Source organism: Loxodonta africana, chromosome 19, assembly GCF_030014295.1.
Source record: "Loxodonta africana isolate mLoxAfr1 chromosome 19, mLoxAfr1.hap2, whole genome shotgun sequence".
Classification (NCBI taxonomy): Eukaryota; Metazoa; Chordata; class Mammalia; order Proboscidea; family Elephantidae; genus Loxodonta; species Loxodonta africana.
The window spans coordinates 56,908,606-58,006,757 of NC_087360.1; the positions used below are offsets into that span (position 1 = coordinate 56,908,606).

At 40.5% G+C, this 1,098,152-nt stretch overlaps 12 protein-coding genes, 1 long non-coding RNA gene and 1 other non-coding gene across 50 annotated transcripts; 6 read left to right on the plus strand and 8 right to left on the minus strand.

Moving 5' to 3' along the window:
* Nucleotides 1–240: 240 nt before the first annotated feature.
* Nucleotides 241–83,298, plus strand: SH2D4A (SH2 domain containing 4A). 2 transcript variants are annotated; one of them, XM_003412493.3, is made up of 10 exons: nt 241–343; nt 8,834–9,225; nt 18,113–18,272; nt 19,916–20,087; nt 49,462–49,542; nt 55,301–55,412; nt 63,006–63,216; nt 66,306–66,436; nt 81,980–82,200; nt 82,698–83,298. In XM_003412493.3, the coding sequence occupies exons 2-10, from the start codon at nt 9,045–9,047 to the stop codon at nt 82,788–82,790; spliced, it is 1,362 nt and encodes a 453-aa protein (XP_003412541.2). In that variant the 5' UTR covers nt 241–343; nt 8,834–9,044; the 3' UTR covers nt 82,791–83,298. The 2 variants fall into 2 exon arrangements, with proteins under 2 accessions (XP_003412541.2, XP_064128823.1); XM_064272753.1 differs by lacking the exon at nt 49,462–49,542.
* A 5,693-nt stretch (nt 83,299–88,991) lies between these two features.
* CSGALNACT1 (chondroitin sulfate N-acetylgalactosaminyltransferase 1) lies at nt 88,992–479,263 on the minus strand. Of its 15 annotated transcripts, XM_064272746.1 has the most exons (13): nt 478,609–478,694; nt 419,923–420,028; nt 415,846–416,000; nt 387,088–387,129; nt 385,204–385,271; nt 288,764–288,854; nt 183,919–184,826; nt 143,260–143,476; nt 128,245–128,346; nt 110,579–110,757; nt 109,538–109,632; nt 97,966–98,047; nt 88,992–94,132 (listed from the first exon to the last, which is right to left on the minus strand). In XM_064272746.1, the coding sequence occupies exons 7-13, from the start codon at nt 184,550–184,552 to the stop codon at nt 93,843–93,845; spliced, it is 1,599 nt and encodes a 532-aa protein (XP_064128816.1). In that variant the 5' UTR covers nt 184,553–184,826; nt 288,764–288,854; nt 385,204–385,271; nt 387,088–387,129; nt 415,846–416,000; nt 419,923–420,028; nt 478,609–478,694; the 3' UTR covers nt 88,992–93,842. The 15 variants fall into 15 exon arrangements, with proteins under 15 accessions (XP_064128816.1, XP_064128817.1, XP_064128814.1 ...); XM_064272747.1 differs by lacking the exons at nt 385,204–385,271; nt 387,088–387,129 and adding an exon at nt 187,385–187,507; XM_064272744.1 differs by lacking the exons at nt 385,204–385,271; nt 387,088–387,129 and adding an exon at nt 187,671–187,711.
* TRNAR-UCU (transfer RNA arginine (anticodon UCU)) lies at nt 439,780–439,850 on the minus strand. The gene has a single exon. It is a non-coding gene; the product is annotated as a tRNA-Arg (tRNA).
* Nucleotides 479,264–535,428: 56,165 nt separating the features above from the next.
* LOC100668543 (small EDRK-rich factor 1-like) lies at nt 535,429–535,779 on the plus strand. Its single transcript, XM_064271937.1, has one exon. It carries the CDS (start codon nt 535,594–535,596, stop codon nt 535,777–535,779), a length of 186 nt encoding a protein of 61 aa, XP_064128007.1. The 5' UTR covers nt 535,429–535,593.
* Nucleotides 535,780–551,373: 15,594 nt separating this feature from the next.
* INTS10 (integrator complex subunit 10) lies at nt 551,374–586,146 on the plus strand. 9 transcript variants are annotated; one of them, XM_023551062.2, is made up of 18 exons: nt 551,374–551,620; nt 552,219–552,286; nt 553,756–553,859; nt 554,591–554,730; nt 557,763–557,844; nt 558,273–558,413; nt 558,871–559,042; nt 559,924–560,093; nt 560,941–561,074; nt 563,045–563,201; nt 563,821–563,903; nt 564,588–564,740; nt 567,564–567,672; nt 572,712–572,791; nt 574,063–574,225; nt 575,373–575,466; nt 578,669–578,746; nt 580,922–586,146. In XM_023551062.2, exons 1-18 carry the CDS (start codon nt 551,492–551,494, stop codon nt 581,076–581,078), a joined length of 2,214 nt encoding a protein of 737 aa, XP_023406830.1. In that variant the 5' UTR covers nt 551,374–551,491; the 3' UTR covers nt 581,079–586,146. The 9 variants fall into 9 exon arrangements, 8 of the variants coding, with proteins under 8 accessions (XP_023406830.1, XP_064128826.1, XP_023406831.1 ...); XM_023551063.2 differs by having other exon boundaries at nt 551,382–551,620; nt 563,048–563,201; XM_010592414.3 differs by lacking the exon at nt 578,669–578,746 and having other exon boundaries at nt 551,388–551,620.
* A 295-nt stretch (nt 586,147–586,441) lies between these two features.
* HGSNAT (heparan-alpha-glucosaminide N-acetyltransferase) lies at nt 586,442–625,031 on the minus strand. 3 transcript variants are annotated; one of them, XM_064272757.1, is made up of 18 exons: nt 624,827–625,031; nt 618,335–618,450; nt 613,239–613,375; nt 612,891–613,012; nt 609,974–610,043; nt 606,435–606,504; nt 605,119–605,228; nt 602,702–602,778; nt 602,053–602,083; nt 599,217–599,377; nt 597,709–597,824; nt 595,709–595,830; nt 594,530–594,656; nt 592,743–592,829; nt 589,614–589,691; nt 588,915–588,985; nt 588,711–588,823; nt 586,442–587,186 (listed from the first exon to the last, which is right to left on the minus strand). In XM_064272757.1, the coding sequence occupies exons 1-18, from the start codon at nt 624,951–624,953 to the stop codon at nt 587,005–587,007; spliced, it is 1,917 nt and encodes a 638-aa protein (XP_064128827.1). In that variant the 5' UTR covers nt 624,954–625,031; the 3' UTR covers nt 586,442–587,004. The 3 variants fall into 3 exon arrangements, with proteins under 3 accessions (XP_064128827.1, XP_064128828.1, XP_064128829.1); XM_064272758.1 differs by lacking the exon at nt 624,827–625,031 and adding an exon at nt 623,364–623,381; XM_064272759.1 differs by lacking the exons at nt 609,974–610,043; nt 612,891–613,012; nt 613,239–613,375; nt 618,335–618,450; nt 624,827–625,031 and adding an exon at nt 607,902–609,941.
* A 5,260-nt stretch (nt 625,032–630,291) lies between these two features.
* On the minus strand, nt 630,292–659,523 carry POMK (protein O-mannose kinase). Of its 5 annotated transcripts, none has more exons than XM_023551065.2 (6): nt 659,117–659,244; nt 648,747–648,837; nt 647,516–647,615; nt 643,604–643,673; nt 642,212–642,514; nt 630,292–635,878 (listed from the first exon to the last, which is right to left on the minus strand). In XM_023551065.2, the coding sequence occupies exons 5-6, from the start codon at nt 642,491–642,493 to the stop codon at nt 635,108–635,110; spliced, it is 1,053 nt and encodes a 350-aa protein (XP_023406833.1). In that variant the 5' UTR covers nt 642,494–642,514; nt 643,604–643,673; nt 647,516–647,615; nt 648,747–648,837; nt 659,117–659,244; the 3' UTR covers nt 630,292–635,107. The 5 variants fall into 5 exon arrangements, with proteins under 5 accessions (XP_023406833.1, XP_064128835.1, XP_023406832.1 ...); XM_064272765.1 differs by lacking the exon at nt 647,516–647,615 and adding an exon at nt 647,659–647,843; XM_023551064.2 differs by lacking the exons at nt 647,516–647,615; nt 659,117–659,244 and adding an exon at nt 659,403–659,523.
* Nucleotides 659,524–671,896: 12,373 nt separating this feature from the next.
* On the minus strand, nt 671,897–705,187 carry FNTA (farnesyltransferase, CAAX box, subunit alpha). The gene is made up of 9 exons (XM_064272763.1): nt 704,965–705,187; nt 702,053–702,138; nt 692,134–692,248; nt 690,307–690,411; nt 686,465–686,591; nt 682,058–682,206; nt 676,533–676,595; nt 673,066–673,237; nt 671,897–672,567 (listed from the first exon to the last, which is right to left on the minus strand). Exons 1-9 carry the CDS (start codon nt 705,162–705,164, stop codon nt 672,445–672,447), a joined length of 1,140 nt encoding a protein of 379 aa, XP_064128833.1. The 5' UTR covers nt 705,165–705,187; the 3' UTR covers nt 671,897–672,444.
* A 4,129-nt stretch (nt 705,188–709,316) lies between these two features.
* On the minus strand, nt 709,317–830,343 carry HOOK3 (hook microtubule tethering protein 3). Of its 4 annotated transcripts, none has more exons than XM_064272760.1 (23): nt 830,100–830,343; nt 819,446–819,531; nt 804,174–804,246; nt 800,125–800,175; nt 795,434–795,566; nt 789,359–789,426; nt 777,809–777,871; nt 775,904–775,987; nt 768,746–768,909; nt 762,554–762,694; nt 760,731–760,932; nt 756,368–756,478; nt 755,581–755,668; nt 751,412–751,481; nt 748,039–748,179; nt 742,827–742,914; nt 733,809–733,843; nt 727,850–727,932; nt 727,174–727,274; nt 724,488–724,592; nt 724,265–724,336; nt 719,039–719,175; nt 709,317–710,215 (listed from the first exon to the last, which is right to left on the minus strand). In XM_064272760.1, the coding sequence occupies exons 1-23, from the start codon at nt 830,154–830,156 to the stop codon at nt 710,191–710,193; spliced, it is 2,178 nt and encodes a 725-aa protein (XP_064128830.1). In that variant the 5' UTR covers nt 830,157–830,343; the 3' UTR covers nt 709,317–710,190. The 4 variants fall into 4 exon arrangements, with proteins under 4 accessions (XP_064128830.1, XP_064128831.1, XP_064128832.1 ...); XM_064272761.1 differs by having other exon boundaries at nt 709,317–711,663; XM_064272762.1 differs by lacking the exon at nt 830,100–830,343 and adding an exon at nt 805,227–805,298.
* A 323-nt stretch (nt 830,344–830,666) lies between these two features.
* Nucleotides 830,667–858,040, plus strand: RNF170 (ring finger protein 170). 5 transcript variants are annotated; one of them, XM_010592421.3, is made up of 8 exons: nt 830,667–830,834; nt 836,130–836,205; nt 837,771–837,914; nt 842,342–842,417; nt 845,839–845,947; nt 852,683–852,756; nt 855,978–856,088; nt 857,487–858,040. In XM_010592421.3, the coding sequence occupies exons 3-8, from the start codon at nt 837,778–837,780 to the stop codon at nt 857,754–857,756; spliced, it is 777 nt and encodes a 258-aa protein (XP_010590723.1). In that variant the 5' UTR covers nt 830,667–830,834; nt 836,130–836,205; nt 837,771–837,777; the 3' UTR covers nt 857,757–858,040. The 5 variants fall into 5 exon arrangements, with proteins under 5 accessions (XP_010590723.1, XP_003412545.1, XP_010590724.1 ...); XM_010592419.3 differs by lacking the exon at nt 830,667–830,834 and adding an exon at nt 831,003–831,115; XM_003412497.4 differs by lacking the exon at nt 836,130–836,205.
* LOC135228249 (uncharacterized) lies at nt 857,982–869,593 on the minus strand. The gene is made up of 2 exons (XR_010318642.1): nt 869,366–869,593; nt 857,982–869,286 (listed from the first exon to the last, which is right to left on the minus strand). It is a non-coding gene; the product is annotated as an uncharacterized LOC135228249 (long non-coding RNA).
* An 82-nt stretch (nt 869,594–869,675) lies between these two features.
* THAP1 (THAP domain containing 1) lies at nt 869,676–878,102 on the plus strand. Its single transcript, XM_003412498.4, has 3 exons — nt 869,676–870,031; nt 873,435–873,630; nt 874,397–878,102. The coding sequence occupies exons 1-3, from the start codon at nt 869,961–869,963 to the stop codon at nt 874,769–874,771; spliced, it is 642 nt and encodes a 213-aa protein (XP_003412546.1). The 5' UTR covers nt 869,676–869,960; the 3' UTR covers nt 874,772–878,102.
* Nucleotides 878,103–924,063: 45,961 nt separating this feature from the next.
* On the plus strand, nt 924,064–941,445 carry CHRNA6 (cholinergic receptor nicotinic alpha 6 subunit). The gene is made up of 6 exons (XM_064272767.1): nt 924,064–924,366; nt 926,085–926,224; nt 936,146–936,190; nt 937,580–937,689; nt 937,790–938,768; nt 940,201–941,445. Exons 1-6 carry the CDS (start codon nt 924,288–924,290, stop codon nt 940,330–940,332), a joined length of 1,485 nt encoding a protein of 494 aa, XP_064128837.1. The 5' UTR covers nt 924,064–924,287; the 3' UTR covers nt 940,333–941,445.
* Nucleotides 941,446–947,984: 6,539 nt separating this feature from the next.
* On the minus strand, nt 947,985–985,904 carry CHRNB3 (cholinergic receptor nicotinic beta 3 subunit). The gene is made up of 6 exons (XM_010592546.3): nt 985,856–985,904; nt 972,801–972,952; nt 971,202–971,246; nt 957,062–957,171; nt 955,723–956,605; nt 947,985–948,266 (listed from the first exon to the last, which is right to left on the minus strand). The coding sequence occupies exons 1-6, from the start codon at nt 985,902–985,904 to the stop codon at nt 948,108–948,110; spliced, it is 1,398 nt and encodes a 465-aa protein (XP_010590848.2). The 3' UTR covers nt 947,985–948,107.
* Nucleotides 985,905–1,098,152: the final 112,248 nt, after the last annotated feature.

The following is a 1,098,152-nucleotide window of genomic DNA, read 5'->3' on the forward strand; positions in this document are numbered from 1 at the left end:
GGTCCTCCTGCCCACGCGATCCCAGTGCCCTGAACAGGTAGATGCTGGGGGGAGGGGGGGAGCAGACCAGAAAGGGGAGGCCTGGGAGAAGTGTGTGTGCGTGTGCGTGTGTCCGGAGTGTTCTCGAGCCAGACAGTGAAGGCCCGGGGACCGAGGGGAGGTGGGGCTGTGAGCGGAGGAAGGTCGGGGCGAGGCCTCGGTCCCGGCCGCGCGCCCTCCTCCTCCGCCCCCTTCCGTCCCGCCCCGGGCGCGCTCAGGTGTAGGGCCGAGCGGCTAGCGCAGCGGCGGCGGCTGGTGGACGGTGTCAGATGTCAGGTGTCGGGTGTCCGAAGCCGCCGGCTGGGTGAGCAGCGGCCCCGGAGGGCCGGGGGCTTGTGGTTCTAGGGGTGAAGCTAGAGGGGGAGGCCTTCGGGGAAGTTCTGGGGATCCCGGCGGGTGATACGTGTATTCGAGGGGTGTGTGAGCACACAACGCATGATTACGCACGGGGCGCAGGCGGGGCGCCTCGGGGTGGCCGGCGTGGGAGGATCTGGCGCTCCCTAGCTTTTGGACTCCAGCAGTAGAACGGTGCTGGGGAGCCACGTCTCTCTCGCTCTTCGCTCTGGTTCTGGGTCACCCGTCCACCTTATGACGTCCACCGCCACATTTGTGCGAACAAACACCCTGCGTCTATAGCACCATATTGACTTTCTCCTCGAGGAGATTTCTTGAGGGCTGGGAAAACTGTTTCTGCCGGCGCCCTACTCGGCAGTGGTTCCCGGGCGCGGCCACGTGGGATCGGTGCGCGCCACCTCCCTGGCCTAGGTGGGCCACAGGCTGCCGGTTTGGAAGGCAGAGCCAGGCACGGTGCCAGTGTGCTCCGGGTGGCCTTCCTCAAACAGGTGGGCACCACTGCCCGCTCCAGCCGCGCTCCTTTCCTCGGGGTCCACGCACAAGTCTGAATAGAGGTGGGAGGGGAATTGGGAGACGCAGTGAGAAACCACGGTTTGTAGGTTTTCTGCTCGGCGTTGTGTCTCCTTGATCAAGGGTCTCGAGGCGGAAGCAACCCTTGCACCTGTCTCTAAACTTAGATTCTCCTCACCTCATAAAAGCCTGTTACAATTATTGGATACAAGTATTTTAAAAGTGAATAAGTATGTGGAAGGCATAATGTGGCCATAGATTTGTCATGAGTGGAATTCTCTAGGTAAACCCTTGTGTTGCAGTAAATTCAAATTTCCGAAGGCTGATATATGCTTATAAAACAACTTCCCAAATTGCTGTCCTCTCTGGTAATTCATTTTGTCCTCAAAAGCAGCCCCTTTACAGATTGAACAAGATAAGGGAATTTTGAAAATGGAAGTGGCTATTTTCAAAGAATTAGAAGTTAAAGCTCTATTATAACGTTAAAATTGTATTGCTCATACCACAATATTTTTATAATTTAGGCTGTTTCAGCCTTTTGGGGGGGAATCTTTGAGGGGTTCAGCGGCTGTGGCAGATGGGAGAATCAGATGAAATCTATGGACTTTATGGAAGACTGAATTGATCCTATGACTCTTTGGAAATTGGTTTTTGAAATGCATAGTAGGTGTGGGCTTATTGCTTATCTTTTCTGTCTTTTAGGACAAGTGCTGTACAAGAAAAAAACCAAGTTAGTTGAACTTTTTATTAGTCTTGAATAACTAGGAGTTGTTTGAATCATATCAGGGAATGAAAGTGGGAAAAACCCTGGTTAGTTAATTTCCTCATTTTTATTTCCTCTACCTTGGCTCCACTTGTGTCCATGGCGTCATACTAGATTATATCACATGTGGTTGTTGTTGGGTGCCACTCAGTCCATTCCGACTCATAGCGACCCTGTGTACAACAAAATGAAACACTGCCTGGCTCTAAGCCATTCTCACAATCCTTGTTATGCTTGAGCCCATTGTGGCAACCACTGTATCAGTCCATCTCATTGAGTGTCTTCCTCTATTTCACTGACCCTCTACTTCACCAAGCATGATGTCCTTCTTCGGGGACTGGTCCCTCCTCATAACATACCCAAAGTATGTGAGATGAAGTCTCGCCATCCTCACTTTCAAGGAGCACTCTGGCTGTTTTCTTCCAAAACAGACTTGTTCATTCTTCTGCAATCCATGGTATATTCAGTGTTCTTTGTCAGCACCGTAATTCAAAGGCATCAATTCTTCTTTGGTCTTCCTTATTCATTGTCCAGCTTTCGCAGGCATACGACGTAATTGAAAAATATCATGGCTTGGGTCAGGTGCCCCTTAGTTCTTAAAGTGACATCTTTACTTTTTAATTCTTCAAAGAGTTTTTTGTAGCAGATTTGCCCAATGCAATATGTCTTTTGATTTCCTGACTGCTGCTTCCATGGGCGTTGATGATGGATCCAAGTAAAACGAAATCCTTGACAATGTCAATCTTTTCTCCATTTATCATGATGTTGCTTATTGGTTCAGCTGTGAGGATCTTTGTTTTCTGTATGTTGAGGTGTAATCCATACTGAAGGCTGTAGTCTTTGATCTTTGCTTTCAGCAAGCAAGGTTGTGTCATCTGCATATCACAAGTTGTTAATAAGTCTTCCTCCAATCCTGATACCACATTCTTCTTCATATAGTTCAGCTTCTCGGATTATTTGCTCGGCGTACAGATTGGATAAATATGGTAAAAGGGTACAACCCTGATGCACACCTTTCATTTCTTTTAAATTGTACTTTAGATAAAGGTTTACAGAACAAACTAGTTTCTCATTAAACAGTATAAGTATTGTTTTATGACACTGGTTAACAACCCCATGACAAGTCAACACTCTCCCTTCTCAACCTTGGGTTCCCCATTACCATCTTTCCTGTCCCCTTCTGCCTTCTAGTCCTTGCCCCAGGGCTCGTGTGCCCCTTTAGTCTCATTTTGTTTTATGGGCCTGTCCACTCTTTGGCTGAAGCGTGAACCTCAGGAGTGATGCCATTACTGAGCTGAAAGGGCATCTGGGGGCCATACTCTCAGGATTTCTTCAGCCTCTGTCAGGCCAGCAAGTCTGGTCTTTCTTTCTGAGTTAGAATTTTATTCTACATTTTTCTCCAGTTCTGTCTGGGACCCTCTGTTGTGATCCCTGTCAGAGCAGTCAGTGCTGTTAGCCGGGCACCATCTAGTTGTACTGGACTTAGCCTGGTGGAGGCCGTGGTAGATGTGATCCATTAGTCCTTTGGACTAATTTTTCCCTTGTATCTTTAGTTTTCTTCATTCTTCCTTGCTCCCAAAGGGGTGAGACCAGTGGCGTACCCTAGATGGCTGCTCACAGGCTTTAAGACCCCAGAGTAGAATGTAGAACATTTTCTTTATAAACTATGTTATGCCAGTTGAGCTAGATGTTCCCCGAGACCATGGTCCCCACAGCCCTCAGCCCAGCAATTCATTCCCTCAGGGAGTTTGGATGTATCTATGGAGCTTCCATGACTTTGCCTTGTACAAGTTGTGCTGGGTTCCCCAGGACTGTGTACTGTCTTACCCTTCACCAAAGTTATCACTTACCTATTGTCTGTTTAGTGTTTTTCCATCCCCACCACTCCCCTCCCTCGTAACCATCGAAGATTGTTTCTTTTTGTGGGTAAACATTTTCATGAGTTTTTACAGTGGTGGTCTTATACAATATTTGTCCTTTTGTGACTGACTTATTTCACTCAGCATAATGCCCTCCAGATTCATCCATGTTATGAGATGCTTCACAGATTCATAGTTTTTATTGTTGCATAATACTCCGTTGTGTGTATGTACCACAGTTTATCCATTCACCTGTTGATGGGCATCTAGATTGTTTCCATCTTTTTGCTATTGTGAACACTGCTGGAATGAACATGGGTGTGCATACGGTCTATTCATGTGACAACTCTTATTTCTCTAGGATATATTCCTAGGAGTGGGATTGCTGGATCATATGGTACTTCTATTTCTGGCTTTTTAAGGAAGTGCTATATCGTTTTCCATATCATTTTGCATTACAGTGCATAAGAGTTCCTATCTCCCTACAGCCTCTCCAGGGTAAGATGGTATCTCATTGTGGTTTTGATTTGAGTTTTTGTAATGGCGAGTGATTGAGAGCATTTCCTCGTGTGTCTGTTGGCAGCTTGAATGTCTTCTTTAGTGAAGTGTCTGTTCATTTCCTTTGCCCATTTTTTAATTGTATTATTTGTCTTTTTGTTGTAGACATGTTGGATTTTCTTGTAAATTTTAGAGATTAGACCTTTGTCTGATTTGTAATAGCCAAAAATTTTTTCCCAATCTGTAGATTCTCTTTTTACTCTTTCGGTGAAGTCTTTTGATGAGCATTAAGTGTTTAATTTTTAGAAGATCCCAGTTATCTAGCTTATCTTCTGGAGTTTTTGTGTTGTTGGTCATAGTTTGTATCCTGTTAATGCCATGTATTAGGGCCTCTAGCGTTGATCCTATTTTTTCTTCTGTGAACGTAATAGTGTTTTGCTTTGTATTTAGGTCTTTGATCCATTTTGAATTAGTTTTTATATGTTGACGCACATCTTTCTTGATTTTAAACCACGCAGTATTCCCTTGCTTTGTTCGAATGAGGCCTCTAGGGGTAAGTACAGGTTCCGCATGAGCACAATTAAGTATTCTGGAATTCCCATTCTTTGCAGTGTTATCCATAATTTGTTATGATTCACATAGTCAGATGCCTTTGCATAGTCAATAAAACACAGGTAAACATCCTTCTGGTATTCTCTGCTGTCAGCCAGGATTCATCTGACATCTGTAATGATATCCCTGGTTCCACGTCCTCTTCTGAATCCGGCTGGAATTTCTGGCAGTTCCTGTTGATGCACTGCTGCAACCACTTTTGAGTGATCTTCAGCAAAAATATCAATAACCACTAATGAACTTAAATGCTAGAGATATGCGTTTGCTACAAAAGGCAACAGAGAACAAAATAAAAGCTCCGTAAAGGAGCTTAAGCGTCTCATCACAAGGGCATGGTGGAACTCTCCTCACATGTGAGTGGTTGTGCCGTGTGTGCTGCTCCTAATGGTTATCTGGGAGGAGAAAAAGAGGAAAGTCTAAGTGCCCAGAGAATTAAGTGGGCAAACAGCATCCACACGTGGGCTAGCATCGTAGTTCTCTGCTCTCTGTCCTTGGGTGGAGTGTTTTCAATACCTGGCCATCCTGAAGCTATGTACAGTTGACCATGATGAGGCTTCTCTGCCCCTGAGAGGCACTTGGGGTCACGTACCTTTAGTTTAACATTTCTGTTGCTATAGGAATTTCTGGTCTTCATTTTGAAATTTCAGATGTGGTTCCACGTTATGATATTTTGATTCTGGACTCAGAAACTCACAAAAAGGCTTCTGTACGGTAGAGTACTTTAGAACAGACTCTAGGGCAAGACGTTCCAGTTCCTCCACTTTGCAGCTACTAACCTTCTGTGCCTCTCTCCGGCATCTCTGAAACGGGAATAGTGATGGACCTAATGCAGAGGATGTTGTGAAAATTAAATGAGTTGATACATGCAAAGTGCTTAAGATAGTGCCTGGTACAATAATGTTATTACCAGGAGTACTCTGGGTGGTGGGGGATGGAGGGTGGTGAGGATGAAGTTGGCACATTCAGGGTTTTAGTTTTAGGGTTTGCCCACTCCGTCACTGTTGCTAGGATTCACCCTGTTAAAAATGGGGAGCAGAGCAGAAACCTCAAGCCTTGCTGGGCAGCTCATTTTTTACTTCTGTGAAAGTCAACCACTGGAGTCATAGAATGTGCCTGCGAACGTAAGGACATTTACTGGAATGTCAAGGAGTCATTGGCTTTGGTTACTTACCACTTCATCTTGGAGAACTGGAGTCAAGTGGTTGAGGAACCAAATTCTTCCTGTGGTTAAGGACCATCACCTACAGGTAATGAATAGCTCAGCCTCTGGAAGCCTCTCCTTTAGTAGGGATTTTTTCCTGGTAGCGTAGTGGTTAAGTGCTACGGCTGCTAACCAAAGGGTTGGCAGTTCAAATCTGCCAGGCGCTGCTTGGAAACCCTATGGGGCAGTTCTGCTCTATCCTGTAGGGTCACTATGAGTCGGAAGTGACTCTACAGCATTGGGTGTGGCTTATTGGGTTTTACCTTTTGAGAAGGTGTTAGCACCAAAAAATAAATAAAGCATCAGTTCTGTGTCTGTTGCAGCCTTTGAGGGCACCACAAAGTAAATTACAAAATTAGCAAGGGACACTGGGAGGGAGTTGTTTGGCTAGGCTAGGAATCAGTGACACTGCTTTAATCCTTTTTTTTTTTTTAGTTTTTTTCTATTAGTATTTTATTTCCGCTTAAGTCTCTTGATGTGGGAGATTAAAGGTTGGAGTTAGCAAGAATAGTTTTAGCCTTCATGAAGGTCTCTGCTACCCAATGAATCCTTAGTGAATCTGCCTCCTCCGTTTGCAAAGCGCTCTCTCTTACCAGAGCGATTTCAGCGTGCTTATATAGGTTCCGGAAACCCTGGTGGCTACTGGTTAAGTGGTACGGCCAGGCGCTCCTTGGAAACTCTGTGGGGCAGTTGTACTCTGTCCTATAGGGTCGCTATGAGTCGAGATCGACTCAACGGCACTGGGTTTGTTTTTTTTTAATCTCAAAAGATTGGGTGTAAGTGAAGGAATAGCTTTGCAAAGAAAAGGAGGACTAGGGGAAGCCGCAGGGGACTCCCAGATGGTGAGAACTGCGCTACCATCTAGCCGTATGGAGTAACGGAAATAAGAGGAGCCAAAACTACAGTCATGCCTCCTTTAACATCCACAATAAACCAAAAAAAAAACCCACCCAAACCTGTTGCTGTCGAGTTGATTTTGACTTACAACATCCGCAATACATTCTGTGAAATAGGCGGTTATGTGATTTGGATGTTGTGGGAGCACCAGGGTCTGCCGGGCACGCGGGGCTCCTGGCGCACGCAGCGGTGGGGGTGTGTGGCGTGGGCAGCTCCCCCTGCGGACACCTCAGGTGAGTGCTCAGCTCCCGCAGGCCCCTAAAGGTCGTACGAAGGTCACGGTGGGGGGGCACCGACGGGGCGGGGCAGCAGGGGGTGGTCTCGGTGACCCTGTGCCCCCAGCTGGTCCCGTGATGCCTGTAGACCCTGGGCGCTTAGGAGCAGGAACTGGCGCCCACTCGTCCCAGCAGCAGGGGCGTCTGTTCCCGCGGGTGTAGGGCGGTGGGGATCCTCCAGGGGGCGCGCGTCGGACCGCTGGCTTATGTGGGTCGGACGTTTCCCAAATGGATGTTACGTGGCGCGTGTCCGTGTTGTGGCCACGGTGTGGCTGAGTGACTAGTCTGAAATTTAGGAGTGTCTGAAGTTAACTGTGGAGAAACAAGATATTTGAGAGGGGCACGGCTACATGGTGAGATTATTGAAGCATTGGAAACACCAAATTATTTGCCCACTTATTAGAAGTGAGTGATCCTGCACAGTCACAGCAACTTTTTTCGGGTGTCCTACTGTATGTGAGGAAACCCTGGTGGCGTAGTGGTTAAGGTCTACGGCTGTTAACCAAAAGATCAGCAGTTCGAACCCACCAAGTGCTTCTTGGAAATCCTGTGGGGCAGTTCTCCTCTGTCCTGTAGGGTCGCTATGAGTCAGAATCAACTCCCTGGCAGCGGGTTTGGTTTGGTTTTGGTTATTGTATGTGAAAAAAATTAAGAGTATTTTATGTTCCAAATGGAAATATATATATAATTTCTTTCTGATTACAAAAATATGTAGTTATAGTGTTAAAAAAAAATCAGCCAAATAGAAATGTATGAAACATCAGTGGAGTTGTCCTCTTCCCCCTTCATAGAACCACTGTTAAATGACTTGTGCGTACACAAGTCCATGGTTTCTTTTGAAAGGAGCCCTCTGCTAAACTCTTTTTTAAAGCAAGTCTCCTTTGTAATGAACCTGCTCACCTCTTTGTTTCTCCAGTTTATCTGGTCTGTAAATTTAGATTTTATTAAATCGGGTTATCTGGAAGAGGTACACCTAAAACCTGGTGACCTTCCAGAATGTACATAGGTGTTCTGCCCTGCACCTGCATTGTTTTCATGGCCCTGGTAGGTTATCTGGAAATGACACTGTCCTTTGTGAAGATGTACATAAACCAGAACTGAACCCGTTGCCACCAAGTCGATTCTGACTGAGCGATCCTATAGAACAAACTACAACTGCCCCACAGGGTTCCCGAGGTACAGCTGTCAGATTTGAACTGCGAAACTTTTGGTTAGCAGCCCAGCTCTTTAACTGCTGTGCCACCAGGGCTCTGAAGATGTACATAATTGTGTTTATTTTATGCTACTTTTAAGGGAAAATACAAAATTTATATTGTGGTCTAATTTTTATTCCTTCTCTTTCCCTTCTTTGACCATGGTTTTGGTTTGGTTTGGTTTGGGGTGGGTAACCGTGAAATCTCAAAAACAGTAGTTTCTTTTGAAATAGATTGTTTGGACAGAGCCTTTTAACTTCTCCTTTGACTGTTTTTTTTTTTTTTTCCATTCTTTTCTCAGCCATATAGTTGGTGGTTTGTTAGACTCTAAGGTAATAATAAAGTTTGCATAGCTGGGAGAAGGCCAAACCTCAGTTAATTGTTTTGTTTCCCTGAGACTGACTATATAAAGTTAGGCTTGGTTTTGTTTTGTTTGATAAAGTATCTTTGGAAATTACGGGATAGAGGTTACACAGACTCTTAATAAAGTGTGCCTCAGCCTTGCTTTTCTTTTCCCCTGGAATGAAAAGGGATACTCTGTTTCCTCTAAGCTTTATTCTCTTTATAAGCCCGCTCTTACCCAGCTCTTACACATTTTAATATCCCTGTTTTCTGGCTTTTGCTCTTTGCAGGATCAATGGATGGCACCTTGGACAGGATATTTGGTGCCAGGTCCCAGAAGCCAGTTTGCTGAATTATTGTCTCAGTCAGTCAGGATCACTGGGCTGTGAGTCTCTTTGAAGGTCTGTGGTCACTCCCAGGTGCCAGCTCAGGTGGAGGCACACCTGGAAGCCACTTTCAAGTACTTTTGCCACAGGTGTAAAAGACTCCCGAACTGCAAAGATGCTGAAACAGATACTCTCAGAGATGTACATAGATCCTGATCTACTGGCAGAGCTCAACGAAGAACAGAAACAGATCTTGTTCTTCAAGATGAGGGAAGAGCAGATCCGACGATGGAAAGAAAGAGAAGCAGCAATGGAAAAGAAGGAGTCCTTGCCAGTGAAACCCAGACCTAAGAAAGGTAAACTTAGCTTCGTCTCTCCTCTGGATATGCTAGGAGAATAGCTCCTGGTTGATTTTAACATTTCTCACAAGCAAGCCAGGTGCAGTTCCAATTTGGTAGACTGATCTTAAATGTTACTGAGGTTCTAATAGTGCAATTTGTCAACTTGAAGTCTATATACACACAGCATTTAGATGGCGTTATTATAGCCTTATGCAGATCTCTTCCTTGAAACCAGACTGACCTTAAGCTGAAATAAAAAATCATTTATGGGGTTTAATTTGAGGGGCATTTAGGAAGGATTTTACCTCCTTTGTTGTCACAAATGCCTGCTATTCTGCCAGCATAGCAGTTCTTAGATTAGCGTCTTTACAGCAGTTGTGTCAGCGTTTCTTAGACCTTGTGAGATTTTTCTGTGAGTTACCGTTTTTTAAGAAAACCCTCTCTTAAAATGCAAATATGGCTGTATAACCAAAAAAACCAAACCCACTGCTGTTGAATCTACTCCGACTCATAGCGACCCTGTAGGACAGAGTAGAACTGCCCCGTGGAGTTTCCAAGGCTGTAAATCTTTATGGAAGCAGACTGCCACATCTTTCCCTGGGCTTCTTTGTTTGCTGAATTGATCTCCTTGTGATGATTTAGACAAGACTTTAATATCAGTTTTCTTTTCTTTTTTTGCTTAAATCCTTCCTTTGCAGAGATTTATTTGAATCTACTTCTCAGAAAACCTGTATTACTTTGAAGTTATATAATCATGAAAAAAGTATGTTAATTTACAAGGCAAAAGTCCTATCATGCCAAAGGGCTATTATTACTCCTTAAATTTAACACTTGGAAAAATGTATTTTGCACTAGATTACATAGTTCCTCTTTTGAGGAAAAGGTTTGAGAGTCTTTCTCTCACTCCCCTAAAAAGATAATACTTCTCTATCTTTTATCTTGATCTGTCTTTGAGGATAAAGCCACATATTGTACAAGGTGTTGGTTATAATGACTGGTCCTAACCAGAGGTGCTGCTGTGCTGCAGAACTACTAAGCCTGCACCTATTATTTATTAAGACCTCACTGCAGTCCTTGCCCTTCCCCCTCTCTGCCCCCCTGGCTAGTACCAGCCTGATTTAAATGCTGCTATTCTCAGCCATTCATGGGGCCCTGGTGGCGCAGTGATTAAGAACTTGGCTGCTAAGCAAAAGGTCGGCAGTTCAGATCCACCAGCTACTCCTTGGAAACCCTATGGGACAGTTCTACTCTGTTCTATAGGGTCGCTATGAGTCAGAATAGACTTGATGGCAACGGGCTTGAGTTTTGTTTTTTTTTTTAATTCTTAGCAGTTCTTATCCAGGCCATGCCTTTGGAGATCAACCTTCTCTTGGCTCATTAAATATGTCTTGTTTAATCTTATTTATACCTTCACACCATTCTAGCTCACCACTTAGCAATTATTTCATTGTCATCTGGTAATTTGTTTCTATAAATATATGGACCACTGTGGGTCTCCTGGGCAGCGCAAATAGTTTGTGCTTGACTACTAACCTAAAGATTGGCAGTTTAAACCCACCCGGCAGCACCCCAGAAGAAGGGCCTGGCAATCTGCTTCTGTAAAGATCACAGCCAAGAAAACCCTATGGAGCAGTTCTACTCTAACCATGGGGTCACCGACTCAGCATCGACTGGATGGCAGTGGGTTGGGTTTTGGTGGTGAGCTTTCAGAGAGCATCCCTAGTGTTTGTGCATGGGGTATCCCAGGAACCGTTGTCTGCCTTTTAGCTATCTTCAGGTTAAAATAGGAGGGGCTGGAAAACAGCAAGAAGTATGGATTTAGTCCAGTAATAGATCCAAAAAGCATTTCCAAGTGTGGTGGGGAAACGTGTTCCTCTACAGGCAGAGAATTATGACTCTACTCTGTGCAATGGGGGATGAGTAGATGTCTAGACTCCCACTATCCTATATAATACAGTAACCACTGGCCGTGTATGGCTGTTATGCACATGAAATATGGCCAGTCCAACTTGAGGTGTGCTCTAAGTGGAAATTACCAGATTCCCGAGACTGAATAGGAAGAAAACAATGTAAAATATCACATTCATAAGGTTACATTGACCAGGTAGTAAAAGGATAATATTTTTGATTTCTTGAGTAAAATAAAATGTATTATTAGAATTAGTTTCACGGGTTTCTTTTTAGTTTTTATTGTGGCTACTAGGAAATTTATAATTATAGTAGTGGCTCACCTTTGGCAAGTACTGCTCTAGAGTGTGATAGTGACACCAGTCAGCATTATCGGAGCTTACCGGATGTTGGAGCCTAGCTAACTGCTTAAGTATATGGTCTCATTAAATAATCACAACCACGCCCTGAGGCATGAACTACTATTCACATTTTACAATTGGGGAAACCAAGGTTCAGAGATATTAACTAGTTTGCCCAGGGCGTACAACTAGGAAGCGATGAAGCTGGGATGTATTCTGGGTCTGATGCTCTCAAGGCTTGTACTGTTAACAAATATGCTACATACCAAGCTTAATTGGAGCTTAATAACAATTACTGTCATCTGAGAGTGCCTTGCATTTCAGTATGCTTGCATTGAGCCTTCGTTCTGCATGATTTTATCCGTAACACAAACAGAGGAGACCTTCCCTTAGTAAGGGTTGCCCAGCCCTTGTTTCATTGGTTCTCTGTCAAATCGTGGGAAGCCTAATGTCCAAAGCCTGGATCTGGTCACTGTGTGTGGCGCAGGAGGAGCTGGCTTTGCTTTGTCCCCTTGAAATGGGCTTGGCCTGGTGACATTTCAATTGCTGGGTTCTCATTGTTAGCAGCCAAGTGGGCAAGTTCCTTTCCTCAGAGCCTTTCCTTTTCATGAAATAACGATAAAGCCATTGGCTTGTGCCCCTGCAGACTCTCCTTCCTCCCATCTCTTCAGTCTTCAACCCCACTGCTTGCAGTAAGACCGGCAGAGACTCTGGATTCAGAGTTCTCGTCTGAATTGGCTACTCAGCCACATCTGGCTCCATGGAGAGCTGCCCCTCCGAGTCTCTCTCTGTCTTGGCATCGGTTCTCTTGCGCGCTCCCTGACCTTCTCTTTTGTCTCTCATCTCTGCCTGCCCCTTAAATGTCCGTCTTCTCCAGAGGGTGCCTCACTTTCCACTGGTGCTTTGTAATCTTGGCACAGGGTTAGGGGGCTCATAGACTCCTTTGAAAATTTACTTACAGCCTAGACCTAGAAAGATGCCCACAGCTTTTTGTGTGTAATTTCACCATATTCATAGACACCCTAAAGCTCATTCACAGGCTCCCTGGGAATTCATAGACCCTACGTTGAGGTTAAGGAGACCCGGTGGTGCAATGGTTAAGCCCTCGGCCGCTAACTGAAAGATTAGTAGTTCAGACTCACCTAGTGACTCTGCAGGAGGAAGACTTAGCAATCTGCTTCTGTAAAGATTACAGCCTAGAAAACCCTGTGGAGCCGTTCTACTCTGTCACATGGGTTGCTCTGAGTTGAAATCCACTCAACGACACCCAACAACAGCAGGTTAAAGATCTCTGCCTGTATTATCTCCCTGAGGCAGCTTTCTATCTTTAAAGATTAAACACTCCCTCTAGACCAGTGACTCACAAACCTATGTTGCCAAACCAGGTCTCTTGCCTAAGCTTCAGAATTAATGTCGGTTACCTAACGAATGTCTCCTCTCAGAAGGCCCACGAGCACTGCAAGCTCGACGCAAAGCTGAATTCGTCAGCATCATCACCTCCCCCCAGGTGACCCTGCTTCTCATTCTGTCAGGATCATTGGCACTAGTCTCTCCCTGGTCACCGAGATTGGAAACCCAGAAGCCACCCTCATTACTCCCTGTCTTTCACCCACTCATGTACTCACCGAATCCCATAGATTTTAATTCTTTGCCTCCATTCCATAGAGCTTTTGTCCCACCAAAGTAAAAATAGTCACAACCATCAGCATATTGGTCTATGAGTGTGTGGCGGGCATAAGCATTGTATTTGTTATTTAATTTAAATCCTCACAAGAGTCAGGTGAGGAGTAAATCCGGTAACATTATCCCTATTTTACAAACAAGGAAACATACATTTAGATGGAGGTTGTATGAGTCAGTGGTATAGGCAGAATTTGAACTCGGGTCCAGCCCAACTCTAAGGCTATGGTCTGAATCACTGGTCTTTACCTCCCTTTTCTCCTGCTTGAAAGTCTGTGTCCCTGACTCTGTGCCTCGTAATTTAACTGGATTTGGCTTCTTAGATACATGGTGGGTGTCTGTTTATGGATAATAACTGAGCTCTTCTTTCCTTTACCTTCCCTGGGCCCCATGGATTCATCTAGTCTCCCCTGTCTATTCCAGTCCATCAGTCTACTTTTCTGACTGAGTTTCTCTCTTTCCGATACTACCACCCCCTTCCCAGGACTATAGTGTGCTGCAGGTTCCCCAACTTCCTTTCTGTCCTTTTGTCTCTAGAAGAAGCATAAAAATCTACCAAACATTAAAAAAAAAAAAAAAACTACCAAACATTTTTTTTAAAAACAGATGTTAGTGGTAGTAAGTACAAGATTATTACCTAGGTTAACAAAAATAGCGAACAATGAAGAAAGCCACAGTTATAATTTCAGGAAGTCCTGATAGGAATTGGCCTTGGTCATTATGAAACTGAACATGGGGCTTGTGGTGGTGGTTGTTAGTTGCCATCGATTCGGCTGCAACTCCTGATGACCCTGTATATGAAAGAATGAAACATTGCCTGGTGCCATCTTTGTGATCCTTGGTATGTTGGGGTTCATTGTTGTAGCCCTTGTGCCAATCCATCTCATTGAGAGTTTCCCTTGTTTTTGTTGACTCTGCTTTAGCAAACGTGATGTCGTTTTCTCGAGATTGGTCTTTCCTAACGATGTGTCTAAAGTAAGCCAGCTGAAGTCTCACTATCCTTGCTTCTAAGGAGCATTCAGGTTGTATTTTCTCAAAGACTCTTCTGTTTGTTCTTCTGACAGTGGTCGGTGTATCTGATATTCTTTGCCACAATCACAGTTAAAATGCATCAGTTGCTCTTCTGTTTGTCTTTTTCACGGTCCAGCTTTCACATGCGTATGAGGCGATTGAAAAGACCATAGCTAGGGTCAGGTGCATCTTAGTCATCAAAGTGACATCTTTGCTTTTTCAAAACTTTTAAGAGGTCTCTTGCAGCAAATTTGCCCAGTGCAGATGTCATTTGATTTCCTGACTGATGTTTCTGTGGGTGTTGATTATTGATCCAAGTAGAATGAAATCCTTGACAACGTCACTTTCTTCTCCATTTATCGTGGTGCTGTTTATCAGTCCAGTTGTGAGGAATCTAGTTTTCTTCATGTTCAGGCATTATCTATACTGAAAGCTGTAGCCCCCATCCTGCTTCTCTAGGGGCAGGAAAGAACATGGTGGTGATGATACTTCCAAGAGAGCTCTGGTTTATGCTTGCTCTCCTGGCATTCCTTTTAGTTGTTATATTTTCACTCTCAAAATGTGTTTCAGCGTGGACACGTTATAAGGCTGGCCTAAAGATAGGTCTTGGAGCCAAGCAGATCAGTTTTAAGTTCTGGTTCTAACTGTATGATCTTGGATAAGTTCCTTAATACCCCTGACCCTCAACTTCCACATTGTAAAATAGGGTGAGTAGTAACCTAGGGTCTAATGACAGGTATGGCATGGGTATCAACCAATTAGAAAGGACATGGCCATGGCACTAGTGCCTTGGAGGCCCCTTCCATGCGTTCATCTCTTACGGTTTCTGGATCGGGGGCATGGTATATTATAGGAGGGGCCAGAGTGGTGGGAGATGCTTGGGGCATTGGGGCAGCAGTTTATGAAAGTATTCCAGTATTTTAACAATCTTGGTATTGGTGGATCGCTGCTTACATCAGCCCTGATGATACCCCTGTTGTATTTAATGTGAAAATTCTTTACTCAGTCCCTGGGACACCATAGAAGGCTCCTGGCATTGATTCTCTTCTGGCTTCTATTCACTCAGTTGTGGGTCTTCTGTTAGTGAGGGTAGAGTGATGATGCCTTTTTTTCCTCTCTTTCACACTCTCTGATACACATATCTTTTCTTTTACTGTGGTTGTTTTTCTGAGTTGGATACAAGTGGGGTGGCGAACAGGTGCTGACTCTTGGAAGTGCAGCGTCTTCACCCTGGGAGGGTCCTTGGAGTTGGCATTCACCTTTACCTGAGCAGATAATCCACATTGATGCTTCAAGTTCCTATGCCCTCCCCCGCTGCTCTAACCTACCATGGGGGCTACATCAGGCACAAAGGTGTGGTGAGCAGGTTCAAACTACAATGTAAGAATGGAATACACCTGGCCATTTCCTTGCCAGGGATGTGTGTCACCCCATCTTCTGTGTGACCTTTTTCAACACTGCCTGATTGTTTTTGTTGCGTGCCGTTGAGTCGATTTCAACTCACAGTGACCCCATGTGACAGAGTAGACTGCCCCCTAGCACTTCTTTGCCTGTAATCTTTATGGAAGCAGATAGCCAGGTCTTTCTCCCATGGGTAGGTTTGAACCACCAGTCTTTTGGGTAACAGCTGAGCACTTAATCGTTTGTGCCACCAGGGCTCCTTAGTGCCTGGTTAGAGGTTTTCTCAGTGGCCCCTGTGGAATGAGGTGTGGATCTGTGTCTCTGTCCTAGCGATTCTTCGTGGTCTAGTACTTGAGCCAGACTGACCCACTTTTTCTAGCTTGTTTTAGAAAAGCTGGTTTCAGAAGAAGGTTTCAAGAATGAAGCACTTCTCCAGAAGAACAAGCAGTATATAAACATGATTGAAGGTTGGGTGGCGGGGGGCAGGGGGGCACAGGAAAGAAGGGGATGTATAATTAAATGGAAGTGCTATAAATAGATCCCCCCTTCACTGCCTTCTGATTAAAGAGTGCACGTAATTTCAAGGTGAAGTAGACAGGAAGCCCGGAATGCCTGCATGGTATTAATTATGACAGTGCATGCCCTCTTAGAATCCCTTTACTTTAAGGAGGTACATTGGGGGCAGAATGTAGTTCTACGTATAGATTTTCACCTTTCCTCTTACCGGACAAGATCTTTTCTCTCCTTGTCAACGATTTCTTTCTTCATCTCTTCTCTGCCCCTCCCTAGGGACCATCATTCCCCTGTCCTGGTCCCTGGCATCCTTTTGCTCTTCTCTTCCAATAATCCAGGTCTAAAACCTACCCATGTGTCCCTATTTAAGGAAACCATTGAACTGTCTATGCTCTTAAGCTCGTTTTCCCTCTCATGTAGACCTGTAGAGCAGCTCCAGAACATAGCAGATGTTCGGTAACTATTGTGGGGCAAATGACTGAATTCCCTTTTTCCTCTTCACTAAGAAACTTCTGCAGAGCATGTACTTGCTGCCTCCACTGGTTCTTATCATCTTTTCTGCTCTCTGCCTTTGTAGTCTGTCTCCCGCCTGTCTCCCTAAAATTACTCAGAGACTGCTTAAGACTTTTCTCAGTCTTTATCCTTTTTCCTCCATCTCAGAAGCATTTAACTGTGTCGTGTCTCCCTTTTCCTGTCTTGGCATTCTCCGTAGTCTCCTTCTGTGTTGTTTAGTTATTTAGTAATCAGAATCCTTTAGAGAGTTGTGTCTAACCACTTAAAGCCCCTCCAATCTCTCTGCTTTCTGACCCCATTTAAGGGCTCTTGAGGGAGAGGAGGGGGAGTCCTTGGGTGGTGGAAACCATTAATGTGCTTGGCTGCTAACTGAAAGGTTGAAGGTTCAAGTTCACCCAGAAGCACCTCAGAAGAAAGGCCTGGAGATTACTTTTGAAAAGTCAGCACAATTCTACTTTCTCACACATGGGATTGCCAGGAATTGGAATCGACTTGACAACAAGTGTTTTTTTTTTGTTGTTGTTGCGGGGGTTGGGGGGGGTGAGGAGGAAGAGTCAGAACAGAAACACTGTAAGTGCCACTCTGCCAAGTGCCCTTTTTTTTTTTTTTTTTTGACATCTGGCTAAATCTGACATTTTGCATGTAATTCTTTTTCTTCTTTGCCGAGAGTTGCAATTTCTCTGTCTTCACCATTACTCCCATCTCTCCCCTCTTTTTCAAGTTTCTAGACTTTCTTGTCATTGTTAGGTGGTGTTGAGTCGATTCCAACTCATAGCCACCCTATATAAGCAGAGTAGAGCTGCTCCATAGGGTTTTCTTGGCTGTAATCTTTACGGAAGCAGATCTCCAGTTCTTTCCCCCATAGAGCTGCTGGGTGGGTTCGAACCCCAAACCTTCTGGTTAGCAGCCCAGCGCTTAACCACTTGCACCACCAGGGCCCTTTACTCCTATAGAGTAGATAAGCATTACCCATTTTTCAAATGAGCAAATGGAGGCTTAGAGAGGTTAAATAATTTGTCCAGTCACACACCTAGTAAGTGGCAGAGCTAGAATTTGAACTCTGGCCAGTCTGACTCTAAAATGCGTGTTTTACCCCCCAGTGAAGCCTGTAAAGATAGTGGAAAGGCCAAGCCCTTGAGCAGCTATGGAACTATGGGTTACAGGGAGGTTCTTAGACGTAGACTTAAGTGGTTATGGGGTCTGGTATTAGCTCTGTTACCCCAAAGGACAGTGCAAACAACCCGTGCTTTTCTCTCATCTTATCTTCTTCGTTTACCAAATGGGCATGTGTAAGAACCAAGTCAGTAATATTTTGAAAACAAGTATTACTCCTGCAGCCACTGCCCCCGATACTGCTACCACTGCTGCCTGTTAATGGTGCTTGCTCCTGAGCAGGTTGGAAGTGAGACAAATGACGCAATGCTTTGCCTCGTTTAATTTTTTTTCCCCAAAGACCTTAAATACTTCCGTGATGGGAAAGATAGCAACCCATGGCTAAAGATATCAGTTCAATCTGAGCTTTATTTTGTTTGCAGAGAATGGCAAATCTGTTCATTGGAAACTGGGAGCCGATAAGGAAGTCTGGGTCTGGGTGATGGGTGAACACCATCTGGATAAACCCTACGATGTGCTCTGCAATGAAATTATTGCCGAGAGGGCCCAGCTGAAAACAGAGCAGGAAGCAGAAGAGCTCAGGTATGAGACCCGCGGACCTAGGAGAAAACAGAAAACAAAAAAAAAAAGGAAAGATGCTTCTTGTACATGGTATCTGGTTGGGGAGTGAGGTGGGATCTGAGGTCACAAGCATCATTTTAGATCTGTTTAGAAAGTTTTCTGTATTTTTGGTGATCCCCTTCCTTCCCACAGTGCTACCAAATCAGCTGTCTCATATTACCGCTGTCATCCATTTCTAGTCGGTGTGTGGATGCCAGTTCCCCAGCGGTCTTCATTGGCTTCAATGGAGTCATTGCAGAGCAATGCAGGCTAGCACAGTTGCTCATGAGGAATATAAGTCAGAGCTGTTAAAATGCTCTGCTTCAGGTCTTCATAGAAGATTGCTTAGATATAGAGAGAAGAACAAGCAGGCCCTTTGCTTGGTGTTCGAGTCTTACCCAGAGGTGCCTTGGAAGAAAATCCTGGTGATCTACCTCCAAAAAATCAGCCATTGAAAACTCTATGGAGTACAGTACTCCTCTGACACACATGAGGTCACCAGGAGTTGGAATTGACTCGATGGCAACCAAGCACCACCACCACCACACCATGGTAGGCACTGGCAGTTTAAAGATGAACAGGGAGCTTACAGTCCAGGAGCAGAGACAGGCAGATACACAACTACCTGCAGCCAATACAGGCTGTGCCAAGTGCTAGTATTCAAGTATAAGCAGAGCATTAACTGAGAGCAGGTAGGATCCAAACGTTTTGATTCACAAGAGTGAAATTTGAGCCAAACCTTGAAAGATAAGTACAGTTTTCCAGCTACAGAAGGTCAGGAAGGAAATGGCAGACAGAAGGCCCGGCATAATTAAGACCTCTAGACTTGAACAGGCAAGGTTGTTTGGGGAATGACGAGTTGTTCTCAGTGTTTGGGGCTTGCATGGGTGAGCAGGGGGAGGCAAAGAACCACACTGTGAAATGCCCTGAAGGCCAGATACAGGAGTTTGGACCTTATTCTTTGGACAGTAAGGAAGATTGTGAATAGGGAAGTGACATGATCAGTTAGAGATATAGGAAGGTAACTACTCAAGGCAGGTGATAGATTTCCTCTGCCAAGTGCCCATGGTGGCCTCTGAAAAGCCTGCTTTCTCTTGGGCATCCTCCTCTGGCTTTGGGCAGTGGTGCTCACAGCCCTACTTTGAGCTAGTGGTCTGTGCTGGGACAGAGACTGAAGAGACACGTGGATCTCAGCTCCGTTCCTGAGGGCTGGTGATGCTGCCCACCAGCTTCTGTACTTGTGACACTATGAACAGGCATAGAGATAGAAAGCCATCATTTCTGACTCTGATCATAGGCAATTTACTGTAACAGTTTAGCAGCAGAGTCTGGAGTTGGATAAACCTGGCTTCAAATCCTGACTGTGCCACTATATGGTCTTGGAAAAATTATATAATGTTTTCAAGCCTCTTAAAACAAAAATAACAATGCCTTCCTCGTAGGGTTGTTATGAGGAGTACGTTAATGTCTTTAGAGTGCTTAACAAAGGGACTGGTATAGTACAAGCACTTGGTAAATGGTATCTATTATTATTTTTCACGTATTTTGAATGTAGACATCTGCTTTGGAAAAGCTGTCAGTGTTGAAGAATTTTTTTTGATAATTTCACTTTTGTTTCTCTTCAGAAAAACTCAAGCCAAAGAACTCACCAATTGCTTGGAAACAAAATCACAGCACTGTGATCTACAAGCACCAAATAACTGGGAGACTGAGCACAGCTCGAAGAAAGTGACCGAGGAGAAGGAACTGGGGCAGGGATCTAGACCAGCACCAACCCCTGAAGATGAGAAAATCCAGGTGAGTCTCTCAGGTCTGTAAATGCCCAAGATTGCAGAACTGGGTGTCTTGTTTCCTAGGGCTGCTTCACAAATTACTACAAGTGAAGTGGCTTACAACAACAGAAACTTATTTTCTCACAGTTCCCAGTGCTGTACCCCATTGCCGGCACATTGATTCCAACTCATAGAGACCCTATAGGACAGAGTAGAACTTCCCCAAAGAGTTTCCAAGGTTGAAATCTTTATGGAAGCAGATTGCCACATCTTTCTCCTGCAAAGTGGTTGTTGAGTTCCAACCACCGACCTTTGGGTTAGCAGCTGAGCGCTTGACTGCTGCACTACCAGGGCTGCTTTCTCAGGATGCTGTTGTTGTTGTTAGGTGCCATCAAGCCAGTTCTGATTCATAGCGACTGTATGTACCACAGAACCAAACATTGCCTGGTCCTGCACCATGCTCACAATCATTGTTATGCTTGATGCCACTGTTGCAGCCACTGTGTCAATCCATCTTGTTAAGGGTCTTCCTATTTTTTGCTGACCCTGTACATTAGCAAGTATGAAGTCCTTCTCCAGGGACTGATCTCTCCTCATAACATGTCCAAAGTAGTATCGCCATCCTTGCTTCTAAGGAACATTCTGGTTGTACTTCTTCCAAGACAGACTTGTTCGTTCTTTTGGCAGTCCATGGTGTATTCAATATTCTTCACCAGCACCACAATTCAAAGGCGTCAGTTCTTCTTTGGTCTTCCTTATTCATTGTCCAGCTTTTGCATGCATATGATGCAATTGAAAATACCGTGGCTTGGGTCAGGTGCACCTTAGTCTTCAGGGTGACATCTTTGCTTTTCAACACTTTCAAGAGGTCTTTTGCAGCAGATTTGCCCAATGCAATGTGTGTTTTGGTTTCTTGACTGCTGCAACCATGGGTGTTGATTGTGGATCCAAGTAAAATGAAATCCTTGACAACTTCAACCTTTTCTCCGTTTATCATGATGTTGTTCATTGGTCCAGTTGTGAGGATTTTTGTTTTTTTTATGTTGAGGCATAATCTGTACTGAATGCTGTGGTCTTTGATCTTCATCAGTAGGTGCCTCAAGTCCTTTTCACTTTCAGCAAGTAAAGGTTGTGTTCTCTGTGTATCTCAGGTTGTTAATGAGTCTTCCTCCAATCCTGATACCCCATTCTTCTTCATACAGTCCAGCTTCTTGAATTACTTACTCAGCATACAGATTGAATAGGTATGGTGAAAGCATACAACCCTGATGCACAACTTTCCTGGCTTTAAAGCATGAAATATCCCCTTGTTCTGTTCAAACAACTGCCTCTTGATGTATGTACAGGTTTCTCATAAGCACAATTAAATGTTCTGGAATTCCCATTCTCCACAATGTGATGCATAATTTGTTATGATCTACACAGTCGAATGCCTTTGCATAGTCAGTAAAACACAGGCATCTCTGGATGCTAGAAGTCCAAAATTAAGGTGTTGGCAGGGCTGTGCTTCCTCCAGAGGCTCCAGGGGAAGAACCTTCCTTGCCTCATCCACCTTCTGGTAGCTCCAGTTATTCCTTGGCTTGTAGGTGGTCCACTCCAGTCTTTGGCCCTGTCTTCACGTGGCCTTCTCCCCTGTGTCAGTATCTCTTCTCTTCTAAGGACCCCAAGTCATTCGATTAGGGCCCAGCCTAATCCCAAACGACCTCATCTTAATTTGATTACATCTGCAAAGACCTTATTTCCAAGTAAGGTCACATTCACAGGTACAGGGGTTAGGACTTCAACATACCTTTTTGGGGACACAGTTCAATCCATAACACAATTCCACCCAACCCATATTGGGGCCATTGAGATGAAGGTAGCCAAGCATCAGCATATTAAGCTGGCTTTCCTGGGGAACATTCCTCCCATTGTTAAGGTCCTGCTGTTCATTTCATGTTGGAAGGTTTGGCTCATCTGCTACTTCTTGAAAAAGAGAAAGCACCCCTTTTTCCTGGGTCTGAATGTGCTAAGAGCTTGAGGAACAAAACTTAGCATTTTACAGCTGTCTTTGTTGTTTTTCCCCTGTATCTTCTATAACAGAAGTTGGCAAACTTTTTCTACAAAGGACCGGATAGAAAATATCAGGTTTTGTAGGCCATACGATCTCTGTCACAACCATACATAAACAAATGAACTTGTCTGGGTCCAGTGTAGCTTCACCGGGTTTGCTGACCCCTGCTGTACAGTATCTGCTGGCGCTATCTATAATATTCTGCTGGAATATCTATAATCCTCATGGCTTAGATTATGTTCTGTTAAGTCTTCCCCTTTATACTGAGGACTTCAAACATCAGTGCCTATTTGGTTTCACAGATTATGGGGACTGTTATTGTTCATACACGATAAAATTTTATCCTTGACATTGGTATAAATTCTCTTCTGTTTCAGGTGATTTGAAAAAGCTCAGATTTGCTACTCAGGTTATAGTTTGGAAATACAATCAAACTGTATTACGAAGTAACCAGTTCTTCCAGGAATGTAATTACACTGGGTTTTGTAGTTGTTTGACTTCTGTTCCAGTCCCACGGCTGCATGTGCACTGGCCTCTTTGACACTGTCAGGGGGATACAGTCATCTGTCCTATTTGCTTCAGGGGCGTGGTAATATTACAATAACTAACGGGTTAAAGGTTACTATACGGCCAGGCACACTGCTGAGTATCTCACTTAATCCTCACAAGAACTTTGTAAGTGAGGGACTATTCGTATTTATTCATTTTACAGGTGAGGAAATGAGGCTGAACTGGGATTCAAACCCAGGTCTGCAGGACTCCCAAGGTCCCTCTCTTAACTCTTGTCCTCTGCTGCCTCACTAATATGAGGATAAGTAGAATAACGTGAAAAGGATTTACAAAGGACAACAAATATGCGGTACAAAATATTTAGGAGTACAAAAATTTTAAAAACTTGGTTTTCATTCCAGAGCAGCCTTGGGTGCTTTCCCTGTGTGGCCAGTGAGGCACCCAAGCAGCTCAGGCCTGCCTTGTGCTCAACATGTTTAACACCAAGCTCTTTCCAAACAGTTCCCTCTGTAACGCCCATAAAATGAAGACGAAAAACAACAAAATACCTCCCTTGAGAGTGTTAAGTATGCATACTTGTTTTTGTGTTTGAATTACAATACTTTTCTAGAAAAAAAATTTTTTTAAGTAGGACTAGAGAGTGAAATGGGAATTAAAATAGACACCATAGTTATTATTCTTTGACCCTAGGATAAATATCATAGTCAGAATGGCACAGTTCCATTCCTTAGATTTCTGTTAAGCTGTCATGTGGAGATGAGGAGAGAAGAAAGCGTTTAAGTACAAGCAGTGTAGAAATAAATGGGTGAAGGGCTTTAAATTCTGCTTCTCATCTTCCCCTGCCTCAAAGGAAGGGCTTTCAGAGACTCCCGTGATGTTTGATGAAGTTCACTCTGAAAGCAGGGTGCACAGCGAGGCAGATGAGAGCATTTAAATTGAAGAGCATCATCAACCACCTCTATAGTCTACTTAATGGTACCCAGCAAAACCCAACCCATTGCCGTTGATTTGATTCCAATTCATAATGACCCCATACCGTAGTGTAGAACTGTCCCATTGGGTTTCCACAGCCGTGATCTTTATGGAAGTAGACTGCCACATTTTTCTCCCTCGGAGTGGGTGGTGGGCTTAAACTACTGACCTTTTGGTTCGCAGCCGAGCACTTAACCACTGTGTCACCAGGGCACCTTTACATAATGGTAAATTTATATTATTCTTGTAAACCCCATATATGTTACTCCTAGTACACTCAGAAATATTTCATCATGCTATCTTAATTGTACAAAGTATTCCATAAAACGGAGAGGGTTATCATTTTAGAGAAAAACATATACTTTTCAGATGACCAGAAATAATTTGCATCTTGCCTCCCCCATTTACCAGTGCTATAGTACTTAACCCTTGAGTTTCCCCATTTATAAAAGGGATAAATAATCTGTTTGGCAGGCAGAATAATGGTCCCCACGGACATCCATGTCCTAATCCCTGGCATCTGTGAATACCTTACATGGAAAAAGGAAGTTGGCAGATGTGATTGAGGTTAAGGACGTGGAGATGAGATTATCCTGGATAATCCAGGTGGGCCCAGCTTAACTGCATGAACCCTTAAAGGCGGAGAACCTTTCCCAGCTGAGGTCAAGGTCAGAAGAAGATGTGACTATAGAAGAATGGTCAGAGGGCTATCACATTGCTGACTTTGAAGATGGAGGAAGAGGGCCACACACAAGCCAAGGAATGCAGATGACCTCTAGAAGCTTGAAAAGACAAGGAAACACTTTTTCTCCTAGAACCTCCAGAAGGGAATTCAGCCCTATTTACACCTATTTTTTTTTTGTAGTCCAGTAAAACCCACATCAGACCTCTGACCTGCAGAACTGCAAGATAGTAAATTTGTATGGCTTTAAGCCACTAATTTTGTTACAGCTGCTGTAGAAAATTAGTGCAGTCTGGTAGGATTTTAAGATGAGTAAATGAGATAAATACGAAGAAGCACCTATTTTCAGTGTTTAACACACGGCAGACATTTGATTAAGCTCCCTTTCCTCTTCCCCTATAAAATTTATTTAATGAAAAAAAACTATGTAGACACTGAGGAGAGGATCCCAAGATTCATTGATTTACTTGTTCATTTTAAAAGTATATTTGAGGACCCACGGAGCCTTGGTGGCGTAGTGCTTAAGAGCTTGGCTGCTAAATGAAAGAAGTTCAAATCCGCCAGGCGCTCCTTGGAAACCCTACGGGGCAGTTCTGTTCTGCTCTATAGGGTCACTATGAGTCAGAATTGACTTGATGGCTGCGGGTTTGGTTTTTTGGTTTGGTACTATGTGCTAGGCATTGAGATTACAGCATTGGAGTAAAAACAGACCGGATCACTGGTCTCATAAATTTAATGATTTAGGGGGAGTAGAAACTTTGCATAACTTAACATATAATTTCAAATGATAATAAGTGCTCCAAGGGGGAAAAAAAAAAGAGAGGTTATGTTTCTATGCACTCCCATTACATTGGAACTCAGGCAATGCCCAGGAGTCTGAGATGGCCTTGCTGAGGACATGGAACTTGAGGTAACAACTAGAGGACGACCAAGGTGGCAGTTTTAGCAAAGGGAATGTCATGTGCAAAACTGTAGCTGGAGGGAACAGGGCTTTTGGAGGAACGGGCAGAAGCCAGTGTGGCTGGAGCATAGAGCACAGAGGGGGAGAAAGCCTATGGAGTAAGGCTGGGGAGGTGGGGAAGGGCCAGACTGTGCAGAGCTGAGGGGATGACTTACATGTTGTGATCTTTTTCCCAAGAGCAGTTGGAAATTGTCAGTGAGCCTTAAGCAAGGAGTTGACCTGAACATACTCATATTTTGGGAAAAAAAAAATTGAAAGGAACCGATAATTCTTGAATCAGGAAGGGTAGATGAGCAAGGTTTCTACTACAACCCAAGTTTCTAAGCTTGGATGCCTGGGAGAATGGGGGTGCCATCAGCATAAACAGGAACCTCTGAAGGAGGAGCTGGTTTTAAAGGAGAAGATGAGCCTAGTTTAGACACATCACGTATTTCTCATGCTACTCACGATGGTTAAAACCGAACCCATTGCCAACGAGTAGATTCTGGCTCAGGGTGACCCTGTAGGACAGACTAGAACTGCCCCAGAGAGTTTCCAAGGCTGTAATCTGTATGCAAGCAGACTGCCACACCTTTCTTCCGCAGGTTGGGTGGTGGTTTTGAACTGTTGGCCTTTCAGTGAGCAGCTGAGCGCTTTACCCACTGTACCACCAGGGCTCCTTACTCCCAATTATAGTGGTAGATATAAGCTGACTTTATACATGCTAATAAAATACATACGTTTTGATTTGAGTTCACAAAGCATTTTCACATATAGCCGTTGTATTGCGCATTCACAGTGCTCCCGTGAAGTAGACGAAGCGTTATCGTTTCTGTTGTACAGATGAAGAAATTAATCCTCAAAGAGTAACTTGGCCCCAGATCACAGTTAGAATGTCCTCATTTTTTTTTTAATTGTGCTTTAGATGCAAGTTTACAGCTCAAGTTAATTTCTCATTCAAAAATTTGTACACAGTGTTTTGTAACATTGGTTGAATCCCTACAATGTGACAGCGTGCTTCCCCTGTCCATCCTGGATTCCCTGTGTCCATTCATCCAGTTCCTGTCCGTTCCTGCTTTCTCATCCTGCCTTTGGGCGGGAGCTGCTCAGTGGGTCTTGTATACTTGATTGAACTAAGAAGCACATTCCTCATGTGTATTTTTTTTTTTGTTTTTTGTTATATAATCCTGTCTAATCTTTGAAGAGCAGGCTTAGGGAATGGTTTCATTTCTGGGTTAACAGAGCGTCTGGGGGGCCATACTTTGGGGGTTCTTCTAGTCTGTCAGACCGTTCAGCCTGGCCTTTTTACATGAATTTGAATTCTGTTCTACATTCTTCTCCTCTTCTGCCCAGGACTCTCTGTTGTGTTCCCTGTCAGGGTGGTCATTGGTGGTAGCTGGACAGTGTCCAGTTCTTCTGGCCTCAAGCTGGTAGAGTCTCTGGTTCCTTGGGTCCTTTAGTCTTTTGGGCTAGTATTTTCCTTGTGTTTTTGGTTTTCTTCATTTTCCTTTGCTCCAGATGGAATGGGACCAATAGATCTATCTTAGATGGCTGCTTACAGGCTTTTGAGACACCAGATATTACTCACCTAAGTGGGATATAGAACATTTCTTTATAAACTATGTTATGCCACTTGACCTAGATGTCCCCCGAAACTGTGGTCCACAGGTCCCGGCCGTAGCTACTCTGTCCCTCAAAGTGTTTGGATATGTCTAGGAAACTTCTTTGCTTTTGATTTGGTCCAGTTATGCTGACTTCTCCTGTAATGTGTGTCCTTCCCTTCACCGAAGTTGACACTTGTCTACTATCAAGTTAGTGATTTCTCCTCCTCCTCCCTCCCCGCCCTAGTAGCCATCAAAGAATGTTTTTTTCTGTGTGTAGACCTTTTCTTTAGTTCTTATAATAGCAGTCTCCTACAATATTTGTCCTTTTGTGACTGACCTGTTTCACTCAGCATAATGTCCTCCGTACTCATCCATGTTGTGAGATGTTTTGTGGGTTCATCATTGCATAGTATTCCACTGTATGTTCCATGATTTGTTTATCCATTCATCTGTTGATGAGCATTTGAGTTGTTTCCATCTTTTTGTTATTGTGAGCAGTGCTGCAGTGAAATGGGTGTGCATATGTCTATTCATGTGCCAGCTCTTATTTATCTAGGGTATATTCCTAGGAATGGGATGGCTGGATCATATGATATTTCAATTTTAGCTTTTAAGGAGACATTATATTGTTTTCCAAAGTTGTACCATTTTACATTCCCACCAGCAGCACGTAAGAGTTCCAGTCTCCCCACAACCTCTCCAACATTTGTTATTTTGTGTTTTTTCTATTAGTGCCAGCATTGTCTGGAGGAGATTGTATCTTGGTGTAGTTTTGATTTTTGTTTCTCTAATGTTTTAATGGCTAGTGATCGCAAGCATTTCGTCACGTGTCTGTTAGCCACCTGAATGTCTTCTTTGGTCAAGTGTTCATATCCTTTGACCATTTTTTAATGGGATTATTTGTCTTTTTCTTGCAGAGGTGTTGGATTTCCCTACAGATTTTAGAGATTGGACCCTTATTGGATATGTCATAGCCAAAAACTTTTTCCCAGTCTTTAGGTTTTTCTGTGTTCTGAAATACCTTTAGTAGTACTGGTGTTGACTCTGCTTTGAAAGTTTGGTAGAACTCTTCAGTGAAGCTGTCAGGCTCAAGGCTTTTTTTGTTATTGTTGGGAGTTTTTCTACTTAGTGTAGTTTAGGTAGGTAATGTGTTTCTAAAAATTTGTCCATTTCCTCTAGGTTTTCCAATGTGTTGTACAAGTACCATGCTGTTTTGACTATTGTGGCAGTCTGATAGGTTCTAAAATCAGGTAGTGTGAAGCCTCCCACTTTGTTCTTCTTCTTCAGTAGTGGTTTACTTATCCCAGACCTTTTCCCTTTCCATATAAAGTTGATGGTTTGTTTCTCCATCTAGTTAAAAAGTGCTGTTGGAATTTGGATCGAGATTGCATTGTATCTATAGATCACTTTGGGTAGAATTGACATTTTCACCATGTTGAGTCTTCCTATCCATGAACATGGTATGCTTTTACAATTATATAGGTTTCTTGCAGTAGTGTTTTGTAGCTTTCTTTGTATAAGTCTTTAATGTCCCTGGTTAGATTTATTCCCAAGTACTTTATCTTCTTGGGGGCTATTGTAAATAGTATTGATTTGCTGATTTCCTTTTCAAAGTTCTCTTTGTTGGTTTAGAGGAATCCTACTGATTTTTTATGTTAACCTTTTATCCTGCTACTTTGCTGAACTCCTCTATTAGTTCCGATAGCTTTCTTGTGGATTCTTTGGGGTTTTCTGTGTATGAGATCAAATCTGCAAATAGGGATAATTTTACTTCTTCCATATCAGCTTGGATGCCCTTTATTTCTTTTTCTTGCCTTAACTGCACTGGCTAGAATCTCCAGCACAGTGTTGAATAAGATTGGTGATAAAGGGCATCCTTGTCTGGTTCCTGTTCTCAAGGAAAATGCTGTTTGTCTCTCTGTTTAGAATAATGTTGACTGTTTTTTTTGTTGGCTTTGTATAAATGCCCTTTATATGTCAAGGAATTTCCCTTCTATTCCTGTTTTGCTGAGACTTTTCATCAGGAATGGGTGTTGGACTTTGTCAGATGCCTTTTCTGAATTGATTGATAAGATCATGTGGTTCTTTTGTTTTATTTATGTGATGGATTATGTTGATTGATTTTCTAGTCTTGAACCATCCTTTCATACCTGATATGAATCCCAGTTGGTCATGATGTATTATTTTTTTGATATGCTGTTGAATTCTATTGGCTAGAATTTTGTTGAGAATTTTTGCATCTATGTTCATGAGGGATAATTGATCTGTAATTTTCTTTTCTTGTGGTATTTTTGCCTGGCTTTGGTATCAGGGTTATGCCAGCTTCATAGAATGAGTTCCAGAGTATTCCTTCCATTTCTGTGCTATGAAATAGCTTTAGTAGTACTCGTATTAACTCTTCTCTGAAAGTTTGGTAGAAATCTCCAGGGAAGCTATCCGCGTCAATGCTTTTTTTTTGGTGGGAGTTTTTTTAATCAACTCTTCAGTCTCTCGTTATAGGTTTATTTAGTTTTTCTACCTCAGTTTGTATTAGTTTAGGTAGGCAGTGTGTTTCCAGAAATTTATCCATTTCCTCCAGGTTCTCACATTTGTTTCAGTGGTAGGTTAGAAGCCTCAGTTAACTTTTGCAGGTCTGGTGTCGCTCCTACTTGGTTCTAGAGGTGCATGCAGATTTGCTACTGCTTAGCTGTACCTGATGTGGTAGGGCTCGTCTTTAGATGTTGCTGCTTGCCTCAGCCCGTGTATACTGTGCAGACTCAGCTGGGTGCTGGCGATCTCGCAATCTGTACTTCTCTGCTGCTTTTGAATTGTCCCTCCTTTCACCTGCCGCTCGGTCCAGTTCTCCAGCTTTGTGTTTGATGAGTAGGGTTCCTAGATTGTCATGTAATTGATTCACTTGTTTTTTCTGGTCTCTGTTGAAAGAGGGATGACAGGAAGTATCTGATGATTCTACCATCTTGGCCCCGCCTCCCTCCTCATTTTTGTATACAGGTAGTCTCTGACTTACAACAAGGTTCCATTCCAGTGAATGTTGTAACTTGGTTCTGACGTAAGTCAAATAACTTTTTTTTTTCCCAATTATTATCCGTGTCTTTATAAATCCAATCCATATTTGTCTTTGGGGGTTGGAAACATTACATATAAACTTATATATGTATCTTAATACATACATACAAAAAATGCACAAATCATAAAAATTTACTCTGATGATAAAGAAGAGTTGGGTAACGTTGGCATTTGTCAGCTGCAGTAGTAGCTCCACTCATGGAAGGTTCTAGTCATTTGGATTATCCCTAGGAATGAGGATGGCATTTCTAATCAGAAACTAACAATAAGATGTACAAGAAGAAAAAAACAACAGTCGTAAGTGTGGTTCATGGTAATTTGAATACATCATAAGTCGGGGATTACCTGTATCTGCTCTGACTCCCATAACTTTGACGTGTTGAAGCCAGACTTCACCACCTTCCCCCAGTTCTGCTTCTTTGGGTGAGAACTGCTGAGAAGCAGAGCTGGAGCTTTAGGAGTCATCCAGTGTGTTTCCAAAATGCAGTTCTGGTCTGCACAGTCAAGATTTCCAAGTTCCAGCTCTAATTTATTTAAACTATAATGTCTGTGAAGATATTTCCATGTCGTTAAAATGTCATTGTCTGTACAAGACCTAAAATCTGTTAGAAAAATCTCCAAGAAGTTCTTACTGAAGTTAGTGATCACAGGCTTGTCTGATTCACCGTGAAAGGATTTAAAGAGCAGTCTTTTCAGGATTATAAATAATATTCAAGGAAAATCAGATATAAACTTACTAAAGTAAAATATTGTTGTTAGATTTGTAATAAATTTCTGTGTGACAAGTCCTCACCAGAAAGTGTGTCTAATATTCTGATAAAGTACTCCAGACCTTAATCTGAAATTTCTTTATAATTTAAAATCTTTGGAGTGCTGTAAGAGAGTACCAAAACCAAACCCATTGCCCTTGAGTCGATTCTGACTCATAGTGACCCCACAGGACAGAGTAGAGCTGCCCCATGGGGTTTCCAAGGGAAGCTGGTGGATTGGAACTGCCGACCTTTTGGTTAGCAGCCGGGCTTAACCACTGTGCACCAGGGCACCTATAAAGAGTAAGTGACAGTTAAATCTAACCTAAATACTTGATGAACAGTCACCATTGTAGAAAGTTCTTATATAAGAGTCAGTAACTTACAGGACGTAGTCTTTCTAGTTAGTAATGACCTGTTGTATTTGTACTGAAGCATAAAAGCAGACCAAATTTCTGCATGTGTGTCAGCCAGTGTTTTTTGGCTTTGCTCTGATTATCTTATGAATGAACTGAAGCAAACATGTGGCCAGGGTTCCTGCCTTGGGCTAAGGCAGGTGTGGGGTATATCCCACAGTTACTCCTTCATAACTCTAACCAGTAATATTTTGAATAAGGTGAAATCATTAAAAAGCCAAGGCCAGCCTCATGGAAGGAAAACACACATCACAGGAGCACACCCAGGAGCCTGGAATATTTGGTGGGAGGGGAAGATTTGCCTTAGTGCTGGTGATGAGCTGGTTGGGGCGATGGTGACTGGGATGAGGAATTTGACATTTTACATACATGTAGCCCTGTACAGTTTTCAGAAGACTAGGATTCCTTGTTTTACTTCATCGTCACAACAGCCGTAGGAGGTGTGAAGCGGGCATTTTCATTCCTGTTCTCCAGGTGGGGGAATCAAGGGCAATGGTTTGTGCAAAGCATTGTTGTTGTTAGGTGCTGTTGAGTGGGTTCCGACTCGTAGTGACCCCATGTACAAACAGAACAAAACACTGCCCAGTCCTGTGCCATACTCACAATTGTTGCTATGTGTGAACTCATTATTGCAGCCACTGTGTCAGTCCATCTCATTGAGGGTCTTCTTCTCCTTCACTGACCCTCTGCTTTAACAAGCATGATGTCCGTCTCCAGGAATGGATCCCTCCTGATAACATGTCCAAAGTATGTTAGACGTAGTCTCGCCATCGTTGCTTCTAAGGAGCATTCTGTTTGTAATTCTTTCCAAGACAGATTTGTTCGTTCTTTTAGCAGTCCATGGTAGATTCAATACTCTTTGCCAACACCACAATTCAAAGGCATCAGTTCTTCTGTCTTCCTTATTCATTGTCCAGCTTTCGCGTGCGTATGAGGCGATTGAAAATACCATGGTTTAGGTCAGGTGCGCCCTAGTCTTCAAGGTGACATCTTTGCTTTTGAACACTTTAAAGAGGTCTTCAGCAGCAGATTTGCCTAATGCAATGCGTCTTTTGACTTCTTGACTGCTGCTACCATGGCTGTTGATTGTGGAGCCAAGTAAAATGAAATCCTTGGCAACATCGATCATTTCTCCATTTATCGTGATGTTGCTTATTGGTCCAGTTGTGAGGATTTTTATTTTCTTTATGTTGAGTTGTAATCCATACTGAAGGCTGTGGTCTTTGATCTTCATCAGTAAGTGCTTCAAGTCCTCTTCACTTTCAGCAAGCAAGGTTGTGTCATCAGCATAAGACAGGTTGTTAATGAGTCTTCCTCCAATCTTGATGCCCCATTCTTCGTAGAGTCCAGATTCTGAGATTATTTGCTCAATATACAGATTGAGCAGATATGGTGAAAGGATACAACCATGACGCACACCTTTCCTGACTTTAAACCATGCAGTATCCTCTTGTTCTGTTCGAACGACTGCCTGTTGATCTATATACAGGTTCCTCATGAGCACAATTAAGTGCCCTGGAATTCCCATTCTTTGCAGTGTTATCCATAATTTGTTATGATCCACACAGTTAAATGCCTTTGCATAGTCAGTAGTTTTTTTTTTTTTTTAAAGGTGGTAAATTTTTAATGTGCTAAGTCTTTTAACTTCAGGTTCAGAGCTTTTGCCATCTTATCTACCCCAGGAGAGGTTTTATGAATGTATCTTAATAATCACACTGTTGGGATTAGAATTTTGCTGCCCTCCCTTAGCAGAAATGCCCTATTTATCAGTTTTAAGATTAGAAAGAAGAACTTCCTAGGCAAGAAAACATGGAGAAAGGGAAAGAGAATGAGCACAAGTTTGAAGAAACAGACGGGATTAAATCTGACTTCCTGGAAACCCTGAGACCGTGTCTTCACACTGGTGGTGGTTTTCCAGTGCTTGCACACTGGCATGCTGCTTCTCCCTCAGCTGTTTTTCACATTGCCAGGGTGGTGCCTCTGCCTTTGTCTCTGGGGCATGGTTTATCAGCTGGGCTATCTGGCAAGTCTTGTAACCTTTTGGAGCCGCTGTTTTCTCATCTCTAAAAACTGGGAATTAAAAATGCTGCCATCCTTATCTCATGGGTTTTTGTGAAAATTGCATGAGATGATGTATTTGGAAATGCACTGAGAACTGCAAATCCCGATACAAATCTGAGGGCTTGCTTTAACAGGAAACACCAGAAGCTTTGCCTCCTCGGTGTGACTATCTCCCACACAAAGGCTGCTCATTTCAACCCCTTGCACTGTCAGACTCATTTGGCTGAGTCAGTCACTCCCTGAGCAAATATTTATCAAGGGTTCAATACCTAACTGGTACAGTGATCAGTGTTATGGAACCGCGGGAAAGCATAAGACAAGGTCTTCATCTTTCAGGAGTTTTAATCCCACTGGAAAGAAAATAAGCAGTTAGAAAGCACTGAATTAAAAGTAGCATATGACCCTGTACCAGGTGAAGAGTAGCCGGCTCTGCTTGTTTGTAGAAGGCAGGGATGGAGAGGGCCATGGTAGAAAAGAAGTGGGGCAAAAAGGAATCAGCAGTCCCGGTGAGCAAAATGTCAGTGGTAAGCAAGTGAGAAGCATGATGTATGTGGGCATACAGGGAGGAGAACAGCCTGACTGGAATAATATAGTGTGTTTTGGACTCAGTGAAGGTAAGTTTGAGTAGGTGTTGAGAGGCCAGGTTACGGAAGAGGCATCAGTCTTGTCTTTCTTATGTATTAGTTTTCTATTGCTGCTGTAACCAATTACTGCAAATTTAGCACCTTAAAACAACCATTTATTTTCTCATAGTTCTTTGTGTCAAAAGTCTAGCATGGTGCGGCTGGGTCCTCTGGTTATTAGGGTCTCAAGGCTGAAATCAAGGTGTGGGCCAAACTGGATGTTTATCTGGAGGCCTTGGGGAAGAATTCACTTCCAAGCTGATTCAGGTTGTTGGCCAAGTGAGCCAACACTCCCTGTTGAATGTCAGCCAGGGCTTGTCTTTGCTCCTAGAGGTGCCTGCATTCCTTTTCATGCTTTTCACGTGGCCACCTCCAGCAGTGGTGGGTGGACCCCCTCGCGAAAGGGCTTTGAGCAGGTTCATTCTGGTTCCAACCCCTGCTGAGAATTTGCATTTCTAACAGGTTCCCAGGAAGTAATATGTAAGAATCACCTGGGGGCTCTTGTTAAAATGTAGATCCTGATTCAGTGTATTTGGGGTGGAGATGCCCATTCTCAGCAGGAAGCTTGTTAGAAATACAAATTCTCAGTAGAGATTTGAACAGGAATGAACTGGTTGGAAGCCCAGCTCTCATAATTAGAATCTCTTTGCCTCCAGCTGGAGAAAGTTCTCTGCTCTTAAAGGCTCCTGTGATTAGATTGGACCCACTGCGTAATCCAGGATAGTCTCCCTATCTTAAGGTCCATAAACTTAATTACATCTGCCAAGTTCCTTTAGCCTCGTAAGGTAACATATTCACAAATTCTAGGGATTACGGCATGGACATCTTTAGGGGCCATGCTGCCTGCCACACTCTGGTGGGCAATGGGCTTATAGTGCAGCCCTGCCATTCCTTACCCGAAACCCCCTGGGCCCAGATATGTTTCAGATTTCTTCAGATTTTAGAAAGGTAATGCTGTGCATATACCATATATTATATGATGCTCCCAGCAAGGTTTGGGGCAGCATTCTGTAATCAGATATTATAAATACTGTGAATAGCCTCATGCGAGTTCTGGCCAAGTTTTGCCTTCAATATGAGTTATATATTTTCAGAGATTTTTGGATTTTGGAATTGCGGGTAGGGGACTGTGGACCTGTGGTCGGTTTTGAGCTATGGTAATATGAGAGCAAGTGTGGTAAAATACAGCACAGAACTGACAGGGAACCAGAACTGGATTTTCATTTCGACTGTCTCTGCAGGACTTGATTTTCCTTATTTATAAAATGAGAGAATTTTTAATGTTTACTAACACTAGAGCACAAGTGTCATTACTTCACAGACCTACACCAGGGCAGACTTCACTACTAGATCATATCAGTGATGAGCCAGGGCACGACCTCACATCCATGTCTACAGAGTGCTCTAGCCAGCTGGTACTACTACGTCACAGGAGTTAACTGTAGAGATGGAGTCTGTTTTCTCAGATGATTCCTCATATGTTTCCGTCCAGCCCTAATCATTTGTGATCTCAAAGCAACACTCATGTGTGTGACCTGAAGTAGAATATTACCTTATATGCCTACTGGCTGTTAAAGAGAATGTCCATACAGTTTCAGCGGACAAGTCATATAATGAGGTTTAGGGTTTCATTTCAAGCAGCAGTTAGGCGGAGCAGTGATGTACAAGCCCAGTTATACATGGTCAAGGTTGGCTCTGCCTCATTTCTGTAAATAAAGCAAAATAATGCATTCTTCAGTTAAGTAATAGTACATGGCAATCCTAGCCTGGGCTTGTTTCACCAGAGTCCTCCACTCTCCAGACTCAAAACTATCTTCTTGGTGAAAATGTCAGTTTTACCCAAAGCAATCTATAGATATAATGCTATCCCAATCCAAATACCAACAGAATTCTTTAATGAGATGGAAAAACTAATCACCAACTTTGTATGGAAAGGAAAGAGGTCCTGGATAAGATAAGCAAAGCATTATTGAAGAAAAATAACAAAATAGGAGGCCTCACAGTACCTGATCTCAGAACCTACTATACAGCCATGGTAGTCAGAACAGCCTGTTATTGGTACAACAGACACATAGACCAGTGGTACATTATCAAGAACCCAAACATAAATCCATCCACCTATGGTCAGCTCACCTTTGACAAAGGACCAAAGTCCATTAAATGGAAAAAAGATAGTCTTTTTAATAAACAGTGCTGGCAAACCTGTTGTCCATCTGTTAAAAAAAAAGGAACAGAACCCATACCTCACTTCATATAAAAAAACTAACTCAAAATGGATCAAATACCTAAATATAAAACCTAAAACAATAAAGATCATGGAAGAAAAAATAGGGACAATGCTAAAGGCCCTAATACATGGCATAAATAACTAACAATGCACAAACACCAGAAGAGAAACTAGATTAACTGGGAGCTCCTAAAAATTAAACACTTATGCTCATCAAAAGACTTCACCAAAAGATGAAAAGAGAACCTATGGACTGGGGAAAAAAAAATTGGCTATGACATATACGACAACGGTCTCATTTCTAAAATTTATACTTTCAGCATCTCAATAACCAAAAGGCAAATAATCCAGTTAAAAAATGGGTAAAGGATATGAACAAGACTTCACCAAAGAAGACATTCAGATGGCTAACAGACACATGAGGAAATGCTTGTGATCATTAGCCATTAGAGAAATGCAGATCAAAACTACAATGAGATACCATCTTATCCCAACATTACTGGCACAAGTCAAAAAAACAGAAAATAACAAATGTTGGAGAGGCTGTGGGGAGATTGGAACTCTTATGCACTGCTGGTAGGAATGTAAAATGGTACAACCACTGTGGAAAATGATATGGTACCTCCTTAAAAAGCTAGAAATAGAAGTACCATACCATCCAGCAATCCTACTCTTAGGAATATATCCTAGAGAAATAAGAGCTGTCATGTGAATAGGCACATGCACACCCAGGTTCATTGCAGCATTATTCACAAGAGCAAAAAGATGAAAACAACTTAAGTGGTCATCAACAGAGGAATGGATAAACAAATTATGGCACATACACACAGTGGAATACTATGCAGTGATAAAGATCAATGATGAACCCTAGAAGCATCTCACAACGTGGATAAATCTGGAGAGCATTTTGCTGAGTAAATTAAGTCAATCACAAAAGGACAAATATTATATGAGATCACTATTATAAAAACCCAAGAAAAGGTTTACACACACGCACACAAAACAATCTTTGATAATTATGAGGGAGGGAAAGGGTGGAGAGGGGAAGCCACTAACCAGATAGTAGACAAGTGTTAACTTTGATGAAGGGAAAGCCAACAGCCAATATAGGGGAAGTTAATACAGCTTGACCAAGGCAAAGTCATAGAAGCTTCCTAGACATATCCAAACACCTGAGGGACTGAGTTACTGGGGCTGAGAACCGGGGACCATGATCTCGGGGGACATCTAGGTCATTGGCATAGAATAGTTCATAAAGAAAATTTCCTACATCCTACTTTGGTGAGTAGCATCTGGGGCCCTTAAAGCTTGGGAATAGCCATCTAAAATGCATCTCTCGGTCCCGTCATTTTCGGAGCAAAGGAGAATGAAGAAAACCAAAGACATAAGGAAATTATCAGTCCAAGGGACTAATGGGCCACATGATCCATAGCCTCCACCAGCCTAAGCCCAGAACTAGATGGTGCCTGGCTACCACGCCACGAATTGCTGTAACAGGGATCACAACAGAGAGTCCCAGACAGAGCGGGAGAAAAATATATAACAAAATTCAAATTCACACAGAAAAACCAGACTTACATGTCTAACAGAGTCTGGAGGAGCCCCAAGACTATGGCCCCTGGACAACCTAACTCAGAACCGAAGCTACTCCTGAAGTCCACCTTTCACCCAAAGATTAGACAGGACGATTTTTTTTTTTTTATAAAGCAAACAGTAACACATGTGAGGAACATGCTTCTTAGTTCAGTCAAGTATGAGAGTCCAAATGGGCCACACCTGCCCGAAAGCAAAGACAAGAAGGCAAAAAGGGGTAGGAAATCTAGACGAATGGACATGTGGAACCCAAAGTGTAAAGGGAAAGGGGGAAAATGCTGACACATTGTGGAGATTGCAACCAAAGTCACAAAACAATTTGTGTATAAATTTTTGAATAAGAAACTAATTTGCACTGTAAAGTTTCACCTAAAATACAATTAAAAACAAAATAAAACAAAAACACTTTTTCTTGGCCCACCTGGGAAATAACTAGTCTCCTTACATAGGAAGAATACATGTTACCAGGTAGAATCCCCGGGTTCCTGCTCGGCATGACTTGTATTGGCCAATAAATGGGAGAACAGGAAAGACACCTTTATTTCATTGTACAAGGAAAAGGAGTCAGTTGAAGCTGTTGCTGCCAAGACTACTCGCCAAAGGTGGGCAGACAAGTTACTTTTAAAGGGGTTTACAAGTAAGGGGTTCATACGAGTTATGCCAGCAGCATTCTTAATCGTACTAAGCAGGCACAATGGGGTTTACATATAGCCTCCAAACAAAAAAAGCAGGATTCAAATGCAAAGCTGGGGTAGGGGACAGAAGCCCAGCAAAGGAAACAGGGTTTTTAATACAACACTATGGGGCTCTGTCTCATATAGAGAGCTGTACCCTTCTGTCTGTGCAGCCATTTTTTTCAGTGGTTAAAAGCTCATGTGCTAACCAAAAGGTCAGCAGTTCGAATCTACCAGCCGCTCCTTGGAAACCCTAGGGGGCAGTTCTACTCTGTCCTATAGGGTCGCTATGAGTCGGAACGACTCAAACACGACAGGTTTGGTTTTTTTGGGTTAAGCAGAATACTGAACAGCCCAATCTGAAATATTTGCATTTGGCTTGTTTTACCAAGTGTACCTTAAGGACAGTAAGGAGATAACCAGTTTATAATTTAATTAGCAAATGGCTTCATGCAAGGTGATCCTTTCAAGAACAATGGAAGATTTGCCCCACTTCTAAGAGGAAAGAATTTCTGCTTCATCCTTAACCACAAGAAGCCAATCTGGGGTTATTTTAGATGAGTTGTTTGATCCCTGCTTCAGGGGTGTAGAAACGTTAAGGTTAAGCCTTAGAATACTTTCCTAATAATCAAGATAATTTTTATGAAAAAAATTTTTAAGGATATATTTATGGTTGGTTTAAAATTTTTGGTTTTACCAAATGGATACCTGATTAAATACCAGATTCCTAGAAATTGTCCTGCTAACACGATAGAAGAGCTCTAGTCTGGGGTTAGGAGTCCTGGTAGCACGGTGGTTAAAGTGCTTGGCTGCTAACTGAAAGGTCTGCAGTTCAAACTCACCAGCAGCTCTGGAGGAGAAAAGATCTGGCAGTCTGCACCTGTAAAGATTACAGCCTAGCTTTAGAGGGTAGTGGAGAATCCCAGAAACCCTATAGGGCAGTTCTACCCTGTCCTATAGGGTTGCTATGAATCGGAGCCAACTTGATGGCTTACAGCAACAATGGTCTGGGAATGGAGGCTTCATTAGAGGCAACTCTGTGGCTTTGGACAGTATCCTGAAACGGATCAAATCGCTATATAAAATAGGGATTAAATTTAGCAGCACTGATATTTTATAAAGGAAGCTGAAAAAATTTATGAATGTGGGGATTTTTGCCCAATATCATCTGATGGAAGCAGCAAGAATTGTCCCCTGGAGTTCTTTGGTCATAAGATGCTATTTTTATCGTGAACCCAGCCTCAGTGCATCCATTTTGGAGATGAAGAGTTGGAGGCACAGGGAAGCTGGGGGGTTTGTCCAAGCTGAGGAGGAGGCTGAAATAATCTGTAGCTTAGAGCTGAGTATGTAGTTTTGATTCTGCAAAGCCCTGGTACCCTCTATGCACTATCTGCCCTGTCCTTGGTTTTGGCTGATACGGCTTGGGAAGCTCAGTGGATGATGCTGTTCTTAATACTTAGTGAGAGTGTTGTCGTCCTCGGTGGATCACAGTGAGCACTCGGTGTTGCTGGGTGCCTGTCACTGAACTGGCAGTGATGGTACATGCCCGAATTCAGCTGTCCTTCAGCCAGGCTTTGAGGCATGCAGGTTGAGAAGCAGATGTCATTCTCAGGAAAGAAGACAAGTATTATGGAGAGTTAATAGGACCCAGAGACAGGGACAGATGACGTGCCCTGTGAACAGCATCGCCCTCCTGGGGGGAGTTTGGGTGAGCACTGGGAGTCCCCTGGGCCGAGTGGAAATCCTTCGGGACCTGCAGTATGGACAGCCCTCTGAATGCAGTCAGTGTCTCACCTCAACCTCCTTTCCTGCAATAGAATTTAGGAGGGAGCAGAGCATTTCCGAGCATGGTTGGGAGAACGGCAGAGTAGGCTAATGCAAAGATAAACCTCTTTGTGTGTCTGTGCTTATATATAATTTGTAGGCTGGGAACTTATTAATCAGTGGTCTGTCCTTGCCCCTGAAGAGACCTTGAATAAAACTTTATCTGCTGACTTTTAGATTTTATCTCCAAAGAATTATTCTTTGTTTTTATAGAAATGGCCTTCAGAGTGGACCACACTGTAAAACAGGAGGTTAAAAAAAATTAGAACATAAACATCTGGGATTCAAAGCATTAAAAAAAAAAAAAGAGGAAAACCTTGCAGCTAGCAGATTAAAAAACCTTGAGCAGAATTCTTACCCTTCAAATCTTCTTTAACCAAATGGAGTTAGAGATTCTGGACTTTTAACCCTCCACCCCCACTGTACACACGCGCATCACACACCACATACCACACCCCCCACACGCACCCTTCCTCACACACATACCACACATTCCCTACGTACACACTACACGCATGCCCATACCCCCCTCACACCCCCACGTGCACGTACACCACACCGTCCCAAGGCCTTAAGCTTTAGAAGGTAATGGAGAATCCCAGAAAAAGACTGATACAAAACTTGTCATCTGTCACTTTAAAAACTGATAATAAGAAAAATACTCTACTAAAATATACATTCTGATTATAAACTTGACATTGAAACCATGGTGGTTTCAGAGAGATATATAAAAAAAAATATGTGTATATATATATCAACAAAACTCGCTGCCATTGAGTTGATTCCAACTCATAGAAACCCTATAGGGCAGAGCAGGACTGCCTCATAGAGTTTCCAGGGAGCGCCTGGTGGATTTGAACTGCTGACCTTTTGGTTAGCAGGCGTAGCACTTAACCATTACACCACCAGGGTTTCCTGGGTGGTATCGTGGTTAGGTGCTACGGCTGCTAATCACAAGGTCGGCAGTTCGAATCCACCAGGTGCTCCTTGAAAACTGTCAGTTCTACTCTGTCCTGTTGGGTCGCTATGAGTTGGAATCAACTCAACGGCGATAGGTTTTTATATGTGTATATATATATTATATCTTATTTTTGTTGCTGAGACTATACACAGTAGAAAAAAAAAACATATACCAATTCAGTAATTTCTGCATGTACAATTCAGGGACATTGATCACATTCTTCAAATTGAACAACCATTCTCACCTTTTCCAAGTTGTTCCTCCCCCATTAACATAAACTCACCTCCCCCTGAATTTCTTATCTGATCTTCTGAGTTACTGTTGCCAGTTTGATCCCATATGCATATGGATCTTAGAAGAGCACAGTGCTCAAGACAGACGTTTCTTTACTAGCTAAGCTAAACTATTTGATTGCACAGCTACTTAATGTAATTGCCGTCATTAAGTTGTATACCTGTAAAAAGTTGAATTGGCCGAAGTTGGGCGATAGATAATATTTACAGCAGCAGCTGCTGAGGCTGTTTGTGTACAGCCAAACCTCAAGGGAATTCCTTTCTTGGTTTAGAGATTTAGAGTCATGATTTCATGGAACATCCCGGTTAATTGGCCTAGTAATGTGCTTAGTGCTTCTGCTCTACCTCCTAGTTGATTGCATAGTGCCTGGGGTCTTAAAAGCTTGCAAACTGCCACCATTCAAAGTACAGCCATTGTTTTCTATTTGCCTGGAGCAACAGAGGAAGGAGAGTCAGGAATAGGAGGAGGAAATGGAATATGTGGATAGTTGCTCCCATGAACAACTGCCTTCTTTGCCCTGAGACTAGAATTTTTATTTAAAATGGCACAACTCCTTTTGATGATTTAAAGTATAGGAGAATACTGAAGCTTGGTGAGGAGGCAGGGTTGAGGAGCCTGGACCCCAGAGTAGATGCACTGTGCCTGGGCTTGGGGAACCCTCTTGATGTTGCCTGGCACCTCTCTGCAGATAGTATTATTGCCCATTCCTGAAAGGGAGTTGGGGTCACACTTAAAATAAAGGACTCCAGTGTAAACAGAATGGTAAAATGTATTCCGGAAATGCAAGCTAGAATTTTGAAGTTTTGAGTTGGTTGTGAAGAAAAAAAAAAAGAGATGAACCTATCCAAAACCAGAAATTGTTTCCCTTGTTGTATATTCCCTTCTAGCACACATGAAGGAAGTATTTCATTATTATTTCTGTGACAAGCCAAGTATGGGGCGGGGTGGCGGGGGGGAAGTATGGGGTGTAGCAGCTAAAAACGACAAGGAATTAATTGTTCTTATTTATTCGAGTGGAGTCATAATCAGAGACTTACACAATTACCAAGTAGTTCCGTGTAACCGTAATGGGATTTCATGGTAGTTTGTAGAATATAATTTTATGTAAGATAGAATCATTAAATTCTACAGCCTTAAAGGGCATTTAAGCCATTGTGTGTGTGTGTGTGTGTGTGTGTTTTAACAGTATCTTATATAAAAAGCTTAAATACAAAGTAAATTATGGAAGAGAAAAAACAGAATTCGTTCTAGTCTTGAGATTTGTACTTTCTGAAGTTGGTAATACAGCTTTATTTTATATGATTGCTAATTATATTCGCAGTGATTCACTTCTCCAGCTTCCTAGGAAATGCTTAGTAGGCAACTCCCTGGGTGAGAATGTAAGAGCAGCCATTGAGACTGTCATATCTGAGATTCTCTGTCCCAAGAACCCTCACCAGCTCTGCATTATTGCGTTTCCCGAGGATGTTGCTGCCCAGTTCTGCCATTTACACAGCGCTTTGTGGTGTGGCAGGGAGAAGGTGCAGTAGGAGGAGACGGTTGTTTATCAAATATGACAGTTTAATGCTCTAATATGTTCAAAATAAATTCAGACACTAAAGAAAATCCATTCAGTAAAGATGTGCCCTGAAATCACACATCGCATTAGGGTCTGCCACATGTTTAAGTCAGGGTCTCCAGAAATCTCTGGGCATAGATTTTGGTAGAAACAATGTTAGAGAAACGAGGAAAAGAGTCCCCAGTGTCTTCCTTGTCCTAGTTCATGTTGTGGTAAAATCACTGTACAGGGAGCGTGTACCATATTTTCAGGAGTAAAATTTATGGTCCCGTTCTTCCATCTTGACAGTCCAGTTGGCCTTAGGAAAATGTCTCCATCCTTTATGTGTTAACTATTCTTTGCAACTTTATCAAAGCAGAGTTCTGTTATTCTGCCCTCTTGCTACTTTGAGAACAGCAAACTAAATCCTGGTATGCTCAAAAGCTTAACATTACAGTCATTACTAGGAAATTCCCTTTTTATTTAAAATGGTTAGAAATAGATGACCTGGTTCTTTCAGTGACCTAGTTAGCAAAATCTGGGTATGTTATACCCATACCCATGCCCATGCCCATACCCATGCCCATGCCGATACCCATACCCGTCGAGTCGATTCCGACTCATAGCGATTCTATAGGACAGAGTAGAACTGCCCCAGAGGGTTTCCAAGGAGCGCCTGGTGGATTCCAACGGCTGACCGTTTGGTTAGCAGCCATCTTAACCACTGCGTCACCAGGGTTTCCGGGTGAGTTATAGACCATCAATTTTCAGAGAATTGGAATTGAGTTTATCTTGATTAATATTAAAACCACACCAAATGTCTTTTAATGATTGAGAAAGCATTTAATGGATTTACAGTGCCTTCATTCTGTCAACGAATACCTGTTGAGGCCCTGTTAAGTGCCAGGCACAGTTCTGTCTGTTGGGGATCCAGATGGCAGTGAGTTCAGTTGACATGGTCTTTGCTCTCACGGAGGTTATTACCCGACCAACTGTTCTGAGAAGAAATGCCATGAGTTTAAGAGATGGAAGAGAACAGGATGGTAAATATTTAATCTGGTAGTTTGCTTTAAAAAATATACCCTCAATTTTAGCCTGTTAATTCATCATTTTAATTTTTACCATAAAAATCATGTGCTAGTGATAACAACTCAAGTGTCAATCAGTATATGAATAGATACACAAAAGTGGTGTATACACACAATGGAGTATAGTTCAGCCATAGAGAGAAATGATGTTCTCGTACGTACTATGATACGGATGAACCTTGAAAACTTTATGCTGAGTGAAATAAGTCAGACACAAAAGAACAAACGCTGTATGATCTACTTAGATGAAATAGCTAGGGTAGGCAAATGCATAGTGACAAAAGCTTACTAAGGGCTGGGGCGGGAGGTAGGAGATTATTAACGAATACTGGATTTTTCTTTGCGGTGATGAAAACTTTATGGAAATAGACAGTGGTAGCACTGTGCCACACGGTGAATGTAATTAATGTCACTGAATTGTACACTTAAAAATGGTAAAAAAAAAAAAAATGACGATTTTTTTTACCTTTCTAATTTTTTTTAATAGTTTTTATTGTGCTTTAAGTGAAAGTTTACAAATCAAGTCAGTCTTTCGCACAAAAACCCATATACACCTGGCTACACACTCCCAGTTACTCTCCCCCTAATGAGACAGCCTGCTCTCTCCCTCCACTCTCCCTTTTCATGTCCATTTCACCAGCTTCTAACCCCCTCCACCCTCTCATCTCCCCTCCAGGCAGGAGATGCCAACATAGAATAATGACAATTTTTTGTTCTCTATATTTTACCACAAGAAAATTTAAAAAATCAAGTGCTAAAAATGTTTGGTTTATTGGGACTTTCTGGCCTGTTCGGAAGTAAAAGGCACTTGGCATTTGTATAATTGCATAGTTCTACTTTTAAGCAAGTGAATGTTAACTTGTTAAGTTAGAAGCCAGAAAAAAACTGGTTTTCAAACCAGTTTTAAAAATGAATGTAATTAGAATAATCCTTCTCATGTGGCATGCAGTCTCTGGGGAAATATAATTGCTAACCATGTAATATTGATGTTGCTAGCTTCTGCTTACAACCCAGTTGCTCATGTAGATTTGAACTGCTGTTTTTTGGAGTTTAGCAGCAATTATTTTTTGTAAGCTCTCATTTCACCAGTCTGGATGGGCTAGACTCCCAGAATCGCGCTGGGATCTGCACCAAGTTGGAGAGAATCATTTTCACATGGTGTCTGCAGGAAGTAGACTAGCTTTTTGGATGTTATTAGCTGTTCGGTTTTCTTTTTATTTCTTTTGGAGCTTTGGCATAAATATTCCATGACAGTTTTCATGTTTAGGTGAAGCAGCCATGAAGCAGAATGAAACATGAAACACATGTGAAATGTTGCCCCTGGAGTTTCGGGAGCTGCAGAAGTCTCTGTGATGTAGAAATGGAAGATCACTGCAGAGGCTTCTATGCATGAGAGCTTACATATGTTCTCTGTGGAAGGCCCTGTGGCAGGAGCAAGCTCTAGACATGGAGATGTCACAAGTTTGAGTCCCTGCTCTCCTGCCCCTTAGCAGTTTACGTTAGGTCTTTGGTAAGGGGATGATACTGACTCTGACATTCTCGTGAGGCTGACATGAAGGTGAAATGATGTACTTGAAAGTGCTTTGTAAGCAATCTTTATCCAAATAGGTGGGTAGTTTTCCTCTGTTTCTTTTGCCCCTAGGAGTAAATAAAGAGTCCATTCCTGGGAACACAGCATCACATAGGATGCTTCAGAGGACATGGTACCTTCTCTAAGAAGCCCCTTCATCTTCATTCTGGAATGCTCAGAGGCAGCTCTATTTCTGAGGTTGTCTCCTCTGATATTGGCATCGTAAATCATCACTGTCAAGTCCATTAATCTGGCTCTTTTTTAATAAAGGGAGCCCTTTTGTATTGAACTGTTTTCAGTCCCTTACATAGTACTTGGTGTTTGTCCTGGATTTGTAGAACATGCCAGTGTATCCGAATGAACCTGCTTTATGAAAGGCTTAAGTTCTTCATATTATCCTAACACTTTGGAATGATGGCAAATCCTGGTTCACCTTGAAAAGTAGAATTTTTATAAGTGTGGACCTGGTTCTTAGTATGTGTGAATAGCTTCAGAGTTTACAATCTATTTTAGACAATATATTTGAATAGAAGTATTAATCTCAAGGGTGGTAGTTAAACTAATCAGTTATTTATATTAAGACTCTATTCAAGAATGTTCAGCTTTTAAACTTTCGTTTACTAAGAAACAAATAGAAACCCTCCAAAGCCAAAGAAAGCATGTCAGCTCTGACCACCATCAGTAGATGGTGTCAGCAGTCACAATGGCCACTAGAGTCCTTGGCTTCATGTGCTTTACACTGTCTGGTGCATGTGTCCTCTGCTTCGAGTTATTTAAAAAAATATTAACAACCCCATCATATCTGATAAGTGCAAAAGCAGTAGGCATACCAAAAGTGCCGATAAGAAAAAGGCATTGATGAAAGGAAAAAACTAATTAAAAAAATCCAAGTGCTGAAGAAGCAATAAATATTGCAGGCATGCACTGAATGAATCGTTCAATAGCAGGAGTAATTCTGAGAGATAAAGAATAACTCGTACAATATGTTTAAGGTGTTGTACCCTTGCAGATGTCAGCAGTTAGCAAGGAGATAAAGAAAAAGTTTGATAAAGCAGAAAACACTTGAGTATATGGGTTAGAAGATCAGTGTTGGATGCCTGATAGACTAATACTAATTTGGGAAACAAACTAAGAGATCGTTTAAGAGCTTAAAGACTGAGCAGGGTGAAGGTGCCAGCGACAAAACCTTGGTACAAAGCTCTGCCAGTTTTCATGGATCCAGGTCCTTCTGGAATGAATGAGTGGTGAGGCTGGGTATGCAGATAACATCAGGAGAGCAGTGTCTACAATACTTCAAGGCAGTATCAAGGGAAAGTGGCTACCTGCCTCCTAATTTTCAACACAGAAGAAACTGTCTTCTTTGCAAAATGATGCCCCAGAGATCTTGCATTTGTTCAGGAAAGAAGAATGAGCCTGGTTTTAAAGCTAGCATCCCTTACGGTGGAAATGCATTCAGGAACTGTAAACTCAATCCCTTCAGAGTCATCTTTGACTTTTGCTATACACAACTTGGGACATTTCTGACCTGTTCATAAATAGAGGAACTAACTGGTTACTGTACTTTACTATTTTAGAGGCTGAGTGGATAAGCATCTGTAGTGGATTGAATTGTGTCCCCCCAAAGTATGTGTCAGCTTGGTTAGGCCATGTGTGGTTGTCCTCCATTTTGTGATTTTCCTATATGTTATAAATCATAATCTCTGCCTGTGGTTAAAGAGGATTAGGGTGGGAGGTAACTCCCTTGGTCAGGCCACATCCCTGATCCAGTGTGAAAGGATTTTCCCTGGGGTGTGGCCTGCACCATCTTTTATCTCTCAAGAGATAAAAGGAAAAGGAAGCAAACAGAGAGTTGGGAACCCCTTACCACCAAGAAAGCAGCACCAGGAGCAGAGCACGTCCTTTGGACACAGGGTCCCTGAGCCTTGGAAGCTCCTAGTCCAGGGGAAAATTGAGAACAAGGACCTTTCTCCAGAGCCGACAGAGAGAGAAAGCCTTCCCCTGGAGTTGACACCTTGAATTTGGACTTTCAGCCCACTTTACTGTGAGGAAATAAATTTCTCTTTGTTAAAGCCATCCACTTGTGGTATTTCTGTCCTGGCAGCACTGGATAACTAAGAGGGTATCCTTTCTAATATTAAAATGTGACAAATTTGAGACAGAACGTGCTGAGTGACAGTTGCAAAACCTATAGGATTCATTACTTTGCCAAGTAATAAGCATAAAGAGTTCTTTTGACCTGCCACTCGTTTTCTAAGCGCTATAATGATGATACAATGGAAAAGTATTTAAGCTCTTGGACAAAACAGCGGTGTAATCCTGAGTGAGCGGCGCAACTTCTCTGAGATCCAGTTTCTTTTCAAATATGGGCATTGTATTATCTATCTCTCGGAGCTGTTGTGAGGAGTAAAAATAATATATATTAAGTAACTAACACAGTTCCTGATCGTAAAAGGCATTCAGTGACTAGACACCATAAGTGGAATTAGTATTAATAGCACTCCCCATGGTTAGTAAAAAATCTCAGCAGACAGCTTGAAAGCTTCCACCAGCAATGATTGTGACCAGTTTTGTTAGTTAAGGTAGACTAAACTTTTGTAACAAAAAGACCCAAATGCCAATGGCCTCTCTTCTTTCTTGTAACAGTCCAGGACGGATGTTGGTTCATGTGGGCTCCGATCCACAGAGTCATTCAGGGACTTAGGCTTTTGATGGCCTTGCTGTCTTCAATAGTAATGTGGCTATTAGCACCATTCCAGCGCAAAGGAGGGGGGAAGTGGCTTTCAGGAGTGTGTGAAGGAGCTTTTAAAGGCTGCACTGGAAGTGGCAAGTGCCAGTAATCACCTGCATTATGTTGGAATACCTGCTAGGGCTGCTGGGAAATGCAGTGTTCCTGGGTAGCCCTATACACAGCTACTGTGAAAGAAGGAAGAACTGAGGTAGCTGGCAGTTTCTGCCACAGTGGTTTATTACATGGCATTGTAACGACCCTATAGTATCTTCTGTGGACCACGGTGAATATTGGTACCAACCTTTCACTGACAGTTTCTGATTAATTTCAACATTCAAGAATGAATCCTCAGACACAAGGCAGATAGTGCACGGAAATTTGGGTCGTGTGTGGATATTTGGGCTAGGAGAGAAGAAGAGGATGCTGGGACTTGGCTCAGGCTCTGCACCCAGGTCTGGGAAAGGGTGACAGGAGCCTGTGTAATTGACCTGATCTTAAGAGGCACCTGGTGTGATAACACCAGCTCAGTCACAGTGCCAGAGGGGTTGGCAAGTGACAGGTATGGATGACACCAGAGAATCCAGGCAATGGATCTGGGAAGCCTCCTTGGCAGGAGTTTCCCACTGGGAAATCCATCTGGAGCTGTAGAAGCTTAGACACTGGGCTGGGTAATAGGAGCAGGGGGAGAAGAAGGAGGGGAAGAGTACAACCCAAGCAGGAAAGGTGGTCAGGGCTCCCAGGCACCAAACTGACATTACAGGCATGTCTCCAGTCCTAGGGGAAAGCAAGACATTATGCAGAGTTAAATGTCAGAGACTAAGGCACTGCTCTGGTCTAAGTGAACACTGGGTGGGCCAGAGCAGGGGTTAAGAGAGGAAGGAGAGAATTTAAACTAGAGAGTAATGTCATCCCAGAGGCCCAGGGACCAGATGGCAGCAAGACACACGAACCTATTTATCACAACCAAACCACCAGCTCCTGGCTCTTGGTGATAATTTCTAAACCGTATTGAGGCAGGAGGTGTAGGCTTCACAGACCTGCTGCCTCAGGCAGAATTTGCTCAGGAACTCGGGTGCTGGTGGGAAACGCTGGTGGATCCAGCTGTGAGAAGCATGTGGGGGTGCATTAGGGAACGTTGAGCTAGGGGAGGCATTGACAGATTATGTTCTGAAATTGCTTTGCCTCTCTAAATGGTAATTTAAAAAATGTGTTTCATTTAATTTTTAGTCACCCTCCAGTTCTCCAAGAAGTATTCAACAAATGTTGGCAGATTCTATCAGTCGTATGAAGGCATGTGGATTTCATCAGGTAAAATACTTAGATTCTGTCTTCAGGGGGATTAATGCATCACCATGTTCTCTAATATTTCACAAATTGGTAAATTAGTCTCAGGCAGAAATGAAACTAGGCAACAGAATGAGAAATCTGTCTTAAAAGCTGCAAACTCAGTGATTCATCTTTACCCATTTATCCAAAGTTGGGACAGTATCAGGAGCAGATGCAGAGACATGTCTGCTAAGCTCCTCATTGAAGATATAAAATAGAGCCGATACCCCGGACTGCTGAGCTGCGAGGGAAGAGTGGTTTCAGAGAGCATTTAGTTTGGCAGGAAATGGTGAATTAAGATTTTGTTATTTATGTGTTCCTTGTTTTTGTGAGCATGCGCTTTTACAAGGAGGACTTCTTGTGCCATCCATGTCCACTGTGCCAGTAACTCCTTTAGGGCACTGATAGACAGTGAGGTTCTCCGTACAGGCCAAGTCCCACTTCCTCTTTTATGCTAAAATGTTATCTTATCAGACATTGCTTGAAATAAATGAGGCAAAAGCTAGGCCTTGGAAACTGTAGTAGGATTTGACCCTTAGGAAGACTTAAAGAGATACTAGACCGTGAAGAGAACGGTTCTAGTGGCCAGAGGCCTGAGATTGGATTGTGGTGGAGGCTGGCTCGAAGGCCTGAGATTGTGCTGTGGTGGAGGCTGGGTCAGAGGCCTGAGATTGGGCTGTGGTGGAGGCTGGCCCCGAGGCCTGAGACTGGGCTGTGGTGGAGGCTGGCCCCGAGGCCTGAGACTGGGCTGTGGTGGAGGCTGGCCCCGAGGCCTGAGACTGGGCTGTGGTGGAGGCTGGCCCCGAGGCTGAGACTGGGCTGTGGTGGAGGCTGGCCCCGAGGCCTGAGACTGGGCTGTGGTGGAGGCTGGCCCCGAGGCCTGAGACTGGGCTGTGGTGGAGGCTGGCCCCGAGGCCTGAGACTGGGCTGTGGTGGAGGCTGGCCCCGAGGCCTGAGACTGGGCTGTGGTGGAGGCTGGCCCCGAGGCCTGAGACTGGGCTGTGGTGGAGGCTGGCCCCGAGGCCTGAGACTGGGCTGTGGTGGAGGCTGGCCCCGAGGCCTGAGACTGGGCTGTGGTGGAGGCTGGCCCCGAGGCCTGAGACTGGGCTGTGGTGGAGGGTGGCCCAAAGGCCTGAGACTGGGCTGTGGTGGAGGCTGGCCCCAAGGCCTGAATTCCTGTGGACAGTGCAGTTGATTCCCTGACTGCTCTGTAGGGACAGGTATGAACTTGGGTCACTTGCATTTTGGAGATTTTCAGAAATCATGATGACGTTTTGGATTGTGGTTCCCCTGTGGATACCACTGGTATAAACGTATTTCTTTCTAGTATAGCAGCAATAGCAAGTCTGAAAGAAATTTTCAGCAGTGTTGCACAGATCACATTATATCATTTTAATGCGATGACACTTGAGAAACACAAAGGGTCCCTTTAGTCATTCAGCAAACATTTATTGAGTATTTCTATGTACTAGGCACATATATGCTAGGCTCTCTTACAGCCATTGGAGATACATTTGTGAACAAAATAGATTAAAACCTCTGCCGTCAGGAAAATTTTATTCTGGATGGGGGTGACAAATGAACATATATCTGAAGTCAGGTGATAATAAGAGCCATGGAGGAAAATAAAGTGCAGGATGAGGGAGCTGAGGAATGCTAGGATGAAGGTGGGAATTGATATTTCATGTAGTTGGAAACCCTGGTGGCTTAGTGGTTAAGTGTTATGGCTGCTAACCAAAGGGGGTCGGCAGTTCGAGTCCACCAGGCACTCCTTGGAAACTCTATGGGGCAGTTCTACTCTGTCCTTAGGGTCGCTGAGTCAGAATCGACTTGACGGCAGTGGGTTTGGGTTTTTTTGGTTATAGTTGGTTAGAGAGAGCCTCCCGAGGAAGATAGTATTTGAACTGAGACCTGAAGGATCTGAATGGAGGTGGAAGCCATGTGGATCTCTGGGGAAAGAATGTTCCAGGCAGTGAAAATAGCCAGTATAAAGTTATGGAGTCAGGAGCTTACTTGACGGGGTCAAGGAACAGCAGAGTGGTCAGTATGGCTGTAACGAATAAATGAGAAGGGAGAGGACAGCAGAGAAATAATGTAGGCATTGTAAGGGATTTGGAATACAAATGTTATTTAAAGCCATGAGCCTGGATGAGATCATCTAGAGAGTAAGGCTGGAAAACAGAAGACATATGAGCTCTGAGGCACGTCAGTGTTTAGACTGGGCCTTGACTTTGAAATAAGGGGAGTTGGACTAGATCAGTGGTTCTCAAATATTTTAGATGTGACTCAAGTCAAACTTTCAGCTTTCACACCCTTTTATGATAATACCCAGGGCCATGCACCATTCTGTCTCCTTTCCTCTAACTTAAGAAATTTTATCTATATTTGAGAGAGTGAATGAGAAAATGACTTGCCAAGCTTCTCTGTAAAATAAAGGTAATAGCATGGAGCCTTCTTTCTCAGTGGGGAATTGTGAGGATCAAAGGAGGCAACTCCTTTAGAAGCAAGGATGACATCTCACGTACTTTGGATGTGGTATCAAGTGGGACCAGTCCCTGGAGGAAGACAGCATGCTTGGTAAATTACAGGGTCAGTGAAAAAGAAGACCCCTAACAAGATGGATTGACACAGTGGCTGCAACCATGGGCTCAAGCATAGCAGTGATTGTGAGGATGACGCAGGACTGGGCAGTGTTTCGTTCTGTTGTACATAGATAGGGTGGCCATGAGTCAGAACCGAATGGATGGACCTAACGACAACAATGAGGCAGCTGGGGGCAGTGGTAGTTCAGTGTTAGAATTACCACCTTGCATGAGGAAGACCCAGGTTCAATTCCCAGCCAGTGCACCTCTGTGCAGCCACCACCCACCTGTCAGTGGAGGCTTGCAGTGTTGCTGTGATGCTGAGCAGGTTTCAGTGAAGCTTTGAGACTAAGATGGGCTAGGAAGAAAAGCCTGGTCATGTACTGCTGAAAATCAGCCAATGAAAATCCCATGGATCACAACGGTTAGTTATGTATGGGGTTGCCATGAGTCGGGGGTGACTCGATGGCAGCTAACAACAATAATAAGGAAGCTGGCGGGAAGGCATTCTGTAAAGTATTTCCATCAATTGGTGGGGACAAGAGGCTTTCTGTATGACATACATGGACTTGGCCTCATTTTCTGGTCCTCCTGGATCACACTGACCTCTGCCTCCACACCTTGAACTCTGTGCACCTGAAGCAGTCTCTAGCCTCAGCTTTCTTGCCCCTTCAGTTCTTAGCCTTCACCTTGATGTGCCATGCTTGGCTACAGTCCCAAGTCCTTGATCCACATGTTTCTAGCAAAACACTTCTAAAAAGGACATGATGGTTTTCTAGACAGAGAAAAGAAAGGCAAGCTTTTAAGGATTTTGCTTAAAGTACATTTTCTGGAGGAATTCTTAGACAGTGAAACTCAGGACAGGTTCTAAGTTTCCTGCGTTTTGAACAAATACAGTGGTCAGGGCCAGATCTCCTCTCGTTACTCTGTGAAACTCATTAATTTTGTCTCCCTTCCCACTGTGCCCATACCTAATTACACTGCAGATTAGAAAGGAATATGATTTACTAAATATTCCTTTCTAATCAGACACTTGAGTATTGTCTTCTCAACCAAATACCAGCTGTATTATTATTTTTTTCCTTAAGTAAACTCACTTTTTAAAACTTTTTGCTTATCCTAAGCAATAATAGCCATGATGTCATAGTTCATTGCCATAATTATGTTTTTATAATTATATTAAAATAAATACATATGCATGTGGAAGACGAACAAAGCTCTGCTTTTAAGGGTTTTTTTTTCCCTGTTTAAATTTAGACACTACTAACAGTAATTTTTTGACTCAAGGGCACTGTGTTTTGGGTTTTAGCAGTAATTTGGGGCCCAGGCAGCACAGCTGTTAAGTGTTCAGCTGCTAACCAAAAGGTTGGCAGTTCAAATTCACCAGCTGCTCCTTGGAAACCCTATGGGGCAGTCCTACTCTATCCTATAGGGTTGCTCTGAGTCAGAATCGACTTGATGGCTGCGGGTTTGTGTTTTTTTTTTTTAAGCAGCACTTTTATTTTTGTAGGCTTGTAAACAGCTTCAGCGAGATGGCAAATCATAAGAGTTGTTTCAACTACCAGAAGCTGCTCTGTGGTTTTTATAATATTGACAAACAAAGGGGCTTAGCTTTAGGAAGGAAAATAATGTAAGAAAAGAATGCAACAGTAATTGCTTCAAAAGTTTAGTTCTATTTGAAGTACAGTTTATGAAGTATCACTGTCAATTACATTAACTGAGATTTATGACTTTCCACAATGAGCCAAAACAAGTTTCACAGTATCAGCATTTATGTTTTAATTACACAGAAATAATTTGACAGCAAGAAAATTTTTAACTTTTCTGGGAAAACACAACAGAAAAAACAAACAAACAAAAAACCTGTCATTTCTGACAGAGGACAAAGCATGGTCAGGCTGGCTTGACTCTTTGAGTTGTTCCATCAGTTAGCTAACCAAGGCTTTTATTTAGTTCAGTGAGTTGTAAATTCAGTTTTCTTACAAGCACTCAGAAGGCCGTGTCTAAATAAACCAAGTACTTTTTAGGGCTGAATGATCGGGTTTGTGCCTTGGTTATCTAGTGCTTCTACAACAGAAATACCACAAGTGGGTGGCTTTAACAAACAAATTTATTTTCTCACAGTTTAGGAGGCCAAATTTAGGGTGCCAGCTCTAGGGGAAGGCTTTCGCTCTCTGTCAGCTCTAGAGGAAGGTCCTTGTCTCTTTGAGATTCTGCTCCTGGGCTGTCTTCATGTGGCTTGCCGTGTGTCTTTCCTTATCTGCTCTGCTGGTTTATTCAATCTCCTTTATATCTCAAAAAGAGATGGACTCAAAACACACCCTACACTAATCTTGTCTCATTAACATAACAGAGACAGCCCATTCTCAAATGGGATTATGACCACAGGCATAGAAACAAACAAACAAAACCAAACTCACTGCCACTGAGTTGATTCCGACTCACAGGAACCCTGTAGGACAGAGTAGGACTGCCCCATAGGGTTTCCAAGGAGTGCTTGGTGGATTCGAACTGCTGACCTTTTTGTTGCAGCCATAGCTCTTAACCACTATGCCCCCAGGGTTTCCAACTAGAGACACAGAAGTTAGGATTTATAACACATGTTTTGGGGGGAGATAATTCAATCCATAACAGTTGATTATTGTCTCTTTAGTTAAAAATGAATTCCCTTTTTAAAGGAAGACTCATATTTCTTATTTTATGTTTTCCCTTCACAAAGAGGTGCTTTGTTATATTTTCTGTTTTATTAAGGAAAAACATTTTTGAGTCACCTAAAATCATATGTTTGTGCTGCATTTTCAGACTCATTGTTCAAGGACACGTAGAGGTACAGTTGAGATTGCCATGTATTACAGACACACTGTGCTAGGCACTTATCGAATACGCACTATAACCCTCTGAAATAGTTTTTAATTTTCTAATTTTACATGTGGGGAGACATCCTGAGAGAGGCTTAGTAAACCTCCCACCCCGGGTTCTGCAGCTAGGGTAGTATGAGAGCCGGCTTCGGGTATTGCTGATTCCAGAGTCCATGCTTTTCCCACAACACAAGTCCCTCTCTAATGGGCCAGAGAGTTAAATAGTAACCGGTGTGCCCTTGTCCTCCTGGAAAACTGCCTGATTCACTCACTCGTGTTTGTTTCTGGTTTTTTAAACAGAAGAAAGAATCCATGAAGAAAAAGGAAGATGAAGAAATAAAACAAATTGATGAAGAGAAAGCCAAGCAGATTTATAAGAACTGGAAAGAAGACTCGGAGTGGCAGGCATCTCGTGAGTACACGGAGCCCTCAGTCACACCTGCCTCTCCCTGAGCTAATTCCTTCACTGCATTAAACCATCAGTCTAGGAAGCACTTGGTGGGGTGTCGAGAGAGGTTTTAGCACTAAATTCCAATCACATGCTTATAAGCTAACCTGTTGACTAACAGAATGGTTCTCAATTCGTCTTTGTACCATCAAATTTATATCTATATGATGGGATGGTATAAAGCTATGAAAAACTATGTTTTGGAAGAGCGTTTAATGACTTGGGAATATGTTCATGGCATCTTTTCAGCTTGGAGGGAAAAAAAAATTATAATATAGCATGAAAACTATCCTAATGTTACTGTGATTAAGTATATGAAGAAGAAAGGAATAGAAGGCTATATAACTCATTGCTGTAGCGTTGATTCCAACTCATAGTGACCCTTATAGGACAGAGTACAGCTGCCCCATAGAGTTTTCAAGGCTGTAATCTTTACAGAAGCAGACTGCCACATCTTTCTCCTACAGAGTGGCTGGTGGGTTCAAACCACTGACCTTTTGGTTAGCAGCTGAGTGTTTAAACACTGTGCCAACAGGGCTCCTTAGAAGGCTATATACCAACATGTTGCATTAGCTTCCTTAGAGGGTTGGGATTGGGGATTTTCTATTTTTCTTCTTTTTGGTTAGTCTGTATTTTCTAAATTTTCGACACCGAACACATTTTAACTTTGGAATCAGAAAAACAGAATAACAACAGGCTGGATATATTAACATTCATCCCATTCCTGTGACCCAAACCCTAACTCACTTGGGTTAGCAGGGCCAGAAATAAACCTCGTAGGAGAAGAATAAGTCAATACAGATGAAGGCAGACTAGAGAATGCTCAAGGATGCTAGAAGAATTGGGGTTTGAGGTAGGGTTAGAAGTTCTGTGCTCAGGACACTGAAGCCTTAACCTCCAGACCATCTCTCGGGATAGCCTGGGGCAAGAGACCAGCAGTGGCAATATTTGCAGGATGTTGAGAACCCTAAACTGATGTACAATCCCATTACAATAAATATTAAAATGACAGCTTCTGTGAAATGAAAATATTTGCAATATCCAATCGGTGGTCTTCCTATTCTTGCAGTGAAATTCTAGTATAATGAAAAAAATTTTTTTATTGTTCTTTAGTTGAAAGTTTATATCTCAAGTTAATTTCTCATACAAAAATTTATACACATATTGTTGTGTGACCCTAGTTGCAATCCCTATAATGTGACAGCACACTCCCCTTTTCTACCCCAGGTTGCCTGTGTCCATACAACCAGCTCCTGTCCCTTTCTGCCTTCTTGTCTCATCTCCGGATGGGAGCTGCCCGTTTAGTCTCATATATCTGCTTGAAGTAAAAAGCACCCCCTTCACGAGTATTATTTTGTTTTATAGTCCAGTCTAATCTTTGCTGAAGAGTTGGCTTCAGGAATGGTTTTAGTTCTGAGTTAACAGAGAGCCTGGGGGCCATGCCTTCGGGGGTTTCTCTAGTCTTAGACCATTCAGTCTGGCCTTTTTATGTGAATTCGAGTTCTCTACCACTTTTCTCCTGCTCTGTCAGGGAGTGTCTTGTGTTCCCTGTCAGGGTGGTCATTGGTGGTAGCCCAGCACTATCTAGTATGTCTGGTCTCAGGCTAATGGAGTCTCTGGTTTATCTGGCCCTTTTGTCTCTTGGGCTTATATTTTCCTTGTGTCTTTGGTGTTCTTCATTCTCCTTTGCTCCGGGTAGGTTGGGACCAACTGATGCATCTTAGATGGCCTGGCGAGCTTTTAAGACCCCAGATGCCACTCACCAAAGTGGGATGCAGAACATTTTCTTAATAAACTTTATTATGCTAGTTGGCCTACGTGTCCCCCAAAACCATGGTCCTCAGACCCCCACCGCTGCTACTTTGTCTCTTGAAGTGTTTGGTTATGTTCAGGAAACTTCTTAGCTTTTGGTTTAGTCCAGTTGTGCTGACTTCCCCTGTATTGTGTGCCGTCCTTTCCTTTACCTAAGATAATTCTTGTCTAATCTAGTTAGTGAATTCCCCTCTCCCTCCCTCTCTACCCTCTTAACCATCAAAGAATGTTTTCTTCTGTGTTTAAACCTTTTCTTGAGTTCTTTTAATGGAGTTCTCATACAATATTTGTCCATTTGCGACTGACTAATTTCACTCAGCATAATGCCTTCCAGATTCATCCATGTTGTGAGATGTTTCATGGATTCATCATTGTTCTTTATTGTTTCATAGTATTCCATTGTGTGTATGTACCATAATTTGCTTATCCGTTTGTCTGTTGATGGGCACCTAGGTTGTTTCCATCTTTTTGCTGTTGTCAGCAGTGCTGCAGTGAACATGGGTGTGCATATATCTATTTGTGTGACTGCTCTTATTTCTCTAGGATATAGTCCAAGGAGTAGAATTTCTGGAGCTATGGTACTTCTACTTCTAGCTTTTTAAGGAAGCGCCAAATTGATTTCCAAAGTGATTGTACCATTTTACATTCCCACCAGCAGTGTATAAGTGTTCCAGTCTCTCTATAACCTCTCCAACATTTATTTTTTTGTGTTTTTTGGATTAATGCCAGCCTTGTTGGAGTGAGATGGTATCTCATTTTAGTTTTGATTTGCATTGCTGTAATGACTAATGATCATGAGCATTTCCTCATGTATCTGTTAGCTGCCCGAGTGTCTTCTTTGGTGAAGTGCCTGTTCATATCCTTTGCCCATTTTTAAAATGGGTTATTTGTCTTTTTGTGATTCATGTTTTGCAGTATCTTATAGATTTTAGAGATTAAACCCTGGTTGGATATGTTGTAGCCAAAATTTTTTTCCCAGTCTGTAGGTTGTCTTTTTACTCTTTTGATGAAGTCTTTTGATGAGCATAAGTGTTTGATTTTTAGGAGCTCCCAGTTATCTAGTTGCTCTTCTGGTGTTTGTGCATTGTTAGCTATGGTTTGCATTCTGTATATGCCATGCATTAGGGCTTCTAGCATTGTCCCTATTTTTTCTTCCATAATCTTTATCATTTTAGAGTTTATATTTAGGTCTTTGATCCATTTTGAGTTGGTTTTTGTGTATGGTGTGAGGTATGGGTCTTGTTTCATCTTTTTGCAGATGGATATCCAGTTATGCCAGCACCATTTGTTAAAGAGACTGCCTTTTCCCCATTTAAGTGACTTTGGGCCTTTGTCACTTATCAGCTGCTCATAGGTGATGACTTTATGTCTGGATTCTCAATTCTGTTCCATTGGTCTATGTATCTGTTGCTGTACCAGTACCAGGCTGTTTTGCCTACCATGGTGGTATAATAGGGTCTAAAATCAGGTAGTGTGAGCCTCCCACTTTGTTCTTCTTCAGTAGTGCTTTACTTACCTGGGGCCTCTTCCCTTTTCCTATGAACCTGGTGATTTGTTTCTCCATCTCCTTAAAAATGTCATTGGAATTTGGGTCAGTATTGCATTGTATCTCTAGGTCGTTTTGTATTGACATTTTCACAATGTTGAGTCTTCCTATTCATGAGCAAGATATGTTTTTCTACTTTTGTAGGTCTCTTTTAGTTTATTGCAGTAGTGTCTTGCAATTTTGTTTGTAGAGGTCTTTTATGTCTCTGTTTAGATTTTGTGTCCTTGGGGGCTATTGTAAATGGTATTGATTTGGTGATTTCCTCTTGGAAGTTCTCTGTGTTGGTGTAGAGGAATCCAACTGATTTTTGTATGTTTATCTTGTATCCTGATTCTTTGCTGAAATCTTAGTTCCAGTAGTTTTCTTGTGGATTCTTTGGGGTTTTCTATGTATAAGATGATACCATCAGTGAATGGGGTACTTTTACTTCTTCCTTACCGGTTGGGATGCCCATTTTTTCTTTTTCTTGACTAGCTAGCACAATGTTGAATGAGAGTATATAAAGAGTATATAAAGGGCATCCTTCTCTGGTTCCCATTCTCAAGGGGAATGCTTTCAGACTTTCCATTTAGGATGATGTTGGCTGTTGGCTTTGTATAAATGCCCTTTATTATTTGAGGAATTTCAGCTCAATTCCTATTTTGCTGAGAGTTTTTATCATGAATAGTTTTTGGACTTTGTCAAATGCCTCTTCTGCATCAGTTGATAAGATCATGTAGTTCTTATGTGATGGATTACATTGATATTGTTCTAATGTTGAACCATCCCTGCATACCTGGTATGAATCCCATTTGATCATGGTTAATTATTTTTTTGATATGTTGTTGGATTCTATTGGCTAGAATTTTGTTGAGGATATTTGCATCTATGTTCATGAGAGATATAGGCCTGTAATTTTCTTTTTTTGTGGTATCTTTACCTGGTTTTGGTATCAGGGTTATGTGGTTTCATAGAATGAGTTCGGGAGCAGCATTCCATCCTTTTCTATGCTCTGAAATTCCTTCAGTAGTACTGGTGTTAACTCTCTGAGAGTTTGGTAGAATTCTCCAGTAAAGCCATCAGGGCCAGGGCTTTATTTTGTTGAGAGTTTTTAAATTACCTTTTCAATCTCTTCTTTTGTTATAGGTTTATTTAGTTGTTCTACCTCTGTTTGTGTTAGTTTAGGTAGGTAGTGTGTTTCTAGAAATGTGCCCGTTTCCTCCAGGATTTCAAATTTGTTGAAGTATAATTTTTCATAGTATTCTGTTATGATTCTTTTAATTTCAGTTGGGTCTGTTGTGATATCACTCATCTCATTTCTTATTCGGATTATTTGCTTCCTCTCCTGTTTTTCTTTTGTCAGTATGGCCAATGATTTATCAATTTTGTTGATTTTTTTCAGAGAACCAGCTTTTGTTCTTGTTAACTCTTTCAATTGTTTTTCTATTCACTTTTCATTTATTTCTGCTCTAATTTTTATTATTTCCTTTTTTCTGGTGCCCGTGGGCTTCTTTTGCTATTCTCTATTTGTTCGAGTTGTAGGGTTAAAGTTTTGATTTTGGCACTTTCTTCTTTTTGGATGTGTGCATTTATTGCTATAAATTGAACTCTGAGCGCTGCTTTTCCTGTGTCCCAAAGGTTCTGGTAGGATGTATTTTCATTCTCATTTGATTCTGTGAATTTCTTTATTCCATCCTTGATTTTTCCTATAACCCAGTGGTTTTAGAGCAAGGTGTTGTTCAGTTTCCAAGTATTTGATTTTTTTTTTTTCCCTTGCTTTTTCTGTTATTTCTACTTCTATGGCTTTATGGTCAGAAAAGATGCTTTGTAATATTTCTATGTTTTGGATTCTGTTAAGGCTTGCTTTATGACCTAATATGTGGTCTATTCTGAAGAATGTTCCATGTGTGTTGGAAAAAAGTATACTTGGCTGCTGTTGGGTGGAGTGTTCTGTGTATGTCTATAAGATCAAGTTGGTTGATTGTGGCATTTATATCTTACGTGTGTTTATTGACCTTTTTTCTGGATGTTCTGTTCTTCGCCAAAAGTGGTGTACTGAAGCCTCCTACTATTACTGTGGAGCTGTCTATTGCTCTTTTCAGTGCTGTTAGAGTTTGTTTTACGTATCTTGGAGCCCCGTCACTGGGTGTGTAAATATAAAAAAAAATTTTTTTTTTTTAATTTTTATCTTGGAGTCCTGTCATCAGGTGCGTAAATATTTATTACAGTTTTGTCCTCTTGGTATATCGACCCTTTAATCATTATATCGTGTCCTTCCATATCCTCTGTGGTGGATTTTGCTTTAAAGTCTGTTTTGTCAGAGATTAATATTGCTACTCCTGCTCTTTTTTGATTGATATATTTTTTCCATCCTTTGAGTTTTAGTTTGTGTCTTTGAGTCTAAGGTGTGTCTCCAGTAGGCAGCATATAGACGGATTGTGTTTTCTTATCCATTCTGCCACTCTCTGTCTCTTTATTGGTGCATTTAGTCCATTTACATTCAGTGTAATTATTGATAGGTATGAGTTTAGTGCTGTCATTTTGATGTCTTTTTGTGTATGTGCTGTTGACAGTTTCTTTTTTTCCACTTAATTTTCTTTGCTGAGTTGTTTTTCTTTATGTATTTTCTTTTCATCTTTTTCATTGTTGATTTTGTATTTGCTCAATCTTTATGCTTTTCTTCTTTTTTATTTTGATGTGTAGGAATGTTAGTTTCCTTTGTGGTTACCTTAAATTTTACTTATATTTTTCTAAGTTTAAACCAATCTTTTATTTCTTGATATTGCTTTGACTTCCTCTCCATATGAAAGATCTATGACTTCATTATTTAGTCCATCTTTTTTGTTTAAATGTTGTCATCTTTTACATATTGATGTCTCCATTTCCCTATTTTCAGTGTTTTAGCTTTGATTTATTTCTGTAACTTTGTCTGGGTTGATACCTGGTTGTTCTGTCCTTTGCCCTAGTCTTAGGTTGTTATCTGATATATAATTGATTCTGTAACCAGAGGACTCCCTTTTATATTTGATGTAATTTTGGTTTGGTTTTTACACATTCCCTAAACTTCTGTTTATCTGGAAGTGCCCTAATTTTGCCATTGTATTTTTATTTGAGAGAGTTTTGCTGAATATATAATTCTTGGCTGGCAATTTTTTTCTTTCAAGGCTTTATATATGTCATTCCATTGCCTTCTTGCCTAAATGGTTTCTGCCGAGTAGTCAGAGTTTAGTCTTATTGACTCTCCTTTGTAGATGACTTTTTGTTTATCCCTAAAACTCTCTCTTTATCTTGGGCTGTGGGAAGTTTGATTATAATATGTCTTGGTGACTTTCTTTTGAAATCTACCCTGTGTGGGGTTCAATGAGCTTCTTGGATAGATATCTTCTGGTCTTTCACAATATCAGGGAAGTTTTCTGTTTGACATCTTTTTGAAGTCAAACATAACAGGATTTGACCAATAATACCTTCGGTAAATACACTTGGTAAAAATGATTCTAATATCTTGCATTAGAGCTCTTTAACACTATCTTGCTACAACAAAAACACCTTTATTTTACAAAGCAGTATTAAAAGGCAGCCTTAGGTACTTTTATCTGTGCCACAGTGTTCTACAATTATCTGTGGTTAAAGACCACTTTTTTTTTTTGGTCTGGCAGGCTGGTTCACATTTGGTTCAGTTCATAGTAGGACCCGACCAAGCGTAACCTCTGGAGAGCCTCACTGCTCTTTCGCCTTATCCACAGCCATGAACCACTGATTAGTACTTGATGTTTGCTAGTGGCTCAGGGCATATGGCATCCTGAGCACCAGTGCGTGAGGGATGTGACGATACCTTTTATGAAAATGTGCCTGCCAACTTGAATCCTCACACTCAAGCTGACGCATCACTTATTTTGACAACTGCAAAAAATTCTTCCACACGTTGTTCTCTACTTCTGTCTCACCCTTCCTCCTCCTCCTCCTTCTCCCCCTCCTGCTTCCTTCTCCCTTTTAGGAAAACCCCAAACTCCCACAGAGACAGGAATTCTACAGTGAAGTCTGGGCTGTTATAAATGGGCAAACCCTAACTATCTGAATAATAGATATTGATCATGATTGGTCATGATTAAAAGCAGACAATTAATCTACTGAGAGTGCACTCTGTTCACCACTGTGCAGTGCTGATCCTTCTAACCGTCTCTGTGGACTGACAAGGGCCTTTTCTCCCATTGTTCTTCCAGTGCGAAAATCCAAAGCAGCAGATGAGAGGAGACGCTCCTTGGCTAAACAAGCTCGGGAAGATTACAAGAGGTTATCCCTATCGGCCCAAAAAGGAAGAAACAACGAGGGACTGCAGAGTCCGCCGAATGCTGCGCAGAAACCAAAAAGACCCCCTCTATTGCCCAAGCCTCAATTCTTAAGCCCAGCGAGATACCCTAGACAACCTCTTAGGTAAGAAGCCACACAGGTGGCTTTCAGCATAAACGTCAAAATGGGCTGATTAAAGACAAATTGCATGACCAGCCATGGGGAATGGAGGGCTGGCTGGCAGCCTGTGTAATTAAATTCAGCCTCACCTCTAATCTCGTCTTCCTGAGATACCTGGTTAGGAATTTATTCCTTCTAACCTGTAAAATTCCACAGTTGTTATAATTAGTATACCCAATAATTTCATGAACATGAGCATGGAGTTATGTGCTTTGCACAATGGCAGTGGACTTGGATGCTGTCTCTTCTCTGTCCGCCCTCTCTCCTCATAAGCTGGTTCACTGATTATTGATAACTGCCTGTGCCTCTCCCCGACCCCAGCCCCTCAATGGCAATAGGCAAGCTGATGTGCGAAGAAGAGGAAACCACTCGGGTTCCATCAATGCTCAAGATTGTTCTCAGTAGTGAAAGAATATCTAAGTAGGAACCTAAGGGCTTTTTGACTTTTATGTGACAAGTAGAAACTACATTTCCATTAGGATTAAAGGTTTAATGGCAATTCTCATTCTGGGATAACTTGCCAAGTGAATAATTTAAGAATGTGGAAATGCTTCTTTTTTTAATGGACTCTCTATTTGGTGATAGTGGTACCTTTGCCTCCTCTGCTGTCAGGAGATAAGAAGAAGAGTTTGTTTTTGGCAAATCCCTATGAAAAAATAACAGTGATAGGATAGCAGAAACCCCTATCTCTGATGTTTACTGATTATAAAATTATATATATTTTTTCATGTTTTCATATAAAAAAGATATAGGGATCTATTTAGAAAGAAAATATTTAAAATCAATTATTGATTGAATGAAATAGAACAGTCTAAAGCATTGCCTTCTGAAATGAAAACTTTTAAAAACATTCCTTTGTTAAGACTATGGAGAAATGAAAAACAAAAGTCTCCTTTTTCTTGGAGTCAGTAGTTATCTTCAGGGTGTTTTTGTAACAGGGATTACGATCTCAGAGGAAATAGGAAGGTAGAACTTTTTCTCTACTATAATTATTTCTACTTACCAGAAACCAAACCAAACCCAAATTCCAAGTCATAGCAACCCTATAGGATAAAGTAGAACTGTCCCATAGAGTTACCAAGGAGTGGCTGATGGATTTGAACTGCCAGCGTTTTGTTTAGCAGCTGAGCTCTTAACAATTTCTCCACCAGGGCTCCAATTCCTATTTACTCAGTTGAAAATATCCATTTTGGGACTTGGGGACCAACACTAAATGACTATGTTTTACAAAGTGACAGTTTAGGAAGCAATTTTTTTTTTTAATGGGCAACAAAATGAGAAAGGTAATCAGGAGATGCATGTTTCCTGCAGTTTTGTGAACAGGTCATAAGGAGGTGCATGAGCCTTTTGAACCTGTCTCTTTCCAGCACTGACCCTTGTCTGTCTGCACATTGGCCGCAGAACCTCAGCATGGCTGTCTGCTGGTAACTCACTCCTATTCTCCAGGCTCTCCCAAAATACAGAAGGAATACAGCTTGCAATAGGACCCTTACCCACAATATTTTTCAAGCACAGTGTATTTGATTGACAGCAATAAAGGCAGCCCTTAAAAAGGGCAATTCTTATGTTAAGCTGTGCCGTTAGCTCATTTTTTCCAATTTAAGACACTGCATGAAGTGCTTCTCATGAGCCCAGCCCAGGGACGAAGATTGGCTCCTCCATTCTCTTTGGAGTTTTGCTTAATTGCCAAGGAATTCCCAAAGAAAAGAACCTAATATGAAAGCCAGTACGAGAACTTCCCATATAATCACATGTATGTGCGTCGTCTGTTTCCCAGGAAAGTCATAGAAGATTGCCTCCAAAATTGCTCTGCAAATCATAAAGAAAAAGTTACCATTGAGTCTATTCCAACTCATAGGGGACCCTAAAGGACAGAGTAGAACTGCTCATACGGTTTCCAAGGCTGTAATTTTTACGGAAGCAGACTGCTGCACTATCGCTGCCACCACTGGGGTACACAAACACACATACATATATACACTCATATGGGTATACACATATTTGCCTGGTGGTACAATGGTTAAGCACTCAGCTGCTAACCGAAAGCTGCTCCATGGGAGAAAGATGTGGGAGACTGCTTCTGTAAAGATTACAGCCTTGGAAACCCTATGGGGTAGTTCTACACTGTCCTATAGGGTCACTAGGGGTCGGAATCAACTCGACCACAACAGATTACACATAATATACATACACGTATATAATACATATATCATACGTAACTCATGGTGCCATATGCCCATAAAAAGCATAAAGAGCCGTAAGTTAACTTACATTATGGGAAATCGCAGTAAATCGTCCAGACTCTTTGTTGTTGTTGTTTTTTTAATTTGAACTCTACTCAAAATTAGTGGGCTGTTGAGTAAGACTTAGAAATGTTTAATTCATTGCTGTATTACTTTTTGCAGTGGAAATTGACTTACATCCCAGAACTTAAATTCTGCTACTGAATTTATTTCAAAGCTATTCTGCTGGCTGTGTCTGTTTCGTACCGGTCTTCAAACAGTCTTCTTTCTGGTACTTGGTCTTTTTGAGACTTGTCTTTCAGTAGCACTAAACCTCTTCAAAGGGGGAGAGAGAAGAGAGCAAGTCTGGAGATTAGTGGAAACAGAAAATCAAATAATGAAAATAATGGGAAAGAAATAAGTTTATTATCTTTGATTTCTTTCATTTTGCAAGTCTCTGCTGTCCAGGAAAATAGTGCTGGGATGTTTCTGGGGTGTATTCCACCTTCTAATGCTTATTTTCTATAAATTTTAATTGGGAGTTAATGGAGCTTCTAATTTGTACTAAAAATGAATTAAAATCTATGTATTAACACAGCAGTGGCTCAGATTCACGACTAGCCCAGGAGGACTTGAAGGACAAGTAACATATTTAAGTTCCTTTTAATTTCCTACCCTTGAGGAGTTGTAATAGTGTTTTGTAGGGGTTTAACCTCCCATCAGCTCAGCCCATGTGATTAGATCTTGAAGTGTGTGATAGACAGAATACAATTTTTGAAGGCATTATTTTCAAATTAGTTAAATCTAACTTAAAAACTTTGCCAATAACAGAAACCAGGGGAAGACAAGGACAGCCTCCAGCTTTGCCCAGGAGGACATCATCCGATGGTTTAAAGAGGACCAGCTACCCCTGCGAGCCGGCTACCAGAAAACCTCAGACACCATTGCTCCCTGGTTCCATGGTGAGTGCAGAGGTTTCATCGAAGGAACCTCTTCTGATAGCAGATGAAAGTCTGCTATTCCACCAAGAAGGCAGGAAAAATAAAAGCTTCCTTTTCTTTGCTGCCTCAAAGAGCCTTTCAAATTATTTTCACCAAGCAGTCTTTTTAAAGGCTACTCAGGAAAAAAAAAAGAAAAGAAACCGTTGCAGTTGAGTTGATTCCAACTCATATCGACCCTGTAGGACAGAGTAGAACTGCCGCATAGGGTTTCCAAGGAGTAGCTGGTGGATTTGAACTGCAGACATCTTGGTTAGCAGCCAAGCTCTTAACCACTGCACCAGCAGGGCTCTGCAGTGAGCTGCATTCTCGTGACGTAGTTAGAATGCAGTTAGCATTCATGGCAGCTGGTCACTTTGGATTAATTTATTACCACCAATACAACACCTCAGGGTAGGTAGGAAGAGCAATACTTCCTATTGACCTACACCAAGGTAGGGCACTTGGTTGTGACTTCCATAAAATGGTAACTTCTTCGTTCCACAGAGGAAGGGCCATTTGTGGTTGTTTGGGTGGGGTACAAATGACACTGCATTAGCAGTCAAAAGGTTAGATTTTACCGATACCCTGTTTAGTGCTTCTGTACCCATACCCATTGCCTTTGAGTGGATTCCGACTCATAGTAACCCTATAGCATGGAGTAGAGCTGCCTCATATGGTTTCCAAGGAGCTGCTGGTGGATTTGAACTGCTGACCTTTTGGTAAGCAGCCTGAGTTCTTAACCACTCCACTGCCAGTGCTTTTGTACTACTTCCTATTTCATTGTGTAGTGCCTGGGGTCATAAAAGCTTGTAAGTGGCCATCCAAGGTACAATAATCGGTCTCTATCTGTCTGGAGCAACAGAGAAAGGAGAGTCAGGAACAGGAGGAGGAAATGAAATGCATGGTTAATTGCCTCCATGAACAACTGCCTCCATTGCCAGAAGAGCCAGAAGAACTGGATGGTGGCCGGCTACCATTATGAAATGTTCAGATCAAAGATTCTATAGAAGAATCCTTATCAAAAGGGGAGAAGTGAAGAACAGAATTGCAAATTCATATAGAATCCAGATTTTCTGGAGCCATTGGGGCTGGATAAACCCTCGAACTGTTGAACTGAGATCATCTTTAAACCTGAATCTTTAAACCAAAACTGTTCCCTGAAGTCTTTTTTTGAATTAAGCAAAAAAAAAAAAAAAAAAAAAAGGCAATAGTTTACCTTAATTAGTAACGTATGTCTGCCTTGAGTATTGTGCTCTTTTAAGATCTATCCATATGGGATCAAATTGGCATCAGGAACTTGAAAGGTTAGATGGGAAGCTTAGGGGGCAATGAGTTAAAGTTAATGGGGGAGGAACAGTTCAGAAAAGGAGGATGAGAATGGTTACACAGCTTGAACAATATAATCAATGCCACTGAATTATACATGTAGAAATTGTTGAGTTGGTGTGGGTTCTGCTGTGCATATTTTCAACAATAACAAAAATAAAATAAATTAATAAAAGTGAAAAAAAAAAAAAGTCAGGCTTTAGACCCAGACCTCCATTAACCAGTTGAATAACTCTGAGCAAGTCATTTTCTTTCTCTGTAGCAAATCGCTTAATTTATCTGAACCTCATTTTCTTGATCTGTTAAATGAAAGCCTTGAACTTCGTCATCTTTAATTTAAAAATTCTATGGTTTTGATCCCTTATTTCTAAGACTGCAGTGTGAATTTGTCGTATCCTGAGCAGATATTAGCCAGTGAACCATTTCTGTATTTGACCCAAGAAACGTGATTAATTCAGGCCCTTCTGTCTACCTAGCTCATACTTCACCAAGCTCTCAGTTTCTTGGATTTTAAGAGTAGGAAGTTTCATCTTGCCTCAGTTGGCTTCCACAGGTCTGTGGCTGAATTGGATTCATTTGCTATATGTACAACAAAGGCTCTTTAAAACTAAAATAAATTTCTCTCCAAGGGCATGCTTGTCCTAAGAGTGCCTTGGTTTGAATTATGTTTAAGGTTTCTGTCTTTTACATAGTATGATCTCACACATAAATATGCCCATAAAAAATAAGCTCCCAAGCATGTTGCATGACAAACTCTTCTTAAAAAGGATAATTATTGGGCTTCTGCAAAAGCACTGCGTTTGCTGTTAAAACATTTCAGCAGAGCTGTTTGGTTTCCCCTGAAAACACTGGTTCTTTGGTGATTCCTGTAACCAAATCCATTGCCATGGAATCGATTCTGACTCACAGCTGAGCTCTTTTGTCCATTCCCAGAGGAGTCCCCTCCTGCTTCTAGGACCGAGTCACAAGCTTCCTTCATTTCTGTTCTACTCTGACACATTTGGAGAAAGAGCGACTACAGTATCAAAAGGTGAACAGAAGGGACTTGGCCCGATAACGCGTTAGTCATTGCTCTCTCTGCTGTCTGATACTGCCTTTTGTTTTCCAAGATGAGTACTGAGAAAATGGCCACTTAGTAGTTTCTGTCATTGAGCAGAAGATGCTGTCATTTGTGATTACAGGGCTGGTAGATTTTTTTTAACAGGGTATGAGGAATTGAAAATGTTGGTTGATGTTATTAAAAATCCTTCTAACCTTTAACAGGCAGTTCTATTTGAAATTGTTGCTGAAAGTTAGGAAGATGTAGTTGGACTAAAAACCCATTTGGAGCTTTGGTCAACAAGTAAGACTCTAGAGTTTTAAGTATAGCAATTTATCAGTGTGCCATTGTTATTGATTTCTTGTCATTTATCTAAACATTTGTCATACTCATAAGCAAAATAAATACATAAAAGAACACAGCCATTTAGATGACATAAACCGTATCTTCAGTTTTAGGAAGATAATAAAATTCCACGTTTCCATGACAAAGAGAAGATGGTCACATCTTATCTCCTTGCACTATAACTGTTTATTCATCAGGAACCCTGTTTTGACATATTGGGATGGTAGCTTTTCTTTAAGTAACACTGGTGGTGCAGCGGTTAAGCGCTTGGCTGCTAACCGAAACGTTGGCCTTTTGAACCCACCCAGTAGTGAGTGCTGTGGGAGAAAGACCTGACAATCAGCTCCTGTGCAATTACAGCCTAGCAAACACTATGGGGCTGTTCTGCTTGGTCACATGGGGTCACTATGAGTTGAAATTGACTTGTTGGCACCTAACAGACAAATCTCTTCTTTATTAATTTATCATCTTTTTTTATTTGTCTTACACTCCATGAATTTCCCTTCTTGTTACTATCTTGGTTACCTAAGTTTTCGCCTCACAGTCATCTTTTACTCTTTTCTCTTAATTAAGTTTTTAGATAAATCTGAGTAGCAAAATTCAACCATGCACCAAAATTTGAGTGAATATGATACCGTAAACCAGAAGGCCTTTTTCCTTTTCTTCATACGACCACTTATGATGTTAAGGGTTTGACGATTCAGTTGGTCAACAAGAATATGCCCTGGACTCTGCTTGGTGGCCAGGGTTGGAGTAGGGATGGCGAGCAGAAGAAAAAAAAAAGATTGCTGACATCAGCAGGCGTTTAGGGAGTGAGGATTGTGTAGAGATACTTGAAATGCTGTGAAGAGGTGTGCTGCAGAGGTCTGAAGTGGAAGGAGCATTTAAAGCTGTTCACAGGTGTTTCAACCCTAGCAAATGGTCCTGTAAGAATTAATGTTGACTTTCTGACTGAAGTTTCCAAGGTACTTCCCAAGAGAAAGTAGAAGAATCAAAGAATGTTAACTTTCAAAAGCACATTAGAATGGAAGTCTTTGAATTACACAGATACCATGGCATTTACAGTATTCATGAAGTGTGTGTTCATTAACCAGATCCATTCCTGGTTGTCAGATACAGCATCTGTGGTCTCCTGAGAACCTAGGGATGTACAATTCATAGCATAGCCCAGCTAATATATTGACTGCCTTTGAAATTAAGATCCTCCCCCCAAAAAACCCATTGCTGTTGAGTCAATTCCAACTCCTAGCGACCCTGTCGGGCAGAGTAGTACTGCCCCATAGAGTTCCCAAGGAGCATCTGGTGGATTTGAACTGCCAACCTTTTGGTTAGCAGACGTAAGTCTTAACCACTATACCGCCAAGGTTTCCTACAAAAAGACTTCTCTGTGGGAAACTAAATCATGCAGGTAGCTTGACTTCTTCAGGTAGTTTTATCAATAGGATGTCCTGTGTACCCATGGGCAAGTCCTATAGCATCTCCGGACCTCAGTTTCCTTCTCTAAAACTGCAGAAGTTAATGATTTCTTTTGTCCTTTCTGGGTGGGAGGGATAGCACAAGAAATAGGCCTGAGTCCTGGAGTTGCTAAAGTTCTGTCTTCTAATTTCTAGATTTATCATCTTCTGTATACTATATTTGATTAAGTCTATTTGGTTTTGATTCCTTAAGGATGATTGTTTTCTTCTGTCACCCTGTATCTGCTTCCATCATACAACGCCAGGGACTGAGTGTGTATAACTGAATAAATTACATTACGAAAGGCTCACAGGTGCCTCCTACAGTTTCTTCCAGGCTAAGATCTTAACCAGCCTGTGAGTTAGTGCCCATAAGTGATAGTTCATCCTTTAACTATTTTTCTGAGGGGCGGAGATTTCTTAATTGTGGACCCATCAAAATTCTGCCTCCTCTCAGAAAGGGGGTTTTCAAGCCTCTGTCTTCATGAAGCACAGATTACTGATTTATGTGGCTTCTCAAAGCCTTTTGTTCCTAAGCCTCAGATGGATGTGTAAACCCTGCATTGTTGACATACCCCATTCATACATTTCGTGGAGCAGGATGGGCTGTGGCCAGCAGTAAAGGTGTGGCACTGCTTGTGTGTGGCAGTGAAAAGAGGCTGGGAGTCCACTTCTGGTGGTCATTGCCCTGGACTTGAGAAGAACCGGCAAGGCTCCTTTTAGCATGAAGACTTCACCTATGTTAATGGCATCAAAGCCCTTTGAATTATCCTCCATAGCTCTCCTGTGTGGCTGCCTGAGAGCAGTTCATATTTCTGAAATAACAGGAGAAGATGGAACATAAAAAGGTTAAAGCTGCCCTCATTTTTTCAGATTTGAGAAGAGCAAGCTTTTCTGCAGAAAATACAGTTCGTTGCTGGGTTTTTTTTCTGGAAGACTGACTTTTCTCATAAATTATTCCATGTGGCAGACTTCTTGTGCAAATGTTAGTATGTTTTTCCATTCATTCTGAGAATAATCCATTAACCCCAAAGTCCTCTTTTACGTAGAGTTTTTGCAAATGATGAGCTGGCTGCTCGCCCTGACTCTGACGCCACGGGTGACCGCGGCCTGCCTGCGCTGGGGAGCCCCGAGCTGCTCGTTGCAAATGCCCAGGGCTGCCGTCTCATAGGTTTTACACTAAGTCCTGGGAGTCCAGAGCTTACCCAGAGACACCTCAGAGGCAAGGAGCAGGAGAAGTGGGTAGGTGAGGGAGCAAAGGAGAGTGACTCTGTTTTGTGGACTCTGCTTAAGCTTTTGTATGGAAAAGGGGATTCTACTATGTAGAAAAGCATCTTTAAAACCATGCTTTTGTCCTCCGACTTTTCTTTGTTGTCGCTTGCTTTCTTTACTGGCTTTCTACTGGCACAGCCAGAATATGGTGGAGATTATTTCTTTATGCCAACGAAAGGGAGGTGGTAGAGTATAGTGACACAGGGTGCATCTCTGTGACTACACTGTTGTTATGGGTGCCAACAAGTCGATTCCGACTCATAGCGACCCTATGTGACAGAGTAGAACTGCCCCGTAGGGTTTTTTAGGCTCTAATCTTTACAGGAACAGATTGCCAGGTCTTTCTCCTATGGAAGCTGCTGCGTGAGTTTGAACCCCCAACCTTACAGTTAGCAGCCAAGCGCTTAACCATCGTGCCACCAGGGTACACTGCCTTGTTTCAAATCCCAGCTCTACGCCTACGAGCTGGGTGTCCTTAGGCAATCATGTAACTTCCGTAATTCTGTTTCCTCATCTGTACAATTACCGACCTCGAAGGGTTGTTCTGGGGATTAAATGAATTAATACATATACAGCACTTAGAACTGTATGTAGCACATGGGAACCACTAGTTGACAAGTGCTAGCTATTAAGGGGAGCCCTGGTTGCACAATAGTTAAGTGCTATGGCTGCTAACCAAAAGGTCAGCAGTTCGAATCCTTCAGCCGCTCCTTGGAAACCCTGTGGGGCAGTTCTGCTCGTCCTATAGGGTCGCTATGAGTTAGATTTAACTAGACAGCAGTGGGTTTGGTTTTAGTTTAGCTATTAAGGTAACAAAATGAGATGTAATTCTTGAGTTGTTTAAGAAAACTTTTTTTAAAATAATTTTTATTGTGCTTTAAGTTAAGAAAACATTTTGAATAATATTTTAAGAGCTCTGATCATTTTTCCTCATCCCTGAAGTGACCAAGGCCCAAGGGCTCAGGGGCGAGAGCCTGCCATCACAGTGTGTCTCCTTCTGTATTGGGGACCTAAACAGGAGCCACTGGAAAATACTTCCTTTGAATACTGAAGGGGTTAAAGCATCAGACAGAAGGGAGCTCAAGTATGAACACACAAAGCTGTTCTCCAGGTTGGTGACTCTCAATGAATAGTGTGTATACATTGCACCTGGCAGGGCTGATATTTGGAAATAAGATCTTTTATAAGTCACTTTTTCTTGTATTCACTCTCATCTCCAGGCAGGTTATAGTGTGGGACTTGGAGGCCACATCAACAGCAGAGATACATTCCTTAACGAATGTTGTCTTTGTATCACCCCCCTTGCCTCGCCTATCCTGGGCAGCCCAAAAGGCAGAGAAAATAGATGGAAAAGAAGGAATGAGAGATGCCACGATAAAGATATGGAAGGGCAGCTCACAGGCACAGCAGCCTCTCGGGCAGCCCTGACAACGCGGTTAAAGAGCAAAGTACTCTGAGGCTCCTTAGTCCTCGGCAACACACATCCTCAGCTTAGGAGAGGTTGCCGAAGTCATTTATGCATCATTCCTACCTCCAGGCACCCTGCACCTAAGTAACCAAAGTAGTTACTGGGAAATAAATCTATATGTTTTTCAGGTGAGAAATGAACACCTCTTTGGGAAATAAACACTCATTTCTCTTACTGTGGTAAAATACAACAAAACAGTTGCCTATTCAACAGTTTTTACGTCTGTAATTCAGGGACATTGACTACATTTATCACGTTGTGCAACCGTTGTTGTTGTTCTTAGCTGCCGCTGAGTCAGCCCCTGATTCATCGCAACCCCACGCACAATGGGACGGAGCATTGCGATTCACGAGGTTTTCATTGGCTGATTTTTGGAAGTAGATTGCCAGGCCTTTTTCCTAGCCTTTTTTTAATCTGGAAGCTCAGCTGGAACCTGTTCAGCATCATAGCAACATACAAGCCTCCATTAATGGGTGGCTTGTAGTTGTGCTTGAGGTCCACTGGCCATTGATTGAACCCTTGTCTCCTGCATGGAAGGTGAGACTTCTGCCACTGTATCACCACTGCCCTTGTGAAACCATTACCACTACCTGTTTAAAGATTATTCCCCCATCATTAACAGAAACGCAGTGACTCCTAAATAGTGACTCCCCTTTTTCCCCTTCCTCCTACTGCTGGTAACCACTAAAAGGCTATAGTCTTTATACATTTGCCCTATTTCCTATGAGGAAATGAATGGGAAATCATATGGGATCATACAGTATTCGTTCTTTCATGACTGACTTATTTCACTCAGGATATTTTCAAGATTTATCCGTGTTGTAGCGTATATCAGGACTTTGTCTTTATGGCTGAGTAATATTCCGTTATATGAATATATCACATTTTGTTTATCCGTTCATCTGTTAGTGGACATCTAGGCTGATTCCACCTTTTGGCTGTTGTGAAAAGTGCTGCAGTGAACATTGGGGTACAGATTGCTGTTTGTATTCCTGCCTTTGTTTCTTCTGGGTATATAGCTAGGATTGGGATTGCTGGGTCATATGGTAGTTGGGGCAGTTCTACTCTGTCCTATAGGGTCGCTGTGAGTCAGAATTGACTGGACGGCACTGGGTATGGTAGTTCTATGTTCAGTTTTTTGAGGAGCTGCCTTTTCCACAGCCGCTGTAACCATTTTGGATTCCCGCCAGTAATGGATGAAGGTTCCGTTTTCTCCATGTCCTCACCAACATCTGTTATTTTCCCTTTTCTTTCTCATAGCATTCTAATGGAGATGAGGTGCTATCTCATTGTGGTTTGGATTTCTGCTTCCCTAATGAATAATGAAACCCTGGTGGCGTAGTGGCTACGGGGGCTAACCAAAGGTTCCGCGGTTTGAATCCACCAGATGCTCCTTGGAAACTCAATGGGGCAGTTCTGCTCTGTCCTGTAGGGTCGCTATGAGTCAGAATCGACTTGACAGCAACAGGTTTGGTTTTTTTTTTGTTTTTTTTTTTCCTAATGACTGATGATATTGAGCATCTTTTTATGTGCTTGTTGGCACATGAATCTTCACATGAAATGTCTATTCAAGTCCTTTGCCCATTTTGCAATTGGGCTGTTTGTCTTTTTGTTTTCAAGTTGTAGGAGTTCTTTGTATACTATGGGTATTAAACCCTTAGCAGATATATGCTGCCCCCAAATTTTCTCCCAATATGTAGGTTATCTCTTTGTTGATAAAGTCCTTTGATTAATGAAAGTTTTTAATTATTATGAAGCCCCGTTTATCTATTTTCTTTTGTTGCTCATGCTTTTGGTATCATATATAAGAATTCATTGTTAAAACTAGCTCCTTAAGCAATACTCCTTCGTTGTCTTCTAACAGTTATATGGTTTTAGTTCTCACATTTAGGTTCTTGATCCATTTTGAATTAGTTTTTGTATATGGTGTGGGTATGGACCCTGCTTCATCATTTTGCATGTGGAAATCCAGTTTTCCCAGCAGGAGCTGTTAAATACTCATATTTTATTTTCAACCAATTCCAGGAGAATTTTATGAGCCCAGTGGGATTAAAAAAACAGAACAAACCAAACAAAAAACCACTAGAGTGGGAGACGAGGTGTTCTTCTGTAGTCTCATCTATAAACTGTAATAATACCAGGTCTGCTTATTTTAGAATTATTTGAGGATTAAATGGAAGAAAAAATGGAATCATGTTGAAAAGTGTGATGTTCTGTTGCAGGGGGGCAGGTGAGTTCCTGGGCTCTGGGGCTAACCACCAGGGTTGAATCCCAGGGCTTCTCCTGACCTAGCTGAGTGACACTTAGCAAGTAATGCAAAACTCTTGCTGCATATTTTCTCATCTGTCATGTGAGGGTAGTAATGGCACCTTTTTGTAGGTCGCTGTGAGGATTAAATGAGGTAATGTACACTTTGAGGAATGCCAGGCGGATGTTAAGAACACTGAGTCCTGTTATTATTTGGTTATCTTTCATTGGGTTTTTAAAGACATATTTTCCAAATGCAAGAAGTAGGTCATAAAATGTACACATTAACAGGATTGGGCCAGGTGGTGCTTTCAAGAAGAATAAAGAATATACCTTAAAAAAAAAAAAAATTTTTTTTTTTTTTTTTTCCCATGATAGCTGTTCTCAGACTGGAGGCAGTGGATGCATAGAAGTGTCCTAGAGAAGAAAGTTTCTGACTTGATTGTAAGACAGAGTCATTCATTTTTAGGCCTCTTCTAGGCATCTTCTAAGTGTCAGGTGCTGATGGTGCAAAAATAAATAAGATATGGTAGTTATCCTCTAGGAGCTCACACGGAAGTCAGGGAGAGAGAAAGTCATTGCATAATGTGCTGTGAGTACGCCGAGAGACTGAATTAGGTGAGCTGGGAGTGCTCAGTGGATCGGTGAATCAGATGAGTGCGGAGCAGACTGTGAATCAGGCGAGTGGTAAGTAGATCTGTGAAACAGATGAGTGCTGAGTAGATGTGTGAACGAGGTGAGTGCTGGGTAGATTTGTGAATCAGGTGAATGCTTAGTAGCTCTGGGAACCAGGTGAGTGCTCAGTAGATCTGTAGATCTGTGGACCAGGTGAGTGCTGGGTAGATTTGTGAATCAGGTGAATGAATGCTCAGTAGCTCTGGGAACCAGGTGAGTGCTGAGTAGATCTGTAGATCTGTGAATCAGGTGAGTGCTGGGTAGATTTGTGAATCAGGTGAGTGCTCAGTAGCTCTGGGAACCAGGCGAGTGCTCAGTAGATCTGTAGATCTGTGAATCAGGTGAGTGCTGGGTAGATTTGTGAATCAGGTGAGTGCTCAGTAGGTCTGTGAACCAGGTGAGTGCTCAGTAGATCTGTGAACGAGGTGAATGCTCAGTAGATCTGTGAACCAGCTGAGTGCTCAGTAGATCTGTGAATCAGTGAGTGCTCAGTAGATCCATGAACCAGGTGAGTGCTCAGTAGACCTGTGAACCAGGTGAGTGCTCGGTAGATCTGTGAATCAGTGAGTGCTCGGTAGATCTGTGAACCAGGTGAGTGCCCAGTAGATCCGTGAACCTGGCGAGTGCTTAAATGGAGGTGGGAACCTGGTGCTCAGCAGACCCAGGGAACCTGAGACTTTACTGCTGAGAGATAAATCAGAAAACTTCATGCTCTTGAGTTGAATCTTGGAGAATGGCAGTTGTCCCTTGCACTGAACTGCCCTTTTAATGTGGAGCAAGAATCCCTGCCATTTGGATTTCCAGGTGGGGCTCTGCTAGGGTTTCTGAGTTATTTCAGGTCCCTTTAGTGCTGATTACCCTCTTCTGTGCAAAAAATGGTTCTCCAAGGCCTGTCTTGGACCAAATACTCACTCCAGGGAGGCTCAGAGTGCACTGTCCAATACAGTAGCTATTAGGCATATGTGTCCATTTAAATTCATTAAAATTAAATAAAATTAAAGATCAAGCTCATCAGTCACACTGGCCATATTCAAGCGCTCATCAGCCACATGTGACTCGTGGCTGTCATATGGATGTATCTCCACCATCACAGAAAGTTCTATTGAACAGCATTGTTGAGTGGGGACCCTTGGAATCATGCAGAGAGAGGAGTAGGACATTTTTTTCTGCTCAGCCTCAACTACAGCTGTTATCAACCTCTGTGCCTGGGTGTTCAGGCCTCCAGAGTTTTAGCCCATATCTGTCCCAGATTTTGCAGCGCCAGGTGCCGTCCAGTAAGACTTGGCTCAGCGACATCTGCTTTCTCCTGTACCGCCATTTCTCTGCTACTCCTGCCAACCCTTGTGGATTACAATGTAAAACAGGCATACCATTATCCAGGTGGAGACCTGGTTCATTTTAAAAAATTGATGAAAGAATTATTTATCCTTTTTCACTAGCACAGAAATCTTCCTCTGACCCGTAATACATATGTTTGGTTCTTGTAATATATGTGAAGAGAGCTGGTCAGAGGGAGGCAGCATGGATGTGCCTGTTCTTTAGGGGGGTTGGGATGAAGACCAACGCCTCAGAATTCTTAGAGTTGTGCAAGTGGCAAATCAGGGAATGAGAAATATTGTAGGGAGATTCCCCAACTCCGGCAGTGATTAATATCTGCCATTGGATTTTGGTTTAGCGCTCTAGAATGCCCTACCCAGGTAGGCCAAGTTTGCTGTTTGGCGATGATCACAGCCAAGCCACCCTGAATGCATCCACTGCCCTTGATGGATTTATGACAAATTGAACCTCTATCTGTATTAGATGTACCAAGAGAGTGTGCTCTTCAGGAATGATAACTCGTAAGGCCAAAAGAACAAAGACAGAAAAACCACCCTCAGGCATCATTCAAAGCCTAATCTTCACAGCACTTACTTTCTCAACCTGCCCTCATTATCGTTGTGTCCAAGGAATCTCCATTCTGACCTGTGATTTGCCACAAAATCATTTTATTGTGTTATGTGTTTAAGGAGATTAGTGCCAAGATCTGCGTGTAATCGGTAATGATTTCAGAGGTTAAGAGGCTCTCAGGCACTTTGATTACAGCTATTATATGATCTGATTTTAGGAGTAATTGACCTTAACCTAGCTTTGGTTATAATTTCCCAGAATAGCCTTCATTTTCAGACTCCACATCCATCTGGGAAACATCCAGATGTTATAAATTGTAACACCTGCCCCATTTGTTGAAGTGACTTGGAATTTCAGAGTTAGGATGTCATTAAGTCTGGGATGAGAGAGAAATCTTTCCAGAATGCTTTTTCTCCTTCAGTCATGGTTGGTCAGCCTCATGGTTCTGAAGGGGACCTCCGGGGTCAGTGAAAAATATCCCTGGTTTCATAGACAATGTAATATAGTGGCTTTGAACCTCTGTCATTTGTAGTCCCTGAGTACACCGGTTACCTGTTGCCTTGCTTCCAACTTCTGGCCGTCAACTGTAATTTATCAATGGGACCAGGTATGTTTAGAAAGTAAAATAGGCAGTGAAAAGCAGGAGGCCATATCTCTTGGAGCTTACATGGGTGTCTTGGTCATCTAGTGCTGCTACAACAGAATACCACAAGTGGATGCCTTTAACAAAGAGAAATTTATTCACTCACAGTCGAGTAGGCTAGGAGTCGAAATTCAGGGCGTCAGCTCCAGGAGAAGGCTTTCTCTTTCTGTTGGCTCTGGAGGAAGGTCCTTGTCATCAATCTTCCCCAACTGAGGAGCTTCTCAGCATAGAGACCGCAGGTACAAAGGATGTGCCATTCTCCTGGCTCTTGTTTCTTGGCAGTATGAGGTCCCCCAACTCTCTGCCTGATTCTCTTTCACTTTATCTCTTGTAAGATAAAAGGTGGCGCAGGCCACACCCCAGGAAAACGCCCTTTACATTGGATCAGGGATGTGACCTGAGCAAGGGTGTTACATCTCACCCTAATCCGCTTTAACCACAGGCAGAGATAATGATTTATAGCACTTAGGAAAATCACAAAATGGGGGACAACCACACGATACGAGAAATCATGGCCTAACTAAGTTGACACATATTTTGGGGGACATAATTTATTACAATGGGCATCACATAAAGTAGGCAGGGCACCATCTGAGCCAGGGGGTCACTCAGTATCAGTGGCGCCTACAGTTGCCAGTGGATCAGTCGTATCAGGGAAGGGGCCAAAAGGCAACAGAATATGACAGACGGGGGTGTACATCTGTATTGGAGCCCCAGAAGAGAGCCCAAGAGCTTGGTCTATTCAGGGGTCTTTCCTATCTGTGAGTGGGGGGACCTGCCAGAATTTCTCACCCACGCCCAGAGTCTTACTGTGCAGCACATCACAGTTCACCCTCATATGCACTGGGACTCAGCTTCAGGGTAGGTGTGAGAGGAGAAGGCATGAGAAGGGTCGGTTGGTTGATCTTGGGCTGCGGAGAAGAGCTTTTTAACCTGTCCCTTGTTAAAGGTCTATTTACAGAAAATAAAATAAAAAGTTTTATGTTATGTTTTATCCAAGATAATTAGGATTTGATTATCAATTAACTGTACCGAGAACAAGGCTGTTCTGGATTGAATTATTTTCCCCCCCAAATATGTGTTGTAAACCCTAACTTCTATGCCTGTTCTTGTACTCCCATTTGGGAATGAGTTGTCTTTGCTGTGTTAATGAGACAGGATTACTGTAGGGTATATTTTAAGACAATCTCTTTTGAGATATAAAAGAGATTAAATAAGCAAGTAAGAGAAGCTTAGATGGGAGAAGACTGATGCCAAGCCACATCAAGATCTCCAGGGAGCCAGGAAACAGAAACTGAAGAGACAAGGACCTTCCACCAGAGCTGACAGAGAGAAAAAGTCTTCCCCTAGAGCTGACAACCTGAATTTGGACTTACTAGCCTCCTAAATTGTGAGAAAATAAAGTTCTGTTTGTTAAAGCCACCCACTTCTGGTATTTCTGTTATGGCAGCACTAGATAACTAAGACAAAGACTTAAGAGCTATGATAACCTAAGGCCTTTTTACCCGGAGGAACATTTTCTTCTAATAAAATGGTACTGAGTATCAAAAGGGAGGTAATTGTGGAACAGGAAATGGCAAGAGCTTAGGTCTGCTGAAATGAGGAAGGACACGAGGAGACTGCTGCTCCTCCTTCCCAAATCAGAGCTTGCTGAGGAATTCAGCAACTTGGCCATCTTTCCAAGATGTGTTTGTGTACTTTCTGTACCTTTTACCATATTATCTATTCATCTGAAGGATTGTAACAGGTCTAAGAAGGGAAATTTGGAACATGGATCAACCCTCATTACTTTTCCCTAATTGGGGAGAAGAGTAGCCAGAATTGAGATGCGAATTCATGAGACATTTAAATTATTCATACACACACACATATAACCAAAACCAAACCCGTTGCCATCGATTCTGACTCATAGCGACCCTGTAGAACAGAGTAGAACTGCCCATAGAGTTTCTAAGGAGCGGCTGGTGGATTTGAACTGCCAACCTTTTGGTTAGCAGCCAAGCTGTTAACCACTGCACATATATATACATATTCATGTAGCTGTGACTGTACGTATACACATATACACACATACTACATTTACATGCCCACGTGAGAAATGAATACCTCTTTGTGAGATAAATACTCGTATTTTATTTTCAGCCAATTTCAGAAAAATTTCATGAGCCCAAGGAGATAAAAACCAAAACAAACAACTAGAATGGGAGACATGAGACCTGAAATCATCACTAATTCTAACCTTAGTCGCTTACCTTTTCTGTCTTAGTTTTCTCATCTATAAAATATAATGTCAGCTCTTATTTCACAGTTGGGGATTAAATGAAAAAAATGAAATCCTGTTGAAAAGTCTGTTACACATGCATGTGTATGTGTGTATACATGTGTGTACGTATGTGTGTACGTACGTGTGTGTACGTACGTGTGTGTACGTGTGTGTGTGCGTATGTGTGTGTACGTGGTGTGTGTGTGTGTGTGTATTCCTTTAAATGTCAATGGAGCATTGTTTGGAGTAGCTAGAGTGGAAGGCACTTTGGAGCCCTGATTCTATTACTAACTTGCTGAACCACCTAGACCAGGATTTCTCAACCTCAGAACCATTTACATTTTAGGCCGGATGCTTCTTTGTTGTAGGGGCCTGTCTTGTACACTGTAGAATGTTTAGCATCCTTGGCCTCTACCCACTAGATGCCAACAGTACTCCCATCCATGACAACCAAAACCTCCAGACATTGCTCTGGTTGAGAACCTCTATTCTAAAATAAATCATCCCCCAGGCCTTAGAGCCCTCAGCAGTAAATTGAGTTGGCCTGAGGGAGGGTCTTTAATTCTCCTTCCAGATCTAACAGTCCCTGTGTGACTGCCAAGGGGTCCTGCCAGACCCACTGAAGCCTTATAACACCTGTGTTGTTATGAACAGGTGTGTACATGGAGATTTATTCTTTTTAAGAAGGTTAAACATTTAAGCTCTTATATATAAATATTCATTGGCTTATGTAACCTACCCACGTCCAAGAACCAAATGTCAGAAAATGGATGGTATTTTACTAAGACCCCAAGACGGACTTAACCTAGCTCTCATTTTTTTGCTAAACTTTATTCACGTAACTATATTCACTGCGGAGATTTTTTAACAGGATTTGGCTGAAATACCTGCCTTTCTTTCCCACAGGAATTCTCACACTAAAGAGAGCAAATGAACTTCTGAGCACAGGCGTGCCAGGCAGTTTTCTGATCCGAGTCAGTGAAAGGATCAGAGGCTACATCCTGTCCTATGCGTCCAAGGACGGCTGTAAACATTTCATCATAGATGCCTCTGCGGACTCTTACAGCTTCTTGGGTGTGGACCAGCTGCAGCATGCCACCCTGGCGGATTTGGTGGACTATCACAAGGTAAAACGATTTACAAAATTAATTTGCTTTGTGAACTAATCGCCCTGTTAGCAGCTCTAACTATGAAAGGCAATTAGAACAAAAAGATTGAGACAAGTAATGGTGGGATTGGTTTTTGATAATTCCTCTCAATCTTCAGAATTCTTAAGTGCGTTTCTTTTATCCCAGAACCTAGTTCCTCCTCAAGTATGTAGGGAGACCCCACAGAGACAGAGAATACAGGAGAAACTAAAAAATCTATGCACACATCAGTCATTTTTGAAAGCAGCCTTAAGACAGAACTTGAGCCCAGGAGGGTCCAAGTGTACATGGGAGCTTGGGAGTGAGAACAATCTCTTTTAAGATTGTCAGACACCAGCAAAGTTTAGTGTAAATCAAGGGTATGCAGGGAGTAACGTCCTCCAAGGAGGGAGGACAGGCACGTTATTGTTATTTATACTATTTCAATTTCCTGCCCACCCCACACCCAGCCTGACCCTGTGCCTTGTGATTTACAGGTGGAACCCATAACTTCCCTGGGGAAAGAGCTCCTTCTTTACCCCTGTGGGCAGCAGGACCAGCCACCCGACTACCTGGAGCTCTTTGAGTGACAGACTCCATCTCTGTCATCCTGTACCTTCCAGCTGGGCTTTCCTGGACAAACTCCCCTGAAAGGGACATTTCTGTGTGAAGCCAGAGTCACCCTGCAGCAGACCTGGAGCCAGCACTGATCAACTGAAAGTATCCTTGGAGTCCTTACTGAGAGCTCTCTTCTGCACGAACTGGGGAGTTTAATGTTAAGTGAAAATTACTTCTGCATCACGTGTACTCCAAAAGCAGAGGGAGAAGATTCCCAATTTCAGCAGCTAGCTAACATGAAGGATGCAACTGTAATGATGTATATAAGATAAAATGAACAAAGAGAGAAAATTGAAGCCTTTTTAGGAATGAGGAACCCTGGTGGCGTAGTGGTTAAGTACTACCGCTACTAACCAAAAGGCCGACAGTTTGAATCCACCAGGCGCTCCTTGGAAACTCTATGGGGCAATTCTCTTCTGTCCTGTAGGGTCACTATGAGTCAGAATTGACTCGACGGCAATGGGTTTTTTTTTTTTTTTTTTAAGAATGAAGATACTTCAAGTACCTCAATTAAGTAGCTTGTGCGAACCGTTTTCTGACCTCTACATTCACTCTTTGCATCACCCCAAAGGTCTCAGGGTCCTGTTTATATAAAGGCATTAGACTGCTGGCACAAGAGCCTTTTCTGATGGCCGAGGTGATCCACAAAGCATACGCCAGTTATTGTGCACGTTGGAGCCAGGATGTAAGAGAAACAGAAAAATGAAGTTGGAAATGTAAATTGAACAAGAAGTTTTAAAATGTGGGTGGGAGACGTAAATACGTATGGCTTGTGGGAATGTCAGCAAGCATCCATGAGTTGATTTCCTCATTCTGGAGAAGGGGGCAACCCTCGCCCTGCCTACTTCCTGCTCTGTCCAGGAGTGCGGCTGACGGGCAGGGCGACGCACACGTAAGGTGTTCCTTATTAGTGCTGCAGAATGAAGAAGAGACTCATCAAGCTGTTTGGATACTATTTTATGTAATTAGGGAACCCGACGTGCATTTCTTGACATACCTCCACCGTACTCAAAATGAAGTAAAAAAGGAAGATGAGAGTAACCTCCCAACACCATTTAGCTCTAAACTGGTTGCCATCGAGTTGATTCCGACTCACAGCGACTCTATAGGACAGAGCAGAACTGCCCACTAGGGTTTCCAAGGAGTGGCTGGTGGATTCAAACTGCCAACCTTTTGGTTAGCAGCCAAACTCTTAACTACTGCGCCATGAGGGGTCCAGTTTAGCTCTGGGACATATTTATGTTCAGTCAGGGGTCTTTGTCCTACTGCACACATGGCCCTTTCCATCAACTCTCAGGCCAGTCACACCCAGGGGGATGGTCTTGGGCAGTGACCCAGGAGGCTCTGAGCCGCTCGAGATCGTCTTTTCTGGGAAGATGGAGATTTATGTGCACTTCAGACCTAACTCTTCCTGTCAGCATTCTTTTAAACTGCCTCTTAAATAAAGACAGAAGAATGACATTGGTTTGTTCATGAGGTTGTTGGTTGTATAAACTACTCATTGGCCATGTAAAATGTAATCAGAGAAGGAGGATGCTATGCGTGTTTTAATGAGAAAGCTTTTAAATATAGATCATTGTTAAGTGCAGTCTTGAAATTTTCCATGTGGCTTGAATTGTTAAACTATGACAATAAGAATCTATTTCTTAACTTCTGTTTCTAACTGTGATTCAGCGATCATGGTATTATAGAATAGCAGAAATAGCACAGGGCTGGAAGTCAGAAAGTTGGATTTTCTTCCCAAGTCTTCCCACCTTTAGCTGTGTGATCTCAGACAGGTCACTTTACCTCTCTGAGCCTCAATTTTCTGTTCTGCAAAAATAAGGCATTTTAACCAGGTGACCTTTATTAACGTCTCTTACTGCTCTGAAAGCATATGATTTTGGTTCTATTACTTACTGGAATGAATAGAGAAGTACCCTACCAACCCTACAGTCACTAATAATTTTGAATACATGTTAGATTCAGGCATCCCTCTCTGCCTAGTTTATTTTGGAAGAAATAAGTATGGTCATATTCAAATATAAATACACTAAGAGACATCCTACAGAAGAAAAATCTAGAAAACAGGAAATAATACTGAACTAAATATGACAAAGAGGGGACCATATTTGAATTCTTTACTATTTTGACCTGTTAGTTATTGATACTCAGAGGAATACACTGTTTAGTATTCACTGAAATGATGGCCAGGAATAATACCTGAAGTTCTTAAGAACAGAGAATGGTTTACAGAATTCAGAAGTTGATTCTGACTAATCAGGGTTGTTGGGATCCAGATTCTTACCCCAGCTATGCTTTCATCTGGGTCTTGCCTATGTCCGACCCTAGTTCTGGCCGAAAGTGAGGATGTCCAAGCCCTGGCCTTGTTCCCTTTTTCTTCTGTTGTCTCAACAAGCCCAGCTCCCTTCCTGCTCAAGGTTTCTTGTTCTGGGATGTTGCCCTCTGTTTCCGTGCTGAGTAGGCTCCCTGCACCAGGAACTCGCATTGCCTACCTCGTAGGGACTGTGCCCAACTGCCACTCCCCACCCATGGCGATTCTTCTCTTTCAGGTCCCCTTGGTGATCTCCCCTTCACAGCCATCCCAGATTTTCTGGCTGCTACCTCTATATTGGCAGACCCTCACATACCCACCCAACCCCGTCAGGCTACCTGTGAGCCTCCTGGTTCTGTGCTCCGGCCCTGCACTGCTGCAGTAGGATCACAGGAATGTTCTTGTGGCACCCTTAGTGCCTCCAGCAGTACTAAACAATGTCAAAAAGTGTTACTGAGAGGCTCAAACCTCACACTAAGAAGAGGAAAAACATTGGAGCAGTTAAGAAGGAAAGGGATTAGAAAAAGGGGGGGATAGTGAAGATGGGGTATGGGCAGGCCACCAAAAATATCTCAGGGGCATTTGTACCAAAAGTTGCCTCTCCAAGCTAGAGCTTTGGAATTAACCATCTTTTTAGTGTAGTGATGTGTTAATATGGCAGGAAATCTACTATGAGATTTAAAAAAATTCATGGTCTAAATTTTTGCAATTGCCACCTTATAAAAAACCAAAAAAAAAAAAAAAATTGGTTTTGGTTTTTTTATGAGTCCAAACACAAGTTTTCTTCATTTATATCTTTGAATGATACTTCTCTTTGAATTGTGATTTTCTCTTCCTCAGGAGTAGCTTTAATAATTCTCACTTCAATTTCTGTTCTTTGCCTTCCATTTTTGTAATCTCATGATTTTTTTCATCTCTCCATCTTTTTCCTTTACATTTTAGGAGATCTTCACTCTGCCCTTTCACACACAGATTAAATTTTTCACAGTTTGGATTCTGCTCTTCACTGCCTCCACTGGGGGATTTAAATCCTATTATTACATTTCCTATTTACTTCCTTGTCTCCCTTAGTTATCTAGTGCTGCTGTAACAGAAATACCACAAGTGAATGGATTTAACAAAGAGAAATTTATTTCCTCACAGTAAAGTAGGCTAAAAGTCCAAATTCAGCGTGTTGGCTCCAGGGAAAGTCTTTCTCTCTCTGTTGGCTCTGGAGGAAGGTCCTTCTCATCAATCGTTCCCTGGACCAGAAGCTTCTCTGCACAGGAACCCCGAGCCCAAAGGACTCACTCTGCTCCTGGCACTGCTCTCTCGGTGGTATGAGATCCCCTTGTGTCTCCATCTCTCTTATATCCCAAAAGAAACCAGCTCAAGACAATCCAATCCTGTAGATTGAGTCCTGCCTCATCAACACAACTGCTGCCCATCACCCCTCATTAACATCATAGGTAGGATTTACAACACATTAGGAAAACCACATCAGATGACAAAATGGTGGACAATCACGCAATACTGGGAATCCATGGCCCGGCCAAATTGACACACACATTCCTGGGAGAGACAGTTCAATCCATGACATGCCCTGTGCAAAGGTTTTAGACTGCCTATTGCTGTCCCAGATTGAAAACTAACAGGAGGCTTACATGATAAAAGTGCCCTCTTTTTAACATGTGGTAAAATTAATATTATTTGTTAATGACGTTACTTGATATACTAGAAAGCCCAGCAGGCTTGGGTTTGAATCCTAGCCATACCATTAACCAGCTGCATGTAAACTTAAATTACTAAACTCTGAGCTTCAGCTTCTTCATCTTTAAAACAGGAGCTAGTAACAGTCATCTCATTGGGTTCTGAGGACTAGGAGAGAAATGTTAAGTGCCTGGTATATGAAAATCTCTCCATAAATGGTAATGATTCCTTGTGAATCAAGGGTCCAATGAAGCCAGAAACCTTGAGCTCCGCGTTCCCCCTTTACTAACTCAGTTTCTGTAACCAATGAACTGTGTATCCTAATGAACCATTTCCTAAAGTTTCTGGGATGAATTTTAAGGGGAGAAGGGAAAGTTTTAAAGAGTAAGAGATACAACGATGAATTCACAATATATTAGCAAGCTTTCAGCCGCAGAGAAACACTCACTTGGTTTCAATTCGGAATGACACAGAGGGGCCATTTTCTAATGCCTGACTTTGACAACCCTCAAGTTAGCAATAATCAGTCTTTTCCCCAAAATTGGCCTTTGACACATTGATTCAGATCCTCTGGGATTTCTGATTATAAATTCCGAACTATTTGCCTCCCTTTTTGACCAGAAGACTTGTTACGAACCCAGCTCCCTTTGGGATTAACCCCGCCTCTCTCCTGGACAGATCAGGCGTGCCAATGCTGGCCAGGTGCTGGGGAGGGGGCAATCCCCTGCCGCCCTTGTCAATCCAAATCAGCTTTTATTTGTATTCAACTGAAAGGAGCTCATTTATGGAGTCTTCCCACCAGTTGAGTCAAAATCCCCATAACCCGCCACAGTACTTTGCCTCTACAACCAAACAAAATGGTGAGCACCACATTTTGGGGGGGTTCTCTCTCAGTGGTGTGGCAGAGTTCTAGAGAAAACTTACCAACCAGTCCATTCCCTACCACTCCTGTCAGCCTCACACAGTGTGTGATTTTTTTAAGTGACTCTGTTCAAGGCTAGTAAATAGAAGAATGAGTTAAATCAATGTCTCCTTCTGCCTTTCTTTGAATTTAAGGGTTGGTTTTTGTGCGTGTGTTTAAATTTTTAAATGGGCTTTAGCATTCTAGCAGGCCGGGTGATGTTTATTGTGCATTTCTAAACATTGGAGATGATGGAGGGTGGTGTGGTAGTGGGCTGGCAGGAGTTAGAGGCTGTGGAGGGGATAATGACTGAGGTAGAGTTGCCTGACAGTACTGTACTTACCTAATTTCAAGTTAAAGTGAGTCCCAGGTGATGAAGAATAAATCCAATTCACCACCTGGGTGTTTGCCTGTAGAAGGCAGGCTGTTTGCATTGAAGCTGGCAGGCTGAGGGCACCATTTGGCACGTCCTGGGCAGAGGTCACTCAAGTGGCTCACCTTCTCCATGGCGGCCCTCACCTGCCCCTCCGTCCTTACAGTCTCCATTCACCTCTTTGCTAGGTTATTAGACAAGCCACTACAACTGAGGGGACACTGGGGCTGACGACTCGGGAGGGCACATTCAAAGGGTCACTAATGTGAAGCAGTTTTGAAACGTACTTCTGCTGACCCAAAACCCATTGCCATCGAGTTGATTCCAACTCATAACGATCCTGTAGAACCAAGTAGAACTGCCCAATACGGTTTCCAAGGAGTGGCTGGTGGATTCGAACTGCTGCCTTTTTGGTTAGCAACCAAACACTTAACCGCTGTGCCAGCCAGGGCTGTTGTGCTGGCAGGAGGGAACATAGTCTTTGGGTTGAAAAAAACAAGCATCAAAACCTCCAATAAACTGGCACAGCCCCCCAACGTTTTTGTCAGTGATGGCAAAGCCAGTGAGCCCTGCCAGGAGAAACAGCTTTGAATTCAAATATAAAGCTAATCAGAATATGGATCAAGCAAAGCTGCCAGTTATTTGATATGTGCTGGGAGTAGAACACACCCACCCTTCTAAGGAACTGCCCAGGGTCGTTATCTCTAATCAACAATTCTCAGACACAATGTCAAATCTTTTTAAAAAAGCAACTATTCCCACCTGCTCTCACCTCCTACTCAAGGCAGTCTTTAAGCGTGACACCTTAGAATCCTGCGTGAGAGCTGGTTTGAGCCAAACGGAGCTGTAACACAGCAGCTGCAGGGAGGCTTCAGGAAGGCTGCAGGTGGCTGGTCGCTTAACTGTTCATGGATCACTGTGTTAACAAGTTTTCATTCCTAGTTGAGAGACTTCTCAAGTGGGGCAGGAGGGCAGAAAAACAGCGGGAAAACGAAGCCAAAGGGCAGGCTAGGGACTCGGCCCAGGCCAAAACCTTTTCCCCCAGACCTCCCAGCTCGTCTGGAACTCGTGATAAGGGGCTGAAGAAGTCAAAGCATGAGAACTGGCCCAGCGGCACAGCAAGTTCCTCAGCATTTCTGAGCCTTTGTTTTCCTCACTTGAAAAATGGAAGTATTGATGTTACCTGAGGAGTCGCGGGCTGGGCAAATGGTTAACGTGTTAGGCTGCTAACCAAAAGGTAGGAAGTTCAAGTCCACCCAGAGGTACCTCAAAAGAAAGACCTGGTATCTACTTCTGAAAAATCAGCCATTGAAGACAGTATGGAGCACAGTTCGACTTTGACACACGTGGGGTTGTCGTGAGTTGAAGTTGACTCAGTAGCAGTTGGTTTTTTTTGGGTGTTACCTACTGGCTCTGTCCCCTACTTCAAAACCCACTAATGGCTCCGAACAACCTAGGGGGTCATCAACTCCAAATTACTGAACATGTGTTTAAGGTAGGAATTATCCATTAAAGTTGACACTTCTAGTAACCTTTTCCTCCAGATGGACTGAGATTGTTTTCATAATGACAGAAATAAAGGACAACAGGGTACATGATGGTTTCATAATCTCTACTGTGTGGCCACTGCTGGTCATCTGATAATGTCCACAAGGTGCTGGGGACACTGGGAGGCATAACAGACACTGACAGTCACAAGTGAGGAATTTCGTGTTAGATAAAATAGGTAGTCAAATACCTACTATATGCCTGAAATGTCCAAAGGACTTCACACATGTTAACTCATTTAATCTTAACCAGAATCGTATAACATAGATGCTGTTCCCTTCATAACCCTGAAGAGGACACTGAGATACTCAGATGCTGGGTGAACGATTTAAGATCACATAGGGGGCAAGTTAAAGAACTGGGATTTGAGCCCAGCGGTCTAAACAGGAGAAGCCATGATATTTATGACCACCTTGTACTAAATCTTGGTAAGATAAGATTAGAAGATCTTCCTTGAAAAAAAACATTGTTAAATTTGTTTTGCTATTTTCTTACTTTTCAGGATTATATATTATATATATTTCGTTCAGGCAAAATTTCAAAAATAGAGCTGTGTGAAGTTCTGTTTAACTGTTGAAATTCCTAGGCCTGATTCTCTCCCATCACTGACTTATAGAGAAACGCAAGTAGGCCACATTTACAAATACAAAGAGGGGCATAAAGTAAGATTGGAGGGAAAATTGAGCCCAAGAAGGAGAGGCTATGTGACTTGGAGACAGTGGTGTGCTGCTGAATACTTAACTCTGGGTGGGGGAAAACCCTGATTGATAGCATTCGCCCGTTTCTGATTTTCATGGTGTAAATACTCCCACCATGGTTGATTTCAAGCTACCAACCTACCATCACTGAATGAGGAACTACGAAAAGATGCTAATAATCGGCTCTCATGAGCCTCCTCCAGCACACTGCTGCTTGAAAGAGACCCCAAGTTTTATACTAGAGGGCCAAGTTCCAGTGAGATGCCTGGGCTGGTCACTGGGCAATGCACGTAGAGGAGAATACAGAAAGTATGTGGAGAGTTGGAAGGGGCCTTAGACAAGCCCAAGACTCAGTGATTCCTCCACAGGAGTTGTCCTCCTTTGCTGTCTAAGTTTAAATTCCAGGCACCTAATTATAATTTTTCAGTGGGGCCTGTGCCAACCCTTGTGTATGTCTTTGGCAGGAGATTAGGACAGATCCCTTCTTGCTGAGTTTCCTTATGTGGGTGCCATGGCTACCCTTTGATAAAATCATTTTACCTAAGCATTGAAAATAGATAAATATCGTGCTATTTCCTCTTTTCTTCAGGCGTCTCGGGTGATTTTTAAAATTCAGTTTCTATTTTTTAACCACTGTGTCAGGCACCTGCTATGTGCAATTTAAACAAACACATGATTAGCCCGTCAAATGCAGTCTAGGAATGCACCAAGTATGGGACACTTGTTGGCTGCCATCGAGTTGGCCCCTGACTCTTGGCAACACTATGCACGACGGAATGAAATGCTGCCTGGTCCTGCACCATCCTCGTGATCAGTTGTGGATCAGACCATTGTGATTCATCAGGTTTTCACTGGCTGATTTGTGGAAGTATATCACCAGGCCTGGAAACCCTGGTGGCATAGTGGTTAAGTACTATGGCTGCTAACCAAAAGGTCGGCAGTTTGAATCTACCAGGTGCTCTTTGGAAACTCTGTAGGGCAGTTCTACTCTGTCCTATAGGGTCACTATGAGTCGGAATCTACTCAATGTCAATGAGTATATCACGAGGGCTTTCTTCTAGTGCATCTTAGTCTGGAAGCTCTGCTGAAACCTGTTTACATCATAGCAACACACAGCCTCCACTGACAGACAGGTGGACTTTGCACGAGGTGCACTGGGTAGGAATCAAACCTGGATCTCCCACATGGAAGGCGAGAATTCTACCACTGGACCTCCACTGTCCCCCATGGGACACTTATACCTGCCTGATTCCATGGTCAAAACATTTGACCAAGGCCACCACCCTTATTGGAAATGCGTCCTCCTGACACTGGGAGAACGTGGGCAAGAGGATGCAGGTGTGTCACAAAATACAATAGCACCACTGGGGAGACAGCCAGAGGTCAGCCCTGAGTCTCCAGTATCATCATTCCATGTGACAACATTAAACACAGAGTCAAAAGAGACCTTAGAAATCATTCTCTATTTCTTCTAATTACAAAGGTCAAAAAATGGATAAATGGCTCTTCGTTATGGTTCTCACCTCCTTCCAGACCAGTGGTTCCCAACCAGGGGTGATTTTTGACCTCTAATCGACTCGAGGGCACTGGGTTTAGGGGATATCTGGCAATGACTAGAGACATTGTGGCTGTCACAGCTAGGTGAGAGATGCTATACTGGCATCCAGTGGGTGGAGGCCAGGGATGCTGCTAAACTTCCTGCAGTGCACAGGACAGAATGATCAGGCCCAAATATATCAGTAGCGCTAAGGTTGAGACATCTGATCTACGCTCAAGATAACTGTTTTCCAAAAACTAAAGACATGGCATTCTTACTCCAGGGTTCCAATATAAATCATGGTTTATTAGCTATCCAATGCTACCTTCCATTCATGTCCTGTGTTTTAATTAAATTTTATGAAGTGCCAGTATAAATCAATACAATGCATTTTTTTTTTACACACCAACAGCTTGAATGCTCTTGAAGGTTTTAAATAACGAGTTTACTGTGGGCAAACAGAAGGCAAGGAATCAGAGAGATAATTAGCTCATGCATCTGGTACTGGCTAATAAATGATTTTCACATGAATGTAGAAATCAGTGTTAACTGTATTTATTTTTTAAAAATAGTTTGAAACTGTAATAAAATGCAATTCTCAGAAGCATCTTGGTGACCAAGTAGAACTGCTTAATTAAAAAAAAAAAGAGTTCAGTTTCTTCCCCCAAGACTGGGGTGGGTGAATACGTAGCAAAAACTTGCGTTCCACTAGACACTGGCAGATGGATTGATCTGTCACCAAAATGTATTTTTCTGCATTTCTTCTCAGTGAAGCCAGAAGCCAGGAAGAGCACCCTGCTTTGAAAAAAGATTGTTTGGTTCACACAGTATACTTTGGTTTATTTAAACAGGTAAGAAAGTCGTCCCCAGTTTTCCTGAGGAGAAAATGTTTTCTGACTTTTAAATATATTGAGATACTACCAGTCTGAATATTTTTTTTTCTGTGAAAGGTGAAAAGCTTTTTTTTTTTACTCCTCCAGTGTTCAGTTGCTCCTCTTCAGAAATACTCTTCAGATAAAGTAGCTGTCTTATTCTATCAGTAACCCCCAACTATGCCTTCCACATGACTAAAAGATCTGAAGCTCAGTGTCTGACAGGAGGCAGCATTTGGCATTGTCCTTGGGTACGGATCTGGGTACTGTACGGATCTCAATTTCATGTTTTGAACTCAACGTTCCCGTAATGCTTCTAAAAGCATCGCCTTTAAAACTATAAAAACGTATGGTAACTTGTGTTTGCTTAGTAAGGCCTGCAAATCGGTATTTAAATAAGCAGAATCTAACTCACAAGCAAAAAGCAAAAAAAAAGTGCATTTTTAAACCGAATTAACCAAATGGAGATGGCTATAAGTACAAAAGAAAAAAATGAACAGATTATTTTTGGCTAATGTTGGGGGGAAACGACATTTATGGTTTCTTTCCTTTTTTTGGTCCATTTGGTTTTGCCTAATGGACTCACAAGGATGGCGATGGGTGTATCTCCATATTTCCTAAGGCCTTCTGGTATTTTAGCATTCTTAGCAACTACCGATATAATCATTCATATGGGAAAAAATGTGCTTGCCTTTCATTCTAATTAACTTTTTACAAAACTGCTCTTAATTCATGAATATTTCAGTGAGCACAGAAAACAATAGATCTCATTTTGCTGTAAACACCAAACAATACCCAACACCTCCTCACTTCCAGGCTCCCAATCTCACAATCATTCTGCCTTTGTTGAGACCCTGGCCAGGGTGCATGTGGGCTACTTTTGCAGGCAAAAGTGGGAGGTTTTCATTTCTGCTGCATACAAGCCAACTCAGCAGAGAGAGAATGGCGGGGCTCTCCTCTTGTCTCTTTTCCTCATTGGTCAAATTTTTCTGTTGCCCTTTACAGAAGTCTTTTCCTTGTTGCAGCCAATCTTTCGGTAATTGCAAAAGGAAAAAAAACAATAAAATGTCTTCAAAATCCATCCTTGGGAGCTCATGTCTTTTTGCTACTTGTCTTCTGTTTCTGCCTGCGGAGGTGAGCCTCGATCTCGTGCCTGAAGACCAGCATCCCCAGGTGCCCGTGGGAGGCCTCATTCATGGCCTTGGACTGCATACACATCTTGTACTGCTCCGGGGTCAGCTCATCCACACAACGCTTCTCGTGCCAGAGATGGAAGAGTCCCCGCACGGGCGTGCGCACCACTATGAGGTTGCTGTGGAGGTACTTGCGATAGAGGTGAACATCCTCTCCTCCCCAGCCTTTGATGTCCAAATCAAACCCACCTGTCAGGAGAAAGCACATGGTTGACTACTGCGGCCCATGCATTTTCAGATATATAGTTGCTTCTCTGATCTACACAAGGACTCCCTGGGTGGCACAATCGGTTAAGCACTAGACTACTAACTGAAAGGTTGGCAGTTCAAACCCACCCAGGGTTGCCCGGAAGAAAGATCTGGTGATGTGCTTCCGAGAGGCCACGGCCTTGAAAACCCTATGGAGCACAGTTCTACTCTGACACACATAGGGTCATCACGAGTTGGAATCCATCTGATGGCAACTGATTTGGTTTTTTGATCTGCATAGGCACAGAGCTTTGCATGAGAAGGCATTTAGGAGGTGCTGTGTGCTTCCGAACCCCTGTGAGTTACAAGAGTATCCATCCTGGTCAGAGGCCTCAGAAATCCCTAAACAGAGACCATCCTCATGACAGACAGCACCAAGTTCTTGACATAAAAAGACTACAAACAGAATTCTAAGCATTTTCCTGTTTGAAGAGCTATCAGCAATGCTAATGAATAGCCCTAGACTCAGATTAAGAGCTACGGCATCAGCCCAACTTTTTAACTTGAAACCTCCCAGTGGAAATTCTTGTGTTTCTTTCTGTTTGAATGTGTTTTCCTCTTGCCATGGCAAACTGGGAATAAACCAGGGGCTTGCAGTACAAAAGAGTGAATCAGGATACCCACGTGAAATTAATTACTTCCCACAAAAGCACTCTTCCTTTCATAGATTATACCCACCCCCCGCAAAAAAAAACCCAAAAAACCAGTTGCCATAGAGTCAGTTCCAACTCATGGTGACCCATGTGTTACAGACTAGAACTGCTCTTCACAGTGTATTCAAGGGTGTGGACTTTCATAAGCAGAGTCCCAGGCCTTCCTTCCAAGGAGCCTCTGGGTGGGTATGAACCAGCCTTACATTCAGTAGTCCCGCGCATAACTATTTGAACCACCCAGGGATAGTGGTCTTGATAAAGCTCTGTGTCCACCACAGGCTGGCGAAATCAGTCATTTTAAAGAGAACTGGTAAGGTCCCTAGGTGGCGTGAATGGTTTGAGCTAGACTATTAACCTAAAGGTTGGCAGTTTGAACCTACCTACCAGTACCGCAGCTCTACCCTAGAACACATGGGGTTGCCATGAATGGGAATCGACAGCAATGGGTGTGGTGTGGACTCAGTCAATTCTGAAGCTCTATTCAAAGAGAATCTTGTTTCGCTTTATAATGAACTCCTTCATAAAGTAACGGTCCTAAAGTTCCACCTTTGTAGACTGAGATGCCCCACCTTTTCCTAACTAAAGCCCACCAAGTTCCAGATAAAGCCAAAGAAGCACCAGCTTCCTGTTGTCATTGATCCTTCCTCACCAAGGAGATTTATTCAACTCTTACAAGAGACAGTGAGTGATCCTCACCATCTTCTTTCCTTAGAATTTATCATGGAACCTCACCCAGCCAGAGCTGCTCTGGTCAAGACTATCACTGGAATGGGAAAAGGGGCCTCATGCACAGGGAAACCACAAGTACAACCCCTGAGCTATCCATGTGAGGGATTTGAGACCCCTCAATGGTGGACAGGCAAAGAAAGGTGTACAGTTATGAGTTACCTAACGCCTTCCCGTTGATTCCAACTCATAGCAACCCTATGGGACACAGTAGAACTGCCCCCACAGGGTTTTCAAAGCTGTAATCTTTGCAGAAGTTGACTGACATATCTTCCTCCCACAGAGCAGCTGGTGGGTTCAAAGTACCAGCCTTTCAGTTAGCAGCCAAGTGCTTAACAACTGCACCACCAGACCATCTCTAATTATGAGTTAAACCAAGAAACCAAACCCATTGTCGTCGAGTCAATTCCAACCCATAGCCAAATGCTTAACCACTGCGCCACCAGGGCTCTAATTATAAGTTAGGGGGCCAGAATTTGAGGCCTGGTTCTCTTGGAAGCTGTCATTTAACTTCTATTGAGTGTGTTTTGGAGCCCTGGTGGTACAGTGGTTAAAAGCTGGGCTGCTATTCAAAAAGGCAGGTAGTTTGAATCTACCGGTTACTCCTTGGAAACCCTATGGGGCAGTTCCTTCCTGTCCTATAGGGTTGCCATGAGTCAGAATTGACTCAATAGCAATAGGTTTGGTTTTGGAGTTTGTTTTTCCCTTAAGTGCAGCAGGTGTCATAATCAAATGAGTTAGTCACAATAAGCGTTCTTGGTGAACTGTGACTGATTTATTATTATAATTGTTATCATTCTAGCTTATTAAATAGGAGTTACATAAGTAACACTTGCAAATATATTCAAGATTGCAAGAGAATGACTGTGGTCCAAAAGTGACCAAAAGACTCTGAGGTCATGGCAACAGCTGACTGAGGGAGTGCATCCTCTCAGCCTACCATTTCCGCTTTTTGCAATGAGACCTATGACTCATCGTTAGGGAAATCCAATGGACATAAACTCAAATTCTGTAAACATAAGCATTGTCACAAAACAATCCTTCCCTGTACAAAGAGCAAGGAAGTATAGGATTTCTCGCCATGGAAATCTCCTTTAGGAAATGAATACGTAGGTCACTTTTGGAAATTTGGTTTGCACATAACTGCCTATGGCTATTTCTCCAGAACACCTGTAGTTAGCTGGCGGGTGTTTGCGGAGCACACGCTACTTAGTGACCTGCATCCTGGGTGCTCTGCTGCTTCTAACAGGTCTTGATTTTCAAGTTTTGTTATGTTTTTTTCCTTTTTAACTCAGTGATTTCTTTGAGGGTTCTGTGATACCCTGTCTTTCACCTCATCTGAATTAAAAAAATAAAAGAAGAAAAACCTGGGGCTGCCCCTACTCACAGATTTTAAAAGGAGAAGTTTTGGGCCTTGGGCCTGAGTGGGAGTAGACTGGGAAGGAGCAAGACTAGCCCACTCACAGGAGGTCTGCAGGGGCAGTGAGGATGGGCACCTCCCTGCTGCTGTGAGGAGCCTCCCCACACCACCCAGAGGGCAAGGCCTCCCTGACCCTGTGGGTCCAAACTGGGATCAAGGTTTTGGCCTTTTTGTCCATTTCCTTGGTCATTTATAACCCACAATTCTATTCCCTTCAGAGGAACGTAGGTATATGCTACTGTGAGAAGGTGGTGTGGTATTAAGGGGTGGGGCCGGAGACCTCTGTTCTAATCCTGGCTCTGTGTCCTTCACTTACTGTGAGGCCTGGAGAGGTTCCTTTGCCTCGAGACCCTTGGTCTCCTCATCTACGACCTAAAGGCCTCTCTTCTCTCTGTTCTGGGAACCTGTGTGTGTATGCATGTGTATGTGTGGTGTGGTGTGGCATGGTCAGCGACTGCACACTCAGTTAGGACTTGAAGTGACAAAAGGAATTTTGAAGGTTCCACAGAGAGAAATTCATATTTTTTCTGATACACATTTTTCCAAAATTTTCAATTTTCCCGTTTTTTTTTTTTTTTTTTAATGGATTCTCCTGAAATGGCGGCTCAGGATTTTCTGCTTGAAAAGGCTCAGGAGTGAGAACCTGGCTGAAAAGAGGCACTGGAGGACTTGCTTTTAACTACCTTTATGCAACAAGCTCCCCTTTTTCCTTAGACTGTGTCTATTATTTGGGGGTGAATGAGAGGTGCTGGTGATGATAAGAGGGGCTTAAGTGCCACCCCCAAACCTCCTTTTGCTTCAGCCTCCTAATCCCTGACATGAGAAACCACTGTTTTTTTTGGAGGGAGGGAAATGGCACCACCTTTGCCCCCAAACTCCTGTGACTCCTGACCTGATTCCTTGCGGCCCACGCAAAGGCCAGTGGCCTCTGGGTGGCAGCAGAGATGTAGTTTTCTCCATCCGATTTTTCTTACCGATATTGATGAAGTCTGACCGATACTGACATGTCATCCCAAATCCAAAGTCTCTCCAAAATCCAGTTTCCTTCTTTATGACCTGCAAGAAAAGTACTGTTATCTGAGGGGGAAAGATATGGCGGAAATAAAACTGACGAAGAAATCTTCACAAACTCATTTGAGCAGTGTTAAATGTGGCCCCGTCTCATCCCTGATAAACAGCCACAAGTCTCTGTGGTTTCCAGTGCCTTCAGAGAGGAATACAGTAAACTCACCACTGTGAAAACGGAGCCTTGTGATTTTTGGCACCTCCGGCTGGAATGTTCCTAGGGTGTAGGCATGAAAACACACACACACACACACACGCATGCACACACACACACACACACAGTCAAAAACAAACTGGGTGAGCAAGTTTTTGAGCAGCACCCTGGAAAAGCCACCTACGTGTCTGGCCCCACACCAGTGCCAGAGAGAATTCAAGGCTTCAGCCCCTCACACAGGGCCAGGCAGAGAGCCAGCAAAGGGCTCAGGAAGTTGAGAAGAGGGATAGAGAACAACTCAGAATTCAGCTACCCTGGCACAGTCCACAAACAGGACTCCCTCGGGAAATAAAAAGGAATAGAGAGCCTTCAGTGGGTTACCGGTTCTCCAGCTCTGCTAACGCCCGCTTGCTGAGGAAAAGGGCACTCAAAGTCCAGGTTCTGAAGAAAGACTCTGTCCATTCATTTTTGCACCATTTTAAAACCAAACTGCTCCAAAAAGCACGTGCAGCGATGCCAGCATGAGGGCTCCCTGCCGGAGGCCATCCAAGCAGTGGCTGTCTTTACAAAGAGACCCTGCCCAGCTTCTTAAACTTGCAAGTAAACTTCGAATCCATTTGCTGAAGCAGCAAAACTGTTTTTCAAATTTATAGATTTACTGGCTGAGGTAATTCTGGGAATTGTTTTAAGAATTTTTTAATGTTTGATACTTCATGTAATTTATGTCCCTTTCATTTATGTAATTCAGCTATTCTATGTGATATTTTCAATGGTCTGGAGGTCATGATAGTTATTTTTCACGATTCATTCTTACAGTAAACATTGACGGTTAGATGAAAGTCCCCTGCCCTGGGGGACAGGAGATGGGAGGGATGTAGCAGGTCCCCTTTCCCTGGGATTTCTGCCTTTTCTGTTTGGGACATCTGGCTCTGCTTGTGGCTAATTAGAAACTGTGTGTGGTGAGAGGAGCCCAGGGTCTTGTCCCAGTGTGACCACTGGCTGGCTTTTCACCTCAGGCAGGTCCAGGTACTTCTGTGAGCCTCTACTTCCTTTCATGTAAAATGTGGGGGTTGAGCTAAATCACCCCTAAGGTCTCCTGTAGCTTTGACATCTGAATATTTATCATATCACTATTATTCCACCTTCCTGAAGGCTCACCTTATCCACAAGGCAAAAAAAAACAAAAACAAAAACGCAAACCTGCTGCCAAGTCGATTCTGACTCATGGCGACCCCATGTATGTCAGAGTAGAACTGCTCCATGGGGTTTTCTTGGCTGTAATCTTATGGAAGCAGATTGCCAGCCCTTCCTTCTGCACTGCCCCTGGGTAGGTTCAAACCATCAACCTTTAGGTTAGTACTTGAGCACAAACTGTTTGCACCACTCAGGGACCTGAACTTTACCACAGGCTAAATTATATTTGACAAATGGTTGGAAGAAGGGCTAATGAATCATAAAAATTCTTTTACCCTGTAACTTATTCAACGATCTTATTTTTACTACAGCATACAGTCCTGTTAGTATGCATCAGGATGACCTAAGGAAAACAAATATCAAGGAAGATTCTGTCAGTAAAGTTGTCTCCAGCAGATGTTCTCCAATTTCACTTCAGAACAAAGGGCTGTTATACAATCTCTCCCAAATGGCAAGGCAATTTCATTAGTATCAACTGGAAAGAGTTTGCAGGGCAGGAAATCCTTGGGAAAAGCTTCGCTGAGTCATTTAAAAAAAAAAAAAAAATCGTTCCATACTTGTCATACTAGGCGCATCATTTCTGTTGTGGCTAACGCCTTACTACCCCTTCTGCTAGCCAGGACTCAGACAAGTCCTCTAAGCTTCTAGAAAATATGGAGTCAGACAGAAGTGCCAATATCCAAACTTCAAATATTTGCCTGAGTTCTACATGGACTTTAAAAGAGAAAGCTTCAAACAGGAAAAGCAATCAGCCAGAGCTTAGAAAGAAAGGCAAGATGGAGAGCCCTTGAGGTGGCCAGCCCCCAGCCCTGGTTTGAGCAGGTGGAGGGCCTGACAAGGTTGAAGGGTAAGCCTCACCTGGAAACCCTGCAACAGAGACATACTGATTTGTGAGCTGGGGAGTGAGGTATATAAACATTTATTAATAATAAGCGCCCCCCCCCAAAAAAAAACCACTGCCATTGAGTTGATTCCGACTTATAGTGACCCTTCAAGACAGAGTAGAACTGCCCCATAGGGTTTCCGATGAGCGGCTGGTGGATTTGAACTGCCAAACTTTTGGTGAGCAGCTGAGCTCTTAACCACTGCGCCACCATGGCTCCTTATTAATAATAGCATTTATTAAAGCTGGCAAGCCACCTAAAGCCGCCATCTGAAGAGCTCACTGAAACTCAGCACTTGGTGGAAACTGATTTTGTTGTGCCCACAGCATATAATTTAGGGCAAGATGGAGTTCACATATTAAAGGCTGTGCCACCCACAGCTGTGCTGAGTCACTAACTGGAGCACTGCCCTTGCTGAGCAACCCAGTGGGAGCGAGAGCTCTCCAGTGTGTGTCAGATGACGTCGCCGTCCTCTTTAAAATCCTGCAAGAAAACAGCTGCCGTGGAGTCGACTCAAGGCAATCCTGTGTGTGTCAGAGTAGAACTTTGCTCCCTAGGGTTTTCAGTGCCTGATTTTCAGAAGTAAATCGACAGGCCTTTCTTCCTACATTTGAAGCACCAACTTTTCAGTCAGCAGCCAAGGACTTAACCGTCTGCACCACCCATAACCCACTGCCATCGAGTTGATTCTGACTCAGCGACCCTATATGACAGAGTAGAACTGCCCTGTAGGGTTTCCAAGGAGCAGCTGGTGGATTAGCAGCTGTGTCACTCACCCAGGGACTTAAAATCCTGCGGTGGTTTCCGAACGCAATGAAAATAAAATCCACGAGGGAAGCTCTAGCCTACAAAGGTCCTACATGTGCTCTGGCCCCTGCCTGCCTCGCCCACCTCATCTCCTATACTCCTCCCTTCCTTACTTCTAATTTACTATGCTCTGGCCACGCTGCTCTTCCGTCTGCCCCTTGAACTCAAAAAGCTCGCCCGTCTTTAAGGCATGGAACTTGCGGTCCTCCCTACCTGCTCCAGCTTCACTTCCTCAGAGTGGTCGTTCAGACCCTCAGTCAGCGTCAGTACTCCCTCCTCCACCATGTCACTCTATACCATCACCCAGGTTTGTTTCTACTTAACACTTAAAAAAAAAAAAACCCAAACCTGTTGCCGAGTCGATTCTCAAACATAGTAACCCTAAGGGACAGAGAACTGCCTCACAGGGTTTCCAAGGAGTGCCTGGTGGATTTGAACTGCTGACCTTTCGGTTAGCAGCTGTAGCTCTTAACCACTAGACCACCAGGGGCTCTCCTTAACACTTAGCACTCTGAAATTATCTTGTTGTTGTATCTGTGTCCTTGTTCGTTGATTGTCTTTGCCCACTGGTGCACATAAGCTCGGGGAGGTGAGGACTTGGTCCTGTTCACGGCTGTGTCTCCAGCACCCAGAACACTAACACAGCAGTACTAGTACTGGTTACCAGTTGTGTCAAGCCGACTCCAACTTATGGTGATCTCACATGTATCAGAGTAGAACTACCCTGTGTGGTTGTGAATGGCTGATCTTTCAAAAGTAGATCGTCAGGACTTGGGGAACACAAATCTCCAACCTATTGGTTAGCAGTTGTGCCCGTTAACTGTTTGCACAACACAGGAGGACTCCATCACACACAGCAAACACTCAATAAATACTTCTCAGTGATGAATGAATGAGGAGCAGTCCCAGGGCAGGGATGGCTCCAAGCCACTGGATACAGACACGTTCCAAGTAGGGGAGTCTTGTCAGCAAGTGGGTCAGTGAAGGCTCAGGAATTCTAGTAAATTTTGAAAAGTCAAAATCGTGTGCCTCTGGACCAACAGACAAAACGTTTTCACCTTTGGGTCTAATACAGAGGGCGTGACTTCTTAGAAACTGCAGCAGGCATAAGGAGCCCCACTGTTCTGTTCAAATGTTAAAAAGATACCCTGCTCAGGGTCTGTACCAAGGATGTTTCACTACAACAACTGAGAAGGAAGAAACCATAAGATAAAGATTATACTTCAACAGAAAAACATCTCCTGTCCTGGATTTCACTGATAAGTTTTCAAGTGCTATCCTCGTTTTCTAGAATGTCCGTCACTGGCCGGCCTCCTCTCCCACCTTAGATCTCAGCGGAGCACTGCAGGCTTGAATACACCACAAAAGGACAATTGTCAGGCCTGCTCTCCCACAGGAAGTTTCCAGAGCTGCAGCTCTGTGGGCGATTCACGTGACGGGGTGACTATTTTCTATGAGGACCTAAACACAAAGCACAAACCAGCATCTTTCCCCAAAGATGCAAGAAGGCACTGCCCTGCAGCTGCAGGGTGGCTGCGAAGGCAGTCAGCGCCTCTCTGGTTTAATAGTGCTGACTTGGACACCTGCCCGCCAAGCAATCTGGGCCCTGAAATTAAATAAACAACAAATACTCAGGCCGAGTGTTTCCTCTGCATCAAGAGAGTCTCCCAAGAACTGAAGTTGTGTTTGACCAGCCTCACAGTCACCAGGAATGCCCCCGAGCAGGGGTTGCAACCCAGCAGTCACACAGGGCTCCACGATAAGGCCCCCAGTCCTGGTCTAACGCTTTGCTGTTGCCCTCTTGAAATGCTTAATGATTTTGAACAAGAACCCCGCATTTTCATTTTGCACTGGGCCTTGCCACTTACGTGGCCAGTCCTGCCTGCGGTGGGCAGCAGACACCCTGAGCTGCAGGGGCCTCTGTGACTGTACTGACTGCTTGCTGGCCCTGCACTCTTTATTCCTCATTATCGTGGCCCTGCAGGCTTGGTGATCACACCACACAGAAGCCAGGAAAGCTCCATAATCTCTTCTTGCTGGGGTTCTTTGTACAGAGGTAGAATGACTTGCCAAAGATCACACAACCAGGTCGTGTCCAAACACAGACCAACACCAGGATTGCTGGGACAGGTTCCATTTCTTGAGCAAAGAGGTATTCCAGAGCCACAGATGTCAAAGAATTCGATTATGAATGGGCTCAATGCCATCTCCTCCCAGATTTGTAGTAAATGTCCTACATTTTTCTATAAGCTCCCTTTTATCATATCTGCATAATGAAGTTGTTTAGTGTATCCGAAGGGAATCATGCTGGACGAGGAGCTCGTCCGGATTCTCTCTCCTAGGAACCTGCGACCTAAAATGGGGCTCTTTACTCTCCTTTATGCCTGCCTCCTGCCTCTCAGTATCGTTGACTCCGGCTCAATCACACGTGCGGGATTTGAGTCCCTGTCTCTGCTACTTAGCGGCTGGGGGACTCTGAGCACGGTACTTACTCTCTTGGAGCCTCAAACTTCTCATCTGTCAGAGGCGAATAGTAATGTCTCTCCGCCTTATTGAGTACTAAGTGAGATAACGCAGGCACCATGCCTGCTGTGGGAAGGCTCCGTAAATGGCATCTGTCATTGTTATTTTGGGTACCCAGGGAGTGCATGCTAGCTGAATACATAAAAACAGAGTGTCGGGAAGCACAGGGTGTACTAGGCTCAGTCAGCAATTTAAAAAAGTTTAAACTGAAATGCGGGCTAGTGGATGGAGAGGGTAAGAACAGGCACCACCCTACCACGTCCACACTGAATAGAGTGGAACTGTCAGCAGACCGAAATGATGGGAGAACCACATGAGATCCAAGCGTTAAAGTGGTAAGGAGATGGCCCAGCAGTAGAACCACAGCACTAGGAGGCAAAGCAAGTGTGCCTACCTCAATTAGTACAAATCTTGAGAGTCCATCACTCTAGTTTCCATTTACTGGATGCTTACGATGTGCCAAGTCCTGGGGTGTACAGACATTTTCTCTGTAATCGGTTCGTGAGTCAGTTTGTGGAGGGCCATTAATCTTAATAAGGTATTATGGCTTACAATGGTGTGCCAGAGTTATTGGGCATCAGCTCCTAAGAGCCAATGACACACATCTCCCCCCCGGTCTGTGTTCAGTGAAGTCACATTGGTAGCCTGAAATAGGCCCTGGTGGGAGTATTTACACCATGGAAATTGGCAAATGCTACAAGTCAAGGCTATCTTCCCTCCTCCAGAGAGCAGGTTGTTCAGCAGTTATCAGCATACCACTGGCTTTTTGCCATAAAAATTTTGGGAAAAAATTGACTAAATCTGTTTTACAACATATCTCAGGCAGGAAAGTGAAGGAAAGACTGGAGTGTGTGTGTGGAGAGAAACAGTTGCTGTCACGTTTGTTCTGACTCATAGTGACCCTGAAGGACAGAGTAGAACTGCCCCATAGAGTTGCAAAGGAGTACCTGGTGGATTCAAACTGCTGACCTTTTGGTTAGCAGCCACAGCACTTAACCACTATGCCACCAGGGTTTCCAAGATGTCTCAAGATAGTGAGAAGTAGGAGGAAGCTCCTGCAATGGCCAAACAAGAACTGACAACGCTTGAACCAGGAAAGTGGCACATTAAAGTTGATATTTATTTAAATTAGAGGCATTCCTTGCTCAGAGAGCTTTTTTACATTAAAGCACCAGGAAGGTTTAGCCCATGGTTTAAAATTAAATAAACTAATTATGACTATAAAATCCCATGATTTCATTTATTTATTACTAATGGTTTGTATTCAAAGGTAAAGAAACAAGTGGTCTGAAAAAAAAAAAGAAGATCATAAATTTGGCTTCTTGCTTTTGTCTGCAGGCAAAATGTTACCAAATGACAGTGGCCAAGAGCCATGAGAAGAAAGACTGGCACATTCACTAACCAAACCAGTTGCCGTGAAGTTGACTCCAATTCATAGAGGTTCCGTGTGTGTCAGAGTAGAACTGTGCCAGAGGATTTTCAATGGCTGATTTTTTTTTGGAAATTGATTGCCAGGACTTTCTTTCCAGGCACCTCTGGGTGGAACTGAACCTCCAACCTTTCACTTAGCAACTGAGCGCATTAACTGTTTGCACCACCCAGGGACTCCTCACACTCACTACCCAGGTCATATTTGCAGGGCTGTGTCTTTTGTTTGCAGAAGTGAGTGGCTTTCGTTACAGCTGCATTTGAGATCTGTGTCCCCCCTTCACCTTTGATACCAACTGTTATAGACTGAATTGTGTCTCCCAAAAATGTGTGTCCACTTGGCGGGGCCATGATTCCCAGTACTGCGTGGTTGTCCACCATTTTGTGCTCTGATGTGATTATTCTACGTGTTGTAAATCCTAACCTCTATGATGTTAATGAGGCAGGATTAGAGGCAGTTATGATAATAAGGCAGGACTCAATCTATAGGATTAGGTGGTATCTTGAGTCAATCTCTTTTGAGATATAAAAGAGAGAATGGAGCAGAGAGGATAGGGACCTCATTACCACCAAGCAAGAACTGGGAGGGGAGGGTGTCCTTTGGACTTGAGGTCCCTGTGCTGAGAAGCTCCTAGACCAGGGGAAGATTGATGAAAAGACCTTCCCCCAGAGCCAACAGAGAGACAGAGCCTTCCCCTGGAACGGGCACCCTGAATTTAGACTCCTAGCCTACTAGACTGTGAGAGAATAAATTTCTCTTTGTTAAAGTCATCTACTTGTGACATTTCTGTTTCAGCAGCAGTAGATAACTAAGACATGGACTTATTCCAGGAAGGCTACTTAGGATTTATGAATATATGTGTATATATATTTTATATATATATATACACATATGCATCATATCTTTCAAAACAGAGCCAAAATGCACCCTTGGTAGGACATCTTTCCTGACCTACCCATCTCCAATCATTAGTTTTGATTTTATATCTTCTCAGCACCTACATGTTTTATCTCCATTTTATTTCTGTAGCTTGATGTTATGCTTTGGAATTTCTGTTTACTTCCTTTATACTTCAGCTGTCATCTAGATCCTAAGCAAATCTATTTCTACCACGAGAGTAAGGAATTTTGCTGCTGTTACTTCTCATTTTGAGTTGTGCCACATTAGTAAACAAAGGTCCCAAAGGCTTTACTTCATCTGTGTCACTAAGTTCAACTCTACTTTGATGAAGCAGCTTTTCTCCAGTCCTATTTTGAGTGTTTTCCAAACTGAGGGGCTCATATTCCAGCACTATATTAGACAATATTCTGTTGTGCTCTGTGATGGTTAAGGTTGTGGGTCAACTTGGCTGGGCCATGATTCTCAGTGGTTTGGCGGTTATTATGTAGTTTGGCAGTCCTATGATGTTGTGATCAGTTTCATGATGAGATTTGATATAATATGATCACCTCCATGATGGGGTCTGCTGTGAGCAGCTAACCATTTGAAAGAGAGTTTCCTTGGGCCTGTGGCATCTAATATAAGTGGACATTCTGGCAAGGCTGGTGAGCTTTTGCTCGCTCTGGATCCTGCAGTTGGCTCCTGTTCCTCTGAACTCTGGTTCTTAGGACTTGAAGTAGCAGGTTACCTGCAGTCTTGCGTGCCGATCTTGGGATTCCTCCATCTCTGAAGCCTGTGAGCAAGAGCCTTGCTCTCTGACCTGCCAATCTTGGGTTTGCCAGCCCCTGTGGCTACGTGAATCGGGGAAGCCTCTATCCTGACCCAGAGACTTGGGAAGTTCTAGCCTCTACAACTGTGTGAGCCATTTCATTGATATATATCTCACTGAGTATATTTATATACTTTATTGGTTTTACTTCTCTAGAGAACACAGCCTAAGACATGTTCCATAGGGTTTCCACTGGCTAATTTTTGGAAGTAGAGTGCCAGGCCTTTCTTCATAGTCTGTCTAGTCTGGAATCTCTGCTGAAACCTGTCCACCATGGGTGGCCCTGCTGGTATTTGAAATACTGGTGGCAGAGCTTCCAGCATCACAGTAACACACAAGTCACCACAGTAGGACAAACTGACAGATGACTGTGGATTTGCTTACTTTGAACACATCATCAGCAAAGACCAAATTCTCGAAAAGGACATCATGTTTGGTAAAGTAGAGGGTCAGGAAAAATAAGAGAGCCCTCAGTGAGATGGGCTCACACAATAGCTGCAACAATGAACTGGGACATACCAATGACTGTGAAGATGGCACAGAAATGGGCAATGTTCTGTTCTCTTATACGTAAGGTCACCAGAAGTCGGAGCCAACTAGATGGCAATAAACAACAACAACAGACTAAAGAAATCTTGGTTTTGATCTGGGCTCTGTCACTCTCTGACTGTGTGATCTCAGACAAGTCATTCTACCTCAATAAAAAGTAGAGAGTGAATGAATGACACGAGCCCACAAGTCACTTCAAAACATACTAAACTATTATTGTTATATATTACTATATACTAAAACATTATCTGGGTTCTTTTGACTTCTCCAGTTGCACCTAGACTAGTGCTCTGTAGTCACAAGGCACTCAGGAAATGGTTCATCAGGTAAAGAAACATAATCATGCATTTTCTTTTTTTTGGATGGGTGCCCTTTGCCTCAAAGAGGAGAAATGTGTTTCTCCTGACTCAAGAGTCATAAACACTGAACTCTAAAATATCAGACTTATTCGCTCTAGGAAAGCGCAGAGGTGTATTTGGAAGTAAATGTCAAAGGTTATGGGGTGATTCAGAAGTTCTAGCAGTGAACACAGGGAAACAGATCTGGGGAAATTCTGTTTCTGACTTGACCACTAATTCTGTAGGATCTGAGAAGCTTGCTTAATCACGTCGTACCTCTAGCTTCCCCTTGTACCTGCTTCCCTACAGGAATAATAATAAAAGGAAAAACCTCTCAAATTGTGAAATGAAAATAATTCCTGGTAAGTGAATGAGGTCTTTATGAGTCTGAAGTGGAAACATTAATCACATTCAATCTCAGATGTAAACCAGTACTTTATTTAAAACCAAATGAACTTTTATTTTGATTGGTTGAGAAAACATAACTCCGGTATCCCATTTTTCCCTCCATCCCTTTTAGAAGCTTAGAACTCTTAAGGAAAGAGGCTCGAAGGGTGTGATATCACCCTTAAGGGGATAAACACTGATTCTTGGGGAGCTAAAGACTCTTACTACTTTTATGTATAAAGCACAGATATACATACAGTATATAATAGATACACAGTATATCTGTGGTGTTAAAATTTTGCTGGGGAGGTGGGAACTATCTTTACTGTTAGGATAGTGTCTTAAGCCCAAGGGACAAACCTTGTCCAACTTGAAGGAACCCCAGCTTGAAGCTTTCTGGAAAAAGTTATTACATCAGCTGCCAGAGGTTAATTAGAGAGGGCATAGGATGAGGATAGAAAGAGCTGGTTTTATGGCTTCTGGTCAGTTCTCCAGAAGAATTTCACAGGATTCATGTTTTCAATGAAAGCCCATTTATTTACTCCCTCAGCACAGGAGCAGACAAGACCTGATCCCATCACAGCTTCACGTTCACGAAGCAGATTTCCTTCCTTCACCCTAAGAGGCTTTGCCAAGCTGGAAGCAGAGCACACAAGGCAGTGATGCACAGACAGCCCCCGACCAGAGGGGAACCCTAAGCCTTGGCCTGAGCTAGAACACGGCTTTAGACAAACCCAGCTGATCTCCCTGCAGGGAAAGACCACAGGCCAGCCTGAGGGTGGGAGAAGGGTCTTCTCCTCTCTCCATCAATGCTGGCAACAGTCGCAGAGGCGCTTGCCTGCATGTGGCCCGAGATCCTCTTCTGGCTTTCATTATCCTCCTGCCCCCTGCCTACTTCTCGCTGAACGAACTGCCTGCCTAGGACAGAGACATCCAAGCTTACAGAGGTCCTTGGTGCTGTGTGGTTTCGCTATCTATCGCTTATGCAGCCAGGATCTTGGCACCTTTAAAAGCCACCTTATCGGTGACAACTCTGATGCTAATGTCCACCCAGAGGCATGGTGATCTGGTGCGAACTGTGGCAATGATGGGAAGGGTACCGACAGCCTAGGTCCAGAAAACTGGATCTGGTCCTTGCCCCTCCCCTCCCCCGACTCTATTTTCTATCTGTAAAATGGGACCATAAATCTCACCTTATTTGTAATAATACCGAGAGAAAATGTGCTGCTGGTTTCCAAAATGTGATACTAGTTTCCAAAACCATCAAAGGAAACCATGAAGGTGTGAAATGACCTTTGTGTAAGGTACTATTCCTATTTATTTTCCACTTTTAAATATTGCAAGCACTTTCAATCAATAAGGCGCTGGAAGCAAAGGCCATAAGGTCTGTGAAACTTAAAAACTACAGAGGGAATCAGCCCACAGATTGCCCCTCACTTTTACTCATGGTCAGGCACCCCCAGTAATGAGGGGAGCTGTACGCAGGCATCTGCAGGGTAATTACTCACCAGCTGCTGCTCCAAGGGAGGAATTGAGTCATGATGGCCGTAGATTATGCCAGGATTGTACTGACTGAAAAGGACTGGATAAAATACCTTTTTCCCTGCAAACGAGAAAACATTCACTTAAAGCTACAGATGAAACTATTGGGTTTGTTCATTTTCATTCAACCCCATGAACCATCCCAGGTATTTGCACTCGCTTTTCTTTCCCCGTTCACTTGACTCTTAAACAGATCCTTGAAATAAACTCAAGCTCTTAGATCTACTGCATCGGCCAGGCCAGAAAGACATTCAAATATTTCTGCCTCAAAGACCTCCCAGCACAAAAGTGATATTTAAAGTGTTAAAAGGCAGTGGCTCTGCTGTGGGCATCAACCCATGGGAGTGAATATAAGTGTAAAGTCCAGGCTGCCCCTGCCATGTCAGAATTAACTCATTAGTTGCTGGGTCCCGGGGCAATGTGAAAGGTTGCCGGAAAGGGACCAGGGTGTCTGGGTGGCAGGAAAAGATGTGGAGAACCTGGGGTAGTAGCTCTTTACCCATTTATACAGAAGAATTTCGATATTTTAACAACCAATATGGCCATGCCAGTAATTATCAGTTGAATATCAGCCCTGCCTCTGAGTTAACTGTATGAAAATAATTTTCATATTTTGGGTTCTTTTTTCTTCCCTTGGTACCTGCCCACAGCTGGGTTTGTTTTTTTTTCTTTTCCTCTTTAGGGTAGCTTTTCCAGGTACATGCCCCGCCCCCCACTCCCTCTTGTTCACCAAAGCAGGCCTCCCAGTTGAAAATGGAAAAGGGGTTATAAATACAAACTTGGAACAAAATGTCACAGAACTGTGGTGGGGTGGCTGACAGGTCCATAATGTGGCACCAAAGGAGAAATCAAACCAGACGATTTTCCTTTTCTCTGTCACTGAGGTAAAATAAGTAGAACATGAGCATGGACTGTGAAGAGAATGGCCAGTGAGTGTAAGCGAGCTAATACCACCCTGAGGGACGAAGGGGAAGGGAAGAAGGGAAGAGCCACCCCACAGACTATACCTGGCTGAGTGTTCAGCCTACACGTATTGAGGAATTCAGTGGTGAAGTAAATGTCGACATCACAGAAGAAGAGGAGAACATTGCTTCCCTTCCAGAAGCGGGCACCAACATCAAGTCCCTTTCCTCGAGAGAATTCTCCATTCAGTTGGATGAAGGTAAAGTTCCTGAAGTTGGCAGCTCTAAAAGGGAAGAGCAGACGCAGTCACTCAGGTGCCCGTCCTTCCCAGGCTGACAGCAATCCTCTGGAAATACGTGACCAGGGACCACCCACATCTTGCCACATCTCTTTAGTGACTCTGAGGGCTCTGGGACTACCCAAGCAGTTACAGAATGACCCAGACTCACTGCAAACTCATTGGAATAAAAGGTATCAAGAACACCTAGTGAAGTGTTGTTGTTGTTGTTAGTTGCCATTGACTTGATTCTGACTCGTGGCAACCCATCCATGTGTGCAGAGTAGAATTGCTCCACAGGGTTTTCAGGACTGTAACCTTTAGGAAGCAGATCACCAGGGTGCCCCTGGGTGGGTTTGAACTGCCCACGTTTCAGATAGTAGTTGAGTACTTAATGGTCTGTGCTACCCAGGGACTCCAGTGAAGTTTTAGCATCAATGTATTTCTTGTTTCTCTGGTAATTTTCCCATACTAAAAATCGTACTGACGTCACTAATGAATCTCCTTTTTCATGGAGAAAACTTGAACCAATGAAGATGAGGTCAACACAACCCAGGAACATTTCCGTGGTTCCTGAACCACTCAAATGAAACCAATGAGCCAAGGAAATAAAATCACATTGGAACAACCCCACCTAGCATCTTCTCATCTTTATTCAAATCCAGAAGCCTGGCAAAATGTTCTTGCTAGATAGCTATTCCAAAAAAATATTTAAATCTGGATTCCTTCCCCACTCTCAGATACAGCACCATAGCATGGTAGGAAAAATAACAGAATTTGGAGTCAGAAGACTAGGACTGTCTCAAACCTGGCTCTCTCTAGATTAGTTCTGTGATCTAGGCAAGCCATTAATCTCCCTGAGCCTCAGTTGCCTCATCTGTAAAATGGGAATAATAATACCTTCCTTAAATACCTCACAGAGTTAGTAATTAGATAAATGGTGTTAAGTATAAAGCACTGCATCAGCACGTACTACTGTTTTAAGCACAGGTGAGGATTCCCAGGCCTGTGTTAGTGAAGCTGAGGTGTTTCTTCAGTTTGCTAGTCTCTCCCAGGAACAGCAGAACCTTCTGAGATGGGGAATGTCTTGAGTTAAACTCATTCAGTACCTAGTGAAACAGGGATACTGCCATCTACCAGAGAAAAACCAGAAAACCACTAAAGATCCTACTTCTTGCCTATTCAGAGGCCTTGCATTTGGCAAATCTCCCTTTTCCTACTGACACCACCCCCTTTTCATAACTGTGTCCTTTCCTCCCACATCACCCAGTCCTCTGCCTCTTCACTGGGCCTATCCCTATGCCTTAACTTGATATATCCAAAACAAATACCGAATACATTTCCATTTCTTCAAGTTTGTATTCAAAGTAACTATCTTGGGTAAAGGTCAATACAAACACAGAGTTATAACAACCTTTCAAGATGCTAAACTGTACTCGTGTCTGGTGATTTAATCAGGGGAATTAGTTCTGCTACCCCTCCCTTGACCTACCATCTTCTTTCAAATCTGGGCATGAGCTTGGTTTTTTATCTTGGGAATCTGGCAGCTCAACATTGTCTAAGTTCAATGCCAGACAGACTTTTCAGACTTAGATCAAGGCAGAGTCATCGTGATAGAAAGAGCTGGTCTGTAAGTGAGTGAAGGCCTGAATCCCGGGTCTAGAACCATGTCTGGCACTTAGTAAGTGCTCAATAGGTGTTGGTGGACAAATGCATGAATCAATGAATGATTCTAGCCTGAGCTCAGTCTCTAATTTATTTGGGTTAAGTCCCTTTGCCTCTCTGGTCTCAGTTCCTCATTGTAAAATCAAGTGGTGATAGAGCTCAAAGGTCCTTTTACACCCTAAAATTCAATCATTCTATAATTCTGCATTCAGTTTGCCGCTGCCCTACATTTGGGAGGATTCTCTTCCTGTCCCAGAATCTTAGCTTGAATTTTTTCTCCGGGTAGGTGGCCCCAGTTCATATTTTCTACGAGTAGCCTTCAAGTTATGCTCTAAAGCATTTTCAGTATTAGGTATGATCCTAGGCAAGGAAGGCACTACCTCCTTGTCCCCAAAATGTTCAGGTGATGTGCTCCTTGTAGTCATCTTAATATCTCCTGGAGGTTTCTATAGTTTTAGCCCAACCCATTTGGTCAGTATTTAGGAGAATTTTACTCTTGGGAGAGGCCTGGATTTTTACTTGTTAATCTGAGGGAGTCTCCAGCCAAGTCTCACAGTTATTTGTTCACCATCCCGGGCTGTCTTGATTTCAGCCGCTTTCTCTAACAGCCGGAAGCAGGTCTCCTTCTTCATTTGTTTCAAAGTTCATACCATTTGCAACCCTCCCAAACTGCTGGGACATCTGTGAGCTAACTTGCAGAGCAGGGATGACTGACATTTCCAAAGCCCAATGAATGAGCAAGTCCTTACTCAGAGACCTCATCCAAGAGATTTTCCAGGAGATCTCAAATATATAAATACTTTATATTTGAACAACAGCAAGCAACTTTCTCCAAGGGAAGGGGAACACAGTCAATACACTGTGTTAAAAACAACGATAAGGTGCATCTGAGACAAATCATGGTCTTTTCAATTGTCTCATATGCATGCAAAAGTTGGACAACGAAAAAGGAAGACAGAAGTAGAACTTCTGTGTTTGAACTGTGGTATTGGTGAAGGATACTGAATATATACCACTGACTGCCATAAGAATGAACAAACCAGTCTTAGAAGAGACAGAAGTAGAATGCTCTTTAGAAGTGAGAATGGCGTGACTTTGACTCACTTACTTTGGCCGTGTCATTAGGAAAAACCAATCACATCACGTTTGGTAAAGTAGAGGGCCAATGAAAATGAAGGAAACTGTCAATGAGATAGATTGACACAATATCCACAATGGACTCGAACATACCAATGATCATGAAGATGATGCAGGACCAGGCAATGCTTCATTCTATTATATGGAAGCCTGCGATGAGTGGGAGTTAACTGGATGACAACCAACAATAACAACAATACGATATTCGCTCTTGAGTAGCCTACAGCCCATTTGAGTAGATATGTCAAATATTTACAAAAGTCAAATAGGAAGACAAGACAGAACTAGAAACTGAGATAACAACAGTAAAGCCAGTAGGTAATCAACTACTGAGTCAATGGTGCGAAGACAGTCGTGTGCTACAAATTCAGAGGGAGCGTAGGAATCTGGGGAATACGCTTACCCAATACATAATTTAGTTTGTTCTGTACAAAAATTCCCCAGTCCCTCACTTGAGATGCTGCTAATAAATGCTATTCTTTTCTGTTCTGTCACAGCAGAGGGTTGAGGGAGAGGGAGCCAGGTTTGCCTGTCAGTTACAATTACTAAAAAAAAAGAGTTGGAGAACTCAGCTGCCATTGCATCTAGTGTTTGAAATGACCTTGAGTTGGAAGAAAGTTAAAAAAAATAATAATAATAATAGCCTTAAAACACCAACCTCTATGACTCAACGTGTGTTGCCTTTAGAGAAAGAGAATTTAGAGAAGTGGATGCTGGAGTAGTGTCTGCTATGGATTGAATTGTGTCCCCAAAAAGATCTGTTGAAGTCCTAACCCTTGGTACCTGTGAATGTGACTTTGTTTGGAAACAGTGTCTTTGAAGATGTTATCAGTTAAATTAACATGAGGTCATACTGGAGTAGGCTCGGTCCTAAGTCAATGTGAATGGTGTCCTTATAAAAGAAGAAAAGAGACACACAGAGGGAAGACAGCCATGTAAAGACAGAGGCAGAGATTTAGAGTGATGCATAAGCTCATCACAGAATGCCAAGGATCGCTGGCTGTCACCAGAAGCTGAGAGAGAGGCCCTCGGAAGGAATCAACACAACCGCCATGCTGATTTCAGACTCCTGGGCTCCAGAACTGTGAGACAACAAATTTCGGTTCTTATAAGCCACCCAGTTAGTGGTACTTTGTTAGGCTAGTGCTAGGAACTGAATACAGCTTCCATATGGCCTCATGCAAAGGCAGTCTGCTTCCTTTCACTCTCTTCCACCCTCCAAAGGGATGTGACAGCCTTTGTTACCTCCAAGGCACTACCCAATCTGAATATGCATTTCAAACCCACTCCTCGCATGTCTGCAGGCCACACAGAAGCCCTGGGAGGCAGCATCCAACTTCTCTCAATGCATTATTTACACTATTCCCTTCCCCCGCACAGAGGCCAGTCCAAGGACTGCACCAGCAGTCTCTGGTGCCCACACACAGCCCTGTCCTGTTCCAGCTCTGCCTAGTCTCCTCATCCAGCCTGATCAACACTGGCCAGAGCCAACATGCTTCCTTATTTTTTCACCTGGCAGGCTGGATACCTTGTAGCTTTTCTCTGAAGGACAACTCCCCAGGCCTGATTAGGGAACAGGACATGTGTAGACACGGAGGCAGGAAGTGGTGACAGAGTCATCGCTGGCCTGGAAAGCACCATCGGTCAGTCACAGGCACGAGGGAAAGCCTGGGTGCGAACACTGTCATCCATCTGGGTTTCCCAGTGTGGCTACCAGGCTATTGCAGTCAGCTCTGAGCCTGTCTGCAGATGGATAATGGAGCTAGTCTTCCCCCTGGTTATTCAACCTAAGTGTTTCTTTTAATTAACCAGTAATCTGGGAAAGCCCCTCATTTTCCCCTCTTGCCATCAGGAAGTGCTTCTGATAATTAACAAGATATCACTGCTAAGAGGTGAGTTGGAAACACTAGGAAAAGAATTGAAACAACCTCGTTCCCTCTCTCTCAGAACAGAGGGGTTAATGCGTTGCCTAATCTTCTGGGCCTGGTAGTGGGATACTCTCCCATCTCAACAGAATCCCAGATTTACCAGCACCAGCCATGTGGTCTCCAGAATATAGGATGCAACAGGATGAGGAGACAATGGCTTCAGAAAGATAGCCAGGCCTCTTCCTTTCAACACATCCCATATCTTCACTCAGAAATGCTGCTCATTGGACAGATCAGAGTGCTCCCTGATGAAAAGGTATCAAAAGCAGCAAAACCATGCAAAAACAATGACACATCTCAACCCAGACCACTGATGGTTATGGTTTGGTGGCTATGCATTTGAGATTGTGCACAAGAAGACAACCCCAAAACACGGACAGGGAAGATGCTCAGTCAGGGAGACTCTTTGGCCTTCTTTTTCCTCCCCATGCAGTGACCAGCCAGGAATAGATCTCAATGAAAAACTAGTCACCAAGATACAGACACGGCTGGAACTCCTGTCTCTGCTCAGTGTTCTCTCCCATATAATATGCTTTCTCCACCCATACCTGTGACAATTCCACTCATTCTTCAAGGCCCCTCTCAAATGTCACCACCTCTATCATGCACTACTGCAAACTGAGCTCCCAGAGCATGTTATTTAGTCCTGCCTCCTTGTGTCACAATGCCATCTGGTGCCATTGCTTACATAGACTTGTGCATAATTATCTACCAGGCTCTAAAACCGTCAAAGACAGCGATTGTCTTTTTTTTTTTTTTTACTATCTTCCGAGATTGTCTAGCATTGTGTCCAGTAAGTGGGTAGTGGACATGATCCATAAATACTGGATGAATAAATAAAAACACCAAGGTGCATTTCAGATCTACCACTGAGTGAGGATGCTGTCCAGAGACACCTCAACCGTCCCAAGAAAGCTGCAGCCCCCTCAGGTGGGGCATGGAGAAGCTCCCACAATTGGTATAGCCTCATGCTTCTTTATTTTTGGCCTGGCAGGCTGGATACATTGTAGCTTCTCTCTGAAGGACAACTAGGCCTGATTAGGGAACTAGACATGCCTAGACATAGAGGGAGGCTCTGACCAAGGGATTACAAAGGACAGGCACCAACCCAAGCTTTTAAGAAGATGACAAATATGTAAATAACATGGAAGAAAGAGAGCTGGGGAAAATAAAAAGATGCAATTTGGGTTGAAATACCTAATTTACCCATAGAAAGAATTGTAATAGAGTCATGCCTAAACTAATAGCAGAGAAAGGAACAGACATTTATCATGGTAGAAAAAGGGCACCATATTCTATACTATGGAATTTCCTATTATAAATCTGAACATGCAGTTCTAAAAGACCACATAATTTACTCAGAATTATTTCTTCTTTTTTCTTGAATCCTATTATTGACTGATGAAACCCTTGAATTTCCCATTCAATTCCTTTCTTTTATGAAATAAATCTGGTGTATGGGGATTCCTCCAAGTTACAGTTACTTTTAAAGAGGTTATAATGACCTGAGGAAGGTCATTGTTTCCACTGGAGATTTAATTTCAATAATTGTATTTCCCAGAATTGCTGGATTAAAGATGATAAAATAACTTGCTGTCTAATATGATTTATTCTAATACAGACTTCTTCCCACAATTGCAAGGAGATTCTTTAATGTGGCACTTTCCACAATAGCCCTCTATTTAAAAAAAAAAAAAAATTATATGGAAACGTATGATATCTAGTATATAATTTTAAATTTTAAATCTCAGTGCCCTAAATATTAAAATCACTAAAGTGTTCTACTTATGAAGAAATTTGAATACAGTGAAGAATTTAAAACTAAACATGTTCTCAGTCAGATTTTCATAGTCAAAAAACAAAACAAAACAAAACCCATTGCCGTCGAGTCGACTCCAACTCACAGATCTCCTATAGGATAGAGTAGAATTGCCCCCCCCCATAGGTTAGAGTAGAATTGCCTCATACAGCTTCCAAGGAGTGCCTGGTGGATTTGAACTGCTGACCTTTTGGTTAGCAGTCATAGCTCTTAACCCCTACGCCACAAGATTCCATAGTAGGCACTTTAAAACCAACTAATTTAGAATTTTATGGAGTTTAAGCTGATACTACTCTGTCCTATAGGGTCGCTATGAGTCGGAATCAACTCAACGGCGCTGGGGGTGGCTGGGTAAGCTGATACAAGCCTGTTTATACAGCTCTGTTTTTTGCAGGTTTCTTTGGTGATCTTGTTTTTCGCCTTTCCATTGGCTCTAAAATTGAGTGTAAAAATGAGACACTGCCCATTAAGAAGAGCAAGTTCCCATGCTTTGAACCTCAGAGTGATGGCAACGCAGGCATCAGCTAGTTAGAATTCATCATCTTCCAGGCCAAACACATAAAATGTCTTTTCTTTCTCACTGTATGCATAGGTTTTTGTTTTGTTTTGTTTTCCTCTAAATGTCAAATGTGGCTGGCACCAAGCAAATTCGCTGATGCGCCAAAAAATAATGAGATTCAAAGATCTGGTGTGACCCTCTGTCATGGGGTATTCATTGAAAAAGAGATGGTGGGAACAATCTGAACACCACCAAGCTTTTGCATGTCTTTGCTACTGGGCAGCGTGAGCATTTTGAAGGTGGCAAATGAGAATGTGAAACTTCTTTCCTAACCAGTGACTCCTTTCTTACCTCCCTAACTAGGAAACCTGTCTCTTCTGGCTGTAGGACAACCACTACCGAGAATGTGGGCAGTGGCCTCGAGGTGGTCACACTCCAGGAGGACATAGCACTTCCTCTCTCCCTCTGCATCCCCACAGGTGGCCATGAGTCTCAGCCAAGTCTTGAGTGCTCCAGTCTAACTCCTGAACATGCTGCTTCCCCTTTCTCTGCAGTCTACACATATAATTCCCAGCTCCTTCCCGATCTCCACCCAGGCACACTTGCCCTTACTGGCAAACTGTTCTTAGACGTGCCAGCATCTGGGTCTCTCCACACATGGCCCTGCGTCAGCTTCCCCAGCATATTTATAGGCTCATAGTGGGTGCTCAGTACACACTTCTCCTTTTTTGTCTTGAATAAACTACTCTACAGCAGCTTATTCAACTCAATTCACAGAGTAAAAGTGCCCCTTGGTCTGTGCTAGGAGATGCAGAGGACACAGAAGGAAGATGGGGTACTGTTTGATTTGAGAGAACATGCTCTTAAAACAAGACATGACATACGTGTATTTTTTTTATTGTGCTTTAAGTGAGAGTTTCTAATTCAAGTCAGTTTCTCATACAAAAACTTATACACACATTGTTATGTGACCCTAGGTGCTCTCCCTACAATGTGACATCGCACTCCTCTCCACCCTGTATTCCCTGTGTCCATTCAACCAGCTCCTGTCCCCCTCTGCCTTCTCATCTTGCCTCCAGACAGGAGCTGCCCACATAGTCTCATGTGTCTACTTGAGCCAAGAAGCACACTCCTCACCAATATCATTTTATGTCTTATAGTCCAGTCTAATCTTTGTCTGAAGAGTTGGCTTTGGGAATGGTTTTAGTTTTGGGCTAACAGAGAGTCCAGGGACCAGGACCTCTGGGGTCCCTCAGGTCTCAGACCATTAAGTCTGGTCTTTTTACTAGAATGTGAGGTCTGCATCCCACTTTTCTCCTGCTCCATCATGTGTTCCCGACATACATATATTTTTAATAAAAGTAAATTCGTATTAACTTTTCAGGGCCATGCAACAACCCATATACCTGAGGTGACCACAAATGCAGGGCAGAAATCACTATTTTAGAGGGCAATGACCTCATTCTCTCTGAAGAGAGACTAATACACACCATTATTTGGTGCTTGCTCTTTCTGTTTTGGGGTGAGGATGAGAATATCCACAATGCTGAAAAGAAAGATTCAACGAGCAATCATGTATCCTCAAAAGAACATTTTTTTTTTTTTATATATTGGATAAAAAAAAAAATCTTTAACATACTTTTTTCCCTCCAGTATGTGCTAGGTCAAAAATAGAAAAATAAATCAGAGATTATAGGATGTGAGTAACGTAATTAGTGATTGCTCAGATAGCTGTACCCCAAAATATATGCCCTTTAACTGCATATAATCCTTTGAAAGAACCCACTGAGCATTTACTGAAACTGTCACAGGCTTAGCCATGAAGAGAGCCAGAGTAAACTCTCCAAGAGCACATTCGACTCTTCCTCTTTGTTTTTTTTTTTTATGCATGTATGTAGTGGAATTTCTGGGTCATATGGTAACTCTGTTTTTAACTTTTTGAGGAACTGCCAAACTGTTTTCCAAAGGGACTGTACTATTTTATATTATCACCAGCAATGTATGGAGGTCCCAATTCTTCCACAACTTTGGTTAACACTTGTGATCTTCTGTCTCTTGGATTTTAGCCATTTCAGTGGGTGTGAAGTGGTATCTCAATGTAGTTTTGATTTGCACTTCTTTTTAATTACAAATGATGTTGACTCTATTTTCATGTACTTATTGACTATTTGTAGTTCATCTTTGGAGAAAGATCCTTAAAATATTTTGCCTATTTTTAAAATTGGGCTGTCTTTTAATGTTGTCATAAGAGTTCTTTATATAATCTAAGGCAGATTAATATCAACTTAATTTCAAAAGTATGCACAAACTTTGTTCCTATATAGCTCCATTCCCTCTCCCCTCCTTTGTTGTGCTATGCCATACAAATTGCATCTTTATAAATTACAAATTATAATTACTGCTTTATGCACTTATCTTTTAAATAAGATAGGAGAAAAGAAGCCATAAACAAAAAAATACATTTATACTGCCTTTTATACTTACTGATGTAGTTAACTTTACCATTGTCTTTATTTGTTCATGTGGAGCTAACTGCCTAGTGTCCTTTCATTTCAGACTAAAGGACTCCCTTCTGTGTTTCTTGCAGGGCACACTGGCTATCAGTGAAGTCTCTCAGTTTTTGTTTATCTGGGGAGATCTTAGTTCCACCTTCATTTTTGAAGAATAGCTTTGCTGGATATAGATTTCCAGGTTGACAGTCTGTCTTTCAGCACTTTATATATGCCATCCCACTGTTTTCTGGCTTCCTTGGTCTTTTTTGATAAGAGATCATCCATTAATCTTACTGAGGATCCCTGTTCATGATGAGTTGCTTCCCTCTAGCTGCTTTCAAGATTCCTTTTTTTTTTTTTTTTTGCTTTTGGCTTTTGACAATTTGACTGTGATGTTTCTAGGTGTGGCTCTCTTGTTCATTTTTCTTCACTCTTTTTTAATTTCTGTTCCTCAATAGAGTAGATAAACTGAATTGACCTAGCTTCGAGCTCACTGATTCTTTCTCCTGCCTGTTGAAATCTGCTATTGAGCCCTTCTAGTGAAATTTTCATTTCAGTTATTGTACGTTTCAACTCCAGAATTTCCATTTGTTTCTTTTTATAATTTCTATCTCTTTATTCACTATTTGATGAGACATGGCTCTCATACTTTCATTTAGTTCTTTAAACATGGTTTCTTATAGTTCTTTAAATATTCTTAAAATCGTTGATTGTGCCTACTAAGTCCAATGCCTAGGCTTTCACAGGAACAATTTCTAATGATTGCTTTTATTCCTGTGTATAGGCCATACTTTATTGTGTCTTTAATTTTTTTGTTAAAAAGTGGACATTTTAAATAATGTATGTGGCAACTCTGATAATCAGAATATCACCTCTTTGCGGGCTTGTTGTTGTTGTTGTTTGGTTAGGAACTTTTTGGAACTAATTCTGTAAGTCTTTATCCTTTGTCATGTGTGGCCACTGAAGTCTCTGCTCAGTTAGCTTAGTGGTCAGCTAATGACTGGACAGAGGCTTTCTTAAATGCCTGGGACCAACAAGTCTCCTAGTCTTTGTCAAAGGACTCTGTGTGTGTGTGTGTGTGTGTGTGTGTGTGTGTGTGTGTGTTGGGGCACCTTCAACACTCAGTGAGGCAGTTGACAACTCTGTTTTAGCCTTCACTTCCTGCTTGCACAGAGCCTCAAAGTCAGTCAGACATGAGAGCTTAGGGCCTTCTCAGGTCTTTTCTTAGCATGTGCACAGCCCTATACATGTACCTGGTCTTCTATATTCCCAGGAATTTACTGGAGCTTTTCAAAGCCCTATGGATATCTCATTTCCCAGTTATGCCTTTTCAATTTTTTGGTTAGTCTTTTGTTTCCCCCAACTTTTATCCACCCCTTCAGGCAGGTGCAAAACACTTGTCTGTAATTGTCTTCAATAAACAGCCCCAGGAAAAAGGCTTTGCACTCCACAAGCTCTAAGTCAGGTCAAATAAAGACAATCTTGCAGTGGGGGCTTTCAGGGAACCATCAGTCAGGTCAAATGACAATTCTCTGAGAATGATGCTTTAAAGAAGCCCCAACCCCATTCCATATTGCTGTAAGCCTTTTGTTAATTTCCAGGGTAGAGGCAAAGTGAGCATGGTCCTTACTTTCCTCACCAGATCATCTGTAGTGAACAATTACACATTTTTTCACCCCATCAAAGATTCTCTGCTTCTAGGGATGGCTGGAATCTGTCTCTCTCCCAACTCTACAGCACCTTCCTACAGAATTAAAGCCTCTTTTCAAATTTACAATCCCTGACAGGGGCAGATGGCCCAGTAAGCAAGATTAAGCATGGGCTGACTTACTAATCTTTAGTGAATATGTTCACTACAGATGATCTGGTAAGCAAGGTAAGCATGGTGCTTATCTTGCCTATTGGATAATCCTCCCCTGTCCACGGTTCTGAAAAAGTTGACTAGCAATTTTTGCCAAGTTTCTTGCTGTTTTTATGGAGGAGAGAATTTTTGGTGCCATTCTTTTCACTGACATCACCCTTTCTTTTAACTGCTGTATTACATTCTGATATATGAACTTAATATCATTTGTTTTTTTCATAATATATTTTTTCTAAATTTTTATTTGGAAAAATTTCAAGCCTTCAGAACAGTTGTAAGAATAGTACAATAAACACCCACATACCCGCTGCTTAGATTCACCAACTGTTAACATATTGCCCCATTTGCTTTCATTTGAGAGTTAGCTGCAGACATCCTGACATTTCACTCTCAAAGACTTCAGCACATATCTCCCAATCACCAGGGTACTCTCCTGAAAAGCCTAAGTATAATAATCGCACTCAGGACATTTAACATTGTCACAACATTATAATCTATTCTCTAGGTCATATTCACCTCTTCCAAGAACAATTTAAAATGCCTCAAAATGCAGGCACATATTCATAAAGAGCTGGTACATGAAGCAGAATCATGCTTAGCCCCTTCTCTGGCAAATGCCAGATGAGATGGCCACAGGCCTGACAGGCGGCTCTGTGTCTGTGTGGTGCTATCCCCCTGCCACTGCGTCCCAGGGTTAAACACTCTTTATCTGCCTTGGGAGGCATCTGCTGTATAGCTTATTTCATTTTAAGATTCTTATCTAAAAGCTCTTTGTTCAAGGAAAAAAAAAAATTCTGCTTAAATTTCAGAAAACAAGGAAACAAAACCAAAGGTTCCCTCTAAATTTTGTTCTGTGATATCCTGATATAATCTTCCAGGGGGTACTTGTCTAACAAATCCCTTCAAAAGAGGCATGAAATACTAACACGCAACAGCAAAACACAAACACAAAAACACGCCTCTGACTACCACGTACTTTAAGTGGCAGGCTAGTGTCTCATTTCCAACACCTCAATCTCAGAGATAATTTCTCTGGAAAGACACCTTTGCATCCTCATGACTGGACAAAGACAGGATGGCAAGGTAGTAAATGTCAGCTTATACCAATTCATCCACCAGTTACAGTTTTTTGAATTTCCCAGCACATAACTCCAAACAAATATCTACCCTGGCCAGCGTTTCTCAAAGTGCAGGCCACAGACCACCCACATCAGCATCACAGGGGTAACTTGTTCTAAGCATTGTTTCCCAGGCTTCATCTCAGGTCTACTGATGCAAAGCTTTTGGGACTAGGCCCCAGGAATATGTATTTTTAAAAGCACCTGAAGTGATTCCAACACATACCTGAATTTGAGAACCACCAAGCTAAGCTTTAGTATAAGATTAACTGAAGGTTAATATAGAGAATTCTGTGGAAGACTTCAAGTATTGAGAACTGGGAGTCCTGGTGGCACAGTGGATAAAGTGTTTGGCTGCTAACCAAAAGGTCGTTAGTTCAAACCCACTAGCCGCTCCATGTGAGAAAGATGTGGCAGTCTACTTCTGTAAAGATTACAGCCTTGGAAACTCTATGGGGCAGCTCTACTCGTCCTACAGGGTTGCTATGAGTCGGCATCGACTCAACAGCAATGGGTTTGGTTTTTGGTTTGGTACTGAGAACTGGTTTGCGCTTATCTATGGCAGTAGCTTTTGAGCATTTTGACCACAACCCATACAAAGGACTATATTATACATCATGACCCAGTACACACACATACACACACACACACACACACACACACAGAGAAATAAAAGTTTCATGAAACAATACATATCCTTGCTTGTGATGTACTCTGATTTTTCTATCCTATTTCAATTTTTTCTTTTTATAAACAACGGGCATGACCCACTAAAGTGATTTCACAACCCACTAATGAATCATAAAGTGCAGTTTCCAACACACTGATCTATGACAATCAACTGAAATACAATGCTCAACTCAGTAAGCATAAGCCTAGGAGACAAGAGTATGTGTGTGTGTAAAATACTGCACACTAGTTATTAAACTAGATTTTTTGGATGTTCTTAAAATATATGCATTTAACTGAATTTAGAATAGTTTAATCATAATACTGATCTCCAAATAGAAGACACTTATAAATAGAATAAGATTTCAAAACTTCTCACCTTCAACTAACTATATGGCTTTTGAGAAGGGGCACATGGGAGTGAAAATTTCATACAGTGTTAAATTCTAGAACTTAGTAAATGAGATTCAGATCCTCGCTCTCCCAAGTGCCAAATATGACACCCTGAATAACAGTCTCTCTAAACCAGTTTCCTCAGCTAAAAAGTGGGAATAACCACAGCATCTCCCTCATAAGGTTGCTGTGAATGTTTAATAATTAATATAAATAACAATTTTTATTATTCAAAGATAAGATACCTTGCAATAAAAGTTTTACCATTCAGGGAATGATTTTAAAAAAAGATATTTAAATGAAGCCTCATACAGACATTTACATACAGACTTCTAAGTGTACAAATTTACTATATACCTGGTGTATTATCCTTCCCTTAATGATCAAATATTGAACATTCTCTGTGTAAGGCACTGTGCATAGTACTAGAGTTTCAAAGAGGCATAAGATATAGTCCCATTTATTAAGCAGTTTATAATCTAGTTGCAAAGTTAGGACAATAGAAAAAAAATGTAGATAGCCAAATCATATGCCAAAACAAAAACAAAAAAACCAAAAACCCATTGCTGTCGAGTCGATTCCGACTTATAGCGACCCTATAGGACAGGGCAGAACTACCCCGTAGAGTTTCCAAGGAGTGCCTGGTGGATTCCAACTGCTGACCTTTTGGTTAGCAGCCATGGCTCTTAACCACTATGCCACCAGGGTTTCCAGTCATATGCCAAGTGCTATAAGAGGTGTATAAGAGGTGCTGATGGCGAATGCAATCAGAGTTCAGAGAGGAGAGAGCTAGGACAGTCAGGACAAGCTCCAGAAGGGGGGTGGCACTTAGAAGGGGATGGAAGGGTGAGAAGGTTTAGTAAGCTGAAAGGAGGATGATGGAAATTCTAAGTACAGGAAAATAATAAGAGGGAAGACCAAAGGGGTAAACTATGCCCTGACAATCACAAAGAGTATTAACAATTTGGCTTCATGGGCTGCAGTAAGTCATAAAGACAAGACTGGAAGCATTGGTGGTTCGTGGTAGAATTCTCACGTTCTAGCAGGAGGGAGACCCAGGTTCGATTCCCAGTCGATGCACTCCACGCACAGCGACCACCTGTCTGTCATGAGGCTTGTGTGTTGCTATGATGCTGAAAAGGTTTCAGTGGAGCTTCCAGATTATAATGGACTAGGAAGAAGGCCTGGCATCTACTCCTGAAAATCAGCCAATGAAAACTCTACAGACCATAATGGTCTGATCTGCAACAGATTATGGGGATGGCACAGGACTAGGCAGCATTTTGTTCCATTTTGCGTAGGGTACTCATGATTTGAGAGCCAACTCAATGGCAGCAAACAAGAAGAAGAAAGAACCAGTTTGAGTGCCAGGCTAAGGCAATGGGTGATACAGGGAGACTCATCTGGAAGGTGGAGTGGCTGTATGACAGTATGAAGTCAACTCAGGCTGGCAGCAGCAGTGGGGGCATTCCTGCAAGACCCATTGGGACCAAAGAGGCAGGATGTGTCCCAAAGCATCGGTGACAACAACACTACAGGTAGCAGACATTTATAGAATGAGGAATCAGCACAGAAAATGGGGTTCAAATTAATTTTGCTGAAGTTTACGTAGCAATGATTGGTTCGGTCTCCAGCGCCATGTCCTCTGTCGTGGGGTAGGTTAATCTGGAAGTTTTCTAAATTTTAGGTAAAATATTCCTGCCACTCAAATGTTTCTACTTTTGTTGCTCAGATTCTATGCATTCTTTGCTCACCAAGCAACCTTCTGATCGAGAATTCAGCTGGCCAAGTAATTTGATACCAAGAAGAGTACCTTGATAAGAGTACTTAGACATGGCAGTGACCAGAAGGGCTTTTTCCCATTGCAATGTCTAAATTGGCCTTCCGTTTATTAATCAGACTCATGTCAATTTAGTTATATGTGTCTATTAGCAAATATCTGGTCATCCTTTGATGTGCTGGGGAGGCCCCATACCAGGCTCAGTAGGATAGAGGTTCTCAATCCTGGCTGCATTCTAGAGTCACCGAGACAGCCACAGCCAAAGCCATTGCCAACAAGTCGATTCCAACTTATAGCGACTGCCCCAGAGGGTTTCCAAGGCTATAAATCTTTACAGAAGCAGACTGCCAAATCTTTCTTCCTTGGAGTGGCTGGTGGGTTCAAACTGCAGCCTCTCGGTTCACAGCTGAGTGCTTTAACCACTGAGGCACAAAGGCTCCTCAGTAGCTACTGTAAAATACTTCAGAATGGGGCAGCTGGCTGCAATCAAGGCCTCTATGGACAGCCCCTGAGATGGACCACCACCTTCCCATAAGATAATTTTCAATATCCTTGCCGCATGTTAGAATCATCTGGGAAACTTTAAAAAAACAAAATTTGTGCCCAGGGATGGATACTTCCAGAGATGCTGAAAACTACCTACTGGGCAAAAAAAAAAAAAAAAAACAGAGGATATCAATTCTAATAATTCATGCTCGTTGTTCCCAGGCAGAGATGAGAAAGAGGTTGTAATGCCCTGGAGTGGAGGGGTTTTTATTTCACTTACATTCAGAATATTGAGTTATTTCACTCTATTTGATCTCTTTGAGACGAGGGCCATAGCCTTAAGTTGTTATTAGTGCTAAACTGTTAACTCCTTACGGCTTTAGGGGTCAGCAAACTTTTTTGTAAAGGCCCAGATAGTAAAATAGTTGAGGCTTTGCAAGTTGCTCATGGTCACAACTCCACAACTCCACAGCTGTAGGTCAAAAGCAGCATAAACAGTATGTGAACGAATGGGCATGGCTGTGTTCCAATGAAACGTCATTGACAAAAAACGTGGCAGGCAAAATCTGGCCAGTGGGTTGTAGTTGGGCAACCCCAGCTTTAGAATGCTTGAGTAATTATAATTAGCATCTGATCTTGTGCCCAAGGTTGGTGTTACTAATACAAAATTAGTAGCAAAGCATGAAAATAAACACAAAATACATACTCAGTCTTGGAATCTTGTCCTTCAACTGTCATCTTACCATTTACCAGAAACTCTAAACAAGAGTGCTCTGCTGATATTTAAACCATATGGACCTATTCAGAGTATTTCTGCCCCTGTTTAATACTAACTTGTGAAGGAAATAAATGTCCACCTGATTCTTGAACTGGAGTCCTGCAAACCTCAGTGATAAACCTGAGGGGGCATGGAGTGTCACCTGGTTTCCGTCCTGGTAGAAAGTGCATGCAATTAAGTTTTTGAAGTTTTGGGGTTTTTTTGATAGAAAAAGAAAAAGCCATCTATGCTTCTTTTGAATACATGTATTGCTCCATGCAACTGATCAATTTGGTATAAATATATACAACCCTAGCTCTAAAGTTTTTGGTTAAATCATTTCTGTTCAACTAAGTAGGTTTATTTAAGGATCCTGCCCCAGCCATCACTTCTGGCTTCCCCATAATCTCTCAAAATACATAATGAATAAAGCGTAAAGGGATGAGACCACTTGCTAAGTGGATAAGATCCGAACACGGGTATAACTCTTATCCTTACAATTTGTGGCTGAGACAGCACTCATTACACAGCTGCGCCCTCCCCTAATTCCCACTCTGCAACGTAACAAGCCAAAGTCTGTGGTGCTAAGAGTGATTACGCCCAGTCCTGCAGAAGCCCCAAACCGCCCACGCTCCCACCCTGGCTGCTCAGGGAGTTTATCTCAACTGCCAAAGTCATCACCCTGCACAATGAGGACCAGTGTCAGGCGGGTGGTCTCCTGGGAAAGAAGGGGACCTACACGTGGCCAGCAACCAATCAATCTCCCAGTCCCCCCCCCCCCCCCACAAAGTGTTAAGGAAAATATAACTAAGCAAAAGCTTCAATCGTGAATGTGGACTTCTGGGCTCAGTTACCGTGACTCCTGATTACGGATCCATGCCATACTCACTTGGAAGTATTTTCAAGTATTCCTTTGACCTCATTCATTTGTTCTTTCCCAAAATAAACAACGGTGAGATGAATTCGCCCGTCCTGTTGGATACACATCTCCCTAGAAAACAAAACACAAGCATGTCTGTTCCTATTTGCACACTAACAGGCAAGGACAAACAAATAATTTTTTCATCAAGTGCAAACAGGTTTTACAGTAAACTCAGTGATAGCTAAGACAGCAGAGCTGGGGCTTAGAGACGTTTCTAGTTGGCTGCCATGGTTGCCTATATTTATACTTATCAGGAAAACACTGAAATTTAAATGTACATATCTGGTAAGTCAAAACTCAGATGCAAGGGGCTACAGATCCAATCTGCCACATATACATGTAAATATACAAATACACATATATCTACATATGCAAACACATACACACGTAAAGTGAATGTGGTACCTTTCATATAATTTGTGTGTGTGTGTATATATATAACGTGTTATGTAAATGTACACATACATGTATGTGTATATGTGTGTATAAAATTTCAAGGATAGTTTTCTGAAGCAAGTTAATGGAAAGATTCTACTGGGTAGGATGACATTTTGAGATATTCTGCCTGTTCCTCCATTTTGTTCCTTTTGTCTCTGTGTTGGCGTTTTTCCTTAACACCTAGACAACACTTCACGTCATAGTTTTCCAGGAATCTCAGAGCTCTATTTGCAGAGGCCAATTGCTTGAATGCTTTTTATAATGACATCAAAAAGGAGAGATTGCTTTGCTGAAGTTGCTGGGAGAAATCCAAAGAAATAGAAGACATGGTTCCTGTCCTTAGAAAACATTATTTGAGAAATAAAATGAGCTCAAATAAAATAATCAGATACTCCATGGCACATATTAAAATGATATGGAAGTCAGAAAACATGGCAATCCCTGTGGGCTGGAACGGTTGGGGTCTTGAAGGATGGACAGGGTTTAGAATGGTACAGAGAAGGAAGAAAAGAATTCTAGGTGGGAGGATTATCAGAGAAGATAATATTGACCCCGGGCAAGAAACACACAGGGTTCATCCTGTTAACATGCTCGGTTCTGAGATTTCTGTGTCTCTCCCGTGGGAGGAAGGTAAGAGCTGCTTTGGGAACCCAGGCAAGATGGTGGAATTCCTAGAAGCAGACAAGGGACAAGGAATAGAGACCTGGGAAGTGACAACATGCTTCAAAACTGAGAGCTCACTCATAGCTGTAGTCCCTACAGGCTGAATTGCTACCTACCGACGGCAGAGCTCTCTTTACATAAAGGATCCCTTTTTCAAACTCTCCAGATAATGCTTTAACTTCCTTTGCCAGGGTAGAACAAAAGCACACACACAGAGCCAAAGATTGGAGAAACTGTGCTTTGAAACTATGCACAGTTGGAAAAAATCCATCCCAGAATCTGGAGAGGGTCACCGACTGAGCCTAAATGAAAAGAATTCCTCCTATTTTTCTAGGAACATCTTTGCTGTATCCCTCTCTGGTATTCTAAAATCTATTCAAAGCACTTCCTGTTTTCAAGAAATACAAGAGACAGGCATTAGGCCTTTATTCTTCATTGACTCAGCGAGGCTTCCCAAAAAGACAAAGCAGAATTTGTTCTGAAGTCCACCTCCAAGCTCCCATTCTGTTTATCCATTCCTTCCTTCATTCGTCCAAGAAACATATGTTGACAACATACAATGTACCAATATTCTACCAGGGGACCTTAAAAAATGAGTAAGACATTTCTGCCTTTCAGAAGTTCTCTGTCTGCTGTCCATAACTAAAACTATGTATCATTTGATAAAGGAATGCTCTCAGAGTATGCACACAGCAGTACCGGAGCGCCATGCTGCCTGTTCGAAGAGTCTCAGGGGTATTTTTAAATACAGTTCTCACTAGACTCCATCCCCTGGAGAGAAACGTGTTAGGAAGAGCGTGTGTGTGAGTGACTACACACACGAGTATGTTTGGGTTTTAGGGACAGGTTAAAAAAATAAAGGGAAAAGGATCAGAAAGGAGGAAAAAATTATATTTACTGAAGACTCAGGCTCCTGGCTTTGTGCTATTAATTATTTATACCTGGAAACACACTGCCTGGGTTCCTTGGGTTGAATTAAGTGTCCCTGATAGCTCATCCCTATAAACACCATGTTGGTGTCTTACATAAAACTGTTGGAAATGAATCTTAGGGAGCTCCTACTTCCTAAGACCCCTTTAGGGAAGCTCTTCATCTTTCCATGGTTGTTTTGCAATAAATCCCCAATTCCCTCCTGGTCATTTTCCCACCTTAACCTGGAAGCCTGAAAATTCTGTATTTCTCAAAAGCTTTGTCTTTTTAGGACTTTTTAATTTTCCTGAAATCAACAGTTTCTTCTTCCCCGGGACACTGCAGCACCTAATACAGCGACTAATGAAGATAAATGTTTTCAGTCAGAAAACGTGTATCATAGTCACTGACACACCTATATTTCTATTTCCCAAGAGTCCAAACCACTTCATGGTCTCTGAGCTCTGTTATTAATCTGTACAACTGCACCGTGGACAGTGGTAAGTGATCCCACCACACCCTTAGTGTATAGATGAGTTCTGGTGACCTGCCTAAGCTATGGAGTCACCTAGGCATGCAATCCAGGTCTCCTAAGAACCAGCCTGGTATTCGTCTATCCCTAGGTCACCTTTGCAGGATGAAGGTGTAGCTATGTAATATGACAGCTTTGGTCTGACTGTCTAGGACTCCACCACAAAGCTTAGTGGTTTGTATGGCCAGGGCGAGGGTAGAAGTTGCAACATAACTCCGAACGTCAAATGTCTGTGGGATGAATTGTTGAACTTGATTTCACAACGGGACTCAGATATGACTGAGGAGAGCTGGTGGGCAGGTTGACCAGAGGTCTGCTAGGAGGAGGAGTCCAATAATAGCTTCATGGCTGAGACTCAGCATAAAACAATTCCCAGAAGGCGGAGATCAATCACACACCTGCGTTCCCACCTTGCCATCATTTCTGACACCAGCCACCCATGCAGCACACTCTTGTCTCTGACCCTAGCCACCTGAAGCTAGGCAGATCTCAGAGGTTAAGAGGACACCGTGCATGGGTTCATTAAATTCTCTGGAATGACTCACAGAAGTCATAGAAGATAACTATACTTATGACTACCGGTTTTATTATAGTAAAAAGATATAAATCAGGATCAGCATAAGGAAGAGATGCATGGTGAGGTCCAGGAAGGTTCCCCATGTGGAGCTGCCATGTATCAGAAAAGACACTTCATATTCCCTTCACTGACTAGGAAGCTCTCCAAGCCTTAGTGTTTCGGGCTTTTATTGGCCAGTCCCACATGATAGGTTAAATCAAGCCTCCTATGTGGTCTGGAAGTCCCAGGCCAAGGCACCCCAATAACTCCAAGGGTTATTTCTTTGGAACCAAGGACAAAGGCCACGTTATTTTGGGTAAAGCTCCTTAGGGAGAGAACTCATCCTAAGGTAGGGTTTCTCAACCTTGGCACTATTGACATATTGGACCAGAAAATTCTTTATTGTGGGAGGAGCTGTCCTGTATATTGTACGATTTTTAGCAGTATCCCTGGCCTCTACTCACTAGATGTGCTCCCCCAGTTGTGATAATAAAAAAAAAAAGCCTCCAGGCATTGCCAGAAGTCCTAGGGGGTGCGGAGGAACACAGAATTGCCCCCAGTTGAGAACCACTGGCTTATGGAAGAATTAGCCTTAGAAACAACACCTGATTCATCAGAGGGGTGGTGTGATTGTAAAAACCAGGCACATCACTAGGATTTGTCCTGTTCTTCAAGCAGCTCTTGAGGACTCATGTGTGAGTCCCAGGGAGAGACAGAGTTGCAAGAAAGAACTGAAAAGGTTTTTTTTACAGAGAACAAAATTATGAGAGGTGTTGAGAGCTCAAGCCAGGGCTTCTGGGGAATTAATGTAACAGTGGGTGGCACAGTAGAAGGTATCATAGCATCGGTAGCAGCTCAGTGGCACTGATGAGTGCCAACAACACTAGCCGTGGTCCAAAGCAGAGAGACTGCTTCATGCAGCTGATGCCTGGCCAGGTGCTGGAGGCTGATCTCATATTTGAGCATGTGTGAGACATCCTGGGGACACCTAGGAGGACTGCAAGGGGTTTAGGAAGTTTGAGGTTTTACCATAGTAGGTGAGAGTGGCAGCAGAGAAACTATGTTTACTGCAGTTAGTGCTGCCTGTCTTTACACCTCAAACTGAGCGACCTAGGGAAACATGATTCAACGGCAAACACTCATTGAGCACCTTCCTTGCCCAACACATTATTCTTGTTGGAGTAAGATGTACAAAGTATAATCATGTCTGGTCCCTGTAGGGAAACCCTGGTGGCGTAGTGGTTAAGTGCTACGGTTGCTAACCAAAGGGTCGACAGTTCGAATCCACCAGGCGCTCCTTGGAAACTCTATGGGGCAGTTCTACTCCATCCTACAGGGTCGCTATGAGTCGGAATCAACTCGATGGCACTGGGTTTGGTTTTTTTTTTTTTGTGGTCCCTGTAGGGGGACCAACCACCCAGGCTCTCCTGAGACTCTGCTGATTTTAGCACTGAAAGTCCCACATCCCAGGAAACTCCACCATTCTGGGCAAACCGGGAACACTTGCCTCCCTACCTGCCTCCGGGACCTTTGCAGAGAACAGACAGCTGAACAGCTGCAATATGAAGCAGGACAGAATAACTGTAATAACAGAGACACAGGGGGTGCAGAGGAGAGAATGGCTTATTTCTAATGGGGCATGAGGTGGGGAGGGGTATCAAAGATGAGGGAGCTTCTCAGCTGAGTCTTGATAGGTAAGTAAACGCCACACAGGTGGAGGAGAGAAAAGACCTTCATAGCTGAGAAATGGCACAGAGGTTAAGGAAATCGCATCACTTGTTATTTTCTAAGACAATTTTCTACTGAAATATATCTGGCATGAAAAGAAAACCCACTTAGACTTTACGTGTCCCTATTTAAATGAAGGGATACATAACAGCCTAGCAATCCTCAAAATGTGCCTTAAGGTCTGCTATAACAAAAGGAAGAAAATTGCTCAGCCACAAAGGGTTTGGAAACAAGGACTAGGCACTACCCTGCAGTGGGAACAGAGAGGGATTAGGGACGTTTGGAAATGGCTTTAAAAGAATAATAGTCTTCTTTTGGTTTGGTGTTTCTCTTTCTCTTCTCCCCAAGATGAAGAAATACAAAATTCCTCAATCCCATTATTTTTTTTGCAGGGGGAAGTCTGATGAGTGTTAAGAAATCAGAGTGGATTTTGACTCACAACCAAGCTACTGGGGATCTACTTTCCCGGTTGGCTACTTCAGAACGGAAAATGAGGTCATTTCCAGATAACCATTTTCTACTCTTCAAGAGATGTTCCTGTATAATCAGTAGGTCAAATGGAAAAAGAAACAATTTCTATTAGGTCCAAAAGGGAAATCTCTATCCAAATAAGGTGAACGATAGAGATTAGTGTTTCTGAAACATGTTAACTATAAAGCTTTTTTGGTGTAACACTGGTGTATGAATAAAGAAATGGCTCATGGGAGAAAAGAGGGGGCTTGGGTAAGGTGAGAGGATGAGTCTATGAAAAATACATGATTTTCCTTTTGAGAAACACAAAGAAAACCAGCAATCTATCACAATTCCACATTTGATGGCCTGAAGCCTTTTTGTTACCTATACCATGAGCCTAGCCATATGTTGAAGGCTCGTTTCAATTTCAGATTATACAGTCATTACTTAAAAAAAAAATCAGAAATTTCCAGAACCATTTGCCCTAGGCCAAAAAGAGATAAAAGAGAATTGCTCAAGAAAACTCAAATAAAGGATTTCTCTGATACTGCATTAAAATATAATCAATGTCTTGAGACAAATGAGAGAAGAGTCAGGAGCAGGAAAGAAGAACATTAAAAAAAATCCAGCAAAATCTGAGCAGGATCATAACAACATGAAAAAGAGTTTTCAGTCCAGCTGGAAGTAGTCAAAATAAAAATTAAGTATACTTGAAATGAATTGAGAGAGAGTTCTCAGTCCGGCTGGAAGTAGTCAAAATAAAAATCAAGTCTATTTGAAATGAATTAAGGGGGATTAAAAAAAAAAAAAAAACTGTAAAGAATAGTTTCCATAAAAACTAATTCTTCTGGGAGAGGCCTGGAAATAAAGACCCAAAGAAAACCTACAGCATTTTTATTATGTGGCTCTTCCTACTATCACAAAGTATAAAATGAAATAATAGATGAGTTAAAAATCTATAACTTGGGCACTAAGGGAAACTAAGCAGCCAAAAAGCAAATGTGAGAATGGCTTCAAAGGCAAAATGAGGTGAATAAAGAAAAAAAAAAAGAAGAAGAAGAAAAGCATGTAAGTTTAAGCTAACACACTACTGGGCAAAGGGGAAACAGATAAAAAATGGAACATTCGAAGCAAATTCTCCTGGGTGCCACAAGGTCATTGAAGTAGTGCCCTCTCAATTCCTGGCCGCAGGTGAAGGAGTCCTAAGGATGGAATTCAGGGGGACCCTAGGGAGGCACATGGAGCATTGACGACAGCGGGGAAAGCATGTGGAGCCTGTGAGGCTCTACAAATGCACCAGGATGATGACAGCAAATGAAAAAGAACCTATAGAGCAAAAAGCCCTCTGATCTCCAAGGCCAGAAATGGAGTCATGGAGTGTAGGAGCCACAAAGCGGCTCTATAGACCAAAGTGGGAGCTATAAAGTAGTCTGTACTGGGTAATGTGGACTGAGGGGGATGGCAGGGTAACTATTCCTACTCAGGGAGATGACAATACTGAAGCTTTAACTTCACGTTTCTTTGGTAAATCCTAGGAATATCATTCATTTGGTGTCCATTGTCTCTAATAGAAAGGTCATAAGGATCTAGTGCTAGGAAAAAGCTTTTTCACCCAACACATGGCAGGCTTCTTTTCATTATATACTGAGGGCTGAAGTAAGCTCATCTCTATTTTTCCTTTTTTCCTGTCTTCTGGGAAGTTCAGACCTGGCTGTTTTGATCGGTTGATATATCTGTCCCCTTTCCCACATTGTTACTGAGTCCTTGTTCATTTACCTCTTTAAAAATGGTTTTATTAAGTTTGTATCTTTTGCAAACACAAATAATTTTTACGGTTGGTTGAGATAATCATAATAACAATGAGATACAACAGAAAAGACAGTAAGTATCTCTGTATTCCATGCACCTTGGGATCACTTTTGTCAGCAGGGCCAACCCCAAGCACAGCTGAGAAGTGCGACAACTTGGTCTTTGGTTCCTTGCATATCGCACCCCATGCACAGCCATCATCCCAGGTGAGCCATTTCCTGGGGACTTAGCCTCCCCTAGGTAGGAGCTGCTTTGTGTCTCTGACCAGTCCTACTCTCTTGAGAATTTCAGGTTCCATATCTATTTCTTTTGTCCAACAAGACAATTTGTTCTATTTCTTAGTCATTTGAGGTTCCTTCTTTAAAAAAATTTTCCTTCTTTAGGTGAGGGAAAATGCATTGGAATGTTCCATAGAAGCAAGGATGGCAAAACTTTGTCTTGCTTACTTTGGACATGTCATCAGGAAAGACCAATTGCTAGAAAAGGACAGCATGATTGGTAAAGTAGAAGGTTAGCGAAAACAAAGAAAACCCTCATTGAGCTGGACTGACACAATAGCCCCAACAATGGGCTCCGACATATCAAAGATCAGGGAGCTGGTACGGTACTGGGCAGTGTTTCATTCTGTTATATGTGGCAACTTGAAGGCAACTAACAACAAATTATCAGATTAATGCTTAACTGTAAAAACATAAAACTACCTGTAACAATCAGTGTCAGAGCTACAAGGGGACCTATCTGGGCCAATAGATGAGGATACGAAAGCCTAGATATATGAAGTTGACTTCTAAAAGATTCCTCAGCCAACTGATGTCAGTGAAAATTTTACATTTTAAAGGAGATGCGTTGGAAAGATAAGGTTTTAAATAAATTAATCAGAAATAGTGATAATGGCAAAAACCATGTTTCAAAAGTAGTGGAAAACAGTAAAAATCTTGCCACCAATGAAAGGGACACAGTCTACTGCCATAAACTTCACAAAAAGGAGGCCAAGGAAAGAAATGGAAGATTTTATTTTAGCCTCATGTGGCTCCCAGCTACCTCCAGAAATGGAGCTAGAGGGTGAGGCCACATAAAAGAAGCAGACTGAGGTGGTGAAGAGATGGCCCAGAGGAACGTCTGGGGAAGACCATAGGAGCTCCAATTTCCCACCTCAGGAAGGGTGCAGGCAGAGGGAAGAGCCACAGCAGAATATTCTGGTCTCTCCACATTGTGAGGAGAATATAGAAGGAAGGCAGAATTATCCTAACTACACAGCATAAACTAACCCTAACAACAACAAAAATTTGGATTTTACATAACCAGAAAAAAAAAATCTATCGTTTAGTCAAGATCTTTGTCAGAGCAGGAAGAACAGAAAGGATGAGAAACACTGAAAGCCCCCAGATGAAGTATTTTAGATGTATCCCCTACCTCTTCATCCCCCATCAAACCATTAAATACAGGGCCAAACTTTTATCTTCCCCTCCCCCACCTTTTTGATTTGTAGGAGTGGAACTGCTGAAGACAATAGGTGAGTGAGACAGGAGAAGTAAACAAATGGGATTGTTTCTCTCTGATTTTCCTAGACTTGGCCCTTAACTGAGGGCTCATTCTGAGGTCGAAATACATCTGCCCCTCAGGAAAAGGACTTACCTCAAACTGGGCTGAGTCAGTCTGGCACAACCCATACACACCAGGCTCAAAGAGCCACAAGCACTGGGAACTTCCAACAAAGGCTGTAAAAACCCCCAGCAGCAAGCTCTTTCTTTCCTCCACCGATTTGCTCAGCCTATGAAAAGTGGATTGAACAATACTCTGCCTCAAAATATAGCTAGAAGTGGAACGCAAACAATTAAGATGAGGAGGTAGCCAAGGAGAATTCACCCATACTATGTTAGAGCAAATGTAAAGTCTGGGTAGCCCTCTGCATGTCATGCAGAAATAAGATGAAAAGAAACATCATAGCAACCTCAAAAAACACATCTAAGAATAACAACAAAATTAAAAGGAAAAAAGAGATTTAAAAAGGGAGAGAATTAAGAAAGGAATAGCACTTGAAGAAAAAATGAAAAATCCAGCCTGAAAGAAAATATAACTGAAACAGAAGAAAATTTCTAACAAGTGTCACATACTTTCTTAATAAAAACATGAATTCAATAAAAGAAAGCTGAGAGAGGAAATAATAAAAAAATAAGATTAAGAGACACACTGTGTGTACAGAGAACAAAGTGATAGCCAAAGTAACACTATTACAGAAGTGTGTAATAAATTAGAAATAGCAAGGAACATAATAGAGATATGAGGAAATGGAATTACTGACAGAGAGAAAGACTTAAGTGAAAGCAAACAAAAGACTAAGGCATTAAAAAATAGAGAGACGCTAACACGTGGAAAAGACCTATGAAATACACAACTGTGCCCTGAAGCAGATAATCCGACACTTGAAGCATGAGATGTATTAATACAGAATACCAAAAAAAATTCCTGAAATGAAAGAACTGAATCCACAAAACAAAAAAGGAATCTGTACTTCACGAAAAATTGATAAGAGAACAATAGTCATTGACACATAACCTGATTAAGTTATTATGATTCAGAACTAAGTAAATTCTTCAGTGAGGCATTCAGGCAAAAGTAAGTCATTTTCAGGAGACACAAACTTAAGTTCTCCGAACACATCTCCACAGAATCACTGAATGCCAGAAGAGTGTCTACAACGTCCTGAGGAAAGAAAGTCTCCCAAGAATTTTAGACCCAGCCAAGCTATCCTTACACTATAACTATAATAGACATTCCATTTTCCAGTGTTTAGGGAAAACAACACTTATGACCCTTCTTGAAAAAATGTCTCAACCATGAAATCTAGCCAACCAACAACTCAGGAATAGATAAGCTATGGTAAGAGGAGTAGTGAAGAATATACTAAATTCACTTAAATATTGAACTAAGACTACAGGAATTGTGATTAGAAAGCAGAATGTGTATTATACAAACCCTGACAAGGTAAAAATAATATAAAGCTAATAAAAATTAGAAGATGGGGCATGAGAGAGAAGGGAGAAAGTGCAGGTGTGCTAATTTCCTCTTCTTATTGCAATTTTTCAACCAATCCAGTCTAAAATTAAATCATGTAGTAAAAAATATATCACAATTCCAACTTTTAAAAAAATTACTCTTTTTAAAATATCACTTTTTAACTTTAGAAGGATCTTTTAGGAAATAATATCTCTTACTGTGAAGAAACATTTTCTTAAAACTCAGTAAGTTCTTCTGTTATATTCAGAATCTCTTTGATAAATTTAAGTAAGATAAAATTTATTTCTTCAATTAAAAATAGTTGTTCTTGATAGGTGCCATCAAGTCAGCTCCATGGTGAACTTATGCATAACAGAACAAAGAGTTGCCTGTTTCCGCACTAAGTGAAAAATAGAACATATAGTATATCCCATATTTTATTAAATTACTCCTAGCTTGTTTTTTTTTTAGCAAGCTATTCTTCTATCTGCATGCATGCAAAGACAAGTAAGTGCCTGGGATGGTGGTCATCTAACGTTGCTGTCTTTAGATGCTGTCATGTCATTTTCAACTCAATAATGACTCCATATGACAGAGTATAACTGTCCCATAAGGTTTTCCAGGCTGTAATCTTTATGGGAGCAGATTGCCAGGTCTTCCTCCCATGGAGCTGCCGGGTGAGTTCGAACCACCAACCTTTCACCTAACTGTTGTGCCATCAGGGCTCCTTTCATCTAGTGTTAATAATAGCTAATTCTGGGAGGCAGGATCCGGAGTGATTTTTAAATAATTTGTTCCTTGTACTATTGTAAATTGCTTAAACATCTTATAGTAGCCTTTTTTTTTTAAGACAAAATAAAAGGTCATGTTTAAATTATAAAAGCTCCCTAAAGCTCTTATTGAATTTTTTAACAAAATATAAAACATATTGGTAACTATATATAAATTTATAAAGCAGAGAAAATACAAGGAAATAAAGATCATAGTGTCATTTTCAGAGTCAACCACAATGAATAGTTTTCAATCTTGGGATGTAGTCCCTGGGTGGTATAAACAAGTAGTCTGTTCAGCTGCCAACCAAAAGGTTGGAGGTTCACGTTTACCCAGAGGCACCTCGGAAGAAAGGCCTGGTGACCTCCCTTAGAAAAATCATCCGTTGAAAGCGCCGTGGAGCACAGTTTTACTCCGACACACATGGGGTCACCAGGAGTCAGAGCTGAGTCCACGGCAACTGCTTAGGAGCTAATCTTGGGGTGGAAATGATTTCATAAATACAACATCAAACATTTAATAAACGGTTCCTTATATTTTTCCCTTCTAATTTTATGGTCATATTAATTACATTTAAATATTTAATCAATCAGGATTTACTCTGGTTTTAATTTGAAATAAGGATTAAATTTTTTCTGCTTTGGTTCGAGGTTAATTCATTGAATAATCTATTCTTTGCCGACTGAGTCAGAATGCCACCTTTACTAAGTTCTTACACGGAATGAAATCCCTACAGGTTTGAATGCCCTCCCTCACCCCATTTTTTCAGAGACCTCAACACACTCAACACGGAACCCTGGTGGCGCAGTGGTTAAGAGATCAGCTGCTAACCGAATGGTCGGCAGTTCAGATCCACAAGCTGCTCCTTGGAAACCCTACAGGGCAGTTCTACTCTGTCCTACAGGGTCACTAAGAGCTGGAATCGACTCAATGGCAACAGATTTTAACAGGTCAACGTACTCAGAAACTCCTTGACTACAGAGCTAACTCTCCATTCAGCCTTCTGTTCTAGTGTCGTTGTTCTACGAAGCCTTTCTTTGTGTCTCAGTGTCCCTTGTATATGTCTCTGCTGTAACATCTTCCACTACAGTAGCAGGCACCTTAGTACTTCCCATGGAGGCAGGTACTGCATCTCAAACTCATGTTCTTATCCCTAGCATCTGGGTAGAGTGCCTGGACACACAATACGTGTTCAAAATACCCTCCTCAAGTGACATGTCTTCCCCAACCCCATACTCTTCTACCTACATGCAACAATAAAAAAAAAAAAAAACTAGTGCCATCGATAGACACCTGAAAAGTAAAAGTCAAGAAAAAAATTCCCTAGGATTTTTGATTGTTTTTAAACATTAACTATAATTACGTTTCATTTCATCATCTCAATTTCAGAGACTTGACAAACACTAATATCACTTTCCTCAGCAACATTTTCCTTCCAGTTTTATTCCTATTGTTAATGGCTTGCAATTCTCATGATGCTAAGACAATAGCTGGTCATATGTGCCCAGTTGAATATGGCTATTCCAGGTACCCTGAGTCCTATCATTAAGCAGACTTCCTTTAGTATAAGCACTATCGTATCAAGACCAAAATGTTCAATGACTGGATTTTGTGCTGAAAAAAATCTCAGGACATTTAATCTGCCAAGCTATAGGCAGCTTCCTAGCCAGAGGAACTTGCTATAAACTAGTTCTAGAAATGGGCACACTCAGCCTCTGGGTATAATGATTTGAGTTAATTCCTAGTGCCAACCACAGGCTCGTTAATTCTCAGGATGGAAGTCTCACCTGGCACTCTGCCATTCCAAAGGGGAGACAGAAAGAGAAGGCACAGAAACATCAATAAAGACCAGAATAAGCCAAAGCTACACAGACACTCCCTTCGTTACTGGAGCCAGAGGGATACTGCCACCATTAAAGTGAGTGTACACCATGGAAAATTCCACAAACTGGGAGGAGTGAACAGGTTAGCCCACTCTTATTCTGGATTATATCATGGCTAACTCTAGCTTATCAAGAAAGGTCTAAGAACTAGGGAATGCGAGAAAAGGTTTGGGAACATAAGAACTGTTGAGTCCAGAGAAGAAAAGACAAGAGAATTGTGATGGTTTTCTTTAAATACTTGAAAGGCTGTGATGTTTAAGAGGAAACAGATTATTTCAGTATTTTTCCAGAGACTGAAACTACACCTAGTGGGTAGAAATTACAGTGAGGGAGACTTCAGGTACAAATAATAAAGAACTTTCTAACTAGAGCCATTCAACAAAGGGGCAGCTACCTTGTGAAGTAGGTAGTTGCCTGGTATACACGTTGTCTTGAGCACTGTATGTCAAGGGTGTATAAAGGGATTCTGCATTAAGGGGGATTGGACCAGATGACCTCAAAATGTCTTCTAGATTATTTGATTTGAAATGTAATATTTAAACAGAAAAGGGCTGTTCTTCAAATAAAAAAAAAAGTGTTCAGTAACCAGAATTTTGAGAAGTATCAACTATATCCTTAAACTAGCTAGCTTTCAATAATATGAATTTCATGATATGAGATTACAAATCAGTTTGATCTTTTAAGATTTATAAGTAGACAGATACGACTTTCTACCTTTAAAATAAGCTGGTTAAAAAATATTAGCTGGAGACCAGAAGAACTAGATGGTGCCCGGCTACAACCGATGACTGTCCCGACAGGGAACACAACAGAGAATCCCTGAGGGAGCAGGAGAGCAGTGGGATGCAGACCCCAAATTCTCGTAAAAAGACCAGACTTAATGGTATGACCGAGACTAGAAGGACCCCAGTGGTCATGGTCCCCAGACCTTCTGTTGGCCCAAGACAGGAACCATTCCCAAAGCCAAATCTTCAGACAGAGATTGGACTGGACAATGGGATAGAAAGAGATGCTGGTGAAGAATGAGCTTCTTGGATCAAGTAGACACTTGAGCCTCTCTTGGCATCTCCTATCTGGAGGGGAGATGAGAGGGTAGGGGGGTTAGAAGCTGGCAGAATGGACACAAAAAGAAAGAGTGGCAGGAAGGAGCAGGCTGTCTCATTAGGGTGAGGGCAATTAGGAGTATTTAGCAAGGTGTATATAAATTTCTGCATGAGAGACTGACTTGATTTGTAAACTTTCACTTAAAGCACAATAAAAATTACAAAAATATATATTAGCTGGCTAGCCTCAGCCAACATGTGAATATTAACTATAAAAGATGTAACACTGCACAAGAAAGAGCTTGAAGACACATCTGGAAAACCTACACTGCTGCACCTGAAGATGAAGCCCCACTGAGACTTTCCTTCTCAAGTAGCTACAAAAATGGACTCTGGGAAACTTCTCGGCATAATGCTAGGTTTAATCTCTGAGAAGATGTAGATCAGAATAAAGAACTGATTCTGATGCAGTCCATTCTGGCAGCTGGAGGCGAAAGCAAGGCAACAGGTGAAGCGCCAACCTCAGCTGAGTCCACATGGGCTGTCACCAGCCATCTCCTGGCTGCTCCCGAAGACCTAGAACCCCTCTTGCCTTTGAGAGTCTAGGAGAGAGACCATTCCATTGGTATGATAGCACAGTTCCAGCTTTCTCCAAACCTGAGTCCAAACTCCAGTCAGAACTGAGCCAAAAAACAAAAAACCCAAAACAAAACAAAAACCAGTTGTGATTGAGTCAATTCCAACTTATGGAGACCCCATAAGTACAGAGTAGAACTGTGCTCCATAAGGTTTCCAAGGCTGTGACCTTCTGGAAGCAGATCACTGGGGCTTTCTTCTAAGGCACCTCTCGGTGGGTGTGAACCCGCAACCTTTCAACTAGTAGTTCAGCGTTCAACCATGTGAACAACTCAAGGACTCCCAGAACTGAACACAACAAATATTAGGTCATCTCTGTAGGTCCTAATTAAAAACCAGTCCTTTCTAGTTTTGACTTCTGAAGGTAAATATGCTTATCCAGGATTTTTCTAATTGCTTTAGAGAAAGGCAAATACCAATGATAAACTTCATATGAAAAAACAGATTTGAACAAGAAGAGAAAGCAGCCTTTATAGTTGGCAGGGGAAATGAGAGAAATGACGGAAATGATATCAGGGCTCTAACACACACCACACTGGGGAAGATAAACATGTACAAACAAACCTGAAATTATGCATGAACTGCCGGAATTTGTCCACCCTCTTTGCCAGGGGCACGATAATGTTGATAAGCGTGCTGGCCATGTTGAGGTTTTCTTTTTTGACTTTCATGATAGGGCCAAACGGTCGGAACAAGACAAGTCGTTTGAATTCATGTTTTTGGTCCCCTTTGAACGTCAGCTCGTACAAAGTGCCTTTATCTTTTTCTGTTCGGTAGATCCCTGTTAACAGAAAAACAAGGAAAGATAGTTTTAAAAATCAACCTTGGCTGCTGAGTGTTTTTTAATAGCAAAGATATAGCACAAAACGTCTTTTTTTTTTTTTTGAAGGAAGAAAATTCAGATCAAATGTCTACATCGAACAATTATTATCATTGTTGTTGTGTGCCATTGAGTCGATTAGGGAACTCAAAATGCTCCCAGTTAAAAATCCCAAAAGAAATCAAAATACCATCTATTTAAATATCACAGTTATGAAGCCTTCATAAAAACATGGAAAAAAATTTTAATGTTGGATACAAAACTATATTTATACTATATACATAAAGGAAATAGTTGCTGTCGAGTTAGCAGTGACTCATGGTGACCCCATGTGTATCAGAGTAGAACTGTGCTCTGTAGGGTTTTCAACAGCTGATTGTTTGAAGGAGATCGCCAGGCTTTTCTTTTGAGGCACTTCTGGGTGAACTCAAACTTCTGACTTTTCAGTTAGCAGCCATGCAAGTTAACCGTTTGCACCACCCAGGGACCCCAGAGAGGCGTTTCAAAAAGGATTATAAAGAACTAAGCCAAAATAAGACTGTGATGTGGACTGGGACTGTGGATGTTTTCTCTTTTACGTTATTTTTCAAATTTTCTGCAATGTGATTAGATGAATATTATAATTATATTTATTTAATTGTTAAAGTGTGTGTTAAATTCTCACAGAAATTATAGCCATTTCAGATAAACTAACCATCGTGATATCTGGGGCACCTGGGAGTGGCTGAGGGCCCTCTGGAAGCTTCTTTAAGCATTAAAGCAGACAACACGTAAAGTACCCATCACAGTGGCTGGCACACATCTTATTTACTTTCACATCTTCCTACCTCTGAGCAGGTAGCTTAATGCTTCAGAGCACAGACTCTTGAGCCAGACTGCCTAGGTTCAAATCCTGGTCCCCCAAGTTTACTTTGGGAAATTAACCTTCTGTGACTCATTTTCTCCACAGGTGAGTGTGAGACTTAAATGCATGAATACATGTAAAGAGATTAGAACAATACAGGGCACATAGAAAATCCTCAATAAATGTTAGCTGTCATCATTACCCTCTTCTTTTGTCAGTTCTGTTGAAACTGCATATTGAGAAGTCAAAAAAAAAACCCCAAACTCATTGCCGATGAGTTGATTCTGACTCATAGCGAACCTATAGAACTGCCTCATACGGTTTCCAAGGAGCACCTGGTGGATTCGAACTGCTGATCTTTTGCTTAGCATGCGTAGCTCTTAACCACTATGCCACTATTTATATCCCTTCAAACTGTCTTCCAGCCCATGTGATTGTTACTGAAAGCCAACAGAGTGCTCACTTGGTAGGCCGAAGATGTGAACACAGCTCAACTTTCAAAAGGAACCTCCCGAGGGCCAGACCTGACAGAATTCTCTGACATCATAGTTCCATTTCCTCCCCAATATCACCCGTCTTTTATACTACAGCAACAATGAATCATCCGTGAGGAAAAAATCTTGTAAAATTCAACAAATCACCAGTTAAGCTCCTACACTCCTTTACCTCTTTATCTTCAATTTTTTATTCCGAGTCGGTTTCTCCTTCTTAATACTCACATTCACTGAGAATGTACCTCTCAGTATTTAAACGGAGTTCCTAGGTGGTGCAAACAATTAATGTGCTTGACTGCTACCAAAAGGTTGGAAGTCGGAGTTCACCCAGAGGTAGGTGCCTTGGAAAGGTCTGGCAATCTACTTCACAAAATCAGCCATCGAAACCTTATGGAGCACAGTTTTACTCTGACACACAAGGGGTCATCATGAGTTCGAGTCAACTCAATGGTAACTGGTTAGTCTTTTAAAATCTACACAGAAAATTTTCTGCCTATGGTCAGTCACAGTTTTTCAAGGCCTCTCCAAAGCACTTCTCTTTTCTGCCTCCCTCTTGTTTTTTGTGGAAACTATAGCCCCCTTCACAAACATGGTGAAGTCTCTTCTCTGTTTTTTGCCTTACAGGAGTTCTTTTCATCCTTGTGTATGCTGTCAAATGAATTCCGTTTGACTTACAGCCACCCCATGCGACAGTATAACTGCCCCATAAGATTTTCTTGGCTGTGGTCTTTACAGAAGCAGACCGCTAGGACTTGCCACTATAGAGTGGCTGGGTAGCTTCAAACCTCCAACCCTTCCGTTAGCAGCCAAGTGCTTAACTGTTGTGCCACCAGGGCTCCTTCTTTTCATCCTACAGTCCTGGTGGCGTACTGGTTAAGTGCTATGGCTGCTAACCAAAAGGTTGGTGGTTCGAATCTACCAGTTGCTCCTTGGAAACTCTATGGCGCAGTTGTACGCTGTCCTATAGGATCGCTACGAGTCAGAGTTGACTCCTCGGCAATGGGTTAGGTTTCATTTTTTTGGTCCCGGTTCTACAGCCTCTTTAATCCTGTTCAAGGTTTGGATTTCCCTGAGGGGCCACAGAGTCGAGTTTGGTGCTACGAATTTCCAAAGTAGTTTCATTTTGCACAGCTGTTTTGTGGGCCTGGCCGAATATTCAAAACGCACGATCCACTGACAGTGAACACGAGTGGTTTAAGGACCTGGACATAGAGTTACAGGGGCCAGGTTCTCTTCTGAAGTGTTCCCTGATTCCTCGGCAACAGGGCATGCTGCTCAACTGCTCTCAAAGACCTGGTCTTCCAGAGAAACTGAGTTCACTTTGGGAAAAATTTCAGATTCCCTGCAGGGGCCAGTTATGGAAGAAAGCAGAAGGTTCATTTCTGAGGAAGCTCAAAGGACTTCTTTGAAAAACAGTAAGTGGTTCCCTTCAAAGTCTGTTAATTCTTTCAGGCAATTAGCGTCCATCGAGGAAACAGGCTTAGTCCCTACCTCTCCTATTCTCTAGAGCAGCTGGGTAAGCCACCATGTCCCAGGAGCCAAATAAGACTGGGCAGAGTCAGAAAGGAACCCCATTCCGTATCTGAGAGTATCTCTGCATAACCGAAAACAGGTCTGCCTGGGTCGGTGGTTGTACCTGGTCAAGCTTCTGTTATTTGGTGTCAGCAAGTATACCTTCTTCACAACAGCCATAAATACAGAGAAGGCTGCTGACAGCTTACTACGCTGATAAAAATGTACGGGGGCTGAGGGACTGTTTTTTGAACTGAGTCATTTTCTTTCTCAGCTGCAGGATAAGAATCATTAACTCTTTAAAATCCAAATTCACAGAGTTGGATACACAGGTAGAAATGTACTCAAGCCCATCTAAAGAGATGGGCATCTATAAAGAACCCAGAGAATGTAATAATTCTTACTAATAGTGCTTCTTATGTAACAATAGCCCCTTTGTGGTGTACACATCGTTTGTGACAGGTATCATCACGCCACGGCCTTTGGTAGCTGTTTTCAGGTGTAGTAATTCTTCCTCTCAGGAAGCTCATCATACCCAGGTTAACTTTGGATTTTTCCACTGTTAGCTGCTTTCTCCTTGTCTCCCACATACTGTGCACCTTGCAATAGTCATTACATCTACTTTTTAGTATGTTTCTCCATACTCTCATTATTTTAATTATAACTTACAAGCCTGATTTTAGAACCCTTCATTTCACTCATTTTAAATGAGTTATTCAAAACTCCCTTGCAACCTTTAGCCACCAAGACTCTCCCAGCCAGCCATCTACCCACACCCAGAAGTACACACTCACAGCCTCGCACACAGTAAGCACTCTCAGTTTGTCTTCTTTGAACACAAAAAACAACACCTGAAGGAATCCTTTTGCATCCTGGAAATCTGCCCGTGAAAATGCAAAGGGACCAAGAGAGAGGGGAGGAGAAACATCCTGAGGCAGGAACGGCTTTTCAGCTATCCTTTTGAAGCTGGTATGCACCAAGGCAAATGCAAAACAAATCAGCCACACAGACACTTTTCCTTGTAATATTTTATACCATAGTATCGTTTTTACGTGCTACTCAAATGAAAGATCAAAGGAGGAGCTCTTAGTAGCTCTAAGGAGTTAATTTAGATCTTCACTTAAACATCTTGACTGTACCTCTTTTCCCTTCTTTCTCTCCAGAAGTGCTAAATTTACTTAGAGTTTGGTGTTTCTGCCCCTGTGCAAGCATCCCAATACTTATCGTACTCAAGGGGATCCCCAAACTAGGTGGGGACACCTCCAGGTATCCAAGATACAACTCTGCAGTCTGCTACAAATGTTTGTTCTTTTAGGAGGCAAGAGCTTATTGGGCACAGGTTCCCTCTCCATCTTACATTCAACTTTTTGTTGTTAACTGCCATCGAGTCAACTCTGACTTAAGACAATTTTCCAAGTACAACAGACCAAAACATTGCCAGGTCCTGCACCACCTTCATGACTGTGTGCTCGCGTCCACTGTTGCCGCCACTGTGTGCTTCCAATCTATGCAGCTCATCTTCCAGCACTATATCAGACAATATTCTGTTAGACTCCATAGGGTGTTCACTGGTTAATTTTTAGACTAGATTGCCAGACCTTGCTTCCTAGTCTGTCTTAGTCTGGAAACTCCATTGAAACCTGTCCACCCTGGGTGACCCTGCTGTTATTTGAAATACCAGTGGCCTAATTTCCAGCAACATAGCAATACATACACCACCACAGTATGACAAAGTGACAGATGGTTGGTGGATTTTCAACTTAGGATCTTGGAAATCATGATGCTGAAAAGCAAGGAAAGTGCCAAGCCTTCATATTTCTTACCATTACTCATAAGTGTATACAGGTGGTGACCAGTGTTACACTGTGGAGCCCATGATGAACTTCTCCAAACCTCCTGCCTGCAAAACATTCACTTCATTCTCATGAGCCCCAGCTGGGTGTCCACATTCATCCGTGCTTTCCTATCATCTTATATGGAGGCTATGTCTCTCGGCTAGATGACTGCAATCATGTGCCAACTCACATCTTGGCCTCCAGGGACAATCCATACTGCACATATCCCTTGGCCCTTTGCCCTCCCTCAGTACCACTCTAGCCCTGCTATTCCTCTAAGCTCAAGAGCCCTCACCAGCTTCCACTGCCTACAGATTAAAGAGCCAGCTCCATACCTGGCTGTCAAGATCCTTCATAATCTGGTGCCTATCTACTGCTCTAACTTCATGTCCTGTCCCTGCTTTACATGAACTCTGGGCTCCAGTCAAGCTGGTTTATGCTGAGCACTTTCTTTGCTCTCCCCTGAGAAGGTCTTCCCTTCCTCACAGACATACATCCCCACCAGTCCATAATGCCTTCTCCCCTTCACAGACCTCCTAAATCTGACCCTCCTCTTCTGGAAAGATTCCTATGACATTCTCAACCCAAAGTGATCACGCAACCTTCCAGACACGTTGGTCTTACAACTTTTAAACTCATCTTTTTTATACTATGTTCCCAGCACATGAGATTATGAAAAAACCTTGAAAGAATTATCTAGTCCAACCTTCAAACATTGGAGATGAGAAACTGAGACCCAGAGGAGTTGTGATTTGCTTGCGTTCATCTAACTTGTTAATGGTTAATGGGAACACACCCCTGTTCAAGTATTTACTCCCTAGAGGCCACCTTTCATAAGCAATGTTAACAATTCAGAACATAGAAAAGAAGGAAAAAAAAAACCAAACTCAGTGCCGTCGAGTCGATTCCGACTCATAGTGACCCTATAGGTCAGCGTAGAACTGCCCCACAGAGCTTCCAAGGAGTGCCTAGAGGATTCGAACTGCCGACCCTTTGGTTAGCAGCCGTAACACTTAACCACTACGCCACCAGGGTTTCCAAGAAAAGACTTAGGAACATGAAAAAAAGCTTCCAAGAATTCAGAATGAACCATAGTAAGTTTATGTGAAAACCCACTGCATGGAGCTCATTTACCTACAAATAAATCCTCATGTCAACCCTAGAGCTTTGCTTTCACTTTACATACAATTTTAACAGTTGTCTGAATTCCAGCCTATAACACAGTGAAAGCAGTAAATTTGAAAGAGGGGGAAGGTGGGTTTTAAATGAAAAAAAAAAGAAAAGATATTTCCGACAAGAAAAAAAGCGTATATGAGAAAAAGAATATCTATAACAGGCAGAAATGAGAAGTGCTGACAGTAATAAATAGTGACAGGTATCTTCCTGACAACAGGGGAGGGGGCAGAACATTCTTTTTGTAAATAAAGAATTTTAAATGTCTGGAACCACTTTAAGATACAAAAAAATGTTCCACTCATCTAAACTGCTTTTGGGGACATCACCGTAAGAGCATACCCCCAAAGAGGAGGGACATTACGTTCAGCTTACTCTGTTCCGAAAGAGAAATGGGTAAATACCTGGGAAGAATTTCACTCCAAAAGTAGTTTTTTGTTTGTTTTTCTCACCATATTAGTGCTTCACTTATCTGGAATGTTCCACTGAGATGGAATATCTCATTCCTATACCACACGAGATAAATGAGACATCGTGACAGTGCCAGCTGCTGCCACCTCTATTTTTGTAGGTAAAGTAGTAGACATCTGATATTTGTGAAAAAGATGTACTACGACTGCTACGAATCCCTCGAATGCTCGGCTACTATATAGTAAATAACATATAAATAGGAGTACATAAAAAAAAAAAAAGACCACACAATAAAAATGTGTGCACTTTCAGGCTTTCTACCATCTGCTGGGTTATGGAAATGTTGCTCACTTTCTCCTGTATTACACAACTGATCAGTTCATAGCATCCTCTGGACATCAAGTTTATCACTGTTTCAACTTTCACTAAAAGTTTCTTTCCTTTGATTAGATACACACTTGCTGAAACAATTCATGAATCACCTTTTCTTATTTCTATACAGCACATTTGGTGTGTACTTGTTCATATCCTACATCTAAGCAGACAAATCCAATACGTGGCTCTTAGTTTACAGAAATTTCTAAGAATCTCACTTACTTAGAGCTCCTCCTTACATCAGCACTAGTACTGGCAGTCAACTTTCTCTTCAGAGCCATCCTTCCACAAAACAACAAACAATCTATTACTTCATGAAGCTACTGTGTATTTGACAATCAAGGAAAAAATGGAGACGCATTCTGATTCTGCAGTGGCCTGCCAGCCTCACACCAATTCATAGTCAACTGACGTGGTTATTTTTGTCATTATTGATTTTTTTCTCACGGTTATTATTGACCATGGATTGTGCTGAATGTTAGAGATATAAAGATGGACATGACAAAGTTATTCTGTGCTAGGAATTCACATTCGAGAGAGGAAGACAGACAGGAAAGCCAAACAGTCCTAAGTAACATAAGTGCCGAACAGTCTGCCCAAGGTGTGAGGGAACAAAAAGGAGGGAGTGTATCCACCTGGTGGAAGGTGTAGGCAGACTGACAGAAGTTATTTCACCAAAACTCACGACCGAGTAGGTGTTTGCCAAGACTACAAAATCAGAGGGGGATTCTAAGGAAAGATCACAGCACAGGCAAAGATACTGAAAAAACAAAACAACGTGTTACTTTTGGCAAACTTGAAGCAGCTCAGCAAGGCTAGGAGTATGAAAGGTAGGTGTGGGAGAGACGTGGGAAAAGGAGCTGGAAAGTCAGGTAGAGCTACACCATGCAGGCCCACTAAGTCCTACTTACAGGTGAAAGCTCTATCCTGGAGCTAGGAGCAGCTAGGTTGATCCTTTAAGGGGGCAAAGACATGACCATTTTGGGTCTATCATGTCATAGCAGTATGGCAGAAGGACGAACCAGAGGGGTCGAGATCAGAGAGTAATCAGGAAGGAACCACAATTGTTCAATGGGAAATGACAAAGGCCTGAACTAAGGCAGTGGTGGTGGAGATAAAGAGAAATGGAAAGAGGAAAGAAAATTGAGAGAACTTAGTTAGAACCTGGGATGGCAGGTGAGGGGGAGGGAGAAATGTACGGTGATGCCTACATGTTTAGTGTGGGTAGCTGGTACGTAGTGATATTATTTACTGAAATGGGTGGCACTTACAGAAGGGAAATGGATTATGAGTTAAGATTTGGATAAGTTAAAAGGTCAAAGGAATGTGTGACCATGATTTGAGAAGCCTGTGGACGTCTGCTGTAGCAGTAGGTCTAGAGCTCAGAGAATAAGTCTTTTTAAGGCTTACAGTCTTAGGCGGCCCCCACATATGAGCTGAAGCTGTAGGTGTGAGTCACATCAGCTGGGAAGAATCTGTGGAATAAGAGAGAGCCCAGGATGTAAGCCTGGAATTTACCAAACCTTAAGGTGCACTGTGCCTGGATTCCGTATGAAGTTGTATGAGAGAGGAACACGGAGAACCCGAGAAACCCAAGGGATGAGTGAGGAACTGCTCAACAGCGCTGCCTTAGTTTCTTAGTGCTGCTATAACAGAAATACCACAAGTGAATGGCTTTGACGAACAGAAATTTATTTTCTGGCAGGAGGCTAGAAGTCCAAATTCAGGGTGCTGGCTCTAAGGGAAGGCTTTCTCTGTCCCCGCTGGGGAAAAATCCTTGTCTCAGCTGCTCTAGCTATCTTCCAAGTATTTCTTGGACATCTCCATGTGGCATCTATCTTTCCCCAATTCGGGCTTGCTTGCTTCTGTGCCTAATCTTTGATATCTCAAAAGCGACTGGTTTAAGGTATGGTCTCATTAACATCACAAAGAAAAAAACCTATTCAGAAATGGGATTACATTCACAAATACAGGGGTTAGGATTGACAACACATGTACTGGGAGACACAGTTCAATCCAGAACAAATATCAAATGCTGCAGCGAAGCTAAGTGAGATGATGAAATTGGTCCACATGGTGTGCCAACCAGGTGACTGGTGATCTTACCATGATGGTTTCAGAGAAGTGACAAGGACAAAAACCAGACTGAGGTGGATTTGAAAGATGAGAGATGAAAAAGCAGCAACAGCGAGTTGAGTATTTTTCATTTCCTTTAAATTGTCTGGTTTATTCCTACCTCAAGATCCCTGTTCTTGCTTCCGCCTCTCCAGTCACTCTCTGTCATCTCTTTCCTGTTACCCTGTTTTTCTCAATTCATCACACGTATGTCCTTACCTACCTATTCATTACCGTTCCCTCCACCAGAAGGTAAGCTCAATGGAAACAAGAACTTTGTTTTTGCAACCCTAGTAAATATCTGTTACACCCAGAGCAGGGAGGGAAAGAAGGAAGGAGAAAAGGAGGTAGGCTGGCCAAGAAGAGAATGAATGCAGTAGAGTGAGCTAGAGGAAGTTATAAAGTTGATAGTGTTTTCTTTTTTTTTAGAAAAATAGGAGAAACTTAACTCCTTCATATGCTGAGAGGAAGGAGCAGATACAAATGGATGACGATATGAGAATGAAATGAGAAGGTGAGAGGTGAATGGGCTCTACTGGCCGGGTGGAGAATTGGTCTTGGACAGAAAAGAGTCACCCATTCCTGGGAACAGGAAAGAAGGAAGCAAGCAAGTAGATAGTGCAGGTTCGGGGTAAGGCGCTAAAGTAGTCTGTGAGAACTAACGTCCACTAATTTCTCAGTGAAACAAGACGGAGAGAGCTGCCAAGAGTGAGGGAACTAAGGGTGGAAATACGGGCTTGAGAAGTGTGCTGATGGGCTGGGATGATGCCGGTGGAGCACGGGAGATGGCGGTTAACTAAGAATGTGTGAAACCTGTTGCCATGGTGTCAATTCTGACTCCTAGCAACCCCATGAGTGTAAGTTCAACTGCCTTTCATAGGGTTTTTAATTGCTCTGATCTTTCAGAAGCAGATTGCCAGGCCTTTCTTCCAAGGCACCTCTGGATGAGCTCAAACTGCCAACTTTTCTGTTAGTAGAGGGCACTTAACATGTATGCCATCCAGGGATCTAAGGATGTGTAAAGGAGTTATAAAATAACACAAAGGAACAGCTGGGCTGAAGATTATAAATTTGTACTGACATGCAGTATAGATATGCAGTGATTTTTCTCTGTGTTCTTTTCATGAAGACCGTAGATAAAGGAGGAGAAAGGATGATGACCATATGGATCTCGGACAGGGCTTTTCAGGCCAGGTATGGAGAGCAAGGAGGTTGAGGTGTTGGCAAGAAAGTGGTAAAAGGAATACATCATGAAGTCTGAGCTGGAGAGGGGAGGAGTAAAGCCTAAGGAATGGCATGGTCAAAGACAAGATGGATCAAAAAAACAAATAATCCAACTAAAAAAATGGGCAAAGGATATGAACAGGCACTTCACCAAAGAAGATATTCGGGTGGCTAACAGACACATGAGGAAATGCTCACGATCTCTAGCTGTTAGAGAAATGCAAATCAAAACTACATCTCGCCCCCAACACTACTGGTACGAATCAAAAAAACAGAAAATAACAAATGTTGGAGAGGCTGTGGGGAGATGGTAACTCTTAAGCACTGCTGGTGGGAATGCAAAATGGTACAATCAGTTTGGAAAATGATATGGCGCTTCCTTAAAAAGCTAGAAATAGAAATACCACACAATACAGCAATCCTACCCCCAGGAATATATCCTAGAGAAATAAGGACTGTCACATGAACAGACATATGCACACAGATATTAATTGTGGTATTATTCAAAACAGCAAAAAGATAGAAACAACCTAAGTGCTCCTCAATAGATGAATGGACAAACATACAATGGAATACTACACAACAATAAAGAACAATGATGAATCTGCAAAACATCTCACAACATGAATGAATCTGGAGGGTATTATGCTGAGTGAAATAAATCAATCACAAAATGACAAATATTTTATAAGACCACTATTATGAAAACTTATGAAAATGTTTACACACAAATAGAAACAATCTTTGATGGTTACAAGCAATGGCTAGAAGCAATGGTTACAACAGATAAGTGGCAACTTTGGTGAAGGATAAGACAGCACACAATACTGAGGAAGTCAGCACAACTTGACCAAAGGAAGATCATGGAAGCTTCATATACACATCCAAACTTCTAGAGGGACCAAATTACTGGGCTGAGGGCTGGGGACCATGGTTTTGGGGGACATCTAGCTCAACTGGCATAACACAGTTTATAAAGAAAATGTTCTATATCCTACTTTGGTGAGTAGCATCTGGGATCTTAAAAGCTTGTGAGTGGCCATCTAAGATACTCCACTGGCCCCACCCCATCTGGAGCAAGGGAGAATGAAGAAAACCAAAGACACAAGGGAAAGATCAGTCCAGAGGACTAGTGGACCACAAGTACCACAGTCTCCACCAGACTGACTCCAGCACACCTAGATGGTGCCTGGCTGCCACCACCAATTGCTCTGACAGGGATTACATAGAGGGTCCCAGACAGAGCTGGAGAAAAATGTAAAACAAAATCCTAACTCACAAAAAAAGACCAGACTTACCTGGTCTGAGAGAGACTGGAGTATGGCCCCAGACACACTTTTGACTCAGTACTGAAGTCACTCCTGAGGTTCATTCTTCAGCCAAAGAGTAGACAGGCCCAGAAAACGAAACGAGACTAAATGGGCACACCAGCCCAGGGGCAAGGACTGGAAGGAAGGAGGGGACAGGAAAGTTGATAATGGGGAACCCAAGGTTGAAAAGGGGAGACTGTTGACATGTCATGGGGTTGACAACCAATGTCCGAAACAATATGTGTATTAATTGTTTCATGAGAAACTCATTTGCTCTGTAAACATTCATCTAAAGCACACATACAAAAAAATAAATAAGAGAAATGGATCAAAGAGTAGATGCAGTAAGAATAAACAACAGAGAGGCTGAAGTTGGAAAAAATTACATTTTTCTGCCATTTCATCATAAGAAACCCACAGATGTTTGTTCTAGAATCATATCTGAAGGATATTGAAGTTAAAGGCAAACATGGGGCTTTTCCAGGCGATGAATCGGCTTAGGATGTGGCTGCCTTGCAAACCCGGCCTCTTGGCACTTTATCTCCCTCAGGGGTGTCTTGAATTGGCCAGACACATTTGCTGCTCAAGATCCCAAGTAGCCAGATCTCTTTTTGATCTTGAGCTCTTACTAAACAAGGATTGTGGGTTTCTTACCAACAATTGGCAGATCCACCTCTTTCTGTAACCTTATTTAAAAAACCAAAGGTTAGAAATTACTAGGGCTTTGAAACTGTTTGTTGTGGTTCGAACCCCTGCTGAGAATTTGCATTTCTAACAAGCTGCCAAGGGAAGCTAATGCTGCTGGTTAGGGGCCAATTTTGAGAACCATTAGTAGGGCAATGGTTCTCAAAATTTATTATACATAAGAATCGTCTGGGGATCTTGTTAAAATGTAGATTCTGATTCAGTAAATTTGGGGTAGAAATGCAAATTCTCAGTAGGGTTCAAACTGGAACAAACTGGCTGGAAGCTCTAGAAATTACACAGGGGTCACCATGAGTCAGAATCAACATGACAGCAGCTAACAGCAGACCCCTACCTAGACTAAACCAAGAAAAACCAGACCAGTGCCGTCAAGTTGATTCTGACTCACAGACGGAGTTTAAACTAGTCTCATAAAAGTGAAAGAAAAGAGTCAGCAGGCAGTGGTAGTACAGACTGAGACAGCGAGAGGTTCTGCAATGATTCCAGAACAAACATCTGAGGAAGGGAAGTCAGGGCAGCCATCATCACGGTAAGTTTCCCAAACAGCTGCCATACTTCCTCTCAAAGCGCAGGGGACAGTGTATCCAGGATGCTGCGGAAAAGCAGAAAGCTGAAGATACAGGCAGCAAGAATGAGCAGGAGTTAAAAGGTCAAAGACCAAGGAAGGTACAACCATGCTATTGACTTCAGCCAACCATTGAACTTCTCCAGACACAGCTACTTAAGCAACTTACCACCAAAATAGAGGCCATATGGCCAAACTATTAACGAACAATGAATAATGATAGTAACCCTGACATGAGTCTGTTTACCAAGCCACATTCACTGTATATTATCTTGAAAATAGGTTAAAAAAGTCTTTCAAATAAGTACATCATTTACCCATTTCCTTTTACAGATAAGTGAATTGAGGCCTATTTAGAGAAGTTAAACAAATAACTTGTTCAAAGTTACAAACGATATGCTCACAAAATGCTGGGCAGAATGACTGTGCATTTAAGAACAATCTGTCATGGCAAAGCTCTTTAAAAGTAAATTAACTTTACCTTCAAAGAGATTTTTATAGGCTCTCTTTTCACTTCTTCCTTTTTTTTGGAGGCCAACTTTTGAGAATAGAAAAGCATCAAGAAAGAAGTTTCAGAAAGTTAATCAACTTTCCACAGTATATCAGAAAAGTCTGTCTTAAAACTCACCTTTGAGGAGTAAGCTAAGGTATTATTGATTGATTCACTGACATCAGTTTCTTCATCTTTAAGACAGGGGATTAATAATAATATCTACTTTTTCATAGGATTGTTGTGATAATTAAATAAAACATACCTATGCACAGGAAGTATTCCATGATGCTGGCAATAACAATAATTACTATGTCATCTCACTGTGCTCCATCAATGATTTAATGTATTATCGTTCTTAGGCAAGCATGCCAGGACTCCAGAGCAAAGATCTCCACAAACTAGCAAAGATCTCCACAAACTAGCATTAAATGTTTGGAGGAAGAATCCAATTACTCATTTTTTAAAGTTAGCACTGTGGATCCAGATTCTTGATATTCTAGTTAAAACCTGGCAATATACGAATTAAACTCTGACTCATGGCAACCCCAAGTGTGTCAGAGTAGAACTGTGCTCCATAGGGCTTATTTTTCTAAGCAGATCACCAGGCCTTTCTTCCAAGGCACCTCTCAGTGGACTCAAACCACCAACCTTTCAGATAGCAGCGAGTGTTTTAACCATTTACACTGCTCAGAGACTCCAACACACAAATTAGCATATGTGATATTTGAGTCAAGGTAACTTTTTAGAGATATTGCATCGGATTTCTTAGCCATTGTTGGAGAAACCCATTTCCAATATATAACAGCAACTGAAATTTTCAAATCTTTGACCCCATAGCCCTCTGTCAGTTAGCATGACCTTTTATCCACCTTGTTGTTGCTGTGTGCTGTCGAGTTAATTCTGATTTATAGCAGCCCTATAGGACACAGTAGACTTTCCCATAGGGTTTCCTAGGCTGTCATCTTTACAGGAGCAGATAGCCAGGTCTTTTCTCCTGCAGAGCAACTGGTAGGCTTAAACCACCAACTTTTGGTTAGCAGACAAGATCGCTTAACCATTGTGCCACCAGGGCTCCTTTTAACCATTCATACTGGTTAGCAAAACATTTCACCATATCACACCTACACCATCATCCCCAATCAGTAACATAATTAGAACAGCTTCCTCTCGTCTGCCAGACACAGAGTTTCCTGACTCATCCTAAATGGCCCTCTATGACTACCCAACACCCAAGCCAAAGACTCACACTGTAAGCCTGGCCTCACCACAACTTTGTCCACGTCAAGCAAGTTATTTAATGACTCAGATTTCCTATTTCCTGGTCTTAAAAACAGGCTCACAGTGCTTCATTCACACACACACACACACAAAATGCTGTAGAATTTTTGTATGAATCACCATACTTTCAAGGTATCAAAAATATTATAGTATTAAAGTACTATAGATATTTATTTTATTTGACTAATACAGCTAATTAGTCAGTGGTATAGAAGCCCTGGTTGTACAGTGGTTGAGCGCTCAGCTGCTAACTGAAAGGTTGGCAGTTCTAACCTACCAGCTGCTCCACGGGAGAAAGATGTGGCAGTCTGCTTCTGTATAGATTACAGCCTGGAAAACCCTACGGGGCAGTTCTACTCTGTCCTAGAGGGTCGCTATGAGTCAGAATCGACGGCATCGGGAAGAATTCATTTTAGTTTTACAAATTGGCTATAAGACTGAATCCCACTGGATATTTGGGATAAAAATGTATGTATATTTCTGTGAAACTTCTAAGCTACAGATAAACCACAGCACATTGAAGAACAAGAATAAAACCATTAGCATTCAAACCAAAAAAACCAAACCCAGTGCCGTCAAGTCAATTCCAACTCATAGTGACCCTCTAGGACCGAGTAGAACCGTCCCATAGAGTTTCCAAGGAGCGCTTGATGGATCTGAACTGCCGACCCTTTGGTTCGCATAAAAAATAAGTCATTATGTTCTACCATAATAGGTACTAATTGACCAATACACCACCATTAGTCTGTACCAGTAGAAACCAGTGTCGTTGCTGTTGTTAGGCGCCATACAGTTGATTTCACATCTAAAACGCATGAAGCGGCTGGATGGCGCCAACCTTTTGGTAATCAGCTGAGCGTTTAACCATCTGTGCCACCAAGGCTCCTTAGAAACCAGCAAGCTTTACAAAATTCAGATTTTTGGGCCCCATACCTGACCACTAAATTTGATCTGAGGACTTGCTTTTGGTACTCCATACTGGTACATCATGGGCTTTCAGTAAACGCTATAGAGTAACAATGAAGAATTAGCCATTGGAATAACTAATAATGGTCAAAGTCAATGGTGTTTCGGGTGAGAGATAAGCTATGAGCAAAATGTCCATACACTATGCACAATTAAAAAGTCTGGATCTGTTAACTCTGTTCTAACCATAGTGGCCACAAAAAGAAAAAAGAACTGACGCCCCCACCAACCAAGAAAATCAATGTAAAAACACACTTTTAGCCACCAATTCTATTTGGGTGCTTACAGAATTTTTGAGAATTATTATTATTATTTTGGTCTTTGAACACCTGCTTCCTAACATAGAGAAAGTTGGCCCAAGCTTTAGCAGTATTTTAAATGAAATCTGAATAATGTATCATTTCTTGCAAAAGTTCTGGGGCAACAAGGGCTTTTGTCAACCCATTACTTGACTTATTTATTCAGCAATCCCTCAATAAGCATCTTCCATTATTGGTAATAGATAAGAATATACAAAAGTGAGCAAAACTTTGGCCCTGCTCTGAAGGGGGCCCAAATTCTGTCCTGAGCATAGACAGAGAAATGAGCAGCTATAGTACCGTGGTGAGAAACTCATAACTCTGCTTGGGGAATTCAAGGAGAGCTGCCCCAAGAGGCAATGTATTTGAGCTCAGTCATAGAGAAGGAGCTGTGTAGGAGGCAAACACAATATGGGGTGAGCGAGGAGGACTTTCCAAGTAGCTTGACCAGAATACATAAACAGCACGGAGAAAGAATATGGTGCACTTGGAAGTTCAGTAAAGCTAGAAGAGTGGCCAGGTGTAGAACAGGTCAAGACATGAACTGAAGAGCCAGGCAGGTTCCAAACCATGGAAGGCCAAGAGTCTTCCACTTGCCAACATGTGGGCTGTTGTTTTTGTTTAAATCTTGGTTTGGGGTTTTCTTTTATTTTAGACACTCCTTATAGCTAAACACAAACTATAGCAATCCAAATCTTAATTATAATAATGTCCTAATCATTACCATAAAGTTTTAAAGTAAAATCAGTGGAGATTTGCTTTCAAACTTCAACCACTTTAAAAGAATCAAAATCATAGAGTCCATTTGCTGACCATAATAGAATCAAACTAGAAATCAGTAACAGGGAGATTACAAGAAAATCTCTAAACACCTGATGATTAAACAACCCTTCTGACTTCTAAACAATCCATGGGCCAGAGAGGGCATCTCAAAGTCAATTTGAAAATGCATATAACTAAATAGTTACTTTCTGCATAAGGTTTTAGATGTAAGAGTTGGTGTTGTAGGACATCTACCAAAAGTAATTATTTTGAAACAACTGATGTTATTTTACTGACAGCCATTATACAGGTCTGTTGTCTGTTAAGTTGCCTCTAGTTCATTACAGTAAAACTACAGCAGTACCAGAAACTGTGCCCAAGTACCCCAGAGCAGTGTAGCATACATAAGAGGTGCTCAGTAAATATTTGCTGAATGCATTAAGCAATGCCTGACTTTCTCTGTGTGTGTGCACCCGAGAGGCAAGAGGGCAAAGCAGTTGAAAACACAGACTCGAGGGCTGGGAGTCTGGGTTCATGCTCCAGTTGAGTAATCTTGGGCAAGCTACTTAACCTTTCTTTGCCTCTATGTCCTCTGTTGTAAAATAAGAATGATCATGATAAAACCTTATCACATCAGCTTGCCGTGACTACTGAAGTACACACATAGCACTCAGAACAATACCTAGCATATTTAAGCACTCAATTTATTAGCTAGTGTGTTATTTTGGTTGTTGTGGTCCACACAGTTTGTGGTGGACTACTAACCTAAAGATTGACAGTTCAAACCCACCCAGCAGCACCATGGAGGAAAGACCTGGCAATCTTCCATAAAGATTACAGCCAAGAAAACCCTTTGGAGCAGTGCTAATCTGTAACACATGGGGTTGTCATGAGTCAGAATCGACTTGACTTCAACAGGATTGTGGAGAAAAAAGACTACAGTTCTCTCCTAAAATAGATTTAAGTCATGTACTGATTAAAGAGAGGTCAAATATATTCCATGATATCCCACTAAAAGTATTACAATCTCCAGGGATCCCAGCCCTGAACAAGCTTGAGAATTAAAATCTGTAAAGTCATCTACAGCTCTGTATCTTGTGATTCCTTTAAGACAGTGGTCCTCAACCTTGGCTGCACATGTCGATCACCTGGGGAGTTTTAAAATTACTGATGCCCGGGTCCCCCTCACCCCCAAGATTCTGAGTTAATTACCCTGCAGTGCAGCCTGGGCTCCCCCAGGAGATTGTACTGCCCCACACTCCCGGTCAGCGCCTTCCCAAACACTGCCTCCTTTTATTTCCATGTGTTTGTTATGCCTCATTTGACCAACTAGAGAAGCGGTTATATCTTATTTTTAAATCTTCCCCACAACTAAAATAAACTAATTGCTGTTGAGTCAGTTCTGACTCACGGTGACCCCGTATGTGTCGACTAGAGCTGTGCTCCATAGGGTTTTCAATAGCTGATTTTTCAGATACAGATTGCCAGGCCTTTCTTCTGAGGCACCTCTGGGTCAACTCGACCCGCCAATCTATCAGTTAGCAGCAGAGTGTGTTAACTGTTCGCACCATCCAGGGATTCCGCCTATACCTCAGGGCCTAACAAATGGTTAGGCAGTTACCAGGAGCTCAATAAACACTTGGGGATAGTTGACCTTATAGGTTGCCATGTGGTCGGGGGTATAAAGATCACAGTTCTCTAGCTACCTACCCCTGCCCAAGGTATTTATCAAGAGGCTATGGAAATCGCCCCTTGCTCCCCAAATCACAGCACAGGGCACACCTGAGTGGACCTTAGAACCACCCTGGGGAATGAGTCCAGAACAGAGGGCAAGCGTACATTTTTATAGTCCAAACATCAAGATTATATTAGGCTGTATTCATTTCTGTATCCAACTGCCCAGCACACAGGCCGGAACACAGCAAGTGCTCGGCACGTTTGCCATGTAAGTATACAATATATTACATTATTGGAACATGGATGGCCCAGTAGTTATTTGGAGCTTAAGTCAGTGAACATGCAGCAATCCCATTTTATACGCGAAGCTAAAAATTAGGGAAATACAAAGAAAAAGCAATATTTTGTCTTTCTAACTAAACTTTTTTACACCTCCCTAGAAGTATTCAAAGTAATCTTTTAAGGGTTTCAAAATGCTGGCAGGACAAAGGGAATCTTTTTTCTATACACTGGGGCTACCAGAAGGGATACAGGCAAACGCATATGCACGTTTTCACATATTCACTCTTCCTAGTCAACTCGAAATCTCACGCTCGCCTCTCGTTAAATACATACACACACACCATCCCCCACACACAAACACAGAACCCTCAGGAGGGCTACGTTTCTATTTCTCTCCCCTTCTTCCCTAGCAAGCTTCTAGATCTGCACTGTCAAACAGATTTTCTACAGTGATGGAAATGTTCAGAATCTGTGCTGTCAAATGGCTATTGGGCACTTGAAATTGGCTAGTGAGGTTTAGTTTTATATAATGTTAATTAATTTTATTAATGAGACCAATTCTCATAAGCCAGAAGCCAAACCCATTGCCTTCGAATAGGTTGACTCATGGCGACCCCATGTGTTACTGAGTAGAGCTGCTCCGCGGGGTTTTCTTGGCTGACTGACTGCTAGACTGGGCAGTGCAGCTCTAGACCACTTAGTCTACACCTGAGGACTACCTGTCCTCACCTTCCTTTCATCAACCCATTGGAATCTTACTTCGGCCCACGGCACATCACTTAAAATGTTCTCACCAACCCAGATCATCAATGACTTCTGTGTGGTTAAATCCAGTAGACACTGGAAGTCCTAATCTTGCTTTACCTCCTTCCAGTAAAGGCCACTCTTCTCTCCATCTAGAACTGCTTTATTTCCTTTAATGGATTTATACTTTAAGAAATATTATCGACATTCTCACTTTCGGAGTCAATTGGCCTGGCTGCAAGACAGATGAATCACACACTACGTTCAGATTCACAGACATCTATGATGACTAATGACGACTCCATCATAGGGTCTACTGCCCCAGAACACATATACATATATATACATACATTATGGGAAAATCCATTCGTATTAGAATATGTTTCTGAAACAAGTTTCATGCGGTTTAGATGTCTGAAAGACATCTGCAACTTGTAAAACTGAACCCCCGCTCTTCCCCCAACTCCACCACACCCACCCTTGCTCCAGCCTAAGCCTCTCGGCCTCACTTGGCATTGCACCCTTCCAGCTACCCAGGCTAAAATCCCTGATTCCTCTCTTTCTCTCATCAGTACGTTAGCAAATCATGCTGGTTCTATACTCAAAATATATCTAGAATCCAACCACTGGTAACTATCTCCTCGGCTACCACCCTGGTCCCAGCCCCTATCATCTGTGGCCTGGATACTGTCATAGCCTCCCTGCTTCTCTTCTTGCCTTCCCGTGGCTGGCTTTCAACACGGCATCCAGAGTGATCCTCTCAAGACCTAAGGCAGATCATGTTACCCTTTTGCTCCAAACATCCAGGGTCTTCCCATCTTGCTGAGGGTAAAAGTCAAAGTCTCTACAGTGGCCTAAAAGGGCCACATGGTGTGCCCCTCATGGAGTCCCTGGGTGGCACAAATGGTTAAGCGCTGGACTACTAGCCGAAAGGTTGTTGGTTCAAACCCACCCAGAGGCACCTGGGAAGTAAGGCCTGGTGATATGCTTCCAAAAGGTCACAGCCTTGAAAACCCCATGGAGTACAATTCTACTCTGCACACGTGGGGTTGCCACGAATCAGGATCCACTCAACGGCAACTAACAACAACGATGTGCCCCTCTCCCTTACCTCTCTGGCTGCACGTCCTACTTTTGCTCCCTCACCCACTCTGCACTAGCACACTGACCCCCCACAGGCTTCTCCGGCAGACTCCTGCTCAGGGCTTGTGCGCCAACTGCTCCTTTTATCTGCAAATACTCTTCCTCCGGCTCCTCTTCAAGTTCCTGCTCAGAAGTCACCTTCTCACCAAGACCCAGTCTGACCATCTTAATTAAGAGTGCAGAATCCTCCTCAGCAGCCCCCAAGCCCTTAAACTCCTTTATTTAAAAAAAAAAAAAAAACAAAAAAACCCGTTGCCATCAAGTCAATTCTGACTCAGAGCCACCATATTGGACAGAGTAGAACTGCCCCATAGAGCTTCCAAGGATCAGCTGGTAGATTCGAACCGCTGACCTTTTGGTTAGTCGCTGAACTCTCAACGACTATGCCACCAGGGCTCCAAAACTCCTATGCCACCAAACTCTTTTACAGCGGTAGGAAAACTAGAGTTCTGGCACGTAGTAGGTGTTCAATGCTATTTGTTGAATAAATTAATGCGTGAATGGTAACTAAAAAGGCTGTTGCTGTTGTTCCAAGATCTGCATATAGAAGGCAGGAATTCTACCACTGAACCACCAGGCCTTCAAACTAAAAAGGCTGTTGTTCGGGGTTGTCACAGCGATGCCATGTGACCGAGTAGACCTGCCCCATAGGGTTTCTTGGCTATAATCTTTCCAGAAGCAGCCCACCAGGTCTTTCTCTTGCAGAGCCTCTGGGTGGCTTTGAACTGCCAACCTTTTGGGTTGCAGCCGAGTGCTTAATCATTGCACAGCCAGGGATCCTGACTAAAAAGGCTACCAACTGCTTAATGCCTGTGCAAATGGCTACAGGATTTACTGCATGTCTTCTTAGGGAGCCAAGGCAAACAGAAATGCTTCTTTTCTACCATCATTTTTGGGGAAGAAAGTTAACCTACATTCAGATGCCAACTCACACTTATATACAATGTTTCCTTTCTGAAGAATTACCTCAATTTTTTCTCAAACTGGCAACTCTAAAGAGCTTAAATTTTATCCCTGAAAGCTTTTGCCTTAGCATTTACTCATGTTCTGCCGCAGAGACTCATCTATCATGATAATATTTGAAAAGTACTATAAAATAAACTGCATCCCAAAACACACCATTGCTTTAAAAAAGGCAAACAACTTTCCTCTGAACCACATCCAAAAGCGAGCAACATTCACTTTCCCTAACAGTAGCTGTGGTGTCTGGAAAGAAAAGAACAAGTCTCTTGGACTGTTGTTTTTACTTAGGCAAATCGGTTCCAAATCCAAAGAGCACTGGACGTCTTGTCTCCATGAACAGGGAGGTCCTGGAACACAGCCCCCAGGGAAGGAAGGTGCCACCATATGTCAAGACCATGGCAGAGGCTGTACCAAGAACAAAGGGCAGGACAAATGAGCACAGGCTGGAAAAACTAGAGTCTAGTCGCCATTAAGGTGATGAATGGGAAGTAGATAAGAATAATGGATAAAATTCCAGAGAAGAAAAACGGCTAGGCTTTGAAAGACTCAACTGTATACAAACTCCAATCGGCGAGAAGCTACAGCCCTAATAAGACTGCCTGCAGTTTCAGCTAAGGTACATGTCTGATGTTCACAGTGGCTTTCAGCATACAAGTGTCTTTTCACATGCTGATTACCCTATCCTTCACATACCACCCACCTACTAAGAGAATTTCTAACTAGAAAAACACTGTAGGACTCATTAAATCTTTGAGATCTCTAGTCAAAGAAGGCTTGGTGTTTAAGAATGGACGCACAGAAGCCCAAAGAAAGAAATGAGAAAGAACTAAAATTCACATTCTAAGATAAATGGACACACAGGAGCCCAAAGAAAGAAATGAGAAAGAACTAAAATTCACGTTCTAAGATAAGCTGAAGTAAATGTGAATGAAGATTCACATTCATCTTGGAGTCAAATTCTCCATCTCACAGGCTTCCCAAGATCCATTCCCTCACCTCTACAGATCCTGTATGTACGAAAAAATAAGCTTAATATACTTCAGACATTTTTTAATGTGGCCACTGATTACCATAAAATTAACATTAAGTTAGATCAGAGTTTTCACTTTGGGAAGAGAAATGCTCAAAACTTCTTCCTTAAAAAAACTTCCAGTTTTGTTTATGTTAAATGTTATTTTGGAAATGATTGAAGGAAGGGAAATGCAGTGGACGCTACTTCAGTGGGGTCTTTGGAAGATCAGCTATAAATCAGGTGGGTGTGAGCAGCCAGGGAAGGAGTCTAAAAAATTTCTGGGACTATTAAAATGCTTCCCCCCAAAGGTCTACCAACAAATTCCAGTAATAGTAATAACAACAATAACTTACATTTATTGAATGCTTACCATGTGTCAGAAAACCCTGGTGGCATAGTGGTTAAGTGCTATGGCAGCTAACCAAAAGGTTGGCAGTTTGAATCTACCAGGTGCTCCTTGGAAACTGTATGGGGCAGTTCTACTCTGTCCTATAGGGTCACTATGAGTTGGAATTGACTCAATGGCAACAGGTTTGGGTTTTTTTTTGACCATGTGTCAGGCACTGCTATAAAAGCATTCTGTGTATTAAGCCATATTCCTTACAATGGCCCCTTGAGGTATTGTTGGTCAGTGATGTTGAGTCGATTCTGACTCACAGTAACCCCACGTGACAGAGTAAACTGCCCTCTAGGGTTTTCTCAGCTGTAATCTTTATGGAAGCAGATCGCCAGGTCATTCTCCTGTGGAGTCACTGGGTAGGTTCAAAGCTCCAACCTTTGGGTTAGCAGCCAAATGCTTAACCACTGTACCACCAGAGTAAAAAAAATACTAATAATTTCCCATGAGGTAGATATTAATTATTTCCATTTTACCAATAACGAAACTGAGGAGCAGAGAGGTTAAGCATCCTGCTTATGGTGACACAGTTAAGTGGTTCCCCTGATATTTAAATCCAGGCAGCCTGACTTCAAAGCCAAACTTACAATAAGATGATGGCATTGGGTTGGAACTGTCTAATAAATGTTCCTAGACCACAAGTCACAATAGAATCACAGGGTTTTCGTTTTCCACACAGACAAAATTGTTGAACATTAATTCTATGCAGTTACGACTCTGTGGTATTATGTCCAAGAAGAAACAATAGCCGCCATGTGTACCAACAGGTACAGTACGGAGGAAACAGAGAGACAGGCCACCAGAGAAGGCTTAGTGGCAAGGAAAGAAGTGTGAATATGCAGTGGGACTCTGGGTGTCCTCGGAGGAGAGAGAGGACGGAAAGAGAACAAAGTTAGAAAATCAGAATGATTACTAAAACAGAAACACCAAATCCATAGTTAAGTTAGGTTTCTACTTTAAAGACTCAAATCAAAATACACGGACAAATGGAGGAATAAAAATATCAAAAATGAGATCATCATTGCTATTGAATATCTACTACAGAGGTTATTTTTATATATATTCAGATCCTTTAAATTGCTAACCTCTTTGCCAGAGGAAAAAAACAGATAAAAATTTAATCAGCAAAATGTAGAACCATCCTATCACCATTGACCGCCCTGACAGAGAACACAACAGAGAGACCCTGATGGAGCAGGAAAAAAGTGGGGTGCAGAGCTCAAATTCTAGTAAAAAGACCAGACAATGATCTGACTGAGACTGGAGGAACCCCAGAAGACATGGCCCTGGACTCTCTGTTAGCCCAGAACTAAAACCATTCCCAAAGCCAACTCTTCAGATAAAGATTAGACTGGACTATAAGACATAAAATGATACTTCTGAAGAGTGTGCTTCTTGGCTCAAGTAGATACATGAGATTAAACCGGCAGCTCCTTCCGGAGGCAAGATGAGAAGGCAGAAGGGGGCAGGAGCTGATTGGATGGACACAGGAAATCTGGGGTGAAAAGGAGGAGTGTGCTGACATATGATAGGGATGGATAGCAACTAGGGTCACATAACAATGTGTTTATAAATTTTTGTATAAGAAACTAACTTGAGCTGTAAACTTTCACTTAAAGCACAATTAAAAAAAAATGCAGAGCCATCCTTTCCTGTGTCTCAAAGAAAGCATTCTCCCTCCTTCTATCCAAGACTAATCCTTCTGTTCTTGTTCCTATCTGCTCTACAAGTTCATTCATTCAACAAACATTTATCCATGTCCATGTACCAGGCACTGTACTTGGCGTTAGGTCTACAAAGTGATATGAGAAATGGTCTGTCATCTCAGTCTAGTGGCATGACTTAACCAACAATCACAGGACACAAATGTTATGAAAGAGGTGGACTTGGGGTCTTTGCACCATCAAGTCCTATATTCTATTTTCATTGGTTCCCTTTACAATGATGTCTTTCCCTAGTTCTATGAAACCTATTTAAGTGCTCCGATAAATTAAACAAAAAAGCCTCTCCTTCAACCTTTTGCTAGGAACCTTTCACTTGAGAAGCCAAGCTGAGCTGATATTTAGTAGCTGTAGAGATGATAATTTGACACACATTCTCTAGCCACATGTGTTCTAACCATAAACCTCTATCCACCTCTTGAATGGCACAAACAGAAGCAAAATTCTGCTGCAAGCTGAGAAAATGGCCAATGGCTTCTGTGGACTGATTACCATAGTGGACCACACAGGCCAGCTGCCTTCTCAGACCATCTTTCTCTTGATGTCCCCCAAATCTCTCTAACTTCTGGGACTTGAGGATAAGAACCAGCAGCCCTCAGAAACAAATGCTGATCAATAGCCCTGCTCTTCCATCCGACTTTCCAGCTCCTCTTAAAATAGGACACGGAACGCTACTAATTTAGGCATTCTAAATATATGGCACGTAATACAGACCACGTGACAGACAGAAGGCTACATCTGAGAGGCTGCTGCAGCTCACACTGGTTTTCATAAACCGACTGCGAAGCATATTTTAGGGAAGTAAGGGAAAAGGGAGAGACAGGCTAAAAAAAATTTTTTTTTCAAGCACTGTCGACAGACAGTAGGGTCTTTTTTTGAAGGGAAGGAAAAAGAGGTGTTTTGTTCTCTCCCCTCTTGCTATGGAAATGCTGGTGGCGCAGTGGTTAAGAGCTATGGGTGTTAACCAAAAGGCTGGCAGTTCAAATCCACCAAGCATTCTTTGGAAACGTTATGGGGCAGTTGTACTCTGTCCTTTAGGGTTACTATGAGTCAGAAAAGACTTGCTGTCAATGAGTTTGGTCTTTTTTTTTTTTTTTTCCTTCTTGCCACTTAAAACTTATATTTATCTCACAGAAGTATCGGGAGAGCTAAAAAAAAAAAAAGTTAGAAAGCAGTGAAAGATGCTCCAAGGAAAGGGACTCTGGCAGTGAGCCCCCAGGGCTGCAGTGACCAGAGTTGGAAAGGGGTTCCATGCAACTGTTGTTTGGGGCCACAAGGAACCAGAGCCACAGTTCTGCAGAGCTAAGTGATGAGAGTAAACCTGCACCCGCTAAGAGCTTTATAAGTCCTCTCCAGCTCAGATCGTGATAAACGCAGAGATGGAACTCAGGGCACAAAGGACTTGTGCCCAAGAGGCTGAAAATTAGCTTTCTTAAAAGCAACGCTTCACGTTTCCACGCTGCCTCCTCCAGTCTGTTTTCAGGGAGAAACTTGGTCAAGCAAGACTGAGAAATTGACCTGCATTTTTTTTTTTTTTCCCCTCTTCTTGATTCTCCAGATGTGCTAGATAACAAGAAGGAAAGTCCACTGATACCGCCACCCTGAATTCTGGGTCTGTTTCAACCCCTAGATTTCTTCACGTTTGGGAAGTCAAAACTCTGTTTTCTTTTTTAGTCACGTCAATGTGATTCAAGCACTGGTGTATCTTTTTGCTAAGTATAAGAGTAACAGATTTTCAAAGTAGAACATTTGGAAAATATAGCATTACCATAATTCCATCATACAGAAAAAATTATAAATGCTCTGATTATAATATTTTCTTATCTCAGTCTTTATGTAAGTACATAGATAAACCAAAATCAAACCCACTGCCGTCAGGTCGATTCTGACTCATAGCGACCCTATAGGACAGGGTAGAACTGCCCCACAGAGTTTCCAAGGAGCGCCTGGCAGATTTGAACTGCTGACCCCTTGGTTAGCAGCCATAGCACTTAACCACTATGCTACCAGGGTTTCCGAGTACATAGATAGAAACTTTTTATTATTTTCACAATTAAAATTGTATACTTTTTCATAACATACACTTTGCCCCATGTCACTTAGTGATTTTTAATAGCTGTACAATATTCTACTTTATAGACACTGCATAATTTTACCAATTTCCTATTGTTAGACACTTGGGTTGTTTCTAATTTTTTGCCAGTATAAATACTTCTATGATGCACATTCTTGATATAAATATTAATGTACATTTCTGAGAATAAGTTTTCAGAAATGAAAATACTGGGAAAAGGTCTGAGCATTTTAAAGACTCTTGATATAAATTACCTGAGAGAATCTTTATACCAATTTATACCCCCATTACTAAATATAAATGTTCATTGCACCTCATCCTCACCAATATAATGTGTTGTCATTTTTTAAATTATGGCAACTAATATTCTACTTTTTCATTTTTATCTATTCTCGGTCAGGGTTGAACAACTTTTCGTAAGTATATCAGATTCTTGTATCTCTTGTTCTGTGATGTTCATATCTTTTGCCCATTTATCTTTCATGATTTTTGTCTGGGATTAAGGATAAGCAAGAACTTGGCTTCATATTCATATGTATCATTAACCAAATAAAGAAAAGTCTTTTTTAGACTTCACTATCATATCAGCATTTCATGTGTTATCTCTCTGTTGTCTAATAATTTGCAAAGGGATTGGTACATAGTTAAAGGGTACCAAGATACATGTTTACATTTCATACACTTTACATGAAGCCATATATTCTGCAATTTTTCGTGAATTTCAGTACAATTAATTTGTGGTTAGAGTCTACGGAGATTAATCGTTTCATTAAACACGGAGCGAAGACCAGCATATACTCTGTACTATTAATAAATTCTATTTACTTATTGACCGTAAACATATTCATAATTCAAGGAGATTCATCTGTGAACTTGAAAATGAATAACATGTTTAAACTGCAGCCTTATAGGCAAGTTGGTAATTAATGAGAATCCTTTAGAAAATGTCTAGAAACGTACAGAATTTAAGTAACAAAACATTAGCAATATAAGAAAAGTGAAGCTCCTTTTTCAGAAGCACATACCCACCTAACACCAGAGTCAAGAGCAGACGGCGCTCATCCTGACATCAACCAACATATCATTGGGCTGTGCCTGGCACTGAATAAATACTGATTCCAATGTAGCAACTCACCTGCCTATTCAGATTCAGCATGCTGTTCCTGGTCTCCTGATTCAGATTGCATCTCCTGTTTCCTGGTGTCCAGTGTGAACCTCAAACTGCCACCATCCATGTTCAGCCCCTTGAACTCGGTACCTGCCAACCCTGCTTGGACTTGCCCACCACCTGGAGCTGTGTCTGGCCTGTTGGAGCCTGAAGCCCCAGCCTGATTTGGGTTTTGCCCTAAAGACTTTCAGGCTAATGGCATATTTCACTTCAGCACCATCTGGAGGCCCAGCTGTGTTGTGGTTGTGTCACTGTTTCATCCTGTCAGCCCAGCTCCTGGACCTCAGCCACCTCCCAATGAAAGTGTTCATGCTTTCAGTTATTATGTTCAGTGTTTAGCCTTAAACTAAAAACAGTATGTTTTGAAAGTTTTTTTTTTTTTTTTGCCCCAAATTGGAAATTAATTTCTATGGTAATCAGTTAACTATGATCAGAAACGTGTAAACAGAGATTTTTCATATTTTGTTCTGTTGACTTCATCTTACAATAAAAATAAGATTTGGGTCTTCCTTCTTTCAGCCTGGGCCACCTCCTCTGCCACGTGTATGTCCACATTTGTGTCCTTCCGTAGGAAGGATGATACGATTTAGCACTTACATGACTGAGAAAGAGACTTGACATCAATCAATACTGTAATTGCCTTAAACCCAGTGCCGTCGAGTCGATTCTGACTCATAGAGATCCTATAGGACAGAGTACAAAAGTTTCCAAGGAGCACCTGGTGGATTCAAACTGCCGACCTTTTGGTTAGCAGCTGTAGCACTTAACCACTATACCACCAGGGTTTCCGTAATTGCCTTAGATCATCTCTTTTATTATTATTATTTTTTTATTGTGATTTAGGTGAAAGTTAATAGCTCAAGTTAGTTTCTCATACAAAAATTTATACACTTATTGTTATGTGACCCTAGTTGCTCTCCCTATAATGTGACAGCACACTCCCCCTTTCCACCCTGGATTTCCTGTGTCCATTCAACCAGTTCCTGTCCCTTCCTGCCTTCTCACCTAGCCTCCGGACAGGAGCTGTCCATTTAGTCTTGTGCATCTACTTAAACTAAGAAGCACACTCCTCATGAGTATTATTTTATGTTTTATAGTCCAGTCTAATCTTTGTCTGAAGAGTTGGGTTTGGGAATGGTTTTAGTTCTGGGTTAACAGAGAGTCCAGGGGCCATGTCTTCTGGGGTTCCTCCAGTCTCAGTCAAACCATTAAGTCTGGTCTTCTTACTAGAATTTGAGTTCTGCACCCCAGTTTTTTTGCCTTAGATTATTTCTTGAAAAACTCATGATAAAATAAATATGTTCATAACAGCTTCTTCATGAAACGCTCTTGAGAAATGTCTATGAAAATGTCCAGAATTCTACGGTTAAGCCTAAAGAATTATAAAGCCCTGGTGCCACAGTGGTTAAAGCACTCAGCTGCTAACCAAAAGGGAGAAAGATATGGCAGACTGCTACCATAAAGATTTACAGCCCTGGAAACCCGGTGGGGCAGTTCTACTCTGTCCTATCGGGTCAGAATCAACTTGAAGGCAATGGGTTTGGTTTCAGGGTTTAAATAAACTTAGGAGCCCTGGTAGCTCCATGGTTAAGCACTCGGCTGCTAACCTAAAGACCAGTGCAGCAGTTGCTGTTCGGGACAGAGATGTGGCAGTCTGCTTCCATAAAGATTACGGCCTTGAAAAACCTATGGGACAGTTCTACTCTGTCATATATAGGGTTGCTATGAGGCAGAATGGACTTGTCGGCAATGGGGTTAAACATATTTATGCTCTCCTTCCCACTGATCTCACTGAAATAGCCTTAGTTCAGGTGCACCTCCACTATTTTTAAAGCCTTTTAATAGACTGCAATTGACTGATTGACTGAAAAATAGATTTACTGAGATATAATCCACATACCATGTCATACACTCATTTAAAGTGCACAATTCCATGTTTTTTTTCCTGTTGGTATATTCACAAGGTTGTCCAACCATCACCACAATCTAACTTTAGACCATTTTTATTTCCCACCCAAAAAACTCCATACCTATTACCAGTTGCTGCCTAGTCTCCCCACACACCCACATGCAGCCCCAGACAAACATTGATCTACATTCCATCTCTATAGATTTGCCTATTCTAGACATTTCATATAAATGCAATCATATAATATATAGTCTTTTGTTACTGGTTTCTTTCAGTTATTGCAGCGTTTTTAAGGGCTATCCATGCCGTAGCATGTATCAGTACTTCATTTCTTTTTATTACCAAATAGTTTTCATTGTATGAATATGTCAAATTGTTTTCCTCCATCCATCAATTGATAGACAGTCGGGTTGCTTCCCTTTTTTGATTATTATGAATAATTCTGCTAGGAACATTCATGTATAAGTTTTTGTGTGGACAGGTGTCTTCATTTCTCTTGGCTATACACCTAAGGGTGGAATTGCTGGGTCACTGTTTAACTTACTGAGGAACTGCCAAACACTTAACCCCTCGAACATATCCTCTACACTAACAGAGTAACCCAGGTAGAAAGCAAATCTAACCAGGACAGACTCCCTATTTTAAATGGTCAATCATTTCACATGCTTTGAAGGATAAACTGTAAATCCTTAGAAAGCAGATAAACTTTTGATAATCTTGGCCCAGGTTGATTATTGAGGGTCATTATCTTGCCCTGTCCTCTCCTCCCACCCTATCCTATCATGCATGTACTTAATACTCTAGCATTATCTAATTACCTGTAATCCTCTGAACACAGCAAACTTTGACATGCCTTCATGTTTGTCCATGTTACTCCAACTGCCTAAAACGCCACCTTCCCCTCAACAAACACACACTCGTCTTGAACCAATTCATATTCGTATTTCAAAACATCTTTCAAAGGTAGCCTTCCCTGTGATGCCCGTCCCAGCCATCCCACCCTTGGGCAAATTTTCTCTATCCCCTGTACCACTTGTTTAATATATGACCCGGTGCTGTCATTATCTGTGGTACAAACCTACAAAAATCTCAAAACATTACAGCCAAAACTATAAAGTTCCTGAAAGATAATTTAGAGGCAGAACTATGGGACCTAACATTTTTCAGTAATAGGTTACCAAACACAGTCACAAATGTATAAGCAAGAGAAGGCCATTTAGATAACTGGGACCTCCTACAAATTAAATAGTTAAGCTCATCAAAAAACTTTATCAAAAGAATAAAAAGAGAAGCTACAGATTGGGGAAAAAAATCTTTGGGAATGATGCATCTGATATGGGTCTAATCTCTTAAATACATAGAAAACTTCAACAGCTCAACAACAAAAAGACAACCCAATTAAAAAATGGGCAAAGGACATGAACAAACACTTCATCAAAGAGGACATTCAAGCAGCCAACAAATACATGAAAAGATGCTCCTGATCATTAGCCATCAGAGAAAGGCACATCAAAACTATAATGAGGTGCCATCTCACCCCTGCAAAAATGGCACTAATCAAAAAAACAGAAAACAAATGCTGATGATACTGCTGGCAAGATTATGGGGAGACTGGAACCCTGCTCCACTGCTGGTAGGAATGTAAATTGATTCAACTACTATGGAAAATGGTATGGTGCTTCCTCAAAAAAACTAGAAATACTCTATGATCTAGCAATCCCACTTCTAGGTATATGCCCTAGAGAACTAAAACTACTGACATATACAGATATGTGCACACATATGTCCATTGCAGCATTATTCACAATAGAAAAAAGATGGAAACAACCTAACTGCCCATGAACGGATCAGTGGATAAACAAACTGTGGAACATATACACAGTGGAATACTATGCAGCCATAAAGAATAATGATGAGTTCTCAAAATATACTATAATGTGGATGAATTTGGAGGACATTATGCTGAGTGGAGTAAGTCAATCACAGAAGGACAAATACTGTATGATCTCACCATTATGAAAAGACAAGATAGGTACACATATAGAAAGCAACATTCTTTGGTGGTTACCAGGAATGGTTACCAGGAATGGGGAGGGAGAAGGAATTACCCTCTAGACAGTGGACATTTGTTAAGTTTTGGTGATAGGTAAGGCAATATCAAATAATGGTGAAGTTAGCACAACTTAACCAAGGTAAAAGATGACACTGAGAAGTTTATAAGAATAAGGGATGATTTGGTAAAAGACATATACACTTTTGCAACAACAGTAATAACAACAAAAAAACGTGTGTGGTTACACTGGCAGATAACTATGCTTATATATGTATAGGTAAGCACATATGAAAATACAGGTAAGAATGTATAGGTGTTTCTGTAGGCAAATGTATATGCATGTTTGTGTGTGCTGCATATATATTCATATATAAAATAAAGTACATGGTGGTACAGTTATGGATACTTCCTAGACATAACCAAATACCTTGCGGGACTGGGTTACTGGTTTGGAGGTATTAGGACTATAATCTTGGGGGTCAGCTTGGTCAACTGGCATAACATAGCTCATAAAAATAATGTTCTACATCCTAGTTTGGTGAGTAGTGTCTGGGGTCTTAAAAACTTGTGAGCGGCCATCTAAAATACAACTACTGGTCTCTATGTGTCTGAAGCAAAATAGAAAGAAGCAAACCAAAGACTCAAAGAAGAAATTAGTCTACAGGACTAATAGTCTACACGAACCATGGCCTCACCTACCTTGAGACCCAAAGAACTAGATGGTGCCTGGCTACCACTACTGACCGTTCTGACCAGAGACACAACAGATGGTCCCGGACAGAATGGGAAAAAATGTAGAACAAAACTCAAATTCCTAAAAAAGCCCAGACTGATTGGACCAGTAGAGACTAGAGGAGCCACTGAGACTATCACCCTGGAATACTCTTTAAACTTGGAACTCAAGCCACTATCGGAGGTCACCTATCAGCCAAAAGACACAGTGGCTCATAAAATAAACGATATCACTCATGAGTACTGTACTCCTCTATAAGCAATCATCTAAATGAGATCTAGTGGTCAACATTGACCCTAGACCAAAGATGAGAAGGTACGGACAGGGACAAGGAAGTTAGATTAATGGAAATAGAACAGCTAGAATGGAAATAATGAGAACGCTGACACATTGTGAAAAGTGTAACCAATGTCACTGAATAACATGTATAAAAATCGTTAAATGAGAGCCTAATTTGCTATGTAAATTTTCTCCAAAATCACAATAAAATATATATATTTTAAATCTCAAAGCATAAATCTCACTGTATCCCATTACACATCTACTCCTACATTTAACAAGCTAAGAAGTTTCCACTAGCACTTAGCCTCATTACCTCCTCTTGCAATTTAATTTCCTCTGGCTCTGTTCTGTACAGTCAGTATCCTCCCTACAGAAACCTTCGGATGAAGGTACCTCTCATAATTGTATTTTCCATGACAACTGATGAAACAAAGGTAACACTCCAAATCCTCTATTGTAAGGATGGAAATGTCTATTCCTTCCTTTCTTCTATGTCCCATAGTAAAAACAGGAGACATGGGAGAGGGGAAGAGGCAGCAGGACAAAGGCAGCATTTGCAGTCCTGAAGCCACTCTTCTCTCTGTTTCCTTCTCCACCACCTCAGCGCCTTTGATTTCTCTAATGGGAATAAAGTCATCTGGGCAAAAGGCTCAGCAGACCATTCCCTCTGAGGAAAAACAAGTCCGCATCTCTCTGTAGATGGATGTTGACTTCTGGTCGGAAACCTCAATGGCAACAGATGGGGAGGGAAGAAAAGATGCTTCACAGACCCTGTCTCTTGACTACAGTCAAAATAATCTCATCACTGCAACCACCTGCTCCCTTTCTCCAGGAAATCAGATCAATTCTGACTTTCGGTGCAGAGAAACATTGCCTGCAGCTGACAGAGACATTTACAAAGCACGGGAATACAGGGAGATTGTCCTCTATTTACAAAGGAGTTGTGTTCAAAAGCGCATTTGTAAGTCACTGGGAAGGCACAGAAACAATAGACTAGCCCACAAAAACCTCTTTAGCCAATTCTGTGCCTGGAGCACAGCATTTTGTTGTTGTTAGCTGTTGTTGAGTCAACTCCGACTCATGGAGACTTCATGTGTAACAGAACAAATTGTTGCCCAGTCCTGCACCATCTTCGTGATCATTGCCATGTTTGAGTCCAGTGAGACAATATTCCGTTCTGATCCATAAGGCTTTCACTGGGTAATTTTTGGAAATAGATTGCCAGGCTTTTCTTTGTAGTCTTCCTTAGTCTAGAAGCTCCACTGAAACCTATCCACCATGGGTGACCCTGCTGCTATTTGAAATACCAGTAGTATAGCTTCCAGCATCGTAGCACTAGGTTAACCACCACAGTATCGTGGACAGCATTTATACTAAAAACCAAACCCAGTGCCATCGAGTCAATTCCGACTCATGGCATTTACCCATTTATATCAAAACCAAAAACCAAACCCAGTGCTGTCGAGTCGATTCTGACTCATAGCGACCCTATAGGACAGGGTAGAACTGCCCTATATATTTTCCAAGGAGTGCCTGGTGGATTCGAACTGCTGACCCTTTGGTTAGCAGCCGTAGCATTTAATCACTACGCCACCAGGGTCACGGCATTTACAGTGCTATCTAAATCTAACTAAGCATGTAACTGTGAAATTTAAAGTAACTATGATTAATACATTAAAGACTAGCAGCAAAAGTGGACAACATGTAAGACCAGATGGGTAATTTCAGCAGAGAGATGGAAATTATAAAAAAAACAAATGCAAAATGTAAATGAAAAATACAGTAATAGAGATGAATAACATCTTCGATAGGCTCGTAAGTAGATTTCTCACTGCTGAAGAAAGAATTAGTCTGAAGATAGGTTAATAAAAATTATTCAAACTGAAACACAATGAGAAAACAAAATGTAAACAAACATCACATACAAAAGCTGTGTGACGATGTTAAACACTATAACATACCCATACTTGGAATTCCAAGACAGAAGGAATGGGACAAAGAAATATTTGAAGGACTACTGGCTGGGAATTTCCCAAAATGAATAGCAAACACCATGTCACAGATTTAAGATGTTCAGAGAACACCGACAGGAGAAAAGAAAAAAAAAAAAAAAAAACCTAGGTGTAATTTAATTACTAATATTGTACCAATGTTGATTTCTTAGTTTTGATCACTGTACCACAGTTATGTAAAATGTTGACATTAGGGGAAGTTGAGTTAAGTGTAGGCAGGAGCTCTCTTTACTGTTTTGTAATTCTAAATTGTTCTAAAATAATTAGTTTTTAAAAAGTGGTTTCAGTGTTATGAACACCTACATTGAGAACATACCAGTAATTCTTAGAACAGAAACTGGAGATAACTTACTTATGAAGCTACTCTTCACATCTGTTCATCCCTATAGAAAAAAAATTTTTTTTTTTTCTGTTCTTGAGTTTGATTTTAAATCAGGCTTGTGGTCCATCCCAGGAACCCCTGTACTATTTATGGTATTATTTCTACGGAAAATATTTTTCAAGCCAAACAACTAAGTTATAACAGAACTTTAAGAGCAGAGCAATTTGTAAGGTGGGTGTTTATGCACCTTGAATTTTATATGAACTTTTCTTCCAAAAGATGTATAACAACTTCCTTTAGATAGATGACAGACAGACAGACAGATAGCACAGCATATACAATGGAGTATGGGGGATGAAAGCTAAATGAGACATGGGTCCTGTCCTCAAGGAACGTCAGCATAGAAGGGAGGAATACGAGAACTAATTCTGAGTCAGGAGATTAGGCTCCTCCACTAATCAGCAGAATAGGACCTTGGGTGAGTTACATATCTCTAAGCCTCACTTAACTTAGCACTAAAATGCATAACACAGAACACAAAGACTGCAGTAAGACCAATGCAATTAATTAATGACTATGGAAACCATCTGTGTGCCAATTACTATGCTAGAAGGTATCAATAAAGACTGGCTGAATCTAAGCAAAAACTAGATAGAAAAATGTTAAGTTCTATTTTACCAGGAGCACAATACACTAATTTGGGAGTTCAAAAGAGTAAAAGAGGACTTCTAGCTAGAAGAATCACAGAATATTTCAGAAAGGAGACAGAATGTAAAATATGTGAGCATTTGGATATACAGAGGTTGGGAAAAAAGGGCTTTCCCTTTGTAGGAATCTGCTGAGGGGAGGAGGAATGCCAGGGCCTAGATATGGGCGCTGGACTTGACTTGTCTAGAGAAGCTTTAGCACAGTGGTGGCAGAGTCCCTTAGAGGTTACCTGGCAATATACTCAGTATCTCCACTCCATGCATTAGCTTCCCAGAAAGCATGAAGTCTTGGTTGTAAATCGTGTGCAGGAGGTTGGGATTTGCTTGTTCAGCCTGCTGCTAAGTTTTTATAGCTACATCCGTATCCTTTGTTTTAAAGCATATCTCAGATGCCGTCTGTCATGGATTGAATTGTGTCCCCCCAAAATATGTGTCAACTTGGCTAGGCCATTGTTCCCAGTACTGTGTGGCTGTCCACCATTTTGTGCCTTGATGTGATTATCCTATGTCTTGTAAATCCCACCCTCTCTGATGTTAACAATGCAGGACTAGTGGCAGTTATGTTAGTGAGACAGGACTCAATCTACAGGATTAGGTTGTACCTTGAGTCAATCTCCTTTGAGATATAAAAGAAAAAATCGAGCAAGAGGAGAGAGACCTCATTACCACCAAGCAAGAAGAGTCAGGAGCAGAGCGTGTCCTTTGGACCCAGGGTCCCCGCACTGAGAAGCAACTAGACCAGGGAAAGATTGATGCCAAGGACCTTCCCCCAGAGCTGACAGAGACAGAAAGCCTTCCCCTGGAGCTGGCACCCTGAATTCACACTTCTAGCCTACTAGACTGTGAGATAGTAAATCTGTTAAAGTCATCCACTTGTGGTATTTCTGTTATAGCAGTACTAGATAACTAAGACACCCTCGAAACCTTTACTTTCCGACCTCAAGGGTCATGACTTGGCTCCATCTCACCCCCAAATCAAGTCCTTTGGCATCTGGCCCACTCTTACCACACCACTAATGCTGGAGGAGAGTGGGCTGCGCAGGCGGGTGACAGAACAGCAACCCATGGAGAGAGTAGACAAATCCTCCCATAGAATTCACAGGCTCAGATGGTGGATTGTAAAAGAGATAATTGGGAACTCTTAAATGGTTTTATGGAATCCTATCAAACTTATGTCCAAGAGCTATATTTAAAAATATGAAATCAGAGCCAAAGATGTGCCACTCATCAGATTTAATTATTAGCCTGCATACTCTATACCAAAGGAATAGCTAAGTTACAAGCATAAAGAAAGGAATTTTCTGTTTACTTGAGGAGATAAACAGGTTTTCTGAGATACCGGATCAGATCACATCTCTCTGCTTTAATTTTTTTTCCCAGATGGTTTTAAAAAGTGCTATTATGTGCAAATTCAAGACAAAAATCCATGCCAATGAAATATCTGGGGAAAGAAGAAAGCAAGGAAATACTGTTCCCTCTGTGTTTTAGAGATAGATAATAATTAATAATTAATAGACAATAACTAGCCATCAATGTGGTAGTCTCCCTCCATGATCTTCACAGAATTGTGCAAAGCGGCCCCCAGCCAAATCAGACTTATAAATAATTTATCTCAATTCCTCCTTTTACAGAGGAAGATCCCTGAGGGTAAGGTGGCTTGTCCTGGATCTCCAAGCAGAGTGGGTGATGGCCACCTGGCAAAGCTACGAACAAAAGAAGTAGGAGCAGTGCTCTGTATTTTGCAGGTAAGACAGACTCGAAGGCTGGGGCTGAGTATGGCCTTGGAGGGCATCTAAATCAAGCCTCATGTTGAAATGATGGGGAAACCCAGTCTCAAGGTGTGGCAGCGTCTTGGTAGTCACCTAGCTGCCCATCCTTGTCTCATCATGCTAGCCACCTCACAGTTAGCTTGAGGCTTGACATAACTATTACCATCTGGAAGTACTTCACAGGCTTTTATTATTATTTTATAAACACAAAGCACCCCCATCTTTATCGAACTAGTTCAGGGTTTGACGAAGCACATGTGTAGCCTTCATTTAGCACTGAGACTGTGGAATGCTTCCACATCTCACCTACAAATTTAGCATGGATTTTTGCTGAATTGCTCCAGCTTTTGGACTACTGAAACCCAAAACACAGTATCATTCTCTCTAAGGTTATGCTTAGAAACACATATAAGTTATTTTAAAAATATTTCTTCCATATAGTGTTTCATCACTTTCTCTAACTCATTATAGAAAGGGAGTTCACATCAGACTCTTCGATTCCCTTCATAATCCTCAACTAGGTATAGAGCAAAGAACTACCAACAGGATTGACCAAACCAAAAAACCAATCCCAGTGCCATCGAGTCGATTCCGACTCATAGCGACCCTATAGGACAGAGTAGACCTACCTGGTAGAGTTTCCAAGGAGTACCTGGTAGATTCGAACTGCCTACCCTTTGGTTAGCAGCTGTAGCACTTAACCACTATACCACCAGGGTTTCCAACAGGATTGAAGAGGCCCTCAAATGTCAGCTAGCCCAACCGCCACTCTGATGCTGGAATCATGACTTATAGCCAACCACCTGACCCAGTGGTCATCAGTGAATGCTAGAATTCTTGTAATGACAGGAAGCCACGTGGTTCCCAAGCATCCCATTCCGGTTTGGATTATTTGAAGGTTACTCCTTACTTTGAACTTAAATCTGCCTTCCTACAGGGCTTCCTCTGACTGGTAGACTCTTTCATAACATCTCCTTTCCTGTGAACACAAAACATTGCCTCAGCAATCTTTTGTGCTAAGAACGAAAAAATGAAAGAAACTATGATAGCTGCGACAGTCAAGTCTGTGTAAATATATTTAAAGTGTTTGCCTTCTTTTACACATCACGTATGAGAATGGTTGACTAGATTCTCAGCAAATGTGGCAGGTATGTGTGGATTTATCTGTCTGAAAATACACGCTGGGTACTGTAGATAAACGCAACCCTGGGTAGCTATGACGAGAAAGCCAGATGCCATTGAGTCAATTCTGACTCCTGGCGGCTCCATGTGTGTCAGAGTAGAACTGTGCTCCACAGTGTTTTCAATGGCTGATTTTTTAGATTTTTTAGAAATCACAAGGCCTTTCTTCTGAGGAGGCTCTGGATAGACTTAAACCTCCAACCTTCCATTTAGCAATCAAGCAAGTACCCAGGTGGTACAAATGGTTAACGTACTCAGCTACTAACTGAAACACTGGGGGTTCGAGTCTCCCCAGAGGTGTCTCAGAAGAAAGGCCTGGCTATATACTCCCAAAAGATCAGCCATTGAAAACCCTATAGATGAAAACCCTACAGAGCACAGTTCTACTCTGACATACATGGAGACGCCAGGAGTCAGAATCGACTCATCGGCAACTGGTCGTTATGATGACAGTACCTCTAAAAGAAAGTTAGCCATACCTCAAAGCAAATAAACTACCCTCCTGTACCACTGCTGCCTGAGAAAGACTGGCCTTATCATGAAGATATTGTACACAGAACAGCAGACAGAGATTTCAAATACGAGTGCAGACTGAAAATCACAAGGGCAAACATTCCAAATTGCAGGCATTGATTTGTAATCAAGTTCCTTTGAAATTACTTGGTATGTGGACAGTTCTGTGTAGCATGCTTCGGGGTGAGTGGCAACCAGGATTTTTTTTTTTTAATGATGTTCAGAGATTCTCCCTAGGGTCAGCTAGTAAGATAATATATGTGGAAATGCTTCACAAACTGTTAAGTGCTGTAAAGTGTGATGCTGTGTCATCGTTATATTTTGAACTCTTATGTGCTAGGTGCTGAGGTGTTGTGCTAGGCATTTTTAAGACATTGTGTAAATAAGTAAAAGAAACAAAACAAAACAAAAACCTGTACACCAAAAGCTTGATCTTACAAAGATTTCTTTACCTGGCTCCAGGTATATGAAAAATGATACTACACTAAAATTGTATGAATTTATGCTTCACATATAAGGTGGAAAAAAATTGTAAGACATGAAGGTGCCCAAAGAGACATACATAAATAGCAGCAGCGTTTTGGATGTGACTAAAGATCGTCTGTCTAGCCTGTAGGCTGATGAGATGGTGGCTACATAACCTAAGTAGGGGCTGGTGTTAGGTGGACACAGCTACATTTCTGGGCAGACTGAAGCAGATCCTACCCAGGAATGGGAGAAAGAGCTACATGGCCTTGAAGGGACTTCCTCTCCCAAATTATTAATTGAATTTCAAACTACTAACAACGGGAAGTAGCCCTGGTGCCCACAAAAGGTGGGCAGTTCGAATCCACCAGCTGCTCCCCGGAAACCCAATGGAGCAGTTCTACTTGGTCCTATAAGGTCACTATGAATTGGAGTGGACCTAATGACCAGGGGTTTGTTTTTGGTTTAACAATGGCAAAATATAAGAATATACTAAAGAGCATTCCAAGAAACTGGACAAAGTGTCTTTCTTTTCAAATGAGGCATAAAAAATGAATACTAAACTATCCTATGGCCATAAAAAAAGCTGAGCCATTCTTCTTACTAGTTTCCATGTGCTCTGATGAGCTGTACCATACATGGACTCTCATACTCTCCTTAGGTTTCAGAGTTTTATGTTTACATTTTATTTAATTTCACTTTCTTAAACTACAGCAAGAAGTTCTGCCAAGAACCAATGAAACTGTTCACTCCAGGACTGTGGTTTCCATAAGAAAGTAAGGGGAAACAGATGTTTTATACCTACGGGGAGGCTCCCACAAAACGTCCTGCCAGCCATATCCACAGCCTCCCTCCTGTAACCTGCACCACGGGTGCCTTTTCTACTTGCCACCCTCATTCACAAACATGCCAACCTTCTATGAAATCCGAGGCTGTGTAGGTGCGCTGAATTGGGCTGCCCTCCGCTGGGTTGTTCAGGGTCTCCAAGGCTGATTCAATCGCTTCAACCAGCTCATCGCGCTTGTCCTTCCTCACGGGTTTCTCCTCCGGGTGGCGGGTCAGGCCCGTCTCCAGCTGGTAGACTTTCTGCAGGGTGAAACTGTCAAAAGGTACTGCTGCGTACTCCGTGGCCAGCTTGACGCCGGCGTGCACCTCCGCCTTGTCCACCTGGGAGTGCAGGAAGGCCAGGAGGTCCGCCTGGGTTTTCTCGGGGGCGCCCCGGTCCACGCCCTGGCCCGCGGGGTCGCTGGCGTGGTACTGCACGTTCTTGAGCTGCTCGCTCCTTTCCTGGAGCTCGTCCTTGAGCTGCGCTATCTGCTTCTTCAGGCTGCTGATGTAGTGGCGGTGCTGCTCCTCCCACTCCTGCAGGACAGCCTGGTACCCCTCTTTCCCTGTTGGGCCGTTGGCCCGGGGCAGCCCCAGCTGCTCCTCGTCGCCTTTGGGGGTGCAGGCCAACATGTAGAGGACGGAGATGGCGCAGCAGAGGAGCACAAGCAAAATCACCACCCGAGAAATCCAGGCCAGCAGCCCCCGGCGAACCATCATCATTCAGCAATCAGCCATGCGTCCAGACCTGGCGACATCCCAGAATGCCAGGGCCCCACACAAGGGCTTCCCCGGACTAGACCACGGCAGGCATGCGTTTGGCGCGCCCTGAGCTCCTTCCATCCGTTTCCTTCTACAATGTGCTCTGTCCCTTGGAGCCAACTACCATATGGAGCAGCTTTTCTCCTTCTAGAAGACGATTTTCAAGGCAGAGGCAACGCCTTTTCACATTAATTCCCATCACAGCCTTCCTGATGTGCAGCAGACCACAAGAGACCTGAGAAAGAGACAGAAATAACAAAAACATTTATTCAGGTCAACACCCCTAAGCTCACCACTGCAATATTCAATAGCCCTCCCATGAAGTTTATGTGTTTATGATAAATGATTAAATATTTTTTAAATGTTTGCATATCATAATGCAAACGTGTATCTGCAGTGTAAGGCTAATAAAGAACAAAGGACACAGAAAAAAAGGTCTGAAGGAAACAGTCAATTACCAAAACCAAACCGAACCCACTGCCGTAGATTCCAACTACTAGCGACCCTATAGAAAAGAGGAGAACTGCCCCACAGGGTTTCCAGAGCTGTAAACGTTTAAGGAAGCAGACTGCCACATCTTTCTCCCTTTTGGTTAGCAGCCGAGTGTTTTCAGCACTATACCACCAAGGTTCCTATACAGTCAGTTACGTTCTATAAAGTCCCTGCGAACACTGAAACAGTGAATACCAAACCAGCCTTGTTTGACCTCAGCTGTGGCACACAACACCTTTCTCCCAGGTGTGCGCATATGCATGCCGGCGAATGCTCAGGAAAGCACCAGGATACTTAGCAATTGGGCTATGGTCGCAATACGGAACATGAAACTAATGAGGATTGCTATGTGCCAAAATGTTGACAATACTATTCTCTGGATGGATGGACTAAGGGTGATTTTTCTGCTTCTCTATATTTTTCTGTATCTTGTAAATTCTCCACAATGAGCATATATTATTTTGATGATTGAAAAGGGAAAAAAGCAAAAAAAAACTTGAATGACATTGAAGTTGTGGGCAGAGGACAACGCGGGACTTCTGAGGCCAGGGCCAACCCAGCAGGGGGAGATGTAACAAGATGAACCCTGGACAAGAGTGTGCATACATTCAAGGCAGGGCTAGAAGCTGGCTCAAGTTGTTTTCAAGCTTTCTGACAAGGAGATGGAGAAGCTCCTGAAGCTTCAAACATAAATTGATGAAATGGTTAGATAGTAAATGTGGATGATAACTTGTCCACCAGGGGTCAGGAGACAGGTGTTCTAACCAGCTCTCCAATTCTGCATACAGACAAGGGACAATGTGTTTGCCAGAGAAAGTGACAGGGTTGGGAGAAGAACAGAGACCAGAAATACTGTCCCATCAGGACTCAAATCCCCAGGCATATTTCTTCTGTAGCCTCTGAGAGGAATTCTGTGTTCTAACTGCTCATCAAAAATACTGAGATGGTTACTGATTAGTTAGTAGATAAGAACTACTTTAGGTGAAGGAAAGGACAATACTCAATACACGGAAGGTCAGCTCAACTGGACTGGACGAAAAGCAAAGAAGTTTCCGGGAGAAACTGAATGCTTCAAAGGTCAGCGGAGCAAGGGCGGGGGTTTGGGGACTATGGCTTAAGGGGACTTCTAAGTCAATTGGCAAAATAATTCTATTATGAAAACATTCTGCATCCCACTTTGAAATGTGGCGTCTGGGGTCTTAAATGCTAACAAGCGGCCATCTAAGATGCATCAATTGGTCTCAACCCACCTGGATCAAAGGAGAATGAAGAACCCCGAGGTCACACGATAACTATGAGCCCAAGAGACAGAAAGGGCCACATGAACCAGTGACTTTCATCATCCTGAGACCAGAGGAGCTAGATGGTGCCTGGCCACAACCGATGACTGCCCTGACAGGGAGCACAACAGAGAACCCCTGAGGGAGCAGGAGATCAGTGGGATGCAGACCCCAAATTCTCATAAAAAGACCAGACTTAATGGTCTGACTGAGGAATCCCGGCGGTCATGGTCCCCAAACCTTTTGTTGGCCCAGGACAGGAACCATTCCCAAAGACAACTCATCAGACATGGAAGGGACTGGACAATGGGTTGGAGAGAGATGCTGATGAAGAGTGAGCTACTTGTTTATCAGGTGTACACTTGAGACTGTGTGGGCTTCTCCTGTCTGCAGGGGAGATAGGAGGGTAGAGAGGGTTAGGAACTGGGAAAATTGTCACGAAAGGAGAGACTGGAAGGGCTGACTCATTAGGGGGAGAGTAAGTGGGAGTATGGAGTAAGGTGTATATAAGCTTATATGTGACACACTGACTTGATTTGTAAACGTTCACTTAAAGCTCAATAAAAATTATTAAAAAAATATACTGAGATCGATCTCAGGGCTTTTCCCTCAAAAACATGCTCTGCACCTCAATTCCAGACCCCTCTTAACAAATGAGCCAACTTGACACACCTCCGTTTTCTCCAGGCACCCCACTCTCTCCTCCCACCCATCGCGCACATCCCAATAGCACATTCCGTTTTCAATTTCCTTCCTTCTTTAATTCCCTTTTCTTGTCTCCCCCTACTCAGCCATATATACATACCAAATAAAATTTCATCTTAAGCGACTTTTTCTAAAAATTGTCTAGGTGTATCTTTCTATATCACTTCTCTTAAAAACGAGCTCCTTAAGAATACCATGTGTTTGTCATTTTATAAAAACTTGACATTTTTAACAATCCCAACAATAACTAAATTATTCTCTAGTCTTCAGTGGACCCAGGAAATCCAGATTCTAGACCAGTAATCATCTCAATTACCTGTGATCTTTCCCATGGACCCTTCCATGGTGGTCCTTACTGGAAGAAGGATCCTAGTCAATTATCAACTCTGGGATCCCTGGGAGAAGACAGAGAGGTGTTCCTTCTACCATTCTCTCTACGCTGAAGATAGAATAAATGAGAATAGGCTCATTGACTTTTTCTAAATATTCACCCACCATGTTTCACGGCCATACCTATTACCTAAGAAAAGTGCCTCTTGCGGATATTATTATATTATCAAAATAGTTTATTTCCCAGTTTTCCTTAAAAATTCAACACTTACCATTCTTTCTAATGTTTCCCTTGCCCCGAGGATTCTCTCTACTGTAATTTAGAACAATACACAGTTATTAGTGCTAAGTCGAAAGTGCATGTTTAGCCCTGGAAGCCTTTTCTGTCTGATGAAAATCTTGGGATTTGTATAATTACTATAATCCTATGATTAAAAGCATCTCTGCTTTAGTATTTAGGCACCTTGCTGTTTTTAATAAAATCTCTCAGATGAACTCATTATATTCAAGTATTAAATCACCAGTGAAGACATGTTATCATGCTATTCTGCCACTTTAAAGACTTTTACTTTACGTAGATTGTCATTAAAAAACAAAATAAGCAAATCAAAAATAATAAAAATGGAACATTTAACATAGTTTATTATGCTGTGAAAACTTAGAGCATGCAATCTTTCCAACGGAATTTTTTTTTAATGAAAAATTTTTGTATTTGCTTAATAAATTGAAATCCTGTTGGTAAACTGAAGCAATATGTATTAAGGTTATGGTGAAAGAAACTTAAAACTGTAGAAAAAAATTTTTTTTTCCTATTCTGTAAGTCTCTTTAAAATCTAGTCCAGCTTTCAAAATTCACTAGTGTAAATTTCAAGATAATTTGGTATTCCACCCTTCGGAATGTAAAAGGAGAAAAAAGGGGATCTTTAGGAAGAAATTACTTTTTAACAGAAATAACAAAAAGCCATACAAATTGCTGCTAAGTGGTGAATTTCTCCTTTTAAATAACAGGGCAGAAAATGTATGTCAGAAACAAAACTCTGCATCTTTTAACAGATAAAATATTCTGTAGTAATTCCAGTAATCTAAACTTTAATCAAAATAGTAACTGGCTATACCGTAGAGCCCAGGAGATTTCAGATTTTTCATTTGAATGTCACTCTTAAGAGTGGATGTCACTTTACCAGCTCTGTCGCAGTCAGAGAAGAACACCTTGGTAAGACTTAACCAAAACCAAATGTACAGCTAAGCCACAAAGGCACCTTGCAATCAACATCTCTCTGCAGAGGCGGTGGGAGAATTAAAGAGTTAACATTTATAAAGTGTTTACAGATTTGCAGATGGAAAACACCATGTAATTACCAAGCGCTATTAAAGTTAGAGATGACAGTGAAAATATACCCTTATCTGATCACTGAAGCATTGTGCTACTTTTTAAAAACTTGGAAAAGGCATACAGATTTTTAGATTAGTTCAGTCTCTTGGATCAGGTTGGGAGGGAGCAGAAAAGGAGTAAAGAGGGAGAAGGAGTCCCTGTCAATAATCGATTTTAGGGCCCTCAGGAGAAGAGAGATGGATATTCCTAATTTTTTATTAAAGAAAATTCTTTGTGCTCATTCGGTTTCTTGCCTCTTAAGTTTTTAAATATGCATCCTTATTAATGACGTTCTACAATAATTTCCTGTCCCTGTCCAAACACCCAAATAATGCTTCTATGATGAACCATGTCAGAAACATTGGATTTATTTATTAGACTGAAGGGGACATCAAGCACAATGACCTTACCATCACTGTCACAATCTCTGGGCAAAAAACAGGGGGCAAAAGAAAATATTGTTATAGAGCAATGGTTTATAGTGCCCACCTGGTACTAACCCTGCCTAAAACCAGGGTATTCCAAGAGCTCTTGGACTAGAAAAGGGGCAGATTGGTGCTCTACTTTGTCCATCATCCTCGGGTCAGACTACTCCTAGGGGCTATTTTCCTGGGAGTATAGGTAGGAAACTGCTTAAGGAATTGACAGCACTTCTGTACTTTCTGAAATTTTAAGGAAAGAAGTTTGAAAGGCACAATGGTCATGAGACACTTGTAACCTCTGCCAAGGGGTCCAACAACAGAATTGATTCCTCAGACTTCATGTGGAATTTGTCCAAGAATCCTGATATCCCACCCAGATGAGGAACCATCCTGGACCTCCCCCAGACCTCCAAATAACATAGCAATAACCTAGTAATGGGTCAAAGTTCACTCCGTCCAGAATTCTTCCTTTTATTCAACCATATTAAAAAAAAAGTAATTAAATACCTACTATAAGCATTCAGCTGCTAATCAAAACGTCAGCAATTCAAATCCACCAGCTGCTCCTTGGAATCCCTATGGGGCAGTCCTACAGGGTTGTTATGAATCAGAATGGACTCGACAACAGCAATGGGTTTGGTTTTGGTTTATGTACAACGCACTACATAAAAAATTATAAGAGATGACAAGAACACAAAGGAAACCAGAAAAAATGGTGCCATGAGCAGATCCATGCTCCTGCACCACCCCCTCCCCGCAATATCACCAAGGAAAACAACTACAAATTGGTAGAGTCAATTTTGTAAGAACTGTGAAAAATGGCTGAGGGTTGTAGCAACTAAGGGAAAACTGAATAAAAAAACAAAAGTGACTCTTAAGTGGTAGGAAAGCTTTGGTTTTCTACTTAGCTGAGCCCATTCCCCTATTCCCAGTGTGGTGGCTCCATCATCTTAAAGCAGCAGCAGCAGATGGTGCTCCCAGAAAGGGGGCTTGATCTCTAGCTCTGGAGAGAGCACAGCCAATAGTGGATTATAGTGGAGGTCTATTCTGAACTGGCTGGGAGCTCCCTGTATGAAGGACTGATGCAGATCCTTCTCTAGGTATGGTCCATCTGATAATCTATGCAGGCAAAGGGGGAGTGATGGGCAATGCTGGAAGGCTGTGACTACCTGTACACACCTGGGGCTAAGCAGTGTGATTCAAGCATACAATTAATGACTAAGGGCTGAAGAAGATGCTGGAGTGAGTTTTTTTTTTTTTTTTTTTTTTGGAACTTAGAGTTTTCAGACGTGCCATATATATGGGAAAACTGAGGTGGCCTCACATGTGCTCAGAGGTACCATATATATGGGGAAATTGAAGTGGCCTCACGTGCTCAGGTTAGGATGCATGCACAAAAGTTACCTGGGTATCCTATGCTTTCACTTTGGACTTACTGCAAGCCAGCCCAACCTTGCTGTGAACCAACCCTCATATTGAAGAAGCATCCCAACACACAGACAATTTGCAAAAATTGGAGGAGAGTTTTTTTTGTTTTTTCTCTTTCTCTGTTTTTTGCTTTTTGTTTATCCCTGGAATACAAGGAAATCTCTTTCAAAACACTAGTTGGGTATGGGCTGGGGAACAGAGTCCTTGAGGTCTGTAAATGTCTAGGAGGACAGTCTTTGCAAAAATAGGAGAGGTGGTTCAGCAGATGAAATATTGTAGCCTTTAACAATTAAAAAATAATGCAATACCTGGCAAAGAGAAGAATCTGAGTTCCAGAGTTACCATATTATAATATTCAAATGTCCCAGTTTCAACAAAAATCACAAGGCATGCAAAAAAAAAAAAAAAAAAAAAAACAGGAAAGGTTAGTCCAAGCAAAAGAAAAAAGTGAGTAAAGAAATTCTCCCTATGAAGCCCAGATAATGGACAGACCAGAAGACTTTAAAACAACAATATTAAATATGCTCAGAAAACAAAAGTAAAACACAAGCAAAGAACTAAAGGAAATCAGGAAAACGATACAGGAGCAAACAAGAATTTCATTAGAGATAGAATTTATTTTAAAAAAATTACTGGAGCTGAAAAATACAATAACTGAAATGACAAATTCTCTGGAGGGGTTCAACAGCATATTTGATCTGGCCAGAGAAAGAATCAGCAAACTTGAAGACAGAACAATTGAAATTATCAAGGCTGAAGAACAAAAAGATAGAAGTAAAGTTAACAGAACCTAAGGGACTTGTGAGACACCATCAAATGAACCAACATATACATTATAGGGATGCTAAAAGGAAAGGAGAGAAAGAAAGGGGCAGAAAGAATATTTGAAGAAATAATAGTAGAAATCTTCCTAAGTTCAATGAAGAACATGAATCTTGACATCCAAGAAACCCAAAAAATTCTAGGTAAATAAACCCAGGAAGACCCACACTGAGACACATTATACTCAAACTCTCAAAAAGCAGAGAAAAAGAGAGAATCTTGAAAGCATCAAGAGAGAAGAAAATTATCATACACATGGGATCCGCAATAAAATTTACCGCTGATTTTTCCTCAGAAACCATGGAGACCAGAAGGTAGTGGGATGACATCCTTAAAGTGCTGAAATAAAAGAACTGCCAGCCAAGAATTCCGTACCTGGCAAAAATGTCCTTCAAAAAGAGGGTAAACCTCTTAGAAAAAAAAAAAAAAAAAAATTAGGAGCAATGCTTCAGCACCTAGTTTTCAACAATAGGTTCATTGATATGACACCAAATGCAAGAGCAACAAAAGACAAAATATAAAAATTGGACTTTATCAAAATTAAAAATGTTTGTGCATCAAAAGACTTTTTCAACAAAGTGAAGAGACAGTCTACAGATTAGGTGAAATTATTTGGGAACCATTTATCTGATAGGGGTTTAATATCCAGAATAGAAAAAGAAATCCTACAACTCAACAACAAAAAGACAGCCCAGTCACAAAATGGATAAAGGACTGGAATAGACATTTCACTAAAGAAGACACAGAAATGGTCAATAAGGACATGAAAAGATGCTCAGCATCATCTGTCGTTAAGGCAATGGTAAACAAAAACCATAATGAGATACCACTTCACACACACACTAGGATGGCTATTATCATAAAAATGAAAAATACCAAGTGCTGGGGAAAACCTGAAGACGTTAGGACCCCTATTATTGCTGGTAGGAGTATAAAATGGTCCAGCTGCTGTGGAAAACAGTATGATGAGTCTTCAGTAAGTTAAACGTATAATTACCAAAACCAAACCCAGTGCCATCAAGTCGATTCCGACTCATAGCGACCCAGCAATTCCACTCCTAGGTATATACCCCAAAAGACTCAAACAGATACCTGTACACCAATATTCATTGCAACAGTAACACAATCAAAAGGTGGGAACAATAGATGAATGGATAAATAAAATGTGATATATACATACAATGGAATATTATTCAGCCATAAAGAGAAACAAAGATCTCATACATGCTGCTGTCGTTGTGTGCCATTGAGTTGATTCTGACTTGCAGTGACCCTATAGGACAGAGCACCCTCATGGGGTTTCCTAGGCTGTAAATCTTTAGAGAAGCAGATTGCCAGGTCTTTTCGCTCAGAGAGTGGCTGGTGTTTTTCAATTGCTGATCTTTAGGTTAGCAGCTGAATGCTCAACTGTTACACCACCAAGCTCTCTTCATATGTGCTATAACATAGATGAACCTTGAAAACATGCTGAGTGAAATAAGTCAGTCACAAAATGAAAAATATTGTACAATCCCACTTATGTGAAATATCTAAAATAGGCAATTATACAGAGAGCAGAGTTTTTTAGTGGTGACCAAGGGCGAAAGGGAGGAGAAAAGAGGGAGTTATTGCTCAGGGTGTGCTTAGCTTCTATTAAGGGTAATGGAAAAATTTGGAAACAGAGAGTGGTGATAGATCTACAACATGATAAATATAATTACTGTTACTGAATACTACACATAGAAATGGTTGAAATGGCAAATGTTTTGTTATATATATTTCACCCTAATAATTTTTTTTAAGTGAAGAAACTAAGACATACCTAGAAAACAAAAGCTGAAGGACTTTATTACAACCAAACCTGCCCTAAAAGAAATGCTAAAGGGAGTCCTTCAGATTGAAGTGAAAGGACACTAAATAGTAGCTGGGAGTTGTACAAAGGAAAAAAAGATTTCTGCTAAAGTTAACTTTATGGACAAATATAAAGGCCAGTTTAATGATATCTTTGGTTTGTTACTCTAGTTGTTAACGTCCTATATGATTTAAACTGACAAATGCATAAAACATAATTATAAATTTATATTATTATGCACATAATTTATAAAGATACACTTTGTGATAACAGCAACATAAAGAAGGGGAGGAGGGGAATAGAAACAGAGTTTTTGTAGAAGTTGGTATCAATTTAAGCTAGTTGTTTAAACCAGGATATTAAATGTAATCCCCATGGTAACCACAAAGAAAATATCTTTAAAAAATACATAAAAGGAAACAAGAAGAGAATCCAAATGATTCACTACAAAAAATTAACTAAAAACAAAATAAGACAGTATTAGGGGATTTGAAGGACAGAAAAAGGTGTAAGACATACAAAAAACAAATAGCAAAGTAGCAGAATTAAGTCCTTCCTTCTCAGTAACCACTTTAGATGTAAATGAATTAAACTCTGCAATCAAAAGGCAGAGAGTAACAGAATGGATTAAAAAAAAAAAAACCACGACCCATCTATTTGCTATCTACAAGAGACAGACTATAGACCCAAAGACATAAACAGCCTGAAAGTGGAAGGATGGGGCAAAAAACACCCCGTGTAAATAGTTAATTAAATGAGAGCAAGGGTGGCTATGTTAATATTAGACAAAATAGACTTTAAGTCAAAATTTGTTACGAGAGACAAAAAAGGCATTAAATAATGATAAAAGGGTTAATTAATCAAAAAGATATAACATATATAAATATATATGTACTTAACATCAGAGTCCAAAAATACATGAGAATACTGACAGAATTGAGAAGAGAAATAGACAGTTCAACAATAATAGTTGGAAGCTTCAATATGCGACTTTTAATTATGGATAGAACATCTAGAAAGAAGATATATAAGAAAACAGAAAATTTGAACAATACTATAAACCAACTAGACCTAACAGACATATATAGAATGCTCCACACAATACACATACCTCCCCAGTGCACAAGGATCATTCTCTAGAATAGACTGTATATTAAACCAAACCCAATCCAGTGCTGTCGAGGCGATTCCGACTCATAGCGACCCTGTAAGACAGAGTAGAACTGCCCCATAGAGTTTCCAAGGAGCGCCTGGAGGATTTGAACTGCCGTCCCTTTGGCTAGAAGCTATAGCACTTAACCACTATGCCACCAGGGTTTCCAGACTGTATATTAGGTCACAAAAAAAGTCTCGATGAATTTAAAAAGACTGAAATCATATAAAGTATCACCTGTGACCACAATGGGATGAAATTAGAAATCAGTAACAGAAGGAAAACTGGAACATAGATAAATATATGGAAATTAACACACTATGAAACAACCAATGGGTCAAGAAAGAAGTCACAAGAAAAATCAGAAAATACTTAGAGTTGAATAAAATGAAAGCACAACATACCAAAACTTATGGGACAAAGAAAACGCAGTGTTCAAAGGGAAATTTATAGGTATAAATGCCTACATTAAAAAAGAAGAAAGATCACAAATCAACAACCTACCTCTACAACATGAGGAATTATGAAAAGAAGAGCAAACTAAGCCAAAGGCCGCCAGAAGGAAGAAAATAACAAAGATTAAAGCAGAGATAAATGAAATACAGCATAAAAAAATAGAATCAACAAAACCAGACGTTTGTTTTTTGAAAAGATAAATAAAATTGACAATCTTTTAGCCAGAGTGACAAAGAAAAAAGAGAGAGAGTAGAAGTAAAGAACTAAAATCAGAAATGGAAATGGAGACATCACTACCAACCCCACACAAAAGGAAAATGAAGTTGTAATGCACGCTTTGCCATAGACAACCCTTGAAAACATTATGCTAAGTGAAATAATTCAGACTCGAAAGGACAAATACTGTATGATTCAACTGATATAAAATATCAAAAACAGGCAGATGCATAGAGACCAAAGTTTAACAGTGGTTACGAGGGGATGGAGGAGTAGGAGGAAATATGGAGTTATTACTTAAGGAGTACTGGGTTTCTGTTTGAGGTGATGAAAAACTTTTAGAAATGGATAGTGGTAATATTTGCACAGCATGATGAATGAGATTAATATCCCTGAATTGTATATAGAGTGGTGGAAATAGAAAAAAAAAATTTGTGATATATATTTTATTATAATGGAAAAAAAAAAGGAAAAGAACACACACTCACAAATAATAATAACAGAACAAAGAAGTTACAGAAGAGGAAAACGTGAACCAAGAACAAATTCTAACCCCAGCGAGCACAGAAGCTTGTAAAACTAAGATCTTCTCAAATAACTATAATAGAGTCCCAAGCAGACAAATGCCATACAATTGATATAAAGTTTTAATGCCATGGTGAGTAGCGTCTGGGGTCTTAAAAGCCTATGAGCAGCCATCTACGATACTCCATTAGTCTCACCCCTTTGGGAGCAAGGAATAATGAAGAAAACTAAAGATACAAAGGAAAGATGAGTTCAAAGGACTAATGGACCACTAATGGACCACATCTACTACCGCCTCCACCAGACTGAGTCCAGTACAACCAGATGGTGCCTGGCTACCACCACTGACTGCTCTGACAGGGATCACAACAGAGGGTCCCAGACAGAGCTGGAGAAAAAGGTAGAACAAAATTCCAACTCAAAAAGAAAGACCAGACTTGCTGGCCTGACAGAGACTGGAGAAACCCTGAGAGTATGGCCTCCAGACATTCTTTCAGCTCAGTAATGAAGTCGCTCCTGAGGTTCACCCTTCAGCCAAAGAGTGGTCAGGCCCGTAAAACAAAATGAGACTAAAGGGGCGCACCAGCCCAGGGGCAAGGACTAGAAGGCAGGAGAGAACAGGAAAGCTGGTAATAGGGAACCCAAGGTTGAGAAGGGAGAGTGTTGACATGTTGTGGGGTTGTTAACCAATGTCATAAAACAATATGTGTACTAACTGTTTAATGAGAAACTAGTGTGTTCTGTAAAGCTTCATCTAAAGTACAATAAAAAATAAAGTTTTAATGCCATATTCCAATCTACCAAATATGTGTGGGGTGGGGGAGGGGAGGAGTTTGAAAAGAGAGGTAATTACATACAATTTTTAATGACAGGAGTTTAAAATAAATGTTAAGAACAATCAGCATTTGCTAATATTATCAATATTTGCAAATACAAGATATGCAAGCATGTACTGTTTGTCATTTCATCTCAGAGTGGAAGCTCTTAGAGGGCAAAACTAAGGCAGGTCTAAGTCTGGTCCAGAGTCTAACACTTTTTGCAGATTGTGGACAGTGAATGTTAGGATTTCCAATGCCATACAGAAGTAGCTGTTATGATGGATATATGCATCTCACTCTACAGATTCCAGTAAACACTTTGGTCAAATGAGCTGCATACTGTGACAGAGAGCCTGCCAATATGTTTCTATTAATGTCCACAAGAAGCTCGTAAATCATGCAGGACTCTAGGATGACAAGCCCTGCTGATGAAATGCTGTCAGGGTCAGCAGTAGGCAGACAGGACGGTGGTTTCATGGGGAAATCAGGTCAGGCAGTAATTCGCACTACAATGACAAGCCTTGTGAATAATGAAGGAAACTATTCAAGGAGAGTCAATAAGTTCTACAAGACATTCCCACCCCTTGGGCCGACACAGCCAAAAGGGTTGATGGGGGAAAAGAACAAGAAGTGTTGACTGGGTCTAAAAGTGGTAGACCAAAGCCGGAATGCTGCTGTGTGAGTCTATTTCACTTTGGCACATAACAATCAGCTCTTTGATGGCAGGGGAACAGCTAACCACCCTCCAGTCAAAGGATTAGCTGTGCTAATAGAACATAAGCTGAAGTCACATCTCCACAGCTTGGATCAACCTTCCATCTTGAAAGGTGTGAAAAAGGCATGGTGCAAGTCTTATTCAAAGACTCTTCAAAAAGTGGCATATAAAGCAAACGCTGTAAACTTTACTCAAGCACATGGCTTTACTTAGAATTTCCTCTACCTCAGTTTAAATCCTGTGTATAGGGTGTGGCAGCCACTTTCCAAGATGGCTGCCAGTGGTAGCTGCCTCCTGGTATTTATACCCTTGTGTATTCATCTCCCATATTGTACTAGGCTTGGCCACTCAGACCAACAACATATGGAAGAAGTGGTGGTATGCCATTTGTGAGATGAAGTTATAAAAGACTTCAGCTTCTGTCATAGGTGTCACATTCTCTATGTGTACCTCTGCCTCTGTCTCTCTCTCTAGGGTCCCTTGGCAAGCTGCCATGTTATAAGTAGCCATATGGAGAGGTCCACGTGGCCTCCATCCAATAGCCAGTGAGGAACTAAGACCTGCCAACAGCTTGGAAGTGGATTCTCTGGCCACAGTCAGACCTTGAGATCACTACAGTCTGATAGGTTGACTGCAATCTCATGAGAGAGACCCAGACCCAGAACTACCCAGCTAAGCCATTCCTGGATTCCTGACCCTCAGGTGCTGTGTGAGAGAATAAATGTTTGCCATTTTAAACTGTTAAATTTTGGGGTAATTTGTTACACAGCAATAGATAACTAATCTACATACAGTGTCACAGACTTTAGATTCACGTAACACACTACCTCCTAACCACATAGTTATTTACAGTTTATAAAATGATTTATATTTATTATCTTATCTCCTATGCTACAGTAGTCCTGTGAGGTCAGAAAGACATTATTATAATCACTTCTCAGTATGGGAAATAGAGGCTCAGAGAAGTAATATCAGCTGTATGCAGCACTGAGACACGGACCCATGTCTTGTTCTCCAAGTCCAATGAGCTTTCTGTCATAGCACACACCTCTAAAAGCCCTCCAAGTTTTTACATTTGCAAGATGGTCATTTATCCAAAACACTCTTTTTTTTTTTTTTCTGTTAATATCAAGGGCTTTGGGAAACCAGTAAAATTGAAGAGAAAATTTAATTATGTTTTAGGGGACGTTCCAAAGACTGGGGCCAACGATGGACAATGGCTGAAAGAAGGCTGACTACCATAGCATGTCTACCACAGAACTCAGACTGGGGAGACCCACCAGATCTGCTTCTCTTATAGTCTTCCTCATAGCAGTAAATGGCACCACAATCCATCACACTGCTCAAGTTAGAAACTTGAAAGCCATCCCTGAGTCCTCCCTCTCCACCATTTCCTGCAGTTGATTTATCACCAAGTCAAGATGGTTCTACTTCCAGATATACTCAGATCAGTCCTCATATTTCTACCTCCACCACTATCACCCCAATCAAGGCCCCATCATCTCCTGCCTGGATGATGTGCTAGCCTCTGAGTATTGGGAGAAGAGGGACACATGGGGCATGAGAGAAAGGGGCCGATGTGGTACATTGGAGGAAAATTCCACAAAATTCAGAAGACAGACAAAAGCCCCTACAAGAGTTAGAAGATAAAAGTTCCCCAGCCCCTATTCCCATTACGTTCTGTTTTTTTCCTTCCTTCCCTCCCTCCCTCTCTCTCTCTCGCTCCCCTTCCTTCCTTCCCATTTTCCTCCCTTCTTTCCTTCCTTCACCTCCCTTTCTTTTCCATCTGCCTTTGTCTTAAAGGAAATAACAATATAAAACCAACCCTGTAACTACTACGTTGAGTCCACAATAATCTGCCTCTTGGACACACTTAATTAGCTTAGAGCCGAGGTACTTTGAGGTAAATTAAAAATTAAAATGGCCTGGAAATGAGCATAGCAATAGCTCCCAATCCCCTAAACCAACATCTTCCTGGAAGCTTTAGGAGCCAGCGTTTCTCAGGTGCCACAGCTCTTTTAGACAGAGGATTTCTTTTTTCCATTGAGTCTTCATTCAGCACCTATACATGTGCCCAGTGCTTTATCTTCAGATTTGTTCCTGATAGCACTTGGAGAGGCTGAGGCAAACTGATCAGTATTATGAAGTACAAATTAAGAGACACTGAAGCCAAATCCCAGAAAGAAGAAGGAGCTTTTTCACATGTAAGTCAAAAAATCAAGGATCAAGAGTTTCAAGTAGGTTGTGAAACAATCTGAAGCTTGTTTTCCCTGAACTCCTCTAGTCCCGATCCCAGGCTCCCTCTCCGGGGCCCAGAAATGGAACTCCATCAGGGGCTGCTTGGGTCAGTCTCATCCGTTTTGTTGCTTCCCCTCCTCTGACCTTGGTACTCTAGGTCAGTTCTCTCCAAGCTTATTAGACATAACACATTCCAGGCAGTAAATAATTTTTGAGCGAGTACCCTATGTGTAAATTTATTCATTTACAAATTATAACAAGTCTTACAATAATACTGTATTATGCATTTACAAAATGATATTCCTAAAATAATGAAGTGTACAATTAAAAAAAGAAAAATGTTTCCTCACCACAATGGACCCTCCTGGGCCTCCCCAGCATCCCCTGACTTGACTATAAGTTTCCATGCTCCTGCTGTGCCCCATTCCAGTGCCCCAGTGCTAGGCTCCTGCCTCTCTCTCCGCAACTTGCAGCTCAGTGGACCCCAGTCTCAGAGTGACTTTCTTGCTCCTGTACCCCTTGTCTCCATCACAGAGTGCCAACACCTGTTTTCAAGCTTTGTGCTCTGCTCGCACCTCCAGGAGCATACTTTCCTTCCTTCTTCACTGGAAGGATTTGGACTTGCCCTTCAAGATGTCACTCAAGAATGTGCTCTATGACTACATCAGCCTGAGACCAGAAGAACTAGATGGTGCCCGGCCACAATCGATGACTGCCCTGACAGGGAATACAAGAGAAATTCCCTGATGGAGCAGGAGTGCACTGGGATGCAGACCTCAAATTCTTGTAAAAAGACCAGACTTAATGGTCTGACTGAGACTGGAGGGAACCCAGAGGTCATGATCCCCAGACCTTTTGTTGGCCCAAGACTGGAAACATTCCCAAAGCCAACTCTTCAGACAGGGATTGGACTGGACTATGGGATAGAAAATGAGACTGGTCAGGAGTGAGCTTCTTGGCTCAAGTGGACACATGGGACTATGTGGGCAGCTCCTGTCTAGAGGGGAGATGAGAGGGCAGAGGGGGACAAAAGCTGGCTGAATGGACACGGGGAATACCGGGTGGAGAGAAGGAGTATGCAGTCTCATTAGGGGGAGAACGGCTAGGAGTACACAGCAAGACGTATACAAATTTTTGTATGAGAGACTGACTGGATTTGTAAACTTTCACTTAAAGCACAACAACAACAACAAAAAGAATGTTCTCCATGACGCTCTCCCTGCAAACAGTTCTGAGAGCCTGGACACCAGGGCTCAGCACAGACCAGCCCAAGGGATGGGCTGACTGGTGACTTCTCAGTCAGGATTCCCTTGTTGGGATGTGCCCCTCCACGCTGGTCTCTGAAAGAATCATATGATTCTATTTTCTTTACTTTGAAGAAAGAAAAGGGACATGTGGCAAAACAAAATTGGGTACTACTAGTCAGAAAATCTACTACCCGTCTGTCAGTTTTCAGTGCTGTGGTGGCTTGTGGGTTGCTATAATGCTGGAAGCTATGCCACTGGTATTTCAAATATGGTGAACAGGTTTCAGCAGGGCTTCCAGACAAAAGAGAGACTAGGAAGAAAGGCCTCACAATCTACTTCCAAAAATTAGCCAATAAAAATCCTATGGATCACAACAGAATATTGTATGATATAGTGCTTGAAGGAAACCCTGGTGGTGTAGTGGTTAAGTGCTACGGCTGCTAACCAAAGGGTCGGCAATTTGAATCCACCAGGCGCTCCTTGGAAACTCTATGGGGCAGTTCTACTCTGTCCTATAGGGTCACTATGAGTAGGAATTGACTCGACAGCACTGGGTTTGATTTTTGGTATAGTGCTTGAAGATGAGCCCCACCCATCCCACCCAAGGTTGGAAGACACTCAAAATACACAGTGGCCACAACAATGGACTCAAGCATACCAATGATTGTGAAGATAGCACAGAACCAGGCAACTTTTTGTTCTGTTGTATATGGAGTCATCATGACTAGAGTTAACTCAATGGTAACTAACATCAGAAAATGAAAGCACGGAAATTAATACAACTCCACATGCAGAAAATCCAGGGAAAAAAGTCTAAGTCCGTTTTGTTCTTCTCTTTTGTTTTTAATTTGCTCGCAAGTCTGTGGAGAAGACTTAATATGGCATTTTTTCCTGTCTGTGCATATATTTTTCATTCCCACCCCTTGCCACCTCCCACCTTGTTTCAGGTAGGACTAAAGGTGGTAAATCTGCGTAGGTGGCAGCTGTGGAGCCCAGAGAGTGAAGAATGGGGAGGATGCTGGCCTCAGAAGGTACTATTCAAGCAACTTAGGTAGAATAAAGAACCTTTTCCCAGCAGTACTAATTCTGTCTTAAGCGTGTATGCAGGGCTGAGTCACTTGCCAAATCCCTGCAGGGAGAGCTGCCTGGTCTCCACCTCTTCTGTTGGTCCTGTAGGGCTCTTTGTGGCTGGTGGAGGCACCCCTGGCTCCATGAACCAAGCTTCCAACACCTTCCTATTGCTCCTAATTACAACCACTTACTGAGCACTTACTATGGGTCAGACATCAGACTAAGCACTCTACAAACATTGTCTCAGTTAATCTCCAGGACAATCCTATGAGCTAAGTCTTATTATCCCCATTAAAGGTAAAGAAACTGAGGCTTACAGCAGTGAAGTCACTTGCCCCCAGGGGCACAGCTGGCAAGTGGCCAAGCCCAGCTTCAAACCCAGCTCTGTCTGATTCTAAAACCCTGCTCTTAGCCACTAGGCCACACTGTGCAACACCCTTCATGATCCTCCAACAGCTTGCTAAGACCCGTTCAGCTTTCTGTACCCAACTTGTCCAATTCTTCTTGCTTCTAGACTCATGACGAGTTTTCCTATTTATGAGCTTTGTGGCCCCTCAGATGTGACATTAAGCACATCTTTATTAGCTATACTTCTTTGCTTCCCCATTTAACTGTGATTTGCATTTCCACATCTCTTATACCCTTAGTCGTTGATACAAACTCACGCTATCCAGATAAGTAATGCGTATTCTAACCACATCACGTGTGGGTATTCCTCTGACTCCACAGGTATGGCCGTGACAAAATACCACTTGGAACATTCAGATGCTTCTGAGCAGACTGTTGTTAGCTGCCATCATGTTGACTCAGACTCATGATGACCTTATGTACAACAGAATAAAACATTGCCCAGTGCTTATACCCAGACATCAGATATAAGACAGCTTAACTAAAAAGCATCTTAATGAGTGCAGTTTTTAATCAACTGAGAGATACTCTTATTTGAAAGGAGGGAAAGAGAACATCTCTCAATCAGTTAAAATGCTGGCTCTCATCACTACAGAATGCTCTCCCGCCAAACACTGAGTTCTTTCTTCTTTGCTCCAGAGCACGGCAAAAGTGATGGCCATGTAGTGGCCAAGCACCATATGTCAAACTAATATCTTCATGCGCAGGCAAAAGTCAGCCCTGGCATCGGTGGTGACTCGGAGAAGCAAGCCCCTGGGGAGATCAGGTCTCGGGTCATGCTGCACAGCTTCCAGGGAAATGCACGCTGTTAATTAACAAGGAGGTAACTAATTAAAAGTGAGCAATGCTCTGCAGCCAAGTGCTTTCTATCTAAGCAATAAGAGCAGAGCCCTCAGCAGATTGCCAAGGGGAGTTGCTGAGTGGGAAATATCAGCTACAAGGTGAGGTCAGAGGTGTGAAACACACCACACTGAGCTGCAATACCAAGATGGCTCCTGGGGTGAGATGGGCTTAACTTTATTTATAGTGAAAAGGAGCATAGAGAGAGGGGAGATGGAGCGCTCCCTTCCTGATAAAATGATTCACGTACCTTATTTGCTGTAGAAGGGAAGAAGAGGGTGAGGACTAATGTTTACTGATTGCTTCTACCTTATACTAGGCAATGGTTTTAAAGCATTTTTAGACACAGAGCTCTGAGACCAAAGCACCATGGAAAGCCCAGTGCATCAGCAGGTAAAGACAGAAGTGCTCACTTGGAGTCAAAAGTAGTGGTCCAGTACCTTCTCAGGCAGCCTTCCAGGGGGCTCCTCCAAGTACTGTGAGAGAATCATTAGACCTGGTGTATTACCTGCTTCACTTAAACCTCATGGTAACTTTAATGGTGAGTCACTGACCCCCCAAGACAAGGAAACTGGGGTTCAGGAAGGCTAGGTGACACACATAGCTTTCAGGCTCCTCCATCCTAAAACACCACCGCAATTGCCTACAGTCAGTCCCTGGGTTACGAACATCTGACTTACAGACAACTCATACTTAAGAACAAACTGCCATAAAGCATATTATATTAAAAATTTCATTTGAATACAGTGGTTCAGGCTGAGGGCTGGGGACTACAGTCTTGGGGGACAAACAGGTCATTTGGCATAACACAGTTCCTAAAGAAAATGTTCTACATCCTATTTTGGCAAGTAGGGGTCTTAAAAGCTAGTGAACACCATCTGAGATACATTTATTGGTCCCATCCTGTCTGGAGCAAAGAAGAATGAAGAAAATCAAAGACAAGGAAAATATTAACCCAAAGGACTAAAAGACCACATGAACCAGAGCCTCCACCAGCCTGAGCCCAGAAGAACTAGACGGTGCCCACCTACCACCACTGACTGCTCTAACAGGGGTCACAACAGAGAGTTCCGGACAGAGTGGGAGAAAAATTTAAATTCATACAAAAAAGACCAGATTTATTGATCTGACAGAGACTGAGGGAACCCCTGAGACTACAGCCTCCCGGACGCTCTGCTAACTCAGAACCGAAACCAATCCCAAATCCCATTTTTCAGACAAAGATTAGACAGGCCCGTAAAACAAACAACAACACACATAGCTGAACCTTGTATAGGAGACTGAATGGACATACCAGCCCAGGGGCAAAGACAAGAAGCCAGGAGGGGACAGGAAAGCTGGACGAATGGAAATGGGAAACCCAGGCTAGAGAAGGGAGAGTGTTGACACGTCTAGGGGTTGGCAACCAATGTCATAACACAATTGGGTATTACTTGTTCAATGAGAAACTAAATTGCTCTGTAAACCCTCATCTAAAGCACAATTTAAAACAAAAAAAAAAACCCTTCATTTCGTTTATGGAGCTTTAACAGATCCTTGTGGGTTTCATATGTCACTCTTTTGCTCTTAAGTTCCCATCACCTCTTCTCAGTTCTGCTTGGGCAAGTGACAATTTTTCTGAAACTGAATTTTATCCCTTTTTGGCTGTTTCCTGAACCCCTGGTTGCTTTTGTCTTGGAGCATATTTATATTAAAACAATCTTGCTTGACTAAAAAAAAAAAAAAAAGAATGAAATAACTACTTTCAGTCAAGACAAGAGACAAATAAACTAACTCTTCTCAGTTCTCCTCTTCCTTTCCCACCTACGAAGACGGAATCCGTACACAAACAAGCAGCTTTCTTTTGGAAAGTGTTCATTATACAACAGGAGAAGAGAAAGCACTTACTGTGTAGAATTATTTTAGAGACTCCAAGAAGCTGGATCAACAAAGCCTTCTCTCTTTGTGCTATGTACAGGGAGTCTCTGACTTACAGGGGATTCCATTTTGACAACTCCATATAAGTCGGTTCTGACGTAAATCAGTTCTGACCTCATTTTTTTTTTTAAGTTTTCATTATTATTGCCTTTTATTATCGGTATCTTCATTAATTCAATCTTTATTTGTCTTTGGGGATTGGAAACATTACATATAAACTTATGGATCTGATGACAACAGAAAATTACATACTGCAACTTTGTATGTAGTACATATTACTCAGGGTAAGAAGTAAAAAAACCAGATGGTCATAAGCCTGGTTCGTCCTAACTCAAATACACTGTAAATGGGGGACTACCTGTATCTGAGTACGGAAATAGAACAAAAAATATAGGGAAAAAACTGACAGAGAGAAGTCCAATATCTTATAAATATAATAAATATAAGATACAATATTATTTCAATAAAAAATAAGACCTAGAATGACTGCAGACAATATTTAAGGATAGAGTTGTTTTGGCCAGCCCACCCCATCTATTAACACCTCTCCTAGCATCCCTAACCCTTTCTTCAGCTTCCCCCTCCAGGGTGCCAATCCTATCTTGGAGTCAACTAATCCCTGCTAAGGAGTTAACTGATCATTAAGGTATTAGCTAAAAACAGTTTATTACTCCCATAAAGAAAACTGCCTGCAATAGAAATGGCCCTACTGCTACACAGAGATTGATGGCACAGAGAATTTATTCCAAGTTTGTTTTATAATTTAACATTCTTCTAATGTGCTCTCTCTGCATCACTCTTAAAATATTCCGCACTTAGCGGGTGGGAGGGAGGGGGAAAGAAGGACTCAGTGCTTAGAGGACATTGAGTTTCTTTTAAGGATGATGGTAAAATTTAGGAATGGATAAGGGTGATGGTCGAACATCGTAATGACCATAATTAAAGTCACTGAACTGTACATGTGAAGATTGCTGAAATGGCAAATGTTCTGTTCCATATATATCCCACCCTCTTTCTTTAAACTTCCATCGTCCTACCTATGACACCACTCTATCTGCATCTGCCTCCTACATCTCTGATGTCTTCTATGAGGCACATTCTACTGCTATCATGCCCACTTTGCAGATCAGGAAATAGAGGCAGAGGTTAAATAACTTATCATGTCACCCAGCAAAACTGTGTTTCTAATCCACACAATGTGTCTCTGGAGCCTGTGCTCTTGATCACTAAGCCATACTGCTGCTCTACAGTTTAATACAGAGCTGTGTTAAAGCATCGTGAAGGGAAGCACGGAGGTAGAGAAGGTTGGCCTGGAAATGTGCTGGAGTATAAGAGGGGACTGGACAGGAGTTGGGAGAGGTTTTATAGAAAAAGGGCCCTTATATCATGACAGGACTGGGCAGTGTTTCATTCTGTTGTACATAGAGTCGCTATGAGTTGGAACTGACTTGACGGCACCTAACAACAACAACATCATGACAGGAAATTTAAACTTTATCCTACAGGCAGTGGTCAGCCAGCCATCTAAGTTTTTAAACAAGGGAGTAACATGATCAGATTCTGAAAAATAGCAAAAGGGGAGTGTGGAGACGATACCGGAGAGGGAACAACTGAGGAGGCCACTGCAATGTTCTAAATAAGAGACCCTGTGGACTAGAACCAAGGCAACAACACTACAGGTAGAGAGGGGGTGTGGATCAAGAACTACTCCTTGGGTAGCATCCATAGGACAAGCAGTCCCTGGGTGGCACAAAGGATTAGGTGCTCAACTACTAGCCTAAACGTTGGTGGTTCAAGCCCACTCAGAGGCACCTCGGGAGACAGGGCTGGTGATCTGCTTCCACAAGTTCAAAGCTTTGAAAACCCTATGGAGCACAGTTTTACCTGGCACACATGCGGTGGCCATGAATCAGAATCAACTAACGACGACGACAACATCTATAGCACTTGACGACCAGTCAGCTGAGGACGGAGAAAGAGAGCATCCCTCAAGAATGAGGTCCAGGTTTTAACCTGCATAACCCAGAGGATGGAATTCCCATTGAAAAAGGCAAAACATACAAGAGCAGATGTAGGAGAAAGAAGAATTTGATTTTGGACACGCTGACTTTGAGCTGTCTGTAGGAGTGATAGGTAGAGAGAGGAGGGCTTTGGAATGAGGGCTCCGCCTGAATTCTTCAAATTACCTGCACAGGCAAGTGCCTACTCTGCCAGTTCCAAGCCCTGATAAGATGTCACATCTGTATTTGTTTTGACACTCTGGAGCATTTTCATATCTCATGTCTCCTCTTATGCTAACAGTATAGATTTACAGTATGCTTCTGTGATTGAAAGTATGACTCTGGAGTTCAGAAGAGACTGCCTTTGTGTCCTGACATTACTTAGCTTCTCTCGGCCTTTGTTTTCCAAATACAGGGAGCACAGAAGTGCCTGTTTCAGTCTTTGTGAACAGTAAATAAGATAACTGCATGTGAGCGGCTCAGCATAGTCCTGGCACAGAGTTAATATTCCATCAGTATGAGCCAAAATAAAGTCAAAGCCATATCAAAGAGATAAACCTGGCATTGGCAGAGTTTTACAGATGAGAACAATTAACCTCCGAGAAAGAGCCAATGTTTATACAAAGTTACAGAGCTGGTTGAAAGTACGGTCAGAACTAGAACACAGAACCCTAGGCTACCAGGCTCTTGCCTCTAAATCGTAACACAAATTTTTAAATCAAAATAACTTTTACAACATCCTTATCATCCCCCAAAGCCCAGCTTATTAAAAAAAAAAAAAAAAGACTAAAGAAATGTATTAAATCTGAAAAGTTCATGTTTCTCCCCAAACTGTCATTTCAACAAATTGGCATGGATCTCATTGGAGTTGCCCAGAAATTTTAAAAAGGTGATTTACGTGAAAGGCTTAGCTCAGGGTGCAGGCACGGTGGAGGGGCACATGGGTGGTTTTCTGTATGATTCTTCAACACCATTTGGGTCTCAGGACAAGCTATGTTCTGTGGTCGTAGGGAGGGAACTGAGCTTTTCTGTATCACACGCCTGACCAGAGAGAACTGAGGACAACTCCTGCGAAGTCATCGTGAAATAATCGCAGGCCGTACTTGGGAGAAATCTCAGAACCTCACGAGATATTGTTCTATTGCAATTTTCCAGGACTTCAAAAGGATATAACTCTAGACATCAGTTTTTTGTTTTTTAATTTTAGAGATATCCTTAAGGTTAAAAAAAAAAATTGTTTTTTTAATATATAATAAAAGGTGCTTCTCAAAATAACCCTTCACACCATCTCTGGTGATGACATACCATCTTGATATATAAAAGCTCTTAGTTCAAAGCTGCCAAGGACAGGCAGCAGGAAATGCCTCCTCCTAGAAGCTAAATCAGAATATGACCTTTTGGATTACACATGTGAATCTACAACAATTGCTGGAAGTTACTATGACCAAAAAAAACAAAAAAACCCTTGCGGTTGAGTTGATTCCGATTCATAACCACCCTACAGGACAGAGTAGAACTGCTCAGTAGGGTTTCCAAGGAGCGCCTGGTGGATTTAAACTGCTGACTTTTTGGCTAGCAGCCCGTAGCTCTTAGCCACTACACCACCAGGATTTCTGGAAGTTACTATGCCTGCACTACAAAGTCTCAAAGGTGCAAAACCAACAAGGTGTTCCATCCTACACTGATGACGACTTGTATCACAGCCAACACCTGCGGAGGGGGAGCCTGGGGTTCTGGAACCGCCACACATTCATTCCACATGGCACCCCGTTTTACCAAAAAGGGAACACATGTGATTCTTGCTTGTAAGAAGCATCTACTCCATAGTAACGTGAACCCCAAAAAATCACTGTTCTGAAAGCCAGTAATGGTGTTATAATTACGGTAACTTTTGTCCATCCATTCATTAAATATGCACTGAATGCCTTCTGTGTGAAAAGGACCCTGTCGGCTACCATAGGGGATAAAGAGAAGGGTCAGCCGAGGTCCCTAACCTCACAAGGGTAATGGGCAACAGGAGGGAAAGATATAAAAATAATTACAGTACCGGGGGAATGTGATAAATCATTAGTGATATAAAAATGCTGCTGTGGTTCAGAGGAGACCAAGATTGTTTCTAGTTGGAGGGATCAGAGAAGCTTCAGCCGAGCCTTTCAAGGTCGGTGTAATTTATTAGGTAGAAATGAGGACATTTGGAAGAATGCCCAAATTATTATGGATATAAAATACATGGCAGATCTAATTAGGGTTTTTCCATTCCCACCCCAATTCCACTATTAAGGATGAATATCATCTTAATACAAAAAGAAAAAAATTAATTAAAGAACTCTAAAAATTCACCATGTCGTGGACCGTAACTAAATTTTTTTCTAGATTTTTCTCTTTCCCTAGCCTGATGGTCTCTTAATGTTCAAACCTTTTTCATATGCCCGAGAGCAAGGTGGAAATTCAATGGGCCTTGTCACAGTCCTTATTTATTTTTTTTAATATCAGATCCTGCTATGCAGAAAGGAGCACTGGAATTTTATCGTTTTTAAAAAAACCAAGATAATGGGTCTCAAGCTTGATATAAATGCAATTATCCTGTGGAGTAGTGAGTATATGGGGAGTTCAGCTTTTAATGAACGCTGTTTTATCTCTACTAAAAGCCTATAATGAGATAAGGTTTTTAAAGAATTTCCTTAGTGCCATAGAGATCTAACACTGTTGCTTGCTAAACCTGCAAATCCTTATCTCCAACTCTCTGGCTCGGTGATGCAGACTGACATAAGCAAAAACAAAACACAAGGAAACGTACCTTTGTCAAACATTCCACAACCTCGGCTTAAGAAGCAGACTAAAGACGATGAAAAGAAAATAAGAAGGAACCATCCCCACTGCTGTAAGTTGGCCCGCCACTCATGGGTGACCCCATGCACAAGGGAACTAAATGCTGTCAGGTCCTTAGGGATCAGACCATTGTGAGCCACGGCGCTTTCACTGGCTGATTTTCGAAAGTAGATCATGAGGCCTTTCTTTTTAGTCCGTCAAATCCACCAGGTGCTCCTTGGAAGCTCTGTGGGGCAGTTCTACTCTGTCCTGTAGGGTCGCTATGGGTCGGAATCGACTCGACAGCAACGGGGGTTTGGTTTTTTTTTTTTTAGTCAGGAAGGGAAGGAGCCCTGGTAGTACAATGGTTGAGCATTTGGCTGCTATCTGAAAGGTTGGCAGTTTGAATTCACCAGCAGCTCCACAAGAGAAAAGATCTCAATGGGTACTGGTTTGGCGATCTGCTCCCCTAAAGATTACCACAACAGTACCCATTGCCATCAAGTCGATTCCGGTTCATAGTGACCCTATAGGACAGAGTAGAACTGCCCCATAGGGTTTCTGAGGGGCAGCTGGTGAAGTCGAACTGCTGACCTTTTGGTTAGCAACTGAGCTCTTAACTGCTATGCCACCAGGGCTTCCCGTTAAACATTACAGCCTAGGAAACCCTATGGGGCAGTTCTACGCTGTCCAATAGGGTTGCTATGAGTTGGAATCAACTCAGTGGCACACAACAACAATTCTGGAAGCTCTGCTGAAACCTGTACAGCATCAGAGCAAAACACAAGCCACCAATGACAGACAGGTGGCAGCTGCTCATGAGGTGCTCTGGCCGGGAGCTGAACATGGGTCTCCCTCACGGAAGGTGAGAATTCTACCACTGAATCATCAGTGTCCCCACACTTGTAAACAGTAGCTTTGAGAAGAGTCCAAGGAAATCCAAAAATAGTGCAAAACACAAAAAGACCTTATCTTCAGGCCTCAGTGTTGCATGTAATTCCCCTTTGCCTGTTTGGCTTTTACATCTAGGAGTTCAGATAAGCAAGCATACTCTTCAGTAAGGAAACTTCATATTCCTTGTCCTCTGTATTTACTGGTGCCCGCGGTGGTGGCACAGGTGGCTAAGAGCTCAGCTGCTAACCGCCAGGTCAGCAGTTCAAATCCACCAGTCGCTCCTTGGAAGCCCTATGGGGCAGTTCTACTCCGTCCTACAGGGCCACTATAAGTCAAAATTGACTTGGCGGCAATGGTTTGGTTTTGGTTTTTCTGTATTTACCAGGCTAGGGTTTCCTCTGGGGCACACAATCCCAGTTGCAAAGCTAGGATTGAAAAAATAACGTCGATTTTCTCTAAACCAAAATGAAAATGCTTTGCAAAGAACAAGCTAGAACATTCACTATGGGTGGCATCATTACTGCTTTTCTCTTCATTGTGATTGGCACTAAGAACCTGTGAAAATTTCAAAGTATTACAGCTCGAGAAAACCAAATTAGGAGGCGATAATCAGGAAAAAATAAATCATAGCTTACAAAGGAATTGCAGTTCAAGTCCATGTTTGTTTACAGATCATGAACACCCTGGCTCTTCCTCCCCATTCCTTTCTCCTACTGTCTCATTCCCCCGAACACACACTCCTGTCCCTCACCTGCTGTGTTAGGTGTGTTTCCATGTGCCCTCCCTGCCCATACCCCTTACCCAAGATTCACACATACCCCAGTCCCCGCTGAGTGAGTGACCCTGTGCCTTCTTCCTCCCCTCAGAGGCAGGGATGGGCACCTGGCTCGAGGAGAGATGTCCCCAGCTGGCAGAGATGGATCAGTGTGTGGTCTGGCTCAAAAAGATGAGCTGAGCCAATTGTAAGCCACTCTCAGAAATTTGTAGTAAAAGACACAGAGGGAAGTTGCCAATTGGAAGCAGGGAGAAAGCAGACAGCCTGCAGAGCATAGCTGAGTCATATGAATGCGCCAGAACCAGGGGTCACAACCTTTGAGTGCCTTAAACCACCACCTTATCAGCCTGGTTTAACAAGCCTGGGTGAGGGTCAGACATGGCTCCTCTTTGCTGCCCCGATGTGGGATTGCCATGGAAGTAGTTTAAAGCTGCTTGCTTCCACAAGGCCCCAAACTAAACCGGTTGCCGTCAAGTCGATTCTGACTCATGGTAACCCCATGTATGTCAGAGTAGAAGTGTACTCCATAAGGTTTTCAGTGGTTGCTATTTTGGAAGTAGGTCCATAGGCCTTTCTTCCGAGGTGCCTCTGGGCAGACTCTAACCTCCAACTTTTTGGTTAGCAGCCATAGCATTGACTGCACCAACCAGGGATTCGTCCACAAGGCTCTGGTGCCATCAGATCCTACCTCTTCACTATGCTTCAGCCAAAACCCACTTCTTCCATGAAATCCAACTACAGAAAAGAGCACGAGACTGGGAGGTTGGAGACCTAGTTTCTCTGTCAGAGGCTTGCATTTCCTTAATTAGGAGGGTTAAAACAGGTATTATCTGAGGTCCCTACTGCCTTTAAAATTATACAATTAAATGGAAAATGCTTATTTTACTAGTAAAGATATTACTTAGACAGCTGGGAGACATAATAAAATGGCAACCAATCAAAAATGAAAAGAAACCACTTCTGAAAACACCACGTAATTTAGTAGGAAAAAGCTGAGCACTTTACCAAAATCCAACCTAGACACTACTTTTCTGAACTGTATCTCATGGGTAAAGCAAAATGCAACCAGATAAAATACTTGACTTACTCTTGTTTAACACTAAAAATAGCAAAGCTCTGGTCATTTCAAGACTGGAAAATATGCTAACAAAATCTTTAGACAACAAGCAGTTTACTGAGCGCATATTAAGTGCCAAGTATGATTCAAGGTATTACAGATATAGAGATGAATGAGAGTTAGTTCTGACCTTGAACAGTTTAAAGTCCAGTAGAGGAGACAGACACATATATGGCTAAATCAGTGAGCTAATTGCTATGATACAGGAATTACAGGTATGAAGGGAACACAGAGAAAGAACATTCAACCCAACCTGCAGGGTTCAGAAGAGGCTTTCTGTAGGAGGAGACTCCTGGGCCAGGTCTTGAAGAAGGAGTTTAGCTAGGCTGAAGAAGGACGAAAGAGCCTTTCTGGCAGAAATGGCTAAATGGCAAAGGCTTGGAGGCGTGAAACAACATTGTACGTAGGAACATTGTGCAAAGAGGTTAGGGTGGCTGCAGTGTGGCAAGCTGGGCTGGAGTGGCAGGATCAGGCTGAGGAGAACCTGATATATCAAATTTAGGGAAAAAGATTATGAGTTTGGCCTTGGACATGTTAAGTCGCGGTGTCTCTGAAACATCCAGGTGGAGATGGTGACTGAGCATTTCAGAGAAAAGGTATAGACTAGAGATATAGTGGTCATCACCAAACCATAAGAATGGACAGGATAGTCTAGGAAGAGAGTAGAGCATGAGAAGAAAATCTGGTTCTGAGTCTGTAGGAACTTCAACACTGGGTGGCCAGGAAAAGGATATGAGCCTACAAAAGAGGTTGAGAAGGAACTTTCAAAGAAGTAGGATAACTGTATTTATTATCATCTTGGAGGCAAAGGTCCTGCCTCAGTGGGCTAGGCCTAAGCATTTCCAGAGCTAAAAAAAGAAATCTACTGGTTTTAACAACCTGGAGGTCATTGGTAACTTTAGTGAAAAACTCTTTCAATGGATTGATGGGTATGCAAGACAGCTTAAACAACAAAAAAAAAAGAAACAAAAACAAAAACAAGGGTTGACATAATGTCAACTGGTTTTCCCCATTACCGACTAATATAAGTATCAAGAATAGGGGTGAGCCAAAGGATAGTAAGGGAGAATGGTGTTTATCCACTGAAAACCCCCAAATACATATAATTTCATAACATCTGCAAGTCTTTCCTTCATTAACAAAGACAAATGCTATGCTTTGCACTTACGGTTTAGTCCCTATAACTATGAATTATATTCAAGATACGTAGACTTTACTATAATTCAGCAGCTAAACTCTTACTTCCAAAAAGTTTGTGGAAGCAATAATAAAGCAGGAAAAAGCAGATTGTCCACAAAGTTCCCAAGACTTTACATGGTGCCTCATAGATATCCGAATGAAACAGGGGTCAGTGAAGAGAAAAGAGTCACACAAAATGATCAATGGGAAAGTTTTGTTCAAAAAAATATTTCACTGCATTCTGGCATCTGTGAAGCCATTTCTTCCAGCCCAGCAGGCCTGAGGCTATAGGTATGCTCTCTGCTATTCCTCACAGCAACAACCTTCATGCAACTGAGACACCAGCTGATCTGAAAGCCTGGAGCATTAGCTAGGTTCTGAGTGCTATGAATCTGAATGAGTGACTACTTGGCAAAGCTAACATTTGCTGCTAAATGTAAACATCACAACGATAAAGTAAAAAACTAAAAACCTTAGACTAATTCCAGGAAGCTGGAAACTCTTCATGACAAGACTATATTATAAATCCCTGTAAATCTGAATCGATTCCAAGGCAATGGGGTTTTTTTTTTTTTTCTCCCATGATATGCTAAGTAAGGGAGACAGATATCTATTCTCCTTGTTTTAGAGAGGGAAGAACTTAAATCTCAAAAGAATAAGCTTTCTAGAAGAATGTAAAACAATTAGTCTGCTAAAATTTTCCCTAGCCTCATGCATAATCATGAAAGTAAATGTGTATCAAATGGAATTCTGCCATGCGGATCAGATGAATCCTCGGCTGGTGGAGAAACTCTGGACCAGGAAGCAAAATTCCCAGCTCATCCCTAACTAAATATATGGCTTTGAGTTGGTCACTTCATTTATTTAAAGTTCTTTTATTTGGAAAAATTTAGAATCAGACTAGATAATTTCTGATGTCCCTGTAGCTTTCAGTCAAAATTCACTATTCAATGACAACAAAGTTTGGGCATCTCCATGTCCCATTCCCACCACTGCTTACCAATTCTCTTAGTTATCTAGTGCTGCTATAACAAAAATACCATAAATGGATGGCTTTAACAATGAGAAATTTATTCTCTCACAGTCTAGGAAGCTAGAAGTCCAAATTCAGGGCACCAGCTCCAAGGGAAGACTCTCTCTCTCTCTGTTAGCTCTAGGGAAAGGTCCCTGTCATCAATCTTCCCCTGATCTAGGAGCTTATCAGTCCAGGGACCCTGGGTCCAAAGGACACACTCCACTCCTGGCACATCTTTCTTGGTGGTATGAGGCTCCTTCTCCTCTCTGCTCACTTGCCTCTTTTATATCTCAGAAGAGATTGACTCAAGATACAACCTAATCCTGTAGATTCAGTCCTACCTCATTAACATAACTGCCTCTAATCCTGCCTCATTAACATCATAGAGGTTAGGATTTAAAACACATAGGATAATCACATCGGAGCACAAAATGGTGGACAACCACACAATATTGGGAATCACGGCCTAGCCAGGTCGACACACATTTTTGGGGGGACACAATTCAATCCGTAACACCAACTCATTAACCTTGATGCATCACTGAACTTCTCTGGGACTAAGCTCCTGAAGTGTAAAATAGCTGTAACACTTCACCCACCTCAAGGCAGCAGCCCTGCACATTCCACCTCTTCACAGTGCAGCAGAGTTGAAATTTTACATCAACTGTGACTTCTCTGGAAGAAAAGGAACTTCATTTTCAGCAACTGAATTCAAGTTTGCTTGCACAGCCCCAGTCTGCACAGAGCAGACCACCTAACCTATCCCATTTTGCTATACTCACTGCAGTCCCGTGATACTTTTTGGACACATTCAAGTATTATTATGTCAATGTCCAGTTTGGAGCTCAATCCTCTTCCAGAAAATAGTGCCTCATCTCAGGGTTTCTCCTCCCTGCTCCTCCCCTTCTACCCAGATGCAAGGGTTCCTGGGAGGGAGTGGGGGAGCCTGTACCCTCTGAATCTCTCTACTTTCTGTCTCCTGTTAGATTTTTTTTCTTTTTCCATTCTCAGGAAAACTGTCCTGACATCATATCCTGTGTCAACACTATGATTTGGAGTAAATTCTACGCCTAGACTGTCAGCTTTGGCTTGTAGGAAAGCATAGGTCCTTTTTATTTTCCTCTTTCTTTTTCAACAAAGCCTAGCTTTTGAAAATATAAAATGCTTCCTTTCAGATTATGGTCTCACTATGGACCTTAAAAAAACAAAAAACTCTCATTTTGATCCTGGAAGTTCAGTAATAGCTGCTTTATCCGGGCTGTATCCACCCTCCCCCAGGAAGAATAAATCTCCCAATTCCAATAAATGGAAAGCTGCAGGGCAACTAGGAACAATTAGGGGTTACTGGGAATGAGAACACATGGGTTTGGTATTTCCAAAAACATTATCCATGTTACAAAGCCCTTTGCATCTGTTCTCTCCTTTCACTTCCCTGAAACATCTCTCTGCGTTAGATTCTGATTACTACAAAATAGCTCCCCAGCCTGTCTCCCCACTCCAAATCCTCCTCCACAGCTGCCATTACAGTTTTACTAAACCACATCTTCAATCATGATTGAAAAAAAGTAGCTGCGAACTCCTCATGCTGACCTTCGAAGTCCTTCCAATTTGGCCCTTCCCACCCTCCCCCCCTCCAGCTTTGCCTCCCACCAGATTCCAATGGTGGGGCACTTCGAAGACCAAAAAAACCCAAACCCATTGCTGTCAAGTCAATTCTGACCATAGCGACCCCATAGGACAGAGTAGAACTGCCTCATAGGGTTTCCAAGGAGTGCCTGGCGGATTCAAACTGCTGACCTTTTGGTTAGCAATCATAGCATTGAACCACTATGCCACCAGGCTTTCCACTTTGAAGACAAAGGTGCCTAAACAAGCAGTGAGTTCCCCATCTCCATGGACGTCTCTTGAGGTTGGCATGCACCTTGGCAGAGATGATGCAGAGAACTAGGTTTCACCTGAAATGGCTAGACTATGAACCATCAAGCCCTGACAGACAATGTTTACACGAGCTCTCACTTCCTGGTACTACCATTGAACCTAGAGAGGAAGCTGCTTGTCAATCACACCCAGGACTTTCCTACCGCCACGTCTTTGTTCACATTGTAATCTTTGTCTCAAACAGTCTTCTCTTCCTTTTCCTTCCCAATTTTCAATGTATCTCTTTCCAAATCCCACTCCTTCTTTTGAGACATATTAAATGCCAAATTGTTCACAGAGCCTCTCTTTATTGCTACATATTCTACCCCATTTAGTCTTTAAGAGTATACTTTGATTTTCTCTTTCTCATGGCTCATGTCATATTCTGTCTCAGATCATATTTATGCATTTCGTATTCTTTTAAGTGACAATAGGCTCTTTGAGAGCAAGGAACGGATCTTGCTCATTTGTACATCAAGAGTAGACGGCATAGAAGAACACTGTCAATTTGTTGTTGTTATTGTTGTTAGGTCCCGTCGAGTCGGTTCCGATTCATAGCAACCCTATACACAACAGAACGAAACATTGCCTTGTCCTCCACTCTCCCACGATATACTTAGCATAATGTTCTTTGCTATGGGAGTATTAAAAAATAAAAACCAAACCCATTGCTGTAGAGTCAATTCCGACTCCTAGTGACCCTATAGGAGAGAGTAGACCTGCCCCATAGGGTTTCCAAGGAGCGCCTGGTGGATTTGAACTGCTGACCTTTTGGTTAACAGCCGTGGCTGTTAACCACTATGCCACCAGGGTTTCCAAATGGGAGCATAGAAACAATTTTTAAAGGCCCTTTACTTCAAACAATATAAAATCTAATTGGAGAGAAAAAATTAGATACACGAAGAGAAAAAAACTGCTGAAAAAGACTAAAATCATAATAATAAGATATTCAAAATCATAAAAGGGGGGGGGAAGAATCTTTAGTTTATACCAAAGTGGGGCATCCCAAAACTTCCTGGCAAGTCTCTCCCTACCCCACCTCCTCTAAGAAACTAATTTTTTTTGGCAATTATTATTTACTCAGATCTAGCATTTGTTCTTCCTTTCAAAGATCCCCAAATTTAAAATGAGTATAACAATGAAAATACATCATATTCAGTGATATGGGGAAAATGAAGTTTAAAAAAACACACTTGATATTAGCAAGCTCATAGTTTTATATAATATTAAGCTGCATAAGCAAGTTATATAAAAAAAGTAATAAATTCTATGAGAATCAAACACCAGTCCCTCCTATTCCTGCGAATGGTGGTGTGTATGTGGGAAAGCTCACTGATCATGACCCTGCAGAAGCCATTAAGCCAGGGGCCAGAGAAGATTAAATGAAATTCACCAAGAACTATTTCTTGGCAGGACTAAAGGAATAGAAATTGAATCAGAAATGGAAAAATCCCCCAAGTGACCTAAGCTCTCTCAAACATACCTAAAATGCACAGGGAATGACAGTTTAAGGAGGCATAAAAAATGCAGGGTAGAAATCAAATAGCAATAATAAGCAGTTCGTTAGGGTTCAGCTTGCATTTGGCAATAATTTTTCCTCAAGTCAAGTGGGGAGTTTATAATCCAAGCCGTCTTAGTGATTTTAACAATATATTCTGTGTATATCTGTTGCACTTCACAATATTTTTCTCCCAGAAGAAGCTACAGACCCAAGAAAGCTGCCAAAATATGTGTGGCGTTTGGTGCTGCCTAAAGATATCGCCAGGATCAAGAAAGTCAGGCACAGTTAGCAGTGAGGGCCAGAAGGAGGGCTTAGAAAGGAGAACAGCAAGGGCTTAAAGCCACCTGTGGTGAGAGAAAGAAGAGCTAGGTTTCTAATACATTTCAACTATTTTAACCTTTTTCCAGATTATATCCAGATCATGCCTATTACCCACATGTGGACTACATCACAGAAGGAATAAGAAGAGAAACATTCTCTCCCAGTTTTAATTTTATGGAATAATTAGTGAAGCTTTCCAGCTTTCTAGAGGTTGGGAAAATGTAAAGGTGTTCTTTTCGTGGCATCTCAAAGAAGGATTCATTATTCAAGCTGCTCCTTAAACTGTTTTCCAAAACTGATGCTCTAAGATAGCTTAATAAATTATGATTATTACAGCAGGAGGAAGTGGGATGAAGGCTGACGACTATTTATAATGGGCCTCCTTTAGTGGGCAATTCATCAACTCTCCTGATTAAAAAGTTTAGAAGGAAAAATATATATATATATTATACTCGTTCTGAAATTCGTTAGTTCAATTAAATGTCTGTTAGTAATAACAATAAAATTTTATTACACCTAAGGAATGATTAATGAACCCAGATTAACAACTGAGAAGTAAGACCATGTTTCCTATAACTGAGACAAACATAATGCTCCAATTCAATTTCTGGCAATTTAAAAACTAAATACGATTCCACTTGAAAGATGGTGAATTCAACTGATGCATTTATCTCTTCTCCTTTTTCAAGTCCCACTGAAATTACAAAAAAAATGAAATAATAAAGGAAGTCTTTGTACAGCAGTTACATCTCAATTGGGCATCATTTCCATAGAAATCCTTATCCTGTTCCCAGATATCCCTAATGTAGCAGGTAGGATGGAGGGCAGTCTGGATAGGGAAAATGAAAGGATTTGGGGACTTCACCCTGTCCTCTGTACAAAGTGGCTGCGTTTATCTGCGCTTGTCCCTGGGCACGTGCAGACACTGTGAGAAGTTGAGGCTTTCCTGCCACAACCACCTTGCCACTACACTGCTTCCTCTGGAAAACAGGCTAGCCTGATTGTCCGCCCTAAACTGCACACCTTCCAGGGAAGTCTGCCCTAGGGAGCCCCTAGGGAGCTCTCCACCCCCTCTCCCCCTTGTGCTCAGGGGCAATAGAACAGTGGCCTATATGATGACTGAGGAAGCCCACATGAGCTATGAGCACTGCCATCTGGGCCTTCACACATAAGCACAGACAATGAAAAATTATGAGACATATGAAGAGAATCACAGCTTAACAGAGAGGTCCAAGCTGGGCAATCAGAGCAAATGGCCATGGATGGAAAAGGTCAATTCGGGAAAAAGACTAATTCTAAACTGCTTTCCTCAGTGAGATTCAAAAATGTTACTGCATATATTAAAAAAAAAAAAAAAACAGGCTGCTGTTAAAAAAAAAAAAAGCAGACGAAAGCAATTTAGGTAACAGATATTAAAAAACACAATACCTAAAATGAAAGATACAACAGAGATAGTATATAGCATAATTGACGCATCTGAGATTCAAATTTGTGATTTAGAAAACCAATCTGAGTAATTCTCCTAGTGCCCTGGACGAAGCACAGACATGGGAATTATGAGAGAGACAGAGAAAAAGAAAAGAGGTTAACAGGGCAAAACTTAGGCACTACAGCAGCAGAGTTGGACAGTGGTTAAGAACATGGCTACGCAGCTCGCTGCACATTCCAGCCGTGTGACCCTGGCAAGTTATTTAACGTCATTGCGTCTCGGGTTTTTTCTTCTGTAAAAATGAAAATAAACATGGCTGTGAAGGCTAAAAGAACAATTCTCGTAAAGACTTAGAACAGTGACTGTCACGTACAAAGTACTCAAGTTTTTATTATTAACATTGGAAACCCTGGTCGTGTAGTAGTTATGAGCTATGGCTGCTAACCAAAAGTTCAGCAGTTCGAATCCACCAGGCACTCCTTGGAAACTCTAGGGGGCAGTTCTACTCTGTCTGACAGGGTCACTATGAATCGTAATCAACTTGACGGCAATGGGTTTGTTTTTTTTTTGTCTTATTAACATTTGGTTCCAGAAGAAGAAAATAGACCAAATGAAGAAAAAGCAATAATTAAGGAAATATCAGAAGAAATTATTTCCTGAGCTGAAGAATTTAATCTTGAGATCAGAGGAGTGCCAGGCATAAATATGATAAAAACTAAATATACCAAGACATACTGTGGTAAAATATCTGAATTCTTTGGATAAACAGAAAGTCTTAAAAGCTGTTAGAGGGGAAAAGATTGTCTACACTGAAAAGAGAATTAAACAGGTGTTTGGTCTGCTCTGTAACATGGAATTCAAGAAGACAATAAAGCAGTGGTCACAGAGTTCTGAGGGATAGATGGGTGGCCAGACCAATTATCAACACGTTGTCATTAATTGCCATCAAGATGGCTCTGACTCGTGGTGACCTTATGTATAACAAGACAAAACATTGCACAGTCCTGTGCCATCCTCACAATTGTTGGTATGTTTGAGCACAGTGTTTCAGCCACCATGTCAATCCATCTCATGGAGGGTTTCCCTCATCTTCTCTAGCCCTCCATTTTACCACACATTATGTCCTTAGTGGGTGACCCTGCTGGTATTTGAGATATCAGTGGCATAGCTTTCAGCATCACAGCAACACACAAGCTAGCACAGGGTGACAAACTGACAGGCTGCTGGTGGAACTGTCAACATAGTTGAGAATTAAAACTATTTTTTATCAGCTATATAAGAATTTAGACAGTATACCACCTAAGCACTTTTTCTGAAAGGGATAAGTCTGTGAAAAAAATAAAGAACAACTCAACCACATATAAAATGATAAAGAATAAAGAAGGCAAAAAGGAAAAACAGTGAACAATATAGTCAATAAAACATCTACTTAAATCCAAATAATCATAGGTGATGTGAATTTAATGACATCAGTAAGAAAAAATTCTCAACACAGAAGGGACACTTTAAAAGGTTAATGGCAACCTGAACTTTAAATTCCAGATGACTTCAGCAAAACCTTAAATGGGGAAAAAGGGTGAAGTATACTAAGGCCAGGCTGTTCAGTAAAAAGGTTAAGAAAATTGAGATAATCTTGACAAATATGGAGGAATATAGGTTTAAATAAACGTGTTAAAAGTTTAAGGGTAGCCCCTAATAAAATAAAAAAATGATATAGAATTTCCAAAATACATAAGAATTTTTCCAAAACCCAGTTAATCCACAAGAGTTAAGAAACAAGAAAGTATAATATATAGAAAACATAAGAAAAGTGATACAGGTAAACTACTATAAAAATTATCCCAGAAGGAGAAGAGGAAGAGTGAGCGACTGAAAAAGTATTTCAGGAAAATAATGGCTAAAAACGTCCCAAATTTGACAAAAGATATAACCCTACAGATTCAATAAACTGAGTAAGCTACAAACAAGATGACAAAAAAAAGTTGCCATTGTCGATTTCAACTCATGTTGACACCATGCGTATCAGAGTAGAACTGTGCTCTATAGGGTTTTCAATGGCTGATTTTTTTAGAAGCAGATTGCTAGGCCCTTCTTCCTAGGTGCCTCAGGGTGACTCAAACCGCCAACCTTCTGGTTTGCAGCTGGGTGCATTCACCACCCAGGGACTCCTTAACAAGTCAGACAGAAAATTTTCCTTCAAGGAGATTATATCCTTTTATAAGAAAAGATATTGCATAAATAATTACTGTTTGGGGTACAATATTCATAATCTGAGACTTGTAGGGACCTTTTAGGTTCTACTCCAAGTTTTTGGAATACCAAAGGAATGTCAATGAGTAAGACAGGAAGCCATGAACTCATTATTACCCTAGATAATGGGTGTATTCACTTCCTAGGACTGCTGTAACAAAATGCCACTAACTGGGTAGTTTATAAAAACAGAACTTTATTGTCTGACAGTTCTGGAGACTAGAAGTCCAAATCAGGGTACTGGCTGTGTTGATTCCTTCTGAGGGCTCTGAGAGAAAGAAACCTTCCCCTAGCTTCTGGTAACTCCAGACGTTCCTTGGCTTGTGGCTGCAGCATCACATGGCAGCGTCCTTCCTCTGTCTCCCTGTCTCTGTGTATCTTCTTCTCTTTTACAAGGACACGAGTCAGACAGGATCAGGACCCACCCTACTCCAGTATGACCTCCCTCACATTAAGCTAACAGATAATATCTTCGAAGACCCTATTTCCAAAAAGGTCATTGTCACAGGTACCAGGGGTTAGGGCTGCAACATATCCTTTGGAGGTCACAATTCAATCCATAACAATGGGTTGCCCAGAAGGTTAGGGGGAAGGGATACAACTAGTGTGGCAGGAGGTCCTGCCTTCAGTGGGTACGCTGAACTGACCACTGGGAGAGCCTACCAACTAGCAAGGAAGCAGAGGACAGCAACATTCTTAGCTTTTTTTAGGAGCAAGAAGCTATTACTAATTCTTTGTAGGCCTGCTCTTGGTAGCTTCTCATTTTTTCGGTGGAAGGCTGGTCCCTCATATCAGAGTTGGTTCAACACTAACCTCACCTTTCCCTTCATGAGCTTGATCACTTTGAGTTCTATTATGTCACTTCCTCCCACCAAAATTCAAATTTCCTAGACTTTCAGTAGAGTGGGATACTGGTTTTATGAAACGCCAATGGTAATTTGACTTTTAGCATGATGTGGTAGCCAATCTTTCTTCTCCTGATTCTGACAGCTAGTTGTTGCTCCTTCTAGTTCTATCATCAGGAATAAGCTTGAAACCTCAACAACAAGTTAGTCTTACTAGCATTCTTGCCTTACATGTAATCTTCCCTCATATAACACTGTTATATGTTCATGGGCACTTGTCATGTATGTCAGCATAAGCAAAGGCAAGAAAAGGCGCGTAGGACTGTGAGACAGAGAAAAGCCATGACTTGGCTCTGTGGGTAGGGCTCTGGTCTCCAACAAACTTGCCAGTTGCCTATAATTTCAGAAAAAAAATATAAGTACAAACATGGTAAAAAAAAAAAAATTTTTTTTTTTCATGGTAAGCACTGTGAAACAGTACCTAACATAGTGAAGGGTGGCCACCATGAGAGCTCCCTGCAGGCCAGGCTAAGTATTTTGTACTATATCTTAACAGCCAGGACTGGTCATTGAAAGGTCTTAAGCAGGGCAGTGGCAAGACCACATTTGCACTTCTGGAACAGCACCCTGGCAGAACTGGACTGGAGGGAGAAAGAGAGTATGGTGGGCAATCAGACAGGAGGCCAGGTAATGAATGTTTCAGGCAAAAGATAACAGTGGTTTGAATGAAAACGAGGGCAATGAATACGGACAGGACTGAATGAACTTGAGCTCTACGTTGGATGTAGGATTGAAAGACTGAGCGATTTGGATAGGGATGTGAGGAGGAGGTGTTAGGGATGACATGAGCCATTGGGTGGATGATGGTTTAATTTCCTGAGCCGGTGGAAGCTGGAGGAGGTACAGGCTAGGGGGTGAAAACAATGAGCTGTGCTAAAGCTGAGCAAGTTGGAGATGTCTAAGAAAAGATTAGTGGAAATGGCAGTTTGTATTATTCCACACAGCTGGGTCCAGGTTATAAAGTTGATGTTCTGCCCCCATTTTCTTGTACCCTGGATTCCTGCCACATGGGCTTGCTGTCTCCTCTACGAGCCCAACAAGTTCGCTCTTGCCTCCAGGCCTTTATACTTCTCTTCCTTCTGCCCAGAATGCTTTTCCTGAGATCTCGACCCTCTTGTCTCCTTCTCATATGTCAGGTCCAAGCTGAGATATTTTCTCCTCAGGAACCCAGCGCTGATCACCCACCAGAAAGTAGTACTCGACCCCCAGGCACCCTGCATCACATTTTGTGTTTTGTTTTCTTTATAGAAAAAAGTTAATTGAATTTATCTTATTCACTAATTTCTTATTTATTGTCTGCCTTCCCCCCAAGAAAATTAAGTCCATTAGAACAGGGATCTTCGGTATCTCTGTTGTGATAACCCTAGGGTTTAGGACAGGGCCTGACATACAAAAGGTGCCCATTTGGACCAGAAGAGCAGGAGGAACAGAGGGAATTTAAGTCCAAGTCTGCATAAATAATGAAAATCAGTAGGGTTGTTAAGTAGAAAAATGTCCTCTTAAATAACGCCAAACAATGTAATACAGCTAAGACTGTCCTGATAAAAAATATGCTCCAGATTAAGGGACGTAGCAGTCCTACAAAATACTGCATAGTGAGACGATAGGAACCCTGGTGGTACAACGGTTAAGCACTCGGCTGCTAACTGAAAGATTGTGGCTCCATGGGAGAAAGACCTGGTGAACTGCTCCCATAAAGGTTACAGCCTAGAAAATCCTATGGGGCGGTTCTACTCTGTCACATGGGTTCCTAAGTGTTAGAATCAACCCAACAGCACCTAACAGCAACAGTCATACCACAAAAAAACCAAACCCGTTGCCATCGAGCTGGTTATGACTCATAGCGACCCTATAGGACAGGGTAGAACGGACCCATGGAGTTTCCAAGGAGTGCCTGGTGGATTCGAACTGTCGACCTTTTGGTTGGCAGCCGTAGCTCTTAACCACTATACCACCAGGGTTTCCAGTCATACCACAGCAGGAGTATATATTGAGATGTACAACACAGCAATATTTGTCATTGAGAACAAAACTGAAACAACTGATACTACACATGTTAGCCACGGTGACTGCGATGCCCCCCAGCCGCTTCCATGAGGTGAAGACTCTCCCACACCCTCTGTTGTTAGATGACCCTGGGTTGTTGAACACAGGTGGCCAGGCCAATGAGATAGCCTTGGTGGAGGTGGGAGAGGTGGACATCGACGAAGTAGCCTGGAAAGAAAGTTCTAAGAAGAGCGATAGTAAATAGCTGGGCCCATCAGACTCTCCCTCTTGAATGAAGAAATACTAAATTAGATAGTTGGTTGGTGGAAGTTACACAGAGACACGGAGTAACAGCCAAAAAACGCTGGATTAAAGATCCACAATTTCCTGATGCTAAGAAAGCAACAAGAAAACATCTCTACAGTTGCCTCTCACCCCACCCCCCCAAAAAAACCCATTGCCACCAAGTTGATTCTAACTTCTGGCGACCCCATGTGTTAGAGAACTCTACATTAGGTGCCCCAGGTTCCTGAAAAATGACCATTCCTTGTTGCCATGAGAATCTTGCCTCTCTCCTGTGTTTCTTTATAATAGTGCAGTTCCATACTTGGGAGCTGGTTCCTTGTCACCAAAATAATTTAACCACTTAAATATGCAATCAGAATATAAGAGCTCATTATGATCCTTCCATCTGTTGAATTATCATACAGATGTGTTAAATGATTGTTAAAAGGACTGAGTGGTAATGTGGGACAAATGCTTAGGCTATAATGTCAACCAAGAAAAGCAGATACAAAATAGCTTAAATTTGAGTTCAGAACACAACAGAGAATCTCTGATGGAGCAGGAGAACACTGGCATGCAGATCTCAAATTCTCGTAAAAAGAACCAGGCTTAATGGTCTCACTGAGACTAGAGAGACCCTGGAGGTCATGGTCCCCGGGCCCCTTGTTAACTCAAGACTGGAACCATTCCCAAAGCCAACTCTCCAAACAGAGACTGGACTGGACTATATGATAGATAATGCTACCGCTGAGAAGTGACCTTCTGCACTCAAGTAGACACATGAGGCAACGTGGGCAACTCCTGTCTGGAGGCGAGATGAGAAGGAAGAAGGGGACAGGAGCTGGCTGAATGGACACAGGGAATACAGGGTGGAGAGGAGGAATATGCTGTCTCATTCAGGGGAGAGCAGATAGGAGTACACAGCAAGGTGTGTATAAGTTTCTGTACGAGAGGCTGACTTGATTTGCAAACTTTCACTTAAAGCACAATAAGTAAATAAATTTAATTGAAAATAAAATTTTGAGTTCAGAGTTTCTAGCACATACCATAAAAAAAATTACCATATGCTTCACAAATACCTATTAGTGAATGAATGTTTGCACTGTGATTACAACTGTGGAGAAACCATTATGCATAGGTAAGGGACTGGAAGGAAAGACACAAAAATGAAAAATTTCAAACTTCCTAAAATGGCACATCAGGTTCTTTGCAATATGCTGCCCACCTACATCTCCTGCGTCAACTCTCAGCACTCACTTCTTGTGCTCTATACTTCAGCCACAATAAATTATGTTGCAGCTTTCTCAGTGTGTCATGCTTTCTTCTCACCTGTAAAGCTGTGTTCATCCAGTTCCCTTTGCCCAGGAAGCCTTTCTTCTCCCTCCTCCACCTCTGCCAGAATAATCCCTACTTAACCTTCAGCATCGGCTTAGACGTCAAGTCCCAGGTTAAACGGCCCACCCTTGTGCTCACCTAACGTAACACTCCTCACCCTGTATTATACCATCTGCTCTCTCAGCTTTCTCCATCCCCCACCCCGCCCCCAGACCATAAAGTCATTTAAAGCAAGACTTATGTCTTCTACATTTTTGCCTCTACCGTTAAGTCATGTCTACGATATATAGGGTGCAATTATACTTTTTTTCTTTTGTTTCTGGTGGCAGGCCAATAAAGAATTTTTACTGTTGTTTGGTTCCTCCAAGCTTTCAGTACCTATTTTAATAAAAATATGTTTTGTAACAAAAAATAAATACAATTCTTGAATGCTTCTGTTTTCCCATTTCTTAAAATAAGTGTCTAGAATGAAAGAATGGAAGTCCACTTTCAAAGCAAGTCCCTTTAGGTTCATGTCACATACTGCTTTTGGCAGATCTCATTTGACTCTCATAACGTTTGACAGAAAAGATTCTCAGTTATCAACAAATACTGGAATGGAGACAAGACATGCTTATACAAAAGACGAGAAAACTCTGGCATGGGTAAATCTTATTATGAAAATATTCCCTATCCAAGGAGATTGTCTAGCTTTATTGTGGCAAGAAGAGGATTTATACGACAATGATTCATTTTCGGGATGTTCTCTTCTGTAAGCTACTTGGTTTTAACAAGAATTTCATTCCAAGTACCCAAGAAAAAAGAGAAAAATCACAAGGAACACATACACACACACACACACACACACACACTGTTATTGTTCACTGAAGCCTATTAGTTAAGCCCCAAGGCAAGCTATTTAAATTCCCTGTAAAGAAAACACTGTCAGTCAAACTAGAGCTGTGTCACTTAAGCCATAACAAGAGGGGAAGAATGTTCATTTCACAGAAGATTGAAACTGTGTTAGTGGCAAAAAAAAAAAAAAAGGAATCATTAAATATTCTAAACAAGAGGCTCGATAGTATGGCTCCTTATGACAGTCTCCTAAGTCCCAGATCTCTCAACCTATTTTTCTCCTTTCCTCCATAAGTGCTTGCTGCTCTCCCTTTTTCTAGTTTCCTCGGGTTCTGAATGACACCTCGTGCAATCCTAATGGAGTCACAGAGACAGAGATGATGATTAATGTGTACGGGGGTGTTTTCAGAACCTGTGTGGAGGAGAAAAGCACACTTATGTCTTTTAATATAAAGTTAAATAGGCAGTCACTTCTGCTAGCCCTTTCCTCCCCCATCTCATCAGTTTTATTTATTTAGCTACCTAAGACTTTTTAATAATTCAAGAATAGCTGTTATTCAAAACAAAACCAAAAAAAGAAGAAAACAATTTCTAAATTGTTTTAATTGCCTAAATGGCTCTAAGGCTGTCGGGTTAATTTTATAAAAGTACTACTGTAAGCACTTAAGACGCTGAATTCTGTTTCCTGATAAATCCAATTTGCTTTTCACACTTCATGTTGAAATATCAGAGAGATATGAGCTATTCCAAGAGTATTCACCCATGGGTACAGTTAGTTGTTCAACAATAAGCAGGTCGCATGGTCCAGGCTAAGTCACTGGCAATATGAACCAGTTTAAATTGTCTGATGCCCAACTCTGAGAATTTCAGAAGCAGTCAACATACGCACAATGTAACACATATTATGAATTGTCATTAAAAAAACATAAGCACTCATGAGCTTTTTAAAACTAGAAGTATACTGAACAGAGAATTCTCAATTTGTCTCATCTTTGGTTCCAAATATCTTTATCAAATGCAAAGACTGATCTTGAGTACAGTTCAGAGACCTGATCGCACACTGCCGTCCCCCATTGTTTTCACATAAGGTGCAGTCAGCTTTTGCAAACTATTTGCAATAAATGAAATACAGGCCTGTTCAGAAAAACAGTTCACATAGCAGGCCTGAGGATGCTATTCTTAGAAGGGCCTGCTTGTAAGGTTGGTCCTTGGCTGGCATCTGGAAACTACACTGATACAAATTGTTCCCTAACTGATAAGGTTGTTTTGCTGGCCTTGGCTGTTTGTACAAACAATATGATTTTCAGTGAACACCTGCTTTCCTTCTGAGAGTCTGGAATTTTAGTAGCGGTTGCTGGACAGAGAATGCCTCTATGGCCAGCCCAACGAAGAACCTTAAACTCTGAGTCTCAATCAGGATTCCCTGGGCAGAAACACTGCACGTATGTGGCCGCGTTTTCACTGCTGAAGGGAGAGCGTGCCCTGTATAACATCTCACAGGGGGGCGAGAGCACAGGAAGCCTGCAGATGGCTGCATAAGAAGCCTCCAAACTCACCTGGAGCAAGGACACACAGCCCTTACTGATGGGCTGTGTATCCTTGCTGTGTCACTGTAATAAGTATTAGTCATGCATGCAACTGTATGTTGAGCCCTGTGAGTTCTCCTGGTGAATCACTGAACGTGTGGGTGGTCCTGTGGACTCTGAAAACAAAACACTAGTTCTTCTTGGGTAAATACTTTGCGCTTGCTAATTTTTCTAACGGGGAAAATAGAGTACTAACATTAAATCCAGCCTAATCAGTTCAGAGTTTTAGGACAGGAGTATGAAGGTGGTTGTTCTTCTTTCATGAAATACATTATAACCTGATGCTGCTCACGTCCTGAGTTTTCTATGATGGAAACACTACTGTAACTGTTCACAGGGTATTTTGTTGCTATTTAGTTTATAAAAAACAGTTTGGTGACCAGAAGGACGTGGCTGTCAAACTATAGATTTAGACAGGGCTTGAATAATAAATCTGCTCCTTGCCAGAGGCGACAAAATAAAATGGAGCAGACAGCTGGAATATGTGCTACCCCTACGGTGACTAGGATTTTATAACTCTAATTCAATTTGAAGCCAAACATAATTTAACAGGACTCATCTCCACAATTTTTAAACACCTGGTTTAAAAGATATTCAGGACAAATTATCACTGGATGATTTTTATTACTGAAACACTGTACATATTAAACAGAAAAACTCAGATATTAAAAATAAGAATTTAAAATTCCCCTCTCATGGTGGGGGAAAAAAAAAAAACAAACTATGTAGCTTCCTGATAACTCTGGAAGAAGAAAGCCCTGTTTCCAGCTACTTTAGAAATACATAAAACTGAACCAAAGGCTCAATAAACTGACTCCAAGTAGATACGCACCTGCTTGAATAGCCTTCTTGCTATTTTAAACACTCCGATGTTAGAAATCCTACAGGGGATCTGAACTGACTTATCTAACCATTGAACTGTATTTCTTAGAGTATTATGGAATATGGCCCAATAGCTAGGCTAGGAGAATGCCAGAGGTAAGTTAATAAACCTCTAGAAGCTAAGAATTCAAAACAATTTGGGCAACATTTTGACTATATAATAGGTCCAATCTTCATCCCTCTTGCTGGAAAACTACTGACAAACAACTTCATCCTCCAAACGGGAGATACGCATCTAAGAAACAAAAAAAGTCCTGTGAGGAAGAAAATAAAGAACTAGACTATAGTCTATGGAACGAACTTTAGACCTCCTTCCCTCCAAAAATAAAAGCTTTCAAAGAAAAAGAGTGAGACATGGGAGAAGCTAGTACATTCTCTCAGACATCTTCTAGTTTCAGTAACTTTGCTCCTAGGCCAAGGGTGAAACCGCAGCTACACAAGGACTCCTGGGGTAGACTGAAAGCACCCCTTGTGGCTAGAAATTTCATTTTTCTCCAGTGAAACCATTAGAATCATATTTCCAGACTTGACTGAATAAAGACGAAGCTTCATCTGTCAGCAGTGAGGAGGCCTTATTCACAGCAGTTAAATGGTCACCATATTTGATATCTCTTCTCCTGTAGCAGGATTTTAGATGCTTTATGGGTTGAGCAGAGAAGAGATTAATGAAATCCCAGAAAAAGGTTTTTCTATAGAACAATAGGGGCCAGGGGTAGAATTCTCACCTTCCATGCAGGAGACTTGACTCAGTTCCCAGCCAACGCACCTAAAAGGCAGCCACCACCCATTTGTCAGCGGAGCCTTGTGTGTTGCTATGATGCTGAACATGTTTCGATGGAGCTTCTGGACTAAGACAGACTAGGAAGAAAGGCCTGGTGATCTCATTCTGAAAATCAACCAATGAAAATTCTATGGATCACAATGGTCCAATGCCATTTGCGCACAGGGTCACCATGAATCAGGATCCAGCTCAATGGATGGCAGCTAACAACAACATAGAACTAACATTTATTTGAAGATTCATATTCACAGATAAGACTCTCATGGAAAATGACATTGAGAGAACTTTCTCACAGGTTTATCCTAGAAAAGTAGCCCCTTGTCTAAAACTTTCTTTTATTTGATATTAACTGACAGAGCCCTGGTGGCACAGTAGTTAAGAGTCTAGCTGCTAATCTAAAGGTTGGCAGTTTGAATCCACCAGCCACTCCTTGGAACCCCTATGGGGCAGCTCTGCTCTGTCCTGAGGGGCCACTATGAGTTGGAATTGACTTGACAGTAACGGATTTGGTATTAACTGACAATAAGAAAGAAAAAAATACCATCATTGATTGTCCCAGATGAATTACTAGATGGCAAGTTTCTTGTCAGCAAGGATTTTGTCTTATTTTCTTATTCCTCCCCAATGCTAATATAGTGCTTCTGCTGAGCTGCTCATGTAGAACTAAACACCTCATGGAATTTAGTTCCTTGGTTTGGAGGTTTAGGGTCATGGTTTCAAGTGACACCCCAGTTAGTTGGCCTAATAGCATGTTTAGTGCTTCTGTTCTACCTCCTAGTTTTCTGTGTAGTACCTGGGGTTTTAAAACCTTGCAAAGAGCCATCCAAGGAACAACAAACGGTCTCTATTTACCTGGAGCAACAGAGGAAGAAGGAGAGTCAGGTATAGGAGAAGAATTAGAATGTGAGGCTGAATGGCTCCATGAACAACTTCCTCCTTTGCCATGAGACCAGAAGAACTGGATGGTGCCCAACTACCATTACTGAATGTTTTGATCAAAGATTCTATAGAAGAACCCTGATCAAAAGGGGAAAAATGTAGAACAGAATTTCAAATTCCTATGGAATCCAGTCTTTCTGAAGCCTTGAAGGCTGGATGATCCTCTGAAACTATTGCCCTGAGATACCATATTTTTACACAAATAACGCATAATATAATACAGTGTTTCTGTTTCTTTGGAGAACCTTGAGTGATACAGATTTCCTCTCTGCAGGTACCTGGCTTCCAGTTTTCTTCCCTCTAATTACTGAATGCATCCGTTCACCCATTTGCTTCCCATCAAAAAACTTGTTGATATCCCTCATCCACCAAGCTGCATCTTCCATTTTCTTTGTCCATGTGGATTTATAACTTTTTTATTCATTATCCATCATTTTGGGCAGTTTTAGGAGGAAGCAATGACAAATAAGTATGTTCAAACTACCATGTATAAGTGGAAGTCCAAATATGTTTTTTATCATGAACATTTTCAGGTTAAAAGTCTTAGTTAGAGAACTCTACAAAATAGTGTCATACCTATATAATTCTATAAAATAGTGTTATCCCAATACCTAACATTGGGCATAATCCGATGTCTTAGATTCCTAGTGTTGCTGTAACATAAATGCCACAAGTGGGTGACTTTAAAGAACAGAAGTTTATTTTCTCACAGTTCTAGAGACCAAATCAGGATCTCAGCCATGTGGATTCCTTTATTCAAAGTAGTCCTCAGCATTCCTTGGTTCCTTGGCTTGTAGATTATCCCCAAATGGTGTCTGTTTTCCCCCAAGTGTGCATGTCTTTGTGTCTAATCTGTTCTCTTTATAAATCAGAAGTGATTAGATTTAGAAGCCACCCTACTTGGGTATGTTTAACACAACAAAGAAATCCCTGTTTCCAAACAGGATTATATCCAAAGGCATAGGGGTTCTGGTGACGCAGTGGAAAAGAGCTCGGATGATCTGCAGTTTGAATGCACCAGCCACTCCTTGTAAACCCTATGGGGCAGTTCTACACTGTCCTATAGGGTCCCTATGAGTCAAAATCAACTTGACGGCAACGGGTTTAGTTTCTTTCGTTTTGGTTTATAGGGGTTAGGATTCCGACACATATGGGACACAATTTAATCCATAACATGTGGCAAAAGTATTACACTTTTGTTCTACAAATCATAATTTATAAATGGCATGGAATTCAGATGGGATAAAATAGTAATTAAAGGGTATAAAAAGAAAGAGCTAAACATTTTAAGATTATTCCATGAAGAGAAGGCTGATGGGGGAGTTAACGGCCATCCAGTAAGTAAAGGATTATTATAGTCACAAGATGGTTGGCCCAATTTCTCTGTTTCCATTTGAACAGGATACGAAAACAGACTTAAGACAGGGCGTGAGAAAAATTCACTGACAGTCAAGGGCATTAAATATTACCAGGAGAGGGTGTAGAGCTTTCCTTCCTAGAATTATATTAAAAGTGAGAATGGCCCATTTCTTAGAGGTAAATTCTACACTCAATGACATCTGAAATTCCTTCCAGCTGTATGTTTCTTTTCTTTCCAATAAAACTATACACAGAAAATAATCGCTGCTATTCCAAGCTTCCTTCCCCACTCCCTCCCTTGGCTAATAGAAACATTCTTCTAGGAATAAGAAATATTATTTTTAATGCAAGTCTAGTTCAATTTTTGCAAAAAAATAAAAAAGATTCACACTTGGAAGTTCCAGAAATTCTTAAGTGAAATCAAAGATAACTTTCTATGCAACACATTAAGAGCCTGACTACATTCAAAACGTGGGTGGCCCTTGAAAATTCAGACTAAATTAGCATTGTTGATGTTTCAGATATTGCTTTTCAATAAAGTTGCATTTCAAAGCAGTATTAGTCTCCTCCTGTGAAAAGTCTCATGAAAATAAAGACAAACTACAGCTAAACAGGATTCTCAGAAAAATGGAAGATAAGTCACTGCTCCTTTTCTATCCCCCTTCCCTAACCCAAAATCCCCCTTCCCCCTTCCCTAAAAAAAAAAAAAAAAACAGCTATTCCTTGGAGAAAAAAAAAAAAAAAAAAAATTTTTTTTTTTTTTTTTTACTGCCAAAGAGAAGAGCAGGAGGGTGAAGGCGTCACTGTAAGGGACAGAGGAGGGGAAGATGTACTAAAAAAAATGAATGGAAAACACACCATGAGGACATGCCAAAAGCTGAGCCACATGAGATCTTTCCTCCATCACGTGATTTTTGTACTGTTGTTGTTATTATTGCCATTAAAAGAAATACAGGTTTATGTCTATTGGTTTTTAGTACAGAATTGCATTCTAATACGTGGTGCTAGGATACTGGATATCCAGGTAAGAAAAAAAAAAATGAAGTAAAATTTGAGCCTGACCTCATACCACACACAAAAATCAAACACAAGGTAGACAGAGACTTAAATGTGCGGAACAAAGCTTTTAGAAAACAAATGAAAGAGAATATCTTCTTGACCTCAAAGATTTCTTAACAGGACAGAAAACGCACTAACCACAAAGATGGATCAATTTGACCACAGTAAAAAAAAAATCTGTTTATTAAAAGATGCCCTAAAGGAAGTAAAAAGGCAGGCCACATAGTGCCAAAAGATCTTGTAGCACAAGTAACTGACAGATAACCTTTATCCAAAACACATGAAAAACACTCCCACAACTAAAAAAGAAAAAATTTATAGCAAAGAAGAAATCCAAATGGTCAACTAGTATGTGAAAATAAGTTCAACTTCATTAGTAATCACAAAAATGCAAATAAAAGCCACTATAACATACAGTTTGTACCCACCAGACTAACAAAAAAAAATCAGTATCTAGTGAAGTTGAAAATACACATGCCCTATGACCAGCAAGGAGTCCCTGGTGGTGTAGTAGTTAAGAGCTTCAGCTACTAACCAACAGGTTGGCAGTTCAAATCCACCAGGCATTCCTTGGAAGCTACGGGGCAGTTCTACTCTGTCGGAATCCACTTGACAGCAACCAGTTTTTTAAATTTTTATTTACGACTAGCAATTCCCACACCTCAATATATACCCAGTGGAAATGTAAGTACATATTTATCCAGATACTTGTATGAGAATGTTCACGGTAGCATTATTTGTAAGAGTGCACAACTAGAAACAACTCAAATGTCCACGAACAGTAGACTGGCCAAGCAAACTCTCATATATTCATACAATGGACTACTCTGCAGTGAAGAAAATGAATGAAATTCAGCTACATGTTAACAATGGAATGAATCTCACAAACATGAAATTAAGGAAAAGAAGCCAGACACCAAGGAAGGATTCCATTTAAATACAATTCTGTATTCTGAATCCACTTTTGGAAAGTTCTAAAAAGTGGTTACAAATTCATACTTAGGAGGTGAAACAATAAAGAAGAGTAAGGAAGTCATTACCTTACAAATCAAGATAGTGGTTACTTTTGGGGTTGAGGGAGGGCATTGTGATAGAGAAGGGACACAAGTGGCACTTCTGCAGTACTGGCAGTGCCCTTTCTTTTTTTTTTTTTTATCTGGATGTACATTTATATTTTATGCACACATCTTTGTTCCTGTTGATGGGCGCTGACAAGTCGATTCCAGCTCATTGAGATCCCATGTGTTACACAGTAGAACTTCTCCATAGGGTTTTTGAGGCTGTAATCTCATGGAGAAACCTTGGTGGTGTAGTGGTTAAATGCTATGGCCGCTAACCAGAAGGTCAGCAGTTCAAATCCACCAGGCGCTCCTTGGAAACTCTATGGGGCAGTTCCACTCTGTCCTATAGGGTCGCTATGAGTCGGAATCGACTTGACAGCAGTGGGGTTTTAATCTTATGGAAGCAGATCACCAGGTCTTTCTTCCAAGGAGCTGCTGGGTGGGTTCGAACCACCAATCTTCCAGTTAGCAGATGAGTGCTTAACCATTGTGCCACTGGGGCTCCTGTCCATATCTTTAACCCAACCCAGTGCCGACTCCATATCCTTACTAAGGTTTATTTGAAGATTAAAATAGTTAAGGAAACAAATACAGCTACAGCATTGTGTAAAGCAGAATCTCTGGCTCTTTACCCCACACTGAAAAAATAGCTGCTGTTAACGATCTGGTGTGTATCCTTCCAGATGAGCCTGTATGCTTTTTTATAAGATTTAAAAAAAAAAAAAAAATTGAGAAGGAATCCAAAATGGAATACCCAATTCACTGCAGAAGTGTTACAATGAAATGTGAATGTATCTCCTTCCCATATTAGTGAATCCGGACTAGTGAGTATTTGGCACCTCTACATTCTGGCATTTAGGAATCCCAGAATGGAAGGGTTTCCCATCCCATCCTCACTACCTATCACCAGTCACTCAGAAGCAAAGCCCGCTGGTCAACAAGCCCAAACCATTTATACACAGCTCATTGTCAGCCTTTCTACTACTTCTTTCTTATGAACGAGCAGATACCCAAGAACCGTTAAGGCAGGGAGCCACAGAGAATTTTGCACTTCAACATAAAAGAGAAAAATCAAGATAAACAAATGGGATGTGTGTGGAGAGTGAGAACCCCAGAAGAAATAGAAAGCTCAGAGAAATGAACAAAAGAAGCTTTAAAATGTAATTATTATTCTCAGAGAGCTGAGAAAACATTGCATTCATAAAATGAGTACAGAATATCGTGGGAAGAAAAAGTCACTGAACAAAAAAGAGCTATTAGAATACAAACACACACATACACATACACGCACACATATACACAAACTAAGTATTTTAAAATCAGTAAAAGCTGTAAGACAAAGCTGAGGAGGTCTCCTGGAAAAGAAAAAAATAAGAAAATACAGTCATCAAGAAATGTAATTTCCAGTTTGTCTCAGAAGAAGTGAACACAGAAATTGGGAGAAAATTAGAAGGAAATAACAATTTCTTATAGCTGATGGATAAGAATTTCCAAAACAAAACAAGTTACCAAGTGAATGAATGAAAAAAGAAAACACACATGCACATAGCTAAATGCAACGTGGGGAAAACTGAGAACCCCAAAGTGTGTGTGTGTGTGTGTGTGTGTGTGTGTGTGTGTGTATAGCCTTTAGGTTTCTAAAGAAAAAGCAGAAATTACCTACAAAAGAAAGAGAATGAAACTAACATCAGACTTATCATCAGCAACACTGGAGGCCAAAAGACAAAGGAGCGATGTCTTCAAAGCTCTGAGGGAAAATAAATTTTAACCTGGAATTCTACACCCAGTCAAACCATCCATCAAGCATGAAGACAAATTTAATTTTTAACCCTTGCAAAGATTTTTAAAGTTCTCCTCCTACATACCCTTTATTAGGAAATTCCTTAAAGATGCTCTTCAGAAAAACAAAGGAGTTACCAAGCCAAACAACGGGATATGGGAATAGAGGTTTTGACCCAGGAGCTCAGAGAAGGGCACTGCCAGGTACAAGCCTAGAGAACAGTCCATCCAAATTGGAACCACAGGTTAGATTGCTGAAGGGGGTAAGTCTCGATGGGGTGGGGGGAGGACTTGACAGAAAGTACAATATGATGAATTGGGGGGGAGAGGGAGAGAGTAATTATATGATCAAAACAAACAGAGGAAGGGAAAAAAAGAAATTAAAAATCCCAAGGAAGGGTGGAAAATGAAGTAGAAATGTAATTATTGTATTCTTCTTGGTCCTATGGTAAGTAATATTTAGTCATAATATTATAAACACTATTAATTTTGAACATAGAATATGGACAATTTGATTTGATTAAAGATTGAGTGTAAATGTTACTAATTTTGGCAATGGAAAAGTCAGTGCATGGGACAGGTCAGATATAGCTGGGTAGAAGCGGGGAGAAGACCTAAAAAGAAGGGTGGAGGTGCTAAGATCCTTAGAATGTAAGTCAGGGACCAAGGAAGTCCATCTAAGGATGATGAAGCAGGATGTAAAATACAACTATATTACTTAAATAAACCAAAAAACCCCACTGCCATTGAGTCGACTCTGACTCATAGCGACCCTACAGGACAGGGTAGGACTGCCCCATAGAGTTTCCAAGGAGCGCCTGGCGGATGCAAACTGCTGATCACTTGGGTAGCAGCCGTAGCACTTAACCACTACGCCACCAGGGTTTCTGATTACTTAAATAGAGGAACTAAAAATTGTGATGCAACTATGTTGGGTAAAGCAGTGGGGAGAGTGGAAGAGCACGGCAGGAAACCAGCAGACACCGTCAAATGTTGGTAAGTCAAGAAATAACAATGCTAGCATAGAACTTAGATATCTGAAAATAACTAGCATAAGCAGCAGCCACAGGAGTTAAGAGTGGTTTCACTTGGCAAGAGGCAATGGGGATAGGTAGGGATGAGGGGAAAAAAGTTTTTTTTATTCTAAGTCTTTCTGCACTATTTGACTTTTTAACCATGGGCACGCATGACTTTAGTAAAAAATTAAAAGAAATCTCTAGAAAAATACGTAGGTTTTTTTTTTTTATGGTTATTGATTTGGTGTTGCAGAGAATGTTGAGAGAAGAATCTGGGATGACTTTTAGGATCCCAGTTTGAGCGTCTGAGTGGGTGGATAGTGGTGCCACCAATAAAGACAGCACTCAAATGAGAGACCAGGCTGTACGGTAAAATGAAAAATTTGGTTTTGAACCTATAGCATTTGAGGTGCTTATGGGACACCCAGGAAGAAAGGACTAACTGGGTTCAGATACACATATCAAAACCTTAAGAGAGGTTTGGGCTGGAGATAACATCTCTCTATAGGTTTTTTTTATAGGTTAGTTAAAACCAACAGTACTTGAGACTGTCCAGGAAGACTATGTGGTGGGATTAAAGGAGTGGGCCAAGAAACCCGAGAGAACATCAGTATCAAGAGGAGGGTGGAGCCTGTAAAAGAGAACCAGGAATGTTTAGTGTTATGGAAGCCAAAGCCATAGAGTTTCAACAAGGAGAGTGGTAAACCATCAAGTGCAATATAGAGGCCCAGGTAGGTAGGAACTTAAGAGTGCCATGACTCCCAAACTTTCCAAGATTTTGTATGCTGCCCGTAAGCACTCTCTGGCCTAAGCATTTGAAGTCTGTCCGACATACTGAAGCACAATTTCCCACGTTTAATAAAAAAATAAAACAAAACCTTGACACTAGCTCAATAAGGAACATCTGTGAACATTCAAATGCATCTCTGTAGTTAAGATGCTGTTTAGTGCTTCAAAATACAGGCTTTTTTAGAATTCACTTAGCATATTACAGGTGGTTAGGTTCCAAGGGAATTAAGAAGATCCATTTCTACTCATATTTGCTTTCGAAAGGAAATGTATTGTCACTCCGCCTAAAAATCTGGTATGTCTGTTTTGTGGGAAATATTCAACCAGGTACCTAAACTACTGAAGATGCAACTGTGAAAACACACCATTGCCACATATTCATCCCCTTGGTAACGTGGCAGTAGGAGAGAGTCACAGGAATTGAAGAAGTAAAATGCTCATCTCCATTGTGCCTCTGGAGTCCCATTTTAAAGACAGCCATCTGGAATGCGTATTCTGTGGTGCATTTTTTTCCTCAAAGATAAGAAAAACAACAATAACATTGAAAATTGTAATGATAAGCCTGAGTAGCATCCTGCATTAACAAACTACATGGAAAGGAATATTTTATTAGTGAATGAAATACTAATTTAACATGTGTTCCTTTTAGAGAGGAAAAACACAATTGACAATCAGTATTAATCAAACCCAATGGATCTGTCTTTGGCATCAATCCAGAGTCAATATTCAATGTCACTGCACCACAGCAATGGAGACTGCTGACCAATAGCGTTGTTCTCCAGTCAGTTTAATGATGTGGCACAATCAGAACTCAGCATTACTGGAACTTTTCAGTATGCAAGCTTCTACCTGCTGCAAGCAGGCACAAAACTAATAGATTCCCTTCTTTTTTTTGAGGGTAGTGTCTTCAGTGCCAACACCCAGTGCTTTAACACTCATAGCAATGTATCATTTATCTTGAAGCAAATCTAACCTCAAAAAGACTTATCGAGTCTGAGGTCAATGCAGACGTTAAAATAAGACATTATGAAGTTTCCAGATGGTAAACTAAAATGAAACCAAGTACAGTAAATCAATTATAAAGTAGCTGACACCTGCAGGCAGATTAACTATGAACAAACAATACCACTGCAGATGAGAAGGATCATTGCCCGGCAAGAATTAAACTTTGACTTGAACATCCTTCAGAAAAGAAAAGCAAATGAAATCCTGTAAAAAATATCCTAATATGGTTTAGTCAGTTGAAAGGGACATGGCATGATTGTTGAGGAGCCCGGGATATCCCTTACATCCTCCCCCATCAAATTCTTCTGAAAATTTTGTCGACTCTATTTTTAAAACATATCAAGAAGCCATCAAGCTCTCACTATCTCACTCACAGCCCCAAATTCCCAGCCTTCTTGACCTCTCATGATAAAACCACCACAGCCTCCTCAAGGATATCCCTGCCTCCATTCTTGTCTCTCTTTAGACTATTCCACTGCAGCCAGAGTGATTCTTTCAAAGCTGAAGTCAGATTGTGCTATTTCCCTGCCGAAACCTCTCCAATGTCTTCACAACACACTTAGAATAAATCCCAAAGTCCTCATCATGGCCTGTTGTTTTTGTTAGGTGCCATTCAGTCAGTTCTGACTCATAGCGACCTATGTACAACAGAATGAAACACTGCCTGGTCCTGCGCCATTCTCATAATCATTGCTGTGTTTGAGCCCATTGTTGCAGCCACTGTGTCAATCCATCTCAGTGAGGGTCTTCCTCTTTTTTGCTGACCTTCTACTTTACCAAGCATGATGTCTTTCTCCAGGGACCCATCCCTTCTGATAACATGTCCAAAGTAGGTGAGAGGAAGTCTCGCCATCCTTGCTTTCAAGGAGCGCTCTAGCTGTACTTCTTCAAAGACATATTCTTTTGTTCATCTGGCAGTTCATCATATATTCAATATTCTTTGCCAACATCATAATGCAATGGCATCAATTCTTCTTTGGTCTTCCTTATTTATTGTCTAGCTTTTGCACGCATATGAGGCTATTGAAAATATCATGGCCTGGGTTAGGTGCACCTTTTTAATACCTTAGAGAGGTCTTTTGTAGCAGATTTCCCCAATGCAATACGTCGTTTGATTTCTTGACTGCTGCTTTCATGGGCTTTGATTGTGGATCTAAGTAAAATGAAATCCTCAGCAGCTTCAATATGTTTCTGCTTATCAGGATGTTGCTTATTGGTCCAGCTGTGAGGATTTCTGTTTTATTTATGTTGAGGCGTATCCATACTGAAGGATCAGTAAGTCCTTGAAGTCCTCTTTGCTTTCAGCAAGCAAGGTTGTGTCATCTGCATATTGCAGGTTCTTAATAAGTCTCCCACCAATCTTGATGCCACGTTCTTCTTCATATAGTCCAGTTTCTCAGATTACTTGCTGGCATATAGATTGAGTAAGTATGATGAAAGGATACAATCCTGACATACACCTTTCCTGATTTTAAACTATGCAGTACTGTTCAAATGACTGGCTCTTGGTCTCTGTACAGGTTCCACATGAGCACAATTGAGTGTTCTGGAATTCCCATTCTTTGCAATGTTAACCATAATTTGTTATAATCCACACAGTCAAACGCCTTTGCATAGTCAATAAAACACAGGTAAACATCTTTCTGGTGCTCTCTGCTTTCAACCAAGATCCATCTGACATCAGCAATGATATTTCTCATTCCACATCCTCTTCTGAGCCTGGCTTGAATTTCTGGCAGTTCCCTGTCAATGAACTGCTCCAACTGTTTCTGAATTATCTTCAGCAAAATTTTACTTGTGTATGAGATTAATGATATTGTTTGATAATTTCCACATTCTGTGGAATCACCTTTCTTTAGAATGGGCACAAATATAGATATCTTCTAGTTGGTTGGCCATGTAGCTGTCTTCCAAATTTCTCGGCATACACAAGTGAGTACTTCCAGTGTCGCTTCTGTTGCAACCATGGCCTGTTGCCGTTGTTGTTAGGTGCCATCAAGTTGGTTCTGACTCACAGCAACCCTTTGTACAACAGAATGAAACTCTACCTGGTCCTGCACCATCCCACAATCATTGTTATACTCGAGCCCATTTTTGCAGCCACTGGGCAATCCACCTTGTTGAGGGTGAAGACTGTTTTTTGCTGACCTTCTACTCAACCAAGCATGATGTCCTTCTCCAGCGACTGATCCCTCCTGATTACATGTCCAAAGTAAGTGAGACAAAGTCTCGCAATCCTGTTTCTAAGGAGCATTCTGGCTGTACCTCTTCCAACACAGATGTGTTCATTCTTCTGGCAGTCCATGGTATATTCAATATTTTTTGCCAACACCATAATTCAAAGGCATCATTTATTCTTTGGTCTTCCTAATTCATTGCCCAGCTTTCACATGCATATGAGGTGACTAAAAACACCATGGCTTGGGTCAGGCATGACTTAGTCCTTAAAGTGACATCTTTGCTTTTTAACAGGCCTGTAAATGATGTGGCACATAGACTCATCTCCCACCTCATGTCCTTTCTCCCCTTGCTCACTCTGCTTTAGCCACACTGACTCCCTGCTGTTTGTTACGAATTGAATTGTGTCTCCAAAAAAGATACGTTGAAGTTCTAACCGCTGCTACCTGTGAATGTGGGTCTTTGAAAATAGGGTCTCTGAAGAGATTAACATGAGGTCATACTGGAATAGTGTGAGCAGTAATCCTGTATGACTAGTGTCCTTATAAAAGAGGAGAAGATACACAGAGGCAAGAAAACAGAGTAAGGATGCCATGTGACACTGCAGATACAAACGAAGGAACACACAGAGCTACCAGAAGCTAGTAGAGAGGCATGGAAGAGTTCCTCTCTCAGAAGAAATCAACATGGCCAATACCCTCCACGACTTCTAGTGTCCAGAACCATGAGACAATAAATTTCTGTTCTTATATGACAATTTGTGATACACTGTTACAGCAGCTCTAGGACACTCTACACTGTTCTTGGAACATACCAAGCATGTGTATGTACTTTCTGTTCTCTGTTTCTAGAACATTCTCCCCCAGAATATCCACACAGCTTACTCACTCATTTCACTCAGGTTTTGCTCAAAGGTCTTCCTCAGTGAGGCTTTTCTTGACAATCCCACCCAAAAGAGCACCTCCTGTCATCTCTATTCCCTTAACTTATTTTATTTTTCTTCTTGCCACTTCTCAACGCCTGCCATCTTTTTTATTACATATCTCTTTGTTTATTGTTAATCTCCTACTTTAGAATACAAGCCCCATGAGGGAGGAACTTAATTTTGTTCACCACTCTACCCTCAAATATCTAAAACACTACTCTGCACATTTTAGAAGGCTCTCAATAAATTTGTGTTGAATAAAGAAAGAAATATAATCCCATCTCTAGTAATAAGTGCCTTTCTGGTCTTAGGGAGATCACTGGTCTTCACCTCTTGGATGAGGAAATTAGACTGGATGGTTGCTAGTAACTCCTCTCATTCTAAAACTCTACTATTTCCTTAATCGGTTAACTACTGCTATAAAGGCTGGGAAGCTAGCATTTGATTCATATAGATCTCTGCTATAAATGATATTAAGAGCTCAGGCATACACTAAAACTACCTTTTAGCATGCTATTTCAGAAATTTGTTTTTCTGTAATGAGGGACTCAAGGGTCCCTATATCAGAGCAAGTTATACCTCTAAAGTTTCCAAGTGTTTTCTGAATATTTTTTAAAGAATATGTTGACACAAAGAAAAGGAATATGTATGATCTGGAAAGTTAATTAACATAAATCAAAATTAAATCATCTATTTTACATTTTGTGCCTCTTATCCAGATTTTTACTTAAAAAAATTTTTTTTAACAGTTGTCTTTTACTTCCAAAAATGAAAAACATTTTTAGAAAATACAATACCCACTTACTGAGTCAACACTCAAACTATTAGTGTCATGGGTTTTCTGAGAAAAGAAAAATTTTTTCCACACTGATGTTTAATTTAGAGACTGAGATGAAATACTGAACGAGTTTTAAATCTAGTTATCTACATACATATTACTAACATTCTTGCGAAGATATTTTGAAGGGAACTCTTTATTTAGGGGTATACCAAGAAAGACATGCATCAATTAATAAAAAAGAATTTTCTCCTTATTAGCCAACCTGAAACATTCTGAACATGATTAAAATTTTCCAAAGGAAATCATTTCCTAAATGTTTGATATTCCCTGAACTACACTACATGCCTGGGTAAACAGTTACAGTTCAATGAAACTGGACCTTTCACATAATAATAATAATAGTTGATAATAATAATGATGTTTGCTCTCAGGGAACTGTGAATGAAATTAAATATTTCAGTGCCTTATTGAACAACAAATATGGTCTGAGAAAGGAAAATTACACAGTAATATCTCTCATGAACATAGATACAAAACCCCACACAAAACATTAGCAAACTGAATCCAGTAACACAGAAAAATCATCTTTACTAAGTTGGTTTTATCCCAGGTACTGAGGTGGCTTAATATTCTGAAATCAGAAATTTAATTTCTCACATTAACAGACTAAAACAGAAAAACACTTTCCCAAAGAAGAAATTCAAGCAGCCAACAAAGACATGAAAAGATGCTCGGCATCATTAGCCACTGTTGTTGTTGTGTGCCTTTGAGATGATTCCGACTGCCAGGTAGGGAGATGCAAATAAAAACCACAGAGATACGACCTCACCCCTACTAGAATGGCAAAAAGAAAATAACAAATGTTGGTGAGGATGTGGGGAGATGGGAACCCTTAGCCATTGCTGGTACAACCACTGTGGAAACCAGTATGGCAATTCCTCAAAAAATTAAAAATAGAACTACCATGTGATCCAGCAATTCCACTCCTGGGTATATACCTTAGGCACCTAAAAGTAGAGATATGAACAGACATGTGTACACCTATGTTCACAGCAATAGTAGTCACACTAGCAAAAAGGTGGAAACAGCCTAAGTACCCATCAACAGATGAATAGATAAACAAAATATGGTACATACACATACAATGGAATACTACTCAGCCATAAAGAGAAACAACGTCCTGACGCATGCTACAACATGGATAAACCTTGAAGGCATTATGCTGAGTGAAATAAGTCAATCACAAGAGGATAAATACTGTATGTCCTCACTTATATGGAATGATAAAAATAGGTAAATACATAGAGACCAATGGTTATTAGTGGTTACCTGGGACAGGAGGGAAAAGGGAGAGAGGAAATCATTCTCCGGGAAATAGTGAGTTTATGTCTATGATGATGGGAAAGCTGGCATCAGTTAAGGGTAATGGTTATACACTTGAGTAATGTAACTGATATCACTAAGTTATACACCAGAAAAAGGGTGAGGTGGCAAATTATGCCGCTGCTGCTAATACTTAGGTACAACCAAAGACCTCATGGGATTAGTTCTCTTAGTTTAAAGGTTTAGAGTTCTAGCTTCGTGGAACTGCCCAGACAATTGGCCTGACACTCTTTTCAGAGTTTTCTATTCTACCCCCTCCCCCACCAAACCACACCCCCAGCTCAGTAAGTAGTTCCCCTTAACACAGAATAGTAAGGAATTAGAAACAAAAGAAAAAATCCTGTTCAACATGTGGAAGCAACTAGCCAGTCAGAGCTCACCTGGGGTCATCTTTAACTGCTCCCACTCTGAGTACCCATTACCCACCTTCCACACCTGTCAGTCAAGAGTCGAGTCCAAGCGTCACCACAATCTTTCTTAAATCTATCTCCTCTCTCCTATTCTCACTGCCCTACTTTAGGTCTTCATTCATGGATGGTAAAATGACTTACCACAGCAGTCTCCCTACCTCCAGTCATTCCTTTAATCTTCAGAGTCACTGGAACCAGTCTCCTGAACCACAGGTCTGCTCATGCCTCTGTAATCCTCAATAGTCGTCACTAACTCCTGGTGGCTCATAAAGACAGTTAAACCTTCTTGCATAATACTCAAAGGCCTTCACAATCCGGCCCCAACCTACCCCTTTCAGCTTCTTCCTCAACCACATTTCTTCCTACACCCTAGACTTCTGCTCACTGCACTCTTCTCCATGGGCTGTGGGCGCCGTGAACACCCACAATTGTACACCTCAGCCATTTCTGAAGCCTAGAAGTCTGTCTTCTTGGCTCTACTCACCGAAGAGGGGATTCTCTCCTAGAGCCTCTGAAGAGAGAACAGCCCTGATAACACCTTGATTTAAGACTTCTGGCCTCCAGAAACTTCAGAAAACTTAAAACGGAAACTTAAAGCTCCAGAAAACTTCTATTGTTTTAAGTCAACACTTTGCGGTCATTTTTTACAGCAGCCACAGGAATCCAATATATAGTTACTGATTAACATATACCAGACATCATGTAGAACATGGAGGAGAACGCTGTGGAGAACAAGGAATTTTTATGGTTACCAAAAAAAAAAAAAAAGTTTTGATTTCAAAGTAAAGAATTTTTAATATTAACATTTCAAATAAATGTAATTTAAATATATTCCATCTCCATTTTGTAGATCAGATCTAAAATATAATTCTCCATTCTCATGGTTTGAAGCCACTGACTTGATGTCTCTGTGAGGTAGTTTCTTCATTTGAAAACAGAAGATTAAGATACTCAACTCCCTCAGGGTCACTGAGATAATGTGAAAGAGGGTGATAAAGGGTCACCCTTCAAAGAGCCATCAATTCATAGAGCTAAAATGGCCTTTGAAGAACAGTTAGTGCCAATCCCTCAGTCTAGGGATAGGAATGCAAAGGCTTATGATAGTGAGGCCCGCCCAGGATAGAGTCAGGAAGACTCCAAGTACTTCGATTCTGGCTCAGATCCTTTCCACAGCTTTATGCCACCCTACAGAAGAATGAGGATGATATCCCCAATTCACCCACACTCTGACTTCTTCCTCCAGTAACAGGGGAACGTTTTCACTAATGTAATGCAAACACTTGGTCACCTTTAGGGCTAATGGCAAAATATGCAGTTGGGGTACATACTGAAAAGACTCAAGCCTAGGCCTGGTTGGGAAAAAAAAAAGAAAAAATGACAAAACAAAAATCTAAAATGCATGGGGATGACAGGAGCCAGTCATTGCTCTAAAGCAGACATCTTCCAGAACAGAAAGAAAGCCTTGGGCAATTGTAAATATCAACTCTTCTAGTGTTAATTAGCCAGGAAAGGGGGTGAGAGGATTAGCCGGGAACTCAGCCCAGGTAATAAAAAACAATCCAAAAGATCGTGTCTTAATGACAGTCAGTACCACCATCTTCCCATTAAAGAGATGGAGTGAAAGACAAAGTGTATGATAAAATTCACCATTCATTCACGTTAAAAACCCTAAACAACTAGGAATAGGAGGCAACTTCCGTAATCGGATAACAAGTATTTACAAAAACTGTACAACAGACATCATAACTTATTGGTGAAATTTTAAGTTTCCCTCGGAGATCTCTTCAACACTGTACTCAAGGTCTGAGCCTAGGCAGTAAGGCAAGCAAACGAGATAAAAATTATAAGGAATGGAAAGGCAGAAATAAAACTGCCATTATTTAATGATGGTGCGATCATATATGTAAAAGATTCAAATGAAAGCATAGGTAAAATATTAGAATTAATAAGAGTATTTAACTAGGTTGCTAGATTAAAAAAAAAAAATCAATTGCATTTCAATGCACCAGCACAAAGACTTATAAAATATTAAAAAGGACACCATTTACTACATTGTCAAAAATATACAGTACCTAGAAATGAATTTAACAAAGACGTACAAAACCTATACAAAGAATTTGATACAAGTTGATTGAGTTTTCTAACCTAACTCAGGTATATGCATTGATTTTATTTCCCAACTATCAAAAAAAAAAAAAAGCTGGTTATAATTATCATCATATCTCTCATTCAAACACTGGTGTCTAAAATCTAGAGGAATTTTGATGTGTTATATAAGGATTTTGATGAATGCAACGTTAGTTCTGATGATGACCATCTCAAATCAAATTTACAGAATCTTTATCATTATTTCGTGTCTTATCTAAACATTGAAGGAACATCTGAATTTCCATTCAAGTACTACATTAACTGAAGAATAAAAAGATTTTAATTAATGAGTACACAGAGAAACCAGGCAGTGTTTTGTTCTGTTGTGCATGGGGTCGCTATGCGTTGGGAGTGATTTGACTACACCTAACAACAGAGAAGTCTGTTGGATCATAAGATCTAAAGTGGCATTTTATGGGTGTATAAAACTTCAGTATATCTGAGTTTCTACTCAGACAATGGATTCTGAATTAAGTGGTCCAAATCAACAGATATATATAGTATTCATTCACCCTTGTATTTGAATGATTTGAAAATTGTTGCCTTATTCTTTAGCTCTTGCCTTTTAGAGCTACCTTTAAATGTAGGTGAAATAGACAGCTTCGTTTACGTGATATTTATAAAGACTTCTCCAAATTCTTCTCCATTAGTCTGAAAATGTCAAAAATCCAACCACTGATGATTAAATTTCTTGGAGATAAGACACTATGTCCCCTTGAATCCATTATTAAAATGCAAATACTTCTAGGAGGGGGTACCATAAATAAACCACTATCCAATTTTAACACCGTGACTTAATTTATCTGACTCATAAGCAAGATTCTGAGGGATCAATTCTAGTAATGTAAAGGAGAAAAGCAGAGTGCTCTCAGGGAGGTGGATCCAGAGCACACAGTGCTACCATTAGCCAGATGGGTTGGCACAGTGGGGCATCCTGGAAGTACTAAGTTGCGACATCCAGTGTTAAAAGTGAAAAGACACTGGAGATAAGTATAATGCTCATTACAATTTAGCTGAAGACACAGTCCTGCTGTCAAGTCATGTCTGAAAGACTATCGATTATGGCACTTTATCATATCTTGATTTTCACTGCTGATGGACTGTTCCCGGTGGCACCCTAGTAAAATATAGCAAACCCATGAAAAGAGGAGTTATGTTTTATTCTCTTATAGACCTTGGGACACAAAAAAAAAAACCATTGCCATTGAGTCCATTTCGACTCATAGCAACACTGTAGAACTGGGTAGAACTGCCCCATTGGGTTTCCAAGGAGCGGCTGGTGGATTTAAGCCGCCAACCCTTTATTTAGCAGCTGAGCTCTTAACCACTATGCTGCCAGGGCTCCTTGAACTTACTAGTACTCAACGATACCACTTGGTGAATTGAAAATTCATTTAAAAACAAGTAACTGAACTCTGAGGGCATAAAAATTACGTTTTGAAATCAGAGCTAGCATTTCTCTTAGTAGTAAAAGTTGGTTGTAGACAATATCAAGTGTTTGCAAGGATGCAGAACAACTGGAACTTACATACTTGCTAGTGGGAGTCTAAACTGATACAACCAAGTTTCCATAGGCCTACTCAATTTATACACTAATAAATCAAGAACAGACATGTCCACCAGAGAAGTGTGTTCAAGGATATTCAGAAAAGCTTATTCACAATAGCCCAAAGCTGGAAAAAACAAATTGTCCACCAAGAGTAGAATGGACACTAAACAGGATTCTACAGAGCAACAACAACAGAAACTACTGCTATATGCAGCAACATAAATGAACCTCACAGATACAGTGAAAGGAAAAAAAAACTTATTGCTGTCAATGGAAACCCTGGTGGCAGTTCCAATCCACCAGGCACTCCTTGGAAACTCTATGGGGCAGTTCTACCCTGTCCCTTAGGGTCGCTATGAGTTGGAATCAACTCCATGGCACTGGGTTTGGTTTTTGGTATTGCTGCCAAGTCGATTCCAACTCATGGAGACTACATATGGTACAGAGTAGAAATGAGCCCTATAGGGTTTTCTTGGGTGTCATCTTCACAGAAGCAGATCACCAGGACTGCTTCCATGGTGCCACTGGGTGGGTTCGAACCGCCAACCTTTTGATTAGTAGTCAAGTGCAAATCATTTGCACCACCCAGCCAGACACAAGAATATGTACCTTATGATGCCATTTATATGAAGTTCAAGAACAAGCAAACTAATCCAAGATGATAGAGGTCAGAATAGTGGCTGTCTTTTTTTGGAGGGACACTAATGTAGGAAGGCCATCAGGAGCCTTTTTTGGTGCTAGAAGTGTTCTATATTTTGACCTATGTGGTGATTACAGGAGTATATTCATATGCAAAAATTCATTGAGCTGTACACATGTGCACATTACTGTGTATAACTCATGCCTCATTAAAAAGGTAAATAGAAAAAATGCTTGTTGTTTTCCAGTTCTTAATATTTGTTTTAATCACTTTAATTATGGGAAGCCAATTTTCTTTAAGCATATTTTGGCTGTTGGCTATAATTTGAATGTCTGAACACTTGAAAGGATCCTTTAGTAAATCAAATAAGTAATCGTACTCTTTCTTCCCCCTACACAGGTATATAAGCCATTCTGTCGCAACCGAAACCGTTTTCTCCTCATTAACATCTAAAACGAGCCCTAACCAGAATCCCTACACAAATAGAGAGCAAGAGATAATGAGGCAGGCACAGAAAAGAATAGCGCCTCCAACTCTAAGACTGAAGGAGCCCCATGGGGCTGAAGGCAGTAGCTCATGCCATCCCTGAGGCTTCTACTGATTTAATAAGGCATGTACAGAGATGCCTCTGATTCTTGAGGCTTTGCAACTGACATGCATAAGACACTTATCAGCTAAGTCCTCTGCCTTAGCTCTCCAGTCTTGCTATAACAGAAATACCACAAATGGGTGGCTTTAACAAACAGAAATTTATTTCCCCATGGTTTAGGGGGCTAGAAGTTTGTACTCAGGGTGCCCGATCTAAGGGAAGGGTTTCTCTCTCTGTCAGCTCTGGAAGAAGGTCCTTCTCTCTTCAGCTTCTGCTTTCTGATTCCTTGGAGGCCTCCATGTGTCTGGACATTTATCTTATCTCTCCTCTGCTCACTTGTTTGATTTCTTTTATATCTCAAAAGAGATTGACTCAAGAGGCACACTACACTAATCCTTTCTCATTAACAGAACAAGGTCAACCCAATCCCAAATGGGATTATAATCACAGGCATGTTGTTGTTGTTCGGTGCCGTCGAGTCGGTTCCGACTCATAGCGGCCCTATGCACAACAGAACGAAACACTGCCCAGTCCTGCGCTGTCCTCACAATCGTTGTTATGCTTGAGCTCATTGTTGCAGCCACTGTGTCAATCCACCTCATTGAGGGTCTTCCTCTTTTCCACTGATCCTGTACTCTGCGAAGCATGATGTCCTTCTCCAGGGACTGATCCCTCCTGATTACATGTCCAAAGTATGTAAGACGCAGTCTCACCATCCTTGCTTCTAAGGAGCACTCTGATTGTACTTCTTGTAAGACAGATTTGTTTGTTCTTTTGGCAGTCCACAGTATATTCAATATTCTTTGCCAACACCACAATTCAAAGGCGTCAACTCTTCTTTGGTCTTCCTTATTCATTGTCCAGCTTTCACATGCGTATGATGCCATTGAAAATACCATGGCTTGGGTCAGGCGCACCTTAGTCTTCAGGGTAACATCTTTGCTCTTCACAGGCAAAGAGGTTAGGATTCAAAACACATGTTTTTTTGGGGGGGACATAATTCAACCCATAACACCCTGTATCTTACATAAGGCAGTCCTTAGCTGTTGTTGCTGTTAGTTGTGTTGACTCTGCTCCAACTCATGGCGATCTTACGTGTAACAGACTAAAACACTGCCCGGTCCTGCATCATCTCCATGATCTTTGAAATGTTTGAGCTCATTCTTGAGGCTAATGTGTCAATCCATCTCATTGAGGGTTTCCCTCACTTTCTCTGTCCCTCTACTTTACCAAACACGATGTTCTTTTCTAGCAATTGGTCTTTCCTAATGACATGCCCAAAGTAAGCAAGTTGAAGTCTTGCCCTCTTTGCTTCTAAGGAACATTCCAGTTGTATTTCTTCTAAGACTGATTTGTTTGTTCTTCCAGCAGCCATGGTCTATTCAATATTCTTCACCAACACCACAATTCAAATGCATCAATTCTTCTTCTTTTTTTTTTTTTCATTGTCCAGCTTTTGCACGCATATGAGGCAATTGAAAAGACCAACGCTTGGGTCAGGCACACTTTAGTCATAGGGAGTCATAGAAATCTAGAATAGGAGGCCACTTGAGAATTATTCCTCACACAAGTCTGGAATCTATGGTGAAAGTGCAAAAGGCAATTAAGAGCAACCAAAAATCAGAACCAGGGAAAGAGTCACGGTCAGCTGCCATCTCTTTCTCCACTGATTAATATGGCTAATATGGCATTTGCACAAAGAGGTTGTCATGGATTGAATTGTGTCCCTCAAAAATGTGTATCAACTTGGCTAGACTATGATTCCCAGTATTGTTTGGTTGTCTACCATTTTATGATCTGATGTGATTATCCTATGTGTTCTAAATCCTAACCTCTATGATGGCTGCAACAATGGGCTCAAACATAACAATGATTGTGAGGATGACACAGAACTATGCAGTATTTCGATCTGTTCTACATGGGGTCACACCTAACAACAACAATATGATGTTAATGAGGCAAGATTAGAGACAGTTATGTTAATGAGCCAGGACTCAATCTAAAGGACCAGGTTGTATCTTGAGTCAATCTCTTTTGAGATATAAAAGAGAGAAGCACAGAAAGGAGAGGGACCTCATGCCACCAAGAAAAAAGTGCCAGGAGTGGGGCACAGCATCCTATGGACCCAGGGTCCTTGTGTTGAGAAACTCCTACACCAGGGGAAGACTGATTACAAGGACCTTCCTCCAGAACCGACAGAGAGAGAAAGCCTTCCTCTAGAGCTGGTGCCCTGAATTCAGACTTCTAGCCTCCTAAACTGTGAGGGAATAAACTGTTAAAGCCATCCACTTGTGGTATTTCTGTTATAGAAGCACTAGATAACTAAGACTGAGGTGTTCAACATATTTTAAGTTAATGATTAAAGCAGAAAGGAGTTTTTTTTGGTAAGTAACTCCAGGAAACCCTGGTGGCGTAGTGGTTAAGTTCTATGGCTGCTAACTAAAAGGTTGGCAGTTCGAATCCACCAGGTGCTCCTTGGAAACTCTATGTGGCAGTTCTACTCTGTCCTATAGGGTCGCTATGAGTTGGAATCGACTTGACAGCAATGGGTTTGGTTTGTTTTTTTTTTTTTTTTTTTGGTTTTAAGTAACTCCAAGTGAAAATTATCAAAATTTGAAGAAATTCTATTGAAAAAGATGCAGATAAAGATGTTAACTTCAACTTTCCTGGTCAAAGTCCACTGAAAAATGGCCTCAGTGATTTTACCCACAGACTTTTCAGAGAGACTTTTAAAGCAAGCCTACAGTCCATCAGCAAAATGGGAACCGAAATCTTTGCCTCCTTTGCTACCAGACAATGGCTGCGTGAAAAGCTAGTGAGTGATGTGTCTGAATTTCTTAGACGAATGCAGTAAATTTTCTGTGGGCACTACATAGATAAGTTGGATTCATTTCCAAATATTTGGATTAAAACTGCTGGCCTCATTTTCACCAACAAACAAGTCATTAGATTATTTTTCTGGGCCCTTTATCAGACTTCCCACGTGAATGGGCGCACACTCATCATTTATCACACTGTAATTTCATGTTTTAAATAGCTAGACAGAATCATCCACCATCAAGTGTTTTTCTCATATTGAAAAGAGCAAAATCTGTCAGTCAACCAGAAAAACATTAGCAAGTACAATAAGAAATCTTAAATATTTCCCTTTAAAATGATAATCATGTTTTCCTAGGCTTTTTTTAATTTTAGAGTTCCATTCCTGTCCCTATAGTATCTTAGAGCCACTTTTCCAAAAGACCTAAATGTTTGCCCATTTATAAAATTTCATCTCTCTGGATGAAAGTGATGAAAACTTTAAAATTCATGCCATTTATTTGTTCCCTTTCTTTGATTCTTCATGGATATGATGGAGTGTAAAAAAAGTAGTAACTTAGGCTTAACACTGATTCTAAGAGAAAAACCACAATAATTTTCAGAAAACAGGTTAACACTGGAAGTCAAGAAAGCAAAACCAAGATTCAAGAGTTCCTTCTGAAAAATGAGCCTTGTCAATGATGAAGGCCCAAATAGCAATACATGGACAATGGGTTTTCTGGTCAGCAAAAAAAATAACTTTATGTGTACATATTTCTCACAAGGAAAAAAAGATAACTCAGCAAATAGAATAAATTATTCCAGTGGCTCAAAGTAATTCTATTTACACAACTACAAATAAATAATTTTACCCTTTGGGTGGACGATGTTTCAAGGTATACTTTCTATGCAAAAGGAAGGAAACTGGGCAGCAAATGCTAAAAATGATACTTCATAAGGATTATTTATAAAATGTGTACACAACTTCATGTTTTATTATTCTTATGACAATTCATGAGCTGCTCATGAATCGAAACCCACTCAACGGCAACAGGTTTCTGGCTTTTGTGGGGGAGATTCTGATTGCTGAAAATCTCTCTCCTCAATGCTCCTAACTTGGATGGACGCATCTCAGTGCTGGATCAACTCTTGCAGCAACCTGGGATCTGGCACCCAATTCCAGCCTCTTGCTCCTGGGATCCTTCCACATACCCCAGGTTACTGGACAGAACCTAAGAAGATTCGCTGCTCTCTCATGCACCACCCACCTCGAGTGCACCAACAACCATCACTTAGCCTCTCCTTGCTCAACAGATTCCGGCAGGGCAGAGGGTTTGCAGTACCATAGCCACTCCAAAAGCCGCAGCCAACCCAGCTCTCACTGTTTGAGGTTCAGGAGTCCTACCGCGCTGCACCCTCCACCTCACAAAACCCGAAAACCAAACCCACTGCTGTCGAGTCGATTCCAACTCATACAGACCCTATAGGACAGGGTAGAAGTGCCCCATAGGGCTTCCAAGGAGCACCTGGGGGATTTGAACTGTAGACCTCTTGGTTAGCAGTTGTAGCACTTAACAGCTACGCCGCCAGGGTTTCCCTCCAGCCCCCAGGAGTCACGATATCGGCACTGCAGAGAGCCCCACTGAAACCCCCAACCCACCCTGCAAGGTTACAGGTAAAATTCTCTTTTCAAAGCCCTCTCTCCTCTCCATACTCTAGGTGCTCTCAAAATTGCCTTGTCTGCCAATTCCTGCATCGACTGAATTTCAATCCCTAGCGGAAAGTGCAATTTTAAAATTCCATTACACCTCTTCTCTGTAACCAGAGTAGCCGGAGAGGCTCAACTCATTATTGAGTAATAAACACAGAGTGGATTCATTTTATCCAAGAGCTGCTAGCTACCTATAGCTGCACACCATCATGCCCTTTTCCCGCTGGGGAAGTAAACAACCTTAACAATTCTCAATCCATTCCAAACTTTTTAGTTACCTTTGTTATTTAAAAAGCCCCATATACACAGCATCACCTCTGAAATATTCTTGCCTTAAAAAAAAAAAATTGAACCTGAATCTAATCACTTTTCTAAATCTACTAGCTTACAGAAAATACCAGGGATAGAGAAACAAGTTAAATAACACCATCAGGAAGCAATTGTCAAGAAAGTGAAACTTGCCATAAGACGAATGACCCTGCTTCTCCATCAAATCAATGATAAAGAAAAAAAGAGAGAAAGAGATGAAAAACTGCATAAGAGAAACTTACAAAACAGTAAGCAAATGCAAAATATATAAATTTGAAAGCAAGTGTAAAAAGACACCTTTGAAACAACTGGGGAAATTTGAATATGGATCCAGTATCATAGGACATTAAAGAATTAATATTAATTTTTTTAGGAACAACAATGGCATAATGATTTTGAAAAAAAAAGTCCTTATAGGTTAAAAATATATACAAAAGTATTCATATGTGAAATGAAATAATGGCTGGGATTTGCTTTAAATTATTCCTTTAAAAATATTTTCTAAATATAAAGAAAATAAAAGTTAGGAGGTGACAGATTAAACCAAGATTGGCAAAATGTTCATAACTGTTGAGGTGGGTGATGGGTCCATGATAGTTCATATACTATTCTCTCTACTTTTCTGTATGTTTGAAGTTTTTCACTAAAAAAATTTTTTTCTTTAGTTTTATGATGAAAATCTTCAAATTTGTTTTGTTCTGAGGGCCTTTTTATCCCACCTGCTGATAGGCTCAAGCTAGGGGGCAGTGATGGCTCAATGGTAGAGTTCTTACCTTCCATGTAGGAGACCTTGGTTCAATTTCCAGCCAGTGTACCTCAAGCACAGTCACCACTCGTCTGTCAGTGGAGGCTTCCATGTTGCTATGATGCTGAACAGGCCTTAGCAGAGCTTCCAGACTAAGATGGACTAGGAAAAGAGGCCTGGTGACCTACTTCATTGGCTTCTGAAAAAGCCAGTGAAAACCCTATGGCCCACAGCAATCCAATCTGGTTGTATATGGGGTCCGTATGAGTTGGAGGCCGAGTCCACAGCCCCTAAAAACAAATAGCCTTGTTTCCTCTGAAATTAGTTCTACCACCACACCTTCTCTTCTCAGTGCTCTGCCCTAGACTCCATTGGCACTAGAGAAGCCAGACATCCAATCAGAGGACACCTGCATAGTCTTCCTGTCTTGTAGACCCTCCAAATTCTATGAGCAATCCTCTTGCCTCTCCCACCTCCGCTTGAAAGCATAGAAACACCACTCAAGCCCACTTATCCTCTCTGATCCCCTTTGGGAAGGAGAGTGAAGGGGTAGCCTTTATTCACAAAGATTGTACTCCAAAGCCCACCTCCTTCTCTGTCCTAGGTCACCTCTTTAGTCTCTCACTGGTAAAGTTTGACAAACTAGTGTCCTTTCTTGCACCTGGAAACAGACCGGGAGTTGTATCTGGCCTACGAAAATTTGTAATTTTGTTCTCAGCAGGATGTTACCTTTGTTGTTGTGGGGGTGAGGGGAGAAAGGTGGCATAAAAAGATCTCAATCGGCACCTCCCACCACTCTTGCCTCTAGTAGGTATCAGGTTACAGTGCCAGGCAATGGAGACACCAGGCAAATAAGACACATGCACCCTGGGTTTCAGGTTGGGTCCAGAATCTGCCACTTCCAGCCACAGGACCTGAGCAAGACCCTGGAGCAGCCTTGAGAGTTAAGACTGGTGTCTTTAACTGTAAAATGAAAGCAGTGGCTGAGATGACTCCCAGATCCCCTGGGGATCACACCACCAATGACTGAACAAAACCATTGGCATCACCTCAAGTGAGACCTGAGTCCAGCCCTCTGCCATAGTTAATTCAAAAATAAAATAGTTGGCATGCAGGATAGGTGGATCCTGTAGGTGTGGTTGCACTGAATGGAGTGGTGGAAAAAATTATGTCATCGCCTTTGCCTGCTTTCCCTCAGCAGATGGCTGGTGAGTGTTCCGGATCAGCTGCAGCCTTCATGGCTCACGTACAGGTGGTGCACACAGGCCTTCCCTGAGGCCTAAAGCAACATGTGAGAAACAGACGCCATCGCTGAATTCTATCCCTCTAGCTAGTCACTATGCCACAGGCATTTAGAATCACACTATGTCACCATGTCCAATGTTATCTCGCTAAAACAGCCTACCTCTATTATGTGAGCTAGGCCAGTACACAGCCAGCTGAGAGGATTTTAGGATAACACATCGTAGTGGGCATTTGTCATGCTCTGGGACTTGCTGTACACCCTTCCTATACTTAGGAATCTCTCGCTTATGAATCCAACTGCCCCAAGGGAGAAGACATTTATTTTCCCAGGCTCCCTTGCATTTAGGGTGAACCACCATCTCTGGGTGTTAAGTGAATAAATAAGTAAATAAATAAACAAGCTTTTATCTAAGTAACTGTATTTGGGGTAGCTTTGCCTGTACTCTAACACAAGCAAAATGAAAAGATCCTGGTCTACAGGACTAAAGGCTCTTCCATCTCTGTATTATCTATGGATTTAAATATAAACTCTGTGTGTGTGTGTATGAATATACACAGACAGAGACAGAGACTCTCAAAAATGTGTGATGTATCTTCTCTGGCCCTTCACAGTCATGTTTCTCAAAACAGTTGTCCACCCTTGCTTCCTCCATTTTCCCATGTCTCTATTACTCAGCCCAGCTTCCGCCTCCACCACTACACTCAAACTCTTCTTCCTAAGGCCACTCCGGATTTCCATATTGTCAAATTCAAAAGACACTTTTAAGGCCCCATCTTACTTGATCTATTGACAGCGTTGACACTGTCAATCACTGCCCCCGTCCTTAAACAATATTTTCTCTTGGGTTCCATGACACCACCCTCTCCTGGTAGGTCCCAACCTTTGGTCTCCTCTTTTTCACTCTCCTCTACCAGCTCCAGTTCCTCTACCAGACTGTTAAATGTTGGGAGTTCCTGAAGACTTACTCCCCTTCTCTTCCTCCTCCTCTGAGGCAAGTCTATCTACTCTCATGGTTGATTTACATCTTCAGCCTAAATCTTGTTGTTGTTAGGTGAGGTTGAGTTGGTTTCGACTCATAGTGACCCTAAGTACAACAGAACGAAACACTGCCCAGTCCTGCACCAACCCCACAATTGTTGCTATGTTTGAGCCCATTGTGGCAGCCACTGTGTCAATCCATCTCGGCCAGGGTCTTCCTCTTTTTCACTGACCCCTCTACCTTACCAAGCATGATGTCCTTCTCGAGGGACTGATCCCTCCTGGTAACATGTCCAAAGTACATAAGACGAAGTCTTGACATTCTAGCTTCCAAGGAGCACTCCACTGGTACTTCTTCGAAGACAGACTTGTTCGTTCTTCTGGCAGTCCATGGTATATTTGATATTCTTTGCCAACACCATAATTCAAAGGCATCAATTCTTCTTCAGTCTTCCTTAGCCATTATCTAGCTTTCGCATACGTAGGAGGTGATTGAAAATATCATGGCTTGGGTCAGGTGCACCTCTGTCCTCAAAGTGACATCTTTGCTTTTCAACACTTTAAACCTGCCTAAATCTCTTCTGGGTTTCAAGTGCATTTCTCCAGCTTCTTACTTAACCTCTGTACTCAAATATTTAATGCATTTAATACGTTCAAAGCTGAATTCTTGATCCTCCTACCAAATCCCTTCTCCCCCTATGTTCTCCATATCAGTAAATGGTACCTCCAACCTTCCAGGTGCTCATGCCAGAAAATAGGGCATTATTCTTGAGCCCCATTCTCTCTTACCCCTTCATCTAATCAGAAAGTTCTATTTATTCTAATTCCAAAATATACCTTAAATCTACTCACTTGCTCCATCTTTACTGTCACCATTCAGATCTAATCCACCACCATCCTGGCCCAGACCACTGCAATAGCTTCTCAACTGGTTTCCCTGCTTCCACTCTGGCCATCCCTAATTCATTATCCACACAGCTGCCAGAGTAATCATCTTAAGCCATGAAACTCCCCTAGTCAAAACCCTGCAGTGGCTTCCTACTATATTCAGGAAAAAATCTTAAATCCTTTGCATGGTGTAAAGGGCTCAGCACCATCTGGCCCCAGCTCCAAGTTTATCTCACATCGCTCCCTCCTCCCCTGAAACCCCTTATAACCTCTACGCTCCTGAAAGCTACACTGGCATTTTGTCAGTTTCCATGTGAATCAAGTTTTTGGATCTCAGGCTCTACACACATGCTGTTTCTTCTAAAAAGTTCTGCCTTCTACTCTTTGCCTTGTTAATTCCTATTTGGTCAGTAAGACCGAGTTCACTAACACCGCCAAAGGGGCACATTCTATAAAAACTGTGCCCCAGTCTAAATTATTATCCTATTATTCTCTTCCGTAATCCTTTGTTTTTCCTTTGGAGTATTACAACCATTTATAAATACATATAGACGTATATTTAGACAGAAAGAGTTGTAATATAGAGATCTGTCTCTGCTACTGGACTGTAAGATCCCCAAGGGCAGAGATTATGCTTACTTAGTTCCTAGCAATAGCCCCAGCTTCTACAATGTTCAGTAATGAATGAAAAAAAAAAAACTAAATGGATGAACAAAAATAGTACGCATCATGATTTTAAACTAAAAAAAAGTTACAATATATTGTACTCATCTATCCTCAGTTATGGACTGAATAATATCTCCCCAAAATATGTGTTGAACTCCTGGCCCTTGTATCTACTGAGGTGTCCTGTTTGGAAATAGGATTTTTCTTTTGTTGTGTAAATAAGGTCATACCAGTGTAGGGTAGATCCTAAATCTAATCACTTCTGAGTTCTAAAAAGACCAGAAGAGACACAGAAAGGGAAGAGAGATACCATGTGAGGATCATCTAAAAGCCTAAGACCAAAGAACTCCCAGGCCTACTGACAAGGAAGCAATCAACATGGCTGAGACTCTGATTTGGACTTCTAGACTCCAGAACTGTAAGAAAATATATTTCTGTTCTTTAAAGCGAACAGCTTGTGGTATTTGTGTGACAGCAGTACTAGGTAACTAAGACACCCTCTTTTCATGAAGTAAAATCTTGTTATGAATAGATGTTATTATCACATTAGGTGCCATCAAGTCGGTCCCAACTCGGGAGAACAAAACACTGCCCGATCCTGTGCCAACTTCACAATCACTGCTATGTTTCAGACCATTGTTACAGCCACTGTGTCAATCTATCTTGTTGAGGATCCTCCCCTTTTTGCTGACTGTCTACTTTACCAAGCATGATGTCCTTTTCCAGGGGCTGGTCCCTCCTGATAACATGTCCAAAGTAAGTGAGATGAAGTCTCACCATCCTCACTTCCAAGGAGCATTCTGGCTGTACTTCTTCGAAGACAGATTTGTCCATTCTTCTGGCAGTCCATGGTATATTCAATATTCTTTGCCAACACCACAATTCAAAGGCGTCAGTTCTTCTTTAGTCTTCCTTATTCATTGTCCAGCTTTCTCATGCATAAGAGGTGGCTGAAAATACCATGGCTCGGCTTAGGAGAACTTTAGTCTTCAAAGTGACATCTTTACTTTTTAGCAATTTAAAGAGGTCTTTTACAGCAGATTTGGCCAATGCAATATGTCTTTCGATTTCTTGACTGCTGCTTTCAGGGGCATTGATTATAAAAAAAAAAAATAGAGCCAAGTAAAATGAAATCCTTGACAATTCCAGTCTTATCTCAGTGTATCATAATACTGGCCCAGTTGTGCGGATTACTGTTTTCTTTATGTTCAGGTGTCATCCATACAGAAGGCTATAGTCTTTAATCTTCATCAGTAAGTGCTTCAAATCGTCTTTTCTTTTCACAAGCAAGGTTGCGTCGTATCTCAGGTTATTAATGAGTCTTCCTTCAATCCTGATGCTGCATTCTTCTTCTTTATAGAGTCCAGCTTCTGGGATAATTTGCTCATCATACAGATTAAATAAGTATGGTGAAAGGATACAACCCTGATGCACACCTTTCCTGATTTTAAACCATGCAGTATCCCGTTGTTCTGTTCAAACAACTGCCTCTTGGTCTCTGTACAGGTTCCTCACCAGAACAATTAGTGTTCCGGAATTCCCATTCTTCACAATGTTATCAATAATTTGTTATGATCACAATTAAATGCCTTTGCAGAGTCAAAGTTATGAATAGATACTACTGCTATATTTTTGGGAAAATATATTGGGAAAGCTTGGATTGCATAAGAATTCCAAAACATAAGGCAACATCAGACTAAGTCCCCCATTAAGAGAAGCTACAAAAGCTGGATTTTTTTTAAATAAAAATAAAAAACAGCTGTTTGAAGATACTGGTAAGTAAGCAAGGCAAAAAAGGCTTGAGGGGACAAGAGCCCAGAGAGAAGGAAAAGACATTAAGCTGAGACTTATATTTGCTACCACTTTCTACTTTCAGGGCATTTATCGATTCCTGGCCCGGCCTTAGAGGCCAAGCAGAAAGTTGCAGACCAAACCTTATAGCTGACTCTGGGCTTAAAGACAAAAAATTGAAATCAGGGCTACCAGTACCATGAGAACTTGAGGAGACAAAGTCCTGGAGAAAAGGGAACCTCAAAAAAAAAAAAAAAATGAATCTAATATTCTGCTCACTTTTGAACTTGAGGCATTTACTGAATCCAAAGCTGTATGTTGTAAGAAGAAAAAAGAAGCAGAAAGCTGCTGATAAGAGGTTCAAAATCTAAGCAGAGTTTTTAGCACTTTCACTCTGCTAAGGGAAACAAAAATTGGAATTCAGGGACTACCACAGACAAGACCAAAAAAACCCAAAACCAAACCCACTGCCATTGAGTCGATTCCAACTCATAATGACCCTATAGGACAGAGTTGAACTGCCCCATATGGTTTCCAAGGAGCGCCTGGTGGATTTGAACTGCTGACGTTTTGGTTAGCAGCCTTAGATCTTAACCACTATGCTACCAGGGTTTCCACCACAGACAAGAAGTCCTGGTAAATACCTATGGCTTTCAGTTGAGATTCCCAGTGGGCTATTTTTCTGTAGGAGTCAGACAAAAAGAAACAGACCAGCCTAAAACTCCACCCCACTCATCGTAATTATTGATTGAATCTGATGAATAGCTTTACTCTAACCACTTGCCAGAAAAAAAAAAATTACATGTTCTCTGGAGGAAGATAGCAGCATCCAGAAGCCCTACAAATTTTCATATAGGATACTAGGTACTTGATAAAAATTTATGAAGTATAACAGGAAACACAAACAAATGACCAAAAAATCAGAGAAGAGACAGGCAATACATAGACTCACAGGTGATCGAGACATTACAGCTATCAAAAATGAATTTTACTTTAACTATAATTACTATGTTGAAGAACATATATTACAGACGGGCAATTTTATCAGATATTGGGAATCTATATAAAAAATCTAATGGAAATACAGTTATTGAAATTAGAAACCCAATAGATGGTATGGTTTAAAGAGCATATTAGACATAACAAAAGAAGGGACCAGTGAAATAAAAGAAGGGTCAGTAAAAAAAAGCCAAACAGAAGCAAAGAGAAAGAAAAGAATTGAAAATACAAAAAAAAAGTTTAAATGACACAGGAGACATGGATAAAAAGATGAACACACATGCAATTGGAATCCCAAAAAGAGAAGAGAGAATGAGATAGAAGAAACACCTGAAGCGATATTAGCCAAGAATTTTCCAAAATTGATGAAAGGTATCAAGCCACAGATCCAAGAAGCTCCATGAATTCCATTAGAAGAAATACAAAGAAGACACACCTAAACCCATTACAGCAAAACTCCTGAAAACCAAATATAAAGAGAAAACCTTAGCAGCAGCCAATATGGGGAGAGGGAAGAAAGGAATAGCAGATAAGTAGACTTGACTCAGTTTTATGCTCAGTCATGAAATTTTGATAGCTTCTCTCACACACTTTGCTATTAAGTGAAACTAAGGATAAAAATCCAGATAATGCCCTCTTAAAATCCCAAAGCTAAAATTTTATATTAATCTGGGACAGAGTTCTACACGATATCAGTTGTGCCATGCAAATTCTTTATTTCTTTTTAGTTTTAAAAATCTGTCATTTACTATATAAAGAAAAAAGATTTTCATTGAAGTCTGATGCTTCTCTAACTCCCCAGGTGAATATAGAAAATACATCTGCTGCTGAGAATCAACAGTATACTAACATGTATTCAGAACTTCATTTTCCAGCAACCCAAGGCCCCTATGGTAGAGAATAAAAACGAATTATCATTAGGGTGTGGTTAGATGGCTCTCAACATGTAGACAAAAGCTGCTATTGGCAGATAATTAAGCATGATGAGCTCATTATAATTTCAAAAGATTCAAAAATTTACTGTGATTTTTCTAACAACTTATAAAATTGTTCACCTTTGTTAACAGAATTCAGATACAAAGCCTTAAAGATATATTTATGATAATCATCTACCAGCCCAGGCTCTGTATGAAGTATTTCTCTTACCAAATGAGTCCAGAAATTCTGGGATAGAAAAATGAAGCTTGAAAACATAACTTCCCTGTCACATAGCCGTTCCTCGAAAAGATCATGGCTGTTACTAGGCACTACAGGTGACTATATATCCCCATTAATTGTGATTTTAGATACTGACCTAATGAATGATAGCATAATAGAAAAAGATGGAAGGCGATTCAAAGAAACCAACAGAATAAACTTATGCGGGGAAAAAAAAAGGTCAAAGCTTCCACGTAAAGACTTAGACCATTCAAAACCTCTAATGTATATTAATAACAGTGTTTATTTGTTTTTGTTTTAGTGCCAGTCATGTAGGTCAAGGAGAAATAAGACCTCTGTTGCTTATTCCTCCTCCAAGGCCTGACATTTTGATTTAATGACCCTGAGACTATCTACTAGACCTAACATTTTTTCTGGTCCATGTTTGAAGGAAATCCTCTCGCAACAGGAGTGAGTCACGTTATCCAGAGGTGGCCAGATGGGCAATCCAATCCCCCTGACCACTGTGATGAAGGATCCCTGGTGGCACAATGGTTATACTGCTCATCTGCTAACCAAAAGGACTGTGGTTTGAACCCACCAGCTGCTCCATGGGAGAAAGATGTATGTACCAGTCTGCTTCTGTAAAGATTTACAACCTTGGAAACCCTACGGGGGCAGTTCTAGTCTGTCCTATCGGGTCAGAATCAGCTCAACACAATGGGGTTATTGTTTGCTTGTTTTTTGGCCCCTGTGATTGGTTCAGAGATGGACACATGACCCAATCAAAGTCACTGAGAATCAATCTTAGGATTTTCTGGAAAGGCTGAGATACAGGCATGCTCCCTCCTCAGACACACTTATATCTAGGGATGCTGTAACCTTTTTCCAATATCTAAAAATGAAGCCAAAATAAAGAGCAGAGCCAAGAGATCCAAATCCCCATATCAAGCCATCCCAGAAGCCAGATGCCCCTGACTACTTATATAAGTCAGTACATTCCTTTTTTGCTTGAGTCACTGTGAGCTCAGTTTCCTATCACTTGTAATAGAAAAAGTCCCAACTAATACATTTGCTCTGGAGAAAGGCATCCATTTCAATAGGTTTTTTTGTGAGACACCTCAAAAGAGTTCACAGCTGTAAGTGCTGGTGACTGGAGTGAATCAGGTTAGGTCTCAGGGAAATCACTGACAAGGACAGATATACTTTGGAGGAAAAGTTCTAAGCTGCACTGGATCTAATGCAAATCTATGGAGTATGAATAGTGCCACACCAGCATCTTGCATGAAAATAAAAGTAAAGTCATTTGATTCCATTCTAAGTGATCTTTCTCCAACTTACCAGGCTACCAAATTTCTCAAGTCCTTTCTGGTAATTAGCAGGTATAACATGAAACATAACAACAAAGAACTACATTCAGTTTCCATTAAAATTATCAATTGCTACAAATGCAGTTACTTTTACAATAGACCATATTTGGAATCATGCTCATTTGCAGGCATTCAGTTCCAGTTTATTTAAAGTCTATAGTCACCTAGCCTACCATGCATCTATCAGTTTGTTGTACTATGGTGGTTTGCATGATGCTGTGATGCTAGAAGCTCTGCCATCGGTATTTCAAATATCAGCAGGGTCACCCACAGTGGACAGGTTTCAGCAGAGCTTCCAGACTAAGACAGACTAGGAAGAAGGACACAGTGGTCTACTTCTAAAAAAATTGGCCAGTGAACACTTTATGAATACTCTCTGATATAATGCTGGAGATGAGCCCCCCAGGTTGGAAGGTACTCAAAATACAACTCAGGAAGAGCTGCCTCCTCAAAGTAGAGTCATCCTTAATGATGTGGATAGAGTAAAGCTTTCAGGACCTCCATTTGCTGAGGTGACATGACTCAAAATGACAAGAAACAGCTGCAAATATCCATTAAAAACCAGAATGTGGAATGTAGGAAGTATGAATCTAGGAAAATTAGAAGTCATCAAAAATTAAATGGAACCCATAAAGATTGATATCCTAGGCATTAGTGGGCTAAAATGGACTGGTATCGGCCATTTTGAATCAGACAATCATACGGTATATTATGCCAAGAATGACAAATTGAAGGGGAATGGCATCGCATTCACTGTCAAAAAGAACAGTTCAAGATCTATCCTGAAGTATGACGCTGTCAGTGATAGGATAATATCCATACGCCTACAAGGAAGAACAGTTAATACAACTATTATTCAAATTTATGCACCAACCACTAATGCAAAAATGAAGAAACTGAAGATTTTCACCAACTTCTGCAGCCTGAAATTGATCAAACGTGCAATCAAGATGCATTGATAATTACTAGTGATTGGAATTCAAAAGTTGGAAACAAAGAAGAAGGATCAGTAGTTGGAAAATATGGCCTTGGTGATAGAAATGACACCGGAGATCACATGATAGACTTTTGCAAGACCAACGACTTCTTCATTGCAAATATCTTTTTTTCAACAACATAAACCATGACTATACACTGGACCACACCACATGGAAAACACAGGAATCAAATCGACTGCATCTGTGGAAACAGACAATAGAAAAGTTCAATATCATCAGACAGAACAAGGCCAGGGGCCGATTGTGGAACAGACCATCAATCGCTCTTTTCAAGTTCAAGCTGAGGCTGAAGAAAATTAAACACAAGTTCACGAGAGCCAAAACACAACCTTGAATATATCCCACCTGAATTTAGAAATCATCTCAAGAATAAATTTGACATATTGAACACTTATGACAGAAGGTCAGACAAGCTGTGGGATGGCATCAAGGACATCATACATGAAGAAAGCAAAGGGTCATTAAAAAGACACCAAAGAAAGAAAAGACCAAAATGGATGTCAGGAGAGACTCTGAAACTTGCTCTTGAATATTGAGTAGCTAAAGCAAATGGAAGAAATGATGAAGTAAAAGAGCTGAACAGATTTCAAAAGTCGGCTCAAGAAGACAAAGTAAAGTATCATAATGACATGTGCAACGACCTGGAGTTAGCAAATCAAAAGGGAAGAACACTCTCAATGGTATTGAAAGGATGGTATTAAAGGAAGAAGTCCCAGCTACACTGAAGACATTGGCAAAAAACAAGGCTTCAGGAATTGATGGAATACCATTTGAGATGTTTCAACAAATGAATGCAGCTCTGGAGGTGCTTCCTAGACTATGCCAAGAAATTTGGAAGACAGATACCTGGCCAGCTAACTGGTAGAGATTTATACCTGTGCCTTTTCCAAAGAAAGGTGATCCAAACGAATGTGGAAATTATCAAGCAATATCATTAATATTTTTGCTGAATTTTGCTGAAAATCATTCAAAAACAGTTGCAGCACTACATTGACAGGGAACTGCCAGAAATTCAAGCTGGCATCAGAAGAGGATGGGGAATGAGGGATATCATTGCTGATGTCAGATGGATCTTGGCTGAAAGCAGAGAATACCAGAAAGATGTTTACCTGTGTTTTATTGACTATCCTAAGGCATTTGACTCTGTGGATCACAACAAATTATGGGTAACATTGTGAAGAATGGGTATTTCAGGACACTTAAATGTGCTCATGCGGAACCTGTACACAGACCAAGAGGCATCATTCGAACAGAACAAGAGGATACTGCATGATTTAAAATCAGGAAAGGTGTGTGTCAGAGTTGTATCCTTTCACCATATTTATTCAGTCTGTATCCTGAGTAAATAATCTGGGAAGCTGGACGATATGAAGAAGAACGGGGCATCAGGACTGGTGAAAGACAATACGCAGATGACACAACTTGCTTTCTGAAAATGAAGAGGACTTGTAGATCAAAGACTCAGGCCTTCAGTTTGATTAAAAAAAAAAAAAAAAAAACCCATTGCCATCAAGTTGATTCCGAATCACAGCGACCCTATAGGACAGAGTAGAACTTCCCCATAGAGTTTCCAAGGAGTGCCTGGTGGATGTGAACTGCCAACCTTTTGGTTACTAGCCGAAGCACTTAATCACTATGTCACCAGGGTTTCCCAGTTTGGATTACACTTCAAAATAAAGGGGAAAAAAAAACTCACAACTGGACCAATAAGCAACATCATGACAACTGTAGAAAATACTGAAGTTGTCAAGGATTTCATTTTCCTTGGATTCACAATCAATACCCATGGAAGCAGCAGTCAAGAAATCAAAGGACACATTGCATTGGGTAAATCTGCTACAAAAGACCTCTTGAAAGTGTTCAAAAGCAAAGATGTCACTTTGAGGACTAAGGTGCACCTGACCCAAGCCATGATATTTTCAATTGCCTCATATGCATGCAAAAGCTGGACAATGACTAAGGAAGACTGAAGAAGAATTGGTTCATTTGAATTACGGTGTTGGCGAAGAATATCAAATATACAATGGACTGCAGAAGAACAAACAAGTCTGTCTTGGGAGAAGTACAACCAGAGTGCTCCTTAAAAGCAAGGACACTAGACTTCGTCTCATGTACCTTGGACATGTTATCAGGAGGGATCATTCCCTAGAGAAGAACATAATGCTTGGCAAGTAGATGGTCAGCAAAAAAGAGGAAGACTCTGGCCAAGATGGGTTGACACAGTGAGTGCAACAATGAGCCCAAACATAGTAAGGAGTGTGAGGATGGTACAGCATCAGGGAGTGTTTCATTCTGTTGTACATAGGGTCACTATGAGTCACAACCAACTGGATGGCACCTAACAACAACAACAACAACAGTCACCTTCCTGCTATCTTACATAAGAGAAACCATAAAGTCTCCACATTTGGGTTGGAACTATCAACAAAGACCTGATGACTGCTCTATGGTAACTTAGCAACTGGATGAATATTTCAAAGGCTTCCAAATTTTGTGGGCCACTTGCTCTCATTTGGGGTTTTGAGAGGACTCAGATCAATAAGGCTGAACACTGACAACTGTCATTCTAGGCAGTCAACAGCCCCTGGGGTATGTTTACATTGTTCAATTTTAATCAAATGACAACAGAAGAAGCATAAATAGGGCCAAGCCTAATAGTCTGCTACATTAAAGGGCTTAGCTTCAGTGTTTCCTAAAAATACTCCAATTAAAGGCAGCTCTATGTAGTGAAAAAATTTTAAACTTAAGCTTTGCAACTTTTGAAAAATCACCCACTTCTGCAGTTTTTTCATCTGTAGAACAGGAGAGTCAAACTAAATGATTATTACCACCCAGAGCTCACATTTGAGAAATCTGTGATCCTTAAGCCTGGAAGCTTCTAGTCATGTGTCTCCCTGGGCAATGTTATTTGATATTCTGTAATTAAGTTATGGGGCCAGTTAATATTACTCATACTGCTGTTTTGCAAGTCTAGGGCAATTTTCGTATTAGCATGTCAAACAGCTGAAATAAAGTTGTTTGTTTTTTGACAGAGCGAGGCTTTGCTTGGATTTTGAATTAAGAGAATGCTCAGGCTAACAGCTAACCTCGGATTAATATTTATTTTGCTAATGTCAGCTTTATGTCACACAGTGATAGTCTATTTCCGCCAGGAAATTGTTTATGCCATTGTTAAGCTCCAGCTAATGCCGCTAAATTCTAAACATAAGACAAAGGCACTAGTGAAAATCATTAATTGCCTATTCAAAGACCAATTGTTTATCTATAAAACCATAAGAGCATAAACTAAATATGCTCAGCAGAGCTAAATGAGTGGATCTTCTGAGTCGGTACCATACTCTTTTCTTCCACAGTCTCTCCCAGAATAACTAGTGACAGAAAGCACTCTCAGACCCACGGCTCTCAGACCCACGGCTGGTAGCAGTATATAGTAAGCAGCAAGACATCCATTACAAGCCATCTCTTTTTTTTTTCCTACCAGAATTTTCTACCAGAATCATTCAGCTTAACTGCAAAGAGGATGTTCTGAAGCAAGAGGTGATGAAGACACTGACATGGGGACCAGCTGTAGACAGCTGGATGGTGCAGGGGAACACAAAGCGGACTTTGAAATCAAGTAGGCTTCATTTTGAATTCTAGCCGTTTCACTCTCTAGCTGTGTAAATTTGAACAATTTATTATTACAGTTTTTTAATCTGAGCCTCAGTGTCTGACCTCTGAACTAAGTATTTCTCAGGGCTACTGTAAGGAACAAATGAGAGAAATGTATACGTAAGATAAGCTAATAGTGCTTGGAACACAGGAAAGTATACAGAAATTGATTCCCTTTTCTTCTGGCCCACGCTTAGGCGGATCACTTCACAGCAGCCATCAGAGAGAATGTAAACTGAGTAAAGGCTCTCTTCTTCAGCCACAAATCAACAGAAGGGGCTACTTACCATGTGAGTTTATACTTTAGTAATTATTGGCATAATTTCTGTGTCAAGGCTAATGACCATACGTGACTGAAGAAGAAAAGGCACAGTCTTCATCAAGTCATCCCACTGGCCATGTGAACACAGCTTGACACTCTCGTCCCTGATTAAAAATTTAGCTACTCAGGCATTTCCCACAATCTATGACATACCATTGCGGCATCAGATTTCCTTGACTTGGTTTCGGTGGCCTAAGTTCTCCCCTGGGCTCTTTCTTGGTAAGATTGATTAGAGAAGCCTAGGGTTGCGCCACACCACCGTATTACTCCTGCGTTCATTCCCTAAGTGTAACTGTAAAAACCCACTAATGTTACTGAGCTATTTCCTGCCTGGCTTCTCATGGCATGATGCCAAGGAACAGAGATTCCAGACAATGTTAGGTCATGAGGCATAAGATGATATGGACCCATAAGAAAGAGAATTTCTCCAAGAGAACTTCATGTCAACCTTTGTTTTACCAAATTCTCAGTTTTATTGACAAAGCAGAGTTCCAGGTCTCTGTGGCACCCACCTTTGAGGAGCTCAAGAACAGAACCTTCAACAGTGGTCCTCCTCTTTATCACTTCCTTACACCCTTCCAGCAGAAGTCCCTGGGTGGGGCAAATGGTTAATGAGCTTGGTTACTAACCAAAAGGTTGGGCAGCTTGAGTCCCCCCAGAGGAGCCTCAGAAGATACCTAGAGATGTACTTCTGGGGGAAAAAAAAATACATATATATCAGCCATTGAAAACCCTATGGAGCACAGTTCTACTCTGACACACATGGGGTTGCTATGAGGCAGAAGCGACTTGACAAAAACTGTTTTTTGTTTGTTTGTTTGATGCCCTTCCAGCAATCTGCATGTCCAGACATGCAATGGAATCATGCTAATGCCCAGGCTGAGAAACAGCAGGGAGAGCTCCCTGGAGGCTAGGACCTCTGAACCATAACAACATCACATCAGTTTTCTTTCAACATTAAACTATTTCCATTCAGGAAGCAAGCCTGACATCAAAAAGAAGTTTAAAGTGGAGACACCTACTGCAGCCCTTATAGAAAAGAAATAGAACTTAGAGACCTCTTCCAAGGACAGTGTGATTCTCAACCTCTGATACATATAAGAGCACCCAGGTAGCACAGGGGTTAAGAGCTCGGCTGCTAAGCAAAAGATCAGTAGTTCGAATCTACCAGCTGCTCTTTGGAAACCCTATGCGGCAGTTCTACACTGTCCTGTAGGGTCGCCATGAGTCAGAATCTACTTGATGGCAACAGGTTGGTACGTATAAGACCACCTCTGGAGCTTATTTAAAATGTAAGTAATTGGTATGACCCCAGACATAGAAAATCAGAAACTCTGAGGGAAGACATGGGCATCTGTAGGTTTTTGAAACTCCAAATGGAAGGCTGCCAAGTACTGGCTTAGTATAACACTGCTAGGGAGGGGTAGAAATCAAACTCAGAATTGGGGTTTCCCAGAGTGCACTGTGGGCGCTGGTCTGTGGTACGCTGTTCCTGAGAAGGGTAAGAAATGTATGCTGGAGGAGTTGTGTGGAGAAAAAAGCTGGCGAGCCACTAGGTTAAATAAAACATATTTCTTTACTTGAGCTCCTAGAACCTGTCACGGGATAATGTGCGTTGTCAGATAGGAACAGATTATACAATATCTTCTCAACTTATTTGATCACAAACATCACTTGTGAAAAGCATCTCACAGCACTGTGGTAACCTCTGGAAAACGCTTGGGAAACGCTGGTCTGATACAAGTGTCCTTTATTGTCTGTGGAGGTGTCCTGGAAGGATGGTTTGGTGGAAGTATTCATTTCAAAATGTGTTTACTTTATTGCCCTCGGGGCTTTGCTGACTATAAACTGGGGCTGGAGTGCAAGAAATAGCCATCATTGAAAAATCATTCCACTCGTAGCCTAGTTTAGAATCAGGTGATAACGATACTGCTGGCCACATCTCCCCACCTGGGATGCAACTCCGAACAACTCAGCACTTCAGAACTTGGTCCCCATATAAACAAACATCAGCCCTAAATGAGTAATAACAGCCACATTGGGAATTAAAATGAGACTGTGCACACATCACTAAATTTCTTGGAATAAAGTTGCCAGGCAGATTCACGCTCTCAGCAATGCTACCCATCTTTCTGAACCTCCTTATGTAAAGATGATGCTATAGAAGCCCTTTGTCCTTCTACTAGAGAGTGGCAAGGCCACAAAAACCCCAGCATTACATAAGGGACCATTAAAAGGTACCTTCCAACCAAGGGGTCAGATAATACCACAGTTTTCAAGAGGCAAGACTTTCCTCTTTGTTTTTGCTTTCCCCCTTACCAAAAAAAAAAAAAAAATCATTGCTGTAGAGTCGATTCCAACTCATAGCAATCCTATGGGACAGAACAGAACTGTGCCATAGCGTTTCCAAGGAGTAGCTGGTGGGTTTGAACTGCCAACGTTTTGGTTAGCAGCCAAGCTCATAACCACTGCACCACCAGGGCTCCAAAAACCAAATTCACTGCCATTAAGTTGATTCTGACTCATAGCGACCCCGTAGGGTTTCCAAAGCTGTTAATTTCAATAGAAGCAGACTGCCACGTCTTTCTCCCACGGAGCCAATAGCAGGTTCGAACCACTGACCTCTCCGTTAGCAGTCAATCACTTAACTGCTGCGCCACCTTTTAAACTCTCAACACAAGCAACAGCCTTCTAGTTATGATTGGTTTACTCCTTTTGTAGGTAGCATTACAAATACTCAATGATTGAAAATCCATAAGCAGGGTATACAGCTGATGATGACAAAAACATTACTATCATCACACTACCTTCAATATCATATTCTAGCCAGGGAAAACAAGTCATCACAGGTATTATTATTATTTCAGTAGCTTGTGGCTTGATTCTAAGTAACTTAGGAAAAAAAACTCACCGAAGCAAATTTTGGAGCCCTGGTGGCACAGCGGTTAAGAGCTCAGCTGCTAACCAAAAGGTTGGCAGTTCAAATCTACCAGCTGCTCCTTGGAAACCCTATGGGGCAGTTCTACTCTATCCTATAGGCTTGCTATGAGTCGGAATCAAGTTGACGGCAACAGGTTGGTTTGGTAAGCAAATTTTATTTGGTCAGAATTCAGTAGCTCACACCCTGCCAGAATACTGATTACCTAAATATAAACATTACCCATTGTAATGGTTTTTCAGAAGTAGATCGTCAGGCCTGTCTTCCGAGGCAACTCTGGGTGGACTCTTAACTGCCAACCTTTTGGTTAGCAGCCGAGCATGTTGACTGTTTGCACCACCTATGGACTCCCTATTTTGTTACACAAAGCCATAAACCTTATCACAACCCTGGCTTTGAGGAGATTTATACCATTCCTCCAAAGCCTGAAATGGATAATGCCAAAATACTTTACAAACAAGTCATTAATTCATAGAAAGTAGACAGCTCGTGGGGAGAATAATACGTGAGCCAAGCCAAAAGCAAAAGGTTAAGAAAATCTTCTCAAATAAGCAATGTGGTTAAATGGCTATTCTTTTTTTCACTGGAAAGCAAGGTGTAATGCAATACCATACAAGAGGTTAAAATCAGGCCTCTCCAGCGGAGACAAATCCTATGGAAAGAAGAAATTTTCCCTTTTTGCCAAGTAGGCTGAAACGTCATCCCATCACCTCTGCCTCCCTGCCCTGCTCCCACCTTGTGGGTGCTACAATTATAATCTCTCCTTGTAGTTATTTGACCCCTAGCCTCCCCTTAAGGTACACATTTGGGTGGTTGAGGGCTATGAAAGGATTATAAGACATCCCCCAGAAACAGTCTCTTATGTAAACTGATGGCAAGGCACCCCAGGGTACGGCAGGGTATTCTCAGTGGTGCTATAAGATGCTTTAAATTTGTGAGCAAGATATAGCTACACCTGGCATCCGTCAAACTTTGTGCAAACTATTCACTCAAGGTAGTTCACATTTTCAACATCCCATGATATTCAGTAGTTGTGGTTATTTAAGAACAAAATAAAAAATATTATTTTCTTTAAATTTATGGGCATTTTTTCAAACAGCAACTAAGTTGTTAAGACATAAATATTCATAAACTGACGGACCTAGCTACTTAATAAACAAAACTGCCAGGCATTTATTTTGGTCTAGGGGTGTCACAGAAATTAATAAGACACTAGGGGTGCCACTGGAAACCCTGGTGGCATGGTGGTAAAGAGCTACAGCTGCTAACTGAAAGGTCAGCAGTTGGAATCCACCAGGCACTCCTTGGAAACCCTACTGGGCAGTTCTACTTTGTCCTATAGGGTCACTATGAGCCAGAATCGACTCGACAGCAATGGGTTTGGTTTTTTTGGTTTAAGGGCACCATAAGAAGCCCAGGTGGTACAGTGGTTAAGTCCTTGGCTGCTAACCGAAAGGTCAGCGGTTGGAATCCATCAGCCATTCCATGGGAGCAGATGTGTCAGTCTGCTTCTGTAAAGATTACAGCCTTGGCAAACCTAAGGGGTGGTTCTACTCTATCCTATAGAGTTGCTATGTGTCAGAATCGACTCAATGGCAATGGGTTTAGTTTTATTTGGCGAGGGTACCATGGAGTCCATGGGTGGTATAACGAAAGGTTGGAGGTTCAAGTCCACCCAGAAGCCTGGTGATTTACCTTCAAAAAATCAGCGACTGAAAACCCTACGGAACACAGTTCTACTCTGACACACATAAGGTCACCACAAGTCGGAATCAGCTTGCCAGCAACTGGTTAAGGGCATCATGAACCAAGAATGTTCAAGAGCCTCTAATCTAAATCTCTTGGTCAATCTCCAAAATGGGGCAGAGAATAGGCAAGTTTCTTTTTCGAAGAGAAGATATTTGGAAAAAGAGATCAACTCCTGAACTACCTCCTCACCCTGGCACAGCAGCAGCAACAGCTGCATTGGCCCCATAGAAGGGTCCAGACCACCAGATCATCAGCTCCATACACTGCATGGCCATTGCCACCTTTGTAGCTGGGGAGTTCTAGGATGGGAGGGAAGAATAGCTGAAATGTATAATAATTACAGCCTAAAAGCTAATATTTTTATATTGTCACTAGACCTCAGTTTTTCATTGTGAATTTAGGAGTTTGGGCTCTTCAAAATAAGTCACCATAATACTACACATTCTGAAAAAAAAAAAAATTGGCGATAGCTCCTTTAGTCCCCTTCCAGTTTTATATTTATCAATATTCAACTATCCCACTGAGGCTCACTGTAAAATAAAGGAGGTGGGAGCCTTGGCTATAAACCAAACATGGTTTATAAAGGCCATGAGACAGATGGACTTGGGGTGCTATGGGAGTAGGAAGAGGCAGCCTGGGGTAAGGAATGTATCAAGCAGCCCCAAAAAGTGAAGCCTGAGCTCAATTCTTAGGATGTGTCGGAACTACCTAGCTAGACTCAGAGGCTATCTTTTTCATACCCCATGTTCTCTGTACTGGGTCTTCAGCTCATTTAATTTCAAATGAAAACCATCTTCCTGGAAGTTTTTTATACCTTGTAAAGAAATGTGTGGACTCCTTTAATAAAATAAACCATGATCCTTTAAGTTTGGGAAAGGTCAGCGAGAACTTGTAGTCCATAGCGTGGTCCTTGGGCTCTCTTCAGCAGAGTGTTCTGGGACATTTGAAAAAAAATCCAGAACCCCAGGCTTCCCTGTGGATCTACAGAATCAGAATTGCCTGGAAGGCTCAGTGTCCCGGCTGACCCATGGAGGACCACAGAAGAATGCTGACTTCACTTCCGCATGGGAAGTCCCGGCAATCACAGCCACCGAAACCTCCGTCCTAGGCTTGACATCTTCCATTCTTTCACTGCTCCTGTAGGTCACGCATTCTAGATCTCCCAGCAGGCTGATGACTGTTGTTGGTTGCCTTCAAGTCAATTCCAACTCATGGCAACTCCATGTGTACAGAGTAGAACAGCTCCATAGGGTTTTCAAGGCTGTGACTTTTCAGAAGGAGATTGCCAGGCCTGTCTTCTGAGGCTCCTCTGGGTGGGTTCAAATCGCCAGCTTTTCAGCTAGTAGTCAAGCGCTTTACCATTTGCACCACCCATAACCTCTTTATATTTGCTTTGGTATCATCACATTGTTGATTTACAGTGAACTTCCTGTCATTGAAACCATGTGTTCCTGATATATATGTTCTTTACCTGTTGGTGCAAATGTCTGTTCAGTTACTGAAGTAGTTGGTTTCTTGAGCCCAAATGTGGTATAGTACTTAACTTTTTAAAAATATTTTATTTAGAAATAATTTCAACTTACAGAAAAGTTGCAAAAATAAGAATAGTATGAAGAACACTCATATGCCCTTTATCCAGATTGACAAATTGTTAACATTTGGGGCCATTTGCTTTTCACTTCTTCTTCCTACACAGACACACAGATGCACACACACAAACATACACACAATTTTTTTTTCCTGAATCATTTGAGAATAAGTTCATACATCACGGTCCTTTACCCTAAGTAGTTCAGCATATATTTTCTAAGAATATTTTATACAACAACAGTGCAGATGTCAAGATCAGTAAATTTAATACTGATATAATACATTTATCTAATGTACTGTCAGAAACCCTGGTGGCATAGTGGTTAAGAGCTATAGCTGCTAACCGAAAGGTCGGCAGTTCGAATTCACCAGGCGCTCCTTGGAAAGCCTATGGGGCAGTTCTACTGTGCCCAACAGGGTCACTATGAGTCAGAATCGATTTGTTCCCAAAACCAAAATGAAACACCTTATGTGTCTGTGCCACAAATTAACAGCAAATTAGAAGTGAAATAAATAGGAGAACCAATAACTATTTTTCTGATGCACATTTGACTCTTTCTTAAAGTTAAATTATTTTCTTTCATTGATACACTCTTTTTGCCTTAAGTTTCTCCCATGATATCGTTCAGGAAAAAATGAGAATCCTTACTTGAGAAGTAAGAAGAAACAGTGTTTCAAACTGATTTAAGGATCAAATCCCTTGCCTTGCATTTAATCACCTCCCTTCTCAGGATAGAAAGAGGTTCCATTCACTACTCACTCACACTCACCCATTCAATCAGTAAACATTAGTTGAGCAACTCCTATGTGCCAGGCACTGTGCTAGTTGCTGAAGATTTAAACTTGTACCCAACAGGATCCAGTACCCTCAAGAAATCACAGGCTAGTAGGGGAAATAGGCAAGAAAATCGAATGGTCATAACACCATTTTGTAAATGCCATAAGTAGGGAAAACTCATTCCAACAGGCTGAGGAGAAGTGGGCCAGGAGAGGGGGTTGCCAAAATTAAGTCTTGGAGAATAAAGTGGAACTGGCCAAGCTGATGAGCTTGGAAATGGCACTCTAGAGAGAGGAAGCAGCAAAGGAACTGGCTAAGGGAGAAGGAGTCAGTGTTAGGGAACCACAGGAAATTTGGTATGGTTAGCACACCAGAACATGAGAAGTGGGTAGAAGAGAGGCCTTTACAGGTTACCTTGGAGGTGCTGGGATGCCAGGAGTGGATTTTGAATGGAGCAACATAGTCAAAGATGCGTGTTAGAAAAGCCACTGTAGAGGGATGGAGAGACTGAAGAAGCAGGGAGATAAGTGAAAGTGAGCGCTGCAGTTGTCCATATGAAATATGGTCATTAAGGGCCTGAACTAACTCAAAAAACTCAAAGATGGTGGAAAATAAGGGTTGTTAACTGCTGTAAATTGCCATTGAGTCGATTCCCATGTGTGCAGGGTAGAGCTGCTCCACAGGATTTTCAAGGCTGTGACCTTTTGGAAGCAGATTGCCAAGCCTTACTCCTAAAGCGCCTCTGGGTGAGTCTGAACTGTCAACCTTTTGGTTGGTAGTCGAGTGCGTAACCATTTGTGCCACCCAGGAAAGTAGAGGCAAACTTGAGACATAAACACAACTTAGAATAATGGCATTTGGCAAAAGACTGGGTGAGCATGGTGAATGAAAATAAGGAAGTTCAGAATGCCTTCAGGATTTCTGGGCTGGGTAACAGGAAGGAAGGAGAAGGCTGGTGGCTGAGGTGAGAGTTGAGAACTTTAGAGTTCAGTTGGGGACATAACGGTTTGAGGGTGCTGGTGGGATATCTGATAGAGATGGGCAGGAATCTGCCACTCAGGGGAACAGCTGGCACTGGAGGTACAGGTTTGGAAGTCGGCAGTTAATAGATGGCAGTTGGTCATTTAGGTGACAGATGATGTAGAACGAGAGGTATAGAAGGCTAAGTATGGAATCTTTATTTAAGGGATGGGGAAGGAGACTATGATGGAATAGCCAGAGAAGTTGGAAAAACCACGAAGAGCTTTATTATGGTTATATAAGTCAAAGAGAGTAAGAGTTTCAAGGAAAATGGTCGACAGTGTCAAATGCTGGAAAGAAGTCAGGTTAAGACTTAATATCCATAACTTGGCTTTCTAAGTACTAAAAATAAGAATTAAGATGCCTTGTATCAAATTACAGTGAGCTAAACAATAGCACTGAGTTTAAAAAACACAACAAGCACTTCAAGGAAAGAAAGTTGGGTGATCATATAACACAAAAACAACTCAAGCAACCCACATACAATTAAATACCCCACCCCCCCCCACCCCCCCCGCCGCCCAAGTTCAGTCTTTGTTCCAACTTCAGGCCATGGTTCAAATTAGGGCAAATGTGAATCTTCCAAGGCTGTAGGTAAAGGCTTTATTTTCACTTTGTTGTAAAAAAAGATCATAAAAATCAAATGTTATAAATAACAAGATGGCACTTAATTTAGTTTTCATTTAATCTGTATTTTCCCCCTGGCAATCCCTCTATTCCTTGGTATATGTCACATAGACATGGGATGAGGTTGGCTATTCATGTGCTTTATAAACTTAGAACACACATTTGAAGATACAAGTAGCCCTGGCGGCAAGTTTTTATTAGATTTTGGTTTTGGAAGAGTTGGGGTTTGTGTGTTTTTGTGTGTTTCTAGTAGTCAGAAGACAGGAAGAATGGAATAATGAATGTGCTTCACTACATGTCTTTTCTTGCTTCACAACATCCCGTGCTTTCACCCACAGTCTCCTCCTCTGAAACTTTGTTTAAAAAGCATTCCTGTTATTAAGGGAAAGAAAGGGAGAGGGAATTTTTTTTTTAAGGATAGAAAGATGGCTTTTGTTTTATTTATTTATTTATGGCCATTTCTCAATGGCTTAATTCAAGTTTTTTCTCTATAGTACAAATTCAATGTGTCTTTTTAAGAAAAAGCTAAGAGATATCAAATAGCTGGGGATCTTACTCTCAGAGATCTTTCAGGCCAATGAATAAATAAAGCAATCCATACACTTACGATACCCGTTGCACCATGACTCCACGGCCATTATCCATACACAAACAAAACATATGTCCCATTTTAAAGCAGTTTTCAAAAAGTTTAAGTCTAGTCACCTCTGAATAGTTCCAGATTTTTAAATTTCATATGAAATTGTACAGTAAATTTTTGATTAGGGACACTAACAGGGCTCCCAAGGAGAGTAAATCTAGTTTGTTTTGCTGCCTTGCATCCTAACCCCTCTTTAATGGTGAAAAAGAGGTTCTAACTACCCTATGGAAACCCTGGTGGCGTAATGGTTAAAAGCCTCAGCTGCCAACCAGAATGTCGGCAGTAGGAATCCACCATGCACTCCTTGGAAACCCTATGGAGCAGTTCTCCTCTGTCCTATAGGGTTGCTAAGAGTTGGAATTGGCTCATTGGCAACGGGTTTGGTTTTTTGGTTTAACTACCCTATCCCAAAAGGGACTATACACCCCAGCTCCTCGTGCATCAGCAGTGGCAGCACAGAGCATGACCCAGGTTAGGCCAACTGGATGTTTCCACCTGGGACTTATCTTGACGCAAAGACTGAGGAGGAATGTTGTCCAGTGGGGTTGGCAGCAGAATTACCAGTGGTGGCATCTTAATGAGGCCACAGTGTGACCCCAACTGGCTTTCCTGCTGCCTGGCCTCCCTGGTTTCCTGCCTGTTTCCAAGCCTAATTCTCCACCCTTCCTAACAATTCTGTGAGCTACAAGACATTCTTCCTATAGATTCCTTTCCTGATTACATTAACCTACTTGATTCCTGTTTCTTGCAACCAAGAACACTAAATAATATCTAACATTTGATTTTGCCAAGAAATAAATTTTTTTTAAATAATTATCATTACACATTATAAGAAAGAACATTTTAAATTTTAATAAATAAAAATGGGTCAGAATCTCAAAATACAGAATATTCCTTTAAAGTGAGTATCAGCTCTTTGAAAGAAACTATCTCTTTTCCCCTCATTTTCTGCAGATGATTGAGAACTTCACCAAGGACTGGGTTCCAGTACAAGAACTGGCACTTGATAACCACAAAGAGCATTTAAAGCCTAACACAATATATGTTTTGTTGTTGTCCTTGAGTTTTTATTAAAATGTTGAAGTGTAAACCTTAACTACTATTTATAACTACCATATATTTTTAAAGAACTTTAGAAAAAAAGTGAAAGTACCAACTTGGATTAGATACTTGCCTTGGAGTAGAGATGAATTTTCTTTTTTCTGGGGATCTTGACTATGTGATCATGTTTATAATGTTAAGTAATGCTAAGTAACAGCTGAGCTGGAAGTTTCCAGAAGGTTATAATCCTTTCTTTAGCCCACCTTCCACTCATTAATTTTCATCCCTGCTCTCATCTCAAAAAAAAATTTTTTTTTCCAGTCTCTGCCAGACCAGTAAGTCTGGTCTTCTTTTTTTTTTTAAATTAACTATTTCTTTTCTTTTTCTTTCTTTCTTTTTTTAATTGTACTTTAGATGAAGGTTTACAGAACAAACTAGCTTCTCCTTAAACAGTAACATATGTCTTATGACACTGGTTAACAACCCCATGACATGTCAACACTCTCCCTTTCAACCTTGGGTTCCCTATCACTAGCTTTCCTGTCCCCTCCTGCCTTCTAGTCCTTGCCCCAGGGCTAGTGTGCCCGCCTCAAATTTTTATACCCAATTCTATCAGATTCTTGCCTTCTCTTCTCAGCTAACATGTTTCTGGGCTGATTCAAGTTTAGTTTTAAATTCTTCAGGAAAGATACAGTGGGTCAGAACCTTCTGAGTAAAAAGAACTGTTTCTTAAGTATCAGCTGAATGTTTTGGAAATTTCGCTCTTTCACGCACCAGAGTGTTATTTACTGATTTAGAGCTGTGAGTTTCCACATGAAAGGTCCATTAGTATGATGGAAAAAAAAAAAAAAAAGACCAAAGAAGCTGACTCCTCATAAGCAATCAAATCAAACCCTAGAGTGTGTCATACCCTCTGCCTGTGACAGAACAAACATTTCTGCTCTTAATCATAAAAATAATTTTGAAGTGTCATACAAGTATTTCTGGATGAGCAATAGGCTCCTAAAATATTTGTTGAAGAAAAACAATTGAGGAAGTCAGTAATTGTGAATCAGATTTTAACTGTAAATATAGGCAAGAGGTATTTTTGTTTTTGGGTGCCATCGAGTTGATGACGACTCACAATGACCCCATGTGACAGGGCAGAACTGCCCCATAAGGTTTTCTTGGCTGTAATCATGAAAGCAGATCACCAGGTCTTTCATCCACAGAACCACTGGGTGGATTCTAACCACTAACCTTTTGGTTAGCAACCAAGCACTTAACTGTTGTGCCACCATTAAATTCCAAAGATTTTACCACTATAAATGTTTTTTTACTGCATAATTCATTTTTTTTAATCAAAAGTGATTTAAAATCTGTGCAAAAGAAACATAAAAAAACATAATAATAATATACTTAAAAAGTGATAAATAAGCATGGCAAAAAGGAGATGAGGTAGCTCAAGATCAGAGACACTAATTAACTTTTCCCAGGTCACACAGCTAGTAAAGGGAATAAAAAATTTTTTTTTTTTTTTTAGATAGGATCAATACCGAGGATCTCTTTGGACTTCCCAGTACAAGAAAAGTTATAGGAACTGACTTCAGGTAACTGACTTGGAAGGTAAAATCTCATAATTGAAGAAATTCCATGGATTTTTTTTTAACTTTTAAAAGATAATTATCTGTATAATGTACAGTCTCACCACTGCTATTCAATATCGTACTAGAAGTCTTAGCCGGAGTAATAAGGCAAGAAAAAGAAATAGAAGGTACCCATATCGGGAGGGAAGAAGTAAAACTACCCCTGTTCACAGAAGACATGATCCTACATATATAATCCTAAAGAACCCACAGGAAAGCTTCTAGAGCTAATAAAGGAACTCAGCAAAGTTGCAGGGTACAACGTCAATACATAAAAATCTTTCGGGTTTCTATACACCAGCAATGAACAAACTAAGAAAACAATTTGCAATAGCATCTCAGAGAATAAAATATCTAGGAATAATTTTAACCAGGGATGTGAAGAATTTATACAATGAAAATTATAAAACCCATACACCTACAGTCAACTGATTTTTGACAAGGTTGCTAAGTCCATGCAGTGGAGAAAGAATAGCCTCTTTAATAATTGGTGCTAGGACAACTGGATATCCACATACGAAAGAATGAAGCTGGACTCAAGCTTCACACCATACACAAAAGTTAGCTCAAAACGGATCAAGGACCTAAATGTAAGAACTAAAACCATAAAACTCCTCAAAGAAAATATAGGGGTATTGCTCCAGGACCTAGCTTTTAACAATGGATTCTTAGATCTGACAACAAAAGCACTAGCAACAAAAGACAACACAGATAAATTGGACTTCGTCAAAATAAAAAACTTTTGTTCCACAGAGGACTTTAAAAGTGAAAAGACAATCTACAAACTGGGAGGAAAATTTTGAGAACCACATAATGGATAAGGGTTTCATATTCAGAATACATAAATAATTAACTCCTACAACTTAACAACAAAAGACCAACAACCCAATTTAAAAAAAAAAATGGGCAAAGGATATGAATAGATATTTCACCAAAGAAGAAAAAACAGCCAACAAGCACATAAAAACATGTTCAACATCATTAGCCATTAAAACCAAATGAAGCATGTTGCCATCAGGTCGATTCCAACTCATAGCGACCCTAGAGGGCAGAGTAGAACTGCCCCATGGGGTTTCCAAGGAGTGCCTGGTGGATTTGAACTGCCTACCTTTGGCTAGCTGTAGCATGTAACCACTATGCCATCAGGGTTTGGGTTTCCTATTAGCCATCAAAAAAAAAAACCCAGTGCCGTCGAGTCGATTCTCACTCACAGTGACCCTACAGGACAGAGTAGAACGGAGATACAAATCAAAACCACAACGAGAATCCACTTCACCTCCACTAGGATGGCCAAGATTAAAACAAATGTTGAAGAGGATGTGGAGAAATTGGAATCTTTTATCCACTGCTGGTAGGAATGTAAAATGCCACAACCACTGTGGAAAAGAGTTTGAGGATTTCTCAAAAAGTTAAACTCATGACCCAACAGTTCCACTCCTAGGCATATACCTGAGAGATTTGAAAGCAGCAACGCAAACAGATACATATACCAAGGTTCACTGCAACACTATTCACGATCGCCAAAAGGTGGAAACAACCAAAATGCCCATCAAAAGACGAACGGATACACTAAATGTGGTGTATACATACAATGGAATATTATCAGACATAAAAAGAAATGAAGTCCTAATAAATGCTACAACATGGATGAACCTTGAAAACATTACGCTGAGTCAGTCCATCACAACGGGACAAATATTGTATGATATGACCCATATACAATATCTAGAATAGGCAAGTGTACAGAGACCAAAGTTTATTAGTAGTTACCAGTGGTGGGAGGGAGGGTGAGAGGGGGAGTCATTGTTCAGGAGGCACTGAGTTTCTGTTTATGGTGATGGAATATGTGGCAACAGAGCTTGGTGATGGTAGCACAACATGATCAATGCAATTGATGTCACTAAATTGTACACGTGAAAAACGTTAAATTGGCAAATGTTGTGTTATGTATATTTTTACAACTGTAAAAAAGGTAATTCTCCTGTGATGCTTACCCAACATGATCACAGCTAGCGTCACCAAATTGTATACATGAAGAATTTTGAAATGGCAAATGCTTTGTTACATATATATTTATCACAATAAAAAAAAAGGTTATTATCACTTTTAAAGCAAAGATTTTGACTTACTTTAAAAAAAAATTATTTAACTAAGTGGGCACAGCTGCTGGAGTCAGACTGCCTGGATTCAAATTCCTCATATTCAGAAAATACAAAAGTTAAAAAGAAAGGAGACCGGGGAAAGGCTGGTACGCCATCAACTGCTGAGGCAATGAAAATACCGACAATGTCTGGTTCTAATGAGAGTTTTCGCATACCAGAAATTCATTCCAACATTTGTTTATAAATATGAATGTGAACGAACAGAACATACGCTTGATGCAAACATGCAGACAGCACCTCCTTTGAGAGCAATGCGGGTCTAAGGACAAACACATAACAGATAAATAAACAATGGGGGGATGAGGTGAGAGGGATTGTCATACAAAGGCCCAGCCCCACCCCAAGCTGAGGGTCAGGAAAGGCTCCCCTGAGCTAAGCCTCAGAGAAGGAACAGGAGTCAGGAGGGGAAAGAGGAAGAAGGCGCTGCAGACAGGGTATGAGATACAGAGGTGAGTAGCTGTAGCTGGGGCTTGGAGATAAGAAACTAACTCAATGAAAAGAGAACCCAATAAGCAGAGCCCTAAAACATAAGAGGAAAAAACAAGAAATAAGGTATAATTAAGTATCAATCAATAGGAAGAAATGAAAGCCCTCTAGAAGGCGCCCATCACTGGATATCCATTCTGGTGCCAGAGTGCATCTCCTGGCCCCTGCCTGGAGCTGCCTCAGTCTGCTGAAATGAAACTGTGGCTCCGGAGTGTAAATTAAAATGTAGAAGTAGGTAGAAGCTGACACTCATTAAAAGCTTACAGGCTTTATGTCATACCTCATTCTATTAAATGAAAATATTTAGAAGTCTAAAGCATGTCCAAAAGAAGTCCACTTTATAAAGTAAAAACTGCTCTCGTTAATTCTCTGGGTTTTCAAATATGAGTAACTTGCCAAGTTACTACATTATATAATGTGTATATATGTTTTTACAACTGAACCAATAAGCAACATCATGATAAACGGAGAAAATATTGAAGCTGTCAAGGGCCTCATTTTACTTGGGTCTACAATCAATGACCATGGAAGTACAAGTCAAGAAATCAAACGACTTATTACATTGGGCAAACCTGCTGCAAAAGACCTCTTTAAAGTGTTCAAAAGCAAAGATGTCACTTTGAGGACTAAGGTGCACCTGACCTAAGCCATGATATTTTCAACTGCCTCCTATACTTCCAAAAGCTGGGCAATGAATAAGGAAGACTGAAGAAGAACTGATGCCTTTGAAACATGGTGTTGGCAAAGAATGCTGAATATACTGTGGACTGCCAAAAGAACGAACAAATCTGTCTTGGAAAAATTACAGCCAGAATGCTCCTCAGAAGCAAGGATGGTGAGACTTCACCTCACATACTTTGGACATATTATTAGGAGGGACAAGTCCAAGTCCCTGGAGAAGGAGATCGTGCTTGGTAAAGCAGAGGGTCAGCGAAAGAGAGGAAGACCCTCAACAAGATGGATTGTCACAGTGGCTGCAATGATGGGCTGAAACATAGCAACAATTGTGAGGATGGCACAGGACCAGGCAGTGTTTCATTCCATTGTATGTGAGTCAGAACTGACTGAATGGCACCTACCAACATTTATTTATAACACCTGGTTCATTCAAAAAAACGCTGAAACAGTTTTTATTACACGCTATTGAGTAGTCCTGTTTCATGGCCCTGTCGAACTGCAAAGGACTTGTAACACTTAGGTGTTTGCAACTAGAATTGCTATCCCCTACATACTACATTAGCACAATGGTTAAGTGCTTGGCTGCTAACGGAAAGGTCAGCGTTTTGAACCTACCAGCCACTCCGTGGGAGAAAAGACCTGGCGACCTGCTCTGTAAAGATTACAGCCTAGGAAATCCTACGGAGCAGTTCTACTCCATCATATAGGGTTGCTATGAGTCGAAATTCACTTGACGGCACACAACAACAATAACACACACTACACTAGGAGCTAGACCACCAAAATGAGAGAGGTGCCCTGTTCAGGAAAGAGTTCAGGAGATCATCCTGCAAACAGCAATTGTAATGTGATGGAAAGTGCCAGAACAGAAGTATCTGGAAGATGTTATGACAATAGGAGGAGGCAAGTTCCAGGTACCACACGTCCCTATTCATTCTTTCATTTACTCACTTACTCATTCATTCCATTTAACAAACTTTTATTCAGAGCCTTGTGAGAGCCGGGTGTTGTCCTAAATGTTGGAGATCTCCACAGGAATGCTTTACAGTAGGGACTGCTTTTGAAGTGAGTTTTGAAGGATGAGGAGAAGTTCCCTGAGGAGCAGTGAGAAGGAAAGTATCCCAGGCAGAAGAAGAGTGTGGAGACCAACTCAGGAAAAGATCTGGATGCTTCAAGTCCTCATGGAGATTGGGGGAGGGAATGGGAAGGAGAGGGACCAGAAGACCAGGAGATAAGAGAGGGCAGAACCAAGAGCACAGGTCAGAGGAGAGAAGAGGGGGCACCACAAGACAGCAGCACACCTATGTCCTTGACAAGAGGGAAGGATGTGTAGAAATGTAGATAGGACGAGGCAGGAAATACACATTTCAGGACAAGACGAGGCAGGAAATAGCCATGACAGGCTACGGATAAGGGTAAACTTGGCAGCAACTTCCCTGAGAAGGAATAGTAGGTGGAACACATTCTACAAAGGAGATGTTTAAGACACAGTACATCCCTATCGCAAAACTTTGATAGCCTGGTGCTATTCAATATTTGAATCAAATAACTAACTCTTCTTGCATGGATTCCATGATGACCATTCATGCCCTGGTGTAGAGTATCTGCCTACCAGGGTGAGATTAAAAACCATTCCTTCTCTTCCCAATATACATTTTTGTTTCTTAGGGGTCAGCAAAGGTCCACTGCCAGAGGATTTTAAAGCTTCCGAGCCTATAAAGGCAAGGAACAGACTCTGGGAAACTTTTCTAAGCTAATGCTCCCCTGGGGGGGCCTCTGGGCTTCCCTGGCAACACCCTCTGTCTCTGCACAGGGATTCAACAAACAGCATCATGCCGGTCACTGAAATCTAGCTCATGCTGTACAGTTCTGCTCTTCTGCCACCCAAACATCCCCTATCTTGTACTCTAATGGCTGAATGTTCGAGCAGAAACGTCCTCTAATTTTGCATTTGCCCACTTAATCAGCTTTAGATTGCTTCTCTATTTTGCAGTTTACTTCGATGCTTGTCTAATATTATCTCAAGGTTTTAATAATTACGGTCTACGTGGTGTTCCAATGACGCTGTTCTCTTTTGCATCACCCAAGGCATTCTCAGAAACATTCAACATCACAAGACCTAAGATTAGAAAAATTCCACATGCCCCTCAAGTTGGCCCTGAGTCACAGAGGCTTCTTAGTCATTTTACCTCTATTCAGAAAAGGATCCGCGAGGAATTATTCTTCAGTTATTTTTGCTTGTGTTATTTTCACCATGACTGTTCTCACTTTTCTATTATTAATTTTTCTATTAATGCAAAATCATATCTAATGCTTTGACGTACACTCTTTTATTTTAATCAGCGTAACAAAAGTAAAGACCAAAAAATGAAAAATCATGAACAAAATCAGCTAAATGGAGAGGGAGGGTAGAGGAAGCAACTTGAAGATACGTATATGCTGAAGGCAGCTAACCTATATTCGTTTTTATGTCTGTTGAATCATTTCTAGAAAAACTAAAAAAAGTTTGCTCTGCTAAAGATAACCGAAACCAAACCCACTGCCATCAAGCTGAATTCTGAGTCATAGCAACCCTCTAGGACAGAACACAATGCCCCATAGGGTTTCCAAGGCTATAAATCTTTACATAAGCAGACTGCCACATCTTTCTTCCGTGGAGTGGCTGGTGGGTTCGAACCACCAACGTTTCGGTTAGCAGCCGAGTGTTTTAACCACTGTGCCATCAGGCCTCCTTCTGCTAAAGACAGGATTCCTATATACAACTTCCCGTTTCATACTTTTGCATTTCAACATCAATAATGTCCGTACGGTTCTTGTTTTTCGGTTTTGTTGGTTTTTTTTTTTAATGTTTAATCTTGCCAGATGTAATAAAATATCTTTTTGCAGAGAAACTCAAAAGTACCGGTTACAAGAGCAGGACTAAAACAACGTTCCGCAGATTTACATTTGTTCTCAGACTAAAATGAACCATATACTCCGTTATGGTACTATTCTCAGAGCTCTAGCAAGTAGATCCTTAAAATGGTGTCAGTTTCAACAAAGGAAGAAAGGAGTAAAAGAAAGACAGGAAAATCATTCTATAATTTTTGAAATTATGTGATTGAAATAATTATTTTGTAGCACCCATTTCATTCCTGGTTGAATATTTTAGAAAGCTTAATATTCTGTCACAATTGCCAACAGGAGAACAAATGTTCCTATTTAACTGCACATATTTTGAAAAGAAGTATGTAGTTCTTCAGGTATTCTTGTTTAAAGTCACTTGCCACTTTGAGAAGAGATAAATTCTGAGAAAGTTGGTCACATTTATTATAGATTTCAGGCTTTAAAAAGTGAGTAGAAAGTTTCAAAGCAGCCAAGTAACTGTATTACTTTGAAAAGGTATTTATATCTTCAAATAATAATTTGGTTCTAATCAAACCACTGAAAGTAAAATGGAATTCAACACATTTAAAACATACTCAGAATGTTGAATACAAGTCAGACCATGCGAAGGTCCATTCTGACACAATTCATGATTAACAGGCTCACTTACCTGGAAATATAAGACTGTCAGGATGGAGTTATGTCATTCCTCTGATGGGTAAAAAATTATATTGGCTTCTCTCCTTGAAACTGGAAGAAATCTAAAATACAAAAATAAAAACAGAGAGGCAACCCCTGTAAATTTCCATGTCTTACATTCAGGTGTTATTACAAAATGCTGAATGTATAAATCATTTAGGATATAAAATACAATTTACCTGAAGTATTACCTCAAAAAGCAGGATGGTATTGTCCCCTCTCTATTTTAATAAATAAAATGCAAAATGTTTGTAAAAACATAACCAAGGTTTAAAATAAATAGGGAGAGAGCCACGTTGATGTGTCTGTAAAAGCAAAGCCAAGTCACTTCCACACAAACAGAAAGCCAACTTAGCCAGGTCCTGCCTTCCTAACTCGCGCCTTTGCTTCCAAAGCTTCACAGCCACTCAGGGCACACGTGGGCTCCCAGGTTGGGGACAGGAGTTAAAGCGCTGCCCTCCTCTGAAAGGAGCGCGTTCAGCACCACCACTTAAAAAAATGACTCCATGGAATGAAATGCCAAAAAATAGAAATCCTCATATGAGTTTTCCCCCGAGGGAAAGAAAGAATCCACAAGCTTCAGAACGGTTTGAGGCAGCCAAGAAAACCCAGCGCTTTCTGAAGCACCATCAAAGACCCCAGTGTGCAGCCGGAACAGCGCGTGGACTTGTGGAGAACGGCAGGCCCGGCTGACGACAGCGTTTCAATCTGCTCGCAGCCTCGTCGCCCCTGACGGCTGGAGCCCGGCCCGCTGCTCTTGGACAGCAGCTGGGCAGCTTCGGGGGCCCCAGGGACAGCGCTGGGGCCGCTCTTGGCGCTGTTTGCTACGTGCTGCCCAAGCAGGGACACTTCTCAAGGAGTACACAGGTGGCAATGGTGGTGGCGGGGGGGGGGTCCTGCTGGATGGCACCGCTGCCACGTTCCGCATAGGGCAGGAAACACCCAGCCTCTGCCCCTTCCCCAGCTAGCTGCTGGCCCTCATGTTATTCAGAGTGAGGTGCAGGGCTAGGAACAGCGGGGGAGGGGGAAGGGGGAGAACAATGGGCCCCACACCATCCCTGCCTTTGAGAAATTTAATGGGAGGAAATAGATGCTTCAAGTAAGATAAAAGCAGAAAGGAAGAGAGGTACAAGCACAATACTTTGGGATCAAAAGTGAGTGGAAAACATTCTGGAAAGAGACTACCCCTTCCTGTTAAAGAAGTGTCAATCTGATTTTAAATTTATTAATGCAGAGTCCTCTTTCTCAAGCATTTGTGATTCAAGTAATGGCAATAAATAAATAAACTGCTGTTTCCAATCCACGTGCTGGAATGAAAAGGTCCCAGAATGGTTATACAGCGCCACATCAAGACTAACGCACAAGCTGCTCAGGTCTGCAGATGGCTGGCCCCCTACTCTCTCCATGGGGACTGCCCTCTGGTAAGTAAAACCTGTCACATTTTTCTTTCTTGTTCACCTAAGTTTGAAGGTTTTCTCTGATGCATTGACATTAACAAAGGCAGTAGAATTACAAGATATAATACTATAAAAGTTTAAAATCTATTTCGTATCCCCACACTCTTAACCCCAGTTTAATGTGGGTTTAATGTTCTAGTCTAAGGAGCCCTGGTGGCGCAACGGTTAAGCACTCAGCTGTTAGCCACAGGGTTGGTGGTTTGAACCTACCGAGCAGCTCTGTGAGAGAAAGACCTGATGGCCTGCTCCAGTGAAGATTAGAGCCTAGGAAACCCTCTGGGGGCAGTTCTACTCCGTCACATGGGTCGGAATCTACTGAAGGGTACCTAGCAACAACAACAATGTTAAAGTGGGCTGCCGGCTCACTGGGACCCATTCTTTCAGGTCCCAAGGTGGTGCCCTCTACTGACAGCAGGGTCTGCAACCCCACCTCCTTTGGCTTGGCTCTCACAATCCATTTCCGTCTCTGCCCGGCTAATTAACCTATGTCTAAATGGAACTTTTTTTTTTTTTTTTTTTAAATGGAACTGCAGTTGACAGAAAGGCGGCACTGCCAAAATGGAATAATCACTTGGCCTCAAATCCGAGTTGTTTTCCATTCTTGACAAAAAATAATGTTGCTTCAGAACTGCGGCAGGCCGAGAGTTGAAGTGAGTTTATAATTTGGCTTCCAAGCTCACATTCTCAACCGCTTCATTTTTCTTTTCTGTCTTTTAAGCATGCAGTGGGCACCTTTGGAGGCTGAATCACTGGCATGGTCTGTATTGACATCCTTAAATATTCTTTGCCATCTAAGTAAAAAGGGAGAAAAAAATCCTTACCATCCCAAATCACACTTGTTTTATACAGAGACCAAATAGAATGTCAGCTTATGCCTCCACATGATCATGAATAATCTATACTCCTCAATCAAGCAAATTGAAGAGAAACATTCTGTTTTTTTATCTACACACAGCAATCCACACTCATCCGGCCCCTAAGATCTGGTTGTAGCAACGCCACAGTGCAGGTTAGGAGCCACAAAAGGGCTGAGCGCCTCCCTCTTTTTCTAATGAGAGAACTTATTAAAACTCTGCTCCAAGACTCTGGGAAGTACATGTTTCCTTAGCAGTTCCAATTACGCTCTCCCAGAAGGGAGTCATCTCAAGCTAATGACGGAAAAGGAAAAAGACAGGAAGTTGGAACCACTGGCAAAAGCCCCCTAGAGATGGAGGCGGAATTGGAGTAGGCATCACGGAAAATCACTGATGTGAACTGCAGGTATGCTAAGAAGAGTGGGTGTCTCAATGGAACACACCCCTGCTAGTAAAGGGAAGGAACATCAGCTCCGTGCCTACAACGTGCCATCGTGTGCTAGCTGCGTTACATATAAAACCAAAAGCCAAACCCATTGCAATAGAGTCAGTTCCAACTCATAGCAGACCTATAGGACAGGGTAGAACTTCCCCACAGGGTTTCCGAGGCGCAGCTGGTGGATTCAAACTGCTGACCTTTCAGTTAGCAGTCATAGCTCACTGTAGCTCTTAACCACTGCACCATCAGGGCTCCACATTATGTATGAGCTCATTTAATCACCACAACAATGCTGTGGACATATGTGTTAATATCCCCATTTTACAAATGGGGAAAATGAGGCTCAAGGATGTTAAAAAACCTGCCCAACTGGTATATGGTAAAAAAGCCAGGATTTTTCCTACTTTAAAGCTCATGCTCTAAAAATAAAAGGGAAAACAAGCCTTTTACCCTTTCCACAATGCAGCATTACCTTACCTGCAAGTACTAGCCCCAGTGTGTGGCTCTTTAACAGTAAATATGGGCTTATAAGGAGCCCCTGGTGGCGTAGTGGTTAAGAGCTACAGCTGCTATCCAAATGGTCGGCAGTTCGAATCCACCAGCCATTCCTTGGAAACCCAAAGGGGCAGTTCTGCTACATCCTATAGGGTGACTATATTGGAATTGACTGGATAGCAGCCCATTTTTGTTCTTTAATTCTACCTCTGTGTGCAATGGTTAAGAGTGCCGCTGCTAACCGAGAGGTCAGCGGTTCAAACACACCAGCTGCTCCACAGGAGAAAGCTGTGGCAGTCTGCTTCCATAAAGATTTATAGCGTTGGACACCCTGAGGCAGTTCTGCTCTGTCCTGTAGGGCCGCTATGAGTCGGAATCCACTCGAAAATAACACATTTTTGTTTTGTTTTGTTTTTTTAAGGGCTAGTATCTGCATTAAAGTGGTGGCTTGGCATTGAGGCCTTAGTAACATAACCCTCCCCTTATCTTCTGAAGCCCCCATCCTTCATAATAAATCACAGCAACAAAAACACACTCTTGGTAAGTCTTCCCGTGTATCAAATAAATAGACAATAAAACGTGCTAAAAACAAAAGCTAAATTCAGGAAAGTGATTGCTGGTACATAAAGTAGATATAGTACCTTCCTTGGTTCAATTCAGAAAATATATCTCAACAACATCTGTCTAAGAACTGTGTCCAGGTCTGAGGTACCCTCCCCTGTCAGGTGATGCCCAGTGTGATCTTGACAATCTGGCATAGGGAGCTAGGATTACGGAGGCGCTTATATGGCTTCACGAGTTTTGGTGAGGAAAAGAAGTGGGCTAGAGATGGTGGATGTGCCTGACAGTGGCTGGGAGAACTTCCATGGAAAATCCCATATTTTGCAGCCCCTGGGTTTGGAAGTTTCCCATTTGGGATTCTGAAGGTTGGGAAATTTGCCCCACCCCACCCCTACAGTAATAGAACTTGACATCCATTAACTAGCAGTACACCATAAATAAGTCAGCTGTTAATCACAGTAAGAGAAGACTACCAAAAATCATTTACTGAAAAGAACAGTCAAAATGTGAAAAACAAGTACATGCACTGAGATACAATAATATTTTACCAATCTAGGATGCTGCCCATTCTATTCAATGTGCAATCAGTAAGTGAAAGCTCCCAGCATTTTAATTTCCAAAGAGCTTCAAAAACACATTGGCCTAATGCTGTGACAATACCACAGCTACCTTAAGTTCCAGAGCTTTCTCGCCCTTATAAATCTAAATCCTTCACTCTTCAGTCCATCTAAACCATCTGTGTGTCAGACACATTGATTCCTGAAATGTGAAAAACAAGAAGAGAGGACTAAAGGGCCCGTTCACCATCGACGTGCCTTGAATAACAACTAAAAACCACCAAGAGACTGCATATGTAAGTGCCAACTGAGGCTGCCCGGTGAAATTTTTCTTAATATTATATATATATTTCTAAATCTTGAGGGTAATTTTTTTTTTTTTTAATTTGTATGAACCAACTGATGTTATAGTACTGGAAGGCAGAGTAGGGACGGGGTCAGAAACTGTGCAGCCAACTTATAAAATTATCATCTTTCTCAAGAATCTGTTTCCAAAAATAAAGTGCCCTTGGATGCTACACATTACAAATTTCATGTTACTATATTCTTTTAACCACATTCCTTGCACATTAAATAATTTTACTGAAAAGGGCATGTTTTAGGGCACAACGGACTTTAAAAAGCATGAGTTCCTTCCCCAAGGACAAAGGTTTCTCTGTTGTTGTGTAAAATGAAAAACAAAATCTCTGTGTCCTGGTCTTGTGTGTACAGAAGCAGACTAAATGAGAAGATAGGTATTTGTTATTCCTGATCCTTCCACTGAAGTAAGTCACCCTAGTTTTCTTGACCTCAGTTTCTCCCTCTGATAAATGGGGATAATCTCAGATACTCTTAGCAAGACTATCAAGACTGTGGAGTCCTTGGGTAGTGCAAATGGTTAACATGCTTGGCTGCTCACTGAAAGGTTGGAGGTTGGAGTCCACCCAGAGTCACTTAGGAAGAAAAGCCTGGCAATCTACTTTCGAAAAATCAGCCACTGAAAATGTTATGAAGCAAAGTTCTACTTTGACACATACGGAGTCACCATGAGTTGGAATCAACTCGACAGCAACTGGGACTGGTATTAACACTATGAACACAATTACATGGCGGAATTATTTGAAGTCTCTTTGAAAATGTATGGGAGTTCCAAAAACAAAAACAAAACCAAACTTGTTGCCGTGGAGTCGATTCCAACTCATAGCAACCCCATAGGACAGAGTAGAACTGCCTCATAGGGTTTCCAAGGAGCAGCTGGTAGATTCAAACTCCCAACCTTTTGGTTAGCAGCCAAGCTCTTAGCCACTGTGTGTCGAATGATATTTTCTTTATGCTCTAAAGATTCATCAAGCGCCTCTCCTGCTAGCCAGTGGGAATTGGTGAGCTCCCTGTTTGATCCATCTTCACAGCGCCAACATTTAACATATAAAACACTAACATGATAGAAAATAAAATGACTCAAGTGCTAAGTCGAGATACAAATAATATGCTTTTAAAGCATAAAGAAAGACTGAACAATTCGTGCTGGAGAGGATCAGAGTAATAACTAGTCTCTTGGAAAGAAACTAGATTGCTTCTGTTTGCTACTGGTCATGAAAGCACTAACACGATCTTTCTTCTAAATCAGTGAAGATACAGACTGACGGCAGATGCACCTCCGTAAAAGAGAGCTATTTTCCAGCACGCTGTCTGCAGCGCCGCAGCCACACTCACAAGCAATTGTTTATTTTGTTAGATGCACTCTCCCAGTACATCCTTCTGGCCGGTCCTGCCCTTTTCAGATATTGTGGCAGCCCGGCTGATGCTAGATATCACCACAGATGCTAATGAGGCATGCACAGTGTCTCAAGGAGATGTGCTACGCTTAATCCTGTGCAGAACAAGAGATTTGGGTTTTCATCTCAAATCAGTTACTATGAGACTTTAGACAAGTCCTTAAGTTCTACAGAGGAGCGTGGTGCAGTGATTAAGTAAGCATTTGGCTACTAACCAAAAGGTCGGTGGTTCGAACCCAAGTGGGAGAACCACTCCGTGGGAGAAAGTGTGGCAGTCTGCTTCCATAAAGATCTATAGCTTGGAAATCCTATGAGACAGCTCTACTCTGTCCTATAAGGTTGTTATGAGTTGGAATTGACTTGACGGCACGAGGTTAACTTCTATGAGTCTCCATTTCCATACCTATAAATAAAAGGGTTGGACTAAATCAGGGGTTCTTAGTAAGAGAGAATGCTCTTGTCTGTTGCCTTCCAAGCCCCAGCTAAGATTCATTGTGCCTAAAAAGATGTATCAGAGATGGGAACATGCTGCACAGACCAGTGATGAAGATGCAGGACAGCATCTAGACTTAGATGTTAAGACTAGGGAAGTGCAGCTAAGAAAACAGAAGCTACCATAACAGGTAAAGTTATGGTCTCACTGAGTATACCAATTTTTCCAGACCAATTGATAATGAGTAATTAGACAATCAAAAGAAACCACAGGTTTATCTATCCATGAATGCTGGCTGGCAGAGTGAGACAAACCCAACCCTCCATTAAACAAATAATCAAGAACGATCAAGAGGAATAAGTCATCAAGGATACACTGTTCCAGGCAATAGGGAACCAACCCCACAAGGTGATGAGGCTCCCAAAAGTTGTAACATACAGCCCCCAACCAAGAGTTGTTGTTAGGTCACACTGAACGGGTTCCGACACACACTGACCCTATGAACAACAGAACGAAACAACGCCAGGTTCTGCGCCATCCTCACAATCATTGCTGTTTGAGCCCATTGTTGCAGCCACTGTGTCAATCCATCTCGTCCAGGGTCTTCCTCTTTTTCGCTAACGCTCTCCTTTACCAAGCACGATCTCCTTCTCTGAGGACTTGTCTCTCCTGATAACATGTCCAAAATACATGAGGCAAAGTCTCACCATCCTCCCTTCTAAGGAGCATTCTGGCTGTACTTCTCCCAAGACAGATTTGTTCATTCTTCTGGCAGTCCATGCTTCGCCAACACCATAATTCAAAGGCATCAATTCTTCTTTGGTCTTCCTTATTCGTTGTCCAGCTTTTGCATGCATATGAAGCTACTGAAAATATCGTGGCTTGGGTAAGTGGTACCTTAGTCCTTAAAGAGATATCTTTGCTTTTTAACACTTTAGAGAGGTCTTTTGCAGCAGATTTGCCCAATGGAATATATCGTTTGATTTCTCGACTGCTGCTTCCATAGGCGTTGATCCAAATAAAATAAAATGAAACCCTTGACAATTTCAATCTTTTCTTCGTTTATCATTATGTTGCTTATTGGTCCAGTTGTGTGGATTTTTGTTTTCTTTATGTTCAGGTGTAATCCATACTGAAGGCTGTGGTCTTTGATCTTCATCAGTAACTGCTTCAAGTCCTCTTTGCTTTCAGCAAGCCAGGTTGTATCACCTGCATATCCCAGGCTGTTAATGAGTCTTCCTCCAATCATGATGTCACATTCTTTTTATTCTTATAGTCCAGCTTCTCAGATTATTTGTTAGCATACAGATTGAGTAAGTGTGGTGAAAGGATACAACCCTGACAAACACCTTTCCTGACTCTATACCACGCATTATCCCCTTGTTGTGTTTGAATGACTGCCTCTTGATCTATGTACAGGTTCCTCATGAGCACAATTAAGTGTCCTGGAATTCCCATTCTTTGCAGTGTTATCCATAATTTGTTATGGTCCACACAGTGGAATGCTTTCACATAGTCAATAAAATCCAGGTAAACATCTTTCCGGTATTCTTTGCTTTCAGCCAAGATCCATCTGACATCAGCAATGATATATCCCTCATTCTGAAATGACAGTATTGAATAATGGCTTGTACAAAGGCCCTTCTTTTCACAATATATTTTCCAAGGTAAATGCTTAGACACATCTCAAAGAGAACAAATATCCAACACCTTACAAACCGAAGAATTAGCAACATGGAAAAGGCACAGGTTCAAGGTTAGAAGTCCCAGGTCTAGTCTCAGTTCTGCCAGTAAACAGTTATGTGACCTTGGGCAAGTCACCTGTTTGGACCAGATCATCTCCAACCTACCAGTACAAAAATTGCACCTATTTTCTCTTGTTCTACATAAAAATCTATTTGCTCCTAAAACCCTTGTAGCATCTTTAAGGTTGGAATATATATCTCCGTGACTGGCTCAATTTTTAAATAACTGCATTCCCAGGCTTATAAGGTGCAGGGAGCTCTCAGGACAACTGCCCAGAGCACAAGTTTGAGATGCACAATGTGAAGTTTGCTTTCACTGGCTTCTTTTCAAGTCCCTCTGGCTAAATTCTACCCTCTACCCTGCCAACTCTTCGTACTTCCGGCACTGGCATAGTATTCATAGGGTTTGTGGCACTGTGCTACATGAATTAAATCTTTCACCAAACTTGAAGGGGTGTTTTGAATGGTAATTTTTATCTACTTCCATCCCAGATGCAGGAATGTCAATAGCTGAGAGATGCTATAATGATGGTAAAAAGTCACTGTAAAACTGGACTTGCCTCCCAAAGGATCTCTCATTATCTTGCAAATGTATTACTTTTGCTGCATCAATTTTTTAGTTTACTTCATGGGACGCTCCAGCTGCAAGGGAATTGAGATCATACAGCCCATGTGGTTAAAAAAAAAAAAAAAAAGACTGTAGCAGTAACAGAATAAATATTTCAGTGTAAAAATGAAAACTTTATATAAACATTTCTATCACTGAATTTATTCAGTCAATCCACTGGGCTAGGCCAATGGAGGGAAGCTTGCTTTATATGGAGAACCAGGGAGACAGGAAAAAATTTTAATCTCAAGATTAAAATAAATAAATAGTAATATTGCTTGTAGAAGTCATTTACAAAATATGTACTTGTAAACGGGTGTCAGTCTCATGGAACCTACAATGGCTGTACACATTTACTATGTATGCTGGCTAACAATGGAATGAAAAATAAGAATGGGAAACACAGATGTTTAATCAATAAATACGTTAAAATTATTACAATGTATTTTCATTCCAAATCATGGTTGGTTAAGCAAGACATGGGTACAGGGTAAACAAAGAAAAAATTATTGGACTACTTAGCAATAAGTAGGAATGAACTATTGGTACTCGTATCAACATGGATGATAATTATGCTGAGTCAAAGAAGCCAGACCAATAGAGTTCATACTGTATGATTCCATTTCTATAGGATTTACCAGATCAGTGATTATCTGGGGCTATGGTGGGAGACAGGGAGGCGTGGGAGCGAGGGATTACCAAAAGGCACAAGGAAACTTTTAAGTGATGTATATGCTCATTGGAAACCCTGGTGGTGTAGTGGTTAAGTGCTACTGCTGCTAACCAAAAGGTCGGCGGTTCAAATCCACCAGGCGCTCCTTGGAAACTCTATAGGGCAGTTCTACTCTGTCCTATAGGGTCACTACGAGTCGGAATTGACTTGAAGGCAGTGGATTGGTTTTGGTTTTATATGCTCATTATCTGGATTTTGGTGATGGTTTCATGTGTCATATGTCCTGAGCTTGTGTGTACAGAAGCAGACTAAAAGAGAAGGCAGATATTCTTATTCCTAATCCTTCTACTGAAATAGGTCACCCTTATTTTCTTGACCTTAATTTCTCCCTCTGATAAATGGGGATAATCTCAGATACTATTAGCAAGACTATCAAGACTATGACCAAAATTATGTTGCTAAATTATTTGAGGTCTCTTTTAAAATGTACAGGACTGTATTATATGTGCCATATGTCAAAACTAATCAATTGGTATACTTTTAAATATGTGCAGCTCATTGTATATCAATTATACCTCAATGAAGCTGCAAAAAAAATCGTTGAATAGAGAGACAAAATGGAGAGATAAGATCTAAAGAAAAATCATAGTTAAATTTGGGGGTGATTAAGGCAGTTGCTAAATGAAAAGCTACAGAAGAGATATGCTACACTGTACACATACAATAAAAAATTACCAGAAAAAGAGTTCTGATTACTGGGAACTCAAGCAGTCTTATGATCCCAGAAATGTCTTTCTGAGCACCCAAACACTGTGACTAAATAATCACCCTCAAAAAAATCTATGATTTTCATTTCCTTATAATTTTTGACAGAAATAATCTGACTGCCTTCAGAATAGTGATAACAGTAACGAGCTACCTTCGAGTCAATTCCAACTCAAAGCGACCCAATGTGTGTCAGAGAACAACTGTACTCCATAGGGCTCCAGTGGCTAATTTTCTGAAGCTGATTGCCAGGACTTTCTTCTGAGATGAGTCTGGGTGGACGTGAACTTCCAACTGTTCAGCTAACTGTTTGCACCACCCTGGGACTCCAATGAGTGGGACTCCAATGAGTGGGACTCCAGTAATAACAATAGCTAACATTTACTGAGCACTTATTATAAACCAGGCCCCAAATCTAATGGATTATCCCATTTAATCTTTACAAGAACCCTAAGGGATAGGTAGTATTATTATCCCCCATTTTACTGATGGGGAAACCAAAGTTCAGAGAGACTAAATAACTTAGCGTCATCCATGTAGTCAGAGAGGTCAGCTAATTCCATAGATGAGCTCTTGAAATTAAGCTTCTCTCCTTCTGCTAGACAATCAGGATCCTCGAAATCTGCTGCATGTCAAGATTTGCTGACTCATTACTCCCGCAGGCTTAAAGAGATTTGTTGCATTAAACAGCTACATTTCTAAGTCTGAAGACTAATTTTTTGCATGATAGCAGCAGAAAAGCTCAGTAGTAAAGTGATGGTGGAAGGGTAGGGGGAATTGCAGCAAGAAATACCAGGAAAAATAACGGCAAGAATCAATAGAATTGGTTTCGGCCATGTCCTCACTGATGATTATAAACTTGGGCAAGCCATTTCTCCTACTTGGGCCTGTTTACTCTTTGGTACACTCAAGATTTTGGACTAATTGTTTTCTAAGGCTCGTTCCAGCCCTATAATTCTGCTGGTCCATCTGGGGGGAATACTCCCTATATTTTGTGAATTGGGACAGAAATTCTCCAAGAGACTAACACATTTCAGATACAAAGCTTTCTCCATTCCCTGAAACCCCTGGGCCCCTCCCACAAATGTCGAAGACTCCTCAGTCCCAAGGGACACCACTCAGAGAAGGTCCAAGAACAAGGAAAGGAAGGACTCTCAACCAGGGGCCGCCATGTTTTCCTGCGCACTCCAGCAATCTTTTTCACTTCAAAAACACTTCAAGAGTTGATTTGGGTTTCAGATGGTGAAAAGGAAGCACCCCGCCACCCAGCAGCTCATTCCCATCCCATTTTCCCTGCCTAACATCTGACATCTGAGATGATCAAAAGTACTTAGTATATTGTGGCTCTAGTGGCCAGATTCCATTTATTTCCATTCTTGTTGGTTCTCTGAAGTGGCTATTCTCTCTTTGCACTAAAAACACATCATTTTCTCTTTTTAAATGGATGGATTTTGTGACCCTTTGAGGAGACATAAAAAGTAAGAGCAACTAAATAAGGCAATTGTAAATCATCTAGCATCTATAAAGCCTTCTCCTTTATCACAAAAGAAAGGAGGAAAAGCAGCTGGAAAAAAGTGCAGCTGACAGAGAACTCGCTATCTTTAAGAATAACTTCTCTCATAAATTTTCATCTCCATATTTTGAGGTTTTAACTAAATTGAAAATTATTCTGGGAAAAGCATTTCTCAAGTGTAAGAACTACTTTCAGAATGTGTTGGTGAGGAAAACTCTTATAAATTACAAGGATTATATAATATCTATTTTCTACATCTTTACCTCTATATATTTTTTTTTAAATATCTGCTCTGCATTTTTATTTTACATTTTATACACTGTCTGTTTTCATAGATGCTCTGGTCTATCTCAAAATATATCATTTATATTTCTGCCTTATTTTTATTGACTCATTTAGCAATCATGATACTATAATAAACCAAAAATAAGAATATAGACAGTCTTTTCCTACAAAAAACCAGAGATTTACAAAATTCAAACCTTTTCATTGCACAGACATAGGTTTTATATGGTTGCACTCACTGTTATTGTTGTTGGGTGCCGTAGAGTGAGTTCTGATTCATAGCGACCCTATGTACAGCAGAATGAAACACTGCGGGTCCTGCGCTATCCTCACAATCATTGCTATGCTTGAGCCCATTGTTGCAGCCACTGTGACAATCCATCTCATCGAGGATCTTCCTCTATTTCATTGACCCTCTACTTTACCAAACATAAGGTCCTTCTCCAGGGAATGGCCCCTCTTGATAACACATCCAAAGTACATGAGACGATGTCTTACCATCCTCACTTCTAAGGAGCATTCTGGCTGTACTTCCTCCAAGACAGATTTGTTTGTTCTGCCAGAGCAGTCCATGGTATATTCAATATTCTTCATCAGCACCATAAGTCAAAGGCATCAATTCTTCTTTTGTCTTCCTTATTCATTGTCCAGCTCTCCCATGCATATGTGGCGATCGAAAATACCATGGTTTAGGCCAGGCACCCTTAGTCCTCAAAGTGACATCTTTGTTTTTCAACACGTTAAATAGATCTTTTGCAGCAGATTTGCCCAATGCAATACATCGTTTGATTTCTTGACTGCTACTTCCTTAGGGGAGCCCTGGTGGTGCAGTGGTTAAGAGCTCAGCTGCTAACACAAAAGGTCAACAGTTCAAGTCCACCAACTGCTCCTTGGAAACCCTGTGGGGCAGTTCTACTCTGTCCTACAAGGTTGATATAAGTCCGAGTAAATTCAACAGCAATGGGTTTGGTTTGGTTTCAGGTCACTTCCATAGGCGTTGATGGTGGATCCAAATAAAATGTAATCTTTGACAACTTTAAACTTTTCTCTGTTTATCATGATGTTGCTTATTGGTCTAGTTGTGAGAATTTTTGTTTTCTTTATGTTCAGGCATAATCCATACTGAAGGCTGTAGTCTTTGATCTTCACTAATAAGTGCTTTCAGCAAGCAAGGTTGTGTCATCTGCATATCCCAGGTTGTTAATAAGTCTTCCTCCAATCCTGATGGCACATTCTTCTTATTCATATAGCCTAGCTTCTCGGATCATTTGCTTAGCATACAGATTGAATAGATATGGTAAAAGGATACAACCCTGACACATACGTTTCCTGACTTTAAACCATGCAGTATCCCCGTGTTGTGTTTGAATGACTGCCCCTTGGGCTACGTACAGGGTCTTCATAAACACAATTAAGTGCTCTGGAATTCCCATTCTTTGCAGTGTTATCCATAATTTGTTATGATCCACACAGTCGAACACTTTTGCATAGTCAATAAAATCCAGGTAAATATCTTTCTGGTATTCTCTGCTTTCAGCCAAGATCCATCTGACATCAACATTGATATCCCTAGTTTCACATCCTCTTCCAAATCCAGCTTGAACTTCTGGCAGTTCGCTCTTGATGTACTGCTGCAACCATTTTTGAATTATCTTCAGCAAAATTTTACTCGTGTATGACTTGACAGCAGTGGGTCGTTTTGGGATTATGATATTTAATGATATTGTTTGACAATTTCTGCATTCCGTTGGATCACCTTCCTTTGGAATGGGCACAAATATGGATCTCTTCCAGTCTGTTGGTCAGGTAGCCGTCTTCCAGATTTCTTGGCATAAACAAGTAAGCACCTCCAGTGCTACATTGATTTGTTGAAACATCTCATTTGGTATTCTGTCAATTCCTGGATCCTTGTTTTTCACCAATGCCATCAGTGCACCCTGGACTTCTTCCTTCGGTATCATTGGTTCTTGATCATATGCTACCTCCTGAAATGGCTGAACATCGACCAATTCTTTTTGGTACAGTGACTCTGTGTATTCCTTCCATCTTCTTTTGATACTTCCTGTGTCGTTCAATATTTTTCCCATAGAATCCTTCAATATTGCAACTTGAGGCTTGAATTTTTTCTTCAGGTCTTTCAGCTTGAGAAATGCCGAGCGTGTTCTTTCCTTTGGGTTTTCTAAAGGTCTTTGCCCATTTCATTATTAATACTTTGTCTTCCTTCTCAAGCCGCCTCCTGAAACCGTCTGTCCAGCTTTTTTCCTTCATCATTTCTTCTGTTCTCTTTAGCTATTCCATGTTCAAAAGCAAGTTTCAAAGTCTCTTCTGACATCCAGGTTTGTCTTTTCTTTCTTTCCAGTCTTTTTAATGACCTTTTGCTTTCTTCATGTATGAATTCACCCCTCAACTCAACCTGGTCTTCAGTCATTAGTGTTCAATGCATCAAATCTATTCTTGAGATGGTCTCTACATCCAGGTGGGATACACTCAAGGTTGTATTTTGGCTTTTGTGGACTTGTTTTAATTTTCTTCAGCCTCAACTTAAAGTTGCATGGAGCAATTGATGGTCTGTTCCACAGTCAGCCCCTGGCCTTGTTCTGACTGATAATATTGAGCTTCTCCATTGTCTCTTTCTACAGATGTGGTCAATTTGATTCCCGTGTATTCCTTTTAGCAAGGTCCCCATGTGTAGTCACAGTTTATGTTGTTGAAAAAGGTATTTGCAATGAAGAAGCTGTTGGTTTTGTAAAATTCTATCATGCAATCTCAGGTGTCAATTCTGTTGCCAAGGCCATATTTTTTGACTACTGATCCTTCTTTGTTTCCAACTTTCACATTCCAGACACCAGTAACTATCAAGCATCTTGATTGCATGTTTGATCAATTTCAGACTGCAGAAATTGGTAAAAATCTTCAATTCATCATCTTTGTCCTTAATGATTGGTGCATAAATTTGAGTAATAGTCGTATTAACTGGTCTTCCTTGCAGGCATATGGATATTATCCTATCACCGACAGCATTGCACTTAGGATATATTTTGAAATGTTCATTTTGACAATGAATGTGATACCATTTCTCTTCAATTTGTCATTCCTGTCATAGTAGACTATACGATTGTCTGATTCAAAATGGCCAATACCAGTCCATTTCACTCATTATAGCCTAGGATATCTATCTTTATGCATTCCATTTCATTTTTGACTTCTTTCAATTTTCCTGGATTCATACTTCATACACTCTACATTCTGATTATTAATGGATTCACTAAGTGCACACTATAACTTTTTGCCTGACTTCCTTATTCTATATATCTGTCATTTTAAATACAGCACTATTTCCATTTTATTGTAATACACAGTTTAATTAACCATCTTTCAACTAGTTTTTTATACACATTATTATAAACCAGTGAAGCATTTTTAAATAAACAAATTTTGTTTTTCCTTTTTGGGAAATTTCCTTAGGCTATAATCTGAAATTTTTTTTTTCTTTATAATCTGAAAAGTGGAATTAACAGTTAAAAAACCCTAATCAGCTCTGTGACTTTTCTTTTAAATTGCCACGTAGCTCTCCAAAAGAAAAATGGCTTATTTGCAATGTCACCAGCAAAATACGAGTCCAGCTTTTTTTTTCATAGTCTCTTTAACACTGGGCTTTCTAAGGAGTCCCTGGGTAGTTAGTACAAGCAGTTAAGCTCTCCACTACTAACCAAAAGGTTGGTGGTTCAAATCCACCTAGAGGCACCTCAGTCTGCTTCTGAAAGATCGTGGTCATTAAAAACCCTATTAAGCACTGTTCTACTCTGAAACACATGGAGTCACTAATGAGTCAGGATCAATTTGACAGCAACTGGGTTTTATTTCTCTTTGGATGATTTCAAAAGAACGGTGTAAAACCTTTATTTCTTTGAATTTGTCAATTGTTTGTTTAATACTTTTACTGCTTCTTGTTAAAAATATTTATTGATCACCTACTACATGTCAAGTGCTTTATATGCCTTATAATTCAGTCAATATCCCTGATGGCCCCATAAACTCAGTATTACAAACTTTATTTTTGCTAAGGAAACTGAATCTCAAAATGTTAAATAATGTGTATAAGATTCCAGGACTCAAACTCAAATGATTATCTACTTCCTGTGATCCTCCATTATATCATCCTTCCTCATAATCATAACCTTAAAATATCTTCCTTTTTTTTTTTTTCCTCTTCTTTGTTTTACCATAGATTGGTTTTGTGTTTCTCATTTTATACAGGGCCTGGTATGAAAACCAAGCAAACAGATGCTTAATAAACTCCACTTAATCACGGAAGGATGGAATTAGACGTGACCTCAGAGATTATGTGTTCCAACCTCTTAAACTTAAAACCGGTTGCATCAAGTTGATTCTGACTCATAGCAACCCTAGGACAGAGTAGAACTGCCCCATAAGGTTTCCAAGCAGACTGCCACATATTTCTCCAGTGGAGTAGCTGGTAAATTCAAACTGCCGACCTTTTGGTTGGCAACCAAGCGCTTAACCACTGTGCCACTAGGGCTTCCTTTCTTAAACTTACAGGTGCAGAAGTTGAAGCCCATAAGAAAAATGACTTGCCTAGAATCTAACAATCAGAGCTATTTCTGCCACACCATGCTGTCCTCGGTGGCCACTGGCTGGTTGTCTACACTCTTAAAGACATACTAGGGGCTGACAAAGGAGGCAGAGTGCATAAGAGAGAAAGGAAAGCAGCTAAAGATTTTTTTTTTATAGTAATCTTTATTTTAAATGACCTTTGAAGGATCAAACAGATGGAGAAATGCACACTAAACTGACCTTAATATGGGATACTGTTTTTATATAAAAATATCAATACTTTCAAATCAAATGAGTTTTGCCCTTCAGAGTAGTCTACGTAGGAGGATAGACTGTTATTCCAAAAATGAGTCATCATTCAGAGCTTCTTTTGAAACCCCTCCTTTAGATTAACCTCCAGAGCTAATTTGAGTCAAACCAATTTTATTTCTAAAAACTACAAAATCAGCAGCAACAGAATAAAAACCAGGTGCGTGTTTTTCAAATCACTAGAAAGAAAACAAAAATATTGTCCATATAGCAAAAGCAATAGAGAATGGCAAGAAGCATGAAACACAAAATTTTTCTTAATGACAAAAGATCAAACCTATCAGTTATGACAACAAATATGAATGGGTTAAATATTCCTAATTATAACACAGATTCTGAACATCCAGCTATATGCTGTTTATAAGAAAAACCAAAAGTCAAATGACTCAGAAATTAGAAATAAAAGGAGAGGCAAAAGGTATCCAGAAAAGACAAATGAGAAGGAAGTTTGGATGGAGACATCTGTCAAAGAAAAGAATTTGAGGCAAAAGTAAATTTAACAGGACAAGGACTATGAAAAATTTCTACCTCACTAACAATTAAAACTCCATTTTTATTAGACTAACTTATTAAACTGGAAATATGTTTTAATTATAATAATTGTATTATTGAGGGTACAGCCAAATAGACACTTCCATATGCTGCTATTAAGAGGGTGCACCACACATGTCTTATCTGTGTTGTTCATAAATATCACGGCCATTTGATCAGAGCCAGAACACACAAGACACTCCCAGAGTATTAGCATATGGCATGTAAACGGCACACGATACATAGAAATCAATGTTCACTCTTAACTAACAGTTTCATGGTGAGGAATCCATGTTTACTCTTATGTCCCTGGGCTGGCACATCTCTTGGTTCTGCTCCCTTTGCTGCTGGTCCAGTTCTCATCCAGCAGCCTCAGTACAGTCCTGGACCAGTGTCTCTCAAAACAGAACTGCTCTGAGGACAACTCAACATAGGGTGTACCTGGGCTCAGTAGGTGGGCCCCCTGTGCCTTCTTGGACAGGCCCTCCTGTGCCACCCCTGGGCCTCTCACTCTCAGCCAGGGTTTCTGCTGCTGCCGGGCCTATCATGGTCTCAGCTGCCTCCAGCGCTGCTGCGGCCCCCAGGATGTTACAGTTCTCAGCCCACTCCTCTCAGACTGCTCTGCTGCCACTTCTCATTTCTGCTTCTCCTGGCCTCTGCTGCTATTCTCTCCCGGCTCTGCTCTTCTATTGGGCCCAGGGTTTCCACTGCTTCTGGTGTCAGTCCCTTCTGATAAACCTTCCAATCTCTTACCCCTTGAACAGACATCTCCACCCTGGGACAAGGATTCGGGGATGGGAGGGGTGGGGGGTGTTCTTTGCACAGAGCTACTGCATCCTCAGGGGACATGCTCATTCCTTCTCCGAGAGCCAAATGTTCACCCTCTCCAGCCCAGGATGCTCCAGCCAGCCTCTGTCTTCTAACGCTTATTGCCCCCACCACAGTCCTCCTGAGGCTTGCTTAGTCAGCGTCGGCCCCCAGGTGCTGTTCCCCTTAGTTAGGTTGGCCCTCACTCATCAGCCACAGGTGTGATCCTACCCAGAGCCAGGCCCAAAAGGCCAAATCATTCACTGCAAAAGAGGTTCCATGCCTCCCAGGGGGCAAAAGCAAAGTGGTCAATATAGTATGAATACATACGACGGAATAAAGTGCAACCATTAAGAGTCATGTTTTAGAAAATATTTAATGGCAAGGAAAGGTACTCACTATGTAATACAAAGTAAAAGAGGCAAGATACAAGTAGGAGCTCAATCTGGAGGATCTCAATTTATCTCAAATAAAATATAGATGAGTTTTTTGTTTTTTTTTTTTAACTAGAAAAATATACTAAAATAATACCCTGGTTGGTTAAATTAGGGGAGATCTTTTTCCAGATAGACAGATAGGTAGGCAGGTAGACAGATAAATGAGGGCCTGAATTCCAAGATAAATGAAAAGACAGCAAGAGAGCACTTGGCTTCCTTAAATGGATTCAGGCATCCAGATGCAGACAAATTACACCCCAGCACACTGACAGGGGAGTCACAGAAGAGATGTTTTTGTATTGGATGAGAATTCTGGACCTCAGTATCACCTGCAGGCTCTAAAACCTCATGATTTTTATTGTTTTCTTCCAAGGACTAGTTAATGTTCAGCTGGAATACATGCCTTTTTTTTTTTTTTTAAATAGGCTATTTTTTAGAACAGTTTTAGGTTTATAGAAAAATTGAGTAGATATCAGAGTTCCCATATATCCCTCCCCCCTCAGCTTCCCCTCTTATCAACTTCTCGCATTAGTGTAGTACATTTGTTACTGTTGATGAACCAACATGGACATATGGTTATTAATTAAAGTCCATAGTTGATATTACATCGTTTGTGTTGTAAAGTTCTATAGGTTCTGGAAAATGTATAGTGTTATGTAGCCACCATAACAGTACCCTACAGAATAGTTTCACTGTCCTAAATATCCCCCATGTTCCGCCTACTCATCTTTCTCTTCACCTCCTCCTCCGAATCCCTGGCAATCACTGATCTGTTCTCCCTCACTTCTTGAGAATATCACATAAATGGACTGATACACTAATCTTTTGAGATTGGTCTTTTTCACTTAATACAATGACCTTCAGATCTACCCAAGTTGCTCACGTATCAGTAGTTTGTTCCTTCTTATTGTTGATTAGTATTCCATTGTATGGATATACAGCTTGTTTATCCATTTACCTGTTGTAGGACATTTGAAGTGTTTGCTCTCAGCACTAGCTATCACAAATAAACCAAACCAAAACCAAACCTGTTGCCATGGAGTTGATTCAAATTTATAGCAACCCTATAGGACAGAACAGAACTGCCCCACAGGGTTTCCAAGGAGTGGCTGATGGATTCAAACTGCTGACCTTTTGGTTAGCAGCCAAATGCTTAACCACTGTCCCACCAGGGCTCTGTTACAAATAAAGCTGCTATGAAAGTTTATGTACAGGTTTTTGTGTGAACGTAAGTTTTCATTGCTTAAGGACAAATATCCAGGAGTATGATTTTGAGTCATATGGTATGTACGTTTAGCTTTTTAAGAAACTGCCAGACTGTTTTCGATAGCAGCTATATTATTTTACATTTCTACCAGCAATATTTGAGAGATGCAGTTTCTCCATACCCTCGTCAGCATTTGGTGTTATCACTTTTTCTTTTAATAGGTGTAAAAAAAAAAAAAATTTTTTTTTTTTAATAGGTGTGCGCTATGAGTCGGAATCGACTCGATGGCACCGGGTCTGGGTAATAGGTGTGCAGTGGTATCTCACTGTGGCTTTAATTTGTATCTCTCTAATAGCGATTGATGTTGAACATCTCCTATGTACTTTTTGCCATTCATATATTCTCTTTGGTGAAGTGTCTGTTGAAGTTTTTTTGCCATTTTTTTAATTAAATTGTTTCTTTTATTGAGTTTAGCAAGTTCTTTAGTCTGAATACAAGTCATTTGTTGGATATGTGATTTGCAAATATTTTCTCCCCTTCTGTGACATGTCTTTTCATCCTCTTCGGATCTTTTGCAGAACAAAAGTTTTTAATTTATCAATTTTTTTTCTTTTATAGACCATGCTTTTGGTGTCACGTCTATGAATTCTTGCCCAACCGTAAGTCACAAAGGTTTTCTCCTAAAAGATTTATATTTTTATGTTTTACATTTAGATCTAGGATCCATTTTGGGTTAATTTTTGTATACGCTGTGAGGCTTAGGTTGGAGCTCTTTCATCTATGGATATTCAATTGTTCCAACACCATTTGTTGAAAACACGACCCATTTTCCATCAAATTCCCTTTGTATCTTTGTAAAAAATCCATTGGCCATGCTTGTGTAGAGCTATTACTAGGTCCTCTGTTCTTTCCCATTGATCTACATATGTATCTCTCTGCCAATACCACCCTGTCTTGATTACTGTAGATATATAGTAAGTCTTAAAATTGGATATTGTGATTCCTCTAAACTCTATTCTTCTTTTTCAGTATTGTTTGTTAACTCTTTCAGTTCCTTTCCTGTCCATATAATTTTTGGAAGCTTGTCCATAACTAGAAAAAAAAATCTTGCTGGGATCAGCTATTATTTTAAATGTTATTATTACTTTCTTTATTCTTTTTTTTATTATTATTATTGTCTCACTTTACAGTTCTCTTGTTATCATAGAGCTAAATGGGCCATTAGAGATCATTCATCCCAATCCCAAAATTTTGTTGTTAATGTTAGGTGCTGTTAAGTTGGCTCTGATTCATCAGGATCTTGTGTATAACAGAATGAAATAACTGCCTGGTCCTGCACTATCCTCATGATCACTTTGTTTGAGTCCGTTGTTGCAGCTATTATGTTAGTCCCCCTGGCTGAGGGTTTCCTTCATTTCACATGTCAAAGTTGGATTCCCAATATTTTAAAGTGAATAAAATGTAAGCTATTTTCAGAACAGATTCTATGAAGTTAAGTAACTTGCCAAAGGTCACTCAAGAAGTTTTTTGGTCTAGGATCAGAATATATGGCCTCTGACTCCTCATTCCAAAGGATTTTAAATTTGCCAGAAGGCCTCACCTTTTAAACCTACTGAATCTTAAAGTTGTTTTGAATTTAACTGTTACATTCCAGAGAGAGCATCAAATAGTGTAGAACAGAGTTTCCTTGGAAATTCGTTAAAAGTACAGGTTTCCAAGCTCTATCCCTGAAGATCTGTATTCAGTATGTGTGGTGTGGGGCTCACAAAAGTTTTAATAGATATCCCCAAATGATTCTGATGCATTTGGGCTGTGGGCCACACTTTGAGAAACCTGGGATTATAAAGGAAGAGGTCTGGGCTTTGGGGCCAGGTAGACCTGAATTCAACTCCTGACTTTTTTACTTACTTATTTAACATCTCTATGCTTCAATTTCTTCATGTAAAATACGAGGATAATGGCATCTATTTCAAGAGTTTTCTTTCAGCCTAAACAACAGTGTTATGGGTTGAACTGTGTCCCCAAAGTATGTATTGAAATCCTGACCCCTATATCTGTAGATAAGGCACTCCAGTGGTGCAGTGGTTAAGCACTTGGTTGCTAATCAAAACGTTTTTGGTTCCAACCCACCCACTGGCTCCGTGGGAGAAATATTACAATCAAAAAAATCCTTGGGGCAGTTCTATTTTGCACATGAGGTCATTATGAGTTGAAATCAACTGGACAGCACGTACTAACAACATACCCATGGATGTGATCCTGTTTGGAAACACAGTTTTCTTTGTTATGTTAATTAGGTCATACCTGAATAGGGTATAGAGTGGATCCTAAACCAAATTACTTCTGAGTTATAAAAAGAACAGGACAGACACAGAAACACACACAAGGAGAAGACAGATGCCAAATAACACAGGGACTACCAACAAGAAAGAACTTCCCCCTAGACCCATGCCTTAGTTGGGACTTCTAACGTCCTGAATTCTGAGAAAATACATTTCTGTTCTTTGAAGTCACCCATTTTTGGTATAGCAGCACTAGGTAACTAAGGGAAACAGTATGTTTAAAGTTCATAGCATTATCCTTGGTACCCAAAATCAGTGAATGCTATTTCCTTTCTTCTTCCTTAATTGACTGTGAGGTTTTAGATCTCAGAGAGGCAGAGATTGTGTTATTTGTGGAACAAACCACTTTATTTTCCTTCTGCTCACTGGGAAGACCATATTTGCCAGGCCCTTTGCATCTAGGAAGGAGGCCTGGTGGTGCAGTGGTTCAAAGTGATTGGCTACTAACCAAAAGGTTGGCGGTTTGAACCCACCAGCTGCTCCATGGGTGAAAGATGTGGCAGTCTTCTTCTGTAAAGATTTACAGCCTTGGAAACTCTATGGGGTCACTATGAGTTGGAATCGACTCGACAGCAGTGGGTTTGGGGTTTGGGTTTGCATGTAGGTAGGCTCATGTGACTAGCTCTTGTCAACAGGATGTGAGTGCAATGGATGTGAGTCACTTCCAGGCTGAGGAGGCAATGTATTTGATGTGTCTTCCCCAGTGTGCACCTCTTCTTTTGCTGGCTGGATAACACCAGCACAACAGTGAAGCAACAACTTGGGGAAGCCACAAGATGAAAACAGCCTCAGTCCCTGGGTCACTGTTTGGCGTAGATTTCCTCAATTAGCTGCATTTGACTATGATTCAAAAGAGAAATAAACCTTTGTTGTTTCAAGCCGCTGAAAATTTGGGGTATGTGTTACAACAGCTAGTGTTAATTATTCCAACTAAAACACAACTGACTGTTTCTAAAACATAAAACAAAATTACTTCTTGAATATTACATTTATCGTAATATTCTAAATAGTTTATGATTTACATGAGCAACAGGAAATACAATAAAACATGCAAGCAGTTCAGTAGGAGGTTATAGCTTGAGGAGATAGTCATTTGTGACAAATATATATATTTTTTAAGCACACACCTCTGAATCTTTTTGTTAGTTTTATGTATATGACCTCAAGTATCAGAAGACAAGTCTCTTTGCCAAGGAAAGTCTAGATAAAACTCTCTTAAGGATAAGGGCCATAAGGAACCAGAGGTGGAGAAAGTATGGATTCCCACAGGGCCTATACAGTTGAGGGGGCTGTTCAAATAGTCTAAGTAGGCTGGGCATCCTACCACTGGGAGGGTAATGCTGGACACTGGAAAAAAAGGCAATGGGTCTTTGTTGTTGTTCTACATACAGCTCTTGGACATAAGTTTGATAGGATTCCATAAAACCATTTAGAGTTCCCAATTATCTCTTTTACAATCCAACATCTGAGCCTGTGACTCCTATGGGAGGATTTGTCTACTCTCTCCATGGGTTGCTAGTCTGTCACCTACCTGCCCGGGCAGCTCACCCTCCTTCAGCATTAGTGCTGGGGTGAGAGTGGACCAGATGCCAAAAGACATGATTTTGGGAGACGGAGCCAAGTCGTGATCTGTAAGATCAGAAAGTGAAGGTTTTAAGGGCATCTGAGATAAGCTTTAAAGCAAGGGATAAACCTTAGCAACAGGCTGCACAGGTAAATCCCAATCTCTTGTACTCGATTTACAAACCAAGACCTCATGCTTTCTGGGAAGCTAAAGCACAGAGTGGAGATACCGGTCCAGTGTACCAGTATTGCCAGGTAACCTCGAAGCCACTCTGCCACCCCTGTGCTAAAGCTTCTAGACAAATCAAGTCCAGACCCCAGGTTCTAGGAGCTTGGTAAGCAATGTGTCAGGCACTGTGTTGCTGTTGTTAGCTGCCGTTGAGCTGGCCCCTGACTCTTGACGACCCCCATATACAACAGACGCAAGCACTGGACAGTCTTGTGCCACTCCCATGAATTGGACCATTGTGATCCATAGTGTTCTCACTGGCTGATTTTCGCAAGTAAATCGCCAGGCCTTTCTTCTTAGCCTACCTTAGTCTAGAAGCTCTGCTGAAACCTGTTCAGCATTCCAGCAAAGGAAAACCTCCACTGACAGAAGAGCAATGGCTGCGTATGAGGTACATTGGCTGAGAATCAATCCCAAGTCTCCACACGAAAGGTAAGAATTCTACCACTGAACCACCACAAAGGGTCTCTGGCACAAAATGAACCATGTCATCTCTCAGTGTTAAAAATAAAAGAAGATTCTTGTGTTGTATAGGTTACCTTGCCCAGGGCCCAGATCCAAGATACTTAACCATTTGCCTCAAGTGACCTCCTAGACCTGGAATCAGGTGGAGGCCCATTCGTAGGCTCAAGCTCAACCTATGATTCATGTGAAAAAGAGAAAGATCTCGCAGGCTAGCACATCACTGAGGTAGAGTAGATATCTTCACCATTTTCAATGGATAGATCAAAAGACCATTCTTGGCTTAAAGCTTTTCTTTCTGAAGGATTTATACCTTCATTAAGTTCTAAATAGCTTCTGATTCACTATTTAAAAGTCTATCGGTATCTTCATTTCCCAGGGCTTCTACAACAAAATACCACAAAAATGGGTGACTTTAAAGAACAGAGATTTATTTTCTCACAGTTCTGGAGGCTAGAAATCTGAATTCAGGGTGTCAGCCTGGCTCTGGCCTCTCTGTTGGTTCTAAGGGAAGAAAGAACCTTCCTTATCTCTCTGAGCTTCTGTAGCCCTGGGCGTTTCCTGGTGGTCCATGGCTTGTAGACGGGTTTTCACATGCTGTCTTGCCCCTGTGTATGACTGTTTCCATGTGTCCTTCTTTTATAAGATGTCACTCAAAAGAAATTAGGATATACAACCTTTTTACAGTCTTACTTTTCTCTGCTTATCTCTTCAGAGCACAAAATAGACAATTTCCCTAAAGGCAGAGGTGGAGGGAGGACGTAACAAAGAATAGCATGAGGGAGTTTCTTTCAGGTACGGTTCAGGTGAAAGCCACGACAGACCAAATGTCGCACTAGGCAGGACTCTCCCATCCAGGTCAACAGGGACTCATGACAGTCATGGACTCCTAGCCTCCCCTCTGCGCAGATGATTATAAGTGGCCACAGTTAAAATGCCAGGAAAGATGTGTCACCAAACTTCCCTAAAATGTATTTTTAAAAGCACACTGTCCAACTCTTTAAAGTAAAAAAGCATGTCCTAATAAACAGCCAGGATTCAATCCACAAGCAATAACTACCATTCTCAGAAAGCCCGTCCAATCTAACAGGAAGGCTCTGTTTAGAGAACAAAGTTCTTTAGCACGACTAATTCCTATTGCTAAAGGCAGGACTGGTCTTAATTAGTAGATGAATACAATGACCTTGAAAAAGCCAAAGCAAAATTTGCCCCTTTGTCATCACTAGCATACTAAAATCAATGCTCGGGCACACGAGGGTATCTAAAGTATAGAGATAAAAACTCTCTTCTACTGATCACACACAGGCATTGTCTTTGACGTGGCTCGATTTCATTTTGTTTCATAAAGCTCTCAGACTTAAAGAAGCAGCGTGGGGCCATAAATTGCTTTGTACTGTTTCTAAGACTCTAAAAATTGTAGAGTGAGGGGGGTGTCCGGTTTTTCCCTTCTTCTATAGCTTATCCAGATGTTCTTTAACATGTCTTATGGAAACTGCAGCAATGGAATGATGGGAAGAAAGTTTTTGTTGCATATTATTACACCTGCCGTAGCTTGAATTTTCAAATAATGAAAGCGACTTTCTTACTTGATTTCAAAGCAGCATTTCACACCTGCATGTTTATATAACGGCTTTGATGCTCATTAGCTTTACAAACATTCAGGCAATAAAGTGCAAAAAAAAAAAAAAAAAAGAAAACTCATCTGATATATTTTTTGCAAATATGTCAACTTTCCATAGTTCTGACTTTATGATTATGAAAACAACACAATCAAAAGTCACATAACACATCTACCCTTGACAAATTCTTGGCAAGGATCTTGAAATTTTAAATGCCTCATTTTATGTTCTTGTTCTTAACATGCAAGATCAAACCATATAAAACAAGCACTTTCTCCTCAATGATGTATCTGCTGGTTATGGCAGCCCCTCAAAAGCCTTGGAAATAGTCCACAAGGAGGTGGCTAAGAGGTCTGATAACTTCCAAACCAAATGGCAAAGCATTTAAGAGAAACACCTGAAAAGCTGTTGGCAGGAGTAAGTATAGCACTGGAATACCTTTTCTTTGTACCTTTATCACTGCGTTTTAGAAAAGTAACGTTCAATTACATCTGTTCTTTTTTTTTTTAAATAATTTTTATTGTGCTTTAAGTGAAAGTTTACAAATCAAGTCAGTCTGTCACGTATAAGCTTATATACACCTTACTACATACTCCCATTTACTCTCCCCTTAATAGTCGGCCTGCTCCCTTCTTCCAGTCTCTCCTTTCGTGACCGTTTTGCCAGTTTCCAACCCTCTCTACTCTCCCATCTCCCCTCCAGACAGGAGGTGCCAATACAGTCTCAAGTGTCACCTGATAAAAGTAGCTCACTCTTCGTCAGCATCTCTCTCCAACCCACTGTCCAGTCCCTTCCATGTCTGATGAATTGTCTTTGGGAATGGTTCCTGTCCTGGGCTAAAAGAAGGTTTGGGGACCATGACCGCCAGGATTCCTCTAGTCTCAGTCAGACCATTAAGTCTGGTCCTTTTATGAAAATTTGGGGTCTGCATCCCACTGATCTCCTGCTCCCTCAGGGGTTCTCTGTTGTGCTCCCTGTCAGGGCAGTCATCAATTGTGGCCGGGCACCAACTAGTTCTTCTGGTCTCAGGATGATGTAAGTCTCTAGTTCATGTGGCCCTTTCTGGCTCTTGGGCTCATAGTTATCGTGTGACCTTGGTGTTCTTCATTCTGCTTTGATCCAGGTGGGCTGAGACCAATTGCTGCATCTTAAATGGCCGCTTGTTAGCATTTAAGACCCCAGACGCCACACTTCAAAGTGGGATGCAGAATGTTTTCATAACAGAGTTTATTATGCCAATTTACTTAGAAGTCCCCTTAAGCCATAGTCCCCAAACCCCCGCACTTGCTCCGCTGACCTTTGAAGCATTCAGTTTATCCCAGAAACTTCTTTGCTTTTGGTCCAGTCCAGTTGAGCTGACCCTCCCTGTATTGAGTATTGTTCTTCCCTTCACCTAAAGTAGTTCTGATCTATTAACTAATCAGTAAATAACCCTCTCCCACCCTCCCTCCCCCCTCCCCCTCCTCGTAACCACAAAAGAATTTATTCTTCTCAATTTATACTATTTCTCAAGAACTTATAATAGTGGTCTTATACAATATTTGTCCTTTTGCCTCTGACTGATTTCATTCAGCATAATGCCTTCCAGGTTCCTCCACGTTACGTAATGTTTCACAGATTCGTCACTGCTCTTTATTGATGCATAGTATTCCACTCTGTGAATGTACCATAATTTATTTAACCATTCATCTATTGATGGACACCTTGGTTGTTTCCAGCTTTTTGCTATTGTAAACAGAGCTGCAATAAACATGGGTGTGCATGTATCTGTTCGTGTAAAGGCTCTCATTTCTCTAGGGTATATTCCGAGGAGTGGGATTTCTGGGTTGTATGGTAGTTCTATTTCTAAATTTTTAAGAAAACGTGAGATAGATTTCCAAAGTGGTTGTACCATTTTACATTCCCACCAGCAGTGTATAAGAGTTCCAATCTCTCCGCAGCCTCTCCAACATTTATTATTTTGTGTTTTTTGGATTAATGCCAGCCTTGTTGGAGTGAGATGGAATCTCATTGTAGTTTTAATTTGCATTTCTCTAATGGCTAATGATCGAGAGCATTTTCTCATGCGTCTGTTAGCCGCCTGAATATCTTCCTTCAGTGAAGTGCGTGTTCATACACTTTGCCCACTTTTTGATTGGGTTGTTTGTTTTTTGTGGTTGAGTTTTAACAGAATCATATAGATTTTAGAGATCAGGCACTGTTCAGAGATGTCATAGCTGAAAATTTTTTCCCAATCTGTAGGTGGTCTTTCTACTCTTTTGGTGAAGTCTTTAGATGAGCATAGGTGTTTGATTTTTAGGAGCTCCCAGTTATCGGGTTTCTCTTCGTCATTTTTGGTAATGTTTTGTATTCTGTTTATGCCTTGTATTAGGGCTCCTAACGTTGTCCCTATTTTTTCTTCCATGATCTTTATCGTTTTAGTCTTTATGTTTAGGTCTTTGATCCACTTGGAGTTAGTTTTTGTGCATGGTGTGAGGTATGGGTCCTGTTTGATTTTTTTGCAAATGGATATCCAGTTATGCCAGCACCATTTGTTAAAAAGACTATCTTTTCCCCAATTAACTGACACTGGGCCTTTGTCAAATATCAGCTGCTCATACGTGGATGGATTTATATCTGGGTTCTCAATTCTGTTCCATTGGTCTATGTGCCTGTTGTTATAACAATACCAGGCTGTTTTGACTACTGTGGCTGTATAATAGGTTCTAAAATCAGGTGGAGTGAGGCCTCCCACTTTCTTCTTCTTTTTCAGTAATGCTTTACTTATCCAGGGCTTCTTTCCCTTCCATATGAAGTTGGTGATTTGTTTCTCCATCACTTTAAAAAATGTCATTGGAATTTGGATCGGAAGTGCATCGTATGTACAGATGGCCTTTGGTAGAATAGACATTTTTACTATGTTAAGTCTTCCTATCCATGAGCAAGGTATGTTTTTCCACTTATGTAGGTCCCTTTTAGTTTCCTACACTAGTACTTTGTAGTTTGCTTTGTATAGGTCTTTTACATCTTTGGTAAGATTTATTCCTAAGTATTTTATCTTCTTGGGGGCTGCTGTGAATGGTATTGATTTGGTGATTTCCTCTTCGATGTTCTTTTTGTTGATGTAGAGGAATCCTAGTGATTTTTGTATGTTTATCTTGTAACCTGAGACTCTGCCGAACTCTTCTATTAGTTTCAGTAGTTTTCTGGAGGATTCCTTAGGGTTTTCTGTGTATAAGATCATGTCATCTGCAAATAGAGAGAATTTTACTTCTTCCTTGCCAATCCGGATGCCCTTTATTTTTTTGTCTAGCCTAATTGCTCTGGCTAGGACATCTAGCACCATGTTGAATAAGAGCGGTGATAAAGGGCATCCTTGTCTGGTTCCTGTTCTCAAGGGATGTGTTTTCAGGCTCTCTCCATTTAGAGTGATGTTGGCTGTTGGCGTTGTATAGATGCCCTTTATTATGTTGAGGAATTTTCCTTCAATTCCTATTTTGATGAGAGTTTTTATCATGAATGGGTGTTGGACTTTGTCAAATGCCTTTTCTGCATCCATTGATAAGATCATGTGGTTTTTGTCTTTTGTTTTATTTATATGGTGGATTACATTAATTGTTTTTCTAATATTAAACCAACCTTGCATACCTGGTATAAATCCCACTTGGTTGTGGTGGATTATTTTTTTGATATATAGTTGAATTCTATTGGCTAGAATTTTGTTGAGGATTTTTGCATCTATGTTCATGAGGGATATAGGTCTATAATTTTCTTTTTTTGTGGTGTCTTTACCTGGTTTTGGTATCAAGGATATGGTGGCTTCATAGAATGAGTTAGGTAGTATTCCGTCATTTTCTATGCTTTGAAATAGCTTTAGTAGTAGTGGTGTTAACTCTTCTCTGAAAGTTTGGTGGAACTCTGCAGTGAAGCCATCCGGGCCAGGGCTTTTTTTTGTTGGGAGTTTTTTGATTACCGTTTCAATCTCTTTTTTTGTTATGGGTCTATTTAGTTGTTCTACTTCTGATTGTGTTACTTTAGGTAGGTAGTGTTTTTCTAGGAATTCATCCATCTCTTCTAGGTTTGCAAATTTGTTACAATGCAATTTTTTGTAATAATCTGATATGATTCTTTTAATTTCATTTGAGTCTGTTGTGATATGGCCCATCTTGTCTCTTATTCAGGTTATTTGTTTCCTTTCCTGTATTTCTTTAGTCAGTCTGGCCAATGGCTTATCAATTTTGTTAATTTTTTCAAAGAACCAGCTTTTGACTTTGTTGATTCTTTCAATTTTTTTCTGTTCTCTATTTCATTTAGTTCAGCTCTGATTTTTATTATTCGTTTTCTTCTGGTGCTTGATGGATTCTTTTGTTGCTCACTTTCTATTTGTTCAAGTTGTAGGGACAGTTCCCTGATTTTGGCTCTTTCTTCTTTTTGTATGTGTGCATTTATCAATATAAATTGACCTCTGAGCACTGCTTTTGCTGTGTCCCAGAGATTTTGATAGGAAGTGTTTTCATTCTCGTTGCATTCTATGAATTTCTTTATGCCCTGCTTAATGTCTTCTATAACCCAGTCTTTTTTCAGCAGGGTATTGTTCAGTTTCCAAGTATTTGATTTCTTTTCCCTGACTTTTCTGTTATTGATTTCCACTTTTATGGCCTTGTGGTCTGAGAAGACGCTTTGCAATATTTCGATGTTTTGGATTCTGCAAAGTTTTGTTTTATGACCTAATATGTGATCTATTCTTGAGAATGTTCCATGTGCACTAGAAAAAAAAAGTATATTTTGTAGCTGTTGGGTGGAGTGTTCTGTATAGGCCTATGAGGTCAAGTTGGTTGATTGTAGCAATTAGGTCTTCAGTGTCTCTATTGAGCTTCTTACTGGAAGTCCTATCTTTCTCCGAAAGTGGTGTGTTGAAGTCTCCTACTATTATTGTGGAGGTGTCTATCTCACTTTTCAGTTCTGTTAAAGTTTGTTTTATGTATCTTGCAGCCCTGTCACTGGGTACATAAATATTTAATATGGTTCTATCTTCCTGGTCAATTGTCCCTTTAATCATTATGTAATGTCCTTCTTTATCCTTTGTGGTAGATTTAACTTTGAAGTCTATTTTGTCAGAAATTAGTATCGCTACTCCTGCTCTCTTTTGATTGTTGTTTACTTGATATATTTTTTTCCATCCGTTGAGTTTTAATTTGTTTGTGTCTCTAAGCCTAAGGTGTGTCTCTTGTAGGCAGCGTATAGATGGATCGTGTTTCTTTATCCAGTCTGAGACTCTCTGTCTCTTTATTGGTGCATTTAGTCCATTTACATTCAGTGTAATTATAGATAAGAATGTGTTTAGTGCTGTCATTTTGATGCCTTTTTGCGTGTGTTGTTGACAATTTCATTTTTCCACTTACTTTTTTGTGCTGAGACATTTTTCTTTGTAAATTGTGTGTTCCTCATTTTCATAGTAGTCGGATTTATGTTTGCTGAGTCGTTACATTTTTCTTGGTTTTTATTTTGAGTTATGGAATTGTTAGACCTCTTTGTGGTTACCTTAATATTTGCCCCTATTTTTCTAAGTAAAAACCTAACTTGTTTCGTTCTATATCACCTTGTTTTCCTCTCCATATGGCAGTTCTATGCCTCCTGTATTTAGTCCCTCTTTTTAGTTATCGTGATCTTTTACATAATGACTTCAATGAGTCCCTGTTTCGAGCATTTTTTCCTTTTTAAAATTAATCTTAATTTGTTTTTGTGATTTCCTTATTTGAGTTGATATCAGGACGTTCTTTTCTGTGTCTTTGTGTTTTGTTGTTATCCGATGTTATTGATTTTCTGACTAATTTCCTTTAGCATTTCTTGTAGCTTTGGTTTGGTTTTTGCAAATTCTCTAAGCTTGTGTTTATCTCTAAATGTTTTAATTTCGCCTTCATATTTGAGAGAGAGTTTTCTGGATATATGATCCTTGGCTGGCAGTTTTTCTCCTTCAGTGCTCTATATATGTCATCCCATTGCCTTCTTGACTGCATGGTTTCTGCTGAGCAGTCTGAACTTATTCTTATTGATTCTCCTTTGTAGGAGACCTTTCTTTTATCCCTGGCTGCTTTTAAAATTTTCTCTTTATCTTTGGTTTTGGCAAGTTTGATGATAATATGTCTTGGCGATTTTCTTTTTGGATCAATCTTAAATGGGATTCGATGAGCATCCTGGATAGATATCCTTTTGTCTTTCATGATGTCAGGGAAGTTTTCTGCCAACAGATCTTCAACTATTCTCTCTGTATTTTCTGTTATCCCTTCCTGATCTGGGACTCCAATCACACGTAAGTTATTTTTCTTGATAGAGTTCCACATGATTCTCAGGGTTTCTTCATTTTTTTTTAATTCTTTTATCTGAGTTTTTTCAGCTATATTCATGTCAATCCCCTTGTCCTCCAGATCCCCCACCCTGCATTCTAATTGCTCGAGTCTGCTCCTCTGACTTCCTATTGAGTTGTCTAATTCTGTAATTTTAGTGTTAATCTTTTGGATTTCTGAATGCTGTCTCTCTATGGATTCTTGTAGCTTATTAATTTTTCCACTATGTTCTTGAATAATCTTTTTGAGTTCTTCAACTGTTTTATCAGTGTGTTCCTTGGCTTTTTGTGTAGATTGCCTTATTTCATTTTTGAGGTCATCCCTGATGTCTTGAAGCATTCTGTAAATTAGTTTTTTATATCCTGCTTCTGACAATTCCAGGATTGTATCTTCATTTGGGAAAGATTTTGATTCATTAATTTTGGGAGTTGTAGAAGCAATCATGGTCTGCTTTTTTATGTGGTTTGATATCAACTGTTGTCTCCAAGCCATCTATAAGATATTGTAGTGATTTATTTCATATTTGGTCACTGAGTCTTATCTTGTTTTGTTTTCTTTCAATATACGTAGATGGGCTACTAGATTGCACTGTCTTGATTGTTGTAGGCTTTGAATCACTTACGTCCTATTACCAGCTGGTTTGGGCCGGTACCAGAAATATAAGCCTAAGAGTCCATTCACTATTCTTGACTAGAATCTGATTTTGGGTCACCAAGTGTGTGGGGTAGACTGTCACCTATTCACTTAGAGGAGTAGTGGTGATGGTTGTGTGTACCAGATTCTAGTAGCAGCAGGGGGTCACATTCCGGCGGGGGCAGGATGCTGACAGGCTTCCCCCAAGTGCCAGTGAGGTAGGTGTGTCTGTATTCCTAAAGCACTTTGGTGGGTGGGCTCTGCAGCAGTACCTTAGGCCCCCAATGCATGTACATCTACAGATTGGTAGATGTCACTATCCTCAGACCCCTATGGCAGGAGGTTAGGTGGTTTGGGTGGAGCTTCAGCCCTCAGTTCCCCGTTGTGGGTCAGTGAGGGCTCTGTTGAATATGCAGAGATATCAGACCTTGGAAACTTGTCTTTCCAGTAATCCGCTAAAACAATTACAGTCAGATCACTATCAGAATTGCCTTTGCATTATAATAGCCACCTTGTTCCCTGTAGGGATGAAAGCCCAAGACTGTGGATCACAAATGCTTGGCTGGAGCTGGCTCTGTATTTTTATTCCAATTTCGGGAAGTCAGGGAAGGATTCTTGGTCCCTGGGTTTTTTGTAGCTGCTTCTCTCAGGCCAGGAGAATGGGTTAGGAAAAGACAAAACAAAGAAAAAAAAAACCACCGAGCACTTCACTCTCTGGCCATGAAATTCCAATGTTAGTGAAGCCGCCTGGGAAGGGGAGGGGAGGGATCAGATAGATAGGAGAGAGTACACCCAGGAATATAGACAAAGCTACTTATCTTGCTTGGGATGACTGTTTTACCTGAGATTTCGAGGGGCGTGTCGACTGTATGAGCTGGCTGGGTAGAGATTGCCCCCCAAGGGTCAGGCCCGCTTCCTGTGCTTGTGCTGTCCCAGAAGCCGTGGTTAGTTCCTCCGCTCCCAGTCCAAAGCTCAGCGCCAAGGTTCCCCAGCTGGGATTCCACACTCCCGGCTCCAAAATCAGTCACTGCCTCCCGGTGACTTCTCCTCCTGTCAGCCGTGTCGTTGCGCTGCCTGCGTGCACTGGCTGGGCTTCCCCCGGGGTTACTTCAGGGGGCTAGGGCTGCGCCCCATGTTTGCGCCATCTCAGGATGCCGTGCTCAGCTCCCCTGCGCCCAGTCCAAAGCCTGGCGCCAAGGTTTTCTGACTGGGATGCTGGCTCCAGGCTCCGAAAACAGTCGCTGCTTCCCCGTGGTTGTTCTTTCTCTCATTAGGCCGGTCACTGTGCAGCCTGCTTGCGCTGGCTGAGTCTCTACAGAGGTTACCCCAGGGGGGCCTGCCCCACCTCAGCAAGCCGCAATCAGCCCCGCCACTTGGCACCAGGGAACTGCGGGGGCTCAAGGCTGTGGGGTGGGTTACAGGTTCCAGAAGTGGTCCCTGGTTCAGGGTGCAGCTTTTCACTCACCTATCACTCAGGTCAACTCTTTAGATCTGTGTTTGATGGTCAGGGTTCGTAGATTGTCATGTATGTGATCGATTCACTTGTTTTTCCGAGTCTTTGTTGCAAGAGGGATCTGAGGTAGCGTCTGCCTAGTCAGCCGTCTTGGGCCCCTACATCTGTTCTTAACCACTGGCTACATACAGGAATCAATACTACATGTCCTCATATTTCATATGGCAACATCCTCTACTGGAAGAAACTTCAGATAAAAAGCTGAAACACCAATACTTTAGAAGCACCAAAAAAATTCTCCCCATTATTTTGCTCTCAGCCTAAGCAGAATGACTATGCAATCTGCTGAGGGCCTTCCTAAAGGTAGTTTGTGGGATGATAAAAGAAAAAACCTAACTTTTTAAAAATGTCCAGTGAGGGACTTCTGGCCCAGTGGATACCAAACCTTGATTATTATTGCCAAAGTGAAGGTGTCTTTGCCAGTTCACCTGTATATCCTTAACTGATTTTATTTGAGAGTCTCAAGAACAGGACAGTTCCATATATTTATTATTACACAATCCCAGTTTAAAAAAAAAAATGTTGCTGTCAAGTCAATTCAGACTCATGGCAACCTCATGTGTATCAGAGTAGAACTGAGCTGCACAGAGTTTTCAATGGCTGATTTTTTTGGAAGTTGATAGCCAGGTTTTTCTTCCAAAGTACCTCTGAGTGAACTCAAACCTCCCACTTTGTGGTTAGCAGCCAAGCGGATTAACCACTGGCACCACGCAGGGACTCACTATATAATTAACTGGATGCTTTTTGTGATCCATGTTAAACATTCCCTCCCTTTCTTATCTTCCAGTTTGATAGACATACGACTCCCATCCACACCACAGACATAAAACGTTGTAGCATACTTTGGGAAAAAGGGGCTGTGGATTTAGATGGGTTCAAACCCTTCTGTCAAGATAAACTCTCATGGAGTTCACAGCACCTCTGGGACTGGGTCCCAGCCTTGCTGCAGTAACCCCTTCCCAGGGACCAACATCCTTCCCAGAATGTGTCAAACTTTCCTTACTAGGGAGGCAGTCTCCAGGGATACAGGTTAAAGGTCCACACACACAGCCCATTGAGAACACCAAAGATGTGTGTTTGCTCCTTATTTGGTCAGTCATTTTAATAAACACAAAACAAGCAGGGAAATTCATAATTTCACAGATGTACCTAGGATATTTTATGCCATATTTATTAATCCTAAAAATCTATTTTATTACTCTCTATGCTTTGGAAACTCTATGGGCCAGTTCTCCTCTGTCTTATAGGGTCGCTATGAGTCAGAATCAACTCGACGGCAACAGTTTTTTTTTTTTTTTTAATGCCTTGGAAACTCTATGGGGCAGTTCTACTCTGTCCTATAGGGTCCCTATGAGTTGGAATTGACTGGACGGCAACGGGTTTGGTTTTGGTTTATGCATCTAAAATAGCTTTGGCTTAAATGTTGTCATATATAAATGAGAGCACAATTTAATGAAATGATCGAAACACCTTAAATACAGGAGTGATAATCAGATATTACTGGGTCAGAAGTCTCTCACAGGAAATTTAGGTGCTCTAAGTATAACAACCGGGAGAATGATGTGGCTGTCTGCTTCAGTAAAGATTACAGCCTTGGAAACCCTAGGGGGCAATTCTACTCTGTCCTACAGGGTCGCTATGGGTGGGAATCGACTGGACAGCAGTGGGTGAGTATAATGAACATTTACATTAACTTGCTGTGCTCTTTTGCTTTCAATAATAAATAAGATCTGGTTGTTTCATGTTCCACTGGGCCCTGAGGTTGGCTCTTAAAGCAATGCAGAATGGGAGGAGGGGGAAGAGAGCTGGCCTTTCCTCTTCCCAAGTGCCCACTGTTGCTGTGGCTGGGCACCTGCCAGAGCCTCTCTCTAGGGCCTGTGCAAGGTCCAAGGCCTGTTGGAGTCAGGGACTTGGGGGTGGATCGGGTGCTCCTGTGTCCAACTTCCCTGATGCCCACTCCTTGTCTGTAGTATCTCCTGATGTCTACTGCTCCACCTCCGATGCCAGGTCCTTCCCACTTGTCTACTGGGATTTCTCCTCAACACTTCTATCTAGGCCTGTTGCCCCATGCTTCCCCACCTCACTGGCCAGACAGGTTGCAGTTTCCAGTTTTTCCCAGGTTGCTCTGTCTTGCTGTAAATCAAAACTTCCAGACTAGCAATTGTAGATATCTTACAATAATGCAATGCAATTTCTCAAACCTCATGGTAGTTTCTGGGAAAATTACAAATACGAAGTTCCAGAGCCCGGTGGAAAACAGCACCTCTGCAAATGCCTGGTCCGAGCTCCCCCTTGCATTCTCCATCTGCCTGTTGGAGTCAGGGGCTTGGAGTGGATCTAGGTGCTTCTCTGTCCAGCTCCCCTGATGTCTACTCCTTGTCCATAGTATCAGTGGATGTGACTTCTTCCTCGCTCCCTCTCTGCCTTCCCTCCCATGCCCCCATCCATCTCTGAAATCAGCACTCCTTCCTTGGTACATTGGGGTTACTTAGTAAGGAAGGGGTGCAGAGAAGGGACCACGTGTGAGTGAAGCATCCTGACCTTTAGAAAGTCTTCCCACTCTCCTTGTCTTTTCATCCCCCTGCTCCCCTCAAGCTTTTTAGAAGGCTTTCCACACAGTTTCTCAAATTGCATGGTAGTTTTCCCAGGAACTCTATATATGTAAGAACCCCAGAGAAATAGTACCTCGGAAAGTAGCACCATTTTTACATCGCTGGGGGTTACTTTATAGAGAAGGCCTGACTTTTTTTTTTTAATATTTTAAATTTGTCTCTGAAAAATATTAACAGGTCTCACACAGACACAATTAGTTTGTCATTTTTTATATACCTGGACAATAAGGTCTTTCTGGCCAAAATCAACAGTCACAGCAGTGAAGGTTCACGTAATAACCACCTGCCATTGAGTCAACTCTGACTCATGGTGACCCCATGTGTGCCAGAGGAGAACTGTGCTCCCCACGGTTTTCAATGGCTGATTTTTTGGAAGTAGGCCTTTCTCCTGAGGTACCTCTGGGTGGAGTCGCGCCTCCCACCTTTTGGTTAGCAGCTGAGCACATTAAACTTGTGCACCACCCAGGGACTCCCACACCAAACCAATATTGCTTTCCCCAACTTCAGAGAGATCTTTGTAGCATCCTCTAGAACTCTGTATTCAGTGTAAATATCTTGAGAGGCTTCCTTCTTGGAGGTTTTATGAAGCTTTGACCTTATTGATGTAACGCATTATTTTATACCAGGTGAATGTGAATGATTTCAAAGGCTAATCAGAACCTTAAGACAATTGTTTCAATTTCATTCATTAAAGAAAGCAATGACTTATGTGGTGTCATCTATTTTCATGAAAAAGTCTTAAAGGAAATTGTTCTGCCTCTTTGTTTTCCAGTGGCTATGCCACCAAGCCACCTCCTTATTTTCCATGAAAAAACTTTATTTTCTCAAGCAAGACTCGGTAATTTTAGTATTTAGTGATAGTGGCAATCATTCTTTTTTATTTACCATAGGCAGCTGATAAGATTTTTATTTTACTGTTTTCCTTTCCAGTTTATGATAATGTTCTCTTCTTTTGTATGATAATGTTATAAGCTCAGTTTTCCTTTCTGTCAGGTCTCGATTATTTGCCCCAAAGGCTGATATTTACCATGAAAGCATTTCAATCTTAATGTCAGCAGAACAGTTACGGAGCCTCGTGCATACATGGGAGAATAAGCCTACAGATACTCTTAATATTATCCTATGCAAATTAAGCCTGATGCAGCACATCTAATAAGCAGCTTTCCTTCAAGGCTCATCTAAAAGTAAAACTGAAGCTAGAGATGTTAAAAGGTAGTAAGTCAGGGAGAGGTCAAAGGACGGGCAATCACGTTTGTCCTGTGGTTACAAGACTGACTTCCGAGTGCCATTTGTATCTGACAAGGAAAATTATGATCTAAGATTTATACCCATTGTATGAGAGTCTATTCAAACTTAACCTGGCCAGCTTTTTTATTTTGGCAGTTTGTTTGTTTGTCTGTTTTTGTTTTTTTGTTTCTTAACAAACATACCAGAACCGGGAGTTTGATGCAGACATTAACCGAGGTTGGCCAGTTAACAGCCGCCTTCAAGTCATCTAGAGTCAGATGGCAGGTCAAAGCCGACAGCTAGCACAAGGGTTAAAGGAAGCCAGCAGGACGTGGCTTCAGGAAGTGGCAGTGGATCAAGCTTAGAGGCTTTTGTCAACTGGTAAGAGGAAGCTTTGGATGGAGGTACAGCAAAAACCTTGACAACCAGTCTAAGCTGTCAGTTCCATGAGAACAGGAATTGTCTGAATAAAATCTGTCTCTAGCTTCCAGCCCTGAGTTTATTCTGAAACATTCTCTGTGCCTGAAATTCCCTTTCCAGCCTCTTATCACAGCTGGATTAGCAGGAATGACAACTCCTAAGAGGTGCCTATGTTGACCAGTCCGTGACCCAACTCCTTCTACTGCTACAAATGGCTGAGCAGAGAATGAAAATCAGACAAGGGCAACCTGAAGGAAAGAAATGCGTAGGAGGCAAATGACCTATTGAACCGTTAGCAAATGTAGCAGCACACCCCATCAAAGCCTCCTTGTCTTTGGCTCAACCTAACCCAGATCTACACTTCTTTTTCCTGCTCTATAAAATTGTTAATCTCACTTGGCTCATTGTTCTAATTAATTATGTTTCTCAGCAGCATCAAAATTATTATCCTAAAGGAAAGTAAAAGAAACTGGAAGAATTGGAAAGAGAACAATAGACAAAAAGGACAATAAAGGAGAAAGGGGTATTTGAAATGCATTACACGCGAATGGTGTCTAAATACGCAAAAGAATGACCCATCTGTAATTTAGAGTTTTGTGAGATCTTTGCAAGGAGTAATTATGTAAGTGGACTGAAAAGAACAGGGACAAAAAGGAGATGTCGCTGTGTGATCACTTCCCCCAAATCAAGATATATAAGCTCGGTTCACTGCTCACCATTGAAAAGGAGTGCAACTGGGTCTCTGAGAAGGTATTTTGTAAATTCAATAGATTATCAATCATTTTTATAGACCATACTTAGATATAAAAGCACATACAAAGACTTATGTAACTTCCAAGGTCAGTTAAAACCACCACACACATAAACGTGTCAAAAGCTTTTAATACAATAAATGCCTAATTTTTGTGTCCTTTTTCTGATCTTCTATGGCTCACCAATAAAGAGGTGAGGAGCCCTGGTGGCGCAGTGGTTAACAGCCCAGCTGCTAACCAAAAAGTCAGCAGTTTGAATTCACCACCTGCTCCTGAGAAACCCTATGGGGCAGTTCTACTCTGTCCTATAGGGTCACTATGAGTCGGAAGAAATCAACTCAAAGGCAATGGGTTAATAAAGAGGTGTGCCTTGATAATCTCTTCTCTACTGAGACTCCTCCCAGCCTCTTCAGGACTCTGAAATGGGAAAATTGGGAGGACATGTAAATGTTTCCCTGGCTCCTTTAAAAGGAAAAAACTAAAGCAGCCCATTACCCTGTAATGAAAATGTTCTACTTAAATGACATCTCATTTTCAAGTGACCCAACCACAGAACAATCAACAATAACAGGCTTTATGTCGAAAAGGGAGTGAGGGGGAAAAGCATAGCATGTTTGCCCTTGGTTAAGAAGGGTTAGATTTAAACAATGAGAGACAAACATGCCTATAAGATGGGGGTCTGAGAAAAATATGCTGGGTATTTTTTTTTTTTTTAATTAATGGGAATTTTCCTCCCAAATGTCCACAGAAACTTTTCTTTTTCTTTTCTAATCTTATTATTCATTGCACGATTAACCACTGCCAGAAGAAGTCAAAGGACTGTTAAAATCTATTACATCACATCTGAAGCAATAAGGGGCAGGAGTGACATAAAAACAGGGTAACCCCCAGTGGGCCACACGTTCCGACATGACTGAGCATTGCCAGGAGGGACAGGAGCAGAGAGATGCATATAAAATATCAAGCTCGGGAAACCCGCAAATAAAAAGAAGCACATTTTGAGAACTACAGCATCTCACCAAGTTTTGGGAAACCAGGAGGCTGGTGTAGGCAATTCAATATATTTGACAAAGAAGTTTCTCCTTTCCTCCTCCACCTACAGGGGGCTGTTTTTCCTGATTTGCCCAAAAATGACATGTAACGGCTTTGACTCACTCTGTGTCACCATGAATAGATGGCAAAGTTATTAAAGAATCTCCTGAATTTACAGTGACACATTCGTTGGCATTCTCTGGTGGTATTCTTTGCATTGCCTGGAAATACATTTTTTTAAGAGCAGTTTCTGAAAACTCCTATGATAAAAAGAGGGGAAGGGGAAATAGAAGGTAAGAACTAACAAAACTAGTCAAAACTTAACATCATTTCAACCTAAAGTGCCTGGAAAAGAGTATAGTAATAAAGTTAACCTTTATATTATAACTTACATGGTATATTCTTTTGCAAGGAAAACAACTACATGTACCAAGATAAGTTAAAGAATTTATGTGTTCCATGAGAAGCAACTTTCTTATAAGAACCTTGAAGGATGCTACATGTGAAAAACCTGCATGAGACCACTGCAGAAAACAGGTATCAGGAATAATGCCTACGTATCTTTATACGGAAACCCTGGTGGTGTAGTGGTTAAGTACTACGGCTGCTAACCAAGAGGTCAGAAGCTCGAATCTCCCAGGCGCTCCTTGGAAACTCTGTGGGGCAGTTTTACTCTGTCCTATAGGGTCGCTACGAGTTAGAATCGACTCGACGCAGTGGGTTTGGCTTGGTTTTGGTATCTTTATGCGGTATATTATGGCTCTTGGGGTGCTATTATACGCATTACTTTATATTATACTTATAGTAATTTTTATTCCCATATAGGGAAATCAGCCCAGAAAAGTGCCTCCCAAAAACAAAAACCAAAGTTGTTGCCATCGAGTCAATTCCAACTCACAGCAACTCAATAAGACAGAGTAGAACTTACCCCGTAGGCTTTCCAAGGAGCGGCTGGTAGATTCCAACTGCCAACCTTTTGGTTAGTAGCTGAGCTCTGAACCACTGTGCCACCAGGGCTTCAAAAATTACCTTAGCTACATGAAAAAGCAAGTCAGTGATGGAACCAAGCCTCTCCTCTTTGGGTCTCAGGTTTCTCATCTGTAAAATGGGGATAATTATAGAACTGACCTATGATAGCCATTATTGTTATTCATCAATTCTCGGTTTCCCTTCCCTTCCCAGCACTCAGAAGAGTACCAAAACCAAACCCAGTGCTGTCGAGTTGATTCCAACTCATAGTGACCCTATAGGACAGGGTAGAACTGCCCCATACAGTTTCCAAGGAGCACCTGGCAGGTTCGAACTGCTGACCTTTGGTTAGCAGCTATAGCACTTAACCACTATGCCACCAGGGTTTCCCAGAAGACTACACTTCTCTGCATATCAGCCACTAGTTCTGACCAATGAAACATAAACCAAAGTACAGAGAGTGTGTTGTGCCAGGTTTGGGCAATGAGATGTCCATGCATGATGTTCCAGACTCTCTCTTACCCAGCCTGGGTTGCGATGGTGGAGTCACATTGATTAAAGCAGCCTGGATCACCAAGTCATTTCTTGGAGTGTAACTGTCCAGGCTTCAGTGAACTTTGCTCTGCTGAGTTAAGCCACTAAAACTGTGGGGTTGTGACCGCAGCATAACCTAGCTACCCTAACTAGTAAATTCCTCATGGGACTGTACAACTAACTCTTCATGGGTTGTTGTGAAGGCCAAATGAAATTATAAGCGAAGTTCTTGATACAGCAAGGTGTACAGTCACCAATCAATAAATGTCAGTCATCGTTATTATAATGATAGAGCAGCTGAATGTGGGAACTAGGATCATAACCTCAAAACACCTCATTTATAGCTTATTTATTTCCTCAACAAATATTTAGCGAGTACCTACAATGTACAAGGCACCATACTGGAAGCTGAATATATGGTGATGAACAAGATAGACACAGTAGCTCATACCAGCCCAAGAGATAAATGAAGTCTTTAAAGATTGTCTAGATGCCCATTTCTGAGAGCATTTAGTTACAGTTCTTCAGTAATACATACGGTATGTTCTAGGGACTCGGAAAGGGATGAAATGTTGCACTGGCAAGGATCTGAGGCATTGTAGGATCCATCTTGGAAGCCCCTAAAGCTTCAACCTTTCCCATCCATGAGTCTCACCAAGCCATTCTACCTATTGATGAGAGCTTTAACTGTTCAATCCAACTGAGTGCAAATAACAAAGAAACACAGTGAAAGATCTTCAATTTTCATCAATATGTAATGCCCATGATATTTTACTGAGTAAAAAGCTTTTAGCATTAACATCTCATGTCACATCCTATAGCACGTGCTAGGCATAGTATCAGTGTAATAAGAAATATTTGTGTATCCAATACTGCGGAAGCCAGCACAACTTGACCAAGGCAAGGTCATGGAAGCTTCATAGACACATCCGAACTCCCTGAGGGACCAAATTACTGGGCTAAGGGCTGGGGATCATGGTTTCAGGGGACATCTAGCTCAACTGGCATAACGTAGTTTATGAAAAAAATTTCTATAGCCTACTTTGGCTAAGTAGCATCTGGGGTCTTAAAAGCTTGTGAGCAGCCATCTAAGATACTCCACTGGTCTGGCCACATCAGGAGCAAGGGACAATTAGCAAGAGAAAGATTAGCCCAAAAGACTAATGGACCATAACCACCACAGCATCCACCAGACTGAGTCCAGCACAACTAGATGATGCCAGGCTACCATCACTGACTGGTCTAACAGGGATCACAATAAAGGGTCTCGGACAGAGCTGGAAATAAATGTAGAACAAAATTCTAACTCATACACACACACACACACACACACACACACACACAGTCTAACAGAGGCTGGAGAAACCCTGAGAGTGTGGCCCCTGGACACCCTTTTAACTCAGCACTGAAGTCACTCCTAAAGTTCACCCTTCAGCCAAAGATTAGGCAAGCCCATAAAACAAAACGAGACTAAATGGGCACACCAGCCCAGGAGCAAGGACGAGAAGGCATGAATGGACAGGAAAGCTGACCATGGGGAGGATGTTGATGCGTCGTGGAGTTGGCAACCAATTCACAAAACAATATGTGTATTAATTGGTAATAAGAAACTAATTTGCTCCGTAAACCTTCAACTAAAAGAAAAAAAAAATTTTTTTAAAGAAATATTTGTGTATTGAACTCACTTTATGAAAAAAGTATGGATATATATATGGAAATGACTAAAAATTAAAGTAATTTAAAGTGAATGTTCCACACATATAATTCTCCCAACATTTTAATATTGTTTTGTCCTTGACTCCTGAAATGATACTTCTTTTGAGCAAGAAATTCTCAATAAATCCCTTGGAGTTCAGCTGCAAAATATTCTTGCCTGAATATCAAACTGCTGCTAGACACTTCTCAACATAATCTAATAGCTTTGAGTCCCTGATCCAGTCATATTTTCATTACTTGGGTAAAACAATTACATCTGGAAAATGTATATCCTTGGGCTCAAACCTCAAAATCAGGCCCCCACTGTATCGGAAAAACAACAATATTAATTCTAGGAAGATTCCTGTAGAATTTAACAGCGAGGCACTACAGCATTACTCAGTAGTCTATCTGTCACACTGAAATCTAATTTAAATTTCCAGCAAGGTTACTTTGGAAGCTTTCCCATGAAATTTGCTCTTGCCTGCTGTAAATTCTATTAACCAAACTCTGCAGGACCTTACATTACTCTTGAATAATTCTATACTTGGAGAAAAAGGGGGGGATTATGAAATTTCTAACAAACACCTTCTATATTTCAGAAAGTAAACTTACGTGCCTAAAACGTAACTTTGATTTGGGTTGTTTCCCCTTTCAGATTATACAAAAGGCTGGATTCGATACCTGAACAACCGTAATTCCCAGGACACAGGAGAGAAACTCTCATGAAATTCATTAGCGTTCAGACCCACCCTGTGGGGCTTTGGCTGCTTTTAAACATGAAACCAGGTCTCACTTGCTCCTCTCCTGCCCTTTCTTTAGCAGCAATGGAAACACATGGAGCAGAGGCAGAATCAGTTCATTTTTCTGGCTCATCTCTCTTAAACCCCTCCTTCTGGAATATGGACTCTATCCACGTCACCATTAATAATGTTGTGTTCTTAGTGCCATCAAGTTGGTTCTGATTCATGGTGACCTCATGTACAACAGAATGAAAGGCTGCCCAGTCCTGCTCCATCTTCATGATTGATGGAGTCCATTACTGTGGCCACTGTGTATTTTGAGTGCCTTCCAATCCAGGGGACTCATCTTCTAGCATACTTCCAGAACATAATATTAGATAGTATTCTGTTGTGATCCACAGAGTCTTCAATGGCCAGTTTTCAGAAGCAGATCATCAGGTCTTTCTTCCTAGTCTATCTTAGTCTGGAAGCCTTGCTGAAACCTGTCCACCATGGGTGACCCTGTTGGTATTTGAAATATTGATGGCAGAGCTGAGACCTGTCCACCTTCAAGCTTCTGCAGGATAACCAGAAGCCTCCATTGTGGTACTTCCTCACCTGACCATGTAAAACAACGCTCTTATTGTCCATCCCCTTGAGAGTCAGACTCTGTGCTTTCTCAAGTGATAATAAGCCAAAACCAAACCTGTTGCTGTCAAGTCGATTACGACTCATAGCCACCTTATGGGACAGAGTAGAACCGCCGCCATGGGGTTTCCAAGACTGTAAGTCTTTACAGGAACAGACTGCCCCATCTTTCTCCTGCGGATGGGTTCGAACCACTGGCATTTCAGTTAACAGCATAGCTCTTAACCACTGAGCCACCAGGGCTCCTTCATGTGATAATAGATGGAAGTTAATCAGACAGTAAACCAGACGACGTCATGTTAAAAAAAAAAAATGCCTTAACCTAGTGAAGAAGATGTCTACAAAATGACACTGCTGTTGAGATTTGGAGCATCAGGGCAGACTTGGGAGGCCTCAGCTTTTGCAGCTCTTCGGATGTGGCTATTTGGGCAGTTGCTGCCCTCATCAGCCCTACTTCATGGGATATGCTGTTAAAAGGAGACATCCACACTGGCAGACATGATTCTTCAAAAAGAAGTATATTTAAAAAATTTTTCACAACAAGCACCCAAAACTTTTTTTTTCTTATATGTATGAAAATATCTTTTGAAATGTAGGGAGAAAAAAAAACCGTGGGTGTTACTCTATCCTCACATAAAATTACCTTAAATGCACTAAACAAACAAACAAAAAACCTCCCCAGACAATGTACTGAAGAAGTAAAAAGTCAATGAAAGAAATGGCTCATAATTAACAGTAAACTCTGAATGCCTTCTGTTTGATTGACAGTGCTTTGCTTTTGTTTGCTACACTGTGCCCTCGGTAAATGTTTTGTGTAAACGGTCACAGTGCAGATATTTTAGGCTTTGTGCGCCATATAAGGTCTCTGTCACATATTCTTTTCTGGTTTATTCTACAACCCTTAAAAAATATAAAACCCAGTCTTAGCGCGAGAGCAGTAAGAAAACATGCCTGGGCTGCATTTAGCCTGCAGGCTCAACTTTGGCCACCCTGTCTTTAGACTGTCTTTGGTGCTCAAACAGCCATGGATAATGGTCATCTCTAACCAGATAAATTTATTAATAAAGCAAAAATAAAGGAAACTAAGAAATGTCTGTTCGAAAGGACAGGAGCTTTCTAGACACGAACTACAAAGGAGTTCAGTTCTGCCTAAATCATTTATTGGTTTTACACAATTCCGATGGAAAGCCCAGAACCATTGGTTTCGTTTTGGTTTTTATTTTGTTTGTGTTTACTTTTTTATGGGGGTTGAGGGGATGGAGGGGACAGGAGAAATAGGGGCTAAAGAATTTAGCGAAATTATCCTATGGTTCATATAAAGAAAAATAAAAAAAAGGATAAAATATCTACATGAGCTCTGGAAAATAACTGTAAGAAGGAGAAATACAACCTCCCAAATAATAAAACATAAAGCTAAAGTAATTAAGAGTGTAATCCTTGGGTAAATAAGAAAACAAATCAATAAAACAAAACAGCAGTAGAAAAAGACTCTGAGATATATGACATTAATACATAGCAAAGTGATAACAAAAGCCTTTAGGGCATAATAAAATCTATTAAAAAAACATTCTGCATCCCACTTTGGAGAGTGGCATCTGGGGTCTTAAATGCTAGCAAGAGGCCATCTAAGATGCTTCCATTGGTCTCGACCCACCTGGAGCAAGGAAGAATGAAGAACACCAAAGACACAATGTAATTATGAGCCTAAAAGACAGAAAGGACCACATAAACCAGGGACTACATCAGCCTGAGGCCAGAACTAGATGGTGCCTGGCCACAACCAATGACTGCCCTGACAGGGAACACAACAGAGAACCCCTGAGGGAGCAGGAGAGCAGTGGGATGCAGACCCCAAATTCTTGTAAAAAGATCAGACTTAATGGTCAGACTGGGACTAGAAGGACCCCGGAAGCCATGGTCCCCAGACCTTCTGTTAGCCCAAGACAGGAACCATTCCCAAAGCCAACTCTTCAGACAGGGATTGGACTGGAATATGGGATGGAAAATGATATCGGTGAAGAACGAGCTTCTTGAATCAAGTGGGCACATGAGACTATGTTGGCATCTCCTGTCTGGAGGGGAGATGAGAGGGCAAAGGGGGCCAGAAGCTGCCCGAATGGGCATGAAAAGAGAGAGTGATGGGAGGGACTGTGTATCTCATTAGGGGGAGAGCAATTAGGAGTGTATAGCAAGGTGTATGTAAATTTTTGTATGAGAGACTGACCTGATTTGTAAACTTTCACTTAAAGCATAATAAAAATTAATTAAAAAAAAAGCCTTTAGGGGTGCAAGGGCTTATTCAACAAAAAATTTACTGGGTCCAACTGATTATGTATGAGGTGAAAAGCATTAAAGTTTCTTATCTCAAAATACACTTCAAAATATGTTCTAAGTAAATCATAGAATTAAAAGTTAAACATTCTATTAAAAATGCTAGAAGAAAATATAATTAAATAATTATCTTCTTTCTGTATGGGGAAAGACATTTTAAAACTGGCCAAAATCTCTCTCTCTCCCTTTCTCTCACACACACACATACACATATATACATACACACACACAGAAGATATATTCAACTGGACTTTAAAATTAAATACATCTACACGCCCCCCCCAAAATTTGTTAAAGCCAATGATATTTTCAACAAATATAATAGAGAAAGGGTCAATATCCTTAATATGTCAAGATTCCTCAAAGGCTTAGAAGAAACAATAGATAAAAAGTAGACAGTGTTGTTTTTGTTTTGTTTTAAGATGAGAGAATTAACATACAGGAAAAAATGTTTAGCTTCTCTGGTAATCAAAGAAATGCAAATTGAAGAAACATCATTAGTTTTTGCTTATCATATTAGCAATACACAAATTAGCAAAGCACTGAAAACCTGTTAAGGGGTACTGAGTCCCAAGCTCTCAACCACTGCTGGATGGATTGGAAATTGGCTCAATCATTCTGGTCAATAATTTCATAAGCATGACATAGCAAGTATTTTTAAAAGGGTCATACTTTTTGACCTAGTAATTTCACCTCAAGGAATCAATTTAAATGAAAGTATCATATATGTGGACAAAGATTCATGCACTAAGGTGTACATGGGAGCATTATTTATAAAAATGGAAACAACTTAAATGCCTAACACTACAGGAATGGTTAGTAAGTCATGGCACATACATACCATGAAATATTATGTTGTTGTTGTTGTTAGGTGCCATCAAGTTGGTTCTGACTCATATCAACCCTACGATGCACAACAGAAAGAAACACTGCCAAGTCCTGCACCATTCTCACAATTTTTGCAATGCTTAAACTCATTGTTGCAGCCACTGTGTCAACTCGTCTCATTGAGGGTCTTCCTCTTTTTCACTGACCCTCTATTTTACCAAGCATGATTTCCTTCTCCAGGGATTGACCCCTCCTGATAACATGTCTAAAGTATGTGAGACGTAGTCTTGCCATCTTTCTTTCTAAGGAGCATTCTGATTGTACTTCTTCCAAGACAGATTTGTTCATTCTTTTGGCAGTCCATGGTGTATTCAATATTCTTCACCAACACCACAATTTAAAGGTGTCAGTTCTTCTTTGGCCTTCCTTATTCATTGTCCAGCTTTCAGACACATGTGAAGCAATTGAAAACGCCATGGTTTGGATCAGGCGCACCTTGGTCCTCAAGGTAACATCTTTGTCTTTCAACACTTTAAAGAGGTCTTTTGCAGCAGATTTGCCCAATGCAATGCCTCTTTTGATTTCTTGACTGCTGCTCCCATGGATGTTGATTTTGGATCCAAGTAAAATGAAATCCTTGACAATCTCAATCTTTTCTCTGTTTATCATGATGTTGCTTATTGGTCCAGTTGTGAGGATTTTTGTTTTCTTTATGTTGAGGTGTAATCCATACTGAAGGCTGTGGTCTTTGATCTTCATTAGTAAGTGCTTCAAGCCCTCTTCACTTTCAGCAAGCAAGGTTGTGTCATCTGCATATCTGCAGGTTGTTAACAAGTCTTTCTCCAATCCTGATGCCCCATTCTTCATATAGTCCATCTTCACAGATTATTTGCTCAGCATATGGATTGAATAGGTATGGTGAAAGGATACAACCCTGACGCACACCCTTCCTGTCTTTAAACCATGCAGTATCCCCTTGTTCTTTTCAAACGACTGCCTCTCGAAATACTTTATTGCCATTAAAATTATGCTTATAGTTTTTAACGATGAAGAATTTCCTGTGATACATGTTAAATGAAAAAGAAGAATACAAAAGGGGATAAGCATTGGGATCTCCAGTATGTAAAGAATGAACCCAGACATACACACAAGGATTGAAAGGAAATATGCCAAAATTCTTAACAGTGGTTATCACTAGCAGGTGGGATTACGGGTGACTATTAGTTTATTTTTTACGTGTTTCTACATTGTCCACAATTACCAAAAACCGAATCCATTGCTGTCACGTCACTTCTGACACAATTAAAAATATATACTAATTTCCTAATCAGAACAAAAACCTCAAAGATAGCCTCAACTCCTCAAAACAAAAAGACAATAAGAAAGAAAATGTTTATACTTACCAAGCCAAAACTGATTCTAAACCAGGATTACAGAACTGAAAATTAACCTCAGACATCTCATCTCAAACTTTGTACTGCAGATTAAAAATCATTAAAAGTCTCTTATGGAAGTGAGATATATTCTAAATTTATCAAGGTTTTATCCCAATCTGCAGTCACAGCCCAGTGCATAAACAGCCCGGTATTAATAATATCCCTGTGCAATGGTGGTTTAGTGGTAGAATCAACAGTGGTGGGTCAGTGCTAGAATTCTTTTTTTTTTTTATGTAGAAGACCTGGATTTGATTTGTGGCCAATGAACCTCATGTGTAGGCCACCACCCATCTGTCAGCAGAGGCTTGCAGGTTGCTATGATGCTGAACAGCAGAGTTTCCAGACTAAGACAGACTAGGAAGAAAAGCCTCATGATCTAATCCCAAAAATCATCCATTGAAAAACCCTACGGATCACAACAGTCTGATCCACCACCATCAATCATGGGGATGGCACAGGATCAGGAGCTGTTTTGTACATGGGATCATCATGAGTCAGGGGCCAACTCAAGAGCAGCCAACGACAACCACGAACATCAGCAGAATGCTCTGTATAGGCAAGTCACAGCTTAAGAGTAAAAAAAAAAAGTCAGTATCAATAAAAAGGAAAGGACCCATGAAAAACTCTGAGAGCCCTGCCCTGACAGGGAACATAACAGAGAATCCCTGATAGGGCAGGAGAACAGTGGGATGAAGACCTCAAATTTTCGTAAAAAGACCAGACTTCACGGTCTGACTGAGACTAGAAGGACTCAGAGGTCATGGTCCCCAAACCTTCTGTTAGCCCAAGACTGGAACCATTCCCAAAGCCAACTCTTCAGACAGGGATTGGACTGGACTGTGAGACAGAAAATGATACTGGTGAGGAGGGAGCTTCTTGGCTCAAGTAGACACCTGAGACTATGTGGGCAGCTCCTGTCTGGGGGCTAGAAGAGAAGGCAGAGGGGGACAGAAGCTGGCTGAATGGACACGGGAATACAGGGTGGAGAGGAGGAGTGTGCTGTCTCAGTAGGGGGAGAGCAACTAGGAGTACATAGCAAGGTATATTAAATTTTTGTATGAGAGACTGACTTGATTTGTAAACTTTCACTTAAAGCACAATAAAAAAAAAAGAAAAAACTCTGAGAGCAGCAAAGTTTAATTCATAAAAAGGAAAATAATCAATAATCTTGATTTTGATGTTATTAGATTGTCAAAGATATAATTAATTTGGGCCTCTCCCTGCAGCAGGAAGCTGAGAAACAGGACTCACCACATACTTGATTCTAATACAATGAACAAAGGAAACAATGTACTGGGATTATTAATGAATCAAATATGGAGAGGTAAATAACTCCAGGGAGCATAATGCAATAGTATTAAGATACAACAGTAGGAAATACCCAAGACACCCGCTAATTAGGACACGAAGGATCTAACCCCGCTGAAGATAACAAAAGGTGTACAGAGTAGTCAAGTACCAGATTCATTTTGCCAGAGAAGGATATGCTGTGGTGGAAGCAATATAGATTTTAGAGTCACACAAACAGGCGTTTGAATCCCAGTTCAGTCACTGACAAGCTCTGTGCTTTTTGGCAAGATTCTTCACCTCCCAGCATATCAGTTCCTTCAGTTGTCAAACATAGATAATAAGGAAACTTCAAAGGGCAGTGGAAGATTTGAGATAATAGTTACCATGCCTGGTTCAAAGCCTAGCATATAGCATGCATAACAATAAATGGCACCTATATTTTTAGTATTATAAGGAGCCCTGGTGGCACATATGGTTAAATGCCAGCTGCTAACCAAAAGGTTGGTGGTTCAAACCCACCTAGCGGCTCTGTGGGAGAAAGACCTGATGACTTGCTTCTGTAAAAATTTTTTTAAAACTCGTTGCCATTGAGTCAATTCTGACTCATAGCGACCCTATAAGACAGAGTAGAGCTGCCCCACAGGGTTTCCAAGGAATGGCTTGTGGATTTGAACTGCCGATCTTTTGTTTAGCAGCTGAGCTCTTAACCACTGTGCCTCCAGGACCGAAAAAACCCCATGGAGTAGTTCTTCTCTGTCACACGGCTCGCTCTAAGTGGAAATCAACTTGAGGGCACCTGACAACAACTAGCGGAGCCTTGGGGGCACGCACAGTGGCTAAGCATTCAGCTGCTAAACAAAAGGTCAACAGTTCAAATCCAGCAGGTGGTCCTTGGAAACCCTATGGGGTAGGTCTCCTCTGTCCTGTAGGGTTGCTGTGGCCTGGAATCAACTCGAGGGCAACAGGAACAACTAGTACTATGAAAGATCAAGGTGCCATAGAGGCCGGTTATGGGTCTCAATGCTCTTGGCCCTGTCTTCTCTATCCCAGCGGTTTGCATGCACCAGGGAAAGGCGTGGTTGGCACTGGCAGGGGAAGCTGGAACAGGTAGGAAGAGAATCGTACAGCACTAACCAGTGGTTATAATGAGTCCAGGCCCTGAAAATATCTTGCTGGTTTCCCAGAGGCAGTGCTGGCCAGCGCTCTGATCCACCAAGCCTCATCTCCAAGACTCAGTACAGCCTGAAGCAAAACTGGGAACAAAGGCAAAGGAAAAAAAAAAAAAAAAAACACCAGAAAAGGAATAAAATAAACATGGCGGGGCGGGGGGCGGGGGATGTTATAGAAAATAAAATAAGCCATATAAACAAAAGAAAATAACAAGAATTAAGAATGAGAAATCAACAAATTAAAATAAGCCTATTGAACAACACTTTTAACAGAGATGTTGAACACAAAGGGTGAAGAAAATTGGCAGTGACAGGAAGAATTAATGAAGACAAAAATCAATACGACTCAGTAGAAAGACAAGAAAAAATGCTAGAAATTCAAGATGAATATGTGTGAAATAAGAATGCTGCCTGGCAGGCCTCAGGATCCTAAGGGGATCAGAAAATGACCTTGCTGAGAACAACACTTTGTGGGGGGGTGGGGGGATGGGGTGGTAGGAGGAAAAGCAAGCATTTGCAACGCCCCAGTCATCACCAGAAGCTGATGAAACACCTCTCATGGTATTGCTCATCACTGAAAAGTAAAGGGCTATTCTGACAACTCGTCAATGAATTAAGCCTCAATTCTCAGAGAAATAATAAATTAGAGGAGATACTGAAAATCATTAGCAACATCAAAACTGATCATAATTGCATTAAAGATAGTTGAAGTAGGAGTAACAATGATTCCCTATTTAGAAAAAAATGATTATGTCAGACAAACGTGGTATCTCCTTAAATTGTTTGGGTGCTTAGACTTTCAGCTGGCAAAATAGCAGAGCGGGTAAGAATGCACCACCTTCATCGTGAGAAAGGCCTGGGTGTGAGTCTGTGTTCTGCTCCCTTTCTGGTTTGCACGTGCTACTTTATCTTGCTAAGCTTCAGTTTCTTCATCAGTAAAAAAACCCAATTGCTGTCAAGCCGATTCCAACTCCTAGCGACCCTATAGGACAGAGTAGAACTGGCCCATATGGTTTCCAAGGCTGTAATTTTTACTGCAGCAGACTGCCACGTATTTCTCCCACAGAACAGCTAGTGGATTTGAACCACCAACCCGTCAGTGAGCAGTCAAGTAGTTTAACCACTGTGCCACCCGGGCTCCTTTTAATCTGTAAAAGGGGTATATAAATATCTGTCTCATTGGTGCTTGTGACAATTAATAATTAAGTGGCATAAGAACTAGCACATTTCAAGGGTTACATAAATGGTACCCATTGTGAATCTTCTACTAGCTGCCTATCAGCTTGTACTGTGGTGGCCTGCACATGGCTGTGACGTTGGAAGGCACGCCACTGGTATTTCAAACAGCAGAGTCATCCATGGGAGACAGGTTTCGGTGGAGCTTCGGGAGTATGACAGACTAAGAAGAAAGGCCTGGGGATCTACTTCCAAAGATTAGCCACTGGAAACCGTATGGGAACATTGTCCAACGCAGTGCTGGAGTATAAGCCCCCTAGGTTGGACCAAAAAAAAAAAAAGCCACTGCTGTCCAGTTGATTCCAACTCATAGTGACCTCATAGAGTTTCCAAGGCTGTAAATGTCTGGGAAAGCAAACTGCCACATCTTTCTCTCACAGAACAGCTGGTGGTTTCGAACTGGCAACTTTTCGGCTAGCAGTTGGTCACTTTAACTGCTGCATCACCATGGCTCCTTCGTAGGTTGGAAGGCACTGTAAATACACAGTGACCAAACAACAGACTCAAGCATACCAAGGATTGTGAAAATGACACAGGGGCGACATTTCATTCTCTTGTACATAGGGGTCGCATGATCAGGGCCCACTTGATGACATCTAACAACATTGTGAATCTTAACAGCATTTATTGTGTTCAGCTATGTTCCAAAGAGGGAAAAAAGGCATTGCCTCAATTTCAAGATCTTGTCATGTTGCTAAGAAGAAAGAAAGACAACCATGTTGGTAAGTATTGGGTTGGTGCTCAGCTCCTCAGAGAATGCATGCATTATCTCGTTTGGTCCTCACCACAAGGTGAGTGCTAAGGAGCTGAACGCTTCAGGTCACCGCAGAGCATCTGTGAGCCCTACCTGCCCATTGGGCCCCTAGATAAGAAGCCAGCCTGGGCCGAGGACGAAATTTCTGCACCAGTGTAGAATCCCCCACAGTGGGCCTCACAGGCCCTTTGTAGCCAAGCACCAGCATCATGGGCTACCCTGAGTGAGGGTCAGCTGGGGGAGTCCCCGCAGCAGCAATGGTCTCCCTACCAGGTTGGGAGAGGTCAGCTAACACTCAGTTGTATTTCATGTTCACCAGGTGCCACCTTCAACATACTTGATATCCAATAAGTATTTATTGATTGATGCAGTAACTAAAATGGGCCATGGTTTTGCATGCCTCTTGGAATGTTATCTCTGCTTCTCCTCTTTCAATTCCTCAGCTCATGTGAACATTCCAAAAGAACCTAGCAATCATCTGTTAAATAGATAAAAATGTGTATCTCCAGTGATCACTGCACAGCATTGTGAATGCCACTGAATTGTACACTCGAACATGGCTAAAATGGCAAATTTTTATGGTACACACACACATATGTATTTTACCACATTTTAAAAAATGTATGTCTCGATCCTGATCATAATTTGCACCACAGACTAGAGTGATTTTTCTGGAAAGAAGTAAGTTAAATTCAATGGCTGAATTATTTACAAAATGTAAAACAGGTAAGAAGGGGAGTGTATCTCAAAATTTACTAAGCGAAAGTCAGATGTTACAGGATACTAGAATCTGGTACAAGCTTTACTTCTTATTTACTTCAGATATTATATTAATATTTAAAAGTATTTAGAAGAAACTGTTTCGCTGACTACCCCCTAAATAAAAGCTCTACAGTCAGCTCAGTTGGCAGCAAGAATTTGTATAACGAGATGTCAGAGGAAAAGAAAGAGGCGCTCTACGTTGTGCCAATCTCAGGATGAATGTAACGTAAGCCAAGGCACTTCAAGACGCGTTTGAAAGGCAGGGTACTGATGCAAGCGAAAGCGTGAAACACACTGCTGTTTGGGGTTTGTTTTTCCAAACTCTTTGTTTTGCTTCGGTGGCTCATGAATACCTTAGGAGTTGGTGAATATAATGACAATTTCTTGTATATTTTCCAGGTCCTCTTTACAAACAGCTCACTGTACCACTTTGTTGTCCTTGTAACACTTCAGAATAAAGAGTTATCTTCCTGTCCCTACCCCCAAACCTGTTCCAAAGAACCTAGCAATCCTAATCAAATTTCCACACATGTATGGATTTTTTTTTACCTTATTACATATTCATAAACAAAATGGCATTTTAAAAATTAAAGCTCAAATCTGACTGTCATGAAGCAGATACTCTCATACTTTGCTGATGGGATTGTGTCATTTGTGGAGGTCACTTTGTCAATATCTGTGAAACTCAAGCACCCGCTCTGACCTAGCATTACATTTCTAGAAATTTACCCTACAGACACGCTGCCGCACGTACACGTGCCATTTCACCAAGCTTTTTATATCAGAAGAATAAAAACAACCTAAACGTTCATCAGTGGAGACTGAATAAAGTATATCCATAAAACAGAATACTGTGAAACCACTAAAAAAAATAAGGCAGCTCTATAGGAATAAGGTGCATATACTATATACGGAGTCCCTGGTGGTACAAACAGTTCACACTTGGCTGCTAACCAAAAGCTTGGAGGTTCAAGTCCACCCCAAAGAAAGGCCTGGTGATCTACCTCCAAAATGTTAGCCATCGAAAACCCTATGGAGCACAGTTCTACTCTGACACACGTGGGGTCACCATGAGTCAAAATCGACTGGATGGCAACTGCTTTTACTGGTATACATAATACAGTAAACTAATATCCACATTGTTGTGTGAAAAATCTCACATCGTTAGGTGACAAAAGCAAGATGCTACTAATAATGTATAAAAAAAAGATAAAGACAGAAACCCTGAGAGTATGGCCCCCCAGACATCCTTTTAGTTCAGTAATGAAGTCACTCCTGAGGGTCACCCTTCAACCAAAGATTAAACAGGCCCATAAAACAACATGAGACTAAATGGGCACACCAGCCCTGGGGCAAGGACGAGAAGGCAGGAGGGGACAGGAAAGCTGGTGATGGGGAACCCAAGGTTGAGAAGGGGAGAGTGTTGACATGTCGTGGGGCTAGTAACCAATGTCATAAAACAATATGTGTACTAATTGTTTAATTAGAAGCTAGTTTGTTCTGTAAACCTTCATCTAAAGTACAGTAATTAAAAAAAAAACTAAAAAAAGATAAAGACAGAGAAACGCTCACATATAATGAATTCATATTAGTGGTACGTGTTCTGCGTGCCAAGAATTGTTCTCAGCACTTGACACGAACTATCTCATTTGTTCTCCTCAGCAAGTCTATCAGGGATACTATTAGTGTTTCCATTTTGCAGATGAGAAAACTGAGGCACCTACCCTCATAGTCACTGCTACATATGGTCTCCAGGTGCATATACTATCTCTGAAAGCATCCATAAGAAACTGGTAAGAGCAGGCTGCCTCCCAGGAAGCAACTGCATGGCTGGGGGTGTGACGGTGTGGAGGGGCAGGAACAAAGAGACTCACTTTTCATGGAGCCTGCGGAAACATGTGTTTGGGCAGGACCAGCCCAAAAATCAATAAATGCAATATCCTCTTACTGGGCCTGCTTGGACTAACTGATAAGAAGGAAAATATGAATTAACGTTATATCCGAATTATATACTCTTAAATGTGTATCCGCATCACCTGGGGATTTTGTAAAAGCTCAGATTCTGATTCCGCAGGTCTGGGGTGGTGGGACCTGAGACTCTGCATTTTTAACGAGCTCCCAGGTGATGACCATGCTCTGGTGGGCAGACCACATTTTGAGTAGCCAGGCACTGGGCAGTATGCACAGCTAAACACAGCTATTATCTAATAAAGCAAGTTGTAGAACTAAAATTGCAGCTATTAAAATCTTAGCCCCTTCAGAGGGTTAGCATTTGGAAAGCAATTAAAGAAATAGATTTGAACGGATTTGCATTTTCACTTGAACTCCGTGAGCAGTGGGAAACAATGAGGGAATGTACCTGTCAATTCTTTGCTTTCAAATCTGGCCAATAATTCAAACTGGATTTCAGAAGATTCAGGAGGTGATCTGGTTTAAAGAATGGTCAAGAAGGGCTAATAATTAGCATACCATGTGATTGTAAGTCAGCAATTTTGAAACAAAAAAAAAAATTTTTTTTCAACTTAATCAGAATTCATCTGAGGAGCACCAATACTGTAGAATGAAAGATGCTGATGACAAGGTCAATACAGCCACTGTCCTCCAGGAGGCCTTTGCGCTAGGTGCAGAGACAGTACACACGCCTCCTCCACAGTGGGGGAACGCTCTCAGGCAACAGGCTATACTAGAAAGATGGCAACGATACACTTCAGTGCTGAGGAAATTCAAAACAAAGAAACAAAACCACTGGGGCAGGAATAAGGAATACATGGGGGGTTTTTCTGGTAATGATTTCAAACGAAGCGAGTCTTGGCTTCTAATAAAAGGTGAAGAAAAGCAGCTTAAATCAACACATCCTAGGACATGGAAAAGAGAAGGACGTGTACCAAGAATAAATGCGGCACTTCCCTATCTTTAGCACATTGTCACTTTATGGAGCACTAAGACAAAGTTGAAAACCCTGGTGGCATAGTGGTTAAGAGCTATGGTGGCTAACCAAAAAGGTTGGCAGTTCAAATTCACCAGGTACTCCTTGGAAACCCTATGGGGCAGTTTTACTCTGTACCATAGGGTCGCTATGAGTTGGAATCGACTCGACCGCAATAGATTTTCACTGGATGAAGACAAAGTTGTGTGTGTCTGGTGGGGCCAGGATAGGTTTGAATTTCATCTAATTTACAACTGTAGCCATTGAAAGTGCTTGAGAAAGGCATAACCAGAGAATTCTAAAAGAGTTTGTGGCATCAGGAGAACACCAAGAAACACAGAAGAAAAACTGGGAGTAGGAAGGTATCTTCTGACAGTTAATATTTCCTCTGAGCCTTGGTCTTTATCAACTGTACAGGGGTCAGTAAACTTTTCTTTCTTTATTTGTGCTTGTTTGTCAGTAAACTTTTCTGGAAAGATCCAGATAGTCAATGTTTTACGCTTTGCCACTGTTCCACAAAAGCAGTCATAAACAATATGTAAATAAACAAGCATGGCCGTGGACCTATGAAACTTCATTTACCCAACAGGCAGCAGGCTGGATTTGGCTTATCGGGGCATAGTTTGCTGACACCCCTGGACTGTAAAATGAGGATACGAATACCTTTACTAATATTGACTATTTTGGATGACAACCAAGGTAAAGTTGATAAAAGTGGCACTGTAGAGATACCAATTCAAATATTCATTGACTATCACCGTCTATGTCCATCTAGAAACAGTGGTATGCCCACCCATCTTTACGTCCATTCTTCCTAATTTAGAGGATGAAGCATTTCTCCTCTGGTCCACCTCCTACCTCCTCCGGGACCTCTCTTCTTAGATTTTCCCCTTTCCAGTATCTTCAGTCTCCTCTCTTTCTTGCCTATTCCATCTGCATACAAACTACATATGCTGAAGGGAACAACCTTCTGTCTTTCTCAAGCACCCTCAACAGCTACAAAACTTATCCTGGTCCAAAAAATAACAACCACCACCTCCTTGACCCTCAATATCTACCACTCCTTCATTTGCAAACAACTTCACAAAACAGCAACCTGTACTTTCTCTACTTCTCTGCTCTTCCATTAAAAACCCCCTGTTAACTGGGTTTTGATCCCATCACTCTTCTGTAATAATCTTTGCCAAAATCAATGGACATTCTCAGTCAGAAACTTACTTAATCCCTCTCTACACTGGAAACTGCTGATTTTCACCCCTGACTCCAAACCCTCTCCCCACTTGTCTTACCAGATGACTAGCTTCTGTTGCCTGTTACCTCTCTGGCCTTTGAGCCTTCTTCACATGCTACTTCTCCACCACCCTTCAATGTTTCCATTGACCAAGTTTCTGCTTTGACCCTCTCTTTATATGTAATAATTTATGTAATTTAGGTTTGAGAATCAAAAACTTATAATTTAATTAAAGCCATGGAAATGAATCATGAACTGATCGAAACCAAACCCAGCCCCTTCCCTTCCAAGCTGCCCCACCCTTCCAGATGCGCTGTCCCTCTTTATGGAACTGTCATCCACCTAGCTGCCTAAGCCAAAATACTGCTCTCACCCTACTTCTCCTTCAACCCACATTTCCAATTGTGGCTCATTTCCTATCACTTCTAACTTTCTAAAAGTTCTCATAGCTGGCTAAATGAATCCAATGAATAGTTTTCAATTTTACTATGACACTGTTGAGTACTCCCTTCAATGACAACCCTCTCTTCACTGGACTTTAAAAGCCCCAACTCCTCTGGTTTTCCTCCCACCTCTTTGGGATTTCTCCCATTATCCCCTGCAGGTCTTTTTTATGGTCTATGGTGTGTTTTTATGGTCCTACCCTTGGCCCTCATCCAACCTTATAACCTTAAGTCCCATCTTTCTGCTTAAATACCATATCTGAATCTTCAACCCACATCTTTCTCCTGAACATCAAATCCCTATATCCAACGGCTCACTCACATCCCCATTTAGCTACCGTGAAGTGCATGATAATGCCTGTAGTTTCTGATTCCCTGACATGACTTTGTGCCCATCCCTCTTCGTCTGTAAGGGAATGCCTCTTCTGTGTCAGGAGCCCATTCTAGGTGGTTCATGCAAGGCAAGCCCCAGCTCCCACCACAGCGAAGCTACAGGGTCTAAGCCTGGCCAACCAGAGTACCACACCCCCCACCCCCACCCCACTTCACAAAAAGCTGCCTTGTTCAACAATCACTGAAAACACACCTACTGACTACTTTCAGAGCACTTTAGGACCTCCACACAATGACATAAACATTAGTCATTAAGCCAGTAATAGTCATTGACCATAATATTTTCCAGCTGTTTCTCCAAATACAAACAAAGCAACGGAAACTAAAACTCTGTCACTTTCCTACAAGGTCATATCCTGTTAACAGTAATGTTCTGTGAATTTCAAATGGGAGAGGAAAGAGTTTAAATGTTTAAAACCTAAAATCGACCAAAATTTAACTAAAACTATAAAGGTATGATGTATTAGAAGGAGAGCAAATCCTTGGAGTCACATGAACCTAGATCTAAATCACAATGGTCCCACCCCTTAATGGTTGAGTGACTGGAAGGAGTTACTTAACCTCAGTTTCCTTGTCTTTAAAACAGAGGTCTTATGGGATCTTTTAATATTTAAAACAGATAGTTTAAGAAAAGGTCTAGTATGAAGTAAATTTTCTGTAAGGATTAAAACCTGTTGCTGTCAAGGCGATTTCGACCCATAGCAACCCTATAGGACAAAGTAGAACTGCCCATAGGGTTTCCAAGGAGCAGCTGGTGGATTCAAACTGCTGACCTTTTGGTTAGCAGCCGGAGCTCTTAACCACTCTGCCACCAGGGCTTCTCTATAAGTATTAATAAGTATTAGATAAGGCAAAATGTTAGCAAATTCAAGAATGTAAAGAAAGCATTTCTCCAGTTCTACTTGCAAAAAAAAAAGCTGAAAATCACATGATAATGGACAAGACTTGGAAAGAAGGGAAAATTGTAACATGCGTTCATTCATTCATCTAACAAACCAAGTAGTAAATATTGAGTAATAGTCAAATAAATCTTAAAGCAGTAATTTTCGTAGAACAGCATAGCCTAATCTCTCTTTGAAAAAAAACAATGATCGGTAGAAATCTTTCTCCTGGTGTGGTACAAAGATTTTCCTCTGTAACAGATATTTCTGACTCTATTATGGCAGACAGCAGTTATGCCAAACCACTATAAATTTGGCGCTCCAACAATGCAGAATAACCCAAGCCCTTTATCACATAGTAGGCTATCATTCAGAGAAGTCTTTTACTTGCTTTGACAACACTACTGAATACATGTAGTATTTGAAGAAACCTTATGCACCATCCTAACTGGTAATCTCTTTTAATGTTTTCCTTAGTAGGTTCACATCCTGTTATTCAATTACATTCTTTCATTTAATTATTGAACAAAAATATTCACAATTACCTGTTTAAGGTCTTCCACTGAGTGTTATGGGACATAGAAATATGAAGAAAGCACACAGCTTTCAGTTTGGTAATGGAGATAAGACAAAGAAAGAATAGCTAACAAAAGGTAGTAAACATGGGATAAATGTATCCCTGACACATGCTAATTTAGAGGAGGGGGATGCCATTTGGAGTTAAAAGCCCATTGCTATAGATTCTGACTCATAGCAACCCTATATAGGACAGAGCAGAACTGCCCCATAGGGTTTCCAAGGTTGTAACCTTTACAGAAGCAAACTGCCACATCTTTCTCCTGCAGAGAGGCTGGTGGGTTTGAACCAATCTTTCAGTCAACAGCCAAGTACTTAACCACTGAGCCACCAGGGCTCCATCCATCTGGGATTAGAGGGGGAAATCATGAATGCCTTCTAGGAAGATGGGGTACCTGGCATTCATTGAACGTTGGGCAGGACTTGGTAGAGCAGAATGGGGAGGGGGCGTATTCTAAGCAGAAGTGAGGGCAACTTGAGCTTAGCACAACTCTAGGAATTCCATTAATTTCATAGTCATCTTGAATTTTAATGTTATTATTAAAACCTTATGACCAAATATCTTGAGAGAGGGGTGCTTTTCTTCTAATTTGCACAATATTACCATATCAACAAGTAGTATGGCTGTCCCACAGAAACTACAAGAAAACTACCTGTCTCAAATTTTGTGAATAAGTGGAAGGAAAAAAAAATCACCCCTAAAACTTTGTAATAGAAATCTATTCTTCACACAGGATGTCCAGTCCAAATCCACAGTACCTGCATGCCCTGAATAACCCCAAGCCATGAAATTTCTTTTAAGGTCATCCCAGGTTGATAGTAAAACCTGCCAAATATAAAATCTTTATAGAGAAACCCACCTTTAACCTAGACCTCAAAGAATCTCTACAGACAAATATCCAAGAATTCACGCTTAAAAATCACAGAACAGCTCAGGGCTATGGGGACCGTGTTCTTGGGGAACATCTAGCTCAACTGGCATAACATAGTTTATAAAGAGAATGTTCTACATTCTACTTTGGTGGTATCATCTGGGGTCTTAAAAGCTTGTGAGTGGCCATCTAGGATACTCCACTGGTCTTACACTGTCTGGAGCAAGGAAGAATGAAGAAAACCAAAGACACAAGGGAAAGATTAGTCCAAATGACTAATGGGCCACAAGTACTACAGCCTCTACCAGCCTGAGTCCAGCATAACTAGGTGGTGCCCAGCTACCATCACCGCCTGGTCTGAAGGGATCGCAATAGGGGACCCTGGACAGAGCTGGAGAAAAATGTAGAACAAAATTCTAACTCACACACACAAAAAAAGACCAGACTTACCGGTCTGACAGAGACTGGAGAAACCCGGAGCGTGTGACCCCTGGACACCTTTTCTGCTCAGAAATGAAGTCACTCCTGGGGTTCACCCTTCAGCCAAAGATTAAACAAGCCCATAAAACTAAACCAGACTAAAGAGGCACACCAGCCCATGTGGCAAGGATGAGAAGGCAGGAGGAGACAGGAAAGCTGGTAATAGGGAGCCCAAGATAGAGAAGGCGAGAGTGTTGACATGTCGTGGGGTTGGCAACCAATGTCACAAAACAATGTGTGTACTAATTGTTTAATGAGAAGCTAGTTTGTTCTGTAAACCTTCATCTAAAGTACAATAAAAAAAGATTAAAAAAAAAGTCACAGAACACACAAGAGCAGCAGAAATCACACACAAAGAAAAATCAGCAAAGACTTCAGATATCAAAATTATCAAACACAAAATATAAACTAATTATGTCTAAAGAAATAAAAGTAGCAATTGAGAAAATTAGCATTGAGCAAGAAGGTATAAAAAGTAAGCAGACTTTTTAAATAACTAAATAGAACTTCTGGAAATAAAAGAATGTAAAATAAGTTATAAGCAACTCTTTGGCTCCCACTATGTCACACTCAGTTACTCAGGCTCTTCCCTCCATCCTAGGTGCTTTCCACAGTCTTTGCACCAGCCCAAACATATTCACTCTCATCGCCATTCAAGCTCTTCCACAAACCCTTCTACAAATTAAGGGTTTTCAACAAGACTGAACGTTCCTCAGGAGTACACAATCAGTCATACAAATCCCCCAGAATTTGAGTCTCTGTACTGGTTGCTGTTGTTGTTAGCTGCCATCAAGTTGGCCCCCACTCATGACAACCTCATGGACAGTGGAACAAAACACTTCCCAATCCTGCGCCATCCCTGTAACCAGTTACAAATCGGACTGTTGTGATCCATAAGGTTTTCATTGGCTGATTTTTCAGAAGTAAATTGCCAGGCCTTTCTTCCTAGCCATCTTCATCTGGTAGCACCACTGAAACCTGTTCAGCATCATAGCAACACACAAGCCACCACTGACAGACGGCTGATGGCTGCACATGAGGTACACTCGCCAGGAATCTAACCCAGGTCTCCCATACGAAAGGCAAGGATTCCACCATGGAACCACCACTGCCCGCTCTAATTATACTCAAATCGAATTTGCCTGGACCTTATAAAATACCATAAAAATATTTTTGAACAAATTTTTCATTTTCTTTTTTTTTGCATAATAAAAGTATAGAACACGCATCCTGTTAATCTCTGCCTAGGTTGCCAGCTAAAGACTAGCAGGTGATCCAGGCTTTCCCGTGGTTAGGAGCTTTAGGGCACCCACTTAGAGCATCGTGTTCGCAGACTGTGACCATCAAAGCATATTACTCCCCAGCAAGGCACTCCCAAAGGCGGCAAGAGTTATGCTTCCTGCCAGCCAGAAAGTGCCAACCTTTTCTCTTGCCTGAATATATGACAACGAATTATGGCAAGAATAATAATGGCTCACATGTACTGAATACTTATCATATGCTAGACTCTGTTCCACTTCATTTAACTCTAACAACTATAGAGTAGGTACTATTATTTTTCCTGCCTTGTAGATGGGAAAACTGAGGGACAGACAGGTTAAATAACTTTCTCAGTTTGGCAGTAGCATGTGGCTGGGCAATGACTTCAACCTGGTCAATTTGTTGGACTCTGAGCTTCGTGTTCTTTAACCATGATTCCATAACACAGATTTTATAAAGGACATATTGCAATATCCCATACATTTTGTCATGGGGTCAGAGAATAAAAATGTCTGCTCCACAGAAAAATATGAGAGGGTGCAGCAGATTTGAGGATCCATCAGTCTGGGAGGAAACCCTGGTGGCATAGTGGTTAAGAGCTACAGCTGCTAACCAAAAGGTTGGCAGTTCAAATCCACCAGGCACTCCTTGGAAACCCTACGTGGCAGTTCTGCTGTGTCCTACTGTGTCGACTTGAGGGCAAAGGGTTTGGTTTTTTTGTTTTGTTTTGTTTTTGGTTCAGTCTGGGAGGCAGACAGGCCTGACTTAAGGTCCTGGCTCTTAACTGTGTAACCTTGGGCAAATTATTTAATATCCCTAAGCCCCAATTTCCTCATCTGTAAATTGGGGATAATTATTATACCTGCTACCACTGCTGATGAATGGTAGCAGTAGAATTCAACTCCCTAATCTTTCTGTAACACTATGGTACCACATCCTCCCGATGACTATAATCTTTTGACATTGTGGTAATACCAATGCTTTGCTGCCGCCAGCTAGTTTCAGGGGCAAGAATCTCCTGTTTCCACTAGACTAAGAAGTCTGGGGTTCTAAGTACCTTGGTTTTCCATGTCATGGGACACACTGAGAAAGACCCTCCTCTTCCTCATCAACAGCTCCATTTAGCCCTAGGTTAAAAAAAAAAATTTTTTTTTTTTTTTTTATTCTCAGGGCCTGCTTCCATGTTGATTTAGGAAATAATATTAGAGTCTATTCCATGGCCTTGAGCATGGAGAATGTGGCTGGGCTCACAAGGACACGTCCACTAAGCCCTGAGATAAAGACAATACATGTGACAATTCTAGAAATTTTCTTTTTAGGGAAGAAAAATATCTTTTAGCGAACCTTTCACATAAGCCAGAACACAAAAGACTTTCCACTCTTATCTTTTTCTATTAACACACAGTGAATAGAAATTTGTTGGACCAATGAAAACCCTCCTGATTGTCGGTCACTGAAACCTATACCAATGATTGTTAAGAAAGACGATTCAAAATGTAGGCTCACTGTTTCTAGCCGATCTGTGAAAAGGTGAAGCTCTCAATGGTTTTGCCCATTTGTAATGTTAATATACACTGATGACTCCGTAATGCTCTTCGGACTTGGGCAGGCTCAGCTGTGGCAACATGCTTGTCCATTTCCCATTCTTGCCTATTCTGTAATATTCCTTGGACTCGGACAGACATGGCTGTGTCAGCATGCTTCTATCCGTTTTTCCATTCTTGCTCTATTCTGTAATATTTCCTTGGATTTGGGCAGACATGGCTCTAGCAGTATGTTTGTCCGCTTCCCACTTTTGCCTTTTTGAATATACGCCAAATAAAACTTTCTTTTTGCTTTACTAAACTTTGTGATGTTTTTTCCCTGACAACGTCATCACTCAAATCAAAGGTGACAGCATCATAGATGAGAGTCATTAGCACCTGTGACGTTGCTGCCTGCTTTCCCCGGGGCAGCACACTCCCTTCGACACACAGGAACACACAAGGCTCTTAAATATAGTGCCCATCCCTGAAAGTTCCTGGAATGACCTCAGAACTCCATCGGATTGCTCAGTCCTACCATCTCCCCAGCCACACCCAACTGCCAGTCTGTCGTGCTGTGGTTGGTGGCTTGCATGTAGCTGTGATGCTGGGAGCTATGCCACTGATATTTCAAACACCAGCAGGGTCATCCATGGTGGACAGGTTTCAGCAAAACTTCCAGACGGAGAGAGACAAGGAAGAAAGGCCTGGAGATTTATGTCCAAAAATTAGCCAGTGAAACCCCTATGGATCACAACAAAATATTGTCCAACTCGTCTGTTTTCGACATGTCCTCAGGAGGGATCAACTGCTGAAGGAGGAAATCATATTGTGGAAGTAGGGGGCCAGTGAGGGTAAGGGAGACCCCCAGAGAGATGGATTGGCAAAACAGCTACAACAATGAGCTCAAACATGCCAGCAGGGCCAGGCAACGTTTCATTCTGTTGTACATGAGCCTGCCCTGGGTCAGTGTCAAATCCACAGCGGCTGCCTATCACCATCCTTGGACCTGCAGACTGCTCAAAGCCACACTCCATCAGCCCGGAGAGGGCCCTGGAGGCCTGGCAAAGACTCTACTCAGAGCACATGAACATGAGTCATTGAGTGGCAAGTACCTCCTGCTCTCATCTGGGCCCTTCCCCTTGGCAGAATACTACAAAGTCCTCTCAAGAACTCACTATGCGGCACCAAGGAAAGTGGTTTATAAGATGAAGGTGAAAAATCAAAATGAAATACTAGGTAAAACCTAAGTGATGCACCAAACTAACAGTGTTTGTGTTAGGGCTCTGGGAGCATGGCTAATACTTTTTTTTATAAACTTTTCAAATTTTCTGTAATACAATACTATATAGAGAGATAGAGAGAGAGAGCCCTGGTGGTGAAACGGTTAAGCACTCAGCTGCTAACTGAAAGGTTGGAGGTTTGAACCCCCCAATGGCTCCATGGGAGAAAGACCTGGAGATCTGCTCCTGTAAAGATTAAAAGAAACCTTGTGGGGCAGTTCCACTCTGTCGTATAGGGTCACTACAGTTGGAATCAACTCTACAGCCCACAACAACAACCATAACTGTGTAAATATATAGGAACACAGGCAATGTGTAGCCTGGATTGGAAGAGACCTAAGGATCTTCATCTCTGATCTATTTCATGGTCCTCTGTGTTATGCTACCTATAAAAGTAATGGGGCAGACACCTGAAATATTCTGTTATTGTGGGAGAACGTGGTCATCTTTTTCACGTCAAATAGAAGTTCCTGGTGGAGCTGCCCTTCACACATAAAGTCATGTATACGCCTTGTCGCACCTCTTGAGTAATAAGGTTCATAAGTATTTTGGCCTCTGTATGAATAGCGTCTCCTCTTCAGGAACTTATATTGATTTTTAACCAAAGGGTGATTTTTCATCCTAATATTTCAAGATTTGAGGAACCTTAAGTTCAGATTTCATATCAATCATTCCCCTTCCGAATTTTCCCTATTCTGGGATTAAGAGTTTAGGTATTTTCAGATTGTCCCTACCTGCAATTCCTTTTCCACTGTCACTTAAGATTGTCCCTCTGTATTGTCACCAGCTCCAGCTGTTCAGTAACAGTCACTGGCCAGAAATATGACGCTACAATTGCCACATCGTTTTACAGTCTCAACACCCTTACTGATTTAGAAATCAATGATAAAAAACATTAAGGTGAGGTTTTGGTTCAAAAGGTTTGTATCATCCAGTAATCAGACGTAACCTAAATAGTTAACAATTGTGTATTCCTAGTAAACAGTACTTCTCCTTCATAGGAAAGCCTATTATTCTAATATTTCCTCTTTCTTGGTAGGAAGCCTTTAAATCCTGAAGTGAAACACAGCAGTTGGCCCCAAATATTGAAAAATACACCTGCTAAGTGGACCTTGAAGTATGTGGAGTAAACATATGTGGAGTAAACACATCAGAAAGAGGTGATATTTGGTTTTGCTCCTTTGATAACAGTGGCCAATGCTATTATACTCTCATTTGGCTTTGTCATTCCCATCCACTGTGGGCGATGGAGAGATGGAGAGACCATCTGCGTGGTGTTAGCAGAGCTGCCATCTTCTCCACCATGCCAGAGGCTACATGGCATATCCAGCTATGCTGAGCCTCACCCACACCCAAGACAGAAGGCGCCTCTACTTCAACCTCTCACCCCATGGACACCACCAAAGGCAGAAACCCAGGCATCCGCCTACGGTGCCAGGCACATGTGTAATGAGGGAAGGAAAAGAGAGGAAATTGTTAGTGCCACAAATGTCTGGAAGGGGGCACAAAGAGCCATGGTCTCTGTCCGTGTATCTACTAGGATTATGTTTCTCAACATTTGCTTCATCCGTCACAATCACTCTGCCTCTGCAAAACCACAAATCCCCCAAACCATTGGGGGAACATTTCCTTGGAATAACAACTCCTACGAAAAAAACAACCAGTCTTAGAGATGAATTTTTCCATCTTCCATGATTTAGGATCAGGCTTGTACTTACTGTATCTTGTCTTTCTTGTTTATTTGTTTTTGTTTTTAATCTCTTCCCATAGTTTAAAGATAGAATACTATAAAACCCTGTTTTTTCATTTGGATGATTATTTTTCATTTAAACAAACAAAAAATCTAAAAGCAAAACTTATGACTTGCTACAACTGAATGTACTCAGAGCAAATCTTAAATTTAAGACAACCCATGACTTGACGCCTCCATTTGCCTCAACCACCCCCATTTCCCCCATGATGGGCTCCCTTCCAAACGGTGCAGGATTCATGCTTCACAGGCTAGTGAGAGACAATCCTGGAAGCTGCTAAGAAGGCCTTATTGACGTGCCAGGCCGGCATGGCCAGGGATGGTGGGGTTTCCTTAAGCTTTGACAACTCAGACCTTGGACAAAGGCTTAAAGAATCACTACCAACTGGGGCAGAGGAGGGAGACGCTAGAGAAAATTGTATACACAGTGAAACCTGTGAGAGCCAGAACTCAGCAAGACTGCCTTGTTTTTCCAGGTCTCGAAAGTTTTCCACCTTTGACAGGGTACAGTCTTACCACTTTTCTATAGCTCTCTGTTAACCCAGAACCAAACCCAGTGCCGTTAGTGGGAAATATTTGAGTTTTCCTTCCCTGACAGGGTTCCACCTTACACAGGTTCCAGCTTTTCCAGGTTTAACTGTACCATACTTGAGACAAACGGATTACAGAGACAACTCGGGTAAAAACTGATGCATCATTTCTGTTGTGTGAAAAGTTTCAATTCATCAAGAAGGAATCTGAGGTAAGAGAACTGGTAAGCACCAGGGCGATAACTCAGCTCTCCTTCTTCTCCTCAATACTACAGTTCTGTCCTCCTAACGATTGATAATGGCCCTGAAATTGCCTTCAGATCTGGGTTTGGGCAGGCCCGGGCTTTTATGGGAAGCAATTTTAAAACAATAGGCAAATGTCACTTTTTACACAAGATGAGAAATGACTCCTCTCTGTGAGGACTTTCCCAGCCAGCCAGCAGAGGAGAATGCACCCCACACATCTGTCAGGGCACTCCCTGGACGACCTGAGGAGGAACCTGTGCGGTGGGTTCAGACTGGGCCCTTGGAAACACAGCAGTTTCATCCATATTACCTCCTTTTTTATTGCTGTTATTTTATTGTGGTAAATATGTATATAACAAAACTTTTACCAGTTCAACACTTCTCACATGTATGATTCAGTGCCACACACCATGTCCATTATGCTGTACGACGACTTCCCTTATCCTTTTCCATATTATCCCACCGCCATTAACAGAAACTCAGTGCCCCCTCAGCCATGACTCTCCCTTCCCCCCCTCACACACACCTGGTGACCACTAATCAACTTTATTCTTTACACATTTGCCTATTTCATGTAAGTGGGATCATACCACGTTTGTTGTCTTGTTTCACTCAACGTAATGTTTTCAAGGTTCATCCATGTTGTAGCCTGCATCAGGACTTCATTCTTTTCATGGCTGAGTAATATTCCATTGTGGAGCCTAGGTGGCACAAGTGGTTTGCAATTGACTGCTAACCTAAAGGTGGGTGGTTCAAACCCACCCCCACAGACCCACAGAAGAAAGGCCTGGCAAGCTGCTTCTGTAATTATAGCCAAGAAAACCCTACTCCATACGCTGTAACACGTGGGGTCAGAATCAACTCAACAGCAATGGGGTAATGCTCCACTGTGTCTATGTGCCACATTTTGTTTATTCGTTCATCTGCTGATGGACATTTAGGTTGTTTCCACCTTTTGACTACTTTGAACAGTGCTGCAATGAACACTGGTATACAAGTTTCTGTTTGCATTCCTACTTTCAATTCTTTGGGGTACATATCTAGGATTGGGGTGGCTGGGTCATGTGGTAGTTCTATGTTTAACACTTTGAGGACCCACCAAACTGTTGTCTACAGCGGCTGTACCATTTTGCCTTCCCACTAGCAATTTAGCCATCGTCCCCGTTACCTCGTGCTATTAATATACTCTCCCCAAATATTCTTTAGACTTACATTTTACATTGAAAAGATTTTTCAAAGCTGTAAAGCTAGGAGTAGAATGAAGACATTACGGTTTTACAGGTGTTCTGGATAAAGAAATGGTATTTTTACCTAGCCTCACACTTTCCTGATGGATAAATGTTTGGATTTGTAAAAGTAAAAGACAAATGTTTTCGTAAAAGTTTTCACTACTGAATTGCATTAAACATCTTGGTTCTTTCAGGCTCTTAAAATGCTATTTAAAATAGTTACAAAGTGTCTATTTACAAACAATTTCCCTCCTAAAATAATATATAGGATCCAGAACTCAGAGGGAAGGACCAGGAGAAGGCAACTGCCTCATATATTTTTAGGCTGTGAGTGAGTATTGGATGATATAAACGCTCTTCAATCCCAGCCTGTGTTGGAATCTCCCTGCATTAACGATTCCTCACCACGCCTCTTCCTGTTATCAATCCTGGGATACACGGCCCTCACCACTTTCATCCCTGACTTGCAACCCTGACCTGGACTTGCAACTCACAGTCCACCTAGCACAGAATTCCGTTCTGCCATCAGAACCAAGGGTGGACTTGTAGCAAAAGAAGTTGTGATCCATCTTCTCCCTCGTTAACTCCCCCAAAGATCATGAATTTTCCCCAATGCTTTGCCCTGATACAGTATGTAAACAAAACCAGTGGTCATAGAGTCGATTCTGAATCATGGCGACCCTACATGTTTCAGAGTAGAACTGGACTCCATAGGGTTTTCAATGGCTGATTCTTCTGAAGTAGATCTCCAGGCCTTTCTTCTGAAGTGGACTTGAGCCACCAACCTTTAGGTTAACAGGCACAGTGCGTTAACTGTTCGCACCGCCCAGGAACATTATGTAAGGGTGTTGGTTAATTACATTTGGGATAATGAATAACTAAAAATGTATTATCCCCTTGGTAAAGCAGCACATCCTCTATTCACTTAAACTTGACATTTCAACTTCCTAGAGGTAAACTCTCAGTCTCCCCTCTCAGGACAAGGTCAATGGGCCCACATTCACCTAACCATGTTCTTGATGACTTTCCAGACTCCAATCCTCTTTTCTCTATTTTTTTTTTTTCATCTTCTCTATCTTTCAGCCATCCAGTCAAAGATTCCTCATCTTTTTACATTTTCTTTATGACATTTTTCACATGGGAGTCCAGATTTGGGTTATTTTAATTTCTTTTGGAGTCATTTCAAATTGTCACCTCGCTTACATCCAGGCAACTTTCAAACCTGGTTTGTGTGAAACATAAAACAGGAGGTGTTCTATGCCCCCTAAAGATCGCGGTAACCAGTAACTAGATCTACATTCTGGAGGAAGAGAACTGATGTCCTCTCAGTGTTCCTCACCTAGTGCCATCTCTGAAATTAGTGAGGCCCAAGTCATTGGCCTCTAGCAGCCAGGCCATAAAATGTTAGCGCTGAAAGGGAATTAAAAGCATACAATTCATTCCCCTCACTTTACAACTAAGGGAATGGAATTAAATACTTTGCCCCAGGTCCCATGAAGAAGGAGCCCTGGTGGCATAGTGGTTAAGAGTTTGGCTGCTAACCAAAAGGTTGGCTATTCGAAATCCCATCTCTTCTACTTCTCTTATTCTACTTAGTCATTCACCCAAATTGTTTATCCTCATTTGTTAGTCAAAACACAAGATTTCTATTTCTACCTTAGCGCTCTCTGAAGAAGCAGGTTTAAACTGTGAGGTGATTAAAGTGTTACTTCTCACAACAGTGAGAGAAATGGGTCAGTACCGTTTCATCCCCTTTGTACAAAGTCTGACTGAAGTATGAGCAGGTTAAGACCCTTAATCCAAGATGATCACTAAATGACAGCAAGGGAAAGGTATCTGCAATTCAAAGCCTAATGTCTCTCCCTCAAATGAGGAACGCTTTCCAGAAGCTGAAAAGATCATTTGCTGCTTTGAGAGAGAGAATGTGAAAATCAAGGGCCATAAATCACTGTAACTTAAAAACCACAGAGAATGGAATGTAAGATTATGTTATCCACATAGTTTCATTATAAGAGTATTAAATAGTGGTAAGAATTCAAAAATCTAATAAAGCATATGAAAAAAGCATTAAACTGTATGAATGATCATGGAATTTCCTTCTACTAAATATTTTAAAAGGAAATATAATTAAAGCACAGACCATAACTCCTCTGAAAATGAAGATAGTAAAATTAATCTGAAGGAACTATAAGAATCCAAATATTAGAGAAAGAAATTGGAAATTCAGTAAGTAAAAACCTGACCAGCAAATATTCTACCCTTTAACTTTTCCAGGGGAAAAGAAAAAAACTGACTCTAAAATATAAAATGGAGAAAATATTGATGTTGTCAAGGACTTCATTTTCCTTGGTCCATGATCAATGCCCATGGAAGCAGCAGTCAAAAAATCAAATGACGCATTGCACTGGGCAAATCTGCTGCAAAAGGCCCCTTTAAAGTGTTAAAAAGCAAAGATGTCACTTAAAGGACTAAGGTGGACCCGACCCAGTCACCTCATATGCATATGAAAGCCGGACAATGAATAAGGAAGACTGAAGAATTGATGCCTTTGAATTACGGTGTTGGCAGAAAATATTGAATATACCATGGACTGCCAGAAGAACAGACAAATCTGACTTGGAAAAAGTACATCCAGAATGCTCCTTGGAAGCAAGGACAGCAAGACTTTGTCTCTTGTACTTTGGACATGTTATCAGGAGGCACCATTTCCTAGAGAAGGACATCATGCTTGGTAAAGTAGAGGGCCAGCAAAAAAGAGGAAGACCCTCAATGAAATGGATTGACACAGTGGCTGCAACAATGGGCTCAAGCAAAACAACGATTCTGAGGATGGCGCAGGACCACGCACTATTTCGTTATGTTGTGCGTGGGGTTGCTATGAGTTGGAATTGACTCGATGGCACCTAACAACCTTGTAATAACAAAATAAAAAACAAAGTAGTTTACACAATGAAAAATAGTTTTGACAAGTATTTTTTATATTTTTATTCAAAAATGCGAAAAGGTAAAATCACACATAATCCTACCACTTCTTTTTTCTAAAAGTATATAAAGTAAGAGGTGATTGTCCCTTCACTCACTCCTTCAATCCTACCCTCGTCCCTAAAGGTTACCACAGTGAGCAGCTCAGGGCACACACTCCTCAGCTTCTTTCTCCCCTCACAGAATCCCAGCACACACTCATTATTTTACAAAACTAAGCTAAACTTTCACATATCAGTCTTCAATCTTTGCTTTTTTTTCCTAAATATTTTAGAATTTAAAAGCTATAAAACTGAGTAATAAGTTGAATAGTTTTTAAATAAAATAAAAAAAAATTCTTAAGTAATTGATCAATTATTTCATGAGTAAACCCAAACCCAAAGTTTCTTAGGTGTGTACTTCCAGAATGCTGATGTATTTTAAGTGAGAAAATCATACAAATCTCCTAGGGTTAGGGATACATACATACTTGCTAAACCTCATGAAATACTACCAAAAAAATATTTTATGAATTTTCGGGGATCAGGGTTTAGACTCCACCTCAAAATTCTGAGAAAAAAAAGAGAAAGAGCTTGTTATAAATGACTCTTCATTGACTCTGAAACAAATTCTGCTAAAAAATGATAAAGAGAAACGTTATTAATAACAGGGCACTCACTGCACTAACGTGGTATCAACCATCTTGATAACATTCAGAAAATCATCGCAAGGTCTCACTCTCTAGAGTCCAGCCATATGGCTTCTAGTCTAAATTATTTTCATAATTTGCTACATGACTTAGAAAACAATTTAGCCATTTAAAATGGACCTCTGTTTCCCCAAGATTGGCTGCTATTGGGTAAATTTGCAAAGGAAAGCACTAGTCCGATCCAGTAGATACATAACCACAGGAAAAAAAGAAACTCTACCTTGCCAGGGCAAACAACTTCGGTCTTACTTTTCTCTACCCTTGCTTATAAATTTCATTCTGAGATAAAAGGCACCGTCATAAATAACACAAATAGCAAAAGTATATGGTTATTCTTTTATTTATCAAACCACATGAAAACTGTGAACCTTTTCTTTCAAAACTCATTTCTAATGCAGATTTTCCAAAGATACTTGGGAAGGGTAAAAATAGAGCTTCTAATTCTAGCATGAAGGCCTTCCACATATCACCCAAGACTACCCTATAGCTTCCTCTCCCCACCATTCACCTGTGTGGGCCCTACAATCCTGTCCAACTGTTCAACCCACTATTCCCCCAAATGCCTTCTACACTGTCACTTTTCAATTCTGTTATCTCTACCTGGTATCCTTTATCGCCCCCCAAATCTACTATCTCTTGCCTACCAAAATTCATAATTCTGGGCTCACTGCAATGTCCCTGTCTTAGTTATCTAGTGCTGCTATAACAGAAATACCACAAGTGGATGGCTTTAACAAGGAGAAATCTATTTCTTCACGGTAAAGTAGGCTAAAAGTCCAAATTCAAGGCTTTAGCTCCAGGGGAAGGCTTTTTCTCTCTGTTGGCCTTCTCATCAATCTTCCCCTGGACTAGGAGCTTCTCCTCACAGGGACCCCAGGTCCAAAGGATGCGCTCTGCTCCCAGCACTGCTTCTTTCTTGGTGATATGAGGTCCCCCACCCCCTGCTCAATTCCCTTTCTATTTTATCTCTTGAGAGATAAAAGGTGGTCCAGGCCACACCCCAGGGAAACTCCCTTTACTTTGGATCAGGGATGTGACCTTAGTACAGGTGTTACAATCTCGTCCTAATCCTCTTAAACATAAAATTACAGTCACAAAATGGAGGATAACCACACAATACTGGGAATCATGGCCTAACCAAGTTGACGCATATTTCGGGGGGACACAATTCAATCCATGACAGTCCTCACACCATGCACATTCTACCTGTCCTAGCTCATGTATCCTATCTTCCTTCTTTGAACCTCAGCTAATACACCTTTCCTTCTCTTGAGCACTGCACTTATGTACGTACAATCTCACCTCTGGGAGTTCAGGCACTTCTTCTGGCTGACCTCTCCGAACCCCTTCAGTGCCTATCGCAGAACTTTGTAAACAGCAGAATCTCAATAAGCATGTATTGAATTAAATAATCTGTTATTGAGTATCCTGCTTCCTTAAAATAGATTTGCAGGCCCTGACTAAAAAACGTACGATTTTAACAGCAGGTTACCGCAGCCAGGTTATAGCTTGAATATTTCACTTTGGTTTATTAGCTTTTTAAATTATCGATAACAAAATGTCATTAAATATGCATGTTCATGCATATCTAATGCCTTCTAAGGTGCTCAGATCACTGCCCCATATTATTCTAATGCCATATCAGAAACCACATTTATTTTATATATGGAAAACCAAGGTTCAACCAACTAACAATAATTTGATACCAACTTGGAGACCAGAACTGTTTATGTGCTGCTGAAGACAAGAAAAGTAGAAAATGGAAATTTTTTTTCAAGCAGCTTGTCATTTACTTGCAGAGACAAGTGGAGCATATGTGCTTAAATTATTTCTATGATTTTTGGTCTTAAAATAGATTGAGCCAGATTCCACTTGGCATCTGCCAGTGGCATCTTTTGGCCTCTCTGGCTAATGTCCATGGCAAACATGGCTCCCCTGCAGCCCAGCTGTGAGGGGCACTGAACTATCAATACAGGCAGGGCTTCCTTGACACCAAGTGTTTGGTCCACCCTGCAACATCATGGGAAGTTATGGGAGGGCTCAGGCCAGAGTGGTCATGAAAGATCACAAGAAGAAAGCCAACTCAAATTAGCATTTGAAGACAAGACAGCATTTAGAAACGTGCAGCCTAGGAAGGAGAGAGCGGGAAGTAAGGCCTGGAGACAATCATTAGCACGGAGTGCAGGAAGAGTGAGTTTGGGACTGGCCTAACCCTGGCAGAGGAAAAAGCAATGAGGGAGACCGTGAACAGGTAAGGTAGGTATTGGCTCAAAATTCAGTGGTTAGTCCAGCACAGAGCCCAGACCAGACCGCATATGTCCTAAGATCCCTCTAGACGATGTTCTCTACATACAACCTAAGGCTTTGATTCTGCCCTCTTTAATCATCCATTCAGCAATTCCCCCCCAGGTAAACTAGTTAGGTCTAGGTGAACAATTCACATGTAAAAATTATTTATTGAAGTTGTTCTTTTTTTTTTTTTAAGTGTTTTCCATAATAACAGAGGTAATCCATGTTTATTATAGAAAATATGGAAAATGGAAAAAAGTACACAAAAAGATTAACACAGTCATCTATAATTCAACCCCATTTCCGTCATTTGTTTATTCAATAATTATTTATTAGGGTCTGCAGTGTGCCTGACACTGTTCTAGGTTCTTGGGACACATCAGTGAACAAAGTAACAAAAATCCCTGCCCTCAACTTACATTCTATCTGGGACAGAAAGGCAATAATATCAGCAAGTAAATGACACAGTATGTTTCAAAGTGACAAGCACTACAGAAAGCTAAAGCGTGGGGCTGGGTATGGGAATTGCGAGTACAGAAGTAGGGGGTGGCTGCCAGTTTCAATACTCACCAAAACCAAACTAAACTCACTGCCGTCGAGTCGATTCCGACTCATAGCGACCAAAGTGGGATCATATTGTTTTATGGGCTTTTTTCCACTTATTACATGGTGAACATCTCCCCCATGCCACTAAATATTCTTTTGCAATATGATGTTTACCAGCTGCAGAGAACTCCATCTCATGAACACACCATAAATAAATGAACTATCAATGGGACAATTACATTTTTTTTTTTTTTGAACTCTTATAAATAATGCTTCCATTTCCTTAAGAGAATGTAAAGAAGTGGAATTACGTAGAATTAGGGATAGATAATGTCATGGATCGAATTAGGTCCCCCAAAAATATATGTCAACTTGGTTAGGCCGTGATTCCCAGTAGTGGTTGTCCTCCATTTTGTGATTGTAACTTTATGCTAAAGAGGATTAAAAAAAAAAAAGAGGATTAGGGTGGGATTATAACACCTACTAAGGTCACATCCCTGATCCAAAGTAAAGGGAGTTTCCCTGGGGTGTGGCCTGCACCACTTTTTAACTCTCAAGAGATAAAAAGGGAAGGAAAGCAAGCAGAGAGTTGGGGATTTCATACAACCAAGAAAGAAAGCACCAGGAGCCGAGTGCGTCCTTTGAACCCAGGGTTCCTGCATAGAGAAGCTGCTAGTCCAGGGGAAGATTGATGACAAGGACCTTCCTCCAGAAGCAGAGGGCATCCATTGGGCCCAGGGTTCCTGCGTAGAGAAGCGCCTAGTCCAGGGGAAGATTGATGAGAAGGACTTTCCTCCAGAGCCGAAAAAGAGAGAAAGTCTTCCCCTGGAGCTGACATCCTAAATTTGGACTTCTAGCCTACTGGACTGTGAGAGAGTAAATTTCTCTTTGGTAAAGCCATCCACTTGTGGTATTTCTGTTATAGCAGCAAGAGATGACTAAGACAGTGTTGAAGCTCATCATATAGCTTAACTACATAGAGCGGCAATATCTTGAAGCGATGTGCTCCGATTCTTTTTCTTCCTCTTTCTGCCCAAGGTTCTTATCACCCACACATGACTATCATTTCATCAGGCTCACAGAGCTGCTGTGGCTTCCCAATTTCTCTACCATCAGCTACTCTGTTTATCAGAGAGAATGTAAGACACAGAACTCTACCAGAGACACGTACCTAGCACAATTCCTGGTACACAGGGTAACATGTCACAGCTCTTGGTTAATAAATGAACAAATGAATGAATGAGAACTCAAAACATTCTTTGGCTTTCAGACAGCCAGGGAGCGACTTGGCTATGTTTCCCTCTACCAAGAAGAGTGACTCACATCTCAGACATATTTAGCATCTTCCCAAAACAGCTGTGAAGTTTTTCCTTTAATGCCTTTAGGATGCTGAAAACTGCCATACTACCTGGAAAGCTAAAAAGTACTATTAACTATCTAAAATAAATGCCAAGTAGCACATAAAAAACCCACTGCTGTCGCGTCGATTCCAACTCATAGCAACCCTATAGGACAGAGTAGAACTGCCCCATAGCATTTCCAAGGAGTGCCTGGTATATTCGAACTGCCAACCTTTTGGTTAACAGCTGTAGATCTTAACCACTACCCCACCAGGGTTTCCAAGTAGTACGTAGAAAGTGCAAAAGTTACTTCCATTATCTTCCGTCTTTCTAGTCATTCAAAGACAATATTAACAATGCCTTAACACTTGAGAAATAAATGAGAAGTATATCTTTTAACGAAGTCCCTGAGTGGGGCAAACGGTTAATGTGCTCACCTGCTAACCAAAGGGTTGGAAGTCCAAGTCCACCCAGAGATGCCTGGGAGAAAGTCCTGGTGATCTACTTGCAAAAAATCAATCATCGAAAACCCTATGAAGCACAGTTCTCCTCTGACATACATGGGGTTGCCCTCAGTCAGAATTGGCTTGGCTGCAGCTGGCTTTTTATACATACATACAGCTTTTAATATTCCAAAAACCACTAAAAAAAAACAAACACCAAACCCAGTGCCATCAATTCGATTCCAGCTCATAGCGACCCCATAGGACAGAGTAAAACTGCCCCATAGAGTTTCCAAGGAGCGCCTGGTGGATTCAGGCTCCCAACCCTTTGGTTAACAGCCATAGCACTTAACCACTACGCCACCAGGGTTTCCCCAAAAACCACTCTTCACCCTAAATTCCAACTGTAGCACTATTAAATGATCATTTTTATTAAAAAAAAAAAAAAAACTTACATTGTCACATAATTGGGAAGGGGGTTCTAAAAATCACTTGTGTAAAACTTGACAATCGAGAAAATACTGCACTCAAAAGAAGCCAAAAAAACAGAACACAAGCATACATCAGTTATTTATCACCTAAGCTGGTTCATTACGGGGTCATGCTACTAAGTAATAACAGTGTCACTGTCGAGGCAATGAGAGACTGTCAGTTGTAAGCCCTATGTTCCACTGCTTTCCAACATCCTGGAAAATCCTTTCCTAAGGCCCACTCTCAGAAGTTAGAAGCAAATCCAGAAAACACCTCAAAAGATTTCCTAAGCTATAACACAGCCCTAGAAAGAATAAGAGGCAAATGTTCCCTTACACTCCACGGCAGTGAGAACACACACCCTGGTGTGACAACTGTCCTTTCTGTAATTAACCCATGTGGTCATTCATCCACAGCACTAAAAAACCACATAGATGGAAAGAACATTGGTGCTGTGTATTTTAGAATCTTCCTTGGGTTTCTGAGTATAACTATTTGAGCCATATAACTATCGTATCTTGACAACTAACTTAGCTGTCCTTCAGAGATGCTGAAAGTAGAGGGCGTGAGCATTCTAGCCATAGCAAATGACTGTTGCTCAGATTCAGGTCTGTACATAAAGACTCTTCACTCATGATCATGGGATCTGGTCACAGTAGAACAAGATGGTGGGGTAATGAGGCTAAAGTGGTTATATACAATGTGGTCCATGCTGGCTTCCACAGTGCTCTGCTCCATGCTTGTCAGTCTTCCAGAGGCATTATGGGATATGAGAATGAAAGCTAAGTATTACCATCTTTGATTCCAGAAGCTACCCCTAGAAACATGGCCCAATGGGAAGCAAGCATCCCAGGCCAGCCCGTCAGAGCCAGAGATCAATTTATATGCTTCCACCAGGACAGTGACGCTCTGTACTCCACAGGTGGGCTTGCAGATGCCAACATCTTAGGACACTTGCTACCCTAACAATTTCTGAGTCATTCTTTTAGTACAGCGTTTTTGAAAAAGATTAGAAAGTAACTCATTAAAATTTCTTTTTGTGACTAGATACTCTGAGTATACCGTTTGTCTTTTAGTTCATTCAACAAATACTTTTGCTAAAAAGGTCCCTGGGTGGCACAAGCGGTTTGCAGTTGGCTGCTAACTTTAAAGCTAACAGTTGGCGGATCAAACTCACCCAAAGGCTCCAAGGGAGAAACAGCTGGTGGTCTGCTTCTGTTAAGATGACAGCCAAGAAGACCCTACAGAGCACAGTTCTATTCTGTAACATGTGGGGCTGCATAAGATGGAATTGACTTGATGGCAAGAGTTTAGCTTACTTTAATTTTATTATTATGTGCTAAGCATTGTTCAAGACAGCCAAGATACAATACACCAGTTACCATCAGTCGATTCTTGTTCATGGCAACACTATGTGTCAGAGTACAATTGTGCTCCACAGGGTTTTCAATGGTTAATTTTTTTGGAAGTAGGTCACCAGGCATTTCTTCCCAGGCACCTCTGGGTGGTCTTGAACTGCCAACCTTTTGGAAAAACCAACAAAGAAATTGCTATCACGGAGCTTACATTGGCAGCAGGAGGCACACAAACAAATATATAATGTGTCAGGCTGTGGTGATGCCATGAACAATGCAGAGTAAGACAGCTTAGCGAGCAATGGGGAAGAGGCCTCTGTGATGAGGTGACATGCGAACAGAGATTACAAGGTGGATGAGCTACCTGGGGGAAGAGGATTGTAGGTTGAGGCAGGAGTATGATAAGCGTGCTGGGGAACAGCCAGGTGCTGAGGTAACTGGAGTCAAAGGAGGAAGGAGAGTAATGGGGGAGAGGAGGGATGAGGGGTAGTCAGCAGTCACTTAGGACCTTAGAAGTCACTGTAGGGACTGTGGCTTTTACACAGGGTGAAATAAGTAGTCATTGGTGTGGGGGTGGGGACAGAGATTGGACAAAGACAAGATATGATCTGACTTACCACAGGGTGAAGATCAGAGTGAGGGGGAAAGGCTGGGAGCAGGGGCAGCGGTTCCTGGGATAACACAGCTCTCTAGGTAAAAGAGAAGAATCCCTGGTAGCACAACAGTTAAACACTCGGCTCCTAACCGAAAGCTTGACAGTTTGAACCTACCTCACAACTCCCTGGGACAACGCCTGCCAATCTGCTCCCATAAATATTACAGCCTAGAAAACCCGGTGGGGCAGTTCTGCCCTATCACAGGGGGTCACTATGAGTTAAAAACCGACTCGACAGCACCCAACAACAATAACAGGTAAAAGATGACGATAGCCTGAAAATGGCAAAAAGTTGTCTGATTTCAGACATATTTTGAAGAAAGCTGTCGGGACAAGCTAATGCTTTCGATGTGGAGTGTTAAAAAGGAAAGGAGCTATGGATGACTCAAGGTTTCTGGCCTGAGCAAATGTAAGAATGGCAGAGATGGGGGAAGGCTGTGGGAGGTGGCTTAGGGAGGGAAATCAAGAATTCAGCTTCAGACTCATTAAGTTGAGAAGCCTCTTAGACGTCCAAAAGAAGGTGTTGAGTTGAGGGGAAAGGTCCTGGCAGGAGATATATATTTGGGAGCTTCCCATATAGCATTTAAAGTAGTGGACCTATCATGGTGGTGAAAGTCCACTATAGCCATTCTACTCCGATTACAACTAAAATCTCTGGACAAAAGCAACTACCTGAGGGTTCTGAAAAGGGAATATAAGCAGGCAAGTGATCTGAAAAGGGGTTAATTTCCCTTATTTTTTTCCTCTTTTCTCTTGTGGTTTTGCCCCAAGGGTGGGCCCAGTTGCAGAGGTCCATAGCAGAGTGGCAGCAGTCAGCTAAACCTCTGACAGAAAACACATCTGCAAAAGGAACCAGGAAAAGGGGCTCCTGTGAGCCAGAAACTGTAGCAGGGAATCACAGACAGGAGAGAATACGAGGAGATCCCCCAAATCTCTATGAACCCACCCAAGTCTCAGGCTTATCCCTGAGTTGTACCTGTACAGAAGAGACCCAAAAGAGCATAGCAGAGGCAGAGAACTGAACTAAGATTGAAACCAGGGCCCAAGTCTCAGACTAACCCATGGTGGTACATGTGCAGGGCAGACCCAAAGGAGAAAGTAGGGGTTTTGAAAACTGACCTGGCTTTGGAACCACCACCCACAGAAGGCGAGGCAGAACTTACAGTCTAAACCTAACTATGTCGACCATCTGCTAAAACCAAAAAATCAGCATTCTCCAGGGTTTCAAAAGGACTCAGAGCTTACAAAGTATTCAGGAAAATACAAAATTACTTGATTACAAAGAACCAGAGAAATGTGACCACTTCCCAAGAGAAAAGACAATCAATAGATGCCAACTCCAATGTGGCCCAGATGTTGCAAGGATCAGGCAAAAGTTTTACAGCACCACTTATAACTATACTCTGTGAGGTAAATGCACTTGAAATGAGTGGAAAGCTAAAGAAGTAGAAATTAAAAAAAAAAAAAGAACCCAACAGAAGTTAAAGAACTGAAAACTACAATATCTGAATAAAAAATCAAGCATAGTCTCATTAGAAGACTCTCCATTCTGCTAATGACAGAATAAAGACAGTAAACTTGAAGATGGATCAACAGAAATTTTCCAATCTAAAGAACAGACAGAACATCTGGAGCAACAGAGGAAGGAGAAGAGTCAAGAATTGGAGGAAGAAATGGAATGAATGGCTAATTGCCTCCATGAACAACTGCTTCCTTTGCCACGCAACCAGAAGAACTAGATGGTGCCCAGCTACCATTACTGAAGATTTTGATCAAAGATTCTACAGAAGGCCATCTGAGATACAACTATTTGGTCTCTTCCTGTCCAGATCAAAGGAGAGTGAAGAAAACCAAAGACTCAAGAGAGCAAATAGGACAAAGGACAAACGGATCACATGAACCACAGCCTACACAGCCCTGAGACCAAAAGAGCTAGACAGTGCCTAGCTACCACTACCAATCACTCTGACTGGCCTCACAACAGAGGGTCATAGAGTGGGAGAAAAATGTCGAACAAAAAGTCAAATTCACAAAAAAGACCAGACTTACCAGTGTGACAGAGACTGGAGGAACTCCCAAGACTATGGACCTAACACACCCTTCTGACTTGGAACTGAAGCCATTTTCCCAGAGAGCACCTCCCAGTCAAACAAAAGACAAGCCCATAAAATAAACGATAATTATAGGAGATCAAAAGGGTAACATTTGCCCAAAAGCTAAGATGAGAAGGAAGGAAGGGGTAGAAAATCAGGGCGAAAGAGACAGGTAGCCCAGGGCGGAAATGGGGAGTGATGAAACCAAGGCATGAAACACTTTATATACAAACTATGGGAATCTATTTTGCTCTGTAAACTTTCACTTAATGCACAGTTTAAAAAAAAGGGAGGAAGGACCAGAATTCAGTCATAAAGAGAAATGAGGTTCTGATGCATGCCACAACATGGATGAACCTTGAAAACATTATCTGAGAGAAAGAAGCCAGACATAAAAAGACAAATATTGTATGATACCACTTATATGAAGGAGCCCTGGTGGTGCAGTGGTTAAGCATTTGATTTCTAACCAAAAGGTCAGCAGTTTGAATCTACCAGCCACTCCCTGGAACTCCCATGGGGCAATTCTACTCTGTCCTATAGGGTCGCTATGAGTCAGAATCAACTCGATGACAATGGGTATACATACTTAAGGGAAATATCTAGAATAGGCAGAATATCTAGAATACACAGAAAATAGGATAGTGGTTACTATGGGATGGGGAGGGGGAAATAGGGAGTTATGCTTAAGGAGTGTTGAGTTTTTGTTTGGGGTGATAAAAAAGTTTTGGAAATAAATAGTAGTGATGACTGCACACCATGGTGAATATAATTAACGACAGTGAATAGTACATTTGAATATAATTAAAATGGAAAAAAAAATTATTGCAGTTTAGATGAAGGTTTACAGAGCAAATTAGTTTCTCATTAAATAATTCATACACATATTGTTTTGTGACATTGGTTGCCAACTCTCCCCTTCTCGACCTTGGGTTCCCCATTACCAGCTTTCCTGTCCACTCCTGCCCTTCTCGTCCTTGCCCCTGGGCTGGTGAGCCCACTTAGTTTTGTTTTATTTTATGGGCCTGTCTAATCTTTGGCTGAAAAGTGAACTTCAGGAGTGACTTCAGTACTGAGTTAAAAGGGTGTCCAGGGGCCATACTCTCAGGGTTTCTCCAGTCTCTGTCAGACCAGTAAGTCTGTTTTTTGTTTCTGTTTTTTTTGTGAGTTAGAATTTTGTTCTACATTTTTCTCCTCTGCCCAGGACCCTGTATTGTGATCCCTGTCAGAGCGGTTGATGGTGGTAGCTGGGCACCATCTGGCTGTGGCTGGACTCAGTCTGATGGAGGCTGTGGTACTTGTGGTCCATTAGTCCTTTGAACTAATCTTTTCCTTGTTTCTTTGGTTTTCTTCATTCTCCCTTGCTCCAGACAGGGTGGGACCAGTGGAGTATCTTAGATGGCCACTCACAAGCTTTTAAGACCCGAAGCACTACTTACCAAGTAGAATGTAGAACATTTTCTTTATAAACTATGTTATGCCAGTTGGGCTACATGTTCCCAAGACCATGGCCCCCAGCCTTCAGCCCAATAATTCGGTCTCTCACAGTTTGGATGTGTCTATGAAGCTTCCATGACATTGCCTTGGTCAAGTTGTGCTGGCTTCCCCAGTACTGTGTAGTGTCTTACCTTTCACCAAAGTTACCACTTACCTATTGTCTATTTAGTGTTTTTCCATCCCCACCTCTCCCCTCCCTTGTAGCTATCAAAGATTGTTTCTTTTTGTGTGTAAACATTTTCATGAGTTTTTACAGTAGTAGTCTCCTATAATATTTGTCCTTTCATGATTGACTTATTTCACTCAGCATAATGCCTCCAGATTCATCCATGTTGTGAGATGTTTCACAGATTCATCATTCTTCTTTATGGTTGCGTAGTATTCCATTGTGTGTATGTATGAAAATTTGTTTATCTATTTGTCTGTTGATAGGCTGTTTCCATCTTTTTGCTATTGTGAACAATGCTGCAATGAACATGGGTGTGCATATCTCTATTCATGTGGTGGCCCTTATTTCTCTAGAATATATTCCTAGGAGTGGGATTGCTGGATCATGTGGTATTTCTAATTCTAGCTTTTCAAGGAAGCACCACATTGTTTTCCAAAATGGCTGTACACCAGTCTGCATTCTCATCAGCAGTGCACAAGAGTTCCAATCTCCCCACACTTCTCCAAGATTTGTTATTTTCTGTTTTTTTTGATTCATGCCAGTAATGTTGGGATGAGATGGTATCTGTACTTTTGATCTGTACTTCTCCAATGGCTAGTGATCATGAGCATTTCCTCATGTGTCTGTTAGCCACCTGAATGTCTTCTTTGGTAAAGTGTCTGTTCACATTCTTTGCCCATTTTTTTAATTGGATTATTTGTCTTTTTTGTAGAGGTGTTGGATTCTCCCATAGATTTTAGAGATTAGACCTTTGTCAGATTTTTCATAGCCAAAAATTTTTTCCCAGTCTGTAGGTTCTCTTTTTACTCTTTTGGTGAAGCCTTTTGATGAGCATAAGTGTTTTAATAAGCATAAGCATAAGTGTTTTAGAAGATCTCAGTTATCTAGCTTATCTTCTGGTGGTTGTGTATTTTATTGTTAGTTACGGTTTGTATCCTGTTAATGCTGTGTACTAGGGCCTCTAGCATTGATCCTATCTTTCCTTCTAAGACCTTTATAGTTCTTGGCTTTATATTTAGGTCTTTGATCCATTTTGAATTAGTTTTTTACGTATGGTATGAAGTATGAGTCCTGTTTCATTTTTTTTTGTATCTGGACATCCAGTTTTACCAGCACCATTTGTTAAAAAGACTGTCTTTCCCTCATCTGAGCCCTTGTCAAAGATCAGGTGACCATAGGTGGATGGATTTACATTTGGGCTCTCAATTCTGCTCCAATGGTCAATGTGTCTGTCATTGCACAAGTACCAGGCTGTTTTGACTACCATAGCTGTATAGTAGTATCTGAGGTCAGGTAGTACAGGTCCTCCTACTTTATTCTTCTTCTTCAATAGTGCTTTACTTATCCAGGGCCTCTTCCCTTTCTATAGAAAGTTAACGATTAGTTTTTTCATCTCCTTAAAGAATGCTCTTGGTATTTGGATCAGGATTGCATTGTATTTATAGATTGCTTTGGGTAGTAATTAAAATGGAAGAGCTTATGTTAAAAAAAAAGATTCTCTAGAAGAATCTTGATCAAAGGGGGAAAAATGCAGAACAGAATTTCAAATTCTCATGGAATCCAGCCTTTCTGGAGCCACGGAGGCTGGACAAACCCCTGAAACTATTGCCCTGAGATAATCTTAAAATTTTAAACCAAAAATATTCTCTGAAGTCTTCTTTAAACCAAACAATAGTTAGCTTAATTAGTAAAGAATGTCTCCCTTGAGCAATGTGCCCTTTTAAAGTACTACTATGTGGGGGCAAACTGACAACAATAGCAACTCAAAAGGTTAGATAAGAAGCTCAGTGGGCAGTGAGTTTATGCTCACCGTGGACGAATAATTCAGAATAGAAGGGTAAGAACTGTTGCACAACTTGAAGCATGTAATCAAGGTCACTGAACTGCACATGTAGAAATTGTTGAATGGATGTATGTCTTGTTGCGTATATTTTCAACAGCAACAACCAAAAATAAAATAATTTTTTTTTTAAAAAAAAAGAAGAAAGGAGAGAACAATTGTGTCCAATACTGCTGACAAATCAAGTAAGGTGAGAGATAAGAGCCAACCACTTGATTTAACAATGTAAGATTTATTGCTGATCTCGACACCTGTTTGGAGAAGTGGAGGCAGAAAAGAGTAAAACTAAAGGGGATTCAAAAGAGAAATAAAGAAAGGGAGTATCAACAATATTTTCCAAAAGTTTCACAGTAAAGGGAAGAAGAAAAAAAATGTTTTTAATTGAAGATGTTTCTATGCTGATGGGACTGATATAGTAAGGAGTGAAAAATGAGGAGGGTCAGTTATAGAGCAACGTCCTTGAGTAGGTGAGGGGGGATAGAATCCAGTGCACAAGAAGAATGGTAGGCCTTCGACTAGCATATGGTAAGACTATAGATATTTTGGGAGCCCTGGTGGAACAGTGGTTAAGAGCTCGGCTGCTAACCAAAGGTTGGCAGTTCAAATTCACCAGTCACTCCCTGGAAAACCTATGGGGCAGTTCCACTCTGTTCTATAGGGTCACTGTGAGTTGGACTTGGCAGCAATGCTTTTTTGTTTGTTTGTTTGTTTAATGGATACTTTACCAGTAAGGAAGTCAGGGTATACAGCACAGATATGGATAGGTTTATAGTTTTAATATTGAGAGGATACACTCACTGTCGCCAAAATGCTTTACTTCCTCAGTCAAATAAGAAGCAAGGTCACTTGAGATATCTTCAAACCTTGAACCGAAAAAGCCCCTGAAGTCACCTTTTAGCTAAGTAACAGACTGGCTCACAAAATAAAGAATATCACCCGTGAGTACTGTGCTCCTTTAAAATATCATCTATAAGAGACCCAACAGTCAACAATTACTTCAAGACCAAGATGAGAATGTAAGGGGGCAAGAAAGGTAGATTAATGGAAATGGAACAACCAGAATGGAAATGAGAATGTTCATGCACTGTTAAGAATGTAACCAATGTCGCGGAACAACTTGTGTAAAAATTGTTGAATGGGAACCTAAACTACTATGCAAACCTTCACCGAAAACAAAATAAAATATTATTTAAGAGAAGAAGAAGAAGCAAGGTCACTGCTTGGTCTTAAGGAAGGGTAAGGAGATGTTGGAGGTTTGAGGCGAAAGGAAAAGTTGTGAAAAGTCATTTGGAAAAGCAAGAGAATAACTGGACTAGGGAGCACAGCTGTCGCTGAAATTCAGCAAAGATGTAGGTAGGATTCCTTGCAGGGAATGTTAAAGCTCACAGATAACTGGGATTTTCAAATTGTCTGAAAAACATTGTATCTCACTAAATGCTACCTTTTGTTGTTTTTGTTGTTAGTTGCCCTCCAGTCAGCTCCAATGCATGGTAACCTGTGTACAACAGAACAAAACGTTGCCTGGTCCTGTGTCGTCTTCATGGTGGTTGGTATGTTTCAGTTCATCGTTGTGACTATTGTGTCAATTCATCTCATGGAGGATTTCCCTCATTTTCTTGACCCTACTGATAGCACAGTGATTAAGAGTTCGGCTGCTAACCAAAAGGTTGGCAGTTTGAATCTACCACCCACTCCTTGGAAACCCTATGGGGCAGTTCTGCTCTGTCCTGTAGGGTCACTATGAGTCAGAATCGACTCAATGGCAGTGGGTTTGGTTTGTTTTTTTTTTCTACTTTACCAACCAGCAATTGCTCCTTCCTGATAACATGTCCAAAGTAAGTAAACCAGAAGTCTCACCATCCTCACTTCAAAGGAGCATTCCGGTTTTCTTTCTTCTAAGACTGATGTGTTTGTTCTTCTGGCAGTCCACGGTATATTCAATATTCTTTGCCAACACCACAGTTCAAATGCATCAATTCTGCTTCTGTCTTCCTTTTTCATTGTCCAGTTTTCACACGCATATAAGGCAATTGAAAAGACCATGGCTTGGGTCACGGGCACCTTAGTAAATGCTACTTAGCCACATTATAAGGCATTTCCTAAATTATTTTCCCAGGGACTAATCCAGAATTTTAGACATTCATTTTAGCCTTAACAATCAGTCCCCCTCTCCACCCCTCACATACCGCCACGGGAACAAGGATGCATCAGGAAGTATAAGAGGCCTCTACCCATGTGCTTTGTGGCCTAAGGAGGTGAGACAGTGCGAATTCCTGTGAAATACTGAAACCTAGAGAACAGACAGGGTCAGGAAAGGGAGAGGAAGACTCCAGACCGGAAATGCTCCAAACAACCAATGACAGAAAACAAAAACTTGTCAAGAGAAGCCACAAAGAAATATCACTGAACTTAAAAGGTTTTCTCTCATTTTGTCTTCATAACCCATCAGTCACCGATTACATTTGACATAAGTGCAATGAAATTACCCACCTAACAGAGGATGCAAATAGGCTCAAGGGATATCCTCTCCCCGCCACCGCCCCCAACCTTTTAAGAAAAGAAGGGTCCGAGACAGACGGTGCAAAGGAAACTTTTTTTTTCTCTTTTTATTGTGCTTTAAGTTGAAAGTTTACAATTCGAGTTAGTTTCTCATACAAAAACTTAAACACACATTGTTATGACCTTAGCTGCTCTCCCTACCATGTGACAGCAGACTCCTCTCCACCCTGTATTTCAAAGAAAACTTCCAAGGGAAAAAAAAAAAAAAGCCATAACTGAAAAGACTTCAAGACAGAAGAGAAGAATCAAAACTCATTTCTAGAAGGTAACAAATCAAAAATCTTAAAAAAGAAGAAGAAATCCTATACCTCTTGACCCATAAGCAGGGCTCTTTAGAATACGAAACAGGTTCCTCCGGAGAATAAGAAAATATCCCACGTTAAGGAGTAAGCACCAGGAAGCACAAGGAAATTTAATGAAGAGATAAAGAAGAGACTCTTAGCAGTGAACAGGGATTCCCTAAATAAAAAACAACAATAGTAGAAACTTCTACATTAGTGATCACTTACTAAACGCCAGGCATGGTGCTAGGTGCTTTATCCTATAACCCTGCACAAGGATTAAGCGGAAGGTGTGAGAATCCTAATTTTAAACATGAGTAAATAGCCTCACGGATATTATGCAATCAATACTACAGAAAACAAACGTCATAACGTCTGTAGCAACAGTAGCTATCAATCTACGTACAGGAACTCTTACAGGTAAATTCAAGACTACTGCAAAGCCATCAAAATAAAAAAAAAAATTTTTTAAATCCAACCATTTCACTCCATAGGCACATCAATCTAATCTTACAGTACAAACAGGGATCTTGTTTAAGGATGTTGATCAAATGACCCTTTTGGCACCTTTAAAGTCTGAGAAGCTGTGATTCTCGCTGCTTTTCTTCACATCTCCTTTTATGCGGTCTCATGTGTGAAATCTAAGGAACGCTCACTGTGCTGTGAGCTCTCTCCATCTCTTTCAAAGTCTCCTGTGCACACAGGCTGACTCCAGCAGCAATCTGCTGTTGTTGGAGGCAGTCCTGCTACCCTGCACGCTCCCCCGTGATGTTGTTGTTGTTAAGTGCCGTCGAGTCGGTTCCAACTCATAGTGACCCTACATATAACAGAACGAAATACTGCCCAGTCCTGTGCCATCCTTACAATCATTGTTATGCTTGAGCTCATTGTTTCAGCCACTGTGTCAATCCACCTCACTGAGAGTCTTCCTCTTTTCCGCTGACCCTGTACTTTGCCAAGCATGATGTCCTTCTCCAGGGACTGATCCCTCCTGACAACATGATCAAAGTATGTTAAGACGCAGTCTCACCATCCTTGCTTCTAAGGAGCATTCTGGTTGTACTCCTTCCAAGACAAACAGGTGCTGGTGCTCAAAAGCTTCAGGTCATCAAAACGGCATGCTGAGGTTCTGGTAGTCTGTAGTTAGCTGCTGCAGTGCAGTGAATTACTTAATATGGCCTTTCTAGCCATTTTTTTTTTTTTCATAGTTTTTGTGATTCCAACACAATGATTGGTTGGGACTATCCAAATAAGGTGTATGGAACTTGTGATGATTAAGATTAGATGTCAACTTGGCTGGGCCATGTTTTTCAGTGGTTTGGCAGTTATGCAGTGATGTAATATGGCAGTTATGTAATGCTGTAGTCATCCTCCACTTTGTGATCTGACATAATTATCCTCCATTTTGTGATGTGTTGTAAATCCTACCTTCTATGCCTGTGGTTATGGTCCCATTTGGGAGTGAGTTGTCTGTTATGTTAATGAGACAGGATTAGGGTGGGCTGTATCTTGAGTCACCACCTTACTTGAGAGTATGACTCAAGTCACCACCCTTATCCCAGTCACCACCCTTACCACCTGTGATGTGGTTAAGGTTGTGTGTCAACTTGACTGGGCCACAATTCTTAGTAGTTTGGTAGTTATGTAATGTTGTAATTTGGCAGTTATGTAATGATGCAGTTATCCTCCATTTTGTGATATAATGTAATCACCTCCATGATGTGATCTGATGTAATTAGCCAATCAGTTGTAAGGGGAGCTTCCTCAGGGACATGGCCTGCATCCAATAGATATGGATGTTCTGGCAAAGCTTGCTGGCTTTTGCTCACTCTGGATCCTGCATCTGACTCATCATCATCTGACCTCCAGTTCTTGGGACTTGAGCCAGCAGCCTGCCATATCACCTGCTGATCTTGGATTCATTAGCCTCTGCAGTCTGTGAGCCAACAGCCTGCCATATCACCTGCCAATCTTGGATTCATCAGCCTCCACATCCTGTAAGCTAGCAGCCTGCCGTCTGACCTGTCGATCTTGGGTTCATCAAGCCCCTGCAACTCCATGAGTCAGGAGATGCCTCCAGCCTGATGCCTGATCCACAGACTTGGGACTCGCCAGCCTCTACAACTGTGTGAGCCATTTCCTTGAGATAAATATATATACCACACCAATAAAACCCAAACCCATTGCCGTTGAGTCAATTTCAACTAATAGCAACCCCATAGGACAGAGTGGAACCACCCCACAGAGTTTCCAAGGAGCATCTGGTGGATTTGAACTGCTAACCTTTTGGTTAGCAGCCATAGCACTTAATCACTACATCAACAGTATTTTATTTTTTTATATATATACAAACATATACACATATATATATACATACACGTGCACACACTTCACTGGTTTTGCTTCTCTGCAGAACCCAGTCTAGGACACCACCTTTATTCAAATTACACCCTTACCTGAGTCATACCTTTTATCCTACAAGAGATAAAAGGTGAGAGAAGCAAGCAGAGAGGGAGGAACCCACTACCACCAAAAAGAAGAGCTAGGAGTAGAGCGCATCTTTTGGACCCAGGATCCCTGCACTGAGAACCTCCCATACCCAGGAGACAGAGAGCTGTAACATTGGAGATGGCACAAGATGGTAAGAAGCAACAGCAAGCAAGGCAGAGAACCAGCTGCAGTAGAACCGGGAGACCAGTGCAAGACGGTGTAATGGGCTTTCTGACCCATGAAGCGAGATGGCTACAGTGGGTGTTCCAACCCACAGAGAAAGATAGCTGAGTGTGTCTGGGCAGGGGAATTCCTGGTGGAGTGGGGTGTCTCCAGGCACATATCAGTGCAGCTAGGCTTGCCAACCCACTGAGAGAGACCTCCGGGCACTTATTGGTGGAGCTAAAGAGATTTGTAACTTCACTGAGCAGGGCAGAGTCCAGCCGAGGGGCTGAGGTTATGTCTGACCTCAGCCTCGCAGGAATCAACCTTGAGCTACTGATGCTGCTAGTGATTCTCCTTCCCCCTTGTGAAGTCAGAGGAGGCCAGATGCCATTTTTATAGCTGCAGTCAATTCGGACCTAGATTCACGGCAACCCCACGTACAACGAAACAAAATGCTGGCTGGTCCTGTGCCATCCCCATGATCAACTGGGAATCAGACTGTGATCCACAGGGTTTTCATTGGCTGATTTTCAGAAGTAGATCACCAGGCTTTTCTTCCTAGTCTTGTCTTAATCTGGAAGCTCCACTGAAACCTGTTCGGCATCACAGCAAAACACAAGCCTCCACTGAGAGACCCTGAACCATCGGAGACTGGTCCCTGACAAGGTTTTATGTTTGACTCTGTATAAATCATTTCATGTTCCAGGATTCCCACGTATTTATCTATAAAAATAGGAAAGGTGGGCTAAACTCGCAGCCCTTCAGAGTTGGAACGGGCCTCACAGGTCAGGTTGGATCTGATTCAGTTCATTTACTGAGCCTGACGTACACACCACACCCTTTCAGATCCAAAACTCTAAAAATAACAGCAACAATGACAAACATGTTTTGTTCTGAAAGTTCATTTGTAAATCAGTTCCTTGAACCTGGGAATGCACTTCTCCATAGAAATAACATCACTGGAGATAGTTAGGTTTCAATGTCAACCCACAAAAGCCTATTTAACTTGTAAAATATCTGAATATAGTACTATAATAATAATATCACAGAAGCTCAATGGAATGCAAGGCAAGTGTCTTCTCCCCTCTCCCCACAAATCCCCCTGCTCCTGCAAACCACCAGCACCAAGCAACAGAAAAAGAAATTCTCAGGTGAGAAAAATGAGAATGGAAATGAAGTGGAAAGACAGGTATTGGGCAGGGGTGGGCAGTGGAGGCAAAGAATAAGGACCAGGCCAGGCAGTGCTGTATAAGGCAGAGTGAGGATGAGAGTAACAAAAAGAGGGATAATGCCATTTGTCCTCCCTTCCTCCCCACCCATTACTAACTCCTTTCCTCACGGCAGACTCCTGTAACCACAAACACCAAAGACACATAACAAAGAAGAAGTGGGATAATGGAGGACCAGGAAGGAGAGAAGTCTGAGATCCTTGCAGGACACACCCACTGGGTCTACATCAAATAATGGGTAGAACAAATCTGTTTTGGAAGAAGTACAACCAGAATGCTCCTTAGAAGCAAGAATCGCGAGACTGCGTCTTACATACCTTGGACATGTTGTCAGGAGGGATCAGTCCCTGGAGAAGGACATCATGCTTGGTAAAGTACAGGATCAGCGGAAAAGAGGAAGACCCTCAACAAGGTGGACTGACAAAGTGGCTGCAACAATGGGCTCAAGCATAACAACGATTGTAAGGATGGCATAGGACTGGGCAGTGTTTCCTTCTGTTGTGCATAGGGTAGCTATGAGCCGGAACTGACTCGACGGCACCTAACAACAACAATATTGCCCCAAATCCAGAACTAATAAAAGAGTATTTCTAAGACCGTCATTTGGCACTTCCCAGGGCCCTCATCCACCATCTGTCAATTTGTCCTACTGGGTGGCTTGCATGTTGCAATGATGCTGGAAACTATGCCACTGGCATTTCAAATACCAGCAGGGTCACCCATGGTAGACGGGTTTCAGGGAGCTTCCAGGCTAAGACAGACTAGGAAGAAAGACCTGAGGATATACTTCTGAAAAGTAGCCAAGGAAAACCCGATGGATCGCCACAGAATATTGTCCAATATAGTCCTGGGAGATGAGACCCCTCTGTTGAAAGGCACTCAAAGTACACAGTAGAGGCAACAATGTACTCAAGCATACCAGGGATTGTGAAGGTTGTGCAGGGCTGCACAATATTTCATTCCGTTGTATGTGGGGTAACCATGAATCAGAGTCCACTTGACAGCAACTAGCAAGGCCTGACATGCCTGATCTTAGCCCTTATAGCACCTCACCTGCCCTGGACATAGGTCTTAGCTGCCATCTACTCTCTCCACTCCTCTCATCTCCATCGCCCTCTGTGAATCGTGGACTGAGAAGAGGCTGGAGCCCTGCCCTGGGCACCATGCTTAGAAGGAGGTTCACACCCTGCTCCAGCTGTGCCACTCCATGGGGCAGGAGCTTAAAGAGTCCTTCAGACATGCCCCCCAGGCCCCCTTCTAGACGCACTACAGGTCCCTGGGACCTGCTTCAGTAGCTGCCCGAGCACCTTCCAAGGCCCATTCTTTTAAGGGTGGGCCACCCTACAGTCTGTATAAAGGAGCCGGTTTGCAGGAGCTGTAGACAGACCTTGGGAAATGTGGCAGGGAATATCAACCTGCTAACATATGAGGCCCCTTGCTGTGTAGGACTGAACAGGGTGTGGGAAGAGAAGAGGGCTCTGGGAGCGTGCTCAGGGCTGGCTATCTTTGCAGCGCAGGGAGATTTTGGACAAGAAACTTCAGGATTCCAAGAATTTTAAATTAGAACGTGGCTTTCTAGGTCACTGTGAAGGTATATTTATCAAGATAGTACAGAACTTGATTTACATATAAAAAACAAATTAGTTGTCGTGGAGTCTGTTTTGACTCACAGCAGCCCCGTGTGTACCAGAGCAGAACTGTGCTTCATAGGGTTTTCAATGGCTGCGACCTCTCAGAAGCAGATCACCAGGCACCTGTGCACAGGTTCGAACACCAATCTTTCTGTTAGTGGCCAAGTGCTTAACCAGGGACTATGTAATTTAAATTATACAGCTTGATTTCTAACATCGAAATATTCATTTAGACATATGGTATGTGGGTCTCCATATGTACTCCTGCCCCAGGTCCAGCACGTGTTAGGGGTGGGCCTGCCTCTCTGCTCCCTTTCAGTCTCCAGGCAATGTACTCTAAAGGTCTAATTAGAACATTTACTAATAAGCTGGTAAGCTGACTTGTTTGCCTTCCTAGTAGCTCTTCTTAATTAGAAATAAAATGGCTCCCAGCTCTCCCCAAACAAAAGGTTCCCCAAATTTTACTTCCACTGGTGTAAACTTCCCTCTGCCACACACCCACGCACAAGAGTTCAAAGATGACAACTATCGTTACCACACCCTACATTTGTGGTCTTTCTCCTTCTCGGTTCTCCTCAGTACTTCACTCCCACCTTTTCCACCGAAGTACAACACTCACACGCAATGGGGCTTTCAGCTCCACAAATTATGTTGCCTGAACATGAGACAATACTCACGCAAAAACAATCTAAACCTCTCAAGCAACGATGAAAGGGTAAGGGGACAGGGAAACTAGATTACTGGAAGGGAAGCACCTAGAAGGGAATTAACGAGAATGTTAAAACACTGAAAAAATGTAACCAATGTCTCTCAACAATTTATGTAGTGATTATTAAATGGGAACATAATTTGCTGTGTAAACTTGCAATGAAAACACAGTGAAAGACATTAAAATAAAATAAGTGATCAAAGCGAGAATGTTCCTTAGATGCAAGGATGGCGAGAGTTCGTCTCACTTACTTTGGACATGTTATCAGGAGGGACTGGTCCCTGGAGAACGACATCATTCTTGGTAAAGTAGAGGGCTACTGAAAGAGAGGAAGACCTTCAACAAGATAGACTGACACTGTGGCAGCAACAATGGGCTCAAACATAGCAACAATTGTGATGATGGTGCAGGACCAGACAGTGTTTTGTTCTGTTGTTCATAGGGTTGCTATGAGTCCATAGCATCCAACAACAAACCGCCAGTAAATCATATATAGGGGCCTTATGTTACTCACTTCTGAGGTTCAGGGCCATATAACAGCACAGTTTGAGCAAGACGGCTGATCCCGGGACTAGCCTATCTGACCATGTTTTAGGTCTGGTTCTAAGCAACCTTTGAGCTGAGCACAGATACCCCAACCCCATTGCCACAGAGTTGATTCGGCTCAAAGCAACCCTATATAGACAGGATAGAACTACCCCATAGGGTTTCCAAGGCTGTAATCTTTATGGAGCAGACTGCCACATCTTTCTCCCACTTAGCAACTGGTGGGTTTGAACTGCCAACCTTTCAGTTAGCAGTCGAGCACTTAACCACTGTGACACCAGGGCACAGACAAAGGATAACAAAATTTCGTTCTGCATTCAGAGGCAGGGTGCTGCTGAGGGGAGCCCAAATTGCTATCAAGCAAACACACCTACATTTAGATTTACGAAATCTCTATTATCTGTGTTTATCTATCGCTAGTTCCATTTGGTGCAGTCCTTTATACAGTGAACAGCAAGTAAAACGAGTTTCACCCTGAACACAGTGTCCCTTTAAATGACCCTGGGGAAACCCATTACCCACTGTCGGGACAAACAAGATAACAGATAAGCAGCCCAGTCTTCCCGCTGAGCAGTAATGGAGTTAAATGTCAGATTAGGGTGTGTGATTGGATCTGTGCTATAGTTGAATCTGTGGTATGTGATTCACACTTTATCAACCTTTAAATGATTTGTAGTCAATTCTACAAGTCCTAAAGACTGAGTATCATAACCCTTACCCTACTTTGTGCAACCACAACTATTATGATCAGGAATCCTGCCTGCCGACCCCATGCCCTTGCCTTAAATATGCTGCCTCCCCTCCCCTACCTGTGGACCAGTCACCACAGCATTTTATCAGGATGCTACTACAGGGTCGCTATGAGTTGGAATCGACTTGACAGCACTGGGTTTGGTTTTTTTTTTTGTATTCATCAGAAACCACAAAAAAGTGGATCTCAAAAAACGGAAACAAGACTAAAAAGTCTGATAACTGAAAAACTATTAGAACTACTATTGGTAAGGTGTCTACTTCTTTTAAAAATAACTACCTACATACCAACAACCAAACAAAACCAGCTGCTGTCGAGCTGGCGCCGTCTCATGGCGACCCCATGTGTGTCAGGGTAGAGCTGTGTTCTGTATGATTTTCGATGGCTGATTTTTTGGAGGTATTATCACCAGGGCTTTCTCTGAGGCACCTCTGGGTGGACTCAAACCTCTAACTGAAAGGTTAGCATTAACCTTTTACACCACCCAGGGACTCATACTAACAACAGCCAATTAGAAAAGATTATGGGAAAAGACTATAAGTTCCCTTTTATAAGAACAATAGCAGCCCTGGTGGCACAGTGGTTAAGCACTTGGCTGCTAACCAAAAGGTCAGCAGTTCCAACCCACCAGCCACTTCACGGGAGAAAGATGTGGCAATTTGCTTCCACAAAAATACAGCCTTGGAAACCCTATGAGGCAGCTCTACTCTGTCCTATAGGGCTGCTATGAGTTGGAACCGGCAATGGGTTTGGTCTGGTATGGGTTTTTATAAGAACAATAAAAAATGGCTATCCAGAACTAAAACATAAAAAATTTGCAGAAAAGAAAAAAACTTACCAAGCACATAAAAGGAAAGCAGAATAAAGACATACTGTGTTTCTGAAGAAAAAAAAAATTTAATATTATATAGATTTCAAGTCTTTAAAAATTGATTTAAATTAATACTAATCCTATCAAATCCCAACAGGACTTCCCCTGCCCTGGAGTTGGCAGAAATAATTCTAAAGACCACCCAGAATAATAAATATGTAAAAAATAAAGAAATGTTTTTAAAAACAGAAGTATTGAGGGAGAGGAGAGCCCACTCTACCAAATATAAAAATATATAATAAAGTTCAATGATGAAGTCAGTAATGACCCATTAATAGGCAGGCAGCTCAATGCAACAAAATAAAAAATCCAGAAACAGATTCAAGAATAAATAATAGAGTAATATACGGTAAGGGTAGCATTTCAAATCAGTGGAGAAAGGTGGATTAGGTAACAAATGGTATTCAAGCAACTGGGTGAGCATTTGTTAAAATAATAATAATAAATTGGACCCCTACTCCAAAACAAGGAGTCCTGGTAGCACATCAGTTAAGTGCTACGCTGCTAACCAAAAGGTTGGTGTCTTGAGCTTACACAGTGGCACCATGGGAGAAGGCCTGGCGATCTGTTCCCATAAAGAATACAAATTATACTGAGTTTGAAGGCTCAGAACCATAGTGTTGTGGGACACCTAGGTTAATTTGCATAACATAGTTCATAAAGATAACGTTCTACATCCTAGTTTGGTTAGTAGCATCTGGAGTCTTAAAAGCTTGCAAGCAGCCCTGTAAGATGGTCTCTTCCCATCTGGAGCAAAGGAGAATGAAGGAAACCAAAGACTCAAGGAAGAAATTAGTCCATAGGACTAATAGCACACACAAACCACAGCTTCTTCTAGCCTGAGACCAGAAGCACTAGATGGTGCCCGGCTATCACCACTGACCATTCTGACCAGGAATGCAATAGAAGACCTCAGTTAGAATGGGAGAAAAATGTAGAGAAAACTCAAATTCATAAAAAAGACCAGACTTACTGAACTGATAAAGACTAGTGGAATTCCTGAGGATAAATCAAAATTGCACAAGCTTCAGGCCCCACAAAACTTGGATCCATGCCTGCTCCCATAGTTTCTACTGTAGCACAGTGGTCAGAAATTTTGTACACAATCTATCTTGCTGCTGCATGAACACATTTTGGAGGGTTTGCACTCTAAGTAGTCATTTAATAACTATAAAATTATAATATATACATTTATGTTTATAGTTAAGAGCACAACCTTTGAAATTAGACATGCCCCTCTGAGCCTCAGTTCCTGATCTGTAAAATCAGGATTATAATACTTTACACACCTGATCTCATCAAGCTGGGCAGACTTGATGAAAGCAGGTATAAAAAAATGCATAACATGGTAAAAAAAATTAATAGTAAGAAAATCTAAAACAATAATATGTTAACAGTTCCATGTGGTAAGATAAGGAAAGACTTTTTTCTTTCCTTCTTTTGTTTATTTGCATTTTCTAATTTACCAATAATGAGTGCATTAAAAAAGGAAAAAGAAAAGTTATTTGGGGATGATCCTAATTAATATTAACGAGCTCTGAAATTAGTACTGGGTTAGCTCTGAAATTAGTGATAGCTGGCTCTTAAAAAAGTAAACTACATTTGTCAAAACTCATAGGACTGTACAACACAAAGAGCAAACCCTAGGGTAAACTCTGGACTTCAGTTAACGCATCAGTATTGGTTCATCAGTCATAACAAATGTACCACACTAATGCAAGATATAGAGATACTAAGGGAAATGTGGGGGAGGTGAGTATAAATGGGAACTCTGGGCTTTATGCACAATTTTTCTGTAAGCCTAAAATTGTTCTAAAAAAATAAAGGCTATTTAAAATAAAATAAACTACAGGTAGTCCCTGGGTTATGAAAGTCAGGCTTGTGTACAATCCATAGTAATGAACCAGCTCCCGTAAAGCCTATTATATTAAAAATCGGAGGTACATACAATTGTTCGTAATAACAGACGCTAATTATCAACACACATCAAAATATTATTATTACTGTATTATTATGTTAAAGATGTTTTAGTGTATCTGGGAATGGAACTCGTTCCTAATCTGGGGACTGCCTGTACCCTTAACTAGTAACTTTAATACAATTTGGGAGCTGACCTGTCATGCCATGGATTTTCCTGAAGGAGCTGCAGAAAAAGTCAGACTAGATGCAAGGACCTTTTCCTGTTGCCCCCTCTCCCCCCACCTAGTTATGGATTCTGTTTTTTGTCCATCGTCAGTGTTGACTCAAACGGAGATGTGAGACAGAAGATGTTCAGTCTAACCAGTGCCTGACCATCTCAGTAACAGGACTGAACGTGGACCGCATGCCCCCTGGAAACTCAGAACTGGACTGCCTATAGCATCCCACACTTGCTGGTAATTGTCCTTGTTCAAGGGCACCTCATTTGCAACTCTTCGTCCCTGAGTTTTCCCGAATCTGGCAGGCCTGATATTTCATTGAAGGGTGTTTCATTACAAGAGTAATTTTGCCGTATCAACCAGAATTGAGAGGGAAAAGGTGGTTTTGGAGCCAGGGAGCCTGGGTTAAAGTTCTATTTCTGTCCATTAATACTCATTTGACCCTGGGCAAATCATTTAACTTCACTGACGTTATCCGATCAGCTGTAAAACTTAAGTAGTAATATCTACATCAAAACAACCATGTGTGTACATGCTCTTTGTGAACTTCGAATGTAAAAATTACAATAATGACTACCTTTAACCACACGCAACAAAGGCCAAAGGATACAACTAATTCTTTCCCTCCTGCAAATCAGCCTTGGCTGATGGAATCTGTAAACGGTCAGCACCCTGCTTTGCATTCCACTCAGGGACAGGAACTGGCAAAACCAAAACTGCTAAACCAAACCTGTTGCTCTCAAGTCGATTCCGACTCATAGCGACACTATAGGACAGAGTAGAGCTGCCCCATAGGTTTTCCAAGGAACGGCTGGTGGAGTCGAACCGCCGACTTTTTGGTTAGCAGCCCAGCTCTTAACCATTGTAGCACCAGGGCTCCAGAGACTGACAAGGACCCCCAAAAATACAGGGCCAACAGAAAGTATCCAACAATGGCAAGGAGGCCAGACAGGGTGGTCACTCTGTCAGTTTGGACTCTTGATGACAAGGGATAAAACTAACACTTGTCAGTTTAGGAACGAATATGAAAACAAGCAGAAGGTCATTATCATTTTATCCACAGCAGACAGAGCTCCTAAAGGTCACGGAAGCCAACCAGAGTCTTAGGAGCAGCAGGAGTGCTGCCATGGTGAATGCCCCTGCTGCTGCTACCACCACAGATGCCATAAATAAATTCTAGCCATCTTTGCCTTTTGCATTGCTCACCAAGATTCAAAGTTCCAGGTAGAAGCATCCAGTTAGCTAACCTAGGAGGTGTGTCTACACCTAGCCAGAGCGAATGTCTCCCTCCCACCAAGACTACACATGAAAGGGGAGTTCAAGAAATGCAATGGACAGTAGAAACAAAAAGGCAAACATCCACTGTGACCTGGCTGCCACACACTGGTTCAAGGGTAAATATTGGCAACATAGAACTAAGACTCCTCCACAGACTACAAAAGGAGGCAAGCTGGCTACAGTAAGGAAATTCAGGAATTTGACAACCCCAGAGAGGGATGACATCAATCCAATAACCACCCTGGGAAAATATCACAGCAGGCACCACGGTTGCTGGACTAGAGATAGGATCCATGGTTGGCCACGTCTGTCTCCCTTTTCTGACTCAATGTCCAACTTATTAACATAATGTTTACCTTTTAAACCTGGCACAGAGATTTCTATGAGGACACATTTGTACAGAACACAAAAGCACACACAACAAAATGTGCAAAAAAAATGCATTTTCTCAGATGTCCTCTGTGTTATTTAAATGTTGTTTATTACTGCAGTTTGGATATACGTCTGGTCTCAGGGTTTCTACTTGCATTGTTGTTGTTAGGTGCCATCAACTGGGTTCCGACTCTTGTTGTTAGGTGCCGTCGAGTCAGTTCCCACTCATAACAACTCTACGTACAACAGAACAAAACACTTTCCACTTCTGCGCCATCCTCACAATTGTTGTTATGCTTAAGGCCATTGTTGCAGCCACTGTGTCAATCTGTCTCATTGAGGGTCTTCCTCTTTTTTGCTGATCCTCTATTTTACCAACCATGATATTCTTCTCCAGGGACTGATCCCTCCTGATAACATGTCCAAAGTATGTGAGATGTAGTCTCGACATCCTTGCTTCTAAGGAACATTCTGGTTGTACTTCCTCCAAGACAGATTTGTTCATTCTTTTCTCAGTCAAAAGTATATTCAATATTTTTTGCCAACACCACAATTCAAAGGCATCAATTCTTCTTCAGTCTCCCTTATTCATTGTCCAGCTTTCATATGCATATGAGGCAATTGAAAACACCATGGCTTGGGACAGGTCCACCTTAGTCTTTGAGATGACATCTTCACTTTTCAACACTTTAAAGAGGTCCTTTGCAGCAGATTTGTCCAATGCAATGCGCAGTGGGTTGTTTGATTTCTTGACTGCTGCTTCCATGGCTGTTGATTGTGGATCCAAGTAAAATGAAATCCTTGACAACTTCAATCTTTTCTTCGTTTATCATGATGTTACTTATTGGTCCAGTTGTGAGGATTTTTGTTTTCTTTATGTTGAGGTGTAGTGACTCCATATACAGCAGAACAAAAATGCTACCCAGTCCTGTGCCATCCTCACAATCATTGCTATGTTTGAGCCCACTGTTGCAGCCACTGTGTCAGGCCACCTCATTGAGGGTCTTCCTCTTTTTTGCTGACCCTTTACCAAGCATAATGTCCTTCTCAAGGGAATGGTCCTTCCTGATAACATGTCCAACGTAAGTGAGATGAAGTCGCACCATCCTCGCTTCTAAGGAGCATTCTGGCTGTACTTCTTCCAAGACAGATTCGTTCATTCTTCTGGCAGTCCATGGTATATCCAACATTCTTGGCCAACACCGTGATTCAAATGCGTCAATTCTTCTTTTGTCTTCCTTAGTCATTGTCCAGTTTTCGCATGCATATGAAGCAACTGAAAATACCACGGCTTAGGTCAGGCACGCTTAGTCCTCAGAGTGGCATCTTTGCTTTGTAATACTTTAAAGAGGTCTTTTGCAGCAGATTTGTCTGATGAAACACATCGTTTGATTTCTTGATTGCTGCTTCCTTGGGCATTGAATGCAACTAAGACGAAATCCTTGACAACTTTTCTTTTGCATTAGGGACTGCAAAACTGTGCACAGTATGACAGTATTTATGATTTTTGCTCTACCAGAGAACCTACCAGTGAGCTTTTTTCTGAGCATTCTAAGCAACCCAGTGACAAATTCCTCAGCAAAACATTCAAGTATCAATCTCTAAATGATCATTTAAACACACACACTTCCTCTATCAAGCAGAAAAATTTAGGAAATAAATGCATTATCTATGTCTCATCCTTTGTCCCCATTATAAGTTTTGCTTTAGAAAGAGTGTGTATTTGCTCTGATATGCCTTATTAAATATTATGCATGTGTACTGCAATAATACTCTAAATGTGGTGAAAATTGCTGAAAAATCAAATTAACTGAAGCTGAAATTTTCTTAATACAGCAGTTAATTAGCACAAATTATAAAGCGGGTTGTATTATTGTATGTTGTATGCCTCGCATCATTACCACACTAATTTGAGTAATTCCTGAAATGTCTTCAACCATTTCTCACGTGTCAGAGAATATTTGGCTTCTAAAGACATGCAGTTCCAGAGATCTACTGAATCTCCCATTATCTACTCTACCCAGAGGTTTTTACTCCTTAGAAAGAAAAAGACCTCATAAAGAGAGTGCTGCTGTTACTGTATCTATTACAACTATAGATTATGAAGAAAAACATATCTATATTGCAATTTTTCAATTGCCGACACTTCCAGGCCAAGTTCTTGCATAAGCTAAAGAATAGAGACATGACTGAAACTGATACCATGTGACCCTGAGAGGAAAAATCAGAGTTCTGATAAAACAAAAACACATACTGGACTACAGGACAATCAGTTCCTTATGATTATACGATGCTTTACAGCTTACAATTTTCACAGTTTAGAAAGTGCTTTTATGAGGAAGCTCACAACCTTCCTCACAACAACCCTATGAAGTAGGTATTGACATCCCCATTTTATAGGTGAGCAGTTGATGCTCAGAGAGAAAACAACTCACTACATCAGTGTTTGGTCCCTGGAACGATCTATGGGCTCTTCTTGAAGCCCTCCAAGCCCTAGGTCTTCCTATGGACTAACTTGCTTCAATGTATCATTTGGGAAATGAGGTAGAGTTTGTTGTTAAGATGTTTGAGGTTAGGCATGAGAAGTCACAACCATGTGGTGGTCACTGGGAATGACAGCAGCATCCATCAACATGGGACACTGATTTTATTAAAAATCTCCTCCGTCTATTGTAAAACAAAATGTCAGCCAAAAGGCCACACACTGAGGGAGAAGGAATGAGGTCTGAGTGTGATGGCAAATGCCCCACACCACAGGGTGTGGGCCATCTCATAAACGTTTTCATATATGTAGAATTCCTTTGTCTAACAGCAAATGTTTATCAAGTGGCTAAACACTTTGCGTTGTGTGACTGTGCCAAGATCCTTGCCCTTAAGGAAAATATCTAGAAGAGAAATTAGTTCACAATACCACCTTTTCTTTTGTATTGGCTCCTTCCCTTCACTCCACAAATTTTCCCATCCTTAAGCAAAAAAGAAAACAAAAGTTCTCTTGGCCTGTTACGGTTATTGCCCTTTCTCTCTTCCTCTAGCCTCAGCTAGGCATTTGGAAAGTTCTTTCTATACATGCTGTTGCCACATCATTGTCTCCCAATCACTCCTGGAAGCCCTGCAGTCTGACTTCCACCCCTACTACTCCACCAAAACCGTTCTCGCCAAGTTCATTTGGGCCACCAAGACGCAAACCTGATGAACGCTATTCAGCGCTTACCTAACTGGGCCAAGGGCTGATTCCAGTTAGGCCGTGTAACGGTGTTGCCTCATCCTATCAAGTGACCAAAAGTCTTCCACTGAAAAGCCACAGTTTGGCCATGAGTATTAAGTTAAATGTTCATCAGAATAGTTGGTAAGAGGTTCCTGATAAAGAACGGTGGTTTTAAAACTTGTCTTTAAATTCTTTGACACTTCTCCCATCAACAAGTGGGGTCTATGGCCCACCCCCCTTGAATCTGGGCCAACCCTTATGACTGGCCTGTCAACAGAGTACAGCAGAAGTGATGCCATGTGACTTCCAAGCCAAAGTCATAAAAGACTATATTACAGCTTTCCACTTGGTTCTCTTGGGATGTTCACTCTTAGAACTCAGATGCCATCATGTCAGAAAGCTCACGCAGCCTATGGAGTGTCTTACAGGAAGAAGCCTATTTAGAGAGGAAACGAGGCCCCTGCACCCTCATCCCTAGCTAACAACAACTTGCATTGGCTTGCCAGCTATGTGAGTGGCCATCTTGGAAGTAGATGCTCCAGCACCCCCCGTCAAACAACTCCAGCTGATGCCACATGAAATGAGAGTCTTCTGTGCCAAGCTCTGCCCAAACTGCCTATTTGTGAACTCAGTAAATGATTGTTATTGCTTTGAGCCACTAAGTTTTGGGGAGGTTTGCTTCACAGTGATAAATAACTTATACCAAAAACCAGTTGCCATCGAGTATAGAGACCCTATAGGGCAGAAGAGAACTACCCCACAGGGTTTCCAAGGCTGTAATGCCTCAGAGAGATGAACTGACACAATGGCTAGAACAATGGGCTCAAAACAGAGCAACAATTGTGAGGATGTCGCAGAACCAGGTAGTGTTTTGTTCTGTTGTACATAGGGTAGCTATGAGTTGGAACCAACTCAACAGCACCTAACAACAATGACAGTCTTTACAGAAGCAGACTTCCCCATCTTTCTCCAGCAGAGTGGCTGGTGGACTGGAACCACCAACCTTTCAATTAGCAACCGAGTGCTTAACCACTGTAGTACCAAAAATAAAAAAACCCACTGCCATCGAGTTGATTCCGACTCATAGCAACCCTATAGGACAGGATAGAACTACCCCATAGAGTTTCCAAGGAGCACCTGGCAGATTCGAACTGCTGACCTCTTGGTTAGTGGCCATAGTGCTTCACCACTATGCCACCAGGGTTTCCACTGTGCTACCAGGGCTCCTCAATAACTGATATACAGGACTATATAAGACTCTGGCTTCTACTTTAAAATTTCTAAGTGAAAAATAGTGAAATTTTTCTATCTTTTAAGTCCATTATATAAAGCATGATATTTTAGAGACAACTGAAAAACTGTAGGTTTACCTTTACCAGAATCTGAATAAAACTGCATTTTGAAGAAAAGATCACAAGCACATATTTTCTAATATATTTCTTAATATTGATTGAGCAATAATTTGGGAATCAGTTTCTAAAGTAACAGAAAATATAATTGTACATCTTTTCCTTCCAGAAGGCAACATTATAACATTTATAGCCAAGTAAAGCTGTTTTAAAATCTTTATTATCCAGATTAATTATATTGTTATAAATTCATCAATTTTTTCTAATCTAATTCAGGTCCCAAAACAAAGATTTCTCTACTATGGGTCTTAACTCTCTATTTCAGCAAAGGAAACATGATGAAAGCTACTGTATGTATGATATATATAAAAAAAAAAAAATGATATATAGAACCATTAAATAGTAAACGAGTTAATATTTCTCCTAACTCAGAATTTAGCTCCAGTTTACCAAAACTAAAAAACGGAAATCATATCTAAAACAGCTTTTTCGTCTACCAGCAAAGCCCATTTGTCAAAAACTACATGAGATATTCAAATACGCTTGATCATAATAGAGCTCTTTAAAAATACATGGCTAGAAATCACATTTGCAGTTTGCAAATGGAACAATAAAGATACTGAGTTAATAATTAATAGGTGGTTTAAATCCAGTGGGGAAGGAGGACAACGTGTCCCCATGCACACTACCCACTCTTTTTATCCTTCAAGCCCTAGTTCTTCCTCCTGGTTGTTTTGTTCAATGGATAATTTGGGAAATGAGGTAGAGGTTTTTGGGTGAGAAGAATTCACTATTGTTTGAAGATCACTCAGGATGGCAGCAGCATCCACCTATGTGGGAGACAGATTTTATTAAAAAGGTCCTTGGTTTATTGTGAAATAAAATGGCAGGCAAAAGGCCATACTCTGATGGGAATGGAAAGAGGGTTGAGTGTAGTGGCAAATGCTCCATACCACAGGCAATGGGTCTGCAGTGTCCCCCCACCCCCACCCCGCCCCAAGCCCACTGGAAGTCCGTGCGCAGAGTTTCACCAAACATGCAAAGGATCCGTCATCTGAATGCTGCTGAGGGAGGGACTCCAAATCTCACTGCTTCAGACAACCCAGCCAGCCTCAGTTAGCAGGGGTATTTGTACCAAAAGGCAAAAAGTTACAAGCCACTAACCAACCCAAATAGGGCCTGTCTTAGTCGTCTAGTGCTGCTGTAACAGAAATATCACTAGTGGATGGCTTTAACAAAGAGAAATTTATTCTCTCACAGTCCAGTAGGCTAAAAGTCCCAATTCAGGGCACCGGCTCCAGGCGAGGGCTTTCTCTCTCTGTCAGCTCTGGAGGAAGTTCCTTATGATGTATCAGTCTTCCCTTGGTCTAGGAGCATCCCAGCACGGGAACCTCACAGGTCCAAAAGACACGTTCTGCTCCCCACACCGCTTTCTTGATGGTATGAGGTCGTCATGACTCTCTTTTATATCTCAGAAGAGATTGGCTCAAGACACTATCTAATCTTGTAGATCTCATCAATATAACTGCCACTAATCCATCTCATTACATCATAGTGGAGGATTTACAACACAGGGAAATCACATCAGATGGTAAAATGGTAGACAATCATACAGTACTGGTCATCACGACCTGGCCAAGTTGACAGATACTTTTGGAGGACACAACAGGGCCCAATTAAAAAATATATAGATATATAAGGTAGGTAGGTAGGTAGATAGATATAACCCACTAATTCACTTTCACCACAGGATAAAATTTAAGAAGCAAAGGCACTGGGACTGTAATGGCAAACTACAAATCCACGGGGGTCAGTGGCCTAGCCCATCGAGAATCATGTAGCATGGCAGCCCTGATGATGGTCCAGGCCTGACCATCATGCACAGATGGCCCAGGAGGACACCAACAGCTGACCCAAACAATGACCTCCCACTACTGCTTCCTAGCCACGTGGCCTTGAACTAGTGACTTATCCTCTTTAAACCCCAGTTCCTTCTGCTGTAAACTGGAGATTAATAACACACACACACACACACACACACACACCCCGCCCAGTACTTTGTAAAGAGCCAACATTCTAGTGTGGTTCCTTGACTAGCGACATCAGCACCATCTGAAAACTATTGAGAAATGCAGTCTCAGGCCCTACTGAATCAGAAACCGGGTGGAAGTTTTAAGAGGGGAAGTTATCTGTGTTATAATGAGCCTTCTAGGTAATTCTGATTTACATTAACGTTTGGGAACCACTGAGCTACTGTTTGTAAAACATTTGGCACAGTGTCTGGTACATATTAATAGTTCAGTAAATGATAGGTATCATTGTTACAAGGAAACCCTGGTGGCGTAGTGGATAAGTGCTATGGCTGCTAACCAAAAGGTCAGCAGTTCAGACCCACCAGGTGCTCCCTGGAAACTCTATGGGGCAGTTCTACTCTGTCCTATCAGGTAGCTATGAGTCGGAATTGACTTGATGGCAATGGGTTTGGTTTTTTTATGGTTATTGTTACAAAGAGCGGAACTCAGCTTACCTCTGCCTTTCTCTGCAATGCAGATAACACAGTGTTCTATGTGATAATGACAATGTCAACGGTGATAAATTATGGTGGGAATTAAAGTGGCAATTTTTTAAAATATAGAGTGGTCAGAAGGGGAAGAACAGGGACCAAAAGTTGTCCTAATTCATGGTTGGGAATTCATATGACTAAGTCAGAAGAGCATTGCCTCTCTGGCCATTCAGGGCATAAAGGTGTGAAATGAGCTTTACTTTAAATGTTCTATATAAAACAGAACTTTATTTTAGTATTCGTTGTAATGGACGGTTCCATCATTCATCTAGAAATCATCAACCATGTAAGGGTGTTTTTTATTTGTTTTTTTGTTTTCTTTTGGAGCCCTGGTCAAAAGTCCAGCTGCAGAGACTTCCCATGGTGGTAGGGATCTAGCAAAGAGTGCCTGGGTCACGAAAAGGATCTGCAAACCCATTGCCACCGAGTCAACTCTGACTCACAACAACCCTATAGAGAGAGCAGAGTTTCCCCATAAGGTTTCCAAGGCTGTAATCTTTAAGGGAGCAGGCCGCCACATCCTTCTCCCTCAGAGTAACTGGTGGGTTCAAGTCACCCACCTTCTGGTTAGCAGCCAAGCACTTAACCACTCCGCCACCAGGGCTCCTTGAAAAGGATTCACTTCCCCCAAATCAGCCTGAGCTTCCATGGGCCAGAGAAGACAGCAGCTGCCTGACATAAGGGCTATCAGAGAGACAAGGCCACAAGCACAAGCCTTGAGAAATCAAATGAGTCTGATGTTCCTGAACGGCTTGACCTGCCACCCAACAGCATCCATTAGACTATGGTCTCCTAGTGGTCAGCACAAGACTTTCCAGGACTGAGGATGGTCTCTCCAACTCTGATCCAGCCTTATGATTACGTGTTGGTCATCTGCCTGTTTGCCCTCAGATCCATTCCCTGACTTTCCCTGCAAACTACTTTTTCCAGGTTCATTTGCCAACTGGCTCCTAGCTAGTTCAGTCAATGGGAATAACAGGTGGAAGGCTGGAGGGTGGGAGGAAGAAGTCAGAATATTCCTGCTTCTTCTTCTCTCTGTTTTGGATGGTATCTTCTGCAGTGGCTGTGTCTTCTCCATGGTTCCACCTCCCACAAGATAGGCCTTCCCTCCCTCCATGGTGCCAGCTTCTGGGGTCTTCCCTGTACTGTATATCCAGCTCCTGGCAGATAGCTCAGGCTCTTGGCCTATAGTAACACCACCATCTTTGTTCCCCCAGCCTTAGGAGTGGTAGTAGTTTCTTGCTGTTGCTAATCTCTGGGTGGCCTCATCATCCCCTATTCAGCTTTTCAGATCTTCCAAGGAACTTTGTTACTAAGTTCCTGTATTAACGTGCTTCTATTTGACTGTATTGGTCATGGCTAATGCAGCCTCCTAATGAAAATTCGATCTTGGTCATGCCTTCCCTGATGCCTACCCAGCTGATTCACATCCCCATCCATGATGTTCCCTGGGCCTAACTATTCCTATGGTGAACCCCTGTTCACATCTAGGTCTTCAGTTCTTAATTGTTTGTGACCAACCAGTTTTGATACTAGTCCATGGAACTGGGCCCTGGCTCCAGCCCAAGCCCTAATCACCCAAACTTGATTCCCATCTAACTCCAGCCCTACTGGTATCTACCACCTGCCCCTCCTTGAACCCAGAAACTAAGTTAACACACCCACTGAGCTTCTCAATCAATATCTTACATTTTACATTTTTTCTAGGGGCAACATAAGCCATTAGGTGACTATCTCAGTAATTCAGGCACAAGTAAATTTGTGACTTGAAATAACTATCTGGCCCCAAATTCACCTGATATTTTCACAACTTTCTGCTTCCTTTTGGCTAGAAAGATACAGCAGATGTACAAACTAGAGTCAGAACACAGTGTTCCAGAAGGTGATTATGCTTTTGGCAAGTACCCACGTAAGTGCAATAAGTCCAGTATTAATGGCTATCCTTGCTTGATACTCCTTCTTTTCTAGAGAGATGGGCCCCATTTCAAGTCTTGCATCCCAAGAGAAACCATGGAATTATCCTAAACGACCAGCCTCAGAAAGCTCAGCTTCTCTAATTAATTTTTCCAAAACTTAAAAAACCAGAACAGAGACAACTGCATGTAGTGAAGAGTGTGGTCTTGCTGACTTGGGATTAGAGCCAGAACTGGCAAAGGCAATGACTTTCCTAAGCAGGCAGGCACTGTATTTATACATGTTGCTTACTGCGCTACAGCTTTTAGAAATATGCAGTTAGTTCCCCTGGGATCTTCTAGAATGGAAAAGGGCATGGGTTCCCTTAAATGTTAAGTAAACTGCTAGAAGTGATCAACTACCTTAATATGGGCTTCTAAGCTCTTCTTTAGTTGCTTAGCTAGTCTCAGTGCCCTTAAGGGAAAACAGGCTGCTGTCTTAAGAAAAGCACATTAAAAAAAAGAAAGAAAAAACAAAAGAAACAGGCACAGGTTTGCAGATTATTTTCTACAATGATCCACTGCACAAAGGTACAGGGTCCCTCAAGAGTTTGTGCCGGATGCTTATGTAGCAAAGATGGAACAGAAAGTTGGCGGCATCTATAGAAACAGCCAAGGCCACTCCCACTCAACAAGCCCCCAAGACCAGACACTGAGGTGCCACAGACCCACACCAGTCCCCCATCTAATGCTTACTCTTCCTCTGCTTGCTTTGTATTTTGTTGCCAAGAGAGTCTAGTATTTAAGTTCCCTTTACATTGGTCATGATGATGGAAAGTCCCAAGAATATCTGTATATATAAATAATGTAAAATTAAGTGCATCTTAAAAGTGTTGTTGTTAGGTGCTGTTGAGTCAATTCCACCTCACAGTGGCCCCATGTGACAGAGTGGAACTGCTCCATAAGGTTTTGTAGCTGAGCGCTTAACCATTGCACCACAAGAGCTCCTCATGTACATTGTTATCTTCTTAAAACCATGGATTTCATCTCGAGTTTCTAATAGAATTGCAAGTAGTTTGAATCATAATATCTTAATTAAAAAAAATAAGAATTGGAGCTTTTATTATTTCTACCCACTCAGGTTTCTGGATGATTTTATCCCCAAAAACTCATATGAAGGAATAAAAACTCAACTAGCAAATTTCAGCATGTTGGTATTTCACGTGGATTTATTAAGAATAAGGCTCTTGTCCTGATTATTGTCTTTATTCTGCTACTAGTTAGTCATGTGACCATGAGTGGATTTCATAATCTCTCTCCTGGCCCCAATCTCTTCCTCGTTGCACTAAAAAATATCAAAGATCCCTACAAGTTCTTAAATGCTCTGATTAAAACGACTGTACAGTTGACTCCCAAAAAATTACCTAAGAAATGAAGATTCTACTTCAAGGTAAAATTGAGGCACGGTAAAATTAAAACCGGGCTTTTAGATGTCTAAACTTATTCTGCAGACTCCTTTAAAGCTGGGGCAGAGACTGTCAACATGAGAGAAACAACAACGTCAAGACAAAGGAACGTGTGTGATTTAGAACCGCCTCCAAAAGTTACTAATGTTTCACATGATGTAATGCATATTTTTTTTTTTTTAATTTGGAGTCAAAAGCTTTTTCTTTCAGTACAGAAGATTCTGCAGTATTTCTAAATGCTCTAGCCCGACAGCATTTGCGAAAGAAAAAAATCAAACTTTACACTACATAAGCTTTCATCTTGTCACAAAGCCATTAGAGCTAATGAAAAGTGATGGCACTGTTAAGCTTTATTTATAGTTTCTTCTTAATAAAATGAAAAATGAATGGGAAAACACTCTGAATATAAATTTTTGAAGACTTTAAAGATCCGAGAAGAGGAGCAAAAAAGAAATCTATATAGCTATAAGCCTACGAATAGTCTTTGGGGTTTTTTACTTAATGGCAAGAAAGCACTGCTGATTGCTACTGTTGATTCCTGCCTTTCTCCATGGCATCATCAATAATTACACACACTGCAGTCCAAGGTCACTGTCATCAGGAATTTGGAGACCTAACAACGTAAACCACTATTCGTCTGTCAGTTTATCGTACTATGGTGGTTTGCATGCTGCTCCGATGCTAGAAGCTATGCCACTGGAATTTCACATACCAACAGGGTCACCAATGGTGGACAGATTTCAGCAGAGCTGAGGGGAAGAGCTGCCTCCTCAAAGTAGAGTTGACCTTACTGACATGGACGGAGTAGAGTTTTTAGGTCCTTCATTTGCTGGTGTGGCATGACTCAAAATGAGAAGAAACAGCTGCAAACATCCACTGGTAATCTGACTGTGAAATGTACAAAGTATGAACCCATGAAAATTCAAAGTTGTCAGAAATGAAATGGAACGCTTGAAGATGGATATCCTAGGCACTAGTGAGCTAAAATGGACTGGTACTGGCCATTTTGAATCGCACAATTATATGGTCTACTATGCTGGGGATGACAAATTGAAGAGAAAATGTGTCACATTCATTATCAAAGAGAACATTTCAAGATCGTTCCTGGAAGACAACACTGTCAGTAGCAGGATAATATTCATATGCCCAAGAAGACCAGTTAATATGACTATTATTCAAAATTACACACCAACAACTAAAGCCAACAATAAAGAAATTGAAAATTTTTGCAAACTTCTGCAGTTTGAAATTGATCACACATGCAATCAAGATGTATTAATAATTCCTGCTGATTGGAATGTGACAGCTGGAAACAAAGGAGAAGGATTGGTAGTTGGAAAATAAGGCCTTGATGACAGAACGACATAGATCTCATGATAGAATTTTGCAAGACTAACAACCTATTCGTTGGCAATTTTTTCAACAACATAAACGGTGACTATACACGTGGACCTCACCAGATGGAACACACAGAAATCAAATCAACTACATCTGTAGAAAGACACAATGGAGACACTCAAAATCATCAGTAAGAACAAGGCTAGGGGCTAACCTCGAAACAGACATCAATTGTTCTTATGCAAGTTCAAGTTCAAGCTGCAGAAAATTAAAACAAGTCCATAACAGCCGAGGTACAACCTTGAGTATATTCCACCTAAATTCAGAGACGATCTCAAGAACAGATGTGACTCATTGAACACTAATGACCCAAGACCAGAAGAGTTGTGGGACAACATCAAGGACATCATACATGAATAAAGCAAGAGGTCATTGAAAAGACAGGAAAGACCAAAACGGGTGTCAGAAGAGACTCTGAAACTTGCTTTTGAATGTAGAGTAGCTAAAGCAAAGAGAAGAAATGATGAAGTAAAAGAGCTAAACAGATTTCAAAGGGCAGCTCGAGAAGAAAAAGTAGTATATTATAATAAAATGTGCAAAGACCTGGAGTTAGAAAACCAAAAAGGAAGAACACACTCAGCATTTCTCAAACTGAACAAACTGAAGAAAAAATTCAAGCCTTGAGTTGCAATCTTGAAGGATTCCATGCGCAAAATACCGAACACAGGAAACATCAAAATTAGGACAGAAGAAGTACACAGAGTCACTGTACCAAAGAGAATTAGTTGACCTTCAGACATTTCAGGAAGTAGTATATGATCAAGAATTGATGGCATTGAAGGAAGAAGTCCAAGCTGCACTGGGGCATAAAACAAGGCTCCAGGAATTGACAGAGTACCAACTGAGATGTTTCAACAAATGGATGCGATGTTGGACATGCTCACCCATTTATGCCAAGAAATCTGGAAGACAGCTACCTGGCTAACAGCCTGAAAAAGATCCATATTTGTGCCCATTCCAAGGAAAGGTGATTCAACAGAATGCAGAAATTATCAAACAAGATCATTAATATCACACACAAGTAAAATCTTGCTGAAGATCATTCAAAAATGGTTGCAGCAGTACATCAACAGAAACTTGCCAGAAATTCAAGCCGGATTCAGAAGAGGAAGTGGAATAAGGGATAGCATTGGTAATGTCAGATACATAATGGCTGAAAGCAGAGAATATCAGAAAGATGTTCACCTGTGTTTTATTGACTATGCAAAGGCATCGGACTGTGGGGATCATAACAAATTATGGATAACATTGTAAAGAATGGGAACTCCAGAACACTTAATTGTGCTCATGTGGAACCTGTACATAGACCAAGAGATGAGTCTTTCAGACGGAACGAGGGGATACTCCATGGTTTCAAATCAGGAAAGGTGTGGGTCAGGGCTTTCCTTTCACCATACTTATTCAATCTGCTTGCTGAGCAAATAATCCAAGAAGCTAGACTATATAAAGAAGAACGCAGCAATGGGATTGGAGGAAGACTAATTAACAACTTGCAGTATGCTGATAACAAACAATCTTGCTTGCTGAAAGTGAAGAGGACTTGAACTACTTATGGATGAAGATCAAAGACTCCTACCTTCAATATGGATTATACGTTAACATAAAGCAAAATCCTCACAACTGGACCAATAACCAACATCACAATAAACAGAGAAAATATTGAAGTTGTCAAGGATTTCGTTGTACTTGGATCCACAGTCAACATCCATGGAAGCAGCAGTTAAGAAATCAAATGACAAGCTTGCATTGGGCAAATCTGCTGCAAAGAATCTCTTTAAAGTGTTAGAAAAGATGTCGTCTTGAGGGTTAAGGTGCATCTGACCCAAACCATGGTATTTTCAATGGCCTCATATGCATGCAAACTCCGGACAATGAATAAAGAAGACCAAAGAAGAATTAATGACTTTGAATTATGGTGTTGGCAAAGAATATTGGATATACCATGGACTGCCAGAAAAGCAAACAAATCTGCCTTGGAAGAAGTACAGCCAAAATGCTCCTTAGAAGCAAAGATGGCAAGTCTCCCCATCCTTGATTCTATGGAGAATTCTGACTTTGAACATGTTATCAGGAGGGACTAGTCCCTGAAGAAGGACATCATGCTTGGTAAAGTAGACGGTCGGCCAAAGAGAGGAAGACCCTTGGCACAGGACTGGGCACTGTTTTGTTCTGTTGTACATAGGGTTGCTATGAGTCACAACCAATTCAATGGTACCTAACAATAACAATGAGCACCACCCAATTATGTGTTATGAGTACATAGCACAGAGCATTCTCTCATCAATGTCCACAACAATCCTTCCATACAAACATCATCACATTGTATAGGAAAGGGTCACAGGCTAAACAACCCGCACCTACTCCCAGCCCCTTTCTCACTTTCCTATCACTGCTTTCATACTCCAAGCCCTCCAGCCAAATTATTCCCCTGGGATTTTCCATCTCAGACTCTGGCTTACACCACCCACCCTGCATGAATGCCTACCCTCACTCATCCCTCCCCCAGATTCACGTGTTCTCACCACACTTCCTCCTCAAGACCCAAGTAAAATATATGCTTCCCCAACAAGAGGTGCACCCCCCTGCCTCAGAACCCTCTAAGCACTTTATCTCTGCTTCACACATGGCGCCCGGCACCTCATGCTCTGAACTGTAGCCAGCATGGGTCACAGATGTTTCCTATGTTACCTGGAGGAACTCAGGTCAGCCATGGTCCTCTGCTCAGAACCCTCTGATGGCTGCCATCCCACTCTCGGTAAAGCCCAGTCCTGTACAAGGGCCTCCAAGAACCTGCTCAATTGACCGGGCCCCATTACTGCTCTAACTTAATCTCTTACTGTCCCCCTCATTTCACTCTTGCTGTCTCCTCACTATTCCTGAAAACGGCCAGGCACTTTCCCACCTGAAGGGCTTTGAACTGGCTGTCTCCACTGCCTGGAGGCTCTTCCCCCAAGTGTCCACAAGGCTCACACCCTCACTTTCTTCACATCTTTGCTCGAATGTCACCACCTCAGTGACAGCTTACCTGAACCCCTATTCAGAACTGCAAAGCAAGCATACACACACACACATCTACCCACTTTTCCTCTTCATTTTTCTCCTCAGCCCTTATCATCATTGATATACCATACTTCGTATTCATAATCTTCTACCGTCTGTCTCCCCACACTGGATTGTAAGCTCCATAAGGATAGAATTTTTGTTCTATTCACTGTATTTCCAGTGCCTAGAACAGTTATCTGGCATAGAAAAGATATTGGAAAAATGTTTTCATGAATTAATGAAAGACAACCTGTTTTGGTCTTCGCTACCCAACTGCACAGTTTGACAGAACTGAGCACCCTTAACACCTGGCATTTAAAAAGAGAGAGAGAGAAATAAAGAAAGAGTAACAGAATTGATAAGAGGCCTGTTTGTTGGTGTCATGGTCAAAGAAGCAAGTGTCTCACATCGTGTTAATGGATCTGGACAAGGGCAGAGCTGCCAGGGTCTCTGCCATCCATCCATGTCAGGAGGGAAAGCATTGGCTTTCAGGATCTTACCTCAAGACAGTAAGTGTAGTCCAGCCCTGAAACAGCCCCTGTCTAAGGACAGGGCCTGGACTGGATCCAGTTCTCCTGCCTCCTTCTCCTCCTCCACCCCCCGCCCCAGCCCCTTTCCTGGTCCACCTTGTTCATGGTTGATACATATGTAGGGGCTTACTTCTCAGTGGTCATTTTATTCCTAAGACCCTCAGAAAATCAGAGGATTGGTTACTGTTAACTGCATAATCTTGCATAAAAAACACAGTTTAACCAGTATAAGGAATCCTCTTATGGCCAAGTTTCACTGATGGGTACAAGGTTATCTGATTCATTTACTCAAACCAACAATCTAAACCAAGTCACACACAATATCAACCCTAGAGTTACTCCATAGGACTGGTTTTAGTTCTTCTCAAAGTCAGTGAAGCCTACCAATGTTCTCTAGGAAACTGCCCACATACTTGATACTTGCTTTTCCTCCCTCAACTGTGAACAACTTTCAAAAGCCTCGTCGATCTTTCCTAATAGCTATTAGCTCCTTGTGGGTGGGATATATGTCTGATTTGCTTTTCCAGCCACCAGTAAACCTCGCAGGCTACAATGCACATGCTGGTTTTGTTGTTGTTGTGAATGAATGAATGAAAGAATAAGAATGCTCTGAACCAACCATGTTTAATGAATAGCATGGGAGAAAGATGTGGCAGTCTGCTTCTGTAACGATTACAGCCTTGGAAACCTTATGGGCAACTCTACTCTGTCCTATAGGGTTGATAAGAGTCAGAATCAACTCGACAGCAACAGGCTGGTTTTTGTTTAATGAACAGCATTAGGCAACACGGTTGATCATTCTCTCTCTCTTCTCTCTCCTCCTCTATCCCTACCCCTACTCCCGAATGAAAAACAAGACACTAATGAATGTGCTCAGAGCCCTGGTGGCATGGTGGTAAAGAGCTCAGCTCTAACCAAAAGGTCTGTAGTTCAAATCCACCAGCTGCTCCTTGGAAACCCTATGGGGCAGTTCTACTTTGTCCTACTCTGTCCCGGTTTGGATTCCCAACCAATGCACCTCCAACACAGATGCTGAACAGATTTCAGCAACGCTTCCAGACTAAGACAGACTAGAAAGAAAGGCCTGGAGATCTACTTCTGAAAATCAGCCAATGGAAACTCTATAGATCACAACAGTCTCTTCTGTAACTGACTATGGGGATGGCACAGCACCAGACATTATTTAGTTCCGTTGTACATGGGGTCGTCATGAGCTGGGGGCTAACTGGATGGCAGCTGAGAACAACATCTAAACGAATGTGCTAGCAGAAAAGAGAGAAGAAAAGCAGTAGCACATTTGAACCCTCGGGGAGCCCCTGTTACATTGGGGGTTAGATGGAAGGGAAATTCTGTTTCACTTCCAAAGTTGCACTAATATAGCCTAAAACCTGTAGAAGGCAGGAAGAATCTCTTTCTAGCTTCCAACCACGAGAGAAGAACAGGGATCACTTTAACGGGGTTTTTAGTAGGTAGCGGTAATAAATGTCTGCAGGGCGGCCTCGCAGGTTGTCTGAAGGTCAGAGTACTTCCGAAGGGTAAGTCCCAGCACTAGGCATTGTGTGGTATGCACTCACTTCCCTCCACTGCTTATCTGATGAGAACAAACACCACTGACAGTTTTCAAGCTAAAAATATTTCATAAAAGGGAAATTCATAACCTGAAGGATGTGTGAAGGGAGGGGGAGGCGGGAGGCCTTGGAGAAGCTCGTAACACCAAGGGGTTCATACAATATGAGGTTTCTGCTTTCTGATCTACTGACCAAAATAATCCAAGTCACGTGAATCCAGAACGTAGCTTAAGAGGAAAGCAGCAGGCTGTTAAACAAGGTTTGAAACAAACAACAGTGTTAAGGAAGATACTGTTTCCAAAGCCAAGAAATTCTTGGCTGGCTGAGGATCAGGTAGTTCTGTGTCCAAAAGCACTTTGTAACTAAGCATCACAAATTCCTACTTTTAAATCCCAATTAATAACTCTGGGAACTAAGATCCAATAAACAGTTGCCAATCTATTTACTAATTGTTTCCTTTAAAGCTGCCCAATTCAAGGTAATGGCATGCACACGCGATAGGTCAGCAGCAGGAAGAGCCACGTCTCCTTAGAATGCTGCATATAAGTAGCACAGGATCAGAGCTGGGAAAGTTTGTATTTAAAGAGTCATTGATCAAAGCAGGAGTTGGGGAGAAGATCACTGTGAAGTAGACCAAAAAAAATCAAACCCATTGCTGTCGAGTCCATTCCGACTCATAGCGACACTATAGGACAGAGTAGAACTTCCTCATAGAGTTTCCAAGGAGTGCCTGATGGATTTGAACTGTCGACTTTTCAGTTAGCAGCCATAGCACTTAACCACTATGCCACCAGGGTTTCCCTGTGGAGTAGGAACCTCTATAATTTATCATCCAAACCTGTACACTTCTAAGAGTAAAAGGAGTCTCACAATTGCCCTGGGACAACAGACACAAACTGAGACTCTCCTCAGGGGTCAGATAAAAATAAAAATCAATGATGTGAGGACTAGGCAAATATTATATGTGTAACTAACATGCTTTTTTTAAAAACCCACCCAAGACAATGGTTTCAGGGGACATCTAGGTCAACTGGCATAACAAAGTTTATTAAGAAACTGTTCTGCATCCCACTTTGGTGAGTGACATTTGAGGTCTTAAAAGTTAGTGAATGGCCATCTAAGACACATCAATTAGTCCCAACCCACCTGGAGCAAAGGAGAATGAAGAACAGCAAAGACACAAGGGAAATATTAGCCCAAGAAACAAAAAGAGCCACGTAAACCAGAGACTCCATCAGCCTGAGACCAGAAGAACCAGACGGTACCCAGCTAACACCGATGACTGCCCTGACAGGGAACACAACAGAGTCCCTGACGGAGCAGAAAAGAAGTGGGGTGCAGAACTCACATTCTAGTAGAAAGACCAGGCTTAATGGTCTGACTGAGACTGGAGAAACCCCAGAAGACATGGCCTCCAGACTCTCTGTTAACTCAGAACTAAATCCATTCCCAAAGCCAACTCTTCAGACAAAGATCAGACCGGACTATAAGACATACTTGTGAAGAGTGTGTTTCTTAGTTCAAGTAGATATATGAGACTAAATGGGCAGCTCCTGTCCGGAGGCGAGATGAGAAGGCAGAAAGGGACAGAAGCTGGTTGAATGGACACAGGAAATCTGAGGTGGAAAGGAGGAATGTGCTGTCACATTATAGGGAGAGCAACTAGGGTCACATAACAATATGTGTATAATTTTTTGTATGAGAAACTAACTTGAGCTATAGACTTTCACTTAAAGCACAATAAAAAAAAAAATCCACTCCAAAAAAACCTTAAAACTGTATTCCATATAAACAACAAAAATCCACTGCAGTTCCATACTGAGAAAAGAGAAAGAGCTAAGCAGAAACAGGAACAAAGACAGGTACAGTACTGAGGACAGAGAAAGTGAGGGAAAACTGGGAGGAAAGCTGTTTAGTTTGGTTCTGAGGTCAAGCTCAACGGTCACATTACCCTGTTTAATTTTTTGTTTATAATGGCTTATGTAATATTTCCTACATGCAAAGGAACGTATGTCATACACACGCCTACATTACGAAGCACTCTATTAAATCAACCACCCGTGAGCCCACCACCAATCTAAGAATCAGAGCAGTACTGATACCACTGCACCAGCTGGGCACCCACCAAGGTGAGGTATTTAAACCTCTATTAATTTTTAAACTGATCCATTGATTAACAGCTATTCCAGATTCTACGGTCTTTTCTTGAAACTCACAGGAGTTCTACCATGAGTAGGGAATTCACAACAGTACACAGTGTGAAGGGGAAGATTTCTGCCATTTCTGGCTCCAAGTGAAATAAAGCCAATGGGCTCCAACTTCTCAGCTACAGTGTCTGCTACCCTCTGGTTCACCCAAGTTAGGAAAGTCAGATCCAGAAGGTGCCATGAGCTATTAAGATAAAGGTATTAAGCTCTGTATGAGCTAAAGACCCTCAGCACCACACTAAAAGAGAGAGGATACAACACACAGGGCAGAAGGCGAGAAAGACTCCCTCCTCCCCACCTCTCCATCCTTTCTCCATTTTCACTCACTATTCTATTGCTCCCTGTGATTCATTAAACCAAGGAGAGCACAGAAAGAATGTAGCTATCAGCATTCAATTAGAACATTGAAGAGGTAGGTCAGGTCCCTAACCCTAGCAAGGTCTGACACTCTCATCCTTTTCCTGGTGTTCCAAAAAAGGTATAAATCCTGATTCCATTACTTATCATTTATGGGGACTTGGGTAAGCTATTTAACTGCTCTGAGCCTGCTTCATCATCTGGGCATGGTCATACTCATCCCACAGGAGAGGATCAAGTCAGATAACGGGTACAGGTATACCTTGTGAGCTGGTTGTCACTGCATGAATGTTTGTGCCCGTGTTTTTGCTTTTAATATTAGTATTCATTAGGAGATATTGAGGGCCAAACCCAAAACCAAACCCGTTGCCATTGAGCGGATTCCAACTCATAGCGACCCCACAGGACAGAGCAGAACAGCCCCGTAGGGTTTCCAAGGAGCACCTGGTGAATTCGAACTGCTGACCTTTTGGTTAGCAGCCTGCACTCTTAACCACTATGCCAACAGGCACAATCAGAAAATAGAGCCAGGGCTGGATTTCAGGATATGTTGCTGTATGATCTGATTTAAACTACCAAAAGATAGGTACATCTTTTCAGAACGGAAGTTAGCTCTTCTTTACATCTTACAAAAAGGACTTAAACTTATGCTCAGTGGTCCTTCAGTGCATCTTTATAATTCTTTCTATTCATCTTTATATTATAATTCTTTCTTATTTGACAAATATCTTAAATGTATGTGCAGTGAAACCTGTGAGAGCTGGAAATCAACAGACTGCTTTGTTTTTCCAGGTCTTGCAAGTTTTCCACCTTTGACAGGGTGCAGTTATCACTTTCTTACTGTTCTCTACTAACGATAGGTTTCCACCTTACATATGTTCTAGCTTTCACGGGTTTTACTGTATTATGCCAGTCACTGTCTAGGCACCAGGAATACAGTTATAAGCAAGACAAGCAAGTTCCTGCCCTCAGTGCGCTTACATTCTAGTGAACGGTAAGGGAAGAAAATAAACAAGCAGACAAATTAACAGACAATTTTAAATTACCCTAAATGCAAGGAAGAAAATAAACAGGGTGCTACACTACGGTGAAGCAGTCTTGGTGGTGCAATGGTTAAGTGCTCAGCTGCTAACTGAAAGGTCAGTGGTTCAAAACCATCAGCAGCTCCGTGAGAGAAAGATGTGACAATCTGCATCTATAAAAATTACAGCCTTGGAAACCTATAGGGGCAGCTCTACTCTGTCCTATAGGGATGCTATGAGTTGGGATCGACCGGACAGCAAACAGCAACATGCTACGATTAGAGGCATTGGTCATTCAATGATAGAATTCTCACCTTCCATGCAGGAAATGCAAATTTGATTCCCAGTCGATGCACCTCAATCTGTCAGTGGAGGTTTGCATGTTGCTATGGTGCACACAACAACAAATACGACCATGATGCTGAGCAGGTTTCAGCAGAGCTTCCACATGAAAACAGACGAGGAAGAGAGGCCTGGTGACCTACTTTCAAAAATTAACCAATAGAAACCCTCTGGAATGCAACAGTCCGATCCACAACCAGTCCATCATGGGGACGGCACAGGACCAGGCAGCATTTCCTTCCATTGTTCGTGGGGTCACCATGAGTCACGGGCCTGCAGGTGAGGTGTGGGGGACTGTTTTTGATAAGCTGGTCAAGGAAGGCCTCTCTGAGGAGATAAGATTTGAACCAAGAGAAAAAAGTGGTTCAGGCAGAGGGAATAGCAAGTGCTCCTGGGACTGGAAAGCCCTTGAGGGTGAGTTTAAGAAACAAAAAGGCTAGGATGGCTGAACAGCTTTACAACTGTGATTCTCACCGTGGCTGCACACTGCCTTGTGCACTCCTGAGGCTTAAGTCTGACCTCTAGAGACTCTGATGTAATTGTCTGGGATGCAGCCTGGGCCTAGGGAGTTGTCCAGGCTCTGCAGGCATTTCTAATACACAGCCAGGCTTCAGGACCACCACACATAAGAGCGTGTAAGTGGGCTCAGGACAGAGTTCTAGGGCACTCCACTGCCTATGTCTTCCTTTCTGAAAGCCCATTTCGGAATATTTGCTCCAGTCAGCAAAACAGACCAAAAATGGAGTGCAGGTTAGTTTAGACAGTGGGCCCACGGTAGGTGCAAGTGACTAATTACTTTTTTTTTTAATATTTTATTGTGTTTTAGGTGAAAGTTTACACAGCAAATTAGCTACCCTTTTAACAATTTTTATACAAATTGTTCCGTGACGTTGGTTACAATTTCTACAATGTGTCAGCATGCTCATTATTTCCATTCTCTTTGTTCTGTTTCCATTGACCTAGCTTCCCTTCCCCTCCTTGCCTTCCCATCTTTGCTTTGGGGTAAATGTTGACCTTTTGGTATCATAAAGTTAATTGTTTAAGGAAGCACATTACTTATGGGTGATATGGCTTATTTTATAAGCCAAGCTATTATCTGACTTAAAGTGACCTGAAGAACTAGCTTCAATTCCAAGTTTAAAGTGTATCTTAGGATGATGGTCTCAGAGTTCCTCTAGTCTCTATTGGTCCAATACATCTGGCCTTTGTTAAGAATTTGAGTCTTATTCTACAGTTTTCTATTGTGTCCCTGGTCAGTGGTAGCTGGGCACCATCTAGTTCTCCTGGTCTCAGGTTAGAGGAGGCTGTGGTTCACGTGAGCTATTAGTGCCATGGACTAGTTTCTTCTTTGAGCCTTTGATTTCCTTCATACTCTCTTGCTCCATATGAGTAGAGATCAATAGTTGTATTTTAGATGGTTGCTCACAAGCTTTTAAGACCCCAGACAATACTCACCAAACTAGGATATAGGACGTTATCTTTGTGAACTATGTCAGGCCAATTGACTAAGTTGTCCCCCAAGAGACTAATTACTTCTTAATTTCACTTCACACCCTAGAAGGAGGTACAACGTCCTATGTGAAATATTTACTCTCTGGAGGCTTGATTTTCCCTCCTTAAGGAATACTTCCAGGAAAACATGGAGACAGCCCGGCTGATCCACAGCCCTAAAAATTCTTTGACTTCTGATTTAAAGTGTTAAAAAAAAAAAAAAAAAAGAGCCATATATTAATCACAATTGTCTCTGTCAGTCCATAAAATGCGCAAAATTAACACAGCATGACTATACATGGGGAGTGAACTGCATTTATAATTCACATGTCAAGAAATAACTACGAGCTGAGAGTCAGTTCAGCAAGGTTGCTCCAGCCATCTAGTTTATTTTATGGCATAGATCATAAAGTGGTAAAATCATCTGAAAAAAGGATGGTTCTTATAAAAGAAGTAGGTCCCTTTAAGGATGACTACGTGCTTGGTGACAGGAAGCATGCCAAGTTCACCACAGTGGTTTCCTCTGGGAAGGGGGGGGGGTGGTACAAAGAGTACATTTATCAAAAATATTTTCTTTCATTAAAAAAAAATCTCAGGCAAACATGACACAATCTTAATGTTTCTTAATTCTAGGGAGTGGTACATGAGCATTGTATTGGTCTTCAGTGCTTTTTTTCTATGGAAAAAAAAGAGATGTGTGTATAGGGTAAAAATCTTTAAGACTTCTTGCATAGTGTGTTAAATGAGGCAGAAACCCTATAATTATTTCTCTCACCATTACTGTTTGCCAGTTTTGGTGGCAATGCTCCTGAATTCATCATTAGCGTTTGTGCTCCGGTTATATTTTTATATAACCGTGTATTTTACACACAAGAGCTGAGGAGAGTGCAGTTAAGTACTTCCTAGAACGTCTATTTCACATCCTCCTCTTTTATTCGATTGAATCGCCCCCTTTGGTTCCGCTCTGGAGTTTTTCCTGAAACTACTACCAGAAGGATTAAGAAGACAGTCTCCATACTCTGGTTGATCTCCAAGTAAGATTAGCTCCATGGTTCACAGCTCCACCACAGCTCTGGCTGACTTAGAGATTTCTGGTCAACCTTTACTTACTCTTTTTTTTTTTTTCTTAATTTATGCTTTCAAATCAGATGAGAATACAACGTTAGGCTCTGGTATGTCTTTAAAAGATAATTCATAGCCCTTATTTGCTAAGTCAAGTCCAATAAAAAGCAAGTAATCATCAAAAGTGATAGCTGAGTTGTGCTGAGGCGGAAAAAAAAGAAAAAGGAAGCTAAAAGTTTGAAAACTGATATTTTCATCCTGAAATTTTTATCAATCAATTTTACAGCAGGAGAAAATATTTCCCACCTTCAGGAAGGTGGGGTGGGGGAGGAAGTAGATAAAGAAGCAGAGGAAGAGATTCTAGCAACTTCGACAGTAAATTTTAAGAGGGTTTACTTTGGTGGTGAAATACAGTAGCTCAAATCCAGTGTGCCGAATGGTAAGAAGTAATAGATTCCAACACCATGATGTCTATTTAAAGAAACATGGCAAATAAAACTTAAACTTGTATAGAAGCTTTTATAGTATAAACCCCTAAATCCACATTATTATTAGATTTAAAAATAATTTTTCTTGGAAGTTTAATTGCCAAATACATTTGGGCTATAAAAAGAACAGAGAATAGGAAAAGTGTAACACCCTGAAGCCTTCTGGGGTAGAAGAATGTAATCCTGAGTTGGCGTCTCAGAGCCTGACAAAAGCACCACTTGAACCAATTGACTTTTCCACAATATTATCTAATGGAAGATCTATTCCAGGCTGGCACGTGGCATGCCCACAGACAGTCATTTCACCTCTGTCTGCCAAGGATTCCCACACTCTGTAAAACTTCATTGTCGTTATTGTTAGTTACAGTCAAATCAGCTGCAACTTACGGCAACGCCTGGTACAGTACAATGAAAGCTTTGCCCAGTCCTGCACCATCTTCACGATTGTTGGTATGCTCAGGTCCACTTTACAGCCACCGCGCATTTTGAGTGCCTTCCAACCTACGGGGTTCATTTTCCAGTACTATATTGGACAATAATCTACTGTGATCATAAGGTTTTCACTGGCTAATTTTTGGAAGTCGATCACCAGGCCTTTCTCCCTGGGCTGTATTAGTCTGGAAGCTCCGTTGAAACCTGTCTAGGACGGGTGACCCAGCTGGTATTTGAAATACAAGTGGCAGAGCTTCCAGCATCACAGCAACACACAAGCCACCACAGTATGACACACTGACAGATTGGTGGTGGCTGAAAAACCAAGAAAAGAGAAGCTAACAGCATGTGGGCACCTTCAACATGCCAGGCACTAGTGGGCTGGCCACTTCGAACATTGAGTCTTCCCAACAACCCTGAAGATGGTATCATCCCCCATCTCCATTTACTTTGAGTTAAACATAGTAGCTCAAATCCTTTGTGCTGAATGGCAACAAGTAAGTATTTCAACACCGTTACCTACTGGAAATTGTCCAGTATCCCAGAAGTGGTAAGTGGTGAATCCAGGGTTGGAACTCAGAGCGATATAAGACCAAAACTCATGCTCCTTCCTTTATGCTCCACCCGACTTCACAGGACCAGTAAGAGCAGGAACGCACCTATGCAGGTTTTAGCTGCCTGAAGAAAAGGACCAAGGAGAGGTTATAATGACAGCCTTTTCAAGTCAGTCTGCTTACCTCTAGTCACTGAGTACTCTGTTTGTAAAAATTCATTAGACTTGTTCTCCAGAGTCCAAGTGATCCTGTAGGACCTGCTGAGTGTCTACTGAGCTCAGCATAACCTAACAACAACCTCACACAACTCTTCCTTATCTCCACCCAGTCCTACCATCTCTCTGCTCTCCAAGCACCACAAAAAAAAAAAAACGGAAATACCAACGAGTGCATTTTTTTTTTTTTTAAACTGCCTTCCTGGCCAAAACGATACTGAAGAAAATTGCATGGACGGACAATTTCTGCTATCTTACGAAAGACAGGTGACCGTCTCACTGAGGTGCTTCTATTCAGACAGTAATGCAAGTGGGATATCCAGAAACATGCCGAGGGCAGAGTGCAGAGCTTAGCAAGAAACATCCCAAGCATAACTGTGAACGACTAATTCAACAACCTTAACTGACTGATTTAATAGCTGTTGGATAAGCCCTGTTCAGACCATTCAGAAAAACATAATTTTAAGGACGCGAAGTTATTCTCTCACTCTCCAAAACAAACAAATAATGCTTTCAATAAACAGCCTGGAATGTTCTCTTTTCCTCACATCCATCAAATGCCCTATCCTGTCTCTTTCAGAAAACTCGCCTGCTTAGTCTCCATCCACTGCTATATCTCCTTTATCCTGTGTTTCCTCTAAATTTCCAAATGATGTTTTGTGTTCGCTTATTTGACCTTAAGTCATTCCACAAGGAAGCATCTCTGGTTTGTATGAAAGGTTCAAGGAGGAGTTAGATGATTTCTGCGCTCGGGCAGATGAGTCACTCTGGGCAAGCAGGGATATTCAGCCAGGTAAGAGATATAACTTGTTTGGGAAGCATGAAAGAGAGAGCTGTGAGGAGGGAAATTCATGGGAGGTTTCATGAAGGACGCAGCATTTCAGTGGACTTCAGAGGACAAGGTGGATTACCCTGGAAGAAAATTTTGTCAACAGGGATAAAGACTTAGTAGGGAATTGAAAGAAACAGGAAAAAACAAGACGTAGTGAAAGGAATCTATAGAACATATTCAGGAAATGCCTTCTCTAACTCTGCAGAAGACCTGTGTCCTGCTTTACTTACAGGATGCAAGACCTCTGGAATGAGCTTCCCTCAGTATCGCTCTTCTCTGAGTCATCCAAAGCGTTCTCTAGCTTCACATCCCGCCTTCCTATCCTGACTTTTAAAAATGAGCTGATTCTCCTTTCAAAGGCTAACTCCACCCCCTATAAGCTTTATCCAGTTACTTCCCACTCCTTTCAATGTCTTGCTCCAATAATTTTAAGCTTTTGTTGTCTTTTGGGTAACTCGCAGAAACTTCCTACAACTGCACTTCCTCCCACTTCCTTCCCTCCTTCACCTTCCCATATGCAGCCCTCCACGGAGCTGAGTCTCACATTTTTCTTTCAAAAGCAACCTATGCTCTGGCACTAATCCAAAAAATAATAAACGTTAGAGAGGCTGTGCAGAGACTGGAACACTTATACGCTGCTGGTGGGAATGTAAAATGGTACAACCACTTTGGAAATTGATTTGGTGCTTCCTTAAAAAGCTAGAAATAGAACTACCATATGATCCAGCAATCCCACTCCTTGATATATATCCTAGAGAAATAAGAGCCTTTACATGAACAGATATATCCACACCCATGTTCACTGCAGCACTGTTTACAATGGCAAAAAGATGGAAGGAACCAAGGTGCCCATCAATGGATGAATGGATAAATAAATTATGGTATATTCACACAATGGAATACTACACATCGATAAAGAACAGTGATGAATCTGTGAAACATTTCATAACATGGAGGAATCTGGAAGGCATTATGTTGAATGAAATTAGTCAGTAGCAAAAGGGCAAATATTATATAAGACCACTGTTATAAGAACTCAAGAAATAGTTTAAACAGAGAAGAAAATATTCTTTGATGGTTACGAGACGAGGGAGGGAGGGAGGGTGGGAGAGGGGTATTCACTAAATAGATAGTAGACAAGAAGTACTTTAGGTGACAGGAAAGACAACACACAATACAGGCAAGGTCAGCACAACTGGACTAAACCAAAAGCAAAAAGTTTCCTGAATAAACTGAATGCTTCGAAGGCCAGCGTAGCAGGGGCAGGGGTCTAGGAACCATGGTTTCAGGGGACATCTAAGGCAACTGGCATAATAAAATCTATTAAGAAAACATTCTGCATCCCACTTTGGAGAGTGGCAACTGGAGTATTAAACAGTAGCAAGCGGCCATCTAAGATCCATCAATTGGTCTCAACCCACCTGGACAAAAGGAGAATGAAGAACACCAAGGACACAAGGTAATTACGAGCCCAAGAGACAGAAAGGGCCACATAAACCAGAGACTACATTAGCCTGAGACCAGAAGAACTAGATGATCCCGGGCTACAACTGATGACTGCCCTGACAGGGAACAAAACAGAGAATCCCTGAGGAAGCAGGAGAACAGTGGGATGCAGACCCCAAATTCTCATAAAAAGATCAGACTTAATGGTCTGACTGAGACTAGAAGGACCCCGGTGGTCATGGCCCCCAGACCTTCTGTTGGCCCAGGACAGGAACCATTCCCAAAGCCAACTTTTCAGATAGGGATTGGACTGGACAAGGGGATGGAGAGGGATGCTGGTGAGGAGTGAGCTTCTTAGATCAGGTGAACCCTTGAGACTATGTTGGCATCTCCTGCCTGGCAGGGAGATGAGAGGCTAGACGGGATTCAAAGCTGGCAAAATGGACACAAAAAGAAAGAGTGGAGGGAGGGAGGGAGCGGGCTGTCTCATTAGGGGGAGAGCAATTGGGAGTATGTAGCAAGGTGTATATAAGTTTTTGTGTGAGAGACTCACTTGATTTGTAAACTTTCACTTAAAGCACACACAAAAAAAAAGCAACCTATGCTAGATTCCTCCACTATCTTGGCAACATTCAACCATTTGTTAAAATGGTGTCTCTACGGAAACCACTCTGGAAGGGTACTAATGAGACTGTCTGACCGCTGGGTTTTGTAGACACTATCATTTGCGTTCTCCTCAAATTCTCTGCATCACTTAACACTACCTTCTTCCTGCCTGAAATGCTTTCTTCTCTTGGCTCCTGGAAGAGTAGTCTCTCCTAGCTGTCCATCTACCTCCCTGCCTGTTCTTTTTCTATTTTCTTTATGGGATCAAAAATGCTTAGGTACTCCTTTACTATGTTTCCACTGTACTCTGTACAGACCTCTGGTATAGCAATTATTTTCAGCACTTGCCATAGGTTTACAATATACATCTTTAATTCATCAGTTTTTGTTGCTGTGTGCTATCAAGTCGATTCCGACTCAGCATTCTATATGGCAGAGCAGAACTGTCTCAGATGGTTTCCTAGGCTGTAATCTTTATGAGAGCAGACTGTCAGGTCTTTTCTCCCTTGGAGTTGCTGGTGGGTTCAAATAAGCAACCTTTCTGTTAGCAACTGAGCACTTTAACCATTGCACCACCAGAGTCTACCTTAAAATTGTGGGCAGTGGTAGTTCAGTGGTAGAATTCTCACCTTCCATGAAGGAAACCAAGGTTTGATTCCCAGCCAGTGTGCCTCATGTGCAGCCACCACCCATCTGATCACATCTATTGGTCCCATCCCATCCAGAGCAAAGGAGAATGAAGAAAACAAAGACCCAGGAAAATACTAGCCCAAAGGACTAAAGGGCCACATGACCCATAGACTCCACCAGCCTGGGACCGGAAGAACTAGATGGTGCCCGGCTACCACCAACAACCACTCTGATAGGGATCACAACAGAAAGTTCTGGACATAACAGGAGAAAAATGTAGAACAGAATTCAAATTCACAAAAAAAGACTAGACTTACTGGTTTAACAGAGACTGGAGAAATCTCCAAGACGACGGCCCTCGAACACTCTGCCAACAACTGAGCCCGTTCTGGAAGCCCACTTTTCAAACAAAGATTAGAAGGCCTATAAAACAAAAGATAACACACATGAGAAACATGCTTCTTAATTCAATCAAACATAGACCAAATGGGCAACTCCTATCAAAAAACAGGACGAGAAGGCAGGAAGGGACAGGAACTGGACTAATGGACACAGGTAACCTGGGGTGGAAAGGAAGCACATGCTATCACATTGTGGGGATTGCAACCAATGTCACAAAACAATATGCACATAAATTTTTGAATGAGAAATTAACTTCAGCTATAAACTTTCACCTGAAGCACAATAAAATTCAAAAAAAAAAAATGAGCTTCCTATTACATGGTCAACGATTAAAACAAAGATGAGAATGTAAGGGGGCAGAGAAAACAGATAAATGGAAATGGAACAACCAGAACTGAAATAATGAGAATGTTCACCCATTGTGAGGAATGTAACCAATGTCACTGAACAATTTCTGTAGAAATTATTGAATGAGAACCTAAACTGTGTAAACTTTCGCCAAAAACACAATAAAATATTATTTAAAAAAGACAACGATAAATCCATCTCAAATGTTACACATGCATTAGGAACATTCATTTCCCCATCCTTAAGTCAACTCCCCTTTCTTCGTGTTCCAGAGAACTGCATTTATACCCCTCTGGTTGGAACTTACCACATTCTGTCTGGTAGAATAATACCAAAACCCATTGCCGTCAAGTTAATTCCAACTCACAGTGACCCTGTAGGACAGAGTAGAACTATCCCATAGGGTTTCCAAGAAGCAGCTGGTGGATTCAAGCTGCCAACCTTCTGGTTAGCAAACAAGCTCTTAACCACTGTGCCACCATGTCTCCATCTGGTAGAATACTTATTTCTTACCTCACCTATTAGAATATAAGGTCTTCCTACGATGGGAATTTTTCTTCTTATTTTATAAGAAGAAAAATACATGCTTATCTTGTATCTCAATTAAAACTATTTGTTCTTCCATCACATAGTACAAACTTCTTCCTTTTTTCTTTTTAATTGTTGTTTCCCCTTTATACCTCCTTCTACTCTCCCCTAGCCTCAAAATACACCAAGAGCACAGGTTAGGGTCCCACTGATCCTTTTCTGCTAGTTATCAGTGTATAGTAGTAATTATAAAGGATAGTCCCATATTAGGAAACCCTGGTGGCATAGTGATTAAGAGTTACAGCTGCCAACCAAAAGGTGAGCAGTTCAAATCCACCAGGTGCTCCTTGGAAACTCTGTGGGATAGTTCTATTTTGTCCTGTAGGGTCACTATGAGTCGGAATCGACCCAGCTGATGGATTTGTTTTGTTTTGTTTTTAGTCCCATATTAAAGAAGCCCTCGTGGCGTAGCGGTTAAAGTGTTCGGCTGCTAACTGAAAGGTCAGAGGTTCAAATGGGAAAAAGATGTGGCGATCTGCTTCCGTAAAGATCACAGCATTGGAAATCCTATGGGGCAGTTCTACTCTGTCCCTAGGGTCGCTATGAGTTGGAATTGACTTGATGGCAATGGGTTGGGTTTGGTTTTTAGTGGCACAGTGGTTAAGTGCTCGGCTGCTAACTGAAAGTTCCGAAGTTAAACCCATCAGCCTCGCTTCACGGGAGAGAGATGTGGCAGTAGCTTCCACAAATATTTACAGTTCATGGTTCTACTCTATATGAGTAACTATGGGGCAGTTCTCCAGCTCTACTCTATCCTAAAGGGTCGCTAAGTTGGAATCTACTTGTGGGTAATGAGTTTGTTTTTCATTTTTAGTCCTATATTAAGCAGCCCTTGTGGCACAGTGGTTAAGCACTCTGCTGCCAATTGAAAGGTTGGTGCTTCAATCCTACCAGCTGCTCCTCCGGAGAAAGATGTGGCAGTCTGTTTGGGCAAAGATTTACAGCCTCAGAAACCCTATGGGGCACTTCTACTCTGTCCTATAGGGTCGCTATGAATCAGTATTGACGGTAATGGGTTTAGTTCGAGGTTTTAGTACTATATTAGAGCCACGGTCCCTCCTTCCAGTGGCCGTGTGGCCTTAGGCAAATGACTTAACCGGTTAAGCCCCAGTGGGGATAAATGGCAATAAAACTAATACTTAATTCACAGGGTTGGTGCGAAGGTTGAATGAGATAATGCATACGATAAGCACTATGCAGGTATTAGTTTTTTGTATAGTTATTGTTTTAAGAAATAGTCATTTTTGGCAGAGAGAAGGAATGGAGCGAACATTTACAGAGTCCCAGGCACAACGCTCCTAGTTTTGCATTTTTTTTTAATCTAATTTAAACCTCTCACTCAAAAGGCATATATATTATCATCTGCATTTTTTTAATGAAGAAATTTAACCTCAGAAAAACTAAGTCACTTGCTGAAGGTCATTTAACTGATAAGTGGCAAAGTCCACATTCAAGTGTCGATGTCTAAAGGCTGTTCCACCAGCCCTCACCGCCCCACCGCCCCACTGGGCCTGAGGATTTGTGCAGGGATGTCTTAGCTTCTTAGCGTTCCTGTAGCACAAATACCACAGTGGGTGACCTTAAAGAACAGAAATTGATTTTCTCACAGTTCATGATGGTAGAAGTTTGAATTCAGGGCACCAGCTCTAGGGGAAAGCGTTCTGTCATCTGCGGGGGGGAGGTTCTTGTCTCAGCTCTGTTGCTATTGTTGTTTTCAGGTGTCATCGAGTTAGTTCCCACTCATAGCGACCCTACATACAACAGAAGGAAACACTGCCCAGTCCTGGGCCATCCTCATGATCACTTTTATGCTTGAGCCCATTGCTGCAGCTACTGTGGCAATCTATCTCCTTAAGGGTCTTCCTCTTTTTCACTGACGCTCCACTTTACCAAGCGTGATGTCCTTCTCCAGGGACTGGTCCCTCCTGATAACATGTCCAAAGTATGTGAGATGAAGTCTCACCATCCTTGCTTCTAATAAGTATTCTGGCTGTACTTCTTCCAAGATAGACTTGTTTGTTCTTCTGGCAGTCCGTGGTATAGTCAATATTCTTTGCCAACATCATAATTCAAAGACATCACTTCTTCGGTCTACCTTATTCATTGTCTGGTTTTCACATGTGTATGAGGCGGTTGAAAATACCATGTCTTGGGTCAGGTACATCTTAGTTCTTAAAGTGACATCTTTGACTTTTAACATTTTAAAGAGATCTTTTGCAGCAGATTTGCCCAATGCAAGGCACCGCTCGATTTCTTGACTGCTGCTTCCATGAACGTTGATTGTGGATCCAAGTAAAATGAAATCCTTGACAATGTCAATTTTTTCTCCGTTTATCATGATGTTGTTTATTGGTCCAGTTGTGAGGATTTTTGTTTTCTTTATGTTGAGATGTAATCCATATTGAAGGCTATGGTCTTTGATCTTCATCAGTAAGTGCTTCAAGTCCTCTTCACTTTCAGCAAGCAAGCTTGTGTCATCTGCATATCACAGCTTGTTAATGAGTCTTCCTCCAGTCCTGATGCCCTGTTCTTCATATAGTCAAACTTCTCAGATTATCTGCTCAGTATACAGACTGAATAAGTACGGTAAAAGGATACAACCCTGACACACTTTTCCTGACTTTAAACCCATAGTATCCCCTTGTTCTGTTTGAAGGACTGCCTCTTGGTCTATGTACAGGTTCCACATGAGCACAATTAAGTGTTCTGGAATTTTCATTCTTGGCAATGTTACCCATAATTTGTTATGATCCACACAGTCCAATGCCTCTGCACAGCCGATAAAACCCAGGTAAACATATTTCTGGTATTCTCTGCTTTCAGCCATGATCCATCTGACATTAGCAATGCTATCTCTTATTTCACTTCCTCTTCTGAACCTGGCTTGAATTTCTGGCAGCTCCCTGTTGATGTACTGCTGCGACTGCTTTTGAATGATCTTCAGCAAAATTTTACTTGTGTGTGATATTTATGATATTGTTTAATAATTTCCACATTCTGTTGGATCACTTTTCTTTGGAATGGGTACAAACATGGATCTCTTCCAGCTGGTTGGTCAGGTAGCTGTCTTCTAAATTTCTTGGCATAGCGAAGGGAGTGCTTCCACTTTTGTTTGTTGAAACATCTGCACTGGTATTCTGTTAATTACTGGAGACTTACTTTTCACCGGTGCCTTCAGCGCAGCTTCTGTAGCCCCAGCATTCCTCAGTTCTCTGTTATCTTCGCAAGGCATCTCTCTTTCCCTGTTTGTGCCCATTTGTCTCTGTGTCTACCCTGCTCCTTATAACTCAGCAGTGATTAGGTTTTGGACACACTCTACACGGATAATGCCCTCATTCACATAACCAAGAAAACCCTATTCCCAAACAGGATTACATCTACAGATATTTGGGTTAGGATTCTGGCACATATTTTGGGGGATGCAACTCAATCCATAACAAGTGGTTTCACAGTGATTCTGCTCATGCTGAACATTGAGGCCACTAGAACCACAAAACACTATCCCCTGACGTAAACTCTCTGTGGTCATAGGATAGTAGTCACACAATGCGTTTGGCAGAGGGAGGAGGGTGTGGTCTTCCCCACATCCTTTCAGAAAAGGCCACACATTACAGCAACAGCAGTGTACTCCAAGCACCTAGTGATCTACCCATCGCTGCCAGCGCCTCACAGCAGCAGTGAGGGAAGGTTCTGCTGAATGGGCACCCATATAAACCGCAGAAGAAGTTTGCATAGGACTGATCCTCCTCTGTCCTTTACGCTCTCTCATATTGCTCTGCCAGGCTCACAGAGTAGCTAATGAGCAACTTTACTTCCTTGGAGGAAGCCACTACCACTGTGTCTCAGTCAATATAGGTTCGAGTGACAGTTACCTGATGCAACAGATGTGGGATACAAACAAATTTACTTGGTCACTGCTGACATGGCCTATACAGCAATGGATTTTTACTTTCTTCTTATGACCCCAAAAAATCAGCCATACAAAATGGAGGTTACTGAGCAAGGTGGTAGCCAAGTGCCCTGCCAGGCCCGCTGGCTATGAATTTGTCTGTCACCAGCCTCCAGACTCAGCAGGCAGAGTGCAGAGTTCTGTGGATTTTGACAAATGCAGTTGGAAACACAGTTCCATCACCCCAAAAATTCCCTCATGCTACCCACTTTGGTTTGGGGGTTAAGGTAACACCATACAGCTAGCATGCCTGACTCGGGGAACTGATTTCCTGAGTTTCTGATTGGGACTGAGCTCAGCAACAACCACAGCTTGGCCATCTGGCCATCTTGAACCTATACCTCATTTCTGTAGGCTATTTTCCTCAAGGCTAGAGACCACTTCTAGTTTCTCTCACTCCAAAAGTGTTCTCTAGTCTAAGCTTGGGCACTGCTACCCAGCAGACACCAAGCATCTCTGAGGCCAAGAAGCCCTACAATGTCCCCTACCCTGCCCACCCACCCACCAGGACTGACACCCCTGACAGTAGGATTGGGGTATATGGGGAGAGATCTCAGCATACTTTCTCCTTTGAGTTCCAGAGCTCAGTGCTACAAGTCCCCATTTTTGCTACCTAAAAAGGTCTAAAACATAACAGGCTTTCTATATTTCAGCCTTTTTCCTGTTTACACAGCAGAAGCCAAGACTGAAGCTAAAACAAGTCTGTATAATTCCTACGCTGTATCGACAGAATGCAGGAAATGTATGTGTTTTTGGAATGATCTAGTTGAACACATCACATTCTCTTTTTTCCTTGCCATCAATGTACTGTTTTATTTATATGAACTGATCATTATTACATGCAATGTTTTCCAATCATGAGCACTGCTTTGATCATCATTTCCCTGCCCCCAGACATCTTGTGGTTTGCATTGGTGACCTGATAAGGTCCAAACCATTCAGCCTTGCATCCAAGGCCATCCCTAAATTTGCCCATGTTGCCTCTCACTAGCCCTCCACACAAAACACTACTCTGGCCAAATGGGACTTTTTTCTATTTGCTCTAATTCTACCCCACCTGCAAAGGTCACCACCCCGTGAAGCCCTCTCAGACCACCACGGACAGGCATGAACTTCTCCCTCACCTGGCTTGCTATAACACAAGCTCTTCATCATCCTAAGCCACCTTAAGGTATTACGGCTCTTAACAGGTCTGCTCTCTCTAGATCTCTCAGGATTGGAAAGAGCTGAGCTTCTCCCGAGTAACCGTCTTTGCCTTGTGACACCGTGAATTGTGTAACAGATCCTCTCCTTCTTCCAGCTGACTGCTATAAACCTTCAAGCTAAATTTGAATCCTGCTTCTAGAAAGTATATAGGGCCTTATGGCATACATTTTGTGTGCTGACTTCAACTTCAGCCTTGGTTCAAATCATAGCTTCCTGCCCTTCTTTTCTCTTTGACTCATTTTTCTTTCTTACTTATAATTTATTTTATCTTGCTACGTTGCTTGGATTTTTCTGGAGGAAGGGAGGAGAGTGAGGGTGTGTAGAGGAAGCAAGACTCATTCACAACCACGCCTGGCAAAAACGGCTTGCACTCCCCGTGCCACCCCGCCACCCCCCCCCCCCCGCAATGCCTGCAAGAAGGGTCTTACATGCTGAGATTTGTCATGATATAAAGATGGGTCTGGGAGTAAGCAGAAGTTCTTCAGGCTGCTGCTGTTATGACCAACCCATACTCATGAGGTATTTAACCCTGGTGTATTAAACCACACCAAGGCCCTGATCTGGTGTGGAGTCAGAAACTTCCTATTCCTTTAAGATATTTTCAGAAAAACTACTAGAAGAAAATAGATGCCGGGAGCTAAAAGATCAAAAATAGTCTTGATCAAAAATCCCTTGTTACTGGTTCTAGATCTTGCTTTTTCCTCTTGCTACATGGCTTCTTGTACACAATGAAAGCCACTCATTCTGCAAGTGTCTGTTTGAGTCATTTCTATGTGGGCGTGTGCCAGACAACACTAGCTGCCTATGTTCTCCTTTCTTCTTTACCAAGAGAATCCCAATTCTGCTCCAGGCAGCAATGTACCCTCCTTTAAAAAAAAAAAAAAAAAAAAGCTATTTCCCTGGCTCTCTTGAAGCTAAGGGTGGCCATGTGGCATGCTTCTGGCCCATGTGAGCAGAAGCCTACTGGTTGGGGCCTTCAAGGAAAGTTCTTGTTTTCCTAATAAAAAGGGGCACACTCAGCTGGCCCATTCCTGTTGACCTCACCATTTCCCATTTTATGCCTAGAAGGTGGATGTCTTGATGGAGGCTGTAATGTCACTATATTCACTAGTTCTCAGTGAAGGACTGAGCAGAGCACAGACCAGACACTTGTAATGCATGATCAACAGGCGTTTATTACTTACAGAATAAACAGGACAGCGATGAGTAGGACAGTACATATCATCAGCCTAGGTTCCCTGAAGTTAGGCTCCTGTCTACACCCCACTTCACATCTTCAGAGGAAACTAAGTTCCTCTCTCCCAGGATTAAATACTAATCAAACAGCCATGTCTATGTACCAAATAGCTTGTACCGAAAACAGGTAGGGGAAGGGGCAATGAAAGAGGGCAATAAAAGGTAAACCAAAAACCCAAACCCCTTGCCATTGAGTCAATTCAGACTCATAGCGACCCTGGAGGACAGAGTAGAACTGCTCCATAGGGTTTCCAAGGAGTGGCTGGTGGACTCGAACTACCAACCTTTTAGTTAGCAGCCAGGCTTTTAACCATGGTGCCACTAGGGCTCCATAAAAGGTAAAAGGGGGTAACAAAAGTAGAAGGTCCCCTGTAGCAATGGACAACATTCATTGCCCCTGTTCAGCTTATTCTAGATTCACTGGCGCCAAAGAACAGCCCTTCCTCCTTTACCCCACTAAGGTAGGGTTCTGGGTTTCTTCATAGGGCAATCGTCTCTCCTTAAAGCACTTCCTTTACTTTATGTCCGTTAAGAGCTAGGGAGGCGGTTTGGTGGCAACTGTAATATAGCACACCTGTGCATCCAGCGAGGCACAGAGCCATTTTGTAAACCTGAAAATGATAAGAAAAGCAGAACAGAAAGCTAAAGAATCCTGGGACTCTGGCAACCCCACTGCCCCAGTCCTGGACCGCTACCTCTGCACTTCTTGCTGCATGAGAAAATGAAGCCTATATTTCAGGCTAGTGTTTTAGGCTTTCCATTACATGCAGTCAAATTCAACCGCTAAATGATTCAGGAAGACAATGTGCTTATAAACCCCTTGTCATTGATTCAATTTTGATTCACAGAGACCCCATGTGTTACAGAGTAGAACTACACTCCACAGGGTTTTCATGGCTGTAATCTTTACGGAAGCAGACTGCCAGGCCTTTCTTCTGTGGTGCCACTGGGTGGGTTCAAACCACCAACTTTTAGGATAGTAGTCGAATGCAAACCATTTGCACTGCCCAAATGAAGAAAGAACCCACTGCCGCCGAGTTGATTCCAACTCGAAGCAACTCTACAGAACAGAGGAGAACTGCTCCATAGGATTTCCAAGGAGCAGCTGGTGGATTGCTAACTTCTAGGTAGCAGCCTGAGCTCTTAACCACTGTGCCACCAGGGTTCCTTAATAATAACCAAAAACCAAAAAAACCAAACCCACTGCCGTCGAGTCGATTCCAACTCATAGCGACCCTGTAGGACAGAGTAGAACTGCCCCGTAGAGTTTCCAAGGAGTGGCTGGCGGACTTGAACTGCTGATCTCTTGGTTAGCAGCCGTAGCACTTAACCACTACGCCACCACGGCTTCCTCCTTAATAACAGGAGAGATAAATAAGACGTAATCCCAGCCATCAAACAGTTACAACCTACCAGGGAGAGTAAAGAAGCTTAGAGGAATAATCCTAATAGGAGGTAGAACGTGACAAGCACAAGAGCCAGAGCTGAGGTGCTAAGCAGAGTTCAGAGGAGAGAGAAATGACTTCTGGCTAAAAGCATTTAAATTGTGCCACTTCATACTAAACTATTACATTCAACCCACCTGGAGATACACTGTTAAGTCCCAGGGAATAAATCTCTACTGGTGGAAGTGCACACATTTTGGAATTATAAGAGGAGTATTTTGTAAGCAGTAGCTCCCCTCCTGTGGGCAAGGCTAAGGAGCATGGCTGTGCCCGGTGTGGGCATGGCAATGAGTCACGATGAGTTTTCTCCCAGCCCTCCCTCCCTCCCTTTTTTTTACCCACCCACTTTGTCTCAGAGGGTTCTGTGTATGTGTCCTCTGGGTCCTAAGGAGGAAAAGCTTTCTTCCATCCCTCTGTAGAGGACACGGTGCAGCTGGCTCAAGAGTAGCATGCCAGGGAAGGGTGCTGATTTCATGTTTTAGGCCATTGCAACAAAACCCTTCATAAGGGCTGTGAGCACTGAAAGCAGACATGCCATGGTGACTCTCTGGCCTTGACCCCTGTAGGGCTGCACAGCCAGGATACCCAGAGAAACACACAAAAAGGGCTCAAAGCACTGTTTTCCCAGACACACTAGGTCTGGGCAATAAATATGGGGTCACGAAAAATAGAGCACTGCACAGCTGGCCCTCTCCCACCCTGCTAGAACTTGACCACCCTGAAATTTCCCCCATGGGGTTCTCAGTATAAGGCTGGGGCTCAAAAACCCTGTCAGGGACACCTGCCAGTCTCATCCCCTCAGCTCACCAGGGTGAGTCCTGTATCACTCACTGACAATCACCAAAAACCACTGAGGAGGTGGCACCTTCTACCGGGGCATACTGGGCTCTCTCCCCCTCTTCCACTCCAAGTCCCTGTTATCCCAAATGAGGGATCCAACCTTTGCCCTACCCACTGTGCTCCATGCAGGCTATGTAGGAGGGCTGTCCTGCACAAGACTCTGTCTCCTTTTCATACACTCTGTTTTGCAAGGCACCACTGCCCACTGGGACTCAGGAATGAGTTCATGGGGCCAGGCAAAGAAAGGCCAATGTATTGGGCATAAATCCCACCTTCCTCTCTGAAACTGACAACTGCTCCCCACCCAGAGCCTCAGAGCCACGTTTCCTGGTCTGCAATCCTTCCCAGAAGGCTCTTCGGTCATCCTTGTAAACAACAGCCTGGAAAAAGAGTTTTCTAAACACGTTGAATAAGCCTGAGTTGCCCAGCTAAGACCACAAGCCCTGTGCCTACACTGCACACTTAGAAGGATTTTGATCCAAAAAGTATAGAAGATAGAAACCACTGTTTTCGCTCTGAAAGCAATAACTACAAAAATACTAAACTGGTGGATTCGAACTGCCAACCTTTTGATTAGCAGCTGAGCTCTTAAACACTGCGCCACCAGGGCTCCAACTACAAAAATATTTTACCTAAAAACACATAGGCTGTAACAGGTCAACAGAATTCTGTTTTCCATGTAAAAGGTTAAATTTGAGAAGACAGCAATATCTCCTCATCATATCATATAGTCAAAAATTACCACACATGACATTGAAAACACATTTATGTTTAATGAACTGGACTACATATGCAAATTAGTATATGCTAATTGGCTTTGGCTGTTTCTTTTACATAAAGTCAATATTTTTATGGATTATTAAATGTATTCCTCAACATATTAATTTGAAAAGAAAAATTAATGGTTATACAAATTTCCAGGTGCAGCCAATGCACAGATTTGAAACCAGAGTGTTGCCCCAGTCAAATGTCTTCACATGCTAGCTATCAACCTAGTAGGTCTCCAACTTAAGCAAAAAAATAAATAAATGTTTGATCACAATTGTGTCTGTGATTTTAAGCTAATTAATTGATCCTGGTTTAAGTTCGATCTGCTTACATTTTAACCTGGGTTAAAATTAGTATTTATCTATGCTTTTTCTCTGATTAGATGAGAAAAAGCACATAAAAATCAAGAAGGCAACAAGAGAAATCGGGCCTGAGACTTCATTGCCTGCCCTGTTGACAGTTCTCACCCCAGAAATTCATGATGTCTGACATAAAGGGCCCTGATGAATATTTTTATACAGGTGAGCAAATGAATTAGCTGTGTTCAGGGTCTTAGGATGCTGTTAGTTAATTGAAATAATAATAATAGTTAAAATTTCTTAGATGGCTTACTACGTACTCAGGTATTGTGCTAAAATACATGTCGTCTAGGTTAATATTTAAAATAATCCTAAATTGTAGGTTGTTGTTGTTAGCTGCTGTTGAGTTGACCCCTGACTCATGGCAGCCCCATGCACAACAGAACAAAACACTGCCCAGTCCTGTGCCATGCCCACGATCGGTTTCGGATCAGATCATTGTGACCCATAGGGTTTTTATTATTTGATTTGTGGAAGTAGGCCTTTCTTCTTGGTCTGAAAGCTCTGCTGAAACCTGTTCAGCATCAGGATAGACAACTGGTGGCTGCATATGAGGTGTCCCACATGGAAGGCAAGAACTCTACCACTGAACCATCAATGCCCCGCAGAACAGGTAAGAAATTTACAGGTAAGAAGACTGAGGTCCAGAAAGTTTAAGTAACCCGCCCAAGGTCAAGGCACTAATAAGCGTCAGAGCCAAGATACAAACAGAAATCTGACCACAAAACCGGTTCTTCAGTCCCCAACACGACCTGCACGTTGTTTCCACAGCTAGGTAGTGCCCGTGGCAGGCACTGGGCAAAGTGTGCAGACGGGGGTGGGGGTGGCCACCAGATATAATCTGGCTGGTCACCTCACAGGAGGCTTCACATCCCCTGATGAATTTTCCACAGTGGGAAGTCATGATGGGGCCCTCGACCTTGCATACTCAGAAACACTGAACCAGCCAAGGGCAGAGGCATGGCTCAGAGAGACTCAGATAAACCAAGCTCACAGGGCTGGGTATGAGCTGAGTACCAATTCTTTGTAATGGGAAATAACATCAGAGGGACCAGCATATTCTCCCTGAGCAGCAAAATATGCAACGTGGGAAGCCAAGTAATCATCAGAGCGTTGCTGGGGAAACCAGAACAGGGTCTGGGGCATCCATTTTACAAGTCTTTTCAGAGCGACTAGAATATGTGGATTTCACTGGCTGTCACTACCTGCCACCAATCTCTATTCTGGGGACAAAGTTTAGATAGGCACTGCCAATGTCTGTCTCAAGACTTTGTTTTCTCAATCATTACTATTTTGGAGCCAGCTTCCTCTGTTTGCATACTCTCATTCATCCAGTCAGGTTACCCTCAAGCCTGAGGTCCTGGGAACTCTCATCTCCACAAAGAGATACAACATACAGGGCTATGGATGATCAGAAAACCCAACAGATTGATGTAAAAATTAAGATCCACCTAATTTCCCTTATTTTCAAGTTCTTTATTTGGGGGGCTTTTGGCATAAACCTGAAGAACTGACAACAATTTAGTGAGTGTGTGTGTGTGCATGTGTGTGTGTGTAAGAGGAGCCCTGGTGGTGCAGCAGTTAGGCACTTGGCTGCTAACCAAAAGGTCAGCAGTTCGAACCTACCAGCAACTCTGCAGGAAAAAGATGTGACAATCTGCTTCTGTAAAGATTACAGCGCTGGAAACCCTATGGGGAAGTTCCACCCTGTCCTATAGGGTCACTATGAGTTGCAATCAACTAGACGGGCATTTGTTTGTTTTTTTGTTTTTGTTTTTTGGTATGTGCATTTAATATTTTTAACATGCTAATAAGGGCACCAATGACAACAATAAAAATCTTAAGGTACTGATCCTTAGCAAAAATATTACTTATATCACTGAAAATGTCACATCGTCTTCGTGGTATTTGAATGCCAGGTGCAGTTGTAAAAAAGAATAAATGTTTATCTCAAATCTCCAGGGCGCTGACTTTGTTAGTTCTCAGGTTAGCAAATGTTAAAAAGGAGAATGGAGTTTATAAAGCTATCCACTGAGGAATGAAAGCTGCTCGGATGAAGAGTGGTGACGAAGGTGGGGAAAGAGGTAAGTCAACAGGTTTGTTTTCTAGTCTAGGACACGGAGGTCGTGGCTAACTCCTCCCACGCTGGGTCACTGTGTTCTTGGAAAAACAGACTCCTTTGAGAAGCTCATAATTAAGTTTAATGATATACCCGTACCATTTAATGGTACTGTGTAGGAGACAATTCTAAAAAACACTTTGGAAAACGCAAGTGGCTATATTATGATCCATAAACAGTCCTGGTCCCAAACTCAGGTGAAAATAAAAAACGTTCACCTGAAATAGAGCTCTGATCTATAGTTCTATTCTTAATGAAAGACAATATCTTTAAAGAGTAGGTAACTTGTTTCTATCAATAGAAGTAGTAACATGTTAGCATTTCTTTTGAGATTGCTGTTGTTGTTGCTAGTTGCCATGGGTCCGACTCATGCTGACCCCATGTAAAACAGAACAAAATGTTTCCCAGTCATATGCCATTTTCATGATCACTGGTATGCTCAAATTCATTGCTGCTGCCACTGTGTATTTTGAGTACCTTCCAACCTAGGGGAAATCCTGGTGGAGTGGTTAAGAGCAACGGCTGCTAACCAAAAGGTCGGCAGTCCTACTCTGTCCTATAGGGTCACTATGAGTCAGAATTGACTCAACAGCCACGGGTTTGGTGTTTTTTGGTTTCCAACCTGGGGGGTTCATCTTACAGCACTAGATCACACAATATTCTTGTGATTCGTGGGGTTTTCATTGACCAATTCTTGGAAGTAGATCTCCAGGCCTTTCTTCCTACTCTGTTTCAGTCTGGAAGCTCTGCTGAAACCTGTCCACCATGGATGACCCTGCCGGTATCTGAAATACCAGGGGCAAAGCTTCCAGTATCACAGCAACAAACTGACACACAAGCGGTGGTTCTTTTGAGAGGGGCCCTCAAGTCTCCCGTTTCTAAATCCCTAGAATTTTCAAGCTCTTGGGTATTTATGCCTAAATTCTCCCCCGAAGTGGGATTTCTGAACAAAACCTCCATGCTGGTTTTCTGGTTTCCGATAACCTGAGCAAGGGTTACCCAGGGATGCAAGGTGACCACTACGTAGCAGCATGCTCGTATTAGGTTCCCACAGCTGCTGTAACAAATCACCACAAACTTAGGAACTTCAAACACCAAGAATTTATCATCTTAAAGTTCCAGAGGTCAGAAGTGCAAAATGGGTTTCAGTGGGCTAAAATTAAGGTATCAGCAGGCCTGTGTTTCTTCTGCAGGGTCTAGGGGTGACTCTATTCCGTTCCCTTTCCAGCTTCTAGAGACTGCCTGCATGCCTTGGCTCATGGTCCCTTCCCTCATCTTCAAAGCCAGCAATGGCCAGCCAAGTCCTTCTCACGCTGCATTACCCTGGTCCTCTGCTTTCATCACATCTTCTCTGACTCTTTCAAGGAGCCTTGTGATTACACTGAGCCAACCTGGATAATCCAGGATAATATCTCCCCACTGCAAGGTCCTGACTTAATCACACCTGCAAAGCCTTTTTTCCCTTGTATGGTAACATTCAGAGGTTCCAGGGATTAGGACATGGACATCTTTGGGGGGCCATTGTTCTACCTGCCACAATCCTCTCTACTAATAAATAAGTATTGACAAAATGGTATAAAAGTACAGTGGATTCAATCTTTAGAATAAAAAGAAGCCCTAAAAGCATAAGACTGTTCGGCTCAGACATGCTGGGTTCCACAGACCCCTACGTCCTCTGTGTTGTAACCTTTTAGGGCAGGAAGAGGGCTGGCAGAGGGGTCAGATAGACAGGGACAGAGCACCACACACACCTGGTGCCCCACATTCTCTCCCTCGGCTGGTGATATCCAGCCCTCTGGGCCCTGCTGAGCAGGGAGCTTGATCCTCACACCTCCCTGGCCCCTCCTGCCTGTGACCTGGCACTCCAGGCTTCATCTCAGTAGTCTGACTCATGAACTCCAACCTTGCTGTTCTGCCCATGCCCCCACCTACCCATCTCTGACCGCTGCTGTTTAACTTGACCCCGCTTTCATCTTTATCCACCAAGCTATGTCAGATCAAGGATAAGCACCGAGTCTTTCTCTGACAACATGGATAGTTGCCAATTTTCAGATGGGTACAGAATTCCAAGGCACTAGTGGTGGCAAGGCCCCTGGGTGGCACAAATGGTTCGTATTCAACTACTAACCAGAAAGTTGGCAATTTGAATCTACCCAGCGGCACCACGGAAGTAAGGTCTGACAATCTACCTCAGTAAGATCACAGCATTGAAAACCCTATGGAGCACAATTCTACTCTGAAACACATGGGGCCGCCAGGAGTCAGAATTCACTTGGTCACAGCTTCTTTTTTTCTAAGCTATGATTTTTTTTTTTTTTTTTTTATGATAAGCAAGGTAAGTTCTGGAATGTGCAGCTATCAGAATCACGACCTGCTGGCTGTCCAAGACACTGGGGAGCACCCAGCGTGGCTCTGGAAGGCAGCCTGACAAATAAGATGGAGGTCAAGACAATGCTCCAAAAGACCTGAATGTTTGCAAAGACTGTGTTCCCTATTACCTAGGGAAAGCCATGGGGCTTCTGATTTCCTAACAAAATAGTGCTAATTCTGCCCGAATTACCTGTATGTTTTTTTTGAAAGCATAAAAGCGCCACATATTTGTATGAAAAAGGCATACTCACAAATTTACCAAGATTTTATAATGAGTGTCTTTATCCACCTAAGCCCAAACAACTCTAAGTGAAGATTTATCTTAATGCAACATTATATAGGACCTTTAAGTAACGAAATAGCTCTATAGTCCTCAAATGATACATATTATAGAAAAGGGCGTTATTTATGACACAAAAAAATTTGTTAACAACCTAAAATATTCACAATAGGGGAATGGATAATAGATATGACTAACCATTCAATCTAATATTATATAGCTATTCTTGTGACGTGGACAAAATACTTATTTTTATAAGGGATATAAAATTGTATGAACAGTACACTATCCACTACGTAAAAATATATTAAAAGATAATAAATGTATTATATAAATACATTTATTATATATAAATGTATTAAAACAAATAGATGCTACACATGCTGATATTTCTTAGACATAACCATTACCTCACGGGATTAGTTTCCTTGGTTTAAAGACTTAGGGCCATAGTCTCGTGGGATAACTCAGTCAACTGGCATAATACAGTTCATAAGCTTTATGTTTTACATCTTAGTTTGGTGAGTGGCATCTGGGGTCTTAAAAGCTTGCAAGCGGCCATCTAAGACACAATTATTGGTCTCTATTTTTTTTTTTTTTTAATTCGCCTGGAGCAAAAGAGAAAGAAGAAAACCCAAGAATCAGAGAAGGAAGGGGTTTATAGAACTAATCATCTCCATGAACCACAGCCTTCTCTACCGTGAGACCAGAAGAACTAAACGGTGCCCAGCTAACAACACGGAACACCCTGATCAGGACCACAGCAGACGGATCCTGAGAGAGAGAAAAATGTTGCACAAAGCTTCAAATTCTCAAAGAACTCAGACTGACTGGGCCCTATGAGATTGGAGGAATCCCCAATCTCATAGAATCCCCTGAAGTCACCTTTAAACTAAATAGCAGGTTAACTCAAAAAGTAAAGAATGTCACCCTTGAGTACTGCACTCTTTTAAAAATTATCTACGTGAGACCACATTGTCAACATTTACTCTAAAACATATGTAAAACTGCACCTCTAGACTCACCTCTGGCATTCCTGAACCCTGGGGACTGACTGCACCATCCAGACTCCCCAACACAACGCCATGTCTGAGGAGTCTGGGGGCAATGAGACAAAGTCAATGGGAATGGAACAACTAGAAAGGAAATAATGAGAAAGTTGACACAATGTAAAGGATATAACCAATATCACTCAACAACATGTATAGAAATTGTTGAATGGGAACCTGTTTTGCTGTGTATATTTTCACCAAAAATACAATAAATGTTAACTAAAAAGAAAAAAAAATGGAAGGAAATATACCAAGTGTTAGCAGAGATTTCCTATGGATACTAAGGGTATCAGTTAGGGATCTTTAGTTTCAAATAACAGGAACCAGTTCTAAATTAAAAAGGGGATCTATTAGAAGGATACTGAGCACTCAGGGGAGTGAAAGCTGGGAGGCCAGCCTGGAAATAAATGAGGATAAGACAGCTGTACAGGCTTCTAAGGAGCCCTGATGGAGCAATGGTTAAGTACTCAGCAGCTAACCAAAAGATCAATGGTTCAAACTCAACCAGTACCAGTTACTGCCGAGTCGATTCCAACTCATGGCAACCCCATGTGCGTCAGAGTAGAACTGTGTTCCACAGGGTTTTCAAGGGCTGCTTTTTCAGACGTAGATCACCTGGTCTTTCTTTTGAGTTGCCTCTGGGTAGACTCAACCCGCAACCTTTCAGTTAGCAGCTGAGGTGTTAACCGTTTACACCACCCAGGGACTCCAAAGTGGAATATGGAGTGACTTTTTCCTCCTTTTTTAATATTTACTTGTCAGGTTTCTTATAGTGATATTTTTATCAAGATAATTATGTTCTCCTTCTTTTACACACATGTTGGGGATTGCTGGTTGCCCATCAGAATCTGCTCTCCTGTTCTTCCTAATCCCATGGCTAGATGACATTTCCCATCCTTCCCAGTCCACGTAGTTAGGTGTGGCCAGGTGACTAAGTTCTCTGCAATGGAATGCTAGTGAAGTACCGTTCACCACCATGCCTGAGCCAAGAGGCCTTAGGACAATGGTGTGCAACCTCCCTGCTTCCTGCTGGATGGAATCTGAGCATGGCCATCACTGAGCTCCCATGGTGCAGATGACAACAGCTCCCTAAAGATGAGGGAGCAATGACTTGGAAGGAACCTGGCCATGCAGCAAAACCCTTCTGACCCAGAATGTTCCCCTCAGACTATATGAGAGGGAAATCAACTTTTATTTCATTAAGCCACTAAAATTCTTGTTGAGTCTCTTTGTTATACCATCCTAGCCTTATGCTAATTAATCCAACATAAAGAAGACGCCATTACAAGGGGAGATTAGTTCTACTAGCCACTTTCCGAGAGGCAGTGCCACGGACTGATTAAGAGTCCATGCTCAGGAGCCAGGCCACCAGGGCTCAAATCTGGGCCCCACCACTTACTAAACGCCATAGCCTGGGCGAGTTATTTAGCCATTCAGTGCCTCAGTTTCGTCATCTGTAAAATGGAACTAGTAATAATTGTAAGGCTTAAGGGAGTTAAACAGAACAGTGTAAAACAGAACAGTGATTGGCACACAGGAAGCACTATCTGTGTAAGGTATATCTGTTATTTCATAGGAGCCCTGGTGGCGCAGTGGTTAAGAAAGAGTTCAGCTGCTAACGAAAAGGTCAGCAGTTCAAATCCACCAACCGCTCCTTGGAAACCCTATGGGGCAGTTCTACTCTGTCCTATAGGGTCGCTCGCTATAAGTCAGAATTGACTCGACAGCAATGGGTCTGGTCTGGTTATTTCATAAGCAGTCTCATTCTTTACAGTCATACTTCGGCTTTTTAATTTGGAAAAAATAAACACATTTGCAGGTCAACCCTAAAAATCAAAAGCGAACAAGAATATTAAAAAAAAAGAACAAGGATGAAGGTTAGGTATTGAGCATTCTTCATGTAGCAGGAATATTTAATACCATAGCGAGAATGATCTGTTTGAGAAACCCACAGAGCTGCTTAAACTCATGGGGGTGAGTTGAAGATAGAGTTTCACTCTAAACACTGCCGTTCCTGGGTTCTGTGAGTTGAGGTCAGACTTTTAATCTTCTTTGCACAGAGTCGTGCTAATCTGCACACACGTGCACACACACCCTCACTGACTTAGAGGCCGCGTGCTCACGCCACATTTCAGCTCACGATTTATGCGGCAGTGGAATAAAGTGCCATTCATTCAACGGAGAGGCACGCTGCTGCGGCATAAAAAGGCGGCTTGTTAATTCATTTCTCAAGTTTTAATACTTTCTTACAATTTCTACCAGAGATTCTGGAATGCTTTCAGGTATGTATTACTGTATTATGGGAAAGAAAATTTAACCCCTTCCTCAACCCCAGAAGGCTTAATCCACCTACCTTTAGTCTGTGCCTATCAAGAAGGTGAAGCAAAAGGATTTTAAAATAAAACTGTCCTTTAGGCAAACAGCCCTGATTTCTAAGGAGCTCCGGGTTACAAAAGTCATGTTACTAAACGAGTTTACTAAGGGCAAATTTTTGACTGTTCCATCTCTTGTTTAAGTTGATATATTTCCCCCAAGGCATTAATACAAATTCCCTCTTATTTCTTCTCACAAAATATCCCACAATATTTTCATAACAATATAAAAAACCAAAAACCTGTTGCCGTCAAGTCAATTCCAACTCATAGCGACCCTATAGGACACAGCAGAACTGCCCCATAGGGTTTCCATGCTGTAACCTTTATGGAAGCAGACTGCCACATCTTTCTCCCTTGGAGCAGCTGGTCGGTTTGAACCACTGACCTATTGGTTAGTAGGCAAGTGATTAACCACTTAGACACCACGGCTCCTTATAACAATATAAGACGTTTAAATATGACCTACCAGATGTAATTTGTTCAAATGTACTGCTGTCGCAAGGAAGGAAAGTAATGTCTTTTGAAAGTAAATGCAGACATTCAGAAGCTTTTGAATATGTTCAGCCAGGAGAGTAAAACGACACTTGGTGTTAAGAAGGAGCCTCAGGGACCCCACGCACGATGGAGCTAGGTGTCGCCCGGTCCTGCGCCATTCACATGATCAGTTTCGGATCAGACCATTGTCATCCACTGAGTTTTCATTGGTTGATTTTCAGAAGTAGATCGCCAGGCCTTTCTTCCTTGTCGATCTTTGTCTAGAAGTTCGACTGAAACACGCTCAGCATCATAGCAACACATGGGCCTCCACTGACAGACAGGTGGTGGCTGTGCACGAGCTGCACTGGCCAGGAATCGAACTCGGGTCTCCCACTTAGAAGGCGAGAATTCTACCACTGAACCACCAACACATTGTAGCAGACATCAAAACTGTAAAACCATTCTTGGTTGGAAACATGAGCCTTTGAGAGCGGTCACAAATACAAGAAAGTTGATTATGGAACTTGCTCACATGTTCAAAGACAAAGGTTGGGAGTGAAGAAAAAACTTGCCATTCTGTTTTGAATACAATTTTTGTGAAGACAACCGTAAACACAATGGAAACAAAGGAGTATCCTGGTTGTCAAATTTTCTTGAATTTTAACCTCATAGCCTAGCGGCAAAGCTCATGACACTCTTTTTAAGATTTCTCTGGCCTATTTTCCTTGGGGAAACCCTGGTGGCATAGTGGTTAAGTGCCACAGCTGCTAACCAGAAAGTCAGCAGTTCGAATCCACCAGGCGCTCCTTTAAAGCTCTATGGGGCAGTTCTCCTCTGTCCTATAGTTACTATGAGTCGGAATCGACTCGACAGCAATGGGTTTTTTGGTTTATTCTCTTTGGATAAGAGGTCCCTTCTTGTAACTATCTTCTTATTTATGTAGTTATTTCTGAAGTTACTGACCTCCTTTTTCTAAATTCTCATGCTCTGAAGAGTCAACCAACTGATGATCTTTGACTGCCTGCTAATTTCTTCTTTTAATCAATGCTTTTCATGGTTGAATTTAGCTATCCATGTATCTACCTAAACACCCTGACTCATGTCAGTTAAAAAAAAAAACAACCCGTTGCCATCGAGTCAATTCCAACTCACAGTGACCCTACAGGACACACCAGAACTGCCTCATACGGTTTCCAAGGAGCACCTAGTGGATTGGAACTGCCGACCTTTTGGTTAGCAGCCGTAGCTCTTAACCACTGAGCCATCAGAGTGTCAGTAGAAAGGTAAAATGAGAACTTCTAAAGAATATAGGGATGGAGCCTCTCTGTATAAAAATGTCTCGCTACCACTCTTTTCTACAATGAAGACAATAGAGTGTCATAGTTCATATTATAAAAACTGCAAACATTATAAATTAAATGGGTATTCATCTCACAAACAAATTGCTAAAGCGTCCACTGAGGTAGCGTCCAGAAACAGCCACTAAATTTATACACCAACAGTGTTATTAGCTATGCTCAAAAACAGAGGACCTCACAATTTTATATAGGTTATCAAAGTCCGTGGGAGGAGCTGTCAAATCAAATGACGTATTACACTGAGTAAATCAACAAATTGCTGCAAAGACCTCTTTGAAGTTTTAAAAAGCAAAAATGTTATTTTGATGACTAAGGTGCAGCTGACCCAAGCCATAGTGTTTTCAACCACCTTATATGCATGTCAAAGCTGGACAATGAAAAAGAAAGACAGGAAAGAATTGATGCGTTCAAATTGCAGTGTTGGTTAAGAATATTATTGAATATAACTTGGACAGCCAGAAGAACAAACAAATCAGCCTTAGAAGAAATACAAACAGATGTTGTTTAGAAGCAAGAATGGTGAGACTTTGGCTTGCTTACTTTGGACACGCCATCAGGAGAAGACCAATCGCTACAAAAAGGACATCACGGTTGGTAAAGTAGGTCAGCAAAGGCGAGGGAAGCCCTCACTGAGATGGACTGACAGAAGAGCCACAACGTTGGACCCAAGCATACCAACAATCACGAAGATGGCGCAGAATCAGGCAACTTTTGTGCTGTTGGGCATGGCGTGGCCCTGAGTCAGAGTCGACAACGGCAACTAACAACTACCACAATTAATGGAGAAATGTGTCTAACGTTAGTATTTTATTTATTTAAACAAATAAGATGTCTTACCTAGAAATCAAGTAAACTAATTATTTTAAACGACTGTATACCTAGAGATAGAAGGATAATGTATACCTAGAGATAAAATACATTTATTTTTCACAAACATTTCTCTCTTACCCAGTTGCGGAAGCTGAAAATTATGCCTTTAATGGTAATAATAATTTACACATCCGTTTTTAAGTGCCATGCCCAGTTCCGTGAAGAGAGTTTACTGCTGGACACGGTAAAGTTCCGAGTTCATACTCTACTATAAATTTTTATGTCTTGCAGAAAAATAATTGTTTTTGCAAATCAAAGGAAAATTTAATATTTGAAATATACTAGGTTGTATTAATTTTTTGCAGAAAATATTAAAACCGTAAGATAGGTTTAATTTTTTTTAATGAACTGATATTTTATTTGCTGGATTTCTGTAAAAACTGAGTTGCAAACATGCAGACATTATTGAGGTGGCATGTGTTTTGTTGAGTATATTTTCATCACAACTTAAAAAAACCTGAAAAAAGAGGAGCCTCAGCCAACTCTAATATTTAATTACTTGTTCATTCATTCATTTGTTTATGATTGCATGTATATTTGTGGATAGTGTTCATATGCAAATTAGTGTCCACTCCGGCCCACTGTCCTTCATGTCCTAAAGGGCAGAATTTAAGACCAATGGGTAGAATCTGTAAAGAACATGTGGAAAACTTTCAAGTGGAGCCATCCAGATTCAGAATGGCCTGCCTTGTGAAGCAGTGAGTTTGGCTGTTCCCAGATTTCAACACAAACAGGGCAACCAGGGATGTTCCAGAGAGGCTTCAGGAGGGCTAGCGAGAATAAACCCATTTGAAAGTTCCTTTCAACTCTGAGAGCCTAGAACCTTACCAAGGGAAATTAAAAAGTTGTAGTTCATTTCATGTCAATCTAACAATGGTTTTCTTCTGAACTGCCTGTCCCAAGGATACCTCTGAAGAGGAGACTTGGGGTTCATACCTAAGAATGTGGTAGGAATGTCCATCCTCCCTTCCTTGCCCTTTGCCTTGACCACACAGAGTTCCCAGCACCTGGAGAGATTCCTGGGCTCCCTCTGACAAGGCATCCCAGAGTAGTTAGAGTGAAGAGCCTGGAGAATAAGGAGGAGCAGTGTCCCAGAAAGGAGTTCCCAACCTTCTTTACTGGGAAGCCTCACCTTTTGTAAGGAGGCATCATTTTTCATTGCCCCAACATTAGGAAGGAGTTTACCTTTAAGCAGGAGAAACTGGGACATGAGCAGGACTGGAATGCTGACGTCACCTGTGTGCAGAGGGGGAGACGGCAGAGTGGGGTTCCCAGTGGTGCCCACCAGACTAGAGAACTCCAAGATAAAAACATCAAAATATTATAATTTCCATGAAACATTTAGAGATTCCAGATCTAGAGTCATAGCTCACATCTGCATTGGTTACAGAAAAGCAGAAATGAGAAATACAAAGCCAAAATAACATTAAAATCATCACGCTCTCTTTCTTAGCCTCTCAACATCACCATTCCCAAATCTGAATGCTAGGAACCAACCAAAGGATTATGAAGGCCGAGATAGAGCAAACTACAAGGAAATATGACATGTGGCTCCTAAACAGCCCCCAGCTGGCTGTCAAGGGGTCCTAAAATCCAGTCACTAATAGAACTTGTTATGATGTTGGTGAAGAATCTTGAATATACCATGGACTGGCAGAAGAACGAACAAATCTGTCTTGGAAGAAGTATAGCCAGAGTGCTCCTTAGAAGCAAGGATGGCAAGACTTTATCTCATGTACTTTGGACATGTGATCAGGAGGGATCCATCCCTGAAGAAGGACATCATGCTTGGTAGAGGGTCAACGAAAAAGTGGAAGACACTCAACGAGATGGACCGACACAGTGGCTGCAACGATGGACTCAAGCATAACAACAATTGTGAGGATGGCGCAGGACCGGGCAGTGTTTCCTTCTGTTGCACATAGGGTTGCTGTGATTTGGACCTAACTCGACGGCACCTAACAACAACAATACAACTAGTATACTGGAGGATCTCCAATCAAGTTGCTAATAGAGAAATTATGCTAGATAACTAAAAATGCTCTGCATTGTTAAACTTGTAGTATGTACTTGCTGAGGTTGGAATTATAATGCTGAAGTGGGTTGCTATTCTGATAGGATTTTATCCAAAAAAATTAAAATGTGTACTTAAGGATGAGCTAAAGTGAAATGTATAAAGGAGCCCACATGAGGGAATAACTAGGTCACCCCCCTCAGCTGACCGCAGTCTGTCCTTGTGTGCAGAGCTGCCGACGTGGCACCTGCCTGGCAGCTGCACCTCCCAAGTCCACCCAGAGTCCAGAGTGACATGCAGGAGCAGCCAGCCCATAGGGCCACAGAGTGTTTAAATGTCCCTAATCATTCCTGGGGTTCAGTTCTCCCAGTGGTGTGTTCTTTAATAAATCACTTCTATTTATTTGTCAGGGACACTGGAATGCAGTCCCTGGGTGGTGTAAAAGGTTAACACGCTCGGCTGCCGACTGAAAGGTGAGCCGTTCGAGTGCACCCAGAGGCAGTAGGATTGACAGGGATCACCACTTGGGTTAGCGGGTGTGGAGAAGTGAGAAGACTTCTGGAAAAAAATGGGATCATGAGCCCTCTCAAATGGGTGTTTGGTGACACATGAGACAACTTAAAGACTTGAATGACTTTTGATGTGTCATCTTTCTGTAACAAAATTCTATCAGGCTAGCTGGGATACAATGCCTCAAAATAACTAGTAATAAAAACAAGCTGTTGGTTAGGCTCTAATTCTTTTTTTTATTTATTTATTAACTTTTATTGAGCTTCAAGTGAACGTTTACAAATCAAGTCAGTCTGTCACATATAAGTTAATATACATCTTACTCCTTACTCTCCCTTGCTCTCCCCCTAATGAGTAAGCCCTTCCAGTCTCTCCTTTCGTGAAAACTTTGGCAGCCTCCAACTCTCTCTATCCTCCCATTCCCCCTCCAGACAGGAGATGCCAACACAGTCTCAAGTGTCCACCTGATATAATTAGCTCACTCTTCACCAGCATCTCTCTCCCACCCACTGTCCAGTCCCTTTCATGTCTGATGAATTGTCTTCGGGAATGGTTCCCGTCCTGTGCCAACACAAGGTTTGGGGACCATGACCGCCGGGATTCCTCTAGTCACATCCAGACCATTAAGTATGGTCTTTTTATGAGAATTTGGGGTCTGCATCCCACTGATCTCCTGCTCCCTCAGGGGTTCTCTATTGTGCTCCCTGTGAGGGCAGTCATTGACTGTGGCCGGGCACCAACTAGTTCTTCTGGTCTCAGGATAATGTAGGTCTCTGGTTCATGTGGCCCTCTCTGTCTCTTGGGCTCTTAGTTGTCGTGTGACCTCGGGGTTCTTCATTCTCCTTTGATCCAGGTGGGTTGAGACCAATTGATGCATCTTAGATGGTCGCTTGTTAGCTTTTAAGACCCCAGACGCCACATTTCAAAGTGGGATGCAGAATGTTTTCATAATAGAATTATTTTGCCAATTGACTTAGAAGTCCCCTTAAACCATGGTTCCCAAACCCCAGCCCTTGCTCCGCTGACCTTTGAAGTATTCAGTTTATTCCGGAAACTTCTTTGCTTTTGCTCCAGTCCAGTCCAGTTGAGCTGACCTTCCACGTATTAAGTGTTGTCCTTCCCTTCACCTAAAGCAGTTCTTTTCAGCTAATTAATCAGTAAAAAAACCCTCTCCCTCCCTCCCTCCCTCCCCTCCTCGTAACAACAAAAGTATGTGTTCTTCTCAGTTTATACTGTTTCTCAAGATCTTATAATAGTGGTCTTATACAATATTTGTCCTTTTGCCTCTGACTGATTTCACTCAGCATAATGCCTTCCAGGTTCCTCCATGTTATGAAATGTTTGACAGATTCGTCACTGTTCTTTATCGATGCGTAGTATTCCATTGTGTGAATATACCACAATTTATTTACCCATTCATCCGTAGATGGACACCTTGGTTGCTTCCAGGTTTTTGCTATTATATACAGAGCTGCAATAAACATGGGTGTGCATATATCTGTTTGTGTGAAGACTCTTGTTTCCCTAGGGTATATTCCGAGGAGTGGGATTTCTGGGTTGTATGGTAGTTCTATTTCTAACTGTTTAAGATAACGCCAGATAGATTTCCAAAGTGGTTGTACCATTTTACATTCCCACCAGCAGTGTATAAGAGTTCCAATCTCTCCACAGCCTCTCCAACATTTATTATTTTGTGTTTTTTGGATTAATGCCAGCCTTGTTGGAGTGAGATGGAATCTCATCATAGTTTTAATCTGCATTTCTCTAATGGCTAATGATCGAGAGCATTTTCTCATGTATCTGTTGGCTGCCTGAATATCTTCTTTAGTGAAGTGTGTGTTCATATCCTCTGGCCACTTTTTGATTGGGTTGTTTGTCTTTTTGTGGTTGAGTTTTGACAGAATCATGTAGATTTTAGAGATCAGGCGCTGGTCTGAGATGTCATAGCTGAAAATTCTTTCCCAGTCTGTAGGTGGTCTTTTTACTCTTTTGGTGAAGTCTTTAGATGAGCATAGGTGTTTGATTTTTAGGAGCTCCCAGTTATCGGGTTTCTCTTCGTCATTTTTGGTAATGTTTTGTATTCTTTTTATGCCTTGTATTAGGGCTCCTAGGGTTGTCCCTATTTTTTCTTCCATGATCTTTATCGTTTTAGTCTTTATGTTTAGGTCTTTGATCCACTTGGAGTTAGTTTTTGTGCATGGTGTGAGGTACGGGTCCTGTTTCATTTTTTTGCAAATGGATATCCAGTTATGCCAGCACCATTTGTTCAAAAGACTATCTTTTCCCCAATTAACTGACACTGGGCCTTTGTCAAATATCAGCTGCTCATACGTGGATGGATTTATATCTGGGTTCTCAATTCTGTTCCATTGGTCTATGTGCCTGTTGTTGTACCAGTACCAGGCTGTTCTGACTACTGTGGCTGTATAATAGCTTCTGAAATCAGGTAGAGTGAGACCTCCCACTTTCTTCTTCTTTTTCGGTAATGCTCTGCTTATCCGAGGCTTCTTTCCCTTCCATATGAAATTGGTGATTTGTTTCTCTATCCCCTTAAAAAATGACATTGGAATTTGGATCGGAAGTACATTGTATGTATAGATGGCTTTTGGTAGAATAGACATTTTTACTATGTTAAGTCTTCCTATCCATGAGCAAGGTATGTTTTTCCACTTATGTCCTTTTGAATTTCTTGTAGTAGAGCTTTGTAGTTTTCTTTGTATAGGTCTTTTACATCCTTGGTAAGATTTATTCCTCAGTGTTTTATCTTCTTGGGGGCTACTGTGAATGGTATTGATTTGGTTATTTCCTCTTCGATGTTCTTTTTGTTGATGTAGAGGAATCCAAGTGATTTTTGTATGTTTATTTTATAACCTGAGACTCTGCCAAACTCTTCTATTAGTTTCAGTAGTTTTCTGGAGGATTCCTTAGGGTTTTCTGTGTATAAGATCATGTCATCTGCAAATAGAGAGAATTTTACTTCCTCCTTGCCAATCCGGATGCCTTTTATTTCTTTGTCTAGCCTAATTGCCCTGGCTAGGACTTCTAGCACGATGTTGAATAAGAGCGGTGATAAAGGGCATCCTTGTCTGGTTCCCGTTCTCAAGGGAAATGCTTTCAGGTTCTCTCCATTTAGAGTGATGCTGGCTGTTGGCTTTGCATAGATGCCCTTTATCATGTTGAGGAATTTTCCTTCAATTCCTATTTTGGTGAGAGTTTTTATCATAAATGGGTGTTGGACTTTGTCAAATGCCTTTTCTGCATCAATTGATAAGATCATGTGGTTTTTGTCTTTTGTTTTATTTATGTGGTGGATTACATTAATTGTTTTTCTGATATTAAACCAGCCTTGCATAAAAAAAAAAAAATACTGGTATAAATCCCACTTGATCGTGGTGAATTATTTTTTTGATATGTTGTTGAATCCTATTGGCTAGAATTTTGTTGAGGATTTTTGCATCTATGTTCATGAGGGATATAGGTCTGTAATTTTCTTTTTTTGTAATGTCTTTACCCTGTTTTGGTATCAGGGAGATGGTGGCTTCATAGAATGAGTTGGGTAGTATTCCGTCATTTTCTATGCTTTGAAATACCTTTAGTAGTAGTGGTGTTAACTCTTCTCTGAAAGTTTGGTAGAACTCTGCAGTGAAGCCGTCCGGGCCAGGGCTTTTTTTTGTTGGGAGTTTTTTGATTACCTTTTCAATCTCTTTTTTTGTTATGGGTCTATTTAGTTGTTCTACTTCTGAATGTGTTGTTAGTTTAGGTACGTAGTGTTTTTCCAGGAATTCATCCATTTCTTCTAGGTTTGCAAATTTGTTAGAGTACAATTTTTCGTAATAATCTGATATGATTCTTTTAATTTCAGTTGGTTCTGTTGTGATGTGGTCCTTCTCGTTTCTTATTCGGATTATTTGTTTCCTTCCCTGTATTTCTTTAGTCAGTCTAGCCAATGGTTTATCAATTTTGTTAATTTTTTCAAAGAACCAACTTTTGGCTTTGTTAATTCTTTCAATTTTTTTCTGTTCTCTAATTCATTTAGTTCAGCTCTAATTTTTATTATTTGTTTTCTTCTGGTGCCTGATGGATTCTTTTGTTGCTCAGTTTCTATTTGTTCAAGTTGTAGGGACAGTTCTCTGATTTTGGCTCTTTCTTCTTTTTGTATGTGTGCATTTATCGATATAAATTGGCCTCTGAGCACTGCTTTTGCTGTGTCCCAGAGGTTTTGATAGGAAATATTTTCATTCTCGTTGTATTCTATGAATTTCCTTATTCCCTCCTTGGTGTCTTCTATAACCCAGTCTTTTTTCAGGAGGGTATTGTTCATTTTCCAAGTATTTGATTTCTTTTCCCTAGTTTTTCTGTTATTGATTTCTAGTTTTATTGCCTTGTGGTCTGAGAAGATGCTTTGTAGTATTTCGATGTTTTGGATTCTGCAAAGTTTTGTTTTATGACCTAATATGTGGTCTATTCTAGAGAATGTTCCATGTGCGCTAGAAAAAAAAGTATACTTTGCAGCAGTTGGGTGGAGAGTTCTGAATAAGTCAATGAGGTCAAGTTGGTTGATTGTTGTAAGTAGGTCTTCCGTGTCTCTATTGAGCTTCTTACTGGATGTCTTGTCCTTCTCCGAAAGTGGTGTGTTGAAGTCTCCTACTATAATTGTGGAGGTGTCTATCTCACTTTTCAGTTCTGTTAAAATTTGATTTATGTATCTTGCAGCCCTATCATTGGGTGCATAAATATTTAATATGGTTATGTCTTCCTGATAGATTGTCCTTTTTATCATTATGTAGTGTCCTTCTTTATCCTTTGTGGTGGATTTAAGTCTGAAGTCGATTTTGTCAGAAATTAATATTGCTACTCCTCTTCTTTTTTGCTTATTGTTTGCTTGATATACTTTTTTCCATCCTTTGAGTTTTAGTTTGTTTGTGTCTCTAAGTCTAAGGTGTGTCTCTTGTAGGCAGCATATAGACAGATCGTGTTTCTTTATCCAGTCCGAGACTCTCTGTCTCTTTATTGGTGTATTTAGTCCATTTACATTCAGCGTAATTATAGATAAATAAGTGTTTAGTGTTGTCATTTTGATGCCTTTTTATGTGTGTTGTTAACAGTTTCATTTTTCCACATATTTTTTTGTGCTGAGACGTTTTTCTTAGTAAATTGTGAGGTCCTCATTTTCGTAGTGTTTGACTTTATGTTTGTTGAGTCGTTATGTTTTTCTTGGCTTTTATCTTGAGTTATGGAGTTGTTATACCTTTTTGTGGTTACCTTATTATTTACCCCTATTTTTCTAAGTAAAAACCTAACTTGTATTGTTCTATATTGCCTTGCATCCCTCTCCATACGGCAGTTCTATGCCTCCTGTATTTAGTCCCTCTTTTTGATTATTGTGATCTTTTACATATTGACTTCAGTGATTCCCTGTTATGAACATTTTTTTTTTAATTAATCTTAATTTGTTTTTGTGATTTCCCTATTTGAGTTGATATCAGGATGTTCTGTTTTGTGACCTTGTGTTGTGCTGGTATCTGATGTTATTGGTTTTCTGACCAAACAATATCCTTTAGTATTTCTTGTAGCTTTGGTTTGGTTTTTGCAAATTCTCTAAACTTGTGTTTATCTGTAAATATCTTAATTGCGCCTTCATATTTCAGAGAGAGTTTTGCTGGATATACGACCCTTGGCTGGCAGTTTTTCTCCTTCGGAGCTCTGTATATGTCATCCCATTCCCTTCTTGCCTGCATGGTTTCTCCTGAGTAGTCTGAATTTATTCTTATTGATTCTCCCTTGAAGGAAACCTTTCTTTTCTCCCTGGCTGCTTTTAAAATTTTCTCTGTATCTTTGGTTTTGGCGAGTTTGATGATAATATGTCTTGGTGTTTTTCTTTTTGAATCAATCTTAAATGGGGTTCGATGAGCATCTTGGATAGATATCCTTTCGTCTTTCATGATGTCAGGGAAGTTTTCTGTCAGGAGAACTTCAACTATTTTCTCTGTGTTTTCTGACCTCCCTCCCTGTTCTGGGACTCCAATCACATGCAAGTTATCCTTCTTGATAGAGTCCCACATGATTCTTAGGGTTTCTTCAGTTTTTTTAATTCTTTTATCTGATTTTTTCTCAGCTATGTTGGTGTTAATTCCCTGGTCCTCCAGATGTCCCATTCTGCATTCTAATTGCTCAAGTCTGCTCCTCTGACTTCCTATTGCATTGTCTAATTCTGTAATTTTATTGTTAATCTTTTGGATTTCTACATGCTGTCTCTCTATGGGTTCTTGCAACTTATTAATTTTTCCACTATGTTCTTGAATAATCTTTTTGAGTTCTTCAACTGTTTTATCAGTGTGTTCCTTGGCTTTTTCTGCAGTTTGCCTTATTTCATTTCTGATGTCTTGAAGCATTCTGTAAATTGTTTTTTTATATTCTGTATCTGATAATTCCAGAACTGTATCTTCATTTGGGAAAGATTTTGATTCTTTTGTTTGGGGGGTTGTAGAAGCTGTCATGGTCTGTTTCTTTATGTGGTTTGATATGGACTGCTGTCTCCGAGCCATCACTGGGAAACTAGTTTTTCCAGAAAATCCGCTAAAAAAAAAAATGCAGTCAGATCCCTATCAGAACTGCCTTTGGATTATAACCGCCGCCTTGTTCCCTGTAAGGCTGAAAGTCTGAGATTTGGATCATATATGCTTGGCTGTAGCTGGTTCTGTGTTTTTAGTCCATTTAGGGGTGGATTTTTGGTCCCTGGGTTTTTTGTGTTTCCTTCTCTCAGGCCAGAAGAGTGGGTTAGGAAAAGACCAAAAAAAAAAAAAAAAAGGCGGGGGGGGAAGCAAAGCCTCTGTGGAGCCGGAGCCATTCTCCCTCTGGCTCAGGAAATTCCAATGTTAATGAAGCCGCCTGGGGAGGGTGGGGGAGGGATCAGAGAGATAGGAGAGTAGCACCTCAGAATATAGCCAGCGTTGCTTGTCTTGCTTGGAATGACTATTTTATCTGAGATTCCCGAGGGGCGTGTCGCCTATGTGTGCTGGCTGTGTGGAGATTGCCCCCAGGGATCTGGCCCACTGAAGCCGCGGTCAGATCCTCCACTGCCAGTCCCACGCCCAGCGTCAAGATTCCCCTGCTGGGACGGTGCACTCCCAACTCCAGAATCAGTCGCTGCCTCCCAGGGACTTCTCGTCCGGCCAGCCACGTCGCCGCGCCGCCTCCGCGAACCAGCTGGGCCCCCTCCCGGGGTTAGTTCAGGGGAGTGGAGCAGCTCTCCGTGCTTGCGCCGTGACAGCGCCCAGTCAAATGCCCGGCGGCAAGATTCCCCAGCTGGGACACTGCCCTCCCGGCTCCAAAATCAGTCGCTGCCTTCCGGGGACTTCTCGTCCCGCCCGCCGCATCATCTCACCGCCCTTGTGGACCGGCTGGGCCCCCTCCCGGGGTGAGTTCAGGGGGGTAGGGCTGGGCCCCTTGTTTGCGCCGTCAGCTTCCCTGGGCCCTGCCCTAAATCAGGCGGCAAGGTTACCTGACTGGGACGCTGGCTCCAGGCTCCAAAAACAATCGCTGCTTCCCCGTATTTGTTCGTTTTCTGTCTCTAAATCTGTGTTTGTTGTTCAGGGTTCGTAGATTGTTATGTATGTGATCGATTCACTTGTTTTTCCAAGTCTTTGTTGCCAGAGGGATCCGAGGTAGCATCTACCTGGTCCGCCATCTTCGAATTTGCTCTAGGCTCTAATTCTTGATCAACAAACAGTACATATTTACTTGTCAGCATCCTCTATAATTTTATATTAAGAACCTCTTTTAAACTGGTACCATGGTTAATAATTCAGAAAATAAATTAAAATGTTGAATCAAATAATAACCAAGTTGTTGGGCCATGCCCGCAGCTCTCTCTTTGGCATTTCAATTATGTATGGTGTTATAAGAGTTTTTTATTTCCGTAAATCATTGTTAGTATGTATAAAACAAGACCATTTTTATAAAACAGCCATTTGCTAAATCCTTTCTTACAGTCTATTCTAAGTCTTCCAAGTTAAGACATTTAAGAAAGGTAAACTAATGTTACAATTTGAATTAATCTAGCTTCAATGATTCACCCTTTCTCCCAGAAATTGGTGTGCTAAAAATGGTATGTTTTCAAAGAAACATCATGGTTAACTATATTCCTCCAACTGTCTTTGATGGATATTTGTCAACAAGAAAAATTTCTACTCAAAAACACCGTTTTCAATTTCCGGAAGTGCAGGAGTTAAAGAGTGTTTAATGCTATTTCTAGAACAAGATAGGCCAATTTAAGATCAATAAATGTCTGCTGTGGTTAACTTTATCAGCTGCCATAAAACATGGACTGGGTAGGAGTGGAAATCGACTCCACAGTAATGGGTTTGGATTTTTTTGGTTTGGAATTAATTGCTGTGTTCAAAACCCATCTCTGGAAAACAAGAACATGAAAACAAATTCTGACTCACAGGTAGTTGACTTTTCACTGGGATATTAAGACTTCCCTGATCCTGAAATTGGAATAAAAAGCAGCTGAGTCTTTGTGTGACTTTTACCCCGCATAAGCACAGTGCCTGGCCCACAGTAGTGGCTCAATGATCATACATTAAAAGCGTAAACAACCAAAATGGCATCAAGGTTCAGTAGTCTACAATATATACTTAGGAATAAGAAGTATTCACAGACAGTTTACTTTGGGCAATAGATCAAGTTGCAAAGCAAAGTTACAGATGAGGATTTTTATAAATTATGCCATTTCAAAATACACTGACTTGTTATATGGGTTGCTATCGTATTACCTTGCATTATTGCACCCTACAAAGGGGATTTTTTTGTTTGTTAATAGGTCTTTTAGAAGGTAAATAATTTCGCAGTTTATCTATTTTATAACTGCAATGATACTGGATTTATTTTTGTTGGTATTGGCTTATTCTTTTTTAAAGTAGAACATACAGATATTTCAAATTCATTTTGGAAGTACGTTGTTGTTAGGTGCTATCAAGGGGATTCTGACTCATAGTGACCCCATGTGACAGAGCAGAACTGCCCCATAGGGTTCCCTAAGCTGATGTCCCTACCGGAGCAGACTGCCAGATCTTTCTCCCATGGAGCCACTGTATGGGTTCAGACCACCAACATTTCAGTTAGCAGCCAAGCATTTAACTGTCGTGCCACCAGGGCTCCTTTCTGGAAGTATAAAAGGAACAACATATAAATAACTGAAAAGTGGATTACCTGTACTCTCAAATGATTGTACTACTTGATCACCCCTTTCTACTGATACAGGGAGCCCTGGTGGTGCAGTGGTTAAAGCGCTCAGCTGCGAACCAAAAAGTCAGCAGTATGGACCCACCAGCCGCTCCACGGGAGAGAGCTGTGACAGTCTGCTTCTGTAAAGATTACAGCCTTGGGAAGCCTATGGGGCAGTTCTACTCCATCCTATAGGGTTGCTATGAGTTGGAATCAACTCGATAGCAGCAGGGGTTTGGGTTTCTATGATATGTTGGAGGATGGTATAGTAGTGAAAGAAGATTTCTGAGGATTAATAATGATTTTGATAAAGTGTGGACTGTTTAGGCGGGAGTGGTGAGAACAGAATATAAACCTAACAAAATCCATTGTTTTTTTTTTCTTCTGTTTTCCACAACAGCGCTTTATACAGAAGGTATCTAGTAAATTAGAGTTAAATAACAATAAATTCCTATTTGTATTTTCTAAATACATTAGTTTATAAAGCACTCTTGTCAATTTGGGTCAGGCTCCTTGGAGTATGTCACCATTACAAGATCGCATTCAAGGCCAAGCTCTACCAATCATTAATGTGAAAGTCTATTTGAGTGTAAAAGAGATTCCATTATTTCCTACCTCAAAAACCTATACTTTCCATTAGTAAGAATAAATCAATTCCATGTCCAGGACAACTACCAAATCAAACTCCATTGTCTCAAACTTTCTAAGTTAGGAGACGGCAGCTGTGTGACACATGAAGTTCTATGTCAATGTGGATTATCACTAACCTCACCATTCCTGAGACAGAATTTCAACCAAAGGTAACAGAGCCAATAAGCAAGGCACTCAGTGTGCTGAGGGGTCTACTGTCCTTCTGCTGATGGTGCTAAACTAGGCATGAGTTTTCCATATGCCTGGAATACACCAGCACACACACTGACCTTTTACTAGCGAGACTAGCAGAGGTAAGGATTCTACATCTTGCTTCTGCTCATGAGAGCAAGGAGTGAGCTTTACTTGTTATTACTAATACTGTATTTTTTGTAAATAATGTGCCCATGTAAATAATCCACCCACGTATACAACGCGAAGCATAGCTCACTTATGAAAATAGTGGCGGGGGGGTTGTAGTTGGCAAAAAAATGTATAACACGTGCATTATCTGCATAAAAATACAGTAACCATCTTTTTGTTTGTCTGTTTTCAAGCACCTGGAAGTAGCCAGGGAGGAACCTCTGTTGCCATCCCTGGGCACGGCAAAACGAAGAACAGTTTCTCTCCAGCATTCCAGAATCCAATCACTTTATTTCTCAAGCCCAGGAGTGCACACCCAAACCATGGAAGGGGACTGAATTCACATTAAGAAATCTACCCAGCCAGCTCCACAGGATACCAGGGAGCCAGGCCTGTCGGTCCATCCTCCATGTAACCCCAGGTATTCTGCACTCTGAACTGCTCAGGACCAGGCTAGCCCCAGACCAGGAGAGCTGTAGTAGAGCCAAATGCAGTGTGGCTACTCCTCTGTATCTCACTTTCAATTCAGTATCAAGCTTCTGAATCAGAAATGGAAGATTCCATAGTAGCAGCCTCTTCCCCACAGTCTGAAAGCTATACGTTGTACTGAGAGAGAAGAATTAGGAAGCACTATTCCCTTCCACAATGAGCCCCGGTGGTACAGTTGTTAAGCTTTCGGCTGCTAAGCAAAAGGTCGGCAGTTCGAATCTACTGTGGCAGTCTGTGTCCGTAAAGATTTACAGCCTTGGAAACCCTATGGGGCAGTTCTACTCTGTCCTATACGTTCACTATAGGGTCGCTAAGAGTCAGAATCAACTCGATGGCAATGAGTTTAGTCTGGGTTATTCCCTTCCACTATTACTCTTGGCTGAGCATCAGAGAGGTCACAGCAACATGTGAGGAAGAAGAAAATACAGGCTCTCGTTGTCAGCAATATGGCAGACTAGAGGGCTGGAGAAAAACTATACAACGCCTCAACTTACTGAACTCGAACATACATACACACATTGTTGACTTGTTCTTTATTAAAGTAGAATGTTTGGGTATCTCAAATTCATTTTGGAAGTGTAAAAAAAATTAAAAAGCTTCAAAACTTGTGCTTATGAATCCAAACTGGTAAGAGAGATCAGGTTTGCCCTTGGGGCATCTGCCAATCCCTGGAGACCTAAAAATTAATTTTAGTGGGCCATGTGTAGGGGACAGGAGATTGCATGGAGTATGTGTTCAAACCAGAGGGTGTACTGGAGATCTTATGCATAGAACTGGGACCCCAAAATGCAACAGCATCAGGAGGTAAACTAGAAAAACTTGACCCCAAAAAAGAAAGTGGGAACACTTGCCTACCTCAGCCGTGGCTCTGGAATAAAGGGGGGAAAGGGCTCCCCTAAGAATGCCTAACTACAAGTCCTCCTTCAAAAAGGTTCAGAGTTGAAATTGATACTATACGACCCCAGTATATTCCATGCTAAAGATTTCATTTAACAAAAGTGCTAGAATGGTAATACTCCCGGATAGCTCCCAGAAATAAATGTAAATCCCTTTTGGATGAACACATTTTAAATACAGGCCTCAAGGACTTCCCAAAGACAATGTTCCAATGACCAGGAGCTCAAATCAAAACATCACAAAACTCATGGGGGAAAAAGCTGTCATGAACAAGAAACGGAAAAAAACAAGCTGTGAAATCATTTGCCCCAAAATTGCAAACGCTGGAATCACCAAATAAAGAGTATAAACATGTTTTGTATTTCTAGAGACACAAAGAAATACGACAAAAGAAAGGGAGACTATCAAAAATTATCAGATAGACTTGGGAAAGAACCAAATAAAATTTTAGATATTAAAAAGAGAGCAAAAAACACCTGACTCTGACATAACACCTTCTTGCTCATGGCAGTTTACTAAGTAAAAACTTGTTAAATGAGAAAATAGTTCCAATAATCTTAATGGAAAGAAAATTATGATACATTCCATCTCAACCCAAGACACCCAAACAATTTTCACAGATAGAAGAATATATTACTTGAATAATGAAAATACCTAATAACAATTTGAAAGTGAAGAAATACAGATCAGTACATAAAATGTAGTATAACGGAGGTTTATATTGGACTAATTTTTTCTCTTTGTTATACTATTTTCTTCATCAGTCTTCAATCTTTTGGCGTCTTATTGGTATTTTGCATTCAATAAACATGTAAAAGTAAAGTTGTAACACAAGAAAACACCTTTAAGGCAAAATAAAAATGCTTCAAAACCTGTGCAAATAGAGCATGCCCACAACAGGCTGAAGAGTTGTTGACTACGCTCATTTCTTCTCTCTATCATTTGCATAGGAAATGTTTTGGTTCAACCAAACATGGAGGGTGTCTAATAAAGTTTTATTAGAACTCAGCTATGTTAATTTATTTCCATAATGCCTGTGGCCACTTTTCCACTACCACAGACTTGAGTAGTTGCGACAGAAACTGTATGGCCAGCAAAGCTTAATATATTTCATAGCTGGCCTTTTACAGAAAAAGTTCCTATAAGATAGTCTCTGACTAGAAACTATTGTGTTAAGTGAATTGGTGATTATGTATTTTCCTGAAAGCCTCATGCCAAAATTTTGTTTCCTATAGGGTTTTATTTAGTGTGTGGTCGGAGCTGAAAAAGTCCTTGCCCCAAAAAGAAGGCATCATTGTCCTAAAAGTGATATAACTTTCCAAAAAGACATTGCAACAAAAAAGTTATTAAGTGTATGGTTCTTATGTGCAATAAATCTGTAAATTGAAATTACAAACTTAATATATGGTCTAAAAACCATGTTAGACACGGCTAAAAAGGGAATTAATAAAATATAAGATAGAACTCAAGAAATTACCCAGAAAACAGCACAGAGAGGGAAAAAAGAATACAAAGAATGAAACAGATTAAGAAACAGAGAGGAAATCTACAATATATTTGATTGAAGTTTCAGAAGGAGAGATTAGAGAGAATGGGAAAAGAGGTAACCTTCAGAAAAAATAACAGCTGAGAATTTTCCAAGGCTGGTGAAAGACAGTTATCCTCAGATTCAGGAAGCCCACAATACACTAAACAAGCTTAGTCAAAAAAATATAAAAAAGGACAGAATGAAGAGAAAGATATGTAAAGCAGTGAAGAGAAAGGGCATATTTCCACAAGCAAAGACAGAATAATAGCTGACTTCTCAAAAACCAGTGTAATACTGTGTTTACAGTACTGAAGGCAATAACATTCAACCTAGGAGTCTACACCCAATGATACTATCTTTCCAAAAATGAAAATAAGAAAAAGTCACTGTCAGGTAAACAAAACTAGCAGAGTTTACTTCCACCAGTAAACTATAAGAACTGGTAAACATGCATTTTAGTAAGTATATACATCCCAGAAGGAAGGTCCAAAAATGCAAGAAAAGAACAGTGAATTTAAAAAAAAAAAAAAAAGATAAATACGGCAACATCCAGTGTCTAATAAAACAATAATAATAATATTTAATTTTTCGATTTACAAAGTATAAGATAAAACAAAAATATTAATCAGAAGAAGACTGGATAAAAATATTAACAACTAATTTTATAATTTGTTAAGTTAAATATATAATTAAAAATAACCAAGAGAACAACTGAAAAAAAAATAGAATATATAACTTCCAAACTAATAGAAGAAAAAAAATTGGAAAGAGAAAAAGTAATTCAAAAGAAGGAAAGAAAGGCGAGAAAAAGAAACATAAAGAAGTAAGACAAGACTAGAAATGTATCAGTAATCACAACACATTTACATGGACTAAGGTTCTAATTTAAAGACTGAGCTTGTCAGAATAGATACTTTTATATCTAGCTGTATACTATTTTTTTATTAACATAAAAGAATATACAAAATAAAAGGACAAGAAAGGTATAAAATTAAAGGCTAGAAAATATATACTGAGCAAATACTGAGAAAAAGAAAATCATTTTAGCATTATTAATATCAGACAAGCTAACCTCTTAGACAAAAAGCATTACTAAAGATAGAGGGTCATTATATAATGATCAGAGTCCCTAGGTGGCGCAAAAGGTTAAGTGCTCAACTACAATCAAAAGTTGCTGGTTCAAATTCACACAGAGGCACCATGGAAGAAAGGCCTGGCATTCTGCTCCTGAAAGATCACAGTCATTGAAAACCCTATGGAAAGCAGCTCTAACCTGGCACACATGGGGTTATCCACTCAGTGACACGTGGTTATATAATGATTGAAGGGTTTAACTCACCAGGAAAATGTAGCCATTCTAAACTTATGTCTCTAATGCCACAGCTTCAAAATATATAAAGCAAATGCTTACACAGCTACAAGGAGAAATCACCAAATCCACCATGATAATGAGATATTTTAACAAATGTCTCTGACTAGTTGATAAATCAAGCAGACCAATTACGATATAGAAACCAAAAAATTTTAAAAACCCAATTATCGAGCTTAATCTAATAGGCATATACAGAACTCTGCATCCAAAACTGAAAAAATATACAGTAAGTGCCCGGGTTGTGAACGTCCAACATACTGATAGCTTGTACTTGCCCTCTAATGTTTTGTAAATGTGCCCTCACTTTGAAATGACTAAACCAATCCCTACTCGCAACAAATTCTTCATCACAGTCACCTTCACTTTCTGCATGTATAGCTTTTAAGTCATTGAAAAGGCTTACAGCCTTTTCTGCACTAAAAAACCAAAACCAAACCCACTGCTGCAGAGTCGAATCCAATTCACAGCGACCCATAGGGTTCGCAAGGAGCGGCTCGTGGATTTTAACTGCCAACTTTTTTGGTTAGCAGCCGAACTCTTAACCACTGCACCACCAGGGAATGGACATGGAAACACAGGGTGGAGAGAAGAAGCCTGCTGTCTCATTAGGGGGAGAGCAGCTAGAAGTACACAGCAAGGTGTGTATAAGTTTTTGTATGAGAGACTGACTTGACTTGTAAACTTTCACTTAAAGCACAATAAAAAAAATTCAAAAAACATTAAAGACAAATACAATGAAAACCAAAAAAAAAAATGGATAGTGTTGCCACAAGGATGGATTTACTGAACAATACAACTAATTACAAAGCCTGGAAACAGACCTACACATATGTGGAAACCTAATATATGACTGAGGAAGTCAGTGGAGAAAAGATGATACTGGTACAAATGGCTGCCCATATGGGAAAAAAGAAAACAAAATGGATCTCTGTCTCACAACATATACAAAAATCAGTGCAAAATGGGTTATGGTCTTGAGCATGAAAGTCAAAACTTTGAAACATTCAGAATAAAACAAAGACTCTTTTATGATATCAGGGTACAGGAGGATTTCTTAAGACAGAAAAATTGTAAACCCGAAAGAATTTCTACACATTAAAATTAAGAACCTGTATTAATCAAATATATCACAAAGAGATTGAAAAGATAAGCTACGAACTGAGTAAAATATTTACAGTGCATATAACCCATCAAGGATTATTATCCATAATATTTTTAAAAAATTATGAATCAAGATAAAGATAAATAACTCAACTTTTTTAATGAGCAAAAGACATGAGGTATTCACAAAAATGGAACTAGGAATACCCAAGTTCAAAGGACACCATATCTCTTTAGTAATCAGAGGCTGTTGGCTTCCTCCCAATATCCACTATCCCCTTCCGCTTCACAAAAAGAATCCCAGCTTTAAGCTGAGCCCATTTCTACCCAACAATAAGTCTGTATTTCCTAGCTTCTCTAGGAGGTAGGTAGATATGACCACGTGACTGAACTCTGTCCAATGGGATATAAGCAAACATGTTGGGTGGTATATCCTGAAAGTACCCTTAAGGTAGATTCTTCTTCTGTCCTTCCTTTCCTCCTGCTGCCTGGAACATGATGTGATGGCTGGAGCTACAGCAGTTATATCTGACCATGAGCAAAGAGAACCACATTCAAGGGATATAGAAACAGGGGACTAGGAGGCTTTCCTTCTGATAATTTTGTGGAGCCACTGTTCCATGCCTGAATTGCCTACTTCCTGACTGACTCCATGTAAGAGAGAAATCAACTTTTATTTGGTGTCACCCTTCATTTGTATACAAGCAAACTTAATCCTAACTAGTGCACATGGCTTCCCACTCCCTGAACGAGCAGATACTTAAACCAGACTCTCTCTTGTGGGTACTTTTGTGGGTTCTTCATGGGTTCCCCAGATAAGCACCTCTGCCTAAAATTTCTATGATAGTCCTCTGTCTGCCACTTTTCACCCCAGTCCCTGAAATTCACTCCACAAGCCCTCTGCTGGGTTTGCCTCTTGGGCAGAAGTCAAACTGTTCAGGCTGACTCCCCATGCCCACATGGGCCACATCCGGTCCCTGGGAAGCACACACACGACCTTTGCTCCAACCAAATCTGGGGAGGCAGCCCTATCCCAACAGAGCGACTGCTCTCCTTCACTCCACCACCAAAACGTCTCACCAGACAGCAGTCCTCCCCGCTCCAGGGGATGGACACAAGGACAGCTCTCCAGGTGGCTCACCGAAGCCCTCTCTCCAGGCTTAGAGTGAGGGGGTAACACGCCCACCCCTCTCTTCCTTTAGGAAGAGGGAATGATAACAAACTCACAGCAGAGGCTTCTTCAAATAAATCCCCTTACAAATCCTGAATCAAGGCTTTTGATGCCCTCAGAGTGAAGGAGGATTTTCAAGAGCTGTGCACCTGTTGTTCAGTATTTCCTTTGAAAATCTGGTATTTTGGTCTTTCTCACAACTTATTTCCGTAAACTGCTATCTAGTATATCTTGAGGCATTGAGTCAAAATTTCGAATTCAACAGCCTGTCATAACAAAAGAATTTATTTAAGAATGCACATTTGTGCTAAACTCTAAACAAAAGCAAGGAAATGATTAATACAATATTTGGAAGAGCAGTTACCCCTCGGGGGACGGGTAACAGGGAGAGGAAGGAAATGTGACCAGCAGAAAACACATGTGAGAGGCTTCAAAGGCAATATTCTAGATCCTTATCTGGATGGTGATCCAGTTTTTTTATTAGTGGAAACATAGATACATGTTACATACACACACATACACATATATGTATCCATAATTTACAAATTTAAAAATAAATAAAAGGAGAGACACAAAATAATACCTAAACTCCACAGCAAAACAATTTGGAAATAAGCTTGCACTCTGTTTTTTTTTTTTTCTGATTTAGGCTATGAACTCAACACAAAATGGAGGAAGGTGGTCAAAAAATAACTTTTAGAAAGAGGTGAAAATATTTCCTCAAAGGATTAGAGTGTTGTTCTTAGGGTCTTCTGCAGTGGTGGTTAGTTCGTTGGCACAGACAATACCCTGAACACATCTAATCGACTTAATGGTCTGGACCAACAACTTAGAGAAAAACATTAGAGATTTGATCCTTGGTACCCTCTGAGCCATCTGTTGTAGGCCAAGTAGGCCCTCAGAACAGAAAAGGAGTCTTGGCCGAAAGACTCAAGTGAGCTGGTCTCACTGACCAGGCTCTTCCTTGCCTCTCCCAAGGCTATCTGAGCTGTAGAGATGCTTTGTAAGGTCTTCTGAACTTTTTGCATCAATTGTGTACTTGCCAAAGCTTAACTTTCTGATTATGATCTAGTTTCCTGTGGAGCTTGTCTGGCGGGGGCGGGGGGCAGTGATCCTGCAGATTTTACTGTTGTTGTTACTAAGATAATGTGAGCTTTATTACAATGAATAATGAAGATAACTAAGTAATATTTCTTATGTGCTTATCCTACCTGATCCTCACAATAATTTTAATCCTGTTGAGAGGCAGCATAGGGAAGCCATAAAGAGCGAAAGGCTAGTGAGGCCAAATCTTGGCTCTAACCCTTAATAGCTGTGTAACCTTGAGCGATGCATTAAATCTCTTTGGGCCTCAGTTTCCTTACCTGTAAAATGGGGATAACAGTAGTACCTACTTCATGGTGTTGCTCTGAGGATTAAATGAGTTAATAAAACTAAAGCACTGAGAATAGAACTTGGTCCACAGTAAGCACAATACAAATGTTTGTTATTATTCCCATTTTACAGACAAAAAAAACTAAGGCTCAGAGTGGTACAGTAACTTGCCTAAGTTCTGTAGCTAGTAAACGGCAGCTAGTCTAACCCAGACCTGTTAGATATCAGACCTCACATACTTAAGCACCATGCGGTACAAGCTGAGTATTCCAGTTACCATGACAGTCATCTGTCAAGGTCAATTCACCCTTGTGCCTCCTCAACCTTGGTGGTTTCTTGCTCTGATGACTTATTCAGGGCCTGGTCATCACCCTTACAGGCTGAAAAAGGCAAGATTCTGGGCCTTCAAAACAGAGAACGGGACCCTCCAGCCACGCCCTGATCTGGCCCAGCCGCGGCCACTCTTCTCCTGGATTATCAGTCCCAGGACAGCTGTCTACTGTCCTGACTCCCTACTGAGCTCTGACATTCTCAAAGGCAGATATTGAGACTCTCCATCACTGGGTTCTCAGTGCCTAACAATCCGCCAATTAACAAATGTAAAATGTAAATTCCTTCAGCGACCCCCGACAGAATCTGATTATACCAACCCTAATCCTCCCCTTCCATGCAGGACACCCAAGTCTGATTCCTGGACAATGCACCCCTGTGCAGACACCACTCATCTGTCAGTGGAGGCTTGCACGTTGCTATGATGGTGAACAGGTTTCAGTCGAGCTTCAAACTAACATGGACTAGGAAGAAAGGGCTGCCATCTACTTCTGAAAATCAGCCAATGAAAACCCTATGGATCACAACGGTGTGATCCCAAACCAATCATGGGGATGACCCAGCACCATTTTGGTCCTTTGTGCCTAGGGTCTCCACGAGTCAGAACTGACTCAATGGCAGCTAACAATAACAACCACAGTGTCTTCTTCAGCTGTCCAAAAGACAGCAGCCTTTCCTTCAAAACCTTTCTAACCTATCCAGGCCAAGATACTGTACTTGTGAAGGGCCAAAGAAATGGGAAATGGTCCAAAACATCATCATCCGCCAAGGGTCCTCATTGTGCTGAAGAAAAAGGTAGCAGAGTGGAGAGGAACAAGCAGGGTTCCAGTTCCATTTCTGCCACCAGCATCCACGTGAACTTGGGCAAGCCACTTTACCTGTCTGAGCCTCAGTTTCCCCACTTGTGAAGCAAGTGTGAAGTAAGAAAACTGGCCCAGGTGACATATAAATTCCCTTCTGTTCTTTGGTCTTTATGCCTACATTTTAATTCACAATTGAATCTCATCTTTATTTGGTCACATTCAAAAACTACTCAAAACAAATTCTCACGTTAAGGAGACAAGACATACGGCTTTCCATAATGCATCCCTAAGTGGAAATCTGGTGCTTTCTGCAACTGCAAAAGGGTAAAGGCACTTACGAAAACCCAAACGTGAGCTGCTGGAACCAGGAGAAGGAAAAACCTGGTAACCATACATTTCACGAAACTTAGGACTTAAAAGCTTTTCTCTCTAAGAATAATAAGTAATCAACTGGCCCGTTCCTAACCTAGAGCTTGCCAATCAGCCCTAGATTATGTGTGTGTATGTGCATACATGCTTGCTCATGGTAGACTGCAGGCGGTTTTTTTAGAAGCAAGGATGACAAGACTGCCTCTCATATGCTTTGAACATGTTATCAGGAGGGATCAGTCCCTGGAGAAGGATATCGTGCTTGGTAAAGCAGAGGGTCAGTGAAATAGAGAAGACCCTCAACAAGATGGATTGACTCAGTGGCTGCAACAACCAGCTCAAGCCTAAAAATGATTGCGAGGATGGTGCAGGAGCAGGCAGTGTTTCATTCTGTTGTCCACAGGGTCGCCATGAGTCAGAACCAACTTGATGGCACCTAACAACAACAACAACAAATAATAATAAATGAAAAAGTACTGTGAACACCTAGAAGAAAAATAAAGGCAACATTCATTACAATGGCTATCTCAAAATGTGATCAAAGATACTAGAGTGATTCATAATCCTATTTTTAGCCCCAAATGGATAAAATACCAGTCTTGGTGGAAGTGTGCCAGAATGCTCCTTAGAAGCAAAGATGGCTAGACTTCATCTTGATTACTTTGGACATGTCATCAGGAAAAGACCAATTGCTACAAAAGAACATCATATTTCGTAAAGTAGAGGGTTAGTGAAAAAAAGGGAAACAATCAGTGAGATGGATTGATACAAGACAGCTGCAACAATGGGCTCAAACATGCAAATGATCATGAAGACGACACAGGACGGGGCAACCTTTCGCTCTGTTACACGTAAGGTCGTTGTGAGTCGGAGCTGACTGGAGGGGCAACTAACAACAACAGCTGATACAAAATACTTGCTATGAAATCAATGATGCAAATAAATTCTGAATTGCACTGCCTAGAGAAATAAGTTGAAAAAGTAAATGGATCACATGGACTTTCAGATGCTAATGGTTGCTATCGAAAAATAGTCTTTTTGTCAGCAGCATGTATAAAATGTAACCACTTGTGATTGGTTTTTTCACCTTCCAAACACCAAGATTTGTACTTGAATTTTTTTCCTTTCAAGCTCTTTGAAGATGCCGTAATTTAGTAACATTAATTTCATCAAATAACTCAGTATATATCTGTACAGGAGCCTGAATCATGGAAAATGCAAACTATAGATAACAGGTTTCTCCACATGGCCCATTTTTAAAAGATTTCATAATCTTCGTAGTATGATTCCTCTTAACAGCCCGGCAGTGCTGACCACTTCATCAAACTTTCAGGCACTCTAGTTGGTACACTGGCGCTCTGACAGGAGAAAGACAAAAAGACAAATGAGCCGGGAAGCTGAGGTGTGTCACAGGTAATGGCCAGGCTATTATTCTGAATAATAACCCTAGGGCTGCATTGAACACGTTGCCTAATTAGACTTCACGCGAGGGGAAAAAATGCTTTAATATTTAACAAGCATAATGGTATAATCAATGTATACAGATCAGGCCTGATACAGAGTATGCCTTATTAAAGAGAGAGAGAAGGACGGCTACGGGAAAGGATATAATCATTAAATGTAAACATCTCAGCAGCTCCAACTGGGAACACCAACTATGTACCTGAAAATTACCGCTTCAGCCCCAGAAACTCAATGCATTATTTAGTCCTGTCCTCTTGCTCAGAAGACCGTAAATACAGCCACACCACAGATTTAATAAAATCACTTGATTCAGGTAGATCATCTTTGCTGCTTCTCACAGCTGTCTTTTCTTAGCCACTTTTGCCAGTATCTAACGCCCAATATGCCAAGATGTCCAGCATCTCTCTTCTAATCGTTTCAGTTAGATAATTAGTCCTCCATTTTATCACCTTCAAGAACACTTAATGTGCTGGAAGCCTTCCTGACTCTGTTAAATGTGCTCAGCCCGCCACAGGATTATGAATACATAATTTGCTTATAGGTAGGTTTTAAGAAAACGCACAGTATGCAGAAATATAGTTAAAAGCAGACATGCTTATGAGCAGCAAATTATAGCAAAAGAGATTTCTAAGGGTGGGTTTTCTGTTTGGTTTTTCCAAGATTAGCTTTACAATCGAATACAGAGACCCTAGAGTATAATTTGCCCATTCCCGAACACAGTTTCTTGCTTCCACATATTCATTCATTCATTCGGCACATTTTTATCAAGCAGTTATTTTGCCTAACACACAATGCTATCTTCTTGGGAATACATCCGAAAACTGTATAAAAAAATTTTTTTTTTTAGGCTCCAAGGGAGCCCCTGGGTGGTGCAAAGGGTTAACGCGCTCAGCTGCTAACTAAAAGATTGGAGGTTCAAGTCCACCCAGAGGTGCCTTGGAAAACAGGCCTGGTGATCTACTTCTGTAAGATTACAACCATTGAAAACCCTTTGGAGCACAGTTCTACTCTGACATACAAAAGGTCTCCATGACTCGACAGCAACCGGTTTAACTGGTATGCTCCAAATGTCTACAGTCTGGTCCAAATATGACATAAAAGCAAGGACGACACCCACCACAGTATAATGTGTTATGCTTGGAAGTACCAAGCCGATCTTGGGGGTAGGAACTTTAGAAGCAAACAGTCCTATGTTCAAATCCTGGTTCTGCCTCTCATATTGTCTGAGCCAGACAAGGTATTTCACCTCTCTCAACTTCAGTTTCTTTAAGTATTTTTGCATGAGTTAAAAAAAATCCCACATGTAAAGTGCTTCGGATAGTATTTAGCACATAGTACATTTCTTTGTAATCTTCGGCCATTTCTGCATTGCCAGAAGGAAAAAAAAAAAAAGGGCCTCGTTTTAATTGGAAAACCCATTATTCAATCCCTGACTTGGCTGCAAGGATACCCATAAGCACAACTTATCTCTCTTTGGGCATCTACAATCCCATTTTTTCCTTGTGTTCCTAAACAAACTCCTGCAGGTCTATTCTTACCAAGTGTTTCCAGGAAGATCGTGGACTTGAAGCAATATAAACAAAGGATTTCAATTTTTAATCCATCAGCTGGATAGGTACAAATGAAGCTGAGATCATTTTGAATCAGCTTGATTCATGAAGCTTATTGCCTTCATTTCCATTTCTGATGTCTTAAAATCCACTGGGAATAAAAACAAATTCCATTAGCCTTGAAGTAGGTGCTGATAGTTCACCATCCGGTCGTGGATTAAATTGTGTGCCCCCAAAATATGTGTCAGCTTGGCTAGGCCATGATTCCCAGTATTGTGCGGTTGTCCTCCATTTTGTGATTGTAATTTTACGTTAAAGAGGATTAGGGTAGGATTGTAACACTCTTACTAAGATCACATCACTGATCCAATGAAAAGGGAGATTTCCTGGGGTGTGGCCTGCACCACTTTTTCTCTTAAAAGAGATAAAAGGAAAGGGAAGCAAGCAGAGAGGGGGGGACCTCATTCCACCAAGAATGCAGCGCTGGGAGCAGAGTGCACCCTAGATTCCTAGACCAGGAGAATACTGATGACAAGGACCTTCCTCCAGAGCCAGCCAACAGAGAAAGCCTTCCCCTGGAGCTGAGAGCCTGAATTTAGACTTCTAGCGTACTAGACTGTGAGAGAATAAACTTCTGTTTGTTAAAGCCATCCACTTGTGGTATTTCTGTTACAGCAGCACTAGATGACTAAGACACATCCTAAGGGAAGATGTTCCATGTCTTGTTAAGTCATAGCTTGATAATATTTTCTCTCGTTTTGTTTCACTATTCTGTAAGCTCCTTGAGGTCAGAAACCCATGTCTTTTCACCTGTGCATCTCCAGCACCAAACACAGTGCTGGGCACACAGTAGGAGCTCCATAACTAGATTCTGAGCTTCTTGAGAGCAGGTAATTGTGTAGGTGGCATCACTTTATACCCATTGCCATCATGTTGATTCTGACTCATAGAGACCCTGTAGGACAGAGTAGAACTGTCCCATAGAGTTTCCAAGGAGTGGCTGGTGGATTCAAACTGCCAGCCTTTTGGTTAGCAGCCATAACTCTTAACTACTGCGCCATTTTAGGGGCACTAAAAAATACCTGCCATGGCATCTAATGACACCGTGTGGCACATCAAGAACTGATGATGAAAACAAGAGACCTGGGTTCCATTCCTAACACTATCATTCCACTAAGTAGCAGGGTCATCTTAGATATGTCACTTTACCTCTCTGGCCCTCCATCTGCTCATCTGCAAAATACAGGGTTAGACCAGATGACCTCAAAGGTGTTATCATTTCTACAAAACACGACGTTAGACCAAATGGTCTCAGATGCTATAATTTCGGCTCATTCACACCTGCTAACAAATAGTCGTCTCATTATCTCTAACTCCAAGTTATTAACCAACCATTAAATGAAGCCTATAAGTTTTTCAGGAACTAAGTGTTTCTTTCAAATGCACAATTTTGCTATTCCAAAGATCTCTAGTCTGTGTAGATAAAACAAATGAACATGGCCAGCTTTATTCAAAGCTTCTCCATTCATACTCTCTGACCTTCACTCCTAAGGGACTGGAGCAGAAAAAGAAAAGGTGACTAAGAGCAGCAGCAATAATAGCTGCCCACTTCACTCAGGCATGTTACCTGCCCAAGAATAATCACAACGGGGCCAGAGTCCAAAGGAGCTCTGCCTCCCACATGCCTTCACTCCAGGGTTGAACCACTTCCACAGACCCAACAAGCACCAACTCCTGCTTCAAGGCAACCAGGCAGACAAAGGATCCACGCCCTCCTCTCACCTGCCCTGCCCTCACAAAAAGTACAAACACTCACTGGGGCAAACCCAATGGCCACCAGTAGAATGTGCCATCCTGAGAGCATGGGAAAGAAACCACAGCCCCGATACTCAGGGAGAAAATGATTTCTGCATGGGTCCATGAAGTCTTGAGTGGGACAGAATCCAATAAGTGTATAGTCTCTGCATCTTCTCCTACTTCATTCAGATCAAAACACAGAACATGACGCCACCTGTCCTGCCATAAACTGTCTAAGGGTTATCGCGCTAGTAATAACCCAGACATGGTCCAGACTAGTTCCCGGAGGAAGGTAAAGTGGTTTCTCCAGTAACACTGCATAAACTTCCCCGTATACCCAAGAAGAGTAACAGGAAAAGAACCGCAAGACTTTTCATTATTGAAGTGAATGATATGCCCTCTACAAAACTATTTTCGAGACAGCCAAGACCCAGGATGTTGAACCAGCTTTGTTGATCAAATAGAGTGAACTTGTTTTATGCTCAGATCTTGGCCGTCCCTTTTGGTTTTGGCCACCGTTTGGACTGATGAATCAATTCACAGTCCAGAAGTTTCCCTGTTTCACATCTAATGGTCTCTGAGTCTACATAATTAAATTCCTACTTTACAGATTAAGAACTTGTTCATGGCCACGAAGTGAGTCTGCTCTGGAATGCTGTCTCCACCTACCTTGTCTCCTTCTGTAGCAACTTTTCTACGCCTCCATCTACAGGAGAAATACAAGAAAAATCTCCTCAAATTCAGATCCCCTCTGTTATTTCAGATTCAGAAACCTATGGGCCATGAGTTTAGTGAAAAAAACAAAAGGAATCTCCCCACCAAAAAGCATGCTTTAGATAGAAACCAGAGCTTGGAGGTTATAGGTACATTCAAAGAAATGTCCCCAAAAAAACCAAGTTCCTCCACCCCCCTTGGTTTTCATTATGTAGCTACAAATGTACTCAAGTAAACCTTATTTCTATGCAAATAAAATGTTCAAAAGCACCCTGGGTATTTTCTGTTACTTCTGTCTATGGAGGGCCAAAAAGTAATTGTTTCCTGTCTGGGAACTAAGCAAAGGAAAAGCTACAATCCTCTGGACAGCTCATGAAAAGAGCTAAGAGGCATTAGAAATTCCTTCTTTAACAGAAAGTCCCGTCTCTGTCTCATTCCCCTCAGTCTTAGACCGTAAGCTACATAAAGACACCCTGTGATTTTCTGACATTGGTTTCCATATCCAAGCACCTTAGCATGGTAACATGCACACAGTGGGTATTCAAGACACATTTAACTACAGTAATCTAGAACTTTTGATAAGAAAAAACTAAGAGTAGAATTGGAAGATTCAAGGTCCAGCACAATATAATACGGAACGTTCCTCTCAGTCTTCCACATGCTCCTTGATCTTTGTTTCCTCTCCCATGCTTCCTTCTCGGTGTCTCAGTAACAATAATTGCTGGCACGTATTAAGTATCCATACTATGTGCTAAGTGGAGTTCCTGAGTAGTGCAAACAGTTAACATGCTCAGCTGCTAACCGAAAGATGGGAGGTTTGAGTCCACCCAGAGGTGTCTCTGAAAAAACAGCCATTAAAAACTCTATGGCATCTTGAGGTGCCTTGGAAGAAAAGCTTGGCAACCTATTTCCAACAAAAACAGTCACTGAAACCCCTGGGGAACACAGGTCTACTCTGACAAACAGGGGGTCACCGTGAGTCAGAATCAACTCAGTGGCAACAGGTTTGTTTGTTTTTAGTTGCAATGGCAAATCCCACTGTTTCTGTACTCAACCATCATTCCAATAAAGGTTCCAGAATTGGAAAAAAAGAAAAGCTTGTAAATCACAGTTCTACCCTGACACACATGGGGTCGCCATGAATCGGAATCGGCTCCACAGCAACTGTTTTAGGTGCTACGCAGTTTACATACGTTATCTCAAATAATCGGCAAACCACCCAATAGGATGGGCCCTATTTCCCCCTTTTATTGACAAGAAAACTGAGATTTAAAGAGTTAAGTAGCTTGCCCAAGATCACACAGTTAAGAAAGAGTGGAGTTTTGAACTTGGGTCAACTTGACTCCAACTCCAAAGCCCATTTCCTCTTGGTGCTGCTTCCTCATTCCGTTCATAATTTTCCATATTTTCTCACTTATCAGAGTACTCATGTACATTCATCCTACTAATCTTCCCAAAAGCCATATGAACTAACTTGGATTTCTTTTCAAGGCATATTCTTCCTCCTCCCACAAAGCTATCCTTCTGGTTTTGTTTTTTTTTTTTTTTTTAAGCTTGCTCATTGGTTTCATTTTAATACACTCTATTAACTCTATAAAAGGGGCTTTTGAAAATTACACCAATTTGCTTTAAATAAACTATTTCTCAATTTAATACTGTGTTTAAAAAAATTTTTTTTTTAATCCTGAATCAAGCGTCTTTTGCACCTGGGCAGGTTCTGTTTGCTTATTCACAGAAGGGCTTATGTCTGTGTGCCGTCGCATAATAAAAAATGAGTCAAGCCCTCCTGCCCCCCAGCCGAGGTAGACATTTCTGAACTGTAATGATTTTGTAATCCCCGCATTCCCTGCCTACCACACACAGCATCTACCCTGGACACCAAACAAGGCAGCTCACTATCATCAAGCAACTAGGAACATCTCTCTGAAAACGCTCCCTGACCCAACAACTGCAGAAATGCCAGCAGGAGCTTATGGGGAGGCTCCCGTGGGTCTGAGCCCCTGCCAGCCCGCGAAGCTGACCTGGATGTACTTCACCCTTCTCCAAGGGAAAAAAACCCAAAGGGCTCATCTATTGTGTGGCACCAGCTACCCCCCGCAGATCTGGAGTGAGCATTGGCAGACAACTAATAATTCTGAAGGAGCTCTTTGCTGACAGTGGATGCATTGCTTTTGGAAAAACCCTGCAGCCCGAGACAAGGGAGCTGGAAGTGTCTAACAGGCAATGCAGCAATCTGGGGGTGCAGACGAGCTGCAGAGCTCCTAGTTCTGAAGCAGAGCCTGTCTGGGCTGGTTCTGCACATCTGGGCCAGCTGGCCCCACCTTATGCCCCTGAAAGACAAGATGCTGGCTTGCATCCTGACCTTGCTCTCCACCTACATCCTAAACCCTCTCCCCTCAGCCAACCTCGGGCTCCATCTCTGACTTGTTCCCAATTTCCATGAGACCTGAGTTCTTGGCAGCTCCCCATCCATAGCCTCACACTTACCCCTTAGGCCCAAGCCTTATTCCACACCACAGGTACCTATCCTGGGCTCCAAGCTACCGTTGCCTCCTGGGATTTGTTCTCCTCTGATCAGCCTGGGTAATAGCCCAGTGTGATAGGGAACCTATCCTGGTACCAGCTCAACCCAACACCACTGTCAGGTTTGCCCCAGACCCCATAAGACAGAACCAGAAAATAACTTTTTAAATAAATTGATCACATTCTACCTTGGATTTTAGATACCTTTCTCTCTACCACCCGTTGTAGTGTGTGTGGGGAGAAGGGAGGGAGGCAGGCACGGGAAGGAGAAAGGAGATAGATGAGAAAGGAGAAGAGGAAGGCATCACTACTGGTTAGTACCTACTACCTCAGGGTGGCTCAGCATTACCTACACATCTCATTTAATTCTTGTAGCAACCCCATAAGGTGTTCTTATCCACATTATGCACATGAGGAAACTAAGCCTCAGAGACGTTCAATAATGAGACCAGACCCACCCAATTAGTACGTGGTGGAGCTGGGACTCAAACCCCAGGACTGGCCAGCTCCAAAGGCTCAAACACTTTCCTGTGGTCTTCCACGTTTGTATTCCCTGCAGAATCTAACAACGTGCCTTCACATAATAGGTGCTAAATAAATATTTGTTGAGTGAACGCCTGAATGGTTGATTCCACCCTTCACACCTTAACATTCTGCAACCCACACATTTGATTTTATTCATACAGTCTGCTTATAACATGCCGGCAAACTGCCTTGATAAGAAGCTAAAAGTTACATAGAAACAGGTCATACTATACAGTGTTTTGAGCTACTAGGAAAAATTACATATACAAACCTATAAATAAAATGTGCTGAAGCCCACCCACTGATAAAAATTCTTTAGTCATCTTGCTCCATCAGGCGTAGGAATGGTACAAAATACATTAATCTAAGTAAAATTATTATTATTTTTTTTTAACCCTCAGAACTTCAAGACATTTTCTGGGCTCCTAATTCAATGAGTATTTATGCTGGAAAAAACTGTAAGGAGGTTATGAGCTCAAAACCAGGAGTCAGGCTGACCTGGCCTGAAGTTCCAGCTCCACCACTTACTTACAGCTGACCTTGGGCAAGTGACTTAGAATTTCTAAAGCTTAGTTTTCTCATCTGTAAAATGGAGATAATAACTGTGCATACTTGATAAGGTGGTTGTGCTGATGAAGTGAGTAACTTGTGTACCATGCTTAGGAGCACCTCTGTGTAGTTAAGTGCTGGGTAACTGTTAGCCATTTTATCGTGTGAAGAGAACCGTAATGCAATTGTAACGAGAAACCTTAAATGAATTACTTGCTTTTGACTCATTATGAGCATCATTCCAGATTACTGTGACTACTAGGATTATCTACCCTGAAAGCAATGCAGTCAATAATAACGACCAACAGTTTTATACACACACACAGATACACTGTTCTGTGCTGTAGAGTTGATTCTGACTTACAGCGACCCTGCAGGACAAAGTAGAACTGCCCCGTAGGGTTTCCTAGGCTGAGATCTGTACGGGAGCAAATTACCCGGTCTTTTCTCTCGTGGAGCCACCAGCAGGTTCGAACTGCCAACCTTTTAGTTAGCAGCCAAGCGCTTAACTCTTGTGCCAGGTGCCGTTCACCTTTAGAAACAAGAGCATCACACACAGTTGGGCAGACTGTCCCCACACAAGGGAATATCCAGCAGGAAAGTGAATAGATATTCCATTCACTCTCTGCTTACCAAGCTGTGTACCCTGGCACAGAACTGTACACCCCAGAGGTAGGGGCACATTTTTCTAAATTGCACAAAGGCACTTTATGGGCTAACAGCAACTGTGTTTACATATATCAGCCAATACATTAATTTTAGCAAGTTTCTAATGAATGGGAGAAAGTCACTTGCAAGACTACCCAGGACCTAAGGCAAAGATCACCATTTGAGTAATTTGATTAACAGAGGAGATGGGCAGACCACAAGATCATTAGTGAACAGTTCCTATTATGAAGCCGCCTGGTGTGTGCCCGTGTGCCTTGGGAACACAAGTAACTCATGCCCTAATGTTTAGTATAAATAGTTCAAATCTACCTCCTCTATTTTCCCACCCCTTTTCCTTCATCAGCTCAAATGTCCCCTGTGTGTGCGTGACCCCAAGATAACCAAATCCTATTCTTTGTATTGTCTAAAAACAACTATCTGTGAAGCAAAGTGATGTTTTGCTAAGTGATAGGTTCAAAACATTTCATTGAAAAGTCTAGCAAACGGTTGCCATTTTTATCCAGGAAGCACCTCCCAAGTGCCGATTCCTAAAAATGACTCCCAGGTATAAAGACTCATTCATTTCCTCAGGCATCCATAATCTCAGCCAGCTGAAGGGCTCTTGCCCAAACTAGATGACCTGGTTCTGCATTAAGCTTTCTACCTATCATTTTAACCTAGACGCTGCTTCCGTCTGGGAAGAGGCAGGGAGGCAGGGAGACGCCATGGCCTTTGCTAGCTGGATGTTTGAGAAAAAAGCAATACTCTTCCAGTCACAGAAAAGCATTAGCCTGTGAAAACTGGATCTGTGTAACTCTTGGCTATGTACAGAATTCCTCCCCCCCCCCAAAAAAAAAATTTAACTGAATAAGAAGGAAATGATGATAAAAATTATCCGCGACCTTCATGTAAAATTTGTTCCTCTTACCCTTTTCTCTCAGCCCTGGTGGCACAATGGTTAAAAACACTTGGTTGCTAAGCGAAAGGCTGGGGTTTGAACACTCCGGCCTAATCCACAGGATAAAGATTTACAGACTTAGAAACTCTATGGGGCAGTTCTACTCTGTCCTATAGGGTCACTATGAGTTGGAATCGACTTGACGGCAGTGGGCCTGGTTTTCTGGGGGGTACTCTATTCCCTAAAAGGAGCCCTGGTGGCACAGTGGTTAAGAGCTATGGCTGCTAACCAAAAGGTCGGCAGCTGGAATCCACCAGTCGCTCCTTGGAAGCCCTATGTGGCAGCTCTACTCTGTCCCGTAGGATCACTATGAGTTGGAATCAACTCGACAGCAATGGGTTTGGCAGTGGTTAGGTGTTTAGCTGCTAACCAAAAGGTCAGCAATTCGAATCTACCAGCTGCTCTTGGGAAGCTTATGGGGCAGTTCTACTCTGTCCTATAGGGTTGCTATGAATCAGAATCGACTTGACGGCAACGGGTTTGGTTTGGCTTAAAGAGTGCTAGCCTAGATCATTCTGGAGAGAAAATCAGATTGCCTTGCTTTAAGATCTCTCCATGTGAAAATCATAACTGAATGATAATTTTCTGAACTCAGAGATGTCCTGCTAAATAAGATAAGAAAACCCCTAGTAAGATTTAAGCTGAACCCTAACTGTTGCTAATTTTACTTTTACAGATTAATGGTATTTAGTTTGTCACTGTAATTAGATTTTGCTGGCAACCTGAAAAATAAAATGTTCTATTACTAACTTATAAACAATATGGCAATATTTGGGGTAATAATGTTTGCTTACATACATTTTCAGAATTTTTCCTACCCAAACAGCAAATTATATCTGACAAATATAAACACCAACATACCTCTGGGTTGTTCAATAAATAGTCTCAAGCCTGACTAGCTTCATTCAAATTACAATTTAAAAATAAGAGGTCTTTTCAAAAACTCACACAGAAGAAAGGTGCCTTTCAAAGATACACCACGGAATGTGGCAAAATATATCTTTGAAAGGTGGAATTTAATGTGGCACCCTTCTAAAAAAAGAAAAGACACCAGGAGCTTCTAGTGGCCTGACAAAAATTCCTTGAGAAACAATTCGTACTGTTCGTTAGTACTCTAAGTACCTATTTAGGACATGAAGCAATTTTAAACACATGAAAAGATAAAAATTAACCCCCCTAAAGACATACCAAAAAACTGATAATTACCAGATCAAAATCACGTATTCGAATATAAAATCAAAAAAACCCATTGTCATCGAGTCGATTCCGACTCATAGCGACCCTAAAGGACAGAGTAGAACTTCCCCCATAGAGTTTCCAAGGAGCGCCTGGTGGACTCAAACTGCCGGCCTTTTGGTTAACAGCCATAGCTCTTAACCACTATGCCATGAGGGTTTCCATTTGAATATAAGCATATAAAAAATATAAGCATATACAAAGCAAAAATTCCAGTCCTCAGATGGCCTTTAAAGCCTTAACTCTAGAGTTATTCTAAAATGGTACTGAATCTATCAATGAAGACCACCCTCATTTATTTTTAGGCCTTTGGTCATGCTTTTCACACAAGGTTGCCCTTTCTAATGAAGTATTCTCTGTCAGGAGCCCAGCAAGTTAAATTGCTTTGCTACCTTAAAGGACAGAATAACGGCAATAGATGACAGCTCAGGCTGATACACTATGCAAAGGAGGCCCCTAGTGGTGACACTTCTGCTCCAACGTGGCTTCCTACGTTTTATAAGACTGCTTCCTCATGAGGGCAAAATCAATAGGTAATAAAGTCTACCTGAGCTTGGCCTCTTTAATAATCGCTATTAGCCTTAACGTGTAGTAGGGCCATCATTTAGAATCCCGGGGTCCTTTCATAAGAAATGTAAAAAGAAAGCTGTGGCCTGCAGAATAACTTCATTACATTCTGTATTTCAAATCAACAGAATATTTGAGCCTTTACACCCTGCCAGGCACTGAGCTGGGCGTGGAGACACAGACTGAACAGGAGAGAGGAGCACCCTCACAGAGAAAAAAAAAATTTTTTTTTTTACCCACTGCTATTTCTTTTCGATGTAATCACATTGCCTTAAGGACAGAGCTAGAAAAAATGCGAAGATTCGGAACTGCAACCTGTCATCGTCTGTCTTTATGACCGAGCCTTACCAACAAGAAAAACCTGAAGTATTGCCCAATCCAACCCCAAAGTGTCAGCTTCTCATTTTCACCATCCCATATAGGGCAGCCTCTGAGGTTGTTCAACCAGTGATGGATGGATGAATGAAAAGTAAGACTGCATAGAAGAAGGGATTTTAAAATACGAAAATCATTTATATATGCCAGAGTTGGGGATTTCTAAAAGTAAAGGAAGACAAAGGACAAGAAACAACATTTATGGAGCATGTCCTATGCTCCAGGCACTGGGATCACCTCCTAAGTGTGATTTCATCTGTCCAACATCTCTGTAAGGTGAGGAGTCTTACCAGCATTTTACAAATTATAACACCGAGGCTGGGAAGTAAGGGATAACTTGCCCAAGGTCATACAGTTGATAAACAGGAGAAACCACCTAGAACCCAGGTCTCCAGGACAGCAAAGCACATGCTTATCTCACTATAGTGTAAATTGTTGAATACACATTTTGAGATTTTGCTTTGAACCCCATTAGTACAGTATACAAATATACATGTGAGATTTGAAACCCAAGATGAACAGAATTAAAGCATTTGAATACTGTCTTATTTAGAATACACACAGGGTGGTAGCTCAGTGCAAAGGAATCATTAAATTTTCATTGTGTTCCTATGAGTATGGCCCTTCTCTTGCTTTCCAGGGATTGACATTCTCTGGGAGCCCAGCACACCATCCAATATCACATTATGCACTACCAGTGACACGTGTTCAAGTCGTCTTGTGTGCCTAAGGTCTAAGTTAGTATTGTTTTATGCTTCTACTACCAAATTTGACAAAGACTTTTCTCCTTCCAGTTAGCAACGTGACAGCACCACACGAGTTATTAACGCTCACTGTTACAAGTGTCACCACGATAATTATGACTTTCTTGTACGAACAACGTTCACAGAATTCAAAATCCGGTGGGATAAAATTTAAATTTCTAGTAAAAAAAAAAGTGAAAGAACAGTTAATAATCTTTATTAACTAGATATATCTAATGACATTCACACATAAACTGTGCCAAGGCTTGGAAATCAGAATAGAAGTGGAGTTGGCAAAGGAACCTCTCTCGTTTATTAATATTTCAATAATTAGTATTTCCCAAGGCTAGCTGTTTTAGCATGTCCATTGCTGTTGAAATCTTTTTTTCTCCCATCCTTCTTTCTTTGCTCAGCGATGAAAAGATAACTTTAAAATTACTGACGGGAGTGCAGGTGCAGGAAGCGTCACGGAAACAAACAACTTTGCCGGGGCTTTGCAGGGCTTTCCTCCTCTTCCCGGCCCTCCAGGCCCCGGCCCCCGCGACTATGCCTTCGAATAGCTTCTCCTCACCGACCGCACAAAACCCTGCCTCCGGCCATCGTCAGGTCGCAGTGACCCTGCACCGCGGCCCTGGTTCTAGCAGAAGACGCGGCCCACCCGCCACCTTCGGCACGCCCCCTCCACCCTCGCCGTCAGGGCAATAATAATACAACAATATCAGCAGAGTAGTCATGGGCACAAGAGTAAAGGGTACTTTTTGGTGGGTTTTGGAGAAAGTCATTAAACAGTCGAAGGCCACGAGAAAGGTTAGTGAAGCCAAGGGACCCTGGCAGCCCTCCTGCGCGGACCCTCCCTGGCAGCCCTCCTGCGCGACCCCGCGCCATCCACCTGAAGGCACCGCGCCCTCCGCGGACACCGAGCGGCTCGCCACCCCCGGCGCCGCGCAGCCCCCTTCCCGCGCCGGCGCCCACCGCTCCGAGCCCGGCAGCGACCGAGGGAGGCCGGGCGCGGCACATCCACCCCGGCTGGCTGCGGGAGCCGCCCCGAGGTCGCGGGCTGGGGCGGCGGGAGGAAGCGGCACCGGCGCCCCCGGCGGCGCGCCGCGCCCGGCCGGCCGAGGGGACCGACTCACCCCGAGGCGCTCCGCGGGCTGCCCAGTCCCGGCTCGGCGCTCCTGCTGCTCCGGCCGCCGCCGAACTTTCCCTCCTGCGCGGCCGCCGCGGGCTCGGCTCCACCTCCCGGCTCCGGCAGCCGCGGAGCCTCCAGGGACCCGGGGGGCGGGGAGCGGCGGCGCGGCGGTTCCCGCGGGCGGGCTGAACCGCGGCCAAGCCCCGGCGCTCCGCCGCCGGCTGGGAGCCGGGCGGGGGCCGCGAACCCGCGCTCTCGCGGCAGGAGCCGGGGATGGGGTCGGGCTCGTCTGCGGGACCCGTTCCCCCAGTGCGCCCCTGCAGCGCGTCCCTGAGGGCTGTCGCCGTCGGAGCGGGGCGCCGGGGCCAAACCCCGCGCCGGGCAGGGGGCTGTCGGGGCTCTCCCTGTCTGAAGGGAGCGCGCCCGGAAACCAGGGGTGCCCCGCAAGTGGGCGGTTTTACACGTGACTGGGCACTGAGACCTGGAGAAGCCGAGGGAAGCGCCCCAGGAGCGGGGTGCAGTACCCTCCTTGCGTGTGGTCCTTTCTCTTTCGGGAGAGTTCTCCAGCCCCCTCTGTGTTTCCTTTGCCTTCATCTTGTAAAGCCCACTGATCTGCCCTCGCCTACTTAGGCCGACTTACATATAAAAACTTTGTAAATTGCGGAATTCTTTAGTCTCTGTCTTGGCTTCTCTGGTAAATTACAACGCCTTCTCTAGAGATCTTTTCTTTACAAGCAAAGGTCAGAAACCCCTTTAGCTCTGACATTCACCGCTGTGGGATTTCAGTGATCCCTGCAGGGACCTCTGACGGCCACTAGGAGGCCTAATCCTAACCTCCTAGTAAAAAAAAAAAAAAAAAAAATCCTAACCCCCTAGTAAAAAAAAAAAAAAACCCCTAGTAGAGGAGAATAAAGACTTAAAAAAAAAAAACTTTAGCCATCAAGTCGATTCCAACTCATAGTGTATCTACAGGGCAGAGCAGAACTGCCCCCATGGGTTTCCAAGACTGTATTCTTTGCATAAAGGGCTAGTGGGTTTGAACCACCAAACTTTCAATTAGCAGCCATGTGCTTAACCACTGCACTGCCGGGGGTAAAAAGCAAAAACCAAATCCGTTGCCTTCGAGTCAATTCCCATTCATTACAATCACATAGGACAGAGTAGAAATGCCGCATACGGTTTCCAAGGAGCAGCTGGTGGATTCGAACTCTCGACCTTTTGGATAACAGCCGAGCTCTTAAAAGTCCCTCACACATACGTATACACTGGGAGGGTGGGGCACGGGTCGCCTTTTATTGCAAGTGCCCTAAGCCTTTTGTGGGCCCTCCTCTGAGGAAAACGAAGTTTGGAGGTACTGTAATCCCCAATTTTCAATATAATGAAGGAGACTCAGGAGGAATTGGTGTTGGCATGGAAGAAGTCTCTCCACTCACAGATGCAGCTAAGCAACTTACCGAGGTCCCTCTACTGAGTTTGACAGAATCGGAGCTAGAAGCCAGTCCTAAAATTCCTGGTGCAGTGCTCCTTCTGCCTGGCACTCAGAATGCTCAACGTCCCCATCTGGGAGATTGCAAGGCACCAGACTTTAGGGTGGGCACAAGGTAGCAATCCCAGGGGCAATGGACACAATCCTGAAGCAGCTGGTTTTCCTTTAAGCAATTATTTACCTGCAGAGAGCAGCCCTGAAGCAAGCCCACCACCCATCACCACTCCCCAGTCCACCCACCCCTTGTCCATTCTCCTTGCAACTCAGGCTGCTCTCAACCTCAGGAGCTCTATCCCTGTGCCCATTCCACCCCTCTGCAGTGAGTTGTTCACCCTTGTAACTTGACCCCACAGCAATTCAACTGAGATTCAGGAAAGAGGGAAGAAGCAGGTGTTTACCAAATGAATGAAAAATACACTGTCTATTCTGTTACTGCCAAAAATTACTGCATGACAATGAAAGTAATAAAAAGTTAACATAGCGTGCATACATAGATATGAGGCATCGGCCAAGCCTCATCCATACATTATCTCACAGCAACTTCATCAGGCAAATCGAATGATAATCCCCAGTTGGCAAATGGAGGGGACGGCACGGAGGCTGGAGGTTAGTTATGCGTTGTGTCAAGGTTACAGCTTTCACAATCAAGCACTCTTTGGGTAACCAAGTATCATGGATTGAACTGTGTCCCCCAAAAATATGTGTTGTAAATCCTAACCTCTATGCCTCTGGTTATAATCCCTTTTGGGAATGGGTTGCCTTTGTTTTGTTAATGAGGCAGGATTAACGTAGGGTGTGTTTTGAGTCAATCTCTTACAAGATATAAAAGGAGCAGATTAAGCAAGCAGAGATGGGGGAAGATAGATGCCAAACCACACGAAGATCTCCAAGGAACCAGGAAACAGAAGCTGAAGAGACAAGGACCTTCCCCCAGAGCTAACAGAGAGAGAAAGGCTTCCCCTAGAGCTGGTGCCCTAAATTTGGACTTCTAGCCTCCTAAGCTGCCAGAAAATGAATTTCTGTTTGTTAAGGCCATCCACTTGTGGTATTTCTGTTGTAGCACCACTACATAACTAAGACACCGAGTAACCTCTTCAGAGCCTTCTATCACCTATATGATAGGCTTTAAGGAGGGAAGCTGGTTTGGAAGATAGTTCAGATGGCTTGAGCAGGAGCTACCTAGCCCAGCACAATGTTTGGCTTAGATTCTATGTCTATGTGGACTGGCTTGGGCAGAGCAGAGATACCCTGGTTGCTGCAATTGTCTCTATTACAATCCCCTAAAACAAAGAGGAGGGCTCATGTTGTATAAGGATGTAACTGGTGATAAAAACAACATAAATAGTTGTTTATGGTATAAAACTGCATAGGTATAAAAGTTTTTGTATGTTATAAAGTAGGTATCAATTTAATCCAGGATGTTATAAGTGCAAGATGTTAAATGCAAGATTTGTGGTAGCCACAAAGAAAACATCTAAAAAATACACACGAAAGGAAAGAAGGGACTCAAAATGGCTCACTATAAAAAGTCATGAAACACAAACGTTGTCAATATTTAAGGAAATAAGGGACAAAGAAGGTATAAGGCACACAAAAAAACAACAAAATGAAAGAAGTAAGTCCCCTTTACTGACAATTACCGAAAGAAAAAAAAAAAAACCCACTGCCGTCAAGTCTGACTCATAGCGACCCTATAGGACAGAGTAAAACTGCCCTGTAGAGCTTCTAAAGGAGCATCTGGTGGATTCAAACTGCTGACCTTTTGCTTAGCAGCCATAGCACTATGCCACCAGGGTTTCCCTGAGAATAACAGGGAATGTAAATAGGCTAAATGCTGCAATCAAAAGGCAGAGAGCACCAAAATAGATTTAAAAAATAATAATAATTCAACTATGTGCTCTCTGCAAGAGTCACATCTTAGGCCCAAGGATACAAACAGGTTGTAAGCGAAAGGATGGAAAGAAATATTCCACGCAATTAATAACCAAGAGAGCTGGAGTGGCAGTTTTAATATAAGACAAAACAGATTAAGTCAAAATTTGTTAGAAGAGACAAAGAAGGACATTACACAAGGACAAAAGGGCCAATTCATTAAGAAGATATAATAATTATAAGTATATATGAACCTAACATCAGAACACCTAAATATATAAAGCAAACTTTGATAGCATTGAAGGGAGAAATAGACAGCTCAATTATATTAGTTGGCAACTTCAGTACACCCCTTTCAATAATGGACAGAACATCTAGAAAGAAGATCAATACGAAAACGGAGGATCTGAACAACAGTATAAACCAACTAGACTTAACAGACATACATACTCCACTCAACAACAGCACGATACATACTCTTCTCCAGGGCACATTGATCCTTCTCCAGGTCTGACCACAAAGCAAGTCTCGATACATTTAAAAACATTGAAGTCATACAAAGTAATTTTCTCCAACCACAATGGGGCAAAATTAGAAATCAATAACAAAAAGAAAACCGGAAAATACACAAACATATGGAAATTAAACAACACACAGTTAACTGTTGGATCAAGAAAGAAATCAGAAAATACTTAGAATTGAATAAAAACAAAAGCAGAAATATCAAAACTTATGGGATTCAGCAAAGGCAGCGCTCAGAGGGAAATTTATAGCGGAGCGAGCCTACAGTAAAAAAGAAGAGCGAGCACAAGTCAATAACCTAACTTTGCAACTTGAGGAATTAAAAAAGAACAGCAAACCCAAAACGACCAGATGGAAAGAAATAACAAAGGTCAGGGCAGAAATAAATGAAACAGAGAATAGGAAAACAACGGAGAGAATCAATGAAGCCAGAAGTCGTTTGTTTGTTTTTTTTTAAAGGATCAATAAAAGAGAGAGGGAGATCACTTCAGGGTTGATTACATTTCCTTTAGGGGCTCTTAACACACTTGTAAAAGTACCTGAGGTTATCATTTTCCAAAGTTTTTCCATTAGGATACTGATATAAATCAGCATAGCGTATACATATCAATATGCATCGTATCAGTATATAGCAATAGTCATAAAGGCAAAGCTAGCTGAGGGTTTGATGCCCTTAGCTATATTTCGACAGTAATCAATACATGAAAAAATAAGGAAGGTGAAAAGATGATAAAATAAAGCTATGAAATTAAGTAATGTCGTATGAGAAAAGATACATTTTCTGGACGTGCTACCCGAAAAGAAAGCAGATATATAATAGCCTTTGATCTATCAGTTTAGGGGCCGATATTATGAACCAGCGTCCGAGTCTGAGACAGCAGTGGTTGACGGGAAATGGACAACCAGCTTACCTCTGAAGCTCCTGTTCTTACCGATACCTACCAAAATCGAGACAGTGAAACCAGTAGAAGGATGGGTTCCTTTAGACTTCAAACGCCAAACCCAGATGTAAAAACGATTTTTAAGACTTCTGACAAAAAAAGGAAATGTTTCCCATACAGATTTTAGGTTTTAGCTACAGTGTTCTTCTGTAGTTAAACATATTTTATAAATAAAATGATTTAGGAATCAGAATGTTGTTTTCATTTCTGAGGCCATTAGAAAGTTTCCTAAATATGTTGATGATGATGTGGTAACAGTAAAGAAACATATAGAAAGTTCTGGAAATAAGTGAACTCAGATGCCAGAGTGATTTTATCCTCTTGGAGAAAAAGGCAGTCCATGTAAAAGTAAATAATAATACATACAGTGTGGAACTTTTACATTTACAAAACACGAAATATGTATATTTAATGTTTTGTTTCAAATATATGCTGCATAGGTATTAAACTTTAAATACAAAAATATTTCACACATTCGAGGTCAGACTTCTCAACCTGACCAATGTTTGGTCAGGATCCTTGAGAACCTTGATCCCAACCCATCCAGGAGCTCAAAGAGCAATTGTAAAGCTCATCCGTTAAAACTCAATTACTTTGCTTTCTAAGAGACACATTCTTATTTTAAATGTAATTCTAACAGTCAGGGTTATCTGATTTCTTAGATCACAGCAAACGTGGTGTGTAGTCATAGATAGCTCATTAGATGGGAGAGGTTTGCTGTACTCAAGCGTAAAGACTGTGGATGAGTCATTAAGATAGGGTTAAATTGTATTCCACACAGTCTACTTAAGGCATCTTGAAAGTGTGCAGTGTGCTTCCAAAGAGTCTTTCATTTAAAATGGGTAAAATAAATAATGTTTGACCCAAAGAGGTAAACTTTGTTTTTCTACGGGAAAAAAAAAAAAAAATCATATCGTTTTTCTCCCTGTCAGTCCAGGAGGAAGACGAAAAAGAGAAAATGTGTTCCATTCATGTCACCACTCCCAAGCAATCTTTCCCAAACAACAGCTGGCTGGGGAAGCTCCCCGGGGCAATGCTTTCAACAGAATAACTGAGATCTCACATAAAGCCATCTAGTACATGAGGCGCTTCACAGGTTGACTTACATTCTACTTCTCTGCACTCAACACTGCCGCGCCTCTCTCTATAGAGGAAAACAAAAGGGTGAGAGAGGGAACTACAGAAAAACAAGATCAGTGAGGCGGCAGAGACTGATTCACGTGTGGCCTGCATCCACCTGATATAAAATCCAGATATCCAAACACAGATCAGTGTAAATGTTGCTCTACAGTAGCTGCTCTAATTCAGAATGTGTAGGTGTCTTAGTTATCTAGCACTGCTATGACAGAAATACCACAAGTGGATAGCTGTAACAAAGACAAATTCACTCTCTCACAGTCTAGCAGGCTAGAAGTCTGAATTCAGGGTGCCAGCTCCAGGGGAAGGCTTTCTCTCTCTGTCAGCTCTGGGAAAGGTCCTTGTCATCAATCTTCCCCTGTCTAGGAGCTTCTCAGCGCAAGGGCCCCAGGTCCAAAGGACACGCTATGCTCCTAGTGCTTCTTTCTTGGTGGTATGAGGTCCCCATGTCTCTCTGCTCGCTTCTCTCTTTTATTCCTCAAAGAGATTGATTTAAGGTACAACCTAATCTTGTAGATTGAGTCCGGTCTCATTAACATCATAGAGATAGGATTTATGACACATAGGAAAATCACATCAGATGACAAAATGGTGGACAATCACACAATACTGGGAATCATGGACTAGCCAAGTTGATACACAAATTTGCGGGGGTGGGGGGGGACACAATTCAATCCATAACAGTAGGTCTAGCTCACCCTAGCCTTTATTTATAGGTAGGAATACTGGTTTTCAAACATTTTCCCTGTAATAACTCATGTTTTTATGATTTACAGAAAAGGGGCCCTCCAACTTTCACTCTAGCTTTATTTATTTATTTTTAACTCTGATGGATAGACTGTTTTAAATTATTATTGTTGTTTTACTTTTCTTTCTTTTCTGAATGTTATTTGCATCTTAAAATAGATTATTTATCATTTAATTAATGATCTGCAAAGATCTATCCCACATTCAGGTCTCACTCTGTGCCTGTTTACTGCTATAAATATACACTATGGTAAGATCTCCATTAATAAAGAGAATATGTTTCAACAACACACACACATTAGCATAAGAGTCTTTATTACCAACAATGGAAATAGGATACATAGAAGTGCACTTAAGGATATTAGAAGAGCTACCATATAAAATATTAACACTGAACAAGGAAAATGACCTTAGAGAGAGGAAGGCGGTTGTAATTGGAATCAATAGGTTCAAAGATGAGAAATGGTGAAAGGAAAAAGCAACAAGTGGTATAAAAAAAAAATAATAAACCCTTGCCCTCGAGTTGATTCCAACTCATAGTTACCCTACAGGACAGAGTAGAACTGCCTCATTGGGTTTCCAAGGCTGTAAATTTTTAAAGAAGCAGACTGCCACACCTTTCTCCCATGGAGTGGCTGGTAGATTCAAACCACTGACCTTTCAATTAGCAGCTGAGTGTTAACTACTGAGCCTTGAGACCTCCTGACAAGTGGTAAAGCCACCAAAAAATGAAAAAGTCATAGAAAGGCAAAGGATGGGGATGCTGAAACAAGCTTTACCAATTTCAGAAACAAGAGTATTTCCTTTCCTCTCTTCATACGTATCTAAAAGCTGTGCATGGAGGCGACTCATTGTGACGGCCACTGAGAAGAAAATTTGTCTTCTTGTTAAATGGTGCCAGTTTGCTTCCCTTGCTATATGAGACATGTTTTTCCTCTTTGGCAACACAGAACCAGAGAATTTTTTAATCAAATCATTATTCATCCAAAGAATAATAATGGAGCAGCTCCTGCGTGCCTATCAACACGCCAGGCACTGTGGGAACAACAAAAAATGACTAAACACAGTCCTTGACCTCAAGAAACCAGGAATCTAGTAGGGAAGATGGAGCATAATGTTATAGAAATTCAAAAAAGAGAAAAGAAGGAGAGGTCCCTGTGATATCTATGGACAGCTTCATGTTAGAAGGGGCTTTTGAGATAGTTCTGGAAAAGTGAGTAGAAATTTGATGGGTAGAGTGAATTGGAGGGTGGGATCCAAGAAGTAAGGCATGACCAGTGAGGTAGAGGTGGAAGTACTAAGTATGTCCTGAGAATGGGGATCTAACACAGCCAGAATATTGGGGACATTTATGAGGGAAGATAAGCATCTAAAAGTGACCTGTATTTAGACAACATGGGACTTTGAATGCCCAGGTTTCTTAGTTTCCTACTGCTGCTCTAACACAAACAGGGACAGATTACCCAATAAGCAAGGTACACACAAGCTTACATGTGCTTACTTACTAACCTGGAGTGCACAGTTTCAACTGTTTTTCATCACAGGTTGTGGTGAAACCCATGTGAAATGGTGCACTACGAATTAGTAAATAAACACAACTAAGCCCATGCATACCTTGCTTACTGGTTAAGCTGACCCTGAACAGAAATGTCATACCTGGGTGGCTTTAAAGAACAGAAATTTATTTTCTCACAGTTCTGGAAGCTAAAAGTCCAAATTAGGGTCTCAGGCATGTCAGTTCCTTCCTTGTAGGCAGTCCTGGGCATTCCTTGTTTCCTTGGCTCAAAGACAATCCTCACATAGTGTCTACCCCTCAAGTGTTTGTATCCGTGTATCTAATCTGCTCTTCTTAGAACTCCGAAGTGATTACGTTTAGAACCCACTCTGCTCGATCGGATATGATTTAATTAACATAACAAAGAAAACCCTGTTGCCAAACAGGATTACATCTGAAGGTATAGGGGTTAGGACTCCAGCAAATATTTGGGGGGGGACCAATTTTATGATAACACCAGATAAAGAATGTATTATATGAATTTTAGTGGGGTGGGAATCTGTCAGTTGCCTTGTCGGCAGCTTTTCTTTCTTGCTGGAAGAACCCTAATTTTGTTCAGAACTCATCTCCATGAGGTCCTCCATGAGGTTCTGAGAGGGAGGTTAACACCACCCCTATCTCTCAGCGTGGAGGGGGTAGCGTGAAATATGATTGGTTTAAGCCAACAACATCAATTAACGTGAAAAATGGCTGATCTTATGGTACCTGTGTGATGCCCCAGAGGAGTGGCCTGGCTATCAATTAGAAATAGAGCTCTAGAGCTCCAGGTAGGCTAGGACTAGAGATACAGAGACAATGGGGAGTCCTCAATGTACAAAAATGTAATCATTTAAATAATGAGAATGAGTAAGATCAACTAGTGGGAGCATATAGTGACAGAAGGTAGCTGGCAGCATAATCCCAGGAAACAATTAGAATTAAAGGGACAAGGAAAGAGGATCCAATAAAGGAAACTGAGAAAGAAAGGTGTGAAAGACAGCAGAACCAGTCAAGTGAGGTTCTTAGGAGCCAGAGAGTTTCAAGAGGCAGGACAATGGCTACCAGCATAAAATGCTGTGGTATCCATTGAGTTCGTCAAGAAATTACTTTAGCTAAACAAAGACACGTGAGTCATTGTCAGCATTTCAAAAACCCAACAGAAAAAGGTGCACTTACCTACAACAGGACTGCCTAGGCTAACTAAATATAAAAAGCCTCTGTTTTTCACTAAAATCATATAAACCCAAACCCAGTGCCATCGAGTTGATTCCGACTCATATACACTGTATAAAATCAGTGAGCTTACACTGACATTTCACAAGAGACCCAAGCTGATTCACTGTTAGTGGCATAATAGGACTTTGTGGGATGTGAATGGTGACCCTTTCACTGTGCACACAGAGTCGAGGTACCAGGCAGAATTGAGCATCCAGTTTGCCATCGGCCTTGGCCCAGAAACCAAGGACAATCAGAATTAAGCAGCCAGAAGCAGTAAACAGTGCCTATTTATCTATCAGTTTACTTAACCTGATTTTTTTTTTTTTTTGGCATCACAATCACATCAGTAATCCATTATATAATATAATATAAATTATATATTATATAAATATAAAAATTATATAATAAATTGTATAAATTTATTATATAATTTTGACAATTGTGAATCTTTGGTTAAAATCTGGCTGAATCAGAGATAAAAGAGAAATATAATGATAATACAAATGGGAAAAGATTAGCTTTGTATGTCACTTTCTTCTCCAGCCCTGCAGTTACAGGACCTCAAGACCTTTAGCTGGCAGATTCAGCCCTGCTCAAGTCCTGAGTTTGTTCTAAACCAATATGGCCGTCTATCAGGAAGCCCAGCCCGCCATCACGAGGGTGTGCGATTAGCCTTACTGCCCTCAGTCTGTTCCCACCATGAGAATCTGTCTGCCACCAGGTACACCTTTTTCTCTTGTTCTTGTCAGTTGCAGTTGAGTCAATTCTGACTGGGGACAACCCCATGTGTGCAGAGTAGAACTGTTCCAAAGGGTTTTCAAGGCTGTGGCCTTTTGGAAGCTGATCTCTAGGTCTTTCTGCCAAAGCGGCTCTGGGTGGGTTAGAACTACAAACCTTTTGGCTAGTAGTCAAGGGCTTAACCGTTTGTGCCACCCAGGGATGCCTCCTTTCCCCTCAGCACCTTCTTTTTACGGACAGTGGGCTTTGACCTCGGTTTTCTGGGGGGATCTTAGCCCTCCTCTGGGAACAATCTCTGCTACGAAGCCCACACTATCTGGCCTGGGCCCAGAACCCTTCTTGTTTGGTTGGGTTTTTTTTTTTTTTTTTTTCCTTCAGTTTCACCTCCATCCCCCACCCCCACCTCAAATACTACTTCCTTTCTGAACCCTGCTTCCACCTTGACAGCCCAAGCAAAATCAGGGAAGACCTCTGTAACGGAAACAAAGTACCATCTGTGCCCCCAAATTGCTGCTGTGCACTCCCACTCCACAGGGCACATCCCCTTAATGATACCGCAACTCAGTGATACTCCCATTAATGATACAATCAAAGTTTGCTATATCCCTTTGGACATTATAGATGGGACTGCTAGTCAGCTCCCAAAAGGGCCAACCCTTCAACCTGGTTTGTTATAATAATAAAATAAATACGTAATAAAATACTGTTTCTATTATAGTTAGGAATTTTTTTAGGACTTTTACCATGATTCAGGCACTAGTTTAAGCCATATATATTTAAATATGTATTTATATACTTACCACAATCCTATCAGGAAATGAGGCTTGTTGTTTTACGTGCCATCAAGTCTGTTCCGAAAGACAACACAACGAAACACCGTGCAGTCCTGTGCCATCCTCACAATTGTTATGCTTGAGTCCATTGTTGGAACCACTGTGTCAATTCATCTTGTCCAGGGTCTTCCTCTTTTTCGCTCACCCTCTACTTTACCAAACATGATGTCCTTCTCCATGGACTCGTCCCTCCTGACAACATGTCCACAATAAGTGAGACAAAGGCTGACCATCCCTGCTTCCAAGGAGCATTCTGGCTGTACTTCTTCCAAGACTGACTTGTTGGTTCTTCTGGCGGTCCACAGTATGTCCAACATTCGTCGCCAACACTGCAATTCAAAGGAATCAATTCTTCTTTGGTCTTCTGTATTCATTGTCCAGCTTTTGCACGCGTATGAGGCAATCGAAAATACCAGGGGTTGGGTCAGGTGCACCTTAGTCCTCAAAGTTTCTTTGCTTTTCAACACTTTAAAGAGATCTTTTATGACAAACCTATGAGGAAATTGAGGCTCAGAGAGGTTATATAACTTTCCCAAGATCACATGGCCAGTAACCAGTGGGGCCAGAATTTGCGCCCAGTCCAGATTCCTTTCCCCATGGACACAACTCTGGGGTGCCCGTATACTTACAGCCTGGGATAAAGCGATATAGGTAACTAATAAAATCTTTCAAAGCATTGTATCTATAAGCAAAAAAAAATGTGAAATAGGTTCTTTGTGATGGAAAGTTGGGAACTACTTATCTATCTGTCAGGTCAAGGCAAATCCAGAATTGGGATCTAGCCCAGCTGACTCTTAATCCAGCGCTCGTCTGCTATCTCATATGTGTTCTTCTAACGTTCTAAATACAACTTGATTAGAGTTGTTAGGAACCCTAACTAAGTAATACAATGGAAAGTTAAGTAAGATTTTAATCAGTGGATTTGCTTCTTCAGCGTTTGCTTTGTTCTTTTGTCATACGTCCTGTCGTGTACTGTAATTGAGCTGATAATCAACATCACATATGTGTTGTCAATTTATTCAGCCAACAACTAGAGTCACTCTAACAATGTGTATGTAACTAAAGAGAGAAACTTGTTTGTTTGTTTGTTTCTTCTCACAGAGCAGATACTTCTTCATTTTTTTTTTTCCTGGCACTTGAAAGACTACCAGTGCCAGGATCTGTAACAGTCCTTCCCTTCAGATAGGGCTTTTATCTTGATTGAGCAGAGAAAGACAGATTGCTCCCTCACTGATAAAGGGATTTTTGAAGAGTTTTACATAACTCCTGCTGTGAGTTGGAGAACAATGAGTCAGGAAAGAGAGGAAAATATTAAACTGTCATTGCTATATGTACAGTTCTTTTTTTTTTTTTTTCCAGAGCAATTGAATGGCTACAGATAAAATAAGAAATAATTGTAAAATACCACACTGCAGTTGAGTCTCATCAAAGGGGAGTATTAGTCCATTTAACTCAGGGGGTAATTTGCACATGTTGCCTCTTTTCCTAGGAAAGGAAGAGGCTGCTAGAACCAACTGTTCCTGCAAAATCTAGCTAAAGCTCTAGCTAACATCAGCATTGGTTAGGCTTATTCTGTCTTCCAACCCTGCCACCAACCTACTCAGAGAAAATCTGGGGTAATAACACTGTATCTGTCTGAAAGGCCAAGTGATTAAGAAGTTGTCAGACTTAAACATGAAAATGTTTTCTAGTCAGGACTCCCTGTGGTCATTCTCATGCAGACGCCCTGAAAACCCAAAAAACCAAACCAGCTGCCATGGAGTCAATTCCAACTCACAGAGACCCTATAGGACAGAGTAGAACTGCCCTATAGGGTTTCTAAGGAGTGGTTGGTGGATTCAAACTGCCAAACTTTTGGTTAGCAGCCGAGCTCTTAACCACTGCACCACTAGGGTCCAGAAGCCCCGAAACAACTCTAAATTTCTATTTACAATTAACTGGAGATTAACTATAATTATGCTATTTTAGATTTGGGGCTTTTGCAAAGTCTAGCTACATAATAATAGCACACCTAGTCTTGGCTTTAGATTCTCTTTCTTCAAAGGGACCACTCAGAGCCAGATAAATTGAGAGGCCAGGCAGCTTCCAAGAGCAACAATCTATAAGACGAGACTATCAATACTAAAATAAATCAGAAACATAGTTCCACATTAAAAAAAAAAAAAAAAAGTTCCACATAGCCTGAGTAAAATGCAATTGGTCTCACTCCTCTTGAAATAGACAATATTCTGGAGTGGGAACTCACACACACACACACACACACCCCTCTCTTTTGAGTGTATTGGCAATGTGTGTGTGCTACAAAGTAATTAGTTGCCCTCAGCTGAAATTCTGAAATTAAATAATAGTAATAATACAATGCTTACTGAAATCAACCAATTTTTTTTATCCAAACTTTTTAAAAAAATCCTAAGATATTGTCTGGTTCAGGAAAACACAAATTAGAACTGTAGAAAGTGGAAAATAAATTTTAAAAAATTCATCATTGGCCAATGAAGTAAAGGAATTGACTCTGTTTTCATTAGTATAAACTAGTTTCCTCCACTCCCACTAGATAAATATTAAGTATTTACAGGATATGAATATAAGTGGTGATGCACTGTTAGCTCACTTGGAATGCTTACAAAAGGGTACTGAGCCAACGTGAGACTCACTTATATTTTTCAATACCAAAAATGGAGGGAGAGAGGGAGGGAGGGAGGGAGGGAAGGAGGGAAGGAAGGAAGGAAGGAAGGAACGAAGGAAGGAACGAAGGAAGGAGGAAATGGCCTCTGTCACATTGGTAAACAGTTTGGCAATTTCTTAAAAAGTTAAACATGTATTCACCACATGATCCAGCCATTCCACTCCTGACCTGTTGCTGTCGAGTCAATTGTGACTCACGTTTTTGTTGTTGTTAGGTGCCATGGAGTTGGTTTCGACTCTAGAAACCCTATGTACAACAGAATGAAACACTGCCTGGTCCCGTGCCATCCTCACAGTCATTGTTATGCTTGAGCCCATTGTTGCGGCCACTGTGTCAATCCATCTCATTGAGGGCCTTCCTCTTTTTCATTGAGGGTCTTACTCTTTTTCCTCTTTTCCCTCTACTAAGCATGATGTCCTTCTCCAGGGACTGATCCCTCCTAATAACAGTTCAAAGTATGTGAGACATGGTCTCGCCATCCTTTCTTCAAAGGAGCATTCTGGCTGTATTTTTTCCAAGACCGACTTGTTCTCTCTTTTGTCAGTCTGTGGTATATTCAATATTCTTTGTCAATACCATAATTCAAAGGCATCAATTCTTCTTCAGTCTTCCTTACTCATTGTCCAGTTTTCACATGCATATGAGGCGATTGAAAACACCATGGCTTGGGTCAGGTCCGACTCACAGCAACCCTATAGCAACCCTATAAGACAGAGTAGAACTGCCCCATGGGGTTTCCAAGGAGCAGCTGGTGAATTCAAACTGCCAGCCTTTTGGTTAGCAGTGAAGCTCTTAACTCCTGTGCCACCAGGGCTCCATTTACTAAATGAAGAGGAAATATATGTCCATACAAAGATTTGTACACAAAAGTTCATAACCGCATTGTCTGTAATAGCCAAAACCTGGAAAAAACCCAAATATCCATGAACAGGTGAATGAATAAAGAAATTGTGATATAGGCATACAGTAGAATACTACTCAGAAATGAAAAGGAATGAACTATTGAGACACACAACAACATAAATATAGATATATCTCAAAACTATGCCACTGAAGAGAAAGAGTGAAAGAAGCCAGACCAAAAAGAGTATTTACCATATGCTTCCATTTATAACAAATTCTAGAAAATGCAAACTAATCTATAGTGACAAAGCAGATCAGTGATTGCTTGGGCATGAGATGGCTGGAAGGGGTAGGACAGAAGAATCACAAAGGGGTATAAGAAAATTTTTGGAGGTAATGGTTGTGTTTATTACCTTGATTGTGGCGATGGTTTCATTAATGTATATATGTATGTTGGAAAACCTGGTGGCGTACTGTTTAAGAGTTACAGCTGCTAACCACAAGGTAGACAGTTTGAATCTACTGGGCGCTCCTTGGAAACCCTGTAGAGCACTTCTACTCTGTCCTTTAGGGTCACTATGAGTCAGAATCGACTCGATGGTAACAGGTTTTTTTTTTTTTTAATATGTATACCAAAACTTAGAAAATTATGTACTTTTAAGTATGTACAGTTAATTATACGTCAATGATACTCCAATAAAGGTTTTGTGTGTGTGTGTGCTTTAGATGAAGGGTTACAGAGCAAACTAGTTTCTCATTAAACAATTAATACACGTACTGTTTTGTGACATTGGTTGCCAACCCCGCCACATGTCAACACTCTCACCTTCTTGACCTTGGGTTCCCCATTACCAGCTTTCCTGTACCTTCCTGCTTCTACACCTTGCCCCTGGGCTGGTGTGCCCCTTTAGTCTCGTTTTGTTTTATGGACCTGTCTAATTTTTGGCTGAAAGGTGAACCTCAGGAGTAACTTGATTACTGAACTAAAAGGGTGTCTGGGGGCCATACTCTCAAGGTTTCTCCAGTCTCCATTAGAGCACTAAATCTGGTCTTATTTATTTTTTTTTTGGTGAGTTAGAATTTTGTTCTACATTTTTCTCCAGCTCTGTCCTGGACCCTCTATCGTGATCTCTGTCAGAGCAGTTGGTAGTGGTACCTGGGCACCACCTAGTTGTGCTGGATTCAGTCTGGTGAAGGCTGTGTTACTCGTGGTCCATTAGTCCTTTGTACTGATCTTTCCCTTGTGTCTTTGGTTTTCTTCATTCTCCCTTGTTCCGGACAGGGTGAGACCAGTGGAGTATCCTAGATGGCCACTAACAAGCTTTCTAGACCCCACGTTCTACTCACCAAAGTAGAATGTAGAACATTTTCTTTATAAGCTATGTGATGCCAATTGAGCTAGATATTCCCCGAGCCCATGGTCACCACCGCCCTCAGCCCAGTAATTCAGTCCCCCAGGAAGTTTGGATGTGTCTATGGAGCTTCCATGACCTTGCCTTGTACAAGTTGTGCTGGCTTCCAGCACTGTTGTGTACTGTCTTACCCTTCATCAAAGTTATCCGTTATCATTGTTGATTTAGTTTTTCCATCTCCACCCCTCCCCTCCCTCATAACCATCAAAGATTGCTTCTTTTTGTGTGTAAACCTTTACATGAGTTTTTATAGTAGTGGTCTTATACAATATTTGTCCTTTTGTGATTGACTTATTTCCCTCAGCATAATGCCGTATAGACTCATCCATGTTGTGAGATGCTTCCCAGGTTCATCATTGTTCTTTATTGTTGCATAGTATTCCATTGTGTGTACGTACCATGGTTTTTTGATCCATTCATCTGTTGATGGGCACCTAGGCTGTTTCCATTTTTTGCTATTGTGAACAATTCTGCAGTGAACATGGGTGTGGATATGTCTAGTCATTTGATGGCTCTTATTTCTCTAGGATATATTCCTAGGAGTGGAATTGCTAGATCATATGGTATTTCTATTTCTAGCTTTTTAAGGAAGCGCTGTATCTTTTTCCAAAATGGTTGTACCATTTGGCATTCCCACCAGCAGTACAAAAGAGTGCCAGTCTCCCTGCAGCCTCTCCAACATTTGTTATATTCTGTTTTTTTGATTCATGCCAGTAACATCGGGGTGAGATGATATCTCACTGTTGTTTTGATTTGCATTTCTTTAATGGCTTTTTTTTTTTTTTTTTAATGGCTAGTGATATTGAGCATTTCCTCATGTGTCTATTAGCCACTTGAATGTCTTCTTTGGAGAAGTGTCTGTTCATATCCTTTGTCTATTTTTTAATTGGATTATTTGTCTTTTGGTTGCAGAGGTGTTGGATTTTCCTATAGATTTTAGAGATTAGACCTTTGTCTGATTTGTCATAGAAAAACATTTTTTCCCAGTCTATAGGTTCTCTTTTTACTCTTTCAGTGAAGTCTTTCGATGAGCATAAGTGTTTAATTTTTAGAAGATCCCAGTTATCTAGCTTATCTTCTGGTGTTTGTGTATTGTTAGTTACGGTTTGTATCCTGTTAACGCTCTGTATTAGGGCCTCTAGCATTGATCCTATTTTTCCTTCCAATAAAGCTATTTTTAATTAATAAAAAAATATTTTTAAAAGCCTCTTCTTTTAAAAGAACACAGTCTGTGTCATGCTTTCTGTAAGAATCAGGAAAAGCTTTTTGAAACTAAATTGAATAATCCTGATCTTTTTCATTCAGTAGCTAAAACAGTGGTTCTCCAAATTTAGAAAGCATAAGAACATGGAAATGCTCATTTAAAATGCAGATTACTGGTTTAACTACCAGCTCTCCAAAACGAAAAAAAACGTAGACATGCCTATATATACATGAGCATATTATATATTTTCTGGAGCCCTGCTTGCGCTGTGGTTAAGAGCTTGACTGCTAACCAAAAGGTCAGGAATTTCAATCTACCAAGCCACTCCTTGGAAACCCTGTGGGGCACTCCTTGGAAACCTTGTAGAATCGCTATGAGTTAGAATGAACTCAACAACAAAGGTTTTTTTTTTTCTGCTGAGGAAAAGGATGTGTAGCACACATTTACAAATAATAATAGAATATACATCATTCTTCATTGTAACTTTCATAAAGCCAACTGATTCTTACAGAATTATTTTGGTGATTTTTGACAAACTGTCTTATCCATAGCCAATCTATGGTTGCAACTGATGAAAAAATATAGTTCCCACGTAAATGTTGGTTGATATTTTTATTTAAATTAACAAGTGAAACAATAAAAAACTTTATTTATTAATGATATAGTGATTTTTCTTTGCTGAATTGGATAATAGTTTTTTGTTTTTTTAATATTGGAGAACTGCTCCCTCAATTTTTGTACTATTCACTATGTAATGGCCACAGGTATGACACACTTCTAAATTTAATCTGCAATATTAACATTTTCTCCATCACTTTCTTAAGTCTAGACAATCAACAAAACAATAAAGCAAGCCTGGTTTGTATTTGTCAATTTCTATAATGTAAATCTTCCACATGGCAGATTACAAGCTACCACTGAACGTGGAGTTGAGAAAAGATGTTCAGCAACCACGCCATTATACCCTACTGCCTCCATACTAATACAGCGAACATAGACAGCCTCAAGAGCGTAGCCATTGCTACTGAGTTGATTCAAACTCATGGCGACCAAGAATGTAGATGATAGTAAAATGTAGGGAAGTCGTTAGGAAGCACTGAATTTTAGTATTTGTTATCCTTGTTTCTAAAATATAATTTATTTAATTCAAATTAATTATTTTAATAATTGGCTCACAAAATTCCTTAAAATTTAATAGTTGGCTCTCAAGAGCCAGTATAAACTGACTCTACCACTGATAACATGCTAAAAACAAACCCATTGCTATAGAGTCGATTCCGACTCATAGCGACCCCATGTACAACAGAATGAAACGCTGCCCAGTCCTGCGCCATCCCCACAATTGTTGTTATGCTTGAGCCCATTGTTGGAGCCACTGTGTCAATTCATCTTGTTCAAGGTTTTCTCCTTTTTTGCTGACCCTCTACTATACAAAGCATGATGTCCTTCTCCAGGAACTGGTCCCTCCTGACAACATGCCCAAAATATGTGGGACGAAGTCTCACCATCCTCGCTTCTAATGTGCATTCTGGCTGTACTTCTTCCAAGACAGATTTGTTCGTTCTTCTGGTAGTCCATGGGTATATTTAACGTTCTTTGCCAACACCATAATTCAAAGGTTTTTAAAATCATACTATTTTCTTTAAATCTGAATTTCCCTGTGTTATACTGGTAATAAACCTTAAACTTTAGTCTTTCATGCTATTAGTTAAACTTTCCCAATTATTTTATGGAACTGTCAAATACTATATATGAACTTTTTTTTTTTTTTTACTTTTTCACATAAAGTTCTTTATATATTTAAGATTATTTCTCAGAATGAGTTTATCAGATATGAAATTATTGGGTCAAAGTTATGAATCATTTTAGAGCTCTTAAATGTATTGCCAAATTGTTTCACCAAAAGGTTGTACCAATTCATACCACTATCATCTCTGGTTTGCAATAATCCCATTGACCAGAGAACTCTACTAAAACAATAAGACTTTTTCCATCTACCTTGAGGATAGATGGCTTTCTCAGTTCTTTAGAGTGCTTTCCAATTTCTAGAAACCTTATTGCTATGATCAAAAGCGAAAAGCTTCTTTTATGGCTTTTGACCTTACATCTATTGATTGGCAGTTATCTGTTGTCTAGGTTTTAAAGTGCTACCCAAAAAAAAAAAAACAAAAAAAGAATCAGATATATGTGTATAGAGAAGCATGTAAGTTGTAGTTAAATTCAGAAATAAAATATGTGAGTATATGAAACAAAGAAAATAAGATATATGTAAATGATCTTCCTCCTCGTACATTGCCGGGGGTGGTGTCATGGCCGAGGCTGTAACATATCTGATATTATACGTGAAACAACGGTGCCACATCTGAATGTCGTTGCACCAAAGTCACAGTAGATTTTACTATGATGCCTGGAAACTCCTTATTCTGGAAACACTGCAAATTCAATCTAAAAGCCAAAGCCTTTCATCCTGACTCAAGCCACCAATGCAGGCCCTTCTGCTTTCCTTTATTTGCTCATTTAAATCTTCCCTATGTAACAAAGTTAGGGTTCCAAAACTTTGGTTCCAAATATTGCCCTCCAAACCACTTGAATTAAAAATAAACATGTTTGTGAAAAACTTTAATTCAATAAAGTATTTCTCTTGAAAATTTATTTCATGCTTTTGTCATATTATTTATACAACTATACGAAAAACAGGGAAACCCTGGTAGCTTAGTGGTTAAAAGCTACGACTGTTAACCAAAACGTCGGCAGTTCAAATCCACTAGGTGCTCCTTGTTATTGTTGTTAGGTGGCATCAAGTCGGTTCCGACTCACAGTGACCCCATGTACCACAGAACAAAACACTGCCTAGTCCTGTGCCATCTTTACAATCGTTATGCTTGAGCGCATTGTTGCAGCTACTGTGCCAATCCATCTCCCTGAGGGTCTTCCTCTTTTCCGCTGACGCTGTACTTTACTAAGTTTGAGGTCCTTCTTCAGGGACTGATTCCTCCTGACAACATGTTCAAAGTATGTAAGACGCAGTCCTGCCATCTTTGCCTCTAAGGAGCATTCTGGTTGTACTACTTTCAGGACAGATTTGTTCATTCTTTTGGCAGTCCATGGTATATTCAATATTCTTCACCAACACCACAATTCGAAGGTGTCAGTTATTCGATATTCCTTATTCATTGCCCAGCTTTTGCCTGCATATGATGCAATTGAAAATACCATGGCTTGGGTTAGGCACACCTTAGTCTTCAAGGTGACGTCTTTGCTTTTCAACACTTTAAAGAGGTCCTTTGCAGCAGATTTGCCCAGTGCAATGCATCTTTTGATTTCTCAACTGCTGCTTCCATGGGTGTTGATTATGGATTCAAGTAAAATGAAATCCTTGACAACTTCGATGTTTTCTCCCTTTATCATGATGTGGCTTATTGGTCCAGTTGTGAGGACTTTTGTTTTCTTTATGTTGAGGTGTAATTTATACTGAGGGCTTAGTAAGTGCTTCAAGTCCTCTTCACTTTCAGCAACCAAGGTTGTGTCATCTGCACAACGCGGGTTGTTAATGAGTCTTCCTCCAAGCCTGTTGCCCCCCCGTTCCTCTTCATATAGTCCAGCTTCTCTGATTATTTGCTCAGCATACAGATTGAATAGGTATGGTGAAATGATACAACCCTGTCACACACCTTTCCTGACTTTAAACCACTCAGTATGCCCTTGTTTTGTCGGGACAACCGTCTCTTGATGTATGTACAGCTTCCTCATGAGCACAATTAAGTGTTCTTGAATTCCCATTCTTTGCAATATTATTCATAACTTGTTATGATCCACACAGTCGAATGCCTTTGCATAGTCAATAAAACACAGGTAAACATCTTTCTGGTATTCTCTGCTTTCAGCCAGGATCCATCTGACATCAGCAATGCTATCCCTGGTTCCACGTCCTCTTCTGAATCTGGCTTGAGTTTCTGGCAGTTCCCTGTCGATATACTGCTGCAGCCGCTTTTGAATGATCTTCAGCAAAATTTTGCTTGCGTGTGATATTAATGATATTGTTCGATAATTTCCACATTCAGTTGGATCACCTTTCTTGGGAATGGGCGTAAATATGGATCTCTTCCAGTCAGTTGGCCAGGTAGCTGTCTTCCATATTTCTTGGCATAGATGAGTGAGCACCTCCAGCGCTGCATCCATTTGTGGGAACATCTCAATTGATATTCCTTCAATTCCTGGAGCGTTGTTTTTCACCAATGCCTTCAGTGCAGCTTGGACTTCTTCCTTCAGTACCATCGGTTCCTGATCATGTGCCACCTCTTGAAATGCTTGAACATCGACTGATTCTTTTTGGTATAATGACTCTGTGTATTCCTTCCACCTTCTTTTGATGCTTCCTGCATTGTTTAATATTTTCCCCCATAGAATCCTTCACTATTGCTACTCGAGGCTTGAATATTTTCTTCAATTCTTTCACCTTGAGAAACGCTGAGCGTGTTCTTCCCTTTTGGTTTTCTATCTCCAGCTCTTTGCACATATCATTATAATACTTTATTTTGTCTTCTGGAGCATCGCTTTGAAATCTTCTGTTCGGTTCTTTTACTTCATCATTTCTTCCTTTTGCTTTAGCTGCTCGACATTTGAAAGCCAGTTTCAGAGTCTCCTCTGACATCCATCTTGATCTTTTCTTTCTTTCCTTACTTTTCAATGACCTCTTGCTTTCTTCATGTATGACGTCCTTGATGTCATTCCACAATTCATCTGGTTTTCGGTCACTATTGTTCAAGGTGTCAAATCTATTCTTGAGATGGTCTCTAAGTTCAGGTAGGATATATTCAAGGTCGTATTTTGGCTCTCATGGACTTGCTCAGATTTTCTTCAGTTTCAGCTTGAACTTGTGTATGAGCAATTGATGGTCTGTTCCACAGTTGGCCCCTGGCCTTGTTCCGACTGATGATAATGAACTTTTCCATCGTCTCTGTCCACAGATGTAGTCAGTTTGATTCCTGTGTATTCCTTCCGGTGAGGTCCATGTGTATAGTCACCATTTATGTTGGTGAAAAAAGGTATTGGCAGTGAAGAAGTCGTTGGTCTTGCGAAATTCTGTCATTTGATCTCCAGCATTTTTTCTATCACTAAGGCCATATTTTCCAACTACCGATCCTTCTTCTTTGTTTCTAATTTTTGCATTCCAGCCACCAGTAATTATCAATGCATCCTGATTGCATGTTCTATCAATTTCAGACTGCAGAAGCTAATAAAAATCTTCAATTTCTTTACCTTTGGCCTCAGTGGTTGGTGTGTAAATTTGAATAACAGCCGTATTAACTGGTCTTCCTTGTAGGTATGTGGATATCCTAGCACTGACAGCATTGTACTTCAGGCTAGATCTTGAAATGTTCTTTTTGACAATGAATGCAACACCATTCCTCTTCGAGTTGTCATTCTTGGCATAGTAGGCTATATGATTGTCCTATTCAAAATGGTCAATACCCATCCATTTCAGCTCACTAATGCCTAGGGTATCGATCTTTAGGCATTCCATTTCATTTTTGACTATTTCCAATTTTCCTAGATTCATACTTCATACATTCCAGGTTCCTATCGTTAATGGATGTTTGCATCTGTTTCTTCTCACTTTGAGTCATCCCACACCAGCAAACAAAGGTCTCAAAAGCTTTACTCCATCCACATCATTAATGTCAACTCTACTTTGAGGAGGCAGCTCTTCCCCAGTCGTCTTTTGAGTGCTTTCCAACCTGGGGGCTCATCTTCCAGCACTATAGCAGACAATGTTCCACTGCTATTCACAGGATTTTCACTGGCAAATTCTTTTCAGAAGTAGACTGCCGGGTCCTTCTTCCTGGTCTGTCTTAGTCTGGAATCTCAGCTGAAACCTGTCCTCCATGGGTGACCCTGCTGGTATCTGAATACCAGTGGCATAGCTTCCAGGGACTCGCAAGCCTCCACAGCACAATAAACTGACAGACAAGTGGGGATGGTGCCCCTTGGAAACCATATATGGGGCAGTTCTACTGTGTCTCATAGGGTTGCTATGAGCCAGAATCGACTCAACAGCAGTGGGTTTACAGGGATAAAAACAGAATGAACAGATAGTTTGAGATGCCAACTAAGCAATTGTTACTATTGTTGTTGTTAGTTGCCATCGAGTCAGCTCTGATTCATGGCAACCTTATATAGAACAGAACAAAATGTTGCCCAGTCCTGCACCATCTTCACGATCATTGGTATGTCTGAGTCCATTGGTGTGGCTATTTGTGTAATACCTTCCAACCCAGGAGGCTCATCTTCCAGCACTATATCAAACAATATCGTATTGTGATCCATAAGATTTCCATAGGTTAATTTTTAGAAGTAGATTGCCAGGTCTTTCTTCCTAATCTTTTTTAGTCTGAAAGCCCTGCCGAAACCTGTTCACCTTGAATAATCTTTCTGGTGTTTGAAATATTCATGGCATAGTTTCCAGCATCATAGCAGTATACAAACTGTCACAGTATGACAAACTGACAGACAGGTGGTGGACCAAGCAATTAGCCAGTTGAAATCAAGTTTTTAATGGATGAACCAAAATTTGAAAATCTACTCCCACAATTCACTTAAACACAGTTAATTCCTGGTCCTATATGATTCAGCTAGATACTCTACCACATCACGTTCTTTAGATGGCAAAATTTGGTACTTACCAATTGTCTTAGGCAGAGTTCTCTAGAGAAGCAAAGCCAGTAAAGCATATAAATATATATAGAAAAAGAAATTTATATGAAGGGAATGGCTTATGCGGTTGTAGAGTCTGGAATACCCTCATGGGTCAGGATAGAATTCTCTCCTGATTCTCGTAGCTACAGGGGCTGGAGAACCCAAGATAGGAAGGTCAGACAGAGGGGCTCTTGCTTACAGGCTGTAAAGATGGATGAATCCCAGGATCAGCAGGCAAGACCACAGGTAAGCTGCTAGCTCAAGTCCCAAGAACTGGAGGTCAGATGAAAGGAGCCAACTTCAGGGTTCAGAAAGAGCAAAAGCCCATGAGTCTGGCCAAAAAGTCCACTTACATTCAATGCAGGCCACACTCCCAAAGAAACTCCGTTTCAACTGGATGGCTACTCACAGCAGATTCCATCATGGAGGTGATCTCATTATATCAAATGTCATCATGGAGGTGATTACATCATCATATGACTGCCAAACTACATCATAACTGCCAAACCACTGAGAATCATGGCCCAGCCAAGTTGACACTCAACCTTAACAATCACACCAATGCTCTAAAAGAAAAAAATATGGTTCTTAATTAGGACACAAAAGGACCTAATTTTCGTACTTAAAATGAAGGGTTTACAAAATCAAAGGGAATAAAATTAAAGTACAACTTTCTTTAATAATTCTTTAATGATAGCATTCAGCCATTTATAAAAAAGAGACCCCAGGCAAGTCCTTGACTTCTTCTGTAAATGGACTTAGCATTATCTACACCACCTTCTCTGACTTGCCCACTTCCTCCAGTCTCTAAAATATATGTACACCTGAGTAGAGCTCAGACTCTAAACTGAAAACAAGAGAATGCATAATCTTACTTTTCTTATCTATGTCTAAAATTACTCGACTCGATGGCAGTGGGGTCGGGGATGTCTAAAACACATCTTAAAAGATATATAGCACTTTTTAGAAAAATATTAGGCAAATCCTGGGAGAAAAAATAGCTGTACTAAGTAAGATTTTCCCAGGGATGCAAAAAGAAGCCTTGCTGTATTTTGCATGAAGGGAAATCTAGTCTTACTAAAGTGTAACACCTATTTTCATGTAACACTCCTTTGAAATAGCATTAAATGTTAAGTCAATAGAACATGATTCCCCAGAAAGAGGTCCTCTTATACATGAGAATTTAACAGATGATGATGAAGGCAATACAAATAATGGTTTTGGGGCACCTGGCTCCAATAAGGAAAAAAAAAATTCCATTTAGATAATCATTTCACAATGTATACCAAAATAAAAACCATAACAAAGCCTAGCAGAAAAGAGAAATTAATATTTATTGAGCCTTCAAACGAAAAGGGCTTTCTAAGCTGAAAAGAATGGAAAAAAAAAAAAAGCACAAGGCAAAGATCAGCAAATCTGCTTGCAACAACAAAAACAAAAATTAAAAGGCAAACAACAAACAGAAAAATATATATTTCTAACAAGACATAGGTTAATATCTTTGCTTGATAAAGAATCCATATCAAGTCCAACCCCCTCCACCACCAAAAAACTAAAGCTTCACTCCCCAGGCTTAGAGAAAGCTCTGGAATGTATTTGCCAAACCTCGAGTTGTGGGTCCTGGAAAGTGAGATTAATAAGAAGCAGTGAAGCGGAGGACTTTCTGCTTTTATTTACATTTTATGTGGTTTTGATATTTTACAATAAGCATTTATTACTGTAGTGATTTTAAAAAGGCATACATTTTTCAGAATAAATACAATATCACAATAGATATTCAAAAACATAAGAAAACAATTCATAAAAATGGAAATAATATTAGTAAACATGGGTAAATGTTTAAACTCAGCATAACCAGGAGAAGCCAATTTAAAACGTGCTATAATTGCTTCTATTAAATTTGAAAAGAACAAGGAAGCACAATTCCCAATGCTGTAATATAACATTGTGTCTGTATATATTGGTATAGCACTTTGCGTAAAGCAATTTGGCAATACCGTCAAGCACTCAAACTATTTATAACCTTGATCCAACAACTTCATTGCTGATAAATTCATTCTAAGAAATAACCTTAGATATATAAAGAGCTTTATATGAAAAAGTGGAAATTACAAATGTCCAAAAATATGAGAATGGTTAAATGAATTATATACATACATTCAATGAAATATTAGATGAGTAAATGGATACTTCAAAAAGGCTCTTTGATGTCTACAGAAAAGACATCAAATACTGCATCACAGAAAAATACTTTATGAAAAATCAGAATTCAAAATTGTTTATATACTATATTTATATCCATATACTTTTTTAAAATGTTGGTACACAGAAGAAAAGGAAGGTCAGAAATTAATAATCCAAATAATACTAAAAAATGGTGGTGTTTGCTTATGCCTGTAAGTTTTGGTTAGCAGCCAAACTCTGAACCACTACGCCACCAGAGTTTCCTACCACAGGGCTGGCTCATAGGAAATGTTCGATAAAGAGTAACCCATTGCCACTGAGTCAATCCCAACTTATGACGACCACATGTGACTGAATGGCGCTGCCCCCTAGGGTTTTCTTGGCTATAATCTTTATGGAAGCAGATTGCCCGTTCTTTCTTCCACAGAGCTGCTGGATAGGTTCAAACCACCAATTTTTGGTTAGCAGCCAACAGGGCCAGGAATCTTTCAATAAAGAGTGGCTGTAATTATTTTTTTGTTATTATCATTATTAGTAGGACCAAGTGTTTCTTCTACTTTTCTAATTTTTTAAAATGTAATTATCGTGTATTACTTTAAAACAAAAACTAATGTTTTTGGAAGGCATTAAAGGCTAAATATTGATCGTGGTTACCTTCATGTATTGGAATTATGGGTAATCTATATATTCTTTTTCATTTGTCCATTGTCTGACTTTTTCTGAATTTCATACAAGAAACAAATATTCTTCATATAAATTTTGAGGAATTTTTAAGCTTTTTTATATTTAACACACATATTTACCATATGTGATTATTACTGATCTGAATACATTGCAGTTCCTGAATTCATGCCGAGTTAATTTACTGAAAACATTTTCAATATGATACATTGAAATCAGTCAATATAAATGTCCTAGGAGGCGAGTATTACGCTTTTTACACTGTATACTTCTGCACAGTCTTACATTTTGATGTTGAATGTGTATAAATGTATTACCTGAGTGTCTTAGTTATCTAGGGCTGCTGTAACAGAAATTTCACAAGTGGATGGCTTTAATAAACAGAAGTTTATTCTCTCACAGTCTAGTAGGCTAGAAGTTCATATTCAGGGTGCACCTCCAGGGAAAGACTCTCTCTGTTGGCTCTGGGGAAGGCCCTTGTCATCAATCTTCCCCTGATCTAGGAGCTTCTCAGTGCAGGAACCCTGGGTCCGAAGGATGCTCTTTGCTCCCAGCGCTGCTTTCTTGGTGGTATGAGGTCCCCATGTCTCTCTGCTCACTTCTGTCTTTTATATCTCAGAAGAGATGGGCTTAAAACACAACATAATCTTGTAGATTGAGTCCTGTCTCATTAACATAAACCAAAAAAAAACCCCACTGCCGTGGAGTCGATTCCCACTCATAGCAACTCTAGAGGACAGAATAGAACTGCCCCATAGAGCTTCCAAGGAGCGCCTGGTGAATTTGAACTGCCAACCTTTTGGTTAGCAGCCATAGCACTTAACCACTACTCTACCAGGGTTTCCTCCTCATTAACATATCTGCCCCTAATCCTGCCTCATTAACATCATACAGGCAGGATTTATAACACCTAGGAAAATCAAATCAGATCACAAAATGATGGACAGCCACACAATATGGGGAATCATGGCCTAGCCAAACTGACACATATTTTGGGGGGACACAATTCATCAAGTAATTTTTAAAATAAATTTAAAAAAAACGCAAAAACTCAGACTATAAGCAGGACACATATGCTCTTGCTAAATGATTAATTCAGTAACTACTCAACTACAGTAGTCTCCAACTGGTGCACAGATACATAACTTTTAGGATGGAGATTACTGTATTCGGAAGGTAGTTCAGAAAAAGACAGAAAAAAATTAAAAAAAACAAGCAGTCAGTTATTTCTTCCTTTTGTTGCTTGGTAACTAAGGCAGCTATATGAACTGTTCTCTATTATTTTCCAGTCCTGTCACAGAAAGAAATTTTTCAAATGGGAAGGAAGATGTGCCAAGGGTATAATTAATCTCTCTGAAAATAGCCCATTAAAATAATGTCAGTGGACATAAGAACAAAAACGAACCCAAACAAAAGAACTAGAAAAATATAAACCTAGAGTCAGAGAGTATTACACATTTGGTTCCCTTTATACAGTAATATGAAGGATTTTGCAACAGGCCAAAAATCTCCACAGCTGGACTCTAAGGAGGCCCAGGCAAGCGCAGCTTACTCAGAAACTAGTCAGAGTGGGAAAAAGCTTCCTTGGGCCAAAATCACTAATACAGAGGAATAAAACTTCCACTGGAGAAAGCTCCAAAGGAAAGAGTATGACTTCATGGGACAAATTCTTCTAAATGGAGTCTGTTTTCAACCAAATCCAAAAACCAAGCCTGTTGCCATCAAGTCAATTCCAACTCATAGCAACCCTACAGGATAGAGTAGAACTGCCCCATAGGGTTCCCAAGAAGCAGCTGGCAGACTTGAACAGTCAACCTTTGGCTGGCAGTCAAGCTCTTAACTACCAGGGCTCTCTATTTTCAACAGCCGTGTGTAAATAGGAGAAATTCATTCTATCATAAGTAGCCCAGTCAAGAAAACAAAACTTTGAACAACTATATGCAACTAATATTACAGAGCCTTATTATTCTCATGCCATATCACAAACAAACCACTCACAACTATGCAACTTTCTAAATCAGGTCAATTATAATCAGTGACATACATTCTATCACTATCTGCCAAGTGGGCATTTAAATAAAGATAGATTGCTCTTGGTTGGCTTAGATATTTGGCTAGTTTCAAGTCAGCAGGACTTGACGTAATTGGAAATGTTGGCAAATTTTTATTAGGCTTTGAGAGTGTAAAAAAAGATCAGAAATCTTGTTTTTTACTTTTTGTTTTACTTTTCACACTGCCCAGCACAGATTAATGAGTTCTCTTTCAGTAAAGCAAAAAACCAGCTGGGAAAATGTCAAAGAATTTTAAATTAAAAGAGAGATACCCTCAGATTTAAGCACTAGTAGATAAAATAAACAGAATTATTTTCTGGGTAGGCTAGCTTCAAATAAAAAGATTTTTTAAATTTTAAAAAAACTCACAGAGGACTGACAGAGACTGGAGAAACCCTGAGAGTATGGCCCAGACACCCTTTTAGCTCAGTAACGAAGTCACTCCTGAGGTTCACCCCTCAGTCGAAGACTACCCGTTAACCCCTTGCCGTCGAGTCGACAGACAGGCCCATAAAACAAAATGAGACTAAAGGGGCTCACCAGCCCAGGGGCAAGGACTAGAAGGCAGATGGGAGCAGGAAAGCTGGTAATAGGGAACCCAACGTTGAGAAGGGAGAGTGTTGACACATCTTGGGGTTGTTAACCAATGTTGCAAAACAATATGTGTGCTAACTATTTAATGAGAAGCTAGTTTGTTCTGTAAACCTTCATCTGAAGTACAGTAAAAAATAAATGAATAAAAGAGATTTTAAAAAATCTCAGGTCATCCTAAGAAACATATTACTTGGATTACCCTCTACACATGATGGAAAAAAAGTTGAGTTTAATTAGAGATCATTTTTATATTAAAAGATAAAATTTCTGGTTTTACTTTCATTACCAAAAAAAAATTAAGAGGAAGAGAAAAGAAAACTGAGACAAGCAAAAGAGAAAACAAAAGGAGCACAAAGCCCAGTCTCCCAAAAACTGCCGTTGTGGACAATCCTGGCATATACATGTCCAGATTCTTTTCTTTGCATATAAAAACTTTTTCCCCAAATAGTTTGTAGTAACCTTTTTTTTTCACTTAAAAATGTATATTGTTTCTTCCTCTGCCCCTTTCTCTCCTTCTCCTCCTTTCTCTCCCCTTCTCTTACTGAACAATTTGGTCCAAGAGTTATGTGATTGTTACGTAGGGCCAAGCAAGGTAGGCATCCCTGGGTTGTTGTTGGGCGGTGGAGTGGGGGAAGCTGCGGCAGCCCCGCATGCAGGGTGTCAGAGCCTGAGCAGAACGAGAAGAAATTGCGGGGGGGGGGGGGAATAAGAGCAACATTGACAGCACAGTGTGTGCTCTCAGAATCCAAGTAGGTGAGGACATCAACATGAGGGATGGCCTAATGCACAGCGGCCCCTCACGGAAGGCTAGAGACTAAGCAGGGTGGGGAGAGCTTCTGTGAGGGGGTGGGGCAGCGGTGGTGATGGGAGAGAGTCTACATACATACACAGGGCTCATCTATTAAGTAAACATATTGAGGCTAGTGGGAACCAGGATTCTCACCGTTAGAGAAGGGAGGTACTAATATGGAAAGCCACCATCTGTCTGTCAGTTTGTCATACTGTGGTGGCTTGTATGGTCTTATGATGCTTGAAGCTATGCCACTGGTATTTCAAACACCAGTAGGGTTATCCATGGTAGATAGGTTTCAGCAGAAGTTCCAGACTAAGACAGATTAGGAAGAAAGGCTTGGTTATCTACTTCTGAAAATTAGCTAGTGAAAATCCTATTGATCACAACAGAATAGTGTCCAAGGTAGTGCTGAAAGATGAGCCCTCTAGGGGCCACAACGGTGGACTCAATCAATGATCATGAGGATGGCACGGAACCAGGCAGTGTTTTGTTCAGTTGTACATGGAGTCAACATTAGTCAGGGTCTACTCAATGGCAACTAACACCAATATGGAAAGAGATATGAGTGTGAGTCAGGGTTTTTTTTGTTTTGTTTTTTAATTTATTTATTGTACTTTAGATGAAAGTTTACAAATCAAGTCAGCATCTCATACACAAAGCCATACACACCCCACTGTGCACTCCCAGCTCCTCTCCCCTTAATGAGACAGCACACTCCTCTCCACCCTGTATTCCCTGTGTCCATTCAACCAGCTCCTGTCCCCCTGTCCCTTCTCATCTCACCACCAGACAGGAGTTGCCCACATAGTCTAGTCTCATGAGTCTATTTGAGCCACGAAGTTCACTCCTCACCAGCACCATTGTCTATCTTATAGTCCAGGCCAGTTCCTGTCTGTAGAGTTGGTTTCAGGAATGGTTCCAATCTTGGGCTATCAAAGGGCCTGGGGACCATGATGGTCACTGTCCCTCCGGTCTCAGTCAGACCATTAAGCCTGGTCTTTTTTTTTTCGAGAACTTAAGATCTGCATCCCACTGTTCTCCTGATCCATCAGGGATTCTCTGTTGTGATTCACAGTTTTTAACACACGTATTAATTTACGTATATATATGGACCCCTGATGGCGCAGTGGTTAACTGTTGTTGGGCTGCTAATTAAAAGGTTGGCAGTTCGAATCCACCAGCTGCTCCTTGGAAACCCTATGGGGCAGCTCTACTCTGTCATATAGGGTTGCTATGAGTCAGAATCGACTCAATGACAACAGGTTTGGTTTTTTGGTTTATGTGTGTGTATATATATATATATTTTATATTTATATAGATGAATTTATATATTCCCTAGCTCTGGAAACAGGGACTTCACAATAACAATGGGCACATCTAGCACCAAGATCTTGATTTCTGATACTACTGGGAAGATGGTGGCATAAACAGACCATCATTCCAACCCTCCCCCACAAGCACAACAAGGAAACAGTGCTTAACATTGAGGAACTCTGAATCAGGGAGCAAAGGAAAGCAGCAAGGAACTGAAGACACGTAAGAAATCAATGAATCAACAACGAGTCATATACAGCAGGAAGATCGATTCTCCCATCATCTCTGCCCCTTCCCCAACCACACAGGCTGCCAGCTGCTGTGAACTATGGAAGCAGCCCTAGTAAAAGAGCCAGCTTTCCTAACCACCACACACCAGGCCTGTATAAAGAGACAAGAACCAAAGCTTCTGCTCTAAAATCAAAATCAATAAGACAGACCCCGCCAGGGGTCCATTTGGAGTGTGCTAGCACCTCCCCTGCTCAGACACCATCGGCTGCAAGTCTCCTCTGAACTGCTACACAGAAGGCACTTGTGGTGGAGTCAGCTCTTAGAGTTAACATGCTCTCTGCCTCTCCGTGCACCCCACAGCTCAGGCCTCTGAAACCAGCAGTACAGACCTCCCAGGGAATTAGCTTAGATCAGTCTGCACCCCCTGCCAGCTTGGGCTCAGGACTGCTGACTGAGGTTGCTGTGTACTAGGAAGCAGGCTTCTTGGGGCGGGGGCTACACCCCAGTAAACATTCTACAAAGGAGATTCTGATAGCAACAAGGCAGCCCTTCCTGGGGGTCCATTTGACATGACAATCCCTTCCCCACCCAGACACCGTCGCTTCCAAGCTGGCTGGGAATTGCTACAGAAGGCCCCTGCGGTGGAACCTTCTCCCATAGTCAGCACTCTAGCTGCCTCCCTGTACCTCCGAAACAAACAGGACAGACCTCCTGGGGCATGAATTTGGGTTAGTTTACCCCACTTCTGGTTGGCACTGAGGACTGCTGCCAGAGACTGCTGTGTGTTAAGAAGCAGGCGTCTTGAAAGGAGGCTGCATTTGCAGCCAACAATTTGCCAGAGCAGAGGGCTCTGATACCAATAAGGCAGACCTCATGAGAATCTGAACAGAGTGTAAGACTCCTTCCCCCACCTGGTAACTGTTGACCGCCAGGTTGCTGCAAGCTGCTACAGAAGACTTCTGCAGTGGAGTCTACTCCCATGGTCAGCACTTCACCTGCCTCCCTGTTTACCTCATAGCTCATGCCTCTAACCAAAAGGACTGAAGTTCCTGGGGGACACTTCAGGTCTGTCTGCTCCCCCTTCTAGTCAGTGATGAAGAATGTTGACTAGGGCTGCTGTGTGCTAGGAAGAAGGCATCTTGAGTGGTGGCTACAACCACAACCAACATACTACAGGGTGTGATCTGATAGCAATAAAGGAACCTTCCCTGAGGGTTTGTTTGGAGCATGGTAACCCCTCCTCTACCTGGTAAATGTCAGATGCTGGACTGATACAAACTTCTACAAAAGATGCCCTACAGTGGAGATAGGAGGAGGGTCACCTAAGTGAAGACTGCTCACTACCACCACAGGGCCACTGGGGCTCTGAACAAACAAGAAAGATCTTTCAGAGGTCCTTCTGGGGAGTGCCAGTCCCCCTTCCTCCTGATACAGAGGAAGGTCTGCCTGTGCTTCCCCTTAATGTCAGCTCAGATATAAGCAACTCCCACAGAGCCAAGGAAGGAAACTTTGGACAAAACTAAAGAGCAATAACCAGCCCAGAAGAGGGTTCGCGGGGGGGTGGGTTTTCTGACTGAAAACGTGGTTGCAGAAACAGAGAAGGGAAGAGAGTAACAACCAGAGAGAGAAAGAGAGAGAGAGGACCGTGCCCCCTGGTGGACAGGTTGATTACTGTATGATATCTCCCCTGAGTACCGGTGTGTACTGGTGGGCAGACTGACCACAGTGTGTTCTCTGGTGTGTTTGGGAGACACTGGAAGTTGAAAACTGAGGTCTGGAACTTTCAAATCCTAATTAAACCACAGAGGGAGAAGGCGCTATCACAGAGAGAGGAAACATTAAGCAAAGGTCAAAGGCTCTGCCTGTGTAAGAGTTTTTTGCGGAAAGTAGTGCAGGCAAAAATACCAAATACAGGGGAGAAGGGGGAAAGTTAACTCCCTCGAAAATTCCAATGCCCCAACAAAAAAATCACAAGACATGCAAAGAACATGGAAATGATAGCTCCTCTAAATAAACATGATGAAGGAAGTGAAAGTGCATCTAAGGATAACCAAATAATGAAAAAATAGAAGAATATAATACGACAATGTCAAGCATATTTAAAGAATTAAGGGAAAAATAGACAAAATCTCAAAGAAATTAAAAAACAGTGCAAGAACAAAATGAGAATCTAAAAAAAAGAGATATTGCAGCTGAAAGGGACAATCCATGAAATGAGAAACACAATAGGACTGACCAACAGACTTAACCAGACAGAAGAATCAGCAAATTAGAGGATAAGATAGTTAAAGTTACCAAAGCTGAAGAGCAACAAGAATGGAGGCTCAAGAAGGCTGAGCACAGTTTAATGGAACAATGGGACAACAACAAGAGACCTAATATATGCATCAGGGGAATTCAAGAAGGAGATGAGAGAAAGAAAGGGACAGGAAGAACATTTGAAGAAATAATGTCAAAAAATTTCTCCAATCTAACAAAGGACACGAAGCAGGATAAACCCAAAGAGATTTAAACTAAGGCACGTCATAGTTAGGCTCTCAAAATTAAAGATAAAGAGAGAATCCTGAAAGCAGTGAGAAAAAAGCAAATAGCCGCATACAAACGATTCCCAGTAAGTGTCAATTTCTCCTCAGAAACACTGGAGGCCAGAAGGCAATGGAATGAAATGTGTAAAGTGCTGAAAGGAAAAAAACTGTCAATCAAGAATACAATACCCAGCAAAACTTTCCTTCAAGAATAAGAGTGAAAATAAAACATTCCTAGAGGAACAGAAGCTGAGAGAGTTCCTAACCACCAGACTGGCCCTACAAAAAATATTAATTGGAGTTCTGTAGCTGGAAGGGAAAGACATTTGAAGGCAATTCAAAGACATACAGAAAAAAGAAAGATCCCTAATAAAGGGACTTGTATGGTCAAGTATAAGGGCTAGTAATAAGGTATTCATGCTTGATAATTCTAATTATTGTGTCCTTCATTCTTTTTAATGACAAATGTATAAAAAGCAGAAATAAAATTATGTTACAGGGCACATGAAACGTAAAGACATAATTAGTGATAACAACAAAATGAGGAAGGGGACAGGAGAAATGGTATAAGTTCAGAATTTCTTCTATGTTATTGAAGTTAAGTTGGTACCAACTTACCCTAAACCAAAAACCAAATCTGTTGCCATCAAGTCAAGTCCAACTCATAGCAACCCTATATGACAGAGTAGAACTGCCCCATAGGGTTTCCAAGGAGCAGGTGGTGAATTTGAACTGCTGACCTTTTCATTAGCAGCCAAGCTCTTAACCACTGCACCACTAGGGCTTCCAACTATGTTATAAATACAAGCTGTTAAATGTAACACTCATGGTAACCACTAAGAAAATATGTAAAAAGCATCCAAAAAGGAAAGGAGAAGAAAACAAAAATGGCTCACTACAATAAAACACAAAAGCAAGCAGTAGTAAAGGATAAAGATGAAGAAGGCTTAAGACAGTCAAAAAACAAATAACAAAATGGCAGAAGTAAGTCACTTCTTACTGGTAATTACAGTGAGTATAAATGGACTAAATGCTCTAGTCAAAAGACAGAGTGGCAGAAAGAATTTTAAAAAGATCCAACTATATGCTGTTTACAAGAGACACACCTTAGGTAGAAAGACACAAATAGGTAGAAAGCGAAAGGATGGAAAAGTATTCCACGCAAATAATAGCCAGAAGAGAGCTGGCGTGGCAATCTTAATATCAGACAAAGTCTACTTTAAGACAAAATCTATCACAAAAGTTAAAGAAGAACATTATATAGTGATAAAAGTTCAAATAATCAAGAAGATTAAGCCATCATAAACATATATGCACCCAACATCAGAGCACCGAAATATATAAAGCAAACACTGATAGAATTGAAGGGAGAAATAGATAACAATACAATAATAGTTCAAGACTTCAACACACCACTTTCAGTATTAGACAGAACATCTAGAAAGAATATCAACAAGGAAACAGAGGACCTGAATGATACTATAAACCAACTAGACTTAACAGACATGTATAGAACACTCTAACCAACAACAGCACAACTCACAATCTATTCCAGTGCCATGGGTCATTCTCCAGGATTGATCACATTTTAGGTCACAAAACAAGTCTTGATAAATTTAGAAAGATTGAAATCATACAAAGTATTTTCTCTGACCACAACAGAGTGAAGCTAGAAATCAGTAACAGGAAAAAAAAAACTGGAAAATATATAAACATATGGAAATTAAACAACACACTATTAAACTATCAGTGGGTCAAGGAAGAAATCAAAACAAAAACCACAAATTTCCTAGTCAAATGAAAATGAAAGCACAACATACCGAAACTTATATGCTACATCAAAGGCAGTACTCAGAGGGAAACTTATAGCAATAAATGCCCACATGAAAAAAGAAAAAAGATCTCAAATCAACAGCCTCACTCAACAACTCCAGGAACTAGAAAGAGAAAAGCAAACTAACGCTAAACCAACCAGAAGAAAGGAAATAGCAAAGATCAGAGCATAAATAAATAAAATTGAAAACAGAAACACAATGGAGAGAATCAATAAAACCAGAAGTTGCCTCTTTGAAAAGATCAATAAAATTGACATTTAGCTAGTTTGACAGAGAAAAGATGCAAATAACCAAAATAAAAAATGAAAGATGGGACATTACAACTGACCCAATAGAAATCAAGAGAATTATGATACAGTATTATAAACAACAGTACAGCAACCAACTAGATAACCTGGATGAAATGGGCAAATTCTTGGAAGCACACAACCTACTTGAAATGACTCAAGGGAAAATAGAAAGTCTCAACAGATCCATAACAACTGAAGAGATGGAATCAGTGATCAAAAACCTCCCAACAAAAAAAAGTCCTGGACCAAATGACTTCAGTGGGGAATTCTACCAAACATTTAGAGAACTGACACCAATACCGTTTAAACTCCTCCAAAAGATAGAGAAGAATTCATTCTGTGAAGCAAACATAACCCTGACACCAAAACCAGATAAAAACACCACAAGAAAACTACGGACCAATATCTGTTATGAATACAGGTAGAAAAATCTCAATAAAACACTAGCAAACAGAATCCAACAGCATATTGAAAGAGTCATACACCATGACCATGTGGGATTTATTCCAGGAATGCAGGGATGATTCAACATTAGAAAATCAATCAATGTAATACACCACATCAATAGAACAGAGGAAAAGAACTATGTGACCACCTCTATGGGTACAGAAAAAGCATTTGATAAAATCCAACACCTTTCCTTGATGAAAGCCCTAAAGAAGATTGGAATAGTTGGTAAATTCTGCAATGTGAGTGAGGGCATATGTCTCAGGCTGGGATCTCTAGAGAAACAAAACCAGTGAAGCACATACAGATAAATATGTATATATATAGAGAGAGAGATTTATCTCAAGTTAATGGCTCACACAGTTGTAGAGGCTGGAAAGTCCCAAGTCCATGGGTCAGGCATTAGGCTGGAGGCTTCTCCTGACCCACGTAGCTGCAGGGACTGATGAACCCAAGATCAGCAAGTAAGCTGCTAGCTCAAGTCCCAAGAACTGGAGGTCAGATGATGATGAGCCAGGTGCAGGATCCAGAGCTTGCTGGAATATCCATTTATATACTGGCAGCAAACCACACCCCCAAGGAAACTTTCTTTCAACTGATTGGCTGCTCATAACAGTTCTTACCATGGAGTTGATTACATCATTACATAACTGCAAAATCACGTCATAACTGTCAAGCCACTGAGAATCATGGTCCAGCCAAGTTAACACACAACCTTAACCATCACAGCACATATAAAAAGCCGACAGCCAACATTATACTTAATGGATAAAGACTGAGAGCTTTCCCCTTGAAATTCAGAACAAGACAAGGATACCTGTTCTCACCACTTCTATTCAGTATTGTATTAAAAGTCCTAGCCAGGGCAATGAGACAAGAAAAAGAAATAAAAGCTATACAGATTGTAAAAGAAGAAGTAAAACTATATCTATTCACAGATGATATGACTCTACATGCAGAAAATCCCAAAGAGTCTGCAAGAAAACTTCTAGTGCTAGTAGAAGAATTTAGCAAAGTTACAGGGTACAAGGTCAACAAAGAAAAATCAGTGGAGTTTCTATACACCAGCAATGAGAAATCTGAAAGGAAAATTAGGGGAACAATTCCATTTACAATAGCATCTAAGAGAATAAAATACCTAGAAATAAATCTATCCCAGGGCATGAAGGACTTATGCAAAGAAAATTATAGAACACTGCTGAAAGAGACTAAAGAAGACTTAAATACATGCAAAAAGGTTCTGTGTTCTTGGGTTGGAAGGTTTAATATTGTTAAGATGTCAATACTACCCAAAGTGATCTATAGATTCAATACAATCCCAGTCAAAATTCCAATAGCCTTCTTTACAGAAATAGAAAAGCCAATCCTCAGCTTTATGTGGAATAGCAAGAGGTTTCGAATAGCTAAAGCAAGGTTGAAAGAGAAGAACAAAGTAGTACACACACTTCCTGATTTTAAAACATATTACACAGCTACAGTAATCAAAACAGCCTGGTGTTGGTATAACAATAGACAGATAGACTAATGGAATAGAATTAAGAGTTCAGAAATAAATCCACACATCTATGGTCAACTGATTTCTGACAAAGGTGCTAAGTCCATTCAATGGGGAAAGAAAATCAATAAATGATGTAGAGAAAATTGTATTTACACCTGCAGAAAAATGAAACAGGATCCATGCCTCACACCATACACGAAAACAAATTCAAAATGGATTAAGGACGTAAATGTACAAATTGAAACCACAAAATTCTTAGGAGACACTTATGATCATGAAAAGACTTCACCAAAAAAGTAAAAAGAGAGCCTACAACTAGGAAAAAAATTTCAGCTATGATATATCCAAGAAAGGTCTAATCTCTAAAATCTATACGAATATATACCTCTATAATAAAAAGGCAAATAGTCCAATTAAAGAAATGGGCAAAGAATATGAACAGACACCTCACCAAAGAAGACGTTCAGACCGCTAACAGACACACATGAGGAAATGCTCACGATTACTAGCCATTAGAGAAAAGCATACCAAAACTACAAAGAGTTACCACCGCACTGCCTCATTACTGGCACTAGTAAAAAAAAAAAATAACAAAATAACAAACGTTGGAGAGGCTGTGGGGAGATTGGAAATCTTATGCACTGCTGGTGGAAATGCAAAATAGTACAACCATTCTGGAAAATTATATGTCATTTCCTTAAAAAGCTAGAAATAGAAATACCATATGATCCAGCAATCCCACGCCTAGAAATACATCCTAGAGAAAGAAATAATAGACATATGCACACCCATGATCATTGCAGCATTATTCACAATAGCAAAAAGATGGAAACAATCTAAGTGCCCATCAACAGATGAAAGGATAAACAAATTATGGTACATACACACAATGGAATACTATACAACAATAAACAACAATTATGAATCTGCAAAATAGCTCACAACATGGATGACTCTGGAGGGCATTATGCTGAGTGAAATAAGTCAGTCACAAAAGGACAAGTATTGCATGAGACCATTACTGTAAAAACTTATAAAAAGGTTTATATACATCAAATAATCTTTGGTGGTTATGAGGGAGGGAAGGGGTGAGGAGGAAAAACAATAAGAAGACAATAGATAAGTAGTAACTTTGGTGAAGGGTAAAACGGTACACAATACTGAGGAAGTCAGCACAACTTGACCAAGACAAACTCATAGACGCTTCATAGACACATTCAAACTCCCTGAGGGATCAAATTACTGGGCTGAGGGCTGAGGATCATGGTCTCCGGGAACACCTAGCTCAATTGTCATGACATAGTTTAAAAAGAAAATGTTCTACGTCTTACTTTGGTGAGTAGCATCTGGGGTCTTAAAAGTTTGTGAACGGCCATTTAAGATATGTCTACTGGTTCCACTCCATCTGGAGCAAGGGAGAATGAAGAAAACCAAAGATATAAGGTAAAGATTAGTACAAAGGAAAAATGGACCACAACTACCACAGCCTTCACCGGGCTGAGTCTAACACAACTAGGTGGTGCCCAGCTACCACCACTGACTGCTCTCTGACAGGGATCACAATAGAGGGCCCCAGACAGAGTGGGAGAAAAATGTAGAATAATATTCAAACTTAAAAAAAAGACCAGACTTACTGATCTGAGAGAGACTGGAGAAATCCTAAGAGTATGGCCCCCACACACTCTTTTAACTCAGCACCGAAGTCACTGCTGAGGTTTACCCTTCAGCCAAAGATTAGACAGGCCTATAAAACAAACAATAACACATGTAGTTCAACCATATATATGAGACTAAATGGGCATAGCAGCCCAGAGGCAAGGATGAGAAGGCAGGAGGAGACAGAAAAGCTGGACCAATGGAAATGGGGAATCCAAGGTAGAGAAGGGGAGAGTGTTGACACATTGTGAGGTTGGCAACCAATGTCACAAAACAATATGGGTATTAACTGGTTAATGAGAAACCAATTTGCTCTATAAGCTCTTATCTGAGGCACAACAAATTGTAAAAAGGGAGGGAGGGGCGGTGGAAAGACACAGAGGGGAGATGGATTTGTGAAGACAGAGGCAAAGATTAGAATCATCTACGAGTCAAGGAATGCCAAGGATCTCTGGCCATCACCAGAAGCTGGGAGAGAGGCATGGAACAGATTCTCCCTCAGAGTCCTCAGAAGGAGTAAACATAGCTGATACCCTGATTTTGGACTTCTAGCTTCCAAAACTATGAGACAATAAATTTCTGTTTTTATTTAAAAAAAAAAAAAATCTTAGAAGAAAATGCAGTGGCAACGGTGTTGGGCCCAGCTTTTAACAATGGATTACCTAGTTTTTTTTTTACCTAGTATGATAACAAAAGCACAACAGCAAAAGACAAAATAAATAAATGGGACTTATAAAAATTAAAAACTTCTGTTCATGAAGACTTTGAAAAAAAATGAAAAGGCAAGCTACCAATAAGAGAATATCTTCAGAAATCATATATCCGATAAGAATCTAAGAACCAAAGTATATATATACCTTTGACTGCTTAATGACAAAAAGACAAATAACACAATCATAAGATTATATGACCTTACTTACATAAAATGACAAGAAAAGGCAAATGTATAAAGATGGAAGTTTGTTAGTGGTTACCAGGGGCAGGAGGGAGGGGAAAAGGACAGGTTAATGATGATGGAAAATTGCATTGATTCAGTGTAGGGTGGCACAGCTGATTATTGTAATTGCTGTCAATAAATTGTACACCTGTAAAAAGTTGAACTGGCAAAAGTTGTGTGATAGGTATATTAACAACAAAACAGTAGCTGCAGAGGCTGCTAATGTACAACCAAAAACCTCATGGGGTTTGGTTCTTGGTTTGAAGTGACATAGTTTCATGGGACACCTCAGTTAATCAGCCTAATAATATGTTTAGTTCTTATGTTCTACTTCCTAGTTTGTTTCACAGTGCGTGGGGCCTTAAAAGCTGGCAATCAGCCATCCAAGGCATGATATTGGTCTCTATTAGCCTGGAGCAATAGAGGAAGAAGAAGGGTCAGGAACAGGAAGAGGATATGGAATATGTGGCTACTTGCTTCCATGAACAAGTGCCTCCTTTACCAGGAGACCAGAAGGACTGGATAGTACCTTGCTAACATTACAGAACATTTTGATCAAAGATTCTCTAGAAGAACCGTGATCAAAAGGGGAAAATGGAGAACAGAATTTCAAATTCTTGTGGACTCCAGCCTTTCTGGAACCATGGAGCCTGGATGAACCCCTAAAACTATTGCCCTGAGATAATTTTCAAACCTTATATTAACAGTATCCCCTGAGATCTTCTTAAAACCAAATAATAGTTAGCTTAACAAGTAAAAAAGCCTGCTTTGAGCATTATGCTCTTTTAGAACTATATATATATGGGATCAAAGTGACAACAGCAACTCAAAAGATTAGAAAGGATCCTTAGGGGGCTGTGAGTTTGTGTTAATGAGGAAGGAAGAACTCAGAAAAGGAGGGTAAGAATGATTGCACAACCAGAAGAATGTAATCAATGTCATTGAGTTGTACATGTAGAAAAAATTAAATTGGTGTGTTTTGGTGTGTATATTCTCAACAACAACAACAAAATAAAATTTAAAAAAACATCTTGATTTCCAAAGACGATTCTATACTAAAAGGAACCAGGACTTCTTGGAGAAATGGCTTATTCCAGTACTAGAGCAAGGAAAGGGCATTATATTAGGTTATTCAGCCTGCTATAACAAATAACCACAAACTTGATGGCTTAGAACAACAGAAATTTATTCTCTCACAGTTCTGGAGGCCAGAAGTACTAAATTAATGTGTCGGCAGGGCCACATTCCCTCCAGAGGCTCTAGAGAACATTCCATTCCTTGCCCCTTTCAGCTTCTGGTGGCTGCTGGCATTTATTGGCTTGTAGCTTCATCACTCTAGTCTCTGCCTCCGTATTCACATTGCCTCCTCCTCTTTTGTCTGTCTTACACCTCCCCTGTGTGTCTCCTATAAAGGTACTTGTCATTGGATTTAGGGCCCTCCTGGATAATCCAGGATGATCTCCGCATCTCAAGATCCTTAACTAATTATATCTGCAAAGACCCTTTTTCCAAGTGAGGTGACAATCACAGGTTCCAGGCATTAGGACGTGAACACACCTTTTGGGGGGTCACCAATCAACCCCCTACAGATATGATGATCCTGCAATATCTCGCTGTGCCAGAAAGTAAGAAAGAGCTCAAAAAATGATAGGGACATGTCAAAAGAACACAGAAGACAGCTTGAAGAGGTCTTTAGGGGCCAAATACAGGAGAGATTGAACTTCAAATAAATAATGCCAGTGACACATTATAACCTAGTGAATAAAATAGGTACCTATGCATCCATATGGAGCACTGATGGCACAGTGGTTAAGAGCTCGGCTGCTAACCAAAAGATCAGCAGTTGGAATCTGCCAGCTGCTCCTTGGAAACACTGTGGACAGTTCTACTCTGTCCTAAAGGGTCTCTATGTGGCAACAGGTTTTTTTTTATGCATCCATATAAACATAAATAAATAACAAAATAGTAAGATAAAGAACAAGAAGTTTGCAATGTCTCAATGTATCTCCCCATGAAATACTTATTAATTACAATGGAAAAAAGAGAAACTTGACAGTAGTAAAGACAGGCAGGCTCCACGGTAATCAAGCGTCCCAGTAATGAGACAAACAGAAGATGTACACCACCTGGTAGAATGCAACGAGAAGCATCACTTCCGAGATTTTGCCAAAGATGCATTACCTGAGTCTAACCGTGAGAAAACATCAGACAAACCCACACTGAGGAACACTCTACAAAATAACTGGCCTGTAATCTGCAAGGATCAAGGTCATGACATCAAGAACAGACCAAAGAACTGATCCAGATTGAAAGAGACTAAAGAGACAGGACAACTAAATGCAATGCACAGTTCTGAACTGGACTCTTTTGCTATAAAGGGCAATTGTTGGCACAATCAGAAAAACCCAACTGAGGTCGGAGGATTAGATGGTAGGAAGACATCGGTGTCGATTTCTTGATTTTAATGGTTGTATTGTGGTGATGGAAACCCTGGTGGTGTAGTGGTTAAGAGCTAAGGCTGCTAGCCAAAAGGTCAGCAGTTCAAATCCACCAGGCACTCCTTGGAAACCCTATGAGGCAGTTTTACTCTCTCCTTCAGGGTTGCTATGAGTCAGAATTGACTCAACGCCAATTGGTTTAGTTTTTTTTGTTTTTTTTTTTGTGGTGATGTGTGAGAATAACCTCACAGCACAGAAGTATTCAGGAGCGATGGGACATCGTGTTGCCAACTTACTTTAGGATAATTACGAAAAAGCATTCTTCTTGCAACTTTTCTGTAAATTTGAAATTATTTCAAAATAGAAAGTATTTTTTTTTAATTCAGCAGTGCATTTTTAAAAAGGATATTGTAAACACCTTTTCATCTTTTCACATCAGCAAATACATTCATGTGACACCATTTTAGATGGTTTTACGCATTGAATGTGGCTATCATAATGTATTTATCCAAATATCCTACAGTCAAACATTAATATTCTTCCCAAATTTGCATTACTTCAAACAGTCCATCATTGGGTATATCTTTAATTACGTCCTTAACACAGATTTCTGGAAGTGAAATTGCTGGGTCAAAAGGCATTCATTTGAAACTTTTCAATACATAAATTGCCAAACTGTCTTCTGGACTACCAAATTCCCTTCATATAATCAAATCTAGACCATTACGTAAAATGATAAGCCACTGCTCAGCCAAAACTCACAACTTCTTAAATGCCCTAGCCTAACACTCAAACTCTCCAAATCTCGGCTCTAACTTCTCTTTTCCACACTAAGTATTTCTTAACATGAAGCCTACAGGTCAGCCAGATGGTACTGATATTTAATGTCCTTCAAAAGGAAAACCACATATGTGGGCTGAAAACAGGCTTTGGAGTCAGACCTACATTTGAATACTAGTTCAACAACTTATTAGTTATTCAGCTTTGAAAAAACACTTACCTGGTACATAGTCTTAGTCATATTATGTGCTTTTTTAGATTCTAAGATTAATTTTTTTTTTACATGAAACTACAATGTCCTGTGTGTTATTCCAGGTCCTCTGAGACAGAAAATGGGATGCAAATCCAACCCCAAGTAAAGAGGGAAGGAAAGTTGAATGGGAACGTCCCAGGCAGCGGCGGCCATGTAGGTCTAAGGAAAGTTCAGCAAGGCCCGGAGGAGCCCTCAAGCCAAAGTCAGACAGCAGAGGAGTCTTGCGTCTCTCAGGAAAGGGCCTGCTTTCATACCCCCATCACCCTAGCCCCTGGCTAGAGCAACCTGTGGGAGCACAGCCTTGGTGCAAATGTAGCGGAGATGTCAGGACACAGCCGTGCAGCCTTGGTCAGTTATGCCCCCTGAAGTCAGAGGGCTACAAAGCACATGCTTACAGCTGCCACAACCTTGGGTCCCCCCCATCCCGGCAGTTTTCCAGTTTTGCGACATTTAACCACATTTGGAGAGTCAGCAGTCCATACTCTGGAACCAATCCTGTCTCTTGAAAGAAGAAGACAAGGGGTTATATTTTTTAATCAAGAATAGATTTGGAATGGGCTCCAGACACACTTTTAGCTCAGTAATGAAGTCACTCCTGAAGTTCACTCTTCATGCAAAGATTAAATGGACTCATAAAACAAAATGAGACTAAAGAGGCATACCAGCCCAGGGGCAAGGACAAGAAGGCAGGAGGGGACAGAAAAGCTGGTAATAGGAAACCCAAGATCGAGAAGGGAGAGTGTTAACCTGTCATGGGGTTGTTTACTAACGTCATGAAACAATATGTGTACTAATTGTTTAATGAGAAGCTAGTTTGTTCTATAAACGTTCATTTAAAGTATAATAAAAAAATTTTAAAAAAAAGAATAGATTTGGAGGGCCTATAGGAAGAAATTGACAGAACCAACTGAAGACTATAGAGAAGACTAGAATAAATGAAGAGTTATCTACTGTTTTTCCTGAACAGAAAAACATCAACATTATAAAAATATCCTTTCTCTCCAAACTGTTTGCCATTCTAGTCAAAATACCCCTGGAATTGTTGAAATTGTTCTAATATTCATGTTAAAGAATAAATGAGAAGGAATAGTTAAGAAAATGTTGAAAGTTCTTGAATTTACCAGATACTGAAAATTATAAAGTTCTGATAATTAAAATAGCACTATACAGTCACAGAAATAGACCGACAGATGGAAATGATGACAGAGCTTAGCAATAGACCTAAGTACAAAGAATATTTAGTCTATGATAAACGAGACCTTTCAAATCAGTTCTGAGTTAATTGAGCAAATGGTATTGGAAATGGCAGTTTGGAAAAATAAGAGGAGGCCCTGAAATCTCACCAAACACAAATAAAGCAACTAAAAAATATATGAGAGACTACCTCTCGGAAATTAGAAGGGAGGAAGCCTTTCTAAGTATATGAGAAGAAGCATAAAACCATAACGTTAAAGACTGATAAATTTAACTACATTAAAATTTGAGGCTTCTGCAAGCTCCCCTCCCAAAAAAAAATCACAAAAGATTCTGGGAAGACGATGGCAGAGATAACATAGTTACTGATACTTCCTGAATCCCCAAAGACAGAAACTAGATAACAGAGTCAAAACCATGGCTAACGTTGTCAATAAACCCAGGAGACAGGGCATCACCACCCACCCCGAAATACAAGCAGATAGAGATAAGCCATCAACAACCACATGCCTGCATGGTATTCACATCTCTGCAGGAGGAGGTAGAGAGAAGCAATGAGGCATCTGATGCATTTTCAATAGTAAAGTGGTAAACTAGCTGACAGATGTTCACTGAGAACACAGCAGACCACCTTGAGAGCAAAAGCTAAAACCGTACAATTCAACAGCAGGTATGTGCAGACCTCATAAACTGACCAACCAATACTCCCAGAACTGGACTCCAAAGTAAAGAGAAATTACTGGAAGTGAAATCCAGATTGAACAGGATAGGGACAGTACAGACAAAGGAACAGCCAAGTACAAATAGAAATGGGAAGGGGAACTGAACCAGGAAACTTCAGAAAGCAAGTTGCCATATTTCTCAACAGTACACAAAAACAACCAAAGAGGGAGCTCTGGGAAGTTAGGAAATTTTTCAGAACTACTCCTCCTTCAAGAAGTTCAGGAAAACTAAATTTATTACAAAATGAGCAGCTGAAAATGATCCAGGTTAAATCCCACATAAAACTACTACAAGAGAAATGAAAATATGGAGCAGAATAACACCCGTACAGGCAATGAAAACACTCCAGAAAGACATGCCCACAAGACATATCAAAACTTTTTCCTATTTCAAATGAACTAAAAAATTAGCAAGATAATTCCAGACATGAAAGAGCAATATAAATTAGAATTTTAAAAAATTCACAAATGAAGAAATATAACTCAGGAGGAAAAAAAAAAAAAGAACTAGAAATAAAACAAAAAAATAATATGAGAAATGGAGACCAAAGTTGTCGTTGTTAGTTACCATGCAGTCAATTCTGACTCATGGTAGAAGGAATCAAAAAGCAAAGAACACAATACATAATGCCTTAGAGGAAATAGGTGACAATAAAGACATTTTAAAAAATAAAAACAAATGGAGAAAGAGATGAAAAGGATTTGAGGGAAAAAAAAAGTTGAAGGTGACCAAAAAATATCAAGATATGGATAAAAAAAAAAATAATAATAAGTGCCTCCAAATAAGAAAAGCATGGGAACAGAACAAATACTAAAAATTACACTTCATAAAAACTTTCCCGAAATTAAAAAATACATATTCAAAACTACATATTGTAAGAACACACCATGTTCCAGAGAACATCAACCCAGAATGACTCAGACATATTCTAATAAAATATTTTAAAAGAAATTTTTAGAATACGAGGAGCTGACTTATAAGAAACTTAGAGTAAGAAACTTAGATGATCATAAGACTTTTTGAAAACAACATTTTATGCCACAAATAAGTACAGTAATATATTTAAGTACTCAAGGAAAGCAAGTTTGAGCCAAGGGTTTTTGACCCCAGGAAGCTAACTTTTAAGTACAAGGGGTAGGAAAGACTACTATCAAAACATGCCAGAACTCAGGGAATAATGTCTCCTGAGCCCTTTTAAGGTATCTACTAGAAAGCCAGCTTCGGACAACCAAAATTACAGGTGATGTGCATAAATTTTTGTATGAGAAATTAACTTGAGTTGTAAACTTTCACCTAAAGCACAACTAAAAAAAAAATTTACAGAAGAGACTTTGACATAGGACTGGTTGGTTAGTTATTGTGGTTAGGTGCTGTCAAGTCAGTTCCAACCCTATGTACAACAGAACTTAACACTGCCCGGTCCTGAGCCATGCCCACAATCATTGTGCTTGAGCATATATAGCAGGGAGCATTGTAAAGGAGGCTTGGTGGTGCAATGGTTAAGTGCTTGGCTGCTAATCTAAAGGTCAGCAGGTTGAACCCACCAGCCACTCCAAGGCAAAAGAGACCTGGAGATCTGCTCCCGTAAAGTTTGCAGCCTAGGAAATCCTGTGGGGCCGTTCTACTCTGTCATATAGGGTTGCTATGAGCGAGAATCAATTCAATCAATTCGACAGCACACAACAACACCTGACAAGGTAGATAACGTATAACCATTTAAAAATTATGAGATTGGGGAAAGAATATGCAAACAATCTTAAGTATACTATCAGTAACCATTTTGGTGATATTAGTATTAATTAGCATTGTTAGTCTAAGATTATTGTGGGGTAAAGCAAATGTGTAATATGGGATATTCTATTCCATTATCTCCTGTGTTTTTGAGAACCAGGATTCCAAGTATGAAAGAAAGGAAATACAGTAATATAGAAGAGTTAAGTAAAAATTCTAACTTTGTAAGTACTAACTTCCAAGTGGAACATGTGTATAATTCCTAGCTCTGTCCACTGAAAAGGCTAAGAAACAATAGCTATCCAAATAACAATGGGTATACATCAAACCTGATTGTGATCTTGAAATACCATTTCCTACCATATTAGTCAGGGTTCTCCAAAGAAACAGAACCAATAAGGTATATGTATATATAGCTATGAGCTAGAGATTGATAGGAAACCAATTAATTATCTTGAAAATTTGGTTAATAAAAGAGATGAATCGAGCATTTATTTTGCCTCTCCTATATGAACTGCATCCTACATGAACTACATCACTGGGATAACTAAAATCATATTTATAAAAATATTCCAGCCAATAAATGAAAAAGAAATGATAAAATTAGAATACTACCATTTTGCAAACTCCCCCTACTCCTCCGTGAATTAATGGATCTAGGCATTGAACATCAACAGCCACTAACATCACAAAAAGAGAGACAATCAAACATCACTGTACTCTTGACATATCCCCACCACCTTGTCAAACGCATCAAGCCAGAGTCTGATCCAGCCTCTGCGTCTAGCTGCCACTTTATACAAATCAGATGACCAAGGAACATTTTAAATTTCATCAGTTTGCAATTAGCAAATCTCCTCAAACTGTGGCAAATTCTACAGGTCAACAGATAAATTATTAGGACCAGAAAGGGATTGGGGGACAGGGGCTATAGATTAAAAGAATCTTCAAAGACATACGAATAACAAGTATTGGCAAGGATGTGGAGAAACTGAAACCCTCATACATTGTTGGTGGAAATGTAAAATGGTGCTGCTACTACGGAAAATATTAGATTGGTAGTTCCCCCCAAAAAACTAAGCATAGAGTTACCATACGACTCAGAAGTTCCACTCCTAGATATATACCCGAGACAACTGAAGGCTGTGACCATACAAAACTTTGTACACTAATGTTCGTAGCTTCATAGCAGCATTATTCATAAAAACAAAAAATGGAATCAACCCAAATGTCCATCCACTGATAAATGGATAAACAAAATGTAGTATATCCATACAATGAAATATTATTTGGTTGTCAAATGGAATGAAGTACTAACACATGGATGAACCTTGAAAATATGCTAAGTAAACGAAACCAGACACAAAAGGTCACATATTGTATGATTCTATTTATGTGAAATATCCAGATTAGACAAATCCATAGAGACAGAAAGTAGATTAATGGTTGCCAAGGGTTGATGGAGAGAGGCATGCAGAGTGACTGCTAACGGGGATGGGGTTTCTTTTTGGGATGATGAAACTGTTCTGGAATTAGATAGTGGTAATGGTTGCACGACTCTATGAATATACTAAAAACCACCAAATTGTACACTTCAAAAGGGTGAAGTTTATGGTATGTGGATTTTATCTCAACTAAAATATAACAAATAAAAAAGGACATATTAATTTTTTAATATACTACGCTAAACTACAGTGTCCAGGGGTGCTCACTTGGGTGATAAAACTATAAAGATACACAAGGAAGCGATTTTATAAAAGTCAGGATAGCATTACTTGAGGGTGGGGGAAAAGGGAGGAGATTGAGGTGGAGAACATGAAGGGGTTTCTGAGGAGACAAGTAAAAGTTCTATTTCTTGAACTGGGTGGTAATTATAAGAATGTTTGCTTCATACTATTGAAGAAAAACAATAAAGAAGGTCTCCCACTACTCGACTTCAGAAACTACTAGACAGCTACAGTAGTCAAAACAGCCTGGTGCTTGTACAACGACAGACACATTGACCAAAAGAACAGAATCGAGAACCCAGATATAAATCCTATAGGGTCACTATGAGTCAGAATCGACTCAACGGCATTGTTTTTTTTTTTTTTTTTAATGGTCACCTGATCTTTGACCAAGGCCCAAAGTCCATTAAATGGGGAAAAGAGTCTTTTTAACAAATGGTGCTGGCAAAACTGGATGGCCGTCTGTGAAAAATTGAAACAGAAGCCATGCCATAGGGTCAACGCTAGAGGCCCTAATACACGGCATGAATAGCATATAAACCATAACTAACACTATGCAAACAACAGAAGATAAGCTAAATAACTGGGATCTTCTAAAAATTAAACACTTATGCTCATCAAAAGACTTCTCCAAAAGAATAAAAAGAGAACCTACAGACTGGGGAAAAAAAAAAAATTGGCTATGACGAATTCAACAAAGTTCTAATCTCTAGAATCTATAGCAAAATCCAACACCTCTACAACAAAAAGACAAATAATCTGATTAAAAAATGAGCAAAGGATATGAACAGACACTTCACCAGAGAATATATTTAGGCAGCTAACAGATTCATGAGGAAATACTTGAGATCACAAGCCATTAGAGAAATGCAAATCAAAATTGCAATGAGATACCATCTAACCCCAACATTACTGGCACAAATCAAAAAAACAGAAAATAACAAATATTGGAGAGGCTGCGGGGAGATTGGAGCTCTTATGCTGATGGGAACGAAAAATGGTGCAACCATTTTAGAAAACGATATGGCACTTCCTTAAAAAGCTAGAAATAGAAATACCATAAGATCCAGTAATCCCACTCCTAGGAATATATCCTAGAGAAATAAGAGCTGACACATGAATAGATACATGCACACCCATGTTCACTGCAGCATAGTTCACAATAGCAAAAAGAAGAATACCTGCCCACCAACAGATGAATGAATAAACAAACTATGGCACATACACATAATGGAATACTACACAACAATAAAGAACAATGATGAATCTGCAAAACTTCTCACAATGTGGATGAATCTGGAGGGCATTATGCTGAGCGAAATAAGTCAATCACAAAAGGACAAATACTGTATGAGACCACCATTATAAAAACTCACGAAAAGTACAATAAAAATAAATAAATAAATAAGAATGCTTGCTTTGGAATAATTCACTAAGCTATATTCTTTATGGAATTGATGGAATACCGATTGAGAAGTTTCAACAAATGGATGCAGTGCTGGAAGAGCTGGAAGTGCTCACTCAGCTATGCCAAGGAATTTGGAAGACAGCTATCTGGCCAACCCACTGGAAGAGATCCGTATTTATGCCTATTCCAAAGAAAGGTGATCCAACCAAATGCAGAAATTATCGAACAATATCATTAATATCACACGCAAGCAAAATTTTGCTGAAGATCATTCAAAAGCGGCTGCAGCAGTATATCGACAGGGAACTGCCAGAAACTCAAGCCAGATTCAGAAGAGGACGTGGAACCAGGGATAGCATTGCTGATGTCAGATGGATCCTGGCTGAAAGCAGAGAATACCAGAAAGATATTTGCCTGTGTTTTATTGACTATGCAAAGGCATTCGACTGTGTGGATCATAACAAATTATGGATAACATTGCAGAGAATGGGAATTCCAGGACACTTAATTGTGCTCGTAAGGAACTTGTACATGGATCAGGAGACAGTTGTTCGAACAGAACAAGGGGATACTGTGTGGTTTAAAGTCAAGAAAGGTGTGCATCAGGGTTGTATCCTTTTACCATACTTGTTCAGCCTGTATGCTGAGCAAATAATCTGAGAAGCTAAACTAGACAAAGAAGAACAAGGCATCAGGATTGGAGGAAGACTCATTAGCAACCTGCGTTATGCAGATGATACAACTTTGCTTGATGAAAGTGATGAGGACTTGAAGCACTTACTGATGAAGATCAAAGACCCCAGCCTTCAGTATGGATTACACCTTAGCATAAAGAAAACAAAAATCCGCAGAACTGGACCAATGAGCAACATCATGACAAATGGAGAAAAGATCAGTGTTGTCAAAGATTTCATTTTACTTGGATCCACAAGCAACGCCGAAAGAAGCAGTAGTCAAGAAATCAAACGACACATTGCATTGGGCAAATCTGCCACAAAATTGAAAGTGTTAAAAACCAAAGATGTCCTCTGGAAGACTAAGGTGCACCTGACCCAAGCCATGGTGTTTTCTATTGCCTCATGTGTATGCAAAAGCTGGACAATGAATAAGAAAGACGGGGAAAAAATTGACTCCTTTGAATTACGGTGTTGGCTAAGAGTATTGAATACACCGTGGACTGCCAAAAGAACCAACAAATCTGTCCTGGAAGAAATACAGCCAAAATGCTCCTCAGAAGCAAGGACGCGAGACTCCATCTGACATATATCAGACATGTTATCAGGAGGGATCAGTCCCTGGAGAAAGATATCAAGCTTGGTGAAGTGAAGGTCAGAGAAAAAGAGGAAGACCCTCAACAAGATAGACTGACACAGTGGCTGCAACAATGGGCATAAACACAGCAACAATTGTGAGGACGGCGTGGGACTGGGCAGCGTTTCGTTCTGTTGTACACAGGGTCGCTATGAGTCAGAAGTGGTTCAACAGCACCTAACAACAAAAACATGTTTGTATTGTATGGGCATTACATCCATGTTTTCTTTTACAACAAAAATATTATTTTTAAAAACCACAGCAAGCAAAATTCAAAGGCAAGCTTGAAAAAATACATATGTGACCGCAAAAGATTAATTTTTTATAATGATTTTTAAACTAATAAGGAAAAAAATTAATACCCCAGCAGGAAAAAATGGGTAAAGGTACTTCATAGAAGGCCTACAATAGCTAGTAAACATGTATTTTAAATGTCCAGCCTCACCAAATATCAAAGAAATGCAAATTCAAGCAAAAACATGAATTTGCTCAATTGGGCAAATTTAATAAAATGATAATACCTAAGTTGCCAAAGGAAGCCCAGGTGGTGCAAACAGTTTGCGATCAACTGCTAACCTAAAGGTTGTTGGTTCAAAGCTCCTGAGCTCCAAGAAAGAAAAGGCCTGGCGATGTGCTTCCATAAATACTACATCGAAAGAAACCCTATGTAGCAGTTCTGCTCTGAAACACACGGGATCACCATGAGTCGGGGGACAACTCAACCACAGCCAACAATAATGATGTTGTTGAGGATAGAAAGAATAGGTATTCTCCTACAATGCTGACAGGAAAATGGTTTGTCATAAGTTTTTTGAAAAAGAACTTAGCAACATTTTTCAAAAGCCTTAATTTAAAAAAAAAAAAAAGTACGCACTTTAAATAATTTCACTTCTAAGAATTTAGCCCAAAATCAAATTGACAACAGCAACTCAAAAGATTAGATAGGAAACTTAGGGGGCAGTGAGTTTATATTAATGGGGAACAAACAACTCAGAAAAGGCGGATGAGAATAGTTGCACAACTCAAAGAATATAACCAATGTCACTGAATCATAAGTGTAGAAACTATTGCATTGGCATATGTTTTGCTGTGTATACTGTCAATGACAACAAAATAAATAAAAATTTTAAAAAGAATTTCACCTAAAGACGCTATTGTGAAACTTTGAAAAGATATATTTACAAAGATGTTTAACAAATCCTTATAATAAGAAGAAAATACTAGAAACAACCAAAACGTCCAATGGTAAGGAACTTGTTAAATAAATTATCAATCCAAGTAGATATAATGCAGCCATAAAAAAGTAGACCATTTAATGACATTGAAAATGTTTACAAGATATTGTTTTCCAAAAAGCAAATTTGAATGCAACATCTAGTGCAATTTTTTTTTTTTTTTTTAACCCTTTTTAGGGGAGTTCTACTCTGTCTTATAGGGTCACTATGAGTCGGAATCAACTCAACGGCACTGGGTTACTGGGTTATTATTCAATATAAAACACACACAAAACAATGTAGGGAAAAAGCGTGCTGCTGATTTATCACAAAGTGAATACCTGTGCAACCAACACCCAGGTTGAGAAACAGAACCATGCAAGCAGCCCAGAAGTGCCTCCTGCCACCTTCTGATGTCTACCTCCGCCCTCCTCCCCAAATAAAGCACGACCTTGACATGATTGTGATCGTTGGCTTTTCTTTACAGTCACCATTTTCATACACATCAGTAGATGCTATAGTTTAGTCTTGTCTCTTTTTTAACTTTGTGTAAATGGAATCATATGACACATACTCTTTTGTGTCTGGCTTCTTTCACTCCACACTATGGTTGTGAAGCTCATCCCTGATGTTGCACGTAGAAGTAGGTTTTCATTGCTCTATGTTGGCATTGGAAAAGCCTTTCTAAAGTACTTTGTGAATATACCACAATTTATTTATTCATTCTGCTCTGGAAGGACATTTGGGTTGTTTTCAGAGTTTGGGCCTGTTGTCAACAATGCTGCTATGAACATTCTTCTATATATATGTCTTTTACTACCCAGGAGCATACATCTCAGTAGGGTACATATTTGGGAGTAGAATAACCAAAACCAGTTGCCTCTGAGTCAATTCTGACTCATGGTTACCCCATGTGTGTCAGAGTAGAACTGTGCTCTTCTTAGGGTTTTCAACGTCTGATTTTTCAGAAGTAGATCACCAGACCTGTCTTCTGAGGCACCTCTGGGTGGGCTCAAACCGCCAACCTTTTGGTTAGCAACCAAATGAGTTAACTGTTTGCCCTACTCAGGGAGTGGAATAGCTAGGTGAAGTAATATGTGGATTTTCACTTTCAGCAGATAATAATCACTTTTCCAAATAGCTTGTACCAATTGACACTCTCATCAGCCATGTGACAGTTTCCATTGTTCCACGTCATGAACAATACTCTGTATTGTCAATCTTCTCTGTTTTATCCTATGGTTATGTAGCAGTATATTCTTGTGATTTTCATTTGCATTTTTTTTTTTACTTCTGGTGGATTTATTGGCTATTTAGACATAATCTTCTGTGAAATGCCTGTTCAAATTTTTCGTGTTTTCTGTTTTAAAATTAAATATAAACTGGAAAAAAATTAAAAAAAAAAAAGACTGGATAGATAGTTCATAATGGTAATAAAAGTTATTTCTGGGTGATTGAACTATGAGGGATTTATATTTTCTTCTTTGTGTTTTTCTGTACTTTTTAATTAAAATAATTATAAATTACTTTTAGAAAGTTAACAAATGTTGCATAATTCTAGTGAATAATAAATAGTGGGTATTTGCAAAATCACCATATAGGGAATAAAGTTTGAATGCTGAACCATTAAATTTATGAGATATTTGGATGATTTATAGTAATGATTCTTTAAATATTCCAAGGTGTTCTGTGACTAAAATTGAATAATAGTGCCCTTTTCCAATTTGCAATGGTTTCATTTGTTTTGTTTAGTGCTGTAGAACCAAATACAATACATCAAGTTATCCACTTATATATACACACCAACGAACTATTAATATGCCAAATAGGTTCCAGCAAAAACAGAAGTTAAGAGAGAAGTTTGATAAGGAGGACAATCATATTCCTATATTAAGAATTTCTGCTTTCATTTCCCATAAGAACTCCTATTAATCTGGCAGCTTCTAAATTAAAATATTTCCATCCTGATAAATAATAAGTGAAAAAGTCTTAGATTGATCAAAATGTGAATAAGTAATTAACAAAAATTAACTTAATAACAACTATACTCGAGACAATCTTTGATGGTTACGGGAATGGGAGGGAAAAACACTAACTAGACAGTAGATAAGTGGTAACTTTGGTGAAGGGTAAGACAGTATACAACACTAGGGAAGTCAGAGCAACTCAACAAGGGCAAAGTCATGAAACCTTCACAGAGACATCCAAACACCCTGGTAGACCGAGCTACTGGGCTGAGGGCTGGGGACCATGGTCTCGAGGAACATCTAGCTCAGTTGACATAACATAGTCTATAAAGAAAATGGGAAAGATTAGTCCAAAAGACTGAAGGACTACAACTACCACAACTTCCATCAGACCGAGCCCAGAACAATTAGATGGTACCCAGTTACCTCCACCGACTGCTTTGACAGGGATCACAATAGAGGGCTCCGGACAGAGCAGGAGAAAAATGAAGAACAAAATTCAAATTCACGAAAAAACAAATAAATAAATAAAGACCAGCCTTGCTAGTCTGACAGAGACTGGAGAAACCCCGAGAGCATGGCCTCCGGACACCATTTTATCTCAGTACTGAAGTCACTCTTGAGGTTCACCCTTCAGCCAAAGATTAGACAGATCTATAGGGCCAACAATTACACACATGAGGGACATGCTTCATTGTTCAATCATGTATGCAGACTAATAGGCATACCAGCCCAAAAGCAAAGACAAGAAGGCAGGAAGGAACAGGAAATTTTTGTTAATTACTTATTCACATTTTGATCAATCTAAGACTTTTTCACTTATTATTTATCAGGATGGAAATATTTTAATTTAGAAGCTGCCAGATTAATAGGAGTTCTTATGGGAAATGGAAACAGTGAAACTGGGGTGCAGAAGGGGAGAATGTTGACATGTCACAGGGTTAGTAACAATGTCACAAAACAATTTGTGTATTAACTGTTTAATGAGAAACTAATTTGCTCTGTAAACTTTCACCTAAATCACAATAAGTAAAAAAAAAATAGTGTGCAGCACACCAAGAAATAAAACGTTATGCTTGACTTCAAGGAATTCCCATCTAATTGAAGAAATAACTGAAATCCTTAGGAGAATCCTTAAAAATTATAAATTGCATGATGTAAGAGATCAGGGAAAACAGATCTGAAAAGTAGGATTAAGAATGGCACAGAGAGATTGCCCAATGAAGGGCCAGCAAGGGCTCAGCCTTCCAGATAGACAGATGGTGACCCTGACAGTGTGTGCGAGGGAACCAGTGCTTTTCTGAGTCGCTGTCTTCCGGGTGCTGTCTGGTGGTCGGCATGGCACGTGGAAGTCAAAGAGAACTTGCTCGCCAGAAAAACATGAAGAAAACTCAGGAGATTAACAAAGAAAAAAGAAAGGAAGGTAACTTGCCTACCTCTCAGAGAAAGCAGAGGGATTCTGGGGTCATACAACAAAAGCAGAAGGCAGCTAATGAGAAGTCTATGCAGACAAAAGAAAACTGATGACTGCCTATTTGGAAAACATGGGTGCTACTGTCAACTAGGTATATTGTAAGCTCTAAGATCAAGGTTTTGTGGAACGAACAATCATTACATATATTATAACTTATCCTGATAAAACTGTCTATTTTATACTTTATCTTTCAGCCTGACTTGCGAAACCAAAAAACCAAACCCAGTGCCGTCGAGTCTATTCCAACTCGTAGCAAACCTATAGGACAGAGTAGAACTGCCCCATAGAGTTTCCAAGGAGCGCCTAGTGGATTTGAACTGGCGACCCTTTGGTAGCAGCTGTAGCACTTAACCACTACACCACCAGGGTTTCCCTCAGCCTGACTTAGTGTTGTTTTTAAACCATTCCTCAAAAAATAAAACACTAACCGTGCATGTAAAAAAAAGAAAAAAAACAGCAGGATTAAGCAGCGAAGGCCTAATATCAGAGGAACAAAAACTTTGGGTAAGTATTTTTCCTTCCTTATATAGACTTGACTTACTTGAGCACTTTGTCCTGCAACAGATGCAACCATACAACAATGTAAGATTTAATATCTATGTTATGCTACCTTATATTGTTATCTTAGTGGCAAGTCTGTATTTTCAGGATGGCCTCTAAGCTAAAATTCTACAGGATCCCAATTCTTTCTCTACTGCTATACTATCTTCTACATTCTAATTACATACACATGCATGCCACTTCTTTTGCCCGTGGTCCCTTAGGTAACCTGGAATATAACTCAACCTAACCCTTAAAATGTAATTAAAAATTTATCTCTAGGGAAAGTTAGTCCAGAGGACAAATGGACCACAACTACCACAGCCTCCACCAGACTTGAGTCCAGCACAACTAGATGGTGCCTGGCTACCGTCACTGGCTGCCCTGAGAGGGATCACAGTAGAGGGTTCTGGCAGAGCTGGAGAATAATGTAGAATAAAATTCTAACTCACACAAAAAAAGTCCAGACTTACTGGCCTGACAGAGACTGAAGAAACCCCAAGAGAAAGGCCCCTGGATACCCTTTTAGCACAATAATGAAGTCACTCTGGAGGTTCACCCTTCAGCCAAAGATTAGACAGGCCCATAATACAAAATGAGACTAAAGGGGCACACCAGCCTAGGGGCAAGGACTAGAAGACAGGAGTAGACAGAACAGCTGGTGACTGGGAACCCAACGTCAAGAATGGAGAGTGTTGACTTATCGTTGGGTTGGTAACCAATGTCACAAAATAATATGTGCACTACTTGTTTAAGGAGAAGCTAGTTTGCTCTGTAAACCTTCATGTAAAGTACAATAAAACAAAAAAAGAATTCAAAAATTATCTCTGTTTGCAGATGACATGATCCTATATATAGAAAACCCTAAAGAATCCACTTGAGAGCTTCTAGAGCTGACATGATCCTATATAGAGAAAATCCCAAAGAACACAGAAGAAAACTTCTAGAGTTGATAGAGGAATTTAACAAAATTGTAGGGTTCAAGGTCAACACACAAAAATCAGCTCGATTTCTATACATCAGCAATGAAAAATCTGTAAAGGGAACTGTTATGGATTGAATCATGTCCCCCCAAAATGTGTGTTGTAAATCCTAACCTCTATGACTGTGGTTATAATCCCGTTTGGGAATGAATTGTCTTTGTTATGTTAATGAGGCAGGATTAGTATAGTTTGTATCCTGAGTCAATCTCTTTTGAGATATAGAAAAGATTAAATAAGTGAGCAGAGCAGAGGCAGAGGAAGAGATGTCAAGCCACGTGAAGATTGCTGAGAAACAGGAGCTCAGAAGAGACGAGGACCTTCCTCCAGAGTTGACAGAAAGAGAAAACCTTCCCCGAGAGCCAGCACCCTGAATTGGGACTTCTAGGCTCCTAATCTGTGATAACAGCAATGCTTATGAGGATGGTGCAGAACCGGACAGTATTTCGTTCTGTTGTATAATAGGGTTGTTATGAGTTTCTACTAAGTAGAAACTAAGCAAAAAAAAATTCCACTTACAATAACATCTAAAAGAATAAAATACCTAGAATAAACTTAGCCAGTAATGTGAAAGACTTATACAATGAAAATTATAAAACACTGCTGAAAGAGATTAAAGAAGACTTAAATAAATGGAAAGATGCCCTGTGTTCATGGACCGAGAGACTCAATACAGTTAAGAGGTCAGTATTACCCAAAGTGATCTATAATTCAATGCAATTCCAATTGAAATTCCAACAACGTTCCTTATAGAAATGGAAAAACTCACCCTCAATTTTATACGGAAAGGCAAGAGGTCCCAAATAGCCAAAACAATTTTGAAGAAGAACAAAGTAGGAGAACTAATTACTGTACAAAGTAGGAGGACAGCCTGGTACTGGTATAACAAGAGACACATACCAATGGAATAGAATTGAGAGTCCAGAAACAAATTCACACATCTACGGTCAGCTGATTTTCTATAAAGGCACTAAACCCATCTAATGGAAAAGGAAGTCTCTTTAATAAATGGTGCTGGGGAAACCGGATTTCCACATGCAGAAGAACGCATCAAAATCCATGCCTCACACCATACACCAAAAACCAGTTCCAACTGGATCAAGGACCTAAATGTGAAAACCGAAATGGTAAAATTTTTGGAAGAAAACATTGAGATGTAGCTACAGGGCCTAGTTTTTAACAATGGATTATCAAATATTCTAACAAAAGTACAAGAAGCAAAAGACAAAATAGGTAAATGGGACCTCATAAAAATTAAATACTTTTCTACATCAAAGGAATTTATCAAAAAAAAAGTGAAGACAGCTTATAGATTGGGACAGAATCTTTGAGAACCATATGTCTGACAAAGGTCTAATATCTAAAATATATATAACACTTCTACAACTTTACAACAGAAAAACAAAAAAATAATTGAGAAATGGGCAAAAGACTTAAACATGTCACCAAAAGGAATATTCAAATGGCCTACAAACACATGAAAAAATGCTCAACTTCATTAGACATTAAGAAACCCCCCAAAATTATTAGAGAGATGCAAATAAAAGCCACACTGCCCTGAGAGAACCTTTAAAACTTATACCAAAAATATCCCCTGAAGTCTTCTTAAAACCAAACAATAGGTTAGCTTAACTAGTAAAAAAAAGTCTCCTTTGAGCATTACCGTATTTCTTCAAAGAGCATACCCACGTGGGCACACACATACATACATAATGCACCGTAGCTTGCCTAGAAAAATATCCGCAAGGGAGTTTCGCAGTTGGCAAAAAACTTATAAAGTGAACGTTATTTGCATAAGAAAACGGAAAGCTCTCTTAAGAACCATATATATGGGATTGAAGTAACAACAGCAACTTGAAAGATCAGACAGGAACCTTAGGGGGCAGTGAGTTTATGTTAATGGGGGAGGAACAACTCAGAAAAAAAAAACAGGGTGAAAATGGTTGCCCAACTTGAAGAATGTAATCAGTGTCACTGAGCTGTACATGCAGAAACTGTTGAAGTGGTTTACGTTTTCCTGTGTATATTCTCAACAACAACGAAAAATATATATTTTTTAAAAATCTGCATAGGGGGAACACAACAGAGAACCCCTGAGGGAGCAGGAGAGCAGTGGGATGCAGACCCCAAATTCTCATAAGACCAGACTTAACGGTCTGACTGAGACTAGAAGGACCCCAGTGGTCATGGCCCCCAGACCTTCTGTTGGCCCAGGACAGAACCCATTCCCGAAGCCAACTCTTCAGACATGGATTGGACTGGACAATGGGTTGGAGACGGATGCTGGTGAGGAGTGAGCTTCTTGGATCAGGTGGACACTTGAGACTATGTTGGCATCTCCTGCCTGGAGTGGAGATGGGTGGGTGGAGGGGGTTAGAAGCTGGCGAAATGGACATGAAAAGAAAGGGTGGAGGGAGAGAGTGGGCTGTCTCATTAGGGGGAGAGTAATTGGGAGTGTGTAGCAAGGTGTATATGGGTTTTTGTGTGAGAGACTAACTTGATTTGTAAACTTTCACTTAAAAAAAAAAAATTAAAGCACAATAAAAATTACAAAAAAAAAAATCTGCATAGGCGTTCCCTTGGGTCCTTGGACAAATCCTGAGCTATGTACGTGAAGAACAAGACTCCAAAAAGCCTAGCAGAGAAAAGTTGCTGAGGGATTGAGAGGTAAAGAGAAATCTCAGAGATTTCACAGCCCTAGAGAAACACTGACCCAGCAAAATGGAGAGACCTAGGTCAATATTCTGGCCACCAGAAAGGCCATAAAGTAGAGACCAAAAAAACCAAACCCACTGCCATCGAGTCGATTCTGACTCATAGCGACCCCATAGGACAGAGTAGAACTGCCCCATAGAGTTTCCAATGCCTGGTGGATTCGAACTGCCAACTTTTTGGTTAGCAGCTAGCACTTGACCACCACTCCACCAGGGTTTCCAAAAGTAGAGACCATATCCTAGAATTAAGGGCAAAACTGAAATAGTAGTTGTTGCTAGGTGCTGTCAGGTCAATTTCAACTCATAGCAACTCTGTGTGACAGAGTAGAACTGCTCCACAGGGCTTTCTAGATTGTAATCTTAGTGGGAGTAGATTGCCAAATCTTTTTTCCATATTGCTTCTGGGTGGGCTCGAACTGCCAACCTTTTGGTTAGCAGCCGGGCACTTAAACATTGCACCACCATGAAAAAGTCTAGAACCAAGCCTTAACAGGATCAAACCATCCTTATTAATTTAGCTACATGCAATGATAAAATTCAATACCCTTTAGAAGCAAATAATCCAGAGCCTTTACAATAAATTATCAAGTGTCCAGCATACAGTCAAACATCACTACAAATGTAAAGATAGAGAAAAATATCATCTGAAGTAAAAAGAAAAACCAGTTAACAGACATGCAAATGCCCCAGAAGTTGAAATTAGCAGGAACAAAGACTTCTAAATAACTTTTATAAATATGGTAAGGAACCTAGGAGAAAAAATGGATATAACGGGTGAAGAGATCAGGAATTTTAGGAAAGCCATAAAAGCTGTTAAAAAAGAAAAAAGAACCCTATGGAGTACGTTAGCTGAACCCCTTCGCCCTTATGCTTCTGGTTGGGTTTATCCAATGGGAAGAACCAGCAGGACCTCAGAGGGCAGGAGGAGAGAGAAGTCAGGGTATTTTTTTTCCACTCTCTCTGCCTGTATCAGCACAAGAGCTTTAACGGTAGCTACATCTCTCTATAATGACTGCTTCTGTTGGGACGCCCTCCTGTATGACCCCAGCTCTCATCCTTTGGGTCCAGGAAGACCCTCGATGAGTTGGATTGACACAGTGGCTGCAACAATGGGCTCAAACAGCAACAATTGTGAGGATGGCATAGGACCAGGCAGTGTTTCACTCTGTTGTACAAAGGGTTGGTATGAGTCGGGATGGACTTGACGGCACGTAATGACAACAAAGGGTCTCCCTACAGTTTGCTTATTGTAGCAAGAAAGAAAGTAGTAACTATGCAATGGAGAAATCAGTGACAATCAAAATAAACCTCACCAACGACGAGATGGACAATGTGCGCCCCGATGTAATACTCTAAGAAGGACTTATCACATATGTAGTATTACAGCTGAGAGCATACAACCAAATGTGAGGAATGAGGAAACACCAGACAAACCCGAAATGAGGGACTTTCTGCTTTTTAAAAAAAGGGGAGTGGGGATTATATTCTTCAAAAATGCCAATGTCATGAAAGTCAAATAAAAACTGTGGAAATAGTCCATATTAAAGAACACTAAAAGTCAACTAGATGAAATACCTGACCCAAAATTGGATTCTGTACTAGAGGGGGCAAATGCCATAAAAGACATCCTTGGGTCGATTGAAAAAAATAGGAATTGAGGTGGTAGATTGGGTAAAATTATCTTATTAAGGTTAAATTTACTGAAGTTGATAACTGTACTGTGTAAGAGAATATCCACACCCTTAGGAAATACACACCGAAATGTTTGGGAGTAAAGGGTCATGGTATATGCAATTTACTCTCGAAACTGATTAAGAAAATATATATAGTAAACCCAAAGCAAACCCATTGCCGACAAGTCAATTCCAACTCATAACAACCTTATAGGACAGAGTAGAACTGCCCCATAGGGTTTGCAAGGAGCGGCTGGTGGATTTGAACTGTCGACCTTTTGGTTAACAGCCGTAGCTCTTGACCACTATGCCACCAGGGTTTCAATATATATTATACATATGCATATATATGTATGTATGTACAGATAGGAAATAAATAGAGGGAGAGAAAGAGCACACACACAATTGATAAAGCAAATTGGGTAAAATGTTAACAAGTGAATCTGGGTAAAGGGTATCTGGATTTTTTTAATACTATTCTTGCTCCTTTAGCTGTTCCATAAGTTTTCAATTATTTCCAAATAACAAGTTTTTTAAAAAAAAAAGAAAAGAAATTCCTGTATGGCCCAGAGAGTGAATTACAAAGCCTACTCCAGGAAGAGATAAAGTATATCCCAAAGGAGTTGCAAGATTCTACGAAATCCAAAATACTTGGACTAGATACCCAGGGCATTAAACCAAGTAGGACGTGTGTACAAATTATATGACGTTGTTGTTAGGTGCTCTCGAGTCGATTCCAACTCGTAGTGACCCCATGTGACAGAGTAGAACTGCTGCAAAGAGTTAGATAGGACCAAATTTATCACTATGGGTATAATTAACAGGGATTTAATATGTTAAGTAGCAAACTAAAAACTGCTTTTCAAAGGGACATATATTTCTCTGTGACTTTCCTGTTAGGCTTTGTCAGAGGCTCCACGAAGCATCTCTATCTGTCACAGACATTTCGAATACTACTGGATCTGTTAAAATAGTTGCAAAGCCCTCTCTTGCCCTGAAATGGTCTGTTAGCACATCTGAATGGCTCTAACAATTTGTTTATATTTCTGAAGGAAGCCTGGTTCAAAAATGGCCTAGGCTGAGATTCTGGAATTTTCCTAGCATACTTTAGAGAAAGGAGGCTGAAGGCTTAAAGAGACAGGAATCTTGGAGTGAATTCATTACGTGCAGCCTGCTTAGCCAGTCCCATCCATACACCCGAGGAGGGCCCAAAAATGCACTGATGGGGAGAAGCACCAGCATGCCTAAAAACGTTCGTGTGGACCATCCTTTAGTCAAAGATGATGGTGGGATATATTGCTATGAAATTGGGCTTCTGGATGTCAATGGGAATAATGAGATCCCTGAGTAGCAGAGGTCAGGTGGCAGCACTTGGCCATCAGAGACAATGTGATAGAATTACCATAATCAGCCAAAGGGGCAAACTGTCTATTAAAGTATTTGGTTCCAGGGACTGTGGTAGTAGCTAACTGATCATAAAATTCCCAGGAATGAAATAAAGGAAAGTCTAAAATTAAAAAAAAAACATCTAAAATGGGTTAGCAGAAATCTGCCTGAGTGACGATAGAGGAAGTTACCCAGTTCCAAGACTTACACCAGTTCCCAGACCCAGAGTTCCTTCATTCAGGTGGAGCTCAGGTCCCCTTGAGGAAGAACTGACTCTCGATCACAATTTTATATTATAACTCTTCCATAAAGCCTTCCACTGAGGGACTTGCAGCCATTTACCAGGGTGACTGGGAAAAGGGAAACACCCAGGCTTCCAGAAGATCATTAGAGACCAACTCTGAATTAACATTGATTTTTTTCCTGGCAGGGAGAGGGCACAGCACCACATTGGTTTACTGGTCAGGTGTCTTGGTCCAAGTCCATCTCACAATAGGTCCAACAGAGCACACAGAAAATAGACATACCTAGCAACTAACTATAGGGTCGCTATGAGTCGATAGCACTCCAAAAAAAAAAAAAAAGCAACTAATAGAATCCTCATCTTCGTTCCCTGACTAGAGGACTGGGGAAAAAAGAAATGCCACCGAGTCGATTCCAACTCTTAGAGATCCTATAGGGCAGAGTAGAACTGCCATGCAGGGTTTCCAAGTCTTCACAGAAGCAGACAGCCACATCTTTCTCCCACAGAGTGGCTGGTGGATTTGAACCATCAATGTTTACATTAACAGCTGAGCCCTTACCACTGAGCCACTGGAGCTCCTTATTATGTAGTAAGGGCAGAATAAATGTCCCTGAAATTATCCCATCTTGTCAAAATAATAAACCAAAAGCAATACTGTATCATCAAGGGAATTACAGAGATTAATGCTACCATCAGATACTTGAAAGTTAACCCATAGATGGTGATTCCCATTACTTCCCATTTTGCTCACCTGATGGTTCATCCTCGAAAAAGCCAGACGGACCTTGAAGAATGACTATGGATTGTCATAAATGTAATCAAGCAGGAGTGCCAACTGTGGCTGCCGTTTCAAATATGGATCTTTACTAAAGCAAATTAGCTCAGTTCTTGAGGCTTGGTAGGCAGCTGTTCACCTAGCAAAGGCCACTTGAGTGGGGCCCAAAGCAAGAGAGGGCTCGGCAACTATTATAACAGACCCAATAGTATTCAAAATGTCTGTGACAGATAGAGATGCTGTATGGAGCCTCTAAAGAAGTCTTACAGGAATCACAGTGCAAGCCCATAAGGCTTTGGAGTAAAAGCACACCCATTGGAAAAGCAGTTCCTAGCTCGCTACCGGACGCTGGTAGAGGCTGAACCCTTGACTATGTAATATCAAATGACGTGTGGTCTGAGCTGCCCATCACAAGCCTGATGTTATTAGAACCATCAAATCATAAAATTGGAGGTATGTACAAGCATTCTATTACTTAATGAAAATATAATATACAAAAGAGGGCCTGAGCAGGTCTGAAAGACACAAGAAAAACTTCATGAATATGGCTCAGATATCCACGTAGTTCTACCTACTGCTTCACTGTCTCTCTCTGAACTCACATCTGTGGCCTATGGGGGTACTTGGTTTACAGACGGATGAGCATGGTATGCTGGCATCTGGAAGTTGGCAGCCACTGAATGACAGCCATACTCAAGGGTACCCCTAAAACACAATGAAGGGAAATATCTCCAGTAGGTAGAATTTTGAGCAGTTCATCTGATGGTTCACTTTGGAAAGACAGCCTGAGGTATGGATCTCTACTGACATAGGTAGTGGCTGACAGATTGTCTGGAAGGTCAGGGACTTGGACAAAGAAGCTTAGGAGAGACGTATGTGGACTCTCAGCATGGGCACATAGCATGAAGACATTCTTGTTCAATGTAAATGCTCCCCAGAGGACATGCACAGCAAAGAAAAAAAAAACAGCAAAGAAGGCTCTCATTAATCAGGTAGAAACAGGATGACTCATCCTGCCAATGTTAGTCAGCCTCTCTCCCCAGCCAACCAGCGTTTGCTCAATAAATCCACAGAAGAAGTACCATGGCAGCAGGGATGCAACGTATGGGCTCAACATGAACTAGACTGATGTGGCTAGCACTACTCTTGAGTGCCCAAATGGCCAACAGCAAATCTAAAACAAAAACCCCAATATGGCCCCATCCCCTAGGAGGGCCAACCAGCCACCTGGTGGAAAATTGATTACATTGGACCATTTCATCATAGACAAGAGAGTTTATTTGTCCTCGTGGGTGTTCACACTATTACAGATTCAGATTTCCCTTCCCTGCCCCATAACACTTCTGCCTGTTCCACTACTCATGCACTTACAGAATGCCTTATTCATCACCACTGCATCTCATACAATTTCACCTCTGATCCAAGAAGTTATTTTATGGAAAAGAAATGGGGCAGAGAAAACAGGCCCAAAGCATTCACTGCCTTGCCATGTTACCATCACTCAGAAGTAGCTGGCCTGACAAAATGGTGGAATATGGTTTACTGAAGGTCTAATTACAATGTCAACTAAGTAACATCTTTTGAGGTTGGAGTTTTGTCATATAGACACAGGAGCTTTAAATCAATCACGGATGGGAGGAAAGAATGGCCCCGTTGAAATACATGTAGTAAACAAGTGATGGAATTTTTGCTAACTGTCCCCTCAATCTTGTGCTTTGAGAATTCGGAAGTACTCTGTCCTATAGGGTCGCTATGAGTTAGAATCGACTCGTCGGCACAGGGTTTTTGTTCTAATTCCTAGGAAGGAAACCGTGGTGGCGTAGTGATTAAGTGCTACAGCTGCTAACCAAAAGGTCGGCAGTTTGAATCCACCAGGTGCTCCGTGGAAACTCTATGGGGCAGTTTTACTCTGTCCTACAGGGTCGCTATGAGTCAGAATCGACTTGATGGCAATGGGTTTTGGTTTGGTAATTCCTAAGGGATGAGGGCTTCCCCAAGGGAACATAGTCATGGTTGTTCCATTGAATTAGGAGGGAAACTTCTCCCTGACCATGTGGAGCTCCTTATACAACTGAACCAACAGGCAGAAAAGAAATGGTTGCTGCTACACAAATAGTGCCAGGGGGCTATGTCTGGCACTCAGGAGATTCACTGAGGCATCTTATATTACTCCCAAGTCCAGCAATAATTATTGTCTCAGGTTGGGTTACATAGAAGCAGCCCCTGCTACAGAGACATGATTGCACATGATTTACTGAGGGAGTGCCCTCCACAAAAAAAAAATAAAAACAACTGTAAGAGAGGGAATCAGGCTAGGGAAGAGGAAAGAGCCAAGCAAGAATGTGGTCTCAGGCCTAATCTAGCCTTGGTCTGATTCACCAGAAGTGGGCTCTGGAGCATAGACTGTGCCACAGATTTGCCTCTGTTAGTGGCGAAGACACTAACTTTTTGTACTATGTAGCCACACTTGGAGGTGGCTAACTTCTCAGAGAAGGTGAGGGCATTTCTCTAAAGAAGGGGGCAGCTGTGAATAGTTAGCAGCCAATATTCACAGCAGTAAGGATGGGTGCACTAGCGTGGTAAAGGGAATATGAGAGGGCAAGAGCATCTACTATAATAATCAACAGGAAGCTGCGGCCATTCAATAAAAGCACACCCTCTTCCGGAAGGAACTAGCAGAATGAGATTGAAACTATAGACGTGAGGATAACTGATAAGGTAGATTCTCTGAGGAAGCCAGAGGGAGAGGATTCAGAGCATAGATGAAGGTTTTGGCCTTGAACGAAAAGGGACCCTTTATTCCCTGAAGGTAGAAGGAATGAAGTTTGTATAAAATTAGAGGTTTTATGCAAATCTGTAAGCAAAGGGTCAGGAAATTTAAAATTCACCTAATATTTGGTCATTAAAAAAAAGTTGCCCTTGAGTTGACTGTGACTCATGATGACCCACATGTGCTCCATAGGGTTTTCGATGGCTGTTTTTTTGGAAGTAGGTCATTAGGCCTTTCTTTTGAGGCACCTCTGCATGGACTAGAACAGCCAGTTTTGGTTAGCAGCTGTTATGGACTGAATTGTGTCCCCCCAAAATATGTTTTGTAAATCCTAAACCCCATACCTGTGGGTATACTCCCATCTGGGAATACTCCCATTTGGGAATAGGACTTTCCTTATTATGTTGCTATGATCATATCAGTTTAGGGTGTGTCGTAAGCCAATTACCTTTGAGATATAAAAAGAACAGACTAGGCCCAGAGAAGAAAGCACAAATGAAGAAGACTTAAGCTAAAAAAAACAGGGAGAAATGAAATGAGGAAATTACTGAAAAGAACCAAAAAAGGGAGTGAGAGTAGGATAGTTAGATTACGTTCAGAGACTGCAGTATTGGAATTTTATGATTTGAAAGGAAGATAAAAAGCAACTGTCTTAGTCACCTAGTGCTGACATACGAACATACACAAGTGGGTGACTTCAAAGAATAGAAATTTATTGTCTCACAGTTTTGGAGGCTGGAAATGCAAATCAGAACATCAACTCTAGGGGTAGGTCCTTCCTTGTAGGTGGCCCTGGGCATTCTTTCGCTTGTTAATTAGTCTGCCTCCATCGTCACATAGCTTCCATCTTCCCACTGCGTGTGTCTGTATCTATTCTGCTCTTTTTATAAGACACTATGCAGAAGGGATTAGGTTTAGGACCTACCCTTCTCCAGTATTATTTTGTTAATGTAACAAAAAACTTTATTTCCGAACAGGGTCATATTTACAGGTACAGGACTTCAACATAACATGTTAGGGAACACAATTTAATCCATAACAGCAATGTAGAGTTGAGTACAACTCATTGAACTACAGTGTTTGAAAATGGGCATTTCCATGACTTAGAAGTTGTAATGAAGAAGAACATGAGCTAGGAGTTCATGTTTCTCAATAAGTCTTCAAGTTCACAGCAAGGGGGGCAAAAGATGGTAAACTCACTTAGTGTGGTGCCTCCTTTCTGTACTTTGAGATGTTCGCAAGAAACCCCAGTAGAAATGTTTAGCTGGAGAACATTAGAAATGAAGAGGCCAGCTAGAAAATAGACACAAACTTATGTCGTATGTTGGCAAAAATTAAGAAGCAATCTTATTTGGTTGGCATCTAAAATATAGCCAGAGTTCCCTTATTTAACCCCTAGATTTCAAAATTTAGTTTACAATTGTTATTGAATAAAACACTAGAGAACTAAAGACTCAGGAACAAGTGTACAATTCTTTTACTGTAGTTCTAAGACTCAAAACAGAAAGTGTAATGACCAAATCAGCCATTTTTTGCCATTTGAAAATCCTTGCATAAACTTCACATATTAAAATCAATGAAATAGTGAAAAAAAGATAGTCAAGCCAGTAATCTGTTTTTATGACCTACACTTTATAAGATAAAAACTATCCCGATAATCTATTTAAATTCAATTTTCTATCTTCTTCTATTCTACAAAGCTAAAAGAATTGTCACTCAGCAATCTTGGCCTACAAAGCGATCAGTCAATTAGGCTGTTCCTGGGCATAATCCAAGGACATTAAATAGCATCTTTGGAACCATAATGCTCCCTGGCATACTAATACCACAACCGGTACATCATACGATGACTGAAGCTCATGCAGTGAATCTTGCTAAGAAAATCATTGAGGATACTGACAAAACAAAACCAAATTTTTAAGAATTACTATTACTTTAAAGAATGGAAGCCCTGGCAGCATAGTGGTTAAGTACTATGGCTGCTAACCAAAAGGTCAGCAGTTCAAATCCACCAGGCACTCCTTGGAAACTCTGTGGGGCAGTTCTACTTTGTCCAGTAGGGTCGCTATGAGTTGGAATCGATGCAATGGCAAGCGGTTTGGTTTTTTGATTTGGTTTCAAGAATAGCAAAATAGAAGAGCTTGAACATTAATGGATTTTATAACATAGATTTTATTACATAGCAGTCCTTTGGCCCTGCCCTTCTTGTTACTTCTCTCTAAATCTAGCACACTAACTCATCGCTAACTTTAAAAAGTACTAGTTTGTTTATAAATTATTATAACCAGTAAGTATATAAGTTATATTTCATATGTAACCATGAATATTAATGTATATAAGTTGTTCATTTATTAAAACTTTTATAATGTTCTTATGTATATAAGTACTTAGAAATTTTTTTTCAAGGAAATTAGCTTTGAAGCTTAAACTCTTGGTTTTAAATGCCAGGTGTCAGTGGTAATGGAACTCTGCTAACATTTTGTGTAGCTAGAACTTGGACTCCAGTTCACTCCAGTGAACATTCTGAATCCACTTCTAGAAGGACGTACGAATAGGCCAACTCTAAACTCAGAGATCTTACTCAGGATGGCTTTGTACATTCCTCCAATTAGGCAAATAAATACTGTTTTCTCTGGCTTTTGAATGCTGCCTCTCTTCACCAAAGCAGGTAGTTTTCCTTCTCCCATATGGAAAACAAAAATGAAGTTTTCGTGAAACTGACATTGATTCTGTTGGAGGAGATAATTAAATAGTTTTTTTTATTTCTCTGTAGGTCAAGCTTCCATAACACTGTAAAACCCTCCCCGAGACAGTAATTTAGTCATCTTTGTAGCTCTCACAGCATTCAGCAAATAACCTTCCCAGTACCGATTACTAGAAGAGCTCAATATATGTTTGTCGGATAAACTAGTGCATAAAAGTGAAACAATAAAACTTGGCTATATATATTGCTGTTGGTTGCCCTCGAGTTGACTTCGATTCTGTTTTAGGGTAAAAACACCACAAAGTTTAGTAAAGCAAAAAGAAAAGTTTTATTCGGTACGTTCAAAGAGGCAAAAGTAGGAAACGGACAAGCATGCTGCCAGAGCCATGTCTGCCCAAGTCCAAGAGATATTACAGAATAAGCAAAACTGGGAAAACAGACAAGAATGCTGCCACAGCCATGTCTGCCCGAGTCTGAGGAAATATCACAGAATAGACAAAAGTGGGAAAACCGACAAGCATGCTGCCAGAGCCACGTCTCTATCCCAGTCGGAAGAGTGTTACAGAATCATCACAATGTATTAACATTACGAAACGGGCAAAACCATTGAAAGCTTCACCTTTTCATACATCGGCTAGAAACTGTTAAGTCACCGGGATTCTACATTTTGAGTTGTCTTTCTTGATCATTGCTATGGGTTTCAGTAAGTACAGGGTCTTCATTGAGCCAACAAATTTTCTATTCACTAAATACTAATAGAAAAAAGATAAAGGTGGAAAATCCGTGGGTCTTTTGTGTTCTGTTTATTTGAAGGATTCCCTAAAAGATGTTTTCCTAGATTGTCCTAGCTATTGTCTTTACACCTCAGGACCCAGATGATATATCCTTACGAACCCAGCTTCAGCTCCATCACATTCTCTGAAGCCAGGAAATAATGGCCCCAATGTTGTCTTCTAAATCAACTCTGAGCGACCTCATATGACAGAGTAGAACTGGCTCGTGGGGTTTTCTAGGCTGTAATCTGTATGCAGAAGGAGCCTCGGTGGCACAGCTGTTAAGGGCTCAGCTGCTAACTGAAAGGTGGGCTTTCCAACCGAGCTGCTCCCCAGGTCCGCAAAGATTTACAGCCTTGGAAACCCTATAGGTCACTATGAATCTGAATCCATGGCAACAGGTTTGAGGGTTTTTTTTTTTTTTACTTTTTACTGTAGCCGATCGCCAGGTCTTTCTCCGGCTGAGCAGTTGGCTGGCTCCAAATATCCGGGTGCTTAACCGTTTGCGCCACCAAGGCTCCTTTGGACATATTTAGGAAAGATAAAAACCATCAGACAAAACAATAGGCATTATTATTCTCCTCTGTGCCGAGGACCGTCACCGAGAGCGATTCCCTAGCAAAGTGACCGTGGGGCAGGTTTTTCAAACCCTCCAGGGCCGAGGCAGCTTCCCGCGCAGTTCCACCTCGACCGCTCTCCAGGGTCACACAAGAGGGTTCCCGCTGCCTTTTCGTCACAAACTTTTCCAACCTGGTCCCAGGTACCAGACCTCAGGAGACAGCCGGGGACCACACACTACGCCCGGTTAGCCGTAGACCTGCGGGGGCGACTCCGGAAAACTACAGCGCAGGAGGCTGCAAAGGCCGGGGCAGGTAACCAGCGACTCTGTGCTCCCGCGCATGCTCACTGGCTTGACTAGCGTCACGCTGGAACCCCCACGAGCGAGAATCCACTTCTCCATATTTTGGAGGTGACCTGGGAGCGCCAATACACCAGCACAAGATCCTCCTCCGAGGAAGGGGCCTGGTAGTACTGAGAGCCGCCGAAGGAAGCTATTCATAAACCCCGGAAAAACGTTCCCGATCCAGTCTGTTTGTATTTGTGCGGCCTCAGACATGCGCAGTAGCCTCCCCCGCGGCGGCAGAGTTCCCGAGCCGGAAGGTCCGGCTGCTTGGGGCTGGGGGGGTCCCCTTCTCCTGGGTCATGTCTGCCCAGGGCGACTGCGAGTTCCTAGTGCAGCGAGCCCGGGAGTTGGTGCAGCAGGACCTGTGGGCGGCCAAGGCTTGGCTGATCACGGCCCGCAGCCTCTACCCGGCCGACTTTAACATCCAGGTGAGGTCAGGGCCGTGCGTGTGGCCGCCCCGCGCAGAAACGTGAGCACCGCCCAGCTCCCCGGCCGCTCGGGGCCGCTTGGGGCCGCTCGGGGCCGGGGGCCGCGCCAGCCTTGGGGCCCGGTTGCCTCCTGTCCGAACCGCCCTTTTCTCATCCCTGTTTCTGCCGCCCCGCACCCCGGTGCTCCTACACCTTCCTCACGCCTTCTCCCCGCGAGGCCAACACCTGAGCAGAGCAGACCCCACTAGAGGTCGGCTGGGGTTAGTGGGGGAGTGTTACGTTTTCTGGCCCAGAGGCGCACCACCCCAGTAGACGAACGTTCATTCAAAAGAATGGCAGCCATTTGTCAGCGCCTGCTACTTTTTTGACATCAGCCCATTTAATCCTGAGAACCGAGGGGTTGCAGTGAGCCCGAGAGTTGCACTCCTAAGCCTTTGTGTCCACCCAGGCTCCCATCTGTTGGGCACCGTGTCACCCGCAGGGATATCCTCTGGGCCCTCTCCCACGCGGGGAGGGTGCGCAGTGAAGGCAGCTGGGACCAGCCCCGGGCCGGGGTAGTGCCCGGTGGTAATGCCCGGGGGTGGCCTGTCTGTTGCAGTATGAGATGTACACCATCGAGCGGAATGCAGAGCGCACTGCCACCGCAGGGAGACTGCTCTACGACATGTGAGTGACGATGCTGGGCTTCAACTTCTACCGCGCTGCGTTTCCCCATGAGGTTTTGTGTCTGGGGAACTGAGTTAGGGGAACGCCTTCAAGTTCGTCTAGATCTCTGGTACTTAGTGATGCTGTAGGCCTTTCATTAATTGTTAACATGACTTTTGCAGAGAAGTCTTCGTATTCTTATTTTATGCCTGTTCGTATGTATTACTATGCACCATTCTATCCAATATTGTTTTTATTTTAGAAATAATATGAGCTCATTGTAAAAGTTCAAACAATACTGAAGTATAGAGAATAAAAAGTGAAAATCCTTTCTAAACTCACCATAGTTGTTTTGTGTATCTGTATCTGTCTGTTTATCTATCTATCTAAATCTGTCTGTATATCTGTAGTGGTGCAGTGGTTAAGAGCTCAGGCTGCTAACCAAAAAGGTCAGCAGTTCGAATCCACCAGCCACTCCTTGGAAACCGTATAAGGCAGTTCTATTCTGTCCTATAGGGTTGCTATGGTTCCGACCCATAGCAACCAAGTGTAACAGAGTAGAACTGTGCAGAGTGGCTGGGTGGGTTGGCACCACCAACCTTTTGTTAGCAGCCAGTTGCTTAAGGATTGTGCCACCAGGGGTCATTATATATAAATACATACACAATATGTATAAATAAGCTTTGGGGGGAGATTACAAAAATGAGATCATATGCATTTGATTCTACAGCCTGCTTTCTTCACTTACTATAATGGAACCCTTTCCATGTCAGTATGTAGAGATCTACTCCGTTCTCTTTCATGCTCACAAAGCATTTCCTAACTACTGATGGACATCTAGGCAGTTTACAATTATTTGAAATCATATTCAGAGTATCGGTAAACAACTTCATGCCCATATTTTGGTATTTTTCTGTAGATCCATAGACATAGATTTTCATAGTCAAAGACTATGCACATTTTAAGTTTTGACAGATGCTGTCAAATTGCTCTCCTAAAAAATACTATTCCTGTTCACATTTTTACTACAGACGTATAAGAGTGCCCCTTTTCCCGTATCTTTGCTAACATTGGATATTACCAGTCTTTTTAATATTTTGTCAGTGTAATAGAAAATGGTATCTTGTTGTTGTTTTTTTTTTTAATTTGTATTAATTGTACTACTGGTAAGGTTGAGCATCTTTTCAAATGTTATCTTTGACTACTTGTCATTTGCCTTTGCCAGTTTTTTCTCTGGGATGGTTTTATTTTGTTGATTCTTAGAAGTCCTTTATATATTATAGTCACTTGTTTTCTCACTTATAAAAACCTCTAAAAACTTCAGTGAGTATCCTCAGTTTTCTTAACTAGTTGTGTTTTATTTTTGTATCTTTATTTTGGTTTGTTTTGGCACATCTAAGTCTTCGCTTGGAATAAATGTTCTTACTTTCTTTTTATAATACTATATAGAATTTTAACATTTTAATTTGATGCATTCATTTTAAAAATAGGTTTGTGAATTTCCCAGACCAGCCGGTGGTGTGGAGAGAAATCAGCATTATTACATCAGCATTAAGGAATGATTCACAAGATAAACAAACCCAGTTTTTAAGAAGTAAGAACGGAGTGACAACTTAACGGTCCATAAATTGCCATTTCTGGAATACCAAATTATATCTGACATTTTCACAGAAAAGTCACATCTGTGCTGTCAGTACTCATATATATGTTTTATTCTTGGCAACTAGACTTTACAAATGATGTCAACTGCTCTCTTAAGCATTTACTTAGAACTCTTGAAGCTTCCTTTAAGGATGTGGATTTTTCAGTGAGCCCAGGTAGCTGAATATATTTTTAACAGGTTTTTAAGTAATCAGAAAGCATCTATAGATGAGGCATAGCTCCACAAAACAGGAGAGAAACTTTTATTACTTTATGACATTCCTCTTTCATTTATGACTGATTAATCTATGACCTCATTGTTATAGCCAATAAAAGATTTCAAATTCTGGATAAAAAAGAAAGTAGATGGTTTTGGTCATTTCAACTTTAACAAGTGTGTGCTCCATCCTAGCCTGTAATGAGCACTGTTGTGACCCTTCACATGCATCATTGTCTTCTGGACCCAATAAGGTCTCCAAATGTTTTATGGTCATTCAGCAAACATCTTGTGTCAAGTACTGCCTGACCCAAAAGCCTGCCAGGTTGTGGGTGAAACCCAACAGCAGTGATTCTTCAAGTAGTATTTACTGTTCTATACATGTTAATGCCTTACACTTTTGCTTCAGTACTTTCTTTAATTTTTACCTTCCAAAAACTTTTAAAAGTGAAATGTGTTACATACAGGTTTATTTGAAACTCTTCCTGGTCGAGTCCAGTGTGAAATGTTACTAAAGGTTACAGAACAATGCTTCAACACCTTGGAGCGATCAGAAATGTTGCTTCTACTTTTGAGGCGCTTCCCTGAAACAGTGGTGCAACACGGGGTAAGATTTGATCCTTTCCTTTTCTTTAAGAGAAACTAAAATTGATCATCAACAGATTCATCAGTATGGTTAGGAGCTATAGCATTTACTAAAGCAGAGATTGTGAGGAGCACTGGGTAAGATCAAGGAATCTTTGTTAGTAAAAATAGAAGGATATCACTGTTATCAAACTTTATACATTTCCATTAGAAGTTGTCTTATCAGTGGGTAAAGGGTGTATAGCTTGACCAAGATAAATGATGTCACTAAGAAATATGCAGAAAAAAGGACGTTTTTGGTAAATGCTATGACATACACAACTGTGCAGCAACAGCTAAAAAATAGGAGTATAGTTACATCTGTATATAAGTATGTATAGAAGTGTATAGGTATGTATATGTGTATATGTATGTGGGTATGTATAGATGTGCCTGTATGCAAGTGTATGCATCCATATACCTTAATATATAAAATGAAGCACAGGGGGCACAAACACGGGATATCTCCTAGACTTAACCAAACACCTCGCAGGATTGGTTTACAGGATCTGAAGGCTTAGGACCATAGTCTTGTGGGACAACTCAGTCATTTGACATAATATAGTACATACAGTTTATGCTCTACATCCTAGCTTGGTGAGTTGCGTGTGGGGTCTTAAAAGCTTGTGAGTGGCCGTCTGAGATATAACTGTGTGCATCTGGAGTAAAAAGAGAAAGAAGGAACCGAAAAACTCAGAAGAAACGAGTCCACAGGACTAATAGTCTACACAAACCACGACCTCATCTACCCCGACACTAGTAGAATTAGATGGTGCCTGGCTACCACTACCTACTGTTCTGATCAGGAACACAATAGATGGATTCTGATAGCATGAGAGCAAATTGTGGAACAAAACTCCAGTGCTTAAAAAGTCCAGACTTACTGGACCAGTGAGACTGGAGGACTCCCCAAGACTGTTGCCCAGAGATACTCTTTAAACCTTGAACCCAGACTATTCCATAAGGTCATCTTTTAGCTAAATAACAGTGGCTCACAGAATGAAGAGTAGCACCTCTGAGCACTGTGCTCATTTAAAAAATCTTCTCCATGAGACCAAATGGTCAATATTCGCTCAAAAACAAAGGCAAGAAAGCAAGGGGGCAGGGAAACTAGATTATTGGAAATGGAACAACCAGAACAGAAATAATGAGAAAGCTGACACACTGTAAAAAATGTAACCAATGTCACTGAATAAATTGTGTAGAAACTGTTAAATGGAAATGTAATTTGCTATGTAAACTTTCACCAGAAACACAGTAAAATATTTTAATTTAAAAAAAAGAAAGGTGGTCTTATCAGTAGTATGAAAACAGTCAATAAGTGTTGATACTATTTATTTACAATCTGTAAAGTTTTTAAAAAATAATCTTATCCCATTGTATTCAACAATGTGTTTGAACTTAAGTGAGAGGCATAGCTTATAGTCTTAACAGATATGTTTTTCACGTGCCTCTGCCCTATGGATACTGTTTTCCCTTTATTCCTGCCCCTTCCCTACATCTGTAATAATGAATGAGTCCTGTTGGTAGGCATTGTTAATTGCTAGGTATCTCCTTCTATCATCCCAGGCCCCAAGAGGTAGAGAGTATCCCACTTTGTAGATGAGGATACCGGTTCTGATTCTTAGGTGTGTTCAGTGACTTCCCATAGCCAGTAAGTGGTAGAGTTTGGATTCACATCATTAACTCTTATTAATTCAAACTCTCTTGCTTATTCTTCCTCTTGCCATTTTTTCTGGCTTCAGACCCTGGTTAACTTCCTCCCTACCTCGCTGTATTGGTTCCCTAAGGATGCCATAACAATGTACCACAAATGGGTGGTTTAGAACAACAGGAATTTATTCTCTCACAATTCTGGAGGCTAGAAGTACAAAATCAAGGTGTCAGCAGGGCCATGCTTTCTCCGTCTGAAGACTGGGAGAGAATTCTTCTTGCCTTTTTCTAGCTTCTGGTGTCTACAGTCAGTCTTTGGCATTCTTTGGCCTGCAGCTGCGTTGCTCCTGTCTCTGTCTCCATCATCACTTGGCCTTTTCCCAGTGTATCTTTCTCCTTGCTTCATATGATACTAGTGATTGGCTAGGAAACCCCCCCGCCCCATCGAGTATGACCTTATCTGAAGTAATTACATCTGCAAAGTCCATATAAGACCACATTCTGAGGTTCCAGGTGAACAGATCTGGGATGCTATTCAGTCCAAAACACTTGCTGGTCATTACTCTGACTTTTATGTGATGTTTCACATTGTTCCACCTGTACCATTTATCATCCCTGTGTGGTTGCAAGGAAGACAATGCAAACGGCTTGGTGGATTTAGATGAGCAGACTTTCTACTACGGTAGGGCATCAGTATAAGGAGCCCTGGTCGCGCAATGGCTAAGCGCTCAGCTGCTAATCGAAAGGTCAGTGGCTCCATGGGAGAAAAGACTTGGCAATCTGCTCCTATAAAGATTACAGCCCAGGAAACCCTATGGGGTGGTTCTATTCTGTCCTCTGAGCAGGGCCGCTATGAATCAGAATCATCTTGACAGCACACAACAGGGCATCAGTAATGGAGAGGTGTCCTTAAAACTCCAACAGTTCTGTCCAGCCTAGCCCACGCTGTATGACCACCTACTCTTGAGAACTCTTGAAAGTGATGTTTTTAATACATCTTGATGTAGAGAATAAAGTTAGTGTCCACACTTCTTAAAAAAAATCTCTGCATCTCCATTGTTGTTCTAATTCTAGTTCCAATGCTTTCCTTTAGTTTCTATAGACATTTTTTTAACGTTTTAAATTTGCTGATTTAGAGGCAAATAACCAAGACAAAGTAAGCAAGTCATCGGATGAATTCCCTCCTGAGCTGTGTTGCTAATGCATTCTTTTATTTTCTAATTTTTTAAATGAGAATGTTTAATTTCTTGGGGAAATTGGAATATACAGCTATGTGATAAATACAAAAATACACTGCTTCATGTAATTCTGACATCTTACACTTTAACACATTTTTAAATGATTAATTTCATTTTGAAACAGGTTGGCCTTGGGGAGGCATTATTAGAGGCCGAAACTATTGAAGAACAAGAATCTCCTGTTAACTGCTTTAGAAAATTGTTTGGTAAGAAAACTTGTATGTATAGAAAGCAAAGGAGTTCTTCACATTATTGCATAATTTTTTCTCTATCTAGAAAGCATTTTAAGAAACTTCTAAATTTTTACTATATAATATTTGGTATCTCTGAAAAAAGGTATATAACTACATATGTAAGTGTGAAGCGTAATAAACATCTGAACCTACCACCCAGCTTAAGAACTAGAGCCTTACCAGTAATGTAGACTCTACCTGGGTGTTTCCTCCTTGACTCTATCCGCTGATGTCCCTCTGCCCAGTGACTTTTAAATAAATGTACCAAAAAGAGTTTTTTTGTTTGGGATTTTAAGATACTACATTACCATATTAAATGAACTCTAAAATATATCTTGTTTTTGCTGGAACCTTAGGGTAGACAAACAACCTAATCATTTTTTTTTTTTCCCCTTTAACAGTTTGTGATGTCCTTCCTTTAATAATTAATAACCATGATGTTCGATTGCCTGCCAATTTATTATATAAGTACTTGAACAAAGCAGCTGAATTTTATATCAATTATGTCACTAGGTCTACTCAGACAGAAAATCAACATCAAGGTAAGTGTGAATAGTCTGAAATTTTATTTAGACAAACATTACTAAAATTTCAAATTTGGGAATGCCTCATCATTCTACGTATCCTCCTTTGGATGCATACCAGTTTGATAGTGTTTCCAAAATGTGAAACCTTAAAAAAAAAAAAAAAAGAAACCTAGGAAATAATGCCGCAGTTAAGAGATGAGACTTTTCTGGAACCGGTTGAACCTTAATTGAAACAGTCTGCTTTGCTGAACTATAACTTTAGTGCACTGAACTTGATACATGTGGTACAACTCAAAATTCACTTCCTTATGCCATTGGCCAGTTGTGTGTCCTTGAACAAAACATACAGCCTGTTGGGATTCTGTGCTCCTGTTTTTTGAATAGAAATCAGACATTAGTCTTTGTCTATCAATTACCACATAAATAGTAAATGCTAATGTTAATTGTAGGCTACTTTTTTCTCAAATTGCAGGTACCCAAGATACATCTGATTTAATGTCACCCAGCAAACGTAGCTCTCAGAAGTACATCATAGAAGGACTAACTGAAAAATCATCTCAGATCGTAGACCCCTGGGAGAGGTTGTTTAAGATTTTGAATGTTGTTGGAATGAGGTGTGAATGGCAGATGGATAAAGGAAGACGGTAAAAAATCATTTATTTCTGAAATGACCTATCAAATCTTGGGATTGCATAATCTCAGAATCCTTGTACAATGCAGAAACACTTTTTTTAAGGTGTATAATGTATGGGTATGCTTCTCTTTGGGCAAGCTGTTACGCTTTGTATTACGCCAAGGACATTGACGTAGTTTTCCACTTTATTAAAGGATTCCTAACTGAAGTATGAACTCTTAAGATGATGTAGAGTTTGAAGTTCTCCTTGGCAGTTCAGAGGAAAGAAAGGCCACTTGGCATGTTTGTGTCCTGATTTCTTTCTCCGATCGTAGTCCTAATTCAGAAGGGGAAATTTGCCACCATATGCAGACAGTAGGAGTCCCTGGGTAGTATGAATGGTTACTCACTCAGCTACTATGGGTTGGGTTACTAACCAGGAGGTTGGTAGCTCTGATCCACTCAGAGTCTCCTCAGGAGAAAGGCCTGGTGATCTACCTCTGAAAGGCCACGACCATGAAAACCCCATGCAGCACAGTTCTGCTCTTTGACACGTGGGGCTACCATGAGTCAGAATCGACTCAATAGCAACTAATGAGCAACAATAGAGAATTTTGTATGCCTAGAGCTATATTTGGGCCCTGGTGGTACAGTGGTTAAGAGCTCAGCTGCTAACCAAGGAGTTGGCAGTTCGAATCTACCAGCCACTTCTTAGAAACCCTATTGAGGCAGTTCTACTCCGTCCCATACGGTCACTATGAACTGGAATCAACTTGATGGCAACAGGTTTAAAGCTACATATGGTAAAAATAATGGTTTTATTGGTATTGGTTCTACCAGTGGTTTTTTTTTACACCTTTTGCTGACAAGCCCAGTGTAATTGAATAAGTTTTATCATCCTTCATCTTTCAGAAGCTATGGTGATATTTTGCATAGAATGAAGGATCTCTGCAGATACATGAACAACTTTGATAATGAAGCTCATGCAAAATATAAAAACCAAGTGGTTTATTCCACTATGTTGGTCTTCTTTAAGAATGCATTCCAGTACGTCAACAGCATACAGCCATCTCTGTTCCAAGGTTGGTTTAAGAATTTTAAAGGTACCCCCAAATTTTAAAGGTAGCCTCAGTGAGGATGGTGAGGAGAATTTAAATGTTTACTTTAGCTGCTGATCTTGGATCCAAATAACTGCAGAATGGTGCCAGTGGTTTTTATTTAATTATTTATTTATTGGTGGTACTTTTTATGTAAGTACATTTGCATTAAAACTTTCTGTATCAAAGGATGTAGTATTACTGTGAAACGAGACCCAGATATTAAATGCCTCTGTTTTGAAAAAACAACAGGCATAGCGAAGTGTTGAAGTAGATTTCACAAAGATCTCACAATAGGCCCCCCCCCCGCAAAAAAATCATATATGTATTTTCTACAAAGTTTAAAAATTAGAAATATGAGGGTAAAATCATCCACAATCCTTTTAGTATGACACAGGTCATATTTTTGTAAATTGCCTTTTAACCTTTCACATATTCAGATTTTGTTTGGAATTTGTAACCATAATATACATGTAATTTTGTAGTTTTTTGGTAATTTTAATGGTTCATATTGCTGTCAGTCAGAATCGACAGCAACGGGTTTGGTTTTATTCATTGTAATATTTACAGGTACATAAGAACAAATACAAAGAAGGAAATACCATTTGTAATCTACCACTGAGAGAGAACTCTTATTATCAGTTTCGTATATATCTATAGTTTTTTTTTTCTTATGGATATAAACTTGTTTGTGTACCTGACTGGGATCAAATGGAATGTTTTTTTAATAACCTGTATTTTCAAGTGACAGTTTGGTAAACTTCCTCCTGGTAATAAGTATTCTCTTCCTTGCTACATTTTTCAATATTTGTTGTGTTCCGCCCATCCATAGGTCCTAATGCCCCGAGCCAAATTCCACTTGTTCTTCTTGAGGATGTGTCAAATGTGTATGGTGACGTAGAAATCGATCGTAATAAACACATACACAAAAAGAGGAAACTAGCTGAGGGAAGAGAAAAAACCATGGTAATCCTTTCAGATATAATTATTCAAAGATTATGTTTGTGGTTTGCTAGAGATGAGGCTTTGTTAAATATGGCTGTGGAGCTAAAACGATAAAGCTTAGGTTTTATAGTTATAAAATATAATTACTGTATATCTCAGAGGTTCTCAACTGCAGGCAGCATTGCCCTCCAGGGGGTGTTTGGCATTCTGGAGACATTTTAATTGTCACAATTGGGTGGGGAAGGGCTGTTGTTTGCATCTAGTAAGTAGAGGCCAGGGATGCTGCTAAATGTCCTAAGATTCACAGAACCTCCTCCTACGAAAGAGAACTGTCCGACCCAAAAGGTCAGTAGTGCTAAGGCCGAGACATCCTGGTATAAGTTATTTATACCTGTTTTGGCTGAATGGTATTGATTAAATTTAAAAAACAAAACATAAAAAACTGCATTGGACATCTAAGCCTGGCACTGGGATATATACTGGCCTCAGAATGGGAAGTGCCAAGGTGTTCAGGGTAGGAAGTAAGTTACAACCCACGGGGAGATGCCAAAAAGATTTTATGAAGGAGGTCAGCGTTTGACATCAGCCTTGAAGGGTGTAAACGGTTTTGTCAGTTGGAATTGGTAGATAGATTTTGTTGAGAAGAAACCGTTTGCACAAAAATGCAACAGGCCAGAGAATGTGAAGAGCATCAGATTGTGGCAATCGAATGTAACCATCCAGTGTGGCCAGGCAGCAAGCTTGTGCAGGACAGTGATTTTCAAACTTTTTTTTTAAGCAGAGGAACCCATTCTTTCAATAAAACTTTTAGTGGAGGCCCAATGTGAAACATGAAAGTATAGATGCTCTGGTTCAGAAGTCAGCAAAGTTTTCCTATAAAGGGCCAGATAATAAATATTTCAGGCTTTGCTGGCCGTACGCAACTCTGCTGTTACAGTGTGAAAAAAGCCCCAGACAGTACGTGAAGAGATGATGTGGCTGTGTTCGGTAAGACTCTACTTACAAAAACAGGGCTGGGGTTGGCCCGCAGGTTGTGCCCACCTCGGCTGTGGTTGAAATGCCTATGGGAGCCAGAAACCTTTTCTCTCCTCTTCTCCCATATGCTCAGTCACCTTTCTCCCCTCCCGTTCATCCTATGAATCATTTTCCTGGACCCTGGGCATGATGAGAAATGTGCCTATCTGCAGCCCTCTCTTTTCTTCCTAGTTCTTCTCTGTCTCCCATTTCTATTACTTGAGGTGAAGAGCAAGAGTAGAACTCTTTCTCATAAAATACATAGGACATTACTAGGTAAGTGCAGACAGATTAATTCCTGAGTGGACACCTTGCATTGATGGGAAACAGAACTAAAAAGAAGGGTTTCCATTGGAAAGGACCAATGTGCATTGAGCAAAAGACAAGTAAGTCTTTTCTCTGACATTATTCCTGAGGGAACTCAGGCTTTAATTTTATACCACTACATGATATATCATTATTTGGAAGCAAATTGAATAATACCACATGTTGGAAAAAGTAAACCATAAAACAGAAGCGACTTAAGCTGTACCTCTCAGGGTAAAAATCTCATTTTTAGCTTTTATAAAATTGATATGTTTTTAAATTATTAGAAATTTTAACTGCATGGCTTTGCTCTTAAGCCAACATAAGCTTTGAATTCATTACCAGAAAAAAAAATAAACTTAACTTTAAAAGTAAAAATTGAACATGTGAGGTTACACAGTATTGTGAATGTAATGTCACTGAGTTGTACACTTAAAAATAGTTAAAATGGCAAAATGTATGTAGTATATATTTTACCACAATAAAAATTTTTTAAAAATTGATTGTGTGAACGTAAAAAGATTAAAATTTTGTATTAATTTTCAAAGCTAGATTTTTAAGTTCAAAAAATTTTCTTATCCTCATGATAGTATCCTTCGATATTAATAATCAGAATAGGCAGCAACAAACATAATGCTGTTTATAACTTCGAATTCTGTTTTTCACGTAAGCAGAGTTCCGATGACGAAGACTGTTCTGCAAAAGGAAGGAATCGTCACGTCGTAGTCAATAAAGCAGAACTTACTAACTCGATTGAAGTTTTAGAAAGCTTTAAATTGGCCAGGGAGAGCTGGGAGTTGCTCTATTCTCTAGATTTCCTTGACAAGGGTAAGAATGTGTTTGTCGTATTGGTGCTGCTTAATTTTTTTATATAAAATAATTGGTCTTAAAATATTACTATGCTTTTTAAAATGTCAAGCCACTGATGGTTAATTTAATTGATGACAATAGTTCACACATTTTATAGGATTCTTTTTTGAGCAGGATACCTAATTAGTTATTAAGATTCAAGTAACCATTTACTTCTGCTCTGAGGGTATAAGATAATGGAGTTTGGGGGAGAATTTTTGGTCTTAATGTCACCCAGTTACTTTAACTGGGTGAAAATAAGACAGGATCTTATTCTGGGAAAAGCAGAGCATTTTAAAATATTAAGAAGGTAATATATGAAAAGCAGTTTGAACAGTTTTTGGCATATGGTACTTAGTAAATGTTGTTGCCTAATAAAAACATTGTTTGCATATTACTGATAAGTGTTATGTTCTAACTTTACTTCCTAATAGAATTTCTAGAATATTGTTTTGGAAATCAAAGTCAAAAGTTACTATACATTTCTTGGTAATTTTCCATCTTGACCATTGTTCTCTCTTGCTGGGCTTGTTAATTTTGCTTTGTGTTTCTGTGTTACATGTTTTTTTAGTAAATTTGTTTTTGAATTCTCACTCAGAATTTACGAGAATTTGTTTGGCATGGAAGACAGATACTTGGCTTTGGTTAAGAATCTTCCTCACTGATATGATCATCTATCAGGTAAAATAATACGTACCTCAGATACCTGTAACAGAATGATTTTTGTTGTGAACCAACTTTAATGTGCAGGATATGCTGAGTTCCCCCTGCGTACTAATCCATGCTCGTTTAGAAAGGTTGTTTTCAATGGCTGAGGGGTTATGGCCTTCTGCCATCTCAAAATAACTTCAAAATGACAAGTCTGCATTTTCTGTTACTTGTGGTTTGTCCAGTCACAGCCCTGTGTAAAAGTAAGATTTTTCACTTTTCAGTAAAAGGTGAGTACTTCTTACTCCTCCTCCTCTGCCTTGCTGTGCTGTACTTGAGCGCCTTATATCTGGAATGGAGAGAATAGATAGTTCACTGAGATAGTTTTCAACTTCATCATTGAAATGACAGGTTGCAGCTCACAGCCTTCATAGAAAAGAAGTCGTGTTAATAGAAAATATTCCTAAAGAAATGGTGTATCCAAAATGTACTTTATCAAAGGGCTTGTGTAATTTTGTTTAGTCTTAAGACTGAAGACCATACTTAGAAAATGGGATATAGAACCTCCATCTAGCTTTAATTAGTTTGATTGTGTTCCAAGTCTCCTTTCTCCTCCTCAGGTGATAAAGCAACAGTACCTTATGTGTAGTTGCTTGCTAGTTGCTTAGTTAACTCTGGCTATGTTTCTTTCCCTCCTTGCTGTTATGTCTTTCCAAGGGTCAATATAAAAAGGCGATAGCCAGCTTACATCATTTAGCAGCTCTCCAAGGCTCACTTCCTCAGCCACAGATCACTGGACAGGGGACCCTGGAACACCAGAGAGCACTCATCCAGCTAGCAACTTGCCACTTTGCTCTCGGGGAGTACAGAGTAAGTACTGCGGGCCATGCGTAGGAACTTCAGATGCACTTGGCTGCTCTGGGGGCTTTCTCCATTGCCTACCGTGGAGAAAGCTGTTTGATTCAATATACGTTTACTTAACATTTTGATCTGTCTCTTAGATCTACTCATCTAATCTACTAATGAGTCACAATGATTTTGTTTTACTCTATTTTCTCTTTACTATTTCTTACCTGAAATTAGGTTTCAGTACTTTGCAAATTTCCTGGTCATTGTACCGTTCTGTTGGAAGATGGCCTTTTTTTACTTTCTTGCCTGCAATTCCTTTAAAGTGAATGAATTTCCTTGTATTTAGAAAGAAGAGGCCAGTACTAAGTGGGAAATGGAGGAGGAGTTATACTTAGCTTGCCCAAACCTCAGGTTCTCCCTTTATAAATGGTAATGCTGCCTCATGGGGGTGCTGCAGGAAAGGATTCATATATGGGTCTGTTTCCTGCATGAGATTGGGAGCCCCTCCTACTGCAGGTGTGAACCTCACAGCATCTGGCAGGTCTTTTGCACAGAGTGGATACTTAACACCCATTTGAAATAATTAAAAGTGATACACACTTGATATGTATATAAGTCCTATATAAATTCATGGCCACAGCTTAACACACAAACTATGACTTTTTCTCATCTCTCTATATGGTAAGTTAATTATGATTAAAACCCCAAGTTGTTTAAACTTGAACCCTGAAGTATGATTCTTAATTTGCCATTTAAAATTAAAAACACTTTTCTGCCATCATTTATGTAATTATAAGGTACCTTATAATTCTAAGTTTCAATTAAGACATTCTGAGAACTTAAAAGAAGGGCATATCTTCACCCGCACAGATCTACATAGATCCTATAAGCTTAGAAGCTCATCAGGCACTCCTTCATTGTAGTAAGACATGTAAATTAAACTCAAATTTCTTTGAGCTAGGCAAACTCATTCTCTTTGAGGGCTTCAGCTAACCACCCCTGAGCTAACCACTGTTAGCTCTCCATCTGTAATGCCTTACCGAATTGATTCCTGAATCTTCCACTGCAGCTCAGCGTTTTCACCTCCAGCTCCACATCTGTAGTGTGGGTTTCTTTAGTTCCTCAGCCCTTAGACACAAAACTTTCAAGTCATGGGTGACTTACTCTAATCAATTATTAACTCCTTTTTTTGATTCTTCCAGTGTGGTGCTAATCTTTTGGTATTTTACCTTTTATCCATTGTACCACCCTAATCTGTGCCTTTTAACTGGGCTTTTTGTCTCTGATTTCTTTTTTTCCAACCTAGTCTATAAACTATGGCCACTGTGTTTTTAAAATATTACTCTCATCATTCCACTTAATTTAAGTACTGACTTTCTAGGTACCTAGTGTCACTGGTACCAGCAGGGTGTGGAGAAGACAAGATTGCTACATTTAGGGGTATGTAATTTGAGTTGGACAGAAAAATACAAGTATATATATAAGACAGTTTAAAATCACGTATTAAGTGATACACCTCAGGTTTTCATCAGGGTCCACGTAGTCAAGGAAAGATATAAAGTAAAGATTGGCTCCAGGTGGGCGTCGAAAGATGGTGGTACACAACTCCATTTTATCTTACATTCCTGGCGCCACCACTCACTTACTAGCTGTGTGACCTTAAGACAAGTTAACTTGTCAGGATTGTCTGACTCCAGAGTTCAAGTTCTTAACTACTAAGCTGCCAGTCTCTCTAAGCTAGAGCTTCACAACCCTGTGGCTTTAGATAGGTTCCAGGTGTGTCAAGATATGAGCCCCTTTAGCCCTTGGGGCAGTCAGCTGTGGCCTAGGGCAGCTAAATCTCCTAGGGTTGGTTGATGCCAACTCTGAGTAGTGTCTTCTCTTTACTCTGGTATACCATGCAAATATTATTTTCTGGGAATGCCAAGACATGAAAAAGGTTGAGAAGTATAGCTTTAAGACTACTTCCTTATCTGCAAAATGGAGATAATAAGAGGGTTATATCTGACACACAGAAAATGGTCGCTGAATGGAATCTTACTATTACTAGGATTTAAATAGGTAGACAAAAGTTGAGCAGCAGTGCCTTACTTCCTGTAGATCAAAACCAGTCTGCTCAGTGTGGCATCCGAGGCTTCCTCTAATCCGCCAGTACTGCATCTGCCCAGTTTCATATCTCTGTATTTCTGAAACCAAATCCTCCTTTTCCTCAAGTCAGTCACCTATTGTCAATACACACCCCTTCCCCACATCTTCCTCTCCTGCTTTAAAAGCCCTCTTTTCTCCTTTCCACATGCCAAATCCTTCCCCTCTCTAAGGCTTAGTTCAGGGTAACCTTCCTGCCTGAAGCTTTTCTTGCTGGTTTAGCCTGTGTGTATTTCTACTTTACTTTGAGTTATGGTCTACATCATACCATTTCATTCTTTTCTTGTTCATTTTTATTTTCAGTGAGTTAGTAAATGTCTTTAAGGCAGAGACATACTTCCTTGGGATGCCATTATACTGTTAAACACCTTGGTAGAAGTTTAGTCCTTGATTAATTACTTGATTAGTTTTTAAGTTTTAGTCTTTTAACAGCAAAAAAAAAGGGAGGGTTATTATTATTCCCTCAAATGGCTAGTAAAGATTCAATCTTATTGTTATACTTTTTCTACATTCACTGTTGAGTAAACGGTAATGATCACATTAAGAATGTATAATCTTGCTGCAGAGCTACAGACTTCCATGTGTAGATGTTACCCAGTATTTCTATTGCATTTGTATGTTGCCAACAGTAGTATGTTTAGTTTGATTTTGGTTTCAGAAAAACTTCAAGTTAGTTGCTTTTGGTCTTATCTTCTTTAGATGATGTGTGAAAAAGTCCTTGATCTGATGTGCTACATGGTACTTCCCATTCAAGATGGAGGCAAATCACAGGAAGAACCATCAAAAGTAAAGCCCAAATTTAGGAAAGGTACAGTGACATGTTTTACTTTTATTTTGTAAAAATTGTTTTGAGACCCAAGGCTGGGAAATACTTTACAGTTCCAGATAAGATAATGCTGTTGTGATCTGCAGGGCTTGATAAATTATATAAAAAATTAATCCCTGGCCAAGTTTTTTCTTTGCTCTGATTTTATTAGCCGCTATAAATCTGTGTTTCTTCTAAAGCTCTCTTCATTTCCTGACTTTGTTATCTCTTTGAAGATTATCAGTGAACTCCTTTTTCTGTCTTTACCAATTCTAGGAAAACTTGTAGATAATTAAATAAAAAAGTATTAGTGTATTTCCCTCTTGGGCCATTTTGGGCTTCACCTCAAGTTGCACACTGCTTGAAAAGATACATAAATTTATAGTTGGAAATGCTTATATAAGAAAGAAGAAAGGTTCACTATTAAAAAGTGAGAAAAAAAGCCACAAGAAAGTAGAAGGCAAGAAATAAAGAGCAGAAATTGATGAAATAAAACACAAAACAGGGAAAAGTAATAAAACTGGAAGTTGATTCCTTAAAAAGATTAATGAATTAAAGATGGATCAAGAAGAGAGTAAACACAAATTACCAGTACCAGGAATGAAAGAGGGTATGTCACTCTAGATCCTGCTGAAATCAGAGGGACAGTGGGAGAATAAATTAGGAATAACTTTATGCCAGTAGGTTAAACAACTTAGATGAAATGGAAGAATACCTTGAAAAACACAACTTACGAAAACTGACGCAAAATTAAATAGAAAATCTCATTGTTCCTGTATCTATCAAAGAAAATGAATTTATTATCAAAACCTCCCCACAAAGAAAGCCCTAGGCCCAAATGACTTTACTGATGAATTCTATCAAACATTTAAGGAAGAAATATCACCAATTGTATATAAATTCTTTCAGAAAATAGAGATAGAAGGACTACTTCTTGTATACCTGTAGTAACAATACCTGAGGTCCTCTAACTTCATGAAAAGAGAGAATCACCATCAGCACAGAGCTGATCCCTATAGGTGGAAGTCAGACATACCTCTACTCTCTAGCTTCTTTACCATTTCTGACACCAGCCACCCTTTCCATGGCACTTTCTACTTCTCTGCTGGGTTCAGTAATCTGTTTCAGTGGCCACACAGAAGTCATGGACCACACTTACAGTTAAGTGGCTAAGGAAGTAACGGGGACAACTTGGGGTCAGGATCAATAGGCTACAACTCAGGGTCAGGATCAGGAAGCACCTAGGCAATGTCTGGAAGGCTCCCCTGAAGTGGAAAGTACATCCCTCCCTTCTTCAGTGCAGAAAAGCTCTCTCACTCCTCTCAGCTGTGCAAGCAAGCAGGCCCTTCTGTCTGCTGTGCACACCCCGTCTCAGCCATGCAGGCTCCCTCTCAACCTCCTCAGGACCGGCTTCTCCTCGCCCCCGTCAGCCTCACGGCCTCCAGCCTCCCTGCTGTCTTCCTCTCCGCTGCTAACTGACCCAGCTCATAGCTGATGGCAGCAGTTTTGTTCAGCTCCCTTAGCTGCATTCCTAGCAGTGGGTTTCTGCCATAACCATCTTCAGAGTTCTAGCCCTTGATCTGTGTTACAGCTCTTTTCGGAGGTTCCTTGCCTCCTCTCTCTGATTCTTCTCTCTTCTTGGCTTTTTTCCTTTCTGCTGCTACTTCCTTTCTGTCTGCCAACCTCTGTGGGGTTGGCTACATATATGAGCAAACTCCTGGTCAGTTTCAAGGCATGACCCCTCCCCCGCCCCGGGCTACAGATTGACCAATCCCTTCTCACTAGGTCACCACTTTATTTGCAGAGCAGGCTATAGTCACTTCATTTGCATGTGTATATTGACCAATCCCTACAAGGTATATAAAATAGGCCAATCACAGGCCAGGCTGCAGCCCAGGGCCAGACAAAAAGTATCAAGCTATCAAGTTGTTTACAGCTTACCAGGGAAATGTCAGTCAGCCTGGGCAAAAGTAACAGACCCTCTGGGGTAGAAGACTAGTGCAAAGGTAACTCCTCAGGGCTTAGGGGAAAATCTCTCAAGCTGTTTTTCCAAAGAACCAAGGCAAAAGACCACATGAAGAAACTCATTTCACCATACTTCCCAATTTATTTTATGAGGCCAACATAGCCCTGATACCAAAACCAAATAAGAGCATTACTAGAAAAGAAAATTAAAGACCAGCGTCCATCATGAACATAGATGCTAAAATGCTTAACAAAATATTAGCAAATCAAATACAGCTATACGTAAAAAGACTAATGTGATCAGATATCCCAGGAATGCAAGGTTGGTTTAACGTAGAAACATCAATCAATGTAATTTGTTACATTAGAAGATTCAAGGAAAAGAATCATGATTGTTTTAATAGATACAGACAAAATTCAGCACCTATTCATGATAAAAAAAAAATCCTTATGTCATTTGGGAACAGAAGGAAGCTTCCTCGAGATCGTACTTAACATCATACTTAACCGGGAAAGACTGAACACTTCCTCCTTAAGATCAGGAGCTATCTAAGGGTGTCTGCTCTCACTGCTTCTGTTCAGCACAATGGAGATCCTGGTCAGTACAATAACATGCAAAAAAGGAATAAAGGCATCAAAATTGAAAAATACTGTCTTTACTCACAGATGACATATTTGGCTACATAAAAAATCCTAAGGAATTCCCCAAAAAACTACTAAAACGAATAAGCAAATTTTCTAGCTGTGAGATTCAAAGTCAGTATATAAAAAATCAATTCATTTATGTACCAGTAAGCAATTGGAAAGTAAACATTTTTAAATACTGTTTATAGTAGCAACAGAAAAATAAAATACGTAGGATCAATTTCATAAAAGATGTTCAAAACCTCTACACCGAATATTATAAAACATTGCTGAGAGAAATTAAAGAAAATCTAAAAAAAAAAACAAAAAAGGAAAGCTGTATTGTACTCATAGATCAGAAGACTCAATATTGTACAGATGCCAGCTCTTCCTGAATTTATAAATTTATTGCCATTCCAACGAAAATTCCAGCAGGGCTTTTCTTTTTTTTGTAGAAATTAGCAACTTGATTCTAAAATTTATATGGAAAAAATACAAATGATCTGGAATGGTCAAAATAGTTTTAAAAAAGATGACAAAGTTGAGGAGTTTTATTACCTGATAGCAACACTTAATACATGAAGCAGGACAGTGCAATAATATTGCATAAGAATGCGAAATCTAGAAATAGACTCACACAAATATGGTCAAATGATTTTCAATGAAGTCACTAAGGTAATTCAGTGAGAAAAGGTACATCTTTTCAACAAATAGTGCTGGAAACAAATGAGGGGAAAAAATGCCTCACTCCTTCCTCATTAAAAAAAAAATTGTAGTGGAGCAGAGACTAAATGGGAAAGCCAAATGGTAACTTCTTTGGAAGGAAAAAAAATGCCTTCACAAATGGTCTAGAAGAAAGAGTGAGTTTTGATATTTATTCAAACTCTTTGACGAGCACTTGGGAGTTCATTATACTATTCTGTTTGCTTTGTATCTGTTTGAAATTTTCCGTCATAAAAAGTTAAATAAGTAAGTACATACACTCGTACATACATACATTGGAATGGCAAAAATTCGAGTGGCGATGCTGAGTGTGAGTGAGGGTCAGAAGTGCTCACGTGCTTCTGGAAGGTGTGGAAGTTTGTAGAACCACTTTGGAAACAGTTTTGCATTGCCAGTTTGAACATATCTTTGTCTACTATATATACCTTGTCTTTTAGTTACATACCTCAGATCAGTACTTCTCAAACTGTGGCTTCTCACTCTCTGGCTCACGAGTTTCAACCAGAAATTTTCTTTTTTAATGAATTAAAATACAGTTTTTTTTTTTAAATGAGTGTATCACAAGTAGAAAGAGTAAATATTATTTCATGAGCCTTTTGTTTCTGATATATGAACATGTGTAAGTAATGTGTACAAGGCCTCCATGTAAAAATGTATTTATTTTCTGCAACCTCTTGCCCTCCTGGTAGAGAAGGATTTAAGATATAAAGAGCATGTACCATACAGGAAACATCGGGGTCTTGATTTGAAAGCCATTGCCTAAAAAAGTTTTTTTTGTTTCGCAAGTGCCTAAGAAAATATATTTAAAAAATGTTTATTTCAGCATTGTTTGTAACAGTGAAAAATTGGAAGTGTCAATGTCTATCATAAATCAGTTGTATGTAAACAACACAATACTACAATGTCGATTCTCGTCACTGCTGAAGGTTATGTTCTGTAAAGCCCCCAAGAATAGTGAATTAGCCGATAACAGAGCCAGCCTTGTTTGACCTCCTAGCCAGGGATTTTTCACCACTCTGGGCATGCCCATGTCTGTGAGTGACGATGAAAGTGCCTCGAGAATTTTTAGTGAATACCCGGCTTGGCAATGAAATCCATAAGTAATGGAAACGTCTGTATAAACAGTGAAAAAATGTATGAACTATATGTTTAAGTGTAGATAAATCTGAAACACGTGAGTTTGAGTGAAAACATCTTGCAAAAGAATACACATCACAGGACACCGTTTATAAAGTAGACTAAAAACATACCCAGCATTTCTTGTGTGTTGTTTATGGATACATACGGATGTGCTATAAGTATGCAGTGTGCAGAGCACTGATAAACACATTGGGAATAACGTTTACCTCTAGGGAGGAAGGAAGAGAATAGGATCAGGGAAGGAAATACAAGAGGCTTCAACTGAATTTGTGATACTCTATGTTGATATTATAAAGCAAGGTGGTGAGTCCGCTTGTGTTTATAATATTCTCTCTATATAATTTTCTATATATTTGAAATATTTTATAATAAAAGATATTTAAGCAAGTTTAGGGAAGAAGATTGATAAATGAAATCCAGAAACCATCAAAAACCAGTTTCATCATCACTGAGTATAATCATAATTTAATTCCATTTGAAGTCATGTGACTGTTGCTTATCTTTTTTTTTTTTTAAGGTGAACATCTTAAACATTTGCTTTTCAAAGCTGTTTTCTTTATAATAACATGTATTTTGTGGACTTTTGTTAGGTTCGGATCTGAAGCTTCTACCTTGTACCAGTAAGGCTATTATGCCGTATTGCCTGCATTTAATGCTAGCCTGTTTTAAGGTAAGGTTTAAGTTGATTAGTCTGAAAAAATTTTAAGTTGAAAAAACATTCTGATCATCTTGGATGACTTGAATGGAGAGCCCTGTGAAGGAATGTTAGTTTAGTACTTTTAAAGGGCAGGCTGTTTTAGTGGTAAAAGCACATTGACTAGGAATTAATAAATATTTACTAAATAACAACTGTATTTATTAGGCAAAGGTAAATAGGAAATTATTCCCATCCTCAAGAAGTTTACAAATAATAAAAACAAAACCTGTTGCCATTGAGTTAGTTGTGACTCATAGCGACCCTATAACAGTGTCGCAAAAATGCAGATGACCTTGCCCACAGGAGCGTTCAGTAAATATTTTATGACTTAACATACAAGTCAGAATACATTAGCTACCAGAAGAAGGTGATACAATGCTGTTGGGTTCATAGAGAGATGGTTAGTTTATTATCTGAAAGATAGGATGGGTGAAAGCCTTTTAGGCATTAGGATAAACACCGGCAAAGGCCCAACAGAGTTGGGAAAGGTCAAGGAGTGTTGAAAGAGCATCAAGGTCCTCGGCTGCAGGAAGAGGGAGGAGACTTATAGCAGAGAGGCCTAATCGTTTCACAGAGGTTCATGGACAAAGGAGCAGCCATACTGGGTTTCCACTTTAGTGCGGTAATTCCCACTCTGAAGTCATCATCAGAATCTCTTGGGCCAATGGGAACCATTTGAAATAACGTGTGATTTTAGACATAATTGATCATTTAAAACAAAAAGCCCTTTGGCTGTTTCTCCAGTTTATACTCCAGCTTCCTGCCTCATTGCTCACTGCCTTTCTTTCTCCCCAATCCCATGTTCTCCTTAAACCCTTCTCTCCTAGATGGCCTCTTGTCCACTCTCCACCCGTTATCTGTCCCCATAAAAGAAGTCTCCAGATTCTTTTCTCTGTTGTACAGAACTGCTCATCCTTCTTTAGCCCTTATTCTCAAATTCAAAAGCTTCAAGCCCACCCACGTATATCCAGCTTCTATCAACATTCTCATCTACATACGCTGCCAGCCTCTTTCACAGTCTCAGGGAATCCTGAGGCTTCTTCTACTAGGATCCACCCTCCTTAGAAGGCAGTTGTGATGTGTAAATAGCAATTTTGTTTTCTGTGTTGTTTTCTCAATAGTCTGATGACCTTTCTCACACATTTTCATATAGCAGCATTTTTTAGGAAGTGATACTTGCCTTAGTTTAAATTACCCCATGATTGCCTTTTCCTCTGTGTGTTGCATAAATCCTTGTCTTGCAGCTCAGAGCCTTCACGGACAACAGGGATGACATGGCATTGGGGCATGTGATCGTACTGCTTCAGCACGAGTGGCCACGGGGAGAGAATCTTTTCTTGAAAGCTGTCAATAAGATTTGCCAACAAGGAAATTTCCAATATGAGAATTTTTTTAATTATGTTACAAGTATCCTTTTTTCTTGTTCAAGCATAACAGATTCCATGTTTTTAGAATGAGTGCATGATACAGAAATGAATGAACCATTCTAGGTAGAAATAATGGTTTTGACTATTATTATGTAGAAAAGGAATAGCAATGAAAGATGGGGCTGCAGCATCTTGTCTTGTGAAAGTCATAAAGAGGTTCAAAGAAGGTAATTCAAGAAATCAGGAATGTTAACCTTGTACCACTTTCTGTTTCCAGCCAGCTTCTGGGAAGGTACCCCAGTGCCCTGAAGAAATAGCCTACAGGTTCCGGGCGGGCTCAGAATGGCTGGTCTATCTATAAAAGAATGTACTAATTCATTAGCCTTCATCTGTCAAAGAGTGCCTGCTGTGGCCTGTCCTGGGACATTAGCTGTCTCCTGGGACCAGTTGTTGGAGTACAATGCCATAGCTGCCTCTGAGTACCCACCAAAGATGCTGCCCGACACAGTAATGGCTTTATTTCATACTGTTTACCAGGGAAAGACCTTCTTTGAGTTGAAGGTCACTCATCAGCGTGGGTATTTATATCCATTGCTTATCTAGTTGTATATTTCTGGGTTGCAGGGAATCCAATAACCTTGTCCAAGTGCCTAGAGAAGACATTTCTAACCTTTTTTGGGGATACAGACACCTTTTGGGAGTCTGTATGTGAATGCGTCATTAATGTTTTACACAAAATTTGGGGAGTTCATAGAAACTTCTTCCCCTGAAGCATCTAAACATCCTTGCACGCTAGTTATGAAGAAACAGCCAGTTTATTTTTATAAACTATATATTCTATAACCCCAAACAATCCCTCCTTTTCATTTCTTATTAAGAAAACAAAGGCTCTTGCTCTTATCACTATGTAAAAGCTTTTTAATTATTATATACATGGGAAACGTGTTGTCCTAATATCCTTTAGCCTGGCAAATCTTAGGCCAAGAATTGTCTTCATGAAGTACCTTGTTTGGTGTAAGAGTCGTAACTTTGTAATCAGACAGACCTGGGCTTCAAATACTGACTCTGCAGTTGTTAGTTGGATGGCGATGGGGAAGTTCCTCAGTTACTCTGAGCCTCTGCTTCCTCATCTGGGAGAACAGGAGCCCCATTTCTTCACATGTGGTTAACCTGAATCTGGCCTACAGATATCGATATGCTGGAGGAATTCGCCTACTTAAGAACTCAGGAAGGTGGGAAAATTCACCTGGAATTACTACCCAATCAAGGAATGCTGATCAAGTAAGCATACTGTCTTTTGCTCTTCTTTGCTGAATGCTCACCTTCTATGTACTTGTAGGAAATAGATCTCTACACCTTTCAAAAATTTAATAGGGGGTCCAAACGTGGTCTCTGTTTTTGAGAGTAGATGTGGTTCTGGGGACCTTTTGAAAAGCTGGCATTTCCTTAACTACATTTCTGATTCAACATTATTTAAACTGGGGCATTTCTGTCACTTTCAAAACTGTTCACTAGACAGGAGTCTCATACATGACATTCATTTCCTTTCCAAAATTTAGAGACTGAGTCTGTAAATTCCTGATGGACATAGAGTGCTTTTAATTAAGAAAAGCCATTCTTAATTCAAGTTGTACTGCATTGGGAAAATTCATTAGAAGCAACTAGTTTTTGTTTATAAACTGTATATGGATTTAAATATTTAGTTGAGGTCTTCCTAAGCAATCTGCATTGCTCTCATAGTAAATAGTAAAATAGCCATGTCTGTTGCCTCCAAGAAAACACCTACTTCAAGAAACGGTGGTGCGAGCGCTCTAGCCCATTCATAGCCTCCCATGTCCACCTGATGTGGACATCTTAGCCTAGATGAGAATACCAAGTTAGTGACCATTTATGATTTTTAAATAGCTCATAAATCTTGCTTCTATCCTTTAATACTCATTGTAATTTGGACAGCATATCTTTTCTGCTGTAAATGCCAACTGCAGTTTTATTTTCATCCCTCCTCCTTTGCTTCCTGCATATTCAGTGTGTCTATCAGTCAGTATTAGAGTCACTGAAATAGAGCAAACCCTGAGTTAGAACAAAGTGTTACTAAGACTTAAAACATTTTTCTTTTTCTCTCAGTTGTAGAAAAAATGAGTTTTCAAGTTGTTGAAAGTAAAAGTCCGCATCTGTTCTGTCTTTGTAGAGTCTTAGAAACGTTGAGAGAAGAAAGTAAGAAATATTTACTCAGGGTTTCTATAACCTTAGAAATTTGGTGCATAGCAAACATTTTTAGGTCCTATCAAGAAGAGAGAAACCCTGGCAGCACAGTGGTTAAGCATTCAGCTGCTGACTGGAAGGCCAGCAGTTCGAACCCACCAGCTGCTCTGCGGAAGAAAGATGTGGCAGTCTGCTTCCATAAAGATGACAGCCTTGGATACCCTATGGGGCAGCTCTGCTCTGTCCTACAGGGTTGCTATGAGTGGGAATCGACTCAACAGCCAAGGGTTTGTTTTGACGAGTTTATCTAGAATAGAATCTTGTAGAATCCTTTCTGAAAAATGGAAAGGTTAAGTGGGGTTTTGTTCTTCATTTTGCAAATGCTATTACATATTCTGAACATTTAAAATAAAAGAATTCTATTTTTTGAAAAAAAAAATGAGACCTTTATATATTAGGTTGCTTAGGCAGGGTGGACTAGGTACACTCATCTGCCCGTTTCTACTTACCTCCTAAGAATGTGAATAAAGGCTAAAAGAAAAATAATTGCATGGTTCAAAAAATGTTAACAGTGTTGAGAATAAAGATTACTTATTGATGTAGGAGCCAGGTAATGACCTATGTTATGATTTCTTTTCTAGGTTTGAGGCTGGTTATAAAACTTACCTTTAATAGCTTTTTACTTTATTTCCATTCCCCCTCACTGTAGACATTATCATGGTATAGAGACAGGCAGACAGCCACAGTAGAACCAAACTCTGCCTACTTGGAATTAAACCTACAGGTGATTCTCACTTTACTTAGGGAATGCTTAACTGTTGTGGGAATGTGAGAGACTAGATTGTCAAAGTCAACATTTAAACCACAGGTTACATTGCACTGAACCTTTCTTCCCTTACAAACAGTTTTTGTTGAGTTGAATGGTTGCATGGATACACTCAGACAATCCCTAGGACAAGGAATTAAAGCAAAGGGGTGTTGGGTGCCCACATAATAGTAGCCTAAAGGGCTCTTTGGGTAAGGCGAGGAGACACATCACACATTTCTAGGCTTTTAAGGGATGACTTCATGCTCTTCCACCTTGGTCAGTATAACCCTTAATTTCTTCTAACTTCCCATAGAAGACCATTTAGGAAACTTGCTGCTTCGTCGGTTAGGAAGCAGGAATAGGGATTGTTACCTAGTGGGCTGACCTTGTAGGAATCTGCTCAGTCTTCATGGTGTGAGTCTCAAAGTTAATTTGAAGTCTGCGTTTCACAGTCCTTATGCCTAAGCTGCAGAGGTGGAAGCACACTGCCTAAGATAGAGAGCTCTTACTAACAGAGGTATGATTTGAAGCTTGAATAAAACTGTATATTCCTTTTCCCTTCGGGTTCCAAACAAATTTTCTGAAGCCACTGCAGACCTGTGGGGTGGCCCTCCAGCTGAGTGGCAGAGATGTGAGCAGTACCCAGCTCTCCCCCTGGGTAAGCTTGTTGAGCCCATCCTAGTTGTGGCATCTGGGATGCAAGCAGGTACAGTACAAATGCTGAGGGGACTTGGTGCCTCACCAGAAAGAAGAATGAGCTCTTGACTGTTAACATAGACATTTTGCTTTTATGTGTTTTAAAATAGAGAAATGTTCCTATGCTGATATTTGTAGTATCTTAGCTCATTAGACTGAAAATTGAAAACATTGTCCTGTAGATGCTCTGAATAGGGTAGAGAATAAAGTTCTATGAGGTGATCACTCTGCTGATAACACTAAACCCGTGTGGCTACAGAATTCCACAAAGCCATTGGGTCCCAGGCTCCCATCTGTTCCTTCACATTTTTTGTTTTGTTTTGTTTTGTTTTTAAATAACCTAGATCTACTAATAATTTCTGAAATTCAAACAACCTTTCTATATCAAAAGCATTGCCAACCGCTCAGTCCCCTTGGAAAAACCCCTGCAGTTTGGTGCTTAAATCCTGTCAAAGGCAGTTACAAAAAGTGACCAGGTACATTCTGGGATTGGTGGAGAGTGGAGGAGACTGGATTTGAAAACACGTCTTCTCAAACGTTAACCCTTCTTCCTTCCACCATTCAGTTGCACTTGATCAGCCCCACTCCTCACTGGTTGCCTTTTGTACCAGACCTCCAGCGGGCTGAGCTCTGGGACGTCTAGACGTGCCCGGCAGCCAGTGCTTGTCTCTGTGTAGCCAGCCTCCAGCCTTCTGCATTGTCTGTGCGGTGTTGTTTTTGCAGTGCAGGGTGAGTCGGTGTGGGTGTTTGAATGCTGCTGTTTGCTGTTTTTTAAAGGCCTTCTAGCCCTCCCATGGGGTTACTGCAGCAGGAATTCTTACCTGTGCCTCAGCCCAGCATACAGACTGCTGACAGGTACCAAGTGGAAAACACCCGCTCATAGTGTGCTGTTTTGTCAACATGTTTTACTGCCCATGGTTTTCAGCTCTGTGTCACTCAGTGCCCTTTGTCATGCTTTATTTTTTAATTTGTTCTGCATCCCTTGGCAAACCATCTGGGTGTAACATTGTAACATTCCTTATTTTTTTCCATAAGTTGCCAGTGTGTTTGTGTTCAATTTAAAAATCATTATGGATCTGGAAAAAAAAAAAAAAAAGAAACTTATGTAAAGCTGTATTAGGTTTAAGTGCACATGAGATTAGGGGCTAAGCTCTGACTGTCTTGCTAAAACATAAGGCATTCAGTCATGAATATTTAAGGACATTGAAGCTTACGTTAAGTTCATTTTTATTTTTGGATTTGCATATGAGTGGGCAGTGTTGAGGTTTCTGTGGTCTAAGTAGGTTTTAGCATGTTTTTTTTTTTCCTGCCACTGATACTGTTTGCTTTCAGAATTTGCCTTTCTGAATTGACAGTATTTGATAGGCTTGAATGCACACTTATTAGCAAGTTTTCCTGTTCTTAAACACAGAAGCTAACGAATCCTCTTCATCCAAGCCTACCAGGGTGGTAGAGGCACTAATAGCAATATAACTGAGTTGAGCTGCTCTTATATAGGGAAACCCATCAGCAAGCTGTAAGATTTTATTATATATTTGTAACTAGTATTAAGGGGGAAGGTTGCTTTGGACCATCCATAGATACCCTGTAGCTTAGTGTCTGCAAATACTTATAGTTGGTCTGAAGGTTAGCTCCAGTTCAGGGTTGCAGTCTGGGACCCAGAAGAGAAGCATCTCAGGGCAGCACAAAGTGGTCTGCACCCATTCCCAGCGGGATCCATGGCTTTGACCTCACTGACACTGTGTACTGTGCCCTAATTACTGAGCTAACCAGCTAGAAATGCCCACAAAGACCTGTATTTGCCCATGGCACTGCTCCTTTACTACGTAATTTTTAGAAACGTCCATGGGCGTTGTAGACGATCCTGGAAGGTCTTCGCTAGTCTAAAAGCCTGATTTTTTTTTCTTTCTTTTGTTGCATTGCAACTTTTTCCTTTGACTCCTGCTGTACTCATTTATATGGTACTACATTTTTAAAAACAGAAACATTTTAGAGTGGTTGCAACAGTTTTATTTTGACCAATGCATAAAACCAATTTTCAATCCTTGTCACTGTGTCTGAGGCAGTCAGGCTGGAGGGTGGGAGTGGAGTTGACTTCTCTTTGTTTGCATCTACCAAACCTCTCGCCTCCTAACTGAACCCATTGATCTTTGCTAGATTTTTCTTCTGCATTTTAATGTGTTAAGTTTTCTGAGATTTCACTGGTAATTTCCTTTTCTAAAGTTCAGCTTTTGGAACGTAATTAGAAACCTCTTTGCTTGTGCTGCCACTGACCCCTCCACAAATGTCCAGGTCTCCTCTGAGCACCTGGGCTAGACCTGGTCCATCAGTAGGCCCCGACTCTGCTCTACCAGGATTCTGCCTTTCCCCCTGCCTGTGCCAGATTCTTGACTCAGGAACCCCAACTTCCCCTGCTTTTTCTCAAAGAGACATGAGTCTGGATGGGCTCAGCACTTACAGGAGCCGCACCGTTGTGGCATTTTGGGGAGAGAGGTGTGCTGTAATCCTGGTGGCTGTGCAGAAGCCCCTAGCTTTTTATAGAGCAGTGGCCATGGGGCCATGGGGGAAACTCAGTTTGTGATTCGCTCATTCTGGTCTCCTCCCCCTGCTGCTGCCTCAGCAGAGTCTGCTGGCCTGGCTGGCCGTGAGGGCTTCGTGGCCAGTGTGGGCTGGCCCCACTCATCCCAGAGTCACTGAATCGTGCAAGCGCCAGCAGCGGGGACGTGTAACATCAGAGCTTCAGGAATTCAAAAGCAAAGCAGGTGGCATTTTGCCAGAAATTGAGATGTTTAAAATAACCTTTGATAGAGTTGAAAAGATACCTCTCTAGTTTTAAGTCTTTCTGAAAAGGAATGAGTGAAGGGGTTGTTTGGTTAGGGCTTTTTCTTTCTTTTATTTTTTACTTCTTTTTACTTAGATGTGAGTCAGGCTTTACTTACTAGGTCTTATCCTCCTGGAGTAACACTGTCTCCCGATCCTGAAGCCAGTGCTGACCCCTGGTCTCGTCTGTTTCCCTGTCACTGACCTCAGGCACCACACGGTCACTCGAGGCATCACCAAAGGCGTGAAGGAGGACTTCCGCCTGGCCATGGAGCGCCAGGTTTCCCGCTGCGGTGAGAACTTGATGGTCGTGCTGCACCGGTTCTGCATTAACGAGAAGATCTTGCTCCTTCAGACTCTGACTTGACCGGAGATCTTGCTGCCAGAGACTTGGTAGCTATGTCATTTTTTTGGAAGACATAAAGCAGTGGTCGGCGTTGCTGTGACAACTCTTAAAAACCAGAAAACCATCTGAGTTCTAACTCATTGGTTGCTTCCAGGGTAGTTCCCAAGAGTCTGAGAAGCCATTTCTATTTTTAAGAATCATTTTTTTATAATTTTTGTAAAACAAAATAACCCATTTTGTAAATAAAAATCATCTTAAAATTCAGGACTATACAGTTATTTTAATTTTTATGAGTTTTGTAATAGGGGTGCATTTTTCTTCTGCTCTTCTAAGCACATAGCAAGGGAAAAAATCCAACACAATTGAATTGAGTAATGAATTTTAATATTCTAGCTACTTAAAAAGACATTATGCCTTCCATGGTCTCAAGATTTTATTTTCCATAGTTAAAAAAAATAGACTTTAGTAAATGTTACATGGCAACATAACATTAGACCTTTTCATTCAGGGAGTTTTAATATCAAAGCTTTTATACAAAAATGAACCCACCCAATATTCATATGCGTTCCTTGAGCCTTGTCCTCCACCCACTGACATATCTTAGCACAGACCATGCAGGGACGGTATGCTGAAGGAGCAATGCACTTGGTCTGTTAGAAAGCCCAAGAAAAGAAAGCAAAGTAGAGGCTGAGTGGGGGCACGAGGAGCCTTCTCCCTTAGGCCGCAGGAATAGCCTGCTGCATGTGCCTCGTGGCCCAGTGGTTGTTGGTCATGGGCTCTGGGGCCAGACCTGGCTTCAGACCCTGGCTCTGGCCTGCCAGTGGCACTTCCATCAGGGTTGCGGGCAGGAAGTGTGTGACAGAGGGCCTCGTACGTGGCAAATGCCTGGCCAGTGTTAGCTGTTAGGTTTATTTTTTCTTTCGCTGTTCCAGAAATACATAAGGTAAGTATCAAACACACATTTGCTTCTAGGGGTTATTTAAGAATGAAAGACCTAAGAAGTTGTTAGTTACTTTGCATAGTTTCTCATATCTTCACTAAATAAGACTCTCTTTATAGATACATTAACGTGGTTTAAATAATAGACATCTGATTCACTCTTTCAACTAGCTCATAACAGTATTTATCTCTGTAATGAGTTTATTACAAATACATGAACCACCCTGTTGTGTTTTATCATGGTGTGCATTGCTCCCCAACGTTTAAATTAAAACACTCTTACCTTTTGGTTTTATAGCACCTTCCTCAGACCCATGTTCAGGGTCAGCTCTCGTCAAAACAAGACTTTCTAATTTGGGAATGGTGATGGTTGGACAAGATGATGAATATATGTAATGTCACTGAACTGTGCACGTGAAGATGTTGAAATGACAAATGTTTTATTCCCTATACATTTACCACAATTAAAAAAAAAAAAGTATAGGATAAAAACAAGACTTTCTAATACCCAAATCTGTTGATACGAGGTCAAAAAGGACCAATCATCTTAGGTAACAAGTTTAATCAGAGAGGGAGGGTAAAGTCATTTCACCTCTGATGATACAGAAAGGGTTTTGATGAGTTTTGATTATGCAGACCTCACTAATAAATTCTCACAGGTCGGCTGACGCTGGGGATATTATTCAGCCACGCCACTTCTGTGTGAAGGAATTGTAAGAGAAGGGCCATAGAATATACTGGGAAATCAGGCCCAAGTTTGCAGAAAAAATGCACCCAGGCAAGCATCACAGGTGTTTTGTTAAACATAATACCTATGACTAATAAGCTGTCACTTAGGACAGATAGGATTTGGATGGATGGAGGTGCTGGTTTGTAAGCCAAGTTAACATTGAGAGTTTAATCAAGTACCAGATGAAAAACAGCCTTGTCTGGCAAAGTGGAAGGGTGTGAGGACAAATGGGATAAGATACAAGAACAGCAAGCTGGGGGAAAAAAAAAAAAGCTGGGAAAGATGGAAAAAATGAAACAAAGAGTTGATTTCTATATGGAAGGTCCCAATAAGGGTTGACTTCTACCAGAACCCAAAACGGTAATGGATACTCTGGGAAGCTGTGTGCTCCCCCGAAGGAGCAGGGCCAGCTGTCAGTTTTACATCCAATGCTTTGGACGGAATTCTGGGAAGGAAAGCCAGCAAGATAATGGCGTCTTTTGTCTACTGCAGTGTTTTGACATACATGATTAGATAAGGGGTTTATAAAGTCTGAGGCATTTTATGACATAATATAAACATCCAGCATTTCCATCAACTTTGAATTTAGAATTGCGTGTAGCCTAAGGAAAAACAATGTTTTGGAACTAATGCCCGACAAAAACTGATTACACCAAGAGAAAAATGTTGGCTTACTACACTCTGGTGAAAACAGATTACACAAATGTGCAATTGAAGTCCACTGCTCACAATGTGTTTTCCCACCTAATTTCAAAATTTAAACCAGAGCTGTGTTAAAGATTTCAAAATTCTGAGACAAGGGATTATTCCAGAAGTGGCATTATTAACTGGTTTTCATAGCTTACGTGGTGTACTGCTTACCAGTTTAAAAAATCTAATTCTTTTATGATTGATAGAGATTTCTGTCTCAACAGTGTAGCATGTTGAAGATTTTTCTCACAGTCTGTCTCCCCAGGGTTATTTGGAACACATGAGTATGTTAAAGGAAAAAAAATGTTGGAATTTAAGTAGATACCCTTTGGATATAAACTGTGGATTACTGTACATTTATAAAAGAAGCCACAGTGAAAAGAGGCAATTTATAAGTGAAGCAGTTAGTTCACTTAATTGTAAATACAAACTAATATGAAAACATGAATATGCCAAATTATTATGTCTCTACTCTGCATTTTTTTTTTTTTGTTTTGTTTAATTAAAAACTCACTCCCACTTCCCTGTAAGATGCAAGGTGCCATGTATTTGAGCAACCATTGTTGGTTGTCCTCCCCTCAGCCATTTCCCCACTCTGCCACTCACCCCCAACATACTTCATTGTCTCTGACTACAAGACCCTGATTTTATTCAGCTTACTCACCTTCCTCCACACAGCCATGGGCTTGGTTAGTCCAAGGTCCCCTGGCGTTGCTAGTTTTGGAACAGCCAAGTGAGGTACTTCTAGCCAAGGAGGAATGAAGGGAAAACTGCTGAGAGGCTTCTCGGAAAGGATTTCTGGCTAACAAAATTCTGAGACACACAGAGATGCCTGCTTCTTCCACTGGGTGTTGTTTTTGTGTAGCACCTGGATTCATGGCAACCACCTCACAACCAGGAAGTGAGCTAGCTGACAACAAGCTGATGTGCTAGAGCCAGGACTTCTTATGTGAGGTAAGTGTTCCTTGTAACTCAGCTGAATTAGGATTTCCTGTTCCTTATGGCTCAAGACATCTTAACTGGTATAATAGCCAATTTGAGAAATACTTCTAGATAACTCATCTGAAGAGGTCTGCCTCTGCTCTGATTGCTGGGATTTGGGATGGGTAAGCTACGGCCATCCATAATGGCTCATTTCAAGAGAAAAGCAGGACCAGGCTTCCTCAAAGATGACTGTCCCCATAAACAGTAGCTCCATGAACATCTTCGTAGGGATTCCAGGCACATGATTTTACCAGCACTTAAATCTCAAAAAATAACACTGTTGCTTTAATAAATGTTTATTTCACGCCTGCTACATACAAGGCACTGTGTTTCGTGCCACGAAGAATATACAGATGAACAAGGCATAATCCTTGCCCTTAAGATCACAGTCTAGCATGAGAAATTAGGTACACAAATATCAGACAAGGCAAAAAGTGATAAATGTCGTGACATATCAAAATATTATGAGAATCCAAAGGAAGAAAATCTTACTTGTGGATGAAAATAAGAGATTAGAGAAGACTCCCTAGAAGGAAACCCACTGCCATCGAGTCGATTCCAACTCATAGCGACCCTATAGGACAGAGTAGAACTGCCACAGAGTTTCTAAGGAGCGCCTGGTGGATCTGAACTGCCGACATTTTGGTTAGCAGCCATAGCTCTTAACCACTACGCCACCAGGGTTTCCTCCTTAGAAGCAGGGATGTTTAAAATGATAGGTCAAATGTAGACAGGAGAAAATTAAGAGGAAAAGATAATCCCGTGAGTTTATGAACAAAGAAGCAGGATGCGCTGGCTCTGTTACGGAGGTGGCATGGAGTCTTGCTGGTTGCAATAAGTAGGGTGGGTCAAAGGAGTTGGGGAAAAGAAGCTGAGAAGACATGCTTGGCTCAACTGTAGATGGTGATGTGTGCCAGACAAAGACCTTTCCACTTCAATGGAAGGTTTTGAAGAGAGGTGATTTGATCCCAGCCTTCCTTTACAAATGGCGGCAATAAGTCGGTGACTTACAGAAGGAGGGACTGAGGGAAGGTGGCCAGTTTAAACTGATTACCAGAGTCTGGACTACACTAATGAAGTAGTGACAATGAGAATGAAGAAGTTACGGTGGAAGATGGAGATAGAATTGAGAGGTCTCAGCCATGAGTGAATATGGAAAAAGGGAGGATAGAGGAGTAAAATAGGTGAAAAGATGATGACAGTTTTATACCAGGAACTGATCCATTCACAGAGCTAGGAAAATCAGAAGGAGAAAAAAGTTTGAACTTGGGGGGAAAGAGGAGGAAGATGATGAGCCTGAGATGCTGGTGGACATCCAGGTAGATGGGTCCAGTAAGGAGTTAAGATTGGGCTAAGAGGCCAGGGTAGAGGTCAGAGCTGGAAACAGACTGGGAAGTCGTCCTTGCAGTGACGATAATTGAAGCAAATAGGTTGAGATGGCACCATCTCACCACAGAAGGGTGAGATGTACAATGCTATTGTACAACCCTGTTGTCGCATTTTCCTTAATTATGGAGTTCTCACAGAAAATCCGTAAATATGATGATGCATCATATGAAAAGTGCTGTTCCCCTCTGTGTGTTCTCCTACTTCACTCCTGAGAAACCATTTCTTCGGTTTTGTGATTACGAGCAGCCAAGGTGCCTCCACTGTGGAGGGTCACTTTGAAAAGATTTACTCCAATGAGAGCTTTTTTTTAAAAAAAAAAAAAAAACTTTCCATTCTCATTTAATTTGAAGACATTTTCTGTAATTAAATTATTTTCTGAGGGTTTCAGAAAAATCACTGATGTATCCTACTTCACTGAGGCTAAGAGCTGAAAGAGATCTAGGAAGTCATCTCCCTTCCCCTCATTTCACAAATGAGGGAACTGAGGTCCAGACAGGCCAAGAGATGTGCCCAGCATCTCACACAGCAGTGATGGCAAGGCTGGACCCAGAAACAGTAACAGTGTGCAATCCCACAGCTACATCCCTGGATACTTAGCTTTCCTCTAGATGGATGGATGGATGAATAGACAGACAGACAGACAGGCAGATAATTATAAGGAAGAGTGGGAATAACAGCTGTATTTTAACATTTTTTTTTCAGTGAAGAAGAGGAGAAAATGGCTTCTGAGGAAATTACTCTGGTTTTCTTGAAACATCAAACTGCACTTAAATGAAAAATATTATACTATGTTACTACATATCACACACAGTAAGCTTCAGAGTCAGCCGCAATAGAAATGATGGTACTCTTTGTTGGCACGTGCACATACAAAAAGGCAGTCGGCAGGAAAACAAGGTCAATAAGAACCAGTCCTTAGATTGTCTTAGCCATCAGAGAAGCAAGATGTCCATGGTAATTCCCTCTCGGAAAGTTAAATGAGATCTCCTTAAACTGAAGTTCCAAATACATCCATTTATATAGAAGATGGAGAACAAAAGACGATGACATCGGAAGCACGTAAGTCACAAACATACAGGCAGAGTTCTGATGCGCCATGTCATAGTAAACCAGCTTGAGCACAACAGCATCTTTATACAATCAATAATGCCCTTGAGTAAAGGCTGTCTCAATCCTCTCCCAGGCCTTCTAGAGTCTGCCAGTTAGCGGGAGCAATCAGATTTTAAAAAAAACCTTCTTTTTGTAGAGAATGTAGGCAATGAGCACCCAGAGGGCGGTGGCGACGATGTTCTGAGTTAGGTGCTCTTTGTGCGACTGGTTATCCTCTAGCTTCCACTGAAAGGGGAAGTAGTTCTTAAATACCTCATGGCCAACGTACACCAGAATGGAATTCATTCCTGAAGGAGAGAGGAAGGAGATAACGTTTTCCTGAGACACCTGGTCATTTATTTTTTTTAATTTTGGTAAAAAAAATATATATACATGTTTTTTTACCAAAATATATATATTTACATTTATCATTAATTACATTTATCATGTTATGCAACCATCAGCACTATTTGTTCCAAATTTTTCCATCACCCTTAATGGGAACCCAGTGCCCCCTAGGCAATAACTCCCCCTTTTCCCTCTCCCACCCCTGGCAACTGCTAATGACTTTGGTCTCTATACATTTGCCTATTCTAGATATTTCATATAAGTTGGATCACACAATATTTATCCTTTTGTAACTTATTTCACTCAGCATAATGTTTTCAAGGTTCACCCAGGTTGTAGCATATACAAGAACTTCATTTCTCTTTATGGCTGTTGTGTGTACATATATACCACATTTGGTTTATACATTCCTCTGTTTCCACCTTTTGGCCTTTGTGAATAGTGCTGCAGTGGCGTACAAGTGTCTGCTTGAGTCTCTGCTTTCAAGACTTTTAGGTATATACCTAGGAGTGGAACTACCGGACTATATGGTAATTCAATGTTCAACGTTTTGAGGAATCGTCTAACAGTTTCCCACAGAGGCTGTACCATTTAACAGTCCCACCAGCAATGCAGAAGTTCCAGTTTCTTCACACCCTCACTGATGCTTGTTGCTTTCCATTTGTTTATTGGTTTGTTTTATCACAGCCATGCTCATGGGGGTGAAGTGGTATCTCTCTGTGATTTTGATTTGCATTTCCCTAATTACTAATGAATATTTCATTCTTGAAATCTATGTCAGTGAAAAAACATAAAGCAGGCATGTATTATTGGCTACTGCCAAAAAATAAGTGATGCCTAGCTTAGGTACTTAAGTGTGAATTATATCCAAAAAATGATTAGAAAATACTCACTTTATCACAAAACTAAATCTCAAAGGAAAGCTAAAATGGTTAACATATTATATTTTCTAGATAGAGGATTTGAGGGCCAAAGGATGTCACTGTTACTAGACTCAAGGGGCTGAAATGAGTCATCTATCCCTCAGTCTTCTGGTAGAATTGCATCTAAGCCACTTCATTTATTTCTTGATATCATCTCAGACATTTCTTATAATGAATAATCTTTAAAGAAGCTGATTATGTTAAGAAAGAAAGTATGGCCCCGTAAGTATTACAAACTGGAGAATATGCTCGGGATCGTTTCTCATACCCCCTAGTTGGGTACTGACTGAATTAAATGTGAAACGACTGGGGCACATAAACTGTCACACAACAACCCCACAAGCTAGATGGGTAAAAGTGAGGTGGGCTGCTTCCCAACAGGTCGAGTGAGGTCCTGTGCAGCCTGGACAATGCGAGCCCTGCTGCTTTCATCCTCAGCCTTGGAAACATGCCACCAAGGCAGTGGCTTGAGGCCCTGGCATGAACATGGCCAGCAGTTCTCTGAGCCAGTTGCATGTGGGCAACCATCACTGACTCTCTTCGGGGTTAGGGGTGACTTGCCTGGGTAAAAGAACGGGGTTCCTGTCCACAGTCCCTTCACATCCACAATGGGATACAGGACCAGCAGGATGAAGAAGGCAAAAGAGCTCAGCGTAGTGACATAGGAAATGGACCTGAAGGAGTGAAATGAGGGTCTCAGTGCTCCTGAGGAACACAGGCGATTTCAACAATCAAAATGAAAGTTGTAGTTTCTTCTATACCTACCACAGATTTTTGTTTACTGGGATAAAACCTTCGTTTTCAGAAACTTTCGTCAAAGCAGCAGAAGTAAGCCCCTATAACAGGAGAGAAAGATGTAAAAGATTTATACATTCTCCCAAAATAACAACTGTTTCAAGACCAAAAAACGTTAGTTAAGCTGTTTAGGGAGGGCCGAAAATTGGGCCCTATATTTTACTTTTTTAACCCGAAAAACATTTTTAAGATTATAATTAAAAATTATTCTCCAAAAAAAAAAATTTTTTTTAGCATTTCTGTGAGGTGAAGAAAGTAAACTCATTGATAAATTACGTTGACTCCGGAGGGGAAACATGACTGTATGGTCTCAGGTAAATCATCAGGGTTGCAAACTCTTATCACACGTGAATCTGGGACGTGATGTTGAACACCTGTGTCTACTCGTTCTAGGTGGCTCCCCACGCAGAACTCATAACTCAATTCCATCTTCACAGATTCCCGACTGGCTGTCGTATGGCAAACTGTCTTACTTATAATGACATTTTCCTAAGAAAATAAATCTGAGCATTTAGGCGGAAAGATTTGCTCCTCTCTGTCATTCAAATGAAGAAGGTTATTGGTTGAGATGTGATGACTGCTGCTACAGTAGTGTTGTTACACATTTTATTTCCTCTTAACTATATATGTAGAGAAAAGGAACTTTAATGAGGAACACTGGTTACTTACTAGAATACAACACCAGGCAGTGAATCTAATCACGATGTCTTTGGTCTGATCCTTATAATACAGTAGTATTTTTCCTGCCTAGGGAAGAAAACATAATATGACCAAAAGAACTGCCTAAAGTATATTCTTATTTTATATTCATCCATTGTCTTTGACTCAACAAACATTCATTTGCCAGCACACTGCTAGATACTGGAATTACAAAGGTGAATGGAATATTATTCCTGCCCTGGATTAATGGAGAGTGAGAGTGGACACCTGAAGCCATGGAACCAAAGACAGGAAGCATTGTCAACAGATCACAAAATGGAGGATAATTACATCAGATCACAAAATGAGCCACCATACAATACTGGAAATTATGGCCTAGCCAAGTTGACACATAACATTAACTAGTTAACAAGTGCCATCTCAGGGTGGGAGGGAGACATCAGAGAGGATGTGACGTCGAGTCAGGCTATGAACAGGGGCAGCAAGTCTCAGGTGGTCAAAGCAGGGAAGAGCATTCCAGGTAGCATGGAACAGCATGCACAGAGCATGTAAAAAAGTGTGAAAAAGCACAGCATTTATGAGACATTACAGGTAATACAGAAATGCTGGAGGGTGGGGAAGGCCATGTAAATGGGGTGGGCAGGTAGGCACTGAGAAGCATGGGCTTTCCCCCATAGGTGATAGGACCCCGGGAAGGTTACTGCAGGAGAGTGACAAGGGACCAGCTCAGATGGACCTGGTAGATGGCCCAATCTGCAGCAATATGCAAGATGTGCAGGAACAGGGTGGAAGTGGAGACAGGGAAGTATTTTAAAAACAGTAAAATGCATAAAAATCCCTCCAAAATTAGGAATTAATCTCTGAAACATCAAAGGATAAGAAAGTGTTAATAATAATTTACAAAAAGAGCTAAAATTCACGAATGTTTTCTGTGTGCTGGTTCTTAGTACTTTACAAGAGTTATATAGCAACTTTATGAAGAAGGTGTTACTGAAGCATAGAGGGGTTAGGTGACACGTCTGAGGTTACCCAGCTAGTAAGCGGCAGACGTGAGATTCAAACCCAGGCAGGCTGGCTCCAGGTCTGTACTCTCAACCCCTACACTACACTGTTTCACAGGTACAGATTCAGCTGGACAGCTTCTATAAGGATCAAGCAAATATACATGAAATCACAATATAAACTATGAAGTGCTATAGAGGTAAAGATAGTATTTCTAAACCTAAAATTATTTAATCACCCAAATTATATGCTTTAGGCCTACACTATCAAATATGTGCACTGGCAGTATGTGGCTATTTAAATGTTAACTAAATTTAATTAGAAATAAAATCAAAAATTCAGTTCCTTTCTATAGAAGAATTCTGATCAAAAGGGAGAAAATACAGAACAGAATTTGAAATTTTCATAGAATCTAGACTTTCTACAGCCATGGAGGCTAGATGAACCCCTGGAACTATTGCCCTGAGATAATCTTTAAACTTTAAACCAAAAATATCCCCTGAAGTCTTCTTCAAACCAAATAACAATTTAGCTTAACTAGTAAAGAAAGTCTACTTTGACCATTGTGCTCTTTCAAGATCTATCTACATGGAATCAAATTGACAACAGCAACTCAAAATATTAGATAGGAAGCGTATGGGGCAGTGAGTTTGTGTTAAGAGGGGGATGAACAATTCATAAATGGAGGGTGGAAATGGCTGCACAACTTGAATAATATAATCCATGTCACTGAATAGTACATGTAGTAATTGTTGATTCAGTATATGTTGTACTGTGTATGTTCTCAACAAGAAATAATATAAAAAATTGAGTTCCTCGGTTGCACCGGTGATATTCCAAGGGCTCAGCAGCCACATGTGGCTAATGACTACCCTACTAAAAAGCACAGCTATACAGTATTTTCATCACCACAGAACGTTCTGTTGGACTGTGCTACTTTATACATGTTTTCCTACCAGTGAGCTCCCCTCAGTCAACAGTTTCAAACAGTGATAAGGAGAACTTTAGGCAGAAAAATCCAGACTCTTCAGAATTTTAACAAAATTGCATGCGAGGTAAACCAAGAATAACCAGAGCCTGTATTGACTTTGGCATAAATGATGTGCAACGTGAAGCCATGAAAATGTACATGAAAGAAATGTGACAAGAGACATGGTGACCTCCCAGTGTACCGTTACCCAAACACACTCAGCAGAAAAGTCTTTTATCCAAAAACTGTCCGGGATTCATTTCTAAGATAAGTCATATAAATAAGATTGTTTCTAGACTACAGTAAAAAAAAAAAAAAAATTATTTAAATATGCTGGATTTCAGCGACTTGAGCATTTATTAGACCTATACCATGGAGCCCTGGTGGCACAGTGGTTGAGAGCTACAGCTACTGTCATGGATTGAACTGTGTCCCCCAAAAATATGTGTCAAGTTGGCTAGGCCATGGTTCCCAGTACTGTGTGGCTGTCCTCCATTTTGTGATTTTCCTATGTGTTATAAATCATAATCTCTGCCTGTGGTTAAAGAGGATTAGGGTGGGATATGACACCCTTGTTCAGATCACATCCCTGATCCAATGTAAACGGAGTTTCCCTGGGATATGGCCTACACCACCTTTTATCTTACAAGAGATAAAAGGAAAGGGAAGCAGAGAGTTGGGGACCTCGTATCACCAAGAAAGCAGTGCCGGGAGCAGAGCATGTCTTTTGAAGCTGGGGTTCCTGCATGGAGAAGCTCCTAGTCCAGGAGAAGATTGATGACAAGGACCTTTCTCCAGAGCCGACAGAGAGAAAGCCTTCCCCTGGGGCTGACACCCTGAATTTGGAATTCTAGCCTACTAGACTGTGAGAAAATAAATTTCTCTTTGTTAAAGCCATCCACTTGTGGTATTTCTGCTATAACAGCACTAGATAACTAAGACAGCTACTAACCAAAACTCAGCAGTTCAAATTCACCAGTCACTCCTTGGAAACCCTATGGGGCAGTTTTACTCTGTCCTATAGGGTCGCTATGTGTAGGAATTGACTCGACGGCAGTGAGTATGCCATGGAAAAGAACAGGCTTGCTTATTTTGTTTTGATGAAATCATTTTTGGATCAGGGATAAACCAACAAACATTTTCAGAAAAATGAAACGAACAGACACCTGAACTCCTAAAAATGCCATCACGATGGAATTGATGGTTCCTAGGATTCCTTCTGGATCGTAGGCCATCTCAGTGTGGTACAGCACCTGACGGAGAGAATGAGAAGACAACACTACCTGACCATGAAAAAGCACACTGTGACTCACCTTCCCTGGACTTCCTGAGACTAAATGCAAACCTGAATGCAGCCCACCACTCCGTGTTTTGTGTTTCTGCCTCAGAAGCTCATTGCCAACTTATGGGGTCACAGGCAGACTAGCTCTGGCCAAGAAAGTGTGGTGTGTGGCACTTCAGAAGGGAATGCAGAGCCCCGGTGGGAAGCCAGCTCCAGCAGCAGCCGCGTCAGCTTCAGCCCCTCAGTTATTATTTGTTCTTTTTAGACAGCCCTGTTACAACATTAACAGGTCCCTGTCTTCTTTTAAGACAAATAATAACATTTAAAAAATGCATGTGAATGAATTTCTGTTAAGGGTGGTAAAATAATTCCAAACGGGATAATGACCAATCATGGTTGCACAGTATGAAGGATATAACGAATGTCACTGAATTTTACATGTAGAAATCGCTGGATGTTTTGGTGTGTATACCTCACCACTACAAAAACATAATTTAAAAAATAAATAAATAAAATGCATTTGTATTTTTTTGTTATAAAATGAATGTCATTATAGAAATTTGGAAATACACGGTTTAACAGATGCTGTAGTGTGTCACTCAGCTCTCCTCCCACTTTCAGGACTGAGGCGTTCATTCCCCCAGCTGCTAGAATTATGAGTAGCCAGAAGCTCTCAGCCAAGTCCATCTTCTGGATTTGTCCTTGGCTAAAGAGAGCTGCCTCATCAGAGGTCACAGCCCCTTGTTAGGGACAGTCCAGATTCAATCAGGGATACAAAGGGCCCGATCCCTCAGCTCAACTGAAACAACTCTGAAGGGCCACCCCGGCTCCAGGATGCCCCGGGGGATTGGCAGAATCCTCTGTGGTGACTGAAGTGCAGTTTAACTTCTCCCCCTGCCCAGTCTTGCTTCCTTCAGCCCCCGACAGGTGCTGGTCCCCAAAGAACTCCTCAGCAAACGTGAATCTCTGCCGTACAGTCTGCTGCTCAGGAAATCTGAGACATACAGAAAACCACTCCGGTACACATTTTATACAATGCGCTCTCACTCTAAAATCTAAATTAATGTTTACATACTGCCACATAATGAGCAGCAAAGTCACCTAAAGTTTGCCGGCTTTTAAAATAAAAATTCACCCCAAATATATTTTATTAAGGAGTCCCTTAAAGTGGTTAAGCACTTGTCTGCTAACCAAAGGGTCAGCAGTTCGAACCCACCAGTCGCTCCGAAGGAAGAAGATGTGGCAGTCTGCTTCCATAAAGATTTCAGTCCTGGAAATCCTATAAGGCAGTTCTGCTCTGTCCCACAGGGTCGCTATGAGTCAAAATCGACCCCGTGGCAATGGGTTTGGTTTGGCTGGGTTTGGGTGGTGCAATGGTTAAGCACTCAACCACTAACTGAAAGGCTGATAGTTCAAACCCACCTAGAGGCACCTCAGAGGAAAGCCCTGCAATCTGCTTCTGAAAGGTCACAGTCTTGAAAACCCTATGGAGCACAGTTTTACTATACACACATGGGTTTGCCATGAGTTGGAATCAACTAGACAACAGTGGTGTTTTGGGGCATTGTATTTTATTAAATGGACACAGTTTGAAGTTGGCCCGCTCTTTCTACTCCCTTCATTTCAGAGAGCCTAAGTTTATATATCCAAGTACAAGCCAGTGTCACTCACAGCAGAAGAAGGATGCTGGTAAAGGTGCTCATCTCCCAGAAGCACACGGTCCATGTAACCAGCAGCTCCTCCAGTACAATTCGGATACTTCCCCCAGTCTCCAATGCCACCAGGGCCAAGATAACCACTAGGCAAGTGAAAAACATATAGTGACTTGATAAGACTTCAGAAGGGATAAAAGTATTGGCTCCTTACGCAGCCCAGCAAAGAGCCTGAGACGTGTGCAATCCTAAAAATCTCCTCTGGCTCCATGCACTCTCGCCAGTGCCTTTCAACTTGACTGCTCCCCACGGTGTGAAGGCAGGAGGCCCAATTTTTGTTAGAACTGACACACGTGCACACACACAAAAAAACTTCACAGAGATATTTCTCTTGACACACATCAAACTCCTCCACCAATACAAAGCACGCTTCAGAGGAGAAAACCAAATGAAAGGAAATTCCTCTGATTGAGTGACTTGAAAGCTCTAAGCCCAGAAACCCGAACTTGGCAGAAAATGACGTGCAAAAAGGGGTGACCTATCTAGCGATGGCCTGCACTAGGGCTGGGACAAAGGGACTGGAAGGAGGTGGACAGATTTGAGAGACACGATCAGATGTGAAGGGTGAGGGAAAGAAGTAGGAGTGCAAAGAGAACACCCAGGTTTCTGGCTTGGGAATACAGATGATGCCACCAACTGAGACAAGATAAGAGAAAGAGACAACCAGCAGCAGAACAGCCAATAAACATTAGTTTCCCTTCCTCACCTCTTCTCACTCTATTAGGTTCTTAAGCTGTCAATGGAGCCATGATGGCACAATGCTTAAGAGCTTGGCTGCTAACCAAAAGCCTGGCAGTTCAAATCCACCAGCCGCTCCTTGGAAACGCTATGGGGCAGTTCTACTCTGTCCTACTGGGTCGCTATGAGTTGGAATTGACTCAATGGCAATGGGTTAAGCTGCAATGACTCCACAAGCTGTAGCGCTATGGCCAATCCGTGTTGGCTGGTGTTATGGGTTGAACTGTGCCCTCCAAAAAGACATGTTCAAATCCTAACCACAGTACCTGTGAATGTGATTTTATTTGGAAACAGGGTCTTTGCAGATATAATTAATTACATTAACAGGGTCATACTACTGTTTTAAGCTGTCATGCCCCCTTCCCCCACCAAAAAAGATTACCTAGAAGGGTTCACTTACGTAGGGCATCCAGGAACTGGTAAGAAGAATGTCAAGGTCAGCCAAATGCTTTCCAGCGTCAGGATGAAGAGCCACTGTGGCCAGCTGGCTGTGAGGTCCCGAAGAGAAAAGCAGCTTCTCTCCTAAGTGAGGAGCAGAAAGAAACAGACATAAACTACATGCAAACAGAATGAGAGGTCATACACAGTGTACGTATTTGGAAAACTCCTTGAAATGCTTTCCTTAGCCCTTATAGTAAAAAGAAGAATATATATATACACACACACAAAAAACCAAACCCAAATCTGTTGCTGGAGAGTCGATTCCGACTCATAGCAACCCTATGGGACAGGGTAGAACTGTCTCATGGGGTTTTCAAGGAGCAGTTGCTGGATTTGAACTGCCAACCTTTTGGTTAGCAGCTGAGCTCTTAATCACTATGCCACCAGGGCTCCATATATATATATACACATATGTATACATATATTATGTTAAAAATACTGGTAGCAAAGAAATCAGTGGACAATTGCATTTCTAGTTATGTGCCCAAGAGAATTAAAAACATATTTGTTCACAAAACCTTGTACACGAATGTTCATAGCAGCAGTACTAACAATAGACAAAAATATTAACAACTGCCCATCAACTGATGGATGGATAAATACAATGTGGTATACCCATACAATGGCATATTATCATCGATAACAAGGACTGAAGTACTGATACATGCTACAACACAGGTGAACTGTGAAAACACCATGCTAAGGGAAAGAAGCCAGACACAAAAGGCCACACAATGTACGATTTCATCTATACGAAATGTTCAGAATAGGCAAATCTATAGAAACAGAAAGTAGATTAGTGATTGCCTGAGGCTGGGAGTAGGAAGGGGTGAGGGGCAATGGGAAGTAACTGCTAACGGGTATGGATTTCTTTTGGGGGTGATGGAAATGTTCTGGAATTAGAGTGATAGTTGCACAACTCTGAATATACTAAATACCACTGAATAGTATATTTTTAAACGTGGATTTTATGATATGTGAGTTATATCTCAATAAGACGTATATAGAAAGAAATTTTAAAATATTAAGCTTTTGGAGCTATTCCAGTTGAAGATGGGGTGTCAACTATTCTTGGTATTCCACCTTCCATCTCCCACCCAACCTCTCACCCAATCATGGCACCCCAGAATAATCTCCACAGAACCCTTAGGTTCCACAGAAGGACTGAAAACGACCACTGTGATACTCATGGTTAACCAAGCTCCATGTGCACTTGTGCACGTCTAGTCTTCACTTCACCTCAAGGAAAACTGACAGCCAGAGGATAACTGATCCATTGATAAGGACGGGCAGGGGAGGTAAAGTAAGAGTGATTAAAAATGCACTCCAAAATGATTAAAACTAAGCAACTATTGTAGGAAGAACCAAGAGAATTTGAGATTCCACGATAAATTTGCTAGTTACATATATTGAAGATAGCTAGAAAACAAATAAAGCTTTATTAATTTATTAAGTAGGGCCTCAAATGGAAGAATTTAAACATTTCCACTTGATTTTTTACCTCTAGTAAAAGAAAAATAAGGGCTGCCACCTGGGTAAACTCAAGTCTATATTTATAGTAAGACAGGAAGTAACCACAAGAGGTAAGATTTTCACATACTATCATAAAGAAGTAAAAACTAGCCAAATACGGTATTGTCGTTCTCCCATTTCCCACTCTGGCATTTTTCTCAAAGTTAAATTCTTACAGCATTTGTATAGATACCAAAATGCTATGTGAATTTTTTTTTTTAACATATATTGCCACCATAAGGGAGTTGAAAAAATGTCAGTTATGCCCCTAAAGACTGAATACAACTAGAAGATGGTGATACCACCCAATGTCGTCAAGAACATATGATTAAGAGTTAAAGAATCTACTGAGGTACTGCACTCATAACTAATAAAGTTCTGAAAACTCTACACCAAATTCCAAAGTGGCTTCTTTCCCTCTCTTTTCGTAACAGCAAGGTTTCTCACCGAGGCACAATTTTCAGGCACAGGTTTAGCAAAGAGGAGCTCTAACACGGCAACCACAAAGTAAGTCACTCCCAGCCGCTGCAGCACACCAGGAATTCGTACCTTATCCCAAGACACTGAGAAAACACAAATTAGGTCAAGTGTTAGCCAACATTTCTCATTACCCCAACGCAACACTATTTTTTTCCCAAAGGGGAAAACATACCTATATTGTATCTAAGCAGTTCTTTTTTAAGCCTTAGAGAGAGACATATAATATGGTCAGGAGACATGGCTCCAACTCAAGTTCCAAGAACAGGCCAATCTCACTCAGTAGGATTGTCAGGGACATAGCTGAAATTCATGACAGGAAGCTGGCCAGTTGAGAGACTGAGCTAAGAATAAAAATGTCTTACTTGGGTATGAGGATAAAGCCAGGACTACCTATGGCCCTGAAGTTCATCTCCTGGCCTTTTCCCAGCAGGGATCTAGATTCAATTCTCATGCCCACCAGGAGACTACAGACCCAGAATAGGCCACCAACTGCCTCTCTCTGCCCAACAGGCTACATGACTGTATCACTGGCAGAGAGTAACCCTAAATGAGCTAATCCTACAGAAGCAACGGCTGGCTACTTGGAGATCCATCAAAGCAACTTTTACGTGACGACTTCCCCTATGGTTCCAACTGGAGGTAACCTCTACTCCTGCTAATGGCTACAGTCTTGCAGTAAAAGTGCTCATTGCCTGAATCGTTTGGCTAATGACATCATATGCCTCTGCAGGAGAGTGACCACCACCTTCCCCGATTCTGACACTGGTACCGAGCTCAGGGCCCACAATCTTCCCTCAGCTTGCTAACTCACTAAACCAAAACCTGCTGCCATTGAGTCAATTCTGACTCATAGCAACTCTGTAGGACACGGTAGAACTATCCCATAGGGTTTTCAAGGCTGTAATCTTTACGGAAACAGACAGCCACATCTTTCTCCTGTGAAGTAGCTAGTGGGTTCGAGCCACCGATCTTATGGTTAGCAGGTGAGCACTTAACCACTGCACCACCAGAGCTCCTTCCTGTCTCGCTGGACACCCCTGAAGTAATGACAAAGTAACCCAGCTGATATACAAGTGTTGACAAAGGTGGATTCTTGAACTACTATACAAATGGCAAGTTGAGGAAATCAAGGTGTCATGAAGGTAGGGTCTAAGAACCAGGTGATGGTCTTTGCGCTGCTCCTCACTACACTTAGCGTGATCTAGAGAGAGCACTGCCATCTCTCGTGACCTCAGATTCCTCCTCTGTACAACAGAGGGACTACAGTACTTTTGGAGGCTCGTCCCAGGTCTAAAAATCCCATGAAGATAGTAATAATGCCCAAAGTTAACAAGCATTGTATATACTTTTCTAGTCATTATTTTTTTTGCAGGTAACCGAGATGGGAAAATTACATTTTTTTAAGTTATAATACATAGTTTCCATATTTCAACCTGAATAGATAGTAAAAAAGGGGGAAAAAAAAAAAAACTTACATGGACCAAGGCAATAATTGGGATTCACAATGACAACTCCTATGCAAATCAGCAGGAAACTCCTCCACGCAATTTTCCCCAGCAGTTTGAATTTTGAACATCCCCGCTGCAGTATGGAAGTCATTGACAGAAAAATCGAAGACCCCATAATAAATACAAACCTAAAAAATAAACAAAAACTACTAATAGGTGGCCTTTGCCAATTTTTTAATCTAATTTATATCATTATCATTTTATAATATACTCCAGAGACATAACATATTAATTTTTTAAAGTAGCCAATTATTGAAATAACATCAGGTTAATACTGAAAAGAAAGATTAGAATGTAACTCTGTTGGGCTATGTGGTTTTTGGATAGTGAATCTTCAAGTCCTATCTGAGGAGGAAAATTCTTTAGTATTGAGTGGAATTCCAAAGGACCACCCTACCACTGAGTTATCATAGAGAAATGATAAAGATGCTACAATTCAAATAACATGGCATTCACCAGCAGCCTTTTTCAAAGTTCCTCAGAAACAAAACATTTTAATAATTTCTAAATTCACTCCAGCTCCTAAAAGCAAAATGAAAACTATTTTCCCTCCCTCCTTTGGTCTGAGCTACACATCTCTTTCTTTTTTTTATTATACTTGTTTAAAAACTAATCAGGTTACGAGGGTGGGGAGGGATGGAGAGGAGTATTCACTAACTAGACAGTAGACAAGAATTATCTCAGGTAAAGGGAAGGACAACATACAATACAGGAGAGGTCAGCACAAATGGACTAAACCAAAAGCTAAGAAGTTTCCTGAACACAACCAAACACTTCAAGGGACAGAGTGGCAGGGGCTGGGGTTTGGTGACCATGGTTTCAGGAGACATCTAGGTCATCTGGCATAACAAAGTTTATTCAGATAATGTTCTGCGTCCTCCTTTGGCGAGTGGCATTTGGGGTCTTAAAAGCTTTTGAGCAGCCATCTAAGATGCACCAATTGGTCCCAACCCACCTGGAGCAAAGGAGAAAGAAGAACACCAAAGACACAAGGAAAACATTAGTCCAAGAGACAAAAGGGCCACATAAACCAGAGACTCCATCAGCCTGAGACCACAAGAACTAGAAAGTGCCCAGCTACCACCAAAGACAGCCTTGACGGAGCAGGAGAAAAGTGGGGTGCAGAACTCAAATTCACATAAAAAGACCAGACTTAACGGTCTGACTGAGACTGGAGGAACCCTCGAAGACATGGCACTCGGACCCTCTGTTAGCCCAGAGCTAAAACTATTCCTGAAGTCTACTCTTCAGAAAAAGATCAGACTGGACTATAAAACATAAATTAATACTCATGAAGAGTGTGCTTCTTAGTTCAAGCAGACACATGAGACTAAATGGGTGGCTCTAGTCTGGAGGCAGGATGTGAAGGCAGAAAGGGACAGAAGCTGGCTGCACTGATACCGGAAACGCAGGGTAGAAAGGGGGAGTGTGCTGTCACATTACAGGGATCGCAACTAGAGTCACATAACCATATGTGCATAAATTTTTGTATGAGAAAATAACTTGAGCTGTTAACTTTCACCTAAAGCGCAATTAAAAATAATAATAATAATCAGACTACTAATTGAGAAGCCCTGGTGTTGCAAATGGTTAAGAGCTCAGCCGCTAACTGAAAGGCTGGCGGTTCAAATGCACCCAGTGGCTCCACGAGAGAAGGACCTGGCAATCTGCTTCCATAAAGATTATAGCCAAGAAAATCTGTGGGGCAGTTTTGCTCTGTCACATGGGGTCGCCATGACTACAAATGGACTCGAGAGGCATCTAACAACAACAACTGTTCATGTTATTTGGCTAAGGATTACAGAAAAGAAGAGTTTGCCCTTGGTGTCCTCTGGCTCCCCATTCTGGGGTCAACCTAATCAGATAAACGTCCCAGATAACAGGAATAGGAGCCAAGCCACTTTCTCTGTCAGGAACCTCAGAGAGAATATATGTAAATAATTACCAGACTTCCAGGAATGCAGAGCCTCCCCCTACCAAATCCTCCCCAAATAATATCTCCAAAAAACTGAATTCACATTAACAGTGGGATCAAGGACACAAAACAATGGATGGTACTATTTCCTAATGATGGAGCAAAACAGCTCAAAGAATCAGAGCAAAGATATAAATTTCACATTGTATAGGAAGTATTCAATAAGAACAACAGGCCATGATGGTCAGACAGAGAGTTTGGTCACTCCGCCATGATTTTAAATTTTAACTTACTACTACCATTTCCTTGTTACATACTTATCAGTACTCACTGATACCAATATACTGCATTTCTTTTAGGAAACATGATTTTATACTTACTTTCAAGATTAATGGAATTTAACTACATATTCAGAATTTATGATTCCCTACAAGATTCAAAAAATAAAAAACGACTAAACCCCCTGCCATCGAGGCAATTCCAACTCATAGCAACCCTATAGGACAGAGTAGAACCGCCGCATAGAGTTTCCAAGGAGTGCCTGGTAGATCCAAACTGCCAACCTTTTGGTTAGCAACCATAGCCACCAGGGTTTTCTACAAGATTCCAAGACCTAGTATATCCTATCTACACTAACAAAATGTTTTCCCTTGCAAACCACATGTTTATGCTCATATGTCTAACAAGAACTATGCCAAGTGTAAGAATTATTTAGTAACACAACTTTTGGAAGGACCTCATAACAGCAGAGACCTATAATTGACACATGCCTGTGGCTCAGAACTAAAGACTAATCTCAGAAAGAGGTTCCAGCATCATTAAAAAAAAAAATAGAGCTGAACTATATAAGAGATGACGTTAAACAGGAAGAAATCATTGCAAACTCACCATGGAAATACGAGGTCAGCCACTGTCAGTCCTGCAGAACAACACAAGCATAGATGTTAAGAAAAAGCACTCAGGAATATAAATATGCCCAATATCTAGAATGGATTCTGCTATGTACTGACACAGAAAACAAACTCACGAAGAGTCTAGAGGAAACCACTGAAGTAAAACACATACAAACGGATGACTCCCTCGAAGCTCTCAGCCAGTCATAGGCTGAGGCGTTTCCTATGAACATTGCTGGACGTCAGAGAACCAAACTGGAAGTATGTAGACAAGTTTCTGATCTTCAAGTAGTGTGATAAGAGCTATTCAAAATCCGTTTCCAAACCAAACCACCAAGCCAGATTCACAGGAATCATTTAGCACCACAGAAATGAATCCCAGTTCAATGACGCCCCACAGTCCCCCAGTAGGGACATTTGAGGTCTCGAGGATACTACAGTGAAGCATTACAGATGCACTGCACACTGAAGGACCAAGAAAAGTCAAGGGCTAACAGAATAATCTACTGGTCACTCTAAGGGGCTCAGAGGGGGCTACTGGGGCCTCATCTCTGGAGCTGCTAGGGTTTGCTGGGTGATTCTCCCGCCCTACAGTTCTCTGAATGGACCTGTGGGAACCATGCTGCCTTTAGGAAACACCTTACCGTTCCAACTTGCATGTTTGAAGTACCAATATTTTCCTCCTCCATAATTAACAAAGACCATGATTATGAGAGCGAGCCTATAAAGCCAACAAAGAGAATGCTTTCAGGGTTTGCCCATGTGACATGAAATGACCCAACTGCAAGAGATACGTGCATACATACAAGGTACAGGCATGCAATAATGCCACTCTACTGAACAGTTTTTGACACAAAGTGAGATTTATAGGGCAAGAAACGATTATTTTTCTAGTCACTACAAGTAGGGCCATAAACTTAATTAACTTCTCCTGTTGCCAACATGGGGGCCCTGGTGGTGCAGTGGTTAATGGCTACAGCGAGCTATGGCTGCCAACCCAAAGGTCAGCAGTTTGAAGCTACTAGCCGCTCCTTGGAAACCCTATGGGGCGGTTCTACTCTGTCCTAGAGGGTCGCTGTGAGTAGGAATTGCCTCCTGGACAATGGGTTTTTTGGTTGCCAATATTTGCAACATTATGTCTTAGGAAAAATTTACACTGGTACTGAACTATGTAACTTGAAAACAATGCAGAACATTTCCAATGACTCAATTCTGCACTAATCATTCAGATGTTTCAAGCTAATGAACTGTATATGTAGAAGGCGGCACAGGGACATCTTGGGTCCTTCTCTCTTACTAGACGCAAGACCATGGGCAAGATTCTCATCGGTCATTTGCCTCCTTATCTGTAAGGGGGGGAACAACACACCATGGCATGTAGGGCCTTTTAATGAGAAAGTGTTATAGCACCTCAGCAGTGCACGTAACAAATGTTAGCTCCTGACTCATCTGTGAATATCTCAACTCCCACAGTGGCCATGATAATCAGAAACAAAGAGGAATACAATTAAATGTATTCTGAATATGCTACTGTTGGGTGCTAATTCTGCAGAACGCAGGGAACGAAGACTGTAGTAGGTTAATATGGGGAGGGCGGGGACTCTGGAGCCCAAGCGCCTGGAATCAAATCCAGGCTTTACCGCTTAGTACCTGAGCGATCTTGAGAAAGTTACTTAACTCTATGGCTCAATTGCTTCACCTGAAAAACAGACATATTAAAATATCTACCTACCAGTAAACTGCATTGTTGGAGTCTCTGGGTGGTGCAAATGGTTAACTTGCTCAATTGCTAACTGAAAGACTGGAGGTTTGAGTCTACCCAGAGGTGCCAAGGAATAAAGGCCTGGTGATCTACTTCCAAAAATTCAGCCAAAACCCTATGGAGCGCAGTTCTATTCTGACACACATGTGGTCACCATGAGTCAGAACTGACTCCATGGCAACTGGTGTGGTTAACCGGATTGTTAAGAGGTTAAATAAGACAAATTAAAACAATGTCTGGCTCACGAGGAGAACTCAAAAATCATGTTGTCAGGTGCCACCCAGTCAATTCTAACTCATAGTGACCCCAGAGGACAGAAGAGTGCTGCCCCATAGGGTTTCCAAGAAGTGGCTGGTGGATTTGAACTGCTGACCTTTTGGTTAGCAGCTGAGCTCTTAACCACTGCGCCACCAGGGCTCCTCAAAAATCATTAGCAATTGTTATCATTATTATTACTATTATTACCTGGCTTCAAATATAGCCACCAAGAGTACTCAGAGCTCTGCCGTTTGCACTGGGATTATCACTGGGGTTTAGAAGGCCTCAGTGGATAGACATGGAAGAACTGATGCCTAAACATTTATTTTGAGCTAAATAATTTTATACTTTATTTTCAGGGTTTGGTCTTGGTCTTCATTTTTCTACCAGCTCTACAAAATAATAACCATCTACTATATGAGTCTATGAACATAAAAAACCAAAAGCCAAATCCACTGCTATCGAGTCGACTCCGACTCATAGCGACCCTACAGGACAGAGTAGAACCGCCCCGTAGTTTCCAAGGAGCGCCTGGTGGATTTGAACTGCCGACCTTTTGGTTAGCAGCCATAGCACTTAACCACATATCAATAGGTTGAATACCAAGAGTATTCAAGGTGCTTTGCTAGCACGGTGAAGGATACGCACTGACTTTCCTAGACTGTGGTGTTTCATTTCTAGACCAGCACATCTTTTCATTTGACAAGCTACCGACTGGACATGGTGGTGTGGTCTGTAGCCTCAAGTGCAGCTCCTTGCCCAGATGTAAATGACCTTAACTCAACAGAATCTATAAATGAGCGGGAGCTGGTTCTGGCCTTCTTCAACTGCTCTCTTCTCTATCAACATGTTATACTGGCAATCACGACAGTTTCCAAGTAAGGAGAGACTGCTGACATTATTTTTATACCCAAGAAATCCTTTCTAGCCTAGAAAATCAAAGATACATAAACGATTACCTTAAATTACCAGTGTGTTTTACATAAATGTGTATTCCTACGACTACCTATATCCACCGTGTTACATGGGGGCCCCACGTACCCCCTGAATGTGTCTACGCAGCGGAGGCGGGATGGGGGTGCAGACGGGCGCCAGGCTTCCAGCTGGATGTCACCACCGAGAGGGTCCGCCCTGCTTGGAGATCCTAGCTCCTTCAGGGAAAAAAGGAGAAAGAGAAGATAATTCATAATGCTAAAGAGCAAATTTCATTTTTCTATTTTTTAGGGAAGAAATTAACAGAGTGGAAAGGTAAAGACAGTTTTTCTGAGCAATTTGTTTTTGCAAAGATTCCATCGAGAGGTTTGGTCTCTCACATTATCTGCTTTTTGTGATTTTTGCTTAGCTTGCTAGGGGCAATGTTGCTAATGCAGCCACAAAGAACTGGTAGATAGGTGTATCCGGTACAAAAGCGGAAGCCAATGTGTCCATAAATGAGACTGAGTTTATTAACACAAATTTATTGATATATTTAATCGGTACAGTAGGTCATCAGCATTTATAAATTTAATATTGATGCCTCTTAGTCTTTTGGTTTAATCTTAATACTTTCTCTACTTAACTTGACCAATTCAAAATTGCTGCCCTGCAGAGTGAAAAATGTCTCCACACTGTAATGCAGCCCAGAGTTCCAATTTCACTAAATAAAAAGGACGGAGCCCTTGAAAGAAGCTGAGGAGAAGGCTGTTTTTTATGAAGAACACAGACATCCTTTGCCACGAGACCAGAAAAAGTAGATGGTGCCCAGCTACCATTACTGAATGCTTTTATCAAAGATTCTACAGAGCCGGCGGAATGTAGAGTAGCATTTCAAATTCTCATGGAATCTAGACTTTCTGGAACCATGGAGGTTGGATGAACCCCCAAAACTACTGCCCTGAGATAATCTTCAAACCCTAAACCTTAAACCAAAAATATCCCCTGAAGTCTTCTTTAAACCAAGCCATAGGTTAGCTTAACTAGTAAAGAAAGTCTGCCCTGAGCATTGTGCTCTTTTAAAGAACTATCTATATGGGATCCAACTGACAAAGAAACTCAAAAGGTTAGGTAGGAAGCTTAGGGGGCAGAGAGTTTATGTTAATGGTGGAGGAATAATTCAGAAAATAAGGGTGAGAATAGCTGCACAACTTGAAGAATGTAAATAATGTACTGTAGAAAGTGTTGAAATGTATATTTTGCTATGTATTATTTCCAAAAACGACAAAAAATAAATTATTTTTAAAAAAAGAACACAGGTCACATGATGTGGCCTTCCACGATATAAATACGATGAATTAAACTAGCTAATTTTTTAATAATAATTAGAAATAGGGAATTACAAATTTCATCCAGATTTTATGTGATGAAATCTAACAACTCACAGAATTGATGAGACGATCAGTTTCTCGAGAATTGATTGCTTTAGAAATCCAATTATTAAAGTCCTGCAAACTGCAAATAAATAAGAGGATCCATTAATTTATTTTCCTTGTCTGGATTTTCAAAATGATTGGATATCATATTGAAATAAATTAATCTAAAATTCATATTCTATATGAGTCAAAGAATTAAACATCTTAAAAAGTTTTTTTTCACAAAATAAAAATAGAAACCAAAGTTTATAGAGGAAATAGTGGTACACGATCGATCCTTATAGCAGCTGCCTCATCAGTAAAATAGGAATAATGATAGGGCCTTTTAAAGAGCTGACCTGTCCTGAAGGTTAAATGAGATCATCATTCCCTATGGCTGGGATTTTTATTAATGACACTGTTAAAAGTAAAATAGTGAAAAACTGGAAACGACCAAAATCCCCTTGATACAAGAATGACTAAACTAATGTGTAACGTACATACAGATGACATACAGCTGGTAAAAATAACAAGAACATGGGCTCTGTCCATACAAAGAAATATGAATATAAACTACTAAAAACAAAAAGCAAAAACCCAGTACATTGTCTATTATAACTAATTAAAATACATGTTTATGCATACTGAGAAAGCTGGAAAGTAACTTTGAAGTGATTCAACTGCTAACGTAATACTTATTGGGCTCTTTTTTCTATATGGTTGCTTTAGGTAAAATAGATATCCAAACAATCCTGAACTGATTTACATGATAACGAAAGATAAATATATTAACTGTGTTTTCTTCAAAATGAGATGTCTACTGAGAAAAAAAAATCTTGCAAAAACAAAACTACCCATATGTATTGCATAAACTTTGCCAAATTTGAATTATCCAATGCATAGAATTTTTTTTTTCTTTTCCTTTTTGTTTTTTCCCCCTTGACATGGAAAGTTTCAGGCATATACATAAAGTAGAGAAACTAGTATAATAACCTCCATGGACCCATCACTCAGCTCCAACAAGTATCTACTGGAGGCCAATCTTATTTCACCTACACTTCCGCCCACCATCCCTCACCACCGCCTTGGATTGAGACTTTTAAAGAAAATCCCAGACATCATATTGTTTCATCCATACATACTTCAGTAGGTATGTCTAAAAGATGCTCTTTTTATTTTTACATATAACCACAACACCACTACACGTAAAAATATGAACAATAATTCCTTATATTATCAAATAGCTAGTTCAAGCTTCCCAACAGTCTCACAAATACATTTTTACAGTTGAATTGCTCAAATCAGCATGATTCACACATCCAGTCCATATATCTTTCATCTCTTCTCTTTTTTCGCCCCCACAACTCGGCTCCCATCCTAGTTTATACAGCATTGATAATATCATCATCGCACGAAAAACATTAAAATACAGACATCTGAAGAAGGGTGAAAAGGAGAAGTTATTAAAAACAAAAACAAAAAACTGAATTCTCTTACACATGCTTGTTCCCCTAGTGAAATGCAGGAAGAGGCTTTATTCTCACTATTGGTTCAGACTCTTTCTGGTTCAGTCTAACCTGAACTTCCCTGAACTTTTATGCGTGTGACTCTGGCTTTGCCAACAACAGCCTTCTGCCCACAGGCTGCAGGGCTGAATCACGTGCAGAGGGGAGTTCCCGTTTCACAGTAGGGTAAGATGGAATTTCTTTTTGCAAGTGCTTGATGACAGCTACCAATTCCTTAAAAAAAGTCATGTAACAAATCCACTCATATTAAAGGCACCAAATGAAAACACCCTAATAAACCTGAATATCATTTGCATGTTATCAAAAGATTGACAAGATTAACACCTTAGTTCAAAGAAATGAAACTCCTGCTAGAATTACGCTTTGTCCCTAAAAAGCAATTAAGTTAAATGCTCTAAGCAGCAAGTCATTCTACCGCTATATATATACAGGCAGGTTTCTCATACCTGGAACTAAACTAATTCTAGGTAGAGCATCAGAGTGCATAAACTCCCCAGATGTCAGGGTTTCCCCAAGCTAGCTGACTTAAAGGCTAGGTTTTTGTTGTTGTTTTTCAATTTGGATACAACTCGCCAATAAAATCTTGTCATCGTTCCTGATACCCTAACATAAAAAAAAAAAAAAAGAAATTTTTTTTTTTTTTTTAGAGCACATGAAAATTCAAACTATCTTATTCCTTTTAAAACAGGAAAAGAACTTTCCTTTGAAAGGCGATGAAACCAGGCCTGGATCTATTTTACTTCCTTTTTCTTTCTTTTCCAGTCTACTGATTGCTCTCAGAAAAAGCACTGTTAACCAGGCAGAGGACAACGGGATCCCTCTTGCTACTAGTCCAGGCGAAGATTGAGAGAAAGCCTTCCCCTGGAGCTGACGCCCTGAATTTGGACTTCTAGCCTCCTGGACTGTGAGAGAATAAACCTCTCTTTGTTAAAACCAACCACTTGTGGTATTTCTGTTATAGCAGCGCTAGATGACTAAGACAGTGGCCCTCAGGTCTTAGAAACAAGGAAGAGGAAAACAACCCAGTGTGGCAGCCTCCACCTGAATTATCACAGACCACATCCACTAGATACAAAGTAGAGATGTGAGATTTTTTTTTCAGGAAAAAATTATTTCTCAAGCATTTTCTTTTACCTTTTCAGCCATGTAGGAGGATTAAAGAAAAATCCATTGGAACTAGGTTATCAATACCCTGAAGTCATGGGCCATGTCTTATTCTACACTGAATCCCAAACACCTGGGACTGGACTGGGCATGGTGGACACACAATAAATGTTCATTTAACATTTTGATCAAGGCCCCAATCAAAGGATCTTGATCAAAAGGAGGAAAAATGTGGAATAGAACTTCAAATTCTTATTGGAAACCAGATTTATTGGATACATTGAGATTGGAGGAACCCCAAATCTATTGCCTGGAAACAACTTTTAAACCTTGAACTGAAACTATACCATGAAGTCATCTTTAAACTACAATTTACCTCCTTTAATAAAGTTTGCCTTGGGCATCGCACTCTTTTAAAGGATTATCTATATGAGATAAAATGGACAACCAAAAAAGCCACACCAAACCCACTGCCGTCGAGTCGATTCCAACTCAAAGTGACCCTATAGGACAGAGTAGAACTATCCCATATGGATTCCAAGGAGCGCCTGGTGGACTCGAACTGCCAACCTTTTGGTTAGCAGCCATAGCTCTCAACCACTAAGCCACCAGGGTTTCCCACATGGACAACAGTAACTATAAAACACAGATGAGAACTTTAAGGGGCAGAGAGTCTAAGTTAACAGTGGTGAAACAATACAGGCAGGGATAGGGAGGATGGTGACACGATGTGAAGTATATAATTACTGTCGATGAATTGTACATGTAAAAGTTGCTTTGCTGTGTATATTTTCACTGAAAATAAAAAACTAATAATTAAAAAAAACGTTCATTTAATCAAGAAATAATGGTCATTCGAGGGGTCAAAACTAGCCTTTCTGAACAGATTATTTCTATGTTCTACTTTCCCCAATGTGTCCTCTCCTAACGTCAGCTTACCTCAATAAGAACCTTAGAAAGGATATCGCAATGATGAGCACTAGACCAATAAGGAACGCGATACTCACAGCTATAAAAGAGAAAAGAAATATTACCACCAAAAATGTCATCATTAAAGCTGATCACGTCATTACATTTAATCTATAAATGAAAACAGGTGAGAGACAATCTCTATATTCTTACGCTATGTTTCCAAACAACTTAGAATGTTCTTCATGAGGGGAGTACTAATTTTCATATATCAAACACAAAAGTAGAGAGAACTGTATAATAAACCTGCATATAACCATCACTCAGACTCCAGAACTACCAAGATTTTGTCACTCTTACTTCATTTTTTGGCTGAAATATTTTAAAGCAACTCCCAGGCATGATGTCATTCCATCCCCACGTGAACCTCTAAAGCATATGAACTCGTAAAACCAACATCATGAGCCTCCTGACATGATGCACAAAGAACTGCATACCAGCACGTCTGCAGTATCCATACCAAAAATGCATAACCTCTACCTACTCATGAGAAAACATCAGGCAAATACAAATTGAGGGGCAGTCTACAAATTAACCAGTTAGTACACTTCACAAGTGTCCTTATTTACTCTAAACCAAAAAGGAGAAGATAAGGGGGCAGGGAAATTAGAGTACTAGAAAGGGAACAACCAGAACACAAAGAGAATGTCGACACACTGTGAAAAATGTAACTAACATCACTGAACAATTTGTATAGAAGGTTTCAAATGGGAAGTTACTTTCCTCAAAAAATATATTATTTTAAAAAAGTGTCAAGGTCATGAGAGACAAGGAAAGACTGAAGAACTGTCATAGAATGGAGGAGATTAAGGAGACTTGACAAGTCACTGTAATGAGAAATCCTAGATTCGATACTAAACCGGAAAAAGGACATTATAAGGGACAATCACAGTCGAAAAAATTTGAATAAGTCTGTAGAGTAGTGGATAGTATTAAATCAATGATAAATTTGTGGTTTCAAGGACTGGGATTATTACCATGTGATAATTGTACTATGGTTATATAGTTTAGAAGTTTAGGGGTGAAAGGTATATAGGAACTCTTTTTGTATAATTTTTCTGTAAGTCCAAACAGTTTGGAAAACTATTTCTAAATAAAAAAAAAAATTTTAATGGACTTCTGTTATATAACCACAATGTTATATAAAATTTGTAATAATTCCCTGGTAAACATCTAACAGAGTCCATATTTAAATTTTCTTGATATCTCAAAAATGTGTTTTGCAGTTAGTGTGTTTGAATCAAGATCCAAACAAGGTTCACACCTTGCATTTGCTTGTTATATCTCTATGTTGCAGTTAGTCTTAAGCAGCCCTCGTCCCCTCTCTTTTCCATGCCATAGACCTGTTGAAAATACCAAGTCAGCTGTCCTTTATTCATGTCTCATATTCTAGATTTGTCTGTATACTTCCTCAGGGTATCATTTAACTTGTTCCTCTATCCCCATATGTCTGTAATAGTAAATTTCATTCTAAAGTCTTGACTAGACTCAAGTTCAGCTTTTAGGGGGCAAGATGGTACTGTGTGCATCCCACTGACTAATGGATGTGTTCAGCTGGTGAAAGCCTAATCCCTACGTTGTAAAGTTTCCCTTCATCCGATGGCTTGATCCACTCATAATTTTTTTCCTGAAGCAATGGAGTGGCAAAATATTCTGTCATTCCTACCATATTTTATTAGCTAGAATTCTGCCGTAAAGAAATTACCTTCATCCACAAAAGCTATTTGGTTATCACGAACTAACAGTTAAAATAAAAAATAGCAGAATGTTTTCATGAAACATTTAAATTTAAATTTTTCCTTTAAATTTACAATTTTCGACCACCCTAGTTAACATCCACAATCACAACAATGGGCTCAGACATACCACTGATACTAGATATGTCTCATTCTCTTATATATAAGGTCTCCGTGAACCAGAGCTGACTTGACAGCAACTAACAACAGTTAACATCAGGTGCCCCCGTTACTTCCAAAGGTGACCAAACTGTTCTTTTTATTTTTGTTGGGGGGAGGAAGGAAAGGGGCTCTCTCTTTTGAGTTTCATAATGAACTCATACTTTTTTATGTATATTCATTGTGTTACTATCAATTAACCCATTATTCTTTTGATGCTTAAATTGCCCCACTTCATATTGGCCTCTTCCTAGTGGCTTTTACATTCTTCTGACATGACCCCATAGCCTCAACGGCTTCCTTGTGAACCAAAAAAAAACCATCGAGTTGATTCTGACTCACAGCAATCTTATAGGACAGAGTAGAACTGCCCCATAGGGTATCCAAGGAGCAGCTGGTGGATTTGAACTGCCAACCTTTTTGTTTAGCAGCCATAGCTCTTAACCACTACACTACCAGGGTGTCTTCCTTGTAAACAGTACTTATTAATGGCACAGGGATTCATTAGGCAGCACACACAGTATTTTCCAAGGGGGGAGGTCAGGGTGACACATTTTCCTCACTGGAGTTAGTAAAGAATGAGTGATCTTTCCTTAATCTAAATGAACTCTGGACTATCAGTGTAAGAAGGAAAACTATACAGGAAACACTGTACCCTAAATCATGAAACAAGGAAAGGTACTTGAAAAATCCATTGTCCTACTTCTGATTTCTTTCCGCCGCATTAACTTTTTTTGGATTCTTTATGTTTTGTAATTAAGCTCAATGGCAACTATGAGAATATGTTGATATCTCACCTGATTTTCTTGGTATACACCAATGGTGCAATATATACACTATAATTATGTCATAACTATATGAGACAGATAACCTAACTCGAGTTTTAAATTATGGAAAGGGTCATGAACTGCTTTGCTGTTCAAACAGCACCCAAAGAAAACTAAAGCCTTTAAAAACACAATTAGAAAAATCAACGAAGAGTTTATACTTACGAAGGTTACTGTCAACTGGATCCTTATTGACCACCAGGTCACAAGAAATTTCATTGCTTCCATTATTAGGGCGCTTTACCAAGAGAGAATAGTTTCCAAATTCTCCAAATTTGTATTCCAGCCTACAAAAATTAGGTAAGATTAAGAAAAATGGTGAGACGAGGAACAGACTTGGATTTGACTAATGTCATCAAGGCAGAGGGATACGCATTCCTGGGTACAGACCAGGAAAGATACAGAACGCTATCTTAAAGGGTGGAAAGGCTAAAAACAAAATAGGGGAAAAAAAAAAAAAAGTAGAGAGAAAATACAGACTTCAGTTATGTCGACCTCAAAGCAGGTACAAACCTACAGACTTCTCTCTCTTCCGAGGTATTGTTAAGCCGCAGGAAAGAGCCATGCTGGGTGTTCACCGCCACAGCTGCAATGCTAGGTGTCCCGGGTTTGCCACTCCTTGAAACATTTACCAGAACTTGATATAAGCACTATGTAAAAGAAAAACACAAACGGTAAACTGCTAGGGGTTTTTTGAAAATCTGCTGCTTATTAGAGGATACGAACATTCACCTGAAGACCTGAGATGGCTTTCCCTTCATACTCATAAAATAACTTTTAATTTCAACAATTTAGATAAAATTCACCTATAATGTTATATTAAAACCATAACTAGCTTTGTGTGTAATAACGAATTACACGATGTATTCATAGGTAGTTTTTTTTATGTAATTAATGAATATCGCATACATTAAATTTTCCACATTTCCTTCTGTTATACGTAGGGTCGCTATGAGTGGAAATCGATTCCACAGCACCTAACAACAATTGTTTCACTTTAAGGAGTCCCAGTGGTGCAGTGGTTAATTGTTTGGCTGGTAACTAAAAGGTCAGCAGTTGGACTCCACCAGTTGCCCTGAGGGCGGAAGATGTGGCAGTTTGCTTCCACAAAGATTACAGCCTTGGAAACCCTACGAGACAACTCTACTCTGTCCTATAGGGTCATTATGAGTCGGAATCAACTCGACATCATCAGGCTTGGTTTGGGGTTTTTTTATTGTTTCAATTAATGTTATTTAATAAATACATTTCCCTGATCCTACCTAATTTGCACGCTTATAATTTTTAATGGTTGCATTCTTATATTTCATCAAATACTATAGTTGTGCAAATTAAGGTTTCTTTAAAAACTTTCTTGGCTTATCTTTTTGCTATTTTTGATATATAAATTATACTGTTTTAAAAAATCTACATATTCTTGTGCCTTTAAATTCTTTTCCTAAGATAAATTTTCAAAAGTAGATTACTGGGAGAAAAAAATAATCATTTTAATGGTTCTTGTTACATGTGGCCAAACAGTACTCAGATAAGTAAAATTATAATATATTTATTTTTCATTAGCCTTACCAGGATTTTAAAATCATTTTTCTTTTTATTTACTAGATATTCATGGTATCTCTGAGTTAAGATTGTATTTTAAATAATCAGCAGATTAAATAAACGATTACATATTCTTTTGCTATTTTGTTTCCTATCGTGTGAACCATCTATGAATAGAATCCTATAAATATACCCTCATGGGGTCTCTAGACTTGCTATGAGTCAGAATTGATTTGACAGCCACAGGTTGGGTTTTTTTGGATTATAGTGTAATACTGGGAGCTCCGGTGGCACAGTGGTTACACATTTGGCTGCCAACCAAAAGGCTGGCAGTTCGAATCCACCAAGTGCTCCTTGGAAACCCTATGGGGCAGTTCTACTCTGCCCTATAGGGTCACTAGGACTCAGAATGGACCCCATGGCAATGGTTTTTTTAATAGCGTAATATAAACTTTATCTCAAGTATTTCCTCATTCTAGTGCTTGCCTTTTCATCTTATTGCATTTTGTTGTTTCAATTATAAGTTTTAAAATTCTTGCATAGTCTTACTAATCTGGCTCATTATTTCTTTTATTGCTTTATTAGTTTGTTTTTTATTCTGCCTTTTTTAGTATTTTTTAAGTTTGTGAGTTCTGAATTTTTTTTTTTTCAACTTGGCAGTTTTAACTTGGCTTTAGTTGTAGCATATTAAATTCTTATGTAAATTAGAGTCTACTTCTTACACTCACTTTGGTCTGTTTTGATGTCTCTTTTGGCTCCATAAATGACTCCGGCTTTGTAATATATCTTACCTGGTACAGCAAGGCTGCAGATTGCCTGCTGGTCTCTTGGGTCATCCTTTGATACTCTTGTTCACTTCCTTTTTGTATGAATTTTTGAAATTATTTCTACAGATTTTTATAAAGTAGTCCATTGGTACATTAATAACAATTGTGTTAAATGTATGAATTAATTTGGGAAGTACTGTCATTTTTCCTCCGTTCAGTCTTCATGTCATAATACATGACTCTCCACTCAACTGCTACTTTTCTCATTAAAATTTTACCATTTTCTTTATATATGACCTATATAGATTCCTCAAGGGAAAAAAATGTAAGTCATCATAAATAAATCTTTCAATATGTTAACTTACTCTACTTGATAGAATTTTAAGATTTGTGCATCCGAATTAATCAGAAAGACTAATTTGCATTTCTTTTCATGCCTTCGCCAGATTTTAAGATTTCACATCCCACCTAAACTGCAGAGCAAATCAGACAGCAAGCCATCTTTTACTTGGGGTTATGTTTAGGATCAGTTTATATAGGATGAAAATTATTTATTTGAAAACGTAGGACAAGATTACCTACTTTTTGGTGGTGAGATTCTTAATCATTTTTCAGATATCTTAATTCAGTGATTCAGAAATTTTTTGATCTATTTATGTTCCCATATCTTGAATCAATCTTTGCATAATTTTTGAAGGAAATCATTCTATTTTTAAATTTGAAATGTACCAGCTTTAACTGTTCACTGGACTATAATTATCTCAGTTTCAGTTGATATATATATTTCAATGTATATATATAATTAAGATGTACATATGTATACAAGGTCTTATATACATTATTTCTAATTTTATTAACAACGCTGGTAGCGCAATGGTTAAGTGTTTGGCTGCTAACCAAAAGGTCAGCAGTTGAAATCTACCAGCTGCTCCTTGGAAACCCTATGGGGCTACTTTGTCCTATAGGGCCGCTATGAGTCAGAACTTCCACTGTTCCTTTAAATTTATCAATAACTTATGAATTATGACACTTTTATTTTTTTAAAAATCATCTCTTGACTCATTCTTATTTCTCATTTTACAGTTTGCATATTTGTTATTTTTATTATGTCCTTTTTCTTTTTGTTTGGATGAGTACACTATTTGCTTTCCAAAATCCTTACTTAACAGATTGGCATTTCCCAAACTTTTCTTTCTGATTAATATAAGGCAGGATCCTGAGAATACAGGCTCTGAAGTTGGAGTGAGGCTGTGAATCCCAGCTCTGCTACGTAACATCTGCGTAACCAGGGGAAAAAGTCACTGTATTTCTCTTACTCTCAGTACCACCATTTATAAAATCCAGATATATCCTTTTTACTGGATTGTTGTGAGCATTACATGAGATAGAAAATATCTAAGACAGAGCAGACCCTCAGAAAGCAGTAGCTGCAACTTCTATTACCATCATCTTTATTATGATAAACATTACAAAAATTTTTTTCCTAAAAATTGCTTTGGCCGCGTCTAAGAATTTTTCAATGAAATATTTATGTTTGTGTTATCTCCTCCATTATCTTTTGTTGTACGGAGGTCTGAAACTGTGGAATGTATAATGTCTGCATTATTTATTTATTTATTCTTTTGTGACCTAACACGTGATCAATGTTATTGTGAAATATATAAAGATTTTTTTAATTATCTATTTTTTTCTATTTAATTCTTGCCATAAACATTATTTATGTTTATTGCTAATAACATTGACACTTACATAGAGGTCTTACTCTGTTATTGTAATTTGCATTCCTTTGGATATTTGTCTCTCCTGTAACCTACATTTGCTTAAAGGTTTTAAAATAATCATTAAATTTCAAAATTTGAAAGAGTTTATGTCTAGACATCATTCTAGTTGTTCAACCTTTAAAGGGTCATAAACCAAACCAAACCCGTTGCCATCCAGCGGATTCCGACTCATAGTGACCCTACAGGACAGAGTAGAACTGTCCCATTGAGTTTCCAAACGAGCGCCTGGTGGATTCAAATTGCTGACCTTTTGGTTAGCAGCCATAGCACTTAATCGCTATGCCACCAGGGTTTCCTTTAAGGGTCATAAATGCCCTTCCACTTCCCACTCTAAGATCTTTTATACAAGCATGGAACCTTTTCTGTTATTATGATTGAGGACATACACTGTACCACCCCTTTACACATTTTCCTAAGACATAATTTTCTCCATACTCTCTAAATAAGTTGGTTGTTTTTTTCTTGAGCTTTTTTTTTTTAGTATAATCTAGCTAATTGAGTCTTCTCTGTTTTGAAATCATCACTGAGTCAGTGTTTTGTGCCATTGATACTACTTCTTTTTATTCTAGTGAAGATTTTATTTGCATTACGGCTAATATCCTGACAATGCGATCTTCTTTATCTCAACTGATTGCTTTCTTAGTTTTTTAGATCTTTCTTCTGTCTTTGTAGAAAGCATCTTGGCCATTCCCTAAATTGTCTGTGAATCTTGTAACTTTTTAATTTCAGCTATTGTTGATTTTTTACCCCCAGGATTCTTCTAGGTGCTTGTTGACTGTTAAATCTTTTCTTTGTCTTGGAGTATTTTTTTTTTTAATATTATAGATTTTCTTTGTTTCATATTATTTTACAAAGCTTTTAATGTGTTTAATAAAACCGAGGTTGTATCGTGTATCTCCATCATCTTTTCAGCTAGTGCATATATTGGGTTTTTTTTGTTTTTTTTTTTTAAGCTACTTACAGTAAGTAGAACAGTATACATTAAATTCCCTCCTCTGAGGGTAGGAGCTCCCAATTTGGAAATAAATGATATTTTATTTTACGTGGAAGAATAGCCTTGTCCTTAGAAAGCAACAAAGTTTAAAACAGGAGTAAAGCTTCAGATAAATTCTTTATCATCAGAGGCAGCTCCCAGGGAAAAATCACTGCCTCAACTCGGCCCCTCCCTCTGCTCACGCAACACCTGCTCTTGGAGAAGACCCAATTGTCTCACTCCTTCCTTCCTTCTCTGGTCCAGTAATAGGGTTATGTATTAGGCACAGAAGTTAAACAAAACACAGCCTCTCAATTTTGTTCATCACTGAGAAGTTCTTTTTAAAAAGATGGGTAGGAAAAAAAAGAGATGAAGCCGACATTACATTGCTAGACATTCTCCCCTGATTATATTTCTCTCTGCCTCTTTACACAGCCTGTTTTCCTTACCTGTAAACATGTGAAGGAAGAGCTTCAGGTCTGGGAGTATGAAGGATCATATCGAACTAGCCCCCAAAGCCCACAAAATCGTAATGCACATGATACATACATGATAACAGCTTTCGGAATTCCAGTAGACAGTCAAGCTTGTCCCAACTAGCTCGTTATGGATAAGTAGCAAAGCCTGGTCCATCTTCAGCTCTACATGCTTTTTTTGGTCTAAATCTGGTAAGAATTAGAAAGAAAAGTTAAAAAATAAAGAAATAACCAAACCCACCGCTGTCAAGTCAATTCTGACTCATAATGACCCTGTGGGACAGAGTAGAACTGCCGCATAGGGTTTTCAAGGCTGTAAAATTTACGGAAGTAGCCTGCCCCATCTTTCTCCCTTGGAGCCAGGGCTCTGAACCAGTTCTTTTCCGTTCAAACCCCTGCTGAGAATTTGCATTTCTAACAAGTCCTGGGATCTTGTTAAAATGTAGATTCTGACTCAGCATATCTAAATGATAAAGAAATCATTAAAATGAAAATGTTCTGTTGACATAGCTCAAGACTGAACTTCCAGAAGTGAAATTTTTAACCCAAACTAACTTTAATAGCTTTCGAAACATAGTGCCAAACGCTCCTCCAAATTAGTTGTGCTGATTTATAATAATTATGGTTATTAAAAACTAGCCCATGGGCCTAACCTTTCTGTTACCAAAACCAAAAAACGAAACCCACTGCCATAGAATTGATTCCGACCCACAGCGATGCTATAGGACAGAGTAGAACTGCCCCATAGAGTTTCCAAGGAGCGCCTCGGGGATTTGAACTGCAGACCTCCTGGTTAGCAGCCCTAGCACTTAACCACTACGCCACCAGGGTTTCCTTTCTGTTACCAGTCTCCTGAAATATGTGTGTATCTGTTCCCTGGCAACTGTGCCAGCAATTAGTTTTGTAATTTTTTTTTCTCATTTTTTAACCTGATGGATATAAAATGTTGCCTCCTTATTATTTTAGTTTTGATTTAAGCATAGGCAAGTTAGAACAAGCTTTCCAAATATTTACCATCAGTAATTTCCCTTCATGTGAATTGTTGGAATACTAATTTAACCTCTTCATTTAATCACTGAAGCCTTGGGATTCTTCCTAGGCATTTATATCATTTCTTTAATAAAAACCAAAACCCGTTGAAGTCAAGTTGATTCCGACTCATAGCAACCCTACTGGACAGAGCAGAACTGCCTCATCGGGTTTTCAAGGAGTGGCTGGTGGATTCGAACTGCTGACCTTTTGATTAGCAGGCAAGCTCTTAACCACTGGGCCACCAGGGCTCCATGTTTCTTTAATAGCATATGACAGATCCTTTATCATGTTTGTCATAATTATTTTTAAAGTATTCCATTCTCATTTTCCCTTGTTCAGCTTTAATAGTTTCCATTTTCAAATTTATAGTCATTCTTTGTTGGCTCTTGCCTTGGTACTTCTTCTATGAATCATTATCCCTTCATAGTTGGAATAACTACGGTTTTTACTCATTTCTACAAGTTGACTTTTAGTCTTTTCCTGGGAGTTTGCTGGTAGGTGGTGTAAGGTTCTTTTTCATGCTTAGATTTTACATGTGAATTTTAAAATTTTAAAAGCTTTGAAAGCTTTTAAATATCACCATTACTAATTGTTTTGTACAGGCATATTTAGTAAAGTTTAATCCTAACTGAACATCAGAATTATTTAAAAAAAAACAAACAAACTGTTGCTGTCAAGTCAATTCCAACTCAAAGCAACCCTATTAGACAGAGTAGAACTGCCCCGTAGGGTTTCCAAGGTACGGCTGGTGCGTTCAAACTGCCAACATTTTGGTTAGCAGCAGAGCTCTTTTTTTTTATATATAATTTGTATTGTGCTTTAAGTGAAAGTTTACAAATAAGTCAGTCTCTCACATAAAAACTTATATACACCTTGCTACATGTTCCCCATTACTCTCCTAATGAGACAGCCCGCTCTCTCCCTCCACTCTCTTTTTTCGTGTCCTTTTCACCAGCTTCTAACCCCCTCTACCCTCTCATCTCCCCTCCAGGAAGGAGATGCCAACATAGTCTCAAGTGTCCACCTGATCCAAGAAGCTCACTCCTCACCAGCATCCCTCTCCAACCCATTGTCCAGTCCAATCCATGTCTGAAGAGTTGGCTTCGGGAATGGTTCCTGTCCTGGGCCAACAGAAAGTCTGGGGGCCATGACCATCGGGGTCCTTCCAGTCTCAGTCAGACCATTAAATCTGGTATTATGAGAATTTGGGGTCTGCATCCCACTGCTCTCCTGCTCCTTCAGGGGTTCTCTGTTGTGTTCCCTGTCAGGGCAGTCATCGGTTGTAGATGGGCACCATCTAGTTCTTCTGGTCTCAGGATGATGTAGTTTCTGGTTCATGAGGCCCTTTCTGTCTCTTGGGCCCGTAATCGCCTTGTGTCCTTGGTGTTCTTCATTCTCCTTTGATCCAGGTGGGTTGAGACCAACTGACGCATCTTAGATGGCTGCTTGCTAGCGTTTAAGACCTCAGATGCCACTATTCAAGGTGGGATGCAGAATGATTTCTTAATAGATTTTATTATGCCAATTGACTTAGATGTCCCCAGCAGCAGAGCTCTTAACCACTGCGTCACCAGGGCTCCCAGAATTACCTAGGAAGCTTAAAAAAAAAAAAAAAAGGAAACTACCAGAGCCCTGGCCTGATACAAGACCAACTAAATCAGAATTTAAAACAGCAGAATTTAAAAACCTCCCAGGTGATTTTCACGTGCAGCCAAGGTTGAGGACCATAAGTTAGAAGAGACTGTGATTTGACATGCTTCTTGGTACTTTTTTGCAATGTTTGAACTTATTTTTCTAAAATAATGAGTCTAGCTCAAAGAAAAAACCAGTCCACAGGACTAAAAGCCCACACGAACCATGGTCTCCTCTGGTCTGAGACTGGAAGAACTAGGTGGTGCCCAGCTACCACAATCGACCATTCTGATCAGGGACACAACAGAAGGTCCCAGATAGAATGGGAGAAAAAAGTAGAATAAAATTCAAATTCCTAAAAAAAGCCAGACTTACTGAACAAATAGAAACTAAAAACCCCCAAGACTATTGCTCTAAGATACCCTTTGAACTTGGAACTGAAGCCACTCCTGGAGGTCACCTTTCAGCCAAATAATAGATTCACTTATAAAATAATCAATATCAGCCGTGGCTTCCTAAACAATCAACTATATGAGACCAAACAGTTAACATTTACCCAAAAGCAAAGATAAGAAGGCAAGGAAGGGAAAGGAAGCTGGATCAATGGAAACAGAACAAACAGAACGGAAAAAATGAGAATGCAGACACATTGAAACCAATGTCACAGAACAATTTGTATAAAAATTGTCAAATGGGAACCTAACTTGCTATATAAACTTTCACCTAAAACCCAATATTTTAAAAATAAAATCTTGAGTCTGTATCATTCACACACACACACACGAAAGGAGCCAGTTACTAAGCCACATGACCTCTCTATGGAACCCGGTGCTCGGCTTCAAGAAAAAGCTGTCAGATTCCTATACAGCGGACCCTAGAAATATCTGAGCAACAATCATGGAGCATTATATACAAAAGAACAATTTTTTTCTCCTATAGGATTTTTTTTTTTTATATATAGTCTACATTGTCTTGGTGAGAAAACAGACCAAGTAAAGTCACTTTCAATAATGCTGGGGTTACTATTGGACCTTTATTTCACTACCCTGGTGGCGTAGTGGTTAAGTGCTACAGCTGCTAACCAAAGGGTTGGCAGTTTGAATCTACCAGGCGCTCCTTGGAAGCTCTATGGGGCAGTTCTACTCTGTCCTAGAGGTCGCTGTGAGTCGGAATCGACTCGACAGCACTGGGTTTGGTTTTGGTTTGGTTCACTTCCGAATATTTAATTTCTGGTTCTAGCTCTCTGCAAATGAGTACCTCTGCAGGGCATATCTTAAAAGATGTATTTTAATTTGTATTGGGGCAGATTATCCAATAGACAAGGTAAGTATGGTGCTGACTTTGCTTTCCACATCCTCTGTAATGAAACTGCTCACACAGAGCAGTAGGTAAGCGCACGTAAGCCCGTGCTTACCTGGCTTACTGGGTCATCAGCCTCTGTCAGGGATCGTAAATTCAAAGAGAGGCTTTGATTCTGAAGGAAGGTGATGTGAGGTTGGGAGAGAGACAGATGTCAGCCATACCTGGCACCAGAGTCTTTGATGTGGTGAAAAAATGTGAAATTGTTCACTACAGGTGATCTGGTATTCAACCCTGCTTTTTATTTCAACAAACGGTTCAGTCCTCAAGTCATCTGAGGCTGGAGTTCTTAGTAGGAAATTCTCAAGCCCAAACCTGGGCACCAGGTGGCACCAAAAGCCAGGGCTGTCCTCTCACCCAGCTTCCTGAAGGTTCTGGAGGTGAAGTGCTTAAGAATACTAATGTCTTCCTCACTACACAGAAAGAGTATTTATAAGCTCCCCTTTCCTCCCTTAAATAACTATAAATTGGTGTCATATACAAAAAGAAAAGTGTCTGACCCTGACAAGCTGTGTGACTGGGCAGATCATGGAATCAATCTCTCTGGGGTCTGATGGGAGCTGGGTAACACGACAGCATTACCTGAGGAGCATTTTCAAAATTCATTACCTCTGCCCTACAGGATGATGGGGAGGCGCAATTTGAACTACACACACACCCCAGAAACCGCCCCCCCCCGACTCTGATGGGATGTGTGGGAAGAGAGAGACAGGTGACTAACCTTCCCAGGTAATAGTCAGGCCCTCCCACAAACACTGGACTGAAAGGGGGTTGCTCCATATGACTGATCCTACAATCCCTGATCACAGAATCACCAGGAGGGCTTGTGAAAATGATCTTCTCCAGCCCTGGTGATTCTTGTTCTATGGGGTCTGAAGGGAACCCCTGGAATTTGTATTGAGTCCACTGACCAGGCAAGTTAGGGGAACATCCAAAAACCAAACCAAACCCAGTACTGTCGAGTCGATTCCGACGCATAGCGACCCTATAGGACAGAGTAGAACTGCCCCAGAGAGTTTCCAAGGAGCGCCTGGCAGATTCGAACTGCCTACCCTTTTGTTAGCAGCCGTAGCACTTACCCACTATGCCACCAGGGTTTCCAGGGGTACCTCAGAAGGGCAAAATGCCTCTCTCGCACAGATGTACCTAAGAATCACCCGGGGGCTTTTAAAAGTACTAACTAGGCCCAGCCTCCGCTGCGCAGTCCCTCCCTGCCTGTGTGAATCCTCAGGGTCCAGCCTCATCCAGGGGCGTAATTTCTCTGCAAAACAGTAAGGCGCCAGCAAATTAACACCTCGACTGTTATTCCCAGCACCTTACAAGAAAGCTTTGCCTAAGCCCCCCTCCCCCTCCAGTTATTACGACGACCTACTCTGGCGATCAAGGAGCCCTGGTGGTGCAGTGGTTAAGCACTTAGCTGCTTACTGAAAGGTCGGTGGTTAGAACCCCCCAGCTGCTCCTTGGGAGAAAGATGTGGCACTCAGGTTCCATAAAGGTTATAGCCTTGGAAATCCTATGGGGGCAGTTCTACTCTGTCCTATAGGATCGCTACGATTGGGAATTGACTCCACAGCAGCCGGTTGGGTTTTTTGGGTTTTACTCTTGCAATCAACACCCCTGCCCCCGCTGCCTTCTCCTGAGCCTTTTATTACACGTAGGAAATTTACTCTGGAGTTTTAATCCAAGCGCAGTGGTGGTCGTTCCTCATCCTTCGTCTGACCAGGGGTTACGTGCTTCTCGTGCTCCCAACTCTAGCGACCCGGCCAGAGACAGCGTCCCCGCGCTCCTGCAGTCCCCAGCTTTCCCACTCCGCAGGACGCCCAACTGATCTTCCTCCATCCCGCCAAGGGCCTTTGGGGGACTGCGCGTCTGCATTTTTGTAACCCCTTAAAGTCTGTCCACAAAGTACAGTAGATAAGGGATGGGCGTTGTGTAAGTCACTTTCTTTGCCAGTACGTCTCTTATTTAGTTTTGCATTTGGGGAGTCACGGGTCTCTAAACCAAAAGCACTTTAACGTTTAGATGACAGAATTCTAAAGACCTGCTAAGATGCCCCGTATAGTCTGGTCTCGGGGGACAAGTGTGCCCAGGTGCCCCGCACACGCAGCTCTGGGAGAGGCCGGGCGCGGGCCGGTGCGTCCTCACTCCCGCTCCCAGCGAACGCGCCCGCGCCACCGGCTTGCCAGCTGCACAGCCAGCGCGGCCCGCGCCACGCTTATCTGGTTTTCCCATTTTAGGGGATTTTGCTTGGACGCTGTTGTCAGGATCCTCCACTCCACTAATCCCCAGGCCTCACGATGCTGCCATGTGTGGTGCCTTCAAAAGCGGCCAGATTTGTCTAAAACAGGAAGATCCCTGGACCAGGTGCAGCACACAAAATCGTAAACAAAAATTTCGGTTCCGGGGAATTGTTTTTTTCAGAGGGCTGGCTCCGCGTCTGGACGCGGGAGCGGGGCGGCGCCTCTCCCCGAGGGGAGGGACAGTCGCGCGCGGCCTCCCCGCGGTCCCGCCAGCCGGAGGGGGCGCCGCAGCGCGCACTCACCTTGCGGAGGCGCGGACTCGGCGCCGCGCTCGGGGGACTCGCCGGGGGCCAGCAGCGCAGCGCTCAGCACCGACGCGGCCAGCAGCAGCGCCGCCAGCGCCCAGCCCGCGCCCGCCGCCCCGCTCATGCTGCCCGCCGCCGCCGCCGCCAACTCAGGCCGCCGCTTCTGGCCCGGCGCCGCCTCAGCCGCCGCTCCTCGGCCTCCGCCGCGGCGCCGCTCCTGCGCTGCACACCCGGGCGAGCCGCCCCCGCGCTCCCCGGCCCCGCGCTCCTCCGCAGCGGACGGCCGCGCGCCCGTCATCGCCTCCCCCTCCGATGCCGTCACCGCCGCCGCCTGAGTCACCCGCCGGTGGGGGGGCGGGTGCAGGGGAGTGGCGGGAGGGTCGGAGGGGCTGGGCCCCGGGTCAGGGGCGGGCCGCTCTCCGCCCTGCGGGAGGGAACGCTTGCTTCTTAGGGCGCAAAGTTTGTTTTTTCCCTAGAGGAGAGAAGCACGCTGCGAGGCCTCCTGCAAACCACTCCCCAGGCCCTCACCACTCTCCCGTGAAAAATCGGTTAAATGCCTGCATCCAGCCATTCACTGTGCAAGTGGGTGTTAGAGTACTCTGTCCTAGACACTGTTCTGAAAATGCCATGGTAACCGAGGCTGGCAGAGTCCCTGCCGCCAAGGAGTTTACTATCCTGAAGGGAAGACACGACTTAAATAGCCGCCATGTGGTACCGCCATTTGGAGAGCCACAGGCAGGCACAAATCAAGAAAACCCAACCCTGCCATCAAGTCGATACCGACTCATAGCGAGCCCATAGGGCAGAGTAAAACTGCCCCCATAGGGTTTCCAAGGAGCAGCTGGTGGATTTGAACTGCCAGACTTTTGATTAGCAGCCTGAGCTTTTACCACTGGGCCATCAGGGCTCCACGCACAGACGCAATGACCCTAAATTCCACTTCTAGCTCTATGCCCAGAGAAACCCTCACATATATATGCGTGCATGTACAATAATGTTTGTAGTGACATTGTCTGAAATTGCAAAAACCTGTAAACAGTGTGAATGTCCGTCAGTGGAAAATGGATAAATTGTGGTATGTTATACATGCTAAAAAAAATTACAAGTTTTGCATTATGAAAAGAGAAAAAGGTTCTTCTACCCACAACACTAAAGGTCATCTTGTTGAATGTCAGAAATCTATACATGGTAACAAATAATCTTTTAGCTATGCTTTAAACTATAACTAACCTTTAGAAGTAGCTTGTTTTGTTTCACATAATTGTTTCTAGGTGACCAAGCTCACTAAAATCAGAGACTGGTTTAATTATTCATTAGTTTTCACATAAAACTTACTCTTTCAGAAGCCAATCAATTAGTGAACGTAACATCTGTTTTCAAAACTTCAGGGGCCTTGTAACCATGACTCATCGATCTTGATTGTCTTGTAATTGTTTAGCAGTTTTTATTTAAACTTTAATAATATTTGAACCCATACTGTTTTTTAACATGAATGTCAAGTGTCTTAGGCAGGGTTCTCTGTTGTTAGGTGCCATTGAATTGGTTCCAACTCATAGCGACCCCATGTACAACAGAACTAAACACTGCCCAACCCTGTGCCAGCCTCACAATCATTGCCACGCTTGAGTCCATTGTTGCAGCCACTGCATCAATCCATCTCATTGAGGATCTTCCTCTTTTTTTGCTGACCCTCTACTTTACCATGCATGATGCCCTTCTCCAGGGACTGGTCCTTCCTGATAACATGTCCAAACTACGTGAGACAAAGTCTCACCATCCTCACTTCTAAGAAGCATTCTGGCTGTACTTCTTCCAAGACAGATTTGTTTGTTCTTCTGGCAGTCCATGGTATACTCAATAAATACTCTTTGCCAACACCATAATTTAAAGGCTGGGTTCTCTAGAGAAGCAAAACCAGTGAACAGTGAAGTATGTATATAGAGAGAGATTTATCTCAAGGAAATAGCTCACATGGTTGTAACTCTGTTGCCATCACGTTGACTCCAACTCATATCGACGCTATCGGACAGAGTAGAACTGCTCCCATAGGGTTTCCAAGGAGCAGCTGGTGGATTCAAACTGCCAAACATTTGGTTAGCAGCTGAGCTCTTGACCACCGCTCACATGGTTGTAGAGCGAGGCAAGTCTCAGGTCCGTGGGTGAGGCATCAGGCTGGAGGCTTCTTCTGACTCACATAGTTGCAGGGGCTGACAAATCCAAGATCGGCAGGTAAGAAAGCAGACTATTGGCTCACACCCCAAGAACCAGAGGTCAGATGATAATAAGCAGGATGCAGGATCCACAGCAAGCAAAAGCCAGAGAGCTTTGCCAGAATGTCCATATATGTTGGAGGTGGGCCACACCCTTACAACTGATTGGCTAATCGTATCAGATCACATCATGGAGGTGATTACATTATATCACAAAATGGAGGATAACTTTATCATTACCTAACTGCCAAATTACATCATTACATAACTGCCAAATTTCATCATTACATTGCTGCCAAACTACTAAGAATCATGGCCCAGCCAAGTAGACACACAACCTTAACCATCACAACAACCGATCAGAAATTTTGTTCAAAGTTCTTGATAACATTATATAAGTGCTTTAAAAATCCTAATTATTCAAAGTATGGATTTACTGGGTAATGATGTGCTGCCCAATTTGCAAACTGACTGCATAGCAATCTGTTGATGGTGTTCTGAATTGTTCATTTTTGACAGAAATGATCTCCCTACTTGCATATAGAATGACTGCTCGGAATAAACCCTACATTTTAATTTCTATGTGTTTTGATTATTTTTAACATACAGCAGTTAAGAATGAACTAGGGCTACATGTTTCAACATGGACAGATCTCAAAAATAAGGCTGAGGGGAAAACGCAAGTTGCAAACTACCTTTGAAATAACGTTTATATACAGTTTAAAACCAAGTAAAACAATCATATATATTCTTTAGGGATATATAAACAAACAAAAAAAGTCCAAACTAGTTGTTAGGGAGTCGATTCCGACTTATAGCAACCCCAAGTGTTTCAGAGTAGTACTGTGCTCCACAGGGTTTTCATGGCTGTGACCTTTTGGACGCAGACCACTGGGCCTTTCTACCTTTCAGGTTAGTATAGCCCAGTGCTTAACTGTTTGCTCCACCCAGGGACTTCTTTAGGGAGAAAAAAAAAAACCCATTGCCATCGAGTCGATTCCAACTCATAGTGACCCTATAGGACAGAGTAGAACTGCCCCGTAGAGTTTCCAAGGAGCACCTGGCGGATTTGAACCGCGGACCTTTTGGTTGGCAGCCATAGCACTTAACCACTATGCCACCAGGGTTACCGGTGTGTATATCCCTCTTTAGGGATATACACACCTGCAATTAAAGTATAAAGACTCACATGGAGAGATAAACACTAACTTCAAATAATGGTTGGGGGTAGGGAAGGAGCAGAATGTTAAGAGGCTCAGCCTCACGGGGGGCTTCAACTGGCAATGTTTTACCACTTAAATTGAGTGAACTGAACGAGGCAGAACTCGTTCGAAGCCCTAACCTGAGGGATGTTAGCCAAAAGAAGAGAGGAAGAAGAGTGTTCCTAGCAGAGGGAACAGCATTCGCAAAGGCTTAGAGAAAGCACAGCTTGGTGAAGGAACTGAAAGAAAACCAGTGTGACTGGAGCAGAATTCTGTGAAAAGAGAGAGGTGACAGGGGGTGAGCTTGCCGGAGTTGAGTTTAGGCTTCTTCCTAAAGCCATTAGGAAGCTGTTGATGAGTTTTAAGGTAGGGAATAATTTTCAGGGAAGTAATGACCATGAACTACTTCATGAGCTCAAGTTAGGTCACATGATTTTTCTCAAATACAAGAAGCCACCCATTCCAGAATGTCAGGAAGAAATTTAGTTACTCCCTCTTTCCTTTTTGCCCTCCACCTCATTCAAAATCCCAGGAGTGGGAGGAAACTGGTGTCTGAGCAGTGTGCCAAGGCCATTGTTAACTACTTCTCTGCTGTCCAACAGCTACTGTTGATCCACACAGCAGTGGCCTGCTCTAGCCCAGCTCTGGCTCAGGCCATGGCAGTCAGTGGATGAATGTGCCCTTCTCTCTTCCTTCTTTGAGGACGGCGTTTTCATCATTGTCACAGACCTCTGTGCCCAGGAGACCCTGGAGTTCCTGCCTTGTTGTTCTGCACGCGCTGTTCCCTCTACCCAGAGCACCTTTCCTCCTCTCAGATACCCTCATGGCTCACTCGCACTTCATTCAAGTCTCAGCTCAAGTGTTACCTCCATCAAGGAGGCCTTCCTCAACAACTCTGTCTAAAACTAGCACTTCTTCATTCCCTATTTCCTTATCTTGCTTTATCTGCTTTTTTTTTCTTCATTGTTTTCACCCCTTTGTTGTTAGTTGCCTTCCAGTTGATTCAGACTCATGGCAACCACAGGGTTTTCAAGGCTGTGACCTTTTGGAAGCAGATAGCCAGGCCTGTCTTCCAAGGCACCTCTGGGTGGGTTCCAGTTGTCATCTTTTCAACTAGTAGTCGAGCACTTAACCATTTGCACCACTCAGAGGCTCTTTGTATTCACCCCAACCTGATGTTATAATGTATATTTTTCTATCTGCTTTCCTTGCACTAGAATGTAAGCTCCATGAAGGTAAGGTTTTTTTTCCAGAGGGCAAGAACCTTCTCTGTTCACAGAAGAACTAGATGGTTTCTGGCTATTACCAATGACTGCCCTGACAAGGAACACAAAAGAGAGTCCCTGATGGAGCGGGAAAAAAGTTGGATGCAGAACTCAAATTCTAGTAAAAAGACCAGACTTAATGGTCTGACTGAGGCTGGAGGAAGCCCAGAAGGCATGGCTGCCGGACTCTCTGTTAATCGAGAACTAAAACCATTCCCAAAGTCAAATCTTCAGACAGAGAATAGACTGGACTATAAGACATAAAATGATACTCGTGAAGAATGAGCTTCTTAGTTCAAGTGGATAAATGAGACTAAATGGGCAGCTCCTGTCCAGAGATGAGAAGGCAGAAGGGGACAGGAGCTGGATGAATGGACATAGGAAATATGAGGTGGAAAGGGGGAGTGTGCTGTCACATTATATAGGGAGAGCAACTAGGGTCACATAACAATGTGTGTATAAATTTTCATACGAGGAACTAGCTTGAGCTGTAAACTTTCACCTAAAACACAAAAAAAGAGAGAGAGAGAGAGAGAAACCTTCTCTGTTTGATGTGCTGCACTAACAAACAGCCCCACGGCTTATCCCAAGAAAAGTTTACTTCTTGCTTAACTCTGCGTGTCCACTGCTTCACGTCAACTGAAGCTTCCGCCATCACTGAAGCAGTGGTAAGACCATGTAACAAGTCACACACTGGTTTTTAAAGCTCCTGCCTGGAACAGATATCTGTGACTTCCCTCACATTTCACTGGCAAAGCAAGTCATGTGGCCCCATGTGACCAAGGAGACAGGGAACCCTGATCCGGTATGTGCTGCAAGTGGGGAGACTGGAGATATTTGGTAAGCAGCATTCATGACTACCACGAACCTGCCCAGTGATGCATCTTCAGAGCCTAGAACAGTGTGGGGGCACAGGATGGATGCTCAAATATTTGCACCTCCTTTCCTTGAGATTTAAACGTCTGTAATCCTTCCTTTCTAAGTCTTTCCATTCGAACAAAGGCTTTTCCTTTTCAAACCTCACCACACTGATGGTGCCCCTTGGCCCAGAATGGAGGCTATGAGAATCCCCTTTCCAAGAGGGTCTATACTAAATAATTCCAACACATACACACTTCTTTCAAAGAGCTGCTTCCCAGTCTTAACATTGGTTCCTCATCTAAAAATAAAATTTTCTGACAACTTCTTTGCTGGTGGGGAAAAAAAAAGTCTTAAGAGGCATGCCTCTGGCTGCAATATAAAGAATGAATCAGAAGTTGTGAGGATGGAGGCAGAAAGATTGTCTTTGCTGTAATCTAAGGGCAAAGTGATGCTGGCCCTATACTGTCCTGCCACCGCCCCTACCTCTATGTGCCTCATTTTAGGAATAACTGCCAGGTATTCTGTCTTTGCTGAACCATTAACGGTTGGCTAGAGCCCCCATCCCTGGGTAGCACAAAAGGTTTACACTCCACTACTAAAGCTTCTGTTCAAATCTACCTCATGGTGCTGCAGAAGAAAGGCCTGGCAATCTGCTTCCATAAAGATTACAGCCAAGAAAATCCTATGGAGCAGTCCTACTCTGTAACAGAAGAGGGTCACCACGGGTTGGACTCATTTCCACAGCAATGGGTTAAAGGCCCCAGTGGCTTGGAGTACTTGTAGTATCTCATGAGATCATGTAAAAGCACATTATAAACCACCTGGTGGTGATGGATTTTTTTTTTTAACACTTGGAATAAGGTAACCAGGGAGAAAGCATGGGCTCCTTGCCAAAGCTTTGAGAATGGCTTACCTCACCTGGCTCCTCTGATTATAGATGTATCTGCTGAATGTGAGCCAACAGCTATGGGCAATGAATTTTCTTTTTTTCCTTCTTTTTTTTTATTGTACTTTAGATGAAGGTTTACAGAACAAACTAGTTTCTCATCAAACAGTATACATATTGTTTTATGTCATTGGTTAACAACCCCATGACATGTCAACACTCTCCCTTCTCAACCCTGGGTTTCCTATTACCAGCTTTCCTGTTCCCTCCTGCCTTCTAGTCCTTGCCCCAGGGCTGGTGTGCCCCTTTAGTCTCATTTTGTTTTATGGGCCTGTCCAATCTTCAGCTGAAGGGTGAACCTCAGGAGTGACTTCATTACTGAGCTGAAAGAGTTTCCAGGGGCCATACTCTCAGGTTTCTCCAGACTCTGTCAGGCCAACAAATCTGGTCTTTCTTTTTGAGTAAGAATTTTGTTCTACATTTTTCTCCAGCTCTGTCTGGGACCCTCTGTTGTGATCTATGGGCAATGAATTTTGCCATCTAGGTTTTAGTAAAACTTCTTTTAGGAGGTTGCAGTTCTGCTGATATTGAATTATGTCCAAGCTCAAGCTAAAGATTGAACCCCAACAGGCAAAGGAACTGTTTGATGTCTCGCGTTGGCATTACAAAGTACCAAAGAAAACTCAGAGACACACAGAGGAGCTTGCAAATTACTCCCCCAACTCTCTCATTTTAGAGATCAGACGCATCTGAGGCCATAAATTAATGAGTGGCAGAGCTGGGATTATAACTCAGGCAAGAGACCTCTCTTGCCTCCTAGCTAGACAGTGCCCTTTCCCCAGCACTGTGCTGTTTATTTTAGCCATATTGTCAATTTTAAAACCAAACTTTGTGCCAATGAAAAGTATGCCTGCTAAAGAAAACCCTCAAACAAGAATTACATGAATAGCCTAATATCAAATCAACAACTCCACAGAGTAACTGCCTGTGCCGAGCGGAAAGGGTCATAAGGGATGCAGTGCCTTGTGGCGAAGATTTTTTTTTTTTAAATAACAGCTTTATTGAGATATAATTTACATAAAGGTCACATCATTTACATAAAATACAATTCAGTCATTTTTAGTGTTATTTCCAGCATTGTGCAACCATCACCCCCATATAATTTCAGAACATTTTCATCACCCTCCCCGAAAGAAACTCCATACCCATGAGCAGACCCTATCCGCCCCCTCCCCAGTCTGTAGTAACCAGTAATCTACCTTGTTGCTATGGATTTGTCTATTCTGGACATTTCATGTAAATGGAATCATACAACATGTGGCCTTTTGTGACTGGTTTCTTTTACTTAGTATGACGTTTTTGAGGTTCATCCATGTCATGGCATGTATTAGCACTTCATCTCTTTTATTACCGAATAATAAACCACTGTATGGATATACCACATTTTGTTTCTCCATTCATCAGGTGACGGGCATTTGAGCTGTTTCCACTATTTTGGCTATTATAAATAACACTGCTATGAAGACCTGTGTACGAGTTTTTGTTTGAACATATGTCTTCAATTCTCTTTGGTCTATATATGCCTAGGAGTGAAATTTCTGGGTCACACATAACTACGTGTAACCATCTGAGGAACTGCCAGACTGTATTCCAAAGTGGCTGCCCCATTTTACATTCCCAGGGGCAATACATAATGGCTCCAATTGCTCCCCAACCTTGCCAACACTTCTTATTGTTGTCTTTTTTATTACATCCATCCTAGTGGGGTGTGGAGACCTGGTGGCGCAGTGGTTAAGGGCTCAGCTGCTAACCAAAAGGTCTGCAGTTCGAATCTACCAGTCACTACTTGGGAACCCTATGGGGCAGTTCTACTCTGTCCCACAGGGTCACTAAGAGTCAGAATCGACTCAACGACAACAGGTTTTTGTTTTGTTTGTAGTGGGGTGTGGCAGAGTTTTTACAACAAAAAATGACAGCGTATTCTCTAATCAGCCATACACCCGAATCAACCGCAGACGGAAGAATGGTGGATAAAACTGCTAACAGTGCCCTATTCCTACTCCCTGTGGTTCCCTCCTTCTTGACAGTTAAGGGCAGTGGTTCACGGAATGTGGTCCCCAAACCAGCAGCATCAGCATCACCTGGGAATCTGTTAAGAAATGCAAATTCTCAGGCCCCACACCTGACCCACTGAATCAGAGACTGGGGTGTGGGGCCTAGCTCCCCATGATTTCAGTTGATTTTGAAGTACCCCTAAGGTTCCTATCTAATCTTTCTAGTTGCTCTTGTCACTTTGATCCCATATAGGTAGCTCTTAAAAGAGCATAAAGCTCAAGGCAGACATTTTTTACTAGTTAAGCTAGACTATTGTTTGGTTTTAAGAAGACTTCAGGGGATATTTTTGGTTTAAGATTTAAAGATTATCTCAGGGCAATAGTTTCAGGGGTTCATCCAGCCCCTATGGCTCTAGAAAGGCTAGATCCCATGAGAATTTGAAATTCTGTTCTGCATTTTCACCCTTTTGATTAGGATTCTTCTACGGAATCTTGGATCAATATGTTCAGTAGTAGTAGGCTGGGCACCATCCAGTTGGTCTCATGACAAAGGGGGCAGTTGTTCATGGAGGCAATTAGCCTCACATTCTATTTCTCGTCTTATTCCTGACTCTCCTTCTTCCTCTGTTGCTCCAGGCAAATAGAAACCAATTGTTGTACTTTGGGTAGCCATTTGCAAGCTTTTAAGACTCCAGGCACTACATAAGAAACTAGGAGGTAGAACAGAAGCACTGACCATGTTATTAGGCCAATTAACTGGGATGTCCCATGAAACTATCACCCTAAACCTCCAATCCAAGGAACCAAATTCCACAAGGTTTTTCCTGTTTATAAGCAGCCTCAGCTGCTACTCTGAAGAAAGAGCTTTTGAAAGATTCAATCATGCCATCCAAGTGGACAGGTTTAACACTTGCCAGCAATTAGTGACACTTGGTGGGGTAAAAGGTTCACAACAATTAATTTTGGACACAGAACACTCAGCTGGAAGGTAGATGAGAATTCCACAAGGCAGCAACGCAGATAATTTCCCTCATAATTGCTGTTCTAAATATTTCTGTTCCTATCCATTCAAAATTTTAAGGAGATTTCTATTACAGCTCTGCTTTCGCTCCTTGGAAAGAAGCTTCACCGAGCAATCACTTCCAGTGGTAAAGACAACTTCACTGAAACACACCATGAATAATCCGGTGATGCCATATGTGGATTACCATTTAAAAAATTAGGGGGAAAATGTTCTCTGGACAACTACTGTATGTTTCTTTAATATACTGCCATTTTAAAACCTTCTCTAAATAACACTTCTTCCAAAACCCAAAACCAAACCCACTGCTGTCGAGTTGATTGCGACTCACAGCGACCCTTTAAGACAGAGTAGAACTGCCCCGTAGGGTTTCCAAGGATTCAAACTGCCGACCTTTTGGTTAGCAGCCATAGCTCTTAACCACTGCACCCCAGTGATTAAGTTAGGTGACACCTCTTTGTGGCTACACCTTTGTCACTTCTTTCAAATACCTGGTCAGATTCAAGGCTTCTTTGCATCTCCATCAGACGGCAATCGCAGTTAGAAATGTGAAGCCAGATTTATGTAAATCAATTGTGGTTTTGCTCTTGCTTAGGAACTTCAGCCCGTAGTAGAATACACTCAAAGGTGAATGTGGATGTAGACAAAGAACCACATGGCAAAATTGCAAAATAACCACCAAACACTAAACCCAAGCAAAAAACTCCACATCAGAGTAGAACTGCTTTGACTATTGCATTCCAGCCTTCAATGCCACCCTTCACAGACTGGACAGGTTTTTACAGCATTTCTCTTGTCTGAGTTGTGACAGTATCTCGAAGCAAGTTCAAAACCTTCTGATAAATGTCCAGGACATCCTGAGCAGTAGGTCTTTCTGCAGAAGTCTTGCTCTTACATGCCTTATGAATCTCAAACAAATGGAATCGAACCATATCACTGCCTTCAACATGCCCCAGAAGGAAACTGGAGACGTCCGGAATCTTCCAGATGTCGATCTTCTCGTCGTATGAAGGCATGAGGTCGTCATGAAAAGGCAGGTCCTCTCCGTAGGGCCACAGCTGCTCTGGGGCCACAAAATCCCCGTGAAGTTCCCTGTGGCCGCACTTCACAAATGTCCTAGAGCTGTGGTTCACCAGGGGCAAGGCGTCCAGGTCATTGGCCACGATGCTGAAGTTACTTGTCAGTAGGTACTGGGAGAGCGTCTTGGGCAGGTCATTGGAGTCGCACATGACCAGCGTGCCCAGGGGGCTGTTGTGCAGATAATTAATGATGCCCACGTAGTCCATGGCCAGCTGCAGCCTGTTTTGCCAGGTGTTCACATGTTGATACTTGGAAAGGTTTAGGGTTTCTTCCAGGTTGCTCAAGGAACCTAACGGGTGGTATTCGGTAAGGATAGTGTTGTCATCCTCACAGTAACCGAGCAGCGTGACGACATGCTTACTCTGCAGAGATTTCAGCATCTGCAGGCCGTGGAGGAAATCATCCTTCATCTCCAGACTAGTGAGCCGCGAGAGAGCAACTTTGCGTTCCTTCCACTCAGACAGGAAGACCTGAAACAAAGCCACAGGAGAACGTCAGACTGGAAACTTCCACCTAAAGGAGTGAGCCAAGAAGCAACTCCATAGATGTCTCCTAGGGGCCAGATGTGGTGCAGAGGATACAGAGATGAACGAAACACAGATCTATCCCTAGAGTTCCTCTTGGTCTAGGTACAAAGACTGACTATGACCAAACACTAGACATTCAGCGTGGAAAGTGTCACATCCGTGTGTAAAGGCTCAGGGCAGGAGAAGGGGGAGAGGGACTGACTGTGGTTGGGGGAGTGGCTCCTGGAAGTTGGTCTTTAAAGAATGATCAGGAATTGCAGCGTGGACATGGAGCTGCCAAAACACTGCCAGTTCCAAATTGCCGCAGCACAAAGGATGGGGAAAGGAACAAGGATGGGGACAAGACTGGACAAGGGAGTGAGTTTAGATCCCAAAAGCCTCCATAAGCGAGTCGAGCCCAGACCATGAGACATTACAATATTACTGATTTTAAAAAGCAGCATTGTAAGCTATAAATGGAAACATTTCTATGCAAGGAAAGGTTTTCACATGCCTGCGTGGTCTTTACATAGCAACCCTATAGGACACAGTAGAACTGCCCCATAGGGTTTCCAAGGAGCAGCTGGTGGATTTGAACTTCTGACCTTTTGGTTAGCAGCCAAGCTCTTAACCACTGCGCCACTCCACCTATAAAAGCAGGAGTTGAAATGCTACACGTGCACTAGACCTGTCCGTCCGAGTATTCAGCTAACAGAAGGTTTGCAGGCAGCAGAGTAATTAAGGAAAGAATCTAAGAGGGAAGGCAGAAGATGACAGACAGAAAATAAGCTTGGAAGTCAGGAAACCCCTGCCCCAGCTGGCTTTTCCCTCAGTGAGCTGCGTTGTGTCTCCCTGGGCTTTCGCTTCTTCCTCATTAAAATAAAGGCTATGGTCATGGAAGGCAATTTTTGACATTATTTATCAAAAGCCTTTAACACCTAAATCTATTGAAGGCAATAATGTGAAATACATCAAAAGATCTAGGAATAAAAATAAGGCATAATTTATAAAAAGCGTAAACTGGGACCTACCCATCCATCAAAAAATAAGAAGTCATTAAGTTATGGCAGGAAGTATTATGTGGGGATCAAAATGCATATACTTATAGAGTTCATAATAGATAAAAGTAATGTTATAAACTAAAAAGGATACAAAACTGTTTACACAATACTGTTCCAACTGCATAAAACAGGACAAAAATGAATTGCACAGAAACAGAAGGAAATATGCTAAAACTTTTGTTGTCTTTATGTGGTGATATTCCAGGTCATTTTTTTTTTATTCATCCTTTTGGTGTTTTTCCAAATTTTCTATAATTGACATATATTACTTTTACAATTAAAAACATTTTTTAAAAAGAACTAAAAAATATTCTATAAAATAGAGGGGGGCTAGAGGACTCTGAAGGTTTCTTCTGGATCTAAGAAGGGAGGGTCCATTAGGATAAAACCCAGGTAACTACAGTCGACCCTTAATTTCCAAAAGAGAAATCTTTCAAGACCCTCTCAAGAGAAATTTCACTGTGGATCACAGTTTCTATTAAAAGTCATTTTCATCTGACTATAACATCCACTACAAGTGTCATGAGTAGCTTTTTCTTATTTCCATATTGAATACAGTCTCTCCATAGATCCGCACTGAATTTGTTATTTGACGCATCCACAAGTCTTATTTCGGGTTAGCATCCCTCACTTCCTTAGACCTTCCTCTTTGCGGTCACCACCAGGGCTGGCAGATTGCTTTAGGGAAGCTGGTACTGTACAGTCAGCAATAAATAATGGCAGCTGCTCATCCACTGGCCATGGGACCTCCTCTCTAACCCTCGCTTACGTTGGATTCATTTTTGTGCCTCAGATCAAAGAAAGATTATTGAGTATTATTAGCTTTTGGGATCACCTACAAATATTTGAAACCTCCAATGTTAAGTCTCTATAACTCAAAGATTGTTTTAGTCATTTCCCTGCAATCTCTAACTTAAGTGGCTTCATAACACTTTCAAGAACTCTCTGATTTGCAGAGAAACGTTAATATATTTTACTTTTTTAATTGTCAAATTAATCCATGAATACTTTTCTTGGTAAAAATCCAAATACAGAATGATATAGGGTAGATTCTCTCCCCAAGTTGCTTCCTGACGTGAAGGAAGCCTTTGTTAACTGCTGGTTGGTACCCTCCCAGAACATTCTCCGTGTCTTTCATGCATTAAGGTACACTCACAAAATAGCCTTTTGGTCTGCTTTTACATAAATGGGATTATTACATATCAAATTGCAACTTGCTTTCTTCATTTTACTGATGTCTTAGAAATCCTTCCTGTATAGACACACAGACAGACAGACCGATCGATCTAGGTCATTGTTTTTAAAAGCTGTATAATATTTCAAAGTAAGGGGATACTAGCTATGCTGCTATACCTTTATTAAGGCTTTACAGATGATAGTCTTTTTTCTTTAAAGTATAATAAAAATATACAAAATTTGGAATGGATACTGTCATAGCAGATTAATTTTTTTCTCTTAAGTTACTGTGTAGTTCCATAGATTTTGTAAAGACCTTTAATAAGATCTTATGTGATCTATTTTTAAAGACTTGATGGATATTTAAATTATTTCCCTTTTTTCTTATTAAAAACAATACTATAATGAAGAACCTGATACTGACATCTCTGTGTACATATGCAAGTATCCTATAAGCTAAGTAGATGGGTCACTGAATGAAAAATATATACTGCCACCATTGCCCTCTGAAAGCCTGTGCCAATATACACTTTTACCAGTGTTGTAGGAGAGAACCTCATTCTTAGTCACACTAAATACCAAATCCAACTCATATCAACCCTAAAGGACAGAGTAGAACTGCCCCATAGGGTTTCCAAGGAGCAGCGGTGGATTCAAACTGCTGACCTTTTGGTTAGCAGACGAGCTCTTAATCACTGTGCCGCTAGATGTTATTAATCTTTGTAATTTGTGCAAATCTGGTGGATGAAAAACATCTTACATTATTCCAATTTGTATGTCCCTGATTACTAATGAGGCTGTGCCTTGGCATTGTAATTGGCACTTCCCTATTTCTTCTGGGGAAAGCCTGTTCATTGCCCTCTATAGGGATGTTTGCCTTGTGCTAATTGATTTCTAGAAACTCTTTATATATTACCCATGTAATCCTTATAATAAATGTGCAAAAGATATAGAAAATAATTAGTTTATGTGGTCTTTTGTAGTACGAAGAATTTAACTGCTGTATACTCGATGGCACTGGGTTTTTGGGCATAATCAAATCTGCCTTAATTTAACAAGTATTTATGTCAGTTAAAAAAAAACTGATGTAAATCCCTACCCCCATGGAGTTTACATTCTAGCATAGAAGACAATAAATAAAATATATAAGAAATTTATAAAGTATATTGGAAGGTAAAATGTGCTTTGGATAAAAACAAAGCAGGAAAGGGTTTGTAGGTTCCAACAGGTTCAGGGAAGTTCTCGCAGAGGTGATGTCTGAGCAAGAACCTGAAGGAGGTGAGGCAATGAGCCATGTGACAACCTGGGGAATGACACCTCAGGTAGAAAGAACAGGAGGTACAAGAGGATGGTGGGTTGGATGGGGGGGTGCTGGTGGAAGCGTTAGGAAAGGTCAAAATCTGGATCTATTTCACGTGTACAGACAAAATAATTTGCTGGTGGACTGAACGCGGATGTGCGAGAAAGAGAGAAGTCAAGGATACCAGCCTCAGCGGCCTGAGCAACTGGACTGACAGAGCTGCCATTCATTGAGATAGGGAAGGGAGCAGGAAGAGCGGACCCTGTGGGGGAAGATCTGGACAAGCTAACTTTGAGAAGCCTTGCAGATATCTAAGTGGAGATGTGGGATAGGCAGTTGGATAGAAAGCTCTGGTGTTCAGTGGAGAGGTTTCGGCTACAGATAAAGCCATGAGGTTGGACAAGGTCACCTGGGGCAAGCACAGGTGGAAAAGAAATGTTCAAGATTTAGAGAGATGAGGAGGCACATCCAGCAAAGGAGGCTGAGAAGCAGACACTGTTACATTAGTGCATCTTTTAAATATACAATTTATATAGCATCTGCCCTCCAGAGAGCTGTCACCATTGATATAGATTTGTAACATCCTTCTAAAGGTTATATAAAGTAGAGGGCTACAAAGTAATATAAAAGAATCAAATCCATTCTTCTGACAGGATCCAACCCAAATTTTAGCGATTTTAATGTCCTATAGTTCAATTTTAAAGAAAAAAACACCCAACTGCGAACAAAACGTGGTCTATACACACAAAGGAATACTACTCAGCCGTAAGAGAAATGAACTCCTGATGCCTCAGTGTGGACGAGCCTTGAAAACATCCTGCTGAGGGACATCGGTCAGTCACAAAAGGACAAATACCATATGATCCCACTTACATGACCAAAAATTATTAATAGTTACCGGAGGTGGAAGGGGGGAGGAAATGGGACATTTTTGCTTAGAGGGCACGCTGTTTACATTACAGGTGGTGAAATGACTTGGAAAAGGATAGTGAGAACAACTGCAGGACTTAAAGAGTGTAATCAATTTCATTGAATAGTACATGTAGAAATCGTTGAGAGATGGCATACATTTTGTTGTATATATTTTTACCACAATAATAAAAAAGTAAAAAAAAAAAAAAACACTCAACCGTAAAAACTCTAGTCCTGAACAGCCATTGGCGATTATCTCGGGCCGGGAACACGGAAACAGACTGTGTTGGAAGCACAAGCAGTGGCACATTGGCCACGCTGCCTTCTGCTCACCCAGATCAAAGTGAGCTGCGACCTAAATCATGCCGTGGTTCTCCACATGGTGTGGCTGGACCTTCTGCCTTGGGAAGAACAGATGCCACCGTGATCTTCTTGCTCATTTGTACCACCGTCCCAGATCTATGTTTTAGAAAATGGGCAGCCACCTGAGACGTGGGTACGACTGCCCTCGAGATGGTTAGGGGAGTTATGTATCTGGCTTTTTCCATGTAATCTCAGGTTTAAAAATCTAAAGGGATGAATCCCCATCTGTTATCCCTAGGGAAGAGGGTTGGGGATGGAGAGAGCAAGAGAGAGGGCCAGGAACTTTTACTGTGTACCAAATATTTTGGTACCTCCTACTGAATATTTGAATTGTACACACGGCTTTTATAGTTAAAAGACAGGAAGGAAAGAAGCAATAGGTCATTCTGCCTTTCACAAACCAATCTGCACAGTTTTGGTTGGCAATGTTGCATGTTACTCCAGGCAAAGGACACAATGGCCCTGGCAATCTCAAACACAAACCAAAAATACATGGTTTGGGAGAGACGGGAGAGGGAGTGTGTTTATATACTAAGGAAACCAACAAAGTGAGACCAATATTTTATTTTATATAAGGATTCAACTAAGGAGCCTTTGTCTTACACCCCCTAAGATGTACCCTATGGTGCTGGGCTAGAGGCTGAGGACACACCTTCCATGCCCCTGCAGAACTTACGTTTATGAGACAAACAAACAAGATGAGTATAGAAAGGCAGGTCACGAGGGGTGAGGTTTAGATCAGGATCAGGGGAAGCCTCTTAGAAAAGTGATACTGAGCTGACCCCTGAATGATGAGGAGTTGTCATCAAGAGTGAGGTCATGAGAAGGCAAGGGTCAATCCCTGAGCTGGTAGGTTTATTGAGCTGGTGGTGGGAAGATGAGAAGATTCCCTTCTGGTGGCTGAAGTTTTCTGAATAACTTAGGAACTGAGGTCATTAACTAAGACTGGAGCAGGGGGCACTGTGTGGGATGTTTGCGGCAATATCTGTCTCAGAGGAGGGGAAAGAGCACTCAGTAAGGGAATCAAGTAGCACTGCCAGGCTGTCCTGAGTGCACACCTGAGGTTTGTGGTCATGAACTGTGTGGTGGTGGGGTTTTTCTCTGGCCACCTTTAGTTGCTTTTTTCACCTCTCATTCTAAGTTTTTTTTTTTTTTTTTTATGTTGCTCCATGGGGTTCCTAACTATACTTAATGGCTGCAGAACATTCCGTCAAGTGGTTGGGCCATAATTTGATTAAATATTCCTCCATAATTACTCTTCCTAGTTTTCTGTTGCTATAAATCACAAAGCAAAGTACTCCTTTATGTCTTTAGCTTGTTTCCTTCCTCTGGATTATTTTATCAGGATAAATTCCCCGGTGTGAGATTATTGGACTAGAGGGTAGAAATACTTTTATGGCTCTTAAGACACAACGAGACAGCTCGCTTTCCCCAAGGGCCACCCTACGTGCGTGCTGATGGTGATGTAGAACAAAGCAGACTCACTCTCTTCACGGCGCCTTCCCCAACGCGTTTTAACTGCCTCACTTCTGTTCTCAGCTCCTCACAGGACAGCCATGGTGAGCAGTTTTTCATCTGTCCGATTCTGAAGGAACCAAAGGGGCAGTGGCTGGGGTCCACGGTGGAACGTAGGCGGGAAATAAAGAATTGATCCAGGCAGAGGTAGAGGAGTGCGTTCATGAGCGCCATCCCGAGCAGCAGCACCACTGCCGGCGGGACTTCTCTGTGGGTGGCGCCCTTTTTACTCTCCTGGGGTTTCTCTTCCATGTTGGTATCTTCTACAATTTCCTAAAACAGAAAAGTGAAACAAGAAGGCATATGTTAAAAAAACAAACAAAACAGTTGCCGTCAAGCCAATTCCAGCTCATGGAGACCCCATGTGTGTCAGAGTAGAACTGTACTCCAGAGTTTTCAGGGGCTGATTTTTGGAAGTAGACTGCCTTGCTTCCTAGTCCATCTTAGTCTGGAAGTCTCACTGAAACCTATTCAGCATCACAACAACCCACAAGCCTGTGCTGACAGATGGGTGGTGGCTGCACACAAGGTACACCGGCCAGGGACAGAACTCAGGTCTCCCACATGGAAGGCGAGAATTCTACCACTGAACTCAAAAGCTACTCAAGGTCTTTAACAAGCAAAGGCTACTTTTCACTGGTGTGAAAGATGGATTTGGGGTGGAAGAGACTGAGGCTGGGAGACCGGTTAGGAGGCCCTGGCAATAAGCCAGGATAAGAGCTGATGAATACGTGAGCTGGAACAATGGTGGTGAGACTGGAGAGAAGATGATTCAAAAGTGATGCTCCGAATACTTAACCACTGAAAAGGCACAGACACTTGCCGATCCAAAAGCACTCTGGCTCTAGTGCTGGAGCCGGTCCTGGAGGCCACCGCAGAGCCAGGCATTACTGGCTTAGCTGTTGAGTGGTGCAGGGGTCAGGACGGTGGGAGGCATGGGGAGGAGCCTGGACTGCAGGTGTTTGTCACTCAGGGTGCTTGGCCAAGGCTACTTACGAACTAGAACGGAAGTGTATCAATACCGTGATGGCGGATATGGCCACACCAGTTGGATGCATGGTCTAGTAATGTCTTGTTGTTGTTGCTATTGTGGGTTGCTGAGTCAATTTTCGACTCATAGCTACCCCATGTGACAGAGAAGAACTGTCCCACTGAGTTTTGTAGGCTGTAACATTTAGGGGAGCAGGCTGCCAGGTCTTTCTCCCACAGAGCTGCTGGGTTGTTTTGAACCGCCAACCTTTTATTTAGTAGCCGAGCACTTAACTGTTGCGCCACCAGGGCTCCTGAATAATGTCTAGTAATGACAGAGCTGCCACTGTGCTCGTGTGTCAGGGAGACCTGTGATGTCAGGGGCTGGCTCACCTTCAGGAGTGTCTTCCTTCTCCCAGCTCAGGTCTCCATTCAGACTAACCAGTCAGTGTTTGAAAGCATTCTGCCACAAAGTACCGAAAAAAAAAAAGGTTTTGTTAAATAAAAATTACAACTCTGCAAACAGACAGACCTCAATAATCCAAATGGTCCCCTTCCCCAGGGCCCTCCTAAATGCCTGGATGGCCCTTGTGCTCTTGAAGCCTCAGGGTCGTCTTACATAACCTGGCCTCCATGCTGAAGCCCTGTCAGCTCATCTGGTCTCAGATGCCCACCTCTCACCAGCCTCTTGTTGGTCCCAATCTGCTCCCTCTCCCTGGACTGCTACCTTCTGGCCATTCACTTATTCAATGTGTGTTAAGTAGCTACTCTGTGGCCAGCCCTGCAATGGGAATACATTAGTGAAAAAAACAGATGAGGTTCTTATTCTCTGGGAACTTAGTAGGAAATCTAGTGCAGAAGACAAAATAAACAGATAATAAAAAGTTTATCATTATATAATCATGATGAGAGTTCAAGGATAGAGACTAGCAGGATAGGGAACTAACTGGATGAGGCAGTCACACAAGACCTCTCTGAAACTGTGACATACCGCTGAGACTGAAGCATGAGAAGCAGCCAGCCAGGAGAGAAACCAAGAGAAGACAACTATTTCATACCTTCTCCCTGTTCATCGAGCTGGGATAACAGACGGCGATAAAGCCAGCTCCAAGGTTAACAGGAAACAGTATTTCTCCTAAGGATCTGCTGAGGCTATGAAGTGTCATGACAACCCCCTTCTTTGAATGATGGCTGCTTCCTTTGCTCTCTAAAACCACAGACTATCAGAAATTTCGCTGTTTGAAATGCTATCAGTAAGAATAAAATACCCTCCTCTTGTCTGGAGGATCTAAGACACAGAGAAGCAGCCTTGATTTCCAAACCAGGTGCGGAACTTCAGATAAAGGGTTTCTGGAGAGAATACTGCACATCTACCTTAACCTTGTAGTTTCCAGGGAAACAGGACCCTTGGGGGATGGTCTACTTTGTAGCCCAAATGGGTAATGGCTCCTTTACACGCAGCTCTGAGCCTATCCAAATATGGCTTCATTTCAATTTTGCCTAAACCCACCCTTCCCCAAAATTCTATAATAACTCTATCTTTTTCTTTGATTGAGACATCCCTGAGTTCCACTGGTGTGTGGACTCCCTCTTTGCAGAGGCCTTAGGCTGACTGGGCGAGGACACCCTCTTTCTTCAAACTTCTATTACCTGCTTCTCTACCCTTACTCTTAGCCAATGATGTTCTTTCTTATTTTGTTGGGGGAAAAAAAAAATAGTAGAAGCACTCAAAAGAATTTCCACAAGCTCCCAACACTACCTCCCAGTTTCCTGCACACTCCACCTTCTCTCCTGTTTCTATGGACCAAGTGGCTGAGCTCTCAGCCCAGGCCAGCCCTGTGCCTGTGTGCTAGGCCCTTCCCTTCATGCCCACTCAAAACTGCTCCCGATATCCTCTCCTCTGCCCCTGAATCAGGAATCTTCCTTCTCTACTAAACCATTGCAAGTATGCCATCATCTCTCCCATTATTTTACCCTACTTTTCCAATTCTAGGACCCAATTTCTCTCTTCCCTTTTCAGCAAAATTCCTTTAAAAAGTATCTATACTCATAATCTCCATTTCTTTCCTCCCATTCTCTTGAACTCACTGCTACTCTACCAAAAACTCATTATCAAGGTCACCACCAGTGACCTCCACATCACTAACTAGTCAATTTGCAATCTTGGTTTTACTTGACCTGCCAGCAATATTAAGGAGCCCTGGTGGTGCAATGGTTAAGAGTTCAGCTTTTAAGTGAAAGATTAGTGGCTCGAACCTGCCCAGTGGCTCCGCAGGAGAAATACCTGGCCATCTGCCCCCATAAAGATTAGAGCCTAGGAAGCCCTATGAGGCAGTTCTATTCTGTCACATAGGGTTGCTATGAAAATCAACCCAATAGCACACACAACGACATCAGCAGCACCTGGCATGGTGAATCACTCCTTCCCTCCTCCTTTACTTGGTTTCCAGGATACCGCACTCTCTGGCAGCTCCTTCTCAGACTCCTTGGTTGGGTCCTTCACATCTCTCTGACTCTAAATGCTGACGTGCACCAGGGTTCAGACCTTGGCCCTCTTCTCTTTTGAACTACACTAGCTCTCACCCAGTGTCATGGCTACATTCCCATATGCTGCTGGTTCCCAAATGTATATATTCAATCCAGGCCTCTTCTCAGAACTCAGCACCTGCCTCCTTGGCACCTCTATCTGGATGTCTGACAGACAACTCAAAATTAATATTTCCTCTCAACAATAAACAATCCAATCAAAAAATGGGCACAATAAAATATTATTTAAAAATAATGGGAAAAGGAATTGACCAGACATTTCTTCAAAGAAGATACATAAATTGCCAACAAGCACATGAAAGGATGCTCAACATCATTAGTTACTGTTGTTGTGGTGTGCCATCGATGCTGATCCTGACTCATAGTGACCCTACATGACAGGGTAGAACTGCCCCATATGGTTTCCTAGGCTGTCATCTTTAAGGAAGCAGATTGCCAGGTCTTTTCTCCCCTCAGAGCAGCTGGTGGATTCGAACTGCTAACCTTTCAGTCAGCAGCCGAGCACTTTACCATTACACCACCAGGGAAATGAAAATCAAAACCACAATGAGATACCACTTCACATCCACAAAGATGGCTATAAAATTAAAAGACAAAAACAAAATAATAAATAATAACAAGTGCTGATGAGGACGTAGAAAAATAGGACCCCTCACTTATCGCTGATGGGAATGTAAAATGGTACTGCTGCTCTGGAAAATCCAGGTTAAACACAGAATTACTATATATATAATTCAGAAATTCCACTTCTAGGTACACATCCCAGAGGATTGAAGATACATGTCCACAAAAAATCTTGTACAGAAATGTTCATAGCAGCATTGTTCATAATAGCTAAATAGGGGAAATAAATATCCATCAACAGATGAACGGTTAAACAAAACATGGCGTAGCTACACGATGGAATATTACTTAGCCATAAAAGGAATGTAGCTCTGACACATGCCACAACATAGATGAATCTTGAAAACATTATGCTAAATGAAAGAAGCCAGACACAAAAGGCCACGTGTTGTATGATCCCATTCACGTGAAACATCCAGAACAGGCAAATCCTTAGAAATAGAAAGTGGATCAGTGGTTGCCTAGGGCTGAGGAGAGGGCAGATTGGGGGTGACTGTTGATGCATATGGGGTTTCTTTTTGTGGGGATGAAAATGTTCTGGAATCAGAGAGTGATGGCTGCATGACCTTGTGAATATATTAAAAACCACTGAATTCTACTCTTTAAAATGGTGAATTTTACAGGTATATGACTTATATTTCAATTTTAAAAATATAACAAAAATATTTCCTAAAGCTGGCAAAATTGTCATGAAAGGAGAGACTGGAAGGGCTGACTCATTAGGGGGAGAGCAAGTGGGAGTATGGAGTAAGATGTATGTAAACTTATATGTGACAGACTGACTTGATTTGTAAACGTTCACTTGAAGCTCAATAAAAGTTAAAAAATATATATATATATATTTCCTAAGCTCAAGTTCTTATCTTTCTGCCAAAATCTGCTCTCTTCAATGTTCTCAATCTCAGTCAATTTCAACTCTATCCTGGTCACTAAAGCCAATGAGGCTGCTGGGAACAGGCCAACGCAGCCGTATTGCTTTCTTAAATGAGAAAACTTTAGTTTTTCTTCATTAATAAAAGAAAATGCTACTTTGCTTATCCCTGCTGTCATTAACAGGGCTGGGTAAACCCTGGTCCAAGTGAACTGCTTCAGCTTCACTCAACATCCTTTATTTTCTTAAACTGACCGTCATACCCGTCCACATTCAGGATGGCTGGTGGCTCACCCGGCCCATACAGATTCCAGGCCCATATCTTTCTCTCCCATTCCCTCCTGTCATCTTCAGGAACTTCAGCTGAAACAATGACAAAGGCTATTACCCCTCAGACTTCTCTCACCTGGGCCCAACTTTTAAATAAGACCAAATCTGTTGCTGTCAAGTCGATTTCAACTCATAGCGAGCCTATAGGACAGAGCAGAACTACCCCACAGGGTTTCCAAGAAGTGGCTGGTGGACTCGAACTGCTGACCTTTTGATTGGCAGCCATAGCTTTTAACCACTGCACCACCAGGGGTCCCTAGTCTTAGAAAAAAAAAAAAAAAGGTGCTCTTAAAATAACGGATACAATAATCACCGTCTCTCCTTCACGCTACTGAAAGTGAACAAGTACATCTCAACTTACGCCTTAGGTCAGGCATTGGCAACCATTTTCTGTAAAGGGCCAGACAGTAAATGTATAGGCTCTGTGGGTCAAGAGTCTAACTGAGTTATAACTGAGTCAGTGTGACTGGTGGTGTGCTGAGCAGCAGTGCAAAGTGATGAGGCTGCCACATACCATCCTTGCTGTTATCCAATTCTGTCATGGTGGTGTGAAAGCAGCCCCGGAAGATACATAAACAAATGAGTGAGCTGTGTCCCGATAACACTTTCTTTATGGCCACCAAGATTTGAATTTCATATAATTTCCACATGTCACAAAAATATTACATTTTTTTTGACTCTTTTTTCCAACATTTAAAAAAGTAAAAAGCATTCTCAGCTCACAGGCCACATAAAAATGGGTAGTAGGCTGTAGCTGGCCTGAGAGCTGCAGTTTGTTGAGCCCTGCCTTATAAAAAAAAAAAAAAAGAGCCTCAATCCAGATGGTGTCAAGTCGATTTCAACTCATGGCAACCCCAGGTGTGTCAGAGTAAACTGTGCCTCATAGGGTTTTCAATGGCTGATTTTTCCGGAAGAAGACCACTAGATCTTTCTTTCAAAGTACCTATGGGTTAATGCGAACCTCCAACCTTTTGGGTAGCAGCTAAGCATGTCTGGACCACCCAGGGAGTCCTAATCACCCAACAACAACAAAAAAACCCAAACCCATTGCCTTCCAGTCGATTCTGACTCATAGTGACCCTATAGGAAAAGACTTCTCAAATCTGTTCACTCCTCTCCTTCCTTGCTGCCGCCACCCCGGTCTAGGTCACCATCATCTCTCACCTGGGCTCTCGCAACAGTTTCCTAAGTGGTCTCCACTTCTTTCTCTTTTCCAATCCATTCTCTACACAGCAAACAGGGACTCTTTTCTTTCCTGAAAAATTTCAAGCACAGGGGAAAACAGAGAGTAAGATAATGAACACCCATTCAGCTTTGTCAAATAACATTGTATCATTTGTTTCGGGTCTTCTTAAAACATAGAAACATGACATAGATAGTTGAAGCCCCTCTATATCCCACCCAGTCCTATTCCGCTCCCTCCCAAGAAGTAACCCCTATCCTCAAATTGGCATATGGCAGCAGTTTCCAAACAGTGGTTCCTGGACCGGAAGCATAAGCACCACCTGGGAACTTGTAAGAAATGGAAATTCTTGAGCCCCCACCCCAGACCAATGGAATCAGAAGCTCGGGGGTGGGGCCCAGCAATCTGTGTTTTAACAATCCTCCAGGTAATTTGGATGCACACTACAGTTTAAGAATCACTGGTGTATATGATTCCCATACATGCTTTTTATTTTTACCATATGAGTATGTGCCCACAAAAAAACACCCCAAAAACATAATGTATGATTTAAACTTTTTATAAGTGTTATACAGTATATGTGTCCTTTCGCAGCTTGCTTTTTTAAAAGCACAACATTATGTTTTTGAGATTTATCTGTGTAGATACATTAGACTCTTAAGTTCATTTATTTTCCAATGCTTCACTATTCTGGAAGTCTCTCTGTAGTACGGATGGAGTCCCTAGGTGGTTCAGTTAATGCTCTTGGCTGCTAACAGAAGGGCTGGAGGTTCAAGTCTACCCAGAGTTGCTTCAAAAGAAAAGCCTGGCAATCTGCTTCTGAAAAATCAACCAATGAAAACCCTGTGGAGCAAAGTTCTACAGTGACACACATGGGGTGGTCATGAATTGGAGTCGACTTGATGGCAACTGGGATAGACAGGCTGATCCTTTTAAAGCACAAATCTAATCATCTCTTGCCTAAAAGCATTCGGCAGCTCCCTATACCCTCAGGATAAAGTCCAAACACTTACAAGGCCGCTGACTCCTCCGGGTGCTCCATGCTCAAGCTGCCTAGGCAGTCCTAAGTCTGATGACATCCTTTTTGAGAGGCCCAGGCCCCAGCATATGTGGGTTCCTTCCTCCCCTGGCTGTCAGCTCAGAAGGACCCACTGCTGTTTTGTTTACCACTGTATCGTCAGTGCCTGGCATACAGCAGGTACCCAGTGAAAAGGCACTGACTGCTTCATCATTCAAACTCCTCCACCTTCCAGGTCTCAACCTCGTCTACTCTTTTCTCTGTCTCCTGTGTTCCCACTCCCAGTGAATCTGCTCCTTATCTCTTCGTGGTACATGCCCTGTGATCCTTTTATCCACCTCCTTCTCCAATCTGAGCCCACCACCCCAACCCCACGGTTGTATCTTTCCACCGCACATCAACCGTCCTTCCTCCTGAACGCCTACTCATTCTTCTGTTCCTATAAGGATGGATTCAGGTTTTTATGGGACCTGAAGCTTATACAGAAACCCTGGTGGTGTAGTGGTTAAGAGTTCAGCTGCTAACCAAAAGGTTGGTAGTTCGAATCCACGAGGCACTCCTTGGAAACCCTGTGGGGCAGTTCTACTCTGTCCTTTATGGTCACTATGAGCCGCAATCGGCTTGACAGCAGCAGATCTGGTTTGGGTTTGAAGCTTATACAGGAGTCTCTGGATACTATAAGGTTAAGCACTGGGCTATTAATTTTGGAATCCACCCAGAGATGTCTCAGAAGAAAGGCCTGGCAATTTACTCCCCAAAAGCCACCTATTGAAAACCCCATGAAGCACAGCTCTACACTGAAGCACACGGAGTCGAATGAGTCAGAACTGACTCAACAGCAACTGGTTTGATTTTTTTGGTTTTGAAGGGTAAACTTTTTGGGGGGGAGGGGCTCTTAAAAAATTTACAATTATGAATAAAAAATTATTAGTGCCCCCCACCCATGGCTTTGGAAAGGATGTGTGTAAGTGAAGGGTCTAGAAGCTTCATTATAAATCCACACCTGCTTGCCATTCTCCAGCCCCGTGTAGCTTCCCCTGTCCACTTTCTTCATTTCCACTCAAACGCTACCAACCATCAAGTACAAAAGTCTCCTTAGGGCTCTAGAAACTTCTACTTTCTAATCTGTAGTGTTCAATGCATCAAACCTATTATTGAGATGGTCTCTAAACTCCGGTGGAATAAAGTCAAGGTCATAATTTGGCTCTTGTGGACCAGAGAGACCAGATGAGTTGTAGGATGACATCATACATGAAGAAAGCAAAAGGTCATTAAAAAAGACAGAAAAAAATAAAAAGACCAAAAGGGATGTCAGAAGAGACTCTGAAACTTGCTCTTTAACATAGAGTAGCTAAAGCAAAAGGAAGAAATGAAGAAGTAAAAGTGCTGAACAGTAGATTTCAAAAGGTGGCCTGAGAACAAAAAGTAAAGTATAATAAAGAAATGTGCAAAGACCTGGAGCTAGATAAAAGAATTTAAAAAAATAAATAAACCTTAAAAATCATGTGGGACTCTATCAAGAGAAATAACCTACAAGAGATTGAAGTACCAGAACAGGGAGGGATATCAGAAAATAGAGAGAGAATTGTTGAAGATTTGTTGGCAGAAAACTTCCCTGATATTGTGAAAGACGAGAAAATACCTATCCAAGGTGCTCATCGAACCCCACATAAGGTAGATTTTAAAAGCAAGTCACCAAGATACGTTACAATCAAACTTGCCAAAACCAAAGATAAAGAGAGAATTTTAAGAGCAGCTAGGGATAAACAAAAAGTCACCTACAAAGGAGAATCAACAAGAATAAGCTCAGACTACTTGGCAGAAACCATGCAGGCAAGAAGACAATGGGATGACTTCCATAAAGCACCGAAGGAGAAAAAATTGCCAGCCAAGAATCACATATCCAGCAAAACTGTCTCTCAAATATGAAGGTGAAATGAGGACATTTCCAGATAAACAGAAGTTTAGGGAATTCATAAAAACCAAACCAAAACTACAAGAAATACTAAAGGGTGTTCTTTGGTTAGAAAAACAATAATATCAGGTATCGATCAAGACTGGAACACTGGACAGAGCAATCAGGTGTCAACCCAGACAGGGAAATCACAAAAATAAGTCAAGATAAAAAAACACTCAAAACAGGGAAACAGCAATGCTATTATGTAAAAGAAGACAACGTTAAAACAATAAAAAGGGAATAAGAAATGTAGCCATAGGTCTTTCATATGAAGAGGAAGACAAGACGATATAAAGAGATAAAAGTTAGGTTTATAGTTAGAACAATAGGGGTAAATATTACAGTAATCAAAGGAGACAAACTATCCTACGCATCATAATAAAATACAAGAAAAAAATAGAGACTCAGCCGAAACAAAATCAACAACGAATAAGAGAAAAAGACAATATGTAAACTACTCAGCCCAAAAAATTAAGTGGGAAAAAGAAACTGTCAACAACACACAAAAAAAGACATCAACGTGACAGCACTGAATTCATACCTACCCATAACTACCTTGAATGTAAATGGACTAAATGCACCAATAAAGAGACAGAGAGTGGCAGAATCGATAAAAAAACACGATACGTCTATACACTGCCTACAAGAGACACACCTTAGACTTAGAGACACAAACTAAAACTCAAAGGATGGGAAAAAATATACCAAACAAACAACAATCAAAAAAGAGCAGGAGTGGCAATATTAATTTCTGACAAAACAGACTTTGAAGTTGAATCCACCAAAAAGGATAAGGAAGGATGCTATACAATGATTAAAGGGACAATATACAGGAGGATATAACCATATTAAATATTTATGTGCCCAATGACAGGGCTGCAAGACACATAAAACAAACTCTAACAGCATTGAAAAGTAAGATAGGCAGCTCCACAATTATAGTAGGAGACTTCAACAGACCACTTTCGGTAAAGGACGAGACATCCAGAAATAAGCTCAATAAAGACACAGAAGACCTAAATGCCACAATTAACCAACTATACCTCATAGACATATACAGAACACTCCACCCAACAGCAGCCAAGTATACTTTCTTTTCTAGCGCACATGGAACATTCTCTAGAATAGGCCACATATTAGGTCATAAAGCAAGCCTTAGCAGAATCCAAAACACTAAAATATTACAAAGCATCTTCTCTGACCATAAGGCCATAAAAGTAGAAATCAATAACAGAAAAAGCAGGGAAAAGAAATCAAACACTTGGAAACTGAACAATATTCTGCTCAAAAAAGACTGGGCTGGAAGACATTAAGGATGGAATAAAGAAATTCATAGAATTCAATGAGAATGAAAACACTTCCTATCAGAACCTTTGGGACACAGCGAAAGCAGTGCTCAGAGGTAAATTTATAGCAAAAAGTGCACACACAGAAAAAGAAGAAAGGGCCAAAATCAAAGAATTATCCCTACAACTTGAACAAATAGAAAGAGAGCAACAAAAGAAACCCTCAGGCACCACAACCCATTGAGAAGGAACGAAATAATAAAAATTAGAGCAAAATTAAATGAAATAGAAAAACAACTGAAAGAATTAACAAGGCTAAAAGCTGGTTTTTGGAAAAAATTAACAAAATTGATAAACCATTGGCCAAACCAACAAAAGGAAAACAGGAGAGGAAGCAAATAACCTGAATAAGAAATGAGATGGGCGATATCACAACAGACCCAACTGAAATTAAAAGAATCATATCAGATTACTAAGAAAAACTGTACTCTAACAAATCTGAAAATCTAGAAGAAATGGATGAATTTCTAGAAACACGCTGCCTACCTAAACTAACACAAACAGAGGTAGAACAACTAAATAGACCTATAACAAAAGAAGAGATTGAAAAGGTAAAAAAAATTCCCTTGCCCGGATGGCTTCACTGCAGAGTTCTACAAAACTTTCAGAGCAGAGTTAACAACACTACTATTAAAGGTATTTCAGAGCATAGAAAAGGATGGAATACTCCCAAACTCATTCTACGAAGCCAGCATATCCCGGATACCAAAATCAGATAAAGATACCACAAAAAAAGAAAATTACAGACCTGTTTCCCTCATGAACTTAGATGCAAGAATCCTCAACAAAATTCTAGCCAACAGAATTCAACAACATATCAAAAAAAAAAAAAAAAAAAAATCACCATGACCAAGTGGGATTCATACCAGGTATGCAGGGATGGTTCAACATTAGAAAAACAATTAATGTAATCCATCACATAAATAAAAGACAAGAATCACATGATTTTATCAATTGGTGCAGAAAGGCATGCGACAAAGTTCAACAACCATTCATGATAAAAATGCTCAGCAAATTAGGCATAGAAGGAAAATTCCTCAATATAATAAAGGGCATTTATACACAGCCAATAGCCAACATCATCCTAAATGGAGAGAGTCTGAAAGCATTCCCTTTGAGATCTGGAACCAGACAAGGATGCCCTTTATCACCACTCTTACTCAACATTGTGCTGGAGGTCTTAGCTAGAGCAATTAGGCTAGATAAATACAGAGCATCCAGATTGGCAAAGAAGAAGTAAAAGTATCTCTATTTGCAGATGACATGATCTTATACACAGAAAACCCTAAAGAATACTCAAGAAAACTACTGAAACTAATAGAAGAGTTCAGCAGAGCATCAGGATACAAGATAAACATACAAAAATCAGTTGATTCCTCTACACCAACAAAAAGAACATTCAAGAGAAAATCACCAAATCAATAGCATTTATAGTAGCCCCCAAGAAGATAAAATACTTAGGAATAAATCTTACCGGAGACGTAAAAGACCTATACGGAGAAAACTACAAGACACTACTGGAAGAAACCTATATAAGTGACCTACATATGTGGAAAAATATACCTTGCTCATGGATAGGAAGACTTAACATTGTAAAAATGTCTATTCTACCAAAGGTAACCTATAGATACAACGCAAATTCCAATCCAAATTCCAAACAACATTTTTTAAAGAGATGGAGAAACATCACCAACTTCATATGGAAGGGAAAGAGGCCCCTGATAGGTAAAGCATTACTGAAAGAGAAGAACAAAGTGGGAGGCCTCACTCTACCTGATTTTAGAACCTATTATACTGCCACAGTAGTCAAAACAGCCTGGTACTGGTACAGCAATGGATACAAAGACCACTAGAAAAGAACTGAGAATCCAGACATAAATCCATCCACGTATGAGCAGTTGATATTTGACTAAGGCCCAAAGTCAGTTAAATGGGGAAAAGACAGTCTTTTTAACAAATGGTGCTAGCATGACTGGATATCCATCGGCAAAAAAATGAAACAAGACCCATACCTCACACCATGTACAAAAACTCAAAATGGATCAAAGACCTAAATATAAAATCTAAAATGATAAAAATCACAGAAGAAAAAATAGGGACAACGTTAGGAGCCCTAATACATGGCATAAACAGTACATAAAACATTACCAACAATGCAGAAGAGAAACTAGATAAGTGGGAGCTCCTAAAAATCAAACACCTGTGCTCATCCAAAGACTTCACCAAAAGAGTAAAAAGATAACCTACAGACTGGGAAAAAGTTTATTAGCTATGATGTTTCCAATCAGCACCTGATCTCTAAAATTTACATGATATTGCAAAAACTCAACTACGATAAAGACAACCCAATTAAAAAATGGGCAAAAGATATGAACAGGCACTTCACTAAAGAAGACATTCAGGTAGCCAACAGATACATGAGGAAATGCTCATGATCATTAGCCATTAGAGAAATGGAAATCAAAACTGCAATGAGATTCCATCTCACTCCAGCAAGGCTGGCATTAATCCAAAAAACACAAAATAATAAATGTTGGAGAGGCTGTGGAGAGACTGGAACACTCATACACTGTTGGTGGGAATATGAAATGGTACAACCACTTTGGAAATCAATCTGGTGCTTCCTTAAAAAGCTAGAAGTAGAACGACCATAAGATCCAGCAATCCCACTCCTTGGAATATATCCTAGAGAAATAAGAGCCTTTACATGAACAGATATATGCACACCCATGTTCACTGCAGCACTGTTTACAACAGCAAAAAGATGGAAGCAACCAAGGTGCCCATCAACGGATGAATGGATAAATTACGGTATATTCACACAGTGGAATACTACGCATCGATGAAGAGCAATGATGAAACTGTGAATCATTTCATAACATGGAGGAATCTGGAAGGCATGCTGAGTGAAATTAAGTCAGCTGCAAAAGAACAAATATTGTATAAGACCACTATTATAAGATCTCAAGAAATAGTTTAAACAGAGAAGAAAATATTCTTTGATGCTTATGAGAGGGCCCAGGGAAGGAGGGAGGGAGGGAGAGGGATTTTCACTAATTAGATAGTAGATAAGAATTATTTTAGGTGAAGGGAAAGACAACACACAATACAGGAGAGGTTAGCACAGCTGAACTAAACCAAAAGCAAAGAAGTTTCCTGAATAAACTGAATGCTTCGAAGGCCAGCGTAGCAGGGGCGGGGGTCTGGGGACCATGGTAGTTGTTCAAACAGAACAAGGGTATACTGCATGGTTTCAAATCAAGAAAGGTGTGTGTCAGGGTTGTATCCTTTCACCATACCTATTCAATCTATATGCTGAGCAAATAATCGGAGAAGCTGGACTATATGAAGAAGAATGAGGCATTAGGTTTGGAGGAAGACTCATTAAGCCACAATATGCACATGACCCAAATTTGTGTGCTGAAAGTAAAGAGGACTTGAAGCACTGATGAAGATCAAAGACTAGAGGCTACAGTCTGGATTACACCTCAACATAAAGGAAACAAAAATCCTCACAACTGGACCAATAAGCAACATCATAATAAACAAAAAAAATACTGAAGTTGTAAAGGATTTCATTTTACTTTGATCTACGATCAATGTCCGTGGAAGCGGCAGTCAAGGAATCAAGAACGTTTTGCATTGGGCAAATCTACTGCAAAAGACGTCTTTAAAGTATTAAAAAGCAAAGATATCACCTTGAGGACTAAGGTGCACCTGACCCAAGCCATGGTATTTTCGATGACCTCATATGCAAACGAAAGCTGGGTGATGAATAAGGAAGACCGAAGAATTGACGCCTTTGAATTGTGCTGTTGACGAAGACTATTGACTATACCATGGACTGCCAGAACAATGAACAAATGCCTTGGAAGAAGTACAGCCAGAATGCCCTTTGGAAGCGAGGATGGTGAGACTTCATCTCACATACTTTGATGTGTTATCAGGAGGGATCAGTCCCTGGAGAAGGACATCACGTTTGGTAAAGTAGAAAGTCAGCGAAAAAGAGGAAGACCCTCAACGAGATGGACTGACACAGTGGCTGCAACAATGGGCTCAAATATAGCAATGATTGTGAGGATGGTGAAGGATCAGGCAGTGTTGCGTTCTGTTGTACACAGAATTGCTATGAATCAGAACTGATTAAACCACACCTAACGATCTGTGGTGGACCTTTGTCATTACCCAAACCCGCTGCCATCGAGTTGATTCCAACTCACAATGATCCTATAGGACAGAGCAGAACTATCCCATAGGGTTTCCAAGGAGCACCTGGTGGATTTGAACTGCCAACTTTTGGTTAGCAGCCTGAGCTGATAATAACTGTGCCACCAGGGCTCCCATCATTACCCAGCATTATCCTCTAATACGCGTCTTGTTGACTCCGTATTTTATAGTCTTCAGTGGTTTTTCAAGTCTCTTTCTTCCCAAGTCCTCACATCCGCTTCTGAATCTTCTCTCAGCAAAACACTCATCCAAGAACTCAACTGACTTTTACACAGTACTTATTTCATACCAATTCTGTGAGGTACATATAGTTATTATATCCATTATACAGATAAAAGGACTGAGTTGGAGCTGAAGGGACTTATCCAAGATCACTCAATTCCACACAGAAGAACCAAGTTTTCTGGACTCCAGCTCACATTCTTCCTCTAAACCTACAATGCCCAGGTTTTGGACAGAATTGAACATGGTTTGGTCACTGTAAGAAAATGACACTAAGACTGCCATTTCTTAAGCAAGGCTTTGGCTCACCTTACCACCTGATATTTTTGTTTGTTTTCACTTTCTAAACCATATTTCTGGAGTAGGCTGCTCAGAACTTAGGATAAGGCTGTGTGACTGAAGGGCCTTTTTTGGACATAAATAAGCAAAAAGCAACTGCAAGTTACTGGTCATGACAAACACCCTGAAAGTGAAATAATAATGATTGCACGGCTGGTTGGGCAGGACAAACTGAAGCACAGTTTCAACACAAAGGATTTCTGGCACTGATAGAACGATATGGGTAAGGGGTGGGGGTTGGGAAACTATTCTACAGTCACAATTAAAAAGAAACAATGGAATGAAATTTTTTTTTTTTTTTTTACCAATTTACAGACTATACAAGTAGAGAAGAAATGCATTAGCGCCACCCAATAATATTTGGAGTAGAACCCCATCTTGCCAATAAAGTTCAGGGTACCTTAAAATAATTATTCTGGACCCTTACTTAGCCTTAGGGGCTCTACGGTGAGGGTAAAGATGAAGACAAACAAGGTCACTAAATAAAACTGCTGTTGTCAGTTGCCTAGAGGCTGCAGTCCGCTGGACTCAGGGCAACCCCATGCACAACAGAATGAAACAGATGGGTGTGATCCACTGGGTTTTCACTGGCTGATTTTGAGAAGCACATCACCAGGCCTTCCTTCCTGCTCTGCCTTAGTCTGGAAGCTCCGCTGAAACCTGTTCAGCATCAGGGCAACATGCAAGCTTCTCACTGAGCCTCCAATACCTCAAATAAAACGGCTACATCCCCCTTTAAAAAAAAAAAAAAAAAAAAGTCGGTATATGATCCCACTTAACACAGAGCACCGCACCTGCAGGTGGGTGGCTAACAGTGGTTAACACGAATGAACGCGCGCACAGTCAAGGTCCGGGGACAAGGAGCGGACCGCAGCCCGGCGCGGAGGCGCCCGCCATGCAGTGCCCATCTCGGCAGCAGGGCTGGGCGTGAGCTGGGGGCTGGCCGAGCGGGCCGTTCGCCGTCCGCCCAGCTGCGGCCTCTGGGTTAGGCTCCGGCCGGCGGGCCGAAGACCCACCCGGCGGGAGCTGGCCCAGGGCCCGGTCGGCCTCCGGGCGCTGCCACCAGCCCGGGTCCGGGATTGGGGGTCGCGCGGCCAGGCCAGCTGCAGGCCTCGCAGAGGCCGCGGGCTACGCCCCGCGCCGCCGGCCAGGCGCCCCTCGCTGGCGGTCGTGCCCAGCGCCGTGGTCCGGGCCGGACACCTCACCCTCCGACCCGCCGCCTCCCCCGCCCGCCGCGCCTACCTGCCGCCCCCTGGGGCCGCGAACACCGCCTTCTAGGCCGGCGCGGCCGGAAACGAGCCGCCGGGAGGGCGAGCGCACGAGGCTGCCCCCTGGTGTCCGCCTCCCGCCGCGCACCTGGAGGCTTGACGTTAAAACGCGGAGGCAGGCTTTGAGTGCCTCCCGGATTCACCGGCTGGGTGCATTGGCTCAGTTTCCTATTGGGGCTGCTGCTTCCTGACCACGTAAGGACGATTGTGTGTCGGCCTATCACTGTTTTAGTTCGAACGCGCAGCCTAGTGGTGCGTACCGTGCAGAAGAGCTCTAAGATCCACCCTCTGCAAAAAACCTCCCAGTCTTTGCAAAGCAGTGTTTTCTGAAGAGTGGTCCCCAGACCAGCAGCATCGGCATTGCCAAGGAACTGGTTAAAAATGCCAATCATCACCCCCATGCCAGAGTCGCCGAAACTCGGGAGGGGCGGGGCAGGGCAGCAAGCTGCGTGTTAAGGAGGCCTCCTCGTGATGCTGAAGCAGCAGAAGTTCGAGAACCACTGGTGCGAGGGGAACTGAGGCGCTTAACCCACAAAGCAGAAAGCTGAGCTTTGCACATTCAGGGGCGCAGCAGGCAAGAACTTGACCAAGATTCAGAGCAGCGGTAGGTCTGGAAAAGGGGAAGGAGGCAATCTGAGTGAGGGGTCAAAGACCTCAACACATCATGCCTGATTCAAGCGTTTGTGCCTACTGGAAAAAGGAGGAAAAGGCTGCGAAATTGGAAGTCAGGCGAAGGATTAGATAACTTAAAAAAAAAAAAAAAAAAAAGAATAAGTGTTCTCTTACGCGGATGCATTTTCTACTTTGGAATCTTTTCTGAGTTTCTAAATTTAGAATCTCTCTTCTGAGAGAGTAACATGCACTGGCCGTCCAAACAATGAAAATTAAAATAACTAGAATTTCCTGCCAGATTGGCAAATAGTAAAAAGAACGGTAATATCTGTTGTTGATAAACACAGTCTGGAAGTTTCCCCAAACCAATATATGGGTGTAAATTGGTATAAAAAACTAAACCAAACCGAAAGGTCAGCAGTTCGAATCTACCCGCCATTCCTTGGAAATGGGGGCAATTCTTCTCTGTATATATATCATATTGAGTCCCTGGGTGGCATAAAATGGTTAAGCTTTCGACTATTAGCTGGAAAGGTTAGCAGTTTGAACCCACCGTAAGCGCCTCAGAAGACAGGCCTGGCGACCTACTTCTGAAAGGTGACTTCCTGGAAAATGCTAGGAGTGAATTCTGAAACATAATGACCCTATATAAGTGTATATACGGAGCTCTGGTGGTACAGTGGCTAGGAGCTATGGCTGATAACCAAAAGGTCAGCGGTTCGAATCCACTAGCCATTCCTTGGAAACCTTATGGGGGCAATTCTACTCTCTCTCTATCATGTTTCTAAGTCCATAAATCTTTAGGGAAGCGAACAGCCGCATCTTTCTCCCATAGAATGGCTGGTTGGTTCTAACCACCAACCTTTCGGTCACCAGCCGATAACCTATACCACTTTCTCCTGCATATTCAGGACCCTGTTGTTGAGAGCCATAGAGTCGATTTGTGACTCACAGCGACCCCATGTGACGAAGTAGAACTGTCCCATAGGGTTTCCTAGGCTATAATCTTTAAGGGAGATAATCATTGCCAGATCTTTCTCCCAGGCGGAGCCTCAGGGTAGGTTCAAACCGACAACCTTTCTGTTAGGAGCCTAGTGCTTAGCAAATCCTATTTCTAGGAATTTATCCTGTGGAAACAGCTGAACACATGTGTAAACATGTATATACAAGAGATCTCCCTAAAGTGTTGTTGATAAAGAATTTTTATAGTAGAGAAAAAAATCTGAATGTTTATACCTGTTGCCATGGAGTCGGTTCCGACCCATGGCGCCCCCGCGCGTTCCAGAATAGAACTGCGTTCCAACCGCTGAACCTCTGATTAGTAGCCAAGAACAAATCATTTGTGCCGCCCGGGGACCTAAATGTTTAACTATAGAGATTTCTTAAAATAAATTATGTTACATCCGTGCAGCCATTAAAAACGAGCTGTAGTTCTATATATATTGACATGAAAGAATAGTCATAACATATGGTTAAAAGTGGGGAAGCAATCCCATTTTTGTAAAATTATGTATTTATAGTTATGTAAGTGTATATGTGGAAACCCTGGTGGCATAGTGGTTAAGAGCTACGGCTGCTAGCCAAGAGGTCGGCAGTTCAAATCCACCAGGCGCTCCTTGGAAACTCTGTTGGGCAGTTCTACTCTGTCCCATAGGGTTGCTATGAGTCCGAATCGACTGGAGGGCAGTGGGTTTTGGGTTTAAGTGTATATGTGGAGCCCTGATGGTGCAGTGGTTAGGAGCTATGGCGAGCCACGGCTGATAACCAAAAGGTCAGCAGTTTGAATCCACCCACCATTCCTTGGAAATGGGGCAGTTCTTCTCTGTATATATATCCTGTTGAGTCCCTGGGTGGTACAAATGGTTAGGCTTCGACTATTAGCTGGAAAAGTTAGCAGTTTAAATCCACCATAAGCACCTCAGAAGACAGGCCTGGTGATATACTTCTGAAAGGTGACATCCTTGAAAACCTTATGAAGTAATTCTCCTTTGCTCACACAGGTTGCCATGAGTTGGAATTGACTCGACGGCAACTAACAACAATATGTATATATATATCATGTAGTATTCATTTCATTTGCATTTGAAATGCAAAATGTGCATTTGCATGTGAAAATGTCTGTAAAAATTTATAACAAATATTTACAGTGGTTATCTCCAACAAATAGAAATGTGGGAGACTTAAATTTCCCTCTTTTTTTGCTTATATTTCTCAATGTTTACGTAATTAACATGTATTACTCCATGTGTGTGTGTGTGTGTGTGTGTATATATGTATATATATATATATATATATGAAAAATGAGCCCAGTAGCAGTATGTGACATGTCTTAGAGGGAAACTGTTTAGGAGAATGGCGAAGTAAGCCTATTAACTAATTTAAAGAAGAAAGAAAATGGATGAGTAGAAAGGGACATATATGAGAACCTTAGAAAGGAAAGATAACCATGAGTTGAAAACTGACAAGATATAGGAAACTGAGGAAAGAAACAGCAAAAATAAGTGCAATCAATTCTGCTGGAACACTTATTTTGAAAATGAAAACTTGTCTTAATGTGATTGATATATTTGGTAACAATTTCAGTGTAATGGGAATCTCCCATTTGTTTATGTACAATTTCATTCCAGAGGAACGTTACGTGAATGCAGGAAAACGCACCCAGCTGAGCCACACTGCACAGGAATACTGAAAACGCACACACTCACACCCCAACACCTACTAGCGACCTCAGGTTATTGTGTGTGCTGTGAGCCACACCCATTCATGTCTACTGTTAGGACTTTCTGTTAGATTTCAGATAACCATCCTTTCACCATGTCACAGTAACTCACAGGCTGCAACTCTTCAAACGTTCAACTTCACAAGCAAGCTTCAGGTCTCTTTCAGGGGAAAGGGCCAGATAGACACTGTAGTATTACTGAAGTTCTTAACCATTTGACATGTGTAAAACTATGCTGCCATTTTTATTAGGTTCCTATCTTTTTTTTTTTAACTTAAGTTTTTGAGTGCTGTGCCCATTTATACCGTAGCCCTGTAGTTTTCGTTGCACGGTTTCGCCTACCATGGTAAGTTTTAGGAATACATTTATCATGTTATAGCAGAACTGACTAGACAAGGATTTCAGGGGGAAGAATGGTTACACCACTAACAGTGCAGACAGAGTAGGTACATAATTGTCTAGTTTATTAAAAAAAAAATTAGGGCCGCCATAATAAAGCACCACGGAATGGGTGGCTTTAAAGAACAGAGATTTATTTTCTCACAGTTCTGGAAGCTAGCAGGCTGAGTGTAGGGTGTTGGCAGGACTATGTGCCCCTGCTTGTGCTCACTCTGTCTTTTTTTCTCTCCCTATTGGCTCTGGGAGAAGACGCTTCCTTATCTTCTGAACTCTAATACAAAATCTCACCTTCTGAATCATCTAAATGAGATGTAGGTGAGACTCTGGGTGTGTTCTATCGTGGGGCTAAATTTCATCTGTGGATCTGTGAAACCTAGAATACAAGTCATCTGCTTCCAAATGGTGGGACAGGCATAGAGTAGACACTCCCATTCCAAAAGGGAGAAACTGGAGGGAAAGAAAAGGTCATGGTACTAAGCAAGTTCAAAATCCAGCAGGGCAATTTCACTAGCTTTCAAGTTTTGAAAATAATCCTCTGTCCTCTAGGTCTACCTGGACATTGGCCTTGCCACTTCAGCTTTGGGTAGCGCCCCTTTCTCCTGGCCCATCAGAACAGTGACCCCACCCCCTGGAACTGAGGTGGTTGCCTCACTCTTGGAAACTTAAGTGGTGGACCCACTCTTTGAAACCAAGAAGGTGGCAGCCCTGCCCCCTCACCTCTGCTTGTGTGGGTAGTCCTGCTTCCGGTCCCAGGATTGTCCTTTCCATTTTTTGGAGGATAACAGACATTTGCAGCCAAGTTGCTCCACAGTCCCATTTCCTACCTGTAGAATTCTAGGAATTGGACAGCTTTCCTTCATTTTGTCCCATCTCTGTCCCCTTCAGTCTAAACTGGGAGCATTTCTGCTCATGGTTGTTCAGCCACACGCTTGGTATCCTCTTCAGAGCATGCTTTCTTACTTTTTACAACAGAATTTTCCAAATCTTCAAGTTGCACAGTTCATTTCTCGATGTAACTCTTTTCTCCTGCATTTTAGTATAAGCAGCAAGGAGCAACCACACTACACCTTCAAGATTTTGCTTAGAAATCTCCTCCACCAAATAGCCAGGTTAATCACTTAAAAGTTCTACTTTTCACAAAACATTTGAACATAATTCTGCCAGGTTCTTTGCCTCTTTATAGCAAGGATCATCTTTCCTCCAGTGTCCAGTAACATGCTCATCATTTCTCTCTTTAAAGCCTCACCAGAAATATATTAATGTTCATGTTTCTAGCAACAGTCTGCTCGTAATGATAGAAGTTTTCCCACAGCTTGCCTCAATTCTTTAAGCCCTCATAAGAACTGCCCCTGAGGTACATAATTCTACCGACAAGTCTCTTCAAGGCAAGCTAGGCTCTTACCATCAAGTGCCTCAAAACTTCTCCAATCTCTACCCATTACCCAATTCCAAGCCACTTCCACATTGTTGGTTTTTGTTGCAGCAGCCCCTCCACTCTCTGGTACCAAATTCTGTCTTAGTTTCCTAGGACTGCCATAACAAAATACTACAAAGTGGGTGGCTTTAAAGACTGGACAGTAATTTTCTCACAGTTCTGGAGGCTAGAAGTCCAAATTCCGGACATCAGTTAGGCTATTCTCTCTCTCTCTGCTTTAGAAAGACCCTTCCTTTTCTCTTTGAGCTCTGGCAGTGCCAGGTATTTCTTGGTGTTCCTTGGTTTGTAGACAGAGCCTCACATGCTGTCTTCTCCCTAAATGTGACTCTTTTTCCATGTTGGTCCTCTTTAAAAGATGCCACTCAGCATCTGGGGTCTTAAACGCTAGCAAGCAGCCATCTAAGATGCATCAAATTGGTCTCAACCCACCTGGATCAAAGGAGAATGAAGAACACCAAGGACACAAGGCGATTACGAGCCCAAGAGACACAAAGGGCCACGTGAACCAGCGACTACATCAGCCTGAGATCAGAAGAACTACATGGTGCCTGGCTACAACCGATAACTGCCGTGACAGGGAACACAACAGAGAACCCCTGAGGGAGCAGGAGAGCAGTGGGATGCAGACCCCAAATTCTCATAAGACCAGACTTAATGGTCTGACTGAGACTGGAAGGACCCCGATGGTCATGGCCCCCAGACCTTCTGTTGGCCCAGGACACAAACCATTCCTGAACCCAACTCTTCAGACATGGATTAGACTGGACAATGGGTTGGAGAGGGATGCTGGTGAGGAGTGAGCTTCCTGGACCAGGTGGACACTTGAGACTGTGTTGGCATCTCCTGCCTGGAGGGGAGATGAGAGGGTAGAGGGGGTTAGAAGCTGGTGAAAAGGACATGAAAAAAGAGAGTGGAGGGAGAGAGCAGGCTGTCTCATTAGGGGGAGAGTAATTGGGAGTGTGTAGCAAGGTGTGTATGGGTTTTTGTGTGAGAGATTACTTGGTTTGTAAACTTTCACTTAAAGCACAATAAAAATTAAAAAAAAAAGATGCCACTCAGATGGGATTATGATTAGCATCCACCCTACTCTGGTCTGAGTTAATTTAACTGATAACATCAGTAAAGAAAAACCCAATTTCTCCAACCAAGGTCACATTCATGGTGCAGGTGTTAGGACTTCACTTTATCTGTTGGGGGGACACAATTCAATCCATAACGATAACATTTTGAATTTGAAATGAAGTAGTAATCTAATATGCAGTTGGAAATTACTTCTCTCATGAGAGGACAGTAATAAAGATTCCACGTAGAGAGGACGTATCTGTATCAAAGGACACTAGGATGCTCTGGAAATGGATGACCTCACCAAGAGAAAGAACATACAGAGAAAAGGAAGACAGCCAAGTCTGAAAGGAAAACATGCAAGCCTTTCCCACTGAACACAACTACAAAACCTGAGTAGAATTCATGGCATAGCTATTTGCGGTCTCTGAAAAGTAAATATCAGTAGGTGAATCAAGCAAGTATGCCAGAATTTGAAATACCAACAGACCAGCTGTGAGATTACCATTCTTTCCCCTCGGGTATCCCATGGCCTGAATTCAACACAGCCCCAAACGTGGAAGTAATCACTGGGAGAGAGTGGGGCAGTGAGAGGGAGATTCCGGAGAAACCCTCTGTTTCTGGTTCAAGGAACAGAAAAAGGCAACTCCTAAAACTCAGAGAATGAAGAAAATTTCCTGGGTGTCCCCCCTCCCCCCCGCCTTTTTCTCTATTCTCTTGCACTCCAGCCCCCAGTCAATGCTGTGGTGGGAGCTGTGGCAGCAGCAAAGTGGCCAACAAAGAAAACTGCAGGAGCCAAAACTCTGAGGGAGGGAAATCTTCCTCTCCATTCGGTGGAGCTACAACTCCAACAGCACAGAAACAAATTTCATTGCTGTTTTTTCTCTCTCTTCTTCTGCTGCTGTAGCACAATTGTAGAAGTGGGCAGTTTCTTGCCACAAGTGGGAGGTTTCTGGACAGAGGACCAAAATAGAAAATCCAGAGAAACCAGAAAGTATGAGGGAGATAGTGGAGAAAAGGGAATTGGGAAAGCAAACCCAAATGTTGTTTATTAACTCTTGGGCCTACCTCCTGCTTGTGCATGCATGGATTTGACTCTAATTAGCACACCAAAGACTTGGGAAATGTGCTAATGGATAAATTTCTGCCCACGTCCAACTAAGTACTGATCGGTGGACACATGGGATGTACTCAAATGGCACTGCAATGTCTTTGAAAACTGAACTGACTTTGGAAGTATAGCCCACAGAAGGTGGGTTGGAACTTGTGGCCTATACCTAACCAGGGCAAGTGCTTGTTAAAACAAAAATATCAACATTTTCCATAGGATTTAAACAAGAACCAGAGTTTCACAGTAAATATCCAAAATGTCCAGGATACAACCCAAAATTACTAGGCATAATGAAGTATCACAATCTCACATGGGAAAAGATAATCAGTAACCAACAACAAAATGACACAGGTGTTGGATTTATCTAACAAAGACATTAAAGCAGTTATTATAAAAATGCTCAAACAAGCAATCATGAACACTTCTGAACAAAAGTTAAAACAGTATCGGTAAAAAACAGAAGATATAAAGAACCAAATAAACATTTAAGACCTGAACACTACAATAACCAAAATAAAAATCTCACTGGATAGATTCGATAGCATAAAGGAGATGACAGGAATTCATCAGTGAATTTGCAGACAGATTAATCACAATTATCCATTCTGATCAACAGAGAGAAAAAGAAAAAAAAAAAAATGAACAGAACCTTTGGGACCTGTGGTACAAGAACAAAAGTTCCAATATTCATGTCACTGGAGTTCCAGAAAAGAAGAGAAAGAACAGGCTGAAAAAATTCTTGAGGAAATAATGGCTGAGAACTTCCCAAGTTTGGTGAAAAACATAAACCTATAAAGAAGCTGAGCAAAGAACAAACAGGATAAACCCAAAGAAATTCATGAGCGAATACATCATATTCAAATTGCTGGAAACTAAGGACAAAGAAAAAATCTTGAAAGCAACCACAGAGAATTGGTGCATAACCTATATATGAACAACTATTCTAGTGACAGATTGCTCATCTGAAACCATGGCAACCATAAACCCACTAGGAAGTGACATTTTTCAAGTGCTGAAAGAAAAGAACTGTAAACCCAGAATTCTATGGCCAGCAAAAATATCTTTCAGGAATGAACGTGAAATAAACATATGCTCAGATGAAGGAAAACTAAGAGAATTTGTTGCCAGCAGACCTCTCTACAAGAATTGCTAAAGGAAGCTCTTCAAACAGAAAGGAAATGATACCAGAAGGAAAGTTGGAATATCAGGAACAAAGTAAGAGAAACAGAAATGGCAAATATCTGGATAAATATAACAGACTACTCTTCTCCTGAATTCTTTAAAAAATGTTTGGTGGTTGAATGCAAAATGTATAAAATTGTCTGATATGGATTTCAATATAAACCAAAAACCAAAAGCCCAGTGCCATCGAGTCGATTCCGACTCATAGCGATCCTATAGGACAGGGCAGAACTGCCCCATAGAGTTTCCAAGGAGCACCTGGCAGATTCGAACTGCTGACCCTTTGGTTAGCGGCTGTAGCACTTAACCACTACGCCACCAGGGTTTCCAGATTTCAAAATATGTAGATATAATATAATACACAACGATAGCGTAAAGGGTAAGGAGACTATCTGGTGGCCAGGTTTCTACATGCCAATTTAAGTGATAAAATATTGATTCTAAATAGACTGCAAAAATTAAGTGTGTTTTGTATTCCCTAGAGCAATCATGAAAAACAAACAAAAAAAGCCAACAATAGGAAAATTTCCATACACCTGCCAATTAAACACTACACGTCTAAATATTCCATAGGTCAGGGAGGAAGTCTAAATGAGGGAAATTAGAAAATATTTTGAACTTAATGAAAATGGAAATACAATTTATCAAAATTAGTGAGATGCAGCTAATACAGTACTTATGGAGAAATTTATAGTATTACTTATTAGAAAAGAAAAAAGGCCTCAAATCAGTAATCTAAGCTTCCACCCTAAACAACTAGAAAAGAGCAAAACAAACTCAAATTAAGTAGAAGGAAAGAAATAATTAAATCAGCAGAATTCAATGAAATTAAAAATACTCCACTGCATTTCATTTTTAAAAAGTGCTGGTTAAGACTCACTGACTTAATTTAACTACCCATTAAAAGGGGTACAACCTTTTGAAAAATACCGACTTATGTAACATTACTTCCAGAAGGAAATGTTCTGGACTCCTTTGCTAATGTATAAGTTAATATTTCAGATACAACCAATTATATTACACTGAGTTTAAGACCTCATGAAAGAATGTAACTAGTCTGGGATCACAACGGAAGGTCCCAGACTGAGCAGGAGAAAACTGTAGAATAAAAAATCAAATCTACAGAACGGACCAGACTTACTAGTCTGACAGAGACTGGAGGAATCCCCAAGACTATGGCCCTAAGACACCCTTCTGACCTGGAATTGAAGCCATTCCTGGAGACCATCGTCCAGCCAAACAGACAAGCCCATAAACAAACACCCAAAAGAAACGTGCTCCTTAGAACAATCAATCATAGGGAGACCAAAAGGGCATTTTTTGCCCAAAAGCAAAGATGGAAGGCAGGAAGGGGTAGAAAATCAGGACAAAAGGGAACCCAGGGTGGAAATGGGGAGAGTGCTGACACATTGTGGGGCATGAAACGAAGGCCTTGAAACACTTTATGTACAAACCATCCAATGGGAACCTAACGTGCTCTGTAAACTTTCGCCTAATTCAAAATTAAAAAAAAAAAAGAGAGAAAGAATGTAACTAGTCAAATTTGTCCTCCTTTGTGAACTCCTCCCTGACTCCATCAGGCAGATAATCCCTCCTGCTTGTGTTCCCAAACAGTATTTTTTTGTATAGCCAGTACAGCATCTCTGAGAGTACTGAGGTAAGGAACGTTCCATTGGTGTCTCTCAAAATTGAGGTCTCGGAGGGCAGAGATGGTGTTTTACTGGTCTAACCCCAACTTTTGTTTATATGGCAAATATCTATTGGTATTTACCATATGAAATTAAAACTGAGAGATTAAAAAAATTCATTAAAAACTATAAACTCATTACGTGTTAACAAAAACACCTTTTATGAGAACATTTTCTAAATAAAAAATTAGAAAAACAGCATTGCTTCACATTTGTGCAAATCCCTTAGTCAGACTTATTAGAAGATATCTGGATCACATCTACTGCAGTCTACTGGAATCTGTTGTTCTGGTTGAGCTACATGAAGAAAATCAGACCTCACGTAGACAGTTGGGAGTATTTTTAATAGCTTTCTCAGAAAATTTTGGATTTCTTTGATACTCATGAAAATTTAACAAATGGTTCTTAAAGGTTAGTCGCAATGTATCACTTGCAACCATATCAATGAACTTTTTGTGCTACTTCATCTTGTATTTTGAATGGGTCTTTTATTCATGTATGATACTGTAACATCATAGGTTGGTCATTTGGAAAATATTGGTTAACTGAGTTATGCAGATCTTCCACTGACACGTTCAATCATATATCATCAAAAAATTGCATTCACTACTATCACCACCAACCTCATTAGAAAGCTCTGTAGGTATTAGGAAGCTGTCAAGCTCACAGTTGCAGATCAAAATTTTCACTTGAAAGCTCTAATTTTATCATTAAAAACAGTCGTTTTCCTTGCAGGACAGGCTCATTTCAATCCTTTTGAAGAAAATGTATCCAGCTACCTAAGTTTGTCAGTTTGGTTTTATCACGCAAAAATGGTGTTTCATGGAAAAAGTGGCCTGTTCAGCCTAGAGCTTACACAATCACACAGAATATTCAAGATAGGCTGAGAACAGAATACATAATTACTAGTTCATCAAGGACATTCTTAAGTGACTGCATGGCCGTGAAGAATACAATGCCCACCAAGGACCACTGTTTACACTAAGTGGCCAGCAGTTTTCCCACCATTGTTCTTGCACCTGCAGTGCAAACAACAACACAGCGATAGTTACTAGGGAAGGAGTTTTGAACTCCCAGAACCCTACACAGACACTTCGAGAACCGCTGGACCAAGAAAAGGCATGCGCTGCCAGGTTCATGTACCCAGTTGCCCCATGAGAAGATGGCCCTCATTAGGCTATCACAGCTTAAAATCCTTACACACTTAGATCATGAAGCCACCTCGGCTGATTCCAGGCTCACTAAGCAATCTTTTGATGAATGACTTGCCACAGATTTCAACTTTGGGCAGAAAATACCAGCAGCTAGGCTGATTGATGCATTTGTTCAGTCTGCCTCACTGTTATATTTCTCCATGTAAATTAATAAATTGTCCACATGAGGATGACATTTTATGGCAATTGCAAACATAAAATCAGAGATGTCTGGAATCTAAAAGCAGAAAAAACATGTAAAATGTTAAAAATCATCCTTCCCCCAAATACGTTTTCTCTAGAAAGAATTAAAATATTGTTATTTCCTAATTAGTTTTGAGAAGAGAGGATTATTCTACTGGATACAATTTCTTTAGTTGTAGTTTGGTGCTTTGAATATTGAAGAAAAAGTCTTTACTGGTGAGATTTAGTTGTATGCAGATACAACAAATTAGCTTGCTCGGCACCTACCCCAGCATGCCAAGAGGCTAAGATAGCTGTAACATTTCCTAGATTCATTTGCAGTTAAGAGTGTTAGATGTCATTTAGGTTCTACCAATCAGATGTGCTAAACTGAGTCTGCACTTGGGACGGGATGACATGGGGAGAGAAACATGATGTGCTCGCAGGGAACATGGCAGCGGTGGCAGTCCTGGAGCTGGCAGCCAGGGCTGTGGCTTCCTGATTCAGCAGTTTCCTGGTCCTGGCACAGGCAGCAGCAACTTGATGATCCAATTCAATTAGTATGGTTTTGGGGTGTTCTTCTGGAAGATCAACCAGTTATTCTGTGGGCTATCTACAATAGTCCCCCCTTATTCTTGGGGGAGATGTTCCAAGACCCCTTGTGGATGCCTAAGACACGGATAGTACCCAACCTTATATATACTATGTTTTGTCCCATATACATATGATAGTCTTATTTATAAATTAGGCACAGTAAGAGATTAACAACAAGCACTAATAAATAGAACAATTATAACAATATAGTGTAATAAAGTTAAGTGAATGTAGTCCCCAAGCAGGAGGAAGAGGGACGGTGTGAGATTTCATCAGGCTACTCATTTAACATGTTCGGACCACAGCTGACGAAATGTAACTGAAACCGTGGATAAGGGGGACTACTGTCTATCCTTACCAAACCCTTGGGGTTTAAACTACCTTGAGTGGATTCTGTTGCTTGCAGTCAAGAACTCTAACCAATTCACATTTTAATATTTCCATCAGCACAATCATACCTCTGGTTTCTACAGTTTTTAAGCAATATTTTCTTCCTCTATTGCTTTTCAAAGCTGGGACAACGTCCCTTGTATACAGTTAAATGCTGTTTTAAAAAAAATCAAACTACTATAGCACTGTTTTTAGATACAGCTATACTTTTATTACAAAACCATTCTTTTGGCATTAGTTGGTTATAATGATAGCAAGATACTGTCAGTGCTGCGTAGCAGCTCTCGTGTGACGAGTGCATTCCCTGCTTACTGAACCTACATTTAAGTTACCGCGTATTCATCACATACAAGTTACCTGCAGTTATTACTGCTGCAAACCCTGACACGTACACCGTTGTTTAGGGAGGAGCTGATGCTAAGAGATTAGATTAAAGGCTGGTAAGACTACAAAAGTTCCTTTATGGGACATCCTCCCCTCCTATTACTCTGCTTTGAAAGAATCAAATGACTTAGAGCTAGTCTGAATAGCAGCAGCGCCCAAAGAGCAGTGCACCTAGTTCTTGTTAAAAAGCGATACCTGTGCAGTGCACATTTTACTGTGCAGAGGGAATAAATAAAATTTTATTTTTTTTATTCCCAATACAAGCAAAGGGAATGATCGCTCTAGTTTTAAACTCCTCATTGGAGTCCCTTAAATAATAAAGGCATTCCATCAAGTTCTCCTGGACGGTGTTATTGCTTTGTGTTTGCTGGTCGGTCACTTTCTGTGCTGTGTTTGCTCTGAAGGGATCTTCCGATATATCTCCAATATTCCTTTCTTATAGTGTCCTTTTCTTTAGCTAGGATTTCGCACAACTGAAAATGAAAAAGAAAAGTTCATTAAAGTAAACGTGCAATACAAACTCTACAGCAAATGCCTTAGAGGCAATACAGCTTAACTCAGATCATGTCCGAGTGAGATGCACTGCTATCTTCACATCTACCCTGAATGGTAGAAATAGCTCTGCACTGAATTCTGAGTAACTATGATGAAAAAGGGCATGGTTTTCAGTGACACCAAAACCAAAGAAACCAAACCCACTGCCATCGAGTCGATTCAGACTCATAGTGACCCTACAGGACAGAGTAGAACTGCCCCTATAAGGTTTCCAAGGAATGCCTCATGGATTCAAACTGCCAATCTTTTGGTTAGCAGCTTAACTCTTAACCACTATACCACCAGGGTTTCCTTGAGTGGCACCCCCACCCCCAGTGCCATCGAGTCGATTCCAACTCATAGCGACCCTATAGTGACACCAGGCAGACCCAATTCTGAGATAGCGAAAAGAAAAGCACTGAGTTCCACTAGCTTACCTCTAATGCCTTATTAAGAATGTCCTCCTTGTTGTCACATTGGTTTTCTAGCATGTCTTCATAGATATCCACAAGAAAGGCAATTAGGTAGGGAGAACTGTGACTTGGTTGTAAATCAAGTAATTGATTTAACAGATTGGGATATCTGGAAAGGCCACGATCCTGCAAAATTCTAAAAAAATTACACTCAATTTTGAGAAGAAAGAGGACTTAAGAAAAGAAATAGTTGAAAGAACAAGAAAAGATGACCCCTGAAACACAAGCAAGAAAAGGAGACCTATTCTGAAGTGATCTAAAGTACATGTCCACTCAATTTAGAGACTGTTTCTTGGCTCTGGCCCATTTTGAACACAGAAAAGCAAGAAGTCTCTCTTCTCTCTGAGGATCTAAAAGAGGAGAAGGAGCACCCATTTAAAACACTGGCTAAAACATCCAGGATACGGAATATTCTATCAGACAAATGTGTAACAGGGAAGGAAAAAAGGGAAAGATGAACACACATATTAAGAGATTTATCAACCAATGCAACAGGTGGACAATTATCTGGATCTTGATCCATTTATAAGACAATCAGGGAAATCTAAACACTGACTAGATATTTTCTAATACTCAGGAATTCTTCGTCAATGGTTTTAAGTGGGATAATGATAGTATGGTTGATTTTTAAAAACCCTACACTTTCAAGAAAAAAAAAAAAAAAAACCCTCACTAGCTACACTAAGCATGTTGACACTTTTTACCTTTTAATTCGAAATTGTTTACTAGCAGTTCTGATACAGCTTGGTGTGGAAAGAAGCCTTAATCAAGTCTAAAGCCCTCCAAACTCTTATGCTTTCCTCTCGACAAACAGCCTTGCTTTCTATTTCATAGATTAATTAGAATTTTCAAACATTAATTTTACATCTATTACATGCTAGACCTAAACCAAAATCAAACCTGTAGCTGTCAAGTTGATTCTGACTCATAGCGACCCTACAGAGTAGAACCGCCCCACAAGGTTTCCAAGGAGCGGCTGGAAACTGCCGACCTTAACCATTGCATCACCAGGGCCCCATGTGCTAGACCCAGGCACTGTTATTTTGAAACATCTTTACAATTAAGGAGTTCACTTTCTACTGAGGAATGCAGAAAATTAAATGGTGTTAATGTAAGCATTGCGATGTACAATATTCTATGGGAACAGAAAAGGGCTTAGAAAGGTGATAGATTGGCATTTCCTACGGGAATACATAAATAACTTAATCCCTGAACTATAAACTTAACTGGATTCTCTCTGTCCTTTCTTGTCATTTTAGAAAAAGAGGGCTCTCTTCTGTCAAACATCTTTCACTTGTGCTCTAGAGTCCAACCCTTTTCTTACTTTAGGCCGTTCCCCTTCCTTGCCCCATCCTTCGTACACAGAATTGTCTCTCCCATCTTAAAAGAAAAACCAACAAAAGGCATCTTTAATCATTTTCCTCGTAGCAGCTATTGGTTTCTCTCTCCTCTTCACAGTCACACTTTTAAATGGATCGTTACACTTACTGTCTCTAAATCTATCTTTCCCTATCACTTCTCCATCTACTGAAAACCACCTTCCTGTCATCTCATAACTTCACTGAAACAGCTTCCACTAAGGTCACTGTCAACCTCTTGATGGATAAATGCACTGGCCACGAAGTCCTTTTTTGACGTATCTGTGGCATCTGACAGTTAATACTCCCTACCTCTTTTTTCTTGGCTTCTATCACTTCGCTCTCAACTGATGTCTTCATTACTCCTCTGGCTGTTCCTCTATGATGCCACTGACTCCATCTGCCCTGCAAATGTTCATGCTCTCCATGTCTTTCTTCTCTTCTATTCCTGGGCATCTTCCTCTACACCTATGAAGCAACTACCACCTATGTAATGCTGATTCTCAAACCTGTACCTTTAGCCCCAACCACTCTTGCAAGATGTCTCATATACATTGAATTCACTTTAAAATGTCTAAAACTGAACTTGTCGTCTTCTTTTTCACCAGCCAAATTAGTTTCCCTTTAGGTATTCCTTTGCTTTGTGAACTCCAACTTATTATACTTCTAAGCTCTTGTTTCTGTTCCCAAAGACTATTATGCATTGCGGTGCTCATAATTTTTAAAAAAGTTTTTATTGTGCTTTAAGCAAAAGTTTACAAATCAAGTCAGTCTCTCATATAAAAATTTACATACACCTTGCTATATACTCCTAGCTGCTCTCCCCCTAATGAGACACTCCTCCTCTCCACCCTGTATTCCCGTGTCCATTCAGCCAGCTCCTGTCCCCCTCTGCCCTATTATCTCCCCTCCAGACAGGAGCTGCCCACATAGTCTCATGTGTCTACTTGAGCCAAGAAGCTTACTCCTTACCAGTATCATTTTCTATCTTATAGTCCAGGCCAATCACTGTCTGAAGAGTTGGCTTTGGGAATGGTTCCTCTCTTGGGCTAACAGAAGGTCTGGGAACCAGGACCTCCGGGGTCCTTCTAGTCTCAGTCAGACCATTAAGTTTGGTCTTTTTATGAGGATTTGAGGTCTGCATCCCACTGCTCTCCTGATCCTTCAGGGAGCAGTGCTCATAAATTTAACTGTCTATATTTCTCACTAGAGAATGAGCACCTTGACTGCAAGAATTTTTCAACAAGTACCTAGGCCTACCATGTAACAGCTGTTTATTTCCCAAGTGAATTAATGAGGCTGCAATTAAATGAAAGTTTAGATTATATGCGAACTTTGTCATGAATAATTAAGAACTGAGTAAAATTGGTTAAAAAAACTATCAAAGTAATCATTCACAACTCAAACTGCAAACATAAAAATTAGAACAACAAAAAAGAAATCATCTTCTTAATATTAAAAAAAGTGAAGGAAAAAACACCTCAACAGGACAGTAGCTCCCATTTCTGGGGAGGCAGTTCCTTATCTCCAGATTTTATATGCCCCGAACCCTGACACATCTCCAGTGTAACTGGGCTGTATTCTTTGTGCTCTTTGGACCTAGTTTCTTTGGGAGACTCTATATTTGATGAAGAGCCTGGGTATGTCAATGTTGAGGCAAGTGAAGTCTTTTCTATTTAAGGAGTGAGACTTGTAATAGAAGATCTCTAGAAAGGAAAACAGAAAAGTGGGCTATCCACCTGTGCGATCTGTTTGTAAACAGTCTACCTTGCCTTACTGTGTTCCTGAACTAAACAGAAACTGAGTGTGGATATTTTCTTCTTTGACATAAAGCCGACCAGATGCATAAATACAACTAAAACCGCATTATTGTTCACTCATGGAGAGAAGAAGAGCAGGGCAGAGAATGCTGTTCTTGGGAGTGACCACAACACTGTTACACTTCTGTCAGATCCAGAAAACAGGAAAAATTTTTAGTATTTTTTTGGAAGATTATGCAACGTATTCTGCGATGCATCAAATTTGCAGCTTGTTTGTTTTATATATATAACATAAGCAAAAACAACCTCTTACCCTTTCAAATAGTTCCATGCGCTTTCATTGTGGGGTACTAGTTTGATCATTTCCAGAGTGTATCTGTAAGAAAAAAATACAAATGTGTGTATAATTTTAAAAAAAGCCGTCTATGTAAATAGTTTAACGAAATTGTGTTACAGCTTGCACTTGTACTTTCACTTGTCTCAGTCTTCACTTACCTCTTTTAACGGACTTTGCGTCTCTCTGGGTGATATTTAAATTACAGAATCCCCTTTGTCTGGAGCTGTCAATCTTATTCGCACAGTTCCACCCTCCTATCTATTTGTATCCAATTCTAGGGGAGGACACTTAACCCATCTAAAGGCTTCAATTGATGATAGGAAAATAAATTAACCTGGAAGATTTTCTTTAATTGAGGAGTTCCCTTTGAAGGAAAGGTAAGCTATAACAAGGAGGCTTTCCTTTTAGTGGTAAAGCAACCCTGTGGAAAAAAAGTCTAAGATCTACTTATGCCTGGAAAAGTCTTAAGTTACTGAAAAAGGACAACTACATAATGTTAGGAACTATGTCAAAGAAGAATCAAATTACTAGAATCAGAAATGAAAGAAATAAAAAGGGTTATAAAGGAATACTCTGGATAGTTATAAGCCAAATTAGATAAATGAAATGGACAAATTCTTAGAAAGACACAAAACTAACTCACAAAGAAACAAACTAAATAGACCTATAACAAGCAGAGACTGAATCAGTCATCTACCAATAAATTTTCACAATGAAAACATTCAAAGAAGAACTAATACAATCCTTCACAAATGCTTCTGAAAAATAGAAGGGGAGGGAACACCTCCCCCAGGTCATTTTATGAAGCTAATACTACACCTTGATACCAAAACTAGACAAAGACGCCACAAGAAAATACAACTTCTCACAGAAAAAGAAAATAAGAACAGACCAGTATCTCTTATGAATATGGACACAAAAGTCCTCATCAGAATACCAGCAAACAGAATTCAACAACATATAGAAGACTTATACACCATGATCAAGTGGGATTTATCTCAGGGATGGAAGATTAGTTTAATATAAAAAATCAATTAATGTAATACATCTTATCAACAGAATAAAAAACAAAATCAAATAATCATCTCAATAGACTCAGAAAAAATATCTGACATAATCATGTTAAAAACAACAACAACAAAAAGGAATAGAAGGGAACTTCCTAAACCTAATAAAGAGCATCTATGAAAAACTCATAGCCAACATCATACTTACTGCTGAAAGACTAGATGATTTTCCCCAAGATAAGGACAAGTATTTCTGCTCTTGCCACTTCTGTTCAGTATTGGGCTGGAGGTTCTAGCCAGGGCAATTAGGCAAGAAAAGGAAATAAAACGCATCCAGATTGGAAAATAAGGAGTAAAAGCATCTCTATCTGGAGACTGCATGATCTTGGATATAGAATATCCTACGGAAGTCACTAAATACCTATTAGATCTAATAAACAAGCTTAGCAAGGTTGCAGGATATAAGATCAATGCACAAAAATCAATTGGATTCCTATATACTTAGAATGAACAATTCAAAACTGAAATTAATAAAACAATTCCATTCATAATAGTATCAAAAGAATAAAGTACCTAGGAATAAATTTATCAAAAGAAGTTAAAAATTTATACTCTGAAAACTACAAAATACTTCTGAAAGAAACTAAAGAAGATATAAATAAATGGAAACATATCACATGTTCACGGACCAGAAGACTTAACATAGTTAAGACCACAATACTTCCCCCAGCTGACCTACAGATTCAATGCAATCCCTGTCAGAATCCCAGCTGACTTCTTCATATAAACTGACAAACTGATTCTAAAATTCATATGGAATTGCATGGAATCCAGAATAGCCGAAACAATCTTGAAAAAGATGAATAAAGGAGGAAGTCCCATGCTTCCTGATTTCAACTTACTACAAAGCAATGGTAATCAAAACAATGTGGTTGTGCCATGAGGACAGACATACAGCTCAATGGAATTGAACTGAGGGTCTAGAAATAAACCCCTACATCTATGATCAACTGATTTTCAACATCATTCAATAAGGAAAGAATAGTCTTTTTAACAAACGGTGTTGAGACAACTGGAACATGTTGAGACAACATGTAAAAGAAAGAAGTTGGAGCCTTACCTCACACTATGTATGAAAATTAACTCAAAATAGAGATCAAAGACCTCATTGTCAGAGCAAAAACTATAAAACTTACAGAAAAAACATTAGGGTGATCTTCATAACCTAGGATTTGACAAAGGAGTCTTACATATGATACCAAAAGCATAAACAACTAAAGAAAAAGTAGATAAACTGGACTTCATCAAAACTGTAAGGATGGTGCAGGACCGGACAGTGTTGTGTTCTGTGGTACACAGGGCTGCTATGAGTCGGAACTAACTTGATGGTACCTAACAAGAACACACACCAAAATGAAAAATTTTTGTCCTTCAAAGGATACTATCAAGAAAATGAAAAGACAACCCACAGAATGGTAGAAAGTATTTGTAAATCACATATATGACAAGAGACTCATATCTAGGACATGTAAAGAACTCTTACAACTCAATAATAAAAAGACAAGTAACCAATTAAAAGGATCTGAATAGACTTCTTCAAAGAAGGAATACAAATGGTTAATAAGCACAGGACAGGATGCGCCACATCATTATCCTCAGACGAATGCAAATCAAAACCACAATGAGATACTGCAAGGACAGGACAGAGAGAACTAGGGACCTCCATGAATTGCTTGTGGGAACGTAAAATGGTGCAGTTGCTTTGGCAAACGGTCTGGCAGTTCCCTAAAAAGTTAAACATAAAGCTGCTATATGATCTAGGAAGTCCGTGCAGGGGTCTATATCCCAAAGAAATGAAAATATATGCCCACACAAAGACCTGGACACAAATGCTTACAGCAGCATTATTCCTAACAGCCCAAGGCAGAAACAACCCCAACGCTCATCACCTGACAACCGGATAAATATCATGTGGTATAACCATACAATGGAGTCTTATCCAGTCATAAAAAGGAATAAATGCCACCGAATTGTATGTGTAGAAATTGTTGAATTGGTGTATGTTCTGCTGTGTATATTCTCCACAACAAAAACAAAATACATTAAAAAAAAAAAAAAAAAAAGAATGAAATACTGACACATGGTACAACATGAATGAACTCCAGAAACATCACACTAAGCGAAAGAAACCAGTCACAAAAGATCACATACTGTGTAATTCCATTCAGATGGAAGTCCAGAACACAGAAACATACAGAGACAGAAAGCAGGTTAATGGTTGTCTAGGGCTGAGGAGGAAGGGGAGGATGTGGGAACAGAGGCGTGACGGCTAACACGTTTGGGGGTTCTTTCTGAGATGATGAAAATGTTCTAAAATTGACTGTGGTAATGGTTGAACTTATCTGTGAATATACTAAAAACCACTCTGAATGCGTGAATTGTATGGTATGTGAATTATATCTCAATAAAGCTATTTTTTAAAATAAAGAGACACTTGCATTTTGCAACTTCTTCATATTTGGTATTCTAATATTTTATTAGTCCTATGGTAGAATAACCTGAAGCATCTACCTTTTGGCAAGAAAGCTACTGAGCTTTCTAAAGGACAATGCTTTGCTTTCCTTTCCTTTCGAGTACTTTTTTTAATCCTCACAACAGAACACCAACAAATAACAGAGTGCTGGGTGACTCGGTCTGGATTTTCTCTGCTTAAATCCCTGTATTTAGGTTTGATTAAGAATGATAACATAATTCAGTGAGTTATCACACTGACTCTTTAGAGCACATCATCCGAAAGAACTTCCTGTGATGACAGAAGTGTTCTCTATCTGTGATGTCCAATACGGCTGTCAATGGCCACATGAGGTTACTGAGCACCCGAAATGTGACTAATGCAACTGGGGAATGAATTTTTAATTTTATATGACTTTAGTTAATTTAAATAGCCATGGGTGGCTAGTGGCTATTGTATTGGACAGTGCAGCTTTGGACAGTAATACAGTGGAAAGAAAGCAAGCATAAGGTATGGTTGAGGGCTATGTTTCTGCTCCAGGTGTAAGCCTGGAGAAGAGTTAATGCAGGAGAGTAACAGACTTTTCTTTCAAACTTAAATTACCAGAATCCTATATAACCAAAACAAAAAACCCAAACAAACCTGTTGCCGTTGAGTGGATTCTGACTTATCGTGACCCTATAGGACAGAGCTGAACTGCCCCAGAGCAGCTGGTAGATTTGAACTGCCAACCTTTTCGGTTAGCAGCCGTGCTCTTAACCACTGCGCCATCAGGGCTCCAGAGCCCTATACAGAACTGATAAAAGTAGACTGAGTTGCCCCGATCAAAGCAAAAGTGAGGGCAAGGGGGATGAAAGGCAGATACCCCATAAAAATCAGCTCTCCTCAGGAGTTGTTAAAAACAACTTTTATAACTAAAACTATGACTACAATCTAATCAGGCTTTAAAAACAACGAGCATATTCTAATTGTAAAATGGTTTATCAGTTCACATATAATTTTTTTTTCTTTAAGCTTCTGTTTTATTTTAGGATGTGGTAACATTTTCCCTTGAGATTCAACAGTTCATTATATTTTAGTAACCAGATCTCTGTATTTAGGGATTACTGTTTTGCTAAATGATCCAACAATTACATTTTTTTTTCGAATAGGGTTTTCCATTCAATAATAAAGTTGAATAGCCATCCAAAGATGAGCTAATCCACTTACTTTGATTAGGGCCTGGCCTAAACTCTAACAGAAGCACAAATTTATAACCTCGTTTTAAACTTTCTAGATGTTTTCAAAAAGCATATTAAGCTTTATAAAAAATTAATTCAAAGTCCAAGTAAATAGTTCTCTCTATAACAGTTCACATATAATTGGACACTGAAACAAAATAGACAAAATCAGAAAATAGGTGGCTATTAATGTTTATGGATATAATAAATTCATGCCAGTTCACCAATTCAGAAATGTCTAGCTCCTACAACACCCTTTTGTACACCAGAGCAGTGGTTCTCAACTGAAAGTGATTCTACAACATCTGGGGACATTTGGGTCATCTCAACTGGGGTGGAGCTACTGACATAAAGTACGTAAAGGCCAGGGATGCTGCTAAACATCCTAAAACACACAGGCCAGCCTCCCACGACAAAGAATTAGCCAGCCCCAAATCCTGCACTAGAGTAACGTGGCTTCTAGGGACTATTATCTAAAATGCAACAAAATTTAATGAGATAGTAAAACAGTTTCCTAGACACAATGAATTCTGATTTCTTCTCAATCTCTAGTAACATTTCAAGAAATTTAAAACACTACAAAATATAGTCTACTATATTACTAGTAAACTTATTATAACATGTTCCATCTCAGTGTTCTGTCCCATTCAATGAGGGTAGGATCCAGGTCAGTCTTGACCTTTGCTGTATTCCCAATGCCTGAGACATGGTAGGCAAGCAAATACATTTTTAATCAATGAGCAAATAAAGGAGGTTACTAACTGGACTTCTCTCTCCAATAAAACAGGATCATTGTAGCCAGTGGTGTTAGAAATTACAAAGTATCTTTGGTTCCAGACAGAGTTATTTCTCACATCTTCCTTGAGAAGTTGGTCTACATACTGTAATTCATTATCCCAAAGTTTAAATTCCTAAAAGAAAATAAAAAACAAAACATCCAATTGGAAATGTCCTATTACTTATAAACAGTAAGTAAGTAAAAAAGAAATACACCCACTCCTCACTTATCGACATGGTTAGGTTCCAAAAACCAGGTCATTGTGTGGAAATTGGCATTATGCGAAAATGGAGGATGACCACATCAGACCACAAAATGGAAGATACTACAGTATTACATAACTGTCAAATGACAGGATTACATAACTGCCGAACTGCTGAGAATCATGGCCCAGCCAAGCTGACACATATCCTTAACCATCATAGCCAGCGTTACTCTCACCTCGTACCTCGGTGTTCATTACCGCCAGGTGTCGCTAATGCACAAAATAGTAGATTTTTTACTATCGTTGTAGTTGCAAGATGTCAGATAATGGCATAGTCGATAACTGAGAAGTAGGTGTGAAAGTTAAATAAAGGTAAGAAGGTAGAAACGAAGATGTAGAATTTATCACATATTTGGAGAGACGTGATAGTTGCAAGTCAAGGAAAGAAAGGGAGATAAGAGTATAAAACTAGAGAGCCTGGGAAAACAACAGAAAGCAGGAAAGAAATCATCAAAGGGAATGGTAATGGGGTGGGTGGAGGGGAACCCAGAAGGACAGCAGCAAAACAAAAACCTGTGGCCATCGAGTGGATTCCAACTCAAATCCACTCCACAGGACAGAACTGCCCCGTAGGGTTTCCAAGACTGTAAATTTTTATAGAAGCGGACTGCCACATCTTTCTCCTGTGGAGCAGCTGGTGGGTTCAAACTGCTGACCTTTCGGTTAGCAGCTGAGCTCTTAAGCACTGTGCCACCAGGGCTCCTTCATCAGCAGCAAAGTGGCCTGTAATTCGGTACAATGTTCTCGAAGAACAATTTAGATACCAAGAGGCACGTTCACCCCATCTCACCAGAGAATAATTCTAAACTAGCTCAAAAGAAAAAACAAGCAAAAAGAACCCCGTATCTACCTAAATGCTTATGCATTTGTTTATGTTGAAAATTTAGGAGGAAAAAACGGTACAAACTCATTAGTAAGAGAATGATTAACTACAGTACAGCACACTGATCTGATGTGACAATACACGAAGCCTTTACATATCATGTGAAGACAGCAGAGAAACAAAAGTATATACAATATTTAGTAAACAGGCAGATTAAAAAATGCACATAATGATAAAAATCACATCAAAATACATGTGATGAAACAGGTACACACAATTTCATTTTGGATATAAAATTTTACATTATAAAGCTGTTTAAATAAAAAAAAATTATGGTGGGGGGGTAAGAGCCAACAATTTGAAAAAGGGGTAGAATGGTTAGCTTTCAAATGCTGCAAAAGTTGAAGACTTTGGCTTAAAAAAAAGGTAACTGAGTTATATTTTTTATTTGATAAAAGTTAGAACTACAGTATGATAGCCCTAAGTTTTACAGGTGATAATAAATAACTGAGTTATATTTTTTATTTGATAAAAGTAAGAACTACAGTATGATAGTCCTAGGTTCTACAGGTAATAATAAAAACGAATACATTAAGGAATATACATTCTTGTGAAAATTCCCACATGCTGATAAGTAGTATAGCTCAGTGATACTTGCACGGGCCACTGATAGGTGCCTGTCCTTAAACAGTTAGGCTACAAGACGGTAAGTGCAGAAATAAAGCAAGTATTTAGAAGTTTTTTTGGCAGTTTGACAGAGTAATTTTATGTCTGCTTAATCCTGTAATAAAAAAATTGGGTTTATGTTTTATATGTGTTTAAAAAAATTTTTTTGTGTGTGATAATTACAAACTCATAGGAAGTTACAAAAATAGTAGAGTCCTGTGTACCCTTCACTCAGCTTCCCCCAGTGGTAACATCTTTCAATCCCCAAACCTGGAAAATGACATTGGTACAATATTGTTAACTATAGGCCTTATTCAGATTTCATCACTTTTTACATGCATTCATTTGTGTGTGTGTGTTTATCCCATGTACAGATTCATGTAACCACCACCACAATCAGGACACAGAATGGTTCCATTCTCACAAAGAAACTGTCTCGTGCTGCCCTTTATGTTCACACCACTCATCTAACTCTTGGCAACCACCTATCTGTATTCCGTCTCTATAATTTTGACACTTCTAGAATGTTATATAAATGGAATCATACAGTATGAAAAGTTTTGAGATTGGTCTTTTCTAATGCCTTTGAGAGCCATCTAAGTTGTTGCATGCATCAACAGGCCGTTCTTTTTGATTGCTGAGTATATGTATGTGTGTGCATGTTTTTATTTCATCTTTAAGTAATTTATTCTATCGTATTTTACATAAATGAAAACATATAAAATACATCAAATCTGTGGTTAACTGGGGAAAAAAAAATTAAAGGATCCTTCACTTCTTCCCTTAAGATGAACTATTATTGCTGTTAGGTGCCGTCGAGTCGATTTTGACTCATAGCAACCCTATACAACAGAGTAGAACTGCCCCATAGGGTTTCCAACCACTAGTAAGGGCTAACTTTAAGTATCAATGCCAAAGAACACACAGGCCAGGTATTTAAGAATGCTTAAAACTAAAATTCTCTCACATTTCTAAATGTATAGAACTTCCCATATTCCCATTAAAAGTATTCACGATACAATGAATTCGTTAAATCCTCACTGAAAGCAACTGAAATATTAAAACACAGCTTTCCACATGGAATACAGGCACAGCTTTCACTGACTGATGCCAGGTTTTATCAGCCTTCGTACTACGGACATTGGGCTGGATAATTCTTTGTTGTAGGGGCTGTCCTGTGCATTATATAATATTTTGTAGCATCCTTGGTCTCTCTGCACTATATGCAGTAGCATTAGGCCCCAAGTTGTGACAACTAAAAATGTCTCCAGACATTGTCAAAATCCTCTGGGGGCACAATCACCTCGGACTGAGAACTGCTGGCTTACATGAATTCAAGAATGTATATATTTCCCACTTTCCACCTTGGGGCAAGTTATTTCCTTATTTAGTGCATAAAAAATTATAGATTCTCTTCAGTTTCCAGAATTCATTTGCCCCCATTAAAGTTGAAATTAGTTTTATCTTTTAAAAGCTGAATTATGTTTGAATATATGATACCACAAGATATCAAATATGAAAATAAGGGAAAAAAATTCTGTGCACCTCATTTATTGAGACTTATAAGCTACAACACAACTGAGGGATATTTTAGAACCCTTTTTCATGGCAACCTTTTATGACAGTTTTAGGAAGGAAAATACTGGGGGAATGCCTTTCAAAGGTATTGGTAATGTTCTATTTTTTTAAAGCTGTTTTGGTAGGTACATAGGTGTGTGTATATGTATCATGTAGGTCCTTTGATGGCGTAAACAGTTAAGTGCTTGACTACTAGCTGAAAGGTTGGCAGTTCAAACCCACGCAGAAGCACCTGGGAATCCAGGCCTGGTGATCTGTTTCTGCAAGGTCACAGCGTTGAAAGCCCTAGGGAGTTCAGTTCTAGTCTTACGATGAGTTAGAATAGACTTGATGGTAACTAACAACAATGACAGTATATTATGTTTACTTTTATATGATTAAATTTTTCATAAAAAGTAAAACAACTGAATACCTTTAGAAAATATATCCCTTTTATCAAATTTGGAAAAGTTAAAAATTTTAAGGAATACAATTTTTGGTGAAATGCTCATGGTATAATAAATAGTGCAGAAAGTAGCAATCACTGGAAAATATTTACAAGAAACAACACTGGAATTGTTTGCTAGAATAAATAAAATGTCCAGAGTAGGAGTTGTAACTATTCTCTTCTATTCAGATTTTAGCATAAAATTTTAACATGTGGGTAGAAATAAAATACATAACAGTCATTGTATAATCATACTCCAAAGTCTATCTCTGCAAAAGCATTAATATGTAATAGGCCCTTGTTAATTAAACTAATACAGCCATATTAAAAATTTACAACTACCTGTTCTACACAATTCCCAGCAAATGTAAGACGTGATACAAATTCAATCTAAAATATGTAAAAAAATTACTGTTATTCTTCTTTAACATACACAGAGATCATAAAGGCTAACTAACATGGAGAAGACCAAGGTTTAATTAAATGTCCTAATAATTCTTAATCATATATTCTGTATAATGATTTACATGTGTGTCTCAGTTCAGAAGTACACTTAGAATTTAACAGTAATTTCAGTTATTTAGTTCGATTAAAAAATAATCTGAAAACACTGTGTAAGAAGAAGGCAATACCTGAATAACCCACTGTCGATGCTGCCAGGCATGGTAATTCTTTGCATCCTGATTAAGGATATCAGCAATAAACTCAAGCTCCTGAGATGGATCTTTCAGCCATTCCACTAAAACTCGCCTATGATGCCTAAGGTCCAAAGAAGAGGGGAGAGGTTTTGTTGTTAGTTTACCCAAGAACTAAGCCATCAGCCGCATGCTTGGTACTGCCCTAGGTGACGGGGAGTAATATGAAGAAACAGAAATTCATGTCTGATGCTCAAGGCTCTACTGAGATAAAAGGTAACACAAAAGAAACACTAAGAGTAAAATTCACAGATTTCAAAACACTAAGTAAGAGTTGAGAAACACAAAACACAGTGATCTTGTATAAAATGAAATCAGACACTTAAGGCTGAAAGAAGGCTTATCTGGAAGTACAGTAATCTTGTGAGAACCACGAAATTCTGTCAAAGAATTCTGAAACATTACCAGATGGCTTAATGAGCAACTAGAGGACATGTGATACTATTTTATCAAGTATAGAAGCTCCTGTGCTTATAAATAGGCTGTCAATTTTCCCTAAGTACAAAGTGTCACCATACAAGCAACTTCTCACTCCACCTGTTCACGGGCAGAATTGAATTTGCTTCCACTCTACCAAGTTTCTATGACAAGTTATAAGATAATTAATAAAGGTTTCTTTACTAGAAAAATACCTGTAAGAGTTTTCCATTGAATCCCATTTCTATATTTTCTTTGGCTGAGATATTTATAAAATTCTATTAGACTATAGTATTCATTATATGGAGTCTTGGTAGCACAATGGTTAAGCACTCAGCTGCTAACCAAAAGCTCGGCAGTTCAAATCCACCAGCTGCTCCACAGGAGACAGATGTAGCAGTCTGTTTCTGTAAAGATTTACAGCCTTGGAAGCCCCATGTGGCAGTCCTATAGAGTCTCTATGAGTCAGACTCAACTGGGCAGCTGTGGGTATTCATTATGCTAAAAGTGAGCTGGGGTGATACGGAAAAGGGAAAGGACTTAATGTTTAATGAATGACCTATTCTACGTGCATGGACAATTTGAAAATTAATCTCACAGAATATGAAGAAGGCAAGATACTACAAAGATGAAAATCCTAAAAAGAAAGGCTTCTAAATAATTTATTTCAGAAATTTTCCAAGTCAGTGAATACTACAAATGGCATTTCATTTTTCCAGGATTCTGGCATATTGTATAATTTGGGAAAAAGTTAAGGATCAGCTCCTTTTGTATGTCAACCTGATTTCTAGGAACAATACACCAAGAGTTTTCTCTGATGTTCTATGCTTTAAATAGTACTAAACAAAGGTACTATCCTTACAGCATGAGTTTTCGTAATGAGAATTTAATAAAGAGTGACCAATTAAATAGGACATAGAATTTCCATTACTTGTACTATACAGAAGCAACTAGCAATTTAAAATCTACCAAAATTGAAAACTTGCTGGGTTTTCAACTCAAAGCTATATATTGCTTTTTTCATAACAATGGGTAATGAGGTATTAACGACAGTGCCTGCAGTGTCCAGAAAAGAAAGGACATTTCTCTTTAGCAGAAGCTACATATAATCGAATGCTAAGCATGCTCATGACATCTAGCTTTTACAGCTATACATTTTTATGTAAAAATATTTATTACTAGAATTCCACAGGAAAAGTAACTTTAGTGAGTGGGTGGGTTACCACTAAAACAATTATTTTATAATGCAATTTCTTAGAAATGCAATGATCCAGTTATAAATGAAGAAGTTTCCATGGTAAAGTTGTTTCACCAAAACTCTAGCGACTGGAAATCTGTAATAGCTACCATTTCCCTGCTTTGGCAAGTAATGTTCAGTTATTTAGTGTTAGGCCTATTATACTGTAATTCTTTGAAAATTAATTTTCTACATAGGGTTACGTACTCCTTAACAATAATATTTGACTATGCAGATTATTACCACCCAGTTATGCCAGATAAAAGTTCACACTCCACATTTTTAAATTGTCTTTTAAAGTTGGGATGAAGGTGTGTTCTCCTAAGGATAACCTAAGCATTATACCCTCTTTCCAACTCCAAGCTCTTATTCCAACCCCCTTTTCTCCAGTATTCTCAATCTCTCTATTCATAGTCTCTCTTCACCATGAAGTCTTTACCATCTTGAAAAACAAAAGCAAAAAGGCACACCCCTGTCTTCTTTCCTCAACACAACCCACTTCTACGTAACTTCTGTTTTCCTCCTGCCACCTCCCTCTTGCCCATCCTATCACCACCCCACTTCTGCTGGTAGGACTGCTCATGCCAAGGTCACTCACGAACCAAAAAACTGGAACCTGTTGCTGTCGAGTTCATTCTGACCCATGGCAACCCTATGTGTCACAGTTAACACATCCACTGGTCATCTTTCAGTCCTTACTTTCCCTGACTATTCATCAGTACTTGATATTGTCATCCATGCTTTTCTTCTTGAAACTTTCAACTCTCTTGGTTTCTCTGACAATACTACCTTCTGGTTTTCTTCAAACTTCTTTGGTTATCCTTCCTCAGTCACCCTGGAAAACTTCTCTGCCTCTTTAATGATGCTCACCAGCACTCCAGATGTGACCTTCTCCTCCACTTGTCCCTGAGCAGCCTCATTCACAGCTGTGACTTCAACAATCACTTCCAGAAAGAGGACAGCTCTCAAATCTCATCTTCAACCCATACTGCTCTCCACTCCAGAACAGCATTTTCAGCTCCTTACTGGACAGCTTTACATAGGTTTTCCAGACACATCAACCTCCACTTGTTCAGTACTGAACCCATCCTTCTTTCCCAAAAATGTTCTGCGTTACCCCTCAACTTTCCTAAGACGGTGGTACCACCATTCACCCAGTTGTCAAGCCAAACACTGAGTCACTGTTCTTCCCTGTCACTCCTCCAATAAATTCAACTCTAAAATCTGTTGCTTCTCTCTTCTAAGCCACTCTCAAATTTATCCTTATCTTTCCCATACCCATACCACAATTGAAGCCTCATCTCTTCTAACTATACCTGCCAAACTCCAGGATTGTGAACTTATTCCAGGCCTCCTCCAGCCTGTTATCAGGGTAAACCTTCAAAGACATAAACCTAGTCATGATAATTTCTTAAATAAAATCTGTCACTAGCTTACCACTGCCACTAAGATCAAGTCCAAACTCCTTACCAGCATTCATAAGGGTCTTTACAATTTTAGCCCTGTCCTCCTGCTCATGTCCCCATATCTTCTTTTTTTCTATTGTATTCTGCCACTCACAACCATAATAATAATTCTTACTACGCTTATATTCTTGTCCATGCTAATTTAGGTGCTTAATTTCTACACCAAATATATCCTGCGAAAAACTCTACCATTACACTTTCTACACTACTTTGTAAAATAACTGATTTTATTGTTTGCTTTCACCCTTTAGACTGTACTTGGTTCATGTTTTATCCCCAGCATCAATTTTTTGAATAAGCAAATGAATCAAAAATCAAATACCAGAAAGTTATTTTATAGCACATGGAAAAGAAACATTTTTTTCAGATTTTTCACTCCAATTTTTTTTTCTGATTCTAGAAGTATTACATGCTCACACTGAGACTTTAATAAAAGCAGCTACCATTTATTGAGTGCTAATAATGGGTCAGGCACCATTTAGTACTAAACACAAAATTATCTCATTTAATCCTCCTTACAACCCGGTGACGTAGGCACTATTAGCTCCTATGTAAATTACCAAAATGATAAGGAAACAAACAAAAATCCCCTATAATCTCATCGTCCATGGCAAGCACTAGTAGCATAGCAAAAGATTTCCTTCCCGTATTTATCTTACCAAACTTGATAGTTTTTGGGCTGTTCCTCAATTATTGCAGTGATGTAGTTCATTTCCTCATGTAGATCCTTCTGAAGTGACTTTAAGAGAACTCTCCGAAAATGCCTACAGCGAAACATCAAGCAGCCAAAGTCTCATTACTCCACATAAACTATCAGATAAAGCTATAATAAACTTAGACAAAATTTCTTTTGATATTCTATATAATTAAAATCTGATATAGAAAAAAGTAAATTTTGGAAGCTTAAGGAACGAAAGAAAGTAAAGGATTATCTTGCAATCAAGGGTTATCAGGAACCCTGGTAGCATAGTGGCTAAAGCGTTTGACTGCCAACCAAAAGGTCAGTGGTTCAAATCTGCTAGCTGCTCCATGAGAGAAAGATGTGGCAGTCTACTTCTGTAAAGATTTACAGCCTTGGAAAGCCTATGGGGCAGTTCCACTCTGTCCTATAGGGTCGCTATGAGTTGAAATTGACTTGACGGCAGGGGTTTGGTTTGGTTTTGGTATGGTTATCAGAATGTTCTACAGTATGAGAAGCAGAGATCTCTTTCCCTGTATGAGATAGCTTATTCATGTAGAGACATTATTCATATAATAAATTTTATTACAAACATTATCAAAATATTTTTCTTTTAAAACCACCACAGAAATGTTACTTATACACAAATCAAGTTTCTCTTTAATTCCTTCATAGGCAGAGTTGAATCATTAGAAAATCTTTTTTACTAAAAAAAAAAAAAAAATGGTTAATTCTGGTCTATTGTTACTTCAGAACTTCAGAAATTTCTGACTCAGAATATAACAGACAAACAGTTCAGAAGCTGCTTTAAAGATATCTTTAAAAAAATGCTATATAAGAGGAATAATAGTATTTCTCTCCGATTATTACTAGTTTAAAGAAAACTAGACTTTACAGAGTAAGTAAATACAAGCAGCTTGGCTGATACGGTTAATGATTTCAAGTGTATTGCTTTTTAAGAAAAGCAAATACACTCAGCAAATTTTAAAACACATTCTAAATTGGTTTATGCTATGTACAGTTAGTGATTTCTTAAAAGTTGAGAAAGTGCATGTTACAGACACAAACTAATGAAATACCATACTGAAAATCCAGCTAAACATGGCAGACTGAAAAAATGAGTTTCACTTTACTCCCTAATAAAAAGCCACTAACTAAAATGACAGTAAAGGAAAAAAAAGAAAAAAAAGGTATACCATAAGGGTTGAGGGAAACCCACAGCCACCAGGAAGAATCAACAAAATTCGTAAAAAAAAAAAAACAGAAATCGAGGATTATGTTTTGTGTTTAACAGTAATGAGGCATTTTACATCTACACCAGGAAGTCTAGAGGAGGAATTCATTTTAGTTACAAAGAAAACTAACCCAAACAAAAAAGGCAATCTGTTACAGGGAATGTAACTATGCCAGGAACGTGGCTCTGCATGAACCATCATGGGTTACTGATTTAACTAACAGCTGTGATGGAAGCAGGGTAGAGAAGAGTGAAATCTGTATCTTCCATAGAAACAATAACGACTAAAGTGAAAAAAACAAACAAATGAAGCATATTATTTAGAAACATAGGATAACTTAATACAGCTACGAGCTATGTCCTCTACAGAGCTGCAATCTGGTGGTAGGAAGGGGAGGGGCAGAGACTACAATTTTTCATTCAGCCTCTGACTTTTAAAGTCATAAGTGAATGATTACTCTGAGAGAAATTAAAGATCCATTAGGAAAAATCGTCCAGACTAAACAATGAGAGAGACATTTAAACAGGGAATATTAATGATGTGTAGTAATTTTTTTTTTTTTTAGTACTTACCACACTGTGTAATTGGCTGCATTTAACTCAATAGCATCTCGGGTTAGTATAAAAGCCCGTTCACTTCTTTCATCACGCTGCAGAACAGCCCGGAAATAATCATAAACATCTCTAACTGGAGGCAAAGCACACAACTGCATTAGGACCACCATTCTCACTGAAAACGGGCATCATAATGCAAAATGTTTACACCCTATGAGGAAATATCTCATGGCCCGCACATCATTTGTAACAATCAGCAAAATATTTCTACACCACTACAGTCCTAGCCTTGTTAGCTGGTTCTTGGGTATCCTTGCAAATATATTTGGTGCATACACAAGTATATAGTCTAATTTCATCCTCCCATTTTTTATATAAATGGGATCACACCACATTCAATGTTCTGGTCCTATTTTTTCATTCACACATTATTAGAAGAAGGTAAACTGGTACAAATCTCTGTAGAAAGCCATCTGGTACCACCTATTAAAAAGTAAAACGTAAATGGGACAGCAACTGTGGAGAACAGTTTGGAAGTTCCTCCAAAAGTTAAACATACAATTACTACATGATCCAGCAAATTCCACTCCTAAGGTATATATCCCAAAGACTTGAAGGCAGGAACACAAGTACATACATGGACACGAATGTTCACTGCAGTAGTATTCACAACAGCCACAATGTGGAAACAACCTAAATGTCCATGAACAGATGAATGGATACACAAAATGTGGCACATACATACAACGGGGTATTACTCTGCCTGTAGAGAAATGAAGCCCTGATACCTGCTACAACATGGATGAATCTTGAAAGCACTGTGCTGAATGAAGTGTGTCTGTTACGAAAGGACAAATATTGCATGATCCCATTTAAGTGAAATATTTAGAATAGGAAAGTGTAGAGACCAAAGCCTATCAGTGGTTATCAGAGATGGGAAGGAAGGGGAAAAAAGGAGTCATTTATGGAGAGAAATGAGCTTCTGTTAAGGGTGGTGGTAACATCTGGCAACAGATAGTGGTGATGGTTACACAGTATGATGACAGTAATTCATGCCACCGAATTGTACATGAAAAAAGTGTTCAATTTTTTATTATACCCTTCCCACAAGAAAATGTATTAAGTAAAAAAGCAAAGTAAGAAGTAAAAAGTACATAGTCACTGGTCCAACAATTCCTTTTCCAGGAAGCTTCCTTCCAAATATACTCCCATATATGCCTGAAGCATCCAAAGATATTTACTGGAGTATTTGGTTACAAGGGGAGGAAAAAAAAAGAAAAGAAAAATTGGAAACTGCCATAAACAGGTTAAATACCTATGGTCTACCCATACAATGAAATATGCAGTTCCATGCTAAAATGGAAGAATCATTAAGATATGTTAAGTAAAAAAAAGTTAAGTTGGAGAGTAATATGCTATTTCTTGAGATAAAAATAGCATGATTATTTATAAATATACTAGCCTGGGGAACAAGGATGGAAAGGAAGCATGCTTTTCAACAACATTGTTACCAAGTGTGACAGTTAACGTCATGTGTCAACTTGGCTAGGCCTCGATTGTTGGTATTATGTAATTATGCTCCAATCTTGTGAAGTAATAATCTTCCATTTTGTGATATAAAGTAATCCCCTCCATGACGTTATCTGACATGATCAGCCAGTTGTTTGCTGTTTACTCTGGATTCTATTTCTGGCTCATCAACATCTGACCTCCAATTCTTGGGACTGTCACCTGATCTGCTGACTTTGGGATTCGCCAGCTTCCGTGGCCCTGTGAGCCAGCAGCCTGCCATTTGACCTGCCAACTCTGGGATCATCAGCCCCTGCAACCACGTGAGTCAGGAGAAGCTTCCAGATCATGCCTAACCTACAGGCTTTGGGACGTGCCGGCCTCCACAACAGTATGAGCCACTTCCTTGAGATAAATCTCTCTCCATATATATATACACACGCACTTCACTAGTTTTGCTTCTCTACAGAGCTCAGCCTAAAACATTTGAAACTGAGAGTCATTCTAGGGAAAATAAAATCTTAAGGATGAGTTTCCTAAATTGGTTCGCAAGTCTGGCTAGTGTTAAAGGCGCTGATGACTCTGCCTCCAGTAGTTGAGAGCTGCTAATCCATGGAATGAGGTGGTGATATTAATATGCAAAAACTTACTACCAATAGGTCAAGTATTGGTGAGAGGTGAGGATCTGGGAGATTACATGTTTGATACTTTTCTACAGTTTTGCCAGAATGGGAAGTATAGGGAATCTGTTTGGTTGGTCCTACTTTTATTAGACAAAGTGGTGAAAGAAAGAGATGAGCTCAGGGCTCCAGAATCGTAGCTCAAGTGTCCTGAAAAAAAAGCCTTATGTCTTGTAACAGAAGCGGTGCTGCAGAAAACTAAATGCAGAGTCTTACAGTAAAAGTGGCTGAATCACGATGCCGGTTGAATTCCCAACCTCAAATGGTGTCTGAAGTGAGGACACTGATTGGGAAGAAATGAGATCTTGAAACCTGGGATGGGGACATATGCGCAGATAATCAGGAAGCTGGGAGCACTGACCCCTGAAATTCTATTGAATCACTCCTGCCAACAGAACCAGTCCCCTTATTCCCATCTGAACAGATTACTCCATCTTTGTCTGCTAAGCCACCCTCCCCAGCAAAGCTATTAGTCCCACTACCCCCATCTGGTAAATATAACCCAGCTGTGTCTAAAGAGCCTTTGTCTGAGATATCACCTTGGGTGGTATCTGAGTCATTTCCTGGACTTCAACAATCAACTGGATAGGATGATGCATTCTGTAGAAACTAGTCATTCTCTTTTCTTAACCACTCCTGGCTCTGCTGAATGGCCTCATGTACAAAGTGGCCGTGGTAGCAGGGATGGAGGTGATGCACGGGCTCAGCAACATGGACCTCCATTCACCAAAGTCAACTTGGCTACAGCCACTGCTGAGCCCTCAATATGGCACCATTCCTTGAGGTGATCAGCCAGCAACCTGGCGGCAGGTTGATTACACTGGACCACTTCCATCATGGAAAGGGCAGCATTTCGTTCTCACTGGGATAGACACTTTGGATACAGACTGCCTTCTCTGCACGTGATACTTCTGCTAAAACTACCATCTGTGGACTCACAGAATGCCTCATCTACCATCATGGTAACCTACACAGCACTGCCTTGGATCAAGGGACTTACTTCACAGCAAGTGAAATGTGGCAATGAGCCCATATGGCCTTGCCATATTTCCCATCATCCTGAAGCAGCTGGCTTGAGAGAACGATGGAATAGACTCCTCAAGATGCAATTACAGCGTGAGCTAGGTGGCAATATTCTCTGTTGGGGCAATATTCTCCAGAAGGTTGTACATGCTCTAAACCAGCATCCAATATATGGTGCTGTTTCTCCCACGGTCAGGATTCTCAGGTCCAGGAATCAAGGGGTGGGAATGGGAATGGCACCACAATCATCCCTAGTGACCCACTACAGTTAAAAATTTTTGTTTCCTGTCTCGGCGACCCTGTGCTCTGCAGGTCAACAGGACTTCGTTCCAAAAGGAGGAATGTTCCCACCTGGAGACACAATGATTCCACTGAACTGGAAGTTAAGAATGCCACTTGGCCACTTTGGGCTCCTAATGCCTCTGGATCAACAGGCAAAGAAGGGAGTTACCATGTTGCTTGGTGTGATTGATCCTGATTACCAAGGGGAAATTGGACCGATATTACATAATGGAGGAAAAGAAGAGTATGTTTAGAATACAGGAAATCCCTTAGGGCATCTCTTTTGATTAAATTAAATCAAATACTACAGCAACGCAATTCTGATGTGACTACACTAGCCCAGACCCTTCAGGAATGAAGGTTTGGGTCACCCTACCAGCCAAAGAACCACAACCATCTGAGGTACTTGATGTGGGAAAAGGGAATACTGAATGGGTAGTAGTAGAGTAGCAGGTAGCTCTAAATAGCAGTTGCAACCATGTGACAAGCTGCAGGAACAAAGACTTTAATTGTTATGAGTATTTTTCTTCTTTTATTATATGTGTGTATATATGTTATATTCTCCATTTTTGTGATCTGATGTAATTATCCTCCTTTTTATGATATAATGTAATCATCTCCATGATGTGATCTGTTATGACCAACCAATGAGTTGTTAAGGGGATCCTCCTTGGGGGTGTGGCTTGTACCACACACACACACACACACACACACACACGAAACCCTGGTGGCATAGTGGTTAAGTGCTATGGCTGCTAACCAAAAGGTTGGCAGTTCAAATCCACCAGGTACTCCTTGAAAACTCTATGGGGCAGTTCTACTCCGTCCTACAGGGCCCCTATGAGTCGGAATCGACTCGACGGCAGCGGGTTTGGTTTTTTTTGGTTATGTACATATGTATGCACATTCTTGCAAAGCTGACTTGCTCGTTCTAGATCCTGTTTCTGGCTTGTCATCATCTGACTTCCGGTTCTTGGGACTTGAGCCAACAGCCTGTCGCCCAATCTGCTGACTTTGGCTTTGCTAGCTCCACGGTCCTACAAGCCAGCAGCCTGTCATCTCATCTGCCATCTTTGGAATTTGCCGTCTTCTGCACCCCATGAGGCCGCGCGCGGCCTGACATCTGACCTCCTGACTCTGGGTTCACCAACCCCTGCAACCATGTGAGCGAGCAGAAGTCTTCCAGGCAACACGTGACCCACGAACTTTGGGACTTTAAGCCTCTGCAACAGCATGAGCCATTTCCTTGAGATAAATCTCTTCTCTCTCTCTATACGCTTCACTGGTTTTGGTTCTCTAGAGAACTCAGAATAGACACCAAGTTTAGCTCATTTCTGAAATAGCTGCATAGTATATAACTACCCATAAACTCACTGCTGTCAAGTCAATTCCGACTCATAGCGGCCCTATAGGACAGAGTAGAACTGCCCCATACGGTTTCCAAGGAGTGACTGGTGCATTCGAACTGATGATCTTTTTGGTTAGCTGTTGAACTCTTAACCACTGCACCATCAGGGTTCCAACTGTAAAGGTACTGTAATTTATTCAACCTATCCATTATAAATGTTTCAACTGTTTTCATTTTTTTGCTGTCCTGAATTATTACTGTATGCTTTTACACACGTGCAAATTCAATCATCTACAGGATAAATTCCTCCAAACGGAATTACTGAATCAAGGTTATGCGCATTGTTGATTTTAAGCAAACCAAAAAAACCAACCCCAGTGCTGTTGAGTCAATTCTGACTCACAAAGCACCTACAGGACAGTGTGGAACTGCCCTACTGGGTTTCCAAGGCTGTAAATCTTTACGGATGCAGACTGCCACATCGTTCTCCCATAGAGTGGTAGGCAGGTTTGAACCACCAACCTTCTGTTTAGCATCTGAGCACTTAACCACTGTGCCACTTGGGCTCCTCTGATTTTGACAGAGGTTGCTAAATCATCCTCTTAAGAGGCCTTACCAATGTACATCCCCTCTAAGAATGTATGAGTCTTTATTTTTCCGTATCCTCATCAATACAGTATTAAAATTTCTAACCTTTGCCAATCTCACATATAAATTCTATCTCATGGCTGTTTTAATTTGCATTTCTTTAATTATGACTAAATTTAAGCAATTTTTAATGTCTATATAAGCCACTTAACCAAAAGGTCGGCAATTCAAGTCCACCAGGCGCTCCTTGGAAAATCTATGGGGCAGTTCTACTCTGTCCTGTACGGTTGCTGTGAGTCGGAATCGACTTGACAGCAGTGGGTTTGGTTTTTTTGATATCTGAGCCACTTGAATTTTTCTATTGATTAGTGGTATTTCTATAATAAATTAAGGAACTTTGACCTTTGGGAATGTCAACATGTTGTCTTCTCATTCTAGTAACAGTAAGTGAAGCTGAGAGAGGGTAGCACATTCACAACGGTCCAGTGTGCTTCAGAGACAGAAGTTAAGCCCAGACTAGTCTAACATCAAAGCTCAACAGTGCAAATCACAATGAAATAGTAGGTACTGCAGCTGAAATGCCCTAACACAGCACGTATCAACGAAGAAAACAGATGATGGTCTCATACAGATTATTTAAAAAATAGTAATTAAAAAAAGGTAAATATCCCCTTTTTACACAGTTAAAAATTAATGTGAACACGATGTTATTTTTCTCATAGCACATCATTTTCCAGTTACTGACAGTTTAAACAATTTTAACCGGTCAAAACGCATGAAAACAATGTCAGTCTACCCTAGTTTACCTAACCATTCTGATATTATTGACAATGTCAGTTGTTTTCAATTTTGTTTTACAAAAATCATTGCTTTAAGCAGCCAAAGACTTTTCCCTAAAATAAAAAAAAAAGTATATCATATAGTACACTTGTTTTTACATGTGTGTATGTGTATAATTTCCTTAAATTACTAACTCCAAAAGTGAAATTATCAGATCAGAACATGAACAATTACAGCTCCCTGCAAATTAGGAGACATACAACAGTCATCTATTTCTAACACTATCTTTAAAAAAAGGAGCCCTGGTGGTGTAATGGTTAAAGCATTCGGCTGTTAACCCAAAGGTCAGTGGTTCAAACCCACTAGCTGCTCCATAGGAGAAAAGACCTGGTGATCTGCTCCTGTAAAGATGACAACACAGGAAACCCTATAGGGGCAGTTCTACTGTCATACAAGGTTACTATGTGCCGGAATCAACCAACTCCATGGCGTGCAAATATAATACACATACATATGTATACACATATGTACATACCCACACAAGTCCTGGCGGCACAATGGTTAAGTGCTAGGCTGCTAACTACAAGGTTGGTGGATCAAAGCCGCTCAGTGGCTCTATGGGAGAAAGACCTAGCAAATACGCCTCCATAAAGCTTATAACCAAGGAAACTCTATGGGGGCAGTTCTGGTCTGTCATATTGGGTTGCGATGAGTCAAAAATCCACTTGATGGTACCCAACAACAATTATATATACACACACACACCCCCCAATGCTATTTGTCTGCAGAACACAATTCTACAAGTGGGACCAGAATACTAAGTCTTGGGGCTATATATTTTAAATTGACAAGGACTGTAAATGAATTTGAAATTTTATAAACAGAATTTTATATTCATTAAATGTTTTCTGTAGATATTAACATACTGTTACTTAAAAATTACAAACAATATATTGTCGTACTTCGTTTTTAAAACTTAGGTGCTTTTTTCCACTCAACATTGTTTATGAGATCTGTCCATATTGTTATAATAGATCTAGCTCTTAATGGTTACTTTGTATGCAATTACCTACTGATGATACATTTATCTATTCTCTTAAAGGTAGATATGTAAATGTTTCAATATTTTAATTTTCAAGTAAATGTTGGAAATTTTAACAGTTAGTACACATAGTGCTTACTATAAGCCAGACACTGTTCTAAGTATTTTATGTGTGTAGTTCACACACACTATAAAGTAGTTACCATTATTATCCTCATTTTACAAAGGAAGAAACAGAAGTACTTGCTCAAGGTTAGAGAACCAGTAAATGGCATAGCTGGAATTTGAACCAGGTGGTCTGGTTCAGAAGTCTGCGCTCTTATCCTGCTAGTACATTTCTTCTCATGCCACATTACTCAGAGTAAACCCTGGGCACAAAATTGAAAGTAGCATTACTAGGTTTAAAGATATAAGCATACACTTCAAAATTGCTAAACATACTAAAACCACCATTTGAAATCCATGTACCTTTTCATATGTCCTAACACTTGATACCATAAGACAGCGTTAACTTTGCCAATGTGATGTTGAAAACAGCATTTTCATTTTAATATGCATTATCTTTCATTTCTAGTGACAACGGATTTTTTTTCCCATTTATTGGCCAAAGAAATTTTTTCTGTGAATTGCCAGTTCATACCTTTGGTCCATTTCTTGACCAGGCTGTCTGTCTCCTTACCCCTTTGTAGGAATTCTTTATAAAATTCTGAATATTGATTCTCTGTTTTACATGGTTTAAGGATCTTCTCCCATTGTGCTCCTTGCCTTTTAACTTGTTCACGTGTATGGTGTCTTCCACCGTCCAAGTTTTTAACTCTGATATGGTCAAATTCACCTATTTTTTCCTTTGTGGTTTCTAGTCATGATATATGTAAAAATTCAAAATGTTTAATTTTTTCACTCAGCAAAAGGGTCCTAATTTATTCCCAATAGATACATATGATAGTATAAGATTCCCCCAAAGCTTTGTTATAATATTTTATGAATCTGAAAAAGCTGTGATTGACATTTCTCACCTTTTCATACCTATTTCTATTTCTTCTACTGAATTATCTCTTCACGTATGTTTCTCACAGAACAGAAGTTTTGCATATTTATGCAGCCATACCTTTTGACCTTTTCCGTTCCCAATTCTGTTTTGCATCATGCTTAATAATGCCTTTCCCACCCCAAGAAAGAGAAAACATTACTCGCTTATATTTACTTCTAGTATGTTTACAGTTTTGTTTTAGAACTTTAATTCATCCGACATTTATTTTCATGTAAGGTAAAAAAAAAATTTTTTTTTTTATGAGACAGGGATGTATTTTTACTTTTATCTAAATGCACAGTGAACTGTTCTAACACCATTATTTGATCACTCTATCTTTTCCATACAGGTATGAAATGTCCCTTTTTTTACATATTAAGTTCCTATCTATATGATGATCTCTTTTCAGAATCCTTATTCATCTATTTCTGCACCACTTCCACAATGTTAATTATTTAGTGCCATATTTTCATATTTGATAAGACACATCTCCCATACCATTATTCTTCCTTTTCAAACATTTCTTGGTAATACTTTAAAACAAAACAAAACAAAAAATTAAATGTTTTTATTGTAAAAGAAAAAAGATCTTGGATAATGAAGCCTTAACACACACACAGACACACACACACAGTCACATGTCACGTAACATCCATTCCAGCAATGTCTGACTGCATATACTTCCGTGGTCCCAGTCCCCATAAAACCCATCATCTTAAAAATTCGAGGTACACAGCATGGTCCTTAATAAAATTTCGGTGCTACTCTGTGACCCGCATCAAAGCATTATTATTTTTATTGCTGTATTATTATGTTAGAATGTTCTAATGTAGTGTTTCCTGGAAAGTGTTTCCTTAATGTTTTTTATGCATAGAAGGTACACCATATATTACATATATACTAAGACAAACGTTTGACTAACGTTAGATACAAATTGTACCTAACTGTTCTGACTTATGTACAAATTCGACTTAAGGACAGATTTAGGAATGGAACTCATTTGAAATCCGGGGACTGGCTGTATATAATACAGTGTTCACACAATGTCCAAATCACATACTGTCCTATTTCACAGAATGTATCATGGACATTAAGGCATGACTATGTATATATACACCCGTCTTACAAAAGGAGCATTCTATATTATTTACCCTATCCTAGAAGAACAACTAACAATTAACATTTGTATGACCTTCAATTTACAAAGCATTTTCACATTCATTATCAAAGAATGGATACTTTGTCAAAGAAAATAATCCATTCACTTTAACCTTAGTGAACACATCCCAACTCACCCTAACACTTTGTTGCCAAAATACATTTGAACACCCTGATGTTTCTGCAACCAAAGTTTATGCTAAATAAAACAGTAACTCATTTCATGTTGTATTTTACAAACAGATTTAATAGTAAATGAAAAGTACAATCATAAAGTAGCAATTATATACAATAAGGTAACATTCACTACTTAAGACTATGTCCATTCTTTGAACAAAATAGAAGTTTTAATTATGAAAATAAGTTATGAAAATTAGCTTACCTTAAATCATTTAGACTTTATTACACAGAAATCCTTCGACTACCTTGCTACATAAAGTTGTGGCTACAACTTTGCTACTGAACTTGACTTACAGACCTTCTCCTAATAAACTTACATTTTTCACTATAAATGATCTGGACCACTGGATTGGGGCCATCATTCTGCGGCACTGGATCTACATCAGCCCATTCTGCTCTGTCCCTGAAAATACAATTTTTTTTTTCAGTGATTCCATTCAAGCACAGGAAAAAAAAAAAAAAGAATGCTGGTATTTTAAAAAATGGTCACGACTACATTTATATTACTATAGTAATCTATATGACAGTTTGCACTGGGCTACTTACTGACAGGCTGGCAGTTTGAATCCACCCAGTAGCACCATAAAAAAAAGGCCTGGCAATCTGCTTCTGTAAGATTTATTGATATTTTTGCATGCTGTTAAGTCAATTGTGACTCATAGCTCTCTATATGACAGCAGAACTATTCCACAGGGTTTCCCAGGCTGTAATCTCTATGGAAGCACATCGCCAAGTCTTTTCTCCTGTGAATCCACTGGTGGGTTTGAACTCAGGACCTTCTGATTAGCAGCTGGGCACGTAACCATTGCACAACCAAAGGATCCTTTCCATAAGATTACCAAACCAAAAACAAACCCGTTGCCGCTGAGTTGATTCAAACATGAATATTCTATGGAACACAGTTCTACTCTGTAACACATGGGTCTCCAGGAGTCAGAAACAACTGGAAAGCAATGGGTTTTGGTTATAGACATGTTAACGTAATCATGGCTGAATTCTTCATAACCAAGTTTTGCCACTCTGCTTTACACAGTCACTTTTAAAGTAAAATAAAGATAAAATGAATAATCTTCCCATTTTAAAAAGTTAAATCAACAATTTCCAAGTCTAAAGCTTTATAAGTGGCCAAATATCTTTTTGCAGCAAGTACACAATGCTTTTACCTTAGAAATCAATCTAGTTCATTGGTCTAATGTTCTGCTTTCCCTTAATTCATAAGACTCTTAGAAGTCAGTCAGCATTTTTTAATTTTGAACTACAATTTAGCAGGAACTGACATTTTAAAATCAAAGTAAACACTCTCAAGTTTATTGTATCCTACAAGGGTGGTCATTAAGATGGCAGGTTTGGGATTGGACAACTGCATGAGTTGGAATATAGGCTCTATCACTTCCTAGTTGTGTGACCTTGAGAAAATGACTTAACCTCTCTGGGCCTCAGGGTGATATTATCACCAACCAACTTTAGAAGACTGTTTTGAGTATTAAATGAGAAAACATGTTAAGTACTACAAATGTGCATAGTACATAGTCAGCACTCAATGAATATTACTTCTCAACACTAAAATAACATTTTAATGGCTACAACAGATGCTTCTAGGTATCAGAGTGTGATCAAAGTTGTTTTACCCATTTGACTTTTTATATTCTTTTCTTCTCACCCACTTTTTACTTCTCTACATTGATCAAGCTAATAACAGCAGATTCTCTGGAACTCTGGCAATCCTGAAATTATGCTCACTATGTAAGAGGATCAGGGTGAGTGGAATGAGGCAAGTGCTAAGGAGTATGACCAACTGCTGTTGAGTCAATTCTGACTCATAGTGACCCTAGAGGACAGAGGAGAACCACCCCATAAAATTTCCAAGGAGGTCCCAGCGCATTTGAACTGCCGACCTCTTGGTCAGCAGCCAGAGGTCCGCAGCCATAGTACTTAATCACTATGCCAACAGGGTCTCCAGGAGTAAGACAGGGGAAACAATTACTTTACATGTGAGAGACCTACAGCCTGTGGGAGTGGCATGGAAAAGGTAAAGATGTTACCTAGGCGCTGGGAAACATGACACAGTCATGTGAAGAAACCGAATATTTAGCAATCCCATGATACAGGTTTGAGAGTTTATGGGGCCACCACGACCAATTTAAATCAGTACAACATTAACTCCAATAAAAAACCTGGATAGGCATTTTTACCCATTCATAAAATTAAGGCAAATAAACCATGTCTAATGTGTTTACCAGAGCCCTGGTGGTGCAGTGGTTAAAAGCTCGGCTGCTAACCAAAAGGCCGCAGTTCAAATCCACCAGCGGCTCCTTGAAACCACAGTTCGACTCTGCCCTACAGGGTCGCTATGAGTTGGAACCGACTAGACAGCAACGAGTTAATGTGTTTACCTAGAACTGCACAAGACAGGTAAGGTATATGGACTTACCAATTGTCTCTGAAGGTTCAACAAGAACTAGGGAACCGGAATTACTACCAGAAAGCAAAGACCTGACAGATTAGGAGTTGGGAGTCGGCAAAGAGGTTGAGAAATGGCAAGTAAGTTCCAGCAGTACCCAACACTGCCTACTGCACGTCACTTCTGTTATGCACAAGGCGCTGTACGGACATTAAGTCAGTTTAAAAACAAGTAATCTTTTCATCCTTATAACCTAATTCCGCGCCTTGCTGATAGTAGGCACTAAAATACTGGTTGAACGAAATGCCCCAGTTTAGAGATCTTGTACCAGATCTCTCCGCTTCAGCAGAACAAACCATGGAAAGACCTTACACCTAGCGTGCAAGGGGAGCAAATCTGGGTCTATTTAAGGCATTACTTCCCTTCTGTATTCAGTGAGATCACTATCTGGAGAGAGTTCTGGGAGCACGGGAGAGAGCGGGAAATTTCTTCGATTTATGAATCGTGACACCTAAACAGCCTGAGAGAGTGCTGTCGGACGTGCTATAGTTTCCACGTTGCTTACAACCCCGTGAGAAGCCGCAGAGACACGCCGGCTTTCAGCCACTCCCTTGTCTGCCGGTGACACTGTGAGCCCGGGAAGCAGCGCAGCGGGTGAGCCTCCCGCCGAGCCGAACGCGCCTCCCGGCCGGCGGGGCGCCAGCGGGACGGCGGAAACTTCAGCCGCACCCACAGAGGCCCGGGAGCGGACCGGGGCGCCGCCGGCGTTAAGCCCTCGCCCTCGGGGGCAGGGCCTCGGGCGCAGCGGCCGAGCTGCGGGGGCGTTACCTGTACAGCACATAGGTGGGCGAGTCCAGGCTCAGAAAGCCGCCGTCCATTGGCGACGCCACCGCTTCTCCGGCCTCAGCCGCCATCTCTTCTTCCTGCTGCTGCTGTGGCGGCGGTGGGTGCGGCTGTGGCGGTGGCTGCTCCGGCTGACCGGGCTCGCTGCCCTGCGCAGCCTCCCCGACCCCCTCGGTAGCCGCCATCTCGCCCGGGGCCGCAGCGGAGGTGGCGGCCAAGGCCCCGCCCCTCCATGGCCCTGCCCTTCACTCGCTTCCCCCATGAGGGGCCCCACTTCCGGTTTTCTCGCCTTGCTACCATAGAGACGAGGGCCAGAGAGCCCTGGGCGGGCGGCCGAGCCGCGGGGGCCTCCGGGATGTGAGCTGGGGGAGCGGATCCACGCTTGGCTGCGTGAATCCCTTAAGGGGCAGAGCACTAGCCACGGATTTCCCAAACTCCATCCCTCGTGTGGGCTTTTCTAGTACTTGTAGTTGATACTTCAGAGTATCTTAGGGTTGTTAGATGCCCCACATAGGAGAGATGGGGATAGACTTTCTTTTTGACAGAGGCTCAGATGCAGTGCATGGGAGCAGCTGGCCGACACCTCAAGATTTCCCCTCCTCCATTGCCAGTGAACTTGAACTTGCCGTTGTCCCCCTTAAACTTTTAATTCCCATCTCCCCTCTTTGGATGCTAAGAATTTATACCTCAGAACCTCAGTAATCTAGGGTTTTTTTATCTTTTAAAAATTAAATTTCTAATTATACCGGTAACAGTGTATACGTTGTAGGAAAGGAAAACGTTTTTCTATGTTATAGGAAACAGAAAAACATAATAATTTAACACATATTTGCTGACCACCTATTATGTGCCAGGGTTGCTCACAGTGGTGAGTGAAAGAGGGTCTCCGTGGTCATGGAGTGTACACCGTAGTGAGGGAGGGAGATTACGATAGATTACGATAGGTTAATAGCTGTACCATGTCATAGTTGCATCAGGTCAGGTAGTGGTAAGTGTTACGAAGAAAGATAAAGCAGGTTGAAAGGATAAAATGTGTTCGTAGGTGTCTTTCTATGTAGGGCAGTCAGGAACGGTTTCTCTGGGAACTATTTGAGCAGAAAGAGGGAAATGCATGACAGGGAGAGAGAACAGGAAGTGCGCACTTAGGGTGTTTTTGGTTCAGTAAGGATGACAATGTGATGACTGGAGTCCTGTGAATGAGAGAATTGGTGTTATGAATTAAGTTGCGTCCGCTCAAAATATGTGTTGGAATCCTAACTCCTATACCTGTGAATGTTACCCTATTTGGAAATAGTTGTCTTTGCTATGTTAATTAGATCATACCTGAGTAGAGTGGGTTCTAAATCTAACCACGTCTGAGTTATAAAAAAAAGCAGATAAGACACAGTGAGGGGGAGGGGTCGTTTACAAGTCAAGGAACCAAAGAACACCAGGGCGACCTGCAAGTTCTATTAAGTATCCATCTCAAGTTTTGTTCACACTGAAGTTACGTACATTGCAATGAATATGCTTGGCAAAAAGGTTAGAAAATGTGGAGAGATTGTGACTTCCAGAGTAAGATCTTCCTAGCAGAAATTTCACTTCTTTTTGAGTCGGGAATAATGGCAGCTGTGGTAACTTGTTTTTAAGATTGAATTTTTTTTTTTTTTTTTACCATCAATACCTTGCTTCCCTGCGTGGGGAAGTCATTATGTTACTGAAGGCAATGGGTTTGCTGCTTGTACTCTCGTTAAGGATAACTAGAGTCAAACGGTTTTTGAAGCAGATGTAGCTTAATACTCACAGCAAGTAGAAGACAGATCATTCTCAAAGCACTGTCTCCCAGAACCAAGGGCTCACTAATATACAGTACAAGGGAAGTTATATACATTCATTAAACTCCTGGGAAATAGCATGCATATTTAAAAGAAGGTCTGGGCTAACACTTAGCACCCAAGTGAGTGTCGGACCTCTCCCTTCTAAGTTGGGTCCCGCTTTTATCTGGTGACTATGTTTGGCATTTTTAGTTCCTTGACACGAGTTTCTTGGTTCCTAGGCAGGATTCATTAGGGGATGGGGAAGTCCAGCAGTCAACCAAATTGTTTCTGCACTTGCATGGGATTCTGGTTTTAGTGGGTTTGCCTGAAAAACAATCCGAAGAGGAAGCATTAAGGGAAATCTGGTTGCTTATCGTTTAAAATTTAGCCTCCGGGTTGAGATACTGGTTTCCCTGCGTCCAGCCTATGCCATATCTTGTTTGCTTTGGGATTTTTACAGCCTCTGTTCACAGGAGGGTTAATTTTACTTCAGGCCCTCAGACCTGTCTCAATTCCTCCATTGAAAAGCAGAGTGTATTGTCAGTCCCTTGAATCTGGCCTTGCCTGGGACTGTTTTGACAAACAGAAGTAATGTGTAGCTTCTGAGGCTAGATCATAAGCTTTGAAGCTTTCAGCTGGGTCTCTCAGAACACTTGCTCTGGGGGAAGCTAGCTGCCATGTAATAAATCCAGCTACCCTGTTGGGCGAGAGCGGCCTGATCAGCCCACAGGTGTTCCATCTATATCAGTGTGGGTGCCAGACTTGTGAAAAAAAAAAAAAAAGCCTTCAGATGACTTTAGGCTCAGCCACCATTTGATTGCAATGAAATGAGGGACCCCAAATGAGAACAGCTGAGCTTGTGAGAGACTGCTGTGAGAGAAAACATATTGTTTGAAGTCACTAAATTTTGGACAGAATTGTGACACAGCAACAGATAACCAGAACCGAAGCATAAGAACCCTTAAGGCAAACTGGTAGGCCTTCAGCCAGGTGAGATTTCTATTTGGCAATTTTTCTGTGTTGTGCTCCATTCGATCATACAAATCTTTGAAGGCAAAAACATTCTTTTGATTTAATTTTGTGATTCAACCTACCTTCTTATTCCCTTCCCCTTCACGTCAAAATTAAGTATCTAGGCCAAACACTCAATAAATGCTAAACTTAATGTGTTGTCATCCATGTTAATGAATGAATTATAGGGCTTTGAGATGGTTGGGTCAGGTTCTAACTCCCGTTGAGAATTTTGAGTTTTTAACAAGTTCCCTGCTGAGAATTTGCACTTCCACCTCAGATATACTAAATCAAAATCTACATTTTAACAATGCAAATTCTTAGCCAGGGGTTCAAATCTGATGGAACTGGTTCTAAGCCCTGGAAAGATGAAAACATTTATCTTCTGATATTAAAATGTTAACTAATTGTTTGATTAAAATAATGGGCACTATTTTGGCTATGTGCGTCCTAGCTTTTTTTCTTTGTGCTAACTTCACTTTGCAATTACCTAGCTGATTATTTTAATCGAATCAATTTCTACACTGTTACTATCACTTTACATTGCACTGAAGATACCATATTTCAATAATGTTTAGGGTAGAGGTGGGGAAAGGGTGAATTGTAAGGGTTTGCAAAGATAGGAAAATGGTTATTGCCTAAATATGAAACTTCAACAATAATGCTTTATATTATGAAATTAAGTTGCCAAAGCATGCAAACATGCTATCCTTTGTTCTTGCTGTGCTTACTGTCTATGGTAAAACTGATCATGTCAACATGATAACTTTAAGAGGACGTAGGTCATATTTAATGTTTATTCCTAAGAACTTTGGCCAACCAGCTCACAAACATGAAGTACTAACCTAAATCAATACAAAAGCTATCCTAGGTACTGGGGGTGGGGGGGGGGAGGGACTCAAAGAATATTCCTGATTTACAATAAATCAGTGGCCTAATCTTTAAATTGATAGGACACCATGGCAAGTGCCAAATACATGTGGATGAATGCTGTTAGACAATTATTAAATGTGTGCTTGTCACAGTTTAAGAGCAGAAAAAAAATCCAAGGTGAATTTTTATACAAGTCTTTATTTACAACTTGTTTAACAACTGTACACTTTTTGCAGCCTTGAAAACATTTTTGTACTTGAATGGGAAAATATAGTTTGACCAAACCTTAACTTTATTCTTCATATACATATACATATATTATATGCATATATATAAACACATACATATAATTAATACCATAACAAGTTGGCAGTTGTAAAATTAAAATGAATAAGTGATATCAAAAAGAAATACAATTTAACACTTCAAAAAATTAAAAATCCATTTTCTGGTGGTTTCTTAGACTTTATGTTTTTGTGATTTTAGTAAAATTACTTACGGAAGTGCTCTAACAAGTCATTCACCTTATATCAACAGTAAGACAGTGAGAAAATACGCCAATTTCAGCACATAGCAAATGGCAGGTAAATTCAGCAAATAGGTGGAAAATGCTTGGATTCCGTTATGCACAATGTTGCCAAATCTGTACTGATTCCATTTGTGAAGTGAAAATTTTTGATATGGACATCTTTTTTTTTTTTTTTTTAGATTATAACTACAAACAATGAAGCTGTAAACTCAATAGTCAACCAGAAATAAGAATATGCCTACCTAGCATTATGCTTTTTTGCAAAGGCTAAAATGCATGGTGGATAACTATAATGTCAAATATTAAACTAACAACAATTCACAGAGCAATATGTAATACTTAAGACATGAGTATAAGGCTTTAGAGCGGGTGCTGTAATTAATACAACCCCAACCCCAATGTCGTAAGGTGTTTTCCAGCTCATCTGAAAAGTTTTAAAACTATTCTGGGGAGAGGGGAGAAAAAAAGCTGCTTTCTAACCCCAAATTTTTGATTAATCCAAATAAGGCAAATTATCAAATTATTAGGTATGTTTGCATTTTACCATTTCATGACACAAGCAAAAATTGGATGTTACAAATGGTGGGCAACTGTCAAAACATGAAAAAACTGCAAAACAAGATCAATGTGTACAAAGCATTCTGAACTATACAGAACCTGTAAACAGCAAAGTTAGTGACGGCAAAGCATTTTAGTGCTAAATAACTAGGGCTATCAAAAAACAAAAAACAGAAAAACAGACTACTACTAAAAAGGTTAAAAGGCCCCAAATCATTGACTGACATTAGTATACAGTCATTTTCTGTATTTATACTAAAATGCTATTTCTTATTTCAAGCATACTGAAAATTTCCCTTAACTAAGATGAGTCTCTATAGAACACATACTGAATTAGGTCACCAAGGAAAAAAGAATAAATAAAAGGAACTCAGATCACACCACTTACGAGTCTGGACTTGAACTACAATAAGAATTTCATCATAACTTGCTTGGAATTTGACTCTACTGGATCAAGTTGGTTGCTTGACTGAAACAATTTAAAAAGAGGAAAAAGCATCATGACTTGCTAATAGGATAGTTTTAACTAAGCACCAAGCTGACTCAAGATTATGATTAGTCCCTTATTTTCATTAAAAAATTCAGTAAAGATCCTTTTAGTTAAGTAACAGACCAATTAACATAGATTAAGAAATGTTTTCATTAACCACAACAGTAAATATTAACTACGCTGGAATATTTGATTTGATTCATAATCCAAGTTAATAAAAGCCGGAAGCTATAAAGAAAAACAAATTATTTGGATCTTGGTGTACCTTTGGGGTGGAAGATGATCAAATGTGACTTTAGAGAGAAATGTTTCAAGGTACAGAAGAAAAAAAATTGTTAGCAATTTTCATTAGATTTATATAGATCTAAATGTAAGAATATGATGAAGCTGATCAATTTTGATTTGAAAATAAATTAGCATTCATTAGTCCCTACTTGATGTTAGACAACTATATAGTTAATATTTAAAATAAGAGTACCTTAAGAAAACTGAAGATACTAATGATTTATGAAATGATGTAAATATATAACCTGAAAAATAAAGTGCTGAGAATGTGTTTTTTAAAAATATTGAAAACTTGCTTTAGAGAGTGGGGTTTTGATTTTTCCAAGATCTTAAAAAGAGTCATTATTAATGTCTGTAAGAAAAATAGCTTTCTTCAACCACGGTGGTAAAATCTAAGAGTTATAGGTTAACTGATTGCCTTTATTTTTTCCTTATTTTCTCTTTGGGTGTAACAGCAGGGTCAAATAGCATTTTCTTAATGGTCGAATATTCTGTATCTGTGCTGTCCAATATGGTAACCACTATTCACATATGGCTACAGAGTACTAGAAAATGGCTAGTTAGACTGATGACTGAATTCTTAATTGGATTTAATTTAATTATAATTAAATTTCAACGGTCACATGTAGCTAGTGGCTATTGAATTCCACAAGGCAGGCCTTGAATTTACTCCAGTCCAGAATAACAGGAAGTTAAATGGAAAATTGGCAGTTGCTGAGTAATGCAAATAGGTAACACACTCAGCTGCTAACTGAAAGGTTGGAGGATTGAGTATACCCACAAGCACCTCAGAAGAATGGCATCGAGATCCCTAGGGAGCATAGTTCTACACTGACACACACAGGGTCACCAGGAGTCACAGGAGACTTGATGGCAACTGGTAATGGAAGAGTAAGACATTTAGGAGGGTTCTTAACCCAAAAGCATAGACCCGATTTTCTTTGAACTTTAGTTTCATTCATCCATTCAACAATTAATTAGATGAAGATATCTAAAACATATTTTGTCCTTAAGTGTATGTGTGTGCATGCATGTGTGTAAGTGTATTCAGTTTTTTTACTTTGGGAAGATGAAAACCGCTCTTTGCCTTAAAGGTCATAGTTTCGACTTCTCTGTTTCAGCATTGCTATCTTCTAGGTGACCTGCATAAACAAAGTAAATAGGTGGTAATGCTTTTTTTCACATATAAAAGCATTTTTCTCAGCTAAAAACAAAATAAAACTCTAAGAGAATGTTCTCATATGCAAATCTATTCTTTGGCAGTAATCACGTGTGCCAATGTTTATGTAGCAAATATTTCAGTCCTTTTTGACTATGATTTGAATATTAATATACTCAAGTTACAAAATGGAAGAATTCTGACCCCTGAAAAAATCCCTCAATAGAACAAGCTGAAAACTTTGCTATGTATGAACTTAAGAAAATGGTCACATTCATAAAGCATATCTGTTATAGCAGAACTAAGAACATTTATGTAGCACTCTGCCATCTTTCAGGTCTGCTTTTCCATCACCTGTCCCCTAACCATTTTCCAGACTCTCTGGCTTCACAGATGCTGGGACCTGGCTTTCTTTCTCTTGTGTTTCAGGTATGTGCAATGATGAAGAGACGACTGAAGTTAGAAACAGTGTAAATTTGTATTTTAGGAGACAGGCAAATCAAAGATAAGAATATCTTCTGACTAACCAGAAGATACTTTGATTTTTATTAATAAAACTCCAGAAAACAAAAATTTTCAAGGGTGTTTGAATTTGGGAGGAGCTGGCTTCATGAATATGACATTACAGAGGATTCTTACTCATGTGACATCAAAAAGCAATCAATGGCCCGCAGCCCTAATTTAGCTTCAAATAGATTTCTAGACTTACAACTTCAGACTCCTGACATTAGACAATCCGTGAAGAGTACAGAGCCCATTTATTTGGACAACCTTGGAAATTTTTCATAGTGAGTGTCCTAAAATAAAGAAAAGAATCCCAGTGGAAAAGATATTAATAGAAAATGTCACAGGAAGGTAGAAGTGGAGAGGGAAGATAATTATTTAATATTAGTAAAGTGCTTTGAATTTTGCGGTGAAGTATAAATAAGACATAAAAAAATGATTAGAATAGTAAATAATATTAAGACATTCATCTCTAATAGTGACACACAAAATAAACACTATAGAATGTATATAATCACTGCCTATAGGGTGATAAATACCTAAGAATAAACACATAAGGGCTCTTTTATTAACTTCACAATACAGTCACTAAATGAATTATTTTCCTTCATCAACTTAGAGAACCCTAAAGTGATAAGCCCTGCTTGGGAAGTCTCCTGCATATATTAAAGCCTCAGCATACTTTGGCAGTTTTCTTTTATTCAATTTGAGGTTGCATTTCTCATATTTAGTTCTTCCTTTAAGCTCTAAGTAGATATAATTCAGGCTACTTTTTTTTTTTTTTACTCAATAGCCAATGAGCCTAAAATCTTGAAGCCATGGACCTTCTCTAATGATTTATCTTCAGGCTCTAAGAATTTAGACTCAGAGCCTGGTGGTGACGTATTAGGTTCATAAAAGTTCTCCTTCAAAATACTTAAAAAATATGTCTACTTTTGCCTTCACTGTAAACCAAACTTTGCGTGGGCCTACTGTGTGTAATTAGGGGGAGGTAAAATTGAGCCTATGACTTGGAAACTAGATGAAGCGGCAGACCTAGTTAGCTCTTAGGAAGTTGGTTGTGATTTTCAGCTATCACAGATTTCTTCTCATCTCATCATAGGCTCCTCAATGGCCTAAAATCACTATTTTAGATTTGGTAATTCGTTAACATTCTCAAAATGAAAATAGATGCTTTCCCCTCCACTAATATACATATGCAGTTAATATTGTGTGCCTAGCTCATGTTCACTGAGAGGAGGAGCAATGAGAAAATTAATTATATTTTTGTCTATTCTTTTTATCGGCTGATCGTGCAATAAAGACAGAAAATTTTACATAAACGATGACCTTTAGGCACATTTGTTAAAGTGTGAGTTTGAATTGTGTGAATCTTTCCATCTGCCTAGGTAGGTGTTTATAATTAGGCCATGTCTTATCCTGATAATCCATTCTACTCCCTAGGAATGGATTTCCCTTAACAAACTTCTGTTACGTCCTTAGATTTCTAGCCTCACTTTACAGCATACAAACCTAATCTTACAGAATATTGTTGGAAAATCTAAGAAAGCAGAAAAATCATGAAAAGAGACATCAAGTGATGCCTGAGATGTAATTGTTAGGAAACATTTATAGACCCCCACAATTACCAAACTCATATGCTTGCCGTAATTAGGTCCAAGACTCTGTTTCTTAAATAAACTCTTGTCCCTTCCCGAACAGTTTAGTGTAATGGGAAGGATCTGAGGATGTTGGTATTTCAAGACAACATTAAATACAAATTTTACGAGTTTTCATATTCATAAAGATAATACATGTGAACCATATTGCTAAAAAAAATAATTAAAAGGCTGTTTAAAAATAAAAGAATCAGTATACACTTTCTAAAAACAAAATAAATGCTTTAAAAAAGATGGATGCCATCACATTTGTGCTGTCCTTCATTTTATAAAAAGGAAACTAAATATTAACACTTCTGTAACCTTGGAGGGTGGGGAAGAGGAGAAATTATCTGTGACTGGCGTATTATTTATGTTTTTTAAGCTTTTGAGAACTGAACAGCTGAAATTGAACAACGAAACATCTTCAAAATTTTCAATAAAAGGAACGTACACCAATTATTATTTAAATATGCTTTATAGAAAGTAAAAAATTGGATGACAGATACATTGAGAATAACCTTCCTCATATAAAAACCTTCACGGTATAAAATATTCCAACCACTATAGTTACAAAGAATAAGCTTTGAAACCTCCTTTTAAATGTAATGAAACTGGGTTGAACAACTACAAAAATAAGCTACCATTTTGACAGTTGGGACTGCAGTAAAAGAGATTTTTTTTTTTTTTTGCATGGAAAACCCTTTTAATTTATAAAAAAGGGAAAAATTAACAACATGCTAAAATAATTTTCAAAGATTTGGATATGCCATTGTATTTTGTTCAGTACATTCTCTTATCCTACTTTAGGATATAACATAGGCTTTACTGTGAAGAGGTATAATGCTCTCTAGGTTCAACTGCCATTTCTAGGCAAAGAGCCCCTTCATAATCTAAGGAGAAAAAGTAAAAATATTCTTCCATAGTTGAATGAATACACAACAAAAAGCATTTTGTCTTCATGTTATTTTGTCCTTAGCCAAAAGCCAGATGCCAAGCACTTTCCTGCCACTTTAGGATCAAACATGGTCTTACCCACACGGCTGTAAGCTAGCTAGGTTTGTCTCTACTAGCTGTGGGTCGTGGGTGCTTTCTTAGATAAATTTGATGTTTCAGCTGGGGAGAGCTGGAACATTCCTGAGTCTGAATCTGGGCAACTGGATATTAAATGCAGAGAGTTAAAGAGAATTCTAAAAAATTTAGATTTTTTTTTTTGTTTCAAAATAATTCTTATATTAAAATAAGATTTTCAAGTTTTTAACAAGGTATTATCGTTAAAACAATCGATGAATCCTCGTCTGAGATACTAATATTTCATATCATTTAATTAACAAGGTAAAGCAAACTGTTATTGAAAAGAAATGCAAATAAAGTAGCTCAAATAAAATGTGTCTACAGTCTAATTCATCTTTCATTCAACAATCACTTAGTGCTGATGTATTTTCACAGTGTGGATTTTCATTCATTTGCAAGGACTAATGAAACATATAGGCTGACATTTCTGACTGGATAATATTAGCTTAATTTTGTACAACTGAGCTTTTATTCATCACATAAATAAAACAATAAAACCTCAAGAAAATTACAGCCTACAATAGTATCCTTATTATAGTCTAACCATCCCATTAAGCCAATTTTACTAGGCTGGGGATATCTCATAGAAATAATTCAATCTTGATAAATCTTGGAACATAGGTCCTTTATTTAGGGACTTCTTTTTCTTGGTTATCATCAAGTAATTAGACAAATGGTAAAAAGATATGACCAAGCTTTTGAAAATTCTTTTAAAATATGTTCAAATGTATTATTTAGTCTTCTTTTAAATGTGGTTAACTACTGTATTTGCTGGGGTATTTTTTCCCCATTAACAAACATCTGAAATACACACTGCAGAACAGAAATGCTATGCTTTAATGTTCTTTAGTTGTTTAGTCTGTATTTTCTTACCCTGGTTATTACAATGAAAACAGCTAGTGCTTCCTGTGTATGAGAATTTGGACACTGTAGTGATGGCTCACCCCAGCCAAATGCAGCAACACTGTCCTTATTTCACGGCTGATGTCATGAGCAGCTCCACTGTACAAGCAAGCTGTGGCTTCATACACACATGAGGAGTTCATGAACATATCGCATGGCACAGCTCACGTCTACATAAAGCTCTAACGTCTTTTAACTTCCACATAGTCCATGCATCGTCACAAACCTCCTGAGAAATTAGTAATCATCACTGGAACCCTGGTGGCACAATGGTGAAACACTTGCCAGCTAACTGCTAACTGAAAGGTTGGTGTTTCGAACCCACCAGCTGCTCTGTGGGAGAAAAGATCTGGTGACCTTCAAAAAGGTTACAGCCTAGGAAACCCTGTGGGGCAGTCCTACTCTGTCCTATAGGGTCACTATGACTTGAGGGCACACAACAACAATTGGAGAAATAGAAGTATCATGAATCTTGTCCAAAGCTGGATAAGGGAAACAGGGTTGTCACTGTTACAGTTAAGTTTTATTTTTGGCTTTCTGACACATAAAGTATACTCAGATCCTATTTCTTACAAAAACTCCCCTTTTTTGACATCAAATACTTTTTAGAAATATAATTTCTTCTATGCAACGATATACTAAGTTTAAAGGTAAAGGAGTGAAAGTTACAAATATAAAAACCAGGATAATAGCATGCAACAGATGCTGAAGAAAAATCAAAACTAAAATTTCCTTCTAAAAGCGTGGCACCTTTCCAATCCATTAGGAGAAATACCACCGTGTAGATGTGTGAGTAGGTGAGAGACCAGGACAGAAGCAGTAAACAGAAGTAAAATGAAAAACTCTTATCTCTTGGAATGTGATCCATTTAACAAACAGTTCACGGGCTCTTTTATTTTCATTCATCTTAATCTGTGGGTATAATTTCCCCATAATTTTAATTTGATCAAGGTTAGTGTTCGGGACCTGTTTTAAAATACTTAAATTCTTATGTTATTTATGGAATAAAGAGGGTCAGAACCATCATAAATAAATAGTTTTCAATCTTTTCTTGGAAAACCTTTATATGTTGATTAGGTTTGCTTGGCCTTCTGAACCCCACAATGCATTTGACTCACGCGGCTCTCTCTATATTGTAATTCTTGCTGCATAAATTTACGGTCTTATCAGACAGAAGTGTAGGTATTGCATTAGACTTCTGTATTTAATGTAAAAAAATTAGCACAATCCATGGAGTCATTTCTGTATATATTCAAATACCTTTTTCTTCAAGTATGCTTTTTGAGGAAAAAAGAAAATACTACTAATACTTAGGTCAACTCTTTTCTTAATAAAAAAATAAAAATTTAAAATCAAACGATTGGATATAGTTTTTGAAAATTCTTAACCACATTTAGCTTGACTTAAAGTTACTTATTTGGAAACCCTGGTGGCGTAGTGGTTAAGTGCTATGGCTCCTAACCAAAAGGTCGGCAGTTTGAATCCACCAGGCGCTCCTTGGAAACCTTCTGGGGCCGTTCTACTCTGTCCTATAGGTCACTATGAGTTGGAACTGACTTGATGCCAATGGGTTTTTTTTTTCATTTATATTTAATATACATAACTAAATGCAACCTTAATTTCCAAATAGCCAGTGCGTGAAATAAAATTCTCTTATTAGGTGACCTAGCTCAAAAAAAAAAAAAACCAACCTAATTTCAGGAATTTTTTGCTTTTACTAAATAGGCTATGGTTCAAGAAAATGATTGGAGGGGAACTTAATATAATCTGGGACTGAATACTTAAGTCAATATGGAAAATCAGGTAGAAGGCAATACAGTTTCAAATGAATGATATTTCACATTTTTACAGCACCTTACATATTCAAAGTGCTTTACAATCATTAATTGACAGGTTAACTGGTAGCCCAGTGGTTAAGAGCTAACCAAAAGGTTGGCAGTTCGAAGCCACCAGCTGCTCCCTGGAAATCCTATGGGGCAGTTCTACTCTGTCCTATAGTGTTGCTATGAGTTGGAATCAACTCAACGACAATGGATATATATATTTGTGGTTTACAATCCCTCAACATATATAAGCACTTTTGAGTCAACAAAATTACCCAAGAGAAGCTATTCAGTAATAAATTCAAGGTCTAATAGATCGAATTAAGGAAAAACGTGAAAGAGGCCTGTCATAAAATATCACATACAAGAAATCATTTATCTTACTGACTGATATTAAGATGGTAAATATTAGGAATTATTTAGAAATGAAAGAGTTTATATTAAAGAATAAGTAAAACACATGAGGCACAAGTCAATAAGGAAATTGCTCACAAAGTAAGGCTACCTATTACTTGTAAATATATGAAAAATAAATCTTTTAGATGTAGGGGGTGACGAAATTATAAATGTCAGACACATTGTTAGAATTTGATCCTAAGTTACTGTGATATTCCAAAGCAAAGAAAAAAAAAAATTAATGCACTGCCTGATTTTATCTTCTATAATTTCCCCCAAATAAACTCACCAATGCATTCACTTCTGCCAGCAAACAATATAGCAGGAAATAATGAAATTCTATTCATTTGTGTTTTAAAAATAGTCTCCATATCTTTGGACAAATTCACTTTCCTATAAAACTGTGGAAACTCATTCTTTCCCCTGTAAATAGTTATATCAGGTGCCTTACGTGAGATTTGCTAGCCTCTGCCAATGTATTTACGTCTCTGCAAAAAGTGCCCTTTGCCAACCGTTTCACATAGTAAATATGCAAGTTACCTGAAGTGCATCTTGAAAACCATTTAAAACACAGATTAATACATCATAAAAAGATGGAACTCCCTTTAAACAAAGACATTCTTACAAAGCATGGTAACACCGAGGCACAATAAACAATATAAATTGTATATCAATTATTGGCAGAAAATTTAATTCATTACAAAGCCTACATCATTGGGGAAGAGGATATTTTCATACAAAGAAAAGTATTACACTATTATACAACACTTTTAATTGAGCATTTAAAAAATTTTGGCACATTGAAAGGAACTGAAAGGACTACAAAATAAAGGACAGAGAAACTAAAACATTATAGATACAGGAGAGAGAAAAAGTCCTCAAATGAGAAACAACTAAATATTAACATAGAATGGAGACAAAAAAAAAAAAAGCTGGCTGAATTTCCTGAAATGTTGTTATATGTAACAGAAGTATGCTTTGATGCGGGTTGCTTTTATCTGTAATGGCAAGACTTCTCTACCTTGCTGTGGCTGGTTGAACATGGCCAGGATAAGATCTTCTTGTGCTGGTTGCTTGTCTTTGCCTAGCCAGAAATGACTGCCCTGAACCTGTACTAGCAAGTCTATCTTCAGCCGCCTTTTTATGCAGAGTCATTCCCTATAATGTAGAAAAAAATTAATCAATAAAAAAATAGAGGAATACGCTCTCGCTAAAGAAAATTTCGCCATGCAGAATTTGTTACTTTGCTTAAGGTTGAATTAGGGATATTAATTCTTTTCATTCTAGATTGAAATCTTATCTTGTAGAGGCATTCAGTCCAGCAATTAGGTACAAATTTTCCTTTGGAAAATTAAGGCTTCATTTTCTGAATTTACAATAACCAAAACAATAGGTAATGAAGAAAGATTTTTTTTTTTTGTAATACATTAACCATATATTCGATCATGCTTCCCTTCTAAATCGAATGTAGAAAGTTGATTTTCCAAGAGAAAAAGTAAAGTTGATTAGTGGCAGTTGATTCACATGACAATTTGGAAATCACAGGGTTTATCTGGAATGGAAAAACACAAACGCACTTGTTTCTTAACGTGGAAAGCCACGCAACATATAATACGTACCCTCATGCCATTTTTCTTTACTTCTGGCAGACCTGTATTCTCAAACAAGTTAAGAAAAGTTCCTGAAGGCCCACAAGAGAGGGTCCAAATGAGATACAGGAGTCTTTCTTGAAGACAGGTGAAACATCAAGTATTAGCTTAGGAGGGGGAGGAGCCACAACTGCTGAGCCTATAGTAACAGGAGGGAGGAAACCTCAAGGTGCCCTCTGAACTTGGAGGAATAATGATGACAATAATAATATAATCAAAAGCAAGTCTGTGAGTAGATCAGGAAAAAAGTTGTTTCAGTACTCATTCAATAAGCTAGTTAAGATCCCAAGACAAAGAAACATTCAGATCTAACAACTGCTGTTTAATCTCACAAACAATTGGATACAAGTTATCTGACTGGAGGAAGAGGAAGTTGGCAACCGAAAGAAATAAATAAGGAGACAAAAGGACAGTCAGGTAGGTAAGGCCAAATTTTATAAAAAGTGACACAGCTTTCCTAGAAAGAACTGTACAATGCACAGAAGATAAGGGACTAAAAGATAAATCTTGCTATCACTAGTTAGCTTCTAGGGAACACTGGTTGTGGCTTTCTTAGGCTGGGTTCTCTAGGGAAGCATTTATCTATATATATTTATCTCAAAGAAATGGCTCACAGAGTTGTAGAGACTGGCAAGTCTCAAGTCTGAGGGTCAGGTTTTAGCTTGGAGGCTTCTCTTGACTGACACAGTTGCAGGGGCTGCCAAACCCAAGTTCGGCAGGTAAGCTGGCATGCTGCTGGCTCACAGGCTGCAGAGGCTGATGAATCCTAAGTTCGGTAGGCAATATGGCAGGCCACCGGCTGAAGTCCCAAGAACCAGAGGTCAGATGATGAGCCACACGCAAGATCCAGAGTCAACAAAAGCCAGTGAGATTTGCCAGACGTCCATAAATATTGGATGAAGCCACAGACCTGAGGAAACTTCCCATACAATTGACTGGCTGATCACATCAGATCACATCATGCAGGATGACTATGTTATTACATAAATATCAAACCACTGAGAATCATGGCCCAGCCAAGTTGACACATGACCTTAGCCATCACAGTCCACCCCTTGTCAACTTGGCACCTGTATACATCTCCTTAGACCACACACAATCTCTAAAAAAAGACAATTACAAAGTCATACTTGCACCTAACATGACACAAGATGTGTATAACCGAAAAGGTTCTAGCCCAATTTACATCTTGTATTTTATAAGTAAACAAAAATATTTGATGCACACATACAAGGAAGAAATACCCATAACAATTAGAGTCTTCATTTCTGCACATGGTCAAACAGTTGTAACTGGTATTTAGGACTACTTTTTTCCACCACGCACTCCATATTTCCTTTACCCTCAGCAAGCACCTCAGCTGGTCATGGTTCTTTGTCTGGTGGAGTGGCCCAAACCTTTATTCCTGAAGGGTCTGGGCCATTAGTAAGCATGTTGGAACTGGGCTATTGTAGTTTTCCATTGATTTTAATCACAGGGCATGACAGACTAAGAAATGCTATAAGGGATCTCCTGTATTCCAGACTTTGCCTCCATTATGCAACACCAATTCAATTTCCCCTTGATAGTCAGGATCAATCATAACAGTCAGTATGGTAACTCCCTTCTTTGCCTGTTGATGCAGACGCATTAGGAGTCCAAAGTGGCTGGGTGGCACTTTTAACTTCCAGTTCAATGGAATCCATGTTGTCTCTCAGGTGGGAGCATTCTTCCCTTTGGAACTAAGACCTCTACACTCAGAGAGCGTAGGGTCACGGGGGCAGGAAGCAAAAATTTTACGAGTGGGTCACTAGGGGTAATAGTGATTGGTTCTACTCTCATTTCCGCCCCTTCATTCCTGGAACGGTGAAGCCTGGCTATGGGGGAAACAGCATCATATACTGGATTCTGGTTTAGAGCATATACAGCCTCCTGGAGAACACCGCCCCAATCTCACAAAGTATCGTTACCTAGCTGGCACCGTAACTGCATCTTTAGAGGGCCATTCTATCGTTCTATCAAGGGAGCTGCTTCAGGATGACGGGGAACATGGTGCGACCAGTGAATTCCATGAGCATGGGCCCACTGTCGCACTTCATTTACTGTGAAGTGAGTCCCTTGATCCGAGGCAATGCTGTGTGGGATACCATGACGGTGCATAAGGCATTCCGTGAGCCCACAGATGGTGATTTTGGCAGAAGCATTGTATACAGGCAAAGCAGATCTGTACCCAGAGTAAATGCCTATTCCTGTGAGAATGAAATGATGCCTCTTCCATGATGGAAAATGTCCAATGTAATCAACCTGCCACCAGCTTGCTGGCAGATCACCTCAAGAAATGGTACCATTTCCAGGACTCAGTGTTGGTCTCTGCTGTTGGCAGACTGGGTACTCAGCAGCGGCTGTAGCCAAGTCAGCTTTGGTGAGTGGGTGTTCATGTTGCTGAGCCCATGCATAACCTCCATCCCTGCCACCATGGCCACTTTGTTCATGAGCCCGTTGGGCAATGCCGGGAGTGTTGGAAAAAGAAGACGATTGCTTTAAACAGAATGCATCACTCTATCCACTTGATTGTTGAAATGCTCCTCTGCTGAGCTCACCCTTTGGTGAGGATTCACATGAGACACAAGTATCTTCACTTTTGTGGCCTATTCAGAGAAGTCCATCCACGTAACTCTTCTGTATACCTCCATGTCACAATTTTCCTATCATGTTCATAAACAACTCCCCATAAAGCCATTGGTGCAGACTGGGAGAAGGCAGGTAATGTGACAGGAGAGCAGACCATGGGCATCGGAACCACTTCCTCACACAACTTACTTGTACCTTCAGGTCCTGCTCACACCCAATCTCGTATATACCACTTCCATTTAATGATGGAGTGCTGCTGTGCATGTCCGTCTTTATGACTTTGTGGGTCAGACAACACACAGTTCATGATGGGCAACTCAGGCTGCATGGTGACTTGGTATTCCATGGTTGGGCGTTCAGTCTCTACTAAGGTCCAGTAACAAGCCAAAAGCTGTTTCTCAAAAGGCGAGTAGTTATCTACAGAGGATACCAGGGCTTTGCTCCAAAATCCTTAGGGTCTGTGCTGTGATTCACCAATAGGGGCCTGCCAAGGGCTCCAAAGAGCATCTCCATCTGCCACTGACACTTCAAGCATCATTGAATTAGCCGGATCATGTGGCCCAAACGGCAGAGTAGCTTGCACAGCAGCCTGAACCTGTTGGAGAGCCTTCTCTTGTTTTGGGCCCCCCTCAAAATTGGTAGCTTTTCAAGTCACTTAACAAATAGGCCTGAGTAGCACACCCAAATGAGGGATATATTGCCTCCAAAATCCAAAGACACCTACCAGGCATTGTGCCTGTTTTTAGTTATAGGAAGGGCCAGATGTAACAACTTATCCTTCACTTTAGGAGGAATGTCTCATCACGCCCCACATCACTGGACTCCTAGAAATTTCACTGAGGTGGAAGGTGCCTGAAGTTTTGTGGGATTAATTTCCTACCCTCTAGCATGCAAATAGGGTCGCCATGAGTCGGAATCGACTTGATGGAACTGGGTTTGGTTTTTTTGGTTTTAGCATGCAAATATTTTACTGCTAAGTCCAGGGTCCTTGATACTTCTTCCTTACTAGGTCCAAGCAGCCTAATGTCATGAATGTAAAGAAGCAGTATAATGTCTTGTGGAGGGAAATGCAATCAAGGTCCCTGCAGACTAAATTATGACATAGGGCTGGAGTGTAGATAAACTCCTGAGGTAGGACAGTGAAGGTGTACAGATGGCCTTGCCAGCTGAAGGTAAGTTGCTTCTGGTGTTCCTTCGAAACCAGAATAGAGAAAAAGGCATAGTCCAGGTCAACGCCTGCATAGCAGGTACCAGAAGATGTATTAATTTGCTCAAGCAATGAAACCACATCTGCAATAGCAGCTGCTGCTGGAGTTACCACCTCGTTAAGTTTTTGATAATCCACGCCATTCTACAAGATCCATCTGTTTTTTGCACAAGCCAAATAGGCGAGTCGAATGGGGATGTGGTGGGACTCACTATCCCTGTGTCCTTCAAAATCTCATTACTCATGTCTAGAAAATCTAATTGAAGCCTAGAATATTGGTAAGCATTTGTTTTTCCCTGTAATATACTTAAAGTTTTTTCTGTTGGAATATTCAATTTCAAAACCGTTAGGGATTCACAGTCTGACACTGCGAACCTTTTCCAGACCCTGTAAGATGGTTAAGCTATCCTCAGCGTAAGTACCACTCCTGCAAAGGATCCTGAAAGAGTCCCACAAAACAAAACCTACCACATCTGTGCTTAGGTATAAGTCTCTTTCCCATGGGATAAATGGCTCTGAGAGACAGAAATCAAACTAACATTTATGTTTCAACAAGTCAAACTAGAAATAACGATGTGTTCAGAATGTTCTAATCCTAGTTATGGTCATTCTCCTCTCTGCTTTTAGTCCAAAGGTCAGCATTAAGGTTTGGTTAGTGTGTGTTAGGATAGCAATTACATTCAGATTCATTCAGTCGAATTACTTCTATAATAAAAGGAACATAATAAACATTACACAGTCATCCAATTTTGCAATCTGTTTTGAAGTACTATTTTCTTACCATATTGTACCAGGCACTAACAATATATTTCTCTTCCATCTCTCTTTGATTCTTCGTTTTCTCATATTCTTTCTAAAAAAAAAAAGCACATGTAAAGATACAAAACAATTAAATATTTGTAAAATACTTACAATGCACTGCTTATATAGGATTGTGCAATACAGGAAAATTCCTATAAAACAAAGAATCAAAAAACATTTTATTGTATAGTGTAGTCAACTACCTCTAATGAATGGAACAGTCTGTCCCGTTCCTGGAGCTGATTTTTAAGAGCTTGTATTTCTGGTGCTGCTCCTTGATTCTGCTTAGGATCTAAAGTACGAATAACCTGTAAAAAGTAATAAATGAAAAAAATTAAAAGTCTTGAATTTAAAGGATATTATAACATCGAGAACCAAAAAATCAAACCCACTGCCGTCGAGTCAATTCCGACTCATAGCGACCCTATAGGACAGAGCTTCCATGGAGCGCCTGGCGGATTCGAACTGCCGACCTCTTGGTTAGCAGCCGTAGCACTTAACCACTACGCCGCCAGGGCTTTCACAACATCTAGGGAAGCAGTTACTAAAAAAAAAAAAAAAAAAAAAATCAAGGATAAAATGAGAATCAAAGGCTATTTTACGAGGAAACTTTAAAATTTTAAAGTATGGAATAATATTCCATTGTAGCTTTTTAATGTGAAATAGAATCAATTATAATAAGTAATTCTGAGTTAAAATTAATAAATAATACTAAAGCAGACACTACTGACAGCTGTTTATCCATTTTCCCTTCCTCATTAACAGAATGCTGAATTTGGTTAAGCTAGTCAGCTGCCTCTGAACAGACATGTACTTCAGGGAGTAGGTTTTGACTTGTTTACGCCTATCACTGCGGCCCCATCTCCTCTTCTGCCAGGGGTTTGGTTTAGGCATGGACATTTGATGCAATTCTGGCTGACCAACTACAGGTCTTTTGAGAAAGTTTTTTTTCCCAACACTTTTACTATCAAAATGTAGAAAATTTGAAAGAGGTAGACAAAACCTGTTTACTTTTAACACAGATTCACCAATTGCCACATTTGATTTCTCTCTCTCTACAGACATACACACACATAAACAGTTTTGTTTTGGGGACTATTTAAAAGTAAGGTACAGGCCTCTTGACACTGAACCCCTAAATACTTCAGCATGCATCTCCTTAGAATAAAGACAATCTCGTAAATAATCAAAATACCATTATTACCTATAAGAAAATGAACAGTTCTGTAAAATCATCATTTGGTCCCAATTCACACTTCCACAGTTGTGTCCAAAATGGCTTTTATAACTGACTCTCTCTACCCTAATCTAGTATCCAAAGGTTGTGTACTTGGCAGTGAGGTCCCTTTGGGCTCTTTTAAATTGGACCTGCAGCCTCCTCCATCTGCCACCACAAGCCCTGCTTATTTTTGTTTCTCACATATGGTGCAATGGTTCACTTTTGTGTGGCCTTTCTAGCCATGGTCTTATAGTTTTGTAACTCCCACCCAAGTGGTTTGGTGGGACTGTGCAAATAAGGTAAAAATTATGGCCCACCATGGGGATCGGTCAGTTTTGGCTAAAAAAAGAGCCAATTTCAGTGCAGAGAGGATCCCACCACCACCAAAAAAGAAGAGCCAGAAGCAGAGAGCACGTCCTTTGGACACAGGATCCCTGTGCTGAGAAGCTCCTGGAACCAAAGACCCAGAGAGAGAGAGAGGTGGCAAGAAATGGTGGCAGGAGAGACCGGAAGGAGACAGCACAGTGGGCTTCCTGACCCATGGAGCAAGACGGCTGAGTGCCTCTGGGAACTTATTGGTGGGGCTAAAAGTGCTTTCAACACTTGCCTGAGCAGGGCAGAGGCTGAGGGCCAGTGAGGCGTGCCTGTGAACACAGCTGGGAAGAGGCTGTCCTGATGGAAGAACAGTATGCTGAACACTCCTGAACCTGAATTGTAATCTGTTACTTCCCTAATAAACCCTATAATTGTGAGTTCTGTGTGGCCATTGCAACAATTTATCCAACCCAGCAGAGAAGTGGAGAGCGCTGTGGGAGGGATGGTTGGTATCAGAATTGGTAAAGATAGTGGAGAAGTAGAGAGAGGAGGCATGCCTGACCTCTACTGCATAGAAATCAGCCTTAGGCTGTTGATCTAGATTCTCTTTCTCCCTTATAAAGAGAGAAGGTCACACTCCACCCCCATGCTGTTTTGTACATCACAACATTGACGTTTTATCCCAAACTCCAGACCTATCTGATACTTTCCTCAAAGTGTAATTTAACTTGTTCCAATAACTTCATTTGTCCTGTGAACTGGAAGTTGGGTCTAGAACATTGATTAGGTTCTGGTTAAATATCATTGGCAAGGAGCCCTGGTTGGCACAGTGGTTAAGAGCTTGGCTGCTAACCAAAAGGTCAGCAGTTCAAATCCACCAGCTGCTCCCTAGAAACGCTATGGGGCAGTTCTACTCTGTCCTATGAGGTCGCTATGAGTAGGAATCAACTCGATGGTAACAGGTTGGTTTGGTTTATAACTGGCAATGATACTCGATACCAGAAGCACAAGATGTTGGCTGTCCCACCATTAGAGGTGCTAATTTTGATTACTGGTTACAGTGCTGACTGCCAGTTATTTCTTTTGTAAAAGGTATATTCCTTTTGATAATTTAGTAAGTAACCTGTAGGGAAACTACTTTGATCACTGCTTCTTGTGCAGACTCTTTTTCTTTGTTAAGTCTTCTTTTGTTCTTCTCCTGATCGTTCTCTGCGTGAGAAGTCACCGTACATGAGAAGTCACCGTACGTGAGAAGTCACCGTACGTGAGAAGTCACTGTAAGTGCACTGTCATTTCGAGGTGTCAGTGAAACACGATCAGAAAGTAGGCTGAGATGCCCACAAATTTATACTTACACTTTTGGCTTTCTCCAAGTATTTTTTATATCGTTCTTCCATTTGCTTCATCTCCTCCTCTTTCTTCCGTAAAGCTTCTTGTAATTCTTCAATTCTTAATGCTGTAGATGAGACACAGTAAAAAAAAAAAAAAAAAAAGAATTTTTTTTTTTTTTTTAGATTGTATTATCCTTAAAAATTTTTCAGCTGACAAAAATAATAATAAATAGCTAACAGTTTTGGAAGACTGATCTATTTGTTTATATAATTTTCTCTTTCCAAAAACCAAATTATAATTTTTTTTTACAAGAAGCTTTTCTTACAAATAAAAACTCCAGTATGAATGTGCATCAATTAAAAAGTAAAAGTCTATCCTGCTCCACCTCAACACAAAAGAACTACTAAAAGCAACGGAAGTAAAGATCTGACTTACTGATATGCAACCACACTCTGAAAATATCCAATTTCATAAAACTTTCATTAGCTTCCAGAGTGAAGGACAAATTCACAACTATAATTAAAAATTTAAGGACTATTATAAAGATGACTGTATACTCTTTCTGTAAATAATGTAAACTCTTTAACTGCTAGAACATGTAGTAGGACTCATTTCTAAAACAATTTGATATAAACTCATTACCATTAGGGTGGTATATGGCTAAGCCAACTTAAAACTCTGCCGAATAGGAAAACTCACAGCTGTTGTTAAATCTTGGTTCAAGATCTTCAATAATGGCTCTCTTCTTCTGCAGCTCATTATTGGCTTCATGCAGCTTCTCTCTGTTACAAAATACATAACACTGTGTCACCTATGGAAACCCTGGTGGTGTAGTGGTTAAGGGCTACAACTGGTAACAGAAAGGTCGGCAGTTTGAATCCACCAGGCACTCCTTGGACACCATATGGGGCAATTCTACTCTGTCCTATCGGGTCACTATGAGTCGGAATCGGCTCGATGGCAGTGGGTTTGGTGTCACCTATTACCGTTTATTTTTTCCCAAATCAAAAAAAGATCTAATTCTTTATTCTTAGAAATACACCGGCATAGCACACATGTGCTATGTAACAACGGTGAAGACTAAATCAATGTGAATGTAACGTATCTTAAAAATAAAGAAAAAACAGAGACAAAGATCTAGAGTTAAAACACTAATCATTTCTTTTACAGTAATCTGTACAAGATGTTAATGATTTTTATTTATTTTTGTACTTATTTTGGAATAAGGACACTGTAAAAATTAAATTCAAAACTTTGTAGAGGTTTTACAATACAAAATCGTGTTGTGAAAAAGCCCTAAAAATAAGAATCAACAATAACAAAATACTACATACCAATAAAAAAGAAATTAATGACACATGCAACCACGTGGAGGGATCTCACAGAATGATTCTGAGCAAAGCAATCAGGTACAAAAGGTTATTACTCTGTGATTCCATTTACATGAAGTTCAAAAACTGGCAAAACTAAGGACAAATGATAAATATCAGCATAATGGTGAGTTTGTGAGAGAGAGAGAAGAATTCTGCAGGGTTGCTGGAATTCTGTATCTTGATCTGAGTTACCTATGTATCCCCGTAAACATTCATCAAATCGTACACTTAGGAACTTAGAATTTGTGTATTTTGCCGTATACAAGTTATATTCTAATACATAACTAAAAGAATGAACAGAAAATAAATCTTTTGCTAGTATTTGTACAATATGTGTAATTCTTCCTACACAGTATTTAGTGTTGCGTTACTTAACATGAGAGTGGAAAAAATGGCTAGAAAGATTAGAAAATATAGAAAGCTACTAAGAAGAGAACAGAGCATTTTTTTTTTTTTTTATTGCAGTGGGTTTGGTTTTTTTTTTTGCTTTATTTCTGATCTTACACCGTAGAAGCTCCATATGGGTACTATGCTCTTCCTGGAGATAACAGTTATGGGTTGAATTGTGTCCCCTCAAAATACGTGCTGTAAACCCTAACCTCTGTGTGTGTGGTTATAATCCCATTTGGGAATGGGTTTTCTTTGTTATGTCAATGAGGAAGTATTAGTGTAGGGTGCGTCATAAGTCAATCTCTTTTGAGATTTATAAAAGAGCAGATTAAGCAAGCAGCAGTAAGCAGAGATGGAGAAGATAAAGCTGCATGGCTGCTAAGGAACCAGAAGCAGAAAAGAATCAAGGCTCTTCTCCCAGAGAGGACAGACAAAGCCTTCCCCTAGAGCTGGTGCCCTGAATTTGAACTTCTAGTCTCCTAAACTGAGAAAACAAATTTCTGTTTGTGGAAGTCATCTACTTGTGGTATTTCTGTTATAGCAGCACTAGATAACTAAGACATACTGTGTGGTTTAAAATTAGGAAAGGTGTGTGTCAGGGATGTATCCTTTCACCGCACTTATTCAATCTGCATGCTGAGCAAATAATCAGAGAAACTGGACTATATGAAGAAGAATGTGGCGTCAGGATTGGAAGACTCATTAACAACCTGCGATATGCAGATGACACAACCTTGAAGCACTTACTGATGAAGATCAAATATCACAGCCTTCAGTATGGATTTCATCTCAACATAAAGAAAACAAAAATCCTCACTAGACAGTAACCGAATGCTGAATTTTCTTTTAATTATGCTTGTGATTTTCTTAATGTTTTTTTGCCTTTGTGGGAGTCCCTGGGTGGTGCAGATGGTTAATCACTAGGCTACTAACTGAAAGGCTGGTGGTTTGAACATACCCATGGGTGCCTGGACAGACAGGCCTGATGGCTCTGCTTCTGAAAGGTCACGGCCTTGAAAGCCCTACATTAGGCGGCCATGAGTCAGGATCAACTTGATGACAACTAAAAACAACATGCCTTTGTATATCTAAACAATCTATTATTTTTGTCCAATTTTTACTCTATATATTGGTCATCATATTTTATGTATTGTTCTGTGACTTACATCTTTTACTTAACATTATGCTCTTGAGATCCAACTATGTTGATGCTGGTCCTAGTTTACACACTTTTACTGCTTGTCATGGATTGAATTGTTTCCCCTCAAAATATATATTAACTTAGTTAGGACACGGTTCCCAGTACTGTGTAACTGTCCTTTGTTTTCTGTGTTGTAAATCCTAAAACTGCAGGATTAGTGTGGGGTGTATCGTGACTTACTAAAGTGAAGCCCTTACTCTGGAGCGTGGAGTTGCTGTTAAGGTGTGACAGAGGGAGGGGGCAGCCACCCAAAGCTGAGAGAGTGAGGCTGCAATGCCCAAGGGGCAGAACAACAGGTCCTGCTGGGGCCAAGGAGGTAGGGTCACCACTTAGATGCACTAGGAGAATGGGGCTGCCCAAAGCCAAGGGAGCAGAGTTGCCAACCCAGTGGGCTTGGAAGGTGGAGCTGAAGCCCAGGGCTGAGCGGCCTCCACCCAAAATCCAGAAAACATGGCCAACACCCAGAGTTGGGTAGGGGAGGGCAGGACCATTGCTTAGATGTTCTCAGAGAAGAGAGGATTATGTTCAAGCCTTGAGAGCTAATGTAATTGTTCCCTTGGGTTTTGGACTTGCTTGGTGCCTGTTACCCCTTCTTTCCCTCCAATTTCTCCCATTTGTAATGGAAATGTCGACCTTGTGCCTGTTCCACCACTGTACGTTTGAAACAGGTAACTTGCAGTCTAGATTTCACAGGTTCACAGATGAAGAAGAATTTTGCCCCAGGATAGAATACGCCTAAAGTCTCTCCCACATGTGATTTAGATGATTCAGAAAATGAGATTTTGGACTTGGAGTTAAGACTTTTGAGATGATATGACGGGGTGAATGTGTTTTACATGTGGCAAGGACATGAATTTTTGAGGGCCAAAGGGTGGAATGTCATAGATCGAATTTTGTCCCCCTAAAATATGTTTTTAAAATATGTGCCAACTTGGCTAGGCCATGATTCCCACTACGGTGTAATTATCCTGTTCTCTGATCTGATGTATGTAATTATCTTCCATTTTGTGTGTTGTAAATCCTAAACCTCTGCTGGATTAGTGTGGGGTGTGACTTAATTAATGGGTGTGATTCAAGTCACGGCCTTAATGAGTCGTCGCCTTACTTAAGTGACACCTTTATTCAACTCACACCTTGCCTGAGTCATATCTTTTTATCTTACAAGAGATAAAAGGAGAGAGAAGTGAGCAGAGAGAGGGAACTCACTACCACCAAGAAAGAAGAGCCGGGAGCAAAGCACGTCCTTCATACCCTGGGTCCCTGTGTTGAGAACCTGGTAGATCCAGGGCAAGACTGATGCCAAGACACATGGAGATCTCCAAGGGATGCTGGGCCCACAGATGCTGAAAGGAGACAAGGACCTTCCCCCAGAGCTGATGGAGAGAGAAAGCCTTCCCCTGGAGCTGGCACCCTGAATTTGGACTTCTAGTCTCCTAAACTGTGAGAGAATAAATTTATGTCTGTTAAAAGTCATCCATTTGTTGTATTTCTGTTATAGCAGCACTAGATAACTACGACACTGCTGTATTGTGTTCTATTGTTTGAATATACACCATTCTATCATTTTACTATTGATAGGCATTTGTATTGCTTTCATTTTTCTACGATTACAAACAATGCTGCTCCATACCTTCTTCTACATGTTTCCTGGTACACATGGATAACAGTATCTCTAGGAATCAAGGGTATATATATGTATATATATATATATATATATACACACACACACACACACACACACACACCCCCACAGGGGAGTGGAACTGCTGGGTCACAGAATATGTATAAAAGCAAAACGGTGTATAATCCGGCCCGCAATGGATGACAGTGTTGCTCAACATCTTTGGCAATACTTTGTAGGTCTGATTTTAAATTTTTATCAATTTGGTGTGTACAAAATGGTCTCATACTAGTTTTAAATTTGCACGCAATTAAAATCTCTTGAGATGTCTATGGGCTCTGTTGTGAGTTGAACTGTAGCCCCCCAAAAGATATACTGAAGTCCTAACCTCCCGTACCTGTGAATGTGACTTTATTTGGAAATAGGGTCTTTGTAGATGTAATTAATTTAAGATGAGGTCAGCCTGAATTAGGGTGGCCTCTAAATTCAATGACTGGTGTCTTTAGAAGAAGGCCACATGAAGGCACAGAGACACACCGAGAAAATGCCACGTAAAGATGGATACAGACTGGAGTGATGCATCTACAAGCCAAGGAATACTAAGGATTGCAACAACTACCAGGAGTTAGGAGAGTGGTGGGACAGAGCTTCCTCAGAGCCTCCAGAAGAAACCAATCTTGACTACACCTTGATTTTGGACTTCTAGCCTCCAGAACTGTGAGAAAATAAACCGCTGTTGTCTTAAGACACTCAGTTTAGGGTACTTTGTTCCAGCAGCCTTAGGAAACTAATACAGGCCCCATCCTCACTAATAAATGCTTTCTGATGATTTTCACCATGTAAATATCTGAATACAATGGTCAGAGAGTCGTTTTATGACAACAGCTATTCTATTTTCTTTTTTTGCAGTAAAAGAATGGGAAATGAAAGAAGGGCAGAATTAAATACTGAATTTTCATTTTAGATAACCTCACAAAGAGACTGGGAGGTAACATATTCTATTCTTCCAGTACATTATGAACATTGGCCATCATTCGACTGTACCAGCAAATCTCAGTTGCTAGGAGTTTCACTTCTCCCATATTAAAAAAAAAAAAAAAAAGACAGCATAAGGCAAACTGCCAGACAACAGGTAGGACAAATCAAAATTGTCTCTGTGGTACTCAGGATGTCTGGTTTAGCATAGTCTAACACTGTAACACTCCAACAGGCAACCAATTTATGGCTATTCCACATTCGGTGTTTGCAAGAAGAGTTGTTAGGATGCAACAGGAAGGACTTAGGTTGTTGCTGAGTGCAAGAAAAACTACAAAAGATTCTTAACATCGTCAACCTCAGATACAGCTGGATGAAGATTTCTTCTTTATGAGAAAACAAATGTAATATTTTCAAATATTTATTTAGATTAAGAAGTCCTGTTAAGAGATTTTTGTAATTCAAAGAAATGTTTGAAAATCTACCGTTGACAATCTTTACCATACTAAAAGTTTTGTCTAAAGAGGAAGATACAACTGGCCAAATTCTAGAGCAGGGTCGGCAAACTGTGGCTTGTGGGCCAAATCCAGGCTGCTGCCTGTTTTGTAGATAAAGTTTTATTGGAACATAGTCACACCCATTAGTTAGGTATTATCTGTGGCTGCTTTCAAGCTCCATCTGCAGTTCAGTGGTTGTGACTGAGACCATGGCTCACAAAGCTTAAATAATTCTACCTGGCTCTTTATAGAAAAAGTTGCCTGACCTCTGTTCTAGAATGTTTCAAAGTCCTCACTATTGTTTGTTATAAATGCTAGTATGAAGATATAAAACTCTTGAGTACCATTTGAGAAAATAATCCTCAGGTGGTCATTATTTTGATTTGAGGATCTTGGATGGAAATAACCCTTCAGACATTATTAAATACAATTTAATTACTTTTAGAAATCTAAAATAGATTTTCTTGAAATATGCCTTATAATGTTTATATATTTGAGTGCCACCCATGCCACTGGTGAGATACTCTGTAACCATATAATATAAAGCACTTATGTTCCACTAGATAATATAAGAATAAGTCAGAATATCTTTTATACTCACAGATGTTCTTCAAGCTTCTTTTTTAGAAGAACTGACTGAAAATGGAAAATAGGAAAGTTTATTACTTGACATTTTAACTAATGAATTAATTATTTTAAAAAATTAAGAATATAGTAGTACCTAACTCTGAGTGAGCTCTCAGTAATTTCTCTGGTCAAAGAACTCAAAACACACATGGTTAAGTTTAATTTTCTTTGATAAGGGAGGGAGTAGCCCACAAGTGATAGCAATAAAAACCTCAGGAACTGGATATCTGGATGCTCTATTTGTAGTCATGGAAATGAATTAAAAAGCCACTTGAGTATAGACCTAATCCTGGACTCAACAGGCAGGTACGACTCTAACAACAGGCTTTCTCTACCTTTTTGTCTATTATGTTGTCTTCCTTGCAGTTTGGTAAAACTAGGATCAATTTCCACAAATTCTTACTGACTTTGGAATCAGTAATTTATGAACATTCACAAGTTGCAAATAATTTTTGTGATGACATTGGAACATGAATGGCATACACTCAAATTTCAATATGCTGGAGAATACAGCTTTAGCTGGATTTTTTTTTTTTTTTTTAAAGGGGGGCCTTCTTGAAAAGCAGATGATCAGAATTGGCCTAAAAATAAAGAATAAAAGGCATTCTGCATAGTAGCCATTAGGTTTCATACTTAAATTTAACACCTGTAGCCCTCGTGGTGCAATGGTTATGTGGCTGCTAACTGAAAGGTCAGCAGTTTGAACCCACCAGCTGCTCCTTGGAAGAAAAGACCTGGTGATTTGCTCCAGTAAAAATTACAGCCTAGGAAACCCTATAGGGCAGTTCTACTTTGTCACATGAGGTTGTTATGAATTGGAATCAACTCGACGGCACACAACAACAGCAGTGTGTATATTATTAATGAGTTCTATGCATAAGCATTTAATATTCAGATAAATGGTTATATAACTAATTCAATCAAAACCCAATTAACACACACTTATAAAACAAATTGTCCAATCACGCAATAGCAGTGATGAGGGGGGAAAACCCTCACACTAAGTTTTTTGATTTTCAGTTATCTTATACAATAATGATGACCATAATTGCTTACTAAGTCCATCCTAACACAGCTCTGGAATATTTCAAATTCACTTCTTTGCTCAGATGCTAACTATAACTAGATTAGTGAACCACAGCATCCTCTATTGCTGCTTCCCCCAAATAGAAAAAGATAATGACTCTATTAACTTCACATTTTTGCTTGTTCCTTCTTTACTATGGAGGGTAAAATGTAAATAACAATAATTGAAAAAAAGCTTATCTTTGGTCTTGTACTTATGTTGTGGTTAGGCTACTAATACATAATAAGGTAACGATTTAATGAGTGGTTAATATGCCAGGCATTCATATACAATGTCTCGTGTATACCTCACACAACACTGAGCGCTATTACTCACTGCACTATTACAGTTGAGGAAGGTGAGGCTTGTGGGGAGACATTCAGTAGCTTTCAAGTGGCAGCTCCAGAAAGTAAAACTGTCTACTGGACCACAAAGTCCATGCCTGGTCTTCCCTTCCATGCTTTTTATGCTGCAGTGCCTTTCCAACTCAAGACTGTTACTATTGAAATATGTGGCAGGACGAGGCAAGACTGCAAGAGGAATCAAGGGTCAAAATAATTCATAAAAATGAACTAACAATAATAATGGGGTTGAGCAGGACTGAGATGGGAGAAAAAACCAAGAGCAGACTTCTCTTTGGTTTGATCATAATTTTTAAGTTTTTTATATGCTTTAAGTATCTTAACTGTAAAAGTCATCCTAAATGGCAAGGAATGCTGGTACATTCCTTTTAGCTAAAATTGCCTTAATTTAAAATCTCAATACCATCACCTAAGATAACAGATAATGTACAAATAAATTGAACAAAAGGGAGCTCAATATATAGAAATGAATAGGAAGCCATACTTACAATAGCCTTGAGTAGAAACCATGCCAAAAGACAGAGAGGACATATTAGTATGAAGCACACACAGCAGCCAACAGAAGGAACGATTTAGTAATTCATGAACAGAAGTAAAAGATACGCATTTTTTTTTTTTTTCAAAAATGTACATTTTTCTTTCTTCTATGGTCTCCTCATTCTGTCTTGTTCTCTGAAGTTTTATATACTGTGGCTAGCTGAAATTAGCCATATGACTGAATATAACAATGCTTTTCTGCTTCCATGCTAAAAACAAATGACATAAAAATAATAATAAAAATGTGCAAACCATCCTAGTCTAAGACTTAAGGTCTAATGAAAGGACTGTGGCTTTTGGTAACAGAAATTATGTCACTCTTCTTCGGGGGGACCAGTTCCATTTGGCAGGTTGTTCTATGTCTTACATATTCCTGAGATGCAACACTGTAAGTTAGTGAAAGAGAAAAGTTTAAGACAAAAGCATAAAAAATATGCTGGGAGAAAGAACCACATATCCTGATCCCTATTATTTATTTTTCTAAACATTTGGAGGCATAAAAATATAGCTTCAAGAATCTTGCCAACATATCGAAAAAAGCTCAGAAATAATTTCCATTTAGTATAGAGCAAGACACCTAATTAACACCTGGGCAGCCAAATAAATTGACTAATTTATGCAAATAGTATGCAAATAGGCCTGGCGACTAACTTCTGAAATATGCTTCCTTAAAATAATGGCCCAAAGCATATTTAATTAGGTTGAATTATCACAACGATACCAAATCAGGCTATGGCAAATTTAATTTTTACAGAATAAATTAATTTTTTTAATTAAAAAAATTTTTTTTTTATTGTGAAAGGTACAGGGCATATTAGTTTTCCATTTGATAATTTGTATATAAAGTGTTTCAGGGCATTCGGTGCAATTCCCACGATGTGTCAGCACTGTCCCCATTTCCGCCCTGGCTTCCCCATTTCTTTTTGTCTGGTTTTTCTACCCCATTCCTACCTTCTCATCTTTGCTTTTGGGCAAATGTCCTTTTGATCTTGTATAATTGATTGTTCTAAGGAAAACGTTCCTCTTGGGTGTTACTGATTATTTTATGGGCCTGTCTCTGGTTTGGTTGAAAGGTAGTCTCTGGGAATGGCTTCAGTTCCAGATCATTAGGGTATCTTAGGGCCACAGTCTTGGGGTTTCCTCCAGTCTGTCAGACCAGTAAGTCCAGTCTTTTTTGTGAATTTGATTTTTTGTTCTATGTTTTTTCCCACTCTGTCTGGGACCCTCTGTTGTGATTCCAGAGTGGCAGCTGGGCACCATCTAGTTCTTCTGGTCTTGGGGTTGTGTAGGCTGTGATTGATTCGTTTGGTCTGGCAGCCCTTTGGACCAATTGCTCCCTTGAGTCTTTGGTGTTCTTCACGCTCCTTTGCTCCGGATGGGAAGAGAACAATAGTTGTATCTTAGATGGCTGCTTGTAAGCTTTTAAGAACACAGATGCTTCTCACCAAAGTAGGATGCGGAACACTGTCTTTATGAACTATGTTGTACCGACTGATGTTAAGTGTCCCCTGACTCTGTGGTCCTTCACCTTTGAGCCTAGGAACTTTGTCCCACAAGGTGTTTGGTTATGCCTAAGAAGTTTTCTTGACTGTGCCCCTTGTGTGCTCTATTATCTATATTAATATATACGCAGCACCTACAGTTAAAGTAGAAGCATTCACAACCAAACCTATATCTGCAGGTGGGTGTGCTCCCTTACACCCTCCCACACCACTTTAGCATACCTATCTACCTATGTACCCATTTGTAAATTATTGTTTGTTAATACTACTGTTGCAGGATTGTCTATGTTATAGTAATTACCATAGTTGCCCTTTATTCTTGCATTCCTCTCAGTGTCTTCCTTTGCCTTGGTCATGTTGCTGACTGCCCCCATACTGTGTACTGCCTTTCCCTTCAACAATATTAACAAGTGTCTTCTATCTAGTCAGTAATTTTGCCCCCCTCCTCCTCCCATCCCTGGTAATCATCAATTTTTTTTCCCTGTGTGTAAACATTTTTTAATTTTTTTTTTATAATAGTGGTCTCGTACAATACCTGTCCTTTTGTGATTGACTTATTTCACTTAGCATAAATGTCCTCCAAATTCATCCATGTTGTGAGATGTTTTGCAGATTTGTCATTATTCTTTATCATTGAGTAGTATTCCATTGCGTGTGCGTACCACAGTTTATCTATCCGTTCATTTGTTGATGGGCACTTAGGTTGTTTCCATTCTTGTGCCACCGTAAATAATTGCGCAATGAACGTGGGTGTGCATATGTCTATTTGTGTTATGGCTCTTTCTTCTTTAGGGTATATAGCTAGGAGTGGGGTTGCTGAATCATATGGTATTTCTATTTCTAGCTTTTTAAGGAAGTACCATACTGTTTTTCATAATGGTTGTACCATTTTACATTTCAACCAGCAGTGTATAAGAGTTCCAGTCTCCTCAGAACCTTGCCAACATTTGTTATTTTCTGTTTTTTTTTATTCATGCCAGTAATGTCAGGGTGAGATGGTATCTCATTGTAGTTTTGATTTGCATCTATCTAGAAAAAAAAAAAAAATTTTTTTTTTTTTTTAATGGCTAACAAATGTGAATTTCTTCATGTATTTATTAGCCTCCTGAATATCCTTTTCGGTGAAGGGTCTGTTCAAGTGCTTTGCCCATTTTTTAATTGGATAGTCTTCCTGTTGCTGAGGTGTTGAGGTATTCTACAGGTTACAGAGATTGGATATGCTGTAGTCCAAAATTTTTTTCCAGTCTGTAGGTTCTTGTTTTACTCTTTTGGAGAAGTCTTGATGAGCATAAATGTTTAATTCTTATGAGGTCCCACTTATCTAGTTCATCTTCTGCTCTTTGTGCATTTTTAGTTCTGTTTAGTATCCTATTTATGCCATATATTAGGGCCCGTAGTGGGGCTCCGGTGGTGCAGTGGTTAAATATCTGGCTGCTAACCAAAAGGTCAGCAATTCAAATCCACTAGCTATGCCCTGGAAACCCTACGGGGCAGTTCTACTCCATCATATAGGGTTTCTATGAGTCGGAATCAACTCGATGGCAATGGGTTTGGTTTTTTTAGTGCTGTCCCTATTTTTTCTTTCACGATCTTTACAGTTTTAGGTTGTATATTTAGGTCTATGATCTGTTTTGAGTTAGTTTTTGTGTATGGTGTGAGGTATGGGTCCTGTTCCCTTTTTCTACAGATAGACATCCAGTTTTGGCAGCACCATTTCTAATAGAGACTGTCTCCTTCCCATTTAACAGACTTTGGCTCTTTGTCGAAGATCAGCTGTCCATAGGTAGATGGATTACATCTGGGCTCTCAATTCTGTTCCACTGGTCTCTGTGTCTGTTGTTGTACCAGTACCAGGCTGTTTTGACTACCGTGGTTCTGAGATCAGCTGGTGTGCAGCCTCCTACTTTCTTCTTCTTCAATAATGTTTTACTTATCCAGAGTCTCTTTCCTTTCCATATAAAGTTCAGGAATGTCATACAGAAACTCTCACTGATGGTCCTGGGCAGGCAGGGCTGCGTGGGGGTGGTTGGATTGGGCACAGGCTTCTGGTTCCTTGAGGGTGTGGTGCAAGGGGCAATGCGGGGGGGAGGGGGCACCACCAGTCCATGGGTGACTGCTAGGAGGGCGTGCCCCTGTCCACTACAGTACAACAAGGGGTAGGGTGTGGCACCACTCCTTGGTCCTCCAATGCAGTTGCCTAGGCGGAAGAGGGGGTGTCTTCGATCCCTGGGCCCCTGGAGTGGGCAGCCAGGTGAGGAAGCATACACTGCCAGTCTGCAGGCCCGGCTTGGATGGCTGGGCTTACAAGTGGGCACCACCAGTATTTAAGTCCCTGGATAGGTGAGCGGGCAGAAGCGGGGGTGCCACTGAACCATGGACTCCCTGCTTGGGTGGGTGAGCAGAAGAGGGGTGCTGTCTGTCTAGCCTCCTGGTGCAGGTGGCTGGGTGCAGAAGTGGGTGCCATTCTTCCACAGGTCCCCAGTGCTGGTGGGTGGGCAAGAGGTGGATGCTGCCACTCTGTGGATTCCCAGTCCAAGTGGCTGAGCGAAGGGGTGGGTGCTGCTGGTCCACGGGTCCCCAGCTCAGGGGACGGGGTGGTGGTGGGTGCTGCCAGACCGTGATCACATGCAGGGTAATGACGGGATGAATAAGAGAGAGGCACCACAGATCCAGAGGCCTTTGGCATAGGGGGCTGGAGAGGCATGGTAGGTGAGATGGGTGCACTTAACTTTGCAGAGTGGGGAGCCCTCCTGCCTGGCTCTGGACATGGGTGCAGGGTCGCTCCTGTTTGGATGTACCAGATGATGGGGACTTCTGCTAGACATGTTTGCTTTGTCTCAATATGGCTGTGCTGTGCAGCTTTGCCTGTCAGGATGCTAAAAAAGAAAAAAAACTAAGGACACTGTAATTCTCCATGTCTGCTGTTTTTGTATTATCTCTCTCCTTCCACTTGGCACTTGGTTCAATTATTCAGCCTTGCGTTCGATGCTCTGGGTTCCAAAGTTGTCACCTATATCTGATTCACTTGTTTTCTTGGTTCTCATGAGGTATCTGACTTCGCTGCCATCTTGGACTGCCCCTCACAAGACAAAACGATCTCACATTTTAGCGCAGCTCTAAAACCAAGATCTCAATGCTGTGTTTTCTTGATTCCAGCCAGCAGTCACAAGATACTGTGGATCAAGGTCAATAGAATCTGGGTGCAGACATTAGATGTATCCACAGTTGCCGCTGCCACCGCTCATGGACCTGAAGTGCCAATTTCCTCTGGGAAAGGAGTAGAGGGGAAGATGGGGCAGAGGGAGAAGAAGAAGGAGAAGGAGGAGGAAGATAATGAACCAGAAGGGGAGAAAAGGAAGATAGGATGCTGCTGCTGCTGCTACTGCCACCGCCGCTGAGAACCTGCACTGCTGAGCGCCTGCCTCGTCTCTATTTATGTTTTAGTATAAGCTAGCAAAAGAATTGAGTACTATGGTAATCAGTGTAAAACTAAGGTTCAGATGACACTGATGTGTCTCCACTTTTACTTCTCAGGTACTATGCCCCGTTGCCCTCGCTACCAAAAACCAATCAATGACAACTTTACTCAAAGTTTTAGAGACAAAGCTACTTTTACATTCATCTCAGTTGAAGGGACCTAGTGGTCTCAATGAATTAAGGTATGTTACCCCCTTTGGTACATCTCTAAGACATTGTTTACTTAGGCTTAATCATGTTTTAATACACTAGCAGTGGTTTTGTTTCACCTCTTTGGATTTAGCATTTTGCATAAAGTCATGCTTAAAATAAGCCATGACATTTCAAACGAATTTCATCTTAATAACAGACTAATGTAGCTTAAATGTTGGTGACACGTTTAGGAGTGTAACTTCGCAATCTGGGAATTTAAGAAGGACTACAAACACATTAATTAAGGATAAACTAAAACCACTAAACATAGAAAGCAGAGCATGCTGCCAATATAAACTAGATGTATGTTTAAGAAGCTGACAAAATGAGGTCATTGATAAATATTTTATTTCTATTATTCTTAGGCTTTAGGTAATATACTTATTTAACTTCCTTTCTTTGATTTCTTTTGTTTTTATACCCTGGTATATTTTGATATATTATATAATAAACCTGGAAACCCTGGTGTTGTAGTGGTTAAGTGCTACGACTGGTAACCAGAAGGTCAGCAGTTCAAATCCACCAGGTGCTCCTTGGAAACTCTATGGGGCAGTTCCACTCTGTCCTGTAGGGTCCCTATGAGTCAGAATTGACTCAACAGCAGTGGGTTTGGTTTTTATAAAAAAGCTGGTATACTAATATAGCTGGAATGAACTGATATACCTATATAAAATTCTGGAGCTGATTCCCCAAATGACTGTCAGTGGAAACAAATAGATTTACACTTTTAAGGCTACAGGTTACAACGAATTACACTAGCTAGCAACAGGAAAAACAAATCAGCTGGCTGAAGCAAAAACTGGCCACTAAAATTTAATTTTTCCCCTCTTCACACTATTTTTGAATACTTTATAGGTTTCAGCTCTATTGTATTGTGTTTATTAAATGTAAAGGATTTCCAAAAACATGACTTATTTACACTTTCACCAAAAAGCGATTGGTACTATGTGCTGAGGAACCCTGGTGGTACAGTGATTAACCACTGGGCTTCTAACCAAAAGGCCGTAGCTCAAGCCCACCAGTTGCTCCTCAGGAGAAAAATGTGGCCGTCTGCTTCTATAAAGATTAACCCAAAATACCCAGTTCCGTCGAGTCGATTCCGACTCATAGCGACCCTATAGGCAAGACTGCAGCCTTGAAAACCCTATGGAGCAGTTCTACTCTGGCCTATAGGGTCACCATGAGTTGGAACTGACTCAATGGCAATGGGTTTTGGGTTTACTAAGTCCTAGGTGGTGTGTGTGCAGAGAGGAAGGAAGATATAGCAACTGCACTCAAGGAATTTAATATATTCTAGTCTGCGTGCCAATTAAATAGTCAGGGTTATGACAGAGATACGCAGAGCATAAAGGGAATGAATGAACAAAGGTCACTGAACTTGTATTTGAGTGGGGGATAATAGAGGGTTTCAGAAATTTAGAGATAGTGGGATTCCAGGGATTACATTATTATTATTTTTTTAATGATCAATTTTACATTAAAAATTTGTACTTAAATACGTTAGGTACCAGCATTTTTTGGGGGAGGGGGGAGGTGCTACAGGAAAAACCCATACCTCATCTTTGAATACTGAGTTGAGCAGATTTAAAACATAAAGCCTCAATTAATTCCTCAGCTGGTAACTGGTAATAAACTTCTAATTTCTAGGAGAGTGAATCTGGAAGAGACAATAAAGTATTGTCTAATCCTTTTGATAAGGAATGTAAGAGGAAAATACTGTCTCTTTTCTATAAGCAATACAATTCAAAATTATTTTGATAGAGATCATCAAATAAAAAATAAAAGGTACAGTTTTGTTTTTTTTTTTCCAACATTGTAAAATTGTTGGGTCATCGTTGGTGCATATTGAAACTTACATCTTCTGCTTTTGAGCCTTGATCCTGTAAAGATTTTTGCAATTCTTCAACTTGTGACTGTACTTCCAGAAGTCTCTGATTCACCAGCCTAGAAATCAAATGTGTGTTAATTTTCCAAATACTGAATTCTTTGTGCCTTTTTCCTTATATTGGTTAGAGAGACAGTATAATTAGCAAAATAAAACCCCAGGTTATAGTACTAGCAGCTCAATTTTCTGATTATTTTTTGGATTGCTTGTAATCTCTACTGACGATTTTTAATGGACACATTTTGTCAAACTGATGTACTTAAATGCATATTGATTTTATCTGAAATTCACACCAAATACATGTTTACGAAGACTGTGTTAGCCACTACACTGAGCACTGAAAATAAAAAGATCCCTGTACTCAAGGGCACCTACAGTCTAGTGAAGAGGCAAAAGTGTAAATAAGAAAAGTACAATGAGATGAATGCTTCAACATAGTGCACAGACGTATACAAAACTAATGATGGTTGCTTAAAGAACTGTACCTAACGTGCATAGGAATTAGGACAGGCTGGACTTGAGTAGTGACTACAATAATACATAAAATACCTAACGTGGTAGGTGGAAAGGGGATTCAAGACAAAGTTCAACTTGTCCAAAGTGCACAGAAAAACGAGAGGGCGCAGTGAGTTGAGGAATGGGGTCAGGGACTGAATTTTGTCCCCCACAAAAAACTGCCAACTTGGCTAAGTCGTGATTCCCAGTATGACTATCTACCATTTTGTTATCTGATGTGATTTCTCCATGTGGTAAATCCTATCACTATGATGTAATGAAATGGACCAGAGGTAGTTATACTGTTATACGGATGAGATCTACAAGATTAGAGAGTATCTTAAGCCAATCTCCTTTTTTTGAGATATAAAAAAGAGAAGTGAGCAGAGAGACAGGGGGACCTCATACCACCAGGAAAACAGTGCCGGGAGCAGAGCACATCCTTTGAAGCTGAGGTTTCTGCACTGAGATGTTCCCAGACCAAGGGAAGACTGATGACAAGGACCTTCCTTCAGAGCCAACAGGGAGAGAAAGCCTTCCCCTGGAGGCAGCGCCCTGAATTTGGACTTCTAAACTACTGGACTGTGAGAGAATAAACTTCTCTTTGTCAAAGTCATTCAGAGCAGCACTGGATGACCAGGACAAGTGGTATCGCTGAAGAGTAAGTTATGAGGGGGAGAACGGCCGGAGATGATATTGGAGGAGAAAAGAAATGGAAAAGGTACAACCTTGTGTAAAATGCAAATTTGGCTGACAGGCTTTATTAATGCCAATTCCAGACCTCTATCTTCATAAATTCTCTATAGGTCACTATGACACAGCACTCAGTAGACCAATTTGATTCCCTAGGTCTTGAATGATATTGAAGAATTGCCAAAAAGAGGAAAATATAACCAGATAGTGTATTTTAGAAAGATTACATTGGTTTTAGAGTGGAAGATGTTATTAAAAAGGTCAAACAGGAGGCAGGAAGCCCAGGGAGGAGGCTATCACAATTGCTACTACTAAATATGTTTGAAAAGGAGACAGAAGAGGGAATGCTTTCAGAAAAGTCAGAAGAATAGGAGGAATCAAAAATAACACCTAAAATTTTGGTTTAAGTATACTGTAAACCATTCATTAAGAAAAGGGGATACAGGAGGAACAGGTTGAGGAAAGAATATAAAGAATTTCATTTTGTATTTGTTGAAAATGAAATGCCTAGAGATTTCTGTCAAGATATCTGAATCTGGAGCACAAAGAGAGGTCTGAGTTAAACATACAGATTTGGGAGTGATTTGGTGTTAAGCCATAAGCATAAATGATATTCTGTAGAAAAAAAATGTGAAGACGAGTGGAAAAGAGGTACGTTCAAAGATGGCACACAGCAGATTACCAACCAAGGGGTAGAAGGAGGAACCTCACACTGAAGAATAAACAGAGAATTAAGAGAACTATAAGAAAGGAGTATTATTAAAATAATATTAAAAAGAAAAAAGCTTGAGGGAAGGGGAATTGATGAATAACACTGAATATAGAAGAGAGATAAGCAGGTACGCGGTTAGTGGAACTGCCTCTACCTCCTTCCTCCCCCATTCAGGGGTTTAGTAATTTAACCTTTTACTCAGTCTAATTACTGAGTTCACAGTTTTCAAAGGCGTACAGGGAGAGGGTGAGCTTGAGATCATGATACACTCTGAGAGATGAGGGGACAAGGTCATGTATACTTTGAGAAAGCTCCCTGAGGAATTCTGATATGGCTTCACTCTCAACCCTTCATTCTGGTCTTAATACTGTGTGAGGGTCAGTAGGTATTACGGATAAAAATAATATCAACTCATTGGGGAAACTAATTGTAAAGAGCTTTTTTTTGGAAGTCTACTACATACCTTTTCTTCTAACAGATGATATCTGTGTGCTATGCAAATTGTACTTAAGGTCATACAGTAAGAAGACTCAGTGGGACTAAAATCCAGGTTTCCTGATGGCCAGTCCAGTGCAGTAAACTAGTAAGAGAGTACCTTACTTTTTTCACAAATAACGAACACATGTAAATAACCCACCCACACACATATAACGTGCACAGTGTACCTAGGAAAACAATGTGTGAGGGGGTTGTGCGGTTGGCAAAGAAGTGTATAACGTGAACTTATTTGCAAAAAATATGATAAGTTAGAGACAAGGTAATGTAAATATTTATAAAACCCAGTAAGAACAAATTTAGGCTACTTCACTTAAGAGGAAAACCATACTCTAAGAGGAAGAGAAGGAAAAAACAAACAACAGAGGTTCTGCAAACACGGCTGAAGATAAACTGGCAAGAAAGAGGGTACAAGTTAGGTACAGAGACTTTGGGATCAGGCAGCCTGCGTTTGTCCCCAAGCTCTGTCATTTGTAAAATCAACACAATGTTTGGAACAAACAAGTGCCTCATGAATATCAGCTGCTATTATTATTGTTTTAGACCATATATGGCCACAGTGTCGTAATTTAAAAAACAAACACAATACTAAGTTGTAAAGAGATACAAACAATATAGTAACTTGGGAGCTTTTAGTCATCTATATAAATGAACAATGTATAAATAGCCACTAGTGATCCATTTCTGATAAGATAAGAGCAATAATTGTAAAGACTGTGAGAAATAGTGGAAAACATTATAAAGGAAGTTGTGGACGTTTTTTCACTGAAAAAAAAAAGAGTAGGGTACAGAGAAGGGCTTCCTAAGACGGTTAAATATAGCCAGAGGCCAAAGTTTAACGAGATGACAGCAGCTGCTTGCACCTCTGGGATTCACAATTGCCAGCTGTTTTCTACAATTACCCTTCCTCCACCTTCTCATTTTTCAGTTTCTTAAGTATTTTAAAAAAATTATCCATTATTTATGCTCTTAAAAGCTGACATAAAGATTTCCTTTTTCTCTTTATGCCTAATTACACTCTTATAATCATGGTGGTGTTTATAATGATTTATAGTGTTTGCTGATTCTACTTCAGCAGCTTTAAAAATGAAAGCTGAAGGAAGGCAAGCAGGGTGTATAAAACTGTCAAAACAAGATTGACTCACACCTGGGAAATGCCAGCTCAATCAGGCACAATAAACAAAGAAGCCGTGATGTTAGTCAAACTATGAAACTATTAATATGACTGTCAGATTCCTCAAAAATGACAAAATGTCACAGCCCTAAGGAAAAAAGTATGCTTGGTATCATTAAGAAATTCTTCAAAAAAGAAAATCAAAAGACAGAATCACAACAAAATATAAAAGTAAGCCTTGTCAGAGTTAGCTGCTGCTTTTAAAGTAACTGACTGAAAAACTGATGTGTTGAAAACTTGCAAGTTGAAAAGTAATTTTTATAGATTCTAAATTCTCACAATTAAGATGAAAGACTTCCTTTTAGGGTCACAAGAAATAACACATTAGAGAAAATACTCTGTTAATTCAACTTTGATGGATCACGTTGCTCGCTCGCACTAACGGACCCTTTCAAACATCGGCCTATACAATGGGGTAAACTAGGTGAACCTGACGATGACTAGGAATTGACTTTGTTTTGAAAGATTTTGTGAATTAATGGTCAGATTTTTTGAAATCCTCTGGTTTTAATTCATGATTAAAAAGGGAAAATAGTAGGGTTTTAGTATCATTTTGCTTGGACAAATTAAAGAGGGGATCCTACTATAAAGAGACACAGTACCTTTTGGCAAGTCTGTCCAAAAGCGGAGAAATGGATTAGTTACTCTTTTGGGGGGCAGTTTTTAAAATAATTTATTTTTGTTGTTGTTGAAAATATACACAGCAGAACGTATACCAGTTCGACAGTTTCTGCATGTGCAATTCAGTGACACTGATTACATTCTTTGTGTTGACCAACCATTCTCACGCCTTTTCTGAGCTGTTCTTCCACCATTAACATAAGCTCATTGCCTCCTAAGTTTCCTATCTAATTTTTCAAAGTGCCGTTGTCAATCTGATCCCATACAGATAGATCTTAAAAGGGCTCAATGATCAAGGCAGACATTCTTTACTAGTTAAGCTAAATTATTGTTTGGTTTAAAAAAGGCTTCAGGGGATATTTTTGGCTTAAGGTTTAAAGATTATCTCAGGGCAATAGTTTCAGGGGTTCATCCAGCCTTCATGGCTCCAAAAAGGCTGGATTCCATGAGAATTTAAGTTCTGTCCCACATTTCCCTCCTTTGATCAGGATTTTTCTATAGAATCTTTGATCAAAATGTTTAATAGTGGTAGCAGGGCACCATCCAGTTCTGGTCTCGTGGCAAAGGGTGCAGTTGTTTATGGAGGCAATTAACCACACATTCCATTTCCTTCTCCTATTCCTGATTGCTCTTCTTCCTCTGTTGCTCCAGGTGAACAAAGACCAACTGTTGTACATTGGATGGTGGCTTGTAAGCTTTTAAGGCCCTAGGCACCACACAATGAACTAGGAGGTAGAACAGGAGCACTAAATACAACATCAGGCCAATTAACGGCGATGTCCCATGAAACCACGATCTTAAGCCTCCAAACCAAGGAGCCAAATCCCATGAGATGCTATTCTTTTTTTGTCTTAGTGGATTAAAGTACTCTTAAAAGGAAATGGAATAGACATTATCACTTTTCAAAATGCAATCCAAACCTTTGTTTAAGGGAATCAAAACCAAGGCAAATAGGAAACCTGTGGCAAGGTGCTGCCACCTATATATTCCTACCTATTCTCCGTCTCCAGTTCATTCTTGCGTAGATTTGCATCATCTAGAAGGCTCTGCAATAAAGCAATTTTTTCATTGTCTGAACCCTCTTGGTTAATTTTTAACATCTTATTCTCATGCTGAAGACGGATAAGCTTCTCCCTGAAGGAACGAAATAAAAAATGATTACCTGATATATGAATATAGTCTGGTTATCAAAATCCAGTTACTCACAGTTAAAAATTTAGCACTTAGAGTAGAAGTGAAAAAGTACCTAAAAGAATTTAGCTCGTATTGTTACTGACTAAGACATTAAGCACTTAGTACTTTCTTTTTAGAACAGACAATACCGAAGATAATAGACTCCTAATATCCTGATGAGTAAAGAATGAAATTTCAGAATTCTGCTTCCTTTCTGATTTAAATAGTTAAGCTATGGGGGTATTCATTTATGTGTCCTTTGTTTTAATCAGAAAATGTGATCTCTAATGCTATGTTCTGAAATTACCAATCATTTGGTGGCAAGATATAATATTCAGTGAGGACTGCCTTCAAGATATGCACTCCACCCATTTCTATACATATGTAAAACTGTATCCTTCAAACAAGCCAGATTGTCAGAGCAGGGTTACTAGACTTCATTGTTTTGAGCTCTGCGTTGTGCCTAAAGCTTACACTGACGGATGTTAAAAACTATACCAAACCAAGCCAAACCCATCGCCATCGAGTCAATTCCGACTGATAGCAACCCTATAGGACAGAGTAGAGCTGCCCTGCAGGGTTTGAACTCCTGACCTTTTGGTTAGCAGCTGAGGTCTTAACCACTGTACCACAGGGCTCTGTTAACGCAACAGCTACACAAAATTTGCCGCACATTGACTGCAAGGATGATACAGTTGAAGATGAATTCATATGAAGATACAATTGCTGAAGATAAAAATCTTTATTTTACATAGGGTCATCTTTTGAGGGCCCTGTGAAGGTAATACTATCAGATCCCAGATACTATGAAAAGCTGTGCTTATCATTGAAAAAGAAAGAAAACAAAATAAGGGAGAGAGACACACACACACACGAAACCAGTTTGCTCTTGTTTTCTAAACACCGTAATCTTATACTGTACTTTTGCTATTGGGAAGTCGGAGTCAAGTCTGTGGCTCAAGTCAAGCAATTACATAGAACTTAATATATTTTGTAGACAAACGACACTGACTTGATCCTATTTTTAAATTACATGCTCATTGTAGGAAGAAAAAGTTAAACGAAAAGGAAATACAAATCATTCTCTTTTTTTTTTTCAACAGGAACCAGTTTAATACCAACAAGCCGTGCATGAGTCCTGAGCAGACCCACCACCTAGCTGGTGGGAGACCCTGGGCAACAACCACTGTTGAAATATGGCCTTCTAATTCTATGCATATATACACACATGCAAACAGTTTTAAAGATGGGATCATATAGGTCATGCTCTTTACACTGAAAATATAACGATCTTTTCATATCATTAAATATTTACTTTAATATTTTAAATATGTTGTAAATACATACCCACCAGCCAGTGCCGTCGAGTCGATTCCGACTCATAGCAACCCTATAGGACGGAGTAGAACTGCCCCACAGAGTTTCCAAGGAGCACCTGGTGGATTTGAACTGCCGACCCTTTGGTAAGCAGTCGCAGCACTATGAATCATTATTTACTTAATCAATATCCACCTATTAGATATTTAGATTATTACCAATTTCAAGTTTTAACACACTAATAATGATCAGCTTTATACATACACCTTTGTGTATATCCTTGGTTATTTCCTCAGGGTTAATTCCTGGAAAAGTAATTGTCAAAATATAGGCACATGTTTAAGAGAACAGACACAACTTGCCAACTGATCATAAGAAAAGTTTAATCTTCTATATTTAATTAAAAAATTTTTTAAAATCTTTTATTTCTAGGGTGTGAGGTTTCCAGTGTCTCTACACCCTTAACATCAGTGAAAATTATCACTTAAAATAGATTTTTGCCAATTTGATAGGCAAACTTCATCATGTGTTAAGGATATTAACGCACTGTCTATGACATACGTTGCAGAATTTTCATTCCTTTTTGCCATTTCTTTTTGACAGCTGTTTTGGACAGAGAGAACATTTTAATTTGTATGTTGACATGCTCAGAAAAGTGATTTTCTCTGCTGAATCTTTGTTTTATCATTGTTCTCTGTCCTTAGTTTAAAAAGCCAACTGCATTACCTATAAGCTTCCTTGAATAGGTTTTCTGGACATAACCGTTTATTTGTAAATACCCATAAATAATAATGTGTTCATTCATTCAAAAAATTTTATTGATGCAATGACATATATAACATACCATATCCCATGGCAGAAAAAGGTATACAAGATACTTCCAGAATTGGTGTTCTATTATACTCCTTTTTAATAAATGCCAACAACAACAAATTATCTTCATTTATTCAACAAGTATTTGAATGCCTGTTGCGATTTGTGTAGTTTATAACACTCTTATACAAACATTAATTTACTTGATGCTTTCAAAGATCTTATGGGGAATCAAGGTCCATTTCCATTTTAAAAAGGTGTATAAGAGGCTTAAAGAAGGTAAAAGCAATATTCAGGATTATTTTCCTTTTGCTAGACACTTGGTACCTCCTGCACAATTTTTCATTTTTATACATAAAGCTAAGCATATATTGAAATAAATTTTAAAATGCCATGACTAAGTACAATATAGGTACTATTGAGAGAGGAGTACCACATTTTCACGCAAATAACGCACACCTTCTACGTTTGTTTGCCAGCTGCACCCTCCCCGCATGAGGTATTTTTGTTAGGGTGCTATGCTAATTTTTTTTACAGTACCCTGCAAAAAAATTGGCATAGTGACTCTTATGGAAATAATTCATGGGGGGAGGGCGCAGCTGGTAAACAAATGCAGAAGGTGTGCGTTATTTGCGTAAAAATACGATAGGAGAAATGGGGGGTATTTCCTCCTGTGTATTACACTAGTATTTTTCTAAGAACCATTTCATGTGGTTACCATATAAATCTAATAACTATTTTGCAGGCTGATAGCTAAGTATAATTTTGTCTTTGGGTCAAGGGTTTTCATTAATCGATGTGCGTTGTGGATATCTAAACACAGAGTATGTTAGTTCGTGCGGCGTGCCTGAAAGATTCTCCTACTGAAGCGCAAAAATCAATTATCTGCCGGATCAGCTTAAGAATGCTTCTAATGTGCTGAAAACACGGAAATTGAATATTGAATTCCTGTTGAAAGTGTTAATAATAAAGGGTAAGGAACTGATCCTCTCCATGTTGTAGAGGACTCAGTTTTCTCCAAGAATGCTGTGCCATATGACTGCAAACATTGTGATCCACTTACCTGATTTCAGGTGTAACAATCTCTGCTGCCAGACTATCTGAAGATTCCTGACTTCCCAGAGGCATTAACCCTATAAATATACACACGGGAATACAAGGTTATAGAAAGCAGAACTATCACTTTTAGTTGGGTTATACAATTTATGAAACCCTACTTGGAGCGTTACTTTAACAGCTAAAATCTTTGCTTTGCTTTTCTCAACCCAAAGACCATGTCACAGTTGCCTTACGGTTTTTAAAACGAACTGAGAATGTATACTAAAAGTGTAGCTGACAGACTGTTACTGTAAGGAACCTTAACAAATCATACCTCCTTATATTCATACCTTTGTATCTATTCCTTCATAGAATGGCTCTGGGCTTGGCCATGTGATTTGCCTAAGCCAATAGGGCACTAACAAATTTGACTCAAGCATGAGCTTGAAAAGTGCTTGCGCCCTGGGGCTCGCTCTTTCTTGCTGCTCTGAAACCACCCTGTGAAGAAACCAGGGCTAGCACCCTGGAAGATGAGACCATGTAGAGCAGTGATGAGCCATCTCAGCTGAGGGTCGTTGGACCAGGGGTTGGCAAATGGTTTCTGTAAAGGGCCAGGCAGGGAGTATTTTAGCCTTTGCAAGTACTTCATTTCTCTTCATGGCTGCATTAGTAGCTCGATCCTTTTTATTGCTGAAGAGTATTCTATTACATGGATGTACCACATTTTGTTCATCCATTCACCAGTTGATGAAGGACACTTATATTGTTTTCACTTTCTGCCTATTATGAATAACACTACTATGATCATCTGCATGCAGGTCTCTCTGTGGATGTATGTTTTGCATTTCTCTTGGGTAGATACATAAGAGTAGAATTGCTGGGTCATATGGGACGTTTATGCTTAACTTTCTAACCATCTGCCAAACTGTTTTCCAAAGGGGCTGTACCACTTACAATGTATGAGGTTTCCAGTTTAAGCACATCTTCTCCAACACTTAGTTTTGTCTGTGTTTTCAAGGTTAGCCACTCTAGTAAGTGTGTAGTGGTTTTGATTTTCATTTCCCTAATGATTAATGACATTGAGCATCTTTGTTTGTGCTTATTGGCCATTTATATGTCTTCTTGGAGAAATGTCTATTCAAATCTTTCACCTATTTCTTTACTGGGTTGTTTACTTTTATGTTAGAATAGTTCTTTATATATTCTGAACACAAGTCCTTATCAGAAATACAACTGGGAAATGTCTCCTCTTTATCTTTTCATTTTCTTAATAGTGTCTTTTAAAGCAGAGGTTTTTAAAAAAAATTTTGGTAAAGTTCAATTTATCATTTTTTTCTTTTACGGACTGTGATTTTGATGTATCTAAGTATTTTTTGCCTAATTCAAGGTCATGGAAAACCATGGTGGCGTAGTGGTTAAGTGCTATGGCTGCTAACCCAAAGGCTGTCAGTTCAAATCCACCAGGCGCTCCTTGGAAACGCTATGGGGCAGTTCTACCCTGCCCTATAGGGTTGCTATGAGTTGGAATCAACTCGACGGCAATGGGTTTGGTTTTTGGGTTTTAACTCAAGGTCATAAAGATTTTCTCTTGCAATTTATTCTAATAATTTTATAGTTTTAGCTCTTAAATTTAGTCTATAATCCATTCTTAGTTGTTTCATATATGGTGTGAGGTAAAGGTCTAAATTAATCTTTTTTGCACATAGATATCCTGGACCTAGAACCATTTTTTCAAGAGACTGTCCTTCCCTCATGAAATTGCCTTGGCACCTTTGCTGGAAATCAATTGAACATAAATGTATTTTTTTTTTTTTTTTTGGAGGCTCAATTCTGTTTCAGGATCTCTATGTCCATCCTAATGTCAGGCCCATGTTGTCTTAGTTATTATAGCTTTATAAGTTTTGAAATCAGGACATGTAAGTTTTCCAATTTTTTATTTTTTTTCTAGTTCTTTTGTATTTTCATATATATTATAGGATCACCTTGTCAATTTCCATAAAAACTACTGCTGAGATTTTGATTGGGGTTACATTGACTCCATAGGCTAATTTGGAAAGAATTGTCATCTTAACTATGTTGAATCTTCCAAAACACGAACAAGGATCGTCTTTCCATTTATTTACATCTTCTTTCATTTGTCCCAACAGTGTTTTGTAGTTTTCAGTGTACAGTTAAATCTTGCATTTGTTTTGTTAAACTTATTCCTATATATGTATTCTTCTTGATACTAATACAAATGGATTTTTTTTTTTAATTTCATTTTCAGGTTGTTCACTGGTAGTACATAGACATATAACTGATATTCATATATTGACCTTGTATCCTGAGGCCTTACTGAACTCATTTATTAGTGCTATAATTTTTTGTGGATTCTGCAGGATTTTTAATATACAGTACTGTGTCATCTGTGAATAAGGACAGTTTTACTTCCTTCTTTCCAACCTGGATGCCTTGCATTTCTTTTTCCTGCCTGTTGAATGAAAATGAGATTCCTATACTGCTGAACCTTTAGGTTGTTTCTAAATTTTCACTATTATAAACAATGCTTTAATTCATAACGTCATAAATATACTGTAAATTCCTAGAGCACAGTTGCTCTAGGTCAAAGGGTATCTATATAAAGAAGGTTAAAATGTATAGGTTTATAAGTAGCAAAGAAAACAAATGTGACAGCTTACATAAAATGGTCTCTCTCTCTCCTTTTTCTTTTGATAATGAAGGAGCTGGGAGTAAAAAGGCTGAGGTTCAGGTTAGACTCTTCAAATTTTGGAAAAACTCATGTAGAGTTGATATGTGAAAGGACTGTCAAGCAGCAATGAGGATCCAATTATAACAAGAAATGATATATTTTTGGGAAAAAAATTTAGGATATGTGAATTAGGGTTTGATAAGTTTGGTCTAGAAAGAGGCTAAGAGAATAAGGAAAAGAGAGTAATAGTGAGAACAGTAATAGTTGATATATTGGTCAGGTAAAGTGGAAAATTAGGCCAGAAAGGCTGATTGACAGCAAAAACACAGGGTTTGCTATGAGTTGAACTGTGTCCCCCAAAAAGGTATGTCAACTTGGCTAGTCCATGATTCCCAGTATTGTGTGATTGTCCACCATTTTGTGATCTGATGTGATTTTTGTATGTGTTATAAATTGTAACTCTATGATGTTAATGAGGTGGGATTACCAGCAGTTATGTTAATGAGGCAGGACTCAATCTACAAAATAAGGTTGTGTTTTAAGTCAATCTCTTTTGAGATATAAAAGAGAGACGCAGGCAGAAAGACATGGGGACCTCATACCACCAAGAAAACGGCACCTGGAGCAGTGCATGTCCTTTGGAACCGGGGTTCCTGTGCTGTGAAACTCCTAGAGCAGGGGAAAACTGATGACAAGGCCTTTCCCTAGAACCAACAGAGAGAGAAAGCCTTCCCCTGGAGCTGGTGCCCTGACTTTGGACTTCTAGCCTCCTAAACTGTGAGAGAATAAATTTCTCTTTGTTAAAGCCATACATTTGTGGTATTTCTGCTACGGCAGTACTAAATTAACTAAGACAGGGTTAGAAGATGAAATGAAGATAAGCAGGTTTGGTAGGGTAGGAGGAGGAAGTTGTAGCCAGAGGGAAAGGAAAATTTCAGTTTCAGGTAACTGTATAGCCAAGGAAGTGAACAGACTGTGAAGCTGTACAAGTTATCAATTAGGCTCCCACAGTCCCCCAGGGTGATGGCGAAAGAGTGGTATGAGGGTAAGCCTTAAGTTCAGTGCTGCTCCTTTCATGTGAGAAAGAGCTGTTTTCTACTTGGGATGGAAGTTCCTTAATGGACTGATACCCATCCTACCTATCTCAGTTGAAAAAAATCACTGACTTAGAAGGTTTCAAATAAAAAGGTCATGAGAAACTTTCCAGAATGAGTTTATTATTAACAGAGATAATTTAACAAATGTTTATGCTTTTGACCTAATAAAACTCAAGTGTTCAAATATAACATTAAAAAAAAGTAGACAAGTAAATCTTGTCTCCAGCATTTACAGTCTATTTGCCCTAAAACCTGGGTAACAGTTCAAAATGTGTTATGAATCTTATGGCCTCTTCAGCAATTTTTTATTTTCATCTATTGGTGCAATCATCTTAAAGTAAATCTAGTATTTTTCACGGATTCTATTAGGAATAAATTATATTTTTTGGGTTACTGAAATGTTTTTACCTTGAGTTGTAAGCTGCCCTTCTTGAGCCTGTACACAACGAAGCTCTTCAATGGTTTCCTTCAGAGAATCCCTTTCTGTTCTTAACCTCTGAAGGGACATAAAAACATGGAAGGTTAGCTTCAGGCTTTATAACTACTCATCACTGGTTTTAGCCTTTACAGAATGAAAAGCAGTAGTGAACATGGACATGCTTTACCTTTTGATCTTCTACGGGACAATTAAAATAGTTTTTTTTTTTTCATTTAGCGACATTGAACATTTACTAGGTGCAAAGCAATGAACTGTCCACAGTTAAACATAAGAAACAACACTGCCCTCCCTTAACAATAAGTACCTAATTTCTTATATAACATTATTTTCATTAGACATAACAGATCAAAGAACAAAGACTTTAAACATCTACAAATTATTGACAAAGTCAAAATATTTTTAAAAGATTCAAAATGTGCTGAACAACAAGAATTGTATCCTTTGTATTAGTCACACAGAAAACAGAAAAGCTACGTAAATTTAAAGAAAGTCATGAGCAGAACAATGTTAAACACAACAGCAGTAGAAAAAATAAATATCTATAAAAGAAACTAGGATGGAAATCAAAGCATTCATTTTTATCTTTTTAGAACTATTTCTGAAGCACAAATTGATATCTTCTATAATTTAAAAATAAGCAGGATCTCTAGTTTTCATTCACAAATAGAAGGAATTAAGAAGTATTCAAAACATGAATTAAATGTCACTGTCTTAATTTTGGCAGTGCTCAAACAGAAATACCTAATATATACTTACATCCTTTTCTTTTTGAAGACTGTCAACTTTTTCTTTCAGTCGCTTATATTCAAAATCTAATTTATCTGCTTTCTTTGATTCTTCAGATAATCTGTTTTGCAGTTCTACTACCTAATACATAAAGATAACATTAATTTTTATAATTTGAAATATTAGAAATTATCACTGTTTTCTTCTACAGACCTATGAACCCTCTCCAAAAATACTCAAATAAATGTATATGATACAGCAGCCTAACAAAGTGGAGAACTAGGCATAAAAATGTGTCCACGTACTATGGGTTCCAAAACCAGAATCATCCAGAACAACAACTCAAAATTATAAAAGAATCTATAGGACTTTCACTTCCTTCAATATAGGTAACTGAGTAGACTGAAAACTCTCTTGCTATATAAAACAAATGCTAGGGGGAAAAATCCAGTGCACACCTAAGTTCCTAAGAAAGTAAGGTAAATCCTCAGGGGCCAAAACCAGAGTAGGAAGTTGGTGCTGAAGCTACGAGTAGGTGAGTTGCTACTGCCAATACCCAGAACCTCGAGCTTTAGGTCTAACAGGAGACAGGTGAGTGTTAAGCTACCCTGAGATCTAAAAGGTGGTGAATCAGTAAAAAACAGGTTGGGGAGGAAGAAGTCCACCAGCTGGCAAAGGCAATAAGAAAACCTGCCTATCTCAAACTGAGTTCTGGGTTTTAAAAAATATCCCTCGAAATTTGAAACCATAATCTGCTAATACATGGGTTTGGATTTGAATTTTTACTACTTGGCTTGTCTGGGAAACCCTGAGCCTAGCAATTAACTTAAAGTGGTCCTGGTTGGTAATGCCGTGGGAAATCTGGCACAAGCAATCACTCACATTGTCTAGAGGAACACAGTCTTAGGATTCCCAAAGATAAAGATGAACCAAATGCAAAAGCAAAATCCACAATTATAAAGGCCATAAAAAATAAGTCACTATGAACAAGAGTCAGCAGAAAACAACAACAGCAGCAGCAGCAACAACAGTAAAACAGCAGAAAAAGACTCCCAAAGATTTTAGACTGGAATTACCAGACAAAAAATACATACACTAGGTTTAATAATAAAAACTGAAAAGGAAATCTAAATTTTCAAAAGCTGTAAGAGATGATAAAAAATGATCAGGGAGGTTTGAAAAAGCACCACAGCAGCAGTAGAAAGAAAAAAAAAAATCAATGATAAATAAAGCATATTAAGCAGCAGAGCAGAAACAGGCAGAGAAAATTAGTATGCTATACAGTTTTACCGTAATATTTCTAGGTATAGGTTCCTTTTTATTTATTTTGTTTGTAATTCAGTATTAAATCTAAATCTGATCTCCTTTCTTAGTTTGGAAAAATATTTAGCCATCCTTACTGTCAAAATAATCTTTCCCCCATTCTTTCCATTCTCTTCTTGGGAGCTCTAATTAGAGAGTTCCTTGTTTTATATTCCATACCTTTAAATTTCATTTATAATTTTCATCTCTTTGGGCTACATTTATTCTGGGGAATTTCTCGACCCATATTCAAGTTTGTTAATTATTTCAGCTTTGTTCTATTTGAAATATTTCATAATAAAATGATGGGAAAAATGTATTCACCAAAAAAACCTACTAGTAATTCATAGTTTACTGGCTATTCTACTACAACTTCAGGAAATGGAAAATTCCGGTTTTACACAAATATCTTCTGAGATGGTCAATGAAGAAACCACTCTCCAACTTATTTTATTAAGCTAGTATAAGTTTGATATCGAAATTAGAAAATCGTGAGATTTTAAATGACCCATAGAGGCAAATGTTCTAAGTAAAATGAACAAAGCAAATCTAACAATCTGAAAATCCCAAATAAATCCACTGTGACCAAGCTAATTAATCCTCAGGAATGAAAGGATGGGTTAAACTTAGGAAATCCATTAAGATAATTCACTACAATAATAGAAAGGGGAAGAAGCATAGGATTCCCTCAATAGATGCAAGAAAAGCAGTTGATAAAATTCAACATCCATTTAAGACGAAAACTCTGAGCAAATTAGGAAAGCAACGGAATTTCTTTATTCTAAAAAAAGGTAACTACCAAAACCCTATTGCAATCCTCATAATACACTGGTAAAACATTTAAAGTATCCTGTATAAAATCCAAACAAAAAATAGTTACCTGTTATTATTGCTTCTATTCAAAATTATATTAAAGGTCAAGCTGATTAACCAAAAAAAGGGGAGGGGGTAGGAGTATGGAGTAGAAAGGAAGAAACAAAACAGCTTTTATCTGCACACTATATGACATCTGACAAGAGAATCTACAGAAATTATTAGGTACATGAATTTGGCAAGGTTGCAGAATCAATATACAAAAATCAATTTCATTCATACAATAAGCATGTAGAAAATGGTATCTTTCTCTTAATTATCAAAACTATTCAAAACAAAGTACATAAGAGTAATTACAACAAAATATGTGCATGATCTTCAGAAGAATATTATAAAACTTAATTGAAACACATTGAAGACCTAAATAAATGGAGAGATACTACATTTATGGACAGGAATTCTGCCTAAATTGATCAACAGATTTGATGTAATTCCAATTCTCAAAGGCTCTGGGTTTAAATGGAAAGCAACAGGCCAAGAACAGACAAAACAGTTTTGAAAAAGAACAAGGCATAAGGTATGTACTACTGAATATCAAAATTACCAAAACTCTATAGAAAATAAGTAGTGTGGTACTGGTGTAAGAATACAGAAATATACCAACGGAACAGAAAAGAATGCCTTGAAACAAACAAAAAATGTAAATGGTAGAGGTGGGTTTGCAGGTCATTGCAAAAGAGATGAACTATTAAATAAATGGTGCTGGGTTAGCTGGTTATTCACATATACAAAAAGTTTTTCAAATGGATTCCTACCTCACACCCTAAACAAAAATCAATTCTAAGTGGATTAAAGACCTAAATGTACAAAACCAACTTTATATTTTTATTTAAAAAAAGAAAAAGATGAAATTAGACTTGCATCCTTATATAGGAAATGAGTTCTTAAACAAGGCACACAAAGCACAAATCATAAAGAAAATTATACTTAAGTTTCCTTATACAGAAATTATCAGCTTCACAAAAAGTGAAAGAACAAGTCACAGACTGGTAGGCAATAACTGTAACTTGTGTAACTAATGGAAAATTAGTATCTAGAATATATAAAGAACTTTCAGAAATAAGAAAAAGAAATAATCCAATTTAAAAATGGATAAAAGAAGAACAGGCATTTCAAAAGAAATGTAGTCAGCAAATATCTTTGTAATTAGGATAATGAAAATTATAATCATAATGAGACACCATTTCATAACCATCCAACTTGCAAAAATTAAAGTCTGACATTCCTATGTGTGAACATTTTACAACTTTGTGGAAGTGACAACGTGGAGCAGTATGAGCTCATTAAACTGCTTGGTGGTGGTATAATCTCTCTGGGGAAAACCTGGCAATATCTAATTACACTAAAGATGCCTTAAGGAAGAAATCCCATAAAGGTGCAAAATGTTCATACATGTACAGAAGGAATTATGTTCAATACTAGATATAGTGGTGTTTCTTATAATATAGGGAAAAAAATCTGAAACAGCCTATATGTCCTTCAACAGGAAAAAAATGGATAAACTGTGGTACAGTCACTCAATGGGATACTATACAGTAGTGAAAATAAACACCTATCAGCATAAACTAGCCTTACAAATGTACTGCTGAGCAAAAAAAGTAAATTGCAGAAGTGTACACTTATTATAGCATTTATATAAAATTTTGAAACATATTTAAAATATTATAAATTGTTTAGGGATAAATATATATGTGTGTAGCAGAGGTATAAAGATGGCACGGGAATAAAAAAAAAACCAAAACTAAACCCTGTGCCGTCAGGTCAATTCCGACTCATAGCGACCCTATAGGAGAGAGTAGAACTGCCCCATAGAGTTTCCAAGGAGCGCCTGGTGGATTCGAACTACCAATCCTTTGGTTAGCAGCAATAGCACTTAACCACTATACCACCAGGGTTTCCGGCATGGGAATAATAACAGCAAAAGTCAAGATACTGGTTACCTCTGAATAAAGGCGGAGTATGTTTTATTTCTTAAACATGGCTAATTATTGTCATCTTCTTTTACCTTTTTATATTTCTTAAATATTTCATAATAAATTAAAAAGAAAACAATAGAAAGATCTGCTATAGAGACCAATAAACAAGCCCTGGGTAAGAACTAAGTGTCACAGAGAAAAAACAGAATACCACGGAAACAAAGTTTTTTCATAAGCAATACTGTTGTAATAGAGAACTTGCGTGAAAGCGTCATTGACGAACGTGGTTGCTCCTCTTTTACCTGTCTTTTATACGTCTCCAGTTGACTTCGAGCTGCATTGGCTTTTCTTAACTCTTCCTCCAGACTGACAGTGTTCTGCATATACATAGTATTCTTCTCTTCTAAGAGCTTCACCTGCCGCCTCAGATCGCCAAGATCTTCTAGCTTCTTTTTATATGAATCCACTTGGCCTTCTAGTTTAGCCACTTTATCAGAAGAATGTCTAGAATGAGATGGGCAACTAAAGGTAAGAAACACATCCACGGTGAAGCTGCTTCAGACAGTGCTAAACCAAGGAGATGACCCGGAAACAACACGTTCTAATGATAGATCTAAGATCAAAAGTGATTCCAGGTTAACTTTCTGGTCTGGTTGAAAAAATATGACCAAATTACAACTAAATGCGTAATAGAAAATGTTATAGAGTTTAAGGCAAGCAAATAGTAGGTATCCAGCAGAGTTCTATATAGCACAGAAATAACATAAAATAAATTTGTGCAGTGTTCAAACGACTCAGCAATCAACACGCCACTAGTGACCACAGGAATAGCCGTTTCAGTGGCGTAACGGGAAAGGGGGAGGTGGTGTCAAATTTTAGTGGGTTGAGGAGAGAACCTAATTTTTACCTTATGCATTATAAATTTGGTTCTGGAGAGGAGGAAAGAGTAACGAGTTTCTTTCAGAAAAAAAACATATATATATGTGAAGAGAAAAGACAATCGATATAACACAGTCCCTGTACATAGGATAGATGAGGGAATTAGCACAGGGCATAAGAAAGAATACCAGTTTTGTACTCTGGAAGCAAAAAAAGAAAAGATGGGTGAGAATGCAGGGGAGTTAAGGGGTGCAGGAGACAGGGGACATGGAGAGTTCAACAGTCCTGGCACTTTTTTTCTGGGCAGTAGGAGACAAAGCCATCTCCTGAGACTAAGGCCCGGGGAAGGTGTGGTAGGGCAGACAGGTGAGAAGAGTTATGAAAACAAGTAATAGCTATGTGAGATGGAGCTATCTACTGATGAGCAGGAGAATGGCAGGCCAGTGGGGAGAATCCAGTGAAGAGTACAGATCATTAATAGGTCATAGAACAAATTTTCTCTATTAGTTCTCAGTATTCAAAGAGCAAAAAATAGAAGAAGAAAAAAAAAAGATGGTTGCAATGATCCAAGAGAGCCTAAGAGTGGAATGGTAGAAAAATGAGCGAGGTGGCAAGCCTCGTGGGGTGTGACAGTATCTGACAAAAAAGTCCAAGTGACTAAGGGCTCAAAATTAAAGAATAGGAACAGCGAGAATAAAAGCTCCAGAGCTGTAAGAGCAATGAAGTGATTGTCAAAGATTAATTTTTACTGTATCTTTATGCAAATAACACAAGCACCTTCTACCTTTGTTTGCCAACCACAAGGTATTTTCCTAAGTGTCGCTATGCCAATTCTTTTTTTCACCTGTTGCTAAAAAAAAAAAAGTTTAGCATAGTGTACTTACAAAAATACCTTGTGGGGGATGGGCACGGTTGGCAAACAAACACAGAAGGTGCGTGTTATCTGCATAAAAATATGGTATATAGTACTCACTTGCCAGATCCTGTTACAAGTGTTTACAAACATAATTTAATTTCTCATACAAACCTCAGGTAGGTGTATGTAGTATCTCCCTTTTACAGACCAAAAAATAAAAAAAGTTACACAGAGGTTAATTAAATGATAGGACAGGGATTTGCAGCCAAGGTGGTCTGACTTTTAACCACTCTGCTGAGCTCAGAGATGTTAGAGTTTATAACGTTAGTGGTAGGGCTGCACTGGATGATGACAGTTCTCAGACTCTAAAGAGATGGGAAGGCTGTTTACCTAAGGACATCTATTTCATCTTTTAGAGACTGAGCTTCATCTGCCAGAGTGGTTAGCTCGTCGTTCTGTTGCCGGAGTTCAGAGATTTCCTTTTCTAACTCTTCACAGCGAATCCGATAATCATCTTTGGCCGCTTCTAGCCTGTAACCAAAACAGAACAGAGCAGGAAAGTACTGTTTACTGTCTAACAATGCTCCTCAGAGGAGTCAAAGAAAGTAAAAATATAAAACAAGAGAATAAATTCTTCTTGAATTTGTCTCCTACTTTTGTGGCTGTAAATTACATTCCCAGGTCTTAACTGTATTAAAAATTGATTCCATTCTGCAAAAAGCTTTTGGAAAAGCTAAAACTGATTGCCATTCCTCTACTCAGGAATTTAGACATTGAATATTTTCCCCAAATTCTACAGATATAACTTATTTAAAGTTTTTTTTTAATTAGGAAATTAACACATGTTCTTTGTTGAAAAGTAGCAAATTATGGAAAAACAAAGACAATAAAAGTATATTAATCCAGATAGATAACTACTGGTAACATTTGTGGAGTATATTCTCCAGTCTTATTTTTACTTGTATATTTTTCCCTCCAAAATATGAATAACACTGTTCCTACTCCTTATTAATCAGATTTGTTTACTTAAAATATAAAACTGAAGGTACATTGTCACAATAAAGATGAGGCAGAAACTTTATATCTGACTATAAAGAATAATAAAAAATACTTAGACACATACATATATAAAAGCCAAACCCACTGCTGTCGAGTCGATTCCGACTCATAGCAACCTTATAGGTAGAGTAGAACTGCCCCATAGAGTTTCCAAAGAGCACCTGGTGGATTTGAACTGCCGACCCTTTGGTTAGCAGCCATAGCACTTAACCACTACACCATCAGGGTTTCCACCAGTACTGGTAAAATACTTGAATTGTGAGAGTACTTCAAATTATCAAATTACAAATATGTATTCTGGAACAAATGAAAGTATTAGATACTATTTCCTTTATAATAAAAACTTAAGGTAATTCTAAATGCCAGTTCCCCAAAACCATAATTTTAAAACTAGCCACAATTTATAAGCAAAAGAGTAAAGTCAGGCCTGGATTTTACCATCCACACTGATAATGTCTTAGTAGGTCAAGCTGCAGACTAGTTTTCAAACTGTTTGGTTTCAGGATGCCTTCCACTCTTAAAATTTTCAAGGACTCAAAAGGACATTTGTTTATAAATGTTTTATCTATCAATAAAGGGGCCCTGGTGACACAATGGTTAACTGCTTGGTTGCTAACCAAAAGGTTAGTGGTTTGAACCCACCAGCAGCTCTGTGGGAGAAAAGACCTGGCCATCTGCTCCCGTAAAGATTTCGGCCTAGGAAACCCTATGGAGCAGTTCTACGTTCCTACTTTACTTTCCCCCTTCACTGTAGCCCCTTCTCACCCCTCAACACAAGTTACCACAGAAGGTTTCCTTTGTATAGAATATTTATTCTGAAGCTCTATTTTAATAGTATTTATTTTAGAAACTCTACTATTGTTAAGAGTTCTTCTGCTTGTGAAGAAAGAATAAGTTCAAAACTGAAGGTACTGAACTTCAAAATATATATTGTTAAATATACACAGGAAAAAAGTGTATATAATTATTACCTATGTGTTTTATATACTTGGTGGTTCTTTTTTATGTACCTGACTTTTACTATTAATGTGAACTCCTGAGGTGGTAAAGGCATTTAAAACCTTCACTTCCATTGGGCAAAGTGCATGTAAACCAGCTCATCATAGAGAATCTGCTGCCTACTTCAAAGTCAGTCTACCACCTCAAAAAAAAAAAGCCGTTACGAGTTGAAATCGACTCGATGGCACACAACCATACTGGAAATTATATTTCTAATATTATCATATTAGAAATTAAAGCTGAGAGAAACTTTAAAATGTTTACTTAATTCACTGGAAAATAACCGTAATAAACCCATTACACGTTAATAAATAACAATTTTAATGAAAAACAACTATGTTTTCTAAAACAAAATAATTCTGAGAGTAGCATCATTTTGTGATTCTAATATCTGGCTTAAGGGAACACAGCTGGGGTCTCGTATCTGTTTCTACACTCATCTGCTGTGATACGTTCTTTTCCTTGGAGTATATGAAGAAAATCCAGCCTTGGATAGATGTGTAGTTAGAAAACAGGGGACTCTGCAGACTCTCTGAAAGGGTCTTAGAGAATCTCAAGGGGATCCTCAGACCACACTTTGAACTGCTAATGTAGATCACTGGGCATGAATTATTTCTACACTTTCTGAAAAAGTTTTTGTTCCCCATCTGCTAAGGCACAAGAAAGGGGGAAAAAAAAAATCCAAAAACATTCCATTGGGCAAAATGAAAGAATAATTGATACGCTACCACACTAAGTTTCTTAGTCATCTAGTGCTGCTATAACAAATACTATAAGGCAATGGCTTTAACAAAGAGAAATTCTAGTAGGCTAGAAATCCAAATTCAGGGCGTCAGCTCCAGGGAAAGGCTTTCTTTCTCTGTGGGCTCTGGAGGAAGGTCCCTCTCGTCAATCTTCCCCTGGACTAGGAGCTTCTCTGCGCAAGAACCCCAGGTCCAAAGGACGCCCTCTGCTCCCAGTGTTTCTTTCTTGGTGGTATGAGGTCCCCAGCCCTCTGCTTGCTTCCCTTTCCTTTTTATCTCTTGAGAGATAAAAGATGGTGCAGGCCACAGCCCAGGGAAACTCCCTTTACATTACATCAGGAATATGATCTGGGTAAGGGTGTTATAATCCCACCCTAACCTTTTTTAACATAAAATTACAATCACAAAATGGAGGACAAGCACAAAATGCTGGAAATCATGGCCCTGTCAAATTGATGCACACATTTTTGGGGGGACATAATTCAACCCATGACACTAAGAGTTACCTGGTAAAGGAAAACTTAATTGATATTTAATTTCTCCTACTGTTTTAACAGTGGGAATCTATGACTAGGTAAGAAAAAAAGTAAGAAGCAGGCCATAATTTATTTTATAGTAAATCTTCACAAAACATTGTTGTCACACTGCTAAATCCCAAGCTATACAGGGTATGCATTCCTCCAAAATAATTAAGTATATGGGAGTTCACTGGTTATAAACATCCATAAATTAGAATACTGTTGAATAATCTGAAGTAGGAAAAAAGGTTCTCAGGGATTTTTGAAAGGTGCAGAAAAGGAGGTGAGAAAAAACAGTGTGTCTGTCCATATTATTATTCTATGGACCTTGGAAAAATCCAAGGAAAAAATTCAGCCCTACGGTGCCTGAAATGGGAGGCAGGGTAACAAAGCCACACTGTATTAACGGAGCCCTGGTGGCGCAGTGGTTAAGAGCTCAGCTGCTAAGCAAAAGGTCAGCAGTTCAAATCCACCAGCAGCTCCTTGGAAACTATATAGGGCAGCTCTACTCTGTCTTATAGGGTTGCTATGAGTAGGAATCGACTCACTGGCACATTAACAGATATTTAAATGTAAATACTTTCTCGAAAGGTTAAGGCATTGTCCTTAGAGCAAATTTCTTTAAGAAGCAGGCATTTGAGGAAAGGCAGGCTTAGGTGGGAAGCTACACTAAAAGGTATGTTGTTGTTGGTATGCCCCCGACTCATGGTGACCCCATGTGTTACAGAGAAGAACTGCTCCTTAGGGTTTTCTTGGCTGTAATCCTTATAGAAGCAGTTCGCCAGACCTTTTCTTCCACAGGAGTCGCTGGGTGGCTTCAAAGTGCCAACCCTTAGGTTAGCAGCCAATTGCAAACCACTTGCACCCCCAGGCTCCTTTAAAACGTATGCTAAGGTTGGCATATTCCTAGACTATCAGATCTGGGGTAAATAAGGCCTATGAATCTATTTTTAATTAGTTCCCTAGTTGACTGTCATGCAGATGATCTGAGAACCACACTGCAGACAGTCAAAGGACAGCATGAAGGCTATTTTCAGAATAAGGAAAATCACAGAAGAGAATGGTCCTAGTTGTGGCAAATGCCTCTGTGCCAATGAAAATAATCCTTGTATAAGCTTTGGCAGACTGTTAACATGCCAGGTGGTATCATAGTCAACTTGTGAGTTGAAACACTGGTATGTTGTATAAAGTATGTACTTGTGAATCAATGTAAAAACTGAAGTTTAAATTTAATTATGGCTGTAAAAGGAAATTAAAAGGACTGTTATTTTCCCTCTATTGTGAAAATCTTGACACAGGCTTGACTGGTTTGGTTGAGCAAATCTCTTAACTCTGGAGAGTTACTCTAACAAGTTATTCTTTAAGTATAATTTCTAAAACAAGGTATAACAGACCTTTTTTCTGTGGTACATGCTACAAATATTTTTCCCCATTTGACAGCAGTCTTTTAACTTAACTTTGTTTATGATGGTTTCTTTTTTGGGTCATGCAAAGATTTATTTTTATGTAGTCAAAATTATCAATCTTTTTTTTTATTGCCTCTGGATTTTGAGTCATGATTAGAAAGTCTGTCCCTATATCAGGGTTCTTCCAGCACTTGTATGGTTTCATGCTTTACATTTAGATCCGTAATCCATATGGAGTCTATTACTGTGTATAGTATGAGCTATTGATCCAATTTTGTATTTCCAAATAGCTGTCCAGTTGTGCCAACATCATTTAATAAGAAGCTCAACTTTTCCTTAGCAATCTGAGATGCCACACCGGTCACAGGCAAAGTTTCCACATATTCGGGTATGATTCTGGACTTTTTATTCTATTCTGCTGGTTTATTCATGGGCCAGTACCACATTGTTTTAATTATAGAGGCTTTACACTATGTTCTACAATCTGGTAGAGCTGTGCATTCTTAGTTTTTCTTTTTCATTGTCATAACTGCCTATTCTTATGTGCTTTGCTATTCCACATGAATTTTTATATTAATTTGATCAATTCTGTGAAATACTGTCTTGTTATTTTTATTGAAATTGTACTGAATTTATAAAGTAACTTAGGGAGCACTGATATCTTCATAATGTTGAGTCATCCTATCCAAGGATAAAGGCAGATTTCTACTTGTGTCTTTCAGGAGAGTTTTAGAATTTTCCTTAAATAGGTTTTATACATTTCTCGTTAAATTTATTCCTAAATATTTCATCTTCTTTTCTGCTATTGTAAATGGCATTTTCTCCACCATAAGGTCTTCTGATTACTGTTTATATACATGAAAGCTATTGATTTTGAAAGAGCTTTATGGGGCTATACTTTACATAACTTAAAATGCAACCATGGTAAATGTACAATGCAGTAATTTTTAATAAACATATAGTTATGTAACCATCACCAAAAGTCAATTTTAGAACATTTCCATCACTCCAAAAAGTTCCTTGTGACTTTATGCAGTCAATTCCAGCTCCCACCCTAGCACCAGGGAATTTATCTGCATTCTGTCCATATAAATTTGCCTTTTCTGATGATTTCATAGAAGTTGCATCACACAATATATAATCTTTTGCATCTGGCTTCTTTCACTTAGCATAATGCTTTGAGGCTCATCCTTGCAGAAGTATGCAGTACTTAAGTCCTTTTTATTGCTGAGTAGTAGTTTTTGTTTATTAATTTATCAGTTGATGGACATCTGGACTGTTTCCAGCTTGGGTCTATTGTGAGTAATGCTGCTATAAATATTTATTATCTGGTCCTTTACATACACGTTGGCTGAATCTTGCTCTAGTAGAGACCCCAAGAAGGGCTTATGTAAAGAAAGCCCTAAGTTCTTCTGTGTTGTAAACAGTTTTTCTATAGCCTTGATATTTAAAAGACAGCTCAGCTAGATATAAAAATTATTCGTTCACACTTTCTTCTGTTGAATTAAAAAAAAAAAAACACTGCTCCACTATTACCTTGCTTTGCATGTTGTTTCTGAAAAATCTAACTCTATTCTGATTATTCTGACTTTGTAACTTACTTGAACTTTCTACCTGAAGGCCTTGAGAATTTCATTTTTTTCTTTAAAATCTCCTTTGTCTGTAGCTACTCAGAAGTCTTAATATTATATTCTTAATGAAATGATAATTACCAAATTTGGCTGCAACAATAAGCTCAAGCATAACAACGATTGTGAGGATGGTGCATGACTGGCAGTATTTCATTCTGTTGTACATAGGGTCCCTATAAGTTGGAACTGACTTGATAACACGTAACAACAACAAGTGGTATTTTACCTGAATGTTTCTTCTTGGAGCTGTTCTAATTGAGTTTGGAGCTGCAGGTGCCTTCTTCCTGCTGGGCTGTTAGGATCTTCTATAGAATCGGATTGATTGAGTCTTTCCATCAATACCTGATTCTCCACCAACAAACTACTTTTTTCCTCTTGTAATGCTGCAACCTGTTAGGATATAGGAAGACAGCAGTTATTTCCTCCAATTACAGTGGCAATAGCACAGTCATTTGTGAATTACCATTATGAATTAAAGTCTGTGTTTAATGAAGTGCAATTAACCTTCACTTAAAATATTTACATTATTTTGGAATACCGCACAGGCAATACAGTAAGAGTAAGCAAGAATTCGTTCTTTATCTTATTATTGAAAAGAGCCTTGACCAAAGAAGATATATGAATGACAGAAAAACAAGCAAAAAGATACTCATCATTAGTCATTAAGGAAATGCAAATTAAAACAGAAATTATTTAAAACTACTTTCCTACTAAAGTGGCTAAAGTTAAAAAGACTGATCCTACCAAGTGTTGGTGAAGATGTGGAGCAAATGGAAGTCTCACACACTTCTGGTAGGAATGTAAAATGTTTCTACTACTTCGGAAAACAATTGAGAACTTTCTTAAAACGTTAAACCTACGATTGCTATGACCTAGCCAATCTATTCCTAGGTATTTACCCAAGAGAAATAAAATCATATGTCCACAAGAAGACTAATACCGTTTATAGCAGTTTCACTTGCAATAGAAAAAAAAAGAAAGGAAATAACTCAAACATTCAACAGGTGAATGAATGAACAGACTGTGGTATACTCATACAATGTAATACTATTTAGCAATAAAAAGAATAAACTATTGATACCAACAACATGGATGAAACTCAAAATAATGAAAGATGTTAGACTAAAAAACAAGAAAAGAAAATATACTGTATGATTCCATTTACATACAATTCTAGAAAATGCAAGCTAATCTACAGTGACAGAAAGCAGAGCAGTCGCTGCCTGGTGACTAGAATGAGGGGTCACAAAGCGGCACGATAAAACTTCTGGGACCGATGTGTTGATGGTTTATGTGTTTATGTTGATGGTTTATGTGTTGATGGTTTATACATACCAAAATGCATCAAAACTGTACACTTCAAATATGAGCGGTTTACTGTATCTCAAGTATATCTCACCAAAACTTAAAAAATCAAAGCTGTCTTCTCTAACTCTTCCTCTCCACATTCCCACCATTTTCTCTTGAACCCATGCCAGTGAAGCTATTTCCTTCAGCATTCCACCAAACTGCTCAACAGGATGACTCATAATCCCCACATTACTAAGATCTATCAACAATACTTGACACAATTGACCACATCCGTCTTCTTGAAGTACTTCCTTCACCTGGCTTCCAGGACATCTTACTCTCCTGGGTTCCATAACCACTCACTGGTTTTACCTTTTTATCTCCCTGACTGCTTAACACTGGAGTGCCCCACAGATCTTCTTTTCTAAATACAGTGATGGCGTCTAGCTTCATGACAACTTGCATGTTTGTATTTCTAGCCAGGGATCCTGAACTCAACATCATTTCCATTTAGATGTTGAACAGACATCTCAAATTTAAATTGTCCAAACAGAGCTCTTAATTACCCTCCACTCCTTTCATAGTCTTTCCCATTTCAGAAAATGGTAACTGTGCTTCCAGTTGCTCAGCCACCATCCTTGGTATCTCTCCCTCACCCACCTGCACTCTGTCAGCAAATATCATTGGCTCTACCTTCAAACATATTTTGGACACTTCTCACTACCACCACTTCCTGTTCTAAGTCAACATAATTTCTTGCCTGAATTAATGCAATAGCCTCTTAATTGGTCTCCTTGGGTTGACCCTTGCCTCCCTTTAATCTATTCTCCACACAGCAGACAAAATGATTTACTAAAACAAAAATCAGGTCACATGACCGCTTTGCTCAAGATCCTCTGAAGACGTTCCACATTACTGAAAGTTAAAGTCTTTACAAAGGCTTATAAGACCTCTTCAGACTGATTTCCTACCTATAGGGCGGCTATGAGTAGGAACTGACTCAACAGCAACGGGTTTGGTTTTTGGTTTTATTCTCCCCCACACTCCCTCCTTCTCCTGCGTTCTTAATAGTCTTGCTGTTCTTTAAGTATACCAGTCATGCTCCCACCTCAGGGCCTTTGCACTTACTTTGGCTCTTAGGCTTCCCTTTACCTGTAATGCTCTTCGCCCCTAGAAATCTGGGAGGCTCACTCTGTAACTTCTTTGGACTTTACCAAAATGTCACTTTTGCAGGAGACCTTTGTTGACTAGCCAACTTAAAATTAATTCTCCCCACTCTGTATTCCCTATTTCATCTTCTTTATTTTTCTCTAGAACACTTATCACAATATAACCTACTATATTTTTATTTTATTTATTGTCGTTTTCTTCATTAGTATGTAAGAATCTTGGAGGCAAGGATGTTTTACCTATTTTGGTCTGTTATTTATATCTCATTGTGTCCTATCCTCATTGTATCTACAGCAACGACAACAGTGCATGATACATAAGCCGAAACCAAACCTGTTGCCTTTGAGTCGACTCCGACTCAAAGTGACCCTACAGGCAGAGTTGAACTGCCCCATAAGGTTTCCAAGGAGTGGCTGGTGGATTCGAACTGCCAACCTTTTGGTTAGCGGCCTGAGCTCTTAATCACTGTGCCACCAGGGCTCCACATGATACATAGCAGGTGCCCAATAAATGTTTGCTGAATGAACAAATGAATCTGGAAATGCCAGCTCTATTAATTTATCAGATTTCCGTACATGCATGAGTATCTTCTGGGCTGTATTGTATACCACTAGTTTATTTCATTCATTTCTGTCCTTTTCATACATCTTTTTAAAATAAAATTTTAAGGCTTTAAATTTCCCCTTTAGGCACTGCTTTAGCTGTATCCCATAAGTTCTGATATATTGTATTTCTGTTATTATCCAGTTCTGAATATTTTCTAGTTGTTGTTATGATTTCTTCTTCAACTCTTAAGTTATTTAGAAGCACACTTTCAAATTTCCAAATGAATGGAATTTTTAAAAACTCATCTCTTTGTTTCTAACTAAATTATACTTTGGTCAGAGAGCATGATCTATATAGCCCAGATTCTTTGAATTATATTGAGAATTGCTTTACAGTCTGGTATGTGGACAAATGGAAACCCTGGTGGCGTAGTGGTGAAGTGCTACGGCTCTTAACCAAGAGGTCAGCAGTTTGAATCCGGGAGGCACTCCTTGGAAACTCTACAGGGCAGTTCTACTCTGTCCTATAGGGTTGCTATGAGTTGGAATCGACTTGACGGCAGTGAGTTTTTTGGTTTGGTATATGGTCAAATTATATGAAGGCTCAGTGTTTAACACAAATTTTAATACTAGAATTATCAGACTAGCTAATGTTGCTAAAAGAGTTTAATTCAATATATTATGGCAGAAATTTTTTTACACAAGCAGAAAAAGGAGACTAGTTAAAAACGATAAACACGATTTATTTAAAATAAATCAAATAAGGCAAAGGGCTTATAATGAAAAGCTACAGTTTCCTGCTAAGTTCTTCCATTCCCAAGGGACCGTTAGTTTTAAGTGTTCCTAATGTTACTGCTTTTGGTTGTTACTTTGCACTCTAAATAACGTCATACACTACTGCTTTTTGACTTAGGCATTATCTGATGACTCTCTCCTCTGACAATGTGAGATTACAGAAACCTGTGCCACCCTCTTCCCCCAAATACAGTCATGTCACTATTCGCACTTCCTTCACTGGCCACCCCTAAATTTTAAACAACTGCTTATCTATTCATATAACTCAACTACCCGCCCATTCATTCATTCACTCAAATATTCACTGTGTGCCTCCTATGTGCTAAGCACTGTCACATGGTTCTAGGTACAAGGGATACAGTGATGGACGAAGCTTAGAAAGTCCTTACTCATATATTCAAACAAATCATAATAAATATATTAAAGAGTTCACATGCTACAAGAAAGTAAATTAATACAAAAAAACAGAGTGAGAAATGCTACGCAGACGGTTAGAGTAAGACTATCAGGTGAGACTGGGTCATTCTTTGGGTTGGCTGACCATGGTAAGCCTTCCTAAAAAAAAAGGCCTAAAATAGTGCCTGGCACACCGAAGTATCCAATAAATATTTTATGGCTTAACAAATCAGGTGATTTGGAGCTGAGACTGGAACACAGGAAGGAGCCAGCTGTGTAATGACTGCTGTATCACAGAGGAGAAAAGTGATTCTTGACTCCCTACTTAGTAAGATGAGAACATTAGTGGTCTTACCTTCCCTCCTCCCTCCTCTCCCATTCTACTTCTCAACCTCTATCATCTGTACGTTTACTTTACAATAACAATTCTAAATGCCAAAGACAAAGCTTTCATTATTACATCAGAGTTTATATTATTATGACAGTGTTAATGCTGTTCCCTGCAGATCCAAGTATGTTATAGGGCTACCCCTTCTCTTTCGTAACCTCTCTGCAATTTGACCATTCACTTGGCAATCTGTCTATATATACCAGGAGTTGGCAAACTTTTCTGTAAAGGACCAGATAATAAATATTTTAGGCTTTGAGAGCCATAGGTCTCTCTTACAACTACTCAACTTTTCAATTATAGCATGAAAGCAGCCACAGATAATATGTAAATAAATGAGCATGACTGTGCTGCAATAACACAGATATCAAGGCGTTATTATCCACCCTGGTATGTACCTTTAATTTTATATTATTAAAGATAATATTTATATCCTCATCATACAAATAATAAACTCCTATTTATTATAATGCTTAGCATTTCTCTATAGTTTGCTTTTAAAAACTGAAAAGCAACGGTACATACATTCCAAGAAAAACCAAACCCATTGCCGTCCAGTCGATTCCGACTCATAGCGACCCTATAGGTCAGAGTAGAACTGCCCCACAGAGTTTCCAAGGAGTGCCTGGTGGATGTGAACTGCCAACCTTTTGGTTAGCAGCCGTAGCACTTAACCGCTACGCCACCAGGGTTTCCCGTACTTACATTAGGACTATGTAAATATTATTTACCACATACCCAAAAAGTGTGCTATGATTATACTTCCTTCTTTATACATCCATTGTAATGACCAACTTCTATGTAGAATGCTTCTAGCATAAAATATTATGAACTTTATATATACCCATCAGCCAGCTTTAACAAGTATTAAAACATAGCCAATTATGTCTCATTTGTACCTCCACCCACTCCCCCTACCGCCTATTTTGATGTAAATCCCAGACAAATAACCATTACTTTCTCATTTCTGTCTTTGTGAGCGATTTCCTCAACTTCATCTTTAACTATTCTGTTGAATTTTTTATTTGACAGTTCTGTTTTAATTTACTTAAGTGTTTCTTTATGTCTGATTTTTCCTTTTGCATCTTGCCCTTATTTTATAGATGCAACATCTTTACTAATTTCACTGAGGGTATTAACTAGATTAAAAAAAATCTGTTTTACTTCCCTAAATTTCTCCACTTCTTCTAGGGCTGGTTTTCTATTTATCTCGATCCTTTTCTCTTTTGAATCATTTTCACCTTCCCTTTCCTTACATTTAAGAATTAGTCAACAGTGTCACAACAGTTAAGCGCTCAGCTGCCAACCAAAAGGCTGGTGTGTTCAAATCTACTTAGCAGCTCTGTGGGAGAAAGACCTGGCAATCTGTTCCCATCAGGATTACAGCCTAGAAAAACTGTCACATGGGGTTGCTAGGAGTTGAAAATTGACTCAACTGCACCCAACAACGAGGGTAACTGGAAGCTCTGTATTCATGGGTTTCACTTTTAGGGCTTATCCACAAGAAGCTTGCCTTCGTCTAAATTAGGGAACCCAGAAATGCCAGAACGAAAAGGATCTTACCCTGTAATACCAATACCTCTCTAATCTCCCTAGTACTTCTCTTTGTTTAATTTCTTTAGAAAAGAGCCCTCTAATTTTGAGTGTAGCTACAGTCAGGAGTCCCTGCACGGCACAAATGATTAAGTGCTTACTACTAGCCAAAAGCTTGGCTATTTGAACCAACCCAGAGGTGCCTTGGAAGACAGGACTGGCAATCTGCTTCTGAAAGGTCAGCCTTAAAAACCTCATGGAGCAGTACTACCCTGACACTTGGGGTTGCCATGAGTAGGAATCTACTCAATGGCAACAAAGAGCAGCAGCATAAGCCAGTCTATACGCAGTGGGTAAACAGTGTGGAAGGATTCAACTAGACTTCACAATACTTCTGGGAATAGCCCCCCTTCAGCCTTCCATCATACCTGTGGCCTTTCTGGGGTTCTGCTATAGCAGCTCCCTCCATCTCCCACCACGCCCCCACTCCACGCCCCCTACCCGCTGGTGTTTTCGCCACTGCATTCTTTGTTCCTTTTAGCCCTTCAGCACTTTTCCAACTGCCTTTTGGCTTTCAAAGGAAGGCTGGAGCTGGCTAATACCATGGTGACTGTGGAATATTCAGGAGTCTTAGGAGTGGGGCTGTTAAACTGTTAACTTGAAATGGTTTCAAAAAAAAACCAAACTCACTGCCATGGAGTTGATGCCGACTCATAGTGACCCTATAGGGTATAGCAGAACTGCCCCATAGGGTTTCTAAAGTTGTAAATCTTTATGAAAGCAGACTGTCACATCTTTCTCCTGTGGAGTGGCTGGTGGATTTGAACCGCTGACCTTTGGGTTAGCATCCATGTGCTTAACCTCTGTGCCACCAGGGCTCCTGTTGGAATGGTTTAGTAACTTGAAAATGGTCACTGTGGGAGTACTTATCATAAACATCACAAACCATGGCTTTTTTAAATCACCTCCACCCCTCTGGAGAGCTAGTTTACTAGCACACCCACAAAGGCTCTTGTTCTTTTCTTGCAGGTTTATACCATTTCAATTACTTTAATTTTAATGGGGTCAAAGGAAGAAATGGAAATTAATACCTTTGTTCAGTGTACTACCTTTAATCATAAATCTGTTTTTCTTTCTTCTTTAAAAAAAATGTTCTTTAATTAGGGTTTTGCACAGTCAAGCTGTACCGTACGGCAGTACACAGTACCTTCGGTGGGGCTTGAGGTGGTGCATTTCAAATGTGTGGTAGAGAGAACAGGTCTCTTACCTGCATATCCAATTCATGGCATCTTTGGGCAATTTCTTCTTTTGCTGACAAAGCTTCATTTAGTTCCTCTGTTGTTTTCTTCAACTGAAGAACAAAGAAACAAAGACATGCAATAAATACTTCAAGGTGAAGTGGTAACAATTCATAACCACATGCGTACGACAGAGAACGAAAACATTTTTCTCCACAAAACTCTCACATTTTTCCCCTTTCTTTGGGTGGGTGGGGGTGGGGGTGGGAGGAGACCAAGGATGCTTCTGCAAGAGTCAAAAGAAGGTGCTTATAATTTCAATTTTCTTTTAGTCCTAAGTCTTTTGTGCTCTTTGAATTTTGCTGTTCCCCAAATCAAGTTTTCTCACACATCTTTTTTTTATTTGGTTCTTGGTAATGTTGATTACATAATGACTGAGAAATTTTACTTGCTAAAGTACATATGTGCTAAAGGAACAAGGACTTCAATTGTTGAAATATACGGCTAGTGCATTTTCAGAACAAATTTCTGAGTCATATTCAACCTTTATGCTAATTTGTATATCACCATTCCTTAAATATTTTTATTCTGATTCTCAACATGAACCAAGCATCCCTGCGTTGTCTCCCACTGTTATATAAACTCTAAGTTAGCAGAGTATGAAAACAACTTAATTAAAATAAAATTTTACTGTCTATTCAGCTCAGGTGACAAAACTTCTGTACAACATAGATGTAAAAAAAAGTATTTTTAACTTTAAACAACTTTAAAATCAAACACTATAATATAAGAGAAAGACAAATTACAACTTGGGCTAAAATTATAGCATGTCCCAAGATATTCCCGGAAAACACTGAGAAACCATGTGGAAGAAATGAGAGAAGACAAAGAACATAACAATTTCTGTTCATGCCTTGGAACAGATGTTCCCGCATAGCTTATGCATAGAAACTGACAATGTAACTAACAATATTTTATGAAGAAATAACCATAAAATGACAAAATCACACCTCTGTTAAATCCGTAAGAACACACTGTAGGGTTTCTTTAAAAATATAAAATTCCCTTAGTCCATTTAAATATCTAAAAAAAAAAAATTAAATATCTACTGAGCGATTATTCACTACAGGCAGGCCCCAGGTTACAAATGTCTGACTTACATATGATCCACAGTTACGAACCAACCTTCCTAAAGACTATTAAAAATTCGAGGTACATACAATTGTTCATAATAACGAACGGGTGCTACTTTGCAACACACATCAAAACATTATTATTATTACTGTATTATTATGTTAAAGATGTTTTAGTGTATCCAGAAGTGTTTCTTTTTTTTTTCATAGAAGGGTACACTATATACTATATGCTAAGACAAACATTTAACTGACGTTAGGTACGAGCCGTACTGAACCATACCTAACCACTGCGACTTACATACAAATTCAACTTAAAGATAGGCTTACGAACAGTACTTGTTCATAATCCAGGGACTGCCTGTACTTCGTAAAGATGAAGGTAGGGTAGAAGAGATATTTTCAATTGAAGAATAAGGTGAGGAAAAAGAGGTGAAGTATCTTTTGCATTGTAAAAATTATAAGAAAAAATACATGCTATTTTCCAGGAATGCATCTATTATGTTAAATGTAATATATAAAATATCACTAATGGGAAAAGATCAAGCATGACTAGAAAACACAAATTATAATAAATTAAAGAAGTTAATTTGTTTTAAATTGGGTTATGCAACAATTACAAATATGTAACATCCACTAGTAAAATGGCTTAAGTTCTTAAATTTACGTAAGATATAATGTTCTAGAGAATTACAGCAATATATTTCATAAGAAATTTCAACTGAAACATTCTTCTCATTAATATAAAAAATCTGTCCTTTTTAATTTTCACATGAACAAAAACAATGCAAAAGTAGATACCTGGCGATCAAGGTCAACATAGGCATCATTTCCAACAGAGACAGGGGATTCTTTACTCATCAACTGAAATTAAAATTTAAATGATTATAACTACGAGGTGAAAAAAAGACATTCTACATAACATACAATAAACATGAACACCCAGCCATGATATAAACATTAAACTGAAAAACAAATCTAAAACAACATTTTCCTATTTTAAGTTATACTAAACCTTTATGCTAATTTGATTATCACCATTTTTTTTAAATAAAATATTTTTATTATTTTGATTCTCAACATGAACCAAGCAACCCTGCGTTACCTCCCATTGTTACATAAACTCTAAGATAGCACAGTATAAAAACAATTCGATTAAAATAAAATTTTACTGTCTCGTTATTTCATTTCAGTCTAGGAAACTTTTTTCATGCTAGGATAATGCCTTCATTTAAAACGAAGAGATCTAAAATCTGGTGCTCATGTTTATTGTAAGCACAGTCATAAGAACCCAGTATCATTTACTCTTACCACTAAAAAAAAAAAAAAGGGAGATCTTTAAGTTAAAAATGTGGCTAAATATTTAAAACCACTGACTTTTCAGTAAAAATGCCAACATTAAGTACTTATCTCTAAAGAACAAAAGTGGGCAACATCAGTATTAGCCAATGCTAAGTGGCTAATGGTTAATGATGACACGTGCACACACAAATCTACGTCTTAGCCTCTCTCACCCTCATGTTGCAAAGAGAGAAGATCCAAAGGGTGTGTATAGGGGTGGGAGCAGAAGTGGAAAGAATTCTGATTGTGACATATGTCAGGGGCAGACTCAAATGGTCCCAATCTTCTACTGTTTCCTTCTATCTGAAGGACAAAAGGAAAGGGCCAATTAGAAAGGTGGGGATGTACTGCTGAGAGACTTTACAATTTCCACCTTTACTCCACTCTCCTGAGAATTGAAATGTTATGTCTACCTGTATCTTTTTCTCTGTATCAGTTGGCCTCAAAATGAGGTCCCCACAAAACACCATAAGCAGTGCCTGGAAACTTATGAGAAACGCAACTTGAGCCACATCCCAGAATTACTGAATCAGAAACCCCGGGGTGAGGGCCCAGCAACGTGTTTAATCAGGCCTCCGGGTGATTCTGATGCGTACTGAAGTTTCAGAACCACTGCTGGCCGGATATTAAGTAATAAGAGTTGAAAGTCCCTTAGCACAATTAGAAGGAAAAACAAAATCTGACGAAGAGTAAATAATACTGGCTTCCATTCTCATGCTTTTGAGACTATTAGTAAAAATAAACAAACAAACAAAAAAAAAACCTTTCAATTGAAAAAATAGTATTCACTGTAGAAAAGATTAAATTCAGAAAAAACACAGAGAGAAAAAAAAAACATTATCCTGGGGAAGTCGTTGCTTAGGGGCACTCAGTTTTATTAACGGTTGTGGAATAATTTGGAGAAGGATGGTAGTAATGGTGGCACAATGTGATGAACATAATGTCACCGAACTGTGCCTGTAAAAACAGATGAATTGGCAAATACTTTGCTATATATATTTTCACCACAATAAAAAAACCCACTATCCTACCATCCAGAAATAATCACCTTTGTAATTTTGAAATATTTAAGATGCTATCTGTTAAGAAGCACAGCTCAAGTAAGAAAGATACATCAATAGATAAATACACTGTGCTGTCATAAGGGCTGTGACAGAATACTCAGAGAAGATGCATCTAGTTCAGAAGGGGGCAGTAGAAGGGAGTAAAAAAATTTTCTTCCAGTCTTTTTCCTTTGCCCACTGTTACATTTTAGTCCTTATCAGGAAAGGTGTGCATCAGGGTTGTATTCTTTCACCATACCTATTTAATCTGTATGCTGAACAAATAATACGAGAAGCTGGACTATATGAAGAACAGTGCATCAGGATTGGAGGAAGACTCATTAACAACCTGCGTTATGTAGATGACACAAGCTTGCTTGCTGAAAGTGAAGAGGACTTGAAGCAGTTATTGATGAAGATCAAAGACCACAACCTTCAGTATGGATTACACCTCAAGATAAAGAAAACAAAAATCCTCACAGCTGGACCAATGAGCAACATCAAGATAAATGGAGAAAAGATTGAAGTTGTCAAGGATTTCATTTTACTTGGATCCACAATCAACAGCCATGGAAGCAGCAGTCAAGAAATCAAAAGACGCATTGCAGTGGGCAAATCTGCTGCAAAGGACCTCTTCAAAGTGTTGAAGAGCAAAGATGTCACCCTGAAGACCAAGGTGCGCCTGACCCAAGCCATGGTATTTTCAATCACACCATATGCATGTGAAAGCTGGACAATGAATAAGGAAGACCAAAGAAGAGCTGACACCTTTGAATTGTGGTGTTGGTGAGGAGTATTGAACATACATACCATGGACTGCCAAAAGAATGAACAGATCTGTCGTGGAAGAAGTGCGGCCAGAATGCTCCTTAGAGGCAAGGATGGTGAGATTGCATCTTACATACTTTGGACATGTTGTCAGGAGGGAGAAGGACATCATGCTCGGCAGAGTACAGGGTCAGCGGAAAAGAGGAAGACCCTCAACGAGGTGGACTGACACAGTGGCTGCAACAATGAGCTCAAGCATAACAACGATTGTAAGGATGGCTCAGGACTGGGCAGTGTTTCGTTCTGTTGTGCATAGGGTTGCTATGAGTCCGAACCAGCTTGACGGCACCTAACAACAACAACATCATAATACAGCATCACCTCTGAAATAAAAATCCACGTATCCCACTCTGTAAATACAACCTTCCCTCATTTTAGGCCTCTCACTCAATTATTTCTAGTATACCTGCTCCTCAACTTCACTGATGCTTGCTAGGCACCATAGCTCTTTATTTCTCACTGTTTCTCCAACACAGCCCATCATTCTTATATTCATTTTATTCCCTACTTTGCTTAGACCCTATAATGAACACCTATTGGTTTGCCTGTCTAAAGTTTGCTCCTCTTTCTTCTACAAACAACATCTTGATCTTATATTTGGGAATCATTCCCTCCCTACTTTAGAATCCATGATCGATCATTTGTTCGTTCAATTTATTCTAGCCTAGAATCAATATCTAGCCTAGATTTCATGGCTCATTACTTTGATGAATTTTGCCAATACTATCAATTCTCTTCTTACCTCATTACTTCTCCCTGGCAAAATCTCAATCCAGAATCAATCCAACTAGCTGTCTGTTCTGGCCACATAACCACTTGAGAGAGTTAAAAAACTTAGAAAGTACAAACTGATGTCACTATTAATACATAGTTTCTAATCTCAACTGGGCCTTCAAATCTGCCTGAAAAGTACAGTTATACTTAAACCACTCAGCAGTCTCTTTTACTCCCTTCACAGATCATTCTCAATCTTCCCACTTCTCAAACCACATTCCTTCATATCTTCATCAAAAAACCTTGCCTCCAGGTAGGAACTTCTCCAATTTCCTGCATCCTAACCTACAAAATTAACAACACAGATGCTCATCCTTTCCTTCTTCACTCCTGTTACAATCTGAGGCTCAGTCTTCCTGTCCAAGGCTAATCCCTTCACTTGTGCTCTCAGCCCAGTCTCTTCACACCTTCCCATGGTCCCTGTTCCATTTATTATCAATCCTCTCACTTATATCTCAATCTCTACGTCTCCTTCTTAAGGTTTTTTCCTATTAGCATTTAAATAGTTAAAAGGTTATCTACTTGAACAGGCATTTCTCTACAGAAGATATACAAATGGCCAAAAGCCCGTGCGAAGACGCTAAACATCATCAGTCACTGTTGTTGACAGGTGCCATTGAATTGGTTCTGAACTCATACTGTATGTACAACAGAATGAAACCCTGTCAGGTCCTGTGCCATCCTCACAATTGCTGCTATGTTTGAGCCCATTGTTATAGCCACTGTGTCAATCCACCTTGCTGAGGGTCTTTCTCTTTTTCGCTAACCTTGTACTTTGCCAAGCATGATGTCCTTCTCCAGGGACTGGTCATCCTGATAACGTGTCCAGAGTAGTCTTGCCATCTTTGCTTGTTGTAAGTATTCTGGTTGTACTTCTTCCAAGACATATTTGTTCATTCTACATACATATGGGAAACCCTGGTGGCATAGTGGTTAAGAGTTCGGCTGCTAACCAAAAGTTTGAATACACCAGGTGCTCACTGGAAACCCTATGGGTCAGTTCTACTCTGTCCTATAGGGTTGCTATGAGTCGGAATCGACTCGACAGCAACGGGTACATGCATATGAGGCAAGTGAAAATACCATGGTTTGAGCTAGGCACATCTTAGTCTTCAGAGTGACATCTTTGCTTTTTAATACTTCAAAGGTCTTTTGCAGCAGATTTGTCCAATGCTATCCCTCATGTGATTTCTTGACTGGTGGGCTGACTATGGATCCAAGTAAAGTGACAACCTCAATCTTTTCTCCATTTATCATGATGGTGCTTACTGGTCCAGTTGTGAGGATTTTTGTTTTTCTTCATCATCAATAAGTGCTTCAAGACCTCTTTGCTTTCGGCAAGCAAGGTCGTGTTATCTGTATATCACAGGTTGTTAATGAGTCTTTCTTCAATCCTGATGCCGTGTTCTTCTTCATATAGTCCAGCTTCTCAGATTATTTATTCAGTATAAAGATTGAATAAGTATGGTGAAAGGATACAACCCTGACAGACACCTCTCCTGATTTTAAGAACAGACCGTATCCTCTTGTTCAATTCAAATGACTGCCTCTTGATCTACATACAGGTTCCTCATGAGCACAGTTAAATGTTCTGAAATTCCCATTCCTAGCAATGTTATCCGTAATTTGTTATGATTCACACAGTCGAATGTCTTTGCATAGTCAATAAAACACAGATAAACAACTTTCTGGTATTCTCTGACAATATTCATCTGACATCAACAATGATATCCCTCATTCCACATCCTCTTCTGAATCCAGCCTGAATTTCTAGCAGTTTTCTGTTGTACTTCTGCAACTGTTTTTGAATTATTTTCAGCACAATTTTACTTGCGTGTGATATTAATGTTATTGTTCAATAATTTCTGCATTCTGTTGGATCACCTTTGGAATGGGCACAAATATGGATCTCTTCCAGTTGGTTGGCTATGTAGCTGTCTTCCAAATCTCTTAGCATAGATGAGTGCTTCTAGCGTGGCATTCGTTTGTTGAAACATCTTAATTGGTATTCCGTCACTTCCTGGAGCCTTGTTTTTTGCCAAAGCCTTCAGTGCAGCTTGGACTTCTTCCTTTGATACCATTGGTTCTTGATCATATGCTACCTTCTGAAATGGCTGAACGTTGACCAATTCTTTTTGGTACAGTGACTCTGTGTAGTCCTTCCATCTTCTTTTGATGATTCCTGTGTCATTCAATATTTTGCCCGTAGAATCCGTTAATATTACAACTTGAGGCTTAAATTTTTTCTTCAGTTCTTTCAGCTTGAGAAATTCTGAGCATGTTCTTCCCTTTTGGTTTTCTAACTCCATGTCTTTGCACATTTCATTACAATACTTTGTCTTCTCGAGCTGCCCTTTGAAATCTTTTGTTCAGCTGTTTTATTTATTTGCTTTAGCTACTTGACGTTCAAGAGCAAGTTTCAGGGTCTCTTCTGACATCCATTTTGGTCTTTTCTTTCCTTCCTACCTTTCTAATGACCTTTGGCTTTCTGCATATATGATATCCATGATGTCATCCCACAACTTATCTGGTCTTTGGTCATTAGTATTCAGTGTGTCAAATCTATTCTTGAGATGGTCTCTATATTCAGGTGGGATATACTCAAGGTTGTACTTTGCCTCTCATGGACTTGTTTTAATTTTCTTCAGCTTTAACTTGAACTTGCATATGAGCAACTGACGGTCTGTTGCACAGTCAGCCTCTGGCCTTGTTCTGCCCGATGCTACGGAGCTTCTCCATCATCTCTTTCCACAGATGTGGTAGATTTGATTCTGGTGTATTCCATTTTGCGAGGTCCACGTGTATGAAAGTAAAAAACTATTTTTTTTGTTTTTTACTCACCGTTTATGTTGTTGAAAAAAAGATATTTGCAATGAAGAAGTTCTTGGTTTTGCAAAATTCTATCACACAATCTCCAGCGTCATTTCTATCACCAAGGCCATATTTTCCGGCTATCAATCCTTCTTTGTTTCCAAGTTTCTCATTCCAATTGCCAGTATTTATTAATCCATCTTGACTGCATGTTTGATCAATTTCAGACTGCAGAAGTTGGTAACAATCTTCAATTTCTTCATCTTTGCCATTAGTGGTTGGTGGGTAAATTTGATTATTAGTTGTATTAACTAGTCTTCCTTGTAGGCATATGGATATTATCCTATCACTGACAGCATTGTACTTCAGGATAGATCTTGAAATGTTCTTTCTGAAGATGAATGCGATGCCATTCCTCTTTATTTTGTCATTCCCGGATAGTAGGGCATATGATTGTCCAATTCAAAATGGCCAATACTGGTTCATTTCACCTCATTAATGCCTAGGATATCCATCTTTATGCATTCCATTTCATTGCTGACAACTTCCAATTTTCCTGGATTCATACTTCGTACATTCCACATTACGATTATTAATGAATGTTTTCAGCTGTTTCTTCTCACTTTGAGTTGTACCACATCAGCAAATGAAGGTCCCAAAAGCTTGACTCTATTCACGTCATTAAGGTCTACGTTGAGGAGGCAGCTCTTCCCCAGTTATATTTTGAGTGCCTTCCAACCTGAGGGGCTCATTTTCTGGCACTATTTCAGATAATGTTCTGCTGCTATTCATTAGGCTTACACTGGTTTATTTTTTAAGAAGCAGATTACCAGGTCCTTCTTCCTAGTCTGTCTTAGTCTGGAAGCTTCACTGAAACCTGTCCACAATGGGTGAACCTGCTGCCATAGCTTCCTGCATCACAGCAACACACAATCCACCACAGTACAACAAACTAACAGACGGTTGGTGGCATTAGTCATTAGGGAAATGTAAATGAAAACCACAATGAGATACTACTTCACACCTACTAGTTATAATAACAGTAATTTTTAAAAAAGGAAAATATAAACTTGCGAGGATGTAGAGAAATTAGAATGCTCGTACTCTGCCAACGAGGATGTAAAATGGTACAGCTGCTGTGGTGAATAGGTTGGTGGTTCCTCAGTAAGTTAAACCTAGGGTGACCATATGATGCAGCAATGCCACTCCTGCGTATATACTCAAAAGAACTTGAAAAGAGGTGTTCAAACAAAAACTGGTACACAAATGTTCATTGGAGCACTATTCACAATAGCTAAAAGGTAGAAACAACCTAAATGTCCACCAACTGATGAATGGATAAACAAGCTGTAATACAGCCACACAATGGAATATTATTCAGTCATAAAAAGGAATGAAGTACTGGCATATGCTACAACCTGGATAAACCTTGAAAACATCATGCCGAGTGAAAGGAGCCAGACAAAAAGGCCATATACTGTATAATTCTATTTATATGAAATACCCAGAACAGACAAATCCATAGAGACAGAAAGCAGATTAGTGGTTGCCAGGGGCTGGGATGATGGGGGAATGAGGAGTAACCGCTTAATGGGTATGGGGTATGTTTTTTGGGATGGTGCAAAAGTTCTGGAGATAAACAGTGGTAATGGTTGTACAACATTGTGAGTGTACTAGATGTCACTAATGGTAAATTGTATTATATATTTATTTTATCCCACCTCAGAAACCCTGGTGGTATAGTGGTTAAGAGCTACAGCTGCTAACCAAAAGGTTGGCAGTTTGAATCCACCAGGCGCTCTTGAAAACTCTATGGAGCAGTTCTACTCTGTCCTACAGGGTGGCTCTGAGTCATAACTGACTTGATGGCAATGGGTTTGGTTTTGGTTTTTACCCCACCTCACTCCCACATATACACGAACTCAAAGTAGGTAGTACCTAAATGAACACCTATAAATAGATTATTCCTTAAAAAAAAAAAAGTTATCATCTTACAAAAGCCCTTCTTCAGTTCCATAAATCCATCCAGCTACTCCCTTGATTAGTGCCCTGGTATTGCAGTGGTTAAGAGCTCAGGCTGCTAACTAAAAGGTCGGCAGTTCGAATCCACCAGCTGCTCCTTGGAAACCCTATGGGGCAGTTCTACTCTGTGCTATATGGTCACTATGAGTCAGAATTGACGCGATGGTACACAACAACAACAACAACAACCCCCTTGGTCTCCCAGGTCCAATCAGTCACCAAGTCTATTGATTCAAGCGCTGATAACTTTCAAATCTGTCCATTTCTCTCCATCCTGCCTGTTATAACGTAATTCAGGCTTCCAACATTCTTCACTGGGTAATTACTAAGGTTTCTTAACTGGTCTCCTTTTCTCTAGCCTTATTTTCCTTGGATCCATTCTTCCTATTGCTGGGATTTTCTCAAACAAAAACGTCAATGTATCTTCTCCTTAAAATTATACATTGATTTCCAAAATTCCAATCCTTTTAACAAAACTGCACAATGTTCTAATCATCTTATATCTCGTTTCATCTCCAAGCACTTTCCACCTCACAGTGTTTGCTACAGGCAGTCTTCTTTCAATACCTCCAATGTGCCGTGCAAGTCTTGCTTTCCCCTTGCCTCCTGGTCTTTAGAACTATTTTTGCCTCTCCTTTACCTCATCTCATTATCCTGTGCTCAGCGTAGATGCCACTTCTTCTGAGAAGCCTTCCCTAATGTTCCCAATCTGAGTTAGATACCCCCTTCAGGCGTTATTATATTTCCTTATCATAGCACTTTTAATTGTGTTTGAATTGCTTGTTTAGCTATTTTCCCCATGAGACATACTTTGTGAGGCAAGAGACCAAGTCTATCTTTTTCATAGTTGTATCCCTATGACTACTACAGAGCCTGGTGTATATTAGGTGCTCAATAAGGTGTATATTAGGTGCTCAATAAGTATCTGCTAAATGAATAAAATGTATAAGCGTGTAATAGACATTATCATCATTTTTAAACTTAATTGGGATTCTATTTTATATCTTGCTTTGTTCACTTGGCATTTTAAATGTTTTTTCTCCCTCTTGTAAGATACTCTTTTTTAAAACAAATTTTTATTGGCTATGTACCATTCCAGGGGCTTTGGTGGCACAGTGGTTAAAGCACTTGGCTGCTAACCGAAAGGTTGGCAGTTTGAACCCAGCAGCCACTGTGCAGAAGAAAGATGTGGCAGTCTGCTTTGGTAAAGATTACAGCCCTGAAACCTTATGGGGCAGTTCTACTCTGTCCTGTGGGGTCACTATGAGTCAGAATCAACTCCAAACTAATGGGTTTTTTTTTTTTTTTTTTGAAATATAGCATTCCACTGTATGGAGGCACCATAATATAAACACTTGTTTCCTGATGGATGTTTGCTTTTTGTCACAGTTCCACTAATATAAAACAGTTGGACAAATATTGTTGCGCCCAACCTTTGTCTGAATTTCTAAATAATTCCTAAGGATCGAGTCACAGACTGAAAATCACTTGGTTACAGAATAGTAATTTAAAAATATTTTTCTGATTAGAGATACAATACCTGTTGTTATAGAAAAATAAGAAAATAAATATAGAAAACAGTAAAGAAAACCCAACCATCTGAAGATTGGATTTTGGCAAACTTCTTTACTTATTTATAAAAAAGCAGGTTAATTTTATTTTTCAAACAGAAATGGGATTGTACAGTTCAAGTGTTTTGTATCCTTTTTTTTTTTTTAACCTAATATATTGTAAGCTCTTCCCTATGTCACTCAGTATTTTTCAAGAATATGCTTTTAATGTCTACATAACGTTCTAATATATGACTATAACATAATTTATCCCTTCCCCTACTGCTGGGCATTTAGAGTGTTTCTAATGTTTCAGTACCAAAAAATAATGCTTAAATAAACAATCTTGAGGCAATACCGCCCAATGGTTAACAGCATCGACTGCTTAGATCTGAATCCTAGCTCTGCCACTTACTAGTGGTGACCTTGACCAAGTTACTCTGACTCAATTTCCTCTCTTATAAAATGGGGACAATAACAGTGAATACCTCACAGGACTGTAATGAATTTTATATGATTTAACAGACGTAACATGCTGAGTAAGTGCCAGCACTACCTAGCACATTGTAGGTATTGGATAAAAGTTTGCTGTTACTATTGTTACATATCTTTGTATTTCAGATTTCCTTGGGATAAGTTCCTAGAAGTGGAATTACAGAATAAATGACAGTAAGGTGGAACTTTTAGTGGCCCCCTTCCTCATTTTTAGTAAAAGAATGCTCAAATTGTGGCTGGGTCTGTGATCAGCTGAAATAAAGATCACATTTTCCAGTCTCCATGTCGGGCTGTGTGAGTAAACTCTGGCTAAGGAAAGTGGGAATTCCTGAAAGTTTCCTCAGAGAAAGGAGATAACCCTTCTTCAATCCTTGCTGTTGGCTGGAAATGTGAATGTGATAGCCGTAGACGAACCTAGGTGGTAATCACATACTAAGAACGGCAGAGCAACAGACAGAAGAAGGTTGGGTCCCTGCTGAGTACAGAGCCTCCATACCAGCCTAGAACCAGTTAAGAAGAAACGAAACCTCTATCTTGCTTAGGTGAATGTCACTTTGATATTTTAACCATCAAAGACAAACCTAATCTTATATGATATAAAAGGATGTATGTTTTTAAAACACATCAATTTATACACCTATTGTCAGCGTTGATGGACAAACTCATCTTTGAAAAAGCTTTGTGTTTTTGAAAGAATTTTAAAAAATACTAATTTGTATTTACCATTTTTTAAGTTTGACTTTTGTGTTTCTTTCTTTAGTTGTGTATTCAATCCTACGTGCAATTTTTTATTCCCCTTAAGGGTTTCTTCTGTTGCTTCTATGATTAAGAACATTCCCCCACCCTGAGGTTAACCAGCTATAAATCTATTTTTATTTTTACAGCTATGTTTTATATTTAATACAATAACACATCTACATATTGCTTTAGGTATGGGGAGTTGAAGACCCATTTTCTGCCAAAGAGGAAACCAACAATTAAGCGTAAGGTAGACTGTTGGCTTAAGAGGAAACCCTGGTGGTGCAGTGGTTAAGCGCTATGGCTGCTAACCAAAAGTCCGGCAGTTCAAAGCCATCAGGGGCTCCTTGGAAACTCTATGGGGTAGTTCTACTCTGACCTATAGGGTCGCTATGAGTCAGAATTGACTCAACGGCATGGAGTTCGGTTTTTTTTGGTTTTTGGTTGGTTTATAATGGCTTTAGGCTTTAGGCATTAGTTTATTATAGCTAGTTCACTAAGAGCATTTTTAAAATTAGGAATAGTCATTGAACATCCATGCTACAAGATAAATGTTTCAGATTTAAATAAAAATGAGAAATTTAAATGAATATGATTTTTTAAGTAATAATAAACCTATATACATTTAAAGACAAAATTCTGTAAAAATGAGTAGCAGAATCTTTTTTAAATTTCTACTTCCATTACTTAAACTCATGTTTGCTCTTTTAATTTTTCACAAACTGTAAGCACAAAAAGTTCTAACTTACCTCTTGAATGGCTGTCATGACAACATGCTGAACAGATTCCTCCATCATCATAATGGCTTGGATGTACTCTGAAAACAAGAACAATCTCGAATGTCACTGTTCATGTTAAAGACAGTCAAGGGAGTAAGGGCTAACACTTCACAAATTCTTTCAATGTGTTTGATTCTTCCTAGAAATCCCTCATATACAGTTAAATCTCTGTGCCACAGGTAATATGGCACACACTGAAAATCACATTATTCGTACTTCCTTATGAGACTACCCCCCTCATTATTTCTTGCCAATTAAGTGGAGGCTACAATTAAAGGTAATGGGAACACAGTATCAGCATGTGTGTCAATGTAAAAAGAATGAAAAAAAGAAAACCTAAAAAATGTCTTGTACATTATTCTTTGCTATATATTAAAAAGTTTGAAATCTGTGGTTTATTCACATATGAAATTAAAGCATTGCATTGTGGGTAATTCCCACTATATTTCTTACTACAGAAAAGAAAAAACTTAATGAATCTGATACCTGTTTAGGATAAAGAATTAAGATGAATTTAAGATAGAAGTTGATACTGTTGTCAAATGAATACTGTGTAATCCCAGGTTTTACAATAATGACCCACATCTCACACACCCTAAAGCAACAACTCCATCAATCTCAGCCTCATCGCTGCCAAAAAAAAGAGAAGAATCTCTTAGCTGTTAAAAAAAAAAAAAAAAAAAAATTTTTTTTTTTTAGCTGTTAGAAGCGACAAATTTGGAAATATGATTTCTCACCTTCTAAAAAAATCCCTGGGCACAGTTTTCAGTACTTTCAAATCCAACAATGGATGACAAAAGTGGTATTAAGCATAAAGAAATCAGCTGGATTCCAACAAACTTAGAAAATACATTTTAATAAGAAACATTTAAAAGGTACTAAAGTAATTACGATACTTTAGCCTTAATCTGGCCCCCAAATCCACGTCATCCAAAAATCAAATCACAAATTATATCATCATAATCAAATTAGCCAAAAAACAAAAAACTTTTCACCCCTCCAAGTATTATATGAAGGCATCTTACTGTAAAATTCCTAAAAATTGTCAGGGGATCTTTTGGTAACAGCCTCATGTATTTGGAATGCAAAACAGTAATCTAGTGCCCAACAGATAAATTGTACCAAAAAAAAAGTATTATTACAATATTATTAAATTATGAGATGATGACATTCTGGCTCTCAGTGCCAAAGCTTTCGGTTTATTGAAAACACATTTTTAAGGAAGTCCTATCCTAAGCATACTTAGACCCATACACGCACACATACCCAACACATCTAAACTACAGGCATTGTTCTTAGGCCAACATTAGGAATATATTATACTTAATTAGAAATCACTATTTGGTAAAAAAGAATTCCTTTAGTCTGAGCTCAGTTTTGTTTATCTGGTTTGGTTTTGTTGATACAGAGCACCCTATGAGTGTTAGGATAAAGCAAGGGAACACTTTTAGACATTCTGTTCAAAGGTATTAAACACAGAATTTAAAGGCTATGGAGAAACTAGCCATAGCAAGAATGACTAAACAGCCCTCAAAATACAAGACTGTGAGTATGGAAGAGAAGAAGTGATGGCATTGAAAATGGGGAAGGGGAACTTGATGACAGCTTGTTGGATGCAAAGAAAGCAACAGCAGGAATAGGGAGGTTGGGAGTTAGTAAGGTGTGAGAGGGGAAGCGTTAGTTAAAAAGCGGTGTTGCCACGGCAAGGCCCTTCCCCGCGAACACCGTAAAATGCTATATGAGAAAATGATGATGAGAACTACATTAACGTACAATTTAAAAAACTGTACACATCTTTTAAGTGTAAAATACAAGTATGTATGCTCACTGGGTGTACATCTATGAGGCAATGCTGGAGAATGAGGTGTGCTATGTAAGGGACTTTATTCTGAAAATTTAGCTTTTAGGACCAAAATTTACAGCACAGTTTAGAACAAAGAACATTAAGTTTATAAGTGGAGGAGACATGGGTTTTTGTCCTTGTCTAGCTTCTCACAAGCAAGAAGTCTTGGGCAAGTCATATAATACTTAAGATGCCACCAAGGTTTCCTAGCTTCCTAACATGTAAAAAGCAGTTTTTGTTCTGTTAGTGCCTAGTAGAGTATCAGGCAGTAGGGAGACACTCAGTAAATATTATTATTAGCGTGTCTTCCACTACTAATCCCTGTTTTCTCCTAATTTATCACCCTTTTATTTGCCCTACTTTGAGAAGTCAGTAAGCCAAGACTAAATGTATCTTGAGTCAATATGTTCTGAGTAATTGCCCCTCACTTCTTTTAATTAAAAAAAAAAAAAATCTAAACATGAAACTTTTTATTTGTATGGCAGGTTATGAATTATAAAGCAAACACCCATAGACAATTTCATTTACTCATGACTTCTAGGTTTCGCATCCTCATTTTGCAAAAGAAAGAATGGATATCTTGTCCTAAGACAATCGGGTAGTAAATGGCAGTAAGTGACAGCTATCACTTAACAATTCACCAGCTCTTTTTTTCTTAGTTCTCAACGTGTTCCTGAGAGTGGAGAATACCCTAAATCTAGATAAGTTGGATGTTAAAATTCTACTCAATAAGTTCACATCATTTGTACAATTTTAGAGGAAAAACTGGAACTAGGTGGTATATGAACATTTGGCCTATGTGAGAAGCCGAATATGTAAATATTATAATTGTCTTTTTTCCATAGGAAAATGGGTATAGGTAACATCCTTTTCTTTTCCTATTCCTATCCCATAATAAATAATAGCTAACCAACTTTTAATAGCTATACTCTTCCAAGAACTTCCATCTGTTACAAGGAATCCCAAGAGTTAATGATATCCTAACAGAATAAATACATAGGAAGTCATTATCTGATACCAATGAACTACGCTAAATAATTTCTCATTCACCTTAAAATCAAAGCATCTACTTGAGAGATTTAATGTCTTTTAAATCTTCTTTATCTATGCTAATTTTCTAAACTTTGAGAGAAAACTAGTTAGATATTTCAGTAGTATACAAATATCACAAAAGCTTAAAATTATGTTTTTTTTTTTTTTTCATTTCAATGACATTTTATTCAAAATTCTCCGTTTACGAGAAAAGATATATAACAATGCTCACACACGCTTTGATGATTTATTTCACTGTACAACTTGCATTCTGAATAAAAGTACAATAAAAACAGCAAAAGAAAATAACCAGTCAGCGCTTAAATAAGAATCTGTTCTGTAAAAAGCACTGAGTAAACTATGAGTAAACTATGAGACACTACAAATTGCTATTATAAACTTTTCCATGATTTTGAGCAAATGGTATATCAGTCATCTAGTTTAGTCTAAATATTAAGGTGTCTACACCTGTCTTATTCATGTGAAAGGCTATAATGGCTTTCAGAATCGAATGTGTTCTTTTTGGTTAAATTTGGTGGCCATGGGCACAGGGACTCCTTCGCTTTTAACCCTTTCTTAGAAATAGAAAATTCTGTATTTTTAAATCTACACTGCATAAGCAAACTAAAATATGACTTTAATACATGGTGGACTAAAATCTAAAAGGAACAGGACTGGGTGGGGGGGAATCCTGGGTCAGAGACCAATAACAGCAGTCTTAGCTTCTTGGCTTCAAGAAAACAATGTTGACTGTTATTAAACTCATCACTAGAATATCAAAAAGGACAGAGGAAAAATGAATAAAAATCTGTTTTGCATTACCAGGGGTGGAGTGGGGCAATAAGAAAAACCCTTTGGGCTTTTAAAAAACATGCATCTTCTTTAATAACAGTCAAACGATGCGTAGTCATCATTTAGCAGAGCCCCCGGCTACTAATCTTCCTGCTTCATCTCCTTCTGCCCCTCCCTCATTGCACTCCAATTATAGTGGTGTGCTTTTTGAAATCCCTCAAAGGTCTTTCTCACATTCCACTTCTACTGTCTAGATTACTCTTACCTGTCATCTTCAATATCTTTGCTTAAATACCTTCACTGGCACCAAGTCTAGACCGTTTCCCATTTCTCTTTACCTTTATGAGCACTCACCAATGTCATGACTACATGGTTATTTATAGCATTATTTCATGTCCTTCCCTTCCATTCAACTGCAAGTTCACTGAGGGCAGCAGATACTATACCCGGTTTGTTTAACACTTACGTTCCTAAGCCCCAATACAATGTACAAGTTCAATAAATATTTGGGAAATATACCAATGAGAGAAGAGGGGAAAAATAATTTAGTAATTAAGCTAAAAATATTTACTTTGTGTATGACGAATTTAAATAGTTATTTTTATAGAAAACAGGTGATTTCTATGCAAATGGTAGTGTCAGTTAAAGCTCTTTAAGAAGAAAACCACTTTCGAAAAACTAAAGAACGATATGCTACATTATTATCTATATATTAAAGATGGCCTTCAAGTAACCTCAACAAAGCCAAAATTTGTTGAATTGGATTTGTACACATAAAAGTACTACATTACTTTTTCAATCCTGCAACTTAAATTTTAACTTATTGAGAATAGCCTTCCCTCAGTCTGAATTAGTGGTTTTACTAACTTACACTGCATATGTTCACGGAATAGACATAAATTAGCAGATAAACACCACCGTATAATAACAGACATTAAAAAAAAGTTCACAAAAACACACAACAGAAAGTTGAACTAAAATTAATATTTTAAAATACCATATATAAAAAAATTATGATAAAATGTTTCATGTTTGCTAGCAATAACTAACATTTCTTGACCCATTATCGTGTACCAAACGCTGTACTAGATGTTTTACATACATAACCTCATTAAGTCCCCACAATAAAACCTTGCAAAGTCCATACTAACATTTCCATTTTACTAAGAAACCAAAACACAGAGATTAAGTGACTTACCCAATATTCCACAGTTTAAGAGTTGGAATGGGATTTGAACACAGGTTGGCTGGACATTGAAGTCCATGCTCTTAATCTCAGGTACAGAAATATTTCCTAAATTGTCACTTTATCTACTGAATTAATTAATAGGTGAACCAACAGTTTAATAATAATGATAATGATATGCTACGTTGGATCAACTCAGCTCGGGAACTTAGAACTGGATATTTTAGATTGCAAGTACCAAGGACACAAGGAAAAGTAAAATAGTTCAAATTTACATGGTCAGCAAAGAATTTGTCGAGTACCGAGATATACACAGGCAAATCGTTAACTTATTTTAAATGTGTCTTTCCTTCTTTGTTATCCTTTGTGATGATTAATCCTCAAACTCCCTTTATTTCCAGAGTGTGGTAATATAAAATAGCCTATGGTATTTCTAAAAACTGTATAATTATTTATAAATAAGTGAAATGAAACAACTTTGATAAACGTATTATTCTTTTCTTTAAAATACAGACAAGGCAACTACCCCAATTTAACTGTTAGAGAAGTAGTTTCCTGAGAAAGAGTATCTGCCAGATGTAGGGGAAGCCAATTCCAAATACACTTTTATTATTTTAGAGACTGGATATAAGGATACTCTTCCCTTCCTCTGTCCCCGCAGTAAATACGAACTGCTAAATGCTTCCGTATACAACTTGCCTTTAAAAATACCCTAAGGCATCTGTCTATTGTCTATTACATATGTATGCTGAGAAGGCAGACCTGAATACCTACTAAACTTCTGTGCACTTCTGCTCATTTTTCCCAAACTAATAGGTGGACCTTAGTCCAAGTAACAGTAGATTTCATCACATTCGGTATAGTTAAAAGGCATTAATTTCATTATATTCAGTATAGTGAAGTCACTAATTTCATTATATTCGGTATAGTTAAAATGTACTAAAAATAATCTACTCAAGAAATAATGTGGTCGTGCAGAAAAGGGAAGCATATCATCACAATCAAATTTATTCTGCCTTTTCAAACTTCAGCTTGGAAACAAATTGCTAGTAAAATTGTAGAAAACAGCATTCTTTGAGAGTAGCCTTAAAAAGGTGTTACTGCCTGTACTGGTGATTTATATATAAAATATACAGTATAGCTTACTTTGCTTAATTATTTTAAATGCATAGACTAATTTCCAAGAAATTACCTTGCTTCTGTTCACAGTTGACAGCACAGCCTAAAATGAGCTGAAGCATCCTTCCAAGTTCCGCAGCATCAGAATGCTCCCCAATGAGGTTCACATCAGGAAGGGTAAAGTCATTAATTTGCTGCCCTAAAATCTGAATGGAGATAAAAGATTAAAATTGCATTTACATTTACATGACCAGATAACTTATGTGATAGAGATTCCCTTGTCAGCAGCACCAGAAACTCACTGCCAAGGACAGAGAAGTTATGTCAATCTCATTCTCAGTTTCTATGTTTACCTTTCATACCTAAATTATTACAACCTTGAGTCACAGCAACTTACTGAGTACCATCGATCCCTCCACTACCCAAGAAAAGACTGTATACTGTCTGGACAATTAGAACCAGAAAAGTTCTGAACCAGGTGGGATACCAGACACAGGTAAGAATAAATATACGCTCACACCCCCAACAGCAAGATTTCTCCTAAACACCATCACTCCATTTGACTCCCAAAATGCTGGCAGCAAGACACCTTTATCAGGAAGAAGACTGGAATATTCCTTTATGGGGAAACTGACTGGCCCCAAATTAAATGACTTAATATAGACAAAGCTATGCCTGATATACCCAGGGTGGAATTTACTGCTCAAAAAGCATCCCCTCCCCCGCCAAGGTTCTAATCAGCTTTTCACAGTGCTTTACTTTTCAACACCAGCTAACAACCAAGGATCATCAAGATATTTAAGTAAAATTTCTAACATGAAAATCAGAGACAAAACAAAAGAAAGAAACTCAGAGGAAAACAAACAATGCAGGGCGTGGAAGAAAAAAAATTAATTCTATAATTGGATATATACGCAGGTGTTAAGACTATTAAGAAAAAAGTAAGGAAATGATTATTAAAAAGAAACCAGGACAGTGGTTTCCCTCTGGGTAGGCGAGGAATGGGGCTGTGATCACGAAGGTCAACACAGGGGCCATCTGGGGGTATGGCAACGTTCTATTTCTTGACCTGGATAACAGGACTGTTCTCTGTTACATCTAACTGTTAAACTGTACAGATACATTTTATGTACTTTTCTGAATATATGCTTATTTTACTATGAAAAAATGATAGGCATTCTAGAAGACATAGGACTGTTTTTTTTTCTTTAAGGTGGTTAAGGAAGGCCTCTATGTTAAGGCAAAAACTAAGCAGAGGCCTGAAATGAGGATGTAAACCATATAGTTATGGGGGGGGGTGGTGTACACCAGGTAGAGGTTATAGCAGAGCAAAGTCTTAAGGTAAAAGAATATTTGATGAATTCCAAGAACACCAAGAAAATCAATATGGCTGGGGTGAAGGAGAGAGTACAGATGAGACGAAGCAGCTAGGGTTCGGGGTCAGGTCATCTAGGTCCTTGTGAGTCACGTTAAGGATGTGGATTTTATTCTGAATAATAAGGAGAATCAAACAAAGAAATACACTCCCAACCCAGAGTAAAACGAATTTTCCCCCTTGTATAGGAAAAACAATTTCTAGAAGAATATACAAGAAACTGGTAACAATGATGCCTCCTAGGAGGCATTTGGGAAGCTGGGCTGGGAGGATGAATTGCTTTACGCTGTTTACCCTTTTGTTGCTTTTTAGAATTACCAATTCATAAAATGAAGAAATTAAACATGAGAGTAAAAATTTCTACAATTAATAGTCTCAGAGGTAAAAAATATGACACCCACAAAGCTAGGGCAGTATATAAAAGTTACATTCAGAAAACAAAACAAGGCTCTTGAAAATGAATAATATGATGGCAGGAATGAAAATCTCAATTGGCAAGCTGGAAGAAAGGTGTGTAATTATCTTAGGAAGTAGAGTGAAAACGCAAGACAGAAAAAGAAGATAAAACGTTAAATAACTGAAAGATCAGTCTAGGAGGTTCAATAGCTGGATAAGAGTTCTAGAAACAGAATAGAGGAAAAAATGAGTAAAAAAAAAAAAAGGAAAATTTCCTAAAACTAAAATTCCTGGGTATTCAGATTTTAAGAGCTTGCTAAGTGCCAAGAACAATAAAGTAACAAGAACAAAACAAACAAACACACCTCCCACCAAAGCACACCACCGTGGACACTGGAAAATGAATAAGTTACCAAGAGACTAGGAATTCAAATGACAGATTTTCAATAGCTGCACTGGAAGCTAGAGGATAATGGAGTAATATTTTCAAGATACTGAGAGGTTATTTCCAACCTAGAATTCCACAACCAACTCAACTATCAAGTGTGAGGGGAGAAATAAAATATTTTCAGATATCCAAGACCTAAAAAAATTTACCGATCATGTACCTTTTTTCAAGATGCCACTGGAAAATGTGCTTCAACAAAATAAAGAAATAAACCAGGAAGGAGAAATACACAGGATTCAGCAAATGGAATACAGAACAGGAGAGAGACAAAGGAATTCCCAAGATGAGGCAGAAAAGTAATGTCAGAACATTATTTAAATAAGAATTCAACTTCATGTGGTTTATAGACCGGGGTGGAAAGCATAAAATAAATGAGTAAATGCACAAAGAAATATATTACAAATTATAGTAGGTGGTAGGAAGGAAAAGAACATAAATAGGAGACTGTCAACCTATCACATAGTATGGGCTCACTAAATGGCTGTGTACGCTCAAATTGAGCAAGCACCAATGACACACACTGATTTTATAGTCTTACTGACTCTCCAACTCTTTCCTATAAGCCATGTAGTAATGAGTATAAATTAAGTTTTTAAAAAGATCATAAAGAAAGTTTCAAAGACAGTAAACCATCCTCAGAGACTGGATTTTTTCCCTCCATGAGCACTCTCAGAGTGGCTACGTAATGCTAACTGGGGCTACGGGGTAACATGGACAGACCCAAACCCAAGGCATTGTCAAGGAAAATTTCAGTGGGGGGGGAATGGGGGTGGGGAAGAGAAAGAAGAAAAATAACAAGAGGTGAAAAAAAGCAAGTATATATGGGTAGACTCTCTGTGCCTCAGTTTTTCATCTATGAGATGGAGGTAACAGTACTAACTTCAACTGGTTAGAGGGTAGCACTAAGCACAGTACCTGGCTCATGACAACACTCAGTAAAATTATTCCTAAGATACCATCATCTTTACTGCCATAAATTTGCTATTTCATTTTTTTATTGTGATACTTTACTGAAAGTTACCATTTTACTGACGGGGCCATTTATCCTTTACAACAGAAGTATGATGCTTAGAACAGGAATGTTCACTTCTTCTACGCCCGAAAGATCTACTAGATATTCTTTCTTTGCACCCTCAGGAAATAATAACATTTTAGGAAGTAAAATGACAGGCATAATCACCTGCATTATTTTTTTTAATTCCAGCCCAAAAAATCACATTCTTTTTGTTCGTTATAGTTTTCAAGATGTCTAATACTAACCCTATGCACACATTTATATATCTTAAATATCATATTTTCTTGGAAATCAAATATTTACTTGAATTGATTTTCCTTTGAAATTATACAGTAAAACCTGTGAAAGCCAGAATGTGCGCAAGACAGAAACCTACCAGGAAAGGAAAATGCAAATATTTTCCACTAAGGCGAGCTACAGAAAAGTGGTAAGACTGTGCCCTGTCAAAGGCAGAAAGCTTGCGAGACCCAGAAGAACAAGGCAGTCCTGTCAAGTTCTGGCTTTCACAGGTTTCTCTGTATTTATTTGACATGATTTGAAATTATAGAGTGCCTACTTTATGACCTCACTGTGCTAGGAGGCTGGAACGTACCAATAACTACAACAGACCTGGTCCAACTTCATTTCATGGCTCTGGGAATGTAATAAACCAACAAATAAGAACACTGCTGATATGGCAAGGACTGAAGGGAATAAGCAGGGTGATGTGACTGAATAACGGGGGTGGGGTGTGAATGTGCCCAAGCAGAGTCAGCATGCGCTAAGGGAAAGCCCTCTGAGGAGGTAACAGTAGGTTGGGATCTGAAGGATATGTGTGAGCTAGCAATGACAAGAGGTAAGGGAAGGACAGTCCATGCAGCAAGCGTAAAGGCCCCAAGGAAGAAAAGGGCTCGGCATATCTGAGAAACAGAAACAAGATGAATGGAGAAAATAGAGCTCCCGTCCGACCATTTATAAAGTCTCTGGGGAGATGAGTGACAGGAAGGTTTAAAGAGAGAGAATTTATGAGGTAGTATTCTTAGAAAGTCTGGGAAAGACCACATTAGGGAAATAATGTAGGTTTCCAGGTAGTATCGTGTCCATTTTGACAACTGTGATCACGAAATTTAAAGTGAAACTACTTAGTTCCACTGCCTGTTTTTTTTTTTCTTTCCTAGCAATGTCTGACTATACTGATGCCAACTCAGGATAAGTTGAGTTCATCCAGAGTTGGAGTTTCGCCAAGGAATACAATGGAAGCAGGCAAGGCAGTTGATTATAATGATGAAGTATGGACTCAATTACCTTCAGAGGTAAGGGAAGACAAGAGAAGAGTCAATAGATGGCAGCAACCATTGTGAAATTTAACATGAATTAATCATTATAAACTACATACTGCCAAGTAAATGGTGTTTTGAGCCAACGTTCTAGAAAATATATAGCAGACAAACCGATTGTTAATTGTGAAAGCAGTTTTTTAACTTAGAACTATAATAAAATTAAACTATCCTACTATGATATTTTGATATGGAATGATCGAAAAGCCATTACCTCGTGATTGTAGTCCAGGATTCCCTTTAAAATTTTCTTTAAGTTGCTTATCTATTTAAAGAGAGAGAAAATAACTGAATAAAAGGCAAGTACAGATCAAAATATATTTTAACAAAAATCTGCTGAGTCAAACAATCATTCAAGTCAATCATAATGTAAATATAAAAAATAAAATTGAATAGCACATTTGAATTGCTGTCATCAAAGACTACCGCATTTTTTGCAAATAACGCTCCCACATAAACAATACGCCACACACACAATATGCGTCATGTGTGCTTGTGAAAATAGTGAGGGAGGGGGTCGCGTGGTTGGCAAAACCATATAAGGCGCGCGTTATTTGCGTAAAAATACAGTAAAGCCTTAAATTATTTGATATATATATTATCTGATTTATAAAACAAATTAAATTTCCAATTATACGAAATTTTCAACGTTTAGATCACACTGACAAAAATTGGAGGATATTTGAATGAGACTTAACAGTAAGGTTAAATTATTCAGATTTTCTGCAGGTAAAGAAAAAATAATGTGCCACCCTCGATGAAGATTTGGATTCAGTGCTCCCGTCCCTAGAAAAGTGAGAGTTATATTTTACTTTGAGGTTAAATTCTAAAGTCAGCGCATTAAACAAAAACTGTAGTTAAAATTACCCTTGGAAAGCTCTTAAAATAACTCACAAATATCTCCAAATCCCTCCACTGACAGAAAAGGGTAATTCGTTAGCTGAGCACCAAACAAACTACATACTTAAGAGCCATTAATTTAAAAACAAATACTATTGTATCTTGGAATACTGGAATAACCCTCAGCATAGCAAGATACGTGTGCCATAAGAAGCACCCTACAAACAAGACAGGATGAGGGATTGACACACCAATGCTTCCCAACACACTCGCTCAAGAGCATAAATTGACTGGCTATATGCTATTTGGGTGAAACGATGGGCAGGATCACCTGCACTATGTACTGTAAATTGTTAACTGTTTTCCTCTTTTTTTTTTTTTTTGGATGCAACTCATGCTGTTGAATTTGTGTTAAGGTACACGGGTACAAAAGATTCTGTTGATCATTTGTCTGGCCTTCTCCGGCTAGTGTTAGTAAGTTGAAGACGTCCTGGGACAGAAGACAGTAGACAGTTCTACTTATAGCTACCAAATAAAAGAGGTTGGATGACAGCAGTACCCTCCAGTGGTTAATCAAACGCATGATTATTTTTAAGGCAGAAAATAACCTGAAAATGAACTTATTTACATTAAAAAAAAAATCTTCCTGTAAATAAAGTTAATATACCTATGCTTTTGAAAATATTTGAAGACATGGGAAATATGTAACTTATTTCCTTTATTCTAGGATGTTCTTTTGTCCACATTTGAGCATTTGAAATTAAAATGTCTTAAAAATCAATACGTTCATTTAAAATGGTAGGCCCCCCCCCCCATACAACAAAAAGTTATATATCTTATTGTCAATCAGCGGCCTATTAAGACCGAAGAAATATAACAGGGTAAAATACTGAGGAATAGGAATGTAAAATCAGAACTGAAAATAGTAGTTACTGCCGTTAAGACTACGATAAACTTTTTTTCCCTTCTTCATATTACTAACATTGCCATAGTCACGACAATGAAGACAATGTGTGTGTGTATTTGTGTATGTGTGTGTATGTCTATGGGAATGCAACTCGTTCTTTGGTCAAGCCACCAAGCAACACAAATGATTAGTAGCAAAGTGTTTTAAACATATGCTATAACATTAAAAGGTAACCGTTAGCAGTTCAAATCCACCAGGTGCTCCTTGGAAACTCCAGGGGGCAGTTCTAATTTTGTCCTACAGGGTCACTACGAGTTGGAATCAACTCGACAGCAGTGGGTATAACATTAAAAAGTAATTATTTTAATTGCCTAGTCTTGAAAGATTGTGTAGCTATTAAAACAGTGCCATCAGATAGTTCCCATTCACTCTACATTAGTAAAAAGAGGGAATTAAATTTTGGCAGCTCCAGTATCTAAACAGGCATTACATACTTTTCATCAAAGACGTGTTTTGTGGGGAAATATAAGGACAGACCATGCTTAGCATATCACAAATCCACGGGCTTGACACACCTACTCATCTGTATTTCTGGGTGTATATCAGTCTATATAAAAAAAGAAATGGTTCCAGGGTTTTCCAAACTATTAGTTGTGACCATTACTGGGTCATAAAAATCAATTTAATGTCACAAAATTATAGAGATGGAGGACGAATTAGAGGTTGCCAGGGATTATGGATGGGGAGTGATACGGATGTGACTGTAAAGGCAGCACGAGGGCCTTGTGGTGCTGAACAGTTCTGTACCTTCACTGTGACACTAACAGTTCTGTACCTTCACTGTGGTGCTAACAGCTCTGTACCTTCACTGTGGTGCTAACAGTTCTGTACCTTCACTGTGGTGCGAACAGTTCTGTACCTTCACTGTGGTGTGAACAGTTCTGTACCTTCACTGTGGTGTGAACAGTTTGGCATCTTCACTGCGGTGCTGAGCAGTTCTGTACCTTCACTGTGGTGCCAACGGTTCTGTATCTTCACTATGGTGTGAACAGTTCTGTACCTTCACTGTGGTGCAAACAGTTCTGTACCTTCACTGTGGTGCGAACAGTTCTGTACCTTCACTGTGGTGCGAACAGTACTGTACCTTCACTGTGGTGCGAACAGTTCTGTACCTTCACTGTGGTGCGAACAGTTCTGTACCTTCACTGTGTTGTGAACAGTTCTGTATCTTCACTGCAGTACGAACAGTTCTGTACCTTCACTGCGGTGCGAGCAGTTCTGTATCTTCACTGTGGCGTGAACAGTTCTGTACCTTCACTGTGATGTGAACAGTTCTGTATCTTCACTGCGGTGCTAACAGCTCTGTATCTTCACTGCGGTGCGAACAGTTCTGTATCTTCACTGTGGTGCTAACAGTTCTGTATCTTCACTGTGGTGGTGAACGACTCTATGTGTGATAAAACTACATAGACCTACACACACACAAATGAGTGCATATAAAACCGGTGAACTCTGAGTAAACTCTGGATTGTCAGTTCTCTAGTTTTGATTTTATACTATAGTTATGGAAGATGTTACCACTGGAGAAACTGAGCAACAGGTACATGAAATCTTTCCGTACTTTTTTGGGTTTTTTTTTTTTTTTTGCAATTTCTTGTGAATCTATCACTATTTCAAAATATAAAGTTAAAAAATCAATTTAGAGGGTTTCAACTAATATTTTTCAAAATAAAAACAATGTATAAAGTAAGGGTAAGAACGTGTTTCAGCTAAATTAAGCACATACATGTGGTAGACTGAAAGGTGGGTTTTGGTCAAAGAAGCTTGAGAAATATGGGAACTTAATATTACTAGGAAGGAAATGAAAATGTTTCATTCTATGAGTGTCTTGGACACAGTTAATAATGACAATGTCTTTTTCATAATCAATAACAACAACAGGAGCCCTGGTGGCATAGTGGTTAAGACCTCGGCTGCTAACCTAAATAAAGGTCGGCAGGTCAAACCCACCAGCCACTCCTTGGAAACCCTATAAGGCAGTGATACTCTGTCCTATAGGGTCGCCGTGAGTTGAAACCGACTCAATGGCACCTAAAACAACAACAATAACAACACTAATAACACACACATATAAGTGTTATACACGGTTCTAAGTCCTTTACATGTATTAACTCATTTACTTCTGCGAGGTAGATCCTATTATAATTGTCATTATACAAATGGGGAAACCGAGGCACAGAGAGGTTAAAAAACTTTCCCCAGGGTAGTAAATGGTAGGGCTGTGATACAGACAACTCTGGCTCCAGAAACCATGCGCTTAGCTACTACGCTTTACTGATTCACATTGTTTCTTGCTGAGCAACTTCAGGTTAACCCCAATTTTCAAGTCTAGATTATTTCACCACAGGCTGTAAGCTCCTAAAGCTCGCTGGACACAGCTGACTGAAAATCAACAAATATTATACACATAAAATGTTTAAGGATTAATTAACAGACGAAAAATAGAAGAAAAATACCTTTAGTCTCCAATTATCTCCTACTTCAGTTTTGATTCTGTTTAGCCAATTTTCATCAAAATATACAGGATCTCTGCAAATAAGGAAAAGCCAGTATATTAGGATCACATGGTTATCAAACTAAAAAAACAAGGAAACATGAAATCCATCCCATATCAACACTTAATGGAAATATAAAAATGTATTTCTCACATATCAGCCACTAAATAATTCAACACACAAGACCAGATACAACTACAACAGGTATCTCTAAAAACTTACTAAAAAAAAAATTATTTTTTAGCTCATTAAAAAAGGTATTTATCAAAAACAAACTAAAAGGTGAAGAACAGTAACATACCATGAAAAATGCTGAAAACACATTGCATGTACCCTAACCTGGGAGTAACATATTGTAGATACCACGCTAATATCTAAAACTGATCAAGTATCAAGTGACATGATTTTAAAGAAGCAAAAGAAATATACTGAGAAAAAGGTTAAAATAAGCTTTTTAGTTAATATTTCAATGATCTCCATTACCTAATATTTCAAAGATCACCAATGATGACATCAATATTTCAACTTCTTCAAATAATGTAAACTGGAAGTCTGTTTTCTCGTATGTAGTACTAGGCACTAGACAAAGCTGGATATCATTTCTGTTTGCAAAAGGCTTATTAACACCTAAGATAATACTGGGGTAGGCAAACGTATTGAAACAAGGATAACAAGGATAGAACCTAAATACACTTATTTTTCTTAGGAAAACCTCCCATACTTCCATAAACTATAAAGAAAAAAAAAAAAAAACCAAAAACTTTTTAAGCCCAGCATTACTCTCATTTTAAAAGATTTTGAGACTAAGGTTCTAAGAAATTAAATTATTTTTCTAAGATCACAGAGAGAACACCTATGTCTGTCCTCCTCTAACGATTGCTAAGTCTGAAGATTTTTCCATAACACAACTATCTCTGTTTGTCCAAAAAACAGAATGGCAATAAGAGAAAATAAGTGTATATATGTATGTATGTATATGTGTGTGTATATATATATATTTTTTAGTATACAAACCTCTTATTGGACATTATGATGTGCAAATATTTCCTCCCATTCTATCAGTTGTCTTTTCATTTTCTTGATGGCCTATTTTGAAGCACAAAGGTTTTTTAATTTTGATGAAGTCCAATTTATCTATTTAATTTTGTTGCTCGTGCTTTTGTCTAAGAAGCCTTTGCTCAGCCAAGGTCTTAAAGATTTACCCCTATGTTTTCTCCTAAGAGTTTTATAGCTGTAGCTCTTACGTTTTGGTCTACAGTCCATTTATACATGGTATATACATATGGTGTAAGGATGGGGTCTATTTTCATTCTTTTGCATGTGGATATTCATACTCTTCTTTGTACTTTGGTTTTAAACCTAACCTAGTGTCCTAGTCAAGATTCTTCTGCTATTAATTAAGAGATGCCAACCTGAATGAGATTGTGCAAAAAAAGGAACATTGCTGGAGGGTTATTAACATATTTTAAGGTACAGAAAAATACCCAGGCCTCACAAAGTATGGGAGTAAGAATCCAGAAATCTGTCAAGAATCCACAGTAGTCTCTTTCTGACTTTCATTTTTTGGGTTTTTTGGTTCATCGGCGCCATTTTTTCCCTTTAGACCAACTTTTTGTTTCCCCATACACAATGCTGAAGTTGGTTGCACATGTGTTCCAAGTTTTTACTGCATCAGTTCAAGCAAACAGTTTAAAGACCAGCTATCTCACGATCCCAATTCTAAATCCCCAGGATAACCCACACGATCCAGCTAGAGTCTGTTTTTCATCCCTTGTCTAATCACATGTGGCCAAAAGGGTGGGGGCCTGCAAGTAGGATACTCATAACTTTTGGGGGCAGAAGGACCATACCTGTCAGGAGAAGGGTGAGATCTCAGGGAAACGGGGCTGTTGCACACTGGGCAGACATCCCCCCAAAATGTTTCATTTACCTACAACCTCTTGTAAAAAATGGATAATGGAAAGTAAAACAACAATCTAGAAGCAAATTCTACTAAAATATTAAAGAATTATAAAAACCAATTCAGTAGGTAGAAAAAGGTCAAGGTATTTTTGATACTTAAACTAAAAAGCACAATCATTGACAATCAAGTATTCATCTTCCCAACTAAAGAAGACTCATAAGAAATTGGAGGACAATCTGTGAGTTTGGTGCTATGTGGCTGATAATTACCAAAGGCACTGAACTTTCTAAAACCAAACTAAACCAGCTGTCATCGAGTTGATTCCAACTCATGGTGACCCATGGTTTTCACAGTAGAACAGTGCTCCATTTCGGCTCAATGGCTGTGATGCCTCCAAAGTAGGTTGCCAGGCCTTTCTTCCGAAGTGCCTCTTGGTGGATCTGAACCACCAATCTTTTGTTAGTAGCTAAGCACTTAACTGTTTACACCACCTAAGAACTCCCTCCTGAACTTACTAAAAAACTAAAAAAGTAGTAATTCATAAAGACACTTTTATTTTATCAGGAAGCCCTTAATTTATACATACATATATACATATATATGTGTATATATATATATAGAAAGCTTTGAAATGTCTAAGAAATTATATACTCCAAGAACTCCCAGGTTATGAGAGACTTTACTTGCAATTTACAGTAATATGCCTTATGAATACAAGAACTCAGAAAACTTTTTTTCCCTCATACAAAAATTTATACACATATTGCTATGTGACATTAGCTGCAACCCCTATAATGTGACAGCACACTCCCTCTTCCCACCCCAGGTTTCTTGTGTTCATTCAACCAGTTCAGAAAAGTCTTAATAAAATGTTTGAAATCAAGCATCATGATACGGTCTGCATATTCCCTAAAAGATTACCAAATCGAAATCTCAGAATCATGTTTGAGGCAGGAAGGGAAGACAACAAAAACAGTTGCTACTATTATATACTGTTACGTTAGCTGCCACTGAGTCAACTCTTGACTCATGGCATTCCCGTTTACAACAGAACAAAACGCTGCTTGGTCCTGCTTCATCCTCACAATCGCTGGCATGTCTGAGTCCATCACTGCAGCCACTGTGCCAATCCATGTCACCGAGGGTCTCCCTTGCCCTTGCTGGCTCTCTGCTTTGCCAAACGTGATGCCCCCCTCCAGCAACTGATACTTCCTTGATGCTTCCAAAGCAGGTGAGTCAACGTTCTATTGATTCATAAGTTCCCACTGGCTACTTTTCAGAACTAGATTGACAGGCCTTTCTTCCTAGTCTTAGTCTGGAAGCTCGGCTGAAACCTGTCCACCACAGGTGACCCTGCTGGTATTTGAAATACCAGTGCCTATCTTCCAGCACCATAGTAACACACACGCTACCACAGCACAACAAACTGATAGATAAGCAGTGGATCATGTACTAAGCACCAGTCATACGCCAGGCACTGAACCGGGCACTTTAAATTCACAACAATATTGCAGGGAAGGTATTATAATCCTTATGTTATAGTTAAGAAACATCAGACTTAGAAATTTAGTAATTTTCTCAAATTCATTCAGATCGTAAGTGGCAGAGTTGATAGTACATTTTTGTTAAAGCAGGCCGTAGAGTTCCACACATAACTGGTTCTGGTAAAACAACAGGAAAGTCCTGTGGATGACTCTCTATTTCCTTCACGCCAGTAAACTAGGTCAGAATTGCTCATGACACTCTATCCTCCTTAAGGGGAGGCACTTGTTCTCATTCACTACTGTACTGTCCAATGTCTCATATCTGGCACATAGCAAGTTCTCTATAAATACTTATGGACTGAACTATGACATTTGGAAAGGGAAAGCATTTTTATTTAATAAACTTCCAATCTACTACTTAGGCAGAACATACCAGGAATAGCAGTCTACAGCTTCCTTAAATTCAGTCTGACTATTTCTAAACTTTAACTCAATATACAGGCATCCGGCCATGTCTCTGTAGTTAACAACTCCTGCAATGTTTTCTAAGTGCCCCTTAATTAACGCTCTCAGGCTAGGATCAAACAACATAAGGTTACTCTTCTTAAAAATCTTAATAGGTTACGGGTCTCCACAGATAAATAAATAACAACTGGTAATCTCACTGGGTCATTCTTTATGAGTAAGAAACTATTTTTAGCTTCTTAACATGTCCTGAGTCCTAAGGAAAAAAAGAAACACAAAATATACATAATCATTTCCCTAAATTCTGCCAGCAACACATTTACTTGTCTGTAACTTGTGTACCAGTTGTAGCTTTAATTAAAGGAAAAATTAATAAATTTTAGTCCTTAATATAATTCTAGAAATATATTGTCTGCTGCAGTTAATTCCTTACATATGAGAAAAAAATATTTCTACTGCTAGAATTATGGGTTTTGGTTGGTACAATATTTTTAATGAACTGTCTAAAATTAAGGTAGTGTCTAGTACACTGCATTTTTATTCTATTACTTAATATAGCATTTTTATTAGCAAACTTTAGCATTTTAGATATGATGATACTTAGGTAGACTTCTATTTTGTAACAACCTTTTTAATTACCTAAAATAATCTTTCTGGTACTCTGACATTCAATGCGTATTGGAGAGTTGGCTGTAGTAATTAAATTTCACATCTATAGCGACGACAAAAATATAGTAAATTACGCTCAGCCTCTACTGAGTCAAAAGAAGCTGCCTCATAAGAAACCGGCTGTAAACGAAGGACAGCCAATGTCAGGTACCATACAAATAAGGGAACCCTTTTAAGAGGCATTCCACCACTGCCCCTGGTTTGACCGTCATTTTCTCTTCTTTTGGTCTTGTCTCCTTCCTTTTCCCTCCCTCTTTCCTGAACTCTGAAAACAAAAGTGAATAGCAGTTAGAGACACAACTTGCCACTTCCGATCTTGCCCTTTCAATCAGTATGTGGAGAAGCCTTCCTGGAGACAAAAGATGAAAGAAAATAAAGTTGCTTTCTTCTAATTTCAAAGTCAAATATTATAATTCCATATGTATTCATTCATTCATATTTCCTGAAAATCTACTGTAGAGCAGGACAAGGGGAGATGGGTGTAACAGTGGTGGCAATATTAAATGGGGCGGTCATGATGGGCTTCACTGAGAAACTGACAAACATCAGTGAGGGCTGGAAGGTGGTGAGGAAGACTGTTCAAGTGTATATCTGATTGAAGGGCATCCCAGGCAGAGGGGAAGGCCGTGCAAAAGTCCTAAGGCAGGGAGTACCTGGTATGTTCGAGTGTGAACAAGAAAGCCAGTGTAGCAAAGAATATTAGTGAATGAGGTCAGAGTGGTAACAAGCGGTCCAGGTCACTCAGGGTCTTACATACGATAGGAAGGACTTCAGCTTTTAATCCTGAGTAAAATGGTATCCCATTGTAGGATAATGACCAGAAAATACGACTTACTAAAGGGTCAGCCTGCCTGCTGGGTTCACATTAGACTGTGGGCAGACAAGGGTAGAAATACTAGTCAAGAGATTATTAATATAATCTAGACAAGAAATGATGGTAGACAGACAAATGTGGGAGCAATAAGGGTAATAATTTTTATCATAAAACTTTTTTCGAACATACAGAAAAGTAGAATAATAAGGTGAACAAACATATGCTAATCACAGATATTTAACATTCTTCCATACCTGCTCCGTGTCATAGACTGAACTGTGTCCCCCCAAAATATCTGTCAACTTGGCTAGGTCATGATTTCTGGTATTGTATGACTGTCCACCATTTTCCCATGTGTTGTAAATCCTATCATTATGATGTTAATGAGATGGATCTGCAGCAGTTATGTTGATGAGATCTACAAGATTAGATTGTGTCCTAAACCAATCTCTTTTGAGAGAGAAAAGATCACAGACACGGGGGGACCTCATACCACTAAGAAAGCAACGCTGGGAGCACTGTGCGTCTTTTGGACTGGAGGTTCCTATGCTGAGAAGCTCCTTGACCTGAGGAAGACGGATGACAAGGACCTTCCTCCAGAGCCGAGAGAGAGAAAGCCTTTCCCTGGAGCTGATGCCCTGAATTTAGACTTCTAGCCTACTAGATTATGAGAGAATAAATTTTTCTTTGTTAAAGCCATCCACTTGTGGTATTTCTGTTATAGCAGCACTAGATGACTATGACACTCCATCATTCATTCATTCATTATTTATTGTAAATATACAGGTAACAAAACATATACCATTTCACAATTTTCATGTATCTTTTTGAATTTTTAAAAATTACAGAATCTGACATTTCACTCCAAAACTTCGCTACACATAAGGATATTTTCCTACATAACTATAAGTCTGTTACTATACCTAACAAAATAAACACCCCCGAAATATAATCTAAAACTCAGTCCACATTCAAATCTCCTCCATTATCCCCAAAATGTCTTTTATAGTTGGTAATTTTTTTTTTTTTTTTAAAACAAACAAGATTCAATTAAGAACAATACATTAGTTCTTAATGGTTATGTCTCTCTCTCTCTTTAAGTGCTTTAGCTAGAATAGTCCACCTATTTTTTTCTCATGGCACATGTCGAGGAGATGAAGCCAAGGGTCCTATAAAACGTCTCAATTTCTGAATCTGTCTCATTGTTTCCTCACGACTTAGCTCACCTTATTCCTTTAGCCTCTATAAACTGGATGCTAGATCTAAAGCCTCGATTTAGGTATGTCTTGAAAGCACAGCCATCAGGATTTCCGGACAGATTGGATGTGGGATGGGAGTAAAAGTCAGAAGCCAAGGAAAATGCTAAGGTTTTTTGGTCTGAACAACTAGAAGACCAGCAACGCCAACAACTAAAATGAGAAGACTTCCGATAGCATGAGTTTTGAGTAGAAGATTGCGAATTTAGTTTTAGACATGGTAAGTCTGAAATGTCTATTACACCCAAGTGGAGATGTTGAGTAGACAATCAGACAAGTCTGGAGGTCAGAGGAAGGAATTCACACAGAGGAAGGAGGTCAGAAGAGTCATACTGGAGATACAAATTTGAGAGTTATTAGGATATGGATGGTATTAAACCCATGAGATTAAATGGAATCAAGGGAGTGAATGCAAATAGAAAAGAGAATAGGAATTAGGCCTGAGTACTTAAGTACTGCAACATTAAGAACTAGAATATCTAAAAAAAAATTATCTAGAGTGACAAAATTACTGGGCTGAGCTCTGTGGGGACCATGGTCTCGGGGAACATCTAGCTCAATTGGCATAAGATAGTTTATTAAGAAAATGTTCTACATCCTACTTTACTGAGTAGTGTCTGGGGTCTTAAAAGCTTGTGAGTGGCCTTCTAAGATACTCCACTGCCCTACCTCGTCTGGAGCAACGGAGAATGAAGAAAACCAAAGACACAAGGGAAAGATTGGTCCAAAAGACTAATGGGTCACAACTATCACAACTTCTACCAGACTGAGTCTGGCACAACCAGATGGTGTCCAGCTACCACCAGTGACTGCTCTGACAGGGATCACAATAGAGGGTTCAGGGCAGAGTTGGAGATAAATGTAGAACAAAATACTAACTTAGAAAAAAAGATCAGACTTATTGGTCTGACGGACTGGAAAAACTCCAAGAGTATGGCCCCTGGATACCGTTTTAACTCAGTACTAAAGTCACTCCTGAGGTTCACCCTTCATCCAAAGATTAGACAGGCCCATAAAACAAGACTAAATGGGCACACCAGCCCAGGGCAAGGACGAGAAGGGCGAGGGGACAGGAAAGCTGGTATAGGAAACCCAAGGCTGAGAAGGGGAGAGTGTTGACATGTCATGGGGTTGGTAACCAATGTCACAAAACAATATGTGTATTTGTTGTTTAACGAGAAACTAATTTGCTCTGTAAGCCTTTATCTAAAGTACAATAAAAAATAATAATGATAATAAAAAAAAAAGGTAGACCAGAAGATGAAAAACTAGCAAAGGATCACCTAGTAAGACAGGAGAAAAACCAAGAATGTATCAGTATCCTGGAAACGAAATTGAAGAAGTGTTACAAGGAGTGACTATGATGAACTGTATCAAATGCTGCTGACAGGTCAAGACAAGGACTGAGAACGGGCCATTAGAATTAGCAACGTGGAGAGCACTGGTAGACCTGACAACTGCAGTTTTAATATAATGGAGGCAACAAAAGCCTGACTGAAGTGGACTTAAGAAAGTGGGAGAAGGGGAACCAGGGACAGTTGCGTACAGGCTATCTTTAAAGGAGGTTTGCTGCAAAGGGGGAGGAGGCATGGAATAATCACTGACAGAGTGAGATCAAGAGAAGAATTTTTAAAGATAGAAGAAATAACAGCTTAACTGCATGCTGATGAAAATGATCAAGTACAGAAGGAGAAAACTAGTGATGTAGAAAAAAGGGGACAACTGCTAAAGTGATGATCTTGAGTAGGTGAGAAGCAATGGGATTCAGTACAAAAAGTGTGAGTACTTGCTTTAAGATGGGACCTTTGCCTTCTCCCTCCATAATTTATATATAGTAATAGCTAGCAAGGCAAAGGAATCCCTGGGTGGTGTAAATGGTTAAGTGCTTGGCTACTAACTGAAAAGTTCACAGGTTCAAATCCACCTAGAGGCACCATGGAAAAAAGTTCTGGCAGTCTACTTCTGAAAGATCACAGCCATTAAAATCTTGTGGGGCCCTTCGGGAGCAAGGGAGAATGAAGAAAACTAAAGACACATGGGAAAGATGAGTCCAAAGGACTAATGGACCACAACCACCACGGCCTCCACCAGACTGAGTCCAGTACAACTAGATGGTGCCCGGCCACCAGCAATGACTGCGCTGAGAGGGATCACAATAGAGGGTCCCGGACAGAGCAGAAGAGAAATGTAGAACAAAATTCTAACTCACAAAAAAAAGACCAGACTTACCAGCCTGACAGAGACTGGAGAAACCCAGAGAGCATGGCCCCGGATACCCTTTTGCTCAGCAATGAAGTCACTCCTGAAGTTCACCCTTCATCCAAAGATTAAAAAAACATCTCATAAAACAAAACAAGACTAAATGGGCACACCAGCCCAGGAACAAGGACTAGAAGGTAGGAGGAGACAGGAAAGCTGCTAAAAAAGAACCCAACGTCAAGAAGGGGGAGAGCTGACATGTCGCAGTGTTGTTAACCATGTCGCAAAACAATATGTGTACTAACTTAAATGAGAAGCTAGTATGTTCTGGAAAACCTTCATCTAGAGTTCAATAAAATATATATATATATATAATTTTGAGAATAAAAAACAAGCAAATCTTATGGAGCACAGTTCTACTCTAAAACACGTAAGTACACGGGGTCACCATGAGTCAGAATCAACTCAATGACGATTGGTTTATTTATTTGTTTGGCAAGGCAAAGTCAAACAGATGCTGGTAGGTAAGTAAATGATGTCATGCGATTCTACGGAAATTCTCCTTTAACTGCTTTGATTTTCTCAAAAATGGGATGTATGTTACCTTGCAAAGTGATCAGATGAGAGATAGGGGAGATGGTTCTAGAGGGCTGAGGAGAGAGCTACAGGATGAGTAGGGTAACATTCCTAAGGGATGACTTGAGATCCCTCATCATGCATCAGCATGCTTGGGTTTTTTCCCAGTTAGGTTCCATTCCACAGATGTCCTAGTTTCCTAGTGCTGCTGTAACATCAAATCCCTCAAGTGGGTGGCTTTAAAGAATAGGCATTGATTGTTCCACAGTTTTGGAGGCTAGGTGTCCAAATCAAGGTCCTGGCCACGTCTTTGCCTTCTGTGGGCCTCTCTCAGTTTCTGGTGACTGTTGGCATTCCTTTGCTGCTTATAGATGCATCTGCTTCTGCTGTCAGATGGTGCCTCCCTACGAGGACGCACATCGGTTCTGCTCTTTTTATAAGAAACCGCTCAGGAGGGATTAGGTTTATTTAGGACCTATGCTACTCTAGGTGGAAACCCTGGTGGCGTAGTGGTTAGGAACTACGGCTGCTAACCAAAAGGTCAGCAGTTCGAATCCACCAGGCGCTCCTTGGAAACTATGGGGAAGTTCTACCCTGTCCTATAGGGTCACCATGAGTCAGAATCGACTTGACAGCAACGGGTTTGGTTTGTTTTTTTCTACTCCAGTATGGCCCCATTAACATAACGAAAGAGAACCCCTATTTCCAAGCAGGGTCATTGTCTGAGTTATCCTGTGCTGCTGTACTAGAAATACTACAAAAATTTAACAAACAAAAATTTATTTTCTCACAGTTTAGGAGGTTAGAAGTACAAATTCAGGGTACCAGCACTAGGGGAAGGCTTTCCTTCTCTGTCGGCTCTGGAGGAAGGTCCTTGTCTCTTTGAGCTTTGGCTCCTGGGCAATCTTCATGTGGCTTGGCACCTCTCTTCCCCCATCTCTGCTCTGCCCGCTTGTTTAATTTCTTTTATATCTCAAAAGAGATTGACTCAATGAACCGACACTAATCTTACCTTATTAACATAACAAAGAAAACCCATTCCCAAATGGGATTATAACCACAGGAATAGAGGTTAGAATTTACAACACATATTATTGGGGGACATAATTTAATTCATAACAGTCATTTTTACAGGTACAGGGGTTAGGACTTCAGCATAACTTCTGGGGGGACACAGCTCAGTAATAATAGGTGAGGCACAGAACAGTGGGACGTGAGGTTTAACCAGAGTTGTGGTTTTGCTAAATAAATGAGAGGGGCAAAGGAACCGAAGATGCACAAGGGAATGATTATGATTGACCATGGAATTTCGGCTAAGTAAAAGAAGAGAGAAAAGCATGAAGGTGAAGAACGGTGTTAGGGTCCCATTGGCACTGAAGAATTGAAGAATTATTGAAGTCTTGGTACCAGAGGGAATGAGATGTAAAGATAGGAAATAGTCATCAGACAGCAATAAATATAAAAACTGATATTACGGAGGGGTTATATATTACACACATAGGGTTACTATGAATTTGAATTGGCTGGACAACAACCAATTTCGTTGTTTGTTTGTTTGTTTTGTTTTACATATCAGTAATTATAAGGTCTAGGGTATGACCATGGGAATCGGTGACTTAAGTTGGGTCAAAGACAAGATCAATGGAGGAAGAGTTTAAAAACTGAGAGGTAAATATATGAAGGATTATCATGGCACATATTCAAATCACTAAGAATTCAGAAAGCCAGCATTGGAAAGAGTGAGAATGAGCCAGGATCCAAAACTGTTGACATATAAGAGGAAATAATAATGAAGGGATAGTGGGTGATGTCATAAGATTCAAAACTGAGGGGTTTTAGGGAAGATGGAGGAAAATGGGTCTGGAAGAAGCATTGAAGATGCTGCCTCTGTGCCAAGTGGTAGATGAAGGCTATGGAAGAAAAAATAACCATCACTTGTGAAGCCTGAGGCAGCAGCAATACTGTTAGACCAAGTTTCTTTAACTGCAAGTGGGTAACAGCAATCAAAGTCGGATCAGGGCAAGTCACTGATTGTTCTCGGGCACAGATGTAATAGGTTCACCAAGATCTATAGGTTTTACAGCATAAACAGCCAATTCAAGTTCTTGCTGTCTCATATAAAACACTTTGTGCACTCCGAAGTGGATGCTACTTGTAAACATTTTTAGGAAAATCTAATGTTAATGTTCTTCAAACCAAGAAATTGAAAATAGGGGAAAAATTCCATAAATATGAGTTTTGATAATATTAATATTTGATAACATTAACAGTCAAAAGTTCACTAAAGACATAAATAAAATTTTTTTTTTATTTTGTATCTGTTGATGTATAGGTGTAAAATGATAGAATCTATCTCAGATGGAGTTTTCCGTGACTGGGAGTCTAGTAGAAAATATTTAAATGAACAAGAATTATCCAGAGATGATGTCTGTCTAGTCGTCAGGCAGTTCAATGTAACCGAAAGTTCTGCAAATGGGGAAAAGGAATCTTTTCCAATAGTGCTGGAACAATAAACATACGCAAAACTAAGTAAATAAAAAAATTAACCTGACCATTACCCCCATCATATACAAAAGTAACTCAAAATGTATCATAGACCTAAATGCAAGCACTAAACTATAAAGGCTCTACAGGAAAGCATAGGGGAAAATCTTAGTGGCCCTAGATTTGGTAAACAATTCTTAATACAATTAAAAAAAAAAAAAGAACTAAAAAAGAAAATCAATAATTGAGACTTCATAAAAAAATTAAAAACTTCTGCTCTGCAAAAGACACCACTAAGAAAATGAAAAGAAAAGCCATGAATTGAGAGAAGATATTTTAAAACATATATTTGGCAAAGAACTTCTATTTAGAATATATAAAGAACTCCAATCTCAATAATGGAAGACAAACAGCCAAACTTTAAAAATGGGCAAAAGATCTGAACAGGCACTTCACCAAAGATGATACATGCGTGTCAAATAAATACATAAAAAGATGATTAACATCATTGAAGAAATGCAAATTAAAACTACAATGCAGACAACCTACAGATTGGGAGAAAATTTTCAGGAACCATGTATTGAGTAAGGGCCTTATACTCAAAATATATATAAAACCTCCACAACTTAACAACAAAAGAACAAACAATACAATCAAAAATGGGCAAAGGACTTAGTTCACCAAAGAAGATATGCAAATGGCCAAAAAACACGAGAAGATATTCAACATCATTGGCCATTAACAATACAAAACCTGTTACTACAGAGTCGATTTCAGCTCATAATGACCCCATGTGACAGAGCAGAGCTGCCCCGTAGGCTTTCCTAGGCTATAAACTTTACAGAAGCAGATTGCTAGGCCTTTTCTCCCGTGGAGTCACTGGTGGGTTCAAACTGCAGATTTTTTGGTTAGCAGCCAAGTGCTTAATCACTGAGCCACCAGAGCTCCTCTCATTAGCTGTTAAAAAACAAAAAACAAAACCCACTGCCAACGAGCTGATCCCGAGTCACAGGGACCCTATATGACCGAGTAAAACTATCCCATAGGGTTTCCAAGGAGCAGCTGGTTGATTCGAACTGTTGACCTTTGGTTAGCAACCAAGCTTTTAACCACTGCGCCACCAGGGCTCCATATATATACGCACACGCACATATATGTGTGTATGTGTATGTGTAATCCACACACATACACAAACACATAAATATGTATGTTGTTGTTGTTGTTAGCTGTCATCAAGTTGGCTCCAACTCATTGCAACCTTACGTAGAACAAAACAAAATGTTGTCTGGTTCTGTGCCAGTTCGTGATGCCATGCAACCCTATGACGCGTATATAAAAACTCATCACTTTTAAAGTATGCTTTTCTGTATTTATGTTATACCTTAACCAAAGGAAAAAGGAAACAAAAAACACCTCTGAAGAAAACAAAAAAGTAGAAAACTAAGTATCAATCAGAAATATGGCCACAAAACTTTGATAAAATAAAATAACCATTCTGCAGAACATGTTATATGTTATCATCTTTTCTGATAAAACAATATACACATACATTCTTCCTTCTGGTTGCAAATGACAGAAGTCCGACTCAAATTAGCTTAAGAGAATATTCATTTATCGATATATAACTGGAAAGCTCACTTAGCTAGGCCCCCAAAAACCTACTGCCATCAAGTCAGTTCCGATTCACATTGACCCCACAGGGTTTCCAAGGCTGCAAATCTCTATGGAAGCAGACTGCCACATCTTTCTCCCACGGAGTCACAGGTGGTTTCAAACTGCCAACCTCTCGGTTAGTAGTCGATCGCTTTAATCACCGTGCCACCAGGGCTCCTGTAGCTAGGCCCATGTGCCCACAAACAGTTTTTGTTAATAACTTCAGGGAAACTCTCTAGACTGTTCAAAAGCAAAAAAAAATTACTAAGGTATCACTTACAGGTGACCATGAAAATTCCAAGATCACTCTAAGAAGAGTGCTAGAACCAGGGCTGGCCAGGTTTCAAATGAAGCTTCTGTATGTTCATGTATCTGGAGAGATGTACTGTGCAAGTTAAGTTAGAGAATAAACAGAACACAAGCTACGGTTTTCAACCATGAGCCCTCAATTCTAAAGACACAAAGACAGACTGTCTGAAATGCAGGCATTTGAGCTGCTCCTCACATGGGCAACTATGTAGTTAATACAAGGTGAATAACAGCAAGGACTTATTTAATGATGATATTAATTCTCAACAGGCTGACAGGTGATCTGGGCTTCAAAAGATAAGGAAAAAAAAAAAAAACAACAAACCTATTGTCATCAAGTCGATTTCGACGCATAACGACACTATAGGACAGAGTAGAACTGTCCTATAGGGTTTCCAAGGTTGTAAATCTTTACGGAAGCAGACTGCCACATCTTTTTCCCTTTGTAGTAGCTGGTGGATTTGAATCATTGACCTTTTGGTTAGCAGCCGTGCACTTAACCATTGTGCTACCAGGGCTCCCAAAAGATAAGAATACCTCTCAAATCATGCCAAACTCAATGACTTCTCATATTTACAGGTAATCCTTTATTTTAAAAATTCCTAGGTAAAAAGCTGAAGGCAGCCATACAATGTCAACTTTGTAACTGCCAGGTTTTCAAAGTACTTAGAAGGAAAAGATCAAGTGGGTTTTAAATATCCCAAACAAATATTTCATTCCTTTAGTCATTCAACAAACATGAGCACCCATGATGCAGACTGAACCATAACAAATGGCTGATGGTTAACCATTTTTAAACTACGAAGAATGGCAATTTCATATGGTTCAACCAACAACCAGGCATTGTCCTAGGTGCTGGGAAACAATAAACAGATCAAATTCTCAACCTTTATATGGAGCTTACATTGTGCATGCATGCGTGCACACTTGTGGGGTAAGGCAGATAACAAACAAGCAAGCAAATATATGGTATATCAGACGGTGCTGCGTGCTTCTGAGAACACAAAAGGTTAAGGGAGATGGCCAGTCCAGGGAATGGTTGTTGCTATTTCATATGAGGCTGGGAGGGCCTCGCTGATGACATTTAAACAAAATTCTACAGGAATGAGGGTGCGAGCCTCTTATATTCCTCTGAAAGGGCAAAATCTGGTCACCAACATGAAAATTTCTGCTGAGTTTACACCAAAAACCACAAGAACAAACAATCCTCCTAAAGCCACTGGAGTATTATAACAATCACAGTTATTTAAACTTGGAATCAGCCAATGCATACCTAACAAAATTACCACTGCTGCTTTCAGTTCTTATTCTACACGCAACACAAGTTTCGTATTAGCACCATATATTTTTTGGTCCGCGTTTTCAACCTAATAAATATCCATGTATAAGAACATCTGTAAAGATAAGCAATTTATTCTTACATCTTTTGCAGAACCTGGGCCATCACAACCCCACTCGTTAAATCTTCCACGGTCTGGCATGGTGCATCTACATTAAACGTCTGGATCTGGAGACAAAGGAAAAAAGGATTCCATGGTTAACTACTTAGGAAATTTCTTTGGCTTCTTTTCATGATTATCTCACCCTGGGGGCAGGAATAACTCTACAAAGTAGAACGTTGGAAATTTCTTTCTGCGCATTATTTTAATTTTCCCCCGTTAGTAAAAGAGAAATTGAGACAGACACTGGGTGACTTCCCAACAAGCATTTTACTTCCAAATAACCGATCAGTCTAAGAAAATCATGGTAACTTTATCCCCTCTCCCAGCGGGATGAGCAGGCCTAAGACCAAAAAAAAAAAAAAAACCCAAACCCGTTGCCGTCGAGTCAATTCCGACTCATAGTGACCCTATAGGACAGGGTAGAACTGCCCCATAGAGTTTCCAAGGAGTGCCTGGAGGATTTGAACTGCTAACCTTTGGTTAGCAGCCATAGCACTTAACCACTATGCCACCAGGGTTTCCATGCCTAAGACAATATGGACCAAAGAGATGCTTGCTTGAGCTTCTGGGAAAGAAAAGTCCATCACATCTTCATAAGTATGTCACCCCAAATACCAACAGCAGTCGTTTTATAACTGTTAAGGAAATCAGTCTTAGAATAAGATCAATTCAGCAGAGAGCAGAGATGGAAAAAACTAGGTCTTTCAGGCCAAAATGGAGTCATTGAATTAAAAAACTTCCAACTACGTGAGATAAATTTCTTTGTTGTTTAAGCCAGTCCAGGTTGAGGTTTCTGTCACACAGAGCCAAGCTATCCCGATACAGACGCAGAAGTCACACTTACTACGGGTTAGGTTACAATTCAATTCTATTTCAAATGTACTCTGAATTAGAACGAACTCTGTGCTGGTCAACATAACGTGGGCAGAGAAATGTTATAATTTTCCTAGTAGAAATTATCTCTGTAAGTAAGAAAAAGCCAATGGTCCAACAGAGATTAGACCCAATAGAGAAACCAGGACTTGAAAAATAAGTTGGTTAGCATAGAGAAATGCAGGCCAGGCCCTCAGAGTTTATAGTTCAGTGAAAAGCAAGCGTTATTACAGGAACTGCAAACAGCAAGCACAAAGATTAGAGGTGAGAGTGGCTGGCAATCTAGGAATGAAAAGAAGCTTAATTTAGGTTCAGTGATGAGGCAGTGATGATTCAGTGGTAGAATTTTCGCCTTCCAGGCAGGAGACCAGGCTCAATTCTTGGCCAATGCAGTTCATGAGCAGCCACCACCCATCTGTCAATGGAGTGTTACTATGATGTTGAACAGATTTCAGCGGTTTCCAGACTAACAAGGACTAGGAAGAAAGGTCTGATGATCTACTTCCAAAAATCAGCCACAACTGATCACAGAGATGATGTAGGACCGGGCGACGTAATATTCTACTGTGCTCAGGGTTGTCACGAGTCAGAGGCTGACTTCATGGCAGGTAACAACTACCATGCAAAACGCTGTAAGTCATGCTAGGACTTTATTCCAAGAGCAATGGAAAACCAGCAAAAGATTTCAAGCAGGAGAGTGAGAAATTCGACTTGCGTTTTATAAAGATCATACTGTAGAAAGAATTGGAAAGAAAGAGGCCAAAGGGACCTATCTTAGCACGTTAGCACTGATGAAATTATGGTAGACTCAACTAGGCAGAAAAAGCCCTGGTGGCACCATGGTTAAGCACTAGCTGTTAATCAAAAGGTTAGTGGTTCAAACCCACCTAGCAGCTCTGCGGAAGAAAGGACCTGGCAATTTGCTGCCATAAAGATTACAGTCTAGGAAACCTATTGGGCAGTTCTGCTCCTGTAGGGTCACTATAAATTGGAATCAACTTGATGGCATACAGCAACAACAGCGAACTAGGTAGCAACAGTGGAAATATTAAGAATAACATTCAAGTGACCACCTGTCCTCACATCCATCTTTATTTATCGGATTATATTCCTAGAAGTAAACTTGCTGGGTCAAAGTGTACCCACATTTTAAGGCTTCTGAGAACATTGCCAAACTGTCTTTAATACACACTGCAATAATTTATTCTCTTACTGACAGTAGGTGAGTGTCTACTTTTAAGATCAAATCTTTAAAAAAAACTATTAAATATAGTCAGTAGCTTCTACAGAGGAGAGTCTAAGGCGTAGTGATCTGGTTATGACAGTGGAGGTTAAGGAAATGATCTTAAGATCTGCAGAGCAAGTCGTTTTTACTTATGTGTCCATTTGGCGTGGGTGATAAAAAGAATGCCCCTCCAAGTTATCTCCTGGCACTATCCTCACAGAACAGTAGAGACTTAGTAAGTGATCAGAAAAGGAATAAACGCGAGAAACAAACATCTGCAGGTAATAATATAGTTTAAAAAGAAATAAGCACCAGCTTTCATTTTATGGTTGCTAGTAGCCCATTTATAGGGCAGTTCTACTCTGTCCTATAGGGTCGCTATGAGTCGGAATTGACTCGATAGCACTGGGTTTTGTTTTGTTTTTTGAGTAGGCCATTTAAAAAAAAAAATCAGCCTCTTTCTTGTCAGTTTGTTTAGAAGGAGAAAAAGGGGCAGCAGTGCAGGCCACACATCTCACTAATCTGTCACTAGCCACAGCACAATGCCCGGTACAGAACAGACCCCACGGTACTGTACATTGCCATGAATGGAATAAACTAATTCGATCCCCAGCTTTGCTCTTAATTTGCTGCACAACCTTGGATATGTCACTTCATTTCCGTTTTTTTTTTTTTTTGAACACTTTATTCTGTTTTGGATGAAAATTTACAAAGCAAATCAGTTCCCCATTGAACAATTCATACACGAATTGTTCCCAGACATTGGTTGCTATCCCTACAATGTATCAACACTGTCCCCATTTCCATCCCTCCAGTTTCCCTCCCCCTCCCTGCCTTTTCATCTTTGCTTTTGGGCAAATGTTGCCCACTTGGTCTTGAATAGCTGATTGTTCTAAAGAGCAATCTATTTTATAGGCCAATCTATTATTTGGATGAAAGGTGACCTCCGGGAATGGCTTCAGTTCCAGGCTAAAGGGGTATTTCAGAGCCACAGTCTTGGGGGTTCGTCTAGTATCTATCAGTCCAGTAAGTCTGGTCTTTTTTTTTTTTTTTAATGAATTTGGAGTTTTGCTCTCATTTTTCTCCCATTCTATCCAGGGCCTTCTATTGTGTTCTTTGGTGAGTGCAGTTGGTAGTGGCAGCCGGGCACCACCTAGTTCTTCCGGTCTCAGGCTAGAGGAGGCTGTGGTTCACATGGGCCATTAGTCCTACGGACTAATTGTTTCCTTGAGTCTTTGGTTTCCTTCGCTCTTCTTTGCTCCAGACAAGAAGAGATCAAGAGTTGTATCTTAGATGGCTGCTTCCAAGCTTTTGAAGACCCCAGATGCTACTCACCGGACTAGGATGCACGACATTATCTTTATGAACTACGTTTTGCCAATTGACCTACATGTCCCCCAAGACTATGAACCCTTGCCTTCAAGCCCAGTATGCAGCACGTACAAATATGTATAGACAAATGCCCACAACTACCTATATATGCATGCATGTGTACTCCCATACACTCTCCCACACCTATATGGCACACATATCTACCTACGTAACCATTCACAAATTTTTGGTTGTTACTACTGTTGTTGCAGAATTGTATGTTAAAGCATTCTCCTTTATTCTTGCATACCTCTGAGAGTCTTCATTTACCTTCGTCATGTTGTGCTGACACCCCCCATATTGTGTACTGCCTTTCCCTTCACTAGAATTAACATGTGTCTACTATCTTCTAAGTGACTCTCCCTCCCTCACCCTCTTATCCCTGGTAACCATCAAAGAATGTTACTGTCTGTGTGTAAACCTATAATTCAATTTTTACAAAAGTGTTATCATACAATATTTGTCCTTTTGTGACTGGCTTACCATATTTTTATGCAAATAATGTGCACCTTCTACATTTATTTGCCAATTGCTCCCTCCCCCGCAAGGTATTTTTGTAATGTCTTATGATAATTATTTTTACCGCAACACGTAAAAAAAAATTTTTTTTTTTTGCATAGCTGTGTTCATGAAAATATCTCATGGGGGAAGGGAGCGGTTGGCAAACCAAGAAGGCACGCATTTGTGTAAAAATACAGTATTTCACTCAACATAACATCCTTTGAATTCATCCATGTTATGTTTCGCACTCATTATTCTTTATCAATGCACAGTACTCCACTGTATATACATAATTTTGCTTATACCATTCACCCAGTGATGGACACATAGGTTGCTTCCATCTTTTTGTTATTGTGAATAATGTTGCAACGAACATGCGTGTGCATACATCTGTTTGCGTCGCTGCTCCTATTTCTCTAGGATATATACCTAGGAATGAGACTGCTAGATCATAGTCTACCTTTTTGAGGAAGCGCCACATCATCTTCCAATGTTTGGGCCATTTTACAATCCCATCAGCAGAATTCCAAACTCCCCACCTTGCCAGCATTTATTGTTTTCTGTTTTTATGATGCTGCCATTACTACTGGTGTGAGATGGTATCTCACGGTAGTTTTGATTTACATCTCTCTGACGGCTAATAATCTCGAGCATCTCCTCATGTATTTGTCAGTCACCTGAATGTCCTCTTTGGTGAAATGTCTGTTCATATCCTTTGCCCATTTTTTAAAATTGGATTGTTTGTCTTTTTATTGTTGTGGTGTTGAAGTTTTCTATATATGTTAGAGATTAGACCCTTGTCAGATATGTTGTTGCAAAAAAAATTTTTCCCAATCTGTATACTCTCTCTTTTTACTCTTTTGGTAAAGCCTGTTGATGAGCATAACTATTTAATTTTTAGGAGATCCCAGTTATCTAATTTATCTTCTGTTATTTGTGCATTTTTAGTTATGCTATGTTTAATAGTGTATTTATGCCATAAATCAGGACCCCGAGTTTTGTTCCTCTGTTACTTTCCAGGAAGTTTATAGTTTTAGGTTTAACATATAGATCTTTGATCCATTTTGAGTTCGTTTTTTGTGTATGGTATAAGGGATGGATTCTGTTTTATTTTTCTGCAGATGGATATCCAGTTTTACTAGCACCATTTGTTAAAGAGACTATCTCTTCTCATTGAATGGACTTCAACCTCTTGTCAAAGATCAACTGTCCACAGCTGGATGGATTTACTTCTGGGGTTGATCTCTCTTAATACCGGTTTTTTCACCTAGAAATTGGGGGAAAAAAATCCCTTATGGGCGGTATGCTGCTTAAAGAATGAATGAGAAAATCAACACACATGAAGTATTCTGAAAAGTCTAAAGCAGTAGTCCCCAAAACTGGTTGTACATTTGAATCATCTAAGAAGTTTTTATTTTGAAAATATACATTTCTGAATCAGAATCTGTGTGTGGTGAGGGTGGTGGAGGAAGGGAGCCGGAAATCTATTTTTAACCCTCTGATCTAAAGCATTATCAAATGTAAAAGCTAAAAGATTAGAAATGTGCCTCTGGCCAATCTGAGAAACCAATTAGATAAAGCAGGTTATTCGATATAGCAGGTTATTCAATAAAGCCAATAATTTAGTTATAACACTTTATCTGTTTTTCTCTTGAGACTTAAATCAACCTATTTTCATTCTGATTTTTAAAACGTGGCGTTCCAAAACAATTCTTATTTTTTCTGTAGTGGCCCCTGAGGTGAACAGTTGCTTACTGAGGGCTAGAAACTGTCTGTCTTGGCTTTGATACGAAAGTAAAGCAGAGGAAAAAAAAAAAAAGAAGAAGTAAAGAAGATTCCAAAGAAAATCTATCCCTATGGAGTTTCTTTTCGGAGTGATGAAAATGTTCTAGAATTAGATAGTGGTGTTGGTTGCACAACTTTTTGAATATATTAAAAAATCCACTGTATTGTACACTTTATAAAAGGCTGGATTTTATGGTATGTGAATTATATCTCATAAAAAACACAAACAAAAAAAACTATCACCTACCAGTTCTCACACACCCTGAGCTAACACCTAAGGGATAGTCCAGTAGGGCAGCAGAGTAAAACCTGAAAACAACTGCATTAAGGCATGAAATTCTACTTAGTGGGTTGTAAATTTTCCTTTAATTCCAAGAAGCTCTATTAGCACCACCCAACCTCCACCTCATCTCCCTCCCTCCCCCCAAAAAACGGATGAAAGTAGTAAAGGCATGAGATCAACTGGAATTAGTATTTCCAGAGCAGTGCTTCTCAACAAGGGCAATTTTGCTTCCCAGGAGACTTGCGCTACTGTCTGGAGACATTTTTTATTTTCATTACTTGGTAAGTGTTATTGGCATCTAGTGGGTTAAGGCAAAGATACTACTAAACAGCCTACCACACACATGAAGGTGCCCACAACAAAGAATTGCCCAGCTCAAACTAGCAATAGCTGAGGTTCAGAAGCCCTGTTCCAGAACAGTGATGTTCAAGGGTGGTCCACAGGCCACCAGCAAGAGCATCTCTAGGGAACATGGTAGAAATGCAAATCTCAGGCCCCACCCAAAACCTACTGAATCAGACACTCTGGAGGTGGGGCCCAGCAATCCGTTTTAAGGAGCCCTCCAGATGATGCTGATGGATTCTAAAGAATGAGAGCCACTGCTGTAGTTAGCAACCTTACTGTTAAATACGAATGCAATAAAAACACAGAGGTGAAGTTACTTGCCCAAAGTCACCCTTGGTTAGTATGAAATAAAGGCAGGATTCAAACCCAGGCAATCTAACGTCAGAACCTGTACAACTAACTACCATGCTATACTAAAAACCAAACCCACTGCAATCAAGTCGATTCCAACTCCTAGTGACCCTACAGGACAGAACAGAACTGCCTCATAGAGTTTCCAAGGAGCTGCTGGTAGATTTGAACTGCTGACCTTTTGGTTAGCAGCTGAGCTCTTAACCACTGCGCCACGAGGGCTCCAGCCATGTTATAACGCTGTTAAACCCCACTGCTGTCAAGTAGATTCTGACTCATAGCAACCCTACAGGACAGAGTAGAATTGCCCCATACAGTTTGCAACAAGTGCCTGCTGGATTCGAACTACCGACCTTTTCATTAGCAGCTGTAGTACTTAACCACTACGCCACCAGGGTTTCCAACCATGTTATAGTGACCCTCAATTAAACAACAAAACAAAGATAAAACCAGTAATTATGGCTTTTAAACAATATGTGATTTAACTTTTGTACATCAGCGATTTCTTTACTCCTCCATTAGAGGACAAAAATTGTTGACTGAATGAAGTTAGGCAGAGCAGAAAGAATGGAAAGGAGGGAGAGACACCACCATAAAAATGATACCCTCCCTAATTCTAGTATGCATTTTACAGGCTGCTAAATAAGTAGTTTGAAAATCATAAGGCTATGTCAACGTTGCTGAGCTACCCAGAAGAAATATACTGAGTCTAAGTGATGACTCTTTTCACATACAGCTTCTTGCCAATAACTGGTAGCATTCCAGATTCTTGTTTCGGAGTCTCTCAAACCTGGGAAAGTACAATCTGTTTACTGAGATCCAGGTACAGTTCAAAAGTTAGTCTTCACAGATGTGAACAGGCAGGGCATCTAAGAGGTAGGAATATATTTTGACACAAAGGGCGGGGAGAGAAGGCAGAGTGGAAATTTTCAAGCATGTCCTGCTCAACTTGATCTTGCTACATAAACTTTGCGGTGGAATTTAAGATGGTTTCTGTTTGTAGGATGATACTTTGTCTTTTCCTAAGTACCTCTCTTTCAACAGAAATTAAGAACATTTGGTTCTTGGGCTGAAAGACTCTTTAATACAGTGGTGACTTATCCAGCATTTGGGGCCATGGCTTGTTCCACAGAAATGAGTTCTGCATAGGTGACTAACAGTCATACCTTTAAGTGCCTGAGGTCTTATTATTTTAAACAATTCCTTGTGGGAGAATTTCTAAAATGCATTCTATACAACTCTCTTGTAAACGAAATGCTATGTGATGCAAAGAAACTTTTATTTGATATTCAGGGTGATAATTATAGTCTTCAATAATTGGATATGGAAGTTCTTGGAGCAGAGAAGGCGGTCAGCCCAAGGCTGAATCACTGGACTGAACTTTTAGTTCTTGGGTCTTCTCTGTTGCTGACAGCTGTCTGTGTTTTGCTGACACCTTCTAACTTGCTGTGTGCAAAGAAAACACACAACCAAGTAGGCTGGAAGTTTATGGAAAACAGAGCGAATTATTTTAAGTGGGAGGCTTTTCACTAGAGTATGTTGGATAGGTATTTTTTTCTTACAATTGGTTTTGGAATTGTGTTTGGTATTTATCTGGCCTCCAAATATGAGTAGTGCTACAAGATTAAAGGTACATTTTCAGCAACCTCAAACATTTTTCCTATAAACATTTATTCTGCTTTTTATAAAATGACAAAATGGAACAAACCCAGCATTTAAATTCAAACTGATTTTGAAACAATTTGATGTACAACGTTTTTAAATGTTTCCAAATCCTAGAATTCTTCATCTTCATGGGGACCCTGCCCCTCAGTTTTGTCATTGGTAATCTCTAATCTTATCCTCTCTAGAAATTTGTCTTGAAGAGGCTTCCAACAACATTTCAAAATGTCTATTCACAAAATCATATGCCTTGACCTCTCTCTCTGCAGCTGATACAGTGAATTTTTCCCGGTTTGTTTGTTTTACAGTTTGTCAGAGTCTAAATTATTCTAGATTCTCTCATATTCTCCATTAATATCCCTTTAAACTGCCCCTGTGATTTTTCCTTTATATTTTTATTAGCATTTCTCATTCAAGTAACTGCAATGACATCTTTTTGCAGATGCCCTTCAAATACACCTTCGTTTGAAAAGCCGTTGTTTTCATGGCTTTGCTTTCTAGACTTTAAACAATGTACCCCTACTTCAAATTCAGTGAACTTCCTCATCTTTGCCCTCTTCTAGCATTGAGGGAGGCACTATTTGTACAGACTCAAAACACAAAATCTTAGGAAACTCAACCTTGTATTTACAACCCCTACCAAATCTCTCTCTTCTACACAATCAAAGAATGTGGTAATTCTTTCCTTTATCTCTCCCCCTGCCTAGTCAAAGCTTGGCCACATTATGCAACTTATCAGTTTTTCCCTCCTCCAAAATACAGCAGTTAAATACTTCTTCTCTGCCTGAATTCGGAACACTACATTCCATTAGAGTTGTAAGCAGTTTGCCAACTATATATTCTTGCCAACAACCTGAAATCCCAAGAACCCTATAAAATATAAAAAGTTATAGACTATATCAAGCTCTACCATCATATATATTCTATATTTCAGAGAACATAATTTTATTCCTGATGTAGCCAAATTACGAAAACCTCAGACTCTACTTTCATCACATTTTGTTACAACCAACCTAAGGCAATGCTTCCAAACTCTTCCACCCAAGTGTCCCAGCACAGAAGAGTGGTATCTGTATTCCAAGGATCTGAATATGTAACCCAAGGCACGGACTGAGGGTTTCTTTGAAATTCTGTGTTTTATCTTTAAAGTTAATACAAATGTTTGGTCTCCTCCATAAATGTTCGTGTTGGTTTTATTGTAATAATTATATTTTAAATTATCATCAGTGAGTAAAACTAAACGTTCCAAAAACAAGCACGTTTATCCCGTGGCTCTTCACACCCCGTTAAGTCCATCCCCCACCCGAACCCACACACTGGCACCACGGTTTGAGAAATATGCAAATCTGGCTTTAATGTCTGGCTGTAAAGGTGTGATCGTTTCCATTAGAACTGAACACATTAGCTTTAAAATGTGAAAATTTTAACAGCCGTTTAATAACTTAGAATCCCACTACGTTACTTCAAAATGTCCTTTATTTCCATTACTGATTACCAAATACCTTCCATCTTTATTTTAAATATCTACCTCTAACACCTTCCATAAGTACCTATCTCCACATCACTTACTTTCTAATTGCCAAAATGCACCTCGCATTTCAAACGCTGTCTCTGCGTGCTTTTCGTATTTTTTCCAGCCCAAACTATTTTTGGAGTCCGGTTCCTGTTGTCTCTCTGGTTCCCTTTAAAAGTCCTCTTTTCTTTTGCAGGGGACAAGGCTCATTCCTGCAGGGACGACGCTCCATCCTCCGTGAACGTTACAACAAAGGCGAGGAGCGTCGTCACCAGGAATCCCGAGTGCCCCCACCGGCTGCGCCCGGGCGCAGGACAACCAACGCTTCGGTGTCCCTAGGAGCGCGAGAGTGAAGCGCCAGCGCCTCATCAGCTGCAAACAACAACAATCCTAATTACAGTGTCGCCTGCACCCCGTCATTAGCCTCCACTGAGCCGGTTTTCACTCGGAGAGCAGCCAACACCTCAAGCTCGGCAAGTTTCCCTCGGACCCCGGGCCAAGCCTCCTCCCCACCGGCCCGGCAGTTCCAGGCCGACCCCCGCCCGGCCGCGGGTGTAGACGCGGTCCGCACCGGCGTCCCCCGGCTCCGCCCGCCCCAGGCCCCGGATGTGACAGCGCCACCGCCCTCGGCGCCCGCCCCCCGGGACAGGCATTGGGGGATCCCGGAAAGGCGGCCCTGGGTGGCGGGGAGGGTCTTCCCACCGACCCGCCGGTCATGACATACCCAAGTGAGAAGGCTTTCGCACAGCTCCACCCGCTCCACCGACTCCACGTTGAACATCTTCCCCTCCTGGGGCTTGGCGGCGCCTCCCCACCGAACCAGAAACCGCTGCTGCTCAGGTCTGGGGCTCCGTCCGGAGGGTCCGGGCAGCTGACCTGGCCTCTAGCCCACCTCGTCCGCGGGCCCGGGCCGCCGACTCTCGCCCCGGCGCTTGCAGCGGCTCCAGCACCGTCACCCCTGGGCCCCTCCTTCTTCTTTCACTCGGGACCGCGCGCCCGTTGCGCGCGTCCCCGGCCACGCCCGCAGCCCCGTATCTCCGCCCCCAGCCTCCCACACCCCGCCTCCCGAGAGCGGCGGCCAGGCGAGCGCCGCGGTGGCCGACTCACTGCGCACGATCGCGCTCCGCCCGGCTGGCATCCCAGCCGCCGCCGCCGCCGCCGCCCGCCGCCGCCGCCAACGCGCGCGCGTCCCCGACTCCGGCCTCGGGGCGTGTGGCGGCGCGCACGCGCTCGGCCCTGGTGGCGGCGGCGGCGGCGGTGGCGGCGGCGGCGGGGCCCTTCCTCGCCCGTCTGCTCGCGCCCTCGCGGAAGCTCGGCAGTGCGCGTGCGCCGGTGCCTGCACCCTAAATTAAAAAAGACACAGCTAGTGGTTGCCCGGGCGGGTGGCGGGGCAGTCCCCGGAAATAATCTCCATTCTCAGGCCACGGGCACTGGCGAGGTAGTTCTCTGCGGTGGAGAGGTACGCGCCCCCTCCCCCTCCTCGGCCCCGGGCCACGCCCACCCGGATCCGGGGCCCGCGGGACTCGCCGACGGCCCGGGGCTCTGGGTGCGCGCCCTTCTGCCGGGGGGTCGCCTCGGAGTTGCCGAGGCGCTTCGTGGCGCGGAGAGTCGCTGCCTCGGACCCCAGGGCTCCGCCTTCGTTCAGGAAACCCGGACAAAGCCCCAGAGTCGCCCGTTTCCGTCCGGAATCGCCCGGAGCCGGTGGAAGGGCCAACGTGACGGGCCTCTCGGTGGTTCTAGGTGGGCTTGGCCGGCGGCGATCAGAGCCCGCCGTTACTTTGGGTCACCTGAAGCCTCGATCCCCTTAAAACTTTAAAAGTAGGGAGCGGGAGTGCGCAAGTCGCTAACCCTTACGGGCTCCCCGCAGCTCCTAGGGCCTCTTTCTCCTAGTGCCAGGTTTGGAGTTGGCGAGGTGGAGTGACTCTCTGACGGGTTACCGATACGTTTTTATGCGATGTAATGTACAGAAAAATGCGTACAACATACCTGTTTAAAGAAAAATTAATAATCACCCAGATTCAGACAAAACATTGTCGGTACCTCCGTTCCCTCACCCACTCCCTGTGTTCCTTTCTGCGCACAATCCCCTCCTTAGCCTGGCTTTTGAGTTAATTTTTCCTTTATAGCTTAACCTCCTATGTATGTATTCCTAAACAGTGTTGTACTTTGCCTGTTTATGAACTTTTATAAATGGAATCGTATTGTGTTATTTTGTGGCTTTCAATTAATACTAAATTCCTGTATATCTGTAGTAATGCTTGGAGCCCTGGTGGTGCAATGGTTAAGAGCTTGGCTGCCCACCAAAAGGTCGGCAGTTCACATCCACCAGGCGCTCTTTGGAAACCCTATGGGGCAGTTCCACTCTGTCCTGTAGGTCACTATGAGTTGGAATCGAGTCAACGGCAAAGGGTCTTTTTTTTTTTTCGTTTTATAGGTAATGTTTATTGCTGTCTAATATTCCATTATATGAATGTAACGGTGTGTTTTACTGTTGATGGACGTTTTGTTGTTTCCAGTTTGGCGCTATTTAGAACAATGCTGTAAACATTCTTATATCTGGATCCTAGTGCATTTGTGCAGGAGTTTCTTTAAGGTACATGACTTGGAGTCCTGGTTGTGGAATTGTTGAGTCATAGGGTGCGTGTAACTTTACGAGATAACAGACTCTTACTTGGGGTGCAGCGAGCATAATCTCCCGGGTACCTTTTTACTTTGGTTTGCAGTTCCTGGAGACCCCCTTTTCCCATTTAGAATAGGTTTTCTCGTTGAGCATCCAATACCAAGACAGCATTGAGTTTTTCATGATGCACTTATAAAGTACCAGTTAACAATTCACACAGGATGAACTTAACATTCTTACCTGAAGTCTTCTCATGGTCTTTCAAATATATCTCCCTACATCAAGGGAGAGAACCCTTTAGAAATCGTAAATGTGTATCTCACTTGGCTTTGTCTCCTCTGTATCTTTGTCAAACCCGAGTTCCCACATTCCATACCAGATTGTTTCTGTAGGATCCCTAGCAATTTAAGTGACCTGTACCCTTCATGGAAACCCTGGTAGCATAGTGGTTAAGTGCTACGGCTGCTAACCAAGAGATTCACAGTTCAAATCTGCCAGGCACTCCTTGGAAACTCTATCGGGCAGTTCCACTCTGTCCTATAGGGTCGCTATGAGTCGGAATTGACTCGATGGCAGTGGGTATGCCCTTCATAGGAATACAAAGTCAGTAAATATATGATTTAAGCCTAACTTCAGGTCCAGCTTGTCTTTGGATGTAGAGATGAACAAATTGGTAGCCTTGGCTGGAGGTACTACGGTTAGTGAGGGCCTTTACTCCAGCTGCTCAGGCTTTCAATTGACCTAAAACCTCCTTTTTCAGGTTTGACTGCTCATCCACAACACATTTGTGCACAATATTGCTGTGTTTTCAAGGGTTCATTTTGTAGCTCAGACTACCCTCAGTAGTGGAAATTATATTAAGAAGCCTCTTGGATGTGAGTAATTGACTGGGGAAGCCATGTGGCCTTCAAGCTTCTACATGAACTTGGGTAAAAGGACACTGAGTGTCTTCTTTGGAAGCTCTGGAATTTCCTGTATTTTTCTCTCTTTTTTTTTTTTTTTTATGAGAGTTTTTGGAAAGGACCTAGGAGAGATGAGTGGTACTTGGTGTAGCTGTGTCCTTATTCCAGTTAGAGAGGACTAGTTCTCTTCAGCTGCTTTATCAGATTGAAGTAAACACGGTGGCGTTCTGTGTGGCAGTGTGCCCACGTTTACCCCGTCTTCCAGGGAACACACACAGCTTTGTAAGAGTTTGAGATGCTGTGTAGTGTAGCTTTGAGAAGGGCATGGCTGACTTTTATCATGGTTCTGATTCCTTGACAGTAGTTGATAATGGTCATTAGAATATAGCTTCCATTTATTGAAAGCCTACGTCATGTGCCAAGCAATATGCTAAATGCTTTACCTTCAACGTATCATCATGAATTCCTTAAGGCAAGGCATTTTTTACCAAAAAAAGTTGCGGTTAGATATGGTTCAGCCTAATTTTCGGCATTAGGAAATATGAGGAATTTCCCTAGTATATATGAAGAAGCTGAAATCCTGACTTAAGTATACAGTTATCTGGCTCCAAAACTTAGGCTTCTTTGCTGTATTAAGCCACTCCTCAATATGACTCAGCCAGCTAAGCTAAGCAATGACAAAACCAAAGTTAGAAGCCAGTTCCATTTCAGGGTTCTATCAGTTATACCACCCAGTTGCCAAAATCTATTGTGGATATTCTTTTTTTTTTTTTTTTTAATCTCAATTGGTTAAAAACAGACAGTACTAGTAACTTATTTTTCATATTTGACAGGATCTTATGAAATAGATACCGTGTTCTGTGAATTTAACAACCTCGTCTCTGAATTTTAAGTAAACATTTAGAGGTCCCTACGACGTGTAAGACCCTGTCCATTGCTCAAGGGAAAAAGACATAGTGCCTGATGGAAAGGAGTGCAAGACTTAATGAGGGACTTTAGCAACTGCAGTTAACAAAGCGCTGCTGGAAATGTGTGTGCCTCACATTTGTCTTTCACTGAGGTCTTTGCGCCATCAGGAAGCTGAGTAACTAGGGGTGGTTGGTAAGAATGGACTAAAGACAGAAATTTTAAATGTTTAAGCATTAAAACCTAATTTCCTCAAGGGAGGAAGTAAGCACTGGCTTTTATTTTTATTGTTAGAGTAAAACTTGAAAAGAATTCAGACTATAGAATTGTATCCTGGGAAAAGTGGAGGTCTGGCTCTCCCAGTCCTGCTCCTTGCTTGTAACCACTTTAACCCCTGGTGTTTATCTTTCTGGAGTTTTTCTGTTGTGAAAACTCTGAATCAGAGAAATGTAGAGGTGGAAGGAACGTAAGAAATTACCAAGTCCAACTTTGACATTTTACAGAAAAGGACAGGTCCTGAGAGAGTAAGTGGGGTCATGGTTGTGGTGACAATATCAGAACTAGAATCCTGGGCTCTTAGTACCCGAGCAGCCTGGGTTTGAGTCCAGAGTCTGTGCTATTGAAGAAGAGCAGCAGCACTGTTTTGTTCTAGACAAGTCCTGATTGGGAAAAAGAAAAGTTGGAGACCTGAAGTCCAGATCGACTTTGGAGTTGATTTTCAAGCTTGAGGTATTACGTCATCTCCTCAAGTAGGAAATTTTGTTTTTTCCTCTTGTTTGTCCCCTTTAATCCTAAATCAGATTGGCCCCTTTCCAAATTGAGGAGGTGTTTTTTCCGTGTAATGCCACATTGTTTGAGCTGCTAGCTCCCACAGTTCCTTTTTTACCCTGATTATAAGAAAAACTACTGGCTGAAGTTGGACAGTTGAAGTCCCCAGCAAGTAGGCCAGACTCCATTAGTAGATTTCCATGTGAGAGCCCTGGGTTTAGCTGGGATCTCCAGGTGACAAGATAATGCAGCAGACCCGTCTGTTCCTCTCAGAAACTTACCAGCAGTCTCCTCCCCTCTGTGGTAGGACAGACAAGCACCTCCTTTCGTGATATCAAAATTTGTGAAAATAAAAAGTAACTTCATTTCAACCACATTGGGGACTTCTGCTATAAAATGACACAAATGACATATAGCCATGTGATACTTAAAGTATTTTAGATCTCTGAGCTCTTGGACGTGTGCATGAAGCAATTATCTTCAGGTTGTAATTGCTTAGAAGTCATATATATATACACACACACAAATGTAGTACAATAGAATTTAATCACATTACCACTGATTACAACTGAAGTGAATACAAACAAACGTAACCCATTTTTTAAAAAATATGTAATAAACTGCCTATATGTATGGCATAAAAAAAAAGAATAGTAATAATTACATCTGTTCATGCACTTAATTTGCTAAGCACTTTCGCTGGGTAAAATCCTCACAACTCTGTGAAGTAGTTAGTTTAGTCATTAGAGGCTGAGAACTGTTGACATAGGGGATTACGCTGGTTATCATTCTCATTGCCCTTAAAACCTTTGATATAGCTATTAAAAAAAACGCAGTGCCCTCGAGTCGATAGCATCTCTAAAGCGAAAACCTTAATAAAAATCTGAATTGACTATATATGACAGGCCAAGATGATTTGAGGCTCTTTCTTCACTTTTAGGTGGCAGTTCGTTTGATTGTTCTTTTGAATGAAAATACTGAAATCAGAGCTCTTTCTCCGAGTTTCCTGGGGTGCCCCTTTGTAATTGGCATTTGAGACCTGGCATTAGAAAGTGCCTAATAGATTGGGCTATTACTATGTGTAAAGCTGACGAAAGCTGCCTTTGATCTGTTTGTTTAAATTTCTTCCATGAGAAGAAATTTAAACAAACAGATCAAAGGCAGCTTACTAGTAGCCAGTTCAGGTTCATTTCAGAGGTGTTAGATTTCCATGCTCAAATGTTCCTTTTAACAGACACCCACCTGGTTAATAATGATATTAGGTGAAAGTCTTTTCAGTGCAGTAAGTTACGTAAGTGCAGAACTTTAATTATTAATAGTCATAGTATATATTTAATTGGACATTTATTTCCTTTATTTCCCTTTAGGTATCTCATAAGACTTTGAGCTTTACTGTTTTGTCATCTGAAAAAAATGTGAATTACCTGTGATATTTGGACTTCGATGTGATTGGGCTATCTCCCCTCAGACCTATAGACTTGGGTTGTGTCACCCATTTTTTCTTTTAGTTTAGAGTATGGGAAGGAGAATTTTACATCCTCCCTTTTCTCTTCATAAGGAAATGCAGCCTCAGAGTGATTCCATATTCCAGACAGTTCAAAGAATTCTGAACCATAAGCTGAGCTTAGTTTCAGGTGAGGCTAATGGTTTTTCAAGCACTAGAATTTTCTTTAATTCATGTAGTCTTAGTATAGATATAAATGTCCTATAGCCTAAATGTCCTTTACTTGTCAAATGACTAACACCGTAAGTAAGGTAAGTCACTCTTTGACATTAAACGTGTATTTATTAGGTCCTGCTGTCTATGTTGGACCCAAGTAAAATGAAATCATTGACAACTTCAATATTTTTTCCATTTATCATGATACTGTTTATTGGTCCAGTTGTGAGGATTCTCGTTGTCTTCATGTTGAGGTGGAATCCGTACTGAAGGCTTTAATCTTTCATCTTCATCAATGAGTGTTGTCCAGTCCTCTTCACAATGAACACGAATTGTAGCAGCAGTCAAGAAATCAAACGACATATTGCATCGGGCAAACCTGCTGCAAAAGACCTCTTTATCGTTAGGGGAAGAGCAACTAGGAGTATATAGCAAGGCGTATATATATTTTTGTGTGAGAGACTGACTTGATTTGTAAACTTTCACTTAAAAGCACAATAAAAATTAAAAAAAAAAAAACACCTGTTTAAAGTGTCAAAAAGCAAAAATGTCACTTTGAGGACTAAGGTGCACCTGACCCAAGCCTTGATGTTTTCAGTTGTCTCATATGCATGCAAAAGCCAGACAATGAGTAAGAGACTGAAGAAGAATTAATGCATTTGAATTATGGTGCTGGCAAAGAATATACCTGGATTGCCAGAAAAATGAACAAATCTGTCTCGGAAGAAGTACAGCCAGAATGCTCCTTAGAAGCTAGGATGGTGAGACTTTGTCTCATCTACTTTGGACATGTTATCAGGAGGGACCAGTCCCTGGAGACGGACATCATGCTTGGTAGAGGGTCAGTGAAAAAGAAGAAGACCCTCAACAAGATGGATTGACACAAGTGGCTGCAACAACGAGCTCAAACAGCAACGATTTTAAGGATGGCACAAGACCAGGCGGTGTTTCATTCTGCTGTATTGTATATAGCGTAGCTATGAGTCTTTTTTTTTTTTATGAGTCAGAACCGACTGGATGGCACCTAATGACAACGACCGTGTACAGGGCACAGGGTAATATAGAACTCTTTACAGAAGAAGGCAATAGATTTCTTTCCCTCAAAGAGCTTTAATCTAGTAGGGAAATTACGACAGGTCTGTAAATAACATCTACATGTAGTAAATACAAATTCAACGCTCTGCAGGAGAGTGATCTCACTGGGAAATTTATTTGGTATTCAGGAGTAAGAAAAGAGTACTTGGGCAAGAGAAATGTCTTATTTCTTAAATTAAAATTTGTTTGCAAAAACCTAAATGGGAGATAAATTACAGTGATTGTTTTTCTTAAAGGAAATAGAATTCTGTACTCCCTAAAATAATGTCTGCTAAATTTTAGAGAATTCGTTAATGGGGGACCACCCTCTAGAGTTGCACTCAGTGCAGCCTACCTTAAACGAGTGCTACAAAAACTTACATTAAAAGTTCACATCACTTTCATTGGTGCTTTTCATTTTCCCTGTGTCGTTTGTAACTTTAATCTCGTTTCTTCGTCTTTTAGACCTGGAATGGCCAGATATCAAGGCGAAGTTAAAAATTTGAAACCGGATGATGATTCAGTTATAGAAGGAGTGAGTGACCAGGTACTTGCGGCAGTCGTGGTCGGTCTCGCTTTGATTGCTGCACTGGCGTATGCGCTTTTCAGGTGAGACTAAAGGACAGAAGAATTGAAATAATATGTATTCTTGAGGGCTACTGACTTTTTTACTCCTTCTTGTAATGTTTAATATTTAATATGAGAAGCAAGTAATAAATCACCCATATTTTTAATAAGGTGTTAATATTTTTTATGGGAGTACTGCAGTTTTAAAAAATGTAATTCTTATAATTGAACCCGTCAACTTGTAGGTGATATGTATAATAAGTCCAAATTTCTTCACTTTGTAAATGGAGAAACTGAGGGGAAAAAAGACGTGGACAATATAGTGTGAATTAAGATTAGAATTAAAATTATTGTCAAAGAATCAGGAATAATATTTTAAGGCCTCAGATGTCTGTATACCAATGTGCATGCAGAGAAAGTAGAAATTTAAATGTTAGATAAATATAATAAAATGATGAATTTTTTAAAAGGATAAAATTTTATATGCAAAATTGAAAACAAAAATGGACAAAGTTATAAAATAGAAAAAAATGGTTAATCCCAAAAGTAACAAATCAGTGAGTTTCCCGTGAAAATTTTAGAGAAGATTACGAACAACATGTGAACACTTAGAAAATAAATGGTGATTAATCTACTCTTTCGTTGCTATATTATTAGTCTCTCAGATTAGGGTACTATTACCTGGATTTTACGGAATATCTGGTAACAGACGTGATGAGGAAATGATGATGACATGATAGCACAGTTAGGTGAATTCATAACGTATTGACAGGAGGTTCCTAAGGAATACAAAGGAGGACACTCTTTGCTGTTGAAAGGCTCTGTCTTGGGCCTGCTTGATTCATTTTTATTAGCAACTGGGATGAAGAAGACAGAGGCATGCCTATTCAATTGTCAGTTGGAAGGGATAGCTAGTATTTTGATACAAGTGAACTGAGATTTAAAAATGAGTCATGACTAAAAAAAAAAAAAAAGACTAGATAGATACAAATAAAGTGCCTGCTCTTTACCTCTTATGAATGGGATGCAGATATGAATTTACTGTCATGAAAAAGTACTCAAGGTAAATTGATGAGTGAGAATTGTTGAATGAAAGATCACAAAAATAGTACATAAAGTAGCTCAATTTGTTGAAAAATGTTTTTATAAGATTAATTTTATTAAAAATTTTTTTTGTCCCTTGTTTTCTGATTTCTTTACTATGAACATGTATTACTTAAGGGTTTTTTTTTATATTAAGAAAAACAGTTTTTCCCCCACAGATCAGAATGATGTGCTAGGCCCAAACGAAAAGTTCTCATTTAATAAGGCAATTATACATCCACTGCTGTCGAGTTGATTCCGACCCATAGGGACCCTTAGGACAGAGTAGAACTGCCCCATAGGGTTTCCAGGGCTGTAACCTTTATGGAAGCAGACTGCGACATCTTTCTCCCGTGGAGCAGCTAGTAGGTTCAAACAGTCCACTTTTTGGTTAGCACCGCTGTTCCACCAGGGCTCCTTTAAGGCAATTGTATATATTGTAAATACTAAAAATTTAATAGTATTAGACCGCATTAATCAAAGTAACTGGATAAAGGTCACTGGATGATACACTGTATTCAGTTTGGGGCACATATTTTAAACCGGAAAACGTTCGAGGAGGGTTATCAGAATGGAGAAAGATATGGAAATGAATCGTGTAAAAATGGCTGAAGGAACTGGAGATGTTTAGCTTACTTAGGGAAAAGAGCTGTTGGACATAAAAGTGGTCTTTAAGTATGATGAAAACTGTTTTTATGGAAAAGGAATTAGATTCATCCCGTGTATTTTCATGGACAGAACTAGGACCAATGATGACAATAGATTGACAAAAGTCAATGATGACATTTTGGCCCAATATTAGAAATAACTTTTCACATTAGATAGGGGGCTCCCCATTACTTGGACAGTGTCTCGAATCTCTCGTGTGATTGAGTAGGAGGTTTGCCAGCTCTTCAAATTCAAGTTAAGTTAACAATTATAATCAATTAGTGGTAGAGTGGGGAGAGGACATGAGTAATTTAGAATTCAAACGAAGCAACCTTTTATCAATTTTCTATCCTTTGATGTTTTTAGTCATCATAATTAATTCATTTTAAATCTTTTTAAATTTGTTTTTCCTTTTTTTAAGCTGTTAATACTAGCTGATATTAATTAGTTTCTCAGAAGCTAGTCTAAAGTATCTGGTAATAGGGTCTAACCTACAAACCACACACTTCGGCACACTTGTAAACTTGGATGCAAATTTTCTTTCCTTGTCTCAGGGTTTGGGTATCATTTCTCTCTTTATATCAAAAGTTCCTGGCTCCTTTCCAGGACCACATACACCTCAAATGGTTTGGCGGTTTTGGAGTCCCCTTTCAAAGTACAAAGAAGGACCATAAATGCAGTAACAACAACAACAAATGTACTTTGTATATTAGACCCACAATCTTCCCTGGCATCTGACTTTAGACCTACTTAGTGTCAAATGCCTTGTTTTTTTCTCACGATTTTCTAGTCTAGTTTTCATTCTGTTTTAATTGTCCCATTGTTTTCTAGATTTTTGGTTCTGTACCCACAGCTGCCAATTACATTTACCTGTACTGTAAGCAAGGTTCAGAAGCTTCGGGTGTTTGTTCTTACTAAAAGGATGGCTATACATTGGCTTTTCTAATAGTCTGCTAAGAATTCCCATATCTTCTCGTTTATGGGAAAAAGCTAAAGAAAGAGCTCCCATGGTTCATGCCTGTATTTTGAAAAATTAGGACTATCTTTCTCCAATGAAAGAGAATGGTTTTTCAAGCTCAAAGAATAGAGAAATGCTAGGAGCCCTGGTGGCACAGTGGTTAAGAGGTTGGCTGCTAACCAAAAAGTCAGCAGTTCGAATCCATCAGCTGCTCCTTGGAAGCCTTATGGGGCAGTTCTACTGTGTCCTATAGGGTCGCTTTAGTGGGAACTGACTCAACGGTACATAGCAACAACAGCACCGGGCTAGGTATTTACTGATATTTAAATGAAATGGTTCCCTGAGTTGTTTCTTGATAGATGTTTTCATATCCACATAGCCATCTCTCATTAATCGTTTATTTAGTCATAAGAGTGTAGCTAATTTAAAAATAAGCAAAACTTAAGGGGTTTAAACAGTGTTCAAGCAATTTCATTACATTTATTTTGAGCTTCTGGTTAGATATTTGACTTTAAATTGTTCTTCTGTCTTCTCTGAACTAGTGGTTATATTTCGTCAGTTTTCTTTTATGAAATTTGAATTTTTTTCTGAGCGGTGAATAATTATAGGATGAATTTCTTTAATTTTTCTTCTCCCATTAAGATATTTAGAGTTATTATCTCTATTGGATATTGGCTTACCCAGAAAGAAAAGGCTCTTCTATAGAATAAGGTTGGGATTGTGTGGACTTCTGATTTTCCACTGTAATTTTCAGCTCGCATGTCCTATCCCATCCATTTATGTCAGCTACTGATTTCTTGCCTTTGATTCTCCTTTTTAATTGTTAATGTTATTAGTAATTTGTTTTGGCTTTTCTGTATTATATCATTTTAGTTTCTGTTTTTGTTTGACCCTCTCCCCTCATGGTGGCATCACTAAGGGCATATGGGTGTGCAGACTACATTGAGTGACACTGTCAGAGAGGGTGACACCAAAACAACTATTATAATTTTTGTGTAGCGTTTCAGCAGAAATTTATTATTTTTTATAAAAATATCCCTGTAGTTAGTTATAACAGCAAAAAATTTTTCGTAAGCCCAGCTTACATGTATCAACATATCTGTAAGACTAAAGCTATGCTAATGTACTTTTTGAACCTTCTGATGTGCTCTGGTCAAAGCTGTTGTTATTACCCAATAACAGTGATGCTTCAAATCAGGTGGTTTCGTCTACACGTGCTACAAATACGTGCTGTTGTTTTCGTTGCTGCTGGTGTTTTTATAGTTGCTGTTTTTTCCAAATTTTCTGGTGTTTTAGCTACAATATTGTGGTAATTAGCATGGGGGGGTGACACCATGAATTACTGCACTAGGTGACACCAACCCTAGTGATGTCACTGTCCCCTCATGAGTGAAAAGTGGGGAGAAAGACCAAATTTGATGTGGAAAAGCGGTCAGATACATAATCTATAGAATTATATATAGCTGATTACTTTGAAGACACTTCACAAATTAAGTATAATTGTCTTTTATATTATTTGGAAGTCTGCAGTTAAATAAATCCCCAAGGTACTAGGCCTCTGGATTTCATTATTTGCCAGTTAAGTCTGATAGCAGCCAGTGATCAGTGATCTTAGAACATACCATGGAATAGCCTGGAATGTTCAGTCCTGGAATTGGAGTGCAGTCATGTGCCATCATTTATATTTATTAAAGTACCAATAATTCTTAATTGAAAATTAGATCTGTACAGAGAATTGACAGTACCTTATATTTAAGGTTTATTGTATTTTATTCAACAGAAATGCACATCAAAACATTCACCCAGAAAACCAAGAGCTGGTAAGGGAGCTTCGGGAACAACTTCAAACAGAACAGGTATTGTTGTTACAGAAATAATGCTTTTATGTGAGGAGTAGGTGTTACAACTCCCCCTGCGTATGAAATCATGATGAAACATTAAGAAGTTGTTTTTCAAACCATTGCTTCTCTCCTGGTTTAAATTACCTTATATTATCCCGTAAATTTCAGGCGAGGCAAATGTCTGGTATTAATCTATTCAGATATTTTCATGTTTGTTTTTTAACTTGCTTAAAAATAAGTTTTTCTGTTACTTATTTTAGTGTGAGGAAATAATCACTGTTTAATTGGCCTTAATGAAATATAGTGGAAAATTATTCTTTCTAGTATGTACTCCCAGAGACCTACAAAAAAGATTACTAGAAGGAATGGCTATTTGTTTTGTTTTCTTCAATGGTCAGAGCTAGTTAGGCAAAGGAGAAAATTTTTCTCCTCTGCCTCTTCTTTGCTTCTTACCAGATGGAATCTCTTAAAAACCAGAACGTAATATACTTTATGAAGACTGGAAGAAGTTGGATATGGTATACCTTCATGCTGAGATAGCTAACATGAAAAAAGTAAAAATAAAAAACTCGCTTTCCAAAGAAGTTTCTGGGATAAACTGAATGCTTCAAAGGTCAGCGGAGCAAGGGCGGGGGTTTGGGGACCATGGTTTAAGGGGACATCTAAGTCAATTGGCAAAATCATTCTGTTATGAAAACATTCTGCATCCCACTTTGAAATGTGGCGTCTGGGGTCTTAAATGCTAACAAGCGGCCATCTAAGATGCATCAATTGGTCTCAACCCACCTGGATCAGAGGAGAATGAAGAACACCAAGGTCACATGATAACTATGTGCACAAGAGACAGAAAGGGCCACATGAACCAGAGACTTACATCATCCTGAGACCAGAAGAACTAGATGGTGCCTGGCCACAACCGATGACTGCCCTGACTGGGAGCACAACAGAGAACCCCTGAGGGAGCAGGAGAGCAGTGGGATGCAGACCCCAAATTCTCATAAAAAGACCAGACTTAATGGTCTGACTGAGACTAGAGGAATCCCGGCGGTCATGGTCCCCAGACCTTCTGTTGCCCCAGGACAGGAACCATTCCCAAAGACAACTCATCAGACATGGAAGGGACTGGACAATGGGTAGGAGAGAGATGCTGATGAAGAGTGAGCTACTTGTATCAGGTGGACACTTGAGACTGTGTTGGCATCTCCTGTCTGGAGGGGAGATAGGGTAGAGAGGGTTAGAAACTGGCAAAATTGTCACGAAAGGAGAGACTGGAAGGGCTGACTCATTAGGGGGAGAGTAAGTGGGAGTATGGAGTAAGGTGTATATAAGCTTATATGTGACAGACTGACTTGATTTGTAAACGTTCACTTAACGCTCAATAAAAATTATTAAAAAAAAAACAACTCGCTTTCCTACCACCAAGCAAACTTCAGTTCCAATGAGTATTTTATAATTTATCCATTTACAGAATTTTTATTATCTACCATGTGCCAGACAGTGTCCTAGGCATTGAGGATTCCACTGTGAATTAAACAGATAAAAATTCCTACCCTCTTAGAACTTAAATTCATTGATGTAAGAATCGTTTAAGCATTAGGAAAAGTCCTGTTCCAAACTCTTGTTATCAACAATTCGTGCTAGTGTAGTGCTTTACAGCTTACAAAGTGTTTTCGCATACAACTATTTAATCTTCAAATGATACGCTTGAAAAGTAAGGTAACTGTTATCCCCATTTAACATATTAAATTACCAAGACTTACTCGTATTCATGTGTGAGTAGACCCAGATTGAGGTGGATCTTACAGATTCCTTTGCCACTGTCCCAGTCATCTACCTCAGACCCTAGGCGTGCCATATGGAGTTAGAATAAGCTAGTGACTTCATCTAACTTGTGCTGTTCAATAACGTAATCACTGGCCAGCTACATGTGGCTATTTACATTATTTAAAATTAAATAAAAAGAAATACTCAGTTTTTTAGCCATACTAACCACATTTCAGTAGTCCTGGTGGCACAATGGTTAAGCACGCAGCTGCTAACTGAAAGGTTGGCAGTTTGAACCCACCAGCTGCTCCACGGGAGAAAGTGGCAATCTGCTTCTGTAGAGATTTACAGCCTTGGAAGGACTATGGGGCAGTTCCACCCTGTCCTGTCTGGTGGCTATGAGTCAGAATCTACTCAATGGCAGTGGGTTTGGTTGGTTGGTTTAGCCACATTTCAAGTACTCGATAGCCACATGTAGCTAGTGGCTGCCATACTGGACAGTGCAGGTAAAGATTTCTGCTATTGCTGAAAGTTCTGTTGGACAGTGCTAATAATTTTATTTTTATCATTTAATTTCAAAAGAAGAATAAGGAGTGGAAAAGGTGTAGAGGGAAGCATTAAGAACTGTACGTTTTCTTTTTTGCACCATTAAAATGGAAATAAAAGACCATAACATCAAGGTGTCACCTTGGCTTAGATATTCTGGTATTTTAGGAAATAAAATTTCAGCTATGGCTTATTAATAAGGGTGATAAAAATATTTGGTTCTGTTAATAGTTGAGTATTTCACATATAGCAAATTTGTTCATTCTTTTTAAAATAATTTTTTAATAATTAAAATAATTTTTAATACTGTTGCTTTGTTTATAAGCCGTGTGCTGGGTGGTGTAGAAACAATTTTTGACAGATATGTTTTTTAACAAGTAACGTATACATTAAGTACTAGCAGTAGATACTTTTCTAGGTTCTTGGGTAATACAGTGAATTTGACAGACAGAAGTCCCTGCCCTCATGACAGTTATACTCTAGTGAGTTCTCTGATACCTGGATGTGTCTTATACTGGTGATTCTACTCAGCATTCCTCTTACAATCAGAAGAGTAATGTAACCGAGAAACATGTTAAAGTTTATTAATCTAACAATGTGAAAGGATTAAGTTCAAGTTGTCAGTAGTCTTAAATTTTTCTACTTTGAAAACGATCAAATATTCTCTGAAAGTTTATCTCTGGTCTCTTGTGAGGTACAACATACATGTAGCACTTGTCAGGAGGAAATGTGAAAAGTGAAAAAGAGCTGATACTTAGAAAATGGTTTCACACTTTTTATTCTTCAGCTTACCCGTTAGCTCAGCCTTGTAGATAACCTGTCACTGAGAATACTTGACTCATTCCAGTAGAGTAAAAGAGAAATTCCTGAGTTAACCTAGGTTTTTAATCTTTAAATTCTCCTTGGGAAGGAAGGTAGAGACCAGCTGAAGTAAAATAACAATTTAGCCCTCATGACTTTTTCAAATCTATGAGACCTTAAACTATTGAATATTGATGTGTGATTTCCAAAATCTGGTGAGGTTTATGCACTGTTGGATATATGCTTACGTATAATTTGACGTAAAGATAGGTTTGAAAGCCCTGTGTGTGTCACGTGTAAATACGTATGTGTATTTTCTCATCAGGATGCGACAGCTGCTGCCCGACAGCAGTTCTACACTGACATGTACTGTCCCATCTGTTTACATCAGGCCTCCTTCCCTGTTGAAACCAACTGTGGACATCTTTTTTGTGGTAAGCAAACAATGCTACATTGGTAAAAATGGCCGTTGAGATCGAGTCCCATACGCAAACAAAGGCTGGGTTCCCAGTGTTCTCTTTTTCTCATTTTGTGTTTCTTGAGTCACATTTCACTTAATTCCCTCATTGCTCATCACTTTTTGGTACTGTGGTTTTATTTCTGATTCATCTTTCCCGGGGCAGGAAGATTCTTCTCTCAAGAACCCTGCCCGAGTCTATCCCTTAGCAATACTACTCCTTCTTACTCTGAATCAGTACAAAAGTATTAACCTCTCTCTCTCCGTGACCTCAAGGGAGCTGGTGAGAGAGAATGAGAAACTTAGAGCATACAGCGGGACAAGAGGGAAATACTGATTTCACATTTACTTAGTAGCAGTAAGGGGTGCTTTCTACAGGCCTCTCCCCATGTTTTTTCCCAACCCTTCAGGGAGATTTCATAGAGAATAATGAGTTCTCCTATAAGCATTGTTTGCTATGATTAAATGAGATTTGGGGTGTGGTGGTCAGTTACTAGATGCCTTTTGTGTGCGGGACACTTCATCTTATGTAACCTCATAGATGAGGAACCTGAGGCTCAGAGATATTAAGAAACTTTACAATGGGTAGCTCAGCTGTTAGGTGACAGAGCCAGGTTTTAAACCTAGGTCTGTCCTTAAGCCCCGTGCTCATTTCTGCTGTATGATTGGTGGCTTATACAATAGGCAACACTCTAAGGAGTGTTTCTACTTAATGTGTCACTAATTTCTACTTATATGTGTCGCTAGATCTCTTTTTTATTGGTAGTATTTCTTTTGAACAGCTGTATTCAAGATAGGGTCCTCGTTGTTCCTTTGTGTGAAAACATAAAGACCAATTTTAAGTGTAGTACATATACCATGATCTTATGAAGCCCTGGTGGCACAGTGGTTGAAGTGCTCGACTATAACTGAAAGGCCAGCAATTCAAAAGGATCAGCCACTCTGCAGGAGAAAGATGTGGCAGTCTGCTCCTTGGAAATCATGTGGGACAGCTCTACCCTGCCCTATAGGATCGCTATGAGTCAGAATCGAGTCAGTGGCAACGAGTTTGGTTTTTTGGTTTATATAATGATCTTATAAACTGTTTCTCACCTTTGTGTGTTTTATCTAACTGGCTTCATCACATAGAATTCTTAGAGACAGCGTTATTGTTTATGCTGTCAGGGACGACATGAATATTTGAAATCCATGCCTTGCAGTGCATGGTTTTCTACATGTTGTGCTCATTTAGAAGTACTGACCAATTCCATTATTGCCTCATCTGTTAATTTCAACCTCTTCCCTAAGGTTTTTGCCTAAGTAACCAACAAATCATACTATTTCAATCTTCAGTTGTATGTTGAAAATACTAATGAGCAGCAAAGTAATGAAAGATCAGATAGGAAGAATCAAAAGACCATTAGAGAAGGCAGATCCCTGGCACAAATGTCCCTGCTTTCTGCTCCCAAACCTCAAGTAGCTATTCTGAATCAATCTGACACTTTTCTTCTGAGTCTGGACGTGGCCCCAATCATCCTCTCCACATGGTACTCCAGGCAAGTGTTAGTAAGCAGTGAGGTTTGGCAGGCAAGGTGAACTCTATTTGCCAGTGAGGCTTAGGTAGTTCACTAAGTGGTTAACCCAGTCAATTGAAAGATGGCTGTGTTATGTTCTTGGTTTTACCTCTGGGTCTGAGGTAATAGGGTAGATTGCTTTTGATATTCTGTTCTACTTGTTGGCCACTTTTATTTAGTGTCTGTGCATTCACAGGGTAAAAAAAAAAACTAGTTATTCAACTTCTCAATAAACAGAAATACGTTTCCTTGAATAGTAGTTCAAGTATACGAATACCACATATATAAAGAGCACTTTAGCTTAGTTCCTATGTGTGGACCTAGAGTTCTGTCCCATTACAGTGAGTTAAGAATAACAGTAGCAACAGACATCACCTCATTTTTGTTTCTAACATACATTATTTTATTTCCAGCGGTCTTGTGAGGACTATGTTATTATTCCTGGTTTACAGATAAATAAACGGATTTAGAGATTGTGACCCAGATTAAAGTAATCCAATCACCTCTCATTCAGCCACCCTATTTAGGTGGATATCTCTTTTTATTGAGCAGGAAAGTTGAAGAATGAGTTAACATGAAGCACATCAGAGCAGTGTGTATGAACTGAAGTGTTTAATTTGATGGATCACGGTTTTCAGTACAATCCAGTGGCTATTACATAATCTGCAAAACAAGGGCACCTGCACCCCAGTTTGTGGACTAGAGAGATGTGAGATTAAATGAGTTAATATATTTCAAAACACACTGAGCTCTTGGATGAAAAGTAGTAGATAAATCATTACAGATGGTAGTATTAGTAACAGATTGATAGTGTTACTTTTCATATCATTCCTATAGGAAATTAGATTGCTCAGAGGACTTAATTAGTAAATACCATCTAGTTGACACAGCACTCTGTCAGAGTAGGTAAGGATAGCAGATAAAAATAATTGGGACAGCCTTTGCCTAGCCCATCTGTTTGTTCACCAGTTTCTTCTGACTCCATTTACATCTGCTTCTGCTGTTTGCCCTTGCTGTTCCCATAACCTGGAGCATTCTCCTGCCAGTGTCTTGACTACCCAAATCTCACCCATCCTACAAAGTTCAGTTCAAATCCTCTCTCCTCTCAAGTTACACTCTTTTTAATGCATCCCAGAGAGGTCTCCCTCTCTGTTCTCCTTTTGTACTTAGAGTTACCGTTACGCAGTTCAAGATCGAACTACCCCCTAATTAAGTGGGTCACCGTGGTCTCCTCAATTTGATAGTCATTGCTTAATTCTGAATACAGTTTGATCTGGCGGAATCTAGACTAAGAGACACAGGAGGACTAAGCTAGGTTGTCAAGGCAAGAGTAGGAATGTAGAGAAGATCCTTGGACCAATAGAAGGAAGATCAGAAGCACTATAGTTAAGATTCACAGTTGGCCCTTGGTGGTTGGAGAAGGAGGGTCCTCCAAAGAAGAAAATGAATTAGCCTCTTAAATATCAGATAATATTTGAAAACATTCCTTCTTCATCTGTTACTGGCCGGAAGTTTAGTGCTTATACACTTAGCTCATCTACCACTCTTTGAGGTCATATAGGCTGTGTTGGCCACCTTTAGGTTTTTGCTACTAATGAGTACCTTCAAGAAAAAAAAGATAATAATAAAACCCATCCAGTACAAGAGTTGGTTTAATTAGTGAACTAGATTATAAACAATTTTTAGGGCAAGGAGCAAGTAATCTTTGTATCCTTTGGTTCCTTGCCCATACTAACCTGTTGCCGTCGAGTGGATTCCAACTCATAGCGATCCTATGGGACAGAGTAGAACTGCCCCATAGAGTTTCCAGGGAGCATCTGGTGGATTCGAACTGCCGATCTTTTGGTTAACAGCCATAGCTCTTAGCCACTATGCCACCTGGGTTTCCTTGCTTATACTACTCAATTATTATTAGTTGATACTTTAAAATTTTGTTTTTTAAAACTCTTAAAGAAAAAAAAGCGTAGCATATATATTAAATTTGGAGCAGAAATTTTATACTGTGATTTGTTGGTTGTCATATTTACAGTGCTGTTTAATTATTTTATTTTACATAAGGAATGTAGTACTTTCTCTTTGGCCTCAGCATCCACAGTTAATGCATGCTTGTCTTTTTTTTTTTTAATTGTGGTAAAATATATATTACAAAAAACGTGCCATCTCAACTGCTTTTAAGTGTACAATGCAGTGATACTAGTCACGGTCACCGCGCTGTGGAAACATCACCGCTCTCCATTCCCAGAGTTTTTCATTATCCCAAACAGAAACTTAGTGTCCTTTAAGCAGTAACTCCCGTTCCCCCTTCTCCTCAGCGCCTGGTAACCACTAATATACCTGTCCCTTTGCATTTGCCTGTTACACATATTTCACGTAAGTGAGATCATACAGTATTTGTTCTTTTGAGTCGTAACTTACTTCACTTAGGCTAATGTTTTCAGTGCTCATCCGTATCATAATCTATATCAGAAGTCCGTTTCTCTTTATGGCTGAGTAATATTCCATTGTGTGTGTGTTTCTCTGTTGTGTTTATCCATTCATCTGTTGATGGACATTTGCTTTGCTTCTACCTTTTGACTACCCTAATTAACACTGCAGCGAATATTGCTGTACAAATATCTCTTTGAGCCACTGCTTCAATTCTTTTGAGTATATACTTAGGAGTGGAATTGCTGGGTCATACGGTAATTCGGTGGAAACCCTGGTGGCGTAGTGGTTAAGTGCTGTGGCTGCTAACCAAAACGTCAGCAGTTTAACTCCACCAGGCATTTCTTGGAAACTCTATGGGGCAGTTCTGCTCTCTCCTGTAGGGTCGCTATGAGTCTGAATCGACTCGACGGCAATTGGTTAATGGGTTACGGTAATTCTATGTTTAATTTTTTGAGGAACTGCCAAACTGCTTTCCACAGCAGCTGCACCATTTTACATTCCCACGAGCAACGAATGAGGGTTCCAGTTTCTCCACATTCTCTCCAACACTTGTTATTTACCATTTTTCTGGTAATAGCCATCCTAGCGGGAATGATGTGGTATCTCATTTTGGTTTTGATTTGCATTTCCCTAATGACATAAGGAGCCTTGGTGGCATAGTGGTTGAAAGTTCAGGCTGCTAACCAAAAAAAGGTCAGCAGATGAAATCCACCAGCTGCTCCTTGGAAATCCTATGGAGCAGTTCTACTCTGTCCTGTAGGGTCACTATGAGTCAGAATCAACTCGACCCCAATGAGTTTAGTTTTTGGTTTAATGACATCAAGTATCTTTTTATGTGCTTATTGGCCATTTGTGTATCTTCTTTGGTGAAATGCCCATTCAAGTCCTTTGTCTGTTTTTAAATTGGATTGTTTGTCTTTTTGTTGCTGAATTGATAAATTCTTTACGTATTCTAGATATTAAGCCCTTGTCAGACACATGGTTACCAAATATTTTCTCCCATTTTGTGAGTTCTCTTCATTTTCTTGGTAAAGAAAAGGCAAAAAAGTTCTTAATTTTGATGAAGTCCATTTTGTCTTCTGTTGCTCATGCTTTTGGTGTTTAAGAATCTAAGAATATCAATGAATCCGTTGTCAAAAACTAGGTCTTGTAGCATTATCCCTTCATTTTCCTCTAAGAGTTTTATGGCTTTAGTTGTCACATTTAGATCCTTGGTCCACTTTGAGTTGATTTTCATACATGGTATGAGGTATGGGTCCAACTTCATTCTTTTGCATGTGGAGGTCCAGTTGTCCCAGCACCATTAATTGAAGAGACTGATCTTTCCTCACTGAATGGACTTGGCACCCTCGTCAAAAATCGGTTAACCATACATGGATTAGTTTATTTCTCGACTCTCAGTTCTATTCCACTGGTCTGTGGATCTGTCATTATACCAGTACCGCACTATTGTGATTACTGCAGATTTACATTTTAAAATCAGGAAGTGTCTCTTCCTACTTGGTTCTGCTTTTTCAAGATTGTCTTGACTATTCGGGGCCCCTTGGAATTCCACATAAGCTTGAAGATTGGCTTTTCCATTTCTGCAAAGGTTGTTGGAATTTTGATACAGATTGTGTTGAACCTGTAGATCACTTTGGGTAGTATTGACATCTTAACAATATTTAGTTTCCCAATCCACGAACATAGGATATTTTTCCATTTATTTAAGTCTTTTTTCATCTTTCATCAATATTTTATAGTTTTCATTGCACAAGACTTTCACTTCCCTGGTTAAATTTATTCCTTAGTATTTTATTCTTTTTGATGCTATTATAAATGGAATTGTTAATTTCCTTTTCAGATTGTTCATTGCTAGTGTGTAGAAACTACTGGTTTTTGTGTATTGATCTTGTACCCTGAAACTTTGCTGAATATATTTATTAGCTCTAATAGTTGTCTTGTGGATTCTTTGGGGTTTTTATATATATATATATATATACACACACACACCATATTTTTATGCAAATAACGTGTGCTCTCTGTGTTGGTTTGCTGGCTGCATCCTCACAAACACCTCCATGCCAATCCTTTTCCACACATTGCTGTTAAAAAAATTTAGCAGAGCACACTTACAGAAATACAAATGTGGTAGGGTCATGTCATCTGCAAATAGAGATAGTTTTACTTCTTCCTTTTCCATTTGGATATTTTTTATTTCTTTTTCTTGCTTAATTGCTCTGGCTAGAACTTCCAGTACTAGTTCTGACCTTTGGTGGGAAGCTTTCAGTCTTTTTCTACTGAGTATGATGTTACCTGTGGGTTTTTCATAAATGCTCTTTATCATATTAAGGAATTTTCTTTCTATTTCTAGTTTGTGGAGCGTTTTTATCATGAAAGGTGTTAGGTTTTGTCAAATGCATTTTCTGTACCAATGAAGACGATCCTGTGACTCTCTTCCTTTGTTCTATTAATGTGGTATATTTATATTGATTTATTTTCTTATACTGAAATACATGCTTGCTTTTGATCATATAAAAATGTCTGTAGCTTAACTGGAAGTTTAAATAAAAATATTTTTTCAGTGACTGAGAATGTTATTAGATTTGAATTTGCATACAATTTTGAGGCGTTGGTTGTTTGAACTAAAGAGTATTTTTTAAATAAGGTGAGACTGTTAAAACATTACTGATATTTGAAGCATACTCAGGATATATGGACTTTCAAACATCAGTCTTGTGTTTTCCCACTAGGTACCTGCATTATTGCGTACTGGCGGTACGGTACGTGGCTTGGGGCCATCAGTTGTCCAATCTGCAGACAAACGGTAATGTGTATCCAGAAGGCATCATTTATGCTAGTTACCGTAATACATTTTATAGTTTATCTAAATTTTGAATTATTTTGATATTTTTAGCAGAACTTTGCTTATCCAAAGCTGTTATGATATTGCTCCTTTTTTTTTTTGTCTACCTTTAAGATATAAACTTAAAAAAGGAGGAATTCCCTTTTGAGATTATTATTTTAGTGAAAAACAACTGATAAATGAATCCCCCCAACATTCTAACAAGTCTTGTTGTACCAGCAGAAGAATAACTAATCAGGCATAAAAATATACTTACATGTACTCGGTTTGAAACAAAACTTCCTTTCCTTTTTTATTTCTTTTAAAGCTGCTGTTTTTCAGCAAAGCTTCAGATAACATCAAATGATGAAAAATAATTTTTTTTATAACATTCCAGTTCTGTTGGAGACATATTCATATTGCACTGTCCAGAACAGGCTGGAACATTACGGTTAGTATACGTAGAAGCTACCTCAGAAGGGAGGCAGTAAGTTGGGTAAACCTAAATCTGAAGACTAAAGGTCAGCACAGTGAGAAAACTGTAATGTGTCACATTTTGTCAATTTCTTTGACAAACTGGAAAAAGAAAATATTAAACAATCTGAGAAACCCAAGTTCCTGGTTTCTTAATTAATAAATATATCAAAATAGGACCTGCTGTCAGTCATAGGGAAACCCTGGCGGTGTGGTTAAGTGCTATGGCTGCTAACCCATAGGTTGGCAGTTCGAATCTACCAGATGCACCTTGGAATCTCTATGGGGCAGTTCTACTGTGTCCTACAGGGCCATACACAGTTTTTCAAAACTTCCTATTATACTTATTTTTAATTTAAAATAAAATATATACATTCCCAGTAACAAGTTATGAACATGTAAAAAGATAGCATTTCCTTAGGAAGTCTTCCAGTATGCAAAACTAAGTCCTAAAAAGGATAGATGGCTTCTAAGTAAAGATGTCAAATTGAGTGCATGTATTTACTTTTGCTGCCTCTTGAAACCCCACTGAAACAATAGTAAAGGGAATTTTATAAAGATATAAACCCTCAGAAATCAAAATTTTAAAAAAAATGATAGAAGAAACAATTTTTCAAAAAATTTTCATGGAATATAACATATACAGAAAAACATACAAAACGAAAAAGTACTACTCAATGAATTATCCAGTAACCACCACGCAAATGAAGAAACAGAAAATTGCCCTCAGCCCTAGAAGCCCCAGTTGAAGATCCCTTCCAAATCTGAACTCCCTCCCTCCGTACCTCCGTAACCACTATACTGGCTTTTATGGTAAGCATTTCTTTGATGTTCTTTATCATTTTATTACCTCCACATGCATCTCTAAATGTTATTGTTTAATTTTGCCAGATATTTGAACTTTATACAATTAAAACCATAAAGTTTATATTGTTAAATACACACATATATACCTTTCTTTCAGGTTTTTTCTGCCTATTCACTTCTCTCATTTGCCTGCCTTCTTCGGTGCAGGGAGTGAGATTCAGGTCTTTCTCTTCTTGCTTCTACATTCCCAAATCCTGCCCCTTTTACACTGGACTTTTTACCACATTTTTAGGAGGAACGTTGATTTTTTTGTGTGTATGTGCTGTCTCTCTGGCTGATTTGATGAGTGACCCCAGCAGTCAACACTGGCACTTATTTGCCAGTTCCACTTCTCATCATCTTTTGCCATCTACCAGTGCACTGAGACCAGGCAGCAGGTCTTGCATTACAGTCTTGCCACCTGCCCCCTCTCCTTGGCTCTACCCATGGCTTTTCATAGGGCATATGTGTATTAGCAGGTGGTATCCTTTCTCCTATCTATAATTGAGGCTAGAGGGGCTAGTAAGGCGGAGATAAACTTGTTTTAATAGAATAGCAGTTGGTTCCCTGACTCTAGGGGAATTCATCCTAGAGGCAAGGCAGATGGCAGGTACCTGCTCCACCTCCTGTTTCATTGGGCTGCTTTAGCAAATGGTCATGGAAGTAACAATGCACAGGCTGCTGCCTCTGACTGTAACAGGCTCACTGCTTTTCTCCCCAAACACAAACACTAACACACAAACAGTACTAGGCCTAGGTTAAGTTTCACGCTTTCTGGACAGCCCAGGCAGGGGAGGTACTTGCTTGCATACCATCATTATTAACACCTGCCACAATACTTTATAACGGGCCTGCCTCCGCTTCTCTCTTGGATATTGTGGTTACCAAGGGGCAGGTCCATGTCTTCATTTTTTTGTATACCTAGCACTTAGCACAGTACCTGACTCATAGTAAGTGATCAATTAATGTTTATTGAACAAATGCATTTTTATTCCAACTTTGCGAAGGAAGAGCTATTGTACCTGCTGTTCCCACCACCGCTTGCTCTCAGTCACTTCTTTGTTGAGCTGTTGGGAAAGCGTCTGAGCGGTGGGAAGCCCTGGTTTTTATAGCTGACGAAGCAGCTATTGAAAGCAGTAACTGGATGATTTAAAACTAAACCTGTCACTTCTCCTTCCCAACATTATCTCATTACACAGCTCATCGCTGATCTTTTTTTTTTTTTTCTTTAAATGTGGGTTGTTGTATTTTAAACTTTATTTACTTTATTTGAGATCCTGGGGCAGCTGTGTATCTTTCTCACCACCACCGTGGAGGCAGCAGGGTGAAAAGTATTAGGTAATATTTAATAGTGTCAGGGGTACCACTTCTTAATTCTAGTAGGGATTGGCGTCTGAGAGCTCGTCCCTGCAATAACTTAATCTTTGTATTATGGCTGATAGCATTCAGAGCTGTTTCAAATATCAGTGAGAATAAGGAATTAGCATGTTTAATGCCTCCCAAAAAAAATCTATAAATTTTCCTCTCAGTGTGATAACAATGTATTTTTATCTCACTTTGCTCATGAATGTTTTCTCATCATTCTTTTATCTTCAAATAGCTGATCTACTGAATTTATCCATGGTGTGGACAGGACAATATTAGGACCAGTGCTTAGATACAGTGTCCGTTTTTTTTTTCTAGATGTTCAACTTATATTTTGCAATGTATTTCACTGTAAGGCAATAATATTATAACTTACATTTTTCCCTGTGTTGCCTTTATTAAAGAAATGAGTAAAACATAAATTTAGATGTTTTTCTCATTGTATTGAGTCATAACACAAAACAGGAAAAACGAACGATACAGAAGGAGGGTTTAACAATTTTTTCTCAAATATACAGGTAACGTTACTCCTAACAGTATTTGGCGATGATGACCAGACTCAGGATGTTGTGCGATTGCGTCAAGATATTAATGATTATAACCGAAGATTCTCCGGACAGCCGAGATCTGTAAGTAATACAATGGAAGGTGCAAAAACACAAACCTAGAGGGAGCCATTCTGCTTCTCTTGTGAAGTGAGATTTACCAACGAGTGTTCTTTGGCCATGAAAAATTGCCAATGTGTGTTGCATAAAGTTTTTAGATTTTTTCCCTTCATTTTTGTTAATCACTGAGTTACAGCTTTCCAAGGACAGCAGTTTTCTTTCTTAAAGCAAAACAAAACACTATAGTAATCTCAAGAGAAACCAGCAAAAAAGCAATGGGGAAATTGGAGGGAAATAGAAATTTCCTGGCTCCTGTTGTGATTCTGAAGCATCGTTTGTCCATAAGAAAACTTACAATTGAGAATTCTGGAGGGAGTTTTACAATTGTTTTTACTCCATTTTCTTCCCTCCCCTCCCCAACCTGAAATGCTCCTTTTAGTAACCTAAGTTAAAAAAGCCTCCTTCCTTGTCTTTTTTTTTTGCCTGTCATCTTAGTTATTCAAAAATCATTCTGTTTTTAAAGAAAACAAAATTACTACAGTTGATCTCCCCGCCAAAGGAAGCATTTGATAAATTAAAACTTGCCGCGTTTTGTGGACTCTTTACAGTTTTCTCAAAAATCTAACCAGTGATTCCAGAAGTGTGTATGTGACTGCATATGTACCTCCCAACCCAGAATATATGAAGTACAAATTGATAGGGAAAGCCCAGACCTCTCCTCTGAGCTTCAGACTTTGTAGATCCAGCTGCTTAATTTACATCTCCAAGGATGTTCTGTAGGCATCTCAGACTTTACATGCATAATATGAATTCCAGATGCCTTCCCTGACTCAATGGATTCTTTTCTCAGTCTTACTCACTTTAGTAAATAGCAAACTCTATCCCAGCCCACATTTACTCAAGCCAAAACTCTGGGCGCCATCTTTGATTTCCTCCTCTCCCTCTTCCCCTCATCTGATCTGTAAAAGTAAGTCTTATCACTCCATTTCTTTCCCTTTTTTGGGAGCACTGTCATTTTTTTAACCTCATAAAAATATTTTGAATGGTCTACCCCTCTGTCTCACTGTAGCCATCACACTAGTCCAAGCTGTGAAAATTTATGTTCATTTATGTAAAAACTTAGTGATTCATGTGTGTTCCCCTACATGTTCAGGAACCTAATCACGTTTACGTAGGGGGAGGGCCTGTGTTCAGAAGATCTTTGCGTGGCAATTAATAATTTGCTTAAATTCCAGCTAAGCAGAGTAAGTGTTTTATCTAAGAAGGAATCCATTTCACTGCTACACTACTGTTGATTACAACATATTGTTTAATCAACTACAGCCTCAACTGAGTTTTTCTATACATTTAAGAAAAATTCCATTATTTTGAAATCTTACACATGAGATAGCAAATCACGATACCTGTTTTTCCCCCTACCAGATTCTGGAAAGAATTATGGATCTACCGACTTTACTGAGGCACGCGTTCAGGGAGATGTTTTCCGTCGGGGGCCTCTTCTGGATGTTCCGTGTCAGGATAATACTCTGTTTAATGGGGGCTTTTTTCTATCTTATATCACCTCTAGATTTTGTACCTGAAGCCTTGTTTGGAATTCTAGGCTTTCTAGATGATTTCTTTGTTATCTTTCTGTTGCTTATTTACATTTCTATTATGTATCGAGAAGTGATAACGCAGAGGTTAAACAGATGAAAAAAATGGGGTTACCAGAATATTTGAATTAGTGTGTAAAATCAAACAGAAGAACCCACAGCAGTGTAAAGCGTTCAGGTATTATCTTACAAGCTTAAAACCATGGTATGATAAACATTTGATTATCATTTGACAAATGCCTAGCAATATATAACTGGAATATTACCATGTCATAGGTTCTAATATTAAGTTTAGAATTATAATGATCTTGATTCTGTGTTGTCTGTAAAGTCTCTGGAGAAAATATGGAACTATATAAAAAGGGATGGTTTTATGTCTTTTTGATATAAAATGAAAACTATTTCCCAGAACTCAGATTATTGTAGTTTATCCAGTATCTCCTCCTCAGTGGATATCTTTATAATACATAGCTGTGAAACTCATCTAAATATTTTTTTTACAATAAAATACTACATAATATTGAGAAGAAGTCAGTATTTCCTTTAGAATTAGCTAAGTTTTGTGCATTTGCAGCAGTTCTGCTTTTCCATGCTGGCGTAATTCTTTGTTATCAGCTGAAGCTGAAGGGAGAAACTTGAGCTTCATAATTTGATTTCATATTCCGGTTCACAGAACAAGTTTCAATCAATAGGAGAATTTAACAAGATGAAAAATATTTATCTCCTGTCAGGACACTTGATGTTCACAGTTGTGACATTTAGAAACCAGTTTGGTCCTTTCATATGATTAGCATATAAAAGTAACTTGTCAGGGGGATACTACTAGGAGTCTGATCCCAGTTCAATCATTTATTTGTTGCATGGCTTCAGGCAGAAACCTTTGGCCTATGATATGGGGATTTTATCAGTGAAAAGGAAGGATGGTTCTAAAAGCACATAGTTGTCCGGTGCATTTCCGAGGAAAGCGGATCTTCATGGCTGTGAGCATCAAAGCCCTTGGGGGTGGGGTAGTAGGAACACCATTTAAATTTGACTTGAAATTACTGGCTTAACTTTAGCAACCCAGGGCTTCAACTTTAGTAACAGAATGCACCAATTTCATTGGTTTGTTCTTCAGTCAGAAAACTTATAATACAGTCTGTAGATGGCAGCATGTAGCCCAGATCAATTATGTCTAAAGAATATTGGCAGAATGAGCAAATGTATCTGACGTGATTGGATAAGAAAGTTACCTTGTTTTTTTTCCGATGGTTATCGCATGAGTATCTAATGGTCTCTTATGCAGTTTTCAGTTTGAGGAAGATAAATACCACACGTACCATATGATCCTAGTTAGCCTCATCTGGCATTGTTCATTAGTGAATTTAGGACAGCCCAGTGTAAGGTGATGGCCCGGAGTCAGTGTGTGCCTTACTGCAATCACTGTTTTTTGTTTTTTTTTTATACTGCCCGTTAATTTGTGAGCGTCACTATGTGTGGATAGTGAGGTAAGAGAAAATCTCAGGTTTTCTAAAATTAATCAGATTAGCCATCAACCAAGGAGATGCTAGATGAAATACCAATAACAATGTTTTCTAATTTAGGCCTACAACAAAGCTGTTGCTTGTTATAGAGAAAAACAAGAATACTTAAACATAATATACTACAATTAAAGCAATCTCTCGCATATTTTTCATGTTATTCTTAGGCCAATTTTGTGAGCAAGCCACAGCATCACCTTCCTCTTCATAGACAAAATCCCCATGTTACAGATGGAAGGTTTTTGCCTAAAGCCATGGAACAAATAATTGATTGTACTAGGATTAGACTCTTAGATTCTAGCATAGGTTGTTTAGATAGAATTTTCTGATACTGAAGGTTATTATGAAGTGGGGAGCAGGAGAGGAACTGGGGCAGGTCGAGGGGAGTCCTGTGGAAGTGTTTCAGAAGACATTAGTCCATCATCAGGCTTAGGTGTTTCTGACACATCAAGACTTGATGAGTCCCAAATCTGCGCATCCAAATCAAACATCTACTTAGGTGGCTGGCACACTTCACAGCTGCAGTTACCAACTTGAAAACAAATGAATGGGAATTTGTTTGCCATTTACCAGTGTAGAAATGCATTTTGTACCAACTATCCATTTGGCCCCGGGCTATGGCAGTGTCCTGTTTTGAAAGGACTTTATTTTCTGTGTGTGTGTTCCGCTCCAAGTGTCACATTTCTGGGTATGATAATTTTGTATATTTTCAAATTCCTTCTAAGACTTCCCTGGTAGAGGTGTATTGTACCCAGCTTTGTAACATACAAAAGCACTGTATGATCTGAAGTTCTATGAAACTGAAAAGGGAACATGCTGACATTTCAGAATTTCACACCTGCTTATTATGTCATCTTCATTTGTCACTGGGAATAAAGGCAGAGGGGTCTGAGAGAGTATTTAAAGCAAGTAGAGTCAATCAGTGTTATAAATATCATAGTACTACTTCTGTGATTTAGAGTAAGATCATAGAAATCAAAGTAATGTTAATTGGGATTTTTTATAAAACAATATTGTAACTGAAGCAAAAACAGATGGTCCAACCCCAGGAGCAGATAATAAACTGGGCGGCTCTGTGGGGAACAAGACAAGTGAGACAGTTGTTCTGACTGCCCACTAGAGCTGTGGTTTCAACTTCTACAATTCTCAGCTTTTGAGTGGAACAAGGGAAGAAAGGACTTGTGTTGATCCCTTGTGGCTGTGCAGATACCTACCTCACAGAGTTGTTGTAGCGAATTGGCGGTTTGGTTCAAACTTTGTGATTTAAGAGTTTGTCAAACAGTTTATTCTTTTGAATAAAAGTACTACTATATATAAAATTTTAAAAATAGGTGTTATTTTTGTTTCTTTGATATTGTTTGCTTTATAAGTCAGAACTCCCGAAATGGCGTTCTTTCTCACTAATGGATATCCAGTATCTCATCACATTCCTAATTAATTTTCCTTAGCTACTTTAAAATTTTAAGGGTAGAAATGTATTTTAAGGCAGATGGTTCAATTTAGGCAATCTAGAATTTAGAGTTCAGGCCTGACCCTGATTTCCCACCCTCATGTCTTTTGATTATATATTTGAATTGTGTATCTGAGAACTGAAACTTTTCTGAATCCCTGCCCTTCCTCACATTTGCATTGAACACCCTCCCTCCCTGCCTTCCACCTCCCAAACACTAAATGTACTTACTCCAGGCCCTTTGGAAACCGAAAGGGTTGGCAGTTCGAATCTGCCAGGCGCTCGTTGGAAACTGTACAGAGCAGTTCTACTCTGTCCTGTAGGGCCGCTATGAGTCGGAAGCGACTCGATGGCACTGGGTTTGGGTTTGGGTTTGGTTTTGGTCCAGGCCCTTCCATTTCACTCAACAGCAACACATAAACCTAAGTGGGTGGAAGTAACAAGGGATACTTAAGGTTTTTAGGCCCTAGAGCTTAGAGTCTCTTAGGATCAGGCCGATACTCTTTAAGGGCTGTTAAGAGAAGGCAATGCTGTTACAAAGATAATCATTGAGCTTTTGTTGCTGTCAGATAGGAGGTGCTATCAGGATTCTAAAATAACGTCACCTTTTTATCATGTCCTCTTCCACTTGGATCCTCTGACTTGTCCTATGTCCCTGAATGGTATGAGAGAGGAGTAAACGTCCACTGGACAACAGTGAGCATGTTGGGACCACTGACTGTCCTTGCCAGCACTGGCCTTCGTCTCCCTTTCAGACTAGTAGTGTTTAGCTTGTGATCTCAGCTGTAGACCTTTTGAGGGGGACGTAATATGCGATGGCGGAAGGATTAAGAGTTAAAAATGTTTTAAAAATCCCTGACATCTACTTGATTTGTAAACTTTCACTTAAAGCACAATAAAAATTATAAAAAAAAAAAAAATCCCTGATATCTAACAGTTTTGATTTCAACTTGTTTAAAAACACAAATTAAAAACAAAAAAAAGAAGTTTAAAATTACCTGCTATTCAGATCAAAACAGTTACCCTTCTTCTAATCAGCCTTGGAGAAAACCTGTAATTTATATCTACGTGAAAATTAGCCTAATCTTCCAGTGATCCTAGAATGTCAGAGCTGTAAGGGACCTCAGAGGTTAGCTAGCTTTTGTGGTTCTTCCTCTGTGAAAATCAGATGAAATCTATGGCAATCAACCAAAAAAAATCCACATATACTTTTGGTTTCATTTTCAGAAAATTCAAGTATCTGACCATCCATGGATTCCAAATTAAGAATTCCTGATTTAGTTCTACAGCCTCACATTACAGATAAGGAAAATGAGGCCCAGAGAGCTTCAATGCTAGTGAGTGAGTGAGTCAGTGAGTCAGTGTGTGTGTGTGTGTGTGTGTGTGTGTTTAATAAAAATCAGTTTATAGAAAAAGCATAACTGAGTTAAAAAAAAAAAAAAGGTGGCTTATTTTTCCTATTTATCAGACAAGAAGATAGTGCTTACCCTTACATAACAATTACGATAAACTTAACCTCTTAAGGTCAAGGTTAAATGTTCTGTTTTCCTTAAAAAGTGCTCTGTTAGTAAATGAACTAGCCCTTAAGCCAAAAAAAACCCAAACCTGTTGCTGTTGAGTTGATTCTGACTCATAGTGACCCTATAAGACAAAACTGCCCCCACAGGGTTTCCAAGGAGCAGCTGGTGAATTGAACTGCTGACCTTTTGGTTAGCAGCCAAGCACTTAACCACTGCGCCACCAGAATTCTGAATTAGCTCTGTTTTAGTCATTCTAGTGCTGCTATAACACAAGTGGATGACTTTAACAAAGAGAAATTTATTCTTTCACTGTCCAGTAGGCTACAAGTCCAAATTCAGGGCGTCTGCTCCAGGGGAAGGCTTTCTCTCTAGGTTCTGGAGGAAGGTCCTTATCATCAGTCTTCCCTTGGTCTGGGAGCATTTCAGCACAGGCACCTCAGGTCCAAAGGACATGCTGTGCTCCTGGTGCTGCTTTCTTGGTGGTATGAAATTCCCCACTCTCTGCTTCCCTTTCCTTTTGGTGGTGCAGGCCACGCCCCAGGGAAACTCCCATTATATTGGCTCAGGGATGTGACCCGGTAAGGGTGTTACAATCCCACCCTAATCCACTTTAACATAAAGTTACAATCACAAAATGGAAGACAACCACAGAATAGTGGGAATCATGGCCTAACCAAGTTAATAAACACATTTTTGGGGCGACATAATTTAATCCATGACAAGCTCTTACCCTCATACAAATCTGAAAGACATCAAGCTTCTAACTAACCTTCAGCTTATCACTATTCTCTTTCCCTCTAATGGCTATGATAGAGAGCTAAGGCATATATTTATTATTTGATATTTACTGTAGCAGTTAGGGGTTAAATAAGCTCACTCTTAAAAAGGGGCAATTGTGCTTAACTTGTTTAATAAGCTGTTTTATTAAAGTATAACGAATACAAAAAGTTATCAATCAAAAGGGTCAGATAATGGATTATCTTAAAGTCAACACACTTGTTTAAACATCACCCAGTCAAGACACAATATTACCACCATCCCATAAGCCCACCCCACTTTCTCCCTCTCAAAAGTAACCTTTTTCCTGAGGTCAGTTTTTTTTTTTAGTTTACAAAAATAGAATCATATTGTATATTTTCTTTTGAGTGACTTCTTTCATCCAAGGATCTATGGTGGTACAGTGGTTAAGTGGTTGTGAACTGAAAGGCCAGCAGCTCAATGGCAATGGGTTTCTTTTATTCAACGTGATGTAAGAGTCATCCATATTGTTTTGGGGAGCAGCTTCTTTGATTGCTGTATAGTATTCCATTGTGTAACTAAACTACAGTTTATTCATTCAACTATCAATAGATATGTGGGTTGTTTCCATCAACTTTCTTTAAAGGCAGGATAATCTTTGAATGTAAAAAATGCTTTCCTGGAATCACTCCTTGACAGGTAAGGAGCAGTTATTTCAACCTTAGAAAATGTTAAGAAGAAATGGGAAAAATAGAAGAAAAACAGACAGTGGGTATGTTAAGCTAGTTGAGAAGCTGTGGAAAAAAATCTTTTTTTAAGCAAATAAGTTAATTTTCAGACCACACAAGTGGAATTCTAGTTTTGAGGATGTTTTACAAAGAAAAATTCAACACTTAAGTTCAATTCAGTAAGTATTTTTTTTTTAAATTGTATGCAAGTCACCATATAATAAATTTACCATTTTGAATCAGTACAGGGAACGTCAGGATTATATTCAACAAATAATTAAAATGTTTATTTTGTTGCCAAGTTATGGATAGCTAGGAGATAGAAAATAGAAAAGGGAACTTGGCTGAGGGAAATTCCACAACTAAATTGACTGTTTTCACTTTAAATGGATAAATGAGCACGAACCTCAAAGGGACATTCAACATTGGCCGGTGATCCTACCATGCGGCTTTTAGTAGCTTGCATTCCGAACCTCTGAGAACTACTTAGTACTTTCCTTCCCCTCTCACACTTCCACTCCTAAAACCTCACAGCTGATGATCCCAAATCACTTCTACGCCTCCAAGTCCTCTACTTTATTGGGGGAAGTAGTTCTCTTCTGTAAAGGCACCTGCATCTCTGTAAATGGCGCCACCCTCCATCCATCCCTCTAATTGCTGCAGCTAGAAACTTGAAAGTCATCCTTCATAACTTGATTCCTTTCTTCTTCATCTCCATATCCAGTCTATCAGCAAATGTTGGCATTTCTACCTCCTAAATATATCTGCAATCCCCCCCCTCCGTCTCTGCTGCCATGACCTTGGACCAAGGTATCAGTATCTCATGCTGGGCTGCAACAGCTTCCTAATTGGTCTGCTCGCTTGCAGTGTTGCCCCTCTCTGATAAAACTCCCCACGTTATGGATTGAATTGTGCCCCGCCCCAAATGTGGGTCAATTTGGCTAGGCCACGACTCCCAGTATTGTATGATTGTCCACCATTTTGTCAACTGATAAGATTTTCCTATATGTGTAAATTCTATCTCTCTGATGTTTTTAAGGCAGGATTAGAGGCAGTTATGTTAATGAGGCAGGACTCAATCTACAAGATTAGGTTGTATCTTGAGTCAATCTCTTTTGAGATATAAAAGAGAGAAATGACCAGAGAGACAGGGGGACCTCCCCCCACCAAAAAAACAGCGCTGGGAGCAGAGCGCATCCTTTGGACCCAGGGTTCCTATGGTGAGAAGCTCCTAGACCAGGGGAAGATTGATGACAAGGACCTTCCCCCAGAACCAGCAGAGAGAGGCAGCGTTCCCCTAAAGTGGGCACCATGAATTTGAACTTCTAGACTGAGAGAATAAATTTCTCTTTGTTAAAGCCATCACTTGTGGTATTTCTGCTATAGCAGCACTAGATAACTAAGACATCACACAATTACCAGAGTGACTTTTTAAAAATGTTTATTAGATCATAACAAGTCTTTCCTGCTTAAAATGGCACAGTGGTGTCCCACCTCACTTAAAACCCAAACCAAGACACTTATCTACTTCTTCAACCTCACTTCATGGCCACCTACCCCTGGCTCACTGTGCTACACCACTCAGTTCTTAGGAAATACAGAACTCTCTACTGCGTCAGGGCCTTAGCACACACCCCCTCTGCCTGGACCACTGTCCCTAACTTCCTCCACTCCTCTTCATCATATTACTAGATTTTTTTCCATTCTTCCGTTCTCAGGTTAAATGTTCCCTCTTCAGACAGACTACCAATCATTAGCTATAGTAGGTAGTGGTCCTCCCCTCCCCTTATTCACCCTCACAGCATTCTGATGTAGTCAGGCAACTTGTGAAGTGCTGTCAAGTTAATTCCAACTCATAGCGACCCTATGTGCAACTGAACGAAACACTGCCGGTCCTTTGCCATCCTCACAGTTGTTAAGCTTGAGCCCGCTGTTGCAGCCATAGTGTCAGTCCATCTCATTGAGGGTCTTCCTCTTTTTCGCTGACCCTCTGCTTTACCAGCCATGATGTCCTTCTCCAGGGACCGATCCCTCCTGATAACATGTCCAAAGTATGTGAAACGAAGTCTCGCTATCCTTGTTTCTGGTGGTGCAGTGGTTAAGAGCTTGGCTGCTAACCAAAAGGTCAGCAGTTTGAATCCACCAGCTGCTCCCTGGAAACCCTATGGGGCAGTTCTACTCAGTCCTACAGGGGTCTCTTTACGGCAACAGGTTTGGTTTTCAGGCAACTTAGCACTATGTTATTTTATTTATATTTTGATTATCCATCTTCCCCTCACTAGAATATAAGCTCTGTGATGATAAGGACTATGTTAGTCTTGCTCACCAATATATGCGAAGACCTAGCACAATACCTGACACCACTGTAGGTGCTCAATAAATAATGAATGAAAGGAAGAAGGGGAAAGGACACAAGGAAAGATGACGCTTTACTCCATTGCACCACCCTGGTCTAAGCTGTCACCTCTTAATCTGCATTACCACTGCAGTCTTCTAGCTAGTCTCCTAGCCTCTGAATTGCCTCCCTGCTGTTTATTCTCAACAGAGCAGAGTGATCCTTTTAAAAAAGACTGGGTCACTCATCTGCTCAAAACCCTGCTCTCATTTGCCTCACAGTAAAAGTCAAAGTCCTTACACCAGCAGGCAAGGCCCTACATGATCCTGTCCTCTTGTTTCATCTCTGATCCCCTGTCTCCCCTAGCTCACTCAGTTTCACCTACACCTGACTCTTTGTTCTTTGAACACACCGGGAACACTACGCCTTAGGAACTTTTTCCCTTAGCCATTCCCTCCGTCAGCAGGCTTCCAGATATCCTCATAGCTAACTCTCTCTCCAACTCCAAATCTTTGTTCCAGAGTCACTTCCTCAGGCCTGTCCTGTCCGTTGTATTCAAAATTGCAGCCCCCTCACCCCTTTATAGCATCTTTACCTACTAACATATTATGTAGTCACATGTTTTCTGTCTGCCTCCCCCAACCCCACTAGAATATTAAACTCCATAAGGGCAGAAGTCATTGTTTTGTTCTCTTATGTATCTCAAGTCTCTAGAACTGTACATAGAACACAGCAGATATTCAGTAAGTATTTGTTGAATCCATTGATGAGTAAAGCATTTCTGTGAACTCTAAGCTAAAATACACTTTTTCTGTTTACAAGCAGTTACATTCTTATATTTATTCCACAGTGGATTGCAGAGGATATTGCCACCTGTCTTGATACCCTGGAAATGCTCATAAACGATTATCTGGTATTTTGGTACAGGGTTACGGCCCTGAAACTACTTTAGACACATGGTTTCTGGGCCCAGTTGATTCAACCAACATTTTCTGAATGCTTAATTTATGCTAGACACTGCAAGCTGCTGGGGTTACACTGTTATGAGACACAGCCCCTGTCCTCAGTGGAATCTCGGTTGTGATGAGGAAAACAGACATATACACAGGGATTACGATGTGGATTATAATCACAATATAGAAATCAGCACAGGATTTCACTGGAACGAAAGAGTTGCCTAACTCGGTATCTTAGTCATCTAGTGCTGCTATAACAGAAAGTGGATGGCTTTAACAAAGAGAAATTTATTCTCTCTCAGCCTAGAAGTCCAAATTCAGGACGCCAGCTCCAGAAGGCTCTCTCTCTCGTTGGTTCTGGGGGAAGGTCCTTGTCATCAGTCTTCCCTTAGTCTAGGAGCTTCTCGGCACGGGAACCCTGGGTCTGGAGGATGTGCTCCCTTCCTGGTTCATCATTTTTGGTGGCATGAGGTCCCTGTCTTTCTGCTCACTTCTTTTGTATCTCAAAAAAGATTGACTCACAGTATAACCTAATCTTGTAGATTGAACCCTGCCTCATTAACATCACTGCCTCTAATCCTGCCTCATTAACATACATAGGAAAATCATATCAGATGACAAAATGGTGGACAATCACACAATACTCGGAATCACGGCCTAGCCAAGTTAACACACTTCTGGGGGATACAATTCAATCCATAACACTTGGGAAGGCTAAAAAGAGAGGTAAAGAGAAACTGTTGGTGAAGGTAACACTTAGGCCCCATCTTGAGGGTAGACAGGTCAGGGAAGGGCATTTCAAGTGAAGGGAAACAGCCTATTTAAATAAGCCACTAGAGAGCCGGCCCGAAGACTTAAGAAGCTTTGGCTAAGGACAAGTGAAGGGAGATGATGGTGGAAAAGTAGAGGTCCCTGGTCCTTTATGCGTCACCATAAGTTTGGATTTTATGCAGTACAGTGAGTAGCTTCTGCAGGATGTGAGCAGAGCACAACTAGCTTCCACGGCGTTGGGGGACAGACTGGAGAGTAGGATAGTTAGGAGGTTACTGCAGGGTAAAAGACCCTGAGGGCCTAATCAAGAACAGTGGCGGGAGAGATGGAAAAGGATGGATTTAAGAGATATTTATTAAAGAGAATTAACCTGGTAATCTCACCCTGACAGGGATCACAACACAGAGTCCTGGGCAGGGCAGGACAAAAATGTAGAACAGAATTCAAATTCACATAAAAAGATCAGACTTATAGGTTTGATAGAGAATGGAGGAACCCCTGAAAGTATGGCCCCAGACACTCTGCCAGCCCAGAACTGATACCATTCCCAAAGCCCACCTTTGAAAGATCAGACAGGCCTACAAAACAAAAAATAACACAGGTGAGGAATGTGGTTCTTAGTTCAATCAAATATATGAGACCAAATGGACAGCTCTGTCCAAAAGCAGGACGAGAAGGCAGGAAGGGACAGAAGCTGCACAAATGGACACAGGGAAAGGGGGAGCATGCTGTCTCATTGTGGGGATTGCAACCAATGTCACAAAACAGTATGTGTATGAATTTTTGAAGGAGAAATTGAGCTGTAAACTTTCACCTAAAGCACAATTAAAAAAAAAAATTAACCTGGTAATGAAAGGGATGTGAAGGGTGAGAAAGACATCCAAGCTGACTCCAAGGTTTCTGGCCTGAACTGCATGGATAATTTACAGGTAATGAGAATACCTAGGCAGAACGGATTTACATAAGAAGTAAAAGATTGAGGAAGTTATGGCATTTGATTCAAGAATCAGAGTGTTCAGAGTGCAAGGAGGGCAGAGGATTGAAACCCCAACATTTAAGAGGGGCAGAAAAAGAATGTACGAGCCATTAAATTAATCAGTTGCCCCCTATCCAGGCTTTAACCTACATAGAGGAGAGGGGCGGGTACGGGAACAGTAAAATCAGGGCTGAGAATCTGCATGTCTAATAAGCTTCCAGTTGATGCTAATGGTGCTGGTTAGCAACCAATTGTGAGAACCACCAGTTGAGCAGTAGTTCTCAAACTTTATTATGTAAGAATCACCTAAGGATCTCATTAAAATGTAGATTGATTCAGAATACCTGGGGTGAAATGGGTGGGTGGGGGTGTAAAAGCAACTTCACAGCAGGGGTCTGAACCGGAACCAACGGGTTCAAAGCCCTGGGTAAAACCACTCTCCACGTGGAAATCGCTGCTGCCAGTGGCGATTTCCAGGGCAGCGCCTGGAAACCCTGCAGCAAAAGCCAGCCGCGGGAAACGGAGCCGCTTCCAGAGAAGTCCAGAAAGAGGATCCGGCTGGTACGTGGGGGCTGTGCGTGTGGCTTCTTTCATCGCTAAGAATCTGTCACATGGACTCACAGATCCTTGAGATGCCTGTACAGACAGGTAATAGGATACAGATTAGGGGTCAGGAAAAGGGGTCCACAAAATCGTAAAATCGTCTGTGGCGTACCTTTTAAGAAAATGGACTCAATTAAGACTTTGCTCCCCAGCCTCCTTTAGGCCACCAGACCCAACAAGCTGTACTGGTCCCACACTCCAAGCCGCCCCAGGAAAGCTCCGGATAAGTAAGTCTACGGAAACTCCACGACCGACAGGAGCTCGGCCCACGGCTCACCTTCGCCCAGCCCCTTCCCCGCCCCCAACGGCTCCCTTCCTCCCGGCAGGGATCTCGGAGGCCCCGCCCACTTCCGCAACGCAGAGCTCGCTGCGCGAGACGCCAAGCCTCAGCCAATGGCCTGCTCCGCAGGAAACGTTACCTCTGACCTCGGGGGCTAATCAGAGGCAGTGGGACGAACTCCTCGCGATAAGTGAAGTTGAAGCTGCCTCCGCCATTTTGGAGATGGGAGACGGGCGATGGCTGTGGTCTTTCTGCTAATGCAAACAACAAAACGGGCACATTAGTCACACCCGAGTGAGGCTATCATCACTTTATCTGTTAACCAAAGCTACAGAAGAAGCGAGAGTGTCAAAATCGACCGCGGGGATATTGATAGCTTCACCTGCCTGCGGTGGCGGCAGAAGTGAAGTGACTGAGTACCGGAAGGATGGTGCAGTCCTGTTCCGCCTACGGTTGCAAGAACAGATACGATAAGGATAAGCCCGTTTCTTTCCACAAGTAAGTACGCTGCGCTCCTCACGGGACATACCCCAGGTCGGGCTAGGGGCGCGCGGCCGTTTAGGTTCGGGGGCGGAGCCCGGCGCGTGCCCGCGCGAGGGGTAATGAGGCGGGCGGGGAGCGGTGGGCGTGTCCGGACAGGGAAGTGTTGGGGAAGCGCCGCTCCGAGGCCGGCGCTTTTCGGTTCCGGGCTGGGCGGTCTCACCGCGCGTCGCCATAGCGACCGTTTCTCGCGCTCTTAAAATCCGCGGAGAAGGCAAGAAGCGCTTGTGGCTTCGGGTTGGCGAGTTCGAGGCCGGCTCATAGCGACAGGAGACCTGCCCCATAGAGTTTCCAAGGAGTGGCTGGTAGATTAGAACTGCCGACCCTTTGGTTAGCAGCCATGGCTGTTAACCACTGCGCTACTGGGGCTCCACAAAAAACAAAGTAGAAGTTACTGTTTTTGGTCCTTCAGAAACTACTGGGAACGGGAGGCCAGAATCACAACAATTGAGGATTAATTTTTGACTGGAGTTTTAGGGAAGATTTTTTAAAAATTGTACATATGTATGTAATAAGTCGCTTGCTATTTCAGCATGCTTTACAATTTCAACATGCATGTACTGTTTCAACATGTATGTACAACTCAGTTACACTAGTTACGTTTATTATGTTCAACTATTACCATTATGCGTTTCCAAATGTCCCATCACCTTTAACAAAAGTTTAGTATCTGAGGGAGGATTTTTTTTGGCTCAACATCTGGGAACCAGCCTTCACTCCTGTCTGAGTCATCTAGTGCTGTTATAACAGAAATACCACAAGTGGATGGTCTTAACAAAGAGAAATACATTTCCTCACAGTAAAGTAGGCTAAAAGTCCATATTCAGAGTGTCAGCTCCAGGGTGGGTCTTTCTCCCTCTGTCGGCTCTGGAGGAAGGTCCTTGTCCTCAGTCTACCCCTGGTCTAGATGCTTCTCAGGTGCAGGGACCCCGGTTCCAAAGGACGTACTCAGCTCCTGGTGCTGCTTTTTTGGTGGTATGAGGTCCCCCTGTCTCTCTGCTTGCTTCTCTCTTTTATATCTCAAGAGATTGCCTCAAGACATAACCCAAACTGGTAGGTTGAGTCCTGCTTGGCTAACACAACTGCCGCCCATCCTCCCTCATTAATATCATAGAGGCAGGATTTACAGCATACAGGAAAATCACACAATACTGGGAATCATGGCCCAGCCCAACTGAAAACACACATTTTTGGGGGGACATAATTCAGTCCATGACAAGTCTAAAGTTTTAGAGAACACTTGTGGCACTGCTGAGATGAATAATTATCTTTACAGCACACAGTAATCGTAAAAATGGACAACAATAATAACCTAGACTGCAATAAAGTACCATAAAGTCAGTGTGACCTTTATGGGAGCATAGAGAAAGCCTTCACAGAGGAACGCACCGCACAGCTGAAATTCAGGACTATTTCACCCAGTAGGTGCCACAGTTGTAGTACTACGGAGGAAAGTAGGAAAAGAAAACTGCAAAACTGAAATGAGGTAGTGTTAATTAAATGGCTAAAAAATGTGACAACAGTTTCATTCAGCCAAGATTAGTATTTACAGATTTTATTATGTTTGCATTATATATTTTTTTGCAAGAATTCCTGAATATATAGGGATGATACCTAAGAAAGTAGAGCCAATAGTAAACTATACGCATTGTTGAGTCAAATAATTACAAAAGCAAATATTTAAGCATGCCTTCAATTTAGGGAGAGGGGGCTGTTTATGTTTAATGGAGGACTGGATGGATTTTTCTGTGTTTGATATAACATGGGTTGGACCCTACAGAAATAGGAGTACCTAGAGCATAGTGTTGCTATGAATCAGAATTGACTCCATGGCAGTGGATTTGGTTTAGTTTTAGAGCATAAAAAGATCTTGAGAGTGTTAATATTTTCCCATGAAGAAGGGAATAGAACACTTCCAGAATTCAGTTCAGTAGATTTGATCAAGATCAAATCTCTTGATTTATTGGAATCTCTGAACCCTGATGAAATTGACCTCCAGTACTTTAAAATTATAGGAAGGGCCAGGAGATAGTGACAAGATGTCATGCATTCTGCCCCCACCTTCCTAATGATATGGCAGAGGGAATCTATACCCATTGCTGTCGAGTCAATGCCAACTCATAGTGACCCTATAGGACAGAGTGGAACTACCCCATAGGGTTTCCAAAGAGCGGCTGGTGGGTTTGAACTGCTGACCTTTTGGTTAGCAGCCATAGCTCTTAATCACTGCACCACCAGAGCAGAGGGAACCTGAAGATATGGAAAACCCCTCATTGACACTGGAAACTAGTTAAGAGTACCGAAATATTGAATTTCTTATGGATATTGAACAGTTTGAAAGGAAAGAAGGGCTAACCCGTGTCTCGTCCCTTATCTAAGAGAACAGTATTCTGTGAAGTAAAAGGTCAAGGTCTTGAGGGAACCTCAGAGACAACCTGAGAATTTATATTCAGGAAGTCCTTGGACCAACAGGCGCTAGGTACTGAATTTTACCAGTGATCGCTATCATAGTTTGTACTTCTAGAGGCTGTATCCAGCAGGGAACTTGTAGGAGTACCTCTTCTCCCAGCTTACTTTGGCTGGACAAAGGGACTGTCATTAGGGTCAGCTAGGTCTTAATGATAATAGCAGAGTCAGGCTCTGGGATACCTTACATGGAGGAGAAACCTGAGCACAGCTTTGAAACATCCTTCTTTGGCTTATTTCCAATTCTTTGGCTCATTTCCAATCCTTTCAGTTTACCGAATCCTTGACCTGGAAAAGTAAATTCACAGTAAATTTAAACTCCTCCTACTTCCTTTTATCTGGGCCTAAAAGACATATTGTAGTTGATAGGTAAATCAAAATAAATACAGTTTTTATTCCTTTATCATTATTTACCAGTCTTTGATTAGTTTCGATTCAGTCTGTTCCTGTTGTCAGACTGCTTCTTGAGAACTAGAAACCCCTTTTACACAGTTCATAGATAGAAAAGTACAATTTTATTTTACAAAACACAGAAAATTACCGGTAAAAAAAAAATTAATGTAAGTTTGTTCTGTGTTGTCGTTAGGTGCTGTTGTGTCACTTCTGATTCGTAGGGACCCTGTATACAACAGTGCGAAACACTGTCTGGTCCTGTACCGTCCTCATGATTGTTCTGTAGCATGTGTTTTATTTGAAACCTTATGTCTTCAAAATAAAAATATTAATAAAGGAGAGAAATTGAGCTATTCTTTAAACAAATGCTCCTTAGTGTGGAGTGTAGTATGGAGGATAGTACAGTAAATCCAATGTAAGATCGTACTTTCCTTAGTAGGAAAGTTTGGGTGTCTTTTTTTCTTTAATAAAGTCAGAGAACTGAATTATATCTTCTTCTTAGGTTTCCTCTTACTCGACCCAGTCTTTGTAAAAAATGGGAGGCAGCCGTCAGAAGAAAAAACTTTAAACCCACCAAGTACAGCAGTATTTGTTCAGAGCATTTTACTCCAGACTGCTTTAAAAGGGAATGCAACAACAAGTTACTGAAAGAGAATGCTGTACCCACAATATTTCTTTGTACTGAACCACACGACAAGGTAATATGTGTTTTAAAATATTGGGTGGTTTTCTGTTCATAAAATTAACGTCTTCGTTATGGAAATTTTGGAAAATTCAGAGTAGTGTTAAGTAAACGTTCCCTAGTGCCCGTCACTTGTAAATAACTACTGCGAACAGTGATACAGGTGGCCCTGGGCGGAGCCCCTGGGTGGAGCCCCTGGGTGGCACAGACAGGTAAGCGCTTGACTGCTAGTGGTTCAAACCCTCCCAGAGGCACCTCAGAAGATAGGCCAGGCGATCTGCTTCTGAAAGGTCCCAGCCGTGATAACCTGGATCCGTTCTACTCTGACACACGTGGGGTTGCCGTGAGTCAGAATTGACTCGATGGCAGCTGACAACAGTGATAACACCGTTTAAAAAAAGAAAATTTTGTATTTTAAAGTTAAATATACTAAGAAACTTATTCTAGCTTTGTAACTGATCTAAAGATCAGTCTATACCTCTATTCATGTGTTGGTAAATTTTGGGTTTTCCTTCTCAGTGACAGTTCAGTTTCAGTCTTTTCCCTCAGTTTGAAATGCTTAGTGAGTATTTAATTAAATTAATCATTCTATATCTTTATTGCATCCTGCTTCTTCAGGTAGAAAAGTGTAATTAATACTTTCAAAAATCATTTCCTGGTTTTGGAATGTTTTTATATCAGGGCTTCGCATAGAAGTCTAATGTTTCTTAAATGCCACAGATGACTTTTTTTTTAACTGTTATTTTTGGTAGATTCAAGCATACTCTGCTTTATTGTTTTAGAAGGAAGACCTTCTGGAGCCCCAGGAACCGCTTCCGCCGCCTCCTCTAACACCTCCTGTTTCCCAGGTTGACGCTGCTATTGGATTACTAATGCCTCCCCTTCAGACCCCTGATAACCTCTCAGTTTTCTGTGACCACAACTATACTGTGGAGGATACAATGCACCAGAGGAAGAGGATTCATCAGCTAGAACAACAAGTTGAAAAACTCAGAAAGAAGCTGAAGACTGCACAGCAGCGGTGCAGAAGACAAGAACGGCAGCTTGAGAAATTAAAGGAGGTTGTACACTTCCAGAAGGAGAAAGACGACGTATCTGAGAGAGGTTATGTGATTCTACCACATGACTACTTTGAAATAGTCGAAGTACCAGCATAAAAAAACGAAATGTGTATTGATTTTTAATGGGGGCAATACCACATAGCCTCTTCTAGCCTGTAGTTTCATTTGAAAAAGTAAATACTGGATTACTTGTACAAAAACAATTCAAGAATATTTTTTTAAAAAATAAATTAGATATATACTGTAAAATTGTAATTTTTTTGTTTCTAATTTCAGGGTTTTTACATTTTAACAAAATATTTTAGAAGTTATAAACTAACCTCAGAGCTTCAGTGTAAGTTGATTTTGAGATTGGGGATTTTTGCTTTTCTAATTTGGGTATTTATAGAAATAATGTAAAAATTAAAGAGACTAACAAGAGTTCATGAGTAAGGATGATTTAACTCTAAGTTTAAAGTTTCAAATTTAAAATTAATGTACTATATTAAGAGCACTCAGTTATATTTTGAATCAGAAGTATGGTTCAGATAATGGGACATAACTTCTCAGAGTATATATATACATACTCACACATTCTTATTTTTTAAATCAGAAGGTTTGTGTATCTTTTTGAATCGCTTCTCAAGGATAAATTAGCAGGTCGGTACTTATGAAATAAGATTTGGTGGTTTCCAGAGCAGAGAATGAAGAGTCTTTCCATACCTAATCAATATGGTAAAGCCACTTTATGAAGGGGGCCCATCTGTCTTCCCCCACTGTCTAACATTATAAAATTAAAAGTTCTCTCCAGCGGAAGAAACAGTCTTCAGTAAACAAAGTAGGCAGTGTTATCAAGGAAGTAATAAAACTGGGGGTCTGATCCGTAGCATGCCTTTTTCTATTCTTACCCCCGAGCTAAGGGGCAGCCAATTCCCCACCTGTAGTTCATCTGTGTTCACTTCGCTAACAAACGTGTTGTGTTAGAGTTTGATTTGTGTCATAACGTGGTAATCTTGCATTTGACTAATTGATTTTGGTAAAGGCCTCACATAAAAGAAAAGTTTTCTTCGCTTTTATCCCAAGCTCGAAATCATATCCCATTTATTTAAATGAGTGATTTGTATTCAAAAGTAACCCAATATGTAGTGTTTATTTTACCGAATGTAGAGATTTAAACACTGAGGTTTCTGTTCAAACTGTGAGTTGTGTTCTGACTTTGTGAGAAGTTTAACATATATTTGAAATGAAAATATGTTCCAAGTAAATAAATATTGCTGTAGGAATTATCTATTTAGATTTAGAATAACTGTTTCAACTCTAATTATTAGTTTATATTTCCAAGTACGTTGAAATAGTCGAAGATTAATAGACCTTCAAAGACAGTATTAAAGATGTAAAACAATGATGTTTAGAAGTGTCTTCTGTAGACCTGGTTTACAGTGTAATTCACTGCCACGCTGCCAGTGGACAGCACTTTGATGCACGGAGATTTGATTTTCTTATGAACCAATATTTCAAAAATAGAAACTACTGATTAGATTCCTTGAAGTTACACAACTTCAGATAACACTATTTAGAATTAATCTTAACTAATCAGGGGACTTTTATGGTTATTCATAGGTCTCATAACTTTCTCTTGAAGCCACAAAATCTCCAAATAGTTTATTTTTACATTTCATCTCTAGCAATTCCTAGAGGATAAGAGGATAAATATTTTCCCAGGTATACACCTCTAATCTATCTTCTACATAAAAGATAATTGCTCTCTCTCTCTCTTTTTCTCCCAGAACCGAGAATCCAGCTTAGGTTGTAAAAGTGGTAATCAGGATGGTTTAGAATCTTAGCACTGTGATACAAGCTGAAGCTGTTATTCTTTTTGTAACAGATATAAATCCCTGTTTGGAGAGAGCTGAGCAAGCAGCATGTATAACAACTGCTTGCATTTAAATTATTTATCCTAGTAGTTTAAATACAAGGAGTTGGAGGTACGGGTGCTTATTTCTGAAATGTAAGATGTCACATTTGTTGAATATTTTAAAGTTGCGTTTTGTCAGTTGTGTTGTTTATTACATTGCCAAGAAAGGAAGAACATTTGGGCTGAAAAAGAGCCTGTTGAAGCATAGCGAAACTCATTAATCTGAAACAAACAAGGACGAGGCCTCAATCTGGAACAAATGGGGCAAAGGCCCATGTGAATTGTAGCATATTCTGAGAAATGAAATTTACTTTAGGCATATGTAGTAACATACTGAAATTTCCATCTATGTATCATACAATAATTTGGCAGTAATGGTGAAAAGTGAACTGTTTCTTAATACTAGAACCAGGGCTTCGAACAGGTTGTCTTGGCCAATGAAGTGAAACTGGCATGGATCCGAAGTTTTAGAATTTGGGTGATCCAAAATGATAACTAGGACAGGAAAAATTACAGGTTGAAGCCCGGGAATGGGAGACCTGGAAGAGGCATAGTGAGCCCTTTCAGAAACCTGATGCATAAAATTGGATTATTGGCAGGGCTTTGGAGAGCGACACACATTCATAGCGGCGCAATTGGCCACCATCTTTGAGTGGGGCACTGCTGTTTCCAACTCTGCTCAAAATCCAGTGGTTGCTATAGAACATGTACGCTGCCTTTATTTTCTAAGAGGGGATTAAGTTTCCTTCAGGGCTTTCACCTGTAATTTTTTCCACTCCAGTTATTGTTCTGGTTCAGTTTGGGTCTATTTTGGTTTCACGGTGATTAAGAGTTCGGCTGCTAACCAAAAGGTTGTCAGTTCTAATCCACCAGCTGCTCCTTGGAAGCTCTATGGGGCAGTTCTACTCTGTCCTATAGGGTAGCTATGAGTCGGAATTGACTCGACGGCAACAGGTTTGGTTGTTGTTTTTTTGTTTTTTTTTGTAGAAATCATTGAACACTAGCCTAACCTCCCAGCCCTGTGGAAATCTTCTGTAGTATCCCTGAAAAGTGGTCATTTATTCTGTTTACCATTTATGTTTAAGTAGTTATTGTACTTATGTTCTTTAAAATAGGTTTCTGGATTAGAGTGAAATCAGTTGCCACTTTTTATACCTCTGCTTTCTAAAACAATGTAAGCTTCACTTTGAACTGTTTCTTAGTTAGAACAAATTCAAAGTTAATTTTACAGTTTTATAAAATAATTTAAATGTTTTCTAATTGTATACCTGTTATGTGTACTTAAAATAATTCTGTCATTGCAGCAAAGAAACAATGGTGTTTACAAATTGTTAGCAAAACTTTTTACTTGGAAATCCAAGAAGGTGAGGGACTGTTTTCTTTTTTAAGTATAACTTGTGTAATTCCTTAGAAGTATAACAGTAAGTTAAAGATAAATTAAAGTTTCACTTGATATGCATTTTTTGAGCTTAATATTCTCTGATCATCTTTATTAAAAAAAAAAAAAAACTGTACACACATACACAAACCCAACTCCAGTCCTTGTTAAAGTCAGTAGTAAACAGCATGAAATAATACACTTAAAAAGATCTCTTTGATCTGAAAAGAATCCACCTGCATTCCAGAATAGCATTTAAAACAAGAGAACAGATTGGCCTGCTTGGTTATTACTCTTTCCTAATCCTGGGGCTTGTGTGATTTGGAGGACCAGTGACTTAAGAGCACTACTGTTAGCTGATGGTAACTGGTATTTCTGGGCAATATGGTTCTATATAGTCTTGTGTGTTAAAATACAATAATTGATGTGAAGGAAAAATACCAAAGAGCAAATACAGCGATTTACAAACAAAAAAAAAGCAATTATAATTGTTATACTTAGAAGTAACAGAGAAGCTTACTGAAAATAATGTTATATCTCCATGTCTTGATTTCCTTTTTATCCTGGATTTGGTTTTATTCTACTGAGAATTTTTCTGGATGATAAATATTTTTTAAGCTCCAAAAATCTGTTTAGAATTTTTACTCACTCTTTCCTAGATTCATAGTATTTTGTGCTTTGAAATTATCAAAATTTCATTTTCAAAACATCTTAAGGGATATGAATAAACTTCCACTGTGTTAAACTATTTTTGGTGAAGTAAACTGTAGAATATCAACAATAATTGGATAGATGACTTCTGGGATGGCCGCATAAAGAGCTTCGCTGACCCACTCCCCAGCATAACAACCATAACTGGTAAAAATAATTTTTAAATGGCTACTTAAAATCTCTGCAAATTGTCCTGTGGACAAACAGCAAATGGAAAAACATTTAGGGAAATCAGCTAAATCTCAGTACAATAAATCTGTGGCATTTGAGCCATGACCTGTTCTTTTCCTACCCCCACCCCCAACCCCAGCTAAATATGACAGAAACTCTACTCTGGATAGGTGTGGGCAAAAAAGGCTCCCTCTCTCCCAAGCTCTCAATCAAAAGCTACAGTATACCCCAGAGAGTGGCAGGCTGCCAGTATTTCTCATGCTACCCCAGCTCTGTGATGCAGAGGCTAATTACCAGGTGAATGTAACTGAGAGATCAGCTGGATTCCCTTCCTCCACCCAGCCCTCACTCATAAGATGGGTTACCCATATCCAGTGCATTCATAGGACAAGAGTCACGTGCCAGGAGAGGCAAGGCAAGATCAGGCCACTGTCCCTGCCCCAGTTCTGGAGCAATGGCTCATAAATTTTGCCCCACCCCAGGGGAGAGGCAGGCCATAAGAACAGAAAGCTCTGAAATTCTCTCCAAAGGAACTGACTCCATTTGGAAGGTAGTGTGGGGAAGTTCAAGCCTATGGGTACTCTCAAAAACAGTGGAGAATTTAGTGGGTAGCTCCATGAGAGTAGCAAGTTAAATTGTAGCTAGCTAGATTACCAGATTTTTTTTTTTAGATTACCAGAGACAACCAAGGAAAAAGCTAAGAAGAGTCCTGGGTTCAGGACAAATCTCAAATACTAGCCCCTGCAAGGGGGCCCAAATTAAACTGTGGAGCAATTTATGTCTTGGGGCATTGTTAAAAACAACAGAGCAATCATTTGGCAATTAGTGAAGTCTAACAGCTGAGTGTGATATCAACAAAAGCAGTTTAACAGAGAGATTGGGGAAATAGACAAAAAATCCTACTAAAACCATTGTCATCCCAGGTGACTGTATGCATGCCGAAGGCTGTGCCCTCTGTGCAAGTGTTCCGAAAATGAGGTGTCTTGCATGCTTAAGGTGGCTGGCTCAGGTATAGGCCCAACTCCATTTTGTGACTTCTGCTTCTGCATTCCTGCATATGGCCCTGGGCCTCTGGCTGAATGGAACCAGCAGACTAACTTCTTTCCATTTATATGCATACAGATTTGGACCTTTGACCAGGTAGAACCAGTAGACTGACTTCTTCCAATTCATATGCACATGGATTTGTACCTCTGACTGGGTGGAACCAGCAGACCCTGGCCCCCTGTCAATCATTTTGTGACCCCCTTATGAGCATGTATTTCTGCAATTATGTGACTGTGCCCAATCCAAATAGCTCATATTTGAGTTTCCAACCAATCACTGTAAAGTCTCCCCCCACCCACTTCGAGCTGTCTCACCTCCTGCTTACCTAGTCTTGCGTCTTCCAGTCAGAATGTTGTATTTTACCTCATAATTATGCCTCTGTGACTCCACCATTTTGGAGCACTGGTTTTCACTTTGTGAGCTCCAACGTGTCCCCAGCTCAAGCTGCCTTTGCTTGCAATAAATCTCTTTACTTTCATTTTAAACAGAGTATGTATTGTCACTCAAAGACACCTCTAAGGAATGACATCACAGGTTTCACACTGGAGGGGACCTAGATTTCACTAAATTAGTCCAGCCAAGTCACTAAACAAGTGAAAAAGCAAACAATGACAACAACAAATCCCAGGGGAACAGGAGAACCACCATCCACAATTGCTACAATATATTATCTAAAATGTTCAATCTTTGACAAAAAATTATGAGACATATAAAGAAGTAGAAAACTGTGACCCAAAAAGCATGCAATAGAAACTGTCTTTGGGAGGACCAAGATGTCAGACTTAACAAATACCTCAAAGCAACCATAACGGCTATGTTCAAAGAACTACAATACAGTAAACTATGTTTAAAGAAGTAAAGGATGGTATGGTAACTATCTCATGAAAAAGAAAATATCAATAAATAGATATAAAAAAAAAATTCTAGAGTTGAAGAGTGCAATAATTGAGAAATTCAATAGAGGAGCTCAACAGTAGTTTGAACTGGCCGAAGAAAATTAATGTACTTGAAGAGAGAAAGGACAGAAAAATATTCAAAGAAATAATGGTTGTAAATTCCCAAATTTGGTGAAAACCACTCATCTACAGAGCCAATAAGTGCGATGAACTTCCAGCAGGATAAATGCGAAGAGGTCTATACTCAGACACATTATAATAAACGTGATGAAAGACAATGACAGAGACATATTCGAAAGCAGCAAGACAAGTGAGTAGTCATGTAAAAGGGAACCCCAGTAAGATTAATAGCTGACTTCACATTAGAAAAAAATGGAGTCCAGAGGACAGTGGAGTGCCGTATTCAAGGTGCTGAAGAAAACACTGTTAACCAAGAATCTTATATCTAGCGAACTATCTTTCAAAACTAAAGATGAAATAAAGACATTTGCAGATAAAAGTGGAGAGAATTCATTGTTACCCAACCCATCTTATAAGAAATACTAGAGGAAGCAAGGTTGGAAGGTTGGAAGCAAGTGTCACCAGATAGTAATATGGATCCAAACTAAAAACCAGAGCTCCTGTAAAAGTAATGATACAGGTAACTGTAAAAGACAGTGTGACTTCATTTTCTTGTCTTAACTGATTTAAAAAGCAAGTGCATAAAACAGTACGTATATAGCTGTATTCTTGTGCCTCTAACATAGAGAAATGTAATGTATTTGACAATAACAAGTGGATGGGAACAAAGTTGTACTGAAGTAAGAAAGTAATACCAGATGGTAACTTGGATCCACAGGAAGAAATGAAGGGAAACAAATGGTAAATAAAAAGGTTAACAACAAATTATAAATATATACTTATTCTTCTCTCAGCTTCTTTAAAAGGCAAAGTTATCTATAGTAATAATTATAACAATGCATGGTGGGGTTTATAACATATATAGATGTAATATGTAGAATAATAGCATAAAAAGAAGGAATAGAACTATATGGAAGTAAAGTTTCTATATCTCACTGGAATTAAGTTGGAATAGATCTGAAGTAGATTATGATAAGTTTAGATGTATATGGTAAGTCCTAGGGCAACCACTAAGAAAATAACTTCTAAAAGTAGTGAAAAAATCATTGAAGGAATTTAAATGTCACATGAGAAAATTTAACTGCAAAAGAAAGCAGTAAAGGAGAGCTAGAACAACAGCAACAACAAAAGATATGAGACATTGAGAACCAAATAGTAAAATAACAGATGTAAATCTGAGTAATAACATTTAAACATGAATGGATTAAACAATCCAACCAAAAGGCAGAATTTGTAAGACTGGATTAAAAAAAAACAAGATCTAATTATATGCTGTCTACAGGAGACACACTTCAGGTTCAGAGACACAAATAGGTTGAAAGTAAAAGAACAGAAAAGATATACGATATAAACAGCAATCAAAACAGAGCTAGAGTGACGATGCTAATATAAGACAAAATAGATTTTAAAATAAAAATATTACTAGAGATGAATAGAGTCGTTTTATAATAATAAAAGGGTCAAACCATGAGGAAGACATAACAATTATAAACATATATGCACTTAAAAACAGAGCCCCATAATGCATACATCAAAAACTGACAGAATTGAATGGAGAAATAGACAATTCAAAAAATAGTTATGGATCCAGTACCTTCACCTTCAATAATGGATAGAACAACTAGGCAGAAGACTGACAAAAATATAGAAGACTTGAGTAAGACTATAAACCAACTAGACCTAACCAACATCTACAGACCACTGCACCCAACCACAGAAGAATACATATTTTTCTCAAATGCACAAAGAACATGCTCCAGAATATGCCATATTCTGGGCCATAAAACTAGTCTCAATACATTTAAAAGGATTAAAATCATACAGCCTATATTCTGTGACCGCAATGGAACTAAATCAGAAATAAGTAATAGAAGGAAGTAGAAAATTTAAGAATATGTGGAAATTAAACAACGCACTGTTAAACAACCAATGTGTCGTGAAGAAATCACAAGAGAAACTAGAAAATACCTTGAGATAAATGGCAAATGAAGGCACAACATACTATAGGCTAATGGGACGCAGCTGAAGCAGTGGTTGGTGGGAAATTTATAGCCGTAAGTGCCTATATCAAAAAAAGATCTCAAATAAATAACCTTCCATGTTAAAATACAGGAAAATAAAAAGCAAACTAAACCTAAAACATGCAGAAGGAAGGAAATAATAAAGGTTCCCATGGAAATTAATTAAATAGAGGTTGGAAAAACAAGGGAGAAAATCAGAGAAACTCAAAGGTGATCCTATGAAAAGAACAAAAAAATTCGCAAACTTGTAAATATACAGACAACAATAATTGAGTAGTTGTATTTAAAATCTTTTGACTTCTGTTAAAAGTTATATTGAAATTCCTGATATTTGATGAAAAGAGAGTCAAAGTAGAATTTTTTTAAGTGTGTGAGGGAGAGAGAATAGGTTATACATTCACACGTTTGAAAAATCAAAATGTTATAAAAAGGAACTCACTGAGGATAGTTCTTTCCATTTTTTTTCCCTACTCCATTTCATCTACTCCCTGTAAGTAGCCGGTTTTTTTTTTTTTTTTTTTTATGGTTGTCCTCCATTTATCCTATGTGTAGTAAATCCTAACCTCTATAAAGTGGCAGGATTAGAGGAAGTTATGTTAATGAGGCAGGACACAATCTGCAGGATAAGGTTGTATCTTGAGTTAATTTCTTTGGAGGTATAAAAGAATCCAGCAGAGAGGAGAGTGACCTCCTACCACCAAGAAAGAAGAACTGGGAGCAGAGTGAATTCTTTGGACCCAAGGTCCTTGTGCTGAGAAGCTCCTAGACCATGGGATGATTGATGACAAGGACCTTCCCCCAGAGTCAAAACAGAGAGAAAGCCTTCCCCTGGAGCTGGCACCCTGAATTTGGACTTCTAGCTTCCTAGACTGTGAGAGAATAAACTTCTGTTAAAGCTGTCTACTTATGGCATTTTTGTTATAGCAGCACTAGATAACTAAGACACTACGTAACCTGTAGAACATATAACCAAGAACATGGAAAAGTCTGAGATTTTTACCCTATTTACAAGGTTAACACGTTAGCTTATTACAGTTTAATGGATGGGGCCAGAAGACAAGAGACTCCTGGGTTAGGGACAAAGTATTTTGTTGCCCTTAGTTTGCACTGGTTTCTCTTGTGTCCAAAGCTCTATGGGGGTAACATGGAGAAGCCCAGGTGGGTGCTGCTCATACAGTAGGTTTGTGTCAGAGCCAAGAAAATCTTAATACTTTCTAATGGGTGTATTAGTAATCTATTGCTGCATAACAAATTACCCCCAAAATGTAGAGGCTTAAAATAACAAATATACTTATTATTTCTCAGCTTGCTGGATAGTAAACAAATCTGCCCTTTGCTCTGGAGGGCAGATATTGTTTTCCAAAGCTGCTTGCCATGCAAATACCCTTGAAAAGACAGCCTGGAACAAAAAAAGCAGCTTGTGCTTTGCTCTGAAGACATGCAGAAACACAAGAGACCAATGGAGAATTGTCTCCCAACATTTTCCACTTGAATAGTTATTTCCTCACTCTTTCCTGCATCTGCATAGTATTCCATTGTGTGGATATGCCGTAATTTATTTCATCATTACTCTGGGCAGACATTTGGGTTATTTCTAATCTTTTACACGCAGTGGTGCAGTGAATAACCTTGTGCCTGGGTATTTTTTCATGTAGATATATCTGTCGTATCAATTTTCAGAATGGAGTTGTGTTGCAGGAAAAATGAGTATACACAGTCGCAGCTGAGACGTATGTTTTGTATGAGGGTATGTGTATGTGTGCATGTTGTTGTTAGTTGCTGATGAGTCGATTCCAACCCATGGTGACCCCATGTATTACATAGTAGAATTGTTCCATCGGGTTTTCTTGGATGTAATCTTTATGAAAGCAGATCACTGGGCTTTTTCTTCTGCTGTACTACTGGGTGGATTCGAACCACCAGCCTTGACATTAGCAGTCAAGGGCATATAAAAGTGCCTATTCCTCCACAGCCCATTATAGTTTTTTGTTTTGAGGTAAAATTTACACAACATAAAATTCACTTTTTTTTTCTTTTTTTTTTAACAATGGACAAGTTAGTGGTTTTAGCACATTCACAATGTTGTGCAACCACCACCACCATCTAGTTCTAGAACATTTGAGTCACCCCAGGAGGAAACCCCGTACCCATTAGCAGTTACTTTTCCTTTCCCCCTCCCCCCCACACCCTGGCAACCACTAATCTGCTTCCTGTCTATATGAATGTGCCTATTTTGGACATTTTTTATAAATGAGATCTTACAACATGTAGCCTTTTGTGTCTGGCTTCTCTCACTTAGCATAATTTTTTAAAAAATAGACTTCAGTTTTTAGAGCAGTTTTAGGTTTACAGAAAAATTGTACAGAAAGTACAGAGAATTCCCATATATCCCCTACCCCCATGCATTGTTTCTCCTATGAATATCTTGCATTCCTGTGGTACATTTGGTACAATTGAGAAGCCAGTATTAATACATTATTATTAACTAAAGTCCATAGTTTGCATTAGGGGTCACACTTTGTATTGTACAGGTTCACGGGTTTTGACAACTGCTTAACGTTAAGTGTTCAATGCTATATTATCATAGAGAATGTTTTCGTTGCCCTAAAACTGCCCCATGCTCCTATTCACCTCTCCTTCCGCTCTTTGGCTACTGCCAACCACTGATCTTTTCACTGTCTTTATGTTTGGTTGGGTGGCACCAATGGTTAAGTTCTCGACTACTCACTGAAAAGTTGCCGGTTCAAACTCATGCAGAGACTCCTTGAAAGAAAGGCCTGGTGATCTGCTTCCAAAAGATTACAGCCTCAAAAACCCAATGGAGTGCCGTTCTACTCTGCACATGACATGGAATCAACTGAATGGCAACTGGCTATAGTTTTGCCTTTTCCGGAATGTCATATAGTTGGAATCATACAGTATGTAGCCTTGTCAGACTGACTTCATTCACTTAGCAGTATGCATTTAAGTTTTCTCCATGTTTTTTTGAGGCTTGATAGCTCATTTCTTTTTATCCATTGAAAAAGAAAACCTTATGAATAGCAGTGGAACATTGTATGATATAGTGCTGGAAGATGAGGTTGGAAGGCACTCAAAAATACAACTGGGGAAGAGCTGCCTCCTCAAAGTAGAGTCAACCTTAAAGGTGTGGGTGGAGTCGAGCTTTCAGAACCTTCATTCGCTGATGTAGCATGACTCAGGATGAGAAGAAACAGCTGCAAATATCCATTAATAATCAGAAAGTGAAATGTATGAAGTATGAATCTAGGAAAATTGGAAGTGGTCAAAACTGAAATGGAATGCTTGAAGATAGACATCCTAACCATTATCAGAAAAAACCAAACCCAGTGCCGTTGAGTCGACTCATAGCGACCCTACAGGACAGAGTAGAACTGCCCCATAGAATTTCCAAGGAGCACCCAGTGGATTTGAACTGCCAACCCTTTGGTTAGCAGCTGTAGCACTTAGCCACTATGCCACCAGGGTTTCCATCCTAACCATTAGTGAGCTGAAATAGACTGGTATTGGCCATTTAGACTCAGACAATCATGTGGTCCACTATGCCAGGAATGACAAATTGAAGAGGAATGATATCATATTCATTGTCAAAAAGAACATTTCAAGATCTATCCTGAAGTACAATGCCGTCAGTGATAGGATAATATCTATATGCCTATGAGGAAGGCTGTTAATACAACTATTATTCAAATTTCCATACCAACTACTAATTCTAAAGACGAAGAACTTGAAGATTTTTACTAAGTTCTGGAGTTTGAAACTGATCAAACATGCAATCAAGATGCATTGATAATTGCTGGTGATTGGAATGCCAAAGTTGGAAACAAAGAAGAATTGGTAGTTGGAAAATATGGCCTTGGTGATATAAATAACACAGAGATAGCAAGATAGAATTTTGCAACACCAATGATTTTTTAATTGCAAATAACATTTTTCAACAACATAAACAGCAACTCTACATGTGGACCTCACCGGATGTAATTAAATTGATTACATCTGTGGAAAGACATGATAGAGATGCTCAATATCATTGATCATAACAAGGCCAGGGGCCTATTGCAGAACAGACCATCAATATGCAAGTTCAAATTGAAGCTGAAGAAAGTTAAAACAAGTCCACAAGAGCCAAAGTGCAACCTTGAGTATATCCCACCTGAATTTAGAGGCCACCTCAAGAATAGATTTGACACATTGAACACTAATGACTGAAAACCAGACAAGTTGTGGGATGACATCAAGGACATCATGCATGAAGAAAATAAAAGGTTATTAAAAGACAGGAAAGAGAGAAAAGTCCAAAATGGATGTCAGAAGAGACTCTGAAATTTGCTTTTGAATGTAGAGTAGCTAAAGCAAACAGAGGAAATGAGGTAAAAGGGGCTGAACAGAAGATTTGAAAGGGTGGCTCAAGAATACAAAGCATTATATGAAATGTGCAAAGACCTGGAGTTTGAAAACCGAAAGGGAAGAACACGCTTGGCATTATTTAAGCTGAGAGAACTGAAGAAAAATTCAAGGCTTGAGTTGCAATATTGAAGGATTCTATGAGCAAGATATTGAATGACGCAGGGAGCATCAAAACAAGATGGAAGGAATATACAAAGTCACTGTACCAAAAAGAACTGGTCAGAGTTCGACCACTTCAGGAGATGGCATATGATCAAGAACTGATGGTACTGAAGGCAGAAGTCCAAGCTGCGCTGAACGCTTTGGCAAAAAACTAGGCTCCAGGAATCAACAGGATACCAGCTGAGATGTTTCAGCAAATGGTTGCAACACTGGTAGTCCTCACACATCTATGCCAGGAAATTTAGAAGACAGCTACCCAGCCTTCCGACAGGAAGAGATCTATGTTTGTGTACATTCTAAAGAAAGGTAATCCAACAGAACGCAGAAATTATTTAACAATATCATTAATACCACATGCAAGTAAAATTTTGCTGAAAATAATTTTAAAATGATTGCAGCATTACATTGACAGGGAACTGCCAGAGATTCAAGTCGGATTCAGAAGAGGATGTAGAACGAGGGATATCATTGCTGATGTCAGATGGATCCTGACTGAAAGCAGAGAATACCAGAAAGACATTTACCTGTGTTTTATTGACTATGCAAAGGCATTTGACTGTGTGGATCATAACAAATTATGGATAACATTGTGAAGAATGGGGATTCCAGAGCATTTATTTGTACTCATGTGGAACCTGTGCATAGATCAAGAGAGTGTCATTGGGGATACCGTGTGATTTAAAATCAGAAAAGGTGTTAGTCGGATGAAGATCAATGACTACAGTCTTCAGTATGGATTACATCTTAACATAAAGAAAACAAAATACTCAAAACTGAACAAATAAGCAACATCATGATAAATGGAGAAAAGATTGACGTCATTAGGGATTTCATTTTACTTGGATCCACAGTCAACACAATATTCAAGAAATCAAAAGATGTATTGCATTGAGCAAATCTGCTGTAAAAGACCTCTTTAAAGCATTAAAAAGTAAAGATGCCACTTTGAGGATGAAGGTGTGCCTGACCCAAGTCATAGTATTTTCCATTGCCTCATATGCGTGGGAAAGCTGAACAATGAATAAGCAAGACCAAAGAATTGATGCCTTTGAATTATGGCATTGGCCAAGAATAGTGAATATATATACCATGGACTGCCAGAAGAACAAACATATCTGTACTGGAAGAAGTACAGCCAGAATATCCCTTAGAAGTGGGGATGGTGAGACTTTGTGGTCTTTGATCTTCATTAGTAAGCGCTTCAAGTTTTTACTTTCAGCAAGCAAGGTAGTGTCATCTGCATATCACAGGTTGTTAATGAGTCTCCCTCCAATCCTGATGCTGCATTATTCCTCATATAGTCCAGCTTCTCAGATTGTTTGTTCAGAATACAAATTGGATAAGTACGGTGAAAGGATACAACCCTGACACACATCTTTTCTGATTTTAAACCATGCAGTATCCCCTTGTTCTGTTCCAATGACTGCCTTTTGGTCTATGCACAGGCTCCCCATGAGCACAATTAAATATTCTAGAATTCCCATTCTTCACAATGTTATCCATAATTTGTTATGATCCACACAGTCGAATGCCTTTGCATAGTCAATAAAACACGGGTAAATATCTTTCTGGTATTCTCTGCTTTCAGCCAGGATCCATCTGACATCAGCGATGATATCCCTTGTTCTGCATCCTCTCCTGAATCTGTCTTGAATTTCTGGCGGTTCTCTGTGGATATACTGCTGCAATAGTCTTTAAATTATATGTTTTTATTAGGTGCTGTTTAGTCGGTTCCAACTCATATGAACCTCATGTAGAACAGAATGAAACACTGCCTGGTTCTGTGTCATCCTCACAATTGTTGCTGTATTTGAACCCATTGTTGCAGCCACTGTGTCAATCTATCTCGTTCAGGGTCTTCCTCTTTTTCGATGACCTCTACTTTATCAAGCATGATGTTCTTCTCCACGGACTAGCCCTTCCTGATAACATGTCCAACGTATGTGAGGTAAAGCCTCGCCGTCCCTTTTTGAATTATCTTTAGCAGAATTTTACCTGCGTGTGATATTAATGATACTGTTGGATGATTTCTGCACTTTTTTGGATCACCTTGTGGCTTAGTCACTCAACAGAATATACAAAAACCCAAAAACCCACTGCCGTGGGGTCGACAGAATGTACTAACTACAAAGAGAAAGTAAACGAATTAGATTTAATGAACCAACATGGATGAATCATTGTAGCATAATGTTGTGGGAAAAAAGTAAGTCCCAGGATACAACATATAATTTTATACCCTTTTTCTAAATATTATTAAAACAAACATATAAAGCAAACAACACAAATAAAATGAATTCAGGCCTCACATGGGCCAATGACGTTACTGGGTTACAACCGAGGATTCTGATTTACCTAATTCTGTGTACCTGAGGTCCTAAAAACAAAACAAATCCAAGGAACAGTAACAAAAAATAGCTAATTTTCTGTACACTAGGTACTTCACCAAGCACTTCATGCCATTTTCCAAGCACTTTATACCATTTGGATCCCTGGTGGTATAGTGGTTAAGAGCTCAGGCTGCTAACCAAAAGGCTGGCAGTTAGAATCCACAGGCCTCTCCTTGGAAGTCCTATGGGGCCGTTCTACTCCGTCCTAAAGGGTCACTGTGAATTGGAATCGACTGGACAGCAACGGGGTTTGATTTTATACCATTTAATCCTTGCATTTCAGTAGATCAGGGAGCTATTATTATTCTTCTCGTATTACAACTTGGAAAACTGAGGAACAGAAAGGTTAAGTAACTTGTTAAAAATCATAAGCTGGAAGGAGATAGAGCTAGGATTTTAACTTGGCAATCTGTCCTGAAAACCTACTCTCCTGACCACCCTAGCATACTGTCCCCTCTTAAGAAGGAAAAAAGTAGTCCTCATATAGTTGATAGAAGCATATGTTGAAATAAAACCATGCCTACTATATATGATGTAATTCTTTACAAAAGCAAATCTCTGAGCAACTAGGGCCTGATTAGGGTTCCTGACTCTCTTAGGAATAAGAAACTCTAACACACTTCGAACATACTGAATTCCAGCTTCCATTGTGGAAGTAGTTTAAATACTAGAAGCAAGTTGGAGGTGACCTGGTAGGCCATGGAATTTGAGCAAAACTGAGTAACACAATCGACCCTGATCTCCAAACTCTCACCATTTCTTGGTGTCATTTGCTACCAAAGCTTCAGTGGAGGCCCTTTCCGTTAAAAGCTGCTAGCAAATGAATTATGCATATGGGGTTTTTGGTTGTGCTCTGTTACCTCAGGGAAGTTTCCCAAGGTTTGGAGCTGCAAGAAGTAGGCCCTTGAGCAAGCTTCTAAGGACCTTGGAGAACAGGCTTGGAGCTATGAAAAAGGACGAGTTTAACTCTTTCCTAATCAAATGGACACACACAAAAGCTGGCACATACAAAACCTTGCCCTAGCCTCAACGTAATCTAGATTTAGCCTGAATTTCTAGGTTATTTCTAGAACATGTCCATGTCAATAATCCTCATTCACAAAGACGTGTTAAGAGGCTAAAAAAAAAAAAGTATATGGATGACGAATTCAAATTTTAGCATCTATATTATCTTACAATTTTTATATTTAAGCTATTGTAATTGTAAGTTTCTTAAGTAGTTGTTTTTTGGCACAGTGTTTAAACGCTCAGTTGCTAACTGAAAGGTAGGTGGTTTGATCCCACCAGCTGCTCCTCAGGAGAAAGAAGTGGCTGTCTGCTTCAGTAAAGATTACAACCTTGGAAGTCCTATGGAACAGTTCTACTGTGCCCTATAGGGTCCCCATGAGTCGGAATTGACTCAGTGGCAACTTTTTTTTTTTAATTATTAAAATTAAATTCAAAGATATTTCTGGATAGGTACTATATGTAGCTGGCACAAAATTCAAATGATACAAAAAGACCTACAACAAAAAAGTAGTTCACTCTCTTCCCTGTCTCCCCCAGTCTTCCAGTCCTTCCTAAGGGTACCATAAGTAATTTCTTGCTTATCCTATCATTATTTCATTCCTTTAAAAACAAAAAAGTTTCTACAGCACTAGTCATTTTCTATAAGCAGAATTCCCAAAGATGAGTGGTTGTGCTTGTTAAAAGATAAAAAAAAAATAAATAAATTCTAAGAAAATGTGGAAATTTTCCACAAGCATAAGCTAGCCTAGGTGTCTGTCCAGCTGAAGGAGAATTTTAATGAGGAAAAATATGGTCTGACAAATAGTTTAGTGGAAATAGCACTGGACCAGGACACAGGAAAACTGGATTTTGGGGTCAATCTGTATTGTTTAAAATCATATTTTAAAAGCGTGAAGTATTTAGAAATTTTAGCTTCTGGCACTGCCTTCTGTGTCTTGTGCTCTCCCTTCTTCCTCCTTTAAGTATCTTCATATTTTTTAAAAACAGTATTCTTTCCATTTTAAAATATGATTACAAACTTTTAGTTGTCAAACTTTGTATTTCAGCTTCCTAATTAAAATATCTTAGCCAAAAAATATTACTCTGAAATTTTTCAATTTCTCTTTTTCTATCTCATGAATTCTACCTCATAGCTTTTAACAATTTGGCAATATCAAAATCTTCATAAGAATCTTATGTCTTCAAATATTTGAAGGACTTTCCAAAAGTGAAAGTAGAATTAAGTTTTGTCTGTTGTTTTCCTGGAGGGCAGAACTAGGACCAATGAGTGAAAGCAGATTTTGACCCCATAAGGGGAAGAATATTTTAGTAATTAGACTTGTCCAAAAATGTAATGACCTGCTTTACAAAGTAATGAGTTCACCATCCCAGGGAATGATAAAGGAGTGCCTAAATGATTATAGGTTTGAGATGTCATAGAAGAAATCCTGATTTGAAAGGAAAGTTGACTTTGTTTTGGAATGAAACAAGAAGGTACAGTAAAAAGGAGGGATGTGGCTTGAAGGACAGGAATTGGTCACTTTATGAACAATTGTGACCAAGCCCCAGAACACTCAGGATTTTTCTGTATGTTGTCTAGCCAAGACCTGTTCTCAGCCTGGCAAATAACCTCCTGATCTAATATTGCAGTCTCTGGGGACCCTGGGCATCCTTGGGGCTTTGATTTTTGGGTGGGCTCAAAGTTCTTGTGGTTCTGGCCTCCCCTAGGTATTAATGATGATTTTTTTTTTATCAACTTGGGGATCCAATAGAAGGGCATTATGACTTCACCAGATTAAGAGACCTTATCTCAATCCTTCCTGCATGGGTATTTGTCATTTTTTCTGGCTGCCCCACACCTAAACCCTCTAAAAAAAAAAAAAAAAAAGCCCTCTATGTTTGGAGAATTCCTTGTTCCATGAGTACTGGCTGGAGATAAAGCTAGTAATGCAAAAAGGTGAGACATGGTCTCTAGTGAGGATTAAAGTCGAGCAAGGTTGAGCTCTGGTTAGCATTGGCTGTGATGCAGGTTGCAGCATTCAGGGTTAGCAGTATTGGTGGTGTGAGCTGCAGCATCTATGCTTGGGAGTGGGAGTAGTGATATTTACACTACACCATTTTTCTGGCATGATTTTGGGTGTTGCTCCTGGCTCCTTGACCTCAAACTTAGTCCTTCAACCTCATAACATCTTAATTACCATCAACTCTAGGACACCTTCAAATGCACAATGAGCAGGGGCCACATTGCTTTGGCCATGCCTGTCCCCAACAACAGTTCTTTAACCCAGATGCTCCTTCAGCAGTGGCCATTACCAGTCTCTAACCCTGCAGTCAGGAGCCCTAGTGACTCAGTGGTTAAGAGCTCAGCTGCTAACCAAAATGTCGGCAGTTCGAATCCACCAGCCACTCCTTGGAAACCCTATAGGGCGGTTCTACTCTGTCCTATATAGTTATTATGGGTCGGAATCGATCTGATGGAAACAGGTAACCCTGCAGTTGATTTTCCGTGCTGCTTACGGCTTGCCCTAGCTTCAAAGAGCCTGCCTCTCAGTTCCTGCTTTCTCACAAGGAGCCCAAGAAAGAGATGGAGGACTTTCTACTAATCGGGCACGGTGGATTTGAGAGGTTACTTTCAGAAATAAAAGTGGTGTGGGGTTATAGAAACTCAGACAGGTGAAACAAGTCACACTGATTAAAAAATAAAAAGATTTTTTTTACAGCTGCCATTTATGAAGTGTCTGCTGCTACATTTAAGTCTCACAACAACCTTGTGAGATGGTTCTAAAGTTAATGTCCCAATATTATAGATGAGGTGAGAAGGGACAAGTCTAGATGACTCTGGAGGCTCATCATTAGTTTAGGAAGAAGCTGACTGAGCAGGTCCAACAGGTTCAAACCAGAGGTTGTGTCTGGAGGTCCCTCGTTCTAAAAAGGCCATTTTCTTGTCTAGGAAGTTCCCATAATTATGGCTTCACCTAAATGTTCTGTCTGACACCCTCCATAATTATGGCTTCACCTGAATGTTCTGTCTGACACCCTCCCGCCCCACCCCGCCACGAGTTATATGTAGAGTGTTACTACGGGAGGGGTGTCCTTCTGCTGGAGCGTTTTCCATGGTGTGTCCTGCCATCTCATCCCAACCCGGCACACTGGCCCACAGAATGGCAAAAGGACAAGGCAATCTTTGTACTCTGCTGTCCTTCTCCCTGTGAGTTTTCAAATAAACCCTATTCTTCACTTATATCTCATCTATGTGACCATGTGATTCCTTTGCACAAAGAAATCACAGAGAGAGGTTAATGAACTTATTCAAGGCCTCACAGCTGGCAAATGGTAGAGCTGAGATTTGAACCTTGGTTCCAAAAGCCAATTTTCCTGACTTTTACAAATCCCGTGAGCTTCCCATTGCCTCTTAAGTTTTGCAAATGCAGTGTAAGGTACGAAAAAAAAAAAAAAAAAAACAAGTATAAGATAATCTCTGCCCAGTATTTCCCAACCCCAAGCATATTATGTTGCAGAAATGTTGATATTACACAAAGCAGTTAGGTGACGGTTCAGGACAGTATGTAATTAAAGGCTATAATGAAGGGTTGAGACAAGTTAATGTGACTGGTTGTTTTACATCTTCATGCCTTTGATGGATTTTTCCCTCTACCTAGGATGACCTCCCCTCCCCCAGCACCTGGGAAATGCCTCTAGCCTTTTTTGGTCTCCTAGTAGTCCTGGGAAGAGCTAAGGCTGCCAACCAAAACTTCACCAGTTCGAATCCATCGGGCACTCCTTGGTAAAATGTATGGGGCAGTTCTACCCTGTCCTATAGGGTCACTGTGAGTCAGAACTGACTTGATGGCAATGGGTTTGGCAGTAGACCTGACTATTCCCTCCTTTGCGTGTCTCTCCTTTACCCTATTGAACCTTTTTATCAGAGCATCTGTAAGACTTAATGGAACTTAACTGTTTTCCTAGCTGTCTCGCTCTGTTGACTGAAACAGGCTTGACAGCAAGGGCCATGTCGCATTCATCTTAGTCCCCTTAGTGCCCAGCAGGATGCTCAGCACATAATTGGCATTCGATAAATAGTTAAGATATATTGTTTAAAAAAAATTTATCCAAAATACGGAAATAAGACAAAAGATAACTATATATCCCTTTAGTGTCATACAAAATCATTATCTAAGAGGCCTACCCAAAGATTATTTAATTTTCCAAGAAATTGTACCTTTGTTTGACTATTTACTATTGATGAAGACCAAGACTCTGTGAAGTTACACAGTAGCTTGTAGATTTTTGCACGTCTGAGATGCACAAGATTTCTGTCCAGTAGAAGAGATAGCCCTAAAGGTTGCCATTTTATTGCCTGCGAAAATTACCCTGTTTTGCATCTAATGTGGTAATCACGTCCCAGCATCTGTCTTCAGTACCTATACATACGCAGTCTTTCTAGTACCCTTTGAACCAGCTTTATCATCCTGCTGGATCCCTCATTAATGAGTTAAATAGATCTTTGCCATATATTCACTTTGTATCTGTATGAATTTTAAGTATATCTATTAGTATATTTTATGGATCTTAAGCTATTTAAAAATTATACTTTTTTAACTTGGAAGACAGCTACCTGGCCAACCTACTGGAAGAGGTTCATATTTGTGCCCATTCCAAAGAAAGGTAATCCAACTGAATGCGAAAATTATCAAACAATATCATTAATACCACACACAAGTAAAATTTAGCTGAAGATAATCCAAAAGTGGTTGCAGCAATACATGGACAGGGAACTGCCTGAAATCCAAGCTGGATTTAGAAGAGAACATGGAACAAGGGATATCATTGCTGATGTCAATGGATCTTGGCTGAAGAGAATACAGGAAAGATGTTTACCTGTGTTTTATCGACTATGCAAAGGCAATCAACTGTGTGGATCATAACAAATTACGGATAACATTGCGAAGAATGGGAATTCCAGAACACTTAATTGTGCTCATGAGGAGCCTGTACATAGATCAAGAGGTAATTATTTGAACGGAGCAAAGGGATTCCGTGTGGTTTAATATCAGGCAAGGTGTGTATCAGGGTTGTATCCTTTCACCATACTCATCCAACCTACATGCTGAGCACATAATTTGAGAACCTGGACTACGCGAAGAAGAACAGGGCATCGGGATGGGAGGAAGATTCATTAACAACCTGCCTTATGCAGAAAACACAACCTTGCTTGCTGAAAGTGAAGAAGACTTGAAGCATTCACTGACGAAAATCAAAAATTGCAGCCTTCAATATGGATTACACCTCAGCATAAAGAAAACAAAAATCTTCACAATTGGACCAATAAACAGCATCATGATAAATGGAGAAAAGACTGAAGTTGTCAAGGATTTCATTTTACCTGGATCCACAGTCAACACCCATGGAAGCTGCACTGCACTGGGCAAATGTGCTACCAAAGACCTCCTTTGAGTGTTAAAAAAGCAAAGATGTCACTTTGGGGACTAAGGTGCGCCTGACCCAAGCCATGGTATTTTCCTTTGCCTCATACGCATGTGAAAGCTAAATGAGGAATAAAGAAGATGGGGGAATTGAGGCTTTAGAATTGCAGTTTTGGCGAAGAGTATTGAATATACTGAAAGAAGAACAAACAAATCTGTCTTGGAAGAAGTACAGCCAGAGTGATTGTTGGAAAGGGGGATCAGGAAACTTGGTTTCAAGTACTTTGGGCATATTATCAGGAAGCACCAGTCCCTGGAGAAGGATACCTTGCTTGGTATGGTGAAAAAAAATAAATGGTGGAGGGTCAGCCAAAAAGAGAAAGACCATCAAGGAGATGGATTGACATAGTGGCTGCAACAATGGGCTCATGAACAACAACGATTGTGGGGATGGTGCAGGACTGAGAAGTGTTTTGTTCTGTTGTGCAAAGGGTCGGGTATAAGTCAGAACCGACTCGACAGCACCTAAACAACAACAATGTAGCAGTGAAAATGAGTCAGAATTTCATTGATCAACATAAAAGAATCTCATAAACATAATGTGGGCTTAAAAAAGTAACCTGCAGAAGATTTCATACAGAAGATTCCATGTGGGGTGATATTTATATTGTTTTAAAACAAGCATTACTTGGAGATATGTAGAAAAATTATAAAGAAATGTGCTGAATTGATAAGCATATAATTCAAGATGCTTCTGGAGAGCAGGGAAGATGCAGGCAGGAAGCGGCAAACGGGAGATTTAAAATGTTATTGATAATTTTTTTTTCTTGAGCTAGGTGATGTGCACTCTGAAATTCGTGATGTTATTCTTTAAAAGAAGACCTGGTGGAGCAGTGGTTAAGAGCTCAGGCTGCTAACCAGTGGGTCGGCAGTATTAATCCACCAGGTGCTCCTTGGAAACCCTATCGGACAGTGCTACTCTGTCCTATAGGTTCACTACGAGTTGGAATCAACTACATGGCCACTTGTGGGTTTTGGGATTCTTTACAAACCAATTCAGAAGGTATTTTGTAAAAATTGCAGCCAACAGCCAGTAGGTGGCAGGGAAAGCTTGGTATTTGGAGTGTCTGAAAGAAGAAAAGTTTTTTTTTTCCCCTCTTAATCACATGACAAAAATGCCTCCTTTAAAGTCACTGTTGTCACATTTCATTCTTCAAATTAAAATAAATTTGCTAAAACCATTATTTTCCTTGTTCATGCACAGTTGCATTCTGATATTCATCATTTCTAATTATAACACTGGTCTTTCTTTAAAAATACATTACTTCTCAGTGGAGCTACCTAGCTTTTCAATGACATATTCCCAGTTTCTATGGTATCTTTACTTTCTAATCTTTCCTTGGCTATCAAATAAATGTCATAATAATGTTATTGTATTTATTATTAATTAAAAAATATTTTATTGTGTTTTAGGTGAAAGTTTACACAGCAAATTGGATACCTATTTAATAATTTTTATACAAATTGTTCCATGACATTGCTTACAATTTTCACAATGTGTATTCTCATTATTTCCATTCTGTTTCCATTGGTCTAACTTTCCTTCCCCTCCTTGCTTTCTCATGTTTGCTTTTGGGTAAACGTTGACCATTTGGCCTCATATAGTTGATTGTTTAAGGGAGCGCATTACTCACGGGTGATATTGTTTGTTTTATAAGCCAATCTATTATTTGGCTGAAAGGTAACCTCCTGGAGTAGCTTCAGTTCCAAGTTCAAAGGGCATTTTAGGGCAATAGTCTCGGGGGTTCCTCTATTCTCTATTGGTCCAGTAAATCTGGCCTTTTTTAGGAATTTGAATTTTATTTTACATATTCCTCCCATTCTATCTGGGACTTTCTATTGTGTCCCTGGTCAGAACAGTTGGTAGTGCTAGCTGGGCACCATCTAGTTCTTCTCGTTTCAGGTTAGAAGAGGCCATGGTTTGTGTGGACTATTAGTCCTTTGGACTAGTTTCTTCTCTGAGCCTTTGAATTGTATTTATTATTGAGGAATAGTGATGGCAGTAGATCAAAAGGATTGGACAACCCAAGCATATGAGTGTGTATGACATTGCAGGGTTTATATTAGGGATTGGATAAAGTCTTTGCTTATATATAGTGTTGACTACTTACTAGTTGTTTTACCATAAACAAGTTATGTAAACTCTCTAAACCTCATTTCCTCAACTCTAAGTGTGAATAGTAGTACTCAGCTCATGGGGCTGTTGGAGAATTAAATGTAAAGCACTATGTGCAGTATCTGGCCCATGTCAAGAACTCACAAATGTAATCTAGTAAGGGATCTACATTAATCTCTGCTTTGACTATGTTTACCTTTGATCTCCAGAGATGGAAGAGGGGGAAGCCTGGATGCTAAGACAGGGATCCTAAGATTTGTAATAGCTTCTTTAAATATGTCCTATTTCTTTTTCACATCTGTCAGTTTGTCATACTGTGGGGCTTGTGTGTTGCTGTGATGCTGGAAGCTGTGCCACCGGTATTCAGATACCAGCAGGGTCACCCTTGGAGGACAGGTTTCAGCTGAGCTTCCAGGCTAAGACAGACTAGGAAGAAGGACCCAGCAGTCTACTTCTGAAAAGAACTAACCGGTGAAAACCTTATGAATAGCAGTGGAACATTGTCTGATATAGTGCTGAAAGATGAGCCCCTCAGGTTGGGAGGCACTCAAAATATAATTGGGGAAAAGCTGCTTCCTAGTAGAGTCAACCTTAATGACATGAATGGAGTCAAGCTTTTGGGACCTTCATTTGCTGTTGTGGCACGACTCAAAATGAGAAGAAACAGCTACAAACATCCATTCATAATTGGAACCTAAAATGTACAAAGTATGAATCTAGGAAAACTGGAAATCTTCAGAAATGAAACGGAACATATAAAGATTGATATCCTAGGCATTAGTGAGCTGAAGTGCACTGGTATTGGTCATTTTAAATTGGACAATCATACAGTCTACTATGACAACTTGAAGAAGAATAGCATTGCATTCATCCTAAAAAAGAACATTTCAAGATCTATCCTGAGGTACAATGCTGTCAGTGATAGGTTAATATCCATACACCTACAAGGAAGACCAGTTAATACGACTATTATTCAAATTTATGAACCAACCACTAAGGCCAAAGATGAAGAAACTGAAGATTTTTACCAAGTTCTGCAGTCTGAAATTGATTGAACATGCAATCAGGATGCACTGATAATTACTGGAGATTGCTATAAGAAAGCTGGAAACAAAAAGCTTCGGTAGTTGGAAAATATGGCTTTGGCGATAGAAATGATGCTGGAGATTGCATGATTGAATTTTGCAAGACCAATGACTTCTTCATTGCAAATACCGTTTTTTACCAACACAAATGGTGACTATACACATGGACCTCACCAGATGGAATACGCCGGAATCAAATCGACTACATCTGTGGAAAGAGACGATGGAAAAGCTTGATATCATCAGTCAGAACAAGGCCAGGGGCCAACTGCGAATCAGACTATCGATTACTCATATGCAAGTTCAAGTAGAAACTGAAGAAAGAGTCCACGAGAGCCAAGGTACGACCTTGAGTTTATCCCACCTGAATTTGGAGAACATCTCAAGAATAGATTTGATGTGTTGAACACTAATGACCAAAGACCAGACGAGTTGTGAAATGACATCAAGGACATCATAGATGAAGAAAGCAAGAGGTCACTAAAAAGACAAGAGAGGAAGAAAAGGCCTAAATTGGTGTCAGAAGAGATTCTGAAACTTGCTTTTGACCGTTGAGAAGCTAAAGCAAAAGGAAGAAATGATGAAGTAAAAGAACTGAACAGAAGATTTCAAAGGGCGGCTCGAGAAGACAAAGTAAAGTATCATACTGACATGTGCAAAGACCTGGAGATAGAAAACCAAAAGGGAAGAACACGCTAAGCATTTCTCATGCTGAAAGAACTGAAGAAAAACTTCAACCCTGGAATTGCAATACTGGATTCTACAGGGAAAATGTTAAATGATGCAAGAAGCATCAAAAGAAGATCGAAGGAATACACAGTCACTATACCAAAAAGAATTGGTCGACGTTCAACCATTTTGAGAGGTAACATATGATCAGGAACGCAGAGTATTCAAAGAAGTCCAAGCTGCACTGAAGGCATTGGCGAAAAGCAAGGCTCTAGAAATTGATAGAATACCCATTAAGATGTTTCAACAAATGGAAGCAGTGCTGGAAGTGCTCAATTGTTTATGCCAAGAAATTTGGAAGACGGCTACCTGGCCAACCGACTGGAAGAGACCCATATTTATGCCTATAACCAAGAACGGTGATCAAACTGAATGTGGAACTTACTGAACAATATCATTAATATCACAGGCAAGCAAAATTTTGCTGAAGATCATTCAAAGGCGGCTGTGGCAATACACCGACAGGGAACTGCCAGAAATTCAAGCCAGATTCACAAGAGGACGTGGAACCAGGGATATCATTGCTGATGTCAGGTGGATCCTTGCTGAAAGCAGAGATTACCAGAAAGATGTTTACCTGTGCTTTACTGACTATGAAAAGGCATTCGACTGTGTGGATCATAACAAATTATGGATAACATTGCAAAGAATGAGAATTCCAGAACACTTAATTGTGCTCATGAGAAACCCGTACATAGATCAAGAGGTAGTTTTAACAGAACAAAGGGATTCTGTATGGTTTAATATCAGGCAAGGTGTGCATCAGGGTTGTATCCTTTCACCATACTTATTCAGTCTGTGTATTGAGCAAATAATCTGAGAACCTGGACTACATGAAGAAGAGCAAGGCATTGGGATTGGAGGAAGACTCATTAACAACCAGTGATATGCAGATGACACAACCTTGCTTGCTGAAAGTGAAGAAGACTTGAAGCACTTACTAATGAAGATCAAAGGCTACACCTGGATCAATAAGCAACATCATGATAAACGGAGAAAAGACTGAAGTTGTCAAGGATTTCATTTCACTTGGATCCACAATCAACACCCATGGGAGCAGCAGTCAAGAAATCAAAAGACGCGTTGCACTGGGCAAATCTACTGCAAAAGACCTCTTTAAAGCACTGAAAAGCAAAGATGTCACCTTGAAGACTAAGGTGCATGTGACCCAAGCCACGGTGTTTTCAATCACCTCATATGCATGTGAAAACTGGGCAATGAATAAGGAAGATCAAAGAGGAATTGACGCCTTTGAATTGTGGTGTTGGCAAAAAACGCTGAATAGACCATGGACTGCCAGAAGAGCAAACAAGTCTGTCTTGGAAGAAGGGCAGCCAGAATGCTCCTTAGAAGCAAGGACGGCGAGACTAGGTCTCACATAGTTTGGACATATTATCGGGAGTGATCAGTCCCTAGAGAAGGACATCATGCTTGGCAAAGTGGAGGGTCAGCGAAAAAGAGGAAGACCCTCAAAGAGATGGATTGACACAGTGGCTGCAACAATGAGCTCAAGCATAGCAACAATTATCATGATGGCCCAGGACCGGGCACTGTTTCGTTCTGTTGTGCATAGGGTCACTATGAGTTGGAACCAATTTGACAGGACGTAACAACAACAACATCTATTTTTAATATTATAAATTCACTCTCAGTAAACATTTTCCACTTTTGGTTTCCTTTAAGCATGGTTAACTACAAGAAAGAACGGCACAATTTCTCACGAAATGATCTTTTTTAAAAAATAAAACATGAATTCTCTATTAAGACAACTCTGTAGAAACTTCACATTTTGATTCTTAAAAAATGTTTGAATTTAAAATACATATTAATCAATTCTATTTTCTATATGTTTGTTTTGCTTAACTCTTCTGAGTTGAATTCACACCATATTCAGAATCACATTTGCCTGAGGTCATAATCAATCCTGATGTTAACTGCCATTGAGTCGTCCCCAACTCATGGTGACCCCATGCACAACAGAAGGAAACGCTGCCTGTTCCTGTGACATCTCTCTTTTTGTGAATAAACAATCTAGACCCAGCCTTCTTCAATTGCATCAAGAATTCTACCCTCAGCCCCCACCTTGTTTAAGAACTAAGATTAATTTTTTGCTAGAGTTAGCATCTAACGAGCCAGTTTAAAGTCCCCTACTTGCGCTTGCCTGTCTTGATTCAGTCTACGTAACTGGCTTTTGCCTCAGTTTCCCTGTCTTTACACTAATTTCTTGGTTGAACCAGAGCACTGTCTTGAACCTCAGCTTGTTTGCTGGGATCCTGATACTCTCCCTGGCTTTTGGATGTTTCCTCTCTAGGAATTTGTATCCTATTTCCTTTGTCATCGCTGGCTGCTGGAACTCTTCCATGAACAGGCACTTGTCACTTCACTGGGGACTACAGTTTGGGCCAGAGTCCCTGCTAGTGATAAAGCAGCCCCTTCACTTAATTATGTCCGGAGTTCATTCTTGCCCTTAATAGCCATATAAAATGATCTGAGCCTTATCTCAGGGTGGTGCAAACAGTTAATGTGCTCGGCTGCTAACCAAAAGGTTGATGGGTTGAGTCCACCCAGAGGCATCTCATAAAAAAGACCAGGTGATCTACTTCCGGAAAATCAGCCATTGAAACCCCTAGGGAGCGCAGTTCTATTCTGATACACATGGGGTCTTCACAAGTCGGAGTTGACGAGACAGTAGCTGGTTCCGATGTATATCAGTTGGATTCAGCTATTCATAACAGAAACTGCAGTTTGCAGGGGTTTAAAAAGATGGTGTTTTGTTTTTATTACATAGATATTGAACTATTTGGTAAATATTTGGTATAGACTGAATATGTTGGCCGGGAAGTTCCATGATACTCTCTGGGCCCAGCTCCTTTAACTTTCAGCTCAGCCATCTCCGGTATGTACCTTTTGTCCTCATGCTTTATTCCTGCCATCATGAGGTGCTCCACTGCCAGCTCTGTGTCCTTGTTCCAGGCACGCAGAAGGTAGAGGATGAAAAACAATGGTACGTCAGCGCATCGCTGCCTTTAAGGAGCTTTTCTGGATGCCCGACTCAGTGTTTCTGCTGACATTCCATTGGCTAGCAGTGTGTCACATGGTAAGACCCAGCTGCTACCAACCTTGGAAAATGTCTGTGTTTAATCTGACACATTGCCTCTCTGAAAAAAAAGTGAATTTTAAAGGAAATTAGAAGCAAAGTATGAGTATTGGGTGACTCGCTGCGTCTAACGCATCACGTAACCTCTGGAAGTCGTGTCCTCCCTAATATTTTTGACAGTGTCTCAGATGCAGGGGATGCCAATTTACATTTTCCTGATGGTTATCAGTGACTGCTAACCAAATCCCCGCTCCCAGATCAATTCTCCAGCACCCCTCCTGACTCTTCACTGCGGGGTCCCTTCCCCTTCATTTGCGAATTCCATCCTCTGCCTTTTATTCTCCTAGTGGGACTGCCACAATGCTTTTGTGATACAAGCTTTCACTAAAGCTTTGGGATAACAGAGAGTTGTTGCAGAGCGTACACATACACACAGATACACAAATACATGCATGCACACATCCATACATACACACACATGCCCTACACACACGTATGTGCATGCACGAGTGTCAGCCTTCCTCATTACTCTGAGCTCCTTACCATTTCCCTCTCCGTTAGGTGCAGGCCATCAACCATGCTGCTGAAGCCTACTCTCACACTTGCCCCCAGGAATTTTCTTCTAGCATTTCTAGAAATTATTTCTTGTGGAGAGCAACTAGCAGTGCAGACTAGCTTAGTTTTCCTTTTTACAACAAAAAGATCCATTTGCATATTTTCCTAAGTAAAACAGCAGTTGTCTACCTGCGAGATACTCTGTTTTTCTCCCAGAGCAGGGTTAGAAAATTGCGAGTTGTGATCTGAATCTGGCCAGCAGATGTGTTTTTGTGGGACCACATGCTATTTTAAATGTTTTTGTTTTTCTTTTTGAAAATTAAAAAAGTCACATAAAATTCAGAGTTTAGGCTTCTCTTGAAAAATCAGAAGCTCTGGAAGCACTGTTTTATGTGGCCCAATGAGCTGGAGTGGAGCAGGGTTAGCTGCCATTTCTGGATGGGGCATTGGGGACCAGCTCAGCCAGCCCATTTGCTCTTGGCAGTTACTTGTTTGACCTTAAAGGTGTTTGAGTTGGCAGCCTTCGCCTAGAACAGCAGGCTCAAACTGCAGCTTGCTTTAAAAATAGCAAATATTTTCTCCTACTCCGTACATTTCCCTCATGAGCCTTGTGGGATAGAGGCAGGAAGCAAAGCAGCAGGGTTCTCTAGATGCCTCTTTGATGTTGTGAGTCTCTCTCTACAGCATCAACAACATGGACAGCTTAAGAATATTAGATCAGAATCTTCAACCATTTGCAGTGTTGTTTTCTCTTTTAAAAAAGAATCTTATCATATTGTTTTAGTGTTTTCTTTTCTCAGATACATCACCCATTAGCTTCAAAAGCTTAGATGATTTCCTACATTCTTTTCTGCTGTGAAGCTTTGAGTAACTTCCCTAAGGAGATATCATAAACTCATAGGTTTGCTGGAAAAGGGCAGCATATTTAGAAATAATTTTTTAAATATGTGCACAGCTGCGACAATGGACTCATACATACCAATGATCAGGAAGATGGCACAGGATCAGGCAATGTTTCATTTTGTTTTACATAAAGTCACCGTGCGTCAGTGCCAGCTTGACGGCAACAACAACATGTGCACCGTAATAAAAATAGTGGTATTGTATGGCAAGTAAATTTTATCATTAACATATAAGGTGTTTGCAAAACAAAAAGTTATGAAAGTATTTGTACCGCTTACTTTTGTGTATTTTAAAAGTTACCCATTGTACAGTTTTCTTTAAAGGCAACTCATTATTTTTGTGTATCGTCATTTTTCAAAAACTGATGGCTCATCAGCTCTGGAGGTTGGAAGTGGCTAGTGACTTTCTGGATTTCCACATTAGTAACAAGCTCAACTAACAGTTTTAGGTAAATACTGTTTTCAGATACCCAGATTCTTTTTCAGTTATATATCCAAATCTATCCAAAAAAAAATCCCAAAGCACGCATTTAAAAACACATGTAAGGAGCTCTTAACCAGGCTTTAGAAGGAAAGAAAAATGCTCCCCCTTCGGTCTCTCTAGTTCTTTCTTAAATACAAGTTTTTTGTGGCACACAATTCAGAACCATGAGAAAACGTGCTCTACCGTGTTGTTTTTTTTTTTGCTTGTTTATTTTTTTAGGCAACCAATACGACCATTTCTTTTATTCTTTGTTTAATACATTTTCTTTTTCATAATATCTCACATTAAGCCTAAACCTTATGACTATGGCCAAATTTAATTTCAGACCCAAATTTCACTTAATTAAATCTGTTAGAAGCTCTCTTAATGCCTTGCTGCCTTGCAGACTAGAATATGTAGCCCAGATGTATACATAAGCCACAGTAAATGAAACGATCTTTAGTCTAGTCCAATTTGACCACTGTTACATAAATATGACCTTAAGACTGGAGGCCTGCCAAGCAATTTCCTTGAAGTAATTTGATTTAGTGTTTAGCTTGAGAGCTACCATAATCTTGACATTTAGACTGCCTCTTTACACAGAGATAAAGAGTCACTATGACTGGTTAGCCCAGCATGGTTCAGGCAGCACACAAAGATTCTTGAGCTTTTCTCCTCCTAAGAGTCTAGATCTTGCCTGAGTTGTTCAACATTCCTTATCATTTTGCCTTTACAACCTCACAATTTTATGCTTAAATATAATCTCCATACATTGTATTTATGTAAAAGATCATTCCCTCAGTCAAATAAACACTCTTTTCCATTGTTAAGGAAACCTTGGTGGTGTAGTGGTTAAGTGCTACGGCTGCTCACCAAAAGGTTGGCAGTGCGAATCCACCAGGTGCTCCTTGAAAACTCTATGGGACAGTTCTACTGTGTTTTATAGAGTCAGAATCGACTCGAGCAATGAGTTTGTTTTTTTGGTTTGGCCCATTGTTAAATTATGTTGTTGTTTCTGTTGTATGCCGTTAAGTTTATTCTGACTCCTAACAACACAAGAGGACAGAATCGAACTGCCCCATAGGGTTTCCCAGGCTGTAAGCTTTATGGGAGCAGGTTGCCAGGTTCCTTGTAGTGAATGGTGGGTTGGATCCACTGACTTTTTGATTAGCAGCCAAGCACTCTACCACTGCGCCACCAGGTTCCTTGTTAAAAGTCTAAAGAGTTATAAAATATGACCACTGCCTTTTAAGAGCATGTTTTGGTTTGGGTAGTGTTTGAATTCTGATTTTCCAAGCTCTAATTAAGGTTCTTGAGAGGGAATATTGTGGTTGATCCCAAACATCCATTCCACCCCAAATGGCTCTTAATCAATGAGGTAATTCCAACCTCTTTGCCTGTAATTGGTCAAGAATGGGCATGTTACTTAGTTCTGGCATTTGAGTTATAGGGTAAGTCTGTTGGAGGGGCTCCTGGGAAAATACTTCTCTCTCTTAAGGGAGAACCACAGGAGACAAACTTCTAGTTAAATACGGAGGATTAAAGAATGTCTTTCAACCAGTGGCAACTCCATTAAAGTGAGAGAGAAAGGACTAAAAACAGTATAAGCTTATAAGGGCCAAGATGATGGGGAAAAAAGGACAAAATTTTGGAAGCTAAAAGAGAAATAAATGAGTGATAATTGACTTAATAAATCCAAGAAAGAAGAAACCTAAGCCAGAAGAGTGGAAAGACCTGAAGGAAGTCAACTGGCATCACAGAACTCCAGAAGAGCCTAGGAATTATTGGTACCGACTACTTATGAAGTGGCAGAGGTGAGGGGCTGAGGTACATGATGGTAAAAACAGGAGAATTTTGGAAAGTCCACATAACAAACACTAGACCTCAGGTCTTTCCCTCCAAGCAAAGCACCGGTGATTCACTCTCTGGAGAAGTTCACCCAGAGGGACTCTGGGCCAGCTCAGGATGGGGCTTGGAGGAGGGTGCCATATTGAAAATAGGGAGATAAAGTGACACTCTTTCTATTGAATGATGAGACCCTTCTCCAGGGTTTGGACTAGGGTAAAGCTAGTGACCACTTGCCTTGGGCACAAAATTTAAGGGAACACACGGACACACACACATACACACACACACATGCACACAAAACCTTAGTGATTTTTTTTTGCTTATTATTTATTCTTTCATTTCTGATCTTCTTTATGTGATTATTTTCCTTCTGTCTGAATTACATCTTCTAGAAGTCCAAAGCTGATTCTTCTCTCTACCCAGTCTCTTTTGTCAAAAGGTCATCTCTGATTATTTTTGACAAGACCTTGAGTAGACAATATTCTACTAAATAGTCAGTGAATTCCCTATATATTCATGGAGGAGCTAGTCCTTCTTTGGCTTCTTATCTACCACACACATTAGTCATTAGTACACTCCTCTCCCTAGATCTATGGAACACTGGTGGTGCAATGGTTAAGTGCTTGACTTCTAACTGAAAGGCCAGTGGTTCAAATTCACCAGCAACTCTGTGGGAGAAAAATTTGGCAATCTACTCCCATAAAGATTACAGCCTTAGAAACCGTTTGAGGCAGTTCTACTCTGTCCTATAGGGTCACTATGAGTTGGAATCAGTAGCACACAACAACAACAAAAAGTCCCTAGATCAGTGTTTGAGAAAAGTTGTCTGAGAACTCCTACTTTAAATGTTTATTAAAATTAGAGTATCTAGGGGCTGAGATTCTGGTGTTTGCATTAAAAGTAATTCTTCAGATTAATCTTATATACTGGCAAGTTTCAGAGCTTTCTATATTTTAAGGTGTACGAAAGTAAGAATTGCTGCTCTTTGTCTCGTTAACTCTCCACCTCGCCCTAACATCTTACATGTAGTATATACACTGTGAACCCTTTTAAATGAAAATAGAATATTAAATGTATACTACCAAAACATGTAACAACACATTTGGCTGAATTACATGAAACTGCCATTTTCATAGGTCAAGAACAATGACACAGCAGCACCTTCCCTTGGTTCAACTTCATATTTGTTTGGAAAAGTGAAAAACAAGCTTGCCAATGGTCTCAACTGAACTATAAAATGTCAAGCAAGTTAGTCTTCTTAGTTTTGAACTCTCTGATGAGCATATGGAACCAACTGAACATGTAATTCAAGTCTTAGGTTATATATTCCTTAAGTTTAAACTAAAACTTAGAAACTACCATACAATGAGTTTGCAATGGTGTTATTTGCCATGACTTATGGTAACCCTATGTGTGTCAGAGTAGACTGTGATCCATAGAATTTTCAAGGCTGTGAATTTTTGTTAGTAGATCACCAGGCCTTTCTTCAGAGGCACCTCTAGGTGGGTTCGAACTGCCAAATTTTCAGCTAGTAGTTGAGCACTTAACTATTTATGCCACCCAGGGACTACAGAAGTTTGAAAATTTTGACTATTAGCAATGAAAGTGTTGAATCCAAAAAGAGCACTGGGTTTAAACATCTTTGGATATCTGAAGTGAATTAATTTAATACATTTTAAGAACCTTCAATTTCTCAAAATATTCTACAGAAATTACTTATAAAATAAATTGTTAAAAACAAAAATCTTGATACATCAAAAAAGACACAGCATAGGGCAGGGATTAATGTTTCTAAAATATTAGTTAGTTTCTACCATATTAATCCCATATTCAAACTTTTCAACAAGACCAAACTTGTTAGCTTAACTTTCAAGGTCCTCCAAAATCAGGCTCTAAGCTATTCATCCAGTGACATCTCCACTCCTCAATGAAGAAGCCAAACTGGTCTACTTATCATCTCCCAGCCACCCCTCTCTCTCACTTCTTTGTATTTTCCCTTGTCTGCAATGCTCCGCCTGCTTCATCTCATTAAAGTGAAACTCTTGCTTTCCTTCAAGGCCTCTTTGCACTCTTCTCTTCCAAGAAGTTTTTTCTAAACATTATTTAGAAATAATGTCCCCGCATTTGAATTCCTACAAAAGTAAACCACTCATAGGGTGAATATCAAGTATTACTTTGAACTCAAAAGTTATATGAGTATATTTTATCTTCCAGGCTAAATTAGAAAATCCTGGTAGGTAGGAACTATAAAATCAGCCAGGAAGTTGGTCATTCCCTCTGAATTCACAAATATTTACTCTTGACAATGTTCAGGAGTGCTCCTTCCCTGAAACACTGGTTCCTACTTAATAAACTCATATGACTCAAGTAAGCACTCAAATGTCCACTTACTCATTTACAATTAGAAATGTAAAAATCACAGGTCTAATGGATGTTCTGTGCACTCTTTCACCATATTGAAAATATACTGGAAGTCAAACCGTAATCAAAGGCTGCTTAATCGATTCACCTGTCATAGGAACCAGGAATACTGGAACCCGTATAATTTAGGCAGATAGTATATGATCAAGAACTGATGGTATTGAAGGAAGAAGTCCAAGCAGCACAGAAGGCACTGGCAAAAAACAAGGCTCCAGGAATTGATGGAGTACCAATTAAGATGTTTCAACAAATGGATGCCAAGAAATTCGGAAGATAGCAGATACCTGGCCAACCAACTGGAAGAGATCCGAATTTGTGCTCATTCCAAAGAAAGACCATCCAATAGAATGCAGAAATTATTGAACAATATCATTAATATTATATGCAAGTAAAATTTTGCTGAACCTAATTCAAAAACTGTTGCAGCAGTACATTAACAGGGAACTGCTGAAAATTAAAGCAGGATTCAATAGAGAGGACATGGAACAAGAGATACCATTGCTGATGACAAATGCATCTTGGCCAGAAGTAGAGTGTCATGAATTGAATTATGTCTCCCTAAATATCTGTGTATCAACTTGGTTAGGCCACATGTGATTGTCTTCTATTTTGTGATTGTAATTTTATGTTGAGAGGATTAGGGTGTGATTGTAACACCACCCTTACTCAGGTCACCGCCCTGATCCAAGGTAAAGGGAGTTTCCCTGGGGTTGGGGAACTCATACCACCAAGAAAGCAGCACTGGGAGCAGAGCACATCCTTTGGACCTGGGGTCCCTGGGCCTGAGAAGCTTCTCGACCAGGGGTAGATTGAAGACAAGGACCTTCCTCCAGAGCCGACAGAGAGACAACCTTCCCCTGGAGACGATGCTCTGAATATGGACTTGTAACCTACTAGACTGTGAGAAAATAAATTTCTCTTTGTTAAAGCCATCCACTTGTGGTATTTCTGTTTCGGCAGCACTAGATGACTAAGAGAGAATTTGGTACCGAGAGTGGGATGCTGCTCTAACAGATACCTAAAATGTGGATGCAGTTTTGAACTGTGAATGGATAGAGTTACAATAGTGGCAGAGGACCAGCGCAGCAGAGAACCTACAGTGGTGGAGAAGTGGCAACAGCAGTGAACCATCAGTAGCAGAGCCAGGAGACCAGTGCAAAATGGCCCCGGAGCCAACCCGTGGAACGAGAGAGCTGAATGCCTGTGCACAGGAGGCTTCCTGGCGGAGTGGGGTGCCTTCAGGCACTTATCAGTGGAGCTACTGAGCTTTGAAACACTTGCCCCCAGCAGAGCAGATGTGGGCATGAGGCCCGAGAAGCCGAGAGGCCAAGAAACCAGAGAACAGAAGCTGAAGAGACAAAGAACAAAAGAAGCAGAGCTGCCTCAGTCTCAAAAAGTACGTCCTTGACCTCAGGGGTTTCAAAGGGTGAAGCCATGGCCTCTGGTGTTTCTAACGGTAGAGTTGCCACTCAGATGGACTAGAAGAATGGTGCACCTAAAGCAGAGAGAGCAGAGTTGCTGTCCCAGTGGGCCTTGAAGGCAGAGCTGAATGCCATGGCTAAGGGGCTTCTGCTCAGAATCCCAGAGAGTGTGGCCAACACCTAGAGGCTAGAGGGCAGGGCCACTGTGTAACTTGTCTCAGAGAACAGAGAATTATTTTCAAAGCTTTGAGGGCTAAACTAATGTGTTCTGCTGACTTGCTTGGTGCCTGTTATCCTTTCTTTTCCTCCAGGTTTTCCTATTTGTAATGGAAATGTCTAGCTTGTCCCTGTTCTGCCATTGCACCCTTGAAAACAGATAACTTGTATTCCAGATTTAACAGATAAAGAATTTTTAGATTTTGGACTTAGAGTTAAGACTTTTGCTATGATATGTTGGAATTAATATGTTTTACATGTTACAAAGATGTGATTTTGGAGGGGTCAAAGAGTGGAATGTCATGGATTGAATTATATCCCCTCAAAAATCTGTATATCAACTTGTAGGCCATGTGTGGTTGTCCTCCATTTTGTGATCGTAATTTTATGTTAAAAGTATTAGGGTGGAATTGTAACACCACCCTTACTCAGGTCACCTCCCGGATCCAAGGTAAAGGGAGTTTCCCTGGGGTGTGACCTACACCACCTTTTATCTCTCAAGAGATAAAAGGAAAGGGAAGCAATCAGAGAGTTGGGGACATCATACCACCAAGAAAGCAGCACTGGGAGCAGAGCATGTCCTTTGGAACCAGCGTCCCTGAGCCTGAGAAGCTCCTCAACCAGGGGAAGATTGAAGACAAGGACCTTCCTCCAGGGCCGACAGAGAGAAAGCCTTCCCCTAGAGCCAATGCTCTGAATTTGGACTTGTAACCTACTAGACTGTGAAAAAATAAAATTCTCTTTGTTAAAACCATCCACTTGTGGTATTTCTGTTATGGCAGCACTAAATAACCAAGACATAGAGACTACCAGAAAGTTGTTTACCTGTTTTATTGACTATGCAAAGGCATTCATCTGTGTGGATCCTAACAAATTATGGATAACATTTCAAAGAATGGGAATTCCAGAACACTTAATTGTGCTCATGCCGAACCTGAACGTAGACTAAGAAGCAGTCGTTCGAAAAGAACAGGGGATACTGCATCGTTTAAAATCAGAAAAAATGTGTGTCAGAGTTTATCCTTTCACCATATTTATTCAATCTGTATGCTGAAAGAATAATGAGAAAAGCTGGACTATATGAAGAAGAACGCAGCATCAAGATTGGAGAAAGACTCTAACAACCTCCGATATGCAGATGACACAACCTTGCTTGCTGAAAGTGAAGAGGACTTGAAGCACTTACTAATGAAGGTTTAAGAGTACATTGCTGTTGTTAGGTGCCCTGGAGTAGGTTCTGACTCATAGCGACCCTTTGTACAACAGAATGAAACACTGCCCGGTCCTGCACCATCCTCACAGTCATTGCTATGTTTAAACCCATTGTTGCAGCCACTGTGTCAGTCCCTCTCACAGAGGGTCTTTCTCTTTTTCGCTGACCCTCTTCTTTACCAAGCACGATGTAGGCAACTCTTTCCCAGTCATATTTTGAGTGCCTTCCAACCTGAGGGGCTCATCTTCTGGCAGTGTATCAGAAAATGGTCCGCTGTTATTTGTAAGATTTTCATTGGGCAATTTTTTTGGAAGTAGACTGCCAGGTCTTTCTTCCTAGTCTGTCGTAGTCTAGAACCTCTGCTGAAACCTGTCCACCATGGGTGACTCTGCTGGTATTTGAAATACCTGTGGCATAGCTTCCAGCATCACAGCAACATGCAAGCCACCATAGTACGACAAACTGACAGATGAGTGGTGGATATTGGGCCCAAAAAACGAAACTCCTTGCCATCGGGTGGATTCCAGCTCTTATAGAAAAACACCACATATTTGTTCGCGTCGCTGTACTTCATTGAATACCGTTAAGAGCTGGATGGGGACTTTGAGCTCATCTGGTCCAATCATGTTATCTTAACGAAGGAACGGAAACCTAGAGAAGTAAAATGACTTGATCCTAGTCTCACAGTGAAGGAGGGTGAGAGTGGCAGAACTAGGTCTGGGCGTCTCAGCTACACCACTTTGATGCCTTGTTTTAGGCATTTCTTTTGCACCGTTGGATTTCATTTCTCTTCCCTCTCTGACTTCATTTATGAGTAAGGTCATAGTCCTTGGTTCAGCTGGGCAGGAGCCAGGTTTCTAACTCCTGCTGAGAAGATTTCACTGTCCTCTGTGGATCGTCTCCACCCCCTCCTCTTCATGCCCTCCAATCCCTTCCCACTTGCCAATTCTGGACATTGGAGCTTCCTGGCACCTTCCCTCACCTCGGACAAGTTGCATCCATTGTAGACGTTTGGACCTCTGCCCTTTGGTTTGAGGAAGAGGGAGGTGCTCTGGCGTGGAAACTCCAGAAGAGAGAAGAGATAAGAATTAGAAAAGGGAGGCTTATGGGAGAGCCTGAGGGACTAGTTGGTACTCCCGTAGGAAAGGTGATTAGGGCCAGACACTGAAGGAACTGTGTTTATGGAAGTCTGTGTAAGACTCTGGGCACAGCAGCCCTGTTTCAGCATGTTGCTGGGGAGAGGTTCTTTCTGACCCCCTGCCTGCTACCCCTTCCCTCCCCATCCTTCATCCCCCTCTCACTACCTCAGGTCATAGAGCAGCTTTGGCCTTTGGGAAAGCCTGGGGCAGAGTCAAGCTCTCTAGGCAAAGGCATTGAGGACATCCTGATACCTCCCTGAACAAAAGGGAAACTTTGGGAGGTGGTGGAATTAGGATCTTACCATTAATATTCTCTCAGCTGTATGCACAGACTGGTGAAACCTGAGGCATATAAATTTTATACATTATTAATTTTGCCTTTTTCCCACTTCAAAAAATAGAGGACTGGTAAACCGTCTTTAAGATTTTCGAGAAAGGGATCTTTGGGGCATTACCTTGGTATTAATTTTTTAATTCTACTTTTTTGTGGGCAGAGAATGTTCTTTATGGTATATATTCTCTGTTATTTGGTTAGGTTAATTGTGTTCTAAATAAGAAGTCAATTTTTCCAAGTGTTTCATGGCGTATTTGTTTCCTCAGACTGTGGTAACAAAGTACCACAAACTGAGTGGTGTAAAACAGCAGAAATTTAATCTGTCACAGCTCTGGCGGCTAGAAGTTCAAATTCAGGGTGTTGGCAGGGCCGCGCTTTCTCTGAAGGCTCTAGGGGAAGATCCTTCCTTGTCTCCTCCAGTTCCGGGAAGCTCTAGGCTTGTAGCCTCATCACTGCAACCTGCCTCCATCACCACGTGGCATGATCCTCTGCATCCCTTTGTGTTTCTGTGTCTCTTCCCCTTTTCTTGTAAGGACACCGGTCATATTGGATTAGGGCCCACCCTACCCCAGTACATCATGTTAACTAATTACATCTGCAAAGATCTTATTTCCAAAGAAGGTTTGCATTCACAGGTACTGGGGGTTAGGACTTGAATATATCTTTTTGGGGGTCGCAAAATCAATCCATAACACGTGGATACTTGAAAAACAAGTGGGCATTTCCTACAGCTATACTTCATAATAAAAAAACAAAACAAAACCCGTTGCCAGAGTCGGTTCCTATCCATAGGGATCCTATAGGGCAGAGTAGAACTGCCCCACAGGGTTTCCAAGGAGCTGTTGGTGGATTCGAACTGCCGATCTTTGGATTAGTAGCCGAGCTCTTAATCACTTCACCACCAGGACTCCTATTTCATCATAAGGCTCATTAAACACCAATGCTGAATTAGCTTTTTTACATGGAATACAGCACCTCGTTTGTCATCAGGTGTAGCAACTTCAGAATATCTCTAACATTTTTGTTTTGCGACATACAAATTTGCAGGGACATGCATGTCCCAGAAATATCTAACCCTGTAACGTCACAGAAAAAAAAAAAAAAAAATTTTTTTTTTTTTTTCTGTCTCAGAACTATGCTATAAATGGGCCACATGGAAATCTTCTGGAAACTATCAGGAGGAGCGTTTCTCCGATTGTGTGGTGGTGACAACCTACATCAGAATCAACTTGGGAGCCTTTTAAAAATGTGGTTTTCCAAGTCCCCAGCCTACTGAATCCGAATTTCTAAGGATGAGGCCTGGAAATCTGATCTTTTAAGATTGTCCCCCATCGTTGATTCTGAGGCACACTAAAATTTGAGAAATACGGCTCAGGATCCATCATCTAAGCAGCTTTTCAGTATTTCTTCTTCAAAGGAGCTACAAACCTGTATCACTCTGTGTGAAAGCAGGTGTTCTTGCTAAGCCTCCCCACTGACCCCAATGTCTCTTGTCCTACACGTCAAAATGCTGCTCTCTAGAAGAAGAAAGTCAAAGGACGTCATCCCTACTGTACTTCAGTAGCTTCTATTATTATATACATTTTACAATCAGATTCTCATTACAATCCCGTGAGATGGCATAATGGGTTGAACGGTGATTTCTAAAAAAGGTATGTCTATATATATATATTTTTTTATATATACCAACCCTACGTGGGGCAATTCTACTCTGCCCTATAGAGTCTCTATGAATCTGAGTTGACTCAATGGCAATGGGTTTGGTTTATATACCAACCCCCAGTGCTTGTGAATGAGACCTTCTTTGGAAAAGGGTCTTTGCAGGTATAATTAAGTTAAGGGTCTTGAATTGTGATCATCCTAGATTATCTAAAAAACACCTGTTGCTGTCCAGCTGATTCCAACTCATAATGAGATGAACCCTAAATCCAAAGACTGCTGTCCTCAAAAGAGGAAAAGTTACAGGCACAGAGAAGAAGGCCATGTGATGACACAGGCAGAGGTTGGAGTTCTGCTGCTGAAAGTCATGAGACTCCTGGAACCACCAGAAGCTGGAGAAGACAAGGAAGGATTCTCTTCTACAGCCTTCAGAGGGAGAGTGGCCTTGCTGACACCTTGATTTTGGACTTCTGCCCTCCATATCTGTAAAAGAATAAGTTTCTATTGCACTAAGCCACCAATTTTGTGGAGATGTATATGACAAACCTAGGAAGCTCATAAAGATTGGGCATTGTTATTCCCACATATGATCATAGAGATGAATCTGCTGTAGTGGAATAAATTTTATTACAATAACGCTGGGTTCTAGGACACTTAAAAAAACAAACCCCTTGCTGTCAAGCTGATTCTGGCTCATAGCAACCCTCTAGGACAGAAGAGAACAGCCCCATAGGGTTGGTTCCCAAGGCTGAAATCTTTACAGAAGCAGACTGCCGCATCTTTCTCCTATAGAGCAGCTGGTGGGTTTCGACTGCCAACTTTTTGGTTAGCAGCCAAGTGCTTTAACCACTGTGCCACCAAGGCTCCTTTCTAGGACAATAATCAAAAAACCAATTCAGTTGCCATCTAGTCAATTCTGACTCATAGTGACCCTATGGAACAGAGTAGAACTGCCCCACAGGGTTCCCAAGGAGCGGCTGGTAGATTCAAACTGCTGACCTTTAGGTTAGCAGTTGAGCTCTTAACCATTGCGTCACTAGGTCTCCTTCTAGGACAATAGTAACCTTGGATTGAGTCTTCCTTTTAGAGGATGTTAAAGAGAGATCCAAAAATCAAACCAAATCTGTTGCCGTCAAGTAGATTCTGACTTATAGCGACCTTATGGGACAGAGTAGAACTGCCCCATAGGGCTTCCAAGGGGCACCTGGTGAATTCAAACTGCCGACCTTTTGGTTAGCAGCTGAGCTCTTAACCACTGTGCCACCAGCACTACTAAATAGAAAAACAGAGGGTCAAATTGACAGAGTCCCCTAAGAGCATAGGAAAATTCACAGAGGTCACTGACCGTTCTGGAATGTACCCAAAAACAGATAAAAAGGAATAATGTGGAGACACAATGACCACAAAGTCCCCTGTGTGACAAAAACATCTGGTAAACATGAACTAGCTCAAAGCTTAACACATGCAAAGAATTTATCTTTAGGGAATTTCCCTTGCTTCCTGAAAGACAAATTCGAAAACTTTAGAATTCCCTGAGTAGTTGAGATACCTTTATTATTTGAAAACCTGAAGACTAGCCTGAGGATTTGTACAAATGAATGGGGGCTGACCAGGCCACAGAGACCACCTAGTAACCTGATGTCGGCTGATCTCAGAAGGGGTAAGGTTGGGCGGGCCTGGTTCAATTATTCATGCTAAGATTAAGCGATGGTTAATTTTCTACTCTATTTCCTCCTGTCCTCCTTAAAAACTTGTTATAACTGGCTTTCCTGTTTCTCTGAAGAGACAGGTCTCTCTGTATGCATACAGACCAATTGCTGGAATAAACTCTATACACTTTAGTTTTTTGTGTGCTTTGATTGTTTTGATGGGGGTTGAAGGACATACAGGATTCGTGTACATTTCCTTCTACCCTGAAGGGTCAGTAGGTAAGTGCTGACTTTTTAGTGAAGCGAAGAGGGTGGAGGGGGAGTTACAGGTATGTGTAGGAATTTTTCTGGTTGAAAGAGTATAGCCTACTCTGCCCTTGAGATGGTTTTTAGCTTAGTGACTCTCATGGCACAGCCAGTAAACATGCCCAAAGACTTGTACATGGCTGTGATCACCTATCTCCAGGAGCTGGGAATTTTGCTGACATCAGCCTGTGCCCTAACCAGGCAATTTTAGAGGCTTTCGCTTCCTCCTGACATCAAGTCTATTGTTTCAACTCTCTTTTTTTTTTTTTTTTTACAAATTAGCCCTAATTCTCTCATCTCTGGTGGAGCAGGACAGGGGAATCCATGGTTAATGATAACGAAGGTAGAGCTAACCACACCTATTTCAATAATGATCTTCTAAAAAGATATTGAATTTATAAAGTATTCATAGATCTAAAAGCACTACAGTGTAGCTTTAAGTGAAAGCTTTAGCTTTACTTTCAGACAGACCTGGGTTTGATCCTAACTCATTTACCAGATCTGATGGACATTTAAGCGAGTTACTTAACCTCCTTGAGTATCAATGTTCTCACTATCAAAATGGAATCTTGCTCCATAAGGTTGCTGTGAGGATTAAGAGAGAGAGTATAAAGGGTCTAGCACGGTGAGTGACACGCAGAAAGTGCTCAGAGGTAGCTGTAATCGTGTCTTGCACTTTCAACATAGTTGTGACTTCCACTGCTTTACTCCATCCCAGGCTCTCAGGTTGCCCTTTTTCTTAAATATTAGGTGGACCAAAGGTAGGCATTACAGGGTAAATTTGAGTCTCTCTTATGATTCTTTGATGTTTCTTTGTGGTCTAAAATTAGCATTTAATTTGAATACTTGCCCTACTAGCTGTTCTGTTTTTCCTGCCTGGGAAATGTCAAACATGGAGGATGTGAAGTATTCCTCATGGGGAACATTGAAAGTGTGAGAGTTAATGACAGCAGTTATTAAAGAAAAAAAGAAGAAAGCACAAGCATATGGAATCATTAAATTATTGATGATTTTTTTTCTGCAGTGAATTTATAAATAATCCATGTCTAAAAGGTTATCTCCTTTACATTTCTTTAGGGACCACTGAAGACTCTTCTCGTTTTGAGTTTAAAAAGAACTGACAGTTGGAAAAAGGTCAACAAAATGTTCATTGGTGCAGTTTCTATGTCCAAAATCCCTTAAACAAGAACTTAACCTATTTCTATAACCATATCAAACGGTCTCTCTTATTTTGGGAAGCAGAGTGAGCCAATGAATTTAATTTAGCAAATGGGGGTGGGAAATGAAAATAATTTCAATAATCAAAGTTTCATATTAAATAATACCACTTTTTTTTTTTTTTTTTTTTGCAGAAAACCTGCAAATTGAAGTTAGTTTTTGTGGATAAAAAAAAAAAAAAAGAAACCCAACAATTATTCTCTAAAGGCTACCAATTTCCTAACACATTAATTCTTTAGGATTAAAAAGATATAACAGAGAGTGGGTGAGATTAGATAATAGGAGAAATCTGCAACCAGCTATGGTTACTCTCTACCCAGGTTTGGCTTTCCATGGGCCTGTGAATCTTCAGAAATTATATGCAAAAATTCTTTGGTATGCATATGGGGGAATTGGATCAATAATTTTCTTCAGATTTATGGCCTGGACGGATGCTAAGGTCTACTGATTCTTCCTATTTCCTTGCAGAACTGGCTAAGAGGAGGGAGGAGTCACGAGGAGATGCTGTTAGTGAGGTGTTGTTCAGTTATTTCCCACTCATAATGACCCCATGTGACAGAGTAGAACTGCCCCGTAGGGTTTTCTATGCTGTTATCTTTTGGGGAACAGATTGCCAGGTCTTTTCTCCCGAGACCTTTCTGTTATAGCAGGCAAGCGCTTAACCATTTTACCACCAGGGCGAGGGAGGCAAAGGAGAGAAGGATGAAACAAGAGCTCTTGCATTGTTAATTAACCTCTTCCTGCTTAGAGCTACAAGTACCTCCCCTATCTCCTTTCATCTTCTCCACTTCACTAAGACTCAATGGTACACAAAGACAACAAAATCAAAGGCAGAGCTCTAAACTATTAACTGACTCAACAATATGGGTGAACAAAAACTAATTACTAGAACACCAACATGAAGCAGTATTCAGTGACATCAGGAGAAGACCCAATTTTCCTTAACTTTTTTGTTTCTTGAGTTAAAAATTTTTTTGAAAGTTCACTCATTAAAAAAATATTTTATTGAGTTTTTGGTGAAAGTTTACACAGAAAATTAGATTCCCATTTAACAATTTCTATACATATTGTTCAGTGACGTGGGTTACACTTTCTACATAGCATCACTATTTTCATGATTTCCATTCTGGTTGTTCCATTTCCATTATTCTTGCTTCTCTGCCCCCCTGACCTTCTCATCTTTGCATTAGGGTAGTGTTGTTAGGGTAATGTTGACTGTTTGGTCTCAAGTAGATGACTTTTCTTAATATACAAGAAGCACAGTACTCAAGGGTGATATTGTTTATTTTATGAGCCAATCTGTTATTTAGTCCAAAACTTACCTTCAGGAGTAATTTCAGTTCCAAGTTTAAAGGGAATCTCAGGGCAATAGTCTCAGGGGTTCCCCAGGTCTCTGCTGGTTCAGTAAATCTGGGCTTTTTAAAATAAGATTTTGAGTTTTGTTCTACAATTTTCACCATTCTATCTGGGACCATCTATTGTGGCCCTGGTCAGAATGGATGGTAGTTGTAGCCAGGCACCATCTAGTTCTACTTGTCTCTGGATATGTGAGGCTGTGGTTCATGTAGGCAACTGGTCCTATAGGCTGGTTTCTCCTTTGAGTCTTTGGTTTCCTTCTTTCTCTTTTGCTCCAGATGAGTAGAGACCATTAGTTGTATCTTAGATGCATACTCACAAGCTTTTAAGACCCCAGATGCTACTTACCAAACTAGGATGTAGAACATAAACTTTGTAGACTATGTTGTGCCAATTGACCAAGATATCCCTCGAGACCATAGTCCTAAGCCTTCAAACTCAGTAAACCAACCTGCAAAGTATTTGGTTATGTCTGGGATGTGTCCATGACTGTGCCTCCTATGTGCTTTTATATGTATGGATATAGGTGCAGCACTCACAAACATGTGTACGGATAAGTGTGTGCCCAAATATATACCCACATACACCTTCCTATACACATGTAAGTCAGAATTGACTTGACGGCAATGGGTTTGGTTTTTTGGTTTATACACATATAGCCACATTGGCTGCAGCAATGGGCTCAAACACAGCAACAATTGTGAGAATGGTTCAGGACAGGCAGTGTTTCATTCTGTTGTACATAAGGTTGCTATGAATTGGAACTGACTCACCAACTCAATGGCACCTAACAACAACAATAACGTACACATATATGTATACATGTCTAAGTAACTACTCATGTATTTTTGGTTATTACTGTTGTTGTTGCCAAATTGTATGTTATAGCATTTTCCAATAATGTCACTTATTCTTGTGTATTTCTTAGTGTCATCCTTTACCTTGGTTAAGTTGTACTCACTTCGCTGATATTTGGTGTTGCTTTTCCCATCACCAACACTAACAAGTGTCTATTGTCTAGAGAGTGATTCTCCCCCATCCCTCTCCCATCCACAGTAGCCACCAAAGAATGTTGGATAAGGGTTTCAATCTCCCCACAACCCTGCCAGCATTTGTTGTTGTTGTTTTATCATTCCCATTTTTGCAGGAATGAGATGATATCTCATTGTAGTTTTGATTTGCTTCTGATAGCTAATGATTGTGAACACCTTTTCATGTGTTTGTTGGCCACTTGGATGTCCTCTTTGGTGAAGTGTCTGTTCATGTTCTTTGCCTATTTTTTAATTGGATTGTTTATCTTTTTGTTGAGTTGTTGAGGTTTTCTATGTATTTTAGAGATCAGACCCTTATCAGATGTATCATGCTCAAGGATTTTTTTCCAAACTGTAGGTTTTCTTTTTACCCTCTTGATAAAGTTTTTTTTATGAACCTAAGTATTTAATTTTTAATAGGCCTCGTTTACCTAATTTGTCTTCTGTTGCTTGTGCATTTGTAGTTGTGTTTGGTAATCTATAACTGAAAACAATTAGGTCCCATAGCTTTTATTCTACATTATCTTCCAGGAACTTTATAGTTTTAACTTTAACATTTAGGTCTTCAATCCATTTTGGGTTAGTTTTTGTGTGTGGTGTTAGACATGGTTCCTGTTTCAAGTTTGCTCATTGTGTGTGTGTATTTGCTTATAACTACTATCTTGGCAATTTCCAATAAGAGTTTGAATCAGGATATAAACCCATAATTCAGTTATAAAACTCTTAGGAATTTTTTCTGATGGTGGGGGCATAGTTTAAATGTTTTCTTTGAATAAGAGAGTGTATTCCTTTTACAAGCACTTAAAAATAAATCTTTCCAACAAGTTCAGGCCTTGAGAGTTATTTAATTGTGTTACTTATTTGTAGTGGTAAGACAGTGAGTAGAAATCACATGTAAAATTGGGTGGGGAGAGAGTAAATGATTTATGTTACCAAATTTGATCACATTTTTTTTGATGAGGACAAAGCTCAAGGAGCTTATATCACTTGCCCAACGGAGGTAAGCATCAGGGTCAGAATCCAAATCTACGTGTGTTGAACTTCAAAGTCCATATTCTTTCCCCCGCAGTCTGCACTTCTGTGATCTCCACTCCTAGTAGCTCCCATTCTTCCACTCCCTATCCTTGACAGAAAGGAACAGATTTGTGGGGATCCTGGGAGAAAGAAGGGTTGACTATTGCTGCATCCTGACGTTTACTCCTCTGGGCTGGTAGGCTGATGAGAAGGACATTCAGGTATGGGATAAAACAAAAGATGTGAACCAACAGCTTTCTTCAAAGACTGTACCATTTATCTAGCAGAGAGTATGAAGAACAAGCCAATTAAAACCTGAGCAAGGGAAACTATTGATGGTGTTGGTGCTTTGGAAAGCAGAAAATTTGATTTGGGTTTTACCTTAAAAACTAGGGAGTCATTGCCCCATTTTGGGGTGTGAGCCAGCATTTTACCCATCATGGATTCCAGTGTTATCCCCTTCCTTTTTCTTTATATCGCCTTAGTTTCTTTCCAAACTCCACAGAACGCATCAGCACAGGACAAAAACCCATCTGCTAAGGGGAGAACTTGAGTACCATCTTTAATATCTGAAATGTTTGATCTAAGTTTTGTTGTTGTTGTTCTTAGCTGCTGTCCAGTCAGCCCCCAACTCATGGCAGCCCCATGCACAATGGAACAAAATGCCGCCTGGTCCTGCACCATCTTCACAATGGGTTGTGGATCAAACTGTTGTGACCCATAGGATTTTCCCTGGTTGATTTTTGGAAGTAGATACCAGGTCTTTCTACCTAGTCTGTCTTAGTCTAGAAGCTCTGTTGATAGTTGTTCAGCATCATAGCAACACACAAGCCTTCACTGAAGGTGCACTGACCAGGAATTGAACTGGAGTCTTCCGCATGAAAGGCAAGAATTCTACCACTGAGCCACCACTGCCCCCTCTTACGCCACGGTCTAACTTTGGTGCTAAATAAATGTTAGTTCCCCTTTTATTCCCTCAAAAGATGTGAGGTGAATAGAATTTTGAGGGAAGTTGTTTGTCTGAACTCTGTATATTTGCAAAGTGCTCTATAGAATGTTTAGATGGGGAGGCTCTGAGAACATCATCTTTGGGTCCAACTGTCTTTAACCAACGGCAAGATGTGATCAGACAGCCCAGTCAACCAGAATGCTATTGACACTGAACTTAAGGAGGAAAGAGGAAAATTACAAGAAAACCAATTGATGAAAATGATATTTAAATAACCATAAATATGCCCAGGTAGCATCCTGCGTTCAGTACCCATTCCTCTTGTTCTCCTACATCTCATTCTCCAGTCCTGGAAGGTAACCACTGACACTCAGAAAGACAGGGCACTGGATGCTCTGGAGTCAGCAAAAACCAGATTAATTCTTTTCTTTCCAAACTGTGCCTACTAAGATAGGAAAGTAGACTCGTATTTTAGGAAGTTGTTTTTTACAAAAAGGATTTTCTGGCTAAGCCTTGATTAACCAGAGAGCTCACTAGTTGGAATACAGTATTTGGGACCTGGTATTTTTTTTTATATGCCTTACCTAAGGACCCCCTGGTGCGCAGTAGTTAAGTGCTTGGTTGTGGTTCAAACCCACCCAGTGGCTCCATAGAAGACCTGGCGATCTGCTCCAGTAAAAATTGTGGCCTAGGAAACCTTATGGGGTAGTTCTCCTCTGCCATATTGGTGCTATGAGTCAGTATTGACTCAATGGCACACGACAACAAAATATGCCTTACTTATAGTTGGCGCTCAGTAATGTGTGTATTCTTCCAAGGACTATGGTGGAGACTGTTGCAGAAATATATATGAAGCCATGGAAATGGTTTCCGTCCTCCCTCACTCCAAATCTAGGTGTGTCCTGCCTCTCATTCCCTTGCTGCTTTGCTTCACCATTCTCGCATGAAAAGAGATCTAAGGTGACAGGAGATGTGATGAGTCATCTGACATCAGATTAAGTCCCTTTTCATTTGCCGTTTATGCCTGTCTCAGTCTCTGCTACGGGAACAACCGTGTATGTTTCGTGGATGTTTTTTAATTTGCAGAAGACGCAAATGGATTGCAGTGAGACTCTGATGATTTAAAGGTCTGATGCGTGTAGCTGTCTGATAGCTCTTTGTTTTCCACACTTCTTTGCCTAGAAAAAGAAATCAAAGTGTGTTTTAATCATGCTGACCAGCAAGGGTGAGGAATTCCTTCACTTTGCTGTGTGTCTCTGGTTGTGTGTATTCATATCTTTCTCTAAAGGTAGGTTTTATTTCTGCTTTATCTCATATTCCCTTTTTAGTTCTATGTGTTTACGCTTTTAGTTGTGTTTGAATGAGCAGATATGAAATATTCTATAGATAAATACGTAAAGCCGTGGCCTAAGAATGACCACTGTTACAACTGCTAATAAATCTATCTGATTTTTATTAGTTACGTTTAAGTTGTAAGATGACTTTTTTTTTGGGGGGGGGAGGACAATAAAACATATTATAAACCATGTTTTATTTTCTCTTCCCAATTAAAAATGGTAATCATAAGAATAACATAGTTTTCTATTTGTCTCTGCTATGAATGTATTTAACTTATTTATTTCTAGTTGTATTTAATATTTTTTTCCAACACTGTGATTTTATTTATTAGCTGTGCTGTTACTCACTGTATAAACCCTGCCACTTTGCAGATAATCATCTTTGTTTCAGGAAACATGTCATATTATTATGCTGAAGTGTACCCTAAAAGAAAGATCATTCATTTTCAAAATTAAGACTTAAAAAGGATCTGCTGAACGTAACTTCACTCCCATGGGCTGTTAGGTTTGCAGGAACTTGCTCTTTAAGACCCATGAGGGATTTTCCTAAAATGTCTCAAAGTGAAAAAAAAAAAGAGTAATGGCATGAATTTTTTTTGTCTAATACTCTTTTGTCTAGAAATAGTTTATCATTATTAATTATGATGGCAAGATGATATTTTACATTTAAAACATCTTTCGTGCTGAAATCCCAGAGTTTCCAAATGCTTTTGTCAATCAGCTCTTTCTCTTTAGCAGACAGATATCCTTTTTCATTTTTACTTGATGAGCCCTTCAATCCCTTTAATTTTTTTTTTTTCTTTCAAGGTGTAAATCTCTTTGGGAAATTTGTGGAATACTATTTCAGGTGTCAAAGTTGAATTTTATAAAGGAAAATGCAGAGGGGGTATTAATAAAAATGAATTATGTCGAAGGAAGGTAACCTACTTTTAAAGTATTTTTGAAAAAATACAAAGAGATATGCATTGAAATATTGTCTAGCATGCAAAGACTGAACATGCTCTTATCTCAGAACAAATTTTGAATTATTTAAAAAATATTTTAAGTAAATTTGCTTTAAAACTTGCATGCTCACAGATTTCCAAATTAACTAAATTTCAAAGTTGGTTTTAAAAACCAAGATCTATTGTTAAGATCTGAGTGAAATTACTAGCCATTTCAGTTTGCTTTTAGAAGGTTCCCCAGCAAAGCACCTTGCTGGTTTTAGAAACGGAGGCCAGTCAGATCAGTATTTTAGACAAAAAAGGGCAAGACTTTTCTATAAACACCAGAAGACTTCTAGTACGATCAGTTCAATTGCAAGTTACATTTAGTGACATTAGTAAAAATTCCAAGACTTGTCTCTATCCCTTTACATTTGTGGTGTATTAGACTTGTAAAAGTGCTCTTAAGATGATATTTGATTATCACACTAGTCATGTGGTGTAGGCATTATGATTACCATCCCTGTCCTAAAGGTGAACAACTGAGGCTCAGAGAGGTAAGGTGGAATCAGTGCAAGTGGAAGCAAGAACAGGTAAAGAGAGAGAGAGAGCGCGCAGGGGAGGGGATGCTCCAGTGGTCTGGACACCCCACTTCCCCTGTTACTGAAAACTGAGCGTGGCAGACCCAGCCTGGCCTGCCTGCAACCTCTGCTTCTCTAACTCTTTCTTCAATTTGGTCAATGCAGGTTGTGCAGGCTGTGCGTCTGAAGAGAGACTCTTTCACAAGCTATTCTTTCATTATAACCAGTTCATCAGGCCCGTGGAAAATGTTTCTGATCCTGTCACCGTGCATTTTGAAGTGGCCATTACACAGCTGGCCAATGTGGTGAGTGTGTATTGGCAAGGACCCCTAACTCTGAGGGAGTCAGAGCAAATTCCAAAGAGTGTCATGCTTTTTTGCATGTGGTAAATAAGGGAATTTAAGAGCTCCAACAAACAAATGAAAAATCTGTGTGGATGCTGGCTCCTTCAAAGCAGTCCTCTTGGAAGGGAGACACCGTCCTCAATGGTACTGTAATTGTTTGTGTTTAGGCAGTACTTTTCTGGAACTATTTTCAGAACCAGTTTATGAAACAAAGAGGTGAAGGTAGGGTGGGGCAGAATACAAAGGGAGCAAACTTTATTGTGCATCTATTATGCACCAGACACTGTGTTTACACTCAGGAGACAGAAGAAGCTCAGTTAAGTAACTTTCCCAAGGTCATAAATTAAAAAATGTGGAACCGAGATTTAAAGCCAGGCCTGTCCAGCTCCAAAGCTCATGATCTTTTTATTTCATAGAAAAATGATTTGTTTTGTAAATCTTCTGAGGAAAAATTCACTTTCTTTTTTATATGCAGTTCCATCCAGCCTTAAAAAACAGAGCATAGAAATTTCGAGATTTTGTTTTCATTTGTTGCTATCATGTTCAAGAGCAATTAGGACTCTTGGGTAATCTTTACTCTCTAGCTGCTGGGCAGGAAGACAGTAGGTCCTGGTGCTCTGACATAAAGCAGGGTTCTGGACTTCAAGCTTAGCATGGGAGGGGACAGGGCTGGCCTGAAGCTCAGGTTCCGAAACAAATTCCAGGAATAGGCAGGCTTAGGAAGTAAAGGAAATCTGAAGCATCCTTGAAAGGGGGTTACAGAGAGTTCCTGAGACAACAGAGCACAGAAGGAGGGAGCCCCTTTTATCATTTCCTCGCTAAGCCTCATCCCATGGATGGGGAAGTAGTCCTCCTTCCTCCCAGACCTTGCCTGTGGGTAAAATGACTTCTTTAGGCATGCTTGGAGAAAATCTTTCATTACAGATGTGGAGTCAGGCTCCACCATGTTTCTCCAGTCAGGCTCCACCATGTTTCTGCACTCTGTGTTTGCCAGTGACTAGGCTGACCCTGGTCTGAGTCCAGCTTTTTCTGTGGGAGACACTGTTTCCCTGCCCTGGCTCACTGGGGCTGGCTATCATGACGGGTGGAATCTTCATGGGTCTACCAGGGCAGGGAATGGTAAAATACAGTCGAACTCCAAGATGGGGAGACAACTGTAGTTGGAGAGTACCTTATAGATGGCCTCCGTCAACTCAAAGGCCTCAGCCAGTGGTCCTCTAGCTTCTGGCCGCAGGCTGGAGGTGTGTATAAAACCCAAACCAAACCCACTGCCGTTAAATCGATTCCGACTCATAGTGACCCTATAGGACAGAGTAGAACTGCCTCACAGAGTTTCCAAGGAGTGCCTGGCGGATTCAAACTGTCGACATTTTGGTTAGAAACTGTAGCACTTAACCACTATGCCACCAGGGTTTCCAAGAAGTGTATACATACTGATTAAAACAAACAAACAAAAAAAACAGATGTTTTCTCTCACCCAGATAGGCCCACTCATTCCTTCAATAAATATTTGTTTAGTGTCTACTGTGACTATCCTTAATCCCAATAGCTCAGTACTGGTTATCTGTCTCATACTGGCATGGAAGCTATACTTTCTACTAATGAAGAACTGAAGTTTTATCTAAAGTCTGTGAGGGTGAGTTTCCTTCAAATCCCTGAGTGATAAACCCTTTCAGGGCATTGTTCTGAAGATGACGGGTGATGCACTGCTGACTGCAAATTTCGGGCAAAATCTGGAGCCTGACTTAGGGACTGTATTAGCTGGAAATTCCATTTGGCTGCAAGTAACAGAGATAAAAAAGATAACACAGCTTAAGGAAAATAAGTTTATTTCTTTTTCATAACAGAAATTGAAAGGTTAACAGTGAAGGACTGATAAGGTGGCTTCATAGTGTTAGCAGTTGAGCCACTGTGCTTGGTTGCTCAGGTTGTGCACTCCACAGCTCCAGGGCGTGTCATTCACATGGACTATGATGATAAAAGCGTAAACCATACTTAGGCAAACCTACAGAGACAGAAAGTAGATTCATGGTTTAAGGCTATGAAAATGAAATGAGATGAGGAATGCCTGTTTCCAATGCAGGCATTTGGTGCTATATATTTCCCTCTCGGTGCTGCTTTAGCTGTATCCCACATATACTGATAGGTTGTGTTTTTATTTTCATTCAATTCTATGTATTTATTTATTTTTTAAATTTTCTTTGAGGCTTCTTTGACCCATGGATTATTTGAAAGTGTATTTCTTAATTTCCAGAGCTCTGGTGGCCCAGTGGTTAAGAGCTCAGCTGCTAACCAAAAGGTCGGCAGTTCAAATCCACCAGCTGCTCCTTGGAAACCCTATGAGGCAGTTCCACTCTGTCCTATAGGGTCGCTATGAATCCTAATTGACTTGATGGCAACATGTTTGGTTTTTGTTTTTAATTTCCATGTGTTCAGAGATTTTCCCACTATCTTTGTGTTATTGATTTCTAGTTTAATTCCATTATGATCAGAGAATATACTATGCTTTAAATTCTTCTAAATTTGTTGAGGTTTGTTTTATTGTCCAGGAAATGGTCTATCTTGATTTAATGTTCCATGGGCACTTATAAAAAAACATGTATTCTGCTATTTTTGAGTGGCGGGTTCTATATATGTCAATTAGATCCTATTGGTTATCCTCTTCAGATATTATATGTATTTGCCGATTTTCTGTTAGCAGTTTTATCACTTGCAGGGGGCAGGCTGTTGAAGTCCAGAACTATAATTAGAGATTTATCTTTTTTTCTTTCAGCTTTTGCTTCATGTATTTTGATGCTCTGTGTACACATTTAGGATTGTTATGTTTCCTGGTGGATTGATCCTATTTTATTAAGTAATGTCCCTTTTCATTGCTAAATTTTTTTTCTTCTGAAGTCTACTTTGTCAGATAATAATATAGCCATTCCTTTTTTTAGTAATAACTTTATTGAGACATAATTCATATGTTACACGATTCACCCCTAAGAACCACTTTCTGTCTCTCTAGATTTGTCTATTCTGGACTTTTCCATAAATGCAACCATACAATATGTGGTCTTTTGTGATTGACTTCTTTACTTAAAATAACGTTTTTAAGATTCACCCATGCTGGAGCATGTAACAGTACTTCATTTCCTTTTATTGACAAAAAATATTCCATTGTAAGGTTCTCCATTTTTTTATCATTAATGTTTACATGGTATATCCCATGCCTTTGTTTTCAACCTATCTATGTCATTGCATTTGAAGTGAATTTCTTGCAAAAAGCATGTAGTTGAGTCACTTTGTCCACACTGGAAGTCTCAGGAAATGTAGTTTAATTAACTAGGTGCATTGTTTCCCAGAAAAGGGAAGGTAAGTATTGGGCAGACAACTAGCAGTCTCTACCACGGGGACAGAGACAGAAATCAGGTGACCATTTGTGGATGCAGAAGATATGTTTACAGTGACTGGTGTGAATAGGGGCCCAGTGTTGAAGATGCAATGTACCATCTTGGTAAGGATGTCTGCAACCACCGAATTACTGTTAGGCCCATGCCATAGAGTTAGGTCAGAAGTGAAATGTAGGGTAGCTAAATTTGGAAGGGACCCATGAAAGTTGAAATTATCTCTAGTTCACTCAGGTTGGTATTTGGCCTAACCACAAATATCCCCAGTGTTGGTATTTTGGAGGCTACTGGTTCTCATGTGAGGTCACCAAAAGTCCCTGTGGACCATATTCATTGCCGTCACTGAGCCATGCTGAGCTATGGATGCACAGTCAGCATTCTCTTTTAGAAGACTGCTAGACCCTCTGCTGCTGAGTCCCCAAGTTGGCCTTAGAGCTGCAGAGAGCATACATGGAAGTGTCTGTTTGCTGCCCATGCAGAATAACCTTGGCCATGAAGTTTTCTGGTCTCCAAGTGTAGGAGCATGTCCACTGTCTCCCACACAGAGATCCAAGACAAAGCCCCTGCCCATTGTTTTTGATGGCTTGGCATATCTGAAATAACAAGTGTAAAGCCCTTATAAAACGCAACCCATCTAGACTTTTTGATCTGAGAATCTCAGTCTGTTGCTGAGTCCATTTGAAATTGTAACTCAAACTCTTTAATGTGGCCTGGTGTCAACCAAATTATTTTCTCAAGAAAAAGACACATGGTGATGGTTCCAGGAACGTGAGATGGTATTATGGGTCTCTGGCCTCCTCCAGATGGGCTGTGTTATAGTAGTGTCCATAGTCATTGGTGTAGTCTAGAAGTGGATGGAGAACAGGACTCTCCAGACCATATCCTGATCCATAAAGTTGGCCAACACCCCTGAAGGTGTCTACATTTTCATGGACAGGTCTATACTACCTGGGCCTTCACCACATAAAGCTTTACCAGCTTGTGCAAGTGTGGGTGGGGAGATAGAGATATTGCCAGGAAGGTATTGCCAGCTGATTTCAATTCTATGAACATAGTACACCAGTTCAGACAGGATACAGAGCTTGGAAGATGGTCAGAGGCTTATGCCAGTTACCTCTGAGACTTTCCAGGAACCAAGATTGCAGAACTAGTCCATTCCTGACAGACAGCTAGTAGATTTATTGAAATGGCCCCTGCTGTAATCTGTAGAAATCAAGATGACCCTCTTATGGTCAGAAGGCACTGACCTGAGACTTGGGTAATTATAAAGCCATGTACTGCTTGGCCCATGTAGAAGTATACTCCACTTCTTTGCTCACCCCTCCAAGTAGGAAACCTTAAATGTAACTTCTTTTGCTGACCTTTTTAAATCCTGGGACTTACCATGGCTTGACGCAAACCCATTTGAAGGAGAAGCTAGGCAAAGTCTTCAGAAGCTACCTAGTGTTCCAGGAGAATCAGCAACGAGAATGGGGTGGCATAGGTGGAGTACTGCAGAGAGGCTTATTGAACCAGGGCAGTCTGGCATCTGAGCCCTAACACAGCTCCCTTAGCCACAATTGAGCTGCTGTATACTGGAGGGTGCTCTTGTGTCTTGGGAAGCAAGCTCGGCTGAGTAAGCTTTTGGAATCCACTACTAGTCACTGGGTATCCATCAACACCCTCCACAGGATATGTTGTAAGGCTGCTGATGGTTCTGGGTGTGTCTTCAGTAACTCTCCCACTGAGAGTTAGCAGCTACTTAGGAATTCATTATATCTGGGGTATTGGCCTGGAATACTCTTCCTCCAGATAGCCCCATGATTCTTCAGGACATTTAGGCATCTGCTTAAACATTACCTCCTTAGAGAAGCTTCTTTGGCCATTCTGTCTGAAATAGATTTGTGTGAATGTGTGTGTGTATGCACATACATACATACATACACACACACACACCACTCTATCCTTCTTCATGTTTCTTCATAGGACTTATCACTATATAACATTATCTATCTGGAGCCCTGATGATGCTAGCTGGGCTCCAAACCAAAAGGTCGGCAGTTCAAATCCACCAGCTGCTTCTTGGGAACCATATTGGGCAGTTCTACTGTGTCCTACAGGGTGGCTATGAGCCAGAATCGACTCCACGGCAACAGGTTTTGGTTTTGGATTTTATCTATTTACACACCAACCATTAATGCCAAAGATGAAGAAATTGAAGATTTTTACTAACTTCTGCAGTCTGAAATTGATCAAACATGCAATCAAGAAGCATTGATAATTATTGGTGATTGGAATGCAGAAGTTGAAAACGAAGAAAGATTAGTAACTGGAAAATGTGGCCTTGGTGATAGAAATGATGCTGGAGATTGCATGATAGAATTTTGCAAGATCAACAACTTATTCATTGCAAACACCTTTTTTCAACAACATAAACAGTGACTGTACAAGTGGACCAGGCCAGACGGAATACACAGGAATGAAATCGACTACATCTGTGGAAAGAGACAATGAAGAATCTCCATATCACTAGTCAGAAAAAGTTTAGGAGCCAACTGTGGAACAGACCATCAATTGCTCATATACAAATTCAAGTTGAAGCTGAAGAAAATTAAAACAAGTCCATGAAAGCCAAAGTATGACCTTGAGTATATCCCACCTGAATTTAGAGACCATTTCAAGAACAGATTTAACACATTGAGCAGTAATGACTGAAGACCAGACGAGTTGTGGAATGACATCAAGGACATCATACATGAAGAAAGCAAGAGGTCATTAAAAAGACAGGAAAGAAAGAAAAGACCAAAGTCGATGTCAGAAGAGACTCTGAAAGTTGCTCTTGAATGTTGAGCAGCTAAAGTAAAAGGAAGAAATGGTGAAGTAAAAGAGCTGAACAGAAGATTTCAAAGGGTGGCTCAAGAAGACGAAGTATTATAACGAAATGTGCAAAGACCTGGAGACAGAAAACCAAAGGGGAAGAACACGCTCAGTATTTCTCAAGCTGAAAGAAGTGAAGAAAAAATACAGGCCTCGAGTTGCAATATTGAAGGATTCTATGGGCAAAATGGAGCCCTGGTGGCACAACAGTTGAGTTTGGCTGCTAATTAAAAGGTCGGCCGTTCGAATCCACCAGCCACTCCCCAGAAACCCTATAAGGCAGTTCTTCTCTGACCTATAGGGCAACTATGAATTGGAATCAACTCTTTGGCAATGGGTTTTGTTTTTTTTTTTATGTGGGCAAAATATCGAACAATGCAGGAAGCACCAAAAGAAGATGGAAGGAACACACAGAGTCACTATTCCAAAAAGAATTGGTTGACGTTCAACCATTTCAAGAGGTAGTATATGATCAGAACCAATGGTATTAAAGGAAGAAGTCCAAGCTTCACTGAAAACATTGTCAAAAACAAGTCTCCAAAATTGATGGAATACCAACTGAGATGTTTCAACGAACAGATGTAATGATGGACGCACTTACTCATCTATGCCAAGGAATTTGGAAGACAGCTACCCGGCCAACCAACTGGAAGAGATCCATAGTTGTGCCCATTCCAAAGAAAGGGGATCCCAAAGAATGTGAAAATTATCAAATAATTTCATTAATACCACACACAAGTAAAATTTTGCTGGAGATAATTAAAAAACTGTTGCAGCAGTACATTGACAGGGAACTACAAAAATTCAAGCCAGATTCAGAAGAAGATGTACAATAAGGGATATCATTTTTAACGCCAGATGGACCTTGGCTGAAAGCAGAGAATACCAGAAAGATGTTAACCTGTGTTTTATTGACTATGCAAAAGCATTCCACTGTGTGGATCATAACAAATTATGGATAATATTGCTAAGAATGTGAATTCCAGAGTACTTAATTGTGCTCATGAGGAACCTGTACACAGACCAAGAGGCGTGGTTTGAATAAAACAAGAGCCTACCGCGTTGTTTAAAACAAGGAAAGGGGTGCTTCAGGGTTGTATCCTTTCACTATATTTATTCAATCTGTATGCTGAAAAAATAATTCAAAAAACACCCTGGTGGCGTAGTGGTTAAGTGCTATATGGCTGCTAACCTAAGGGTTGGCAGTTCGAATCTGCCAGGTGCTCCTTGGAAACTCTATGGGGCAGTTCTACTCTACAGGGTCACTATGATTCGGAATCGACTTGATGGGACTGGGTTTAGTTTTTGGTGTTTTACGAAAAGAATCAGGATCACAGCATCAGGATCAGAGGGAGACTCATTAACAACACTATGGATTGACATAGTGGCTACAACAATGGGTTCAAACATAGCAATGATTGTGAGGATGGCACAGGGCTAGGCAGTGTTTTGTTCTGTTGTACATAGGATCACTGAGTCGTCACTAGCAAGCAAGATGACACAATCTTGCTTGCTGAAAGTGAAAAGAACTTGAGGCACTTACTGATGAAATTACACCTCAAAATAAAAAACCAAAAATCCTCACAACTGGACCAATAAGCAACATCATGATAATGGAGAAAATATCGAAGTTGTCAAGAAATTTATTTTTCTTGGATCCGCAATCAATCCCCACAGAAGCAGCAATCAAGAAATCAAATGATGTATTGCATTGGGCAAACTGCTCCAAAAGACCTCTTTACGGTATTCAAAAGCAAAGATGTCATCTTGAGGACTAAGGTACGTCTAACCCAAGCCATGCTATTTTCAATCATGTCATATGCACGCGAAAGCTCAACAATGAAGAAGGAAGACCAAAGAAGACTGACGCATTTGAGTTATGGTCTTTGTGAAGAATATTGAATATACCAGGGACTGCCAAAAGAACAAACAAATCTGTCTTGGAAGAAGTCCAGCCAGAATGCTCCTTAGAAGGAAGGATGGTGAGACTTCATTTCCTGTACTTTGGACATGTGATAAGGAAGGACCAGTCCCTGGAGAAGGACATCATGCTTGGTAAAGTAGAGAGTGAGTCAAAAGAAAGAAGACCTCAACGAGATGGATTGACATAGTGACTACAACAATGGGTTCAAACATAGCAATGATTGTGAAGATGGCACAGGGCTAGGCAGTGTTTTGTTCTGTTGTACATAGGATCACTGAGTCGAAATCGACTCAATGGTACCTAACAACAACATCTATTGTATTTCCATCTATATTATGTAATATACTATATTATATATCTGGTATTAATTTTCTGTCCTCAACTAACAGCTAGGACCTGTAAAGGGGCCACCCTGTTTACTGTTCTATCCCCAGCCTTGATAGAGTACATAGTAGGTTGTTGTTCGGTGCCATCAAGTTGGTCCTGACTCATAGCAACCCCATGTACAAAAAAATGAAACGCTGCCCAGTGCAGCCACTGTGTCAGTCCATCTCATTGAGGGTTCTTCCTCTCTTTTGCTGACCCTTTACTTTACCAAGCATGGTAGGTACTCAATAAATATTGTGAAATAAATGATTAAAATAGTCAGAGGAGGCTTGAATGGAAGTGTGAAATGCATTGTTGGGTAAGTGGTACAATCTAGCTGTAAACTAGCTAGCACTTTAAGGTGGGGTCCTTGTGCAAATGGACTCAGGACTCAGATCCTAGAGAGTCTTGAGGCATAGTTGAGGATGGCAGTTTTTGGGAGGTGGAAAAGAAAGCAGCAAGAACAGTGAACTGGGTTTGAATATCTATCACCACCTGCAATATTTCCCTTCCTTCCTTTGCACCCTCTCTCTTTTCTTTCTTCTTTTCTGTCATGGAATCAGAAACGTTTATGGGATGAGGTGATCAGGAAAGCCTTCACAGAAGAAATGAGACTTAAACCAGCTTCGAAAGCCATGTTTCCTTTCAACATCAACATGGTTGGACCATGTCATGGATTGAATTGTGTCCCCCCAAAATATGTGTATCAATTTGTCTATGCCTTGATTCCCAGTATTGTGTGATTGTCCACCATTTTGCCATCTGATGTGATCCTATCACTATGATGTTAATGAGATGGATTAACGGCAGTTATGTTGATGAGATCTACAAGATTAGATGGTGTCTTAAGCCAATCTTTTTTGAGATATAAAAGAGAGAAGTGAACAGAGACATGGGGACCTCATACCACCAAGAAAGCAGTGCCAGGAGCATAGTGTGTCCTTTGGGGTTGCTATGCAGAGAAGCTCCTCAACCAGGGGAAGATTGATGACAAGGACCTTCCTTCAGAGCCAACAGAGAGAGAAAGACTTTCCCTGGAGCTGACGCCCTGAATTTGAACCTGTAGCCTACCAGACAATGGAAGAATAAATTTCTCTTTATTAAAGCCATCTACTTGTGGTATTTCTCTTATAGCAGCACTAGATGACTAGGACAGGCCACATTTGGAAATATTTTATTTCTGGTTGCATACTAAATACTTTTTATATATTGCGTTTTCACTCTTCTTGCTCTCCTCCATCAGCATGAGTAATTCATATTTGGCTCATTTTAGTTGTAATTCTTGTGCTGATGTCCACCTTTGTTAGCAACACCTTTGAGGCTAAAAATATTATTTCTTCTTCCCAGGATGAAGTAAACCAGATCATGGAAACCAATCTGTGGCTGCGTCATGTATGTGTCTGCATCATCTCTTCCTCTCTTTGAACTGTGTTACTCATGTATTAGCTTAATAATGTCTAATGGATAAAATGTACTAGCATTCCCTCTTTCCATCTCCAAGTTGTGACAGAGTATAAAATATTACCCATCCTGTCATCTCCAAAGCCTAAAATTCAGCTCTGGTAACAGATGGCTTGATAGAAGTTTCACAAATACAGAAACGTGGTGGCAAAAGTCTCTCTGACATAGACTCTGTCATTTCTCATTTCTGCTCTCAAGTTTCCTGTTTTTATCTGTAACTTGAACTCCAGAGTCAGACACTTGCCTGTTCTTTGATCTCTACTGCAAGAGGCCTAGGGAAGCCAGTAGCTCAGCACGAGAGCAAGTAGGTGCTAGTTCCACCAGGTGGCTTTTTTTTCAGTTATGCCATGTCTTCCTTTCCGTCTTAACCTTTACACAGACTTTTTGTCATACATATCATCATACACTTGAACTACCATTTTGGTAAGAAAATAGGTTGCTATTCCAGGTTGAGTATTCTGTGGAACATGGAAATTGAGCCTGCAATCTCAGCCAACTAATTAATGATCAATAGGTAATTAGTTATCTAATTAAATATTTGCCAAAGTTAGCTCAGTTACCTAGCTCCCCACACTTCGCGGATTTAATCTCCCCAATTTTTTTTTTTTAATTGTAGTTTAGATGACGGTTTACAGAACAAATCAGTTTCTCATCAGTTAGTACACATATCTTTCTATGACATTGGTTAACAACCCCATGACATGTCAACACATTCCCTTCTCAACCCTGAGTTCCCTATTACCAGCTTTCCTGTTCCTGCCCCAGGGCTGGTGACCCTTTAGTCTTGTTTCATTCCATGGGTCTGTTCAATCTTTGGCTGATGGACTAAACTCAGGAGTGACCTCATTACTGAGCTGAAAGGGTGTCCCGGGGCCATACTCTCAGGGTTTCTCCAGTCTCTGCCAGGCCAGCAAGTCTGGTCTTTCTTTTTGAGTTAGAATTTTTTCTACATTTTTCTCCAGCTCTGTCCAGCACCCTCTGTTGTAATCCCTGTCGAAACAGTCAATGGTAGTAGCCGGGCACCATCTAGTTGTACTGGACTCAGCCTTGGTAGAGGCCTGGTAGATATGATCCATTAGCCCTTTTGAACTAATCTTTCCCTTGTATCTTTAGTTTTCTTCATTCTTCCTTGCTCCCGAAAATCTACCAAACTTTTGGTAGAAACCAATGTATTCTTCAAAACTCACTCAAATTCTACTAGGTACAAATAACATTAAAAATTTTAAAACAAACAAACAAAAAATAAATGTTGAATCCACATAAAATTAACATTGGGAGAAAGTTACTAAGAAATTTTTAAATCACTTCTATTTCCTTTAGATCTGGAATGATTATAAATTGCGATGGGATCCAATGGAGTATGATGGCATTGAGACTCTTCGTATTCCTGTTGATAAGATTTGGAAGCCTGACATTGTTCTCTATAACAAGTATGGGTGTCTGACAGTCATTGCCTCTTTCCAAAGTTGTCTTTGATGCATGCTGACCAGCAAAGGGAGTGTTGCTGATGGTGTCTGATTTACTTTACAGTGCTGTTGGCGACTTCCAAGTGGAAGGCAAGACAAAAGCTCTTCTTAAATACGATGGCACGATAACCTGGACTCCACCAGCTATTTTTAAGAGTTCCTGTCCTATGGATATCACCTTCTTCCCTTTTGATCATCAAAATTGTTCCCTGAAATTTGGTTCCTGGACATATGACAAAGCTGAAATCGATCTTCTAATTATTGGCTCTAAAGTAGATATGAATGATTTTTGGGAAAATAGTGAATGGGAAATTGTTGATGCTTCTGGCTACAAGCATGACATAAAGTATAACTGTTGCGAAGAGATATACACAGATATAACCTATTCTTTTTACATTAGAAGACTGCCAATGTTTTATACTGTTAATCTGATTATCCCCTGTCTCTTTATTTCATTTCTAACTGTGTTGGTCTTTTATCTTCCTTCCGACTGTGGTGAAAAAGTGACACTTTGCATTTCGGTTCTGCTTTCTCTGACTGTGTTCTTGCTGGTCATCACAGAAACCATCCCGTCCACGTCTCTTGTGATCCCACTGGTAGGTGAGTACCTACTGTTCACCATGATCTTTGTCACCCTATCCATCGTGGTGACAGTCTTTGTGTTGAACATACACTATCGTACTCCAACCACACACACCATGCCCAAGTGGGTAAAGACAGTTTTCCTTCAGCTGTTACCCCAGATCCTGATGATGAGGAGGCCTCTGGACAAGATGAAGGAGACACGTTCTGATAAAAACCGCAAAGGTATTTCCAGTAAACCAACAAAAGTCAAGTTTGCTAACTGCAGAGAGCCCAATCTTAAAGAGTGCTGCCATTGTAATAAAACAAGGGAGCTTACCACCACCAGCAAGAGAAGATTAAGTCATCGGCCTTTACAATGGATGACTGAAAATTTGGAGCACTCCCCTGAAGTTGAAGATGTGATTAACAGTGTTCATTTCATTGCAGAAAACATGAAGAACCAAAATGAAACAAAGGAGGTAAATACATGTCTCTTCTGGCCTGCCCAGTCTTCACCCTTAGCAGGCTTAGAGATACGTTATAGACATGGTCAGATTATAAGTGTGAGGTCTGTTTACAAGAGGCCGTCAGGCAGCTTTATTCTAAGGTCCGGCTTTCTTATTATGCAGCTATGTGTGGAGTGATGGGTTATACCTGGGTATAGGGTGGGGTAAGATACCAGGGTAAACTTCCATTTCCAGAAATTTTAACTCAAGTGGAATCTGGTTAAAATCAGCATTAAATGTGACCTTGGTTAACGAAACCAAGAACTGCTACACAAGAAACAATGGCAGATAGAAGGATGGAAAGAGAAAAGTTGCCCCCAGAAAGGAAGGAGAACAACTTGCAAGAGCAACTTGCAGTCTGAAGGTGGTGAGAAAAAGGTGGGAATGAATCTTCTGGCTGCTCTGATCCCACTCATTTTAAATGGGAAGAACTTGGGTGTTGAGTGAATGAGCCTCAAGGATATTTTTAGCACAAACTGTCAATACCATTTTCTCCCCTGCTGCCCAGAGTCTAACTACAGCTTCATGCTCCTATGCCCCAAAGAGAGAGCTCCAGAAAATCATGCCTATTATAGTTCCATACTATAAGGATGACTAGCTAAGGGCATCTGAAAATTTGTGCTAGGTGTTTGGGTTCGACCTCATACCACAGTTCCTGGCATCCCTATCTTCTAGTGAAGAGATGTTGTGAGACCCGAAGTCCACCCTCTTGGTGTGGGGAAGATGCTATGAATGCCCGTCACATGGAGGGAGGTGGGAGGTCATCAAGGGATGAGAAAGCCCAGAAAATGTGGAGTCTTCATAAACTCTAAGAGGGAGTTGCTATTGACTTAATTATCCCCAGATAGGGCTTTCAAGGCACAACCACAGAGCCTTAGCAGGAAGTTGGAAATTGAGAATTGGAAAGACATGACAAACGCAAGGAACTCTCCACAACTAACTTCCCTTTGAGGTCTGGAGGGTTGCCTATTCTTGATAAGGATTTCCTCAATTATACTCCCTGTCCTACCACCGTTTCTCCTCTCCTCTCATCCCCTGCCTCAAACCCATTTCCCAGACTTGCCAAGGGGCCAGGATACCTAGTTGGGCAAATCACAAGAATAGAGATAGCTAAGCTTGAGAGTATTCCTTACAGTCAAGAAGTGTCCTTTGTGACCCACGGACTCATGAATTGTTTAGGTCTTCTGCATACTCTGCGCTCAACCATATGAGATACATTTTTCCCTCAGACAAAACACAATTTCTCATGTGTACTATGTAGGGGACACAGGTTAACCAAAATAATACCAATATTTGTTTAAAAATGACCAGGGGAATCTTCTTTGAAAATGAAAAAGTTTGTTTATGAAACAAAGCATGTTTCCTTTGGTTTTGACTTAAAAATACTACTTTGTCTCCATTTCAGGTAGAAGATGACTGGAAATATGTGGCCATGGTGGTGGACAGAGTGTTTCTTTGGATATTTATCATTGTTTGTGTGTTTGGAACTTCAGGGCTATTTCTACAGCCACTACTTGGGAACACAGGAAAATCTTAAGATATATGGAACTTGCAACCACTTTGTTTTGTATTCCCTACCATAAGGAAAAAGACATAAAGCTTCCTACCCAAGTCCCCTATCTACCGAAGCCAATGACTAGATGGATAAATAGGATTGTGGAAGAGGAACCTGAATGCCTTCCTTTGTAGATGTTTTATAATGCAAGAGCCCAGAATGGCACCACTCCCAGGCTAAGAGTGTCAGGTCAGGCTTCTCCTGTCTGTATATGGGAGGCTTCCTGGGACAGGAATGACCTGCAGTACAGTCAAACTGTGTAATTAACATCAAGATACACTAAGAAGAGGTTTATTGTACCTCCGGTTTATGCTGTTTATCAGTGTAATGACACATGCCAGCTGTGAAACTCTGGGACTGGGACCTTGCTGACATTTGCAGTGCCCGTGAACTATTATACCCTCGCTTTCCTGTGCATGCCTCTGTGATGATCCCCACACACGTCAGCATTTTTTGATAGATTCGTTGGTAAAAATAATACCAGATAATCAGTGTCTATCTTACCAGGGTATATTTAATTAGCATTCATCTGTCAAGAACCTTGATGGTAACCTAGCCCTGTGTTAGGCATTGCAAGGGTAATATAAATAGGTTCTGTCTCCACGCACTTGCAGCTTTTTAGGAAAAGTCATATATACAAGACCAGGCAGGTATCATGCAGGAATGTCACTAGGAGGAACAGATTACCTGATAAGCAAGGTAAGCACGTGCTCAGAGCATCAACAGAACAGGGACACCAGTTGTCAAAAGCAAAGACCCATAGATGCCAAGCAGACAGGATACAAGGAAAATTGAGAGCCACAGTGGAAGGGAACTGGCAGGGCACTAAATGATGAGGGCACCCACACTTTTTAATGGGAAATTGGTGAAAGTCAATTTTTCGTTGTGGGAGATCAACAGAATTTTACATTGATTGTTGAAACAACTAAGTTCACAGACTCATTTTCTTTGTTGTAGAATATGTGAGAATGTTCTTTTTGTAGAAAATGTGGTGTATAGTGAAAATCTTAGTTCCTGGCACCCACTAAAAATTTTATAATCCAGTTCATCTCATTCCACTAAAATAGCATATGCCACTTTTGAGTTCAATCGCTAATATTACAGTCGCATTTAAAACACACACGCAGACACACGCACACATACATGTATATATCTAACTCACATATCGTTTTTGAATGCATGAGTAGCAGAGGAGAGGATACCACAGATTATCAGTGCCCCTATAGGGCCCTTACATGCCTTATCTGGCCCTGGTCACTAGAACAATCAAAATAAAAATGTTATATGATGTGCCCAGGCAAACCTAAACAACCTTGGTTGTGGGTTGAGAGAAGGTCTTCTTCTAGTCTTTTCCCTTCAATAGTTTCCATTTGTTCATTGTATCTGAGACTGAAAATAAAGTTATTTCTTCTGTAAGAAATTATGATCTTGTATCTTTTGGGACAATTCCTCTTCTGAGAGGGAGAACCTTCAGAATTCTGCTTTATTCCACCCTAATTGCCTTATTTGTTGTTTAATTGCCTTATTTGTTGTATAAATATTACTATAACAATTTTAAAGGTTTATTTTAAAAGAGGGGGAAAAAAAGCTAATCTAGCACAGACACTTTCTTGTTTGCCTTTTCCCCTCCAGTGGTTGCCCATAAAAAATTTTACATTTCAATTTGACCTTTCAATTTTGTATTTTGCTTTTTTCTCAACATAGGTATCAGCAACACTTCTGCCACGTTGTTACCTAGTCCTGAAGTTTAATTTTTATGATTACACAATCCGTTGTGTTGATATTCAATAATTTCTCTTGCCACAATGTAAAGTCTTTCTCTTCTCTTTTCTTTGATAACGTACTCTCTAGCACCCCAGCCAGAAGTCTTGAATTGAATTACTCTGTTTTAAGGTATTTTTACTCGTTATTTGTGATTGTAGTATCAGTATTTTATTTTACTGTCTTTACAGAGGACTGGTTGTTATTTAATACCTTTTTTTCTTAACAGCCTGTGGGGGAAAACATGTATACCAGAACTAAATAAAAGAGATTGAATGATTTTATAGTATATTGTGTGGGAAAAGGCCACAAAGTCAGAATTTTAAAACAAGACTTTTAAGAACTACTTTGCAGAAAAATAGGAGAGTGCTTCCAGACAGGGGTGAGGAAAGCCCTATGCTAACTTCTTAACACATTCCTTTTTTAAAATAATTTATTTCATTTTTCTTATTGTTGTTGAGAATATACTCAGCAAAACATATACCAATTCAACAGTTTCTACATGTACAATTTAGTGGCATTGATTACATTCTTTGAGTTGTGCAACAATTTTCAACCTCCTTTTCTGAATCATTGCTCTCCCATTAACATAAATTCACTGCTCCATAAGGAAAGGTTCATATCTAATCTTTTGAGTTGCTGTTGCCAATTTGATCCCTTATAGGTGGATCTTAAAAGAGCATAATCTTCAAGGCAGACATTCTTTACTAGTTAAACTAAAACATTGTTTAGTTTCAAGAAGACTTCAGGGAATATTTTTGGTTTAAGACTTAAAGATTATCAGGGTAACAGTTTTGAGGGGTCATCCAGCCTCCATGGCTCCAGAAAATCTGGATTCCATGAGAATTTGAAAATTTGTACTGTATTTCCCCCATTTGATCAGAATTCCTCAATAGAAGCTTTGATCAAAACTTTCAGTAATGGTAGTGGGGCACCATCCAGTTCTTCTGGTCTCATGACAAAGGAGGCAGTTGTTCATGGTGTGGCTACATATTCCATATTCTCTGTCTATTCCTGACTCTACTTCTTCCTCTGTTGCTCCAGGAGAATAGAGACCAATTGTTGTGCCTTGGATGGCTGCTTGCAAGTTTTTAAGACCCCAGGCACTACACAACAAACTAGGAGGTAGAACAAAAGCACTAAACCCTTAATACATTCTTCTTACTTGAGTATGCTTCAGACCTCCCAACCCACCCTTCCAGAAGCTGTTTAATGATCTATAAGACAGGAGGGTCTTGTACTCACAAGTAAACAAATTAATGACATACATTTTAAAAGAAGGAAAATAAGCATAAAACAGGGATGTAAAACAGGGATGATGGTAGTGCCTAAGATAATCTTAACAATTTTTCTCTTTTTTCTTTCTATTTCTCCTCTTGCAGCCTAAACTGGGACCATCTCAGAGCATTCTGGTGGGCATATCTAATTCTACAACAAGCCAGGCTGCCCTGCCCTAGGGTGGGTAACGCTGCCTGGGTGTGCCACAATCCACCTCAATAGATATAGTGCTGCTTTAGGCTAGTTTTCCCAAACCTCAAGATTATGTCCACAAGGAGCAAAGAAATGCATGGTTTTTATTTTTGCTATTATTTTATTGGCATACTGAAAAGAAAATCTTAGTACAAAGAAGTAGCACATGTCAGATTAAACATAAATGGTAGTCTCCATGGCTGTTCATTAAATGATTTATTTTTAACACATAGTAGTAGGTGCGACAGAGAAAGAATTATGACACAACCATAAGGCCCATCCTAGCATAAAAGTATTACTCTTTGAAAATTATAGTGTTCCAATGTAGCTGGTTAGAAACCACCTTTAAAGGGACCAAGGTCATTGGTGAGAGCCATTATGACTTTGCTGTGTTCTTTTATGGCAACAGGCTAAAAGAAAAACCAAACCCACTGCCTCAAGTCGATTCTGACTCATAGCAACCCTATAGGACAGAGTAGAACCACCCAATAGAGTTTCCAAGGAGCAACAGACTAGATCACTAAATTTATCACTGGATACAATGGAGAGAACAGGTTGTCATCACCTTAATCCAGGAATTAATCTTAACACTAATGATGAGACAACAAACAGTATGTTTCCTGATACAATGCAATGTGAACTACATATCATCATCTATGGTGTATTTCTGCCAAAAATATTAAACTAGAGTTACATTTAAGATTACAATTCTAATTTCCAGTTTACATGAAATATAGGAAACAGGAACAAGTAAAATAATACCACAAGGAAGCAACCAGACAAATCCAAAAATTGGGACATTCTTGGGGAAAACTGATCTAGTTACTTCAGCAAGTCAGTGACAAGAAGAGATTAAAACAGATTGAAGAGACATAACAAAATGGTTCCAGGTTGAAGACAAGCTAACTATATTTAGACCAGCTAAACATAAAGTGTATTTATGAGACAGTTATAGAAAATTGAATATAGAATGATTAATTTTGCTAAGCCTGATAATGTTATTTTGGAAATTCTGTAATGTTTAAGGAAATATTTTTTAAGGTACATACTGAAAATTATATATGTGTGTGTATAGAAACTAAACTCTTTGTGGCAGAGTTGATTCCAACTCAGTGATCCTATAACACAGAGTAGAACTGCCCCAGAGGGTTTCCAAAGAGTGGCTGGTAGATTCGAACTGCTGACATTTTGGTTAGCAGCCCAACGCTTAACCACTGTGGCACCAGGGCTCCATATGTATGTATACAAGTATATATATATATATATGTATATATATATACATATATATATATATACACACCCAGTGCCGTCCACACACACATATGTACATATATATGTACATGTGTATGTATACACACATATATATGTACATATGTCTATATATTATAGCTGGAAATGTGAGGTGGGGCTGATCAACAGTACAATTTTGTCCCCATTTTAGACAAACAACCCAAACCCAAGTTTCTGGTTTTTGGTTTAATTAATTAATAAGTATTAATTAAGTCTTGACTATGTACTCATCTCAATTAGATGCTGTTGTGAATATAATAGAGGATTAAGATAATCAGAGAACAATGTAGTATAGACTGAAAACTCCACAAACTTTCAGAGACAGGGATCTCAGTGAGAGCCATGCTCAGTGAAGGCTTCAGGAGGAGGTGGGGTATGAGCTGAAGGCTGAGAACAATTTAGGAAAGCTGTCTGTGTATCTGTGTGTGCACACACACGTGCTTGCATGCTCATGTGTGATGGCAAGTTGTGTGGGTCTCCCAGCTTCCACTTGTTGGAATTAGCTGGCAAGTTTTGCCCACAGAAGATTTTTCTTGCTCTACATTTGAAATTAAAATTTCCTTGCTTTAAAGCTATCTTTTGTAGTTACTTCCTTAGGGATATTGTGATATATAAATATTTATCATTTTCCACTTTTTAACTCCTTATCATCCTCTTCCACCTTAGCGGCAATGTGGCTTAAGCTGTGCCACACATACAAATGCTCGCTCTTTGATATATCTGTGACTGGTCTGAAATAGGCTTGCTGTGGAAAATATTTCAGGTCAGTATTTTTCAAAATTTAAAACTGAATTCAAATCTAAACTTTTTTTTTAAAGATTAATATTGTTACCCACTTAACAAACTAATGGGTTAAGTAAAGCTAAATAATGAGATAAAGTCAAAATTATTCTCAATAAAAAGAAGGAGAACAGTGATCTGGCCTCCGATTCTACAATCACATCAGAGAGTTAAGATGTGGAAATTCTTGATTTTCATTACAATGTATTTCCACAGATTCTGTCTGAATGTGATGATAAAGCAGATTACATTTTCCTAAAGGAACAAATTTATAATTGGAAGTTGTGTGGTTTTTTTTTAAATTATAAAAGCTCCAGTATAACTCTCCAAAGTATGAGATTTTAGAACTGGGGGAACTTCAATGGTCATGAGTCATAATCTATTATTTTTTGTTGTCATTATTGCTATCTAATAAAGTTGGACCCCAAGTGTGCAGAGTAGAACTACTCCATAGGGTTTTCAAGGCTGTGACCTTTTGGAAGAACATCACCAGGCCCTGTCTTCAGAGGCGCCTCTGGGTAGGTTTGAATTGCCAACCTTTTGGCTAGTAGTAGAGCACTGGTCCATACTGATAGCACTTCACCATTCTGTGTCTCTTTAAAAAATCCAGAAAATGTGCATAAAAGTAATGGACATATGGATCATACAAAATGCTCATATGTTCTACAGCTTGTTTGTATAGTATATAAAAATACAATTCTATGGTGTAATAAATGTTACCTATTGAAAACAAGTACAGTGACCATATTAAATATTGTTTAAACATTGAAATAACTATAACTGTGATTTTTTTTTTTTTTTTTTAGGGATTTAGAATTGCTTTTGAGGATGATTGAATTATACAAATTTCTCTAAAAAGAGCAGTCCAGGCTATTTGAACAAAAATTCTGTTATTTCTGTTTAGTATGGGTCCATGCTTGTTCTAAGAATAAAGCAGATCTGGACATTTTGCAGGTCTGGGAAAGAGAACCCTACAAGGGAGACTGAAGATGCAGGAGGCAGGGGGAGTGGTAATTAAAGTATTGACATCCAGGAGGGGGACAAAGGGAAGGAGAGACTAGCTATGAAAAGGAAAAGGTCTGGTTGGGATGAAGGAGACGAAGAGAGTCTGATTGGAAGCAGGAAAAGCAGCTAGGAGGCTACTATAATTATCCAGGAGACTGTAAACAGCCAGGTGGGCAGAATCCCATTAAAGTGGATGCAATCCTTCTGCCAAGTCTAACAACACACGTTAATCACCTACCTTTAAGCCACACTTCACTAATTATTTATGTCCAATAAATCAGTAACCCTCTTCCCAACAGCATCACCTTTCCAGTCCCATCAGTCTGCAAAGTCAAGATTATTTAGAGTCTTTAAAATAGGTCCACAATCTTCTCATGGTACGGCACCACCTTTGGTGATTCTCAGTGTTCCAGTTGCCATGTCCAATTGGACAAGTCTGTAGGGATTGAGGGTTCCTGGGTGGTACAAATGGTTCATGTGCTCATTTGCTAACCAAAACATTGGTGGTTCGAGTCCAACCATAGGCACCTCAAAAGAAAGCCTTGGTGATCTACTTCCAAAAAATCAGCCATTGAAAACCCTGTGGAGCACAGTTCTACTCTGACACACACGAGGTCATCATGAATCAGAACTGACTCAACAGCAACTGGCATAGGGATTGAAATTTAGAAAAGATTTCTAGTACAGAATGGCTGATTGAAGAGCTATGTTCCCTCTCCCCACAAGTCTTACTGACATTCCAGAAGAAATGTAAGATAAAAATGAATTCATAACATCAACGGAAAGTTGGCGAGACGCCTTCATAGACCAGATCAATGGAAAGGTCTGAAATTTGTAGGGCAGATGAGATCAAATTTCTGGTAAAATCTAAGAGAGCAGTGAAATCTGTGGTCCCATACAAGAAAAATGAGACTGCCAAAGAGATTATTTTTTTTTCCTAGTAAAACCCCAGAAAAATCCTAAAATTACAGACAGTGGGGACATGAAGAGGAGTTGGTGGAGTTATCAGTGAGTAATCAAGTGAAAGACCAAGGAGAGCTGCAACAGTGCTCTGTTTCCACAGTGATTTTGTAGTCTCTTCCACTAATGTGGTCATTCTAACACCTAAGATACTAGAGAGGGCATTGGAGACAGAGAATTAGGGCGCAAGATTACTTAGGGCTACCAGGAAGGAAGGAGAGCCCCTGAGTGTACAAGATGAGCTTCTCACACACCTGCAAGGAAGGAGCCCGAGAAGATTCTGCTTTGTTTAAACCCAACTCACTCTAATGCCAACTATTAATTAACTGTGGGCAAACCCACATTTATTCAGGTTTCTCCCATCAAGAGATGTTTCATTTCCTTGAGGCTACGCAGTCAGGTTCTTGGAATAAGCACATGCATTTGGATTCTGTGTACAGGCTAGATGCATGCGAGGTCTAAGGTATAATTTTGTGTTGATGGTTTGTCTTTCAAATTGCTCTGGAGACTTGTTCTTCGTGGTAACTATGCAGCCACATCTTCAAAGCAGGAGTAAAAATCAGGACGGAGCCTGTAACTGACACTATCAGAAAGAGCCACAGGAAAATTCGGTCAAGAACTTGAGCGACGAATTTCCAGTCTTGTACTACCTGCAAAAGAGTAAAGGGGGCCATCAATTCACGGTGTTGGGCAACTCTTCTGAAATCATTTGGAGGGATTTAAAAAGAATAATATTCATATTTATGGCACTTAAGTTTTGAAAATACACCTAACCTGTCACCTGCAACATAGGCTGGTGCCTTCTCGTGACTTCAGTAATGGTACCCAAGAAAATAGCCTCATAAGTCCAGTTTATAAGAACACTTTAATCAATACTAAAGAAGCAAAATAAAAACAACGGAGTTGTTTATGCATTTGTTAATGTTACTGATTAAAGTTCAAACTAGGAAAAGCCTGATTTTAAACAAATAAAAAGCCAGTATATCTTAATGTGATGCTTTCTCATGTACAAATGAAATCAGCCACAAATTTAAAAATTAAGTATTATTGTGGCCAAGTGTCACAGGTCTTCTACTTCACATGTGGGTATGCTGTTAAATAACTGTAGAATGAATGATGGACACTGCAGAGGAGGAGAACTGACCAGGAGATAACAGGAATTGACAAGGGAGGAAAGGAACCAAAGTCCCCTTAGTTAGGAAGAGTTGAGGGAGATTAAGAAACAAACCTCCAAGAGTGGGGTCAGAGTAGGAGCTAGCTACAAGGCTAGGGAGGTCTTCAAGAGAGAGGTGTGTTTTCATCCTTCAAGAGAAAATAAAAATAAAAAAAAACGAACCATTGAGTCTATTCTGACTCATAGCCACCCTATATAGGACAGCACAGAACTGCCCCCTAGGGTTTCCAAGGCTGTAATCTTTACAGAAGCTGACTGCCAAATCTTTCTCCCGTGGAGCAGCTGGAGGGTTCAAATGGCCCACCTTTCAGTTAGCAGCCGAGTGCTTAACCACTGTACCACCAGGGCTCCTTTAAGCGAAAATAAATGTTCCAATTTTGTTCTATGGGGTTTTTTTAAAAGATGGAACAGAACAGGAGGCTGCCATTGTAGAGGGAGCTTGAAGCAGAGGTTGCGACAGCAGGAAGCCGCTGCTGAAGGACTTGAACGCATTGTGTGCACAGAGCGATTTAGAAATAAAAGCTTGGAGACAATGCAAAGAAGACAGATTAAAATGTTAAAAGTGTTACCTTTAAATTGTGGGATTGTTAGTGATTTTAATCTTTTTATTTACACTTCTCTGCATTTTCCAAATGCTCTATACTGATGTTATTTTTATAATTTTAAAAAATTTATTTAAATCTTTGTGTTAGAACTTTTAAAAGATGTAAAGAAAGAAAGAAAAAAGAAACAAAACAAAAAACCCTTAAGAATTGCTGAAATGCTGGCTCTATAGCAGCGATCTCTTCTCTAGTGCTTTTTTCTTTTCTTTTCTTGGTTGAAAAAATGACAAATTTTAAGAAAGAGGATATGCCTGTGCAAAGAAGAGAAAGTGTAGAATATTTCATTAAAAAAAGAACACTCTTTCATAAGTCTGTTTATGGGAACAGGTTCTTGACACAAATTCACAGATTTTAGAGGAAAATAAGTGAACCCTAAATAATACACAGTTCTATTGGTCTACAGGAAACCCTGGTGACATAGTGGTTAAGAGCTACGGCTGCTAACCAAAAGGTTGGCAGTTCAAATCCACCAGGCGCTCCTCGGAAACTCTCTGGGGCAGTTCTACTCTGTCCTGTAGGGTCGCTATGAGTTGGAATCAACACAACGGCGACAGGTTTGGTTTTGGTATTGGTCTATTGTATAATTTCTTTTAAGCAACAGACTAGTTTTTCAGTTTTCTTTATAATGAATATTTGTATGTCAGATAATATTTTCATTCCACTTGGAAGGCCCATTTATAGGAAGAATCAAAATACAGATGAGAAAAAGAAGGGTGAGAATCAACATTTATTGATTGCTCATATAATCACAAGGCGAGGCTCATATGCCTGGGCAGATAACCTGTTGCTCTCTGGCAATCATGTAGCAGGTATACAAAAACCAAACCAAACAAAACCTGTTGCCGTCGAGTCAATTCCGACTCATAACCACCCTATAGGACACAGTAGAACTGCCCCATAAGGTTTTCAAGGAGCACCTGGTGGATTCAAACTGTCAACCTTTTGGTTAACAGCCTAGCTCTTCACCACTGCGCTGCTAGCGTTTCGCCTGGGCAGAAAGTGCATGTTTTATATTTTATGTCATTTATTCCTCACAATAACCCATTTAGGTAGGTTTCAGAAAACTGAAGCTCAGGAAGGTCTCAACTTGTCTCCAGTCAGACATGGTAGGGGGTTGGATGTGAGCTCAGGACAGTTCTAGTCTGAAATCTACATTCTTCCCATAATTTTTTTTTTTAATCTGTAAACTGAATTACTACACTTTTCCTCTCCCCAAAATATCTGATGTGACACTCTACTTTCATATTAATTAATGAACCTGGTTCTTTTTGATTCTCTAATTTCTTAATAAATATCATCTAATGAAAAACCTACCATTTCATGAAAACTGAGAGATAAATTAGTAGAGACCAGGAAAACCAAGCACCACACATCTGTGAGTTTGTCATTCTATGGTGGCTTGCAAGTTGCTGTGATGCTGGAAGCTATGCTACCAATAATTCAAATACCAGCAGGGTCACTCATCTTGGACAAGTGTCAGCAGAGCTTCCAGACTAAGAGAGGAAGAAGGACCTTGTGATCTACTTCTAAAAAAATTGGCCAATGAAAAGCTTATGAATAGCAGTGAACATTGTCTGATATATCAGTGCCAGAAGGTGAGCCTCTCGGGTTGGATGGTAATCAGAATATGACTGAGGAAGAGCTTAAAGTAGAGTAGGACCTTAATGACTTGGACCGAGTCAAGCTTTCCGGACCTTCATTTGCTGATGTGGTACGACTCAAAATGAGAAGAAATAGCTGCAAATAGCCATTAATAACAGAATGTGGAATGTACGAAGTATGAATCTAGCAAAATTGGAAGATATCAAAAATGAAACGGAACTCATAAAGATTGATATCCTAGGCATTAGTGAGCTGAAATGGACTGGTATTGGCTATTTTGAATTGGACAATCATATGGTTTACTATGCTGAGAATGACAAATTGAAGACGAATGTGGTATTGTGTTTATTGTCAAAAAGAACATTTCAAGATTATCCTGAAGTACAATGCTGTCAGTGTTAGGATAACATTCATATGCTTACAAGGAAGACCAATTAATATGATTATTATTCAAATTTACGTACCAACCACTAATGCCAAAGATGAATAAATAGAAGATTTTACCAACTTCTGTAGTCTGAAATTGATCAAAACGTGTACTCAAGATACATTGATAATTAGTGGTGATTGGAATGCAAAAATTGAAAAGAAAGGATTGGAGTTAGAAAACACTGGCCTCAGTGATAGAAACGACTCTGGAGATCACATGATAGAATTTTGCAAGACCAACAACTTATTCATCGCAAATGCCTTTTTAAACAATCTGAGTGGCGACTGTAATTGTAGAACCTATTGGATGGAATACACAGGAATCAAATCGACTACATCTGTGGAAAGAGAAGATGGAGAAATTCAAAGTCATCAGTCAGAACAAGGCCAGGGGCCGGCTGGGGAACAGAGCATCAGTTGCTCATATGCAAGTTCAAGTTAAAGCTGAAGAAAATTAAAACAAGTCCATGAGAGGCAAAGCATGACCTTGAGTACATCTCACCTGAATTTAAAGACCATCTCAAAAACAGATTTGATGAATTAAACACCAATGACTGAAAACCAGACAAGTTGTGGATGACATCAAGGACATCATACATGAAGAAACTAAAAGGTCATTAAAAAGACAGGAAATAAGGAAGAGACGAAAATGGATGTCAGAGGAGACTCTGAAACTTGCTCTTGAACATCTAGCAGCTACAGCAAATGGAAGAAATAATGAAGTAAAAGAGCTGAATAGAAGATTTCAAAGGGTAGCTCAAAAAGACAAAGTAAAGTATTATAATGAAATGTGCAAAGACCTGGAGTTAGAAAACCCAAAAGGAAGAACACGCTCAGCATTTCTCAAGAACTGAAGAAAAAGTTCATGCTCTGAGTTGTAATATTGAAGGACTCTGTGGGCAAAATACTGAACGACGCAGGCAGTATCAAAAGAAGATGGAAGGAAAACACAGAGTCACTATACCAAAAAGAATTGGTTGACCTGCAACCATTTCAGGAGGTAGCATATGATCAAGAACGAATGGTATTGAAGGAAGAGGTCCAAGCTGCACTGAAGGCATTGGTGAAAAACAAGGCTCCAGGAATTTGCAGAATACCAATTGACATGTTTCAACAAACGGAGGCAGACCTGGAAGTGCTCACTCGTCTATGCCAGGAAATTTGGAAGACATCTCCCTGGCCAACCTACCAGAAGAGATTCATATTTGCGCCCATTCCAAAGAAAGGTGATCCAACAGAATGTGGAAATTATCAAACAATATCATTAATATCACATGCAAGTAAAATTTTGCTGAAGATAATTAAAAAACTGTTGCAGCAATACATGGACAGGGAACTGCCAGAAATTCAAGTCAGATTCAGAAGAGGACGTAAAATGAAGATCATGGCTAAAGTCAGATGGATCTTGGCAGAAAACAGAGAATACCAGAAGGATGTTTACCTGTGTTTTATTGACTAAGCAAAGGCATTCAACTGTGTGGATCATAACAAATTATGGGTAACATTGCAAAGAATGGGAATTCCAGAACACTTAATTGTGCTCATGAGGAACCTGTACTTAGACCAAGACGCAGTCTTTCAAACAAAAGGAGATACAGTGTGGTTTAAAATCAGGAAAGATGTGTTTAAGATTGTGTCTTTGCACAATACTTATGCAGTCTTTATGCTGAGCAAATAATCCGAGAAGCTGGACTATATGAAGAAGAATGCAACATCAGGACACAACATCAGACACAACCTTGCTTGCTGAAGGTGAAGAGGACTTGAAGAACTTATTGATGAAGATCAAAGACTACAGCCTTCACTATGGATTACACGTTAACATAAATAAAACAAAAATCTTCACAATTGTACTAATAAGAAACATCATGATAAACGTAGAAAATATTGAAGTTGTCGAGATTTCATTTTACTTGGATCCACAGTAAATGCCCATGGAAGCAGCAGTCGAGAAATCAAACAACATATTGCATTGAGCGAATTTGCTGCAAAAGACCTCATTAAGGTGTTAAAAAGCAAAGATGTCACTTTGAGGACTAAGGTGTGCCTGATCAAAGCCATCGTGTTTTTAATCATCCATACGCATGTGAAACCTGGACAATGAATAAAGAAGATTGAAGAATTGACTCCTTTGAAGTATGGTGTTGGAGAAGAATATTGAATATACCATGGACTTCCAGAAGAATAAACAAATCTATCTTGGAAGAAGTATAGCCAGGGTGCCCCTTGGAAACAAAGATGGCGGTATTTCATCTCAGGTACTTTGGACTTGTGATCAGAAGGGACTAGTCCCTGGAGAAGGACATCATGCTTGGTAGAGGGTCAGAGAAAGAAGAAGACCCTCAACTAGATGGATTGACACAATGGTGCAGCAGTGGGTTCAAACACAGCAATGATTGTAAGGATGGCGCAACACCAGGCAGTGTTTCATTCTGTTGTGGGTAGGGTCTCTCTGAGTTGTAACCGATTTGATGGCATCTAACAACAATGAGGATAACCAACTTAAAGAGTTTAATTGAATTATTTAAAATAGAACTGAGGCTCTTATTAATTTCCCATAATTTTTTCTTAAAAAAAAAAAAGGATTGAGGCTACTTATTAGCTGTGGTGTCACTAGGGTTGGTGTTGTCACCCAGTGTAGTAATTCATTGTGTCACCTCTCCTATGCTAACTACCACAATCCATTTAACCCATTGCCATCGATTGTAGCTAAAACACCAGAAAATTTGACAAAATCAGTGAGTATAAAAACATGGCTGCAACAAAAACAACGCACGGTTGTAGTGGGTGCAGCAAAACCACGTAATTTGAAGCATCGTTGTAATTGGGTAATACCGACAGCTCTAACTGGAGCACGTTACCAAACAAAAATCCAAACCGTTGCCCTAGAGTTTTAGCCTTGTAGGTATATTGATACACGTAAGCTGAGCCTGGACTCCCGGTGGCGCAGTGGCTGAGAGCTCGGCTGTTAACCAAAAGGTCAGCAATCAAATCCACCAATGGCTCCTTGGAAACCCTATGGGGCAGTTCTCTGACCTGTACAGTCACTATGAGTCGGAACTGACTTGCGATGGTAATGGATTTTGTTCTGGGGTTTAAGCTGAGCTTACAAAAATTTTGTTTGTTGTTATAACTAACTATAGGAATATTTTTTTTATAAAAAATAATAAATTTTTGCTGAAACACTGCACAAAAATTTTATAGACAGTCATTTCGGTGCCACCCCCTCTGACAGTGTCACCTGGTGAGATCTGCACTCCCTGCAGCCCTTTAGTGAAAAACCAAAAAAAAAAAAAAAAAAACGAAGCCAGTTGTTGAGTAGATTCTGACTCATAGTGACCCTATAAAACAGAACAGAACAGCCCCATAGAGTTTCCAAGGAGCAGCTGGTGGATTCGAACTGCGGACCTTTTGCTTAGCAGCCAATCTCTTAACTGCTGTGCCACCAGGGCTCCAAGTGAGGCCACTGCTTATAAGGAATAGTGCTTATTCTACAATTGCTTCACTTTTGCTTACTTTTTTTGTGAACTTCCTAAAAATTCATACTAAAATCTCTATAAGAGAACTTGTTTTAAATTTTTTATGTGTAAACTGGTTGCCAGGTAGCCCTGGTGGCAAAGTGGTTAAGCTCTAGGCTGCTAACTAAAAGGTCGGTGTTTCGAACCCACCAGCTGCTCTGCAGGAGAAAGTTGCAGCTATCTGCTTCCACAAAGATTTCAGCCTTGGGAACCCTATGGGGTAGCTTTACTCCATCCTATGGGTTTGCTGGAAACCCTGGTGGTGTAGTGGTTAAGTGCTATGGCTGCTAACCAAAGGGTTGGCAGTTCAAATCCACCAGGCACTCCTTGGAAACTCTATGGGGCAGTTCTACCCTGTCCTATAGAGTTGCTATGAGTCGGAGTCAACTCGATGGCACTGGGTTTGGTTTGGTTTGGATAAGTTTGCTATGAGTCAGAATCAACTCAAAGGCACACAACATTGCCGTGGAATGGATTCATGGCAACCCCAAGTGTTAGAGTAAACCTGAGCTCCATAGGTGTTTTGGTTGTAATCTTTACAGAAGCCAATCGTCAGGTCTTTCTTCAGCGGTGCTGCTGCATGGGTTCAAATCACCAAACTTTTTGATTAGTAACAGAGTACCAACCTTTTGTGCTACCGAGGGACCCTTATACGTGTCAAGTAGACAGCTAATAATGTCACATTTTAAGCAATGACAGAATTTTGTTGTAAACAGTTGTTACAATATTAATCTTCTACACATCACAATGGCACCATTATCATGAATGCTAGTTTACTCACCTGGCTGATAAAATGCTCTTTCTTCACATGCTTTGAAATGTATCGAATGGAATCCGCGGCCTTTTCCAAGGAAGCAACCAGAATTTTTTCTCCATCACTCATTTGTTTCTGTTTCTTTTTTTCTGGAACTCTAGCTTTCACTACTGGTTTACTCTCATCTTTGTCTGGGAAAGAGTAGCGATCTACATGGTCCTTCATGCAAAGTAATTTAGGGAGTTGTTGAAGAAATAGCCTCTTAACCCAGGGGGCCATGGGATGGTACGTTGAGGAAGATCTGTGGTGAACATTAATTACAAAGACAGTGACAATGATTGACAGGGTAACAAAAATCATAATGAACAAGAGGTATTCTCCAATGAGAGGAATGACTTTTGAAGAAGATGGGATTATTTCTTCAATAACTAAAAGAAAAACTGTCAGGGAAACCAAAACAGATGTTGATAATGACAGCTTTTCACCTTCATCAGAAGGTAAATAGAACACGAGAACCGTTAGGAAAGACAGCCCCAGGCAAGGGATTATCAGAAAGAGGGTGTAAAACAAAGGCAGGCGTCTCAGGACAAAAGAATAAGTGATGAATGGATATGAATATAAGCCCTCTCTTCTGTTTCCCTTCATCCCTTTTGCATTTAATATTTCCCATTCTCCATTATCAAAGAAGTCTTTTCTGTCAACATTCTCATTTATCAAAATGAGGTCAACCATGGTACCATCGTAAGTCCAGGATCCAAACTTCATGGAACAGTTCTGTCTGTCAAATGGGAAAAATGTGACATCCATGGTGCACGAGCTTTTATAACTGGCAGGAGGGGTCCAAACGACAGTTCCATTATGCTTCACGATGACTTTTGTCATGAGGGAGCCTTCAAAGCATCCATCAGCACTGTAATTAAAGTAGTTTCACTTTAGTAGTTAGTTAGCATATTTTAGTGTTGTTTTTTTAACCCACTACTGTACTATTTGGAAACCCCGGTGGCGTAGTGGTTAAGTGCTACTGCAGCTAACCAAAAGTTCCGCAGTTGGAACCCACCAGGCGCTCCTTGGAAACTCTACGGGGGCAGCTCTACTCTGTCCTCTAGGGTCACTATGAGTTGGAATCGACTTGACAGCAACGTTTTTTTTGTTTTGTTTTGTTTTCCATACTACTTGTATTGCATTACTTTCCTACCACAGTAGTGTCAAACGATATTTTTTAAAGAAACAATGCAATAAGAAATACGATACAGAAGTACGAGAAAGGTATTTAAAGTTGTACATTTCACTTAATTATTTTGTCAAAATAAGGCTTTTCTATTCCAAGCCCTATTTTGACCAGAGTACTTCCCTCTGTAATACTTACTTTTCAAAGAGAACGATGTCAGGAAGCCAGAGAGATTCTGATGGAACTTTAATTGAATGAATCCCGCCATATTCATCAGGATTCCAGCATAATTTGTGGTCTGTCCATTCCTGTATGAAATTAGTATACTGTAATTTTATTCTGAAAATTCAATGTATTAGACTTTGGGCTCTGACGATTTCTGTTAATTTACTGATCCAGTGTTTTACAGCCTTCAGTACAGATTACATCTTGACATAAAGAAAACAAAAATCCTCACAACTGGACCAATGAGCAACACCATGATAAAAGGAGAAAATATTGAAGATGTAAAGGAGCTTATTTTACTTGGATCCACAATCAATGCCCATGGAAGCAACAGTCAAGAAATCAAAGGACGTATTGCACTGGCAAATTTGCTGCAAAAGACCTCTTTAACATGTTAAAAAGCAAAGATGTCACCTTGAGGATTAAGGTGCGTCTGACCCAAGCCATGGTATTTTTGATCGCTTCATATGCATGTAAAAGCTGGATAATGAATGAAGAAGACCAAAGAAGAATTGATGCCTTTGAATTTTGGGTTGGCAAAGAATATTGAATATACCATGGACTGCCAGAAGTAAAGCCATTACGCTACTTAAAACCAGGGATGGTGAGACTTCATCTCATGTACTTTGGACACGTTAACAGGAGGGACCAGGCCCTGGGGAAAGACACCATGCTTGGTAAAGTAAAGGGTCAGCAAAAAGAGGAAGACCCTCAACAACATGGGCTGACACAGTGGCTGCAACGATGGGCTTAAACATAATAACGATTGTGAGGATGGCACAGTACTAGGTAGTGTTTCATTCTGTTATGCATGAGCATGCTATGAGTCAGAACTGACTTGGGGGCACCTAACAACAGCAACAATGGGTACCAGACAATTGTGAACATCACTGAAGTGGCTTGGACAAGCATCCATCCAGTATGTTAATATGAAACTTTCAGTATCCTCGGACTAGGATGACATTAGAACTTTTATTCAACGGAAAAAAAAAAATTCCAAAACTTTCCTTTTAAACTCTAATCTGTATATGGCAAATGTCCTGTTACCTAATTCCTTACCACGATAATAATGATAATAATAAAACTACCCACCATAATCTCTACTCTATCCTGTAGGGTTGCTATGAGTCGGAATCGACTCGACGGCACTAGGTCGGGTACCCACCATGATGGAGCCCTGGTGGTGTAATAGTTAAGCGCTCAGCTACTAATCGGAAGATCAGCGGTTCTAAGCCACCAGCAGCTGTTTGGGAGAAAAGACCTGTCGATTTGCTTTTGCTTCTGTGAAAATTACAACCTAGGAAGCCCTATGGCACAGTTTTACTCTGTCATATACAGTCGCTATGAGTGGGAATTGATTCGAGCGCACAAAAGAAAACCGTGCACCATAAAATATTGTTTTAAATGCGAATTTTAAATGTTTGCTATTTTAAAATACCCCAATTTTTAAAACTAACATAACTAAAAAAAAAAAAATCCCACTACCATGGAGTCAATTCCAACTCACAGCAACCCTGTAGGACAGAGTAGAGCTGCCCCATAGGTTTTCCAAGGCTGTAAATCTTCATGGAAGCAGACTGCCGAAATCTTTCTCCCTCGAAGAGGCTGGTGGGTTTGCACTGCTGACCTTTTGGTAAGCAGCTGAGCACTTAATCACTGTGCCACCAGGACTCCTTAAAACTGAGTATATTGCAGTAATAAATACTATCAGAAATAAAGTCAATTATGAATTTTATTTTGTGAGCTCCCAATTACAGATTTAGATTATATTCCTGATATTACTAGCCCCCAGGTGCTTACATATTTTTCCTCATGATAGAATAAGATGTTTAAGCATGTTTTACTGAGGCTGATGGATCCAGGTTAGCAAACCTGACCAGTAATTGATTGGATTACAAAGACCAAAAGGACGATGTATAGATGACCCAATGAACAGCAAAAGCGGACCTTACTAAAAAGACTTCAGATCCAGAATCTTACGAAATCTGACCTGAAAATTAAATTCTTGTATCCCACTGTCCCTCATGTGAATGGTTGAGTAATGATATAAGATAATGGGAAATTTACATTTCAGAGAGTTAGGAGGGTGTGCTCAGTGTGAGGCTTCCTGGAGTCTGTGATGCCAACCTTGCCATTAAAAAAATCAGGAGTCAGCAGATGGCTGACTTCTACAGATGGTAAAATACTGAAATATGCATGATGCCTGGAAAGTGATGGAAGCAGAGTCCAGATGAGACATTGTTTGTCTTAGACAACATTTGTGAGTGATCCTTGAAAAAGAAATTTAGAAAGGTATGGGCCTTTAAAAAGATAAAATCTAAAGCATAAAAAATTGCTTGACTATGGGTAATCACGCATATGAGAATGGACAGTTTAAGAGCCCAAAACAATAAAGTATTTACCATGTTTACTTGGCACTCATAGGTGTCTCCCTTTTTCTTCCTCTCCTGCCCATTTGGAGGAGCAAATATAACTCTCCTCCAGGAATAATTTGTCTCCTGCTAAGGAGACTCTGGAAACCCTGGTGGAGTAGTGGTTACATGCTATGGCTGCTAACCAAAGGGTCGAATCTGCTAGGCGCTCCTTGGAACTCTATGGGGCATTTCTACTCTGTCTTATAGGGTCGCTATGAGTTGGGAACTCAAAGTTGTGTTATTGTTGATAGGTGCTGTTCAGGCAGTTCCAACTCACAACAACCACCTATGTACAATGGAGTGCAACACTGCCCAGTCCTGTGCCATTCTCACCATCTTTGCTGTGCTTGAGTCCATTGTTGCAGCCACTGTGTCAATCCACCTCCTTGAGGGTCCTCCTCTCTTTTGCTGACCCTCTACTTTATCAAGCATGGTGTCCTTCTCCAGGGGTTGGTCCCTCCTGATAACATGTCCAACTCATAGGGTCACTATGAGTTGGAATTTACTCAATGGCAATGGGTTTGGTTTTATTTATTTATTTTTGATAACATGTCTAAAGTAAGTGAGATGAAGTCTCACCATGTTTGCTTCTAAGGACGATTCTGGTTGTACTTCTTCCAAGACAGATCTGATCGTTCTTCTGGCAGTCCATGGTATATTCAATATTCTTCAGCAACCCATAATTCAAAGGCATCAATTCTTCTTCGGTCTTCCTCATTCATTATCCAGCTTTTGCACGCATATGAGGCTTGGGTCAGGAACTCTAGTAGCATTTTTTTACTTCTGTTTCCCTTCCACTTTATCCATTTTCTACATTTTACTTAGAATAAAATTCACTGTATTGTGTACAGTTCCATATGAGAACAGTCATATAACCACTACCATCATCAAGATACAGAACAGCTTCATCACCTCCTAAAATTCCCCCATACTGTCTGGTTGTAGTCAATCCCTCACATCCCTCACCCCTGGCAACCACTGATCTCTTTTCTTTTCCTGCAATTTTCCCGTTCCAGAATGTCTCATAAATGGACCACATGTAGCCTTTTGATTCTGACTTATTTTACTTAGCATAATGCATTTTGGGTTTTCTATGTTTTTGTGTGTATTAGTAGCTTGTTCATTTTTATTATTGAGTAGTATTCCATGTATGTATGTACCACAACTTATATTATCCATTCATCAGTTAGGGCATTAGGGTCGTTTCTGGTTTTTGACGAGTAGGCATAAAGACACTATAAACATCTTGTACAGGTTTTTGGGTGAATATAAATTCTCATTTCTCTTGGGTAAATATGTAGAAGTGGGATGGTACAATGTAAGCGTATGTTTAGCTTCATAAGAAACTGGCAAACTTTTTCTCAAAGTGGTTGTATCATTTCTCATTCCCAATAGCAATGTATGAGAGCCCCAGTTGCTTTGTATCTTCTCCAGCACTTGGTATTGTCATATTTTTTATTTTAACTATTATAATAGGTGTAAAATGGTATCTCCTTGTGGTTTTGATATGCATTTCCCTAATTCCTATTAATGCTGAGCATCTTTTCATATGCTTATTTGCCATCCATATGTCTTATTTGATGAAGTGTCTATTAAATATTTTACATATTTTTTAGTTGGGTTGTTTGTTTTTTTATTACTGAGCTTTTAGAGTTCTACTAACCAAAAGGTCAGCAGTTAGAATCCACCAGCAGCTCCTTGGAAACCCTATGGGATAGTTCTACTCTGTCCTATAGGATCGCTCTGAGTCAGAATTGACTCGACAGCAATGGGTTATGTATTTCTGATACCTGCCCTTTGTCAAATATTCTACTTGAAAATATTTTCTACCAGTCTGTGCTGTGTCATTTTGTTCTGGTAACAGTGTCTTTCACAAGGCAAAAGTTTTAAATTTTGATGAAGTCCAATTTGTCAATACTATCTTTTATGGATTGTGCTATTGGTGTCATATCTAAGAAATCATTGCTTGACCCAAGGTCACAAAGATTTTCTCCTATGCTTTCTTCTACAAATTTCATAGCTTTAGGTTTTACATTTAGGTCTATGATCCATTTTGAGTTAATTTTTTATTAAGTTGCAAGGTATGGGTTGAGGTTCTTTTTTTTTTAATATATAGATCTCCAGTTATACCATATGCATGTGGGTCTATTTCTGGGCTCTCTATTCTGTTCCATTAATCTGTGTGTCTTTCCTTTCATCAATATCACACTGTCTTAATTACTATAGCTTCTTGGTAAGTTTTGACATCAGGTAATGTGAGTCCTTCAACTTTGTTCTTCTTTTTCAAAAGTGTTTTGACGCTTCTATTTTCTTTGCCTTTTCATATATTTTTAAATCAGCTTGTTGATATCTACCAACAAATCCTGCTGAGATTTTGATTATGATTGGTCCGAGGTTATACATGAGTTTGGGAAGAATTGATATTAATATTGAGTCTTCCAACACAGTAATATCATGTATCCCTCCATTTATTCAGATCTTCTTTCATTTTTTTAATCAGTGTTTTGTAGTTTTCAGCTTACAAATTCTGCATTTGTTTACATAGATTTATACCTAAGTATTTCATGTTTTTTGTGTGTGTGTGTGTGCTTTGTAAATGGTAGTTATATTTTTATTTTTAATTTTCCAATTGTTCATTGCAAATACATAAATATAAATTTGATTTTTGTATATTGACTCCTTATCCTGTGACTTTGCCTAGTGCATGTTGTTGTAGGAGCTTTTTTATAAAAATTCTACATAGACAACTGTGTCTTCTGTAAATAAAGAGTTTCATTTCTTCCTTTCTGATTTGTGTCCCTTTTATTGGTTTTCCTTGCTTTAACTCACTGGCTAGGACCTCCAGTATAATGTTAAATAGGAGCAGTTGGGGTGAATAGCTTTGCCTTGTTCCTGGTCTTTGGCAGAAAGCATTTAGTTGTTCACCGTTAAGCATGATGTTAGCTGTTGGTTTTTATAAGTGTCCTATTCATTGTTTGTTGATTTTATTTGTTTATTACTTATTTTATCGTGAATGGATGCTGAGCTTTGTCAAATGCCTTTTCATCATCTATTGAGATGATCGTATGATTTTTCTTGTTTGGTGTTTAATATAATGAATCACATTGATTTTCCAATGTTGAACCAGCCTTGCATTCTTGAGGTCAGCCCCACGTGGTTGTAATGTATTAGAGTTTTCTTATGGAAGAAAAAAATAGGTAGACCTCTGTCTTCTGGAGAATTAGGATTTATTGGCAAGGAGGGATGCTGCTCTGATGCTTTTCCTGACGCTGATGTTGTTTGAATTCAAATCAAAATACAGTTGAGATTTCCTGAGAAAAGGTGGAGGCAAAGAAATAGCATGTGTGTAACTTTTGCTTTTGCTACTGAAGTATTTTGTAAAAATCGTTTCTTTGCGGGACTGAAAATATATCCTAATAGTTCACCAAATGTCTGAGATACTTCTGGGCTAACTATAAGAAAGAAAAACAACTCACACATTTCCCTCTTTGCAGTGTGAAATGCTTTTGCCTTAGCATTGGGGAATATTCATGTGGTTATTTAAATAAAACCACGAAATACTTAAAAAAAATTTTTTACTATTTTTGCAACTATAGTGGTGACCCTGATAATAATAATAAAATTTGTCTTTATTGAGTGTCAGTGATGTGCTAGGCACTGTACTAAGTGCTTTATATTTATTAATGCTAATTTCTCAATAACCTGCAAAAACCGCATTGTCATTGAGTTGATTCTGGCTCACAGGAACCCTATAGGGTAGGGTAGAATTGCCTGATAGGGTTTCTAAAGCTGTAATCTTTACAGAAGCAGGCTGCCTCATCTTTCTCCCATGAAACGACTAGTGGGTTTCAACTGCTGACCTTTCAGTTAGTAGCCAAGTGCTTAACCACTGCTCCACCAGAGCTCCTAAATAACTTGGCAAACTACCTATTATTAGTACTATATTGGAGTGACACAACTGTGGCTCAGAGAGATTTAGTACCTTGCCCAAGATCACACAGCTAGTCAGTAGGGAAAATAGGATCCAGAGCTATTGAATATGGCAGGGTAGTCTGCGCAGTCACAACTCCAGGAGGTACTATTCACGTTGACTATGAAGTGAAGGACACGCCCCAGAAGTGTGCAGCCTGGTGGCCTTGATGTCATTCAAGCTGAGGTCTGTCTGAAACCAGATCCTCTCCACACTACTTTAGAGTGAAAACACTTGAGGCCTAAAATTCTTCAGAATCTCAATTCCTTTGACCAACCTTTCTATAGGTCTGCTCTCGTAGTTATTTCTGGTGCTGATGTCTATAAAGCTTATTGACTGTGTACGCAGGCTACAACAGACACCTATTCCATCTCCCCTCTGTTAAAGAAGACAAAAAACAGAACAAAACCTGTTTGGCCTTCATGTAAAATATCTGTTAAAGGATGGGGAGATTGTACAAACAAGCATGCTTCACCGTGGCTGTGTTTGGTGATGGACAATGGGAGGAAAGTTGTAGGATGGTGATGAATTGTAATAACAGGTGCCTCAGTAGATCCACTCAGGCTAGGGTTAACTGGGTTAGTAAAAAGGACAGGCGCTGTGTCTGCTGCCTCAAGTTTACCCGCCCTTCTGTTTAGGGAAACCCTGGTGGCATAGTGGTTAAGAGCTACGGCTGCTAACCAAAAGGTCAGCAGTTGGAATCCACCAGTCTCTCCTTGGAAACCCTATGGGGCAGTTCTGCTCTGTCCTATAGGGTCACTATGAGTTGGAATTGATTCGACAGCAGTGGGTTTGGTTTTGGTTTTCTCCTGTTTAGAGCACCTCAGGTTCCTTCTGGAGGACCACCTTTCTCCGCTCTTAACCCACCAGCTTTGGGTGGAGCTGTCTCTATGTCCTGCTCCAGGAGTGGGCCTGTATCTCAGACCTGCCCTCCATCATTTTCAGGGATGGGCACAAAACCAAAAGCAGGCCATTTTCATTCCTGTTGGACTTGAACATGGGAAGCATTTTGAGGATTGGGTTGATGTAGCCACCCTGCTGTCATCAGAGGAAGCCCTGGATGAGAACGGAGCCAACCCAGAGGACAAGGAACCCGGAGACACTCCGTGAGATCACTGGGTCCTGGAAATATTGCTTGAGTTCCTGGGTTGAGCTGGAAGTGAAGCAAGCCCTACCCCTGGACTTTTCAGATTGTGAAAGCCGATACATTCTCTTCTGGCTTATATCAGTTTGGGTTGGATTATATGTCATTTGCAACTAAAAGGAGCCCTGGTAGAGCAATGGCTAAAGAGCATGGCTGCTAACCAAAAGGTTAGCTGTCTGAATCTACCAGCTAGCTGCTCCTTGGAAACCCTATGAGGCAGTTCTACTCTGTCCTAAAGAGTCACTGTGAGTCACAACTGACTTGACGGCGATGGATTTGGTTTTGGCTTTTGCAAATAAAAAGTTCTTGGTTGAACCTGAGGGGAATCCAAGCAGATCTCTACCAAGCAGACTGCTGCAGGCACACAGCCAAGAAGCCCCAGAGACAACAAGACTCGGCTCCAGAGCTGCACTTTTCCCCTCCAGGTCCGTCTCTAAAAAATAATGTTACCCAGCACAGCTAAGAAGTTCAATGTCAGAATTCTCCATTTGGAACATCAGGGCTGCTGCGAGCTACATTGCCTGCTTCTTGAACCCCAGTTTCTTACTTCTAGAGCCAGAGCCAGTGTTGACCGAAGCTCAGCCCTACCCTGCAAAGAAGAAACCCAAAAAGAAGATAACCAAAAAAAAAGAAGATAACCAAAATTTAGGGCTTCTGCTTCTTTCAACAAACATGCAAGACTTTCACTAAGAACTGAACAGAGAAAGGTAATCAAAACAAAGTCCCTGTGACTATGTACTCCTTGCCTAGGGCTGACTCAGACCACAAACAAGTGAACTAACAGATATAATAATACATAATAAATAATAACCACACCCTGTGATCATTGGTATGAAGGAGAAACAACTTGGGTAAAATGGTAGAGAACTGTGGAGCGACAAGGAAGGTATCTCTGAGATGACATTTAAGCTGAGACATCAGAGGTAGTCAGGGTGTCAGATGGTGGTGTGGGGTAGGGAAGAATGTTTCCTGTGGATGGAACAACATGCGGAGAAGGCTTTGGGGCAGAAACAAATGGATGAATGGGTGAATGAGGGACACATTTGAGTCCCTGAGAATAGAAAGAGATACACAGTGAATTCAGGAGTCCCTGGATGGTACAAATAATTAACACACTTGGCTGCTAACTGAAAGGTTGGAGGTTCAAATCTACCCAGAGGCCCCTTAGAAGAAAGACCTGGAGATCTACTTGTGGAAAATCAGCTACTGAAAGCCCTGTGGGGCACAGTTCTCTGACACATGGCGTCTCCATGAGTCCAAACAGACTCAGCAACTGTTTTTTGTTGTTGTTGTTGTTTTTTATAGTGGATTCAGGTTATATTTTGGCCAGTAAAGAAAAAAGGCCCGATGGGACTTTCAGTCACTATTGCTTACTTTGATGTACCCAAAAGAGAAAGAGCATTGAGTTAGAGTCAAAAGATCCAAGTTCCACACTGGATTTCCTTTACTAGTTGTACCATTTAGACAAGTCACTGTGCTTCAGCTTTCGTGTTCCTTTGTGGCAGGTGAGAGACATTTTCCACAGCGCCTTGGTGTCCTTCTGTAACCAGGCCTGGGCAATGAGGTCTGTCCTCCCTAACAGGCCAATCGAGAGGGCTTCACTGATTTTCTCAGTGGTATGTGTGTACCACCATGCTGGCTGAGCCCACTACACACTGTTCACAGTTTTAGAGCTCAAGCCAGCTGTGTTGGGATGCGGATGCAGAGCCCAAATCTAAGAACCTGTGAGGTTTCCTGGTCACTTTCCTGTTCTCTCTGAAACCCCTGGAGGCATTTGGAGGCTAGCCTCCTCACCCTTCCCTTCTTAAAGTTAAGAGATTAGAAATAATATCCTGTGTTTGGGTAGCACGTTCTAGCCAAGCCTCTCAAAGCCCTTTACAAACATCGGCTCCACATGGCAGCAGCTCTTGCCTTAAGAGTTGTTATTGCAAGAGACAGGAGGATCCAGGCCATGTCAGAGCCAAATATCAAAGTTAATCTGTGAATAAGGAGAAATGGAAAAATACTCCGATTCTAGGCTTCTTAATTCTGAAAAAATGCAACTCCAAACCATACGTATTCTCTTGAAGTTGTCTTTTCTTAAATATATTACCTGAAATATCACTCACAAATGTCTAGTATTTCCCACAACCCTAAACCAAATTTCATTATAAATTATATAACTTATACATAAATTGTATAACCTAAATTATGTAACTTCTTACTCTAAATAAATCCTTCTAATTATTCTTAGTTTAATATTAAGACCAAAAGATTCCAACCAAAAGCCCGAACCTACTCCCTTTGAGTCAATTCTGATTCATAGCAACCCTATAAACCAAAAAAACCCACTGCCGTTGAGTTGATTCCAACTCATAGCGACCCCACAGGACAGAGTAGAACTGCCCCATAGAGTTTCCAAGGAGTCCCTGGTGGATTTGAACTACCAACCTTTTGGTTAGCAGCCATAGCACTGAACCACTATACCACCAGGGTTTCCAACAACCCTGTAGGACAAAGTAAAACTGCCCCATAGGGTTTCCAGGACTATAATCTTTACAGAAGCAGACTGCCACATCTTTCTCCCTTGGAGTAGCTGGTGGGTTTGAACTGAGGAACTTTTTGGCTAACAGCCGAGCGCTTTAACCACTGTGCCACCAGAGCGCCTGACCAAAAGATAGTAAGGCAAAGACATTCCTTGCCATTGTCTGAATTTGCATACTTTGGAACATTCTCGTGACCTGTTGATTCACTTTAATCTTAAAGACAACATGACATACTACACGTCTCATGTTCCCAATAAATCTATGAGTTGTTTAGGCCAAGAAATGTCATTTGTCATTAAGTATGAGAAAGCCTACAAAGGTGGCAGAAGGAAGTGACGTTTATTGAGCCTACTACATGCTAGATAAGGTGCTAGTCACATTCACACACATTATCTCATCTAACCTCCCAACAACACTGTGATCTAGGCATTGCCTCCATTTTCTAAACGAAGAGATTGAGGGTCAGAGAGGTTAAATGACTTGCCCAAGTTTTGACCCCTACTCACTCTGCTTGATTCTGACTCAGAATCAAGAAACCCAAACTGGCCCCCTTTGCTATGATGAGGAAGGCTGCAGAGAAAGCAGGGAAATAAGACAGCATATAAAGGTTCAGCATTCATGGATTTATAAGGGTGTTTCCAGGTTATGGATGATAATTAGATTTTTAGGGAGATCGCCCTGACGTTTAAGCCTAGCCTATCTCTTCCATGGCAAGTTTGTTCCTTACTTCTCCTCAAAGCCCAGCTTCAGGGGTCTGTCAGTGAAGCCTTCATTGTGTTTGCTGAACTTCTTTTGATCTGAAATGGAAACCAGCTGTTGGAGAAACAGTACTAGTTTAAGATGTTGGCTTTGGCAGACACTTGGGCAGCTTTATTTTCCTCAGGATGGCCATGGGGATAGGAGACCAAACTACGTCTCAGCAGCAGTGATGCCTGGGGCACTTAAAATTCTTACTATCTTATTGGCATTTGTACCCAACAGTGTCTTGCACAGTTCCTGGCACACAGTAGGTCCTCAGTAAATGCTTGCTGAGTGGGTGAATTTCACGTCAGTTGTCATAGTGATTTTTCATCTGAGAAAGTCTAGTCTAAGAGTACAACCTTTGTGTCACTGAAGAAAGATTGGCTTCATTTTCCATTTCCATTAAAGTGGCTGAGATGCAGTTTTCCTAACCTTGGCCATGACTGTGCAGAATCAGAGGGGCTGAGGCATTAAGTATTTTCTCATGTAGTCTTAGCAAGTCAATGTTAATAATACATTTATAGTTTATCGGGTTTTGATTCTCCCTGGAAGTAGGAAGGAGGAAGACAAAAGAGTTTGCAAAATAAAATCAATAAAATAAAAATAGCTCCATGTAGAAGACTCTTTGGATGTCACTAGGTTTGTGCTTGATAAAGCTAATCTCTTGTTGAGAGGACAGAAGAGGAATGCCTAAATATGCTAGAGGAGAAACCAGGGTTTCCAGACTTCACTTAGCAGTGTGTAACCTTGGACAAGTCACTTAAATTCTCAAATCCTCAGCTTCCATACCTGCAAAGTGGAAATAATAATTCTCTCTCTCTCTCTCAGTGCCGTTGAGTAGAACCTACCTTTTAGGGTAGCTGTGAGGATTACGGGAGCCCTGGTAGGGCACTGGTTAAGAGCTTGGCTGCTAACCAATGCAATAATACCTCCTTTCCTAACTCAGGGTGGTTGAGAGGCTTAAATGAGACTAGAGCTATGACAACCATTGGCAACTTAAATGAAATTAAAGACTATTGCCCTCACTTTTCTATTAAATGGGGACCTAAGCCAGCAGGCCGACTTTTCCAGGTGCCAACTTGCTGTATTGCTGCAGTTTCTCAGGCTTTGTTTTGGGTGTTGGAGACTTTTAGGATTTAATTTCATCTTGAGCTAGTGGTACTCAGCAGGCCATTAAGATTCTGGTGACACAACTTGGTTGGAAGTCATTTCCACAGCTTTAGTTAAGACCCAAGCAGTGGCCTGGTGGTTAAGAGCTAAGGCTGCTTAACCAAAAGGTTGGCAGTTTGAATCCACCAGGTGTTCCTTGGAAACTCTATGGTGCAGTTCTACTCTGTCCTATAGGGTCACTATGAGTTGGGTTGACTCGATGGCAATGGGTTTTTTTGTTTGTTGGGTCTAACCTTGCTCTCTGTGCCTAAAATGGCCTATTGCTTTCGAAAGTGCAAGGAAAATAAAAACCACCTGCTGTCTCAAAATTCGAGGCCAAGGACCACTGTTTCATGTGAGAGGTTTATCAATAAGAGCTTAATATCAAGGAGCAGTTGGGGAAAGATGTGTGTGTGTGTGTGTGTGTGTGTGTGTGTGAGTGTACGTGTGTGTGAAGGAGGGAGGGTTTTTTGTTTGTTTTATTTTTGTTAACGTCTTCAGCCTATTTACGCTTTGAGAGAAAAGTTCGAGTTCTCTCGCCCATAAGATCAAACTCAGGACTTCTTACTGGTTTTTATTAACTCAAATAACTTCTGAATGCCACAGCCTCTACATTTCAAACATGGGATAAGTCACTGAAGGACAAGCTATGTGAATAGCAAGGTATGTTTATTTAAATCATATTTGTATATTTATAGTTTCAGCTTACTGTTTGTTTTCTCCTGGAAAATTTTATTTGCAAGTAAAACACTATGCAGGTTCATTTCACATGCTACCATACCTACCAATTAAAGAACTAGTGGAATAGAAAGGCATAAAAATTACAACCCTAGCTCTGAACAAAGTTTTTGGTTGGGAAAAAAATGGATGACACTAAATGGGGCCTAGGGGATTTCTTTTATCCTAGTTCCTTATAAACCGTCTAGCAAAAAGAACTGAACAAGGCCTACGAAACCTGAATAAATAACTCATTTCAATATTAAAAAAATGAAAAGTGTTATGTACGTATGTTAATGAGATATTTAAGATACTCCCACCAGGAGTATCCTAAATCCTGGGTGGATTTGGCCACGACCTGGACATTCATTAAGAAACAAGTAATTGCTAACAACAATGATAACAACAACGTGTGCACATAAAAACATACAATATATCAAACCCAAACTTCTCATCTACCATCAGGGAAGCGTGAATATTTCCTTCTTTTACATAACATTTTAAATTGAGTTTTGAAAGCTAATTCTTTACTGAAAATTCTAGGAAAAATCTTTCTGCAGACAAATTCCTCTTCATAGTTTTAGGAAATGTACTACAGCCAAGCTAAAAGCAATAACCCAAGCAGAGGGTGAAAACCATTTCAAATGGATTATGTTTCAAATGGATTAATCTGTATTAGTCATGCCAGAAAAACATCGGTCATTGCTTTGTTTTGGGCCTCACTTCGCTCTGAGATTAATGGTGAGCAGTCTTTAGGTACCTTCATTTTGAGCTCAGTTTTTTCTAGGGAGGAGTGAGAAGTAATAGAGATAGATTCTGCCCATGGAGGACAGTGGAGACTAGGGATATTCTCATCCAGTTGCCGTACCCCAAATGGGGAAAGTTGCATCTTGGAGCCTTTTCCCCTCTTTTCCAAGGAGTCCCGAGGCCCCTGCCCAGACCTCACTGTCAGAGTCACTCTCCCACTCGGGCCCCACCTACCCAACCTGCCAGGCACAGTTCTAGCAACACCACACAACAATGAATACTTCTTAGGAGCTTCCAGGATCTGCTTTCCAACTCTCACCAAAGAAAATGAAAAATAACTGACCTTCCCAACCATTCCCAAGTATTTTCTGAGGAACACAATGCTGTTGTCATTGGGTGCCGTCAAGTTGAATCCAACTCATAGCGATCCTACAGGGCGGAGTAGAGCTGCCCCATAGGGCTTCCTAGGCTGTAGTCTTTACGGGAGCAGATCACAAGGTCTTTTCTCCCGCGGAGCCACTGGTAGGTTCAAACTGCCCACCTTACGGTGAGCGGCCAAGAGCTTAACCATTGCACCACCAGGGCTCCTTGAAGAACAGCATATTCTCTTTAAAGGAATTGATTGTTTTTCAAAGGGCAGCCTTCCTAAATAAAAAAGAAGCGAAAGTACTGGGCTGGCAGATACAATTTTTTGATTGAAATTTACCTGTTTGAGCCAGACATTTGTCGTCATCAGCTGATTCTTCTCATCCTGAGAAAAATGACAAAGATATTCTCAAGTATGTCACGGAATTGTACAGGCAGAAATTGTTGAGAAGATGTAGGCTTGGTTATGTATATTTTCACCACCACCATAACAGCAGAAAAGATGTGAATTGAAACTAAAGGAAGATTTTTTTTTTTTTTTCAAACAGACCTCTCTTAGTGTTACCTTTGATTTGTTCAAAAGGATTCTCAAGAACTCTCCGATGGCATGTGATTCTAAAATAGTAAGCTTATTTTGTTTAAAGTGAAAAATAATAGCTCAAGCAAGTAACAGTTCATTGCGGTAATATTTATATAAAATTGTATAACCCAGAAGCCACTTTCAGGGTGCAAACCAAAAAACCAAACCCGTTGTGTCAAGTCTATTCCGACTCATAGTGACCCTATAGGACAGAGTAGATCTGCCCATTGGGTTTCCAAGGAGTGCCTAGGTGGATTCGAACTGCTGACCTTTTGGTTAGCAGCCGAATGCTTAACCACTCCGCCACCAGGTTTCCAAGGGTGTGAAGTAGAATAAAATATTAGCTAAATTGGAGGCACGCTAAGGTGAAGGGTCATGGAAGCACAACTTTGCGTGATTTTCTAGCAGGAATCCTGGGGCATTGGGCCAGCTGGGGCTGAATGGGGAGTGCATGGGGTATGAATGTCTGGTAAGGCGGGGGATTTGGGCAATACAGAAGGGTTGTTTTGGGACTTTGGAGTCTCTGGGTGATGTAAATGGTTAACATGCTCAGCTGCTATATGGAAGTTTGAATTCACCCAGAGGCCTGTCAGAAGAAAGGCCTGGCGATCTGCTTTTAAAAAATCGGCCATTGAAAATCCGAGGTACACAGTTCTACTCTGACACACGTGGGGTCACCCTGAGTTGGAATCAACTCAATGGCACCTGGTTTGGGTTTTAGGCTGGGACTTTGGGAGCCACAGCAGGAAGATTTTGCAGCATTGGGGAAGGAAAGTTCACTCATTTTCCCCAGGAACGCAATCATGGCAGAAGTGTGAGCCCAACCAGTGATAAGGTATGGGTGAGCTCAGGGAAAAGGTACGAGTCTGAAGGGGATTCAGGAAGGTGACGGGGTGCCCAGGTAGAGCAGCTCCAGGAATGGGAGAAGGGATGGCCTCAGGGCCCTCTGTCATCTCTGCCTGCAGGCGACCCCTGCCTGCCCCTTCCCACAGCTGGCTGAAGGAGGAGCCCAGGCTACCCTGTATCTCTCTGGAACCTGGCCTCAGCCTTCCCTTCTCTCCCACTCCCCACCCTGATGCTTCACCAAATCCGCTGGGGCAACTCACGTCACAGCAACCATATCTGCCCCCGGTGAAAAGGTCCCACACTAACAGCGTCGCAATGAAAATTTACCCCGCAACGCTCCACATACTTTCTTCGGGTCATTTCATGGCTTCTTGAGGCAGATATTTTCTCACAGTAAATTATTTTTAAAATTAGAAAAGCAGGCCCAGAGAAAGAAAACAAAACCAAATCTCAGACCCACAAACAGGTTCAGGAATGCAGATTCTTTTTAACGTAGGGCCAAGGATTACTCACCACGTCGACCAGCTGAGATATTTTCAATCCAAAATATACTTTTATGGTATCATTCGAATTTAATACAGGGCGAACCCATTTCTGATAACCTTGGAATAAATGTCTGAGGAGGGCATCTTCGTTTTCCACTACTGAACTGAATCCCGAAGTTTCTGTCAGAATTAAGAGGGAACCTGAATTAATGGGAGCGGCCTAATGGCTGGTTTAGCATCCTATGGTCTGAGTAGGGAAGTGGGGAGCTGAGTGTGGCAGAGGCCTTCATATATTTTTAAACAGCCTGCAGAAGTTTCCCGTGGCTGCCATAACAAATTACCAGAAACGCAGGCACTTGAAAGAACAAATTTATTGTCTCACGGTTCAGGAGGCCAGAAGTCTGAAGTCAGAGTGTTGGCAGGACCGTCCTCCCTCCAGAGCCTCTGGGGGAGAGTCCTTTGTTGCCTCATCCAGCTTCTGGTGGCTCCAGGCGTTCCTTGACTTGTGGCTGCATAAATCCATCTCTCTCTCCTTCTCCACATGACCATCACTTCTCTCTACTCCTCTTTTTTCTCTTAAAAGGACACTTGTCATTGGATTTAGGGCCCACCCTCATAATCCAGGATGAGCTCATTTTGAGATCCTTAATTACATCTGCAAAGACCCTTTTCCAAATAAGGTCACAATTACAGGGAGCTGGCATGGGCATATCTTTTGGGGGCGCCACCATTCAACCCACTGTACAGCTTAATTCAGTAAAGACAACTTTGAGTAGACAGCGTTCTCTTAACCCCATTCTCCATACCTACCTCCCCCACCACCACAAATGCACACAGCTAAAAATAGAATCGATGCTTTATCAAGATGTTTGTTCTCTCACAAGATTTTCTAACCATAGGGCCAACATCTTGACCCCAAAAGAATCATCTACAGCTGCCCCCCACCTGTGGTCTCACCTTAAATGCTTCCTCCTTACAGATGCGTTGGTTGTCTTGTGCTATTCTTTGTCATGGCATCCTATTGGTCTCCTTCATGTCCCTTATTTCTTTGTTATTGTCTTGAGCTCCATGATGGCAAGGGTGGTGTTAGTTCTATTTGACAACGCCTACCCAGCACCTAGAACAGTGCCTGGCACCCAGCATTGATATATATTTACCCTTTGTATATATATTAACTGCATGAATCAATGAACGGAGTATGTCAGGGCCTTTTTTTATTCACGAAGTCCCTGGGTGTCACAAAAGGTTAAGTGCTCAACTACTAACCAAAAGGCTATTGGTTCAAACCTACCCAAAGGCACCTTGGAAGAAAGGCCTGGCGATCTACTTCCAAAATATCAGTAATTGAAAACCCTTTGGAGTGCAGTTCTACCCTGACACACTGGGTTGTCATGACACGGAATTGACTCAACGACTCCTGGCTTGTTTTTTACCCCCATTTAGCACACATTCACTGAACACCTACCAGGTGCCATGCCCTGTTCTCTCGCTTTCTTCCTGGTGAAGCCTTCCTGTATGAAATCCCTTCTTGGTAAACAGCCAGGTTCTAGCACTTCTCAATCACAAAATGTGTGAGATCCCAACAAACACGCTCATTTCAATCTTTAATCCTCAAGCTGAGGAAATGCAGTCTAGAAATTTGTTCAGTTTCTTTTTAATGCCATACTATGAAATTTAAAACAAGAAAGCTTTTTTTTTTTTTAATACTGCTCTCTCCTTGTACAATCAGCACCCTACTTATATTCTATAGCAACTTGGCCTGCACCATACACTTTACTGTGGAAAGCCTTTTTTCCCACTGAGAGAAACACACAAAAGGCAATGATCACTTGCAAGACACACCCCCCCCCATATTTACCCAGTCAGAATCCAAACATTGTTTCAAAGTAGCACACACTCCTTCTAGGTGCATGGCATTTTCCTAAGAGCATTTTACAAAGAGAGTAGCAACGACAGCAGCAGGAGAGACAGCCTCTCCAGGTGGACGATGAGGTGGGGAAGGAGGGCTGAGTGCTCTGGCTGGACCCCACCTCTTCCTCTTCCACTCAAGAAAGCACTTTAAAATGAAAATGAGTGGTAGAGGGATAGCTTTATATTTGTGTTTATTTATTTAAAAAGTTAGCCACTCCCAAACTTTGATACTTCAACTATTATTAGTAACCAGAGCTACATCGAGAAGGGCAGCTGGCCAGCTGCCAGGCATCCATCTGCAAGGGCCCCTAAAACCTTACAGGAAATGTAGGGAGAGGGAGGGAATTGAAATTCCCCAAACCTTCTTAGGGAAGAGGTGTTCACTGGCTCAGGAGGAAATTCTTGAAGGCATCCTTGACTTCTCTCTTTTTCTCCTTTTCCACATCCGCTCTTAACTTCCTCTAAAATACATCCCAACTCTGACTGCTCCTACTTCCTTCACTGCTACCACCTAATCACTAACTACATTCTCTCTCTCTTGGGTTATGGTACTGACCTTCTAATTGCTTCCTCTCTTGCCCCTTTAAACCCAGTAGCTACAGTGGTTTTTTTTTTTAATAATATTTAATTGTGTTTTTGGAGAAGGTTTACACAGAGGTTTAGGTTCCCATTCGACAATTTCTACATAAATTGTTCAGTGACATTGGTTACATTCTTCACAATGCGTGAACATTCTCATTATTTCTGTTCTGGTTGTTCTGTTTCCATTAATCTAGTCTCCCTGCCTGCTTACCTTCTCATCTTTGTTTTAAAGTAATTGCTGACCATTTGGTCTCATATAGATGATTTTTTAAAGGAGCAAAGTACTCACAGGTGATATTCATTATTTTGTGAGCCAATCTGTTATTTAGCCTAAAATGTGACCTCAGGGGCTAGTTTCAGTTCAAGGTTTAAAGAGCATCTCAGGGCTATAATCCCAGGGAGTCCTCTAGTCTCAACTGGTCCAGTAAGTCTGGGCTTTTTCAGAATTTGAGGTTCTGTTCCACATTTTTCTCCCAGTCTACCAGGATCCATCTATTGTGACCATGATCAGAACAGTGGGTAATAGTAGCTGGGTTCCATCTAGTTCTTCTGATCTTGGGATATATGAGGTCATGGTTCACGAAGACTATTAGGCCTGTAGACTATTTTCTTCCTCGAGGCTTTGGTTTCCTTCTTTCTCTTTTGCTCTGGATGAGAAGAGACCAATAGTTGTATCTTAGATGGCCACTTAGCAGCTTTTAAGACCCCAGACACTATTCACCAAACTAGGATGTAGAACATAAACTTTATGAACTATTATGCCAATTAACCAAGTTGTCCCATGAGACTATGGTCCTAGGCCTTCAAACTCAGAAAACCAATCTCATAAGGCGTTTGGTTATGTCTAAGAAGTGCCCATAACTATGTTCCCTAAGTGCTTGATCATATATATGGATATAAATATATATGCATACACATATACCTCATTCAGTGTAGAACAATCTTTTAAAAACAGCAGAGAGTTATGTCAGTTCCCTGCTCAAACCCTCTGAATGCCTTCCCATCATAATTAGAAGAAAAAAATTCCCAAGTCCTTACCATAATCTCCCAGGCCCTATTCAATGTGGCCCTGCCTACCTCTCGCCCTCTGCTACTGGCCCTAACCAACCCCTCCTCCCTAGTCCCTCAGGCCTATCTTCTCTTTCTCAGACATGCCCTTAGAAAGCCCCATAGTTTGTTCCCACACTTTGGTCCAGTCTTTGCTCAAGTAACAAAAACCAGTCGTTGTCAAGTTAATTTTGGTTCACGGCAACCCCGTGAGTGTCAGAGCAGAACTCTGCTCCCTAGGGTTTTCATCCTGTGACCTTTGAGAAGAAGGTCTCCAGGCCTTTCCTCTGAACTGCCTCTGGGTGGATTCAAACTGTCCACTTTTTGATTTGTAGCCGCTTAATCTTTTGCCCACCCAGGGACTCCATCCTTCCAGATTCCAAAAAAAACCAAACCCACTGCCGTCAAATCGATTCTGACTCATGGCAACTTATAGGACGTAGTAGAACTGCTCCACTGGGTGTCCGAGGCTGTAAATCATTACGGACAGACTGGCACATCTGTCTCCCATCCTCACTGATTACCCTCTCTAGAAATCTCTCCCCACCGTCTATCCCCCATTGTAATTTACTTCCCATCAGAGCACCTTATATTGCATGGTTTTTGTTTAGTGTCTGTCTGCCCCATTAGAAAATGCTAGCTCCATGAAGGCAGGCTTTGTCTTGTTCACTACTGTATCCCAGCTCCGTAGCTGCTGAGCAAATAGTCGCTGAGTAAACAACCACTTAAATAACAATAGGAGTTAGCTGCTTGGCTTTTGTTTCTGTAGAGCAGCCTTGAAGAGTTTGGGCCAGAGCCAAATTGCTGAGGACAAGAGAGAAGCAGTGAATGTCACAGCTGTCCCCTTTCTCTGGCCTTCCCCTGCAGCAGGCAGCCCCTCCTCAGGGAGTCCTGTTAAAAGGATACCATGCGGACACTGCTACTTCCTGCCATTCTCCGGTTCTTCCTTGATAACAGACGCTAAATTGGTTCAGGGTAAGAGATAGGAGCCCTGGTGGTGCAGTGTTTAAGCGCTGGGCTGCTAACTGAAAGGTCAGCGGTTTGAACCTACCAGCTGCTCCATGAGAGAAAGATGTGGCAGTCTGCTTTACAGCCTTGGAAACCCTGTGGGGCACTTCTACTCTGTCCTGTAGGGTCACTATGAGTTGGAATTGACTTGATGGCAATGGGTTTGGTTTTCTGGGGGGGTTAAGAGATAGATAGATAGACAGATAGATACATCTAGATAGCTAGCTGCCATCCAGTCAACTCTGACTCATGGACCTCACATACAACAGAATGGAATGCTGCCCAGTCTTGTGCCATCCTTATGATTACTGGCATACTGGAGTCCATCATTGCAGTTATTGCACCAATTCATCTCACTGAAGGTCTCCATCACACCCATTGGACCTCTATTCACCGAGCAAGGTATTTTCCTCCAGCAATTGATCCCTTTTTTTTTTTTATGACATGTCTAAAGCGAGTAAGTCAGACAATATTCTGTTGTGAGCTGTAAAGTTTCCATTGCCTGATTTTTGGAAGTAGATAGCCAGGCCTTTCTTCCTGGTCTGCCTTAGTTTGGAAGCTTCAACATCACAGCAACATGCAAATCATCATATTACAACAAATTGAAAGATGGGTAAGAGGGTCCCTGTCATGGATTGAATTGTGTCCCCCCCAAAATGTGTTTATTGTGTCGTTGTCCTCCATTTTGTGATTGTAATTTTATGTTAAAGAGGATTAGGATGGAATCGTAACACCCTTACCCAGGTCACATCCCTAATCCAATGTAAAGGGAGTTTCCCTGGGGGTGTGGACTGCACCACTTTTTATCTCTTAAGAATAAAAGGGAAAGGGAAGCAAGCAGAGAGAGGGGACCTCATACCACCAAGAAAGCAGTTCTGGGAGCAGAGCACATTCTTTGGACCCAGGGCCCCTGTGCTCAGAAGCTCCTAGACCAGGGGAAGATTGATGTTAAGGACCTTCCTCCAGGGCTGACAGAGAGAGAAAGCCTTCCCCTGGAGGTGACGCCCTGAATTTGGACTTGTAGCCTACTAGACTGTGAGAGAATAAATTTCTCTTTGTTAAAGCCATCCACTTGTGGTGCTTCTGTTACAGCAACACTAGATAACTAAGACAGTCCCTTAAAATATTCAGCTTCTCAGGCTCCCTTACAGTTAGGGATGGCCATGTGACACACTTGTGGCCAGTTAAGATACAAATGAAAGCCATTGACTGGGTTTACAGAAAAAATTACTAAAGATGACAGACTCAACCCAATAAACATCTCAGCTTTCACTTTTTGTCTTTTACCTTTCCCCCTTCTTCCTGCCTAGAACTGAGACGTGATGTTCAGAGATTTGGCAGTCCAAGTATCTTGCCAGCCTGATGAGAGCCCCCCACACACAATACAACAAAAGACAAAAGAGACTGGGTCCCTGATAGCTTTGTGGAGCTGCCACCCCAGCCTTGGGCTGCATGCCTCCAAATTTCTTGGTGTGTGAGAAAAACAATCCCCTGTTTGGTTAACTCAATGTAGCCACGTGCGTCTGAAGGCAGTGCTAACTGACACTGGCACCAAGGTAGTAGCCTGCTGAGGGGCCAGATTACTGACCTTCTTTGAGGGCCCATGTGCCCCAGTTCATCCCCATTAGTACAATGGACTTACGACACTGTCTGTAACCGACCAAGACATTCAAGGGGGACTAAAGACAACTGAATAATGTCTGCACCGACCAACCCACCCCCCAGCCCCACACACGGGCTTCTTAGCACATTCGCGGCATGAGAATTTGGAGCATGAGAGGGTGTGTCTGAAAAGGAGCAGGCACCACACCTCTGAACTCCCTTGCCTGGAGAGAAAAATTTACATCATTTTGAAGGGAGGTTCAGTTGTGTATCGGGAGGGCCAATCTAAATTTATGACGTTGATATCCCCAGCATTTGCCACCCCCAAAGCCATACCCTCCATGGGGGTATTCTGTTCTTCACCAGGACCTAAGGAGAAATGTCAGATGGTGTCCTCTGTCTGAATCAAGGAAGAAAACCCATGAATCTGTACTGACCAAAACAGACCTTACCAACAACAACAACAACAAAAAGCCAAAGGTGTAATGCTTTCTGACTAACATCTTCAAGCTTCCTGAACCTTCCCAAAATAGAAGCTGAAGTCACTGAGGTTACTGAAGCAGATTTAGAGGGCAGGCCTGGAAATGGTCATGATTTGTCCTTCTTCTGAAATAGAGCATTATGGAGAAGGGCAGGCATTTCTCACAGTTGATTCTTTGAGCCAAGACTTGCATAAATATTTGATATTTGATGAATGAACAAATGTATGTGCAAATGAACAAAAGGCCATAGGGGGCGCTCTCTATGCCCCTGGGGCAGGAGGCAGAATGACTCTGGTTCACTGCTCTAATGGATGGAAGATCACAGATATGCTCAGGATTTCCAGGACAGGTGGTCTTTGTTTTAAGAAATAAGTGGATTCCTGAAAAGTTGCAAATAGATTTATATTTTAAATTAATTAGAGACCAGCGTTTTAAGATACATTTCAGTGATCCATTGGCAAAGGAAGAAATTGCCCTTGGAATATGAGTGACCCTCCACTGTGGCTGGGTCTCTTTGGGAAGCTTGGATTTCCCAACGTCAGCCATCCTAAAAGGGAAGAGTTACGGATTGAATTGTTTCCCTCAAAAAGATATGGTGAAGTCCTAACCCCTGGTACACGTGTACATGACCTTGTTGGGAAATAGAGTCTCTGAAGGTGTTATTCGTTAGGTTAACATGAGGTCATACTGAAGTAGGGTGGGTCCTAGTACAACATGACTGCTGTCCTTATAAAAGAAGAGTCAGAGAGACACAGAGACACAAAGAACGCCACGTGATGATGAAGGCAGAGATTGGAATTATGCCACAGCTGCAAACCAACAAATGCCTGCAGCTACCAGAGGCTGGAAGAGACAAGAAAGGATCTTCCCCTAAAGCCTTCAGAGAGGGCATGGTCCTGCCGACACTCTGAATTCAGACTTCTAGCCTCTAAAACTGTGAGACAATGAATTTCTGTCATTTTAAGCCACCCAGTTTGTAGTACTTCATAAAGGCGGCCCTAGGAAACTAATATAGGAGAGATGGGAGAACACAGGTATTCATAAATAATTTCAACACCAATTAAAGAGGAAAAAGAAGTGAAATGATAAAAAAAAAAAAAAAAAGCTAAGACAATAGGGCTGGAAAGAAACCAGGAAATCATCTAGCCCGTCATTTTACAGCAGAAGCTACTGGCGAAAGGGGAAGTGACTTGTGCAGGGTCACCCAGCTGAGTGTCGGGTGTGGTTTCCTAAAGCTTAGGTCAGCGACTTTTCCACCATCCTATAGTTCTTTGACGGGAGCCCTGGTGGTGCAGTGGTTAAGTGTTATGGCTGCTAACCAAAAGGTCGGCAGTTCAAATCTACCAGCTGCACCTTGGAAATCCAACGGGGTAGTTCTACTCTGCCCTGTAGGGTCGCTATGAGTCAGTATAGTTTTTTGAGGACTCAGGGGGCCAAACGACGGTTACTTCCACTGAGGTTTTCTTTTTTTTTTTCTAAATACCACATAAAAATTGTTTAAACAATTCAGGATCATTGCTTTTTAGTTGTTGCTGTGTTGTTGTTAGCATTATATTTTCCAAAATGCTTTACGGTTGTTTAAAACAAGCTATTACCTGGAAGACTGATTTTCTAAAGCCAGGTCACAAATAATATTTGTTTGGTCGTAGGGAGACACTCAACAATGGTGATGGTGTCTCCCTTTGCTGTAGTGGGCACCTGCAGTGTTTTGTTCTGGGGCCTCTCAAGGGGGCGCCCCTCTGCGGTATTCTTCTTGGGGGTGGACGCCCAAAGCTTTGCACTGAAGGACTTCTGCTTAAATTTTGACCAGAGTTTCCCCACATTTCCTTGCTTTAAATACGGCTCTACGCCTGCCTCTCCCCCCGGCCCTACACACTTGGTCCAACGCACCATCTTCAGAGGTTGCTGAAGCCTATGACTATCTCTTTTTAGTAAAAATACCAACCAACATGGAGGCGGCGCAGGACTTGGCAACGTTTTGCTGTGTTATACATAAGGTCTTCATGAGTCGGAGCCCACTAGACGACAACAAAAACAACAAGAGGAACAACGTTTTCATAAAAAAGGAATTTCAGTGTTCCCCTAAATTCCAGTTCTCCCCTTTTCTCTCCTCTCCCTCTTCTCCTTGCTTAATCTTTGTCTCATTCTTCTTTGTCAGAGTATTTCCTTTGGGAGCAGACAGGCAACTCCACAGGCAGAGGGCGAAAACCATGGAGGGCAGAATGAGGGCTTCAGACAGGCAGAAAGGGAGGGAGAGGGCGAACACTCTGGCTGATTGTTTCTTTCCTCCACCTGGGACTCAGGCCTGCCCGTGCTCCAGGAGAGCTCCTGCTCTCTGCTCAGAAGCCCACCCGAGTCTCTTGCCAAATTCGGTAGAAGGAGAATCCCACAAGTATTTATTTAACATTGAGAGGCCCTGGGCTCAGATTCAGAGAAAGGAATTCTGGTCCTGACTCCCAGCTGTGTGCTCTTAAGCCATTTAACCTCTCCCAATCAAAACAGGGAGTGGATGGTTTCTAAGGCCCCATGCGGCTTGCGTACCCTGTGCTTCTAGGATCTTTGTGTCCGTGAAACGGCTACACAATGTGGCCTATTAATGCCAGATATTTGTTGTGCCAAAGGGACAAAAGAGAGCCCAAGTTTAAGATGGGTGATTGATTGCCGAACAGCCCTTCACTCCTGACTGCCATCTGTTGGAACAGAGAAAGCATCCAGAGAAAGGTAACTGAAGCCATCAAGGGGGCAGTGAGGGTTCGGTGGTAGAATTTTCACCTTCCATGTGGGAGACCTGGGTTCGATTCCCAGCCAATGCACCTTACGCACAGCAACCACCATCAGTGGAGGCTTGTGTGTTGCTTTGATGCGGAACAGGTTTTAGTGGAGCCTCCAAACTTAGATGGACCAGGAGGAAAGCCCTGGCAATCTCCTTCTGAAAATCAGCCAATGAAAACCCTATGATCCAGCATTTCCACTCTCCCCCAACTACCCCCTCCAAAAAAAAAAAAAACATCCTATGAGCACAATGGTCTGATACCAGCCCATCACGGGGATGGTGCAGGACTACACAGGGTTTTGTGGTGCGTGGAGTCACGGTGAGCCAGGGTCTGACTAGATGGCAGCTAACAACAATAACAAAAGCTATCAAGGGATAGTGGAAACCCTGGTGGAGTAGTGGTTAAGTGCCACGGCTGCTAACCAAAAGGTTGGCAGTTCGAATCCACCAGGCGCTTCTTGGAAACTCTGTGGTGCAGTTCTACTCTGTCCAATAGAGTCGCTATGAGTCGGAATCGACTTGATGGCAATGGGTTTGGGTTTGATCAAGGGATAAGAGAGGACTCCATCTAGGGGGCCAGGACTCTGTCAACCCCAGTCAGTGGAATTGTGAGAGATTTGGATGAGGTGCCCAGTACCAGCTTGAGGGGGAAAAAAAACACTTTTTTTGGACAAAAAACACTTTTTGGGGGAGCCTAAGACTTGACCTTTTGGTCTCTTTCCTCTTCTTGATCAGGTCTCCTTACTTCGGGCTCTCAGCAACCCCTGCTCTCTCCCTAACCCCTTATCAACACCCACTTTCAGCAAGATTTTGACAAACTCCTTCACACTGAGGTATAAGTAACTAGTAAGACTTAATAGATGGAAACTTCCATGATGATTTATGGATTTACTAACAATAATGCCATTGTTTATCCTTGGCCAAGAGAGTAAAGAAGTAACTGAAGAATTTCAGACCTCAGCAAGTATGGTTCTCAGGGGGGTATCTGTGGTTTTGACACTTTTTAATATATTTTAGTTTTGCCCTCTGTTACCACCCCCTCTCCCAAAAAAGCATACTACAAATATGAGAGCCTCTTTTGTCAACACAAAGAGCCAGCCTGAAGGGTGGAATCAAATAATAAATATTTAATGAGTTCTTGCTAGCATCACGGTTTCTTAGACTGACTTGGTTTTGTTCTCACTTGCACCCCCATACACTGGAACCATGCCTAGGATACAAAAGATACTCAGTAAATATTTAGTGAATGACTGAGTAATGAATAAACGTAAGTCATCATGTAGTAACAGTGGTAGGAAAATGCATTCGATACAGCCTCTGCTTTCTGGGAGCAGACACAAACAAGCAAGCACAAATTAACATTATGAGAGAGGTCTTACCCCTATATACGGTTAACCTTTCCACCAAAGCCAGGAATATAAAAATGTGGGGTTGCCCCTTGTCATTTGGAAAAGTTAGTTCCATGTAACAAAAAGAAATAATTTTCTAGTGTAGCCGCTGTGGAAAATAGTTTGGCAGTTCCTCAAAAAGTTACACATAGAACTACCATATGACCCAGCAATCCCAATCCTAGGCATATACCCGAAAAACTTGAAGGCAGGAACGCAAACAGAAACCTGTACACCAGTGTTCCCCACGGCACTGTTCAACTATTCACGATAACCAAAAGGTAGAACCAACCCAAGTGTTCATCAACAGACGAACGGTTAAACAAAATGCGGTGCATACATGTAATGGGATATTACTCAGCTATGAAGAGAAATGAAGTTCTGATACATGCTACAACCTGGATGAACCTTGAAAACATTATGCTGCGTGAAATAAGTCAGTCACGGAAAGGCAGACACCGTATGGTCCCACTTATAGCTGGGAAATATCTGGACTAGGCAAAATGTATAGAGACCAAAGTTTATTAGTGGTTAGCCAAGGTGGGAGGGAGGTGCAAAGTGAAAGTCGTTGCTTAGGGGGCACAGAGTTTCTGTTAATGGTGGTGGAATAATTTGGAAATGGGTAGTGATGATGGTTGCCCAACATGAAGAGTGTAATCAACGTCACTGAGTTATACATGTATAAAATGTTGAATTGGCAGATGTTTTGTTATATATTTGTATTTACCACATATAAATTATAAAAATATATGTATTCACCACAATAAAACAATTAAAAAAAAAACTATTTACAGTGGTAGTTAAGATTAAGAACGTAAGGAAAGTTGTCAGATCTAAAATATAAATAGACTTCGAAGGACCTGAAAATGTTCACAGATGGGAGAGTTATTACGTAGATCTATTACAGATCTATTATAGATCTATACGGCTCAGTGTACATTCCCAAACCCTTGCAGCCTACATCACGGAAAATGAGTACCAGGTTCTCCTCCAATTCCAATTTTCTTATGTAACCATTACTGTGCATAGGCGGCAATGAAACCTTGAACCCTGACAGTTTATGCTAAAAAAAAAAGAAGGGTAAGAGCCAATTCTTTCAAAATGCATACCATTCTCTCATAAATTAAGGAAGAAAAATATTAGAAAGATGTATATTAATTGTATGCCATAAAAAAATACTGGTGATTATTTTTACGATTGGCTAACTGCATTTAAGACTTTGTAGAAAGCAAATTCAGTAATATTTGAAAGTGGGTTTGATGCTCTCTGCACTTAAAAATTACTTTGTTTGTTTCCAGGATGAGGAAAGGCTAAGTTTTTAAAGATATGATAATGTCTAGGTGTGTCTCATGGTCCTATGACTTCTAAAGCTAGATTTGTTTCTGGAGTTGGACAAATCCATCTCAGCGCCTCCAGTTCTTCGCCTGCAAACTGCACACTCGATTGTGGCAAAAATACTAAGGAGAAATAAATACAAATTGCTGTGGAATGGTGTTGCCCTTTCCCCTTCTGGCTCCTGACTTTGGAAGGTCTCTGGTATAATGGGAAGAGCTTTCTGTTCTGTTACATAAAAACGGAGGACTCCAAAACTCAGAAACCTGGCAGGTAGAAAGGATCACTGTTGGTAGACTTTCCAGTATTTCCTGCCTCTTTTGTCTTTCATTCCGTTTCCCTTTCTCTCCTTCTCTCCTTTTATTCCCATTTGTCCTCTTTCCCGATCAAGCAAGAATTCCCCTATTATCAGCTGGATAATGTCCCTTTAAAACAAACACATGTCCAAAGACATTTGACAAATATTTTCTGTTTGTGAGATATGAGCATACTAAGTCAGACTACATACACAAATTTACTAAAGTATTTTTTTAGTTATATAGGTCTACAGCATATATTGGACAAAATTAAATGTCTACACACAGATACAGTGACTATTAGCAGACAGAATACAAAAATGTTGATAGAGTTCATTTCTGTGCTAAATATTTTAACAATTCTCTGAGTAACATTCGGTACATTCAGTAACATTTTTCCTGCTTCTATATTTGCCCACCAAGCTAAGAACAAAATAAATGATAGAAGCATAAACACGATGGAATTCTTAGATAAGATTTCTTTTGCAATATACAGATTTCACAGCATTACTTACACGATTCACTTTTTAAAAGTTCTCCTGCAGAGATCTATAGATTACATTTTATATTTCTAACATTATCAACATCATCACGGTTTTGCCTCCCTTGCTTAAAACGTAATTCTATAATGACAGTTTTGACTTAGTTGAACTTGAACTTACCTGAAGCACCAAGGACAACAAGCACCAGCATAAAATCTGGCAGCATCATGATGTCAGTTTTAGAAAGATAATTTCTTCCTTTTTAACAGCAGAGTATTTCCATTGTAAAAGGGGTTTTCAGTAAGAAAAGGCGGTGGTTTAAAGTCCAAAATGGAACCCAAGGGGAAAGTAGACACCTAGACTGGGGTAGAATAGCTCTCAAGCCATCTCCCATCAGTGTGATGTTTCATAAAGTACACTTCATTGATTTCCACTCAGCTGTCAGATCGTGTAGGTCTAAAAAATCTCTCTGGGTCCTAACTCCTGACTTATTAATTTACTCACACAAAGAGACGCAGGACAGTAGAGAAAGTCTGAACCTGCAACTTACCGAATGTTCTGTGGTGTTTTTCTTAGGGTTGGAGATCTGTGTAAAAGAGAAAAAAAACGCGTCTTATAACACCTATTATGGAAGTTAGCAAGAAGTTTCTCGTACACGCTGTTCCTCTATCATCTTTGCATTTTGGATGTGGAGCTTAGAAGTAATGAATATGTCCATTAGCTTCCTTGTCCAATGGTTTTCAAAGGTTTTAATGCCTGAGCATCCTCTGTGGTTCCCTGAAGCCCTCCCAGTTCCATCTTATTGTTTCTACAGGAGAAAATGTGATGGGATTTTCATCTTATTTTGTTTTGCTTATGAAACTGGCCAACTGCTAATGCCACCCATTCTGTGTTTCATGGGCTATACACCTCCAGGGGGCCCTTAATAAATGCAAATCAAATGAACGCGTAAGTGTAAGATTTATGGCTAGATAGGGGAAGGATTCGCTGTGTGGTGCAAATGGTTAACACACTCTGCTGCTAACCAGGAGGTTGGAGGTTTGAGTCCAGCCAGAGGTGCCTCAGAAGAAAGGCCTGGAGATCCACTTCCGAAAAACCAGCCACTGAAAATCCTGTGGAGCACAGTTCTCTGACACACGTGGGGTCACTATGAGTCGGGATGGACTTGATGGCAACTGATACTGGTTAGATAGAAGAGAGGGGCAGGTGGGAGCACAGAGTTACCTGGATAGGGATAGAGAGAGCCAAATATTCCAGGACACTGATGAACTCAACTTTTGCAACAGTGGTTTAGTTCAATTTTAAAATGTCTCGATGATATCTCATTAAGCCTCCACTGTATGTTCAGTAAGGTACCTCCATTCCTTCCTTGTGCCCCGCCTCTCAGGGCTCCCGACAACAAGTACAGACAGACCTCTCCCACAGAGCCCCTCACCCCATATTGTTGTTTACTCATTTGTGTCCCTTACCAGTCCATGAGCTCTGGAGGACAGGGTCGTGTTCTTTTATTCCTATGTTCCCAGTGCCTACCACATGTAAATACTTTAAGAATAATAGTTGAATGAAAGGAGAAATGCAAGAATGAGACATTGATTGCCTATCCATCTAAATTGTATTCTAGGCCTGCTGTTGAATTTACAACAGTCTCAAAAATAAATTAGCCAGGTAATGTAGGAAATATCCCATTTCTTTATTTTCAATAAATTAAGTTAATGATATATCTGTTCTACATTTCCCCCCTTTTGATCAGGATTCACCTACATAATCTTTTCTCAAGCACTGCGTAATGGCACCAGGCCCCATCCAGGGCTTTTGGTCTCATGACAAAGGAGAGTTGTTCATGGAGGCAATTACCCACACGTTCCATTTCCTCTGACTTTTTGGAGTCATTGAAGCTGGATGAACCCCCAAAACTATTGCCCTGAGATAATCTTTAAACTTTAAACCAAAAATATTCCCTGAAGTCTTCTTTAAACCAAATAACCATTTAACTTAACTAGTAAAGAATGTGTGCCTTGAGCTCTTTTGAGAACTATCTATATGGGATCAAATCAACAATAGCAACTCAAAAGATTAGATAGGAAACTTAAGGCACAGTGAGCTTATATTAACGGGGGAGGAACAACTCAGAAAAGGAGGGTGCGAATGGCTGCACAGCTTGAGGAATGTAATCAGTGTCACTGAATTGTACATGTAGAAATTGTTGAAGTGGTGTATGTTTTGTTGCATATATTCTTAACAACAACAAAAAATTAATGATGTCTCCACTGAGCTGACAGGAAATTCAATCTCTGTCATGACAGGGGCTCCATCCCCTTCTGTAGGGAAGAAAAAGAATCTGGAAGGCTTTTATGGTCTCCACTAGATAGGATAGGGACTCTAGGCTCCAGGCCACCTTGACCACAGGAGATGGACTCAGTGGCCAGCCTACATGGTCCATTGGAATTGGCAACTCTGCTACTCTGTGCTGACCTGAGGCTCAGGACTCTGCCAAGACCGGAAGCCTCTGTCATAGGTTCCAGTCTCTCTGAGCCTCCACACAACCACTCTCTTCTGAGGACTGCACCTCTCCAGGGTGCTGCCAGTGAGATTTAGTCCCAGCTGCTGGGAAGACATTTAAGTCACGGGAAGGTCTCACCTGTCTCCCTAAATAGCCGCCTTCCCCTCTGGAAGGAGCTCACCTCTTCTCCATCCTGCTCTAGAAACTGCAAATAATCTTTGCCGCGAGGTCAGGGTTTCCATGAAAGCGGACATCAAACAACCAGGGAGAGAAGTTGTCTTTAAACAGCTTCCTCCTTTGGTCTCTACAGACACAAGGAGCCTACTTCCCTTCTTGGAAAAGGAAGAAAACCACACAGTAAACAAAACACCAATTTATTTCTCAGAAAGTTATCGTGCCCCAAGCCAGGGGTGCTCTCTCCCTCACATGCTCTGTCACCAGTGAACATTCGCTGGGCAGCTGCCTGGCTGTGGTTCTAAGTCCATCAAGGCAGGAACCATCAGAAAGTCTCTGTTACCTATGGAACCCATTGCAGATGATTTGATTCCAACTCAGAGCGACCCTATCGGACGGCTTAGAACTTGCCCCATAGGATTACCAAGGAGCAGTTAGTGGATTTGAACTGCCAACCTTTTAGTAAGCAGCCAAGCTCTTAACCACTGTACCACCAGGGCTCCATTACCTACGGAGACATAAATAAAAAAAAGTATTCTAGAACCCTAAGTAAAACCCCTGCTAGTCCATCACTGACCAAATGTTGTCCTTGTGTGGAAGAGTGAGCTTTCTCATCCTGAGGGCTCAGGCGTGCTTCCCAGGCTACTTCCATATTAGATGGACTCACAATAGGGACAAAAACAAAGCCTACAGTGAGAGAAAGCTGGTGTACTTTCAACTGATGATTTTAAAAGTTATGATTATTATTTTTTAAATCTTGAAAAGTAGTATAATCCTAATACTAAAAGTTAAGAACGCTTGTAATCCATCTTCCTAATCCAACCGATAAGACTTTGCTTTATTCCTTTCCAGTGCGCATACATATATTCACATGATCACAGAGTCGTTATCTAGTTCATATAGAAGTTTATATCCTTGGCACCACTGAAAAGAATGTTTTAGTATCAACTCTGAGAAATTTTTGAGAAATTATTTCATGATCTCATTGGGGACAAAAGGAAGTTCTATAATACAATTAACTGGATTCATAGCTAGGTGACCAACCATAAACAAAGGCATTGACTAATAGATGGAACCCAACCAGGAGAAAGGTCTCTAGTGGTGGGCGACATGGCTCTAGCTCATTTAACATCTTTCTCAAGTACTTTCTTAAAGGCATGAAAAATAGGCTTCTTAGATTTGTCAATAACACAAAAATAAGACTGGTCCCTTCCAATCCTAAATGGTACAGCCTTGTCACCCACTACATAACAGAATCAAGATACAGAGCAGCCTCAAAAGGTTGGGATGCTGAGCCTATACTAACAAGACAGAGTAGTTACAGTTATAACTTAGCTATAGTGATCACATGTGTGTGAACTGGGACAAAATAGGTCTTTCTGCTTTATTATTTTATTTCTAAAAAATACTTTTTTTTACAATGTTAGAAAAACTCAATCACATAGAGGTATTCGTTGAATGAACTGCCTTCATTGCAAAGAATACAATTACACAATAATGACAGTATCTTGGCCACCAAAAGAAGGGTGCCACAGCAGCAGCTCTGCCTTGCCAGACCGATCAGGAACTCTGTTTTTGTTTCGGGCGACATGTTTTAAAGAAGCTAAGTATGTCCAACCAGGGGATGGTCAAGAGGTCTAGGGCCTGGAAATTAGGATTCATGAGAAATGATGAAAGAGCAAGAAGTTTAGATTAGAAAAAAGGAAGTCTGAGGAACTTTTTGGAGCACTGGTGTGCAAACAGTTAAGTGCTTGACTGCTAACTGACAGATTGGCAGTTCGAGCCCAGCCAGAGATTCCACAAGAGGAAGACCTGGCGATCTGCTCCCGTAAGGATCACAGGCTAGAAAACCCTCTGGGGCAGTTCCACTCTGTTCCATGAGGCTGCTAGGAGTCAGAATCGACTGGACAGCACCTCACAACAACAACAGGAGCTTTCTGGTATGAAAAGCTTACATGTAAGAGTTAACCTTCTCCATACCAACGCTATTTTACACAGGAAGAAACTGAAGCCCAGGCAGGTGGAGTCATTTGTCCCCATCACACAGCTCTACCTCTAGCCAACTTTACTAGAATTTTAAATACTCACATCTTCTTCCTACTGACAGTGGGACTGTTTTATTGGGTGATATTAGTGATGGCTGTTAGTGTTTGTAGGAGTCAGAGGTCTGGCATTTCGTAGTGTCTGAATTTGCAATTCTCACTGACCTCCGAAATGATTTCCCATACTCTGTTTGATGCCCCAAATCTGCTCACTTGGTTTAAAACTTATTAAATCTAAAGACCCTGAGAACCTCAGTTCTTTTTTCTTCCTGTACACTGTTCACATATATGACATTCTCCCAATAGCAATGCTTCTCATTATCCATAGAGATTTGAAAACCGTGGTTTTAAACTATCATATGTTTCCTCTAAGAGTGAATAAGTGTTAGATTCTTTTCTGAGATCAAACTATGAAGGCCAAGGGCTGCCGTGAACGCTTTGCAATTTCCCCATTTTGACACGAGAGACTTGGACTAGGGACTAGAAAGGACTAGGCGACTTTGAAGATGCAGTATGGGACTTGGGCGACCCCTGGTGGATGATGGCTCATACTGCAGCCTTATGCAATCGCATTGAACTCCTTAGCGGACAATGAAAAAGGAAGGCGGAAGAATTGATGCATTCAAACTGTGATGTTGGTGAGAAGTATTAAATACAACGTGAAGTGCCAGAAGAAAAAATAAGTCTTAGAAGAAATACAACCAGAATATTCCTTAGAAGCAAGAATGATGAGACTTTCTTTGGCTCCCTTACTTTGGACAAGTCATCAGGAAAGACCAGTCGCTAGAAAAGGACATCATAGTTGATAAGGCAGAGGATCAACAAAAAACAAGGGAAAGCCTCCATGAGATGGAGTGACACAACAGCCGCAGCAACGGACTCAAACATACCAACAATCATGAATATGCCTAGGACCAGGTAATGTTTTGTTCACTTATACAAAAATGCAGAGGTGTAACTAAGGTACAGCAGGCAGGGCACCTACCCTGGGTGCACGCGAGGAGGGGCATTAATGAGCAGTTTCTATTGGCCGCTGCAGTTTCCATAGCCGAGCTGTGAGAGATCATTCAGCAACTTAACACTAATTGCCGTAGGCACTATTTTCTGTTAGATAGGCCCCTGCATAAGGTCGCCATGAGTTGGGGCCAACTCAGTGGCAGCTAACAACAAAAAATGCTTTAGATATTATTTGTTCCTTAAATTTTAAAGTAAAAACAAAAGCAGCCTACCTAAATCCAAAACTAAGCACTAAAAGGAAGGAGTTGTCAATCTAACAGCTCCCAGGAAGAGAGTGCAAACCCAGAGGACCTCTAGAACCACAGGCCCGAAGGATGTATTTAGGTGAATGAATTGATGATGCCCGTTACCATGCTGGAATTGGGAAAGCTGTCGAGCTGGAAGCGCCCAGCCACCAGGGACCTGGCATGTGCTGCAGGAAAAAGGGCTTGAACAGAAGACATTATCTCCAAACTTATCGCAGACAGCTGTGTTTCCGCCTGTGCTTCCCAGTCATCTGCGGGGCTTTGGAGAAATACAAACTACTGGGTCCATTCCCCAGGAATTCAGATTCAGAGTCTGGAATGGGGCCCACATGGTTTTGGAAAGAAGCCGAGTTTGCAGACCACTGACCGACATCTTCTTCCAAGTTAAACCACCACACAGACCAGGAGACAACACTTGATGGCAGTGGAGCCAAACCACATTAAACCATCGCCAACAAGAAGGGATCATGAGGGCATACCCACAAACACACAGCCTCAAGCCCTGGAAGGCCCTAGAACCACAGTGTCTTTCAGGAAAATATCCATGCCACTGGGGGGAAAGGAGCTGGAGTCCGGTATCCTGACCCCTGACTGAGAAGTGCTTTCTTACTATTCTTCTTTCTCTCTCCAGTTGTTTATTATTGTTATTGTATTTATTTTGTTATTGTTGTTGTTGAGAATAGCATACACCAATTCAACAGTTTCTATGGGTACAACTCATTGCCATCGATTACATTCTTCAAGTTGTGCAACCATTCTCACTCACCTTTTCTGTGTTGTTCCTCCCCCATGAACATAAACTCACTGCCCCCTAAGGTTCCTGTCTTATCTTTCCAGTTGCTGTTATCCATCTGATCCCATATAGATAGTCCTTTTTTCTTTCCTGTAGAATAAAAATGTAGTTTTATTAATATCCTAATTAATGATAATTACATTGAAAATGGAAACCCCGTTGGTGTAGTGTTTAAGAGCTACGGCAGCTAACCAAAAGGTTGGCGGTTCGAATCCACCAGGCGCTACTTGGAAACTCTATGGGGGCAGTTCTGCTCTGTCCTAGAGGGTCACTATGAGTTGGAATTGACTTGATGGCAAAGGGTTTGGTTTGGTTTTTAGTTTACATTGAAAATAGTGTTACTTGAAAAATTTTGTAGAAATGTTCTATGACTTCTTTACAGATCTTAAGAAAAATTCGTAGGGGTATCCATCAGAACACATCCGGTTAGGCTGTGGATACCAACAACCAGAAAACGCCTGTTGGTCTGAGATAGCAAAATTTATTTGTTGCCAATGCACTACAGCCCTTCGTGGGTTAGCAAGATTGATAGAGGCATCTTTTTTTTCATTGTACTTTAGATGAAGGTTTATAGGAAAAACTAGCTTCTCATTAAATGGCACTCATATTGTTTTATGACATTGGTTAACAACCCCATGATATGCCATCCCTCTCCCTTCTCGACCTTGGGTTCCCTATTACCAGCTTTCCTGTCCCCTCCTGCCTTCTAGTCCTTTCCCTTGGGCTGGTGCACACCTTTAGTCTCATTTTGTTTTATGGGCTTGTCTAATCTTTGCATGAAGCGTAAAGATAGAAGCATCATTTTGACACACACTCCCATAATCACAGAATCAGAGAAAAGAGAATGTGACAAGCCATGTTCTGGCACTTAGTACCTCTACCTAGAAGTGACACATGGCACTTCCATTCACGTTTTATTGGCAATGCAAGTCACAAGGCAGCATCTGACTTCAAGTGACAGAAAGTGCAATCCTACCATGTGTCTGGAATGTGAGTACCCAACATCCCAACAAATAGCCTTAATGGCAACAGAGTTTACTTTTTTTTGTTTTTTCTTGGTTGTAATCTTTCTTTTTTTTAATTGTACTTTAGATGAAGTTTTACAGAACAAACTAGTTTCTTGTTAAACAATTAGTACACATATCGTTTTGTGGTATTGGTTACCAACACCACGATATGGCAATACTCTCCCTTCTCGACCTTGGGCTCCCAATCACCAGCTTTTCTCTTCCCTCCTGCCTTTACTAGTCCTTGCCCCTGGGCTGCTGTGCACCTTTAGTCTCGTTTTGTTTAACGGGCCTGTCTAATCTTTGGCTAAGGGGTGAACCTCAGGAGTGACTTCATTACTGAGCTAAAATGGTGTCTGGGGGCCATACTCTTGGGGTTTCTCCAGTCCCTTTCAGGCCAGTAAGTCTGGTCTTTTTTTTGGGAGTTAGAATTTTGTTCTACATTTTTCCCTAGCTCTGTCCAGGACCCTCCATCGTGATCCCTGTCAGAACCATCTAGTTGTGCTGGACTCAGTCTGGTGGAGGCTGTGGTAGCTGTGGTCCATTAGTCCTTTGGACTAATCTTTCCCTTGTGTCTTTGGTTTTCTTCATTCTCTCTTGTTCCTGACCATATATAGATAGTTCTTAAAAGAGCATAATGCTCAAGGTCGATGTTTTTTTACTAGTTAAACTATTGTTTGGTACCTTCAGGGGATATTTTTGGTTCTTCGGTTGTTCTTTATCCTTTGCTTGCCTGAGATTTTATTTCATCCTATTTGAATGACATTAACTTCCTTCCACTTCATCTCATTATCACCATCATGGTTCAGTTTTTTTCCTGGTCAGGGGAGCAGTTGGGCTATTCCTAACCAGATTTGCCAGGGCTGAGCTTTGAGCTTAGGAGCAGAACCTTTTGGAAGCTTTTCATTTCGTTCTAGACTCTCCATCTTTAGCAGTGGAGTTGGTTCCGTGATACACAGAAAATGGGTCAGACAGCCAGCTTATCCTGGCAAAGAAAACGGCGAAGAGGAGGCTTACATTACATGCTACTGCAGATTTTGCCGGCTCTACAAAATAAACTCTTGTAATTCAAGAATAATTTTCTATTTTGTTGTCTCTCAGACTCAAGGTAAAGAGGAAAGCTGGAATAAGCACTTTTAAGCCATTCTCTTATGTCAGCTATATTGCTAAAAAGGTTTTTCTTGTTATATCATATAATGTCAGGAGACATTGGTGGTTCAGGGGTAGAATTCACTCTTGCCTTCCACACGGGAGATCCAGGTTCGATTCCCAGAAAACGCACCTCATGCGCAGTCACCACCTGTCTGTCAGTGGAAGCTTGCATGTTGCTATGGTGCTGAACAGTTTTCAGTGGAGCTTCCAGGCTAAGATGGACTAGGAAGAAAGGCCTGGCAATCTACTTCCAAAAGTCAACCCATTAAAACCCTATGGATCACAATGGTCCAATCTGCAACTGAGCGTGCGGATGGCGCAGGACTGGGCAGCACTTTGTTCCATTGTGCATGGGGTCACCAGGAGCCGGAGGCCAATTCTACAGCACCTAACAACAACAAAATAAAGAAGCTTTGCCTTAATCTCTTCTGGTGGGTGTGCTGGCCAAGCAGGCTGCTGCTGAGATGGGCTTCTAGACATGATTAGAAGGGTAGCTACCTCAGGTATCTAAAAGCATATGGGACTAAGGGGCAACCAGAAGCTGAAGAGACAGAGTGCTAGGGTCAAAAAAAGTTGAGGTCAAGTCTATAAACAGGGCCAGAGGAGATGTCTGGGTAAGGAACAGATAGCTGAAAGACCAGTTCAGGAGACAAGGGAGCTTAGAACCAGAGCATGTGTTGGGAGAAAGTCAGAGTCAGAAGCAAGAAGACAGTCCTGTGTTTCGTGCACACAGCTGGAAGCTCAAAAGTCTGTTTTATTGAGGGCCAGGCAGCTGGTGTTTGGGAAAGTTGCCCTGATAAGAACACTGGGCACTGGGGTGATTGCAGGCAATTAATCAGTAATTACCATCTATAACAGGATTGTGGTGTGTGGAACCCTGAATTTGCCCCTAACTAACGATGTGACTTTGGGCATATAACTTTGTAGTCTCAGATTCCTCATCTATAAGATAAAGAAGTTGGGTTCAATCAGCTGTTCCAACACTGGGAGCTCATTAGAATCCCTTGGAGGAGCTTTTACAAAATACTCATGGTTGGGCCTTCAGCCCAGAGATAGCAATTTAATTCATCTAGTGCAGGGTCCAGAAGGAGGCCCTGGCTGGTGCACATTTAACACACTCAGCTGCTAACTGAAGGGTTGGCAGTTTGAGTACACCCAGAGGCACCTGGGAAGAAAGGCCTGGTAATCCACTTGGGAAAATCAGCCATTTGAACCCTGTGAAGTGCAGTTCTACCCTGACACACATGGGGGTCGCCATGAGTTGAAACCGACTTGATGGCAACTAGTCCGTCAGTCAGGGTCCATGCAGAAATCAGATTTCTTTTTTAAAGCCCCCCCGCCCCCTGAAAAAACACACACAAGCCAAAGGGTAAGACAGTACACAGTCCTGGGGAACCCAGCACAACTTGTCCAAGGCAAGGTCATGGGCGCTCCATAGACACATCCAAACCCCTGAGGGAACGAATTGCTGGGCTGAGGGCTGTGGGGACCATGGTCTCAGGGAACATCTAGCTCAATAGGCATAACATAGTTTATATAGAAAAGTTCTACATTCTACTTTGATGAGTAGCATCTGGGGTCTTAAAAGCCTGTGAGTGGCCCTCTAAGATACTCCACTGGTCTCACCCCTTGGGGAGCAAGGAGGAACGAAGAAAATTAAAGATACAAGGGAAAGATTAGTCCAAAGGACTAATGGACCACCTCTACCACGGCCCCCACCAGACTGAGTCCAGCACAGCTAGATGGTGCCCAGCTACCACCGCTAACTGCTCTGAAAGGGATCACAACAGAGGGTCCCAGATAGAAAAATGTAGAACAAAATTCTAACTCACACAAAAAAGACCAGACTTACTGGCCTAACAGAGACTGGAGAAACCCCAAGAGTATGGCCCCCGGACACCTTTTAAGCTCAGTAATGAAGTTACTCCTGAGGTTTACCCTTCACCCAAGGATTAGACAGGCCCATAAAACAAAACGAGACTAAAGGGGCACACCAGCCTAGGGGTAAGGATGAGATGGCAGGAGGGGACAGGAAAGCTGGTAATAGGGAACCCAAGGTCGAGAAGGGAGAGTGTTGACATGTCGTGGGGTTGTTAACCAATGTCATAAAACGGTATGTGTACTAACTGTTTAATGAGGAGCTAGTTTGTTCTGTAAGCCTTCATCTAAAGTAAAATTAAAAAAAAAAACAAAAAACCCAAACTGAACCTATTGCCGTGGAGTCGATTCCAAGACAGCAACCCTATAGGATACAGTAGAACTGCCCCATAGGGTTTCCAAGGAGCACCTGGTGGATTCAAACTGCTGACCTTTTGGTTAGCAGCCAAATGCTTAACCACTGTGCCACCAGGGCTCCTAAAACTCCCCCCAAAAGCCAGAGTGGAGACCCACAGGCTAGATAAACTCGATGCTCTTTGCATTTGAAAATTGTCCAAGTCTATGATATAACTGGGATAACCAACCATCCCAGTTTGCACAGGGCTGTCCCAGTTTTAAAACTGAAAGTCCTGTGTCCAGGGAAGCCCTCAGTCTCAGGCAAACCAGATCACCCAGTTACAGCCTTTATAACAGGGTTCAGAGAAACATAATCTCTCAGATACACCAGTCATCCTCTCAGTAAACTTTTTGCTAAACCTAACACTGTTTTGCCATATGTTGCTCTAGAACCGAACTGGTAATTTTCTCTCTTCATGCTTTCTGGATAGACACTTGCCCGCAGCTCCCGGGCACTTAAAAATTCTTTTTCTTCTTTTCCATTTCCAACTTTACTACCTAAAACTCTTTTGATATTTGTTTGGCTTCCCTGTCTAGCCAGCTGGAGCTCAGACCACAGTAGCTAGCTTCTCAGATTGAGAAAAAGCCACATTCTATGGTCTCCCCTGTACTGTCAATACAAAAAGAAAGAGGAGAGGTACCCTCAGAGCTCTCTGGGATGTAGGTTCATGTGTGTGACTTCCCCAGGTCTGTCAGTAAGCAAATTTATGACTCTACTATATACCTGCTTTGACTTGACAGCACTGGGTATATACCTGCTACGTGATTGCCAGTCTTTTTTTTTTTTTTGATAGTCATATTTTTTTAATGTCAATTAAACAATTTCTACATGTACCATTCAGTCACATTGATTACATTGGTCAAGTTGGGCAACGATTCTCACCCTCCTTTTCTGAGTTGTTCCTCCCCCGTTAACGTAAGCTCACTGCCCCCTAAGCTTCCTGTCTAACCTTTGGGGTTGCTGTTGTCTTTGGGGTTGCTGTTGTCGATTTGATCCCACTTAGTTTTTTTTAAAAGAGCCCAGTGCTCAAGGACTGGCCAGTTTTTTAAGCACACATTTGGGTAAAGCTTACCTTGTGCTGATTTCCAAAAATTATATGTCAACCATCCTAGCCCATGTCCTGTTCTCCAACCTGATGCTTTGGGGAAAAAAAATGCTTTTTCCCCTCTGACACAAGAGTAAACCAAAGAAAAATTAAAAGCAGAACAGTTTTAAAAGACATTCATTCATTCATTCAACAAGTATCTATCCAGCCTGTATCTGTTGACTCCTCTCTTTCTCCATTCCGCATCCAATCGACCACCAAGTTACCTTCTCTCTACTCTCAAAACATATCCTGACTCTCGCCCCTTCTAATTACCCCAGTCCAGTAGTTCTCAGGCTTTAGGGACATTGGAATCACTTGGTGGACTTGTTAAAAACCTGATTTCTGGGCCTTATCCTGGAGTTTCTGATTCAAGGGTTCTGAGGGAGGACCAAAAATTGCATTTCTAATATATTCCCAGGTAAGGTTGATGCTGTTGGTCCAGGGACCACCTCTGAGAACCATTATCCTTCCCCTGGATCACGGCAATTCCCTTCCAACTGTTTGGGCTTTCTGGATTGATTTTTGCCTCTGTACAGTCAACATAAAACAAAAATCCTCACAACTGGACCAATGAGCAACATCATGATAAACGGAGAAAAGATTGAAGTTGTCAAGGATTTCATTTTACTTGGATCCACAATCAACAGCCACGGAAGCAGCGGTCAAGAAATCAAGACACATTGCATTGGGTAAATCTGCTGCAAGGGACCTCTTCAAAGTGTTGAAGAGCAAAGATGTCACCCTGAAGACTAAGGTGTGCCTGACCCAAGCCATGGTATTTTTAATCACATCATATGCATGTGAAAGCTGGACAATGAATAAGGAAGACCGAAGAAGAGTTGACGCCTTTGAATTGTGGTGTTGGCAAAGAATATTGAATATACCGTGGACTGCCAAAAGAACGAACAAATCTGTCTCGAAAGAAGTGCGGCCACAATGCTCCTTAGAAGCAAGGATGGCGAGACTGCGTCTTACATACTTCGGACATGTTGTCAGGAGTGATCAGTCCCTGGAGAAGGACATCATGCTTGGCAGAGTACAGCGTCAGCAGAAAAGAGGAAGACCCTCAATAAGGTGGATTGACACAGTGGCTGCAACAATGAGCTCAAGCATAACAGCGATTGTAAGGATGGCGCAGGACCGGGCAGTGTTTCGTTCTGTTGTGCATAGGGTGGCTATGAATCGGAATGGACTCGACGGCACCTAACAACAACAACACAGTCTATTTTGGAGTCCCTGGGTGGTGCAAATGGTTAACACACTTGGCTGCTAACTGAAAGACTGGGAGTTTGAGTCCATCCAGCAGCACCTCGGAAGAAAGACCTGGCAATCTACTTCTGAAAAATCAGCCACTGGAAATCCCATGGAGCACAGTTCTACACTGACACACATGGGGTTGCCATGAATCGAAAAAAAAAAAAGAGTCAACTCCATGGCAGCTGGTTACTGGTATAGTCTATTTTCCACATGGCCATCAGAGTGATCTTTTAAAATATAAACCAGATCATGTCACTTCCCTGCTCAAAACCCTCCCAGTGACTTCTCATTATTTTTAATCATGTCGGTTTAAAAGTCCCATAGCCCAGGGGTCAATGTTCCTCCCTGGAGCCCAACATCCAACCCTGCCAGATCTCCATATATTGTCCCGGAATGCAGTGGGTAATGGGGACCTGTGACTGCCACCTCTTCTGTCTCTGAGAGTTTTAGTTTTTCTCTAGTGAACACTGCCTGCCTGGTGTGCGTGCTGACTGGTCTTTTACCTTTGTGTGCAAACATACACCAGTTGTTTTATTTTAGGGCCGCTGCTCTATGCTAGAGAAGTCATGAGCGGCACAAACGGTTAAGCACTCAACTACTAACTGGAAAGCTGGTAGTTCAAACTCACCCAGAGGTGCCTCAGAAGAAAGGTCTGGCGATCTGCTTCCAAATGGTCACAGGCTTGACAACCGCAATTTTACTCTGCACACGTGGAGTCGTTTTGGGTTGGAATCAACTTGATGGCAACCGGCTTGGTTTGGTTGGCTCTTCCCTAGAGCAGAAAAGGACATCACGGTTGGTAAGGGAGCGGGTCAGTGAAAACCAGGGAAACCTTCAATGAGATGGATTGGCCCAGCAGCCACAGCAACAGGCTCAAACATACCAGCGATCACGAAGACGGCACAGGGTCAGGCAACGTCTCGTTCTGTTATATGTTGGGTTGCCGTGAGTCAGAGCACCTTCATTAATTAGATTCTTTAATAAAGGCTCCCCATCACCGTAATTCTATACAGTTGTTGTTGTTAAGTGTTGTCAAGTCAATTCCGACTCATAGCGACCCTGTGTGACACACCCTGTTTATTTCAATTATAGTGTGTGTTACAGCCTGTACTTATTTTATTTCGTCCATTCACTTAGGAAATTACTTATTGAGCATTAATGTTTGCCAGGCACTATTCTAGGTGCTGGGGATACAGTCGTGAAAGGATGACAGGATTCGGGCATCTGGGGGGAGAGGCTTCCTGTCTGGCAGGGACACAACAATAAGCAGTGAACAGTGCAATTTCAGTGAGTCCTCTGAAGAAGTAAAGCAGGCTAAGGAAATGGTGACTTGGAACAGGGTCTGGCTTCCCCGCAGAAGAGCTCTCAGGGAGAAACGTGAAGCCCCTGCGGTGGGATGGAGCTTGGCCTCTTCAGAGAACAGCCAAGGCCAGTGAGGTTGGGATTCAGGCAGGTTTAAGAGCCGGTGGGGCCTGTCAAGGGCAGGGCCAGAGCATGTGCTCAGGGGTCTGGATTTTACTTTAAGGAAGTTGACAGAATTACAGTTTTTAAAAACCCTTAATGGGGATCTCAGGGGGCAGAGGAGAAAAATGCAGTCTGAAACAGAAATCTGCTTACCTATGTTTTGATGAGACTCCTTTCATCGGTCTTTCTTTCTTGGCCTTCTTTCTCCTTTCTTATTTTTCTTTCTTTTATTCAGCTCCCATCTCTATGCATTCCGTATCCAGCCCTCTAACTTATAGAATGGAGTGGTCCCTGGGTGGCACAGATAGTTTGCTCTCAGCTGTCAACCAAAAGTTTAGAGGTTCAAACCTACCCAGCTACACTGTGGAAGAAAGGCCTGGCCATCTGCTGCCATTAAAGATTATAGTTGAGAAAACCCTGTGGAGCTCAGTTCTACTCTGTAACACCTGGGGTCACCGTGAGTCGGAATTAACTTGACAGCCATGAATTTGTTTTTGCTTTTTAACTTACAGAGCAATCATCTTACCTATGTGGCAAGCTATTTCTTTCTCAAACCTACTGGGATCTTTCTTGGGCCAAGAACCAGGATGGAATCAATTTGCAATCAGGTGTTAAACAGTGGAAGTTTGGGTGCCTTCTTGAGTGCTTCTTAAGCACACTCGTCTTCTTCCAAAATCACAGAGCAAATGTGTGATGGCTTTAAAAAAAAAAAAAAAAGCCATAGGGCATAATGCTATAGGGACCCAAGCTGCTACTTCGCCCCTTTGCCCCTGCTGAGAACTACCGGAATAATTTGTCTTACTCCATCAGCCAAGGTTTGCGTGCGGATCTGACATACCTTTGCATAAAAGTTGTTTTTGTTCACCACTGGCCTCGAACCCCGGTGCTCCTCTGTTTTCTCTCATATCCCTGAACTAGCAGAGGCCTGGGAGCAGCACAAATTAAGCCTTGAGTTATTACAATGTCTCAGCCTGCCCTTAACGTGGTCCTGTAAATAAGATAATTTTAAAAATCTGCCACTCTACAGAAGTTCCGACTGCAAAGCCCACCACCACTCATTCTCATGCCATCCCAGCTGCTCCCTTCCAACCCCCATCTGCACTGCGGAAGCAGATGTGACAATACGCTGTGGCACTCTGTTTTGATTTGCGTCCACTTCGCTCACCTGTTTCTGGGACACTGTAAGTTCTTGGTACACTGAGTTCCTTGAAGGCCACCACCATACCTTAGTCCTCTTGGTATTTATGCCCTGAGCTCGCCTGGTTCCTAGAAATCTCTAGAAAAGTTTGTTGAATGGAGATGAAGTAAAGACAAGCCTGCTTAATATATACTGACCTGTTTAGTCACCTTCTGTGTGTGTGTGTGGTACGTATACAGATGTTGTTGTTGTTAGGTGCCATTCAGTCGGTTCCGACTCATAGCAACCCTATGTACCACAGAACGAAGCACAGCCCAGTCATGTGACATCCTCACAACTGTTGCCGTGCTTGAACCCATCGTCACAGCCACTTTGTCAGTTCATCTCGTTGAGGGTCTTCCTGTTTTTCGCTGGCCCTCTACTTTACCAAACTCGATGTCCTTCTCCAGGGACTGATCCCTCCTGATGACAAGTATACAGATAGATAATAAAACATTTGCCATTTCAACTTTTTTTTCCGTGCACAATTCAGTACATTGATTACATTCATGTTGCCACTTTCTGCTTCCAAATTTTTCCATCACCCTTAACAGAAGCCCAGTGTCCCCTAAGCAATGATCCCCCACTCCCCCCTCCCTCCCGCCCATGGTTACCATGATCTCCATATTTGCCTGTTCTAGATAGTTCATTTGAGTTCATGTGCTGTATTTGTCCTGACTTACTTCACTCAGCATAATGTTTTCAAGGTCCATTCATACTGTGGTATGTATCAGGACTTCGTTTCTCTTTATGGCTAAGGAATATTCCATTGGATGTATGTACCACATTTTGTTTCTCCATTCCTTTTTTGATGAGCATAAAGATTGTTTCCCCCTTTTGGCTATTGTGAATAGTGCTGCAGTGAACATTGGTGTACCAGTATTTGTTTGTGTTTCTGCCTTCATTTCTTTTGGGTATTTATCTAGGAGTGAAATTGCTAGACCACATGGTAATTCTATAGTTAACTTTTTGAAGAACTGCCAGCCTATTTCCCACAGGGGCTGTACCATTTTCCATTCCCAGCAGCAATGCGTGGTCCCCTTATTAAGTGCCTGGAATTGCTGATTCCTTCTTATTGATTAGGGTTACTTAAAAGAAATTAACACATATAATGTTTTCCTATTAGAGATCGGTTATGATATTATAAATCTGCTGAGTCCATTCCCAGGCCAATGTGCCCTTGACCTTAAAGCTGATGGTCGGACAGATTGAGAAAAGATAATTCAGTTCATTGTAGGCTTCTTAATTCATTCTGTTTCTTTAGTGATTGGGGAAATTATAAAGCATGTCCCATGTGGTTTTACTTTTCCTGCCTGGAGGGAAACTGGGGTGGAAGTAAGGGTGAGAGTGGGAGCTGGCCTTTGCTTCCCCTTCTCCACCTCAATTTAGAATCACCCTGCCTCTTGACCCAACGTACAAACTTTCTGCACTGCTGTAAGAGTCACTGGGGGTCGGGGGAGGTCTGGGAGGGAGTGGGATTGTAGTCACCATGATGTTGGGTTTGATCCTAGACGGAAACAGAGACACCCCAGGAAGATTGCTGAAGACTCAGAAGGCCTTTATCTCTTCTACTTTTTCCCTGCCCTTCAGTTAACCCTTCATATTAAGACAAGCAGCTTTTAGATTTTATAAATTGCAGTTAGGCATGTTCCTCTTAACGGCTCATCTGAGACCCCTTAGAGATGTTTTTCAGTCTTCCTGGAGAGAGTTGTCCAACACCGGAAAGCAAGTAACTCGCTTCCTTTCTTCCTAAATTGTTGAAGTTAACACGCTTTCAGCTTGTGCTAAGCTTTATTTTGATCTCATTCTGATATACTGAGTTCTTACCTGAAGCAATACTAAGTTGGCAAGTATAAAATGTCATGTGTAATGGTTGAGGAGAGGGGTTTTCTTGGGAAAGATGACACAAGAATAACCAAATATGGTCTCAATTGCTATTTCTCATTGGCTGTGGCTAGAACCACAGAAATTATATTGAAAATCAAGCCATTAATCCTTCAGCAAATTTGTGACCTTTCTCCAATTTCTAGGGATTGTGAGACTAGCAAATGGCTCTAGTCTGAAATATTTTTAAAAATAAGGACAGGCATATTCTAGAAACTATGACCTATAAGTCTGATATCAATCTCTCACTAATTTTTAGAATAGATTACTGGAGAAATGGCTAGTAGTTATTACTCACATCGAACATGGATCCACTAAAAACAAGTAGTGCTGATTAAACACACCACTTTATTGATTGAGCTATCAGGCTAAATGCTCAGGGTATGGTAGATACATGACCCACACAAAACTTTGGGTTTTGGATCCTGGCCTCTTGTCAGTAGGAGTAGGAGGAGAGATTGGTGGGAAAGCAGAGGAAATCACTCGTAGCCTGCAGGTAACTGGGGTGAAGAGACATCAGTATTAGAGTTGCTTCTCCTTTGTAGTAAACCAGAAAAGGACAATATGAGAACATTAGAAAAACAAAGATGGCGGCACACAAAAAAAGGGGACTGAGATTTTCTTCCTTCTTCATGGTTAATGTGGGGTTTCATGAGTTGTGGATTTTAGAGAAAGTCAGAGGACCCAATTGACCACTGAAGATGAACCTCAGAGTATTGAGTTGTCAGTCCCTAAAGGCCTGGAGGCAGAGATCACAACAGTGAAGAAAAAGATCAGCCCAGAGGGGCCCCATCAGTAGGCCCTCAGCAGATAGGGAAGCTGGACCAGAGACTCCCACTTCTTTGGCTCTCATGAGTGATAAGAGCAACATTAAATATTTGGAATTTGAGGGGCATTGGATGAGTTCTCAATTTCCATATGCATCTACTGACATAACTCATATATATACTGTTTAATACAAGATGGATTGAAACAGTGGCTGTAACAACGGGCTCAAACAAAGCAACTATTGTGAGGGTGGCGCTGGACCAGGCAGTGTTTCGTTCTGTGGTACATAGGGTCACTACGAGTTGGAGCCAACTTGACGGCACCTGATAACAACTGTTAATGAAATACTAATGCAAATGTTAAAAAGGTAATTTAAAAAAATTTTTTAAAAATCGATGCCATCGAGTTACTTCTGACTCATGGCAACCCCTAATGCAGGCTCCAGGAAGGGACTGTAGACAAACACATCCTTGATGGAACAGTCTTTTTATGCTTCAAAGATTATTTGCTTGGACTAAACAGCCTCAGGAGTGACGCTTATGAAGGAAGGAAAGACACCATGTCCCAGGGAGATCAGCCCAGCCACCCTAGAGATGAGTGGGGTGACAGTTGTCTCACATAGGCCGTCCTTCAAGGTGAAAATTGTTCACGCCAGCACAGTCCCTCACAGGCAAAATTAAGGCATGTAGCTTTGAGGACAGTAAAGCAGGTAAATTTCTGGCCTATTCAACAATGTTAAGACTGTTGTTTTAAAACTGCTGCTCTTCAGAATTCTGAGGAGCCCTGGTGGCGCAGCAGTTAAAGCACTGGGCCACTAACCAACAGATCAGCCGTTCAAAACCACCAGAGGCTCTGTGGGAGAAAAATATGGCAGCCTGCTTCTGTAAAGATTTACAGCCTGTGAAACCCTATGGGGCAGTTCTACTCTGTCCTCTGGGGTCACTATGAGTCGAAATTGACTGGACAGCAGTGAGTTTTTATTATTGTATTATTCAGAATTCAATATTAAGAATGAATCAGCAAGTATCTGTTGAAAACCAGTTTTGAGGTCATCTGTGGTAGAAACTGTGAGGAATACACAAAAATGGTAACATAGAACCCTGGCCTTGATGAAGTCTACAGTCTATCATTGCCAACACTTCTCCAACTCACACTTGCTGAGAAAAAAGAGTTGGAGGGGGATTTACCTGAGGGTTCCTAAAGGAATTTATGGAATTAAATGAGGAGCTAGATACTCAGATGCAGGAAGACTGGGAACAAGGACATTTGAGGACCACAGAGACCAGGACTAGGGACTCAAAGTTATCAGGACTCCTTTCTCTGCTCCTGATTTGCTCCTCTCTGAGTGTTGCTTTAGTCTCTCTGCTGTAGTGGGCTTCTCCACATGACAAAAAAGATGGTGGTTGGTATGGCTGCTGGGCTTCTCCACATGATAGACAATATGTTGGCTGGTACCTCCAGCCTCACATGTGCCTTCTGACAAGTCTCTGACCAGAGAGGAAAGGAGGTTTTCTTTCTCAACTTTGAAACTTGTCAAAAAACAATTTTGGCCACTAGTCACTATGGCCAGGGTTAAGTTATTACGATCAACCCACCCTGGGTTCTGTACCCACTTCTGGAGCTATGGAAATAGGTTGATTCTTCCACGACAAAGAGAAAGGACTTGGTGTCAGACAGTTATCACACAGTCCTTCTGGCAAGAGAGGACTCATGGGCATGAAGGGGCAACTGTGAGCATGCCATCAGGGCCAAGGAAACATACAGTGGATACAAGGTAAGGTGCCATCTCCTAGGCTGTTAAAGTTGCCAATTCCCATAAAAGGAAAATGTGGGAGTATAAACCAGCTCTTATCTCCGGAAAATTTCACCACGAGACACAAACCATGAGAACAGGACATATTCCACGTTCAACAAGGAAGAACATTGAGAAAAATACCACTTAGATGTAATTATATTTCATCCAAGAGACAATAGAATTGAAGGGGAAGAGATGGTCTAATCAGGAAGCACTGGGAAGGACTTACCGCAAAGGAAGCATGCATTTAGGATGATAATTAGACCTCGTTTTACTGAGGATGTAAGGTTCCCATCCGTCCACTTATTCCTTTATTTATTTATTCATTCATTCTGATTTTCTCCTTTGTTTAGGAAGGGTACAGTGATAAGGTCTCCAGGGACAAAACACTGAATAAGATGACAATTCCCAACCCTTAACCAAAGACTGTTCTTTTTGTGAAATTTCCTGTGAAGCCAGCTATGCACTTGAAAAGAGAACTTCCATTTCCCCATACGGGAGCTCTGATGTCACTCTATAATGTTCCTCATCCATAAATCGAGCCACATTTCCCTCGGACGATGACTGACGTAAATGGGAAACCAGAGGCTGAGAAATCTCGTTTTAACGTGAATGTGAGATGGGAGCCCTGCATCTCTCTGTGCTCCAGGGGGCGCCATTACACAGAGACAGTGAGACCGGTGAAGCCTGGTTTCACGAAACTACAAGGCTTTTCCTATGCCAGATATTTGGGGCCTGGGGATTTTAGAGGAGTTTGCTTGCTCTTGGGCGGTGGGAAGGGGAGGAAACCCTGGTGGCGTAGCAGTTAAAAGCCCTCTCCTAACCAAAATGTCAGCAGTTCAAATCCACCAGGGGCTCCTTGAAAACTCTGTGGGACAGTTCTACTCTCCACTGGATGGCAATGGGTTTTTTGGTTTGGGCTCTTTGGGGACTCATGAGGAAAGGTTCTCTGAGATTTAAAAAAAATTATTATTAAAGTATCACATACATACAGTGTACAAATCTTAAATATAGAACTCAATGAATTTTTGCATAGCTGTACACACATACACACACGTAACAACAACCCAGATGGAGATAGGGAACATTTCCAACCCCCTAGAAGGCTCACTAGTCCTCTTCCCAGACTATACCCTCTTCTGTAACCATTGTTTTGACTTTATCTCATAGATCAGTTTTACCTGTCTTGAACATAATGGAATCATCCAGTATTTTTTTTTTTTTTTCTCTCTCTCTCTCTCTCTGGTCTACTCTCTTCGCCCATCCTGTATCTGTGAAAGTCATTCAGATGGATGCATTTAGCAGTGTTTATTCTTTTTATTGCTCTGTAGCATTTCAGGGAGGGAACTTATTGCAATTTTATCCATTCTCTTGCTGAGAAACATTTGGATTGTTAGCCATTTTGGGTTATTATGACAAAAACAGCTATGAACATTCTTGTATATGTGCACTTATTACTCTTGTTACAACCTACAGATAGAAACTAATAGTGTTTTTACATTCTAAAAACTTTGTTCCTAGATGATGTTGTTGCTAGTTACGGTTGAGTCGGCTCTGACTCATGGCGACCTTACGTATAAACAGAACAAAACGTTACCCAGTCCTGAGCCATCTTCATGATGGCTGGTATATTTGAGTCCATTTTTTGCGACTATATTTTTATTTTGTCAGTCCACCGCATTGGGGGTTTCCCTCGTTTTCAGTGTTCTTTTCTAGCGATTGTTCTTTCCTGGTAACATGTCCAAAGTAATTGAGTTGAAGTCTCACCACCCTTACTTCTAAGGTTGTATCTCTTCTAAATTTGATTTGTTCTTTTGGAAGAACGTTCAATATTCTTCGCCAACACCACAGTTTGAACACATCCATTCTTCTTCTGTCTTCCTTTTTCATTGTCCAGCTCTCGCATACATATGAGGCAATTGAAAAACCGTGGCTTGGTCTGGCGCACCTTAGTCACCAAAGTGACATCTTTGCCTTTTAAAAGTTTGAAGAGGTCTTTTATAGCAGACATACATGAGGCAAATGCAATTTTTGCCTAATTAGCATTAGACATATGCAATTTACGTTAGGCAAAACTGTTCCTGGGTAGGATACATTCCTTTTTATCTCTAAATGTATTTACAGGTATTTATTAAAGAGAGATCTAGCTGCAGCCCACAGAAAATGGCTTTTTCATTGTGACTGGCCCTAGTCTGGAGAGAGCACACCATTTTGCTCTACAATTGTACAATGAACACCACCAACGTTTATGCTACATAGTTCCTCAGGAAATCATGACAGGATTTTGGTGAACTTTGCTCTTTAAAGTTAATTGGTTAAAATTAATCGGTTAAAAGAATATTTGCGTAGGCGTACATGGACTTGGCTTCAGAAAGTGTGTGTTTCTTTTGAAAATTACAGCAGTCAGTGGGGCAACAGGGTTAGAGCCTCAAAATACTGCTGATCTGTTATCCTGTAAGAGATGCAGACATTGTGAAGGCGGAACCTACAGACCTTGATGACTGGTTGGGTGTGGAGTGTGAAAGAGAGAGTGCAAAGCTAATCTTGCAGTTTCCCACCTGGATGACAAGGAGCGTGGTTATGCTATTAAGAGAAGTAAGAAAAGCAAGACAAAGAGAGGCAGACTCACAAATTCACTTGCACTCATACCCTGATTGTAAAGAAAATGTAATCTCTTTCTCAACAACCGATCTAAATTTTTGAGTGAGATCTCACCTTCTAGGTAACAGGACAGTTTACCTGAACTTTAAACTTGCCAGAGAGTAGCATCTCAGCCTCTTTAGATTATCTCTGAGTCCCTCCCTCTCCCCTACAGCCACCTTCCTCTAAGAGGCATCTAGATATGGAGGGGGTGGGGTTGGAATTGGCTGTCTTAATGACTCCACGGAAATAAAGTTGATTATAACATTTATAATCATATAAAGTATAAAAAGAATAATAATTTGTTTTTTATAAGAACATATAAGCAAGACTAGCCAGGAAGCCCCTAAAAAAAAAAAGAAGAGCAATGAGAGTGCAAGAACAGAACAATATTACAAAGCCTCTACAATCAAAGGGAGTGGGGCAGTGATGGATCAGTGGTAGAATTCGCACCTTCCATGCAGGAGACCCAGGTTCTATTCCCAGCCAATGCACTTCATTGGCAGCTTGCATGTTCCTATGATGTTGAACAGGTTTCATCAGAGCTTCCAGACTAAGAAAGACTAAGAAGAAAGGCCTGGTGATCTGCTTCTGAAAATCAGCCAGTGAATCACAACATTTCCATCCACAGCTGTTCAGGACCAGGCAGAGTTTTGTCCATCGTGCATGGCATCGCCATGAGACGGGGACCAATTTGACAGCAGCTAGCAACAACATAATGGAAGCAGTGTGGTACTGGCACACAAATAGACGGAGAGACCCAGGAACAAACTAGAAAATCTAAAAAAAGATCCAATTGCATATGGAAATTTAGTATATAATAAAGACAGCATCTCAAATCAGTGGGGAAAAGATGAGTTTTTACCAAGTAATGTTTGAATAACTGGATAGCCATATGGAAAAAGAGAAAACTGGATCCATTCTTCACATTCTTCATTCACTCACGCATTTAAAAATATATGTGATAAGTACTTCACATAAATTCCAAATGGATCAAGAGAAATGTAAAAAATGAAACCCCACAACTACTAGAAGAAAACATGGGTAATTCCCCTGAAACCTTTACTAAAGCTTAAAATCCAAAAGCAAGGAGAAAAACGATAAATTTGATGACATAAGAAATATTTGCATGGCAAAAATACCATAAGCAAAGTATACGAACTGGGAAAAATATAATAGACAAAGGGCTATTATCGTTAACACATAAATAGCTCCTAAGTTAAAGAAGAAAAAGACCAATGGCTCTGTAGAAACATGGACTAGATAAATGAACAGACGAGTGACGGGGAATGAAATCCAAATGGCTCTTAAGCCATCAGAGAAGATTCTCAACTGTGCCTACAATAAGAAAAATGCAAATTAAAACTCACTGAGACACCATTTCTCACCTAACAGATTGACAAAAATCTGTTGATTTTTGACACCATATTCTGTCGACCAGATTGTGGGGAAGTGGGCATTCTTATACATAGCTGGAAAAACAAAATGGTACGGTCCCTGCGGAGGAGAATTTGGCAATATCTAGCAAAATTGGAGACCTGGTGGTGTAGTGGTTAAGAGCTATGGCTACTAACCAAAAGGCTGGCAGTTCGAATTCACCAGCTGCTCCTTGGAAATCCTATGCGGCAGTTGTACTCTGTCCTATAGGGTTGTATGAGTCAGAATCAAATTGATGGCAATGGGTTTTCTAGCAAAATTACATTGAATTTATTCACTAACTGAACTTTCCTGCTTCTAGGCATCTATCCCAAATATATTGTGGCAAAAATACGAAAAGAGGCATGCACAAGGCTATCCTTGCAACACTACTTAACAAAATCTTGGCCACAACCCAACTGTTGATCAAAAGGGACCCGGTTGAATAACCTATGGCACATTTACAAAATGGAGAGGCATTCGACTGAAAAAAAGGAAAAAGAAATGTCTCTATATACCACTAGCACAGAGTTGTTTCTGGACCACATTGATAAGTGGAAAAAGCAAATGGAGAAAAGTGTAGCATAATATATTTTATGTGATAAAAGAGAAAGATGCAAACATACATGCACACGCACACATACACACGCTTTTTTTTTTTTTTTTACATAAACATGTATATACACTTAGAGAATAGAGTTGAGAGAATAGGTATAGAAGCTAGACTTCTCTGACTATACCTTTGATGAAGATCAAGGACCACAGCTTTCAGTATGGATTGCACCTCAACATAAAGAAAACAGAAATCCTTACAACTGCACCAATAAGCAACATCATGATAAATGGAGAAAAGATTGAAGTTATCAAGGATTTCATTTTACTCGGTTTCACAATCAACACACATGGAAACAGCAGTCAGGAAATCAAATGACGTATTTCATTGGGCAAATCTGCTACAAAAGACCTCTTTAAAGTGTTAAAAAGCAAAGATGACACTTTGAGGACTAAGGTGTACCTGACCCAAGCCATGATATTTTCAATCAACTCATATGCATCCAAAAACTGGACAAATGAATAAGGAAGACCCAAGAAGAATTGATGCCTTTGAATACGGAGTTGGCGAAAAATATCATATATACCGTTGACTGCCAGAAAAACAAACAAGTCTGTCTTGGAAGAGATATAGCCAGGATGCTCCTTGGAAGCGAGGACGGTGAGACTTCATCTCACGTACTTTGGACATGTTATCAGGAGAAGGACATCATGCTTGATAAAGTAGAAGGTCAGCAAAAAAGAGGAAGACCTTCAAGGAGATGGATTGACACAGTAGCTATGACAATGGGCTCAAAAATCACAACGATTGTGAGGATGGCACAGGACCAGGCACTATTTTCATTCTGTTGTACATAGGGTCACTATAAGTTGGAACCAACTCAATGGTACCTAACAACAACAACAGCAACAACATTTTTTGGTAAATTTTTTTCTGAAACCAGGTGTGATGGCTAAGGTTGTCTGTCAACTTGGCTGGGCCATGATTCTCAGTGGCTTGGCAGTTTTGATGCAGTCTGGCAGTCATATGATCTTATGGTCACTTCCATAATAAGATTTGACATAATGTGATCACCTCCATGATGCAATCTGCTGTGAGTAGCCAATCAATTGAAAGGGAGTTTCTTTGGGGGTGTGCCCTGCATCAGATATAAATGGACTTTCTGGCAAGGCTCCCCAGCTTTTGCGCACTCTGGATCCTGCAGCTGGCTCCTGTTCATCTGATCTCCAGTTCTTGGACTTGAGCTAGGAGCTTACCTACAGTCTTGAGTTCGCCAGCCCCTGTGGCTACATAAATCAGGAGAGCCTCCAGCCTGAGCTATGGATTTGGGACATTCCAGCCTCAACAACCACGTGAGCCATTTCCTTGATATAAATGTCTTTATATAGGTATTTATATGCGTTTACTGCTTTTGCTTCCCGAGAGAATCCAACCTAAGACACTAGATAAATATTTTGCATAGTTATAAAACAAAATTAAACTTAAAAAGGAAAAAAAAAAAATCCCTAAAAACTGAAAGCAAAATTAAACAAGTGAACCTTATAGTATTGACTTGGCAACATACCCCCATAAAAAAAAAAATAGAGGTGAGATATTTTAAGGGACTTTTATTCTCAGTAATTTGGCTGTATATCCATAGTGGGATATATCATAAGGACAAAAAAAAAAATAGGTATAAAACTGTTTTTAGTACCATATTGTGACGATAGTGGTGGCGTTATTATCTTGAGACAACTGTATATGGATTGTGAGATGACTCAATCCGGTAACTATAGTGTTGTCACCGAGAGCCAGGGCTTGGACATGGGAGACAGGAGATAGAGATGTTAGACTGACAAGGTTAAGTAAAAACACTGTAGTCCTGAATTGGATTTGGATCTATAAATACAAGCTCATCATGTGTTTCATCTTTTTAAAAACTTATTTCCTAATTCTCTCCACTGACAAGCCCTGGAGACAATGACCATTCTACCGAGACTGAGCACTCAGCTTGTGGCATTTAAATATCAATTCTTCCTTAAAAGGAGCCAGGCAGAGAATCCCTGTATCCTGCCTTTCCTACCCAAATTGTTCTTATTCATAACTAAATAGTTGGTGAGGGCTGTAAAGAAGGAGTCTAGCTAATAAATGAAGAAGAAATGATACAAACCCAGTGCCATCGAGAAGAAATGATAGAACATCCTAATTTTGTAACTTCTAATAAAGGAGCCTGGTGGCGCAGTGGTTAAATGCTTGGTTGCCAACTGAAAGATCAGCAGTTTAAACCCACTAGCTACTCCGTGGAGAAAGATTTGGCAGTCTGCTTCTGTAAAGATTACTGTCTGGGGCAGCTCTACTCTGTCTTATAGGGTCTCTATGAGTTAGAATGGACTTGATGGCAATGGGTCTGGTTTGGGTAATAACGGTTCTGAAGTCCTTGGGTGGTGTAAATAGTTAACATGCTCGCTGCTAACTGAAGAGCTGGAGGTTCAAACCACCCAGAGACTTCTCAGAAGAAAGGCCTGGCAACCTACTCCTGAGAAATCAGCTACTGAAAACTCTATGGAGCACAATTCTACCCTGACACAAATGGGGCCACTGAGTTAGAGTCAACTCTACAGCAGCTGGTAAATAATGGTTCTAGCAATGACCACCAGAGACTGCTAACAGTGCCAAAAGAGAGACCCAACACTATGTGCCTCCTTGTCAAAAAGTTCAAACCAGAATCTGAACAAGCCTAAATTGAACCACTTTTTACAAGGGACAGAGGAATATTTTAACTGTTCATTGGGGATACAATCAGGAAAACCAGACTATGGGAAACTCTACAGGTTTCTTCAACAAATAAATTGCAAGAAAAAAAGTGATGAAAGGGCACTGTTATGAATTGAATTGTGTCCCCCCCAAAATATGTATTGTAAATCCTAACCTCTGTGCCTGTGCTTAAAATCCCACCCTCATTAACATAACAAAGACAACCCATTCCCAAATGGGTGGGATTAGGGTAGGGTGTATCTTGAGTCAATCTCTTTTGAGATATAAAAGAGATTAAATAAGCAAGCTAGGAAACAGAGACAGGGGAAGAGAGATGCCTAGCTACATGAAGTTTGGGAACCAAAGCTCAGAAGAGACAGAGTACCTTCCTCCATAGTCACCACAGAGGGAAAACCTTTCCCTAGAGCTGACACCCTAAATTTGGACTTCTAGCCTCCTAAACTGTGAGAAAATAAGTTTCTGTTTGTTAAAGCAACTTGTGGTAAATACCCACTTGTGGTATTTCTGTTATGGCAGCACTAGATAACTAAGACAGAAACCTATAGATTAAAAAAAAAAAAGAAAAAGGAGCTATATCACCAATTGCAATGTATGGCTCTTACTGGGATCATGATGTAAAAAAAAAAATGTAAAAACAATTATGAGATAATCGTGAAAATTCGAACACTGGTTGGATGTTTAATGATTTTTTTAGGGTGGTAGTGGGTGAGGTAGAGATGACACATAATTGATTATAAATTGATAACTCTTGAAACTGGGTGATAAGTAAAGAAGAAATCATTACACTCTTTTCTCTCTTTTTGTGTATGTTTAAAATTTTTCATGATAAAATATTATTTTTTGAAATCCTACTCTGGATATTAAAAGCTGAATATCATCCCCCTCCTGGGCTTTGAAGAAGCCCTGCTGGCTCCAGTGTTAAGCACTCAGCTACTAACAGAATGTTCAGCAGTTTGAACCCACCCAGCAGCTCTGTGGGAGAAAGGCCTGATGATCTTCATCCGTAAAGGTGAGAGCCAACCTTCCTGGGGGCAAATGAACGGTCAGAAACCACACACAAAGGATTGCAAAAGAGAAAAACAACTGACATATCTACAAAAATATTATCTCCATTTCAGAAGATTTATTTTTGATGGAAGATGATAAGTCCTATTTTACAAGTGTTGAATTTGAGATTCCCAACTCCAGCAGGAGTTGAAAATGCAAGACTTCAGACTGGAAGAAATGTCAAGGCTGAAGCTGTGGAAATGAATGATACCACCAGGAGAAAAAGTACATGCAGAAGAGAAAAAGATGAGGACTTAGGATAGAGCCTTTCCTTCTCTCCATCATTCACTCACTTATTCAAAAATCCATGGAATGAGTAGTTACAAGATATCAGAACCTGAGGATAAAAACATGAAAAGGAGGGTCTATTGAGGAAGAAAGCATTTAAACAAAGATATGAAAAGCATTCGATGCTGTAATGGAGGTACAAACGAAGTACAGTAGAAATTTAAAGAGAAGACCATTTAAGTCTGCTCGAAAAAATCAGAGAAATGCTCATGCTTAGGAGGTCAGAGAAGAAAGTAAAGCTGAGACCAGTTGCCATGTTTTAGTTCTGGCCAATGAGATTGTAAGGGACAGGGTGTGGGGCAAATTCTGTGAAGATGTTATTTTCCCTGATAAAAGCAAAGCCCTTTTCTGCCCACTTCTTTCCTTCCTGCTTTCTGCTTTTGGATGAAGTGCAAGACTATGATACTTGGAGCAACTGCAGCCATCTTGTGACTAGTATTTAACAAGCATGAGACAAAAAGTCAACAAGCTGAGAGTGATAAAAAAAAATGCCTGAGTTCCTGCAGTGCAATGAGTTTCTCTTTATATAAGGCCTTTTCTGGCCCTTGGTTTGTAGTTCTGCCAAAAATAATTGGTTGGGCCACAGCCTACCCTGTGATTGGCCTATTTTATGTACTTTACAGGGATTGAACAGTTTACTATGCAAATAAGGTACATAAAACATTTGCAGGGATTAGACAGTTTGTTAACTATGCAAATAAGGCACATAAAACCCTTGCAGGAACTGGATAGCTGGCTGTGCAAATAAGGTGCATAAACTTCTTCCTAGGATTGGTCAATTACCATGCAAACTAGGTGACTATGGTCTGGCTAGGGGATTGGTCGGTTTTGCCATCCTTTTTGGCTTAAAAGGATCAATCCCACAGAGGTTCGTGGGAATATCACTACCATCAAGAAAAAGACTCCAGAGCAGAGCGTATCATTTGGACCCAGGGTCCCTCCCCTGAGAACTTCCTAGACCCAGGAGAGAGAGAGCTATAACGCTGAAGATGGAGAAAAACGGCACGAAAGGTAGCAGGAACCAAAAGACTGGTTCAAGTTGGCTGCGGTGGGCTTGCCAACCCATGACCCATGCAGCAAGACAGCTGAGTGCCTTCAGGCAGGAGGCTTGATGGAGGTGTGGGGTGCCTCTGGGTACTTGTCGGCAGAACTGAAGAGCTGTAACACTTGTCTGAGCAGGGCACAGCGCAGGCTGGTGGCAAAGGCTTGAATGGGGCTGGCCTGCAGGCACAACTGAGAACTGCAGCCTGCCTGTCGGCATGACTGAGAAGGAGCTGAGAGTTGTCTCAGTCGGAAATTGTCCTGATTGGTGAACTGCGTCCTGTCTCCTGAGTTGTTCCTGTTACTTCCAAGTTGATCCAGAATTTTAGCCTGTTACTTCCCTAATAAACCACATAATTGTGACTATGCTCTATGAGTTCTGTGTGGCCATTGCAATGAATTATCGAACTCAGCAGAGAAGTAGAGAGTGCTGTGGGAGCAACGGCTGGTGTCAGAATTGGTAAAAAGTTTGGAAAGTGGAGGTATGTTTGGCCTCCTCCTCTTAGGGATCAGCTTTGGGCTGTGGTCTGATTCTCATTCCCCTTTATGAAGGTAGACAACTTCTGATGCTACTATTAGTTTACAGCCCCTGTTGACATTGTTGAACTACTAAACACAAAACCTAAACAGCCTACCTTTGGACGTATTGTTAAATAAAAAATAAATGTTCTTATATTTAAAACAGTTAGTTGAATACAATGCAGTAAAATGAATTCCTAACTGATGTAGTCTCTCTTCCCTACCAAACCACGTATTACTTGAAGAAACCATATAGCACAGGTTTCAACAGACCTGTGCTGATGTTTGTGAGACTAGTAATGAAAGAATTAAAAGACTGGTGTGGGGAAGAAGCAAGGCTCTAAAGGAGTAAGCGGTATATGTTAGCTTTTAGGGTATCCGCCCCCCACTGAGTAAGAGGAATATAAATGAGTCAGAGGATGGGGTACATGAGTGCTCTCGCGTAGGTGTCCCCTCTTCCCAATCCCTCTTGCCTTCATACAGACAATGCCTCAGAGAGAATTGGTTTGGGGGATGCATGACTGTAGAGCTTGAGTGAAAACACATCTGTTGTATAAAATCAAGATGATAATTTAAGTTATATCAAGAAATTAAAAAAAAAAGATCATGAGGATGGCGCAGGACTGGGCAGTGTTTCATTCTGTTGTACAGAGGGTCTCTGTGAGTTGGAATCAACTCAGTAGCACCTAACGACATCAAAAAATATAACTGCCAAGTGGTAGATCAATGTAATCAATGCTACAAAACAAAATTAGAACATTGCCTGGCAAATGTGGAATCAGAGTAGAGTGGGTTGAATAGTGTTCCCCCAAAATTCATGTCCACCCTGAACCTCAGAATGTGACCTCATTTGGAAATAAAGCCTTTTCGGATATAATTAGTTAAAACGAGGTCATATTGGTGGGCCCTCAATTCAAAACTTGTGTCCTCACAGGAGGAGGAGAGGATACATGGTGAGACAGAAGAGAAAGAGGCTCAGAGAGAAAGATGTGTGAAGATAGAGGCAGAGATTGGAAGTGATGCTGCTACGAGCCAGGGAGAGCTAGGAGCCGCCAGAAACTGGAAGAGACAAGGAAGTATTCTCCCCTGGAGCCTCCAAAGGGAGCATGGCCTTTTCAACACGTTGATTTTGTACTTCTGAACTTCAAAACTGTGAGAGAATACATTTCTGTTATTTTAAGCTACTTTGTGATCATTCGTTATAGCGGCCACAGGAAGCTAACACACAGCAAGGCACATCTGTTCAGTGTGAATGGCCTGTGGTTGCTGGGTTCTGGAGCCAGGCTAGTTTCCTTCATTACTTGGTTCAACCCGCTAAGGCCACCATAAAGCTCTTGTTGGCTGATCACGGCAGCTTCGCCCCTGCACGGAGTTGACGCCTCACCCTCTTTTTTGTGGACTTTAGGCTGACCTCATCTGTCCTGCTAATGGTTTCTTTCTTCTGGCAGGGCTCAATACAGTGGATGTGTTTACACTAAAACTCCACAGTCACACATTCCCAGGTGAGAGCTTCTACTCATTGTATTTAGATCCCTCTTCACTTGACTTTCAGAATTCTGGGGTGTTCTACAGAACGTCTTGTAATGGTCACATGTGGTGTAAGTAAGTCATGGATGCCCGTGGCGGGGCGGGGGGGGCTTTGGAGAGACAAAAGCTGCCTGGTGGTCAGAACAAGATGACTGTAAAACAAGGAATCTGCCCACCCCCCTCTCTTGCCTCCACTAGGGAATGTTGGTAAAAGGACTTAGACAAACTCTTGTAGGAAGACAGTAATTCCATAAGTATCCATTATTCCCCCCTGATTCCTCTTACCACCTTTAATGTCACTTGGATTTAAAAATAAATTGTGTCCAAAAACTGTTGAGATCCATTAACAATGACTCCAAGTGTGACCCTGTCAGAATTAATCTAAGCCTCCAGAATTTTCTAATTATTATTTCTTTACAAATATTTTTTATTGTGGTAAAATATATATACCAAAATTTTTTTCCATTTTAGCCATTTTTAAGTGTATAATTTAGTGACATTAATGACATTCGGCATGTTATGCAACCATCACCACTATCTATTTCCAAAAATTTTTCATCACCCCAAACAGAAACTCAGTACTCCTGAATCCAAAAGTTTTTCATTCTTTCTTATTTATGAGCTTTCAAAAGGCCCGTTTGTAAGAATAAGAAATTGGCTTCTATTTGTGAAAAAAACAGCAAGTGATAAAACAAACACAGTGGAGCATACTTGCAAAAGAAGGACAGAAAATAAAGAGCTGAAAGAAGAATGAGGTATCTCTTTCCCTGGCTGCATTCCACCTCTTGTCACAGCTTACCCACAGTGGTGTCACTAGGAGGATTGTGGGGGATGCAGACCAGGGTAACACTGTCAGAGGGGGTAACTCTAAAATGACAGTCTATAAAATATTTTTGCAGTGTTTCAGCAGAAATTTATTATTATTTTTTTAATAAAAAAATCCCTGTAGTTAAACAACAAAAACATTTTCTGTAAGCCCAGCTTACACGTACCAATATATCTACAAGGCTAAAACTCTACGCTAATTTACCTTTGAGCCTTCTAATGCACATGTCTCTCAGTTTGTCGTACTGTGGTGGCTTGCGTGTTGCTGTGATACTGGAAGTTTTGCCACCGGTATTTCAAATACCAGCAGGGTCACCCTTGGTGGACAGGGTTCAGTGGAGCTTCCAGACCAAGACAGACTAGGAAGAAGGACCTGGCAGTCTACTTCTGAAAAAAACTCGCCAGTGAAAACCTTATGAGTAGCAGCAGAACATTTTCTGATACAGTGCCAGAAGATGAGCCCCTCAGGTTGGAAGACACTCAGAATACAACTGGGGAAGAGCTACCTCCTCAAAGTAGAGTCGACCTTAATGACTTGGATGGAGGCAAGCTTTCGGGATCTTCATTTGCTGATGTGGCATGACTCAAAATGTGAAGAAACAGCTGCAAACATTCATTGATAAGCAGAATGTGAAATGTGTGAAGTATGAATCTAGGAAAATTAGAAGTCGTCAAAAATGAAATGGTATTAGTGAACTGAAATGGACTGGTATTGGCCATTTTGAATTGAAAAATCATATGGTCTACTATGCCGGGAATGACAAATTGAAGAGGAATGGCGTTGTGTTCATAGTCAAAAAGAACATCTCAAGATCTATCCTGAAGTACAATGCTGTCTGTGATAGGATAATATACGTACGCCTACAAGGAAGACCAGTTAATATGACTGTTATTCAAATTTACACACCAACCACTAAGACCAAAGATGAAGAAATTGAATATGTTTACCAACTTCTGCAAACTGAAATTGATCAAACATGCAATCAAGAAGCATTGATAATTATTGGTGATTGGAATGGGAAAGTTGGAAATAAAGAAGGGTTGGTAGTTGGAAAATATGGCCTTGGTGATAGAAACGATGACAGAGATAGTATGATAGAATTTTGCAAGACCAACAACTTATTCACTGCAAATACTTTTTTCACCAATATAAAAAGCAACTATACATGGGGACCTCACCAGATGGCATACACTAGAATCACATCTACTACATCTGTAGAAAGAGACATTGGAAAAGCTCAGTATCATCAGTCAGAACAAGGCCAGAGGCCAATTGTGGAACAGGCTATCAATTGCTCACACGCAAGTTCAAGTTAAAGCTGGAGAAAATTAGAACAAGTCCCGGAGAGCCGAAGTATGACCTTGAGTATATCCCACCTGAATTTAGAGACCATTTCAAGAAGAGATTTAACTCATTGAACACTAATGACTAAAGACTAGACCAGTTGTGAAATGACATCAAGAACATCATACGTGAAGAAAGCAAGAGGTCATTAATAACATAGGAAAGAAAAAAAAGACCAAAGTGGATGTCAGAAGAGACTCTGAAAGTTGGTCTTGAAGGTCAAGTAGCTAAAGCAAAAGGAAGAAATGATGAAGTAAGAGAGCTGAACAGAAGATTTCAAAGGGCAGCTTGAGAAGACTAAAGTATTATAATAAAATGCGCAAACAGCTGGAGATAGAAAACCAAAAGAGAAGAATATGCTCAGCATTTCTCAAGTTGAAAGAAATAAAGAAAAAGTTCAAGCCTCCAGTTGCAATATCGAAGGATTCTATGGGGAAAAATATTAAAAGATGAAGGAAGCTTCGAAAGAAGATGGAAGGAATATACAGAGTCACTGTACCAAAAAGAATTGGTCGACATTCAGCTATTTCAGGAGGTAGCATATGATCAAGAACCAAGCTGCACTGAAGGCATTGGTGAAAAGCAAGGCTCCAGAATTGACGGAATACCAATTGAGATGTTTCAACAAATGGATGCAGCACTGGAAGCACTCACTCGCCTATGCCGAGAAATATGGAAGACAGCTACCTGGCCAGCTGATTGGAAGAGATCCATATTTGTACCCATTCCAAAGAAAGGGGATCCAACAGAATACAGAAATTATTGAACAATATCATTAATATCACACACAAGGAAAATTTTGCTGAAAAAACTTTCAAAAGCAGTTGCAGCAATACATCCACAGGGAACAGCCAGAAATTCAAGCCAGAATCAGAAGAGGACATGGAACTAGGGATATCATTGCTGATGTCTGCTGGATCATGGCTGAAAGCAGAGAATACCAGAAAGATATTTACCTGTGTTTTATTGACTATGCAAAGGTATTCAACTGTGTGAATCATAACAAATTATGGATAACATTGTGAAGAATGGGAATTCCAGAATACTTAATTGTGCTCATGGGGAACATGTACATAGACCAAGAGACAATTGTTCGAAGAGAACAAGGGGATACTGTGTGGTTTAAAGTCAAGAAAGGTGTGTGTCAGGGTTGTACCCTTTCGCCATACTTATTCAATCTGTATGCTGAGCAAATAATCCAAGAAACTGGACTATATGAAGAAGAATGTGGCTTCAGGATTGGGGGAAGACTCATCAACAACTTGTGATATGCAGATGACACTACTTTGCTTGCTGAAAGGGAAGAGGACTTGAAGCACTTACTGATGAAAATCAAAGACTACAGCCTTCAGTGTGGATTACATCTTGACATAAAGCAAACAAAAACTCTCACAACTGGACCAATAAGCAACATTATGATAAACAGAGAAAAGATTGAAGTTGTCAAGGATTTCTTTTTACTTGGATCCATAATCGATGCACATGGAAAGCAGCAGTCAAGATATCAAATGATGCATGGCATTGGGCAAATCTGCAAAAGACTTCTTTAAAGTGTCAAAAAGCAAGCATGTCACTTTAAGGACTAAGGTGTGCCTGACCCAAACCATGGTGTTTTCAATCACCTCATAAGCATGTGAAAGCTGGACAATGAATACGGAAGACCGAAGAAAAACTGATGCATTTGAATTATGGTGTTGGAGAAGAATATTGAATATACCATGGACTGCTAGAAGGACAAACAAATCTGTCTTGCTCATTAGAAGAAAGGATGGCAAGGCTTCGTCTCACATACTTTGAACATGTTATCAGGAAGGACCAATCCCTGAAGGACATTAGGCTTGGTAAAGTACAGGGTCAGTGAAAAAGAGGAAGATCCTCAGTGAGATGGATTGACATGGTGGCTGCAACCATGGGCTGAAGCGTAACGATTGTGAGCATGGCTCAGGACCGGGCAGTGTTTCATTCTGTTGTACGCAGGGTCACTATGAGTCAGAACTGCCCTGAGGGTACCTAACAACAACAAGAACAATGCGCTCTAGTCATAGCTGTCATTATTACCCAATTACAATAATGCTCTGAATCACGTGGTTTTATCTGCATGGACTACAACCATGTGCTGTTGTTTTCGTCACAGCTGGTGCTTTTATAGTTGCTGATCTTGTCAAATTTTCTGGTGTTTTAGCTAAAATATTGTGGTAATTAGTATTTGTGAACCTAGATCAATAACTTTTTTGAGACTGAAGTAGTAATTTAATTAAAGGAAAAGGAGAAAAATCAAAAGTCTTCTGCTCAGTTTCTAATAATGTAACCAAGAGTGTTGTAACTCAATGTAGAAAGATTTTACAAAACAATTTTGTTGTTAGTACTCATATAAACTAAGAAATGTTACATTTAAGCAATTTAAAACTATATTTACCACATATTGTTCTATGATTAAAATTGACATTAAACATTACTAAGGATTCTGTATGGTTTCTGTATTGGTCTGGTACCGGAGGAGGTCCATAGGGGTGGGGTTGGTGACACCATGAGGTACCGCACTGGGTGATACCAACCCTAGTGAAGCCACGACTCACCCTTGCTGCCAACACTTGCCTTAGCAAAGGTGTCTTCCTTGATCCACAGCTGTCCTCCTGGCCAACGATGCCTCAGAGTTATTTGTGTTTGTGTTGGCTTTCTTTCTTTTGTTTGCCAGTCCCACGGGGTCAAAGATTACATGAGAGTAATATTTGTATTCCCAGGACAGTGTGTTGCCCACAGCAAGCCCTCAGGAAATGGCATGTTGAATAAGAGCTACTTCCATTACACTTATTTTTTGGTATTTGGTTCTTAAAATATACTATTACATTACAACCTTTTTTTAACTGCTGACACATGGGATGTGCTCAAAACAAACTTGAATTCTCTCCTGTTGTCCATTTACATTTATTCACTGAAGGTCATTTTCCCTGACCTAGGATGGAAAATTGGGTAGACCGTTACATTCTCGGCTCACTGTTACTTAAGTAAAAGGCAGCCCTGCTGTCATCAAAGCTTTTCAGAAATGAAAATGTTCAGTCTAATGTATTGGTCTAATTGCTTCAGTCTTTAGGGAAGAGTCATGTGTGCCTTATCCCAACAAACACTGGGAGAGCAGCCGCCCTCAGGGCCACCACTTCTACCCTCCTGTCACAGGCCACTTCAGTTTTCTTAGGCATGAGTCACCATCCCCGCATCTACCAAATGCAAGGAACTCATTTCAAATTCTCTATAATTTTTTTTTTATGTGATCACATCAAAGCCCCCTCTTTAGGCTCAAGGTCAGGGAGATGAAGACCCACCCATCCTCTCACCTACCCCCCATCCATTCTCTGACCTCTTTTAATATACTGAACCTGACTGAGGGGTTCAAGAGTTGTGGAACAGACTCTGAACATTTCCTTCACACATACTTCACACGGGGATCTGCATCATGCTTACTTTGGTATCCAGTGTGTATTATATTGGCATTCAATAAAAACTATAATACTATGTTGAGTTATTAATTTATATGAACATCTTGTCTTTGCAACAAAAAGATGAGCTTCCTGAAGACAAAGACCTGTCCTGACTTTCTTTGGGTGGCCAAAACATTAAAACTCTCGGCTGCTAACTGAATGGTTGGAGGTTCATGTCCACCCAGAGATATCTCAGAAGAAAGGCCTGGTGACCGACTTCCAAAAAATCAACCACTGAAAAACCCTATGGAGCACAGTTATATTCTGACACAGTTGAGGTTGTCATGAATTGGTGCCGGCTCCACGACAACTGGTTACTGACTTTTTACTTCTTTGGCAGTGAACACCACTGGGTGCTTGCTGAGGGATCCACAAAGTAGGTGATGGGGATTCATGTGTGCCCCATGATTCGTCTCCACAAAGCTCATTCCGGAATGCCAATACCTTCTTGCATTGTAATTTCCAAAAAAAAAAAGAAGAAATTTAATTTCATTGTGTCAGTATTGCTTAGTTTCAAATTATTACGCATCAATGCTTTTTCTCTCAATTGTCAAATTATACTGTGTAGCTTTTTTTATATTTGCTTCAATTTCTATACTTAAGCAGTTTAACTTAAGTGCAGAAAAGACGTCACCCCAACAAACCTACCTGAAACCTCCTCAAATGAACCAAATCTCTAGAACATATAATCATAGATAAAACAATAGGCTTTGGTTCATGTTATGGTATTTCTCACAACTGATGGGCACCCTATGAGTCAAGACTCTTTATGTTGCAAGTGACAGAGCCATAACTTGAACTAATTTAAGGGAAAACAAGAGTTATCAACTTATGTAAGTGGGAAGAAAGGGGTGGACTTCATGGTGGGCTAACTGAATCCAGGGCTCAGTGGCTGCCCTCGCCCTCCCCATCTCCTGGGTGTTGGCCTCATTCTCGTTGGCTTCTTCCATGCACTGAGGAAGATGGCCTCTTGTGGCCCCAGAACAACATCCTGCAGCACTGTCACTCCAGGAACAAGAGGCCACCTTCCTCGGTAGCTCAAGGAGAAAAGTCCTGGAGAAAGGAGTTGGACTGGCTTTGCTCAGGTCAGGCAAGGAGGGAGAAAAACCTGCTAGGTAGCCTGAATACAGAGAGCTACTACAGCAACCCCCAAGTGTGAGAATATCAGCACTACTGAGAAAAGAAATCCATAAGCCAATTGGATTTATTACTGACGGCTCACCTTTTCTGTCATTTGCTCCCTTAATTTCACACGCCAAAGTGGGCTTCTATGCCAGAAAGTGATTGAGGGACAAGGAAACTGAAGTCTTCCCGGAAGGAAAATGGAGTTGAGTCATTGTCTGTCTCGAACATCCTGGCACAAAGGTGGTGTGATGTGCTCTATGATTCCTTAGCTGATGGAGACCTGTACTCCAGAGAAGGGTGGGAGGCCAGAGGGTGGGACAGAGCTGCTGACTGCTGTGATCCATCTGGCCTGTGGAAGGAAGCCCTGCGTCTTGCAGCGGGTAATTAGGCTTGAATCACAGTGCCAGCTCCATCCCAAAAGGCAGAGCAGATGGCAGCAGCAAAGAGCAGCAAGGCAAGAGTCATTTCCCCCTTTCCTGTTGTTCTGTATGTTTCTATAATGATCTCAAATCCTATAAAGCATAAGTCACTATTATGTTTTCAAAATATGTATGTGTAAGCACTTATAATGTAAACTCAAATATATCTACCTCTGCGAGGTTCTCTAACATTAAATATGTCATCAGCAAAAACCAAAAACCAAGCCCATTGCAGCTGAGTTGATTCCAACTCATAGGGTTTCCAAGGAGTGCCTGGTGGATTTGAACTGCCAGCCTTTTGGTTAACAGCCGTAGCTCTGAACCACTCAGCAACCAGAGTTTCTTATAAGTCATTAAAAAGAAAAGTCATTAGAAGCCTGTAAATCATTACAAAGTTATGTAGAAAATTTCTGAGCTCAGACCTGGAAATAAACACTGTGAAGAATGTGGTGAACAATCTTTGTTTAGTGATTTTGACCTGACGTGCTGTGACAAAAGAAAATATAATGTAGTTGATCTTTGTAAACTAGCCTTGAGACATAAATCTAAACAACCTCCGTAATCTCTAACCTTGAAGAAAAAATGCGACATTTGTCTGATCTCTAACCCTGGAGAGAAAACATACTAGTCTTTGACATCACATTGGCCCCTATAGTGTGAGAAGTTCACATATAAACCCTGAATTACTGCTCACTCACTGACAGAAGGAAGAAGCAAAGGAATTTTTCTCTAGTCTCTTACCCTCTCTAAAGACTGAGAACTGTTGAGACTTTGCCTGCTGCTGATGACCTCGGATCCTCCCTTGCTACGAGGCACCTCTGCCACGCCTGAGCCGTGGTCAAGCCTTCCTCCCGATACCTCTCATAAAAGGAGAAGGCCCCAAGTCTAAAGATTTGGACTCTAACCACTGAACTAACACTGTAATTGTTAATTCTGTTTCTCTGGTTCTAAACAGATGTCTCGAGGTCTTACTTGCATACCTTGCCACGACTACCTTGCAGTAAACTAAAAGAGTTTATGCATGTCAAACCTAAGTGCTTCTTTATTTAAATTTTAAACTTAAATCCTGCACCACACCTGTCTCTAGTCATGTTTACTGTCACAAGAAGACACTAACAGCTCACAGGGCTGGGACCAGAGTGAGGTGACTGAGGCATTTGCCAGGGGCTCAGAATTTAAGGGGACCCAAACACTACTGAAGGTGGAGCAGTGGTTAAAACACCTGGCTGCCAACCGAAAGATTGGCGGTTCTAACCCCCCGGCCACTCAGCAGGAGAAAGATGTGATAGTCTGCTTCCATAAAGATTATAGCCTTGGAAACCCTATGGGGCAGTCCTACTCTGACCTATAGGGTCGCTGTGAGTGAAAATCGACTCAACAGCAACGGGTTTGGGTTTTTTTTGGAAACACCACCTGTCGGTTTGTTGTATTTGGTGGCTTACGTGTTGCTGTGATGCTGGCAACTGTGCCACTGGTATTTTAAATACTAGCAGAGTCACCCATGGTGGACAGGTTTCAGCAAAACTTTGAGATGAAGGCAGACTGAAAAGAAAGATCTTGCAATCTACTTCCAAAAATTAGTCAATGAAAACCCAATGGATCACAACAGAATACATCCAATATAGTGCTGGAAGATGTGTCCCTGCGGTTGGAAGGCACTCAAAACACACAGTGACTGCAACAATGAACTCAAGCATACCAACGACTGCGAAGATGATGCAGGGCCGGGTTACGTTTCGTTGTGCTGTGCATGGGGTCACCATGAGTCAGAGCCAACTTGACGGCAACTAACAACAACCGCAGGTAAATAATATTTTAATGCAATATTTAAAGAAATCAAAACAAATGCAAAAAAAATTCACAATGAGCAAAATATTTTGCCTTTTGCCTCAAGCTTCAATGCGGCCAGCATAGCATTCTTATTCACCCTGTTTTGATTTAAAATTTTGGTCTTTTTATTTGTCATGGACTTTTGCATTCATTTTGATTTTTAAAATTATTGCATTAAAATATTATTTATCTTAAACTGCATACAGCTGTACATATACATACAGAAATGAATGCAGGCTTAAAAAAAAATGTTTAGTTAACAGCAATGTGCCAACATCAGTTCCCTGGATGTGATGTTGTGTTACAGTTACTTAAGATGTTACCATTGGGGGAAGTTGGGTGTACTATTATTGCAACTTCCCGTGATTCTATAATTATTTCAAAATAAAACATTTTCAAAATAAAATATTTCTTTTCAAAAACAGATTGGCTCAAAAAATAAAGACGATCACTCGTAAGTATTGTGCTCCTTCAAAAAATCATCTCTGTGAGACCAAATGGTCGACAATTACTTTAAAACAAAGATGAGAATGTAAGGGGGTAGGGAAACTAGATTAATGAAAATAAAGCAACCAGACAGAAATAATGAGAATGTTCACACATTGTGAAGAATGTAACAATGTCGCTGAACAATTTGTGTAGAAATTGTTAAATGGGAACCTGAACTGCTGTGTAAATCTTCACTGAAAATGCAATAAAGTATTATTTAAAATCTATAGATATAGTATTTATATTAATTATTGAGCTTTTTGGCACCTGTTCATTTACATTTTGAGCCCAAGGCAATGTCTCACTTGCCTCACCTATCCTGGCCCTGCTCACTCTGCCATAACTCCTGCCCTCAGAACACTGGGGAGTGTCAACCAAGCATCTCATCTCATTCAGCTGTGTTTGGCTTTCCCTTTGGCTCAGCCTGTAGAGACTGTGGCCCACAGACATACCTACTCCCCACCCTCTTCCCCTGCTTAATCTGTCCCTGGAAGATACCCTCCCCCTACTCCCCTTCTCCCCTTTGTCTTTCAGTAAAGAACCTGTGTAGAAAGTTCAATCAAGAGCAACAATGGGATAAGCTCTTCCTTTTTGTTCTTTGACTAAACCAAAAATTGCTGTCAAGTCAATTCCAACGCATAACAACCCTATAGGACAGAGCAGCTGGTGGATTTGAACTACTAGCCTTTCCGTTAGCAGCCATAGCTCTTAACCACTGTGCCACCAGGGCTCCCAGTTCAGGTGAATTTCAGTAAAGACTGTTCATGATGTAAACAAACCATGTCACAGCCCACTTAAAATTTTAGTGATAAGGCAAGGTCTATAGTTTTCACAAGCGCTCAGGTGGTTTCAATGTGCAAGCCAAAGTAGAGTACCATGGCTCCAAGCCAGGGTTTCTTGACTTCACATGAGTGTTAGACTCATCTAGGACAGCATCACCTGGAAACTTGATAGAAATGCAAATTCTGTAGCCCTACTGGGATCTACAGAATCAGAACCATGGAGGTGGGGCCTAGCAATCTGTGTTGAGAAAAACCCTCCAGGTGCTTCTGATGCGTGCTAAAGTTTATTTGGTCTAGAGATTCTGATTTCACTGGACTGAATTAGGGCCCTGATGTAGTATAGTGCATTTAGACATTTCCTCAGGAATTCTACTGAGTACCACAGTGAAGAGCCACTGGTTTCTCTGCTGCTGGTTGGTTTGATCAATCCAGTCTCAGTTTCTGGTCCTCCAGCATAGCTTTGCCCTGGGTGTTTATGTTTTCTTCAAAGAAACCAAAGACCTTCCTTTACTAATAGTGGTCTAATATTTCTAAGAGGAAAGAAAATGCTTTCAAGAAAATGCCATTCGAAGCACCCATAGCTTCCCAAGAGGCTCTTTTTATTTGTATGGGTTTTAGTTTCCATATTCTCTCTCTGAATACCCACAGTGTAACAAAAACCCCACAAATGTAAAATAAAAATTGTTCTAAACCTGGCCTAGGGCAGAACTTTTTTACTTGATATAATTTACATCTCCTTCTGGGAATATTATTTATCCCTGATAAAATGCTTACGCAATGTTCTCATTAAATTTAAAGAGATTATAACCTATTCCAAGAAACCAGTCGCCCATCCAGCTGTCAATCAAGAGTCTAGTGACTTTCAACCAAACATTCTGACCTTTCTATAACCTGGTCTAATAATGATTGTCTAAACATTCTCTTACCTAATAATATACTTCTACCAAACGTGAATAGTGACTGCCAGATGCCTTCTCTCTTACAGCAAGATTATAAAACAATTTTGATATGTGCTCATACTTATAGTTTTATACAATAGAAATAAGACAGAAATACAAATAGTAATAAGTGATAGTCCCCCCACAGAATTCCACTTCCCAAAGGTAACCAACTGCAGTGTGGAATGTGTCCTTCCAAGCTATCTCCTGTCCATTCATTCATTCGTTCACTTGATATTTACTGGGCACCTAACTAATGCACTCAGCTGCTAATTGAAAGGTTGGCAGGTTGAGTACGCTCAGAGGCACCTCAGAAGAAAGGCCTGGAGATCTGTTTACCCAAAATTAGACACTGGAAACCCTACAGAACACAGTTCTACTATGACACACATACAGTCGTCATGAGTCAGAATCAACTCAACAGTTACCGATTTTTTTATATCGAGTGCTGGGGATACAAGCATGGATGAGATAAACACGGTTCTTATATAAACAAATAAAACGTAAACTTGCAATTGTTTGAATTATTAATAAAGAAACTAATTTCCATCTCTGTTTTCTTTTTTCTGCCGTGGCTGCACCAGGGAAAACTAAAACATCACCTTTACCCAGTCCCACTGTCTTGTCCTCCCCACCCCCACTGTTCCCCACCCCACTATTGCCCATCACCAGTGTGATCGTTAAGGTTGTGTGTCAGCTCGGCTGGGCCATGATTCTCTATGGTTTGGCAGTCATGACGTAGTTTGCAGTCATATAATGATGTAATCACCTCCATGATGAGATCTGATATAATGTGATCACCTCCATGATGGGATGTCCTGTGAGTAGCCAATCAACTGAAAGTGAGTTTTCTTGGGGACTTGGCCTGCATCCAATATAGGTGGACTTTCTGGCAAGCCTCGTGGGCTTTTGCTTGCTCTGGATCCTGTAGCTGGCTCCTGTTCATCTGACCTGTTGTTCTTAGGACTTGAGCTAGCAGCTTACCTGCCGTCTTACCTGTCGATCTTGGGATTTTTCGGTCTCCATAGCCTGTGAACCAGTAGAAGCTTCCAGTCTGACCCATGGACTTGGGACATTGTAGCCTCTACAACTTCATGAGCCATTCCCTTGATATAAATCTCTCTATATACTTATATGCTTTACTGGTTTTACTTCTCTGCAGAACCCAGCCTAACACAACCAGTAGAGAAGTAAACAGCTTTGATGTTTCAGGTTCGTTGAGGGGAATTAAGCTGCATTGCTCAAGACAAGGCTTCAAGGTCAGAGTAGGTAAAAGCAGCCTGGGGAGGGTAGAGAGTGGAAAAGGAAGGTTCTCAACTCTGAGAGATGGGCGTTGGGGGTCACTGGAGGTAGCAGTGACCAAGCCCCAGTTGTACCCTGTACTCTATGGGGTTTGTTTCAAGGTGGTCTAAGGAGGCAACATACTAGGTGTGTCCATTTGGTGGCCTGGTGAACTTCCCCCTGTCCCAGCTTGAGAACCAAAGCTGCCAGCCTTTGAAATGGACCACTGGGCATTGAACATCTCAGCTATGACCAGATTGGCTCAAGGGCAGAGGCCCTTCCTTGAATTCTGTCAACTGAATAAACATTTCTCCTGCACGGCCCTGAGGCAGGGAAGGGCCTCCAATAAAAACTGACCCTGACCGTCTCACTGCTCTGGTCAGTGGAGGCTGGAAGCCGATGATATTTGATTTAGAAAAATAAAACAAGATGTCTCCTGCATCCAACGGTTGTAAAGCAAATTTATGTCCATTATACTCCCTCTTTCTCTCTAGTACAATTCTTCAGTTTCATTTATCAACTCCTATAGGTTTGCTATGAGTTGGAATCAACTCAATGGCAGTGGATTTGGTTTTTTGGTCTTAACTCTTTAGGTGGTGTAAAAGGTTAAGTGATCAACTACCAGTTGAAATGTTGGCGCTTTGAACCTGCCCAGAGGCACCTCTGAAGACAGGCCTGGCAATCAGCTTCTGAAAGTTCATAGCCTTGAAAACTCTATGGAGTTGGAATCGACTAGCCAGCAAGTAACAATAATAAAGTCTTTATTATCTTTTTTTTTTTTTTTTAAGTACAGAAAGCAAAACTTATGGGAAGCCTCTTGTGATGGTTAAGGTTATGTGTCAACTTGGCTAGGTCATGATTTTCAGTGGTTTGGCAGGTATTATGTAATCATCCTCCATTTTGTGATCTAATGTGAATAGTCAATCAGTTGAAAGGAGAGTTTCCTTGGGAGTGTAGCCTGCATTCAATATATATGAGGCAAAGCTCGTGCTCTCTCAATTCTGCATTAGATCTTGCATTCTTCTCGAATCTCTGACCTCCAGTTGTTAGGACCTGTGCCAGCAGCCTGCTGCCTGAGCTGCAGATTTTTAGTTCATCAGCCCCTACAACTGAGTGAGTCAGGAGAAGCCACCAGCCTGATGCCTGACCTATGAATTTGGGATTTGTCAGCCCCCACATTTTCTTGAAATAAATCTCTCTGTATATATTTATATATACTCTTCATTGGTTTTGCTCCTTATGGATCAAACTGTGTCCCCCAAAAATGTATGTCAACTTGGCTAGGCTGTGATTCCCAGCATTGTGTGGTTTTCCTCCATTTTGTGATCTGATATAATTACCCTATGTGTTGTAAATCCTAACCTCTATGATGTTAATGAGGCAGGATTAGAGGTATTTATGTTAAATAGGCAGGACACAATGCACAGAATTAGATTGTATCTTGAGTCAATCTCTTTTGCAATATAAAAGACAGAAGCAACCAGAGAGGAGTGGGACCTCATACCACGAAGAAAGAAGAGCCAGAAGTGGAGCACGTCCTTTGGATCCGGGGTTCCTGCTCTGAGAAATTACTAGACCAGGGGAAGATTGATGACAAGGACCTTCTGCCAGAGCCAGCAGAGAGATAAGGGCTTACCCTGGAGCTGGCATCCTGAATTTGGACTTCTAGCCTCCTAGTCTGTGAGAGAATAAATTTCTGTTTGTTAAAGCCATCCACTTGTGGTGTTTCTGATATATCAGCACTAGATAACTAGGACACTCCTCCAGAGAACTCAGCCTAAGACACTCCTTCTTGCCAATGATAGGGCTTGTCACTGATTTAGTGGAAGTATGCACCCATCAGTACGAATGTTGAAGAAATTTACTCTAAAATGAACAGATCTTATATTCTTTACAAAGCCTGGACAATATTTACAGCTGCACGGGGCATCTTTCAGGGGTCAAATGGGTTCCTGAAGACTGAAATTTGCACAGAGAAGTCCCAGGGTCCCTGTGGGGGTTAGAGGGTCAGGGTGGATTGGGGGCATCCCCACTTCAATAATAGCAGCTCTAATTTTCTTAAAAAATCAGCGTTAACCAAAAAAAAAAAAAAAAAATCCATTGCTGTCCAGTCAATTCCGACTTATAGCGACCCTATTGGACAGAGTAGAATTGCCCCATAGGGTTTCCAAAGCTGTAATCTTTACAGAAGTCAACTGCCACCTCTTTCTCCCAAGGAGTGACTGGTAGGTTCAAACCATCAACCTTTTAGTTAGCAGCTGAGCACTTCAAGGAGCCCTGGTGGTACAGTGGTTAAAAAATCAATATTATAGAAGTATAATCTACACACAATAACATGTATCCATTTAAAACATGCGGTTCAATGAGCTTTGACAAATGTATACACTACCACCTCCTGACTACACTTTTTATGCTTCTATTCTCTTATTTCCCCCACACGTCTGTCAATTTGTCATACTGTGAGGGCTTGCATGTTGCTGTGATGCTGGAAGCTATGCCACCACTATTCAGATACCAGCAGAGTCACCCATGGTGGACAGGTTTCAGCTGAGATTCCAGACTAAGACAGACTAGGAAGAAGGATCTGGCAGTCTACTTCTGAAAAGAATTAGCCAGTGAAAATCTTATGAATAGCAGTGGGCCATTGTCTGGTATCGTGCCAGAAGATGAGCCTCCCAGGCTGGAAGACACTCAAAAGACAACTGAGGAAGAGCTGCCTCCTCAAAGTAGAGTCGACCTTAGTGATGTGGATGGAGCCAAGCTTTCGGGACCTTCATTTGGTGATGTGGCACGACTCAAAATGAGAAAAACATCTGCAAGCATCTATTAATAATAGGAACATGGAATGCATGAAGTATGAATCTAGGAAAATTGGAAATCATCAAAAATGAAATGGAACTCATAAATATCAATATCCTAGGCATTAGTGAGCCGAAAAGGACTGGTATTTGCCATTCTGAATAAAAAAATCATATGGTCTACTGTGCCAGAAATGACAACTTGAAGAGGAATGGTGTTGCATTCATTGTCAAAAAGAACATTTCAAGATCTATCCTGAGGTACAGTGCTGTCAGTGATAGGATAATATCCATATGCCTACAAGGAAGACCAGTTAATACGACTGTTACTGAAATTTACCCACCAACCACTAAGGCCAAAGATGAAGAAATTGAAGATTTTTACCAGCTTCTGCAGTCTGAAATTGATCAAACATGCAATCAGGATGCATTGATAATCACTGGTGACTGGAATGCACAAGTTGGAAACAAAGGAGAAGGATCAGTAGTTGGAAAATACAGCCTTGGTGATTGAAACATTGCTGGAAAATGCATGACAGAATTTTATAAGACCAACGACTTCATTGCAAATACCTTTTTTCACCAACACAAACAGTGACTATACATGTGGACCTCGCCAGATGGAATACACAGGAATCAAATCAACTATATCTGTGGAAAGAGACGATGGAAAAGCTCAATATCATCCATTAGTCAAAACAAGGCCAGGGGCCAACTGTGGAACAGATCATCAATTGCTCATATGCAAGTTCAAGTTGAAACTGAAGAAAATTAGAACAAGTCCATGAGAGCCAAAGTATGACTTTGAATATATCCCACCTGAGTAGATTTGACATGTTGAGCACTAATGACCAAAGACCAGGCAAGTTGTGGAATGACATCAAGGACGTCATACATGAAGAAGGCAAGAGGTCATTAAAAAGACAGGAAAGAAAGAAAAGGCCAAAATGGATGTCAGAAGAGATTCTGAAACTTGCTGTTGAGCATCAAGCAGCTAAAGCAAAAGGAAGAAATGATGAAGTAAAAGAACTAAACAGAAAATTTCAAAGCATGGCTCGAGAAGACAAAGTCAAGTTATAATATGACATGTGCAAAGAGCTGGAGATAGAAAACCAAAAGGGAGGAACACATTTGACACTTCTCGAGCTGAAAGAACTGAAGAAAAATTCAAGCCTTGAGTTGCAATAGTGAAGATTCTTTGGGGGAAAATATTAAATGACACAGGAAGCATCAAAAGAAGATGAAAAGAATACACAGTCATTATACCAAAAAGAATTGGTTGACGTTCAACCATTTCAAGAGGTAGCATATGATTAGAAACCAATGGTACTGAAGGAAGAAGTCCAAGCTGCTCTGAAGGGATTGGTGAAAAGCAAGGCACCAGGAATTGACGGAATATCAATTGAGATGTTTCAGCAAATGGATGCAGCACTAGAAGTGCTCACTGGTCTATATCAAGAAATTTGGAAGACAGCTATCTGGTCAACTGACTGGAAGAGATCCATATTTATGCCTATTCCCAAGAGAGGTGATCCAACTGAATGAAGAAATATAATCATTAATATCACATTCAAGTAAAAATTTTGCTGAAGATCATTCAAAAGCAGCTGCAGCAGTGTATCGACAGGGAACCGCCGGAAATTCAGGTTGGATTCAGAAGAGGACGTGGAACCAGGGATATCATTGCTGATGTCAGATGGATCTTGGCTGAAAGCAGAGAATTACCAGAAGGATGTTTACTTGTGTTTTATTGACTATGCAAAGGCATTCGACTGTGTGGCTCATAACAAACTATGGATAACATTGGGTGGAATGAGAATTCCAGAACACTTGATTGTGCTCACGAGGAAACTGTACATAGACCAAGAGGCAGTTGTTCGGACAGAACAAGGGGATACTGCATGGCTTAAAATCAGGAAAGGTGTGCGTCAGGGTTGTATCCTTTCACCATATTTATTTAATCTGTATGCTAAGCAAATAATCCAAGAAGCTGAACTATATGAAGAAGAACAGGGCATCAGGATTAGAGGGAGACTCGTTAACAACCTGAGATATGCAGATGACACAACATTGTTTGCCGAAAGTGAAGAGGACTTGAAGGACTTACTGATGAAGATCAAAGACCACAGCCTTCAGTATGAATTACACCTCAAAAAAAAAAAAAAAAAAAAAAAACCCTCACAACTGGACCAATAAGCAACATCATGATAAATGGAGAAAAGATTGAAGTTGCCAAGGATTTCATTTTACTTGGATCCACAATCAACGCCCATGGAAGCAGCAGTCAAGAAATCAAAAGATGCATTGCATTGGGCAAATCTGCTGCAAAGGACCTCTTTAAAGTGTTGAAAAGCAAAGATGTCACTTTGAGGACTAAGGTGTGCCTGACCCAAGCCATGGTATTTTCAATTGCATCATATGCATGCAAAAGCTGGACAATGAATAAGGAAAACAGAAGAAGGTAAAGTACCAGGTCAGTGAAAGACAGGAAGATCTTCAGTGAGATGGATTTACACAGTGGCTGCAACAATGGGCTCAAGAAAGAAAAGATCGTGGGCATGGCTCAGGACCAGGCAGTATTTCATTGTGTTGTACATAGGGTCACTATGAGTCGGAACCAACTCGATGGCACCTAACGACAACAAAAGCAAATTCTCTTATTTGTAAAATGAGAATAATACCACACAGGGTAATTGAGAGGATCAACTTCAATGAGATTGCATACAAAAAGTACATAGCAATGCTCAAAAACTGTATTTCCTTCCCACCTTACCCACCTGGGAAAGAGATGTGCCAGCAGCAGTGCTGTCTGGCCCTGTTTAGCTCAGCAGACCAGATGTACATGAGTAATTTTCCATCAGCGTCACTGAGGACTGCCTGTAAGCTTAGAAGATTTAGCTTACATTGTCTAGGGAGCCCTGGTGGTGCAGTGGTTAAAGTGCTCGGCTGCTAACTGAAAGGTTGGTGGTTCCAACCGATCAGCTGTTCCTCAGGAGAAAGATGTGGCAGTCTGTTTTTGTAAAGATTCAAAGCCTTGGAAACCCTATGGGGCAGTTCTACTCTGTCCTATAGGATCACTATGAGTTGAAATCGACTCGACAGCAGTGGGTTTTGGTGGGTAGGGCACTGTCTGGTTCAAACAGTGGTCCATGGACTTTGGGGCATTTCTAACCATGCTCTAAATGTCCCTTTTTGAATTGATTAACTACTCAAAGCTCCAAAGTGTCCTGTATTATCTTCAGCTTTGCAGGGTGTAATGGATTGAATTGTGTACCCCCAAAATATGTGTCAGTTTGGTTAGGCCATGTGTGGTTGTCCTCCATTTTGTGATTTTCCTATGTGTTATAAATCATAATCTCTGCCTGTGGTTAAAGAGGGTTGGGGTGGGACATAACACTTTTATTCAAGTCAACTCCCTGATCCAATGCCTGCACCACCCTTTATCTTACAAGAGATAAAAGGAAAGGGAAGCAAGCAGAGAGTTGGGGACCTCAAACCACCAAGAAAGGAGCACTGGGTGCAGTGTGTGTCCTTTAGACCCAGGGTTCCTGCACAAAGAAGCTCCTAGTCCGGGGGTAGATTGACAAGTAGGACCTTCCTCCAGAGCCAACAGAGAGAGAAAGCCTTACCCTGGAGCTGATGCCCTGAATTTGGACTTCTAGCCTACTAGATGTGAGAAAATAAATTTCTCTTTGTTAAAGCCATCCACTTGTGGTATTTCTGTTATAGCAGCACTAGATGACTAAGACGTAGGGGATGCTGGGTAAGATTAAGAGTCTTTACGAGTTTGCTGCTTGGTTAGTAGTAGAAAGTTCCTACCAGCTAACTGCTAGGATGTTTCTAGAGAAACAGGCTTAGCAGACACTGGGACAGAGTTAAGGAGCTTTATGGTATAGCAGGCTACTCTGAGAGAGACGATGGCTTCACCTAAGCCCTGTGCTGCAGATTCTGAAGGCCTTTATTGTCATATATCACTCTGTGGGAGTCATAGAAAAAGAGATGTTGAGACACGCAGTCACTTGGAAAACAACCATTTGAAGCACCTGGAAGAACAAAAAAGTTTAGCAAGGTCAAGTCTAATCTAATAAGGACAGAGAAGTTAGGCCAAGAGTGAGAAAATTGGAGTCTTGTGATAGTACTGCCTCCAGTCAGATCCCTGGTGCAAATCCCTTCACCTCTGGGGGAAGGGAGGGGCTAGGTTTCTTTATCTGTAATGAAGGGGTTGGAACAAGATTGCTCCCAGCACTGACATCCTGTAATTTTGTGATCCTGATTAATCCATGGACAGTTAACCAAAAAAAAACCAAACCCACTGCCATCAAGTCAATTTCAACTCATAGCGACACTATAGTTAGGTCCTGCAAACTTGGTTCCCCAAATAATTTCTGATGCTCATCAAGCCCCATGTAAAGTAATTGTTAGGAATGCTTACGCTGGGAAGACTTGTGAAGCAAAAGACAAGAGTAATGAAGCTGGAAGGGCGGGTTGCAGGAGGGATAGGAAGAACGATTAGTTCAGTTTTTGACCAGCTATGTTCCATGTTAGGAGCCCTGGTGGTACAATGGCTACTAACCAAAAGGTGAACAACTCGAACCCAAGAGCCGCTTTGCTGGAGAAAAGGCCTGGTAATCTGCTCCCATAAAGATTCCAAAACAAAACCCAAACTCATTGCCTTAGAGTTGATTCTGACTCGTAGAGACCCTATAGAACGGATTAGAGCTGCCCCATAGGGTTTCCAAGGAGCAGCTGTTGGATTCAAACTGCCAACCTTTTGGTTAGCAGCCAAGCTCTTAACCACTGCGCTACCAGGGCTCCCTCTAAAGATTATGCCCTAGAAAACCCCATGGGGCAGTTTTACTCTGTCCTGTAAGGTCGTTAGAATCAACTTGATGGCTTTGGTTTTTTGGTTTACCTTAATGTGTGAGGACATTGGTGGTTCGGTGGTAGAATTTTCCACTTCCATGCAGCAGACCCAGGTTCGATTCCTGGTCATTGTACCTCATGAGCAGCCACCACCCATCTGTCACTGGAAGCTTGCATGTTGCTATGATGCTGAAAAGGTTTCGGTGGAGTTTCCAGACTGAGACCAACTAGGAAGAAAGGCCTGATGATCTACTTCTGAAAATCACCCAGTGAAAACCCTGTGCATCATAACGGTCCTGTTCCTGACTGATCGGGGGAAGGCACAGAAACGGGCAGCATTTCATTCTGTTGTGCATGACCAACTCAACAGCAGATAACAACAATAACAACTGGAATATAGACCATGGGAGGGAGAGTCAAAGAGAAAGGAGACACAGGTTTGTTTTCAGAAATTTACAATGTAAGTTGCACTAAACAAAAAAAATTATGCTACAGGGTGGAGTAAGATGAGTTCTATAAGAGAAATACAAACAATGTTTTGGGGGCTCCAAGGAAGCATGTAGGATTGGGGACATCAGGAGAGGCGTCATGAAGGAAGTGACATTTGAAATAGGCTTTGAAGAAAGAATAGGATTTGTCTGTGGAGATGGGAGTGGGTAAGGCATTCCAACCAACCCAACCCATTGCCGTCGAGGTGATTCCGACTCATAGTGACCCTGTAGGACAGAGCAGAACTGCCCCCATAGAGTTTCCAGGGAGCGCCTGGTGGATTTGAACTGCTGATCTTTTGGTTAGCAGCCATAGCACTTAACTACTATGTCACCAGGGTTTCCAAGGCATTCCAAGGAGAGGAAATAGCACAAGTGAATGATGTGTGGAGTAGAAAGTTTTGGAGCATGTTTGAGTATTGGCAAAAAGGTTTGGTTTGAGCGTGAGTACAGCTATAAAGCAGGGATTTGAACCAGTTCCTTCCGGTTCAAACCCCTGTTGAGAATTTGCTTTCGTACGAGTTCCCAGGCAATGCTAATACTACTGGTCAGGGACCAATTTTGAGAACCACTACTATTTTTTTTTTTTACTAGAGCAGAGGTTCTCAAAATTTATCATAGGTTGGTTTTTAAGAATCACCTAGGGATCTTGTTAAACTGTGGATTCAGTATGTCTGGGGTGGAAATGCAAATTCTCAGCAGGGGTTTGAACTGGTTTGAAGCCCTGGTATAAAGGAACAGCGGGAATTAAAATTCAGGTAGTTTGAGGTTATTATCATGCAGTACTGAAGGCTGAAGTGTTTTCCTCATTTGGGAAAGGCATCGCTCTGCTGATTTGAGCAAGTGGACGCCGTAATCTCAATTTGGCCCTAATAGGATTTACCTGGCTGTGCTGGGCAGAGCAGATTGGAGTTTCAGGTAAGAGGCAGGTGAACTTCTACTTCTGAATTCAAAGATTGGTTGAGCCCAGAGGGAGTGAAAGTTGAGGAGGAGGGGGAAACAAAGGTCTGAGGTTGATCTTTAAAGACACTCCAAGTGACAGGCCCAGGGAAGAAGGCAAAGCAGCCAGAAGTTGGGGAAGTGCATGTAACTTTTCACAGGCCCAGAAACAAGCAATCGGGGTGGGGAGACAGGTGACAATCTCTATGGTCTTTAAGCCTGAATCTCACACGTCCCATCAAGTTCAATTGCACATAGAGCTATGGTCCAGTGGAAAGAGCTATGGTGTCAGGGATCTGGCTCATCTCTGGGACCTCAGTTTTTTCATCTGTAAAATGGGAGTTTATTGGAAGATCAATGAGTTAAGATATATAAAAGTTGTTGTTAGTTGCCGTCGAGTCAGTTCCAACTCATGGTGACCCCAGGTGTGCAGAGTAAAATTGTGTTTTCAAGGCTGTGGCCTTTCAGAAGTAGGCCTGTCTTCTGAGGTGCCTCTGGGTGGGTTAGAACTCCCCACCTTTTAGCTAGTAGTCAAGTGCTTGACCACCACTTAGGTGCTTAATTCCCACCAGCTGAGTCAGAATAACAGGCTTCATAAATTCATGGAGTTCTGTTCTATACAAAATCAAGTCAAGGTTTCAATTACATTATCAGACTAGCAAGCCACAGGGCATCTGCCCTCCCTCTGAACAGTGTTAAAATCGGGTTGAATTGTATTGAAATATCACCAAGAAAACAGCCAGGTGGGCAGAATCTAAAAGGAGGGAAGACTCTGATTTAGAACCAGAGTGAACTTTATTCTGAAACCAGGAATTTAGCCTTTCTGGTCCTTCCCATCTTTTAATGTCCTATTTTATATTCCACATGCTATTTTCCCCATCCCACAAAACATTGTGCCTTTCAACAATTTTCTTGCCACAACATGGTGAGAAAAGGGAGAGGTGCAGTAATGATGAGCTGATGTTTGCAAAGGGCTTTGAAAGTCTTGGCTGGAACATGCTACACAAACACAGGATATTATTTCTAAGCTGCTGCTTAAAGAAGGGAGAGACAGGGAGGGGCAGCCTCCTAGTGTTCTGGGGCAGCAGGGCGGGGGACAGGTCAGGGGAACAGGAAATAACCAACAACCTCCCAGAGCTCTTGACAGAGCAGAGCAGTAGGGGGCTAAGGCTTTGAAGCCCATCTCCAAGGCCAAGCCAGGCCAGGCCATCATTGGCGAGAAGCCTTGCAGGGAGTAAACAGGATCCTGGCAGCTCACACCCTCCTGCTGGAGTCCCGAGGTGTACAAACTTCCTAAGGAGAGTTTCTAAGAGTCCATCTTAATGGGTGCCGTAGGGAGAGCCAGGCCTTCAATCTCTATGCCTCACGCTGATTTTGGCCCGGAGGTCACAAAGTCACTACAAGAATCAGACTTTGCCGCCTTTGCTCTACAAAGCAAAAGGCAGGGGCCACATCCCCAAACCCTGATCTCTATGCAAACTATAAAACAAAAAAAACCAAACCCATTGCCATCGAATCGATTCTGACTCATAGTGACCCTGTAGGATAGAGTAGAACTGCCTCATAGGGCTCCCAAGGAGTGCCTGGTGGATTTGAACTGCCAACCTTTTGGTTAGCAGCCGAGCTCTTAACCACTGCACTAGCAGGGCTCCATGCAAACTATGGCCCCCACCAAAAACCAAACCCACAGCCATTGAGTCGATTTTGACTCATGGCAACACCTCCTGTGTTTCAGAGCAGACTTATACTCTATAGGGTTTTCAGTGGCTGTGGCCTTTCAGAAGTAGATCATCAGGAGGACTCTCTTCTGTGGTGCCTCTGGGTGGATTCAGCCACCAACCTTTTTGTTTATATTCTTTTAAAGGATTTTAAAGGATTCGTATATGGAGACCAGGGGAAGACCTACTTGCCTCATAAACCAACCCCCCTACCCCAAGTTGTGCTTCCTATGGCTCCATATCCCTCAGTTGGTAGAAGTTTGAGATTTTGAAATTTAAAAAAAAAAAAGATTTATCTAAATTAAAGGCTGGACAATGGAGACTTCTCTTGCCTTATCTCTCACTGGAGTCACTTTAGAAAGATTCAGAATGAATTTACTCCGATTCTCCAAACACAGAAACCCTGGCGGTATAGTGGTTAAGTACTACAGCTGCTCACCGAAAGGTCGGTGGTTCGAATCCCCCAGGCGCTCCTTGTAAACTCTATGGGGCAGCTCTACTCTGTCCTGTAGGGTCACTATGAGTCAGAATCAACTCAACGGCAGTGGGTTATGGCTTTATACATTCTCCAAACACTTACTGAGTATCTACAACATGCAAAACACCAGGCTAAGCACCATGAGAAGGATACAGACGTAAAGAAGATTCCAGTGATGTGTGTAATCTAATAAAGGAGATAAATGCTTGCATGAATTACAAGCATCAGGGAAACAATGGTCACATAAGAACATGGAAGATAAAGAGTTAATTTTTCCTTCTGGGAGGACCAGGAGAGGGAGGGATAGGACTTCAACAAGTGACCACAGGGTGCAGGAGGGACAGTCCATCCGAAGCCAAGAACCAAGAATGGAAAATGTAGAAAATTGTGAATGGCCAGGTGTGGCTGGAGCGTTCCCTATGTGGAGGTTGTGGTGGAGGTAAGAAAGGAACGATATCTTTGAATAACAGGCTGAGGTATTTGACTTTGCTCTGCATGAAACGGGAAAGCATTGAATGTTCTTATAAGTGGGTTTAACACTACTAACATGGTGTTAGCATGAAGAAGCAAGGCCAGTTAGGAGGCTGTCACAAGAGTCCAGGAGAAGGATGATGAGGACCTGGCCATGTGGGATTGGACACCTGGAGTTCCTGACCACTCCTTATTCGTCTCCAGTGAGCATCAGAGAGCCAAGGGCACTAAAGCAGAGATATGATGGCTCTGTCTATACCAAGTGCTGGGCCCAGGCATTTTCCCAGAGAGAGGCCACACATGTGTGATGACGGTGACATGTGTCAGAGATACACATTTCTCTGGGTTGATGCTACAACCTGGGGTCTGTCACAGCCCTTGCTACCAGCTGCTTCAGTGACAGTGAGGAGAAAGATCAGAGAAACGAAGCCAGGATAAGTCACCAATACTCCACAAATCCAATTGGTGAGACAGAGTTGAGCTTTCCAGATTTAATGATTGTTTATTGAGCACCGACTGTGATGGTTTTTCTCTTTTTGCCACCCTGCTCCCTACTCAAGGGAGCCCTGGTGGCACAGTGGTTAAAGTGCTCAGCTGCTAACCAAAATGTTGGTGGTTTGAACCCACCAGCCACTCCGTGGAAGAAAGATGTGGCGGTCTGCTTCTGTAAAGATTGGAAATTCTATGGGTCAGTTCTACTCTATCCTATAGGGTTGATATGAGTTGGAACTGACTCAAAGGCAGTGGGTTTGCTTTTGGTTTGGTCTCTCCATTCCCATCTACCCTACTCTGTTCCTACTAGGGTCCCTTGCCCTCTGGTTTCCAGATGAGCCTGACCCTTGTCTAAGGAATTTGACCTCAAACACCATTAATGGTTCCCTTAATCCTGCCCACACCTCTGTACCAAGTCCATCAATTATTGTCTTTTTGTCAGTGTGCCTTCTTTTTCCTGCTGGGACCCTGACACATGTATTGTCAATCCTTACGACGTCCATGGGAAGTACATATTTTTATCTTGTAGATAAGGAAAACAAAGTACAGGGAGGCTAAGAGGCTTGTGGCAGAAACAGTAAAGCTCACCAGTTATTCCATGTGCCTCTACATTTCCATCCCAGCCCCCAGCTGATAGGGAAGGACTCTGTAACTAGTTCTGGCCTATGGGCTATGAGAAAAAGTGATGGATAGACACGCAGAAGGAATGTGAGTTCTCTAGGCACTCTCCTCCTCTGCCGGGGCAATTGTGGCTGGCTCATGTTGAGAGTCAAGAAATGTCAACAGGCTGCATTGCCTAGCCACTGTAGAGAAGACAGTTTCCTGGGACCCACAGCCAACCTTGCATGAGTGAAAAATAAACGTTTATGTGTCAAGCCAAGATATGTGTTACTTTGTGACCCATTCCAGCAACGTGCTTTGCTAAGGTTACATGGCTAGTAAATGGCAGAACCAGGATTTAAGCAGGATGCAGGGCAATTCCAAGTCCTTTGCTTTGGATGAGGATTTAATTAGGAGGAAGAAAAGACAAAACATGCTAGGTCAAGTGAAACCAGAGCCTGCGGCATTTTCTTTTGCTCACTTTTCCCACAGTTGTTTCACCCTTACTTACCACCACCCCCTATGAAACTAAGCCTACATTTATTGAGTGCTTAACGTGTGCCAAAAAATGTGTCAAATGCTTTACCTTATCTTATTGAGTCCTCTTATGAGGTATGCACAATTATCGTCCACATTTTTCATTGGAGGGAACTGAGCTCAGACAGGTTAAGTACTTTTCCAAGTACTTAACAAGTACTTCTGAGTACTTCACAAAGGTGGCAAGTGTCAGAGCTGGAATTTTAACCCAGACTGTGTGACATCTCAGAAGAAAGGCCTGCCAATCTGCTTCCAAGAGGTCGCAGCCTTGAAAACCATATGGAACACAGCTCTACTTGGCAACACATGGGTCACTGTGAATTGGAATCAACTCAATGGCAGCTGGTTTGGTTTTGGGCTTAGTATGACATCAAAGCCCAACTATTCCTTTCTGCTACCTCCTAAGACTTGCCAATGCTGAGAGAGAGAGGGCAGTAGGAAGGTAGCACGTGCACACACACACACCCACATGTTGAACCACTTAGGATTGGAGGGATCAGATCCAATGAACCCTGAGTATTGAAAACTTTCCCCCAGGCCCTGCCCCCACATCTAAGCATATGTTTTCATGAGCCAAGATAAAGCCATTTTCCATCAGATAATTTAGAGCTGCTCTAAAAACCCCCCTTGCTGCTCCCGCACTTGAAGCAGTTTCTGTTTTGAATAGTCACCGGGGCGGTTTTGAGAACTAGCTGTTTAGATAAATATATGCTATGGAAATTGAGAGGTGAGCTCACCAAGGCAGCTGTCTACACCTAGGCAACTACGGCATGTCTGTTGTAGTGGGATAATCACGCACCAGCCATTTTAAGTGCCATCCTACAAATCATTTTCTTAGGAGACAATTACATTTGGCTTGGAGTGATTCTGACCTGGTTAGCACCCAGGGTCCAGATGCCCATTTCCCACTTGCTGATGAAATTAAACATACCTGGGATCTCCGAGGAACTCCCAACACAACTTATTCTTGTACTCAGTAAACTATCTTTTCTTCCGTGGTCCGGCATATTTTTTAACTAGTCTTCCATTTGGATTCTATAATTACATTAATATTAGAACAAAATTTATATTAGGGAGGCAAAATGTATACATGTTTTTGAGTAAAATTAGGTAAGATAAAGCTGCCTAAATCAAGTGTACCCTAATTCAGGCATTCCCCAATCACCATCTATAGGTTTGTAGTCCAATGCATGATGTAAACAACATTTATAGATCCTGGTATATTGACTTCCAGTCTTTTTTTTTTCCTCAGGTTATGGTAATATTTCTTTTTCTACAAAAGATTTTTTTCCTAGGGGAAAATTATTTTAAATATGGAAGGAAACTTCCTTTTCTGGCAATACGGTGGAGTAGATATCTTGTTAAAACAATGTCGAATAGAACAACTAAAAATATTGGATACTTTAATTTATAAATTATATCCTTTAAATATATAGCAGCATTTTCAAGAAAGTCAGGGAAATTCCATCGAGTCAAAAATGAAGAGACAACAGGAAACCACAGTAGTAAGGAGGTTTAAAGAATAAGAAAAGACCTTATGGAAGAGTTTACCAATCTGTTTCTAAGAGCCTTGAGTTTTAATGGCCTCATGGGGTAGGGAGGCAAGGCTTTGGGTCCACACAAGTTGGGAAGTTGGAGTTGAGACACCCCACCCCCTACACACACACATATCTTTGCCACATCAGTGAAAAGGTAGATCTGAAAAAACCCTGCCCACTAACAAAGGAACACAACACAGAGAGCTACCTTCTTTGGCCTTGGGTCTAAGTGCAAGAAAAAAATCCCTTCAAAACTTGTAACCATAGCCTTCCTTCACATGGATTTGGGGGATGAATTTAGATCATTTGAGCTATCCAGAAACTCCAGAGCTGTAATCTTTAGAGTAGCCTTGGGTTGAGGACACTTGGCAGAATTAAACATACTTCCTTTTTGGATTTGGGAGGTTTGTACACTCAACCAAAGTGTCATAAGATTTCACAAATAAAGCCCAATAAGTAGGACATGAGCTCATAACTCCAATTACAAAACACATAAGTAAACAAGTTGCCATGAGCAAGAGCCAGCAGAAATAGCAGCAGTAGCATTAGATTCCCCAAGGACATCAGATATTCAAACTATCACCTGTAGAATACAAACCAAGCACGTTCAGAATGTTTAAAGAAATAAGACATAAACATGAAATAAGATACAATCAAAAAGACCAGACAGATTTGAAAAAGAAGCAAATAGTGCATCTGAAAATATAATAATAATGATGATAATGATGAAAATTAAAACTCAGCGGATAGGTTAAACGGTAAATTAGAGCTGAGAGAATTGGAAAAGAACCATTATCTGGGCCTGCAAAATTCATTTTTCTGTCTTTGTGGCTGTTCATGCTAAGAAGCAACCAATTTGATCCTATCTTTTCTCAGAGCTGAAGAACGGGAGCAGCACGACATGTCATGTATCTTACAAGGTTCATTCATTATGTCAAGTGGGACAGAAACAATGATCCCTAACCTAGAGGTACCACTGACTAATTCAAGTTCTACCCAATGCTTATAGATTGTAGCCAAATGAGAAAAGGGTCAGACTTCTAAATGAAAGATTTTCTTTTCAAAAGATGCTTGGAATGAAGGTTTTCGGAAGCCATCCACATAATTTCACGCTTAAATAGGAGATGATATTTTTCCTATAATTGCTCAAGATAATTTTGGCTTGTCTTTTGGGGATCGACTTGATGAATAAATAAACATTGGAAACTTGGTGTGTGTAGCTGCTTCATGCTGAAGTCTGCTCAAGACTACACGTGTGTGCAGGGCAAGATTAAGGCATGTGACAGCCCTAAATACTGATAATCTGTGGTGTCCTCTCCTCTGCTTACTCACACATTCAAGTGGGATATGTGAGTTAGATATATACGTGTGTGCGCGTATATATGTATGTGTATATGTACATGTATGTATATGTGTGTGTGTATATATATATGCAATCTCTGGCATAGTATCTATCACCAAGGCCATATTTTCCAACTACTGATCTTCTTCTTTGTTTCCGATTTTCACATTCCAATGACCAGTAGTTATCAATGCATCTTGATAGCTTGTTGATCAATTTCAAACTTCAGAAGTTGGGAAAAATCTTCAGTTTCTTCATCTTTGGCATTAGTGGTTGGTGTGTAAATTTGAATAATAGTTGTATTAACTGGTCTTCACTGTAAGCATACGGATATTATCCTATCCTGGTGGCACATTGATTAAGAGCTCAGCTGCTAACCAAAAGGTCAGCAGTTTGAATTCACCAGCTGCTCCTTGGAAATCCTCTGGGGTAGTTCCACTCTGCCCTATAGGGCCGCTATGAGTCAGAATCAACTTGACAGCAACAGACAGCGTTGTACTTCACGATACATCTTGAAATGTGCTTCTTGATGATGAGTGCATGCCATTCTTCTTCAATTTGTCATTCCCAGAATAGCAGACCATATGGTTGTCTGATGCAAAATGGCCAAAACTAGTCCATTTCAGTTCACTAACCCATTGCCATTGAGTTGATTACTACTCATCAGACATTGATCTTTATGTGTTCCGTTTCATTTTTGATGAGTTCCAGTTTTCCTACATTCATACTTCATACATTCCACATTCTGGTTATCAATGGATGTTTGCAACTGTTTCTTCTCATTTTGAGTTGTGCCACATCAGCAAATGAAGGTCCTGAAAGCGTTACTCCATCTATGCCATTAAGGTCTACTCTACTTTGAGGAGGCGGCTCTTCCCCAGTTGTATTTTGAGTGCCTTCCAACCCAAGGGCTTATCTTCTGGAACTATATCAGACAATGTTAAGTTGCTACTCATAAGGTTTCAACTAGCCAATTTTTTTTAGAAGTAGATCACCACATCCTTCTTCCTAGTCTGTCTTAGCCTGGAAGCTCCACTGAAACCTGTCCACCATACGATCAGCAGTTCAATAGTTCAAAACAATGCCAGAGATCACATCATGGAATTTTGCAAGACCAACAAATTCTTCACTGCAAATATGTTTTTTTAACAACATAAGCGGCAAGTATACACATGGACCATGCTGGATGGAATACACAGGAATCAAATCAACTACATCTGTGGAAAAAAACAATGAAGAAGCTCAATATTATCAGTCAAAACAAAGCCAGGGACCAACTGCAGAACAGACCATCAATTGCTCATATCAAGTACAAGCTGAAGCTGCAAAAAATTAAAACAAGCCCATGAGAGTGAAAGTATGACCTTGGCTATTTTCCACCTGAATTTAGAGACCATTTCAAGAATAGATTTGACACAATGAACACTAATGACCGAAGACCAGATGAGTTATGGGATGACATCAAGGACATCATACACGAAGAAAGCAAAAGCTAATTAAGAAGACAGCGAGCAAAGAGATAAAAAACCAAAATGGATGTCAGAGGAGACTCTGAAACTTGCCCTTGAACATTGAGTAGTTAGAGTGAAAAGAAGAAATGATGGAGTAAATGAGCTGAATGGAAGATTTCAAAGGGTGGCTTGAGAAGACAAATTATTATAATGAATTGTGCAAAGACCTGGAGTTAGAAAATCAAAAGGGAAGAACACGCTTAGCATTTCTCAAGCTGAAAGACATTAAGAAAAAAATTCAAGGCTCAAGTTGAAATATTGAAGGACTCTGGGCAAAATATTGAATGACTCAGGAAACATCAAAAGAAGATGGAAGAAAGACACAGAGTCACTGTGCCATGAAGAATCGGTTGACTTCAACCATTTCAGGAGGCACCATATCATCAAGAACCAATGATATTGAAGGAAGAAGTCCAAGCCTCACTGAAGGCATTGGTGAAAAACAAGTCTTCAGGAATTGCCAGACTGCCAACTGAGATATTTCAACAAACAGATACAACACTGGAAGTGCTCCCTTGTCCATGCCAAGAAATTTGGAAGATAGCTACCTGGCCAACCGACAGCAAGAGATCCATATTTGTGCCCATTCCAAAGAAAGGTGATCCAACAGAATGCAGAAGTCAATGAACAACATCATTAATATCACATAAAATTTTACTGAAGATAATTCAATAATGGTTGCAGCAGTACATCCACAGGGAACTGCCAGAAATTCAAACCAGATTCAGAAGAGGATGTAGAATGAGGGATATCATTGCCGATGTCAGATAGATCTTAGCTGAAAGCAGAGAATACCATAAAGATGTTTACCTGTGTTTTATTGACTATCCAAAGGCATTCAACTGTGTGGATCATAACAAATTATGGATAACATTGTGAAGAATGGGATTTCCAGAACACTTAATTGTGCTCAGGAGGAACCTGTACATAGATCTTGAGGTAGTCGTTCAAACAGAACAAGGTGATACTGCATGGTTTAAAATCAGAAAAGTGTGTGTCAGGGTTGTATCCTTTCATCATACTTATTCTATCTGTCTTCTGAGTAAATAATTTAAGAAGCTGACTATATGAAGAATGAGGCATCAGGGTTGGAGGAAGACTCATTAACAACCAGTGATACACAGATGACACAAACTTGCTTCCTGAAAGTGAAGAGAACTTGAAGCAGTTACTGATGAAGATCAAAGACCACAGCCTTCGGTATGGATTATACCTCAACATAAGAAAACAAAAATCCTCACAGCTGGACCAATAAGCAACATCATGATAAATAGAGAAAAGATTGAAATTGTCAAGGATTTCATTTTACTGGGATCCACAATCAACGTCCACGGAAGCAGAAGTCAAATATTAAACAACATATTGCATTGGGCAAATCTGCTGCAAAAGACCTCTTTAAAGTGTTGCAAAGCAAAGATATCACTATGAGGACTGAAGTGGACCTGACCCAAGCCATGGTATTTTCCATCACGTCATATGCATGTAAAAGCTGAACAATGAATAAGGAAGACCAAAGAAAAATTGATGCATTTGAATTATGGCGTTGGCAAAGAATGTTAAATATACTATTGACTGCCAGGAGAACAAACAAATCTGTCTTGGAAGACGTACAGTCAGAATGCGCCTTAGAAGCAAGCATGGCAGGACTTCATTTCATGTACTTTGGACGTGTTATCAGGAGGGACCAGTCCCTGAAGAAGGACGTCATGCTTGGTAAAGTAGAAGGTCAGTGAAAGACAGGAAGACCTTCAATGAGATGGATCGACACAGTGGCTGCAACAATGGGCTCAAACATGGCAACGATTGTGAGGATGGTACAGGACCGGGCAGTGTTTCATTCTGTTGTAGATGGGGTCACTGAGTCAGACCTAACTTGATGGCACCTAACAACAACAATCTCTATACATGTGTTTGTGTCTTAGCCATGATGGACTTCTTTTTATATGTGACTATAATATTAGTGATTAATGCAAAAGTGACATATACTATTTTAGCGGAATGTGATGAACTGGATTATAAAATTTTAGTGAATGTGGGGTGCTAAGATTTTTGCTGTATACCACATTTTCTACAAAAAGAATATTCCTATATTCTACAACAAAGAAAATGAGTTAGTGAACTTAGTCGTTTCAACAAGCAATGTAAAATTCTGTTGTTCTCCCACAACAAAAAACAGACTTTCACCAATTTTGCTTTAAACAGTTCATTTTTCAGTTTTGAAGCTTGTTTTGTAATAAATGTCATAATTATAAATGAAGAAATGAAAAGATGCCATAAAAGAAAATTTAATGAACAGAAATGAAATATTACAACAAATTACTATATTTTTAGATAAATCTTTCATCTCTAATATATTATAATTAAAAAATTTCTTTCTGTTCTTTGTCCTTACAAATTCTTCAATGATTTCATCACAATTAAGCTGCTGAACAATATCTACTTCCATACATAATAAGAATAACATTTCGAGTCTTTCTTAATTCATTGTTGTATGTTTAGTTTTCCTTGTGTTGTTCTGCTTGGTATCTACGGGCCTTTGCTTTGGGCAACTGGTGCCCCGGTTTTGTTGATGCCCTAAGCATATGCTTACCTTGCTTATTGGGCAATCCATTCCTGAGTGTGTGGTGTGCATGTGAATTTTTTTAAAAAGTCTTTACAGTACTTTAATAGAACATTTTATTTTGTTGTAACGAAAAAAGACAGGAAGAACTATGACTAGGGAGATAGCCCAAAGAACTTACATAGAATGAGCTCTGAGAGACATATATATATGAGATAACAAAACATGATGAAAGACAGAACGAGATAATTTAAAGCACAGTGAATTGACATTCCGTAAAAATAGAATTATCAAACATTAAATAGCAAGAAATTTTCCAGAGCTGATGAAAAATACAAATCCTCAGATTTAGTAATTAAATGAATTTCAAACCAGATAAATAAAAAGAAAGCAACCCCAAACCACACCATTGTATAACTGTAGATAGATCACCAAAGACAAAAAGATCTTAAAAGCAGCCAGTGGAAAATAAGCAGTTTATCTACAAAAGAATAATAATTAGACTGCCGGCAGAATTCTCACCTGCAATAAAAGATAGAGAAAAAGTAGTTTTCAAGTGTGAAAATAAAAACTGTCAACATAGATAATATCATTCAAGAAGAAGGACCTAAGAAGATATTTTCAGTCCAAAAAAAAAAAAAAAAAAAATGAACAGGTTTACTCTAACTCAAAGTTAAAGTGTTCCAAGGTGCTTGTAGTGTTCTGGAGAAGGGTAACATGACAGACAGTTAACTGTCACCCAGTGCGTAAGCTCCCCTTCTTCATTCTGGTAATAGAATCCTCCACTTCACATTTTAACTGGGCGCATGGCCCCCAGCAAGAGACTACAGTTTTCCAGCACCCAACTGGAGCAGGTTAAGGAGAGACTGGGTCGCTGGGAAGCTGAGATAGGAACTAAGGACAAACCATCAAGAAGAAATAGACAAAACTTGGAGGAGGACCTGGGGTCAAGGAACAGCTTCAGTTTTTTTGCTTGTTTGCTTTTTAGGATGAGAGATACTAGAGTGTGTTTGTTCAACTGTATGATCCAACAAGAAAAATAAATTGATGTTTCAGAATAGAGAGGGGAAGTTGCAGGGGTGAGGTTTTTGAGAAGACAAGAAGGGATCCAGAGCACATGAGGAGGGAGAGGTTGGCCTTTGATAGAGCGGGAACACCTCCAGGTACATACTCAGATCATTTTCCAGCATCACTGTCATCTCATCCCATTTTAATAATTAAGTTTAGCACCCTGAATAGTAATTTTTCTTCCTCAAAGGATTTGTACTGTACTCTTGGAATATGTATTTTTGAGTAGACATTATGAACCTGATGATGAGACTTGTTGTTAGGTACATCAAGTCGATTCCAACTCATAGCAACCTCGTGTGACGAAGTAGAGCTGCCCATAGGGTTTTCCAGGCTATAATCAGAAGAAGATCGCCAGGTCTTTGCTCTTATGAAGCCGCTGAGTGGGTTCCAATCGCCAATCTTTTGGGTAGAACCCCCAGTTGAAAGGTAGTGATTCTTGTTTAAGATGTAAATCAGAGCAACAACAAATGTTGAACAACATTGAGAAACCACAAAGGCAGCAGAAAGTGTTAAAGAGTGTTAATGATAATCCCCCAAATTGTATGTTAACACAGTTAAGCAAACATATCTGGGTTTATTGTGGTTATTTTTTTCATTTTCCCATGATGCAGAAATGAGGATGGGGTTCTCTGAAGGCCAAGGGACTCATGGAAGGAAGTTGTTGAGGAGATAATACAAGACAGCAATGACTCTATGAGGGTGTCCCATGTGGGGGACCCCAGGAAAGACTGAATAAAAGGTGGAGGGACTAACAGAGCCAAAGGCACAGACACCTAGAGCTAACACGATGAGAAAAGAAATCAAGTCTGAGGGAATTATCCCAGTACAAGTCTTCAGTAAGGGTTTCCAGTAGCATTGAGATTAAGTATTTATGGCCTAGTGGCAAGTTCATGGGAAAGAGCCAGAGAGAAAATTAACTTGTATTTGACTTGAAGCACATTCTCTGTGGGTATTCATCAGAGTAAATTATATGCAGTGGGGACTTTCAAAAGCACTTCCTTTTTTTCCTTAATGAATATGTGTTGCTAAAGAACATTGTACTACCCTCTTGGTTTTCGGTAAACAATAAACAACTTTTGATGCCTATAATCTAGTGTTTAACTGTCTATACTTATGATTAAATTGAGGGTGAATACACATTACCATAATCCCTTAAAATTGCATAATATTTCCCACCAACACTTAGTTCACTGCTCCTCAGCACAATGCAGGATCCCAGCCAGACTGGCGGGTAAGGCCGTGGGAAGAGCCTGGGGTTGGAAGAAGACTCAGCCTCTGGGGAGCCTGGAAGCCACAGTGAATGGCCAGGCTACCCACAGAGAAATGACGCCCTATGTAGATTGGGAGGTGCAGGTGGTGCAGGGTGGGAGGCATTCAGAATGGGGCTGCCGTTTCCCCTCTTTCTGCCACCCTGGGGACACAGGACATTGATTGCAAAACGTTGGCATCTGTAAAGCACTAAGCCTCCAACTCTCCAGGGGAATTTTGGGAAATGAATGACTTCTGGTGAGGGAAGCCTGCAAATAGAAGGCAATCAGGCTAGCAAAGAGTGGACAGGTACAGCTGACCTTTGGTCTTTGACTTTTTATTGCCAAGCCTCTTGTTGGGTGCTGTCAAGTCGATTCTGACGCATAGCGACCCCATGTGATATGTGGAACTGCCCCATAGGATTTTCTAGCCTGTAGTCTTTATGAGAGCCTATCACCAAGTTTTTTCTCCTGGGTGGGTTTGAACCGCCAACCTTTCGTTTAGCCACCAGGGTTCCTCTGAGTTTTTCTCCTGTTGTTCTTTTGGTAATAGTGCCGAATACATCAATGTGAGAGGCTCTATTTACAGGATGAAAAGAAACAGATGGTTGTAAGCGGAGCTCTTAAAGGGGGAGGGAGCACTGCCACGTACCCCCTTATCCTCACAGCAACCTGGGAGGCAAGTAGAGCAGGTGCAATTATAGTATTTTAGAAAAACGGGACTAGAGAGGCTCAAGGTCAGCGGCACAACAGGGATCAGATTCCAAGTCTCCTGACTCTTAGTCAAGGACTCTTTCTGTCAAGGCTTAAAATTATAAGCATCTTAATTATCAGATGTGATTTAATTTTAATTCAAAGGCAGGGATCTGACGTTAATTGCTACCCTTTCAATTATGCTTTGATGAGCCAATACTCAAAGGTGACTACTTAATACAAGCAAACCCAGTAACCCAGTGCTGTCGAGTCGATTCCGACTCATAGCAACCCTATAGGACAATTACAGAAAATTGTCATTTTCATGTCCGTATCTTGACTAGTTTAGCCCGAAAGCCATAACCAGGTAGTTTCTACAAGTGTTTTCTGATCTGTATTCATAGATTTGAAAAGTGGGTAGTAGTGCTGGAAATTCTATATATTCTGCTGATGCAAGAGTATCTGACAGCAACAGATATTGCCAGTATAATAAAAAAATGCAGGCATGTTATGTGGTATAATCATGAAAACACTCAGCTGTTATAGTCCCAAGTCTTAGTCCAACCAGACATTAGTAAGAACCTAACTCAAACATGAACTTGGAGAGAAGAATAGGAAGAAGAGACACAGAAAGGCGGAAGATATCATGAATTCTTTTCCCATCACAGGGTTCTGCCACAAAGTCTCTCTGACCACATGCACTTTTGGCTTCTGTTTCAACCAGAAGTTTGGAGAGGAGGTGAAAAGAGTGACACTCCCACCACTTCCGATGAGACTGTAGTAGGAGTTTAGGAAAGGGTTCCTATGTCAGCTTCCCATCTTAGCCAAGTGTAAATGGAAAGCAGACATCTGACTTTTGGTAACCCATAGCATCATCCCCTTTTTGCAATATGATCTCCTGTGACCCTGTCTGTAATTCCTACTATCAGATGTGCTAGAATATGGTGGGGCTGCAAGAGGAAGAGGAACGTTCATAGAAAAGGAATCATTTTGTCATTAGCAGGAGTTGATTTATTATAATTAGTTACTTACCTCCTTAGAAAGTAAAAATTAATCAAACAAGTTTTTAATCAATATCTGCTACATGCTCAGTGCTGTGGTAGGCACTGAGGGGCCCATGGAAGACTCTGAAAGGGCTTGCAATCTAGTTCGAAACATGACTATAATAGACAACATCAAACCATGTAACTAAGCACCAGGCTGTGCAATACAAATCATATAAAAGAACTATGAAATTAAAGAGGAAGAGGTCAAAAAGGGCTCTCCAGTATCCTGAGAAGGTTTCATGGAAATGTTTCCAATGTGAAGAGGAAAAGTGGTCACTAAAGTGTGCGTCCTCCACTAGACTGGGAACCCCTCATGGGTAGGAACCAGTAAGACAACAGACAGTTCACTAGCAGTAGGTAGGATATTATAAACTTGACTTCTCCCTAATTTTTTCCAGAACCAACCAACCTTGCCTACCTCCATCTAATTTAGTTAGGACCCTGGAATGTGAGATTCTGGACAAGACTTTGCCTAGGTGAATCCTGAACAAATGAATACCCTAAACGTTTTGCTTTGAACACAAACACACAACTTCAAATGCTCCTTAGGGGTCCAGTGTCTGTAGCTTTTCCTAGTGTCTGCAGATGGCACAGCTTTTCTGTCTTGAGCAGCACATGAAGCCACTGAGCCTGAGCCATGGGCCCCATTGACAAACTAGAAGGCAAAGGTGAAGGGCTAAGGCTCTAGGGCAGAATTTTTCAACCTCAGCACTACTGATATTTTGGGCTGGATAATTCTTTGTTGTGGGGGCTGTCCTGTGCATTGCAGGTTGTTTAGCAGCCCTAGCCTCTACCCACTAGATGCCAGTAATACTCCCTCTCCTTAGCCGTGACAATCAAAAACATTTCCAGCTTTGCCAAATGACCCTGGGAGTACAAAATCATCCCCAATTGAGAACCACTGCTCTAGGGAATGGGATACCACAACAGGGTGTCCACAGTAAATATCTGTGCTCTTCCCGTCACCCAAACCAAAAACCAAACCCATTGCCTTCGAGATGATTCTAACTCATAGCAACTCTATATGACAGAGTAGAACTTGCCCCATAGAGTTCCCAAGGAGCACCTTGGTGGATTCAAACTGCTGACCTTCTGGTTAGCAGCCATAGCAGTTAACCACTATGCCGCCAGAATTTCCTCCCATCATCCAGCACTCTTTAATCCCTGGGCAAATCCACTTTGTTTCAGCCAGTGGTATTTCTGAAGGGAATCTAGAGTTTATCTAATTCAAACCTGTCCTTTAGAGATTAAGGAGATTAAGAGCAAGAAGAAAGCCCAGTTCACAGGATTAGTTATTCACAATTACAACCCCATTTCTTGAGTCCAGACTTTCATTGCACTGTCATTCAGATCTTTGGCCTGTAGCACCAACCATCCAGTCCTTCCTGGGCTATTGTTTAGTAAACTCCACTTGGCAAGTAGGAAAGCTGCCAGCTCACCTTACCTCAAGGAGTGTCCAAGAGGCCCCTTGCTGGGAAGGGGTGTATCATATTGTGGGTATTTGTTTTGGAATGTGTTCCTTGAGGACCAGAAAAGCAAACTTAGAACATTTATTCATTCACTCAGCCAAAATTATTGGAGTGCTTTCATTGGATAATGAGGATATAGAGTCTCTATTCATTAAGGGGCAGAGTGTACAAGTGAGACATAAACAGATAATTATAAAACAAGGACATAATATGAAATGAGAGAGGTTTATGGTGGGTGCTAAGGCTGTGCAAAGGAGCCATACTTAACCCAACACAGAAAGGCAAGAACTGTTTCCAGGAAGAGCTAACCCCTGAACTAAGTCTAAAAGGCTGAGTTCAGATGTTAGCCTGACAAAGCGCGGAAGTGGGGCTAGAGAAGGGCATTTCAGGTATAAGGGGAAGCATGAAAAAAGCCAAGTAGCCTGGAAACAATACAGACAGAGGTTGTATAGAGTACAGATGAGTGGCATTGGTGGAATGTAAGGGTTGAGTTGAGGAGAGTTAGAAATCAAACTACAAGGCCTTGACCACTGTCCTGAAGAACTTGAATTTTTTCCTTTGGGCAGTGAGGAGCCACTGAAGGACCAAGTCAAGGTGAACAAGTTAAAGGCAGGAGCACCAGGCTAGGATAATACATCAGGGTGAGGAACAGGTGATGAAATAGACAGTCATGGTAAGGTTGGAGAAGAGGGGAGAGTCAAGAAATACGTATGAGAATGTCAGGAAGAGTCAAGATGATGCTCACGTGTCTAGCGGTGACTTCAACTGAGATAGCAAACACAGGAGGAGGAGCAGGTGTGGAGCCGAGGAGCTTTTGAACTTAGTTTGAGACATGTGGAGCCTGAGGTGCCTGCAGGACTCCACTATGCAATGTAAGACTGTGTAAGACAGATATGGGCTGGAGATATAAATTTGGAAAAAGGTATACTTGGAGCAAATGGATGGTGAATGCAGCCATGAAATTAGGTGACATCCTCCGGTGGAGTATGAAGATAAGGAATGAGGGAAGTTACCCAAGCAACATTAAGAGGCACCCCTCACCAGAAACCACCTTCCTAGTCAATTCACTCATTCTGCTAGGTGAGATGCTGTTTCAAGACTTTCAACCCCTGGGGTGGACTGACCCACGCTGGTTTCCTTTGTGCTCCAAAGGGAGGTAGAGTAGAAGCGTAAACAATTGAGTGAAATTACCCAGGCAGCTTGTAAATTTTGTTTCCCAATTGCCCAGACAGTTTACAGCCTTTGATTTCCCACCACCAGACTCTCCCCAAGGCACCAGAATGCTAGCTGGCACCCTAGCCCAGAATCCAGGATCCTTCTAATGAACTGTGAACCTAACATTTGTGGAAAAGATTGAGCAACTTCTAAAGTTTGTAGTCAAATGGGTTCATCCACAACTTAATCGTAAGTGTAGACTCTTAAGAACTAGATTATAGCTTACAGAAGTTGTTGACTGTTTGTAGAAAACCAAAGGATAGTTCATATTTGCCGTATATTTGCTGTAGGGGAAAATAAGGTTGTCTTTGAGTAGCCCTCTTCGCATGTAATTTTCTCTGATGAATACCTATAGTGTCTGTGTTTCACATTAAATATGACTTGGCTTTCCCACCTGGCTTTTTCTCATGAACTTGACCCTCTCAATAGGCTGGAGACCCTAGCACTTGCTCAAACTCTTCACAAATTCTTCTCAAATCCTTCAACATTTCAGTTCTTTTAACAGTAATCACATCTTCCATCGTTCAGTTATTTAACCCCGGAATCTGATTTCTGTCCCTTTGGGGGAAAAAAAGGCTTAAATGATGAGCATTCCCAAAATATTTTGCATTTATTTCATGCTCCTGTTTTCAAAGCACTTTATTTGTAATAATTTGTAATAATTTTTGATCCTTTCCCTAAGTTTTATATTATCTCCTTTCTACTGCTAAGAAATTAAGGTACGGAAAAATTAAGGGATTCCACCCCACCTTGGGCACAGGGCTAGAAGCAGAACTTAGAGTCTCGAAGGTTCTTTCAGAAGAGTCTAGACATGGGCTTGGCCCCAGGTAATGCCCCCTGGTCTGTGCAGTCACTATTACTTACTGACTTGAAGGAAGATTTGGTGGTAGATGGAGTAAAAGAACATAAAGGGTTTTTTTTGTTTTGTTTTTTCTGTTTAAGAACGAAATGCTTCACAAAGAGTGAAGTCTTAGCCCCTTCTCCAACCACTCAGACTCTCTTTGGTATGACTATGACGTGTTAGGGGTATACAAACTGGTATCTTCTAAAAGGTCAGCTTAGTCATGCTGTGGGAATATAGGCCTATTGTACAATCCCAAGCAATTTCTTACAGCAGACTATAACGCCGTGAGGAATTGTAGGGTTCTAAACTGAGTGAGTGTTGTGAAGGGTCTGGACAAGGAGACTGAGGTCCCAATCTTGACTCTCCACTAATTAGCACTGTAATATCCCTATAAGTCATTTTCACTCTCTGGGCCTCATTTTTCTAATCTATGAAATAAAGGGTTGGCGTAGATCAATGTTTCCAAAATTAGGGCGTATAGACATATTGGTGGGAGCTGTGAGTTCTCTATGAGAATTCCTTTTTTTTTTCCTGAACTTTTTAATTGAAAAAATGTCAAACTTACAGAAAATTACAAGACTAAGAAAAGAACATCCACATATGCTTCACTTGTTCTTGCTAGGTGCTGTCGAGCCAGTTCCGACGCATAGTGACCCTATGTACAACAGAACGAAACGCTGCCTGGTCCTGTGCCGTTCTCATGATTGTTGCTTTGCTTGAGCCCATTGTGGCAGCCACTATGTCAACCCATCTCGTTGTGGGTCTCCCTCTTTTACCCTGACCCTCCACTTTACCAAGCATGATATTCTTCTCCACGGACTGATCCCTGCTGATAACATGTCCAAAGTATGTGAGATGTAGTCTCGCCATCCTTGCTTCTAAGGAGCATTCTGGCTGTACTTCTTCCAAGACAGTTTTGTTCATTCTTTTGACAGTCCGTGGTATATTCAATATTCTTTGCCAACACCATAATTCAAAGGCATTAATTCTTCTTCCTTCCTCCTTATTCATTGTCCAGCTTTCGCATGCCCGTGAGATGATTGAAAACACCATGGCTTGCGTCAGGTGCACCTTAGTCTTCAAGGTGACACCTTTGCTTTTTAACAGTTTAAGGAGGTCTTCTGCAACAGATTTGTCCAACACCATGCGTCTTTTGACTTCTTGACTGCTGCATCCATGGTGGTGATTATGGATCCAAGATTCACTAATCATTAGCATTTTCCCACATTTGCTTTTTCTCTTGTATGAGTGTTTTCATGTTGATGAAAACTCATATAAGCTTTTATCGGAATCACTCAGTTGCCCCCATCATAACCGAGAGCTGGGTATCTGTTTGTGTTTATCTTCCCATTGGCATCAGGCAGTACTATTTTAATTTTCGTGGGATACATAGGAAAGAGCTGAAAAAGTCTCCACAATATTCACGGGAAGTGAAGGCCAAATGATATCATGTAGCCCCAGTATTTTTAATAGAGAAAAGGAGTGGGGAAATTGAGTTTTCTCTCTCTTTCTCACACACCCACACACATACACGAGCAGAGGCATGTCAGACAACAAAAAACCTTCCTCATAAAAGTCATTATCATATTCATGTTACCAATAGCGATTTTGTTGGAGCAAAACAACATCATTTGGCAAATTAAATTAATGTTATTAAATTAAATTTTATTGGTTTGGTAGTTATGTTTGTATTGACTTTGTAAATTTGTTTTATTATAGTTGTTCAAGAGCTATAAGCATAAGGAATTTTTATCTGTAATAAAGTTGGTACAGACTTGAGTAGCACTACAATAAAAGTAAAACTAGGGGCATGCAAGAATGTTGTTCCCTAGAAAGGGGAACATGTACTTTACTCCTGTCTGCAAACACTGAACCAGAACATTTAAGTTCAGGAAATGTGCCTCAAGGGCTGCCTTGGGAAGAGGAGAGGGAAGGAGCATAAGATAGTTGAAATAACCGCTTTTCTTTACTCCCATTTTGATATATTGGGGTTCTGTGTAAGATTTTGTTTGGAAAAAAGAGTTTGAATACCACTATTCCAGATTATTTCTAAGAATCACTTTATCTTTAGCAGCTGAAACACATCTATTGTCACTGACAACAGAAAGTACTGTACCTGTGGGTCATCTCCCACCTCCACTCCCTTTGCCATCTCGCTTTTGTGGGCGTACACGTATCAGCTAGTTTCACTTAGAAATGAGTTGTAATGGAATTTGTTCTCAATGATGTCAAAACTCTTTGAGTTTTTAGGGATCTACCCAGCTCAGGTTCAGGTCAAATAGAATGTTTATAAAGTGAAGCACAGAATGCTCCAAGATGTCTGTTTGGTTTATTATGGTAACCTGCTATATAATATGTGCTTAATCTATATTTGTTGGCTGGTGGAATAAGAAGGCATACCAGACCCATTTTCAGTATGTACCATAGCCAGGAGAAAAAAGCTTTATCAGAATAACATTCTGTAAATTGGAAAGGCAGGACTAATTATAGCTGATTTTTATTATTCCCAGTAATTATGTCCTGTAAAGTTGCTGCGAACAATGAATCAGTGAATACTGAACAATTGCCCTTGGGGAAATAACAGAGTTAGCTTCCTGCATGCCTCTGATCACAACGTTTTCATCAACCAATCAATACATAACCTTGTTTTATGTGTGTTTCTGTTAAAAGACATCTTATTTAACATATATTGTTGATTCGTTAACATTGAACTCAGAGCCAATAGCATTATAACTCATGCCTTGAACAAAGCTTACCAGACACATGTATTTTCTCCATAAGGCACATCACAGCCGTCTTGTGCTTAGGAACACTAGCCAACACTTCGGCACCATGCTTGGGGTCATTTTAAACAGTGAAATAATCAACAAAAAGCACAAAAATTAGAAACGCATGGCACTAAATTGACTGCAAAAAAGACACTTAACAGTATGAGAGCTAAGTCAAGGAGGCAGGATGTCACCTTCCTTTACCTTAGTTAGGAACATGCCCATCAGGCAACTCAAATTTTTTGCCTCTCTGTGCGTTCCCAAGAATGATCATGAAAGCGCAATGAGTATTGGTTTGGGGGTTACAAATAAATTTTAACAAGTAGGAGAATTCACAACACCGAATCTGTGAATAATGGCTAAAAAGCTGAATTTTAACAAAGGTGGTCAAAACCTTCAACAATGCTTGGCTGGATTCTTTAACTTAAGACTGTCTTATAGTAACCGAAGTATTTTCTGAGAGTGAACTGACACACTCTGAAATCTTTATGACCTGTATGCATTTTCCTGTATACAACTCAGGTATTCTTACATTCAACAAAATAAAAAGAGTGTACTGTGAAGCCTTGCAATAACCCTCCAGTCCTTCTCTCCAGTGAATGATGAGATCCTTAGTCATTAAGCAATGAGCTCTGGTTCCAATTTGATCTGATTCTCACTTATTGTATTGTCTACCTTCTGCCAATATATCTCAGGTGCCCTTACCATTCTCCCACCGTACTGTTCGCTCTGAGCTGGCTTTCTTATTTCTACCAGAGGCCTTATTTTTATTTGCAGAAATGTCTTCATCCTTATTGCTGAATTGCTAAGGAGGCTTTGCTTCCCTTCATTACAGTCTGGAAAATGTGGATGGCCTCCTTTGCTGACCATCCTGGCAATGACTCTCCCTGCTTGTTCCAGACTCTTGCTCTGTTTCTTCTCTTGTGTCTCTATCTCTCAGCAGCAAAGACAGGGCTATCGTAATCTCATTGTGGTTGATGGGTTAACTTCCTGATTGAGGTACAAGCTGAAAATGCTGCCACTTATGTACTTACCTCTGACCTGTTCAAGAGTTCAACACATAATCCCATTCAATGCTATGGTGTTAAAAGTTTTTAACTTGTTCCCCAAATGACCTTGTATATATAGCTTGTACCCTCGAGTGTCATCTTATTATAAAGCACGGGGGACTTGTCCATATAGCTCTCCACATAGCACCTACCACGTAAACACCTTGCAAAAACAATTATTCAATACATGCTTTAGAAGAGATTTTTTTTTTTTTTCTGATCAGAAAAGGAAAATATACTCATTGGAAGAAATGTGAGAAAAACATAAGTGAAATAGAAGGTATCACTACTAATTTCACCACTGTTAGCATTTGGAAGTACACTATTAAGTTTGAAGATTCAGAAAAGTACAGAGTAATGAAATCACCCACCAAAATATCTCATGTTAATATTTGGCCATAAAAGATTTGCCACAGACATTCTAATTTTAGAAAAGAAAGCAAACACTGCAAATAAAGATGAAGTCATCTTTTTTTCCTTCTCCAGTCCTATTGTCTCTCCTACTAGAAGTAACTACTATCCCAGATGTGAAAGGGAAGGGGAGGATAGGAGAAAAGGCAGCCCAAAATAAAAAACCAAACCCATTGCCGCTGAGTTGATTCTGACTTATGGTGACGCTATAGGACAGAGTAGAACTGTCCCGTAAGGTTCCCAAGGCTGTAATCTTCACAGAAGCGTGCTGCCACATGTTTCTCCCATGGAGCCACAGGGCGGGTTTGAACCACCGACCTTTTGGTTAGCAGCCAAGCTCTTAACCACTGTGCCACACAGAAGCCCTGAACAGATACACCCAACAAGAAAGTCAAACTCCGGGTGGTCTCATCATATGTTCCACAGCCTAAGACTGCTCCACAGGGTGGCCAGGTTAACCTGACACTGGGCATAGAGCACCAGTTCTGAAGGCCAGACTTTGAGTCTAAGCTTGGAGTCTCTACGGACTTCATGATTGATTCACATTTAACTTTGCTTTTATTATTTTTCCAGAGCTTTGGATAAAGTCCATTTGGGAACAAAAGGGAGATTTGAGTTAGGTCTCAGACCACCAGGGAGCTTCTGAGCTGGCCTGGTTCCTGGTACAAGTGTAGCTCAGCATCATGGATCCATGCCAGGCCTCTGCAGGAATGGTTTCCATGGGCAGGAATGGTTTCCACGGGCATGAATAGGCCCACATCAGAGTTCCAGGGCACAAACCTGCATTACAAGCAGAAAGTGAACTTTTAACAGAGAGTGAACCATTTCTTTTCCTGGCGCACGCTCTGAAGCTCCTCCTCAACCCCCTAACCACCTCTGTGTTTGCTCACTCAGGTGAGGGAGGTCACACCTGGGTAGTTGGAGTCCCTCCCTTGTAAACATCAAAAGGGGAGGGGCGTTCCTCCTGGAAACCTGGTAGCTCCCTGTCCCAAGAGGAAATGGACTGTAAGGTAATATGAGGCCACCACACTCTTCTGGCCCATCTTGCATAGCTTCTGATTTGTAACAGCTCTGTTTATGAAACTGGGGGGCAGAACCAGGACGGGGAGAGCTCCAGCACTCAGCTGCACTGCGCATGGTGGTGAGTGGTTCATACACAGAATTTGCCAGATTTGGGGGGTTTTGAAGAAATGAAGTTCATTTTAGCTGGCTGCTGGTACATTATTATCCCACGAGGAGGGTGTCAAAAGGACACAGTTCTTACTATGTAATTATCCTCTATGTGAAAGTTAGACCAATTTAATGAAAAAAGACACCTCAGTTATCAGACTCTCAAAAGCTTAAGAAAACATACTTTCTTACAGTCCTTTTGGTCTACCCAGGATCACGAGATGAACAAAATCCACACTGGCTATGGCGCTGCCAATGAATTCCTTTACATTCTGGCCTTTTCAAGTGAAAAGCTGAAATGCCAAACATAGTGCTCTTGAAATGTATATTTTTCATAGATGAGGCACTAAAGATTGCCTATGACAAACAATCGTTTCTTTTGTAATAATATTTGAACAGCACTTTACTGTTTTCAAACCATATACACATAATCTCATTTGCTTGTTTTGATTTGCAGCTCTTGCTGCCTGCTTATAAGTCTGTCTCTGTAGGAGAAGTTGACTCCTTGGCAGCTGACCTGTTTAATCTCCCATGGCTACGTGCTGAGCTGGCTCTTTGGCTTCTCCTGTTTTCTGGCATTTCCATAGCTCTGGAGAACAACTTCCAGGAGTATTAGATTGAATCACACAAAAGTGCTGTTTTTTTCAATCAAAATGGTTGGTTATTGGTAACTTCATACAGCTCAGCCTAATGTTTTAGTCTAAACAAATTCTGTGACGAAAAACAGCAGTCATTGAAAGTTTACCTTGTCTGAATCCCCCCTTTTATGGATTGAAGGAAGGTGGACGCTGCTTCAAATGCTGTAAATGTATTAACTCCTCCAATCCTCACAATAACCATATGAAACAGTCCTCTTATTACTCACCTTTCAGTTGAGGAAGCCAAGGTACAGAGTGATTCAATAATTGGTCCTCAGTCTGACCAGGTAGGATGTGAATGAGCCAAACTTTGGGCCTGGGCAGCCTGGATCTAAAGCCTGTGCTCTTACCTCTGCTATACCGGCTTCTCGTCCGAGGAAATCAGAAGATGGAGAGCCAGATTGGGGTGGGGGTGGGGAGACAAGTAAAAACAATTTGCGGTAATATCCAGAGGGATTTGGATGTTTTCAGTTAAAAGTGAAGGTAAACTCTGACTAAAATGGCTTAGGCCACAGGAAATGTATTAGCTACCTAATACGAAATCTAGAGATTGGACAGTTGTAGGGCTAGTTAATTTTATAGCATAACAATGTCATCAAGGACCAGGTTGCCTCTGTCTTTATACTTTGCCATCCTCTACACATTGGCTTGTTCACTAGGCTGGTTCTCCTCATGGGCCCCAAATGGCTGCAGTGGTCCCAGGATTCATACACCAACGACAACATTCAGGCAGAAAGAGGGAATCAACCCTGTCTTATGTCACGTTTTAAGATGGAAGAAAACCTCCCCAGGCACCTGAACAAACTTGCCATGTCTCATTGGCCACAAAAATGTCACATGAGCATGCTTAAACCAATTATGTGGCAAAGGGAATGAGATAGCTTTGACTGGGTTAAAAAAATTAAGATTCCTCCACTGGCTGGAGAATGCCATATCCTGCCCTGAAGGTCAAAGCCATTGACAGGAGAGGGAAACAAAACGGGTGGTGTCGGCAGGGAAGAAAACTGGGAATGGTTGCCGCAGATGGGATCAAAGTTGGGCTGTAGAAAATGGAGCAAAAGTTTGCAATTGACTAGAGGTGGAGCAAGAATGAGAATCAGTGGGAATAAATAAGAAAGTGTAGGCAATTCGTATAGACTTGAATATTCATGACTCAATTTTGGTGGGTTGGTGGGTACAAGGTGAGTAAGTGGTAGGCAGAGGTATAGTTTAGCACAGTAGTTCTCAAACTTTTGGTCTCAGGATTACGCTACACTCTTACAAATTACTGAGGACACCAAAGAGCTTTTGTTTGACTACATTTGTTGATATTTACTGCCTTAGAAATTAACACTGAGAAATTTTAAATATACACATTTCTTCATCTAAAATAACAATAATAAACCCATTACATGGTAACACAAATAATATTCTTGAGCTATACTTTCAAAAAAAAAGAGTAGCCTTGTTTTACATTTTTACAAATCTCTTTAATGTCTCAGTTAATAGAAGACAACTCTATATCTGCTTCTGTGTTCAATCTGTTGTGATGTGTTGTTTTGGCTGAAAAACATGCAGAAAATCAAGTGCCATATGAATACGTAGTTAAAAAAGGCGGAGTATTTTAACAACTTTTTCAAATAATTGTGCATATAATTCTTTGATTTAAAAAAAAACCAAACCCATTGTCATATCATAGAGTCAATTCCGATTCATAGCCACCCTATAAACTCTACAAGTAATGTTTTTAATGGTTAGTTGCAATGTGGAATCAGAAACTATAATAATTAACTTTTCACATTCTGTTATATTAAAATCCATTGGCCTATATCACACTTTGAACAGATATTTCATTGGTGATTACTTTTGCAAGACCATGCATTTTTCATTTGGAAAATAAATGGTTTACTGAATTATACATACCTTCCAAATGTTGACATGCAATATGTATGTACAATACATAAAAAATACCAAATATCATAATACATTGTCAAAAAATCATTGACATCAGCATCCATTTATCAGGAAAGTATTAGGAAGCTATCGAGCTGGTGGATTTGAGTTTTCTGGTATTCTAATTTTCTCATGAAAGCTCAAATTTTATCATTGGCAGGAAAAACTCATTGTTTTCCCTGAAGTAACAGGTTCGCTTTGTTCATTTTCAACACTCTGTCTTCCAAATACTGTAGTCCAAATATTGCGGTTTGTCTGTCTGTCGCTCTTTCAAGGAAAAATGGAGTTCCAAGACAGAAGTAGCTTGTTTAGCTCGCAACCAAACAGTTGCACAGCTGCTTGTCCTTGAGACAACCATCATACTTCCACATGCAATAGGTGTTCTTCATGTTTAAGTTCCTATTTTGACACACAAAAGATGTGTATTCAAGGAGTGGGGCCCCTGAGTGGCACAAACGGGTAAGCTCTTGGTTGCCAACCAAAGGGTTGGCAGTTCAAACTCACAGAGAGGCACTCAGGAGACAGGCCTGGCAATCCGCTTCTGAAAGGTCACAGCCTAGGAAACCCTGTGGAGGGCAGTGCTACTCTGACACACACGGGGTCACCATAAGTCAGAGTTGACTAGACAACAACTAACAACAACAACATTCAAGGGGCTGAGATTTAATGAAATTAACAATTTCCCCTGCTTCATCAAGGACATTCTTAAGCAAAACTGGCTTTCTTTTTCCTTTCAAACTGGGAGTATGTGGCAGGAAGAATACAATGACTGCAAGCTAGTACAATTGAATGCTCCAACCTTAATTCATGCTAAGATGTCAGCAGTGTGTTCACCTTGGCTTTTGTGTCATCGGTGCAAATGTCAACAGAGTTGTTCCAGGATAAACCATGTGATTCAAAAAAGGTTATTGAATACCTTGTGTACCTTGCCAAGCAGCAAGTAGGTTGTCAAGAAAGTTATTCAATCGCTTGCATTTGTTGGCAGGCATTCTCATAAAAGATCTTCGATGATTGTTTGTTGGGGCAGATACCAGACAAATAGAAGCAAAGCAGGAAGTCCCGCTACATCTCTAAATTTGTCTTATTTGTGAGACAAAAGCACAATTCCACAAATGAAATATTAACTCAGTCGTCATATTTATAGCTAAATCTTTGATGCGACAAGTTACCATGTGGCACTGCCATGGTTTCTTCTACTGACTTTCTATCCAGCAGGCGTTCACAATGTCAGCTGAACAGGGAGTTAGAAGTCTTTCAACTACAGTGTGCACTTCCCCAGCCAATGTGGTAACTGTGTGAGGTACTTCGGAGGTTGTTTCATTTCGAATATGGAAAGATATAACAAACAAGTTTTAGCTTTTAAAGAGCTCGTCACATCTACATTTAAAATATTTAATTCTATTTTCTTTGAATTCTGAGTGATTGGTCTCCTAATGATGCTACAACTTAATTGGTACCAGAATGCTTTCAAAAACAGTAACAAAGAAAATTATTAACATGTTTATACCCAAGGGAAAGATAGCTTTCAGCATATTTTTATTTCTTATTCATAGTGCCACCCAGTTTCTTTGGAGAAGGCCCTTCTGCATCAGAACTTTCTAATATGTGTGTTTCATCTTTTCAGCATCTTTATTTGTAGATGCAAAGCTGTGAGTTGAGAAAGCCAACAATCCATCGTTAAATATTGTTGTTGAGTGCTGTTGAGCCAATTCCAACTCATAGCAACCCCATGTGACAGAGTAGAACTTCCCCATAGGGTTTTCTTTGCTGTAATCTTTACAGAAGCATGTCACCAGGTCTTTCTCCCGCAGAGCCTCTAGGTGGTTTAAACTACCAATCTTTTGGTTAACAGCCGAGTACTTAACCATTTGCGCAATCAGGGTTCCTTTAAATATAAGAAGAGTATATTATACATATAGTTCATTTTATCTTAGAATTATGTATTATTAAATTCTACAATAGTAAGTTTTAGATAAAATTTTAAATTTTAGAAAGTTTTTTTTTTTAATTTAAAAATATGGTTGCAAATCAAGAAAACAAAATTGTGCTTCTGGGGTTTCTGTGTAAGCTCAATGAAAACTTTAGGGTTTCAAAATAACAGTATTTTGGACAAAAATAAGGTTACAGAGGTTATAGCAACTATAACTGAAGATAGTTAAGAACTCAATAGAAGTACTGAAAACAAAGTTAGGTGATTTAAAGTTCCGCTCCACATTTTTCTCCATTTCTGTCAGGATCCATCTATTGATCTCTGATCAGAGTGATCAATAGTGGTAGCCAGGCACCATCTAGTTCTTCTGGTCTCAAGGTAAAGGAGGCAGTTCGTGGAGACAGAACTTCAAATTATAGAATACAGACTCGCTGGACTCATTGAGACTGAAGGAATCCCTGAAACTACTGCCTTGAGAAACTCTTTAAACCTTGAACCAAAGCTATTCCCTGAAGTCACCTTTTATCTAAACAGCAGGTTCACTCAGAAAGTAAAGAAAGTACACCCTTGAGTATTGCACTCTTCTGCAAAATTATCTATATGAGACCAAATGGACAACAGTCACTCTAAAGAACTTTGGGAAGCAGTTTGGGAGCAATGAGACTAAGTTAATGGGAGTGAAACAACTAGAACAGAAATAGGGAGAATGTTGACACAGTGTGAAGAATTAACCAATGACATGGAACATAACATTACGGACAGATATTGTTGAATAAGAACGTGTTTTGCTGTGTATATTTTCACGAAGAATACAATAAAATATTTTTAAAAAATAAAGTTATTGAGATTAAAAATAATAGTTTTGACCTTATAAAATCACTAGAAGGGTCTTGGAGTCTTGACGAGTGTTTTTCAGCCTGATGCTTGTAATAAAAAATAACGACTGTTTGGCTGCTTCTTGAAACATTGAGACATTTTAAGTTTATGGAGAGAGGAAAGTTTAAGTTAGAGAAGCAAGCACCAACCCTAGCATCAAGGGATTTCAGTTTTAATTCAGTACTATATAACTACAGGCATGTTTCTCCCTTGTCTATTAAATAAAAGCTGTAGGCTAGATGTATCTCAAAGATCCCTTGCTGTTCCAACTATTTCTACTTAATTATTGTAATGAAAACATAGTAATTTTTATACTCTTAGCACTAAAAAGCTGTATCGGTTCACAAGAGGGTATGAAAATATGGCCTTAGCGATTTCTACAGACTTGCACAGTTACCCGCACCAGTGGGGTCCTCAGAACAGATAACAGCACTGCTGGCCGGCATCCTGAGTGCTCAGTTTGGGGGCTTGGTGAGATCAAACTCCTATTTTAACCAAAAATATCTGCACTATTTGGCCTGTAGAAAAAAAGCATAAACAAAAACCTTGATTTGACTAAAATACCAGCAGAGAGGGGCAGCATCTGTGACCTTGCTAAGGAATTTTGAAACTGAGCAGCTAAGAGAGAAGTTCCCAGGACAGCTGCAACACTGCTGTTTTTAAGACGGCTTAGGAAACCTTGTGAAAAAAAAAAAAGTAAAAAGCAACAATAATGATAGCATGCTGACCTGCCTGCAACAGTTCAATTGTGTCCCATGAAGAACTCAATGGAAAAAAAATGTGTATTATCCATAAAAAAATTAGAAAATGTAATGGAAACAAAGAAACATTTCAGTTATCTCAAAAAAAAGATAGAATAGCTGGAAACAAACAGACCAAGAAATATAGTTTTCACAAAGAAGATTTTAAAATGTACTCTTGGGCACAAAAGAAAAACTGATCAAGTGGGAAAGTATACTATGTTCTCAGATGGGAAGACTCAATGTCATAAAGATATCAGATTCTCACTAAATTTACCTATAAATTTAATACAACTCAAATAAAATGTCTAATGAATTTTTTAAATTAAGGAAGTTGAGTCTAAACTTTACATATAAAAATAAACAAGATTTGCCAGAAAAATTCTGAAAAAGATGAGTAATTAAGGGGCACTGGGCCAAGCAGCTATTTTTAAGTATCATAATTCAATAAACAATATAATATATTAACATAAGTGAGTAGAAAGTCCAGAAACATTTCCAAATACATCCAGAAATATATGTGATGAAAATCAATAGGAGAAAACAGAGTATTCAATAAATGGTCTTGGTACAATTGTGTAACCATCTGGACAAATTCCAAAGGGTTCACGTATTTAAAAGTAAAAAAAAAAAAAAAAAGCTGTCAAAGCATATGAGAAACCATAGCACAAGTTTTTATAAGCTAAGAGTGGGTATGGCCCAGCTGCTGCCTCACTCCAACAAAGTGAGCCAGCAGATAAGCGACAACTTTTCTGAGCTACAAAACTACCTATTCTGACCTTCCAAGAATAAAAGCTGTATGGCTGTTTATTTCAGCCCTCTGAATCTCATGCCATTAAAAAAAAAAAGTCTCTTGTGGCCTACCCTAACAGGAAACATTCAAGGAAGGGACTTCTGAGACCTGTAGTTCAGCCTAATCAAGTTGACACATTTCAAAACTCCACCATGAAATGGTATGCAAGCGAAGTTTTCTACTGCAGCATTGTTAGTAAAAAACCTATATATCTATCACAAATGGTCTGGTTAAATAAATTGTGATGATCTATGCATAAAAAGTATATATATATACTTTTATGCATACTATACAAACATAAAGAAAATGAAAAATTTCTTTATTTACTAATATGACACAATCTCCAAACACATACTCTCAAGCCAAAAAAAGGGAGTTGAAACCAGTGGGTTTAAAAAAGAAAGGAAGAAAATATATTCTTATTAGCTTATACGTGCATAAAATATCTCTGAAAGGATATACAAGAAAGTGTTAATACTCTTTGATCTAGGGAGGGAAAACACTGGCTGAGGGTCAGGGGTAAAAGGGAAATTCTTTCATTCCTTTTGAATTTTGCATCATATGAGTTAATCTATTTTTAAGTTAATTAAAATTTGAAAACAAATTGAAATAATAAAAAAGGCATATATTGAGTATACAGTATGTGTTAGATACCATGCTAGGTACTATCTAGGCCACAAATAAATTAGATAAATTAGACTTAGAACATCTCATTCCCTCAAGGAGCTTAGAGTCTTCCTGTTTTTTTTTTTTTCCCCCATGTTCCTTAAATGCCAGGATTCTTTAAGTCTTGGGACTTCTTTTTCTCATTTATGGTCTGTCTTTTTGTTTGTATGTTTTCTGCTTTTGCTGAATGCTAGGAAAGTTTTTTCCTACTCCCAAATCTGATAAAAATGTGTCTACATTTTCGTCTCCTTCTTTTACGATTTAATTAAGTATTCTGGAATTTATTTTGGTGTGAGGTAGGGATCTAATGTTCAAGTACCATTTATTGAAAAAAAATTCATCTTTTGTTCTTATTTGTTTGAATATGTTTTCAGCCGAGTATCTGTGCTTTTCCAGGTAGCTGATGGAGGTAATAAAAATCTTACACTCCTTTCTAATATTTACATGCCTTTTTGGTTACCAGAAATAGAAATTCAACTTAACCTATCTCATGCAAGAAATTAAAGTACCAAATGGATAGAAGTAGCTTCAGTTATGGCTGGATTCAGGGAGTCATACTACATCTTAAACAATTTTCTCACATTCCTTGGGTCTGCTTCTTTCTGTATGGTTCTCATTTTTAGATATGTACATTAAAAGCAGTGACAAGGGGAAAGTTTCCATTTACAATAGCTTCTAAGGAGTAAAATACCTAGGAATAAATCTAACCAGGGACATGAAGGACTTATATAATGAAAATTATAAAACACTGCTGAAAAACTTGAATAAATGAAAGATATCCTGTGTTCTTGGGTTGAAAGACTTAAAGTTGTTAAGATCTCAATACTATCCAAAGCAATCTATATATATTCAATGCAATCCCAAAATTCCTTCTTCATGGAAATGGAAAAGCCAATCCTCAACTTTATATAGAATGGCAAGAGGCCCTGAGTAGCTAAAGCAATGTTGAAAGAGAAGAACAAAGTAGGAGGACTTACATTTCCTGATTTTAAAACATATTTAAAAATGTATACAGTAATCAGAACAACGTGGTATTGGTATAACAATAGACACATAGACAAATGGAATAGAATTGATAGCCCAGAAATAAACCCACACATCTTTCGTCAACTGATTTTTGACAAGGGTACTAAGTCCATTTGATCGGTAAAGAAGGGTCTCTTCAACAAACAGTGTTGGGAAAACTGAGTTTCCACCTGCAGAAAAATGAAACAGGATCCATGACTCACACCATATACAAAAACAAATTCAAAATGAATTAAGGACCTAAATGTGCAAACTTAAACCATAAAATCCTTAGAAGAAAATGCAGAAGCAACTGTGCCGGACCTAGCTTTTAACAACAGGTTATCTAATATAATAACAAAAGCACAAACAGTAAAAGACAAAATAAATAATTGGGATCTCATAAAAATTAAAAAAAAAAAACAAAAAAAACCTTTCGTTCATCAAAACACTTTACCAGAATTGTGAAAAGACAAGCTACTAACTGGGAGAATATCTTTAGAAACCATATATCCAGTAAGAATCTAATAACCAAAATACATCTAAAACTTTGACAACTTAACAACAAAAACCCAATCATAAATTGGGCAAAGGATTTTAACAGACATTTCACCCAAGAGGACAACCAAATGGCCACAAAACACATGAAAAGATGCTCAATGTCATCAGTCATCAAGAGATGCAAATTAAAACCACAATGAGCTACCATTTCAATCCCACAAGGATAACTGGGTTAGGATAACTAAGATAAACAAAAACAGAAAATAACAAATGTTGACAACGATGTGAGAAACTTGGAACACTTATCCATTGCTGGGGCAAATGCAAAACGGTATAGTCATTGTGGAAAAGAGTGTGGCAGTTCCTCAAAAAACTAAAAATAGAACTACCGTGTGTCCCAGCAATTCCACTCCTAGGTATATACTCAAAAGATTTGAAAGCAGAGACTCAGAGACTTGTACACTGAAGGTCATTGTAGCACTATTCACAACAGGCAAAAGGTAGAAACCAACTAAATACCCATCAACATATGAATGGATAAACAAAATAGTACATACATACATTGGAATACTACTCAGCCAGTAGAAGAAATGAAATCTTAATACATGCTACAACATGGATGGAGCATAAAGACAAATAAGTCAGTCACAAAAGGACTGACTTACGTAAAAAGACAAGAAAACGCAAATGTATAGAGAACAAAGTTTATTAGTGGTTACCAGGGGTTGGGGAGAGGAGGAAAGAGGGGTTATTGTTTATAGACTACTGGGTTTTGGTTTACAGTGATAGAAAAATCACATTGATTAAGGGTAGGGTTACAGAGCCAATCAATGTAATTGATGTCAGTAAATTGTACACCTATAAAAAGCTGAATTGGAACAGTTGTGTGATAGATATATTTACCACAATGACCAAAAAAAGAAAAAAAAAAAGACCAGCTATTAAGGCTGCTTATGTACAACCAAAAACCTCATGGAATTTGGTTACTTAGTTTGGAGGTTTAGGGTCATTGTTTCATGGGACCTCCCAGTTAATTGGCCTAATAATATGTTTAGCATTTCTGTTCTATCTCCAAGTTCATTGCATAGTGTCTGGGGTCTTAAAAGCTTCCAAGCCACCAGCCAAGGCAGGACAATTGGTCTCTATTTGCCTGGAACAACAGATGAAGAAGGAAAGTCAGGAATAGGAGGAGATGAATGCGTGGTTAATTGCCTCCATGAATAACTGCCTCTTTATCATGAGACCAGAAGAATTGGATGGTGCCTGGCTACCATTACTGAACATTTTGAACAAAGATTCTATAGAAGAATCCTGATCAAAAGGGGAAAAATGCAGAACTGAGTTTCAAATTTTTATGAACTCCAGACTTTCTAGAGCCAAGAGGACTGGATGAACCCCTGTAAATGTTGCTCTGAGATAATCTCGAAACCTGAAAACAAAAATATCTCCTGTAGTCTTCTTAAAACCAAACGATAGTCTAGCTTAACTAGTAAAAAATGGCAGGAACCCGAATATTACGAAACTCCAATCCTCTAGGCCTTTCTGGGGCACTTCGCTCCATGCACCACCCCTAAACCAATGTTGAGAAGGTGTTTAAAGTTGAAGCGTAGAGTAAGTGGATGTTCATACAAAGGAAAGATGGCTTCTATGACCTTCCCAGTCCATTTTTCCTATCCACAACCCAAGATTAAGAAGTTTTACCAGGAAGCAGAGCTCAGTCTACTCTTTCTGTCAAGAAACTAGGCAAGAAGATGTGGGCCAACTCTGACTGCTTAGCTCTCTGGTAAAGTTATTCGTAGGGGTGCCATAAACACCCCCATTGCAATCACCCTGAGCATCACGCTTTTTTAAGAACTTTATATATGGGATCAGAGTGACAACAGCAAGTAGAAAGATTAGATAGGAATTTAGGGGGCAGTGAAAGGAGGGTGAGAATATGACAGAGAATGTAATCAATGCCATTGAATTGTACAAGTTAAAGGGTTGAATTGGTGTATGTTTTACTGTTTTTTTTTAACAACAAATAAAACTCAAAAAAAAAAAAAAAAAAAAACACAGTGGCAAGGTGTTTCATTCAACCATAGTTGACAGCAACCCACTTAACACACTTTTATTTTTCCTGGTGACGTAACTTCAAGGAGGCTTAGTAGGCTGGCTGCCTGGCAATGTTATTTTTGGTCACTTTACTTGCCAAAACCCAATACAGATGTTATCATCTTGTCATGCTAGGCCAGGCAGCCCTATGAATAACTTTACCAGAGAGCTAAACAGTGAGAGTTGGCCCACACCTTCTTGCCTAGTTTCTTGACAGAAATAGACTGAGTTCTGCTTCCTGCTAAAACTTCTTAATCTTGGGTTGTGGATAGGAAAAATGGACTGGGAAGGTCACAGAAGGGATCTTTTCTTTGTATGAACAACCACTTAGGCCGCATTTCAACTTTAATCATCCTCCCCACATTGGTTTAGTGGCAGTACATGGAGGGAAGTGCCCTGAGAAGGCCAAGAAGATTGGAGTTTCCTAATATTCAGGTTCCTGTCATAAACATTCCCCATTGCAATCGCCAGGCTCCCAATTCTTAGGACTTAAAACTTAGCAGTAGAAACAAACAAAAAAACCAAACCCGGTGCCACAGAGCCGATTTCGACTCATACCAACCCTCTAGGACAGACTAGAACTGCCCCCATAGGGTTTCCAAGGCTGTAAATATTTACTGAAGCGGACTACCACCTCTTTCCCCCACAGACCGGCTGGCGGGTTTCAACCGCCAACCTTTCGGTTAGCAGCCAAGCACTTAGCCACTGGGCCACCAGGGCTCCCTTAGCGGTAGAAAAAAAAAAAATTTTTTTTTTTTTTTAGCGGTAGAGGTGCAAGCAAAATACAGAATTCAGCCTCTGCAGTTTGGCATGATTAGAATTTATTAAAGTGGATCTCAGCATTTTCAAAGATTTGACTTCTTTCCTTCTGTTTCCAGCCAAGCCACCTTGGTCTGGAATCTGTCACTTTGCTCGTGCATTTTATTCAAAGCTTTGATAACTGATTTAGAGCCTCAAACTCAGGCCCGTGGACCTGCTTCGCTGAGGTATAGTTGATGCAATGGGAAAATCCTCAGCAGCCTCGCCCCCACATTTTCTTTTAGAGTCTCTTATAAGTCAACTTTCTACTACCAAATTGGCCTTCACAAAAACCCTTTTTATTTGAAAGCTTCGCGTAGTGTTTGTGTCTACTGTACTACCTCAAAGTTCTTCAGTGGGCGTAGCTCTCTGCCCTACTCCCATGCCCACACCCCATGTGAGGGTTTTCCTCCCCCTGCCCACCTCCCTGGGAGTCAAAGTCGTCTTTGGTTTTACAGTTGTGGTGGGAGTGCGGGGACTATTCCTAAAAGTTGCCACAGCAAAGCCAGATGGCACAGAGCAGACACCTGTGACATCACTCCCACTTTGTGGTCAGCTGGTGAAGTGTTTGTGGCAGACAGAGTCAGGTTGCCACTCGTGGGAACGCTGGCCAGTCGACTGGCTCAGGCTGTGGGTGCAGGTGATTTAAATTTTCTAACCACATGGAGAATGAGAGACCATGGGAAAGTAACAGAAAGATCAGAGTAGGAGTGGATATTAGTAGCATCGTAAACCAAATGTGGGTTAATATCCCAAGTATGCAGGGAAAGCAAGAAAAGACAAGACAGGGATTCCAACAGGAAAAAAAAATAAAAAATGTAGGGCAAACAACAAAACAGACCATTCAAGAAGAGGAAACCCAAAAGGCATATGAAGATACGCTCAGTCTCAATGGTAATGAGGGAAGTAAAACTAAAACAGCAGGAAAAATACCATGTTATACTTGCTAGAATGTTGTAAAGTCGTAAGCGGGTTATGCTGAGAGCTGGTGGGGATGTGGGCATTGCAGGTGGGAGTGTGGGTTGGTGCAGACATTCTTGAGAGCTATCGTGGTGTGTAATCAAGTCAGGTATTCTCTTAGCTTGTGCCCAGCAAAGCCCCTCCAAAAGAGCAATTATCATCCTGGCCCACAAAGGAGCGTGTAAGAGGATGTTCATTGCAGCGTTGGTCATTCTGGAAGGGATTTGGAGATAACCTAGGTGTCCCTCACAGAGGGAATGAATAAGAAAAGTGCAGTTGATGGAATATTCCACAGCAGTTAGACCGGGCGTGCATCCAGCAGTATGGATAACTTAAAAATATAGAATTGATAAAAATGGTAAGAAACAGAATGACAGTACAGCACGATACTTTTATGTAAATTGAAAACGCATACACAATAGTGCTGATGGTTGCAGAACATAGTAAATATGTAAAACCCACTGAGTTTTACATTTTAAAATAATGAGTGGTTTCAGTATGTGAATTACATCTCAATAAAAACCACATGCAGATAAAACAACAGTAAACATTTCATAAAGACAAATAAAAGGATATATAACATATCAAACACATTAGAATGGTTGCCTGGGGAGATTAGGAAAAGCAGACTAAAAATGGAAACAAGAATACACCTACTCCTCACTTACTGATTATCTCGTTAACCGACATTTTGCATTTACGACAATAGTAAAAAATCTACTATCTGACTATTTTACGCATTAACGGCGTACGGCTGGCAGTAACAATGCAGAGGTGCGAGGTGAAAGTAACGCTGGCTGTGAGGGTTCAGATTACATGTCAGCTTGGCTGGGCCATGATTCTCAGTGGTTTGGCAGGTATGTAATGATGTAATTTGGCAATTATGCAATTTATAGTCACCCTCCATTTTGTGATCTGATGTGGTCATCCTCCATTTTTGTATAATGCCGATTTTCACAAAGTGACCTGATCTTTAGAACTTAACCACAACAATAAGTGAGGACTGGGTGTAAATAAAAGAATGAAGCCTGTGCAGACCAATGATTAAAAACATGGGTTGGTGGTCAGTGAGGGCTCTTGATCCAGCATAGCTCCCGGACAATCAAATGGAGAAGGATACTACAGAATTCCTTCTCTTGTTCACTTATCTGGAGCTTTCCAGAAAGCAGTACCATTTTCAAAGCCCCCACCAGTTCCTATCTCTTTTTCAGCCTCTAGATTTGAGGCCAAGCCCCTTTCTACGCCAAAAAGCCCTATTTTCAAAGTAGCTCTTGACTCCAAATTAGGAAAAACCCTGACTGTTCATAAAAATTGAGCTATTTTCCCCTTTCTCATAGACAAAGAGTGCTCAATATTTAGACACCACAGTTCTCTGATCTCAACTGTTTGCGAGGGAGGCCAAACTTTATTCTAAGGGGAGCTTCCTCCTTCCCACAGTGGAGCAAACCACTTCCAATGCAACAAACAGGTAGAACCTTTCAAACAGGTTAAAACATCATAACTTGGTTACACGGGAAAGAGGAAATCTACTCAAATTACTTTAACCCAAAGAAGAGAGTTTAGTACAGAATACAGAAGTATCTCATAGAACCCAAAGGTTAGAAGTATAGGCAGACTTCAAGAAAAAGATAAAACAGGAAGCTGTGAAGCTGCCAGTGACCAAGAATGCCGTTTCCTGCCTCTCTCTTTCTCTCCCAACTTTGTTTTCCCTGCACAAGGTAGAATGAACCTTTCCCCAAAGCTCCACGGTTTGAGCCAGCACAGATCCATACCTTCACTGAACCTCAGTTCCCAGTTCCTGGGAGGAAACACTTGATTGGCCCAACTTGGGTCAGTCTTCCCTGGTCCAGTTAGCTATCAGAGATATGAGGGCAGGTGTGATGTGGTGACTATAAAAATCACCCTGGGTTGAGAGGACAATTCTCAAAGAAAGTGGTTTTAAGCCGGTCAGATATCTCCAAGGAGACTGCTAAGATATTTACAATAATCAATCATATATTCATCAGAAATAAAACTTCCATTTAATTTCAAAAAAAAAAATTATATAGGCCACATTTTGTTGTTACAATATAGTAATATTTAGAGTATTACATAAAAAAAATACTTCTGCATAATACTGTAATTGTGGATACACGGCATTATGCATTTGTTAAAATCCATGGAACTGTATAAGACAGAGTGGACCCTAATGCAAGTTATGAATTTTAGTTAATAATAATTTATCAATATGGGTTCATTGGTTGTAACAAATGTACCACTCTAATACAAGATGTTCATGGTAGGGGAGCGCTTAGGAGGTATGGAAATCTATGGGAACTTTCCGCATTTTCTCTGCAATTTTTCTACAAGCCTACTGCTCTAAAAAATAAAGTCTATTAAAAAATAATAAAACTTTAAACTAAAAACAGCCAATAAACATTTATAACATTCCTAAATAGCAGAAAAAATTCTGGGATGAGCCCAAAACTGTATTCAGGAAAATTCATTACCTGAAATGTTTTTGTTATTAATTAGAAAAAATAAATAAATAAAATAAATCATCAATTCTCCCCATGAAAGAACCAGCAGGAAAAAAAAAAGTAGTAAAATTATATTCAAGAACTGTTTTTTTTTTTTACAATAAGTAACATTAAAATAGACACACTTTTGGCACATATAAGGAGAAAAAATACAACATTAAATATTAGAAAGGAGACAAACATATATAGAAGAAAGTTTTTTAAGTATACGAGAATGCTTTTGACAAATCAATATTAACATATTTGAAAAGCTGGAAAAAATTGATTTATAGAAACATATCAATGACCAGAATTAATGCAAAAATAAGTAGTAAACGCACTAGACCAATTAGCTTTGGAAGAAATTGAAATTGTGGTTGAAAAAATAAAACAGACAACGAAACAGGCACGCATGCCAAATTTTTAAGGAATTAAAAACAAAAATGTTGCCATCAGGTCAATTCCGACTCATAGTGACCCTACAAGACAGAGTAGAACTGCCCCACTGGGTTTCCAAGGAACGGCTGGTGGGTTCGACCTGCTGATCTTTTGGTTAGCAGCCGAGCTCTTAACCACTACACCACCATTGGTGTTGTTGTTAGGTGCTGTTGAGCACAACAGAAAGAAACACTGCCTGGTCCTGCATCATTCTCACAATCGGTGTTATGCTTGAGCCCATTGTTGCAGCCACTGTGTCAATTCATCTTGTTGAGGCCCTTCCTCGTTTTTCCTGACCCTTCCAGTTCACATCCGCCAGGCGCTCCTTGGAAACTCTATGGGGCAGTTCTACTCTGTCCTATAGTGTTGCTATGAGTTGGAATCGACTTGCCGGCACTGGGTTTGCTGGGGTACTTTACCAAAACCCTGGTGGTGTAGTGGTTAAGAGCTAGGGCTGCTAATCAAAACTTGGCAGTTCAAATCCACAAGGTGCTCCCTGGAAACCCTATGGGGCAGTTCTACTCTGTCCTTTAGGGCCACTATGATTCGGAATCAACTAGATGGCAACGGGTTTGGCTTTTTTTTTTCCTACTGTACCAGACATGATGTCCTTCTCCAGGGGTTGATCCCTGCTGATAACATGTCCAAAGTATGTGAGACGTAGTCTCGCCATCCTTGCTTTTAATGAGCATTCTGGCTGTACTTCTTCCAAGATAGATTTGTTTGTTCTTTTGGCAATCCATGGTATATTCGTCGCCAACACCATAATTCAAGGGTGTCAATTCTTCTTCCGTCTTCCTTATGCATTGTCCAGCTTTCACATGCATATGAGGCGATTGAAAACACCTTGGCTTGGGTCAGGTGTGCCTTAGTCTTCAAGGTGACATCTTTGCTTTTCAACACTTTAAAGAGGTCTTTTGCACCAGATTTGCCCAGTGCAATTTTTTTTTTTTTTTACTTCCATGGGTGTTGATTGTGGATCGAAGTAAAATGAAATCCTTGACAACTTCAATCTTTTCTTCATTTATCATGATGTTGCTTATTGGTCCAGTTGTGAGGATTTTTGTTTTATGTTGAGGTGTAATCCATACTGAAGGCTGTGGTCTTTGATCCTCATCAGTAAGTGCTTCAAGTCCTCTTTATTTTCAGCAAACAAGGTTGTGTCATCTGCATGATGCAGGTTGTTAATGAGTCTTTCTCTAATCCTGATGCCATGTTCTTCTTCATATAGTCCAGCTTCTCAGATTATTTGCTCAGCATACAGATTGAATAGGTATGGTGAAAGGCTACAACCCTGGTGCATGCCTTTCCTGACTTTAAACCACCCAGTATCCCCTTGTTCTGTTTGAACACCTGCCTCTTGATTATGTACAGGTTCCTCATGTGCACAACTAAGTATTCTGAAATTCCCATTCTGCGCTGTGTTATCCATAATTTGTTATAAGCCACACAGTCGAATGCTATTGCATAGTCAATAAAACACAGGTAAACATCTTTCTGGTATTCTCTGCTTTCAGCCAGGATCCATCTGACATTAGCAATGATATCCCTCCTTCCACATCCTCTCTTTGAATCTGGATTGAATTTCTGGCAGTTCTTTGTCCACGAACTGCTGCAGCTGCTTTTGAATGATCTTCAGCAAAATTTTACCTACATGTGATGTTAATGATATTGTTCAATAATTTCCACACTCACTTAGATCACCTTTCTTTGAAACAGGCATAAATATGAATCTCTTCCAGTCAGTTGGCCAGGTAGCTGTCTTCCACATTTCTTGGCATAGACAAGTGAGAACTTCCGGCGCTGCATCTGTTATACCACCATAGATAATGCTAATTTGATTTAAAATCCTGCAGACTAAAGGAAAAGACTAATGATCTCCCCCCTTCATTTTACCAAGCTGGCATAACCTTAAGAACTTGACAAAGTTAGAAAATTACAGTCTAATATCACTTTTTCATGATTCATGACAGCCTCCTTCTTTGTCATGTGTGGTGAGGCGATCAGCTAATTGAGAATACAGTCCAGATGTTGCAGGATGGTAAGGAGTCACACCTGGACCAAATCAAACCTGAACCAGAAAAGGAATGGGTGGCCATCACGTAAAATCATAGGCTTCACTGTGATAGCTAGAAGGGATCTGGGATTCTCCTTTTGCATGAGGACTGAATGGTTATATGGTGAATTCAGTGTTTTGGAAACTTTTAAGACTAATATATATTTCTATATAAAACAGAAATAAGAAATTCTCAAAACAATAATTACCCCTACAGGTAATATATTCTGATATTTTCTATGTTACATATTCTATTTCATTGCATTTTGTAAATGCTGAACACAACCCATTAAAAAAAAAAAATTTTTTTTTAATTGATTTTATTACCCATTGAGAGTTTGCAGCCTACAATCTGAGAAACACTGAAATGAAGTGGATAAATGAGCAGTTGTATGTTTAAGCACAAATCATAGATATGGTGATGGTTAATTTTATGTGTCAACTTGGCTAGGCAATGGTGCCCATTTGTTTGGCTGAACATTAGTCCAGCTGTTACTATATTTACATGTGATTAGCATTAAATCAGTTGGCCTTAAGCAAAGCCGATTACCTTCTGTGGGTGGCCCTCATCCAATGAGTTGAAGGCCTTAAGAGCAAAACTGGAGGTTTCCTTGGGGAGAATTCTGCCTCCAGGTTATAAATAGACATTCTGCCAGAATTCCTTTCTGCCACCACTTGATTACCAATTCTGGGATACAAGACTGCAGGAATTTCCAGCCTATCACCTGATCTATGACTTGTAGAGTTGCCAGCCCTGACATCACATACAAATTCCTCAAAATAAATCTCACTTTATATATGACTATTTCTCTAGAAAACCCTGAGTAAAACAAATATGTTCTGAGCATTTCTTCAGCCTGCAATGCCCTTTTCTGATAACACCATTTCCATAACAAGGAGTAGACCCTGTTCCCTTGGTCAGAGCTATTTAGACCTGGGTTGGAACCTGAAGCAAGCTGAGTTAGGGGTTCTGAGAGGTAACTTTGTGTCTCCTAATAATGACTACTTTACAGCTTAAGCTAATTCGAGATGATTCCAAAACTTGCAACCAAAAGAGCTTTTGTTGCAAAATCAAAGAAAAAAATTTATAAAGTACATAGTTTGATTTATACTTTTTAAATTAAAAAAAAAAATTTTTTTTTATATTGCTTTATTAAATACATTATTTGAATCTTCCATTTTAGGGGCTGGCAAACTATGGCCCATGAGACACATCCAGCCTGTTGCTTGTTATTTTATAGCCTATGAGCTATAAAATACAGTTTTTTAAGGGCTGTAAAAAAAAAAAAAAAAAGAATATGTGACAGAGACCATATGTGGTCCATGAGGCCTACAATATTTACTATCTGGCCTTTTACAGAAAAAGTTTGCCTTGTTCTATATCCTTAAAATTTCTTGTCTATTTGATCTGTTGAAATATCTAAAGAGGTTTGTTAAACTCTTACACTCTTATTGAGAGTTCGTCAGTTCTTGTCTTTTACCTTTTGATACTCTACTATTCAACACATAAAGATTTATGACTGGCATATATTCCAAGTCCTATCAAATATTTCTGGATTCTATTTTGTATAATAATGTATTTTAATTTGTTCATGTATTTTTTGTTTTTAATACCCAGATATGTTTGCCCGTCCTTTATCTTAAAACTTTTTTGTCGCATTGTTTTAAGCTGCCTCTTATAAATGAAACCTAGGTTGATCCTGTCTTTTACTCAACTAGAAAATCTTTGATTTATAAGAAAGAATATAATAAAGAGATTAAAGCATGTATATTTACTGTTACAACTGGTCTATTTGGAACTACTTTCATTATCTTGTTTCTTGCTTTTAATCAAAGATAAGAGTGAAATGATGTATTGGCGGGATGCTTTTGCCTGCAAGTAATGACCCAATTTACTTTAACAACAAGAAAATTTATTATCTCATCAATATATGCCATATCCTGGGCCATAAAATAAACCTTCAAAAATTCATATCATAAAAATAGGTTCCTTGACTATAACAAAGTAAGACAAAAGTCAGTAATAGGAAGACAATTGAAAAATATCAAAATATTGAACAACGTATATATAACACATGGATAAAAGAAAAAGTCTAAAGCATAATTAGACAGTATTTTGAAGTAAATGAAAAGAAAAACTCAATATATCAAAATTTGTAGAATGCAGTTAAAGCAGCGCTTAGAGGAAAATTTATAGCACTATATGTTTATTAGGAGCCCTGGTGCAGCAATGGTTAAGATGTTTGACTGATAACAGAAAGGTCTGTGGTTCAAAACCACCAGCAGCTCTGCAGGAAAAAGATGTGGCAGTCTGCTTCCGGAGAGATTTACAACCTTGGAAACCCTATGGGTCACTATGAGTCAGAAATCAACTGGGTATTAGAAAAGAAGAAAGGTTTTATGTTAATAACCTAATCTTCCCACCTAATGAAACCAGAAAAGGAAGAGTAAATTAAACCTAAAGCAAGCAGAAGGAAGGAAAATAATAAATGTAAAAGCAAAAATCAATGAAATTGAAAACAAAAACAGCAGAGACAATGAAACAAAAAGCTGATTCTTTGATAAGATTTTAAAAGTTTGAAAAACTTCTAGCCAGACAAACCAAGAAAAAGAGAGAGCCTTCACAAATTATCAATATCACTACAGAACCTACAGACATCAAAAGGGTAATAAGGGAATACTATGAACAATTTTGTTCCATTGCTATTCACAAGGTTTTCACTGGGTAATTCTTTTCAGAAGCAGACTGCCGGGTCCTTCTTCCTAGTCTGTCTTAGTCTGGAAGTTCAGCTGAAACTTGTCCACCATGGGTGACCCTGCTGGTATCTGAATACCAGTGGCATAGCTTCCAGCGTCACAGCAACAAGCAAGCTCCCACAGTACGATGAACTGACAGACACATGTGGGTGTTTCACCAAATGGATGCAGTGCTGGAAGTATTCACTTGTCTATGCCAAGAAATTTGGTAGACAGCTACCTGGCCAACGGATTGGAAGAGATCCATCTTTACACCTATCCCCAAAAAAGGTGATTCAACCAACTGTGGAAACTATTGAACGATATCATTAATATCACACACAAGTAAAATTTTGCTGAAGATCATTCAAAAGTGGCTGCAGCAGTATATCGACAGGGAACTGCCAGGAATTCAGGCCGGATTCAGAAGAGGACGTGGGACCAGGGATATCATTGCTGATGTCAGATGGATCCTGGCTGAAAGCAGAGAATACCAGAAGAATATTTACCTGTGTTTTACTGACTATGCAAGGGCATTTGACTGTGTGGATCATAACAAATCATGGATAACACTGTGAAGAATGGGAATTCCAGAACTCTTAATTGTGCTCATGAGGAAACTGTACATAGATCAAGAGGCAATTGTTTGGACAGAACAAGGGGATACTCTGTGGTTTAAAGTCAGGAAAGGCATGTGTCAGGGTTGTAACCTTTCAGCAATCTGTATGCTGAGCAAAGAAGCTGAGAAGCTGAATTCTATGAAGAAGAATGGAGCATCAGGATTGGAGGAAGGCTCATTAACAACCTGCATTATGCAGCTGACACAACCTTGCTTACTGAAAGTGAAGAGGACTTGAAGCACTTACTGATGAGGATCAAAGACCACAGTCTTCAGTATGGATTACACCTCAACATAAAGAAAACAAAAATCCTCACAACTGGACCAATAAGGAGCATCAAAAAAAATGGAGAAAAGTTTGAAGCTGTCAAGGATTTCATTTTACTTGAGTCCACAATCAACACCCATGGAAGCAGCAGTCAAGAAATCAAAAGATGCATTGCATTGGGCAAATCTGCTGCAGAAGACCTCTTAAAGTATTGAAAAGCAAAGATGTCACCTTGAAGACTAAGGTGCACCTGACCCAAGCCATGGTATTCTCCATCGTGTCATATGCATGCGAAACCTGGACAATGAATACGGAAAACCAAAGAAGAATTGATGCCTTTGAATTGTGGTATTGTCAAAGAATGTTGAATATACCATGGACTGCCAAAAAACACTAACAAATCTGTCTTGGAAGAAGTACAACCAGAATGCTCCTTAGAAGCAAGTACAGGGTCAGTGGAAAAGAGGAAGACACTCAACGAGATGGAGTGACACAGTAGCTGCAGCAATGCGCTCAAGAGTAACAACGATGATTCTGAGCATGGCGAAGAACCAGGCAGTGTTTCATTCTGTGGTACACAGGGTCGCTATGAGTTAGAACTGACTCGACAGTACCTAACAACAACAACAACAACGTGATCAATTTTGGAGCCCTGGAGGTGCAGTAGTTAATTGTTTGGCTGCTAACCAAAAGATCCGCAGCTGGAATCCACCAGCCACTCCTTAGCGCGAATCCAACAGCCACTCCTTCGAATCCGTATGGGGCAGTTCTACTCTGTCCTCTAGGGTCACTATGAGTCAGAAGCAACTCGATGGCAATGGGTATGAATAATTTTGTGCACCTACATATTCAACAATTTAGAAAAAAAAAATGTAATTCCTTGAAAGACAAAGACAAAAACTCACTCCAGAAAAGAAAGATAATCTGAAAGTCTTATATCTATTAAATAAATTGATTTTGTAGTTAAAAAAAAAAAAAAAAACTTCCCACGAAGAAGACGCCAGACCCAAACTGTTTCATTGGCAAGTTTTATTAGATACTTCAAGAGGAAATAACACTAATTCTACAGAATATGTTCCAGAAAATAGAATATTTTTCAACTCATTTCTTATGAAGCCAACATTACTCTGATACCAAAAAAAAAAACACCCTACAAAATCCATCACGAACATAGACACAAAATCCTCAAAAAATAGTAATAAATTAAGTCCAGAAATACATAAAAATATATAATACATTACAACCAGGAACACAAGACTATTTCAACATTCAAAAAGCGATATCAATGTACTTTGCCATATTAATATTCTAAAGAAGGAAATCTTCTTTTAATTCAAAATTTTGCTAGATTATGTCTTGATATAAGCCTTTTTAAGTTAATTTTGTCTTAAACTTAATTTTTTTTTTTTAATCTTGTTACTGGGTGGAAATTACAAGTTCTGTTCAGCGAAACTCATATTGGTCAATAAATAAGAGACCAAAATAAAAACTGGGTAGGTGTTTTCAATGTAGTTTCATTTGATTTATAATTAGGAATTAGTTGTCCCAGAATCTTATTTTCTGTTGTCCATCAGTCTTCGTTTTTGGTGGTGGTATGAACTTTTGTCATTATAGATATTTTAATGAAAGATTGGGAGAAACTGCTTTCAAGAGCTGCTTGCCAAACACTATTTTAAACCAGATTTGGACGATTAGGATTCTTATTTTAAATAAGGTTTAAAAAAAAAAAAAAAAAAAAGAGATAGATAATATGAAACTCAAAAGATAAAAAAAAGTATTCCATGAAAAATTTTAGTCATATCTCAGTTCTCCGCCCACACAGTTTCCCTTCCCAGAGTCAACCATGTCTATGAATTCATTTTACATATTTTCAGAGATATTTTATACGTATATGTGTTATATCACATAGGAACATACTAACCACTGTTTCCCTTTGTGATTTTTATCTCTTAGTAAATTTTGGCAGTATCTGCATATATCAGTACATTTAAAGATTGCTTTGACTTTATCTTCCAACCCATCTACTGAAGTTTTTAAATCCTGTTTTTAATTTTCCTCAAAGAAATAAGTTATACTTAGTTTAAAAAATTAAACAGTGTAGTATAACTTTTGCAAAAAACAATACTGCTCCTTGCTGCTGCTTCCTAATATCCTGGAGGAAAGCATATTCAACTCTTGTAGTTATTTCTTCATGTATTTCTCCATAGTACTAAATACTATATAAAATGTAAAAAGTCTTAAGGGTTTTTTGTTGTTGTTGTTGTTGTTGGTCCGTTTAAACGTTATTAACTTTCTACAACTCCCGTATTGAGATGCATAAAAACAGCTAGTGAAAGAGCTGGAAGGTTGGACCAGTTGGAGGAGAATCAAGAGAGTAATACTGGAAAAGCCAAGAGAAATTCGAGTTTCAGTAAAAGGGAGTAGTCAATGCTGTCAAATGCTATAAAGCTGATAAAGAGGTAAAGAGCTGTATCCACTGATTTGGCTACTAACGAGTTCGCTTATACTTCTAGCTACAATGGTTTCAGGGAGTAGTAGGGGCTTGTGGGAAAATGAACCAAATTATTTGAAAGCAGGGCTTCAAACCGGTTCAGTCATGGCCAATGAAGTGAAACTAGAACAAACCCAAATTTCTAAAACTCGGGCAAACCAGAACGGGAAAAATTGCAGACTGAAGCTCTGGAATGAGAGAATTGGTAGAGGCGCAGTGAGCCTTGTCAGGAGCCTGGTGCATGAGACTGGGTTATTGGCAGGACTGTGGAGGGTGACACATTCCAAGCGGCAGTCGGCCACCATCTTTGAGTGGGGCACGGGTGGGTTATTTTTGCCTCTGCTGAAAATAGGAATGGCAAGAGATTTGGTTGCTATGTACTGCATATGCTGCCCTTGTTTCCTAGGGAGATAAAACTTCTACCCATAATTTTTCCTGTTCTGGTTCACCCAAATTTTAAAAATTCAGTTCTGTTCCAATTTTGCTATCTCAGCTATGACTGAACCGAGAAGGACTGGTTGGAAGCTCTGTTTGAAAGTGACCAAGAGAATTCATTCTGGGTTGTCTGGACAACACATCAGCTGAGATAAGGGCAGGGAAGGAGAGGAGGGAGAGATGGAGACTGGGAATGGGAGTAGAGGGTGAGCTTCATCTAGCTAGAGACCCTGCACCCAAGCTCAGCTTCCAATGGGACTTGTAGTTTCCTTCCCACAGCAAGGAGAATTATATTTCATGAACCACAAAATCCCCACAGGCTGGGTATCTGGGGTTCCCAGACAACTCCTTAAATAGCAGACACCCAATTTCTCCAGTGACAAGGCTGTTTTCCCTCACTTGCCCTCAAAAGAGAGATCCATGGAGGGAGGGTCCCTCACTTGTAACACAGACTCCACTGTACCTCTCTAGGGATGATGGAAGGATCAGAGACCCCTGCCTAATCATCTCTTAATCACTCTTGACCTATGTGTGTCTTCCCAGCAAAGCCTGGTTTTTGCTTTGTTTTGTTGTCAGTTTTTTTAAGCTTTTTTCTTTTAAATTTTGTTTATCTTGTTGTTCTTGAGAATATACACAGCAAAACATACACCAATTCAACAGTTGCTACATGTAAACTTAGTAACATTGATTGTATTCTTCAAGTTGTGCAATCATTTTTATTCTCCTTTTCTGAGTTGTTCCTCCCTCATTAACATAAACTCATTGCCCCCTAAGGTTCTCATCTAATCTTTTGAGTTACTATTCTCAATTTGATCCCGTACAGATAGTTCTTAAAAGAGCATAATGCTCAAGGCAGACCCTTTTTACTGCTTAAGCTAAACTATTGTTTAGTTTTAAGACTTCAGTGGATATTTTTGGTTCAAGGTTCAAAGACTATCTCAGGGCAATAGGTTCAGGGGTTCACACACCCTCCATGGCTCCAGAAAGCCTAGAGTCCATGAGAATTTAAAATTCTGTTCTATATTTTCTCCCTTTTGATCAGGACTTTTCTATTGAATCACAAAGCCTGTTTTTCAATTCCTGCCATGTGATGTGACGAATATCCCAAACTCTGGTGCATGACCGGAGAAGACTTAGCATGAACCGTACCAACATGACAGGGCTTTTTGAGGAAAGGTACAAGAAGTCAGATTTCAGGAGATTGAGGAGGAGGTGAAAAGTAAGAAAGTAGAGACAGAAAATGAAGACCAGTCTTTCAAGACATTGGTTATCTATAGGATGGGGAGAATGAAAAAAACTGAAGGAGTAAGATTCTGAAGGATTCAGGAAAGATTAAAATATACAGTTCATTTGTTAAATTGTCTGTATATCTAATGGAAAAAATATTTTACAGGCTTCTTTTAAAGTTCAGACTATCAGAACTAAATCCTAGCTCTTCCGGATTTGAGAATGGACTACAATGTCAACATCAGGAGCAAGGACATGGACAGCCTGGATCCTGAATATGATTTGAAAAATGAATTATTTAAATCAGAGATAATAAGATATGCACTTTCAGATAGCCTTAGAAATGTGCACCGTGCTTTGATGCGTCAAAGGAACTGTCTGCTGAAACAAGAGGAAGAAGTTGTCAAAAGCAGAATGATGGTAAAAAACCTGCAATTAAGACAAAAGGTACCTCCTTTTTATTTTCACAGTGGTTTTGTTAGGACTTGCTTTTTCTATTCATCAAAAAAAAAAAAAAAGTTTTGCAAATCAAAGAGACTTTATTAAAATCAAATATGGCAAATTTTTGTGTATTCCTCAAAGAAAATTAAAAACTACAGAAACACTGTTGTGCTGAAACCTATTGAGTCAGCCACAAAAAAGGAAGTTCAAGACCCAAGACTGGGTGGTTTTAACGATAAGACTTGAAAATGGATGTATGTGGGTGCATATGTGCTGGGGGTGGGGTGGAGACCAACTCAGAGCAAAACTGATGGATTTATATAGATGTTTTTCTAGAAATCTTATATATCCACGCTGGGACTTCTTTTTGGAAACTCATCTCATCACGGACATTGTCTATTTTAAAAAAAAAAAAAGTTCCTATAAATATCCAGCTTGATTGGTTTCTTCATGAGTTAGTCCTATCTCTTCCGGAAACAGTTTACTTGGTCTTTCTCTTCCACATTGCAGGCTTTCCTCCTGTGTCTGGTGATCTTTGGGTGTCTGTTTATGTTTTAACATGAGGAATTCAAAGGCCGACTGGGAGTGCTAGGTGTGGAAGTAGGAGTGTTCACCTGGCAGATTTGCTTTAGGCTGGGCAGACAGGCTGGGTGGGACAACATGCTACAGAATGCTAGAAAGAGGAAACCTTTCCTTAGAGCAAAATACCACTCGAGTTCTCCCTGGAGAGTTCTTTTGATTTCTTTAGAAAGGCTGTTTTTTATTTGCTTGGGGCTTAAAGACCTGGCTACAAGACACTCTGCACAGGGAAGAGGCTGAGAAGTATGGGGAGGGATTGATTTTCATATAGAGATCACCAATAAATCCCCCAACTTTCAGCCCCACTTCATACCTGCCATGAAAGTCTGGAGACTTTCTAGGCTCTAGGGTCACTATGAGATGGAATTGACTTGACGGCACTGGGTTTGGGGTTTTTTTTTGTACTGCATACATCAGTTCTTATCCCCAACTCCCCAGTTACAGTCTCAATTAATAACTTAGACTTTCTGGGGTCTACTTACAGAGCCCTGGTGGCACAATGGTTAAGCGCTTGGCTGTCAACGAAAAGGTCGGTGGTTTGAACATTCCAGCGGCTTCGAGGTAGGAAAATGTGACAGTATGCTTCTGTAAAGATTGTTGTTGATATTGTTGTTAGCCTTGGAAAGCCTGTGGGGCAGTTCTGCTCTTTCCTATAGGGTCACTATCAGTTGGAATGGACTCTACAGCAATGGGTTTTTGTGTGTGTGTGTGTGTGAAGTCTACTTTGGGTCCCTGGGTAGCGCAAATGGTTAAACACTTAACTGCTAGCCAAGAAGCTGACAGTTTGAATCCATCCAGCAGTGCCTTGGAAGACAGCCCTGTTGATCTGCTTCCGAAAGGTCACATGGGGTGGCCATGAGTCAAAATCAACTCAGAGGCAACAAACAACAGGGTCTACTTCGTCAGTCACTACTGCCCTTCTATATATTTTTCATTATAAAAAAAACTGTTGAACTCTTTTGTTTGTTAGTAACACTCTTTCCTAGTCTCTTTATTGTTGAACTTTTAAAAAATATTTATTATTTTAATAGAGAATTTATAAATTAATGTGCTCAGTCTGCCATCTGAGACTGAAAATCTGTTTCATTTCCCTTAGTAATTAAAAAATAATTTCATTGTTGCTTCTCAGGAGAAAGTGGGAAGAATGTTCAAGACCCAAGTCAATTTTGATGGCGAAAATGACTGGAGTAGAAGGAATTCATGGAATCTGAGAAGGCTTCTCCTGGTCCCCAAAATAGTCCCTAAAGGAATGAGGGCAGGCAAAACTATTGGCCTTCCCCAAGCCATTTTAGATATATTTTATATCTTTTCACCCACATATATGTTGCCCTGAATTTGGCTACTAATATTTTCTGTAATGAATGCTTCTTATGTATCATGTATAATATATACATCACTTTATTTAACCTTGGCCACCCTACAAATTTGATAAAATTACCTTTATTTCCTAGTTTAGTAAATGGAGACTCAGTGAGGTTAAGTATTATGTACAAGCTCACACAGCTCCTAATTCCTGTGGAGCAAGAATTTCAGCTAAGACTGTTTCCCAATACCTTTCCACTTCCTACAGAGACAGGAAAAGCATATTACTGTAGAAGTATTCAAGTGCTTTTTCCTCCACCTTCCTTGTCTCCACTCTCAAAATCTGGGTAGTATGGTATAGTAGAAAATACACTGACTTCTTGTTGTTGTTAGGTGCTTTTGAGTCAATTTCAACTCAGAGAGATCCCATGTAATAGAGTAGAACTGCCCATAGGGTTTTCTAGGCTATAATCTTTACTGGAGCAAATTACAGGTCTTTGTCCCACAGAGCCACCGGGTAGTTCAAACCACCAGCCTTCCAGTTAGCAGCCAAGTGCTTCACCGTTGTGTCGCCGGGATTCCTTTGTACTGATTTAGGAGTCAGAAAACGTAGATTCCAGTTTTGCCCCTACCACCCTTGGTGGTATTGCACTGGATCAATCACTAAATTTTTTGGACCTCAGTTTCTTATCTAAGCATATAATAAAACCTGCTGTTCTTCGGCCACAGGTTGCTGGAGGATCACATGAGAACACATGTATTAAAGGGCTCTGTAGATAATCAGGAGCCCTGGTGGCACAGTGGTTAAGAGCTATGGTGAGCTATGGCTGCCAACCAAAAGGTCGGCTGTTCCATCCCACCAGCCGCTCTTTGGAAATGCTATGGGGCAGTTCAACTCTGTCCTATAGGGTCACTAGGAGTCGGAATCAACTCAATAGCAACAGGGTTGGTTTTGGTACATAATCATGGTAACAGCTCACACCTGTGTAGTACTCTAGACTTTGCAAAGTACAGTAACATTGTGAAATAATTCCTGTTTTACAGATATAACTATGGCTAACAGTGTTTTGATATAATATAGTTCATATTTTGCAGAATCAAGACTGAAACCTAGCTCTTATTATCCCCAATTCCATTATTTCCCTACTTCCTAATGGTGCCTCCTTAATTCCACCTTATGGTTAAATACTTTATAATAGAATTCCTTCACAGAGATTCTATAGTCATGAAAAATTCTATTTTTTCTAGTCTTAATTTTATTTACTTTTCAGGAGCTCACCTATTGCATTAAGTAGAGTGTAGCTACATTACACATTTATTATCTATTTATTTCTTTAATATCTTAAAGTGTATCATAATGACCAAAAAGCATGAAACAATTTCTTAAAGGTGCCTAAGTTAAGACCAGTAAGGAAATTAGGCCTGGCAGAAAATGGCACATATCATAATCCGAGTAAAACGGAATATTATTTCTAATAGTTGGGTCATCTTTCCAATAAAATAAAGACTAAGCATTAATTTTTTAACATCCTAGCAAATATCATAATATTTACCTGGCTTCAGAATACATTACTGCCAAATAAGCATAAACCCTCCAACCTAACCTACTTTATGAAGTCCATTTGTAGAAGATAACAAAGACGTTCAACCCATAGAGTCCATTTGTCTAGATTGGGTCGGGCTTCCATGTAGCCTTCTCATTGACTAATGAGAAAACGAGCCATTAAGTCTGGAACACAGGGTACAAAAGGAAAGACAAGAGGCTTAGACCAAAGGAGGGAGGGAGGGAGAGAGGCAGAGGGAGAAAGCAAAGTTAGAAAACTAGAAGTAAATAAGAAATAGGACCTTGTGTGTTCTCAGTGTTGGCACTGTCCCTTAGATGGGGAGATGTACAGGAAAGAGAAAAAGATGCTAATTAATATTCAGGTTACAGAAGCCAAAATGAACAATTTCTAAGAGCAGAGGAAATTAAATCTCTGCACATACGAAACAGAAGCTAACAAGTACTTATTAACTCTCTAGTCCATTGGACTGGTGAGTTTTATGCCTTTAAAATCACAAGTATTCTGTAGGTTAAATTACTGCATAGAATCTGCCAGTAGCTGGGCCATAACTTTCCTACAGTCCTCAGGGCGACAGGTGCTTTGCTCACTGGTTGGGGCAGCAGCGACATCATCTATCAGCTGGACCAACCAATTAATTTCTCAAGAGAAACTAGTTTCTGCTTAAAACCAAAACCTGCTGCCATCAAGTCAATTCCAACTCATAGTGACCTCATAGGACAGCGTAGAACTGCCCCATAGGTTTTTCAAGAAGTAGTTGGTGGATTCAAACTGCTGACTTTTTGGTTAGCAGCCATAGCTCTTAACCACTGTGCCACCAGGGATCCAGTTTCAGCTTAAAGGTTTTCAATTCCATTGCACCTCTACCTAAAATCCTAACTCAATCTAAATTAAAAATCCAGAGTTTGTTGTAAAAACAAAGTATGGGGATAAGTGTTCATTGTAGAAACCACAGAAAATATAACATATAGTGTGAAAAATCTTCTATAATCCTATAACTAAGGTCTAAATTTCCATAACAGTCATATACAAAATAACTACCAGAAACCACTAAAGGCTACCAAGACCACCTGTCAGACGGGATTGAAGGATAACGGTTCTGTTCTTAAAATCTTTACTTTTTTTTTTTAAGTACACTCTTAATATTTAGAGGATCACTGGGTAGTACAAATGGTTTATGCTCGACTACTAACCTAAAGGTTAGCAGTTTGAACCCACCCAGGGGCTCCGTGGAAGAAAGCCCTAGTGATGTGCTTCCATTAAGCTTATGGCTAAGAAAATCCTATGAAGCAGTTCTACTCTGTAACACACAGGGTCACCATCAGTTGGAATCACCTCCAGATCAATGGGTAGTATTTGAGTATTATTTTTCATTCTGTGTTATTCACTGAACGTCATTTTATATATAAACCAAACCCAAACCAGTTGCCATAGAGTCAATTTCGACTCATAGTGACCCTAGAGGACAGAGTACAACTGCCTCATAGGGTTTCCAAGGAATGACTGGTGGATTCGAACTGCCGAGCTTTTGGTTAACAGCCATGCTCTTAACCACCGTGCCACCAGGCTTCCATTTTAGTATGTATATGCCCCTTAATTCATTCTCTAAGCTGCCATTTTTTCCTCCCACTTTGTTCTTAAGCTCCACACTGGCATCAGAGTTTTATTTTGGCCATGTCACTGGCCTGCTTAGAATCTTCTCTTAACTGTCTGCATTTTTATTCTGAAGTGGACACTACTATGCTTACCTCTACAGGTTCTCCTTTGTCTTTAGAATAAAAACCAAGCTCATGACAGAAAACCCTTCCAAGCTGGCCCTCACACTTGATCCCCTCCTCTAGCACATACTTTGATAAATACTGCTAGAGTGCTCTCCAGAGTTCATGTCCCAGTGGACACTCCTGCCACAGAGCATGAGTATTCCTTACCAAACAGGCCTGCCCACACTTGGGACTATCCTCCTTGCTGATCTTGGTGGTCTAACTGTTGTAAAGTGATTATGGATGAGTTTTAGCATCTCCTCAAATGCTCGTTGCCTTTGGTTTCCTCTTCTGATAATTGCCTGTTCATAACGTTTGCACATTTTCTATTGGATCACTCATCATTTCTCTTACTGATTTGCATTAGATTTTTGTCAGTTTTAGATATTGGAAAAAAAATATTCTCTTGGGCCTGTCATTCGTGTTAACTTTATCCACAGTGTCCTTCACTGAAGGTATGTTCTAAATTTGTATGTAATGGCATCAACCCATATTTTGCCTGATGATTGTGCTTCATGAGTTTTAATACTCATTCTTCAAGATTGTTCTACCGTTATCTCCCCTATGAATTAGTCATCACCTCCTTTATGATACTCAAAGACTTTATTCATACTTCTTGTCTTTTATCCTCTCTAAAGAATTTCTTTAAATGTCTGTCTTGCTTTTCTGAAGTCTGACCTATTAAAAAATATTATACATTCTTGAATCTCCAACACAGTCTGGCTAATGGTGGCTCAATGTTAGTAAAATGAATGAACGACCCATTTTAGTGGACATGTAGAATTCTAATCATTCATTTCCTTTCTACCGCTGCACTATCTTAGCAGAGAACCTTTCACTTACATCGTCTCTTTTGCCCACAGACATTTAGACCATCCATGGCCACTTGGCTCAACCTGACTGACTCAGAATCTCCTGAGAATTTAGTATTTAGGCACAGACAGACTGAGTCAGTTACCATCAGGTGCTGGCCCCAAGAGGTCATGCAGCATCAGGTACCCATTTGAGAGATCATGGGGGGAGAGGTGGTCTGCAAAAAAAAGAGAGCTCTCTTGCAGAGAGAAGCAGAGCTAAGCTAAGAGTCCATGGCGAGGGGAAGAGAGACCGCATCTTTTTTGGTTCCTGACAGATTTCTAGTTCCTGTCTTGATCCCTTGCGACATCTTGATTTCGTAAGATAACTCTGTATGGCTTTATCTAAAGAAAGCTTGAGTAAGTTCCTTTTTCTTATAAGCAAAGTATCCCTAAGATACCAATTCATATATTTTCTACATAGTAAAAGAATAATTACAATTTTTGTATTTGTCACTAGAGATATTTAATTGTTTAATATTTATTATAGTTAAGGCATCTTTTCAGCTTTTTTAATAGCCACACAAAAGTGGACTCATATTCAACTTGCCATCCACTAATTTCTTTTTAACTGTCTGTATTTTTTATTCTTTCTGGCTGTACTTCTTCCAAGACATACTTGTTCGTTCTTTTAGCAGTCCACGGTATATTCAATATTCTTCACCACCACCATAATTCAAAGGCATCAATTCTTCTTTGCTCCTCCTTATTCATTGTCCTGCTTTCCCATGCATATGAGGCAGTTGAAATACCATGGCTTGGGTCAGGTGCACCTTAGTCCTCAAAGTGACATCTTTGCTTTAACACTTTAAAGAGGTCTTTTACAGCAAATTTTTTCAATGCAATAAGTTCTTTGATTCCTTTTCTTTTCTTTTTGGCTTTAACAAACAGAAATTTATTCTCTCACAGTCTAGGAGAGGCCAGAAGTCTGAATTCAGAGTCACATTTTCAGGGGAAGGCCTTCTCTCTCTGTCTGCTCTGGGGGAAGGTCTTGGCATCAATCTTCCCCTGGTCTCGTAGCTTTTCAGTGCAGGGACCCTGGGTCTAAAGGACATGTTCCACTCCCAGTGCTTCTTTCTTGATGGCATGAAGTCCTTCTCCCCTCTGTTCAAAATTCTTTTTTATATCTCAAAAGAGATTGACTCAAAATACAACCTAATCCTGTAGATAAGGCACTGATGAAAAACAAGGCTCCAGGAATTGATGGAATACCAACTGAGATGTTTCAACAAACAGACGTAAGGCTGGAAGTACTCACTCGTCTATGCCAAGAAATTTGGAAGAAGCTACCTGGCCAACTGACTGGAAGAGATATATATTTATGCCTATTCCCAAGAAAGGTGACCCCACAGAATGTGGAAATTATCAAACAATATCATTAATATCACACACAAGTAAAATTTTCCTGAAGATCATTCAAAAGTGGCTGCAGCAGTATATTGACAGAGAACTGCCAGAAATTCAAGCCAGATTCAGAAGAGGATGTGCAACTAGGGCTATCATTGCTGATGTCAGATGGATCCTGGAAAGAAGCAGAGACTACCAGAAAGATGTTTACCTGTGTTTTACTGACTATGCAAAGGCATTCGACTGTATGGATCACAACAAATTATGGATAACATTGCAAAAAATGAGAATTCTAGAATGCTTACTTGTGCTCATGAGGAACCTGTACAGAGATCAAGAGGCAGTTGTTCAAACAGAATAAGGGAATACAGCATGGTTTAAAGTCAGGAAAGGTGTGTGTCAGGGTTGTATCCTTTTACCATACCTATGAAATCTGCTGAGCAAATAATCCAAGAAGCTGGACTGTATGAAGAACATGGCATCAGGATTGGAGGAAGACTTGTCAACAACCTGCCTCATGCAGGTGACACAAACTTGCTTGCTGAAAGAGAAGAGGACTTGAAGCACTTACTGATGAAGACCAAAGACCAGAGCCTTCGGTATGGATTACACTTCAGCATAACGAAAACAAAAATCCTCACAACCGGACCAATGAGGAACATCATGATAAAAGGAGAAAGGATT

What these genes read in the sequence shown, in the direction of transcription:
- SH2D4A (XM_003412493.3), top strand. Translation starts at nt 9,045, where the DNA reads ATGCTGAAACAGATACTCTCAGAGATGTACATAGATCCTGATCTACTG. An exon ending in AGGCATGTGGATTTCATCAG is followed by an intron (nt 49,543 to 55,300) that starts GTAAAATACTTA and finishes TTTTTTAAACAG; the next exon opens with AAGAAAGAATCCATGAAGAA. An exon ending in TACCCTAGACAACCTCTTAG is followed by an intron (nt 63,217 to 66,305) that starts GTAAGAAGCCAC and finishes TGCCAATAACAG; the next exon opens with AAACCAGGGGAAGACAAGGA.
- CSGALNACT1 (XM_064272743.1), bottom strand. Translation starts at nt 184,552, where the DNA reads ATGATGATGGTTCGCCGGGGGCTGCTGGCCTGGATTTCTCGGGTGGTG. An exon ending in TAGGCTGAACACTCAGCCAG is followed by an intron (nt 109,633 to 110,578) that starts GTATAGTCTGTG and finishes TCTCGTTTGCAG; the next exon opens with GGAAAAAGGTATTTTATCCA. An exon ending in CTCCCTTGGAGCAGCAGCTG is followed by an intron (nt 98,048 to 109,537) that starts GTGAGTAATTAC and finishes CTTTTCTTGCAG; the next exon opens with GTCATAAAGAAGGAAACTGG.
- LOC100668543 (XM_064271937.1), top strand. Translation starts at nt 535,594, where the DNA reads ATGGCACGTGGAAGTCAAAGAGAACTTGCTCGCCAGAAAAACATGAAG.
- INTS10 (XM_023551062.2), top strand. Translation starts at nt 551,492, where the DNA reads ATGTCTGCCCAGGGCGACTGCGAGTTCCTAGTGCAGCGAGCCCGGGAG. An exon ending in GGGAGACTGCTCTACGACAT is followed by an intron (nt 552,287 to 553,755) that starts GTGAGTGACGAT and finishes TTTTAAAAATAG; the next exon opens with GTTTGTGAATTTCCCAGACC. An exon ending in TTTTTTTAATTATGTTACAA is followed by an intron (nt 574,226 to 575,372) that starts GTATCCTTTTTT and finishes TCTGGCCTACAG; the next exon opens with ATATCGATATGCTGGAGGAA.
- HGSNAT (XM_064272757.1), bottom strand. Translation starts at nt 624,953, where the DNA reads ATGAGCGGGGCGGCGGGCGCGGGCTGGGCGCTGGCGGCGCTGCTGCTG. An exon ending in CTGATCGTCTCATCAATTCT is followed by an intron (nt 605,229 to 606,434) that starts GTGAGTTGTTAG and finishes TTTTCCCTGAAG; the next exon opens with GAGCTAGGATCTCCAAGCAG. An exon ending in CAAACATGCAAGTTGGAACG is followed by an intron (nt 602,084 to 602,701) that starts GTAAGGTGTTTC and finishes GTTGTTCTGCAG; the next exon opens with GACTGACAGTGGCTGACCTC.
- POMK (XM_023551064.2), bottom strand. Translation starts at nt 642,493, where the DNA reads ATGGAAGAGAAACCCCAGGAGAGTAAAAAGGGCGCCACCCACAGAGAA. An exon ending in GGGAAGGCGCCGTGAAGAGA is followed by an intron (nt 635,879 to 642,211) that starts GTGAGTCTGCTT and finishes GCTTTGTTTCAG; the next exon opens with GTCTTCCTGTCTGAGTGGAA.
- FNTA (XM_064272763.1), bottom strand. Translation starts at nt 705,164, where the DNA reads ATGGCGGCTACCGAGGGGGTCGGGGAGGCTGCGCAGGGCAGCGAGCCC. An exon ending in CCCACCTATGTGCTGTACAG is followed by an intron (nt 702,139 to 704,964) that starts GTAACGCCCCCG and finishes TTGTATTTTCAG; the next exon opens with GGACAGAGCAGAATGGGCTG. An exon ending in GATCATTTATAGTGAAAAAT is followed by an intron (nt 692,249 to 702,052) that starts GTAAGTTTATTA and finishes CTTTGCCTCCAG; the next exon opens with TTAGAGATGTTTATGATTAT.
- HOOK3 (XM_064272760.1), bottom strand. Translation starts at nt 830,156, where the DNA reads ATGTTCAACGTGGAGTCGGTGGAGCGGGTGGAGCTGTGCGAAAGCCTT. An exon ending in GCCCAGGTTCTGCAAAAGAT is followed by an intron (nt 804,247 to 819,445) that starts GTAAGAATAAAT and finishes CCTTATTTGCAG; the next exon opens with AGATCCTGTATATTTTGATG. An exon ending in ATGTTGACCTTGATCGCCAG is followed by an intron (nt 775,988 to 777,808) that starts GTATCTACTTTT and finishes TTTGTTCTTCAG; the next exon opens with TTGAAGAAAACAACAGAGGA.
- RNF170 (XM_010592421.3), top strand. Translation starts at nt 837,778, where the DNA reads ATGGCCAGATATCAAGGCGAAGTTAAAAATTTGAAACCGGATGATGAT. An exon ending in AACAACTTCAAACAGAACAG is followed by an intron (nt 842,418 to 845,838) that starts GTATTGTTGTTA and finishes TTTTCTCATCAG; the next exon opens with GATGCGACAGCTGCTGCCCG. An exon ending in TCTCCGGACAGCCGAGATCT is followed by an intron (nt 856,089 to 857,486) that starts GTAAGTAATACA and finishes TCCCCCTACCAG; the next exon opens with ATTCTGGAAAGAATTATGGA.
- THAP1 (XM_003412498.4), top strand. Translation starts at nt 869,961, where the DNA reads ATGGTGCAGTCCTGTTCCGCCTACGGTTGCAAGAACAGATACGATAAG. An exon ending in AAGCCCGTTTCTTTCCACAA is followed by an intron (nt 870,032 to 873,434) that starts GTAAGTACGCTG and finishes TCTTCTTCTTAG; the next exon opens with GTTTCCTCTTACTCGACCCA. An exon ending in GTACTGAACCACACGACAAG is followed by an intron (nt 873,631 to 874,396) that starts GTAATATGTGTT and finishes TTATTGTTTTAG; the next exon opens with AAGGAAGACCTTCTGGAGCC.
- CHRNA6 (XM_064272767.1), top strand. Translation starts at nt 924,288, where the DNA reads ATGCTGACCAGCAAGGGTGAGGAATTCCTTCACTTTGCTGTGTGTCTC. An exon ending in GACATTGTTCTCTATAACAA is followed by an intron (nt 937,690 to 937,789) that starts GTATGGGTGTCT and finishes TTTACTTTACAG; the next exon opens with TGCTGTTGGCGACTTCCAAG. An exon ending in ACCAAAATGAAACAAAGGAG is followed by an intron (nt 938,769 to 940,200) that starts GTAAATACATGT and finishes TCTCCATTTCAG; the next exon opens with GTAGAAGATGACTGGAAATA.
- CHRNB3 (XM_010592546.3), bottom strand. Translation starts at nt 985,904, where the DNA reads ATGATGCTGCCAGATTTTATGCTGGTGCTTGTTGTCCTTGGTGCTTCA. An exon ending in TGTTGTCCTTGGTGCTTCAG is followed by an intron (nt 972,953 to 985,855) that starts GTAAGTTCAAGT and finishes TAATTCTGACAG; the next exon opens with AAACTTCGGGATTCAGTTCA. An exon ending in CAAATGTCTGGCTCAAACAG is followed by an intron (nt 957,172 to 971,201) that starts GTAAATTTCAAT and finishes AATTTCATACAG; the next exon opens with GAATGGACAGACCACAAATT.